Source organism: Mobula birostris, chromosome 2 (assembly GCF_030028105.1).
Source record: "Mobula birostris isolate sMobBir1 chromosome 2, sMobBir1.hap1, whole genome shotgun sequence".
Classification (NCBI taxonomy): domain Eukaryota; kingdom Metazoa; phylum Chordata; class Chondrichthyes; order Myliobatiformes; family Myliobatidae; genus Mobula; species Mobula birostris.
Window position 1 is genome coordinate 124,520,797 of NC_092371.1, and position 995,014 is coordinate 125,515,810.

General features: G+C 46.1%; 3 protein-coding genes and 1 non-coding gene across 14 annotated transcripts; 2 read left to right on the forward strand and 2 right to left on the reverse strand.

The window, feature by feature from the left end:
• The first annotated feature begins 3,278 nt into the window (after positions 1 to 3,278).
• Positions 3,279 to 3,385, forward strand: LOC140194326 (U6 spliceosomal RNA). The gene has a single exon (XR_011885175.1). It is a non-coding gene; the product is annotated as a U6 spliceosomal RNA (small nuclear RNA).
• An 87,135-nt stretch (positions 3,386 to 90,520) lies between these two features.
• LOC140190676 (uncharacterized) lies at positions 90,521 to 99,522 on the reverse strand. The gene is made up of 3 exons (XM_072247453.1): positions 98,827 to 99,522; positions 94,087 to 94,194; positions 90,521 to 91,114 (listed from the first exon to the last, which is right to left on the reverse strand). The coding sequence occupies exons 1-3, from the start codon at positions 99,413 to 99,415 to the stop codon at positions 91,065 to 91,067; spliced, it is 747 nt and encodes a 248-aa protein (XP_072103554.1). The 5' UTR covers positions 99,416 to 99,522; the 3' UTR covers positions 90,521 to 91,064.
• mocs1 (molybdenum cofactor synthesis 1) lies at positions 98,280 to 166,103 on the forward strand. 8 transcript variants are annotated; one of them, XM_072247429.1, is made up of 11 exons: positions 98,280 to 98,347; positions 125,477 to 125,609; positions 128,645 to 128,812; positions 135,567 to 135,731; positions 141,283 to 141,344; positions 144,918 to 145,029; positions 150,639 to 150,751; positions 156,335 to 156,445; positions 158,835 to 158,955; positions 160,279 to 160,326; positions 161,961 to 166,103. In XM_072247429.1, the coding sequence occupies exons 3-11, from the start codon at positions 128,656 to 128,658 to the stop codon at positions 162,719 to 162,721; spliced, it is 1,650 nt and encodes a 549-aa protein (XP_072103530.1). In that variant the 5' UTR covers positions 98,280 to 98,347; positions 125,477 to 125,609; positions 128,645 to 128,655; the 3' UTR covers positions 162,722 to 166,103. The 8 variants fall into 8 exon arrangements, with proteins under 8 accessions (XP_072103530.1, XP_072103520.1, XP_072103491.1 ...); XM_072247419.1 differs by lacking the exon at positions 98,280 to 98,347 and adding an exon at positions 98,734 to 99,449; XM_072247390.1 differs by lacking the exon at positions 98,280 to 98,347 and adding an exon at positions 99,456 to 99,661.
• An 81,750-nt stretch (positions 166,104 to 247,853) lies between these two features.
• On the reverse strand, positions 247,854 to 946,232 carry daam2 (dishevelled associated activator of morphogenesis 2). 4 transcript variants are annotated; one of them, XM_072247466.1, is made up of 25 exons: positions 945,983 to 946,232; positions 786,150 to 786,355; positions 752,131 to 752,220; positions 735,385 to 735,459; positions 733,685 to 733,779; positions 722,954 to 723,287; positions 719,384 to 719,494; positions 366,156 to 366,259; positions 362,305 to 362,371; positions 359,960 to 360,077; positions 358,516 to 358,654; positions 355,791 to 355,849; positions 353,369 to 353,559; positions 344,966 to 345,271; positions 337,265 to 337,372; positions 330,568 to 330,674; positions 324,418 to 324,502; positions 321,534 to 321,640; positions 318,686 to 318,774; positions 316,179 to 316,347; positions 312,014 to 312,121; positions 310,870 to 310,930; positions 304,058 to 304,189; positions 269,591 to 269,761; positions 247,854 to 255,704 (listed from the first exon to the last, which is right to left on the reverse strand). In XM_072247466.1, the coding sequence occupies exons 2-25, from the start codon at positions 786,327 to 786,329 to the stop codon at positions 255,489 to 255,491; spliced, it is 3,222 nt and encodes a 1,073-aa protein (XP_072103567.1). In that variant the 5' UTR covers positions 786,330 to 786,355; positions 945,983 to 946,232; the 3' UTR covers positions 247,854 to 255,488. The 4 variants fall into 4 exon arrangements, with proteins under 4 accessions (XP_072103567.1, XP_072103576.1, XP_072103586.1 ...); XM_072247475.1 differs by lacking the exon at positions 945,983 to 946,232 and adding an exon at positions 918,351 to 918,369; XM_072247485.1 differs by lacking the exon at positions 945,983 to 946,232 and adding an exon at positions 844,437 to 844,827.
• Between the last annotated feature and the right edge of the window lie 48,782 nt (positions 946,233 to 995,014).

Genomic DNA, 995,014 nt, shown 5'->3' on the forward strand with positions numbered 1-995,014 from the left:
GTCACACACACCATGGGCCCACATTAGGATTTATGATCTACCCTAAAAAGAGCCTATTAAGAGAGGAAGATTAAGAAACATGCAGCTTTGTTCAGTTGATTGCCATTTGTAATCAATACATAGGAAAAATGTATTGAAAAGGCACAAAATCTGCAGGAACTGAAATAAAAACAGAAAATGCTGACATCCATCACTAAGGACCTTTTCCATCTGTGGCATGCCCTAGTCCTGTTACTATCATCAAGGAGGAGGTACAGGAGTCTGAAGACACACGCTGAAGATTGATAAACAGCTCCTTCCCCTTTGTCGTTAGATTTCTGAAAAGCCGATGAATCCCAAGGGCGTCACCTCAGAATCAGAATCAGGTTTAAGATCATAGGCATATGTCGTGAAATTTGTTAACTTCGCAGCTGCAGTACAATGTAATACATGATAAACATAGAAAAATAAATTAATGAATTACAATAATTATATACAGTATATGTAATAGTTAAATTAAAAATAGTGCAAAATCAGAAATAATAAAAAAATTGAGGGTTCATGGGTTCACTGTCCATTTAGGAATGGGATGGCAGAGGGGAAGAAGCTGTTCCTAAATTGCTGAGTGTGTGCCTTCAGGCTTCTGTACCTCCTACCTGATGGTAACAATGAGAATGGGTGTTGAGGATCCATAATAATGGACGCTACCTTTCTGAGGCATAACTCCTTGAAGATGTCGAGGATACTACGGAGGCTAGTACCCAAGGTGGAGCTGACTAATTTTATAGCTTTCTGTAGCTTCTTTCGATCCTATACAGTAGCTCCCCCTCCTCCATACCAGATAGTGATACAGCCTATCAGAACACTCTCCACGGTACATCTGAAGTTTTCAAGTGTTTTAGGTGAAAAACCAAATCTCCTCAAGCTCCTAATGAAATATAGCTGGCTGCTGTCTTGCCTTCTTTATAGTGCATCCGTGTGTTGGGACCAGGTTAGATCCTCAGAGGTACTGACTTCTAGACACTCCATTTCTGATCCCTCTACGAGGACTGGTTTGTGTTCCCTCATCTTACCCTTTCTGAAGGGTAAGAACTAATTACTTATTTGTCTAAGTTATAGTAATTTTATATTTTTATACTGTACTGCTGCCACAAAACAACAAGCTTCTTGTCATCTAAGTCGGGTACAGGCTGAATTGAGGCTCTGGGGTCCAGGCTCCAGAGAATATCAAAGCAATTAACCAGAATGTTTGGACAATGATTTAGACGCTGTACCAGATCGAAAAGGTCAGGGTGTCAGAGACCGAGGTGAGGGATGGGCCAGGTCAACTCACTGCTCCACTCTGAGCTGAACCAAAGGACAGGGGATGGACTCTTTGTGGACCTCAGTTCAGTTCAGTACGTCATTTGCTTTCGCTTATTGTTTGCATGATCTGTGTTTTTCTCTCTGTGCATTGGGTGTTTGACGACCTTTTTAATGTTTTTTTTTGGTTTTCTTTGTTTCGTGGCTGCCTGTTAGGAGTTGGATCTCAAAATTTTATAATGTATACATACTTTGTTCATCAACGTACCTTGAACTTTGAACATGTAGGCAGTTAAATGGAGCTATAAGAGACTGAAAGTGCTGAAATCTGGAGTATCTAGTGTCAGTCCTGCTGCAGGGTTCAACCCGAAATGCTGACCATTGCTTTCCGTCCGACTGATGTTCCTTTTCATAAAGCATGCTGGCAATATCGGAACCCAAGTATGGAGGAGAGACAGACTCCAATGTAGAGATGGAGATGAGAGCCTTGTCATACTAATTCCAAAAGAACCAGAGATTCAGCCAAATGATACCGCTAGAAGTAACATTCTCAAAACTAGGACGTAGCGATTAGCGCCAATCGGGCGTCTGCTTAAATAATACAGGTTACACGGAATTCTCGAGCCTATCAAAAGAAACAAGTTTAAACAGAAAGGACCAGGACACCATATTACAAAGAGCAAGCCGCTCAAGAAAAATACAAGGAGCTCTAAATGATTAATGACTGTTGTTAAAAACAACGATTAGCCAATTCCGGTGCTCTAAAAAATCTTGAAACACTCTCCTGCACCCTACACAGGCCCGAAGGGCTCATTACATCACGTACCACTGAGTTCCTCAATCTTTGTTGCTGAGGGCATTAAATATCCACTGTTACTTATCCCTGGAGCGGGTAAGTGGCAAAAGCATCAAACAGAAATTCATGGTTGTGTGAATGAGAATGAGTTGCAAGGATACAGGAAAATAAAAAGAGGAACAGGACGGATCAGATTGATCTGTGTTGTAACAAATATATTCTAATCATTAAGACCTTACATACCCCGAACTGTTTTCCAGCAGAACAGTTTATCTTTTTTTTAAAAGATGAGAGGCCACACGCAATTTGCAATAGAAAGATGACAAATTCAGGAGCTTTGAATCTTAAGCTGCTTCCAACTGTAAAATAAAATGTATTTTGTAATGTTTGGTGATGCCTCGTAAATGATTAGCTAGGCTTTAGCAAAGATTCACAGAGTAGATTGCTTCCCTGTGACTCTGAGGAATCCTCATTCAAACAAAAGCCAGGACCAGAGATCTGCCCGTGAACGGAGGAATGAATGACAGCATGGAAACGGCTGGGAGGAGACGAGGACTAAGGGAGTGACAGAAAATTGGCCGAAGGAATTCAGTGGGTCAGCATGTAGTCACTTTCCCAGAGAAGGGGAACTAAAAACCGGGAGGGCACAGGTTTGAGGTGAGAGGTAAATTATTTAAAAGGAACCCGAAGGGCATTTTTTTAATATCATGCAGACAGTAGTATCTACAGTGTGTGGAATGAGTTGCCAGAGGAATGGGCTGAGGCAGGTACAGTAGAAAAAACTACTGAAAATACATTTGGAAAGGTACATGAATGGAAATGTTTAGAGGGCTAAGGGCCAAATGTGAACAAATGCGATTAGGTTAACCGGACATCTTGGTCGACATAGATGAGTTGGACTGAAGGACATTTTTTGTGTTGTATAACTCGTTGATTTATGGCTCTCTATGGCGCTAACTCATTCTTAATTAAACTGGTGGCCCCTTTTAATTTTCCCATTTGTTATTCATATCATTTTTCCTGTTATCTACTTTCAATTCTATTGCCATCTAAAGGCACCTAAGTATCTGTCAGTTGTTTAAGGGAAAACAGGTTAAATGCTTGGACAAACTCGGATTATTTTCCCTGTGTATTTAAAAATATACTATATAAAATTAGGCATAGATATGGTAGATAACCAGACTCTTTATCCTAAGGCAGAAATATCAAAGAGCATAAATTTAGTATATAAATTGGAACAATGCAGAGACGATTAGCATGGCCCTGCACAAGGATGACTCACAAATTAATGAAGAGTCCATATTGTTTCAGGAAGCTACTGATGCGATGAAGGAAGCTGTGAACACCACTGGAGATAGAAGACCTTCTTTGCTGCCCCGAACACCAGCAACATAATGGACAAAAGAGATAACTTTAGGTTGGGGGGGGGAATTTTAAAGAGTAACTTTAGGTAACTTGAGGTAAGTTTTTTTTTAATACAAACAGTGGTAGCTGCCTGGAATGGCCTGCCAGGGGATGAGGTGGAAGCAGCTGTAATAGGAACTTTTAAGAGGCATTTAGACAGGCGATATGAACAGGCAGGGAATTGAGAGATATAATCCATGTGCAAGAAATTGTCGCTAGTTTAATTTGGCTTTGTGGTCAGCAGTGATATTTTGGGCCAAGTAGCTTAGTTCTGTGTTTCTGTTCTATGTTCTTCGTTCTTCATGTCCGAAGAGTTATGTCCTCAGCGCTGGGCATCACTGCCTCATGAGAATGGGAATTTTAATGATCCCTCTGGAAACATTTTGTACAGACATATATCCTCATCACAGTTGGGAATTCTAATGCTTTATACTAAGGCCACTCCCCCCAGTGCTAAACCCCGCAACCTCAGGTGACAGACTCTCACCCGTCAATTCCTCTCAGAGTCTCACGTGAGATCATCTCATTCTTCAAAACTAAACCCAATCAATGTAGAACTAATTTTTCTTCTTAAAGAATCCATAATCTTAGAATTTATATTCCTGGATGTTCGATTGTATTCGAATCTCCACATGCCCTACTTACATCTTTATAATAGCACGGATGAAGGCCACTCAGTCCATCAGATCCACGCAAGCAAATTCTATCAGTCTCCTTCTCCTTCTATCTCCCCGTATCCCTGCAAATTATCCTCTGGGACAGCAATGTAGAGGTTAGCACAACTCTTTACAGTACCAGCGACCAGGGTTCAATCCCCACAGCTGCCTTTAAGAAGTTTGTACATTCTCCCCGCGACCGTGTGGGTTTTCCCCTACTGCTCTGGCTTCTTCCTCCAGTACAAAGATGTACCAGCTGGTAGGTGAATTGGTCATTGCAATTTGTCCTGTGAATAGGCAAGGATTAAATCAAGGAATTGCAGCGTGGCGTGGCTGAAAAGGCCAGAAGGGCCAATTCCATGCTGTATCGCAATAAATAAATAAATAGACCTGATAAATATCTAGTTAATATTTCTTCGTAAAGAATCCATAATCTTAGAAGTTATATTCCTGGATGTTCAATAGTATTTGAATCTCCACATACAATACTTACATCTTTATAATAGCACAGAAGGAGGCCACTTGATCCATCAGATCCATGCAAGCAAATCCCATCAGTATCCTTCTCCTTCTATCTTTCCGTATCCCTGTAAATTATTCTCTCTCGCTTGCCCACCGACCCTTTAGCTCTTTTTGCCACCCAGCCACTCAATGGCTGATCTGCAGTGCCATCCCAGCTTTGAGGTGTGGATGGAAAGCAGAGCGCCCCGGGGAAACCCACTTGGATCACAGAAAGAACTTGAGAACCCCTATAGAGAATACAGCCGAGGTTAGGGCCAAATCCGGGGTTTTCGGAGCCGTGAAGCAGCAGAGTTTTTAAAAGACAGATAGAGAGGTGTACGGATTGAAAAGGCTAAGAGGGAGACGGGTCAAACATTGGTAAATCTGGCCCAGCTTAGATGGGGCACTTAAAGTTGTTATGGACCAGTTGAGACAAAAGGGGCTACACAACTCTATATCAAGTACTCTGATTATAAATTACTACTGGGTCATCATGTCACCACATACCATGCTCCTTCCAACACATGCTCCCAAACCAACCATCTTTGGCATCAAAACTGTAGGGATCACTTCACTTGTTTTCATCAGCTCACACCTGTCCATAGGAGAAAATCATTCCCATTCCCAAAAATACATAGATCCTGCTCCTGATTTTGCAAGATCCTGCATCACAACGATGTTTTTTTTAGACAGCAGCAAGTGCTCTGTGATGCATTGTCCCAGTCAAGTGTTATTGAATGGTGGGGAATTAGGTTATATTTCACTGTGGGTAAGTACGATACCTTGCAGATATTAGGTATATTATTCAAGTCTTGTGTATTACTGCAATCAGTCTTTCACATGTAAACTTTTTTTTAATGTAAAATGCTGTTATGTAAAGCAACATTTTTTTGCTTACACACTCACAGTGTCCTAAATGTCACTGGCAATACCAGCATTTATTGCCCATCCTTAATTATGGAGATGATGGTGCAGAACTGTCTTTGTGGATCAAAGGTTCAAAGGTTCACTTATTATGATCAAAGTATACAACTCTGAAATTCTTCTTCTCCAGGTGGCCATTAAACCTAGAAAGAAAAGAAAGGCAGCACAATCATCATCCCCCCAAAATCCCCCTTCCCCACACAAAAAAAATGAACAAAACTGGAACAGGCACATCGACCCCAAATTCCTCCTCCTGCACAAAAAAAACCTATACCAAAGCCACGTCCACACAAACAGCTTTTCCTTTTCATTACAACTCAACCTTGTATGTTGTTTTAGCGTTATGTGTAGAGTAAGGAGAGCAGATTCCCTTAGAATAACAGCAACACACTGGAGAAACTCAGCAGGTCAGGCAGTGTCTTTGGAGGAAAATGCCCAGTTGCCATTTTGGATCGAGACCATTCATCTCGATTTAAAGAAAGAGGAGGATAGCCAGCATAAAGATGTACAGGGAAGCGGGAAGATACTGGCTATCTCCTCTCTTTCTTTCAGTCCAGATGAAGGGTCCTGGCCTGAAACATCAACTGTCCATTTACCTCCACAGATCCTGCCTGACCCACTGAGTTCTTCCAGAACTTTGTGTTGCTCCAGACTCCAGCATCTGCAGTCTCTTGTGTATAACAGTAAACTAAGCATCTTTTCACAGAGATATTAAGTTTACAATTATATTGAAGCTCTGATAATCCAGTAAAACATTGTTTAGAATTCCCACTGAGTTGGAGTCTAGCTCACTGGGGCTGCATTTCACACAATCCCCTTAAAACCATCTGGGATCCCTTTCTCAAGCTTACCTGGCCCTGTTTCCCACACTCCTTTTAAACACACTGGGGCTCCGTTTCACACGTTCAGCTTCAACATACTCAAACCTTCAGTCTTCTGTCTTTACCATGGTAGACACTATGCGATTGCAGCAGGACTTAGACAAACTGGATGAATGGACAAAACAAAAGTGGCAGATGTTGGGAAATGTATGACAATGCATTTTGGTAAAAGGAAAAACAGTGCAGATTATTATCTAAATGGGGAGAAAATTCAAACATCAGAGGTACAAAGGAACTTAGGAGTCCTCGTGCAAGAGCTCCCAGAAGGTTAATTCACAGGTTGAGTCTGTGGTAAAAAAAAAAGGCAAATGCAATGCTGCCATTTATTTCAAGGGGAATAGAATATAAAAACAAAGAGATAATGCTGAAGCTTTATCAGACACTAGTCAGGCCACACTTGGAGTATTGTCAACAGTTTTGGGCCCCTTATCTCAGGAAGAATGTGTTGACATTGAACAGAGTCCAGAGGAGGTTCACGAGGATGATTCTGGAAAAGAAGAGGCTAACATATGAGGAGCATTTGGCAGCTTTGGGCCTGTACTCACCGGAATTTAGAAGAATACGTAGGTGTCTCATTGAAACCTACTGAATGTTGAAAGGACTAGATAAGATGGATGTGAAGAGGATGTTTTTTCTGGTGCGGGTATCCAGAACTAGAGGGCACAGCCTCAAAATTGAGGGGAAGCCTTTTAGAACAGAAGTAAGGAGGATTTTCTTTTAGTCAAAAAGTGGTGAATCTGTGGAATGCCCTGCCACAGACTGTGGTGGAGGCCAAGTCCATGGGTATATTCAAAGCAGAGGTTGATCATTTCCCGATTGGCCAGGACATCAAGGGATATAGTGAGAGGGCAGGTGTATGGGGTTCAATGGGATCCAGTATCAGCCATGATGAAGTGGCAGAGCAGAAAATGGGCTGATGGACTAATTCTGCTTCTACATCTTATGGTTTTATGATCTTATGGTCTTTGTCTAGTACTCTCAAGATCACTGATCCTGTCTCCCCCCACAGTAATTTTAGACAACAGGACCCAATTTTCCACTCTCCTTTAAAACTCACTGGGGTCCTGTTTTCCATACTCCTTTTAAACTCACCAGGGCCCCATTTCCATTGCTTCCTTTAAACTGAACTGGTTCATTATAAAGGTCACCTTACTATTGTGCAAGATTTTTTAAAAAATGAATTAAAGGTGTGTTAGGTTATTAATCTGAGTAACATCCAGTAGTCCAGAAAATCTGATAGTCCAGCACCATGAAGATAACGCTACATTATCAGAATTTAACTCTGCTGATTTTTATTCCAGACTTATTTTATTGACATGAACTATCTAGACTCCTAGGTGTAGCCTGATCTCATATGTCTCTGGGATTAGATGCCCAGGAGCATGGCCAGTAGATTTACATCCCCTTCCAGCAGTAAAAAAAAAGAAAATGACTTAGTAAGGGCCTCAAATTAAGATCAATAGAAACTTTGCATGAATGGGCGAAGAGGCCGGCAAAGAATTTATGCCAAATCTGTCTCTAAGTAACGAGGAAGATCACATGCGTGATAAGTCTGAGTGGTTGAAGCAGTTCTGCGGGACTGTGGAAATGAGAGAAAAACGTCTCAAATAATATCAGAAATAAAGCAAAATCTGCCATTGAAATAGGAAAGTATGATTGGTAATGCTTGCATGGTCATGCAGCAGCTGTGGGAAGAGAAAGATCAGGTTAAAGCTTACATCAGTGACCTCGCCTGGAGCTGAAATAAATGATAATGCAATTAGTAAGAACTATCATATCACCAAATTTCAGAGAGGTGCTTTGAATAAAAACTATTCAAATTTAGCCTTTGTGGATAAGTAATATGCTTCTGGCAAATTACCCAGTCATTGTGTTTATGGGATCCCATTGACATAGAGTTATTTAGCACTGAAACAGCTGTTTTGTTCTTCCAAGTCTATAACATCAAACACCATTCCTACACCAATCTATTGTATTTTCATCCACATTCCCAGCTACTCCCCTAGATTATACCACTCACCAAGACATTACAGTGGCCAATTAAACCGCATGTCTTTGTGACGTGGGATGACCAGGAGAGAACCCACACAGTCTGGCACAGTGAGGCAGCCGGTAAAGCTGCACACTCCCAGTGCAGGAGATTTGGGTTCAATCCTGACTTCTGGTGCTCAGGTCTGGCCTCACTGGAGCTGCAAAGCAACCGCTTTATGAGCTACAGCACTGGGACAGTATTGTGCTGTACGCATGTTACCTCTCATAATTCCTACCCTCCAAAGGAGCACATGATCAACTGTTGTGTATTCTGTGAGATCCTGTGGTCATGAAATGCTATTGTGTGTCAATCTGAGGTCCATATACTGTAGTCTTGACCTTATACTTCTGTTTCCTTGCTTATAGTAGCATTCTTTATCACTGAACAAACCTGCTAAATGTAAATATACAGTTAATATTAGATAGAGGGGTTAGAACAAAATTAGAATCAGAAACATTTTTGTATTCCAGGAAGTAATGGCCTGACAGAGTTGACATGCATCCTATATCACCTTTTGGAATTGTTTCTTGACCCATGAAATAGCTTTCCACAAGTCACGTCTTTCTTATACAGACCTGGGTTGCCAGACTTAAATGCCTCAGATCTAGCCCTCAACTGACTATGAATCTATGGTTCATTCACAGCTTTTGGTTTGGACATGTACAGTAAGTTTTCGTAGACAGAGGGAACTACTTCCCTTAGCATGGTGGCTAGAAAGAAGCATAGACTTAAGGCAGAAGGATTAGAGTTGAGGAGGAGTGATTCTGAAGAGTGTAGAAATGATCTACCAGATTAGAAAGGATCTACTGCTTTCCTGGCCACAGCAGAGTTTGTCATTGAAATGTCGGTTATGGTGGATGTCTGTACCCAGCTGGAAGCTCAAGAAGAGTTTATTTGTGATCTACCAGGTTGTTGCCTGTACCTGGGGGCCTGAGCTACAAGAACAGGTTCTATAAACTGGCTTTATTCCCTGGAATGCCAGAGATTGAGGGGTAACCTGATAGGGGTATATAAGATCATGAGAGGCATAGACAGTATAAAAGAACATAATGTTTTCTAGGGAAGGGAGAATGAAACCTAATAACTTGATAGGATGGATGAGGTGATGATGCTTCACTTAGGAGGACAGAAGAAAGTTAGCATGTCCTCTCTGGCCCTTACCATTTTTTGTTGACACATCATAGAAGTTTTAGATGCCATGCCGAATCAGCACTTCTACTTCCTAAGGAGTTTGTGAACATTTAGCATGACATCTAAAACTTTGACAAACTTCTACGGATGTGTAGAGGAGAGTATATTAACTGGCTGCATCACAGCCTGGTCTGGAAACACCAATGCCCTTGAATGGAAAATCCTACAAAACGTTCTGGATGCAGCCTAATCTACTATGGACAAAGCCCTATCATTGATCACATCTACATGAAGCATTGTCGCAGGAAAGCAGTATCCATCTTCAGGGACCCCCGCCACCCAGGCCATGCTCTTTTCTCACTGCTGCATCAGAAAAAAGGTACAGGAGCCTCAGGACTCACACTACCAGCTTCAGGAACAGTTATGACCCCTCAACAATTAGGATCTGGAACTTCACTCAATTTCACTTGCTGTCATTGAAATGTTCCTCAAACCTACGTACTCACTTTCAAGGACTCTTCATTTTATGTTCTTGATATTTATTGCTCACTTATTTATTATTATTATTTCCTTCTTTTTGTATTTACACGATTTGTTGTCATTAGCACACTGGTTAAAAACCCAAGCTGGAGCAGTCTTTCATTGATTCTATTATGGTTATTATTCTATTATGGATTTTTTGAGATTGCCCACAAGAAAATGAATCTCAGGGTTGTATATGTTGACATATATGTACATTGATAGTAAATTTACTTTGAACCTTAGAAAGTATCATATCCAGATGCATCACAGCTCTGTATGACCACTGCTCTGCATGTGACCACAAGAAACTGCAGAGAGTTGTAGACACATGACAGAAACTGGCCTCCCCCTCATGTACTCTGCCCATACTTGTCACTGCTCAGGAAGGTAGTCAACATACTCAAAAGGTCCCATGTACCCTGGACAGTCTCTCTTCCTTCCCTCTCCCATCAGGCAGAAGATGCAAGCTCTCTAAAGCACTGACCACCAGGTTCAAGGACAGTTTTGATCTCACTGTTATAAGGCTATTAAATGATCATCTAATATGATAAGATGGACTCTTGACCTTACAGCCTACCTTGCCAGGACCTTGCACCTTATTGTTTGTCTTCACTGCCCTTTCTCTGTAACTGTAACACTTTATTTTGCATTCTGTTATTGTTTTCCCTTGATCTATTTCAGTACATTGCTGTAATGAAATAATCGGTACGGATAGCATGGAAACCAAAGCTTTTCACTGTAACTCACTACATGTGAGAACAATAAACCAATTAACCAATTTAGCTCACCAAGTTTCAATGACAGTCTGGTTATGTTTGTGATCATTATGCTCTGAATTCCAAACAAATTCCAGTTCAATAACAAAATATCAACAACACAGTGGCACAGCTGATGGAGTTTGATCCTCACTCAGCTGCTGTCTATCTGAAGTTCTTCCCGCAACCATGTGGGATTCTCCTGTATCCCAACTTGCCAGTTACTTTGCCCTTAGTCTGTATAGCCTGTGGTATAAAAGTTGGTGAAAATTTTAAAAATGGAATTAGTACAGATAGGTGCTCCGCGACTACCACAGATTCGGTGAGGTGAAGGGCTTGGTTCTGTACTATACAATTCCATATTCTGCAAGGAAGACCCAGGAATAAAAGGCTCAGTAAATGATTATATATACTGTTAGTACCATATACAGTACATAATGAATAATTAAACAGTACATATCAAACATGTTATAGTACTGTGCAAAAATATTAGGCACCCTAAATTTTTCATATGGTTTCAAATGGTATGGCCTCCACTGAGTCCTGATCTCAACCTCTTTCCTCTTTGAGGCTATCTGGGATTACCTGGAGAGACAGAGACAAGCAAGACAGCCTATGTCTGCAAGGTCCCAAGATGCTTGAAACAACCATCCAGCCAATTTTTTTATAAAACTGCACGATAGTGTACCTAAGAGAATTGATGGAAGTTTTAAAGGCAAAGGGTGGTAATGCCAAATAGTGATTTGATTTAGTTTTTTTTTACTGTTTGTTGTTCTTCATAATAACGTTTTTGAGATTCAGAAACTATTCATTTCATTATTTTTGAAAGCATCTTTGTTTTACAAAATTTATTTACATGTGCCAAAGACTTTTGCACAGTACTGTATATTTGATGTCTCGGAGCCCATATTCATTGGAGTTCAAGAGGATTGGCGGGGGGGGGGGGGTGGAATTCTCAATGAAACGACCAGATACTGTAAGACCTGGATAGGGTGGACATGGAAGGGACAATTCCATTAGTAGAAGAAACTGGGATCCAAGGTCACAACCTCAGAATAAAAGGACATCCTTTTAAAACTCCATAATTGTTGTTTATGTATTTCTTATAATTAATTCTTTCTTTCAGTGTACGCACAGTTTATTGTCTTGGGTTGAATGCCCAAGCTTGTGTGGTCTTTCATTGATTCAATTATGGTTATTACTCTATTATGGATTTTTTGAGCTTTCCCACAAGAAAATGAATCTCAGGGTTGCGTATGATGAGATATATGTACTTTAATAATAAATTTACTTACTTAAAACTGAAATGAAGAGGAATTTCTTCAACTAGATCAGCCTTTCTCAACCTTTTTGTCGAGGAGGAAACTTTGACATAATTTTCATGTCTCAGGGAACCCCAGAATAAAAATTATTATATCTACAGCTCACGGTACATTAGCATGATCAGTAACTTGTAGATACAGTCATCCAAAAATAATTGTCAATGGTATTTAGAGTACAGAATGAATTTTTAGCCAACCATTCTTGAGAAAAAAAGATTGTTAAGCTTAGCTTACCTTTCTTGAAATTAATCTCTTTCTTCCCCTTTCATAAATTTTAAAAACTCACAAGGCAAACATAATAAACTTCTCAATTCTGGGTTGAACTAGAGATAAGCACACATTGATTTCACCTTCAGCTGAAATGAAAGAGCTCTTTATGTTTGTTAAACAAGAAAAAAACTTGCTTACACATGTAAAAAGTTGAAAACTGCAGCAAAATGTTAATTGTTTTCCTATGAATGGCAGGATGCTCTTCATTCACAGAAATCCAGAGTTTGTTGGGGAAGGTCAGTAAATCTCATCTTGGATGCATGGTCAAAGTGCAGCTCACAAAATTCTTCCTCTTCTCTTAAAGTCAATTTCTCAGGGTTCGTCACCCAGTCACACGCTTGTGTTGAAAGGGAGAAAACTACTCCCCAATCTTGTTCTGCAGTTCTTCCAGGTGGCTTTCAATAAGTTTTAATACTCTCTGACATCCTTCCTCACTCTCAAGCTTAAGCAGCAGTGGAAACATTTCAAGATTTCCTTTTGCAACATGATTTTTCTAAAGATTCAATTACTTTTTAAATTCCAGAATCTTGTCACTTGAACACAAAGCATTTTCTCCAGGGTCCTGCAGAGACTTGTTCAACTGGTTCATATGATGAAAAATGTTCCTTAAGTAGACTAGTTTCTGCAGCTATTCTTCATCTTCAAAACACTCACCAAAATCTGGCCTATTATTTTCTTGAAATTACTCCTGCAATTCACCATTCAGCTCAAACACCCTGTTGAGAACTCTTCCTCTGATAAGCCACAGGATTTCTGTGTGCAGCATGAGACTGGTGTGCTCTTCGTCCCAGGCTTTCACACAGTTTTTTAAACATTCTCAAGTGAACTGGTCTTAATGCTATAAAATAACTTGCTTCTTGATCCTTTTACTGACTGTGTCTTTGTTTTCAAAAGCTTTAATCTGTTTGTTTTGAGATTCCAATAGTTGTTTAAAATAATCAGCACTTTTATGGGTCATATGGCTATGATTTGTAGTTAAATGTCTTTTCAACTTTGCTGGAGCCATTGCTACATTTATATGCTTTTGCCACAGACTAGGCACAATGGAATAGGACAAATTAGATTACCAGTCCATGTAAAACACATTGAGAAGTACCTTTCATTGTAAAGACGGACTTTTTTTTATGTTTGTTGTTGCACTGGTGCAGGGAAATGACTCAGAAGATTGTAATTCTTCAACATTAACCTTATCATAATTGTCCATAGGCTAAGGCCTAGAATCCTCCTCTTCCATCTCACACCTCCTCTTCAAAAATCGGCACAATGGTTCATATTTAGAATGAAAATTTCCCTCCAATTTTCTACTACACTGGCAGTTTCTTCGCTGTCATAATGCAAGGGGATGTTGAGGGAGGTGATTTGGGAGGGAGAGGCTGACATCACAGGCTGAGTAGGGTGAATTCATTCCATGCTCGGAAAATGCACTTCACGCTCTCCCCTCCGTGCATTACAGTGCTCACCAATTATCAACAGCTTCCTCTATCTTGCATCAAAAACTAAGAATGGACTCAGCCAAATAAAAGTGACCTATGTACACACTGAGATTGTTAACCGGGCTGCTCGGTCACTGCCCATCATGCAAGCGCTAGCATCGCGAGTTGCGTAAAGTTCAAAAAGCGAAGTTTTTTTAAAATCACAATCTGTTGTGAACACCTAGCAACCTCTCAAGGAACCCTAGGGTTCCACAGAACCCTGGTTGAGAAACTCTGATCTAGATGCAGTGAATCTGTGACTCTCATCGCCACAGGGGGTTGCGTAGGTCAAGTCATTGCACAGAGATTGAAAGGTTCCTGATTAGTAAGGTGGTTAATTATTATGGGGAGAAGCCAGAAGAATCCACTGTGATTCAAAGGCAGAACAGACTTAATGGGTCAAATAACCTAACTATGCTCCTAAATCTTACATATGAATTTATGCTTTTACAGCTGTTGTGATGGGATTTGAACTCAAATCTCTGGACTGCTCATCTTAATCTAATAATTTAAACACACCATAGTCAGCCTCATGTCATTACAATGCACATTTCACCCTTTGTAAATTTGCACACAGTCTAGTCCAGTGAAACACCTTACATCCCAATTGCACCACTTCTCAAGTTTTGCTCAAGTTTCTGGTCGTTGATATCTCTGCATGCTGAGTTTGTGGTGAATACATTCCATTTACTGGACAGAATGACCTGACATTGACTTTAGTTACATGGGAAGGGAGCAGGCCAAGGTTTCTGATTGATAAGTGGTCACCTATGCACATAACATATTGATTACTAAGTTCTTTGCTCTCTGAGATGCCTTGGTCTGTTACAGCCTCCATCCCTGCAGTTAAAGTTTTGGGCTTGAAGATGTGAGGCATGGACTTGTTCATGAGTTATTTTTGTTCCCTGCCAGAACTGGCTCACTGCCATTATTTTCCCTTCTGAATATAAAGATTCTGTTTTCAGCTCTACTCCAGAGACCTTGACACACATTGTCAGGATGATGCTCCAGTGTGGTACACATGGAATGCTATATCATTAGAAGTGTGACCTTTACATAAATAATTGCCTATAGTCCCATCTGTAAAAAATCATGGCCTGGATAATAAGACCATAAGCCCAGAAGATATAGGATCAGGATTAGGCCATTTGGCCCATCGAGTCTTCTCTGGCATTTCATCATGGCTGATCCAATTTCCCTCTCAGCCCCAATCTCCTGCCTGTATCGCTTCATGCCCTGACTAATCAAGAATTTAATAAGAAATAATAATGAAACAGCTCTAGGGAACTTGGTTTGATCCTGACCTTTCTCGTTGTCTATATGGAGTTTGCACATCAGAAAATATTATGTAGATAGTACAGCACGGGAGCAGGTCCTTTGGACTTCAGTGTCAGTGCTGACCAGAGTGTAGAGGACTCAGCCCTATACATCGCAGGTTTGGGGTCAATTGCGTTGGCTCTCAGCTATCGGGGGAAGGAAGCTGAAGCCCCACATTACCAGGAGCAAGAACAGTTTCTTCCTTCAACTGTTGCCTGGATTGGGGAGCATGCCTTATGGGAATAGGTTGAGTGAACTCGGCCTTTTCTCCTTGGCACGACAGAGGATGAGAGGTGACCTGATAGAGATGTTCGAGATAAAGAGAGGCATTGATCGTGTGGGTAGTCAGAAGCTTTTCCCCAGGGCTGAAATGGCTAACACGAGAGGGCAGAGTTTTAAGGTGCTTGGAAGCAGGTACAGAGGAGATGTCGGGGTAAGTTTTTTTTACACAGAAAGTGTTGAGTGCGTGGAATGGACTGCCAGCGACGGTGGTGGAGGTAGAAACGATAGGGTCTTTTAAGAGACTCCTGGATGGCTACATGGAGCTTAGAAAAATAGAGGGCTATGGGTAAAGCCTAGGTAGTTCTAAGGTAGGGACATGTTTGGCACAACTTTGTGGGCCGAAGGGCCTGTATTGTGCTGTAGGTTCTCTGTTTCTATGTTCTATGTTTCTAACCATTCTGTTCTTGAACCAACCTGTATAACTCTAACCACTACCTCATTAAAGCAATACTATGACCAGTTTGATCACTTTGCACTAAAATAGCCTTTCTTTTTATCTAATTGTGTACCTTCCTGTATAATTTTGTATAATTTATGCATAATTTACTTATCTTTTTCTTGTGCATGCTGTGTCTGTGATGCTAGGCATCTGTGATTTTGTTGCAAGTAAGTTTTTCAATGCATTTGCGCACACAACAATAAACTCAATTTGACTTTGAATTTGAATAAGATCATCTGTCTGCACATAAACCAAAACCATCAATTCCCTTGTGCGTGCCTGAATCCCTCTAAGACTGAATATGTTAGAACTTTATTCCTTGGAACGAAGAAGATTGAGGGGAGATTTGATAGAAGTGTACAAAATTATGAGGGGTATGGATAGGCCAAATACAAGCAGGGTTTTATCCACTGAGGTTGGATGGGACTACAACTAGAGATCATGGGTTAAAGGTGAAAGGTGAAAAGTTTAAAGGGAACATGAAGGGAAACTTACTTCACTCAGAGTGTGGTGAGAATGCGGAATGAGCACGCAGCACAAATGGCGCTTGTGAGCTTGATCTCAACGGTAGGGGCATGGAGGGTTATGATCCCGGTGCAGATCACTGGAGGTAGGCAGTTTAAATGATGCAGCACAGACTAGAAGGGCCAAAGGGCCTGGTTTTGTGCTGTATTTTTCTATATGAGCATTTTTTTTGCACCCAGAGGGCTGCTGAAATTTAGAATCCTCCCATCTGAGAAGGTGGTGGTAGGACCCAATCTTACAACACTTTAAAAGAATCTGGGTGTGCAGCTGCGAAGAAGGTTACAGAAATGATGGGAAATGGGATACTGTGGGGGAATATTTCTGTGCTGTGCAACCTATGATACATGGGTCAGACGAGGCAAGAAGTGAAAATTAATTTACAGCATTGCAATAGTTATACGGTTACCATTTACAGGGCTCTCTTTTCATTAGAGATATATTTTAATTAGCTTAATTTAATTTACCAGCTGTTGTGCTGCGATTTGCACTCACATCTTCATATTAGTAGTCTAGACTTTTGAATTATCTGTCCAGTGAAGTAACCACTGATCTTTTCTTCTTCTTGGGCAGTCAGTCCTTCAGCATTGAAGAGAATAACTTTCCGCCACTCTTATTTTGAGGGGTGACAGATGCCTTTGTGTGATTTATTTGAACGTGCATAGCCATACTCCCACATGGCTTTCGCAGAGAGGTGACTTGCACAATAGCAAACAGGTCCAAGGTGATTAAATACATGTCTCTACAGGATCAACCAAACACACAATCATTCACAGACTCAGTCGCGCACAGATAACAAGACACAATCTATCCACCATGATTGCATTTCCAACTGGGTTTTAAACAGAACGTGCAAAACTTTGGAATTCTCTACCATGGAGAGCGTGGAGGCTCAGTGATCACCTGGATTTAGAACGGAAATTGATGGTTTCCATGAGCTTGGAAAATTACCTTGGGCTAGAAGATTAGCTATGAACTTGTTGGATGATGGAAGCAGGTTCGAAGGGCCAAATAGCCTTCTGCTTCCTCTCTTCAAAAGTGATTTCTGGCTTCCACATAGGATCACAACTGCTGAGTGTGTACAAAGGCCTTAGTCCTTGTTTGAAGAATCTGCTCTGCTCTGAGCTGCTCTCAAAATAGTTAGATCGCAGAGTGGAACTTCTCCCGGCCGCACACAATTAGATAAAGGTGATTACCTCAGCTCATTGCAGCTACAATTTCAAGGTACTGCCAGAAATAAGTCATTGAGTACATAAGGTTGTGTTAAAAGTGCTTATGAGTAAGAAAGCACTGTGGCTCCACTGGTAGGGCTTCCACTGCACTTTTCTAGAGACCCGGGGTCAAATTTAAACTCAGATTATGTCTATGCGAAGCTTACACATTTTCCCAGTGGCTGAGTGGGTTTCATCTGGGTGCTCTGGCTTCGTCCCACATCCAAAAGACACACACGATTCTAGGTTAATTGGGCGCTGTAAATAACTCCGAGTGTACCAGTGAGTGGTAGAATCTCAGGGAATCTGATGGGATTATGGAGAAAACAAAAAAATGGGATTAGTTTAAATGAGTGGCTGATGGTCAGCATGGGCCAACTGATTTGAAGGGCCTGTCTCCGTGTTGCATGACTTAATAAAGCTGTTGGATGTTTAGAGGAATGGTTCAGGGCATATCCAGTGCTAGGCTGGAGAAACTGTGGTTTTCTCTTTGGAACAGAGGGGATATATGTTAGAGGTGTACAATATCATGACTGGTTTGGATAGGATAAATAAAGGGAAGCTGTTCCTGTTCACATAAGGTTTAAGGATGGAGTGGAGGAGGGCGCAAATTTAAAGGGATGAAGACAGAGGAAATATGAAATACAGCTTTTGCACTGATGTTTCTCTCAGCCTCACTTCCTTGGAGGAGCTAGAAATAAGCAATCAGGGCACACCAAAGCAAATGTTTTGGGTTCTAATTGGGTTTTCCTTGTGAACATACTGTACCTGATGCTGTGTATCTGTGATGCTGCTGCAAGTAAGATTTTCAGTGCAGCTGTTCCTCCGTGCACTTTTGCATATCACAGACTCAACCTTGACTTTGACGTTGGAATTGGACAGGCATTTGATAACATAATTCACAAGGCTCTACAAAATTGGATTGTTCTGGAGAGAAAGCTTGGTCCCAGTGAGTTGTGACCGCTTTCTGTGGCAGAATGATTCTATACAATATTACCAGCCCTGTTCCATGGCCTATTGCTCACTGTTCCTTGCTTCCGGAGCAGATGTAAGGGTAAGTTATCATTATTCCAGTTGGAACTTGCTTCTCAATAGAATTCTCCAACCCCGCTGAAATCCCATTCTGCAATAGGAACATCCACTGGGAAACATGCCCAGGCCATGGATCCAAAGATAAATCCATCACATTTAGGATTTGGGATAAGAGATGGTACATAGAACAAGAATAATATAGTACAAGAACAGGCCCTTCAGCGTGCAATGTTTCTGCTAACCATTATTTCAATTTAAGCTCAAACTAGCTGTTGGCACATGATCCATATCCCTACCCTCATATCTTCCCTCACTCCCTGAGCATTCATCTAAAACCTTTTAAGTATCACTATTATATCTGCTTCCACCACCACCCAAAGTTCAAAGTAAATTTTATTATCACCATATACAACCCTGAGATTCATTTTCCTGTGGGCATACCCAGCAAAGCTATAGAACAGTAACTATAACACGATCAGTGAAAGATCAACCAGAGTGCAGAAGACAACAAACTGTGCAAATGCAAGTATAAATAAAACAGCAATAAATAACAAGAACATAAGATAAAGAGTCCTTAAAGTGAGGTCACTGGTTGTGAGAACATCTCAATGAATTAGATTATGAGAACACTCAGTCCTCTTTTATTGTCGTTTAGAAATGCATACATGCATTAAGAAATGATACAATGTTCCTCCAGAGTGATATCACAGAAAACAGGACACACCAAAGACTAACGCTGACAGAACCACATAATTATAACATATAGTTACAGCAGTGCAAAGCAATACCATAATTTGATGAAGAACAAACCATGGGCATGGTAAATAAAGTCTCAAAAGTCCCCGAGTCCCCGATAGCAGGCGGCAAAAAGGAGAAACTCCCTGCCATAAACCTCCAGGCACCGTCAACTTGCCGATGCCTTGGAAGCAGCCGACCACAGCCATCACTGAGTCCATCCGTCCAAAAACTTCAGGCTTCCCACCATCCTCTCCGATACAGCCTCCCGGGTGCCATCCTCTGTCGAGCGCCTTCGACCTTGCCCCGGCCGCTGAAACACGCAAAGCCGAGGATTTCGGGGCTTTCTGCTCCAGAGCTTCCGGTCACCACACAGTAGCAGCGGCAGCGAAGCGGACATTTCAGAAGTTTTCCAGATGTTCCTCCGTACTCTCACATCCGTCTCCATCAAATCAGAATTGTGCACGGTCCCCTACTTGACAGATAACAGACATCACCACCGAAGTGGCCGTGCGCGCTGCCATCGCACCGCCATCTTCTCCTTCTCTTAGGATAGGAAAGTGGTTGTAGTTATCCTCTTTGTTCAAGACCCTGATTGTTGTGGGGTAGTTTTGGCCCCTGACAGTTTGTACCAGGCACCCACTGCTCTGCTTGCCACGTAAAAAAAAATGCCTTTAAACATCTCCCTTTAAACTTACCCTGTCACCTTAAAGTTAAGATCTCTAGTGTTTGACATTTCCATTCTGAGGAAAGACTCCGAGAATCTAAGATCACATTACTTTATAAAATGCTACCAGGTGTGCCCTCAGACTCTGACCCACTAGAATAAACCATAAAGACAGATAAATTCATAGTCCTGTGCAAATAGTCATAGATAAATTGATCAAGAGATAATAGTGAGGGAGATGAATTATAGTTTAAAAAAATAAGGATATCCACTTTGGAGGAAATAAGCTTAGAAATACTGACTACTTTTTTTTAAATGGTAAGAGACCAGGAGATGTTGATGTTCAAAGTGACCTTGGTGTCCATGTACACATGTAACTGAAAACAAACATACAGATGCAGTAGGCAACAGATGACAGATAATGCCGGCTGTGTAACAGACTTCCCCGAGAATAAACTATTACCAAGAGGAAAAGAGTAATGGATGCTGGGATGTCTTGTCAATAGTTACAGAGACACCTTTTCCAAAGTCAGGAGTGATCATTTGCAGCAACAGAAACACCGGGATTACAGGGAATTAGCCAAACTGTGGCTGTTTCGTACAGTGACCTAACATTGTCAGTAATCCTTCATATCTGCACTGAGTGATAGTTATACACTCGAAACTAGTCCACAATTAATGTAAAGTGCTGTTTACAATGTTACTGAAGAACAATACAGCCACTGAAGCACATCACTGTTGTGATGTAGGAACTTTAGCAACCAATTTCTACACAGCAGGCTCCATCAATTGGAAGTTTACTAATGACCAGAGCAGTTTTGTGTTGTTAATTGTGGGATAAACAATGTGCTGATAATGGAGAGATCACCCCTGCTCTTCCACGAATTTGCTTAGCTACTATGATGTAAAAGGCCATTCAGCCCATTGCATTCACATCAGCTTTCATTTGTCATAAGAGTTATACATCACGGAAACAGCCGTTCAGCCCAACTGGTTAAGGTCAACCGAAATGTCCCTCTAGACTAGTCCCATTTACCCATGTTTGGCCCATTTTCTTCTAAACTTTTCTTATCCTTGTGTCCTTGTCATTTTGATGTTGTTATTGTACCTGCCTCAATCACTTCCTCTGGCAACTCATTCCATGTATATGTAGCCCCCTCACTGGGCTCGTATGGAAACTTGGCTCATTGCCGGCCCCGCTAACGGCCAGGGGACTCAGCAGTGAGAAGGCCACCTTTCAAAAACAACAGGCGTCTAGGGTCAGTATGATTTGGGGTTCAACCAAATGGGAACATCGTGGTGTTCTGATTAAAGAAACCTCGATTGGAGTGACTGCTGTATAAATACTGCCCATACACAATTATCGTTCGGCAAGAAATAACAAATGGTACACCGTGTAAAATTATAAAGAAAGTAACTTCACAAATTTCAGCTTTACTGAACAGTTAATAGTAAAACAGAAAGGAAAAGAAATAAAAGGGCCTATTACAGTTAACCCAGACCAATCGCGTACATTAAGTTGGAGCTCATACTGGAGTCATCTTTAACTCATGCGCTGGACCCGTAGTCTGCGTGAAAGCACACACCACATTCCAAATTTCTCTTGGAATCCATCTCGAACAAACAGGTGGTCTCTCAGGCGTATCGCCCCTTCCTCCTTGGAGCCATTCATCTGCACAAAGCACTTTGTGCAACAAGGACAGCGTCCTCAGCCATCTTCCCTCCTGTCCTCTCCACAGTTCCCAGCAAAAAGACCCCCCCAAACCAGACTAAGGCAAATCACACTTTCCAGCACGACATACTGCTTTTGCAGAAAACTGCTAATAATGAAATACCTACAGCATAGCAGTAAAATAAATCTAAACCAGGGCATTACATTCTCCCCACCACCACCAAAAATAGTCATGTCCTCATGACTTTGGACCTTATTAAACCATTACTAATAACACAGTTTTCAAATGAACATTGTGATTTTAGGCCCCCCCAATCCATTTGTAAATGAAAGTAGCTTATCTCACCATGTTTTCCAGGTGCATCCTCTGCCAGCCTAGCCCTGGGTTTCCTGACTCTTGAGTCCTCCTTATCTCATCTTCAGCTACTCCAGCTTCAACCGATCCTGTGACTCTTACTTGCTGTCTATCACTCATATCTTCCAGTGGCTCAGGTGCCACTGCTCCACCACTGAACTTAGCTTCCTTCAGTTTAAGCAGATGCTGCTGATTGTCTTCAACTCCACTGGCACTAGCCAGCGAGACCACTCTCAGAAAGGTGCAACGTCAGTGTGGCAAGTATTGGAGCAATCAATATCAGACTCGTTGGTAGAATAGGAATCTTCACGTTCCAACATCTTCTCGGTTAATCTCCTTTTCCATTCTTCAGGCATCAGTGAGTCACCAAAGTTGCATGATTTTGATGTGGACTTCCTCAATCCGGGAGACCGTTTCTCTTTCATTTCCCCAGGAAAACTAGACATTACCGTCACAGGAAAAAAGGGGTGGTCGGCACCCCTTGTCTGAGGGTACTCTGTCTCCCTGAAGTGTTCCTGATAATCACTGTCATTCCTGTTTGCATAGATAGCTGAAGATTTCTGCAGTTCAGGTCTCACCATCACTCCTACAGGAGAGCGTGAATCTTCTTCCTGATCATCAGGAGCACACACCAGGATGGCCAAGGCATGGGCATTCCAGCAAACTTGGAGGTTCCTGTCACTCTAGCTACTCCTCCAGGACATAACATGACAGGTTGAGACTGGGTGTACCACACATTTCCTCGCTTCTGCTCATCATCCTGCTTAGGAGGAACTTGCACCTTCTCAAAGGCAGCTCTGAACACAGGGTGAATAGGCAAGTTTTTCCAAAAGGTTCTCTCCATTTCTCTCCTTGCATGTTCCCATAAGCCTTCTCACAACAGAATGCATCAAATACCGGTTGTAAAAGGATCTATGAAGAGAACCTGTGTCAAGTATGGCCCTAGCATAAACACCTTCAATCCATATGGAAACATCAGAGCTTGGTCTCACTAAACCTTCTGAAATAGTGTTTTGCATTTTAGTATTTCCCTTGATACATTGATTGGAATATATCATCTCTGAAACACCAGCTTGTTCCTTAACTGAGTCCCTCCATAGTTTTACCTCTTTTCTTCCCTGTTTGATTAAACGCTGACTTGCTTTTTGAAGATTTTCCTGTCCCTCACAATCTCACTTAAAGTGTCTTTCTTCCCCAGAGTTGTAACAGAAAATACCCATCGCCTCTTTGGTCAAGAGACCCTTTTCAGCAGCAGTCTGCTGCATCGTAAATCCTACAGATGTGTCAGTTTTCCCAATGAATTAATGATGTTTAGCTGAAACATTAGCCAACATCCATTGAATCAGCTGAGCTCGAAAGTTTTCCACCTCATTCCTCAAAAGCTCTATCTCCATGGCATCAGGGGCCTCTTTAGCCAAAGAAGCTACCACTGAAGACACTACTCGGCTTTTGGAAATGTCCCGCTTCTCAATTATGCCTTCCTCCCCTCTAACCTCTCTGAGTACCTCAGTAAAAGATGGAGGAGGGTGCATCTTGTGGGTCATTTGAATACGTAGAGGAATCACATCATATGACAGCACGCCCTTCACAACTTGCTTCGTCCGCAAGCAATTTCTCTCAGACAGTTGAATGCACCCTTTGCAGCACACACAGTGCAGCAGTTTCTTCAGCCTGAAAATGTAAGCAGACATTTTTGCCAGAACTTCATCCTAAGATCGGCTGCACTTTCAGCAGTGCCAAAAGCATCTTCCAGAGCTTACAGGTAATTAGCTGACATGGCTAGTGGATTTTCTGTCTCCAGGAACCTCACTGTATCAGCCGCTGGACACTTTAAGCTATATATATTTATGTTAAGACCTTTGCACAGTACTGTAAGGTTACTCTTCAGTCTCCCACACTTCAAGGAATAAAGTCCTAGCCTCCCCAATCTATCCCTATAGCTCAGCCCTTTGAGTCCTGGCAACCTCCTCATAAATATTTTCTTCCTTGTTTCCATCTTAGTAACACCTTTCCTATAACAGGGTAACCAAAACTGTGCGCAATACTCTAAGTGTGACCTTAGCATTATGTAAAACTGTAACACAATATCCCAGCTGCTATACTCAATGAAGGCCAGACAAACACCTCATCAGCCTTCTTTGCTACTGCTTCAAAAGATTCAAGAAAGCTGGCCAGGCAGATACTGCCCTCAATAAATTCACGTTGTCACTGATTAATCTGTGTCCTATTACACTGCCCTTCAGCATTGATTCTGGTCAGTTTTCCACCAGCTGTGCTGCAATTACTGGGATTATTCCTGCCTCTGATTTTAAACAGCAGAGCAACAGAAAGACATTATGCTGTTCCTAGAAAACTGTTCGTATCCCAACATTTCGCAAAGCCTGTTGATGTTCCCACAAGACACCCACCTTTGAGCTCCTGGTGGCAGGGGTTGCAGATTACAAGCATCAGCCACCAGTCCCACTGTCACTGAAAATCCATCACATACAATCAGAGAGATAGAGTGCGGAAACAGGCTGTTCTGCCCACCGAGTCAATACTGACCATCATCTACCCACTTGAGCTATCCCCACATTAACCCCAAATATATTTTATTCTCAGCACAGTCTCATCCACTCCCCTCTGATCCCACCACTCACCCATATACTAACAGCAGGTTATAGTGGCCAATTAACCTATCAGCCTGCATGTTTTTTTTATTGGAGGAGGTGATGTGAGAAGAAACCAGATCCCCAGAGGAAACCCACGCAGCCAGAGGGAGACCATGTAAACTTGAAACAGGTAGCACCCGAGACTGTGATGGTATTGGGTTTGCTGACCGCAAAGTTCTAAACTCTATCTTAAGGCCCAATAATAAATAGCCATGATTATTCTCACTAAAGGGGTATTAAACTGTAACTATCCAATCTTCAAAGACTAGTTCACTTCCAATGTCCACTATTCGAGAGGTGGGTCTCTCCTCCTACCAAGGAAAAGATACCTCCAGCTAACAAAGTAGTTTAAAACACTGTTCATTTATTTTACATCTAAATTGTGCTCTTAAAACACATTTAAGACTCTCAGAGAATTTCTACCTTATAAAAGATTTTAAAATTACAAACCATTTCTAAAACACAAAGGTTTTCTAAAACATAAAGTATTTCCAAAACACAGGTACAATTCCTATAATCTATGGAAAGGTACGTCACATCGGGAGTTTCTCTGGTTAGCAGACGATTTCCCTCTACGCTTCTCAGACGTAGTGGAAAACCATGTACGAGGCAAGTTACAGCAGTGGTTTGCCATTGCCTTCTGCCGGGTGAGTTTCCAAAGAGATCACCAGCTCGTAACCCAGCACGGATGGAAAGCGTGCAGGGGAGCTGGCTGGATTCGAACTCAGGACCTTTCGCCCCAAAGTCCAGCAGTGGTGCCACTACGCCACCAGCTGGGTCATAATCTATAAATTCCTATAAACTGAAGTGCTACTAATGGGAACATCTTCTCCACTTCCATTTTATCCAGGCCCTTTAGTTTACATAGTCCCCCCACCCCCCTGCCACCATTCTTCTGAACATCAAGTACAATCCCAGAACCATCAAACGCTCCCTATGCATTATTATCCTTACCCACCTCTAACACTTCTTTTGGCAGCTTGCTCCATTTACTTATTACCCTCTATGTGAAAAAGTTGCTGGAAGATCCCTTTTAAATCTTCTCCCCTCACATTTAAACCTATGCCTTCTGAACAATCAGATAACCTCAGCAGCTGAATGGTGTGCCTTTGTTTCAATCTCCCTGGCTTGCTCTGAGAACTGTGGCAACAGCTGACACCAATCACATGAGCATTCAAATAGGCAGGCACCCAATAAAAGCAATTATCTGCAAAAACAGGGTTATTGTTTAAATTACAAAGGAACAGAAAACACTTGAAATAAACAGGGAGAAGTCCAAAATCAAACAACACATCCTAATCTGTCACATTGGAAGAATGAGGGAAGACCTCATTGAAACCTGTCAGATGTTGAAAGGCCTTGACAGAATGGATGTGGACAGGATGTTTCCTGTGGTGGGGTAGTTTAAGACCAGAGAACACAGCCTCAGAATAGAGGGACAGAGTGAGAATGGAGATGAGGAGGAACTTCTTTAACCAGAGAATGGTGAATCTGTGGAATTCGTTGCCCCAGGTGGCCTAACCATCGGGTATTTTAAAGGCAGAAGTTGATAGGTTCTTGATTAGTCAAGGTGTGAAAGGTCATGGGGAGAAGGTGGAAGAATGTGGTGAAGAGGGAAATGGATCAGTCATGATGGAATGGCCTAACTCTGTTTGTATATTTTAATGATCTTATGGTTTTATTATCTGCAACCAATTTTCCCAGTACAATTTTCTCAGCCTTCCGTTAGCTAACTTCTGAACCCACATTGGGTTTGCTGTTTGACATGGATGGCATAGTGTGGCAAATGAACTAGACCCACGTCAGATAGTGAATGACTTCTCCCAGTGTCCAGTGAGTGTCCCATTACAAGTACTTTTCAAGTGAGAGGGAGTACAAACATAAGGGAGTTTTGCTGCCATTGTACAAGAAATCAATGAGACCACACCTATTAATTCATACAGCTTTGGTCTCATTATTTAGGGGGAGTGGTACCTGCACTGAGGGCAGAGGGCAGACCCGTGGAGGGTCAGACACACTGAGCCAATAGACTGGTCCTGGACTTATTTTCCATCTGGCATAGTTTCCATTTTGTTGTTTGATTGTTTGTGGTTTTTATATTGCTATATTTATGCTCTATTCTTGGTTGGTGCAGCTGTAACGAAACCCAATTTCCCTCGGGATCAATAAAGTATATCTATCTATCTATCTATCTTAAACACTGGATTCATTACTGATATGAAGAAATTCCAATGCTAAAAGTCAAAGTCAAGTTTATTGTTATTTGTGCATCCAAGGAAAAAAATTGCAGCAGCATCACAGGCACAGAATCAGGTTTATAATCACCAACATGTGACGTGAAATTTGTTAACTTAGCAGCAGCAGTTCAATGCAATACATAATGTAGCAGAGAGAAATAAAATAAAATAAAAATAATAATAATAAAGGAACAAGTAAATCAATTACATATATTGAATAGATTTTTTAAAATGTGCAAAAACAGAAATACTGTATATTAAAAAAAAGTGAGGTAGTGTCCAAGGGTTCAATGTCCATTTAGGAATGGGATGGCAGAGGGGAAGAAGCTGCTCCTGAATCGCCGAGTGTGTGCTTTCAGGCTTCTGTATCTCCTGCCTGATGGTAACAGTGAGAAAAGGGCATGCCCTGGGTGCTGGAGGTCCTTAATAATGAACACTGCCTTTCTGAGACACCGCTCCCTAAAGATGTCCTGGGTACTTTGTAGGCTAGCACCCAAGATGAAGCTGACTAGATTTACAACCTTCTGCAGCTTCTTTCAGTCCTGTGCAGTGGTCCTTCCATACCAGACAGTGATACAGCCTGTCAGAATGCTCTCCACGGGTATAACTATAGAAGTTTTTGAGTGTATTTGTTGACATGCCAAATCTCTTCAAACTCCTAATAAAGTATAGCTGCTGTCTTACCTTCTTTATAACTACATCGATATGTTGGGACCAGGTTAGACCCTCAGAGATCTTGACACCCAGGATCTTGAATCTGCTCACTCTCTCCACTTCTGATCCGTCTATGAGGATTGGTATGTGTTCCTTTGTCTTACCCTTCCTGAAGTCCACAATCAGCTCTTTTGTCTTCCTGACATTGAGTGCTGGTTGTCGCTGCGGCACCACTCCACTAGTTGGCATATCTCAAAGCATTTCATCTCTGTCGATGTGAATGCAACCAGGCAATAGTCATTAAGGCAGCCCACATTATTCTTCTTAGGCACTGGCATAATTGTTGCCTTTTTGAAGCTAATGGGAGCTTCCACCCATTGCAGTGAGAGGTTGAAGGTGTCCTTGAATGTTCCCGCTAGTTGATTGGCACAGGTTTTCAGAGTCTTACCAGGTACTCCATTGGGACCTTCCTCTTTAAAGAAAGCCTAACATTGGCCTCTGAGACGGAGATCACAGGGTTATCGGGTGCAGCAGGGATCTTCACAGCTGTAGTTGTGTTCTCCCTTTCAAAGCGTGCATAGAAGGTGTTGAGTTCATCTGGTAGTGAAGCATCACTGCCATTCATGGTATTGGGTTTCGCTTTGTAGGAAGTAATGTCTTGCAGACCCTGTCAGAGTTGCCACGCATCCAATGTTGCCTCCAACCTCACTTGAAGTTGTCTCCTCACCTTTGAAATAGCCCTTCGCAAATCATACCTGGTTTTCTGGTACAGGTCTGGGTCGCCAGAGTTGAATGCCACAGATCTAGCCTTCAGCAGAGGACGTACCTCCTGGTCCATCCACAGCTTTTGGCTTGGGAATGTACAGTGAGTCTTTGTGGGCACACAGGTTTTAATGAAGTTGGTGACAACTGCAGCATACTCATCCAGGTTCAAAGATGAATCCCTGAATACAGTCCAGTCCACCGATTCAAAACCATCCTGTAGGTGCTCCTGTGCACCCCTTGTCCATACCTTCTTGGTCCTCACTGCTGGTGCTGCAGTCTTCAGTCTCTGCCTATACTCAGGGAGTAGAAGTATAGCTAGGTGATCAGACTTCCCGAAGTGAGGGTGTGGAATAGTATGGTAGGCATTCTTGATGGTGGTGTAGCAATCGTCCAGTGTGTTGCTTCTTCTGGTATTGCAAGTGATCTGTTGATGGTAGTTGCTTAGTGACTTTTTCAGACTGGCCTTGTTAGAATCTCCCAAAACGATGGTGAAGGCGTTAGGGTGCGCTGTTTCATGCATGTTGATCCCATTGCTCAGATCATCTAAAGCCTGATTGACATTGGCCTGAGGTGGAATGTAAACTGCTACCAAAATGACCCCAGAGAACTCACATAGTATCATATAAGTAGCATTCATTAAAAACATAAATTATACACAATTTGATACAAGATAGGTTCTTTTTTGAGGCTGAACACATTGGGCTGAGACATAGTTTAGAAGAATGACAGATAATATTGTTAAAGCATATAATGTTTTGAGAATGCCTGACATGGATAGGAAATGATTTAAGAAATATGGCCCAAACAGAGGCAAATGGGAATAGTTTAGTTCGGCAACTTGGCCCAAAGGACTTGTTTTTTCTGCTGTATTGCTTTATAACTATAACAGGTCAGATGCTAACAGGACATTTGGTAATAGAACCTAGATCTAGGGGCATAACTTGAGCATAAGGAGGATACATTTAAACTGGACCAGTGAAAGAATACCTTTCTCTCAGATGTTCATAAATCTTTGGAATTCTCTACCCAGCTAGCAGTGGATTGATCCATGGCAAAGATGGATTTTTGGACCACAGGTGAATCTAAGTTAATGGGAGCTAGGCAAGAAAATACAGTTGAAGCCAAGATCTGATTGACTAGATGAAACAGGAACCAGCCAAACAGCTCCTTCAGTGTTCTCCAACATTCAATAAAGTCATGGCTGATCTGATCTTAGCTACAGCTCCACCTCTGCCTGTTGCCAGTGAACGTGACCTTATTGAATGGTGGATCAGGTTCAAGAAGTCATATGACCTCATCTGCTGTTTCATATGTTCTAATGTGGATTCATATGGGATAAACAGGCAGTATCCAGACTGTTCACTAAGTTGTGGCCAGAGTCAATAGAGAAGGTTGATATACAATAAAATACAGGAGACACCCCACTCTTGTTGAAAGTGAGCACCATAATTACAACAAAAAAAGAAGCGTATTATTGCAACAGGTATCAGCAAACAGGAACAGACATAAAGGAAAGTTACTTGCACATATATGAGCCATATTTTTTATGAATGGATTTGCCAAGGTCAGATTGTTTTCTCTGGATAGTTATCAAGGAAAATGACCCGCTGTTGCTGAATCCATGTAGGGGTTGGTGTTAAACAACTTTTTAACTTCCAGGTAAATAACACTGGCTGATTCATCCTTTTCCAACAAGGTTAAAACCTTCATCAATAAAACTAATCGACTTGCCTACTGTTAAAATTATATTGGCTATCTCATGCTAACCTATTATTTTCAAGGTGATCCTGTATACAGTTAATTGTTTCAGGCAATTATTCTGTATTTAGAGTGAGACTTACCATAATTTGATGCTGTTTCCCTAGAGCCTTCCTCAAATATAAAGCCTATATTCAAATTCAATATTACATTCTCCCCCTGAGATACATTCTGGGTGCAGTGAAGTATGAGCGTGGAGGTGATCCTACAACTATTTGCACCCTCATCTCTTAAAGGAAGTGTAATTGCATATTCTATCAACCTCAGAATATTCACAGCTGGCGAAGCCCTTCTGAAGGGTAGACAATGTCGAAATCTAGGAGGTGTAGAAGGTTAACCTGTGCACAGGAACATTGAAAGAAATACATTGTAGAACATAGAACAGTGCACCACAGGAACAGGCTATTCAGCTCACAATGTCTGTGCCAACCAAGATGCCAATACAATTGACTCCTAGCTGCCTGCACATGGTCAATATTTCTCCATTCCCCGCTTGTTCCTGAACATTTCTTAATGTATCTTAAACATTGTGGTCATACTTGCTTCTGGAAGTATTTTCCAGGCATCTATCGCTCTCCAGGTTAAAAAAAAAAGTTGCCTTATAAATCTCCTTTAAGCTTTCAGCAAATCTATGTTCTCTGGGGTTTGACATTTTCACTTTGGGAAAAGAAAAACTTTAACTATCTAATTTAACTTCTCCCCTCATAATATTTTAAATTTCTAACGGATCACCCTTCTGCTTACAATACTCTGGAGAAAGCAATCCAAGCCTGTACAACCTCTTCTCATAGATAATACTCTCTAATCCAGGCAACATCCTGGCGAACCTGTTATGCACCCTTTCCAAAGCGTCAATGTCCCTTCTGTAGTGCAGTTGTCACAACGGCATATAATACTCCAAAAGTTTTCTACCACTGCAACATGACTTTCCAACTATAGTGCTCAACATCCCAACCATTGGAGGCAAGCACACTGTACTCCTTCGTTACCTCCCTATTTACATTTACGGCCTCTTTCAGGGAGCTATGAACTTGCACCCCAAGCTCCCTCTGTACGTCTGTGGAGAAGAACTGGGTTGGTTCTTTTGGTGGCGGGAGGAAGATAAGTCTCTCCCAAAGAAGTGTAAGGCACTCTTTCCCTCTGCTAACCTACAGGTCACCCTCGGGCAAGGGCACCTGCTTAATCCCCTGATCAGGGTCATGTGAATCCATGGGAGCAGGTGGTCGATGGTCGTATGAGCTGCTGGTGCATCTCGCAAGTCCTGGTTATGTGACCACTGACACGAGGTAGATAAGCTCTGAAGAGTATTCATAATGGCTGGGGTCACCTATCTTGTAAAGACACTGTCCAGAAGAAAGCAATGACAAAGCACTTCTGTAGAAAAATGGCCCAAGAATAATCATGGTACAGATGGAAGACCATGATCGCCTACATCATACGACATGGCACATAATGATAATGATGATGATTTTAAAGGTTTAGTGTCAGCCTGAATAATAAAATCTCTGGATAAAGAGAGTTACACAGATGTTTCCCCTGCTTCATTGCTTGCAATTGTGTTCATCTTTACATAGAGCAAATATCTCACAAACTTGGAAGAAATGAGAACCAACAAGATCATTTACCAGGTGAAGCTGAGGTAAAAATCCTCCCCACCATTCAGCACAGATACAAGGTACGCTGTCACAGGAGAGCAGCATTAATCATCGACAACCTCCATCATACAGATCCATGCTCTCTTCTTGCTGCCATCAGGAAGGAGGTACAGGAGCCTCAGGACCAACACCACCAGGTACAGGAACAGTTATTACCTCTCAAATATCAGGCTCTTGAACCAGAGGGGCTAACTTCACTCACCCCAGCACTTAACTGATTCCATAACCTAAGGACTCACTTTCAAGGACTCTGTAATTCATGTTCTCGATATTTTTTTATCTATCTATTTATCCATCTATCTGTCTGCTTGTTTATTTATTTATCTGTATTTGCACTATTTATTATCTCTTGCACATTGATTGTTTCTCCGTCTTTGTTGTCTGTGGTTTTTCATTGATTCTATTGTGTTTCTTTGCATTTACCGTGAATGCCTGCAAGAAATGTACCTCAGGGTAGCAACACACACAAAACGCTGGAGGAACTCACCAGGCCAGGCAGCATCTTATGGAAATGAGTACAGTCGATGTTTCGGGCCGAGACCCTTCAGCTCAGGGTAGCATATGGTGACATATATGTACTTTGATAATAAATTTACTTTGAACATTGAACTTTGAAGTTTATACCAATTTGATGTCTTATAAAAGAGACATGAGGAATATTTTTTTCATGCAAAGACTGGCGGGTATTAAGAGTAAGCTGCCAGAGGAAGCTTTAGAGCTGAGTACAATTGCAATGGTTAAAATATAGTTGGGCTGTATGTGGATAGGAAGGTTTAGAGGGATATGAGCCAAATACAGGACAATGGGACTTGCACTGTGGACATCTTGGCTGGCATAGATAAATTGGGCACAGGAGTCTGTTTGTGTACTGTATGACAGACTGAGTGCTGTTGGATCTACAGATGCTGGAAATCCAAGCAACACACACAAAATGCTGGAGGAACTCAACAGGCCAGGCACCATCTGTGGAAAATAGAAAAGTCGACATTTTGGGCCGAGACCCCTCAAGTGTGTTAGATGCTGTTTGAACTCAGCAGGTCAAGCACATCCATGGAAAGGAATAAAGAGTCAACGTTTCAGGCTGAGACCCAAACATTGACTCTTTATTCCTTTCCATAGATTCTGCATATCCTGCTGAGTTCCTCCAGCATTTTGTGGGTATTACTCTGGATTTCTAGCATCTGCAGAACCTCTTGCATTTCTGTACTCTATGATTTCATAAATCTAGGACTCTATCTTCCAAGAATAATGGATCGAGGAAGAAAGTTGAGGTTTCCAGAGGTTTATCATCCCACTCACAGAAAATCCGTATAGATGAATTCATACTTTTGCAGTGTGAATGATACTAACCCTCTATCAGCCCATGCTTAAATGTTGTCTAGGGCTTGATCCCCATACTCATAGATGGCTTCATTAGCTGAAGAACTGAATATTGTGCAATCAGCAGTATTCTTACATGACAGCAGAAGGGCATTTGTGAATCAGCCAAAGAAGTTTCAACAACACTACGGTTCTCAAACTAGGGTGATTAACCTCCACCAATCGCAACCATCCTCCTTTGTGAAATATTATGCTCTGCACATGGAGTGCATTCCTCTTGGTAAACTGGCTTCAGGTTACCAGGATTCCCAGATGCCACACCAAGTAAATACTTCCTTAACTTCGAGAGCAGTAACTTTAAAAGGAGACACGTAACTTGAACTGAACTGACCTACACAGAACATTCCTTGACCGTTTCAACACACTGTGTGCTATTCGCTCATATTTTGCCACTTGAGTGATTTGTTCTATTTTTTTGCACCTTGGGTGTTTGATGTTTTCTGTCAACAGGTTCCACGGTGTTTCTTTGTTTCGTGGCTGCCTGTGGGAAGATGAATCTCAGGGCTGTATACTGCATACATACCTTGATAATAAATGTACTTTGAACTTTGTGGTAACTACAGAGGGGATCTCCTACCCCACCCCAGAGAAAGTTATCACGAGGGTCTTCCTCCACTGCCTCTGCCAAATAGTCAATGGCAATATGGATGTCATCCATCTACAATGTCGCATGCTCATGATCTTCACTGCACAACAACCCTAAATGGCGGTTCTACTATATGTGGCCTTTTCCAGCCTCACAAAAGCCTTTGACTCTATCACTCACACTCGCAACACTTAAAAGGTACTTGGACAGCTATGTGGATAGGAACAGTTTACAGGGATATGGATCAAAAGTGGTCAAAATGGGAGTAGCTTAGATAGGTGTATTAAACGGCGTGAAAAAGTGGGGTCAAAGGGCATGTTTCCATATTGTATCGCTCTCTCTTTTGCCCATTATGCCACTGGCGTTTTGACAGCATTGAAGGTCTTCCATCTCTGGCAGAGCTTATGGATTCCTCCATCGTGTCAGTAGCTTCCTCTCAGTTTTCACTACTGTCAGCCATGCAAATCCTGGGTGGAAACTCTGGAATACAGTCTCACTCAGATGTAGAAAGATTCATCATTACTATTTCTGTAAGAATTTTGTTTTTACCAGTCAGGGTTGTTGGCCGAACCCCAGAACCTGGACCACTCTTAGTCTAGCCTCTGCTGTTTGACCTGTTAGTCATGGGTGACCCTTCCAGGAGCCAAATCATAAACCCCTGACTCCAGCCAACGTGGCTCTGTGGGGCACTGAGGCATGCAAGCCTCCAAACCACGATAAGGTCCTGGTCCTCTTGGAAGTGTATGACTCGAAATTTGAAACATTTACACTGCATCACCTCTATCAAGACAAGAGATATTATCACTTAGATGAGCTGCTTAAACCACCGGTTGGAAATAAAAGGGAATACACTAAATCTCCAATAACTTGCTATCTGACCAATTCACAAATATTGACAGTTCAGCACCCGACTCACCCAGTAATATTTGCCTCATTTCCTTTTGTCTTGCTGAGGTCCATTGGGGCTGTGGTTCTCATGCACTCTTTCAACCGACCAGGGTCCTGTTCCGTGAGATCTTTTCTGTCTTGGTTGGCATAAACCATCATGGAAGGGTCTGTTTCCATGATGTATATAACTCAATGGCCGCATTGCTGGAAGGGTTGATGGCAATTCTCGTCAGTTTTAGCTGCCCACAGCAATTCATCTGCATCTGGCATTTGCACGTGAAACACAATCCTAACCAGCATGTTTACAACTTCAGTGAAGATGCAGTCAAGTAAAGCTGTGTCATTGCCCAAGAATTCTTACGGTCTTTATTGCCACAACATAGAACCTCACTTTCAACATGGTAAATAGTTGAGCTGACACTGAAGTGACTTTAGAACCAAAATCAGCCCAACATCAGTCATCAAGATGTGTACAATTCTTACACTCACAAGTAGCTGGAGTCTGAGATTTAAGCCACTGTTTGCTTATACACTGAGCATGCATACAAAAGGGTGGGCTTTACACTCAACAATTGCAAGCAGGGGCTTGTCTGCCAAGATGCCCGCTATGTACCCACCACCTTACGAAGATCTAGGCTCAGAGTAAGACTAGAAAAAATGGACTACCATGTAGTTCAGGAGCCACTTGTTAAGGTTGACTTTGAAGATGAAATTCACCACTATTTTCAATGTGGCATCACACAACGAGGTGCATTGGTAAATCATGTGTTCGCCTTTAGAGTCTGATAACAGTGGAACAGAAGCTGTCCCTGATCATTGTGGGGGCATGTGCTCGAACTTTTTTAACTTCTGACAATGGGAGAGGGGAGAAAAGAGGGCAACCGGGGTGGTAGGTGTCCTCAATTATGTTGAATGCTTTCCCGAGGTAGGGAGAAGTGGAGGTAGAGTCCATGGAGGGATTCAGAATCGGAATCAGAATTGGGTTTAATATCACCGACATACGTCGTGAAATCTGTTGTCTTTGCCACGGTAGTACAATGCAATAAAATAATTAAAAATCTGTGAATTGCAGTACTTACAGTAATTCACAGTTTTTATTATCTATTAATTATATATATATATTTATATATACTTACATATGTAATATTTGCCTATGTTAAATACAAAAAGGGAGCAGAAATAAGTAGTGAGGTAGTGTTCATGGGTTCAATGTCCATTCAAAAATCAGAGGGCAGGGAGGAAGGAGCTGTTCCTGAATCACTGAGTGTGTGCCCTCAGGCTCCTATACCTCCTCCCTGATGGGAACAAGAAGAAAAGGGCATGTCCTGGGTGATGGGGTCCTTAATGTTGGAATTCATCCATTCATTGACGACTGAATGGCATTGTTTGATGACTCTTTGATTCGCACTTCTGCAAAATGTATTTTAATTCTTTATTTTATGAACAAAACTAAGTGATAGGTCAGGAATTTGAAACAAAGAATATAGATTTGTATTTCTAGAGTCTAGAGTCTAGAAGAACCTGGGCAGTTACTAGAATCAACAGATTAAAAACAGTTTTTTTCCTTCTAGACTCTAAGTCTGGATTCTAGAGGGAAAAAGGTTTCTTTTATTTTGATGAGTTGACTTCCAGCTGACTTTGGTTCCACTGGTTCTTCATTATCCACACATGATAGCAGCACATGACAACTCCCATGCACAGTGAAATATACAACTAATCTCTCCTTTGTACCCATACACAACTGCTAATCCCCAATAAGCTAAATATGTTCTGTAATGATCTGAGATGCTCCAGTATGCATTAGTAAACACATTAAATCACTGAAGTGTTTGAAAGGAAATATTTGACAGTGAACTACTTCCATTGGAACTTAAAAGTTTGGAAATTACAAGTCGCAGCTGTGTAAACAAAAACACTCTTGACAGGAGAGAGTGCACAGCAGGAAGTCACTTGACATAAGTAGTCTGGAAACTGATCCCAGGTATCACACAAGCAATGATTTTTTTCCCCTGGAAATATATAAATATATAGCTGAAAAAGAAGTTGAGACTGGTCGATCCTTACGATTACGTGGATGTGTGGATAACAAGTCAGTAGATAACAAGGACAGAGTGTTTACAGAATCCCAGCCACATGGCTCTACTTCAAGAGCTCTTCAGCAGTGCCATTCTGGAAGTCGTTTGAAGATATTAATACTGGGGATCAGCCATGATGGGAATTAAACCCAAAATGCTTGGCCCTTGTCTAAACACTTCTTGACTATATCCACCAGGGGCCTGCCACAATGGGAAACGGGAGTCATTCTGGTGGTGGTAGTGCTACTTGAGTGCTGATCCATAGGGATCGAGAACTTGAGATTGAAATCTGAGGCCTTGAGAATTAGGTTTACATTTTTGGGGGGGAGAAAGAGCAAACAGAAACTGCTGCACAACAGAACTGAACAGAGGTATACAATATACTGTAAGATTACGTGAGGCATAGGCAGGATAAGTATCTTTTTCTCATGGTATGGATATCAAAGTAGCTGTCTGGTAGTGCAGTGGCATCCACATTCAGGACCACTTAGCTCCCAGTCGGGCCTGTACTGGTGTGGAAGCATAAAGGGAAGGATGCTCACCTGGCAGGAATTCCTGAGGCTCTCTTCGAACCTCTCTATCCTCACTGTCTTATTGAACGTGACGCATCAGCTAAACAGCAGCAAGTGGAAAGGCTGCGAAGCTCCTTAAATAGGTTTCTCAAGAGGGAGTGGTTTTCATTGAGTGGGTACGTTTGATACTGATTGCAACACTGCCAATTCCTCTAATCTTTCCAGGTCTTTCTGCAGACTGCCTACCTCCTCAACACTACCTGTCCCTCCACCTATCACCATATCATCTGCAAACTTGACCACAGAGCCATCGACTCCATCATCCATACGCCTGCTTCCTGGGACAATTCAAGAAGGCTTTTGAGAATTAACTGTATGGCTGTAGCACTCTAGAATCAATGTGGTAGAAATAAGCTCTTTGGCCTACTGAGTCCATGCCATCTCTCAACCACTCACTTACACGAATCCTACACCTTCCTCTTTTCATTTCTCCTCACATTTCCCATCAGCTCCCCCCTCCCCCGATACTACACCACTCACTCATCCAAACTGGGACAAGTTAGCTACCAACTGATGTGTCATTGTGATGTGGGAGGAAACTGTTTTAATGTACTAAACATCTTTGATCACCGCACCAGATTGACAGTCACAGGGAGATTGTGTAAGTTCCACGCAGATAGCTCTGGAGATTGGGATCGAACCTGGGTCGCTGGTGCGGGGAAGCAGCAACTCTGCTAGTTACAGCACTGTGCTGCCCTAAGCAGTAAGTGTTCGGCCTTTAGCTGCACTGAGAGTGTGACAGCTCTAGCTTCTGCCCCTCTGCCATTGCAGCAAGCCATTCTCCTCTGCACAATTGGGGATGAGTGTTCACTATGGAATGTACTGCAAACACTGTGGGACAGGGTCTCTTTGGAAACTGTGGGATGATTTCCTGAGTAAACTGAGTCCAAATGATCTGGCTGAATGCCTCATCACCAGAAACCACCAAGTCAACGATGAATGGTAAATTTTGGCCTAGCCAATAACGTCCAGGTTTCATGAATGCAAAAAAAAACACCTTTGGTCCAAAAGGTTTGTACATATGCAAAATCAGGCAACAATTCTGGAACATTCCTGGTTCCAATTTGCGTGGATATATCAAAATATAGCTGGACAGTAAGTCTAAGTTACCAATTAAGAACTTGTACCAGGAACATCTTCACACAGAGGGCGATCGATCCCTGGGCTGGTATCCTAGTTCAAAGAGTGCAAACAAAACTCCTGGAATAATTTAAAAATCAATTGGGTTCTTTTATGCCAATTTACTGAACAAATAAAGTTTTGCCATGGCTATTTCTGCTGTAATTCCCTTGTGATCATTTTAATCTTTGTGATGTCTTGAGATGTTAGAGTTTGACTGTTGATGTGTCATCCCAGTCTCAATACATTAAAGACATTTGGCAATGGGTGGGCTTGCGGTACTGGCTTAAAATATCAAACAGGATGTTACTTACACTGGTGATTTATTCCATTTCAGTTATCTGACTCTGGCTCTGGCATAAGGTTTAGTGTTAGATCCAGATGAAGAGCCTCGACTTGAAACGTTGACTGTCCATTTCCATCCATAGATACTGCCTGACCTCCTGACTTCCTCCAGCTTTTGTATGTTGCTCCAGGTTCCAGCATCTGCAGTCTCTCGTGTGTCTCCATTAGGCTAAATACTTCCTGCCTTACATTTACTAAGGAGGTGCCAGGGATAGATAGCACTGAACTCTCCAGTATAAAAGGAGGCCATTTGTGTCATGGTGCGGTCCATGAAGTCCGCATTCTGGTTCACGGTCCAGTCTGTGGACTCCGGACTCCAGGTCTTCTGGCTGTTCCTTGTTTCAGTTGGGCTTAGTTATAGGCACCTGACGCTCATCTTGGGGCTGGGAATATAAGTGGCCCTGGGTTCGAGTGTGATGGCTGGTTTGTCTTGTCAGTATCCTGTCTTTGCCTCTATGGGGTAAGTCAGGCTGGCTTTGCTGTTACCCTGCAGTTGGATCTGTCCTTGCCTCTGTTGGGTAAGCCAGGCTGTTGTTGCTGTTACCCTAAGGCTGGACTGTTCCTTTCCCTTCCCCTTCCCTCTGCAGCCTTGCCCGCAACCTGTGTCTGGAGCCTTGCCTGCAACCTTGTCAAGTTCTACCACCGGAGTGAGACTGGAGCCTTGCTGTGTCAAGATAAGGAACTGTCTATTGTTGAGTTGGAACTGTCTCTGTGTCCATGCCTTCGCTAAGTAGGTCTGGCCATTTGCCGCTACCTAGTGTTGGAAACTGTCTCTGTGTCCACGCCTTCTCTAGGTAAGTCCGGCCGTTTGCCACTACCTTGTGTTGGGAACCGTCTGTGTCCACACCTTTGCTAGGTAGGTCTGGCAGTTTGCCACTACCTAGTGTTGGAAACTGTCTTGTCATGTTCAGCATTCTGTGTATGAGTCCCGGCCCTACGTCCTGTTCCCAAGGAGGAGCCCCGACTCTGTGTTCCATGTTCCTGTTCTCCCTCGACCAAGGCTCTACGTTCCTGACTCCCTTGACCAAGTCAAGGCTTCGTGTTCTCGTCCCGTCCATGTACCTCGACTGGCCCGGTACTGGGGTTCCCTTGTCCTGTCCAAGTCAAGTCTAAGGACCTCGTCCTGTCCAAGTCAAGGCTTTGCGTTCTCGTCCTGTCCATGTGCCTCGTCCTGTGCAGGAGTTCCACGTCCTGTTCCGTAGCCACGTCCTGTCCTTGCCAAGATCCTAGTCCCGAGTCCTAGCCTAGACCCGGATTCTGGTTCCCAGTCCCAACCAAGACCCAGGTTCTGGGTCCCTGTCCAGGCTCTGGTTCCGGAGTTCCATGTCACTAGTCCAGGCTCCTTGTTCCCATTTCCTTGTTCTGGTCCTGCTTGCCTAGCCCAGGGGTCCCCAACCTTTTTTTGCACCGCGGACCAGTTTAATATTGACAATATTCTTGCAGACCAGCTGATCTGTGGTGGTGGGGGGGGGAGGTGTTCCAGTAGGGTTAAACTCACCTCAACATGTCTTTTACAGTTAGGGTTGTCAACTTTCTCACTCCCAAATAAGGGACAAAAGTAGCAGTCAAATCCCGGGACACTTTACCCCAGGAAAGACTACATGACCATGAAGAATTGCATGGGCACCTGTGTGCGCATGCGTGACGTGCGCATATGTGATGCGCGCATGTGTGTACGTACCGATTTTTTTCCCCACAGATCGGTTTTGCCTTCATCTTCCCGACTACACTGTACATACATTACTTGTACTTTATATAGGCTGTGTAGTTATCATATCATTCCTGTTTTTACTATATGTTAGTGTTATTTTCGGTTTTATGTGTTATTTGGTATGATTTGGTGGTTATATTTTGGGACTGGGAACATTCAAAAAATTTTTCCCATATAAATTAGTGGTAATTGGTTCTTCGCTTTACACCATTTCAGCATGAAAGGTTTCATAGGAACACTCTACCTTAGTGGGGGAAATACGGGACAAGGGCAGTCCCGTATGGGACAAACCAATTTAGCCCAATAAACGGGATGTCCCGGCAAATACGGGACAGTTGGCAACCCTATGTTCAAGTTCAACAGTGCGTGACAGGGAATGAGGAAAGGTTCAGCTGACTCATATCGTTTCCTTGCGGCCCAGTAGCACACGCTATGCGGCCCGGTGGTTGGGGACCGCTGGCCTAACCAATGTCCTAGCCCAAGTCTGTGTTCTTGTCCCATCTCTCTAGTCAAGTCCTGCTCCTAGTACTTCAGTGTCTGTGTCTTGCATTTGGGTCCGCTCCCAGCGCCCCCGTTATGACAATTTGGCCCCTTCCCTGCTTGCTCCTTGCAGAAAATCACTTCTTATTCTGACATGCCACTTGCTGCTGAGCTGAACCAACCTCTCCAAACCAGACCAAAGTCACAGCCAGCCCTCTGACAATGACCCAAATAATATAAAACTGTCAGAGACACAACCTGAATACTGGACAGCCCACTGGTAGAGTTACAGCCCCATAGCTCCAGCAGTCTTTGACCAGTCCCAACCTCTGGAGCTGCTTGTGTGGAGCTTGCATGTTCTCCCTGAGGGTTTCCTCTGGGTGCATGGTTTCCTTCCACATCCCAAATATGTGCATGTTAGCCAATACAAATTGTGTGTGGCGTGTATGCGAGTGGTAGAATCTTGGGAGTGAGGTGAGTTGGCGGGACTGTGGACACAGGAGAACGGTTTGAGGTAGAGTCAGTGTTAAAGGAGGGAGGTAGATTGTTCCTGTGGACTTGGTGGACTGCAGGTCCAGTTTCTATGCTGTATCTCTCTATGACTATCCCAGAGACTACATCCAGATTCTCAATGTGCACAGAACATGGCAGAGTAGAGCACGGAGCAGGCCTTTCTGCCCTTGATGTTGTGGCAATGATTTACAACCCTCCAAAGAAAAAAAATCATCTTGAATTCCACTTTGACGAACTTCTATGGATGTTTAGTGGAGAGTATATCAACTGGCTGCATCACAACCTGGTATGGAATCACCAATGCCCTTGAACGGAATATCCTACAAAAAGTAATGGATTCGGCCCAGTACATCACAGGTAAAGCCCTCCCAACTGCTGAGCACTTCTATATGAAATACTATTGTAGAAAAGTAGCATCCATCATCACTAGCTCCCCACTACTCGGGTCATGCTCTCTTCTCGCTGCTGCCTTCAGGTAGAAGGCACTACAGCCTCAGTTCTCTCACCACCAGGTTCAAAAACAGTTACTACCCCTCAACCATCAGACTCTTGAACAAAAGGGGATAACTTCACTCAACTTCACTTGCCCCATCGTTGAAATATTGCCACAACCTATGGACTTACTTTCATGGACTCTTCATCTCATGTTCTTGATATTTATTGCTTATTTTTTTTTTGTATTTGCAGTTTCTTATCTTCTGCGCACTGGTTAAGCACCCTAGTTGGGCGCTCTTTCATTGATCCTGTTATAGTTTCTATTCGATAGATTTGTTGAGGATGCCCATAAGAAAACTAGTCTCAGGGTTGTAGATATATGTACTTCAATAATAAAATTAACTTTGAACTTTCAATGGGCAACAACCTATGCTGAAACTTGGTTAGAGTCAGAGTTGTACAGCATGGAAAGAGGGCTTGCAACTGCACTTGTCCATGGCCTCAAGTTACCCCTCCCATGAGCCACTCTCATTGTCCTGTATTTGGCCCACGAGCCCCTAAAACTTCCCTTTCCATGAACCTGCCCAAGTGACTCTTAAATATTGTAGTTGTATCTGTTTCTACCACTTCATCTGGCAGCTCGTTCCTCATACCCACCACCCTCTGTGTGAAAAATTTGCTCCTCTTGTCCTTTTAAATCACCTCTCACTTTAAACCTAAGCCCTCCAGTTTTAAACGACACCACCCTAAGGAAAAGTCTGTCCATTTACCTTATCTAAGCACCCTCCTTATAGACATTCGTAAGCTAATCCCTCAACCTCCTTTGCTACAGAGGAATAAAAAAAACAGACTGGATTAACCCTACAAGAGGAAATATTCCCTGGTTTATTGACAGCAGTGAGTAGCAATGGAAATTGGACAGATAACTGAGATTTTGATTGGCACAGAGATGCTGTGCTGAGAACTCCCAGCTGCCAAGATGATGGACGGTAGGGAACAGGGGGAAGATTGTGACACTACTTATTGGAAGCTCTGTCTGACAGACCTGATGGAAATCGAACAAAACATTTGGATTGCATCAAATATCCAACAATGGAAATCTTTAGCTTGTCAATGCATCTGACAGAAATCTTAAATTCTATATTGGTCTGTTTGCTAAAAAAAAACAACACATCCTTTGAGCTAAGTACCTTGTTGGTATTTGGAGAATGTTACTGCAGCAAGATGCATTTTATGAAACCCGTTGAACACTGAAATACCTTGAGGCACTGCAAAGGAGAGAGAAACAAATGTAAGCTGATGTCAAGCCAAAAAAGAAATGTGGCTCAAAGCCAGCAGGATTTAAATCGTCCCGGCTGAATTTGATTTATACCTTTTAATAGTTTAGATAGTGAGTATTACCTGTTTATTTTGATTTTCTCTCTTTTAAAAGTCAGGAATGGTCAAATCTAAGACAGTTGATGGAAACGTGGGGAGAATAATCAGAATCAGGTTTATTATTGCTGACATGCGTTGTGAAGTTTGTTCTTTTGTGACAGAAGTACAGTGCTAGACATAATTGAATATTACAATAAATTACAATAAAAATAAAGAGTGCTGCAGAGGAATAGCGAGATAGTCGCAGGTTTATGGGCTGCTCCAATACCTGATGGCAGAGGAGAAGAAGCTTTGAGTGTGTCTTCAGGTTCCTGAATCTCCTCCCTAGTGGTAGTGATCAGAGGAGGGTATGCCCCAGATGGCGAGGATCCCTAATGACAGACGCAGCCTTCTTGAGGCATCACCTGTTGAGGATGTGTTCGTTGTTGGGGAGGGTTGAACCCATGATGGAGCTCCCTGAGTCTACAGCCTGTGCTTAGGAACCTCCACAACAGGCCGTGATGCAACCATTCTGGATGGTCTCCACAGTGTATTTGTTGCAATTTGCTGGAGTCTTTGGTGACACACTGAATGTAATACAACTCTTCATGAGATATAGCCAGTGGTACGCCTTCTTCACAATTGTATCAATATGTTGGGCCTATGATAGATCCTCTGAGACGTCGATGCCTGGGAATTTGAAGCGGCTCACCTTTTCCACTGCTGACCCCCTCAAAGAAGACTGGTGTGTGTTGTTCTGACTTCCTGATGTCCACAATCAATTCTAGCAGTGAAGTAAGTCTATCAGTGGTCAATTCTGTCATTAAATGGGTACCTGGTAGTTAGTGTGGATTTCATGGGCCGAAAGGCCTGTTTCATAGAACACAGAAAGAGCAGCACTGGAACAGGTCCTTCGGCCCACAATGTTGTGCTGAACTAATTAGTCTAAACTAATCCATTCTGCCTGCACAATCTCCTATACCTCCATTCTCTGGACTTTCATCTGCCTCTCCAAGTGCCTTTTAAAATGCATGTATCGTATTAGCCTCCACCGCTATTCTGGCAGCCCTTTCCAGACATCCATTACTCTCCATGTAAAAAAGCTTGCTCCGCACATCCCATTTGAATTTATCCCCTCTCGCATTAAGTGTCAAGACATGTATTAAAAATGTATTAAAAGTTAAAAATATTAGTATTAAAAATGTCGGCTTTGGGTAAAAGATACTGGCTGCCTATCTATACTTCTCATAATCTTAAAGTCCATCAGGTCTCCATCAGCCTCTGCCACTCTAGACAAAATAATCCAAATTTATCCAAGATCTCCTTGCAACACATTCCATCTGATCCAGGCATATCCTGCTTAACCTCTACTGCACGCTCTCCAAAGCCTCCACTTCATACCTATTATGGGGCAACTAGAACTGAACTGTATGAACATGCTATGTTTTATTGCTCGAGGACAGGTTAGGTTTAATGGTGTATTTGACTCAGCTACACTGTTAGGATAGCAAGGAGAGAATTACTGGTACTGCCTGCTCACCGTGACAAAGATAATGGTAGAAGTGTGATAGTACAACGATTACGTTACTGTGAAAATACGTTATTGGTCTGACCACAATGACAATGACTAGATAGGGTGGATATGGAGAGGATGTTTCCTATTGTAGGGATATCCAGAACTAGAGGACACAGCCTCAAAAGATATAGGAACAGAATTAGGCTATTCAGCCCATCAAATATGCACCACAATTCAATCATGGCTGTTGTTTTTCAACAAGCCAGGCTATGTTTTTATTGCTTGGATCGTAGAATAATAAGGGGTGACCTTATAAAAATATTTAAAATTATTCAAGTTCAGGTTGATCGTCATTCAACCATGCACATGTAGACTTTGTTCTTCTGGGGCCAAGGTGCAAAACACAGCACTTATAGTTATAATCCAGCAGATACAGTCACAAAATAATATTAACACAAGTCTCAGACTGACAGGTCAACATAAAGTGTAAGGTGCATGTTTAGGTAAGACACTGTAATGTTACTGCCACTGTTTTAATAAAACAAGCAATATTAGAAAGATGTGAAACAGAAGCAATAAAATATGATCAGTGACCAGAGCAGAATGAGAGTATATCTGTGAGCTGAGAGTAGTGATGGGGTGGGAGGGGGAATGGCTGGGCATTCAGACAGGGTGTTCATCTGTGCTGGGTAGCAGCAGGGCGTTAAAAAGTCTAGCAGGGGGAAGAAGCTGTTACCCAGCATGGCAGTTCTGGTTCTTATCCTGTGGTACTTTCCGCCAGAGGTCAGGGGGATTGCGAGAAGGATGTGCGGGATCTTTGACAATGCTGAAGGCACTGCATAATCAGTGCTTCTGAAGTATGTCCTGAATGCTGGGGGACAGACACAATCTGATGCATTGTGATTCCAGTGATGCAGCTGGGCAGGACACTCCAATAGCATGTGGCGAGAATGGGGTGGGAGCCTCACTTGTCTCAGTCTCCACAGGAGGTGCTGTTGTGCTCTCTAGGCAAAGAGATGGTGTTGAGGGACCAGGTGAGGTTGTCAGTAATGTGCACATCAAGAACCTTGGTGCTCCTGACTCTTTTCACAGAGAACCCATTGATGTGCAATAGGGAGTGGCCAGCCTGTACTTTCCAGAAGACCACAATCATCTTGGTCTTCTCAGTTCTCAGTGTGGTGGTACCAGAGATGTTGCTGCCGATATGGACTGTCTGGTCTCTTCATCAGGAAGTCCAAGATCAAGTACAGAGGAATATGTTGAGACTCAACATGGACAATTTTACCAAAGCTTCTAGGGCATAATTATACTGAAAACCGAACTGAAGTTAATGAGTAACGTTCTGACACGGGAGACACTGTTGTCCAGCTGGGACAGGACTGTGTAAAGGGCAGAAGTTATAGCACTGTCACAGACATCCCACCTCTCCCGGTAGTTCCGGGAGTCTCCCGCTTATTAATAGTGGCTCCCTGATGCCCACAAGTTATATACAATATCCTGGAAATCAATATTTTTGAGAGTGAGCGAGTGAGAGAGCGCAAGAGTGTGAGAGAGAACGAGTCAGAGCGCGAGAGCGAGAGAAAGAGCACGAGAGAGAGAGAGAGCGCGAGAGACAGCAAGAGAACGAGAGAGAGAGAGAGAGAGAGAGTGTGTGAGAGACAGCAAGAGAACAAGAGAGAGAGAGAGTGCGCCATGGGAGAATGTTCCAAAAAAAGAAAATATAAAACGTACGTCACCCCAGGCTACCCTAAAGTGTACCCCTGCCTAATAGGGGTCAAAAATAATGACAGTGTTGCTCGCTGCACTGTTTGCAACAGTGACTTTTCTATTGCCCATGGTGGGTTAAGACTGTAAAAGACATGTTGAGGTGAGTTTAACAGGGTGTCATTTGTTTATTAGCATAGCTAACGTTACTTAAACTAGCTGGCTAGCTGCTAAGGAGCTACTCCATTGCAGACATCCCACCTCTCCCGGTAATTCCGGGAGTCTCCCGCAAATTGATGGTGCTACCTCCCTGAAATGAGTTTTTGCCGGGTGGGATGTCTGGTGTCAGTACACTCATTTGGGTGATATGAGAGGCTTAGATGAAGTGGATGACATCAGGGTAGGTGAAATCCAAAACCGGGGGCACAGGTTTAGAACTAGAGGGAACAAGTTTAAAAGGGAGCTGAGGGGGATCCTTATTATGAGGAAGATGGTGAGTATGTGGAATGAGCTGCCAGAGGAAATGGTTGAAGCAGACATATTGGCATTATTTAAGAAGCACTTGAACGGATACATGGAAGGGAAGAGCGTGGAGGAATATGGACAGAATGCAGGAAATTGTGATTAGCTAAGTGAACAATGTGGCTAGCATGGACTCATTAGTATAAAGGGCCTATATCAGTGTTATATTGCTGCATGACCCTAGAACAACCATGGCATTAATAAATGGAAGAACAGGCTTCTAGTTCAAGTTCAGGTTCAAGTTTAATTGTCATTCAGCCATACCCAGGAATATAGCCTCTGAGACTAAGGTGTAATATACAGAACCAACAAGCACACACAGCACATATGATAATGATAGCAGAAAAACATAGTTACAAAAATTTATTAATTTTTTTATATTTTTGTAACTGTATGTTTTTCTGCTATCATTATTATGTGCTGTGTGTGCTTGTGTGATTGATAGTACACAGATGTTGTCCCGCAGCCACCTTTTTGCAAGAACAAGCTATAGCAGTTCCTCTTTTCGTAGACGAAAACAATCCAGCTTGTCTTTCTGGGAGGGAATACTAGAGGGCAGCACTCACAGAAGGGGCCCACCCCTAATCCAGAATGGAATCCAGCAGCACACAGCCAGCTCCGGCATCTTCCTCACCAGCAACCACAACAGGCAACTCCGAGGCATGAGGGCCTTGTCCCCGCAACAACTGAGGCAACGCAGCTGCCCCGCCATAGGTCTCACCAACTGAAGCAGTGAATCAGACGTGCAGTATTCCACATTACCAATGTCCAACAAGGTCCGACGATCACAAGAAAAATGTGCAAGCCAATCATTTCCACTGTTCGCACACCGACAAAACAGAGAAACTTGACAAACTGAGTGACCCACTCCTGTTCCCGGTATGTAGATGACCAAACAAGTGCTACTGTTTCTTATTACCATTCTGTGTGAAAACAATAATTAGCTTTATCCTCCAAGGGAAGAGATAAAAAAGCAGAATATTCAGAGCTGCCAAGCTTCTGAATGTCTGTGCCAAGTGATAAGAACAAGACCTTAAGCTGCCAGAAGATAGAAGACTTTCTTTATGAGCTTGGGAGCAGAAGCAGCTACCGTGTGAGAAATTCAGATGGTTACAATTTCCCATCCATCAGCAGAGCACCAAGGAGTCGTGTACTATCCAGCACCTCCAACTTGAAATTGAACACGGAACGCACAGATAAAGTGCTTCAGCTGACAAAGGGTGGGTGGGGAGTTTCTAGCCGTTGTTACTGCAGTCCACATTCATCAACAATGCCTCAGTTGTAACGTCTGTATAATAGTTACAGTGGGAAGAAATATTTACACTTTGTTGATTTCAAAGCTAAAATTTGATTCTAAACTCCTGCCACATTCAACAGGCCTAAACCAATTTCTTTTCAGAAGATAAAGGCACTGTTCCCCAACACCCAACTCTTTAATTCAGAAACCATTGTTCCCTGAAACATCCACCTAGATACCAATGCTCTCCCAACACCACAACCAGAAAAAAAAACTGCCTCTTTCCCTGTGCCGATTCATGAATTTTGATTGTCATATTTCCTCTTTGGTAATTTAAAACTCTATTTTGTCATGTTGCGAACATTCATCTTATATAATGTATATTCCGTGTGTTGTCTGTAACTACATACCTGTGTGCTGCCAAGTGGTTGACCATCCATACTGGGAGGCCTGTTTGTCCATAAAGTGCCGCCTCTTGTGTCCCAGATGAACACTGAGTTGGGATCGAATCAAGAAGTATCAGCTAACAGTTATTTTTATTTACTACTTCATGAGTCTTGGACATCACTGGGGATCTCATCACTTACTGCCCATCACTACATGAGCTGACAAGGCAATGCAAAGTCAATAAACCTGTGCGTCTTTTGTCAACAGAAGCCAGACAGAATAAAAAGGGCGAATTTCCTTCTCTGAAGGGCATTAGTGAACCAGGTGATGCTTACGACAAAACGGCCATCACAGAGCCATAGAATTAGAGTAATATAGCGTGGGAACAGGCCTTTCAGCCCAACTTGTCCATGCTGACCATGGTGTCCATCAAGCTAGTCCCATTTGCCCACATTTTGTTATCACTCAAAGCCTTTCCTATCCAAGTGCCTTTTAAGTGTTATCACTGCACATGCCACAATCAATTCCTATGGCAGCTCATTCCATATGCACACCACGCTGTACGTAAAATGTTGCTCCTCAGGACTCTCTTTATTATTTCATCTCTCATCTGCACCCTCTTAGTTTTGTAGTTCCCCTTCCCTGGGAAAAAAGACTGTGTGTGCTGCTCATAGCTCAGCCACCTAAGTTCCAGGATGTAAAGCCCTGGCCTGCCCAATCTCTGCCAATAACTCAAGCCCTTAAGTCCCAGCAGCATCTTCATCAACCTTGTCTGCACCCTTTGCAGTTTAAAGACGTCTTCCCTCTAACCAAACTGCACACATTTCCTTGTATGCAATATACTTCTGGCTGTTTTGTTCATTGAAATACTTGAATTCTGCCAAGCTAGTTCCTTGGCTGTGCTTTAGCTGGTTAGTAGGGATAGTGGGAATTGCATTCATCCATTCATGTACAACACTAATTAGATGATGAGGCATTTGGCTAGTGACAAAGACATTCAGAAGAAGGTTTCCCATTTCAGATGTTTACATAATTCATCTGTAATATTGAAACCTCGAACAGGATGATTTAAAGGCCCAGAACAAGTAAATAAAACTAAACTAAATTGCAAACACCTCTTTTAGCTCACCTTCTAATGAGAAAAATTGAGCCTACATTGCTCCAAGAGTCAGTTCTAATATTGGCATCATTTTCTATGTGAATGACAAGTGTTTGGTGTCTTTGGGCCTGTACTCAAAGGAGTTCAGAAGAATGTGGAGGCCTACTGAATACTGAAAGGCCTGGACAGAGTGGACATGAAAGATGTAATTCCATCAGTAGGAGAGTCTAGGATCAAAGGACATACCCTCAAAATAAGGAGACATCCTTTTAAAACTGAAATGACAAGGAATTGTTTGAAATGGAGTGTGGTGAACCTGTGGAATTCCTTGCCACAGAGGACAGCAGAGGTCAAGGTGTTGGGTGCATTTATGGCAGAAATGGATAGGTTATTGATTGGTAAGCAGGTTGCTTACAGGAGACGATGGGAGAATGGTTTGAGAAAACCATAACTCAGACCCTCTGGGTCCTGGCAACATCACTGTAAATCTTTCCTGCACTCAGAATCTCACCTTCATTCTCTGACTTCTTCCAGTAAACCTTTCGGCCACTTGCTAATCAGGGCTCTGTCAACCTCGGTCTTCAAAGCTTTCAAAGACTCTGCTTTCACTTGCATCTATGGAGAACAATTTCACCTTGTCTTTATTTTAAATGAGTAATCCCTCACTTTTAGACATTGGCACCTGGTTCTAGACTCTTACATTTGGGAAAACATCCTCTTCATCTTCACCCTTTCAATGCTCGTGTGGTGTTTCTCTCAATCTCCCTTCACCCCCGTTACATTCTGATTCCTTTTCTTGATCATTGGCCAAGATATAGTAAGCTGAAGCACTGATTCCCAGCATCAGTCCTCAAGAGTCCCAGTACCAATTCCTAAGGTGCACTACTGTCACAGATTTCCAATCAGAAAAACAAACTTCCACCATTGCCCTCTACCTCCTGTCACTTGCAAAATTTGCATCTAATTTGCAACTTGCCATGGATATCATGGGTTCTAATCATTTAAACCTTTAAAAGGGACCAGTGTAGGTCCTTGTAAAAAGCTATTTTGTAATTATATTAATTGCATTGTCCTCGGCAATTCATTTTGTAACTTTAAAAACTAAATCAAGTTTAGAAAAAAATCTCTAAGTAAAGACCTTGTATTGTTGCACACTAAATTAGTTTATTGGTAATATTGGTTTATTTTTGTCACATGTACCCAGATACTGTGAAAAACATTTTTTTGCATGCCATCCTCATTGACGATTTCATCACGTCAATACTTCGAGGTCGTACAAAGGAGAAGCAATAACAGAATTTAGAGCAGAGGCAGACTGTGAAGTGCAAGTCCGCGATGAGGAAGCCTGGGAGCTCAAGAGTTCATCTTATTGTGCTAGGGAACTATTCTACAACTCTCAGGACAGCTGGAGTGAAGCTGTCCCTGAGACTGGGAATACATGCTTGCAGGTCTGATGGGAGGGAGGAGGTGAAGAGAGAATATCCGAGGTGGGAGGATCGTTGATCAGGTTAGCTGCTTTATTGAGGCAGCAAAATGTGTAGACAGATCCCATGGCGGGAGGCAGTTTTCTGTGATGTGCTGAGCTGAGTGCACAACTTTGTGCGGCCCCTTGTGGTCTCAGGCATTCCTGTCCCAAACACTTAGCTTTTCCCATCAAAGAAGCAGTGTTACTTTCTGGGCAATAAATCATTAGGATTCACCATGGCTCACTTCGCAACTCAAGCCAAATTATGAATCATTGTCTGGACCCTGTTTTCTGTGGTTCATTCTCATTGCTATCCATAATTAACTATATCAGTAGATGCCCCTGGCCACCTCAATGTGAATTAGATATCAGTTTTAGAATCAATCGGAGGCTCCAGTTTTCTTTTATTGAAGGTTTAAATCTGTCAATTCTGATTATGAGTAACACCTGTCCAAGGGAGCTGCCAAACTCAAAGGCTGAGATTGCCAGATGGAATACTGAAGAGGTGTGTATTAATTTGTTATTCATGGGATTTGGGATATGCAGTGAAGGTCAGTGCCTATTGCTTATTGCAGGATACTTAAGAGCCCGGCTATCTTGTGATTTTTTTAAAGAATGGTTCTGTGGCACTGTGGTGGTCTGGCTGTTCCTCAGTTTCAGTCTTAACCCTTGGTTCTGGTTGAGAGAAGTTTGAACATTCTTCTTCAACACTCAACGGTTTCCCCCTGTTTTATTCCTGTATCCCAAGCGATGGTGTAGGAGAATTTAGACTCTGCAACCATTATCACAGGTCTTAGATTACCAGTTCAATTATTTAACAATTATGTCATTGTAACCTCATTTTCAAAAAAATTCTCTTGTATGGCACAGGTATCATTGGACTTCCATAATTCCCCCGAAAAGGAAGTGGTGACCTGTTGCAGACTTTTTGCCGAGGGTGTTTTGGTGAAGTTGTGGAAGGAGTTCACGATTTAAATCCAGCGATGGTGAAGGAATGGCAACATATTTTAAAATCAGGATGGCATAAGATTTGGAGGAGAACTTCAAGATGGTGATCTTCACATGTATCTACTGTCCTTGTTTTTTGTGGGTTGGGGAGATGCTGTCAGAGTTGCCTGGATGAACAACTGTGGTGCACTTTGTAGGTGGTACACACTGTAGCCAACATGTGCCAGTGGTAGAAGGACTGAATGTTAGTTTTGATTTATGGGGTGCCAATCAAATAAACCACTTTCCCCTGGATTGTGATGAGATTCATGAGGGTTGTTGGAGCAGCACTCATCTGGGCAAGTGGAGAGTATCCCTCACACTCCTGAGAGCTTGGAAAGGTCACTGGAGAAAACAACTCTGAGGAAATGATGAGAATTTGAAAGTTAGGATGAGAATTTTAAAACTGAAAGGCTCTCAGAATGAGATGGGTTAAAGGAGGTTGGGCTGGGAAATTATAGAGATTGGAGAAGGTCAGAGGTTACCAGTGGTGGCAAAGTGGGAGACTTACATGGGTGGGGATTGAAGATAATGCTGGACTGAGCAATTGATGTTTAATTGTTATTGCACTCACCTCAACCACATCCTCTGTCAGCTCATTCCATCTACACACACCTTATGAATAGCAACAGTTCAAGAAGGCAGCTCACCTCACCTTCTCAAAGAGAACTAGGGGTTGGCAATTAAATACTGGCTCAGCTGCAAAGCCCGCATCCCTTGAATTAATATAAAATAAAATCAAAGTCTCCAGAATTTTTTTATTTGGTCACTCACAGAGTGAACTCACAGAATACAGAAGTCACTGGCAATGTTGCCATTTGTTAATCATCTTTACTTCCCCTCAATCTACAAGGTAGTGAGAGGTTGCACATAGATCAGAACTATGTGCAGATGGGAGGTTACCTTCCTGGAAAGACATTAGAGGTCTTTAGTGGTTACTGCAATTGAGACAAGCTTTAATTCCAGATTTATTTAATTACTTGAGGTTGAATTCCTTAATGGTAGGATTCAAACGCATCTCTGAATCACTGGTCTGGAACTCTACCCGCTTGTCTAGGAACATAATTGCTCTATTACTGTACTGCGCCTGACTGGATACCAATCCCCAGCTGCCCTCTGGGATCTGGTTCCAATGGCTGCTCTTCAAATGTGTGTCTTGATTGCCAGCATCCGCTTTACAATGAATGTGGCCATCCAATGTTCATTCAATGAGCAGGACTCATAACCTTTCCTGACAGATGATCAGATGAGGAGGAATCTACCCTGTTGATTTATTTTTGGATGTTTTACTGAGCTATGCAAGTAACCCAGTGGCATGAAATGTTGATGTTTCAAATTATTAATTGAGGACAGTTGTCCGTAAGCTGCCAGGGGAAGTGATAAATGCAGATTCAATAAAAATGTTCAAAAAGCGTTTAAACAGACACATAAAAGAGGGATAGATTTAAGGAGAGAGGGTAGAATCTTAAAAGAAAACTGAGGGACAACTTTTTAACCCAGAGAATGGTCAGTATATGGAATGAGCTGCCAGAGGAAGTAGTTGAGGAAGGTACATTAATAACATTTAAAAGGCATTTGGACGGCAAAGGTTCAGATGAATATGGGCCAAATGTAGGAAAATGGGACTAGCTTAGATGGGAATCGTGGTCAGCATGGATCAGTAAGGCTGAAGAGCCTGTTTCTGTGCTGTACATGACCACAGGACCAAACACCCCAAGTAAACGTATTGTCAAGTTCACTGATGACACAGCAATGGTGGGGCTCATCACCAACAATGGTGAAATGGCCTGCAGAGAGGAGGTGGAAGAGCTCAAGGCCTGGTGCCACGCCAATGACCTCTCCCTTAACATCAACAACACAATGGAGATGGTTATGGATTTCAGGAGAACTTGCACCATTCACAACCCACTTTACATTGGCAGCACAATCGTGGAAGCTGTGAGCAATTTCAGACTCCTGGGAGTGCACATCTCATGGTCCCAGAACACATTCTACACAATCAGGAAAGCTCAGCAATGCCTCTACTCTCAGAAGAGGCTGAAGACAGCTGGATTATGCACACCTGCGTATCTAAAGTCATTCTGCAGAAGTGCCGTAGAGAGTATCCTAACAAAGTGCACTACAGTGGACAGGAAGGCTCTACAACAGGTAGTCAAAATTGCCCAATGCATCACCAGCACCAGCCTACCCTCCATCAAGGACATATATACAGAGAAAGGTTCTGGAAAAGGTCCAGAAACAGCACAAGGTATCCTACCCACCCTGTTCATAGACTGTTTGTCCCACTCCCAATCAGAGAGGAAGCTACACAGCATCCACACCAGGACAACCAGATTCAAAAACAATTACTTTCCCCAAGCAGTAAGTCTGACCAATGCCTCCACCAACTAACACACCCATCCACAAGCCCCACCACCACTGCTTTATCATTACCTGTCAGCCACCGTATCTTATAGACACACCTGTACCTTGTGTCACTTTATGACATACAATCATTCTATGTATATACTTTATGCTATCTTATGTATTTATATTTATTGTTTTTTTTATTGTTATGCTGCATCAGATCCAGAGTAACAATTATTTCATTCTCCTTTACACTTGTGTACTGGAAATGACATTGAACAATCTTGAATCTTGAAACCATTTTTTCGGATCTCCCCCTCCCCCACCCAGTTTCAAATCTCTTACTAGCTCTTCTTTCAGTTAGTCCTGACAAAGGGTTTCGGCCCGAAACATCGACTGTACCTTCCTATAGATGATGCCTGGCCTGCTGCTTTCACCAGTATTTTATGCGTGTGGCTTGAATCTTGGATCTTCTCCACAGATGCTGTGTGGCTTGCTGAGTATTCCCAACATTCTCTAATTTTATTTCAGATTTTCAACACCTGAAGATTTTTAGTTGTTCTGAGGAAACTGCCTGTTTGCTCTATGCCCACCCAACTCCTGGTTTTCCCTACGATTAGGTGTGTTCCAAGGCCTTGCACAGTAATAAGTCAGACAGTGTCATGCCCCCACCATACAGTCTCTCTGGGCCTCCAAATCTGATGCTAAGTGCTACACAGGAGTGTAACAGACTTAGCGAATAAGGAAGTTGCCCCACAGTGACAGCTAACTAGTCTAGTGATGCCGTCCATTGACCAGCACTCTGGTTCCTCCACATGCCACCAAGGTGGCTGTACCATTGACCCTTTTGGATTCGTCTGCCACAGACACCATCAGATGCCTTGGTCCTCGTTGGGTGCAGCCTTTGCCTGCGTTGGACTGGTTATGTCACAAGAATGAGCGATGATCGTTTACCCAAAGCTGTTTTCTGTGGCAAGCTACATGAAGGAAAGAGGAATAATGGTGGTCAGAAGCTGCATGACAAAGATGTGCACAAGCGCCAGATGGAGAACACTGACATGAATGTCAACACCTGGGAGAAAGATGCTTTGTACAGAAGAAGTTGGCACTGCATTGTCAAGAAGTCAATCCCAGCTATCGAGGAGAAAAGGCAGAAGGAATATGAGGCAGATCATGAGCACAGACATTCGGTGCTAGACCAGTCAAATCACAAATGTAACCGATGTGGGAGACAGAGCCGATCCAATGCTGGTCTTGTGGCCCATAAACGTGCCTGCAGAGACTAAACTCTCAGCACAGCCAACATCAAAATTGATGGACAGCCGAAGAAGAACAGGTGTGTTCCAAAGGGGTCAGCTGGTGATCTCCTTGGTGAGGGTGAAAATGATATTCCTCAACAGCGATAGAGCACAGAAACAGATCCTTCTGCCCAACTAGTCCATGTTGACTGTGTTGCCCATCTGCCTACAGTTTGACCATTAGACCCTAAATCTATAGCTCTATCTGGATGGCTTTTAAATATGTCCACCTCAAACTCGTTTTCTGACATTTCATTCCAAAAACACACCACCCTTTGTGTGAAGCAGCTAGCCCAATGTCTCTTTTAAACCTCTCACCTCTGACTCTCAACCTATGCCCTCTTCTTGTACCCTTCAGATACAGTAACATCCATCAACATAAACCACTGAACCACTGTGAACCGCAAGGCAGTACAGTGACACGGCTAGCAGGGCTGCTGCCTGGGTTTTCAGGGGTACCGGTTCAATCCTGACCACCGGTGCTCTCAGTGTAGAGTCTGTGCATGATTCACATCCCCATGTTTGTTACCAAAAATAATCGAGGACCCAAGACATTCTCTCTGCTCTCCTCTCCCATTGGGCAGAAGAAACAAATGCTTTAAAAAACCTACCACCAAGTTCAAGGACAGCTGTAACCCCGCTTCTTGAACAGACCTGTCAAATGCTGAAGAACAAATTCTTGATCTCTTAATCTATGTCATTGTGGCCTTTGCACTTTATATGTCTAACTATATTGCACTTTCCCTGTAATTCTATGTTCCGCATTCAGTCTTCCTGTTCACTGTATGTATGGAATGATCCGCCGGATGACACGTGCACAGAAGCTTTTCACTACATCTGACAATAATAACCAATTACAATTCCAGTTGCAATTCCAGGGTTAGTAATTAATTGGCCTCTGTAATCTGCTCCTAAAACATGGGTCATTGTCGTATCCTGGCCGGAGCAGGTGAGAATGTGGAGAGAGTGAAACCATAGGAAAGTAACAGAAGGGGGGAATGCTCTGAGAGCTCGCATGAACCAGCTGAGTCAAATGGCCTCCTTTAGTGCCATGAAGCAATATGGAAAGGGAGACAAACAAAATAACAAGACAATGTAAAAGAAGGAAGAGAGCCAATGTTAGAAGTCTCCTCTGTGAAGGAAGCAATGTTAAAAATTACTGCTGTATATTTCAAAGTGGCGGTGCAGGAAATTAGCTTGAATCTCACTTGTTCCACTTGAGTACTGGAAGTCATTAGGCTCTGTTATAATCAGAGACAATCATAATATCTCATTTCCAACCAACTCCATGGTAAAGGCTTCCAGCACTTGTATTTACCTTGGGTATAGAGGCTGAATGATCACATTGCACTGTAGTTATGTTGTGCTTGTATATAACAGTCATTGCAGATAAAAGCATTTGCATTTTACATAATGTACTCTGGGATTGTAGGACTTTCTGACTGGATGGTATTTCTTGCCCACTTCCCATTGTCATAGGAACACGGTAAATCCTAAGGCAAAAGGGATGGCATATTCTGAAATGTGGAGCAGCAAATAATCTACTGGGGTAATTGTCAATGCTTTGGATTAGAATCCTACATCAGGAGGAAATCTTGAGTACTGTTCAGGGCAGCTGTGAGTCGATTACTTTGGTATGGGTTTGAAAATCACACTTATGTTAGGTCTGTGGAAGGAGGCCTGGATTTGATTGGGCAGCCATCAGTTATCAAGCTAATAGCCTGGAGACCTGGCCTCGTGGTCCAGAGACCTGATTCCAAATAGCAGCTGCAGAACGTAACATCAGTTAATCTTGATTTTAAAAGAATAACTCGATTTAGCAATGATAACAGCTCTATCATTGAAAGTGTTTGACCAATGCCCATCAAAAAAAGAGATCTGCCAACTTTACACTGCTTGGCCCACACATGATCCTGTAATGATCTACCAAGCCTCTGTGTTCAGGGAAGAAATGGGACAAGCAACGAATTTTTATGCTTCAAAAAGTGAGCAGGGCCTGTTGGGACATGTATGCAAAGCAGGGGTTTGCAGAGAGTGCTGGAGTCACTTCCTTGTGGACAGTAAGAGCCAGTTTTAAAATGTGAGCAGGGCCTGTCGGGATTTGACTGCGGAGTGGGAGATCACTTTCACTATAAGTAGCTTAGCAAGGGCCAATAAAAAGGAGTGACATCTAAGCGGAGTTGCCATTGTGAGAGCTGCCACTGTTGGAGTGGGCCAGAGTTAGAGTGGGAGGCTTTGGCTCAACAGACTTCGGTAGGAACAGGTGGAGGCTGTAAGTTTCTAGCGAGGTATTTTTTTTCTTTCTTGCTCTATTAGTACATAGCGAGTGCATTGAGAATCGATCCAGGATTAGTGGTATGTTCCTCACGTAAGATGTGGCGTCTCTGGGAGGTGATAACTATATCAGCACAAGGTGCATCAAGCTGCAGCTCCTTAGACACTATTACTTTCTCAGTCTCTTCAGCCACCTCTTTCAGAACTCTGGGGTGTACACCATCTGGTCCAGGTGACCTATCTACCTTCAGACCCTTCAGCTTTCCAAGAACCTTCTCCATAGTTATGGTAACATCACACACTCATGACCCCGATACCTGGAACTTCCACCATACTGCTAGTGTCTTCCACAGAGAATACTGTTGCAAAATGCTTATTCAGTTTGTCCACCATTTCATTGTCTCCCATTACTACCTCTTCAGCATCGTTCTCCAGCAGTCCAAATATCCACTCTCACCTCTCTTTTACACTTTTATTTCTGAAGAACTTTTTGACATCCTCTTTAACATTATTGGGTAGCTAACTTTTGTATTCAATCTTTACCTTCTTAATGATGCTTTTGTTGCCTCCTGTTGGATTTTAAAAGCTTCCCAATGCTCTCACTTCCCATTAATTTTTGCTCTATTATATGCCCTCACTTTGGTTTTTATGTTGGCTTTGACTTCTCTTGTTAGCCATGGTTGTGTCCTCCTTCCTTTAGAATACTTCTTCCTTCTTGAGATGCATATGTCCTGTGCCTTCCAAATTGTTTCCACGAGTTCCAGCCATTGCTGCTCTGCGACATCTCTGCTCGTGTTCTTTTCTGATCAATTCTGGCCAACATCTCTCTCATGCTTCTGTAATTGCCTTTTCTCCACCATACTACTGATACATCCGAATTTACCACCTTCTTCTCAAATTTCTGGGTGAATTCGATCATATTTTAAGCTCTCTAACACCGAATCTAGATCAGCTGATCCTCTGGTGGGCTCGACCACGAACTGCTCTAAAAAGCCATCACGTAGGCACTCTGGGAAATCCCCCTCCTGTAATCCAGCACCAGCCTAATTTTCCTAATCTACCTGGATGTTGCAGTCCCCCATGGCTTTTGTAACATTGCTCTTTTGGCATGAACTTGTAGGCCTCATCCTTACTACTGTTTTAGAGTCTGTATGCAATTCCCATCAGGGTCTTTTTATCTCTGCAGTTCCTTAGCTCTATCCACATGATGCAACACCTTTCGACCCTATGTCACCTCTTTCTAATGATTTGATTTCACTTTGGGTACAGCTGGAGGAGGAAGTCCACCAGAGGGAGCCACAGCAACTGGGTCTCTAGCACTGAGTCTAGCTCCATGGCTCAGAAGGGAAGGGTGAGAAGGTGAGTGCAGTAGTGATCGGGGATTCTATAGCTAAAGGAGCACACAGAGATTCTGTGCACATGAAAGAGACACCCAGATGGTTTATTACCTCCCAGGTGCCAGGGTCAGGGATGTCTCAGATTGAATCTGCATCATTATAAAGGGAGAGGGTGAACAATGGGAAGTCATGGTACATATTGGTACCAATGACATTGGTAGGAAAATGGATGAGGTCTTGGGAGAAAATATAGAGAGTTAGGTAGAAAGCCACCAGGGAAGTGATCTCAGCATTGCTGCCTGTGCCATGTGCCACTGAGGGTATGAATAGGATGATCCAGCAGATAAATGTGTGGCTGAAGAATTGGTGCAGGGGCAGAGCTTCAGATTTCTGGATCACTGGGACAGGATCTCTTCTAGGTAAGGAACAATCTGTACGGGGATGGCCTATACCTGAACTCGAGGGGGCCAATGTTCTTATAGGCAGGTTTACTGGAGCTGTTGGGGAGGTTGAAAACTAATTTGTCAGGGGGATGGGAGCTGGAGTGATAGGGTTGAGGATGGGGCAAATGGTATACAAGTAGATGCAGTGTGTACAGAGACGTTCAGGAAGAACAGGCAGATGATAGGGCAAAATTGTAGTCAATGGGACGAATTGCAGTGTAATGTGGGGGCAAAATCAAAAAGAGTGATGAACACAGGACGGAAGGTGTTATTTCTGAATGCACTCTGCATACGGAATAGGTTCATGATCTTGTTGGGCAGTTACAGATCAGTAAGTTGTGGGCATTACTGAGTTGTGCAGAAAAAAGATCCTAGTTGGGAGGTTGACATCCAAAGATACACATTGTATTGAAAGGACAGACAGGTAGGCAGAGGGGGTGGGTGGCTTTGTTGCTATAAAATGAAATCAAATTCATAGAAAGAGGTGACATAGGATCAGGAGATGCAGGATTATTTTGAGTAGAGTTAAGAAACTACAAGGGTAAAAAGACCCTGATGGGAATTGTATACAGGCGTCCATACAGTATCCAGGATGTGGGGTACAATGGGAGATAAAAAGGCATCTAAAAAGGGCAATGTTATGATAGTTGTGGGGGGTTTTAATCTGTAGGTGGTGGGAAAAGTTAAGTTGGTGCCGGATCCCAAAAGTGGGAATTTGTAGAATGCCTGTGAGATGGCATTTTAGAGCAGCTTGTGATTGAATCCACTTGTGAAATGGCAATGCTGGGTTGGGTGTTGTACAATGACACAGATTTGATTAGGAAGCTGAAGGTAAAGGAACTCTTAGGAGACAGTGATCAAAATATGACAGAATTCACCCTGCAGTTTGAGAGGAAGAAGCTAAGCTAAAATGCTTCAGTATCACAGTGGAGTAAAGGTAATTTCAGAGATGTGAAAGAGGGGCTGGCCAAAGTTAAATGGAAGAGGACACTACCAGTGATAACAACAGAACAACAATGGCTGGTGTTTCTTGGGGAAATTCAGAAAGCACAGAGAAGATGAATCCCAAAGAAGTATTCTAAAGGGAGGATGAGGCAACCAGGGCTGACAAGGAAATCAAAGACAGCATAATAGAAAAAGAGAAGGCATATAACATAGCCAAAATTAGTGTGAAGTTGGAGGATTGGGAAGCTTTTAAAAACCAACAGACAGCAATGAATAAAGCTATAAAGAGAAAAAAGATGAAATAAGTAGATAATCTGGCCATTAGTATAAAAGGGGATACCGCAAGTTTTATTCCCAGCTAGATCAAGAGTAAAGGAGAGACGAGAGTAGATATCAGACTGCTGGAAAATGACGCTGGAAAGGTAGTAATGGAGGACAAAGAAATGGTGGATGAACATAAGTATTTTGCACCAGTCTTCACTGTGGAAGACACTAGTAGTATGCCAGAAATTCGAGAGTGTTAGGGGGCAGAAGTAAGTGCAGTTGCTTTTACAAAAAAGAAGGTACTTGGGAAGCTGAAAGTTAGACAAGTGTACTGGATCAAATGGACTACACTAAAGGGTTCTTAGAGAAGTACCTGAAGAGATTGTAGAGGCATTAGCAATGATCTTTCAAGAATCACTAAATTCTGGATTGGTTCAAGAGGACTAGAAAGTAGCAAACGTCGCTTCACTCTTTAAGAAGGAAGGGAGGGAGGCAGAAAAAAGGAAATTATGGGACAGTTAGCCTGACTTCAGTGGTTGGGAAAATGTTGGAGTCGATTAGTAAGCATGAGGCTTGAGGGTACTTGGAGGTTTATGATAAAATAGGTTATGTCCATATGGTTTTCTTAAGGAGAAACCTTGCCTGACAAATTTGTTGGAGTTCTTTGAGGAAATAACAGACAGGATGGAAAAAGGAGAGTCAGTGGACGTTGTTTACTTGGAATTTCAGAAGGCCTTTGACAAGGTGCCGCACATGAGGCTGCTTAACAATAAGAGAGCCCATGGTATTACAGGAAAGATATTAGCTTGGATAGAACATTGGCTGAGTAGCAGGGGGTGAAGAGTGGAACTATCATGGACCTATCCCGGTTTGCTGCTGGTGACTAGTGATATTCCACAGGGGCCAATGTTGGGACCACTTCTTTTCACATTATATGCCAATTATTGAGGGCTATGGTTCCGGTACAGGTTGATGGAAGTAGGCAATTTAAATGGGTCGGCACGGGCTAAATGGGCAGAAAGGTCTGTTTATGTGTTGTACTTTTCTATGACCATGACTTTAAGTCAGTAAATTTGTGGGTTAATTATGCTCATGATATTCAATACCCGGAATGTATTGAGATAATGAAGAGAAGCAAGAGTGGGCAATTCAGCCCTTCTCACAATGCACTGCCATTTAGTCAGGTCACAGGTTGACTGTTTTTACCTTCTCATTTCTTCCCTAAGAATATAATCAATAGAAACAAATCAGCTCCTTGCAACTTTTCTGCCCTTTAGTAAAATTATGGCTTATCTTTTAGCATGATTAGCCCCTTGTAGATTCATGGAGTTATACGGCATGGAAGCAAGTCTTTGCCCCAACTTGTCCATGCCAACCAAATTGTTCTCCTGAGCTAGTCCCATTTGCCTGTTTGGCACAGATCTCTCCAAACATGTCTTATCCTTGTAGGTGTCCAAACATCTTTTGGAATTGGAATTCGTTCATTATTGTCACATAGACCGAGATACAGATCCTTGAGGTAGAACAAGGTAGGACAATAACGGAATGCGGAACTAAATAAATTGCTACTGAGAGAGTGCAGTGCAGGTAAACAATAGGTTTATTATACAATATCACCAGAGATCTGCAAACAACAGGATTGCACAATATTATAAACGCAGGACAGTCTGCAGATGCTGTAAATCTTGAGCAATACACACAAAGTGTCGGGGGAGCTCAGCAAATCAGACAGTATCTATGCATGGGAACACACAGCTGATGGTTCAGGTGTGACCTTTCATCAGGATGGGTTGCAGAAGCCAGAATAAGAAGTTGGGGAAAGGGGTTGGAGTACAAGCTGGCAGGTGATATGTGACGCCAGGTGAGTGAGGGGGAATGAAGTGAGAAGCTGGAAAGTGATAGGTTGAAGAGGTAAGTGGCTGAAGAAGAGGAAATCTAACAGGAGAAGACCGTGGACCAGGAAAGAAGGGGAAGGAGGAGGGACACCAGAGTGAGAAAATTGGCAGGTGAGGAGAAGGGAAGGGGTGAAAAGGAGTGTGGAAAAGAGAAGGCAGGAAAGAGAGAAGGATTAGGGGGAAAAAATTCTAGAAGTTAGAAAAATTGATTTTTATGCCTTCAGGCTGGAGGCAACCCAGTTGGAGTATAAGGTGCTGCTCCTGCAACCTAAGTATAGGCTCATCGATGCAGTAGAGGGGGCCATGGACAAACATCAGTGTGGGAATGGGTAGTCAAATTGATATGGTTAGCCACTAGATCATGCCTTTTACAGCAGCCCGAGTACAGGTGCTCAACAATGTGGTCCCCAATCTACTCATCAGGTCTTACTGATGTAGATACAATTGACAGACTCGCAGGTGAATTATTGTCTCATGCAGAAGGGCTGTTTGGGACTCCGATTAGTTGTGATGGAGGAGGTGTCGGGGCAGGTGTGGCACTTGTCATGCTTGCACGGATAAGTGCCAGGATGGGGATCGGTGAGAAGAGCCAAGAGGATAAACGAGCCACATAGAGCGCAATCTCTGCAGAAAGCCGAGAGTGGGGGTGTGGGAAGGAAAATAGGTGGTTAGTGGTATGATCCTATTCCAGATAGCAGAGTTCATGGACACAGAGGCTCATAGGGTCCTAGGTTAGGTGAGGACAAGGGGAACTCTACCGTTGTTAGGACGATGGGAGGATGGGATGAGGGCAGATTGAGGTAAATGGATAAATGGATGGGATGCAGGTAAGGGCAGCATCAGTGGTTATGAATGGGATATCCCGTTCTTTGAAAAAGGAGGACATGTCAGATGTTCTAGAATGGAAAAGGTCATCCTGTGCAGTGGAGATGGTGGAACTGAGAAAAGGAATAGCAGTTTTATACATTACAGGTAGAAAGAGATATAGTCAAGTCAACTGTGAGAGTCAGTGGGTTTCTAAAAGATATCAGTAGATAGTGTCTCCAGAGATGGAGACGGAGAGAAGGAGAAAAGCGAGAGAGCTGTCAGAGATGAACTGAATAAATTTGAGGGCAGAAAAAAATGCTGAGGCAAAGGTGGTAAAATTGATGAGACCAGCAATGGTGCAGAAAACAACAGTCATCAAATTAACATAGGAAGAGTTGGGAGCATTAGGAGGATAGTTTTGGAACTTGAACCATTCCATGTGGCTGGCAAAAAGGCAGGAATAGCTGGGGCTCATGAGGGTGCCAATGACTACACCTTGGGCTTGGATAATGTAGAAGGAACTGAAAGAGACATTAAGGATGAGAACAAATTCTGCCAGGCAAAGGAGGGTGGTGATGAAGGGAACTGGTTGGGTCTCTTATACAGAATTGGAGAGCTTTAAGACATTCCTGATGGGGGATAGAAGTGCCTTGGGACTGGACGTCCATAGTGAAATTTTCATTTAGAGATACAGCACAGTAACAAGCCCCATCCAGCCCTTAAGGCCATGCTGTCCAATTACACCCATGTGACCAACTAACTTACCAACCAGTAAATCTTTGCAGTGTGGGAACCGGCAGAAATTCACACGACCATGGGGAGAACATGCAAACTCCTTACAGACAGCAACAGGAATAGAACCCAAGTCGCTGGCGCTGTGATGGCGTTACACTAACCCCTATGCTACTGTGCTGACCAAAGTGGTTGAGAGCATGAGGAGTATCACTGATGTAGGTAGGAAGGGGCTGAACAAACAGAGACAACATGGAGTCGAGGTAAGCAGACACGAGTTTAGTGGGCAGGAGCAAACAGAAACAATGGGCCTACTGGAACTATCGGGTTTGTGGACCTTGCATTGGAGGAAGAAACGGGCTCTGTGGGGTAAGAGAACTACGAGATTGGCAGCAATGTATGGAAGATATCCAGAGGCAATGAGGTTAGTGATAGAGTAGGAGACAATGGCTTCATACTCTTTAGTTGTTGAAGTTCAAAGGGTAAGTAAGAGGAAGAGTCTGAGAATTACAATGTGCCCTCAGCAAGGTACAGGTCAGCCTACTGTGTTACACTTTACTATGCAGCATAAACTGCAAAATCTCCACTCAGTGGTAACATTATTAGGCACCTCCTATACCTAATAAAATGGCTGAGTATATGTTTGTAGTCTTCTGCTACTCTAGCCCATCCACTTTAACATTCAACATTTTGTGCATTCAGAGATGCCCTTCCTGCACACCACTGTTGCAACACCCGGCTATTTGAGTTACTGTTGCCTTTCTGGCAGCTTAAACCGGTCTGGCATTCCTCCTCTGACCTCTCTCATTAACAAAGCATTTTCACCCACAGAACTGCCACTCACTGGATGTTTTTTTTGCTTTTCACACCATTCTCTATCAACTCTAGGGAATGTTGTGCATGAAAATCCCAGGAGATCAGCAGTTTCTGAGATACTTAAACCAATCCGTCTGTCACCAACAAACATTCCATGGTCAAAGTCACTTAGATCACATTTCTCCCTCATTCTAATGTTTGGTCTGAACAACAACTGAACCTCGTTTTCTTCTTCATTTATTTCTAAGGTTTTATGGAGGTTGGCAAACAGTTTTGAAGTGCATTGTCACCGCCTTCTGAACTGATGTGTGGGCCAGAATATCTAAGTCCTATATATTTATATTTGTATCAATTTCTACCAAAAAAAAGCCTGTATTCTTAAGGAACTGCAGTGTATACTTAATACAGTAATCCTGTGATCCTTTCTGCAAAATGCTGCTAAAGTTAAGTGGCATTTTATTCCGTGATAACTTTAAAATCCACCATCCCCTCACTTGATGATATCTTGAAGACCTCACCCATACATGCTCTTACTGATTATAATAATCACACCTCCCATTATTGCGTTTCTTCATTAAAACAATGTACTATCTAGCCCTGCGTGTCCAAACATCAATCTCAATATTATCACCTCCTCCCTCCTTCCTCCTTCTCTTTCCTGCATTCTTTGACCATTCCACTTCTCTGTCTTCCTGTTCTTTCATCAGCCCCTTGTTTTCTCCAGACGCTTATGATTTCACTTTTAACAATGTTCTTCATTTCTCCTTTACTATAATTTATTTGAATGTCCACTTCAGCTTGTCTAGTTGCCTCCTTTGCTAATTTATCCACTTGCTCAGTCCCTCTAATACCAACGTGTGCTGGAATCGTCATAAAACATATACAGAGTCCCATGATTTTGAGTCTAAGTAAGGTTTGTATTATCGCACACAGCTGAACTTCTTGACCATGTCTGAATGCTTTTATGCACTGAGTTGCTGCCACATGATTGGCTGATTAGATAATTGCATTAACAACCTAATAAAGCGGCCACTGACTGTACAGAGAAAGGGCAGTACTGGTATACAATAAGGTGCAAGATCCTAATGAGGTAGATTGCGAGCTCAAACATTTATCTTGTCAGACTGGTGAACCATTTAATAGTCTTACGTATAACAGCAGGATAGAAGCTTTAAAATTTTGTAATTGCATCTGCCCATACAGCTTCTTTTGGCATCTCTTTCCATATTCCCACCACCCTCTGTGTGAAAACTATGCTCCTTTACCTCCTTTTCCTCATACGTTAAGCCTATGCCTCCTAGTTTTATACTTTTTACCCTGGGAAAAGGACTGTATCCATTCACTCCCATCATGATTTGTTGTGCCTCTGTAGATCAGCCCTCCCTTCAGGGAAAATGCTGCAGCCTATCTAACCTCTCCTCATAACTCAATCTTATGCCTCGATTCTTTTAGCATCCAAAGGTCTACTAATCTCAGACGGGAATACACTAAGTCTTCACAGAACCTGTGAATTAGTTTAAAATGGAACCTTGAGTGACCTTGAGATTCATAGTCTAATAATAGAAACTCATTGTTACGTTGGTGCTAATGTCAAATACTTTCCATTTTTTCAAAGTTTTGTTTCAAAGATATATCTTATTCACCTTAACAACAGAGATGAGGAGAAATTTCTTTAGCCAGAAGGTGGTAAACATGTGAAGCTTATTGCCATAGAAGGCTGTGGATGTCAAGACATTGAATATATTTAATGAAGAGGTTGATAGGTTCATGTTTAGTAAAGGCATCAAAGGCTATGGGTTGAGGGGGATAATAAATCGTCATGATCAAATGGCAGAGCTGATCTGATGCGACAAATGGCCAAATTCAATCCCCTAATAGCTCAAGGGGGCCATGTTTTTAATTTTCCCTTTTGAAAATTGATTCGTTATTTTGTTGCAGCACCATAGTGCAAATACAAAATTATTATAGGTTACAAAAATAAATAAAAATGTCAAAGATAGCAATAATGAGGAGCACTTGTGGATTTGTGGACTGGTCAGAAATCTGATGGCGGAGGGTAAGAAGCTGATCCTGAACTGTAGAGTGTGAGTCCTCAAGTTCCTGTACCTCCTTCCTGATGGTCCTAATGAGTAGAGCACATGTCCCAGATGATGAGTGTCCTTAGAGTTGGATGCTGCCTTCTTGGGCACTGCCTCCTGTAGATGTCCATGATGGTGGGGAGGATTGTGTCTATGTTGGAGCTGACTGAACATCTTGCAGTCCTGAGGATTGGAGAGTCAACACCAGGCTGTGATGCAACCGGTCAGAATGCTCTCCACTCTACACCTATATAAATTGGTAAGAGTCTTTGGTGACATATTCAATCTTCTCTAACTCCTAACGGTGTAGATCTGTGGCTGTGCATCTTTATGATGGCATCAGTGTATTACTGTTTTGAGTGGAACAGGAAAAGTTTTCCCCATTAATCTATCCTTTGCTAAAGCTCGAAGACAAAGCATGATTGCCCCGGCACCATCAGGCATTACGTCAATACTTTTGACAGTCTAAGTTGCACATTCTACTTTTAAATTCCCTTCAGATATGACAAACGTGGAGACTTCAACATGTAACATTGGCCAGGGAACTGCGAAGGAAACAATTTTAAAATATTATAAACTTACTGACTAGGACGAAAGCACAATGACTCACCAAGCAGCCAAGAAAGCATGAGATGGAACATTGCGAGATCATAGACACAATTATAAATTAATCGAAGGTGGTACTTCAGAGACAGCTGGAGATTTTTGTCAAATGCTACCAGTACGAAAGCAAATGAGTTGACACCCTTTATTAATGGACAAACATCTAGGAGTTATACATATAAACATTTGACAAGCAATTTGTCTACAGGAGTGTTTACTTCAGAATTAGTCAAATTTGAAAATGGGGAAGTTAAACACAAAGATTGAACAGGAATTATTTTGATGAAAAACAGGCCATCACTAGTTACGCCATTTCATGATCTGATTGACACAAGCTATTTCCCCACATGTCACACAACACTATTTGAATTACCATTGATTGCATGAAGGAGCAAATTTAGCACAAAAAATGATGTAGTGCAGGCCATAAATAAAGACCTTCTTTCAAAGTTTCCAGAACAATCTGTGTAATATAAATCTATTAATAGTGTGACAAACATTGATGAGGCTGTACATTTTCCTGTTGAATTTCTAAACAACCTGTCACCATCTCCAGTGCCATCACATAATCATGAACTAAATGTAAGAGCTTCAATTATGCTAGTCAGTAATTTGGATGCACCAATACTATGAAACAGCATAAGATTATCACTTCGAAAATTACTGCCACATGTAAGTGAGGTTACAAAGACTGGTAATGCTATTGGGGACAACGTCTTCATCTCTGGGGGGACAATGTCTTCATCTCTTGGATACCAATTATCCCATCTAATCTACCTTTTCAATTCAAGCGATTTCATTTCCCAGTTTTGGTTTGCTACGAACATAAACAAGGTGCAAAGACTTTCACTAATTGTTGGCCTTAATATTCAAACTCAATACTTTTCCCCTTGACAGATAAACTTCGGTTGTCCCAAAGTTGGAAATAAAACAATCTATACATTTTTATACTGTATTCAAAAGAAAGAACTATAGTGTATACTGAAGCACTTTAACATTGAAATCAAGCTACACTTTCTATATAGATACAAGTGTACTTCAAGAGTACTATATCAAACATAATTTTTGAATACAGTTTTATTTTCAGTGTTTGTTTTTATTGATAACTTTAGTTCAGAATTTACACAAGTTTAATCCCCTGATTGTATTATTCATGGAATAATTATATATTTAAATTGGATTTAACTTCATTTACAAAGAAGGGTTATAAAACCTGATTGCCTGAAAATAAATGCAAACATCATGATTGCCAGCATAATAACCCAAGCATAGCAGCTAGTTAAATAAATACAGGAAAATACAATACAATCAGCAAATGCCTTTTTTTAATCATCATTTTGCCACTGAATAAATACTTTTGTTACTTCAGTGAACTGACACATAACTCTTACAAAGCACCAATGCTGCCATGTTTCCTCTATAAAGTATTTGAGAGGTTGTTACACAGTATTGAGCCCTTATTGGCTGGTCCAGGACACTAGACTCTGGTCCTTATGTGGAAAGCCTCTGCAATGGCTGCACTAGGCTCCACTGGGCCCCTCAGTACATATTCCTGCACCTTGCGATGCAGCATTCACCTATGGAAAACTCGGTGAAGAGCAGACGATCTTCCATTTCTGGATTAGCATGGTAATCTGCAGTTTCCCCCTAGACTTCCTATGATCCCTTGGCATTACAGTTAACTGACAGAAGCAGTGTCAAAAAGATACGATTATGAGGATGTTGCCAGGACTGAAGGACATGAGTTATAGGGAAAGGCCAGCTAAGCTGGGTTTTTATATCTTGGAACATAGCAGAATGAAGGAGTGACCTTATAAAAATGTTTAAAATTATGACAGGCGTACATAAGGTGGATAGTAACAGACCTTTCCACAGGCCAGGGGAGAACAAAACTCCAGCATAGGTTTAAGGTGAGAGGGGAAAGACTTAAAAGGAAGCTGAGGAGTAACTTCATCAATTTAAGAGATAAATATGAAACATTTTTGAATATTTGGCGCCCTTATTTACAAAAGATAGGATGGCATATTTAGTTGCTCCGATGATAAGATCTTGGTCCCTTGGGGAAAGTAACAAATAAATATACTAAATTTATTTTGAATCCCATGGAGCATGTGGAAACCTTCCAATATTCAGGCAGTTCTTCTTTTTTTACTTCTTTCTCTCTTTCTTTTCTTTTTAGGTAGGAGTATATATCGGGGGGTAGGGTTAAGGGGAGGAGGGAGGGTAGATATTATCTTCTCATGTATTCACTTTGAAAACTCAATAAAAATTATACTAAAAAAAAGCAGAGGATGATGAATATATGGAACGAGCTGCCAGAGGAAATGGTTGAGGCAGGTCTAAAAGTATCATTTTAAAAGCACTTAGATATGCACATTGAGGGGGTGGGATTAGAGGGATCTGAGCCGAACACAGGAAATTGGGACAAGATGATGGTTAGCATGGGCTGGTTTAGCCAACAAGCCTGTACTGCTCTATGACTAGACTTGAGGACTGTAAACAGGCTCTGCCATAATATCCAAGGCACTTCTTTGGTATCCCACTAAACCCGGTTCTTCCTCTCAGATATACTGTATTTATCTAACCAGTTTAAGCTGAAGCTGACCTCCCAGAGAAACTTGCACAAATGTTCGGTTTCTTTTGTGGTTCAGGTAGATCAGAAGTACCTAGCTCCAGTTCATACAAGTGTTTAGTAGCTCAAAAAAACAGTTTGAAAAAAGAATTCTCATCAGTTTTCTGCAGAAATAATTAAAATTAGGACCCTGTTGAGCTACATGGGGCCTCCAGTTGGGCTTTAGAAATACTAAACCTAATATTGTTTTCTGTCTATTTGAGACACAAAAGCTCCAACTCATTCTTTAAGCTTCATCCTGGAATAGCTATACCGGAAAAAGAGACCATTTGGCCCATTAAGCCTGTGACAGATTCTGCTACTCTGAAACAAAACTCTTTTACTCACACACTACCAGTTCTATCCACCAATGCCTTTGCTAATGAAAACTACCCTACTTTCTCTCTTTACCAGTTCCGACGAAGGGTCCTGGAACTTGACCATTAACTGTTTCTTTCTCCACAGATGTTGACGGACCTGCTGAGCGCTTCAAAGTACATTTGTTATCAAAGTATGTATGCGGAATTCATCTCCGAGATTCATCCCCCTGCAGGCAGCCATAAAATAAAGAAACAGCATGGAATCTGTACAAACATCCAACGCACGAGAGAAGGACAAATTGCGCAAACGACAAAGAGCGAGCAAACAACACATAGAACATCAAACATCAAACCAGTGGTCCGGGAGTATTCAGTTTAGTTTAGTGCAGTGTCACACTGCTAATCCACTGCTGGCTACAGGGCCATTCTTTGCATCGATCTCTCCGATCAAGCTGCTCAAAAACACAAGGAAAAAAAAGGGTAACCAGAATCCTGGAACACATGCTACATGAACCTTAAAATCCCCCAAAATGTTTCTGGGAGCTCTGTTTTTGTTTCAGATTTTCTGCATCTGCAGTCTGTTCATTTTCGTTTACAATTGGTGGTTCAGGCTATTTATTTCTTCTTTGAGCAGTCACCCACATCCTTCTGCAACTGCTGCACGGCTAGCAGAGCTGTAATCTCAGCACTCCAATGACCCAAGTTCAATTCTGATCCCTGGCGCTAAGCGTGTGAATTTGTATGTTCCTTCTCAGGTCGTCTCCAGATGCTCTCGTTTCCTCCTAAATCCCAGTTACGTGCCTGCCCACTGTAAATTAACTGACCACTACAAATCAACAATGATGTGCAGGTGAGAAGTAGAATCTCAGTTGGTCGGGGGAGTAAATGGGAATGTGGGAAGAATATACATATATTAATGACTTAGACGAGGAAATTAAATGCAGCATCTCCAAGTTTGCGGATGACATAAAGCTGGGCGGCAGTGTTAGCTGTGAGGAGGATGCAGGGTGAATTGGATAGGTTAGGTGAGTGGGCAAATTCATGGCAGATGCAATTTAATGCGGATAAATATGAGGTTATCCACTTTGGTGGCAAGAACAGGAAAACAGATTATTATCTGAATGGTGACCGATTAGGAAAAGGGGAGGTGCAACGAGACCTGGGTGTCATTGTACACAAGTCACTGAAAGTGGGCATGCAGGTACAGCAGGCGGTGAAAAAGGCGAATGGTATGCTGGCATTCATAGCAAGAGGATTCAAGTACAGGAGCAGGGAGGTACTACTGCAGTTGTACAAGGCCTTGGTGAGACCACACCTAGAGTATTGTGTGCAGTTTTGGTCCCCTAATCTGAGGAAAGACATTCTTGCCATAAAGGAAGTACAAAGAAGGTTCACCAGATTGATTCCTGGGATGGCAGGACTTTCATATGTTGAAATACTGGATCGACTAGGCTTATACTCGCTGGAATTTAGAAGATTGAGGAGGGATCTTATTGAAACGTATAAAATTCTAAAGGGATTGGACAGGCTAGATGTAGGAAGATTGTTCCCAATGTTGGGAAAGTCCAGAACAAGGGGTCACAGTTTGAGGATAAAGGGGAAGCCTTTTAGGACCGAGATGAGGAAAAACTTCTTCACACAGAGAGTGGTGAATCTGTGGAATTCTCTGCCACAGGAAACAGTTGAGGCCAGTTCATTGACTATATTTAAGAGGGAGTTAGATATGGCCCTTGTGGCTAAAGGAATCAGGGGGTAGGGAGGGAAGGCTGATACAGGGTTCTGAGTTGGATGATCAGCCATGATCATACTGAATGGCGGTGCAGGCTCGAAGGGCCGAATGGCCTACTCCTGCACCTATTTTCAATGTTTCTATGTTTCTAATAAAAATAGGGTAAGTACAAGATTAATTTACATGGGTGTTTGAAGGTTGACATAAACTCGATGGACCAAAGGGCCTATTTCCTTCTAATTCAGGCTCATGGCTTCTGGTGCTAATGAATTCTTTAATGATCAGTCCAGAAATCATGTGAAGCAACACAGAGAAGTGTGAATCCCATACAAAAATATAAGGAATTATCAGATGATTCATATCAGATACTGCTTTGAATTAAGAAGATCTGGTAGTGAGGCTTGCACCCTTCCCTCTCCACAGTCATAGCCCCACAGCCCTTCCTCTCTCCAATTCAGATGAGCTCACACTCAGGATGGGTTTGTATGCTTTTCAGTGGTACAACAGAGCCCTCTGCTGCTCCAAGCACACATGCTGCAGGCGCCGAGGGCTGTGGACTGAGAAAGGTAAAAATTCCAACCACCTGGACCAAACAGGTCTTTTGTCCATCCCTGGTCATCTTGACAATGGAGGACAGCTATGAAAGAATGCAGGATTTCTACAGGGAAATTGCGAGTTTAATATAGGTGGACCCTCGAGTAAACATGAGCAAATTTGAGAGAATTTCAAGTCATGATATGTTGTGACATGATTTAAATGTAACATATACAGTGGCAGGGTGGCACAGTTTTTAACTACAAGCTAGTTTGTTATTTGTCACGTGCCATGTCATATGACGTGTGCAATCATGGTCTTTCCATGACCATTATTGTTCTTAGCAAATTTTTCTACAGGAGTGGTTTTCCATTGTCTTCTTCTGGGCAGGAAGACAGTTGACCCCAACCATTATCAATACTCTTCAGAGACTGTCTGCCCGGCGTCAGTGGTCTCATAACCAGAACTTCTGATATAAAACCATAAGATCATAAGATATAGGAGCAGAACTAGGCCATTCTGCCCATCAAGTCTTCTCCATCATTCAATCATGAGCTGATCCAATTCTTCCAGTCATCTCTTCTCCCCATACCCTTTGATGCCCTGGCTAATCAAGAACCTATCTATCTCTGCCTTAAATACACCCAATGACTTGGCCTCCACAGCTGCTCGTGGCAACAAATTTCACAGGTTTACCACCCGCTGACTAAATTAATTTCTCCGCATCTCAGTTCTAAATGGACCTCCTTCAATCCTGAAGTTGTGCCCTCTTGTCCTAGAATCCTCTACCATGATCTGCACCAGCTGCTCATACGACCATCCACCACCTGCTGCCATGGCTTCACATGAGCCTGTTCAGAGAGTTAAGCAGGTGTTACACCTTGCCCAAGGCTGATCTGCAGGCTAGTGGAGGGAAGGAATGCCTTACACCTCCTTTGTTAGAGACGTATCTCCACCCCACCATCCGAAGCTAGTAATCAGCCCAAATTCCTCCATGGAAGCTGAGGATCATCAGTATAATTGGTAAAATGGAATTCAAACATCTAGACACTAATAATAATAACTACTCTAACGAAAAATCAACACAAAGAAAAAAAAATGGAAGGAATTCAGCTGGTCAGACAGAATCTATAAATGGAAATGGACAATAGACATTTCTGTTTGAGATCCATCACTGGACCTGAGCATAAAAAAGCAATAGGGCAGCTGAGATCACAGGGGGAGCATTGAGAGAGAGTCTCCCAAAACTCCCAATAGAGAGCGGAGGAAAACCCTAAACAGACTTCTCAGTGAAGCAGTAAAATTGAGATACAAGGTACAAGAGACCGCAGATGCTGGAATCTACAGCAACACATAGGAGGAGCTCAGGCAGCATCTAAGGAGAGAAATGGACAGTCAACATTTCAGGTCAATACCCTCAATATGGACTGCGCCAGAAAAAGAAGCTACCTGCTTTTTCTAACAATTCATCCGGTTCTCTATTGGCCCTCAAGGGAGGAAATCTGGCATTTTATCCAGTATGACCTACACTGTATGTGACACCAGGTTTATAAATGCAATTGTTTCTTATGTCTCTCTTTTTCAGGACAAGAAATGGGCAATAATTTCTTGTCTAACCAGCAATGCCCCATATCAAAAAATGCCTAAATATTTGCTTAATTTAAGTTTTATTTAAGCAGAGTATATAGCAAAGGTTCCCAACCATTTTTATGCCTTGGTCCCCTACCATTAACCGAGGGCTCTGTGGGTTGGGAACTCTCTGGTATATAATGATAGAACTTAAATTCAAGTGGAATAGATTGTGATGGGTTTTAAGTGGTGTATTTTGTAATAGGACATGAGCATAAATCATGCACTTAAGTGTAAATCCTATCCAAATGTCCACCTCTGAAATTCAAATTACATCACAACATATACCACTTAAACAAATTATATTATCTTATTGATAACATAAATGTAAATGCTATCACAATTTAGGCCACTTAAAGTAAAATCACATGACAAAATGTACCACTTAAACGTCATATCACAATGTACATCATTGATATTTAGGTATGCATACTGTAACACAATTTACATTCAAGTGATGACACAGGAGTGCAGATCGTGGAATCGGGAGATAAAAACAAACCGCTGGAAGAACTCAGTGGGTCAGGGAGAAGTCTGGAAGAAAATCTCCTTGCAAGTGGGCATATTTTGCAGTGACTTTGCAGCAGAGCAGCAAAATGGAGACACAGGAGAGTGAGGATGCTGGAATTTGAAGTAAAAGTAACCCTGGAGCAATTCAGCCAGTCAGGCAGCAACTATGAAAGGGAATGGACACTTGACACTTCGGGTCAAGACTCTTCATCAGTACCAACAGTCTCAACCCAAAATGTCAACTACCGTGCATTCCAGTCAATTGGGCCATCGGTTCATCGGGGCAGCCAATTATTTGGGACAACTCTTAAAGAACAAAAAACAAATTGAAAAAATAGCAGGATTCCCTTTGTTTATTGGGGACGCTGTGCCACTTAATTGGGGCAGGAGATAATCAGTCATGTGCACTTGCATGGCCGCTAGACACTACACTGTACTTAGAGCGAACAGTTACGTCAGTTGTGTATGTTAGTGTTATGTTATCCATTTGGGCCAACAGACGCTGATTCAAACAGCAGTGATTTTTGATGATTTTTTAAATTTTGACTTTAATTTTTTTGAGACCCTTCCCATGAAAAGATTTGACACTTGCCAAAAAAATTACCCTTATAAACTAAATTAAAAGCCATTCACCTAACAGCAGTCATCGTCAGCTGGCAGAGCTGACTGGAGTGCTGAAATCTATAATTGTGCACTTGATACATCAGCAAGATAAACTGCGAGAAGAATGGGCATTACACAAGGGACAAGGAACATCCCAACAATGAAAATGTGAAGGTAAGGATCCAGATGTCGAAGACACCCTCAATCAAAAGTTTTCCATTATAACTGGACAAGATGTGTGTGTCAGTGGACCAATGATTAAAAAACACAAGTCGGAAGAGCTGGGTCACAATGATTTTAAAGTAACAGACAGTTGGTTGTCTCAGTGGAAATGCAGGCACCACATTAAATTCAAGAAAGCACACGGCATGAAAGGTAGTGCTGATGCTGCAAGTGCAGAAACATGGAAATCTACAAAACGCCCCGACGTGCTTCCAAAATTTGGGCAGATGATATCGCCAATGCTGATGAAACAGGCCTTTTTTATTGTGCCCCTTTGCTACAAACACACAACACTATCAGGTTCAAAGAAAGCAATGGCTTACATAACTGTTGCAATGTTCAAACGTGTCAGGAACAGATAAAAAGAAATTGTTGGTTATTGGGTAAAGCATTAAACCTCAGTGCTTTAAGAGTGGATAGTTTACCACTCGAGTACTCTGTCAGCATACACTTGATGAATTCCTCTATCAGTAACTATTATGAACTAATGCTCTGTTTTATAGAACTGTAGTAATATTTGTAGTGTTCTAAATTGTTCTGTATTTCATTTAAGACATAATTTGTTACTCAGTTAAATAGTAATTTGCCTTTTTTATACCTTTTAACTATTTCTGTAAGACTTCAGAAAATTGGGGCAGCCGCTTCGTTGGGCCAAAACACACATGTCCCGATGTGTCCCAATTAATGGGAATCCACTGTATTTCCCTCTACAGGTGCTGCCTGACCTGCAGAATTCCTCTGGTTTGTTTCCTGACTACATTTTAATGATGTTTGTTGTAATCTGTTTTAACCTTAAGTGATGAATGTTGTTTTGTGATTTATGTTTAACTAGTGAAATTTATGACATGATTTATGTATAATGGGAGTATATTGTTGCATGATTTAACTGTTGTATGTGGTGATGTGATTGATATTTTGAAGGTATATGAAGCGATTTGCTGTCTAATTATTATATTGTGTAACTATTCTTCACAGGCTGTTTTATGCGAATAATGACAGTGCAGGTTTGCTGCTGTTTGGAGATAGAGGCTTATCTTTTGGCTTGGTTTTATTTATTTATTTTTCAGGATCTGGTAAAGCTGGAGTTTATTGTCCATCACTAATTCTCCCTGAGAAAATGGCAGTGAGCCCAGTTCTTGAACACTATGTTCCTCCCCGTGAAGGCGGACTAGGGAGTTCCAGAATGTGGAACTAATGACAGCTAACGATTGGCAAAATGTTCAAAATCAGGAACGCAGGGGAAGCCTGAATTATTTAGTCTTCATAATGCCTAAATTCACGATTTGGTTCTGAGAGGACAAATTAGATGGCTTAAGGAAGCTACTCACCACCAACTTCTCAAAGGCAATTAAACATATTCAAAGAATAATTACCCTGCAATTTGAGGAAGTCAATTCCCAATACAATCCTCTAGATGGCCTTATCATTGATTTAAATTGATGTCCTTTCATTGTTAAACCATGCCTCCAACCTCTGATTTTAGATTCCCCCAGAAAAGCAAACATACCCTTCACATCTACCTTGCAAAGACCACACAAGATGACATTTCAGTCGGAAACCTTCCGTCTCTTCCAAACTCCAGTGGATAAAGATCTGGCTTGTCCAACCTTTACATGTGAAACTACCTGCTATTTCTAGCTATCATTCCAATAGATCTTCTCTGAAATGTTCAGTGTGTGTGTGTGTGTGTGTGTATGTGTGTATATATATATGTGTGTGTGTATATATATATATATACACACACACATACAACAGAGATGGACAAACAACCAATATTATAAAAGTTATAATAACCAATAAATAATCAATAAATATCGAGAACATGAGTTGTGGAGTCCTTAGAAGTAAATCCATAGGTTCTGGAATCAGTTCAGTGTTAGGGCAAGTGAAGTCATCCCCTCTGATTCAAGAGCCTGATGGTTGAGGGGTAATAACTGTTCCTGAACCTGGTGGTGTGAATCCTGAGGCTCCTGTACCTTCTTCCTGATGGCGGCATTGAGAAGAGAAGATGTGTCCATGGAAGTAACATCCTTCCTTAAACAGGGAGACCAGAACTACACCCAGTATTGCAGACGTGATCTCAGCTAGCCCTAGAGAATGGAAGCATAACCTCCCCATAACCTCCTTAGTTTTCATTCAATTTCTCTTGTGATAAAATCATAACATTCTGTTAGCTCACTGATCTACTTGCTGCACCAAAATACCAGCCATTTGAAATCCCAGACTCCTCTGTATCTCTGATCTCTGCAATATCTCATCACTTTGATTATATCTGTTTTTGAGTTTGGAGAAATGAGAGACTACAGGTGCTGGAATCTGGAGCAACAAATACAAAGCTGAAACAACTCAACAGGTCAGACGGGAAATAGGTTGTCAATGTTTTAGGAAGAATCTTGCCCTGAAAGATCAACTTGCCCATTTTCCTCTACAGATGCTGTCAGGCCCGTTGAGTTTGTCCAGCTTCCTGATTTTTTTTCGTTAATTGCTTTCTAAAATGGATAATTACACACATTCCCACATAATATCATAATGCTCACAGAATTCTACAGCTTAGAATCAGGCCCATCACATCTCTCCTGATTATCACACCTACCTATACTAATTCTACTTGTCTACATTAATTCCATATTCCTCTGTGCCTTGTTCATTCAAGTACCTGTCAAATTTATACCTGGTTAAAATTTTATGTGCCAGATCTTTGCCCACTCCCCTATCTATCAAGTAATCTTATTGCATTCTCACATTTCTCCATTATCTATTTAACTCTTTGACATAGAGTCATAGTGCTTTACAGCATGGAAATAGGCTCACAGACCCATCATGCCTATGCTGACCATGTTGATCGTGTCACCACTAATTTATCAACCATTCTTTCAATGCCTTCATCCTTGTTTTTTATATGAACTATAATAAGTTTAGGCTTCAGGAACAATCCCTATGACCAACCCCTTCTTTTATATTACGTGCTAGAAAAATGAACGATGCTCCACACTCTTCTCCTATCAGATTCCTTCTTCTTCAGCCTTTTGCCTTTTCTACCTGTCACCTCCCAGTTTCTCACTTCATCCCCTTTCCCCGCTAACCTACCTTCCCCCTCACCTGGCTTCAACTATCACCTTCGAGCTTGTACTCCTTCCACTTCCCCACCTTCTTATTCTGGCTTCTTCCTCCTTTCTTTCTAGTCCTAATGAAGGGTCATGGCACAAAATATTGTCTTTTCATTCATCTCTTTAGATGCTGAAAATCATTTCTTTGTTTCATTATGGTAAAAACAATTTACATCAGCAATTTTAGAGTGAACATTAGTACTACAAATGTTCATGACTTCATTGCTTTTTCACCTTTCAATGAGATGGATGGGCTTAGTGCAGTGATAACAGCTTCTCAACATCAGGGTGGACGTCACTCGGAAACAGTCTGAAATCCTCACGTTCATTAACGCAGTTTGTTTTGTTGCTTTGAGAGAAGTTGGGCAACTGCACTGAAACAACACTCCACTAAATATGAATTTAGAAAGGCAGTAAAGAATATCTTCCACACTGCAGGATAGTGTTCAGAGGTTTCTTTCTGCAACCAAAAGCCTTGATATGATTTTTTGAACTTCTCATTTTGTAGAGAGATCAGTTCTTCCACCATCCTTCCTGTTAATTCCTCGTTACAGGGAGCGGATTTACTACCCAATCAGGAATTTGGATCGAGAAAAGATCCTAAAATTTCTCCAACATGTCATTATGCAGCTCACCCAGGTGGGCACAGTATTCTTGAAGATCATCATCTGGTGATCTTTCTGAAATGTGGAGACATCTGATTTGACTTTGATAAGATTCACATCACTCCCTTGCAACTGAAGATTGATTTTATTAAACTTTGCAAATAATGTCCACAAATAAGCAATGTCACACCTATTATTATTGAGGTGATTACTGAATGAAGCATTCGAGTCTTGAAAGAATTTCATCACAGTTTCAAAAAGTGCATTCAAGTGTCTCAGGCAGTTTCTTTTTGAGAAGCATCTGACTTCTGTGTGCAACAGCAAGCACTCAGACTGTTCATCATTCTCAATACAAAGCTCCTGAAATAATCAAGAATTGAGAGCATGGGATTTGATTTTATTTACCACTGTGATGTCAGCATTTAATGATTTGTGCAACCGATCACTTCGGGTTTTTTTGTGACAAGGTGTGGTTTGTGAAATATTTTAGGTACAGCTTTTTTCCAAAAAAGGTAGTAACTCCCAAGGTGGTGTCCTATCATTAATGGTGCCCCATCTGTTGCACAAGCAAGAATGTTGGTGGAATGTCGTTCTCTTTAAAAAATTGCTCAACAACCCAAAATATTGATTCCCCCTTCATATCTGTTTCAGGTTCCCTCGCAAATAGCAACTCTTGTACCATGCTTTTATCTTTTATGAGGTGAACATAACCAAGAAGGAAAGATCTGTTGCCTGGCAAAGTTAACTACTGCAGAGCAAATTCTGTTGTCCCAAGTATGTTGGAAAACCTGGAAACATGGCTTACTGTCGCTATTTTGGAAGCAGTATTGCTGCCCAATGGCTTCCCCATTCTCTGCAAAGACAGAACAGCTGAGTCTTTTAATGGTAGAGGAGGTGAAATATGCTTATAATTAACCCATCATGGTGCATAGACATGGCAGTTCAGTCTCAGTCCTGCTCACCCAACCTGAAACATCTGGCAGCCAAGTGTCATCCATTTTATCTGCTGAGGGAGCTTTCCACCATCATCCTGGCAGCAGTGCATATTCCACCTCAGGCCATCATCAGACAGGCTCTAGAGGAGATGAGCACTGTAATCAGCAGTTCTGAAAGTGCGCACTCTGATGCCTTCCCTATCACTGTGCGAGATTTCAAACAGGCCAGCTTGATGAAGTCTCTGAACAACTATCACCAACGTATCACCTATGGAACCAGAGGAGCCAGCACACTTGACTACTGTACACCACCATCGAGAATGCTCACCATGCCATCCCACACCTGCACGTTGGAAAGTCTGATCACCTGGCTGTACTTCTACTTCCATCATATAGGCAGAGACTATGTGGTGAAAACCAAGAAGGTATGGTCACAGGAGGCAGAAGAGTGTTTACCAGACTGCTTTGAGGCGGTGGACTAGACAACATACAGGGACTCACCTTCAAATTTGAACTAATACGCCACAAGTATCACCAACTTCATCAAGACCTGTGTGGATGAGAGTGTGCCTTCGAATACATACCAGACATAACCAAACAGAAAGCAGTGGATAAACCAGGAGATTTGCAGTCTACAAAAGGCTAGATCAGCAGCATTCAAGACTGGTGATCCAGAACTGTACAAGTCCAGGTGCGATCTTCGGAAGGCTAATTTAAGGGGGAGAAAACAATTACAATTGAAATTAGAGATGGAATCGGATGCTCATCAGCTCTGATAGGGTTTGCAGGCCATCACTTCATACCAAGAGAAACCTAACATTATGAATGGCTGTGATGTTTCACTTCCAGATGAGTTCAATGCTTTTTATTCATGCTTTGAAAGGGAGAATAAAACTACACTCGTATGAATCCCTGTGACCCTGTGATCTCTGTCTCAGAGAACAACGATATCAGAATATTTTTCAATAGGGTGAACCCTTGCAAAGTGTCAGACTCCAATGGTGTACCTGGTAGGGCACTGAAAATCTGTGTCACCTGCAATCTCTCACTGCTATAGTCAGGAGTTCCCACCTGTTTCAAAAGGGCGACAATCATACCAATGCCAGACTAGGATGAGATGACTCAACAACTATTGCCTATTTGCACTCACATCTACTGTGATGAAGCGCTTTGAGAGGTTGGTCATGGCCCGAATCAACAACTGCCTAAGCAAGGACCTGGTCTTGATGCAATTTGCCCTTCGCCACAATAGATCTACAGCAGATGCAATCTCACTGGTTCTCTACTTGGCACTGGATCACCTGGACAATAGCAATATATACATCAGACTGCTGTTTGTTGATTACAACTCAGCATTCAACATAATTGTACCCTCCCTTCTAATCAACAAGTTCCAAATCCTGGGCCTCTGAACCTTCCTCTGCAACTGAATCCTTGACTTCCTCACTGAAAGGCAGTCAGTCAGTGTGAATTGGAAATAACATCTCCTCCTCGCTGATTATCAACACTGATGCACCTCAGGGATTCATGCTTAGCCCACTGCTCTACTCTCTCTATACTCACAACTATGAGGCTAGGCACAACTCAAATGCCATCTGTAAATTTGCTGCTGACATAACTATTTTTGGCAAAATTTCAGATCGTGACAAGGAGGTGAAAAGGTGCGAGATCAATCAGTTGGTTAACCACTGTCATAACAACAACCTTGTACTCAACGTCAGTAAGGCTAAGGAACTGATTGTGGACTTCAGGAAGGGGAAGTTGAGGGAACACACACTGTTCCTCATGGAGGGATCAGCAGAGGAAAAAGCAAGTTCAAGTTCCTGGGTGTCAACATCTCTGAAGATCTATCCTGGGTCCAACATACTGATGCAATTACAAAGGAGGCATGAAAGTGGTTAGATGTCATTAGAATTTGGAGGAGACTTGCTATGTCACCAAAGACTCTCACAAATGTTCACAGGTGTATTTCTGAGAGCATTCTAACTGGTTGCATCACCACCTGGTATGGAGGGGCCACAGCACAGGATCGGAAAAAGCTGCAGAAAGTTGCAAACTCCACCAGCTCCACCATGGGCGCTAGTGCCTCCAGATCATAGTCACCTTTAAGAGGCAATGCCTCAAAAAAGTGGCATCTATCTTGAAGGACTCCCATCACCCAGGACATGCCCTCTTCCCATTGCTCCCATCAAGAAGTAGATACAACAGCCTGAAGACACACCCTCAATGTTTCAAGCTTCTTCCCCTCAGCCATCAGATTTCTGACTGGATAATAAAGCCATGAACACAACCTTAATTTTTACTCTTTCTGCGGGACTTAGTTAATTTATTTTTAATATACTTTTCTTATTGTAATTTAGAGTTTTTAAAATTATTATGTATTGCAATGTAGAGCTACCACAAAAATTTGCTACCAAAAATTTTCACAACATAACACTGGTAATATAAAATCTGATTTTGATTCTGGTGGCTTATGCAAAACCATACTTGGAAACTCCCTTAATGTCAGCAGAACTGAATCAGTTCTTCTCCAATTGTATGGGGCATTCCAGACAGAAAATGAGCAATTCAATGTTGCACGAAGCATGCGTATCATCACTGTTTTGTTGTGATGTGTTGGCAAACGTATCTTGAAGTGCTTTCCATTTCTGAAAGTTTTCACAAAATGACTGAAAATAAGCCAAGTTCTTGTTTCCTTTATCAGAGTGTATTCTCCTCAAACGTTCAAGTAGCCTGGATGGTTTCATTCACACGTTTGAAAAAAACCTTTGAACACAACAGACACATTTGCTGCCGTTGGTTACGTGATACTGGTATACAGTAAATCCATAGTTCAGATACTGCACACTATATTGTCTATATTTCTTTTTCATTTGGTATGCTTCTTCCAATTTTTGTTACAAATCAAAGACAACAGGCAATTACATATTGTTTAAATCCAACCCCAATCATTGCAATCAATAAAGTGAAAAGTTATGAGGTCACCATAGATCTGGCCAAAGCTGGCTCTCTGCCTGAAGGTACATAACAGTGGGCCAGCGTATCTCGGCTGGGTTGTGGGCCGGTGCAATGTAGCCAAGCCCATTCAAAAAGGCAGGTTCTGAACTTTACTCCATTGAATGCCATATCCTAATTCACAGGAAATATGTCACTGCATGGTTAGAGTATAGAAATTGTACTAGCTAACACTGTACTACAGTAGTGAACGGCAAAAATGCATGGGCTGGGCCTGAAAATAACACAATCTCTTCAGTTCAGATTTCTCATGATATACCAAATACAAAAGTGTCTCAATGCTTTTCAACAACTATAATGTGCTTTGAGCAATGTCAAAGAGAACTGTGTGTTAGCAAGAGATGATTACATAACCATTGTAATCAATTATGAGGTATAGAGGATAACATGCTTAAAATAAGTAATTCATTTCTTAAATTAAGCCTGTAATCCCTCAGCTTCCCTCTTGCTACCAGTCACCTCCTCCCCCGCCCCCTTTATCTTTATCACCCCCCCCCATAGAAACTACCACTTCCCCCTAGGGGTGATATCGCCCACTTCGGGAAGCACTGCTCTATAACATAAGGTTTTAGAATCAGAGAGTTATCCAACATGGGATCAAACTCTTTGATGTACTGAGTCTGCCTTGACTGTCAAGAACGTATTTTACAATTATCCTACACTCATCAAATTTCATTCTCCCCACTTTCACATTAACTGCCCCCAGATTCCACCACTCACCTACACATTAATTTAACCTACCAACTTCCTGCTCCTTTCTCCTGATTAAGTGTTCCACCTCCTTTGTCAATCATGGTTCAATCACCTTACTATCCTTGCCCTGTCTCAATGGGGAAAATCTGTCCTGAACAACCTCCACATGTCCACTGTGCACTTTCCAAGAATATCTGCTGCCAGGTTCCTGCCAAATACTACAGTAATTAGCCCTTCCCAAGTTAAATACTGTCTGTTCTTATCTTTGTGCATGGCTACGCTAAAGGTCAAGGGGTTGTGGTCACTGTCTCCAAAATGCTCACCCATCAAAAGATGTCACCTGACAAGATTCATTGCCTAGTTCTAGATCCAGTACGACTTCCTCTCTAGTACTACTTCCCCATGTATCCCCCTGAGATGCACTTTACAAATTCTGCTTCATCTAAACCTTTTGCATAAAGGAAATGCCATTCAATATGAGGGAGGTTGAAGTCACCCATGACAACAACCCCGTTAATTTTGCACCTTTCAAAAATCTGCCTCCTAGTCTGTTCCTTAGTATCTCTGTTGCTGTTGGGGGCCTATAGAATACTCCCAACAGAGTGATTGTTCCCTTCCTATTTCCGACCTCTACTCACACTGACTCAATGGATAATCTCTCCATGATGTCCTCCCTTTCTGCAGCTATGATACTACCCCAATTAGCAATGCCACTCCCCCAGCTCTTTTACCTCCCTCTCTTTTGCAACATGAAACCAATTAAAGACTAACAAGTCTGTATTGAAATCTTCCTGTAATAAACACCCACATGTCACTTGCCTTCCTAATTGCTTGCTGAATCTGCACACAAATCTTCAATACAAGGCCATCCAGGCCCCCAACTTTTCCCAACCTGTCACAATATAACAAAATTCTGTTCTACTTGAGGGTAGGGAATCAAGAATTAAGGGCATAGGTTTAATGTGAGTGGGCAGAGGTTTTATAAAAACCTAAGAGGTAACTTTTTTAAAACATAGAGATGGGGTGTTTACAGAATGATTTGCCAGAGGAAATGGTTGAAGCAGTTAAATTGGTTCTTTATTACTACATGTACTGAGGAGCAGTGTAAAACATTGTTTTGCATGTCATCCATACAGATTATTTCATCACATCACTACAGACCATTTGCCCACCATATCCATGCTGATCATTGAGCATTGATCTCTAGTAATCCTATTTGGTCCATAGCCTTCTATGCCTCAACAATCCAAGTACTAATCAAGATGTAACTTAAATGTGTGAGACTCTCTGCCTCAACCAGTGTGTCCCAAATGATTCATGTATTCTTCAGCCATCACATTAGTGGCATCTGGAATCACATATTATCTGGGCAGATTTCCTTGTAAATCCAGCTATTTCATGGTCAATTGAAAATGGCATTGTTCTTCTTTAAATTCCTGATTAGCCAACAAATTGTTTAAATACCACAGCAGCTGTGGTGGTACCTGAACTGTGGTCTCTGGAGTAGTGGTGTGGTAACCAATCCAGTTCACCCACTGTGTGCTCACCTTCTCAATTACCACATGTAACTTCAGCCAAGTGATTTCTCACAAGTCTCATCCACAATGTCAGAGGAGTTCCCGTTGTTATCACCTCTTCAGATAAAAACAAAGCGGTGGATCCTTTCCAATGAAATTAATGTTGACAGGAGCTACGGAGTCTTACAGCATGAAACCAGGCCTTTCAACCCAGTTTACTCATTCTATGTTGCCCTTCTGAGTTAATCCCATCTGCGTGCATTTGGCCCATAGCCCTCCAAGCCTCTCCTTTCCATGTACACAAGAGATTCTGCAGTTGCTGGAAATCCAGAGTACCACACACAAAGTGCTGGGGGAACTCAGCAGGTCAGGCAGCATCTATTGAGCAGAATAAGCAGCCGACATCAGGCTGGGATCCTTCATCAAGTCCTACCTGGATAGCTCTGGATAAACATTGTTAATGTGTCCACCTCAACCACTCTTTCTTCCAGCTCATTCCAAATATGCAAAATACCCTTTGTGTGAAGAAGCTGCCCTGAAATCTCTTCTAAATTATTCATCTCTGATATTAAAACCATGCCCTCTTGGGTTTAGCATCTCCTCCCTTGGAAAAGGACTATTTGCTTTCATCCATCACTCTGAGACCTCTGTCGGTCAGAGTTGACCAAGGATAATGCAAGCCTGAGCAGTACGATATGCCCATGTAGCAAGCTCCCCCTCTCCATGCATCTGATGAACCCAGAAGAACTGCAGGGACTGATACAGCTTGGTACCTGACATTGCAGGACTTGCCCGTCGGCATTGAACTCAATGTAGGACTGCCTTTGGAACTCCAGCTCTGGATTTTTCCCTCGGGATTTACTCCTGAAGCCTTCCCCGTGAAAACGTATAGCCGCAAGGCAGCGGAGGTTTAAGATCAGAGTTTTCCTTTTCCTGGATGAGCTGCCAACCACAGCTGATGAGCCACATCTGTCCGAAGTGACTTGTTTTAAGGTGCCAGTAACCCGCATTTTCCCCTTCTCCTATCAGTAGAAACGGTTCCTCTGGGCTTAGTAGCTAAGCCACAAGAGAAGGCCAGGAGCTGGACTTGGTTGTCAAAGGCTATTTGAGGTGCATGTCATTTGGAGTATTTAATAGGTAGTGGGAGCTTGTCCCCGTTACCACCCAGAAAACCGTAAGACCATAAGACATAGGAGCAGATTTAGGTCATTTGGCCTATTGAGTCTGCTCCCCATTCCATCAAAGCTGATCATTTCTCCCCCTCCTCAGCATCACTCCCTGGCCTTCTCCTCATAAGCCTTGATGCCATGTCCAACCAAGAAGCTATCAAGCTCTGCCTTAAATACACCCAACGACCTGCCCTCCACAGTTGCCTGCAGTAACAAATTCCACAAAATCACCTCCCTCTACTGAAAGAAATTTCTCCACATCTCTGTTTTAAATAGATTCCCCTCCATTCTGAGGCTGTGCCCTGTTGTCCTAGACTCCCCCACCATGGGAAACATCCTTTCCACCTCTACACTGTCTAGATCTTTCTAAAGCTTTCAGTGAGATCCCCCCTCATCTTTCTAAATTCCAGTGAGTACAAACCCAGAGCTATCAAAAGATCCTCATATAATAACCCTTTCATTTCCGAAATCATCCTTGTGAACCTCCTCTGAACCTTCTCCAATGCCAGCACATTTTTTCTTAGATGAGGAGCCCAACACTGTTCACAACACTCAAGGTGAGGCCTCACCAGTGCCTTATAAAGCCTCAGCATCACATCTCTGCTCTTGTATTCTAGTCCTCTTGATATGAATGCTAAAATTGCACTTGCCATCCTCATCACCATCTCAACCCGCAAGTTATCCTTTAGTGTGTTCTGCACAAATACTTGCAAGTCCTTCTGCATCTCAGATGTTTAGATTTTCTCCCCATTTAGAAAATAATCTGCACATTTACTTCTACTACCAAAGTGTATGACCATGTATATTCCAACATTATATTTCATTTGCCACTTTCTTGTCCATTCTCCTAATCTGTCTAAGTCCTTCTGCAGCCTGCCTCTTTCCTCAACACTACCTGTCCCTCCACCTATCCTCGTATCATCTGTAAACTTGGCAACAAAGCCATCTATTCCATCATCTAAATCATTGAGATACAGCATAAAAAGAAGAAACAGTCCCAACACCAAACCCTGCGGAACACCACTAGTTACTGGCAGCCAACCAGAAAGGATCCTTTTATTCTCTCTCACTGCCTCCTACCAATCAGCCAATGCTCTAACCACGCCAGTAACTTACCTGTAATACCATGGGCTCTTAACTTGGTAAGCAGCCTCATGTGTGGCAACTTGTCAAAGGCCTTCTGAAAGTCCAAATTTACAATGTTCATTGCAACCCTTTTATCTGTCCTACTTGTAATCTCCTCAAAGAATTCCAACAGGTTTGTCAGGTAAGACTTCCCCTTAAGGAAGCCATGCTGACTTTGTCCTATCTTGTCTTGTGTCACCAAGTACTCCATAACTTCACCCTTAACAATTGACTCTAACATCTTTCCAACCACTGAGAACAGGCTAACTACTCTATAATTTCCTTTCTGCTGTCTTCTTTCTTTATTAAAGAGTGGAGTAAGATTTGCTATTTTCCAGTCCTCTGGCACCATGCCAGAGTCCATGATTTTTGAAAGATCATTACTAATGCCTCCACAATCTCTACTGCTACCACTTTCAGAACCCTAAGGTACAGTTCATCTGGTCCGGGTGACTTATGTACCCTTAGGTATTTCAGCTTGTTGACTACCTTCTTCCTTGTAATAGTAACAGCACTCACTTCTCTTTCTTCACACTCTTCAACTTCTGGCACACTGCTAGTGTCTTCCACAGTGAAGACTGATACAAAATACTTATTTAGTGCATCTGCTATCTCCTTGTTTCCTTTATTATTTCTCCGGCATCATTTTCTAGTGATCCTATATCAACTTTCATCTCTCTTTTATTTTTTACATACTGTACTTGAAAAAGCTTTTATTATCCACTTTGAGATTGTTTGTTAGCTTGCTTTCATATTTCATCTTTTCCCTTCTAATGATTCTTCTAGTTACTCTCTGTAGGTTTTTTAAAGCTTCCCAATCTTCTATTTTCCCTGCTAATTTTTGCTTTGTTGTGTGTCCTCTCTTTTGCTTTTACATTAGCTTTGACTTCCCTTGTCAGCCACAGTTGTACTATTTTGCCACTTGAGTATTTCTTTCTTTTTGGAATACATTTATCCTGCACCTTCCTCATTTTTCTCAGAAACTCACACCATTGCTGCTCTGCTGTCATCCCTGCCAGCATCTCCTTCCGATTTACCTTGGCCAACTGCTCTCTCATACCACTGTGATTTCATTTATTCTAGCGAAATACTGCTATGTAAGGCTTTACTTTCTCCCCATCAAATTTCAAGTTGAACTCAATCATATTGTGATCACAGTCTCCTAAGGATTCTTTTGCCTTAAGCTCCCTAATCGCCTCCAGTTCATTGCATAACACCCAATCCAGCATAGCTGATCCCTTAGTAGGCTCAACGACAAACTGCTCTAAAAAGCCATCTGGTAGGCATTCGACAAACTCGTTCCCTTGAGATGAATTATCAACCTGACTTTCCCAATTGACCTGCATGTTGAAACCTCACATGAATACCATAACATTTCTCTTTTGACACGCCTTCTCTATTTCCTATTGAAATCTTTAATCTACATCCCAGCTACTGTTGGGAGGCCTGTATATAACTGCCATTGGGGTCCTTTTACCATTACAGTTTCTTAACTCAACCCACAAGGATTCAACATCTTCCGATCCTATGTCACATTTTTCTACTGATTCGATGCCATTTTTTACCAGCAAAGCCACGCCACCCCCACTGCCTACCTTCCTATCCCTCCAATACAATGTGTAACCTTGGACATTCAGCTCCCAACTACAACTATCCTTCAGCAACGATTCAGTGATGGCCACAACATCATACCTGACAATCTGTAATTGTGCAACAAGATCATCCACCTTATTTCTCACCTCTCCCCCAACCCCCGGATATACCAACTTTAAGGAGCCAATCCATCTACACTGCAATATATCTTACATACCTCGGTCAGATTACCCCTCAATCTCTTACTTTCCAGGGAATAAAGTCATAGTCTACACAAACTCTCCTTGTAACGAGGTAAATCATTTCTGCACTCTTTCTAGATTATTAACATCATTCCTATAACAGAGTGACTTAAACTGTACACAATACTGGAAGTGAAGCCTCACCAATGTCTTATATAATGACAGCATATCTTACAAACTCCTCTGCACAGTGAAATCTGTGGACTTTCCACAGCTCTACAAAGAAAATCTGCATTACAATAGCATATTATGTTAACCACAAGTGTTTTAATCGATCAACCTTGTAAGAGGTGCAACAGAAAATTTCAGGACTTGGGTCTCAGAAATATTTCATTCAACTTGAAACACAATCTCTGAAACTCATTTTCCTGAACTGGTGAGTGTTTCTAGCATTTTTCACTTTTGTTTCACTTTCTGAGGAACATTGGTTCATGAACTGATTATGGGCCATTGATTGAGGAATATTGGCAAGCAACTCATTGTGGAAATCAAGAAGAGGAAGTCAACAGAACACATACAAATCTTCATCAAGGGGTCAGCAATGGAAAGATTGAGCATATTCAAGTTCCTGGGAGTCAACCTCTCTGAGGATCTACCCTGGGCCCAATATATTGATGCAATTATGAAGGATTTCCAGGAGCTGTGTTTCATTAGGAGTTTGAAGAGATTTGGTATGCCATCAAATACTCCAGGGTATTTCAGTAGATGTACCATGGAGAGCGTTCTGACTGGTTGCACCACCATCTGGTGTGGAGATGACAGTGCACAGCATTGGAAAGAGTTGCAGAGGATTATTGGCCAGCTCCATCATGCGCACTAGCCTTCCCGCCATCGAGGACATCTTCAAAGGAAGGCAGAAACCATTATTAAGGACCCTCACCATTCAGGACATGCCCTCTTCTCACTGCTACTATCATGAAGGAGGTGCAGGAGCCTAAAGACACACACTCAACGTTTTAGGAACAGCCTCATCTCCTCCACTATCAGATTTCTCAGCAGATCATGAAACCCACGAACACTACCTCACTTTTTGCTCTCTTTTTGCACTATTTATTAATTTTCCCTCAGTATATATATTTCTTATTGTCACTTATAGTAATTTTTATGTAATGTTCTGTACATTAGCCGCGAAACAACAAATTTCATGACTTACATCAATGATAATAAACCTGATTCCAATTTTAGTTCTAGAATCAATACTAAGCTTGCATCCAGCATTACTACCCCTATCTTCTGAAAAAGAGAGACATCTTACATCTCCTCTGAAAGATAGGACCTCCGATAGCACATCACTCCCTCAGGACCTCACTGTGGTCTCTCCCCAGACCTTCTTTCCCCAAACTGTATTTGTTTACAAAATATACAGGCAAGTATAATCCAGTTTCTTCAAGCCTCACCATCTGCTGCACAAGACAGAACATTCTATGTAGTACAAGGATGAGATTGCAATCATTCTGATATTTTTTTTCTTTTACATTAGTTAAGTAACCAGTTTGGATATTTACCTGGCACCCAAATATTGCCCTGATGCATGCAACTGGGATTAGCATGGAGGGACAAAAAAGTCAGCATGGAAGTGATGGGCCAAAAGGCCCATTTCTGTGTTATGCACTATGACAGATCTCCTTTGTCCTCAGTAGCAGCAGAACTTCACTCCCTGGCCTTTCTTTTTCACCCCCAGCATACATTGCTGTGCCTTGGTCTGTGCCAGTTAGCAGTATTTTCTTGCACATATATCCTTGCTCTGGCAGCTTCAGGCAGTCCAAATCGACTCTTTCACCAAATTGATGTTCTTCCATCAGTAGATAACATTAGTCTCAATGCATGTTCCTGGAAAAACCCTAAGAGCAGGGTCCTACGTTAAGTAGCTGCTCAGCAAAGATTGCTACATCCCTACTCAGGCCTTCTTGACAAACACACAGACCACAAGGAGGTGGTGCTGCCTCAGGAAGGCATTATCCATCGTCAGAGATCCCTAGCATCTGGCCTATGCTGTCCTCTCACAGCTACCGCCAGGCAGGAGGTTCAGAAACCTGAAGTCCAGATCCACCAGTTTCAAAAACAGCAACTTCCCTTCAATCATTTGGGTGTTGAACCAACCGGCGCAACCCCAACCACTACAGTTTATCAACACAATGACCAGTTTGACCACTTTGCATTAAAATGGACTTTTTTGCTCTAGTTGTGTTCTGCCTTGTAAACATTGTGTATAATTTATGCTTGATTTATGTCTTATGTGTGAATACTGCACATCTGATTGCCATGTGCCTGTGATATTGCTGCAAGTTCTTCATTGCAAGTTGAACTTCAAGTTCAAGGTCTTTGTCATTCACCCATATGCATGAATACTGCCAAATGAAACAATTGTTCTTTCGGACCAAGGTGCTCAACAGGAACTACTAATTCACACACAACACATTAAATAATATTACCACAAATAAATTAACAAATAATATGGTGCATTTACGACACAAGTCAAAAGGTAAACAGCCTATACTATTGGAGCTTCATATGTGATGAGACCTGGTTAGTGGCAGAGAGTTTAGTAGTCTTCCAGCCTGGGGGAGGAAGCTGTTTTTTATCCTAACAGTTCCTGACCTAATGCTACAGTACCTCCTGTCTGATGGGAGGGAGTCAAATAGATGGTTGGACGGATGGGAGGGATCACTGACAATGCTAAGGGCCCTGAATATGCAGCGCTCCTGATAAATATCTCAGGTTGGTGGAAGGGAGACCTGACGATCATCACAGCAGTCCTCACAGTCCTTTGTAGGTCTTGCAGTCAGATGCCTTGCAATTCCTGTACCAGACAGAGTCAGCTGGTCAGGACACTCGCAATGGCAGGGGGAGGAGTATCATTCACCTCAACCTCCTCAACAAGTGGTGACATTGCCCTGCTTTCTTGGCTAATAAGGTGTCGTTGAGGGACTAGCTAAGATCATCTATTATGTGCACTCCCAGAAACTTGGTGCTCTTAACTCTCTCCACAGAGGCACCTTTTATATGCAGTGCGGAGTGGTCAACATACATCTTCCTAGAGCCCACAATCATCTCTTCAGTCTTGTCCATGCTGTGCTCACACTCTAACTCCTCTCTGCATGCCGCATCTCGTCTTCGTTGTTGATGAGGGCAACCACTGCTGTGTCATCAGCGAACTTCAATGACTGGGTGTGAACTGTACAGTCATACACCAGCAGGGGGCTGAGCACATGGTCCTGGGGGCCGCCGGTGCTCAGCGTGACGACATATTGCTGCCAGCACACGGACTAACTGTGGCCTTTCTGTCAAGAAATCCAAGATCCAGTTACAGAGAGAAAGGCCTATTCCACGTTGTGTCTCAATAAATAAAATAAAATAAATAAATCTTTACTAACACGAGGAAATCTGCAGATGCTGGAAATTCAAGCAATACACACAAAATGCTGGTGAAACACAGCAGGCCAGGCAGCATCCAAAGGAAGAACTACAGTCGACATTTTGGGTTGAGACCCTTCAAAAGGACTAACGGAAAAAAGAGATAGTAAGAGATTTGAAAGTGGGAGGAGGAGGGGGAGACCCGAAATGATAGGAGAAGACAGGAGGGGAAGGGATGGAGCCAAGAGTTGGGAAGTTGATTGGCAAAAGGGATACAAGGCTGGAGAAGGGGGAGTGTCATGGGACGGAAGGCCTTGGAAGAAAGAAAGTGGGGGGGGGGAACCCAGAGTTTAGCATGTCTCACTGTTTGATATCTGTAAATGTAACAGAACGTCTGAAAAAGAAATTCTGTTTCATTCTTTGCGAAATGCAATTAGCACAAGCCCATGATTGTTGTACCATAAGATGTAAGCACCTCTGCTGTCATAGGGTCTTTGGTCTTTGTCCAATTCCATTTTGAGTTCATTGACAAGCTTCTTGTAGTCAACATCTGCCTGTTCAAATACCCTGTGACACATTGGAGTAAATTTTAAACAATTTTAATGTTAAATTTACAAAAGAACACAGTCTAAATCTCTCAGCACACACAAAAAATGCTGGTGAACGCAGCAGGCCAGGAAGAGGTACAGTCAATGTTTCGGGCCGAGACCCTTCGTCAGGACTAACTGAAAGAAGAGCTAGTAAGAGACTTGAAAGTGGGAGGGGGAGGGGGAGATCTAAAATGATAGGAGAAGACAGGAGGGGGAGGGATGAAGCTAAGAGCTGGACAGGTGATTGGCAAAAGGGATACAAGGCTGGAGAAGGGGGAGTATCATGGGACGGAAGATTTTGGAAGAAAGGAAAAGGGAGGGGAGCACCAGGGGAAGATGGAGAACAGGCAAGGAGTTATTGTGAGAGGGAAAGAGAGAGTAAAATAAATAAATAAATTAGGGATAGGTTAAGAAGGGGAGGAGGGGCATTAACGGAAGTTAGAGAAGTCAATGTTCATGCCATCAGGTTGGAGGCTACCCAGGCTTCATCTTTACAGTAGAGGAGGCCATGGATTGACATATGAGAATGGGAGTGGGATATGGAATTAAAATGTGTGGCCACTGGGAGATCCTGCTTCCTCTAGTGGACAGAGTGTAGGTGTTCAGCAAAGCAGCTTTATTTTTACTAATCTCATTTACTAGCACTTCGTCCAAAGCTTTCCATGCAATGTCATTTCAAGTGTTTATCCAGATACCTATTAAACATTGTGTCAATGCCATCACCCTCTCAAGCAGTGCCAGATAACAAGCACCATCCTGGTGAAAAAAAATTCTTTCTCAGATCCCCTCTAATCCCCTTACCCTAAACCAGGGGTTCCCAGTCTGGGATCCACGGACTCCTCGGTTAATGGTAGGGGTCCATGGCATAAAAAAATTGGGAAACCCTGCTCTAAGCATTCTGACAGGCTGCATCACTGTCTGGTATGGAGGGGCTGCTGCACAGGACTGAAAGAAGCTGCAGAAGAATGTAAATCTAGTCAGCTCCATCTTGGGCACTAGCCGACAAAGTACCCAGGACATCTTTAGGGAGCGGTGTCTCAGAAAGGCAGCGTCCATTATTAAGGACCTCCAGCACCAGGACACGCCCTTTTCTCACTGCTACCATCAGGTAGGAGATACAGAAGCCTGAAGGCACACACTCAGCGATTCAGGAACAGCTTCTTCCCCTCTGCCATCCGATTCCTAAATGGACTTTGAAGTTTTGGGCACTACCTCACTTTTTTTAATATATAGTATTTCTGTTTTTGCACATTTTTTAATAATCTATTCAATACTGTATACGTAATTGATTTACTTGTTTATTATTATGTTTTATGTATTTTTTTTCTCTCTCTGCTAGATTATGTATTGCATTGAACTGCTGCTGCTAAGTTAACAAATTTCACGTCACATGTCGGTTATAATAAACCTGATTCTGATTCTAAACCAATGTCCTCGGGTATTAAGCTCATTCACCATAGGGAAAATAAATCCTACTATCTCCCCTTTCAACTTCACCACCAGGAAGATGCCCTCCACTCATTACCACCAATACCAAAAAGATTCAAGAGTCTGAAGACTCACACTCAACGTTTTAGGAACAACTTCTTCCCCTCTGCCATTGAACAATGCATCAACCTATGAACACTTCCTCAGGGCTGTGTCCTAAGCCCCCTCATTTACTCTCTGTATACCTATGACTGTGTCGCCACCCACAGCTCTAATCTGTTAATTAAATTTGCTGCTGATACTACACTGATTGGCCTCATCTCAAATAATAATGAGGCAGCCTACAGAGAAGTCATCACCCTGACACAGTGGTGTCAAGAAAACAACCTCTCCCTCAATGTCACAAAAGCAGCTGGTTGTGGACTACAGGAAAAATAGAGACAGACTAGCCCCTATTGACGTCAATGAATCTGGGGTTGAGAGGGTGAACAGCTTTAAGTTCCTCGGCATACACATCTTCGAGGATCTCATGTGGTCTTTACATACCGGCTGTGTGGAGAAAAAGGCACAACAGCACCTCTTTCACTTCAGATGGTTGAAGAAGTTCAGTGTGGGCCCCCAAATCCTAAGAACTTTTTACAGGGTCACAATTGAGAGCATCCTGACTGGCTGCATCACTGCCTGGTATGGGAACTGTACTTTCCTCAATTGCAGGACTCTGCAGAGAGTGGTGTGGACAGAGAGCATCTGCAGATATGAACTTCCCAGCATTTAGCAGATATACAAAGTCAGGTGTGTGAAAAGGGCCCCAAGGATCATTGGGGACCCGAGTCACCCCAACCACAAACTGTTCTATCTGCTACCATCCAGGAAAAGATACCGCAGCATAAAAGCCAGGGACAGCTTCTTCCACCAGGCCATCAGACTGATGAACTCATGCTAATAGAATTGTATTTCTATGCTATATTGACTGTCCTGTTGTACATATTATCAATTATAAATTACTATAAATTGCACATTTAGACAGAAATGTAACGTAAAGACATAACCCCTCATGTAAGTAATAAAGTCAATTCAATTCCATTATTCCTCTTTTGCACTATTTATTTGTTATTGTAACATTTTTTTATCTCTTGCACTGTACTGCTGCCACAAAACAATAAATTTCATGATGCTATCAGTGATAATAAAGCTGATTTTGAAACTCCAGTTTGGAGAACATGCGGAACAAATTGTACAGATGCAATAAATGTTGGCATTTATTTCAAGGGGAATAGAATATAAAAACAAGGAGATAATGCCGTGCCTTTGTAAGACACAAGTCAGGCTGCACTGTGGAGTATTGTCAGCAGTTTTGGGTCCCATATCTCAGAAAGGACATGTTGTCATTGGAGAGAGTCCAGAGGAGGTTCATGAGGATGATTCTGGGAGTTGAGGGGTTAACATATTTTGGCAGCTTTGAGCCTGTACTCACTGGAATTTAGGAGAATGCAGGGGAGGACTCTCATTGAAACCTACCAGATGTTGACAAGACTAGATAAGGAGGACGTGGAGAGGATGTTTCTTTTGGTGGGTGTATCCAGAACTAGAGGTCACAGTCTCAAAATTGAGGGATGACCCTTTAGAACAAAGATAAGGAGGCATTTTTTTTTTAGCCAGAGAGTAAAAATCCGTGGAACACTCTGCGGTGGAGGGTATGTTTAAGGCTGAAGTTGACCGTTTCCTTATCGGTCAGCGCATCAAAGGATATGGCGAGAAGGCACGTGTACAGGGTTGAGTAGGATCTGGGGATCGGCCATAATGGAATGGCAGAGCAAACTTGATGGGCTGAATAGCCTAATTCTGCTCCTATGTCTTATGGTCTAAGTTTATTAACCGTGTGTCCATTCTCTTGTCACACAAAGTCTGATCCAGACAAATACAAATTTGACTCAATTGGAGAGCTTAAAATGTCCATCAAGGACTAAGGCAAGCCAACAACTGTGCTGTCTGATACCTGCTGCCTAGGGCTGCACACATCCGGCAAGAATGTACTGATCCTGTCCTGTACAACTAAAGTGCAACTGAGCCATACAGCCTTATTATTTAGAAGTACTAATTTTACGTACTAAGCTACAGCTGACTGTATTTATTGCAAACACTGCGACGACTGTTTGTTGTTCTCACTCCTCCCACTAGATGCAAATATGGATACTGCAGACGGAGAATTGTTTAGTTTTCCTCTGAAGAGGTCCCATAGCCCTTTTATTGGAAGGCAATAAAAGATGGCAGACAAGAAACAAACATTGCAACACACACAAAATGCTGGAGGAACTCGGGCAGCATCTATGGAAAAAGAGTACAATCAGGTTTCAGACCGAAGTCCTTCCTGTGGAATTCTTCCAGCATTTTGTGCGTGTTAACACGAGGAAATCTGCAGATGCTGGAAATACAAGCAACACACACAAAAAATGCTCGTGAACAAAGCAGGCCAGGCAGCATCTGTAGGAAGAGGTACAATCGACGTTTCAGGCAGAGACCCTTCGTCAGGACTAACTGAAAGAAGAGATAGAAAGAGATTTGAAAGGGGGAGGGGAGGGGGCGGGATGGAGCTAAGAGCTGAAAAGTAGATTGGCAAAAGTGTAAAAGGCTGGAGAAGGGAGAAGAACATGGGACGGGAGGCCTAGGGAGAAAGAAAGGGGAGCCCAGAGGATGGAGAGCAGGCAAGGAGTTACAACGAGAGGGACAGAGGGAGGAAAAAGAAATAAATAACGTATGGGGTACGAAGGGGAGGAGGGGCATTAACGGAAGTTAGAGAAGTCAATGCTCATGCTTTCAGATGCTTGGATTTCCAGCATCTGCAGATTTTCATTTGTTTGTGAACAAATAGTACAATTGATATTGTAGAATAAGTGTGAATACACAGATACATGTGTTGTCACGCTTAATGGCCATTACAATTTTTTATTGCCTTCCAATCCGCTATGAACCCTCGTTTGTAAATCAGGGAAAAACGAAATACCTCATCTGCAATGTCCGATATTTCCATCCAGTGGAAAGGGTGGGAACTCGCGGCGCCGTTTGTAGTTCCCATCTTCTTGTCTTCAATGGCATTCAAACGGCAGTCTGGGATTTTGCGACTGCAATTCTCAGAACACAAAGTGCGGAAAGAGGAAACGAAGCAAACGCGCTCGCCTCGTACCCGGGCCGGGAGACGGGAGATGGCGGACGGCGCGCTCGCCTCGTACCCGGGCCGGGAGACGGGAGATGGCGGACGGCGCGCTCGCCTCGTACCCGGGCCGGGAGACGGGAGATGGCGGACGGCGCGCTCGCCTCGTACCCGGGCCGGGAGACGGGAGATGGCGGACGGCGCGCTCGCCTCGTACCCGGGCCGGGAGACGGGAGATGGCGGACGGCGCGCTCGCCTCGTACCCGGGCCGGGAGACGGGAGATGGCGGACGGCGCGCTCGCCTCGTACCCGGCCGGGAGACGGGAGATGGCGGACGGCGCGCTCGCCTCGTACCCGGGCCGGGAGACGGGAGATGGCGGACGGCGCGCTCGCCTCGTACCCGGGCCGGGAGACGGGAGATGGCGGACGGCGCGCTCGCCTCGTACCCGGACCGGGAGATGGCGGACGGCGCGCTCGCCTCGTACCCGGACCGGGAGATGGCGGACAGCGCGCTCTCCTGGTACCCGAGCCGGGAGACGGTGGACGGCGCACCTCTTTGATTGACGGCCCACTCATGGGCGCGGCTGCGGTTTCGAGTGGGCAAGGGGCGAGAGGCAAGCATGCGCAGTGACGTCGGGGGCTGGCTTGATTGAGAGGTGAGCCGGCGTTCAGTTCGGTGGCGTGAGTCGGTCGAGTGGAGTGGAGCCGGTCCGGTCCGATGCTCCGAGTTAGGGGACTAGCGGCAGTGGGAGCGGCTTTTGCCGACTCCTCTGCTTTAACTAAGGCTCGGATTCACTGTGGCTCCTGCACCTTCAGCGACACCTGCGCCCCGCAAGCAAAGCCAGCATCCGAGGGGCTACCTGCAGAAGTGAGTTCACAAACTTTTCTGTTCAGATAGGACAGAAGCGAGAAGCTTATCACCCGGTTCTTAACTGGGAATGCAAAAGATGCGAGGAAACTTTTTTTAAACGTAGAGGGTAGATCAGATTTGGAATTCTGCGACTTTTATGGGCGGTGGGACGGAGTCACGTGGGATTTTTAGCAGAAGTAGGGTAATTCTTCAAGAATGACTTGGGGTGTTTGAAAGGCATTGGAGTAAGAATTGAAGGGATTGCTCATTGACGAGATGGAATGGTTTGGATGTTGCATTATGGCCGTGTTCAAATTGCACTTTGATCTGACTTCGAGTTTGTCAGAGATGGAGGGTATACTTGTAATCTAAAGGCTGCATTGTCCCCTTTGCCAGCTCAAGATATTTGCATTTAATGTCATCTACCATTTAAAAAAATAATTATGCCTTGCTGTACCAGACTCTAGTGCCTAGCTCTGGCCTCAAGTGTGGGACTGACAATTTGAGAACCACTGTGTCTTGAAACTACAGGGGCAACGGAAGTTTTGTTGTCCAGCTTTGGATAAGTTGCCATTTATTTTTGAGCACATTCCAGTGGTTTTACAGAGTACAAAGCTATCTTCTGGAGTATAACCATCATTGTCCTGTTTGGAATGTTGCAGCCAACTTTTGAGCACAGTTTCTGCAAACAACAGCTATGGAAAATTAACCAGATAATCTGGAATTGCTTTTGTCGGGTCATGGAGTTTTGTAAGGAATGAGCTCCCTGCCAGAGGTCTGCCATGATACAGAATTAAAACCGAACCTGATTGGAGCCTGTTCCCAATAACTTAAAATTATTTTTCTCGGCTTGACCCAACCATTCCAGTAAATGTAATAATCTTACAGATGTGGTTGTTCAAAGTGAATTTGTTATCAAAATACGTATATGTCACCATATACAAACCTGAGATTCATTTTCTTGTGGGCATACTCAACAATCTACAGAATAATAACCATAACGTCATCAGAATAAAGTGTAATATCAGTGGAAGACCGCACCAGCTTGGGTGTTCAAAGACAAAAAGAAAGTGATAATAAATAAGCAATAATCATCAAGGCCATGAGACGAAGCAGTCTTGAAAGTGAGTCCATTGGTTGTGGGTAAAATTTCAGTGATGGGGCAAATGAAGTTATCTCCTTTGGTTCAAGAGCCTGATGGTTGAGGGATAGTAATTGTTCCTGAACCTGGTGGTGTGGGTCTTGAGGTTCCTGTACTAGCAAGCAGTGAGAAGAGAGCATGTCCTGAGTGGTGGGGGTCCCTGAAGATCCTGCGACAGTGGTTCATGTAGATGTGCTCAAGGGTGGGGGGGGGGGCTTCTGTTCAAGGGCATTGGTTACCATGCCAGGCTGTGATGGAGGCCGGTTAATATACTCTCCACTACACATCTAGAGAAGTGTGTCAAAGTTTTTGAAATCATGCCGATCTCTTAAGGAAATGGGCACAACCGTGCCTCCTTCATAATTACACTTGCATGCTGGATTCAGAACAGGCCCTCTGAAGTAATTACATAGAGGAATTTAAAGTTGCTGTCCCCCTCTGCCTCAGAGAGTGCTAAGGAGATTTGTAAGGTGTAGGAGGGAATAGCCCCACTACAGGCAAATGGGTTGAGTGTCCATCGGCAACAGAAGAAGTGTCGGTATTGTTACGTACCCCGTAACTGGGCTGCCAAACCAGCAGAAATGGATCACTCAGTTGGAGTCTGGATTACTAGAACTAAGAAAGTTTTATTAAAGAAATAAGCAACACAGTACTCTAATCAAAAGGATAATAAATGCAACAGTTCAGCAATGATAAACATACATGTACACAGAATTAAGATAACAGGATCAATCAAGCTTTATCGTTGTCTAGGGGTAAATGACCAGTTTCAAAGTGACGCAAAGTTCAGTTCGCAGTAATCGCTGCCGTGGCGATGGACAGTGGGGGGAAGGAGAGAGAGAGCAAAACGAATGAATATTCAAAACGGCTTCCACACAGACCTTCGCAGTCAGTTTTCGGGCGAGTCCTTTGTGATGTCATCTGAGGTCACCAACCATGACCCCTCCATTTCCCGATACGATCGTTTCTCTGCAGTGAACCTGGCACTCGGGCAAGGGTGGACACACACCAGGTTCCCGCCAATCGTGCCTTTCCACCCTGAGCGTCTATGGCTTGATCCCGCGATCAGCCGTCCAAAAACTTCCCACCGACTTGTGAGAGACGCACCGCTTCCAGGGTCTCGTTACCTCGGGGTGTCATGTGTGTCCTGCCTTAGCGAACCTGTCCTTTTTTATCCCCCTGCTGGGGTATCACCTGTCCATCACTTCAAACAGTTCAGGGTTCAAAGGGGGAGCCGATCTTGACAGCTCTCCTTCCGTTACTCTCTCCCATCCCTTCATTAACATCTCCAAATGCTGCTCTATTGTTTACTTTATCTCTCTCTCTCCTGAAGACAGGTGGCAGACCAACTGCTGATCCCACTGGTGCCAGCACAAGACAGCTAACATCTTAATTTATGTGTATTCTTGTCACAGCATGTACGTGGTGGGTCAAAGGACTTTTTTCTGTATTGTCCGACATTGTCACTTGCTTCCAGGGCGGGTCCTGAGGTTGCTTAGGTTTGTTCATTTCAGTCAATACTGTTTGTTTTGTCTTCTTGTAGGAAGGATGAGGAGGTTTTGAAGAGGGTGCAGAGGTGATTTACCTGGATTCTGGCCTAGCTGGAAGATATGCTATGAGGAGAGGTTGCAAAAGTGGGGTTGTTTCTGTAGAGAAGCAGAGACTGAAGGGAGACCTGATAGAAGTTTATAAATTACAGGAAGTATGGATTAGTAGAGCGCCAGCATATTTTTTTCCCAGAACTGCGGGGGGAGAAGGGCTCGTCAACTCTGGCCTAAGAGGCTAGCATCGGGCATTTTCATGCCTTACAAGGCACGGAACGAAAGACTGTGGCACGCCCCTCCTCACACAGACAGAGCAACGTGTGGTGCTAGCCTTGCTTAAGGACACAACACGCTGCCTCAGCTAAGGCTCGAACTGGCGACCTTCAGATCTCTAGACAAACGCCTTAACCACTTGGCCAAGTTCCCAGAACCGAAATGCCTAATACTAGAGGGTATTTAAGGTGAGAGGGTTAAAGTATAAAGGAGATACATGGGGCAATTTTTTATATACAATGCGGGCCTGGAATATACTGCCAGAAGCGCTGGTGGAGGTAGATAACATAGAAGTTTCTAATTACTATTGATTTAATGAGTTTAGTACATTTCGGGCCAAAGAGCAATGACGAGGTATACAGGAGCGAGATGGGTCAGCTGGTTCAATAACCTTGCACTTGATGTCACTGATTGTGGATTGTAGGAAGGGGAAGTCGAGGGAACGCACATAGGTCCACATCGAGGCATCACCTTGGATCTGGTGAGCAGTTTCAAGTTCCTGAGTGTCAACAACTCAAGATCTATCCAGGGCCCAACATACTGATGCAATTACAAAGCAGGCATGGCAGCGGCTGTATTTCATGAGGAGCTTGAGGAGACAATGGTATGTTACCGAAGACACTCACAGATTTCTACAGACATGCCGTGGAGACCATTCTAACTGGTTGCATCACCGTCTGGTAAGGAGGGGCCACTGCACAGGATCGCCAACAACATGCCTCCCTAGCATTGAGGACATCTTCAAAGGTGATGCCTCAAAAAGGTGGCATCTATCATTAAAGACTCATCACCGAAGGCATGCCCACTTATTACTACCATCAAGGGGGAGGTGCAGGAGCCTGAAGAGAGAGACACTCAATGTTTCAGAATCAGCTTTTTTCCCTCTGCCATCAGATTTCTAAATGGACAATGAACCCATGAACACTAACACACGTTTTTTTAAAATTATTTTACAATAATTTAATTTCATTTTTATATGCTGTAGTTTATAGGTTTTATTGTTATTATATATTGCAATGTAGTGCTGCTGCAAAACAAATGTCATGACATATGCCAATGATATTAAACCTAATTCTGATCCTGCTGATGAATCCAGGGGGGAGCAAAGTCTCTTGTGGAGATGGGGCAGGAGGTGCTCGACGGGGTAAGCAAGTAGTTTGTTAGGTGGTACACTGATTGCTCAGGGCTTCTTTTGATCCTCTTGCATAGCCTCAAGATTCTCAATAGCCTATATGCCCCTTCTCCACTTAGGGCAGCCGTGAGTCAGAAATTCCTCAAAGTCAGTGGGGTGTTGCATTTCTTCGTGGAATCTTCGTGCATGTCCTCGAAACTATTTTCTGTCAGACTTGTAATCTCCTCCCATGACAGCTTGCGGTGGAGTGCCTGTGTTTCAGTTAGTGAGAAAGTGCAGTGCAGACAGATGATAAAGTGCAAGGCTTATAACAAGGTGGATTGTGAGGTTAAGAGTTCATCTTGTACTAGAGAAATGACCACTAGCCTTGTAGCAGTGGGCTAGTAGCTGCCCTTGAGCCTGGTGGTAGATGCTTTTAAGCTTTTGTAACTTCTGCACAATAGTCAAGTTTGCTGTCATTTAACTATATACGTGTATACCATTAAACAGAAGGGATTTAGAGGAATAAATTTGTAGAGTGATCGCAGACTGTTGGAAGAAACAGAAGGTTGTTATAGTAGGTGATTTTAACTTTCCATTGGACTCCCATATTGTCAAAGAACTAGATGGGATAGAGTTGTCAAATGTGTTCAGGTAAGTTTCCTTAATCATTATGTAGAAGTCCCAGTGAGAGAGTGTGATACTGGATCTGCCATTAGGGAATGAGACAGGGCAAGTGACAGAAGTAAATATATAGAAAGATAGGCCTGGTCTGCGGGTTGAGATTCTAAATTGGAGTAAGGCCAACTTTAGTATCAGTAATGATCTGGCAAATGTGGATTGGGACATGCTATTTTCTGACAAAGGTGTACTTGGTAAATGGGATGCCTTCAAAAGTGAAATTTTGAGAGTACAAAGCTTGTATGTGCCTGTAGGAGCAAATGAGGTGCTTATGGAGTATAAGAAATGTAAGAGAACACTTAAGAAATAAATCCAGAGGGCTAAAAGAAGGCATGAGGTTGCTCTAACGGGCAAGTTAAAGGAGAATCCTAAGGTATTCTACAGATAAGTTAAAACCAGAGGAATTGCAAAGGACAAATTTGGTCTTCTGGGAGATCAGAATGGTAATCGTACGTGGAGCCAAAACAGATGCAGGAGATTTAATTTTTTTTTTGCATGAGATGGACACCCAGTCTAATCAAGTGAGGTAAAGCACCATCAAATTCATGGACCCTGTACAGTTTGCAGAGGAGGAGATGTTTGCAAATCAGAGTGGATAAATCCCTAGGGCCTGACAAGGTGTTCCTTCAGACCCTGTAGGAGGCAAATGCAGGAATTGCCTGGGCCCAAGCAGATGCATTTAAATCATCCTTCGTGACAGGAGAGGTGCCAGAGGGTTGGAGGATACCAGTGTTGTTCTGCTGCTTATGAAAAGCTTTAAACATAAACCAAGAAACTATAGGCCAGAAAGTCTGGCATCAGTTGTGAGGAAAGTTATTAGAAGGTATTCTGAGGAACCAAATAAAGAAGTATTGGATAGACTTGGACTGATTAAGGTTAGTTTGCATATCTAACTAACCTTGGAGTTTTTCTGAGGAAGTTACCAGGAAAGTGGATGAAGGCAAGGTAGCGGATATTGCCAACTTGGATTTTAGTAAGGTATTTGACAAGGTCCCGCATGGAAGGCTGGTCAAGAAGGTTCAGTCGCTCGGCATTCAAGATGAGGTAGTAAATTGGATTACAGTAGGGTAGGCAACCTACAGCCCACGAGGGTATTTTGACTGGCCCGCGAGCAAATATTGGGATACTGTGCTTATCCGGCCCGCGAGCGATTTTTTTTTTTCCCTTATTCTGAGTGTTTCACGCGACCACGCTGATTGATGGACATGCATGGTGTCTTGTTACATGGCCCCGCGTTCCTTTTTGTTCTAAACCAAACATTGGTATATATGAATGATGGGAAGGCAGACTACATTATTAATATGTATTAGATACTCTCTGTGCACACGCAGGTTTTCAGATGGGATTGTTCAAATTTGTAAACAGAAACAGCGTCACTGTGTTTTAACAAGAAATCCATGCTAAATATCCAGATATTTACATGTGCTACGGTACTTGTTGAATAACTCGCTTTTTGAAATAAAATCAAAGAAAAAAATCAATGAATGCAAAACGTAGAAAGATAGACACTGAGTGCTGAAATTTCCAAGTCACTTTGACACTAGATTACTACTTCATCAAGTAAGCTGGGAAACCAGTTTGTCTCATTTCCCTAGAAAATGTTGCTGTGAAGAAGGTGGCAAATATCAGGCGATGTTACGAGATCCGCCATAGTGGAAACTTTAACAAGTTTACTGGGCAAGCAAGGAAAGATGAAGTTGAATGAATGAAGGCTAGTTTCAGAAAACAAATGTCTTTTTTTGCCAAGAAAAGCAGTGAAAATGAAGGAAATACCCATGCCAGTTGCGAAGTCTCAAAACATCTTGCAGAAAAGATGAAGCCTTTTACAGATGGAGAGTTTGTGAAAGAATGTTTACTGGCAGTGGTGCATATTGTTTGTCCTGAAAAGAAATCTTTATTTGCATCTATCAGCTTGTCAGCAAGAACGATCACATGGCGAGTTGAAGAAATGTCAGCAGATGTTAAAAGTTTTTTAAGGGATGCCTGTAATGAATTGCAATGTTTTTCATTTGCGCTTGATGAGAGCACAGACTTGAGAGACACTGCTCAACTTGCAGTGTTTGTGGGAGGAGTGACCTCAACTTTTCAAATTTTTGAAGAGTTTATTCAATTAATTCCTGTGAAGGACACCGGTTACTGGAGCAGACATTTTTTGAAGCTTTGTTGAAAATGATGTCGGAAATGAAACTTAATATGTCGAAGCTAATTGGCATCACAACTGATAGGGCACCAGCAATGGTGGGACAGAAAAAAGGCATCATCGCTTTGCCGCAAGGACAAATGGAAAACCTTGGATTTGCACAGAAACTGGTCAAAATTCATTGCATTATCCATCAAGAGGCATTATGTGCCAAGTCTTGTAACAACTCGAATTTACAACTTCAAGGAAAAAAATCAGCTGATACATGAGATTTATGGTTATAATGTGGCCTTTGAAAGAAAGCTGCAATTGTGGGAGTACCAGCTTCAAAAAGGAAATTATGCACATTTTCCCACTTTTCAAAAACGTAAAGCACAAGATCCAGGCATTTTTGTGAATATGGTCCAAGAATTGAGAAAGGAGTTTTCATCTCGTTTTGCTGATTTTTGCTTGCATGCAAATGAGTTCAAGCCGTTTGCTACTCCATTTGATGTGGAAGTGGACACGGTATAAGACATTTTTCAAATGGAATTGAATGAGGTGCAGTGTGACGACATACTGAGATCGAAATTTCATTCTGAAGATGTGTCAGTGCTGGACTTCTATAGAAAATATATTTATCCAAGTGGGAAGTATCCTAACTTAGTAGACCATGCAAAAAAAGATGGCATCATTGTTTGCCAGCACTTACCTATGTGAGCAATTATTTTCTAAAATGAAGCACACCAAGAACCATTTGAGAACAAGATTGATTGATGCCCATCTGGATAATGTCTTGCTCTTGTCATCAACAAGTCTGACACCCAACATTGAGAAGCTTTCAAGCAACAAACAGCATCATGTTTCATATTGATTTATCGACTGTTTGCATTAAAATGTTCTTTTTTATTATACTTACTTTACCACCATTCAATGCATCATGTTCATACGTTTTATGTTTAAAGATTCTTTGTGTCCTTTTATTAGATTTAAAAGATGCCTTGACTAGAATAAATTGCAGCTAAACTGAGTTCTTTGATTATTAATTGGCATCCTTGGTTAAGCAGAAATGATTTTCTAGCATGCGTTGTTCATTAATTTGAGGCAAAACATAATGAGATGTATTTAAATGGATAATTCCCATATTTCAAGTTTTTTTTAATGACCTTTATCTGGCGCACTGTCCGCTCATTAATACGTGATCTGGCCCACAGAGGCTAAAAGGTTGCCGACCCCTGGATTAGACATTGGCTTTGCAGAAGGAAATAGACCGTGGTAGTAGAGCGTTGCCTCTCTGACTAGAAGCCTGTGACTCGTGTGCTGCAGGGATTGGTGCTGGGTCCTTGTTTGTCCCCTATATCAGTGATCTGGGTGATGATGCAGTTAACTGGTTCAGCAAATTTGTAGATGACACCAAGATTGGGGGTGAGTGGACAGTGAGGAAGGCTGCCACGCTTGCAGAGGGATCTGCAGCGGCTAGAAAATGGTAGATGGAAGTTAATGCAGTCAAGTGCGAGGTGTTGCGCTTTAGTAGGACCAACCAAGGTAGGTCTTAAACAGTGAATGGCAGGGCACTGAGGAGTGTGGTGGAACAAAGTGATCTTGTGAATGTAGGTCCATAATTCATTGAAAGTGGCGTTACAGGTAAAGAAAGCTTTTGGCACATTGGCCTTCATAAATCGATGTATTGAATGTAAAAGATGGGATGTTGAAGTTGTATAAGACGTTGGTGAGGCCTAATTTGAAATATTGTGTGCAGTTTTGGTCACCTACCTACAGGAAAGATGTACATGAGGTTGAAAGAGTGCAGAGAAAATTTACAAGGATGCTACCAGGTCTGGGGGACCCGAGTTATAAAGGAAAGATTGAATAGGTTAGGACTTTATTCTTTAGAACAAAGAAGATTGAGGAGATTTGTTACAGGTATACAAAATTATTGTGGGGTACATGCAGGATAAAGGCTGAATCCACTGAGGTTGGGTGTGACTACAATGAGGTCATGGGTTAAGGGTGAGAGGTGAAATATTTAAGAGGAACATGAGGGAAAACTTATTCACTCAGGTTGTGAGTGTGGAATGAGCTGTCAGCGTGAATGAATGAAATTTATTTCAGTCAGTACAAACATAACAAAAAGCATCATTTTCAACGATGATTTCATAGGACAAAACTACAACAAAAAAAATAGATATTCTTTAAAACAGACAAGGGTGTAGGCTGAAGCTACAGCTTATTACGCTACCCCTCTTACTTATACAACAACATATCTGGTGTCAATCATCACATCAAAAACAAAACATTTCATAATCTTTGAACACAAAATCCAATTCCAAATATCATTTATTTACATTACTCCCATTCGTTTTAAATCATGTATTTTATATTCATTAAATTATTTTTAAATAATTTTTTTAAACTTGTTAAGTGTGGTGCATGTTTTTAAATTCTCACTACAACTGTTCCATAGATTCACTCCTCTGATTGAAATACAATGATTTTTTACATTTGTTCTTATCCTTTGTTTTTGAAATATACATGTTCCTCTCAAATCATGTTGACTTTCTCTCATTTTGAACAACCTTTGGATACTTTGTGGTATCTGGCCATTTTTTACTTTATACATAATTTGTATTATTTTAAAATCTACAAAATCTCTGAATTTTAAAATATTTAGTTGAATAAATACAGGTTTCCCCCGCCATCCAAAGGTAGAGCGTTCCCATGAAACGATTCATAAGCCAAAATGTCGTAAAGCGAAGAAGCTTTATTTATTTATTTATTTATTTGTTTATTTCCCATATTTATTTATATGGGAAAATTTTGTGAGCGTTCGCAGACCCAAAAATAACCTACCAAATCATGCCAAATAACACATAAAACCTCAAATAACAGTAACATATAGTAAAAGCAGGAATGATATGATAAATACACAGCCTATATAAAGTAGAAATACTTCTCTACAATGATTGCCTGTATAGATCTCCGTAGCGAAAATCTCACGCAAGTGCTCTCGGCAGAAAATCTCACGCAAGCGCTGTTGGCATAAACGCGCTCTCCAGTAACCTTTAAACTATGAAGCTGCCAAATCTACCAAATAACACATAAAAATACACAGCCTATATAAAGTAGAAATAATGTATGTACAGTGTAGTATCACTTACCGGAATTGGGAAGACAGTGCCGAGCACACTGATGGTGTGTTAGACTGAGTCGTCACAGGCTGGGTGGTGCAGTGGCCCCCACCCTCTGGGCCGCCGACTCGATACATTGCCGTGAAGAACGCAGCGGTAGCTGGGAGGCACACAGCACACCGTTAAGAAAAAAGCCGAAATAAACATGCTAATTAATTAGATGTTGCCTGGCACGTAAATGTTGGTGCAGATCAGAGGCTGATCTGGGCCGACAATTACGTGCTAGGTGGCACCCAATTAATTAGCATGTTTATTTCGGCTTTTTTCTTAAAGATGTGCTGTGTGCCTCCCGGCTTCCGCTGCGTTCTTCACAAATCGGTACAGTATCTGTCCGGAGCCCGGGTGTTGGGGTGGTGGGACACGGGGGGTGTCATCTCATTGTCGATCAGGGCAGGCAGCTCATCTCCTCCTATGACTGCCCACCTCGATGTCGAAGGTCGAGGTTTGTTGTCTGCTGTGGCTGATGTGGAAGGCTTGCTTGACTGCTGAGCCTCGCGCATTTTTCTATCATACAGTTGTTTGTAAGCCCTCAAACCATCCTGCAAATATCCCCTAAACCTACGTACCCTTGCAAAATTAAAGTTGTACTTTATCATTGCAGCGAAAATCTCAGAGTTGCTTTACTTTCTGCATTTGGTTTTGATTGTTATCCTTTCCTCTTCCAATTGCATCAGCTCTTCACCTATCAGTTCTTGGTCATGGTATGCCAAAACCTCTTTAACGTTATCTTCGTCACTTTCCACAAGCCAAACTCACTTTGTGCTTGCTTCGTTCACCACGATCGAAACGCTTAATTATGTCTAGTTTTACACTTAAGTGTAACACCCTTACTCTTTCAGGCTTTTCCGACACCTTAGAACTCCTCTTGCTAACGTCTGCTCAATGCAACGTGTTGAAGCAATGCCATTCCGAATCCGGGGCAGAGCGGCTGCTCGGGGCGCGCGCTGCCTTTCTTCGTAACAGTGAAAACATCTTCTGAAAGCGAAAACAGGGTACTAATGTAGGTCTTTCGTAACAGTGAGGTTTCGTAAAGTGAACGTTCAGAAAGCGGGGGACACCTGTAGTGGATTGGTTGGCTCATAATAACTTATTTACAATTTGTATGGTTTTCTTTTGGAGTAGAAAAATTGAATTTGTATTTTTTTTGTATGTATTTCCCCATATCCCTACACAGTAAGTCATGTATGGGACTGTAATTGAACAGTATGATATATACAAAGAATCCTGATTTAAGAAATCTTGTACTTTGTACAGTATTGCAATAGATTTTGACATTTTTGCTTTGACATAATTTGTATGTGGTTTCCAGCTTAATTTACTATCTATTACCACTCCTAAAAAATTTTGTTTCAGATACCTTATCAATTTCAACATCATTTATTCTAAGTTTACTATACGAGTTTGGTACACGGTTTCCAAATATTATGAATTTAGTTTTACTTAGATTCAGTGAGATTCCTACTGGTCATTGATGGATTAGCAGCTTTTTACATTTGCTCCTATTTTACTTACTTTGTTGTTTTCAACCTGCTTTGAAACCTTATTTTTAAATGTGATACTGCTTTACTATGGCTTCAAGGGGTGCCAGAAGTACTAAAAAAGAAGAGCCTCCTGCAACTTTGGAATCTATTATGGAATTGCTTTGAAAACATTGAAAAGAATCTTCCGAAGAGTTCCAGCAACTCAGCTCTGAAATTTAAAAAAAGGTACAAAATTGGGTTCTATTTATTCAAAAAACCTTAATTGAACATGACAAACAAATAGAAGGGAATGAAGCAACTCTGAGAATTTTGGATGTGAGAATTGATGACCTGCAAAAGCTTTGTGAAAAACAATCTAAGTCTAATGAAAAATTAAGACAGAAGATTATCGATTTAGAAAATAGAAGCAGAAGAAATAACCTGCGAATTCTGGGCCTTGAAGGCGACAAGCCTATGGAATTCTTTGCAAGCTTTTTGACGCAATTATTTCCTAAAACTTTAATGTCTTTACCTATGATTGACCGAGCTCATAGATCACCTGTGCCTAGACCAGTTCCAGGAGCAAGACCCAGATCAGTAATAATCTGTTTTCTTGAATTTCAAACAAAGGAACTTTTAATTCGTGAATCCCATCGAAAAGGAATGATTGATTATAATGGCCAGAAGATTAGAATCATTGAGGATTTCTCACCTGAGATCATGAATGAGCGTGCTAAGTTCAAAAAGGTTATGTCAGAACTTTTTAACAAACGTTTCAAGCCTTCTCTTCACTATCCTGCTGGGCTCAGAATTATACTGCGGGATGGCTCGAAGGAATGGTTCCATTTGAGTGAGAGGCTCAGGAATTTTTAAAATCAGAAGATTAACTATTCAGTATCTTTCTACATAATTACTACTACTTTTTGTAAACCTTTGTAGCTAACTCTCTTTTTGAGTCTTAATGCTTTATTTAGAGAATAAGATTCTAATGAGTTAACACATTGGGTGTTCATGTGTTTTGAATTTTGGAAATTTTTTTATTTTATATTATACTTATTTTTCTTGAGGTTTTTCTCTATCAGTAAGGCTTAATATAGGTATTTTTAATTTTTTTCATTTTGAAACTGTAATAATTAACTTATGTGTTTTTGTTATGAGGGTTAAGTGTTTTTTTTTCTTTCTGTCTGCTCTTTAGTCTAGTTTGGAATGCAGCTAACCTTGAAATTTATTTGGAGCCCAACCAGTAGGTTTTTGGGAGGATGGTAGTTTTAGCTGCTGACTGTCTATTGGCCGGCCTTCTGACTTTGGGAGGAGGGAGGGGAGATGTTTTTTTTCTCTGGAAGCTGTTTTGGACTTTTAGCCAAATCCTTTGCCTGGTTACCCTATCTCAAGGTTCATTGTTTGGTTTTAATATACATTCCAGTGGTTATTACTCGAACCTTTCTTTTAAATAGTATTAAAAATGGATCAGACTATTAACTTACTTAGTCTTAACGCGAAAGGATTAAATCACCCTTTGAAACGGAATAAGGTTTTTGCCTATATTTAAAAAAAAGGTCCCAATTATTTTTTTTTACAAGAAACTCACGTACGTAAATGTGACAATTTACACCTTCTTTGCCAATGGAGGGGGCTACATTTTCATTCCTCTTTTCAGGCTAAGTATAAGAAAGTTTTGAATTTTTATGGATAGTACAGTTCCTTTCGTCCAACATAAAGAAGTGTCTGATACTAATGGCCGTTTTGTTATAGTGTCAGGAAAATTAGGTAATAAATTACTGTTATTTGCTAATCTGTATGCTCCAAATATAGATGATCCAGGATTCTTTGAGTGTTTTTTTTTGTTTTTGCCAGATTTGAGTCTTTATTCATTGGTGATGGGAGGAGACTTCAATTGCTGGTTAGATCCAGTTTTGGACCAGTCATCTTCTAAACCAGCGACACTTAATAAATCAGCTTTGTTTATTTAATCTTTTCTAATGAAATGTGATATTGTTGATGTCTGACATTTTTTTACATCCAGTAGACAGGGAGTATTCATTTTTTTTTCTCATGTCCATCACATGTGCTCCAGGACTTTTTTTTATTGATGCCAAATGATTCCATTAGTTCGATCCTGTGAATATAAAGAGATTGCTGTCTCAGATCATGCTCCTGTGCTTTTATCTTTGAGTCTCCCTGATCTCCCTCAAATAAATAGGTTTTGGCATTTTAATCTAACTTTGCTATCTGATAAGGATTTTTTTTTAAAGTTTCTGGAGAGACAAATTATTCTTTTTTTTGAAAAGAATATGCTGGAAGAGACTCTAGTCTTATTATATGGGATGCCTTCAAGGCTTATATTAGAGGACAAATTATTTCTTATACTGCAAGTGTTAAGAAAAAAGCTGATAAAGAGAGAGTTGAATTAGCTAATCAGCTAAAACAATTAGACAAAAAATATGCCTTGGCTCCAGATCCTGCTTTATATAAAAGATGTGTTGAAATTGAAACTAAATATGATCTTTTAACTTGTCCAATTGAAACTCAACTCTTAAAAGATAAAAGTCAGTTTTATGTTCATGGAGATAAAACAGGTAAATTGTTGGCTAACCAATTAAAAACCTTTATAGCTAAATAGCTAAATTCTTAAGAAAAATAAGAACCCAATTGATCTATATGAAGAACATTCAATCTCCTTACTAAATGTTGATACTAAAATCCTATCCAAAGTTCTGGCTTGTAGCATTGAAAATATTTTACCATCTATCATTTCTGATGATTAGACTGGATTTATTAAAAATCGATATTCCCACTTTAATATTCGTCATTTATTAAATGTATTTATTCTTCTTGTAAGGAGATATCGGAATGCGTGATATCCTTACACGCTGAGAAGGCCTTTGATCAGGTTGAATGGAATTATTTATTTAGAATCTTAAAAAAATTTAATTTTGGGCCCAATTTCATTCAATGGATTAAATTACTTTATCTATCTCCCTCTGCTCGGGTTCTTACTAATTTTCAGAATTCCAAACCATTTAAACTTCCAGTGTGGAACTAGACAAGGTTGTCCCCTGACCCCTTTGCTCTTTGATCTTGCTTTAGAACCCTTAGCCATTGCTTTTTGAGAATCTAATGATATTACTGGTATCTTAAGAAGAGGTACTACCCTCTATGCTGATGACCTATTGCTTTTTATTTCTAATGTCGAGACTTCGTTACCTCCTGTGCTTTCTTTGCTCTCCTGTTTCAGTCAATTTTCAGGATATAAGCTGAATTTACATAAGAGTGAACTTTTTTGTTTGAATAATTTGGTATCAATTAATACTAACCTTCTTTTTAAAATTGTAAGAAATCAATTTACCTATTTGGGTGTAACAATTACTAAAAATTATAAACATCTACTTAAAGAAAATTTTATTACCCTACTGAATTATGTTAGAAGGACGCTATCAAACTGGTCGCCCCTTTCGTTATCATTGGTTGGCCGAATTAATTCTATTAAAATGAATATCTTACCTAAATTTATATACCTTTTCCAGGCCTTGCCTGTTTTCATTCCTAAATCTTTTTTTGATTCTGTCGATTCTATTCTATCATCTTGTATATGGAAAAATAAACATTCTCGATTAAATAAAGTTCATCTTCAAAAAGCTAAGAAGAGTGGAGGTTTAGCTTTATCCAATTTTAGGTTTTATTACTGGGCAGTCAATATTTGAAACATTACATTTTGGTCATATTATATCAACCGTGAGGACCGTCCAGTATGGGTCTCTATAGAAGCTAACTCTGTTAATAAATTTTCTATCATTGCTCTTCTTGGATCCTCACTTCCTTTATCTTTAAGTAAACCAACTGACAATTTGGTAGTTAGACATACTTTGAGGATCTGGGTACAATTTAGAAAATATTTTGGTTTATTGAGATTTTCTCTTCCTAGTCCCACTTTTTCTAATTTTATTAAACCCTCTATGACTGATTTAGTTTTTAAAGAATGGGATAGATTGGGTATTAAATGCTTCCAGGATTTGTTTGTTGGAGGAAGTCTCTTTTCATTTGAGCAATTGTCAGCTACGTATAGCTTACCAAAATCCCACTTTTTTGGATAACTACAAATTAGAGACTTACTGTGATCTCAATTATATTCATTTCCTAAAAGTCCTGATAAGAACTTATTAGATGTAATTTTTAATTTGAAACCTGTTCATACTGGTTCAATATCTAATATTTATTGTATGTTGCTGGGAATGAGAAATGTTCCTTTAGACAAAATTAAAAGCCTTTGGGAACAAGATTTACAGACTTCAATTCCTGAGAAAACTTGGAATATAATTTTTAAATTGGTTAACTTCATCGTCTTACAATTTAAAGTGGTCCATAGGGCCCACATGACCAAGGATAAGCTATCTTAGAAACATAGAAACATAGAAAATAGGTGCAGGAGTAGGCCATTCGGCCCTTCGAGCCTGCACCGCCATTTATTATGATCATGGCTGATCATCCAACTCAGAACCCTGCACCAGCCTTCCCTCCATACCCCCTGATCCCCATAGCCACAAGGGCCATATCTAACTCCCTCTTAAATATAGCCAATGAACTGGCCTCAACTGTTTCCCGTGGCAGAGAATTCCACAGATTCACCACTCTCTGTGTGAAGAAGTTTTTCCTAATCTCAGTCCTAAAAGGCTTCCCCCTTATCCTCAAACTGTGACCCCTCGTTCTGGACTTCCCCAACATCGAGAACAATCTTCCTGCATCTAGCCTGTCCAATCCCTTTAGGATTTTATACGTTTCAATCAGATCCCCCCTCAATCTTCTAAATTCCAACGAGTACAAGCCTAGTTCATCCAGTCTTTCTTCATATGAAAGTCCTGCCATCCCAGGAATCAATCTGGTGAACCTTCTTTGTACTCCCTCTATGGCAAGGATGTCTTTCCTCAGATTAGGGGACCAAAACTGCACACAATACGCCAGATGTGGTCTCACCAAGGCCTTGTACAACTGCAGTAGTACCTGCCTGCTCCTGTACTCGAATCCTCTCGCTATAAATGCCAGCATACCATTCGCCTTTTTCACCGCCTGCTATATCTGCATGCCCACTTTCAATGACTGGTGTATAATGACACCCAGGTCTCATTGCACCTCCCCTTTTCCTAATCAGCCACCATTCAGGTAATAATCTGTTTTCCTATTTTTGCCACCAAAGTGGATAACTTCACATTTATCCACATTAAATTGCATCTGCCATGAATTTGCCCACTCACCCAACCTATCCAAGTCACCCTGCATCCTCTTAGCATCCTCCTCACAGCTAACACTGCCGCCCAGCTTCGTGTCATCCGCAAACTTGGAGATGCTGCATTTAATTCCCTCATCCAAGTCATTAATATATATTGTAAACAACTGGGGTCCCAGCACTGAGCCTTGCAGTACCCCACTAGTCACTGCCTGCCATTCTGAAAAGGTCCCGTTTATTCCCACTCTTTGCTTCCTGTCTGCTAACCAATTCTCTATCCACATCAATACCTTACCCCCAATACCGTGTGCTTTAAGTTTGTACACTAATCTCCTGTGTGGGACCTTGTCAAAAGCCTTTTGAAAATCCAAATATACCACATCCACTGGTTCTCCCCTATCCACTCTACTAGTTACATCCTCAAAAAATTCTATGAGATTCGTCAGACATGATTTTCCTTTCACAAATCCATGCTGACTTTGTCCGATGATTTCACCGCTTTCCAAATGTGCTGTTAATCACATCTTTGATAACTGACTCTAGCAGTTTCCCCACCACCGACGTTAGGCTAACCGGTTTCTCTCTCTCTCCTTTTTTAAAAAGTGGAGTTACATTAGCCACCCTCCAATCCTCAGGAACTAGTCCAGAATCTAACGAGTTTTGAAAAATTATCACTAGTGCATCCACTATTTCTTGGGCTACTTCCTTAAGCACTCTGGGATGCAGACCATCTGGCCCTGGGGATTTATCTGCCTTTAATCCCTTCAATTTACCTAACACCACTTCCCTACTAACATGTATTTCACTCAGTTCCTCCATCTGACTGGACCCTCTGTCCCCTACTATTTCCGGAAGATTATTTATGTCCTCCTTAGTGAAGACAGAACCAAAGTAATTATTCAATTGGTCTGCCATGTCCTTGCTCCCCATAATCAATTCACCTGTTTCTGTCTGTAGGGGACCTACATTTGTCTTTACCAGTCTTTTCCTTTTCACATATCTATAAAAGCTTTTACAGTCAGTTTTTATGTTCCCTGCCAGTTTTCTCTCATAATCTTTTTTCCCCTTCCTAATTAAGCCCTTTGTCCTCCTCTGCTGAACTCTGAATTTCTCCCAGTCCTCAGGTGAGCCACTTTCTCTGACTAATTTGTATGCTTCTTCTTTGGAATTGATACTATCCCTAATTTCTCTTGTTAGCCACGGGTGCACTACCTTCCTTGATTTATTCTTTTGCCAAACTGGGATGAACAATTGTTGTAGTTCATCCATGCAATCTTTAAATGCTTGCCATTGCATATCCACCGTCAATCCTTTAAGTGTCATTTGCCAGTCTATCTTAGCTAATTCACGTCTCATACCTTCAAAGTTACCCCTCTTTAAGTTCAGAACCTTTGCTTCTGAATTAACTATGTCACTCTCCATCTTAATGAAGAATTCCACCATATTATGGTCACTCTTACCCAAGGGGCCTCTCACGACAAGATTGCTAATTAACCCTTCCTCATTGCTCAAAACCCAGTCTAGAATAGCCTGCTCTCTAGTTGGTTCCTCGACATGTTGGTTCAAAAAACCATCCCGCATACATTTATTCGGATATATCTCCCTTTTGTGATGGATGTAAAAATGGAGAAGCTTCACTAATTCATATGTCTTGGACATGTCGGAGTCTTGGGAAATACTGGAAGGAAGTATTTCAAACTTTCTCTGTACTTTTCAAAGTAAATTTTAAGCCTAACCCTTTGACTGCTTTATTCGGTATTGTTGGAGAAAAAGATGATATTCTGAAGACATCTGATTTGCACATCTTGGCTTTTATTTCTCTTATGGCTAGGAGGACGCTCTTGCTTAAACGGAAAGATGTCATTCCGCCTACTCGTGCTCAATGGTTACGTGATGTTATGTCATGTTTAAATTTAGAAAAGATCTGTTATTCAATTTCTGAATCTAGCCAAGACTTTCACACATTGTGGGGACCATTTTTGAATTATTAATTTGTTGTTAAAGTACAGATGTTGGCTAATAACATATTTCACTATATGATAAGGATTTTTTTTCCTTCTTTCTTTCTTTACCAAGTAGCTTTGATCTTGGTAGTGGGTTTCGATTTTTTTTCTGTATGATAATAAAATTATCATATTTCAATATTATTTAATTTAATTTACATGAATATAGAGTAATGAGATTGCAAGTGTGATTCAAATATGTATTGGTATTTTTTTTTACTTATATACTTGTACTCTGTATTCTTTATGCAGAAAAATTAATAACAATATTGAAAGAGATTCAGTGATAATTTGTTAGTATCAAACCATTTCTTTATAATTTTTAGTTCTTTCTCTACTGTATCCAAAAATTGTTTCAGATGTTCCCCACTACAAAATATAGTTGTATCATCAGCAAATAATTTACATTTTAATGTCTGAGAAACCATACATATATCGTTTATATACAAAATGAACAGCAATGGACCAAGCACTGAACCTTGTGGAACCCCACAAGTTACCCTCAAAAGTTTTGAATTCGAGTTGTTTATATGTACATACTGGTACCTGTCTTCCAAATAACTACTTAACCAGTCATGTGCCACCCCTCTAATACCATATCTTTCTAATTTTGTTAATAATTTATGGTCAATGGTGTCAAATGCTTTTTTTAGATCAAGGAATATTCCCACTGTGTATTCATTTCCTTCTATAGCGTTTGATATTTCTTCTACAAAATCTATTAATGCTATTGTAGTGGTTCTGTTTTTTCTGAAACCGTATTGCTGTTCACAGAGTAAATTAAGTTTTGTTATTAAATCATTTAACCTTATAAATATTGTTTTCAATATTTTGAAAAACTGTGAGAACAAAGAAACTGGTCTATAATTTGAAAATACATGTTTATCTCCAGCTTTGTCTATTGGAATGACCTTGGCTATTTTAATTTTATTGGGAAGTTTTCCAGCAAAGACTGATTACAAATATGAGTCAGTGGTTTCACAACACAGTCAATGATGTTTTTAATTAAATACATATCATATCCATTCAAATCTGTTGATTTCTTGCTCTTTGATTTATATACTATATCCAATACTATATACCATATTCAATATACTATATTGAATGATGCATGCGAGCTCGATATACAAACTTCACTTATAGATACATGGATAGTAGGGATATGGAGGGCTATGGTCCCGATGCAGGTTGATGGGAGTAGTCAGTTTCAGTGCTTGCGGCATGGACGAGATGGGCTGAAGGGCCTCTTTCTATGCTGTAGTTCTCTATGACTCTATACAGGAGCAGAATTAGGCGATTTAGGTTTTCAAGTCTGCTCCTCCACTCAATAATAGCTGATTATGTTTCTCAACTCTATTCTACTGCCTTCTTCCCGTAAACCTTAACCCTGTACCAACCTCTGTGTTAAATAAACTCAATGGCCTCCTCGGCCATCTTTGACAATGAGTTCCATAGCTTCACCATCACCTGGTGGAAGAAGTTATTCGTCCCAGTATAAAGGGGTGTTTCCTTATTCTTGAGGCTGTTCCCCCAGATCTGAAGTTATCCTGCTGTTGTAAGTTTCTGGGATTTTATTGGACTATCCAAGCTTGGAGCAGGGTCTGGGAGGGTGCCAATATTTTCTGAGAGAAGGGCTGCCAAAGGTTTGTCAATGGTTGGAGGGGAAGCATTTCCCGGCTGTGTGCTATTGATCAAAGCAAGTTCCCAGAAGTATGTCAATATTGGCCTTGGGCACTGTTCTGTTGTTTGTTCGGCTGAGTTGTTGTTGTCCCTTTGAGATACAAACTTTAGCTGCTCTGGGAGGTGGTGATTCTGGTATTTAAAAGGCAGACAGACTTGTTCAGTGACAAATTCCTGGGCCGTTCTGTCCATCATAATAACCCTCAAGATCCATGGTCCCATTTACCAAGTATTAGCTCTGACCAATAAAGAGCTGTGTGTTCAGCAGGTAATAACCCAGAAGAGATTGCCTGGAGTGGAGGGCAGTGGTTGGAGAAGAGAATGAAGAGGCTGAATTTATTCTCATTTGAATGTCAGAGGCCAAGAGGTGACTTTACAGAGGTTTATGGTATAGGCTAGATTATCAGAATCATTACCTCAGGGCAGGGAGTCTATAACAATGGGAACCGGAGTGATGGGACAGTTGGTATGCAACTAGATGCAGTATGAAGTGAGACTGTGAGGAAGAACAGGCAGATGATAAAATAAGATGAGTTAAAATTTAACAGGGGGCCAAAATCAAAAAAAGTGATGAATACAGGACTGAAATTGTTATATTTGACTGCACATATTATACGGAATAAGGTAGATAGATAGATCTTGTAGCGGATTTAGAGATTGGCATGTATGATGTTGTGGGTATCTCTGAGGCGTGGCTGTAAGAAGATCATAGTTGGGGCCTTAACATCTAAGGATACACATCGTATTGAAGGGACAGACAGGTAGGCAGAGGGGGTTGGATAGCTCTGTTGGTTTAAAAAAATGAAATAAAATCCTTAGAAAGAGGTGGCATATGATTGGAAGATGTAGAATCCTTGAGTAGAGTTAAGAAATTGCAAGGGTAAAAAGACCCTGGTGGGAGTTGTGCAGGCTTCTGAACAGTAGCCAGGATGTGGGCTACAAATTACAATGGGAGAAAGAAAAGGCATGAAAAAAAGCAATGTTGCAATAATTGTGAGGATTTCAATGTGCAAATAGATTGGGAAAATCGGTTTGGTGCTGGATTCCAAGAGAGGGAGTTTGTAGAATGCTAACGAGATGGCTTTTTAGAGCAGCTTGTGGTTGAGCCCACTAGGGGAATGGCAATTCTGGATTGGGTGTTGTGTAATGATCCAGATTTGATTGTGGAGCTTAAGGTAAAAGAACTCTAGGAGACAGTGATCATAGTATAATAGAATTCACCTTGCATTGTGAGAGATAAAATTGGATGTATCAGTATTACAGTTGAGTAAAAAGAACGACAGAGGCATAAGAGAGGAGCTGGCCAAAAGTTGATGGGAAGGGACACTTTCAGGGATAACAACAGAACAACAGTGGCTGGAGATTCCAGGGGAAATTTGGAAGGGAAGTCAAAGACAGCATAAAACCAAAAGGGAGCATATAATAGAGCAAAAATTAGTGGGAAGTTAGAGGATTTGAAAGCTTTATAAAAAAAAACAACAGAATACAACTTTATAACAGCCATAAGGAGAGAAAAGATGAAATATGAAGGTCAGCCGGCCAATAAAAGAGGATGTTGAAGGTTTTTTAGAGATATACTTGTAAAGAATAAAAGACAGTCGAGAATAGACTTTGAACTGATGGAAAATGAGACTGGAAAGGTAGTAATGGTGGACACAGAAATGGTGGACAAACTTAATGAGCATTTTGCGTAAATGTTCACTAGGGAAGACACTAGCAGTAGGCCAGGAGTTCGAGAGTGATGGTGCAGAGGTAAGTGTAGTTGCTCTTACTAGGGAGAATGTGCTTGGGAAGCAGATGGACTACAACCCAGGGTTCTGAAAGAGATAGCTGAAGGCATTAGTAATGATCTTTCAAGAATGGACCTTAGAAAAATAGAGGGCTATGGGTAGCCCTAAGTAATTTCTAAGGTAAGGACATGTTCGGCACAGCTTTGTGGGCCAAAGGGGCTGTACTGTGCTGTAGGTTTTCTGTTCCTATGTTTCTAATCACCAAATTTTGAAATGCTTCTGGAGGACTGGAAAATTGCAAATGTCATCACTCTAAGAAGGGATGAAGGCAGAAGAAAGGAAATTATAGGCCAGTTAGCCTGCCTTCAATGGTAAAACATATTTCATAGTATATATTTAAGAATTAGGTTTCGGGTTACTTGGAGGCACATGATAAATCAGGCCAAACTCAGCATGGTTTTTTAAGGGGGAAATTTGGCCTGACAAATCTGTTGGCTTTCTTGAAGAAATAACAGGCAGGATAGTCATTGAATGTTGTTTATTTGGATTTTCAGAAGACATTTGACCATATGCCACACATCAGGCTGCTTGACAAGATAGATCAAGCCCATAGTTTTACAGGGAAAGTACTAGCATGAATAGAAGACTGACTGGCAAGAGGCAAAGAGTGGGAATAAAAGGCGCCTTTTCTAGTTGGCTGCCATTGACTAGTGGTGGACGCAAGGGTTAGTGCTGGGACAGCTTTTTACATGGTTTGAATGAGGGAATTGATGTCTTTGTGGCCAGGTTTGTGGAGGGAAAGGTAGTGCTGAGGAAATTAGGGAGTCTACAGAAGGACTTGGACAGATTAGGACAGTGGTCCCCAACCTCCGGGCCACGGACCGATACATTGCCGCGAAGAATGCAGTGGTGCAGTGGTAGTCGGAACACACCCAGCACATCGTTAAGAAAAAAGCCAAAATAAACAAAATAAAAGCTGAAATTAATTACGTGCTGGGTGGCACCTAATTAATTAGTTTGTTTATTTAGGCTTTTTCCTTAAAGATGTGCTGGGTGCATTCCGGGTACTGCTGCATTCTTCGTGGCAATGTATCGGTCCGCAGCCCAGAGGTTGGGGACCACTGGATTAGGAGAATGGACAAAGAAGTTGCAGATGAAGTGTAGTGCAGCAGGAGGATTAAATGTTGCACTATTTACTAAATGGGGAGTAAATTTCAAAAATCCGAGGTGCAATGGGACTTGGGAGTCTTCTTGCAGGATTTCCTAAAGGTTGGCTTGTAGGTTGAGTCAGTGGTGAGGAAGGCTAATGGAATGTTGGAAATTCATTTTAAGATTTCTAGAGTACAAAAGTGAGGATGTAATGCTGAGGCTTTAAGCAGTTGGTCAGACCACACTTGGTGGATTGTGAACCTTGTCTAAGAAAGCGTTCTGGCATTGGACAGGGTCTGGAGGAGGTTCATAATAATGATTCCAGGAATGAAAGGGTTTACATATGAGGAGCATTTAATGGCCCTGGGTTGTACTAACTGGAGTTTAAAAGAATGAGGGTCTCATTGAAACCTATTGCCCATGGAAAAGCCTAGATAGTGTGGATGTGGAGAGAATGTTTCTTATAGTAGGTGAGTCTAGGATCTGAGGGCACAGCCCCATAATTGAACAGACAAGGAAAAATTTCTTAAGCCAGTGGGTGGTGAATCTGTGGAATTCATTGCCACAGACAGCTGTAGAAGCCAAGTTATTGGGTGTATTTAAGGTACAGGTTGACAGGTTCTTGATTAGTCAGGACATCAAAAGTTACAGGGAGAAGGTAGGAGAATGGAGTTGAGAGGGATAATAAGTTGGTCATGATGGAACGGCAGATCTGACTAAATGGGCCGAATGGCCTAATTCTGCTCCTATGTCTTATAACCGGAAGGCACCGGAGGAGAGAAGTTTAAAGGCGATCTAGGGGGTGGGTTTTGCCATACCACTGAGTGAATATCTGAACTCAGCTGTCAGAGGTGGTAGAGGAGGCCAATACTGTTACAACAATTTAAAAGGTATTTGGGCAGGTACTTTGACTGGAAAGGATTAGAGGAATAAGGATAAGCATAGATGGGCATCATGGACAAGCTGGGCTGAAATGGCCCTACTACTGATGTGAGTATCTTGGACAGCTTTCCTGCTTTACAGATGCTGATTAAGTGAAAGATTTTGGCAGCATTGAACTGAAGTTGGCCAGGGGGCTGGGTCACAAGGTGTACGTTGATGATTAGAGTTTCTGGGAACTGAGTCACTCTGTTTACGAGTAGTGACGGGACTGTGTGTGCTTCCTGTAGTTAACCAGCAGGGCTAGTGTTTGTGAACCTGCAATAGCTGGCTATGACACTTTTACTACAAATTTCTGGAACCGGGCCAGTCTCAGTGTTCTTGCTTGGACTTGCTGTGTTTCTTGTTGACTAGTGCAAAGTTCAACCCCAAGGCGAGTTCACGGGTTCCACCTCGGGGCTATGGCTGCTTAATCAGATTAGTCCAAAGACCCTCACTCACCAAAGCAGACTTTCAGTGTATGGTAGTTGACTGGGGAGGGCGGCGACTGTATTTGTAAAATCCATCCCCGTGGCTCGCATTAGCTGGGAGAGTGAACATAACCAGTACAAAAAGGGTCTTTAGTACTCTGTTTTAACCCACTGTGTGTTTGTGTTAAAGATTCACTGATGCTGTAACACCTGAACCCTTGTATACTGCTTCACTGAGTCGGAGAGGACAGAATGTCCATATGCAGCAAAAGTTTATGAATTCTTTATAAATAATTTAACTACTCTTTTCAAGTGCTGGCACTGCAGTCGCTGGATGTGTTTATTGAATGCACCGGGAAAGGGGCGTTAGGGTGGAGCAGTTCTTCGACTGGATTTGTGGGTTTGAGAGTCATACCCATCAAATCATGTTGCTGGCTGGACATAAGTAACAAACATGGCGGAAGACTAGCCCTCTCCTACTTTCTGCCTTTCTCTAGGTCTCAGGGGGACCCACATCCTTTTATCTATTAATGCAAGTAGTTTGGATTCATTTGGTACGTTTAACATACTGAAACTCAGGCACTTTATAAAAGCATCTTTGAATAACATTTTTCAGTGAGGCACACTTAATCATGTATCTGAAAGTTTACCCAGTGAAGACTGAAGAGCATAGTGTCAACAGGGATATATAGAAATGCATCTTTGTTCATTGAGCCACTACCAGCTATAGATCACCAGTTTGTACACTAATCCCACTCTTAATTTGTTTTATTCTCCAATTCTACCCCTCACCCCCATGCACTGACCAGTTAACCCTTCCAGCCTACGCATCCTTGGGATGTGGGAGCACCCAGAGGAAATGCGCGCTTCACTGGGAAAACATGCAAACTCCACAAAGACAGCACCTGAGTCGGCATCTCTACAGCTGCACCCCAGTGTAACTGGTTTTTGAGGGGGCATTCAAAACTTGGAGTCTCAGAAACTTGTTTATTAGGAGAAAGCTGGAGCAGATCATTGGATTTGAATGAGCAACCACAGTTAAGTTGAGTCTAGAAGATCCAGGTGGCTTCCTCCTCTCATCTTCACTTCTCAGCAACCAGAGCATGGGAACATTCAGTTAGTTATCAGCTTCAGGAAATCATATGAAACGGGAACCTACCCTGCTAATGTCTCCTCTTCCTCTCTAGGCGTCACCAGGACTGGGAAGGAGGAGCCGTTTTAATTCCCAGCCTCTGCTATTCTCAGCCTTCCTGACGGACAGCTTTGGAAGGCAGCACAACTACCTGAGGATCTCGCTGACTGAAAAGTGCAACCTGCGATGTAAGTTTGTCCTCGCCCTTTCGCATCCTTGTGGGTTTGCCGTGTTCTGGATGATTTCTCACATTGAATAGCAAAGTGGGAAAGAGTATATGATGATCAAGGATAAGTAGATGGTTACCCTGATCCGAATGGTACCCTGATCATGGGCTGTGACCTATCCTGTGTTACTCAGACAGCTCGGAAGCAGTCCTCTTCCATACTGACCGAGTTGCCCATCTAAACTAGTCCTATTTGCCTATGTTTGGCTCATTCCCTTTAAGTCGGGTGTTCCCAACCTGGGGTCAATGGGACCCCTTGCTTAATGGTATTGGTCCATGGCATAAAAAGGTTGGGAACGCCTGCTGTAAATACAGGAGATTACAGATGTTGGAACCTGGAGCAACAAACACCCTGTTGCAGGAAAATCTGCAGGTCAAGCAACATCTGTGGGAGGAAAGGAATTGTCGACCCAAAATGCTGAGTCTTCTCACAGCTGCGGCTCAGCCTCCTGTATTCCTGCAGCAGGTGATTTGTTGTAATCCTTCAATCCAGTCATTTTCAGTTACCCGCCAAAGTATTTTTTTAAATTATTGTGATTGTACCTGCTTCCTCTGGCAGCCCATTCCATATGCACTAGACTTTGCATAAAGAATTGTCCCGCATGTTATTTTAACTCTCTCCCCACACTAGTTAAACCTATGCCCTCTAGTTCTTGATTTCACCCACCCTGGGGAAAAAGACTGAGTGTGTTCACCCTATCTTTGCCCCTCATGATTTTGTACACCTCCATAAATTCAACCTTCGGTCTACTACACTCCAACAAATAATATGCAAACCTTTTCCTATAACTCAAGCCCTCAAATCCTCTACTCCCTTGTTTAAGAAGGGGAGTAGAGATAGCCCAGGAAATTATAGACACAGTGAGTCTTACTTCAGTGGTAGGTTGTTGGCGAAGATCCTGAGAGGCAAGATTTGTGAGCATTTGGAGAGACAAAATCTGATTAGGGATAGTCAGCGTTGCTTTGTCAAGGGCAGGTTGTACCTTGCGCGTCTGATTGAATTCTTTGAGAATGTAACAGAACGTTGATGAAGGTAGAGCAGTGGATATTATGCATATGGATTTCAGTAAAGCATTTGATGAGGTTCCCCACGCAAAGCTCATTCTGGAAGTAAGGAGGCATGGATCCAAGGAGACCTTGCTTTGTGGATCCAGAAATGGCTTGCCCACAGAAGGCAAAGGGTGGTTGTAGATGGTTCATATTCTGCATGGAGGTCGGTGACTAGTGATGTTTCACAGGGATCTGTTCTGGGACCCCCTCTTCATTGTGATTTTTATAAATGACCTGGATGAGGAAGTAGAAGGGTGGGTTAGTAAGTTTGCTGATGACAAAGGTTGGGGGTGTTGTGGATAGTCTGGAGGGTTGTTGGAGGTTGCAGTGGGACATCAATAGGATGCAGAACTGGACTGAGAACTGTCAGATGGATCATTCTGGTAGGTCAAATTTGAAGACAGAATATAGTATTAATGGCAAGACTCTTGGCAGTGTGGAGAATCAGAGATCTTGAGATCCGTGTCCATAGCACACTCAAAGCTGCTGTGCAGGTCAACGGTGTTGTTCAGAACCCCGCTTGGAGTACTGTGTTTGGTTCTGGTCACCTCATTACAGTGAGGTGATGCTATGGAAGTGAGGTGATACTAAGTGAGGAGATACTATGGAAAGAGTGCAGAGGAGATTTACAAGGGTGTTGGCTGGATTGGAGAGAATGCCTTATGAGAATAGGTTGAGTAAACTTGGCCTTTTCTCCTTGGAGCGATGGAGGATGAGAGTGACCAGATAAAGGTGTATAAGATGATGAGATGCATTGATCGTGTGGCTAGCCAGAGGCTTATTCCCCGGGCTGAAATAGAGGGCATAGTTTTGAGGTCCTTGGAAGTAGGTACAGAGGGGATGTCAGGAGTAAGTTTTTCAGATAGGTGGATGTATGGAATGCACTGCTGGCAATGGTGATGGAGGCAGATACAATAGGGTCTTTTAAAAGACTCTTAGATAGGAACATGGAGCTTAGAAAAATGGTAGGGTAATTCTCTGTATTTTTTAGAGTAGGTTACATAGTCGGCACAACGTTGTGGACCAAAGGGCCTGTAATGTGCTGTAGATTTCTATGTTCTAATATTGTATTTCATCTTTGCACTGTTTCTAGCTTAATAATGTCTTTTTTGTAGCAGGGTGACCACAACTGTGTTTAGTGGCTTCTCATCTAGAGAAAGCTGCAGTGAGCCCTTCGTTGCTCAGTTTCTTCTCCTGTTGTCCCTGTTCTGTTGTCTTCATCTACACCACTCTGCTCCACGATAGCACAGTGGTCCAACTGGTAGAGCAGCTGCCTTGCAGCTCCAGAGACCCAGGTCCGATCTCGACCTCGGGTGCTATTTGTGCCTGGAGTTGGTATGTTTTCCCTATGACCATGTGGGTTTTCCAGGGGGTGCTTTAGTTTTGTCCCACATCCTAACGACGTGCAGGTCGGTAGGTTGTAAATCGCCGTGAGTGCGTTAGTGAGCAACAGAATGTAGGGGAGTTGTTTGGAACGTGGGGAGAACAAAATGTAGATTGGTATAGGCTTAGTGCCAATGGTTAAAGGTCAGTGAACTGAAGAGTCTCTTTCCACGCTGTAAGACTATGACTCAATACTATTTTTGTGCAGTGACTGCCATCGAGGACGTCTTCAAAAGGCATTGCCTCGAGAAGATGACGTCTGTCATAAAGGACCCACACTACCCGGAACGTGCTCTCTCCTCATTACTAATATGCGGAGGAGGTACCTCAAAACTAGCACTCAACAATATAGGTTCAGCTCCTTCCCCCTCTGCCATCAGATTTCTGAACAGTGCATGAACTCTCTGCCAAGATTCCTCTTTGGCACTATTTTATTTGTTTTTAATTGTAATTCATAATAATTTTGTTTTGTCTTGCACTGCGCTGCTGCCACAAAACAAAACATTGCATGACCTACATCAGCGATTGTAAACTGGACACCGATCTCTGGCTCCTTCCCTGCAGGTCAGTACTGTATGCCTGAGGATGGGGTTAAGTTAACCCCAAGATCACAGCTGCTCACCACCGAGGAGATCATCACCCTGGCGCGGCTGTTTGTGAGTGAGGGTGTGGACAAGATCCGCCTGACGGGAGGTGAACCGCTCATCAGGCCTGACGTGGTGGAGATCATGGGTGAGTCTCCAACTAGTGTGGGGACACCCCCCCCCCCCCATGCCCGATCCCTTCCAGTGAGGTTATTGAAGAGCAGGAATTGGCCAGATGCTCCCCCCTCTCCTTCCCTTCCACTTCCTAACTGTTGTCCCAGAATTGAAAAAGAAAGAATTAGCAAGCATTTGCAGTCGCCCAGCAACCACAGTAGCCGACAGTCAATAAGTGCTGCTTGTCTGAATAATGACCAAGCAAGTATTTGTGTCAATACCGTGACCTAAATGATTTGGCGATGAGACAAATCAGTATCGTGGAGAAAGTTGATCTACTCTGTAAGGTGATATGTTACTGTGTGGTAGAAAATGCTAACTGCGGCAACTTTTCCCAGTATGCGTAAATAACCTCAATAGAGGAAAGTTTATTATCTAGAGGGTAGCACCAGATAAATTATCTGCATGAATCTGATTCGTTTGTGTACAGCTGTCACCAACTCAGCTGGCAAGGTTTGAACCAATCATCTCTCTGCATAAATTTAATCTTGGTAGCGTAGGGCAGGTGCCAGGTTTGACTGGCAAGGGATTGAACCGTCACCTCCTCCCAGACTAGTAGTTCCGCCATCATTAACTGCAAGTAAAACATTACAAATTCAGTGATAGTCAAAACCTTGTATGTTCAGGGGTCACTGGGAGTTAAGGGCACGGATCCAGGTGCAGTGCCACAACTTCATGTGGAACAAGTTTCCTTCAAAGGGTGTTTGGAGTTGCAGCCTCAGTTGCCTTCTCAGGTCAAAGTAATAGATCCCGTTGGCAATACTTAGCGATGACCAAGCTCGACGGACAGGAATTAAACCAATCTTCTCTCTGCACAAATTTAATTTTGGTGGCACAGGAAAAGATGGACAGAAAGCTTCCAGCTCTGTCATCGGAGGACTCCATCAGCAGAACTCTTTAGCTGCTTCTGATTGCCTTGCTGGCTAGTGGGTTCTTGCTGTACTCACTGTTTCATAGTTGCACAGCAGTGAAATGGGCCTTTTGGCCTTCCACATCCAACTTTCAAGTACCTATTTATCCCCTTTCTATTTACCAGCAGTTGATCTGTACCCTTCTATGCCTTGGTGATTCAAATTCTTGTCCAGATATTTAGAGTTATAGAGTAGGAATAAAATGTAGAAACAGGTTCCTGGGCATAAATCATCTTTACCAACTGAGGTGCCAATCTAAGCTAGTCCCATTTGCCCATGTTTGATCTATATCTCTCCAAAGCTTTCCTATTCTTGTACCTATCTGCCTTTTAGGTGTCTTTAACTTTATCATTGTTGTTTGAGTACCTTTCTCCATTACCTGGTTATACAGAACCTGCTACAGTATTTAACTTCCCAGGTTTTCCATTGGAATTTTCTATGGAAATATATGCTTGGGCAGCTCTATAGTAGTTTGACAGCTTGTTAAAAATGCCATTGGGGTAGCACTACAGAGGTGAGGACTATAGCAGGAAGCTCTTGGCAAAGTTGACCAGGCAGGCTGTGAAGGGTGATCTATCAAAGGATCAACTTGCCTGCCGATGCCTATACTGCCTTTCCCACTTGCTTGTTTCTCCTCCCCTTGGTCCAGGAATCATCCAAATGTCTACCAATGCTTTGACAATCCTCAGGCCCTAAATACGGCTGCCTCATTTCCCGTTGCCCTGACAGCGCCTGATCACTGGGTTTCCCTTTCCCTTTGGTGCCTGGCAGAAGCACCAGAGGGAAAGCGAAACTGGATTTCTCAAGATGCTGGGACCGAGGCCTTGTTACCGTGTTGACAAAGCCCCTGGGGACCCTGATGGGACAATGGCGAAGCTCTGATGTTCTGTGCCCCATTCAAATGTAACTAGATCTCAAGTCACTTTTGGCTGGTCATGGGATAAATCCATTTCTCATTGAACTGCTGTAGTGCTTGCGATCGGGAAAATGCAGAGTGTGGGTCTTGAGACCTGTCTTTATCTTTCCACAGATGCTACTAGACTTGTGTAGAACAGCACAGCATAAGAAGGGGCACTTCGACTCACAATGTTTTCTGCCAAACATGATGCCGAATTAAACTAAATCTCTTCTGCCTGTTCCTGATCCATCTCCCTTCATTCCTGACACCACTATCTTATCTGCTTCTACCACTGACCCAGCAGTCTGTTCCACACTCCTAAACCCCAAAGTAAATTTATTATCAAGGGACATATATTGTCACAGTATACAACTCTTGAGATTCATTTTTTTGCAGGCGTACTCAATAAATCCAATAGCCATAACGGAATCAATGAAAGACTGGCTGTAGCCCCCACTGGTACAGAGTGCAGAAGACAACAAACTGCAAATACAAAAAGAAATAAATAATAACTAAGCAATAAATATCAAGAACATGAGATGAAGAGTCCTTGAAAGTAACTCCCACTCTACATGGGTATAGAAGATGCTTGCCTCTGTACATCCCCTGTAAACATTTCCCCGTTTTTACCTAAAATGCATGTACCCTAGTATTTGACGTTTCTACTGAGGGTAAAAGATTCCGACTGCCTTTCAGAAGTTTATAAACTTCTGTCAGGTCACTCTCCACTATCAGTCTCATGAAAGCAAACACACTCTGTCCAATTTCGCATCCATAGCTCATACCCTCCAATCGAGACAGCATCCTGATTAAACCTCTTCTGTAGTCTTTCCAACACCTCCACATTCTTCCTGTAGTAGGGTTACCAGACTTGCTGAGTAACTCCAGCGCATTATGTTCTTCTTTTAGATTTCCGAAAGCTGCAGCTGTTGATGGACTCGGCGTGTTCAATGGGTGTAATTATATACAACCTCCCTATAATCCCTCCTGGTTTGTGTCCCAGTTTCCACTGTGTGCTCTGGGTGTGAGTTGTTTATTTCTACTCCCTGTCTGGGTTTAGCTACACACAGCTTTTCTAGATGCCAAAAAGCCACTGTAGAATCTGGAAAGTAGGTTGTGGGGTTTTGGGAATGAGTCGTAGCAGGAGCTCATAGAAAGAGGAAGGGATCGGGGAGAAGGGGAAGAGCTTTTTCACCAAGTGAGTTGTGAGTACCTGGCATGCACTGTCAGAGATTTGCGGAGGAGGTGTTACCAACAACACTTAAGAAATATCTAGATGAGCACTTGAATCACTAAGCGTTGAAAGCTACAGGCCAAAATCAGAGTAAATTTTGTTATCAAAGTACATGTATGTCACCATATACAACCCTGAGATTCGTTTTCCTGTGGGCATACTCAGCAAAGCTATAACAGGGTCAATGAAAGGTCATCTAGAGTGCAGAAGACAACAAACGGTGCAAATGCAAATATAAATAGCAATAAATTACAAGAACATGAGATAAAGAGTCCTTAAAGTGAGACGATTTGTTGTGAGAACATCTCAATGGATGGGCAAGTGAGTGTAGTTATCCCACTTGTTCAAGAATCTGATGGTTGTGCAGTAGTAACTGCTCTCAAACCTGCTGGCATGAATCCTGAGGCTCTTGTACCTGACGACAGCGAGTCAAGAGCGTGGCCTGTGTGGTGGGAATCTCTAATGGATGCTGCTTTCCTGCGACAGTGTTTCATGTAGATGTGCTCAATGTTTGGAAGGGCATTATCCGTGACGTACTGGGCCAAATCCACTACCTTTTGCGGAATTTTCCGTTTAAAGGCTTTGCTGTTTCCATACCTTGTTGGAAGATGGGATGAGTAAGGACGGGTACTTGCTGCTCAGCATGGACACAATAGTCCATGTTGCTTGTTCCCATGCTATACAACTGCAAGCCCTGTGTGAGCGGTGAAAGGGGATGCAGCATCTCCCAACCCTACCCCACCTCTTGGACTCCTCCTGCCCCACGGGTTTTGGAAAATGTTTCCCATATATACCTTTTTGGTCACCTCCAGAATCTGCAGGGCAGGTCATCCTTCATTCCAAGGAACTGTCTCGGAAGAAAGGGCTAACACTGAGGAACCACTGTCACTGTTAACGTACGGAGTCTGAGTCGTACAGTGTGGAATCGAGACCCAACATGAGAGAATTTGCAGATACTGGCGATCCAAAGCAACCCACACAAAATGCTGGAGGAGCTCAGGAGGCCAGACAGCTTCTATGGTAATGGATAAACAGTCCATGTTTCAGGCTGAGACCCGTCACCAGCCCTGATGACTGTTTACACTTTCCCATAGATATTGCCTGGCCTGCTGAGTTCCTCCAGCATTTTGTGTGGCTTGCTTTGGAACTGTTCCATGCTGATCAAGACAATAATCTAACCTGGTCTCATTCGCCCATGTTTAGACCATAACCCTCTTAAACCTTTCCTCTCCGTTTCCAAGTACATTTGAACCTGCCTAGCTATTTCTGCTGACAGCTCTTATAGAGCACTCCATACAGAGCACTCTCTGGGTATAAGAGAAACTGCCTCTTGGTTTTGTAATAAATCTTTCTCCACCCACCCTGAACCCATGCCCCTTTTCCCTAGCCCTGGGGAAAAAAACTACTTATTCACCCCATCTCTGTCCCCCATGATCACCCCTCATTCTCTAATGCTCCAGTGAATCAAGTCCTAACATGCCTAACCTCTCTCCGTCACCTTTTGAAGGTGTCTTCCAGGCAGGGAGGATAGTGTCCGTGATGGAGTTGTCTAAGTGGACGACTTCCTGCAGCTTTTTCTGATCTTGTGCAGTAACCCCTCTGTACCAGACAGTGATGCAACCAGATAGAATGCTCTCCAGCGTACCACCATTGAAATTAGTGAGTGCTTTCGGTGCCATACCCAATTCTCCATAAACTCCTAATGAAATATAGCCATTGTTGTGCCTTCTTTCTAAATATATCAATATTTTGTGCCCAGGATAGATCTTTGGAGATGTTGGTACCCAGGAACCTGAAACTGTTCACCCCTTTCCACTGCTTATCCCCCAACTTCTGCTCCCTGAAGTCCGTAATCATTCCCTTGATCGTACTGACATTGAGTGCAACACCACTCAACTCATCTTGCTCCTGTATGGCTCCTTGTCACCTCCTGAGACTCTGCCAACCATAGTTGTGTCATCCGCAAATTTATAGATGCCATTAGAGCTGTACAGAGATGTGGGTGTAGAGAGAGTAGCTGGAAGTGCACCAGTGTTGATTGTCGATGAGGAGGTAATATTTTTTAATGTTGTGCACAGATTGTGGTCTCCCGGTGAGGAGATCAAGGATCCAGCTGCAGAGGGAGCAACAGAGGCCCAAGATTTGGAGCTTTTTGATTAGAACTGGGAGTATCATTGTGTTGATAGCTGAGCTGTAATCAATAAACAGCAGCCTGACGTAGGTGACATAGCCTGATGTATTTTCCAGGGGAACCAAGGCTGAGAGATGAGCCAGTGAGACTGCATCGACTGTAGACTTATTGTGGTAATAGGCAAATTGCAGTGGTTCCAGGTTCTTGCTTAGGCAGGAGTTGATTCTAGCCATGACCAACCTCACAAAGCACTTCATCACTGTAGATGTGAGTGCCACTGGGTGATAGTTGTTGAGGCAGCTCACTCTGCTTTTCTTGGGTACTGGTATGATTGTCACCCTTTTGAAGCAACAACTACAGCAGTGAGAGATTGAAGATGTCCTTGAGCTCTCACTCCAGTTGGTTGGCACAGGTTTTCAGAGCCCAACCAGGTACACCACTGGGGCCTGATGCCTCTGGAAAGATATTCTGCTGTCGGCCTCTGAGACACAGATCGCTGTATTATTACCCAGTCTGGAATTCGACTCAAGAGAAGGTCCTGAGATCTCTCTGACATGTCTTTATGCAGCTTTTGTACTTGAAGATCATCATCTGGTATTTTTTCTTTCTCTTTCAACATAGCAGGGCTCAGAAATTGCAAAAGGTCACGACGGCTAATGTTGCACTTAAATACGGTCAACTTGGACAGAAATGTGGTGACGGTTGATTTGACTTTGATAAGATTCACATTATTTCCTTGCAACTGAAGACTGATTTCATTAAATCTTGCAAATAAGTCTTGAAAATAAGCAATGTCATGCCGAATATTCTTGAATTGATTACTGATTGAAGCATTCAAGTCTTCAAAGAATTTTTATCGTGGCTTTAAAATGTGCATAAACATGTCTGGGGCTTTTTCCGTTGGAGAGCCACCTCATCTCTGTGTACAGCAGCAAGTGTTCACCCTTCATCATTCTCAATACAAAACTCTCAAAATAGTCGAGAATGAAGAACGTGGGACTTGATTTTATTTACCACTGTGGTAACAATATTTAATTTGTGCAGCTGATCATTTAAGTTTCTTTGCAGCGAGATGTTTGTGAGTTATACAGTGAATGGTAAATATGTTAAGTACAGACTTTTTAAAGAAAATAAGACTGCGTTGGTGTCCTGTTATTGTTGGTTTTCCTTCTGTTACACATGCAAGAACGTTGGTGAGCCAAATATCTTTCTCATTGGGAAAAATTGCTCAACAACTGGAAATATTGACTCCCCCTTCATTTCTGTTTGTAGTCCCTTTGCAAATGACAACCCTTGAACCATGCTTTCATTTTTTATGACCAAGCAGCAAAGATTTCTGGCTTGGCAGAGTTGATTCCTCTACTTGCAGAGCAAATTCTGCTGTCCTAAGTATGTTACACAATGTGTCTTCCACATTCCCAGACATTTAATCTATTTGGCTTTTAACAGAGTTATCACTAAGCGGAATCGTTTTAATTATTTGGCCTGATGTATTGTGCAAAGCTGGGTGCAATCTGTTTTTTCACTCCACTTGTCTTGCTCCCATTCAAACAGCTCGACTCCGGCAGCTGGAAAACCTGAAAACGCTGGCCGTTACAACGAACGGCATCAACCTGACCAAGCTGCTGCCCAGTCTGAAGGAGGCAGGCCTCAACCTTCTCAACATCAGTCTGGATACCCTGGTCCCCGCTAAGTTTGAGTTCATTGCCCGAAGGAAAGGTAAGGGTAGTCAGCCTTCATTGGTTTCCCTGTAGACGCCTTTTCTCTACTCCTCACTCTTCTCTTCTTCCCCCCCACCCCCCATAACAGGCTGAGTGCTACTCTGACAGTGGTGCTGGTGGCATCCGCACTCTCCAGGGAGTGGTTTATTTTGTAATAAACAGGTTGCAGCTGTTCTGCACAGCAATGATGATGGATGAAGGAGGGTAGACTTAGTCATATACAGCATTGAAGCGGGCCTTTTGGACCATCTTGTCCATGTCAGGTTGCCTGAACTAGTCCCATTTGGCCTGTATTCCTGTAAAACTTTTCCTAACCACGTATCTGTCTAAATGTCTTAAACATTGTAATGGTACCTGCATCCACAGCTTTGTTCCATATCCTCACCATCCTCTCTGTGGATAAAGTTGCCCCTCAGGTTCCATTTAAATCTGACCCCTCTCACCTTAAATCTGTACCTTCTTATTCTAGATTCTGCTACTCTGCGGCAGGAATGGTGGGGGCGGGGTGATGTCAGCAGTGGTGGAGAACTGTGACTCTCCACCTTGTGATTTTTATTTTATACACAGGTTTCCCCCGCCATCCGAAGGTAGAGCGTTCCTATGAAACGGTTCGTAAGCCGAAATGTCGTAAAGCGAAGAAGCAATTACTGTTTAGTTATATGGGAAAATTTTGTGAGCGTTCGCAGACCCAAAATTAACCTACCAAATCATGCCAAATAACACACAAAACCTAAAATGACAGTAACATATAGTAAAAGCAGGAATGATATGATAAATACACAGCCTATATAAAGTAGAAATACTTTTCCACAATCATTACTAAACTGTTCTCCGTAGCAAAAATCTCACGCAAGCACCATCGGCAGAAAATCTCGCGCAAGCGCTGCTGGCAAAAACACGGCGCAAGCGCTGTCCAGTGACCTTTAAACTATGAAGCTGCCAAATCATACCAAATAACACGTAAAAATACACAGCCTATATAAAGTAGAAATAATGTATGTACAGTGTAGTATCACTTACCGGAATCGGGACAGCGCCAAGCACACAGATGATGGTGTGTTAGACTGAGTTGTTGCAGGTTGGGTGGTGCAGTGGCCCCCACCCTCCAGGCCACCGAACAATACATTGCCGCGAAGCATGCAGGAATGCAGCAGTAGCCGGGAGGTACACAGCACATCTTTAAGAAAAAAGCCGAAATAAACAAGCTAATTAATTAGGTGCTGCCCGACACATAATTGTCGGCCCAAATCAGTGCCAATTTCCGATTGTGTCGTCTCTGATCTGGGCTGACAATTACGTGTCGGCGGCCCCTAATTAATTAGCATGTTTATTTCGGCTTTTTTCTTAAAGATGTGCTGTGTGCCTCCCGGCTACTGCTGCATTCTCCGCGAATCGGTACAGTATCTGTCCGTGGTCTGGGGGTTGGGGTGGTGGGACACTGGAGTGTCATCTTGTCGTCTGTTTCCATTAGAGCAGGAAGCTCATCTTCTCCTATCTCTGCCCGCCTCGATGTCAAAGGTCGAGCTTCGTCATCTGCTGTGGTTGATGTGGAAGGCTTGCTTGACTGCTGAGCCTCGCGCATTTTTCTATCACACAGTTCTTTAATAAGGACTCAATCCTGCAAATATCTCCTAAACTGACGTACCCTTTCAAAATTAAAGTCGTACTTTATCATTACTCATTCGGTTTCAATTGTCATCCTTTTTTCTTCCAATTGCATCAGCTCTTCACCTGTCAGTTCTTGGTCATGGAATGCCAAAACCTCTTCAACATCATGTTCGTCACCTTACACAAGCCAAACTCACTTTGTCCTTACTTTGTTCACCACGATCAAATCGCTTAATTATGTCTAGTTTTACCGTAAGTGTAACACCCTTATGAGCTCTTTCGGACTTTTCTGATACCATAGAACTCATCTTGCAAACGGCTGCTCACAGGCACGTGTTAAAGCAAAGCAGTTCCGAATCCAGGGGAAAGCGGCTGCTCAGGGCGCGCGCTGAATTTTTTTTCGTAACAGTGGAAACACCTTCTGAAAGCAAAGATAGGGTACTAATGTAGGTCTTTCATAACAGTGAGGTTTCGTAAAGCGAACATTCGAAAAGTGGGGGACAGCTGTACCTCTATGGTTACCCTTTTCAGCTGCTTGTGCTCCAGGGAAGCCAAGTCCCAGATTAGCCTTTCCTTGTAGCTGGAGCCCTCCAGTCCTGGTAAAATCCTTTCAAATCTTTTCTGCATCCTTTACAGTTCCTTGGTATCATTCCTATAGCTGAACAACCAGAACTGCGACAGTACTCCACCATTGTAAGGAAATGTCCTCACCAATGAAGACAGCGTACCAAGTGCCTCCTTTACCACTTGTCTACCTACATCACCGGTAGACGTGTTGGTTGAGTCTCCAGTGTCCTTGCAACCCTTTGGTGCACAACTGATTACCAATGGGCGATAAGTGTCACTGGTACCACCTAAATCCCAGCAGTGTGTAAAAGAGAATTGGGCATAGGCACATAGGACTCTTTGTATTGATGCAGTTTGCAGGAGAGAGAAGACTCCGTGTTTGTGCTCTCTTTACCACGCCCCTGTCCTTTTACTTAGCAGTAACCTCTGTGGGTTCATACACTGGTCAGCATCTCCATTACTCTCTATCCTTGTAATTAAGTCCCAGAACCCATTGTTCTGTAGCCAGCTTGTCTGCGTGCAGAATTGGTTGCTGTGGATATCCCTGTGAAGGCTCAGCCCTCCTTTGTGTTTTGTCTCTGTCTTTGAAAAGCCCAATACAATGCTGCAGTCGCACAGTATTGCCACAGGGTGGTGCTGTAAGCCCATGATGGAAGGTCTGTTCATCATCTGTAGCTTTATCCAACATCTTGCTTCTTGCTTTGTCTCAGGGAATGAACAGCACTAAACCGGACTCCATGTCTCCTACACACCCTGGCTGATCCAGCCAATCTCCCCTGAGGAGAGTTGAATTTGTCATAGTGCAACAAGTGTGGTCCTTCAGTCCACCATGCCTGTACTAAACAAGTACCCATCTATACCAATCCCAGTTACAACATTTGATACATAACCTTGGTGATTTCAGTGTTCGTTCACTTAAGTGTTAAGAGTGGCCTAGGGCTGAAGGTGTGTTGTTCCTGGCAAGTTGTGACATTGATAGAGTGGTGAGGAAGGCATTTGGCATGCTGGCCTGGGTAAAGAGTATTGAGTACAGGAGTTGGGATGTCAGGTTGTGGTTGCACAAGACAAAGGTGAGACCACACTTGGAATATTGTGTACACCTGAGGTTGGGTGGGACTACAACTAAAGATCATGGGTTAAGGGTGAAAGGTGAAAAGTTTAAGGGGAACTTGAGGGGAAACATTTTCACTCAGAGGGTCGTGTGAGTGTTGAATGAGCTGCCAGCGCAAGTGGTGCATGTGAGCTCGATTTCAAAGTTTAAGTAAAGTTTGGATAGGTACATGGACAGTAGGGGTATGGAGGGCTATGGTCCTGGTGTGGGTCAATGGGAGTGGGCAGTTTAAATGGTTTCAGCATGGATTAGATGGGCCGATGGGCACGTTTCTGTGCTGTACTTTTCTATGACTCTGTCTTCTGGTCACTCTGCTATAGGAAGGATGTCATCCCAATTATAACACTTTACAAGGATATTAGCGGGACTGGAGGTTTTGAGTAACAAGAACAGATTGGATAAACTAGGACTTGCTTGAAAGGCTGAAGGGTGACCTTGTAGAGATTTATAAAAACCATGAGGAGCACAGATAAGGTGAATAAACTCGGTCTTTTCTCCCGCAGGATTATCATCTTCATGTGCTGTGTATATGACGTGCCGATCATGTCTCATGACTGTGATTGATCTTGCCAAATTTTTCTGCAGAAATGATTGGCCATTGCCACCTTCTGGGCAGCATCTTTACAAGACCCCAGCCGTTAGCAATACTCTTCAGAGAATGCCTGGCATCAGTGGTCACATAACCAGGACTTGAAGTATGCACCAGCAGCTCAAACGACCATCCACCACCTGCTCCCATGGCTTCACGTAGCCCTGATCGTTTGCAGGGGGGGGAGGGGGCACGTGGTGCTACACCTTGCCCAAAAAGGGGACCTTCAGGCTAGCGGAGTGAAGGAGCACCTTACACCTCCTTTGTTCAAGACGTATCTCCACCCCACCACCCAGGGTAGAGGAGACCAAAGCTAGAAGGCGCAGGTTTGAATTGAATGTAGAAGAACAAAAAGGACCTGAGGGGCAACATTTTCACGCAAATGCTAGTGAGTATAGGGAACAAATTAAATTGCCAGAGCAAGTGGTATGATAACAACATTTAAAAGATAATTGGGTACATGGATAGAAAGGTTTACAATATGGGCCAAACATGAGCAAATGGGTCTAGCTCATTTCGGTGATGTGGTCTGCAGGGATGAGTTCTCAAAATAATTATATTATTGAAGTACGTATATGTCACAGTGTACTACCCTGAGATTCGTTTTCTTGCAGGCATTCACAGCAAAACAGAGGAATACGATAGATTCAGTGAAAAACTGCACAATGATTGGCAAGCAGCCAATGTGCAAGAGAAGACAAACTTTGCAAAGATTAAAAAAAACTAATAATAATAAATAATTCTGACAGTATGAGTTGTAGAGTACTACAAACAGAATCCACGGAGTGTGATCAGTCCAATGTTGCAGTGGGTGAAGTTATCCACACTGGTTCAGGAGCCAGATGGTTGAAGGCTATTAATTGTTGGGCTGAAAGGCATATTCCCTTGCTGTATCCTTGTCTTATTCTGTGATGTGAGTATATTCTGTACCACACCATCAGGCAGTGCCCTTCAAAGTCCAACTAGCCCTTTGGGCAAAAAAAATCCTCCGGAAATCCTTTTGCTATATGGCCTGAGGTTATGCCCTCTGGATTGAGCTCCACGTGGACATGCGATTCCATATTGCTCCCTTGACGCAGAAGCTCATTGCTCTTTTGTGGTTGGAGTTTACTCCGTCCCTTCAATGCACTCACTCACTTCAGCTTCCAGTGCATCTGGTGTGCTGCCCTGTCACCCCTACGTCCTCCATAAGGACAGTCGAAGGGAAGATTTAAACTTCAGGGTATTGAAAGGACTCGGCCTGAAACGTCGACTGTACACTGTTCCATGGACGTTGCCTGGCCTGCTGAGTTCCTCCAGCATTTGTGTGTGTGTGTGTGTGTGTGTGTGTAGCTTTGGATTTCCAGCATCTGCAGATTCTCTCGTGTTTGTGCGCCTACATCCTGATCACTCAATTGATCCCTCTTGCCCCAACCCAGGACACCCATTTTCCCCATGCACCCTCCCCCCCACCCCCATCCTCATTCCAAGCTGGTCCTCCCTCTGGAGAGTTTCCCCTCCCCCACTCCTCCTCTGACGACCTTTCCCTCGCCACCGTCCCCTCCAAAATGCCCGTTCTCCCGGGCCTCCTTTATGACGTTGGAACCTCAGCCTCCGTTCGCTGGCACTGGGCCCTAATGTCTCCTGCAGCGGGTAATGCCACTTGTGACCCTGTTTCCATGCCTCTCTCCTCAGGTTTTCACAAGGTGATCGAAGGCATCAACAAGGCCATCGACCTGGGCTATAACCCTGTTAAGGTTTGTGTGACACCATGGGTTTTGGGATTGCTGTGCTGTGAACTTCAACCTTGCACCACGGTTGTTCGAGGATGAAATATTAAAGATGAATAATAATCGAAACTGGAGGTAGTTTAATCACATGTTGTATAATCTGATGATCATGACTGTCTAGAAATGTATTGATTCGATCGTGGAAAGAAGTAAAAATACTTACAAGGTGCAAAGATGACATTTGAACCAATGGGCTAGTTATAGCAGAATTGATGGTGCTAGTTCTGTTCCTGAGTGATCTCAATCCTCATTTCCCAACGTGGGGTCCACACCTTGGTAATGGTAGGGTTCCATGACATAAAAGTGGTTGGGACCCCCTGCTTTAAGCCATTGAGTAATTGTAGGTCTTTTCCCTGCCTGTGCCCTCACACCTACATTGTGTGTGACCATCTCGCACCTCATTCTGAGCACCCAGGGCGCCCCTAGCCATGGAAAGGTAGGAACAGGGACTCCCTTTCCATCGTGCCTCTCCCTCCAGCTGTGACCTGCCATTTTGGAAGCTGTTATGGATGACCTCAATTTTTTTTCAGCACTGTATTCCACCTGACTTGGAAGAGATTTACAAGGACGTTGACAGAACTGGAGGGACTCGCAGCGAGAGAGGTTGGGGCGGCTAGGACTTTTAGTCATTGAAGCATTAGAGATTGAGGGGTGCTCCTGTAGAGGTGTTGAGAACCATAAGGCGCATCAAAAATATGAATACAATCTTCTTCCCAGGTTTGGGGAATCAAGAATTAGAGGGCATAGGTTAAGGTGAGAGGGGTAAATTTAATAGGAACCTGAGGGGCAATGTTTTCACCCCAGGGGCATCCATATTTTTTATTTTATTTTTTCTTTTTCAATCTTTTTATTGGTTTCATAATAATAGACATAGCATAATATTGATACAAAGTTATTGGGAATACATCGTTGTAATTAACAGTTAAATATAAGCCCAGTTGACACATGAGTGTTAAATCTCCCGATCATACAGGATACAGATGAATAATATAAAACAAGAAAATCTAAAAAAAATCATGAAAAAGAAAAGAAGTATATCCTCCAAAAAAAACTAACCTAAACAGTATTAATGAACTAAACTAAGAAAAAAAAAGACATGGGCTGTTATGTAACATCATTTTAAAAAAAAGGAAACCTCAGTGTCGACGACTCCGTTCCTCTCAACCAATATTACAAAGAAATAGAATAAGTTTGGAAAAGTTCAAACTACGTCATATGAAAATGTTGAATAAATGGCCTCCAAGTCTTTTCAAATTTAATAGAGGGAACATAAATAACACTTCTAATTTTTTTCCAAGTTTAAACACAACATAGTTTGGGAGAACCAATGAAATGTGGATTAATCTCTTTCCAGTTCAGCAAAATGGATCTTCTATTCATTAATGTAAGAAATGCAATCATCTGACGAGCTGAAGAGGTTAAATGACTTGATTCTATCATTGGTAACCCAAAAATGGCAGTAATATCTTTCCAATATTTTTTCAACAAAGGACATGATTTTATTTTTTATTGAGAGACGGTGCAGAACAGGCCCTCCCAGCCCTTCGAGCTGCTCCACCTATCATTCCACCAAATTAATCCTAGCATAATCACTGGACAATTTACAGTGACCAATTAGCCTCCCAACTGGCACGTCTTTAGACTGTGGGAGGGAACTGGAGCACCCAGAGGTAATTTCACAAGGTCACAGGGAAAGCAAACTCCTTACAGCCAGCAGTGGGAACTGAACCTGTGTCACCTGTACCGTACTGTCGTGTTGTGGTAATCACTACACTACCTTGCTGTCCTGGAATAAATGGAATGAGCTCCCAGAGGAGATAGCTGGGGCAAGTATTAACAACATTTAAAAGTCACTTGGACAGGTGCATGGATAGGACAGGTTTAGATGGGCTGAATGTGGGCAAGTGGGACTAAATTAGATGGGAATTTTGGTCGGATAGGTCTGAGAGGCCTGTTTCTATGCTGTCTGTCTCTACATACCCTTCCCCATTGTTTAACCCGTCCATATGCCCCGAAGCCTCAATGACCTCTTTGAAACTCTCACTGTCTTCACTGATGTAGCCTCTTGAGCACTGGTAGGTGATGAATGCCCTCATTTGTTAGAAAAGCCTATTAAGAACTTTTACACTGCACAGTATAGATTCTTGCCCAAAGCTTGGCATGTTTGCAGATGTCTCAATCTCCAGGTCAAGGGCATGACCCCTGGCCCAAACAATCGAGCAATAAAATGGATCAGTCCAGCTTGGTGAACATTTGTCTTCAGACAGGGCTTGTGTTTTGGGATAGATTCATAGAATTCAGCAACAGGCCCTTCGGCCCATTGCGGCTGTTCCAATTGACTCCACCTTCCAAGTAGGCCAGACGTTGTTTTAGGCTTGAGCTGGTACCGGGACCGCTTTGGCAGAATGCGTTCACAGGACTGGTGCCCGAAGGTCATGTCCAGTTACTGACAGGAGGGGCTGATCATGTGGTGAGCAGGGGCCTGGCCCAGAGCTGTATTTCTGTGCCTCCTGTCCTATCCTTTGGTCAATTAAAGAGAGAAACCTTGCAGTGTGTGCACAGAGAGATGCCATACAGCATGGGAAGGTGACTGAGTAACTGAATCAGTATTCTTGCGGTATTGGTTTGGAATAATGTCGCTTTAAATGGCACTTCCCCTGAAATCTGTTTCAACTCCTTTTCCGGAAGTGGCAGCGCAATAGCGGAGTTGGCTCACAGCTCTGGTGACCCTGGTTGTTCCTTTCTTTACCTGCTGTCTGTGTGGAGTGTGCACGTTCTTCCTGTGACCATGCAGGCTTCTGTTTCTTCCCATATCCCAGCAATGTGGCTACAGCATGGAAACAAAGCCAGTCAGCCTCACTTGACGAGCTGGTAAGCATGGGCCACCTGAGCTTGTCTCTTCCTGCGTGCCCTCTAATAATTTCCTATCTACCTACCTTAGTGAATATCTTTCAAACGTTTCCTTAAAGTTGTATCCACCTCTTCAGCTTCCTCTGACGGCAGCTTCTTCCACATCCCCACCACCCTCAGTGGAAACAGTCACCCACACAGATCCCCTTTAAATCTTTCTGCTCCCACCTCAACCCCAGGCCCTAGCATTGATAATTAGATTGTTGGCTAAATTGTACTTGGTGTGTAGGTGAGTGGTGGAATCTGGGGTGCGTTCATGGGCAATGGGGGGAGGGGGCTTTACTCACCATAAAGTAGTGAGTATCTGGATTACATTGCTGGAGAGAGTCGTAGCCGGTTGAACGGCCAGATTACTTAGTTCCAGAAAGCTATGGGCAACATCCCAGGAAATGTTCTTAATATGATGGATTCCCACTGCTCAGCGTGGTCATTATGGGCTGAATAGCCTGTTTCTCTATCTCTATGACCTTAATATTACAGGGAAGGGGTGAGATTGTTCTGTGTCAGTATGTGAGAACCTCCTTAGGGGTATGGAAATATCAATCTAAGTTATTTCCAATATTCTTCCCCCCCATGCACCCCTCCCACAAAAAAAAATTAAAGACTAATCTTTCTCCTACTCTTTCCCAGGTGAACTGTGTGGTCATGAGGGGTCTGAATGACGATGAGTTGCTGGACTTCGTGGATCTCACCGCCACCAAGCCTCTGGACGTGCGGTTCATCGAGTACATGCCATTTGATGGTGGGTACTAGGGTGGGGGTGGGTACTAGGGTGGGGCCAGGTTAATGCACTGACCCTTCCCCACCCTGAGGCTGAGACTGGATAGCAGCCTAAAGCTATCGAACTAAGATAGCAGTGCACCATTCAACACTTGGAGCTTGCTAAATTGGCTTCTTATTGTTGCATATACCAAGGTATAGTGAAAAAACTTTGTGCATGCTATTCGTACACATCATTTCATTACACCAGTACATTGAGGTAGTACAAGGGGAAGTGACTTTAGAATGCAGAATAAGATATTACAGAGAAAGTGTAGTTCCACCAGACAATTACGTGCAAAGTGAGAATGAGATGGGGGACTGCTCAATAATCTGGTAACTTGTCCTTGAGCCTGGCAGTACCTGCTTTAAGACTTATGTCACTGCTGTCCCATGGGAGCAGGGACAAGAGTGGATCTCCGGGGTTGGTGGGGTTCGTGATTATTTTGGCTGCTTTTACCAAGGCACCAAGAAGCATAGACGGCTGGCTACCTCGTTTAATAAGATTATGGCTGATCAGCTCCACATACCCACCTCCACCTGTTAACCACTTTCTTGTCAAGAATCTCTGTCCCACTCTGAACAAAAATTGCTGAGACACCCTGTGGAAAGATTTTACCTTGTCTGTGTGTTAATGGGTGAGCCTCTTATTTTTAAAAGGGTTATCCCATAAGATATAGAAGCAGAATTAGGCCATTTTGGCCCATCAAGTCTGCTCCATAATTACATCACAACTGATCCAGTGTTCCCCTCAGCCCCAATCCCCTGCCTTCACCCTTTATCTCTTCATGCCCAGTCAAGAATTTGTCAATCTCTCCCTTAAATATACATAAAGGCTTGGCCTCCACAGCTGCCTGTGGCAAAGAATTCCACAGATTCACCACTCTCTGGCTAAAGGAATGCCTCCCCATCTCCGTTCTAAAAGGACAGCCCTCAATCCTGAGGCTGTGTCCTCTGGTCTTGGACTCTCCCACATAGGTTAAGCATACTCTCCACACCCACTCTATCGAGGCCTTGCACCATTCGATAGGTTTCAATCAGGTCACCCCTCATTCTTCTGAATTCAGAGCCATCAAACGCTCTTCATATGACAAGCCATTCAATCCTGGAATCATTTTTGTGAGCCTCCTTTAAACCTTCTCCAGTTTCAGCACATCCTTTCTAAGACGGGCGCAATCCTGCTCACAGTACTACAAGTGAGGCCTCACCAGTGCTTTATGAAGTTTCAACATTACATCCTTGCTTTTATATTCTAGTCCTCTTGAAATGAATGCTCACATTGCATTTGCCTTCCTCACCACAGACGCAGCCTGCAAATTAACTTGGAATCCTGCACAAGGACTCCCAAGTCAACTTTGCTTCTCAGTTTTTGTATTTTCTGTCCATTTAGAAAGTCAACCTTTTAATTTCTTTTACCAGAGTGCATGACCACCTGCTTCCCGGCACTGTATTCCATCTGCCATTTCTTTGCCCATTCCCCCAATCTGTCTAAATCCTTCTGTACCCTATTTCCTCAAAACTACCTGCCCCTCCACCTATCTTCATATCGCCTGCAAACTTCTCAACAAAGCCATCAAATCCGTCCAAGAAATCATTGACATATAATGCAAAAAGAATCGGCCCCAACACAGACCCCTGTGGAACACCACCAGTACCAGCAGCAAGTCAGAAAAGGTTCCCTTCAGTTCCACTCTTTGCTTCCTGCCAATCTGCCACTGCTTTATCCATGCTAGAATCTTTTCTGCAATTCCATGAGATCGTAGCTTGTTAAGCAGCCTCATGATGTGGAACCTTGTCAAAGGCCTTCTGAAAGTCCAAGTACACAACATCAACTGATTCTCCTTTGTCTATCCTGCTTGTTATTTCAAAGAATTCCGACAGATTTGTCAGGCAAGATTTTCCCTTGAGGAAACCATGCTGACTACAGCTTATATGATCATGTGCCTCCAAGTACCCTGAGACATCATCCTTAATTATCAACTCCAACATCGTCCCAACCACCGAGGTCAGACTAACTGGCCTATAGTTTCCTTTCTTCTGCCTCTCTCCCTTCTTGAAGAGTGGATTGACGTTTGCAATTTCTAGTCTTCCGGAACCATTCCAGAATCTAGTGATCATTATGAGATCATTACTAATGCATCCACGATCTCTTCAGCTACCTCTTTCAGAATTCTGGGGTGTACACCATCTTGTCCAGGTGACTTATTGACCTTTCAGTTTTCCAAGAACCTTCTCCTTAGTTGTGGTAACTTCACACACTTCATGCCCCCTGACACCTGGAGCTTCCACCATACTGCTGGTGTCTTCCTCAGTGAAGACTGATGCACAGTACTTATTCAGTTTGTCCGATATTTCATTGTCCCCCATTACTACCTCTCCATCATGGTTTTCTAGTGGTCCAACACTCACTCTTGGCTTTCTTTACACTTTGTGCATCTGAAGAAATTTTTGGTATCCTCTAATATTATTGGGTAGCTTACTTTTATAGTCCATCTTTAAGACCTTAATGTCTTTTTTAGTTGTTTTTTAAAAACTTTCCGATCCTCTAACTTTCCTTTGTTCTATATACCCTCTCTTTGACTTTTATGTTGGCTCTGACTTCTCTTATTAGCCATGATTGTGTCATCTTTCCTTTAGAATACTTCTTCCTCTTTGGAATGTATATATTCTTTGCCTTCCAAATTGCTTCCAGAAATTCCAGCCATTGCTACTCTGCCATCATCCCTGTCAGTGTTCTTTTCCAATCAACTCTGGCCAACTCCCCTCTCATGCGTCTGTAATTCCCTTTACTCCACTGTAATATTGATACATCTGACATTTATCTTCAATTTATCTAAAATTTCAGGGTGAATTTGATCATATTATGATCACTTTTATCTCTTTAATCAAGTCTGATTCATTGCATAACACCCAGTCCAGAATACTTGATCCTCTAGTGGGCTCAATCTCGAGTGCTTAAAAAGCCATCTTGTAGGCACTTTAGAAATTTCCCCGCCTGTAATCCAGCGCCATCCTGATTTTCCCAATCTACCTGCTTATTGAAGATTGTAACATTGCCCCTTGGCATGAATTTTCCACCAGCCATTGTAATTTGTAGGCCACATCCTTACTACTGTTTGGGGGTCTGTACGTAACTCCCATCAGGGTCTTTTTACCCTTGCAGTTCCTTGGTTCCATCCACAAGAGACTATCCTCTCTGTAGCCACCCTGTTATTTATTTCCCCAACCTCACAATTTTTTGGGGGAGAATTGAGGACTAGAAATTTTCCTCAGAATATTCAAGTTGAAACCAGATGCCAACTACTGTCTTAATTTTCCTGTAATAATGTAGGAGAAACCAAGAGGAGGAATCAATCTTTTATTTCTTGGAATCATTGAAGAGCAATCAGAACTGGATATTTTTTCATGGAATAATTTGGAGAGTGGGAGTTTGATCCAGATTTATTTTTCCTGGAATTGAAGAGAGAACGGAAGTGTGGACTGCATTTGTTTATCCTGGGATTATATGAGTAGGGATCAGGAATGAGAAATGGTTTTCTCCACACCTCAGTTTCCTTGCTCAGGGTGGAGGATGGATATTGAATTGAATTGTCACTCCCACAGCTAAAGTACCAGCTGGAGCAGTCGCCCCAGGGGGAGGCAGAGCACCTCTTTACAACAAATACCAGAGCTTCAGCCACGAAGCCTGTGTGACTGTGATGTTAATTTACACTGCACATCTGCCCACACCAATCCCTCCATTCCCTGCCAGTTCCTGTGTCTATCTGAATGCTGCTTAAACATTGCTATCATATCAGTTTTGACTAATCCCACTGTCGGCACCTACCACTTTGTGTTTTAGAGCAAGAGAAATTTGCTTCACAAATCCCCTTAAAACTTTTGCCTCTCACCTTTAAGCTCTGCCCTCTTGTATTTGATATTATGACCTGGAAAAAAACTTTATTTGCCCTATCTATGCCTCAAAATTTTATAGAATATCTAGTCTCTCCTCAGCCATTGAAGATCTGTAGCTTGCAGGAGTGACAGGTGTTCACCTAGGTTTACAACCTTGTCCTATTACCAGCAAAGTTAAACATTTTCTCTGGTTCTCATGCACCCGAACTTGTCTGAGGTTAATCCCCCTGCCTGTGCTGTAAAACCTTAAAGCCGATTTGTGGAGCAGCTGTTTGACACCCTTGTTCCCAATTCCCACCACTCTTGCTGTGTAAATGATTAAGAACAAGTTATTAAATGTAATGATTCCCTGACCTTTGCCCCTTCTGGCTTCATTGGTTTGTTTGTGCTGAATAAGAGTTATGGGGAGGGAATTCCAGAGCTCTGGGCCCAGGAAATGGAAGCTACCGTCTACAGTAGCAGAGTGCTTGAATTTCAGGAAGTTTGAGAGGCTGGAAGTGAGGGATTGCAAGAGTTTTTGGATCACTATGGGGCTGGAGGGGAGTAATGAACAATTCAGAACCAATTTAAAATCGAGATTGGGGGAATCAGATGAATCAATGAATTTAGGAAGCAGCTAAACAGACTTAAATATGCAAAACATAAAGGACAATGGTCAGGCCACACTTGGAGTATTGTGAGCCATTTTGGGCCCGTTATCTAAGAAAGAATTATCCCGTGAATAGAAAAGTTAATGTATGAGGAGCATTTGGTATCTTGGGCCTGTACTCGCTGAAGTTTAGAAGAATGGGGAGGGGGGGAATCTTATTGAAATGTGTTGAATATTGAAAGGCCTAGGAGTGGACGTGGGGAAAATGTTTCCTTTAGCGGTAGAGTTTAGGACTGGAGGGCACAGCCTCCGAACGGAAGGACATACCTCTAGAACGGAGATGATGAATTTCTTCAGCCAGATGGCCGTGAACCTGTGGAATTCATTGCCACAGATGGCTGTGGAGGCCAAATCATTTGGTGTATCTAAAGTGGAGGTTGACAGGATCTGGATTAAGAAGGCAGAAGGATTGAGTTGAGAGGGATAATAATCGGCTATGATGGGATGCCAGATAAGACTTGATGGGCCAATTGGCCTAATCTGGCTCGTATATCTTATGGTCTACGCGGTCACAGGGGAAATATGCAAACTCCATACCGACAGCACCCAAGGTCAGGATTGAATGGAGTCTCTGGTGCTGAGATGATTGCTCAGTTGCCTACCATTGTGCTGTCTATTAAACCAAAGCTTTGTCTTTGTACATGGTGGATGGAAAAAAAAAATCCCAAAACCTAATTTGAAGGAGTTAGTACAACACGAGCACATCTAGGCAGTCTGCTGTTGGTCAGCATTGTAAAGGCACAGGTGTTATCCCTGCTGAGGCTGGGAGCTTGCTCTGTGGAAGAACTGGCCATTATATTTCCTGCGCTGATACCTTCAAGAAAAGGCACAGTATTGGTTGCTGTGTGCTTTGGAACATCCGACAGGTGAAAGGAGGTGCGTTACTGTAGGTTCACCATCAGCTTGGTTTGGTCGGGGAGAGTGGCTGTCTGTGTGACGGGTCTGTCCATACCCGAGGTCCTGCTGGTCCTCAGCCAGAGACAGTGTGAGGTTTAGCCGGCCAGTACCCCACCCTGGGCAGCTTCAGCTTGTGTCTGCTCTTCCTTCAGGCAACAAATGGAACTTCAGGAAGATGGTGAGCTACCAAGAGATGCTGAGTACCATCAAGCAGAAGTGGCCTGAGCTACAGAAGCTGCCGTTGGGAGACTCTGGAACTGCCAAGGTGAGTCCTTGCCCGTTGCTGCATAAGGATGGTATTGATTGTAGGATTAGTGCAAATGGGTGTTTGACCAGTATGGGCTTGACAGGCTGAAGGGCCTTTTCCACGCTGTATGACCATGTATGCTGGACAAAATGACTCGGAGTTATTCCAAAAACACTACCTGGTTCCTGTCCACCTTTCCAGTTCACCTGTCCAGTCCCAGTCTCCATGCAATGTGAGCGCCTCGTAAAGCTTTCATAGTCCTTGGAAGTCAATGTCACACAGCATGGAAGTAGGCCCTCGGCCCTGTTGGTCCGTAGCAAATAGGGCACTGAATGGTGTGCAAGAGCACCCTCTGATCTGTGCGTCGATGCTTCTTGTCGAACACCATTTGAATAATATGATAAACCTGAAAGGGTCTGAAGATGCTGGAAATCCAAAGTAACTCTCACAAAATGCTGGATGAACTCAGCAAGTCAGGCACCATCTATGGAAATGAATAAATAGTCGACGTTTCGGGCTGAGCCCTTTCTTCTGGGCTGTAAAGGAAGGGAGGAGGTCAAAGGTGATAGTGAAGCCAGGTTGGTAGGAAAGGTAAAGGGTTGGAGAAGAAGGAATCTGATAGGAGAGCAGAGTGGACTATAGGAGAAAGGGAAGGAGAAGGGGACCCAGGGAGAGGTGATTCACAGGTGAGAAGAGGTAAGGGGCCACGGTAGAGAATAGAAGAAGAGGGGAAGGGGAGGAAATGTTTGTTTTTACCCGAAGGAAAAATCTGTATTCATGCCATCAGGTTCAAATTTGAGTAATATAGTATCTTCCTACCAAAATGAATAAGTTCACATCTATCCATGTTAAAGTTTGTTTCCTATGCTTTTGCCCACTCAATCCATTTGTCACCCTGTTTATCTTCTTCACCATCCCACCCTGTTTGCTATCGGTAAGCAATGAAAGAGCACATCATCAAACCATAATTCTGATTAGCACTAACCCTGAAGCCAGGAATAATTTCTGTAATCAAAAAATGAGCTGCTGGAGGAACAGAGCGTATGTGTGGAGGGAACTGGACAGTCTACGTTTCGGGTCAAGACACTTTATCTGGACTGAGAGTAGAGGAGAGAGAGCTAGAATAAAGAGGTGGGGGGGGTGGTGGAGCAAGACCTGGCAAGCGATAGGTGGATTAGAGTGAAGGAGAGATAGGTGGATTGAGGGGGGTGGAGTGAAGAGACAGTGACAGAGGTTGGTAGTGATAGGTGAAGGCAGCAAAGAGCTGCAGGTGATGGGACCCGATAGGAAAAGAAGCTGGAGCATAGAACCAAATAAGGAAACGGGTGGGCGGATGGGAACAGTTGGGTAGAGGGAACTCAGAGGACTATGTGCGTGATGGACAGATGGAGTAGGAGAAGTCGAAAGGGACTAGGTAATACAGTGCAAAGTTATTCCAACGGTTTGTTTTTGCTTGTGTCTCCAGCATCTCTAGAATTAAGATAGCTGAAAGAGCAAGCATGGCTTTCAGTTCCTGTAAGGGCATCAGCAGATGAAAGGAAAAATGTTTGAAATAATATTTTGAGGAAGAATTTTAATTATAAATACTTCTGGCTGGTGGCTATTGCGCAGGACTGAACGAAGTTAGAGAAGGTTGTAAAATTATTCAGCTCCTTGGGTAATAGTGTCATTGTATCCAAGACGTCATCAAGGCAGCATCCATTATTAACAGACCTCATCATCCAGGGCATGCCCTCTTCTCATTGCTACAGTCAGGAAGGGGGTACTGAAGTCTGAAGGCACACGCTCAGCGATTCAGGAACATCTTCTTCCCCTCTGCCTTCCGATTCCTAAATGGACATTGAAGCTTTGGACACTATCTCACCTTTTTTTTTAATATTCTGTTTTGCACTATTTTTAATCTAACTATTTTATATATTTTAATTGCTTTACTTATTTTTCCTTCTATATTGTCGTGCAATGCATGGTACTGTTACTGCTAAGTTAACATGTGACATATGCCAGTGATATTAAAACTGATTATGGATAAAGCAAAGAGCTGGTTTAACGGAGGCATTTGAAGCAGTCGAAAGGAGATTTTCCCAGGATGAGAGGATTGTCCCTTCAAGAGAGGCTAATCAATTTGGGTCTGTATTACATGGAGTTTAGAAGACCCAAATATATAATGGAGATTAAGAAATATTTGAAAGAGCATGGAAATGAGAATTTTGGGGAGATGACACAGAAAAGGAGTTGAGGCCAGTGGAAATTAGCCATGATCATATTCAGTGAGGGGGGAGGCAGGAGTCTTGAGGGCCCAAATGGCCCTACTCTTGTTCCTATTTTCTTAGGCTGCCTTGTCATATGGGTGCTGTTCTGTAAATGAATCTGATTCATGTGTAACGTTCTACAAGGGAGCGATTGCATGTTTGTTTCTGCAGTGGAGAGGCAGAGCTTCCAGTGTCACTGAACATCAAGAAGAGGTGGGCTGATGTGCCCTAATTGGAGGTGGCCATTGACCAGCACTTCTGTGGCACAAATTAAATTTGACAATTACCAGCACATGCCTGAGTGTTGTTGTAGAGTCATATAGTGTGGAAACAGGCTTTTCAGCCCACTATTGACCATTGATTTTCACTAATCACCCTCACATTGCCAACATCACCCCATGCACACGAGGAGCGATTTACGGTGGCCAACTAACATGCTAAACCACGTCTTTGAGAAGAAAACAAGAGCAGACAGAGGGAACTCATTTGGTCAAAGGGAGGACATGCAAATTACACACTGGGGTCGGTCTTGAAGGGATTTAAGGCAACAGCTATGTTACTGTTCCTGTTCCTGCCCATGTGGCTCAAAATGGCAATACACACAAAATGCTGGAGGAACTCAGCAGGTCAGGCAGCATCTGTGGAAAGGAATAAACAGTCAACATTTTGGGCTGAGACCACCAGGACTGGGAAAAATGATGAGAAGTCAGAGTAAGAAGGTGGGGATATGGGAGGGGAAGAGGTGGTAGATGAAACCGGGGGAAGGGGTGCAGTAAAGAGCTGGGAAGTTGGTTGGTGAAAGCGATACAGGGCTGGATGAGGGGGAGTCTGATAGGAGAGGACAGAAGGCCATGGAAGAAGGGCAAGAGGGGAGGAACACCAGAGGAAGGTGATGGGCAGGTAAGGAAAAAGGTGAGCAGGAAAGAGGAATATGGAATTGGGGAGGGGGGGGATGGAATATAAGGTGTTGCTCCTCCTCCCTGAGTGTGGCCGCATAGCGACAGTAGAGGAGGCCGTGGACTGACACATCGGAATAGGCATGGAAAGTGGAATTAAAATGGGTGGTTACCGGGGGACATCCCACTTTTTCTGACAGATAGGAGCATAGGTGGTTGGCAAAGCAGTCTCCCAGTCTACGTTGGATCTCACCGATATACAGGGATTTCCAACATCTGCAGGTTTTCTTGTGGTTGTGCAGGTTAGTATGGTTCATTTGCTGAAGAACTGCAAATGGAGTTGGCCCCTATGCCATTTGCTACAAGCTTGGCAATTAACTGGGCGCTAATGATATTGGTTGAGGATTTATAATATATAACAGGCTTACCCAAACCTCCTGTTCTTCCCCCCGCCTCTCAATTCTACTGTAACATTTACTTCTGTCCTCTTCACCCACCCACTTATAACATTGCTGAGACTTGACGGAATGAGTTGTAGAGAGAGGCTGAGCAGGCTTGGAATTCCATCACTCGAGCAGAGGAGAATGAAGGATGATCTTGGGTGTGTAAAACTGAGGGGCATGCACTTAATTAGATATACCTGTACACCTTGTCAATGCAAATATCTATTCAGCCAATCTGGCAGCAACTCAAAGCATAAAAACATGCAGACAAGGTCAAGAGATCCAGTTGGTGTTCAGAATGGGGAATAAATGTGATCTCCTGGGATTTTCACGCACAACAGTCTCTAGAGACTATGGCAAGTGGTGTGAAAAACAAAAAAACATCCAGCGAGTGGCAGTTCACACCACCCTGTCTGGCACTAACAATCATTCCTAGTCAATGTCACTTTTCTTCCCTATTCTGGTATTTGGTCTGAACAGCAACTGAGCCTCTTGATCATTTCTGCATGCTTTTTTAGTCGAGTTGCTGCTACATGATTGGCTAATTAGATGTTTGCATTAATGTTCACATGTACAGAGGTACCTAATAGGGAGGCTACTTAGCGTATACTGAGATACAGTGAAAAGCTTTTGTTTGAACTCCATCCAGACAGATCATTCCATATGATGCCCAAGTACGTGGAGGGAGTAGAAAGGAAAGCAGAATGTAGTGTTACAGAGAAAGGGCAAGTAGACAAATGGCTGATTAGATACCTGCGTTAATACAGATATATGTAATAAAGTGGCCACGGAGTGTATATCACCAGTTTTTAACTTCTCTTGTGATGTTCCTTCTTCCTCGCCCCATTCCCAGTCCAGTCCAGTTCAGCCCCTTGCCTCCCTTATCCTGATCACACACTACTTAGATGAGTAAAGAGCCAAGAAAGTTCAAGTCTCATGGTAATAGTATTGGGGAATAAAAGAGTAGGCATAGGTTTAATGTGAGGGGGGGAGATTTTATGAAGTTTGGACAAGTGTTTTACAGTGATTGGTATTGCAATAGATCATGGAAGATAAAACAAGTACAGCAGTGAAACAGGTCCTTTGACCCATGATGTTGTGCTAAACTAATTGTTACTAATCCCTTCTGCCTGCACTTGGCCAATATCCCTCTGTTCTCTGCCTATTCGCATGTCTCTCTCAGCCTCTTAAGTTCGTCAGCCACCCCAAGCAGTGCATTCCAGGTACATATCACACTGTATTTTAAAAAAAATAATAATCTCTTGCCCACAATCTCCTTCTGAACTTTCCTCCTCCTACTTTAAATGCATGATCTATCAGCCCTGGGGATGAACAATACAAATTGTTTACACTTCTTGTAACTTTATAAACTTCTATCAGGTCTCCCTTCATCCTCCGCCATTCCAGAAAGTTATGGGCAATCCCGTTCCAGGAGGTGATTAGAACAGTTACAATTACTCAGTGTATGAGACTTGTAGACACTCAGATAGAGAAGGCATAGAAGGGTACAGAAACAAGATTCTGCAGATGCTGGAAATCCATAGTAATGCATGCAACATTCTGGAGGGACTCACAGGTTGGATGCTGCACCAGCATTTTCTTTGTGTTGCTGTATAAGGGTAGGCCAGCTGGTGGTGTAGTGGCATCAGCACCGGACTTTGGAGCGAAGGTTCCCGAGTTCGAATCCAGCCGGCTCCCTTGCACGCTTTCCATCCATGCTGGGTTGAGCGTCGAGCTAGCAACTCGGCCTTGTAAAAATAAGAAAGCCTGCTAAAAAAAATGCCGTCACGATGACTCCACTCGGAGTTAAGGGCTTTCTTCTTCTTCTGTATAAGGGTAGTCCTAATGCAGACTTGGGATTAGCATAGGTGGGCAAACTGGTTGGCATGGGCAAAGAGCCTGTTTGAGTGCTGTGTGACTGAAGAGAATTGGGGTGGGCGGGGTGGTATTGCCTTTGATATCAGCCAGGTGCAACCCTTCACCTTCTCATTCCACATTCCACACTTCCCACAGGCTTACAAAGTGCCTGACTTCCAGGGCCAGATCGGCTTCATTACTTCCATGTCAGAACACTTCTGCGGCTCTTGCAATCGGCTACGACTCACTGCTGACGGCAGCTTAAAGGTAAGGACAGGGCTGATGCCTCGTGGTCGTACCTCCCGAGGGGATATACCCCCTCACCCACAACCATTCCGGCTGGGTTCCTCTGTGCAGCGTTCCAGTGTTGGGGGTTCTACTTAACCCCTGAAAGCTGGCCTGAAAACAGGGAATGTGAGTTCACAATCATAACCAGATCCCCAGGTGATGGCTTAGGTGTGTTTGCACTTTTGTTCACTAATTACATGAACGTTTGCACTCAGCGATCACAATCACTGACCTGTACTCGGACACTAGTTTAGATCACAGTAAAGCAACTGAGGAAATTAAATGTCCTTAGTGGTTAAACAGATATGAGATAAGTTTGCCAATATTCATAAATGTGACCAAGAAGTGACTGAGTCAAGTTTATTGTTACGTGTGTGGGTCCATTTATGCACAGGTCTAATCAACTTGCCTGCAGCTGTTGTATAGGGACTTGACATCATGTAAGCAGTAACCACAAGAAAAACACGAACACAATTTTGTTACGAGAAAGAACGCGGTTAGAATTTTAAAAAGTCAATTTTTGTGCAGGGTTGTCATAGTGTTGCAAAACTGTAATGAATAGGGGGCTTTGCTATTGCTATCTATTGTTAGTTTATTGTCACATACTGAGGAGATAGCTTGTGTACAGTCAGTACAGATTAATTTGTTACACAATGCATTGAGGTAGTACGATAACAATGCAGAATAAAGTGTGACGTCTACAGAGAAAGTGCAGACATGCAAGATTATAATGAGATTGACTGAGAGGTCAAGAGCCCTCCTTTAATAGTCTTATAACAATGGGGTACAAACTGTCCTTAAGCCAGTTGCTATATGCTTTCAGGCCTATTTTAATCTTCTGACCAGCGGAAGAGGGAAGAGGAGAGTATGCCCAGGGTGGGTGAGGCCTTTGATAATGATTGTTGCCTTAAGGGAACAGTGAGCAGTATAGACGGTGACCACAGGTGGATGGCTGGTGTCAGTTTCCTGGACTCTATACACAGCTCTCTACAATCAGGGCAGAGCAGTAGTCATGTCACGCTGTGATGCAACCAGATAGGATTCTTTCTGAGGTGCATTGTTTAAAAATTGGTAAGGCTTGACAAGGCCATGCTAAATCTGAGGAAGTAGAGGTACTGGTGAGCATTCTTGACCATGTGTTTGGACCAGAACTGTGTACGATGTTCACTTCTAGAAACTTGAAGCTCTCAACGCTCAACCTCTACATCATTGATCTAAACAGGAGCATGTGTACCAGTATTTGAATTGAATTGCTGTACCAGACTATGATTCAACTAATTGGGATACTTCAACAGTACTTCTGTACAAGTTTATTGGTGTTTGTTGAGAAGCCAAACCTCCTGAAGAAAGCACTCAACGTCTTTACTTTTTTATGATTGCTGGGCACAGGAAGGTTATCCAATATGTTACTGCCCAGGAATAGATGGGTTGTTGTTGAGGCACCACTAAACCAGGTACATCCGTCCGGTTCACCAGTGGATTCAGAACACACAAGGAAATAGGAATTGGAGTAAGCCAGTCAGTTACGCTCAAGCCTGCCCTGCCATTCAATATTCACATTATAGAAAGGGTTTGTAAACTTTTTTTTTATATGCCATGGACCCTTTTGGCAGTCCGGTGAAGCCTTCGAACCCCTTCACAGAATAATGTATTTAAATACCTAGGGTTACAAAAGAAACATATTGAAATACAGCTATCAAAATATAAACAAAACAAATTTGTGATATAGTAATATGTGCTTTATTAATGCATTAAATAACTACCTTAATTTGAAGAAGAGATGAGTAAATGATATTATGGGATATTTGTAACAACTGTAATGTGATATGAAAATATCTGTGATTTCTATTGCTGACAAAGTCACAGGTACTGCTAATACTGTGGTGTGTTACCTACATTTATCATTTGAAGGAAATACTAAAGTTCAGTTAGAGGTTAGTGAAAATAAAGATGTAAATTCTTCCCCATCCAAGTTCACGGACCTCCAAGGTCTGTGAACCCAGCTTTAAGAACCTCTGCAATATAGGAATGATGTATTTGTATTGAAGAGGAGGTTCACTAAGTTGGATTGTTCAGTTATGAGGAGAGACGGGTGAGGCTAGATCTGTTTTCCCATGTCTTGAGCTGATTAGTGGCCTATTAATGCTATTTGTAGTTTGCCACTTTCAAATACATTATGCCATTTCTAGGACACAAAGTGGGTGTTATTTTTAACCAGATTCCCTTGCTTTTAACTTCACTCATTTGCCAGCCCAAGCACTTTACTTTCCCAATGTGGATTTATGAAGCATCCGACTTCAGGCTCGCTTCCCTGGGGATCCATGGCTGGCTAGCAGTCACGCCACCTCACTTGTGCTTCGACCTGCAGGTCTGCCTCTTCGGAAACACTGAGGTGTCCCTGCGGGATGTGTTGCGCTCTGGAGCCACGGAAGCGGAGATGCTCGAGATTGTCGGAGCCGCACTGAGCAGGAAGAAGCAGCAGCACGCAGGTAAGGTTACTACTGGCACTTCTGGTGAGCTGGCCTGAGGATGCGGGGCGGATGGAAAGACTGTCTGCAGAGTGGGACTTCTACGAGGGAGGACAAAAGTCAGCGGGTTGAGGGCTTTGACCAGAGAGGTCAGCGACCACAGGCATGAGGCAGATCTTTTTAGGAAGTGTGCTGTCTATCTGAAGCATCGTGGGTGAAAGGTCTGGTGCAATCTTAAGGACAGCTGGGGAACAATTTGAAGGAAGGAGCTTGGTACGGCCATGAGTGTAGAGGGAACGGTTGGAACCAATTGGAGAAAAATCCTACAAGGGACGGTCAGGAAGGTTGTTCTGAGGTCCCGGTTTTCTAAACGAATGAGCAGGCTCAAGGGGCAAGGAATTCAGATACACACACAGTGAAGGGTCTCATTTCTTCAATGCCTAAAACCCACAAGCATGGACTTGTAAAGAATTAACTAACTGAGCACAGTACAGGAACAAGCCGTGTCACCAGATCCATATCCCTTCATTTTCTGTGAATTCAGGCTATTCAGTCTCTCTTAACTGAAACATTCCATCTCAGAGAACATCCTAGGGAATCTTTTCTGCGCTCCTTCCGGTGCAGTCGCTGCCTTCCTGTAAATTGGTGACCAGATATGTGCACGCTGAACTTCATTTGTGGCCCAACCAAGTTGCACTTCAAGAACAAATACAATTGGAATCACAAGAGACTTCAGTTGCTGGAATCTGGAGCAATAAACAATCTGCCGGAATAACTTAGTGAGCCAGGTTCCTTCACACAGCATGGAGCTCATAGGATCCAAGAATGATGCAGCATCAGAAGAGGCTGGAACACACGGAGAGTCTATTGAAGTTAACGAGTGCTCAGTGTGTTAGATTACAACCTTTCACCTGAACTTTAGATTGAGACCCTGCAGCCCATCTCATCTGTGCTGACCAAGTTGCCTAACTACCCATTTACCTGCATTTAGACCACATCCTTCTCAACCTTTCCTATCTTCGTACCTGTGAAAATATTACAATTGTACCTGCCTCATGGCAGCTCGTTCATATATGTACTGTACTCTGCCTTGAAGTTGCCCCTGGGGTAGCATTTAAATCTTTCCCCTTTTATTTTAAGCCTAGTTTTAGGTTTCCTGAACCCTGGGGGAAAAGTCTATGTGCTTATTTACATTATCTGTGCCTCTCGTGATGTTATACATGGTTGAAGGTCAGTCCTCGGTTTCTTGCACTGCAGGGAAACTGACCTTGTGGGTAGTGAGTTTTCAGATCTAGCACTGGAAGATATCCACTTTAATCCACTGACGTACGTGTTCCATTGCAGGAATGTTGAACTTATCGCAGATGAAGAACAGACCCATGATCCTGATTGGTGGGTGACACAGCAGTACGTACTATTGGCTTTTTATTTTCTTTTAACAGTTTGTTTGGTTTTTGCCCTTGTTTCTGCCCATTAATCCCAAGATGGCTCTGCAGGGCCGTCCTGTCTCCTCAGTTTGTGACCATTGTTAATGGTATCATTATCTGTGGTGACTCTGAGGAGTGCTGCCCTAGATGCCAGGGATGTGACCTCTTCACCTGGTGACGTCCTAGGAACAGTGGGAAGGTGAAAGGTTTTATGGCCCTCAAGTGCTCCATGAGGTGTGGGGAGGAGGCTGCCATCTTGGGAACCTATGGGTGTCATCCCTCTGTCCCTAGAGTGTAATGTTTGAATCTGTGGGGAGTTCCAGTGTTCTGTGACTGTATAACCAGCCAGCCTTTTTGGGATGTGGGAGAAGAGAGAAGCACCAAGGAATCCGGGGATTCGGGAGAAGAATGATAATTCTGCCCATCTGCACTACTTCCTCTGGCAGCTCACTCCATATACCCACGCCCTTCTGTGCAAAAAGTTGTCCCTCAGCTTCCTTTTAAATATTTCCCCATTCACTTTAAACCCATGCTGTCTGGACTGGCAAAAAACTGACTATCCATCTAGGCTCCTCATAAATTTACAGAACACTGTAAAGCTACCCCTTGGGCTCCTACACTCCCCACAGAAAAACAATAATACTCCCAGCGCCTGCAGCATCTTATAACTCAACCCCTCTACTCTTGGCAACATCCTTGTCTGTCTATTCTGCACCTTTTCTAACTTAAAGGGCAATCTTCCTCTGTCTAGGCAACCAAAACTGTTATTTTAGTAATATTTGAGTGATCTTTTTAGTATACTGTTTGATTAAGCATTCTTGTCATTTTAAATAATTCATTATGGGCTATATGTATAAATGAGAATTGCATACATCATCACACTGCCAAGTGATATGTGCGTGCCTGACTCAAAGTAAACCTGAAGTTAGACCTGCATTTCAGACTCCCAGGTTTTCCTTTGAATTAATGTAATGTTTTGAAGTTACAAAACATAACGAAAACAGTGTACAATACTCCCAACTGTAGTCTCAGCAGTAACTTCTATAGTTGTAACGTGGCATTCCAACATTTGTGCTCAGTTACCTGACTGAAAAGGCACGTTCAAAGTAAATTTATTAAGGTACATATAGGTCAGCATATACAACTGAATTCATTTTCTTAACTCAATAAATCTATAGAAGAATTATCGTGACAGAATCAATGCAAGACCCAAGTGTGCCAAATGCTACCTTCACACTGCTGTCTACTGTGTCAGCGCCACTTTTGGGGAACAACTTATTTGCAGCCCTGGCTCTCTGCAGTCTTCAATATTCTCTAGGGCCCTAGCATTTACTGTGGAAGTCCCGCCCTGGATTAACTCCCCAAAATGAAACACCTCACACTTGGCCAAGTTGAGTTTCATCTGCCATTCCTTGGCCCACTTCCTTCGTTGATCTAGATGACCACCTTGGTGATTTTAAATGGTGTGATGGGTGATAGGAGGGCGGAGCTGATTGTGGTCCACAAGGCCGGTGCTAGAATGTTTAAGCCGGGTCAGGAGGTGGATGGGTCCCTGTGCACCACCTGTCAGTGTTTTACTCGCCTCTCTTTCTCCCTCAGCAGAGAGCAATCCTGTTGCTTCCACGATGACCCAACAGCTGCTGAAGGGCCCACCTGCTGCTCCGGAGGGAAGGAGGCTTGGGAACGCCCGCCTCCCACACATGGGAGTCCTGCTACCTCTGGCTGGGAGAGAGAGATGGGCACTCAACCAGAGCTTACGGCACCACAGCACCCAGAGTGGGGGCAGGAGCACTGACACCCCAGCCCAGGGAGAACAGCCAGCGAGCCCTGCCGGCAGGAAGGAGAAGGCTGGCCAGAGCCCTGAGCATCTGACGCACGTGGATGAGCGGGGCAGGGCAGCCATGGTGGATGTGGGTGGGAAGCCAGACTCTCAGCGGGAGGCTGTGGCCCAGGCCACGGTGCGGTTGGGGGAACAGGCCTTCAAGCTGGTGCGGGACAACCAGCTGCGAAAGGGAGACGCCTTGGTCACCGCCCAGCTGGCTGGTATCTGTGCGGCCAAGATGACCAGCCAGCTGGTGCCCCTGTGCCACGCTGTGCCACTGCACCGTATCCAGGTCTCCCTGGAGCTGGACCAGGCCCAGTGGGCTGCGGTCGTCACGGTGACCTGTGGGTCCCATGGTAAGACTGGGGTGGAGATGGAGGCCCTGGTGGCAGCTGCCTTGGCTGCCCTCACCCTCTACGACATGTGCAAGGCTGTCACACACAACATTGTGGTGGAGGAGGTCAAGCTGCTCAGTAAGACGGGTGGACAGGGTGGGGACTTTTACCGTGGGGCCAAGGACTCGAAGGTCCCTAACTAAACCTCTGCCATCCCATCCACTCACCCCCCCCCCCCAAACACGCACATCATAGTATCGTTAGGGTTAGGGTTCAAGCCCCAGTTTCATGGTCTGGAACCTGCTTCCCTTCCTTGTGAAGATGTGACTCTCTGCTGAAGGTGAAAGAGCTGCCGGGGCACCCTCTGGTGAATTCATCCATCCATAAAGTGCAGAAGCTGCCCCTTCAGCCCAGGAAATCGATTCCCATTTGCACCCATCTCTGAGCCGTGCTCTCTGGGATAATTAACGGCAGCTAGTTAAGCTGCCAGCCCAAGCCTCATTAGAGTGTTGGAGGAAACTAGTCAGGATTGAATGCCAGAGCTGTGCTGCTCTGCTGCCCTTCAGTCATCCTTCATGGGATCTTGCTATGTGCTAATTGGCTGGTGTTTTATCACTGCAGATGCAGCTCAAAGACTGCTGTCACACTATCCATGTTCCTGATGCCTTCATTCTCCTCCACGCTAATGAATTAAGTCCCAGCCTGTCCACCCTCTCGACAGTTCAACCACATCTTGACAGCTCGATCCCTTGAGTCCTGGCAATATCCTAGATCGTTCTTTGACAGTTTACTCACACCCTTCTGATAGCAAGGTGACGAATACCAAACATGATCCACCGATTCTTTTTGCGTCTTATGTCAATGATTTGGATGATGGAATTGATGGCACTGTTGCAAAAAAGTTTTCAGACAATATGAAGATAGCTGAAGGGGCAAGTAGTTTTGAGGAAGTGGAGAAGCTACAAAAGGACTTGAATAGATAGGAGAATGGGTAAAGAAGTACCAGATGGAATACAGTGTCAAGAAGTGTGTGGTCATGCACTTTGGTAGAAGAAATGAAAGAGTTGACTAATTTTTAAATACAAAAAAAATTTAGGTGTAAAGGGCCTTGCAATCCTGCACAAGGACTCTCCTAAAGGTTAATTTGCGGTTTGAGTCAAAAGTAAGGAAGCCAAATGCAACGTTAGCTTTCATTTCAAGAGGACGAGAATATAGAAGCAAGGATGTAATGTTGAGGCTTTATAAAGCACTGCTCAGGCCTCACTGAGCATTGTGTGCAGTTTTGGGCCCCCTTACGGAACATTACAGCACAGAAACAAGACTTTCAGCCCTTCTCGGCTGTGCCAAAGCATTTTTCTGCCTAGTTCCACTGCCCTGCACCTGAACCATATCCCTCCATACACCTCTCATCCATGTACCTGTCCAAGTTTTTCCTTAGATGTTAAAAGTGAGCCTGCATTTACCACTTCATCTGGCAGCTCATTCCACACTCCCACCACTCTCTGTGTGAAGCCCCCCCCCAATGTTTGCTTTAAACTTTTCCCCCTTCACCCTTAACCCATGTCCTCTGGTTTTTTCTTCCCTAGCCTCAGTGGAAAAAGCCTGCTTGCATTCACTCTATCTATACCCATCATAATTATATATACCTCTATCAAATCTCCCCTCATTCTTCTATGCTCCAGGGAATAAAGTCCTAACCTATTCAACCTTTCTCTGTAACTGAGTTTCTCAAGTCCTGGCAACATCCTTGTAAACCTTCTCTGCACTCTTTCAACATTATTAATATCCTTCCTGTAATTTGGTGACCAAAACTGCACAGAATACTCGAATTCCTTATACAACCTCACCATAACATTCCAACTCTTATAATCAATATTTGGATTTATAAAGGCTAATGTACCACAAGCTGTCTTTATGACCCTATCTACCTGTGACACCACTTTTAAGGAATTTTGTATCTGTATTCCCAGATCCCTCTGTTTTACTGCACTCCTCAGTGCCCTACCATTAACCTTGTATGTTCTACCTTGGTTTGCAATACCTCACACTTGTCTGTATTAAACTCCATCTGCCATTTTTCAGCCCATTTTTCCAGCTGGTCCAAATCCCTCTGCAAGCTTTGATAACCTTCATCACTATCCACTACACCTCCAATCTTTGTATCATCAGCAAATTTGCTGATCTAACTTACCACATTATCATCCAGATCATTGATATAGATGACAAATAACAATGGATCCAGCACTGATCCCTTTGGCACACCACTAGTCACAAGCCTCCACTCAGAGAAGCAATCCTCCACTACCACTCTCTGGCTTCTTCCATTGAGCCAATGTCTAATCCAATTTACTACCTTTCCATGTATACCTAGCAACTGAATTTTCCTAACTAACCTCCCATGCGGGACCTTGTCAAAGGCCTTACTGAAGTTCATGTAGACAACATCCACTGCCTTCCCTTCATCCACTTTCCTGGTAACCTCCTCGAAAAACTAACAGATTTGTTAAACATGACCTACCATGCACAAAGCCATGTTGACTCTCCCTAATAAGTTCCTGTCTTTCCAAATACTTGCAGATCCTGTGTCTTAGTACTTCCAATAATTTACCTACTACCGATGTCAAATTTACCAGCCTTTAATTTCCCGAATTACTTTTAGAGCCTTTTTTAAACAACAGAACAACATGAGCTATCCTTCAATCCTCCGGCACCTCACCCGTAGGTACCGACATTTTAAGTATATCTGCCAGGGCCCCTGCAATTTCAACACTAGTCTCCTTCAGGGTCCGCGAGAACACCCTGTCAGGTCCTGGGGATTTATCTACTTTGATTTGCCTCAAGATAGCAAGCACCTCCTCCTCTTCAATTTGTATAGGTTCCATGACCTCACTACTTATGGTTTGGTGCCAAGCATAAAACACAGAACAATACCATAACAAGCAATACAATAGCCCCCAACAATCTACAATAGTGCAATCAACAGTTAGAAGAAGTCACATGCAAAACTGTCAATGATGAAAAATAAGTATGAACACATTAACAGATTAGGTAATTATCAACAGGAGGAGGAAAGACCATTTAACGAATATTGTGCAGGGATAGTTAAGGTAATACGCCTGAGCGAGTCTTCTGTCTATCCTGCCTCTCAGAGCATTCACTAATGTCTTTCCTCCTATAACCTGTTCCCATTAACACCATTCTGATTCACCTACGAGCTGTCTTCACAAGGGGTAATTTACAGTAGCTAATTAATCTACCAGTCTGTTTTAGGGAAGAAAAGAGACTTCCTGGGAATAATCCAGGCAACCACGGGAAGGATGTGCAAACTCCACACTTGATGCAGCAGTGTGACCTGCTGTGCTGCCTAGTCCACAGAAGTTCCATAGCTCCTCTGTAACTACCCTGTGGGATTCCTGGTTACAAGTCACTTGGGGATGTACATCAAGTGTGTAGGGTGTGCAAGCAACTTGTGCCCCCCATGAAAGAAAATTAAGATGTGGCTGTACATGTGAGACATTGTGAACGTTGGGACTGGATCAAATGTAATAGATTGCCTTTTTACATTAAATTTTCATCAGTGGGTAATTGGAGAGTGTCTGTTTAACTTCTGTCTGATCATCTCTGCAAGTATTGTCCCACACTGGGGATGGGTGTCCATGTGACGTTGGGTCGTAGAAGTCCACTCCATTGCTATTGTGGTCTTCAGAATTAGCAGAGGTGTGAGGAAGGAGTACTTCCTTTTCCCTTCCAGGTATGATGGTGCCAAATGTAACTAGAACAAAGTGCTCACTGTACTATCGTTGAAGTTTGCTTTCCTGCTCCGTGTCTGTTGAGTAAATATTTCTTATTGCAAAGTAATTCCTCCCTAATCTGAGCTTTGACAATTTTATAAAGGGTATTTTACCCTCCAGTCCAACAAAAGCAATCTAAATTTGTCCAACCTGTTTATATCTCTACCCTCAGTCCAGGAAATATCGTGATAATTTGTCTGCACCTTCTCCAAAGCCTCCACATCCTTCCTGTAATGTGGCAAGCAGCACTGCCAACAATACTCCAAAACCAAAGTTTTATACAGCAACAACAGAACTTTTCAGCTTTTATACTCAATGCTTTCATGAAGGTAAACATGACATTCCACCTTTACCACTCTAGAACAGTACAGGTCTTTTGACCCCCCCCCCCAGTGTTGTCCCAACTAACATAAACCTCCACAATCAATCTAACCTTTCATACACAGCCCTCTATTTTTCTTACAACCATATGCCTATCCAAGATTGTCTTAAATGTGCTTGTGGTTATCAGCCTTTGCCACCACCCTTTGGCACTGTATTCCAGGCACCCCCCTCCTTTGATATTGGTCATTGCCACCCTAAAATAAAGGTGTTGACTGTCCAATCTATCTATGTCTCTTAATCTCATGTCTATGAATTTGCCTCTCATTCTGCTTCGCTCTAAAGAGAAAAGCTCTGCCTTTGCTCAACCTTTTCTCAGGATGTGTTCTCTAATTGGTAAATCTCAGCTGCCACCCTCTTAAGGTTTCTGTAATGCTCTCAACGTGGCATAAAAAAGGATCGGGAACTGCTGTTCCACATCCTTCTATAATGGAGTAACCCTGAACTGCCCAATGCTTGTGGTTTGGTCTAACTAGCTGTTTCAGAGCAGCCACATTACCTCATGGATCTTGAACTTAATCCTCTGACTAATGAGTTCTCGAACATGATGCACCTCCTTAACCACCCAATCAGCTTGTGTGGCAACTTCGAGAAATCTATGAACTTGACCTACAAGATCCCATTGTTCCTTCATGTTGCTAAAAATCACATCATTAACCTTGCACTCTGCCTTAAAGTTCAATCTTCTGAAGTGTATCACTTCACATTTCTCCAGATTGATTAAAAGTATATTTACTATATACTTTTCTCTTGTTTGTTCTCCCAAAATCCAACACCCCGCACTTGCCTGGATTAAGGACCCATATTTCCAACTGTGTCATCTGGCAATCTTTGCCACACAACTCCCAACAATGCTTGTGACTTCTGCTCACATACAATTTCATCCAGATTGTTAATACATACTACAAACTACAGAGGTTCCAGCATCAATCCTTGCAGAACACTACAGGGCACTGGCCCCCAATCAGTGAAACACCCCTCCACCTATGAAACCGCCAGTTTCATATCCAACATACTAACTCACCACAAGACTTAATCTTCTGGGCCATCCTACCATGTGGGACCTTATGGAATACTTCATTTAAATCCATGAATACAAATCTATTATCCTATCCTCATAAATTTTCTGTGTTCCTCCATCCAAAAAAAAACTCATGACATTAAAGGTGATGAGCCCTGGGGTAGATCTTCCGTAATCATCTTGAATGATAGAACAGATTTAAGGGGCCTGATGACCTATTCCTATTTTCTTCGTGAGTTTAGCTTTACCCATTGCTTCATTTAAAGATGAAAGGCAGAAGATATTACTTAGCCTCTCTTCAGAAAAAGTTTGGGATAAACTGTTGTGCACTGCCAAACTACAATGGGGTATCAGATGAAAAACAGCTGGAAATGATGAAAGGAGCAACAGATACTCTGTTGCAGGATCAGCGTGTGTGTGTTGGGGAAGAAACTTGATGCTTCAGGTCAAAAGCTTGCATCATCAGTTCCCCACACTGATGCTGCTCTGCTCACTGAGTTCCTGCAACAGATTGCTTATTGCTCTAGATTCCAGCATCTACGGTCTCTTGTGTCTCCACATCAAGCTTTAACATCACTATTACCAGGCATGCACTTCCTCACCTTAAATATGGGTGTTTCCAAACCAGATATACACAGCAAATCAATTGGCATCTGTCGTGCATGACCAATTCAGTGTTCTCGGGCTGATAGCCTTCATGTGCCTCCTAGGCGCTGAACTATTTCTTTCAATATTTTTATTAAATTTTATATAAAAGAATACAGAATTCATGAGGATACATATTATGAATCAAAAAAGAATAGTACAGAAAGCACTATACTAATCATACTATCGCAATCACAGTACCTCTTATTCATAAACAAATGAATTAAATTGAATTATAATAGTTTATTATAAAAAAAATCTAAACCCACTACCAAGATCGAAGCTGTTTGGTAAAGAAAAGACAAAAAAATCCTTATCACATAGTGATTTATGTTATTAGCCAACATCTGTACTTTAATGCCAGATCAAAGATTTTGAAAATAGTTCACAGTGTTTGAAAGTCTTGATTAGAATCAGAAATCGAACAACAGATCTTCTCTAAACTTAAGCATGACATAACATCACGTAACCCTTGAGCGTGAGTAGGCGGAGCAACGTCCTTCCATTTAAGCAACACTGCCCTCCTAGCCATGAGAGAAATAAAGGCCAATACATGCAAATCAGATGTCTCCAAAGTTATTCCTGTAGGATTAGGCTTAAAATTTACTTTTAAAAAGTACAGAAGTTTGAAATACTTCCTTTCAGTATTTTTCAAGACTCAGACATGTCCAAAACACATGAATTAATGAAGTCGCTCCATTGTTACATCTGTCACAACAGGGAGATATATCTGCATAATGAGATAGCTTGTCTTTGGACATGTGAGCCCTGTGGACCACTTTAAATTGTGGGAGGGAGTGACGAACATATAGTGATGAGGTATTAACCAATTTAAAAATTACATTCCAAGTCTCTTCAGAAATTGAAAACTGTAAATCCTGTTCCCAGGCTTTTTTAATTTAGTCTAAAGGAGCCTCTCTCATTCCCAACAGCATGCCATAAATATTGGATACTGTATCGAGTCATGATGTAAAGGTTTCAGATTAAAAATTACATCTATTAAGTTCTTATCAGGACTCATAGGAAATGTATGTAATTGAGATTGCGTAAAGTCTCTAATCTGTAGATATCAAAAGAAGGGGGTATTTGGTAAGTTATATTTAACTGACAATTGCTCAAAAGAAGAGAGGCTCCCTCTAACAAATAAATCCTAGAAGCATTTAATACAAAATCTATCCCATTCTTTAAAAAATATATCAGCCATAGAAGGTTTAAAAAAACAATTAGAAAAAATGGGACTAGAGAGAGAAAATCTCAATAAACCGGAATATTTTCTAAATTGTAGCCAGATCCTCAAAGTATGCTTAACTACCAAATTGTCAGTTAATTTATTTAAAGATAAAGGAAGTGAGGGTCCAAGAAGGGAGGTACTGTAATAGAAAATTTCATAACAGAATTAGCTTCCAAAGAGACCCATACTGGACAGTCTTCACAGTTAATGTAATATGACCAGAATGTAAGATTTCATATATTGACTGCCCAGTAATAGAACCTAAAATTTGGTAAAGCTAAGCCTCCATTCTTTTTAGCTTTTCGAAAGTGGACTTTGTTTAATCGAGATTGTTTATTCTTCCATATATAAGAAGATAGAATTGAAACAAGAGAATTACTTGTTACATACACCTGTTACCTCCAGTTACCTTATAAGGTAACCATAGCCTTCAGCCAGGAGCAGATGTCATCAGGTGGTTCCCAACCTTCACAGAGTGTTTCAACCCTTAACCACGACACTCTCCAGTTGGTGGGCTGGCAGTGGTGGCCAAATCACTGCCCATCTGCTCCTGGCTTCCAGCTTCCCTCCTCTCGCCTACTGCAAATCCAACAAGAGGCTCGTTCTGCCTCTTCCCCCATCCTACAAGCTGCTTGTTTTTTGCTCCTTTCATCCAGGCCCAGATCTGAAAACAACCGCCATGCTGATTTGGCTGAGAAACCTCTGCAGCCGATCTCCACAGGGAACAACCATGCCTGCCATCCCTTGTCTTTACACTCCTGCACTAAGGGCTGATACTTCAAGGCCTTTCTCTCGTGGGCCTCTTCCCATCCCTCCTTCCACAGCACAGTCAGCTCAATCAGAATTATTTTATTGTCTTCGATTGACCACAGTACAATGTCCGGGCGTAGGGTTGTGTGCACCACATCCAGGAACTGCAACCTCCTTCCCACGTCGACCCTCATCTCCCAGGACCTGGCCGTTAGCAGCAGATTGGGCTTTGGTTGTCTGGTTACCAAAGGCCTAACTCCCTCTTTGATGAAGATGATGGCCTTCCTCAAATCTGTGCCAGCCGTCCTCTTCTTGCATCTCTCCCGCTCTAGTGTGTCAGCAAGAGCCAGAAGCACCTTATCATGGTGCCACTTATACTGTCCTTGAGTTAGAGCTGTTTTACACCCGACAGTATATGAGCCAGTGTCCCCTTTTGACCGAAGAGCTTACAGTTTGGGTCCTCTCTCATTCCCCCCCCATGTGTACAGATGTAATGGTAAAGGAAGGGTGTCATACACGGATCGCAAGAGGAAGGAAATATGGAAGTGCTCCAGTCTCCATATCTCTGCCCTTGAGATCTTGCCCTTAGGCAGATCCATTTTGTCCAGGCACCCTGGGACCCTTGTTCCACTGCCTTTGACATCCACTTCTGTTCCTCACAGATCAGTACTTCTGCCTGTATCATGTCTCGCCTGTTCCTTATGCTTGCGTTTCCCCACTGCTGGAAGTGAACTGAGCCGAGGCCTTGCCGCCTGACGCAGGGGTTGCCGATGATATCTCGCAGCTTCAGAGAACACACTACCTCCTCCACAGCTGCATTGGCTAGCCACCTGCGCCCAGATCTGGTTGTAACGCCTACTTGCTTTACCAAGACATCGTTGGAATCTCTCAAGCTTAATAAGGCTCTGCATTTTGCCACCTTAAATTCCTCCACAACAGATGACAGGGGAAGCTGCAGTTGCCCAGAACGAATGTAGAGGCCCACTGAAGAGAAGCTTGGGGGAGCTCCCAGCCATCTCCGCAGGTGTTTGTTGGTTTTCCTCTTGATGCCCTCTACGGCAGTCATGGGGAACTCATAAAGTGTGAAGAGCCAGGGAAGCCCGGGCAGAATGCCATATTGGTACAGCCAGATCTTGAATTTACCCGGAAGTCCGGATTTGTCAATCTTTTTCAGCCATTCGTCTGTCTGCTTCACAGCACTGGTGACATTGGCCCCATCTGTCAGTCACACTTTAAGCCACTTCCCCAAGCATTTTATCGGGTTATCTTCGATGGAAGGGATGACCTCACCCTGAAATTGCAGGCTAAACTTGCTAGTAACTTTGCCCTTTCTGATCACCATGCACCTGGACTTCTTGGCCTTGAAGGACATCCTCGCCCAAGTGGCTACATTACCCAGCATTTCCAATACCCATCTTGCTTGGACATGTGACACAGTTGTTATAGTGATGTCGTCCATGAACCCTCAATAGAGCCGGCTGAACAATGCCTGACTCCAGCATGGGGCCGCGGGTTACATCTTCTGCTGCTGATAAGAGGAGGTTCATTCCCATAATAAATAGGATGGGGGAGATGGTGCACCCTGTTGGAATTCCCTTCTGGAGGTCCTGCCAACTAGTTGTGAAATGGGCTGATGTAAATCTGAGTTTGAATCCTCCTAGGTAGCTGGTGATCATGTCTTGAATAGCCACTGGGATGTAGTAGTGGTCGAGTCCTTCTAGGATGAGGTCATGTGGAATAGACCCGTAGGCATTCACGAGGTCTAACCAGACAACTGTTAGGTCGTCTTTTTTCTGCTTGGCCTCACGGATCAAATGGCTAATCAGACACCCCGAAAAGCCTGGAATACCACCTTTCTGGATGGATGTGTTGATATAGCAGTTCTGCATCATGTAAGAAGTCAGCCTTCTTGCGAGCACAGAAAAGAAAATCTTACATTCCACATCCAGGAGAGAAATTGTCCTAAACTAGGTAATTGTGGAAGGATCCTCTTGCTTTGGAATAAAACATCCCTCTGCCAATTTCTAACTTGATGGCATAGTACCTTTGGCCCAGAACTTTCTCATGACCTTCAACAGCCTCCGAAGAAGCTTTGGGCATTTCTTATACACCTTATAAGGTATGCTGCTTGGATCTGGGGCAGCTGATGTTTTAGCTTTCCGGATGATGTCCTGGATTTCCTGCCATGTAGGCTCCTTCACATTCAGCTCAATTGATGGTTTTTCCGGTCTGCGCACAGCCCGATTGGTTCCTAATCCCCGGCCCCTCCGTGGGTCGCTGTGTGCCTCCCGCAGGAACTCCTCTACCTCTGGCTTCGAGCTGGATAGTATACCAGATCTTTGTTGGCCGAGAAGAGTCCTGGTGAAGCTGAATGGATCTCTCACAAACTGCGCTCACCTTTTCTCTTTCTTCCTTCTTTGCTGTCGTAGATGTTCCGCCCTCCGCAGTTTGCACAGCTTTTCCCGCAGCATACTGGTTAAATCCTTGATACCTTCGTTTCCGGCCGGCGAGCTGGTTTTAAACCTCTTGTTGAGTGCCTTTCATTTGCCTCTCAAGCGACGAATCTCTGTTTCCCTCCTATTTGGTTGCCGCAGTAACTCGGGCTGGCTTCTCCACTCCATTGGGCCAAATCGTTCCTTAGCTAGATTGTACGCTATGGCTGTGAGTGAGTCGATCTTTCTGTGTACTGGATCTGCTAAGGCAACTTCCAGGATGCCATCTAGATCGTCATCGAACTGCATCTAGGCGACGTTGCCTGACGATCTAGGCCATTTGATCCTGTCTTTCCTTGACGAATGGATTGGGGTAGCCGAAGAGGAACTCACTAGGTCTGTTGTTCGGTGCTGATTTAGGAATAAGCTGAACTATTTCTCAAGTTGAACTTTAGAGCTACAAGCATTTCCAGTTTGTATATAAGATTTCCTGCATTGTGAAGACTTCTTTTTTCTTTGAGGATGACACTGCTCCTTCCTATTTTAATGTATTTCTAGTTCCAAGCCAATCGCTGCCAGCTGTATTATCCTAGAAAGCTACTAATTTTGGTACAAATGCTATTGCAACAGTTCAATAGAGTAATGCACCACTTCCTTGGAACGGTTGTGTGTTGCAAAAAAAAATGGGCTTTCCCCACCATTCTCTTCCTCACAATTTCTATAGCTCTGGAATGACATTTTAAAACAAGCCATGTGTTAACTGGGTGGAAATTCACATGTGAATTAAACAACATATGGCTCCTGACCTAACAGAAAAACACCACAGCATTTTCCACTCAGTGGGCGTTCCAGCCTGTCTCTGTGGATCTTACTCATCTTCTCAGCAGCTCCTCCGAAACGAACACGAATTTCCTCACAGCATAAGATGCCTGTGCGGGAATTCCTCATATTGCACCATCTGCCACCACCTTCACGGAGTGAGATTCAGGCCCCAAATGGAGATTAGGCCATGCGCACAAAAAAAACACAACAGACGTCACATTCAGAATTACACGTGAAGCACAAATATACGTGCGCAAGACACTTGCACGCTCATGCAGATGTTCACACACAATAAGGGCATACGCACTGACTCGTACGTGTGCACCTTCATGTGGATACTACACAAGCGTAGACAGGCACGTGCACATAAATATGTTTGTTTATTGAGATACGGCGCAGAATAGGCACTTCCTGGACTTTGAGCAGCCTCACCCAGTAATTCCGATTTAATCCTAGCCCTATTCACAGGGCAATTTATAATGACCAATTAACCTTCCAACCACCTCATTTTGGGATTGTGGGAGGAAACCCACTTGGTCACGGGGGTGGGGGGAATGTACAAACTCCTTAAGGGCAGCATCGGGAATTGAACCCCAGTTGCTGTTACTGTAAAGTACTGTGCTCGCCACTACACCACCGTGCCGTTCCAATATGCGCGCGCGTGCACACACACACACACACACACACACACACACACACAAAAAGACGTATGTACACACTAAGCACCTACCCAGCTATCCTGGCTTCACATACACACACTGGAAGTACCTGATCTGGTCCATGCCAAATGAAAGTTATAACATCTACTATTGGTGACCGTACCAATGTTATAAAGAGCACAGTGTCTGAAGCACTGGAGGGCAAGCCAGTGCTACCAAGTGAGAGCTGGAGATTTCAACCTGTGCCAGTGGGACAAATTTAAATGAAGTAGTCAGTAATCAGATTCACAAATCCACGTCACCCCAGCTGCTTTTAACTAACCATCTGATTCAACTTTGTGAAGAAATTACAATTCTAGACACTTAAATTCAAACTACTTTTATTCTTTCCCTGGCTTCAGTCTGTGACTTCATCAGATAAGTGTCATTCCAGAGACTGGAGTACAGTATATGGGCTGGCACTTTTCTACTGTATTGAGGGAATGCTGTACCACTGCAGGTGACATACTTGGGATGGGATGCTGTTCTCAGATGAACATAAAAGATCCCACGGCCCTGCTTTAAAAAGGGTGACGATGCTATGCTTGAGTTTCGGGTCAATAGTTGCTCCTCTGCCAACACCAAGGAGCATAAGAAATAGGAACAGTTGAGACCATCTGGATGGTCGCGTCTACTCTGCCATTCATTAAGATCATGGCTGATCTCAACATGGACTCAGCCCCACCAACCTGCCTTTCACCTAATTCCCCTGTGTCAAAATCTATCCAACTGTATCCGGTAGCCTCTACTGCTACCTCGGGCAGAAAATTTCACAGGTGCACTAGTCTCCGGGAAAAGAAGTTTCCCTTCATCATCCAAAATTCATTCCCCTGAATCTCATGGGTATGTCCCCTAGTTCCAGTCTCACTTTACAAATGGAAACAACTTTCCTGCCCCTATCTTATCGATCCCTTTCATAATTTTATATGTTTTGACAAGATCCCCTCCCATTCTTTCGACTTTCAGTGACCAAAGCCTCAAGTAACTCAATCTCTCCTAATAGGTTTGTCCCCACTTTTCTAGAATCAACCTGGACCACTTCCGCACCACTCCAAAACCAGTATATCTTTCTTCAAGTAAGAAGACCAGAACTGCACATAATATTCTACTTGCTGCTCACCAGTCCCTGTACCGTTGCAGCATAACCTTCCTGCTCTTAAGTTCAATCCCTCCAGCAACGAAGGCCAATATTCCATTTGCCTGCTTGATAACCTGTTGCACCTGTAAACCAAACTTCTGAAAGCCACGTACAAACGCTCCCAAGTCCCGCACAACTGAACGCTACAGTCTTTCACAATTTGAATAATAACCCTGACGCGTTCTTCCTTCCAAAGTGGATGACCTCACATTTGCCAACATTGTACTCAACCCGCCAGACCCTTGCCCACTCACTTAACCTATCTACAGAATATTTAACTGCAGACTCAATGTCCTCTGCACAATTTGCACTTCCACTCAATTTAGTGTAATCAGCAAAGTTAGATATTCTACACTCGGTCCCATTTTCCAAATTGTTATATCGTGAACAGTGCGGGATCAGCCCTGTGGCACACCGCTCACCACTGCCTGCCTACCAGAGAAAACCCCATTTATCCCAACTCTCTACTTCCTATTGGCTTACCACACTGGGTTCAGTGTGAACAACACCTTGGGTCAAGGTGAAGGCTCCGGACCCAAAAAGTAGAGATTCCATAGAAGCTACCTGAACTGCTGACTTCCTCCAGTGAACTGTGTGTTGCTCCTGATTCCAGCATCTGTGGTCTTTTGTGTCTCCAGGAGCATTATCTGGTCTTGATCTGTGTCCGTTCACAGACACATTTCCTCTGCCCTATAATTTCATTGGTTGTTTTGGAAAGTTCTGAAATCTAAAGGTTTCTCAGGCATCAGTATGACAGTTTCCCCTCATTGATGACTCCTTGTACCTCTGAACTCTGCAGTCTTCTCAGTTCCCATTGGTGGGCCGAATGTCCTGTTTCAGTGCGGCATTATCTAGCCCAGAGAGGTTGATCGGACAAACTTGCATTACAAGGGGAAGTCTACTAGAAGTATGTATATAAAGTTAAGAGAAACAAAAACAGGGCAGATCGATTCTCATTCTTTTCCCCCAAGGAGTGAATTGTCAATCTCCAGGGATAATGTATAGCAGCCAGTTAACCTCCCAACCTGCACATCTTTGCGATGTGGGACGAGACCAACATGATCACAGGCAGAACGTGCAAAGTCCACACTAACAGCACAGAGGTCAGGATCAAACTCCAGTCACGGAAAGAGCACGACAAGCGGCTCCACCAGCTGTGGCACTGCGCTGCCTTTCTTCCGAAGTAGGCTATTTGGAAAAATTCGGTTCGCGTCAACTCCGGACAGCCCGATCAGTTTCAGTTCCCATCCTCTGAATTCCCTGTAGACTTGCAATTTACTCTCTCTCATATTCCCATCAGCTCCCTTTTAATTCTTTTCCCACTTACCCTCACTAAAGGGTAATTTGCAGCAGCCAATTAGGAGGAGAACCAGGTTTTTTTTCATGATGGATGTCGCTATTTTGAGGTATCACTTTTTGAAGGTGTCCTCAATGCAGGGGAAGCTAGTGATGATGGAACTGGCAGGGTTTACAACTTTCTGCAAGAGGAGTAGGCTAAGCACGCATCCCTGAGGTACGCCCATGTTAATTGTCCGTGAGGGTAAGGTGTTATTTCCAATCTATACAGACTGTGGTCACCCAGTGAGGAAATCAAGGATCCAGTTGCAAAGAGAGGTAATGCCCTAGTTTTGGAGCTTATTGATTAGAATTGAGGGAAAGAGTCCTAGCGAACTCAAGTGCAGGAATCACAGAGGCTTAGGCAACTCAAACAAAACAAATGATTTGTTACAGAAATTAACCAGCAAAACTAACAAGGGTTCAGACAAACTACACTGAATCTTGAAGGACTGAAATAAGTCATAATACACAGAAGAACTCGGTTTCAGTTTCACCAGACAAGGATCCACAATGACCCAGCAAAGAAGGATTGGCACGTCCACTGAGATAGACCCTGAAGAATGTACATAGAGGTTCAGGACCAATCAGACAACATAGGTGTCCAGATGAAGCAATAATCCCCAAAGACAACAACTACAATGCAGGACATTGAAGATTAAATTGTCCCAAATTGAATAAAATGGTAAATGCAAAGGGAGATTAACAATCTCCATGATACCAAATGAGACACTTACAACACAAAGTGAAACCCCAGAGCTAGTCCAAAGACAAGCAACTAGACATAAAAGGTAAACGATCCAAGGAAAACTGCATACCTTCAAGGTGACACTGATAAAGTACAATCCACATACTAACTCAAAAAAAACCCTTATCTTGTTTAAAAACAACCCCTGGTTGTGACAGTATGGTTGTGTTGAACACTGAGCTGAAATCAATAAACTGCAGCCTGCTGTAGGTATTACTACTATCCGGGTGATGCAAGAGGAAATGGAGAGCCAGTGAGATTGCATCCACTGTTGACTTCTTGTGGCAATTGGCAAATTGCAGTTGGACTCGGCCCTTAGGTAGGAATTGACTCTAGCCATGACCAACCTCTCGAGGCACTTCATTGCAGTAGATGTGAATACCACTAGCTCACACTGCTCTTCTTGGTGTGATTGCTGCCCTTTTGAGGCAGGTAAAAACCTCCAAGGCCAGCAGTCTTTGAACACTGCCACAAGTTGGTTAGCACAGGTTTTCAGAGCCCTGCCAGGTACATCATCAGGGGCTTGATGTCTTGTGCAGGTTTACTCTCCTGAACGGTGTTCTGACATTGGACTCTGAGACAGAGATCACAGGGTCACCAGATGCCGCAGGGAGCTGTACAGGTGACTTTATTCTCCCTTTCATAGTGTATGCACATAAAAGGGGTTGACCTCATCTGGGAGTGAGGCATCATAGCCATTCATGATGCTAGATTTTGTCTTGCAGGAAATAATGGCCTGCAAACCCTACCAGAGCTGATGTGCATCCCATTCCTTCTAAACTAAATCAGAATTGTTTTTTCACCCTTAAAATAGCCTTCCATAGGTCGTACCCGGACTTGTTTATTTCTGCATCAGCGGTCTTGAATGCCACAGATCTAGTCCTCAGCTGACTACAAATCTCCTTGTTCATCCATGGCTTTTAGTTTGGCTATGTTTAGTTCTCAAAGACACACATACTCACCCACACAGATTTTGATGAAGTCGGTGACAACTGTAGCGTATTCATTCAGACTCAGAAATGAATCCCTGAATATTGTCCAGGCCACTGACTCAAAGCAGCCCTGTGTGCACTCCTCCGTACCTTCATACCTTGACCATACCTCTTGGTCCTCACCACTGCTGCTGCAGTCTTTAGCCTCTGCCGATACGCTGGGAGTAGAAGTACAGCTAGATGATTGGACTTTCCAAAGTCTGGTCATGGGATGGCATGGTAAGCGTTCTTGATGGTGGTGGTCAAGTGCAGTAGCTCCTCTGGTTTCGCAGGTGATACATTGGTGGTGGTCGTTCAGAGACTTCTTCAAGCTGACCTGGTTGAAATCTCCCACAATGGTAGGGAAGGCTTCAGGCTGCATTGTTTCCTGCCTGCTGATCACGGTGCTCAGCATCTCCCGTGCCTGCCTGACACTGGCCTGAGATGAAATATGCACTGCTAACAGGATGATGGTGTAAAATTCCCCCGGCCGATAAAATGGATGACATTTGACCACTAGGTTGGGTGAACAGGATTGAGACAGAACCGCCACGTTTGTGCACCACAATAAGCTAATTATAAAGCACACTCCACCTCCTCTGTCTTTAAAAGATTCAGCTGTCCTGTCTTTGCAGAGAATTGTGAAATCAGCGAGCTGCAGCACTGATGTCCCTCTGGTACACCGATTGTGCTCTCAGATTTTCAGTTTTAATTTCCAGAGCCTGTTATTTACCAGCAGGATAATCGGGGGTGGGGGTCTAACACCTCTGTGTTTCACTCGTACTTGCATAGTGGCACACTGTCCTTGCTTCCATTTTCTTAAAAGGGAACTGGAATCGTGACCTGAGCCTGCCATCTGAGATTTGTCAATTGAGAACATACGGACTCCATACAGACAGTATCCAAGGCCAGGATCAAACTCAGGGCTCTAGTATGAAGGGGCAGTGGCTTCACTAGTTGTAGGCCCATATCCAACATCCTCTTAAGTACATCTGTCTTTGCCTTATTTACACCCATTGTAAATATGTTCTGCTTTTCACCCAGTTGCTGGGCTTCTTTGAAATTTCCTGTTTGATTTATTAATAACCATTTATTTATTTTCACTATCTTTTCTTTTCAAATTTTACAGATATTTTGTCATGGTCCGGCCCGTGGGGTTCGTGTTCCGGTTCACGGTCTGGTCTGTGGTTCCTTGTTCCGGGGTTTCTGGTTTTCCCCAGTTTCTGTTGTGGGCACATGATTCTCATTTTGGGGCTGAGACATAAGTACCTCTGCAAACCAGGGATTCCCTGCTGGACTGTTCTGTTCCCCTCCTTGTCTCCCCCCACCCCCCTCGCCTGACTCTCTGCCTGGATACCTTGCCTGACGCTCTGCCTGCTCACCTCGCCTGCATACCCCGCCTGTATTGCTGAAGTTTTACTGCCAGAGCAAGACCAGAGCCTTGTTAGGTCAAAATAAGGAACAGTCTTTCGTTGTGTGGAATTGTATTTCTGTATACACGCCTTCACTAGGTAGGTCTGGCCATTTGCCGCTACCTAGTGTTGGGAACTGTCTCGGTGTCCACGCCTTCACTAGGTGGGTCTGGCTGTTTGCGCCGCCTTGTGTTGAGATCTGTCTCTTCATGTTCAGTGTTCTTTGTCTGAGTCCCGGCCCTACGTCCTGTTCCCAAGGAGGGGTCCCGGCTCGGCGTTATGTGTGTGAATCCCGGCCCCACATCCTGTTCCCAGGGAGGGGTCCCGGCTCTGTGTTCCGTGCCCCCATCTCTTCTAGTCCAAGGCTCCGTGCTCCCATCTCTTCTAGTCCAAGGTTCCGTGCTCCTGAAGGCTCTCGTCCAGTCCGTGCCTAGTCCAGTCCTATCCGAGTCCTGTCCATGTGCCTTTACCTGTCCTTGTGTCTTGCCCTACCCAGGAGTTCCTAACCCAAGCCATGTCCAGTCCTGTAGCCTCGTCTTGTCCTCGCCTAGTTCTGGAATCCGAGCCTGAGTCAAATCCTAGGTTCTGGGTCCTTGCCCAGTCTCTGGCTCGGAATCCATACCCAAGCCTTGAAGTACCCTAGACCCAAGACTCGAGACCCCAAGCCAGTCTCCAGGCCTCAAGCCTCAAGACCCCAAGCCAGTCTCCAGGCCTCAAGCCTCTAGACCCCAGCCTCCAGTCCTGCAGTCATGTCATGTCCTTGCCTGGTTCTGGGGCTCCAGCCCGAGGCAAGATCCAGGTTCTGGGTCCTTGTCCAGTCTCTGGCTCGGGGTTCACCCCAGGTTCCTCGTTCCTGGTTCCTTGTCTGGGTTCCCTGTCTAGTCCATGTCCTAGCCCAAGACTGCATTCTTGTCCCTGCTCCTTGTCAGTATCCTGCCACGTCCCTACTCTAGTCAAGTCCTGTTCCTTGTACTTCAGTGTCTGTGTTTTGCATTTGGGTCCGTTCCCAATGCCCCCATTGTGACATATTTGGCTTGAATCAAAGACAGGTTTATAGATTGGTACCAGGATTTACAGCTGAAATTATCAGGGACCTGGGACTTTTCTCTGGAAATAAATTAGGGTATGTAAGGATATCTGAGGGACAGAACACAGAGAAGGATATGATAGCACCAGAAAGAGTGAAGAAGAGATTCACCAGAATGTTGTCTGAAGTGGAGGTCTTCAGTTATAAAGTGACGTTAGATTAGCTGGGACTGTCCTCACTGGAACATAGGAGGCTGTGGAGTGACCTTACAGAGGTTTACAAAGAGGTTTATAAAATTATCAGCATGGACACGGCAGAGATATTCACAAGCACAAGATATTCTACTGATGCTGGAAGTCCAGAGCAACACATACAGTATAAAATGCTGGAAGAACTCAGTAAATTAGGCAACGTCTACAGAGAGGAATAAACAGTCAATGTTTCGGGCCGAGACTGTTCATCAAGATTGGAATGTGGGACGGGGGGAGGGGAATGCCAGTGGCCATCCATTTTAATTCTACATCTTATTCCCATTCTGAAATGTCAGTCCAAGGCCTCCTCTACTGCTACAGTGAGGTTGGAGGAGCAACATTCCATGTTCAATCTGGGTATGAATATTGATTTCTCTAATTTCTATTAATTTCTTCTGGGTCCCCTCTTACCCATTCTCTTCTCCTCAACAGACCATCACCTCCTTCTGGTGCCCCTCTTCCTTCCCTTTCTCTCCTATCAGATTCCTCCTTCTTCAACCCTTCACCTTTTCCATCTATCACCTCCCGGCTTTTCACTTCACCTTCCATCCCCCATGTACTCACCTTCTCCATCACCTGCCATCTTGAACTTCTTCTCCTCCTACACCTTTTCCTTCTGGTTTCTTCCCCTTTTCTCTCCAGTCCTGATTAAGGTCTCGGCCCAAAATGTCAGTAGTTTATTCTTCTCCACAAATGTTGCATAATTTACTGAGTTCCTCCAGCGTTCTGTGTGTGTTGCTCTGTAGGGATAGTCATAATCTTATTTTCCCAGGGTAGAGATTAGAGAAGAGAGCTTTATAGTGAGTGGGACAAGATTTCAAGGAAAATTATCCACACCAAACATTGTATGTAAATGAGTGAGTGGCCACAGGCAATGTTAAGTGGGTGCAATAACATTTAAAAGACCTATTATCCTGAGTGTTTATTGATAGAATTAATCTAGAATGCAGAGTTCAATCTAATGTTGCTACTGGATAGTATATTTGGTCCTGCTAACTGGGCATTAACCTGTGGAGCAAGAACCACGGAAGGTCAAAGTCATAACTTGTTCATTGTTCCATTTCCAGTGAAAGTCTGAAGGTGCCTGATCTGGAGTGTTATGATCCCCTGTGTGCATTGCCTTTTTTAAGATAATGTCATATAATCCAGCATCCACAGAACAAGTGAACAGTATCTATCCACACCCAGTGCAACTGCAAAGCTTCCAGATGTAAACAGTCTAAAGTGTGGTTTGGTGCCTGCTGGAGACCAATTCATGTGCTGGCACTTTGTGAGTTGATGTTTTCCAGCATTCCCAAGAATGTTCTCCGGGAAGTCTTTGGATTATGGTCTGCTTGCGTCACTTCCAATGAATTCTACATCTTCCTTGTTGGCAACACTGCACTAAAGTTTTGATTGAAAAGGAGAGCTGTTAATCTCAAAAGCATGTTGCACTTTGATGGGTAAATCACTGATCAATTATGCTATTCCTTGTTTATACAACATGTGAGATTATATTCAAACTTCAGTGTTTTTTCTCGGTACTGGTTTAGCTGATGGACTGCTCCACGCTGATTCTCAAACTCTGCACAGGGATTGGTCAGACATTGAAGAGTTGGTCTTAAATGAGCTCTTTCATAAGACAATATAGAGCAGAACAGGCCTTTTGGCCCATGATGTGGTGCTGATCTTTCAACCTCTTCTGACATCAGTCTAACATTTTCCTCCCCCATAGCCCTCTATTTTTCTATCATCCATGTGCCTATTTAAGAATCTCTTAAATTTCCCTATTGTATCAGCCTCTACCACCTCAGCTGTCAACAAGTCCATGCTCCACCCAACTTGCTGTGTAAAAAAAAACCTACCTCTGTCACCACCCCCACCCCAGCATGCTTTTATCCAGTTACCTTAAAATTATACAACCATAAGACATAGGAGAAAAATTAACCTATTCGGCCCTTCAAGTCTGCTTTGCGATTCTATCGTGGCTAGTTTATAATTCCTTTTAACCCCATTCTCCTGCCTTCTCCACACAACCTTTGACACCCTTACTAACCAAGAACCTATCAACCGCTGTTTTATGACTTAGCCTGCACAGCCGCCTGTGGCAATGGATTCCAGAGATTCATCACCCTCGGGCTAAATAAATCCCTCCTTGTTACTGTTCTAAGGGTCTATCCTTCCATTCTGAGGCTGAGCCCTTTAGTCCTTGACCCCCCCCCCCACTGTAGGAAATATCCTTTACACATCCTCTCTATCTAGGCCTTTCAATATGAGATATCTCACCCTCCTCACAACCTTTCAAATTCCCTGTATAACATGCTGTAAGGTTTCACTGCTAATGTAATGGCCTCCCTGTAATGTTCCACGGCTAAGGCTAATGTAATGGCCTCTCTGTAATGTTCCACTGCTAAGATAATGGTTTCTCTGTAGCAGCAATGTTTGGGTGATGACTAGAGATTATGGGACATGTTAGCCAATGAGCAGGATGTTGTTCTTTTTTGTGGGTCTGGGGGCTGGGAATTCACGGTCTTTTGCCAGGGAGAGATGAGGAGAGAAGACGCGAATGGAGAGAGTTGGTAGACTGCTGGACGGTGTGGACTTGGAGCGAGGGTCCAAACGTCAGTGACGACCGGAGGAGATCGCTAGTGGACGAACGGCCTTATCAGTGAGCGCATTAGATTGTTTCATGAGAATGAGCCCTTTTCTTTTTTTTTGTTTCTTTACTAACCAGATAGTAAAATAAGAATTATAAAGCTCAATCGTTTAATCTCATATTGTGTACTGTTTGTTATTTCACGGTACTGACTTGTAACAGGGGACACATCGCGCAGCATCCACCCAAACGAGATTTCTTAAGTTTGGCTGAGCCGGGGGCTATCATCCCTTAGATTAAGCCACTAGCAGAACCGAGAGTTACACACGAGTGCAGACCCAGTGCCACAAAATACTCCTCATGCATTAACCCTTTCATTCCAGAGATAGTTCTTGTAAACCTCCTCTGGATCCTCTCCAATATCGGCACATCCTCTCTTAGATAAGGGGCCCAAAGTTGCTCACAATACGGTAAGTGCAGTCTGACCAATACCTTATAAATCCTCAGCATTACATTACATAAGGAAATTATGACCTCTAGTATTAGCCTTTTTTGCCCTAGCGAAAAGTCACTGGCTGTCCAGTTTATCAATGCATATCTATTAGCTTATACACCTCCATCAAATTACCTCTCAACCTCCTTGCTTCAAAGAGAAAAGCCATAGTTCACTCAACCTTTCCTCATAAGACATGCCCTCTATTCCAGGCAGCATCCTGGTAAATCCCCTCTGCACCCTCTCTAAAGCTTCCACATCGTTCCTATAATGAGGTGACCAGAAATGAATGCAATGCTCCAGTGTGGTCAGACCAGAGTTTTATGGAGCTGCAACATGACCTTGTTGCTCTTGCACTCAATGCCTGACAAATGAAATCCAACAAACCATATGCCTTCTTAGCAATCCCATCAACTTTGAAGGATCTATGGACCTGTTCCTCCACACTAAGAATCCTGCCATGAACCCTGTATTCTGTCTTCAAGTTTGACCTTCCAAAGTGAATCACTTCACACTTTCCCTAACTGAACGTCAGCCACCACTTCTTCGCCTAGCTCTGTATCCTCTCCATACACTGTTGTAACCTATGACAATCTTCTGCACCTTCTACAACACCACCAACCTTTGTGTCATCTTCAAACTCACTACCCCACCCTTCCCCAGTGGTTAAAGGATATTCTTGCTCTGATTCCCTCAGATGTACTCAAACGGTTCCATTTTAATATCAGAGAATGTATTTAGTAAACAGCCTGAAATTCTTACTCTTCACAGACATCCATGAAACAAGAAACCCTATTGAATGAATGATAGAAACATCAAAACCCCAAAGCCACCTCCCCCTCCAACACACTGTTACGTACCCCATAACTGGGTTGCCAAACCAGCAGAAATAGACCACTCAGTTGGAGTCTGGATTACTGGAACTAAGAAAGTTTTATTAAAGAAATAAGCAACACAGTACTCTAATAGTAAGGATATAAATGCAACAGGTTAGCAATGAATAAACACACATGTACACAGAACTAGGATAATAGGGTCAATCAAGTTCTATCGCAGTCTAGGGGTAAGATGATCAATCACAAGTGACAGAGTTCAGTTTAGTTCAGTTCGCAGTAACCGCCGTCGTGCCGTTGGAGAGAGAGAGAGAACGAATGAATATGCAAATCGGATTCCAAACAGACCTTCGATATTCCTCGCAGTCAGCTTTCGGGCAAGCCCTCTGTAATGTCTTCTGAGGTCACCGACTGTGACCCCTCCGTTCCAGACACGATCGTTCTTCAGCGGTGAACCCGGCACCCAGGCAAGGGTGGACGCACACCAGGTTCCCGCCAACCGTATCTTTCCACCTTGTGCGTCTATGGCTGGTCCCGCGACCAGACCTCCAAAACCCCCACTGACTTGTGGGGGCGCACCGCTTTCAGGGTCTCGTTACCTCGTGGTGTCATTTGTCTGTGACTTAGCGAACCTGCCCCTTTTTATCCCCCTGCTGGGGTATCGCCTGTCCATCACACTTCAAACAGTTCAGGGTTCAAAAGGAGCCGGTCTTGACAATACTCAGACCGGTGTCTCCTTCCGTTAAACTCTCTCATCTCTTCATTAACATTTCCAAATGCTGCTCCATTGTCTTACTTATCTCCCTCTCCTGAAGACAGGTGGCAGATCAACTGTTGATCCCAGGGTTCAAAAGGAGCCGGTCTTGACAATATTCAGACCGGTGTCTCCTTCCGTTAAACTCTCTCGTCTCTTCATTAACATTTCCAAGTGCTGCTCCATTGTCTTACTTATCTCTCTCTCTCCTGAAGACAGGTGGCAGATCAACTGTTGATCCCACTGGTGCTAGCACAGGACAGTTAACATCTTAGTCTACGTGTACTTTTGTAACCCTCTTTCGTCACAACACAAACAGCAGCAAAAGCATTGACCCTCCCACTCCCTGCTCCCTCCACCATCCCACCATGCAAGCAATAGCAAAAGCACCCCCTCCCCCGGCCCAAACAGACCTTGATCTAGATCCCATCCAAAACTACAGTTCATAACCCGGCAGGCAGGATCTCTCTCACCAACGAGCAAGAGAGAGATCGCTCTCCTGCAACAACGAGAGCAAGAGATTGCTAGTTTCTTGTATTCACAGTACAGGAACAGTTTAGATTATGAAGACACACAGTCCTCTTTCATTGTCATTTAGTAACGCATGCATTAAGAAATGATACAATATTTCCTCTTGTGTGATATCACAAAACACAGGACAGACCAAGACTAAAAAAAACTGACGAAACCACATAATTATAACATATAGTTATACGGTGCAACAATACCATAATTTGATGAAGAAGTCCATGAGCACAGTAAAGTTCAAAGTCTCTCAAATGTCCTACATCTCACACAGATGGGAGAAGGAAGAAAAACTCTCCCTGCCATGCTTACCACAGTCTGACTCTGAGTCATCCAAGAACTTCGAGCTCTGATCAGCTCTCTGACACCGAGTACTGAGCGCCATCTCTGTCCAAACGATTCGACCTCCTTCTCGGTCGCCAAAAGCAGGCAAGGCCGGGGATTTTGAGACCTACCCTCTGAAAGATTCCCGACCAAACAGTAATGACAGCAGCGAACGAATGTTTCAGAAATTTCTCCAGATGTTCCTCTGTGCTTTCACATCCATTCTCCATCAAATCAGAATCGTCCACAGCCCCTACTTAACAGATACGATGTCAATTCTCACCAGAGGGCTGCGCATGTGCAGGCGCACTGCCATCAGTTTATACAGTCGAATTCAAGATTATTGTCATAGGTATGCATGATGGCAGTGGGAAAGAAGGTATTGTTGAACCTTGAGGTTTGTGTCCTCAACTTCATTTACCTCCTGCCTGATGGCAGCACCAAGAAGAAGACGTGGCCCAGGTGTCCCCCACACGCATTAGGGTTAGGGTTAACACTAACCTTAATGCGTCTCTGATGAAAGGATGCCAACTTCTTGAGACACCTCCCCTTGTACATGTCCTCAATGGTGAGGAGTGATAAAATTCATGCTTCACATTATCAGTGTATCTCAGGCAATTAGTATTTCCTATTCCTCGTACCTTCACGGCCTTTCTTGTTTCAGGAAATAGTCTGGCAATAGTTATTTTTTCTCTTGTCCAGAGAATGACTTCATCCTGAGAATCCACCAGGAGAAGGTTCTGATATAGAATCTTACAAGTTGCATACTCCAGCCAATGGGAGTTTGCAGCTTGCTGTCTCTCCATCCTTGGAGTGGACCTTAAACTGGCAAGACCTTAAACTCTGTCCTACAGTTAGAAGATGTTCTTACTTCAGCTCTCTTTCCCCTCCAGCCAGGGGTGGTTATCCAGGCAGTCAATGGGTGCATTACTGTGCTAGGTGCCAGTGAGGGTAGGAATAGGATGCTCTGGAGGAGGAACAAGTGGCTGAGGAACTGGTGTAGGGGGCAGGGTTTCAGATTTCAAGATCATTGGGACCTCTTCTGGGGCAGGTGGGCCCTGTACAAGAGAGACGGGTTACACTTGAACCACAGGGGGACCAATATCCTTTCAGGGAGGTTTGTTAGTGCTATTGGAGAGGCTTTAAACTAGATTTGCAGGGGGATGGGAACCAGAGTGCCAGGGCTGACAGTGTGGCTGGGGTAAAAATAAATGATATTGAAAGTTTAAGCAAATCCGCTGATAGAAAGGTTGTGAGTGGTGGTAAAAATCTTCTGAGGTGTATATATTTCAATGCTAGGAGTATTGCAGGGAAGGCGGATGAGTTGAGGACGTGGATTGACACGTGGAATTATGATGTTGTAGCAATTAGTGAAACTTGGCTACAGGAGGGGCAGGACTGGCAGCTTAATATTCCAGGGTTCCGATGTTTCAGATGTGATCGAGGCAGAGGAATGAAAGGTGGGGGTGTAGCATTGCTTGTTAGGGAAAATATTATAGCAGTGCTCAGGCAGGACAGATTAGAGGGCTTGTCTACTGAGTCCTTATGGTTGGAGCTGAGAAACAGGAAAGGTATGGCCACATTAGTGGGATTGTATTACAGACAATCGTCAACGAGACTTGGAAGAGCAAATCTGCAGAGAAGTAGCAGACAACTGCAGGAAACATAAAGTTGTGGTGGTAGGGGATTTTAATTTTCCATACGTTGATTGGGACTCCCATACTGTTAGGGGTCCAGATGGTTCAGAGTTTGTAAAATGTGTTCAGGAAAGTTTTCTAAATCGGTATATAGAGGGACCAACTAGAGGGGATGCAATATTGGATCTCCTGTTAGGAAACGAATTAGGGCAAGTGACGGAAGTCTATGTAGGGGAGCACTTTGGTTCCAGTGATCATAACGCCATTAGTTTCAATTTGATCATGGACAAGGATAGATCTGGTCCTAGGGTTGAGGTTCTGAACTGGAAGAAGGCCAAATTTGAAGAAATGAGAAAGGATCTCAAAAGCGTGGATTGGGACAGGTTGTTCTCTGGCAAAGATGTGATTGGTAGGTGGGAAGCCTTTAAAGGGGAAATTCTGAGAGTGCAGAGTTTGTATGTTCCTGTCAGGATTAAAGGCAAAGTGAATAGGAATAAGGAACCTTGGTTCTCAAGGGATATTGCAACTCTGATAAAGAAGAAGAGGGAGTTGTATGAAATGTATAGGAAACAGGGGGTAAATCAGGTGCTTGAGGAGTATAAGAAGTGCAAGAAAATACTTAAGAAAGAAATCAGGAGGGCTAAAAGAAGACATGAGGTTGCCTTGGCAGTCAAAGTGAAGGATAATCCAAAGAGCTTTTACAGGTATATTAAGAGAAAAGGATTGTAAGGGATAAAATTGGTCCTCTTGAAGATCAGAGTGGTCGGCTTTGTGCGGAACCAAAGGAAATGGGGGAGATCTTAAATTGGTATTTTGCATCTGTATTTACTAAGGAAGCTGGCATGAAATCTATGGAATTGAGGGAATCAAGTAGTGAGACCATGGAAACTGTACAGATTGAAAAGGAGGAGGTGCTTGCTGTCTTGAGGAAAATTAAAGTGGATAAATCCCCGGGACCTGACAGGGTGTTCCCTCGGACTTTGAAGGAGACTAGTGTTGAAATTGCGGGGGCCCTGGCAGAAATAATTAAAATGTCGCTGTCTACGGGTGAAGTGCCGGAGGATTGGAGAGTGGCTCATGTTGTTCCGTTGTTTAAAAAAGGATCGAAAAGTAATCCGGGAAATTATAGGCCGGTGAGTTTAACGTCAGTAGTAGGTAAGTTATTGGAGGGAGTACTAGGAGACAGAATCTACAAGCATTTGGATAGACAGGGGCTTATTAGGGAGAGTCAACATGGCTTTGTGCGTGGTAGGTTATGTTTGACCAGTCTGTTGGAGTTTTTCGAGGAGGTTACCAGGAAAGTGGATGAAGGGAAGGCAGTGGATATTGTCTACATGGACTTCAGTAAGGCCTTTGACAAGGTCCCGCATGGGAGGTTAGTTAGGAAAATTCAGTCACTAGGTATACATGGAGAGGTGGTAAATTGGATTAGACATTGGCTCGATGGAAGAAGCCAGAGAGTGGTGACAGAGAATTGCTTCTCTGAGTGGAGGCCTGTGACTAGTGGTGTGCCACAGGGATCAGTGCTGGGTCCATTGTTATTTGTCATCTATATCAATGATCTGGATGATAATGTGGTAAATTGGATCAGCAAGTTTGCTGATGATACAAAGATTGGAGGTGTAGTAGACAGTGAGGAAGGTTTTCAGAGCCTGCAGAGGGACTTGGACCAGCTGGAAAAATGGGCTGAAAAATGGCAGATGGAGTTTAATACTGACAAGTGTGAGGTATTGCACGTTGGAAGGACAAACCAAGGTAGAACATACAGGGTTAATGGTAAGGCACTGAGGAGTGCAGTGGAACAGAGGGATCTGGGAATACAGATACAAAATTCCCTAAACGTGACGTCACAGGTAGATAGGGTCGTAAAGAGAGCTTTTGGTACATTGGCCATTATTAATCGAAGTATTGAGTATAAGAGCTGGAATGTTATGATGAGGTTGTATAAGGCATTGGTGAGGCCGAATCTGGAGTATTGTGTTCAGTTTTGGTCACCAAATTACAGGAAGGATATAAATAAGGTTGAAAGAGTGCAGAGAAGGTTTACAAGGATGTTGCCGGGACTTGAGAAACTCAGTTACAGAGAAAGGTTGAATAGGTTAGGACTTTATTCCCTGGAGCGTAGAAGAATGAGGGGAGATTTGATAGAGGTATATAAAATTATGATGGGTATAGATAGAGTGAATGCAAGCAGGCTTTTTCCACTGAGGCTAGGGGAGAAAAAAACCAGAGGACATGGGTTAACGGTGAAGGGGGAAAAGTTTAAAGGGAACATTAGGGGGGGCTTCTTCACACAGAGAGTGGTGGGAATATGGAATGAGCTGCCAGACGAGGTGGTAAATGCGGGTTCTTTTTTAACATTTAAAAATAAATTGGACAGATACGTCGATGGGAGGTGTATGGAGGGATATGGTCCGTGTGCAGGTCAGTGGGACTAGGCAGAAAATGGTTCGGCACAGCCAAGAAGGACCAAAAGGCCTGTTTCTGTGCTGTGGTTTCTATGGTTCTACTGAGTGGGGTATCAAAACATAAGGTTGTATAGGCTTGAGCTGAAATATTTCACTCACTTCTAACTACTTGTTAAGTTGAAGGGAGTTAAATATGGGAACTGGATGGTTTGCCGGTCAGAAAAATATATAGGTTGGAGTTAGAAACTCAGATCAAGGTGTTTCAGTGATTGACAGGGTGAATCATTGCTCAACAACTCAGGAAATAAAAGACAGCAGGAACTTTCTCTGCCCAGAAGAGCACAGAAAAGTAGCTCCTTCCTTGAGTGCTATGGGATGATGGGACAAGTAAGTCAAGTTTCAGAGTTAACTATCTGGAGTAATGGCTGGTGTGGAGTCTCCTATGATCTGTGGTTTAATTGAAAGGGCTTTGTTATGTGGAGTATTTTACACTAACACTCAACAGAAGTCTTTTTAGTTAAACCTCAGTCAGAGTTATACGGTGCAGAATCAGATACTTTGACCAATGAAATCCAGGCTGACCCTTTTACCCAGCTAAACCAATTCCATTTGCTCACATTACAATGTTACCCGTCTAAGCCCTGCTTATTTTAAGTGTCTGTCTGAATGCTTCTTACAAGTTGTAATTGTATTTGATTCCACCACCTCCTCTGGCAGTGCATTCCGTGTATCAACTATTCTAAGTGTAACAAATTTACTGCTCAGTTATCTTGGAAAAATCTTGAAAGATATGCCCTTTTGTTTTTGATGTCCCTACCATGGGAGAAAGCTTTTGACTCTCTCTCCTGTATCTATATAGAATCAAATTGCCTAAGACTAGCGGGTAGTTGAGAGTGAGTTTTCTTTTAGAACAGGTAGATAGGGTAGTTAAGAAAGCTTATGGGGTGTTAGCTTTCATAAGTCGAGGGATAGAGTTTAAGAGTCACGATGTAATGATGCAGCTCTATAAAACTCTGGTTAGGCCACACTTGGAGTATTGTGTCCAGTTCTGGTCGCCTCACTATAGGAAGGATGTGGAAGCATTGGAAAGGGTTCAGAAGAGATTTAACAGGATGCTGCCTGGTTTAGAAAGTATGCATTATGATCAGAGATTAAGGGAGCTAGGGCTTTACTCTTTGGAGAGAAGGAGGATGAGAGGAGACATGATAGAGGTGTACAAGATAATAAGAGGAATAGATAGAGTGGACAGCCAGCGCCTCTTCCACAGGGCACCACTGCTCAATACAAGAGGACATGGCTTTAAGGTAAGGGGTGGGAAGTTCATGGGGGATATTAGAGGAAGGTTTTTTACTCGGAGAGTGGTTGGTGCGTGGAATGCACTGCCTGAGTCAGTGGTGGAGGCAGATGCACTCATGAAGTTTAAGAGACTACTAGACAGGTATATGGAGGAATTTAAGGTGGGGGGTTATATGGGAGGCAGGGTTTGAGGGTCGGCACAACATTGTGGGCCGAAGGGCCTGTAATGTGCTGTACTATTCTATGTTCTATAACCAGAGTGGCTGGTGCCAGGAATGTGTTGCCAGGGGCAGTAGTGGAGGCAAACATGATAGAGGCATTTAAGGGGCTCTTAGGTACATGAATATGCAGAGAATGGAGGGAGATGAACATCACATAGGCAGAAAGGATTAGTTTAATTTCAGCAAGACATCACAGGCCAAGTGGCCTGTTCTTGTGCTAAACTGCTCTATGTTCTATGTCTCCTATAACTTTATATACCTCTAACAGGTCACTCTTCAACCTTCTTCATTCTTGGGAAATCAAGCCCAGCCAATCCAATCTCTCTCCATAGCTAAAGTCCTCCAACCTGCAACATCCTGGTCAATCTCCTCTGCATTTTCTGAATGCAGCCTAACCAGTGTTTTGTAACATAGCAACGTGGTGTCCCAATTCTAAAATTCCATGCCCCAACCTCTGGAAGCAAGTATACCACGTGCTTCATCACCTTGTCAGCCGTGTTACCACTTTCATGGAACTATGGACTTGGATCACAAGATCTCACTGCCCATCAACATAGATCAGTGCCCTAACGTTTATAGTACACAGTATGTCCCACCACTATTTGACCTCACAAAATGCATCACTCCCAGATGCTGGAAATACAAAGATTATATTCCATCCGGCACTGCTCTGCCCAACTTTCCATCTGATCCATATCTTTCTGTAAATTGACTCTAGAGTGAAGGCAAATTAATGGGATTATGGGGAGAGTAGAATGGGATTAGTAAAGGATTAGTGTATGTGGGTGATTGGTAGTTGGAACAGAACTGAGCCAAAGGACCAGTTTCTGCACCGAATCTCTTTGATAAATACTCATACCCACTGAATCTGGAGGCTTATGCAGAAAGCTTTTAAGATTAACAGATTCAAATTACACATTACAAATGTTCATCATGGAAAATCTGATGCAGAAGATGAACTTCATTTGTTGGTCAGTAGTTCAGAACTATTGAACAGAGCATTGGAAGCAATTGTGACACCATTTGTGGTCGAGTTTGGGAAATTTGTTTCAGAAGATGAAAAGGGTAGCTCTTTAAATATAGAGGTTCTGAAGTAACTGAGTAGTTGAGTAGACCACTTCAGAGAGCAGTTAAGCAGTCAACACATTGCTGTGGGCTTGAGGTCACTTGTAAGGCAGAGCATTCAAAGACATCAGACACAAGAGACTACAGCTGCTGGAATCTGGATCAGTACAAAAATTGCTGGAGGAACTCAACAGATCAAGCAACATCTATGGAGGCAAATGGATGACTGATATTTCAGGTCAAGGCTCTTCATCTGAACTCACACTAGCTGGGATAGTCCCGTTTCAGTGCTGTATGATTTAGAATTGTGGACTACATGCCTCCACACTAATTCGGTGAGTTCTGAACTGAGGCTAATATTGGAACTGCAGACTCTGCCATTGATGGCAGGGACATGTGGCCATTGGGTTGACTGGGTGGGTAGACTGAGAGATAATGAGATGGTGTTCTCCCCTTTAAGCAGGACTACATAGGGTCATTTAGACGTCATCGTTCTATATTTTGCCTATTTATCATAAAGGGAGCATAGCAGTTAGCGCCACACTGTTACAGACAAGGCAATTCGGAATTCAATTTTGGCACCATTCTGTAAAGTGTCTCTGTACATCCCCCTGTAGAATGAATGGGTTTTCCCCAGGTGCTCCAGTTTCCTCCCACAGACCATCGAGGTACCAGGTAGACTAATTGGTCATTGTATATTGCCCCATGATTCTGTTAGGGTTAATCGGTGTAGTGGTATTACTGGGGCAATGTGTCTTAAAGGGCCTACTATCCAAGCTGTCTCAGTAAATAAATAAATCCTATGGGTTGCTGATATTTAGTTCAGCAAAAACAATAAGCTCTCAGAAATACTTCTGCAAAAATTGTTTGGGACAATTGAGCAAATTCCAGGAAACCCTGATTGCTTGTAACTGAATGTAACCAAATTCTCATCTTCTCCGAGTGGAGACACACAATAGCAGAAATGACCAACTCTATACATTGGGCCATTCCCAAAGTTTGGGCATATTATTCCAATTTTCCTCCAGTAGCTTTCTCCAGCCTGCTGCACTTTACAAGATTACAAGATTTACAAGATTAAAACTGAGGTTTTAACATCTTAAATGAATTTGACGTTATGTTTCTCTATTTGCATACTATAATAGCAGACATAACTTTGTCTTAGAATTCTATGTAAATCACACTGGAGCATTTGGGATTTATGATGACTATCAGCAGACAATTGAGTCTACTTTCAATCATCAGCAAAGAATAGAAGTCATTGTTGAAGGTGCTTGCTCACAATTAACCTAATGATGTCCAGTTTGGGTTTCACCAAAACCTCTCGCCTTCAGGCCTTGGTAAAGGAATGGACCAAAAGACAAGAGCGACTTCCCTTGGCATCAAGGGACTATTTGACCAAATATGGTATGGCAACTGACCACAAAAAAACTAAGGAGAATTACGGATATAGCTCAGCACATCATGAAGACCAGGCACCACTCATGGCCTCTGCCTGTGCTTCTCTCTACCCCAGTAAAGCCGCCAACATAATCAAAGACAAGGACACCTCTTCCATCAGGCAGAAGATACAAAAGCCTGAATGCACATACCACCAGGCTCAAGAACAGTTTCTACCCCACTGTTACAAGACTATTAAATTGTTCCCTAGTATGATAAGTTGGACTGTTGATCTCACAATTTATCTCGTTATGATCTTGTATCTTAATTGTTTACCTGCATACACTTTCTCTGTAGCTGGACTCTTTATTCTATATTGTTATTGTTTTGACTTGTTCTACCTCAGTGCACTGAGTAACGATATGAACAGTATGCAAGAAAAGCTTTTCACAATATCTTAGTACATCAGATAATAATAAACCAATTTCAATTCCAATTTGTATGACTCAGGTTGATGGGCATCAAAGGGAAAACACCAGTGATTAGAATTCATAAAGAGTAGACGTCAGGCAATATATAGGAGCAGAATTAGGGCCCTATGGCAATGAATTCCACAGATTCACCACCATCTGGGTCTTTACAATCTTGGTTGTAAAGAGGCAGCCCATTATTCTGAGCTTGTGCCTTCAGATCCTAGATTCTCATGCTAATGGAAATATACTTTCTACTCTATCCTTGCCTTTTAGTATTTGTTATATTTTCATGAGATTTCCCCCTTATCTTTCTGAACTCCATCAAGTAGAGTCCCAAAGACATCAAATGCTTCTGATACATTAAAGTCAAATTTATTATCGAAGTATGTATCTGTTATCATATACTACCCTGAGGTTCATTTCTTTGCAGGCATTTACAGAAAAGTAAAGAGATATAATAGAATTTGTGAAAACGGTCCATCTGGTGAGCTTCCTCTGCACCACCCCAAACCCAGTACATCTTTCTTTGGCAAACAAGAGAAAATCTGCAGATGCAGGAAATCAAATAATATACACAAGATGCTGAAGGAACTCAGCAGACCAGGCAGCATCTATGGAAAAGAGTAAATAGTCAATATTTCGGGCCAAGACCCTTCATCAGGATCCTTGAGTAAGAACAGAACTACACACAATACTTCAGTTGTGGCTTACCAGTACCCTGTACAATTACAGCACAACCTCCCTGCTCTTAAATTTAATCCCTCTAACAATGAAGACCAACATTCCATTTGACATCTTGACAACCTGTTTCACCTGCAAACTGAACTTTTGAATCAGAATCAGGTTTAGTATCAATGGCATGTGTCATGAAAGATGTTGCTTTGTGACTTACGCACAAGTACTCCCAAGTCTCTCTGCACAACAACATGCTGCAATCTCTCACTATTTAAATAATAATCAGCCCTTCTACTTTTCCTTCCACAGACAGCTTCTCCCCCCACCTTCTACCTGCCACCCTTTCCGCCATGCAGAGATACCTGGTGGCCCTAACTTAGTCTCTGCCACAGCTCTGGGCCTCTCTCTCTTCCGTCTGTCATGGACCTCTCCAACATTTGTTCCTCTGCTGGATCCATGCCTTCAACCACCAGTTCTTTGCCTTCCTCATGTTCAGCAAGGACTGAAAGATTGTCTGTCTCCTAACCGCAGATCCCACCGTCTCCAACTCCGATGGCCCTGGATGCCCCCAGACTGCGATCCCTGCAGCCTCCCATTCAGACCTCAATTCCATTGGATGCCCCCAGAATACAGATTTTGCAGCCATCATCTCCGGCCCAATGGCTCTGGACACCTCTGGACCGGCGACACTCACCAAGACCAGTTTCAACAACCCCAAATGGATCCAGAACCCAAATTCCACTACCAGCAACGCCAGCTCCTAGGGCCCTGAATGCCTTCAGACTGCTTACTATACAGCCTCTAGCTCTGGTTCCAGGCCATCCTTGACCACCAGGACCTCCAGGCCGAGACTTTCCACACTGCTGCTGGATCACCTGTCTCTCTTAACCCCACCACCACTTGACAACCCCATATCTCTCAGGCCCCACCATCAGCTTCTGGGTCCTCAGCATTTCTGTCATCCTCCCACCCCACCTTCCCTGAACACCCCAACCCTCCTCTCTCCTCAGACACCACTAACTCTCCACTCCCTCTGATCCCAACTCTATTCCTTGCTGTATCTTCACCATTCCCTCCAACCATCCCCTCTCTGAGGCAGAATGTTCTCAGTAAGGGCCTCACCTTTGTCCCCCTTCGCCTTCAGCTCAGTGAGTTCCACACCTGCCATGACGTCCAGCACTTCTTCCGCTGCCTCAGTCTCCGAGCTACTTCTCTGGCAAGGATTCCACACCCCGCGCTGTTGACCCTTTCTCCCGTCTTCAACCCTCCTCCTCGTTTTGGACACCTCTGCTCTGGTTCTCCACCGGCCCTGGCTCTTTTCATTTCAAATTGCCTATGAGACGTGAACCATCTTGAACTGCACTCCTCACTCCTTTCAAACCTTTCCCGCTCTGAATGCACTGCCCTCCATTCTCTCCACACCGGTCCCAACCTTACCATCAAACCTGCGGACAAAGGGAACCCCGCAGCGCCACAACCTCAATTAACCCTAACCTCCACTTTACAATGACTGATTAACCTACCCTGTACGTTTTTGAATTGTGGGAGGAAACGGGCGCACCAAGGGGAAAACCCATGCATTCCATGGGGAGAACATACAGAGACTCCTTACAGAAAGACACCGGAATTGAAGTCCGAACTCCAGAACGCCCCGAGCTGTAACAGCGTCGCGGGAACCGCTGTGCTGCCATGGCGCCCAGGCGTCTTCCATGTCAGTCTGGAGCCTGTGGGACACAAGACACCAGTGGGCAAGTGTGTTCCAGGTTTGGATCAAGTAACTGGTGCAACGTTGACCAGCGAAGCCTGTGACCAGTGTGAACACAGCCCAGTGTGGCATTGATTCATTGCTGCCAGTTGTCAGCCTATACAATTCCTCGATCCAACAGCAGAGGGAGGCAGTGACCAACAGACAGACCCAAACGGCCTGCGGACAGAACAGAATATATGGCGTGTTGGGCGCAGAAATGAGCTATCTGGCCCCTCTGCACAATGCCAGGGTGTAGTGTTGTATACAAGCTTCTTTCCTCCGTACCTTATAACATCGCGACCTTCTTCTGTTTTCTTCCTCAATGATATAGTGAGCCCCCATTACAGAATTAAAGCGTTCCTTGTATATGTGGGTATGTATACGTGTGTGTGTGTGTGTGTGTGTGTGTGTGTGTGTGCAGATATAGGTGTGGATGTCTGTGGAGAGTGTGTGTGCGTCTGTCTCTGTTTGTATATGTGTTCCTGTGCATATACATGTGTTAGTGTTACAATAGCAGAAAAACACAGTCACAAAAAAAAATCATATAGCCCAAACCGCTGAGTGCAATAGCCTGTAGATTGATGGTGCTTGGGATGTTGTCCTGGAGACATAGGGCATAGAACATAGAATATACAACATACAACATAGAACAGTACAGCACAGTACAGGCCCTTCAGCCCACAATGTTGTGTCGACCCTTAAACCCTGCCTCCCATATAACACCCCATCTTAAATTCCTCCATATACCTGTCTAGTAGTCTCTTAAACTTCACTAGTGTATCTGCCTCCACCACTGACTCAGGCAGTGCATTCCACGCACCAACCACTCTCTGAGTAAAAAACCTTCCTCTAATATCCCCCTTGAACTTCCCACCCCTTACCTTAAAGCCATGTCCTCTTGTATTGAGCAGTGGTGCCCTGGGGAAGAGGTGCTGACTATCCGCTCTATCTATTCTTCTTATTATCTTGTATACCTCTATAATGTCTCCTCTCAACCTCCTTCTCTCCAAAGAGTAAAGTCCTAGCTCCCTTAATCTCTGATCATAATCTATACTCTCTAAACCAGGCAGCATCCTGGTAAATCTCCTCTGTACCCTTTCCAATGCTTCCACATCCTTCCTATAGTGAGGTGACCAGAACTGGACACAGTACTCCAAGTGTGGCCTAACCAGAGTTTTAGAGAGCTGCATCATTACTTCGCGACTCTTAAACTCTATCCCTCGACTTATGAAAGCTAACACCCCATAAGCTTTCTTAACTACCCTATCTACCTATGAGGCAACTTTCAGGGATCTGTGGACATGTACCCCTAGATCCCTCTGCTCCTCCACACTACCAAGTATCCTGCCATTTACTTTGTACTCTGCCTTGGAGTTTGTCCTTCCAAAATGTACCATCTCACGCTTCTCCGGGTTGAACTCCATCTGCCACTTCTCGGCCCACTTCTGCGTCCTATCAATGTCTCTCTGCAATCTTCGACAATCCTCTACACTATCTACAACACCACCAACCTTTGTGTCGTCTGCAAACTTGCCAACCCACCCTTCTACCCCCACATCCAGGTCGTTAAGAAAAATCACGAAAAGTAGAGGTCCCAGAACCGATCCTTGTGGAACACTAGTAGTCACAACCCTCCAGTCCAAACGTATTCCCTCCACCATGACCCTCTGCTTTCTGCAGCCAAGCTAATTCTGAATCCACCTGGCCAAACTTCCCTGGATCCCATGCCTTCTGACTTTCTGAATAAGCCTACCGTGTGGGACCTTGTCAAATGTCTTACTAAAATCCATGTAGATCACATCCACTGCACTACCCTCATCTATATGCCTGGTCACCTCCTCAAAGAACTCTATCAGCCTTGTTAGACATGATCTGCCCTTCACAAAGCCATGCTGACTGTCCCTGATTGACCATGATTCTCTAAATGCCCATAGATCCTATCTCTAAGAATCTTTTCCAACAGCTTTCCCACCACAGACATAAGGCTCACTGGTCTATAATTACCTGGACTATCCCTACTACCTTTTTTGAACAAGGGGACAACATTCGCCTCCTTCCAATCCTCCGATACCTTTCCCATGGACAACGAGGACAAAAAGATCCTAGCCAGAGGCTCAGCAATCTCTTCCATCGCCTCGTGGAGCAGCCTGGGGAATATTCCATCAGGCCCCGGGGACTTATCCATCCTAATGTATTTTATCAACTCCAACACCTCCTCTCCCTTAATATCAATATACTCCAGGACATCAACCTCACTCATATTGTCCTCACCATTATCAAATTCCCTGTCATTGGTGAATACCGAACAGAAGTATTCATTGAGGACCTCGCTCACTTCCAGAGCCTCCAGGCACATCTTCCCACCTTTATCTCTAATCAGTCCTACCTTCACTCCTGTCATTCTTTTGTTCTTCACATAATTGAAGAATGCCTTGGGGTTTTCCTTTACCCTACTCCCCAAGGCCTTCTCGTGCCCCCTTCTTGCTCTCCTCAGCCCGTTCTTAAGCTCCTTTCTTGCTACCCTATATTCCTCAATAGACCCATCTGATCCTTGCTTCCTAAACCTCATGTATGCTGCCTTCTTCCACCTGACTAGATTTTCCACCTCATTTGTCACCCATGGTTCCTTCACCCTACCATTCTTTATCTTCCTCACCAGGACAAATTTATCCCTAACATCCTGCAAGAGATTTCTAAACATCGACCACATGTCCATAGTCCATTTCCCTGCAAAAAGGTCATCCCAATTCACACCCACAAGTTCTAGCCTTATAGCCTCATAATTTGTCCTTCCCCAATTAAAAATTTTCCTGTCCTCTCTGATTCTATCCTTTTCCATGATAATGCTAAAGGCCAGGGAGCGGTGGTCACTGTCCCTCAGATGCTCACCCACTGAGAGATCTGTGACCTGACCTGGTTCATTACTTAGTGCTAGATCTAGTATGGCATTCCCCCTAGTCGGCCTGTCCACATACTGTGATAGGAATCCGTCCTGGACAAACTTAGCAAACTCTACCCCGTCTAAACCCTTGGAACTAATCAGGTGCCAATCAATGTTAGGGAAGGGGCTGCAAGCCTGCGGTTGTCCTCATCATGCAGTACTGCAGCCGCAGAGGAATACAATCCACTTGTCTTCCACTGAGTGAACTGCAGAGCAGCAACAATGTGAGCAGCTAGCCCCCAGATCCGCACAAACTCCAGCCCTCTCTCACACCGCCTCCGGCGTCTCCCTCCATGGGCAGCTGTAACAGGCAACATGAATGTCTAGTCCGAACAATAATCGAGGCCACACAGCTTCCCTGCCTCATCTCACCAATGAGCCAGCAGTTTATTGTCCATCTCTGAAATGAGACAGTTAAGAATCAACTATGTTGCTGAGTCTAATACGAAGGCCAGACCGAAGTTCAAGGTACATTTATTATCAAAGTATGTATACATTGTGCAACCTTGAAATTCACCTCCTGACAGGCAGCCACAAAACAAAGAAACTTAAAAAAAGATCATTAAAAAAGACCATCAAACACCCAATGCGCAGAGAGAAAAAAGTTGAAAGGTTCATTCTGCTATCAAAGTACATATGCAGAATATTGGATGCAAATCCAGTGACCCAAGCACTGCAGCAGCACGTGTGTGTGCGTGCGTGTGTGTGCGTGCGCGTGTGTGTGTGTGTGCGTGTGTGTGTGCGCGCGTGTGTGCGTGTGTGTCTGTGCGTGTGCATGCGTGTGTGTGCCTGTGTGCGTGCGTGCGTGTGTGTGTGTGCGTGTGTGTGTGTGTGTGTGCGTGCGTGTGTGTGCGTGTGTGTGTGTGTGTGTGCGTGCGTGTGTGTGTGTGCGTGCGTGTGTGTGTATGTGTGTGTGCATGTGTGTGTGTGCTTGTGTGCGTGTGCCTGTGTGCGTGTGTGTGTGCCTGTGTGTGTGTGCACGTGTGTGTGTGCTTGCGTGTGCGTGCGTGTGTGCGTGCGTGTATGCGTGTGTGTGTACGTGCCTGTGTACGTGCGTACGTGCGTGTGTGCGCGTGTGTGCGTGTGTGTGTGTGCGTGTGTGTGGTGTGCGTGCGCGTGCGTGTGCGTGCGTACGTGCGTGTGTGTGTGCATGTGTGCGCGTGTGTGTGTGTGCGTGTGTGTGTGCGTGTGTGTGCGCGCGTGCGTGTGTGTGCGTGCGTACGTGCGTGTGTGTGTGCGTGTGTGTGCGTGTGTGTGTGCGTGTGTGTGTGCATGTGTGTGTGCGCGCGTGCATGTGTGTGCGTGTGTGTGCGTGTGTGTGTGTGTGTGTGCCCGTGTATAAATGTGCATATTATAAACACAAGAGATTCTGCAGATTTTAGGAATTCGGAGGAACACACACAAAATGCTGACAGTCAGCATCTAAGGAAAGGAATTTCTGTGCCGAGACCCTTCATCATCCGCTGGAAAGGAAGGGAAAGAAGCCAGAGTAAGAAAGTGGAGGAAGGAGAAGGGGTACAAGCTGGAAGGTGATAGTTGCAGCCAGCTGAACGGGGAGCGGTGGGGGGGGGGGTTGTGAAGTGAGAGACTGGAAGGGGATGGGTGGGGAAAGGTAAAGGGCTGAAGAGGAAGGGGTCTGATAGGAGTGGGAGTGGACCAAGGAAGAAAGGGAGGGAGGAGGGACACTCAGGGGAGGTGATAGGCAGGTGAGGAGAAGAGAAGGGGTAAGAGTGGAGCCAGAGTGGGAAATGGAAGAAGAGGGAAGGAGGAGGGGGGAGAAATTACTGGAAGTTGGAGAAATTGATGTTCATGACATCAAGTTAGAGGCTACCCAGATGGAATATGAGGTGTTGCTCCTCCAAACTGAGTGATCTCATTGTTACAGTAGAGGAGACCATGGGCTGGCATGTCAGAATGGGAGTGGGGATTTGAACTGGCTGGCTACTGGCAAATCTTGCCTGCTGAGGATGGAGACCAACAAAGTGGTCCCCCGATTCACGTCAGGTCTCACCAGTGTGGAGGAGCCCACATCAGCAGCATCAGATGCAGTAGACAACCCCAACAGATTTGCAAGTGAAGTGTTTCCTCACCTGGAAGGGCTGTTTGGAACCCTGAACGAAGGTGAGGGAGGAGGTGAATGTGAAGGTGCAGCACTTTTTCCAGTTGCAGAGATAAGTGCCAGGGGGAGATTAGTGTGGAGGGATGAATGGACAAGGGAATCACGGAGAACATGATCCATGCAGGAAGTGGATAGAGGGGAGGGAGGTAAAAATGAGCCTGATGGTAGGATCCCGGTGAAAGTTGTGGAGAATGATGTGCTGATCGTGGAGGCAAAGGAGAAGACTACGGTGACAGGTGAGAACAAGAGGAACTCCATCCCTATTGAGGTGATGGGAAGATGGGGTGAGGGCAGATGTCCAGGAAATGTGGGTGAGGACAGCACATCATTCTCCACTCAGCCTCAGCCCAGCTTAGAAGCAATCCCTCTGTCCCAGCATGCCATTACATCCCTACCTAAAGGGAAAAGACAAGCTGAAAGGTGGTCAAAGTAACACACTCCTTCAGAGAGTGGTCTCACCTCCTGTGCCAGGCTTGCATGTTTCACCCCTTTCTTGGCAATGTCCAGCTGAGCTCCACTGAAGCCATCAACAATTAAAGTACACGGCTTTTGGGTTGTCCAGGGAGATATTCCTTCAAAGGTAAGAGTCTTCTTAAAAGGAATAATGAGATGGTGCTCATGTATGATTCAGAAATCTGATGACAACAGGGAAGAAACTGTTCCTAAATCACTAACTGTGTCTCTTCAGGCTCCCCCCAGTGTACGTTCACCCCAGTGGTAGTAATGAGAATGCGGCATGTCCTGGAAGGTGAGGGTCGTTGGCGATGGATGCTGCCCTGTTGAGGATGTCCTCAGTGGTGGGGAGTTTTGTGGCCATGACTGAACTGGCTGCGTCTACTACAGTTTGCAGCCTCTTTCGATTCTATGCATTGAAGCATCCATGCCCGGCCGTAACACAACCAGTCAGGATGTTCTCCACCACACTTCTATAAAAATATTTAAGTGTCTGATGACATATCAAACCTCCTGAAACCCCTAATGACATACAGTCACTGGTGTGCCTTCTTCATGATTGCAACAGCGTGTTGGGCCCAGGATAGATTCTCTGAGATGTTGACGCCCAGGAACTTAAAGTTGCTCAGCCTTTCCATTACTGACCCCTCAGTGAGGACGCGTGTAGTCTCCCGACTTCCTCTTCCCCTACTCTGCGCTGACAGCTCATCCACCCTTTGTTACCTCCCACCTTGGCTCTTCCAATGTGCTCCTGCTTGGACCCTCATCTTGCAAAACATGAGGGTACAGTCACATTGTTGTTCAGTTGTTGGCAGCCAAAGCTCTGAACCATTGATCCAGGGTAACCACAAAAATCCTTTCCCGGATCTTCTGGAAAGCAAATTGGAGCAACAGTGAAACTTATCAGTGTCAAGGAAACTTTCCACCACTTATGATTCTGTGAACCTAATTAATCTTTACACAATGATGCCTAGACAATCTGAGTGACAAAAATGCAACAAAGAAGAATCTACAAAACAACTGTGATTTTATTGTGAAATGGGGTCAATGGACGGAAACTTTCCAACAAGTTCCTCTGCTTGGCATCACTTGACAAAGTGAAAATACTCTCCAGTTGGAAAGTACTCAAGCACTTCAATGGAAAAAAAAAGAGGGATTTGTGTTGGATACTGGCTAAGGCCAGGAAAGAGATTTCCTGGAAAAGTGTAAACTGGTTGCCCAATGGTCTGTATACACTCTTTGGGCTGAAAGGTCTGTTCCTCAGCTGGATTAATACAGTGTATAAGTCTGTAATGACAAGTTCAAATCCCACCACGTTAGCTAGGAAATTTAAATTCCAAGTAATTACATAAACCTGGAATATAAAATAGATCTCAGCAATGGAAACCAGAAAACAGAATTGTAATAAAAAAGCCACCAGTTTCATTAATATCTTTCAGGATTGGAAAACTACCATCCTCCCTCTTACAACTCCATACCCATAAGTGTGGTTAACACGATTGCCTCTTCAGAGGAACAATTAGGGATGGGCCATAGAATAGGATATACAAGGGCTTGCCTCACACCATGGATGAATGAATAAAATAAAAACACTCGTCCAGAACCATGCCTTGAGATTAAAGTTAATGCTAAGGTGATGAGGATCGTTGATGAACAGAGAGACATAGTAGTCCTAGTCTACATTTCCCTGAAAGTGGATACACAGGTAGATAGGGTAGTGGAGGAGACTTATGGCTTCATAGGTCAGGGCATAGAATTTAGGAGGGTAGGCCACCACACCATAGGAGGGAAGTGTTTGCCTTCGAGTGAGTGCAGAGGAGATCTATCAGGATGTTGCCTGGACTGGAGGACTTCACGTGGAGAGATTAGGTAGGCTGGGCTTATTTTTCCTTGCACAAAGATGCAGAGTGGTGAACTGGTGAAAATGCATAAGATTAAATGAGGCATAGAGTAGTCCGCTTTTCTGTGTCCTTTTCTCACTTTCAATAATGTCCACACTTCTCCTTCCTCAAAATGGTTGTGATGTATCTAGTGTGGTAGTGTAGTGGGAAATGCTTGCCGCTATCACTTGCAGCTTCCACTGCTGAATGTGAAAGTCTCTCCCTGCCAGTACACAGCCTTTCTGAACAGCAAGCTTCATGTGGTGCCTCCTTGCTGGTGACACACGGAAACCGAACTCCTTTTGGACTCAGGCTGGACTACAGAAGGCAGCATGGAGGTCTAGCCCCTGCACATGTAGCACACAGGCCCACCGGTACGTGAACACGCCTTGGTGCTTGTGAACCGGATTCCCAGCCATAGGTGAATAGCCCCACTGCCTTGTGGGCAGCATCAGGAGAGGGGAAGGCTACGGGAGTAAACCCAGACAGAAAATCCAGAGTGGAGCCCCTAAGGCAGCTGGACATCATTGAATATCCTTCCGGCAGCTCCTGCAGCCAAGCTGGTGCCAAATGTATTGCTTCATAAGCTCCCTTTTAAACTACACTGGTGAGGCTGAGATGGGGATCTTGATGACTGGGCATTTCTTCCCCAATTGTTGCAATCCATGCTTAAATAGGCTACTCCTCATATCCTTTAACAAGGATCTCTTTCATATTTGGTTTCCAGCTTTAGGTCTGACTACAAAATGGGAAGAAATTCAAGACCATTTTGCACACAGGTACGATCACTTTGGATATGGATAAGACTTGAATTTCTTACAATTTAGTTTAATTGCTTTGCTTCAGGGTGATTATTTTTTTAGATAGTATTTTGTGAGTTCCTGCTGGGAGTGATAAGACATTCCCACTTTGACTGAAGCAGCTGCAATCTGCACCAGAAAACCTTAAAAGTCAAGCATGAAATGCTGGCGGAACTCAGCAGGTGAGGCAGCATTTGTGGAAATGGGCCGAGATCCTTCTTCAGGACTGGAAAGGAAGGGGGAAGTTTTCAGAATAAGAAGGTGTGTGTTTGGGTGGGGGGGGGTGACAAACTGGAGGGTGATAAGGAAAGCCATTCGGGTGGGGGAAGGGGGATGAACTAAGAAGTTGGGATGTGATAGGTGGAAAAGGTAAAGGGCTGAAGAAGAAGGAATCTGATAGGAGAGGAGAGTGGATCATGGGAGAAAGGGATGTAAGAGGGGCTCTGAAGGGGGAGGGGGAGGAGAAAAGGGGTAAAAAGCCAGAATGAGGAAATGAAGAAAAGGGAAGGGGGAGGGGAAATACCAGAAGTTGGTGAATTCGATATGTTCATGCCATTAGGTTCATGCCTCCAGCCCTTTGCCTTTTCAACTTATCACCTGCCACTTTCTTACTTCATTACCCACCCTTTCCCATCTGGATCTACTCATCATCTTCTACCATGTCCTCCTTCCCTTCCACCCACCTGGATCTACCTATCGCCTTCCAGAATGTTCACCCACCTGGATCTACCTATCACCTTCTAGAATGTCCACCCACCTGGATCTACCTATCACCTTCTAGAATGTCCACCCACCTGGATCTACCTATCACCTTCTAGAATGTCCACCCACCTGGATCTACCTATCACCTTCCAGAATGTCCACCCACCTGGATCTACCTATCACCTTCTAGAATGTCCACCCACCTGGATCTGCCTATCACCTCCTAGAATGTCCACCCACCTGGATCTACCTATCACCTTCTAGAATGTCTGCCCACCTGGATCTACCCGTCACCTTCTAGAATGTCCATCTCCCCTTCCACCCACCTGGATCTACCTATCACCTTCCAGAATGTCCACCCACCTGGATCTACCTATCACCTTCCAGAATGTCCACCCACCTGGATCTACCTATCACCTTCTAGAATGTCCACCCACCTGGATCTACCTATCACCTTCTAGCATGTCCACCTCTCCCTCCACCCACCTTCTGATTCTGAATTTTTCCCCCTTTCTAGTCCTGATGAAGGGTCTCTGTCCGAAACACCATTTCTATGGATGCTGCCTGACCTGCTGAATTCCTCCAGCATTTCTTTATGTGTTGCTCTGGATTTCCAGCATCTACAGGATCTCTGAAGGGCAAAAGCAGGCCCATTTATCCTCTGACTCCACCCTTGGGCCCAGCATATTGGGAAATCTGGCGTGTCCCTGTTAATACTCACCAATTCAATCAATAGATGAAATCAATTAAATTGTCAATGAAAGAAACACAGCTGTACCAGGTTGCACTGCAGCCTGGGTCCTGACTGCAGATCACTCCATCTCGCAGAACAACATGGATAATTGCAGGGCACTGGGACCACGTCACTATAGGAAGTTGATTGAGCCATGGGCACCTCATGGGAGACAGACACAGGGTGTTCATCATGTCTGCTCAGCAATTTGGCCCTCACAGCCCTCTGTGGCAATGAATTCCACAGATTCATCAACACCCCCCTCATCTCAGATCAAAACGGATTATCGCCAATGTTTTGTGCATGTCATGCATTATGGCATTTTAACCAAGATAACTGGTGCCAGCGATCACTTCTGGGTAAGGATGCACCCATCAGAAAACGGGCTGAGGTAATTTCTAACCACATCACTTCTGTGGTCACCTCATGGTGATACATCCATCAAGTCAGTCAAGTATTTAATAACATCACAAGTTGATGGCACAGTGACGCAGTTGGTGGAGCAGCTGCCTCCCAGTTCTGTTAACATGGGTTCAATCCTGACCTCATCCATTGACCATATGGAGTTTGCACACTCTTCCTGTGACTCCATGGATTTCCCCTTGCATTGCTGCAGTTTTCTCCCACATCCCAAAGACACATGGGTTGGTTGGTTAATAGGCCACTAGAAATTGCCCCTGGTGTGTAGCTGAGTGGTTGAATCTCGAGGGGTGAATTTGGTAAGCACGTGGGGAGGGCAGAGTGGAGCAGGTAGGATTGGAGTGAAAATGGACGCTCAATGATCACCGCAAACTCGATGGGCTGCAGAGTCTGTTGCCATGTTCTTTAACCTATATGATGGTCATTTTCTCCATCTGCCACCATAACTGGGTAAGGATGCACCTATCAGAAAATGAGCTGAGGTAATTGAACAGTCCCAAAATACACCCAACACTGGGCGGACAATCTCTTCTTTCAGAAGGCGTATCAGAGCTCTACACCAATCCCACCTTCATACCATTGTATTCCCATCAAAGCCTCCCAGGTTCTACCACTTACCTAGATACTGATGTCTATTTGCAGAGGTCTACTAGCCTACCTTACTGCTCACCTTTGGGAGGTGGGAGGAAACTGGAGTACTTAGAGGAACTCCGTAGGGGGAATGTACAAGCTCTGTTATGTTATGTTTTGTAACTCCAAAAACTAATCAAAAGAAAAGCACAAGTGCTGGAGATAAACATGTCTACTTTGTTTTACTTTAGTGAGGCAGTCACCTTGACATGGTGGCATGGTGACGTACGCCATTCATGTACTTTTACATCCAACCCATAATGTTATGTAAACAGAGAATGCTTAATTGAAAAATATATTTATAATATTATTCAAGTATTACTGATACTAAATAAACAATGTTCCTCCCTGCTTAGCTATAAATTCCAACTCAATATAGAATGCATCTGAACTCAAATATGTAACATATTGCTCTCTAATTATCTTATATACACAGTATACTACATAATACAACTACTATATAGTCATCCAGAGCATAGTAATTTTAAAATGCTCCCACTCAGGCATAAATTTTGAATTGCTGTGGAAGATTTCTTATTCTTGTGGGATAACACCTTTCCTGACAAGTGGTGCGGGGGCAGGGGCGGGGCAGGGGGTCACTCTGCTTGACAGGTGAGGATTGTGGCTGTGAATTAATCTCAGGTTCTGGGTCCTCCTCCGTGGTGACTGTAGGAGTTGACTCTGGGATGGCAGGAAGTTGTTCTGACAAGTCTAGACACCTTCCTTCTGGACATGTTGGCACCTCAAACAGTGCATGAGAAGCTGCTTGATGCACTGATCTATCACAGGCCACCAGACAAAGACTTAAGCCAACACTTTCATTTTGACCATGCCTACATGACAGGCATGTGGCTCCTCCAACACTTAAGCTCTCAGCTTGGATGGTAGAACAACACTCAATGCCCACATCAGGCAAACCCCCGTCAAAGGCAAGTTCATCCTGGCGCTGGTAAAAATAGGGGACCTGGGATTTCTGCTGCACATTCCAGACATTTTGAGTGGTCATGGAGACCTGAGACAATGTGTTTTTTTTTCTGGTTTTCCTTTGAATCATCATAGCTGCTATAATAGGAAGACTTTTGATTTGCATTAGGGAGAATACAAGGGGCGATTAATAAGTTTGTGGCCTAAGGTAGAAGGAGTCAATTTTAGAAAACCTAGTAAATTTACTTTTCCTACATTTGCACACTTAGTCCAGCGGTCGTGGAGCATACAGATCCCTTCTTTGTAGAAGTCGGCGTCTTGGACCTCCAGAAAGACGTCCACAGCAGGGGTGATTGATAAGTTTGTGGTCTAAGGTAGAAGGAGATAAGTTATTAACTTCAAACTTTTTGCATTTTCACTCAAAGAGTTGAACCTCACGTGCATGTAACAAGAGCTATATAATTCATCTCCTTCTACCTAAGGCCACAAACTTATCTATCACCCCTGCTGTGGACCACCTGGAGGTCCAAGATGCTCTTGTTACATGCACGTGCAGTTCAACTCTTTGAGTGATAATACAGAAAGTTTGAAGTTAATAACTCATTTCCTTCTACCTTAGGCCACGAACTTATCAATCACCCCTGCTGTGGATCACTTCTACAAAGAAGGGATCCATATGCTCCACGACGGCTGGACTAAGTGTGTAAATGTAGGAGGGGACTATGTTGAAAAATAAATGTGCTAAGTTTTCTAAAATTGACTCCTTCTACCTTAGGCCATGAACTTATCAATCACCCCTCGTATGTCAAGAGGAGTGTCAGCTTTTGTAAACTTTTGAGGTATTTCTTTTTCCGAAGGGACAGTCGATCAGCATTTCCTTGGTAAGTTGACCTCTTGAATTTGACCTTGAGATTTTGTCCTCTAAGAAACAGAGCCCATCTTTGGACTTGTCTGTTAGTGGAACAACATTTGGTGGGTTGAAAATGGTCTTTAGGGTTGATGATTAAACACTATGTGAGGCTAAACTCACATACAGGTATTGTAACATTTTACACCCCAAACCAGACTCAGGATTCTGTCAATCTGTGCATAATTTTTCTCTGCAATGTTAAGGGAACATGATGCAAAGGCTATAGGACATTCATTTTCATCACTCATAACATTTGACATAACTACACCTATACCATAAGGCAGGACATCACAGGTAAACTTCACTGGACAATGTGGATTATAATATGTGAGTACAGTGTCTGAAGCCATCATTTCCTTTATCTTTGGGAAAGCCACTTCACACTGCTTCGTCCATTGCCATAACTTCCCGATCTGCAGTAATGAGTTCAAGGGGTGGAGCACAGTAGCCAGGTTTGGCAGGAACCTGTTATAGTAGTTGAAGTCATCCATTACTCTTGCGAGACCATGGATCTGCGCCTGGAAAGTCTTCACTCTCCAGGGCTCAGGCCTGGGCAAGGTTGTATGGAAGACCAGCATTTACCCACGCTGCAAGTCTCCCCTCTCCATGACACCGATGTTGTCCAAGGGAAGGCCCTTAGGACCCATACGGCTTGGCACCAGTGTCGTTGCAGAGCACTGTGTGATTAAGTGTCTTGCTCAAAGACATAACATGCTGCCTCGGCTAGGGCTTGAACTCATGACCTTCAGATCATTAGTCGAATGCCTTAACCATTTGGTCACGTGCCCACACTATAGTAATTGAAAAATCCTAAAAAGGACCACAACTGTGACACATCCTTTAGTCTTGGGTTATCCCAACCACAGTAAGTCACGCTTGATTTAAAGAGTTCACACTCGTCACATCGTGCTCTGAGCCCATAATCTTATAATTTTTTAACACTATTTTGGAAATGTTCCTCGTTATCCTCTCTGGTAACAATGATGTCATCCAGGTAACAGTGAGTGCCTGGACATCCTTGCTGCACCTGGTCCAGAGCTTTCTGCCAGAGTGCAGGGGCAGATGCTACTCCAAAAAAATAAGTCTATTATAGTGATAAAACCCTTTGAGAGTGTTTACAGCGAGAAATACTTTGAAGTCTTCTTCCAACTCGATCTGTAGATAAGCCTCAGCTAAGTTCATTTTGCTGAAGTGTTTCCCTCCAGAAAATTTTGCAAAGCTATCCTCTATCCTGGGCAGAGGGTATTGACCTACTTTCAGTACTGTGTTAATGGTGACCTTAAAATCACCACAGACTCTGACAGACCCATTCTTCTTGGCTACTGGGACCACTGGCATTGTCCATTGACCTTGGAAAGAATTCTTTTAGCCTCCATGTGATCTAACTCACTGGCTACTTTATCGCAGATGGTATAAGGAACTGCATAGGCTTTGCAAAACTTGAGTGTGGTATTTTCCTTTAACACTATTTTATCCTTGAGAAGTTTGAGTTTTCTAATTCCATCCTTGAATACTACAGTGGTATCATTTAATGCCTTAATTCACTTTCAGTTGGCTTTATTGCAGGGAATGTGGCATGTCAATGGTGGATGGATCTCCAAACAAGTTGTTGTTGTCCCGGCCAATCATGGCCCCACAATGCTGGCCCTCTTGTTTTTACCACATACAAGCCCAATATGACTGTTGGTTGTTGTATTTCACTGTTACGAATGTCATTCACACAATAGTTATGTCATAATGGGGGATGCTGGGAACGGACCCAAATGCAAGACACAGACACTGAAGTACTAGAAACAGGGCTTGACTGGAGTAGGGACGTGACAGGATACAGACAAGGAGCAGGACTAGAACTCAGACTTGGGCTAGGACATGAACGAGGCTTGGGGCTTGAGGTTGGGGTCTCGAGGCTCGAGGCTGGAGTCTGGGGTCTTGAGTCTTGAGGCTTGAGGCTGATAACTCGGAAGCTGGAGCTCAGAGACAGACTGGGAACTGTACATCTACATAGAGCAGGGACTTATCCTTCGAAAAGCTGGGACTCATCTTTAATACGACACTAACATAAGACTGAACAGTACAAAGACATAGAGCCGGGACTTATCCTTAGACAAACCGGGACTCAACTTTATCTCCATACCAAGGTGGGACAGGACCATCCGTCGGGTAATGGCAGAACGGACGGACTTACCCAACAGAGGCAAAGACAAGACAAGACAGGTTCCCTCACAGGGCAATGGCAGAACGGCCTGACTTACCCCACAGAGGCGAGGACAAGACAAGACAGATCCCCCCACAGGGCAACAGCAGAACAGCCTGACTTCCCCCATGGAGGCAAGGACAAGAAAGATCCCCCTGCAGGGCAATGGCAGAACAGCCTGACTTACTCCACAGAGGCAAGGACAAGAAGAGACAAACACCGAAGAACGACAGACAGTTCCATCCCTGCATCGGGGTTTCTCCAAGTCGCAGCTACAGCCAGCAACCTCGGCTGGCTACGGAAACAGCTGGATCCCTACCTAGCGTGGAGTGGCTAACGGCCGAATCCATACAGCAAAGACAGCTCCGACTATCGGCAGCAAGGCTCCATGAAGCGATTGTTCTCCAACACAGCCTAAAGATGGCAAGTGGCCGCTCTAGCCTTCCACTGGCAGGTTGCTCCCAGGGAATCCTGACAAGACAAACCAGCAGCCCACACACGACCTCAAGGTGACTTATATTCCAAGCCCAAAGATGGGATTCAGGTGCCTATGATTAACCTAACCGAAACAAGGGACAGCTGGAAGATCCGGAGTCCTGAGTCCATGGACCGGACCGTGACCGGAATGCAGATTTCACGGACCAGACCATGACAAGTTATCTTTTCTCCAGTATAAGTTCTTAGATGGATATCTGCAGGCTTCAGTTCAGTATCATTGAAATGCCATTCAGACTCATTTTGTGGAATGACTGAAACAGCTGAATCAGTGTCCAATTCCATTTTAATCAATTTTCTGTCCACCTATGATGTAAGCCAATATGTTTCATGTAGTTTTCGCACTGTAAATCTTAAAGCTACCTGGTCCTGTATCACTGTCATCATTATCAGATTTTTCATTAACATCATATAGATTCCTGCTCTTTTTGAAAATTCACTTGACTTTTTGTCTTTTTCTCTTCCTTGTGCAGTCCATTTATTTTTGTCTGCCCGATATGCTCCTTGTATGTATCTTTCTTGGTTGCATTTTCCACAAGGCTCACCTTTAAACCTATTGGTGTATGTGATCCCCTGTCACAATGGTAAAACAATTTACTCAGCTCAGCCAGGCAGGTTTTGTTTGGAGGTTGCAATTTTGTTCACATTTACTTTCGATCCTAATTGCAACTCAATTGCGTCTCTGGCTGTTGCTTCCATTGACACAGTAGTATCAACTGCTCACTTAAATGTGAGCTGTGCTTCAGTTAGGAGTCATTTTTCAATAAATTCTTGTAAGATTCCACAAAAAAAGATCTATCATTACATCATTAAGCCTATCACTGATCTAGCAATGCATGGACAATTCCTTCAATTCAGCCACATAAGCTGAAATAGACTCCCTGTCCTTTTGATTGCACATTTGAAACCTAAAGTGTTCTTCGGTCACAGTGGTTTCAGTTCTAAATGTTCCTATATTACTTTGATGATATCAGCAAAGCTCATTTTGGCTGGTTTGGTTGGAGCATTCAAACTTCTAAGCAAACTGCATGCTTTTCCACCTATTACATTCAGCAAAACTGGCACTGACTTTTCATTGGCTGTATCATTTGCTTCAATATACTGTTAAACATATTCAGTATACATCACCCAGTTATTTGTTGTGCAATCGAATGCATCCATCTTTCTGATGTACCCAGCTATTTCTGCTTGTTTTAATTTATTATGGTCACCCACTACTCTCTTTTTTTGAACCTGTGAATTTCATCCATTTTATGCCTTTTTTTAACTCAACCATCTTTACCCCCTTCCAAAGAGACATGAGCTGTCTTTTTTTTAAAAAAACTTAATTGTCTTTCTCCTCTTCTGAAGAGAAAAATGTGCTGAGCTTCAATAGGTTGATTTTGAAACTTACTCATGCCACTGTTATGTTTTGTAACTCCAAAAACTAATCAAAAGAAAAACATGGAAGCCAGGGATAAACGTGTCTACTTCTTTTTACTTTAGTGACGTGCTCACATATGACTTGGTGGCATAATGATATATGCCATTCACGTACTTTTACATAGAACCCATAATTAATTATGTAAACAAACAAAGAATACTTAATCAAACAATATATTTACAATAATACTCAAATATTATTGAAATAATAAATAAAAAGCAAACTTCACAAAGATAGCAGCAGAGGTCAAGACTGAACCTTTGTCTCTTAGGTTGTCAGGTAGTATTGTTTCCTGCTATTTAACCATACCACCAAAATGCAAATTTGCAAGCAGATTTAGTGGTTGTTTTACTTAACAAAGCAAAAAAATAACATTGCTATAGTGTTACAGATAGATCAATGGCAGGTTTTGTAGTTATCAGTGTAGCTACTTACATATGAAATCAAACACTAGTCTGCACAACACAACCGCACAAATTATTCTCTCCCTGAAGTTTTAATGCAGGAACATTATCCTTTAAATACAGACAGTCATGGAAGAATAATATAATAGATTTCATCTGTGCTTGGAAAAGCCAAAATAAAAATCTAGCATGTCTTGTATTCAATTAATAATTGGCACACAAATTCAAGTTTGGAGAAGGAGCACGTCCCAGAAGACTACACGAGCCCAACAACTAGATAAGTATTGACTTCTGTTTTAAATCTCATTGTCTGGCTTCAAATCTGCATCTTAAGTTGGATTGCCAAGGTTATATTACCCCTTTTGTTCGAGGGATTTTAGATTTAAGAAATAATGTGTATAGTATGGTTGCAATTCAACTAGGGGCATAATCTCAGAAGGATTTCTTGTTGGTTGGGATTAGTCTATTCAGAGCAGTGGGAAATGCAAGTATCTAAAGAGATCTAGTGTTGGAGTAAAACTTTCCAATAGGAACTTTTTGGAATTTTTATTTTCTGCCTGAATTTCCTTTGCTGAACGACATCAGTGAACCAGATGTGCTTTTGAGACAATTTGACAGCTTTACAATTACTATGTATGTTCTTTATTCAAGACTTGTCCAAAGGTTTGACCTGAAATTTGCCACCTTCCACAGAGAGATTGGGATCACAGGCTCCTCAGGAAAGTAGCCACCGTACTACCTCCATGCCAGTGACCAATGTCATGACAGGAAAAATTGGGTAAGTGAAATATTCCTGTGTTCACAGTGATGGACCCTGCTCATCTAACATAAGGGAAAATGTACCACTAGGACCCCCCAATGATCAAAGTTGAGGTAAGTCACCACACTGTCATTTCTACTCTGCTAATTGATAGGTTTATGGCTGACATTTTACCGCAGTGTCACTTTCCTGAACCAACTCCACATTCCTTGATTCTTTACTTTAAAAAAAACATAGCAATCTTCTTGACTACATTTAACAACTGATCCTTCACACACAATTGATTAGAGAATTCAAAATGTCCTCCAAATTTTCAATGCAGTAATTTGGTCAGAGTGTAACACAATACAGAAAATGACCCATTAGCTCAACTCGTCCATGTCAACCAAAGTGCTAGTCCCATTTGCCTATATTTGGCTCACATCCCTTTAAATCCTTCCTAACCATTTACCGATACAAGTATCTTTTAAATGTTGTAATTGTACCACCTCTACCACTTCCTCAGGCAGCTTGTCCCATATACCTACCAAGCTCTGTTTGAAAAGGTTGCCCTCGGGTTCTCTTCAATTCCTTAAACCCTATGACTCCTCATTTTAGACACCTACTCTGAGTTAAAGAAGTGACCATTCATCTTATTTATGTTCCTTATGTTTTTAGAAATCTTTAATAGGTCAACCCTCAGCCTCCTGCATTCCAAGAAAAACAGTGTCAGCCTATCCAGTATCTTCACAGATTCACTACCACCTGGTGAAAGAAATTCCTCCTCATTGCTGTTCTAAATGGACGTCCCTCTATTCTGAGGCTATGCCCTCTTGTCCTAGACTTCCCCTTTATAGAAAACGTTCTCCCCACATCCACTCCATCCTGGGTATTCAATATCTGATAGATTTCAATGAGAACACTCCTCCCCCACTCTTCCAAGCTCCAGTGAGTACATGCTCAGAGCTATCAAGAGCTCCACATATGTTAACCCTTTCACTTGCAGAATCATTTTCATAAACCTTCTCTGGACTTCATCCAAATCCAGCACAATTTTTCTCAGATAAGGGGCCCAGAACTGCTCAGAATTCTCCAAGTGCAGTCTGACCAATGCCTTATAAAGTCTCAGCATTACATCCTATCTCTCATACTCTAATCCTCTTCAAACAAATGCCAACATTGCCTTTGCCTTTTTACCATTGACTGAACCTGCAAGATAACTTTTAGAAAATCCTCCACAAGGACTCTTAAGTCCTTTGCACCTCTGATTTTTGAAATTTCTCTCTGTATAGAAAGCAGTCTACAGCTTTATTCCTTCTACCAAAGTGCATGATCATGCACTTCCACACATGGTATACCACCTGCCACTATTTTTTTTACCCATTCTCCCAATCTGTCTAAATCCTTCTACAGACTCCCTGATTTCTCAACTCACCCCTCCATCTATCTTCATATCATCCACAAATGTGGCTACAAAGTCATCAGATCCAACATCCCAATCATTGACATGTAATGTAAAAAGAAGTCCAAAGTCCAACCCCTGAGGACCACCACAAGTCACTGGTAGCCAACCAGAAAAGGCCCTCTATATACCTACGCTTTGCCTCCTGACAAGCAGCCAATCTTCTATCCATTATAGTATTTTTCCTGTAATACCATGGACTCTAATCTTGTTAAGCAGCCTCCTATGCTATGCTTTGTCAAAGGCCTTCTGAAAATCCAAATAAACAACATCACAGCCTATTATTTCCTCAAAGAATTCTCCAAAAAAATTAACCTGTCAAGACTTCCCCTTTAGGAATCCATGCTGACTTTTGCCTATTTTCTCATGTACCCCAAAATCTCAACCTTAATAATGGATCCAAAATCTTCCCACTCAGTGAGGTCAGAGTAGCTGGTTTATAATTTCATTTCTTTTGCATCCCTCCCTTCTTAAAGAGAAGAATGATTTTACTCCACTCTAATACTGATACATCAGACTTCTCCCTATCAAACTGCAGGGTGATTTTGAGCACTATCTTCTAAGGTTCCTTTAACTTAAGCTCCCTAATCAAATCTGATTCATTAATCAACACCCAATCCAGAATTGCCTTTTTCCTAGAGGACTCAACCACAAGCTGCTCAAAAAGCCATCTCTGTAAATTCAATTTCTTGGGACCCAGCATCAATCTACCTGCATTTTGAAATCCCGTGTGACTATTGTAACATTACCATTTTACATGTCTTTTCTATCTCTCATTGTCATTTGCACCCCACATTCTGGCTACTATTTAGCTGGCATGACATCTAGGAGATGGAGGGATCTCGGCTAAGTTTTGTCATCAGAGCCACTTATGACCTCCTACCCACACACCAGAACCTGAACCAGTGGTGGGGAGGAGACCTCGTTTGCTCTCTTTGTCAAGCACCTGGATCACTAAGGCACATTTTAACAGGATGCACCACGAGCCTCACCCAGGGGCGGTACACTTGACGGCATAACCAAGTTCTCAGACAGCTGGCATCAATCTTGGAACAGAGGCAAATCACCACAAATGCTCTCCCACAGACATTGGCAGGAAATGTTCTCATCACACGATTTGTACCAGCAGGCCAACCTCCAGAGCACCATATAACATCAAAAGATGTAAGCGTTCTGCAGGTTGCTCAGGATTGGAAAATGGACGTGGACTTGTAAAAAAAGCTTGTGTTTCCCCCAGACATTGTGGCTACAACACTCTGGCCAAGCTGGCATATGTTGCGGAATTGACAGTACCATGGGAATATGGTGTCGAAGAAGCTTATGAGAGGAAAAAGACCAAGTACTCTGAACTGGTAACTGAAGCTGCCCAGAATGACTGGAAGACCAAGATTTTCCCTGTAGAAGTGGGATGCAGGGGATTTGTTGCTACATCTACGACTAGTCTATTGAAGAAGATGGGGGTGAGGGGTCATTCTCTCCAAAAAGCAATCAAGTCCTTGTCAAATGCAGCAGAAGAAAGCAGCAATTGGATTTGGATTAAAAGGAAAGACAACAATTGGGCTGCAAGATGAAGACAGGAGTGCATGGAACTGAGGGGGGTGTATCTGGGACGCCAGGTAGCACCGTTGAGCCCTCTGGACACATTGTGGGCTTATCAACGAAATGTCAAAGAAGGAGGGTGCCCACCTGATGACCCCAATGACGTACCTACCCTCCCTCCTTGTCACCACTCCAAACCCACTGCCAACATCGAGAGTGCCGACTTACCATAGGGATTGAAACATCAAGTCCTAGTAGCTCTACAGAAGCTTGTATATAGACCCCATCAGGGTCTTTTTACTGCTGTAGTTTCTTAGCTCTACCCACAAGGATTTGTCATCTCCAAAACTATGTCACATCTTTCTAATGGCCACCCATTTTAATTCCACTTCCCATTCCCATTCCGATATGTCCATCCATGGCCTCCTTCATTGTCGGGATAAGGCCACACTTAGGTTGGAGAAACAACACCTTATATTCTGGGCAGCATCTCTAGGAAGAGGTGCAGTCAAGGTTTCAGGCCGACGAAGGGTCTTGGCCTGAAACGTCGACTGCACCTCTTCCTAGAGATGCTGCCTGGCCTGCTGCATTCACCAGCAACTTGTATGTGTGTTGCTTGAATTTCCAGTATCCGCAGAATTCCTGTTGTTTACCTTATATTCTGTTTGGGTAGCCTCCAATCTGATGGCATGAACATTGACTTCTCTAACCTCCAGTAACACCTCCCCCCTCCTTCACTATTTCCCATCACTTTGTCCCTCTTTCATGTTATTTGCTTGCCCACCCATCGCCTCCCTCTGGTGCTTCTGCACACACCCCCCCCACCTTTTTACTTTCTTCCATGGCTTTCTGTCCCTTTCACCAATCAACTTCCTAGGTCTTTGCTTCATCCCTCCTCCTCCAAATTTTACTTATTGCCTGGTGTTTCTCTCTTCCCTCCCCCCACCTTTCAAATCTACTTCCTCAGCCTTTTTTTTCCAGTCCCGCCGAAGGGTCTCGGTTTGAAACGTTGACTGTGTACCTTTTTCCATAGATGCTGCCTGACCTGCTGATCTCCTCCAGCATTTTGTGTGTGTTGCTCAACATCTTTCTAAGAATCTGTTTTTTGATCAACAGCACCATCCCAGCCCCTCTGTATACCTGCCTGTCCTTTTGATACAATGTGTGTCCTTGGATATTAAGCTCCCAGAAATGATCTTCTTTCATCCATGACTCAGTGATGTCCAGAACTTCATACTGGCCAATCTCTAACTGTGCTGCAAGATCATCTACCTTTTGCTGCATATTCCATGTACATTAAAAATATAAAACCTTCAACCCTTTTTGATTTTGCCCCATGTTACACTTCAACTCATCCCACTGACTGCAATTTTGCCCGATCATCTACCTGTCCTTCCTCACAGTCTCACTGCACACTGTATCTACGGTACTTGTATACCAACCGTCCTATCCTGACCATTATCATTCCAGTTCCCATCCTCCTGCCAAATTATTTTAAATTCTCCCCAACAGCTCTTGCAAAACCAGTCCACAAGAATGTTGGTCTTCCCAAGTTCAGATGTAACCCGTCATTTTTATGCGGATGATAAATTCCCCAGAAGAGATCCCAATAGTCCAGAAATCTAAAACCCTGCCCCTTGCACTAATCTCCCAGCCACACATTCATCTGCCAAATCATCCTATTCTTACCTTCACTGGCAATCTAGAAATTACATTCCTGAAGATCCTGCTTTTCAACTTACTGCCTAACTCCGTATATTCTTTCTTCAGGACCTCCTCCCTTTTCCCACCTATGCCGTTGGTACCAATATGTACCATGACTTCTGGATGCTCAGCCTCCTCCTTTAGAAGGCTGTGGATCTGATCCGAGACTTCTCTGACCCTGGCACCGGGGAAGCAAAATACCATCCGGTGACTTTATCACATCCTCTGAATCTCCTGTTTACTGCTCTATCTATTGAATCCCCTATCACTACTGCATTCCTCTTCTCCCTCCTTCCCTTCTGAGTCATAGAGGTAAACTCAGTACCAGAGAGCTGCTTGCTGTGGTTTCTGTCTGGTGGGTTATCCCACCAATGGTTTGCAAAGCGGTATACAGCACTTATTTTTGAGGGGAACAACTTTGCCACGGGGTACTCTGCAGTGGCTGCCTATTGCCTTTCTCTCTTCTGACTGTCACCCAGGAAGGAGCCTCCTGCAAAGTAGGGGTGACTACCTCCCTGTATCTCCAATCTATCACCTCCTCATTCTCTCATATAAGCCATAGTGTCACACCTGGTGTGAATTTAGGACATTTCATCTCTTTCACTTCTGAAAACAAAGCAGTATAAAAAGAGAGGTCAGGCAGTATCTGTCAGGGGAGAAACAGAGTAATAGGTTGAAGACCCTTCATCAGAGCTGGATAAGCAAGAAATGCAGAGAGAGTGGAAGGGAGATGGACAGGACAAAGAAAATGTTTCTGATAGGACGAGATCAGGATTGCAATGGTGCTACATTGCTTATCAAGCCATTTGGTTGGTGTTTAATGGCAGGGGACAATTCAAACAAATGGTATAGGTATGGACAAATTAAAGAAAGGGCTGTGAAGTTCAGGCCAGAACTGTGACAGAAACTTGGGACCAAAAGGGGAATGCTGGAAATATCCAGCAGATCAGTTAGTGTTGGCCAAGTGGTTAAGGCATTTGTCTAGTGATCTGAAGGTCACTAGTTCGAGCCTCAGCTGTGGCAGCATGTTTGTGTCCTTGAGCAAGGCATTTAACCACACATTGCTCTAGTGTCTGTGCAGGGAGTGGCGCCCTACACAGACATCCAATCTGCGCCTTGTAAGGCCTGAAAATGCCCGACGCAGGCCTCTCATGGTCTGAGTCGACGTTCCCTTCCCCCTCCCAGTTAGTGTCTATGGGGAGAATAAAACTGAGTTATTATTCTTTGCAGCAGAACGTCCAGTTACAAGTTATGCTGAAATTGTTAAATTCAATATTGTGTCCAGAAGGCTGCAACAAATCAAGAGTGAAGTTAAGGTACTGTTCTCAAGCTTACAGTGGGCCTCATTGTCAGTACAAGGGGTTGCAGACTGGGAGGTCAAGGGAGGTCAAGGATGGGAAGTTAAAGTGTGAGCAAGTGGGAAGCTCAGTATCATGCAAGTACTCTGCAAAATAATCACCTAGTCTGCATTTGGTTCACTCCGTGTAGGAGAGATCATATTGGAACATTGACTGTAGTACACTGAATTGGAAGAAGGTTAAGTGAATTGCTGCTCCACCTGGAAGGATAAATTGGCCTGGTAGACGGCAGGAAGAAAAGAGATGAAAGGATAGGGGTTGCATTGCCTCAAGTTGCAAAAGCAAGTGCAGTAGGAAAGGTGGGGGCTGTGAAAGGAATAATCCCTTCAAAATGCTGAAAAAAGACAGGAGGAGAATATATGTCAAGTAGTGAAATAGAATCATGGCATTCTATGGCATGGAACTGGGCCTTTTGCCGGGAATTAATTGCCTGCGTTAATTCCATGTCCCTTTATGCTCTGCTCATTTATCTACCTGTTGGATGCCTCTTAAAGCTGTTCCTGTTCCTGTCTCCATCACCCCTTCTGACAGCTCATTCCAGGAACCAACATTTTCTGTGAAAATATTTACTCCTCAGATTCCCTTTCAACCCTCTCCCTCTCACCTCAAACATATGCCCTCTAGTTTTAGATATTCCTAGTCTTGAGCCCAGATATTGACTGTACATTTTCCTCTTCAGCTGCTGCCTGACGCTGCTGAGTTCCTTCAGCAGCTCTTTTTTTTACTTTGCACTATCTTATGTCTACTGAGAAAATTAGAGGGAGATTGGGATTGCTCTAAAACACAGCAAGGCCCAATGGGCTGAATATCACAAGGGAAAATGCTTATGGAAACTAACAGTAGAACTGAATTACACTTCTGAAAATTAAGTGATTTGAGTTGTTGAAGCAAATCTTAAAGGTTTTAATTCAAATGGAGACCAAAGAGGCTAGGGCAGAGATACATGGTGTTCAGGACTGTTTTCTCAGTTAGCATGTTACTGCTTCAAAAGGGAAGGAAGGAAGCAAGTAATAACCATATATTTAAACAGAACAGCCTGGAAGGAGAAATTGGCAAGAAAATTCATGGATCAACAATGGAAAGCGTTTAAAACAGGAGCTGGAAGGGGTTCATTTCAGTATATTCCAAAAAAAAGGATATCCAAATCAATAGTTACATAAATTAAAAAGGAAATTTAAATCAAATTCAAAAAATATATGCAAAAATATTGGCATGCAATGGTGGCTAATAAAGTCAGAATGAAAGGATAAGGGGAATGATGGGAGAAGTGCAAGGAGGGGAATTGAAAGGTTAGGTCAGGGTATTGTGCAGATAAGAGAATATTTTAGGCAGACCATGAGACACTTGGAGATAAAAGAGAAAATTTGTATTAGGGATTGAGGGTGTGAAAATGACACAAATTAAGTAGAAATGGAAAATGCTGGAAAATCCAACAACTCCAGCAGGATCTGTAGAGAATAGAGTATAAGAATTAGTAAACCAATAAAATGAGTTTAGGTTTAAGTGGAGCAGTCGCAGTGTGAGTGCACAGCGTTAGAGTGGGGAGCTGAGGCTTTAGCTCAAGAAGCTTCGATGAGAATAGACACAGCCTAGTTGAAGTTTCTGTCAAGTTTCTCTTTCTTACTTCGTCATTGCATAGATAGAGCAACAGGAATGGATACCAAGGCAATGGTGTGCTTCTCTTGCATGTTGTGGGAAGTGTAGGAATGGCTGCTGGATGGTCTGGGATTTAAAAGTCTCAAAAGGGACAAGGAGGGAGGAAAAAGAGGTGGGAAGTGGCACTGCTAATCAGGGGTGGTCTCGAAGTGCAGAAAGTGAAGGTTTCATGGAGGGTGTCACTGAATCATTATGTGTGGAAGCCAGAAACAGGAAGAGAGCAATCACTCTATTGGGGCCCCCATAGCAACAGAGACACTGAGGAGTAGACTAATATGTAGATTTTTGAAAGGTGAAAAAATAACAGTTATCGACATTGGTGACTTCCCTAATATTGCTTGGCACCTCCTTAGTGAAAAGTGGTGTAGATGGCTAGCATATATTAGGTGTTCAGAAAGGATTCCTGACATAAGATATGAATAGGCAGACTAGAGGAGAGACCACACCGGATGGAGTACTGGACAACGAACCTGGTCAAGTGACAGATTTCTTAGTAGTTGAACATTTCAGAGATGGGGACCACAACTCTCTGAATTTCACTACAATCCTGGAGAGGGAGAAGAGGAGACTGTATGGGGATATACTTAATTTGGGTAGGCTGAAATATGATGATATTTGGCAGAAGCATGGATCATAAATTGAGAACAGATGTACTCAGAGAACTGTCAAATGGAGACGTGGAGATTGCTTTTGGAGCACTACATGAGGTTCTGGACAGTTTGCTCCACTGAGGCAGGAAAAGGACCATGGTGAAGGAACCATAGTTACCAAGAGAAGTGGAACATCTAGTCAAGGAAAGAAAGGAAGCATAATTTGGAATCATGGATTAGACAGTATTCTAGAGAGTTATCAGGTAGCCAGGTAAGAGCTTAAGAATAGACTTATGAGAGCTAGAAGGGGGTATGAGAAGGCCTTGGCAAATAGGATCAAGGAAAATTCCACATCTTCTGGAGAGCAAGAGGATGACTGGAGTGAAGGTAGGAACAATCAGGGATTAAAAGGGAAACATATGCCTGGAGTCAGAGGAGGTAGGGGAGTTCCTTAATGAATACTTTACTTCAGTATTCACTAGTGAGAAGGACTTCGACAAATGTGAGCTCAGCGTAGAACAGAATAATACACTGGAACATGCCAAGGTTAATGTGCTGCAACATTTGAAAAAGCATTAGAGTCAATAGAGTCATAGAACATTACAACACAGAAACAGGCCCTTCAGCCCATCTAGTATGTATCAAACTGTTATTCTATCTGCTCCCATCATCCCACAGCTAGACCATAGCCCTCCATACACCTCCATCCACATACTTATCCAAATTTCTTTTAACTATTTCAATTAGATCCCCATCCACTACTACCACATCAGATTATTCCATACTTGCCTCACTCTCTGAGTGCAAAATTCCCACGCAGGTTCCCTTATAGATTTCTCCTTTTGTCCTTAACCTATGACCTCTGGTTCTACTCTCAGCCAACCTTAGTGGACAAGGCTTGCTTGCATTTATACCCCTGATAATTTGTATATCTCTATCAAATCTCCCCTCATTCTCCTATCTTCCAGGGAATAAAATCCAAACGTATTGACCCCTTCACTATTATTTAGGTCCTCAAGTCTTGGAAAATTCCTCCCTAAATTTTTTCTGCATTCTTTCAATCTCAATGATAATTTTCCTCTAGGTAGATGACCTGAAATGCACATGGCCTTACCAATGTCTTATACAACTTCAACAGAATATTCCAAATCCTGTCCTCAATACTATAATTTATGAGGGTCAATGTGTCAAAATCTCTCTTTTAAGACCCCATCTACCTGTGATACGACTTTCAAGAAATTATGGATATGTATTCCTAGATCCATTTGTTCTATCATGCTCTCCAGTGCCTTATCATTCACTGTGTAAGGTAGTACACTGGTTTGTCCTCCAGAAGTGCAACACCGCGCACTTGATGGCATTGAATTCCTTCTGTCATTTTTCAGCTCATTTTTCCAGCTGGTCCAGATTCCGCTACAAGCTGTCCACAACACCTCCAATCTTGGTGTCATCTGCAAATTTGCTGATCCGCTTTGTCACATTATCATTCATATCATTAATATAGATGACTAACAACAATGGACCCAGCACCGATCAATACCCTTCCTTGAGGTCAGCATTGACTTGAAATTGAATGGGCATATATATGTATATCTATAAGTTTGTCCTTCAGGCTCCTTCGTTCCGGGGAAAATGAACGCAACCAGTCTGATCTCTCTCCATAACAAAAGCCCCCCAGTGACTGCTCCCTTTCCAAGTGAAGTTACATATGTCCTATATGATAATGACCAGAGCTGCACAAAGTACTCCAAATGTGGCCTAACTAGCCCAGAACTATGAAGGCAAGCAGACCATATGACCTCCTCAACACCCTATCCGCTAGTTCCCATTTTCAGGAAGCATGAATCTGGATCCTCTCAGTCTGCTTGTTCATCAATGTTCCTGAGTACCCAACAATCAATTCTTTATGTTCAGCCCATATTTGCAAACTACCTCAGCAAAACCAAAGAGCTGATTACCGACTATAGGAGGATCTGATACTACAAAGCACTACATGGGGTCTAGAGGGCCCATGAGCCAGCCTTAATTAAATTAAAGGACTGGAGGAGGAGAGAGTGAGTAATTTTAAATTCTTTGGCATTATCATCTCAGAGGATCTGTCCTGGACCAACATGTAAGCGCCATCAGAAAGAAACAGCAAATCTACTTTCATAGAAGTTTGCATATGTTCGGCGTGCCATCTGAACTTTGAAAAGCTTCCATAGATGTACAGTGGAGGCTATCCCAACGGGGTGCACCATAACTTGATATGGAAGCACTATTGCCCAGGAATAGAAACGTCCACACCTACCATCCAGGCCAACCTCTTTTCCAGCTATTACCATCAGGCAGGAGATAGAGAACCTTAGGTTAACCAAACCACCAGGTTCAGGAACAGTTAATACCCTTCAACCAATAGGCTCCTGAACCAGCTTCTCAACTCCGAACTGATTCTACAACCTACAGACTCGTTTTCAAGGACTCAGTAACTTGTGTTCTCAGTATATTTATTTATTTGTTTATTTGCAAAATGTATCTTCTTTGCACAGCAGTCTTTGTTTATATATAGTTTTTTTCATAATTCTGTTGTATTTCTTTATTTTCTTGTAGATGTCTGCAAGAAAATTAATCTCAAGGTCGTATATAGTAACATGTACGTACTTGACAATAAATTTATTTTAATTTGACTTGTGAACATCCATCACCTTATCAGCATTAAATTCAATCTGCCAATGATCAGTTCAGCTTTCCATCTGATCTATTTCCTATTGTTGTTTTTGACAACCTTCCTCGCTATCCACAACACCATCAATTTACACATCATCTACCAAGTTATTAATGAAACTTCCTACATTAACTATGAAGTTATTAAAATATTTCACAAGTAGCAAAAGTCCCAGCTCTGGTCCTATGATGCATATTTAGTCACGGGGTGGGGGGGGGGTGCGGAGCAAAGTTATGATGACACTAAATGGTGCCTCAGAAACAGCTCTGTTTCTATCTTTGATATCTCTTTTTTCTCTTTTCAAGGTTCTATTGAAGATCCTGACCTGGAGTCACACTCTGACTTTGGTTCTTTGCGGGAATGGGATCCACTCTCAGGGCCTCATGAATGAATGGACGCTTTTTGATATCCCAAGGTCGCAGCCTGGAAGACAAGCACACCTTCAGGGTGCGGGATTTTCATGGCTCTGATTCTAGATCGGCGCCCCTGACTGAAGCATTGCAGGAGAACACGGAACATCGGGAGCAGTGGGTTAGCTGCAATGGGTTGTGTGTCTGGGGAGTTGCACCTTTCTGGGGCTGACTCCCAGAAAAAGCAATGCAACAGACTTTTAACATCATAAATCAGCAAGTTGTTGGTAATGTCTCCCCTCCTGCTATGAAATGGATCACCTCTTTTTCCCTTATTAGGGGGAGAGAGAGAGCCTGCGGTATGCCGAATTACTGGGTGAACGAGTTGTCCTTGGGGTATTGCAAGTCTGTGTTTTATTGATGCTTTCTGCACGCTTGAGTGCTCGGTGGGGAGCACCAATTTTTTTTTGCTGGTGGGGTGGGGGATGGGGTCATCACCTTGCTCCTACTTGTGTGTGGGAGGGGGAGCTGGAGGGCTTTGGGTTTCTAATGTTTAACTATCATTCATTCTTTGGGGTACTCCTCTGTTTTCATGGACATTTGTGAAGAAAAAGAATTTCAGGATGTGTACCATATACCGTACATTTCTCTGACATTAAATGTACTTATTGAAGGTAGAGATCTTTCTGCCTTCTGCCTCCAATTAGCCAGCTCATCTTGGCTTCCATGTGCATTAATTTTCTGAACCATGCTACCATGGAGAACCCTGTCAAATGCCTTACTAAAATTCAATGGCTACCACCCTGCCTTTATCAATCTTCTCTATCACCTCCTCAAAAGTCCAGTGAGTTGTGGATAGATGTGGATCATCACAACACAAAACCAGCCTCCTTTTCATTGACTCTGCCTATACTTCTTGCTGTCTCAGAAAAGCAGACAACATAATCAAACAGCCCACTCACCCCAGACATGGTCTTTTCCCCACTTTAATCAGACGAAAGCAAAAGATTCAAAAGCCTGACAGCTTGCATCACCAGGTTGAAGGACAGCTTCTAATCTACTGTTATAAAACTATTGAACTAATCCCTAGTATGATAAGATAGACTCCTAAATTTAACATTTACCTGATTATCATTTGCACCTCAGTGTCCACCTGCACTACACTTCCTTTGTAACTGTAACACTTCATTCTACATTTTTTTATTAATTTACTCAATGCACTTTCAGAATTAATTGATCTGTATGAATACCATGCAAGGGGTGGAGTGGTAGCATAGCGGTTTAGCAGAATATTATTATAATGCCAACAACCTGAGTTCAATTCAACTGCTGTCTGTAAGAAGTTTGTACATTCTCCCTGTAACCATGAAGGTTTCCTTCGGGTGTTCTGGGTTCCTCCTACATTCCAAAGACATGCAGGTTAATAGGTTAATTGGTCGCATCGATGGAATTGGGTGGCAAGTGCTTGTTGACAAAATAAAAGATAAGTTTTCCACTCTGCCTTGGTACATGACAATAATAGGCCCTTATACCAATTTGGGAGGAGTGTGTGGTTGCTGACTAGATGGAATAGCTGAACGAGGTGAAAGAAGGAGAAAGAAACACGGGAATAGGAGCTGGAGGGGGTGGAAGAGGAAGTGCGTACAGTAGATCGAGAGGAGAGAGGAGGAGGGTACATCATCTTTTGTACAAACTCAGTATGGCCTTCCAAATTCAACTCAATACAAGTGAAGAGTCAGCCGAGCAGAGAGTAGTAGAATCAGCCCAATACATTATGGGCACATCTCTCCCCACCACCAGTAGTATCTATGTACATGATGCACTGCCTCAGCAGGGCAACATCCATCAGCAAAGATCCCACCATCCAGACCATGCTATCTTCTTGCAGCTACCATAGGGCAGGAGATACAGAGGTCTAAAGTCCCACACTATCAGGTTCAACAACAGCAACTTCCTTTCAACCATTCAGTTCTTGAACCAAACTGCATGACTCTAATTACCTCAGTAGAGCAACACTGTGACTACTTTGATCATTTTGCATCACAGTGTACTTACTTTTTAAGTTGCTGGTGAACACAGCAGGCCAGGCAGCATCTCTAGGAAGAGGTACAGTCAACGTTTCGGGCCGAGACCCTTCGTCAGGATGAACTGAGAGAAGAGCTAGTAAGAGATTTCAAAGTGGGAGGGGGAGGGGGAGATCCGAAATGATAGGAGAAGACAGGAGGGGGAGGGATGGAGCCAAGAGCTGGACAGTTGATTGGCAAAAGGGATACAAGAGGATCATGGGACAGGAGGCCTAGGGAGAAAGAAAAGGGGAAGGAGCTGGGCAAGGGGTATAGTGAGAGGGACAGAAGGAGAAAAAGGAGAGAGAGAAAAAGAATGTGTGTATATGAATAAATAACGGATGGGGTACGAGGGGGAGGTGGGGCATTAGCGGAAGTTTGAGAAGTCAATGTTCATGCCATCAGGTTGGAGGCTACCCAGACGGAAAATAAGGTGTTGTTCCTCCAACCTGAGTGTGGCTTCATCTTTACAGTAGAGGAGGCTGTGGACAGACATATCAGAATGGGAATGGGACGTGGAATTAAAATGTGTGGCCACTGGGAGATCCTGCTTTCTCTGGCGGACAGAGCGTAGGTGTTCAGCGAAACAGTCTCCCAGTCTGCATCGGGTCTCGCCAATATATAGAAGGCCGCATCGGGAGCACCGGATGCAGTACATCACCCCAGGCAACTCACAGGTGAAGTGTCACCTCACCTGGAAGGACTGTCTGGGGCCCTGAATGGTAGTGAGGGAGGAGGTGTACAGGCATATGTAACACTTGTTCCGCTTACAAGGATAAGTGCCAGGAGACAGATCGGTGGGGAGGGATGGGAGGGACGAATGGACAAGGGAGTCGCATAGGGAGCGATTCCTGTGGGAAGCGGGGGGGGGGGGCGGAGAGAAAGATGTGCTTAGTGCTTAGTGGTGGGATCCTGTTGGAGGTGGCAGAAGTTACGGAGAATTATATGTTGTTATATGTTCCAACATATAATTCTCTGTAACTTCTGCCACCTCCAATGATTCCAACAGATGCTACCTGGCCTGCTGCATTCACCAGCAACTTTTATGTGTGTTGCTTGAAATTCCAGCGTCTGCAGATTTCCTCGTGTTTGCGTACTTACTTTTTGTTTGCTCTAATTATATTTTTCTTCTAAAAAGTGTGTATAAATTATTATCATGTTTTTCTTGTGAATATTGCAAATAAGCAAATTTTTATTGCGCCTGTCTGCGTACGTACTTGTGCATGTGGCAATAAGGCATGAGGCCAAGCAGCCTAGAGATGGGCTGCAAGCCCACGATCCACTTCATTTCTCACCAATCTTGCCAATCAAAGCAGCGAGGAAGATTGAAATCATTGAGGCAAGTGCGGAAGGCAAGCAGGTGTTCAGCATCCTCTACCAGGAGGAAGGTGTCTGCATGTGGTGGTCTCTCTCTTCCCCTCTCACTCACTGCTCCCGACGGAAGGTTGCTGCGCTCGAGTGGCCTCTCTCTGCCTCGATCCTGTCGGAGCATGCCGATGGAGTTCTGGGTCCCGGGCAAGGTTTAATTCATACAGTTTGTGGATTGAACTCTGTCGTTCCCGTTATAATGCGTTTCTGGTTTCTAGTCACTCCTTTTTGTTGCTATTTTGGGCAATTTTGAGTTAGGGTGTCCTACAGATAACAAACTGAGCTGAACTGAATATGTTTGTACTCTTTTGACTTTGTGTTTTATATTCTGTGTTTTTCGCTCATTTTCATTTTGTTGCCATTTGCATGATTAGTTTTTTTTTGTGCATGGGGGATGGGTGTTTGATGTTTTTCTTTGAACGGTTTCATAGTTTTTGTTTCATGGCTGTCTGTGGGGACGACAAATCTCAGGGTTGTATACTGCATTCATAATTTGATAATAAATGTACTTTAAATCTTGAATCTTTTGACTTTGATTTTGACATTGATGGCAGATGGAAAGGTTGATGGTGGGAAAGAAACAGATTAACCTCTGAGCCCTTTACTGCGATGTTTCTCAATGATACTCGATCCTTGTTTACCCAAAAGTGTACAGTGGGAGTTGCATCCAAAAAGGGGCAGCAAGGAGACTGTGAAGTGACCAAAATCCTGACTCTGCTTTTCCTCTAAGAGCTAAAATTATCAGCACGGAGGAGGGGAGGAAGTGCTTAGAAAGAAGCAGCTGGTCAAATACTTGAAACAGCGTCGAGCCAATCATTTCCAGATTCACTTAGTAATGGGATCACCAGCTTCCTGTGTGGAAAGCTGGAGTGTGTCAGGTTGAGGTGGAGATATTTGTGCCAGATATCTTGCATTGTGCTCTTAAAAACTTAACAGTTCACTCGCATCCAGCAACAAAAGAGGCCAATTGGCAAGACTTTTCAATTCATTAAGCTGAAACCTTCCTCCATGTTGATGGATGGATCAACCCCGCCAGCGTTTCTCAAATGTAACACGGAGGCTGCTGGATAGCATTGTGCTTTAGCTGAAAAGTTACTTTGCCTTCTATAGTTATCTGCCCTCCTACTAACAGCTTTGTTAAAATAAGCTCCACCAGCCCACAGCAGGCTGAGCGGTGACGTTACATGGAATTTTCAAACTCATGAGGGGAAGGGATGCTTACAGTCTTTCTCCCAGGGTGGGGTAGGGGAGTTCAAAGCTTAGGCTTGTAGTGAGATGGGAATGATCCAAAAGGGACCTGAGAGGTAATCTTTTCACACTAATAATGGTGTCAGAGGAAGTGGCAGAGGTGGGTATAATTATGACATTCAGACAGGTAGATGGGTAGGAAAGGTTTAGAGCGATATGGGCTAAACACAGGAAAATAGATCTGCCACAGTTAGGCAACTTGGTTAGCAGGACCGAGTTGGGTCAGAGAGCTTGTTTCCATGCTGTATAACTCTATGTCTCCATAACTCAATGTCAAAAAGACCTCAGCCATTGCCCCATGACCTAATATACCCAAAAAGAATATAAGAGGTGGGAGTAGGATTAGGGCAAAGGAACATTTGGGCCCTCACTGTCATTTAGTAGGATTATTACTCATCATAGCCCCACCTGTCTAGTCCCACAACCCATTCTCACTTATAGTCCAATATGCTCAACCTTAAATTGCTTCAATCATTCACCCTCTACAGGGTCTGCACAATAGTGCAGCTGGTAAAACAATTGTTTCACAGCACCAGATATCCCAGTTCAATTCTGACCTTAGGCACCATCTCTGTTGAACTTGCAAGATATCTCGGTGACTGTGTTGATTTTCACCACCTGCTCCAGTTTCCTTCACATCACAAGCATGTGCAGGTTGAGGCTGGATGGGTCAGGGTTGGGGGGAGGGATTAAATGCCCCTAAAGGGAAGGTGAATTGTGGAATTGTAGAATTGCAGAGGTGAGCTGGTGAGAAAGCATGGAGAATAAAATGGGGTTAGTGTAGTGTAGTGATGATTAGAGATTTGGTGATGGGCTGAATGGCCTTTTACCTTGCTGTATCTCTCTATGACTTTGAAATCTGAGAGAGAAGAAATTCTCTATTACACTTGTTTTAACTTACTAGTTCTAGATTCCTTCGCAAGGAAGTTTGACCTCACAGTATCCATCCTTCTGAGCTTCCTCAACACCTCATGTCTCAATAACAACATTTCATTCTAGAAGACATCCCACCTATTCTTCATGATTTTTATAATTGACCTGGATGAGAAAGTGGAGGGATGGGTTAGTAAATTTGCTGATGACACAAAGGTTGGAGGTGTTGTGGATAGCGTGGAGGGCTGTCAGAGGTTAGAGCGGGACATCGATAGGATGCAAAACTGGGCTAAGAAATGGCAGATGGAGTTCAACCCAGATAAGTGTGAGGTGGTTCATTTTGGTACATCAGCAATGATGACAGAATATAATATTAATGGTAAGACTCTTGGCAGTGTGGAGGATCAGAGGGATCTTGGGATCCAAGTCCATAGGACGCTCAAAGCAGCTGCGCAGGTTGATGCTACGGTTATGAAGGCATACGGTGCATTGGCCTTCATCAATCGTGGAATTGAGTTTAAGATATGAGAGGTAATGTTGCAGCTATATAGGACCCTGGTCAGGCCCCACTTGGAATATTGAGCTCAGTTCTGGTTGCTATACTATAGGAAGGATGTGGAAACCACAGAAAGGGTGCAGAGGAGATTTACAAGGATATTGCCTGGATTGGGGAGCATGCCTTATGAGAATAGGTTAAGTGTACTCGGCCTTTTTTCCTTGGAGCGATGGAGGTGACCTAATAGAGATGTACAAGATAATGAGAGGCATTGATATTGTGGATAGTCAGAGGCTTTTTCCCAGGGCTGAAATGGCTAGCATGAGAGGGCACAGTTTTAAAGTGCTTGGAAATAGATACAGAGGAAATGTCCAAGGTAAGTTTTTTTACGCAGAGAGTGATGAGTGCATGGAATGGGCTGCCGGCAGCGGTGGTAGAGGCAAATACAATAGGGCCTTTCAAGAGACTCCTGGACAAGTACATGGAGCTTAGAAAAATAGAGGGCTATGGGTAACCCTAGGTAATTTCTAAGGTAAGGACATGCCCGGCAAACTTCTTGGGCTGAAGGGCCTGTATTGTGCTGTAGGTTTTCTACGTTTCTAGTCAGAGAGTTACAGGCCTAATACAGCAGGGAAACAGGCCCTTCACCCATCTTGTCCATGTCAACAAAGATACCCGTCTAACCTGAACCCATATTCTCCTTTGGTCCACATCCCTCTAAACCTTGCCTATTCTTGTCAATACATATTCTTTTGTATGTTTTTATTGCACCTGCCTCAGTTATTTCTCTGGCATCTTGTTCTAGGTACGCATCACCCTCTTCATTAAGAAGTTGTTTCTTGGTTCCCTTTTAAATCTCTCCCCTCTATTCCCTTTATTGTTTGGTTTTTGGGGAAAATATCATGTACTTTCACCCTATCTATGCCCCTTGTGATTTTATTACTTCTATAAGGTCAGCCTTCAGCCTCCTACACACTAAGGAATGAAGTCCCAGCCTGCCCAACCTTACCCTATAACTTAAGCCTTCAGATCCTGGCAGAGTTCTTGTGAATCCTCTTAGCAATCTTTCAAGCTTAATGGCATCTTTCTTATAACAGGATCACCAAAAATATACACAACACTCCAGGAATGACTTTATAAACATCTTATACAACTGTAATGTAATATCCTAACTCTTGTAGTCAATGCCCTGACTGATGAATACCAGCATGCCATATATCATCTTCCTTGCCCTGTACACCTGTGATGCTATATTCAACAATCCATGTACTTATTACCTGAGATACCTTCTGTTCTGTAATACTCCTCTGGGACCTACCGTTTACTGTAAATATCAAAACCTGGTTTGTCTTTGCAAATACATTTTAATAATTGAATAACTCGTAGTTGTTCAGTACTAGATTATACTGGTTGGCTCATTCCATCCAGCATAATGTTTAAACAGCAAAGGCAAAGAGCATGGGAGATCAGTGGGTCGAAGGTCAATTATATCATCTTCCTTTTAAATTCAATTTTTGCACTTACTGCCGATCCCTTGAGAAGGTGAAAGTGAGCCAGATTGTTGAAACCTATAGCCTTTCTGGTGTAGGTTCTCCCAGAGCGTTTTTTGGAATGTCCCAGGATTTAGATCCAGCGTTGATAAAAGAACAGATATGTTTCCAAGTCAGGATGCTGTGTGACTTGGAGGGAAATCTACAGTGCAAATATTTCTGTGCCAGCTGCTTGGTAAAAATTGTGAGTTTGGGAGGTACTGTTGCAATTGCCTGGGGAAGGAACTGCAGTGCATTTTGAGATTATTGCACACAGAAGGCATTATGTGCTGGAGTGTATGGATATTTAGGATGATTCTTTGGATGGCAGCCAAAAGAACTGCTTTGGTATCAAGTCTCCTGAGAATTTTTGGCACTGCACTCACCCAGGTAAGTGAAGAGTAACTCATAGCAATCCTAATTTGTGCCTTGCTGCAGGGTCCTGGGCTGTCCAGAGAGGAGTCCCTCACGGTAGAAGCCTTAACCATCTTCCAACCTTCTCCCATAGCCATGGTATTTATGTGACCTCAGTGAGCAAATACTTGTAGTTCAGCTTCTAATTACACGCAAGTATAGGCATTTTTATACAATAGCTCAACTATTGGATCGCCTTGGTTGTAGAGTGAAGTTACTGTAAACAGAACAGTTTGCTACCAGATCTGAAAGTGGGTTCCACTCCTGCGGAATACTTGTTACATGTGAGATGCAATGTTGTAGAAGGAAAGAGTGAGAAGAGACTGCAGATGATGGAACCTAGAGTAATGAACAATTTTCTGGAAGAAGTCGGCTAGTCAATGTGCATCTGTGGGAGGAAAGGAATTGTTAACATTTTGGGTTGAAGCTCTGTGCCAGAGAGAACATTGATAAGTGGTAAATTGGTTTATTATTATCACATGTACTGAGATGCAGTGAAAAAACATACAGGTCATTTCATCAGAATCAGGTCTAACATCACTGGCCTATGTTGTGAAATATGTTGTTTTGCAGCATCAGGTCATTGCAATACATAATATTAAAAAATAAATTATAATAATAAATATATATAATTAAGCAAGTGATACAAAAAGGTGAACTAAAATAGTGAAGTAGTGGACATGGGTTCATTGTCCACTCAGAAACCTGGTGGCAGCGAGGAAGAAGCTGTTCCTAAAATGTTCGGTGCATATCTTCATTTTCCTGTTCCTCCTCCTTGATGGTAACAATGAGAAGGGTGCACGTCCTTAACGCTGGGGAGGCTAGTGCCCTTGCTGGAGATACCTGAGTCTGCAAATTTCTACAGCTTTTTCCTGGTCTGTGCAGTGGCACCTCCATATCAGACACTGATACAACCAACTAGAATGCTCTCCACACTACATTGGTAAAATTTGTGAGAGTCTTTGGTGATCAGACCAGGCTCCTCAAACTCCAAATGCAATATAGTCACCGTCGTGCATTCTTTGAAATTGCATCAATATGTTAGGCTCAGGATAGGTCTTCAGAGTTGTTGACACTCAGGAACTTGAAACTGCTGATCTCTCAATGAGAACTGTTTGTTCCATTGACTTCCCCTCCTTGAAGTTCACAATCAATTCCTTAGCCTTACTGTCGTTGAGTACAACATTTTGTTGCAAAACCACTCAACCAGCTGATCTAGCTCACTCCTCTATGCCTCCTCATCACCATCTGAATATCTAACCCACAATGACCGGGTCAGTGGCAACATTATAGATGGCATTTGAGCTGTGCCATGTGGTTGTGGGCATAGAGAGAGTAGAGCAGGGTTGATCGTCATTGAAGAGGAGATATTATTTCTAATCTGCATTGATTGTAGTCTCCTGATGAGGAAGTTAAGGATCCATTTGCAAGGAGGTACAGAGGCCCAGGTTTTGGAGCTTGTTGAATAGTACTGAGGGTATGATGGAGTTGAACGCCAAGCTGTAATTAATAAGCAGCAGCCTGACATAGGTATTGCTATTCTTCAGGTGATTCAAGGCTGATTTGAGAACCAGTGAGATTGCATCTGCTCTAGACCTATTGTAGTGATAGGCAAATTGCAGCAGGGCCAGTTCCTTGCTTAGACAGGAACTGATTCTGGTCATGATCATCTTCTCAAATCACTTCATCGCAATAGATGTGAGTGCCACTGAGCAATAGTTGTTGAGGCAGCTCACCCTGCTCTTCTTACGCATTGATATGATTGTCACTTTTTTGAAGCAGGTGGGAACATCCGACTGCAGCAGTGAGAGATTGATGGTGTCCCTGAACACCTTCACCGATTGGTTGATTCATTGACCTACCAGGTACACCATCTTGTGAGGGTTCACCCTCACAAAAGATGTTCTGACATTGGCTTCCAAGACAGATTATAGGGTCGACAAACTCTGCAAGGATTTGCATAGATATTGTTTTATTCTCCCTTTTAAAGCATGCATAAAAGGCATTTATATCATCTGGGTGTGAAGCACCACAGACATTAATGTTGCTAGGTTTTGATCTTGTAGGAGGTAATAGCTTGTTTATCACATCAGTACATTGAGGTAGTACAAGGGAAAAGCAACAACACATTGCAGAATAATGTATCACTGTAAAAGAGCAAGCAAATCATAAGGTGTCAGACCGTGATGAGGTAGATTTTAAGGTCAGGGGCCCATGTTATTGTAAACAGAGTCCATGGAGAGGAGTTGAATCACAAACAAGATGAAAGCATCACAAACAAAATGCTGGAGGAACTCAGCAGGCTAGGCAGCATCTATGGAGAAGAGTAAACAGTCAGCGTTTTGGGCCGATACCGTTTATCAGGACTCTTTCATGGAGAGGAGGTTGAGACGCTTCATCAGGCCTCACCTTCCTTTCTGAACAGATTCCATCATCTGCAGCCCTTTGTTGTCTCTGCCTATCACTTCCAGCCTCTGTCTCCACCTATCCACCCCCCTCTCCACGTGATTCCATCTGCCTATCACTTGGATCTTCCTCACTTGGATCCACCTATCACTTCTCTACTCTTGCTCTGCCCCTTCCCCTCGCCTCTTTATGCAGGTTATCTCCCAATTCTCTTTTAGTCCAGATGAAGGGTCTTGACCTGAAATGTTGACTGCCCATTCCACTCTACAGATGCTGTCTAATCTTCTGAGTTGCTCCAAATCCTTGTTTGTTGCTCCAAGTTCCAGTTTCAGCAGTCTCTTGCATCACGAAATAAGTTGAAAGGCTACAGGGCAATAAAGAGAGGGGGGGTTAGTGGGACTAATGAGATTGCTCCCCTACAGCAGTCTTGGAGCTGAAGAATCAAATGGCCACCTTCTGTGTTGTAAATGACATCTGCATCCAAAAAGCAAGTTTGAGGTGTTGAATTTAGGGAAGACACAAATGAGGGTGGAATTTCATAGTTTCAGAAGGATAATGGACAGTGTTGTGGAACAAAGGGGTCTAGGAGTACTTGGTTCCCTGAAAGTGATGTAGACATGGTGGTGAAGAAGGCTTTTGACACACTGCCCTTCATCATTCTGAGCACTAAATATAGAAGTTGCAATATTGCAGTTGTACAAGATGTTGGTGAGGCCACATTTGGAACACTGCCTTCAGTGTTGCTCATGCTGCTATCGGAAAGACACCATTAATCTGGAAGAAGTACAGAGGAAATTTACAAGGATGTTGCCAGGATTCAAGGGACAGAGTTATGGAGAAAGGACGTTTTTCATTAGAGCATAGGGAAAGGATGACTGATTGTATAGAAGAGTTTCAAATCATGAGGGGCAGAGATTGACTGAATGCACATAGTTTCTTTATCCAAGGTTGGGGTATGAATAACTAGAGGACAGGGTTTCAAGATGAGAGGCAAGTGATTTGATAGCACCTTTTTCACCAGAAGAATGATCAATTCAATGGAGGGCCAGAGGAAGTAGTTGAGGCAGGTATATTAACAACATTTAAAAAGTAGTTGGGTAGATACCTGGATACAAAAGATCCAGAAGGATATGTCAGGGGAGGTAGTGGGGATAAGCTCCCAGTACCTATTAAATCCAAAGGCATATGTCTCAAATAGCCTCTGACAACCAAGTCCAGCTCCTGGCCTTCATGTGCGGCTTAGTTGCTAAGCATGTTGAATCTATTTTTACTGATTGGTTAGAGGGGTCTTACTCAGCTATTGGTGCCTCAAAACCAGTCACCTCGGGTAGATGGGGGCTGGACAGCTATGGTTGGCAGCTCCTCTAGGGAAGGAAAACTTTGATCTCAAACCTCAGCTGTTCTGTGACTATACCGCTCATGGGGAAGGGCTTTGGAGTAAATGCCAAAGGAAAACTCTGGAACTGGAGTCCCTAAGGCCGTCCAACATTGAGTTAAACACAGAGTGGCAACTCCTGTAATGCTGCTGGTGCCAAACTCTGTCAGTCTGCCGTTCCTTTGGATTCTTCAGTTGCATGGAGAGGGGGGCTCCTGCTGCAGGGGCAAAGCTTGCTCTCGGTATCGTACTGCCCAGGCTTGTATATCACATAACATGACGCAATATCCATGGTTGATCCCAACCAATCGAGGGCCTCATCAGAGGGATATGGGCCCAACTCAGGCAAATGGGACTACCTTGGATGGAAATTTTGGTTAACATTCACCAGTTGGGCTGAAGGGCTTGTTTCTGAACTGCATGACTCTACATCCTTATGTTGTTAATCTAAGGCTATGTAGCCTAAGTTTGGGATTATCCTCTGCAGGACTAGTTGGTATCTCTCCAGATGCAGCATTTGTGAGCAAATTAGCTATTGCCCAGAAGTAAGAAGTACATTGAAATGGGCAGTTGGGCCATTGCGCCCTCTGCACACAATCGTGTCCCAGTGCATAAAGAAGTGAAACTGTAGCAGACCTGTCGTCAAATTTCCCGCCTCTCTCTAACCCCATGTGATCATCTGCAAGAGGCAGAACAGGAAATAAATATATAGAAACTATGAAGAAAAGAAATAACCTGTAAAATTCCTCTCACGCAATGGAAGCCAGCTTAGGAACTTGCAAGATGGTGTTGAGCTGTATTCTCTATCGAGGCCGTAGCTCAGAGTTAGTTGTGCTTTTAAGTTAACAGGGATGATTTTGGCGACAGAGATGGAGTAGAGTTTAGGATTAGGGATATGGAGCAGTTATAGGTCAGATTGGAGTCTAGGCCTGTACCTCACACCCCACACTCAAGGGAGTGATTGAAGGGGTACAGCAATGGACATCTGGAGTCTGGCCTCTACTGACACTCAAAAGCCAGCAGCATGAACTTGTGGTGAACTGCTGGCAAGTGCTGTGGACGCACACCTGCGATGATGAGAGCTGACGGCCCAGCTACCCCCTCAGGTCGGTGGGTCCTGGGATCGGCTGTCCGTGCGAGAAGGGTGCATAAGAGCCTGTGAACCCCTAGCTACCTGAGTTGACAAGGCCAACGTTCTTGGCCTGTTTCAATGTACTCGTGATAAATCAATCTTACTCTGAGACTGAATCTGAACAGGTGAGCTATAATCTACAAGGTCAGAGTCCAGGGTCCCAACATTAGCTAGTCCTGGGGTCAATATCAAAATTCAAAACCCAAAAGTCAATTTTGAAATCTGATAGTCAAAGCCTAGTGGCCAAAGCTCTTGATCCATAGTCTGAATCTTCTGGGAAACTCGTAGGCCCATAATCCACAAGTCCACTGGAGATCCCGAGGCCTGTCCTGGGGTGGAAGGCTGTCTGTGTGGGTGAGTTAATGGGAAAGAGACAAATGACTTGTTATGTTGCTTGTTTTGTTTTATGTTGTTCTGCCAAGCAGTGTGGGCATGCTATGTTGGCGCTGGAATGTGTGGCAACACTTGCGGGCTGCCCCCAGCACATCCTTGGGCAGTTTTGGTTGTAACACAAAGAACACATTTCACTATGTTTCAATGTACTCATGATAAATCAATCTTACTCAGAATCTGAATCTAAAGAGCCACAGGTGAACTATAATAATGCTTGCCTTAAGCATTGTACCTTTATTTCCAACTTTGATTCCATTGTGCTTAATAGATCCACTTTTCAGCAGCTAAAATGTCAATGCTTTAGATTATGAGAACACTCAGTTCTCTTTTATTGTCATTTGGAAATGCATACATGCACTAAGGAATGATACAATGTTTCTCTGGAGCGGTATCACAGAAAACAGGACAAACCAAAGACTAACACTGACAGAACCACATAATTATAACATATAGTTACAGCAGTGCAAAGCAATACCATAATTTGATGAAGAACAAACCATGGGCATGGTAAATAAAGTCTCAAAAGTCCCCGAGTTGATCGACTCCCAAGTCCCCGATAACAGCGGCAAAAGGGAGAAACTCCCTGCCATAAACCTCCAGGCACCGTCAACTTTGAAAGAACGTGGCCAATTTTTTTTTGCTCCTGTCCATCATTGCCATTTGCCCTAAAGGTAACGATTCTACATTATAACCGCTCTACATAAAATTGCTTCTTCTCACATATCTCCACTTGGCTATCCTGCCCCTTCCATGTTTTCCCACTAGTTCTAAAGAGAAGAGATTCCATTGGCCCACTTCCCTGTCTAAACCTCTTTGGTCTGTTTCCAAGGACCCTAACTCCATCAGTCTAACAGCTGAATTCCCTTTTCTCTGATAACTCTCCTTGCTCTCTCCAGGATCATCCTAAAGTGAGGTGACGAGAAAAATTTTACAAAAGGGCTACATCGTTGTGAGAAAGGAGTTAGGATGTGAAACCCACCACCACAGGGTGGCTGGGGGCAGCGGTGTGGTGCAGAGGTTAGTGCTGATTTCTCACAGCTTTTGTGATCCAGATTCAACCTTGACTTTCCATATGGTGAGCAGGTTGATAGTTCAACTGGCCACTGTAAAATTAGTATTGGTGTGAGTGGGCAGGAGAATTGAGGCAGTCGATAAACACATAGGAGACAATACAGGGAAATAAATCGAGAGCTAGAATAAATATAATAGACTGAATGGCCTCCTTCTATGTTCTATGAGAGCCAAGTGTCTCAAGTTTTGCTCCAGTAATTAATCACAGCATCTGAGGTGTTTTACCAATATTCTCTCATAATAGCCCACCTATTTCAGGAATTTATGCACAAGTTCACTGAGGTTCATCAGTTCTTTTTAACTTTCAGAATTCTGCCTTGTAGCCTATATGAAAAGCATTGAGGATATGTGTTGAGACATTGCAGACGTGCAAGTCATAGAGCTATAGAGCAAGAAAGTGAGGATATAGGCCTTTCAGCCCAACCAGTCAATGCCGACCACAGTGCCCACTGAGCTAGACCCAATTTCTTTCTTTTGGACAATATCCTTCCAAGACCCACTCCTCCAAGTGCTTCTTAAATGATATTATTGTACCTGCCACAACCACTTCCTCTGGCAGCTCATTCCACATTCTCAACACACTTTGCACGAAGAAGTTTCCCCTGAGGTCACTTTTAAACCCCTCACCCTAAACCTCTGCCTCCTAATTTTGGACTCTCTTTCCTTCAGGAAAAGACTGTTACTCTCCACCTTGCCTATGGCTCTCATAATTTTCAGCATTTTTACAAAGCTCTTCCTCATTCTCCTATGTTCTCAGTATCTGTCATGGAGTGTTGAGTTTGGGTTTGGTTGCTCTTTTATAGGAAAGCCATCCGGAGAGAGTGTTGGAAGCTGCCAGGGCTCAGGACCTGAGTTATAGTCGGAGATTGAGCTGGCTTGAATTTTGTTCCTTGGAGAACAGGCGACTGAGGGGTCACCTTTTGCAGGCATGTAAAATAATGATGAGCTTAGACAGGGTGAACACATAACAGTTTTTTTCTCCCAGAAGGAAACCAAAAATTAGAACACATAGGTTTAAGGTAAGAGGTGAAAAAATTAAAAGGGACCTGAGAGTCAACACCTTCATGAAAGGGGGGAACGTCTATCGAAAGCTCTGCGTAGCATGTGTTCTGTTCCCTTTTCTGTTTTGAATTGAGAACCACCCCATTCCTCCTTTCTCACCTTCTGAAGCGTATTGGCTAAGTACTGTGTGTGGAACTGAATTAAGCTAAGTGCCACAAGTTCACACTTTTTACAGAATAGCATTCAGTCCAATCGTCGATCCACCTCCTGTTCATAAGCTAAAGGATCCAAGTTTATGGGGCACAGAATAAGAGACTGAATCCAGACCTAGGGTATGTGGCACACTGGTACCATTAGCAGTGCTGCTGCCTTTCAGCTCCAGCAATCCATGTTCAATCCAGATAGTCACTGCTATCTTGCGGAGTTTGGACATCTTCCTCATTTCCCAGGTGCTCTAGTTTCCTTTCATATCCCAACCATGTCCAGGTTGGTTGGTTAATTCGCTGCTGTAAATTGCCTCTAGTGTGTAAGTAGGTGGTAAAATCTTGGGGGAATTGTTGGGAATGAGCCTCTCTGAGCAGCCGTAGACTTGTGAGCCAAAAAGATTTACTTCTTTGCCAGAATGAAATATGGAATGAAGAGGTGTATCTTTATTTAGATCATTTTAAGACTTGAGGTAGTCCAGCTCTGAAGAGAATTAATTCGGGACTGGGAGAAGCTCAGCAATGATGTACTTAAAGGGAAATTTCTCATCATCTCTGTCTACAACCTCTTGTCCTGAAGCCTTGCCCCCTTTTTTTGAATTCACCTACTAAGGAAAACATCCTATCATCTTTCCACCCTGCAAGCCACCCTCAGAACCTTATGAGTTTCAATAATATCTCCTCTCATTTTCCTAAATTGCAATGAAGATAGGCCACAACCTTGAATCATGGTCATAAAAGATGCACAGAATCTCTGACTCAACTTGCTCGATATCAAAACTTTAATCCCTGGACTCATCCTAGTGGGCTGCCTCTGCTCTCTGTCCAATGCAAACACACAAATATAGACATCAAAACTGTACAAAGTTCTCCAGCTGTGGCCTCATGATCCCCTTGTAAAGTTGCAATGAACCGTCCCTGCTTCTATACTACTTTCTCTGCACAAAGAAGATGCCATGGTAGCATAGGGGTTAGCGTGATGCTATTACAACCTGGAGCACTCCAGAGTTCAGAGTTCAGAGTTCAATCCCAGCCCCGTTCTGAAAGGAGTCTCGGTACCTCTTCCCCATCAAATGCATAGGTGCTCTGGTTTCCTCCCACAGTCCAAAGACGTAGCGGGTAGGTTAGTTGGTTATTGTATATTGTCCTGTGATTAGGTTAGGGTAAAATCAGAGTTGTCGGGGTGCTGGGGTGGCATGGCTCAAAGGGATGGAAGGGCAAACTTGGCACTGTATCGCTAAATAAATAAATACATAAATAAATAAATAACCTTTCCATCAGCCTTGCTAATTACTTGATCTATCTGTTTGTCAACCTTTTATGCTCCTTGTGTTATGACCAACAAGTGCATTTCACTGCAACATTTTGTACCCTCACTCAATTTTGTGATAGTTTGAATTTTTTTTAAAGTTCTTCCTTCTAAACTGAAGGGTATTGCATTTTCTCACATCATGCCAACTTCTTTCCCATTGACTTAGTTTTTCTGCACTCACATGCAGGTTCTCTGCCCCCTCCTTGAAACAGGCTAATCCTCCATCTTTGTAGCATCAGCAAAAGTAGTCACAGTACATTTGGTTCCTTGTCCAAGTCATTAACACAGATTATAAATAGTTTTGGACTATTATAAAATACTATTAGTTACAGATTGCCAGTCCAAAATCAAACTACTTTTCACAATACTGTTTTCTGCTATCCCTGCCAATAAGTATCACCAACTCTCTCCACTGTCGTACAGAAACTCTTTGCATGGTTCTTTATCAAACACATCCTGCAAGTCCAGATACACTACGTCTATTGGTCCCCTTATATCTCCACTGTCGGTTACATCCCTAACAAAATCCAGTGAATTTGTCAAACAAGATTCTCTTCCGTAAAACTATGGAAGGGAAGTAACCAGTTTTGTTAACTAAAAATGAATTTCAATGTTTCCCTAATGACAGGTTTTAGATTGATTGGCCTGAAGTGTAAATTTTTCTGTCTCTCCCCTTTCTTGAACAGTGGTGTTATATGGGGTGGAGGGGAGAAGAGAGAGAGAGGGAGAGGGAAAGAAAGAGAAAAAGAAAAAGAAAACAAGAAAGAAAGAAAGAAGGAAAGAGGTTGAAGGCTGGTGGGTTGGCTAAGAGTAGATTTCTAGCACTCTTTAGAAGATAAACATGAAGAATCAACCACATTAGTTAGTCCAGAGTTACAGACTCACATTCACATGTAGACCAGGGTCAGGTAGGGTTATGTACATGAATGAACCATATACAGCATGTTTTTAAAATAGATCCATAGTTTCATGCTTACCAGTACCAAGACTTGCTTTCTAAATTCCAGCTTTATTTAATTACTTGTATTTAAATTCTTCAGCTGCCGAGGTGGGATTTCAATCCATGGCTCTGGATCAGTGGTTCAGAGGTTTGGCTGCATGTTCAGTAACTTAACTCTGTGTGTGTGTGTGTTTTCTGTGCATACGTGCCTATATTTGTGTCTTCATGTATGTGCCTTTGTGTGTGTTTGCATGTATATTGTGTGTGCAAATGTGAAGTGTGTTTTCTCATCTGTATATGTGTGTGTGTGTGTGTGTGTGTGTGTGTGTGTGTGTGTGGAGAGACAAACAGAGAGCGAATGACTGAACAAACACATTGTGTGTACATGAATGAGAATGCTTGTTTGTGTGATGATATGCATGTTGTCGAGATTCTGTGTGTGTGTTGTTTGCATTGTGAAAAACTGCATGTGATAGAATGCATGAAACAGAGATTCTGCTTCTGTATTATGTGTGTGAGAGACAGGGAAGCCATTTGTCTGCTAATGACTGTGTGTGAGACATTGTATATGCGTATTATGTGTGCGCTATGCTCATGTGTTTTTCGTTCTGTTTGAATATGAGAAAATGTCAATCCGAGAGGAAGAAAGACAGACGTAATGTATGTGTCAGCGTGCATGTTAGAAGGAGATTACTAGAAAAAGAAGATAATGTTTGTGAGGGACTGTGTTTGAAAATGAGATTGCAAGTGCACGTATATGTCAGAGAGGAGCTACGATGAAGCCAAGAAAGATATTCCAGCTTGGAAAAAAAAACTTGATTCAGTATCAATGTGGGAGGTGATGCAACCCTTTCTCAATATGTGATCAGGAAGGACGGGGAAGAGCAGGTAAATTCTAACAGGGTCACTTCCGATGAAATGCTAGGAACATCATTCAGTCATAACCAGCACTGTTTCCTTAGATATACAAGGACAAGACCTTGCAACATTCCTGTTCCAAGCTCTGGAACCGGTTAAGTTATATCATCGCCTGAAGGAGAGATTGAATACATATCTGCATTATTCATATTTTGACTGTTGGAATAACCATGGCCTAATCCACTTTGTTTTGTCTATCGGCATAGCTGAAAAACATCAGCATCAACAGAAACACAACATAAAGGAGATTAGTGTTGAAGCACTTCTTAGACAATGCATCATGACATCCACAAATGGAAACAATAGAGTGTCCACACAGCTGCCTCTGGCAGCTGTAAAGAGACTCCGGGCTTCTCTACCAAGAAGAACCAGGAATGGTTTGATGAAGATGACATGAAATCTAGAAGCTAATTAACCAACAAATATAAGGTATTCCTGGATTGGAAGCTCCACCATTCCTCAAGGGAATAGAGACAGTTCTACAAAGGTCCAGTTGAAAACCCGAGACCTAAGGAACAGATAGTCGATGCCATTTTGCTGACATCCATGACGTGTTCTAGTTCTTCAGCACTGTTAAACCCAAGCACCCAAGGCTCCCACTGAAAGCCAGGAATGGAGTGAGGTTTATTGAGTTCAGAAAAACAGTCAATGCCTACTGGAAGGAACACTTCAAAAAACCTCTCATTCACAAATCTGCCCTTAGGCGGTCTAATGAAAGGGGAAAGTCCTGTTAACGGCAGGACACATATAGAGATCTTGGTGCCGAAGTCCATGGCTCGCTGAAAATGGCCACACAGGCAGATTGAGTGGTGAAGAAAAGTGTGTGTCACGTCTACCTTCATTGGTTTTAGAATTAAGTACAAAACTCAATATGTCAAGTTACAGCTACATAATAAATTAAGTTGCACTTGGAGTATTGTGTGCACTTCTGGTCACCCCATAATGGGAAGATGGGGAGGCTTTGGTGCATAAGATGTTCACCAGGATGCTGCCTGGATTAGAGAGCATGGGTTACAAGTGAGTTTGGACACATTTGAGTTGTTTTCTATGGATTGTCAGAGACATGATCGGAATTTATAAGATTACAGGAGGCATATGTGAAGCATTTTTTTCAGAGTAGAAATGTCAAATACTAGAGAGCATGAATTTAAGGAGAAAGAGAAGATTTAAAGTTGTTCAGGACAATTTTTTTTATATACAGAGAATGGTGGGTGCCTGGAGCCAGCTGCCAGCGGTCGTGATTGAAGCAGATAAAATAGTGGTTTTTAAAAAGCTGCAAGACAGGCATGAACATATAGTGGAGAATGGAGAAATACAGTGTGGCTCATGTACAGGCAGAAGAGATTTAGATTAATTCAGTATTATGCTCCACTCTCTTTACACTTATGACTGTGTGGCTAAGCATGGCTCAATTTCCATCTATAACCTTGCCAATGACCTCACTGCTGTTGGTAGAATCTCAGATGGTGGTGTGGGGGATTACCTATCAGCTGGATGAGTGGTGTCACGAGAACAACATCACACCCACCACAAGAAGGACTAAGGAATTACTGGTTGACTTCAGGAACAGGAACTTGGGAGAACACACACCAGTCCTCATCAAGGAGTCAGTGGTAAAAACGAGGAGCAGCTTTAAGTGTGTCAACATCTCAAGGGATCTATCTTGGGCCTAACACATTGATGTAATCACGGAGGCACCCTAACGGCTCTACTTTATTAGGAGTTTGAGGAGATTTGGCATGACACCAGAGACACTTGCAAATTTCTGCAGATGTGTGCTGGAGAGCATTTTGATTGGTTGCACCACAGCCTGGTATGTTGGCTCCGATGCACAGGATTGCAAGAGGCTGTAAAAGATTACAGACTGAGCCAGCTCCATCACAAACACAACCCTCCGCACCATCTTCAATTGTCAGTGTCTGAAGAAGACAATATCTGTCACTAAGGATGCACACCATCTGAGGAGATGTTTTTCCTTCAGGCTACTACCACTGGGGGGGAGGGAGGTACAGGATCATGAAGACCCACACTCGATGGCGTAGCTTTGATGCCTACACCATCGGGTTTCTGAATGGTTTGTAAACCCATGAACACTAGCTTATTTACTTATGTAATCGATCTTTAAATTTTAGACTATACTGCTAAAGCAACAAATTTCATGACATGTAGGTCAGTGATACTAAACCTGATCTGATTCTGTTCAGTGCAGACAGAATGGGCCAAAGAGGCCCATTCCTGTGGTGTACTGTTGTGATGTTATTCCTGTGGACTACGTAGTCAAGGAATTGAGTGTTGTTAATACAGAGCGGCAGAAGGTTTACTTGAACCACAATAACCCCTTTCCACAGGAATTAACTCAAGAATAAACAGAAAGGCCAGATGTTCATATTAGAAGTGAAGGAAGAAATATTTATTTATCTTTATTTTTTTTAAAAAAGCACAAAATATTACACAGAGGCCAGCTTTTAGTACTGTACAGCATGTTTAATACATCTGTGGCATTTCTAGTAATTGAATTTACCTAAAGGTATAAAGATATAGTTACCATTTCTATTTAATAGTTATTACTGGGAATACCCGTTGTGTTACATACACAGCTCAAAATATTTATGTCAATTGACAATATTTAACAAAACAAGAAAGATGTACTCTTAAATACAATCTTTTTTTTCTTTAAAAAATAAGTCATCAGTTATTTTCGGTAATGTTTGTAGAAAAGTAGGAATATTGAAGGCATCATTGCAGATGCAATGCAAGAACTCCACCACACTGCCTTATGCACCCGCAAACTGTTCCTCTTTGTGAACCAGAACGGTTGCAACAGGGGTGAGGACTGGAGATGAGAGGAAGAATGAGGAGAATAGAGGCCTCACATCCTCTGATCATCCCCCAGCAGTGATCATTCTCTGATGATACCCCAGCAGGCTTCTTCCAGTAGGCCGGAGAGTGGGAGATGGTGAAGATACTTTACATTTGTGGTGTGTACTCTGGTAAAGACAATTCACACAGATGCCCATCAACTTCCTTGCAACACAGCCATGACTCCACTTGAGTTAGCCACAAAGCCCACTGGGATATCTCCAAGGTGGTATAGATATGCAAATCCTATTCCTCAGAGGGATGTTAGGCATCCTTGAAAAGCTCAACAGTGCCAATTTTCAGCCCTAGAAATCAGAAGCATTAACTGAATGATGGAGCTTTGGGGAACTGAGGCTCCCCCTCTACCCCCACCCTACCCATGGCTCAGGAGCTGCACTGAGGTTGGAGAGGATTGGCAGGTAGCAATGGTTGGTTGGAGGGTGGTAAGATGGAGCAGGAAATTCTATCACCAAGGAAGACAGGAGACAGAGGAAGATCACCACCCTCTGAGTCACTTGCCAATCCCAATTGGAAATACTTTTTTTGTTTTACACTATCAGAATCTCAATCCTGGGACTCTCTCATAACACATTTTCACCAGAAAGACTGCAGTGAAGGTCACCACCACTTTCTCAAGGGCAATTATGGTTCAGCAATAAATGCTGACCTTGCTCAGGCCGCAAAAAATGTGAATAAATAAAAATATTCCAATGTGCTATGTCTCTGTTCCAGTGCAGAAAGTCACTGTGTGCTGGCTGATTCAACCCGCCCCACTTCATCCCTGATTTTTCTCTTGCGTAAAAGGATAATCAGGAGTAGGTATCTGATCCTAAACCCTGTACTGAATGCACACCAAGTACACACCTCCACAGTCTCATGGTTCCACTGAGAAAGGAACTAGGCACAAAACAGACAACTACAAAGCTCAATGTTCTGCTGACAATCAGCAGATGAAATTGACGATAAGGATGGGGTGACCACTCACATACACCATTTGCCCTTTTGAGAAACAACTGGTGATAAAACCAAAGAGTGTCTTCTCACCTTTGCTGATTTACAGCTGAGAAGTTATATGTTCTCAGGACGGTGGCGTTGCTGGAGAGTGTGGCATTTAATACTCACTCTTTGTTACTCTTGCAAAGATATGGGATATTTTAATACTTTGAGACACAGGAACATAAAGCTTGGAAGCAGTCCCTTTCACCCACCGTGTCTGTGCCGATCATCATTTACACTAATCCTACGCTAAGCTCTTCTTATGTTCTCCCAACATTCTGATAATCTCCCCCCCCCCCCAACATTCTCTCACTTACCCACCCACTAGGGGAAACTTACAGTGGCCAACTGAGCTATCAAAATGTATGCGAGACGAGGATGTCAGTGGTGAGGCTTTGACAGGTTTTGTTGGAACCTGATTTGAATACCTTGCCACGCCATTGCAGAGGGTTGTTAAATACTAAGCATGTCAATGGGTCTGTAGGCATATTCAGCACAGAGTGGGTCAAAATAGTAGGTTTGCTCTCCACAACTAGTCAGGTTATTAAGTAGTTTGTTGGTTTTGTGGTCATCACTACTAATACTAACTTCTAATCCTGTTAACATAGCCTGGCTTGACATTTCACCAATAATACTTGAAATGTGCTTTTGATCAAATGACTGCGACCTACTTTTTGCACAGTTTTTCCTCCACATAATTGATTTCCCAACTTTCCCAGCCTTGATACCACATACTCTAATCAAGCCTTGGTCTTTCACTGGCAATCACCACTCCCCCACCTTGATCTCTCTGCCTAATAACCGTGCTAGAAATGGATAGCAGACGGTTACTAATAACCCATGTTTGACAGGAGTTCAGAAAAATGAGAGATCACTTTGAAGGAGAGCAAAATGCTCGAATGCTTCATGTACCAAGTGCAGGGAGGATGTCTCCCTAATTGAGAGTCGAACTTCTGAGTATAGGGAAGGCCATTTAGGACTGTGATAAATTACTTCACTCAGAAGGTGGTAAATCTTTGGAATTCTTTACTCTTGGAGCTCAGTTGTTGTGTACATTCAAAGCTCAAAGTGCAAGATGGCCTTCTCTTGCTCTTAAGGCTCCGTAATGAGGTAAATTCATCATTTAAGGCGAAATGTCTGATATGATTGTTTCATTGGTTAATTTTCTAGGGTTTCGCTGGCAAAGCCAGCTCATATTATCCATCTCTCTTCATTGCCTTTGGCTCCTCAGTCAGTCATATTAACTTCAGGACAGCTTCAATTCCCTGTTTTCTGACTCATATGCTAAAAGTCAAACTCTTGATTGCCCATCCTACCTCGTCGTGGCCCTTGCATTTTAGTTGTCTACTTGCACTGCACCGTCTCTGTAACTGTATCACTATAATCTGCAGACTGTTATTTTTTGTACCTCTTCGATATAATTATGTATGGCATAATTCGTCTTGATGGCTCTCAAACAAAAGCATTTCACTTTATATCTCAGTACATATGGTAATAATTTAGCTTTACGTTAACTTACTTTTGTTGTTGTCCTATTATGCACTGAGCTGCTGCTACAAATAATTACTTTCTATAACATTTATAACGGATAACATTTGTATGTATGCCTATGACAGTAATAAACTAGAACTTAATAATAATAAAGCAGTCTGGAATCACTGGGGCGGCACGATAGTGCACAAACGCTTTATAGTACCAGCGACCCCCACCCCTCGGGGTTCAATTCCCACTGCTCCCTGTAAAGAGTATGTACATTCTCCCCGTGATTGCCTGAGTTTTCCCTGGGGGCTCCTGTTTCCTCCCACAATCCAAACACCTACTGGTTGGTAGGTTGGTAGATCATTGTAAGTTGTCCTGTGATTAAATTGGGGGATTGCTGAGAGGCAAAGCTCAAAGGACGGGAAGGACCTATTGCATGCTGTATCTCAATTAATTAAAAAAAAAACATAGGCCAGTACGTCTAAGGATGGCAGATTCCTCCCCTCAAAAGACATTAGTGAAGCAGAGACGAATTTTACAAAAATCTGTTGATTTAGTGGTAAAATGAGTATTTTATTTTGTAAATTCCAGATAACTAATCTTATTCCACACATAGTTCTCTGGATTGTGAACCCAGATTTTCACTAAGGAGCCACTTTACTTCCCTCTCCATAAATCGGCTCTTTTCAAAGTGAGGAAGTTTGAAAGATTACTCAGCCAACAAATCAGGGGTAATCTAGCATTGGTGAATTTGTCTTCAGTTCCAGCCACCTTTCCCTCTCCCTGGAGTTCAATTCAGGGAGTATTCAATGTCCTTTGCAGCTTTCAAAATATACATAGGAGTCTCTGGTTAGCACATCTGCAGAAATAATCTCCTTTCTGTAGGATCTTGGAGGAATGCCTATGAGCATTTATAATCGCACTGCTCCCTAATGGTACCCCAGGATAACCAATAATGTTTTCTGTGACATGCCTGGCGTCTGTATGACCTCTCACTGTTACCATTTCTTGGTCTCTATGTACTTTCTGCTATGTTTGGCCCTGTTCTATTTGGTTCAGTACTTCTTACTCAAGGATAGCGTTAATCTTCCCCTTGCATATTTCACTGCGCGTGATGCCTGGGATTTGTTTTCCTGCTGACGGGATGGGCAAGGGCAGTGTTTGTTGTCCACCCCTGACTTGTTCTTCAGCAGAGTGCTGCGCCACCAAAGAATTAGCAGCATCCAAGGACCAGAAAGCAATGGATCATGTCCTGGTAAATGGGATGGGTGTAGATGGACACAAGAGGCAAAACGGACTGTGGATGCTGGGAACTAGAGCAACACATAAAGTGCCGGAGTTCAGGCAGCATCTGTGGAGGGAAATAGATAGTTAATGTTTCAACTTCAGACCCTTTATCTGCAGCAGATTTGTTAGAATTGACGAGCTCTACATGGGTGCAAGAAATGGAGAAAAAGTCAGGGAGTGGTGCCGTGGTAAATTCGGAATATGGGGCTGCTCCATGTAACCAATATAAACAAAGACATTGACTGTTCATTTCCTTCTACAGATAATGCCTGATCTGCTGAGCTCTTCCAGTGTTTTGTGTGTTGCTTGAGTGCGGATAGGTGCTTGATAGTTGGCATGGACTTAGTGGACTGAAGGACATGTGTCTGTGGTCTATGACTCTATGTTTCTTCCAGCTTTGCTTGCTTAGTAGTTAAACTGTTTGGCTTGAACCATTGATATGAGTTCAAATCCCACTCTGTCCCCCAGGGAATTTAAATATAGTTAATTAAACAAATGTGGAATTCAAAAACAACTAGTACTTGTAATAGTTGCCATGAAACTAAGAGATTTTCTTTGAATCTTATGCCCTTTGGCAAAGGAAATTTGCTGTCCTTATCCAGCCTGGTCCATATGTGACTCCAGACCCTATAATTGACTCTTAACTGTCTCCACAGCTCAGGAGGGCAATTAGGGATGGGCAATAAATGCTGGCAATGCCAAACATGTCTGCATTTTCAGAATGGTCATTAAGATATCTTTATATGAACTATACTTGGTACTCCAATTATTTGCTTTCATGCAAAAGCCATTGAGAGTCCATTCACCTGTGCAAAGATGCCATCTTGTATCAACAGGGAGATACAGGAACCTGCAGACACTGGAATCTGGACTAACAATCTGTTGCAGGATCTCAGCAGGTCCAGCAGCATCTTGATGCAGGTTTTCAATCTGAAACACTAACAGCTTTGTTCCTCCCACAGATACTGCTCGACCCGTGAGTTCCTCCAGAGGATTGATTGTTACCCAACATCACCATACTGAGAGCTCTGTGATAGGGGGAGTGATTGAGGGCTAGGATGTGAATCAAGAGCTCTAATTTATGTTTCCTGGTGGACAGAGGGAATGGTGCATGGAATTCACTGTCAGTTCGCCATATGAACACTTCACAATTCTACCACAGACCAGGGTGAGACTTGAACCAAGCCTGACCTGTAGGCCTCAATGTTGGGTTCTGTCAGGTTAACCAATCAGCATAGAGAGGGGTGAGGGTTCATTACCTGTATTTAGGGTAAGCCTCTCAGGGTCCTTGCTTAGGGGATGATCAAAAACTTCACAGATAGCTGCTGCACCTCCGGTTTCTCACTGGCGGTCAAGGATCTGGCAGCTGAGTCCAATGCAGGGCACTAAACCAATCTAGTACCAGTCTTCCTCTTCTGGCTGGCACCAGGGACTTGCTCCTCTATCTTTCTGTGTGATCCTAAGCAAGCTTGACATGCTGGATGCTGAGGTGTTTTTATAAGTACGAGTCATGAACAAGGAAATAAATAAGGGGCTGCTCATTTAACACTGAGGTGCTCAAAAGGTGGTAAATCTCTGGAATTCTCTGCCCGAGCGTGCAGAGGGCTGGATGGTTAGCTAGGTTTAAGGCGGAAATATATAAATACTTGAAGGTGCTGAGACCAGTGTAGGTCAGCCATGATCATATCAAATGGTGAGGCAGAGCTGAAGGGCCCAGTGGCCTACTCTTGATCTTATTTCCTTGTGTACCTGTGTGAAGGCAGCACTACACTGGCCAAATGTGGCAGGCCACTTGCCATTTCATAGCTTTTCCTCTCTCTCTGAGATTTGTGCTACAGAGGGGAACGTGAGTCTCTGGCCCCTTTCCAATGACACAAGTGCCTTCTCCCTGGCTTGAAGAACACGAATGTGGTGGCGATGGAGTTGGTGGGAGGAAAGCAGGAGGGTGGAGGGGAGTCAAGGCGATGAAACAAAAACCTAAAAGACCTGAACATGCACATTTTAGTCGCACTTCATGCGACAAGTCTACACTTCAAAAGAACTAGCTTTCTCCTTACAAAGTTAAACTTTGACATCATATATATATATATGTACATATAAAGCTTAAAAAATTATTGCACAATATAGGCCCAGTAACTGTGGCTATCTATTTGTGGTAATGTGTGTATACCGGTGGATTAGACCCACTGGCTGTATTTAATACTGTTTTTTTTTTGCATTATATGTTTTCACGGACCTCCAAAGCACTGGGAATCTGCTGCCTGAGATGCAGACAGTTCTTTCTTGAATCCTGCTCTGGATAGTCACCCAGGAGGCCTCATATACTTATTTTCTTCTTTAGCAAACTCTGTGGGCGGCTGGACCTTACCACCTTGGTGATGGTGATAGATTTAGGCCAGGCAGCCAAGGCTGTTGTCCCGTCTTGCTTTAGCACCACTGGCCGTGATGCTCAACTCACCCCTACTGACAGAGATGTAAACAGACAACCCGCTGCGCAATAAAATAAACAGAAAGCGGTGGAAAAGTTCAACAGGCCAGGCAGCATCTACGGAAAGAGGAACAGCCATTGTTTTGGGTCTGCAGCCCTTTGTTAGTTGATAGTCTTTTTTTGCAGATCGATAATCAAGAAGTCGGAGGAACTCAGCAGGTCAGTCTGCATCTATGGGGGGAAAGGAACAGTAGTTGTCCTTCCATAGACACTGCCTGATATGCTGAGTTCTTTTAGCCTCTTGATTTTCCCTCCAGATTCCAGCATCCACAGCCTCTTAGGTCTCTTTTTCCATGGATGCTGCCTGACCTGCTGAGGCTTCCCAGTTTTATTTCAGATTTCCAGCATCTGCAGTTCTATAGTTCTGTCTGTGCAGATGGCTGATTAACTCCAGCCGAGCAATTCTGCTTGTCCCTCCGCACCTCCACATCCAATGAATTAAATACGTCAAGACCCCTAAAGTGATGCACATTGTGAAAAAGGTTAGACTTCGCTACGGTGCCTCCCCATCCCCCTCCAAAAGTACAAGGGACTGTTGAGTACCAGAGGGCAGGTCTTTCGGTACCAGCACTGACATGAATCAATACTTTGGCAGACAAAGTAATGTCAAAATCAATAACAACACCATCTTAGTGTTCCTCTAGATTCCAGCGCTGCTCCGTCCATCGTTCCCAGAATCCGGGCTCCCACCGTTGGCGAGAGAGGCGCATGCAGGGGGAGGCAGTGATACCTTAAGCCTGCTGTCAATTCTTCTATCTCCAGTGGAATGGGAGGGGCAAAGAGGGTGGGGAGGAAGGACACAAGTAGGGTTGTATGTTGTGTGTGTGTATAAATCTGGGTTGCTGGGGGTTTTGGAGAGGCGAAAGGGGGAGAAGCTCCCTCCTGGTCCAGGGAATCCCTCTCGAGCACCAACAGCAGTCTCCCACTGCTCAGTAATTCAGCTTGCTGACTGCCCGTTCCCGGCTGCTCTCCAGCATCTGGCTGCCCGAGCGCTTGCGGTTCCGCTTCAGCTTCGACAGGTCCTTGTCGAAGACCTCGCCCGAGCGCAGGGCCAGCACCAGGTCGTCGAACTCGCCCACCTCCTCCGACACACTGCCTTCCCGTGACTTCTTCAGCCGGCGCTCCTTCTCCCGCTGCTCCTTCAGCTGGGGATGGGGATAAACACAGGGAGCAGCAGGTTAAACACCGGCAATGGCACAGTAAACAGACAGGTTAAACACCGGCAATGGTACAGTAAACAGACTGGTTAAACACCGGCAATGGCACAGTAAACAGGCAGCAAATCACAGACTGGAGTCTAAACCAGAGCTTCGGTGGTGTTTGGGGGGGGGGGGGGGGAGTGGTGGAATGGATTTTTATGGAAGTGATTACAGACTGAGATATAGAGGAGGGGCTCTGGGGCTTTATGAATCAACTAATGGACACCTGGCAGTGAATACAGACTAGAACCTAATCCAGGATTTGGGTGGAGGAATTATATCTTGAATAATAGACACTGCCCAGAAGAAGGCAATGGCAAATCACTTCTGTAGAAAAATTGGCGGAGAACAATCATGGAAAGACCATGATCGCCCACACCATACAGCACAGCATGGCACGGCACGGCACATAAATGATGACGATGTTGAGAGTAATGTATTCCCGGGAGTGATTACTTAAATGGAATCTAATCCAGACGTTCAGGGGTTTACTCAGTATATAAAATAATGGATACCTGAAAGTGATTACAACACACACAAAACGCTGGAGAAACTCAGCAGATCAGGCAGCATCTATGGAAGGAAAGAAACAGTTGATACTTCAGGCTAAAACACTTCATCAGGAGGATGATTGGCCCGAAACATTAACTGTTTCTTTCCTTCCACGAATACTGCCTGACATGCTGAGTTCCGCCAGCATTCTGTGGGGGTTGCTTAAGACTTCCAGGATCTGCAGAATCTCTTGTGTCAGGGAATGATCACAGTCTGGAACCTAATAGAGAGATTCTGGGGTTTCTATGTCGAATAATGGATACCTGGGAGTGATTACTGACAAGAGTCTATTCCAAGGGTTCAGGTGTTTATATATAAAATAATGGATTCCTGGGAGTTATTACAAACTGGAATCTAATTGAGTGGTTTAGATGCAATATCAGAATCAAATTAAGCCTAATTTTTCATTTCTATTGAGAGAACGACAGTTTTATGGGGTCTACCAATTATTTATACATTTCAGTTATAGATCCATACAAAAATGGTGTTTTGCCTAAATGTGTGTGTGTGTGTGTGTGTATGTGTCAGCATGCATGCACCTCTATTATTATGTTACAATAATTTCAGTCATGTGTTTGTGATTACATACACAAGTGTTTTAGTGCTCAGAAGTGCACGTGAATGTGCATGTAATTGTATGTGTCCACATAAATGTGAGTTTGTTCAAATAAGTGCAAATATATGTGTATTAAGTCTGTGTACACATAGGTGTGTGCATATATGTGTAAATATCAGTGAATATGCACATGTGTGTGTGTGTTTCTATCCGTACATGTGCATATGTGTGCGTATCCAGTTATATGAGTCTGTGTAAACATACGTGTTTGTGTGTGTCTGTGTTTGTATGTTAATGGTGTGTTTTCATATCAGTGTGTTCGTATGTATTCAGTAGTATGAGTCTATTTAAATGTTGTGTGTGTGTGTGTGTGTGTGTGTGTGTGTGTTCATATAGCTTCTATGTAAATATGAGTGTGGGTGCACTGTGAAACTTTCTGTCAAAAAGCTTGCTTTCCCTTGAGTCCTGCCTCTCACCTGCTGCCACACACATGCACTGGACCCCAGCAAGTGTTGGCACCTTCTCTACAGATAGAATGCAGACAAGGGAACAGAAGCTTGTGGTTGAGCTGGGTGTACGTAGTATGATAAAACTGTCAAAATCCTTTTATAGAATTGGTTTGAGGCTTTTGCCTGATGCGACCTTTGTGGGAGCTGAAGATGTAATTGGAGCATTGGAAGTAGCTCTGGTAAATTAATTTGCAGTTTGCAGTGGTTATTGAACTCAATTCTGCAAGAACTGCTACTTAAATTTAACTCTTTATGTACTGATGAAGGGTCTCAGTCTCAAAATGACTCCAGAGATGCTGCCTGACTTGATGTGTTCATCCATTTTGTGTGTGTGTGTGTGTGTGTGTGTGTCCATTTCCTCCATCAGGTACAGAATGTTTTAAACAGCCTCCACTAATCTAAATTGCATCTATTTCAATGTACATAGCTCAACAGGTAAGGCAGATGAACCAGGGGTATGGATTGCCTTTAGGGTTGGGATATTGTGGCTATAACAGAAATGTGACTGAGAGAAGGGCAGGACTAACAACTCTGTTCGGGTTACCGATGTTTAAGGTGTCACGGAGGAACAGGCAGGAGTGGCGGGGATGTTGCTTTTATAATAAGGCAGGACAAAACAGCAGTGCCAGAGAGGATGTTCTTGAGGGATCATTTAATGAGGTTGTTAGGGCAGAACTTAGAAATAAAAAGGGGATGGAAAGCGAAAGTCACTATGGTAGGGCTATAGTATAGAAACTCCTTCCCCCAAAAGCAAGTGGGAACTTGAGGAGCAGATGCATCGAGAAATTGCACGTAGTTGTGAGAATAGTAGGTAGCGCAATGGGAGATTTTAATTTTCCCAGGAATGACTGGGTCACCCAGAATGCAAAGGGTTTGGAATCAGATTCTGCGCTGTCATTTGCGCAATATATAGCAGGGGTTCCCATGTTAGGGTCCACAGACCCCTTGCTTAATGGTTCTGGTCCATGGCTTAAAAAAGGTTGGGAACCCCAGGTTTACAGGATCTTAGTCGGGAAGGAGCAACACTGAACCTCCTCTTAAGCAATGAGACAAGCCAAGTAACTGAAGTGACAGCTGGGATGCACATTGGAGCTCGTGACCACAATTCCATTAGTTTCAAAACAGTAAAGGGAAAAGATAGAACAGGTACACAGGTCAGGCCACACGGGATTCAAGGGGAAGCTTGTGCATTGGATTTGAAACTGGCTTGATGATAGGCAGCAAGTGGGTGATGATTGAAAAGCAATTTTCCAACTGGAGGCATGTGATTCGTGGGGTGCCCCAGGGATCAGTGCTGGAACTGGCTATTTATTACTTATATTAATGATTTGGATATGAATGGAGATGGCACAATTAGCAAGTTTATTGATGACACTAAATTAGGAGGTCTTGTTGACTGTGAAGCAGGTTGCAATGAACTGCAAAGAGATCACGATTGGGTAAGGGGATGGGCTGAGGAATGGCAAGAGGTAGGTGTGAGGTGATGTATCTTGGACAGTCAAACCAGGGCAGGACCTATACACTAAATAACGGGGCACTAGGCAAGTGTTGTGGAACAGCAGGGACCTGAGAGTATGTGCATTGTTCGCTGAAAGCACCCACACAAGTCGACAGGTGCTGAAGAAGGTGTTTAGCACCCTGGCTGCACTTGGGGTATTGTGCATAGTTTGGTCACCCTGGAAAGATATTGTAAAGCTGGAGAGGCTGCTGAAAGGATTTATGCTGCCTGGAATAGAAGGTCTGAGGTAGTGGGAGGCTTTGGCCACATTGACTCTTTATTCCCTGGAATGCAGGAGAATGAAAGGTGACTTCATAAAAGTTTATAAAATTATGAGGGGTATGGACAAGGTGGATGGCGAAAGTCTTTTCCTCATGTTTGGTGAGTCCAAAACTAGAAGGCACAGATACAAGATAAGGGGAGAGAGATTTAAAGGAGACCTGAGAGCCAACTTACTATACACAGAGAGTATGAGTAGCTGGAATGAGCTCCTAGAGGAAGTGATTGAGGCAGGTACAATGGCAACCTTTGTGGAGCATTTGGGTAGGTACATGGAGTGAAGGTGGGGGTGGGGATGGCTTGAAGGGTTACAGGCTGAAGGCGGGAAACTGGGACTAGCAGGGTGGACACTGAAGCTGGCATGGACCAGATGGGCCACAGGGCCTGCTTCCCTGCTGTGTTACACTATGAATACTCTAGGTGCCTGCACATTCAAATCCCAGTCCGCCACGCCTCCATAACGACACTCTGTGACCACTGCACAAATCAGCCCCCCTCTCCCCACATGGCCATGCTATGAGCTCGGTACAGGATGTATTAAATTGCTCTCTACCAAACAGTGACACCTTTCATCCGAATAATGAGGACAGCAGATACATAAGAGCACCACTGTCTGCAGGTACTCCTGCAAGTTGGACATCATCACACCATAGTCATAAAAGAATCAAGCCATTCGGCCCGTCGCATCCGCCAAATGCCAAACACTATTTTTCCTCTCACCGCAGTCCTCCCTGTCCCCCATCCCTTTCTACTCACCTACGCTAATTTACTAATTCACACTCAATTAATCAACTACCCAGCATGCCTTTCAAATGTGGGCAGAAATCAGAACTCACACAGACACTGGGAGAACATGCAAACCCCACACGGACAGCATCTGAGGATTGAATCTGTGTCACCGTTAGCTATGATCGACAGCTCTGCTAGCTGCAACATGATGACTCCTAATTACCAGAATGGCTCGAGGGGAAGCTGAAAGAAAAATATTTCCAGACAGGATCTGGAAAACACAGCCTGAAGTGGTGGCAGAGGAGAATGCCTCATCCTGTTTAAACAGGACTGCAAGCCTGCACAGTTATGGACCAAATGATGGGTGGTGATTAGCTCTTTATTGACCCAATAGGCTGAATATCCTCTTGCATCATTAATGTTGTAGAATTCTGTTCAAAATGTACTGACGTACCAGAGAATTCAGATAATTCATAATCAATAGAGGAACATTGTCACCTCAGTTCTTAATTCCAACCCATTCGACTGCACCCTGTTCTAGATTCTCCAAACTTCTTTGCACACCTTCATAATCCCATAGTTGGCCATTTTGAGCAAGGGCAGGATGGACTATTAAATCTCCCTTTGAATGTCAGCTCCCACCCCGAAACCCGGTACTGAGCTACACTGCACCTTCCTCAAGGCAAGAGTATTATTCCACCCATGTACCAGCGACCTCGGGTATGGAGACCAGATCTGTACATGGTGGTCCAGCTGTGGACTCAGCAGTGTTCTTCACCTACAGGAGATGCTGCCTCAAAAAGGCGGTTATCTATTCTATCATTAAAGATCTTCACCGTTTGGGTCATGACCTCTTCTCAATAGCAAAGGGTACAGAACCCTGAAGTCCTACACCACTAGGTGCAGGAGCAACTACAACTATCAGGTTATTGATTTGATCTGCACAGCACTAACCCTACTTCAGCAATGGAACATTACAGACCACCTCTTGCACTACCATAAACTTGCCTCTGGTATGTTTTTGTTTTCGCGGTCTTTTTTTTTAATACATGGCATAATTTTACATATAATTTATGTTCTGTGTTTTGTGCCTGTGAATTCTGCTGAAAGCACGTTTTTCACTGTAGCTGTACCTCTCTGTACTTGTGCACGTGGCCAAAAGTTCAACTATGATTAAAATGCAATATTGCAACATACCAATGTAGTCACTTATGGATAACAAACTTGCATTTTGCATTTTAGTTTTTTTTAAATAAATTAAAATCCACTGCAGTCGCAGAAGCAGAGGCTGTTTCCTACTATTTTATCCCATTCCACAACATTCAACCTAGCCCCACACTCATTCTGACTGGGCTGCTTTTCAACAATGCTGCTGCCCACAAAGACAAGGGGTGGTGGGGTCAGGTTAAAGGTCAGTTGGTGAGGGAGCAGGGAAAAGCTTACCCTTGGAATTCTAGTTAAAAAAAAACATAATATTTACAGTTTTGATCTAAAATGGCATGTCTGAGCAAATGAGAAGTAGAAGCAGCTCAAGAATGCCCAAATAAAATCAAAATTTACACACTGGTGGCCTGAGATTTCAAACAGAACTACAGCGAACACTAGTCCTGGATTCCCAGAGATTCCAGGACAACAGCAGAGGCTTGACAGAATGTTTGGTGTTAAAGGAGCGAAGATTTCCCATGCTTCTTGGTATGCAGAGACCCTGGGAGTGAGCGGTTCACAGGAATCCTGGGGGAATGAGGTACAGGCTGCACGACTGAATCCTTTCTGTATCTTGTGCAAAGGGAGTTGATGAACCAGCCGAGAAGGGATACTGGGAGGGGATGAGGTACAACCCACCCTTAAAAATTTTGCTAACATCACATTCACAGCCTCTTCTGTTGGATTCGTCATTTTTTCCCTCTTTCCCACAAGCTCCATTGCTTGGGAGAATCATCACTTTTTATTGTTGGCATGTTAAGTGTATGAATTTATTTGTGAGCAGGGGGCATATTAATATGGGAGGTTTCACTAAGTTTGTTAAAATCAGACCTGTCTCTAAGAGTTGAAGACAAACTTCCTGCTTAATTTAGCTGGGAAAATTCTAGGAGGAAATTACATCATGGCAATAAAAACACACACACACACATATCTTGAAAATACCTTTTAATAGTTCTGTTGCTTTGTTGTGAAATACAGTGGGCAAAGGGCAGGATCAACTGGTTGACTGGATGTCAAACATTAACTAAGCAGGTAATTTTCATTGCTTGTGGAGGTGGGCATTGCATATTGGTAAGGCAGCTGCAGATGTATTGCAGTGATGCCTTGAGGAAAGTGTGCCTCCGGAACCAGTGCTGGGAGCAATTCCTAGTTAACCTGGCCTTTCTCTCATGGAGGGCAGAATAAACAGTGACATTGCACTGACAGCCAGTACATTTTTTCTTCCTCTCTGGGCCACACTATGTCGTGCTGGAATGGGATAGGTAAATCTGCAGATATTATTCTTGATGCAGATTAGTGAATTAACTGACAGTTTGTATCATTGATCTTATTTAATTTGCTCTATGATAGTCACTCTAATTTCACCTCCCCTCGGAACTTTGCTCCTACTCTTAATTATTGATCATCCAGAAAACTCCATGTTTAAATTCCCTAACCTGTGTTAGTAAGCCCATACTTGTTTCCCTCTCCCCCACCCCCTAATTTCTGCCAGGATCACACTCTCTGTGATCCCCTTCTCCATTTGTCCCTCCCATTGATCTCCGCCCCCCTCCCCGCCCCAGGATTCATCCCTGCAAGTGGAACAAGTGCTACACCTGCCCATTCACCTCCTCCCTCACTACCGTTCAGGGTCCCAAACTGTCTTCCCAGGTGAGGCAACACCTCGCTGTGAGTCTGTCAGGGCCACTACTGTTTCCAGTGCTTCTCGTGCAACCTCTTCTTCATCAGTGACCTGACATAAATTGGGGGACCACTTTGTCAAGCACCTCTGCTCCATTCGCAGCAGGTAAGATTTTTCAGTGACAACCATTTTAATCCTGCTCCCCATTCCCATTCTGACATGTCTGTCTATTTCCTCCTCTACTGCCACAATGAGGCTCCTCAGGTTGGAGGAGCAACACCTCATAGTCTGTCTGGCTAGTCTCCAACCCGACAGCATCAGCATTAATTTCTTTAACTTCCATCCTCCCCCTACTCTCTTTTTCCATTCCCCATTCTGGCTCCCCTCTCACCCATTCTCTTCTCCTCACCTGCCTATCACCTTCCACTAATGGCCCTCCTCCTTCCCTTTTCCCCCATTGTCCACTCTCCTCTCCTATCAGATTCCTTCTTCTTCAGCCCTTTACTTCTTCCACCTATCACCTCCCAGCTTCTCATTTCATCCCCCCCACCCGCTCATCCACCTACCTTCCCCCTCATCTGGTTTCACCTATCTCCTTCCACCTTGCACTTCTTCATTTCTCCCCACCTTCTTATTCTGGCTTCACCGCTTCCTTTCCACTGCTGAAGAAGGGTCTCGGCCTGAAACCACAACTCTTCATTCCTCTTCATAGATGATGCCTGACCTGCTCAGTTCTTACAGCCTTTTGTGTGTGTTCATTTTTGATAGCCCCAGACATTGCTGGGACCTGAGGAATAGCAAGAGGTTGAACAGACTAGAGCTTTATAGCTTGGAGCATAGTAAGGTGAGTGGTGACCTTAATTAGTTTGAATGTACTTGGTCTCCTTCCCAGGGTTGGAAAGGGCATAAGTTTAATGAAAAGGGGGAGAGATTTAATAGGAACTTGAGTGATTTCCTTTTACGACTAAAGATGACCAGGTATGCAGAATGAGAAACTAGAGGAAGTGGTTGAGTTAATAACAACTTATAAAAGACAGTTGAACAACTAAATAGATTGGAAAAGTTTAGAAGATTATGGACCAAACACTGGTAAACGGGACTAGCCTGGGGCATCCTGGTTAGCATAGACCAGCTGGTTGGATAAATTAATTCTATTATCCATGGAAATATACCTCAGCTGAAGCTAAAGATATCACCTTGAAGGTCTTCTGTTGTTCAATTACAATTTTGTCTGCAAATTTTGACTCTAGTTGATGTGAGACATATTTGTTGTAATCCTGTGGAAAATGGCCCTTCTCCACTTCACTACTTTTACCTTAGGGTGGTAGATCTACATTATTTTCTATATCTATGCTACGATTTATTACAATATGATTGTTGTTTCCCACATGTTCCCCTCTTGATAACTGCACCATTTGGCCTAGATTATTTTCCAGAACAAAGTCAAGCAATGTCACTTCCCTCATTAGCCGGGAAGTAGTGTCAGAGAGTCACACAGCCCTTTGTCCTATGTTATTCATACCTATCATTGTACACAAATCCCATTTACCAACACTTAAGATATTTATCACCTTAATTTGGATATGCTTCAAAAACTTCTCCCAATCAGCCTTTGTAAGTTCCTGTCTAATGCCACCAACATTAACATCGCCAAATTGAGGACTTCAGCCTATGGACTAGCCCTGTATTTTACCATAAGCATTTTAAACCTAATACAATCATGGTTACTGGTTTGCAAAGTGCTCCCCACTGACACCTGGTCATTTTCCCTGCCTCATTTCCCAACAGGAGGTCTAGTGTTACCCCTCTGTAGTAAGGCCATAGAATCATACAGCGCAGAAACAGGCCCTTTGACCCATCTATGTTGAACTGTCATTCTGCCTTGTCCCATCAACCTGCTCTCCACACCCCTCCCATCCATGTACTTTTCCAAACGTTTCCTAAATACTTAAACTCCGTCAACACATGCTTGAGAATATTTTAACTCCTGGGTGAGAAATCATCCCCGGATGTGCTTAACAAATTCCACTCCTTAACAGTATGGTAAACCCAGTTAATATTAGGGAGGTTCAAGTCCACCTATTTCTACAACCTTACTATTCTTACAGCTATCTATGATATCACTTTATATATTTGCTCCTCTACTTCCTGTTGACTGCTGGGGGCCTATATCATGATCACCCTTTTCTTATTTGGACCACAAGAGACTACAGATGGTGTAACCTGGGGCTCACAAAAAAAAGTCAGTGGAACTCAGCATCTCAGGCAGTCTCTATGGGAGGAAATGGACAGTCATGCCAGAGATGAAATCCAGTCTGATGAAGGATCTCAGCCTGAAAGTTTGACTGTCTATTTCCCTCTCTAGATGCTGCATGACCTGTTGAATTTTTATGTGTTGTCCTTTTGAGTTCCACCTGTATAGCCTGAATGGACGATTCCCTTGCAATGTCCTTTCTATGTACTGCTGCAACGTTCCCTAGTCAAAAATGAAATCCCCCTCCTCCCTTACCTCCACCTCTGTCATGTTTGTAGCATCTGTACCCCGGAACACCGAGCTTCCAGCCTTGCCCCTGGAAATGTTCCCAGGTGTGAAATCACACTGTGACTTCTGCTAGAAGAGTTTGGACCCTTGCCCAGCAAATTTAAACAAATTAATGGAATAAATTCCCCACATCGGAACTGCTTTCAGTCAATGACACATGGTAAAAATTTCCTTGGCAAGATCGGAAAACAGGATTTTCTCATAATTAGACTCTCATGAAATAAAAACATTTGGGGAATGTTTAAGGAGGAAAGGATTTGTCAGTGAGTTGTCACGTTCAGTTGGAACTGCAGTTAAGAGTCGTGTGCGTGAACCCCATTTAGATATAGAATTACTGATGATTGGAATATTAATCTGAGGGCTATTCTGAAGAATCCGATAATGGATCAGAAGAATGGGAAAATGGCAATTACAGGTCTAGAACACTAAGGGTTTTCAGCAATGCGAGTGTTCTCATATTTATATGCACCTACAGCATAGAAAGAAGCCATTCAGCCCATTGAGTCTGTGCTGGGTATTGGTGCAGCCTCATGAGTCCCATTCCTCCTACAGCTTTCCCTACAACCTACACAAGCATACTAGAGGAACTCAGCAAGTCAGGCAGCATCAATCGAGGCTAAGAAACAGTTTCGCGTCAAGACCTTCCATCGGGTTCTCGCTAGAACAACAGGCTTTCCCAGACTACATCCTTGTGAATATTCTCTGCACCCTCTTCAGTGCAAGCACGTCCTTTCCACAGTGCGGTGACCAGAACAAAGCACAGTACTGTGGCATAACCAATATTTCATAAAGTTTTACAATAGCTTTCTTGTCTCATATCCTACACTTTCTTACTGTGGTGGCCAGAATTGTGTGACTTTTTGTTATATGGTAGCATCCTGGGCAATATACTGGGCTACTTGCCATCACTCTAGAGAGATACTACTGAAGTGCATATGTTGCTATATAAAGCCCAGCAGCCAATTTGTGAACAGCAACTTCCCTCAAATATAGTTGTGACAATGACAGGATCATGGGGTTTTAAGCATCTCACTGGATGAAAGTAGTCCCTCTTTCCAATGCAGCCAGTCCATGCTGAGTGATAGTGATAAACAGCCACGGTATGGCTTCATCCCCACACACCAAACATCACCAAATATTGGAATGTGTGCATGTGCCAGTGTGTTAGAGTATCGTCACTGTGTGCAGGAATGATAATTTCCTGGTGTTCAGCACGTGTTCATGTGTTAATGTCGAGGAATAAACCCTTCCATAATCTCTTTTTTAGATGCTTACTTGGGGACAGGATTATGTCCTAAACACCTTCCACTTGCCCTAGTCTGAGTGTCAGTTATATGTGTGAGCATATGTACTGTATGTGTACATCTATGCTTGTGTGAGTATGTATCTCCTAAATACCTTTTCCAAAGCTGTATTGGTGCATCGAAAACAGTGGTGAATTGCATCATCAATACTTGTGTTTGCTGAGATATGCGAAGTCCATGTTTTCCACCTTTCCAGAAAAAGCGGACGAAGATGAAGACCTCAGACCTGACACAAAACCTCTGACCTATGGGGCAGCAGTCCTGCCTGACCTCCTACATACGTTTAAGACATGAACTAGCCTCGATGTTGGAGAGGTGCCACTAACCCTGCCTCTGCGAGATACTCAAGATGAGCAATGCAATGTCAGTGTTCTCCTCCAGGCCAACACAAATCCAATACCCGCAATTCCAATCCCTATTCCAAGCTCTGTCTTGGAAAATCATGCACAGAACATGGATAGTACAGCATGGAACAGCTCATGATGCCTCTGATGACCATGATGTCAAATTAATCCAGTCCACCTGCATATAGTCCATATGCCTCCGTCCTCTGCCTGTTCATGTGTCTGTCTAACTGCCTGTTAAATGTTGCAATCATAGCTGCTTCCACCACATTCCCCCTGGCAGCTACCACTTTCAACATAAAATCTTGCATCAGAAGTCACCTTTAAAATTTCTCCTCAACTTCCATGTATATGCTCTAGTATTTAATATTCCAACCCTGGCTAAAAGAATATCTATTCTGTCTGTGTCTCTTATAATTTTATAAACTTCTATCAATTCTTCCCTCAGCCTCTGACGTTCCAGTGGGGATAAACATCCAGGTTTCTCCGAAGTCTCCTTATAGCTAATCTTCTGGCAACATCCTGGTGAGCTTCTCCTATACCTTCTCCACATGCTTCCTGTAATGCAGCAACTAGAAGTACATACAATGCTCCAAAGGTGACCTGCCTAAAGTTTTCTTCAGTGGCAACAGGACTTCCCAACTGTAATACTCAATGCTCCAGTGGATGAAGGAAAGAGTACCATGCACCTTCTTCATCATTCTATCTGCTTGGTCTTGCCACTATCAGACTTGCTATCATGACTACCAGGTGGACTTAGATAAAGTTTCAAGGATCTACTCAATGCTTTCTTGAAGGAGTGCAACATCCCCTCTGGCTCCTGGGAATCTCTGGCCCATGACATATCAAAGCACAGAAGAAACACTTGGTTTGGTATTGTAAACACTGAGGCCATGCATTGGGAAGCCCAGTGGAGCCATATAAAGAACATACTAACTTACAGACTAACCACCCATCAGTCATCTCCTACCCCATGTGTAGAAGAGTGTTGAGTTCCCACACTGGCCTCATTAGCCTTCTCAGGACCCTCAAAACTGGAGTGGAAGCAAAATACCCACACAAGAAAGAAGGTCACCTAAACATTCTGAGAAATGGTCTGGTAAACAGACTTTTGAACCAAGCACTCTAGTCGATAACATCCCCTTCCTGACAGTGGTGCCAAGTTCTTGAACTCCTAATTCTACCTCTCTCGGTTATTTTGTTATTGTTACTTCAGACTTGCTTTTTGTACTACGTCAGATTGCACCATTTTCTTTGCATCATTCTGTTTTGCCATGTCACTGTATACTGTACATTGTTGGATTTATAATTATCACATACACTCTTTAGAACATAGAACAGTACAGCACAGGAATAGGCCCTTCAGCCAACAACATTGTGCCAAACCAGCCAAACAGTAAATCTTAAAAAACAAACATTAATCCCTCCTACCTACACAATGTCCATATCCCCCCATCTTCCTCATTTTTATGTGCTTACCTAAATGTCTCTGAAAAGCCTCTAGTGCATTTTCCTCTACCATCATACTGGCAGGGCATCCCAGGCATCCACCACTCTCTGAGTAAAAAAATCCGCCCCTCATATCCCCTTTCAACATCCCCCCTCACCTTCAATGCATGCCCTCTGGAATTCGACATTTCTACCCTGGGAAAAAAAAGATACTCCCTATCTATTCTGCCTATGGCTCGCATAATCTTATAAACCTCTAGTAGATCTCCCCTTAGCTCAGCCTCCACCACTCCAGAGAAAACAGCCCAGGTTTGTCCAGTCTCTCATGATAGCACGTGGCAACTAAACCAGGCTGCATCCTGGTAAACCTCTTCTGCACCCTCTCCAAAGCCTCAACATCCTTTCTATAGTGTGGTGACCAGATGTGGACTAAGCAGAGTTCTAAAAAGTTGCAACATAACCTCTTGACTTTTGAACTCATCGCCTCAGCTAATAAAAGCAAGCATTCCACAAGCCTACTTAACCACCTTATCAAGCATGCAAGTAAGGAATTTCACTACATCCTGGAGCATACGACAATAAATTAATTTGAATCTCCAAACATTGAAGTGTAAATGCTTTGCTCCTCTGATTGCTCAATCTTATTTAGTTCGACACATTATTTTAACTTTTAGTAGTGCATGTCCTGATTATTCCTGGTGGCTGTCTGATGAGCTCAATACAAAATCCTGTATGCAACCACTCCTGCTTATTTCTTTCAGTAATAACTTGTGTATGACATTAGTTGCATAGTGAGACAACTTAATAGCATCTTACTGTAGTGTTATCAAGCAATAATTGAAACAGGGCCACAGAGGAGAAATCTGAAACCTTAGAAGGTTTTTGGGAACATCTTGAAGGAGAGAAGAGGAAATGAGTGGCAAAGTGGGGGGAGGGGTGGAGAATGGTGGACCTCTGAAGACACAGGCACCAGTGGTGGAGCAACTCATTTGATGAAATGAGCAAAGAGGCCTTGGAGGTTTGTAGGAGATAACTACAGAGATAGGGAGGGGGCACCATGCTTAGATTCCCCGCGTAGTACACAGGGTATAAGAAATGACATGGTGGGAGACATTTCACCCACTCCCAGCATTTGGGTTAATTGTCAAACAACTAAAATCCACTGTGGATTTATCCCCTCCTCCAGCACTATCTAACAGGGAAGGATCAAAGCAAGGCCCCCCCACCCACCCAGGCACCTTCTCACCATGGCTTCCATGCGAGCCCTGCGCTCCTCTTCCTCCTTCTTCCGCCTCATGTTCTCCAGGTCCTGTTTAGCCTCAGCAAACGATTGCAGGAATGTGTCGAAAATGCCAAAGAATTCGTCTGGCTGCATCTTTCCATCTTCCTCGCTGAAGTGTTTCAGCATCTTGGAGTACTATCAAAGGAAAGACAGGCAGAGCTTTGAGTGACAGCTTCTAGGCAGTTTCAACAAATGGAAGCAAAAGATCTGTGGTGGTGGCATTAGTTATAATTCAGCCTTTCACAAAACTCCCCCATAAAAATCACAGAACAGTTAAAGGACGTAGAGGCCATTCGCTCCATCAAGAACCTATTGCAGCAATCCCATCAATCAGCTCTTTCTACATGGCCCTGTCTATTGCAAGGCCTGATTGATGGTTTCTGCTTTGACATGCAGTGGGCTGTAGATCAGAATACCTCCTGGGATAAGAATGCTTTCCCTCAGACTCTCCCTTTGCATCTTATGCCCACAATATTAAATTTGCATCTGGTTCCTGAACCATTGGATAATAGGAACAACATATTAATTTATTCACTTTTGGGATCCAGGAGCCCACCTTTGGTTTCATAGTCATAGTCATACTTTATTGATCCCGAGGGAAATTGGTCTTCGTTATAGTTGCACAATAAATAATTAAATAGTAATAAAACCATAAATAATTAAATAGTAATAAAACCATAAATAATTAAATAGTAATATGTAAATTACGCCAGGAAATAAGTCCAGGACCAGCCTATTAGCTCAGGGTGTCTGACCCTCCAAGGGAGGAGTTGTAAAGTTTGATGGCCACAGGCAGGAATGACATCCTATGACGCTCAGTGTTGCATCTCGGTGGAATGAGTCTCTGGCTGAATGTACTCCTGTGCCCAACCAGTCCATTATGTAGTGGATGGGAGACATTGTCCAAGATGGCATGCAACTTGGACAATGTCTCCCATATTTACAGTATACATTACCTTATGACTTCAGAGGCCATTTGGCCTATCAAGTTAATTCCAACTCTCAGAGCCATCCCATTCACTCACTGATTTCCTTGTATTCTGCTTTCTCTCACATAGCTATCAGCCCCTGATTCTCAGAAGCGTCAGTCAGATGCGGGGGGTGGGGGGGCTGTAATTCACAGCAGCTAACTCTGATGTCTTTTGGATGTGGGTGGAAACTGAAACACCTGGACAAAATCCATGTAGTCGCTGGGGGAACGTGCAAACTCCACATGGAGAGCACAGGAGGTCAGGGTTGATCTTGAGTTGTTGGAGCATTGAGGCGGTGGTATTTCCCATTGCAAATGTGTACCATTCCATAAATTCAGAACCAACCGATCAGGAAAGGGGGGGCAGATTTCCTTCCCTGGTGAACCCTAGTAAACCGGTTGGGTTTATATGACAAGGCGGGTTTTGCATGACTTCCATTTTTGATGCTTAACTTTCATTCAAGATTTATTTCATAAACACACTAAGTGACCACTTTATTAGGTACATCCTGTACCTCATAAAGTGGCCACTGAGTGTATGTTCATGGTATTTAGCTGCTGTAACCCATCCACTTCACGATGTGCTTGACGTGATAGGCATTCAGGGATGCTCTTCTGTACATTACTTCTGTAATACGTGGGAATCTGAGTTACTGTCAGCTTGAGCCAGTCTGGCCATTTTCCTCTGATGTCTCTCATTAACAAGGCATGTTTGCCCACAGTGCTGCCTCTCATTGCTTTTTTTTTGCACCATTCACTGTTCTAGAGACTGTTGCTCATGAAAGTTTCAGGAGATCAGCAGTTTCTGAGATACTCAAACCACCCTGTCTGGCAGCAACTGCTGAAGACCGAATCTGATTCACTGATACCCTTCAGGGAAGGAAATTTAAGAGTCTTACCAATTCTGAGGCTAAATGTGGTTCCAGGAACACCAATGTGGTTCATTGTTCACTGCCTAACAAGCCACTCAAATGTTGAATGCTCTTCACCGCCTTCCCAGGGGGGGATTTAGGGATGGAGAAAAAACGTTGGCCTTACCAGCGGTGTGTAGATCTCAAAGATGTGATATTAAACTGACAAATCACATTCATTATGTCTGACCAAGGAAGAATCCATGTCTTTGGAGCATGAACTTGAGGTGTTTAGCATTTTTGAACATTCAAAGCCATTGGGCCCATCAAGCCAGCATTGTCCGTCAAGCACCCCTAAACCTGTATTAATCTTTATTTTATCCTGCCTGCATGCCCATCAGTTCCCTCAGTCTATACCATCCATCTATCAAGTAGAGGCAATTTGCTGTGGTCAATGACCTTCCAACCAGCACATCTTTGGGAACATGAGAAAAAACCAGCGTATTCAGAGGAAACATGCACAATTACCACCTTCTCACGCAGCACATTCCAGATTCCAACCACCATATGAGTAAAAAGAAATATTCCTCACATCCCTTCCAAATTTCTTAATCCTTATCCGAAATATATGTTTGAAAATAACACCACGTCTGCTGATTCCTTTAATGCCATAATATATTTCTTTAATATTGTATACTCAGTGGCAGAGCATACTAACCACACATTAGTCACAATATACAATTAACTAACTTTCTAAGCAGAATACAATGCAGTGGTATGGCTATATTGACTAGTGATGAATTTCTGGACAGATAGATCTTTAAGACCTTAACATAAGGATTATTTTTTGTGTCACTCTACTGGGAAACTGAGTAGCTTATGCCAAAATCATTAGAAACAAAAGTGTGATGTTTTAAAAAGTTAAAGTCTCTTTATGCAGAAGTGGAGGGTTGACACTGATTTAAAATGATCTGTTTTAGTTATAAACCTATTTTCATCTGTTTTAGTCAAACTTGGCCAAGCATCTCCCTTTAAATATAGCAATGACAATTTATTTTTAAAGAAAAAATTTGTCTCCAAAATGCTGGCTGCTTGGCAGCTTGCCCTGTTTTGCATCAGAATAGTATTCTGCTACAAATGAATGCATTCCTACAAAAACACAAGAGAAATAAACTGACCAAACAGGCTCAACTTTGAAGCAAAAAATAAACTGCTGGAGAAATTCATTGGATCAAGCAACATTTGTGGAGGCAAAGAAATAGTTGATGTATTATGTCAGGACCCTGTTTCGTGTTTTTAGATCCTCCAGCAATTTGTTTGGCACTCCAGATTCTAGCATCTTCGCTCTCCCAAGCCTCATCTTGGGACTAGCTTTGCATTAGAGGTGCTGTTAACATCTGGAGCAGGAGTTCCCAAACTTTTTTATTCCATGGATCCTTACTGTTAACTGAGGGGTCCATGGACCGAGGCTGAGAAACCCCAATCTAGAGGGAGTGCAGTACAGATCTGTGATTGCATTCATGCTCTTTCTAGAGTCCTTTCAGCCCATCAGATCCATGCTGACCTTTTTTGTCGATTTACACTAATCCCAATTGTCTGCATTAGGACTGTCTCCTTCTAAACTTTAGTTAGGTAATTGTCATTCTAAATGCCTCTTAATAATTGTATCTGATTCCACCTACATCTTTGGCAGTGAGTTCCAGATATAAACTACTTTAAAAACCTCAGCCCCGAGATTCCCTTTAGAAACTCTTTCCTCTCACCTTAAACCAATGCCCGGAGGAGAATCACAGAGAGACAAGTGGAAATGCTAGTACTTTGGACTTCAATTGACAATAGCAGACACTGTACAAAAGATTTACTAGAACCTCAGCAAAACAGACTTGAGTGGTTCTTGGAACATGGTAAGGCAAAAACTCCTTTCAAATAAAGCTGTTTTCAAGCCAATTCTACAATTCTTTCATAGTCAATAGGAAAACATTATCTTCAGCCAACTAGCATCACTTCACAAGGACCTCTTGTTGGTTATAGAACTGTGTCATTTTGTGGTCATTAAACTTGGCCCCTGTATTCTAAAACCACTGCCCTCTCCCACACCACTCTCTGTGGTTAGCAAGTAACAGCACATCAAAGTTCAAAGGTAGAAAGATGTGAGCTACGGCCCGACTCGTAATCAGAACATAGTGTCTTAGCCCACATATTAACAATATTATGAGTCTGCAAAGCTCTGAGGTGCTGCGGGGTCTCAGTGTCAGGTGCGTGGTTCACAAAAGACTAGCGTGCAGGTTATGGCAAGTAATGATTTTCAAAATGTATTGAATGGGAATTAAGAAGAAGAGGTGTTAAATATCGATTATGTAGGCATTTCTGAGATCACATCTGGAGGGCTGTGTACAGTAATGGTCTCCTTATTAAAGGAAATATGTCATTACATTGGAGGCAGTTGATAAAAGTTTTACTGGATCAGGACCTAGAGTAGGTAGGCTAGTATCCTGGAAAGGTAAATTTGTAATTTTTTTATTGTTGTCGCATGTGCTGAGGTACAGTGAAAATTTTGTTTAACATGCCATCCATACAGATCATTTCTTCACACTGGTGCATTCTGCATAACAAAATGCAGAATATAGTGTTACTGTTATAAAGAAAGTACAGTGTAGCTTGACAACAATGTGTAGGGGGCCATGATGAGGTCAATTGTGAGGTCAAGAGTCCATCTTATCGTGTTTATAACAGTGGCATTGAAGCTGTCCTTGAGGCCGGTGGTACAAATATTCATACATTTGTATCTTCTGCCTGACGGGCTGGGGAGAAAGACGAATACCCAGGGTCAGTGGTTTCTTTGATCATGTTGGCTGGGTTACTGAAACAGTGAGAAGTGTAGTCAGAGTCCATGGAGGGGAGTGTGGTTTCCATGATGTGCTGAGATGTGTCCATAACTCTCTGTAGTCTCTTGCAGTCTCGAGCAGAGCAGTTGCTACACCATACCATGATGCATTCAGATAATTGGAAAGGCGAGGCTTGTATCCGCTGGAGATTAGATGATTAACAGGAGACTTGATTGGATGGAATTTGACGGAACAGATGCAGAGAAGGAATGTGTAGGAAGTAGAGGAGGTTTGGTAGAAGAAGTGTCGGGGGGGGCAGTGCAGGGGTTGGTTAATGCTCATGTGTGAGAGATGATAACTGGGAAATAGGGGAGGGAATGGGACTGAAGTGAGTCAGCCTGGACTCCACGGCCAAATCATCTTCTGTGTAGGAAGGAAACATGAGAATACTTGAGATACAGAAAGCTAAGTCAGCTGAGATGTTACAGATTATGCAGCTACTGAACAAGCAATATAAACAGAATGTTGTTCCTCACTGCATACAGAACAGACTGGCTCTCTGCAGAGAACTCCAGATAATTTTGCCTGGAAATCTCACTGAGTGCAGGGCCATACGTGATATGTTTCTTGACCCACATCACTGTTTCATTTCCAGCTCCATATGTGAATCAATTATTGCATAACTGTGCAATCAAGCTATCATGCTATCGCGCTCTGTCAATAGCTCTGCAGGTTATGGTTCAGGAGTGCCCTAGAGGCATGTTGTTTTCAGTTCTGGATTCTGATAGGGTAATGGGATCCCCAAGGAGTACAGTCAGAGCAAAGCATGGGCTTTAGAAGATCCTGGAAGTTATGTCTGAGAGCTTCAAGCTCTTACATGTCAAAATCACCCACCATTTGTCCTTGTCCAGCCACATGAACACCAACCACGGCTTAGAAAGCACACCACACACTTACTTCTTCATTTGACTCTTACCATTTTTAAAAGATGCACCTCACAGCTTAGTATGATAATTGTTCTACCCCAAGGCTGCAAGAAATTGCAGATTTGTGAAAGCAGCCCAGTCCATAACAAAAACTGGCCTCCCCTCCACTGAATCCGTTGACCAGTCTCGCTGCCTCATGGAAGCGGCCAGGGTAATCAAAGGTTCCTCAAACCCTGATCACTGTCTTTTCTTTCCTCTCCTGTTGGACAGAAGATACTACAGCTTGAGAGCTCAGCCCATCACAGTCAAGGACAGCTCGTAGCGCATTGCTATCTGGCGTAAGTACTCAAATAGGAAATTAGTACAGATAAAGGCATGCCTAGAGATATGCATTGGACTGATATTAGCCAGTTTCAACATGGCAATTATTAATATCTACGTAACTTTTAAGAGTCAATAACTTCGATGTATCTGGAGTCTGCTTAAACTGGAATATGTAAGGAGGGCAGATTACATCCCTCCCTAGAGAGCCACAGTTTCAGTTCAACAATAATGCACCAATGTTACTTGAATCAACAAGCAAGATGCTAGAGGAACTCAGCAGATCAGGCAGAATCTATGGAGGGAAACGGACAGTCAATGTTTTAGGTCAAAACCCTTCATCTGGAGACTGTCCAGAAAAAGGGCCTTGACTCAAACTGCCAATTGTGTCCTGCCGAAGGGTTTCGGCCCAAAATGTTGACTGTACTTTTTTCCATAGATACTGCCTGACTTGCTGAGTTCCTCCAGCGTTTTGTATATGTGTTGCTCAGATTTCCAGCATCTGCAGATTTTCTCTTGTTGGCATTTGTGTTTCTCATTTATAAAATAATCTCTAAACAATCAAATAATTTAAATAAGCTTTAATATCTATCTCCTAATTCCAATTGTTAACCAGATGCAAATTTTACACCTGGCATAGTAGCGTTGCTGGTTTCAGTTGTTAAGATTATCACTTGCACTAGTTAACAACAGTGCCACCTGAAATGTCCTTGAGCCCTGGAGTACAGAGAGGTGCAGCATGGAAACAAGCCCTTTGGCCCATCCAGTCCGTACTGCTGATCGACCATCCATTCACACCAATCCTACATTAATCCTGTTTTTATTCTTCCCTCACCCTCATGAACTCCTCCAACGTTCTGCCATTCACTTGGGCAATTAACCTCTAACCTGCATGCCTTTGGAACTTGGGGGAGACCACAGCAAACCTATACAGTCACAGGGAGAATGTGTAACCTCCACCAGACAGTACTGGAGGTTGGGATTAAACTTGGGTTTATAGAATTGTGAGACAATTCAAAGTAACTTTATTATCAAAGTACAGATATGTCACCATACACAATCCTGAGATTCATTTTCTTGTCGACATTCACAGTAAATACAAGAAACACAATAGAATCAACAAAAGGCCAGCTCCAACAGGATAGGCAAACAATCAATGTGTAAATATAAAAAGAAAACAAATAAATAATAATCAATAAACAAGCAATAAGTATCAATAACATGAGATAAATAGTCCTAGGAAGTGAGTCGACAGGTTGTGGGAACTGTTCAGTGATGGGGTGTGAAGTTATCCCCTTTGGTTCAAGAGCTTGATGGCTGAGGAGTAATAGCTGTTCCTGAATCTTGTAGCATGGGTCCTGAGGCTCCTGTACCTTCTTCCTGATTGCAGCAGCAACAAGAGAACACGGCCTGGAAGGTGAGGGTCTTTGATTTTGGAGGACGCTTTCCCACGGCAGTGCTCTGCGTAGAAACGCATTGTGGTGGGGAGGGCCTTACCCGTGATGGACTGGGCCATATCCACCTGATTTTGTAGGCTTTTTTTGTTCCAGGGCATTGGTGTTTCCATACCAGGCTGTCATGCAACCGGTCAACATACTCTCCACCACACATCTATAGAAGTTTGTCAAACGTTTAGATGACATGCCGAGCCTTTGCAAGCTTCTGAGAAAATGAAAGTGCTGCTGTGCTTTCTTCATAATGGCAGTTACATGCTGGACCCATGACAGGTCCTCTGAAATGATAAAAGCAACAAGTTTAAAGTTGCCCACCCTCTCCACCTCTGATCTGCCAATGAGAATTGGCTCCTGGATCTCCGGTTTTCTCCTCCTGAAGTCAATAATCCACTCCTTGGTCTTGCTGACATTGAATGAGAATAGCTTTACAAGCAGTGCCACTGTGCTTTCATGCTCTCCTACAAGTATCGTTATATTCTCCATGACTTATTTCTGGCACTACCTTGAAAATGTGGCTACAATTAGCTGAGGTCATCACCTTTATCTAATTGTGCCTGGCTGGGAGAAATTCCTTTCTGCCAAGTAACTACTTCAAGAGCAATTCAGTCATTTGCAGATTCTTTGACCAAGGACTGAAGCCTTTGTGCATATGTCAACAGTTGTCTAAAAAAAAAACAAGTCTTCTATTTATAACACAGTCTGGTGCGGGAACTGTGTGAATTTTTTAAGACCAATTTATATATAGCTCTACTGCTGTGATGTAATTGTGATCCTTCACCTCTGAACACTGGGTATAACCACAGTCCAGACAGATGAAAGCCTCCAGTGTCTGAAGCTTGAATGTATCCCTCATGGAATGAGTCCCAACTCGATAACTTGTGGGCATGCCATTACATCACAAGCTGGCACTCACAATGAGAGCCTAATGTCATGCTCAAATATATGACCCTGGTGTGATTTTCCAACCACACATCTGCACAAGACATTACAATGACAATTTCCCCCTCTGTAACATTGTCCAACTCTGTCCATGCTTCAGCTCATCTGCTGTTGAAACCCCCATCAACCACACAAGAAAATAGACGCAGGAGAAGGTCACCAGGTCCCTCAAGCTTGTTTGGCCACTTAATGTGATTATGACTAATCTGTAAACACAATAAATTCTGTATCCCTTTTGCCAATCAACTGTCCAGCTCTTGGCTCCATATCATTTTGGATCTCCCCCTCCCCCTCCCACTTTCAAATCTCTTACTAACTTTTTCTTCAGTTAGTCCTGACGAAGGGTCTCGGCCCGAAACATCGACTGTACCTCTTCCTAGAGATGTTGCTTGGCCTGCTGCGTTCACCAGCAACTTTGATGACTAATCTGTGCTGGCTTCAACTCCTCCTCTGTGCCAACCCTTAATTTCCTAATCTTATAAAAATGTATTTCCCTCTTTGAATATCTCCAGTAGTCAAACCTACACAATCGCCGGCAGCAGTCTATTCAGAGATTCATCATCCCCAGTTTCACGAGACCACCCCCTTCTGAATCTGTCCCTTTGTTTGCAACTCTTCCATTAGCTGAACTGTTTCAACCATGCCAAGCCCTTTTTATATCTTTCAGTAAGATTGTTTATCCATTTGTTCGTTAATGCCATGTCTAGTGATGTGGGTGATCATGGTCTTTCCAGGACAATGATTGTTCTTGGGAAATTTTTCTGCAGAAGTGGTTGGGCATTGCCTTCTTCTGGACAGTGTCTTTACCAGAGGGGTGACCCCAGCCATTATCAATACTCTTCAGAGACTGTCTGCCTGGCATCAGTCATCACATAACCAAGACTTCTGATATGCACCAGCTACTCATACGACCATGACTTCGTGTGACCCTGATTGGGGGCTAAGCAGGTGCTATGCCTTGCCCAAGGGTGACCTGCAGGCTAGCGGGGGGAAGGATCGCCTGAGACCTCCCTTAGTTGAGACGTACTTCTCCACCTTGCCACCCACTTGACCCAAGGGATACAGATACTTGAGATAGAATAACCCTCTCATCCCAGTAGGCATTATAGCTTGGTATGGTAATTCAAATGTGCTGGAATGTAAGGAGCTGCAAAAGGTAGTGGAGGCAGCCCAGTACAACACAAGAACATAGCTCCACACTATCGGTAGATCACATCAATTTTTTGTTTTGCTGCAGATTTCTGACATCTGCAGTCTCAGGTGTCTCTGTAAAGAATCTTTCTTCCCATGCCTTAAAAATAATCAAAGATGCTATTTCCACAACTCTTTTAGGGGAAGAAGTTTAATTTATTTAGGGATACCCCACAGTAACAGGCTTTTTTGGCCTAATGAGCCAGCGCTGCCCAATTACACCCACGTGGCCAATCAATTTACTAATCTATACATTTTTGGAATGTGGGAGGAAACCAGAGCACCTGGAGGAAACCCATGCGATCACGGGGATAAAGTACAAGCTCCTTACAGACAAAGGCGGAGCTGAACCTAAGTTGCTGGCACTGTAATAACTTTATACTAACTGCTATGTTACTATGACCCCCCCTCCCCCGAGATTCATTGAAAGAAAAGATTTTACCTTCAGTTTGTCTTAAATACTTAAAAAAATGTGACCCCTAATGCTTATTCTCCAGCAAAATGATACATCCTCTCCACATATTAAATCTCTTCAGAATCTGATATCTTTCTGGAAATTTCTTTCCCCGGCACAGCATGAACACATGGTCCTTTAGAAACGGCACTAAGCTGAAGTAGGTCAGGTGTGGAAGGAAAGATAGAGTTAATGATTCAGGATGAAGATCCATCATCAGACAGAGAGAAGCAAAATAGCTTTAAGGAGCAAAGAATGTGTCAGGAGGGATGGATAGGACAAAGGAAATCTCTTGGATAGGCTTGGGCCCAGGTGGCTATGGGAATGGAGGTGCTGACTCTGCTCCTTCTTCCTCAGATGCTGCCTCACCTGAATACTTCTAGCATTTTCTGTCTTCGTTTCAGATTTCCAGTATCTTTAATTTTTAAAAAAATTCTTTATTACTCCTGACAACAGGCATTAGGTAAAAAACTGCACTGGGTGTTTCACAACTGTCTTAGAACATAGAGCGTAGCACAGTACAGCGCGGGAACAGCACTTCAGCTCACAGAGTTGTACTGAGCTCATTAAATGTCTAACTAAATTAGTCCACCCTGCCTACACAAGTCTATATACCTCCATCCTCTGCATATTCACCCGCTTATCTAAGAGCCTCTTAAACATTTCTGTTGTATTTGCCTCCACTACCAACCCTGGCTGCACATTCCAGGCACCTAGTGCTCACTGTGTAAAGTATTTGGCCTGCACTTCTCCTTTGACTTATACCCTCTCACCTTAAATGCATGCCCTCTATTTTTGGTCACTTAGACTTTGTGGAAAAGATGCCAGTTGTCTATTCTATCTATGCCTCTCATATTCTTACAAATGTTCATCAGATCTTCCCTCTGCCTCTTCCTCTCTAGAGAAAACAACCTAAGTTTGTCTAACCTCTCCTTAGAGCACCGGCTCACAAATTGAGGTAAAGGGAAAGGTTTTAAGAAGGGAAGTCAAGTTGAGAGGCAGAGATTTAAGGAGGGAGTTCCAGAGTTCTGGACTTTGCCTGTTGAAGGCTGTCAATGGTGGAGCGACGGAGACAAGGAATGTACAAGAGGCCAGGGTTACAGCAGAGTACTTTAATATTAGTTTTCCATTCTCCGATTTTACTCACTCTAGATTTACAGCCAAGTGTCACAACTAATGTGTCAAGGCTGCCCAGATACAATCTCCCACTGTGCTGAACACTGGAATAACATTAGTTATTGTACAGCCTGCCGGAAGCATGTACTAACCTGTGTTTTCATTCTGGTGGCCTGAAAACACTAAGGTTTCTGCAGATGGGGCACCAGCAGCGTAGAGCTTGCAGGGCTGCTACAGTGACTCAGCTGTGCTGAGTTCAAACCCAGCCATGGGGAAATTGGCAGACTGCGTTCAGTAGGAATAGCCAGATCAGAGAGTAGGCAGCTGCTCGATAAAAGGGAAATAAGGGACATAGAACACAGGAGCAGACCCTTTGGCCCACAATGTCATGTTAAACCAATTAAATTAGTAAACAAATAGCTAACTAAACTAATCCCTTCTGCCTACACAACGTCTATATTCCTTCATTTCCCTCAATATTCATGTGCCTATCTAAATGTTTCTTAAAAGTCCCTAATTTATTTGCCTCTACCACCACCCTAGGCAGCACATTCCAGGCATCCACCACGCTGTGCGCAAAACATTTGCCTCTCACATCTCCTTTGAACTTATCCTCTCTCAGCTTAGATACATGCCCTCTGGTATTACACATTTCAACCCCTGGGAAAAGATATTGTCTGTTTACTCTATCAATGTCTCTCATGATTTTACAAACTTCTATCAGATCTCCCCTCAGCCTCTGCTGCTCCAGACAAAACAACCCAACTGTGTCCAAACTCTCATACACGCACATGCCCTGTGATCCACGCCACATTGTGGTAAACCTCTTCAGCACCTTTTCCAAAATCCCCACCTCTTTGTTAAAATGCATGCCATATGCCTTCTTAACCACCCTGCCAATGTGTGCAGCCACTTTCAGGGAGCTATGAACTTGGACCCCAAGATCCCTCTGCTCATCAGCACTGCTAAAGGTCTTGCCTTTTTTTTGGTCCGGTAAGATGGCAGCGTGCTCGGGCGCAGCAGCCTCTTTGGGTCTAAACAAAGGTGTTATTGTTATATCTTTTGCATCTCTCTTACGATTGCACAACTCTGCTGGGTACAAGAACATCGAGCTCCGCAGATCTACCCTTCTGGCAAGTTGCTGGATAGCGGTGGAGCTGGACTTGTTGCGCGCTGTGATGCAGCCTGCTTCAGCTATCCAGGGAAAAAGGGGTCAGAGGTGGTGTTTGGATGGTGTGGGAGATTATCTTTGATGTTTTGGTTGTGATTGCAAGACCCTGTTGCACATTGGCAATGTAGAATACTGCAAGTCCAATTCACTGGTTTATTGGCGAGGCAAACAGCGAAGGAGCTGCGTGGCCTTGGTTATGGCATGGTCCAGGCCCTCTTGCCTTGTGGGGGGGGGTCACCTGTTCCGGTTGCCAGGGAAGAAAACTCCAGAGCTGGCTGTGTGGTACTGGATTCTCTACTGGGTCAGGGACTGGTCCCTCCCATCAGTGGTACCCTCCAGTATTCGCTCAGTAGAAGATAAACTGGATTGCGATATGAGAAACAGCTGTGGGCTTGTTTTTGCAGAAACGCGGCTCCAGGACAACGTCCATTGCACCATCAATCCATAGGCCATGACCCTCAGAGACTTGGGCTATATTATTATATTTCTTTGTAAATGTATGCCTTCTCTGCTGTCATTATTAGATATGCTATGTGGTGTGTGTGACTGTTGGTACTGTGTTTTGCACCTTGGCTGCAGAGGAACGTTGTTTCATCTGGCTGTACTCATGTGTATGGTTGAATGACAATTAAACTTGAACTTAACAGTGTATTATCTCTTTACATTTGATCTACCAAGGTGCAACACTTCACGTTTAGCCAGGTTAAATTCCACGTGGCGTTTCTCCACCCATAGTTGCAACTGATCTATATCCTACTGTCTTCTTCGCCAGTCTTCTACAATATCCACAACACCACTAATCTTCATATCATTTGCAAACTTACAAACACACCCATCTACATTTCATCCAGGGCATTTATATACATCATAAACAGCAGAGATCCCTGTACTGATCAAAGACCTCCAACCAGAATAAGTCCCTTCAACCACAACCCTCTACTTTCTTTGGGTAAGCCAGTTTTGAATCCAAATAGCCAAATCACCATGGATCCCATGCATCTCAATCTTCTGGATGAGCTTCCCATGAGGGATCTTGTCAAATGCCTTATTAAAATCCATATAGGCAGCATCCGCAGCTCAATCTTCATCAATCATCCTCAACATCTTGTCAAAAAACTCAGTCAAGTTAGTAAGACATGACTTGCCCTGCACAAAGCCATGCCAGCTCTCTCTAATTAGGCCATAGTTTTCTAAATGTTCGTAAAGCCTATCCCCAAGAATTCTCTCCAGTAATGTCCCTACCATTGACGTGAGGCCTATCAGTTTATAGCTTCCAGGACCCTCCCGGGTTCCCTTCTTGAATAATGGAACAACAAAAGGAATAAGGGTTTCTATGGGAAAGGAAGAAATTGTGTTGTGGTCATCTCAGGGTGGATAATAGAAAGCAGCTGATCACATGACCAAACTGCTCGCCCAACCAGAGTGCTTGATTAGCATTAGGACACTCAAAGGATTGCCTCATTGTATGGGAAGGTGTGAAGAGATATGAGTTATTATCTGTCCCCTCACTGTCTGTGATTGCTAACACAGAATATGACCAAAGGGCTGCTACAAGGGACAAATACCAGGTGGGATATTATGGAAATAGAAGCCACCAAAACCTTAGAACATAGGACATAGAATATAGTACAGCACAGTACAAGCCCTTCAGCCCACAATGTTGTGCCGACCCTCAAACCCTGCCTCCCATATAAGCCCCCACCTTCAATTCCTCCATATACCTGTCTAGTAGTCTCTTAAATTTCACTCATATATCTGCCTCCACCACTGACTCAGGCAGTGCATTCCATGCACCAACCACTCTCTGAGTCAAAAACCTTCCTCTAATATTCCCCTTGAACTTCCCACCCCTTACCTTAAAGCCATGTCCTCTTGTATAGAGCAGTGGTTCCCTGGGGAAGAGGCGCTGGCTATCCACTCTATCTATTCCTCTTAATATCTTGTATATCTCCATCATGTCTCCTCTCATCCTCCTTCTCTCCAAAGAGTAAAGCCCTAGCTCTCTTAATTTCTGATCATAATGCATACTCTCTAAACCAGGCAGCATCCTGGTAAATCTCCTCTGTACCCTTTCCAATGCTTCCACATCCTTCCTATAGCGAGGCGACCAGAACTGGACACAGTACTCCAAGTGTGGCCTAACCAGAGTTTTATAGAGCTGCATTAGAATGCAGAGGAAGTGCCCTCTGCCACCTTGTTCATATGCATCTTGAAAAAATGAATGACCTTATAGATGGTTATAATAATCTGAGGGGCATAGGTAAGGTAGATAGTCACTGTCCTTTTTTTTTAACCAGAGTATGGGACCCTAACACCTGTCTTGATTTTCATAAACTGACTCACTTCTCCATCTATTCAGTGGCAGTTTGTTCCCAGTACAGGTTTCTGATTAGGCGGAGGTCTTTTGAATGTAGACTTAATTGATATAGTTGTTGAAGAAGGTGCAAAAATGGGTCTATCTTTCAATCACAAAAGGACAGAATGTATGGTGATATCCAAAAAGAAGGAGAATCCTATCTGCAGACTGAAAATAAACATGGAAGACATAAAACAAATACAGAACTTTTGCTACTTAGGAAGCTGGGTGACATCAGATGGCAGGTGTGACATGGACATCAAAAGAAGAATAGGGATGGCAAAAGACACCTTTACAAGAATGAAGAGTATATTGACCAACACTAAAGTAAACATGGCAACCTGCCTCAGAGTACTGAAATGTTATGTTTATCCAGTTATGTTATATGGATCAGAATGTTGGACAATATCTAGTAACATGTGGAAACGAACTGAAGCAGCAGAGATGTGGTTTTTGAGGAGGATGCAAAGAATATCATGGATGAAACAAATATCTAATGAGGATGTCATGAACAGAGCAAGCACAAAAAGAGAAATAATGTATGAGATCATGAAAAGGAAACGTAACTTCATTGGACATGTGATTAGGAAAGAGGAGTTAGAATGCATGGTAATTATGGTAAAGATTGACGGGAAGAAAGCAAAAGGAAGGGACAGACAAATGATGATGGAGACAGCAGACAGAGAACTGGAAATGAATACCAATGAATTGATCTACTCGACCCAAAACAGGAGTGTGTGGGCCATGGCAGTCAAAGCTCAATCTGGGCTTGGCACCTGATGATGATGATGAAGGAAGCCTAAAACTAAAGGGCATAGGAGAAATTTAAGGATTACAGAGACAAGTTTTTCACATCGGGGTTGGTGCGCTTATGGAATGAGCGCCAGAGGAAGTGGTAGAGACTGGTACAATTACAACATTCAATAGACATTTAGACAAGCACACGAACAGGAAAGGTTTGGAGGGATTTAGGTCAAAAGCAGACAAATGCCATTAGTATAGATGGGCATTTTGGCCGGCATGGACAATTGGGTTAAAGAAACAATTTTATGCTGAATGATCCTAGCATTCAATGAATAACACATCTCAAGCACCGATTCACAGCCGTGCAGGTTATAGCTCTTCAAGTAAACATCAAACAATATTTTCCCTCCATTTTCAATCTAATTTTTCAAACTAGAAGTTAAGAATCTCCTCCCTGGCACTCAGATCTGTACTAAATACCTAATTCTAACGAGGATTGAATTAAGGTATAAATAAAACTAAGATCTACATTGAGAGAAGGGGAATGGTGAGAAAGGAGTCTGAGGTGATTAGTGGAATGCGGAAGAGTGTAAGGAGAAAGGAGAGGTGGAGTTGGGATGGATTTTCTCAATTGCCTTTACTTGCTCTCTAACTCTATGAAAAATGCTTTTTGATGCCCTGATGCAGTGGGAACGTCTCCTTTTGTCTGGTTGACCACACTCTAATGAAGACCCCCACCAAGACCACCCTGGTGTGGTGGGCGTAACAAACTGCTGTTGCTGTGGGTAGCCTAGCAACTCTGCCCAAACACACATCTCAATGCTGAAGTTACCTGGCAGCATATCATCATCAGCAGAAGAGCCGTGATTGTGCAGAGACAAGGAAAATACTAAGTACCGGGGTTAGATAATAAATCAACAGGCGCCATAGGTATTTTTTTGCTTTCCCTTCTGCCCCCCTCTAGGCCAGATCCAACAGTGCATCATTACCAAAGGAGTGCCTCCAATACCTCTGACAGTCCAGCATCTCCCAGACAATAGGACCGACAGCAGTGCAGCCACCAGCATGATGTAGCAACATTGCAGAACAGTGCAGCATCATCACCAGTGCAGCACCCAGCAATGCATCATTTCGATAGAGCAGCACCTCAACCCCAAACAAACCCCTAGCAAAACCTCTGGTAGCAGCAGAGATACAGAGGAGCAGATTGGGAGGCAGACTTCGGAAAGGTGTAAAAATAACAGGATTGTTATCATGGGTGACTTTAACTTCCCTAATATTGATTGGAACCTGATTAGTTCCAAGGGTTTAGATGGGGCAGAGTTTAAGTGTGTCCAGGACAGATTCCTGTCACAGTATGTTTTAATTGGGGAAAGGATAGAATCAGAGAGGACAGGAAAATTTTTAATTGGGGAAGGGCAAATTATGAGGCTATAAGGTTAGAACTTGTGAGTGTGAATTGGGATGACCTTTTTGCAGGGAAATGTACTATGGACATGTGGTCGATGTTTAGGAATCTCTTGCAGGATGTTAGGGATAAATTTATCCCAGTGAGGAAGATAAAGAATGGTAGGGTGAAGGAACCATGGGTGACAAGTGAGGTGGAAAATCTAGTCAGGTAGAAGAAGGCAGCGTACATGAGGTTTAGGAAGCAAGGATCAGATGCGTCAGTTGAGGAATATAGGGTTGCAAGAAAGGAGCTTAAGAAGGGGCTGAGGAGAGCAAGAAGGGGGCATGAGAAGGCCTTGGTGAGTAAGGTAAAGGAAAACCCCAAGGCATTCTTCAATTATGTGAAGAACAAAAAGATGGCAGGAGTGAAGTTAGGACCGATTAGAGATAAAGGTGGGAAGATGTGCCTGGAGGCTGTGGAAGTGAGCGAGGTCTTCAATGAGTACTTCTCTTCAGTATTCACCAATGAGAGGGAACTTGGTGACGGTGAGGACAATATGAGTGAGGTTGATGTTCTGGAGCATGTTGATATTAAGGGAGAGGAGGTGTTGGAGTTGTTAAAATACATTAGGACAGATAAGTCCCCGGGGCCTGACGGAATATTCCCCAGGCTGCTCCACGAGGCGAGGGAAGAGATTGCTGAGCCTCTAGCTAGGATCTTTATGTCCTCGTTGTCCACAGGAATGGTACCGGAAGATTGGAGGGAGGCGAATGTTGTCCCCTTGTTCAAAAAAGGTAGTAGGGATAGTCCGGGTAATTATAGACCAGTGGGCCTTACATATGTGGTGGGAAAGCTGTTGGAAAAGGTTCTTAGAGATAAGATCCCTGGGCATTTAGAGAATCATGGTCTGATCAGAGACAGTCAGCATGGCTTTGTGAAGGGCAGATCATGTCTAACAAGCCTGATAGAGTTCTTTGAGGAGGTGACCAGGCATATAGATGAGGGTAGTGTAGTGGATGTGATCTACATGGATTTTAGTAAGGCATTTGACAAGGTTCCACACGGTAGGCTTATTCAGAAAGTCAGAAGGCATGGGATCCAGGGAAGTTTGGCTAGGTGGATTCAGAATTGGCTTGGCTACAGAAAGCAGAGGGTCGTGGTGGAGGGAGTACATTCAGATTGGAGGGTTGTGACTAGTGGTGTCCCACAAGGATCGGTTCTGGGACCCCTACTTTCTGTGATTTTTAATAACGACTTGGATGTGGGGGTAGAAGGGTGGGTTGGCAAGCTTGCAGACGACACAAAGGTTGGTGGTGTTGTAGATAGTGTAGAGGGTTGTCAAAGATTGCAGAGAGACATTGATAGGATGCAGAAGTGGGCTGAGAAGTGACAGATGGAGTTCAACCCGGAGAAGTGTGAGGTGGTACACTTTGGAAGGACAAACTCCAAGGCAGAGTACAAAGTAAATGGCAGGATACTTGATAGTGTGGAGGAGCAGAGGGATCTGGGGGTACATGTCCACAGATCCCTGAAAGTTGCCTCACAGGTAGATAGGGTAGTTAAGAAAGCTTATGGGGTGTTAGCTTTCATAAGTCGAGGGACAGAGTTTAAGAGTCACGATGTAATGATGCAGCACTATAAAACTCTGGTTAGGCCACACTTGGAGTACTGTGTCCAGTTCTGGTCGCCTCACTATAGTAAGGATGTGGAAGCATTGGAAAGGGTACAGAGGAGATTTACAGGATGCTGCCTGGTTCAGAGAGTATGCATTATGATCAGAGATTAAGGGAGCTAGGGCTTTACTCTTTGGAGAGAAGGAGGATGAGAGGAGACATGACAGAGGTATACAAGATATTAGGAGGAATAGATAGAGTGGACAGCCAGCACCTCTTCCCCAGGGCACCACTGCTCAATACAAGAGGACATGGCTTTAAGGTAAGGGGTGGGAAGTTCAAGGGGGATATTAGAGGAAGGTTTTTTACTCAGAGAATGGTTGGTGCGTGGAATGTATTGCCTGAGTCAGTGGTGGAGGCAGATACACTAGTGAAATTTAAGAGACTACTAGACAGGTATATAGAGGAATTTAAGGTGGGGGGGGTGGTTATATGGGAGGCAGGGCTTAAGGATCGGCACAACATTGTGGCCGAAGGGCCTGTACTGTGCTGTACTATTCTATGTTCTATCCCAACTCTCTTTCATAGTAAACTTTGACCTCCAATAACATGGATGCCTGGTAGGGCAGCAACACTCTGACAGAGAAGGAGCTGTTGTTGTATCCCAGCCTTGGGTATGGACACTATCTGTGGTGGTCACCAATGGCTTATTGGAGATGAATTATCACAACTCAATCAACATTCTGGTCCTCTCTAGTACTTTGCTCAGTACAGAGAAATTAAAATCTCCCTCTGTAGCTTATTGCTGTGAGTTTCTGCAGAGTCTTCCCACCTCTTCACAGACTTGACACAGACTACAGTATAAATCCACTGAACTGAGTTGATGAAACCAAAGGCTGACGTGATGAGGATGGATTGGAAGTGAGACAACAGGGTGGAAAAGGCATATGGTGCACCGGCTTTCATCATTTATAGCAGTGGGGATGTTACGTACAAGATGGTACTAGTTAGGTCGCACTTGGAGTGTTGTATTTGGTTCTGGTCACTTTGCTATGGAAAAGATCCCATTAGGCTGCAAAAGGTGTAGAGGAGATTTACAAGGATGTTGCCATGATTTGAAGGACTGCGATATTAGAAAGAGTGCCTCATTGTTTGGGAAGGTGTGAAGAGAAATGGGCGATTATCTATCCCCTTCACTGTCCATGGTTGAAAACCTAGGACTGTGCCCAACTGGTTGCCACAAGGGAGAGGTTTATGGGGAAGGTTAGCAGGTTAGACTTTATTCCTTGGAGCAAAGGAGACTGAATGTCAACCTTATTAAGATATAAAATCATGAGGGGCATAGATAGGATGAACCCACACAGTCTTTTTTTCTCCAAGGTTGATCAATCAAGAAGTAGAGGACATAGATTTAAGGTGACAGAGGAAAGATTTACTAGGTACCTGTAGGGAAATATTTTCACACAGTATGTATTACGTAGAAGCAATGATTACCAGAGGAAGTGGTAGAGGCCAAGCATGGGCAAATGGGCCTAACTTAGATGTACATCTTGGTCCCATTGATGAGTTGAGCTGAAGGGCTATTTCCATGGTACATGAATCTATAGCCCCACTGAGATGTTAAGAAAAATAAGGAGGAGAGTAAGGAGCAGGAGCAAGGCCTGGATGGGATATAAGTATATAGACCATCATGGCAACTTTTAGCACAGTGAGTGAAGTTGCTGCCTCACGGCTCCAGGAGATGAGGTTCTATCCTGACCTTGGATGCTTTTTGTGCGTAAAATAGCCACCTTCTCCCTCTGACTCAGTGCACTTCCTCAGATTCCTTTTGACTTCCTCCCACATCCTAAAGACATGTGGGTTGGCAGGTTAAACTTCCACTCTCAATTACCCCTAGTGTGTAAGATGAGTGGTAGAATCTGGGGGAGTTGATGGGAATAAAATGGGATTACTGTAGGCTCATCTGTTATTGCTGGCATGGATACAATGGGCTGAAGAGACTGCTTCTATGCTGAAAGGCCCTGATTCAATGGCAGGAACAACTGGGATGCCTGGGTGAGGAAGTCAGCTGTCTGAAACATGAAGGAAGAGAGCATGTGTACTTCAGACAGTGAAGCCACTAGGTGGCAAAGAAACAAACCAGGCAAGTACAAGGAGAAGCTGAGCGAGAGGCAACACACCGATTACACAGCGGTAGGCCATTCCAAGCCATCATTGCAGAATAATAAAGTCATGTGATAAGGGGATGGTTGTAAATTTCCCAAAGCCAAGATAAAGGGAATTTGGAATTTGTGTGCTGATCATAATGAGGTTATTCTTTGTACTGAATTTTAAAGCCTGCTGATTTTCCCCAGAGCGAACACACTCCTTTATTGAGAGACCCACTGCTTATTTGCCCTGTGCACACAACACTCACACATCCCAATCCTCACAGGTCTCTTTAGGTACTGAAGTCATAGATCATAATTTATAATGCACATCGTAGAGTTCACAAGCTTGTGTACGGTGTGAAAAGAGCCCCACTAAGAGCCCAAAAACAACTGAATAAGGCTTTTATCTGCCACCATCTGGGGTTGCATTTTAAATCTATCACCTGGACCCATTTAAACTCACAAGGCAACAGCCAGAAGGTGAGTCCCAGACAAAACACAGGGAGTCAGTGAAGAAATTATAGACTTTCATCTTGCATCCTTTTCTATCTTGTCAGAGTAGAGTTCTCACATTCTCCTTGTGACCATGTGGGTCTCCCCTGGGTATTCTGGTCTCCCCAATTTCCTACCACATTCCATAGACATGCAAATCAGTAGGTTAATTTTCTCCCACATTCCACAGACATGCAAATCGGTAGGCTAATTGGCCACTACACATGAAAGTGAGAGAGGAGAAGGAGAGCAGGCTGCAGGGAAATAAATGTGGGAATGGGATTGAGGAGTTCGCTCTGGGCTGCATAGACGATGGACGGAATGGCCTCCTTCCATGTCACATAGAGCTAAATAGGAAATAGGGCTTTCTTCGCAAATTGTCCAACCTGGTACGGGAACTGTACCTCCCTTAATCGCAGGATTCTGCAGAGAGTGGTGTGGACAGCCCAGCGCATCTGTAGTTGTGAACTTCCCAGGATTCAGGATATTTACAAAGACAGGTGTGGAGGATCATTGAGGACCCGAGTCACCCCAACCACAATTTATTCCAGATGCTACCATCCGGGAAACGGTACCGCAGCATAAAAGCTGGGACCAATAGGCTCCGGGACAGCTTCTTCCACCAGACCATCAGACTGATTAACTCACGCTGATGTGAGTGTATTCTATGTTACATTGACTGTTCTAGTTATTATAAATTACTATGATTGCACATTGCGCATTTAGACAGAGACGCAACATAAAGATTTTTACTCCTCATGTATGTGTAGGATGTAAGAAATAAAGTCAATTCAATTCCATTCAACCACGTCGCATGTCCACTCTCAATCTTGATGCAGGGTTCAATCCAAAACATCGACCATTTCTTTCCTCGCACTGATGCTGCTTGATCTGCTGAGTTCTTGTGTATTGCACCAAACTCTAGCATCTGCATTCTTTTGTGCCTCCAGCCTACCCTTACATCCCAAGTTCTCCCATCCCAGTAACATGTTCATAAACTAGTTTTGCACCCTTTCCAGTTCAATACAATGAAAAGAATTGAAAATGTTCTTTGCTCTTTGCCCCCCAACACCTGCTGTGATTCGGTATTGCTACAAATTTTCAGATTTGACCATCTGAACCCAGTCTCAAACAGAATTATGCCTCACTCTCTCGTCTACTTCACCCCATTCTTCCAGTGGGCTGCGGGGCGATTACAGCAGTCCCTTTCAAAACAAAGATGAACATTTTAAACTCAGCAACACAGGGGTGCAGCTGCAGGAGAGCTGCTGTTTGACAGCTCCCGAGATCCGGGTTCGACCCTGACCTCTGGTGCTGTCAGTGTGGAGTTTGCAAGTCTTCCTTGTGACCATGTTGGCTTCCTCCAGGTGCTCCAGTTTCGTCCACATCCTAAAGGTGCATGGGTCAGTAAATTGCCCTGAGTTTGTAAGAGAATGGTAGAACTTGGGAACAGCTGATGTGTTCGTGTGGGGAACAAAATGGAATGAGTGTAAATAGTGCACATTGGTCAGCTGAACTTGACGGGCTGAGGGGCCTGTTTCTGTGCTCCGGCCATGTATGGCTTTATGTTGCTGAACTAGGACAGTGTGCAGATCTGACAGCTGACTGCTGCTAACACACTGCTCTGGGGGGGAGAACCAGGCCATGCAGAGGTATGTGAAGGAAATGCAGCTCTGAAAGGAAATCTACCTGGTCGTACCAAGAGCATGCGCACTCCACACAGGCAATGGTGTAGAAGGATGCAAGGCAACTTCCACCAGTTTTCCAGCTGGCTCTTAGTGTGATGTTTGGGTCCCATGTCCAGCTTGCAATTTTACAGGAAAGTAACTGGCAATGCATTTATTTGTTGGCCGGTTATGATATTACCAGGTATTGGCAGCATTTATTCTGTTCCTAATTACACTAGAATGGGGGAGGCAGTTATGAGTCACACATAGGCTAGGCTGGGTAAGGACACTTCAGTTCCTTCCCAAAAATCAATAATGAACCGAGTATATTTTGGAACAATCCAGTAGTTTCATAGTTACTATCACTAGCTTTAGTTTTAGATTTAATTAATGAGGAATTTAAATTCCTCAGCTCCCCTGAGGAGATTTGAACTCACGTCCCTGGATCAGTCGTTCAGATATTTGGCCGTTTGATACTTAATTACGATGGGGCTACACCTCTGAGGAGTTCCAGATTATTAAGCTGCTCGTGGTAGGTTTTGAACTTGCTGGTCCTGCAGCAAACGATGCACATCCACTGTGCCTTGCATGATCACTGCACTCTCAGGACTGAGCAATTTACGGGCAGTGTCACCCGTGCAGTCAGGTCACAGCAAGGTTTACACACCTAATTCTAGCCCAGAGAGCGAGTTCAGGGTGTCGGCCCTCTTGGGTGAACCTACAGATCATTAGGCCTGACTGGAAGATGAGACAAGGGTGTCATTCTCAGCCAAAGAGGGACTGTTTCTAATCATTTCTTCACTTATGGGATCATACTGCATATCAAATGGATTAATCAGTAAAACACACCACCACTTTTGAAATGCAATCCATTAGAGAATCATAGAGTTATTGAGAATGGAAATGTACTCTTTGGCTTTAAGCTGCCTTCCTGAGAAAGTCCCATTTGCCTGTATTTGGCCTATATCCCTCTAAACCTGTCCAAATGTCTTTTAAACACCATAACTGTAGCTGCCTCTGCTGCCTTCTCTGACAGACCGAAGAAGCAGAGAAGATGGGCTAAACAGCCTCTCACTCTCTGACACGCATACACATATGGAGACACATACCATAAAAACATACATAAACTACGTGAAGGCCAAGCTCCATTCCTAGGCACTGATACCTTCTTGCAGAATTTATGGAAAATAGAATTGTGTGGAAAGAGTGGTTGTTGGACAGGCAATGCAGGAAGTATTTGGAACACCACAATCAAAGCAAAGGGGAAGTGCTTTTTGCAGAATGGCCCGGGGCAATCGGAAGTGGCTGTCAAGGGAAGTTAGGGCCAAGGAAGAACAAAGTGTTGAAATGATAGGCAGGACTGATGCTTCCTAAGTGAAGAAAACAACATGATGAAATCATATGCATTATCAGATATGCCCCAGGCCTTACAGCAGCATCCACTGTAACCCTATCCTAACCATATCTGTCCGTGGTTTGCTGGGAAGCATGCCAGCGTTCAGCTCTTCAGCAACAACAATTCTGACTGAAGAAAGTGCAAGGTCTCACGTTTTACCCTTTGACCCTCACAAGCCACCCGTTGATCTTCACCGATTTCTATAGACGTGCCACAGAAAGCATCCTATCCGGAACAACACAACTTGGTGTGGCAACTGCTGTGCTGGAGGCTGTGATAAACTGCAGAGAGTCATGGACGCAGCTCAGCATCTCACTGAATGCAGCTTCTCCTCCATGGACTCTCACTTTGCCAACGTAATCAACGACCCCACTCATCCTGGACATTCTTTCTGCTTCCCTCTCCCATCGAGCAGAAGATACAAAAGCCTGAAAGCACAAACCACTGGCCTCAAGGACAGCTTCTACCCCACTGCTATAAGTGCCCCACTGTTGAATGGTCTCATAGAATGACAACACAGACTCATGACCTACAATCCACCTTGTCATGGCCTTGAACCTTATTGTCTGTTTGCATTTCACTTTCTCTGTTATATTTTATTCTGCATTCTGTCTTTATATTCCCTTGTACTATCTCACTGTACTATTGTAATGAAATGATCTGTCTTGTCTTGTCCATACTGGACCAACCGCCGCCACTGGGCTATAAACGTGCAGGAGCAATGTGTGGTTAAGTGCCTTGCTCAAGGACACAACACCCTGCCTCGGCTGAGGTTCAAACTCGCGACCTTCAGATCACTAGTCCAATGCCTTAACCACTTGGCCACGCACCAGAGATCTGTAAAGATGGCATCGCAAAGCACCGTTTTTCACTGTACTTCGGTACATGTGACAATAATAAACCAATTTCCCACTTAACAGTTTAGCAAACTTATGTCCAGACCTCTCGATTGGTTCTACCCAGAGGTATCTTTGAGGGGCATTCGCTGATGTGGCATCAAAAGTGAGGGAACCAGGCTCCCATTTGTCGGGGCAGAGTGCCCATTAACAAAGCAAAGAGAAAGTTAAGTTGTAGTGTTTTATTCTCTCGTGGCATGTGGGTATTGTGAGCCATTTATTGCCTCTGCTTAAAAGCACCTGAGAAAATGGAGAGGTACCTCCTTTGACTGCTTCAGTCCTTCAAGTAAAGTTGTCCCACAGTGGGTAGGAAGTTCTAGGATTTAAACTCATTGGCAATGAAGAAATGGCAATATATTTCCAAAGCTGTGCACACACAAAATGCTGGAGGAACTCAGCAGGTCAGGCCTATGGAAAAAAGTAAACAGTCGACGTTTCGGGTTGAGATCCTTCCTCAGGACTGAAAAGGAAGGAGGAAAATGCAGGGTGAAAATGTGGGGGAAAGGGAAGAGGCTAGCTGGAAGGTGAGAGGTATAGCCAGGATGTTGAGAAGGTCAAGGACTGGAGAAGACAAAATCTGACGGTAGAGAAGAGTGGAGCATAGAAGAAAAGAAAGGAGGAGGGAACCCGGGGGAATTAACAGGCTGTTGAGAAGAAGTGAAAGGTCATGGTGGGGGATAGAGGAAGGGGAATGGGGAAAATTTGTCCATCGGAAGGAGAAATCAATGTTCATACCTTCAGGTTGGAGGGTACCCAGGCAGAATATAAGGTGTTGCTCCTCCACCCTGAGTGTGGTCTCATGTTGACACAAGAGGCGGCCTTGGATTAACACATCAGAATGGGAATGGGAATGGTAATTAAAATGTTTGATCAACAGGAAGTCCTGCCTGCAGTGGATGGTGCAAAGGTGTTCGACAAAGTGATTCCCCAATTCACAGCGGATCTCACCTTTGTAGAGGAGGCCGCATCTGTAGCATCGGACACAATGGATGACCCCAGCAGATTCACTGGTGAAATGTTGCCTCACCTGGAAGGTCTGTTTAGGTCCCTGAATGGAGGTGAAGGGGGGAGGTGTATGGACAGGTGTAGCATTTAGCCCGCTTGCAGGGATATGTGTCTGGAGGGAGATTACTGGATAGGGACAAATGAACAAGGAAATCGTGAGGGGCACGATCCCTGTGGAAAGCAGGGGGGAGGGAGAGGTAAAGATATGCTTAGTGATAGGATCCCTTTGGAGATGGTAGAAGTTGCGGAGGATAATGTGTTAGGTGTGGAGGCTGGTGGGCTGGTAGGTAAGGACAAGAGGGACTCTCACTATTACAGTGTCAGGAAGATGTGGTAAGTGTGAATGTACGGGAAACGGAAGAGATGCGGGTGAGGGCAGTATCAATATAATGTCCTAGAATGGAAAGGCACATCCTGGGCGAGAATAACACCCACATACACAACACTCTAAACATGACATCCATTTTGAATCATCAAAGAGACACAAGAGACTGCAGATGTTGGAGTCCAGAGCAACAAAAAATCTGCTGGAGGAGCTCAGCAGGTCAGGCAGCATCTGTGGAGCGAAATGAACCACTGATTGCTTTGGGTCAAGATCCCTCCACAGATGCTGCCTGACCCACTGAGTTCCTAAAGCATCTTTTGGTAAATGAGCCTGTTATCGTCACACATACCAAGGTATGGTGAAAATGTTGTTTTCCATACCATCCATATGTAACTACAACAGTGCACTGAGATAGTCCAAGAAAAAAAAAACATTAACAGAATGCAGAATAAAATGTTACAGAGAAAGTGCAGTGTGGGCAGACAATAAGATGTAAATCCATAACGAGGTAGATTGTGAGGTCAAGAGTCCATCTTACTGCCTTATGTCATGCTGCTGCAAGTGGATATTTCACTGCATCTGTGCATACGTGTGACAACAAACTCAACTTTGGCTTTGAATTGTACTGGGGTAGGGGTGGGGTTAAGAGACATCCTGACCTGTGTGCAACGATGGGGGAGCTTGAGAGACAGCCACACAGAGGGCAGCACGGCTGTGCAGTGGTTAGCACAACGCTTTACAGTACAGGCCACCCAAGTTCAATTCTCAGCAGTTTCCTCCAGGTGCTCTGGTTTCTTCCCACAGTCCATTGACGTACCGGATTGTAGGTTAATTGGTCATTGTAAATTGTCCCGTGATTAAATCGGGGGATTGTGAGGCAGTGCAGCTTGAAGGGTCGGATGGGTCTGTTCTGTGCTGTATCTCAATAAGTAAAGAAATAAAAGATAGGATGACATGCCAGTTCTTCCAGCCATAAGTTTCCACGGTTCCACCCTTGTAAGTCTTTGTCTTTGCTGTTCAGCTCTAATTTCCCAGAAATATCGAATATTGTGTGACATTCTGATCACCTAGACAGAGGGATGAGGTTATTCAGCCAGAAATGCTGCAGGAAAGACTTGCAAAGATGTTACTAGATCTGGAGGGCATGATATGTAGGGAGAGGAACACAAGTGGCTCACAGTGGTTTCTAAACCAATGAGGGGCATAGATAAGGTGAATGATGACAGTCTTTTCCCAGGGTTAGACGAGATTAAAAATAGAGGGAATAGGACCAACGTGAGAGGGGAAAAATATGAGGGGAAAAATATAAGGGTAAATGAGTGGTAACTTTTTCACACAGAGAGCTGTTGGTATGTGAATGAACTGGCAGATGAAGGAGTACAGGCGAGTACAATTGCTTAAGAGGAGTTTGGATAGGTAATGTACATAGATAGGAAAGGATTGGAGGGATATGGGACAAATGCAGGTAAATGGGACCAGATGAGGTGGGCAAGTTGATCGGCATGGACAACTTAGACCAAAGGACCTGACTCTATATCTCTGAGTGGTTGAAGATATACAGAGGCATCTTATGCATGAATGACTTTAGCAGAATTGGCATTCATACAGGCATTAAGGTCATTGGATCCACGCCACTGTGTAGGGCTGATACCTCAGTGTGCAAGCATCCATACCACAGAAGACCACAAAGCAATTCAAATGTAGCTGTCAACAGACTGTCTTCCAGTTGCATTCTTTCAAATGCTGCATGTAAGTTCAAGTTTTAATTACCATTCAACCTTACATGAATAGAGCCAAATGAACCATCTGGGTCATGAAGTATGTTCCCTGAATATTTCCATGAAACATGAAATTTTGAGACACATTATGGAGCACAAACCACTAGTAAGTAGTAACATGATTCTCGAGTGCTAACTACCTTTACACACTGTAAAACAATATTATTTCTGCAAACACTATACAGGGCCAATATCACTGGAACATATCGTAAAGCACTTTTGAAGAACACATGGCAGCTATATATATGTTAAGAAACACAATTAGAGAACAGATATCATAGATAGAACAGCACAGCAAGGATCAGACCCTTTGACCTTTTACATCTGTGCTGACCATAATGCCAAGCAAATCTTTTCTGCCTGCATATGATCCAGGTCCACATCTAAACACCCCTAGAATGCCAATATTGTGCCTGCATCACCACCATAGTTGGCAGCGCATTCTAGGCACCCACCACTCTGTGTAAAAAACTTGCTCCTCACATATTTAAATCTATGCCCTCCAGAATTTGACATTTCTACTGGGTGGGGCGGGGGGAGGTTGGGAGGGGAGGGGAAACGGCTGTCCATCCTTTTCAATGCCTCTCATAATTAAATATTTTTATTTTATTGAGATACAGTGTGGAGAAGCCCCTTCAGGCTCTTCAAGCTATGCTGCCCAGCAACACGCCCCCCCCCCCCCCCACTATTTATTCCTAGCCGAATTACAGGACAATATACAATGACCAATTAATCTACTAAATGGTAGGTCTTTGGACTGTGGGAGGGAACCCCCTCAATCACGAGAGAACATACAAACTCCTTACAGGCAGCGGTGGGAATTGAACTTGTGTCGCCTGTACTGTAAACTGTTGGCCAACCACTACACTACCGTGCCAGCCCACACAATTGTATATAATCATATATACTTCTATCAGTCCACTCCTCAGCCTCTGAAGCTTGATAGAAAATAATCCATGTTTGTCCTGCCTATCTTGTAAATATTACTATACATAGGGCAGATATTACCTACATAATGTATATTGTCAAACACTAATGTAGAACACATATTATCTGAATATCTTAAGAAATGATATGATACGGTGAATGGCACCCCTGCAAATCTTACGAAGAGGAGGTAGCCCCTGAATATTATTAAACATAATTATAAAGAATTTGTTGAGTACAGAAAATCCTGCATTTGATATCCTGTTTTTAAATTACCCTTCTTTTTAACACAGCATTTCATAGATATCACAAAATTAATGTCTGATGACTGACATTCTTTGAGATGAGGAGAAGGAGAAAATGGAGGATCTGGTAATGTTATATATCATGGTACAGTAATGTGTGGCGAACAAGCATAAAAATGGTGACTCCACACAAATGAGGACTGAGAAAGGTTTCCTTTAACAGCCGCCACAGGGAAATATTTTTGCTCAAATACTGAGCCTGTCCTGCCGCCAAGCCTTTGTCCCATTCCATGCAATGTTAAAGGGACAGGAAGGCTCTTCATTCTGGGAGACACAGGCTGGAATATAATCAGGAACAAAGATATATAATTGTATTGATGGGAGATGAGAGTAGGGGGAGAGGTTAAATTAAACAGAGATTCTTTTCATCAAGGAATGGTAACCACATAACAACTGTGGATGATGGGTGACAGGCTCAGTCAGTGAAGGAAGCTGAAAGGCAACTTTTTGTCCTCCAAATTATAACTTTATTTGAACAAGAAAGGACTTTGCACATCGATGTAAGCCTCCTTAAACAAGATGAATGTGTCGTCTAGCCACAACTGTCACGCTTTTGGATATTTAGGGAGTAAACGCATACAGAGACATGCACATACATACACACACACACACACACACACACACTCACACTAACATGTACACAGACACTCTACTCTCACACTCAAACACTCAATTCTCTTTCACACACACACACACACACACACACACACACACACACACACAAAGACCCACCCTGACAAATGGATGGAAACACACAACCAGATACAGAGACATACACAGACACATGCAAGCAGGCATAAGCACACGCACAAACATGCAGACGAACACAGAGGCACATATACAGAACGACATATGCAGCAGAGCATATACACTAAATATCACATACACCTATTCACAAAAAATATATTCACTTAAAGATGTGTCATACAAGCATAAAGACACACATGTTTGTGCATTTTATTTATTTTCACAGATTTTTTAAACGAATTCAACCAAGATTTAGAGCAGGAGACGAGAAGATCAATGGGACTTCAGACCGCTCAAGAAGCGTCTCCTAGCAACATGTGGTGACTGAAGTGATTTTATGGTCAGCCCCTACAAACGTGGCAGTGTAAGGAGATTATCTGCAGCATACAGAGAAGGTCTCATATTCAAGGGACTGCCACAACGGACTCTTGAAAGATAAAGAGGAACAATAAAGAAGGGTTCGCGGCACATCTGCTCTAGTCAGGATTTGCATGTGAAGAGGTAGCAGAAGATGTGACTTACTGCCACACAAGGCAGGGTTCCCTGATTTCTGATGCCCTGGCATGCCAACAGCCAATGGAATAACAAACTGAAGCTCAGCACAGAACAAGGAAGAAATTAATTATCCTAAGGGTAAACTTGAAGGCTATTTGAGCCAACTATGTTTGGTTACAAATCAAGGGAAGGGAGGCATTTAAATTGTCTGGAAACAACTCTGTTGCTTCTCAAGTAAGACCTCCCTTTCATTGCTGTTTTAATGAATAGCTTTGGTGAAAGTAGGCCTGGCTCCTGGGACTGAACTAAATCACTGTCCTTGTTTGTTGAAGTTCAGTAGTTAACAGTCTTGCCTCCTGATCAGAAAGCTTATGTCCTGACAAGCAAGGTGGCTTTGTTGGACTTGGTTTGGACACGGGCCAAGCTAAGTGAAGGAAGTGTGGGCAAAATCTAGAAAACAGGACAATATAAACTCTGCTAATCCAGTCCTTGACTATTGAGTCCTCCAAAAGGATAGCTCACTGGGTGACGATTCCCATGTTCCCTGAGAAGTTCCCAAGAATGAAGTTTCCTCATTGCCTTGACACTGGTCGGGGGTCAAAGTTCCCTCATTGCCCTGATAATCATATCAGGCAGCAATCATATTGGTGCCCACTAAGAGCAGTTTGAGTGGCTTCAATGATTGCCAACTGGTAGCATTCACATCTACTGTGATGAAGGGCTTCAACATGCTGGTTATGGTTAGAATTAATACCTGCCTCGGCAAGGACCTGGACCACTACAATTCAACTGCAGCAAGTCTACAGCAAATGCAATCTCACTGGCTCTTCACTCGGCTTTGGAGCACCCGTACAACAGCAATACATACATCAGACTGCTGTTTATTGATTACAGATCAGTTTTCAAAACATCATCCTTTCAGTATTAATCACCAAGCTTCTAAATCTGAAGCCTCTGTACCTCCCTCTGCAACTGGATCCTTGCTCTCCTCATTAGGAGACCACAGTCAGTATGATAACATCCCCTTCTCACTGACAACCAACATAGGCACACTTCAAGAATGACTGCTTCGCTCACTGTTCTATTCTCTCGGCACTCACGATTGTGTGACTGAGCACAAATCAAACAGCATTTACAAATTCACAGGTAACATTACTATTGTTGGTAAAATCTCAGATGGCGACAAGGAGGCTGACAGGAGTGAGATGGTTCAGTTGGTTGAGCGGTCTCACAACAACAATGACAGTAACACCACAAAATTGATTGTGGACTTCAGGAAGAGGAAGTTGGGAGTACATACACCAGTCTCATTATAGGATCTGTGGTGGAAAGGGTGAGCAGGTATCAAAATCCCAAAAGATCTTTCCTAGACACAACACATTGATGCAATCATGAAGAAGGTATGCCAGTGTCTCTACTTCATTAGGAGTTTGAGGAGATTTGGTATGTCACCAAAGACTCATGGGAATTTCTCCAGACATAGAGTGGACAGCTTTCTGACAAACTGCACTGCCACCTGGTGTGGAAGCTTCAATGCACAGACCACAGGGGTTGGAGACTTTGCCAGCTTCATCAGAGGTTCAACCTCGATGAAATCTTTAAGAGGCGGAGTCTCAAGAAGGCAGCATCGATTGTTATGGATACTCACCACCCAGGTCATGTCCTCCTCTTGTTATTACCATTGAGGAAGTGGTAAAGGAGCCTGAATTCCCACACTCAACAATTTAGGAACATCTTCCCTTCCATCAGACGTACCAATTGGCCGAAGATACAAAAGCCTGATAGCCACATACAACCAGGCTCAAGGACGACCTCTATCCTACTGTTATCAGACTCTTGAATGGACCTTTTGTACAGTAAGGACTTTTGGCTTCATCATCTATCTCATTATGATCTTGCAACTTATTGTATACGTGCACTCTTTTGGTACCTTTTGCATTTTATTCTATATTGTCATTGTTTTACCTTGTCCTACCTCAATGATCTGATCTGTATGAATAGTTTGTAAGACAAGCTTTTCACTGTATCTTGGTACATGTGAGAATAATAAACCGATTCCAATTTCAGCACCATCCAACAACCTCCAATCTACCACCCTCTCGTCCCTTTTCTTAAAGACAGTGGAGTGAAGGGATATAGGGAAAAGGCAGGAAAAGGGTACTGACTGTGGATGATCAGCCATGATCGCAGTGAATGGTGGTGCTGGCTCGAAGGGCTGAATGGCCTAACCCTGCACCTATTGTCTATTGTCTGTTGTCTATCATCAGATTTCTGAATGGTCTATGAACCCACGAACACTACCTCATTATTCTGTTATTTTTACACCATTTAGTCATTTTTTTAAATTAAGACTAATCTTATGCCTTTGCACTATACCATTGCTGACATTTCACATCACACTTGACAGTGATAATAAACTTGATTCTGATTCTGTCAGAGGGCAAAGTTTCTCACTGCCCTAACACTGGTGGCCAGGGATCCTTCATTCCCTTTAAATTTACTGGGTTCACCAAAAAATGTATGATAACATCTAAGAGCAAAGTGTGAGGGCGTTGCATCCAATAGTCCACAAAGCTGGAGTTTTAATGCAGTATTTGTTGCATTCTTGCAAGTTAATTCATGCTGATCTTCCTCAGCCTCAATCAGTAGTGCATGGGGGTGGGTGGGGATAGCGATCACAAGGAATTAGGTTGGACAACTCCCACCACCCACCAACTGTTCCACGTTAACATGATAGCTATTGGTATAACTTGGCCCAGAACAAAAACAAAATCCCTACACAGATAATGTCCACAGTTTTCTTAGTGTAAGCAGCTTCTAATGGAACCGGCCAGTGGTATGAAAGGGAGACCTTCTCATCGGCAAACTACATTGTGGAAAGTAAAGGTTTGAAATAAAATTAAACAATCATAATCGTTGCAAGTTTTTATTTTTAGATTAAAACAGCCTGGCTTAGCAGACCATGAAAATCTGCAAAGCACAGTGGGTGGCAAACCAACAAATTGTACTCGCTTTCTGCACTTTTATCTAAACATGTGGTAGCATTTTATTTACTTTCTTCGGGACTCATATGGTTCTGCATTCAGTTATTGCTGGCTGCTTTTCACTTTGGCTCAGAGGCTCTCTCCTTCTTCTCCTTCCAGGTCTAATATGAAGCCTTAGACAACAAAGTTCCTGCTAACACTGAAGAGCACTTGTCAGGGTTGTCTTTACTGAGGCCTGCTTCCAAGCCAGTAGGTAGTCCACAGGCTACTCCAATACTGGGCTTTCTAAAACGCGCTCCTGTACTGCTGATGGGGATAAATGGCCGTCAGTAGCTCAGTGCTCAGATTCTCACAGAGTGAGCTCAGTAAGGGCAGGCATACGGGTTCTCTGGTAATCCTAACCAATGGGAAAAGGGGCTCAAAATCACACCTCTCTTAGGATCCAAATAAAGAGGTTTGCCTTAAGACTCCACAAAATCCTACCATCAGATCCACTGCTAATTGAATGATATGATTTTGTGTACGAGGGAATCTCAGTGACAGGTCCTCTGTTAACTGAGTGATCTGATTATCAGACCCTTGTTTAACAAGGGCCTTAGCACTAGAATCCCTGTTAACTACGAACATCTGGGGGACTCACCAATAGGTTTCCTGTTACCTGAGTGTTCTCATTGACAGACCCTTGTTTAACAGAGAGTCTCCCCATCACTTAAAACAGTCTCACTGTCAGTACTTAAACCCTTAGAATAGTCTCACTATATGTCCGCAGTCCCATCAGCAGTAAATACTTTAAAATGGAACCGGCTACCAACATTGACCAGTCTGTGGCCCGACACCGGTGATAAAAGGAAGTGGAAGCGAGATGGCCGACTCTTCACTCACCAGGTGGCAAGTCAGCAGAGAGAATGGGCAGATGGGTTACACCCCCCAAATGTTTGCCTACCTTGTCTTTCGCCTCAGCCAAAAGGTCCTCCATCTCAGAAAAGCTGAAGCTGGCAACAGTAATGAAGTCGCTCATGACTGGAATAAACTTGTCCTCAGGGCTCCGTATGCGGCTTTTCTGGTAGTCCAGCTCCTGGAGGGATGAAGGGAAGGAGAGGGTCATGAGGAGTATTTCTATTCTACAGCACAAAGCGGAACAGTGATGCAGCAAGTAACTCTACCAGGTAGCTCCAGAGAACCAGGTTCAGTCCCGACCTAGGGCACTGTCTGTGTGGAGTTTGCATGTTCTCCCTGTGGCCACCTGGGGACTCCCACTCCTAAAGATGTGCTGGTAAGTTAACTGTGTGCTGGAGATTACCCTTCAGCATTGGCCAGTGGAAAAATGAATCAAAAGGAAAAGTGATGGAGACACGAGAGAAAAAAAAAGCAGGGTTAGGGGCAAAGGGAAGGCTGTGGGGCTGACAGGATTACTCAGCTGGAATTGTCATGAATCCAATGGGCTGAATGGCTGCTTTCTTAAACAAGGAAGGAAGCTTCACCTTTTGTACCTCTCCCCACTCTATTAAAGGGGACCTCTCCTTTTCCAATCATTAAATAGGAGACTGACAATCCTTCAACAAAGGGAATGTCTCACCATCCTGATGAGAAGAATTACCCCATTAAAGGTGACATGAAACCTCTCCCGGGAAGCAGATAATTCTGCCTCCCCACTTAAGTGTAGGCTCACTGTCAGACCAACGGTCAAATAAAGAGTTTGTCTGCCAGTATCCTCCTAAAGGGATTGCATGCCCCAGTGGGCATTCCCACTCATTTTTCGATTGGAATTAGGATGAGCCCTAAGACCCCGGCATCCCGTGCTAAAGCAAAGCCACTGCTTATCAGACTAGGGAATCAGTGCAACATGTCTGCATACACCCACTCCATTAGGTTCCAGCCACATCCTGTGTGCATCTTCCTATCTACTGTGAGCTGAAAGCTCTTTAATGTAATTACATTTCATTACATGGGTTCAACAGTTACTGCTGCACGTGCTGCTCCAGACCCAGCTGAGCTTCAGGCTCTTATCTGAGTAGGAATGAAAGATACTTTGATCAAGCAAACCTAGTAGCTGCATCTCCAGTCAGAGAGATACAGCACGAAAGCAGGCTGTTCAGATAACTGTGTCCGCACGGAGCATCAGCCATCCACTTACACTCTAGGTAATCCATTTTCTTTTTTTACTCCCCGCATTCTGTTTGGTTTTTGACTGTTTTTGATTGAGTGGCAATTTACAGCACCCAATTAACAGCGGAAGGAAATTGGAGCACCCAAATGAAGTCCACAAGGTTACAGGGTGAACTCCTAAACTCTACACAGACAATGCCTGAGCTCAGAATTGGACTTTGGTCAGTGGAACTGTGAGGCAGTGGCTCAACGAGCTGTGCCACTAAGCACCTAACTAGCGCAGAAGAGTTTCAGACCCCTGCCCAGCTTTGCTGAGCGGATACAGGATCTAACCACTCTTATTGTACCTTCAACCCAATCTCCCCAACCTTGGTAAACTTTCAGCTTTTCCTTATCACCATCGGTTCAAAAAGCTGCTTCCAATTCCTCTTTAAGGGAGCATGTTTCGAAGACTCCCAACCCTCTGGGAGAGAAAAAAAGATCCTCTTAACCATGTCTTTAATAGGCAATTCCTTATTTTTAAACAATCGCTCCCAGTTCTAGATTCTCCTACAAGTGGAGATATCCTCTCTACATCTGCTGTGTCAAGATCCTCTTGGGTCTTGTATGTTTCGGTCAAGTTCCCTCTCATCCTTATAAAGTTCTTGCAATTCAGTATTTCCTCATAAGTCAACCCACCTTCTCCAGCAGCTAGTCCACTAAGCCTTCTCTGAACTGCTTCCAGCACATTAAAATCCTTACTTATAATGAACAGTGGTCCAGATGTGGTCTCACCAATGCCCTTTATAACTTAAGCATAATTTCCCTATCTTTTAATTCATTTTCCTTCATGATAAAGGGAGTAGGGATAGCCCAGAAAATTATAGACCAGTGAGTCTCACTTCAGTAGTTGGTAAGTTGATGGAGAAGATCCTGAGAGGCAGGATTTATGAACATTTGGAGAGGCATAATATGATTAGGAAAAGTTAGCATGGCTATGTCAAAGGCAGGTCATGCCTTACGAGCCTGAATGAATTTTTTGAGGATGTGACTAAACACATTGATGAAGGTAGAGCAGTAGGTGTAGTGTATATGGATTTCAGCAAAGCATTTGATAAGATACCCCATGCAAGGCTTATTGAGAAGTAAGGGGGCATGGGATCCAAGAGGACATTGCTTTGTGGATTTGGAACTGGTTTGCCCACAGAAGGCAAGGAGTGGTTGTAGACGGGTCATATTCTGCATGGAAGCCAATGACCAGTGGTGTGCCTCAGGGATCTGTTCTGGGACCCCTACTCGTTTCGATTTTTATAAATGACCTGGATGAGGAAGTGGAGGGATGGGTTAGTAAATTTGCTGATGACACAAAGGTTGGGGTGTTGTGGAGGGCTGTCAAAGGTTACAATGGGACATTGATAGGATGAAAAACTGGGCTGAGAAGTGGCAGATGGGAGTTCAACCCAGATAAGTGTGAGGTGGTTCATTTTGGTAGGTCAAATATGATGGCAGAATATAGCAATATAGCATTAATGGTAAGACTCTTGGCAGTGTGGAGTATCAGAGGGATCTTGGGGTCCGAGTCCATAGGACACTCAAAGCTGCCATGCAGGTTGACTCTGTGGTTAAGAAGGCATATGGTGCATTGGCCTTCATCAATCGTGGAATTGAATTTAGGAGCTGAGAGGTAATGTTGCAGCTATATAGGACCCTCGTCAGACCCCACTTGGAGTACTGTGCTCAGTTCTGGTTGCCTCACTACAAGAAGGACGTGGAAACCATAAAAAGGGCGCAGAGGAGAATTACAAGGATGTTGCCTGGATTGGGGAGCATGCTTTATGAAAATAGGTTGAGTGAACTCGGCCTTTTCTCCTTGGAGCGACGGAGGATGAGAGGTGACCGGATAGAGGTGTACAAGATGATGAGAGGCATTGATCATGTGGATAGTCAGAGGCTTTTTCCCAGGGTTGAAATGGCTAGCATGAGAGGGCTTAGTTTTAAGGTGCTTGGAAGCAGGTACAGAGGAGATGTCAGGGGTAAGTTTTTTTACGCAGAGAGTGGTGAGTGCGTGGAATGGGCTGCTGGCGGCGGCGGAAACGAAAGGGTCTTTTAAGAGACTCCTGAATGGCTACATGGAGCTTTGAAAAATAGAGGGCTATGGGTAAAGCCTAAGTAGTTCTAAGGTAGGGACATGTTTAGCACAGCTTTGTGGGCCGAAGGGCCTGCATTGTGCCATAGGTTCTCTATGTTTCTAATAACTAAATATTCTGTATATATACTGGTTGTTTATGCATCACTCATTAGGACCCCCAGGGCTCTGGAATCTCTCAGTGTTCAGATAAAATACTGTTTTTGTTTCCTGACAAAATTATGGATTTCATATAATAAGAAAGCATGGATCACTGTCTCTATCATGCGGGCCACTGTGAAGGGAAAGAAGATAATGGCGATGAAATCCAACTCTTCCAAACCTGTGCCAACCAACTAGCAGGAGTATTCAAGGACATTTTCAAACTCTCACTGCTACTGCTGGAAGTTCCCACTTGCTTCAAAAGGACAACAATTATACCAGTGCCTAAGAAGAATAATGGGCTGCCTTAATGACTATCGCCCGGTAGCACTCACATCAGCAGTGATGAAATGCTTTTGAGAGGTTGGTCATGACTTTATGACTAGACTGAACTCTTGCCTCAGCAAGGACCTGGACCCATTGCAATTTGCCTATCGTCACAATAGGTCAACAGCAGATGCAATCTCAATGGCTGTCCACATGGCTTTAGACCACCTGGACAACACAAACACCTACGTCAGGATGCTGTTTATTGACTATAGCTCAGCATTTAATACCATCATTCCCACAATCCTGATTGAGAAGTTACAGAACCTGGGCCTCTGTACCTCCCTCTGCAACTGGATCCTCAACTTCCAAACCAGAAGACCACAATCTGTGCAGATTGGTGAAAACATCTCCTCCTCGCTGATGATCAACACTGGTGTACCTCAGGAGTGTGTGCTTAGCTCACTGCTCTACTCTCTATCTCTATATACACATGACCGTGTGGCTAGCATAGCTCAAATACCATCTACAAATTTGCTGACGATATAACCACTGTTGGTAGAATCTCAGGTGGTGACGTGAGGGCGTACAGGAGTGAGATATGCCAACTAGTGGAGTGGTGCCGCAGCAACAACCTGGCACTCAACGTCAGTAAGATGAAAGAGCTGATTGTGGACTTCAGGAAGGGTAAGATGAAGGAACATATACCAATCCTCATAGAGGGATCAGAAGTGGAGAGAGTGAGCAGTTCTAAGTTCCTGGGTGTCAAGATCTCTGAGGATCTAACCTGGTCCCAACACATCAATGTAGTTATAAAGAAGGCAAGACAGAGGCTAAACTTTATTATGAGTTTGAAGAGATTTGGCATGTCAACAAATACACTCAAAAACTTCTATAGTTGTACTGTGGAGAGCATTCTGACAGGCTGCATCACTGTCTGGTATGGAGGAGCTACTGCACGGGACTGAAAGAATCTGCAGAAGGTTGTAAATCTAGTCAGCTCCATCTTGGGTACTAGCTTACAAAGTACCCAGGACACCTTCAGGGAGCGGCGTCTCAGAAAGGTAGCATCCATTATTAAGGACCCCCAGCACCCAGGGCATGCCCTTTTCTCACTGTTACCATCAGGTAGGAGGTACAGAAGCCTGAAGGCACACACTCAGTGATTCAGGAACAGCTTCTTCCTCTTTGCCATCCCATTCCTAAATAGACATTGAATCTTTGGAAACTACCTCACTTTTTTTTAATATACAGTATTTCTGTTTTTGCACGTTTTTTCAGTCTACTCAATATACGTAATTGATTTGTTTATTATTATTATTTTATTTATTTTTTTTTCTCTCTCTCTGCTGGATTATGTATTGCATTGAACTGCTGCTGCTAAGTTAACAAATTTCACATCACATGCCGGTGATAATAAACCTGATTCTGATTCTGAATTTAGGACTCGCTGACGTTATCTATCTGTGCTGCTGCCTTTGGGTATCCTGAGACATGTACACCCAGGTCCTGTTGCAATGCAGTGAGATGGGACGAAAATATTTTTTTCTCATGTTTCAAACTCATTTCCACAGCAGCCCCACCCAATGACCACAGTCTAAATCAAGCCAATGAGTTCATCAGTAATTGGAGAGGGTCACACTCATATTTGCATTCCTGTTGTTCACTACTCTGATAAATCTACTTCACCAACACAGATAGGACATCAGGCATGTAAACAAGATACATTCCTGTGCTGACTGCAGCAGCCTCTAGAAGCAGAAAGAGATACCTAGAGCTCCCTGGTATTACACATAAGCTAAAAAATTCAAACTCAGTTACAACAAATCTGAGCAGCTCTCTTATAGACTTCCTCCCTTATACATACTATAGAAAATGCAATGACTTTTTTTTAAATTATGTGAATTTCCTATTCATATTTTTTTTAAAATCAAAAATTCTTATACCTTCCTGTCACAACACTAACTCAAAACTGGGATTCCTTCCAGGGTTCTTTAAATTCAAGTCAAATGCTACATCTTCAAGACACAAAATACAAGAAGACTTCTTGACTAACAGTAAGTAAGGATAGACAACAATACTTCTGCTTGGATAGTTCTAAACACCAGTAGTCCACAAGATAGCATCTGACTGGCAACTGAAAGTCGATCTTGGCAAGCAATTCCCTGACTTCATTGCATCATCATCCCTGAGGCCTAACAGGGTCAATCAGTCCGTAACCTCAAAGCAGATGGTCATGTTAGAACTGACAGTTTCTTAGGGAGACCGGATTGAGGAGGTGTTTGAATGTAAGAAAGCTAAATACTGGGAGCTGGTAGAGCAGTGACAGAGACAGGGGTAGCGGGCATGATGTGAGCCTATGGAGATGGGGTGTACAGGTTTTGCTGCCTGCTTGCTGTGCAGGACCTACTCTCGCATGGGCATTATGGAGACTGCAAAGAAAAAGAGCCATCAGGACTATCACAGAGGCTGCAGAGAGTCTCCAGATGGCCATGGATCAGGAGCTATGACACATGGACCAATGCTGCTTGGTTACAAGCCAGAGGTTTATACATTCCTGGAGCCATAGGAACTTTTCCCTGCAGTTGTGTATTCAGAGTGTTGCCACATGAATGGCCAAGCCCAATTGCCTTTTGTGTGGATCATGCCCAGTTCATAGGCCTGAGATAGGAACACAAGTTCGCATCTTCCTGCAGCAACTAGAGAACTGCAATTAAACTGAATAAATCTGGATTGAAAAGTTGGTATCCATAGTGGCAGCAACTGAATTGTTGTAAAAACCCATCCAAATCATTAATATGCTTTGGGGAGAAAATAAACCATTGTTTATATGACTCAGACCCACCAATGTGATTCTCTTTAATTCTGGGACAAAATTACTGTAAATTCAAACAATAAATGTGGCACTGACAGCCAGATCCACATCCCAAAGCCAAATAAAACCGAACTACTACAGCCACTGGGGGGTTGAAATAATAACAGAAAATGATGGAAAAACTAGGCTGCACCTGTGGAAAGAGTAGCAATTAACTCTTCAAGTCTAAGACCATTCATCAGAACTAACATTTGTTATATACAGTATGTTTATTCTATAAAACTGGGCAGGTGATACTTACAGATTCCAAAGCCTTCAATCCATTCTTTAGATTGTTTATCTCTTTGTCCAGTTCTGCCAGACTGTGTGAAATAAATGTAATTAATTAAACTCAGAAAGAGAGTCAAACTGTGCTTACAGTTCCAAATGCCGCACCCATTCCCAAGAATCCTCCGCACAATTTAATACATCTTCTGTATGAATGAAGGTCAGCGGTCAAAAAGTGTGAAATCTTTTACTTAATCACAAATTATCACAAGGTTTCATTCCCCCCCTAGCTAAGTACTATCATTTGAGAGATTGCTGTTGGCCTGGACACCATGGATAACTCACTTGGTCACCTCTGAAAAACTGCCATGACTTTAGCATCTGTTCCAAGAGACCAGATGAGGTCACTGCTTCAGTATGTAATTTGATTGACAGATCAGTCTCTGAACTATGATTTCAATACATAACCATCCATAAGTGTGTCTCTGCGTGGCTCCATGTGCATTTACAAGATTATGGTGTGAATGTGAGGGGTGTGTGCATGTGTGTGTGTGTGTGTGTGTGTGTGTGTGTGTGTGTGTGTGTGTGTGTGTGTGTGTGTTTGTGTGTGTGTGCGTGTATGTGTGCGTGCGTGTGTAAATCTGTGTATGTCTCACGGGTGCATGATCTTCCCTACCGTGCGTACATGTGGATGTTTCTGTGCATGCAAGTATGCATACATATCTTTATGCAGTGTCTGCACTTCAATCCACCCATGCTGATCACCATCCACCCGTTCACACTCATTCCAATCAAATCCTCTCAGATTCAGCCTTTCACTTACGCACCGGGGAGAAATTACAGTGGAAAAATTAGCCTACGAGCCCCCACATCTTTGGAACACGGGAGGAAATCAGAGCACCCAGAGGAAATTCATGCAGTCACAGGGAGAACATACAAACCCCACATCGACAGCAACAGAGTCAGCATCGAACCCAGCTGTCTGCTGCTGGGAGGTAGCAGCTCTACTCGCTGCGCCCTTGCTTGCCAAAATGCATGCACATCGGTACAAAATTGTGCGAATATACCTGTGTACATTTGTGCATGGACATCTTTGTACATGTGACAATGAGCAAAAAATACAGCGAATAAGGCCACATGAGCTGGTTATGTGATAGCCATTTTATCAGGCCACTTACTTGACTTTGGCTGCCTCTGGTACATGGAGTAAATCTAAATGGATGTTGAGGATCTCTGGGTAGCTCTTTTCAAATATCATGATCAGATAATGTAACAGTGTGATGCTCCTGGAATTGAGAGAACAGTAGTATTCCATATTAGTTCGGAGAACTCAATAGCTTCGTCCCACACACCCATTCGAGGAAATAATCACCTCCTGCACCTACACCTATACCTTACACGATATTTCTTTCATACCTAAGTTTATTAAGCACCAACCATCAACAGAAATTACCCATGTGTGCGGGACCTGAGAAGAAGATCGAGGTGCAACCAAAGGCCGAAATGATTGGTCAGAGAGACATGCATTCGGCAGGCTTCTAATGAAAATAACATGCAGAGATCCAGGATTACACATTTTGTTTTTAACTGGAGCAATACTCGAAAGGACTGGATGAACTCAGTGGATGGCAGCATCTGTGGAAGGAAATGGACAGCTGATGTTTCAGGACCCAGAAGGTCCTTTTCCCTCCATAGATGCTGCCTGACCTGCTGAGTTCCCTCAGTGCTTTTTTGTGTGTTGCTCTAGACTTCCAGCATCGACAGTCTTTTGCGTCTCTGCCTTGATTTAACTCATTTTCCCCAAAGCAAATGTCCTCTCTGCACAAGTGCTGGATATAGGAGCTATTGATTGAAGTTATTGGCTCTAAGCTTATCTTCACCAGTGCAGACTGTGGGGTGACTTTACCGAGGTACTTAACATTGTTAGTAATTTGAGCCCTGTCTTTGGCTCTGATGAAAATGGGAAGAGGGAACAGGATGAGGCTCCAAAGAGGAAGGTAAGTGAACAGAATAAGCAAACAAATGTCCTGGAATTGAGGGAACAGTAGCATTCCATATTAGTTCTGGAGAACTCAGTAGCTTCCTCCCAGACACGCATTCGAGGAAATGATCAACTCCTGTACCTGCAGAACAATATTAGTCAATTTATAGTGAGAGGAAGGTGCAGAAATCTGTGGACAGAAACAAGGTATTTGGCCCAGCCTCTACTATCTTCCCCATACCCCTTCTTCAGTATACCCAGTTTCTCTTTAAAGACCATCTGATATCTACTGTAGCAACTCCTTGTTGCAAGAACTTCCGCATTCTGGTCTCCTTGTATGCCAAGGTGGACTCTTGACCTAACAATCTGCCTTGTTATGGCCTTGCATCTTAAAGCCTGCCTGCAATGTACTTTCTCTGTAACTGTAGCACTATATTTTGTGTTGTATTATTGCTTTTCCTTTGTACTACCTCAATGCACTGATGTGATCAACCACCTGGACAAAAGCAATACCTATGTCAGGCTGCTGTTTATTGATTACAGCTCCAGGTTCAATACTGTCTTCCCCTCAGTACTAATCAACAATCTTCAAAACAGGGCTTCTGTATCTCCCTCGACAACTGGATTCTTGACTTCCTCACTGGAAGACCACAGTCAGTGTGGATTGGAAGTAACATCTCCTTGCTGATAATCAGTACTGACACACCTCAAGGCTACATGCTGAGCCTGCTGTTCTACTCTCTCTTTTCCCACAGCTCAAATGCTATTGATAAATTTACTGATGACACAGGTATTGTTGGCAGAATTTCAGATGGTAACAAGGAGGCGTACAGGAGTGACACTGATCAGCTGGTAGAGTGGTGTCACAACATCAACCTTGCACTCAACATCAGAAAGACCAAGGAATTGATTGTGGACTTCCGGAAAGGGAAGTCAAGGAAACACACACCAGTCCTCATCAAGGGATCAGAAGTGGAGAGAGTGAACAGTTTCAAGTCCCAGGGTGTCATCATCTTTGAAGATCTATTCTGGGTCCAAGATGCTGATGCAATTATGAAGGCGGCACATAGGTGGCATCCGATAGTCTTGCGAGACCATGGATCTGCACCTGGAAGGTCTCCAGGGCTCAGGCCTGGGCAAGGTTGTATGGAAGACCGGCAGTTGCCCATGCAGCAAGTCTCCCCTCTCCACGACACCGATGTTGTCCAAGGGAAGGGGATGGGTTGATACAGCTTGGCACCAGTGTCGTCACAGGAGTTGCCAGAATGAGGTTGAAGGCAACGTCGGACTGCCTTAGGGACTCCAGCTCCGGATTTGTCCTTGGGGTTTACTCCCGAAGCCTTTTCCATGAGTGGGTATGGCGGCAAGGCAGTGGAGGTTTGAAATCAGAGTTTTCTCTCTCTTAGATGGACTGCCTTCCCAGGCTGATGAGCTCCATCTACCCGAATAAGTGGCTATATTTCATTAGGGGTTTGAGGAGATTTGTTCACCAAAGATGTCAGGAGGTACAGTGGAAAATATCCTGACTCGTTGCTTTACTGTCTGATATGAAGAAGTCACTATGCAGGATTGGAAATAAACTGCAGAGGGTTGCAAACTCTCTGGGAACTAGCCACCTCAGCAATGAGGATATCTTCAAAAGGCAATATCTCAAAAAGGCAGCATCCATCATTAAAGACCCCCATCATCCAGGGCATGCTCTCTTCTTATTACTACCATCAAAGCTGAGGTACAGAAGCCTGAAGACACACAGTCAATGTTTTAGGAACAGCTTCTTCCCCTCTTCCATCTGATTTCTGAATGGACAATGAACCAACATATTTTTTGAGGATGTGACCAAACACATTGTTGAAGGTAGAGCAGTAGATGTAGTGTATATGGATTTCAGAAAGGCATTTAATAGGGTACCCCATGCAAGGCTTATTGAGAAAGTAAGGAGGCATAGGATCCAAGGGGACCTTGCTTTGTGCGTCTAGAATTGGTTTGCTCACAAAAGGCAAAAAGTGTTTGTAGATGGGTTATATTCTGCATGGAGGTCGGTGACCAGTGGTGTGCCTCGGGGATCTGTTCTGGGACCCCTACTCTTTGTGATTTTTATAGATGACCTGGATGAGGAAGTGGAGGGATGGGTTAGTAAATTTGCTGATGACACAAAGGTTGGGGGTGTTGTGGATAGTGTGGAGGGCTGTCAGAGGTTACAGTGGGACATTGATAGGATACAAAACTGGGCTGAGAAGTGGCAGATGAAGTTCAACCCAGGTAAGTGCGAGGTAGCTCATTTTGGTAGATCAAACATGACGGCAGAATATAGTATTAATGGTCAGACTCTTGGCACTGTGGAGGATCAGAGGGATCTTGGGGCCCGAGTCCATAGGACACTCAAAGCTGCTGTGCAGGTTGACTTTGTGGTTAAGAAGGCTTACGGTGCATTGGCCTTCATCAACCATGGGATTGAGTTGAAGAGCTGAGAGGTAATGTTGCAGCTATATAGGACCTTGGTCAGACCCCACGTTGAGTGTGGTGCTCAGTTCTGGTCACCTCACTACAGGAAGGATGTGGAAACCACAGAAAGGGTGCAGAAGAGATTTACAAGGATATTGCCTGGATCGGGGAGCATGCCTTATGAGAATAGGTTGAGTGAACTTGGCCTTTTCTCCTTGGAGCGACAGAGGTTGAGAGGTGACCTGATAGAGGTGTATAAGATGATAAGAGGCATTGATTGTGTGGATAGTCAGAGGCTTCTTCCCAGGCCTGAAATGGCTAACACGAGAGGGCATAGTACAGAGGAGATGTTAGGGGTAAGTTTTTTACACAGAGAGTGGTGAGTGCGTGGAATGGGCTGCCGGCAATGGTGGTGGGGGTAGATACGATAGGGTCTTTTAAGAGACTCCTGGATAGGTACATGGAGCTTATAAAATTAGAGGGCTATGGGTAACCGTAGGTAATTTCTAAAGTAAGTACATGATCTGTACAGCATTGTGGGCCGAAGGGCCTGTATTGTGCTGTAGATTTTCTATGTTTCTATGAACACTGTCTCACTACTTTTGCTCTCTTTTTGCACTACTTGTTCAATTTAATTTAAAAAATATATTTCTTATTGTAGTTTATGGTTTTTTAATGTGTTGCAGTGTATTGCTGCCGCCAAACAACAAAATTAAGGGCATCTGATTCCGATGTAATGATCTGTGTGGATGACATACAAAACAAATTTTTCATCGCACATGTGACAATAATAAACCAATTTACCAATTTCTACCCAATCCTTGTGACAATAAATTTCTCCTCAATGCCACACAGCAGACTCCCTCACCAATCTTTGAATAGCATAGGTTAAGCTTTGTCCCTGGCAGCTCCTGGAGTACCTGTCAATGCTTGACTTGGTGTCTCCGATCTTGTTGAGGCTGGAAATCCTGAAGCCGAAAGCGTTTCCCCTCTGGCCCTTGTTCATGTAGTTCCCGAAGGCAAGCACCACCTCCAGCAGCTGCTTCAGCCTCTTGCTTTGACACAGCTCTTTGGAAGCCAGAAGAATTCCTGGAGTTGGGAGCGGGTAAAGCAAAATACATCGTGATCAGCTCTTCACAGCAAAACAACATTTAGATTGTAATTTCCACAGGACCATCAGCAGAAATTGGCATAATGTTGTACATAAATAAAGGCCAAAATTCCATTTGCTTTCCGAATTACAATTGGTGACTGCTAGTGGTAGAGCTGTTATTTCATAGCTCCAGTTCCCGAGATTAGATCCTGACCTCTGGTGGTCTGTGTTGAATTTATATGCTTTCCTTGTGACTATATGGCTTTTCTCTGGGTGCTCTAGGTTCTTCCCCCAGAGACGCACATTTTGGTAGGTTAATTGGCCACTGTAATTTGCCCTTGAGTGTACAAGAGGTAGAATCAGAAAGCAGTAAATGGGAAGGTGGGAAGGATAAAAATTACACCAATGCAGGATTAATGTAAATGCAGGCTTGATGGTCAGCACAGACTCAATAAGGTGAAGGGCTTGTTTTCTTGCTGCCTGGTTTTATGGCATAATTTTCTTGCAGCAGATGTATGTCAGTTTTTCCTCTTTCAGTTACAAGGATACTCAGATCCATTTCCAAGGCATGGACTTCATGGACCGTGTCATATTACGGCATACCATTCAGTAAAATGCCTTTTGCTCCTGTTATACTTTTAAACTCTTGTTTTTTGGTTCTTCACCTTCATCAGGGCTCTAAGAGTACATCAGGAGGCTGGATATGCTGTGGTGGCTTGTACCTCCAGACACCCATGGCCTTTTCATCACCTACAAGGCACGTCAAGAGTGTCATGGCATGTTCTCCACTTGCCTGGATGAGTGCAGCCTCAACTCAACAACTCTTAGAAATGTCTATATCATCCAGTACAAAGCGCCAGAACAGCAGTGGAGCAGGTAGTGTTGCTAACCTGCAGCTCCAGTGACGTGGGTTTGACCTTGGATTTTGTCTATGTGGAGTTTGCATGTTCTTCCCATGACCTCATGTTTCCCCGGGTCCTCTGGTTTCTTCCCATATCACAAAATCATGGATGGCAGATTAACTGGGTATTGTGAATTGCCAAAATTGCTCCTAGTCTATGTGGGTAGTAAGAAACTCAGGGTGGAGTTGATGTGCAGATGAACGAGAATGGGTTTCAAGGCAATGTGGGGGAACGGGACTGATCAGATTACTCTGCCAGCCAGTACTGACTGAGTACATAGCCTCCTTCTATGTGGTAAGAAAAAAAAACAAATCAACCAACCACTCTAAACATCTACTGTATTTTCTCCATCATCTATGTAGTGTGAGTACATTGTGAGCTGTCTACAAAATATAGTGCTGTATTAACTCACTCGGGCTAATTTGACAGCACCTCCCATTCCATCTATCTCTCCCATGAAGAAGGAGAATGGTAGCGGCAACACCAGCAGGTACTGCTCTGGGTCACACACTGCCTGTCCTGGAAGTGCTGATAGTCTTTCAATATCACTGGGCCTACATCCGGGATCACCCTTTCCAACAACAGGGTCAAAGCAGGTTTACTAGAAGGAATGCTTGGGTATCAGGTGCTTCGCCACCATCGTCCCAAGGGTAATTAGACATAGACAATAAATTCTGGCTTTTTCAATGGAATCCAGATCCCGGAATGCATACGTATATATAAAAATACGGAAGTTGTTGTGGATAGAATGGGAAAGGTGACAGAAAATCTTGATGTCAGACTCAGCTGCAATACTTCTCCCTGACTGATTCCCACCATCAGCTCCCCCAACTTCTCCAGATCATGTAGCAATCAAGGAATGCTAAGAATTATAGAGTAAAACAGCATGGAAACAAGTCCTTTTGCTCATGGAATCTTCGTTGATCATAAAGCATCTATTTTCACTACACAAGCTGCAATTTATTTTCCATCCATTTTCTTCAAATAACCACCCACCATCCCCCAGATTCCACAACCCAGCCGTACCCCAGGAGCAATTTATACAGTGGGAAAGTAACCTATGAACTTGCACGAACTTGAGTTTTGGAGTAAACTCGAGCACACTGGGGAAACCCACACAGTCGCAGGGACAGCGTGCAAACTTCAAGCAGAAGCACCAGATGTTTGGATTGAACCCGGCTTGCTGTAACCATGAGGTAAGATCTCTCCCAGCTGCACCACTGTGCTCCCCTCCTGTGACACAGCCCTTTTAAGAAGCAGAGTACTATTTTACTGCTTGTTAAAAATGTACCTACATTGACTATTCTAGGGAAACAAGCAGCAAGTGAGGATCTACGGCTGACTGAACCTTTGCATTTGGCCAGACGGATACAACTGTACGGAAGAATGTTTCACTGCCTAACTATTCAATCTGACCTCTCGACAGCCTTACCTTCGATCTTCGGCTTTGCCTCTGCGAGTCGTTCTGCGAACTTCTTCTTGAAGAATAAAGCCTGCAGGCGCTGCTGGTAATGGTCAATTCTGTGGGTTGAAGGACAGAACCAGATCAGATCTGTACTGGTGGGGGGCCTCTGGTGATAAAATGGAATGGTTTGGGTTCATAGGCAGTGGGCTCACAATTTTGCTAGGTACATGTGGTGAACAGAGAGGTCGAACTTCCCTCACAGCAGATGCTGGTAACCAGCAGGCACAAAGGGTAGAAGGTTGAGAAATCACCGAGTCAGAGAGTCTTACAGCAAGAAAGTAGGACCAACTCATCCAAGTTGATTGTGTTGCCCTGGGCCACAATCCTCTAAATCTCTACTATCTATGGAATTATCCAGCTAGTTTTTAACGTTGCTAATGTACCCGCCTCAAGCACTATTTCTGGCAGCTCATTCCAAATATCCACCACGCTCTGCATCTAGAGGCTGCCCCTGATGTCCTTTCTAAACCTCTTGACTCTGATCTTAAACCTACGCTCTCCTGTTGTCAGCACCATGCTTTCCTGGGAAAAAGACCACGTGCTCTTACTCTGTCTATACCTCTCATAGTTTCATTTACTCTATGTCTATCAGGTCATCTCTCAATGTCCTATGCTCCAGGGAATAAAACTTTGTTTATTCAACCTCCCTTTGTGACTTAGACCCCTGAAAGGTGCAAGAAGAGAAATGGGATTGGTGCAGATAGATGAATGATGGTCAAAGTGGATGGTGTATGCTTTAGGACCTGTTTCATGGTGTGTGACCTCGTAACTTTGGTCAAGTTGAATTTATTGCCATTTGCACAAACACAGTGAGGTACAGGTCCAATGAAAACGTGCTTGCAACAGCATCAAACATTGCACTGTAGAGAAGTAGCAGGCAGGAAAATATTTTATATTTATATTCAGACTCTATGACTATGGGGGAGTGGGACAATGGGAATTTTGTGCTGGGAGCCAGAATAGACTCTACTGTACAGTAAGAGAACTCTTGGCCCTTATTTAAAATCCTGCATCACTATTCAGTGAGATTCTCCAACTCTTCCTTCTTCCTATCTCCATTATTTATAGAATCATAGAAGCGTCAAGGTAAAGAAATCCAAACGCTCCATGGTCTCCAAGCCAGCTCCTTGTAGAACAATGTAACACTGGAAATATTCAGCAGACCAGCTTTATCCATAGAGAGAGGAAGAGTTCATATTTTAGATCCCTTCACATGAAACTGGACAAGCTAAACCCCTCAAGTTCTGTAGAAAAGTTTACTGACCTGAAAGATTTGCTCCCCAGATATTGCCTGTTCTGCTGAGTACTTCCACTACATTCTGTTTCTTCTGTCATCTATTTTATCTTGTGTTATGGTGCAAGCAAACAAAACAATTCAGTCCCATTTGCCAACCCATTTGTAGCAGACCTACAAATCATTTTCCATCAAGTGACCACCCTACTCTTCTTTAAAAGCACAGATTGACGACCTACTCCTTATTTATTATATCACAGGCCATTCTCACCCCAGGAGCCCTGCTCTATCACATGCTAATCAACTCCCCTTTGTTTTCTTTGCCACTTCCTTACATCAAGAACTAAATTACAATGACAGAGGACGAGGAGTGATTTACAATGAAGAAGCTGGAGAACACAGGAGAAATCCACAGGGAGAAACAGCAAACTCCACACAAGAAGCATCCAATGTCAAAACCATGTCCCTAGAGTATGAGATGGCAACTCTACAGTCTGCACACCATGCTGGCTCCACAGGCAAGTGATGCTGAGATGACAGGAATCCTCTGCACAATATCGTTCTTCCTCACATCTCACTTGCATCTCTTCCACAACATCTTAGATATGTATTCCCATGTCCTCTAGCACCTTGAATCATTCACTAATGGGAACATTTCCCCTCCATTTACTCGACCACAGAATCATGAAACTATACAACATAGAAACAGGCCCTTCAGCCCAGCCAGCTGGTTGACTATCCATATTACTCTCAATTACTAGCACTCGGTTTGTAGCCTTGGCAGTTCAAGAACTCATTCAGGTACCAATTAACTGTTGTAAGAGTCTCTGCTCACATCACCCCTACAGGTCACGCATTCCAGGTTCCAGCTACCCTCAGTCGGAAAAAGTTCTTCCTTTGATACTCTCTGAGCCTTTTACTCCTAACCTTAATATCTATGCCTTTTCATTACAGACACCCCTCTTCCCCTCTGCCATCCAATTTCTAAATGGATGAACATTGAACCCATAAACACTACATCACTTTTTAAAATTATTATTTCTGTTTTTGCACTACTATTTTTAATTTAATTATTTGATATACATATATATAATTGCAGTAATTTATTTATTTTCTATATTTATCATGAGTTGCATCGTACTGTTGTTGCTAAGTTAACAACTTCACGACATAAGCCAGTGATATTAAACCTGATTCTGATTCTGACCTCTGCTAAAGGGGAAGGCTTACTGGCATCTACACCATCTATGCCCCTCATAATTATACACACCTCTATCAGATTACCCCTCAGCCTCCTCTGCTCCAAGAGAAACAATCACATCTTATCAGTCTCTCCTCAAAATGAAAAATTCCATTGTGGCCAACATCCTGGTGAATCTCCAGAGCAATCAAACCCTTAAACAGCATACATATCAGATCTACTTCTCAACTTTCTTTCCCCTTAAACAACCCCACCTTCCCTAGTCTAACTGCAAAGTTAAACTCTTCCATTCCTGCAGGCATTCCATGAACTCCGGATATACTGCCCCCTGCAGGTGGACTTTTAGGACTGACAGTGCCTCATTTAATCATGTAACCAACCTGCTCATCTCGTAGAGGAAGCGGTCAGCCCTTGCCATGCGCTCGATCTCGTGTCGATGTTCCTCCAGCAGGTCAATATCGCTCTTCTCAGGGATGAACTTGAGGAGCTGTGAAGGAAGTGGTTACAGTGATTTATTTCAAAAGGCTGTAGAACAGACCTCTTTGACCTCACTATCTACATCCGTGGTCTAATTGATATAGCACCTGAAGCAGATAGCTCCCCACCTCCCATGTTGAAGCTGGTTAACTTTCTATGATCAGCCATGCAAATTTGGTTTCTTTAGTAAAGAAGGATCCTACCAGGGCTCCACAAGCCACCTTTATTATATCATCATCATGTTCTGTGCCGTATGACGTAGGCAGTTATGTTCTTATGACCATGATTGTTCTAAGCAAATCTTTCTACAGAAGTGGTTTGCCATTGCCTTCTTCTGGGTAGTGTCTTTAGAAGATGGGTGACCCCAGCCGTTATCAATAGTCTTCAGAGATTGTCTGCCTGGATTCAGTGGTCGCATAACCAGGACTGATTATATAGATAATAAATAAACCAGCTGCTTATATGACCATCCACCACCTGCTTCCTTGGCTTCAGTTGACCTTGATCAGGGTCTGGGGGAGCCAGCAGAACGAAGAAGCATCTTACACCTCCTTTGGTGGAGATGTATCTCCACCCCACCACACCCAACCATAATTATGACTGTTGAATAGATTTCTTCTACTCTAAAAATAAACTCTTGCATTTTTATTGTTACCCTTTTGGTAGTTCTGATACTATATTCTACATGCTGTTTAGAACCTTTTCCACTATCTTGATGTATTTACAGTATGTGCAGAATGATCACATGCAAAAACTTTTCATTGTATGTTGGTGCATGTGTGTATAACAAGCTGGTTAGTAAACTATTAATTACCTAAAGTCAGGTACATAATATGAAATCCCGGCACTTCACATCATCATGGATTAGTCACCAGAGCTCACTGTAACATTCATGAAGATGTGCCAAATACCTCCAATTAAATGCAATTACATCAACTTGTTGGAAGAATTATAGTTCCAGGAAGCCTGTCTGATGAGATGGTTTGACATGGATGTCAGAATAGGGATAATTTGGATCAAGTGTAACAAGGTTCTCATACTCCTTTTGCTTAATCGAAAGCTGTATGGATGCAGCAAAAGCAATAACCCTCAACTCCTGCTGAGATACCGTGTTAATATCTGCTGTAATAATGCCAAGGGTTAGGCATGTGGCTACTGGTTCAGGGGAGCCTTGATAATTGGCAGGACACTTTGGCGCTAGACTTGTAGCGAGTTGGTAAGACCTGGGTCAGCTATTCGAATGGTTCCTCTGGCTACTATCTTGCTGGCAGCCAGTAATGCTAAGACTATTTACTGGGCTAGATCCCATGAACATTGGTACAAGCCAGTAGAAGCAGGAAAATATATTGGGCTGGATCTCAGTGTTGGCGTGGACTGGCACGATCACATGTATTTATAAGGCTGGATCCCAAAGCCTTGTCTTACATGTGAGTACACAAGGTGCCGATTGGACTCGACTCCCTGGCTGTTGTCTCATTACAGTGAGCAAATGGGAGTTGCAATTGGCTCTGGTTTGGATCCAGTGGTCACTTCCTTGCTGTGAGTTGACAGAGCAGACTGATTTCTAGACACAAAAGACATCAAGGAGCGTTGTAAGAACAGGAATGTGGTAGTGACAGAGCAGGGGTCCCCAAACTTTTTTGCACCGTGGACCGGTTTAATATTGACAATATTCTTGCAGGGGTGGGGGCAGGTGTTCGAGTAGGGTTAAACTCACCTGAACATGTCTTTTACAGTTAGGGTTGTCAACTTTCTCACTCCCAAATAAGGGACAAAAGTAGCAGTCAAATCCCGGGACACTTTACCCCAGGAAAGACTACCGTGACCATGAAGCCTTGTGCGGGCACCTGTGTGCGCATGCGTGACTGAGCATGTGACGTGCGCATGCGCGTACGTGCCGATTTTTTCCCCACAAATCGGTTTTGCCTTCATCTTCCCGACTACACTGTACATACGTTATTTCTATTTTATATAGGCTGTGTATTTATCATATCATTCCTGCCTTTACTATATGTTAATGTTATTTTCGGTTTTATGTGTTATTTGGTATGATTTGGTAGGTTTTTTTTGGGTCAGGGAATGCTCAAAAATTTTTCCCATATAAATTAATGGTAATTGCTTCTTTGCTTCACGCCATTTCGGCACGAAAGATTTCATAGGAACGCTCTACCTTAACGGGGGAAATACAGAACAAGGGCAGTCCCGTATGGAACAAACCAATTTAGCCCAATATACGGGATGTCCCGGCAAATATGGGACAGTTGGCAACTCTATGTTCAAGTTCAACAGTGCGTGACAGGGAATGAGGAAAGGTGCAGCTGACTCATATCGTTTCCTCACGGCCCGGTAGCACTTGCTTTGTGGCCCGGTGGTTGGGGACCGCTGTGATAGAGGACCAGTCATGGCAATGTTGAATGTTACAGCGGACTCATAGGGCCAAATGGCTACTCCCGTTCCTATGACAAGGTTGAACTCTGACTCAATGGAGAGTCCAGAGGCGTCTGCCTGGAATTAATAATGACGTACATTTTAAATCAATCTGAAATGAACCAGATCATTTCCTCCTCTCTCCGGTGAGAGAGGGGTTATGGAATGGCCCATTTTCCCTCATCAGTCTCTGAGCACCAAGATCTATTTTGGCACTTATGGGGCCAGCTAGCTCGATCCCTTCACTCACCCTAGGCAGTAGATTGGCAATTTCTATGTGATGCCCAGCCTTACGATAGTCCATCCCTATTCTATTCCAGTCGCTGAACCCAGCATATCACTAGGGGGCAGTGTTCTTACTTGTTCCAACATGTCCTTGGGCAAGTCCTCCTGTTCGTCCATTTGCAAGATTGCTCTCTTGATTTCCTCATTGGACAGCTTCAACCTAACAGTAGAAAAGAACAAAGTTGTCTTCATTCCATAGGACCCTCCCATTCATGTTCATGTTCATGTTCCCACAGAACAGTCCCATTCTTGGACTCCCATCAACTCTCCCTTGATTTTACCACTCAACTACACACAAGAGGTGATTTACAGTGTCAATTAACCTAGCAACCTCGAGGTTTTTTTTTGAGATGTGGGAGGAAATAGGAAGACCCGGAGGAAAACCATGCAGTCACAGGGAGAACCTGCAAATTCCACTGGGGCGGCATCTGCGATCAGGATTGAACTTAGATCTCTGGAACTTTGAGGTAGCAGCTCCACTAGCTGTGCACTGTGCAGGTCTAATTGCACACTGTTTATAGTGTTGCTTAGTTATCACAATCAATACACTGGCAGGAGTGATAGTGGATAAGATGAAAGCGATCAAGAGGGTTTTGGAAAGGCACATGAATATTAATATTTTATGTTCTAAGTTCTAATTAGTGGGACCAAATTTCTGCATCCTCTCCTATATCATACATTTACCTAACATGAATGTCTAACCCTCAGTGCTAAATCTTCACAACAAATGCTTGAGCAGAATAATCCACACAGAATCTTTGGTGTAATCCATTTTTGGTGTTGTTTGGACATGTAAAACTGGGCTACATCTGAAATCCCAGCTGAGCGTAAAGGACCCCATGGACCAGCAGCCATTCATTTTCAAACTGCAGTCAATTTTGTTTTATATGTGAAATTACTGAAGAGCTCAGTGCTGCAGCAGAGTTCCGTGCTCAAGACTGATATTGTACTTAAACTCCATACTTTCTGTCACGTGGACAATGAGGGCTGGCCCCACACTGCTGGGGAATGCAATACAAACAAAGACAACATGGACTACAAGGCATATTTCAATAGAGTATGCAGAGCCAGGGGATCCAGTGTGTATATGTGCTTAAATCCTACTTCCTCAGGAAGCTAAAGAAATTTGGCTTGTTCCTTTTGACTCTGAACCAATTTTTACTGATGCACCATAGAAAGCATCGGCTCTAGATGCATCGCAGCTTGGTGTGGCATCTTCTCTGCCCAAGACTTCAACAAACAGCGGAGAGTTGCGAACACAGCTCAGCACGTCACAGAAACCAGCTTCCCCTCCGTGGACTTTCTACACTTCTTGCTGCCTCAGTGTTTCAAGAAGAGCCCCCCTCCACCCCCCACACCAGAGATTCTCTCCTCTCACCCCTCCTATCGGGTAGAAGATACAAAATCCTGGAAGCATGTACCACGAGGCTCAAGGACTGTTTCTATCCCATTTTATGAGACTATTGAATACCCCCTAGGAAACAAGAAGGATTCTTAAATTCACAGTCTTCCTCATCACGACCTTACATCTTATCGTCTACCTGCACTGCACTTTCTTTGTATCAGTAACACCTTATTCTGCATTGTATTATTATGTTCCTTTGTACTACCTCAGTTGTAATCAAATTATCATTATAAATGGCGTGCATATAGAGTTTTCCTACACTAGTACACGTAGTTGGTTTTGTAAGGTTGATACAGCCGAAGGTGGTATTTAGGACAAACTCCCACGACCAATTAAATGCTCCCAATGACGCGCGCCTCAAATGACCTCTGACAACCAAGTCCAGCTCCGGGCCTTCCTGTGTGGCTTAGCTACTGAGCCTGGCGGGACGTTCCTACTGACAGGAGAAGGGGCAAAGCCGGGTTTACTGGTGCCTCAAAACCAGTTGCTTTGGGTTTTAGATGGGGCTCGTCAGCAGTGGTTGGCAGCTCATCTAGGAGAAGGAATCCTCTGATCTCAAACCTCTGCTGCCCACTCAAAGGGAAGGCCTCAGGGTTAAACCCCGAGGGAAAAATCTGGAGCTGGAGTCCCTAAGGCAGTCCTACATTGAGTTCAAAGCTGACTGGCAACTCTTGTGACGCCGCTGGGACCAAACTGTATCGGTCTCTGCCATTCCTGTGGGTTCATCAGACGCTTGGCAAGGGGGGAGCTTGCTACATGGGCAACAGCTTGTTCTCCATATTGCACTACCCAGGCTTGTGTATCTAGACAGCTAGGATGTAACATCCCTGGTCAACACTGACTGATGGAGGCCTCACTCACAGTACATGTGACAATAATAAACCAATTTATCAACAACACAAGAGATTCTGTAGATGCTGGGAATGCAGAGCAATACACACAAAATGCTGGAGGAACTCAGCAGGTCAGGCAGTATCTGTGGAAATGAATAAACAGTCAGCTGATCTGAGTTTTCCCATAGGTGGTGGTTCAAGGATCCAGAATAAAGATTTAAAAATTTAGGCTGAAGATATACAGGAGATGTCAGGGAGAAAAAAAAAACACTCAGAATTTGGATCTGATCAATGAAAGGGTGAAAGGACTCAATCAGGACTTTTGAAGGGCAATTGGACAAGGTAGAACAACTTGCTGAGTCAGTGGGTGGAGTGGGGAACGGAGTCACAGCTGGAGAATGGAATTGACAAGATGGGTCTACCAAGTATTGGCATACACTCTACATCATAACAATCTTACGGTACCATGACTCTGTCTAAGACACTCGTGCTTCATTCCTCTCTCTGCTGCTTGTGAAGATGTATTTAGTTTATTGTTGTTACATACCAAGGTAAAATGAAAAAAAAACAATCTACATATTGTTTATAAAGATCAATTCATTACAGTGTTTCTTTCTACAGGGCCCTGCTTTACACTGGTTGAACATTTCTGAGCAACTGCAGAAAACTGAGGCAGTGAAGAAGACCATTCAGGCAATCCTGCCCACCCTGGATTTTCCATCTCCTCCTTGCTGCCTAGCTGAATTTTCAGGTAAAAGGGTTAATGCATCTCTTTTGAGGTTAGCCAGCTCAGCACAGTAGAAGGGTATATTTATAACAATGCTGGTCCGTATAATTTAGTATCCAGCAAGGGAGTTTCCCCTATTAATTGAGGAATTGCTAAAGTATGGAGCAAATATTTTTTAATGGGCTTTTTAACAGATAGGTTAAACGTCCCACCATCTCCACTGTTTACACATTGTGCAATGAAAATAAAGATACTGATGAATTATGGTTGTTTCTTTGAAAACAGACCATTTTCTATATTGGCTACAGAACACCCTCATAAATCTACGGCATGGCTGTGTGTCTGTGTTGTATCACACAGCCAACATCTGAAGTGCAACATTAAACAAACTATGAGGAATAATAGACTGCATACATTAATTTTTTTTTCTGTGAAGGCTTATAACCACTGCTATTGATACTTGTCCCTGTCTTCCCAAGGATTTGTTGCTCATACAACTGCATTTCCTTTCTGACTGGCCCACCCGCTGCCCCTCTTGAAAATGGCGACTCAAGCTGGTTTTCCATAAGAATGGCTTTTTGAAGGCAGAGCTTGACTCTGATTCCACCACTCCTGCTGACTAAGAATTCCAGATCAGATCCGGTCTCTAAGTAAATAAAAGCATTTCCATTCAAGTTCATGCATTTCACCCAAAATTATAATTATGTGCTCTCAGACATTGAACCATCTATTACTGAGAACAGCTTCTCTGAACTTACCCTATCTAAAGTAGATATCATTGTACACACCATCAAATCTCTTCTCAGCCATGGAAAATGCCAACTTGTCCAGCATATTTTGTCTTATTGGCTCCAAGCCAATAGTTAGTGACTCCATCTATTGGCAAACCATTCAGCAACATCCCGGCCTCATTTCCTCGACGGGTTATGGCGTTAATCTCGTTTTCTGCTCTTTCCCTTGAATACTTATGCAACTCATGTCGGAGGACAATGACTGTTTCTGTTTCTGCCACCTCTTGCTGCCAGTGAACGATTTGCCCTTTCCTTCACAAACACTGCAACACTGTGGAACGTCGTAAGGAAAATTCAGGACAATTCAGGACCAGGTGGTGTTGAAATGGGTGTTCAGTTAAAGAGTTGGGGTAAGATTGGTGGGCCGTGAAGTTTGGTGGTATATAGTGAAAAGTCGGTGAAACAGTGCGTTCGTTCTTCTCCTTGGCCCTGAGATACGGTGGCACTTCAGTCAAGAGCACAATATGAGGCAACCCCTTAGAGCAGAGGTTCCCAACCTGGGATCCACAGACCACTTGCTGAATGGTATTGGTCCATGTCATAAAAAAAGTTAGGAACCCCTGCTCTAGACATGAACTACACACACACAATGCTGGAAGAACCCAGCAGGTCAGGCAGTAATTTTGGAGGGAAATAAACAGTCGACACTTCAGACCATGACCCTTCAATGGACCGGATTTTGTTTTATTGTATGTTGCTCAAGATTTCTAGCACCTGCGCTCTCTCGTGTCCAAAAAAAATTACCCCAAACCTCCTTTCAATCTTCTACTTCTTACTACTGTCCTCTCGATTTTCACACCCCTACCATGAGAAAAAATATTTTATCTGCCATATCTATCTCTTTCATCATTTTATATACTTTATCAATACACCCTTCAGCCTCTTTTTCTCAGGGGAAAAGTCCAACCTCCCTAATTACTCCCCATAACTAAAGTCCTTCACTCTGGGCAACATCCTGGTGAATCTCCTCTGCACTCTCTCTCCAGCACAACTTCATCCTTCCTTTAGCGTCACGGCCAGATCGGCATGCAATACTCCAAGTGAGGCTTGGCCAGTTCTTGCAGATACAAGGGCTGAAGGTATTGAAATCTGAAGCAACACATAAGATGCTGGAGGAACTTAGCAGGTCAGGCAGCATTTATGGAGGGAAATGGGTAGTTGACATTTTCTGTTGAGGTTCTTCATCTGGACCAGAATCATATCTACTACATAATTACTGAACAGTTCTGATGAAGGGTCTTGATCCAAAACGTCATCCACTGACTGACCCCCTGAGCTCCTGTAGCATCTGGTGTGCCTAATCAGTTCCTACTTCGTGCTGATAAATTTATGGGCCAGAAGAGTGAGGGAAGATGAGTCGGGGGGTTCAGACAGAGATTGGGGGGTGGGGGGTGAGACAGTGCTGTGGAAGTCAGCGCACACGTTTGGAAGGAAGTTTTGTGTTCAGTTCTGGTCACCACACTACAGGATGTGGTAGTTAAAAGAGAGTCTGCAGAAAGATTCACTGGAATGTTGCCTGGAATAAAGGGTTGTAGTTGTAAGAAGACATTGGATAGGCTGGAATGTAGGAAGCTGAGGAATGAGCTTATAGAAGTTTACAAAGTTATGAGTCCAGATACGGCAGGTAGTCAAGAACCTTCTTCTCAGGCAACGGTATTCTCCTGTTAAAGCAGAAACTGAGAGCAAGAGAGAGAGAGAGAGAGAGAGAGAGAGAGAGGAAGTAGAGAGACAAAGAAAGCAGAGGAAGAACGGATAAGGAAAATGAAAGAGAATGAGAGGAGGCAAGGAGAAAGAAAATGGAAGGGAGAAAGTGAAGGAGAGAACGAGAGAGAAAGATAAAGAATAACAGGAGAAAGGGAAAAGAAAGAGAAAGAAAGTGAAAATGAAGGAGTAGGAAGGGGAAGGAGCTACAAAGAAGAGATACCTGGCATTTTCATGCAGTACTGTATATAAATGTCCAACTAGTGGACACCCATCTATACGAATAAGCTCCCAACATATTCATAAATTCAGAAGTCTGCCATACATACAGATATTTGTTTCCACAAGTGGTAAGACTAGCTTCACCTTTTTCTCCAGTTCAGTAATCATTCTTTCATATCAGTCTTATGTGTTATTGATGCCATTCATTACCACACTTTGAAGATAATTACCATATCAACTGATGTTTGGGCATTCTCTGACATACCAGCAAAATTGATTTATGGTTGACAGTAAAAACAGGACCCATTCATTACCCAGGGACGATCTGTACTTTTTTCTAATCGCAGAATACCCAAACCACATCACTTGAATGAAATCTCTAGAAGTGAAGTCATGTAAAGAAGTTGATTTGCTTTCTAAGTCGTTGAGATCAGCTGACAATGCCCTGTAGTTCATTGCCTGAGATGTTGACCCCTCCCCCGCACACCAGCCTGACTGACAGCTAACAAATTCTCTGCTTTGCTGCTGCTTCATCTTTGTACTTACTTCGACAACAGGATGACACAGTTCTGCGCCCTCCGTCCATCAATCACTGACAGCTCCTTCACCTTCCTCATGGTGAGGCAGAGGTCCTCGTTTGAGCCAAGCTCTTTCTGTGATGGAAGGGAGAAAGGAAATGTTAAAACGTGCTTCATCAGACGGAGCACTCGTCAGATGACTGACCGCCGTCTCAAAGGCACAGTGGATGATGGCCTACTACAAAGTGAAAGGAGGCTGCACTCACCTGTTTAGGCAGGTTAGTTTTAGTGAGCAGGTCCTGAGTAGGAGAGGTCGCCGAGGATATAGAAAAATTAAACATGCCAAAGTGAGTTAGTATTCAGTAAAAAGCAACAGTGTAGCTTAGTTCAGTAAACATAGAACATAGAAATCTACAGCACATTACAGGCCCTTCGGCCCACAATGTTGTGCCGACCATGTAACCTACTCTAGAAACCGCCTAGAATCTCCCTAGCACAGAGCCCTCTATTTTTCTAAGCTCCACGTACCTATCTAAGAGTCTCTTAAAACACCCTATTGTATCTGCTTCCACCACCTTCACTGGCATGCATTTCATGCACCCACCACTCTGTGTGGAAAAACTTACCTCTGACATCCCCCTTGTACCTACTTCCAAGCACCTTAAAACTATGCCCCCTCATGTTACTGGACTGGTCAAAGAACACTGAGGCTGTCTACAAGAAGGGTCAGAGCCGTCTCTATTTCCTGAGGAGACTGAGGTCCTTTAACATCTGCCGGACGATGCTGAGGATGTTCTACGAGTCTGTGGTGGTCAGTGCTATCATGTTTGCTGTTGTGTGCTGGGGCAGCAGGCTGAGGGTAGCAGACACCAACAGAATCAACAAACTCATTCGTAAGGCCAGTGATGTTGTGGGGATGGAACTGGACTCTCTGACGGTGGTGTCTGAAAAGAGGATGCTGTCTAAGTTGCATGCCATCTTGAACAATGTCTCCCATCCACTACATAATGGACTGGTTGGGCACAGGAGTACATTCAGCCAGAGATTCATTCCACCGAGATGCAACACAGAGCCTCATAGGAAGTCATTCCTGCCTGTGGCCATCAAACTTTACAACTCCTCCCTTGGAGGGTCAGACACCCTGAGCCAATAGGCTGGAACTGGACTTATTTCATAATTTACTGGCATAATTTTACATATTACTATTTAACTATTTATGGTTCTATTACTATTTATTATTTATGGTGCAACTGTAACGAAAAACAATTTCCCCCGGGATCAGTAAAGTACGACTATGACTATGACTATTAACTATTTCAGTTCAGCCTGGGAAAAAGCCTCTGGCTATTCACATCATCAATGCCTTTCATCATCTTATACACTTCTATCAGGTCACTTCCCATCCTCTGTCACTCCAAGGAGAAAAGGCCAAGTTCATTCAACCTATTCTCATAAGGCATGCTCTCCAATCCAGGCAACATTGTTGTAAATCTCCTCTAACCTCACAATTTCCCTCATAATAGCCTTGCAACTTATCGTCTACCTGCACTGCACTTTCTTTAACTGTAGGATTTTATTCTGCATTCTGTTATTGTTTTCCACTGTACTACCTCGATGCACTTCTGTAATAAAATGATCTCTATGGTGGCATGCAACAGAAGTTTTTCACTGTGACTTGGTACATGTGACTGTAATAAACTAATTTAACAATTTTCCTCCAGGATTTTGGATTGAAAGATACAGTGGAGCCATTGCCTGGTCTGGAGCTCGGCTATTTACAGAAGGACTTATCCCCAGACACTTGTTTGCATTTCACTTCTAAGCAGCCTTTCCAACCTGGGCTGGAACGATTGACAGGCTGCAAGGCAGTGTGAAGGAGGCATGGCACAACCTTATATGGGTGTAAAGTGGAGACAGCCAAAACTGGATTGAAAGCAGAATGCTACTCGATGGGCCTTGCAAACAGGACGTGTGGATTTAATCTCGTAGGGCTCGCTGCTCAACAGCTCACTTTCTGCTTGATGCAATATACTTAACCCTTGTCTCTCCACTTCCTCGGCTGCCCTATGTAATTGCTAAGGGCTCATTCTGCCAAAAATGAAGAAGACAAGGCAGATGTCAGGGTGTGATAAACTAAATGCATACATTTCATGCTCGCACATAAACATCATGTAAACTGCAGTGAGAGATTTAGATTGACAGGTGCCTGAATACTCCAAGTTTCCACCAAGTACCAGTGCACTCTGTGTTTCATTTGCTTCAGATACACAAAGGTGTATATGCACTAACTCCCTCTCTCTCTCACCACACACACACACACACACACACACACACACGACAGAGGGAGGCAGAGCTAAATGCTTTTACTGGATCAATATCAGCCTGAAGGTGCAAGATAAACCAATCAACTGCTCCTTCACAGAACAAATCTCCTCTCGGTTGTTTTAACTATCAAGCTGGGTTGAGGAAACTTTTTTCTTCCCAGAGCTGACATCTTTTCAATGCTACATAAGTAAGCATGCTGAATTAGTTAGTGGATCAAAAGCAGGAGGTTATGGAAGTAGATAGCAGGTCATCAAAAAGGTCACTGATCTGAATTATTAACTCAGTTTCTCTCTCTACAGATGCTGCCTGACCCACTGAATATTTCCACCATTCTGTGTTTTTATTTTAGATTCCAAAGATTTGCTTTTGAGAGATTATTCTTGTAATATTATAGAAGCATAAAACACTAAGGCACTGAAGTCGTCTCTCCAACATGTACTGGCTGGAAAATAGCTCTCAAAACAGCCCTTACTTCCCAGACTCTGAGTCCACCATCTTGTGGATGGGTGATGCTATTCGACTGCGGGTTCTAACGCTTTCCCAGACTCACGTATCATTTGGATTCTCTTCCCAAATCTGTGTGCCCTCCCAACTGTTTTCTATTGAAATTTTTTTTTTAAAAACTGCAGAATGCTGAAAATCTGAAGCAAACACCAGAGAACACTGGAAACGTCCAGCTGCGGGAAAAGAACCAGTTAACACTTCAGTTCTAGGAGCCTTCATCAGAATTGGGAGAGATAAAAAGCAAGTTAGTTTTCAGTAGCAGAGAAGACCGGCAAGGAATGGGGAAAACTAGGGAATACCTCTCTTAGGGCAGAGATAACCCCCTAAATGCACCAAGTCTGAACTGTTGCACATGTTCCACAGCCTTGTGGTGAGTGCCAAGAGACATAATTACATTACACTGACAAAGAAGCATAATTTAATCCTAACTGGATACTGACTGCTACATTTAATCAGTTGGTCTCACCTCATCAGAGATATTCCCTTTATTCTATCCAACACCCACCTAAGAACTAACTAGCTTTCTCTCACTCCTAATTCTGAAGGTGCCCAGATCTGAAATGCTAACAGCTTTTGCCTCCATAGATTGCTACAAGACCTAGTGAGTGTTACACATATTTTCTTATTTTGTTATTGATCACTCTCTAAGCTACCATCCTTATAATCCTGGATAGCCCTGTGTTTTTATACACTTCTTTTCAACTTCTCCACAACCTTTTCTGCTCTGAAGGAAGTAACCTCAACTAACTAATCCCTCCTCATTAGAAAACCTCTAATCACTTTTATTTCGAGATACTGCATGGTAACAAGCTCTTCCGGCCCAATGACCCCCACACCGTGCAATTACACGCATGAGCCAAATTAACCTACTAACTGGTACGTCTTTGGAATGTGCGAAGAAACTGCAGCACCCGGAAGAAACCCACGAGATCATGGGAGAACGTGTAAATTCCTTACAAACAGCGTCAGAATTGAACGTAGGTCACTGGCACTGCAATAGCGTTACGCCAGCCACTACACTACTGCGCCACCCACATCCTAGAGGATTGGTAGAATGTGTGAGGAGCTGACAGGGAAATGGGAGGTACAGGGATCAGTCAGATTAGTGTATGATGGCCAGCACAGACCTGATGGGTCAAAACTGCAAGACTCCATAGGATTAGGACAGCATTTATCATAAGGATGATTAGCAGTTAGTATGAGTTTCCAGGTCTTGAGCATTATTCAGCTAAAATACGGAGACGTTATGTGTTATATGATAGCTATATAAAACATTGGCTTTTTAAACCAGGCTAATCTTTATTTTATTTATTTATTGAGATACAGCACGGAGTAGGCCCTTCCGGCCCTTCAAGCCAGTCTGCCCAGCAATCCCTTGATTTAATCCTAGCCTAGTCATGGGACAATTTACTATGACCTATTAATCTACCAACCCATACGTCTTTGAACTGTCGGAGGAGGTCGGGGCACCCAGAGGAAACCCACATGGCCATGGGGAGAGCGTCCAAACTCCTTACAGGCAGCAGTGGGAATTGAGCCTGGGTCACCAGTGCTAATCACCATTCTACTACACGGCCCCAATCTTGTGGATCAACCAACTCTTCTTTTCCCCCAAGGTTTGTGATATGAGATATAAAACCTGGCGAGGTGGAATGAGTATTTTCATTCAGGAACGTGTACAGTAAAAACATGAGGGATGATCTTGATCAGGGGTTTCCAACCTCTTTATGCCATGGACCCCTACCATTAAACAAAGGGTCCCCGGCTTGGGAACCCCTGATTTAGAGTGAGCTCATCTCAAGGGGAATATTCCCAAGCTAGCTTCTACCAACATGAGAGAAAAACAGAGGCATGGACAGGCTCACAGACAGGAAAGGTTGAAAGGGATATGGGCCAAATGCAATCAAATGGGAAGGCACGCTGGTTGACATGGATAAGTTAGGCCAAAGGGGCTGTCTTCTGAGCTGTAGGTCGGGGGGGGGGGGGCAGGGGGAAGGCAAACTGAGAAGCCGAAGGGAGGTTATGGATGTAATGGCAGAAGCCAAAGCGGTCATGGTTGCTGGGAGAATGAGACGAGTAGCTATGGCTCTGAGCAGTATCATACTGGCTAAAGCTAAGTGACTCACAAGGACTCAGGGGACTTTGAACTGTCACGTGCGGATCAACCAGCTTCAAGCACTAGCTAACAGGCCAATTGGTGCCCTGTGCTTCTCTGTCTAATTTACCCACTCATGTCATTTGCAAGGCCAAAGGGCTTAGCATTCCTGGATTGAGGAGGAAGTTAAGAAGAGTCAGTCACATTACACTGGATAAAGGTGGCACATTCCTTTCCGTGAAGGGTATCAGTGTTTGGGCTTTTAATGGCAGCAGTTTCATGGTCTCCATGGCTCATGATAGGATATGATTAACTTCTCCAGTTGTCAGAAGAGCCAGTAACTGGGGGACATGGAAGAAAGGAGCAAATCAAAAAACTAATTGCAGATGCTGGAAACCTGAAATAAAATCCAAAAACTCTGGAAACACTCAGCAAGTCAGGCAGCATCAGTAGAAAGAGAAGTCAATGTTTCGGGTCTGCAACCATCTGTCTATTTGTAGCACCAATGCTCCTTTATTCTATAGATTGCTCCCCCCTCATTCTCTTCTATTGCAAATGCCCTTCTCTTGTTCACAGTTCTGATGGAGCAGTGCTAACCCAGAACATTGAGAGTACTCTGATCAACATTTTCTGTTTTTATCGCAAAGATTGAAGGTGACTAGCAGAAGAACAAGCTGACATTTAAAACTGCCTTTTGTTTTAGCACAAGGCTTGGTTAGGGTTGGAAGGATATTGCCAGAAGCAGCAGCAAACACAGATTCACTTGTAAGGAAACCAGACAAGTTTTTGAAAGGAAGGAATTTCTAGGGCTTTGGGGAGAAGGCATGAGAACAAGGCTAGATTCCTCGTACTCAGACCCACTGCCGATTTGACGAGTTAGTGTGCTTCTTCGATGCTGTAAATCTTCGCTGATTCTGCATTTACATTTTTTCAGCTGTTGTGCTGGGATTTGATCTGGATCAGAGTTCCAAGTTTTTCCAGTAACACTCACACAATGCTACTATACTTTGTGTGCCAGCCATGTAAAAGACCTTTCCAGTAAGTTTTTTTCATGTTACATTTAATTCTCCTTAAAGTTTATGCAGTTTTGGAAGATACCATTAAATCTGCTTCCAATACCTTTTCCTATATTAGATCAAAACAGCTCACTGCATTAAAAATCTCTCCTTAATTCAACTCCGATTTATTCTTCCTCTAACCCTATGGCTCTGGCTACTGAGCTTCCTGTCAGCAGAAACCCTCAGAGACATATCCTTGCAAATATGTTATCTGTACCCGGCATTCCTTGTAGAGTCCGAGTCATCCAGCACTGAAACAGGCCCTTTGGCCCAACTGTCCCATGCTGACCAAGCCTCGCCCAGTTAGCCACATTTGTCCCATATCCCTCTAAACCTTTTCTATCCATGTATCTATCCAACCGTTGTTAATGTACCTGACTCAACTACTTAATCTGGCAGCTCTTTCCTTATACTGACCCAACCTCTGGGTAAAAACTTCTTCCTATTTTCTTATTAAATCTCTCCCCTCTCAGTTTAAACCAATGTCCTCTGGTTCGTGATTCCCCAATCCTGGGAAACACACTGTGTGTCTTCACTTCATCTGTGCTTTTAACCATTTTATACATCTCCATAAAATCACCTCTCATTCTCATATAGTCCAATGAAATCTGTCCTAGTCTGCCTAACCTCTCTCCATTGCTAAGCCCCTCTTTGTAGTTGTAGTTCTGTAGTTGAACAAAATTCACAATACCATTTCTATATGAACAATATAGGTTCATTACAGATGAGAATGAAGAACTTACCTGCTGCCTCTGGTAAGCTGAGAACATCTTCTCAAAATCTTCCAGGTCCAAGATGCTGAAGGCTCGGAGGTCATCGATCTCAGCCCACACTGAGCCCCCGATTCTGTTCTGCAAGAGTCAACCACAGTAACATGGATGAACTTGCAAAGCTTGTATTCTCTGCATTGCAAGCTATGATTTTTCAGCCTTCTACTGGTGTAATATGAGACAGACTTCAAACTCTGCAACTTCTTCTTTAAACCTTTCTACCTCTCTGTGGAACACTGATTACAAACTATCTCCTTGACTACTTTCAGCCCTTTGCCTTCATGTGACCTCAGAAGGAGAAATATCAAAATTTGTCTTCAGTAAAGCACCAGTCAGACTTCAGCTGGAATGCTCTGTGTAGTTTTGGTCACCACACTGTAGGCAGGATACAGTAGCATTGGAGAAGGTGCAGAAGAGATTCACCAGGATATTGCCAGGGATGGAGCATTTCAGTTATGAACAGAGGTTGGAGGTGCTGAGGTATACAAAGTTATGGGAGCAAAATCAGAAATGTAACATGGAAGGAGTGACAACAATCTTCAAACTATTTGATTTTAGTTTATGAGTTAATCAGTTCACTTACACTAATCAATGAACTCACCTCATGAGGTATGTCCAGTTCAAAATCATCAAGTTAAAGGCAACTTCAAAGCATTATTACAAACGATCCAGCAGTATGCACACCCAATGTAAGACTTCCTTACTTTGCAGATTGCAGCCATATAAATTAAAATAAAACTTTTAAAAGAAATTTCGAAGTTCAAACATAGTATTCCTTCCCTTGATAGGTGTCACACAGAGCAGTCTAGATACACACGGGGAAAAAGAATTGTTACTGCATTCTAAGGACTTGCCAGCTTCAACTTGATGTGCCATCTTCGACTAGAGTCTCTAGCTACTTATTTCCAATCCCATAGAATTGTTACCTAGAAATTTAGGGACTTCTCCCAAGAATATATGTATGAATTATTAAGTACGTAGATGTATAGGGTTGACTAGACTGAATTAAGTTTGCAGTTTATTTGATTTTTTGCCCCTGCAGCAGTCCGCTGTTTAATAGCTAATGAGCTCACTGGGTGGGAAACAATCCCATGTTGGAGCTTTTTTAAAGAGGCAGTTTGCATATTGCTGCAATAACCTGAGTTTCATTTCGCCCAACAACCAATGTTTCAGACACTCTGATGGGAAACAAGTTACACAGCAAGTACACGGTTTACAGTGAAATGTTTTAACCTGGGAAGGCATGTGCATTCGTTGGAAACAGATTACAGTGCAAACTGTGCCTCAGAAACCGAGATTAGATCTTTTGCCTTCTTCAGAGCCCTAACTCTCTCCAGAATCATGCCAGTACAGGCAGTTCCCTGGTTACATAAGAGTTCAGTTCCTGAGAACTGTCTGTCAGCCAATTTCTCTGTAAATCAGAAATGTCTATTTTCTACACCTACCTATATCATATCTCTCTATATACACTTAGTACAATTTTTTCATTTCATTAAATAATCACCCTAACACTAATGGAATATACACTGCATCTAGTCACTAATAAACACAATGAAATATTTTATTATTATCAGTAACTGCTTGGAAAAAAAAGCTTTTAAAATGTATGGGAGAATTTGTGTAAAATTGGATTTTGTTAAATTAAGTCATTTTAAAGTCGGCAAAGCCCTGTAGGGGACTTGACCATTTTTAGGATTTACTTGCTCCTAATATGTGGATGTCAGAGGCAATACCATCACTTTGCTTGCAGTGCACGCAAGTGCAATGCTTGCACTCATTTCGAGAGGACTAGAATATAAGAGCAAGGATGTACCGCTGAGGCTTCATGAGGCATTGTTGACACTGCACTTGGGGTATTGTGAGCAGTTTCGGGTCTCTTATCTCAGGAAGGCTGTGCTGGCATTGGAGAAGGTCTAGAGGAGGTCCATGAGAATGATTCCAGGAATGAAAAAGTTAACACATGAGGGGTGCTTGATGTCCCTGGGCCTGTACTCACTGGAGTTTAGAAGAATAAAGGGGAATCTCATTGAAACCTATTGAATATTGAAAGGCCTAGATAGAGTGGATGTGGGGAAGATGGTTCCTATACTGGGTGGGTCTAGGACGGGGGGGGGGCAAATCCCCTGAATAGAGGGGCATCCATGTAGGACAGAGATGAGGAGGAATTTCTTTAACCAGAGGGTAGTGAATCTGTGGAATTCATTGCCACAGACGGCTGTAGAGCCCAATCATAAAGAGGTTGAGAGATGATTGATTAGTGCAGGTGACAAAGGTTATGGGGAGAAGGTAGGAGAATGGGATTGAGAGAGATAATAAATTAGCCATGATGGAACGGCAGAGCAGGCTCAATGAGCAAAATGGCCTAATTCTGCTCCTATGTCTTATGAACTTATGGTCTTACTGTCCTCTCCTAATTGCCTTCAAACTGAGGGGGCAGGTAGGAGTCATCTGTCAGCCAGACAAGGTGAGGACAGCTGAGTTCCTGAATGAACCAGATCATTCTTTTACAACAGTCTGGGAGTTTTGTTATTATTATTTTTATTTCTATTTTTGCACTACTTATTTAAGTATTTTATATATACACTTACTGTAATTCACAGTTTTTCTCTATTATGTATTGCATTGTACTGCTGCCACAAAGATAACAAATTTCACAACCTGATTCTGATTCTGACTGTCACTGAGAGAAAACTCCAAATTTATTGAATCAAAATTCTCAGGCTGTCCTGGCAGTATTTAAACTCATGTCTGTGGGTCAATAATCCAGAACTCTGACTGATAGTCCTGTAACTTAACCAGCACATTATTCTATCCCTCAACACGACGAATAAATTATACAAAAGTTGCAAAGTTGAAAACGGCTGATAGTCCGATGGATGCACCTCTGTACCTTTGGTATTCTATACATAAACCTGTGAACACCTCGATTTGATTCCGATTTGTAATTACCTCTGGTATCCATTACACTCAAACCTCCTGAAACCTCAATTAGATTCCCATCTGTAATCAACCAAGGTATCCCTTATTCTATATATAAACCTCCTGAACCTCTTGATTAGATTCCAGTCTGTAATCAGTCCCAGGGTATCCATTATTCTATATATAAACCCTTGGGCCCCTCGATTAGATTCCAGTATGTAATCTCTTCAGGAATCAATTATTCTATATATAATCTTAGAAGCTTAGAAAATTAGAGGGCTATGGGTAACCCTAGGTAATTTCTAAGGTAAGGATATGTTCAGCACAGCTTCGGGGGCCGAAGGGCCTGTATTGTGCTGTAGGTTTTCTATGTTTCTAATCATGTGGATCTAAACTCAATCATGGTATCGCTTCCAGGGCAAGATCCCAACACTGCTATATTGTGCTGGATCGCAATGGCAAGACTTTGCATAGGCTGCCTGCCTTTGCACTGCAGCACCTTCGCAGAATTGACTAAGTGTCCAGAGGGTGAGAGTCAGGGACCGGCATAAAATAGTGAAGAGAGGAGAGAGAGCCCAGTCACCAGAAGGCAGACTCACCATAAAATGCGAAGTCGGTGGAGGGAGGTGGTGGGGGGGGAGGGACTGGTGATTAATGTAACCTGTCAAAGTAGAAGGACTTCCAACCTGACTAAATTTAAATTCAGCAGGTTTCAAGGACGGATGAGAATTCGGATCTTTATAGATTCATAGAGCAATACAGCATGGATACAGGCCCCTTAGCCAAATGCATCCATGCCAAGCATATTGACCCCCTAAATTGTCTCAATTTACTGCACATACTATTGTGCAAAACAACAGATTTCACCACATGTGTCAGTGATATTAGAAATGAGTCTGATTCTGAATTTGTGTTCAGCCCATATCTTCCAAGACCCTCCCCTCTGTGTACCTATCCAAGTGTTTCTTAAATTATATTAATCTACCTTCATCAATCACTTCCTTTGGCAGCTTATTCTGTATACTCACCGCCCGCTGAATGAAAAAGTTACCCCTCAGGTCCCTTTTTAAATTCCCTCTCACTCTAAATCTAAGCCTCCAAGTGTTTTACTCCCCTATCTTGGGGAAAGGACTGGGGGAGTTCAAACTAGACCAGGCCTCTGAATTACCAACTGAGTAAACACTATTGCGCCAGTACGGAGAGTTGTATAAATATGTTTAAGAGGGCAGACACTCCATTGTAAGGTGGAACATGAGCAAAGGGCCCTCACGGACCTATGCAAATCAGAGTACTGTTTTCTCAAAGATGCTAAAATGGGGGTGTGCATGAATTGCAAAACACAAAGGGGAATCGCAGTGGGTCAGGCAGCATCTATAGATGACTTGGGCTGACGCCTTCATCAATCCAGATGCAAGGTCTCATCCCGAAACGCTGACTGCCCATCTCCCTCCACTGATGCTGCCTCCCTGACTGAGTTCCTCCAGCTTGTTGTGTGTTGATTCAGATATCCAGCATCTGCAGTTTCTTGTGTCTCCAGTGTGCATGCAATGCCTGTCATGACTTTGGCAGCTAAACTGGAACTTGGGTGGATAAGAGCACAAAATCTGGAATTTATAAGCAAGCAGCTTGTTATTGATTATGACATCCACGACATCACCAGATTTTTTTTTGTTGCAAAAGCCTTCTGATTCACAAATGCCCTTCTGAAGAGTACGTCAGCTGTCCCTAACTTTTCTGACCTATGTGTGACTGTACACCATAGCAGAGTCATGAATTGTGGAATGACTCAGTCTGAATCTCCGTTCTGGGGCAATTGGGAATAGGCAATAAATGCTGGCTCTGAAACTGATATCCAGGTCCTGGAAGCTAATAAACACAAGAAAAAACAAACAATATATAATTGCTTCATGCTTCACTTGATAGCTGATCAGTTATTCAAAAGCATTACTCTGATCCACTTGACTCCAAAGATTCTTCTACATGGGTCTGTGTGTGGGAAAGCTGGAAAAGGATGGCTGGGAATCTTGCCAGACCAGAGAGTACAGGAGAATCTCTCTTAGAAGCAATATTAAGAACCCCAAAAGAGGAGAGTACACTCTCTACCATTCATAGCCAATGCCAGAGGGCATGGCTAGATGATGCTCCAACCTCACCAGCTGGAACTCCCCAGCTTTTAAAGACCACGTAGAACGTGAAGCTGGATAGTTCCAGGACTTTTGAAATTTACTGTGATTCATTATTGCCTGGAATGTGATGAGCACTGGGAAAGCCAACACTTTTTGCCAATCCTTTGAAAAAAACCGTTACTCAGAAATGTATCATTGCATTCTGACTACAAAAATTAATTCACTGAAGTGAATCTTGCTGGGCCGTTTCCGCACACTATTGCAGTCTACCAGTCCAAATGGTCAAGGCATATAAGAAACAGCCACATGAAATGGCCACTCAGTCCCTCGAGGCTACTGTGCCATTTAGTTAGATCATAGATGAACTTCTATCAAGGACAATTTCTATCCCACTGTTAGGAGACCTCTGAATGGTTCTCTACAAGATGAATTCTTGACCTAGCAATCGACCTCATTTTGTCTCTTGCAGAGGCTGCCTCCATAACTGAAACACTTCAGTCTGCATTCTGTTATTATTTTCCTCTCTACTACCTCAATGCACCGATGTGAAGAAATGATGTGTATGGACGCCATGAAAAACAAAGTTTTTCCCTGCAGCTCAGCAAATGTTACAGTAATAAATCAATTTACCAACTTATACTACTTTTTTGCACTACCTTTGTATCACTATTATCCTGATTTCAGTTGTGAATTAACTCAGTAACTGAACCTCCATAATCCTCTGGGTGTAGAGGTGTCCAAAGATTGATTGCCCTTTGAATGAAAGACTTTCTCCTTAACTCCTCCCAAAGGCCTTGTTTTCAGATATTGTTCCCCCCTCCTATTCTGATCTCCTCAGCCAAGAGGAGTAGTCTTCCTGTTGAACCCCTTAAGAAACTTGAATGTTTCAAAGGATCATCTCAAATCTTCCTAACTTTAAAACAGAAGGCCTTATCTGAAGGGAGACACAAAAGACCATAGATACAGGAACATGAATCAACAAAGAAGAGGCTGGAGGAACAGCAGGTCAGTCGATGGACTTGATCGATAGTCTATGTCTCAGGTCAAAACCCTTCATCTGCACAACGGTCCAGATAATGGTTCATGATCTGAGATGTCGACCAAAATAAATACCCCACATGTTTTTACATTATACACCATCTGCCACATCATAGCCGATTCACTTTACTCCTTTAAATCCTCATTCCATCCCTTTCACTTATTCATGTTTCCAACTAGCTTTGTATCATTGGTAAACTTGCAAATATTATGTTTTGGTGTCTTTAGTCAAACTGTTGGTAAAGATTGTGAGTTGGTGGGGCCCAAATAGTATTCCCGTGGTAGCCCACTTTCTGCCATGTTTCCCCTCTCCTCCACATTCTGCCAATGTTCAGGTTGTGGGATCTTGCCATGCACAGACACAGCCTGCCATCCTTAAAAGGACTCATTCATTCCAGATCTTCGTCTACTGCTGGGTATAGACCAGTTAAAGACAGCAACTGTTCTTCCACAGTTTTCATTGAATCAAAAAGCTCTTAACAATCTAGGAATTTCATGAATAAGATCATTGATATTAGCTTTCTTCCTCCAAGAGGACCACAACCTTGTTGTAGGGTTTGGAGGCTTGCATGCCTCAGTGATCCAGACAGTTATGTTATCTGGAGTCAGGGCCTTGTACTTTGGCTCCTGGTAGGGTTACCCACACTAAAGTAAGGGTAGTCCATCGGTCCTCCAGGTTTGGATGTTCAGCTCAGAGCTGACAACCCTGACAGGAAAATTTATGGAATATTTGCTACTTTTCTATTATCATAGCCTAATTTGAAGCCACAGTATCCTTGTGGGTGCAGTGGGCCATGTAAAGCATGCACCGGAAGAGTAGTCCTTAAGAATCCACACACTGAAATTCTGCACTCACTGGGCAAGGCCCTCACCTTCATCCTGGCAGGTTCCACCTGCCCTAGTGAGGGACTATGGCATGGTTAGATGTACTATCTTTTGGACAACTCACTACATGCAGTGCCATTCCCTTACCCCACCCCCAGCCTCCGAAGATCCCAAGGCATGATCATGTAGAGGGACTGTGAAGACTCTCACAAGTATGCTGACCATGATTAATTTATCAGTTGACTTCACTTGACGGAAAATAAGTCTTATTATTGCAGATTCCTGGATTATAAAGCACAGAAACAGGCACTGCAGTGCAATTCATTCATGCCGACCAAACTGCTTTCTAAGAAAATCTCATTTACCTGGATTTGGCCCACAGTCTTGGCCCACTTTCCTATCCATGTACCAGTCCAAATGTCATTTAATCATTGTAATTATACTCAGCTCTACTACCTCCTCTGGAATCTCATTCTGAATAGCTTTCCCCTCTTACATTAAACCTGTGCCCTGCTAATGTTCAGATTATAGGATCTCTCCATGCATGTACCCGTCTCCCATCTCTCCCGCACTGTCTGGGCAACTAGATTTCAAAAAGAACCGACAGAGGCAAACAAGCCTCTAGGCCCGTTCATTCCATGCCGTGACTTCCTTTGTTGGCAAGAGGGGTTTGTGAGGGGTCTTGGTTCTAGCCCCTGAGAGGGAGAATGTGTAGTCTAAATTAAAGGAGCCCACTCGTTTTTGAGGGAGAATAAGTTTTCCTTACCTCTGCCAGCTTGTGCCAGTTGAAGGACTTCAGTGGGTGAGACGGCTGTGGAATGGCCTTCTTCCTCATGCTTCCAATGGTGAGGGGGCAAGGCGGGGGTGGCATGCCACAGTTAAAGAAGGGAGGGGCACCGGGCGGGGGAGGTGGCCCTCCGGGAGGCAGCGGAGGGGGAGGCGGTGGCGGGAAATCATAAAGGAGCAGAGGGGGCGGCGGCGGTGGCAGCTCGCCCAGCATTGGGGGAGGGGGCGGGGGGAAGGGCCCCCCTGGCGGTGGAGGGGGAAGAGGAAAGGAAAGGCAAACTCCATTCTGCAATGAGAAGAAAAGAAACAACGCTGAAGGAAAGCAGAATACTAACAATAATAAAGGTCAACAACAAATCTGTTGACGAGGCACATGAAGCAGAATACAGACCATACTAGGGCTTTGAACCCTTGATTTACTGACTTCCATAGATATGAATGAGCACCCCTAAACATGGAGTAGAACAATGCAGGAACAGGCCATTTGGCCCACTATATCTGTGCTGAACACAATACCAAATTAAACTAAATCTCCTCTGCCTGAACATGACCCATAATATTAAATTTAAAAGTCCATCATACATTCATATCTTTGTTCTTATGTGAAGCAGAACTAGTTTCCTCTCATCCCCTCCACTCTTAATAAGTGCTCTTTCTCTTATCAATCTTGTGTACTTATGTTGCCAAAATACTATTCAAGTATGGCAACTATATCAAGTGATTTTTGTGCATTTTCCAACTTATGGACAAAATCAACAAGGGCATCTGTAAAAGAAAAGCCATTTGTAACCCAGAGGCGGTCTTTACACTAGAAACACTCAACGGATCAGGCAGCATCTGTGGAGGGAGGAAAAGTTATTGTTTCAAGTCCAGCATCCTTCCTCAGAACTAAGAGAGAGAGAGAGAAAATGTTAATTTTATTCAGAGAAGTTGGGGGAACAATGCAGGACAGAGAGAACATTATTGCTCTCTTGGCGCCATTGTGTTCAGCACTGTATTTATGGTTATATTTATTTTTACCAAGTACACGATTTTCTCTGTAAGCTTCCTGTGAGCAAGGAACTTAATTGCACCTTGGTGTTTAGGACAATAAAATAATCTGATTTTGAATCCGATAGGGTGAGACTAAGTGACTTACTGTTGCAGTTAAGGGGCATTTATGATTAGATTATGCATCTTTGTCCAGATAATGCATTGCTAACAGTAAGGTTGTGAGACATGCCCAGCAGACCAGACTATACAAACATTACAAAGAGTGACATCATTTTCTGTGGGAGAGGCAATGTCTTCAAGGGCTCTGTCCAGTAAACCTCTAATCAGGAGCAGTCAGGATGATGGCCATTTATACAGTCCCCTCAGATTAATGGGATGAAACTGGTGTATCTGTTTCTTCAGGGTGCTTTACATATTGGGAATTGAGAAATGGTATTTTACAGTCAGAGCCATGCAGCAAAGGACCAGGTCCTTCGGCCCATCAGGTGTGTACTGAGCATTCAAGCATCAATTTATGCCAATTTGCACTGATTCCCACTTTATTCTCCCCTCTTTCCCATCAACTGAACCCCCCGCCCCCCAATATTTCCTGATACAAACCAACTTGCATATCTTCGGGATTCAGGTCATGACGGAGGCTGGGTCACTGGCAGCAGCTCTACGACGGGCATTCTTGAACTCACAGTCTCAAAGAATGGTGAGGGCAGAAACCCTCATCACTTTGAAAAACAGAGTAGTCTGGATTAGCACTGAACGATCTGAAGGCATACAAACAGGGCTGGAAGGTGGAATTAGGTTGTGATGTTCCCTTTCCTCTATCAGTATGGATATAATAAGCCAAATGATCTCGTTCTGTCCCATTCCACATGCCTCATTCACAGAAGCCCACTGGTGGTCTTTCGGCAGAAGGGAATAGCGCCGCCTGCAGACAACACTGAGTCCTAAAAAAACTCTGGATGTGTCATTGGTCAACCTGCTAGAGGTGCAACAGTCTGACCCTGGACCAGTGACTTCTCCTGTCACAAATGTCGAATGTGTACCTTGGCCTGGTGGGGTTGTTGCAACCTGGCCAGAGCCTGCACTTGGCATTTGCACTGGATTCTCAAACTCCTGCTGGGAGGCTGAGGAAGGAGGACAGAGGATGGAATGGGTTCATGGGACGATCTTACACCTGCTTTCCACAGCCACACTGGTATGCAGGATGAGCTGCAGGCTGCCCTGAGAAATTCCTTCCTTTGTGCTTCAAAATGATCTCAATGGAACCAATGAAAGCTGAGACTAGGTGACTTACTCTGGAACCCAGCGCTTTCACTGGAGAGATGAATGTGAACCGATACACATCTCTCTTGGATCGATTACCTTCTCCAGTGACTCAGGAGCACTGGAGTGTGAGAAATGACCTGATGAAAGTTTACAAAATGATGACAGGCCTTTAAAGGGTAGATAGCCAGAGACATTTCCAAAGGTAGAAATGGCAAACACTAGAAGACATCACTTTAAGGTGAGAAGCAGAAAGTTCAAAGGAGATGTGTGAGGCAGGTATTTTAAACAGAGAATTTCCTCGTGTTTACACAGAGAGTGATAGGTACCTGGAATGGGCTCCCAGGGAATATAGTGGAAGTTGATATGATTGCAGTGTTTCAGAGGTGTTTATCAGGCACATGAACAGGCAGGGAATGAAGGGATATAGGCCATGAACAGGCAGTTAAGGTTTGTTTAAAACTTGCCTCACAGTCAGCTCAGGAATTGGGGTCAAAGGGCCTCTTTCGATGTTCCATATGGATGTGGCTACATCAGGAGGACAGAATTTGACTGTGCTTCTGAAGGGCTTTGGAATGGTGAATCATTTTGAACAAAGATAAAGATCCCAACACAACACTGCTGGTATATCAGCTTCTCCACAGGTACAAATCTAACCAGGTGGCAGGAGTGTTGACACAGCGGCCACAGGCTGTATGACAGTGAGCATGGAACTGCTACGGTCCATACGCTGGTAAGTTTCAGAGTGAAATATTTCCAGGGAATTCTGCATCAACAGCAGCCCCAGAAATATGAGCATTCATTGTGGTGTATTAAAGAGAGAAAGAAATAGACCATAAGACCATAAGACATAGGATCAGAATTAGGCCATCTGGCCCGTCGAGTCTGCTCCACCATTCAATCATAGCTGATCCTTTTTGCTTCCTCCTCCTCAGGCCCAGTTCCCGGCCTTCTTCCCATAACCTTTGATGCCATGTTCAATCAAGAACCTATCAATCTCTGCCTTCAATACACCCAATGACCTGGCCTCTACAGCTGCATGTGGCAACAATTCCACAAATTCACCAACCTTTGGCTAAAGAAATTTCTCTACATCTCTGTTTTGAAAGGGCACCCCTCTATCCTGAGGCTGTGCCCTCTTGTCCTAGACTCTCCCACCATGGGAAACATCATTTCCACATCTACTCTGTCTTAAATATATTAAGGTCACCCCCTCAAAGCTACAATAGTGGGGAGAAAATGTTTTCCCAAAATAAGTTTCAAGATGTAAGAAGAGGTAGAAAATGTAAATGGCACCAATATTCTTCTTTATTGTCCAATGTAGTAAGTAGTCATCTTGATATCTGCAGGATCTCACTCAAGATATCGGTGGCATTGATCCAATGCTCTATTGTAAACTTACTGTGAAGCTCTGAGGTGCCCTGCACTGAGGGACAAGGTACATAGTCACACCAAATCCTCCACACAACCTTCCAGTGGACCAGAATCACTGCGGAATATCCCACAGTGTCACAACAGTGGACACCGCAGTGGAAGCTGGGTGCTCTTGCATGGGGGCAATTGAAAGAAGATGGTAATCACACACATGATAATGTACACATTCCAGCCAATGAGGGTTGCTTTGCAATTGTATTTAACTGTCTTTCTATTGCCTTACTCTTGTCAAGACCTTATCAAAGTACAGTGATGAGAACACTCCCTGCCTACTTTAGACCAAGTTCCAGGAAAGAAGCTTAGTGATTTCGATAGATACTGTGAAAGGAGCAGTATTAATTTCGTTCTAGGTTACTGCATTTGAGAAGCAGTGATGGTGTTAGTGTAACCCAGGTTAATGAAATCCAAAATTGTAATGCTAGAAAGTCCTACTGGCGGAGGGATGAAAACTGATTTAAAAAAAAAGAATTTGAAAAAAGACTATGCAGGGGAGTGGGCTGGTCACAGGATGGACAAGGAGAGAAATACAGCAATACTTAGAAGCTGAAGGCATGAACTGTTAAGAGTGGAATTAGTAGTGAGCATCTTTACCCTAATAACTTGAAACCCTCAGGGTGAAACCCCTGGAGGGGAGACAATAGCAATAAAAGATTTGTTGAAGCTACAGCTATGACATGCAGCAGCTTTAACGAGACAATATCGGCAGACACCAGTGTCCAAAATCCCTACCGTGTAGTTGGGAATTAGTTCTCCAAAATCATACCAAGGCATTGGGTCAAGTTTTGTACAAGTTTTGTGAATTGACTTTCTGTGGATGATCAATTATTTCATTCCATGAACAAGATGGCGAGCCAATCAAGATGAAGAACCAGCATGGGAATGAAATGTGTGATGATGCAGAGGATTTAAAATGCAGTTGGATGTTTATTTTCATTCAAAGAATCCGAATTTGATTTTCTGCAAGAACTGATTTTTTTTTGCAAAGAGTTTGATAAGTTACTAAATGAGATTTACTTTGTTTAAGAGCTGTGATGTTGCAGAATTGTCGTGAAAGGAGTTAAACTATGCATATATAATTTTTGAATTTGAATTTAAACTTGTAGATATACTGACTGGAACTGAAACTGAAGTTAACTATAATACTTGAGAACAGGTATTATATTTGGTTTTCTAACTAATTAGGGATAAGTAAAAAGGAAAGTTTAGTCTGTAAACTTTTAAATAGGGAATAACACTAGATTTAATTAATTAGAGAAATTGAAATAACAAATGTTATTCTAATAAATATCACTAATTCTAATTAAAAAGGAACTTGTTGTGGTTTGATATCTAAGATTTGGAACCTAAACAGAATGTTTTAATTTTGAATAGTTCTTGCTTATGTAAATAGTAAATATTTTGTTCATATTGTTTTTTTTCCCCTTATAAACAATACCTTATTTCCTGAAGCATGTGGTTTCTATTCACTGTCTCCTTCAGATACCTGGATTCTTCTGATGGCCTATTAGCACCTAGTGTAATTTGATTTTCTCTAGAGAGTGCGATGACTAGTCACACATGATAGGACTGGTGCTACACAGGTGTTACGTTAGTTTTCAGTTAGTCTGATAGTTAGTGAACCTTTTTGCCTAGCTTTAATACTTTCTTTTTGTTCTGTTCATTTTTTATCAAAGCTCAGTGAACTGTTCATTCCTGACCTGTCTCTCTCCCTCAGCGCTTGGACCATCACTGAAATCCTGTCACACAGCTAGATTCAATACACCATAAGCCATAATTCAAGGCTCGACTCTCAAATAGTACGTGGCCATTTCACTTCCATCATCAGCCCTCCTAATCCCAGGTCCATGAACCACTTGTACCCAAGGTCCAGGAATTTTTTCTTCCTTAAGCTGCAGGAATGTGGAGAACTTCAGCATGAACATCTCCAATGTTGGTGTTGAGAGCTCATGGGTCAGCTTTGCAGAGAGGCTGATATACAGTGAAGCTCATTTCTGTTTTAACAGGACAACATGTCTCAGCCACTGTCTCACAGGAGTTCTGCCTCTAGCACACCAGCAATCTTCCCAGGCTGTTCCAAACAAGATTCCCACTGATCAGCCACAAGCAAACTGAGTACTCGCAGGTGAATTTCAATCTCTTCTACAACCAAAGTTCGGGCTAGATGCACAAGCAAGAATACACATGCCACGTCAATAAACAGATCATCTAAATATGGTCCCCATGGTCTTTTGATATATCGTGGTAAGAAAAGGAAGAACAGAATTTTAGTTCCTTATTTCCTGAGAACTTTTTCCTGCTCTTTTGTTTGGGGAGGAACTGGGGGAGGAAACAAGAAGAAATGGTCTTGCCACCTTAAGCATGGGATCTCACTTTATCAGCCCATTGACTTTACAATCACATATGAAAGGGTACAAACTCAATAGGGCAGACACCCCTTCAAAGGTTCAAGAATTAAATTGGGCTATCACTTCAGGCCATTAAGACTCAAGTTGGCCCTGCCTGAGACGGAGTTACATCTGGGTAAAATTCACCATGAAAGAGGGAGGGATGGATGCCAAAACAGATGATGAGTGACCAGCAGATCAGGCAACGAAAAATCTAGGCAATAGCAACTAACCACGCTCACGGATTATTACCACTGAGGCCTCGAAAACCCACCAAACCAAGCCCACAAAGAACCAACCCGAGGCGGGAGAACCTGGTTGCTTTTTAGATGGAATAAAATAAAGGAATTCAGATTCAGGAGAGACAAGCTGGAAAGTGCTGTTGTTTAAGATCCACCTTCCCCCACTCCATTTCATCTCACCCTTTGATTCCTTCCTCCCTTTGATACTTGTCAAGACTCCCATTTTATGCAATCGCCTCGACCACTACATTTTGATGTTTGTTTATGTTAAAGGTAATTCTTTCTGACTGCCTCATTTTTCAGAGAGGTCCTGGCAGGGAAATTCCTCAGTTAGCATTACGCTTTGTCAAACTAATCAAATTCCTCCTCAACTTTGAGAACACATGGCTGTTCTGTTTTCCATCAGGATCACAGGACATCTGAAAATATATATAATTAGTTTTCCCAAACAAAAATAAATCTGACACTGAATTTAAAAAAAAATTGACAGTCATGGTGTGTTACATAAAAATGTCATCTGGGGAACTTGATGCTTTAAAAGGCACCAATACACAAGGCAGAGCCTCTTGTAATGATGCAGAAGATAGCAGTTCTTAATTTCTTTGAAAGTTTTGGTCATGGGGCAATGATTCCTGTAGAAACCTTTGCCTTACTTTGAATAACATGGATTTAATAACACCCAGTCCATCTACCAACACTGGAACTAAAACATCTGGAATACAGTGAACAATCTGAGCCCGAAGTAAAAATGCACTGGCACTGGAGAGGATCCAGAGGATATTCACAAGATTGATCCAGAGAATGAAAAGCTAAACTTATGAGGAGCATTTGATGTCTCTGTGTCTGTAATTAATGGAGTTAAGGACAGAAAAAGGATGAGTGGGAGGAATGCCACTGAAACATAATGGCTACGGAAAGATAGTGGATATGGAAAGGAATTTCCATTCAAGGAGAGTCTATGAACTGAGGGCACAGCTTCAGAATAAAGGGGAATCTCTTTAGAAAAGAGGTGAGGAGGAATCTCCTCAGCCACAGGGTGGTGAATCTGTGGAATTCATTGCTGTAGAGGGCTGAGGAGACCAAGTCACTCAGTCCATTTAAAAATGAGATTGATAGGTTCTTGATTGGTAAGAAAGTTAAGGGTTATAGGAAGAAGGTGGAGAATGGAGTTGAGAGAAAAAAAACTCAGCCATGATTGAATGGCAGAGCAGACCCGATGGGCTGATTCGCCTAATTCTGGTCCTATTTAAGTCTTATGCTCAAGCACTGGGAGAATATTGCTGATAATACAACACACCCTATGTCCAGTAAGAAGGTTTTTGGGCTGAGTTAAGAGAGATCATGGTTGACAAGGATCTAGAGCCATAGATTGCACATTTGTAAGCTTCAAAGACCCAAGCCAGTGAGGTGCTGTCTGCGTGGAGTTTGCACACCCCCCTTGTTAACCATGTGGGCTTCCTCTGGACACTAAGGCTTTCTTTCCTATTCCAAAGACGTGGATGGGTTGGTTAATTGGTCATAGTAAATTATCCCAAATATATGGGTGAGAGGTAGAATTTGGGCAGGGTTGATGGAACTGTGGAGAGAATAAAACAGGATTTGTTTAGGCGTTAGTACGAACAGGCTAACACGTCACATGTATTATACGCCTGTGTAATACATCACAGAAACAGACTCTCTGGCTCACTATGTTCATGGCGACCATTGAAGTCCAAGCCATAGTAATGGGATTTACCAGCACTTGTTCCTTAGCCTATTGATGCTTGATGGCCAGCATGGTTAAAGTGAGCAAAAGTACCTTCAGCAGTACCTGATGAGCAGATTATGGGAGCTTGCTGTGTAAATAGTCCAGGCACATTTGTTTTGCTGCAACAACAGTGACGCTAAAAATTGGCTGCATGGTGTAAATTGTTTCATAAAGAGCAACTTAAAACATCTCCAGAAGGCAGCTTGAAATGACACTTTGCAATGGAGTTACACAGGGAAATGCTCTTCCCACCAGGCAAAGTTTCTCCCCTTTGACAGAGGTGATGATGGAAGAGGTAAAGGAGGGGGACGTGCTGTCCTTACCGAGTCAGCAAGGTCATTCAGACGTGCACTGAGTTCCATCACTTGATCCCTCGCCTGTCGCAACTCCATTGACTCTTTCTGTAGCTTGTCTTTCATCTTATTGAGGGTCTTCATCATTTCGTCCTTCTCCTGGGTTTTGGTCTCACACTCTCTCTCCTTCTTTTCCAATCTGGCTAATAGTTCTATGTGATCTGAGAAAAAGAATTCCAAAATCACACACCCACACAGGAGGACAAGACACACCTCAGGAGAAAGCCTCTTCAAGCCTTTATTCCACAATCTGTAAGATGAACAATGGAGGAACCAATAAAAACACTGGATGGCAAATACACATAAAAGTTGCTGGTGAATGCAGCAGGCCAGGCAGCCTCTCTAGGAAGAGGTACAGTCGACGTTTCAGGCCAAGACCCTTTGTCAGGACTAACTGAAAGAAGAGCTAGTAAGAGATTTGAAAGTGGGAGGGGGAGGAGGAGATCCAAAATGACAGGAGAAGACAGGAGGGGGAGGGATGGAGCCAAGAGCTGGACAGGTGATTGGCAAAGGGGATATGAGAGGATCATGGGACGGGAGGCCTAGGGAGAAAGAAAAGGGGGAGGGGGCAGAAACCAGAGGATGGGCGAGGGGTATAGTCAGAGGGACAGAGGGAGAAAAAGGAGAGAGAGAGAAAGAATGTGTGTATATAAATAAATAACGGATGGGGTACGAGGGGGAGGTGGGGCATTAGTGGAAGTTAGAGAAGTCAATGTTCATGCCATCAGGTTGGAGGCCACCCAGACGGAATATAAGGTGTTTGTTCCTCCAACCTGAGCATGGCTTCATCTTTACATTAGAGGAGGCCATGGATAGACATATCAGAATGGGAATGGGATGTGGAAATAAAATGTGTGGCCAATACTGGGAACCTCTCACACTCTGGAAGAGTAGTACGAATCATGAGTCATTTACTGAATTCGCCTGATCCTTAATTCCAACGCTTACTTATATAAACCCATAATGTCTGTCTAAGGAGGGCAAAGGTAGCAGACTCATCCCCTATGTTTCCCTCCAAGTTACACATCATCCTGGAAATGCATTATCAGCCCTTCAACATCACTGGGTCGATACTACAGGATTCTCTCCACAGTGGTACTGTGCAAGACCTTCACTAGAAAGGCACCGGGGTTCAAAGAAGGGGCTCACCACCATTTTCTCTAGGGCTATTAGGAGTAGGCAATTCATACTAGCATTTAACCATCATGTAATGGTGACATCTCACAAATGTATAACGATGAAAGAATGGTATCTCATCTGAATTGGGCTGGAGCCTCCAAGGATATGATGTTATTATTGGTGTCTCAAATATGGTGTGAAGATCAACTCTTCATATACTTTGCATTTATTGTGTTAAATTACCTGCTCTGAGGCAACGTACAATGTTGATACAGAACACTATAACACACCACAGGATCTAGCCTTTTGGTTCTTGATGTTGTGCTGAATTAATTAAGCCAATTATGCCTAATTAAACTAATCCTTTCTGCTTGTACAGGGTGAATATCATTCCATTTCCTACATTATCCTGCGCTTCTTAAACACCTCTATCATATCAGTCTCCACCATCAGCCCTGGCAGCACATTCCATGCACACACCGGAGAAAATACCAACTCTATAAGGTCAGTATGAAGGCAGCAGAGTTTCACCAGAATGCTACCTAGATTTGACAGTATTAGCTACAAGGAGAGGTTGAACAAACTTGGATTGTATTCTCTGGAGCATCAGAGGCTAGGCACACTGTGGGAGGTACAGGTAGGAAATCAGAGTCTTGTTCCTAAGGTGGACAAGTCAAATACTAGAGGGCATAGATTTTGGGAGGTAGAACATTTCCAGGGGATGTGGGAAGTTAACTATTGTACATATAAACACACTGCCAGGAAAGAAGGTGTAGGCATATACAATAATAATATTTAAGAGGCATTTAGACAGATACCTGGAGGGATATATATTCCATGTGATGGCACATTGGGATTAGTTTAAATTAGCATCAGCACAGACATTATAGGCGAAAGGGCCAGTTCCTGTGTTGTATTACTCTATGTTCCATGTTCTAGCAATGCTGGAAGTCACCTAAAAATAGGGTACATATTTCTTCTGTGAAAGGATGCCTCCCTGACTTACCTCAATTCAGAGGTTGATTGCAGGAGCAAAAACTTAAGGACTCCTAAATTGGACTGACTGGAGTTCAGTCATCGAGAACTGCTCACAAATTTGGTGAAAGATGTTGTTGTTCTTTTCTCCATATTCTATGGGGGGGGGGTGGTTTTGAGGGAATCAACTTGTGAAGTGATTAGAAGTAAGATGGTCAGGAAATCTCAGGTCAGGCCCAACCACCATCACATGGAATATAAGGATTGCATGGAATGCTTTCTCAGCAAGGTTCCCTACCTTTCCTGAACTTCTCCGCTTGATCTTTCCACTGTTTCACTTCATTCTCGTTCACCAACCTGAAGAAGTTGAAAGGTTGCACATCCATTAGGTTGCTCAGTAAATAAATCAGAGTTCTCCCATACCCTGCAGTAAAACCCTTGCCCATGCAAACTGAGGAAATGAACAAGATATAGAGATGAATGAAAAATATTTCATTGGGTTCCACTGGGTTGGAACACCCATGATATTGATGAAATATGCTACCTCACTGGAAATGCGATCAATTGATATTGCTGGAAGTCAAGTACTGCTTTTAGGATGGAATACTCAAAAGGAACAAAACCTTACAGTTTCTTATTTCTCTTTGAGAATCATAGAATGGAACCAGGCTCTTTGGCTAACCATGTCCATGATGACCATCTAGTACAGTTCTTCGAATATTCTAACATTTTCTAAAGCTAATTACATGGTGCACGGTTGGTAATGGCCACACCTAGAGGACTGTCCACAGTTTTAGATACCTTGTTGTAGGAAAGATGTCATTTAGCCTGAAAGTGGACAAAGAGGTTCTTTTGAGAATGTTGCTAAGACTCAAGGATATGAGCTACAGGGAGATATAGGCTTGGACTTTATTCTTTGGAGCATTGGAGACTGAATATAGAGATGTATCAATTCATGAGGGCATAGATAGGTGAATTCACCCAGTCTGTTTTCCAGGAGGAGGAACTAAAACCTAGATGGTTTAAATTTAAGGTGAGAAGGGAAAGATTTAAAAGGGACTTAAAGGGTAAATTCTTCACACAGAGGATGGTGGGCATGTGGAATGAGTTTGCAGAGAACATGCTTGATGCAGGTACATTAACAACATTTAAAAGGCATTTAGGTAAGCACATGGATAGGAAAACTTTAGAGGAATATGGTCCAAATGCAAGCAAGTGGGACCAGCTTTACTGGAAATCTTGGTCAGCATGGACATTGGGGTAAAGGGCCTGTTTCAATGCTGTTTTACTTTTCGACTATGTACCATTCTTCAAAGGAGTGGACACATATGCATTCTGGTCATCAGTCATCAATCTTTACACAGCGAGACCCACAATGTGATAACAACCAGATCATTGTATTTGGAATGGTTGAAAGATAGTTACTGGCTAGGATACCACAGACATAAGTCTTGCTTTCTTTTGAAATGATGACATTTTATCCAAATGATAACGATGAAACCCTCCCTCAAGGACACAATAGAACATTGGCCAAAATTTCTGTATGCATGTCTCCAGGTTGAAACTTCAACCCATAACCTTCCAACTTATTTGAGTGTAACCAGTAGGCCAATAGATGACAGCCATGTGAGAGCAACAGACACTTCACCAATGCCTACAGAAAATGGAATGGCAGTGAGGAGATTACTTTTTAATAGGTTGGTTCACTTTCTGTCTTTTCTCTGAAATGGTGCTCACTAATTAATCACCCCCTGGACAATGGCAGTGGAGGGGGCAGGGAATTATGGGGAAGAGGAGGGACCATTGTTCTGTACCTTCATCAGCCTGGGCACGGTAATGTCTCTGTCACAGTCATACAGCACCAAGCCCATGCCAATGATTTACACTAATCCTACATTGATCCTAATCTTTTATCCTTTCTTCATTCCCAACAACACCCTCAGGTTCTACCTCTCACACACATGTTAGGGCAACTTGCAGTGGCCAGTAACCCACCAACCAGCACAATTTTAGGATGTGGACAGAAATGGGAGCCCCCAGAGCAAAACCATGTTGTCAGAGGGAGAATGCACAGCCAATGTTGCAGGTGAGGAGTGAAGCTGGGTGTCTGGAACTGTGAGGTGACAGCTCGACTAGTTGAACCACTGAGCTGCCCATCGATCAAGAAGAAGCAGCCAGTTCCACTCAGGTCCAGGTTAGGTGTACAAAAAAGACTGTTACACTGAGAACAATAGTATTGCACCAAGGAGGTCATGAAGCATCCCAAAGCATTTGACATGAGGTCATTGTAGAATAATAGTGCTAGACAGCATGAAAACAGGCCATTCAGCCCAACTCATCCATGCGGACCAAGTTCTCAACTTGAGCTATTCCTATTTGTCTGTGTTTGGCCCATCTCTCTCTAAACAATTCCTATCTATGTTCTTCTCTAAATATCTTATAAACATAATTGCTTTGCCAGGTGCTCCACTCTACCAGGGGTTCTGATAGTCTGCCAGTACACGCCTGCAAACTTCATTCCTAGTGAGGGCAAAGAAGAAGATATTAGGCCAACTAACCAAGGGATTGGTCATGGACATGAATTTTAAGGGAGGGGAGAGGTGAACAGGACCAGGGAGGAAACTCCTTGGCGGCTCCAACCCCCTCATGCTAAAGGCATGGCTGCCAATGATACAGCAATTAAATTCAATGGGATGTCAACAAGGCTGGAATTAGAGGAGTTATTAGATTTGTAGGACTAAGGTAGATGACTGCATTGTGGAGATATGAGTTCAAGGAAAGATTTGAAAGGAAGGATGCGAATTTTCAGTTTTCAAAGTTCCAGGGACAAGAACCAAAATAAGTCAAGGTAATCTAGGGTTGAAGTTCAATACTGCGTCGTCCACCCACCCCTCCCCCCCAATCCCCATCTACCCGTCAATGATAATTCCTTTAAGTGGATACCACACATGTGTAGGAAGTCCTTTAAGTGAGTACTACACACACGCATGAAGTCTCACTCGCCAGCTTCAAGCAACACTCACATCCGAATGATGTTCTTCACATTGAAGTTCTCCAGCGGTGCTACATCAGGATCTTCCCCCTTCTCGTCCTGCAGCACTATCTGTTGTAGTATCCTGTCGAGGAGCTGCCAGTGCTGGCAATTGGTTCCGTTCCTCTTCCCTGTAGGACATGTCAGGAATTAACAGTCAAGAACATAAGAACACGCCTGGTCCCTCCTACCTGCCCTGCCATTCAGTATGATCGACACTGATCTGCCCAAGGCCTCAAACTCATCTTTTGCACCAGTTCCACACTGCCCTCAATTCATTGTTGTTTCAAAAATATATCGACTCCTCTTTACATATTCCCAACTATATCTAACCTCCGCAACCTTCTGGGATAGAGAATTACAGAGATTCACCACCATCCATGTGGAGAAATTCCTACCCACCTCACTTTCTAATCTTGTAACTTTGTCCTCTCCTCTGAGATTCTTCTACTTGTAGAAAGGGTGCAGAAAATATTGATGAAGTTGTTACTGGGGCTGGAGGGCTTAAGTTATTAGGATATCCTGCGGATTGTTTTTCCCTGGAGCATAGGAGTCTGATTACCGCACATAAAATCAGGACAGGCATAGATAAGGTGAATGGTTCAGTCTTTTTTTTTCCCATGGTAGGGAGTCTAAAACTAGAGGGCAAAGATATAAGGTGAGAGGTAAAGATTTCAAGGAAAGGTGATGGTGCTAGCTATGCCGAATAGGCAGCCAAAGGACGTGGTAGAGGTGGACACAATTACAATATTAAAAAGACACTTGGACAAGTACGTGGATAGAAAATATTTAGAGTAGGGGTTCCCAGCCTGGGGTCTACAGACCTCTTGGTTAATGGCAGGGTCCATGGCATAAAAAGGGTTGCGAACCCCTGGTCTAGAGGGATATGGATCAAATGCACGTAAACTGGGTAAGCAATGGTCAGCACAGATGGGTTGGGCTGAAGGGCCTGCTTCTGTATTGTATAACCCTATGGCTCTAATCATTTATTAAAACTGGCTCTGCCTTGTGAAGGTGCAAGGATCACTGCCCAAATTTCAGTCCCTTCTCAACGCAGATTCCATTAAGTTGGTGGACTGAGAACTTAATAAACTCTGGGATGTAAAAGGACTAAATGATGTGAAAGATGGGCTTGCATCTATGTTGTGTTTTTCAGACCATCCTAAAGAGGTTCATATTCAACAATTGGCCTGCTTCAGTATGTACTCTTTTGTCGAGCAGAGCTACAATCCTTTGGCTCACCAAATCCATGTCAAATATCAAGAGCTATTAAAAGCAAGAGAGCATAGGTAGAAAGTGAAAAGAAGTTATTTTACATAGAATCTGTGAGGAAAACTTCTCTACACATGGGTATCTGATATCTGGAATGCAGGAAGTTCAGGATTCAAGAAGTCATTCAAGGGAATACAAAAACAGAAAAAATGAACTCCACTTACAGGGCATTTGAAGACAATGCTGAAGTACAGAAACCAAATGAGGGTAGGCATCTGTGTGACTCAGCTTCTTTCGAATCACATCAAACATCTGACTGGTGCTCCTGGTGTCAATGTGCACCTGAACGCAGAAGGAATAAGTTACATCTCATGGTTTTACAAGAATGGACTGTCATTTGACACATCAGCTCACAGAAGGAAGACATCAAGCATGCTAACAACAATGTGCATCTATGTATATGGCCATTTTAAGCATCCCAAACCCTTCCAAGGTACCTCACATGTCATTAACCAAAGCTGTTAACCAAGGCGTGAATGGGCAGGTGACCAAATATTCAGTTTTAGGAGGAGGAAAGGTTAAAGAGGGAATTTCAAAGCTTGGGGTTTTGGTAACTGATGATATGGCTGCCAAAGACCAAGCGATTAAAGCTGGCAGTCAAGAGGCCAGAATTGCAGCAACACAAGGTCTCAAAGTTTTGTGCTTAGAGAGGATTATAGAGGTGGTGAGAGCAAAGTAATTGGTAATTGGTTTATGATTGTCAAGTGTACTGAGGTAAAATAAAAAATTTTGTTTTGCGTGCCAAGCAAGCCGATCATTTCATCACATCAGTACTCTGAGGTAGCACAAAGGCAGAAGCAATAACAGAATGCAGAACCTATTGTTACAGTTACAGAGAAAGTGCAGTGCAGGCAGACGATAAGGTGCCAGGCCATAACATGGTAGATTGTGATGACCTGTTGTATTGTATAACAGGTCTGTTTGATAGTCTTTTTACAGTGGGTTAGAGGCTGCCCTTGAGGCTGTGAGTGGGTGTGTTCAAGCTTTCGTATCTTCAGCCAGAAGGAAGTAGGGTGGGGAGAGAGCAGTTCCAGTTCCATCATCAGCTGGCCCAGGGAACAACACCGAGGCTGAAGACTGGAGGATTGTCCTGGAGCTGGAGGACTGTGTGTGTGTAGGTGAGAGGGAGAAAAGAGACTTGTTTTGCTTTTGTTGCTTTGTTGCTTGCTGTCTTCTGTGTTTTCTGCTGAGCATTGTGCGCATGCTTTGTTGGTGCCAGAATTTGTGACGACACATCCCTAGGTTGTGTTGGTTGTTAATGCAAACGACACATTTCACTGTATGGTTCAATGTAAATAAATCTCAATCTCAATGTTCGGAGTGAGAGGTGTCTTTGATCATCTTGGCTGCTTTTGGGAGGCAGCTGGAAGTGTGGATAGAGTTTGTAGAGGGGAAGCTGGTTTTCATGATAAAGGGTTTTGAAGAAGAAGAATGTTAAAAAGAGGGTCCAACTTTATTTGGTGTTAATATAGCCCAGAAAGCAGAGGAATGATAATTGAACCACTCTCGGTGTGAGTCAGGGCACAGTCAGCCAAGACGTGCATGGCCTCAAATGTACTTCCAGGAAAATGAAGCAGGTTCACTGAGCAAAGTTTGGAATAATCTCATCAAGAAGTATAGCCAAAGGTTGGCAAATTTTAAGAGAGAGTCTGTGAAAATCTAACTAAGCAGTAGACCAGTCTTGAGGGGTTGAGCAACCTTCTCTTAAACACTGTGTCCCCGCAAGCTTTTGAGGCTTGATTAACTATTTCCCTCATCCAGGACCACACAAAGGAGAACTGTGTGCAGTGTAAATCTCCCTCTCAAGGCACAACTGCTGGAAAGGGGGATACAACCAAGTTACGTAGACCAATTCCTGAAGTGGTAAGGACTGCTGGAAAAGGAGGAATTGGCTTGACCAGCCCTATATCCGACAGAATTCTGAAGAATGTGTGGGTATCTCATTGAAACATTCTTAATTCTGACAAGGCTCAATTGCTGGAATGTGTTTCATCTGGCTGGGGAACAGGGTGGAGTATGACTGAACACTGAGATGCGGAATTCTCTGCATACAGAGAGGGCAAGTCTTTGAATGTATTTAAGAATGATATAGAAAGATGCTTGGATACAAAATTGGAGACAGAAGGGGTGTTGGGAATGTTGTACTGATAGAGAAAGTCAGCCATGATCATATCGATAAGTGGAGCAGATATATAGGGCTGAATGGCATAATCCTGCTCCTATTTCTTCATGATTCCAAAATTGGAAGAATGAGTCCAGTTTGATGATATTTCTTGAGAGCACAGCCATCTCAGACTTTGTTAGCTGCCTAATCTCCTTGATGTGGCAATACTGCCCATTTCATCAAAGTCCATCATGTACCAGTAATGTAATGAGCTATTTATCATAAAATAATTCATCCAGGACACAAAACCTTATATATAATAGAATCCAATGGTGACAAATAATGTTAAGCCACTTAGCCAGGTCCCTCTTGATGTATAGGTTCATGTGGACCACTGTCACTTACCATGTCAAGTCGCTTTGCGAGTTCGCTCTCATCCTCATTTCGCACCATCTCAAAAAAGTCTAAGTGCCTGAAGACAAAGATAACAAGCAAAATGGTCAGTGCTTATGTCTATCCTGACTGACTTTACCTCAACCAGCACTTTGCTGACTTCAAATACCTTGCTGTTTCTCAGCATGTGATTGTAGCGCTTACAGGATAGATGCTTTGCTTTAAGAGATAGTGGAAAATCAGATTTCAAACCAAGGCGGAATGTTTCTTTGCAAGGAATTATGGAAATGCAGAACACATCATCAGAATGTTATGGATGAAGCTACTAACACTGTGTAACAGGATGGAATGAATAATCCCACAATTCATACTGATCCACAAAGAAATAGTGCAGGCAGATGCCAGAGATCGGGTGTTACATTCTTATCCCAGATTTGTCTCATGCAGTCTTGGAGCATGGGACAGGAACCCAGGTCTCATCACTTATGAAGCACTAGTAGTGTAATACTGTTTGCTTTTTAACTTGTGCCCTAAATGCACTTTATGCTAAATGTCAAACTTCTGAAATATATTTTATTATTTTATGTGTGGTAATATTACTTCATATGTTATGTATGAGTTATATGTACTGTGTTATGCACCTTGGTCCAGAGGAACATTGATTTGTTTGGTGGCAGCCATGCATATGGTTGAATAACAAAAATCTTGAACTTGAACTTGAAACAACCTACTGGAGGAACTCAGCGGGTCAGACAGCATCCCTGAGGGGAAAGTTGGTGTTTCAGGTTGAAACCCTGCATCAGGAATAAGAGTGGAGAGGGGAGATAGCCAGTATAAAGAGGAGAAGGGTGAATCAGGGGTCAGTTGTAGGTTATTGGTAGGCTGAAGGATCGTGGGAAGATGGAGCCAAGTAGTGCTGTTGGAGGCGGTGGGATTGAGTTGGGAGGAGGATGATAGATGCCAAAAACGGCAAGTGGAGCGAGATAGGGAGAGGAGAGGATGAAAGTTGGATATAGATGTTGGATGGTAATAAGTAGGAACACAAGGGCTACAGGTGTAAGAATCTGATAAGTAAGGACGATGATACATAATGGGAACTATAATGGGAGAGAAGAGCAGAAGGAAGCAGATGTAGGGAGGGAAATTGATGGGTGAAACCTTCCTCTGTTATCATGTTCTGTATCTTAAGTTCACTGCCCACATTAGGCAATGATCATAGTTCTACCAGTTATCATTTGGTTAATCCCTTCCAGATCCGCTCTTCTTGGCCCCAGCCAAGACTGGTTTGCCCTGTTCCTACTTCAGTAACACTGTTCAATTCAGTGTTTGAAAATGTGAAGTCCTTGCTTTTTTTCCCCCTTATACTGGCTCCCCCATCATCCCATTACCCAACCCCCTTTCCATTTCCAAATACAGCACTGCTGTAACAGAGAATAAGTGGGCATGACCCTTTGGAGGGTGATACAGAGGAACACGAAGTCTCCCAATGCTAGAGTTTTGCCCCTTTCTCTGTTTCCATATTCTAGTGTGGCGGATTGGAATTGACAGCAGGCAGTGTCCCTTTTTGTTGCCCGCACAAATTTGGGGAGTGACTGAGGAACTAAGGCAGCAGCCAAGGTTTGGAACTAAAAAAAGAAAAGTATTCTTGAAATACTCGGCAGGTCAGGACCACCTGTGGAAATGGAAAGGGTTAATATTTCAGGTCAAAGCCCCTTCCTCACGTCTGGGAAGGAAAGAAAACAAACTAACTTGTTTTTCTGTTTTTATTTCTAATTTTCAGCAGATTTTTTTTTTGATTTTCAAGAACTTGGTTTAGTTTGGGCACAGGAATCACTCAGAGTCAAAGGAGCCTATATTGCATGTCACACCTGTGCCAGCTCTTTTGAAAGAGTTCTCTAAATAGTCCCCATGGTCCTGCCTTATTTGTAGATATTTTTCTTTTCAAATATTTACCCAGTTCCTTTTGGAACATTGAACTTGCTGCCGTAGCCTTTTTGGGCAGCAAGCTTCAGATCGCAACATCTCGTTATGCAAGGGAAATTCTCTCCATCTCCACTGTTATTTTGCCAATTATCTACAAGTGTAAACAAACTGCCTGCTAGTTTAAACAGTTCCTCTTAGTTATTCTACCCAAACCCATCTTGACTGTGAGCATTAAATCTCATAGAGTCACAGAGTTATAAAAGCACAGAATCAGGCCATTCAACCCTACTCATCCATGTTGACCAAGGTGCCTTCCTGAGTTAGTTCTATTTGTCTGCATTTGGCCCATTTCCCTCTAAACCTTTCCCATCTATACACCTCTTCAACTGTCTTTGAAACACTCTAACTGCATCTGCACTACCACTTCCTTTGGCAGCTCATTCAACATACACAACACTCAGTGAAGAAGTCGCTTTTCAGGTCCCCTTTAAGATTTACCCTCTCACCTTAAACCTATGCCCTCTAGTTTTTAGATACGGACTAAATCGAGGCAGCAGGGTCCAGGCCCCAGAGTGTATCGAGGTGACTGAACCCAACATTTAGCCGACAATTTTCCTGCTGGGCCAAATTGAAAAGATTAGGGTGTCATGGCCTGAGGTATGGGTTGGGCCAGTTCAGCTTGCTGCTCCGCTCTGCACTGAACTAAGGGTCCATGGAACTCTTTTTGAGGACTTCAGTTCAGAATGCTATTTGCTTATTGATTGCAGGATTTTTTTCTCTGCACATTGGGTGTCTGACAGTCTTCGTTTGTTTATATGGGTTCTTTTGGGTTTCTTTGTTTTGTGGCAGCCTGTAAGGAGACAAATCTCAAGGTTGTTTAATGCATACATACTTTCATAATAAATATACTCTGATCTTTGAGCTTTTCGACTCCCTAAACCTGACGAATGGACTGCAACAATCCATCTTATCTGCACGGTACACTTTTTATAGATGCTGTCCCTCAAAATTTTACAACTGCCACTTTTCTGAGAATAGAAACACAGGATCATGGAGTTATTATTGCAAAGAAGGACAACTGTCCCATTACCTATGCTAGCTCTCTGAGGAGTAATCCTGACCCAATCTCACACCCTATTCCTATTGCATTGAAGATTTATTTCCTTATTTTATGAAATAGAAACAAAAAATGCTGTAAGTCCTCAAAGGATCAGGATTCAACTGTGGAGAGAGAAACAGAGCTGCAGACTGAATAGAGACGTTCATCAAAATGATCACCCAGCCTGTCTTTCGGCTCTCCATGACATTCCTATTTAATGTATTGCATTTGGTACTCACAATGAGGTCTCCTCTACATTAGAGAAATACAACCACTGATTAGGTGAGCACATGGCGAAATGAAACTTCGAGTGTTTTGCTACTTCAATTTCCCATCCCTTTACCAATCTGTATTCAACCTTGCAAATTGCTCCATCAATCCCTCATCTTCAGCTTAAAGTTGTAGAGTCACAGAAACTGGAAACAGGCCCTTTGGCATAAATTGTCCAATCTGACAGAACAGCCATCTAAGGTAGATCCTTTTGCCTGTATTAAGTCTTTCTGATCCATGTACCTGTCCAAGTGCCTTTTAAATGTTGTTACCTTTCTACCTCAACCACTTTTTCTGGCAGCTCATTCTGTATACAGACCACTTGGTAAGTGAAAATAAATTGCTCTTCAGGTTCCTCCCACTCACTTTAGACCTATGCCAGGAACTCTGTCTATGTTCCTCACGACCTTATATCATCCTCATTCTCTTGCGCTTCAAGATTTTCTTGGCGAGGAATACTCTAATTATAAAGGAATAGCATAAACCTCAACTTCCAAATCCCACCCTAATTCCGGACACAGAAAGTTGATTGATGTGGGCTGCGTTCATGGGCTGGTGGATGTTAGGGTACCTGTCTAATGTTGCATTGTCATGGCTTCGCAGCTTGTCAATCACTGGCTGAATTCCCAACATGAGGAATTCATATCGCAGATGTAGCCGAAACTCCAGGTTGTCCTGCAAGGAAGCAAAAAGCATCATTAAACTCTGGGCCTCTGCATTATGTGCTGGGTAATGTCAATGTAATTCCGAACGCAGTCTGAATCTCTCTCTCTCTGCACACTCTGGCACGTGATCTTCTCCTCGATAGCGTGCTGGGAACACTAATGTTAGAGGAGGCTTTCACATAGCTTGCAGTTGCACTCCGCATGAAAAGTCAAGGTTCAAGGGGATCAATTGCCAAATGTGTGTTGTCTGTCAGTCATTGTGGATTCTGCCTCCACAGTTCACTAACCAAACTCTGCAACTTTTCTATTAAGGACTGTGTGTCTGCTGATATGTGAGCAATTTACTGCATTGAGACCCCAGGTTCATTCCATGTGAGTTATTTGAAAGCACCAGCAACAAAGAGACATTAAAGCAAACCTGAGGGTATTATGAGGACAGGAGCGTGAAAGGATGATGGAGGCAGAAATACACTGAAACAGAGTTACTGATGGTGGAGTGTCAGTGAGAGGGTGGGTTGATGGTGGGACTGTCAGTGAGAGGGTGTGTTGATTGTGGGAGTGTCAATTAGGGGGTATGTTGATGGTGGGAGTGTCAATGAGGGGGTGTGTTGATGGTGCAGTCTCAGTGAGAGGGTGTATTGATGGTAGATTGTAAGTGGGAGAGTGTGTTGGTGGTGGAGTCTCAGTGAGAGGGTGTGTTGATGGCGGAGTATTAGTGAGAGGGTGTGTTGGTGGTGGTCAGTGAGAGGGTGGATTGATGGTCGAATTGTCAATGAGAGGCTGTGATGATGGTGGGAGTGTCAGTGAGACGGTGTGTTGATGGTGAAGTTTCAGTGCGAGGGTGTGTTGATGGTGGGAGTGTCAGTGAGAGGGTGTTGATGGTGGACAGTCAGTGAATGTGTGTGTTGATGGTGGGAGTGTCAGTTAATGTGTGTGTTGATGTTCGAAATGTCAATGAGAGGCTGTGTTGATGGTGGAGTCTCAGTGAGAGGGTGTGTTGATGGTGGAGTGTCAGTGAGAGTGTGTGTTGATGGTGGAGTGTCAGTGACAGGGAGTTGATGGGGCAGAGTCAGTGAATGTGTGTGTTGATGGTGGGAGTGTCAGTTAATGTGTGTGTTGATGTTGGAAATGTCAATGAGAGGCTGTGTTGATGCTGGAGTCTCAGTAAGAGGGTGTGTTGATGGTGGGAGTGCCAGTGAGAGGCAGTGTTGATGGTGGAGTGTCAGTGAGAGGGTGTGTTGATGGTGGAGTCTCAGTGAGAGGGTGTGTTGATGGTGGGAGTGTCATTGAGAGGGTGTGTTGATGGTGGAGTGTCAGTGAGAGATGTATTGATGGTGGAGTATCAGTGAATGTGTGTGTTGATGGTGACGGTCTCAGTGAGAGGGTGTGTTAATGGTGGGAGTCATAGTGAGAGGGTGTGTTGATGGTGGTCTCAGTGAGAGGGTGTGTTAATGGTGGGAGTCATAGTGAGAGGGTGTGTTGATGGTGGAGTCTCAGTGAGAGTGTGTGTTGATGGTGGACTCTCAGTGAGAGGGTGTGTTGATGGTGGAGTATCAGTGAGAGGATGTGTTGATGGTGGGAGTGTCAGTGAGAGTGTGTGTTGATGGTGGGAGTGTCAGTGAGAGGGTGTGTTGGTGGGAGAGTCAGTGAATGTGTGTGTTGATGGTGGGGTGTCAGTGAGAGGGCGTGTTGATGGTGAAGTCTCAGTGAGAGTTTGTGCTGATGCTGGGAGTGTCAGTGAGAGGGTGTGTTGATGGTGGAGTGTCAGTGAGAGGGTGTGTTGATGGCGAGAGTGTCAGTGACAGGTTGTGTTGATGGTGGGAGTGTCAGTGAGAGGGTTTGTTGATGGTGGGAGTCTCAGTGAGAGGGTGGGTTGATGGTGGAGTCTCAGTGTGAGTGTGTGTTGATGGTGGAGTCTCAGTGAGAGGGTGTGTTGATGGTGAAATCTCAGTGTGAGGGTGTGTTGATGGTGGGAGTGACAGTGAGAGGGTATGTTGATGGTGGAGTGTCAGTGAGAGGATGTGCTGATGGTGGGAGTGTCAGTTAGAGGGTGTGTTGATGGTGGAGTCTCAGTGAGAGGGCGTGTTGATGGTGGGAGAGTCATTGAGAGGGTGTGTTGATGGTGGAGTCTCAGTGAGAGGGTGTGTTGATGGTGGAGTGTCAGTGAGATGGTTTTTTGATGGTGGGAGTGTCAGTGAGACAGTGTGTTGATGGTGGAGTATCAGTGAGAGGGTGTGTTGATGGTGGCAGTCTCAGTTAGAGGCTGTGTTGATGGTGGAGTCTCAGTGGGAGGGTGTGTTGATGGTGGAGTGTCACCGAGAGGGTCTGTTGATGGTGGGAGTGTCAATGACAGGTTGTGTTGATGGTCGGAGTGTCAGTGAGAGGGTGTGTTGATGGTGGGGGTCTCAGTGAGAGGGTGTCTTGATGGTGGAGTCTCAGTGACAGGGTGTGTTGATGGTGAAGTCTCAGCGAGAGTGTGTGTTGATAGTGGGCGTGTCAGTGAGAGGGTGTGTTGATGGTGGAGTCTTAGTGAGAGGGTGTGTTAGTGGAGTCTCAGTGAGAGAGTGTGTTGATGGTGGGAGTATCAGTGAGACGGTGTGTTGATGGTGAAGTCTCAGTGTGAGGGTGTGTTGATGGTGGGAGTATCAGTGTGAGGGTGTGTTGATGGTGGTCAGTGAGAGGATGTGTTGATGCTGGGAGTGTCAGTGACATGTTGTGTTGATGGTGGAGTGTTAGTGAGAGGGTTTGGTGATGGTGGGAGTCTCAGTGACAGGGTGGGTTGATGGTGGAGTCTCAGTGAGAGGGTGTGTTGATGATGGAGTCTCAGTTAGAGGGTGTGTTGATGGTGGGAGTGTCAGTGAGAGAGTGTGTTGATGGTGGAGTCTCAGTGAGAGGGTGTGTTGATGGTGGGAATGTCAATGAGAGGCTGTGTTGATGGTGGGCGTGTCAGTGAGAGGGTGTGTTGATGGTGGAGTCTTAGTGAGAGGGTGTGTTAGTGGAGTCTCAGTGAGAGAGTGTGTTGATGGTGGGAGTGTCAGTGAGACGGTGTGTTGATGGTGAAGTCTCAGTGTGAGGGTGTGTTGATGGTGGGAGTATCAGTGTGAGGGTGTGTTGATGGTGGTCAGTGAGAGGATGTGTTGATGCTGGGAGTGTCAGTGACATGTTGTGTTGATGGTGGAGTGTTAGTGAGAGGGTTTGGTGATGGTGGGAGTCTCAGTGACAGGGTGGGTTGATGGTGGAGTCTCAGTGAGAGGGTGTGTTGATGATGGAGTCTCAGTTAGAGGGTGTGTTGATGGTGGGAGTGTCAGTGAGAGAGTGTGTTGATGGTGGAGTCTCAGTGAGAGGGTGTGTTGATGGTGGGAATGTCAATGAGAGGCTGTGTTGATGGTGGGAGTGTCAGTGAGAGGGTGTGTTGAAGGTGGAGTCTCAGTGACAGGTTATGTTGATGGTGGAGTGTGTGTTGATGGAGGAGTGTCAGTGAGAGGGTGCATTGATGATGGAGTGTCAGTGAGAGGGTGTGTTGATGGTGGGAGTGTCAGTGAGAGGGTGTGTTGATAGTCGGGTCTCAGTGAGAGGGTGTGTTGATGGTGGGAGTCTCAGTGAGAGTGTGTGTTGATGGTGGAGTGTCACTGAGAGGGTGTGTTGGTGGGAGTGTCAGTGAGTGGCTGTGTTAATGGTAGAGTCTCAGTGAGAGGGTGTGTTGATGGTGGGAGTGTCAGTGAGAGGGTGTGTTGATGGTGGGAGTATCAGTGAGAGGGTGTGTTGGTAGGAGTGTCAGTCAGCGGGTGTGTTGATGGTGGAGTCTCAATGAGAGGGTGTGTTGATGATGGGAGTGTCAGTGAGAGGGTGTGTTGATGGTGGTAATGTCAATGAGAGGCTGTGTTGATGGTGGGAGTGTCAGTGAGAGGGTGTGTTGATGGTGGAGTCTCAGTGACAGGTTGTGTTGATGGAGGAGTGTCAGTGAGAGTTTTTGTTGATGGTGGAGTGTCAGTGAGAGGGTGCGTTGATGGTGGGAGTGCCAGTGAGAGGGTGTTTTGATGGTGGGAGTGTCAGTGAGAGGGTGTGCTGATGGTGGTCAGTGAGAGGGTGTGTTGATGGTCGGAATATCAATGAGAGGCTGTGTTGATGGTGGGAGTGTCAGTGAGACGGTGTGTTGATGGTGGTCAGTGAGAGGGTGTGTTGATGATCGGAATGTCAATCAGAGGCTATGTTGATGGTGGGAGTGTCAGTGAAAGGTTGTTTTGATGGTGGGAGTGTCAGTGAGAGGGTGTGTTGGTTCTGTGAGTGTCAGTGAGAGTATGTATTGATGGTGGAGTGTCAGTGAATGTGTGTGTTGATGGTGGGAGTGTCATTGAGAGGGTGTGTTGATGGTGGAGTGTCAGTGAGAGTATGTATTGATGGTGGAGTGTCAGTGAATGTGTGTGTTGATGGTGGGGGTCTCAGTGAGAGGGTGTGTTGATGGTGGGAGTCACAGTGAGAGGGTGTGTTGATGGTGGAGTCTCAGTGAGAGTGTGTGTTGATGGTGGAGTCTCAGTGAGAGGGTGTGTTGATGGTGGAGTATCAGTGAGAGGGTGTGTTGGTGGTGGAGTCTCAGTGAGAGGATGCGTTGATGGTGGGAGTGTCAGTGAGAGGGTGTGTTGATTGAGGAGTCTCAGTGAGAGGGTGTGTTGGTGGGAGAGTCATTGAATGTGTGTGTTGATGATGGAGTCTCAGTGAGAGGGTGTGTTGATGGTGGGAGTGTCAGTGAGAGGGTGTTGATGGTGGGAGAGTCAGCGAGAGGGTGTGTTGATGGTGCGGTGTCAGTGAGAGGGCGTGTTGATGGTGAAGTCTCAGTGAGAGTTTGTGCTGATGATGGGAGTGTCAGTGAGAGGGTTTGATGATGGTGGGAGTCTCAGTGAGAGGGTGGGTTGATGGTGGAGTCTCAGTGTGAGTGTGTGTTGATGGTGGAGTCTCAGTGAGAGGGTGTGTTGGTGGTGGAGTCTCAGTGAGAGGGTGTGTTGATGGAGGGAGTATCAGTGAGAGGGTGTGTTGATGGTGGAGTGTCAGTGAGAGGCTGTGTTGATGGTGGGAGTGTCAGTGAAAGGGTGTGTTGGTGGGAGTGTCAGTGAGCGGGTGTGTTGATGGTGGAGACTCAGTGAGGGGGTCTATTGATGATGGAGACTCAAGTGAGTGGGTGTGTTGATGGTGGGAGTGCCAGTGAGAGGGTGTTGATGGTGGAGTGTCAGCGAATGTGTGTGTTGATGGTGGGAGTATCAGTGAGAGGGTGTGCAGATGGTGAATTCTCAGTGAGAGGGACTGTTGATGGGGGGAGTGTCAGTGAGAGGGTGTGTTGATGGTGGGGTCTCAGTGAGAGGGTGTGCTGATGGTGGGAGAGTCAGTGAGAGGATGTGTTGATGGAGGGAGTGTCAGTGAGAGGGTGTGTTGATGGTGGAGTCTCAGTGAGAGGTTGTGTAGATGATGGAGTCTCAGTGAGAGTGTGTGTTGATGGTGGAGTGTCAGTGAGAGGGTGTTGATGGTGGACAGTCAGTGAATGTGTGTGTTGATGGTGGGAGTGTCAGTTAATGTGTGTGTTGATGTTCGAAATGTCAATGAGAGGCTGTGTTGATGGTGGAGTCTCAGTGAGAGGGTGTGTTGATGATGGAGTGTCAGTGAGAGTGTGTGTTGATGGTGGAGTGTCAGTGACAGGGAGTTGATGGGGGAGAGTCAGTGAATGTGTGTGATGATGGTGGGAGTGTCAGTTAATGTGTGTGTTGATGTTGGAAATGTTAATGAGAGGCTGTGTTGATGTTGGAGTCTCAGTAAGAGGGTGTGTTGATGGTGGGAGTGTCAGTGAGAGGGTGTGTTGATGGTGGAGTCTCAGTGACCGGATGTGTTGATGGTGGGAGTGTCAGTGAGAGGGAGTGTTGATGGTGGAGTCTCAGTGAGAGGGTGTGTTGATGGTGGAGTCTCAGTGAGAGGGTGTGTTGATGGTGGGAGTGTCATTGAGAGGGTGTGTTGATGGTGGAGTGTCAGTGAGAGTGTGTGTTGATGGTGGAGTGTCAGTGACAGGGAGTTGATGGGGGAGAGTCAGTGAATGTGTGTGATGATGGTGGGAGTGTCAGTTAATGTGTGTGTTGATGTTGGAAATGTTAATGAGAGGCTGTGTTGATGTTGGAATCTCAGTAAGAGGGTGTGTTGATGGTGGGAGTGTCAGTGAGAGGCTGTGTTGATGTTGGAGTCTCAGTAAGAGGGTGTGTTGATGGTGGGAGTGTCAGTGAGAGGGTGTGTTGATGGTGGAGTCTCAGTGAGAGGGTGTGTTGATGGTGGAGTCTCAGTGAGAGGGTGTGTTGATGGTGGGAGTGTCATTGAGAGGGTGTGTTGATGGTGGAGTGTCAGTGAGAGGGTGTGTTGATGGTGGAGTCTCAGTGAGAGGGTGTGTTGATGGAGGGAGTATCAGTGAGAGTGTGTGTTGCTGGTGGAGTGTCAGTGACAGGGAGTTGATGGGGGAGAGTCAGTGAATGTGTGTGATGATGGTGGGAGTGTCAGTTAATGTCTGTGTTGATGTTGGAAATGTTAATGAGAGGCTGTGTTGATGCTGGAGTCTCAGTAAGAGGGTGTGTTGATGGTGGGAGTGCCAGTGAGAGGCTGTGTTGATGGTGGGAGTGTCAGTGAGAGGGTGTGTTGATGGTGGAGTCTCAGTGACCGGATGTGTTGATGGTGGGAGTGTCAGTGAGAGGGAGTGTTGATGGTGGAGTCTCAGTGAGAGGGTGTGTTGATGGTGGAGTCTCAGTGAGAGGGTGTGTTGATGGTGGAGTCTCAGTGAGAGGGTGTGTTGATGGTGGGAGTGTCATTGAGAGGGTGTGTTGATGGTGGAGTGTCAGTGAGAGTATGTATTGATGGTGGAGTATCAGTGGATGTGTGTGTTGATGGTGACGGTCTCAGTGAGAGGGTGTGTTGATGGTGGGAGTCATAGTGAGAGGGTGTGTTGATGGTGGAGTCTCAGTGAGAGAGTGTGTTGATGGTGGACTCTCAGTGAGAGGGTGTGTTGATGGTGGAGTATCAGTGAGAGGGTGTGTTGGTGGTGGAGTCTCAGTGAGAGGATGTGTTGATGGTGGGAGTGTCAGTGAGAGTGTGTGTTGATGGTGGGAGCGTCAGTGAGAGGGTGTGTTGGTGGGAGAGTCAGTGAATGTGTGTGTTGATGATGGAGTCTCAGTGAGAGGGTGCGTTGATGCTGGGAGTGTCAGTGAGAGGGTGTGTTGATGGTGGTCAGTGAGAGGGTGTGTTGATGGTTGGAATATCAATGAGAGGCTGTGTTGATGGTGGGAGTTTCAGTGAGAGGGTGTGTTGATGTTGGGAGTCTCAGTGAGAGGGTGTGTTGATGGTGGAGTGTCAGTGAGAGGGTGTGTTGGTGGGAGTGTCAGTGAGTGGGTGTGTTGATGGTGGAGTCTCAGTGAGAGGGTGTGTTGATGGTGGAGGTGTCAGTGAGAGGGTGTGTTGATAGTGGGGTCTGAGTGAGAGGGTGAGTTGATGGTGGGAGTCTCAGTGAGTGGGTGTGTTGATGGTGGGAGTGTCAGTGAGAGCGTGTGTTGGTGGGAGTGTCAGAGAGCCGGTGTGTTGATGGTGGAGTCTCAGTGAGAGGTTGTGTTGATGATGGAGTCTCAGTGAGACGGTGTGTTGATGGTGGGAGTGTCAGTGAGAGTGTGTTGATGGTGGAGTGTCAGTGAATGTGCGTGTTGATGGCGGGAGTGTCAGTGAATGTATGTGTTGATTGTGAGAGTGTCAGTGAGAGAGTGCGTCGATGGTGAAGTCTCAGTGAAAGTGTGTGCTGATGGTGGGAGTGTCAGTGAGAGGGGGTGTTGATGGTGGGAATGTAAATGAGAGGCTGTGTTGATGGTGGGAGTGTCACTGAGAGGGTGTGTTGATGGTGGAGTCTCAGTGACAGGTTGTGTTGATGGTAGAGTCTCAGTGAGAAGGTGTGTTGATGGTGGAGTGTCAGTGAGAGGATGCATTGATGGTGGAGTGTCAGTGAGAGGGTGTGTTGATGGTGGGAGTGTCAGTGAGAGGGTGTGTTGATAGTGGGGTCTCAGAGAGAGTGTGTGTTGATGGTGGGAGTCTCAGTGAGAGGGTGTGTTGATTGTGGAGTGTCAGTGAGAGGGTGTGTTGGTGGGAGTGTCAGTGAGCAGGTGTGTTGATGGTAGAGTCTCAGTGAGAGGGTGTGTCAATGGTGGTAGTGTCAGTGAGAGGGTGTGTTGATGGTGGAGTCTCAGTGACAGGATGTGTTGATGGTGGAGTGTCAGTGAGAGTTTGTGTTGAAGGTGGAGTGTCACTAAGAGGGTGCGTAGATGGTGGAGTGTCAGTGAGAGGGTGCGTTGATGGTGGGAGTGTCAGTGAGAGAGTGTTTTGATGGTGGGAGTGTCAGTGAGACGGTGTGTTGATGGTGGTCAGTGGGAGGGTATGTTAATGGTGGAATATCAGTGAGAGGGTGTGTTGATGGTGGGAGTGTCAGTGAGAGGTTGTGTTAATGGTGGAGTGTCAGTGATAGGGTGTGTTGCTGGGAGTTTCAGTGAGCGGGTGTGTTGATGGTGGGAGTCTCAGTCAGAGGGTGTGTTGATGGTGGAGTGTCAGTGAGAGGGTGTGTTGGTGGGAGTGTCAGTGAGCGGGTGTGTTGATGGTAGAGTCTCAGTGAGAGGGTGTGTTGATGGTGGAGTCTCATTGAGAGAGTGTGCTGATGGTGGGAGTGTCAGTGAGAGGTTGTGTTGGTGGAAGTGTCAGAGAGCCGGTGTGTTGATGGTGGAGACTCAGTGAGAGGTTGTGTTGATGATGGAGTCTCAGTGAGACGGTGTGTTGATGTGGGAGTGCCAGTGAGAGTGTGTTGATGGTGGAGTGTCAGTGAATGAGCGTGTTGATGGCGGGAGTGTCAGTGAATGCATGTGTTGATGGTGAGAGTGTCAGTGAGAGAGTGCGTCGATGGTGAAGTCTCAGTGAAAGTGTGTGCTGATGGTGGGAGTGTCAGTGAGAGGGGGTGTTGATGGTGGGAATGTAAATGAGAGGCTGTGTTGATGGTGGGAGTGTCACTGAGAGGGTGTGTTGATGGTGGAGTCTCAGTGACAGGTTGTGTTGATGGTAGAGTCTCAGTGAGAGGGTGTGTTGATGGTGGAGTGTCAGTGAGAGGATGCATTGATGGTGGAGTGTCAGTGACAGGGTGTGTTGATGGTGGGAGTGTCAGTGAGAGGGTGTGTTGATAGTGGGGTCTCAGTGAGAGTGTGTGTTGATGGTGGGAGCCTCAGTGAGAGGGTGTGTTGATTGTGGAGTGTCAGTGAGAGGGTGTGTTGGTGGGAGTGTCAGTGAGCAGGTGTGTTGATGGTAGAGTCTCAGTGAGAGGGTGTGTCAATGGTGGTAGTGTCAGTGAGAGGGTGTGTTGATGGTGGAGTGTCAGTGAGAGTTTGTGTTGAAGGTTGAGTGTCACTAAGAGGGTGCGTAGATGGTGGAGTGTCAGTGAGAGGGTGCGTTGATGGTGGGAGTGTCAGTGAGAGGGTGTTTTGATGGTGGGAGTGTCAGTGAGACGGTGTGTTGATGGTGGTCAGTGGGAGGGTATGTTGATGGTGGAATGTCAGTGAGAGGGTGTGTTGATGGTGGGAGTCTCAGTGAGAGGGTGTGTTGATGGTGGGAGTGTCAGTGAGAGGTTGTGTTAATGGTGGAGTGTCAGTGATAGGGTGTGTTGCTGGGAGTTTCAGTGAGCGGGTGCGTTGATGGTGGGCGTCTCAGTCAGAGGGTGTGTTGATGGTGGAGTGTCAGTGAGAGGGTGTGTTGGTGGGAGTGTCAGTGAGTGGGTGTGTTGATGGTAGAGTCTCAGTGAGAGGGTGTGTTGATGGTGTGAGTGTCAGTGAGAGGGTGTGTTGGTAGGAGCGTCAGTCAGCGGTTGTGTTGATGGTGGAATCTCAATGAGAGGGTGTGTTGATGATGGAGCCTCAGTGAGAAGGTGTGTTGATGGTGGGAGTGTCAGTGAGAGGGTGTGTTGATGGTGGGAATGTCAATGAGAGGCTGTGTTGATGGTGGGAGTGTCAGTGAGCCGGTGTGTTGAAGGTGGAGTCTCAGTGAGAGGGTGTGTTGATGGTGGGAGTGCCAGTGAGAGGGTGTTGATGGTGGAGTGTCAGTGAATGTGTGTGTTCATGGTGGGAGTGTCAGTGAATGTGTGTGTTGTTGGTGGGAATGTCAGTGAGAGGGTGTGTCGATGGTGAAGTCTCAGTGACAGGATGTGTTGATAGTGGAGTGTCAGTGAGAGTTTGTGTTGATGGTGGAGTGTCAGTGAGAGGTGCGTTGATGGTGGAGTGTCAGAGAGAGGGTGCGTTGATGGTGGGAGTGTCAGTGAGAGGGTGTTTTGATGGTGGGAGTGTCCGTGAGAGGGTGTGTTGATGGTGGTCAGTGAGAGGGTGTGTTGATGGTTGGAATATCAATGAGAGGCTGTGTTGATGGTGGGAGTTTCAGTGAGAGGGTGTGTTGATGTTGGGAGTCTCAGTGAGAGGGTGTGTTGATGGTGGAGTGTCAGTGAGAGGGTGTGTTGGTGGGAGTGTCAGTGAGTGGGTGTGTTGATGGTGGAGTCTCAGTGAGAGGGTGTGTTGATGGTGGAGGTGTCAGTGAGAGGGTGTGTTGATAGTGGGGTCTGAGTGAGAGGGTGAGTTGATGGTGGGAGTCTCAGTGAGTGGGTGTGTTGATGGTGGGAGTGTCAGTGAGAGCGTGTGTTGGTAGAGGATCAGTGAGAGGGTGTGTTGATGGTGGAGTCTCATTGAGAGAGTGTGCTGATGGTGGGAGTGTCAGTGAGAGGTTGTGTTGGTGGAAGTGTCAGAGAGCCGGTGTGTTGATGGTGGAGTCTCAGTGAGAGGTTGTGTTGATGATGGAGTCTCAGTGAGACGGTGTGTTGATGGTGGGAGTGCCAGTGAGAGTGTGTTGATGGTGGAGTGTCAGTGAATGTGCGTGTTGATGGCGGGAGTGTCAGTGAATGTATGTGTTGATGGTGAGAGTGTCAGTGAGAGAGTGCGTCGATGGTGAAGTCTCAGTGACAGGTTGTGTTGATGGTAGAGTCTCAGTGAGAGGGTGTGTTGATGGTGGAGTGTCAGTGAGAGGATGCATTGATGGTGGAGTGTCAGTGAGAGGGTGTGTTGATGGTGATGGAGTGTCAGTGAGAGGGTGTGTTGATGGTGGGAGTGTCAGTGAGAGGGGGTGTTGATAGTGGGGTCTCAGTGAGAGTGTGTGTTGATGGTGGGAGTCTCAGTGAGAGGGTGTTTTGATTGTGGAGTGTCAGTGAGAGGGTGTGTTGGTGGGAGTGTCAGTGAGCAGGTGTGTTGATGGTAGAGTCTCAGTGAGAGGGTGTGTCAATGGTGGTAGTGTCAGTGAGAGGGTGTGTTGATGGTGGAGTGTCAGTGAGAGTTTGTGTTGAAGGTTGAGTGTCACTAAGAGGGTGCGTAGATGGTGGAGTGTCAGTGAGAGGGTGCGTTGATGGTGGGAGTGTCAGTGAGAGGGTGTTTTGATGGTGGGAGTGTCAGTGAGACGGTGTGTTGATGGTGGTCAGTGGGAGGGTATGTTGATGGTGGAATGTCAGTGAGAGGGTGTGTTGATGGTGGGAGTCTCAGTGAGAGGGTGTGTTGATGGTGGGAGTGTCAGTGAGAGGTTGTGTTAATGGTGGAGTGTCAGTGATAGGGTGTGTTGCTGGGAGTTTCAGTGAGCGGGTGCGTTGATGGTGGGCGTCTCAGTCAGAGGGTGTGTTGATGGTGGAGTGTCAGTGAGAGGGTGTGTTGGTGGGAGTGTCAGTGAGTGGGTGTGTTGATGGAAGAGTCTCAGTGAAAGTGTGTGCTGATGGTGGGAGTGTCAGTGAGAGGGGGTGTTGATGGTGGGAATGTAAATGAGAGGCTGTGTTGATGGTGGGAGTGTCACTGAGAGGGTGTGTTGATGGTGGAGTCTCAGTGACAGGTTGTGTTGATGGTAGAGTCTCAGTGAGAGGGTGTGTTGATGGTGGAGTGTCAGTGAGAGGATGCATTGATGGTGGAGTGTCAGTGACAGGGTGTGTTGATGGTGGGAGTGTCAGTGAGAGGGTGTGTTGATAGTGGGGTCTCAGTGAGAGTGTGTGTTGATGGTGGGAGCCTCAGTGAGAGGGTGTGTTGATTGTGGAGTGTCAGTGAGAGGGTGTGTTGGTGGGAGTGTCAGTGAGCAGGTGTGTTGATGGTAGAGTCTCAGTGAGAGGGTGTGTCAATGGTGGTAGTGTCAGTGAGAGGGTGTGTTGATGGTGGAGTGTCAGTGAGAGTTTGTGTTGAAGGTTGAGTGTCACTAAGAGGGTGCGTAGATGGTGGAGTGTCAGTGAGAGGGTGCGTTGATGGTGGGAGTGTCAGTGAGAGGGTGTTTTGATGGTGGGAGTGTCAGTGAGACGGTGTGTTGATGGTGGTCAGTGGGAGGGTATGTTGATGGTGGAATGTCAGTGAGAGGGTGTGTTGATGGTGGGAGTCTCAGTGAGAGGGTGTGTTGATGGTGGGAGTGTCAGTGAGAGGTTGTGTTAATGGTGGAGTGTCAGTGATAGGGTGTGTTGCTGGGAGTTTCAGTGAGCGGGTGCGTTGATGGTGGGCGTCTCAGTCAGAGGGTGTGTTGATGGTGGAGTGTCAGTGAGAGGGTGTGTTGGTGGGAGTGTCAGTGAGTGGGTGTGTTGATGGTAGAGTCTCAGTGAGAGGGTGTGTTGATGGTGTGAGTGTCAGTGAGAGGGTGTGTTGGTAGGAGCGTCAGTCAGCGGTTGTGTTGATGGTGGAATCTCAATGAGAGGGTGTGTTGATGATGGAGCCTCAGTGAGAAGGTGTGTTGATGGTGGGAGTGTCAGTGAGAGGGTGTGTTGATGGTGGGAATGTCAATGAGAGGCTGTGTTGATGGTGGGAGTGTCAGTGAGCCGGTGTGTTGAAGGTGGAGTCTCAGTGAGAGGGTGTGTTGATGGTGGGAGTGCCAGTGAGAGGGTGTTGATGGTGGAGTGTCAGTGAATGTGTGTGTTCATGGTGGGAGTGTCAGTGAATGTGTGTGTTGTTGGTGGGAATGTCAGTGAGAGGGTGTGTCGATGGTGAAGTCTCAGTGACAGGATGTGTTGATAGTGGAGTGTCAGTGAGAGTTTGTGTTGATGGTGGAGTGTCAGTGAGAGGTGCGTTGATGGTGGAGTGTCAGAGAGAGGGTGCGTTGATGGTGGGAGTGTCAGTGAGAGGGTGTTTTGATGGTGGGAGTGTCCGTGAGAGGGTGTGTTGATGGTGGTCAGTGAGAGGGTGTGTTGATGGTTGGAATATCAATGAGAGGCTGTGTTGATGGTGGGAGTTTCAGTGAGAGGGTGTGTTGATGTTGGGAGTCTCAGTGAGAGGGTGTGTTGATGGTGGAGTGTCAGTGAGAGGGTGTGTTGGTGGGAGTGTCAGTGAGTGGGTGTGTTGATGGTGGAGTCTCAGTGAGAGGGTGTGTTGATGGTGGAGGTGTCAGTGAGAGGGTGTGTTGATAGTGGGGTCTGAGTGAGAGGGTGAGTTGATGGTGGGAGTCTCAGTGAGTGGGTGTGTTGATGGTGGGAGTGTCAGTGAGAGCGTGTGTTGGTAGAGGATCAGTGAGAGGGTGTGTTGATGGTGGAGTCTCATTGAGAGAGTGTGCTGATGGTGGGAGTGTCAGTGAGAGGTTGTGTTGGTGGAAGTGTCAGAGAGCCGGTGTGTTGATGGTGGAGTCTCAGTGAGAGGGTGTGTTGATTGTGGAGTGTCAGTGAGAGGGGGTGTTGATAGTGGGGTCTCAGTGAGAGTGTGTGTTGATGGTGGGAGTCTCAGTGAGAGGGTGTGTTGATTGTGGAGTGTCAGTGAGAGGGTGTGTTGGTGGGAGTGTCAGTGAGCAGGTGTGTTGATGGTAGAGTCTCAGTGAGAGGGTGTGTCAATGGTGGTAGTGTCAGTGAGAGGGTGTGTTGATGGTGGAGTGTCAGTGAGAGTTTGTGTTGAAGGTTGAGTGTCACTAAGAGGGTGCGTAGATGGTGGAGTGTCAGTGAGAGGGTGCGTTGATGGTGGGAGTGTCAGTGAGAGGGTGTTTTGATGGTGGGAGTGTCAGTGAGACGGTGTGTTGATGGTGGTCAGTGGGAGGGTATGTTGATGGTGGAATGTAAGTGAGCGGGTGCGTTGATGGTGGGCGTCTCAGTCAGAGGGTGTGTTGATGGTGGAGTGTCAGTGAGAGGGTGTGTTGGTGGGAGTGTCAGTGAGTGGGTGTGTTGATGGTAGAGTCTCAGTGAGAGGGTGTGTTGATGGTGTGAGTGTCAGTGAGAGGGTGTGTTGGTAGGAGCGTCAGTCAGCGGTTGTGTTGATGGTGGAATCTCAATGAGAGGGTGTGTTGATGATGGAGCCTCAGTGAGAAGGTGTGTTGATGGTGGGAGTGTCAGTGAGAGGGTGTGTTGATGGTGGGAATGTCAATGAGAGGCTGTGTTGATGGTGGGAGTGTCAGTGAGCCGGTGTGTTGAAGGTGGAGTCTCAGTGAGAGGGTGTGTTGATGGTGGGAGTGCCAGTGAGAGGGTGTTGATGGTGGAGTGTCAGTGAATGTGTGTGTTCATGGTTGGAGTGTCAGTGAATGTGTGTGTTGATGGTGGGAATGTCAGTGAGAGGGTGTGTCGATGGTGAAGTCTCAGTGACAGGATGTGTTGATAGTGGAGTGTCAGTGAGAGTTTGTGTTGATGGTGGAGTGTCAGTGAGAGGGTGTTTTGATGGTGGGAGTGTCCGTGAGAGGGTGTGTTGGTGGGAGTGTCAGTGAGTGGGTGTGTTGATGGTGGAGTCTCAGTGAGAGGGTGTGTTGATGGTGGAGTGTCAGTGAGAGGGTGTGTTGGTGGGAGTGTCAGTGAGTGGGTGTGTTGATGGTGGAGTCTCAGTGAGAGGGTGTGTTGATGGTGGAGGTGTCAGTGAGAGGGTGTGTTGATAGTGGGGTCTGAGTGAGAGGGTGAGTTGATGGTGGGAGTCTCAGTGAGTGGGTGTGTTGATGGTGGGAGTGTCAGTGAGAGCGTGTGTTGGTAGAGGATCAGTGAGAGGGTGTGTTGATGGTGGAGTCTCATTGAGAGAGTGTGCTGATGGTGGGAGTGTCAGTGAGAGGTTGTGTTGGTGGAAGTGTCAGAGAGCCGGTGTGTTGATGGTGGAGTCTCAGTGAGAGGTTGTGTTGATGATGGAGTCTCAGTGAGACGGTGTGTTGATGGTGGGAGTGCCAGTGAGAGTGTGTTGATGGTGGAGTGTCAGTGAATGTGCGTGTTGATGGCGGGAGTGTCAGTGAATGTATGTGTTGATGGTGAGAGTGTCAGTGAGAGAGTGCGTCGATGGTGAAGTCTCAGTGACAGGTTGTGTTGATGGTAGAGTCTCAGTGAGAGGGTGTGTTGATGGTGGAGTGTCAGTGAGAGGATGCATTGATGGTGGAGTGTCAGTGAGAGGGTGTGTTGATGGTGATGGAGTGTCAGTGAGAGGGTGTGTTGATGGTGGGAGTGTCAGTGAGAGGGGGTGTTGATAGTGGGGTCTCAGTGAGAGTGTGTGTTGATGGTGGGAGTCTCAGTGAGAGGGTGTGTTGATTGTGGAGTGTCAGTGAGAGGGTGTGTCAATGGTGGTAGTGTCAGTGAGAGGGTGTGTTGATGGTGGGAATGTGAATGAGAGGCTGTGTTGATGGTGGGAGTGTCAGTGAGAGGGTGTGTTGATGGTGAAGTCTCAGTGACAGGATGTGTTGATGGTGGAGTTCAGTGAGAGTTTGTGTTGAAGGTGGAGTGTCACTAAGAGGGTGCGTAGATGGTGGAGTGTCAGTGAGAGGGTGCGTTGATGGTGGGAGTGTCAGTGAGAGGGTGTTTTGATGGTGGGAGTGTCAGTGAGACGGTGTGTTGATGGTGGTCAGCGGGAGGTTATGTTGATGGTGAAATGTCAGTGAGAGGGTGTGTTGATGGTGGGAGTCTCAGTGAGACGGTGTGTTGATGGTGGGAGTGTCAGTGAGAGGTTGTGTTAATGGTGGAGTATCAGTGATAGGGTGTGTTGCTGGGAGTTTCAGTCAGCGGGTGTGTTGATGGTGGGAGTCTCAGTCAGAGGGTGTGCTGATGGTGGAGTGTCAGTGAGATGGTGTGTTGGTGGGAGTGTCAGTGAGCAGCTCTGTTGATGGTAGAGTCTCAGTGAGAGGGTGTGTTGATGGTGTGAGTGTCAGTGAGAGGGTGTGTTGGTAGGAGCGTCAGTCAGCGGTTGTGTTGATGGTGGAATCTCAATGAGAGGGTGTGTTGATGATGGAGCCTCAGTGAGAAGGTGTGTTGATGGTGGGAGTGTCAGTGAGAGGCTGTGTTGATGGTGGGAGTGTCAGTGAGAGGGTGTGTTGATGGTGGAGTCTCAGTGAGTGGGTGTGTTGGTGGGAGTCTCAGTGAGCGGGTGTGTTGATGGTGTAGTGTCAGTGAGAGGATGTTTTGATGGTGGGATTGTCAGCGAGATGCTGTGTTGATGGTGGAGTGTCAGTGAGAGGGAGTGTTGATGGTGGAGTGTCAGTGAGAGGCTGTGTTCATGGTGGGAGTGTCAGTGAGAGCGTGTGTTGATGGTGGAGTCTCAGTGAGAGGATGTGTTGATGGTGGTCAGTGAGACAGTGTGTTGATGGTCGGAAAGTCAATAAGAGGGTATGTTGATGGTGGGATTGTCAGTGAGAGGGTGTTTTGATGGTGGGAGTGTCAGTGAGAGGGTGTGTTGATTGTGTGAGTGTCAATGAGGGGGTGTGTTGATGGTGGACTCTCAGTGAGAGGGTGTGTTGATGGTGGGAGTCTAAGTGAGAGGGTGTGTTGATCGTGGAGTGTCAGTGAGCAGGTGTGTTGGTGGGAGTGTCAGTGAGAGGGTGCGTTGATGGTGGACTCTCAGTGAGAGGGTCTGTTGATGGTGGGAGTGTCAGTGAGAGCGTGTGTTGGTAGAGGCTCAGTGAGAGGGTGTGTTGATGGTGGAGTGTCAGTGAGAGGGAGTGTTGATGGTGGAGTGTCAGTGAGAGGCTGCGTTGATGGTGTGAGTGTCAGTGAGAGGGTGTGTTGATGGTGGGAGTCTAAGTGAGAGGGTGTGTTGATGGTGGAGTCTCAGTGAGAGGAGGTGTTGATGGTGGGAGTCTCAGTGAGAGGGTGTGTTGATGGTGGAGTGTCAGTGAGAGGGTGTGTTGATGGTGGGAGTGTCAGTGGGAGGGTGTGTTGATAGTGGGGTTTCAGTGAGAGGGACTGTTGATGGTGGAGTCTCAGAGAGAGGGTGTTTTGATGGTGGAGTGTCAGTGAGAGGGAGTGTTGATGGTGGAGTGTCAGTGAGAGGCTGTGTTGATGGTGTGAGTGTCAGTGAGAGGGTGTGATGATGGTGGAGTCTCAGTGAGAGGGTGTGTTGATGGTGGGAGTCTAAGTGAGAGGGGGTGTTGATGGTGGAGTGTCAGCGAGAGGGTGTGTTGGTGGGAGTGTCAGTGAGAGGGTGTGTTGATGGTGGAGTCTCAGTGAGAGGGACAGTTGATGGTGGGAGTGTCAGTCAGAGCGTGTGTTGGTAGAGGATCAGTGAGAGGGTGTGTTGATGGTGGAGTGTCAGTGAGAGGGAGTGCTGATGGTGGAGTGTCAGTGAGAGGCTGTGTTGATGGTGTGAGTGTCAGTGAGAGGGTGTGTTGATGGTGGGAGTCTAAGTGAGAGGGTGTGTTGATGGAGGATTCTCAGTGAGAATGTGTGTTGATGGTGGGAGTGTTTGTGAGAGGGTGTGTTGATGGTGGAGTCTCAGTAAGAGGGTGTGTTGCTGGTGGGAGTGTCAGTGAGAGGGTGTGTTGATAGTGGGGTTTCAGTGAGAGGGTGTGTTGATGGTGGGAATGTCATTGAGAGGCTGTGTTGATGCTGGGTGTGTCAGTGAGAGGGTGTGTTGGTGGGAGTGTCAGTCAACAGGTGCGTTGATGGTGGAGTCTCAATGAGAGGGAGTGTTGATGATGGAGTGTTATTGAGAGGGTGTGTTGATGGTGGGAGTGTCAGTGAGATGGTGTGTTAATGATGGAGTCTCAGTGAGAGGGTGTGTTGATGGTGGGAGTGCCAGTCAGAAGGTGTTGATGGTGGAGTGTCAGTGAATGTGTGTGTTGATGGTGGGACTGTCAGTGAATGTGTGTGTTGATGGTGGAGTCTCAGTGAGAGGGAGTGTTGATGGTGGGAATGTCAATGAGAGGCTGTGTTGATGGTGGGAGTATCAGTGAGAGGGTGTGTTGATGGTGGAGTGTCAGTGACAGGTTGTGTTGATGGTTGAGTGTCAGTGAGAATGTGCGTTGATAGTGGAGTGTCAGTGAGAGGGTGTGTTGATGGTGGGATTGTCAGTGTGAGGGTGTTTTGATGGTGGGAGTATCAGTGAGAGGGTGTGTTGAGTCTTTGAGTGTCAATGGGGGGTGTGTTGATGGTGGGAGTGTCAATAAGGGGGTTTGTTGATGGTGGAGTCTCAGTGAGAGGATGTGTTGATGGTGGGAGTGTCAGTGAGAGTGTGTGTTGATGGTGGAGTGTCAGTGAGAGGGTGTGTTGGTGGGAGTCTCAGTGAGCGGGTGTGTTGATGGTGTAGTGTCAGTGAGAGGATGTGTTGATGGTGGGAGTGTCAGTGAGAGGCTGTGTTCATGGTGGGAGTGTCAGTGAGAGCGTATGTTGATGGTGGAGTCTCAGTGAGAGGATGTGTTGATGGTGGTCAGTGAGACGGTGTGTTGATGGTCGGAATGTCAATAAGAGGGTATGTTGATGGTGGGATTGTCAGTGAGAGGGTGTTTTGATGGTGGGAGTGTCAGTGAGACGGTGTGTTGATTGTGTGAGTGTCAATGAGGGGGCGTGTTGATGGTGGACTCTCAGTGAGAGGATGTGTTGATGGTGGGAGTGTCAGTGAGAGTGTGTGTTGATGGTGGAGTCTCAGTGAGAGGGTACGTTGATGGTGGAGTCTCAGTGCGAGGGTGTGCTGACGGTGGAGTCTCAGTGAGAAGGTATGTTGATGATGGAGTATCAGTGACAATGTGTGATGATGGTGGGAGTGTCAGTGAGAGGGTTTGTTCATGGTGGAGTCTCAGTGAGAGGGCGTGTTGGTGGTGGAGTCTCAGTGAGAGGGTCTGTTGATGGTGTGAGTGTCAGTGAGAGGGTGTGTTGATGGTGGGAATGTCAATGAGAGGCTGTGTTGATGGTGGAGTCTCAGTGACAGGTTGTGTTGATGATGGAGTGTCAGTGAGAGGGTGCGTTGATGGTGGAGTGTCAGTGAGAGGGTGTGTTGGTAGGAGTGTCAGTCAGCGGATGTGTTGATGGTTGAGTCTCAATGAGAGGGTGTGTTGATGATAGAGTCTCAGTGAGAGTGTGTGTTGATGGTGGGAGTGTCAGTGAGAGGGTGTGTTGATGGTGGAGTCTCAGTGACAGGATGTGTTGATGGTGGAGTGTTAGAGAGAGTTTGCGTTGATGGTGGAGTGTCAGTGAGAGGGTGCATTCATGCTGGAGTGTCAGTGAGAGGGTGCGTTGATGGTGGGAGTGTCAGTGAGAGGGTGTTTTGATGGTGGGAGTGTCAGTGAGACGGTGTGTTGATGGTGGTCAGTGAGAGGGTGTGTTGACGGGCAGAATACCAATGAGAGGCTGTGTTGATAGTGGGAGTGTCAGTGAGACGGTGTGTTGATGGTGGTCAGTGAGAGGGTGTGTTGATGATCGGAATGTCAATGAGAGGCTATGATGATGGTGGGGGTGTCCGTGAGAGGGTGTGTTGATTCTGTGAGTGTGAATGAGGGGGTGTGTTGATGGTGGGAATGTCAATGAGGGGGTTTGTTGATGGTGGAGTCTCAGTGAGAGGGTGGTTTGATGGTAGATTGTAAGTGGGAGGGTGTGTTGATGGTGGAGTGTCAGTGAGAGGGTGTGCTCGTGGGAGTGTCAGTGAGCGGGTGTGTTGATGGTGGGAGGGTCAGTGAAAGGGTGCGTTGATAGTGGGGTCTCAGTGAGAGGGTGTGTTGATGGTGGGAGTCTCAGTGAGCGGGTGTGTTGATGGTGGTGTCTCAGTGAGAGGGTGTGTTGATGGTGGGAGTGTCAGTAGGAGGGAGTGTTGGTGGGAGTGTCAGTCAGCGGGTGTGTTGATGGTGGAGTCTCAATGAGAGGTTGTGTTGATGATGGAGTCTCAGTCAGCGGGTGTGTTGATGGTGGAGTCTCAATGAGAGGGTGTCTTGATGGTGGAGTCTCAGTGAGAGTGTGTGTTGAAGGTGGAGTGTCAGTGAGAGGGTGCGTTGATGGTGGGAGTCTCAGTGAGAGGGTGTGTTGATGGTGGGAGTGTCAGTGATAGGGTGTGTTGATAGTGGGGTCTGAGTGAAAGGGTGTCTTGATGGTGCGAGTCTCAGTGAGCGGGTGTGTTGATGGTGGTGTCTCAATGAGAGGTTGTTTTGATGATGGAGTCTCAGTGAGAGTTTGTGTTGATGGTGGGAGTGTCAGTGAGAGGGTGTGTTGATGGTGGAATCTCAGTGAGAGTCTGTATTGATGGTGGGAGTATCAGTGAGAGGGTGTGTTGATGGTGGGAATGTGAATGAGAGGCTGTGTTGATGGTGGGAGTGTCAGTGAGAGTGTCTGTTGATGGTGGAGTGTCAGTGAGAGGGTGCGTTGATGGTGGAGTGTTAGTGAGAGGCTGCGTTGATGCTGGGAGTGTCAGTGAGAGGGAGTGTTGATGGTGGTCAGTGAGAGGGTGTGCTGATGGTCGGAATATCAATGAGAGGCTGTGTTGATGGTGGGAGTGTCAGTGAGAGGGTGTGTTGATGGTGGAGTGTCAGTGAGAGGGTGTGTTGGTGGGAGTCACAGTGAGAGGGTGTGTTGATCATGGAGTCAGTGAGAGGGACTATTGATGGTGGGAGTGTCAGTTACTGGGTGTGTTGATGGTGGGAGTCTGAGAGGGTGTGTTGATGGTGGAGTGTCAGTGAGTTTGGTGTGTTGGTGGGAGTGTCAGTGAGCAGGTGTGTTGATGGTGGAGTCTCAGTGAGAGGGACTGTTGATGGTGGGAGTGTCAGTGAGAGCGTATGTTGGTAAAGGCTCAGTGAGAGGGTGTGTTGATGGTGGAGTCTCAGTGAGAGGGTGTGTTGATGGTGGGAGTCTCAGTGAGAGGGTGTCAGTGAGAGGGTGTGTTGATGGTGGGAGTGTCAGTGAGAGGGTGTGCTGATGGTGGAGTGTCAGTGAGAGGGTGTGTTGATGGTGGGAGTGTCAGTGAGAGGGTGTGTTGATGGTGGAGTCTCAGTGAGAGGGACTGTTGATGGTGGGAATGTCAGTGAGAGCGTGTGTTGGTAGAGGCTCAGTGAGAGGGTGTGTTGATTGTGGAGTGTCAGTGAGAGGGAGTGTTGATGGTGGAGTGTCAGTGCAAGGCTCTGTTGATGGTGTGAGTGTCAGTGAGAGGGTGTGTTGATGGTGGAGTCTCAGTGAGAGGGTGTGTTGATGGTGGGAGTCTAAGTGAGAGGGTGTGTTGATGGTGGAGTGTCAGTGAGAGGATGTGTTGATGGTGGGAGTGTCAGTGAGAGGGTGTGTTGGTGGGAGTGTCAGTGAGAGGGTGTGTTGATGGTGGAGCCTCAGTGAGAATGTGTGTTGATGGTGGGAGTGTTAGTGAGAGGGTGTGTTGATGGTGGAGTCTCAGTGAGAGGGTGTGTTGATGGTGGGAGTGTCAGTGAGAGGGTGTGTTGATAGTAGGGTTTCAGTGAGAGGGACTGCTAATGGTGGGAGTGTCAGTGAGAGCGTGTGTTGGTAGAGGCTCAGTGAGAGGGTGTGTTGATGGTGGAGTGTTAGTGAGAGGGAGTGTTGATGGTGTGAATGTCAGTGAGAGGCTGTGTTGATGGTGGACTCTCAGTGAGAGGGTGTGTTGATGGTGGGAGTCTAAGTGAGAGGGTGTGTTGATGGTGGAGTGTCAGTGAGAAGGTGTGTTGGTGGGAGTGTCAGTGAGAGGGTGTATTGATGGTGGAGTCTCAGTGAGAGGGACTGTTGATGGTGGGAGTGTCAGTGAGAGCGTGTGTTGGTAGAGGCTCAGCGAGAGGGTGTGTTGATGGTGGAGTGTCAGTGAGAGGGAGTGTTGATGGTGGAGTGTCAGTGAGAGGCTGTGTTGATGGTGGGAGTGCCAGTGAGAGGGTGTGTTGATGGTGGAGTCTCAGTGAGAGGGTGTGTTGATGGTGGGAGTCTCAGTGAGAGGGTGTGTTGATAGTGGAGTCGCAGTGAGAGGGTGTGTTGATGGTGGGAGTCTCAGTGAGAGGGTGTGTTGATGGTGGGAGTTTCAGTGAGAGGGTGTGTTGATGTCGGTCAGTGAGAGGGTGCGTTGATGGTCGGAATGTCAATAAGAGGCTGTGTTAAAGGTGGAGTGTCAGTGAGAGGGTGCGTTGATGGTGGAGTGTCAGTAAGAGGGTTGGTTGATGGTGGAAGTGTCAGTGAGAGGGTGTGTTGATGGTGGGAATGTCAATGAGAGGCTGTGTTGATTTTGGGAGTGTCAGTGAGAGGGAGTGTTGATGGTGGAGTCTGGGTGAGAGGTTGCGTTGATGGTTGACTCTCAGTGAGAGTGCGTGTTGTTGGTGGAGTGTCAGTGAGTGGGTGCATTGATGGTGGAGTCTCAGTGAGAGGGTCTGTTGATGGTGGGAGTGTCAGTGAGAGGGTGTGTTGATAGTGGGGTCTCAGTTAGATGATGTGTTGATGGTGGGAGTCTCAGTGAGAGGGTGTGTTGATGGTGGAGTGTCAGAGAGAGGGTGTGTTGGTGGGAGTGTCAGTGAGTGTGTGTGTTGATGGTGGATTCTCAGTCAGAGGGTGTGTTGATGGTGGGTGCGTCAGTGAGAGGGTGTGTTGGTGGGAGTGTCAGTGAGCGTTGTGTTGATGGTGGATTCGCAGTGAGAGGGTGTGTTGATGATGGAGTCTCAGTGAGAGGTTGTGTTGATAATGGGAGTGTCAGTGAGATGGTGTGTTGATGGTGGGAATGTCAATGAGAGGCTGTGTTGTTGCTGGGTGTGTCAGTGAGAGGGTGTGTTGGTGGGAGTGTCAGTCAACAGGTGTGTTGATGGTGGAGTCTCAATGAGAGGGAGTATTGATGATGGAGTGTTAGTGAGAGGGTGTGTTGATGGTGGGAGTGTCAGTGAGATGGTGTGATGATGGTGGAGTCTCAGTGAGAGGTTGTGTTAATGATGGAGTCTCAGTGAGAGGGTGTGTTGATGGTTGGAGTGCCAGTCAGAGGCTGTTTATGGTGGAGTGTCAGTGAATGTGTGTGTTGATGGTGGGACTGTCAGTGAATGTGTGTGTTGATGGTGGAGTCTCAGTGAGAGGGAGTGTTGATGGTGGGAATGTTAATGAGAGGCTGTGTTGATGGTGGGAGTATCAGTGAGAGGGTGTGTTGATGGTGGAGTGTCAGTGACAGGTTGTGTTGATGGTTGAGTGTCAGTGAGAATGTGCATTGATAGTGGAGTGTCAGTGAGAGGGTGTGTTGATGGTGGGAGTGTCAGTGAGAGCGTGTGTTGATGGTGGAGTGTCAGTGAGAGGGTGCGTTGATGGTGGGAGCGTCAGTGAGAGGGTGTTTTAATGGTGGGAGTGTCAGTGAGAGGGTGTGTTGATGGTGGTCAGTGAGAGGGTGTGTTGATGGTCGGAATGTCAATGAGAGGCTGTGTTGATGGTGGGAGTGTCAGTGAGAGGGTGTTTTAATGGTGGGAGTGTCAGTGAGAGGGTGTGTTGATGGTGGTCACTGAGAGGGTGTGTTGATGGTCGGAATGTCAATGAGAGGCTGTGTTGATGGTGGGAGTGTCAGTGAGAGGGTGTGTTGATGGTGGTCAGTGAGACGGTGGGTTGATGGTCGGAATGTCAATGAGAGTGTATGTTGATGGTGGGATTGTCAGTGTGAGGGTGTTTTGATGGTGGGAGTGTCAGTGAGAGGGTGTGTTGATTCTGTGAGTGTCAATGGGGGGTTTGTTGATGGTGGAGTCTCAGTGAGAGGATGTGTTGATGGTGGGAGTGTCAGTGAGAGTGTGTGTTGATGGTGGAGTGTCAGTGAGAGGGTGTGTTGGTGAGAGTCTCAGTGAGCGGGTGTGTTGGTGGGAGTGTCTGTGAGCCAGTGTGTTGATGGTGGAGTCTCAGTGCGAGGGTGTGTTGACGGTGGAGTCTCAGTGAGAGGGTATGTTGATGATGGAGTATCAGTCAGAGGGCGTGTTGATGGTGGGAGTGTCAGTGAGAGGGTGTGTTGATGGTGGAGCCTCAGTGACAATGTGTGATGATGGTGGGAGTGTCAGTGAGAGGGTTTGTTCATGGTGGAGTCTCAGTGAGAGGGCGTGTTGGTGGTGGACTCTCAGTGAGAGGGTCTGTTGATGGTGTGAGTGTCAGTGAGAGGGTGTGTTGATGGTGGGAATGTCAATGAGAGGCTGTGTTGATGGTGGAGTCTCAGTGACAGGTTGTGTTGATGGTGGAGTGTCAGTGAGAGGGTGCATTGATGGTGGACTGTCAGTGAGAGGGTGTGTTGATGGTGGGAGGGTCAGTGAAAGGGTGTGTTGATAGTGGGGTCTCAGTGAGAGGGTGTGTTGATGTTGGGAGTCTCAGTGAGCGGGTGTGTTGATGGTGGTGTCTCAGTGAGAGGGTGTGTTGATGGTGGGAGTCTCAGTGAGAGGGTGTGTTGATGGTGGGAGTGTCAGTGAGTGGGTGCGTTGATGGTGGAGTCTCAGTGAGAGGGTCTGTTCATGGTGGGAGTGTCAGTGAGAGGGTGTGTTGATAGTGGGGTCTCAGTTAGATGATGTGTTGATGGTGGGAGTCTCAGTGAGAGGGTGTGTTGATGGTGGAGTGTCAGAGAGAGGGTGTGTTGGTGGGAGTGTCAGTGAATGTGTGTGTTGATGGTGGATTCTCAGTCAGAGGGTGTGTTGATGGTGGGTGCGTCAGTGAGAGGGTGTGTTGGTGGGAGTGTCAGTGATCGTTGTGTTGATGGTGGATTCGCAGTGAGAGGGTGTGTTGATGATGGAGTCTCAGTGAGAGGTTGTGTTGATGCTGGGAGTGTCAGTGAGATGGTGTGTTGATGGTGGGAATGTCAATGAGAGGCTGTGTTGTTGCTGGGTGTGTCAGTGAGAGGGTGTGTTGGTGGGAGTGTCAGTCAACAGGTGTGTTGATGGTGGAGTCTCAATGAGAGGGAGTATTGATGATGGAGTGTTAGTGAGAGGGTGTGTTGATGGTGGGAGTGTCAGTGAGATGGTGTGATGATGGTGTGTCTCAGTGAGAGGTTGTGTTAATGATGGAGTCTCAGTGAGAGGGTGTGTTGATGGTTGGAGTGCCAGTCAGAGGGTGTTTATGGTGGAGTGTCAGTGAATGTGTGTGTTGATGGTGGGACTGTCAGTGAATGTGTGTGTTGATGGTGGAGTCTCAGTGAGAGGGAGTGTTGATGGTGGGAAGGTCAATGAGAGGCTGTGTTGATGGTGGGAGTATCAGTGAGAGGGTGTGTTGATGGTGGAGTGTCAGTGACAGGTTGTGTTGATGGTTGAGTGTCAGTGAGAATGTGCGTTGATAGTGGAGTGTCAGTGAGAGGGTGTATTGATGGTGGGAGTGTCAGTGAGAGCGTGTGTTGATGGTGGAGTGTCAGTGAGAGGGTGCGTTGATGGTGGGAGCGTCAGTGAGAGGGTGTTTTAATGGTGGGAGTGTCAGTGAGAGGGTGTGTTCATGGTGGTCAGTGAGAGGGTGTGTTGATGGTCGGAATGTCAATGAGAGGCTGTGTTGATGGTGGGAGTGTCAGTGAGAGGGTGTTTTAATGGTGGGAGTGTCAGTGAGAGGGTGTGTTGATGGTGGTCACTGAGAGGGTGTGTTGATGGTCGGAATGTCAATGAGAGGCTGTGTTGATGGTGGGAGTGTCAGTGAGAGGGTGTGTTGATGGTGGTCAGTGAGACGGTGGGTTGATGGTCGGAATGTCAATGAGAGTGTATGTTGATGGTGGGATTGTCAGTGTGAGGGTGTTTTGCTGGTGGGAGTGTCAGTGAGAGGGTGTGTTGATTCTGTGAGTGTCAATGGGGGGTTTGTTGATGGTGGAGTCTCAGTGAGAGGATGTGTTGATGGTGGGAGTGTCAGTGAGAGTGTGTGTTGATGGTGGAGTGTCAGTGAGAGGGTGTGTTGGTGGGAGTCTCAGTGAGCGGGTGTGTTGGTGGGAGTGTCTGTGAGCCAGTGTGTTGATGGTGGAGTCTCAGTGCGAGGGTGTGTTGACGGTGGAGTCTCAGTGAGAGGGTATGTTGATGATGGAGTATCAGTGAGAGGGTGTGTTGATGGTGGGAGTGTCAGTGAGATGGTGTGATGATGGTGGAGTCTCAGTGAGAGGTTGTGTTAATGATGGAGTCTCAGTGAGAGGGTGTGTTGATGGTTGGAGTGCCAGTCAGAGGGTGTTTATGGTGGAGTGTCAGTGAATGTGTGTGTTGATGGTGGGACTGTCAGTGAATGTGTGTGTTGATGGTGGAGTCTCAGTGAGAGGGAGTATTGATGGTGGGAATGTCAATGAGAGGCTGTGTTGATGGTGGGAGTATCAGTGAGAGGGTGTGTTGATGGTGGAGTGTCAGTGACAGGTTGTGTTGATGGTTGAGTGTCAGTGAGAATGTGCGTTGATAGTGGAGTGTCAGTGAGAGGGTGTGTTGATGGTGGGAGCGTCAGTGAGAGGGTGTTTTAATGGTGGGAGTGTCAGTGAGAGGGTGTGTTGATGGTGGTCAGTGAGAGGGTGTGTTGATGGTCGGAATGTCAATGAGAGGCTGTGTTGATGGTGGGAGTGTCAGTGAGAGGGTGTTTTAATGGTGGGAGTGTCAGTGAGAGGGTGTGTTGATGGTGGTCACTGAGAGGGTGTGTTGATGGTCGGAATGTCAATGAGAGGCTGTGTTGATGGTGGGAGTGTCAGTGAGAGGGTGTGTTGATGGTGGTCAGTGAGACGGTGGGTTGATGGTCGGAATGTCAATGAGAGTGTATGTTGATGGTGGGATTGTCAGTGTGAGGGTGTTTTGATGGTGGGAGTGTCAGTGAGAGGGTGTGTTGATTCTGTGAGTGTCAATGGGGGGTTTGTTGATGGTGGAGTCTCAGTGAGCGGGTGTGTTGGTGGGAGTGTCTGTGAGCCAGTGTGTTGATGGTGGAGTCTCAGTGCGAGGGTGTGTTGACGGTGGAGTCTCAGTGAGAGGGTATGTTGATGATGGAGTATCAGTGAGAGGGTGGGTTGATGGTGGGAGTGTCAGTGAGAGGGTGTGTTGATGGTGGAGCCTCAGTGACAATGTGTGATGATGGTGGGAGTGTCAGTGAGAGGGTTTGTTCATGGTGGAGTCTCAGTGAGAGGGCGTGTTGGTGGTGGACTCTCAGTGAGAGGGTCTGTTGATGGTGTGAGTGTCAGTGAGAGGGTGTGTTGATGGTGGGAATGTCATTGAGAGGCTGTGTTGATGGTGGAGTCTCAGTGACAGGTTGTGTTGATGGTGGAGTGTCAGTGAGAGGGTGCATTGATGGTGGACTGTCAGTGAGAGGGTGTGTTGATGGTGGGAGGGTCAGTGAAAGGGTGTGTTGATAGTGGGGTCTCAGTGAGAGGGTGTGTTGATGTTGGGAGTCTCAGTGAGCGGGTGTGTTGATGGTGGTGTCTCAGTGAGAGGGTGTGTTGATGGTGGGAGTCTCAGTGAGAGAGTGTGTTGATGGTGGGAGTGTCAGTGATAGGGTGTGTTGATAGTGGAGTCTGAGTGATAGGGTGTCTTGATGGTGGAGTCTCAATGAGAGGGAGTGTTGATGATGGAGTGTTAGTAAGAGGGTGTGTTGATGGTGGCGTCTCAATGAGAGGTTGTGTTGATGATGGAGTCTCAGTGAGAGGGTGTGTTGATGGTGGGAGTGTCAGTGAGAGGGTGTGTTGATTCTGTGAGTGTCAATGGGGGGTTTGTTGATGGTGGAGTCTCAGTGAGAGGATGTGTTGATGGTGGGAGTGTCAGTGAGAGTGTGTGTTGATGGTGGAGTGTCAGTGAGAGGGTGTGTTGGTGGGAGTCTCAGTGAGCGGGTGTGTTGATGGTGTAGTCTCAGTGAGAGGATGTTTTGATGGTGGGATTGTCAGCGAGACGCTGTGTTGATGGTGGAGTGTCAGTGAGAGCGAGTGTTGATGGTGGAGTGTCAGTGAGAGGCTGTGTTCATGGTGGGAGTGTCAGTGAGAGCGTGTGTTGATGGTGGAGTCTCAGTGAGAGGATGTGTTGATGGTGGTCAGTGAGACGGTGTGTTGATGGTCGGAAAGTCAATAAGAGGGTATGTTGATGGTGGGATTGTCAGTGAGAGGGTGTTTTGATGGTGGGAGTGTCAGTGAGAGGGTGTGTTGATAGCGGGGTCTCAGTGAGAGGGTGTGTCGATGGTGGGAGTCTCAGTGAGAGGGTGTGTTGATGGTGGAGTGTCAGTGAGAGGGTGTGTTGATGGTGGGAGTGTCAGTGAGAGGGTGTGTTGATGGTGGAGCCTCAGTGACAATGTGTGATGATGGTGGGAGTGTCAGTGAGAGGGTTTGTTCATGGTGGAGTCTCAGTGAGAGGGTGTGTTGATGGTGGAGTCTCAGTGAGAGGGACAGTTGATGGTGGGAGTGTCAGTCAGAGCGTGTGTTGGTAGAGGATCAGTGAGAGGGTGTGTTGATGGTGGAGTGTCAGTGAGAGGGAGTGCTGATGGTGGAGTGTCAGTGAGAGGCTGTGTGGATGGTGTGAGTGTCAGTGAGAGGGTGTGTTGATGGTGGGAGTCTAAGTGAGAGGGTGTGTTGATGGAGGATTCTCAGTGAGAATGTGTGTTGATGGTGGGAGTGTTAGTGAGAGGGTGTGTTGATGGTGGAGTCTCAGTGAGAGGGTGTGTTGCTGGTGGGAGTGTCAGTGAGAGGGTGTGTTGATAGTGGGGTTTCAGTGAGAGGGTGTGTTGATGGTGGGAATGTCATTGAGAGGCTGTGTTGATGCTGGGTGTGTCAGTGAGAGGGTGTGTTGGTGGGAGTGTCAGTCAACAGGTGCGTTGATGGTGGAGTCTCAATGAGAGGGAGTGTTGATGATGGAGTGTTATTGAGAGGGTGTGTTGATGGTGGGAGTGTCAGTGAGATGGTGTGTTGATGGTGGAGTCTCAGTGAGAGGTTGTGTTAATGATGGAGTCTCAGTGAGAGGGTGTGTTGATGGTGGGAGTGCCAGTCAGAAGGTGTTGATGGTGGAGTGTCAGTGAATGTGTGTGTTGATGGTGGGACTGTCAGTGAATGTGTGTGTTGATGGTGGAGTCTCAGTGAGAGGGAGTGTTGATGGTGGGAATGTCAATGAGAGGCTGTGTTGATGGTGGGAGTATCAGTGAGAGGGTGTGTTGATGGTGGAGTGTCAGTGACAGGTTGTGTTGATGGTTGAGTGTCAGTGAGAATGTGCGTTGATAGTGGAGTGTCAGTGAGAGGGTGTGTTGATGGTGGGAGTGTCAGTGAGAGGGTGTGTTGATGGTGGAGTGTCAGTGAGAGGGTGTGTTGATGGTCGGAATGTCAATGAGAGGCTGTGTTGATGGTGGGAGTGTCACTGAGAGGGCGTGTTGATGGTGGTCAGTGAGACGGTGTGTTGATGGTCGGAATGTCAATGAGAGTGTATGTTGATGGTGGGATTGTCAGTGTGAGGGTGTTTTGATGGTGGGAGTATCAGTGAGAGGGTGTGTTGAGTCTGTGAGTGTCAATGGGGGGTGTGTTGATGGTGGGAGTGTCAATAAGGGGGTTTGTTGATGGTGGAGTCTCAGTGAGAGGATGTGTTGATGGTGGGAGTGTCAGTGAGAGTGTGTGTTGATGGTGGAGTGTCAGTGAGAGGGTGTGTTGGTGGGAGTCTCAGTGAGCGGGTGTGTTGATGGTGGAGTCTCAGTGAGAGGATGTGTTGATGGTGGGAGTGTCAGTGAGAGTGTGTGTTGATGGTGGAGTGTCAGTGAGAGGGTGTGTTGGTGGGAGTCTCAGTGAGAGCGTATGTTGATGGTGGAGTCTCAGTGAGAGGATGTGTTGATGGTGGTCAGTGAGACGGTGTGTTGATGGTCGGAATGTCAATAAGAGGGTATGTTGATGGTGGGATTGTCAGTGAGAGGGTGTTTTGATGGTGGGAGTGTCAGTGAGACGGTGTGTTGATTGTGTGAGTGTCAATGAGGGGGCGTGTTGATGGTGGACTCTCAGTGAGAGGATGTGTTGATGGTGGGAGTGTCAGTGAGAGTGTGTGTTGATGGTGGAGTCTCAGTGAGAGGGTACGTTGATGGTGGAGTCTCAGTGCGAGGGTGTGTTGACGGTGGAGTCTCAGTGAGAAGGTATGTTGATGATGGAGTATCAGTGACAATGTGTGACGATGGTGGGAGTGTCAGTGAGAGGGTTTGTTCATGGTGGAGTCTCAGTGAGAGGGCGTGTTGGTGGTGGAGTCTCAGTGAGAGGGTCTGTTGATGGTGTGAGTGTCAGTGAGAGGGTGTGTTGATGGTGGGAATGTCAATGAGAGGCTGTGTTGATGGTGGAGTCTCAGTGACAGGTTGTGTTGATGATGGAGTGTCAGTGAGAGGGTGCGTTGATGGTGGAGTGTCAGTGAGAGGGTGTGTTGGTAGGAGTGTCAGTCAGCGGATGTGTTGATGGTTGAGTCTCAATGAGAGGGTGTGTTGATGATAGAGTCTCAGTGAGAGTGTGTGTTGATGGTGGGAGTGTCAGTGAGAGGGTGTGTTGATGGTGGAGTCTCAGTGACAGGATGTGTTGATGGTGGAGTGTTAGAGAGAGTTTGCGTTGATGGTGGAGTGTCAGTGAGAGGGTGCATTCATGCTGGAGTGTCAGTGAGAGGGTGCGTTGATGGTGGGAGTGTCAGTGAGAGGGTGTTTTGATGGTGGGAGTGTCAGTGAGACGGTGTGTTGATGGTGGTCAGTGAGAGGGTGTGTTGATGGGCAGAATACCAATGAGAGGCTGTGTTGATAGTGGGAGTGTCAGTGAGACGGTGTGTTGATGGTGGTCAGTGAGAGGGTGTGTTGATGATCGGAATGTCAATGAGAGGCTATGATGATGGTGGGGGTGTCCGTGAGAGGGTGTTTTAATGGTGGGAGTGTCAGTGAGAGGGTGTGTTGATTCTGTGAGTGTGAATGAGGGGGTGTGTTGATGGTGGGAATGTCAATGAGGGGGTTTGTTGATGGTGGAGTCTCAGTGAGAGGGTGGTTTGATGGTAGATTGTAAGTGGGAGGGTGTGTTGATGGTGGGAGGGTCAGTGAAAGGGTGCGTTGATAGTGGGGTCTCAGTGAGAGGGTGTGTTGATGGTGGGAGTCTCAGTGAGCGGGTGTGTTGATGGTGGTGTCTCAGTGAGAGGGTGTGTTGATGGTGGGAGTGTCAGTAGGAGGGAGTGTTGGTGGGAGTGTCAGTCAGCGGGTGTGTTGATGGTGGAGTCTCAATGAGAGGTTGTGTTGATGATGGAGTCTCAGTCAGCGGGTGTGTTGATGGTGGAGTCTCAATGAGAGGTTGTGTTGATGATGGAGTCTCAGTGAGAGGGTGTGTTGATGGTGGGAGTGTCAGTGAGAGGGTGTCTTGATGGTGGAGTCTCAGTGAGAGTGTGTGTTGAAGGTGGAGTGTCAGTGAGAGGGTGCGTTGATGGTGGGAGTCTCAGTGAGAGGGTGTGTTGGTGGTGGGAGTGTCAGTGATAGGGTGTGTTGATAGTGGGGTCTGAGTGAAAGGGTGTCTTGATGGTGCGAGTCTCAGTGAGCGGGTGTGTTGATGGTGGTGTCTCAATGAGAGGTTGTTTTGATGATGGAGTCTCAGTGAGAGTTTGTGTTGATGGTGGGAGTGTCAGTGAGAGGGTGTGTTGATGGTGGAATCTCAGTGAGAGTCTGTATTGATGGTGGGAGTATCAGTGAGAGGGTGTGTTGATGGTGGGAATGTGAATGAGAGGCTGTGTTGATGGTGGGAGTGTCAGTGAGAGTGTCTGTTGATGGTGGAGTGTCAGTGAGAGGGTGCGTTGATGCTGGGAGTGTCAGTGAGAGGGAGTGTTGATGGTGGTCAGTGAGAGGGTGTGCTGATGGTCGGAATATCAATGAGAGGCTGTGTTGATGGTGGGAGTGTCAGTGAGAGGGTGTGTTGATGGTGGAGTGTCAGTGAGAGGGTGTGTTGGTGGGAGTCACAGTGAGAGGGTGTGTTGATCGTGGAGTCAGTGAGAGGGACTATTGATGGTGGGAGTGTCAGTTACTGGGTGTGTTGATGGTGGGAGTCTGAGAGGGTGTGTTGATGGTGGAGTGTCAGTGAGTTTGGTGTGTTGGTGGGAGTGTCAGTGAGAAGGTGTGTTGATGGTGGAGTCTCAGTGAGAGGGACTGTTGATGGTGGGAGTGTCAGTGAGAGCGTATGTTGGTAAAGGCTCAGTGAGAGGGTGTGTTGATGGTGGAGTCTCAGTGAGAGGGACTGTTGATGGTGGGAGTGTCAGTGAGAGCGTATGTTGGTAAAGGCTCAGTGAGAGGGTGTGTTGATGGTGGAGTCTCAGTGAGAGGGTGTGTTGATGGTGGGAGTCTCAGTGAGAGGGTGTCAGTGAGAGGGTGTGTTGATGGTGGGAGTGTCAGTGAGAGGGTGTGCTGATGGTGGAGTGTCAGTGAGAGGGTGTGTTGATGGTGGGAGTGTCAGTGAGAGGGTGTGTTGATGGTGGAGTCTCAGTGAGAGGGACTGTTGATGGTGGGAATGTCAGTGAGAGCGTGTGTTGGTAGAGGCTCAGTGAGAGGGTGTGTTGATTGTGGAGTGTCAGTGAGAGGGAGTGTTGATGGTGGAGTGTCAGTGCAAGGCCCTGTTGATGGTGTGAGTGTCAGTGAGAGGGTGTGTTGATGGTGGAGTCTCAGTGAGAGGGTGTGTTGATGGTGGGAGTCTAAGTGAGAGGGTGTGTTGATGGTGGAGTGTCAGTGAGAGGATGTGTTGATGGTGGGAGTGTCAGTGAGAGGGTGTGTTGGTGGGAGTGTCAGTGAGAGGGTGTGTTGATGGTGGAGCCTCAGTGAGAATGTGTGTTGATGGTGGGAGTGTTAGTGAGAGGGTGTGTTGATGGTGGAGTCTCAGTGAGAGGGTGTGTTGATGGTGGGAGTGTCAGTGAGAGGGTGTGTTGATAGTAGGGTTTCAGTGAGAGGGACTGCTAATGGTGGGAGTGTCAGTGAGAGCGTGTGTTGGTAGAGGCTCAGTGAGAGGGTGTGTTGATGGTGGAGTGTTAGTGAGAGGGAGTGTTGATGGTGTGAATGTCAGTGAGAGGCTGTGTTGATGGTGGACTCTCAGTGAGAGGGTGTGTTGATGGTGGGAGTCTAAGTGAGAGGGTGTGTTGATGGTGGAGTGTCAGTGAGAAGGTGTGTTGGTGGGAGTGTCAGTGAGAGGGTGTATTGATGGTGGAGTCTCAGTGAGAGGGACTGTTGATGGTGGGAGTGTCAGTGAGAGCGTGTGTTGGTAGAGGCTCAGCGAGAGGGTGTGTTGATGGTGGAGTGTCAGTGAGAGGGAGTGTTGATGGTGGAGTGTCAGTGAGAGGCTGTGTTGATGGTGGGAGTGCCAGTGAGAGGGTGTGTTGATGGTGGAGTCTCAGTGAGAGGGTGTGTTGATGGTGGGAGTCTCAGTGAGAGGGTGTGTTGATAGTGGAGTCGCAGTGAGAGGGTGTGTTGATGGTGGGAGTCTCAGTGAGAGGGTGTGTTGATGGTGGGAGTTTCAGTGAGAGGGTGTGTTGATGTCGGTCAGTGAGAGGGTGCGTTGATGGTCGGAATGTCAATAAGAGGCTGTGTTAAAGGTGGAGTGTCAGTGAGAGGGTGCGTTGATGGTGGAGTGTCAGTAAGAGGGTTGGTTGATGGTGGAAGTGTCAGTGAGAGGGTGTGTTGATGGTGGGAATGTCAATGAGAGGCTGTGTTGATTTTGGGAGTGTCAGTGAGAGGGAGTGTTGATGGTGGAGTCTGGGTGAGAGGTTGCGTTGATGGTTGACTCTCAGTGAGAGTGCGTGTTGTTGGTGGAGTGTCAGTGAGTGGGTGCATTGATGGTGGAGTCTCAGTGAGAGGGTCTGTTGATGGTGGGAGTGTCAGTGAGAGGGTGTGTTGATAGTGGGGTCTCAGTTAGATGATGTGTTGATGGTGGGAGTCTCAGTGAGAGGGTGTGTTGATGGTGGAGTGTCAGAGAGAGGGTGTGTTGGTGGGAGTGTCAGTGAGTGTGTGTGTTGATGGTGGATTCTCAGTCAGAGGGTGTGTTGATGGTGGGTGCGTCAGTGAGAGGGTGTGTTGGTGGGAGTGTCAGTGAGCGTTGTGTTGATGGTGGATTCGCAGTGAGAGGGTGTGTTGATGATGGAGTCTCAGTGAGAGGTTGTGTTGATGCTGGGAGTGTCAGTGAGATGGTGTGTTGATGGTGGGAATGTCAATGAGAGGCTGTGTTGTTGCTGGGTGTGTCAGTGAGAGGGTGTGTTGGTGGGAGTGTCAGTCAACAGGTGTGTTGATGGTGGAGTCTCAATGAGAGGGAGTATTGATGATGGAGTGTTAGTGAGAGGGTGTGTTGATGGTGGGAGTGTCAGTGAGATGGTGTGATGATGGTGGAGTCTCAGTGAGAGGTTGTGTTAATGATGGAGTCTCAGTGAGAGGGTGTGTTGATGGTTGGAGTGCCAGTCAGAGGCTGTTTATGGTGGAGTGTCAGTGAATGTGTGTGTTGATGGTGGGACTGTCAGTGAATGTGTGTGTTGATGGTGGAGTCTCAGTGAGAGGGAGTGTTGATGGTGGGAATGTTAATGAGAGGCTGTGTTGATGGTGGGAGTATCAGTGAGAGGGTGTGTTGATGGTGGAGTGTCAGTGACAGGTTGTGTTGATGGTTGAGTGTCAGTGAGAATGTGCGTTGATAGTGGAGTGTCAGTGAGAGGGTGTGTTGATGGTGGGAGTGTCAGTGAGAGCGTGTGTTGATGGTGGAGTGTCAGTGAGAGGGTGCGTTGATGGTGGGAGCGTCAGTGAGAGGGTGTTTTAATGGTGGGAGTGTCAGTGAGAGGGTGTGTTGATGGTGGTCAGTGAGAGGGTGTGTTGATGGTCGGAATGTCAATGAGAGGCTGTGTTGATGGTGGGAGTGTCAGTGAGAGGGTGTTTTAATGGTGGGAGTGTCAGTGAGAGGGTGTGTTGATGGTGGTCACTGAGAGGGTGTGTTGATGGTCGGAATGTCAATGAGAGGCTGTGTTGATGGTGGGAGTGTCAGTGAGAGGGTGTGTTGATGGTGGTCAGTGAGACGGTGGGTTGATGGTCGGAATGTCAATGAGAGTGTATGTTGATGGTGGGATTGTCAGTGTGAGGGTGTTTTGATGGTGGGAGTGTCAGTGAGAGGGTGTGTTGATTCTGTGAGTGTCAATGGGGGGTTTGTTGATGGTGGAGTCTCAGTGAGAGGATGTGTTGATGGTGGGAGTGTCAGTGAGAGTGTGTGTTGATGGTGGAGTGTCAGTGAGAGGGTGTGTTGGTGAGAGTCTCAGTGAGCGGGTGTGTTGGTGGGAGTGTCTGTGAGCCAGTGTGTTGATGGTGGAGTCTCAGTGCGAGGGTGTGTTGACGGTGGAGTCTCAGTGAGAGGGTATGTTGATGATGGAGTATCAGTCAGAGGGCGTGTTGATGGTGGGAGTGTCAGTGAGAGGGTGTGTTGATGGTGGAGCCTCAGTGACAATGTGTGATGATGGTGGGAGTGTCAGTGAGAGGGTTTGTTCATGGTGGAGTCTCAGTGAGAGGGCGTGTTGGTGGTGGACTCTCAGTGAGAGGGTCTGTTGATGGTGTGAGTGTCAGTGAGAGGGTGTGTTGATGGTGGGAATGTCAATGAGAGGCTGTGTTGATGGTGGAGTCTCAGTGACAGGTTGTGTTGATGGTGGAGTGTCAGTGAGAGGGTGCATTGATGGTGGACTGTCAGTGAGAGGGTGTGTTGATGGTGGGAGGGTCAGTGAAAGGGTGTGTTGATAGTGGGGTCTCAGTGAGAGGGTGTGTTGATGTTGGGAGTCTCAGTGAGCGGGTGTGTTGATGGTGGTGTCACAATGAGAGGTTGTTTTGATGATGGAGTCTCAGTGAGAGTTTGTGTTGATGGTGGGAGTGTCAGTGAGAGGGTGTGTTGATGGTGGAATCTCAGTGAGAGTCTGTATTGATGGTGGGAGTATCAGTGAGAGGGTGTGTTGATGGTGGGAATGTGAATGAGAGGCTGTGTTGATGGTGGGAGTGTCAGTGAGAGTGTCTGTTGATGGTGGAGTGTCAGTGAGAGGGTGCGTTGATGGTGGAGTGTTAGTGAGAGGCTGCGTTGATGCTGGGAGTGTCAGTGAGAGGGAGTGTTGATGGTGGTCAGTGAGAGGGTGTGCTGATGGTCGGAATATCAATGAGAGGCTGTGTTGATGGTGGGAGTGTCAGTGAGAGGGTGTGTTGATGGTGGAGTGTCAGTGAGAGGGTGTGTTGGTGGGAGTCACAGTGAGAGGGTGTGTTGATCGTGGAGTCAGTGAGAGGGACTATTGATGGTGGGAGTGTCAGTTACTGGGTGTGTTGATGGTGGGAGTCTGAGAGGGTGTGTTGATGGTGGAGTGTCAGTGAGTTTGGTGTGTTGGTGGGAGTGTCAGTGAGAAGGTGTGTTGATGGTGGAGTCTCAGTGAGAGGGACTGTTGATGGTGGGAGTGTCAGTGAGAGCGTATGTTGGTAAAGGCTCAGTGAGAGGGTGTGTTGATGGTGGAGTCTCAGTGAGAGGGTGTGTTGATGGTGGGAGTCTCAGTGAGAGGGTGTCAGTGAGAGGGTGTGTTGATGGTGGGAGTGTCAGTGAGAGGGTGTGCTGATGGTGGAGTGTCAGTGAGAGGGTGTGTTGATGGTGGGAGTGTCAGTGAGAGGGTGTGTTGATGGTGGAGTCTCAGTGAGAGGGACTGTTGATGGTGGGAATGTCAGTGAGAGCGTGTGTTGGTAGAGGCTCAGTGAGAGGGTGTGTTGATTGTGGAGTGTCAGTGAGAGGGAGTGTTGATGGTGGAGTGTCAGTGCAAGGCTCTGTTGATGGTGTGAGTGTCAGTGAGAGGGTGTGTTGATGGTGGAGTCTCAGTGAGAGGGTGTGTTGATGGTGGGAGTCTAAGTGAGAGGGTGTGTTGATGGTGGAGTGTCAGTGAGAGGATGTGTTGATGGTGGGAGTGTCAGTGAGAGGGTGTGTTGGTGGGAGTGTCAGTGAGAGGGTGTGTTGATGGTGGAGCCTCAGTGAGAATGTGTGTTGATGGTGGGAGTGTTAGTGAGAGGGTGTGTTGATGGTGGAGTCTCAGTGAGAGGGTGTGTTGATGGTGGGAGTGTCAGTGAGAGGGTGTGTTGATAGTAGGGTTTCAGTGAGAGGGACTGCTAATGGTGGGAGTGTCAGTGAGAGCGTGTGTTGGTAGAGGCTCAGTGAGAGGGTGTGTTGATGGTGGAGTGTTAGTGAGAGGGAGTGTTGATGGTGTGAATGTCAGTGAGAGGCTGTGTTGATGGTGGACTCTCAGTGAGAGGGTGTGTTGATGGTGGGAGTCTAAGTGAGAGGGTGTGTTGATGGTGGAGTGTCAGTGAGAAGGTGTGTTGGTGGGAGTGTCAGTGAGAGGGTGTATTGATGGTGGAGTCTCAGTGAGAGGGACTGTTGATGGTGGGAGTGTCAGTGAGAGCGTGTGTTGGTAGAGGCTCAGCGAGAGGGTGTGTTGATGGTGGAGTGTCAGTGAGAGGGAGTGTTGATGGTGGAGTGTCAGTGAGAGGCTGTGTTGATGGTGGGAGTGCCAGTGAGAGGGTGTGTTGATGGTGGAGTCTCAGTGAGAGGGTGTGTTGATGGTGGGAGTCTCAGTGAGAGGGTGTGTTGATAGTGGAGTCGCAGTGAGAGGGTGTGTTGATGGTGGGAGTCTCAGTGAGAGGGTGTGTTGATGGTGGGAGTTTCAGTGAGAGGGTGTGTTGATGTCGGTCAGTGAGAGGGTGCGTTGATGGTCGGAATGTCAATAAGAGGCTGTGTTAAAGGTGGAGTGTCAGTGAGAGGGTGCGTTGATGGTGGAGTGTCAGTAAGAGGGTTGGTTGATGGTGGAAGTGTCAGTGAGAGGGTGTGTTGATGGTGGGAATGTCAATGAGAGGCTGTGTTGATTTTGGGAGTGTCAGTGAGAGGGAGTGTTGATGGTGGAGTCTGGGTGAGAGGTTGCGTTGATGGTTGACTCTCAGTGAGAGTGCGTGTTGTTGGTGGAGTGTCAGTGAGTGGGTGCATTGATGGTGGAGTCTCAGTGAGAGGGTCTGTTGATGGTGGGAGTGTCAGTGAGAGGGTGTGTTGATAGTGGGGTCTCAGTTAGATGATGTGTTGATGGTGGGAGTCTCAGTGAGAGGGTGTGTTGATGGTGGAGTGTCAGAGAGAGGGTGTGTTGGTGGGAGTGTCAGTGAGTGTGTGTGTTGATGGTGGATTCTCAGTCAGAGGGTGTGTTGATGGTGGGTGCGTCAGTGAGAGGGTGTGTTGGTGGGAGTGTCAGTGAGCGTTGTGTTGATGGTGGATTCGCAGTGAGAGGGTGTGTTGATGATGGAGTCTCAGTGAGAGGTTGTGTTGATGCTGGGAGTGTCAGTGAGATGGTGTGTTGATGGTGGGAATGTCAATGAGAGGCTGTGTTGTTGCTGGGTGTGTCAGTGAGAGGGTGTGTTGGTGGGACTGTCAGTGAATGTGTGTGTTGATGGTGGAGTCTCAGTGAGAGGGAGTGTTGATGGTGGGAATGTTAATGAGAGGCTGTGTTGATGGTGGGAGTATCAGTGAGAGGGTGTGTTGATGGTGGAGTGTCAGTGACAGGTTGTGTTGATGGTTGAGTGTCAGTGAGAATGTGCGTTGATAGTGGAGTGTCAGTGAGAGGGTGTGTTGATGGTGGGAGTGTCAGTGAGAGCGTGTGTTGATGGTGGAGTGTCAGTGAGAGGGTGCGTTGATGGTGGGAGCGTCAGTGAGAGGGTGTTTTAATGGTGGGAGTGTCAGTGAGAGGGTGTGTTGATGGTGGTCAGTGAGAGGGTGTGTTGATGGTCGGAATGTCAATGAGAGGCTGTGTTGATGGTGGGAGTGTCAGTGAGAGGGTGTTTTAATGGTGGGAGTGTCAGTGAGAGGGTGTGTTGATGGTGGTCACTGAGAGGGTGTGTTGATGGTCGGAATGTCAATGAGAGGCTGTGTTGATGGTGGGAGTGTCAGTGAGAGGGTGTGTTGATGGTGGTCAGTGAGACGGTGGGTTGATGGTCGGAATGTCAATGAGAGTGTATGTTGATGGTGGGATTGTCAGTGTGAGGGTGTTTTGATGGTGGGAGTGTCAGTGAGAGGGTGTGTTGATTCTGTGAGTGTCAATGGGGGGTTTGTTGATGGTGGAGTCTCAGTGAGAGGATGTGTTGATGGTGGGAGTGTCAGTGAGAGTGTGTGTTGATGGTGGAGTGTCAGTGAGAGGGTGTGTTGGTGAGAGTCTCAGTGAGCGGGTGTGTTGGTGGGAGTGTCTGTGAGCCAGTGTGTTGATGGTGGAGTCTCAGTGCGAGGGTGTGTTGACGGTGGAGTCTCAGTGAGAGGGTATGTTGATGATGGAGTATCAGTCAGAGGGCGTGTTGATGGTGGGAGTGTCAGTGAGAGGGTGTGTTGATGGTGGAGCCTCAGTGACAATGTGTGATGATGGTGGGAGTGTCAGTGAGAGGGTTTGTTCATGGTGGAGTCTCAGTGAGAGGGCGTGTTGGTGGTGGACTCTCAGTGAGAGGGTCTGTTGATGGTGTGAGTGTCAGTGAGAGGGTGTGTTGATGGTGGGAATGTCAATGAGAGGCTGTGTTGATGGTGGAGTCTCAGTGACAGGTTGTGTTGATGGTGGAGTGTCAGTGAGAGGGTGCATTGATGGTGGACTGTCAGTGAGAGGATGTGTTGATGGTGGGAGGGTCAGTGAAAGGGTGTGTTGATAGTGGGGTCTCAGTGAGAGGGTGTGTTGATGTTGGGAGTCTCAGTGAGCGGGTGTGTTGATGGTGGTGTCTCAGTGAGAGGGTGTGTTGATGGTGGGAGTCTCAGTGAGAGGGTGTGTTGATGGTGGGAGTGTCAGTGAGTGGGTGCGTTGATGGTGGAGTCTCAGTGAGAGGGTCTGTTCATGGTGGGAGTGTCAGTGAGAGGGTGTGTTGATAGTGGGGTCTCAGTTAGATGATGTGTTGATGGTGGGAGTCTCAGTGAGAGGGTGTGTTGATGGTGGAGTGTCAGAGAGAGGGTGTGTTGGTGGGAGTGTCAGTGAATGTGTGTGTTGATGGTGGATTCTCAGTCAGAGGGTGTGTTGATGGTGGGTGCGTCAGTGAGAGGGTGTGTTGGTGGGAGTGTCAGTGAGCGTTGTGTTGATGGTGGATTCGCAGTGAGAGGGTGTGTTGATGATGGAGTCTCAGTGAGAGGTTGTGTTGATGCTGGGAGTGTCAGTGAGATGGTGTGTTGATGGTGGGAATGTCAATGAGAGGCTGTGTTGTTGCTGGGTGTGTCAGTGAGAGGGTGTGTTGGTGGGAGTGTCAGTCAACAGGTGTGTTGATGGTGGAGTCTCAATGAGAGGGAGTATTGATGATGGAGTGTTAGTGAGAGGGTGTGTTGATGGTGGGAGTGTCAGTGAGCCAGTGTGTTGATGGTGGAGTCTCAGTGCGAGGGTGTGTTGACGGTGGAGTCTCAGTGAGAGGGTATGTTGATGATGGAGTATCAGTGAGAGGGTGTGTTGATGGTGGGAGTGTCAGTGAGATGGTGTGATGATGGTGGAGTCTCAGTGAGAGGTTGTGTTAATGATGGAGTCTCAGTGAGAGGGTGTGTTGATGGTTGGAGTGCCAGTCAGAGGGTGTTTATGGTGGAGTGTCAGTGAATGTGTGTGTTGATGGTGGGACTGTCAGTGAATGTGTGTGTTGATGGTGGAGTCTCAGTGAGAGGGAGTATTGATGGTGGGAATGTCAATGAGAGGCTGTGTTGATGGTGGGAGTATCAGTGAGAGGGTGTGTTGATGGTGGAGTGTCAGTGACAGGTTGTGTTGCTGGTTGAGTGTCAGTGAGAATGTGCGTTGATAGTGGAGTGTCAGTGAGAGGGTGTGTTGATGGTGGGAGTGTCAGTGAGAGCGTGTGTTGATGGTGGAGTGTCAGTGAGAGGGTGCGTTGATGGTGGGAGCGTCAGTGAGAGGGTGTTTTAATGGTGGGAGTTTCAGTGAGAGGGTGTGTTGATGGTGGTCAGTGAGAGGGTGTGTTGATGGTCGGAATGTCAATGAGAGGCTGTGTTGATGGTGGGAGTGTCAGTGAGAGGGTGTTTTAATGGTGGGAGTGTCAGTGAGAGGGTGTGTTGATGGTGGTCACTGAGAGGGTGTGTTGATGGTCGGAATGTCAATGAGAGGCTGTGTTGATGGTGGGAGTGTCAGTGAGAGGGTGTGTTGATGGTGGTCAGTGAGACGGTGGGTTGATGGTCGGAATGTCAATGAGAGTGTATGTTGATGGTGGGATTGTCAGTGTGAGGGTGTTTTGATGGTGGGAGTGTCAGTGAGAGGGTGTGTTGATTCTGTGAGTGTCAATGGGGGGTTTGTTGATGGTGGAGTCTCAGTGAGCGGGTGTGTTGGTGGGAGTGTCTGTGAGCCAGTGTGTTGATGGTGGAGTCTCAGTGCGAGGGTGTGTTGACGGTGGAGTCTCAGTGAGAGGGTATGTTGATGATGGAGTATCAGTGAGAGGGTGGGTTGATGGTGGGAGTGTCAGTGAGAAGGTGTGTTGATGGTGGAGCCTCAGTGACAATGTGTGATGATGGTGGGAGTGTCAGTGAGAGGGTTTGTTCATGGTGGAGTCTCAGTGAGAGGGCGTGTTGGTGGTGGACTCTCAGTGAGAGGGTCTGTTGATGGTGTGAGTGTCAGTGAGAGGGTGTGTTGATGGTGGGAATGTCATTGAGAGGCTGTGTTGATGGTGGAGTCTCAGTGACAGGTTGTGTTGATGGTGGAGTGTCAGTGAGAGGGTGCATTGATGGTGGACTGTCAGTGAGAGGGTGTGTTGATGGTGGGAGGGTCAGTGAAAGGGTGTGTTGATAGTGGGGTCTCAGTGAGAGGGTGTGTTGATGTTGGGAGTCTCAGTGAGCGGGTGTGTTGATGGTGGTGTCTCAGTGAGAGGGTGTGTTGATGGTGGGAGTCTCAGTGAGAGAGTGTGTTGATGGTGGGAGTGTCAGTGATAGGGTGTGTTGATAGTGGAGTCTGAGTGATAGGGTGTCTTGATGGTGGAGTCTCAATGAGAGGGAGTGTTGATGATGGAGTGTTAGTAAGAGGGTGTGTTGATGGTGGCGTCTCAATGAGAGGTTGTGTTGATGATGGAGTCTCAGTGAGAGGGTGTGTTGATGGTGGGAGTGTCAGTGAGAGGGTGTGTTGATTCTGTGAGTGTCAATGGGGGGTTTGTTGATGGTGGAGTCTCAGTGAGAGGATGTGTTGATGGTGGGAGTGTCAGTGAGAGTGTGTGTTGATGGTGGAGTGTCAGTGAGAGGGTGTGTTGGTGGGAGTCTCAGTGAGCGGGTGTGTTGATGGTGTAGTCTCAGTGAGAGGATGTTTTGATGGTGGGATTGTCAGCGAGACGCTGTGTTGATGGTGGAGTGTCAGTGAGAGCGAGTGTTGATGGTGGAGTGTCAGTGAGAGGCTGTGTTCATGGTGGGAGTGTCAGTGAGAGCGTGTGTTGATGGTGGAGTCTCAGTGAGAGGATGTGTTGATGGTGGTCAGTGAGACGGTGTGTTGATGGTCGGAAAGTCAATAAGAGGGTATGTTGATGGTGGGATTGTCAGTGAGAGGGTGTTTTGATGGTGGGAGTGTCAGTGAGAGGGTGTGTTGATTGTGTGAGTGTCAATGAGGGGGTGTGTTGATGGTGGACTCTCAGTGAGAGGATACGTTGATGGTGGGAGTGTCAGTGAGAGGGTGTGTTGATAGCGGGGTCTCAGTGAGAGGGTGTGTCGATGGTGGGAGTCTCAGTGAGAGGGTGTGTTGATGGTGGAGTGTCAGTGAGAGGGTCTGTTGGTGGGAGTGTCTGTGAGCCAGTGTGTTGATGGTGGAGTCTCAGTGAGAGGGTGTGTTGATGGTGGGAGTGTCAGTGAGAGGGTGTGTTGATGGTGGAGCCTCAGTGACAATGTGTGATGATGGTGGGAGTGTCAGTGAGAGGGTTTGTTCATGGTGGAGTCTCAGTGAGAGGGTGTGTTGATGGTGGAGTCTCAGTGAGAGGGACAGTTGATGGTGGGAGTGTCAGTCAGAGCGTGTGTTGGTAGAGGATCAGTGAGAGGGTGTGTTGATGGTGGAGTGTCAGTGAGAGGGAGTGCTGATGGTGGAGTGTCAGTGAGAGGCTGTGTGGATGGTGTGAGTGTCAGTGAGAGGGTGTGTTGATGGTGGGAGTCTAAGTGAGAGGGTGTGTTGATGGAGGATTCTCAGTGAGAATGTGTGTTGATGGTGGGAGTGTTAGTGAGAGGGTGTGTTGATGGTGGAGTGTCAGTGAGAGGGTGTGTTGATAGTGGGGTTTCAGTGAGAGGGTGTGTTGATGGTGGGAATGTCATTGAGAGGCTGTGTTGATGCTGGGTGTGTCAGTGAGAGGGTGTGTTGGTGGGAGTGTCAGTCAACAGGTGCGTTGATGGTGGAGTCTCAATGAGAGGGAGTGTTGATGATGGAGTGTTATTGAGAGGGTGTGTTGATGGTGGGAGTGTCAGTGAGATGGTGTGTTGATGGTGGAGTCTCAGTGAGAGGTTGTGTTAATGATGGAGTCTCAGTGAGAGGGTGTGTTGATGGTGGGAGTGCCAGTCAGAAGGTGTTGATGGTGGAGTGTCAGTGAATGTGTGTGTTGATGGTGGGACTGTCAGTGAATGTGTGTGTTGATGGTGGAGTCTCAGTGAGAGGGAGTGTTGATGGTGGGAATGTCAACGAGAGGCTGTGTTGATGGTGGGAGTATCAGTGAGAGGGTGTGTTGATGGTGGAGTGTCAGTGACAGGTTGTGTTGATGGTTGAGTGTCAGTGAGAATGTGCGTTGATAGTGGAGTGTCAGTGAGAGGGTGTGTTGATGGTGGGAGTGTCAGTGAGAGGGTGTGTTGATGGTCGGAATGTCAATGAGAGGCTGTGTTGATGGTGGGAGTGTCACTGAGAGGGCGTGTTGATGGTGGTCAGTGAGACGGTGTGTTGATGGTCGGAATGTCAATGAGAGTGTATGTTGATGGTGGGATTGTCAGTGTGAGGGTGTTTTGATGGTGGGAGTATCAGTGAGAGGGTGTGTTGAGTCTGTGAGTGTCAATGGGGGGTGTGTTGATGGTGGGAGTGTCAATAAGGGGGTTTGTTGATGGTGGAGTCTCAGTGAGAGGATGTGTTGATGGTGGGAGTGTCAGTGAGAGTGTGTGTTGATGGTGGAGTGTCAGTGAGAGGGTGTGTTGGTGGGAGTCTCAGTGAGCGGGTGTGTTGATGGTGTAGTGTCAGTGAGAGGATGTGTTGATGGTGGGAGTGTCAGTGAGAGGCTGTGTTCATGGTGGGAGTGTCAGTGAGAGCGTATGTTGATGGTGGAGTCTCAGTGAGAGGATGTGTTGATGGTGGTCAGTGAGACGGTGTGTTGATGGTCGGAATGTCAATAAGAGGGTATGTTGATGGTGGGATTGTCAGTGAGAGGGTGTTTTGATGGTGGGAGTGTCAGTGAGACGGTGTGTTGATTGTGTGAGTGTCAATGAGGGGGCGTGTTGATGGTGGACTCTCAGTGAGAGGATGTGTTGATGGTGGGAGTGTCAGTGAGAGTGTGTGTTGATGGTGGAGTCTCAGTGAGAGGGTACGTTGATGGTGGAGTCTCAGTGCGAGGGTGTGTTGACGGTGGAGTCTCAGTGAGAAGGTATGTTGATGATGGAGTATCAGTGACAATGTGTGACGATGGTGGGAGTGTCAGTGAGAGGGTTTGTTCATGGTGGAGTCTCAGTGAGAGGGCGTGTTGGTGGTGGAGTCTCAGTGAGAGGGTCTGTTGATGGTGTGAGTGTCAGTGAGAGGGTGTGTTGATGGTGGGAATGTCAATGAGAGGCTGTGTTGATGGTGGAGTCTCAGTGACAGGTTGTGTTGATGATGGAGTGTCAGTGAGAGGGTGCGTTGATGGTGGAGTGTCAGTGAGAGGGTGTGTTGGTAGGAGTGTCAGTCAGCGGATGTGTTGATGGTTGAGTCTCAATGAGAGGGTGTGTTGATGATAGAGTCTCAGTGAGAGTATGTGTTGATGGTGGAGTGTTAGAGAGAGTTTGCGTTGATGGTGGAGTGTCAGTGAGAGGGTGCATTCATGCTGGAGTGTCAGTGAGAGGGTGCGTTGATGGTGGGAGTGTCAGTGAGAGGGTGTTTTGATGGTGGGAGTGTCAGTGAGACGGTGTGTTGATGGTGGTCAGTGAGAGGGTGTGTTGATGGGCAGAATACCAATGAGAGGCTGTGTTGATAGTGGGAGTGTCAGTGAGACGGTGTGTTGATGGTGGTCAGTGAGAGGGTGTGTTGATGATCGGAATGTCAATGAGAGGCTATGATGATGGTGGGGGTGTCCGTGAGAGGGTGTTTTAATGGTGGGAGTGTCAGTGAGAGGGTGTGTTGATTCTGTGAGTGTGAATGAGGGGGTGTGTTGATGGTGGGAATGTCAATGAGGGGGTTTGTTGATGGTGGAGTCTCAGTGAGAGGGTGGTTTGATGGTAGATTGTAAGTGGGAGGGTGTGTTGATGGTGGAGTGTCAGTGAGAGGGTGTGTTCGTGGGAGTGTCAGTGAGCGGGTGTGTTGATGGTGGGAGGGTCAGTGAAAGGGTGCGTTGATAGTGGGGTCTCAGTGAGAGGGTGTGTTGATGGTGGGAGTCTCAGTGAGCGGGTGTGTTGATGGTGGTGTCTCAGTGAGAGGGTGTGTTGATGGTGGGAGTGTCAGTAGGAGGGAGTGTTGGTGGGAGTGTCAGTCAGCGGGTGTGTTGATGGTGGAGTCTCAATGAGAGGTTGTGTTGATGATGGAGTCTCAGTCAGCGGGTGTGTTGATGGTGGAGTCTCAATGAGAGGTTGTGTTGATGATGGAGTCTCAGTGAGAGGGTGTGTTGATGGTGGGAGTGTCAGTGAGAGGGTGTCTTGATGGTGGAGTCTCAGTGAGAGTGTGTGTTGAAGGTGGAGTGTCAGTGAGAGGGTGCGTTGATGGTGGGAGTCTCAGTGAGAGGGTGTGTTGATGGTGGGAGTGTCAGTGATAGGGTGTGTTGATAGTGGGGTCTGAGTGAAAGGGTGTCTTGATGGTGCGAGTCTCAGTGAGCGGGTGTGTTGATGGTGGTGTCACAATGAGAGGTTGTTTTGATGATGGAGTCTCAGTGAGAGTTTGTGTTGATGGTGGGAGTGTCAGTGAGAGGGTGTGTTGATGGTGGAATCTCAGTGAGAGTCTGTATTGATGGTGGGAGTATCAGTGAGAGGGTGTGTTGATGGTGGGAATGTGAATGAGAGGCTGTGTTGATGGTGGGAGTGTCAGTGAGAGTGTCTGTTGATGGTGGAGTGTCAGTGAGAGGGTGCGTTGATGGTGGAGTGTTAGTGAGAGGCTGCGTTGATGCTGGGAGTGTCAGTGAGAGGGAGTGTTGATGGTGGTCAGTGAGAGGGTGTGCTGATGGTCGGAATATCAATGAGAGGCTGTGTTGATGGTGGGAGTGTCAGTGAGAGGGTGTGTTGATGGTGGAGTGTCAGTGAGAGGGTGTGTTGGTGGGAGTCACAGTGAGAGGGTGTGTTGATCGTGGAGTCAGTGAGAGGGACTATTGATGGTGGGAGTGTCAGTTACTGGGTGTGTTGATGGTGGGAGTCTGAGAGGGTGTGTTGATGGTGGAGTGTCAGTGAGTTTGGTGTGTTGGTGGGAGTGTCAGTGAGAAGGTGTGTTGATGGTGGAGTCTCAGTGAGAGGGACTGTTGATGGTGGGAGTGTCAGTGAGAGCGTATGTTGGTAAAGGCTCAGTGAGAGGGTGTGTTGATGGTGGAGTCTCAGTGAGAGGGTGTGTTGATGGTGGGAGTCTCAGTGAGAGGGTGTCAGTGAGAGGGTGTGTTGATGGTGGGAGTGTCAGTGAGAGGGTGTGCTGATGGTGGAGTGTCAGTGAGAGGGTATGTTGATGGTGGGAGTGTCAGTGAGAGGGTGTGTTGATGGTGGAGTCTCAGTGAGAGGGACTGTTGATGGTGGGAATGTCAGTGAGAGCGTGTGTTGGTAGAGGCTCAGTGAGAGGGTGTGTTGATTGTGGAGTGTCAGTGAGAGGGAGTGTTGATGGTGGAGTGTCAGTGCAAGGCTCTGTTGATGGTGTGAGTGTCAGTGAGAGGGTGTGTTGATGGTGGAGTCTCAGTGAGAGGGTGTGTTGATGGTGGGAGTCTAAGTGAGAGGGTGTGTTGATGGTGGAGTGTCAGTGAGAGGATGTGTTGATGGTGGGAGTGTCAGTGAGAGGGTGTGTTGGTGGGAGTGTCAGTGAGAGGGTGTGTTGATGGTGGAGCCTCAGTGAGAATGTGTGTTGATGGTGGGAGTGTTAGTGAGAGGGTGTGTTGATGGTGGAGTCTCAGTGAGAGGGTGTGTTGATGGTGGGAGTGTCAGTGAGAGGGTGTGTTGATAGTAGGGTTTCAGTGAGAGGGACTGCTAATGGTGGGAGTGTCAGTGAGAGCGTGTGTTGGTAGAGGCTCAGTGAGAGGGTGTGTTGATGGTGGAGTGTTAGTGAGAGGGAGTGTTGATGGTGTGAATGTCAGTGAGAGGCTGTGTTGATGGTGGACTCTCAGTGAGAGGGTGTGTTGATGGTGGGAGTCTAAGTGAGAGGGTGTGTTGATGGTGGAGTGTCAGTGAGAAGGTGTGTTGGTGGGAGTGTCAGTGAGAGGGTGTATTGATGGTGGAGTCTCAGTGAGAGGGACTGTTGATGGTGGGAGTGTCAGTGAGAGCGTGTGTTGGTAGAGGCTCAGCGAGAGGGTGTGTTGATGGTGGAGTGTCAGTGAGAGGCAGTGTTGATGGTGGAGTGTCAGTGAGAGGCTGTGTTGATGGTGGGAGTGCCAGTGAGAGGGTGTGTTGATGGTGGAGTCTCAGTGAGAGGGTGTGTTAATGGTGGGAGTCTCAGTGAGAGGGTGTGTTGATAGTGGAGTCGCAGTGAGAGGGTGTGTTGATGGTGGGAGTCTCAGTGAGAGGGTGTGTTGATGGTGGGAGTTTCAGTGAGAGGGTGTGTTGATGTCGGTCAGTGAGAGGGTGCGTTGATGGTCGGAATGTCAATAAGAGGCTGTATTAAAGGTGGAGTGTCAGTGAGAGGGTGCGTTGATGGTGGAGTGTCAGTAAGAGGGTTGGTTGATGGTGGAAGTGTCAGTGAGAGGGTGTGTTGATGGTGGGAATGTCAATGAGAGGCTGTGTTGATTTTGGGAGTGTCAGTGAGAGGGAGTGTTGATGGTGGAGTCTGGGTGAGAGGTTGCGTTGATGGTTGACTCTCAGTGAGAGTGCGTGTTGTTGGTGGAGTGTCAGTGAGTGGGTGTGTTGATGGTGGAGTCTCAGTGAGAGGGTCTGTTGATGGTGGGAGTGTCAGTGAGAGGGTGTGTTGATAGTGGGGTCTCAGTTAGATGATGTGTTGATGGTGGGAGTCTCAGTGAGAGGGTGTGTTGATGGTGGAGTGTCAGAGAGAGGGTGTGTTGGTGGGAGTGTCAGTGAGTGTGTGTGTTGATGGTGGATTCTCAGTCAGAGGGTGTGTTGATGGTGGGTGCGTCAGTGAGAGGGTGTGTTGGTGGGAGTGTCAGTGAGCGTTGTGTTGATGGTGGATTCGCAGTGAGAGGGTGTGTTGATGATGGAGTCTCAGTGAGAGGTTGTGTTGATGCTGGGAGTGTCAGTGAGATGGTGTGTTGATGGTGGGAATGTCAATGAGAGGCTGTGTTGTTGCTGGGTGTGTCAGTGAGAGGGTGTGTTGGTGGGAGTGTCAGTCAACAGGTGTGTTGATGGTGGAGTCTCAATGAGAGGGAGTATTGATGATGGAGTGTTAGTGAGAGGGTGTGTTGATGGTGGGAGTGTCAGTGAGATGGTGTGATGATGGTGGAGTCTCAGTGAGAGGTTGTGTTAATGATGGAGTCTCAGTGAGAGGGTGTGTTGATGGTTGGAGTGCCAGTCAGAGGCTGTTTATGGTGGGACTGTCAGTGAATGTGTGTGTTGATGGTGGAGTCTCAGTGAGAGGGAGTGTTGATGGTGGGAATGTTAATGAGAGGCTGTGTTGATGGTGGGAGTGTCAGTGAGAGGGTGTGTTGATGGTGGTCAGTGAGACGGTGGGTTGATGGTCGGAATGTCAATGAGAGTGTATGTTGATGGTGGGATTGTCAGTGTGAGGGTGTTTTGATGGTGGGAGTGTCAGTGAGAGGGTGTGTTGATTCTGTGAGTGTCAATGGGGGGTTTGTTGATGGTGGAGTCTCAGTGAGAGGATGTGTTGATGGTGGGAGTGTCAGTGAGAGTGTGTGTTGATGGTGGAGTGTCAGTGAGAGGGTGTGTTGGTGAGAGTCTCAGTGAGCGGGTGTGTTGGTGGGAGTGTCTGTGAGCCAGTGTGTTGATGGTGGAGTCTCAGTGCGAGGGTGTGTTGACGGTGGAGTCTCAGTGAGAGGGTATGTTGATGATGGAGTATCAGTGAGAGGGCGTGTTGATGGTGGGAGTGTCAGTGAGAGGGTGTGTTGATGGTGGAGCCTCAGTGACAATGTGTGATGATGGTGGGAGTGTCAGTGAGAGGGTTTGTTCATGGTGGAGTCTCAGTGAGAGGGCGTGTTGGTGGTGGACTCTCAGTGAGAGGGTCTGTTGATGGTGTGAGTGTCAGTGAGAGGGTGTGTTGATGGTGGGAATGTCAATGAGAGGCTGTGTTGATGGTGGAGTCTCAGTGACAGGTTGTGTTGATGGTGGAGTGTCAGTGAGAGGGTGCATTGATGGTGGACTGTCAGTGAGAGGGTGTGTTGATGGTGGGAGGGTCAGTGAAAGGGTGTGTTGATAGTGGGGTCTCAGTGAGAGGGTGTGTTGATGTTGGGAGTCTCAGTGAGCGGGTGTGTTGATGGTGGTGTCTCAGTGAGAGGGTGTGTTGATGGTGGGAGTCTCAGTGAGAGGGTGTGTTGATGGTGGGAGTCTCAGTGAGTGGGTGCGTTGATGGTGGAGTCTCAGTGAGAGGGTCTGTTCATGGTGGGAGTGTCAGTGAGAGGGTGTGTTGATAGTGGGGTCTCAGTTAGATGATGTGTTGATGGTGGGAGTCTCAGTGAGAGGGTGTGTTGATGGTGGAGTGTCAGAGAGAGGGTGTGTTGGTGGGAGTGTCAGTGAGTGTGTGTGTTGATGGTGGGAGTCTCAGTGAGAGGGTGTGTTGATGGTGGAGTGTCAGAGAGAGGGTGTGTTGGTGGGAGTGTCAGTGAATGTGTGTGTTGATGGTGGATTCTCAGTCAGAGGGTGTGTTGATGGTGGGTACGTCAGTGAGAGGGTGTGTTGGTGGGAGTGTCAGTGAGCGTTGTGTTGATGGTGGATTCGCAGTGAGAGGGTGTGTTGATGATGGAGTCTCAGTGAGAGGTTGTGTTGATGCTGGGAGTGTCAGTGAGATGGTGTGTTGATGGTGGGAATGTCAATGAGAGGCTGTGTTGTTGCTGGGTGTGTCAGTGAGAGGGTGTGTTGGTGGGAGTGTCAGTCAACAGGTGTGTTGATGGTGGAGTCTCAATGAGAGGGAGTATTGATGATGGAGTGTTAGTGAGAGGGTGTGTTGATGGTGGGAGTGTCAGTGAGATGGTGTGATGATGGTGTGTCTCAGTGAGAGGTTGTGTTAATGATGGAGTCTCAGTGAGAGGGTGTGTTGATGGTTGGAGTGCCAGTCAGAGGGTGTTTATGGTGGAGTGTCAGTCAATGTGTGTGTTGATGGTGGGACTGTCTGTGAATGTGTGTGTTGATGGTGGAGTCTCAGTGAGAGGGAGTGTTGATGGTGGGAAGGTCAATGAGAGGCTGTGTTGATGGTGGGAGTATCAGTGAGAGGGTGTGTTGATGGTGGAGTGTCAGTGACAGGTTGTGTTGATGGTTGAGTGTCAGTGAGAATGTGCGTTGATAGTGGAGTGTCAGTGAGAGGGTGTATTGATGGTGGGAGTGTCAGTGAGAGCGTGTGTTGATGGTGGAGTGTCAGTGAGAGGGTGCGTTGATAGTGGGAGCGTCAGTGAGAGGGTGTTTTAATGGTGGGAGTGTCAGTGAGAGGGTGTGTTGATGGTGGTCAGTGAGAGGGTGTGTTGATGGTCGGAATGTCAATGAGAGGCTGTGTTGATGGTGGGAGTGTCAGTGAGAGGGTGTTTTAATGGTGGGAGTGTCAGTGAGAGGGTGTGTTGATGGTGGTCACTGAGAGGGTGTGTTGATGGTCGGAATGTCAATGAGAGGCTGTGTTGATGGTGGGAGTGTCAGTGAGAGGGTGTGTTGATGGTGGTCAGTGAGACGGTGGGTTGATGGTCGGAATGTCAATGAGAGTGTATGTTGATGGTGGGATTGTCAGTGTGAGGGTGTTTTGATGGTGGGAGTGTCAGTGAGAGGGTGTGTTGATTCTGTGAGTGTCAATGGGGGGTTTGTTGATGGTGGAGTCTCAGTGAGAGGATGTGTTGATGGTGGGAGTGTCAGTGAGAGTGTGTGTTGATGGTGGAGTGTCAGTGAGAGGGTGTGTTGGTGGGAGTCTCAGTGAGCGGGTGTGTTGGTGGGAGTGTCTGTGAGCCAGTGTGTTGATGGTGGAGTCTCAGTGCGGGGGTGTGTTGACGGTGGAGTCTCAGTGAGAGGGTATGTTGATGATGGAGTATCAGTGAGAGGGTGTGTTGATGGTGGGAGTGTCAGTGAGATGGTGTGATGATGGTGGAGTCTCAGTGAGAGGTTGTGTTAATGATGGAGTCTCAGTGAGAGGGTGTGTTGATGGTTGGAGTGCCAGTCAGAGGGTGTTTATGGTGGAGTGTCAGTGAATGTGTGTGTTGATGGTGGGACTGTCAGTGAATGTGTGTGTTGATGGTGGAGTCTCAGTGAGAGGGAGTATTGATGGTGGGAATGTCAATGAGAGGCTGTGTTGATGGTGGGAGTATCAGTGAGAGGGTGTGTTGATGGTGGAGTGTCAGTGACAGGTTGTGTTGATGGTTGAGTGTCAGTGAGAATGTGCGTTGATAGTGGAGTGTCAGTGAGAGGGTGTGTTGATGGTGGGAGTGTCAGTGAGAGCGTGTGTTGATGGTGGAGTGTCAGTGAGAGGGTGCGTTGATGGTGGGAGCGTCAGTGAGAGGGTGTTTTAATGGTGGGAGTGTCAGTGAGAGGGTGTGTTGATGGTGGTCAGTGAGAGGGTGTGTTGATGGTCGGAATGTCAATGAGAGGCTGTGTTGATGGTGGGAGTGTCAGTGAGAGGGTGTTTTAATGGTGGGAGTGTCAGTGAGAGGGTGTGTTGATGGTGGTCACTGAGAGGGTGTGTTGATGGTCGGAATGTCAATGAGAGGCTGTGTTGATGGTGGGAGTGTCAGTGAGAGGGTGTGTTGATGGTGGTCAGTGAGACGGTGGGTTGATGGTCGGAATGTCAATGAGAGTGTATGTTGATGGTGGGATTGTCAGTGTGAGGGTGTTTTGATGGTGGGAGTGTCAGTGAGAGGGTGTGTTGATTCTGTGAGTGTCAATGGGGGGTTTGTTGATGGTGGAGTCTCAGTGAGCGGGTGTGTTGGTGGGAGTGTCTGTGAGCCAGTGTGTTGATGGTGGAGTCTCAGTGCGAGGGTGTGTTGACGGTGGAGTCTCAGTGAGAGGGTATGTTGATGATGGAGTATCAGTGAGAGGGTGGGTTGATGGTGGGAGTGTCAGTGAGAGGGTGTGTTGATGGTGGAGCCTCAGTGACAATGTGTGATGATGGTGGGAGTGTCAGTGAGAGGGTTTGTTCATGGTGGAGTCTCAGTGAGAGGGCGTGTTGGTGGTGGAGTCTCAGTGAGAGGGTCTGTTGATGGTGTGAGTGTCAGTGAGAGGGTGTGTTGATGGTGGGAATGTCATTGAGAGGCTGTGTTGATGGTGGAGTCTCAGTGACAGGTTGTGTTGATGGTGGAGTGTCAGTGAGAGGGTGCATTGATGGTGGACTGTCAGTGAGAGGGTGTGTTGATGGTGGGAGGGTCAGTGAAAGGGTGTGTTGATAGTGGGGTCTCAGTGAGAGGGTGTGTTGATGTTGGGAGTCTCAGTGAGCGGGTGTGTTGATGGTGGTGTCTCAGTGAGAGGGTGTGTTGATGGTGGGAGTCTCAGTGAGAGGGTGTGTTGATGGTGGGAGTGTCAGTGAGATGGTGTGATGATGGTGGAGTCTCAGTGAGAGGTTGTGTTAATGATGGAGTCTCAGTGAGAGGGTGTGTTGATGGTTGGAGTGCCAGTCAGAGGGTGTTTATGGTGGAGTGTCAGTGAATGTGTGTGTTGATGGTGGGACTGTCAGTGAATGTGTGTGTTGATGGTGGAGTCTCAGTGAGAGGGAGTATTGATGGTGGGAATGTCAATGAGAGGCTGTGTTGATGGTGGGAGTATCAGTGAGAGGGTGTGTTGATGGTGGAGTGTCAGTGACAGGTTGTGTTGATGGTTGAGTGTCAGTGAGAATGTGCGTTGATAGTGGAGTGTCAGTGAGAGGGTGTGTTGATGGTGGGAGTGTCAGTGAGAGCGTGTGTTGATGGTGGAGTGTCAGTGAGAGGGTGCGTTGATGGTGGGAGCGTCAGTGAGAGGGTGTTTTAATGGTGGGAGTGTCAGTGAGAGGGTGTGTTGATGGTGGTCAGTGAGAGGGTGTGTTGATGGTCGGAATGTCAATGAGAGGCTGTGTTGATGGTGGGAGTGTCAGTGAGAGGGTGTTTTAATGGTGGGAGTGTCAGTGAGAGGGTGTGTTGATGGTGGTCAGTGAGACGGTGGGTTGATGGTCGGAATGTCAATGAGAGTGTATGTTGATGGTGGGATTGTCAGTGTGAGGGTGTTTTGATGGTGGGAGTGTCAGTGAGAGGGTGTGTTGATTCTGTGAGTGTCAATGGGGGGTTTGTTGATGGTGGAGTCTCAGTGAGCGGGTGTGTTGGTGGGAGTGTCTGTGAGCCAGTGTGTTGATGGTGGAGTCTCAGTGCGAGGGTGTGTTGACGGTGGAGTCTCAGTGAGAGGGTATGTTGATGATGGAGTATCAGTGAGAGGGTGGGTTGATGGTGGGAGTGTCAGTGAGAGGGTGTGTTGATGGTGGAGCCTCAGTGACAATGTGTGATGATGGTGGGAGTGTCAGTGAGAGGGTTTGTTCATGGTGGAGTCTCAGTGAGAGGGCGTGTTGGTGGTGGAGTCTCAGTGAGAGGGTCTGTTGATGGTGTGAGTGTCAGTGAGAGGGTGTGTTGATGGTGGGAATGTCATTGAGAGGCTGTGTTGATGGTGGAGTCTCAGTGACAGGTTGTGTTGATGGTGGAGTGTCAGTGAGAGGGTGCATTGATGGTGGACTGTCAGTGAGAGGGTGTGTTGATGGTGGGAGGGTCAGTGAAAGGGTGTGTTGATAGTGGGGTCTCAGTGAGAGGGTGTGTTGATGTTGGGAGTCTCAGTGAGCGGGTGTGTTGATGGTGGTGTCTCAGTGAGAGGGTGTGTTGATGGTGGGAGTCTCAGTGAGAGGGTGTGTTGATGGTGGGAGTGTCAGTGATAGGGTGTGTTGATAGTGGAGTCTGAGTGATAGGGTGTCTTGATGGTGGAGTCTCAATGAGAGGGAGTGTTGATGATGGAGTGTTAGTGAGAGGGTGTGTTGATGGTGGCGTCTCAATGAGAGGTTGTGTTGATGATGGAGTCTCAGTGAGAGGGTGTGTTGATGGTGGGAGTGTCAGTGAGAGGGTGTGTTGATTCTGTGAGTGTCAATGGGGGGTTTGTTGATGGTGGAGTCTCAGTGAGAGGATGTGTTGATGGTGGGAGTGTCAGTGAGAGTGTGTGTTGATGGTGGAGTGTCAGTGAGAGGGTGTGTTGGTGGGAGTCTCAGTGAGCGGGTGTGTTGATGGTGTAGTCTCAGTGAGAGGATGTTTTGATGGTGGGATTGTCAGCGAGACGCTGTGTTGATGGTGGAGTGTCAGTGAGAGCGAGTGTTGATGGTGGAGTGTCAGTGAGAGGCTGTGTTCATGGTGGGAGTGTCAGTGAGAGCGTGTGTTGATGGTGGAGTCTCAGTGAGAGGATGTGTTGATGGTGGTCAGTGAGACGGTGTGTTGATGGTCGGAAAGTCAATAAGAGGGTATGTTGATGGTGGGATTGTCAGTGAGAGGGTGTTTTGATGGTGGGAGTGTCAGTGAGAGGGTGTGTTGATTGTGTGAGTGTCAATGAGGGGGTGTGTTGATGGTGGACTCTCAGTGAGAGGATACGTTGATGGTGGGAGTGTCAGTGAGAGGGTGTGTTGATAGCGGGGTCTCAGTGAGAGGGTGTGTCGATGGTGGGAGTCTCAGTGAGAGGGTGTGTTGATGGTGGAGTGTCAGTGAGAGGGTCTGTTGGTGGGAGTGTCTGTGAGCCAGTGTGTTGATGGTGGAGTCTCAGTGAGAGGGTGTGTTGATGGTGGGAGTGTCAGTGAGAGGGTGTGTTGATGGTGGAGCCTCAGTGACAATGTGTGATGATGGTGGGAGTGTCAGTGAGAGGGTTTGTTCATGGTGGAGTCTCAGTGAGAGGGTGTGTTGATGGTGGAGTCTCAGTGAGAGGGACAGTTGATGGTGGGAGTGTCAGTCAGAGCGTGTGTTGGTAGAGGATCAGTGAGAGGGTGTGTTGATGGTGGAGTGTCAGTGAGAGGGAGTGCTGATGGTGGAGTGTCAGTGAGAGGCTGTGTGGATGGTGTGAGTGTCAGTGAGAGGGTGTGTTGATGGTGGGAGTCTAAGTGAGAGGGTGTGTTGATGGAGGATTCTCAGTGAGAATGTGTGTTGATGGTGGGAGTGTTAGTGAGAGGGTGTGTTGATGGTGGAGTCTCAGTGAGAGGGTGTGTTGCTGGTGGGAGTGTCAGTGAGAGGGTGTGTTGATAGTGGGGTTTCAGTGAGAGGGTGTGTTGATGGTGGGAATGTCATTGAGAGGCTGTGTTGATGCTGGGTGTGTCAGTGAGAGGGTGTGTTGGTGGGAGTGTCAGTCAACAGGTGCGTTGATGGTGGAGTCTCAATGAGAGGGAGTGTTGATGATGGAGTGTTATTGAGAGGGTGTGTTGATGGTGGGAGTGTCAGTGAGATGGTGTGTTGATGGTGGAGTCTCAGTGAGAGGTTGTGTTAATGATGGAGTCTCAGTGAGAGGGTGTGTTGATGGTGGGAGTGCCAGTCAGAAGGTGTTGATGGTGGAGTGTCAGTGAATGTGTGTGTTGATGGTGGGACTGTCAGTGAATGTGTGTGTTGATGGTGGAGTCTCAGTGAGAGGGAGTGTTGATGGTGGGAATGTCAATGAGAGGCTGTGTTGATGGTGGGAGTATCAGTGAGAGGGTGTGTTGATGGTGGAGTGTCAGTGACAGGTTGTGTTGATGGTTGAGTGTCAGTGAGAATGTGCGTTGATAGTGGAGTGTCAGTGAGAGGGTGTGTTGATGGTGGGAGTGTCAGTGAGAGGGTGTGTTGATGGTGGAGTGTCAGTGAGAGGGTGTGTTGATGGTCGGAATGTCAATGAGAGGCTGTGTTGATGGTGGGAGTGTCAGTGAGAGGGTGTGTTGATGGTGGTCAGTGAGACGGTGTGTTGATGGTCGGAATGTCAATGAGAGTGTATGTTGATGGTGGGATTGTCAGTGTGAGGGTGTTTTGATGGTGGGAGTGTCAGTGAGAGGGTGTGTTGATTCTGTGAGTGTCAATGGGGGGTTTGTTGATGGTGGAGTCTCAGTGAGCGGGTGTGTTGGTGGGAGTGTCTGTGAGCCAGTGTGTTGATGGTGGAGTCTCAGTGCGAGGGTGTGTTGACGGTGGAGTCTCAGTGAGAGGGTATGTTGATGATGGAGTATCAGTGAGAGGGTGGGTTGATGGTGGGAGTGTCAGTGAGAGGGTGTGTTGATGGTGGAGCCTCAGTGACAATGTGTGATGATGGTGGGAGTGTCCATGAGAGGGTTTGTTCATGGTGGAGTCTCAGTGAGAGGGCGTGTTGGTGGTGGAGTCTCAGTGAGAGGGTCTGTTGATGGTGTGAGTGTCAGTGAGAGGGTGTGTTGATGGTGGGAATGTCATTGAGAGGCTGTGTTGATGGTGGAGTCTCAGTGACAGGTTGTGTTGATGGTGGAGTGTCAGTGAGAGGGTGCATTGATGGTGGACTGTCAGTGAGAGGGTGTGTTGATGGTGGGAGGGTCAGTGAAAGGGTGTGTTGATAGTGGGGTCTCAGTGAGAGGGTGTGTTGATGTTGGGAGTCTCAGTGAGCGGGTGTGTTGATGGTGGTGTCTCAGTGAGAGGGTGTGTTGATGGTGGGAGTCTCAGTGAGAGGGTGTGTTGATGGTGGGAGTGTCAGTGAGATGGTGTGATGATGGTGGAGTCTCAGTGAGAGGTTGTGTTAATGATGGAGTCTCAGTGAGAGGGTGTGTTGATGGTTGGAGTGCCAGTCAGAGGGTGTTTATGGTGGAGTGTCAGTGAATGTGTGTGTTGATGGTGGGACTGTCAGTGAATGTGTGTGTTGATGGTGGAGTCTCAGTGAGAGGGAGTATTGATGGTGGGAATGTCAATGAGAGGCTGTGTTGATGGTGGGAGTATCAGTGAGAGGGTGTGTTGATGGTGGAGTGTCAGTGACAGGTTGTGTTGATGGTTGAGTGTCAGTGAGAATGTGCGTTGATAGTGGAGTGTCAGTGAGAGGGTGTGTTGATGGTGGGAGTGTCAGTGAGAGCATGTGTTGATGGTGGAGTGTCAGTGAGAGGGTGCGTTGATGGTGGGAGCGTCAGTGAGAGGGTGTTTTAATGGTGGGAGTGTCAGTGAGAGGGTGTGTTGATGGTGGTCAGTGAGAGGGTATGTTGATGGTCGGAATGTCAATGAGAGGCTGTGTTGATGGTGGGAGTGTCAGTGAGAGGGTGTTTTAATGGTGGGAGTGTCAGTGAGAGGGTGTGTTGATGGTGGTCACTGAGAGGGTGTGTTGATGGTCGGAATGTCAATGAGAGGCTGTGTTGATGGTGGGAGTGTCAGTGAGAGGGTGTGTTGATGGTGGTCAGTGAGACGGTGGGTTGATGGTCGGAATGTCAATGAGAGTGTATGTTGATGGTGGGATTGTCAGTGTGAGGGTGTTTTGATGGTGGGAGTGTCAGTGAGAGGGTGTGTTGATTCTGTGAGTGTCAATGGGGGGTTTGTTGATGGTGGAGACTCAGTGAGCGGGTGTGTTGGTGGGAGTGTCTGTGAGCCAGTGTGTTGATGGTGGAGTCTCAGTGCGAGGGTGTGTTGACGGTGGAGTCTCAGTGAGAGGGTATGTTGATGATGGAGTATCAGTGAGAGGGTGGGTTGATGGTGGGAGTGTCAGTGAGAGGGTGTGTTGATGGTGGAGCCTCAGTGACAATGTGTGATGATGGTGGGAGTGTCAGTGAGAGGGTTTGTTCATGGTGGAGTCTCAGTGAGAGGGCGTGTTGGTGGTGGAGTCTCAGTGAGAGGGTCTGTTGATGGTGTGAGTGTCAGTGAGAGGGTGTGTTGATGGTGGGAATGTCATTGAGAGGCTGTGTTGATGGTGGAGTCTCAGTGACAGGTTGTGTTGATGGTGGAGTGTCAGTGAGAGGGTGCATTGATGGTGGACTGTCAGTGAGAGGGTGTGTTGATGGTGGGAGGGTCAGTGAAAGGGTGTGTTGATAGTGGGGTCTCAGTGAGAGGGTGTGTTGATGTTGGGAGTCTCAGTGAGCGGGTGTGTTGATGGTGGTGTCTCAGTGAGAGGGTGTGTTGATGGTGGGAGTCTCAGTGAGAGGGTGTGTTGATGGTGGGAGTGTCAGTGATAGGGTGTGTTGATAGTGGAGTCTGAGTGATAGGTTGTCTTGATGGTGGAGTCTCAATGAGAGGGAGTGTTGATGATGGAGTGTTAGTGAGAGGGTGTGTTGATGGTGGCGTCTCAATGAGAGGTTGTGTTGATGATGGAGTCTCAGTGAGAGGGTGTGTTGATGGTGGGAGTGTCAGTGAGAGGGTGTGTTGATTCTGTGAGTGTCAATGGGGGGTTTGTTGATGGTGGAGTCTCAGTGAGAGGATGTGTTGATGGTGGGAGTGTCAGTGAGAGTGTGTGTTGATGGTGGAGTGTCAGTGAGAGGGTGTGTTGGTGGGAGTCTCAGGGAGCGGGTGTGTTGATGGTGTAGTCTCAGTGAGAGGATGTTTTGATGGTGGGATTGTCAGCGAGACGCTGTGTTGATGGTGGAGTGTCAGTGAGAGCGAGTGTTGATGGTGGAGTGTCAGTGAGAGGCTGTGTTCATGGTGGGAGTGTCAGTGAGAGCGTGTGTTGATGGTGGAGTCTCAGTGAGAGGATGTGTTGATGGTGGTCAGTGAGACGGTGTGTTGATGGTCGGAAAGTCAATAAGAGGGTATGTTGATGGTGGGATTGTCAGTGAGAGGGTGTTTTGATGGTGGGAGTGTCAGTGAGAGGGTGTGTTGATTCTGTGAGTGTCAATGGGGGGTTTGTTGATGGTGGAGTCTCAGTGAGCGGGTGTGTTGGTGGGAGTGTCTGTGAGCCAGTGTGTTGATGGTGGAGTCTCAGTGCGAGGGTGTGTTGACGGTGGAGTCTCAGTGAGAGGGTATGTTGATGATGGAGTATCAGTGAGAGGGTGGGTTGATGGTGGGAGTGTCAGTGAGAGGGTGTGTTGATGGTGGAGCCTCAGTGACAATGTGTGATGATGGTGGGAGTGTCAGTGAGAGGGTTTGTTCATGGTGGAGTCTCAGTGAGAGGGCGTGTTGGTGGTGGAGTCTCAGTGAGAGGGTCTGTTGATGGTGTGAGTGTCAGTGAGAGGGTGTGTTGATGGTGGGAATGTCATTGAGAGGCTGTGTTGATGGTGGAGTCTCAGTGACAGGTTGTGTTGATGGTGGAGTGTCAGTGAGAGGGTGCATTGATGGTGGACTGTCAGTGAGAGGGTGTGTTGATGGTGGGAGGGTCAGTGAAAGGGTGTGTTGATAGTGGGGTCTCAGTGAGAGGGTGTGTTGATGTTGGGAGTCTCAGTGAGCGGGTGTGTTGATGGTGGTGTCTCAGTGAGAGGGTGTGTTGATGGTGGGAGTCTCAGTGAGAGGGTGTGTTGATGGTGGGAGTGTCAGTGAGATGGTGTGATGATGGTGGAGTCTCAGTGAGAGGTTGTGTTAATGATGGAGTCTCAGTGAGAGGGTGTGTTGATGGTTGGAGTGCCAGTCAGAGGGTGTTTATGGTGGAGTGTCAGTGAATGTGTGTGTTGATGGTGGGACTGTCAGTGAATGTGTGTGTTGATGGTGGAGTCTCAGTGAGAGGGAGTATTGATGGTGGGAATGTCAATGAGAGGCTGTGTTGATGGTGGGAGTATCAGTGAGAGGGTGTGTTGATGGTGGAGTGTCAGTGACAGGTTGTGTTGATGGTTGAGTGTCAGTGAGAATGTGCGTTGATAGTGGAGTGTCAGTGAGAGGGTGTGTTGATGGTGGGAGTGTCAGTGAGAGCATGTGTTGATGGTGGAGTGTCAGTGAGAGGGTGCGTTGATGGTGGGAGCGTCAGTGAGAGGGTGTTTTAATGGTGGGAGTGTCAGTGAGAGGGTGTGTTGATGGTGGTCAGTGAGAGGGTGTGTTGATGGTCGGAATGTCAATGAGAGGCTGTGTTGATGGTGGGAGTGTCAGTGAGAGGGTGTTTTAATGGTGGGAGTGTCAGTGAGAGGGTGTGTTGATGGTGGTCACTGAGAGGGTGTGTTGATGGTCGGAATGGCAATGAGAGGCTGTGTTGATGGTGGGAGTGTCAGTGAGAGGGTGTGTTGATGGTGGTCAGTGAGACGGTGGGTTGATGGTCGGAATGTCAATGAGAGTGTATGTTGATGGTGGGATTGTCAGTGTGAGGGTGTTTTGATGGTGGGAGTGTCAGTGAGAGGGTGTGTTGATTCTGTGAGTGTCAATGGGGGGTTTGTTGATGGTGGAGTCTCAGTGAGCGGGTGTGTTGGTGGGAGTGTCTGTGAGCCAGTGTGTTGATGGTGGAGTCTCAGTGCGAGGGTGTGTTGACGGTGGAGTCTCAGTGAGAGGGTATGTTGATGATGGAGTATCAGTGAGAGGGTGGGTTGATGGTGGGAGTGTCAGTGAGAGGGTGTGTTGATGGTGGAGCCTCAGTGACAATGTGTGATGATGGTGGGAGTGTCAGTGAGAGGGTTTGTTCATGGTGGAGTCTCAGTGAGAGGGCGTGTTGGTGGTGGAGTCTCAGTGAGAGGGTCTGTTGATGGTGTGAGTGTCAGTGAGAGGGTGTGTTGATGGTGGGAATGTCATTGAGAGGCTGTGTTGATGGTGGAGTCTCAGTGACAGGTTGTGTTGATGGTGGAGTGTCAGTGAGAGGGTGCATTGATGGTGGACTGTCAGTGAGAGGGTGTGTTGATGGTGGGAGGGTCAGTGAAAGGGTGTGTTGATAGTGGGGTCTCAGTGAGAGGGTGTGTTGATGTTGGGAGTCTCAGTGAGCGGGTGTGTTGATGGTGGTGTCTCAGTGAGAGGGTGTGTTGATGGTGGGAGTCTCAGTGAGAGGGTGTGTTGATGGTGGGAGTGTCAGTGATAGGGTGTGTTGATAGTGGAGTCTGAGTGATAGGTTGTCTTGATGGTGGAGTCTCAATGAGAGGGAGTGTTGATGATGGAGTGTTAGTGAGAGGGTGTGTTGATGGTGGCGTCTCAATGAGAGGTTGTGTTGATGATGGAGTCTCAGTGAGAGGGTGTGTTGATGGTGGGAGTGTCAGTGAGAGGGTGTGTTGATTCTGTGAGTGTCAATGGGGGGTTTGTTGATGGTGGAGTCTCAGTGAGAGGATGTGTTGATGGTGGGAGTGTCAGTGAGAGTGTGTGTTGATGGTGGAGTGTCAGTGAGAGGGTGTGTTGGTGGGAGTCTCAGTGAGCGGGTGTGTTGATGGTGTAGTCTCAGTGAGAGGATGTTTTGATGGTGGGATTGTCAGCGAGACGCTGTGTTGATGGTGGAGTGTCAGTGAGAGCGAGTGTTGATGGTGGAGTGTCAGTGAGAGGCTGTGTTCATGGTGGGAGTGTCAGTGAGAGCGTGTGTTGATGGTGGAGTCTCAGTGAGAGGATGTGTTGATGGTGGTCAGTGAGACGGTGTGTTGATGGTCGGAAAGTCAATAAGAGGGTATGTTGATGGTGGGATTGTCAGTGAGAGGGTGTTTTGATGGTGGGAGTGTCAGTGAGAGGGTGTGTTGATTGTGTGAGTGTCAATGAGGGGGTGTGTTGATGGTGGACTCTCAGTGAGAGGATACGTTGATGGTGGGAGTGTCAGTGAGAGGGTGTGTTGATAGCGGGGTCTCAGTGAGAGGGTGTGTCGATGGTGGGAGTCTCAGTGAGAGGGTGTGTTGATGGTGGAGTGTCAGTGAGAGGGTCTGTTGGTGGGAGTGTCTGTGAGCCAGTGTGTTGATGGTGGAGTCTCAGTGAGAGGGTGTGTTGATGGTGGGAGTGTCAGTGAGAGGGTGTGTTGATGGTGGAGCCTCAGTGACAATGTGTGATGATGGTGGGAGTGTCAGTGAGAGGGTTTGTTCATGGTGGAGTCTCAGTGAGAGGGTGTGTTGATGGTGGAGTCTCAGTGAGAGGGACAGTTGATGGTGGGAGTGTCAGTCAGAGCGTGTGTTGGTAGAGGATCAGTGAGAGGGTGTGTTGATGGTGGAGTGTCAGTGAGAGGGAGTGCTGATGGTGGAGTGTCAGTGAGAGGCTGTGTGGATGGTGTGAGTGTCAGTGAGAGGGTGTGTTGATGGTGGGAGTCTAAGTGAGAGGGTGTGTTGATGGAGGATTCTCAGTGAGAATGTGTGTTGATGGTGGGAGTGTTAGTGAGAGGGTGTGTTGATGGTGGAGTCTCAGTGAGAGGGTGTGTTGCTGGTGGGAGTGTCAGTGAGAGGGTGTGTTGATAGTGGGGTTTCAGTGAGAGGGTGTGTTGATGGTGGGAATGTCATTGAGAGGCTGTGTTGATGCTGGGTGTGTCAGTGAGAGGGTGTGTTGGTGGGAGTGTCAGTCAACAGGTGCGTTGATGGTGGAGTCTCAATGAGAGGGAGTGTTGATGATGGAGTGTTATTGAGAGGGTGTGTTGATGGTGGGAGTGTCAGTGAGATGGTGTGTTGATGGTGGAGTCTCAGTGAGAGGTTGTGTTAATGATGGAGTCTCAGTGAGAGGGTGTGTTGATGGTGGGAGTGCCAGTCAGAAGGTGTTGATGGTGGAGTGTCAGTGAATGTGTGTGTTGATGGTGGGACTGTCAGTGAATGTGTGTGTTGATGGTGGAGTCTCAGTGAGAGGGAGTGTTGATGGTGGGAATGTCAATGAGAGGCTGTGTTGATGGTGGGAGTATCAGTGAGAGGGTGTGTTGATGGTGGAGTGTCAGTGACAGGTTGTGTTGATGGTTGAGTGTCAGTGAGAATGTGCGTTGATAGTGGAGTGTCAGTGAGAGGGTGTGTTGATGGTGGGAGTGTCAGTGAGAGGGTGTGTTGATGGTGGAGTGTCAGTGAGAGGGTGTGTTGATGGTCGGAATGTCAATGAGAGGCTGTGTTGATGGTGGGAGTGTCACTGAGAGGGCGTGTTGATGGTGGTCAGTGAGACGGTGTGTTGATGGTCGGAATGTCAATGAGAGTGTATGTTGATGGTGGGATTGTCAGTGTGAGGGTGTTTTGATGGTGGGAGTATCAGTGAGAGGGTGTGTTGAGTCTGTGAGTGTCAATAAGGGGGTTTGTTGATGGTGGAGTCTCAGTGAGAGGATGTGTTGATGGTGGGAGTGTCAGTGAGAGTGTGTGTTGATGGTGGAGTGTCAGTGAGAGGGTGTGTTGGTGGGAGTCTCAGTGAGCGGGTGTGTTGATGGTGTAGTGTCAGTGAGAGGATGTGTTGATGGTGGGAGTGTCAGTGAGAGGCTGTGTTCATGGTGGGAGTGTCAGTGAGAGCGTATGTTGATGGTGGAGTCTCAGTGAGAGGATGTGTTGATGGTGGTCAGTGAGACGGTGTGTTGATGGTCGGAATGTCAATAAGAGGGTATGTTGATGGTGGGATTGTCAGTGAGAGGGTGTTTTGATGGTGGGAGTGTCAGTGAGACGGTGTGTTGATTGTGTGAGTGTCAATGAGGGGGCGTGTTGATGGTGGACTCTCAGTGAGAGGATGTGTTGATGGTGGGAGTGTCAGTGAGAGTGTGTGTTGATGGTGGAGTCTCAGTGAGAGGGTACGTTGATGGTGGAGTCTCAGTGCGAGGGTGTGTTGACGGTGGAGTCTCAGTGAGAAGGTATGTTGATGATGGAGTATCAGTGACAATGTGTGATGATGGTGGGAGTGTCAGTGAGAGGGTTTGTTCATGGTGGAGTCTCAGTGAGAGGGCGTGTTGGTGGTGGAGTCTCAGTGAAAGGGTCTGTTGATGGTGTGAGTGTCAGTGAGAGGGTGTGTTGATGGTGGGAATGTCAATGAGAGGCTGTGTTGATGGTGGAGTCTCAGTGACAGGTTGTGTTGATGATGGAGTGTCAGTGAGAGGGTGCGTTGATGGTGGAGTGTCAGTGAGAGGGTGTGTTGGTAGGAGTGTCAGTCAGCGGATGTGTTGATGGTTGAGTCTCAATGAGAGGGTGTGTTGATGATAGAGTCTCAGTGAGAGTGTGTGTTGATGGTGGGAGTGTCAGTGAGAGGGTGTGTTGATGGTGGAGTCTCAGTGACAGGATGTGTTGATGGTGGAGTGTTAGAGAGAGTTTGCGTTGATGGTGGAGTGTCAGTGAGAGGGTGCATTCATGCTGGAGTGTCAGTGAGAGGGTGCGTTGATGGTGGGAGTGTCAGTGAGAGGGTGTTTTGATGGTGGGAGTGTCTGTGAGCCAGTGTGTTGATGGTGGAGTCTCAGTGCGAGGGTGTGTTGACGGTGGAGTCTCAGTGAGAGGGTATGTTGATGATGGAGTATCAGTGAGAGGGTGGGTTGATGGTGGGAGTGTCAGTGAGAGGGTGTGTTGATGGTGGAGCCTCAGTGACAATGTGTGATGATGGTGGGAGTGTCAGTGAGAGGGTTTGTTCATGGTGGAGTCTCAGTGAGAGGGCGTGTTGGTGGTGGAGTCTCAGTGAGAGGGTCTGTTGATGGTGTGAGTGTCAGTGAGAGGGTGTGTTGATGGTGGGAATGTCATTGAGAGGCTGTGTTGATGGTGGAGTCTCAGTGACAGGTTGTGTTGATGGTGGAGTGTCAGTGAGAGGGTGCATTGATGGTGGACTGTCAGTGAGAGGGTGTGTTGATGGTGGGAGGGTCAGTGAAAGGGTGTGTTGATAGTGGGGTCTCAGTGAGAGGGTGTGTTGATGTTGGGAGTCTCAGTGAGCGGGTGTGTTGATGGTGGTGTCTCAGTGAGAGGGTGTGTTGATGGTGGGAGTCTCAGTGAGAGGGTGTGTTGATGGTGGGAGTGTCAGTGATAGGGTGTGTTGATAGTGGAGTCTGAGTGATAGGTTGTCTTGATGGTGGAGTCTCAATGAGAGGGAGTGTTGATGATGGAGTGTTAGTGAGAGGGTGTGTTGATGGTGGCGTCTCAATGAGAGGTTGTGTTGATGATGGAGTCTCAGTGAGAGGGTGTGTTGATGGTGGGAGTGTCAGTGAGAGGGTGTGTTGATTCTGTGAGTGTCAATGGGGGGTTTGTTGATGGTGGAGTCTCAGTGAGAGGATGTGTTGATGGTGGGAGTGTCAGTGAGAGTGTGTGTTGATGGTGGAGTGTCAGTGAGAGGGTGTGTTGGTGGGAGTCTCAGTGAGCGGGTGTGTTGATGGTGTAGTCTCAGTGAGAGGATGTTTTGATGGTGGGATTGTCAGCGAGACGCTGTGTTGATGGTGGAGTGTCAGTGAGAGCGAGTGTTGATGGTGGAGTGTCAGTGAGAGGCTGTGTTCATGGTGGGAGTGTCAGTGAGAGCGTGTGTTGATGGTGGAGTCTCAGTGAGAGGATGTGTTGATGGTGGTCAGTGAGACGGTGTGTTGATGGTCGGAAAGTCAATAAGAGGGTATGTTGATGGTGGGATTGTCAGTGAGAGGGTGTTTTGATGGTGGGAGTGTCAGTGAGAGGGTGTGTTGATTGTGTGAGTGTCAATGAGGGGGTGTGTTGATGGTGGACTCTCAGTGAGAGGATACGTTGATGGTGGGAGTGTCAGTGAGAGGGTGTGTTGATAGCGGGGTCTCAGTGAGAGGGTGTGTCGATGGTGGGAGTCTCAGTGAGAGGGTGTGTTGATGGTGGAGTGTCAGTGAGAGGGTCTGTTGGTGGGAGTGTCTGTGAGCCAGTGTGTTGATGGTGGAGTCTCAGTGAGAGGGTGTGTTGATGGTGGGAGTGTCAGTGAGAGGGTGTGTTGATGGTGGAGCCTCAGTGACAATGTGTGATGATGGTGGGAGTGTCAGTGAGAGGGTTTGTTCATGGTGGAGTCTCAGTGAGAGGGTGTGTTGATGGTGGAGTCTCAGTGAGAGGGACAGTTGATGGTGGGAGTGTCAGTCAGAGCGTGTGTTGGTAGAGGATCAGTGAGAGGGTGTGTTGATGGTGGAGTGTCAGTGAGAGGGAGTGCTGATGGTGGAGTGTCAGTGAGAGGCTGTGTGGATGGTGTGAGTGTCAGTGAGAGGGTGTGTTGATGGTGGGAGTCTAAGTGAGAGGGTGTGTTGATGGAGGATTCTCAGTGAGAATGTGTGTTGATGGTGGGAGTGTTAGTGAGAGGGTGTGTTGATGGTGGAGTCTCAGTGAGAGGGTGTGTTGCTGGTGGGAGTGTCAGTGAGAGGGTGTGTTGATAGTGGGGTTTCAGTGAGAGGGTGTGTTGATGGTGGGAATGTCATTGAGAGGCTGTGTTGATGCTGGGTGTGTCAGTGAGAGGGTGTGTTGGTGGGAGTGTCAGTCAACAGGTGCGTTGATGGTGGAGTCTCAATGAGAGGGAGTGTTGATGATGGAGTGTTATTGAGAGGGTGTGTTGATGGTGGGAGTGTCAGTGAGATGGTGTGTTGATGGTGGAGTCTCAGTGAGAGGTTGTGTTAATGATGGAGTCTCAGTGAGAGGGTGTGTTGATGGTGGGAGTGCCAGTCAGAAGGTGTTGATGGTGGAGTGTCAGTGAATGTGTGTGTTGATGGTGGGACTGTCAGTGAATGTGTGTGTTGATGGTGGAGTCTCAGTGAGAGGGAGTGTTGATGGTGGGAATGTCAATGAGAGGCTGTGTTGATGGTGGGAGTATCAGTGAGAGGGTGTGTTGATGGTGGAGTGTCAGTGACAGGTTGTGTTGATGGTTGAGTGTCAGTGAGAATGTGCGTTGATAGTGGAGTGTCAGTGAGAGGGTGTGTTGATGGTGGGAGTGTCAGTGAGAGGGTGTGTTGATGGTGGAGTGTCAGTGAGAGGGTGTGTTGATGGTCGGAATGTCAATGAGAGGCTGTGTTGATGGTGGGAGTGTCACTGAGAGGGCGTGTTGATGGTGGTCAGTGAGACGGTGTGTTGATGGTCGGAATGTCAATGAGAGTGTATGTTGATGGTGGGATTGTCAGTGTGAGGGTGTTTTGATGGTGGGAGTATCAGTGAGAGGGTGTGTTGAGTCTGTGAGTGTCAATAAGGGGGTTTGTTGATGGTGGAGTCTCAGTGAGAGGATGTGTTGATGGTGGGAGTGTCAGTGAGAGTGTGTGTTGATGGTGGAGTGTCAGTGAGAGGGTGTGTTGGTGGGAGTCTCAGTGAGCGGGTGTGTTGATGGTGTAGTGTCAGTGAGAGGATGTGTTGATGGTGGGAGTGTCAGTGAGAGGCTGTGTTCATGGTGGGAGTGTCAGTGAGAGCGTATGTTGATGGTGGAGTCTCAGTGAGAGGATGTGTTGATGGTGGTCAGTGAGACGGTGTGTTGATGGTCGGAATGTCAATAAGAGGGTATGTTGATGGTGGGATTGTCAGTGAGAGGGTGTTTTGATGGTGGGAGTGTCAGTGAGACGGTGTGTTGATTGTGTGAGTGTCAATGAGGGGGCGTGTTGATGGTGGACTCTCAGTGAGAGGATGTGTTGATGGTGGGAGTGTCAGTGAGAGTGTGTGTTGATGGTGGAGTCTCAGTGAGAGGGTACGTTGATGGTGGAGTCTCAGTGCGAGGGTGTGTTGACGGTGGAGTCTCAGTGAGAAGGTATGTTGATGATGGAGTATCAGTGACAATGTGTGATGATGGTGGGAGTGTCAGTGAGAGGGTTTGTTCATGGTGGAGTCTCAGTGAGAGGGCGTGTTGGTGGTGGAGTCTCATTGAAAGGGTCTGTTGATGGTGTGAGTGTCAGTGAGAGGGTGTGTTGATGGTGGGAATGTCAATGAGAGGCTGTGTTGATGGTGGAGTCTCAGTGACAGGTTGTGTTGATGATGGAGTGTCAGTGAGAGGGTGCGTTGATGGTGGAGTGTCAGTGAGAGGGTGTGTTGGTAGGAGTGTCAGTCAGCGGATGTGTTGATGGTTGAGTCTCAATGAGAGGGTGTGTTGATGATAGAGTCTCAGTGAGAGTGTGTGTTGATGGTGGGAGTGTCAGTGAGAGGGTGTGTTGATGGTGGAGTCTCAGTGACAGGATGTGTTGATGGTGGAGTGTTAGAGAGAGTTTGCGTTGATGGTGGAGTGTCAGTGAGAGGGTGCATTCATGCTGGAGTGTCAGTGAGAGGGTGCGTTGATGGTGGGAGTGTCAGTGAGAGGGTGTTTTGATGGTGGGAGTGTCAGTGAGACGGTGTGTTGATGGTGGTCAGTGAGAGGGTGTGTTGATGGGCAGAATACCAATGAGAGGCTGTGTTGATAGTGGGAGTGTCAGTGAGACGGTGTGTTGATGGTGGTCAGTGAGAGGGTGTGTTGATGATCGGAATGTCAATGAGAGGCTATGATGATGGTGGGGGTGTCCGTGAGAGGGTGTTTTAATGGTGGGAGTGTCAGTGAGAGGGTGTGTTGATTCTGTGAGTGTGAATGAGGGGGTGTGTTGATGGTGGGAATGTCAATGAGGGGGTTTGTTGATGGTGGAGTCTCAGTGAGAGGGTGGTTTGATGGTAGATTGTAAGTGGGAGGGTGTGTTGATGGTGGAGTGTCAGTGAGAGGGTGTGTTCGTGGGAGTGTCAGTGAGCGGGTGTGTTGATGGTGGGAGGGTCAGTGAAAGGGTGCGTTGATAGTGGGGTCTCAGTGAGAGGGTGTGTTGATGGTGGGAGTCTCAGTGAGCGGGTGTGTTGATGGTGGTGTCTCAGTGAGAGGGTGTGTTGATGGTGGGAGTGTCAGTAGGAGGGAGTGTTGGTGGGAGTGTCAGTCAGCGGGTGTGTTGATGGTGGAGTCTCAATGAGAGGTTGTGTTGATGATGGAGTCTCAGTCAGCGGGTGTGTTGATGGTGGAGTCTCAATGAGAGGTTGTGTTGATGATGGAGTCTCAGTGAGAGGGTGTGTTGATGGTGGGAGTGTCAGTGAGAGGGTGTCTTGATGGTGGAGTCTCAGTGAGAGTGTGTGTTGAAGGTGGAGTGTCAGTGAGAGGGTGCGTTGATGGTGGGAGTCTCAGTGAGAGGGTGTGTTGATGGTGGGAGTGTCAGTGATAGGGTGTGTTGATAGTGGGGTCTGAGTGAAAGGGTGTCTTGATGGTGCGAGTCTCAGTGAGCGGGTGTGTTGATGGTGGTGTCTCAATGAGAGGTTGTTTTGATGATGGAGTCTCAGTGAGAGTTTGTGTTGATGGTGGGAGTGTCAGTGAGAGGGTGTGTTGATGGTGGAATCTCAGTGAGAGTCTGTATTGATGGTGGGAGTATCAGTGAGAGGGTGTGTTGATGGTGGGAATGTGAATGAGAGGCTGTGTTGATGGTGGGAGTGTCAGTGAGAGTGTCTGTTGATGGTGGAGTGTCAGTGAGAGGGTGCGTTGATGGTGGAGTGTTAGTGAGAGGCTGCGTTGATGCTGGGAGTGTCAGTGAGAGGGAGTGTTGATGGTGGTCAGTGAGAGGGTGTGCTGATGGTCGGAATATCAATGAGAGGCTGTGTTGATGGTGGGAGTGTCAGTGAGAGGGTGTGTTGATGGTGGAGTGTCAGTGAGAGGGTGTGTTGGTGGGAGTCACAGTGAGAGGGTGTGTTGATCGTGGAGTCAGTGAGAGGGACTATTGATGGTGGGAGTGTCAGTTACTGGGTGTGTTGATGGTGGGAGTCTGAGAGGGTGTGTTGATGGTGGAGTGTCAGTGAGTTTGGTGTGTTGGTGGGAGTGTCAGTGAGAAGGTGTGTTGATGGTGGAGTCTCAGTGAGAGGGACTGTTGATGGTGGGAGTGTCAGTGAGAGCGTATGTTGGTAAAGGCTCAGTGAGAGGGTGTGTTGATGGTGGAGTCTCAGTGAGAGGGTGTGTTGATGGTGGGAGTCTCAGTGAGAGGGTGTCAGTGAGAGGGTGTGTTGATGGTGGGAGTGTCAGTGAGAGGGTGTGCTGATGGTGGAGTGTCAGTGAGAGGGTATGTTGATGGTGGGAGTGTCAGTGAGAGGGTGTGTTGATGGTGGAGTCTCAGTGAGAGGGACTGTTGATGGTGGGAATGTCAGTGAGAGCGTGTGTTGGTAGAGGCTCAGTGAGAGGGTGTGTTGATTGTGGAGTGTCAGTGAGAGGGAGTGTTGATGGTGGAGTGTCAGTGCAAGGCTCTGTTGATGGTGTGAGTGTCAGTGAGAGGGTGTGTTGATGGTGGAGTCTCAGTGAGAGGGTGTGTTGATGGTGGGAGTCTAAGTGAGAGGGTGTGTTGATGGTGGAGTGTCAGTGAGAGGATGTGTTGATGGTGGGAGTGTCAGTGAGAGGGTGTGTTGGTGGGAGTGTCAGTGAGAGGGTGTGTTGATGGTGGAGCCTCAGTGAGAATGTGTGTTGATGGTGGGAGTGTTAGTGAGAGGGTGTGTTGATGGTGGAGTCTCAGTGAGAGGGTGTGTTGATGGTGGGAGTGTCAGTGAGAGGGTGTGTTGATAGTAGGGTTTCAGTGAGAGGGACTGCTAATGGTGGGAGTGTCAGTGAGAGCGTGTGTTGGTAGAGGCTCAGTGAGAGGGTGTGTTGATGGTGGAGTGTTAGTGAGAGGGAGTGTTGATGGTGTGAATGTCAGTGAGAGGCTGTGTTGATGGTGGACTCTCAGTGAGAGGGTGTGTTGATGGTGGGAGTCTAAGTGAGAGGGTGTGTTGATGGTGGAGTGTCAGTGAGAAGGTGTGTTGGTGGGAGTGTCAGTGAGAGGGTGTATTGATGGTGGAGTCTCAGTGAGAGGGACTGTTGATGGTGGGAGTGTCAGTGAGAGGGAGTGTTGATGGTGGAGTGTCAGTGAGAGGCTGTGTTGATGGTGGGAGTGCCAGTGAGAGGGTGTGTTGATGGTGGGAGTGCCAGTGAGAGGGTGTGTTGATGGTGGAGTCTCAGTGAGAGGGTGTGTTAATGGTGGGAGTCTCAGTGAGAGGGTGTGTTGATAGTGGAGTCGCAGTGAGAGGGTGTGTTGATGGTGGGAGTCTCAGTGAGAGGGTGTGTTGATGGTGGGAGTTTCAGTGAGAGGGTGTGTTGATGTCGGTCAGTGAGAGGGTGCATTGATGGTCGGAATGTCAATAAGAGGCTGTGTTAAAGGTGGAGTGTCAGTGAGAGGGTGCGTTGATGGTGGAGTGTCAGTAAGAGGGTTGGTTGATGGTGGAAGTGTCAGTGAGAGGGTGTGTTGATGGTGGGAATGTCAATGAGAGGCTGTGTTGATTTTGGGAGTGTCAGTGAGAGGGAGTGTTGATGGTGGAGTCTGGGTGAGAGGTTGCGTTGATGGTTGACTCTCAGTGAGAGTGCGTGTTGTTGGTGGAGTGTCAGTGAGTGGGTGCGTTGATGGTGGAGTCTCAGTGAGAGGGTCTGTTGATGGTGGGAGTGTCAGTGAGAGGGTGTGTTGATGGTGGAGTGTCAGAGAGAGGGTGTGTTGGTGGGAGTGTCAGTGAGTGTGTGTGTTGATGGTGGATTCTCAGTCAGAAGGTGTGTTGATGGTGGGTGCGTCAGTGAGAGGGTGTGTTGGTGGGAGTGTCAGTGAGCGTTGTGTTGATGGTGGATTCGCAGTGAGAGGGTGTGTTGATGATGGAGTCTCAGTGAGAGGTTGTGTTGATGCTGGGAGTGTCAGTGAGATGGTGTGTTGATGGTGGGAATGTCAATGAGAGGCTGTGTTGTTGCTGGGTGTGTCAGTGAGAGGGTGTGTTGGTGGGAGTGTCAGTCAACAGGTGTGTTGATGGTGGAGTCTCAATGAGAGGGAGTATTGATGATGGAGTGTTAGTGAGAGGGTGTGTTGATGGTGGGAGTGTCAGTGAGATGGTGTGATGATGGTGGAGTCTCAGTGAGAGGTTGTGTTAATGATGGAGTCTCAGTGAGAGGGTGTGTTGATGGTTGGAGTGCCAGTCAGAGGCTGTTTATGGTGGAGTGTCAGTGAATGTGTGTGTTGATGGTGGGACTGTCAGTGAATGTGTGTGTTGATGGTGGAGTCTCAGTGAGAGGGAGTGTTGATGGTGGGAATGTTAATGAGAGGCTGTGTTGATGGTGGGAGTATCAGTGAGAGGGTGTGTTGATGGTGGAGTGTCAGTGACAGGTTGTGTTGATGGTTGAGTGTCAGTGAGAATGTGCGTTGATAGTGGAGTGTCAGTGAGAGGGTGTGTTGATGGTGGGAGTGTCAGTGAGAGCGTGTGTTGATGGTGGAGTGTCAGTGAGAGGGTGCGTTGATGGTGGGAGCGTCAGTGAGAGGGTGTTTTAATGGTGGGAGTGTCAGTGAGAGGGTGTGTTGATGGTGGTCAGTGAGAGGGTGTGTTGATGGTCGGAATGTCAATGAGAGGCTGTGTTGATGGTGGGAGTGTCAGTGAGAGGGTGTTTTAATGGTGGGAGTGTCAGTGAGAGGGTGTGTTGATGGTGGTCACTGAGAGGGTGTGTTGATGGTCGGAATGTCAATGAGAGGCTGTGTTGATGGTGGGAGTGTCAGTGAGAGGGTGTGTTGATGGTGGTCAGTGAGACGGTGGGTTGATGGTCGGAATGTCAATGAGAGTGTATGTTGATGGTGGGATTGTCAGTGTGAGGGTGTTTTGATGGTGGGAGTGTCATTGAGAGGGTGTGTTGATTCTGTGAGTGTCAATGGGGGGTTTGTTGATGGTGGAGTCTCAGTGAGAGGATGTGTTGATGGTGGGAGTGTCAGTGAGAGTGTGTGTTGATGGTGGAGTGTCAGTGAGAGGGTGTGTTGGTGAGAGTCTCAGTGAGCGGGTGTGTTGGTGGGAGTGTCTGTGAGCCAGTGTGTTGATGGTGGAGTCTCAGTGCGAGGGTGTGTTGACGGTGGAGTCTCAGTGAGAGGGTATGTTGATGATGGAGTATCAGTGAGAGGGCGTGTTGATGGTGGGAGTGTCAGTGAGAGGGTGTGTTGATGGTGGAGCCTCAGTGACAATGTGTGATGATGGTGGGAGTGTCAGTGAGAGGGTTTGTTCATGGTGGAGTCTCAGTGAGAGGGCGTGTTGGTGGTGGACTCTCAGTGAGAGGGTCTGTTGATGGTGTGAGTGTCAGTGAGAGGGTGTGTTGATGGTGGGAATGTCAATGAGAGGCTGTGTTGATGGTGGAGTCTCAGTGACAGTTTGTGTTGATGGTGGAGTGTCAGTGAGAGGGTGCATTGATGGTGGACTGTCAGTGAGAGGGTGTGTTGATGGTGGGAGGGTCAGTGAAAGGGTGTGTTGATAGTGGGGTCTCAGTGAGAGGGTGTGTTGATGTTGGGAGTCTCAGTGAGCGGGTGTGTTGATGGTGGTGTCTCAGTGAGAGGGTGTGTTGATGGTGGGAGTCTCAGTGAGAGGGTGTGTTGATGGTGGGAGTGTCAGTGAGTGGGTGCGTTGATGGTGGAGTCTCAGTGAGAGGGTCTGTTCATGGTGGGAGTGTCAGTGAGAGGGTGTGTTGATAGTGGGGTCTCAGTTAGATGATGTGTTGATGGTGGGAGTCTCAGTGAGAGGGTGTGTTGATGGTGGAGTGTCAGAGAGAGGGTGTGTTGGTGGGAGTGTCAGTGAGTGTGTGTGTTGATGGTGGATTCTCAGTCAGAGGGTGTGTTGATGGTGGGTGCGTCAGTGAGAGGGTGTGTTGGTGGGAGTGTCAGTGAGCGTTGTGTTGATGGTGGATTCGCAGTGAGAGGGTGTGTTGATGATGGAGTCTCAGTGAGAGGTTGTGTTGATGCTGGGAGTGTCAGTGAGATGGTGTGTTGATGGTGGGAATGTCAATGAGAGGCTGTGTTGTTGCTGGGTGTGTCAGTGAGAGGGTGTGTTGGTGGGAGTGTCAGTCAACAGGTGTGTTGATGGTGGAGTCTCAATGAGAGGGAGTATTGATGATGGAGTGTTAGTGAGAGGGTGTGTTGATGGTGGGAGTGTCAGTGAGATGGTGTGATGATGGTGTGTCTCAGTGAGAGGTTGTGTTAATGATGGAGTCTCAGTGAGAGGGTGTGTTGATGGTTGGAGTGCCAGTCAGAGGGTGTTTATGGTGGAGTGTCAGTGAATGTGTGTGTTGATGGTGGGACTGTCAGTGAATGTGTGTGTTGATGGTGGAGTCTCAGTGAGAGGGAGTGTTGATGGTGGGAAGGTCAATGAGAGGCTGTGTTGATGGTGGGAGTATCAGTGAGAGGGTGTGTTGATGGTGGAGTGTCAGTGACAGGTTGTGTTGATGGTTGAGTGTCAGTGAGAATGTGCGTTGATAGTGGAGTGTCAGTGAGAGGGTGTATTGATGGTGGGAGTGTCAGTGAGAGCGTGTGTTGATGGTGGAGTGTCAGTGAGAGGGTGCGTTGATGGTGGGAGCGTCAGTGAGAGGGTGTTTTAATGGTGGGAGTGTCAGTGAGAGGGTGTGTTGATGGTAGTCAGTGAGAGGGTGTGTTGATGGTCGGAATGTCAATGAGAGGCTGTGTTGATGGTGGGAGTGTCAGTGAGAGGGTGTTTTAATGGTGGGAGTGTCAGTGAGAGGGTGTGTTGATGGTGGTCACTGAGTGGGTGTGTTGATGGTCGGAATGTCAATGAGAGGCTGTGTTGATGGTGGGAGTGTCAGTGAGAGGGTGTGTTGATGGTGGTCAGTGAGACGGTGGGTTGATGGTCGGAATGTCAATGAGAGTGTATGTTGATGGTGGGATTGTCAGTGTGAGGGTGTTTTGATGGTGGGAGTGTCAGTGAGAGGGTGTGTTGATTCTGTGAGTGTCAATGGGGGGTTTGTTGATGGTGGAGTCTCAGTGAGAGGATGTGTTGATGGTGGGAGTGTCAGTGAGAGTGTGTGTTGATGGTGGAGTGTCAGTGAGAGGGTGTGTTGGTGGGAGTCTCAGTGAGCGGGTGTGTTGGTGGGAGTGTCTGTGAGCCAGTGTGTTGATGGTGGAGTCTCAGTGCGAGGGTGTGTTGACGGTGGAGTCTCAGTGAGAGGGTATGTTGATGATGGAGTATCAGTGAGAGGGTGTGTTGATGGTGGGAGTGCCAGTGAGATGGTGTGATGATGGTGGAGTCTCAGTGAGAGGTTGTGTTAATGATGGAGTCTCAGTGAGAGGGTGTGTTGATGGTTGGAGTGCCAGTCAGAGGGTGTTTATGGTGGAGTGTCAGTGAATGTGTGTGTTGATGGTGGGACTGTCAGTGAATGTGTGTGTTGATGGTGGAGTCTCAGTGAGAGGGAGTGTTGATGGTGGGAATGTCAATGAGAGGCTGTGTTGATGGTGGGAGTATCAGTGAGAGGGTGTGTTGATGGTGGAGTGTCAGTGACAGGTTGTGTTGATGGTTGAGTGTCAGTGAGAATGTGCGTTGATAGTGGAGTGTCAGTGAGAGGGTGTGTTGATGGTGGGAGTGTCAGTGAGAGCGTGTGTTGATGGTGGAGTGTCAGTGAGAGGGTGCGTTGATGGTGGGAGCGTCAGTGAGAGGGTGTTTTAATGGTGGGAGTGTCAGTGAGAGGGTGTGTTGATGGTGGTCAGTGAGAGGGTGTGTTGATGGTCGGAATGTCAATGAGAGGCTGTGTTGATGGTGGGAGTGTTAGTGAGAGGGTGTTTTAATGGTGGGAGTGTCAGTGAGAGGGTGTGTTGATGGTGGTCACTGAGAGGGTGTGTTGATGGTCGGAATGTCAATGAGAGGCTGTGTTGATGGTGGGAGTGTCAGTGAGAGGGTGTGTTGATGGTGGTCAGTGAGACGGTGGGTTGATGGTCGGAATGTCAATGAGAGTGTATGTTGATGGTGGGATTGTCAGTGTGAGGGTGTTTTGATGGTGGGAGTGTCAGTGAGAGGGTGTGTTGATTCTGTGAGTGTCAATGGGGGGTTTGTTGATGGTGGAGTCTCAGTGAGAGGATGTGTTGATGGTGGGAGTGTCAGTGAGAGTGTGTGTTGATGGTGGAGTGTAAGTGAGAGGGTGTGTTGGTGGGAGTCTCAGTGAGCGGGTGTGTTGGTGGGAGTGTCTGTGAGCCAGTGTGTTGATGGTGGAGTCTCAGTGCGAGGGTGTGTTGACGGTGGAGTCTCAGTGAGAGGGTATGTTGATGATGGAGTATCAGTGAGAGGGTGGGTTGATGGTGGGAGTGTCAGTGAGAGGGTGTGTTGATGGTGGAGCCTCAGTGACAATGTGTGATGATGGTGGGAGTGTCAGTGAGAGGGTTTGTTCATGGTGGAGTCTCAGTGAGAGGGCGTGTTGGTGGTGGAGTCTCAGTGAGAGGGTCTGTTGATGGTGTGAGTGTCAGTGAGAGGGTGTGTTGATGGTGGGAATGTCATTGAGAGGCTGTGTTGATGGTGGAGTCTCAGTGACAGGTTGTGTTGATGGTGGAGTGTCAGTGAGAGGGTGCATTGATGGTGGACTGTCAGTGAGAGGGTGTGTTGATGGTGGGAGGGTCACTGAAAGGGTGTGTTGATAGTGGGGTCTCAGTGAGAGGGTGTGTTGATGGTGTGAGTGTCAGTGAGAGGGTGTGTTGATGGTGGGAATGTCATTGAGAGGCTGTGTTGATGGTGGAGTCTCAGTGACAGGTTGTGTTGATGGTGGAGTGTCAGTGAGAGGGTGCATTGATGGTGGACTGTCAGTGAGAGGGTGTGTTGATGGTGGGAGGGTCACTGAAAGGGTGTGTTGATAGTGGGGTCTCAGTGAGAGGGTGTGTTGATGTTGGGAGTCTCAGTGAGCGGGTGTGTTGATGGTGGTGTCTCAGTGAGAGGGTGTGTTGATGGTGGGAGTCTCAGTGAGAGGGTGTGTTGATGGTGGGAGTGTCAGTGATCGGGTGTGTTGATAGTGGAGTCTGAGTGATAGGGTGTCTTGATGGTGGAGTCTCAATGAGAGGGAGTGTTGATGATGGAGTGTTAGTGAGAGGGTGTGTTGATGGTGGCGTCTCAATGAGAGGTTGTGTTGATGATGGAGTCTCAGTGAGAGGGTGTGTTGATGGTGGGAGTGTCAGTGAGAGGGTGTGTTGATTCTGTGAGTGTCAATGGGGGGTTTGTTGATGGTGGAGTCTCAGTGAGAGGATGTGTTGATGGTGGGAGTGTCAGTGAGAGTGTGTGTTGATGGTGGAGTGTCAGTGAGAGGGTGTGTTGGTGGGAGTCTCAGTGAGCGGGTGTGTTGATGGTGTTGTCTCAGTGAGAGGATGTTTTGATGGTGGGATTGTCAGCGAGACGCTGTGTTGATGGTGGAGTGTCAGTGAGAGCGAGTGTTGATGGTGGAGTGTCAGTGAGAGGCTGTGTTCATGGTGGGAGTGTCAGTGAGAGCGTGTGTTGATGGTGGAGTCTCAGTGAGAGGATGTGTTGATGGTGGTCAGTGAGACGGTGTGTTGATGGTCGGAAAGTCAATAAGAGGGTATGTTGATGGTGGGATTGTCAGTGAGAGGGTGTTTTGATGGTGGGAGTGTCAGTGAGAGGGTGTGTTGATTGTGTGAGTGTCAATGAGGGGGTGTGTTGATGGTGGACTCTCAGTGAGAGGATACGTTGATGGTGTGAGTGTCAGTGAGAGGGTGTGTTGATGGTGGGAATGTCAATGAGAGGCTGTGTTGATTTTGGGAGTGTCAGTGAGAGGGAGTGTTGATGGTGGAGTCTGGGTGAGAGGTTGCGTTGATGGTTGACTCTCAGTGAGAGTGCGTGTTGTTGGTGGAGTGTCAGTGAGTGGGTGCGTTGATGGTGGAGTCTCAGTGAGAGGGTCTGTTGATGGTGGGAGTGTCAGTGAGAGGGTGTGTTGATAGTGGGGTCTCAGTTAGATGATGTGTTGATGGTGGGAGTCTCAGTGAGAGGGTGTGTTGATGGTGGAGTGTCAGAGAGAGGGTGTGTTGGTGGGAGTGTCAGTGAGTGTGTGTGTTGATGGTGGATTCTCAGTCAGAGGGTGTGTTGATGGTGGGTGCGTCAGTGAGAGGGTGTGTTGATGCTGGGAGTGTCAGTGAGATGGTGTGTTGATGGTGGGAATGTCAATGAGAGGCTGTGTTGTTGCTGGGTGTGTCAGTGAGAGGGTGTGTTGGTGGGAGTGTCAGTCAACAGGTGTGTTGATGGTGGAGTCTCAATGAGAGGGAGTATTGATGATGGAGTGTTAGTGAGAGGGTGTGTTGATGGTGGGAGTGTCAGTGAGATGGTGTGATGATGGTGGAGTCTCAGTGAGAGGTTGTGTTAATGATGGAGTCTCAGTGAGAGGGTGTGTTGATGGTTGGAGTGCCAGTCAGAGGCTGTTTATGGTGGAGTGTCAGTGAATGTGTGTGTTGATGGTGGGACTGTCAGTGAATGTGTGTGTTGATGGTGGAGTCTCAGTGAGAGGGAGTGTTGATGGTGGGAATGTTAATGAGAGGCTGTGTTGATGGTGGGAGTATCAGTGAGAGGGTGTGTTGATGGTGGAGTGTCAGTGACAGGTTGTGTTGATGGTTGAGTGTCAGTGAGAATGTGCGTTGATAGTGGAGTGTCAGTGAGATGGTGTGTTGATGGTGGGAGTGTCAGTGAGAGCGTGTGTTGATGGTGGAGTGTCAGTGAGAGGGTGCGTTGATGGTGGGAGCGTCAGTGAGAGGGTGTTTTAATGGTGGGAGTGTCAGTGAGAGGGTGTGTTGATGGTGGTCAGTGAGAGGGTGTGTTGATGGTCGGAATGTCAATGAGAGGCTGTGTTGATGGTGGGAGTGTCAGTGAGAGGGTGTTTTAATGGTGGGAGTGTCAGTGAGAGGGTGTGTTGATGGTGGTCACTGAGAGGGTGTGTTGATGGTCGGAATGTCAATGAGAGGCTGTGTTGATGGTGGGAGTGTCAGTGAGAGGGTGTGTTGATGGTGGTCAGTGAGACGGTGGGTTGATGGTCGGAATGTCAATGAGAGTGTATGTTGATGGTGGGATTGTCAGTGTGAGGGTGTTTTGATGGTGGGGGTGTCAGTGAGAGGGTGTGTTGATTCTGTGAGTATCAATGGGGGGTTTGTTGATGGTGGAGTCTCAGTGAGAGGATGTGTTGATGGTGGGAGTGTCAGTGAGAGTGTGTGTTGATGGTGGAGTGTCAGTGAGAGGGTGTGTTGGTGAGAGTCTCAGTGAGCGGGTGTGTTGGTGGGAGTGTCTGTGAGCCAGTGTGTTGATGGTGGAGTCTCAGTGCGAGGGTGTGTTGACGGTGGAGTCTCAGTGAGAGGGTATGTTGATGATGGAGTATCAGTGAGAGGGCGTGTTGATGGTGGGAGTGTCAGTGAGAGGGTGTGTTGATGGTGGAGCCTCAGTGACAATGTGTGATGATGGTGGGAGTGTCAGTGAGAGAGTTTGTTCATGGTGGAGTCTCAGTGAGAGGGCGTGTTGGTGGTGGACTCTCAGTGAGAGGGTCTGTTGATGGTGTGAGTGTCAGTGAGAGGGTGTGTTGATGGTGGGAATGTCAATGAGAGGCTGTGTTGATGGTGGAGTCTCAGTGACAGGTTGTGTTGATGGTGGAGTGTCAGTGAGAGGGTGCATTGATGGTGGACTGTCAGTGAGAGGGTGTGTTGATGGTGGGAGGGTCAGTGAAAGGGTGTGTTGATAGTGGGGTCTCAGTGAGAGGGTGTGTTGATGTTGGGAGTCTCAGTGAGCGGGTGTGTTGATGGTGGTGTCTCAGTGAGAGGGTGTGTTGATGGTGGGAGTCTCAGTGAGAGGGTGTGTTGATGGTGGGAGTGTCAGTGAGTGGGTGCGTTGATGGTGGAGTCTCAGTGAGAGGGTCTGTTCATGGTGGGAGTGTCAGTGAGAGGGTGTGTTGATAGTGGGGTCTCAGTTAGATGATGTGTTGATGGTGGGAGTCTCAGTGAGAGGGTGTGTTGATGGTGGAGTGTCAGAGAGAGGGTGTGTTGGTGGGAGTGTCAGTGAGTGTGTGTGTTGATGGTGGATTCTCAGTCAGAGGGTGTGTTGATGGTGGGTGCGTCAGTGAGAGGGTGTGTTGGTGGGAGTGTCAGTGAGCGTTGTGTTGATGGTGGATTCGCAGTGAGAGGGTGTGTTGATGATGGAGTCTCAGTGAGAGGTTGTGTTGATGCTGGGAGTGTCAGTGAGATGGTGTGTTGATGGTGGGAATGTCAATGAGAGGCTGTGTTGTTGCTGGGTGTGTCAGTGAGAGGGTGTGTTGGTGGGAGTGTCAGTCAACAGGTGTGTTGATGGTGGAGTCTCAATGAGAGGGAGTATTGATGATGGAGTGTTAGTGAGAGGGTGTGTTGATGGTGGGAGTGTCAGTGAGATGGTGTGATGATGGTGTGTCTCAGTGAGAGGTTGTGTTAATGATGGAGTCTCAGTGAGAGGGTGTGTTGATGGTTGGAGTGCCAGTCAGAGGGTGTTTATGGTGGAGTGTCAGTGAATGTGTGTGTTGATGGTGGGACTGTCAGTGAATGTGTGTGTTGATGGTGGAGTCTCAGTGAGAGGGAGTGTTGATGGTGGGAAGGTCAATGAGAGGCTGTGTTGATGGTGGGAGTATCAGTGAGAGGGTGTGTTGATGGTGGAGTGTCAGTGACAGGTTGTGTTGATGGTTGAGTGTCAGTGAGAATGTGCGTTGATAGTGGAGTGTCAGTGAGAGGGTGTATTGATGGTGGGAGTGTCAGTGAGAGCGTGTGTTGATGGTGGAGTGTCAGTGAGAGGGTGCGTTGATGGTGGGAGCGTCAGTGAGAGGGTGTTTTAATGGTGGGAGTGTCAGTGAGAGGGTGTGTTGATGGTGGTCAGTGAGAGGGTGTGTTGATGGTCGGAATGTCAATGAGAGGCTGTGTTGATGGTGGGAGTGTCAGTGAGAGGGTGTTTTAATGGTGGGAGTGTCAGTGAGAGGGTGTGTTGATGGTGGTCACTGAGAGGGTGTGTTGATGGTCGGAATGTCAATGAGAGGCTGTGTTGATGGTGGGAGTGTCAGTGAGAGGGTGTGTTGATGGTGGTCAGTGAGACGGTGGGTTGATGGTCGGAATGTCAATGAGAGTGTATGTTGATGGTGGGATTGTCAGTGTGAGGGTGTTTTGATGGTGGGAGTGTCAGTGAGAGGGTGTGTTGATTCTGTGAGTGTCAATGGGGGGTTTGTTGATGGTGGAGTCTCAGTGAGAGGATGTGTTGATGGTGGGAGTGTCAGTGAGAGTGTGTGTTGATGGTGGAGTGTCAGTGAGAGGGTGTGTTGGTGGGAGTCTCAGTGAGCGGGTGTGTTGGTGGGAGTGTCTGTGAGCCAGTGTGTTGATGGTGGAGTCTCAGTGCAAGGGTGTGTTGACGGTGGAGTCTCAGTGAGAGGGTATGTTGATGATGGAGTATCAGTGAGAGGGTGTGTTGATGGTGGGAGTGTCAGTGAGATGGTGTGATGATGGTGGAGTCTCAGTGAGAGGTTGTGTTAATGATGGAGTCTCAGTGAGAGGGTGTGTTGATGGTTGGAGTGCCAGTCAGAGGGTGTTTATGGTGGAGTGTCAGTGAATGTGTGTGTTGATGGTGGGACTGTCAGTGAATGTGTGTGTTGATGGTGGAGTCTCAGTGAGAGGGAGTGTTGATGGTGGGAATGTCAATGAGAGGCTGTGTTGATGGTGGGAGTATCAGTGAGAGGGTGTGTTGATGGTGGAGTGTCAGTGACAGGTTGTGTTGATGGTTGAGTGTCAGTGAGAATGTGCGTTGATAGTGGAGTGTCAGTGAGAGGGTGTGTTGATGGTGGGAGTGTCAGTGAGAGCGTGTGTTGATGGTGGAGTGTCAGTGAGAGGGTGCGTTGATGGTGGGAGCGTCAGTGAGAGGGTGTTTTAATGGTGGGAGTGTCAGTGAGAGGGTGTGTTGATGGTGGTCAGTGAGAGGGTGTGTTGATGGTCGGAATGTCAATGAGAGGCTGTGTTGATGGTGGGAGTGTCAGTGAGAGGGTGTTTTAATGGTGGGAGTGTCAGTGAGAGGGTGTGTTGATGGTGGTCACTGAGAGGGTGTGTTGATGGTCGGAATGTCAATGAGAGGCTGTGTTGATGGTGGGAGTGTCAGTGAGAGGGTGTGTTGATGGTGGTCAGTGAGACGGTGGGTTGATGGTCGGAATGTCAATGAGAGTGTATGTTGATGGTGGGATTGTCAGTGTGAGGGTGTTTTGATGGTGGGAGTGTCAGTGAGAGGGTGTGTTGATTCTGTGAGTGTCAATGGGGGGTTTGTTGATGGTGGAGTCTCAGTGAGAGGATGTGTTGATGGTGGGAGTGTCAGTGAGAGTGTGTGTTGATGGTGGAGTGTAAGTGAGAGGGTGTGTTGGTGGGAGTCTCAGTGAGCGGGTGTGTTGGTGGGAGTGTCTGTGAGCCAGTGTGTTGATGGTGGAGTCTCAGTGCGAGGGTGTGTTGACGGTGGAGTCTCAGTGAGAGGGTATGTTGATGATGGAGTATCAGTGAGAGGGTGGGTTGATGGTGGGAGTGTCAGTGAGAGGGTGTGTTGATGGTGGAGCCTCAGTGACAATGTGTGATGATGGTGGGAGTGTCAGTGAGAGGGTTTGTTCATGGTGGAGTCTCAGTGAGAGGGCGTGTTGGTGGTGGAGTCTCAGTGAGAGGGTCTGTTGATGGTGTGAGTGTCAGTGAGAGGGTGTGTTGATGGTGGGAATGTCATTGAGAGGCTGTGTTGATGGTGGAGTCTCAGTGACAGGTTGTGTTGATGGTGGAGTGTCAGTGAGAGGGTGCATTGATGGTGGACTGTCAGTGAGAGGGTGTGTTGATGGTGGGAGGGTCACTGAAAGGGTGTGTTGATAGTGGGGTCTCAGTGAGAGGGTGTGTTGATGTTGGGAGTCTCAGTGAGCGGGTGTGTTGATGGTGGTGTCTCAGTGAGAGGGTGTGTTGATGGTGGGAGTCTCAGTGAGAGGGTGTGTTGATGGTGGGAGTGTCAGTGATCGGGTGTGTTGATAGTGGAGTCTGAGTGATAGGGTGTCTTGATGGTGGAGTCTCAATGAGAGGGAGTGTTGATGATGGAGTGTTAGTGAGAGGGTGTGTTGATGGTGGCGTCTCAATGAGAGGTTGTGTTGATGATGGAGTCTCAGTGAGAGGGTGTGTTGATGGTGGGAGTGTCAGTGAGAGGGTGTGTTGATTCTGTGAGTGTCAATGGGGGGTTTGTTGATGGTGGAGTCTCAGTGAGAGGATGTGTTGATGGTGGGAGTGTCAGTGAGAGTGTGTGTTGATGGTGGAGTGTCAGTGAGAGGGTGTGTTGGTGGGAGTCTCAGTGAGCGGGTGTGTTGATGGTGTTGTCTCAGTGAGAGGATGTTTTGATGGTGGGATTGTCAGCGAGACGCTGTGTTGATGGTGGAGTGTCAGTGAGAGCGAGTGTTGATGGTGGAGTGTCAGTGAGAGGCTGTGTTCATGGTGGGAGTGTCAGTGAGAGCGTGTGTTGATGGTGGAGTCTCAGTGAGAGGATGTGTTGATGGTGGTCAGTGAGACGGTGTGTTGATGGTCGGAAAGTCAATAAGAGGGTATGTTGATGGTGGGATTGTCAGTGAGAGGGTGTTTTGATGGTGGGAGGGTCAGTGAGAGGGTGTGTTGATTGTGTGAGTGTCAATGAGGGGGTGTGTTGATGGTGGACTCTCAGTGAGAGGATACGTTGATGGTGGGAGTGTCAGTGAGAGGGTGTGTTGATAGCGGGGTCTCAGTGAGAGGGTGTGTCGATGGTGGGAGTCTCAGTGAGAGGGTGTGTTGATGGTGGAGTGTCAGTGAGAGGGTGTGTTGGTGGGAGTGTCTGTGAGCCAGTGTGTTGATGGTGGAGTCTCAGTGACAATGTGTGATGATGGTGGGAGTGTCAGTGAGAGGGTTTGTTCATGGTGGAGTCTCAGTGAGAGGGCGTGTTGGTGGTGGAGTCTCAGTGAGAGGGTCTGTTGATGGTGTGAGTGTCAGTGAGAGGGTGTGTTGATGGTGGGAATGTCAATGAGAGGCTGTGTTGATGGTGGAGTGTCAGTGAGAGGGTGCATTGATGGTGGACTGTCAGTGAGAGGGTGTGTTGATGGTGGGAGGGTCAGTGAAAGGGTGTGTTGATAGTGGGGTCTCAGTGAGAGGGTGTGTTGATGTTGGGAGTCTCAGTGAGCGGGTGTGTTGATGGTGGTGTCTCAGTGAGAGGGTGTGTTGATGGTGGGAGTCTCAGTGAGAGGGTGTGTTGATGGTGGGAGTGTCAGTGATAGGGTGTGTTGATAGTGGAGTCTGAGTGATAGGGTGTCTTGATGGTGGAGTCTCAATGAGAGGGAGTGTTGATGATGGAGTGTTAGTGAGAGGGTGTGTTGATGGTGGCGTCTCAATGAGAGGTTGTGTTGATGATGGAGTCGCAGTGAGAGGGTGTGTTGATGGTGGGAGTGTCAGTGATAGGGTGTGTTGATAGTGGGGTCTGAGTGATAGGGTGTCTTGATGGTGGAGTCTCAATGAGAGGGAGTGTTGATGATGGAGTGTTAGTGAGAGGGTGTGTTCATGGTGGGAGTGTCAGTGAGATGGTGTGTTGATGGTGGAGTCTCAGTGAGAGGTTGTGTTAATGATGGAGTCTCAGTGAGAGGGTGTGTTGATGGTGGGATTGCCAGTCAGAGAGTGTTGATGGTGGAGTGTCAGTGAATGTGTGTGTTGATGGAGGGACTGTCAGTGAATGTGTGTGTTGATGGTGAACTCTCAGTGAGACGGAGAGTTGATGGTGGGAATGTCAATGAGAGGCGGTGTTGATGGTGGGAGTATCAGTGAGAGGGTGTGTTGATGGTGGAGTGTCAGTGACAGGTTGTGTTGATGGTTGAGTGTCAGTGAGAATGTGCGTTGATAGTGGAGTGTCAGTGAGAGGGTGTGTTGATGATGGGAGTGTCAGTGAGAGGGTGTGTTGATGGTGGAGAGTCAGTGAGAGGGTGCGTTGATGGTGGGAGCGTCAGTGAGAGGGTGTTTTAATGGTGGGAGTGTCAGTGAGAGGGTGTGTTGATGGTGGTCAGTGAGAGGGTGTGTTGATGGTCGGAATGTCAATGAGAGGCTGTGTTGATGGTGGGAGTGTCAGTGAGAGGGTGTTTTAATGGTGGGAGTGTCAGTGAGAGGGTGTGTTGTTGGTGGTCACTGAGAGGGTGTGTTGATGGTCGGAATGTCAATGAGAGGCTGTGTTGATGGTGGGAGTGTCAGTGAGAGGGTGTGTTGATGGTGGTCAGTGAGACGGAGTGTTGATGGTCGGAATGTCAATGAGAGTGTATGTTGATGGTGGGATTGTCAGTGTGAGGGTGTTTTGATGGTGGGAGTGTCAGTGAGAGGGTGTGATGATTCTGTGAGTGTCAATGGGGGGTTTGTTGATGGTGGAGTCTCAGTGAGAGGATGTGTTGATGGTGGGAGTGTCAGTGAGACTGTGTGTTGATGGTGGAGTCTCAGTGAGAGGGTGTGTTGGTGGGAGACTCAGTGAGCGGGTGTGTTGATGGTGTAGTGTCAGTGAGAGGATGTTTTGATGGTGGGATTGTCAGCGAGACGCTGTGTTGATGGTGGAGTGTCAGTCAGAGGGAGTGTTGATGGTGGAGTGTCAGTGAGAGGCTGTGTTCATGGTGGGAGTGTCAGTGAGAGCGTGTGTTGATGGTGGAGTCTCAGTGAGAGGATGTGTTGATGGTGGTCAGTGAGACGGTGAGTTGATGGTCGGAATGTCAATAAGAGGGTATGTTGATGGTGGGATTGTCAGTGAGAGGGTGTTTTGATGGTGGGAGTGTCAGTGAGAGGGTGTGTTGGTGCGAGTCTCAGTGAGCGGGTGTGTTGATGGTGTAGTGTCAGTGAGAGGATGTTTTGATGGTGGGATTGTCAGCGAGACGCTGTGTTGATGGTGGAGTGTCAGTGAGAGGGAGTGTTGATGGTGGAGTGTCAGTGAGAGGCTGTGTTCATGGTGGGAGTGTCAGTGAGAGTGTGTGTTGATGGTGGAGTCTGTGAGAGGATGTGTTGATGGTGGTCAGTGAGACGGTGTGTTGATGGTCGGAATGTCAATAAGAGGGTATGTTGATGGTGGGATTGTCAGTGAGAGGGTGTTTTGATGGTGGGAGTGTCAGTGAGACGGTGTGTTGATTGTGTGAGTGTCAATGAGGGGGTGGGTTGATGGTGGACTCTCAGTGAGAGGATGTGTTGATGGTGGGAGTGTCAGTGAGAGTGTGTGTTGATGGTGGAGTCTCAGTGAGAGGGTACGTTGATGGTGGGAGTGTCAGTGAGAGGGTGTGTTGGTGGGAGTCTCAGTGAGCGGGTGTGTTGATGTTGTAGTGTCAGTGAGAGGATGTTTTGATGGTGGGATTGTCAGCGAGACGCTGTGTTGATGGTGGAGTGTCAGTGAGAGGGAGTGTTGATGGTGGAGTGTCAGTGAGAGGCTGTGTTCATGGTGGGAGTGTCAGTGAGAGTGTGTGTTGATGGTGGAGTCTGAGTGAGAGGATGTGTTGATGGTGGTCAGTGAGACGGTGTGTTGATGGTCGGAATGTCAATAAGAGGGTATGTTGATGGTGGGATTGTCAGTGAGAGGGTGTTTTGATGGTGGGAGTGTCAGTGAGACGGTGTGTTGATTGTGTGAGTGTCAATGAGGGGGTGTGTTGATGGTGGACTCTCAGTGAGAGGATGTGTTGATGGTGGGAGTGTCAGTGAGAGTGTGTGTTGATGGTGGAGTCTCAGTGAGAGGGTACGTTGATGGTGGGAGTGTCAGTGAGAGGGTGTGTTGATAGCGGGGTCTCAGTGAGAGGGTGTGTCGATGGTGGGAGTGTCTGTGAGCCGGTGTGTTCATGGTGGAGTCTCAGTGCGAGGGTGTGTTGACGGTGGAGTCTCAGTGAGAGGGTATGTTGATGATGGAGTATCAGTGAGAGGGTGGGTTGATGGTGGGAGTGTCAGTGAGAGGGTGTGTTGATGGTGGAGCCTCAGTGACAATGTGTGATGATGGTGGGAGTGTCAGTGAGAGGGTTTGTTCATGGTGGAGTCTCAGTGAGAGGGCGTGTTGGTGGTGGAGTCTCAGTGAGAGGGTCTGTTGATGGTGTGAGTGTCAGTGAGAGGGTGTGTTGATGGTGGAGTCTCAGTGACAGGTTGTGTTGATGGTGGAGTGTCAGTGAGAGGGTGCATTGATGGTGGACTGTCAGTGAGAGGGTGTGTTGATGGTGGGAGGGTCAGTGAAAGGGTGTGTTGATAGTGGGGTCTCAGTGAGAGGGTGTGTTGATGTTGGGAGTCTCAGTGAGCGGGTGTGTTGATGGTGGTGTCTCAGTGAGAGGGTGTGTTGATGGTGGGAGTCTCAGTGAGAGGGTGTGTTGATGGTGGGAGTGTCAGTGATAGGGTGTGTTGATAGTGGAGTCTGAGTGATAGGGTGTCTTGATGGTGGAGTCTCAATGAGAGGGAGTGTTGATGATGGAGTGTTAGTGAGAGGGTGTGTTGATGGTGGCGTCTCAATGAGAGGTTGTGTTGATGATGGAGTCTCACTGAGAGGGTGTGTTGATGGTGGGAGTGTCAGTGAGGGTGCGTTGATGGTGGGTGTGTCAGTGATAGGGTGTGTTGATAGTGGGGTCTGAGTGATAGGGTGTCTTGATGGTGGAGTCTCAATGAGAGGGAGTGTTGATGATGGAGTGTTAGTGAGAGGGTGTGTTCATGGTGGGAGTGTCAGTGAGATGGTGTGTTGATGGTGGAGTCTCAGTGAGAGGTTGTGTTAATGATGGAGTCTCAGTGAGAGGGTGTGTTGATGGTGGGATTGCCAGTCAGAGAGTGTTGATGGTGGAGTGTCAGTGAATGTGTGTGTTGATGGAGGGACTGTCAGTGAATGTGTGTGTTGATGGTGAACTCTCAGTGAGACGGAGAGTTGATGGTGGGAATGTCAATGAGAGGCGGTGTTGATGGTGGGAGTATCAGTGAGAGGGTGTGTTGATGGTGGAGTGTCAGTGACAGGTTGTGTTGATGGTTGAGTGTCAGTGAGAATGTGCGTTGATAGTGGAGTGTCAGTGAGAGGGTGTGTTGATGATGGGAGTGTCATTGAGAGGGTGTGTTGATGGTGGAGTGTCAGTGAGAGGGTGCGTTGATTGTGGGAGCGTCAGTGAGAGGGTGTTTTAATGGTGGGAGTGTCAGTGAGAGGGTGTGTTGATGGTGGTCAGTGAGAGGGTGTGTTGATGGTCGGAATGTCAATGAGAGGCTGTGTTGATGGTGGGAGTGTCAGTGAGAGGGTGTTTTAATGGTGGGAGTGTCAGTGAGAGGGTGTGTTGTTGGTGGTCACTGAGAGGGTTTGTTGATGGTCGGAATGTCAATGAGAGGCTGTGTTGATGGTGGGAGTGTCAGTGAGAGGGTGTGTTGATGGTGGTCAGTGAGACGGAGTGTTGATGCTCGGAATGTCAATGAGAGTGTATGTTGATGGTGGGATTGTCAATGTGAGGGTGTTTTGATGGTGGGAGTGTCAGTGAGAGGGTGTGATGATTCTGTGAGTGTCAATGGGGGGTTTGTTGATGGTGGAGTCTCAGTGAGAGGATGTGTTGATGGTGGGAGTGTCAGTGAGAGTGTGTGTTGATGGTGGAGTGTCAGTGAGAGGGTGTGTTGGTGGGAGTCTCAGTGAGCGGGTGTGTTGATGGTGTAGTGTCAGTGAGAGGATGTTTTGATGGTGGGATTGTCAGCGAGACGCTGTGTTGATGGTGGAGTGTCAGTCAGAGGGAGTGTTGATGGTGGAGTGTCAGTGAGAGGCTGTGTTCATGGTGGGAGTGTCAGTGAGAGCGTGTGTTGATGGTGGAGTCTCAGTGAGAGGATGTGTTGATGGTGGTCAGTGAGACGGTGTGTTGATGGTCGGAATGTCAATAAGAGGGTATGTTGATGGTGGGATTGTCAGTGAGAGGGTGTTTTGATGGTGGGAGTGTCAGTGAGACGGTGTGTTGATTGTGTGAGTGTCAATGAGGGGGTGTGTTGATGGTGGACTCTCAGTGAGAGGATGTGTTGATGGTGGGAGGGTCAGTGAGAGTGTGTGTTGATGGTGGAGTCTCAGTGAGAGGGTACGTTGATGGTGGGAGTGTCAGTGAGAGGGTGTGTTGATAGCGGGGTCTCAGTGAGAGGGTGTGTCGATGGTGGGAGTCTCAGTGAGAGGGTGTGTTGATGGTGGAGTGTCAGTGAGAGGGTGTGTTGGTGGGAGTGTCTGTGAGCCGGTGTGTTCATGGTGGAGTCTCAGTGCGAGGGTGTGTTGACGGTGGAGTCTCAGTGAGAGGGTATGTTGATGATGGAGTATCAGTGAGAGGGTGTGTTGATGGTGGGAGTGTCAGTGACAGGGTGTGTTGATGGTGGAGCCTCAGTGACAATGTGTGATGATGGTGGGAGTGTCAGTGAGAGGGTTTGTTCATGGTGGAGTCTCAGTGAGAGGGCGTGTTGGTGGTGGAGTCTCAGTGAGAGGGTCTGTTGATGGTGTGAGTGTCAGTGATAGGGTGTGTTGATAGTGGGGTCTGAGTGATAGGGTGTCTTGATGGTGGGAGTCTCAGTGTGCGGGTGTGTTGATGGTGGTGTCTCAATGAGAGGTTGTTTTGATGATGGAGTCTCAGAGAGAGTTTGTGTTGATGGTGGGAGTGTCATTGAGAGGGTGTGTTGATGGTGGAGTCTCAGTGAGAGTGTGTGTTGATGGTGGGAGTATCAGTGAGAGGGTGTGTTGATGGTGGGAATGTGAATGAGAGGCTGTGTTGATGGTGGGAGCGTCAGTGAGAGGGTGTTTTAATGGTGGGAGTGTCAGTGAGAGGGTGTGTTGATGGTGGTCAGTGAGAGGGTGTGTTGATGGTCGGAATGTCAATGAGAGGCTGTGTTGATGGTGGGAGTGTCAGTGAGAGGGTGTTTTAATGGTGGGAGTGTCAGTGAGAGGGTGTGTTGATGGTGGTCACTGAGAGGGTGTGTTGATGGTCGGAATGTCAATGAGAGGCTGTGTTGATGGTGGGAGTGTCAGTGAGAGGGTGTGTTGATGGTGGTCAGTGAGACGGTGTGTTGATGGTCGGAATGTCAATGAGAGTGTATGTTGATGGTGGGATTGTCAGTGTGAGGGTGTTTTGATGGTGGGAGTGTCAGTGAGAGGGTGTGTTGATTCTGTCAGTGTCAATGGGGGGTTTGTTGATGGTGGAGTCTCAGTGAGAGGATGTGTTGACGGTGGGAGTGTCAGTGAGAGTGTGTGTTGATGGTGGAGTGTCAGTGAGAGGGTGTGTTGGTGGGAGTCTCAGTGAGCGGGTGTGTTGATGGTGTAGTGTCAGTGAGAGGATGTTTTGATGGTGGGATTGTCAGCGAGACGCTGTGTTGATGGTGGAGTGTCAGTGAGAGGGAGTGTTGATGGTGGAGTGTCAGTGAGAGGCTGTGTTCATGGTGGAGTCTCAGTGAGAGGATGTGTTGATGGTGGTCAGTGAGAGGGTGTTTTGATGGTGGGAGTGTCAGTGAGAGGGTGTGTTGATTGTGTGAGTGTCAGTGAGAGTGTGTGTTGATGGTGGGACGGTCAGTGAAAGGGTGTGTTGATAGTGGGGTCTAAGTGAGAGGGTGTATTGATGGTGGGAGTCTCAGTGAGCGGGTGTGTTGATGGTGGTGTCTCAGTGAGAGGGTGTGTTGATGGTGGGAGTGTCAGTGAGAGGGAGTGTTGGGGGGAGTGTCAGTCAGCGGGTGTGTTGATGGTGGAGTCTCAATGAGAGGTTGTGTTGATGATGGAGTCTCAGTCAGCGGGTGTGTTGATGGTGGCGTCTCAATGAGAGGTTGTGTTGATGATAGAGTCTCAGTGAGAGGGTGTGTTGATGGTGGGAGTGTCAGTGAGAGGGTGTGTTGATGGTGGGAGTCTCAGTGAGAGGGTGTGTTGATAGTGGGGTCTGACTGATAGGGTGTCTTGATGGTGGGAGTCTCAGTGAGTGGGTGTGTTGATGGTGGTGTCTCAATGAGAGGTTGCTTTGATGATGGAGGCTCAGAGAGAGTTTGTGTTGATGGTGGGAGTGTCAGTGATACGGTGTGTTGATGGTGTAGTCTCAGTGAGAGTGTGTGTTGGTGGTGGATCTCAGTAACAGGATGTGTTGAAGTTGAAGTGTCAGTGAGAGTGTCTGTTGATGGTGGGAGTGTTAGTGAGAGGGAGTGTTGATGGTGGAGTCTCAGTGAGAGGGTATGTTGATGATGGAGTATCAATGACAATGTGTGATGATGGTGGGAGTGTCAGTGAGAGGGTTTGTTCACGGTGGAGTCTCAGTGCGAGGGTATGTTGATGATGGAGTATCAGTGAGAGGGTGGGTTGATGGTGGGAGTGTCAGTGAGAGGGTGTGTTGATGGTGGAGTATCAGTGACAATGTGCGATGATGGTGGGAGTGTCAGTGAGAGGGTTTGTTCATGGTGGAGTCTCAGTGAGAGGGCGTGTTGGTGGTGGAGTCTCAGTGAGAGGGTCTGTTGATGGTGTGAGTGTCAGTGAGAGGGTGTGTTGATGGTGGAGTCTCAGTGACAGGTTGTGTTGATGGTGGAGTGTCAGTGAGAGGGTGCATTGATGGTGGACTGTCAGTGAGAGGGTGTGTTGATGGTGGGAGGGTCAGTGAAAGGGTGTGTTGATAGTGGGGTCTCAGTGAGAGGGTGTGTTGATGTTGGGAGTCTCAGTGAGCGGGTGTGTTGATGGTGGTGTCTCAGTGAGAGGGTGTGTTGATGGTGGGAGTCTCAGTGAGAGGGTGTGTTGATGGTGGGAGTGTCAGTGATAGGGTGTGTTGATAGTGGAGTCTGAGTGATAGGGTGTCTTGATGGTGGAGTCTCAATGAGAGGGAGTGTTGATGATGGAGTGTTAGTGAGAGGGTGTGTTGATGGTGGCGTCTCAATGAGAGGTTGTGTTGATGATGGAGTCTCACTGAGAGGGTGTGTTGATGGTGGGAGTGTCAGTGAGGGTGCGTTGATGGTGGGAGTGTCAGTGATAGGGTGTGTTGATAGTGGGGTCTGAGTGATAGGGTGTCTTGATGGTGGAGTCTCAATGAGAGGGAGTGTTGATGATGGAGTGTTAGTGAGAGGGTGTGTTCATGGTGGGAGTGTCAGTGAGATGGTGTGTTGATGGTGGAGTCTCAGTGAGAGGTTGTGTTAATGATGGAGTCTCAGTGAGAGGGTGTGTTGATGGTGGGATTGCCAGTCAGAGAGTGTTGATGGTGGAGTGTCAGTGAATGTGTGTGTTGATGGAGGGACTGTCAGTGAATGTGTGTGTTGATGGTGAACTCTCAGTGAGACGGAGAGTTGATGGTGGGAATGTCAATGAGAGGCGGTGTTGATGGTGGGAGTATCAGTGAGAATGTGCGTTGATAGTGGAGTGTCAGTGAGAGGGTGTGTTGATGATGGGAGTGTCATTGAGAGGGTGTGTTGATGGTGGAGTGTCAGTGAGAGGGTGCGTTGATTGTGGGAGCGTCAGTGAGAGGGTGTTTTAATGGTGGGAGTGTCAGTGAGAGGGTGTTTTGATGGTGGTCAGTGAGAGGGTGTGTTGATGGTCGGAATGTCAATGAGAGGCTGTGTTGATGGTGGGAGTGTCAGTGAGAGGGTGTTTTAAAGGTGGGAGTGTCAGTGAGAGGGTGTGTTGTTGGTGGTCACTGAGAGGGTGTGTTGATGGTCGGAATGTCAATGAGAGGCTGTGTTGATGGTGGGAGTGTCAGTGAGAGGGTGTGTTGATGGTGGTCAGTGAGACGGAGTGTTGATGCTCGGAATGTCAATGAGAGTGTATGTTGATGGTGGGATTGTCAATGTGAGGGTGTTTTGATGGTGGGAGTGTCAGTGAGAGGGTGTGATGATTCTGTGAGTGTCAATGGGGGGTTTGTTGATGGTGGAGTCTCAGTGAGAGGATGTGTTGATGGTGGGAGTGTCAGTGAGAGTGTGTGTTGATGGTGGAGTGTCAGTGAGAGGGTGTGTTGGTGGGAGTCTCAGTGAGCGGGTGTGTTGATGGTGTAGTGTCAGTGAGAGGATGTTTTGATGGTGGGATTGTCAGCGAGACGCTGTGTTGATGGTGGAGTGTCAGTCAGAGGGAGTGTTGATGGTGGAGTGTCAGTGAGAGGCTGTGTTCATGGTGGGAGTGTCAGTGAGTGCGTGTGTTGATGGTGGAGTCTCAGTGAGAGGATGTGTTGATGGTGGTCAGTGAGACGGTGAGTTGATGGTCGGAATGTCAATAAGAGGGTATTTTGATGGTGGGATTGTCAGTGAGAGGGTGTTTTGATGGTGGGAGTGTCAGTGAGACGGTGTGTTGATTGTGTGAGTGTCAATGAGGGGGTGTGTTGATGGTGGACTCTCAGTGAGAGGATGTGTTGATGGTGGGAGTGTCAGTGAGAGTGTGTGTTCATGGTGGAGTCTCAGTGAGAGGGTACGTTGATGGTGGGAGTGTCAGTGAGAGGGTGTGTTGGTGGGAGTCTCAGTGAGCGGGTGTGTTGATGGTGTAGTGTCAGTGAGAGGATGTTTTGATGGTGGGATTGTCAGCGAGACGCTGTGTTGATGGTGGAGTGTCAGTGAGAGGGAGTGTTGATGGTGGAGTGTCAGTGAGAGGCTGTGTTCATGGTGGGAGTGTCAGTGAGAGTGTGTGTTGATGGTGGAGTCTGAGTGAGAGGATGTGTTGATGCTGGTCAGTGAGACGGTGTGTTGATGGTCGGAATGTCAATAAGAGGGTATGTTCATGGTGGGATTGTCAGTGAGAGGGTGTTTTGATGGTGGGAGTGTCAGTGAGACGGTGTGTTGATTGTGTGAGTGTCAATGAGGGGGTGTGTTGATGGTGGACTCTCAGTGAGAGGATGTGTTGATGGTGGGAGGGTCAGTGAGAGTGTGTGTTGATGGTGGAGTCTCAGTGAGAGGGTACGTTGATGGTGGGAGTGTCAGTGAGAGGGTGTGTTGATAGCGGGGTCTCAGTGAGAGGGTGTGTCGATGGTGGGAGTCTCAGTGAGAGGGTGTGTTGATGGTGGAGTGTCAGTGAGAGGGTGTGTTGGTGGGAGTGTCTGTGAGCCGGTGTGTTCATGGTGGAGTCTCAGTGCGAGGGTGTGTTGACGGTGGAGTCTCAGTGAGAGGGTATGTTGATGATGGAGTATCAGTGAGAGGGTGTGTTGATGGTGGGAGTGTCAGTGACAGGGTGTGTTGATGGTGGAGCCTCAGTGACAATGTGTGATGATGGTGGGAGTGTCAGTGAGAGGGTTTGTTCATGGTGGAGTCTCAGTGAGAGGGCGTGTTGGTGTTGGAGTCTCAGTGAGAGGGTCTGTTGATGGTGTGAGTGTCAGTGATAGGGTGTGTTGATAGTGGGGTCTGAGTGATAGGGTGTCTTGATGGTGGGAGTCTCAGTGTGCGGGTGTGTTGATGGTGGTGTCTCAATGAGAGGTTGTTTTGATGATGGAGTCTCAGAGAGAGTTTGTGTTGATGGTGGGAGTGTCATTGAGAGGGTGTGTTGATGGTGGAGTCTCAGTGAGAGTGTGTGTTGATGGTGGGAGTATCAGTGAGAGGGTGTGTTGATGGTGGGAATGTGAATGAGAGGCTGTGTTGATGGTGGGAGCGTCAGTGAGAGGGTGTTTTAATGGTGGGAGTGTCAGTGAGAGGGTGTGTTGATGGTGGTCAGTGAGAGGGTGTGTTGATGGTCGGAATGTCAATGAGAGGCTGTGTTGATGGTGGGAGTGTCAGTGAGAGGGTGTTTTAATGGTGGGAGTGTCAGTGAGAGGGTGTGTTGATGGTGGTCACTGAGAGGGTGTGTTGATGGTCGGAATGTCAATGAGAGGCTGTGTTGATGGTGGGAGTGTCAGTGAGAGGGTGTGTTGAAGGTGGTCAGTGAGACGGTGTGTTGATGGTCGGAATGTCAATGAGAGTGTATGTTGATGGTGGGATTGTCAGTGTGAGGGTGTTTTGATGGTGGGAGTGTCAGTGAGAGGGTGTGTTGATTCTGTCAGTGTCAATGGGGGGTTTGTTGATGGTGGAGTCTCAGTGAGAGGATGTGTTGACGGTGGGAGTGTCAGTGAGAGTGTGTGTTGATGGTGGAGTGTCAGTGAGAGGGTGTGTTGGTGGGAGTCTCAGTGAGCGGGTGTGTTGATGGTGTAGTGTCAGTGAGAGGATGTTTTGATGGTGGGATTGTCAGCGAGACGCTGTGTTGATGGTGGAGTGTCAGTGAGAGGGAGTGTTGATGGTGGAGTGTCAGTGAGAGGCTGTGTTCATGGTGGAGTCTCAGTGAGAGGATGTGTTGATGGTGGTCAGTGAGAGGGTGTTTTGATGGTGGGAGTGTCAGTGAGAGGGTGTGTTGATTGTGTGAGTGTCAGTGAGAGTGTGTGTTGATGGTGGGACGGTCAGTGAAAGGGTGTGTTGATAGTGGGGTCTAAGTGAGAGGGTGTATTGATGGTGGGAGTCTCAGTGAGCGGGTGTGTTGATGGTGGTGTCTCAGTGAGAGGGTGTGTTGATGGTGGGAGTGTCAGTGAGAGGGAGTGTTGGGGGGAGTGTCAGTCAGCGGGTGTGTTGATGGTGGAGTCTCAATGAGAGGTTGTGTTGATGATGGAGTCTCAGTCAGCGGGTGTGTTGATGGTGGCGTCTCAATGAGAGGTTGTGTTGATGATGGAGTCTCAGTGAGAGGGTGTGTTGATGGTGGGAGTGTCAGTGAGAGGGTGTGTTGATGGTGGAGTCTCAGTGGGAGTGTGTGTTGAAGGTGGAGTGTCAGTGAGAGGGTGCGTTGATGGTGGGAGTCTCAGTGAGAGGGTGTGTTGATGGTGGGAGTGTCAGTGATAGGGTGTGTTGATAGTGGGGTCTGACTGATAGGGTGTCTTGATGGTGGGAGTCTCAGTGAGTGGGTGTGTTGATGGTGGTGTCTCAATGAGAGGTTGCTTTGATGATGGAGGCTCAGAGAGAGTTTGTGTTGATGGTGGGAGTGTCAGTGATACGGTGTGTTGATGGTGTAGTCTCAGTGAGAGTGTGTGTTGATGGTGGATCTCAGTAACAGGATGTGTTGATGGTGAAGTGTCAGTGAGAGTGTCTGTTGATGGTGGGAGTGGTAGTGAGAGGGTGTGTTGATGGTGGAGTCTCAGTGAGAGGGGGTGTTGATGGTAGGAGTGTCAATGAGAGGGTGTGTTGATGGTGGAGTGTCAGTGAGAGGGTGTGTTGATGGTGGAGTGTCAGTGACAGGTTGTGTTGATGGTTGAGTGTCAGTGAGAATGTGCGTTGATAGTGGAGTGTCAGTAAGAGGGTGTGTTGATGGTGGGAGTGTCAGTGAGAGGGTGTGCTGATGGTGGAGTGTCAGTGAGAGGGTGCGTTGATGGTGGGAGCGTCAGTGAGAGGGTGTTTTAATGTTGGGAGTGTCAGTGAGAGGTTGTGTTGATGGTGGTCAGTGAGAGCGTGTGTTGATGGTCGGAATGTCAATGAGAGGCTATGTTGATGGTGGGAGTGTCAGTGAGGGGGCGTGTTGATGGTTGTCAGTGAGACAGTGTGTTGATGGTCGGAATGTCAATGAGAGTGTATGTTGATGGTGGGATTGTCAGTGTGAGGGTGTTTTGATGGTGGGAGTGTCAGTGAGAGGGTGTGTTGATTCTGTGAGTGTCAATGGGGGGTGTGTTGATGGTGGGAGTGTCAATAAGGGGGTTTGTTGATGGTGGAGTCTCAGTGAGAGGATGTGTTGATGGTGGGAGTGTCAATGAGAGTGTGTGTTGATGGTGGAGTGTCAGTGAGAGGGTGTGTTGGTGGGAGTCTCAGTGAGCGGGTGTGTTGATGGTGTAGTGTCAGTGAGAGGATGTTTTGATGGTGGGATTGTCAGCGAGACGCTGTGTTGATGGTGGAGTGTCAGTGAGAGCGAGTGTTTATGGTGGAGTGTCAGTGAGAGGCTGTGTTCATGGTGGGAGTGTCAGTGAGAGCGTGTGTTGATGGTGGAGTCTCAGTGAGAGGATGTGTTGATGGTGGTCAGTGAGACGGTGTGTTGATGGTCGGAATGTCAATAAGAGGGTATGTTGATGGTGGGATTGTCAGTGAGAGGGTGTTTTGATGGTGGGAATGTCAGTGAGAGGGTGTGTTGATTGTGTGAGTGTCATTGAGGGGGTGTGTTGATGGTGGACTCTCAGTGAGAGGATGTGTTGATGGTGGGAGTGTCAGTGAGAGTGTGTGTTGATGGTGGAGTCTCAGTGAGAGGGTGTGTCGATGGTGGGAGTCTCAGTGAGAGGGTGTGTTGATGGTGGAGTGTCAGTGAGAGGGTGTGTTGGTGGGAATGTCAATGAGAGGCTGTGTTGATGGTGGAGTCTCAGTGACAGGTTGTGTTGATGGTGGAGTGTCAGTGAGAGGGTGCATTGATGGTGGAGTGTCAGTGAGAGGGTGTGTTGATGGTGGGAGGGTCAGTGAAAGGGTGTGTTGATGGTGGAGTCTCAGTGGGATTGTGTGTTGAAGGTGGAGTGGGAGTGAGAGGGTGCGTTGATGGTGGGAGTCTCAGTGAGAGGGTGTGTTGATGGTGGAGTCTCAGTCAGCGGGTGTGTTGATGGTGGCGTCTCAATGAGAGGTTGTGTTGATGATGGAGTCTCAGTGAGAGGGTGTGTTGATGGTGGAGTCTCAGTGGGAGTGTGTGTTGAAGGTGGAGTGTGAGTGAGAGGGAGCGTTGATGGTGGGAGTCTCAGTGAGAGGGTGTGTTGATGGTGGGTGTGTCAGTGATAGGGTGTGTTGATAGTGGGAGTATCAGTGAAATGGTGTGTTGATGGTGGAGTGTCAGTGAGAGGGTGTGTTGATGGTGGAGTGTCAGTGAGAGGGTGCGTTGATGGTGGGAGCGTCAGTGAGAGGGTGTTTTAATGGTGGGAGTGTCAGTGATAGGTTGTGTTGATGGTGGTCAGTGAGAGGGTGTGTTGATGGTCGGAATGTCAATGAGAGGCTGTGTTGATGGTGGGAGTGTCAGTGAGAGGGACTGTTGATGGTGGAGTCTCAGTGAGAATGTGTGTTGATGGTGGAGTCTCAGTAAGAGGGTGTGTTGATGGTGGAGTCTCAGTGAGATGGTGTGTAGATGGTAGGATTGTCAGTGAGAGGGTGTGTTGATGGTGGAGTGTCAGTGAGAGGGTGTGTTGCTGGTGGGAGTGTCAGTGAGCGGGTGTGCTGATAGTGGGGTTTCAGTGAGAGGGTGTGTTGATGGTGGGAATGTGAATGAGAGGCTGTGTTGATGCTGGGTGTGTCAGTGAGAGGGTGTGTTGGTGGGAGTGTCAGTCAACAGGTGCGTTGATGGTGGAGTCTCAATGAGAGGGAGTGTTGATGATGGAGTGTTAGTGAGAGGGTGTGTTGATGGTGGGAGTGTCAGTGAGATGGTGTGTTGATGGTGGAGTCTCAGTGAGAGGTTGTGTTAATGATGGAGTCTCAGTGAGAGGGTGTGTTGATGGTGGGAGTGCCAGTCAGAAGGTGTTGATGGTGGAGTGTCAGTGAATGTGTGTGTTGATGGTGGGACTGTCAGTGAATGTGTGTGTTGATGGTGGAGTCTCAGTGAGAGGGAGTGTTGATGGTGGGAATGTCAATGAGAGGCTGTGTTGATGGTAGGAGTATCAGTGAGAGGGTGTGTTGATGGTGGAGTGTCAGTGACAGGTTGTGTTGATGGTTGAGTGTCAGTGAGAATGTGCGTTGATAGTGGAGTGTCAGTGAGAGGGTGTGTTGATGGTGGAGTGTCAGTGAGAGGGTGCGTTGATGGTGGGAGCGTCAGTGAGAGGGTGTTTTAATGGTGGGAGTGTCAGTGAGAGGTTGTGTTGATGGTGGTCAGTGAGAGGGTGTGTTGATGGTCGGAATGTCAATGAGAGGCTGTGTTGATGGTGGGAGTGTCAGTGAGAGGGCGTGTTGATGGTGGTCAGTGAGACGGTCTGTTGATGGTCGGAATGTCAATGAGAGTGTATGTTGATGGTGGGATTGTCAGTGTGAGGGTGTTTTGATGGTGGGAGAGTCAGTGAGAGGGTGTGTTGATTCTGTGAGTGTCAATGGGGGGTGTGTTGATGGTGGGAGTGTCAATAAGGGGGTTTGTTGATGGTGGAGTCTCAGTGAGAGGATGTGTTGATGGTGGGAGTGTCAGTGAGAGTGTGTGTTGATGGTGGAGTGTCAGTGAGAGGGTGTGTTGGTGGGAGTCTCAGTGAGCGGGTGTGTTGATGGTGTAGTGTCAGTGAGAGGATGTTTTGATGGTGGGATTGTCAGCGAGACGCTGTGTTGATGGTGGAGTGTCAGTGAGAGGCTGTGTTCATGGTGGGAGTGTCAGTGAGAGGGTGTTTTGATGGTGGGAGTGTCAGTGAGAGGGTGTGTTGATTGTGTGAGTGTCAATGAGGGGGTGTGTTGATGGTGGAGTCTCAGTGAGAGGGTACGTTGATGGTGGGAGTGTCAGTGAAAGGGTGTGTTGATAGCGGGGTCTCAGTGAGAGGGTGTGTCGATGGTGGGAGTCTTAGTGAGAGGGTGTGTTGATGGTGGAGTGTCAGTGAGAGGGTGTGTTGGTGGGAGTGTCAGTGAGCCGGTGTGTTGATGGTGGAGTCTCAGTGCGAGGGTGTGTTGACGGTGGAGTCTCAGTGAGAGGGTATGTTGATGATGGAGTATCAGTGAGAGGGTGTGTTGATGGTGGGAGTGTCAGTGAGAGGGTTTGTTCATGGTGGAGTCTCAGTGAGAGGGCGTGTTGGTGGTGGAGTCTCAGTGAGAGGGTCTGTTGATGGTGTGAGTGTCAGTGAGAGGGTGTGTTGATGGTGGGAATGTCAATGAGAGGCTGTGTTGATGGTGGAGTCTCAGTGACAGGTTGTGTTGATGGTGGAGTGTCAGTGAGAGGGTGCATTGATGGTGGAGTGTCAGTGAGAGGGTGTGTTGATGGTGGGAGGGTCAGTGAGAGGGCGTGTTGATGGTGGTCAGTGAGACGGTCTGTTGATGGTCGGAATGTCAATGAGAGTGTATGTTGATGGTGGGATTGTCAGTGTGAGGGTGTTTTGATGGTGGGAGAGTCAGTGAGAGGGTGTGTTGATTCTGTGAGTGTCAATGGGGGGTGTGTTGATGGTGGGAGTGTCAATAAGGGGGTTTGTTGATGGTGGAGTCTCAGTGAGAGGATGTGTTGATGGTAGGAGTGTCAGTGAGAGTGTGTATTGATGGTGGAGTGTCAGTGAGAGGGTGTGTTGGTGGGAGTCTCAGTGAGCGGGTGTGTTGATGGTGTACTGTCAGTGAGAGGATGTTTTGATGGTGGGATTGTCAGCGAGACGCTGTGTTGATGGTGGAGTGTCAGTGAGAGGGAGTGTTGATGGTGGAGTGTCAGTGAGAGGCTGTGTTCATGGTGGGAGTGTCAGTGAGAGCGTGTGTTGATGGTGGAGTCTCAGTGAGGGGATGTGTTGATGGTGGTCAGTGAGACGGTGTGTTGATGGTCGGAATGTCAATAAGAGGGTATGTTGATGGTGGGATTGTCAGTGAGAGGGTGTTTTGATGGTGGGAGTGTCAGTGAGAGGGTGTGTTGATTGTGTGAGTGTCAATGAGGGGGTGCGTTGATGGTGGACTCTCAGTGAGAGGATGTGTTGATGGTGGGAGTGTCAGTGAGAGTGTGTGTTGATGGTGGAGTCTCAGTGAGAGGGTACGTTGATGGTGGGACTGTCAGTGAAAGGGTGTGTTGATAGCGGGGTCTCAGTGAGAGGGTGTGTCGATGGTGGGAGTCTTAGTGAGAGGGTGTTTTAATGGTGGGAGTGTCAGTGAGAGGTTGTGTTGATGGTGGTCAGTGAGAGGCTGTGTTGATGGTCGGAATGTCAATGAGAGGCTGTGTTGATGGTGGGAGTGTCAGTGAGAGGGCGTGTTGATGGTGGTCAGTGAGACGGTCTGTTGATGGTCGGAATGTCAATGAGAGTGTATGTTGATGGTGGGATTGTCAGTGTGAGGGTGTTTTGATGGTGGGAGAGTCAGTGAGAGGGTGTGTTGATTCTGTGAGTGTCAATGGGGGGTGTGTTGATGGTGGGAGTGTCAATAAGGGGGTTTGTTGATGGTGGAGTCTCAGTGAGAGGATGTGTTGATGGTGGGAGTGTCAGTGAGAGTGTGTGTTGATGGTGGAGTGTCAGTGAGAGGGTGTGTTGGTGGGAGTCTCAGTGAGCGGGTGTGTTGATGGTGTAGTGTCAGTGAGAGGATGTTTTGATGGTGGGATTGTCAGCGAGACGCTGTGTTGATGGTGGAGTGTCAGTGAGAGGCTGTGTTCATGGTGGGAGTGTCAGTGAGAGGGTGTTTTGATGGTGCGAGTGTCAGTGAGAGGGTGTGTTGATTGTGTGAGTGTCAATGAGGGGGTGTGTTGATGGAGGACTCTCAGTGAGAGGATGTGTTGATGGTGGGAGTATCAGTGAGAGTGTGTGTTGATGGTGGAGTCTCAGTGAGAGGGTACGTTGATGGTGGGAGTGTCAGTGAAAGGGTGTGTTGATAGCGGGGTCTCAGTGAGAGGGTGTGTCGATGGTGGGAGTCTTAGTGAGAGGGTGTGTTGATGGTGGAGTGTCAGTGAGAGGGTGTGTTGGTGGGAGTGTCAGTGAGCCGGTGTGTTGATGGTGGAGTCTCAGTGCGAGGGTGTGTTGACGGTGGAGTCTCAGTGAGAGGGTATGTTGATGATGGAGTATCAGTGAGAGGGTGTGTTGATGGTGGGAGTGTCAGTGAGAGGGTTTGTTCATGGTGGAGTCTCAGTGAGAGGGCGTGTTGGTGGTGGAGTCTCAGTGAGAGGGTCTGTTGATGGTGTGAGTGTCAGTGAGAGGGTGTGTTGATGGTGGGAATGTCAATGAGAGGCTGTGTTGATGGTGGAGTCTCAGTGACAGGTTGTGTTGATGGTGGAGTGTCAGTGAGAGGGTGCATTGATGGTGGAGTGTCAGTGAGAGGGTGTGTTGATGGTGGGAGGGTCAGTGAGAGGGCGTGTTGATGGTGGTCAGTGAGACGGTCTGTTGATGGTCGGAATGTCAATGAGAGTGTATGTTGATGGTGGGATTGTCAGTGTGAGGGTGTTTTGATGGTGGGAGAGTCAGTGAGAGGGTGTGTTGATTCTGTGACTGTCAATGGGGGGTGTGTTGATGGTGGGAGTGTCAATAAGGGGGTTTGTTGATGGTGGAGTCTCAGTGAGAGGATGTGTTGATGGTGGGAGTGTCAGTGAGAGTGTGTGTTGATGGTGGAGTGTCAGTGAGAGGGTGTGTTGGTGGGAGTCTCAGTGAGCGGGTGTGTTGATGGTGTAGTGTCAGTGAGAGGATGTTTTGATGGTGGGATTGTCAGCGAGACGCTGTGTTGATGGTGGAGTGTCAGTGAGAGGGAGTGTTGATGGTGGAGTGTCAGTGACAGGCTGTGTTCATGGTGGGAGTGTCAGTGAGAGCGTGTGTTGATGGTGGAGTCTCAGTGAGAGGATGTGTTGATGGTGGTCAGTGAGACGGTGTGTTGATGGTCGGAATGTCAACAAGAGGGTATGTTGATGGTGGGATTGTCAGTGAGAGGGTGTTTTGATGGTGGGAGTGTCAGTGAGAGGGTGTGTTGATTGTGTGAGTGTCAATGAGGGGGTGTGTTGATGGTGGACTCTCAGTGAGAGGATGTGTTGATGGTGGGAGTGTCAGTGAGAGTGTGTGTTGATGGTGGAGTCTCAGTGAGAGGGTACGTTGATGGTGGGAGTGTCAGTGAAAGGGTGTGTTGATAGCGGGGTCTCAGTGAGAGGGTGCGTCGATGGTGGGAGTCTCAGTGAGAGGGTGTGTTGGTGGGAGTGTCAGTGAGCCGGTGTGTTGATGGTGGAGTCTCAGTGCGAGGGTGTGTTGACGGTGGAGTCTCAGTGAGAGGGTATGTTGATGATGGAGTATCAGTGACAATGTGTGATAATGGTGGGAGTGTCAGTGAGAGGGTTTTTTCACGGTGGAGTCTCAGTGCGAGGGTGTGTTGGTGGTGGAGTCTCAGTGAGAGGGTATGTTGATGATGGAGTATCAGTGAGAGGGTGTGTTGATGGTGGGAGTGTCAGTGTGAGGGTTTGTTCATGGTGGAGTCTCAGTGAGAGGGCGTGTTGGTGGTGGAGTCTCAGTGAGAGGGTCTGTTGATGGTGTGAGTGTCAGTGAGAGGGTGTGTTGATGGTGGGAATGTCAATGAGAGGCTGTGTTGATGGTGGAGTCTCAGTGACAGGTGGTGTTGATGGTGGAGTGTCAGTGAGAGGGTGCATTGATGGTGGAGTGTCAGTGAGAGGGTGTGTTGATGGTGGGAGGGTCAGTGAAAGGGTGTATTGATAGTGGGGTCTCAGTGAGAGGGTGTGTTGATGGTGGGAGTCTCAGTGAGAGGGTGTGTTGATGGTGGGAGTCTCAGTGAGCGGGCGTGTTGATGGTGGAGTCTCAGTGGGAGTGTGTGTTGAAGGTGGAGTGGGAGTGAGAGGGTGCGTTGATAGTGGGAGTCTCAGTGAGAGGGTGTGTTGATGGTGGAGTCTCAGTCAGCGGGTGTGTTGATGGTGGCGTCTCAATGAGAGGTTGTGTTGATGATGGAGTCTCAGTGAGAGGGTGTGTTGATGGTGGAGTCTCAGTGGGAGTGTGTGTTGAAGGTGGAGTGTCAGTGAGAGGGTGCGTTGATGGTGGGAGTCTCAGTGAGAGGGTGTGTTGATGGTGGGTGTGTCAGTGATAGGGTGTGTTGATAGTGGGAGTATCAGTGAAAGGGTGTGTTGATAGCAGGGTCTCAGTGAAAGGGTGTGTCGATGGTGGGAGTCTTAGTGAGAGGATGTGTTGATGGTGGAGTCTCAGTGAGAGGGTACGTTGATGGTGGGAGTGTCAGTGAAAGGGTGTGTTGATAGCAGGGTCTCAGTGAAAGGGTGTGTCGATGGTGGGAGTCTTAGTCAGAGGATGTGTTGATGGTGGAGTGTCAGTGAGAGGGTGTGTTGATGGTGGGAGTGTCAGTGAGAGGGTGTGTTGATGGTGGAGTGTCAGTGAGAGGGTGCGTTGATGGTGGGAGCATCAGTGAGAGGGTGTTTTAATGGTGGGAGTGTCAGTGAGCGGTTGTGTTGATGGTGGTCAGTGAGAGGGTGTGTTGATGGTCCAAATGTCAATGAGAGGCTGTGTTGATGGTGGGAGTGTCAGCGAGAGGGCGTGTTGATGGTGGTCAGTGAGACGGTCTGTTGATGGTCGGAATGTCAATGAGAGTGTATGTTGATGGTGGGATTGTCAGTGTGAGGGTGTTTTGATGGTGGGAGAGTCAGTGAGAGGGTGTGTTGATTCTGTGAGTGTCAATGGGGGGTGTGTTGATGGTGGGAGTGTCAATAAGGGGGTTTGTTGATGGTGGAGTCTCAGTGAGAGGATGTGTTGATGGTGGGAGTGTCAGTGAGAGTGTGTGTTGATGGTGGAGTGTCAGTGAGAGGGTGTGTTGGTGGGAGTCTCAGTGAGCGGGTGTGTTGATGGTGTAGTGTCAGTGAGAGGATGTTTTGATGGTGGGATTGTCAGCGAGACGCTGTGTTGATGGTGGAGTGTCAGTGAGACGGAGTGTTGATGGTGGAGTGTCAGTGAGAGGCTGTGTTCATGGTGGGAGTGTCAGTGAGAGCGTGTGTTGATGGTGGAGTCTCAGTGAGAGGATGTGTTGATGGTGGTCAGTGAGACGGTGTGTTGATGGTCGGAATGTCAATAAGAGGGTATGTTGATGGTGGGATTGTCAGTGAGAGGGTGTTTTGATGGTGGGAGTGTCAGTGAGAGGGTGTGTTGATTGTGTGAGTGTCAATGAGGGGGTGTGTTGATGGTGGACTCTCAGTGAGAGGATGTGTTGATGGTGGGAGTGTCAGTGAGAGTGTGTGTTGATGGTGGAGTCTCAGTGAGAGGGTACGTTGATGGTGGGAGTGTCAGTGAAAGGGTGTGTTGATAGCAGGGTCTCAGTGAAAGGGTGTGTCGATGGTGGGAGTCTTAGTGAGAGGATGTGTTGATGGTGGAGTGTCAGTGAGAGGGTGTGTTGGTGGGAGTGTCAGTGAGCCGGTGTGTTGATGGTGGAGTCTCAGTGCGAGGGTGTGTTGACGGTGGAGTCTCAGTGAGAGGGTATGTTGATGATGGAGTATCAGTGAGAGGGTGTGTTGATGGTGGGAGAGTCAGTGAGAGGGTTTGTTCATGGTGGAGTCTCAGTGAGAGGGCGTGTTGGTGGTGGAGTCTCAGTGAGAGGGTCTGTTGATGGTGTGAGTGTCAGTGAGAGGGTGTGTTGATGGTGGGAATGTCAATGAGAGGCTGTGTTGATGGTGGAGTCTCAGTGACAGGTTGTGTTGATGGTGGAGTGTCAGTGAGAGGGTGCATTGATGGTGGAGTGTCAGTGAGAGGGTGTGTTGATGGTGGGAGGGTCAGTGAGAGGGCGTGTTGATGGTGGTCAGTGAGACGGTCTGTTGATGGTCGGAATGTCAATGAGAGTATATGTTGATGGTGGGATTGTCAGTGTGAGGGTGTGTTGATGGTGGGAGGGTCAGTGAAAGGGTGTGTTGATAGTGGGGTCTCAGTGAGCGGGTGTGTTGATTGTGGGAGTCTCAGTGAGCGGGTGTGTTGATGGTGGTGTCTCAGTGAGAGGGTGTGTTGATGGTGGGAGTGTCAGTGAGAGGGAGTGTTGGGGGGAGTGTCAGTCAGCGGGTGTGTTGATGGTGGAGTTTCAATGAGAGGTTGTGTTGATGATGGAGTCTCAGTCAGCAGGTGTGTTGATGGTGGCGTCTCAATGAGAGGTTGTGTTGATGATGGAGTCTCAGTGAGAGTGTGTGTTGATGGTGGAGTCTCAGTGGGAGTGTGTGTTGAAGGTGGAGTGTCAGTGAGAGGGTGCGTTGATGGTGGAGTATCAGTGAGAGGGTGTGTTGATGGTGGGAGTGTCAGTGAGAGGGTTTGTTCATGGTGGAGTCTCAGTGAGAGGGCGTGTTGGTGGTGGAGTCTCAGTGAGAGGGTCTGTTGATGGTGGGAATGTCAATGAGAGGCTGTGTTGATGGTGGAGTCTCAGTGACAGGTTGTGTTGATGGTGGAGTGTCAGTGAGAGGGTGCATTGATGGTGGAGTGTCAGTGAGAGGGTGTGTTGATGGTGGGAGGGTCAGTGAAAGGGTGTGTTGATAGTGGGGTCTCAGTGAGAGGGTGTGTTGATGGTGGTGTCTCAGTGAGAGGGTGTGTTGATGGTGGGAGTGTCAGTGAGAGGGAGTGTTGGGGGGAGTGTCAGTCAGCGGGTGTGTTGATGGTGGAGTCTCAATGAGAGGTTGTGTTGATGATGGAGTCTCAGTCAGCGGGTGTGTTGATGGTGGCGTCTCAATGAGAGGTTGTGTTGATGATGGAGTCTCAGTGAGAGTGTGTGTTGATGGTGGAGTCTCAGTGAGAGTGTGTGTTGAAGGTGGAGTGTCAGTGAGAGGGTGCGTTGATGGTGGGAGTCTCAGTGAGAGGGTGTGTTGATGGTGGGAGTGTCAGTGATAGGGTGTGTTGATAGTGGGGTCTGAGTGATAGGGTGTCTTGATGGTGGGAGTGTCAGTGAGCCGGTGTGTTGATGGTGGAGTCTCAGTGCGAGGGTGTGTTGACGGTGGAGTCTCAGTGAGAGGGTATGTTGATGATGGAGTATCAGTGACAATGTGTGATGATGGTGGGAGTGTCAGTGAGAGGGTTTGTTCACGGTGGAGTCTCAGTGCGAGGGTGTGTTGGTGGTGGAGTCTCAGTGAGAGGGTATGTTGATGATGGAGTATCAGTGAGAGGGTGTGTTGATGGTGGGAGTGTCAGTGAGAGGGTTTGTTCATGGTGGAGTCTCAGTGAGAGGGCGTGTTGGTGGTGGAGTCTCAGTGAGAGGGTCGGTTGATGGTGTGAGTGTCAGTGAGAGGGTGTGTTGATGGTGGGAATGTCAATGAGAGGCTGTGTTGATGGTGGAGTCTCAGTGACAGGTGGTGTTGATGGTGGAGTGTCAGTGAGAGGGTGCATTGATGGTGGAGTGTCAGTGAGAGGGTGTGTTGATGGTGGGAGGGTCAGTGAAAGGGTGTATTGATAGTGGGGTCTCAGTGAGAGGGTGTGTTGATGGTGGGAGTCTCAGTGAGCGGGTGTGTTGATGGTGGAGTCTCAGTGGGAGTGTGTGTTGAAGGTGGAGTGGGAGTGAGAGGTTGTGTTGATGATGGAGTCTCAGTGAGAGGGTGTGTTGATGGTGGAGTCTCAGTGGGAGTGTGTGTTGAAGGTGGAGTGTCAGTGAGAGGGTGCGTTGATGGTGGGAGTCTCAGTGAGAGGGTGTGTTGATGGTGGGTGTGTCAGTGATAGGGTGTGTTGATAGTGGGAGTATCAGTGAAAGGGTGTGTTGATGGTGGAGTGTCAGTGACAGGTTGTGTTGATGGTGGAGTGTCAGTGAGAGGGTGCGTTGATGGTGGGAGCGTCAGTGAGAGGGTGTTTTAATGGTGGGAGTGTCAGTGAGAGGTTGTGTTGATGGTGGTCAGTGAGAGGGTGTGTTGATGGTCGGAATGTCAATGAGAGGCTGTGTTGATTGTGGGAGTGTCAGTGAGAGGGCGTGTTGATGGTGGTCAGTGAGACGGTCTGTTGATGGTCGGAATGTCAATGAGAGTGTATGTTGATGGTGGGATTGTCAGTGTGAGGGTGTTTTGATGGTGGGAGAGTCAGTGAGAGGGTGTGTTGATTCTGTGAGTGTCAATGGGGGGTGTGTTGATGGTGGGAGTGTCAATAAGGGGGTTTGTTGATGGTGGAGTCTCAGTGAGAGGATGTGTTGATGGTGGGAGTGTCAGTGAGAGTGTGTATTGATGGTGGAGTGTCAGTGAGAGGGTGTGTTGGTGGGAGTCTCAGTGAGCGGGTGTGTTGATGGTGTAGTGTCAGTGAGAGGATGTTTTGATGGTGGGATTGTCAGCGAGACGCTGTGTTGATGGTGGAGTGTCAGTGAGAGGGAGTGTTGATGGTGGAGTGTCAGTGAGAGGCTGTGTTCAATGGTGGGAGTGTCAGTGAGAGCATGTGTTGATGGTGGAGTCTGAGTGAGGGGATGTGTTCATGGTGGTCAGTGAGACGGTGTGTTGATGGTCGGAATGTCAATAAGAGGGTATGTTGATGGTGGGATTGTCAGTGAGAGGGTGTTTTGATGGTGGAGTGTCAGTGAGAGGGTGTGTTGGTGGGAGTGTCAGTGAGCCGGTGTGTTGATGGTGGAGTCTCAGTGCGAGGGTGTGTTGACGGTGGAGTCTCAGTGAGAGGGTATGTTGATGATGGAGTATCAGTGAGAGGGTGTGTTGATGGTGGGAGTGTCAGTGAGAGGGTTTGTTCATGGTGGAGTCTCAGTGAGAGGGCGTGTTGGTGGTGGAGTCTCAGTGAGAGGGTCTGTTGATGGTGTGAGTGTCAGTGAGAGGGTGTGTTGATGGTGGGAATGTCAATGAGAGGCTGTGTTGATGGTGGAGTCTCAGTGACAGGTTGTGTTGATGGTGGAGTGTCAGTGAGAGGGTGCATTGATGGTGGAGTGTCAGTGATAGGGTGTGTTGATGGTGGGAGGGTCAGTGAGAGGGCGTGTTGATGGTGGTCAGTGAGACGGTCTGTTGATGGTCGGAATGTCAATGAGAGTATATGTTGATGGTGGGATTGTCAGTGTGAGGGTGTTTTGATGGTGGGAGAGTCAGTGAGAGGGTGTGTTGATTCTGTGACTGTCAATGGGGGGTGTGTTGATGGTGGGAGTGTCAATAAGGGGGTTTGTTGATGGTGGAGTCTCAGTGAGAGGATGTGTTGATGGTGGGAGGGTCAGTGAAAGGGTGTGTTGATAGTGGGGTCTCAGTGAGCGGGTGTGTTGATTGTGGGAGCCTCAGTGAGCGGGTGTGTTGATGGTGGTGTCTCAGTGAGAGGGTGTGTTGATGGTGGGAGTGTCAGTGAGAGGGAGTGTTGGGGGGAGTGTCAGTCAGCGGGTGTGTTGATGGTGGAGTCTCAATGAGAGGTTGTGTTGATGATGGAGTCTCAGTCAGCGGGTGTGTTGATGGTGGCGTCTCAATGAGAGGTTGTGTTGATGATGGAGTCTCAGTGAGAGTGTGTGTTGATGGTGGAGTCTCAGTGGGAGTGTGTGTTGAAGGTGGAGTGTCAGTGAGAGGGTGCGTTGATGGTGGAGTATCAGTGAGAGGGTGTGATGATGGTGGGAGTGTCAGTGAGAGGGTTTGTTCATGGTGGAGTCTCAGTGAGAGGGCGTGTTGGTGGTGGAGTCTCAGTGAGAGGGTCTGTTGATGGTGTGAGTGTCAGTGAGAGGGTGCATTGATGGTGGAGTGTCAGTGAGAGGGTGTGTTGATGGTGGGAGGGTCAGTGAAAGGGTGTGTTGACAGTGGGGTCTCAGTGAGAGGGTGTGTTGATGGTGGGAGTCTCAGTGAGCGGGTGTGTTGATGGTGGTGTCTCAGTGAGAGGGTGTGTTGATGGTGGGAGTGTCAGTGAGAGGGAGTGTTGGGGGGAGTGTCAGTCAGCGGGTGTGTTGATGGTGGAGTCTCAATGAGAGGTTGTGTTGATGATGGAGTCTCAGTCAGCGGGTGTGTTGATGGTGGCGTCTCAATGAGAGGTTGTGTTGATGATGGAGTCTCAGTGAGAGTGTGTGTTGATGGTGGAGTCTCAGTGGGAGTGTGTGTTGAAGGTGGAGTGTCAGTGAGAGGGTGCGTTGATGGTGGGAGTCTCAGTGAGAGGGTGTGTTGATAGTGGGGTCTGAGTGATAGGGTGTCTTGATGGTGGGAGTCTCAGTGAGCAGGTGTGTTGATGGTGGTGTCTCAATGAGAGGTTGTTTTGATGATGGAGTCTCAGAGAGAGGGACTGTTGATGGTGGGAGCGTCAGTGAGAGCGTGTGTTGGTAGAGGCTCAGTAAGAGGGTGTGTTGATGGTGGAGTGTCAGTGAGAGGGAGTGTTGATGGTGGAGTGTCAGTGAGTGGCTGTGTTAATGGTGTGAGTGTCGGTGAGAGGGTGTGCTGATGGTGGAGTCTCAGTGAGAGGGTGTGTTGATGGTGGGAGTCTAACTGAGAGGGTGTGTTGATGGTGGAGTCTCAGTGAGAGGGACTGTTGATGGTGGGAGCGTCAGTGAGAGCGTGTGTTGGTAGAGGCTCAGTGAGAGGGTGTGTTGATGGTGGAGTGTCAGTGAGAGGTGGAGTGTCAGTGAGTGGCTGTGTTAATGGTGTGAGTGTCAGTGAGAGGGTGCGTTGATGGTGGAGTCTCAGTGAGAGGGACTGTTGATGGTGGGAGTGTCAGTAAGAGGCTGTGTTGATGGTGGGAGTGTCAGTGAGAGTGTGTGTTGATGGTGGAGTGTCAGTGAGAGGGTGTGTTGGTGGGAGTCTCAGTGAGCAGGTGTGTTGATGGTGTAGTGTCAGTGAGAGGATGTTTTAATGGTGGGATTGTCAGTGAGACGCTGTGTTGATGGTGGAGTGTCAGTGAGAGGGAGTGTTGATGGTGGAGTGTCAGTGAGAGGCTGTGTTCATGGTGGGAGTGTCAGTGAGAGTGTGTGTTGATGGTGGAGTCTCAGTGAGAGGATGTGTCGATGGTGGTCAGTGAGACGGTGTGTTGATGGTCGGAATGTCAATAAGAGGGTATGTTGATGGTGGGATTGTCAGTGAGAGGGTGTTTTGATGGTGGGAGTGTCAGTGAGAGGGTGTGTTGATTGTGTGAGTGTCAATGCGGGGGTGTGTTGATGGTGGACTCTCAGTGAGAGGATGTGTTGATGGTGGGAGTGTCAGTGAGAGTGTGTGTTGATGGTGGAGTCTCAGTGAGAGGGAGTGTTGATGGTGGAGTGTCAGTGAGAGGCTGTGTTGATGGTGGGAGTATCAGTGAGAGGGTGTGTTGATGGTGGAGTCTCACTGAGAGAATGTGTTGATGGGAGGAGTGTCAGTTAGAGGGTGTGTTGATGGTGGAGTGTCAGTGAGTGGCTGTGTTAATGGTGTGAGTGTCGGTGAGAGGGTGTGCTGATGGTGGAGTCTCAGTGAGAGGGTGTGTTGATGGTGGGAGTCTAACTGAGAGGGTGTGTTGATGGTGGAGTCTCAGTGAGAGGGACTGTTGATGGTGGGAGCGTCAGTGAGAGCGTGTGTTGGTAGAGGCTCAGTGAGAGGGTGTGTTGATGGTGGAGTGTCAGTGAGAGGGAGTGTTGATGGTGGAGTGTCAGTGAGTGGCTGTGTTAATGGTGTGAGTGTCAGTGAGAGGGTGCGTTGATGGTGGAGTCTCAGTGAGAGGGACTGTTGATGGTGGGAGTGTCAGTAAGAGGCTGTGTTGATGGTGGGAGTGTCAGTGAGAGTGTGTGTTGATGGTGGAGTGTCAGTGAGAGGGTGTGTTGGTGGGAGTCTCAGTGAGCAGGTGTGTTGATGGTGTAGTGTCAGTGAGAGGATGTTTTAATGGTGGGATTGTCAGTGAGACGCTGTGTTGATGGTGGAGTGTCAGTGAGAGGGAGTGTTGATGGTGGAGTGTCAGTGAGAGGCTGTGTTCATGGTGGGAGTGTCAGTGAGAGTGTGTGTTGATGGTGGAGTCTCAGTGAGAGGATGTGTCGATGGTGGTCAGTGAGACGGTGTGTTGATGGTCGGAATGTCAATAAGAGGGTATGTTGATGGTGGGATTGTCAGTGAGAGGGTGTTTTGATGGTGGGAGTGTCAGTGAGAGGGTGTGTTGATTGTGTGAGTGTCAATGCGGGGGTGTGTTGATGGTGGACTCTCAGTGAGAGGATGTGTTGATGGTGGGAGTGTCAGTGAGAGTGTGTGTTGATGGTGGAGTCTCAGTGAGAGGGAGTGTTGATGGTGGAGTGTCAGTGAGAGGCTGTGTTGATGGTGGGAGTATCAGTGAGAGGGTGTGTTGATGGTGGAGTCTCACTGAGAGAATGTGTTGATGGTGGGAGTGTCAGTGAGAGTGTGTGTTGATGGTGGGAGTGTCAGTGAGAGGGTGTGTTGGTGGGAGTGTGAGAGAGCCGGTGCGTTGATGGTGGAGTCTCAGTGAGAGGGTGTGTTGATGGGAGGAGTGTCAGTTAGAGGGTGTGTTGATGGTGGAGTGTCAGTGAGAGGCTGTGGTGATGGTGGGAGTGTCAGTGAGAGGGTGTGTTGATGATGGGAGTCTAAGTGAGAGGGTGTGTTGATGGTGGAGTCTCAGTGAGAGGATGTGTTGATGGTGGGAGTGTCAGTGATAGGGAATGTTGATGGTGGAGTGTCAGTGAGAGGCTGTGTTGATGGTGTCAGTGTCAGTGAGAGGGTGTGTTGTTGGTGGAGTCTCAGTGAGAGGGTGTGTTGATGGTGGGAGTCTAAGTGAGAGGGTGCGTTGATGGTAGGAGTGTCAATGAGAGTTTGTGTTGATGGTGGGAATGTGAATGAGAGGCTGTGTTGATGGTGGGAGTGTCAGTGAGAGGGTGTGTTATGGTGGATCTCAGTAACAGGATGTGTTGATGGTGAAGTGTCAGTGAGAGTGTCTGTTGATGGTGGGAGTGTTAGTGAGAGGGTGTGTTGATGGTGGAGTCACAGTGAGAGGTTGTGTTGATGCTAGGAGTGTCAATGAGAGGGTGTGTTGATGGTGGAGTGTCAGTGAGAGGGTGTGTTGATGGTGGGAGTGTCAGTGAGAGGGTGTGTTGGTAGAGGCTCAGTGAGAGACTGTGTTGATGGTGTGAGTGTCGGTGAGAGGGTGTGCTGATGGTGGAGTCTCAGTGAGAGGGTGTGTTGATGGTGGGAGTCTAACTGAGAGGGTGTGTTGATGGTGGAGTCTCAGTGAGAGGGACTGTTGATGGAGGGAGCGTCAGTGAGAGCGTGTGTTGGTAGAGGCTCAGTGAGAGGGTGTGTTGATGGTGGAGTGTCAGTGAGAGGGAGTGTTGATGGTGGAGTGTCAGTGAGTGGCTGTGTTAATGGTGTGAGTGTCAGTGAGAGGGTGCGTTGATGGTGGAGTCTCAGTAAGAGGCTGTGTTGATGGTGGGAGTGTCAGTGAGAGTGTGTGTTGATGGTGGAGTGTCAGTGAGAGGGTGTGTTGGTGGGAGTCTCAGTGAGCGGGTGTGTTGATGGTGTAGTGTCAGTGAGAGGATGTTTTAATGGTGGGATTGTCAGTGAGACGCTGTGTTGATGGTGGAGTGTCAGTAAGAGGGAGTGTTGATGGTGGAGTGTCAGTGAGAGACTGTGTTCATGGTGGGAGTGTCAGTGAGCGTGTGTGTTGATGGTGGAGTCTCAGTGAGAGGATGTGTCGATGGTGGTCAGTGAGACGGTGTGTTGATGGTCGGAATGTCAATAAGAGGGTCTGTTGATGGTGGGATTGTCAGTGAGAGGGTGTTTTGATGGTGGGAGTGTCAGTGAGAGGGTGTGTTGATTGTGTGAGTGTCAATGAGGGGGTGTGTTGATGGTGGACTCTCAGTGAGAGGATGTGTTGATGTTGGGAGTGTCAGTGAGAGTGTGTGTTGATGGTGGAGTCTCAGTGAGAGGGTACGTTGATGGTGGGAGTGTCAGTGAGAGGGTGTGTTGATGGTGGGAGTGTCAGTGAGAGGGTTTGTTCATGGTGGAGTCTCAGTGAGAGGGCGTGTTGGTGGTGGAGTCTCAGTGAGAGGGTCTGTTGATGGTGGGAATGTCAATGAGAGGCTGTGTTGATGGTGGAGTCTCAGTGACAGGTTGTGTTGATGGTGGAGTGTCAGTGAGAGGGTGCATTGATGGTGGAGTGTCAGTGAGAGGGTGTGTTGATGGTGGGAGGGTCAGTGAAAGGGTGTGTTGATAGTGGGGTCTCAGTGAGAGGGTGTGTTGATGGTGGTGTCTCAGTGAGAGGGTGTGTTGATGGTGGGAGTGTCAGTGAGAGGGAGTGTTGGGGGGAGTGTCAGTCAGCGGGTGTGTTGATGGTGGAGTCTCAATGAGAGGTTGTGTTGATGATGGAGTCTCAGTCAGCGGGTGTGTTGATGGTGGCGTCTCAATGAGAGGTTGTGTTGATGATGGAGTCTCAGTGAGAGTGTGTGTTGATGGTGGAGTCTCAGTGAGAGTGTGTGTTGAAGGTGGAGTGTCAGTGAGAGGGTGCGTTGATGGTGGGAGTCTCAGTGAGAGGGTGTGTTGATGGTGGGAGTGTCAGTGATAGGGTGTGTTGATAGTGGGGTCTGAGTGATAGGGTGTCTTGATGGTGGGAGTGTCAGTGAGCCGGTGTGTTGATGGTGGAGTCTCAGTGCGAGGGTGTGTTGACGGTGGAGTCTCAGTGAGAGGGTATGTTGATGATGGAGTATCAGTGACAATGTGTGATGATGGTGGGAGTGTCAGTGAGAGGGTTTGTTCACGGTGGAGTCTCAGTGCGAGGGTGTGTTGGTGGTGGAGTCTCAGTGAGAGGGTATGTTGATGATGGAGTATCAGTGAGAGGGTGTGTTGATGGTGGGAGTGTCAGTGAGAGGGTTTGTTCATGGTGGAGTCTCAGTGAGAGGGCGTGTTGGTGGTGGAGTCTCAGTGAGAGGGTCGGTTGATGGTGTGAGTGTCAGTGAGAGGGTGTGTTGATGGTGGGAATGTCAATGAGAGGCTGTGTTGATGGTGGAGTCTCAGTGACAGGTGGTGTTGATGGTGGAGTGTCAGTGAGAGGGTGCATTGATGGTGGAGTGTCAGTGAGAGGGTGTGTTGATGGTGGGAGGGTCAGTGAAAGGGTGTATTGATAGTGGGGTCTCAGTGAGAGGGTGTGTTGATGGTGGGAGTCTCAGTGAGCGGGTGTGTTGATGGTGGAGTCTCAGTGGGAGTGTGTGTTGAAGGTGGAGTGGGAGTGAGAGGTTGTGTTGATGATGGAGTCTCAGTGAGAGGGTGTGTTGATGGTGGAGTCTCAGTGGGAGTGTGTGTTGAAGGTGGAGTGTCAGTGAGAGGGTGCGTTGATGGTGGGAGTCTCAGTGAGAGGGTGTGTTGATGGTGGGTGTGTCAGTGATAGGGTGTGTTGATAGTGGGAGTATCAGTGAAAGGGTGTGTTGATGGTGGAGTGTCAGTGACAGGTTGTGTTGATGGTGGAGTGTCAGTGAGAGGGTGCGTTGATGGTGGGAGCGTCAGTGAGAGGGTGTTTTAATGGTGGGAGTGTCAGTGAGAGGTTGTGTTGATGGTGGTCAGTGAGAGGGTGTGTTGATGGTCGGAATGTCAATGAGAGGCTGTGTTGATTGTGGGAGTGTCAGTGAGAGGGCGTGTTGATGGTGGTCAGTGAGACGGTCTGTTGATGGTCGGAATGTCAATGAGAGTGTATGTTGATGGTGGGATTGTCAGTGTGAGGGTGTTTTGATGGTGGGAGAGTCAGTGAGAGGGTGTGTTGATTCTGTGAGTGTCAATGGGGGGTGTGTTGATGGTGGGAGTGTCAATAAGGGGGTTTGTTGATGGTGGAGTCTCAGTGAGAGGATGTGTTGATGGTGGGAGTGTCAGTGAGAGTGTGTATTGATGGTGGAGTGTCAGTGAGAGGGTGTGTTGGTGGGAGTCTCAGTGAGCGGGTGTGTTGATGGTGTAGTGTCAGTGAGAGGATGTTTTGATGGTGGGATTGTCAGCGAGACGCTGTGTTGATGGTGGAGTGTCAGTGAGAGGGAGTGTTGATGGTGGAGTGTCAGTGAGAGGCTGTGTTCAATGGTGGGAGTGTCAGTGAGAGCATGTGTTGATGGTGGAGTCTGAGTGAGGGGATGTGTTCATGGTGGTCAGTGAGACGGTGTGTTGATGGTCGGAATGTCAATAAGAGGGTATGTTGATGGTGGGATTGTCAGTGAGAGGGTGTTTTGATGGTGGAGTGTCAGTGAGAGGGTGTGTTGGTGGGAGTGTCAGTGAGCCGGTGTGTTGATGGTGGAGTCTCAGTGCGAGGGTGTGTTGACGGTGGAGTCTCAGTGAGAGGGTATGTTGATGATGGAGTATCAGTGAGAGGGTGTGTTGATGGTGGGAGTGTCAGTGAGAGGGTTTGTTCATGGTGGAGTCTCAGTGAGAGGGCGTGTTGGTGGTGGAGTCTCAGTGAGAGGGTCTGTTGATGGTGTGAGTGTCAGTGAGAGGGTGTGTTGATGGTGGGAATGTCAATGAGAGGCTGTGTTGATGGTGGAGTCTCAGTGACAGGTTGTGTTGATGGTGGAGTGTCAGTGAGAGGGTGCATTGATGGTGGAGTGTCAGTGATAGGGTGTGTTGATGGTGGGAGGGTCAGTGAGAGGGCGTGTTGATGGTGGTCAGTGAGACGGTCTGTTGATGGTCGGAATGTCAATGAGAGTATATGTTGATGGTGGGATTGTCAGTGTGAGGGTGTTTTGATGGTGGGAGAGTCAGTGAGAGGGTGTGTTGATTCTGTGACTGTCAATGGGGGGTGTGTTGATGGTGGGAGTGTCAATAAGGGGGTTTGTTGATGGTGGAGTCTCAGTGAGAGGATGTGTTGATGGTGGGAGGGTCAGTGAAAGGGTGTGTTGATAGTGGGGTCTCAGTGAGCGGGTGTGTTGATTGTGGGAGCCTCAGTGAGCGGGTGTGTTGATGGTGGTGTCTCAGTGAGAGGGTGTGTTGATGGTGGGAGTGTCAGTGAGAGGGAGTGTTGGGGGGAGTGTCAGTCAGCGGGTGTGTTGATGGTGGAGTCTCAATGAGAGGTTGTGTTGATGATGGAGTCTCAGTCAGCGGGTGTGTTGATGGTGGCGTCTCAATGAGAGGTTGTGTTGATGATGGAGTCTCAGTGAGAGTGTGTGTTGATGGTGGAGTCTCAGTGGGAGTGTGTGTTGAAGGTGGAGTGTCAGTGAGAGGGTGCGTTGATGGTGGAGTATCAGTGAGAGGGTGTGATGATGGTGGGAGTGTCAGTGAGAGGGTTTGTTCATGGTGGAGTCTCAGTGAGAGGGCGTGTTGGTGGTGGAGTCTCAGTGAGAGGGTCTGTTGATGGTGTGAGTGTCAGTGAGAGGGTGCATTGATGGTGGAGTGTCAGTGAGAGGGTGTGTTGATGGTGGGAGGGTCAGTGAAAGGGTGTGTTGACAGTGGGGTCTCAGTGAGAGGGTGTGTTGATGGTGGGAGTCTCAGTGAGCGGGTGTGTTGATGGTGGTGTCTCAGTGAGAGGGTGTGTTGATGGTGGGAGTGTCAGTGAGAGGGAGTGTTGGGGGGAGTGTCAGTCAGCGGGTGTGTTGATGGTGGAGTCTCAATGAGAGGTTGTGTTGATGATGGAGTCTCAGTCAGCGGGTGTGTTGATGGTGGCGTCTCAATGAGAGGTTGTGTTGATGATGGAGTCTCAGTGAGAGTGTGTGTTGATGGTGGAGTCTCAGTGGGAGTGTGTGTTGAAGGTGGAGTGTCAGTGAGAGGGTGCGTTGATGGTGGGAGTCTCAGTGAGAGGGTGTGTTGATAGTGGGGTCTGAGTGATAGGGTGTCTTGATGGTGGGAGTCTCAGTGAGCAGGTGTGTTGATGGTGGTGTCTCAATGAGAGGTTGTTTTGATGATGGAGTCTCAGAGAGAGGGACTGTTGATGGTGGGAGCGTCAGTGAGAGCGTGTGTTGGTAGAGGCTCAGTAAGAGGGTGTGTTGATGGTGGAGTGTCAGTGAGAGGGAGTGTTGATGGTGGAGTGTCAGTGAGTGGCTGTGTTAATGGTGTGAGTGTCGGTGAGAGGGTGTGCTGATGGTGGAGTCTCAGTGAGAGGGTGTGTTGATGGTGGGAGTCTAACTGAGAGGGTGTGTTGATGGTGGAGTCTCAGTGAGAGGGACTGTTGATGGTGGGAGCGTCAGTGAGAGCGTGTGTTGGTAGAGGCTCAGTGAGAGGGTGTGTTGATGGTGGAGTGTCAGTGAGAGGTGGAGTGTCAGTGAGTGGCTGTGTTAATGGTGTGAGTGTCAGTGAGAGGGTGCGTTGATGGTGGAGTCTCAGTGAGAGGGACTGTTGATGGTGGGAGTGTCAGTAAGAGGCTGTGTTGATGGTGGGAGTGTCAGTGAGAGTGTGTGTTGATGGTGGAGTGTCAGTGAGAGGGTGTGTTGGTGGGAGTCTCAGTGAGCAGGTGTGTTGATGGTGTAGTGTCAGTGAGAGGATGTTTTAATGGTGGGATTGTCAGTGAGACGCTGTGTTGATGGTGGAGTGTCAGTGAGAGGGAGTGTTGATGGTGGAGTGTCAGTGAGAGGCTGTGTTCATGGTGGGAGTGTCAGTGAGAGTGTGTGTTGATGGTGGAGTCTCAGTGAGAGGATGTGTCGATGGTGGTCAGTGAGACGGTGTGTTGATGGTCGGAATGTCAATAAGAGGGTATGTTGATGGTGGGATTGTCAGTGAGAGGGTGTTTTGATGGTGGGAGTGTCAGTGAGAGGGTGTGTTGATTGTGTGAGTGTCAATGCGGGGGTGTGTTGATGGTGGACTCTCAGTGAGAGGATGTGTTGATGGTGGGAGTGTCAGTGAGAGTGTGTGTTGATGGTGGAGTCTCAGTGAGAGGGAGTGTTGATGGTGGAGTGTCAGTGAGAGGCTGTGTTGATGGTGGGAGTATCAGTGAGAGGGTGTGTTGATGGTGGAGTCTCACTGAGAGAATGTGTTGATGGGAGGAGTGTCAGTTAGAGGGTGTGTTGATGGTGGAGTGTCAGTGAGTGGCTGTGTTAATGGTGTGAGTGTCGGTGAGAGGGTGTGCTGATGGTGGAGTCTCAGTGAGAGGGTGTGTTGATGGTGGGAGTCTAACTGAGAGGGTGTGTTGATGGTGGAGTCTCAGTGAGAGGGACTGTTGATGGTGGGAGCGTCAGTGAGAGCGTGTGTTGGTAGAGGCTCAGTGAGAGGGTGTGTTGATGGTGGAGTGTCAGTGAGAGGGAGTGTTGATGGTGGAGTGTCAGTGAGTGGCTGTGTTAATGGTGTGAGTGTCAGTGAGAGGGTGCGTTGATGGTGGAGTCTCAGTGAGAGGGACTGTTGATGGTGGGAGTGTCAGTAAGAGGCTGTGTTGATGGTGGGAGTGTCAGTGAGAGTGTGTGTTGATGGTGGAGTGTCAGTGAGAGGGTGTGTTGGTGGGAGTCTCAGTGAGCAGGTGTGTTGATGGTGTAGTGTCAGTGAGAGGATGTTTTAATGGTGGGATTGTCAGTGAGACGCTGTGTTGATGGTGGAGTGTCAGTGAGAGGGAGTGTTGATGGTGGAGTGTCAGTGAGAGGCTGTGTTCATGGTGGGAGTGTCAGTGAGAGTGTGTGTTGATGGTGGAGTCTCAGTGAGAGGATGTGTCGATGGTGGTCAGTGAGACGGTGTGTTGATGGTCGGAATGTCAATAAGAGGGTATGTTGATGGTGGGATTGTCAGTGAGAGGGTGTTTTGATGGTGGGAGTGTCAGTGAGAGGGTGTGTTGATTGTGTGAGTGTCAATGCGGGGGTGTGTTGATGGTGGACTCTCAGTGAGAGGATGTGTTGATGGTGGGAGTGTCAGTGAGAGTGTGTGTTGATGGTGGAGTCTCAGTGAGAGGGAGTGTTGATGGTGGAGTGTCAGTGAGAGGCTGTGTTGATGGTGGGAGTATCAGTGAGAGGGTGTGTTGATGGTGGAGTCTCACTGAGAGAATGTGTTGATGGTGGGAGTGTCAGTGAGAGTGTGTGTTGATGGTGGGAGTGTCAGTGAGAGGGTGTGTTGGTGGGAGTGTGAGAGAGCCGGTGCGTTGATGGTGGAGTCTCAGTGAGAGGGTGTGTTGATGGGAGGAGTGTCAGTTAGAGGGTGTGTTGATGGTGGAGTGTCAGTGAGAGGCTGTGGTGATGGTGGGAGTGTCAGTGAGAGGGTGTGTTGATGATGGGAGTCTAAGTGAGAGGGTGTGTTGATGGTGGAGTCTCAGTGAGAGGATGTGTTGATGGTGGGAGTGTCAGTGATAGGGAATGTTGATGGTGGAGTGTCAGTGAGAGGCTGTGTTGATGGTGTCAGTGTCAGTGAGAGGGTGTGTTGTTGGTGGAGTCTCAGTGAGAGGGTGTGTTGATGGTGGGAGTCTAAGTGAGAGGGTGCGTTGATGGTAGGAGTGTCAATGAGAGTTTGTGTTGATGGTGGGAATGTGAATGAGAGGCTGTGTTGATGGTGGGAGTGTCAGTGAGAGGGTGTGTTATGGTGGATCTCAGTAACAGGATGTGTTGATGGTGAAGTGTCAGTGAGAGTGTCTGTTGATGGTGGGAGTGTTAGTGAGAGGGTGTGTTGATGGTGGAGTCACAGTGAGAGGTTGTGTTGATGCTAGGAGTGTCAATGAGAGGGTGTGTTGATGGTGGAGTGTCAGTGAGAGGGTGTGTTGATGGTGGGAGTGTCAGTGAGAGGGTGTGTTGGTAGAGGCTCAGTGAGAGACTGTGTTGATGGTGTGAGTGTCGGTGAGAGGGTGTGCTGATGGTGGAGTCTCAGTGAGAGGGTGTGTTGATGGTGGGAGTCTAACTGAGAGGGTGTGTTGATGGTGGAGTCTCAGTGAGAGGGACTGTTGATGGAGGGAGCGTCAGTGAGAGCGTGTGTTGGTAGAGGCTCAGTGAGAGGGTGTGTTGATGGTGGAGTGTCAGTGAGAGGGAGTGTTGATGGTGGAGTGTCAGTGAGTGGCTGTGTTAATGGTGTGAGTGTCAGTGAGAGGGTGCGTTGATGGTGGAGTCTCAGTAAGAGGCTGTGTTGATGGTGGGAGTGTCAGTGAGAGTGTGTGTTGATGGTGGAGTGTCAGTGAGAGGGTGTGTTGGTGGGAGTCTCAGTGAGCGGGTGTGTTGATGGTGTAGTGTCAGTGAGAGGATGTTTTAATGGTGGGATTGTCAGTGAGACGCTGTGTTGATGGTGGAGTGTCAGTAAGAGGGAGTGTTGATGGTGGAGTGTCAGTGAGAGACTGTGTTCATGGTGGGAGTGTCAGTGAGCGTGTGTGTTGATGGTGGAGTCTCAGTGAGAGGATGTGTCGATGGTGGTCAGTGAGACGGTGTGTTGATGGTCGGAATGTCAATAAGAGGGTCTGTTGATGGTGGGATTGTCAGTGAGAGGGTGTTTTGATGGTGGGAGTGTCAGTGAGAGGGTGTGTTGATTGTGTGAGTGTCAATGAGGGGGTGTGTTGATGGTGGACTCTCAGTGAGAGGATGTGTTGATGTTGGGAGTGTCAGTGAGAGTGTGTGTTGATGGTGGAGTCTCAGTGAGAGGGTACGTTGATGGTGGGAGTGTCAGTGAGAGGGTGTGTTGATGGTGGAGTGTCAGTGAGAGGGAGTGTTGATGGTGGAGTGTCAGTGAGAGGCTGTGTTGATGGTGGGAGTATCAGTGAGAGGGTGCGTTGATGGTGGAGTCTCAGTGAGAGGGTGTGTTGATGATGGAGTCTCAGTGAGAGGGTGTTTTGATGGTGGGAGTGTCAGTGAGAGGGTGTGTTGGTGGGAGTGTCAGTGAGCCGGTGCGTTGATGGTGGAGTCTCAGTGATAGGGAGTGTTGATGGTGGGAGTGTTAGTGTGAGGGTGTGTTGATGTTGGAGTCTCAGTGAGAGGGTGTGTTGATGGGAGGAGTGTCAGTTAGAGGGTGTGTTGATGGTGGAGTGTCAGTGAGAGGCTGTGGTGATGGTGGGAGTGTCAGTGAGAGGGTGTGTTGATGATGGGAGTCTAAGTGAGAGGGTGTGTTGATGGTGGGAGTGTCAGTGATAGGGAGTGTTGATGGTGGAGTGTCAGTGCGAGGCTGTGTTGATGGTGTCAGTGTCAGTGAGAGGGTGTGTTGTTGGTGGAGTCTCAGTTAGAGGGTGTGTTGATGGTGGGAGTCTAAGTGAGAGGGTGCGTTGATGGTGGAGTCTCAGTGAGAGGGACTGTTGATGGTGGGAGTGTCAGTGAGAGCGTGTGTTGGTAGAGGATCAGTGAGAGGGACTGTTGATGGTGGGAGTGTCAGTGAGAGCGTGTGTTGGTAGAGGCTCAGTGACAGGGTATGTTGATGGTGGAGTGTCAGTGAGAGGGAGTGTTGTTAGTGGAGTGTCCATGAGAGGCTGCGTTGATGGTGGGAGTGTCAGTGAGAGGGTGTGTTGCTGGGAGTGTCAGTGAGCCGGTGCGTTGATGGTGGGAGTGTTAGTGAGAGGGTGTGTTGATGGTGGAGTCTCAGTGAGAGGGTGTGTTGATGGTGGAGTGTCAGTGAGAGCGTGTGTTGATGGTGGGAGTGTCAGTGAGAGGGTGTGTTGATAGTGGGGTTTCAGTGAGAGGGACTGTTGATGGTGGGAGTGTCAGTGAGAGCGTGTGTTGGTAGAGGCTCAGTGAGAGGGTGTGTTGATGGTGGAGTATCAGTGAGAGGGAGTGTTGATGGTGGAGTGTCAGTGAGAGGCTGTGTTGATGGTGTGAGTGTCAGTGAGAGGGTGTGTTGATGGTGGAGTCTCAGTGAGAGGGTGTTTTGATGGAGGATTCTCAGTGAGAGGATGTGTTGATGGTGGGAGTGTCAGGGAGAGGGTGTGTTGGTGGGAGTGTCAGTGAGCCGGTGCGTTGATGGTGGAGTCTCAGTGAGAGGGTGGGTTGATGGTGGAGCCTCAGTCAGAATGTGTGTTGATGGTGGGAGTGTTAGTGAGAGGGTGTGTTGATGGTGGAGTCTCAGTGAGAGGGTGTGTTGATGGTGGGAGTGTCAGTGAGAGGGTGCGCTGATGGTGGGAGTGTCAGTGAGAGGGTGTGTTGATGGTGGGAGTGTCAGTGAGAGGGTGTGTTGATGGTGGGAGTGTCAGTGAGAGGGTGTGTTGATGGTGGGAGTGTCAGTGAGAGGGTGTGTTGATGATGGAGTCTCAGAGAGAGGGTGTGTTGATGGTGGGAGTGCCAGTGTGAGGGTGTTGATGGTGGAGTGTCAGTTAATGTGTGTGTTGATGGTGGGAGTCTGAGTGACAGGTTGTGTTGATGGTGGAGTCTCAGTGAGAGGGTGAGTGGATGGTGAAGTTTCATTGAGAATGTGTGTTGATGGTGGGAGTGTCAGTGAGAGGGAGTGTTGTTGGTGGAGTGTCAGTGAGAGGCTGTGTTGATGGCGGAGTGTCAGTGAGAGGGTGCGTTGATGGTGGAGTGTCAGTGAGAGTGTTTATTGATGGTGGAGTGTCAGTGAGAGGGTGCGTTCATGGTGGAATGTCAGTGAGAGGGTGTGTTGATGGTGGGAGTATCAGTGAGAGGGTGTGTTGATAGTGGGGTCTCAGTGAGAGGGTGTGTTGATGGTGGAAGTCTCAGTGAGAGGGTATGTTGTTGGTGCAGTGTCAGTGAGAGGGTGTGTTGGTGGGAGTTTCAGTGAGAGGGTGTGTTGGTGGGAGTGTCAGTGAGCGGGTGTGTTGATGGTGGATTCTCAATGAGAGGGTGTGTTGATGATGGAGTCTCAGTGAGAGGGTGTGTTGATGGTGGGAGTGTCAGTAACAGGGTGTGTTGATGGTGGGAATGTCAATGAGAGGGTGTGTTGATGGCGGGAGTGTCAGTGAGTGGCTGTGTTGATGGTGGGAGTGTCAGTGAAAGGGTGTGTTGACGGTGGAGTCTCAGTGACAGGATGTGTTGATGGGGGAGTGTCAGTGACAGGGTGTGTTGATGGTGGGAATGTCAATGAGAGGCTGTGTTGATGGTGGGAGTGCCAGTGAGAGGGTGTGTTGATGGTGGATTTTTAGTGAGAGGGTGTGTTGATGGTGGGAGTGTCAGTGAGCAGGTGTGTCGATGGTGGGAGTGTCAGTGAGAGGGTGTGTTGATGGTGGAGTCTCAGTGAGAGGTTTTGTTGATGATGGAGTCTCAGTGAGAGCGTGTGTTGATGGTGGGAGTGCCAGTCAGAGGTTTTTGATGGTGGAGTGTCAGTGAATGTGTGTGTTGATGTTCGGAGTGTCAGTGAATGTGTTTGTTGATGGTGGGAGTGTCAGTCAGAGGGTGTGTTGATGGTGAAGTCTCAGTGAGAGTGTGTGTTGATGGTGGGAGTGTCAGTGAGAGGGTGTGTTGATGGTGGGAATGTCAATGAGAGGCTGTGTTGATTTTGGGAGGGTCTGTGAGAGGGTGTGTTGATGGTGGAGGCTCAGTGACAGGTTGTGTTGATGGTTGAGTGTAAGTGAGAGTGCGAGTTGTTGGTGGAGTGTCAGTGAGAGGGTGTGTTGATAGTGGAGTGTCAGTGAGAGTGTGCGTTGATGGTGGAGTGTCAGTGAGAGTGTGCGTTGATGGTGGAGTGTCAGTGAAAGGGTGTTTTGATGCTGGGAGTGTCAGTGAAAGGGTGTGTTGATGGTGGTCAGTGAGACGGTGCGTTGATGCTGGAGTGTCAGTGACAGGGTGTGTTGGTGGGAGTTTCAGTGAGCGGGTGTGTTGATGGTGGAGTCTCAGTGAGAGGGTGTGTTGATGGTGGAAGTGTCAGTGAGAGGGCTTGTTGATGGTGGGAGTGTCAGTGAGAGGGTGTGTTGGTGGGAGTGTCAGTGAGACGGTGTGCTGATGGTGGAGTCTCAGTGAGAGGGTGTGTTTATGATGGAGTATCAGTGAGAGGGTGTGTTGATGTTGGAGTCTCAGTGAGAGGTTGTGTTGATGGTGGAGTGTCAGTGAGAGGGTGTGTTGGTGGGAGTGTCAGTGAGCGGGTGTGTTGATGGTGGAGACTCAGTGAGAGGTTGAGTTGATGGTTGAGTGTCAGTGAGAGTGTGTGTTGTTGGTGGAGTGACAGTGAGAGGGTGTGTTGATGGTGGAGTGTCAGTGAGAGGGTGTGTTGATTGTGTGAGTGTCAATGAGGGGGTGTGTTAAAAGTGAGAGTGTCAATGAGGGGGTTTGTTGATGGTGGAGTCTCAGTGAGAGGGTGTGTTGATGGTAGATTGTAAGTGGGAGGGTGTGTTGATGGTGGAGTCTCACTGAGAGGGTGTGTTGATGATGGAGTCTCACTGAGAGGGTGTGTTGATGGTGGAGTGTCAGTGAGAGGGTGCATTGATGATGGGAGTGTGAATGAGAGTGTGTGTTGATGGTGACGTCTCAGTGAGAGGGTGTGTTGATGGTGGGAGTATCAGTGAGAGGGTGTTTTGCTGGGAGTCTCAGTCAGCGGGTGTGTTGATGGTGGAGTTTCAGTGAGAGGGTGTGTTGATGGTGGGAGTGTCAGTGAGAGGGTGTGTTGATGATAGAGTCTCAGTGAGAGGGTGTGTTGATGGTGGGAGTGCCAGTGAGAGGGTGAGTTGATGGTGAAGTTTCAGTCAGAGTGTGTGTTGATGGTGGGAGTGTCAGTGAGGAGGTGTGTTGATAGTGGGAATGTCAATGAGAGGCTGCGTTGATGGTGGGAGTGTCAGTGAGAGGGTGTGTTAATGGTGGAGTCTCAGTGACAGGTTGTGCTGATGGTGGAGTGTCAGTGAGAGTGTGTATTGATGGTGGAGTGTCAGTGAGAGGGTGCGTTCATGGTGGAGTGTCAGTGAGAGGGTGTGTTGATAATGGGGTCTCAATGAGAGGGTGTGTTGATGGTGGGAGTCTCAGTGAGAGGGTGTGTTGATGGTGCAGGGTCGGTGAGAGGGTGTGTTGGTGGGAGTGTCAGTGAGCGGGTGTGTTGATGGTGGGAGTGTCAGTGCGAGGGTGTGTTGATGGTGGGAATGTCAATGAGAGGCTGTGTTGATGGTGGGAGTGTCAGTGAGAGGGTGTGTTGATGGTGGAGTCTCAGTGACATGATGTGTTGATGGTGGAGTGTCAGTGAGAGTGTGAGTTGATGGTGGAAGGTCAGTGAGAGGGTGCGTTGATGGTGGAGTGTCAGTGAGAGGGTCCGTTGATGGTGGGAGTGTCAGTGAGACGGTGTGTTGATGGTGGTCAGTTTGAGGGTGTGTTAATGGTCGGACTGTCAATGAGAGGCTATGTTGATGGTGGGAGTGTCAGTGAGAGGGTGTGTTGATGGTGGAGACTCAGTGACAGGATGTGTTGATGGTGGAGTGTCAGTGAGAGTGTGTGTTGATAGTGGGAGTGTCAGTGAGAGGGTGTGTTGATGGTGGGAATGTCAATGAGAGGCTGTGTTGATGGTGGGAGTGTCAGTGAGAGGGTTTGTTGATGGTAGGAGTGTCAGTGAGAGGGTGTGCTGATGGTGGAGTCTCAGTGAGAGGGTGCGTTCATGGTGGGAAAGTCAGTGAGAGGGTGTTTTGATGGTGGGACTGTCAGTGAGAGGGTGTGTTGATGGTGGGAATGTCAATGATAGGCTGTGTTGATGGTGGGAGTGTCAGTGAGAGGGTGTGTTGATGGTGGAGTGTCAGTGAGAGGGTGCGTTGATGGTGGAGTGTCAGTGAGAGGGTGCGTTGATGGTGGGAATGTCAGTGAGAGGGTGTTTTGATGCTGGGACTGTCAGTGAGAGGGTGTGTTGATGGTGGTCAGTGAGACGGTGTGTTGCTGGTCGGAATGTCAATGAGAGGCTGTGTTGATGGTGGAGTGTCAGTGAGAGGGTGCGTTGATGGTGGAATGTCAGTGAGAGGGTGTGTTGATGGTGGGAGTGTCAGTGAGAGAGTGTGTTGATAGTGGGGTGTCAGTGAGAGTGTGTGTTGATGGTGGGAGTCTCAGTGAGAGGGTGTGGTGATGGTGGAGTCTCAGTGAGAGTGTGTGTTGATGGTGCAGTGTCAGTGAGTGGGTGCGTTGATGGTGGGAGTGCTAGTGAGATGGTGTTTTGATGGTGGGACTGTCAGTGAGAGGGTGTGTTGATGGTGGTCAGTGAGACGGTGTGTTGCTGGTCTGAATGTCAATGAAAGGCTGTGTTGATGGTGGAGTGTCAGTGGGAGGGTGTGTTGATGGTGGATTTTTAGTGAGAGGGTGTGTTGATGGTGGGAGTGTCAGTGAGAGGGTGTGTTGATATTGGGGTGTCAGTGAGAGGGTGTTTTGATGGTGGGAGTGTCAATGAGGGGGTGTGTTGAAGGTGGGAGTGTCAATGAGGGGGTTTGTTGATGGTGGAGTCTCAGTAAGAGGGTGTGTTGATGGTAGATTGTAAGTGGGAGGGTGTGTTGATGGTAGAGTGTCAGTGAGAGGGAGTGTTGATGGTGGATTGTCAGTGAGAGGCTGTGTTGATGGTGGGAGTGTCAGTGAGAGGGTGTGTTGGTGGGAGTCTAAGTGAGCGGGTGTGTTGATGGTGGGGTCTCAATGAGAGGGTGTGTTGATGATGGAGTCTCAATGAGTTGGTGTGTTCATGATGGAGTCTCAGTCAGAGGGTGTGTTGATGGTGGGAGTGTCAGTGACAGGGTGTGTTGATGATGGAGTCTCAGTGAGAGGGTGAGTTGATGGTGAAGTTTCAGTGAGGGGGTGTGTTGATGGTGGAGTCTCAGTGACAGGTTGTGCTGATGGTGGAGTGTCAGTGAGAGTGTGTATTGATGGTGGAGTGTCAGTGAGAGGGTGCGTTCATGGTGGAGTGTCAGTGAGAGGGTGTGTTGATGGGAGAGTCAGTGAGCGGGAGTGTTGCTGGTAGAGTCTCAGTGAGAGGGTGTGTTGACGGTGGGAGTGTCAGTGCGAGGGTGTGTTGATGGTGGGAATGTCAATGTGAGGCTGTGTTGATGGTGGGAGTGTCAGTGAGGGGGTGTGTTAATGGTGGAGTCTCAGTGACAAGATGTGTTGATGGTGAAGTGTCAGTGAGAGTGTGTGTTGATAGTGGGAGTGTCAGTGAGAGGGTGTGTTGATGGTGGGAATGTCAATGAGAGGCTGTGTTGATGGTGGGAGTGTCAGTGAGAGGGTGTGTTGCTGGTTGGAGTGTCAATGAGAGGCTATGTTGATGGTGGGAGTGTCAGTGAGAGGCTATGTTGATGGTGGGAGTGACAGTGAAAGGGTTTGTTGATGGTGGGAGTGTTAGTGAGAGGGTGTGTTGATGGTGGAGTGTCAGTGAGAGGGTGTGTTGATGGTGGAGTGTCAGTGAGAGGGAGTGTTGATGGTGGAGTGTCAGTGAGAGGCTGTGTTGATGGTGTGAGTGTCAGTGAGAGGGTGTGTTGATGGTGGAGTCTCAGTGAGAGGGTGTGTTGATGGTAGATTGTAAGTGGGAGGGTGTGTTGATGGTGGAGTCTCACTGAGAGGGTGTGTTGATGATGGAGTCTCACTGAGAGGGTGTGTTGATGGTGGAGTGTCAGTGAGAGGGTGCATTGATGATGGGAGTGTGAATGAGAGTGTGTGTTGATGGTGACGTCTCAGTGAGAGGGTGTGTTGATGGTGGGAGTATCAGTGAGAGGGTGTTTTGCTGGGAGTCTCAGTCAGCGGGTGTGTTGATGGTGGAGTCTCAATGAAAGGGTGTGTTGATGATGGAGTTTCAGTGAGAGGGTGTGTTGATGGTGGGAGTGTCAGTGAGAGGGTGTGTTGATGATAGAGTCTCAGTGAGAGGGTGTGTTGATGGTGGGAGTGCCAGTGAGAGGGTGAGTTGATGGTGAAGGTTCAGTCAGAGTGTGTGTTGATGGTGGGAGTGTCAGTGAGAAGGTGTGTTGATAGTGGGAATGTCAATGAGAGGATGCGTTGATGGTGGAGTGTCAGTGGGAGGGTGTGTTGATGGTGGATTTTTACTGAGAGGGTGTGTTGATGGTGGGAGTGTCAGTGAGAGGGTGTGTTGATATTGGGGTGTCAGTGAGAGGGTGTTTTGATGGTGGGAGTGTCAATGAGGGGGTGTGTTGAAGGTGGGAGTGTCAATGAGGGGGTTTGTTGATGGTGGAGTCTCAGTGAGAGGGTGTGTTGATGGTAGATTGTAAGTGGGAGGGTGTGTTGATGGTAGAGTGTCAGTGAGAGGGAGTGTTGATGGTGGATTGTCAGTGAGAGGCTGTGTTGATGGTGGGAGTGTCAGTGAGAGGGTGTGTTGGTGGGAGTCTAAGTGAGCGGGTGTGTTGATGGTGGGAGTGTCAGTGAGAGGGTGTGTTGGTGGGAGTCTAAGTGAGCGGGTGTGTTGATGGTGGAGTCTCAATGAGAGGGTGTGTTGATGATGGAGTCTCAGTGAGAGGGTGAGTTGATGGTGAAGTTTCAGTGAGAGGGTGTGTTGATGGTGGAGTCTCAGTGACAGGTTGTGCTGATGGTGGAGTGTCAGTGAGAGTGTGTATTGATGGTGGAGTGTCAGTGAGAGGGTGTGTTGATGGTGGGAGTGTCAGTGAGAGGGTGCGCTGATGGTGGGAGTGTCAGTGAGAGGGTGTGTTGGTGGGAGTGTCAGTGAGCGCGTGTGTTGATGATGGAGTCTCAGAGAGAGGGTGTGTTGATGGTGAGAGTGCCAGTGTGAGGGTGTTGATGGTGGAGTGTCAGTTAATGTGTGTGTTGATGGTGGGAGTCTGAGTGACAGGTTGTGTTGATGGTGGAGTCTCAGTGAGAGGGTGAGTGGATGGTGAAGTTTCAGTGAGAATGTGTGTTGATGGTGGGAGTGTCAGTGAGAGGGAGTGTTGTTGGTGGAGTGTCAGTGAGAGGCTGTGTTGATGGCGGAGTGTCAGTGAGAGGGTGCGTTGATGGTGGAGTGTCAGTGAGAGTGTTTATTGATGGTGGAGTGTCAGTGAGAGGGTGCGTTCATGGTGGAATGTCAGTGAGAGGGTGTGTTGATGGGAGTATCAGTGAGAGGGTGTGTTGAAGGTGGGAGTCTCAGTGGGAGGGTATGTTGATGGTGCAGTGTCAGTGAGAGGGTGTGTTGGTGGGAGTTTCAGTGAGAGGGTGTGTTGGTGGGAGTGTCAGTGAGCGGGTGTGTTGATGGTGGATTCTCAATGAGAGGGTGTGTTGATGATGGAGTCTCAGTGAGAGGGTGTGTTGATGGTGGGAGTGTCAGTGACAGGGTGTGTTGATGGTGAGAATGTCAATGAGAGGGTGTGTTGATGGCGGGAGTATCAGTGAGTGGCTGTGTTGATGGTAGGAGTGTTAGTGAGAGGGTGTGTTGATGGTGGAGTCTCAGTGACAGGATGTGTTGATGGTGGAGTGTCAGTGAGAGTGTGAGTTGATGGTGGAGAGTCAGTGAGAGCGTGTGTTGATGGTGGAAGTTTCAGTGAGAGTGTGTGTTGATGGTGGGACTGTCAGTGAGAAGGTGTGTTGATCGTGGGAAAGTCAATGAGAGGCTGTGTTGATGGTGGGAGTGTCAGTGAGAGGGTGTGTTGATGGTGGAAACTCAGTGACAGGTTGTGCTGATGGTGGAGTGTCAGTGAGAGTGTGTATTGATGGTGGAGTATCAGTGAGAGGGTATGTTGATAGTGGGGTCTCAGTGAGAGGGTGTGTTGATGGTGGGAGTGTCACTGAGAGGGTGTGTTGGTGGGAGATTCAGTCAGCGGGTGTGTTGATGGTGGATTCTCAATGAGAGGGTGTGTTGATGATGGAGTCTTAGTGAGAGGGTGTGTTGATGGTGGGAGTGTCAGTGCGAGGGTGTGTTGATGGTGGGAATGTCAATGAGAGGCTGTGTTGATGGTAGTAGTGTTAGTGAGAGGGTGTGTTGATGGTGGAGTCTCAGTGACAGGATGTGTTGATGGTGGAGTGTCAGTGAGAGTGTGAGTTGATGGTGGAGAGTCAGTGAGAGCGTGTGTTGATGGTGGAAGTGTCAGTGCGAGGGTGTGTAGATGGTGGGAATGTCAATGAGAGGCTGTGTTGATGGTCGGAGTGTCAGTGAGAGGGTGTGTTGATGGTGGAGTTTCAGTGACAGGATGTGTTGATGTTGGAGTGTCAGTGAGAGTGTGAGTTGATGGTGGAGAGTCAGTGAGAGGTGCGTTGATGGTGGAGAGTCAGTGAGACGGTGTGTTGATGGTGGTCAGTGAGAGGGTATGTTGATGGTCGGAATGTCAATGAGAGGCTATACTGATGGTGGGAGTGTCAGTGAGAGGGTGTGTTGATGGTGGAGTCTCAGTGACAGGATGTGTTGATGGTGGATTGTCAGTGAGAGGGTGTGTTACTGGTGGGAGTTTCAGTGAGAGGGTTTGTTGATGGTGGGAGTGTCAGTGAGACGGTGTGCTGATGGTGGAGTCTCAGTGAGAGTGTGAGTTGATGGTGGAGAGTCAGTGAGACGGTGTGTTGATGGTGGTCAGTGAGAGGGTATGTTGATGGTGGGAATGTCAATGATAGGCTGTGTTGATGGTGGGAGTGTCAGTGAGAGGGTGTGTTGATGGTGGAGTCTCAATGACAGGATGTGTTGATGGTGGAGTGTCAGTGAGAGTGTGTGTTGATAGTGGGAGTGTCAGTGAGAGGGTGTGTTGATGGTGGGAATGTCAATAAGAGGCTGTGTTGATGGTGGGAGTGTCAGTGAGAGTGTGTGTTGTTGGTGGAGTGTCAGTGAGAGGGTGCGTTCATGGTGGAATGTCAGTGAGAGGGTGTGTTGATGGGAGTATCAGTGAGAGGGTGTGTTGAAGGTGGGAGTCTCAGTGGGAGGGTATGTTGATGGTGCAGTGTCAGTGAGAGGGTGTGTTGGTGGGAGTTTCAGTGAGAGGGTGTGTTGGTGGGAGTGTCAGTGAGCGGGTGTGTTGATGGTGGATTCTCAATGAGAGGGTGTGTTGATGATGGAGTCTCAGTGAGAGGGTGTGTTGATGGTGGGAGTGTCAGTGACAGGGTGTGTTGATGGTGAGAATGTCAATGAGAGGGTGTGTTGATGGCGGGAGTATCAGTGAGTGGCTGTGTTGATGGTAGGAGTGTTAGTGAGAGGGTGTGTTGATGGTGGAGTCTCAGTGACAGGATGTGTTGATGGTGGAGTGTCAGTGAGAGTGTGAGTTGATGGTGGAGAGTCAGTGAGAGCGTGTGTTGATGGTGGAAGTTTCAGTGAGAGTGTGTGTTGATGGTGGGACTGTCAGTGAGAAGGTGTGTTGATCGTGGGAAAGTCAATGAGAGGCTGTGTTGATGGTGGGAGTGTCAGTGAGAGGGTGTGTTGATGGTGGAAACTCAGTGACAGGTTGTGCTGATGGTGGAGTGTCAGTGAGAGTGTGTATTGATGGTGGAGTATCAGTGAGAGGGTATGTTGATAGTGGGGTCTCAGTGAGAGGGTGTGTTGATGGTGGGAGTGTCACTGAGAGGGTGTGTTGGTGGGAGATTCAGTCAGCGGGTGTGTTGATGGTGGATTCTCAATGAGAGGGTGTGTTGATGATGGAGTCTTAGTGAGAGGGTGTGTTGATGGTGGGAGTGTCAGTGCGAGGGTGTGTTGATGGTGGGAATGTCAATGAGAGGCTGTGTTGATGGTAGTAGTGTTAGTGAGAGGGTGTGTTGATGGTGGAGTCTCAGTGACAGGATGTGTTGATGGTGGAGTGTCAGTGAGAGTGTGAGTTGATGGTGGAGAGTCAGTGAGAGCGTGTGTTGATGGTGGAAGTGTCAGTGCGAGGGTGTGTAGATGGTGGGAATGTCAATGAGAGGCTGTGTTGATGGTCGGAGTGTCAGTGAGAGGGTGTGTTGATGGTGGAGTTTCAGTGACAGGATGTGTTGATGTTGGAGTGTCAGTGAGAGTGTGAGTTGATGGTGGAGAGTCAGTGAGAGGTGCGTTGATGGTGGAGAGTCAGTGAGACGGTGTGTTGATGGTGGTCAGTGAGAGGGTATGTTGATGGTCGGAATGTCAATGAGAGGCTATACTGATGGTGGGAGTGTCAGTGAGAGGGTGTGTTGATGGTGGAGTCTCAGTGACAGGATGTGTTGATGGTGGATTGTCAGTGAGAGGGTGTGTTACTGGTGGGAGTTTCAGTGAGAGGGTTTGTTGATGGTGGGAGTGTCAGTGAGACGGTGTGCTGATGGTGGAGTCTCAGTGAGAGTGTGAGTTGATGGTGGAGAGTCAGTGAGACGGTGTGTTGATGGTGGTCAGTGAGAGGGTATGTTGATGGTGGGAATGTCAATGATAGGCTGTGTTGATGGTGGGAGTGTCAGTGAGAGGGTGTGTTGATGGTGGAGTCTCAATGACAGGATGTGTTGATGGTGGAGTGTCAGTGAGAGTGTGTGTTGATAGTGGGAGTGTCAGTGAGAGGGTGTGTTGATGGTGGGAATGTCAATAAGAGGCTGTGTTGATGGTGGGAGTGTCAGTGAGAGTGTGTGTTGTTGGTGGAGTGTCAGTGAGAGGGTGTGTTGATGGTGGAGTGTCAGTGAGAGGGTGTGTTGATGGTGGGAGTATCAGTGAGAGGGTGTGTTGGTGGGAGTGTCAGTGAGCGGGTGTGTTGATGGTGGAGTCTCAATGAGAGGGTGTGTTGATGATGGAGTCTCAGTGAGAGGGTGTGTTGATGGTGGGAGTGTCAGTGAGAGGGTGTGATGATGGTCGGAATGTCAATGATAGGCTGTGTTGATGTTGGGAGTGTCAGTGAGAGGGTGTGTTGATGGTGGAGTCTGAATGAGTTGGTGTGTTCATGATGGAGTCTCAGTCAGAGGGTGTGTTGATTGTGGGAGTGTCAGTGAGAGGGTGTGTTGATGATGGAGTCTCAGTGAGAGGGTGAGTTGATGGTGAAGTTTCAGTGAGAGGGTGTGTTGATGGTGGAGTCTCAGTGACAGGTTGTGCTGATGGTGGAGTGTCAGTGAGAGTGTGTATTGATGGTGGAGTGTTAGTGAGAGTGTGCGTTCATGGTGGAGTGTCAGTGAGAGGGTGTGTTGATGGGAGAGTCAGTGAGCGGGAGTGTTGCTGGTAGAGTCTCAGTGAGAGGGTGTGTTGACGGTGGGAGTGTCAGTGCGAGGGTGTGTTGATGGTGGGAATGTCAATGTGAGGCTGTGTTGATGGTGGGAGTGTCAGTGAGGGGGTGTGTTAATGGTGGAGTCTCAGTGACAGGATGTGTTGATGGTGAAGTGTCAGTGAGAGTGTGTGTTGATAGTGGGAGTGTCAGTGAGAGGGTGTGTTGATGGTGGGAATGTCAATGAGAGGCTGTGTTGATGGTGGGAGTGTCAGTGAGAGGGTGTGTTGCTGGTTGGAGTGTCAATGAGAGGCTATGTTGATGGTGGGAGTGTCAGTGAGAGGCTATGTTGATGGTGGGAATGACAGTGAAAGGGTTTGTTGATGGTGGGAGTGTTAGTGAGAGGGTGTGTTGATGGTGGAGTGTCAGTGAGAGGGAGTGTTGATGGTGGAGTGTCAGTGAGAGGCTGTGTTGATGGTGTGAGTGTCAGTGAGAGGGTGTGCTGATGGTGGAGTCTCAGTGAGAGGGTGTTTTGATGGAGGATTCTCAGTGAGAGGATGTGTTGATGGTGGGAGTGTCAGTGAGAGGGTGTGTTGGTGGGAGTGTCAGTGAGCCGGTGCGTTGATGGTGGAGTCTCAGTGAGAGGGTGGGTTGATGGTGGAGCCTCAGTGAGAATGTGTGTTGATGGTGGGAGTGTTAGTGAGAGGGTGTGTTGATGGTGGAGTCTCAGTGAGAGGGTGTGTTGATGGTAGGAGTGTCAGTGAGAGGGTGTGTTGATGGTGGGAGTGTCAGTGAGAGGGTGCGCTGATGGTGGGAGTGTCAGTGAGAGGGTGTGTTGGTGGGAGTGTCAGTGAGCGCGTGTGTTGATGGTGGATTCTCATGGAGAGGGTGTGTTGATGGTGGGAGTGTCAGTGAGAGGGTGTGTTGATGATGGAGTCTCAGAGAGAGGGTGTGTTGATGGTGAGAGTGCCAGTGTGAGGGTGTTGATGGTGGAGTGTCAGTTAATGTGTGTGTTGATGGTGGGAGTCTGAGTGACAGGTTGTGTTGATGGTGGAGTCTCAGTGAGAGGGTGAGTGGATGGTGAAGTTTCAGTGAGAATGTGTGTTGATGGTGGGAATGTCAATGAGAGGGTGTGTTGATGGCGGGAGTGTCAGTGAGTGGCTGTGTTGATGGTCGGAGTGTTAGTGAGAGGGTGTGTTGATGGTGGAGTCTCAGTGACAGGATGTGTTGATGGTGGAGTGTCAGTGAGAGTGTGAGTTGATGGTGGTGAGTCAGTGAGAGCGTGTGTTGATGGTGGAAGTTTCAGTGAGAGTGTGTGTTGATGGTGGGACTGTCAGTGAGAAGGTGTGTTGATCGTGGGAAAGTCAATGAGAGGCTGTGTTGATGGTGGGAGTGTCAGTGAGAGGGTGTGTTGATGGTGGAAACTCAGTGACAGGTTGTGCTGATGGTGGAGTGTCAGTGAGAGTGTGTATTGATGGTGGAGTATCAGTGAGAGGGTATGTTGATAGTGGGGTCTCAGTGAGAGGGTGTGTTGATGGTGGGAGTGTCACTGAGAGGGTGTGTTGGTGGGAGATTCAGTCAGCGGGTGTGTTGACGGTGGATTCTCAATGAGAGGGTGTGTTGATGATGGAGTCTTAGTGAGAGGGTGTGTTGATGGTGGGAGTATCAGTGCAAGGGTGTGTTGATGGTGGGAATGTCAATGAGAGGCTGTGTTGATGGTAGTAGTGTTAGTGAGAGGGTGTGTTGATGGTGGAGTCTCAGTGACAGGATGTGTTGATGGTGGAGTGTCAGTGAGAGTGTGAGTTGATGGTGGAGAGTCAGTGAGAGCGTGTGTTGATGGTGGAAGTGTCAGTGCGAGGGTGTGTAGATGGTGGGAATGTCAATGAGAGGCTGTGTTGATGGTAGGAGTGTCAGTGAGAGGGTGTGTTCATGGTGGAGTTTCAGTGACAGGATGTGTTGATGTTGGAGTGTCAGTGAGAGTGTGAGTTGATGGTGGAGAGTCAGTGAGAGGTGCGTCGATGGTGGAGAGTCAGTGAGACGGTGTGTTGATGGTGGTCAGTGAGAGGGTATGTTGATGGTCGGAATGTCAATGAGAGGCTATACTGATGGTGGGAGTGTCAGTGAGAGGGTGTGTTGATGGTGGAGTCTCAGTGACAGGATGTGTTGATGGTGGATTGTCAGTGAGAGAGTGTGTTACTGGTGGGAGTTTCAGTGAGAGGGTTTGTTGATGGTGGGAGTGTCAGTGAGACGGTGTGCTGATGGTGGAGTCTCAGTGAGAGTGTGAGTTGATGGTGGAGAGTCAGTGAGACGTTGTGTTGATGGTGGGAATGTCAATGATAGGCTGTGTTGATGGTGGGAGTGTCAGTGAGAGGGTGTGTTGATGGTGGAGTCTCAGTGACAGGATGTGTTGATGGTGGAGTGTCAGTGAGAGTGTGTGTTGATAGTGGGAGTGTCAGTGAGAGGGTGTGTTGATGGTGGGAATGTCAATAAGAGGCTGTGTTGATGGTGGGAGTGTCAGTGAGAGTGTGTGTTGTTGGTGGAGTGTCAGTGAGAGGGTGTGTTGATGGTGGAGTGTCAGTGAGAGGGTGTGTTGATGGTGGGAGTATCAGTGAGAGGGTGTGTTGGTGGGAGTGTCAGTGAGCGGGTGTGTTGATGGTGGAGTCTCAATGAGAGGGTGTGTTGATGATGGAGTCTCAGTGAGAGGGTGTGTTGATGGTGGGAGTGTCAGTGAGAGGGTGTGATGATGGTCGGAATGTCAATGATAGGCTGTGTTGATGTTGGGAGTGTCAGTGAGAGGGTGTGTTGATGGTGGAGTCTCAGTGACAGGATGTGTTGATGGTGGAGTGTCAGTGAGAGTGTGAGTTGATGGTGGAGAGTCAGTGAGAGGGTGCGTTGATGGTGGAGAGTCAGTGAGACGGTGTGTTGATGGTGGTCAGTGAGAGGGTATGTTGATGGTCGGAATGTCAATGAGAGGGTATGCTGATGGTGGGAGTGTCAGTGAGAGGGTGTGTTGATGGTGGAGTCTCAGTGACAGGATGTGTTGATGGTGGATTGTCAGTGAGAGTGTGTGTTGATAGTGGGAGTGTCAGTGAGGGGGTGTGTTGATGGTGGGAATGTCAATGAGAGGCTGTGTTGATGGTGAGAGTGTCAGTGAGAGGGTGTGTTGATGGTGGGAGTGTCAATGAGAGGCTATGTTGATGGTGGGAGTGTCAGTGAGAGGCTATGTTGATAGTGGGAGTGTCAGTGAGAGGGTTTGTTGATGGTGGGAGTGTCAGTGAGAGGGTGTGCTGATGGTGAAGTCTCAGTGAGAGTGTGTGTTGATAGTGGGAGTGTCAGAGAGAGGGTGTGTTGATGGTGGGAATGTCAATGATAGGCTGTGTTGATGGTGGGAGTGTCAGTGAGAGGGTGTGTTCATGGTGGAGTCTCAGTGACAGGATGTGTTGATGTTGGAGTGTCAGTGAGAGTGTGAGTTGATGGTGGAGAGTCAGTGAGAGGTGCCTTGATGGTGGAGAGTCAGTGAGACGGTGTGTTGATGGTGGTCAGTGAGAGGGTATGTTGATGGTCGGAATGTCAATGAGAGGCTATACTGATAGTGGGAGTGTCAGTGAGAGGGTGTGTTGATGGTGGAGTCTCAGTGACAGGATGTGTTGATGGTGGATTGTCAGTGAGAGGGTGTGTTGCTGGTGGGAGTTTCAGTGAGAGGGTTTGTTGATGGTGGGAGTGTCAGTGAGACGGTGTGCTGATGGTGGAGTCTCAGTGAGAATGTGTGTTGATAGTGGGAGTGTCAGTGAGACGTTGTGTTGATGGTGGGAATGTCAATGATAGGCTGTGTTGATGGTGGGAGTGTCAGTGAGAGGGTGTGTTGATGGTGGAGTCTTAGTGACAGGATGTGTTGATGGTGGAGTGTCAGTGAGAGTGTGTGTTGATAGTGGGAGTGTCAGTGAGAGGGTGTGTTGATGGTGGGAATGTCAATAAGAGGCTGTGTTGATGGTGGGAGTGTCAGTGAGAGTGTGTGTTGTTGGTGGAGTGTCAGTGAGAGGGTGCGTTGATGGTGGAGTGTCAGTGAGAGGGTGTGTTGATGGTGGGAGTATCAGTGAGAGGGTGTGTTGGTGGGAGTGTCAGTGAGCGGGTGTGTTGATGGTGGAGTCTCAATGAGAGGGTGTGTTGATGATGGAGTCTCAGTGAGAGGGTGTGTTGATGGTGGGAGTGTCAGTGAGAGGGTGTGATGATGTTCGGAATGTCAATGATAGGCTGTGTTGATGTTGGGAGTGTCAGTGAGAGGGTGTGTTGATGGTGGAGTCTCAGTGACAGGATGTGTTGATGGTGGAGTGTCAGTGAGAGTGTGAGTTGATGGTGGAGAGTCAGTGAGAGGGTGCGTTGATGGTGGAGAGTCAGTGAGACGGTGTGTTGATGGTGGTCAGTGAGAGGGTATGTTGATGGTCGGAATGTCAATGAGAGGCTATGCTGATGGTGGGAGTGTCAGTGAGGGGGTGTGTTGATGGTGGGAATGTCAATGAGAGGCTGTGTTGATGGTGAGAGTGTCAGTGAGAGGGTGTGTTGATGGTGGGAGTGTCAATGAGAGGCTATGTTGATGGTGGGAGTGTCAGTGAGAGGCTATGTTGATAGTGGGAGTGTCAGTGAGAGGGTTTGTTGATGGTGGGAGTGTCAGTGAGAGGGTGTGCTGATGGTGAAGTCTCAGTGAGAGTGTGTGTTGATAGTGGGAGTGTCAGAGAGAGGGTGTGTTGATGGTGGGAATGTCAATGATCGGCTGTGTTGATGGTGGGAGTGTCAGTGAGAGGGTGTGCTCATGGTGGAGTCTCAGTGACAGGATGTGTTGATGGTGGAGTGTCAGTGAGAGTTTGAGTTGATAGTGGGAGTGTCAGTGAGAGGGTGTATTGATGGTGGGAATGTCAATGAGAGGCTGTGTTGATGGTGGGATTGTCAGTGAGAGGGTGTGTTGATGGTGTAGTCTCAGTGACAGGATGTGTTGATGGTGGAGTGTCAGTGAGAGGGTGCGTTGATGGTGGAGTGTCAGTGAGAGGGTGCGTTGATGGTGGGAGTGCCAGTGAGAGGGTGTTTTGATGGTGGGACTGAGAGGGTGTGTTGATGGTGGTCAGTGAGACGGTGTGTTGCTGGTCGGAATGCCAATCAGAGGCTGTGTTGATGGTGGAGTGTCAGTGAGAGGGTGCGTTGATGGTGGATTTTTAGTGAGAGGGTGTGTTGATGGTGGGAGTGTCAGTGAGAGGGTGTGTTGATAGTGGGGTGTCAGTGAGAAGGTGTGTTGATGGTGGGAGTGTCAATGAGAGGGTGTGTTGATGGTGGAGTATCAGTGAGAGGTTTTGTTGATGACGGAGTCTCAGTGAGAGCGTGTTTTGATGGTGGGTGTGCCAGTAAGAGGGTGTTGATGGTGGAGTGTCAGTGAATGTGCGTGTTGATGGTGGGAGTGTCAGTGAGAGGGTGAGTTGATGGTGAAGTCTTAGTGAGAGTGTGTTTTGATGGTGGGAGTGTCAGTGAGAGAGTGTGTTGATGGTGGGAAAGTCAATGAGAGGCTGTGTTGATGGTGGGAGTGTCTGTGAGAGGGTGTGTTGATGGTGGAGTCTCAGTGACAGGTTGTGTTGATGGTTGAGTGTCAGTGAGAGTGTGAGTTGTTGGTGGAGTGTCAGTGAGAGGGTGCGTTGATGGTGGAGTTTCAGTGAGAGGGTGCGTTGATGGTGGAGTGTCAGTGAGACGGTGCGTTGATGGTGGAGTGTCAGTGAGAGGGTGTGTTGATTGTGCGAGTGTCCATGAGGGTGTGTGTTGAAGGTGGGACTGTCAATGAGGGGGTTTGTTGATGGGTGAGTCTCAGTGAGAGGGTGTGTTGATGGTAGATTGTAAGTGGGAGGGTGTGTTGATGGTGGAGTCTCACTGAGATGGTGTGTTGATGATGGAGTCTCAGTGAGAGGGTGTGTTGATGGTGGTGTGTCAGTGAGAGGGAATGTTGATGGTGGAGTGTCAGTGAGAGGCGGTGTTGATGGTGCGAGTGTCAGTGAGAGGGTGCGCTGATGGTGGGTGTGTCAGTGAGAGGGTGTGTAGGTGGGAGTCTCAGTGAGCGTATGTGTTAATGGTGGGTGTGTCAGTGAGAGGGTTTGTTGATGGTGGGAGTGCCAGTGAGAGGGTGTTGATGGTGGAATGTCAGTTAACGTGTGTGTTGATGGTGGGAGTCTCAGTGACAGGTTGTGTTGATGGTGGAGTCTCAATGAGAGGGTGAGTTGATGGTGAAGTTTCAGTGAGAGTGTGTGTTGATGGTGGGAGTGTCAGTGAGAGGGTGTGTTGATGGTGGGAATGTCAATGAGAGGCTGTGTTGATGGTGGAGTCTCAGTGACAGGATGTGTTGATGGTGGAGTGTCAGTGAGAGGGTGTGTTGATGGTGGGAGTATCAGTGAGAGGGTATGTTGATAGTGGGGTCTCAGTGAGAGGGTGTGTTGATGGTGGGAGTGTCACTGAGAGGGTGTGTTGGTGGGAGATTCAGTCAGCGGGTGTGTTGATGGTGGATTCTCAATGAGAGGGTGTGTTGATGATGGAGTCTTAGTGAGAGGGTGTGTTGATGGTGGGAGTGTCAGTGCGAGGGTGTGTTGATGGTGGGAATGTCAATGAGAGGCTGTGTTGATGGTAGTAGTGTTAGTGAGAGGGTGTGTTGATGGTGGAGTCTCAGTGACAGGATGTGTTGATGGTGGAGTGTCAGTGAGAGTGTGAGTTGATGGTGGAGAGTCAGTGAGAGCGTGTGTTGATGGTGGAAGTGTCAGTGCGAGGGTGTGTAGATGGTGGGAATGTCAATGAGAGGCTGTGTTGATGGTCGGAGTGTCAGTGAGAGGGTGTGTTGATGGTGGAGTTTCAGTGACAGGATGTGTTGATGTTGGAGTGTCAGTGAGAGTGTGAGTTGATGGTGGAGAGTCAGTGAGAGGTGCGTTGATGGTGGAGAGTCAGTGAGACGGTGTGTTGATGGTGGTCAGTGAGAGGGTATGTTGATGGTCGGAATGTCAATGAGAGGCTATACTGATGGTGGGAGTGTCAGTGAGAGGGTGTGTTGATGGTGGAGTCTCAGTGACAGGATGTGTTGATGGTGGATTGTCAGTGAGAGGGTGTGTTACTGGTGGGAGTTTCAGTGAGAGGGTTTGTTGATGGTGGGAGTGTCAGTGAGACGGTGTGCTGATGGTGGAGTCTCAGTGAGAGTGTGAGTTGATGGTGGAGAGTCAGTGAGACGGTGTGTTGATGGTGGTCAGTGAGAGGGTATGTTGATGGTGGGAATGTCAATGATAGGCTGTGTTGATGGTGGGAGTGTCAGTGAGAGGGTGTGTTGATGGTGGAGTCTCAATGACAGGATGTGTTGATGGTGGAGTGTCAGTGAGAGTGTGTGTTGATAGTGGGAGTGTCAGTGAGAGGGTGTGTTGATGGTGGGAATGTCAATAAGAGGCTGTGTTGATGGTGGGAGTGTCAGTGAGAGTGTGTGTTGTTGGTGGAGTGTCAGTGAGAGGGTGCGTTCATGGTGGAATGTCAGTGAGAGGGTGTGTTGATGGGAGTATCAGTGAGAGGGTGTGTTGAAGGTGGGAGTCTCAGTGGGAGGGTATGTTGATGGTGCAGTGTCAGTGAGAGGGTGTGTTGGTGGGAGTTTCAGTGAGAGGGTGTGTTGGTGGGAGTGTCAGTGAGCGGGTGTGTTGATGGTGGATTCTCAATGAGAGGGTGTGTTGATGATGGAGTCTCAGTGAGAGGGTGTGTTGATGGTGGGAGTGTCAGTGACAGGGTGTGTTGATGGTGAGAATGTCAATGAGAGGGTGTGTTGATGGCGGGAGTATCAGTGAGTGGCTGTGTTGATGGTAGGAGTGTTAGTGAGAGGGTGTGTTGATGGTGGAGTCTCAGTGACAGGATGTGTTGATGGTGGAGTGTCAGTGAGAGTGTGAGTTGATGGTGGAGAGTCAGTGAGAGCGTGTGTTGATGGTGGAAGTTTCAGTGAGAGTGTGTGTTGATGGTGGGACTGTCAGTGAGAAGGTGTGTTGATCGTGGGAAAGTCAATGAGAGGCTGTGTTGATGGTGGGAGTGTCAGTGAGAGGGTGTGTTGATGGTGGAAACTCAGTGACAGGTTGTGCTGATGGTGGAGTGTCAGTGAGAGTGTGTATTGATGGTGGAGTATCAGTGAGAGGGTATGTTGATAGTGGGGTCTCAGTGAGAGGGTGTGTTGATGGTGGGAGTGTCACTGAGAGGGTGTGTTGGTGGGAGATTCAGTCAGCGGGTGTGTTGATGGTGGATTCTCAATGAGAGGGTGTGTTGATGATGGAGTCTTAGTGAGAGGGTGTGTTGATGGTGGGAGTGTCAGTGCGAGGGTGTGTTGATGGTGGGAATGTCAATGAGAGGCTGTGTTGATGGTAGTAGTGTTAGTGAGAGGGTGTGTTGATGGTGGAGTCTCAGTGACAGGATGTGTTGATGGTGGAGTGTCAGTGAGAGTGTGAGTTGATGGTGGAGAGTCAGTGAGAGCGTGTGTTGATGGTGGAAGTGTCAGTGCGAGGGTGTGTAGATGGTGGGAATGTCAATGAGAGGCTGTGTTGATGGTCGGAGTGTCAGTGAGAGGGTGTGTTGATGGTGGAGTTTCAGTGACAGGATGTGTTGATGTTGGAGTGTCAGTGAGAGTGTGAGTTGATGGTGGAGAGTCAGTGAGAGGTGCGTTGATGGTGGAGAGTCAGTGAGACGGTGTGTTGATGGTGGTCAGTGAGAGGGTATGTTGATGGTCGGAATGTCAATGAGAGGCTATACTGATGGTGGGAGTGTCAGTGAGAGGGTGTGTTGATGGTGGGAGTATCAGTGAGAGGGTGTGTTGGTGGGAGTGTCAGTGAGCGGGTGTGTTGATGGTGGAGTCTCAATGAGAGGGTGTGTTGATGATGGAGTCTCAGTGAGAGGGTGTGTTGATGGTGGGAGTGTCAGTGAGAGGGTGTGATGATGTTCGGAATGTCAATGATAGGCTGTGTTGATGTTGGGAGTGTCAGTGAGAGGGTGTGTTGATGGTGGAGTCTCAGTGACAGGATGTGTTGATGGTGGAGTGTCAGTGAGAGTGTGAGTTGATGGTGGAGAGTCAGTGAGAGGGTGCGTTGATGGTGGAGAGTCAGTGAGACGGTGTGTTGATGGTGGTCAGTGAGAGGGTATGTTGATGGTCGGAATGTCAATGAGAGGCTATGCTGATGGTGGGAGTGTCAGTGAGGGGGTGTGTTGATGGTGGGAATGTCAATGAGAGGCTGTGTTGATGGTGAGAGTGTCAGTGAGAGGGTGTGTTGATGGTGGGAGTGTCAATGAGAGGCTATGTTGATGGTGGGAGTGTCAGTGAGAGGCTATGTTGATAGTGGGAGTGTCAGTGAGAGGGTTTGTTGATGGTGGGAGTGTCAGTGAGAGGGTGTGCTGATGGTGAAGTCTCAGTGAGAGTGTGTGTTGATAGTGGGAGTGTCAGAGAGAGGGTGTGTTGATGGTGGGAATGTCAATGATCGGCTGTGTTGATGGTGGGAGTGTCAGTGAGAGGGTGTGCTCATGGTGGAGTCTCAGTGACAGGATGTGTTGATGGTGGAGTGTCAGTGAGAGTTTGAGTTGATAGTGGGAGTGTCAGTGAGAGGGTGTATTGATGGTGGGAATGTCAATGAGAGGCTGTGTTGATGGTGGGATTGTCAGTGAGAGGGTGTGTTGATGGTGTAGTCTCAGTGACAGGATGTGTTGATGGTGGAGTGTCAGTGAGAGGGTGCGTTGATGGTGGAGTGTCAGTGAGAGGGTGCGTTGATGGTGGGAGTGCCAGTGAGAGGGTGTTTTGATGGTGGGACTGAGAGGGTGTGTTGATGGTGGTCAGTGAGACGGTGTGTTGCTGGTCGGAATGCCAATCAGAGGCTGTGTTGATGGTGGAGTGTCAGTGAGAGGGTGCGTTGATGGTGGATTTTTAGTGAGAGGGTGTGTTGATGGTGGGAGTGTCAGTGAGAGGGTGTGTTGATAGTGGGGTGTCAGTGAGAAGGTGTGTTGATGGTGGGAGTGTCAATGAGAGGGTGTGTTGATGGTGGAGTATCAGTGAGAGGTTTTGTTGATGACGGAGTCTCAGTGAGAGCGTGTTTTGATGGTGGGTGTGCCAGTAAGAGGGTGTTGATGGTGGAGTGTCAGTGAATGTGCGTGTTGATGGTGGGAGTGTCAGTGAGAGGGTGAGTTGATGGTGAAGTCTTAGTGAGAGTGTGTTTTGATGGTGGGAGTGTCAGTGAGAGAGTGTGTTGATGGTGGGAAAGTCAATGAGAGGCTGTGTTGATGGTGGGAGTGTCTGTGAGAGGGTGTGTTGATGGTGGAGTCTCAGTGACAGGTTGTGTTGATGGTTGAGTGTCAGTGAGAGTGTGAGTTGTTGGTGGAGTGTCAGTGAGAGGGTGCGTTGATGGTGGAGTTTCAGTGAGAGGGTGCGTTGATGGTGGAGTGTCAGTGAGACGGTGCGTTGATGGTGGAGTGTCAGTGAGAGGGTGTGTTGATTGTGCGAGTGTCCATGAGGGTGTGTGTTGAAGGTGGGACTGTCAATGAGGGGGTTTGTTGATGGGTGAGTCTCAGTGAGAGGGTGTGTTGATGGTAGATTGTAAGTGGGAGGGTGTGTTGATGGTGGAGTCTCACTGAGATGGTGTGTTGATGATGGAGTCTCAGTGAGAGGGTGTGTTGATGGTGGTGTGTCAGTGAGAGGGAATGTTGATGGTGGAGTGTCAGTGAGAGGCGGTGTTGATGGTGCGAGTGTCAGTGAGAGGGTGCGCTGATGGTGGGTGTGTCAGTGAGAGGGTGTGTAGGTGGGAGTCTCAGTGAGCGTATGTGTTAATGGTGGGTGTGTCAGTGAGAGGGTTTGTTGATGGTGGGAGTGCCAGTGAGAGGGTGTTGATGGTGGAATGTCAGTTAACGTGTGTGTTGATGGTGGGAGTCTCAGTGACAGGTTGTGTTGATGGTGGAGTCTCAATGAGAGGGTGAGTTGATGGTGAAGTTTCAGTGAGAGTGTGTGTTGATGGTGGGAGTGTCAGTGAGAGGGTGTGTTGATGGTGGGAATGTCAATGAGAGGCTGTGTTGATGGTGGAGTCTCAGTGACAGGATGTGTTGATGGTGGAGTGTCAGTGAGAGGGTGTGTTGATGGTGGGAGTATCAGTGAGAGGGTATGTTGATAGTGGGGTCTCAGTGAGAGGGTGTGTTGATGGTGGGAGTGTCACTGAGAGGGTGTGTTGGTGGGAGATTCAGTCAGCGGGTGTGTTGATGGTGGATTCTCAATGAGAGGGTGTGTTGATGATGGAGTCTTAGTGAGAGGGTGTGTTGATGGTGGGAGTGTCAGTGCGAGGGTGTGTTGATGGTGGGAATGTCAATGAGAGGCTGTGTTGATGGTAGTAGTGTTAGTGAGAGGGTGTGTTGATGGTGGAGTCTCAGTGACAGGATGTGTTGATGGTGGAGTGTCAGTGAGAGTGTGAGTTGATGGTGGAGAGTCAGTGAGAGCGTGTGTTGATGGTGGAAGTGTCAGTGCGAGGGTGTGTAGATGGTGGGAATGTCAATGAGAGGCTGTGTTGATGGTCGGAGTGTCAGTGAGAGGGTGTGTTGATGGTGGAGTTTCAGTGACAGGATGTGTTGATGTTGGAGTGTCAGTGAGAGTGTGAGTTGATGGTGGAGAGTCAGTGAGAGGTGCGTTGATGGTGGAGAGTCAGTGAGACGGTGTGTTGATGGTGGTCAGTGAGAGGGTATGTTGATGGTCGGAATGTCAATGAGAGGCTATACTGATGGTGGGAGTGTCAGTGAGAGGGTGTGTTGATGGTGGAGTCTCAGTGACAGGATGTGTTGATGGTGGATTGTCAGTGAGAGGGTGTGTTACTGGTGGGAGTTTCAGTGAGAGGGTTTGTTGATGGTGGGAGTGTCAGTGAGACGGTGTGCTGATGGTGGAGTCTCAGTGAGAGTGTGAGTTGATGGTGGAGAGTCAGTGAGACGGTGTGTTGATGGTGGTCAGTGAGAGGGTATGTTGATGGTGGGAATGTCAATGATAGGCTGTGTTGATGGTGGGAGTGTCAGTGAGAGGGTGTGTTGATGGTGGAGTCTCAATGACAGGATGTGTTGATGGTGGAGTGTCAGTGAGAGTGTGTGTTGATAGTGGGAGTGTCAGTGAGAGGGTGTGTTGATGGTGGGAATGTCAATAAGAGGCTGTGTTGATGGTGGGAGTGTCAGTGAGAGTGTGTGTTGTTGGTGGAGTGTCAGTGAGAGGGTGCGTTCATGGTGGAATGTCAGTGAGAGGGTGTGTTGATGGGAGTATCAGTGAGAGGGTGTGTTGAAGGTGGGAGTCTCAGTGGGAGGGTATGTTGATGGTGCAGTGTCAGTGAGAGGGTGTGTTGGTGGAGTTTCAGTGAGAGGGTGTGTTGGTGGGAGTGTCAGTGAGCGGGTGTGTTGATGGTGGATTCTCAATGAGAGGGTGTGTTGATGATGGAGTCTCAGTGAGAGGGTGTGTTGATGGTGGGAGTGTCAGTGACAGGGTGTGTTGATGGTGAGAATGTCAATGAGAGGGTGTGTTGATGGCGGGAGTATCAGTGAGTGGCTGTGTTGATGGTAGGAGTGTTAGTGAGAGGGTGTGTTGATGGTGGAGTCTCAGTGACAGGATGTGTTGATGGTGGAGTGTCAGTGAGAGTGTGAGTTGATGGTGGAGAGTCAGTGAGAGCGTGTGTTGATGGTGGAAGTTTCAGTGAGAGTGTGTGTTGATGGTGGGACTGTCAGTGAGAAGGTGTGTTGATCGTGGGAAAGTCAATGAGAGGCTGTGTTGATGGTGGGAGTGTCAGTGAGAGGGTGTGTTGATGGTGGAAACTCAGTGACAGGTTGTGCTGATGGTGGAGTGTCAGTGAGAGTGTGTATTGATGGTGGAGTATCAGTGAGAGGGTATGTTGATAGTGGGGTCTCAGTGAGAGGGTGTGTTGATGGTGGGAGTGTCACTGAGAGGGTGTGTTGGTGGGAGATTCAGTCAGCGGGTGTGTTGATGGTGGATTCTCAATGAGAGGGTGTGTTGATGATGGAGTCTTAGTGAGAGGGTGTGTTGATGGTGGGAGTGTCAGTGCGAGGGTGTGTTGATGGTGGGAATGTCAATGAGAGGCTGTGTTGATGGTAGTAGTGTTAGTGAGAGGGTGTGTTGATGGTGGAGTCTCAGTGACAGGATGTGTTGATGGTGGAGTGTCAGTGAGAGTGTGAGTTGATGGTGGAGAGTCAGTGAGAGCGTGTGTTGATGGTGGAAGTGTCAGTGCGAGGGTGTGTAGATGGTGGGAATGTCAATGAGAGGCTGTGTTGATGGTCGGAGTGTCAGTGAGAGGGTGTGTTGATGGTGGAGTTTCAGTGACAGGATGTGTTGATGTTGGAGTGTCAGTGAGAGTGTGAGTTGATGGTGGAGAGTCAGTGAGAGGTGCGTTGATGGTGGAGAGTCAGTGAGACGGTGTGTTGATGGTGGTCAGTGAGAGGGTATGTTGATGGTCGGAATGTCAATGAGAGGCTATACTGATGGTGGGAGTGTCAGTGAGAGGGTGTGTTGATGGTGGAGTCTCAGTGACAGGATGTGTTGATGGTGGATTGTCAGTGAGAGGGTGTGTTACTGGTGGGAGTTTCAGTGAGAGGGTTTGTTGATGGTGGGAGTGTCAGTGAGACGGTGTGCTGATGGTGGAGTCTCAGTGAGAGTGTGAGTTGATGGTGGAGAGTCAGTGAGACGGTGTGTTGATGGTGGTCAGTGAGAGGGTATGTTGATGGTGGGAATGTCAATGATAGGCTGTGTTGATGGTGGGAGTGTCAGTGAGAGGGTGTGTTGATGGTGGAGTCTCAATGACAGGATGTGTTGATGGTGGAGTGTCAGTGAGAGTGTGTGTTGATAGTGGGAGTGTCAGTGAGAGGGTGTGTTGATGGTGGGAATGTCAATAAGAGGCTGTGTTGATGGTGGGAGTGTCAGTGAGAGTGTGTGTTGTTGGTGGAGTGTCAGTGAGAGGGTGTGTTGATGGTGGAGTGTCAGTGAGAGGGTGTGTTGATGGTGGGAGTATCAGTGAGAGGGTGTGTTGGTGGGAGTGTCAGTGAGCGGGTGTGTTGATGGTGGAGTCTCAATGAGAGGGTGTGTTGATGATGGAGTCTCAGTGAGAGGGTGTGTTGATGGTGGGAGTGTCAGTGAGAGGGTGTGATGATGGTCGGAATGTCAATGATAGGCTGTGTTGATGTTGGGAGTGTCAGTGAGAGGGTGTGTTGATGGTGGAGTCTGAATGAGTTGGTGTGTTCATGATGGAGTCTCAGTCAGAGGGTGTGTTGATTGTGGGAGTGTCAGTGAGAGGGTGTGTTGATGATGGAGTCTCAGTGAGAGGGTGAGTTGATGGTGAAGTTTCAGTGAGAGGGTGTGTTGATGGTGGAGTCTCAGTGACAGGTTGTGCTGATGGTGGAGTGTCAGTGAGAGTGTGTATTGATGGTGGAGTGTTAGTGAGAGTGTGCGTTCATGGTGGAGTGTCAGTGAGAGGGTGTGTTGATGGGAGAGTCAGTGAGCGGGAGTGTTGCTGGTAGAGTCTCAGTGAGAGGGTGTGTTGACGGTGGGAGTGTCAGTGCGAGGGTGTGTTGATGGTGGGAATGTCAATGTGAGGCTGTGTTGATGGTGGGAGTGTCAGTGAGGGGGTGTGTTAATGGTGGAGTCTCAGTGACAGGATGTGTTGATGGTGAAGTGTCAGTGAGAGTGTGTGTTGATAGTGGGAGTGTCAGTGAGAGGGTGTGTTGATGGTGGGAATGTCAATGAGAGGCTGTGTTGATGGTGGGAGTGTCAGTGAGAGGGTGTGTTGCTGGTTGGAGTGTCAATGAGAGGCTATGTTGATGGTGGGAGTGTCAGTGAGAGGCTATGTTGATGGTGGGAATGACAGTGAAAGGGTTTGTTGATGGTGGGAGTGTTAGTGAGAGGGTGTGTTGATGGTGGAGTGTCAGTGAGAGGGAGTGTTGATGGTGGAGTGTCAGTGAGAGGCTGTGTTGATGGTGTGAGTGTCAGTGAGAGGGTGTGCTGATGGTGGAGTCTCAGTGAGAGGGTGTTTTGATGGAGGATTCTCAGTGAGAGGATGTGTTGATGGTGGGAGTGTCAGTGAGAGGGTGTGTTGGTGGGAGTGTCAGTGAGCCGGTGCGTTGATGGTGGAGTCTCAGTGAGAGGGTGGGTTGATGGTGGAGCCTCAGTGAGAATGTGTGTTGATGGTGGGAGTGTTAGTGAGAGGGTGTGTTGATGGTGGAGTCTCAGTGAGAGGGTGTGTTGATGGTAGGAGTGTCAGTGAGAGGGTGTGTTGATGGTGGGAGTGTCAGTGAGAGGGTGCGCTGATGGTGGGAGTGTCAGTGAGAGGGTGTGTTGGTGGGAGTGTCAGTGAGCGCGTGTGTTGATGGTGGATTCTCATGGAGAGGGTGTGTTGATGGTGGGAGTGTCAGTGAGAGGGTGTGTTGATGATGGAGTCTCAGAGAGAGGGTGTGTTGATGGTGAGAGTGCCAGTGTGAGGGTGTTGATGGTGGAGTGTCAGTTAATGTGTGTGTTGATGGTGGGAGTCTGAGTGACAGGTTGTGTTGATGGTGGAGTCTCAGTGAGAGGGTGAGTGGATGGTGAAGTTTCAGTGAGAATGTGTGTTGATGGTGGGAATGTCAATGAGAGGGTGTGTTGATGGCGGGAGTGTCAGTGAGTGGCTGTGTTGATGGTCGGAGTGTTAGTGAGAGGGTGTGTTGATGGTGGAGTCTCAGTGACAGGATGTGTTGATGGTGGAGTGTCAGTGAGAGTGTGAGTTGATGGTGGTGAGTCAGTGAGAGCGTGTGTTGATGGTGGAAGTTTCAGTGAGAGTGTGTGTTGATGGTGGGACTGTCAGTGAGAAGGTGTGTTGATCGTGGGAAAGTCAATGAGAGGCTGTGTTGATGGTGGGAGTGTCAGTGAGAGGGTGTGTTGATGGTGGAAACTCAGTGACAGGTTGTGCTGATGGTGGAGTGTCAGTGAGAGTGTGTATTGATGGTGGAGTATCAGTGAGAGGGTATGTTGATAGTGGGGTCTCAGTGAGAGGGTGTGTTGATGGTGGGAGTGTCACTGAGAGGGTGTGTTGGTGGGAGATTCAGTCAGCGGGTGTGTTGACGGTGGATTCTCAATGAGAGGGTGTGTTGATGATGGAGTCTTAGTGAGAGGGTGTGTTGATGGTGGGAGTATCAGTGCAAGGGTGTGTTGATGGTGGGAATGTCAATGAGAGGCTGTGTTGATGGTAGTAGTGTTAGTGAGAGGGTGTGTTGATGGTGGAGTCTCAGTGACAGGATGTGTTGATGGTGGAGTGTCAGTGAGAGTGTGAGTTGATGGTGGAGAGTCAGTGAGAGCGTGTGTTGATGGTGGAAGTGTCAGTGCGAGGGTGTGTAGATGGTGGGAATGTCAATGAGAGGCTGTGTTGATGGTAGGAGTGTCAGTGAGAGGGTGTGTTGATGGTGGAGTTTCAGTGACAGGATGTGTTGATGTTGGAGTGTCAGTGAGAGTGTGAGTTGATGGTGGAGAGTCAGTGAGAGGTGCGTCGATGGTGGAGAGTCAGTGAGACGGTGTGTTGATGGTGGTCAGTGAGAGGGTATGTTGATGGTCGGAATGTCAATGAGAGGCTATACTGATGGTGGGAGTGTCAGTGAGAGGGTGTGTTGATGGTGGAGTCTCAGTGACAGGATGTGTTGATGGTGGATTGTCAGTGAGAGAGTGTGTTACTGGTGGGAGTTTCAGTGAGAGGGTTTGTTGATGGTGGGAGTGTCAGTGAGACGGTGTGCTGATGGTGGAGTCTCAGTGAGAGTGTGAGTTGATGGTGGAGAGTCAGTGAGACGTTGTGTTGATGGTGGGAATGTCAATGATAGGCTGTGTTGATGGTGGGAGTGTCAGTGAGAGGGTGTGTTGATGGTGGAGTCTCAGTGACAGGATGTGTTGATGGTGGAGTGTCAGTGAGAGTGTGTGTTGATAGTGGGAGTGTCAGTGAGAGGGTGTGTTGATGGTGGGAATGTCAATAAGAGGCTGTGTTGATGGTGGGAGTGTCAGTGAGAGTGTGTGTTGTTGGTGGAGTGTCAGTGAGAGGGTGTGTTGATGGTGGAGTGTCAGTGAGAGGGTGTGTTGATGGTGGGAGTATCAGTGAGAGGGTGTGTTGGTGGGAGTGTCAGTGAGCGGGTGTGTTGATGGTGGAGTCTCAATGAGAGGGTGTGTTGATGATGGAGTCTCAGTGAGAGGGTGTGTTGATGGTGGGAGTGTCAGTGAGAGGGTGTGATGATGGTCGGAATGTCAATGATAGGCTGTGTTGATGTTGGGAGTGTCAGTGAGAGGGTGTGTTGATGGTGGAGTCTCAGTGACAGGATGTGTTGATGGTGGAGTGTCAGTGAGAGTGTGAGTTGATGGTGGAGAGTCAGTGAGAGGGTGCGTTGATGGTGGAGAGTCAGTGAGACGGTGTGTTGATGGTGGTCAGTGAGAGGGTATGTTGATGGTCGGAATGTCAATGAGAGGGTATGCTGATGGTGGGAGTGTCAGTGAGAGGGTGTGTTGATGGTGGAGTCTCAGTGACAGGATGTGTTGATGGTGGATTGTCAGTGAGAGTGTGTGTTGATAGTGGGAGTGTCAGTGAGGGGGTGTGTTGATGGTGGGAATGTCAATGAGAGGCTGTGTTGATGGTGAGAGTGTCAGTGAGAGGGTGTGTTGATGGTGGGAGTGTCAATGAGAGGCTATGTTGATGGTGGGAGTGTCAGTGAGAGGCTATGTTGATAGTGGGAGTGTCAGTGAGAGGGTTTGTTGATGGTGGGAGTGTCAGTGAGAGGGTGTGCTGATGGTGAAGTCTCAGTGAGAGTGTGTGTTGATAGTGGGAGTGTCAGAGAGAGGGTGTGTTGATGGTGGGAATGTCAATGATAGGCTGTGTTGATGGTGGGAGTGTCAGTGAGAGGGTGTGTTCATGGTGGAGTCTCAGTGACAGGATGTGTTGATGTTGGAGTGTCAGTGAGAGTGTGAGTTGATGGTGGAGAGTCAGTGAGAGGTGCCTTGATGGTGGAGAGTCAGTGAGACGGTGTGTTGATGGTGGTCAGTGAGAGGGTATGTTGATGGTCGGAATGTCAATGAGAGGCTATACTGATAGTGGGAGTGTCAGTGAGAGGGTGTGTTGATGGTGGAGTCTCAGTGACAGGATGTGTTGATGGTGGATTGTCAGTGAGAGGGTGTGTTGCTGGTGGGAGTTTCAGTGAGAGGGTTTGTTGATGGTGGGAGTGTCAGTGAGACGGTGTGCTGATGGTGGAGTCTCAGTGAGAATGTGTGTTGATAGTGGGAGTGTCAGTGAGACGTTGTGTTGATGGTGGGAATGTCAATGATAGGCTGTGTTGATGGTGGGAGTGTCAGTGAGAGGGTGTGTTGATGGTGGAGTCTTAGTGACAGGATGTGTTGATGGTGGAGTGTCAGTGAGAGTGTGTGTTGATAGTGGGAGTGTCAGTGAGAGGGTGTGTTGATGGTGGGAATGTCAATAAGAGGCTGTGTTGATGGTGGGAGTGTCAGTGAGAGTGTGTGTTGTTGGTGGAGTGTCAGTGAGAGGGTGCGTTGATGGTGGAGTGTCAGTGAGAGGGTGTGTTGATGGTGGGAGTATCAGTGAGAGGGTGTGTTGGTGGGAGTGTCAGTGAGCGGGTGTGTTGATGGTGGAGTCTCAATGAGAGGGTGTGTTGATGATGGAGTCTCAGTGAGAGGGTGTGTTGATGGTGGGAGTGTCAGTGAGAGGGTGTGATGATGTTCGGAATGTCAATGATAGGCTGTGTTGATGTTGGGAGTGTCAGTGAGAGGGTGTGTTGATGGTGGAGTCTCAGTGACAGGATGTGTTGATGGTGGAGTGTCAGTGAGAGTGTGAGTTGATGGTGGAGAGTCAGTGAGAGGGTGCGTTGATGGTGGAGAGTCAGTGAGACGGTGTGTTGATGGTGGTCAGTGAGAGGGTATGTTGATGGTCGGAATGTCAATGAGAGGCTATGCTGATGGTGGGAGTGTCAGTGAGGGGGTGTGTTGATGGTGGGAATGTCAATGAGAGGCTGTGTTGATGGTGAGAGTGTCAGTGAGAGGGTGTGTTGATGGTGGGAGTGTCAATGAGAGGCTATGTTGATGGTGGGAGTGTCAGTGAGAGGCTATGTTGATAGTGGGAGTGTCAGTGAGAGGGTTTGTTGATGGTGGGAGTGTCAGTGAGAGGGTGTGCTGATGGTGAAGTCTCAGTGAGAGTGTGTGTTGATAGTGGGAGTGTCAGAGAGAGGGTGTGTTGATGGTGGGAATGTCAATGATCGGCTGTGTTGATGGTGGGAGTGTCAGTGAGAGGGTGTGCTCATGGTGGAGTCTCAGTGACAGGATGTGTTGATGGTGGAGTGTCAGTGAGAGTTTGAGTTGATAGTGGGAGTGTCAGTGAGAGGGTGTATTGATGGTGGGAATGTCAATGAGAGGCTGTGTTGATGGTGGGATTGTCAGTGAGAGGGTGTGTTGATGGTGTAGTCTCAGTGACAGGATGTGTTGATGGTGGAGTGTCAGTGAGAGGGTGCGTTGATGGTGGAGTGTCAGTGAGAGGGTGCGTTGATGGTGGGAGTGCCAGTGAGAGGGTGTTTTGATGGTGGGACTGAGAGGGTGTGTTGATGGTGGTCAGTGAGACGGTGTGTTGCTGGTCGGAATGCCAATCAGAGGCTGTGTTGATGGTGGAGTGTCAGTGAGAGGGTGCGTTGATGGTGGATTTTTAGTGAGAGGGTGTGTTGATGGTGGGAGTGTCAGTGAGAGGGTGTGTTGATAGTGGGGTGTCAGTGAGAAGGTGTGTTGATGGTGGGAGTGTCAATGAGAGGGTGTGTTGATGGTGGAGTATCAGTGAGAGGTTTTGTTGATGACGGAGTCTCAGTGAGAGCGTGTTTTGATGGTGGGTGTGCCAGTAAGAGGGTGTTGATGGTGGAGTGTCAGTGAATGTGCGTGTTGATGGTGGGAGTGTCAGTGAGAGGGTGAGTTGATGGTGAAGTCTTAGTGAGAGTGTGTTTTGATGGTGGGAGTGTCAGTGAGAGAGTGTGTTGATGGTGGGAAAGTCAATGAGAGGCTGTGTTGATGGTGGGAGTGTCTGTGAGAGGGTGTGTTGATGGTGGAGTCTCAGTGACAGGTTGTGTTGATGGTTGAGTGTCAGTGAGAGTGTGAGTTGTTGGTGGAGTGTCAGTGAGAGGGTGCGTTGATGGTGGAGTTTCAGTGAGAGGGTGCGTTGATGGTGGAGTGTCAGTGAGACGGTGCGTTGATGGTGGAGTGTCAGTGAGAGGGTGTGTTGATTGTGCGAGTGTCCATGAGGGTGTGTGTTGAAGGTGGGACTGTCAATGAGGGGGTTTGTTGATGGGTGAGTCTCAGTGAGAGGGTGTGTTGATGGTAGATTGTAAGTGGGAGGGTGTGTTGATGGTGGAGTCTCACTGAGATGGTGTGTTGATGATGGAGTCTCAGTGAGAGGGTGTGTTGATGGTGGTGTGTCAGTGAGAGGGAATGTTGATGGTGGAGTGTCAGTGAGAGGCGGTGTTGATGGTGCGAGTGTCAGTGAGAGGGTGCGCTGATGGTGGGTGTGTCAGTGAGAGGGTGTGTAGGTGGGAGTCTCAGTGAGCGTATGTGTTAATGGTGGGTGTGTCAGTGAGAGGGTTTGTTGATGGTGGGAGTGCCAGTGAGAGGGTGTTGATGGTGGAATGTCAGTTAACGTGTGTGTTGATGGTGGGAGTCTCAGTGACAGGTTGTGTTGATGGTGGAGTCTCAATGAGAGGGTGAGTTGATGGTGAAGTTTCAGTGAGAGTGTGTGTTGATGGTGGGAGTGTCAGTGAGAGGGTGTGTTGATGGTGGGAATGTCAATGAGAGGCTGTGTTGATGGTGGAGTCTCAGTGACAGGATGTGTTGATGGTGGAGTGTCAGTGAGAGGGTGTGTTGATGGTGGGAGTATCAGTGAGAGGGTGTGTTGATGGTGCAGTGTCAGTGGGAGGGTGTGTTGGTGGGAGTGTGTGTGAGTGGGTGTGTTGATGTTAGAGTCTCAGTGAGAGGGTGTGTTGATGGTGGCAGTGTCACTGAGAGGTTGTGTTGGGGGGAGATTCAGTCAGCGGGTGTGTTGATGGTGGATTCTGAATGAAAGGGTGTGTTGATGACGGAATTTCAGTGAGAGGGAGTGTTGATGGTGGAAGTGTCAGTGACAGGGTGTGTTGATGGTGGGAATATCAATGAGACGGTGTGTTGATGGTGGGAGTATCAGTGAGAGGGTGTGTTGTTAGTGGGGTCTCAGTGAGAGGGTTTGTTGATGGTGGGAGTGTCAGTGAGAGTGTGTGTTGATGGTGGAGACTCAGTGAGAGGGTGCGTTGATGATAGAGTCTCAGTGAGAGGTTTTGTTGATGGTGGGAGTGTCAATGAGAGGGTGTGTTGATGGTGGAGTCTCAGTGACAGGATGTGTTCATGGTGGAGTGTCAGTGAGAGGGTGTGTTGATGGTGGGAGTATCAGTGAGAGGGTGTGTTGATGGTGCAGTGTCAGTGAGAGGGTGTGTTGGTGGGAGTGTGTGTGAGTGGGTGTGTTGATGTTAGAGTCTCAGTGAGAGGGTGTTTTGATGGTGGGAGTGTCAGTGAGAGGGTGTGTTGCTGGTGGGAGTTTCAGTGAGAGGGTTTGTTGATGGTGGGAGTGTCAGTGAGACGGTGTGCTGATGGTGGAGTCTCAGTGAGAGTGTGTGTTGATAGTGGGAGTGTCAGTGAGACGTTGTGTTGATGGTGGGAATGTCAATGATAGGCTGTGTTGATGGTGGGAGTGTCAGTGAGAGGGTGTGTTGATGGTGGAGTCTCAGTGCCAGGATGTGTTGATGGTGGAGTGTCAGTGAGAGTGTGTGTTGATAGTGGGAGTGTCAGTGAGAGGGTGTGTTGATGGTGGGAATGTCAATAAGAGGCTGTGTTGATGGTGGGAGTGTCAGTGAGAGTGTGTGTTGTTGGTGGAGTGTCAGTGAGAGGGTGCGTTGATGGTGGAGTGTCAGTGAGAGGGTGTGTTGATGGTGGGAGTATCAGTGAGAGGGTGTGTTGGTGGGAGTGTCAGTGAGCGGGTGTGTTGATGGTGGAGTCTCAATGAGAGGGTGTGTTGATGATGGAGTCTCAGTGAGTGGGTGTGTTGATGGTGGGAGTGTCAGTGAGAGGGTGTGATGATGGTCGGAATGTCAATGACAGGCTGTGTTGATGTTGGGAGTGTCAGTGAGAGGGTGTGTTGATGGTGGAGTCTCAGTGACAGGATGTGTTGATGGTGGAGTGTCAGTGAGAGGGTGCGTTGATGATGGAGTGTCAGTGAGAGGGTGAGTTGATGATGGGAGTGTCAGTGAGAGGGTGTTCTGATGGTGGGACTGTCAGTGAGAGGGTGTGCTGATGGTGGTCAGTGAGACGGTGTGTTGCTGGTCGGAATGTCAATGAGACTCTGTGATGATGGTGGAGTTTTCAGTGAGAGGGTGTGTTGATGATGGGAGTGTCAGTGAGAGAGTGTGTTGATGGTGGGAGTATCAGTGAGAGGGTGTGTTGGTGGGAGTCACAGTCAGCGTGTGTGTTGATGGTGGAGTCTCAATGAGAGGGTGTGTTGACGATGGAGTCTCAGTGAGAGGGTTTGTTGATGGTGGGAGTGTCAGTGAGAGGGTGTGTTGGTGGGAGTGTCAGTGAGCGGGTGTGATGATGGTGGAGTCTCAATGAGAGGGTGTCTTGATGATGGAGTCTCAGTGAGAGGGTGTGTTGATGGTGGGAGTGTCAGTGAGAGGGTGTGTTCATGATGGAGTCTCAGTGAGAGGGTGTGTTGATGGTGGGAGTGCCAGTGAGAGGGTGTTGATGGTGGAGTGTCAGTGAATGTGTGTGTTGATGGTGGGAGTCTCAGTGACAGGTTGTGTTGATGGTGGAGTCTCAGTGAGAGGCTGAGTTGATGGTGAAGTTTCAGTGAGAGTGTGTGTTGATGGTGGGAGTGTCAGAGAAAAGGTGTGTTGATCGTGGGAAAGTCAATGAGAGGATGTGTTGATGGCGGGAGTGTCAGTGAGAGGGTGTGTTGATGGTGGAATCTCAGTGACAGGTTGTGCTGATGGTGGAGTGTCAGTGAGAGTGTGTATTGATGGTGGAGTATCAGTGAGAGGGTGTGTTGATAGTGGGGTCTCAGTGAGAGGGTGTGTTGATGGTGGGAGTGTCACTGAGCGGGTGTGTTGGTGGGAGATTCAGTCAGCGGGTGTGTTGATGGTGGATTCTAAATGAGAGGGTGTGTTGATGATGGAGTCTCAGTGAGGGGGTGTGTTGATGGTGGGAGTGTCAGTGCGAGGGTGTGTTGATGGTGGGAATCTCAATGAGAGGCTGTGTTGATGGTAGGAGTGTCACTGAGAGGGTGTGTTGATGGTAGAGTCTCAGTGACAGGATGTGTTGATGGTGGAGTGTCAGTGAGAGTGTGAGTTGATGGTGGAGAGTCAGTGAGACGGTGTGTTGACGGTGGTCAGTGAGAGGGTATGCTGATGGTCGGAATGTCAATGAGAGGCTATGCTGATGGTGGGAGTGTCAGTGAGAGGGTGTGTTGATGGTGGAGTCTCAGTGACAGGATGTGTTGATGGTGGATTGTCAGTGAGAGTGTGTGTTGACAGTGGGAGTGTCAGTGAGAGGGTGTGTTGATGGTGGGAGTGTCAATGAGAGGCTATGTTGATAGTGGGAGTGTCAGTGAGAGGGTTTGTTGATGGTGGGAGTGTCAGTGAGAGGGTGTGCTGATGGTGAAGTCTCAGTGAGAGTGTGTGTTGATAGTGGGAGTGTCAGAGAGAGGGTGTGTTGATGGTGGGAATGTCAATGATAGGCTGTGTTGATGGTGGGAGTGTCAGTGAGAGGGTGTGTTGATGGTGGAGTCTCAGTGACAGGATGTGTTGATAGTGGGAGTGTCAGTGAGAGGGTGTATTGATGGTGGGAATGTCAATGAGAGGCTGTGTTGATGGTGGGATTGTCAGTGAGAGGATGTGTTGATGGTGGAGTGTCAGTGAGAGTGTGTGTTGATGGTGGAGTGTCAATGAGAGGGTGTGTTGATGGAGGGAGTGTCAGTGAGAGGGTGTTTTGATGGTGGGAGTGTCAGTGAGAGGGTGTGTTGATAGTGGGAGTGTCAGTGAGAGGGTGTATTGATGGTGGGAATGTCAATGAGAGGCTGTGTTGATGGTGGGATTGTCAGTGAGAGGATGTGTTGATGGTGGAGTCTCAGTGACAGGATGTGTTGATGGTGGAGTGTCAGTGAGAGTGTGTGTTGATGCTGGAGTGTCAATGAGAGGGTGTGTTGATGGAGGGAGTGTCAGTGAGAGGGTGTTTTGATGGTGGGAGTGTCAGTGAGAGGGTGTGTTGCTGGTGGGAGTTTCAGTGAGAGGGTTTGTTGATGGTGGGAGTGTCAGTGAGACGGTGTGCTGATCGTGGAGTCTCAGTGAGAGGGTGTGTTCATGGTGGAGTATGAGTGAGAGGGTGTGTTGATGGTGGGAGTGTCAGTGAGAGGGTGTGTTGATAGTGGGGTGTCAGTGAGAAGGTGTGTTGATGGTGGGAGTGTCAATGAGAGGGTGTGTTGATGGTGGAGTATCAGTGAGAGGTTTTGTTGATGACGGAGTCTCAGTGAGAGCTTGTTTTGATGGTGGGTGTGCCAGTAAGAGGGTGTTGATGGTGGAGTGTCAGTGAATGTGCGTGTTGATGGTCGGAGTGTCAGTGAATGTGTGTGTTGATGTTGGAGTGTCAGTGAGAGTGTGAGTTGATGGTGGAGAGTCAGTGAGAGGTGCGTTGATGGTGGAGAGTCAGTGAGACGGTGTGTTGATGGTGGTCAGTGAGAGGGTATGTTGATGGTCGGAATGTCAATGAGAGGCTATACTGATGGTGGGAGTGTCAGTGAGAGGGTGTGTTGATGGTGGAGTCTCAGTGACAGGATGTGTTGATGGTGGATTGTCAGTAAGAGGGTGTGTTGCTGGTGGGAGTTTCAGTGAGAGGGTTTGTTGATGACGGGAGTGTCAGTGAGACGGTGTGCTGATGGTGGAGTCTCAGTGAGAGTGTGTGTTGATAGTGGGAGTGTCAGTGAGACGTTGTGTTGATGGTGGGAATGTCAATGATAGGCTGTGTTGATGGTGGGAGTGTCAGTGAGAGGGTGTGTTGATGGTGGAGTCTCAGTGACAGGATGTGTTGATGGTGGAGTGTCAGTGAGAGTGTGTGTTGATAGTGGGAGTGTCAGTGAGAGGGTGTGTTGATGGTGGGAATGTCAATAAGAGGCTGTGTTGATGGTGGGAGTGTCAGTGAGAGTGTGTGTTGTTGGTGGAGTGTCAGTGAGAGGGTGCGTTGATGGTGGAGTGTCAGTGAGAGGGTGTGTTGATGGTGGGAGTATCAGTGAGAGGGTGTGTTGGTGGGAGTGTCAGTGAGCGGGTGTGTTGATGGTGGAGTCTCAATGAGAGGGTGTGTTGATGATGGAGTCTCAGTGAGAGGGTGTGTTGATGGTGGGAGTGTCAGTGAGAGGGTGTGATGATGTTCGGAATGTCAATGATAGGCTGTGTTGATGTTGGGAGTGTCAGTGAGAGGGTGTGTTGATGGTGGAGTCTCAGTGACAGGATGTGTTGATGGTGGAGTGTCAGTGAGAGTGTGAGTTGATGGTGGAGAGTCAGTGAGAGGGTGCGTTGATGGTGGAGAGTCAGTGAGACGGTGTGTTGATGGTGGTCAGTGAGAGGGTATGTTGATGGTCGGAATGTCAATGAGAGGCTATGCTGATGGTGGGAGTGTCAGTGAGAGGGTGTGTTGATGGTGGAGTCTCAGTGACAGGATGTGTTGATGGTGGATTGTCAGTGAGAGTGTGTGTTGATAGTGGGAGTGTCAGTGAGGGGGTGTGTTGATGGTGGGAATGTCAATGAGAGGCTGTGTTGATGGTGAGAGTGTCAGTGAGAGGGTGTGTTGATGGTGGGAGTGTCAATGAGAGGCTATGTTGATGGTGGGAGTGTCAGTGAGAGGCTATGTTGATACTGGGAGTGTCAGTGAGAGGGTTTGTTGATGGTGGGAGTGTCAGTGAGAGGGTGTGCTGATGGTGAAGTCTCAGTGAGAGTGTGTGTTGATAGTGGGAGTGTCAGAGAGAGGGTGTGTTGATGGTGGGAATGTCAATGATCGGCTGTGTTGATGGTGGGAGTGTCAGTGAGAGGGTGTGTTCATGGTGGAGTCTCAGTGACAGGATGTGTTGATGGTGGAGTGTCAGTGAGAGTTTGAGTTGATAGTGGGAGTGTCAGTGAGAGGGTGTATTGATGGTGGGAATGTCAATGAGAGGCTGTGTTGATGGTGGGATTGTCAGTGAGAGGGTGTGTTGATGGTGGAGTCTCAGTGACAGGATGTGTTGATGGTGGAGTGTCAGTGAGAGGGTGCGTTGATGGTGGAGTGTCAATGAGAGGGTGCGTTGATGGTGGGAGTGCCAGTGAGAGGGTGTTTTGATGGTGGGACTGAGAGGGTGTGTTGATGGTGGTCAGTGAGACGGTGTGTTGCTGGTCGGAATGCCAATCAGAGGCTGTGTTGATGGTGGAGTGTCAGTGAGAGGGTGCGTTGATGGTGGATTTTTAGTGAGAGGGTGTGTTGATGGTGGGAGTGTCAGTGAGAGGGTGTGTTGATAGTGGGGTGTCAGTGAGAAGGTGTGTTGATGGTGGGAGTGTCAATGAGAGGGTGTGTTGATGGTGGAGTATCAGTGAGAGGTTTTGTTGATGACGGAGTCTCAGTGAGAGCGTGTTTTGATGGTGGGTGTGCCAGTAAGAGGGTGTTGATGGTGGAGTGTCAGTGAATGTGCGTGTTGATGGTGGGAGTGTCAGTGAGAGGGTGAGTTGATGGTGAAGTCTTAGTGAGAGTGTGTTTTGATGGTGGGAGTGTCAGTGAGAGGGTGTGTTGATGGTGGGAAAGTCAATGAGAGGCTGTGTTGATGGTGGGAGTGTCTGTGAGAGGGTGTGTTGATGGTGGAGTCTCAGTGACAGGTTGTGTTGATGGTTGAGTGTCAGTGAGAGTGTGAGTTGTTGGTGGAGTGTCAGTGAGAGGGTGCGTTGATGGTGGAGTTTCAGTGAGAGGGTGCGTTGATGGTGGAGTGTCAGTGAGAGGGTGCGTTGATGGTGGAGTGTCAGTGAGAGGGTGTGTTGATTGTGTGAGTGTCCATGAGGGTGTGTGTTGAAGGTGGGACTGTCAATGAGGAGGTTTGTTGATGGGTGAGTCTCAGTGAGAGGGTGTGTTGATGGTAGATTGTAAGTGGGAGGGTGCGTTGATGGTGGAGTCTCACTGAGATGGTGTGTTGATGATGGAGTCTCAGTGAGAGGGTGTGTTGATGGTGGTGTGTCAGTGAGAGGGAATGTTGATGGTGGAGTGTCAGTGAGAGGCGGTGTTGATGGTGCGAGTGTCAGTGAGAGGGTGCGCTGATGGTGGGTGTATCAGTGAGAGGGTGTGTAGGTGGGAGTCTCAGTGAGCGGGTGTGTTAATGGTGGGAGTGTCAGTGAGAGGGTTTGTTGATGGTGGGAGTGCCAGTGAGAGGGTGTTGATGGTGGAATGTCAGTTAACGTGTGTGTTGATGGTGGGAGTCTCAGTGACAGGTTGTGTTGATGGTGGAGTCTCAATGAGAGGGTGAGTTGATGGTGAAGTTTCAGTGAGAGTGTGTGTTGATGGTGGGAGTGTCAGTGAGAGGGTGTGTTGATGGTGGGAATGTCAATGAGAGGCTGTGTTGATGGTGGAGTCTCATTGACAGGATGTGTTCATGGTGGAGTGTCAGTGAGAGGGTGTGTTGATGGTGGGAGTACCAGTGAGAGGGTGTGTTGATGGTGCAGTGTCAGTGAGAGGGTGTGTTGGTGGGAGTGTGTGTGAGTGGGTGTGTTGATGTTAGAGTCTCAGTGAGAGGGTGTGTTGATGGTGGCAGTGTCACTGAGAGGTTGTGTTGGGGGGAGATTCAGTCAGCGGGTGTGTTGATGGTGGATGCTCAATGAAAGGGTGTGTTGATGACGGAATTTCAGTGAGAGGGAGTGTTGATGGTGGAAGTGTCAGTGACAGGGTGTGTTGATGGTGGGAATATCAATGAGAGGGTGTGTTGATGGTGGGAGTGTCAGTGAGAGGGTGTGTTGTTAGTGGGGTCTCAGTGAGAGGGTTTGTTGATGGTGGGAGTGTCAGTGAGAGTGTGTGTTGATGGTGGAGACTCAGTGAGAGGGTGCGTTGATGATAGAGTCTCAGTGAGAGGTTTTGTTGATGGTGGGAGTGTCAATGAGAGGGTGTGTTGATGGTGGAGTCTCAGTGACAGGATGTGTTCATGGTGGAGTGTCAGTGAGAGGGTGTGTTGATGGTGGGAGTATCAGTGAGAGGGTGTGTTGATGGTGCAGTGTCAGTGAGAGGGTGTGTTGGTGGGAGTGTGTGTGAGTGGGTGTGTTGATGTTAGAGTCTCATTGAGAGGGTGTTTTGATGGTGGGAGTGTCAGTGAGAGGGTGTGTTGCTGGTGGGAGTTTCAGTGAGAGGGTTTGTTGATGGTGGGAGTGTCAGTGAGACGGTGTGCTGATGGTGGAGTCTCAGTGAGAGTGTGTGTTGATAGTGGGAGTGTCAGTGAGACGTTGTGTTGATGGTGGGAATGTCAATGATAGGCTGTGTTGATGGTGGGAGTGTCAGTGAGAGGGTGTGTAGATGGTGGAGTCTCAGTGCCAGGATGTGTTGATGGTGGAGTGTCAGTGAGAGTGTGTGTTGATAGTGGGAGTGTCAGTGAGAGGGTGTGTTGATGGTGGGAATGTCAATAAGAGGCTGTGTTGATGGTGGGAGTGTCAGTGAGAGTGTGTGTTGTTGGTGGAGTGTCAGTGAGAGGGTGCGTTGATGGTGGAGTGTCAGTGAGAGGGTGTGTTGATGGTGGGAGTATCAGTGAGAGGGTGTGTTGGTGGGAGTGTCAGTGAGCGGGTGTGTTGATGGTGGAGTCTCAATGAGAGGGTGTGTTGATGATGGAGTCTCAGTGAGTGGGTGTGTTGATGGTGGGAGTGTCAGTGAGAGGGTGTGATGATGGTCGGAATGTCAATGACAGGCTGTGTTGATGTTGGGAGTGTCAGTGAGAGGGTGTGTTGATGGTGGAGTCTCAGTGACAGGATGTGTTGATGGTGGAGTGTCAGTGAGAGGGTGCGTTGATGATGGAGTGTCAGTGAGAGGGTGAGTTGATGATGGGAGTGTCAGTGAGAGGGTGTTCTGATGGTGGGACTGTCAGTGAGAGGGTGTGCTGATGGTGGTCAGTGAGACGGTGTGTTGCTGGTCGGAATGTCAATGAGACTCTGTGATGATGGTGGAGTTTTCAGTGAGAGGGTGTGTTGATGATGGGAGTGTCAGTGAGAGGGTGTGTTGATGGTGGAGTCTCAGTGAGTGGGTGTGTTGATGGTGGAGTCTCAGTGAGAGGGTGTGTTGATGGTGGGAGTATCAGTGAGAGGGTGTGTTGGTGGGAGTCACAGTCAGCGTGTGTGTTGATGGTGGAGTCTCAATGAGAGGGTGTGTTGACGATGGAGTCTCAGTGAGAGGGTTTGTTGATGGTGGGAGTGTGAGTGAGAGGGTGTGTTAGTGGGAGTGTCAGTGAGCGGGTGTGATGATGGTGGAGTCTCAATGAGAGGGTGTCTTGATGATGGAGTCTCAGTGAGAGGGTGTGTTGATGGTGGGAGTGTCAGTGAGAGGGTGTGTTCATGATGGAGTCTCAGTGAGAGGGTGTGTTGATGGTGGGAGTGCCAGTGAGAGGGTGTTGATGGTGGAGTGTCAGTGAATGTGTGTGTTGATGGTGGGAGTCTCAGTGACAGGTTGTGTTGATGGTGGAGTCTCAGTGAGAGGCTGAGTTGATGGTGAAGTTTCAGTGAGAGTGTGTGTTGATGGTGGGAGTGTCAGAGAAAAGGTGTGTTGATCGTGGGAAAGTCAATGAGAGGATGTGTTGATGGCGGGAGTGTCAGTGAGAGGGTGTGTTGATGGTGGAATCTCAGTGACAGGTTGTGCTGATGGTGGAGTGTCAGTGAGAGTGTGTATTGATGGTGGAGTATCAGTGAGAGGGTGTGTTGATAGTGGGGTCTCAGTGAGAGGGTGTGTTGATGGTGGGAGTGTCACTGAGCGGGTGTGTTGGTGGGAGATTCAGTCAGCGGGTGTGTTGATGGTGGATTCTAAATGAGAGGGTGTGTTGATGATGGAGTCTCAGTGAGGGGGTGTGTTGATGGTGGGAGTGTCAGTGCGAGGGTGTGTTGATGGTGGGAATCTCAATGAGAGGCTGTGTTGATGGTAGGAGTGTCACTGAGAGGGTGTGTTGATGGTAGAGTCTCAGTGACAGGATGTGTTGATGGTGGAGTGTCAGTGAGAGTGTGAGTTGATGGTGGAGAGTCAGTGAGACGGTGTGTTGACGGTGGTCAGTGAGAGGGTATGTTGATGGTCGGAATGTCAATGAGAGGCTATGTTGATGGTGGGAGTGTCAGTGAGAGGGTGTGTTGATGGTGGAGTCTCAGTGACAGGATGTGTTGATGGTGGATTGTCAGTGAGAGTGTGTGTTGATAGTGGGAGTGTCAGTGAGAGGGTGTGTTGATGGTGGGAGTGTCAATGAGAGGCTATGTTGATAGTGGGAGTGTCAGTGAGAGGGTTTGTTGATGGTGGGAGTGTCAGTGAGAGGGTGTGCTGATGGTGAAGTCTCAGTTAGAGTCTGTGTTGATAGTGGGAGTGTCAGAGAGAGGGTGTGTTGATGGTGGGAATGTCAATGATAGGCTGTGTTGATGGTGGGAGTGTCAGTGAGAGGGTGTGTTGATGGTGGAGTCTCAGTGACAGGATGTGGTGATGGTGGAGTGTCAGTGAGAGTGTGTGTTGATAGTGGGAGTGTCAGTGAGAGGGTGTATTGATGGTGGGAATGTCAATGAGAGGCTGTGTTGATGGTGGGATTGTCAGTGAGAGGATGTGTTGATGGTGGAGTCTCAGTGACAGGATGTGTTGATGGTGGAGTGTCAGTGAGAGTGTGTGTTGATGGTGGAGTGTCAATGAGAGGGTGTGTTGATGGAGGGAGTGTCAGTGAGAGGGTGTTTTGATGGTGGGAGTGTCAGTGAGAGGGTGTGTTGCTGGTGGGAGTTTCAGTGAGAGGGTTTGTTGATGGTGGGAGTGTCAGTGAGACGGTGTGCTGATCGTGGAGTCTCAGTGAGAGTGTGTGTTGATAGTGGGAGTGTCAGTGAGACATTGTGTTGATGGTGGGAATGTCAATGATAGGCTGTGTTGATGGTGGGAGTGTCAGTGAGAGGGTATGTTCATGATGGAGTCTCAGTGAGAGGGTGTGTTGATGGTGGGAGTGCCAGTGAGAGGGTGTTGATGGTGGAGTGTCAGTGAATGTGTGTGTTGATGGTGGGAGTCTCAGTGACAGGTTGTGTTGATGGTGGAGTCTCAGTGAGAGGCTGAGTTGATGGTGAAGTTTCAGTGAGAGAGTGTGTTGATGGTGGGAGTGTCAGAGAGAAGGTGTGTTGATCGTGGGAAAGTCAATGAGAGGATGTGTTGATGGTGGGAGTGTCAGTGAGAGGGTGTGCTCATGGTGAAATCTCAGTGACAGGTTGTGCTGATGGTGGAGTGTCAGTGAGAGTGTGTATTGATGGTGGAGTATCAGTGAGAGGGTGTGCTGATAGAGGGGTCTCAGTGAGAGGGTGTGTTGATGGTGGGAGTGTCACTGAGCGGGTGTGTTGGTGGGAGATTCAGTCAGCGGGTGTGTTGATGGTGGATTCTAAATGAGAGGGTGTGTTGATGATGGAGTCTCAGTGAGAGAGTGTGTTGATGGTGGGAATGTCAATGAGAGGCTGTGTTGATGGTAGGAGTGTCACTGAGAGGGTGTGTTGATGGTGGAGTCTCAGTGACAGGATGTGTTGATGGTGGAGTGTCAGTGAGAGTGTGAGTTGATGGTGGAGAATCAGTGAGAGGGTGTGTTGATGGTGGAAGTGTCAGTGCGAGGGTGTGTATATGGTGGGAATGTCAATGAGAGGCTGTGTTGATGGTAGGAGTGTCGTGAGAGGGTGTGTTGATGGTGGAGTCTCAGTGACAGGATGTGTTGATGGTGGAGTGTCAGTGAGAGTGTGAGTTGATGGTGGAGAGTCAGTGAGACGGTGTCTTGACAGTGGTCAGTGAGAGGGTATGTTGATGGTCGGAATGTCAATGAGAGGCTATGTTGATGGTGGGAGTGTCAGTGAGAGGGTATGTTGATGGTGGAGTCTCAGTGACAGGATGTGTTGATGGTGGATTGTCAGTGAGAGTGTGTGTTGATAGTGGGAGTGTCAGTGAGAGGGTGTGTTGATGGTGGGAGTGTCAATGAGAGGCTATGTTGATAGTGGGAGTGTCAGTGAGAGGGTTTGTTGATGGTGGGAGTGTCAGTGAGAGGGTGTGCTGATGGTGAAGTCTCAGTGAGAGTGTGTGTTGATAGTGGGAGTGTCAGAGAGAGGGTGTGTTGATGGTGGGAATGTCAATGATAGGCTGTGTTGATGGTGGGAGTGTCAGTGAGAGGGTGTGTTGATGGTGGAGTCTCAGTGACAGGATGTGGTGATGGTGGAGTGTCAGTGAGAGTGTCTGTTGATAGTGGGAGTGTCAGTGAGAGGGTGTATTGATGGTGGGAATGTCAATGAGAGGCTGTGTTGATGGTGGGATTGTCAGTGAGAGGATGTGTTGATGGTGGAGTCTCAGTGACAGGATGTGTTGATGGTGGAGTGTCAGTGAGAGTGTGTGTTGATGGTGGAGTGTCAGTGAGAGGGTGCGTTGATGGTGGAGTGTCAGTGAGAGGGTGCGTTGATGGTGGGAGTGCCAGTGAGAGGGTGTTTTGATGGTGGGATTGAAAGGGTGTGTTGATGGTGGTCAGTGAGACGGTGTGTTGCTGGTCGGAATGCTAATCAGAGGCTGTGTTGATGGTGGAGTGTAGGTGAGAGGGTGCGTTGATAGTGGAGTATCAGTGAGCGGGTGTGTTGATGGTGGGAGTGTCAATGAGAGGGTGTGTTGATGGTGGAGTATCAGTGAGAGGTTTAGTTGATGACGGAGTCTCAGTGAGAGCGTGTGTTGATGGTGGGAGTGCCAGTCAGAGGGTGTTGATGGTGGAGTGTCAGTGAATGTGTGTGTTGATGGTCGGAGTGTCAGTGAATGTGTGTGTTGATGGTGGGAGTGTCAGTGAGAGGGTGAGTTGATGGTGAAGTCTTAGTCAGAGTGTGTGTTGATGGTGGGAGTGTCAGTGAGAGGGTGTGTTGATGGTGGGAAAGTCAATGAGAGGCTGTGTTGATGGTGGGAGTGTCTGTGAGAGGGTGTGTTGATGGTGGAGTCTCAGTGACAGTTTGTGTTGATGGTTGAGTGTCAGTGAGAGTGTGAGTTGTTGGTGGAGTCTCAGTGAGAGGGTGCGTTGATGGTGGAGTGTCAGTGAGAGGGTGCGTTGATGGTGTGAGTGTCCATGTGGGTGTGTGTTGAAGGTGGGAGTGTCAATGAGGGGGTTTGTTGATGGATGAGTCTCAGTGAGAGGGTGTGTTGATGGTGGAGTCTCACTGAGAGGGTGTGTTGATGATGGAGTCTCAATGAGAGGGTGTGTTGATGGTGGTGTGTCAGTGAGAGGGAGTGTTGATGGTGGAGTGTCAGTGAGAGGCGGTGTTGATGGTGTGAGTGTCAGTGAGAGGGTGCGCTGATGGTGGGAGTGTCAGTGAGAGGGTGTGTTGGTGGTGGGAGTGCCAGTGAGAGGGTGTTGATGGTGGAATGTCAGTTAACGTGTGTGTTGATGGTGGGAGTCTCGGTGACAGGTTGTGTTGATGGTGCAGTCTCAGTGAGAGGGTGAGTTGATGGTGAAGTTTCAGTGAGAGTGTGTGTTGATGGTGGGAGTGTCAGAGAGAAGGTGTGTTGATCGTGGGAAAGTCAATGAGAGGCTGTGTTGATGGTGGGAGTGTCAGTGAGAGGGTGTGTTGATGGTGGAATCTCAGTGACAGGTTGTGCTGATGGTGGAGTGTCAGTGAGAGTGTGTATTGATGGTGGAGTATCAGTGAGAGGGTGTGTTGATAGTGGGGTCTCAGTGATAGGGTGTGTTGATGGTGGGAGTGTCACTGAGAGGGTGTGTTGGTGGGAGATTCAATCAGCGGGTGTGTTGATGGTGGATTCTAAATGAGAGGGTGTGTTGATGATGGAGTCTCAGTGAGAGGGTGTGTTGATGGTGGGAGTGTCAGTGCGAGGGTGTGTTGATGGTGGGAATGTCAATGAGAGGCTGTGTTGATGGTAGGAGTGTCAGTGAGAGGGTGTGTTGATGGTGGAGTCTCAATGACAGGATGTGTTGATGGTGGAGTGTCAGTGAGAGTGTGAGTTGATGGTGGAGAGTCAGTGAGAGGGTGTGTTGATGGTGGAAGTGTCAGTGCGAGGGTGTGTAGATGGTGGGAATGTCAATGAGAGGCTGTGTTGATGGTAGGAGTGTCGTGAGAGGGTGTGTTGATGGTGGAGTCTCAGTGACAGGATGTGTTGATGGTGGAGTGTCAGTGAGAGTGTGAGTTGATGGTGGAGAGTCAGTGAGCGGGTGCATTGATGGTGGAGAGTCAGTGAGACGGTGTGTTGACGGTGGTCAGTGAGAGGGTATGTTGATGGTCGGAATGTCAATGAGAGGCTATGTTGATAGTGGGAGTGTCAGTGAGAGGGTGTGTTGATGGTGGAGTCTCAGTGACAGGATGTGGTGATGGTGGAGTGTCAGTGAGAGTGTGTGTTGATAGTGGGAGTGTCAGTGAGAGTGTGTGTTGATAGTGGGAGTGTAAGTGCGAGGGTGTATTGATGGTGGGAATGTCAATGAGAGGCTGTGTTGATGGTGGGATTGTCAGTGAGTGGGTGTGTTGATGGTGGAGTCTCAGTGACAGGATGTGTTGATGGTGGAGTGTCAGTGAGAGTGTGTGTTGATGGTGGAGTGTCAGTGAGAGGGTGCGTTGATGGTGGAGTGTCAGTGAGAGGGTGTTTTGATGGTGGGATTGAAAGGGTGTGTTGATGGTGGTCAGTGAGACGGTGTGTTGCTGGTCGGAATGTCAATGAGACTCTGTGATGATGGTGGAGTTTTCAGTGAGAGGGTGTGTTGATGATGGGAGTGTCAGTGAGAGAGTGTGTTGATGGTGGGAGTATCAGTGAGAGGGTGTGTTGGTGGGAGTCACAGTCAGCGTGTGTGTTGATGGTGGAGTCTCAATGAGAGGGTGTGTTGACGATGGAGTCTGAGTGAGAGGGTTTGTTGATGGTGGGAGTGTGAGTGAGAGGGTGTGTTGGTGGGAGTGTCAGTGAGCGGGTGTGATGATGGTGGAGTCTCAATGAGAGGGTGTCTTGATGATGGAGTCTCAGTGAGAGGGTATGTTGATGGTGGGAGTGTCAGTGAGAGGGTGTGTTCATGATGGAGTCTCAGTGAGAGGGTGTGTTGATGGTGGGAGTGCCAGTGAGAGGGTGTTGATGGTGGAGTGTCAGTGAATGTGTGTGTTGATGGTGGGAGTCTCAGTGACAGGTTGTGTTGATGGTGGAGTCTCAGTGAGAGGCTGAGTTGATGGTGAAGTTTCAGTGAGAGTGTGTGTTGATGGTGGGAGTGTCAGAGAAAAGGTGTGTTGATCGTGGGAAAGTCAATGAGAGGATGTGTTGATGGCGGGAGTGTCAGTGAGAGGGTGTGTTGATGGTGGAATCTCAGTGACAGGTTGTGCTGATGGTGGAGTGTCAGTGAGAGTGTGTATTGATGGTGGAGTATCAGTGAGAGGGTGTGTTGATAGTGGGGTCTCAGTGAGAGGGTGTGTTGATGGTGGGAGTGTCACTGAGCGGGTGTGTTGGTGGGAGATTCAGTCAGCGGGTGTGTTGATGGTGGATTCTAAATGAGAGGGTGTGTTGATGATGGAGTCTCAGTGAGGGGGTGTGTTGATGGTGGGAGTGTCAGTGCGAGGGTGTGTTGATGGTGGGAATCTCAATGAGAGGCTGTGTTGATGGTAGGAGTGTCACTGAGAGGGTGTGTTGATGGTAGAGTCTCAGTGACAGGATGTGTTGATGGTGGAGTGTCAGTGAGAGTGTGAGTTGATGGTGGAGAGTCAGTGAGACGGTGTGTTGACGGTGGTCAGTGAGAGGGTATGTTGATGGTCGGAATGTCAATGAGAGGCTATGTTGATGGTGGGAGTGTCAGTGAGAGGGTGTGTTGATGGTGGAGTCTCAGTGACAGGATGTGTTGATGGTGGATTGTCAGTGAGAGTGTGTGTTGATAGTGGGAGTGTCAGTGAGAGGGTGTGTTGATGGTGGGAGTGTCAATGAGAGGCTATGTTGATAGTGGGAGTGTCAGTGAGAGGGTTTGTTGATGGTGGGAGTGTCAGTGAGAGGGTGTGCTGATGGTGAAGTCTCAGTTAGAGTCTGTGTTGATAGTGGGAGTGTCAGAGAGAGGGTGTGTTGATGGTGGGAATGTCAATGATAGGCTGTGTTGATGGTGGGAGTGTCAGTGAGAGGGTGTGTTGATGGTGGAGTCTCAGTGACAGGATGTGGTGATGGTGGAGTGTCAGTGAGAGTGTGTGTTGATAGTGGGAGTGTCAGTGAGAGGGTGTATTGATGGTGGGAATGTCAATGAGAGGCTGTGTTGATGGTGGGATTGTCAGTGAGAGGATGTGTTGATGGTGGAGTCTCAGTGACAGGATGTGTTGATGGTGGAGTGTCAGTGAGAGTGTGTGTTGATGGTGGAGTGTCAATGAGAGGGTGTGTTGATGGAGGGAGTGTCAGTGAGAGGGTGTTTTGATGGTGGGAGTGTCAGTGAGAGGGTGTGTTGCTGGTGGGAGTTTCAGTGAGAGGGTTTGTTGATGGTGGGAGTGTCAGTGAGACGGTGTGCTGATCGTGGAGTCTCAGTGAGAGTGTGTGTTGATAGTGGGAGTGTCAGTGAGACATTGTGTTGATGGTGGGAATGTCAATGATAGGCTGTGTTGATGGTGGGAGTGTCAGTGAGAGGGTATGTTCATGATGGAGTCTCAGTGAGAGGGTGTGTTGATGGTGGGAGTGCCAGTGAGAGGGTGTTGATGGTGGAGTGTCAGTGAATGTGTGTGTTGATGGTGGGAGTCTCAGTGACAGGTTGTGTTGATGGTGGAGTCTCAGTGAGAGGCTGAGTTGATGGTGAAGTTTCAGTGAGAGAGTGTGTTGATGGTGGGAGTGTCAGAGAGAAGGTGTGTTGATCGTGGGAAAGTCAATGAGAGGATGTGTTGATGGTGGGAGTGTCAGTGAGAGGGTGTGCTCATGGTGAAATCTCAGTGACAGGTTGTGCTGATGGTGGAGTGTCAGTGAGAGTGTGTATTGATGGTGGAGTATCAGTGAGAGGGTGTGCTGATAGAGGGGTCTCAGTGAGAGGGTGTGTTGATGGTGGGAGTGTCACTGAGCGGGTGTGTTGGTGGGAGATTCAGTCAGCGGGTGTGTTGATGGTGGATTCTAAATGAGAGGGTGTGTTGATGATGGAGTCTCAGTGAGAGAGTGTGTTGATGGTGGGAATGTCAATGAGAGGCTGTGTTGATGGTAGGAGTGTCACTGAGAGGGTGTGTTGATGGTGGAGTCTCAGTGACAGGATGTGTTGATGGTGGAGTGTCAGTGAGAGTGTGAGTTGATGGTGGAGAATCAGTGAGAGGGTGTGTTGATGGTGGAAGTGTCAGTGCGAGGGTGTGTATATGGTGGGAATGTCAATGAGAGGCTGTGTTGATGGTAGGAGTGTCGTGAGAGGGTGTGTTGATGGTGGAGTCTCAGTGACAGGATGTGTTGATGGTGGAGTGTCAGTGAGAGTGTGAGTTGATGGTGGAGAGTCAGTGAGACGGTGTCTTGACAGTGGTCAGTGAGAGGGTATGTTGATGGTCGGAATGTCAATGAGAGGCTATGTTGATGGTGGGAGTGTCAGTGAGAGGGTATGTTGATGGTGGAGTCTCAGTGACAGGATGTGTTGATGGTGGATTGTCAGTGAGAGTGTGTGTTGATAGTGGGAGTGTCAGTGAGAGGGTGTGTTGATGGTGGGAGTGTCAATGAGAGGCTATGTTGATAGTGGGAGTGTCAGTGAGAGGGTTTGTTGATGGTGGGAGTGTCAGTGAGAGGGTGTGCTGATGGTGAAGTCTCAGTGAGAGTGTGTGTTGATAGTGGGAGTGTCAGAGAGAGGGTGTGTTGATGGTGGGAATGTCAATGATAGGCTGTGTTGATGGTGGGAGTGTCAGTGAGAGGGTGTGTTGATGGTGGAGTCTCAGTGACAGGATGTGGTGATGGTGGAGTGTCAGTGAGAGTGTCTGTTGATAGTGGGAGTGTCAGTGAGAGGGTGTATTGATGGTGGGAATGTCAATGAGAGGCTGTGTTGATGGTGGGATTGTCAGTGAGAGGATGTGTTGATGGTGGAGTCTCAGTGACAGGATGTGTTGATGGTGGAGTGTCAGTGAGAGTGTGTGTTGATGGTGGAGTGTCAGTGAGAGGGTGCGTTGTTGGTGGAGTGTCAGTGAGAGGGTGCGTTGATGGTGGGAGTGCCAGTGAGAGGGTGTTTTGATGGTGGGATTGAAAGGGTGTGTTGATGGTGGTCAGTGAGACGGTGTGTTGCTGGTCGGAATGCTAATCAGAGGCTGTGTTGATGGTGGAGTGTAGGTGAGAGGGTGCGTTGATAGTGGAGTATCAGTGAGCGGGTGTGTTGATGGTGGGAGTGTCAATGAGAGGGTGTGTTGATGGTGGAGTATCAGTGAGAGGTTTAGTTGATGACGGAGTCTCAGTGAGAGCGTGTGTTGATGGTGGGAGTGCCAGTCAGAGGGTGTTGATGGTGGAGTGTCAGTGAATGTGTGTGTTGATGGTCGGAGTGTCAGTGAATGTGTGTGTTGATGGTGGGAGTGTCAGTGAGAGGGTGAGTTGATGGTGAAGTCTTAGTCAGAGTGTGTGTTGATGGTGGGAGTGTCTGTGAGAGGGTGTGTTGATGGTGGAGTCTCAGTGACAGTTTGTGTTGATGGTTGAGTGTCAGTGAGAGTGTGAGTTGTTGGTGGAGTCTCAGTGAGAGGGTGCGTTGATGGTGGAGTGTCAGTGAGAGGGTGCGTTGATGGTGTGAGTGTCCATGTGGGTGTGTGTTGAAGGTGGGAGTGTCAATGAGGGGGTTTGTTGATGGATGAGTCTCAGTGAGAGGGTGTGTTGATGGTGGAGTCTCACTGAGAGGGTGTGTTGATGATGGAGTCTCAATGAGAGGGTGTGTTGATGGTGGTGTGTCAGTGAGAGGGAGTGTTGATGGTGGAGTGTCAGTGAGAGGCGGTGTTGATGGTGTGAGTGTCAGTGAGAGGGTGCGCTGATGGTGGGAGTGTCAGTGAGAGGGTGTGTTGGTGGTGGGAGTGCCAGTGAGAGGGTGTTGATGGTGGAATGTCAGTTAACGTGTGTGTTGATGGTGGGAGTCTCGGTGACAGGTTGTGTTGATGGTGCAGTCTCAGTGAGAGGGTGAGTTGATGGTGAAGTTTCAGTGAGAGTGTGTGTTGATGGTGGGAGTGTCAGAGAGAAGGTGTGTTGATCGTGGGAAAGTCAATGAGAGGCTGTGTTGATGGTGGGAGTGTCAGTGAGAGGGTGTGTTGATGGTGGAATCTCAGTGACAGGTTGTGCTGATGGTGGAGTGTCAGTGAGAGTGTGTATTGATGGTGGAGTATCAGTGAGAGGGTGTGTTGATAGTGGGGTCTCAGTGATAGGGTGTGTTGATGGTGGGAGTGTCACTGAGAGGGTGTGTTGGTGGGAGATTCAATCAGCGGGTGTGTTGATGGTGGATTCTAAATGAGAGGGTGTGTTGATGATGGAGTCTCAGTGAGAGGGTGTGTTGATGGTGGGAGTGTCAGTGAGAGGGTATGTTGATGGTGGAGTCTCAGTGACAGGATGTGTTGATGGTGGATTGTCAGTGAGAGTGTGTGTTGATAGTGGGAGTGTCAGTGAGAGGGTGTGTTGATGGTGGGAGTGTCAATGAGAGGCTATGTTGATAGTGGGAGTGTCAGTGAGAGGGTTTGTTGATGGTGGGAGTGTCAGTGAGAGGGTGTGCTGATGGTGAAGTCTCAGTGAGAGTGTGTGTTGATAGTGGGAGTGTCAGAGAGAGGGTGTGTTGATGGTGGGAATGTCAATGATAGGCTGTGTTGATGGTGGGAGTGTCAGTGAGAGGGTGTGTTGATGGTGGAGTCTCAGTGACAGGATGTGGTGATGGTGGAGTGTCAGTGAGAGTGTCTGTTGATAGTGGGAGTGTCAGTGAGAGGGTGTATTGATGGTGGGAATGTCAATGAGAGGCTGTGTTGATGGTGGGATTGTCAGTGAGAGGATGTGTTGATGGTGGAGTCTCAGTGACAGGATGTGTTGATGGTGGAGTGTCAGTGAGAGTGTGTGTTGATGGTGGAGTGTCAATGAGAGGGTGTGTTGATGGAGGGAGTGTCAGTGAGAGGGTGTTTTGATGGTGGGAGTGTCAGTGAGAGGGTGTGTTGCTGGTGGGAGTTTCAGTGAGAGGGTTTGTTGATGGTGGGAGTGTCAGTGAGACGGTGTGCTGATCGTGGAGTCTCAGTGAGAGTGTGTGTTGATAGTGGGAGTGTCAGTGAGACATTGTGTTGATGGTGGGAATGTCAATGATAGGCTGTGTTGATGGTGGGAGTGTCAGTGAGAGGGTATGTTCATGATGGAGTCTCAGTGAGAGGGTGTGTTGATGGTGGGAGTGCCAGTGAGAGGGTGTTGATGGTGGAGTGTCAGTGAATGTGTGTGTTGATGGTGGGAGTCTCAGTGACAGGTTGTGTTGATGGTGGAGTCTCAGTGAGAGGCTGAGTTGATGGTGAAGTTTCAGTGAGAGAGTGTGTTGATGGTGGGAGTGTCAGAGAGAAGGTGTGTTGATCGTGGGAAAGTCAATGAGAGGATGTGTTGATGGTGGGAGTGTCAGTGAGAGGGTGTGCTCATGGTGAAATCTCAGTGACAGGTTGTGCTGATGGTGGAGTGTCAGTGAGAGTGTGTATTGATGGTGGAGTATCAGTGAGAGGGTGTGCTGATAGAGGGGTCTCAGTGAGAGGGTGTGTTGATGGTGGGAGTGTCACTGAGCGGGTGTGTTGGTGGGAGATTCAGTCAGCGGGTGTGTTGATGGTGGATTCTAAATGAGAGGGTGTGTTGATGATGGAGTCTCAGTGAGAGAGTGTGTTGATGGTGGGAATGTCAATGAGAGGCTGTGTTGATGGTAGGAGTGTCACTGAGAGGGTGTGTTGATGGTGGAGTCTCAGTGACAGGATGTGTTGATGGTGGAGTGTCAGTGAGAGTGTGAGTTGATGGTGGAGAATCAGTGAGAGGGTGTGTTGATGGTGGAAGTGTCAGTGCGAGGGTGTGTATATGGTGGGAATGTCAATGAGAGGCTGTGTTGATGGTAGGAGTGTCGTGAGAGGGTGTGTTGATGGTGGAGTCTCAGTGACAGGATGTGTTGATGGTGGAGTGTCAGTGAGAGTGTGAGTTGATGGTGGAGAGTCAGTGAGACGGTGTCTTGACAGTGGTCAGTGAGAGGGTATGTTGATGGTCGGAATGTCAATGAGAGGCTATGTTGATGGTGGGAGTGTCAGTGAGAGGGTATGTTGATGGTGGAGTCTCAGTGACAGGATGTGTTGATGGTGGATTGTCAGTGAGAGTGTGTGTTGATAGTGGGAGTGTCAGTGAGAGGGTGTGTTGATGGTGGGAGTGTCAATGAGAGGCTATGTTGATAGTGGGAGTGTCAGTGAGAGGGTTTGTTGATGGTGGGAGTGTCAGTGAGAGGGTGTGCTGATGGTGAAGTCTCAGTGAGAGTGTGTGTTGATAGTGGGAGTGTCAGAGAGAGGGTGTGTTGATGGTGGGAATGTCAATGATAGGCTGTGTTGATGGTGGGAGTGTCAGTGAGAGGGTGTGTTGATGGTGGAGTCTCAGTGACAGGATGTGGTGATGGTGGAGTGTCAGTGAGAGTGTCTGTTGATAGTGGGAGTGTCAGTGAGAGGGTGTATTGATGGTGGGAATGTCAATGAGAGGCTGTGTTGATGGTGGGATTGTCAGTGAGAGGATGTGTTGATGGTGGAGTCTCAGTGACAGGATGTGTTGATGGTGGAGTGTCAGTGAGAGTGTGTGTTGATGGTGGAGTGTCAGTGAGAGGGTGCGTTGTTGGTGGAGTGTCAGTGAGAGGGTGCGTTGATGGTGGGAGTGCCAGTGAGAGGGTGTTTTGATGGTGGGATTGAAAGGGTGTGTTGATGGTGGTCAGTGAGACGGTGTGTTGCTGGTCGGAATGCTAATCAGAGGCTGTGTTGATGGTGGAGTGTAGGTGAGAGGGTGCGTTGATAGTGGAGTATCAGTGAGCGGGTGTGTTGATGGTGGGAGTGTCAATGAGAGGGTGTGTTGATGGTGGAGTATCAGTGAGAGGTTTAGTTGATGACGGAGTCTCAGTGAGAGCGTGTGTTGATGGTGGGAGTGCCAGTCAGAGGGTGTTGATGGTGGAGTGTCAGTGAATGTGTGTGTTGATGGTCGGAGTGTCAGTGAATGTGTGTGTTGATGGTGGGAGTGTCAGTGAGAGGGTGAGTTGATGGTGAAGTCTTAGTCAGAGTGTGTGTTGATGGTGGGAGTGTCTGTGAGAGGGTGTGTTGATGGTGGAGTCTCAGTGACAGTTTGTGTTGATGGTTGAGTGTCAGTGAGAGTGTGAGTTGTTGGTGGAGTCTCAGTGAGAGGGTGCGTTGATGGTGGAGTGTCAGTGAGAGGGTGCGTTGATGGTGTGAGTGTCCATGTGGGTGTGTGTTGAAGGTGGGAGTGTCAATGAGGGGGTTTGTTGATGGATGAGTCTCAGTGAGAGGGTGTGTTGATGGTGGAGTCTCACTGAGAGGGTGTGTTGATGATGGAGTCTCAATGAGAGGGTGTGTTGATGGTGGTGTGTCAGTGAGAGGGAGTGTTGATGGTGGAGTGTCAGTGAGAGGCGGTGTTGATGGTGTGAGTGTCAGTGAGAGGGTGCGCTGATGGTGGGAGTGTCAGTGAGAGGGTGTGTTGGTGGTGGGAGTGCCAGTGAGAGGGTGTTGATGGTGGAATGTCAGTTAACGTGTGTGTTGATGGTGGGAGTCTCGGTGACAGGTTGTGTTGATGGTGCAGTCTCAGTGAGAGGGTGAGTTGATGGTGAAGTTTCAGTGAGAGTGTGTGTTGATGGTGGGAGTGTCAGAGAGAAGGTGTGTTGATCGTGGGAAAGTCAATGAGAGGCTGTGTTGATGGTGGGAGTGTCAGTGAGAGGGTGTGTTGATGGTGGAATCTCAGTGACAGGTTGTGCTGATGGTGGAGTGTCAGTGAGAGTGTGTATTGATGGTGGAGTATCAGTGAGAGGGTGTGTTGATAGTGGGGTCTCAGTGATAGGGTGTGTTGATGGTGGGAGTGTCACTGAGAGGGTGTGTTGGTGGGAGATTCAATCAGCGGGTGTGTTGATGGTGGATTCTAAATGAGAGGGTGTGTTGATGATGGAGTCTCAGTGAGAGGGTGTGTTGATGGTGGGAGTGTCAGTGAGAGGGTATGTTGATGGTGGAGTCTCAGTGACAGGATGTGTTGATGGTGGATTGTCAGTGAGAGTGTGTGTTGATAGTGGGAGTGTCAGTGAGAGGGTGTGTTGATGGTGGGAGTGTCAATGAGAGGCTATGTTGATAGTGGGAGTGTCAGTGAGAGGGTTTGTTGATGGTGGGAGTGTCAGTGAGAGGGTGTGCTGATGGTGAAGTCTCAGTGAGAGTGTGTGTTGATAGTGGGAGTGTCAGAGAGAGGGTGTGTTGATGGTGGGAATGTCAATGATAGGCTGTGTTGATGGTGGGAGTGTCAGTGAGAGGGTGTGTTGATGGTGGAGTCTCAGTGACAGGATGTGGTGATGGTGGAGTGTCAGTGAGAGTGTCTGTTGATAGTGGGAGTGTCAGTGAGAGGGTGTATTGATGGTGGGAATGTCAATGAGAGGCTGTGTTGATGGTGGGATTGTCAGTGAGAGGATGTGTTGATGGTGGAGTCTCAGTGACAGGATGTGTTGATGGTGGAGTGTCAGTGAGAGTGTGTGTTGATGGTGGAGTGTCAGTGAGAGGGTGCGTTGTTGGTGGAGTGTCAGTGAGAGGGTGCGTTGATGGTGGGAGTGCCAGTGAGAGGGTGTTTTGATGGTGGGATTGAAAGGGTGTGTTGATGGTGGTCAGTGAGACGGTGTGTTGCTGGTCGGAATGCTAATCAGAGGCTGTGTTGATGGTGGAGTGTAGGTGAGAGGGTGCGTTGATAGTGGAGTATCAGTGAGCGGGTGTGTTGATGGTGGGAGTGTCAATGAGAGGGTGTGTTGATGGTGGAGTATCAGTGAGAGGTTTAGTTGATGACGGAGTCTCAGTGAGAGCGTGTGTTGATGGTGGGAGTGCCAGTCAGAGGGTGTTGATGGTGGAGTGTCAGTGAATGTGTGTGTTGATGGTCGGAGTGTCAGTGAATGTGTGTGTTGATGGTGGGAGTGTCAGTGAGAGGGTGAGTTGATGGTGAAGTCTTAGTCAGAGTGTGTGTTGATGGTGGGAGTGTCTGTGAGAGGGTGTGTTGATGGTGGAGTCTCAGTGACAGTTTGTGTTGATGGTTGAGTGTCAGTGAGAGTGTGAGTTGTTGGTGGAGTCTCAGTGAGAGGGTGCGTTGATGGTGGAGTGTCAGTGAGAGGGTGCGTTGATGGTGTGAGTGTCCATGTGGGTGTGTGTTGAAGGTGGGAGTGTCAATGAGGGGGTTTGTTGATGGATGAGTCTCAGTGAGAGGGTGTGTTGATGGTGGAGTCTCACTGAGAGGGTGTGTTGATGATGGAGTCTCAATGAGAGGGTGTGTTGATGGTGGTGTGTCAGTGAGAGGGAGTGTTGATGGTGGAGTGTCAGTGAGAGGCGGTGTTGATGGTGTGAGTGTCAGTGAGAGGGTGCGCTGATGGTGGGAGTGTCAGTGAGAGGGTGTGTTGGTGGTGGGAGTGCCAGTGAGAGGGTGTTGATGGTGGAATGTCAGTTAACGTGTGTGTTGATGGTGGGAGTCTCGGTGACAGGTTGTGTTGATGGTGCAGTCTCAGTGAGAGGGTGAGTTGATGGTGAAGTTTCAGTGAGAGTGTGTGTTGATGGTGGGAGTGTCAGAGAGAAGGTGTGTTGATCGTGGGAAAGTCAATGAGAGGCTGTGTTGATGGTGGGAGTGTCAGTGAGAGGGTGTGTTGATGGTGGAATCTCAGTGACAGGTTGTGCTGATGGTGGAGTGTCAGTGAGAGTGTGTATTGATGGTGGAGTATCAGTGAGAGGGTGTGTTGATAGTGGGGTCTCAGTGATAGGGTGTGTTGATGGTGGGAGTGTCACTGAGAGGGTGTGTTGGTGGGAGATTCAATCAGCGGGTGTGTTGATGGTGGATTCTAAATGAGAGGGTGTGTTGATGATGGAGTCTCAGTGAGAGGGTGTGTTGATGGTGGGAGTGTCAGTGCGAGGGTGTGTTGATGGTGGGAATGTCAATGAGAGGCTGTGTTGATGGTAGGAGTGTCAGTGAGAGGGTGTGTTGATGGTGGAGTCTCAATGACAGGATGTGTTGATGGTGGAGTGTCAGTGAGAGTGTGAGTTGATGGTGGAGAGTCAGTGAGAGGGTGTGTTGATGGTGGAAGTGTCAGTGCGAGGGTGTGTAGATGGTGGGAATGTCAATGAGAGGCTGTGTTGATGGTAGGAGTGTCGTGAGAGGGTGTGTTGATGGTAGAGTCTCAGTGACAGGATGTGTTGATGGTGGAGTGTCAGTGAGAGTGTGAGTTGATGGTGGAGAGTCAGTGAGCGGGTGCATTGATGGTGGAGAGTCAGTGAGACGGTGTGTTGACGGTGGTCAGTGAGAGGGTATGTTGATGGTCGGAATGTCAATGAGAGGCTATGTTGATAGTGGGAGTGTCAGTGAGAGGGTGTGTTGATAGTGGGAGTGTCAGTGAGAGTGTGTGTTGATAGTGGGAGTGTAAGTGCGAGGGTGTATTGATGGTGGGAATGTCAATGAGAGGCTGTGTTGATGGTGGGATTGTCAGTGAGTGGGTGTGTTGATGGTGGAGTCTCAGTGACAGGATGTGTTGATGGTGGAGTGTCAGTGAGAGTGTGTGTTGATGGTGGAGTGTCAGTGAGAGGGTGCGTTGATGGTGGAGTTTCAGTGAGAGGGTGTTTTGATGGTGGGATTGAAAGGGTGTGTTGATGGTGGTCAGTGAGACGGTGTGTTGCTGGTCGGAATGCTAATGAGAGGCTGTGTTGATGGTGGAGTGTCAGTGAGAAGGTGCGTTGATAGTGGAGTGTCAGTGAGCGGGTGTGTTGATGGTGGGAGTGTCAATGAGAGGGTGTGTTGATGGTGGAGTATCAGTGAGAGGTTTAGTTGATGACGGAGTCTCAGTGAGAGCGTGTGTTGATGGTGGGAGTGCCAGTCAGAGGGTGTTGATGGTGGAGTGTCAGTGAATGTGTGTGTTGATGGTCGGAGTGTCAGTGAATGTGTGTGTTGATGGTGGGAGTGTCAGTGAGAGGGTGAGTTGATGGTGAAGTCTTAGTGAGAGTGTGTGTTGATGGTGGGAGTGTCAGTGAGAGGGTGTGTTGATGGTGGGAAAGTCAATGAGAGGCTGTGTTGATGGTGGGAGTGTCTGTGAGAGGGTGTGTTGATGGTGGAGTCTCAGTGACAGGTTGTGTTGATGGTTGAATCTCAGTGAGAGGGTGCGTTGATGGTGGAGTGTCAGTGAGAGGGTGCGTTGATGGTGTGAGTGTCCATGAGGGTGTGTGTTGAAGGTGGGAGTGTCAATGAGGTGGTTTGTTGATGGATGAGTCTCAGTGAGAGGGTGTGTTGATGGTGGATTGTAAGTGGGAGGGTGTGTTGATGGTGGAGTCTCACTGAGAGGGTGTGTTGATGATGGAGTCTCAATGAGAGGGTGTGTTGATGGTGGTGTGTCAGTGAGAGGGAGTGTTGATGGTGGAGTGTCAGTGAGAGGCGGTGTTGATGGTGTGAGTGTCAGTGAGAGGGTGCGCTGATGGTGGGAGTGTCAGTGAGAGGGTGTGTTGGTGGTGGGAGTGCCAGTGAGAGGGTGTTGATGGTGGAATGTCAGTTAACGTGTGTGTTGATGGTGGGAGTCTCAGTGACAGGTTGTGTTGATGGTGCAGTCTCAGTGAGAGGGTGAGTTGATGGTGAAGTTTCAGTGAGAGTGTGTGTTGATGGTGGGAGTGTCAGTGAGAAGGTGTGTTGATGGTGGGAATGTCAATGAGAGGTTGTGTTGATGGTGGAGTCTCAGTGACAGGATGTGTTGATGGTGGAGTGTCAGTGAGAGGGTGCGTACATGGTGGAGTGTCAGTGAGAGGGTGTGTTGATGCTGGGAGTATCAGTGAGAGGGTGTATTGATAGTGGGGTCTCAGTGAGAGGGTGGGTTGATAGTGGGAGTCTCAGTGAGAGGGTGTGTTGATGGTGCAGTGTCAGTGAGAGGGTGTGTTGGTGGGAGTATCAGTGAGCGGGTGTGTTGATGGTATAGTCTCAGTGAGAGGGTGTGTTGATGGTGGGAGTGTCACTGAGAGGTTGTGTTGGGGGGAGATTCAGTCAGCGGGTGTGTTGATGGTGGATTCTCAATGAGAGGGTGTGTTGATGATGGAGTCTCAGTGAGAGGGAGTGTTGATGGTGGGATTGTCAGTGACAGGGTGTGTTGTTAGTGGGGTCTCAGTGAGAGGGTGCGTTGATGGTGGAGTGTCAGTGAATGTCTGTGTTGATGGTGGGTGTCTCAGTGACAGGTTGTGTTGATGGTGGAGTCTCAGTGAGAGGTTGAGTTGATGGTGAAGTTTCAGTGAGAGTGTGTGTTGATGGTGGGACTGTCAGTGAGAAGGTGTGTTGATCGTGGGAAAGTCAATGAGAGGCTGTGTTGATGGTGGGAGTGTCAGTGAGAGGGTGTGTTGATGGTGGAATCTCAGTGACAGGTTGTGCTGATGGTGGAGTATCAGTGAGAGTGCGTATTGATGGTGGAGTATCAGTGAGAGGGTATGTTGATAGTGGGGTCTCAGTGAGAGGGTGTGTTGATGGTGGGAGTGTCACTGAGAGGGTGTGTTGGTGGGAGATTCAGTCAGCGGGTGTGTTGATGGTGTATTCTCAATGAGAGGGTGTGTTGATGATAGAGTCTCAGTGAGAGGGTGTGTTGATGGTGGGAGTGTCAGTGCGAGGGTGTGTTGATGGTGGGAATGTCAATGAGAGGCTGTGTTGATGGTAGGAGTGTCAGTGAGAGTGTGAGTTGATGGTGGAGAGTCAGTGAGAGGGTGTGTTGATGGTGGAAGTGTCAGTGCAAGGGTGTGTAGATGGTGGGAATGTCAATGAGAGGGTGTGTTGATGGTAGGAGTGTCAGTGAGAGGGTGTGTTGATGGTGGAGTTTCAGTCACAGGATGTGTTGATGGTGGAGTGTCAGTGAGAGTGTGAGTTGATGGTGGAGAGTCAGTGAGAGGGTGCGTTGATGGTGGAGAGTCAGTGAGACGGTGTGTTGATGGTGGTCAGTGAGAGGGTATGTTGATGGTCGGAATGTCAATGAGAGGCTATGCTGATGGTGGGAGTGTCAGTGAGAGGGTGTGTTGATGGTGTAGTCTCAGTGACAGTATGTGTTGATGGTGGATTGTCAGTGAGAGTGTGTGTTGATAGTGGGAGTGTCAGTGAGGGGGTGTGTTGATGGTGGGAATGTCAATGAGAGGCTATGTTGATAGTGGGAGTGTCAGTGAGAGGGTGTGTTGATGGTGGAGTCTCAGTGACAGGATGTGGTGATGGTGGAGTGTCAGTGAGAGTGTGTGTTGATAGTGGGAGTGTCAGTGAGAGGGTGTATTGATGGTGGGAATGTCAATGAGAGGCTGTGTTGATGGTGGGATTGTCAGTGAGTGGGTGTGTTGATGGTGGAGTGTCAGTGAGAGTGTGTGTTGATGGTGGAGTGTCAGTGAGAGGGTGCGTTGATGGTGGAGTGTCAGTGAGAAGGTGCGTTGATAGTGGAGTGTCAGTGAGCGGGTGTGTTGATGGTGGGAGTGTCAATGAGAGGGTGTGTTGATGGTGGAGTATCAGTGAGAGGTTTAGTTGATGACGGAGTCTCAGTGAGAGCGTGTGTTGATGGTGGGAGTGCCAGTCAGAGGGTGTTGATGGTGGAGTGTCAGTGAATGTGTGTGTTGATGGTCGGAGTGTCAGTGAATGTGTGTGTTGATGGTGGGAGTGTCAGTGAGAGGGTGAGTTGATGGTGAAGTCTTAGTGAGAGTGTGTGTTGATGGTGGGAGTGTCAGTGAGAGGGTGTGTTGATGGTGGGAAAGTCAATGAGAGGCTGATGGTGGGAGTGTCTGTGAGAGGGTGTGTTGATGGTGGAGTCTCAGTGACAGGTTGTGTTGATGGTTGAGTCTCAGTGAGAGGGTGCGTTGATGGTGGAGTGTCAGTGAGAGGGTGCGTTGATGGTGTGAGTGTCCATGAGGGTGTGTGTTGAAGGTGGGAGTGTCAATGAGGGGGTTTGTTGATGGATGAGTCTCAGTGAGAGGGTGTGTTGATGGTGGATTGTAAGTGGGAGGGTGTGTTGATGGTGGAGTCTCACTGAGAGGGTGTGTTATTGATGGAGTCTCAATGAGAGGGTGTGTTGATGGTGGTGTGTCAGTGAGAGGGAGTGTTGATTGTGGAGTGTCAGTGAGAGGCGGTGTTGATGGTGTGAGTGTCAGTGAGAGGGTGCGCTGATGGTGGGAGTGTCAGTGAGAGGGTGTGTTGGTGGTGGGAGTGCCAGTGAGAGGGTGTTGATGGTGGAATGTCAGTTAACGTGTGTGTTGATGGTGGGAGTCTCAGTGACAGGTTGTGCTGATGGTGCAGTCTCAGTGAGAGGGAGAGTTGATGGTGAAGTTTCAGTGAGAGTGTGTGTTGATGGTGGGAGTGTCAGTGAGAGGGTGTGTTGATGGTGGGAATGTCAATGAGAGGCGGTGTTGATGGTGGAAGTGTCAGTGAGAGGGTGTGTTGATGGTGGAGTCTCAGTGACAGGATGTGTTGATGGTGGAGTGTCAGTGAGAGGGTGCGTACATGGTGGAGTGTCAGTGAGAGGGTGTGTTGATGCTGGGATTATCAGTGAGAGGGTGTATTGATAGTGGGGTCTCAGTGAGAGGGTGGGTTGATAGTGGGAGTCTCAGTGAGAGGGTGTGTTGATGGTGCAGTGTCAGTGAGAGGGTGTGTTGGTGGGAGTGTCAGTGAGCGGGTGTGTTGATGGTATAGTCTCAGTGAGAGGGTGTGTTGATGGTGGGAGTGTCACTGAGAGGTTGTGTTGGGGGGGATTCAGTCAGCGGGTGTGTTGATGGTGGATTCTCAGTGAGAGGGAGTGTTGATGGTGGGATTGTCAGTGACAGGGTGTGTTGTTAGTGGGGTCTCAGTGAGAGGGTGCGTTGATGGTGGGAGTGTCAATGAGAGGCTATGTTGATGGTGGGAGTGTCAGTGAGAGGGTGTGCTGATGGTGAAGTCTCATTGAGAGTGTGTATTGATAGTGGGAGCGTCAGAGAGAGGGTGAGTTGATGGTGGGAATGTCAATGATAGGCTGTGTTGATGGTGGGAGTGTCAGTGAGAGGGTGTGTTGATGGTGGAGTCTGAGTGACAGGATGTGTTGATGGTGGAGTGTCAGTGAGAGTGTGAGTTGATAGTGGGAGTGTCAGTGAGAGGGTGTATTGATGGTGGGAATGTCAATGAGAGGCTGTGTTGATGGTGGGATTGTCAGTGAGAGGGTGTGTTGATGGTGGAGTCTCAGTGACAGGATGTGTTGATGGTGGAGTGTCAGTGAGAGGGTGCGTTGATGGTGGGAGTGCCAGTGAGAGGCTGTTTTGATGGTGGGACTGAGAGGGTGTGTTGATGGTGGTCAGTGAGACGGTGCGTTGCTGGTCGGAATGCCAATCAGAGGCTGTGTTGATGGTGGAGTGTCAGTGAGAGGGTGCGTTGATGGTGGATTTTTACTGAGAGGGTGTGTTGATGGTGGGAGTGTCAGTGAGAGGGTGTGTTGATAGTGGGGTGTCAGTGAGAAGGTGTGTTGATGGTGGGAGTGTCAATGAGAGGGTGTGTTGATGGTGGAGTATCAGTGAGAGGTTTTGTTGATGACGGAGTCTCAGTGAGAGCGTGTTTTGATGGTGGGTGTGCCAGTGAGAGGGTGTTGATGGTGGAGTGTCAGTGAATGTGCGTGTTGATGGTCGGAGTGTCAGTGAATGTGTATGTTGATGGTGGGAGTGTCAGTGAGAGGGTGTGTTGATGGTGGAGTCTCAGTGACAGGTTGTGTTGATGGTTGAGTGTCAGTGAGAGTGTGAGTTGTTGGTGGAGTGTCAGTGAGAGGGTGCGTTGATGGTGGAGTTTCAGTGAGAGGGTGCGTTGATGGTGGAGTGTCAGTGAGAGGGTGCGTTGATGGTGGAGTCTCAGTGACAGGATGTGTTGATGGTGGAGTGTCAGTGAGAGGGTGCGTACATGGTGGAGTGTCAGTGAGAGGGTGTGTTGATGCTGGGATTATCAGTGAGAGGGTGTATTGATAGTGGGGTCTCAGTGAGAGGGTGGGTTGATAGTGGGAGTCTCAGTGAGAGGGTGTGTTGATGGTGCAGTGTCAGTGAGAGGGTGTGTTGGTGGGAGTGTCAGTGAGCGGGTGTGTTGATGGTATAGTCTCAGTGAGAGGGTGTGTTGATGGTGGGAGTGTCACTGAGAGGTTGTGTTGGGGGGAGATTCAGTCAGCGGGTGTGTTGATGGTGGATTCTCAGTGAGAGGGAGTGTTGATGGTGGGATTGTCAGTGACAGGGTGTGTTGTTAGTGGGGTCTCAGTGAGAGGGTGCGTTGATGGTGGGAGAGTCAATGAGAGGCTATGTTGATGGTGGGAGTGTCAGTGAGAGGGTGTGCTGATGGTGAAGTCTCATTGAGAGTGTGTATTGATAGTGGGAGTGTCAGAGAGAGGGTGTGTTGATGGTGGGAATGTCAATGATAGGCTGTGTTGATGGTGGGAGTGTCAGTGAGAGGGTGTGTTGATGGTGGAGTCTGAGTGACAGGATGTGTTGATGGTGGAGTGTCAGTGAGAGTGTGAGTTGATAGTGGGAGTGTCAGTGAGAGGGTGTATTGATGGTGGGAATGTCAATGAGAGGCTGTGTTGATGGTGGGATTGTCAGTGAGAGGGTGTGTTGATGGTGGAGTCTCAGTGACAGGATGTGTTGATGGTGGAGTGTCAGTGAGAGGGTGCGTTCATGGTGGAGTGTCAGTGAGAGGGTGTGTTTATGGTGGGAGTATCAGTGAGAGGGTGTGTTGATAGTGGGGCCTCAGTGAGAGGGTGTGTTGATGGTGGGAGTCTCAGTGAGAGGGTGTGTTGGTGGGAGTGTCAGTGAGTGGGTGTGTTGATGGTAGAGTCTCAGTGAGAGGGTGTGTTGATGGTGGGAGTGTCACTGAGAGGTTGTGTTGGGGGGAGATTCAGTCAGCGGGTGTGTTGATGGTGGGAGTCTCAGTGACAGGATGTGTTGATGGTGGAGTGTCAGTGAGAGTGTGAGTTGATGGTGGAGAGTCAGTGAGAGGGTGCGTTGATGGTGGAGAGTCAGTGAGACGCTGTGTTGATGGTGGTCAGTGAGAGGGTATGTTGATGGTCGGAATGTCAATGAGAGGCTATGCTGATGGTGGGAGTGCCTGTGAGAGGGTCTGTTGATGGTGGAGTCTCAGTGACAGGATGTGTTGATGGTGGATTGTCAGTGAGAGTGTGTGTTGATAGTGGGAGTGTCAGTGAGGGGGTGTGTTGATGGTGGTAATGTCAATGAGAGGCTGGAGTGTCAGTGAGAGGGTGTGTTGATGGTGGGAGTGTCAATGAGAGGCTATGTTGATGGTGGGAGTGTCAGTGAGAGGGTGTGCTGATGGTGAAGTCTCATTGAGAGTGTGTGTTGATAGTGGGAGTGTCAGAGGGAGGTGTGTTGATGGTGGGAATGTCAATGATAGGCTGTGTTGATGGTGGGAGTGTCAGTGAGAGGGTGTGTTGATGGTGGAGTCTCAGTGACAGGATGTGTTGATGGTGGAGTGTCAGTGAGAGTGTGAGTTGATTGTGGGAGTGTCAGAGGGAGGTGTGTTGATGGTGGGAATGTCAATGATAGGCTGTGTTGATGGTGGGATTGTCAGTGAGAGGCTGTGTTGTTGGTGGAGTCTCAGTGACAGGATGTGTTGATGGTGGAGTGTCAGTGAGAGGGTGCGTTGATGGTGGAGTGTCAGTGAGAGGGCGCGTTGATGGTGGGAGTGCCAGTGATAGGGTGTTTTGATGGTGGGACTGAGAGGGTGTGTTGATGGTGGTCAGTGAGACGGTGTGTTGCTGGTCGGAATGCCAATCAGAGGCTGTGTTGATGGTGGAGTGTCAGTGAGAGGGTGCGTTGATGGTGGATTTTTAGTGAGAGGGTGTGTTGATGGTGGGAGTGTCAGTGAGAGGGTGTATTGATAGTGGGGTGTCAGTGAGAAGGTGTGTTGATGGTGGGAGTGTCAATGAGAGGGTGTGTTGATGGTGGAGTATCAGTGAGAGGTTTTGTTGATGACGGAGTCTCAGTGAGAGCGTGTTTTGATGGTGGGTGTGCCAGTGAGAGGGTGTTGATGGTGGAGTGTCAGTGAATGTGCGTGTTGATGGTCGGAGTGTCAGTGAATGTGTGTGTTGATGGTGGGAGTGTCAGTGAGAGGGTGAGTTGATGGTGAAGTCTTAGTGAGAGTGTGTTTTGATGGTGGGAGTGTCAGTGAGAGGGTGTGTTGATGGTGGGAAAGTCAATGAGAGGCTGTGTTGATGGTGGGAGTGTCTGTGAGAGGGTGTGTTGATGGTGGAGTCTCAGTGACAGGTTGTGTTGATGGTTGAGTGTCAGTGAGAGTGTGAGTTGTTGGTGGAGTGTCAGTGAGAGGGTGCGTTGATGGTGGAGTTTCAGTGAGAGGGTGCGTTGATGGTGGAGTGTCAGTGAGAGGGTGTGTTGATTTTGTGAGTGTCCATGAGGGTGTGTGTTGAAGGTGGGAGAGTCAATGAGGGGGTTTGTTGATGGGTGAGTCTCAGTGAGAGGGTGTGTTGATGGTAATTTGTAAGTGGGAGGGTGTGTTGATGGTGGAGTCTCACTGAGAGGGTGTGTTGATGATGGAGTCTCAGTGAGAGGGTGTGTTGATGGTGGTGTGTCAGTGAGAGGGAGTGTTGATGGTGGAGTGTCAGTGAGAGGCGGTGTTGATGGTGCGAGTGTCAGTGAGAGGGTGCGCTGATGGTGGGTGTGTCAGTGAGAGGGTGTGTAGGTGGGAGTGTCAGTGAGCGGGTGTGTTGATGGTGGAGTCTCAGTGAGCGGATGTGTTGATGGTGGGAGTGTCACTGAGAGGTTGTGTTGGGGGGAGATTCAGTCAGCGGGTGTGTTGATGGTGGGAGTCTCAGTGACAGGATGTGTTGATGGTGGAGTGTCAGTGAGAGTGTGAGTTGATGGTGGAGAGTCAGTGAGAGGGTGCGTTGATGGTGGAGAGTCAGTGAGACGGTGTGTTGATGGTGGTCAGTGAGAGGGTATGTTGATGGTCGGAATGTCAATGAGAGGCTATGCTGATGGTGGGAGTGCCTGTGAGAGGGTCTGTTGATGGTGGAGTCTCAGTGACAGGATGTGTTGATGGTGGATTGTCAGTGAGAGTGTGTGTTGATAGTGGGAGTGTCAGTGAGGGGGTGTGTTGATGGTGGTAATGTCAATGAGAGGCTGGAGTGTCAGTGAGAGGGTGTGTTGATGGTGGGAGTGTCAATGAGAGGCTATGTTGATGGTGGGAGTGTCAGTGAGAGGGTGTGCTGATGGTGAAGTCTCATTGAGAGTGTGTGTTGATAGTGGGAGTGTCAGAGGGAGGTGTGTTGATGGTGGGAATGTCAATGATAGGCTGTGTTGATGGTGGGAGTGTCAGTGAGAGGGTGTGTTGATGGTGGAGTCTCAGTGACAGGATGTGTTGATGGTGGAGTGTCAGTGAGAGTGTGAGTTGATTGTGGGAGTGTCAGAGGGAGGTGTGTTGATGGTGGGAATGTCAATGATAGGCTGTGTTGATGGTGGGATTGTCAGTGAGAGGCTGTGTTGTTGGTGGAGTCTCAGTGACAGGATGTGTTGATGGTGGAGTGTCAGTGAGAGGGTGCGTTGATGGTGGAGTGTCAGTGAGAGGGCGCGTTGATGGTGGGAGTGCCAGTGATAGGGTGTTTTGATGGTGGGACTGAGAGGGTGTGTTGATGGTGGTCAGTGAGACGGTGTGTTGCTGGTCGGAATGCCAATCAGAGGCTGTGTTGATGGTGGAGTGTCAGTGAGAGGGTGCGTTGATGGTGGATTTTTAGTGAGAGGGTGTGTTGATGGTGGGAGTGTCAGTGAGAGGGTGTATTGATAGTGGGGTGTCAGTGAGAAGGTGTGTTGATGGTGGGAGTGTCAATGAGAGGGTGTGTTGATGGTGGAGTATCAGTGAGAGGTTTTGTTGATGACGGAGTCTCAGTGAGAGCGTGTTTTGATGGTGGGTGTGCCAGTGAGAGGGTGTTGATGGTGGAGTGTCAGTGAATGTGCGTGTTGATGGTCGGAGTGTCAGTGAATGTGTGTGTTGATGGTGGGAGTGTCAGTGAGAGGGTGAGTTGATGGTGAAGTCTTAGTGAGAGTGTGTTTTGATGGTGGGAGTGTCAGTGAGAGGGTGTGTTGATGGTGGGAAAGTCAATGAGAGGCTGTGTTGATGGTGGGAGTGTCTGTGAGAGGGTGTGTTGATGGTGGAGTCTCAGTGACAGGTTGTGTTGATGGTTGAGTGTCAGTGAGAGTGTGAGTTGTTGGTGGAGTGTCAGTGAGAGGGTGCGTTGATGGTGGAGTTTCAGTGAGAGGGTGCGTTGATGGTGGAGTGTCAGTGAGAGGGTGTGTTGATTTTGTGAGTGTCCATGAGGGTGTGTGTTGAAGGTGGGAGAGTCAATGAGGGGGTTTGTTGATGGGTGAGTCTCAGTGAGAGGGTGTGTTGATGGTAATTTGTAAGTGGGAGGGTGTGTTGATGGTGGAGTCTCACTGAGAGGGTGTGTTGATGATGGAGTCTCAGTGAGAGGGTGTGTTGATGGTGGTGTGTTAGTGAGAGGGAGTGTTGATGGTGGAGTGTCAGTGAGAGGCGGTGTTGATGGTGCGAGTGTCAGTGAGAGGGTGCGCTGATGGTGGGTGTGTCAGTGAGAGGGTGTGTAGGTGGGAGTGTCAGTGAGCGGGTGTGTTGATGGTGGAATCTCAGTGAGCGGATGTGTTAATGGTGGGAGTGTCAGTGAGAGGGTTTGTTGATGGTGGGAGTGCCAGTGAGAGGGTGTTGATGGTGGAATGTCAGTTAACGTGTGTGTTGATGGTGGGAGTCACAGTGACAGGTTGTGTTGATGGTGGAGTCTGAATGAGAGGGTGAGTTGATGGTGAAGTTTCAGTGAGAGTGTGTGTTGATGGTGGGAGTGTCAGTGAGAGGGTGTGTTGATGGTGGGAATGTCAATGAGAGGCTGTGTTGATGGTGGAAGTGTGAGTGAGAGGGTGTGTTGATGGTGGAGTCTCAGTGACAGGATGTGTTGATGGTGGAGTGTCAGTGAGAGGGTGCGTTCATGGTGGAGTGTCAGTGAGAGGGTGTGTTGATGGTGGGAGTATCAGTGAGAGGGTGTGTTGATAGTGGGGTCTCAGTGAGAGGGTGTGTTGATGGTGGGAGTCTCAGTGAGAGGGTGTGTTGATGGTGCAGTGTCAGTGAGAGGGTGTGTTGGTGGGAGTGTCAGTGAGTGGGTGTGTTGATAGTAGAGTCTCAGTGAGAGGGTGCGTTGATGGTGGGAGTGTCACTGAGAGGTTGTGTTGGGGGGAGATTCAGTCAGCGGGTGTGTTGATGGTGGATTCTCAATGAAAGGGTGTGTTGATGATGGAATTTCAGTGAGAGGGAGTGTTGATGGTGGAAGTGTCAGTGACAGGGTGTGTTGATGGTGGGAATATCAATGAGAGGGTGTGTTGATGGTGGGAGTGTCAGTCAGAGGGTGTGTTGTTAGTGGGGTCTCAGTGAGAGTGTTTGTTGATGGTGGGAGTGTCAGTGAGAGTGTGTGTTGATGGTGGAGACTCAGTGAGAGGGTGCGTTGATGATGGAGTCTCAGTGAGAGGGTTTGTTGATGGTGGGAGTGTCAATGAGAGGGTGTGTTGATGGAGGGAGTGTCAGTGAGAGGCTATGTTGATGGTGGGAGTGTCAGTGAGAGGCTATGTTGATGGTGGAGTCTCAGTGACAGGATGTGTTGATGTTGGAGTGTCAGTGAGAGTGTGTGTTGATGGTGGAGTGTCAGTGAGAGGGTGCGTTGATGGTGGAGTGTCAGTGAGAGGGTACGTTGATGGTGGGAGTGTCAGTGAGAGGGTGTTTTGATGGTGGTACTGTCAGTGAGAGAGTGTTTTGATGGTGGGACTGTCAGTGAGAGGGTGTGTTGATGGTGGTCAGTCAGACGGTGTGTTGCTGGTCGGAATGTCAATGAGAGGCTGTGTTGATGGTGGAGTGTCAGTGAGAGGGTGTGTTGATGGCGGAGTCTCAGTGAGAGGTTTTGTTGATGATGGAGTCTCAGTGAGAGGGTGCGTTGATGGTGGAGTGTTAGTGAGAGGGTGCGTTGATGGTGGGAGTGTCAGTGAGAGGGTGTTTTGATGGTGGGAGTGTCAGTGAAAGGGTGTGTTGATGGTGGGAATGTTAATGAGAGGATGTGTTGATGGTGGGAGTCTCAGTGAGAGGGTGTGTTTATGATGGAGTATCAGTAAGAGGGTGTGTTGATGGTGGGAGTGTCAGTGTCAGGATGTGTTTATGGTGGAGCCTCAGTGAGAATGTGTGCTGATGGTGGGAGTGTCAGTGAGAGGGTGTGTTGATGGTGGAGTCTCAGTGAGAGGGTGTGTTGGTGGTGGAGTCTCAGTGAGACGGTGTGTTGATGCTGGGAGTGTCAGTGAGAGGGTGTGTTAATGGTGGAGTCTCAGTAAGAGGTTGTGTTGATGGTGGAGTGTCAGTGAGAGGGTGTGTTGGTGGGAGTGTCAGTGAGCAGGTGTGTTGTTGGTGGAGACTCAGTGAGAGGTTGTGTTGATGGTGGCGTGTCAGTGAGAGGGTGCGTTGATGGTGGAGTGTCAATGAGAGGGTGTGTTGATTGTGTGAGTGTCAATGAGGGGGTGTGTTGAAGGTGGGAGTGTCAATGAGGGGGTTTGTTGATGGTGGAGTCTCAGTGAGAGGGTGTGTTGATGGTAGATTATAAGTGGGAGGATGTGTTGATGGTGGAGTCTAACTGAGAGGGTGTGTTGATGATGGAGTCTCACTGAGAGGGTGTGTTGATGATGGGAGTGTCAGTGAGAGTGTGTGTTGATGGTGGGAGTGTCAGTGAGAGGTTGTGTTGATGGTGGGAATATCAATGATAGGCTGTGTTGATGGTGGGAGTGTCAGTGAGAGGGTGTGTTGATGGTGGAGTCTCAGTGACATGATGTGTTGATGGTGGAGTGTCAGTGAGAGTGTGTGTTGATGGTGGAGTGTCAGTGAGAGGGTGCGTTGATGGTGGAGTGTCAGTGAGAGGGTACGTTGATGGTGGGAGTATCAGTGAGAGGGTGTGTTGGTGGGAGTCTCAGTCAGCGTGTGTGTTGATGGTGGAGTCTCAATGAGAGGGTGTGTTGACGATGGAGTCTCAGTGAGAGGGTGTGTTGGTGGGAGTGTCAGTGAGCGGGTGTGTTGATGGTGGAGTCTCAGTGAGAGGGTGTGTTGATGGTGGGAGTGTCACTGAGAGGTTGTGTTGGGGGGAGATTCAGTCAGCGGGTGTGTTGATGGTGGGAGTCTCAGTGACAGGATGTGTTGATGGTGGAGTGTCAGTGAGAGTGTGAGTTGATGGTGGAGAGTCAGTGAGAGGGTGTGTTGATGGTGGAAGTGTCAGTGCGAGGGTGTGTAGATGGTGGGAATGTCAATGAGAGGCTGTGTTGATGGTAGGAGTGTCAGTGAGAGGGTGTGTTGATGGTGGAGTTTCAGTGACAGGATGTGTTGATGGTGGAGTGTCAGTGAGTGTGTGAGTTGTTGGTGGAGAGTCAGTGAGAGGGTGCGTTGATGGTGGAGAGTCAGTGAGACGGTGTGTTGATGGTGGTCAGTGAGAGGGTATGTTGATGGTCGGAATGTCAATGAGAGGCTATGCTGATGGTGGGAGTGCCTGTGAGAGGGTCTGTTGATGGTGGAGTCTCAGTGACAGGATGTGTTGATGGTGGATTGTCAGTGAGAGTGTGTGTTGATAGTGGGAGTGTCAGTGAGGGGGTGTGTTGATGGTGGGAATGTCAATGAGAGGCTGGAGTGTCAGTGAGAGGGTGTGTTGATGGTGGGAGTGTCAATGAGAGGCTATGTTGATGGTGGGAGTATCAGTGAGAGGGTGTGTTGGTGGGAGTCTCAGTCAGCGTGTGTGTTGATGGTGGAGTCTCAATGAGAGGGTGTGTTGACGATGGAGTCTCAGTGAGAGGGTGTGTTGGTGGGAGTGTCAGTGAGCGGGTGTGTTGATGGTGGAGTCTCAGTGAGAGGGTGTGTTGATGGTGGGAGTGTCAGTGAGAGGGTGTATTGATGGTGGGAATGTCAGTGAGAGGGTGTGTTGATGGTGGAGTCTCAGTGACAGGATGTGTTGATGGTGGAGTGTCAGTGAGAGGGTGCGTTGATGGTGGAGTGTCAGTGAGAGGGTGCGTTGATGGTGGGAGTGCCAGTGAGAGGGTGTTTTGATGGTGGGACTGAGAGGGTGTGTTGATGGTGGTCAGTGAGACGGTGTGTTGCTGGTCGGAATGCCAATCAGAGGCTGTGTTGATGGTGGAGTGTCAGTGAGAGGGTGCGTTGATGGTGGATTTTTAGTGAGAGGGTGTGTTGATGGTGGGAGTGTCAGTGAGAGGGTGTATTGATAGTGGGGTGTCAGTGAGAAGGTGTGTTGATGGTGGGAGTGTCAATGAGAGGGTGTGTTGATGGTGGAGTATCAGTGAGAGGTTTTGTTGATGACGGAGTCTCAGTGAGAGCGTGTTTTGATGGTGGGTGTGCCAGTGAGAGGGTGTTGATGGTGGAGTGTCAGTGAGAGGGTGTGTTTATGGTGGGAGTATCAGTGAGAGGGTGTGTTGATAGTGGGGCCTCAGTGAGAGGGTGTGTTGATGGTGGGAGTCTCAGTGAGAGGGTGTGTTGATGGTGCAGTGTCAGTGAGAGGGTGTGTTGGTGGGAGTGTCAGTGAGTGGGTGTGTTGATGGTAGAGTCTCAGTGAGAGGGTGTGTTGATGGTGGGAGTGTCACTGAGAGGTTGTGTTGGGGGGAGATTCAGTCAGCGGGTGTGTTGATGGTGGGAGTCTCAGTGACAGGATGTGTTGATGGTGGAGTGTCAGTGAGAGTGTGAGTTGATGGTGGAGAGTCAGTGAGAGGGTGTGTTGATGGTGGAAGTGTCAGTGCGAGGGTGTGTAGATGGTGGGAATGTCAATGAGAGGCTGTGTTGATGGTAGGAGTGTCAGTGAGAGGGTGTGTTGATGGTGGAGTTTCAGTGACAGGATGTGTTGATGGTGGAGTGTCAGTGAGTGTGTGAGTTGTTGGTGGAGAGTCAGTGAGAGGGTGCGTTGATGGTGGAGAGTCAGTGAGACGGTGTGTTGATGGTGGTCAGTGAGAGGGTATGTTGATGGTCGGAATGTCAATGAGAGGCTATGCTGATGGTGGGAGTGCCTGTGAGAGGGGCTGTTGATGGTGGAGTCTCAGTGACAGGATGTGTTGATGGTGGATTGTCAGTGAGAGTGTGTGTTGATAGTGGGAGTGTCAGTGAGGGGGTGTGTTGATGGTGGGAATGTCAATGAGAGGCTGGAGTGTCAGTGAGAGGGTGTGTTGATGGTGGGAGTGTCAATGAGAGGCTATGTTGATGGTGGGAGTGTCAGTGAGAGGGTGTGTTGATGGTGGAGTATCAGTGAGAGGTTTTGTTGATGACGGAGTCTCAGTGAGAGCGTGTTTTGATGGTGGGTGTGCCAGTGAGAGGGTGTTGATGGTGGAGTGTCAGTGAATGTGCGTGTTGATGGTCGGAGTGTCAGTGAATGTGTGTGTTGATGGTGGGAGTGTCAGTGAGAGGGTGAGTTGATGGTGAAGTCTTAGTGAGAGTGTGTTTTGATGGTGGGAGTGTCAGTGAGAGGGTGTGTTGATGGTGGGAAAGTCAATGAGAGGCTGTGTTGATGGTGGGAGTGTCTGTGAGAGGGTGTGTTGATGGTGGAGTCTCAGTGACAGGTTGTGTTGATGGTTGAGTGTCAGTGAGAGTGTGAGTTGTTGGTGGAGTGTCAGTGAGAGGGTGCGTTGATGGTGGAGTTTCAGTGAGAGGGTGCGTTGATGGTGGAGTGTCAGTGAGAGGGTGCGTTGATGGTGGAGTGTCAGTGAGAGGGTGTGTTGATTTTGTGAGTGTCCATGAGGGTGTGTGTTGAAGGTGGGAGAGTCAATGAGGGGGTTTGTTGATGGGTGAGTCGCAGTGAGAGGGTGTGTTGATGGTAATTTGTAAGTGGGAGGGTGTGTTGATGGTGGAGTCTCACTGAGAGGGTGTGTTGATGATGGAGTGTCAGTGAGAGGCGGTGTTGATGGTGCGAGTGTCAGTGAGAGGGTGCGCTGATGGTGGGTGTGTCAGTGAGAGGGTGTGTAGGTGGGAGTGTCAGTGAGCGGGTGTGTTGATGGTGGAGTCTCAGTGAGAGGGTGTGTTGATGGTAGATTATAAGTGGGAGGATGTGTTGATGGTGGAGTCTAACTGAGAGGGTGTGTTGATGATGGAGTCTCACTGAGAGGGTGTGTTGATGATGGGAGTGTCAGTGAGAGTGTGTGTTGATGGTGGGAGTGTCAGTGAGAGGGTGTGTTGATGGTGGAGTCTCAGTGACATGATGTGTTGATGGTGGAGTGTCAGTGAGAGTGTGTGTTGATGGTGGAGTGTCAGTGAGAGGGTGCGTTGATGGTGGAGTGTCAGTGAGAGGGTACGTTGATGGTGGGAGTATGAGTGAGAGGGTGTGTTGGTGGGAGTCTCAGTCAGCGTGTGTGTTGATGGTGGAGTCTCAATGAGAGGGTGTGTTGACGATGGAGTCTCAGTGAGAGGGTGTGTTGGTGGGAGTGTCAGTGAGCGGGTGTGTTGATGGTGGAGTCTCAGTGAGAGGGTGTGTTGATGGTGGGAGTGTCAGTGAGAGGGTGTATTGATGGTGGGAATGTCAGTGAGAGGGTGTGTTGATGGTGGAGTCTCAGTGACAGGATGTGTTGATGGTGGAGTGTCAGTGAGAGGGTGCGTTGATGGTGGAGTGTCAGTGAGAGGGTGCGTTGATGGTGGGAGTGCCAGTGAGAGGGTGTTTTGATGGTGGGACTGAGAGGGTGTGTTGATGGTGGTCAGTGAGACGGTGTGTTGCTGGTCGGAATGCCAATCAGAGGCTGTGTTGATGGTGGAGTGTCAGTGAGAGGGTGCGTTGATGGTGGATTTTTAGTGAGAGGGTGTGTTGATGGTGGGAGTGTCAGTGAGAGGGTGTATTGATAGTGGGGTGTCAGTGAGAAGGTGTGTTGATGGTGGGAGTGTCAATGAGAGGGTGTGTTGATGGTGGAGTATCAGTGAGAGGTTTTGTTGATGACGGAGTCTCAGTGAGAGCGTGTTTTGATGGTGGGTGTGCCAGTGAGAGGGTGTTGATGGTGGAGTGTCAGTGAATGTGCGTGTTGATGGTCGCAGTGAATGTGTGTGTTGATGGTGGGAGTGTCAGTGAGAGGGTGAGTTGATGGTGAAAGCTTAGTGAGAGTGTGTTTTGATGGTGGGAGTGTCAGTGAGAGGGTGTGTTGATGGTGGAGTCTCAGTGACAGGTTGTGTTGATGGTTGAGTGTCAGTGAGAGTGTGAGTTGTTGGTGGAGTGTCAGTGAGAGGGTGCGTTGATGGTGGAGTTTCAGTGAGAGGGTGCGTTGATGGTGGAGTGTCAGTGAGAGGGTGCGTTGATGGTGGAGTGTCAGTGAGAGGGTGTGTTGATTTTGTGAGTGTCCATGAGGGTGTGTGTTGAAGGTGGGAGAGTCAATGAGGGGGTTTGTTGATGGGTGAGTCTCAGTGAGAGGGTGTGTTGATGGTAGATTGTAAGTGGGAGGGTGTGTTCATGGTGGAGTCTCACTGAGAGGGTGTGTTGATGATGGAGTCTCAGTGAGAGGGTGTGTTGATGGTGGTGTGTCAGTGAGAGGGAGTGTTGATGGTGGAGTGTCAGTGAGAGGCGGTGTTGATGGTGGAGTGTCAGTGAGAGGGTGCGTTGATGGTGGGAGTGCCAGTGAGAGGGTGTTTTGATGGTGGGACTGAGAGGGTGTGTTGATGGTGGTCAGTGAGACGGTGTGTTGCTGGTCGGAATGCCAATCAGAGGCTGTGTTGATGGTGGAGTGTCAGTGAGAGGGTGCGTTGATGGTGGATTTTTAGTGAGAGGGTGTGCTGATGGTGGGAGTGTCAGTGAGAGGGTGTATTGATAGTGGGGTGTCAGTGAGAAGGTGTGTTGATGGTGGGAGTGTCAATGAGAGGGTGTGTTGATGGTGGAGTATCAGTGAGAGGTTTTGTTGATGACGGAGTCTCAGTGAGAGCGTGTTTTGATGGTGGGTGTGCCAGTGAGAGGGTGTTGATGGTGGAGTGTCAGTGAATGTGCGTGTTGATGGTCGGAGTGTCAGTGAATGTGTGTGTTGATGGTGGGAGTGTCAGTGAGAGGGTGAGTTGATGGTGAAGTCTTAGTGAGAGTGTGTTTTGATGGTGGGAGTGTCAGTGAGAGGGTGTGTTGATGGTGGGAAAGTCAATGAGAGGCTGTGTTGATGGTGGGAGTGTCTGTGAGAGGGTGTGTTGATGGTGGAGTCTCAGTGACAGGTTGTGTTGATGGTTGAGTGTCAGTGAGAGTGTGAGTTGTTGGTGGAGTGTCAGTGAGAGGGTGCGTTGATGGTGGAGTTTCAGTGAGAGGGTGCGTTGATGGTGGAGTGTCAGTGAGAGGGTGTGTTGATTGTGTGAGTGTCCATGAGGGTGTGTGTTGAAGGTGAGAGAGTCAATGAGGGGGTTTGTTGATGGGTGAGTCTCAGTGAGAGGGTGTGTTGATGGTAGATTGTAAGTGGGAGGGTGTGTTGATGGTGGAGTCTCAATGCGAGGGTGTGTTGATGATGGAGTCTCAGTGAGAGGGTGTGTTGATGGTGGTGTGTCAGTGAGAGGGAGTGTTGATGGTGGAGTGTCAGTGAGAGGCGGTGTTGATGGTGCGAGTGTCAGTGAGAGGGTGCGCTGATGGTGGGTGTGTCAGTGAGAGGGTGTGTAGGTGGGAGTCTCAGTGAGCGGGTGTGTTAATAGTGGGAGTGCCAGTGAGAGGGTGTTGATGGTGGAATGTCAGTTAACGTGTGTGTTGATGGTGGGAGTCTCAGTGACAGGTTGTGTTGATGGTGGAGTCTCAATGAGCGGGTGAGTTGATGGTGAAGTTTCAGTGAGAGTGTGTGTTGATGGTGGGAGTGTCAGTGAGAGGGTGTGCTGATGGTGGAGTCTCAGTGACAGGATGTGTTGATGGTGGAGTGTCAGTGAGAGGGTGCGTTCATGGTGGAGTGTCAGTGAGAGGGTGTGTTGATGGTGGGGTCTCAGTGAGAGGGTGTGTTGATGGTGGGAGTCTCAGTGAGAGGGTGTGTTGATGGTGCAGTGTCAGTGAGAGGGTGTGGTGGTGGGAGTGTCAGTGAGTGGGTGTGTTGATGGTAGAGTCTCAGTGAGAGGGTGTGTTGATGGTGGGAGTGTCACTGAGAGGTTGTGTTGGGGGGAGATTCAGTCAGCGGGTGTGTTGATGGTGGATTCTCAATGAAAGGGTGTGTTGATGATGGAATTTCAGTGAGAGGGAGTGTTGATGGTGGAAGTGTCAGTGACAGGGTGTGTTGATGGTGGGAATATCAATGAGAGGGTGTGTTGATGGTGGGAGTGTCAGTCAGAGAGTGTGTTGTTAGTGGGGTCTCAGTGAGAGGGTTTGTTGATGGTGGGAGTGTCAGTGAGAGTGTGTGTTGATGGTGGAGACTCAGTGAGAGGGTGCGTTGATGATGGAGGCTCAGTGAGAGGGTTTGTTGATGGTGGGAGTGTCAATGAGTGGGTGTGTTGATGTAGGGAGTGTCAGTGAGAGGGTGTTTTGATGGTGGGAGTGTCAGTGAGAGGGTGTGTTGCTGGTGGGAGTGTCAATGAGAGGCTATGTTGATGGTGGGAGTGTCAGTGAGAGGCTATGTTGATGGTGGGAGTTTCAGTGAGAGGGTTTGTTGATGGTGGGAGGGTCAGTGAGACGGTGTGCTGATGGTGGAGTCTCAGTGAGAGTGTGTGTTGATAGTGGGAGTGTCAATGAGAGGTTGTGTTGATGGTGGGAATGTCAATGATAGGCTGTGTTGATGGTGGGAGTGTCAGTGAGAGGGTGTGTTGATGGTGGAGTCTCAGTGACAGGATGTGTTGATGTTGGAGTGTCAGTGAGAGTGTGTGTTGATGGTGGAGTGTCAGTGAGAGGGTGCGTTGATGGTGGAGTGTCAGTGAGAGGGTACGTTGATGGTGGGAGTGTCAGTGAGAGGGTGTTTTGATGGTGGTACTGTCAGTGAGAGAGTGTTTTGATGGTGGGACTGTCAGTGAGAGGGTGTGTTGATGGTGGTCAGTCAGACGGTGTGTTGCTGGTCGGAATGTCAATGAGAGGCTGTGTTGATGGTGGAGTGTCAGTGAGAGGGTGTGTTGATGGTGGAGTCTCAGTGAGAGGTTTTGTTGATGATGGAGTCTCAGTGAGAGGGTGCGTTGATGGTGGAGTGTTAGTGAGAGGGTGCGTTGATGGTGGGAGTGTCAGTGAGAGGGTGTTTTGATGGTGGGAGTGTCAGTGAAAGGGTGTGTTGATGGTGGGAATGTTAATGAGAGGATGTGTTGATGGTGGGAGTCTCAGTGAGAGGGTGTGTTTATGATGGAGTATCAGTGAGAGGGTGTGTTGATGGTGGGAGTGTCAGTGTCAGGATGTGTTGATGGTGGAGCCTCCGTGAGAATGTGTGCTGATGGTGGGAGTGTCAGTGAGAGGGTGTGTTGATGGTGGAGTCTCAGTGAGAGGGTGTGTTGGTGGTGGAGTCTCAGTGAGACGGTGTGTTGATGCTCGGAGTGTCAGTGAGAGGGTGTGTTAATGGTGGAGTCACAGTGAGAGGTTGTGTTGATGGTGGAGTGTCAGTGAGAGGGTGTGTTGGTGGGAGTGTCAGTGAGCAGGTGTGTTGTTGGTGGAGACTCAGTGAGAGGTTGTGTTGATGGTGGCGTGTCAGTGAGAGGGTGCGTTGATGGTGGAGTATCAATGAGAGGGTGTGTTGATTGTGTGAGTGTCAATGAGGGGGTGTGTTGAAGGTGGGAGTGCCAATGAGGGGGTTTGTTGATGGTGGAGTCTCAGTGAGAGGGTGTGTTGATGGTAGATTGTAAGTGGGAGGATGTGTTGATGGTGGAGTCTAACTGAGAGGGTGTGTTGATGATGGAGTCTCACTGAGAGGGTGTGTTGATGGTGGAGTGTCAGTGAGAGGGAGTGTTGATGATGGGAGTGCCAGTGAGAGTGTGTGTTGATGGTGGGAGTGTCAGTGAGAGGTTGTGTTGATGGTGGGAATGTCAATGATAGGCTGTGTTGATGGTGGGAGTGTCAGTGAGAGGGTGTGTTGATGGTGGAGTCTCAGTGACAGGATGTGTTGATGGTGGAGTGTCAGTGAGAGTGTGTGTTGATGGTGGAGTGTCAGTGAGAGGGTGCGTTGATGGTGGAGTGTCAGTGAGAGGGTACGTTGATGGTGGGAGTATCAGTGAGAGGGTGTGTTGGTGGGAGTCTCAGTCAGCGTGTGTGTTGATGGTGGAGTCTCAATGAGAGGGTGTGTTGACGATGGAGTCTCAGTGAGAGGGTGTGTTGGTGGGAGTGTCAGTGAGCGGGTGTGTTGATGGTGGAGTCTCAGTGAGAGGGTGTGTTGATGGTGGGAGTATCAGTGAGAGGGTGTGTTGGTGGGAGTCTCAGTGAGCGGGTGTGTTGATGGTGGAGTCTCAATAAGAGAGTGTGTTGATGATGGAGTCTCAGTGAGAGGGTGTGTTGATGGTGGGAGTGCCAGTGAGAGGGTGATAATGGTGGAGTGTCAGTGAATGTGTGTGTTGATGGTGGGAGTGTCGGTGAGAGGGTGTGTTGATGGTGGGAATGTCAATGAGAGGCTGTGTTGATGGTGGGAGTGTCTGTGAGAGGGTGTGTTGATGGTGGAGTCTCAGTGACAGGTTGTGTTGATGGTTGAATGTCAGTGAGAGTGTGAGTTGTTGGTGGAGTGTCAGTGAGAGGGTGCGTTGATGGTGGAGTGTCAGTGAGAGGGTGCATTGATGGTGGAGTGTCAGTGAGAGGGTGTTTTGTTGGTGGCAGTGTCAGTGAAAGGGTGTTTTGATGGTGGGAGTGTCAGTGAAAGGGTGTGTTGATGGTGGTCAGTGAGACGGTGTGTTGATGTTGGAGTGTCAGTGAGAGGGTGTGCTGGTGGGAGTGTCAGTGAGCGGGTGTGTTGATGGTGGAGTCTCAGTGAGAGGGTGTGTTGATGGTGGGAGTATCAGTGAGAGGGTGTGTTGGTGGGAGTGTCAGTGAGCGGGTGTGTTGATGGTGGAGTCTCAGTGAGAGGGTGTGTTGATGGTGGAGTCTCAGTGAGAGGGTGTGTTTATGATGGAGTATCAGTGAGAGGGTGTGTTGATGGTGGGAGTGTCAGTGACAGGGTGTGTTGATGGTGGAGCCTCAGTGAGAAAGTGTGTTGATGGTGGGAGTGTCAGTACGAGGGTGTGTTGATGGTGGAGTCTCAGTGAGACGGTGTGTTTATGCTGGGAGTGTCAGTGAGAGGGTGTGTTGATGGTGGAGTCTCAGTGAGAAGTTGTGTTGATGGTGGAGTGTCAGTGAGAGGGTGTGTTGGTGGGAGTGTCAGTGAGCAGGTGTGTTGATGGTGGAGAGTCAGTGAGAGGTTGTGTTGATGGTTCAGTGTCAGTGAGAGTGTGTGTTGTTGGTGGAGTGTCAGTGAGAGAGTGCGTTTATGGTGGGAGTGTCAGTGAGAGGGTGTTTTGATGGTGGGACTGTCAGTGAGAGGGTGTGCTGATGGTGGTCAGTGAGACGGTGTGTTGCTGGGCGGAATGTCAATGAGACTCTGTGTTGATGGTGGAGTGTCAGTGAGAGGGTGCGTTGATGGTGGAGTGTCAGTGAGAGGGTGCGTTGATGGTGGAGTGTCAGTGAGAGGGTGTGTTGATGGTGGAGAGTTAGTGAGAGGGTGTGTTGATGGTGGAGTGTCAGTGAGAGGGTGTGTTGATGGAGGAGTCTCAGTGAAAGGTTGTGTTGATGGTGGAGTCCAAGTGAGAGGGACTGTTGATGGTGGGAGTGTCAGTGTGAGCGTGTTGGTAGAGTCTCAGTGAGACGCTGTGTTGATGGTGGAGTGCCAGTGAGAGGGATTGTTGTTGGTGGAGTGTCAGTGAGAGGCTCTGTTGATGGTGGTAGTTTCAGTGAGAGGGTGTGTTGATGGTGGAGACTCAGTGAGAGGGTGTGTTGATGGCGGAGTGTCAGTGAGAGGGTGCGTTGATGGTGGAGTGTCAGTGAGAGGATGTGTTGATGGTGGAGTGTCAGTGAGAGGGTGTGTTGATGGTGGGAGTGACAATTAATGTGTGTGTGTTGATGGTGGCGTCTCAGTGAGAGGGTGTGTTGATGGTGGAGTCTCAGTGAGAGGGTATATTGATGGTGGGAGTGTCAATGAGAGGTTGTGTTGATGGTGGGAGTGTCTGTGAGAGGGTGTTCTGATGGTGGAGTCTCAGTGACAGGTTGAGTTGATGGTTGAGTGTCAGTGAGAGTGTGAGTTGTTGGTGGAGTGTCAGTGAGAGGGTGCGTTGATGGTGGAGTGTCAGTGAGAGGGTGCATTGATGGTGGAGTGTCAGTGAGAGGGTGTTTTGTTGGTGGCAGTGTCAGTGAAAGGGTGTTTTGATGGTGGGAGTGTCAGTGAAAGGGTGTGTTGATGGTGGTCAGTGAGACGGTGTGTTGATGTTGGAGTGTCAGTGAGAGGGTGTGCTGGTGGGAGTGTCAGTGAGCTGGTGTGTTGATGGTGGAGTCTCAGTGAGAGGGTGTGTTTATGATGGAGTATCAGTGACAGGGTGTGTTGATGGTGGAGCCTCAGTGAGAAAGTGTGTTGATGGTGGGAGTGTCAGTACGAGGGTGTGTTGATGGTGGAGTCTCAGTGAGAGGGTGTGTTGGTGGTGGAGTCTCAGTGAGACGGTGTGTTTATGCTGGGAGTGTCAGTGAGAGGGTGTGTTGATGGTGGAGTCTCAGTGAGAAGTTGTGTTGATGGTGGAGTGTCAGTGAGAGGGTGTGTTGGTGGGAGTGTCAGTGAGCAGGTGTGTTGATGGTGGAGAGTCAGTGAGAGGTTGTGTTGATGGTTCAGTGTCAGTGAGAGTGTGTGTTGTTGGTGGAGTGTCAGTGAGAGAGTGCGTTTATGGTGGGAGTGTCAGTGAGAGGGTGTTTTGATGGTGGGACTGTCAGTGAGAGGGTGTGCTGATGGTGGTCAGTGAGACGGTGTGTTGCTGGGCGGAATGTCAATGAGACTCTGTGTTGATGGTGGAGTGTCAGTGAGAGGGTGCGTTGATGGTGGAGTGTCAGTGAGAGGGTGCGTTGATGGTGGAGTGTCAGTGAGAGGGTGTGTTGATGGTGGAGAGTTAGTGAGAGGGTGTGTTGATGGTGGAGTGTCAGTGAGAGGGTGTGTTGATGGAGGAGTCTCAGTGAAAGGTTGTGTTGATGGTGGAGTCCAAGTGAGAGGGACTGTTGATGGTGGGAGTGTCAGTGTGAGCGTGTTGGTAGAGTCTCAGTGAGACGCTGTGTTGATGGTGGAGTGCCAGTGAGAGGGATTGTTGTTGGTGGAGTGTCAGTGAGAGGCTCTGTTGATGGTGGTAGTTTCAGTGAGAGGGTGTGTTGATGGTGGAGACTCAGTGAGAGGGTGTGTTGATGGCGGAGTGTCAGTGAGAGGGTGCGTTGATGGTGGAGTGTCAGTGAGAGGATGTGTTGATGGTGGAGTGTCAGTGAGAGGGTGTGTTGATGGTGGGAGTGACAATTAATGTGTGTGTGTTGATGGTGGCGTCTCAGTGAGAGGGTGTGTTGATGGTGGAGTCTCAGTGAGAGGGTATATTGATGGTGGGAGTGTCAGTAAGAGGGTGTGTTGATGGTGGTCGGTGAGAGGGTGTGCTGATGGTGGGAGTCTCAGTGACAGGTTGTGTTGATGGTAGATTGTCAGTGGGAGGGTGTGTTGATGGTGGCGTGTCAGTGAGAGGGTGTCTTGATGGTGGGAGGGTCAGTGAGCAGGTGTGTTGATGGTGGAGTATCAGTAAGAGTGTGTGTTGATGGTGGGAGTCTCAGTGAGAGGGTGTGTTGATGGTGGGAGGGTCAGTGAGAGGGTGTGTTGATGGTGGAGTCTCAGTGAGATGGTGTGTTGATAGTGGGAGTGTCAGTGAGAAAGTGTGTTGATGGTGGAACTAGCAGTGAGAGGGTGTGTTGATGGTGGAGTATCAGTGAATGAATGTGCTGATGGTGGGGGTCTCAGTGAGAGGGTGTGTTGATGGTGGAGTCTCAGTGAGAGGGTATATTGATGGTGGGAGTGTCAGTAAGAGGGTGTGTTGATGGTGGTCGGTGAGAGGGTGTGCTGATGGTGGGAGTCTCAGTGACAGGTTGTGTTGATGGTAGATTGTCAGTGGGATGGTGTGTTGATGGTGGAGTGTCAGTGAGAGGGTGTCTTGATGGTGGGAGGGTCAGTGAGCAGGTGTGTTGATGGTGGAGTATCAGTAAGAGTGTGTGTTGATGGTGAGAGTCTCAGTGAGAGGGTGTGTTGATGGTGGGAGGGTCAGTGAGAGGGTGTGTTGATGGTGGAGTCTCAGTGAGATGGTGTGTTGATAGTGGGAGTGTCAGTGAGAAAGTATGTTGATGGTGGAACTAGCAGTGAGAGGGTGTGTTGATGGTGGAGTATCAGTGAATGAATGTGCTGATGGTGGGGGTCTCAGTGAGAGGGTGTGCTGATGGTGGAGTCTCAGTGAGAGGGTGCGATATTGGTGGAGTCTCAGTGAGAGGGTATGTTGATGGTAGGAGGGTCAGTGAGAGGGTGTATTGATGGTGGTCACTGAGAGGGTGTGTTGATAGTGGGAGTGTCAGCGAGAGGGTGTGTTGATGGTGGGAGTGTAAGTGAGAGGGTGAGTTGATGGTGGGAGTGTCAGCGAGAGGGTGAGTTGATGGTGGGAGTGTCAGCAAGACAGTGTATTGACAGTGGGAGTGTCAGTGAGAGGGTGTGTTGATGGTGGGAGTGTCAGTGAACGGGTGTGTTGATGGTGGGAATGTTAATGAGAGGCTGTTTTGATGGTGGAGTGTCAGTGAGAGGGTGCGTTGATCTTGGATTTTTAGTGAGAGGGTGTGTTGATGGTGGGAGTGTCAGTGAGAGGGTGTGTTGATAGTGGGGTGTCAGTGAGCGGGTGTGTTGATGGTGGGAGTGTCAATGAGAGGGTGTGTTGATGGTGGAGTATCAGTGAGAGGTTTTGTTGATGACGGAGTCTCAGTGAGAGCGTGTTTTGATGGTGTGAGTGCCAGTCAGAGGGTGTTGATGGTGGAGTGTCAGTGAATGTGTGTGTTGATGGTCGGAGTGTCAGTGAATGTGTGTGTTGATGGTGGGAGTGTCAGTGAGAGGGTGTGTTGATGGTGGGAAACTCAATGAGAGGATGTGTTGATGGTGGGAGTCTCAGTGAGAAGGTGTGTTTATGATGGAGTATCAGTGAGAGGGTGTGTTGATGGTGGCGTGTCAGTGAGAGGGTGCATTGATGGTGGAGTGTCAATGAGAGGGTGTGTTGATTGTGTGAGTGTCAATGAGGGGGTGTGTTGAAGGTGGGAGTGTCAATGAGGGGGTTTGTTGATGGTGGAGTCTCAGTGAGAGGGTGTGTTTATGATGGAGTATCAGTGAGAGGGTGTGATGATGGTGGGAGTGTCAGTGACAGGGTGTGTTGATGGTGGAGCCTCAGTGAGAATGTGTGTTGATGGTGGGAGTGTCAGTACGAGGGTGTGTTGATGGTGGAGTCTCAGTGAGAGGGTGTGTTGGTGGTGGAGTCTCAGTGAGACGGTGTGTTGATGCTGGGAGTGTCAGTGAGAGGGTGTGTTGATGGTGGAGTCTCAGTGAGAGGTTGTGTTGATGGTGGAGGGTCAGTGAGAGGGTGTGTTGGTGGGAGCGTCAGTGAGCAGGTGTGTTGATGGTGGAGAGTCAGTGTGAGGTTGTGTTGATGGTTCAGTGTCAGTGAGAGTGTGTGTTGTTGGTGGAGTGTCAGTGAGAGAGTGCGTTGATGGTGGGAGTGTCAGTGAGAGGGTGTTTTGATGGTGGGACTGTCAGTGAGAGCGTGTGCTGCTGGTCGGAATGTCAATGAGACTCTGTGTTGATGGTGCAGTGTCAGTGAGAGGGTGCGTTGATGGTGGAGTGTCAGTGAGAGGGTGCGTTGATGGTGGAGTGTCAGTGATAGGGTGTGTTGATGGTGGAGTGTCAGTGAGAGGGTGTGTTGATGGTGGAGTCTCAGTGAAAGGGTGTGTTGATGGTGGAGTCTAAGTGAGAGGGACTGTTGATGGTGGGAGTGTCAGTGTGAGCGTGTGTTGGTAGAGTCGCAGTGAGACGCTGTGTTGATGGTGGAGTGCCAGTGACAGGAAGTGTTGTTGGTGGAGTGTCAGTGAGAGGCTGTGTTGATGGTGGTAGTGTCAGTGAGAGGGTGTGTTGATGGTGGAGACTCAGTGAGAGGGTGTGTTGATGGTGGAGTGTCAGTGAGAGGGTGCGTTGATGGTGGAGTGTCAGTGGGAGGGTGTGTTGATGGTGGAGTGTCAGTGAGAGGGTGTGTTGATGGTGAGAGTGTCAGTGAGAGGGTGTGTTGATGGTGGGAGTGTCAGTGAGAGGGTGTGTTGATGGTGGGAGTGCCAGTGAGAGGGTGTTGATGGTGGAGTGTCTGTGAATGTGTGTGTTGATGGTGGGAGTGTCAGTGAATCTGTGTGTTGATGGTGGGAGTGTCGGTGAGAGGCTGTGTTGAAGGTGGAGTCTCAATGAGAGTGTGCGTTGATGGTGAATTCTCACTGAGAGTCTGTGTTGATGGTGGGAGTGTCAGTGAGAGGGTCTGTCGATGGTGGGAGTGTCAGTGAGAGCGTGTTTTGATGGTGGGAGTGTCAGTGAGAGGGTGCGTTGATTGTGGGAGTGTCAGAGAGAGGGTGTGTTGATGGTGGGAGTGTCAGTGAGAGGGTGTTTTGATGGTGGGAGTGTCAGTGAGAGGGTGTGTTGATGGTGGGAATTTCAGTGAGAGGGTATGTTGATGGTGGGAGTTTCAGTGAGAGGGTGTGTTGATGGTGGAGTCTCACTGAGAGGGTGTGTTGATGGTGGAGTCTCAGTGAGAGGATGTGTTGATGGTGGGATTGTCAGCGACACGCTGTGTTGATGGTGGAGTGCCAGTGAGAGGATGTGTTGATGGTGGAGTATCAGTGAGAGGGTGTGTTGATGGTGGGAGTGACAATTAATGTGTGTGTTGATGGTGGAGTCTCAGTGAGAGGGTGTGTTGATGGTGGAGTCTCAGTGAGAGGGTATATTGATGGTGGGAGTGTCAGTAAGAGGGTGTGTTGATGGTGGTCGGTGAGAGGGTGTGTCGATGGTGGGAGTGTCAGTGACAGGTTGTCTTGATGGTAGATTGTCAGTGGGAGGGTGTGTTGATGGTGGAGTGTCAGTGAGAGGGTGTCTTGATGGTGGGAGGGTAAGTGAGCAGGTGTGTTGATGGTGGAGTATCAGTAAGAGTGTGTGTTGATGGTGGGAGACTCAGTGGGAGGATGTGTTGATGGTGGAGTCTCAGTGAGAGTGTGTGCTGATGGTGGAGTCTCAGTGAGAGGGTGTGTTGATGGTGGCAGTGTCAGTGAGAGGGTGTGTTGATGGTGGAGTCTCAGTGAGATGGTGTGTTGATAGTGGGAGTGTCAGTGAGAAAGGGTGTTGATGGTGGAACTATCAGTGAGAGGGTGTGCTGATGGTGGAGTCTCAGTGAGAGGGTGCGATGTTGGTGGAGTCTCAGTGAGAGGGTATGTTGATAGTGGGAGTGTCAGCGAGAGGGTGTGTTGACGGTGAGAGTGTAAGTGAGAGGGTGAGTTGATGGTGGGAGTGTCAGCGAGAGGGTGTGTTGATGGTGGGAGTGTCAGCAAGACAGTGTATTGATAGTGGGAGTGTCATTGAGAGGGTGTGTTGATGGTGGAGTCTCAGTGAGAGTGTGTGTTGATGGTGAGAGTCTCAGTGAGAGGGTGTGTTGATGGTGGACTGTCAGTGAAAGGGTGTGTTGATGGTGGGAGTTTCAGTGAGACGGTGTGCTGATGGTAGATTGTCAGTGGGAGGGTGTGTTGATGGTGGAGTGTCAGTGAGAGGGTGTCTTGATGGTGGGAGGGTAAGTGAGCAGGTGTGTTGATGGTGGAGTATCAGTAAGAGTGTGTGTTGATGGTGGGAGACTCAGTGGGAGGATGTGTTGATGGTGGAGTCTCAGTGAGAGTGTGTGCTGATGGTGGAGTCTCAGTGAGAGGGTGTGTTGATGGTGGCAGTGTCAGTGAGAGGGTGTGTTGATGGTGGAGTGTCAGTGGGAGGGTGTGTTGATGGTGGAGTGTCAGTGAGAGGGTGTGTTGATGGTGAGAGTGTCAGTGAGAGGGTGTGTTGATGGTGGGAGTGTCAGTGAGAGGGTGTGTTGATGGTGGGAGTGCCAGTGAGAGGGTGTTGATGGTGGAGTGTCTGTGAATGTGTGTGTTGATGGTGGGAGTGTCAGTGAATCTGTGTGTTGATGGTGGGAGTGTCGGTGAGAGGCTGTGTTGAAGGTGGAGTCTCAATGAGAGTGTGCGTTGATGGTGAATTCTCACTGAGAGTCTGTGTTGATGGTGGGAGTGTCAGTGAGAGGGTCTGTCGATGGTGGGAGTGTCAGTGAGAGCGTGTTTTGATGGTGGGAGTGTCAGTGAGAGGGTGCGTTGATTGTGGGAGTGTCAGAGAGAGGGTGTGTTGATGGTGGGAGTGTCAGTGAGAGGGTGTTTTGATGGTGGGAGTGTCAGTGAGAGGGTGTGTTGATGGTGGGAATTTCAGTGAGAGGGTATGTTGATGGTGGGAGTTTCAGTGAGAGGGTGTGTTGATGGTGGAGTCTCACTGAGAGGGTGTGTTGATGGTGGAGTCTCAGTGAGAGGATGTGTTGATGGTGGGATTGTCAGCGACACGCTGTGTTGATGGTGGAGTGCCAGTGAGAGGATGTGTTGATGGTGGAGTATCAGTGAGAGGGTGTGTTGATGGTGGGAGTGACAATTAATGTGTGTGTTGATGGTGGAGTCTCAGTGAGAGGGTGTGTTGATGGTGGAGTCTCAGTGAGAGGGTATATTGATGGTGGGAGTGTCAGTAAGAGGGTGTGTTGATGGTGGTCGGTGAGAGGGTGTGTCGATGGTGGGAGTGTCAGTGACAGGTTGTCTTGATGGTAGATTGTCAGTGGGAGGGTGTGTTGATGGTGGAGTGTCAGTGAGAGGGTGTCTTGATGGTGGGAGGGTAAGTGAGCAGGTGTGTTGATGGTGGAGTATCAGTAAGAGTGTGTGTTGATGGTGGGAGACTCAGTGGGAGGATGTGTTGATGGTGGAGTCTCAGTGAGAGTGTGTGCTGATGGTGGAGTCTCAGTGAGAGGGTGTGTTGATGGTGGCAGTGTCAGTGAGAGGGTGTGTTGATGGTGGAGTCTCAGTGAGATGGTGTGTTGATAGTGGGAGTGTCAGTGAGAAAGGGTGTTGATGGTGGAACTATCAGTGAGAGGGTGTGCTGATGGTGGAGTCTCAGTGAGAGGGTGCGATGTTGGTGGAGTCTCAGTGAGAGGGTATGTTGATAGTGGGAGTGTCAGCGAGAGGGTGTGTTGACGGTGAGAGTGTAAGTGAGAGGGTGAGTTGATGGTGGGAGTGTCAGCGAGAGGGTGTGTTGATGGTGGGAGTGTCAGCAAGACAGTGTATTGATAGTGGGAGTGTCATTGAGAGGGTGTGTTGATGGTGGAGTCTCAGTGAGAGTGTGTGTTGATGGTGGGAGTGTCAGTGAGAGGGTGTGTTGATGGTGGAGTCTCAGTGAGAAGTTGTGTTGATGGTGGAGTGTCAGTGAGAGGGTGTGTTGGTGGTGGGAGGGTCAGTGAGAGGGTGTGTTGATGGTGGAGTCTCAGTGAGATGGTGTGTTGATAGTGGGAGTGTCAGTGAGAAAGTATGTTGATGGTGGAACTAGCAGTGAGAGGGTGTGTTGATGGTGGAGTATCAGTGAATGAATGTGCTGATGGTGGGGGTCTCAGTGAGAGGGTGTGCTGATGGTGGAGTCTCAGTGAGAGGGTGCGATATTGGTGGAGTCTCAGTGAGAGGGTATGTTGATGGTAGGAGGGTCAGTGAGAGGGTGTATTGATGGTGGTCACTGAGAGGGTGTGTTGATAGTGGGAGTGTCAGCGAGAGGGTGTGTTGATGGTGGGAGTGTAAGTGAGAGGGTGAGTTGATGGTGGGAGTGTCAGCGAGAGGGTGAGTTGATGGTGGGAGTGTCAGCAAGACAGTGTATTGACAGTGGGAGTGTCAGTGAGAGGGTGTGTTGATGGTGGGAGTGTCAGTGAACGGGTGTGTTGATGGTGGGAATGTTAATGAGAGGCTGTTTTGATGGTGGAGTGTCAGTGAGAGGGTGCGTTGATCTTGGATTTTTAGTGAGAGGGTGTGTTGATGGTGGGAGTGTCAGTGAGAGGGTGTGTTGATAGTGGGGTGTCAGTGAGCGGGTGTGTTGATGGTGGGAGTGTCAATGAGAGGGTGTGTTGATGGTGAGAGTGTAAGTGAGAGGGTGAGTTGATGGTGGACTGTCAGTGAAAGGGTGTGTTGATGGTGGGAGTTTCAGTGAGACGGTGTGCTGATGGTAGATTGTCAGTGGGAGGGTGTGTTGATGGTGGAGTGTCAGTGAGAGGGTGTCTTGATGGTGGGAGGGTAAGTGAGCAGGTGTGTTGATGGTGGAGTATCAGTAAGAGTGTGTGTTGATGGTGGGAGACTCAGTGGGAGGATGTGTTGATGGTGGAGTCTCAGTGAGAGTGTGTGCTGATGGTGGAGTCTCAGTGAGAGGGTGTGTTGATGGTGGCAGTGTCAGTGAGAGGGTGTGTTGATGGTGGAGTCTCAGTGAGATGGTGTGTTGATAGTGGGAGTGTCAGTGAGAAAGTGTGTTGATGGTGGAACTATCAGTGAGAGGGTGTGCTGATGGTGGAGTCTCAGTGAGAGGGTGCGATGTTGGTGGAGTCTCAGTGAGAGGGTATGTTGATAGTGGGAGTGTCAGCGAGAGGGTGTGTTGACGGTGAGAGTGTAAGTGAGAGGGTGAGTTGATGGTGGGAGTGTCAGCGAGAGGGTGTGTTGATGGTGGGAGTGTCAGCAAGACAGTGTATTGATAGTGGGAGTGTCATTGAGAGGGTGTGTTGATGGTGGAGTCTCAGTGAGAGTGTGTGTTGATGGTGGGAGTGTCAGTGAGAGGGTGTGTTGATGGTGGACTGTCAGTGAAAGGGTGTGTTGATGGTGGGAGTTTCAGTGAGAGGGTGTGCTGATGGTGGAGTCTCAGTGAGAGGGTGCGATGTTGGTGGAGTCTCAGTGAGAGGGTGAGTTGATGGTGGGGTCTCAGTGAGAGTGTGTGTTGATGGTGGGAGAGTCTGTGAGAGGGTGTGTTGATGGTGGGAGTGTCAGTGAGAGGATGTGTTGATGGTGGGAGTTTCAGTGAGAGGGTGTGTTGATGGTGGGAGTGTCAGTGAGAAGGAGTGTTGGTGGGAGTGTCAGTGAGCGGGTGTGTTGATGGTGGAGTCTCAGTGAGAGGGTGTGTTGATGGTGGAGTCTCAGTGAGAGGGTATATTGATGGTGGGAGTGTCAGTAAGAGGGTGTGTTGATGGTGGTCGGTGTGAGGGTGTGTTGATGGTGGGAGTGTCAGTGACAGGTTGTGTTGATGGTAGATTCTTAGTGGGAGGGTGTATTGATGGTGGAGGGTCAGTGAGAGGGTGTCTTGATGGTGTGAGTGTCAGTGAGACAGTGTGTTGATGGTGGAGTATCAGTAAGAGTGTGTGTTGATGGTGGGAGTCTCAGTGGGAGGATGTGTTCATGGTGGATCTCAGTGAGAGTGTGTGTTGATGGTGGGGTCTCAGTGAGAGGGTGTGTTGATGGTGGGAGTGTCAGTGAGAGGGTGTGTTGATGGTGGAGTCTCAGTGAGATGGTGTGTTGATAGTGGGAGTGTCAGTGAGAAAGTGTGTTGATGGTGGAACTATCAGTGAGAGGGTGTGTTGATGGTGGAGTATCAGTGAATGAATGTGTTGATGGTGGGAGTGTCAGTGAGAGGGTGTGTTGATGGTGGGAGTGCCAGTGAGAGGGTGTTGATGGTGGTGTGTCTGTGAATGTGTGTGTTGATGGTGGGAGTGTCAGTGAGAAAGTGTGTTGATGGTGGAACTATCAGTGAGAGGGTGTGTTGATGGTGGAGTATCAGTGAATGAATGTGTTGATGGTGGGAGTGTCAATGAGAGGGTGTGTTGATGGTGGAGTATCAGTGAGAGGTTTTGTTCATGACGGAGTCTCAGTGAGAGCGTGTTTTGATGGTGTGAGTGCCAGTCAGAGGGTGTTGATGGTGGAGTGTCAGTGAATGTGTGTGTTGATGGTCGGAGTGTCAGTGAATGTGTGTGTTGATGGTGGGAGTGTCAGTGAGAGGGTGAGTTGATGGTGAAGTCCTAGTGAGAGTGTGTGTTGATGGTGGGAGTGTCAGTGAGAGGGTGTGTTGATGGTGGGAAACTCAATGAGAGGATGTGTTGATGGTGGGAGTCTCAGTGAGAGGGTGTGTGTATGATGGAGTATCAGTGAGAGGGTGTGTTGATGGTGGCGTGTCAGTGAGAGGGTGCATTGATGGTGGAGTGTCAATGACAGGGTGTGTTGATTGTGTGAGTGTCAATGAGGGGGTGTGTTGAAGGTGGGAGTGTCAGTGAGGGGGTTTGTTGATGGTGGAGTCTCAGTGAGAGGATGTGTTTATGATGGAGTATCAGTGAGAGGGTGTGTTGATGGTGGGAGTGTCAGTGACAGGGTGTGTTGATGGTGGAGCCTCAGTGAGAATGTGTGTTGATGGTGGGAGTGTCAGTACGAGGGTGTGTTGATGGTGGAGTCTCAGTGAGAGGGTGTGTTGGTGGTGGAGTCTCAGTGAGACGGTGTGTTGATGCTGGGAGTGTCAGTGAGAGGGTGTGTTGATGATGGAGTCTCAGTGAGAGGTTGTGTTGATGGTGGAGGGTCAGTGAGAGGGTGTGTTGGTGGGAGCGTCAGTGAGCAGGTGTGTTGATGGTGGAGAGTCAGTGAGAGGTTGTGTTGATGGTTCAGTGTCAGTGAGAGTGTGTGTTGTTGGTAGAGTGTCAGTGAGAGAGTGCGTTGATGGTGGGAGTGTCAGTGAGAGGGTGTTTTGATGGTGGGACTGTCAGTGAGAGGGTGTGCTGCTGGTCGGAATGTCAATGAGACTCTGTGTTGATGGTGGAGTGTCAGTGAGAGGGTGCATTGATGGTGGAGTGTCAGTGAGAGGGTGTGTTGATGGTGGAGTGTCAGTGAGAGGGCGTGTTGATGGTGGAGTGTCAGTGAGAGGGTGTGTTGATGGTGGAGGCTCAGTGAAAGGGTGTGTTGATGGTGGAGTCTAAGTGAGAGGGACTCGATGGTGGGAGTGTCAGTGTGAGCGTGTGTTGGTAGAGTCGCAGTGAGACGCTGTGTTGATGGTGGAGTGCCAGTGAGAGGAAGTGTTGTTGGTGGAGTGTCAGTGAGAGGCTGTGTTGATGGTGGAGACTCAGTGAGAGGGTGTGTAGATGGCGGAGTGTCAGTGAGAGGGTGCGTTGATGGTGGAGTGTCAGTGGGAGGGTGTGTTGATGGTGGAGTGTCAGTGAGAGGGTGTGTTGATGGTGAGAGTGTCAGTGAGAGGGTGTGTTGATGGTGGGAGTGTCAGTGAGAGGGTGTGTTGATGGTGGGAGTGTCAGTGAGAGGGTGTGTTGATGGTGGGAGTGCCAGTGAGAGGGTGTTGATGGTGGAGTGTCTGTGAATGTGCGTGTTGATGGTGGGAGTGTCAGTGAATCTGTGTGTTGATGGTGGGAGTGTCAGTGAGAGGCTGTGTTGATGGTGGAGTCTCAATGAGAGTGTGCGTTGATGGTGAAGTCTCACTGAGAGTCTGTGTTGATGGTGGGAGTGTCAGTGAGAGGGTGTGTTGATGGTGGGAGTTTCAGTGAGAGGGTGTGTTGATGGTGGGGTCTCAGTGGGAGGGTGTGTTGATGACGGGAAATTCAGTGAGTGGGTGTGTTGATGATGGGAGTTTCAGTGAGAGGGTGTGTTGATGGTGGAGTCTCACTGAGAGGGTGTGTTGATGGTGGAGTCTCAGTGAGAGGATGTGTTGATGGTGGGATTGTCAGCGACACGCTGTGTTGATGGTGGAGTGCCAGTGAGAGGATGTGTTGATGGTGGAGTATCAGTGAGAGGGTGTGTTGATGGTGGGAGTGACAATTAATGTGTGTGTTGATGGTGGAGTCTCAGTGAGAGTGTGTGTTGATGGTGGAGTCTCAGTGAGAGGGTGTGTTGATGGTGGGAGTGTCAGTGAGAGGGTGTGTTGATGGTGGAGTCTCAGTGAGATGGTGTGTTGATAGTGGGAGTGTCAGTGAGAAAGTGTGTTGATGGTGGAACTATCAGTGAGAGGGTGTGTTGATGGTGGAGTATCAGTGAATGAATGTGTTGATGGTCGGGGTCTCAGTGAGAGGGTGTGTTAATGGTGGGAGTCTCAGTGAGAGGGTGCGTTGATGGTGGAGTACCAGTGAGAGGGTTTGTTGATGCTGGAGTCTTAGTCAGAGTGTGTGTTGATGGTGGAGTCTCAGTGAGAGGGTGTGATGATGGTGGAGTCTCAGTGAGAGTGTGTGTTGATGGTGGAGTCTCAGTGAGAGGGTGTCTTGATGGTGGAGTCTCAGTGAGAGGGTATATTGATGGTGCGAGTGTCAGTAAGAGGGGGTGTTGATGGTGGTCGGTGAGAGGGTGTGTTGATGGTGGGAGATGGTGTGTTGATAGTGGGAGTGTCAGTGAGAAAGTGTGTTGATGGTGGAACTATCAGTGAGAGAGTGTGTTGATGGTGGAGTATCAGTGAATGAATGTGTTGATGGTGGGGGTCTCAGTGAGAGGGTGTGTTGATGGTGGGAGTCTCAGTGAGAGGGTGTGTTGATGGTGGAGTACCAGTGAAAGGGTGTGTTGATGGTGGGGTCTCAGGGAAAGGGTGTGTTGATGGTGGAGTGTCAGTGAGAGGGTGTGCTGATGGTGGAGGGTCAGTGAGAGTGTTTGTTGATGGTGGGAGTGTCAGTGAGACAGTGTGTTGATGATCGAGTCTCAGTGAGAGGGTATGTTGATGCTGGAGTCTAAGTGAGAGTGTGTGTTGATGGTGGAGTCTCAGTGAGAGGGTGTGATGATGGTGGAGTCTCAGTGAGAGTGTGTGTTGATGGTGGGAGTGTCAGTGAGAGGGTGTGTTGATAGTGGGAGGGACAGTGAGAAAGAGTGTTGATGGTGGGAGTGTCAGTGAGAGGGTGTGTTGATGGTGGGAGTCTCAGTGAGAGGGTGTGTTGATGGTGGAGTACCAGTGAGAGGGTGTGTAGATGGTGGGGTCTCAGGGAAAGGGTGTGTTGATGGTGGAGTGTCAGTGAGAGGGTGTGTTGATGGTGGAGGGTCAGTGAGAGCGTTTATTGATGGTGGGAGTGTCAGTGAGACAGTGTGTTGATGATCGAGTCTCACTGAGAGGGTTTGTTGACGCTGGAGTCTTAGTGAGAGTGTGTGTTGATGGTGGAGTCTCAGTAAGAGGGTGTGTTGATGGTGGGAGTGTCAGTGAGAGGGTGTGTTGATGGTGGACTGTCAGTGAAAGGGTGTGTTGATGGTGGGAGTTTCAGTGAGAGGGTGTGCTGATGGTGGAGTCTCAGTGAGAGGGTGCGATGTTGGTGGAGTCTCAGTGAGAGGGTGTGTTGATGGTGGGGTCTCAGTGAGAGTGTGTGTTGATGGTGGGAGAGTCTGTGAGAGGGTGTGTTGATGGTGGGAGTGTCAGTGAGAGGATGTGTTGACGGTGGGAGTTTCAGTGAGAGGGTGTGTTGATGGTGGGAGTGTCAGTGAGAGGGAGTGTTGTTGGGAGTGTCAGTGAGCGGGTGTGTTGATGGTCGAGTCTCAGTGAGAGGGTGTGTTGATGGTAGAGTGTCAGTGGGAGGGTGTGTTGATGGTGGACTGACAGTGAGAGGGTATGTTGATGGTAGGAGGGTCAGTGAGAGGGTGTATTGATGGTGGTCACTGAGAGGGTGTGTTGATAGTGGGAGTGTCAGCGAGAGGGTGTGTTGATGGTGGGAGTGTAAGTGAGAGGGTGAGTTGATGGTGGGAGTGTCAGCGAGAGGGTGTGTTGATGATGGGAGTGTCAGCAAGACAGTGTATTGATAGTGGGAGTGTCAGTGAGAGGGTGTGTTGATGGTGGAGTCTCAGTAAGAGGGTGTGTTGATGGTGGAGTCTCAGTGAGAGTGTGTGTTGATGGTGGGAGTGTCAGTGAGAGGGTGTGTTGATGGTGGACTGTCAGTGAAAGGGTGTGTTGATGGTGGGAGTTTCAGTGAGAGGGTGTGCTGATGGTGGAGTCTCAGTGAGAGGGTGCGATGTTGGTGGAGTCTCAGTGAGAGGGTGAGTTGATGGTGGTGTCTCAGTGAGAGTGTGTGTTGATGGTGGGAGAGTCTGTGAGAGGGTGTGTTGATGGTGGGAGTGTCAGTGAGAGGATGTGTTGAAGGTGGGAGTTTCAGTGAGAGGGTGTGTTGATGGTGGGAGTGTCAGTGAGAGGGAGTGTTGTTGGGAGTGTCAGTGAGCGGGTGTGTTGATGGTGGAGTCTCAGTGAGAGGGTGTGTTGATGGTAGATTATCAGTGGGAGGGTGTGTTGATGGTGGACTGACAGTGAGAGGGTATGTTGATGGTAGGAGGGTCAGTGAGAGGGTGTATTGATGGTGGTCACTGAGAGTGTGTGTTGATGGTGGGAGTGTCAGTGAGAGGGTGTGTTGATGGTGGACTGTCAGTGAAAGGGTGTGTTGATGGTGGGAGTTTCAGTGAGAGGGTGTGCTGATGGTGGAGTCTCAGTGAGAGGGTGCGATGTTGGTGGAGTCTCAGTGAGAGGGTGCGTTGATGGTGGAGTCTCAGTGAGAGGGTATATTGATGGTGGGAGTGTCAGTAAGAGGGGGTGTTGATGGTGGTCGGTGAGAGGGTGTGTTGATGGTGGGAGATGGTGTGTTGATAGTGGGAGTGTCAGTGAGAAAGTGTGTTGATGGTGGAACTATCAGTGAGAGAGTGTGTTGATGGTGGAGTATCAGTGAATGAATGTGTTGATGGTGGGGGTCTCAGTGAGAGGGTGTGTTGATGGTGGAGTCTAAGTAAGAGGGTGTGTTGATGGTGGAGTCTCAGTAAGAGGGTGTGTTGATGGTGGAGTCTCAGTGAGAGTGTGTGTTGATGGTGGGAGTGTCAGTGAGAGGGTGTGTTGATGGTGGACTGTCAGTGAAAGGGTGTGTTGATGGTGGGAGTTTCAGTGAGAGGGTGTGCTGATGGTGGAGTCTCAGTGAGAGGGTGAGTTGATGGTGGTGTCTCAGTGAGAGTGTGTGTTGATGGTGGGAGAGTCTGTGAGAGGGTGTGTTGATGGTGGGAGTGTCAGTGAGAGGATGTGTTGAAGGTGGGAGTTTCAGTGAGAGGGTGTGTTGATGGTGGGAGTGTCAGTGAGAGGGAGTGTTGTTGGGAGTGTCAGTGAGCGGGTGTGTTGATGGTGGAGTCTCAGTGAGAGGGTGTGTTGATGGTAGATTATCAGTGGGAGGGTGTGTTGATGGTGGACTGACAGTGAGAGGGTATGTTGATGGTAGGAGGGTCAGTGAGAGGGTGTATTGATGGTGGTCACTGAGAGGGTGTGTTGATAGTGGGAGTGTCAGCGAGAGGGTGTGTTGATGGTGGGAGTGTAAGTGAGAGGGTGAGTTGATGGTGGGAGTGTCAGCCAGAGGGTGTGTTGATGATGGGAGTGTCAGCAAGACAGTGTATTGATAGTGGGAGTGTCAGTGAGAGGGTGTGTTGATGGTGGAGTCTCAGTAAGAGGGTGTGTTGATGGTGGAGTCTCAGTGAGAGTGTGTGTTGATGGTGGGAGTGTCAGTGAGAGGGTGTGTTGATGGTGGACTGTCAGTGAAAGGGTGTGTTGATGGTGGGAGTTTCAGTGAGAGGGTGTGCTGATGGTGGAGTCTCAGTGAGAGGGTGCGATGTTGGTGGAGTCTCAGTGAGAGGGTGCGTTGATGGTGGAGTCTCAGTGAGAGGGTATATTGATGGTGGGAGTGTCAGTAAGAGGGGGTGTTGATGGTGGTCGGTGAGAGGGTGTGTTGATGGTGGGAGATGGTGTGTTGATAGTGGGAGTGTCAGTGAGAAAGTGTGTTGATGGTGGAACTATCAGTGAGAGAGTGTGTTGATGGTGGAGTATCAGTGAATGAATGTGTTGATGGTGGGGGTCTCAGTGAGAGGGTGTGTTGATGGTGGGAGTCTCAGTGAGAGGGTGTGTTGATGGTGGAGTACCAGTGAAAGGGTGTGTTGATGGTGGGGTCTCAGGGAAAGGGTGTGTTCATGGTGGAGTGTCAGTGAGACAGTGTGTTGATGATCGAGTCTCAGTGAGAGGGTTTGTTGATGCTGGAGTCTTAGTGAGAGTGTGTGTTGATGGTGGAGTCTCAGTGAGAGGGTGTGATGATGGTGGAGTCTCAGTGAGAGTGTGTGTTGATGGTGGGAGTGTCAGTGAGAGGGTGTGTTGATAGTGGGAGTGACAGTGAGAAAGAGTGTTGATGGTGGGAGTGTCAGTGAGAGGGTGTGTTGATGGTGGGAGTCTCAGTGAGAGGGTGTGTTGATGGTGGAGTACCAGTGAGAGGGTGTGTTGATGGTGGGGTCTCAGGGAAAGGGTGTGTTGATGGTGGAGTGTCAGTGAGAGGGTGTGTTGATGGTGGAGGGTCAGTGAGAGCGTTTATTGATGGTGGGAGTGTCAGTGAGACAGTGTGTTGATGATCGAGTCTCACTGAGAGGGTTTGTTGACGCTGGAGTCTTAGTGAGAGTGTGTGTTGATGGTGGAGTCTCAGTAAGAGGGTGTGTTGATGGTGAAGTCTCAGTGAGAGTGTGTGTTGATGGTGGGAGTGTCCGTGAGAGGGTGTGTTGATGGTGGACTGTCAATGAGAGGCTGTGTTGATGGTGGGAGTGTCAATGAGAGGGTGTGTTGATGGTGGGAGTGTCAGTGAGAGCATGTTTTGATGGTATAAGTGTCAGTCAGAGGGTGTGTTGATGGTGGTCAGTGAGAGGGTGTGTTGTCGTTGGGAATATCAATGAGAGGCTGTGTTGATGGTGGGAGTGTCAGTGAGAGGGTGTTAATGGTGGAGTGTCAGTGAGAGGGTGTGTTGATGGTGAGAATGTCAGTGAGAGGGTGTGTTGATGGTGGAGTGTCAGTGAGAGGGTGTGTTGATGGTGGGAGTGACAGTGAGCCGATGTGTTCATGGTGGAGTCTCAGTGAGAGGGTGTGCTGATGGCGGAGTCTCAGTGAGAGTGTGTGTTGATGCTGGAGTCTCAGTGAGAGGGAATTTTGATGGTGGGATCTCAGTGAGAGTGTGTGTAGATGGTGGGAGAGTCAGTGAGAGGGTGTGTTGATGATGGAGTCTCAGTGAGAGGGTGTGTTGATGATGGAATGTCAGTGAGAGGCTGTGTTGATGGTGGAATCTCAGTGACAGGGTTTGTTGATGCTGGAGTCTCAGTGAGAGGGTGTGTTGATGGTGGAGTCTCAGTGAGAGGGTGTGTTGATGGTGGAGTCTCAGTGAGAGAGTGTGTTGATGGTGGGAATGTCAGTGAGAGGGTGTGTTGATGGTGGGAGTGTCAGCGAGAGTGTGTGATGATGGTGGAGTCTCAGTAAGAGGGTGTGGGATGGTGGGAGTGTCAGTGAGAGGGTGTTGATGGTAGAGAGTCAGTAAATGGGTGTGTTGATGGTGGGAGTGTCAGTTAATGTGTGTGTTGATGGTGGAGCCTCAGTGAGAGGGTGTGTTGATGGTGGAGTCTCAGTGAGAGGGTATATTGATGGTGGGAGTGTCAGTAAGAGGGTGTGTTGATGGTGGTCGGTGAGAGGGTGTGTTCATGGTGGGAGGGTCAGTGAGAGGGTGTGTTGATGGTGGTCATTGAGAGGGTGTGTTGAAGGTGGGAGTGTCAGTGAGAGGGTGTGTTGATGGTGGGAGTGTCAGTGAGAGGGTGTGTTGATGGTGGAGTATCAGTGAGAGGGTGTGTTGATGGTGGGAGTCTCAGTGAGAGGCTGTGTTGCTGGTGGAGTCTCAGTGACAGGGTGTATTGATGGTGGAGTATCAGTGAATGTGTGTGTTGATGGTGGGGGTCTCAGTGAGAGGGTGTGTTGATGGTGGGAGTCTCAGTGAGAGGCTGTGTTGATGGTGGAGTCTCAGTGAGAGGGTTTGTTGATGGTGGGGTCTCAGTGAGAGGGTGTGTTGATGGTGGGAGAGTCAAGGAGAAGGTGTGTTGATGGTGGAGTGTCAGTGAGAGGGTGTGTTGATGGCGGAGTCTCAGTGAGAGGGTGTGTTGATGTTTGGAGTGTCAGTGAGAGGGTGTGTTGATGGTGGGAGTGTCAGTGAGACAGTGTGTTGATGATCGAGTCTCAGTGAGAGGGTTTGTTGATGCTGGAGTCTTAGTGAGAGTGTGTGTTGATGGTGGAGTCTCAGTGAGAGGGTGTGATGATGGTGGAGTCTCAGTGAGAGTGTGTGTTGATGGTGGGAGTGTCAGTGAGAGGGTGTGTTGATAGTGGGAGTGACAGTGAGAAAGAGTGTTGATGGTGGGAGTGTCAGTGAGAGGGTGTGTTGATGGTGGGAGTCTCAGTGAGAGGGTGTGTTGATGGTGGAGTACCAGTGAGAGGGTGTGTTGATGGTGGGGTCTCAGGGAAAGGGTGTGTTGATGGTGGAGTGTCAGTGAGAGGGTGTGTTGATGGTGGAGGGTCAGTGAGAGCGTTTATTGATGGTGGGAGTGTCAGTGAGACAGTGTGTTGATGATCGAGTCTCACTGAGAGGGTTTGTTGACGCTGGAGTCTTAGTGAGAGTGTGTGTTGATGGTGGAGTCTCAGTAAGAGGGTGTGTTGATGGTGGAGTCTCAGTGAGAGTGTGTGTTGATGGTGGGAGTGTCAGTGAGAGGGTGTGTTGATGGTGGACTGTCAATGAGAGGCTGTGTTGATGGTGGGAGTGTCAGTGAGAGGGTGTGTTGATGGTGGGAGTGTCAGTGAGAGCATGTTTTGATGGTATAAGTGTCAGTCAGAGGGTGTGTTGATGGTGGTCAGTGAGAGGGTGTGTTGTCGTTGGGAATATCAATGAGAGGCTTTGTTGATGGTGGGAGTGTCAGTGAGAGGGTGTTAATGGTGGAGTGTCAGTGAGAGGGTGTGTTGATGGTGAGAATGTCAGTGAGAGGGTGTGTGTGGATGGTGGAGTGTCAGTGAGAGGGTGTGTTGATGGTGGGAGTGACAGTGAGCCGATGTGTTCATGGTGGAGTCTCAGTGAGAGGGTGTGCTGATGGCGGAGTCTCAGTGAGAGTGTGTGTTGATGCTGGAGTCTCAGTGAGAGGGAATTTTGATGGTGGGATCTCAGTGAGAGTGTGTGTAGATGGTGGGAGAGTCAGTGAGAGGGTGTGTTGATGATGGAGTCTCAGTGAGAGGGTGTGTTGATGATGGAATGTCAGTGAGAGGCTGTGTTGATGGTGGAATCTCAGTGACAGGGTTTGTTGATGCTGGAGTGTCAGTGAGAGGGTGTGTTGATGGTGGAGTCTCAGTGAGAGGGTGTGTTGATGGTGGAGTCTCAGTGAGAGAGTGTGTTGATGGTGGGAGTGTCAGTGAGAGGGTGTGTTGATGGTGGGAGTGTCAGCGAGAGTGTGTGATGATGGTGGAGTCTCAGTAAGAGGGTGTGGGATGGTGGGAGTGTCAGTGAGAGGGTGTTGATGGTAGAGAGTCAGTAAATGGGTGTGTTGATGGTGGGAGTGTCAGTTAATGTGTGTGTTGATGGTGGAGCCTCAGTGAGAGGGTGTGTTGATGGTGGAGTCTCAGTGAGAGGGTATATTGATGGTGGGAGTTTCAGTAAGAGGGTGTGTTGATGGTGGTCGGTGAGAGGGTGTGTTCATGGTGGGAGGGTCAGTGAGAGGGTGTGTTGATGGTGGTCATTGAGAGGGTGTGTTGAAGGTGGGAGTGTCAGTGAGAGGGTGTGTTGATGGTGGGAGTGTCAGTGAGAGGGTGTGTTGATGGTGGAGTATCAGTGAGAGGGTGTGTTGATGGTGGGAGTCTCAGTGAGAGGCTGTGTTGCTGGTGGAGTCTCAGTGACAGGGTGTATTGATGGTGGAGTATCAGTGAATGTGTGTGTTGATGGTGGGGGTCTCAGTGAGAGGGTGTGTTGATGGTGGGAGTCTCAGTGAGAGGCTGTGTTGATGGTGGAGTCTCAGTGAGAGGGTTTGTTGATGGTGGAGTCTCAGTGAGAGGGTGTGTTGATGGTGGGAGAGTCAAGGAGAAGGTGTGTTGATGGTGGAGTGTCAGTGAGAGGGTGTGTTGATGGCGGAGTCTCAGTGAGAGGGTGTGTTGATGTTTGGAGTGTCAGTGAGAGGGTGTGTTGATGGTGGAGTGTCAGTGAAAGGGTGTGTTGACGGGAGTGTCAGTGAGAGGGTGTGTTGATGATTGAGTCTCAGTGAGAGGGTGTGTTGATGGTGGAGTGTCAGTGAGAGGGTGTGTTGTTGGGGGAGTCTCAGTGAGAGGGTTTGTTGATGGTGGAGTCTCAGTGAGAGGGTGTATTGATGGTGGAGTCTCAGTGAGAAGGTTTATTGATGGTGGAGTCTCAGTGAGAGTGTGTGTTGATGGTGGGAGTCTCAGTGAGAGGCTGTGTTGCTGGTGGAGTCTCAGTGACAGGGTGTATTGAAGGTGGAGTATCAATGAATGTGTGTGTTGTTGGTGGGGGTCTCAGTGAGAGGGTGTGTTGAAGGTGGGAGTCTCAGTGAGAGGCTGTGTTGATGGTGGTCTCAGTGAGAGGGTTTGTTGATGGTGGAGTCTCAGTGAGAGTCTGTTGATGGTGGGAGAGTCAAGGAGAGGGTGTGTTGATGGTGGAGTGTCAGTGAGCGGGTGTGTTGATGGTGGAGTGTCAGTCAGAGGGTGTTTTGATGGTGGGACAGTCAATGAGAGGGAGTGTTAATGGTGGGAGTGTCAGTGAGAGGGTGTGTTGATGGTGGAGTGTCAGTGAGAGGGTGTGTTGATGGCGGAGTCTCAGTGAGAGGGTGTGTTGATGTTGGGAGTGTCAGTGAGAGGGTGTGTTGATGGTGGAGTGTCAGTGAGAGGGTGTGTTGATGGGAGTGTCAGTGAGAGGATGTGTTGATGATGGAGTATCAGTGAGAGGCTGTGTTGATGATGGAGTCTCAGCGACAGGGTGTGTTGATGGTGGAGTGTCAGTGAGAGGGTGTGTTGTTGGGGGAGTCTCAGTGAGAGGGTTTGGTGATGGTGGGAGTGTCTGTGAGAGGGGATGTTGATGGTGGAAATATCAATGAGAGGCTGTGTTGATGGTGGAGTCTCAGTGAGAGGGTGTGTTCATGTTGGAGTGCCAGTGAGCGGGTGTGTTGAATAGGGAATTTCAGTGAGAGGGTGTGTTGATGGTGGTCGGTGAGAGGGTGTGTTGCTGCTGGGCGTGTAAGTCAGAGGGTGTGTTGGTGTGAGTGTCAGTGAGACAGTGTGTTGATGGTGGAGTATCAGTAAGAGGGTGTGTTGATGGTGGGAGTGTCAGTGAGAGGGTGTGTTGATGGTGGAGTCTCAGTGAGTGTGTTGATGGTGGAGTCTCAGTGAGACTGCGTGTTGATAGTGGGAGTGTCAGTGAGTGGGTGTGTTGATGGTGGAGTATCAGTGAATGAATGTGTTGATGGTGGGGGTCTCAGTGAGAGGGTGTGTTGATGGTGGGAGTCTCAGTGAGAGATTGTGTTGATGGTGGAGTACCAGTGAGAGGGTGTGTTGATGGTGGGGTCTCAGGGAAAGGGTGTGTTGATGGTGGAGTGTCAGTGAGAGGGTGTGTTGATGGTGGAGGGTCAGTGAGAGTGTTTGTTGATGGTGGGAGTCTCAGTGAGACAGTGTGTTGATGATCGAGTCTCAGTGAGAGGGTTTGTTAATGCTGGAGTCTTAGTGAGAGTGTGTGTTGATGGTGAAGTCTCAGTGAGAGGGTGTGATGATGGTCGAGTCTCAGTGAGAGGGTGTGTTGAAGGTAGATTGTCAGTGGGAGGGTGTGTTGATGGTGGACTGACAGTAAGAGGGTATGTTGATGGTAGGAGGGTCAGTGGGAGGGATAATTGATGGTGGTCACTGAGAGGGTGTGTTGATAGTGGGAGTGTCAGCGAGAGGGTGTGTTGATGGTGGGAGTGTAAGTCAGAGGGTGAGTTGATGGTGGGAGTGTCAGCGAGAGGGTCTGTTGATGGTGAGGGTGTCAGCAAGACAGTGTATTGATAGTGGGAGTGTCAGTGAGAGGGTGTGTTGATGGTGGAGTGTCAGTGAGAGGGTGTGTTGATGGTGGGAGTGTCAGTGACAGGTTGTGTTGATGGTGGGAGTCTCAGTGAGAGGCTGGGTTGATAGTGCACTCTCAGTGAGAGTGTGTGTTGATGGTGGAATCTCAGTGAGAGGGTGTGTTGATGGTGGAGTCTCAGTGAGAGTGTGTGTTGATGGTGGGAGTGTCAGTGAGAGGGTGTGTTGGTGGTGGAGTCTCAGTGAGAGGGTGTGTTGACGGAGGGAGTGTCAGTGAGAGGGTGTTGATGGTGGAGAGTCAGTGAATCTGTGTGTTGATGGTGGGAGTGTCAGTTAATGTGTGTGTTGATAGTGGAAATGTCAATGAGAGGCTGTGTTGCTGGTGAAGTCTCAGTGAGAGTGTTTGTTGATTGTGGGAGTGTCAATGAGGGGGTGTGTTGATGGTGGGAGTGTCAATCAGGGGGTGTGTTGATGGTGCAGTCTCAGTGAGAGGGTGTGTAGATGGTAGATTGTTAGTGGGAGGGTGTGTTGATGGTGGAGTGTCAGTGAGAGGGTGTGTTGATGGTGGGAGTGTCAGTGAGAGGGTGTGTTGATGGTGGAGGATGAGTGAGAGGGTGTGTTGATGGTGGGAGTGTCAGTGAGAGGGTGTGTTGATGGTGGAGTCTCAGTGAGAGGGTGTGTTGATGGTGGTAATGTCAATAAGACATGTGTTGATGGTGGGAGTGTCAGTAAGACGGTGTGTGATTGGTGGAGTCTCAGTGACAGGTTGTGTTGTTGGTGGAGTGTCAGTGAGAGTGTGTGCTGATGGTGGAGTGTCAGTGGGAGGGTGCTTTGATAGTGGAGTATCAGTGAGAGGGTGCGTTGAGGGTGGGAGTGTCAGTGAAAGGGTGTTTTGATGGTGGGAGTGTCAGTGAGAGGGTGTGTTGATGGTGGTCAGTGTGAGGGTGTGCTGATGGTCGGAATGTCAATGAGAGGCTGTGTTGATGGTGGGAGTGTCAGTGAGAGGATGTGTTGATGGTGGTCAGTGAGAGGGTGTGTTGATGGTCGGAATGTCAATCAGAGGCTGTGTTGATGGTGGGAGTGTCAGTGAGAGTGCGTGTTGATGGTGGGAGTGTCAGTGAGAGCATGTTTTGATGGTGGGAGTGTCAGTGAGAGGATGTGTTGATGGTGGTCAGTGAGATGGTGTGTTGATGGTGGGAATGTCAATCAGAGGCTGTGTTGATGGTGGGAGTGTCAGTGAGAGGGTGTGCTGATGGTGGGAGTGTCAGTGAGAGCATGTTTTGATGGTATAAGTGTCAGTCAGAGGGTGTGTTGATGGTGGTCAGTGAGAGGGTGTGTTGTCGTTGGGAATATCAATGAGAGGCTGTGTTGATGGTGGGAGTGTCAGTGAGAGGGTCTGTTGATGGTGGGAGTGTCAGTGAGAGGGTGTGTTGATGGTGGGAGTGTCAGCGAGAGGGTGTGTTGATGGTCGAAATGTCAGTGAGAGGGTGTGCTGATGGTGGGAGTCTCAGTGTGAGCGTGTGTTGATGGTGGAGTCTCAGTGAGAGGATGTGTTGGTGGGAGTGTCAGTGAGCCGGTGTGTTGATGGTGGAGTCTCATTGAGAGGGTGTGTTGATGATGGAGTCTCAGTGAGAGGGTGTGTTGATGGCAGGAGTACCAGTGAGAGGGTGTTGATGGTGGAGTGTCTGTGAATGTGTGTGTTGATGGTGGGAGTGAGAGTCAACGTGTGTGTTGATGGTGGGAGTGTCAGTGAGAGGGTGTGTTGATGGTGGAGTCTCAGTGACAGGTTGTGATGATGGTGGAGTGACAGTGAGAGTGTGAGTTGATGGTGGGAGTGTCAGTGAGAGGGTGTGTTGATGGTGGGAGTGTCAGTGAGAGCATGTTTTGATGGTGGGAGTGTCAGTCAGAGGGTGTGTTGATGGTGGTCTGTGAGAGGGTGTGTTGTCGTTGGGAATATCAATGAGAGGCTGTGTTGATGGTGGGAGTGTCAGTGACAGGGTGTTGATGGTGGAGTGTCAGTGAGAGGGTGTATTGATGGTGGGAGTGTCAGTGAGAGGGTGTGTTGATGGTGGGAGTGTCAGTGAGAGGGTGTGCTGATGGTGGAAGTGTCAGTGAGAGGGTGTGCAGATGGTGGGAGTCTCAGTGTGAGCGTGTGTTGATGGTGGAGTCTCATTGAGAGGGTGTGTTGATGATGGAGTCTCAGTGAGAGGGTGTGTTGATGGCAGGAGTGCCAGTGAGAGGGTGTTGATGGTGGAGTGTCTGTGAATGTGTGTGTTGATGTAGAGGGTGTCAGTGAGAGGGTGTGTTGATGGTGAAGTCTCAGTGAGAGTGTCTGTTGATGGTGGGAGTGTCAGTGAGAGGGTGTGTTGATGGTGGAGGGTCAGTGAGAGTGTTTGTTGATGGTGGGAGTCTCAGTGAGACAGTGTGTTGATGATCGAGTCTCAGTGAGAGGGTTTGTTAATGCTGGAGTCTTAGTGAGAGTGTGTGTTGATGGTGAAGTCTCAGTGAGAGGGTGTGATGATGGTCGAGTCTCAGTGAGAGGGTGTGTTGAAGGTAGATTGTCAGTGGGAGGGTGTGTTGATGGTGGACTGACAGTAAGAGGGTATGTTGATGGTAGGAGGGTCAGTGGGAGGGATAATTGATGGTGGTCACTGAGAGGGTGTGTTGATAGTGGGAGTGTCAGCGAGAGGGTGTGTTGATGGTGGGAGTATCAGCGAGAGGGTCTGTTGATGGTGAGGGTGTCAGCAAGACAGTGTATTGATAGTGGGAGTGTCAGTGAGAGGGTGTGTTGATGGTGGAGTGTCAGTGAGAGGGTGTGTTGATGGTGGGAGTCTCAGTGAGAGGCTGGGTTGATAGTGGACTCTCAGTGAGAGTGTGTGTTGATGGTGGAATCTCAGTGAGAGGGTGTGTTGATGGTGGAGTCTCAGTGAGAGTGTGTGTTGATGGTGGGAGTGTCAGTGAGAGGGTGTGTTGGTGGTGGAGTCTCAGTGAGAGGGTGTGTTGGTGGTGGAGTCTCAGTGAGAGGGTGTGTTGACGGAGGGAGTGTCAGTGAGAGGGTGTTGATGGTGGAGAGTCAGTGAATCTGTGTGTTGATGGTGGGAGTGTCAGTTAATGTGTGTGTTGATGGTGGAAATGTCAATGAGAGGCTGTGTTGCTGGTGAAGTCTCAGTGAGAGTGTTTGTTGATTGTGGGAGTGTCAATGAGGGGGTGTGTTGATGGTGGGAGTGTCAATCAGGGGGTGTGTTGATGGTGCAGTCTCAGTGAGAGGGTGTGTAGATGGTAGATTGTTAGTGGGAGGGTGTGTTGATGGTGGAGTGTCAGTGAGAGGGTGTGTTGATGGTGGGAGTGTCAGTGAGAGGGTGTGTTGATGGTGGAGGATGAGTGAGAGGGTGTGTTGATGGTGGGAGTGTCAGTGAGAGGGTGTGTTGATGGTGGAGTCTCAGTGAGAGGGTGTGTTGATGGTGGGAATGTCAATAAGACATGTGTTGATTGTGGGAGTGTCAGTGAGACGGTGTGTGATTGGTGGAGTCTCAGTGACAGGTTGTGTTGTTGGTGGAGTGTCAGTGAGAGTGTGTGCTGATGGTGGAGTGTCAGTGGGAGGGTGCTTTGATAGTGGAGTATCAGTGAGAGGGTGCGTTGAGGGTGGGAGTGTCAGTGAAAGGGTGTTTTGATGGTGGGAGTGTCAGTGAGAGGGTGTGTTGATGGTGGTCAGTGTGAGGGTGTGCTGATGGTCGGAATGTCAATGAGAGGCTGTGTTGATGGTGGGAGTGTCAGTGAGAGGATGTGTTGATGGTGGTCAGTGAGAGGGTGTGTTGATGGTCGGAATGTCAATCAGAGGCTGTGTTGATGGTGGGAGTGTCAGTGAGAGTGTGTGTTGATGTTGGGAGTGTCAGTGAGAGCATGTTTTGATGGTATAAGTGTCAGTCAGAGGGTGTGTTGATGGTGGTCAGTGAGAGGGTGTGTTGTCGTTGGGAATATCAATGAGAGGCTGTGTTGATGGTGGGAGTGTCAGTGAGAGGGTGTTGATGGTGGAGTATTAGTGAGAGGGTGTGTTGATGGTGAAAGTGTCAGTGAGAGGGTGTGTTGATGGTGGGAGTGTCAGTGAGAGGGTGTGTTGATGGTGGGAGTGTCAGCGAGAGGGTGTGTTGATGGTCGAAATGTCAGTGAGAGGGTGTGCTGATGGTGGGAGTCTCAGTGTGAGCGTGTGTTGATGGTGGAGTCTCAGTGAGAGGGTGTGTTGGTGGGAGTGTCAGTGAGCCGGTGTGTTGATGATGAGGTCTCATTGAGAGGGTCTGTTGATGATGGAGTCTCAGTGAGAGGGTGTGTTGATGGCAGGAGTGCCAGTGAGAGGGTGTTGATGGTGGAGTGTATGTGAATGTGTGTGTTGATGGTGGGAGTGAGAGTCAACGTGTGTGTTGATGGTGGGAGTGTCAGTGAGAGGGTGTGTTGATGGTGACGACTCAGTGAGAGTGCGTGTTGATGGTGGGAGTGTCAGTGAGAGGGTGTGTTGATGGTGGGAATGTCAATGAGAGGCTGTGTTGATGGTGGGTGTGTCAGTGAGAGGGTGTGTTGATGGTGGAGTCTCAGTGACAGGTTGTGATGATGGTGGAGTGACAGTGAGAGTGTGAGTTGATGGTGGGAGTGTCAGTGAGAGGGTGTGTTGATGGTGGTCTGTGAGAGGGTGTGTTGTCGTTGGGAATATCAATGAGAGGCTGTGTTGATGGTGGGAGTGTCAGTGACAGGGTGTTGATGGTGGAGTGTCAGTGAGAGGGTGTGTTGATGGCAGGAGTGCCAGTGAGAGGGTGTTGATGGTGGAATGTCTGTGAATGTGTGTGTTGATGTAGAGGGTGTCAGTGAGAGGGTGTGTTGATGGTGAAGTCTCAGTGAGAGTGTCTGTTGATGGTGGGAGTGTCAGTGAGAGGGTGTGTTGATGGTGGAGGGTCAGTGAGAGTGTTTGTTGATGGTGGGAGTCTCAGTGAGACAGTGTGTTGATGATCGAGTCTCAGTGAGAGGGTTTGTTAATGCTGGAGTCTTAGTGAGAGTGTGTGTTGATGGTGAAGTCTCAGTGAGAGGGTGTGATGATGGTCGAGTCTCAGTGAGAGGGTGTGTTGAAGGTAGATTGTGAGTGGGAGGGTGATGATGGTGGACTGACAGTAAGAGGGTATGTTGATGGTAGGAGGGTCAGTGGGAGGGATAATTGATGGTGGTCACTGAGAGGGTGTGTTGATAGTGGGAGTGTCAGCGAGAGGGTGTGTTGATGGTGGGAGTGTCAGCGAGAGGGTCTGTTGATGGTGAGGGTGTCAGCAAGACAGTGTATTGATAGTGGGAGTGTCAGTGAGAGGGTGTGTTGATGGTGGAGTGTCAGTGAGAGGGTGTGTTGATGGTGGGAGTGTCAGTGACAGGTTGTGTTGATGGTGGGAGTCTCAGTGAGAGGCTGGGTTGATAGTGGACTCTCAGTGAGAGGGTATGTTGGTGGTGGAGTCTCAGTGAGAGGGTGTGTTGGTGGTGGAGTCTCAGTGAGAGGGTGTGTTGACGGAGGGAGTGTCAGTGAGAGGGTGTTGATGGTGGAGAGTCAGTGAATCTGTGTGTTGATGGTGGCAGTGTCAGTTAATGTGTGTGTTGATGGTGGAAATGTCAATGAGAGGCTGTGTTGCTGGTGAAGTCTCAGTGAGAGTGTTTGTTGATTGTGGGAGTGTCAATGAGGGGGTGTGTTGATGGTAGGAGTGTCAATCAGGGGGTGTGTTGATGGTGCAGTCTCAGTGAGAGGGTGTGTAGATGGTAGATTGTTAGTTCGAGGGTGTGTTGATGGTGGAGTGTCAGTGAGAGGGTGTGTTGATGGTGGGAGTGTCAGTGAGAGGGTGTGTTGATGGTGGAGGATGAGTGAGAGGGTGTGTTGATGGTGGGAGTGTCAGTGAGAGGGTGTGTTGATGGTGGAGTCTCAGTGAGAGGGTGTGTTGATGGTGGGAATGTCAATAAGACATGTGTTGATGGTGGGAGTGTCAGTGAGACGGTGTGTGATTGGTGGAGTCTCAGTGACAGGTTGTGTTGTTGGTGGAGTGTCAGTGAGAGTGTGTGCTGATGGTGGAGTGTCAGTGGGAGGGTGCTTTGATAGTGGAGTATCAGTGAGAGGGTGCGTTGAGGGTGGGAGTGTCAGTGAAAGGGTGTTTTGATGGTGGGAGTGTCAGTGAGAGGGTGTGTTGATGGTGGTCAGTGTGAGGGTGTGCTGATGGTCGGAATGTCAATGAGAGGCTGTGTTGATGGTGGGAGTGTCAGTGAGAGGATGTGTTGATGGTGGTCAGTGAGAGGGTGTGTTGATGGTCGGAATGTCAATCAGAGGCTGTGTTGATGGTGGGAGTGTCAGTGAGAGGGTGTGTTGATGGTGGGAGTGTCAGTGAGAGCATGTTTTGATGGTATAAGTGTCAGTCAGAGGGTGTGTTGATGGTGGTCAGTGAGAGGGTGTGTTGTCGTTGGGAATATCAATGAGAGGCTGTGTTGATGGTGGGAGTGTCAGTGAGAGGGTGTTGATGGTGGAGTATTAGTGAGAGGGTGTGTTGATGGTGAAAGTGTCAGTGAGAGGGTGTGTTGATGGTGGGAGTGTCAGTGAGAGGGTGTGTTGATGGTGGGAGTGTCAGCGAGAGGGTGCGTTGAGGGTCGAAATGTTAGTGAGAGGGTGTGCTGATGGTGGGAGTCTCAGTGTGAGCGTGTGTTGATGGCAGGAGTGCCAGTGAGAGGGTGTTGATGGTGGAGTGTCTGTGAATGTGTGTGTTGATGGTGGGAGTGAGAGTCAACGTGTGTGTTGATGGTGGGAGTGTCAGTGAGAGGGTGTGTTGATGGTGACGTCTCAGTGAGAGTGCGTGTTGATGGTGGGACTGTCAGTGAGAGGGTGTGTTGATGGTGGAGTCTCAGTGACAGGTTGTGATGATGGTGGAGTGACAGTGAGAGTGTGAGTTGATGGTGGGAGTGTCAGTGAGAGGGTGTGTTGATGGTGGGAGTGTCAGTGAGAGCATGTTTTGATGGTGGGAGTGTCAGTCAGAGGGTGTGTTGATGGTGGTCTGTGAGAGGGTGTGTTGTCGTTGGGAATATCAATGAGAGGCTGTGTTGATGGTGGGAGTGTCAGTGACAGGGTGTTGATGGTGGAGTGTCAGTGAGAGGGTGTATTGATGGTGGGAGTGTCAGTGAGAGGGTGTGTTGATGGTGGGAGTGTCAGTGAGAGGGTGTGCTGATGGTGGAAGTGTCAGTGAGAGGGTGTGCAGATGGTGGGAGTCTCAGTGTGAGCGTGTGTTGATGGTGGAGTCTCATTGAGAGGGTGTGTTGATGATGGAGTCTCAGTGAGAGGGTGTGTTGATGGCAGGAGTGCCAGTGAGAGGGTGTTGATGGTGGAGTGTCTGTGAATGTGTGTGTTGATGTAGAGGGTGTCAGTGAGAGGGTGTGTTGATGGTGAAGTCTCAGTGAGAGTGTCTGTTGATGGTGGGAGTGTCAGTGAGAGGGTGTGTTGATGGTGGAGGGTCAGTGAGAGTGTTTGTTGATGGTGGGAGTCTCAGTGAGACAGTGTGTTGATGATCGAGTCTCAGTGAGAGGGTTTGTTAATGCTGGAGTCTTAGTGAGAGTGTGTGTTGATGGTGAAGTCTCAGTGAGAGGGTGTGATGATGGTCGAGTCTCAGTGAGAGGGTGTGTTGAAGGTAGATTGTCAGTGGGAGGGTGTGTTGATGGTGGACTGACAGTAAGAGGGTATGTTGATGGTAGGAGGGTCAGTGGGAGGGATAATTGATGGTGGTCACTGAGAGGGTGTGTTGATAGTGGGAGTGTCAGCGAGAGGGTGTGTTGATGGTGGGAGTCTCAGTGAGAGATTGTGTTGATGGTGGAGTACCAGTGAGAGGGTGTGTTGATGGTGGGGTCTCAGGGAAAGGGTGTGTTGATGGTGGAGTGTCAGTGAGAGGGTGTGTTGATGGTGGAGGGTCAGTGAGAGTGTTTGTTGATGGTGGGAGTCTCAGTGAGACAGTGTGTTGATGATCGAGTCTCAGTGAGAGGGTTTGTTAATGCTGGAGTCTTAGTGAGAGTGTGTGTTGATGGTGAAGTCTCAGTGAGAGGGTGTGATGATGGTCGAGTCTCAGTGAGAGGGTGTGTTGAAGGTAGATTGTCAGTGGGAGGGTGTGTTGATGGTGGACTGACAGTAAGAGGGTATGTTGATGGTAGGAGGGTCAGTGGGAGGGATAATTGATGGTGGTCACTGAGAGGGTGTGTTGATAGTGGGAGTGTCAGCGAGAGGGTGTGTTGATGGTGGGAGTGTCAGCGAGAGGGTCTGTTGATGGTGAGGGTGTCAGCAAGACAGTGTATTGATAGTGGGAGTGTCAGTGAGAGGGTGTGTTGATGGTGGAGTGTCAGTGAGAGGGTGTGTTGATGGTGGGAGTGTCAGTGACAGGTTGTGTTGATGGTGGGAGTCTCAGTGAGAGGCTGGGTTGATAGTGGACTCTCAGTGAGAGGGTGTGTTGGTGGTGGAGTCTCAGTGAGAGGGTGTGTTGGTGGTGGAGTCTCAGTGAGAGGGTGTGTTGACGGAGGGAGTGTCAGTGAGAGGGTGTTGATGGTGGAGAGTCAGTGAATCTGTGTGTTGATGGTGGCAGTGTCAGTTAATGTGTGTGTTGATGGTGGAAATGTCAATGAGAGGCTGTGTTGCTGGTGAAGTCTCAGTGAGAGTGTTTGTTGATTGTGGGAGTGTCAATGAGGGGGTGTGTTGATGGTAGGAGTGTCAATCAGGGGGTGTGTTGATGGTGCAGTCTCAGTGAGAGGGTGTGTAGATGGTAGATTGTTAGTGGGAGGGTGTGTTGATGGTGGAGTGTCAGTGAGAGGGTGTGTTGATGGTGGGAGTGTCAGTGAGAGGGTGTGTTGATGGTGGAGGATGAGTGAGAGGGTGTGTTGATGGTGGGAGTGTCAGTGAGAGGGTGTGTTGATGGTGGAGTCTCAGTGAGAGGGTGTGTTGATGGTGGGAATGTCAATAAGACATGTGTTGATGGTGGGAGTGTCAGTGAGAGTGTGTGCTGATGGTGGAGTGTCAGTGGGAGGGTGCTTTGATAGTGGAGTATCAGTGAGAGGGTGTGTTGAGGGTGGGAGTGTCAGTGAAAGGGTGTTTTGATGGTGGGAGTGTCAGTGAGAGGGTGTGTTGATGGTGGTCAGTGTGAGGGTGTGCTGATGGTCGGAATGTCAATGAGAGGCTGTGTTGATGGTGGGAGTGTCAGTGAGAGGATGTGTTGATGGTGGTCAGTGAGAGGGTGTGTTGATGGTCGGAATGTCAATCAGAGGCTGTGTTGATGGTGGGAGTGTCAGTGAGAGGGTGTGTTGATGGTGGGAGTGTCAGTGAGAGCATGTTTTGATGGTATAAGTGTCAGTCAGAGGGTGTGTTGATGGTGGTCAGTGAGAGGGTGTGTTGTCGTTGGGAATATCAATGAGAGGCTGTGTTGATGGTGGGAGTGTGAGTGAGAGGGTGTTGATGGTGGAGTATTAGTGAGAGGGTGTGTTGATGGTGAATGTGTCAGTGAGAGGGTGTGTTGATGGTGGGAGTGTCAGTGAGAGGGTGTGTTGATGGTGGGAGTGTCAGCGAGAGGGTGCGTTGAGGGTCGAAATGTTAGTGAGAGGGTGTGCTGATGGTGGGAGTCTCAGTGTGAGCGTGTGTTGATGGCAGGAGTGCCAGTGAGAGGGTGTTGATGGTGGAGTGTCTGTGAATGTGTGTGTTGATGGTGGGAGTGAGAGTCAAAGCGTGTGTTGATGGTGGGAGTGTCAGTGAGAGGGTGTGTTGATGTTTGGAGTGTCAGTGAGAGGGTGTGTTGATGGTGGAGTGTCAGTGAAAGGGTGTGTTGACGGGAGTGTCAGTGAGAGGGTGTGTTGATGATTGAGTCTCAGTGAGAGGGTGTGTTGATGGTGGAGTGTCAGTGAGAGGGTGTGTTGTTGGGGGAGTCTCAGTGAGAGGGTTTGTTGATGGTGGAGTATCAGTGAGAGGGTGTATTGATGGTGGAGTCTCAGTGAGAAGGTTTATTGATGGTGGAGTCTCAGTGAGAGTGTGTGTTGATGGTGGGAGTCTCAGTGAGAGGCTGTGTTGCTGGTGGAGTCTCAGTGACAGGGTGTATTGAAGGTGGAGTATCAATGAATGTGTGTGTTGTTGGTGGGGGTCTCAGTGAGAGGGTGTGTTGAAGGTGGGAGTCTCAGTGAGAGGCTGTGTTGATGGTGGTCTCAGTGAGAGGGTTTGTTGATGGTGGAGTCTCAGTGAGAGTCTGTTGATGGTGGGAGAGTCAAGGAGAGGGTGTGTTGATGGTGGAGTGTCAGTGAGCGGGTGTGTTGATGGTGGAGTGTCAGTCAGAGGGTGTTTTGATGGTGGGACAGTCAATGAGAGGGAGTGTTAATGGTGGGAGTGTCAGTGAGAGGGTGTGTTGATGGTGGAGTGTCAGTGAGAGGGTGTGTTGATGGCGGAGTCTCAGTGAGAGGGTGTGTTGATGTTGGGAGTGTCAGTGAGAGGGTGTGTTGATGGTGGAGTGTCAGTGAGAGGGTGTGTTGATGGGAGTGTCAGTGAGAGGATGTGTTGATGATGGAGTATCAGTGAGAGGCTGTGTTGATGATGGAGTCTCAGCGACAGGGTGTGTTGATGGTGGAGTGTCAGTGAGAGGGTGTGTTGTTGGGGGAGTCTCAGTGAGAGGGTTTGGTGATGGTGGGAGTGTCTGTGAGAGGGGATGTTGATGGTGGAAATATCAATGAGAGGCTGTGTTGATGGTGGAGTCTCAGTGAGAGGGTGTGTTCATGTTGGAGTGCCAGTGAGCGGGTGTGTTGAATAGGGAATTTCAGTGAGAGGGTGTGTTGATGGTGGTCGGTGAGAGGGTGTGTTGCTGCTGGGCGTGTAAGTCAGAGGGTGTGTTGGTGTGAGTGTCAGTGAGACAGTGTGTTGATGGTGGAGTATCAGTAAGAGGGTGTGTTGATGGTGGGAGTGTCAGTGAGAGGGTGTGTTGATGGTGGAGTCTCAGTGAGTGTGTTGATGGTGGAGTCTCAGTGAGACTGCGTGTTGATAGTGGGAGTGTCAGTGAGTGGGTGTGTTGATGGTGGAGTATCAGTGAATGAATGTGTTGATGGTGGGGGTCTCAGTGAGAGGGTGTGTTGATGGTGGGAGTCTCAGTGAGAGATTGTGTTGATGGTGGAGTACCAGTGAGAGGGTGTGTTGATGGTGGGGTCTCAGGGAAAGGGTGTGTTGATGGTGGAGTGTCAGTGAGAGGGTGTGTTGATGGTGGAGGGTCAGTGAGAGTGTTTGTTGATGGTGGGAGTCTCAGTGAGACAGTGTGTTGATGATCGAGTCTCAGTGAGAGGGTTTGTTAATGCTGGAGTCTTAGTGAGAGTGTGTGTTGATGGTGAAGTCTCAGTGAGAGGGTGTGATGATGGTCGAGTCTCAGTGAGAGGGTGTGTTGAAGGTAGATTGTCAGTGGGAGGGTGTGTTGATGGTGGACTGACAGTAAGAGGGTATGTTGATGGTAGGAGGGTCAGTGGGAGGGATAATTGATGGTGGTCACTGAGAGGGTGTGTTGATAGTGGGAGTGTCAGCGAGAGGGTGTGTTGATGGTGGGAGTGTAAGTCAGAGGGTGAGTTGATGGTGGGAGTGTCAGCGAGAGGGTCTGTTGATGGTGAGGGTGTCAGCAAGACAGTGTATTGATAGTGGGAGTGTCAGTGAGAGGGTGTGTTGATGGTGGAGTGTCAGTGAGAGGGTGTGTTGATGGTGGGAGTGTCAGTGACAGGTTGTGTTGATGGTGGGAGTCTCAGTGAGAGGCTGGGTTGATAGTGCACTCTCAGTGAGAGTGTGTGTTGATGGTGGAATCTCAGTGAGAGGGTGTGTTGATGGTGGAGTCTCAGTGAGAGTGTGTGTTGATGGTGGGAGTGTCAGTGAGAGGGTGTGTTGGTGGTGGAGTCTCAGTGAGAGGGTGTGTTGACGGAGGGAGTGTCAGTGAGAGGGTGTTGATGGTGGAGAGTCAGTGAATCTGTGTGTTGATGGTGGGAGTGTCAGTTAATGTGTGTGTTGATAGTGGAAATGTCAATGAGAGGCTGTGTTGCTGGTGAAGTCTCAGTGAGAGTGTTTGTTGATTGTGGGAGTGTCAATGAGGGGGTGTGTTGATGGTGGGAGTGTCAATCAGGGGGTGTGTTGATGGTGCAGTCTCAGTGAGAGGGTGTGTAGATGGTAGATTGTTAGTGGGAGGGTGTGTTGATGGTGGAGTGTCAGTGAGAGGGTGTGTTGATGGTGGGAGTGTCAGTGAGAGGGTGTGTTGATGGTGGAGGATGAGTGAGAGGGTGTGTTGATGGTGGGAGTGTCAGTGAGAGGGTGTGTTGATGGTGGAGTCTCAGTGAGAGGGTGTGTTGATGGTGGTAATGTCAATAAGACATGTGTTGATGGTGGGAGTGTCAGTAAGACGGTGTGTGATTGGTGGAGTCTCAGTGACAGGTTGTGTTGTTGGTGGAGTGTCAGTGAGAGTGTGTGCTGATGGTGGAGTGTCAGTGGGAGGGTGCTTTGATAGTGGAGTATCAGTGAGAGGGTGCGTTGAGGGTGGGAGTGTCAGTGAAAGGGTGTTTTGATGGTGGGAGTGTCAGTGAGAGGGTGTGTTGATGGTGGTCAGTGTGAGGGTGTGCTGATGGTCGGAATGTCAATGAGAGGCTGTGTTGATGGTGGGAGTGTCAGTGAGAGGATGTGTTGATGGTGGTCAGTGAGAGGGTGTGTTGATGGTCGGAATGTCAATCAGAGGCTGTGTTGATGGTGGGAGTGTCAGTGAGAGTGCGTGTTGATGGTGGGAGTGTCAGTGAGAGCATGTTTTGATGGTGGGAGTGTCAGTGAGAGGATGTGTTGATGGTGGTCAGTGAGAGGGTGTGTTGATGGTGGGAATGTCAATCAGAGGCTGTGTTGATGGTGGGAGTGTCAGTGAGAGGGTGTGCTGATGGTGGGAGTGTCAGTGAGAGCATGTTTTGATGGTATAAGTGTCAGTCAGAGGGTGTGTTGATGGTGGTCAGTGAGAGGGTGTGTTGTCGTTGGGAATATCAATGAGAGGCTGTGTTGATGGTGGGAGTGTCAGTGAGAGGGTCTGTTGATGGTGGGAGTGTCAGTGAGAGGGTGTGTTGATGGTGGGAGTGTCAGCGAGAGGGTGTGTTGATGGTCGAAATGTCAGTGAGAGGGTGTGCTGATGGTGGGAGTCTCAGTGTGAGCGTGTGTTGATGGTGGAGTCTCAGTGAGAGGATGTGTTGGTGGGAGTGTCAGTGAGCCGGTGTGTTGATGGTGGAGTCTCATTGAGAGGGTGTGTTGATGATGGAGTCTCAGTGAGAGGGTGTGTTGATGGCAGGAGTACCAGTGAGAGGGTGTTGATGGTGGAGTGTCTGTGAATGTGTGTGTTGATGGTGGGAGTGAGAGTCAACGTGTGTGTTGATGGTGGGAGTGTCAGTGAGAGGGTGTGTTGATGGTGGAGTCTCAGTGACAGGTTGTGATGATGGTGGAGTGACAGTGAGAGTGTGAGTTGATGGTGGGAGTGTCAGTGAGAGGGTGTGTTGATGGTGGGAGTGTCAGTGAGAGCATGTTTTGATGGTGGGAGTGTCAGTCAGAGGGTGTGTTGATGGTGGTCTGTGAGAGGGTGTGTTGTCGTTGGGAATATCAATGAGAGGCTGTGTTGATGGTGGGAGTGTCAGTGACAGGGTGTTGATGGTGGAGTGTCAGTGAGAGGGTGTATTGATGGTGGGAGTGTCAGTGAGAGGGTGTGTTGATGGTGGGAGTGTCAGTGAGAGGGTGTGCTGATGGTGGAAGTGTCAGTGAGAGGGTGTGCAGATGGTGGGAGTCTCAGTGTGAGCGTGTGTTGATGGTGGAGTCTCATTGAGAGGGTGTGTTGATGATGGAGTCTCAGTGAGAGGGTGTGTTGATGGCAGGAGTGCCAGTGAGAGGGTGTTGATGGTGGAGTGTCTGTGAATGTGTGTGTTGATGTAGAGGGTGTCAGTGAGAGGGTGTGTTGATGGTGAAGTCTCAGTGAGAGTGTCTGTTGATGGTGGGAGTGTCAGTGAGAGGGTGTGTTGATGGTGGAGGGTCAGTGAGAGTGTTTGTTGATGGTGGGAGTCTCAGTGAGACAGTGTGTTGATGATCGAGTCTCAGTGAGAGGGTTTGTTAATGCTGGAGTCTTAGTGAGAGTGTGTGTTGATGGTGAAGTCTCAGTGAGAGGGTGTGATGATGGTCGAGTCTCAGTGAGAGGGTGTGTTGAAGGTAGATTGTCAGTGGGAGGGTGTGTTGATGGTGGACTGACAGTAAGAGGGTATGTTGATGGTAGGAGGGTCAGTGGGAGGGATAATTGATGGTGGTCACTGAGAGGGTGTGTTGATAGTGGGAGTGTCAGCGAGAGGGTGTGTTGATGGTGGGAGTATCAGCGAGAGGGTCTGTTGATGGTGAGGGTGTCAGCAAGACAGTGTATTGATAGTGGGAGTGTCAGTGAGAGGGTGTGTTGATGGTGGAGTGTCAGTGAGAGGGTGTGTTGATGGTGGGAGTCTCAGTGAGAGGCTGGGTTGATAGTGGACTCTCAGTGAGAGTGTGTGTTGATGGTGGAATCTCAGTGAGAGGGTGTGTTGATGGTGGAGTCTCAGTGAGAGTGTGTGTTGATGGTGGGAGTGTCAGTGAGAGGGTGTGTTGGTGGTGGAGTCTCAGTGAGAGGGTGTGTTGACGGAGGGAGTGTCAGTGAGAGGGTGTTGATGGTGGAGAGTCAGTGAATCTGTGTGTTGATGGTGGGAGTGTCAGTTAATGTGTGTGTTGATAGTGGAAATGTCAATGAGAGGCTGTGTTGCTGGTGAAGTCTCAGTGAGAGTGTTTGTTGATTGTGGGAGTGTCAATGAGGGGGTGTGTTGATGGTGGGAGTGTCAATCAGGGGGTGTGTTGATGGTGCAGTCTCAGTGAGAGGGTGTGTAGATGGTAGATTGTTAGTGGGAGGGTGTGTTGATGGTGGAGTGTCAGTGAGAGGGTGTGTTGATGGTGGGAGTGTCAGTGAGAGGGTGTGTTGATGGTGGAGGATGAGTGAGAGGGTGTGTTGATGGTGGGAGTGTCAGTGAGAGGGTGTGTTGATGGTGGAGTCTCAGTGAGAGGGTGTGTTGATGGTGGTAATGTCAATAAGACATGTGTTGATGGTGGGAGTGTCAGTAAGACGGTGTGTGATTGGTGGAGTCTCAGTGACAGGTTGTGTTGTTGGTGGAGTGTCAGTGAGAGTGTGTGCTGATGGTGGAGTGTCAGTGGGAGGGTGCTTTGATAGTGGAGTATCAGTGAGAGGGTGCGTTGAGGGTGGGAGTGTCAGTGAAAGGGTGTTTTGATGGTGGGAGTGTCAGTGAGAGGGTGTGTTGATGGTGGTCAGTGTGAGGGTGTGCTGATGGTCGGAATGTCAATGAGAGGCTGTGTTGATGGTGGGAGTGTCAGTGAGAGGATGTGTTGATGGTGGTCAGTGAGAGGGTGTGTTGATGGTCGGAATGTCAATCAGAGGCTGTGTTGATGGTGGGAGTGTCAGTGAGAGTGCGTGTTGATGGTGGGAGTGTCAGTGAGAGCATGTTTTGATGGTGGGAGTGTCAGTGAGAGGATGTGTTGATGGTGGTCAGTGAGAGGGTGTGTTGATGGTGGGAATGTCAATCAGAGGCTGTGTTGATGGTGGGAGTGTCAGTGAGAGGGTGTGCTGATGGTGGGAGTGTCAGTGAGAGCATGTTTTGATGGTATAAGTGTCAGTCAGAGGGTGTGTTGATGGTGGTCAGTGAGAGGGTGTGTTGTCGTTGGGAATATCAATGAGAGGCTGTGTTGATGGTGGGAGTGTCAGTGAGAGGGTCTGTTGATGGTGGGAGTGTCAGTGAGAGGGTGTGTTGATGGTGGGAGTGTCAGCGAGAGGGTGTGTTGATGGTCGAAATGTCAGTGAGAGGGTGTGCTGATGGTGGGAGTCTCAGTGTGAGCGTGTGTTGATGGTGGAGTCTCAGTGAGAGGATGTGTTGGTGGGAGTGTCAGTGAGCCGGTGTGTTGATGGTGGAGTCTCATTGAGAGGGTGTGTTGATGATGGAGTCTCAGTGAGAGGGTGTGTTGATGGCAGGAGTACCAGTGAGAGGGTGTTGATGGTGGAGTGTCTGTGAATGTGTGTGTTGATGGTGGGAGTGAGAGTCAACGTGTGTGTTGATGGTGGGAGTGTCAGTGAGAGGGTGTGTTGATGGTGGAGTCTCAGTGACAGGTTGTGATGATGGTGGAGTGACAGTGAGAGTGTGAGTTGATGGTGGGAGTGTCAGTGAGAGGGTGTGTTGATGGTGGGAGTGTCAGTGAGAGCATGTTTTGATGGTGGGAGTGTCAGTCAGAGGGTGTGTTGATGGTGGTCTGTGAGAGGGTGTGTTGTCGTTGGGAATATCAATGAGAGGCTGTGTTGATGGTGGGAGTGTCAGTGACAGGGTGTTGATGGTGGAGTGTCAGTGAGAGGGTGTATTGATGGTGGGAGTGTCAGTGAGAGGGTGTGTTGATGGTGGGAGTGTCAGTGAGAGGGTGTGCTGATGGTGGAAGTGTCAGTGAGAGGGTGTGCAGATGGTGGGAGTCTCAGTGTGAGCGTGTGTTGATGGTGGAGTCTCATTGAGAGGGTGTGTTGATGATGGAGTCTCAGTGAGAGGGTGTGTTGATGGCAGGAGTGCCAGTGAGAGGGTGTTGATGGTGGAGTGTCTGTGAATGTGTGTGTTGATGTAGAGGGTGTCAGTGAGAGGGTGTGTTGATGGTGAAGTCTCAGTGAGAGTGTCTGTTGATGGTGGGAGTGTCAGTGAGAGGGTGTGTTGATGGTGGAGGGTCAGTGAGAGTGTTTGTTGATGGTGGGAGTCTCAGTGAGACAGTGTGTTGATGATCGAGTCTCAGTGAGAGGGTTTGTTAATGCTGGAGTCTTAGTGAGAGTGTGTGTTGATGGTGAAGTCTCAGTGAGAGGGTGTGATGATGGTCGAGTCTCAGTGAGAGGGTGTGTTGAAGGTAGATTGTCAGTGGGAGGGTGTGTTGATGGTGGACTGACAGTAAGAGGGTATGTTGATGGTAGGAGGGTCAGTGGGAGGGATAATTGATGGTGGTCACTGAGAGGGTGTGTTGATAGTGGGAGTGTCAGCGAGAGGGTGTGTTGATGGTGGGAGTATCAGCGAGAGGGTCTGTTGATGGTGAGGGTGTCAGCAAGACAGTGTATTGATAGTGGGAGTGTCAGTGAGAGGGTGTGTTGATGGTGGAGTGTCAGTGAGAGGGTGTGTTGATGGTGGGAGTCTCAGTGAGAGGCTGGGTTGATAGTGGACTCTCAGTGAGAGTGTGTGTTGATGGTGGAATCTCAGTGAGAGGGTGTGTTGATGGTGGAGTCTCAGTGAGAGTGTGTGTTGATGGTGGGAGTGTCAGTGAGAGGGTGTGTTGGTGGTGGAGTCTCAGTGAGAGGGTGTGTTGGTGGTGGAGTCTCAGTGAGAGGGTGTGTTGACGGAGGGAGTGTCAGTGAGAGGGTGTTGATGGTGGAGAGTCAGTGAATCTGTGTGTTGATGGTGGGAGTGTCAGTTAATGTGTGTGTTGATGGTGGAAATGTCAATGAGAGGCTGTGTTGCTGGTGAAGTCTCAGTGAGAGTGTTTGTTGATTGTGGGAGTGTCAATGAGGGGGTGTGTTGATGGTGGGAGTGTCAATCAGGGGGTGTGTTGATGGTGCAGTCTCAGTGAGAGGGTGTGTAGATGGTAGATTGTTAGTGGGAGGGTGTGTTGATGGTGGAGTGTCAGTGAGAGGGTGTGTTGATGGTGGGAGTGTCAGTGAGAGGGTGTGTTGATGGTGGAGGATGAGTGAGAGGGTGTGTTGATGGTGGGAGTGTCAGTGAGAGGGTGTGTTGATGGTGGAGTCTCAGTGAGAGGGTGTGTTGATGGTGGGAATGTCAATAAGACATGTGTTGATTGTGGGAGTGTCAGTGAGACGGTGTGTGATTGGTGGAGTCTCAGTGACAGGTTGTGTTGTTGGTGGAGTGTCAGTGAGAGTGTGTGCTGATGGTGGAGTGTCAGTGGGAGGGTGCTTTGATAGTGGAGTATCAGTGAGAGGGTGCGTTGAGGGTGGGAGTGTCAGTGAAAGGGTGTTTTGATGGTGGGAGTGTCAGTGAGAGGGTGTGTTGATGGTGGTCAGTGTGAGGGTGTGCTGATGGTCGGAATGTCAATGAGAGGCTGTGTTGATGGTGGGAGTGTCAGTGAGAGGATGTGTTGATGGTGGTCAGTGAGAGGGTGTGTTGATGGTCGGAATGTCAATCAGAGGCTGTGTTGATGGTGGGAGTGTCAGTGAGAGTGTGTGTTGATGTTGGGAGTGTCAGTGAGAGCATGTTTTGATGGTATAAGTGTCAGTCAGAGGGTGTGTTGATGGTGGTCAGTGAGAGGGTGTGTTGTCGTTGGGAATATCAATGAGAGGCTGTGTTGATGGTGGGAGTGTCAGTGAGAGGGTGTTGATGGTGGAGTATTAGTGAGAGGGTGTGTTGATGGTGAAAGTGTCAGTGAGAGGGTGTGTTGATGGTGGGAGTGTCAGTGAGAGGGTGTGTTGATGGTGGGAGTGTCAGCGAGAGGGTGTGTTGATGGTCGAAATGTCAGTGAGAGGGTGTGCTGATGGTGGGAGTCTCAGTGTGAGCGTGTGTTGATGGTGGAGTCTCAGTGAGAGGGTGTGTTGGTGGGAGTGTCAGTGAGCCGGTGTGTTGATGATGAGGTCTCATTGAGAGGGTCTGTTGATGATGGAGTCTCAGTGAGAGGGTGTGTTGATGGCAGGAGTGCCAGTGAGAGGGTGTTGATGGTGGAGTGTATGTGAATGTGTGTGTTGATGGTGGGAGTGAGAGTCAACGTGTGTGTTGATGGTGGGAGTGTCAGTGAGAGGGTGTGTTGATGGTGACGACTCAGTGAGAGTGCGTGTTGATGGTGGGAGTGTCAGTGAGAGGGTGTGTTGATGGTGGGAATGTCAATGAGAGGCTGTGTTGATGGTGGGTGTGTCAGTGAGAGGGTGTGTTGATGGTGGAGTCTCAGTGACAGGTTGTGATGATGGTGGAGTGACAGTGAGAGTGTGAGTTGATGGTGGGAGTGTCAGTGAGAGGGTGTGTTGATGGTGGTCTGTGAGAGGGTGTGTTGTCGTTGGGAATATCAATGAGAGGCTGTGTTGATGGTGGGAGTGTCAGTGACAGGGTGTTGATGGTGGAGTGTCAGTGAGAGGGTGTGTTGATGGCAGGAGTGCCAGTGAGAGGGTGTTGATGGTGGAATGTCTGTGAATGTGTGTGTTGATGTAGAGGGTGTCAGTGAGAGGGTGTGTTGATGGTGAAGTCTCAGTGAGAGTGTCTGTTGATGGTGGGAGTGTCAGTGAGAGGGTGTGTTGATGGTGGAGGGTCAGTGAGAGTGTTTGTTGATGGTGGGAGTCTCAGTGAGACAGTGTGTTGATGATCGAGTCTCAGTGAGAGGGTTTGTTAATGCTGGAGTCTTAGTGAGAGTGTGTGTTGATGGTGAAGTCTCAGTGAGAGGGTGTGATGATGGTCGAGTCTCAGTGAGAGGGTGTGTTGAAGGTAGATTGTCAGTGGGAGGGTGTTGATGGTGGACTGACAGTAAGAGGGTATGTTGATGGTAGGAGGGTCAGTGGGAGGGATAATTGATGGTGGTCACTGAGAGGGTGTGTTGATAGTGGGAGTGTCAGCGAGAGGGTGTGTTGATGGTGGGAGTGTCAGCGAGAGGGTCTGTTGATGGTGAGGGTGTCAGCAAGACAGTGTATTGATAGTGGGAGTGTCAGTGAGAGGGTGTGTTGATGGTGGAGTGTCAGTGAGAGGGTGTGTTGATGGTGGGAGTGTCAGTGACAGGTTGTGTTGATGGTGGGAGTCTCAGTGAGAGGCTGGGTTGATAGTGGACTCTCAGTGAGAGGGTATGTTGGTGGTGGAGTCTCAGTGAGAGGGTGTGTTGGTGGTGGAGTCTCAGTGAGAGGGTGTGTTGACGGAGGGAGTGTCAGTGAGAGGGTGTTGATGGTGGAGAGTCAGTGAATCTGTGTGTTGATGGTGGCAGTGTCAGTTAATGTGTGTGTTGATGGTGGAAATGTCAATGAGAGGCTGTGTTGCTGGTGAAGTCTCAGTGAGAGTGTTTGTTGATTGTGGGAGTGTCAATGAGGGGGTGTGTTGATGGTAGGAGTGTCAATCAGGGGGTGTGTTGATGGTGCAGTCTCAGTGAGAGGGTGTGTAGATGGTAGATTGTTAGTTCGAGGGTGTGTTGATGGTGGAGTGTCAGTGAGAGGGTGTGTTGATGGTGGGAGTGTCAGTGAGAGGGTGTGTTGATGGTGGAGGATGAGTGAGAGGGTGTGTTGATGGTGGGAGTGTCAGTGAGAGGGTGTGTTGATGGTGGAGTCTCAGTGAGAGGGTGTGTTGATGGTGGGAATGTCAATAAGACATGTGTTGATGGTGGGAGTGTCAGTGAGACGGTGTGTGATTGGTGGAGTCTCAGTGACAGGTTGTGTTGTTGGTGGAGTGTCAGTGAGAGTGTGTGCTGATGGTGGAGTGTCAGTGGGAGGGTGCTTTGATAGTGGAGTATCAGTGAGAGGGTGCGTTGAGGGTGGGAGTGTCAGTGAAAGGGTGTTTTGATGGTGGGAGTGTCAGTGAGAGGGTGTGTTGATGGTGGTCAGTGTGAGGGTGTGCTGATGGTCGGAATGTCAATGAGAGGCTGTGTTGATGGTGGGAGTGTCAGTGAGAGGATGTGTTGATGGTGGTCAGTGAGAGGGTGTGTTGATGGTCGGAATGTCAATCAGAGGCTGTGTTGATGGTGGGAGTGTCAGTGAGAGGGTGTGTTGATGGTGGGAGTGTCAGTGAGAGCATGTTTTGATGGTATAAGTGTCAGTCAGAGGGTGTGTTGATGGTGGTCAGTGAGAGGGTGTGTTGTCGTTGGGAATATCAATGAGAGGCTGTGTTGATGGTGGGAGTGTCAGTGAGAGGGTGTTGATGGTGGAGTATTAGTGAGAGGGTGTGTTGATGGTGAAAGTGTCAGTGAGAGGGTGTGTTGATGGTGGGAGTGTCAGTGAGAGGGTGTGTTGATGGTGGGAGTGTCAGCGAGAGGGTGCGTTGAGGGTCGAAATGTTAGTGAGAGGGTGTGCTGATGGTGGGAGTCTCAGTGTGAGCGTGTGTTGATGGCAGGAGTGCCAGTGAGAGGGTGTTGATGGTGGAGTGTCTGTGAATGTGTGTGTTGATGGTGGGAGTGAGAGTCAACGTGTGTGTTGATGGTGGGAGTGTCAGTGAGAGGGTGTGTTGATGGTGACGTCTCAGTGAGAGTGCGTGTTGATGGTGGGACTGTCAGTGAGAGGGTGTGTTGATGGTGGAGTCTCAGTGACAGGTTGTGATGATGGTGGAGTGACAGTGAGAGTGTGAGTTGATGGTGGGAGTGTCAGTGAGAGGGTGTGTTGATGGTGGGAGTGTCAGTGAGAGCATGTTTTGATGGTGGGAGTGTCAGTCAGAGGGTGTGTTGATGGTGGTCTGTGAGAGGGTGTGTTGTCGTTGGGAATATCAATGAGAGGCTGTGTTGATGGTGGGAGTGTCAGTGACAGGGTGTTGATGGTGGAGTGTCAGTGAGAGGGTGTATTGATGGTGGGAGTGTCAGTGAGAGGGTGTGTTGATGGTGGGAGTGTCAGTGAGAGGGTGTGCTGATGGTGGAAGTGTCAGTGAGAGGGTGTGCAGATGGTGGGAGTCTCAGTGTGAGCGTGTGTTGATGGTGGAGTCTCATTGAGAGGGTGTGTTGATGATGGAGTCTCAGTGAGAGGGTGTGTTGATGGCAGGAGTGCCAGTGAGAGGGTGTTGATGGTGGAGTGTCTGTGAATGTGTGTGTTGATGTAGAGGGTGTCAGTGAGAGGGTGTGTTGATGGTGAAGTCTCAGTGAGAGTGTCTGTTGATGGTGGGAGTGTCAGTGAGAGGGTGTGTTGATGGTGGAGGGTCAGTGAGAGTGTTTGTTGATGGTGGGAGTCTCAGTGAGACAGTGTGTTGATGATCGAGTCTCAGTGAGAGGGTTTGTTAATGCTGGAGTCTTAGTGAGAGTGTGTGTTGATGGTGAAGTCTCAGTGAGAGGGTGTGATGATGGTCGAGTCTCAGTGAGAGGGTGTGTTGAAGGTAGATTGTCAGTGGGAGGGTGTGTTGATGGTGGACTGACAGTAAGAGGGTATGTTGATGGTAGGAGGGTCAGTGGGAGGGATAATTGATGGTGGTCACTGAGAGGGTGTGTTGATAGTGGGAGTGTCAGCGAGAGGGTGTGTTGATGGTGGGAGTCTCAGTGAGAGATTGTGTTGATGGTGGAGTACCAGTGAGAGGGTGTGTTGATGGTGGGGTCTCAGGGAAAGGGTGTGTTGATGGTGGAGTGTCAGTGAGAGGGTGTGTTGATGGTGGAGGGTCAGTGAGAGTGTTTGTTGATGGTGGGAGTCTCAGTGAGACAGTGTGTTGATGATCGAGTCTCAGTGAGAGGGTTTGTTAATGCTGGAGTCTTAGTGAGAGTGTGTGTTGATGGTGAAGTCTCAGTGAGAGGGTGTGATGATGGTCGAGTCTCAGTGAGAGGGTGTGTTGAAGGTAGATTGTCAGTGGGAGGGTGTGTTGATGGTGGACTGACAGTAAGAGGGTATGTTGATGGTAGGAGGGTCAGTGGGAGGGATAATTGATGGTGGTCACTGAGAGGGTGTGTTGATAGTGGGAGTGTCAGCGAGAGGGTGTGTTGATGGTGGGAGTGTCAGCGAGAGGGTCTGTTGATGGTGAGGGTGTCAGCAAGACAGTGTATTGATAGTGGGAGTGTCAGTGAGAGGGTGTGTTGATGGTGGACTGTCAGTGAGAGGGTGTGTTGATGGTGGGAGTGTCAGTGACAGGTTGTGTTGATGGTGGGAGTCTCAGTGAGAGGCTGGGTTGATAGTGGACTCTCAGTGAGAGGGTGTGTTGGTGGTGGAGTCTCAGTGAGAGGGTGTGTTGGTGGTGGAGTCTCAGTGAGAGGGTGTGTTGACGGAGGGAGTGTCAGTGAGAGGGTGTTGATGGTGGAGAGTCAGTGAATCTGTGTGTTGATGGTGGCAGTGTCAGTTAATGTGTGTGTTGATGGTGGAAATGTCAATGAGAGGCTGTGTTGCTGGTGAAGTCTCAGTGAGAGTGTTTGTTGATTGTGGGAGTGTCAATGAGGGGGTGTGTTGATGGTAGGAGTGTCAATCAGGGGGTGTGTTGATGGTGCAGTCTCAGTGAGAGGGTGTGTAGATGGTAGATTGTTAGTGGGAGGGTGTGTTGATGGTGGAGGATGAGTGAGAGGGTGTGTTGATGGTGGGAGTGTCAGTGAGAGGGTGTGTTGATGGTGGAGTCTCAGTGAGAGGGTGTGTTGATGGTGGGAATGTCAATAAGACATGTGTTGATGGTGGGAGTGTCAGTGAGAGTGTGTGCTGATGGTGGAGTGTCAGTGGGAGGGTGCTTTGATAGTGGAGTATCAGTGAGAGGGTGCGTTGAGGGTGGGAGTGTCAGTGAAAGGGTGTTTTGATGGTGGGAGTGTCAGTGAGAGGGTGTGTTGATGGTGGTCAGTGTGAGGGTGTGCTGATGGTCGGAATGTCAATGAGAGGCTGTGTTGATGGTGGGAGTGTCAGTGAGAGGATGTGTTGATGGTGGTCAGTGAGAGGGTGTGTTGATGGTCGGAATGTCAATCAGAGGCTGTGTTGATGGTGGGAGTGTCAGTGAGAGGGTGTGTTGATGGTGGGAGTGTCAGTGAGAGCATGTTTTGATGGTATAAGTGTCAGTCAGAGGGTGTGTTGATGGTGGTCAGTGAGAGGGTGTGTTGTCGTTGGGAATATCAATGAGAGGCTGTGTTGATGGTGGGAGTGTGAGTGAGAGGGTGTTGATGGTGGAGTATTAGTGAGAGGGTGTGTTGATGGTGAATGTGTCAGTGAGACGGTGTGTTGATGGTGGGAGTGTCAGTGAGAGGGTGTGTTGATGGTGGGAGTGTCAGCGAGAGGGTGCGTTGAGGGTCGAAATGTTAGTGAGAGGGTGTGCTGATGGTGGGAGTCTCAGTGTGAGCGTGTGTTGATGGCAGGAGTGCCAGTGAGAGGGTGTTGATGGTGGAGTGTCTGTGAATGTGTGTGTTGATGGTGGGAGTGAGAGTCAAAGCGTGTGTTGATGGTGGGAGTGTCAGTGAGAGGGTGTGTTGATGTTTGGAGTGTCAGTGAGAGGGTGTGTTGATGGTGGAGTGTCAGTGAAAGGGTGTGTTGACGGGAGTGTCAGTGAGAGGGTGTGTTGATGATTGAGTCTCAGTGAGAGGGTGTGTTGATGGTGGAGTGTCAGTGAGAGGGTGTGTTGTTGGGGGAGTCTCAGTGAGAGGGTTTGTTGATGGTGGAGTATCAGTGAGAGGGTGTATTGATGGTGGAGTCTCAGTGAGAAGGTTTATTGATGGTGGAGTCTCAGTGAGAGTGTGTGTTGATGGTGGGAGTCTCAGTGAGAGGCTGTGTTGCTGGTGGAGTCTCAGTGACAGGGTGTATTGAAGGTGGAGTATCAATGAATGTGTGTGTTGTTGGTGGGGGTCTCAGTGAGAGGGTGTGTTGAAGGTGGGAGTTTCAGTGAGAGGCTGTGTTGATGGTGGTCTCAGTGAGAGGGTTTGTTGATGGTGGAGTCTCAGTGAGAGTCTGTTGATGGTGGGAGAGTCAAGGAGAGGGTGTGTTGATGGTGGAGTGTCAGTGAGCGGGTGTGTTGATGGTGGAGTGTCAGTCAGAGGGTGTTTTGATGGTGGGACAGTCAATGAGAGGGAGTGTTAATGGTGGGAGTGTCAGTGAGAGGGTGTGTTGATGGTGGAGTGTCAGTGAGAGGGTGTGTTGATGGCGGAGTCTCAGTGAGAGGGTGTGTTGATGTTGGGAGTGTCAGTGAGAGGGTGTGTTGATGGTGGAGTGTCAGTGAGAGGGTGTGTTGATGGGAGTGTCAGTGAGAGGATGTGTTGATGATGGAGTATCAGTGAGAGGCTGTGTTGATGATGGAGTCTCAGCGACAGGGTGTGTTGATGGTGGAGTGTCAGTGAGAGGGTGTGTTGTTGGGGGAGTCTCAGTGAGAGGGTTTGGTGATGGTGGGAGTGTCTGTGAGAGGGGATGTTGATGGTGGAAATATCAATGAGAGGCTGTGTTGATGGTGGAGTCTCAGTGAGAGGGTGTGTTCATGTTGGAGTGCCAGTGAGCGGGTGTGTTGAATAGGGAATTTCAGTGAGAGGGTGTGTTGATGGTGGTCGGTGAGAGGGTGTGTTGCTGCTGGGCGTGTAAGTCAGAGGGTGTGTTGGTGTGAGTGTCAGTGAGACAGTGTGTTGATGGTGGAGTATCAGTAAGAGGGTGTGTTGATGGTGGGAGTGTCAGTGAGAGGGTGTGTTGATGGTGGAGTCTCAGTGAGTGTGTTGATGGTGGAGTCTCAGTGAGACTGCGTGTTGATAGTGGGAGTGTCAGTGAGTGGGTGTGTTGATGGTGGAGTATCAGTGAATGAATGTGTTGATGGTGGGGGTCTCAGTGAGAGGGTGTGTTGATGGTGGGAGTCTCAGTGAGAGATTGTGTTGATGGTGGAGTACCAGTGAGAGGGTGTGTTGATGGTGGGGTCTCAGGGAAAGGGTGTGTTGATGGTGGAGTGTCAGTGAGAGGGTGTGTTGATGGTGGAGGGTCAGTGAGAGTGTTTGTTGATGGTGGGAGTCTCAGTGAGACAGTGTGTTGATGATCGAGTCTCAGTGAGAGGGTTTGTTAATGCTGGAGTCTTAGTGAGAGTGTGTGTTGATGGTGAAGTCTCAGTGAGAGGGTGTGATGATGGTCGAGTCTCAGTGAGAGGGTGTGTTGAAGGTAGATTGTCAGTGGGAGGGTGTGTTGATGGTGGACTGACAGTAAGAGGGTATGTTGATGGTAGGAGGGTCAGTGGGAGGGATAATTGATGGTGGTCACTGAGAGGGTGTGTTGATAGTGGGAGTGTCAGCGAGAGGGTGTGTTGATGGTGGGAGTGTAAGTCAGAGGGTGAGTTGATGGTGGGAGTGTCAGCGAGAGGGTCTGTTGATGGTGAGGGTGTCAGCAAGACAGTGTATTGATAGTGGGAGTGTCAGTGAGAGGGTGTGTTGATGGTGGAGTGTCAGTGAGAGGGTGTGTTGATGGTGGGAGTGTCAGTGACAGGTTGTGTTGATGGTGGGAGTCTCAGTGAGAGGCTGGGTTGATAGTGCACTCTCAGTGAGAGTGTGTGTTGATGGTGGAATCTCAGTGAGAGGGTGTGTTGATGGTGGAGTCTCAGTGAGAGTGTGTGTTGATGGTGGGAGTGTCAGTGAGAGGGTGTGTTGGTGGTGGAGTCTCAGTGAGAGGGTGTGTTGACGGAGGGAGTGTCAGTGAGAGGGTGTTGATGGTGGAGAGTCAGTGAATCTGTGTGTTGATGGTGGGAGTGTCAGTTAATGTGTGTGTTGATAGTGGAAATGTCAATGAGAGGCTGTGTTGCTGGTGAAGTCTCAGTGAGAGTGTTTGTTGATTGTGGGAGTGTCAATGAGGGGGTGTGTTGATGGTGGGAGTGTCAATCAGGGGGTGTGTTGATGGTGCAGTCTCAGTGAGAGGGTGTGTAGATGGTAGATTGTTAGTGGGAGGGTGTGTTGATGGTGGAGTGTCAGTGAGAGGGTGTGTTGATGGTGGGAGTGTCAGTGAGAGGGTGTGTTGATGGTGGAGGATGAGTGAGAGGGTGTGTTGATGGTGGGAGTGTCAGTGAGAGGGTGTGTTGATGGTGGAGTCTCAGTGAGAGGGTGTGTTCATGTTGGAGTGCCAGTGAGCGGGTGTGTTGAATAGGGAATTTCAGTGAGAGGGTGTGTTGATGGTGGTCGGTGAGAGGGTGTGTTGCTGCTGGGCGTGTAAGTCAGAGGGTGTGTTGGTGTGAGTGTCAGTGAGACAGTGTGTTGATGGTGGAGTATCAGTAAGAGGGTGTGTTGATGGTGGGAGTGTCAGTGAGAGGGTGTGTTGATGGTGGAGTCTCAGTGAGTGTGTTGATGGTGGAGTCTCAGTGAGACTGCGTGTTGATAGTGGGAGTGTCAGTGAGTGGGTGTGTTGATGGTGGAGTATCAGTGAATGAATGTGTTGATGGTGGGGGTCTCAGTGAGAGGGTGTGTTGATGGTGGGAGTCTCAGTGAGAGATTGTGTTGATGGTGGAGTACCAGTGAGAGGGTGTGTTGATGGTGGGGTCTCAGGGAAAGGGTGTGTTGATGGTGGAGTGTCAGTGAGAGGGTGTGTTGATGGTGGAGGGTCAGTGAGAGTGTTTGTTGATGGTGGGAGTCTCAGTGAGACAGTGTGTTGATGATCGAGTCTCAGTGAGAGGGTTTGTTAATGCTGGAGTCTTAGTGAGAGTGTGTGTTGATGGTGAAGTCTCAGTGAGAGGGTGTGATGATGGTCGAGTCTCAGTGAGAGGGTGTGTTGAAGGTAGATTGTCAGTGGGAGGGTGTGTTGATGGTGGACTGACAGTAAGAGGGTATGTTGATGGTAGGAGGGTCAGTGGGAGGGATAATTGATGGTGGTCACTGAGAGGGTGTGTTGATAGTGGGAGTGTCAGCGAGAGGGTGTGTTGATGGTGGGAGTGTAAGTCAGAGGGTGAGTTGATGGTGGGAGTGTCAGCGAGAGGGTCTGTTGATGGTGAGGGTGTCAGCAAGACAGTGTATTGATAGTGGGAGTGTCAGTGAGAGGGTGTGTTGATGGTGGAGTGTCAGTGAGAGGGTGTGTTGATGGTGGGAGTGTCAGTGACAGGTTGTGTTGATGGTGGGAGTCTCAGTGAGAGGCTGGGTTGATAGTGCACTCTCAGTGAGAGTGTGTGTTGATGGTGGAATCTCAGTGAGAGGGTGTGTTGATGGTGGAGTCTCAGTGAGAGTGTGTGTTGATGGTGGGAGTGTCAGTGAGAGGGTGTGTTGGTGGTGGAGTCTCAGTGAGAGGGTGTGTTGACGGAGGGAGTGTCAGTGAGAGGGTGTTGATGGTGGAGAGTCAGTGAATCTGTGTGTTGATGGTGGGAGTGTCAGTTAATGTGTGTGTTGATAGTGGAAATGTCAATGAGAGGCTGTGTTGCTGGTGAAGTCTCAGTGAGAGTGTTTGTTGATTGTGGGAGTGTCAATGAGGGGGTGTGTTGATGGTGGGAGTGTCAATCAGGGGGTGTGTTGATGGTGCAGTCTCAGTGAGAGGGTGTGTAGATGGTAGATTGTTAGTGGGAGGGTGTGTTGATGGTGGAGTGTCAGTGAGAGGGTGTGTTGATGGTGGGAGTGTCAGTGAGAGGGTGTGTTGATGGTGGAGGATGAGTGAGAGGGTGTGTTGATGGTGGGAGTGTCAGTGAGAGGGTGTGTTGATGGTGGAGTCTCAGTGAGAGGGTGTGTTGATGGTGGTAATGTCAATAAGACATGTGTTGATGGTGGGAGTGTCAGTAAGACGGTGTGTGATTGGTGGAGTCTCAGTGACAGGTTGTGCTGTTGGTGGAGTGTCAGTGAGAGTGTGTGCTGATGGTGGAGTGTCAGTGGGAGGGTGCTTTGATAGTGGAGTATCAGTGAGAGGGTGCGTTGAGGGTGGGAGTGTCAGTGAAAGGGTGTTTTGATGGTGGGAGTGTCAGTGAGAGGGTGTGTTGATGGTGGTCAGTGTGAGGGTGTGCTGATGGTCGGAATGTCAATGAGAGGCTGTGTTGATGGTGGGAGTGTCAGTGAGAGGATGTGTTGATGGTGGTCAGTGAGAGGGTGTGTTGATGGTCGGAATGTCAATCAGAGGCTGTGTTGATGGTGGGAGTGTCAGTGAGAGTGCGTGTTGATGGTGGGAGTGTCAGTGAGAGCATGTTTTGATGGTGGGAGTGTCAGTGAGAGGATGTGTTGATGGTGGTCAGTGAGAGGGTGTGTTGATGGTGGGAATGTCAATCAGAGGCTGTGTTGATGGTGGGAGTGTCAGTGAGAGGGTGTGCTGATGGTGGGAGTGTCAGTGAGAGCATGTTTTGATGGTATAAGTGTCAGTCAGAGGGTGTGTTGATGGTGGTCAGTGAGAGGGTGTGTTGTCGTTGGGAATATCAATGAGAGGCTGTGTTGATGGTGGGAGTGTCAGTGAGAGGGTCTGTTGATGGTGGGAGTGTCAGTGAGAGGGTGTGTTGATGGTGGGAGTGTCAGCGAGAGGGTGTGTTGATGGTCGAAATGTCAGTGAGAGGGTGTGCTGATGGTGGGAGTCTCAGTGTGAGCGTGTGTTGATGGTGGAGTCTCAGTGAGAGGATGTGTTGGTGGGAGTGTCAGTGAGCCGGTGTGTTGATGGTGGAGTCTCATTGAGAGGGTGTGTTGATGATGGAGTCTCAGTGAGAGGGTGTGTTGATGGCAGGAGTACCAGTGAGAGGGTGTTGATGGTGGAGTGTCTGTGAATGTGTGTGTTGATGGTGGGAGTGAGAGTCAACGTGTGTGTTGATGGTGGGAGTGTCAGTGAGAGGGTGTGTTGATGGTGGAGTCTCAGTGACAGGTTGTGATGATGGTGGAGTGACAGTGAGAGTGTGAGTTGATGGTGGGAGTGTCAGTGAGAGGGTGTGTTGATGGTGGGAGTGTCAGTGAGAGCATGTTTTGATGGTGGGAGTGTCAGTCAGAGGGTGTGTTGATGGTGGTCTGTGAGAGGGTGTGTTGTCGTTGGGAATATCAATGAGAGGCTGTGTTGATGGTGGGAGTGTCAGTGACAGGGTGTTGATGGTGGAGTGTCAGTGAGAGGGTGTATTGATGGTGGGAGTGTCAGTGAGAGGGTGTGTTGATGGTGGGAGTGTCAGTGAGAGGGTGTGCTGATGGTGGAAGTGTCAGTGAGAGGGTGTGCAGATGGTGGGAGTCTCAGTGTGAGCGTGTGTTGATGGTGGAGTCTCATTGAGAGGGTGTGTTGATGATGGAGTCTCAGTGAGAGGGTGTGTTGATGGCAGGAGTGCCAGTGAGAGTGTGTTGATGGTGGAGTGTCTGTGAATGTGTGTGTTGATGTAGAGGGTGTCAGTGAGAGGGTGTGTTGATGGTGAAGTCTCAGTGAGAGTGTCTGTTGATGGTGGGAGTGTCAGTGAGAGGGTGTGTTGATGGTGGAGGGTCAGTGAGAGTGTTTGTTGATGGTGGGAGTCTCAGTGAGACAGTGTGTTGATGATCGAGTCTCAGTGAGAGGGTTTGTTAATGCTGGAGTCTTAGTGAGAGTGTGTGTTGATGGTGAAGTCTCAGTGAGAGGGTGTGATGATGGTCGAGTCTCAGTGAGAGGGTGTGTTGAAGGTAGATTGTCAGTGGGAGGGTGTGTTGATGGTGGACTGACAGTAAGAGGGTATGTTGATGGTAGGAGGGTCAGTGGGAGGGATAATTGATGGTGGTCACTGAGAGGGTGTGTTGATAGTGGGAGTGTCAGCGAGAGGGTGTGTTGATGGTGGGAGTATCAGCGAGAGGGTCTGTTGATGGTGAGGGTGTCAGCAAGACAGTGTATTGATAGTGGGAGTGTCAGTGAGAGGGTGTGTTGATGGTGGAGTGTCAGTGAGAGGGTGTGTTGATGGTGGGAGTCTCAGTGAGAGGCTGGGTTGATAGTGGACTCTCAGTGAGAGTGTGTGTTGATGGTGGAATCTCAGTGAGAGGGTGTGTTGATGGTGGAGTCTCAGTGAGAGTGTGTGTTGATGGTGGGAGTGTCAGTGAGAGGGTGTGTTGGTGGTGGAGTCTCAGTGAGAGGGTGTGTTGGTGGTGGAGTCTCAGTGAGAGGGTGTGTTGACGGAGGGAGTGTCAGTGAGAGGGTGTTGATGGTGGAGAGTCAGTGAATCTGTGTGTTGATGGTGGGAGTGTCAGTTAAAGTGTGTGTTGATGGTGGAAATGTCAATGAGAGGCTGTGTTGCTGGTGAAGTCTCAGTGAGAGTGTTTGTTGATTGTGGGAGTGTCAATGAGGGGGTGTGTTGATGGTGGGAGTGTCAATCAGGGGGTGTGTTGATGGTGCAGTCTCAGTGAGAGGGTGTGTAGATGGTAGATTGTTAGTGGGAGGGTGTGTTGATGGTGGAGTGTCAGTGAGAGGGTGTGTTGATGGTGGGAGTGTCAGTGAGAGGGTGTGTTGATGGTGGAGGATGAGTGAGAGGGTGTGTTGATGGTGGGAGTGTCAGTGAGAGGGTGTGTTGATGGTGGAGTCTCAGTGAGAGGGTGTGTTGATGGTGGTAATGTCAATAAGACATGTGTTGATGGTGGGAGTGTCAGTAAGACGGTGTGTGATTGGTGGAGTCTCAGTGACAGGTTGTGTTGTTGGTGGAGTGTCAGTGAGAGTGTGTGCTGATGTTGGAGTGTCAGTGGGAGGGTGCTTTGATAGTGGAGTATCAGTGAGAGGGTGCGTTGAGGGTGGGAGTGTCAGTGAAAGGGTGTTTTGATGGTGGGAGTGTCAGTGAGAGGGTGTGTTGATGGTGGTCAGTGTGAGGGTGTGCTGATGGTCGGAATGTCAATGAGAGGCTGTGTTGATGGTGGGAGTGTCAGTGAGAGGATGTGTTGATGGTGGTCAGTGAGAGGGTGTGTTGATGGTCGGAATGTCAATCAGAGGCTGTGTTGATGGTGGGAGTGTCAGTGAGAGTGCGTGTTGATGGTGGGAGTGTCAGTGAGAGCATGTTTTGATGGTGGGAGTGTCAGTGAGAGGATGTGTTGATGGTGGTCAGTGAGAGGGTGTGTTGATGGTGGGAATGTCAATCAGAGGCTGTGTTGATGGTGGGAGTGTCAGTGAGAGGGTGTGCTGATGGTGGGAGTGTCAGTGAGAGCATGTTTTGATGGTATAAGTGTCAGTCAGAGGGTGTGTTGATGGTGGTCAGTGAGAGGGTGTGTTGTCGTTGGGAATATCAATGAGAGGCTGTGTTGATGGTGGGAGTGTCAGTGAGAGGGTCTGTTGATGGTGGGAGTGTCAGTGAGAGGGTGTGTTGATGGTGGGAGTGTCAGCGAGAGGGTGTGTTGATGGTCGAAATGTCAGTGAGAGGGTGTGCTGATGGTGGGAGTCTCAGTGTGAGCGTGTGTTGATGGTGGAGTCTCAGTGAGAGGATGTGTTGGTGGGAGTGTCAGTGAGCCGGTGTGTTGATGGTGGAGTCTCATTGAGAGGGTGTGTTGATGATGGAGTCTCAGTGAGAGGGTGTGTTGATGGCAGGAGTACCAGTGAGAGGGTGTTGATGGTGGAGTGTCTGTGAATGTGTGTGTTGATGGTGGGAGTGAGAGTCAACGTGTGTGTTGATGGTGGGAGTGTCAGTGAGAGGGTGTGTTGATGGTGGAGTCTCAGTGACAGGTTGTGATGATGGTGGAGTGACAGTGAGAGTGTGAGTTGATGGTGGGAGTGTCAGTGAGAGGGTGTGTTGATGGTGGGAGTGTCAGTGAGAGCATGTTTTGATGGTGGGAGTGTCAGTCAGAGGGTGTGTTGATGGTGGTCTGTGAGAGGGTGTGTTGTCGTTGGGAATATCAATGAGAGGCTGTGTTGATGGTGGGAGTGTCAGTGACAGGGTGTTGATGGTGGAGTGTCAGTGAGAGGGTGTATTGATGGTGGGAGTGTCAGTGAGAGGGTGTGTTGATGGTGGGAGTGTCAGTGAGAGGGTGTGCTGATGGTGGAAGTGTCAGTGAGAGGGTGTGCAGATGGTGGGAGTCTCAGTGTGAGCGTGTGTTGATGGTGGAGTCTCATTGAGAGGGTGTGTTGATGATGGAGTCTCAGTGAGAGGGTGTGTTGATGGCAGGAGTGCCAGTGAGAGTGTGTTGATGGTGGAGTGTCTGTGAATGTGTGTGTTGATGTAGAGGGTGTCAGTGAGAGGGTGTGTTGATGGTGAAGTCTCAGTGAGAGTGTCTGTTGATGGTGGGAGTGTCAGTGAGAGGGTGTGTTGATGGTGGAGGGTCAGTGAGAGTGTTTGTTGATGGTGGGAGTCTCAGTGAGACAGTGTGTTGATGATCGAGTCTCAGTGAGAGGGTTTGTTAATGCTGGAGTCTTAGTGAGAGTGTGTGTTGATGGTGAAGTCTCAGTGAGAGGGTGTGATGATGGTCGAGTCTCAGTGAGAGGGTGTGTTGAAGGTAGATTGTCAGTGGGAGGGTGTTGATGGTGGACTGACAGTAAGAGGGTATGTTGATGGTAGGAGGGTCAGTGGGAGGGATAATTGATGGTGGTCACTGAGAGGGTGTGTTGATAGTGGGAGTGTCAGCGAGAGGGTGTGTTGATGGTGGGAGTGTCAGCGAGAGGGTCTGTTGATGGTGAGGGTGTCAGCAAGACAGTGTATTGATAGTGGGAGTGTCAGTGAGAGGGTGTGTTGATGGTGGAGTGTCAGTGAGAGGGTGTGTTGATGGTGGGAGTGTCAGTGACAGGTTGTGTTGATGGTGGGAGTCTCAGTGAGAGGCTGGGTTGATAGTGGACTCTCAGTGAGAGGGTGTGTTGGTGGTGGAGTCTCAGTGAGAGGGTGTGTTGGTGGTGGAGTCTCAGTGAGAGGGTGTGTTGACGGAGGGAGTGTCAGTGAGAGGGTGTTGATGGTGGAGAGTCAGTGAATCTGTGTGTTGATGGTGGCAGTGTCAGTTAATGTGTGTGTTGATGGTGGAAATGTCAATGAGAGGCTGTGTTGCTGGTGAAGTCTCAGTGAGAGTGTTTGTTGATTGTGGGAGTGTCAATGAGGGGGTGTGTTGATGGTAGGAGTGTCAATCAGGGGGTGTGTTGATGGTGCAGTCTCAGTGAGAGGGTGTGTAGATGGTAGATTGTTAGTTCGAGGGTGTGTTGATGGTGGAGTGTCAGTGAGAGGGTGTGTTGATGGTGGGAGTGTCAGTGAGAGGGTGTGTTGATGGTGGAGGATGAGTGAGAGGGTGTGTTGATGGTGGGAGTGTCAGTGAGAGGGTGTGTTGATGGTGGAGTCTCAGTGAGAGGGTGTGTTGATGGTGGGAATGTCAATAAGACATGTGTTGATGGTGGGAGTGTCAGTGAGACGGTGTGTGATTGGTGGAGTCTCAGTGACAGGTTGTGTTGTTGGTGGAGTGTCAGTGAGAGTGTGTGCTGATGGTGGAGTGTCAGTGGGAGGGTGCTTTGATAGTGGAGTATCAGTGAGAGGGTGCGTTGAGGGTGGGAGTGTCAGTGAAAGGGTGTTTTGATGGTGGGAGTGTCAGTGAGAGGGTGTGTTGATGGTGGTCAGTGTGAGGGTGTGCTGATGGTCGGAATGTCAATGAGAGGCTGTGTTGATGGTGGGAGTGTCAGTGAGAGGATGTGTTGATGGTGGTCAGTGAGAGGGTGTGTTGATGGTCGGAATGTCAATCAGAGGCTGTGTTGATGGTGGGAGTGTCAGTGAGAGGGTGTGTTGATGGTGGGAGTGTCAGTGAGAGCATGTTTTGATGGTATAAGTGTCAGTCAGAGGGTGTGTTGATGGTGGTCAGTGAGAGGGTGTGTTGTCGTTGGGAATATCAATGAGAGGCTGTGTTGATGGTGGGAGTGTCAGTGAGAGGGTGTTGATGGTGGAGTATTAGTGAGAGGGTGTGTTGATGGTGAAAGTGTCAGTGAGAGGGTGTGTTGATGGTGGGAGTGTCAGTGAGAGGGTGTGTTGATGGTGGGAGTGTCAGCGAGAGGGTGCGTTGAGGGTCGAAATGTTAGTGAGAGGGTGTGCTGATGGTGGGAGTCTCAGTGTGAGCGTGTGTTGATGGCAGGAGTGCCAGTGAGAGGGTGTTGATGGTGGAGTGTCTGTGAATGTGTGTGTTGATGGTGGGAGTGAGAGTCAACGTGTGTGTTGATGGTGGGAGTGTCAGTGAGAGGGTGTGTTGATGGTGACGTCTCAGTGAGAGTGCGTGTTGATGGTGGGACTGTCAGTGAGAGGGTGTGTTGATGGTGGAGTCTCAGTGACAGGTTGTGATGATGGTGGAGTGACAGTGAGAGTGTGAGTTGATGGTGGGAGTGTCAGTGAGAGGGTGTGTTGATGGTGGGAGTGTCAGTGAGAGCATGTTTTGATGGTGGGAGTGTCAGTCAGAGGGTGTGTTGATGGTGGTCTGTGAGAGGGTGTGTTGTCGTTGGGAATATCAATGAGAGGCTGTGTTGATGGTGGGAGTGTCAGTGACAGGGTGTTGATGGTGGAGTGTCAGTGAGAGGGTGTATTGATGGTGGGAGTGTCAGTGAGAGGGTGTGTTGATGGTGGGAGTGTCAGTGAGAGGGTGTGCTGATGGTGGAAGTGTCAGTGAGAGGGTGTGCAGATGGTGGGAGTCTCAGTGTGAGCGTGTGTTGATGGTGGAGTCTCATTGAGAGGGTGTGTTGATGATGGAGTCTCAGTGAGAGGGTGTGTTGATGGCAGGAGTGCCAGTGAGAGGGTGTTGATGGTGGAGTGTCTGTGAATGTGTGTGTTGATGTAGAGGGTGTCAGTGAGAGGGTGTGTTGATGGTGAAGTCTCAGTGAGAGTGTCTGTTGATGGTGGGAGTGTCAGTGAGAGGGTGTGTTGATGGTGGAGGGTCAGTGAGAGTGTTTGTTGATGGTGGGAGTCTCAGTGAGACAGTGTGTTGATGATCGAGTCTCAGTGAGAGGGTTTGTTAATGCTGGAGTCTTAGTGAGAGTGTGTGTTGATGGTGAAGTCTCAGTGAGAGGGTGTGATGATGGTCGAGTCTCAGTGAGAGGGTGTGTTGAAGGTAGATTGTCAGTGGGAGGGTGTGTTGATGGTGGACTGACAGTAAGAGGGTATGTTGATGGTAGGAGGGTCAGTGGGAGGGATAATTGATGGTGGTCACTGAGAGGGTGTGTTGATAGTGGGAGTGTCAGCGAGAGGGTGTGTTGATGGTGGGAGTCTCAGTGAGAGATTGTGTTGATGGTGGAGTACCAGTGAGAGGGTGTGTTGATGGTGGGGTCTCAGGGAAAGGGTGTGTTGATGGTGGAGTGTCAGTGAGAGGGTGTGTTGATGGTGGAGGGTCAGTGAGAGTGTTTGTTGATGGTGGGAGTCTCAGTGAGACAGTGTGTTGATGATCGAGTCTCAGTGAGAGGGTTTGTTAATGCTGGAGTCTTAGTGAGAGTGTGTGTTGATGGTGAAGTCTCAGTGAGAGGGTGTGATGATGGTCGAGTCTCAGTGAGAGGGTGTGTTGAAGGTAGATTGTCAGTGGGAGGGTGTGTTGATGGTGGACTGACAGTAAGAGGGTATGTTGATGGTAGGAGGGTCAGTGGGAGGGATAATTGATGGTGGTCACTGAGAGGGTGTGTTGATAGTGGGAGTGTCAGCGAGAGGGTGTGTTGATGGTGGGAGTGTCAGCGAGAGGGTCTGTTGATGGTGAGGGTGTCAGCAAGACAGTGTATTGATAGTGGGAGTGTCAGTGAGAGGGTGTGTTGATGGTGGAGTGTCAGTGAGAGGGTGTGTTGATGGTGGGAGTGTCAGTGACAGGTTGTGTTGATGGTGGGAGTCTCAGTGAGAGGCTGGGTTGATAGTGGACTCTCAGTGAGAGGGTGTGTTGGTGGTGGAGTCTCAGTGAGAGGGTGTGTTGGTGGTGGAGTCTCAGTGAGAGGGTGTGTTGACGGAGGGAGTGTCAGTGAGAGGGTGTTGATGGTGGAGAGTCAGTGAATCTGTGTGTTGATGGTGGCAGTGTCAGTTAATGTGTGTGTTGATGGTGGAAATGTCAATGAGAGGCTGTGTTGCTGGTGAAGTCTCAGTGAGAGTGTTTGTTGATTGTGGGAGTGTCAATGAGGGGGTGTGTTGATGGTAGGAGTGTCAATCAGGGGGTGTGTTGATGGTGCAGTCTCAGTGAGAGGGTGTGTAGATGGTAGATTGTTAGTGGGAGGGTGTGTTGATGGTGGAGTGTCAGTGAGAGGGTGTGTTGATGGTGGGAGTGTCAGTGAGAGGGTGTGTTGATGGTGGAGGATGAGTGAGAGGGTGTGTTGATGGTGGGAGTGTCAGTGAGAGGGTGTGTTGATGGTGGAGTCTCAGTGAGAGGGTGTGTTGATGGTGGGAATGTCAATAAGACATGTGTTGATGGTGGGAGTGTCAGTGAGACGGTGTGTGATTGGTGGAGTATCAGTGACAGGTTGTGTTGTTGGTGGAGTGTCAGTGAGAGTGTGTGCTGATGGTGGAGTGTCAGTGGGAGGGTGCTTTGATAGTGGAGTATCAGTGAGAGGGTGCGTTGAGGGTGGGAGTGTCAGTGAAAGGGTGTTTTGATGGTGGGAGTGTCAGTGAGAGGGTGTGTTGATGGTGGTCAGTGTGAGGGTGTGCTGATGGTCGGAATGTCAATGAGAGGCTGTGTTGATGGTGGGAGTGTCAGTGAGAGGATGTGTTGATGGTGGTCAGTGAGAGGGTGTGTTGATGGTCGGAATGTCAATCAGAGGCTGTGTTGATGGTGGGAGTGTCAGTGAGAGGGTGTGTTGATGGTGGGAGTGTCAGTGAGAGCATGTTTTGATGGTATAAGTGTCAGTCAGAGGGTGTGTTGATGGTGGTCAGTGAGAGGGTGTGTTGTCGTTGGGAATATCAATGAGAGGCTGTGTTGATGGTGGGAGTGTCAGTGAGAGGGTGTTGATGGTGGAGTATTAGTGAGAGGGTGTGTTGATGGTGAATGTGTCAGTGAGAGGGTGTGTTGATGGTGGGAGTGTCAGTGAGAGGGTGTGTTGATGGTGGGAGTGTCAGCGAGAGGGTGCGTTGAGGGTCGAAATGTTAGTGAGAGGGTGTGCTGATGGTGGGAGTCTCAGTGTGAGCGTGTGTTGATGGCAGGAGTGCCAGTGAGAGGGTGTTGATGGTGGAGTGTCTGTGAATGTGTGTGTTGATGGTGGGAGTGAGAGTCAAAGCGTGTGTTGATGGTGGGAGTGTCAGTGAGAGGGTGTGTTGATGGTGACGTCTCAGTGAGAGTGCGTGTTGATGGTGGGACTGTCAGTGAGAGGGTGTGTTGATGGTGGAGTCTCAGTGACAGGTTGTGATGATGGTGGAGTGACAGTGAGAGTGTGAGTTGATGGTGGGAGTGTCAGTGAGAGGGTGTGTTGATGGTGGGAGTGTCAGTGAGAGCATGTTTTGATGGTGGGAGTGTCAGTCAGAGGGTGTGTTGATGGTGGTCTGTGAGAGGGTGTGTTGTCGTTGGGAATATCAATGAGAGGCTGTGTTGATGGTGGGAGTCTCAGTGACAGGTTGTGTTGTTGGTGGAGTGTCAGTGAGAGGGTGTATTGATGGTGGGAGTGTCAGTGAGAGGGTGTGTTGATGGTGGGAGTGTCAGTGAGAGGGTGTGCTGATGGTGGAAGTGTCAGTGAGAGGGTGTGCAGATGGTGGGAGTCTCAGTGTGAGCGTGTGTTGATGGTGGAGTCTCATTGAGAGGGTGTGTTGATGATGGAGTCTCAGTGAGAGGGTGTGTTGATGGCAGGAGTGCCAGTGAGAGGGTGTTGATGGTGGAGTGTCTGTGAATGTGTGTGTTGATGTAGAGGGTGTCAGTGAGAGGGTGTGTTGATGGTGAAGTCTCAGTGAGAGTGTCTGTTGATGGTGGGAGTGTCAGTGAGAGGGTGTGTTGATGGTGGAGGGTCAGTGAGAGTGTTTGTTGATGGTGGGAGTCTCAGTGAGACAGTGTGTTGATGATCGAGTCTCAGTGAGAGGGTTTGTTAATGCTGGAGTCTTAGTGAGAGTGTGTGTTGATGGTGAAGTCTCAGTGAGAGGGTGTGATGATGGTCGAGTCTCAGTGAGAGGGTGTGTTGAAGGTAGATTGTCAGTGGGAGGGTGTGTTGATGGTGGACTGACAGTAAGAGGGTATGTTGATGGTAGGAGGGTCAGTGGGAGGGATAATTGATGGTGGTCACTGAGAGGGTGTGTTGATAGTGGGAGTGTCAGCGAGAGGGTGTGTTGATGGTGGGAGTCTCAGTGAGAGATTGTGTTGATGGTGGAGTACCAGTGAGAGGGTGTGTTGATGGTGGGGTCTCAGGGAAAGGGTGTGTTGATGGTGGAGTGTCAGTGAGAGGGTGTGTTGATGGTGGAGGGTCAGTGAGAGTGTTTGTTGATGGTGGGAGTCTCAGTGAGACAGTGTGTTGATGATCGAGTCTCAGTGAGAGGGTTTGTTAATGCTGGAGTCTTAGTGAGAGTGTGTGTTGATGGTGAAGTCTCAGTGAGAGGGTGTGATGATGGTCGAGTCTCAGTGAGAGGGTGTGTTGAAGGTAGATTGTCAGTGGGAGGGTGTGTTGATGGTGGACTGACAGTAAGAGGGTATGTTGATGGTAGGAGGGTCAGTGGGAGGGATAATTGATGGTGGTCACTGAGAGGGTGTGTTGATAGTGGGAGTGTCAGCGAGAGGGTGTGTTGATGGTGGGAGTGTCAGCGAGAGGGTCTGTTGATGGTGAGGGTGTCAGCAAGACAGTGTATTCATAGTGGGAGTGTCAGTGAGAGGGTGTGTTGATGGTGGAGTGTCAGTGAGAGGGTGTGTTGATGGTGGGAGTGTCAGTGACAGGTTGTGTTGATGGTGGGAGTCTCAGTGAGAGGCTGGGTTGATAGTGGACTCTCAGTGAGAGGGTGTGTTGGTGGTGGAGTCTCAGTGAGAGGGTGTGTTGGTGGTGGAGTCTCAGTGAGAGGGTGTGTTGACGGAGGGAGTGTCAGTGAGAGGGTGTTGATGGTGGAGAGTCAGTGAATCTGTGTGTTGATGGTGGCAGTGTCAGTTAATGTGTGTGTTGATGGTGGAAATGTCAATGAGAGGCTGTGTTGCTGGTGAAGTCTCAGTGAGAGTGTTTGTTGATTGTGGGAGTGTCAATGAGGGGGTGTGTTGATGGTAGGAGTGTCAATCAGGGGGTGTGTTGATGGTGCAGTCTCAGTGAGAGGGTGTGTAGATGGTAGATTGTTAGTGGGAGGGTGTGTTGATGGTGGAGTGTCAGTGAGAGGGTGAGTTGATGGTGGGAGTGTCAGTGAGAGGGTGTGTTGATGGTGGAGGATGAGTGAGAGGGTGTGTTGATGGTGGGAGTGTCAGTGAGAGGGTGTGTTGATGGTGGAGTCTCAGTGAGAGGGTGTGTTGATGGTGGGAATGTCAATAAGACATGTGTTGATGGTGGGAGTGTCAGTGAGACGGTGTGTGATTGGTGGAGTCTCAGTGACAGGTTGTGTTGTTGGTGGAGTGTCAGTGAGAGTGTGTGCTGATGGTGGAGTGTCAGTGGGAGGGTGCTTTGATAGTGGAGTATCAGTGAGAGGGTGCGTTGAGGGTGGGAGTGTCAGTGAAAGGGTGTTTTGATGGTGGGAGTGTCAGTCAGAGGGTGTGTTGATGGTGGTCAGTGAGAGGGTGTGTTGTCGTTGGGAATATCAATGAGAGGCTGTGTTGATGGTGGGAGTGTCAGTGAGAGGGTGTTGATGGTGGAGTATTAGTGAGAGGGTGTGTTGATGGTGAAAGTGTCAGTGAGAGGGTGTGTTGATGGTGGGAGTGTCAGTGAGAGGGTGTGTTGATGGTGGGAGTGTCAGCGAGAGGGTGCGTTGAGGGTCGAAATGTTAGTGAGAGGGTGTGCTGATGGTGGGAGTCTCAGTGTGAGCGTGTGTTGATGGCAGGAGTGCCAGTGAGAGGGTGTTGATGGTGGAGTGTCTGTGAATGTGTGTGTTGATGGTGGGAGTGAGAGTCAACGTGTGTGTTGATGGTGGGAGTGTCAGTGAGAGGGTGTGTTGATGGTGACGTCTCAGTGAGAGTGCGTGTTGATGGTGGGACTGTCAGTGAGAGGGTGTGTTGATGGTGGAGTCTCAGTGACAGGTTGTGATGATGGTGGAGTGACAGTGAGAGTGTGAGTTGATGGTGGGAGTGTCAGTGAGAGGGTGTGTTGATGGTGGGAGTGTCAGTGAGAGCATGTTTTGATGGTGGGAGTGTCAGTCAGAGGGTGTGTTGATGGTGGTCTGTGAGAGGGTGTGTTGTCGTTGGGAATATCAATGAGAGGCTGTGTTGATGGTGGGAGTGTCAGTGACAGGGTGTTGATGGTGGAGTGTCAGTGAGAGGGTGTATTGATGGTGGGAGTGTCAGTGAGAGGGTGTGTTGATGGTGGGAGTGTCAGTGAGAGGGTGTGCTGATGGTGGAAGTGTCAGTGAGAGGGTGTGCAGATGGTGGGAGTCTCAGTGTGAGCGTGTGTTGATGGTGGAGTCTCATTGAGAGGGTGTGTTGATGATGGAGTCTCAGTGAGAGGGTGTGTTGATGGCAGGAGTGCCAGTGAGAGGGTGTTGATGGTGGAGTGTCTGTGAATGTGTGTGTTGATGTAGAGGGTGTCAGTGAGAGGGTGTGTTGATGGTGAAGTCTCAGTGAGAGTGTCTGTTGATGGTGGGAGTGTCAGTGAGAGGGTGTGTTGATGGTGGAGGGTCAGTGAGAGTGTTTGTTGATGGTGGGAGTCTCAGTGAGACAGTGTGTTGATGATCGAGTCTCAGTGAGAGGGTTTGTTAATGCTGGAGTCTTAGTGAGAGTGTGTGTTGATGGTGAAGTCTCAGTGAGAGGGTGTGATGATGGTCGAGTCTCAGTGAGAGGGTGTGTTGAAGGTAGATTGTCAGTGGGAGGGTGTGTTGATGGTGGACTGACAGTAAGAGGGTATGTTGATGGTAGGAGGGTCAGTGGGAGGGATAATTGATGGTGGTCACTGAGAGGGTGTGTTGATAGTGGGAGTGTCAGCGAGAGGGTGTGTTGATGGTGGGAGTGTCAGCGAGAGGGTCTGTTGATGGTGAGGGTGTCAGCAAGACAGTGTATTGATAGTGGGAGTGTCAGTGAGAGGGTGTGTTGATGGTGGAGTGTCAGTGAGAGGGTGTGTTGATGGTGGGAGTGTCAGTGACAGGTTGTGTTGATGGTGGGAGTCTCAGTGAGAGGCTGGGTTGATAGTGGACTCTCAGTGAGAGGGTGTGTTGGTGGTGGAGTCTCAGTGAGAGGGTGTGTTGGTGGTGGAGTCTCAGTGAGAGGGTGTGTTGACGGAGGGAGTGTCAGTGAGAGGGTGTTGATGGTGGAGAGTCAGTGAATCTGTGTGTTGATGGTGGCAGTGTCAGTTAATGTGTGTGTTGATGGTGGAAATGTCAATGAGAGGCTGTGTTGCTGGTGAAGTCTCAGTGAGAGTGTTTGTTGATTGTGGGAGTGTCAATGAGGGGGTGTGTTGATGGTAGGAGTGTCAATCAGGGGGTGTGTTGATGGTGCAGTCTCAGTGAGAGGGTGTGTAGATGGTAGATTGTTAGTTCGAGGGTGTGTTGATGGTGGAGTGTCAGTGAGAGGGTGTGTTGATGGTGGGAGTGTCAGTGAGAGGGTGTGTTGATGGTGGAGGATGAGTGAGAGGGTGTGTTGATGGTGGGAGTGTCAGTGAGAGGGTGTGTTGATGGTGGAGTCTCAGTGAGAGGGTGTGTTGATGGTGGGAATGTCAATAAGACGTGTTGATGGTGGGAGTGTCAGTGAGACGGTGTGTGATTGGTGGAGTCTCAGTGACAGGTTGTGTTGTTGGTGGAGTGTCAGTGAGAGTGTGTGCTGATGGTGGAGTGTCAGTGGGAGGGTGCTTTGATAGTGGAGTATCAGTGAGAGGGTGCGTTGAGGGTGGGAGTGTCAGTGAAAGGGTGTTTTGATGGTGGGAGTGTCAGTGAGAGGGTGTGTTGATGGTGGTCAGTGTGAGGGTGTGCTGATGGTCGGAATGTCAATGAGAGGCTGTGTTGATGGTGGGAGTGTCAGTGAGAGGATGTGTTGATGGTGGTCAGTGAGAGGGTGTGTTGATGGTCGGAATGTCAATCAGAGGCTGTGTTGATGGTGGGAGTGTCAGTGAGAGGGTGTGTTGATGGTGGGAGTGTCAGTGAGAGCATGTTTTGATGATATAAGTGTCAGTCAGAGGGTGTGTTGATGGTGGTCAGTGAGAGGGTGTGTTGTCGTTGGGAATATCAATGAGAGGCTGTGTTGATGGTGGGAGTGTCAGTGAGAGGGTGTTGATGGTGGAGTATTAGTGAGAGGGTGTGTTGATGGTGAAAGTGTCAGTGAGAGGGTGTGTTGATGGTGGGAGTGTCAGTGAGAGGGTGTGTTGATGGTGGGAGTGTCAGCGAGAGGGTGCGTTGATGGTCGAAATGTCAGTGAGAGGGTGTGCTGATGGTGGGAGTCTCAGTGTGAGCGTGTGTTGATGGCAGGAGTGCCAGTGAGAGGGTGTTGATGGTGGAGTGTCTGTGAATGTGTGTGTTGATGGTGGGAGTGAGAGTCAACGTGTGTGTTGATGGTGGGAGTGTCAGTGAGAGGGTGTGTTGATGGTGACGTCTCAGTGAGAGTGCGTGTTGATGGTGGGAGTGTCAGTGAGAGGGTGTGTTGATGGTGGGAATGTCAATGAGAGGCTGTGTTGATGGTGGGTGTGTCAGTGAGAGGGTGTGTTGATGGTGGAGTCTCAGTGACAGGTTGTGATGATGGTGGAGTGACAGTGAGAGTGTGAGTTGATGGTGGGAGTGTCAGTGAGAGGGTGTGTTGATGGTGGGAGTGTCAGTGAGTGCATGTTTTGATGGTGGGAGTGTCAGTCAGAGGGTGTGTTGATGGTGGTCTGTGAGAGGGTGTGTTGTCGTTGGGAATATCAATGAGAGGCTGTGTTGATGGTGGGAGTGTCAGTGACAGGGTGTTGATGGTGGAGTGTCAGTGAGAGGGTGTATTGATGGTGGGAGTGTCAGTGAGAGGGTGTGTTGATGGTGGGAGTGTCAGTGAGAGGGTGTGCTGATGGTGGAAGTGTCAGTGTGAGGGTGTGCTGATGGTGGGATTCTCAGTGTGAGCGTGTGTTGATGGTGGAGTCTCATTGAGAGGGTGTGTTGATGATGGAGTCTCAGTGAGAGGGTGTGTTGATGGCAGGAGTGCCAGTGAGAGGGTGTTGATGGTGGAGTGTCTGTGAATGTGTGTGTTGATGTAGAGGGTGTCAGTGAGAGGGTGTGTTGATGGTGAAGTCTCAGTGAGAGTGTCTGTTGATTGTGGGAGTGTCAGTGAGAGGGTGTGTTGATGGTGGGAATGTCAATGAGAGGCTGTGTTGATGGTGGGAGTGTCAGTGAGAGGGTGTGTTGATGGTGGGATGTCAATCAGAGGCTGTGTTGATGGTGGGAGTGTCAGTGAGAGGATGTGTTGGTGGGAGTGTCAGTGAGCCGGTGTGTTGATGGTGGAGTCTCATTGAGAGGGTCTGTTGATGATGGAGTATCAGTGAGAGGGTGTGTTGATGGCAGGAGTGCCAGTGAGAGGGTGTTGATGGTGGAGTGTCTGTGAATGTGTGTGTTGATGGTGGGAGTGAGAGTCAACGTGTGTGTTGATGGTGGGAGTGTCAGTGAGAGGGTGTGTTGATGGTGACGTCTCAGTGAGAGTGCGTGTTGATGGTGGGAGTGTCAGTGAGAGGGTGTGTTGATGGTGGGAATGTCAATGAGAGGCTGTGTTGATGGTGGGTGTGTCAGTGAGAGGGTGTGTTGATGGTGGAATCTCAGTGACAGGTTGTGATGATGGTGGAGTGACAGTGAGAGTGTGAGTTGATGGTGGGAGTGTCAGTCAGAGGGTGTGTTGATGGTGGTCTGTGAGAGGGTGTGTTGTCGTTGGGAATATCAATGAGAGGCTGTGTTGATGGTGGTCTGTGAGAGGGTGTGTTGTCGTTGGGAATATCAATGAGATGCTGTGTTGATGGTGGGAGTGTCAGTGACAGGGTGTTGATGGTGGAGTGTCAGTGAGAGGGTGTATTGATGGTGGGAGTGTCAGTGAGAGGGTGTGTTGATGGTGGGAGTGTCAGTGAGAGGGTGTGTTGATGGTGGAAGTGTCAGTGAGAGGGTGTGCTGATGGCGGGAATGTCAATGAGAGGCTGTGTTGATGGTGGGAGTGTCAGTGAGAGGGTGTGTTGATGGTGGAGTCTCAGTGAGACGGCGTGTTGATAGTGGGAGTGTCAGTGAGAAAGTGTGTTGATGGTGGAAGTGTCAGTGAGTGGGTGTGTTGATGGTGGAGTATCAGTGAATGAATGTGTTGATGGTGGGGGTCTCAGTCAGAGGGTGTGTTGATGGTGGGAGTCTCAGTGAGAGATTGTGTTGATGGTGGAGTACCAGTGAGAGGGTGTGTTGATGGTGGGGTCTCAGGGAAAGGGTGTGTTGATGGTGGAGTGTCAGTGAGAGGGTGTGTTGATGGTGGAGGGTCAGTGAGAGTGATTGTTGATGGTGGGAGTCTCAGTGAGACAGTGTGTTGATGATCGAGTCTCAGTGAGAGGGTTTGTTAATGCTGGAGTCTTAGTGAGAGTGTGTGTTGATGGTGAAGTCTCAGTGAGAGGGTGTGTTGAAGGTAGATTGTCAGTGAGAGGGTGTGTTGATGGTGGACTGACAGTAAGAGGGTATGTTGAAGGTAGGAGGGTCAGTGGGAGGGATAATTGATGGTGGTCACTGAGAGGGTGTGTTGATAGTGGGAGTGTCAGCGAGAGGGTGTGTTGATGGTGGGAGTGTAAGTCAGAGGGTGAGTTGATGGTGGGAGTGTCAGCGAGAGGGTCTGTTGATGGTGAGGGTGTCAGCAAGACTGTGTATTGATGGTGGGAGTGTCAGTGAGAGGGTGTGTTGATGGTGGGAGTCTCAGTGAGAGGCTGGGTTGATAGTGGACTCTCAGTGAGAGTGTGTGTTGATGGTGGAATCTCAGTGAGAGGGTGTGTTGATGGTGGAGTCTCAGTGAGAGTGTGTGTTGACGGAGGGAGTGTCAGTGAGAGGGTGTTGATGGTGGAGAGTCAGTGAATCTGTGTGTTGATAGTGGGAGTGTCAGTTAATGTGTGTGTTGATGGTGGAAATGTCAATGAGAGGCTGTGTTGCTGGTGAAGTCTCAGTGAGAGTGTTTGTTGATTGTGGAAGTGTCAATGAGGGGGTGTGTTGATGGTGGGAGTGTCAGTGAGCGGGTGTGTTGATGGTGTGAGTGTCAGTGACAGGGTGTTGATGGTGGAGTGTCAGTGAGAGGGTGTATTGATGGTGGGAGTGTCAGTGAGAGGGTGTGTTGATGGTGGGAGTGTCAGTGAGAGGGTGTGCTGATGGTGGAAGTGTCAGTGTGAGGGTGTGCTGATGGTGGGATTCTCAGTGTGAGCGTGTGTTGATGGTGGAGTCTCATTGAGAGGGTGTGTTGATGATGGAGTCTCAGTGAGAGGGTGTGTTGATGGCAGGAGTGCCAGTGAGAGGGTGTTGATGGTGGAGTGTCTGTGAATGTGTGTGTTGATGTAGAGGGTGTCAGTGAGAGGGTGTGTTGATGGTGAAGTCTCAGTGAGAGTGTCTGTTGATTGTGGGAGTGTCAGTGAGAGGGTGTGTTGATGGTGGGAATGTCAATGAGAGGCTGTGTTGATGGTGGGAGTGTCAGTGAGAGGGTGTGTTGATGGTGGGATGTCAATCAGAGGCTGTGTTGATGGTGGGAGTGTCAGTGAGAGGATGTGTTGGTGGGAGTGTCAGTGAGCCGGTGTGTTGATGGTGGAGTCTCATTGAGAGGGTCTGTTGATGATGGAGTATCAGTGAGAGGGTGTGTTGATGGCAGGAGTGCCAGTGAGAGGGTGTTGATGGTGGAGTGTCTGTGAATGTGTGTGTTGATGGTGGGAGTGAGAGTCAACGTGTGTGTTGATGGTGGGAGTGTCAGTGAGAGGGTGTGTTGATGGTGACGTCTCAGTGAGAGTGCGTGTTGATGGTGGGAGTGTCAGTGAGAGGGTGTGTTGATGGTGGGAATGTCAATGAGAGGCTGTGTTGATGGTGGGTGTGTCAGTGAGAGGGTGTGTTGATGGTGGAATCTCAGTGACAGGTTGTGATGATGGTGGAGTGACAGTGAGAGTGTGAGTTGATGGTGGGAGTGTCAGTCAGAGGGTGTGTTGATGGTGGTCTGTGAGAGGGTGTGTTGTCGTTGGGAATATCAATGAGAGGCTGTGTTGATGGTGGTCTGTGAGAGGGTGTGTTGTCGTTGGGAATATCAATGAGATGCTGTGTTGATGGTGGGAGTGTCAGTGACAGGGTGTTGATGGTGGAGTGTCAGTGAGAGGGTGTATTGATGGTGGGAGTGTCAGTGAGAGGGTGTGTTGATGGTGGGAGTGTCAGTGAGAGGGTGTGTTGATGGTGGAAGTGTCAGTGAGAGGGTGTGCTGATGGCGGGAATGTCAATGAGAGGCTGTGTTGATGGTGGGAGTGTCAGTGAGAGGGTGTGTTGATGGTGGAGTCTCAGTGAGACGGCGTGTTGATAGTGGGAGTGTCAGTGAGAAAGTGTGTTGATGGTGGAAGTGTCAGTGAGTGGGTGTGTTGATGGTGGAGTATCAGTGAATGAATGTGTTGATGGTGGGGGTCTCAGTCAGAGGGTGTGTTGATGGTGGGAGTCTCAGTGAGAGATTGTGTTGATGGTGGAGTACCAGTGAGAGGGTGTGTTGATGGTGGGGTCTCAGGGAAAGGGTGTGTTGATGGTGGAGTGTCAGTGAGAGGGTGTGTTGATGGTGGAGGGTCAGTGAGAGTGATTGTTGATGGTGGGAGTCTCAGTGAGACAGTGTGTTGATGATCGAGTCTCAGTGAGAGGGTTTGTTAATGCTGGAGTCTTAGTGAGAGTGTGTGTTGATGGTGAAGTCTCAGTGAGAGGGTGTGTTGAAGGTAGATTGTCAGTGAGAGGGTGTGTTGATGGTGGACTGACAGTAAGAGGGTATGTTGAAGGTAGGAGGGTCAGTGGGAGGGATAATTGATGGTGGTCACTGAGAGGGTGTGTTGATAGTGGGAGTGTCAGCGAGAGGGTGTGTTGATGGTGGGAGTGTAAGTCAGAGGGTGAGTTGATGGTGGGAGTGTCAGCGAGAGGGTCTGTTGATGGTGAGGGTGTCAGCAAGACTGTGTATTGATGGTGGGAGTGTCAGTGAGAGGGTGTGTTGATGGTGGGAGTCTCAGTGAGAGGCTGGGTTGATAGTGGACTCTCAGTGAGAGTGTGTGTTGATGGTGGAATCTCAGTGAGAGGGTGTGTTGATGGTGGAGTCTCAGTGAGAGTGTGTGTTGATGGTGGGAGTGTCAGTGAGAGGGTGTGTTGGTGGTGGAGTCTCAGTGAGAGGGTGTGTTGACGGAGGGAGTGTCAGTGAGAGGGTGTTGATGGTGGAGAGTCAGTGAATCTGTGTGTTGATAGTGGGAGTGTCAGTTAATGTGTGTGTTGATGGTGGAAATGTCAATGAGAGGCTGTGTTGCTGGTGAAGTCTCAGTGAGAGTGTTTGTTGATTGTGGAAGTGTCAATGAGGGGGTGTGTTGATGGTGGGAGTGTCAGTGAGCGGGTGTGTTGATGGTGTGAGTGTCAGTGAGACAGTGTGTTGATGGTGGAGTATCAGTAAGAGGGTGTGTTGATGGTGGGAGTGTCAGTGAGAGGGTGTGTTGATGGTGGAGTCTCAGTGAGTGTGTTGATGGTGGAGTCTCAGTGAGAGGGTGTGTTGATGGTGGGAGTGTCAGTGAGAGGGTGTGTTGATGGTGGAGTCTCAGTGAGACGGCGTGTTGATAGTGGGAGTGTCAGTGAGAAAGTGTGTTGATGGTGGAATTGTCAGTGAGTGGGTGTGTTGATGGTGGAGTATCAGTGAATGAATGTGTTGATGGTGGGGGTCTCAGTGAGAGGGTGTGTTGATGGTGGGAGTCTCAGTGAGAGATTGTGTTGATGGTGGAGTACCAGTGAGAGGGTGTGTTGATGGTGGGGTCTCAGGGAAAGGGTGTGTTGATGGTGGAGTGTCAGTGAGAGGGTGTGTTGATGGTGGAGGGTCAGTGAGAGTGTTTGTTGATGGTGGGAGTCTCAGTGAGACAGTGTGTTGATGATCGAGTCTCAGTGAGAGGGTTTGTTAATGCTGGAGTCTTAGTGAGAGTGTGTGTTGATGGTGAAGTCTCAGTGAGAGGGTGTGATGATGGTCGCGTCTCAGTGAGAGGGTGTGTTGAAGGTAGATTGTCAGTGGGAGGGTGTGTTGATGGTGGACTGTCAGTAAGAGGGTATGTTGATGGTAGGAGGGTCAGTGGGAGGGATAATTGATGGTGGTCACTGAGAGGGTGTGTTGATAGTGGGAGTGTCAGCGAGAGGGTGTGTTGATGGTGGGAGTGTAAGTCAGAGGGTGAGTTGATGGTGGGAGTGTCAGCGAGAGGTTCTGTTGATGGTGAGGGTGTCAGCAAGACAGTGTATTGATAGTGGGAGTGTCAGTGAGAGGGTGTGTTGATGGTGGAGTGTCAGTGAGAGGGTGTGTTGATGGTGGGAGTGTCAGTGACAGGTTGTGTTGATGGTGGGAGTCTCAGTGAGAGGCTGGGTTGATAGTGGACTCTCAGTGAGAGTGTGTGTTGATGGTGGAATCTCAGTGAGAGGGTGTGTTGATGGTGGAGTCTCAGTGAGAGTGTGTGTTGATGGTGGGAGTGTCAGTGAGAGGGTGTGTTGATGGTGGTCAGTGTGAGGGTGTGCTGATGGTCGGAATGTCAATGAGAGGCTGTGTTGATGGTGGGAGTGTCAGTGAGAGGATGTGTTGATGGTGGTCAGTGAGAGGGTGTGTTGATGGTCGGAATGTCAATCAGAGGCTGTGTTGATGGTGGGAGTGTCAGTGAGAGGGTGTGTTGATGGTGGGAGTGTCAGTGAGAGCATGTTTTGATGGTATAAGTGTCAGTCAGAGGGTGTGTTGATGGTGGTCAGTGAGAGGGTGTGTTGTCGTTGGGAATATCAATGAGAGGCTGTGTTGATGGTGGGAGTGTCAGTGAGAGGGTGTTGATGGTGGAGTATTAGTGAGAGGGTGTGTTGATGGTGAAAGTGTCAGTGAGAGGGTGTGTTGATGGTGGGAGTGTCAGTGAGAGGGTGTGTTGATGGTGGGAGTGTCAGCGAGAGGGTGTGTTGATGGTCGAAATGTCAGTGAGAGGGTGTGCTGATGGTGGGAGTCTCAGTGTGAGCGTGTGTTGATGGTGGAGTCTCAGTGAGAGGATGTGTTGGTGGGAGTGTCAGTGAGCCGGTGTGTTGATGATGGAGTCTCATTGAGAGGGTCTGTTGATGATGGAGTCTCAGTGAGAGGGTGTGTTGATGGCAGGTGTGCCAGTGAGAGGGTGTTGATGGTGGAGTGTCTGTGAATGTGTGTGTTGATGGTGGCAGTGAGAGTCAACGTGTGTGTTGATGGTGGGAGTGTCAGTGAGAGGGTGTGTTGATGGTGACGTCTCAGTGAGAGTGCGTGTTGATGGTGGGAGTGTCAGTGAGAGGGTGTGTTGATGGTGGGAATGTCAATGAGAGGCTGTGTTGATGGTGGGTGTGTCAGTGAGAGGGTGTGTTGATGGTGGAGTCTCAGTGACAGGTTGTGATGATGGTGGAGTGACAGTGAGAGTGTGAGTTGATGGTGGGAGTGTCAGTCAGAGGGTGTGTTGATGGTGGTCTGTGAGAGGGTGTGTTGTCGTTGGGAATATCAATGAGAGGCTGTGTTGATGGTGGTCTGTGAGAGGGTGTGTTGTCGTTGGGAATATCAATGAGACGCTGTGTTGATTGTGGGAGTGTCAATGAGAGGCTGTGTTGATGGTGGGAGTGTCAGTGAGAGGGTGTGTTGATGGTGGGAGTGTCAGTGAGAGGGTGTGTTGATGGTGGGAGTCTCAGTGAGAGGCTGGGTTGATAGTGGACTCTCAGTGAGAGTGTGTGTTGATGGTGGAATCTCAGTGAGAGGGTGTGTTGATGGTGGAGTCTCAGTGAGAGTGTGTGTTGATGGTGGGAGTGTCAGTGAGAGGGTGTGTTGGTGGTGGAGTCTCAGTGAGAGGGTGTGTTGACGGAGGGAGTGTCAGTGAGAGGGTGTTGATGGTGGAGAGTCAGTGAATCTGTGTGTTGATAGTGGGAGTGTCAGTTAATGTGTGTGTTGATGGTGGAAATGTCAATGAGAGGCTGTGTTGCTGGTGAAGTCTCAGTGAGAGTGTTTGTTGATTGTGGAAGTGTCAATGAGGGGGTGTGTTGATGGTGGGAGTGTCAGTGAGCGGGTGTGTTGATGGTGTGAGTGTCAGTGAGACAGTGTGTTGATGGTGGAGTATCAGTAAGAGGGTGTGTTGATGGTGGGAGTGTCAGTGAGAGGGTGTGTTGATGGTGGAGTCTCAGTGAGTGTGTTGATGGTGGAGTCTCAGTGAGAGGGTGTGTTGATGGTGGGAGTGTCAGTGAGAGGGTGTGTTGATGGTGGAGTCTCAGTGAGACGGCGTGTTGATAGTGGGAGTGTCAGTGAGAAAGTGTGTTGATGGTGGAATTGTCAGTGAGTGGGTGTGTTGATGGTGGAGTATCAGTGAATGAATGTGTTGATGGTGGGGGTCTCAGTGAGAGGGTGTGTTGATGGTGGGAGTCTCAGTGAGAGATTGTGTTGATGGTGGAGTACCAGTGAGAGGGTGTGTTGATGGTGGGGTCTCAGGGAAAGGGTGTGTTGATGGTGGAGTGTCAGTGAGAGGGTGTGTTGATGGTGGAGGGTCAGTGAGAGTGTTTGTTGATGGTGGGAGTCTCAGTGAGACAGTGTGTTGATGATCGAGTCTCAGTGAGAGGGTTTGTTAATGCTGGAGTCTTAGTGAGAGTGTGTGTTGATGGTGAAGTCTCAGTGAGAGGGTGTGATGATGGTCGCGTCTCAGTGAGAGGGTGTGTTGAAGGTAGATTGTCAGTGGGAGGGTGTGTTGATGGTGGACTGTCAGTAAGAGGGTATGTTGATGGTAGGAGGGTCAGTGGGAGGGATAATTGATGGTGGTCACTGAGAGGGTGTGTTGATAGTGGGAGTGTCAGCGAGAGGGTGTGTTGATGGTGGGAGTGTAAGTCAGAGGGTGAGTTGATGGTGGGAGTGTCAGCGAGAGGTTCTGTTGATGGTGAGGGTGTCAGCAAGACAGTGTATTGATAGTGGGAGTGTCAGTGAGAGGGTGTGTTGATGGTGGAGTGTCAGTGAGAGGGTGTGTTGATGGTGGGAGTGTCAGTGACAGGTTGTGTTGATGGTGGGAGTCTCAGTGAGAGGCTGGGTTGATAGTGGACTCTCAGTGAGAGTGTGTGTTGATGGTGGAATCTCAGTGAGAGGGTGTGTTGATGGTGGAGTCTCAGTGAGAGTGTGTGTTGATGGTGGGAGTGTCAGTGAGAGGGTGTGTTGATGGTGGTCAGTGTGAGGGTGTGCTGATGGTCGGAATGTCAATGAGAGGCTGTGTTGATGGTGGGAGTGTCAGTGAGAGGATGTGTTGATGGTGGTCAGTGAGAGGGTGTGTTGATGGTCGGAATGTCAATCAGAGGCTGTGTTGATGGTGGGAGTGTCAGTGAGAGGGTGTGTTGATGGTGGGAGTGTCAGTGAGAGCATGTTTTGATGGTATAAGTGTCAGTCAGAGGGTGTGTTGATGGTGGTCAGTGAGAGGGTGTGTTGTCGTTGGGAATATCAATGAGAGGCTGTGTTGATGGTGGGAGTGTCAGTGAGAGGGTGTTGATGGTGGAGTATTAGTGAGAGGGTGTGTTGATGGTGAAAGTGTCAGTGAGAGGGTGTGTTGATGGTGGGAGTGTCAGTGAGAGGGTGTGTTGATGGTGGGAGTGTCAGCGAGAGGGTGTGTTGATGGTCGAAATGTCAGTGAGAGGGTGTGCTGATGGTGGGAGTCTCAGTGTGAGCGTGTGTTGATGGTGGAGTCTCAGTGAGAGGATGTGTTGGTGGGAGTGTCAGTGAGCCGGTGTGTTGATGATGGAGTCTCATTGAGAGGGTCTGTTGATGATGGAGTCTCAGTGAGAGGGTGTGTTGATGGCAGGTGTGCCAGTGAGAGGGTGTTGATGGTGGAGTGTCTGTGAATGTGTGTGTTGATGGTGGCAGTGAGAGTCAACGTGTGTGTTGATGGTGGGAGTGTCAGTGAGAGGGTGTGTTGATGGTGACGTCTCAGTGAGAGTGCGTGTTGATGGTGGGAGTGTCAGTGAGAGGGTGTGTTGATGGTGGGAATGTCAATGAGAGGCTGTGTTGATGGTGGGTGTGTCAGTGAGAGGGTGTGTTGATGGTGGAGTCTCAGTGACAGGTTGTGATGATGGTGGAGTGACAGTGAGAGTGTGAGTTGATGGTGGGAGTGTCAGTCAGAGGGTGTGTTGATGGTGGTCTGTGAGAGGGTGTGTTGTCGTTGGGAATATCAATGAGAGGCTGTGTTGATGGTGGTCTGTGAGAGGGTGTGTTGTCGTTGGGAATATCAATGAGACGCTGTGTTGATTGTGGGAGTGTCAGTAACAGGGTGTTGATGGTGGAGTGTCAGTGAGAGGGTGTATTGATGGTGGGAGTATCAGTGAGAGGGTGTGTTGATGGTGGGAGTGCCAGTCAGAGGGTGTGTTGATGGTGGAAGTGTCAATGAGAGGGTGTGCTGATGGTGGGAGTCTCAGTGTGAGCGTGTGTTGATGGTGGAATTGTCAGTGAGTGGGTGTGTTGATGGTGGAGTATCAGTGAATGAATGTGTTGATGGTGGGGGTCTCAGTGAGAGGGTGTGTTGATGGTGGGAGTCTCAGTGAGAGATTGTGTTGATGGTGGAGTACCAGTGAGAGGGTGTGTTGATGGTGGGGTCTCAGGGAAAGGGTGTGTTGATGGTGGAGTGTCAGTGAGAGGGTGTGTTGATGGTGGAGGGTCAGTGAGAGTGTTTGTTGATGGTGGGAGTCTCAGTGAGACAGTGTGTTGATGATCGAGTCTCAGTGAGAGGGTTTGTTAATGCTGGAGTCTTAGTGAGAGTGTGTGTTGATGGTGAAGTCTCAGTGAGAGGGTGTGATGATGGTCGCGTCTCAGTGAGAGGGTGTGTTGAAGGTAGATTGTCAGTGGGAGGGTGTGTTGATGGTGGACTGTCAGTAAGAGGGTATGTTGATGGTAGGAGGGTCAGTGGGAGGGATAATTGATGGTGGTCACTGAGAGGGTGTGTTGATAGTGGGAGTGTCAGCGAGAGGGTGTGTTGATGGTGGGAGTGTAAGTCAGAGGGTGAGTTGATGGTGGGAGTGTCAGCGAGAGGGTCTGTTGATGGTGAGGGTGTCAGCAAGACAGTGTATTGATAGTGGGAGTGTCAGTGAGAGGGTGTGTTGATGGTGGAGTGTCAGTGAGAGGGTGTGTTGATGGTGGGAGTGTCAGTGACAGGTTGTGTTGATGGTGGGAGTCTCAGTGAGAGGCTGGGTTGATAGTGGACTCTCAGTGAGAGTGTGTGTTGATGGTGGAATCTCAGTGAGAGGGTGTGTTGATGGTGGAGTCTCAGTGAGAGTGTGTGTTGATGGTGGGAGTGTCAGTGAGAGGGTGTGTTGATGGTGGTCAGTGTGAGGGTGTGCTGATGGTCGGAATGTCAATGAGAGGCTGTGTTGATGGTGGGAGTGTCAGTGAGAGGATGTGTTGATGGTGGTCAGTGAGAGGGTGTGTTGATGGTCGGAATGTCAATCAGAGGCTGTGTTGATGGTGGGAGTGTCAGTGAGAGGGTGTGTTGATGGTGGGAGTGTCAGTGAGAGCATGTTTTGATGGTATAAGTGTCAGTCAGAGGGTGTGTTGATGGTGGTCAGTGAGAGGGTGTGTTGTCGTTGGGAATATCAATGAGAGGCTGTGTTGATGGTGGGAGTGTCAGTGAGAGGGTGTTGATGGTGGAGTATTAGTGAGAGGGTGTGTTGATGGTGAAAGTGTCAGTGAGAGGGTGTGTTGATGGTGGGAGTGTCAGTGAGAGGGTGTGTTGATGGTGGGAGTGTCAGCGAGAGGGTGTGTTGATGGTCGAAATGTCAGTGAGAGGGTGTGCTGATGGTGGGAGTCTCAGTGTGAGCGTGTGTTGATGGTGGAGTCTCAGTGAGAGGATGTGTTGGTGGGAGTGTCAGTGAGCCGGTGTGTTGATGATGGAGTCTCATTGAGAGGGTCTGTTGATGATGGAGTCTCAGTGAGAGGGTGTGTTGATGGCAGGTGTGCCAGTGAGAGGGTGTTGATGGTGGAGTGTCTGTGAATGTGTGTGTTGATGGTGGGAGTGAGAGTCAACGTGTGTGTTGATGGTGGGAGTGTCAGTGAGAGGGTGTGTTGATGGTGACGTCTCAGTGAGAGTGCGTGTTGATGGTGGGAGTGTCAGTGAGAGGGTGTGTTGATGGTGGGAATGTCAATGAGAGGCTGTGTTGATGGTGGGTGTGTCAGTGAGAGGGTGTGTTGATGGTGGAGTCTCAGTGACAGGTTGTGATGATGGTGGAGTGACAGTGAGAGTGTGAGTTGATGGTGGGAGTGTCAGTCAGAGGGTGTGTTGATGGTGGTCTGTGAGAGGGTGTGTTGTCGTTGGGAATATCAATGAGAGGCTGTGTTGATGGTGGTCTGTGAGAGGGTGTGTTGTCGTTGGGAATATCAATGAGACGCTGTGTTGATTGTGGGAGTGTCAGTAACAGGGTGTTGATGGTGGAGTGTCAGTGAGAGGGTGTATTGATGGTGGGAGTATCAGTGAGAGGGTGTGTTGATGGTGGGAGTGCCAGTCAGAGGGTGTGTTGATGGTGGAAGTGTCAATGAGAGGGTGTGCTGATGGTGGGAGTCTCAGTGTGAGCGTGTGTTGATGGTGGAGTCTCAGTGAGAGGATGTGTTCGTGGGAGTGTCAGTGAGCCGGTGTGTTGATGGTGGAGTCTCATTGAGAGGGTGTGTTGATGATCGGAATGTCAATCAGAGGCTGTGTTGATGGTGGGAGTGTCAGTGAGAGGGTGTTGATGGTGGAGTGTCTGTGAATGTGTGTGTTGATGGTGGGAGTGTCAGTGAGAGGGTGTATTGATGGTGAAGTCTCAGTGAGAGTGTCTGTTGATGGTGGGAGTGTCAGTGAGCCGGTGTGTTGATGGTGGAGTCTCATTGAGAGGGTGTGTTGATGATGGAGTCTCAGTGAGAGGGTGTGCTGATGGCAGGAGTGCCAGTGAGAGGGTGTTGATGGTGGAGTGTCTGTGAATGTGTGTGTTGATGGTGGGAGTGTCAGTGAGAGGGTGTATTGATGGTGAAGTCTCAGTGAGAGTGTCTGTTGATGGTGGGAGTGTCAGTGAGAGGGTGTGTTGATGGTGGGAATGTCAATGAGAGGCTGTGTTGATGGTGGGAGTGTCAGTGAGAGGGTGTGTTGATGGTGGGATGTCAATCAGAGGCTGTGTTGATGGTGGGAGTGTCAGTGAGAGGGTGTGTTGATGGTGGGAGTGTCAGTGAGAGGGTGTGCTGATGGTGGGAGTCTCAGTGAGAGCGTCTGTTGATGTTGGAGTCTCTGTGTAGGTGGGAGTGTCAGTGAGCCGGTGTGTTGATGGTGGAGTCTCATTGACAGGGTGAGTTGATGGTGGGAGTGTCAGTGAGAGGGTGTGTTGATGGTGGGAGTGTCAGTGAGAGGGTGTGTTGATGGTGGGAGTGTCAGTAAGAGTGTGTGTTGATGGTGGGAGTGTCAGTGAGAGGGTGTGTTGATGGTGGGAATGTCAGTGAGAGGGTGTGTTGATGCTTTATGCTCAGTGACAGGTTGTGTTGATGGTGGAGTGTCAGTTCGAGGGTGCGTTGATGATGGGAGTGTCAGTGAGAGGGTGTGTTGATGGTGGGAGTGTCAGTCAGAGGGTGTGTTGATGGTGGTCAGTGAGAGGGTGTGTTGATGGTGGGAATGTCAAAGATAGGCTGTGTTAATGGTGGGATTGTTAGCGAGACGCTGTGTTGATGGTGGAGTGCCAGTGAGAGGGTGTGTTGATGGTGGGAGTGTCAGTGAGAGGGTGTGTTGAAGGTGAGAGTCTCAGTGAGAGGGTGTGTTGATGATGGAGTCTCAGTGAGAGGGTGTGTTGATGGCAGAAGTGCCAGTGAGAGGGTGTTGATGGCAGGAGTGCCAGTGAGAGGGTGTTGATGTTGGAGTGTCTGTGAATGTGTGTGTTGATGGTGGGAGTGTCAGTGAGAGCATGTTTTGATGGTGGGAGTGTCAGTCAGAGGGTGTGTTGATGGTGGTAAGTGAGAGGGGGTGTTGTCGTTGGGAATATCAATGAGAGGCTGTGTTGATGGTGGGAGTGTCAGTGAGAGGGTGTTGATGGTGGAGTATCAGTGAGAGGGTGTGTTGATGGTGGGAGTGCCAGTCAGAGGGTGTGTTGATGGTGGAAGTGTCAGTGAGAGGGTGTGTTGATGGTGCAGTCTCAGTGAGAGCGTGTGTTGATGGTGGAGTCTCAGTGAGAGGATGTGTTGGTGGGAGTGTCAGTGAGCCGGTGTGTTGATGGTGGAGTCTCATTGAGAGGGTGTGTTGATGATGGAGTCTCAGTGAGAGGGTGTGCTGATGGCAGGAGTGCCAGTGAGAGGGTGTTGATGGTGCAGTGTCTGTGAATGTGTGTGTTGATGGTGGGAGTGTCAGTGAGAGGGTGTGTTGATGGTGGGAATGTCAATGAGAGGCTGTGTTGATGGTGGGAGTGTCAGTGAGAGGGTGTGTTGATGGTGGGATGTCAATCAGAGGCTGTGTTGATGGTGGGACTGTCAGTGAGAGGGTGTGTTGATGGTGGGAGTGTCAGTGAGAGGGTGTGTTGATGGTGGGAGTGTCAGTGAGAGGGTGTGCTGATGGTGGGAGTCTCAGTGAGAGCGTCTGTTGATGTCGGAGTCTCTGTGTTGGTGGGAGTGTCAGTGAGCCAGTGTGTTGATGGTGGAGTCTCATTGACAGGGTGAGTTGATGGTGGGAGTGTCAGTGAGAGGGTGTGTTGATGGTGGGAGTGTCAGTGAGAGGGTGTGTTGATGGTGGGAGTGTCAGTGAGAGGGTGTGTTGATGGTGGGAGTGTCAGTGAGAGGGTGTGTTGATGGTGGGAGAGTCAGTGAGAGGGTGTGTTGATGGTGGAGTCTCAGTGAGAGGGTGTGTTGATGGTGGAGTCTCACTGAGAGGGTGTGTTGATGACGGGAGTTTCAGTGAGAGGGTGTGTTGATGGTGGGAATGTCAATGAGAGGCTGTATTGATAGTGGGATTGTCAGCGAGACACTGTGTTGATGGTGGAGTACAAATGAGAGGGAGTGTTGTTGGTGGAGTGTCAGCGAGACGCTGTGTTGATGGTGGAGTACAAATGAGAGGGAGTGTTGTTGGTGGAGTGTCAGTGAGAGTGTGTGTTGATGGTGGGAGAGTCAGTGAGAGGGTGTGGTGATGGTGGAGTCTCAGTGACAGGTTGTGTTGATGGTGGAGTGACAGTGAGAGGGTGTGTTGATGGTGGAGTCTCAGTGACAGGTTGCGTTGATGGTGGAGTGTCCATGAGAGTGTGTGGTGATGGTGAGAGTCTCAGTGAGAGCGTCTGTTGATGTTGGAGTCTCTGTGTTGGTGGGAGTGTCAGTGAGCCGGTGTGTTGATGGTGGAGTCTCATTGACAGGGTGCGTTGATGGTGGGAGTGTCAGTGAGAGGGTGTGTTGATGGTGGGAGTGTCAGTGAGAGGGTGTTTTGATGGTGGGAGTGTCAGTGAGAGGGTCTGTTGATGGTGGGAGTGTCCATGAGAGTGTGTGTTGATGGTGGAGTGTCAGTGAGAGGGTGGGTTGATGGTGGAGTGTCAGTGATAGGGTGTGTTGATGGTGGGAGTGTCAGTGAGAGCATGTTTTGATGGTGGGAGTGTCAGTGAGAGCATGTTTTGATGGTGGGAGTGTCAGTCAGAGGGTGTGTTGATGGTGGTCAGTGAGAGGGTGTGTTGTCGGTGGGAATGTCAATGGGAGTCTGTGCTGATGGTGGGAGTGTCAGTGAGAGGGTGCGTTGATGCTGGATGCTCAGTGACAGGTTGTGTTGATGGTAGAGTGTCAGTGAGAGTGTGTGTTGATGGTGGAGTGTCAGTTAGAGGGTGCGTTGATGGTGGGAGTGTCAGTGAGAGGGTGTGTTGATGGTGGGAGTGTCAGTGAGAGGGTGTGTTGATGGTGGGAGATTCAGTGAGAGGGTGTGTTGATGGTGGAGCCTCAGTGAGAGGGTGTGTTGATGGTGGAGTCTCACTGAGAGGGTGTGTTGATGACGGGAGTTTCAGTGAGAGGGTGTGTTGATGGTGGGAATGTCAATGAGAGGCTGTGTTGATGATGGGATTGCCAGCGAGACGCTGTGTTGATGGTGGAGTACAAATGAGAGGGAGTGTTGTTGGTGGAGTGACAGTGAGAGGGTGTGTTGATGGTGAGAGTGTCAGTGAGAGTGTGTGTTGATGGTGGGAGTGTCAGTGAGAGGGTGTGCTGATCGTGGGAATGTCAATGAGAGGTTGTGTTGATGGTGGGAGTGTTAGTGAGAGGGTGTGTTGATGGTGGAGTCTCAGTGACAGGTAGTGTTGATGGTGGAGTGTCAGTGAGAGTGTTTGTTGATGGTGGAGTGTCAGTGAGAGGGTGCGTTGATGGTGGAGTGTCAGTGAGAGGGTGTGTTGATGGTGGGAGTGTCAGTGAGAGCGTGTTTTGATGGTGGAGTCTCAGTAAGAGGGTGTGTTGATGATGGAGTGACAGTGAGAGGGTGTGTTGACGGTGGGAGTGCCAGTGAGAGGGTGTTGATGGTGGAGTTTCTGTCAATGTGTGTGTTGATGGTGGGAGTGTTAGTGAGAGGGTGTGTTGATGGTGAAGTCTCAGTGAGAGGGTGTGTTGATGGTGGGAGTTTCAGTGAGAGGGTGTGTTGATGGTGGAGTCTCAGTGAGAGGGAGTGTTGATGGTGAGAGAGTCAGTGAGAGGGTGCGTTGATGGTGAGAGTCTCAGTGAGATGGTGTTTTGATGGTGGGCGTGTCAGTGAGAGGGTGTGTTGATGGTGGGAGTGTCAGTGAGAGGGTGTGCTGATGGTGAGAGTCTCAGTGAGAGCGTCTGTTGATGTTGGAGTCTCTGTGTTGGTGGGAGTGTCAGTCAGCCGGTGTGTTGATGGTGGAGTCTCATTGACAGGGTGCGTTGATGGTAGGAGTGTCAGTGAGAGGGTGTGTTGATGGTGGGAGTGTGAGTGAGAGGGTGTGTTGATGGTGGGAGTGTCCATGAGAGTGTGTGTTGATGGTGGGAGTGTTAGTGAGAGCATGCTTTGATGGTGGGAGTGTCAGTCTGAGGGTGTGTTGATGGTGGTCAGTGAGAGGGTGTGTTGTCGGTGGGAATGTCAATGGGAGGCTGTGTTGATGGTGGAAGTGTCACTGAGAGGGTGCGTTGATACTGGATGCTCAGTGACAGGTTGTGTTGATGGTAGAGTGTCAGTGAGAGTGTGTGTTGATGGTGGAGTGTCAGTTAGAGGGTGCGTTGATGGTGGGAGTGTCAGTGAGAGGGTGTGTTGATGGTGGGAGTGTCAGTGAGAGGGTGTGTTGATGGTGGGAGATTCAGTGAGAGGGTTTGTTGATGGTGGAGCCTCAGTGAGAGGTTGTGTTGATGGTGGAGTCTCACTGAGAGGGTGTGTTGATGACAGGAGTTTCAGTGAGAGGGTGTGTTGATGGTGGGAATGTCAATGAGAGGCTGTGTTGATGGTAGGATTGTCAGCGAGACGCTGTGTTGATGGTGGAGTGCCAGTGAGAGGGAGTGTTGATGGTGGGAGTGTCAGTGAGAGGGTGTGTTGATGGTGAGAGTCTCAGTGAGAGGGTATGTTGATGGTGCGAGTGTCAGCGAGACGCTGTGTTGATGGTGGAGTACAAATGGAAGGGAGTGTTGTTGGTGGAGTGTCAGTGAGAGGGTGTGTTGATGGTGAGAGTGTCAGTGAGAGCGTGTGTTGATGGTGGGAGTGTCAGTGAGAGGGTGTGTTGATGGTGGGTGTGTCAGTGAGAGGGTGTGCTGATGCTGGGAGTCTCAGTGAGAGGGTGTGTTGATGGCAGAAGTGCCAGTGAGAGGGTGTTGATGGTGGAGTCTCAGTGAGAGGGTGTGTTGATGGTGGGAGTTTCAGTGAGAGGGTGTGTTGATGGTGGGAGTTCCAGTGAGAAGGTGTGTTGATGGTGGAGTCTCAGTGAGAGGGAGTGATGATGGTGGGAGTGTCAGTGAGAGCGTGTGTTGGTAGAGTCTCAGTGAGAGAGTGTGTTGATGGTGGAGTAAGAGTCAGAGGATGTGTTGATGGTGGGATTGTCAGCGAGACGCTGTGTTGATGGTGGAGTACCAGTGAGAGGGGGTATTGATGGTGGAGTGTTAGTGAGAGGGTGTGCTGATGGTGGGAGTCTCAGTGAGAGCGTCTGTTGATATTGGAGTCTCTGTGTAGGTGGGAGTGTCAGTGAGCCAGTGTGTTGATGGTGGAGTCTCATTGACAGGGTGCGTTGATGGTGGGAGTGTCAGTGAGAGGCTGTTTTGATGGTGGGAGTGTTAGTCAGAGGGTGTGTTGATGGTGAAGTATCAGTGAGAGTGTGTGTTGATGGTGGGAGTGTCAGTGAGAGGGTGTGTTGATGGTGGGAGTGTCAGTGAGAGGGTGTGTTGATGGTGGAGTCTCAGTGAGAGGGTGTGTTGATGGTGGAGTCTCACTGAGAGGGTGTGTTGATGACGGGAGTTTCAGTGAGAGGGTGTGTTGATGGTGGGAATGTCAATGAGAGGCTGTATTGATAGTGGGATTGTCAGCGAGACACTGAGTTGATGGTGGAGTGCCAGTGAGAGGGAGTGTTGATGGTGGGAGTGTCAGTGAGAGGGTGTGTTGATGGTGAGAGTCTGAGTGAGAGGGTGTGTTGATGGTGAGAGTGTCAGCGAGACGCTGTGTTGATGGTGGAGTACAAATGAGAGGGAGTGTTGTTGGTGGAGTGTCAGTGAGAGTGTGTGTTGATGGTGGGAGTGTCAGTGAGAGGGTGTGTTGATGGTGGGAATGTCAATGAGAGGCTGAGTTGATGGTGGGAGTGACAGTGAGAGTGTGTGTTGATGGTGGAGTCTCAGTGACAGGTTGCTTTGATGGTGGAGTGTCCATGAGAGTGTGTGGTGATGGTGAGAGTCTCAGTGAGAGCGTCTGTTGATGTTGGAGTCTCTGTTTTGGTGGGAGTGTCAGTGAGCCGGTGTGTTGATGGTGGAGTCACATTGACAGGGTGCGTTGATGGTGGGAGTGTCAGTGAGAGGGTGTGTTGATGGTAGGAGTGCCAGTGAGAGGGTGTTTTGATGGTGGGAGTGTCAGTGAGAGGGTCTGTTGATGGTGGGAGTGTCCATGAGAGTGTGTGTTGATGGTGGAGTGTCAGTGAGAGGGTGGGTTGATGGTGGAGTGTCAGTGATAGGGTGTGTTGATGGTGGGAGTGTCAGTGAGAGCATGTTTTGATGGTGGGAGTGTCAGTCAGAGGGTGTGTTGATGGTGGTCAGTGAGAGGGTGTGTTGTCGGTGGGAATGTCAATGGGAGTCTGTGCTGATGGTGGGAGTGTCAGTGAGAGGGTGCGTTGATGCTGGATGCTCAGTGACAGGTTGTGTTGATGGTAGAGTGTCAGTGAGAGTGTGTGTTGATGGTGGAGTGTCAGTTAGAGGGTGCGTTGATGGTGGGAGTGTCAGTGAGAGGGTGTGTTGATGGTGGGAGTGTCAGTGAGAGGGTGTGTTGATGGTGGGAGATTCAGTGAGAGGGTGTGTTGATGGTGGAGCCTCAGTGAGAGGGTGTGTTGATGGTGGGAATGTCAATGAGAGGCTGTGTTGATGGTGGGATTGCCAGCGAGACGCTGTGTTGATGGTGGAGTGCCAGTGAGAGGGAGTGTTGATGGTGGGAGTGTCAGTGAGAGGGTGTGTTGATGGTGAGAGTCTCAGTGAGAGGGTGTGTTGATGGTGCGAGTGTCAGCGAGACGCTGTGTTGATGGTGGAGTACAAATGAGAGGGAGTGTTGTTGGTGGACTGTCAGTGAGAGGGTGTGTTGATGGTGAGAGTGTCAGTGAGAGTGTGTGTTGATGGTGGGAGTGTCAGTGAGAGGGTGTGTTGATCGTGGGAATGTCAATGAGAGGTTGTGTTGATGGTGGGAGTGTTAGTGAGAGGGTGTGTTGATGGTGGAGTCTCAGTGACAGGTTGTGTTGATGGTGGAGTGTCAGTGAGAGTGTTTGTTGATGGTGGAGTGTCAGTGAGAGGGTGTGTTGATGATGGAGTGACAGTGAGAGGGTGTGTTGACGGTGGGAGTGCCAGTGAGAGGGTGTTGATGGTGGAGTTTCTGTCAATGTGTGTGTTGATGGTGGGAGTGTTAGTGAGAGGGTGTGTTGATGGTGAAGTCTCAGTGAGAGGGTGTGTTGATGGTGGGAGTTTCAGTGAGAGGGTGTGTTGATGGTGGAGTCTCAGTGAGAGGGTGTGTTGATGGTGGAGTCTCACTGAGAGGTTGGGTTGATGTCGGGAGATTCAGTGAGTGGGTGTGTTGATGGTGGGATGTCAATGAGAGGCAGTGTTGATGGTGAGATTGTCAGCGAGACACTGTGTTGATGGTGGAGTGCCAGTGAGCGGGAGTGTTGATGGTGAGAGAGTCAGTGAGAGGGTGCGTTGATGGTGAGAGTCTCAGTGAGAGGGTGTTTTGATGGTGGGAGTGTCAGTGAGAGGGTGTGTTGATGGTGGGAGTGTCAGTGAGAGGGTGTGCTGATGGTGAGAGTCTCAGTGAGAGCGTCTGTTGATGTTGGAGTCTCTGTGTTGGTGGGAGTGTCAGTCAGCCGGTGTGTTGATGGTGGAGTCTCATTGACAGGGTGCGTTGATGGTAGGAGTGTCAGTGAGAGGGTGTGTTGATGGTGGGAGTGTCAGTGAGAGCGTGTATTGACGGTGGGAGTGTCAGTGAGAGGGTGTGTTGATGGTGGGTGTGTCAGTGAGAGGGTGTGCTGATGCTGGGAGTCTCAGTGAGAGGGTGTGTTGATGGCAGAAGTGCCAGTGAGAGGGTGTTGATGGTGGAATCTCAGTGAGAGGGTGTGTTGATGGTGGGAGTTTCAGTGAGAGGGTGTGTTGATGGTGGGAGTTCCAGTGAGAAGGTGTGTTGATGGTGGAGTCTCAGTGAGAGGGAGTGATGATGGTGGGAGTGTCAGTGAGAGCGTGTGTTGGTAGAGTCTCAGTGAGAGGGTGTTGATGGTGGAGTGTCTGTCAATGTGTGTGTTGATGGTGGGAGTGTTAGTGAGAGGGTGTGTTGATGGTGGGAGTTTCAGTGAGAGGGTGTGTTGATGGTGGAGTCTCACTGAGAGGGTGGGTTGATGACGGGAGATTAAGTGAGTGGGTGTGTTGATGGTGGGATGTCAATGAGAGGCTGTGTTGATGGTGGGATTGTCAGTGAGACACTGTGTTGATGGTGGAGTGCCAGTGAGAGGGAGTGTAGATGGTCAGAGAGTCAGTGAGATGGTGTGTTGATGGTGAGAGTCTCAGTGAGAGGGTGTATTGATGGTGGGAGTGTCAGTGAGAGGGTGTTTTGATGGTGGGAGTGTCAGTGAGAGGGTGTGTTGATGGTGGGAGTGTCAGTGAGAGGGTGTGCTGATGGTGAGAGTCTCAGTGAGAGCGTCTGTTGATGTTGGAGTCTCAGTGAGAGGGTGTGTTGATGATGGAGTCTCAGTGAGAGGGTGTCTTGATGGTGGGAGTGCCAGTGAGAGGGTGTTGATGGTGGAGTGTCTGTCAATGTGTGTATTGATGGTGGGAGTGTTAATGAGAAGGTGTGTTGATGGTGAAGTCTCAGTGAGAGTGTGTGTTGATGGTGGGAGATTCAGTGAGAGGGTGTGTTGATGGTGGAGTCTCAGTGAGAGGGTGTGTTGATGGTGGAGTCTCACTGAGAGGGTGTGTTGATGACGGGAGTTTCAGTGAGAGGGTGTGTTGATGGTGGGAATGTCAATGAGAGGTTGTGTTGATGGTGGGATTGTCAGCGAGACACTGTGTTGATGGTGGAGTGCCAGTGAGAGGGAGTGTTGATGGTGGGAGTGTCAGTGAGAGGGTGTGTTGATGGTGAGAGTCTCAGTGAGAGGGTGTGTTGATGGTGGGAGTGTCAGCGAGACGCTGTGTTGATGGTGGAGTACAAATGAGAGGGAGTGTTGTTGGTGGAGTGTCAGTGAGAGTGTGTGTTGATGGTGGGAGTGTCAGTGAGAGGGTGTGTTGATGTTGGGAATGTCAATGAGAGGCTGTGTTGATGGTGGGAGTGTCAGTGAGATGGTGTGTTGATGGTGGTGTCTCAGTGACAGGTTGTGTTGACGGTGGAGTGTCAGTGAGAGGGTGGGTTGATGGTGGAGTGTCAGTGATAGGGTGTGATGATGGTGGGAGTGTCAGTCAGAGCATGTTTTGATGGTGGGAGTATCAGTCAGAGGGTGTGTTGATGGTGGTCAGTGAGAGGGTGAGTTGTCGGGGGGAATGTCAATGGGAGGCTGTGTTGATGGTGGAGTGTCAGTTAGAGGGTGTGTTGATGGTGGGAGTGTCAGTGAGAGGGTGTGTTGATGGTGAGAGTGTCAGTGAGACGGTGTTTTGATGGTCGGAGTGTCAGTGAGAGGGTGTGTTGATGGTGGGAGTTTCCGTGAGAGGGTGTGTTGATGGTGGAGTCTCAGTGAGAGGGTGTGTTGATGGTGGAGTGTCAGTTAGAGGGTGCGTTGATGGTGGGAGTGTCAGTGAGAGGGTGTGTTGATGGTGGAGTCTCATTGACAGGGTGAGTTGATGGTGGGAGTGTCAGTGAGAGGGTGTGTTGATGGTGGGAGTGTCAGTGAGAGGGTGTGTTGATGGTGGGAGTGTCAGTGAGAGGGTGTGTTGATGGTGGGAGTGTCAGTGAGAGGGTGTGTTGATGGTGGGAGTGTCAGTGAGAGGGTGTGTTGATGGTGGAGTCTCAGTGAGAGGGTGTGTTGATGGTGGAGTCTCACTGAGAGGGTGTGTTGATGACGGGAGTTTCAGTGAGAGGGTGTGTTGATGGTGGGAATGTCAATGAGAGGCTGTATTGATAGTGGGATTGTCAGCGAGACACTGAGTTCATGGTGGAGTGCCAGTGAGAGGGAGTGTTGATGGTGGGAGTGTCAGTGAGAGGGTGTGTTGATGGTGAGAGCCTGAGTGAGAGGGTGTGTTGATGGTGAGAGTGTCAGCGAGACGCTGTGTTGATGGTGGAGTACAAATGAGAGGGAGTGTTGTTGGTGGAGTGTCAGTGAGAGTGTGTGTTGATGGTGGGAGAGTCAGTGAGAGGGTGTGGTGATGGTGGAGTCTCAGTGACAGGTTGTGTTGATGGTGGAGTGACAGTGAGAGGGTGTGTTGATGGTGGAGTCTCAGTGACAGGTTGCGTTGATGGTGGAGTGTCCATGAGAGTGTGTGGTGATGGTGAGAGTCTCAGTGAGAGCGTCTGTTGATGTTGGAGTCTCTGTGTTGGTGGGAGTGTCAGTGAGCCGGTGTGTTGATGGTGGAGTCTCATTGACAGGGTGCGTTGATGGTGGGAGTGTCAGTGAGAGGGTGTGTTGATGGTGGGAGTGTCAGTGAGAGGGTGTTTTGATGGTGGGAGTGTCAGTGAGAGGGTCTGTTGATGGTGGGAGTGTCCATGAGAGTGTGTGTTGATGGTGGAGTGTCAGTGAGAGGGTGGGTTGATGGTGGAGTGTCAGTGATAGGGTGTGTTGATGGTGGGAGTGTCAGTGAGAGCATGTTTTGATGGTGGGAGTGTCAGTGAGAGCATGTTTTGATGGTGGGAGTGTCAGTCAGAGGGTGTGTTGATGGTGGTCAGTGAGAGGGTGTGTTGTCGGTGGGAATGTCAATGGGAGTCTGTGCTGATGGTGGGAGTGTCAGTGAGAGGGTGCGTTGATGCTGGATGCTCAGTGACAGGTTGTGTTGATGGTAGAGTGTCAGTGAGAGTGTGTGTTGATGGTGGAGTGTCAGTTAGAGGGTGCGTTGATGGTGGGAGTGTCAGTGAGAGGGTGTGTTGATGGTGGGAGTATCAGTGAGAGGGTGTGTTGATGGTGGGAGATTCAGTGAGAGGGTGTGTTGATGGTGGAGCCTCAGTGAGAGGGTGTGTTGATGGTGGAGTCTCACTGAGAGGGTGTGTTGATGACGGGAGTTTCAGTGAGAGGGTGTGTTGATGGTGGGAATGTCAATGAGAGGCTGTGTTGATGATGGGATTGCCAGCGAGACGCTGTGTTGATGGTGGAGTGCCAGTGAGAGGGAGTGTTGATGGTGGGAGTGTCAGTGAGAGGGTGTGTTGATGGTGAGAGTCTCAGTGAGAGGGTGTGTTGATGGTGCGAGTGTCAGCGAGACGCTGTGTTGATGGTGGAGTACAAATGAGAGGGAGTGTTGTTGGTGGAGTGACAGTGAGAGGGTGTGTTGATGGTGAGAGTGTCAGTGAGAGTGTGTGTTGATGGTGGGAGTGTCAGTGAGAGGGTGTGCTGATCGTGGGAATGTCAATGAGAGGTTGTGTTGATGGTGGGAGTGTTAGTGAGAGGGTGTGTTGATGGTGGAGTCTCAGTGACAGGTAGTGTTGATGGTGGAGTGTCAGTGAGAGTGTTTGTTGATGGTGGAGTGTCAGTGAGAGGGTGCGTTGATGGTGGAGTGTCAGTGAGAGGGTGTGTTGATGGTGGGAGTGTCAGTGAGAGCGTGTTTTGATGGTGGAGTCTCAGTGAGAGGGTGTGTTGATGATGGAGTGACAGTGAGAGGGTGTGTTGACGGTGGGAGTGCCAGTGAGAGGGTGTTGATGGTGGAGTTTCTGTCAATGTGTGTGTTGATGGTGGGAGTGTTAGTGAGAGGGTGTGTTGATGGTGAAGTCTCAGTGAGAGGGTGTGTTGATGGTGGGAGTTTCAGTGAGAGGGTGTGTTGATGGTGGAGTCTCAGTGAGAGGGAGTGTTGATGGTGAGAGAGTCAGTGAGAGGGTGCGTTGATGGTGAGAGTCTCAGTGAGATGGTGTTTTGATGGTGGGCGTGTCAGTGAGAGGGTGTGTTGATGGTGGGAGTGTCAGTGAGAGGGTGTGCTGATGGTGAGAGTCTCAGTGAGAGCGTCTGTTGATGTTGGAGTCTCTGTGTTGGTGGGAGTGTCAGTCAGCCGGTGTGTTGATGGTGGAGTCTCATTGACAGGGTGCGTTGATGGTAGGAGTGTCAGTGAGCGGGTGTGTTGATGGTGGGAGTGTGAGTGAGAGGGTGTGTTGATGGTGGGAGTGTCCATGAGAGTGTGTGTTGATGGTGGGAGTGTTAGTGAGAGCATGCTTTGATGGTGGGAGTGTCAGTCCGAGGGTGTGTTGATGGTGGTCAGTGAGAGGGTGTGTTGTCGGTGGGAATGTCAATGGGAGGCTGTGGTGATGGTGGAAGTGTCAGTGAGAGGGTGCGTTGATACTGGATGCTCAGTGACAGGTTGTGTTGATGGTAGAGTGTCAGTGAGAGTGTGTGTTGATGGTGGAGTGTCAGTTAGAGGGTGCGTTTATGGTGGGAGTGTCAGTGAGAGGGTGTGTTGATGGTGGGAGTGTCAGTGAGAGGGTGTGTTGATGGTGGGAGATTCAGTGAGAGGGTTTGTTGATGGTGGAGCCTCAGTGAGAGGGTGTGTTGATGGTGGAGTCTCACTGAGAGGGTGTGTTGATGACAGGAGTTTCAGTGAGAGGGTGTGTTGATGGTGGGAATGTCAATGAGAGGCTGTGTTGATGGTAGGATTGTCAGCGAGACGCTGTGTTGATGGTGGAGTGCCAGTGAGAGGGAGTGTTGATGGTGGGAGAGTCAGTGAGAGGGTGTGTTGATGGTGAGAGTCTCAGTGAGAGGGTATGTTGATGGTGCGAGTGTCAGCGAGACGCTGTGTTGATGGTGGAGTACAAATGGAAGGGAGTGTTGTTGGTGGAGTGTCAGTGAGAGGGTGTGTTGATGGTGAGAGTGTCAGTGAGAGCGTGTGTTGATGGTGGGAGTGTCAGTGAGAGGGTGTGTTGATGGTGGGAGTGTCAGCGAGACGCTGTGTTGACGGTGGAGTACAAATGGAAGGGAGTGTTGTTGGTGGAGTGTCAGTGAGAGGGTGTGTTGATGGTGAGAGTGTCAGTGAGAGCGTGTGTTGATGGTGGGAGTGTCAGTGAGAGGGTGTGTTGATGGTGGGTGTGTCAGTGAGAGGGTGTGCTGATGCTGGGAGTCTCAGTGAGAGGGTGTGTTGATGGCAGAAGTGCCAGTGAGAGGGTGTTGATGGTGGAGTCTCAGTGAGAGGGTGTGTTGATGGTGGGAGTTTCAGTGAGAGGGTGTGTTGATGGTGGGAGTTCCAGTGAGAAGGTGTGTTGATGGTGGAGTCTCAGTGAGAGGGAGTGATGATGGTGGGAGTGTCAGTGAGAGCGTGTGTTGGTAGAGTCTCAGTGAGAGAGTGTGTTGATGGTGGAGTGACAGTCAGAGGATGTGTTGATGGTGGGATTGTCAGCGAGACGCTATGTTGATGGTGGAGTACCAGTGAGAGGGGGTATTGATGGTGGAGTGTCAGTGAGAGGGTGTGCTGATGGTGGGATTGTCAGTGAGACACTGTGTTGATGGTGGAGTGCCAGTGAGAGGGAGTGTAGATGGTGAGAGAGTCAGTGAGATGGTGTGTTGATGGTGAGAGTCTCAGTGAGAGGGTGTTTTGATGGTGGGAGTGTCAGTGAGAGGGTGTTTTGATGGTGGGAGTGTCAGTGAGAGGGTGTGTTGATGGTGGGAGTGTCAGTGAGAGGGTGTGCTGATGGTTAGAGTCTCAGTGAGAGCGTCTGTTGATGTTGGAGTCTCAGTGAGAGGGTGTGTTGATGATGGAGTCTCAGTGAGAGGGTGTGTTGATGGTGGGAGTGCCAGTGAGAGGGTGTTGATGGTGGAGTGTCTGTCAATGTGTGTATTGATGGTGGGAGTGTTAATGAGAAGGTGTGTTGATGGTGAAGTCTCAGTGAGAGTGTGTGTTGATGGTGGGAGATTCAGTGAGAGGGTGTGTTGATGGTGGAGTCTCAGTGAGAGGGTGTGTTGATGGTGGAGTCTCACTGAGAGGGTGTGTTGATGACGGGAGTTTCAGTGAGAGGGTGTGTTGATGGTGGGAATGTCAATGAGAGGTTGTGTTGATGGTGGGATTGTCAGCGAGACACTGTGTTGATGGTGGAGTGCCAGTGAGAGGGAGTGTTGATGGTGGGAGTGTCAGTGAGAGGGTGTGTTGATGGTGAGAGTCTCAGTGAGAGGGTGTGTTGATGGTGGGAGTGTCAGCGAGACGCTGTGTTGATGGTGGAGTACAAATGAGAGGGAGTGTTGTTGGTGGAGTGTCAGTGAGAGTGTGTGTTGATGGTGGGAGTGTCAGTGAGAGGGTGTGTTGATGTTGGGAATGTCAATGAGAGGCTGTGTTGATGGTGGGAGTGTCAGTGAGATGGTGTGTTGATGGTGGTGTCTCAGTGACAGGTTGTGTTGATGGTGGAGTGTCAGTGAGAGGGTGGGTTGATGGTGGAGTGTCAGTGATAGGGTGTGATGATGGTGGGAGTGTCAGTCAGAGCATGTTTTGATGGTGGGAGTATCAGTCAGAGGGTGTGTTGATGGTGGTCAGTGAGAGGGTGAGTTGTCGGTGGGAATGTCAATGGGAGGCTGTGTTGATGGTGGAGTGTCAGTTAGAGGGTGTGTTGATGGTGGGAGTGTCAGTGAGAGGGTGTGTTGATGGTGAGAGTGTCAGTGAGACGGTGTTTTGATGGTCGGAGTGTCAGTGAGAGGGTGTGTTGATGGTGGGAGTTTCCGTGAGAGGGTGTGTTGATGGTGCAGTCTCAGTGAGAGGGTGTGTTGATGGTGGAGTGTCAGTTAGAGGGTGCGTTGATGGTGGGAGTGTCAGTGAGAGGGTGTGTTGATGGTGGAGTCTCATTGACAGGGTGAGTTGATGGTGGGAGTGTCAGTGAGAGGGTGTGTTGATGGTGGGAGTGTCAGTGAGAGGGTGTGTTGATGGTGGGAGTGTCAGTGAGAGGGTGTGTTGATGGTGGGAGTGTCAGTGAGAGGGTGTGTTGATGGTGGGAGTGTCAGTGAGAGGGTGTGTTGATGGTGGAGTCTCAGTGAGAGGGTGTGTTGATGGTGGAGTCTCACTGAGAGGGTGTGTTGATGACGGGAGTTTCAGTGAGAGGGTGTGTTGATGGTGGGAATGTCAATGAGAGGCTGTATTGATAGTGGGATTGTCAGCGAGACACTGAGTTGATGGTGGAGTGCCAGTGAGAGGGAGTGTTGATGGTGGGAGTGTCAGTGAGAGGGTGTGTTGATGGTGAGAGTCTGAGTGAGAGGGTGTGTTGATGGTGAGAGTGTCAGCGAGACGCTGTGTTGATGGTGGAGTACAAATGAGAGGGAGTGTTGTTGGTGGAGTGTCAGTGAGAGTGTGTGTTGATGGTGGGAGAGTCAGTGAGAGGGTGTGTTGATGGTGGAGTCTCAGTGACAGGTTGCGTTGATGGTGGAGTGTCCATGAGAGTGTGTGGTGATGGTGAGAGTCTCAGTGAGAGCGTCTGTTGATGTTGGAGTCTCTGTGTCGGTGGGAGTGTCAGTGAGCCGGTGTGTTGATGGTGGAGTCTCATTGACAGGGTGCGTTGATGGTGGGAGTGTCAGTGAGAGGGTGTGTTGATGGTGGGAGTGTCAGTGAGAGGGTGTTTTGATGGTGGGAGTGTCAGTGAGAGGGTCTGTTGATGGTGGGAGTGTCCATGAGAGTGTGTGTTGATGGTGGAGTGTCAGTGAGAGGGTGGGTTGATGGTGGAGTGTCAGTGATAGGGTGTGTTGATGGTGGGAGTGTCAGTGAGAGCATGTTTTGATGGTGGGAGTGTCAGTGAGAGCATGTTTTGATGGTGGGAGTGTCAGTCAGAGGGTGTGTTGATGGTGGTCAGTGAGAGGGTGTGTTGTCGGTGGGAATGTCAATGGGAGTCTGTGCTGATGGTGGGAGTGTCAGTGAGAGGGTGCGTTGATGCTGGATGCTCAGTGACAGGTTGTGTTGATGGTAGAGTGTCAGTGAGAGTGTGTGTTGATGGTGGAGTGTCAGTTAGAGGGTGCGTTGATGGTGGGAGTGTCAGTGAGAGGGTGTGTTGATGGTGGGAGTATCAGTGAGAGGGTGTGTTGATGGTGGGAGATTCAGTGAGAGGGTGTGTTGATGGTGGAGCCTCAGTGAGAGGGTGTGTTGATGGTGGAGTCTCACTGAGAGGGTGTGTTGATGACGGGAGTTTCAGTGAGAGGGTGTGTTGATGGTGGGAATGTCAATGAGAGGCTGTGTTGATGATGGGATTGCCAGCGAGACGCTGTGTTGATGGTGGAGTGCCAGTGAGAGGGAGTGTTGATGGTGGGAGTGTCAGTGAGAGGGTGTGTTGATGGTGAGAGTCTCAGTGAGAGGGTGTGTTGATGGTGCGAGTGTCAGCGAGACGCTGTGTTGATGGTGGAGTACAAATGAGAGGGAGTGTTGTTGGTGGAGTGACAGTGAGAGGGTGTGTTGATGGTGAGAGTGTCAGTGAGAGTGTGTGTTGATGGTGGGAGTGTCAGTGAGAGGGTGTGCTGATCGTGGGAATGTCAATGAGAGGTTGTGTTGATGGTGGGAGTGTTAGTGAGAGGGTGTGTTGATGGTGGAGTCTCAGTGACAGGTAGTGTTGATGGTGGAGTGTCAGTGAGAGTGTTTGTTGATGGTGGAGTGTCAGTGAGAGGGTGCGTTGATGGTGGAGTGTCAGTGAGAGGGTGTGTTGATGGTGGGAGTGTCAGTGAGAGCGTGTTTTGATGGTGGAGTCTCAGTGAGAGGGTGTGTTGATGATGGAGTGACAGTGAGAGGGTGTGTTGACGGTGGGAGTGCCAGTGAGAGGGTGTTGATGGTGGAGTTTCTGTCAATGTGTGTGTTGATGGTGGGAGTGTTAGTGAGAGGGTGTGTTGATGGTGAAGTCTCAGTGAGAGGGTGTGTTGATGGTGGGAGTTTCAGTGAGAGGGTGTGTTGATGGTGGAGTCTCAGTGAGAGGGAGTGTTGATGGTGAGAGAGTCAGTGAGAGGGTGCGTTGATGGTGAGAGTCTCAGTGAGATGGTGTTTTGATGGTGGGCGTGTCAGTGAGAGGGTGTGTTGATGGTGGGAGTGTCAGTGAGAGGGTGTGCTGATGGTGAGAGTCTCAGTGAGAGCGTCTGTTGATGTTGGAGTCTCTGTGTTGGTGGGAGTGTCAGTCAGCCGGTGTGTTGATGGTGGAGTCTCATTGACAGGGTGCGTTGATGGTAGGAGTGTCAGTGAGCGGGTGTGTTGATGGTGGGAGTGTGAGTGAGAGGGTGTGTTGATGGTGGGAGTGTCCATGAGAGTGTGTGTTGATGGTGGGAGTGTTAGTGAGAGCATGCTTTGATGGTGGGAGTGTCAGTCCGAGGGTGTGTTGATGGTGGTCAGTGAGAGGGTGTGTTGTCGGTGGGAATGTCAATGGGAGGCTGTGGTGATGGTGGAAGTGTCAGTGAGAGGGTGCGTTGATACTGGATGCTCAGTGACAGGTTGTGTTGATGGTAGAGTGTCAGTGAGAGTGTGTGTTGATGGTGGAGTGTCAGTTAGAGGGTGCGTTGATGGTGGGAGTGTCAGTGAGAGGGTGTGTTGATGGTGGGAGTGTCAGTGAGAGGGTGTGTTGATGGTGGGAGATTCAGTGAGAGGGTTTGTTGATGGTGGAGCCTCAGTGAGAGGGTGTGTTGATGGTGGAGTCTCACTGAGAGGGTGTGTTGATGACAGGAGTTTCAGTGAGAGGGTGTGTTGATGGTGGGAATGTCAATGAGAGGCTGTGTTGATGGTAGGATTGTCAGCGAGACGCTGTGTTGATGGTGGAGTGCCAGTGAGAGGGAGTGTTGATGGTGGGAGTGTCAGTGAGAGGGTGTGTTGATGGTGAGAGTCTCAGTGAGAGGGTATGTTGATGGTGCGAGTGTCAGCGAGACGCTGTGTTGATGGTGGAGTACAAATGGAAGGGAGTGTTGTTGGTGGAGTGTCAGTGAGAGGGTGTGTTGATGGTGAGAGTGTCAGTGAGAGCGTGTGTTGATGGTGGGAGTGTCAGTGAGAGGGTGTGTTGATGGTGGGAGTGTCAGCGAGACGCTGTGTTGATGGTGGAGTACAAATGGAAGGGAGTGTTGTTGGTGGAGTGTCAGTGAGAGGGTGTGTTGATGGTGAGAGTGTCAGTGAGAGCGTGTGTTGATGGTGGGAGTGTCAGTGAGAGGGTGTGTTGATGGTGGGTGTGTCAGTGAGAGGGTGTGCTGATGCTGGGAGTCTCAGTGAGAGGGTGTGTTGATGGCAGAAGTGCCAGTGAGAGGGTGTTGATGGTGGAGTCTCAGTGAGAGGGTGTGTTGATGGTGGGAGTTTCAGTGAGAGGGTGTGTTGATGGTGGGAGTTCCAGTGAGAAGGTGTGTTGATGGTGGAGTCTCAGTGAGAGGGAGTGATGATGGTGGGAGTGTCAGTGAGAGCGTGTGTTGGTAGAGTCTCAGTGAGAGAGTGTGTTGATGGTGGAGTGACAGTCAGAGGATGTGTTGATGGTGGGATTGTCAGCGAGACGCTATGTTGATGGTGGAGTACCAGTGAGAGGGGGTATTGATGGTGGAGTGTCAGTGAGAGGGTGTGCTGATGGTGGGAGTCTCAGTGAGAGCGTCTGTTGATATTGGAGTCTCTGTGTAGGTGGGAGTGTCAGTGAGCCAGTGTGTTGATGGTGGAGTCTCATTGACAGGGTGCGTTGATGGTGGGAGTGTCAGTGAGAGGCTGTTTTGATGGTGGGAGTGTTAGTCAGAGGGTGTGTTGATGGTGAAGTATCAGTGAGAGTGTGTGTTGATGGTGGGAGTGTCAGTGAGAGGGTGTGTTGATGGTGGGAGTGTCAGTGAGAGGGTGTGTTGATGGTGGAGTCTCAGTGAGAGGGTGTGTTGATGGTGGAGTCTCACTGAGAGGGTGTGTTGATGACGGGAGTTTCAGTGAGAGGGTGTGTTGATGGTGGGAATGTCAATGAGAGGCTGTATTGATAGTGGGATTGTCAGCGAGACACTGAGTTGATGGTGGAGTGCCAGTGAGAGGGAGTGTTGATGGTGGGAGTGTCAGTGAGAGGGTGTGTTGATGGTGAGAGTCTGAGTGAGAGGGTGTGTTGATGGTGAGAGTGTCAGCGAGACGCTGTGTTGATGGTGGAGTACAAATGAGAGGGAGTGTTGTTGGTGGAGTGTCAGTGAGAGTGTGTGTTGATGGTGGGAGTGTCAGTGAGAGGGTGTGTTGATGGTGGGAATGTCAATGAGAGGCTGAGTTGATGGTGGGAGAGTCAGTGAGAGGGTGTGTTGATGGTGGAGTCTCAGTGACAGGTTGTGTTGATGGTGGAGTGACAGTGAGAGGGTGTGTTGATGGTGGAGTCTCAGTGACAGGTTGCGTTGATGGTGGAGTGTCCATGAGAGTGTGTGGTGATGGTGAGAGTCTCAGTGAGAGCGTCTGTTGATGTTGGAGTCTCTGTGTTGGTGGGAGTGTCAGTGAGCCGGTGTGTTGATGGTGGAGTCTCATTGACAGGGTGCGTTGATGGTGGGAGTGTCAGTGAGAGGGTGTGTTGATGGTGGGAGTGTCAGTGAGAGGGTGTTTTGATGGTGGGAGTGTCAGTGAGAGGGTCTGTTGATGGTGGGAGTGTCCATGAGAGTGTGTGTTGATGGTGGAGTGTCAGTGAGAGGGTGGGTTGATGGTGGAGTGTCAGTGATAGGGTGTGTTGATGGTGGGAGTGTCAGTGAGAGCATGTTTTGATGGTGGGAGTGTCAGTCAGAGGGTCTGTTGATGGTGGTCAGTGAGAGGGTGTGTTGTCGGTGGGAATGTCAATGGGAGTCTGTGCTGATGGTGGGAGTGTCAGTGAGAGGGTGCGTTGATGCTGGATGCTCAGTGACAGGTTGTGTTGATGGTAGAGTGTCAGTGAGAGTGTGTGTTGATGGTGGAGTGTCAGTTAGAGGGTGCGTTGATGGTGGGAGTGTCAGTGAGAGGGTGTGTTGATGGTGGGAGTGTCAGTGAGAGGGTGTGTTGATGGTGGGAGATTCAGTGAGAGGGTGTGTTGATGGTGGAGCCTCAGTGAGAGGGTGTGTTGATGGTGGAGTCTCACTGAGAGGGTGTGTTGATGACGGGAGTTTCAGTGAGAGGGTGTGTTGATGGTGGGAATGTCAATGAGAGGCTGTGTTGATGGTGGGATTGCCAGCGAGACGCTGTGTTGATGGTGGAGAGCCAGTGAGAGGGAGTGTTGATGGTGGGAGTGTCAGTGAGAGGGTGTGTTGATGGTGAGAGTCTCAGTGAGAGGGTGTGTTGATGGTGCGAGTGTCAGCGAGACGCTGTGTTGATGGTGGAGTACAAATGAGAGGGAGTGTTGTTGGTGGACTGTCAGTGAGAGAGTGTGTTGATGGTGAGAGTGTCAGTGAGAGTGTGTGTTGATGGTGGGAGTGTCAGTGAGAGGGTGTGTTGATCGTGGGAATGTCAATGAGAGGTTGTGTTGATGGTGGGAGTGTTAGTGAGAGGGTGTGTTGATGGTGGAGTCTCAGTGACAGGTTGTGTTGATGGTGGAGTGTCAGTGAGAGTGTTTGTTGATGGTGGAGTGTCAGTGAGAGGGTGCGTTGATGGTGGAGTGACAGTGAGAGGGTGTGTTGACGGTGGGAATGTCAATGAGAGGCTGTGTTGATGGTAGGATTGTCAGCGAGACGCTGTGTTGATGGTGCAGTGCCAGTGAGAGGGAGTGTTGATGGTGGGAGTGTCAGTGAGAGGGTGTGTTGATGGTGAGAATCTCAGTGAGAGGGTGTGTTGATGGTGCGAGTGTCAGCGAGACGCTGTGTTGATGGTGGAGTACAAATGGAAGGGAGTGTTGTTGGTGGAGTGTCAGTGAGAGGGTGTGTTGATGGTGAGAGTGTCAGTGAGAGCGTGTATTGATGGTGGGAGTGTCAGTGAGAGGGTGTGTTGATGGTGGGTGTGTCAGTGAGAGGGTGTGCTGATGCTGGGAGTCTCAGTGAGAGGGTGTGTTGATGGCAGAAGTGCCAGTGAGAGGGTGTTGATGGTGGAATCTCAGTGAGAGGGTGTGTTGATGGTGGGAGTTTCAGTGAGAGGGTGTGTTGATGGTGGGAGTTCCAGTGAGAAGGTGTGTTGATGGTGGAGTCTCAGTGAGAGGGAGTGATGATGGTGGGAGTGTCAGTGAGAGCGTGTGTTGGTAGAGTCTCAGTGAGAGGGTGTGTTGATGGTGGAGTGACAGTCAGAGGATGTGTTGATGGTGGGATTGTCAGCGAGACGCTGTGTTGATGGTGGAGTACCAGTAAGAGGGGGTATTGATGGTGGAGTGTCAGTGAGAGGGTGTGCTGATGGTGGGAGTCTCAGTGAGAGCGTCTGTTGATGTTGGAGTCTCTGTGTAGGTGGGAGTGTCAGTGAGCCAGTGTGTTGATGGTGGAGTCTCATTGACAGGGTGCGTTGATGGTGGGAGTGTCAGTGAGAGGCTGTGTTGATGGTGGGAGTGTTAGTCAGAGGGTGTGTTGATGGTGAAGTCTCAGTGAGAGTGTGTGTTGATGGTGGGAGTGTCAGTGAGAGGGTGTGTTGATGGTGGGAATGTCAATGAGAGGTTGTGTTGATGGTGGGAGTGTCAGTGAGAGCGTGCTTTGATGGCGGAGTCTCAGTGAGAGGGTGTGTTGATGATGGAGTGACAGTGAGAGGGTGTGTTGATGGTGGGAGTGCCAGTGAGAGGGTGTTGATGGTGGAGTGTCTGTCAATGTGTGTGTTGATGGTGGGAGTGTTAGTGAGAGGGTGTGTTGATGGTGGGAGTTTCAGTGAGAGGGTGTGTTGATGGTGGAGTCTCACTGAGAGGGTGGGTTGATGACGGGAGATTAAGTGAGTGGGTGTGTTGATGGTGGGATGTCAATGAGAGGCTGTGTTGATGGTGGGATTGTCAGTGAGACACTGTGTTGATGGTGGAGTGCCAGTGAGAGGGAGTGTTGATGGTGAGAGAGTCAGTGAGAGGGTGTGTTGATGGTGAGAGTCTCAGTGAGAGGGTGTATTGATGGTGGGAGTGTCAGTGAGAGGGTGTTTTGATGGTGGGAGTGTCAGTGAGAGGGTGTGTTGATGGTGGGAGTGTCAGTGAGAGGGTGTGCTGATGGTGAGAGTCTCAGTGAGAGCGTCTGTTGATGTTGGAGTCTCAGTGAGAGGGTGTGTTGATGATGGAGTCTCAGTGAGAGGGTGTGTTGATGGTGGGAGTGCCAGTGAGAGGGTGTTGATGGTGGAGTGTCTGTCAATGTGTGTATTGATGGTGGGAGTGTTAATGAGAAGGTGTGTTGATGGTGAAGTCTCAGTGAGAGTGTGTGTTGATGGTGGGAGATTCAGTGAGAGGGTGTGTTGATGGTGGAGTCTCAGTGAGAGGGTGTGTTGATGGTGGAGTCTCACTGAGAGGGTGTGTTGATGACGGGAGTTTCAGTGAGAGGGTGTGTTGATGGTGGGAATGTCAATGAGAGGTTGTGTTGATGGTGGGATTGTCAGCGAGACACTGTGTTGATGGTGGAGTGCCAGTGAGAGGGAGTGTTGATGGTGGGAGTGTCAGTGAGAGGGTGTGTTGATGGTGAGAGTCTCAGTGAGAGGGTGTGTGGATGGTGGGAGTGTCAGCGAGACGCTGTGTTGATGGTGGAGTACAAATGAGAGGGAGTGTTGTTGGTGGACTGTCAGTGAGAGGGTGTGTTGATGGTGAGAGTGTCAGTGAGAGTGTGTGTTGATGGTGGGAGTGTCAGTGAGAGGGTGTGTTGATCGTGGGAATGTCAATGAGAGGTTGTGTTGATGGTGGGAGTGTTAGTGAGAGGGTGTGTTGATGGTGGAGTCTCAGTGACAGGTTGTGTTGATGGTGGAGTGTCAGTGAGAGTGTTTGTTGATGGTGGAGTGTCAGTGAGAGGGTGCGTTGATGGTGGAGTGTCAGTGAGAGGGTGTGTTGATGATGGAGTGACAGTGAGAGGGTGTGTTGACGGTGGGAATGTCAATGAGAGGCTGTGTTGATGGTAGGATTGTCAGCGAGACGCTGTGTTGATGGTGCAGTGCCAGTGAGAGGGAGTGTTGATGGTGGGAGTGTCAGTGAGAGGGTGTGTTGATGGTGAGAATCTCAGTGAGAGGGTGTGTTGATGGTGCGAGTGTCAGCGAGACGCTGTGTTGATGGTGGAGTACAAATGGAAGGGAGTGTTGTTGGTGGAGTGTCAGTGAGAGGGTGTGTTGATGGTGAGAGTGTCAGTGAGAGCGTGTATTGATGGTGGGAGTGTCAGTGAGAGGGTGTGTTGATGGTGGGTGTGTCAGTGAGAGGGTGTGCTGATGCTGGGAGTCTCAGTGAGAGGGTGTGTTGATGGCAGAAGTGCCAGTGAGAGGGTGTTGATGGTGGAATCTCAGTGAGAGGGTGTGTTGATGGTGGGAGTTTCAGTGAGAGGGTGTGTTGATGGTGGGAGTTCCAGTGAGAAGGTGTGTTGATGGTGGAGTCTCAGTGAGAGGGAGTGATGATGGTGGGAGTGTCAGTGAGAGCGTGTGTTGGTAGAGTCTCAGTGAGAGGGTGTGTTGATGGTGGAGTGACAGTCAGAGGATGTGTTGATGGTGGGATTGTCAGCGAGACGCTGTGTTGATGGTGGAGTACCAGTAAGAGGGGGTATTGATGGTGGAGTGTCAGTGAGAGGGTGTGCTGATGGTGGGAGTCTCAGTGAGAGCGTCTGTTGATGTTGGAGTCTCTGTGTAGGTGGGAGTGTCAGTGAGCCAGTGTGTTGATGGTGGAGTCTCATTGACAGGGTGCGTTGATGGTGGGAGTGTCAGTGAGAGGCTGTGTTGATGGTGGGAGTGTTAGTCAGAGGGTGTGTTGATGGTGAAGTCTCAGTGAGAGTGTGTGTTGATGGTGGGAGTGTCAGTGAGAGGGTGTGTTGATGGTGGGAATGTCAATGAGAGGTTGTGTTGATGGTGGGAGTGTCAGTGAGAGCGTGCTTTGATGGCGGAGTCTCAGTGAGAGGGTGTGTTGATGATGGAGTGACAGTGAGAGGGTGTGTTGATGGTGGGAGTGCCAGTGAGAGGGTGTTGATGGTGGAGTGTCTGTCAATGTGTGTGTTGATGGTGGGAGTGTTAGTGAGAGGGTGTGTTGATGGTGGGAGTTTCAGTGAGAGGGTGTGTTGATGGTGGAGTCTCACTGAGAGGGTGGGTTGATGACGGGAGATTAAGTGAGTGGGTGTGTTGATGGTGGGATGTCAATGAGAGGCTGTGTTGATGGTGGGATTGTCAGTGAGACACTGTGTTGATGGTGGAGTGCCAGTGAGAGGGAGTGTTGATGGTGAGAGAGTCAGTGAGAGGGTGTTTTGATGGTGGGAGTGTCAGTGAGAGGGTGTTTTGATGGTGGGAGTGTCAGTGAGAGGGTGTGTTGATGGTGGGAGTGTCAGTGAGAGGGTGTGCTGATGGTGAGAGTCTCAGTGAGAGCGTCTGTTGATGTTGGAGTCTCAGTGAGAGGGTGTGTTGATGATGGAGTCTCAGTGAGAGGGTGTGTTGATGGTGGGAGTGCCAGTGAGAGGGTGTTGATGGTGGAGTGTCTGTCAATGTGTGTATTGATGGTGGGAGTGTTAATGAGAAGGTGTGTTGATGGTGAAGTCTCAGTGAGAGTGTGTGTTGATGGTGGGAGATTCAGTGAGAGGGTGTGTTGATGGTGGAGTCTCAGTGAGAGGGTGTGTTGATGGTGGAGTCTCACTGAGAGGGTGTGTTGATGACGGGAGTTTCAGTGAGAGGGTGTGTTGATGGTGGGAATGTCAATGAGAGGTTGTGTTGATGGTGGGATTGTCAGCGAGACACTGTGTTGATGGTGGAGTGCCAGTGAGAGGGAGTGTTGATGGTGGGAGTGTCAGTGAGAGGGTGTGTTGATGGTGAGAGTCTCAGTGAGAGGGTGTGTGGATGGTGGGAGTGTCAGCGAGACGCTGTGTTGATGGTGGAGTACAAATGAGAGGGAGTGTTGTTGGTGGAGTGTCAGTGAGAGTGTGTGTTGATGGTGGGAGTTTCAGTGAGAGGGTGTGTTGATGTTGGGAATGTCAATGAGAGGCTGTGTTGATGGTGGCAGTGTCAGTGAGATGGTGTGTTGATGGTGGTGTCTCAGTGACAGGTTGTGTTGATGGTGGAGTGTCAGTGAGAGGGTGGGTTGATGGTGGAGTGTCAGTGATCGGGTGTGATGATGGTGGGAGTGTCAGTCAGAGCATGTTTTGATGGTGGGAGTATCAGTCAGAGGGTGTGTTGATGGTGGTCAGTGAGAGGGTGAGTTGTCGGTGGGAATGTCAATGGGAGGCTGTGTTGATGGTGGAGTGTCAGTTAGAGGGTGTGTTGATGGTGGGAGTGTCAGTGAGAGGGTGTGTTGATGGTGAGAGTGTCAGTGAGACGGTGTTTTGATGGTCGGAGTGTCAGTGAGAGGGTGTGTTCATGGTGGGAGTTTCCGTGAGAGGGTGTGTTGATGGTGGAGTCTCAGTGAGAGGGTGTGTTGATGGTGGAGTGTCAGTTAGAGGGTGCGTTGATGGTGGGAGTGTCAGTGAGAGGGTGTGTTGATGGTGGAGTCTCATTGACAGGGTGAGTTGATGGTGGGAGTGTCAGTGAGAGGGTGTGTTGATGGTGGGAGTGTCAGTGAGAGGGTGTGTTGATGGTGGGAGTGTCAGTGAGAGGGTGTGTTGATGGTGGGAGTGTCAGTGAGAGGGTGTGTTGATGGTGGGAGTGTCAGTGAGAGGGTGTGTTGATGGTGGAGTCTCAGTGAGAGGGTGTGTTGATGGTGGAGTCTCACTGAGAGGGTGTGTTGATGACGGGAGTTTCAGTGAGAGGGTGTGTTGATGGTGGGAATGTCAATGAGAGGCTGTATTGATAGTGGGATTGTCAGCGAGACACTGAGTTGATGGTGGAGTGCCAGTGAGAGGGAGTGTTGATGGTGGGAGTGTCAGTGAGAGGGTGTGTTGATGGTGAGAGTCTGAGTGAGAGGGTGTGTTGATGGTGAGAGTGTCAGCGAGACGCTGTGTTGATGGTGGAGTACAAATGAGAGGGAGTGTTGTTGGTGGAGTGTCAGTGAGAGTGTGTGTTGATGGTGGGAGTGTCAGTGAGAGGGTGTGTTGATGGTGGGAATGTCAATGAGAGGCTGAGTTGATGGTGGGAGAGTCAGTGAGAGGGTGTGTTGATGGTGGAGTCTCAGTGACAGGTTGTGTTGATGGTGGAGTGACAGTGAGAGGGTGTGTTGATGGTGGAGTCTCAGTGACAGGTTGCGTTGATGGTGGAGTGTCCATGAGAGTGTGTGGTGATGGTGAGAGTCTCAGTGAGAGCGTCTGTTGATGTTGGAGTCTCTGTGTTGGTGGGAGTGTCAGTGAGCCGGTGTGTTGATGGTGGAGTCTCATTGACAGGGTGCGTTGATGGTGGGAGTGTCAGTGAGAGGGTGTGTTGATGGTGGGAGTGTCAGTGAGAGGGTGTTTTGATGGTGGGAGTGTCAGTGAGAGGGTCTGTTGATGGTGGGAGTGTCCATGAGAGTGTGTGTTGATGGTGGAGTGTCAGTGAGAGGGTGGGTTGATGGTGGAGTGTCAGTGATAGGGTGTGTTGATGGTGGGAGTGTCAGTGAGAGCATGTTTTGATGGTGGGAGTGTCAGTCAGAGGGTGTGTTGATGGTGGTCAGTGAGAGGGTGTGTTGTCGGTGGGAATGTCAATGGGAGTCTGTGCTGATGGTGGGAGTGTCAGTGAGAGGGTGCGTTGATGCTGGATGCTCAGTGACAGGTTGTGTTGATGGTAGAGTGTCAGTGAGAGTGTGTGTTGATGGTGGAGTGTCAGTTAGAGGGTGCGTTGATGGTGGGAGTGTCAGTGAGAGGGTGTGTTGATGGTGGGAGTGTCAGTGAGAGGGTGTGTTGATGGTGGGAGATTCAGTGAGAGGGTGTGTTGATGGTGGAGCCTCAGTGAGAGGGTGTGTTGATGGTGGAGTCTCACTGAGAGGGTGTGTTGATGACGGGAGTTTCAGTGAGAGGGTGTGTTGATGGTGGGAATGTCAATGAGAGGCTGTGTTGATGGTGGGATTGCCAGCGAGACGCTGTGTTGATGGTGGAGTGCCAGTGAGAGGGAGTGTTGATGGTGGGAGTGTCAGTGAGAGGGTGTGTTGATGGTGAGAGTCTCAGTGAGAGGGTGTGTTGATGGTGCGAGTGTCAGCGAGACGCTGTGTTGATGGTGGAGTACAAATGAGAGGGAGTGTTGTTGGTGGACTGTCAGTGAGAGAGTGTGTTGATGGTGAGAGTGTCAGTGAGAGTGTGTGTTGATGGTGGGAGTGTCAGTGAGAGGGTGTGTTGATCGTGGGAATGTCAATGAGAGGTTGTGTTGATGGTGGGAGTGTTAGTGAGAGGGTGTGTTGATGGTGGAGTCTCAGTGACAGGTTGTGTTGATGGTGGAGTGTCAGTGAGAGTGTTTGTTGATGGTGGAGTGTCAGTGAGAGGGTGCGTTGATGGTGGAGTGTCAGTGAGAGGGTGTGTTGATGATGGAGTGACAGTGAGAGGGTGTGTTGACGGTGGGAATGTCAATGAGAGGCTGTGTTGATGGTAGGATTGTCAGCGAGACGCTGTGTTGATGGTGCAGTGCCAGTGAGAGGGAGTGTTGATGGTGGGAGTGTCAGTGAGAGGGTGTGTTGATGGTGAGAATCTCAGTGAGAGGGTGTGTTGATGGTGCGAGTGTCAGCGAGACGCTGTGTTGATGGTGGAGTACAAATGGAAGGGAGTGTTGTTGGTGGAGTGTCAGTGAGAGGGTGTGTTGATGGTGAGAGTGTCAGTGAGAGCGTGTATTGATGGTGGGAGTGTCAGTGAGAGGGTGTGTTGATGGTGGGTGTGTCAGTGAGAGGGTGTGCTGATGCTGGGAGTCTCAGTGAGAGGGTGTGTTGATGGCAGAAGTGCCAGTGAGAGGGTGTTGATGGTGGAATCTCAGTGAGAGGGTGTGTTGATGGTGGGAGTTTCAGTGAGAGGGTGTGTTGATGGTGGGAGTTCCAGTGAGAAGGTGTGTTGATGGTGGAGTCTCAGTGAGAGGGAGTGATGATGGTGGGAGTGTCAGTGAGAGCGTGTGTTGGTAGAGTCTCAGTGAGAGGGTGTGTTGATGGTGGAGTGACAGTCAGAGGATGTGTTGATGGTGGGATTGTCAGCGAGACGCTGTGTTGATGGTGGAGTACCAGTAAGAGGGGGTATTGATGGTGGAGTGTCAGTGAGAGGGTGTGCTGATGGTGGGAGTCTCAGTGAGAGCGTCTGTTGATGTTGGAGTCTCTGTGTAGGTGGGAGTGTCAGTGAGCCAGTGTGTTGATGGTGGAGTCTCATTGACAGGGTGCGTTGATGGTGGGAGTGTCAGTGAGAGGCTGTGTTGATGGTGGGAGTGTTAGTCAGAGGGTGTGTTGATGGTGAAGTCTCAGTGAGAGTGTGTGTTGATGGTGGGAGTGTCAGTGAGAGGGTGTGTTGATGGTGGGAATGTCAATGAGAGGTTGTGTTGATGGTGGGAGTGTCAGTGAGAGCGTGCTTTGATGGCGGAGTCTCAGTGAGAGGGTGTGTTGATGATGGAGTGACAGTGAGAGGGTGTGTTGATGGTGGGAGTGCCAGTGAGAGGGTGTTGATGGTGGAGTGTCTGTCAATGTGTGTGTTGATGGTGGGAGTGTTAGTGAGAGGGTGTGTTGATGGTGGGAGTTTCAGTGAGAGGGTGTGTTGATGGTGGAGTCTCACTGAGAGGGTGGGTTGATGACGGGAGATTAAGTGAGTGGGTGTGTTGATGGTGGGATGTCAATGAGAGGCTGTGTTGATGGTGGGATTGTCAGTGAGACACTGTGTTGATGGTGGAGTGCCAGTGAGAGGCAGTGTTGATGGTGAGAGAGTCAGTGAGAGGGTGTGTTGATGGTGAGAGTCTCAGTGAGAGGGTGTATTGATGGTGGGAGTGTCAGTGAGAGGGTGTTTTGATGGTGGGAGTGTCAGTGAGAGGGTGTGTTGATGGTGGGAGTGTCAGTGAGAGGGTGTGCTGATGGTGAGAGTCTCAGTGAGAGCGTCTGTTGATGTTGGAGTCTCAGTGAGAGGGTGTGTTGATGATGGAGTCTCAGTGAGAGGGTGTGTTGATGGTGGGAGTGCCAGTGAGAGGGTGTTGATGGTGGAGTGTCTGTCAATGTGTGTATTGATGGTGGGAGTGTTAATGAGAAGGTGTGTTGATGGTGAAGTCTCAGTGAGAGTGTGTGTTGATGGTGGGAGATTCAGTGAGAGGGTGTGTTGATGGTGGAGTCTCAGTGAGAGGGTGTGTTGATGGTGGAGTCTCACTGAGAGGGTGTGTTGATGACGGGAGTTTCAGTGAGAGGGTGTGTTGATGGTGGGAATGTCAATGAGAGGTTGTGTTGATGGTGGGATTGTCAGCGAGACACTGTGTTGATGGTGGAGTGCCAGTGAGAGGGAGTGTTGATGGTGGGAGTGTCAGTGAGAGGGTGTGTTGATGGTGAGAGTCTCAGTGAGAGGGTGTGTGGATGGTGGGAGTGTCAGCGAGACGCTGTGTTGATGGTGGAGTACAAATGAGAGGGAGTGTTGTTGGTGGACTGTCAGTGAGAGGGTGTGTTGATGGTGAGAGTGTCAGTGAGAGTGTGTGTTGATGGTGGGAGTGTCAGTGAGAGGGTGTGTTGATCGTGGGAATGTCAATGAGAGGTTGTGTTGATGGTGGGAGTGTTAGTGAGAGGGTGTGTTGATGGTGGAGTCTCAGTGACAGGTTGTGTTGATGGTGGAGTGTCAGTGAGAGTGTTTGTTGATGGTGGAGTGTCAGTGAGAGGGTGCGTTGATGGTGGAGTGTCAGTGAGAGGGTGTGTTGATGATGGAGTGACAGTGAGAGGGTGTGTTGACGGTGGGAATGTCAATGAGAGGCTGTGTTGATGGTAGGATTGTCAGCGAGACGCTGTGTTGATGGTGCAGTGCCAGTGAGAGGGAGTGTTGATGGTGGGAGTGTCAGTGAGAGGGTGTGTTGATGGTGAGAATCTCAGTGAGAGGGTGTGTTGATGGTGCGAGTGTCAGCGAGACGCTGTGTTGATGGTGGAGTACAAATGGAAGGGAGTGTTGTTGGTGGAGTGTCAGTGAGAGGGTGTGTTGATGGTGAGAGTGTCAGTGAGAGCGTGTATTGATGGTGGGAGTGTCAGTGAGAGGGTGTGTTGATGGTGGGTGTGTCAGTGAGAGGGTGTGCTGATGCTGGGAGTCTCAGTGAGAGGGTGTGTTGATGGCAGAAGTGCCAGTGAGAGGGTGTTGATGGTGGAATCTCAGTGAGAGGGTGTGTTGATGGTGGGAGTTCCAGTGAGAAGGTGTGTTGATGGTGGAGTCTCAGTGAGAGGGAGTGATGATGGTGGGAGTGTCAGTGAGAGCGTGTGTTGGTAGAGTCTCAGTGAGAGGGTGTGTTGATGGTGGAGTGACAGTCAGAGGATGTGTTGATGGTGGGATTGTCAGCGAGACGCTGTGTTGATGGTGGAGTACCAGTAAGAGGGGGTATTGATGGTGGAGTGTCAGTGAGAGGGTGTGCTGATGGTGGGAGTCTCAGTGAGAGCGTCTGTTGATGTTGGAGTCTCTGTGTAGGTGGGAGTGTCAGTGAGCCAGTGTGTTGATGGTGGAGTCTCATTGACAGGGTGCGTTGATGGTGGGAGTGTCAGTGAGAGGCTGTGTTGATGGTGGGAGTGTTAGTCAGAGGGTGTGTTGATGGTGAAGTCTCAGTGAGAGTGTGTGTTGATGGTGGGAGTGTCAGTGAGAGGGTGTGTTGATGGTGGGAATGTCAATGAGAGGTTGTGTTGATGGTGGGAGTGTCAGTGAGAGCGTGCTTTGATGGCGGAGTCTCAGTGAGAGGGTGTGTTGATGATGGAGTGACAGTGAGAGGGTGTGTTGATGGTGGGAGTGCCAGTGAGAGGGTGTTGATGGTGGAGTGTCTGTCAATGTGTGTGTTGATGGTGGGAGTGTTAGTGAGAGGGTGTGTTGATGGTGGGAGTTTCAGTGAGAGGGTGTGTTGATGGTGGAGTCTCACTGAGAGGGTGGGTTGATGACGGGAGATTAAGTGAGTGGGTGTGTTGATGGTGGGATGTCAATGAGAGGCTGTGTTGATGGTGGGATTGTCAGTGAGACACTGTGTTGATGGTGGAGTGCCAGTGAGAGGGAGTGTTGATGGTGAGAGAGTCAGTGAGAGGGTGTTTTGATGGTGGGAGTGTCAGTGAGAGGGTGTTTTGATGGTGGGAGTGTCAGTGAGAGGGTGTGTTGATGGTGGGAGTGTCAGTGAGAGGGTGTGCTGATGGTGAGAGTCTCAGTGAGAGCGTCTGTTGATGTTGGAGTCTCAGTGAGAGGGTGTGTTGATGATGGAGTCTCAGTGAGAGGGTGTGTTGATGGTGGGAGTGCCAGTGAGAGGGTGTTGATGGTGGAGTGTCTGTCAATGTGTGTATTGATGGTGGGAGTGTTAATGAGAAGGTGTGTTGATGGTGAAGTCTCAGTGAGAGTGTGTGTTGATGGTGGGAGATTCAGTGAGAGGGTGTGTTGATGGTGGAGTCTCAGTGAGAGGGTGTGTTGATGGTGGAGTCTCACTGAGAGGGTGTGTTGATGACGGGAGTTTCAGTGAGAGGGTGTGTTGATGTTGGGAATGTCAATGAGAGGCTGTGTTGATGGTGGCAGTGTCAGTGAGATGGTGTGTTGATGGTGGTGTCTCAGTGACAGGTTGTGTTGATGGTGGAGTGTCAGTGAGAGGGTGGGTTGATGGTGGAGTGTCAGTGATCGGGTGTGATGATGGTGGGAGTGTCAGTCAGAGCATGTTTTGATGGTGGGAGTATCAGTCAGAGGGTGTGTTGATGGTGGTCAGTGAGAGGGTGAGTTGTCGGTGGGAATGTCAATGGGAGGCTGTGTTGATGGTGGAGTGTCAGTTAGAGGGTGTGTTGATGGTGGGAGTGTCAGTGAGAGGGTGTGTTGATGGTGAGAGTGTCAGTGAGACGGTGTTTTGATGGTCGGAGTGTCAGTGAGAGGGTGTGTTCATGGTGGGAGTTTCCGTGAGAGGGTGTGTTGATGGTGGAGTCTCAGTGAGAGGGTGTGTTGATGGTGGAGTGTCAGTTAGAGGGTGCGTTGATGGTGGGAGTGTCAGTGAGAGGGTGTGTTGATGGTGGAGTCTCATTGACAGGGTGAGTTGATGGTGGGAGTGTCAGTGAGAGGGTGTGTTGATGGTGGGAGTGTCAGTGAGAGGGTGTGTTGATGGTGGGAGTGTCAGTGAGAGGGTGTGTTGATGGTGGGAGTGTCAGTGAGAGGGTGTGTTGATGGTGGGAGTGTCAGTGAGAGGGTGTGTTGATGGTGGAGTCTCAGTGAGAGGGTGTGTTGATGGTGGAGTCTCACTGAGAGGGTGTGTTGATGACGGGAGTTTCAGTGAGAGGGTGTGTTGATGGTGGGAATGTCAATGAGAGGCTGTATTGATAGTGGGATTGTCAGCGAGACACTGAGTTGATGGTGGAGTGCCAGTGAGAGGGAGTGTTGATGGTGGGAGTGTCAGTGAGAGGGTGTGTTGATGGTGAGAGTCTGAGTGAGAGGGTGTGTTGATGGTGAGAGTGTCAGCGAGACGCTGTGTTGATGGTGGAGTACAAATGAGAGGGAGTGTTGTTGGTGGATTGTCAGTGAGAGTGTGTGTTGATGGTGGGAGAGTCAGTGAGAGGGTGTGGTGATGGTGGAGTCTCAGTGACAGGTTGTGTTGATGGTGGAGTGACAGTGAGAGGGTGTGTTGATGGTGGAGTCTCAGTGACAGGTTGCGTTGATGGTGGACTGTCCATGAGAGTGTGTGGTGATGGTGAGAGTCTCAGTGAGAGCGTCTGTTGATGTTGGAGTCTCTGTGTTGGTGGGAGTGTCAGTGAGCGGGTGTGTTGATGGTGGAGTCTCATTGACAGGGTGCGTTGATGGTGGGAGTGTCAGTGAGAGGGTGTGTTGATGGTGGGAGTGTCAGTGAGAGGGTGTTTTGATGGTGGGAGTGTCAGTGAGAGGGTCTGTTGATGGTGGGAGTGTCCATGAGAGTGTGTGTTGATGGTGGAGTGTCAGTGAGAGGGTGGGTTGATGGTGGAGTGTCAGTGATAGGGTGTGTTGATGGTGGGAGTGTCAGTGAGAGCATGTTTTGATGGTGGGAGTGTCAGTGAGAGCATGTTTTGATGGTGGGAGTGTCAGTCAGAGGGTGTGTTGATGGTGGTCAGTGAGAGGGTGTGTTGTCGGTGGGAATGTCAATGGGAGTCTGTGCTGATGGTGGGAGTGTCAGTGAGAGGGTGCGTTGATGCTGGATGCTCAGTGACAGGTTGTGTTGATGGTAGAGTGTCAGTGAGAGTGTGTGTTGATGGTGGAGTGTCAGTTAGAGGGTGCGTTGTTGGTGGGAGTGTCAGTGAGAGGGTGTGTTGATGGTGGGAGTATCAGTGAGAGGGTGTGTTGATGGTGGGAGATTCAGTGAGAGGGTGTGTTGATGGTGGGAATGTCAATGAGAGGCTGTGTTGATGATGGGATTGCCAGCGAGACGCTGTGTTGATGGTGGAGTGCCAGTGAGAGGGAGTGTTGATGGTGGGAGTGTAGGTGAGAGGGTGTGTTGATGGTGAGAGTCTCAGTGAGAGGGTGTGTTGATGGTGCGAGTGTCAGCGAGACGCTGTGTTGATGGTGGAGTACAAATGAGAGGGAGTGTTGTTGGTGGAGTGACAGTGAGAGGGTGTGTTGATGGTGAGAGTGTCAGTGAGAGTGTGTGTTGATGGTGGGAGTGTCAGTGAGAGGGTGTGCTGATCGTGGGAATGTCAATGAGAGGTTGTGTTGATGGTGGGAGTGTTAGTGAGAGGGTGTGTTGATGGTGGAGTCTCAGTGACAGGTAGTGTTGATGGTGGAGTGTCAGTGAGAGTGTTTGTTGATGGTGGAGTGTCAGTGAGAGGGTGCGTTGATGGTGGAGTGTCAGTGAGAGGGTGTGTTGATGGTGGGAGTGTCAGTGAGAGCGTGTTTTGATGGTGGAGTCTCAGTGAGAGGGTGTGTTGATGATGGAGTGACAGTGAGAGGGTGTGTTGACGGTGGGAGTGCCAGTGAGAGGGTGTTGATGGTGGAGTTTCTGTCAATGTGTGTGTTGATGGTGGGAGTGTTAGTGAGAGGGTGTGTTGATGGTGAAGTCTCAGTGAGAGGGTGTGTTGATGGTGGGAGTTTCAGTGAGAGGGTGTGTTGATGGTGGAGTCTCAGTGAGAGGGAGTGTTGATGGTGAGAGAGTCAGTGAGAGGGTGCGTTGATGGTGAGAGTCTCAGTGAGATGGTGTTTTGATGGTGGGCGTGTCAGTGAGAGGCTGGGTTGATGGTGGGAGTGTTAGTCAGAGGGTGTGTTGATGGTGAAGTCTCAGTGAGAGTGTGTGTTGATGGTGGGAGTGTCAGTGAGAGGGTGTGTTGATGGTGGGAATGTCAATGAGAGGTTGTGTTGATGGTGGGAGTGTCAGTGAGAGCGTGCTTTGATGGCGGAGTCTCAGTCAGAGGGTGTGTTGATGATGGAGTGACAGTGAGAGGGTGTGTTGATGGTGGGAGTGCCAGTGAGAGGGTGTTGATGGTGGAGTGTCTGTCAATGTGTGTGTTGATGGTGGGAGTGTTAGTGAGAGGGTGTGTTGATGATGGGAGTTTCAGTGAGAGGGTGTGTTGATGGTGGGATTGTCAGTGAGACACTGTGTTGATGGTGGAGTGCCAGTGAGAGGGTGTGTTGATGGTGGGATGTCAATGAGAGGCTGTGTTGATGGTGGGATTGTCAGTGAGACACTGTGTTGATGGTGGAGTGCCAGTGAGAGGGAGTGTTGATGGTGAGAGAGTCAGTGAGAGGGTGTGTTGATGGTGAGAGTCTCAGTGAGAGGGTGTTTTGATGGTGGGAGTGTCAGTGAGAGGGTGTTTTGATGGTGGGAGTGTCAGTGAGAGGGTGTGTTGATGGTGGGAGTGTCAGTGAGAGGGTGTGCTGATGGTGAGAGTCTCAGTGAGAGCGTCTGTTGATGTTGGAGTCTCAGTGAGAGGGTGTGTTGATGATGGAGTCTCAGTGAGAGGGTGTGTTGATGGTGGAGTGTCAGTTAGAGGGTGCGTTGATGGTGGGAGTGTCAGTGAGAGGGTGTGTTGATGGTGGAGTCTCATTGACAGGGTGAGTTGATGGTGGGAGTGTCAGTGAGAGGGTGTGTTGATGGTGAGAGTCTCAGTGAGAGGGTGTGTTGATGGTGCGAGTGTCAGCGAGACGCTGTGTTGATGGTGGAGTACAAATGAGAGGGAGTGTTGTTGGTGGAGTGACAGTGAGAGGGTGTGTTGATGGTGAGAGTGTCAGTGAGAGTGTGTGTTGATGGTGGGAGTGTCAGTGAGAGGGTGTGCTGATCGTGGGAATGTCAATGAGAGGTTGTGTTGATGGTGGGAGTGTTAGTGAGAGGGTGTGTTGATGGTGGAGTCTCAGTGACAGGTAGTGTTGATGGTGGAGTGTCAGTGAGAGTGTTTGTTGATGGTGGAGTGTCAGTGAGAGGGTGCGTTGATGGTGGAGTGTCAGTGAGAGGGTGTGTTGATGGTGGGAGTGTCAGTGAGAGCGTGTTTTGATGGTGGAGTCTCAGTGAGAGGGTGTGTTGATGATGGAGTGACAGTGAGAGGGTGTGTTGACGGTGGGAGTGCCAGTGAGAGGGTGTTGATGGTGGAGTTTCTGTCAATGTGTGTGTTGATGGTGGGAGTGTTAGTGAGAGGGTGTGTTGATGGTGAAGTCTCAGTGAGAGGGTGTGTTGATGGTGGGAGTTTCAGTGAGAGGGTGTGTTGATGGTGGAGTCTCAGTGAGAGGGAGTGTTGATGGTGAGAGAGTCAGTGAGAGGGTGCGTTGATGGTGAGAGTCTCAGTGAGATGGTGTTTTGATGGTGGGCGTGTCAGTGAGAGGCTGTGTTGATGGTGGGAGTGTTAGTCAGAGGGTGTGTTGATGGTGAAGTCTCAGTGAGAGTGTGTGTTCATGGTGGGAGTGTCAGTGAGAGGGTGTGTTGATGGTGGGAATGTCAATGAGAGGTTGTGTTGATGGTGGGAGTGTCAGTGAGAGCGTGCTTTGATGGCGGAGTCTCAGTGAGAGGGTGTGTTGATGATGGAGTGACAGTGAGAGGGTGTGTTGATGGTGGGAGTGCCAGTGAGAGGGTGTTGATGGTGGAGTGTCTGTCAATGTGTGTGTTGATGGTGGGAGTGTTAGTGAGAGGGTGTGTTGATGATGGGAGTTTCAGTGAGAGGGTGTGTTGATGGTGGAGTCTCACTGAGAGGGTGGGTTGATGACGGGAGATTAAGTGAGTGGGTGTGTTGATGGTGGGATGTCAATGAGAGGCTGTGTTGATGGTGGGATTGTCAGTGAGACACTGTGTTGATGGTGGAGTGCCAGTGAGAGGGAGTGTTGATGGTGAGAGAGTCAGTGAGAGGGTGTGTTGACGGTGAGAGTCTCAGTGAGAGGGTGTTTTGATGGTGGGAGTGTCAGTGAGAGGGTGTTTTGATGGTGGGAGTGTCAGTGAGAGGGTGTGTTGATGGTGGGAGTGTCAGTGAGAGGGTGTGCTGATGGTGAGAGTCTCAGTGAGAGCGTCTGTTGATGTTGGAGTCTCAGTGAGAGGGTGTGTTGATGATGGAGTCTCAGTGAGAGGGTGTGTTGATGGTGGAGTGTCAGTTAGAGGGTGCGTTGATGGTGGGAGTGTCAGTGAGAGGGTGTGTTGATGGTGGAGTCTCATTGACAGGGTGAGTTGATGGTGGGAGTGTCAGTGAGAGGGTGTGTTGATGGTGGGAGTGTCAGTGAGAGGGTGTGTTGATGGTGGGAGTGTCAGTGAGACGCTGTGTTGATGGTGGAGTACAAATGAGAGGGAGTGTTGTTGGTGGAGTGACAGTGAGAGGGTGTGTTGATGGTGAGAGTGTCAGTGAGAGTGTGTGTTGATGGTGGGAGTGTCAGTGAGAGGGTGTGCTGATCGTGGGAATGTCAATGAGAGGTTGTGTTGATGGTGGGAGTGTTAGTGAGAGGGTGTGTTGATGGTGGAGTCTCAGTGACAGGTAGTGTTGATGGTGGAGTGTCAGTGAGAGTGTTTGTTGATGGTGGAGTGTCAGTGAGAGGGTGCGTTGATGGTGGAGTGTCAGTGAGAGGGTGTGTTGATGGTGGGAGTGTCAGTGAGAGCGTGTTTTGATGGTGGAGTCTCAGTGAGAGGGTGTGTTGATGATGGAGTGACAGTGAGAGGGTGTGTTGACGGTGGGAGTGCCAGTGAGAGGGTGTTGATGGTGGAGTTTCTTTCAATGTGTGTGTTGATGGTGGGAGTGTTAGTGAGAGGGTGTGTTGATGGTGAAGTCTCAGTGAGAGGGTGTGTTGATGGTGGGAGTTTCAGTGAGAGGGTGTGTTGATGGTGGAGTCTCAGTGAGAGGGAGTGTTGATGGTGAGAGAGTCAGTGAGAGGGTGCGTTGATGGTGAGAGTCTCAGTGAGATGGTGTTTTGATGGTGGGCGTGTCAGTGAGAGGCTGTGTTGAAGGTGGGAGTGTTAGTCAGAGGGTGTGTTGATGGTGAAGTCTCAGTGAGAGTGTGTGTTGATGGTGGGAGTGTCAGTGAGAGGGTGTGTTGATGGTGGGAATGTCAATGAGAGGTTGTGTTGATGGTGGGAGTGTCAGTGAGAGCGTGCTTTGATGGCGGAGTCTCAGTGAGAGGGTGTGTTGATGATGGAGTGACAGTGAGAGGGTGTGTTGATGGTGGGAGTGCCAGTGAGAGGGTGTTGATGGTGGAGTGTCTGTCAATGTGTGTGTTGATGGTGGGAGTGTTAGTGAGAGGGTGTGTTGATGATGGGAGTTTCAGTGAGAGGGTGTGTTGATGGTGGAGTCTCACTGAGAGGGTGGGTTGATGACGGGAGATTAAGTGAGTGGGTGTGTTGATGGTGGGATGTCAATGAGAGGCTGTGTTGATGGTGGGATTGTCAGTGAGACACTGTGTTGATGGTGGAGTGCCAGTGAGAGGGAGTGTTGATGGTGAGAGAGTCAGTGAGAGGGTGTGTTGATGGTGAGAGTCTCAGTGAGAGGGTGTTTTGATGGTGGGAGTGTCAGTGAGAGGGTGTTTTGATGGTGGGAGTCTCAGCGAGAGGGTGTGTTGATGATGGAGTCTCAGTGAGAGGGTGTGTTGATGGTGGGAGTGCCAGTGAGAGGGTGTTGATGGTGGAGTGTCTGTCAATGTGTGTATTGATGGTGGGAGTGTTAATGAGAAGGTGTGTTGATGGTGAAGTCTCAGTGAGAGTGTGTGTTGATGGTGGGAGATTCAGTGAGAGGCTGTGTTGATGGTGGAGTCTCAGTGAGAGGGTGTGTTGATGGTGGAGTCTCACTGAGAGGGTGTGTTGATGACGGGAGTTTCAGTGAGAGGGTGTGTTGATGGTGGGAATGTCAATGAGAGGTTGTGTTGATGGTGGGATTGTCAGCGAGACACTGTGTTGATGGTGGAGTGCCAGTGAGAGGGAGTGTTGATGGTGGGAGTGTCAGTGAGAGGGTGTGTTGATGGTGAGAGTCTCAGTGAGAGGGTGTGTTGATGGTGGGAGTGTCAGCGAGACGCTGTGTTGATGGTGGAGTACAAATGAGAGGGAGTGTTGTTGGTGGAGTGTCAGTGAGAGTGTGTGTTGATGGTGGGAGTGTCAGTGAGAGGGTGTGTTGATGTTGGGAATGTCAATGAGAGGCTGTGTTGATGGTGGGAGTGTCAGTGAGATGGTGTGTTGATGGTGGTGTCTCAGTGACAGGTTGTGTTGATGGTGGAGTGTCAGTGAGAGGGTGGGTTGATGGTGGAGTGTCAGTGATAGGGTGTGATGATGGTGGGAGTATCAGTCAGAGGGTGTGTTGATGGTGGTCAGTGAGAGGGTGTGTTGTCGGTGGGAATGTCAATGGGAGTCTGTGCTGATGGTGGGAGTGTCAGTGAGAGGGTGCGTTGATGCTGGATGCTCAGTGACAGGTTGTGTTGATGGTAGAGTGTCAGTGAGAGTGTGTGTTGATGGTGGAGTGTCAGTTAGAGGGTGCGTTGTTGGTGGGAGTGTCAGTGAGAGGGTGTGTTGATGGTGGGAGTATCAGTGAGAGGGTGTGTTGATGGTGGGAGATTCAGTGAGAGGGTGTGTTGATGGTGGAGCCTCAGTGAGAGGGTGTGTTGATGGTGGAGTCTCACTGAGAGGGTGTGTTGATGACGGGAGTTTCAGTGAGAGGGTGTGTTGATGGTGGGAATGTCAATGAGAGGCTGTGTTGATGATGGGATTGCCAGCGAGACGCTGTGTTGATGGTGGAGTGCCAGTGAGAGGGAGTGTTGATGGTGGGAGTGTCAGTGAGAGGGTGTGTTGATGGTGAGAGTCTCAGTGAGGGGGTGTGTTGATGGTGCGAGTGTCAGCGAGACGCTGTGTTGATGGTGGAGTACAAATGAGAGGGAGTGTTGTTGGTGGAGTGACAGTGAGAGGGTGTGTTGATGGTGAGAGTGTCAGTGAGAGTGTGTGTTGATGGTCGGAGTGTCAGTGAGAGGGTGTGCTGATCGTGGGAATGTCAATGAGAGGTTGTGTTAATGGTGGGAGTGTTAGTGAGAGGGTGTGTTGATGGTGGAGTCTCAGTGACAGGTAGTGTTGATGGTGGAGTGTCAGTGAGAGTGTTTGTTGATGGTGGACTGTCAGTGAGAGGGTGCGTTGATGGTGGAGTGTCAGTGAGAGGGTGTGTTGATGGTGGGAGTGTCAGTGAGAGCGTGTTTTGATGGTGGAGTCTCAGTGAGAGGGTGTGTTGATGGTGGGAGTGTCAGTGAGAGGGTGTGCTGATGGTGGGAGTCTCAGTGAGAGCGTCTGTTGATGTTGGAGTCTCTGTGTTGGTGGGAGTGTCAGTCAGCCGGTGTGTTGATGGTGGAGTCTCATTGACAGGGTGCGTTGATGGTAGGAGTGTCAGTGAGAGGGTGTGTTGATGGTGGGAGTGTGAGTGAGAGGGTGTGTTGATGGTGGGAGTGTCCATGAGAGTGTGTGTTGATGGTGGGAGTGTTAGTGAGAGCATGCTTTGATGGTGGGAGTGTCAGTCCGAGGGTGTGTTGATGGTGGTCAGTGAGAGGGTGTGTTGTCGGTGGGAATGTCAATGGGAGGCTGTGGTGATGGTGGAAGTGTCAGTGAGAGGGTGCGTTGATACTGGATGCTCAGTGACAGGTTGTGTTGATGGTAGAGTGTCAGTGAGAGTGTGTGTTGATGGTGGAGTGTCAGTTAGAGGGTGCGTTGATGGTGGGAGTGTCAGTGAGAGGGTGTGTTGATGGTGGGAGTGTCAGTGAGAGGGTGTGTTGATGGTGGGAGATTCAGTGAGAGGGTTTGTTGATGGTGGAGCCTCAGTGAGAGGGTGTGTTGATGGTGGAGTCTCACTGAGAGGGTGTGTTGATGACAGGAGTTTCAGTGAGAGGGTGTGTTGATGGTGGGAATGTCAATGAGAGGCTGTGTTGATGGTAGGATTGTCAGCGAGACGCTGTGTTGATGGTGGAGTGCCAGTGAGAGGGAGTGTTGATGGTGGGAGTGTCAGTGAGAGGGTGTGTTGATGGTGAGAGTCTCAGTGAGAGGGTATGTTGATGGTGCGAGTGTCAGCGAGACGCTGTGTTGATGGTGGAGTACAAATGGAAGGGAGTGTTGTTGGTGGAGTGTCAGTGAGAGGGTGTGTTGATGGTGAGAGTGTCAGTGAGAGCGTGTGTTGATGGTGGGAGTGTCAGTGAGAGGGTGTGTTGATGGTGGGAGTGTCAGCGAGACGCTGTGTTGATGGTGGAGTACAAATGGAAGGGAGTGTTGTTGGTGGAGTGTCAGTGAGAGGGTGTGTTGATGGTGAGAGTGTCAGTGAGAGCGTGTGTTGATGGTGGGAGTGTCAGTGAGAGGGTGTGTTGATGGTGGGTGTGTCAGTGAGAGGGTGTGCTGATGCTGGGAGTCTCAGTGAGAGGGTGTGTTGATGGCAGAAGTGCCAGTGAGAGGGTGTTGATGGTGGAGTCTCAGTGAGAGGGTGTGTTGATGGTGGGAGTTTCAGTGAGAGGGTGTGTTGATGGTGGGAGTTCCAGTGAGAAGGTGTGTTGATGGTGGAGTCTCAGTGAGAGGGAGTGATGATGGTGGGAGTGTCAATGAGAGCGTGTGTTGGTAGAGTCTCAGTGAGAGAGTGTGTTGATGGTGGAGTGACAGTCAGAGGATGTGTTGATGGTGGGATTGTCAGCGAGACGCTGTGTTGATGGTGGAGTACCAGTGAGAGGGGGTATTGATGGTGGAGTGTCAGTGAGAGGGTGTGCTGATGGTGGGAGTCTCAGTGAGAGCGTCTGTTGATATTGGAGTCTCTGTGTAGGTGGGAGTGTCAGTGAGCCAGTGTGTTGATGGTGGAGTCTCTTTGACAGGGTGCGTTGATGGTGGGAGTGTCAGTGAGAGGCTGTTTTGATGGTGGGAGTGTTAGTCAGAGGGTGTGTTGATGGTGAAGTATCAGTGAGAGTGTGTGTTGATGGTGGGAGTGTCAGTGAGAGGGTGTGTTGATGGTGGGAGTGTCAGTGAGAGGGTGTGTTGATGGTGGAGTCTCAGTGAGAGGGTGTGTTGATGGTGGAGTCTCACTGAGAGGGTGTGTTGATGACGGGAGTTTCAGTGAGAGGGTGTGTTGATGGTGGGAATGTCAATGAGAGGCTGTATTGAAAGTGGGATTGTCAGCGAGACACTGAGTTGATGGTGGAGTGCCAGTGAGAGGGAGTGTTGATGGTGGGAGTGTCAGTGAGAGGGTGTGTTGATGGTGAGAGTCTGAGTGAGAGGGTGTGTTGATGGTGAGAGTGTCAGCGAGACGCTGTGTTGATGGTGGAGTACAAATGAGAGGGAGTGTTGTTGGTGGAGTGTCAGTGAGAGTGTGTGTTGATGGTGGGAGTGTCAGTGAGAGGGTGTGTTGATGGTGGGAATGTCAATGAGAGGCTGAGTTGATGGTGGGAGAGTCAGTGAGAGGGTGTGTTGATGGTGGAGTCTCAGTGACAGGTTGTGTTGATGGTGGAGTGACAGTGAGAGGGTGTGTTGATGGTGGAGTCTCAGTGACAGGTTGCGTTGATGGTGGAGTGTCCATGAGAGTGTGTGGTGATGGTGAGAGTCTCAGTGAGAGCGTCTGTTGATGTTGGAGTCTCTGTGTTGGTGGGAGTGTCAGTGAGCCGGTGTGTTGATGGTGGAGTCTCATTGACAGGGTGCGTTGATGGTGGGAGTGTCAGTGAGAGGGTGTGTTGATGGTGGGAGTGTCAGTGAGAGGGTGTTTTGATGGTGGGAGTGTCAGTGAGAGGGTCTGTTGATGGTGGGAGTGTCCATGAGAGTGTGTGTTGATGGTGGAGTGTCAGTGAGAGGGTGGGTTGATGGTGGAGTGTCAGTGATAGGGTGTGTTGATGGTGGGAGTGTCAGTGAGAGCATGTTTTGATGGTGGGAGTGTCAGTCAGAGGGTGTGTTGATGGTGGTCAGTGAGAGGGTGTGTTGTCGGTGGGAATGTCAATGGGAGTCTGTGCTGATGGTGGGAGTGTCAGTGAGAGGGTGCGTTGATACTGGATGCTCAGTGACAGGTTGTGTTGATGGTAGAGTGTCAGTGAGAGTGTGTGTTGATGGTGGAGTGTCAGTTAGAGGGTGCGTTGATGGTGGGAGTGTCAGTGAGAGGGAGTGTTGATGGTGGGAGTGTCAGTGAGAGGGTGTGTTGATGGTGAGAGTCTCAGTGAGAGGGTGTGTTGATGGTGCGAGTGTCAGCGAGACGCTGTGTTGATGGTGGAGTACAAATGAGAGGGAGTGTTGTTGGTGGACTGTCAGTGAGAGGGTGTGTTGATGGTGAGAGTGTCAGTGAGAGTGTGTGTTGATGGTGGGAGTGTCAGTGAGAGGGTGTGTTGATCGTGGAAATGTCAATGAGAGGTTGTGTTGATGGTGGGAGTGTTAGTGAGAGGGTGTGTTGATGCTGGAGTCTCAGTGACAGGTTGTGTTGATGGTGGAGTGTCAGTGAGAGTGTTTGTTGATGGTGGAGTGTCAGTGAGAGGGTGCGTTGATGGTGGAGTGTCAGTGAGAGGGTGTGTTGATGATGGAGTGACAGTGAGAGGGTGTGTTGACGGTGGGAGTGCCAGTGAGAGGGTGTTGATGGTGGAGTTTCTGTCAATGTGTGTGTTGATGGTGGGAGTGTTAGTGAGAGGGTGTGTTGATGGTGAAGTCTCAGTGAGAGGGTGTGTTGATGGTGTGAGTTTCAGTGAGAGGGTGTGTTGATGGTGGAGTCTCAGTGAGAGGGTGTGTTGATGGTGGAGTCTCACTGAGAGGGTGGGTTGATGTCGGGAGATTCAGTGAGTGGGTGTGTTGATGGTGGGATGTCAATGAGAGGCAGTGTTGATGGTGAGATTGTCAGCGAGACACTGTGTTGATGGTGGAGTGCCAGTGAGCGGGAGTGTTGATGGTGAGAGAGTCAGTGAGAGGGTGCGTTGATGGTGAGAGTCTCAGTGAGAGGGTGTTTTGATGGTGGGAGTGTCAGTGAGAGGGTGTGCTGATGGTGGGAGTGTCAGTGAGAGGGTGTGCTGATGGTGAGAGTCTCAGTGAGAGCGTCTGTTGATGTTGGAGTCTCTGTGTTGGTGGGAGTGTCAGTCAGCCGGTGTGTTGACGGTGGAGTCTCATTGACAGGGTGCGTTGATGGTAGGAGTGTCAGTGAGAGGGTGTGTTGATGGTGGGAGTGTCAGTGAGAGGGTGTGTTGATGGTGGGAGTGTCCATGAGAGTGTGTGTTGATGGTGGGAGTGTTAGTGAGAGCATGTATTGATGGTGGGAGTGTCAGTCCGAGGGTGTGTTGATGGTGGTCAGTGAGAGGGTGTGTTGTCGGTGGGAATGTCAATGGGAGGCTGTGTTGATGGTGGGAGTGTCAGTGAGAGGGTGCGTTGATACTGGATGCTCAGTGACAGGTTGTGTTGATGGTAGAGTGTCAGTGAGAGTGTGTGTTGATGGTGGAGTGTCAGTTAGAGGGTGCGTTGATGGTGGGAGTGTCAGTGAGAGGGTGTGTTGATGGTGGGAGTGTCAGGGAGAGGGTGTGTTGATGGTGGGAGATTCAGTGAGAGGGTGTGTTGATGGTGGAGCCTCAGTGAGAGGGTGTGTTGATGGTGGAGTCTCACTGAGAGGGTGTGTTGATGACGGGCGTTTCAGTGAGAGGGTGTGTTGATGGTGGGAATGTCAATGAGAGGCTGTGTTGATGGTAGGATTGTCAGCGAGACGCTGCGGTGATGGTGCAGTGCCAGTGAGAGGGAGTGTTGATGGTGGGAGTGCCAGTGAGAGGGTGTTGATGGTGGAGTTTCTGTCAATGTGTGTGTTGATGGTGGGAGTGTTAGTGAGAGGGTGTGTTGATGGTGAAGTCTCAGTGAGAGGGTGTGTTGATGGTGGGAGTTTCAGTGAGAGGGTGTGTTGATGGTGGAGTCTCAGTGAGAGGGAGTGTTGATGGTGAGAGAGTCAGTGAGAGGGTGCGTTGATGGTGAGAGTCTCAGTGAGATGGTGTTTTGATGGTGGGCGTGTCAGTGAGAGGGTGTGTTGATGGTGGGAGTGTCAGTGAGAGGGTGTGCTGATGGTGAGAGTCTCAGTGAGAGCGTCTGTTGATGTTGGAGTCTCTGTGTTGGTGGGAGTGTCAGTCAGCCGGTGTGTTGATGGTGGAGTCTCATTGACAGGGTGCGTTGATGGTAGGAGTGTCAGTGAGAGGGTGTGTTGATGGTGGGAGTGTGAGTGAGAGGGTGTGTTGATAGTGGGAGTGTCCATGAGAGTGTGTGTTGATGGTGGGAGTGTTAGTGAGAGCATGCTTTGATGGTGGGAGTGTCAGTCCGAGGGTGTGTTGATGGTGGTCAGTGAGAGGGTGTGTTGTCGGTGGGAATGTCAATGGGAGGCTGTGGTGATGGTGGAAGTGTCAGTGAGAGGGTGCGTTGATACTGGATGCTCAGTGACAGGTTGTGTTGATGGTAGAGTGTCAGTGAGAGTGTGTGTTGATGGTGGAGTGTCAGTTAGAGGGTGCGTTGATGGTGGGAGTGTCAGTGAGAGGGTGTGTTGATGGTGGGAGTGTCAGTGAGAGGGTGTGTTGATGGTGGGAGATTCAGTGAGAGGGTTTGTTGATGGTGGAGCCTCAGTGAGAGGGTGTGTTGATGGTGGAGTCTCACTGAGAGGGTGTGTTGATGACAGGAGTTTCAGTGAGAGGGTGTGTTGATGGTGGGAATGTCAATGAGAGGCTGTGTTGATGGTAGGATTGTCAGCGAGACGCTGTGTTGATGGTGGAGTGCCAGTGAGAGGGAGTGTTGATGGTGGGAGTGTCAGTGAGAGGGTGTGTTGATGGTGAGAGTCTCAGTGAGAGGGTATGTTGATGGTGCGAGTGTCAGCGAGACGCTGTGTTGATGGTGGAGTACAAATGGAAGGGAGTGTTGTTGGTGGAGTGTCAGTGAGAGGGTGTGTTGATGGTGAGAGTGTCAGTGAGAGCGTGTGTTGATGGTGGGAGTGTCAGTGAGAGGGTGTGTTGATGGTGGGAGTGTCAGCGAGACGCTGTGTTGATGGTGGAGTACAAATGGAAGGGAGTGTTGTTGGTGGAGTGTCAGTGAGAGGGTGTGTTGATGGTGAGAGTGTCAGTGAGAGCGTGTGTTGATGGTGGGAGTGTCAGTGAGAGGGTGTGTTGATGGTGGGTGTGTCAGTGAGAGGGTGTGCTGATGCTGGGAGTCTCAGTGAGAGGGTGTGTTGATGGTGGGTGTGTCAGTGAGAGGGTGTGCTGATGCTGGGAGTCTCAGTGAGAGGGTGTGTTGATGGCAGAAGTGCCAGTGAGAGGGTGTTGATGGTGGAATCTCAGTGAGAGGGTGTGTTGATGGTGGGAGTTTCAGTGAGAGGGTGTGTTGATGGTGGGAGTTCCAGTGAGAAGGTGTGTTGATGGTGGAGTCTCAGTGAGAGGGAGTGATGATGGTGGGAGTGTCAGTGAGAGCGTGTGTTGGTAGAGTCTCAGTGAGAGAGTGTGTTGATGGTGGAGTGAGAGTCAGAGGATGTGTTGATGGTGGGATTGTCAGCGAGACGCTGTGTTGATGGTGGAGTACCAGTGAGAGGGGGTATTGATGGTGGAGTGTCAGTGAGAGGGTGTGCTGATGGTGGGAGTCTCAGTGAGAGCGTCTGTTGATATTGGAGTCTCTGTGTAGGTGGGAGTGTCAGTGAGCCAGTGTGTTGATGGTGGAGTCTCATTGACAGGGTGCGTTGATGGTGGGAGTGTCAGTGAGAGGCTGTTTTGATGGTGGGAGTGTTAGTCAGAGGGTGTGTTGATGGTGAAGTATCAGTGAGAGTGTGTGTTGATGGTGGGAGTGTCAGTGAGAGGGTGTGTTGATGGTGGGAGTGTCAGTGAGAGGGTGTGTTGATGGTGGAGTCTCAGTGAGAGGGTGTGTTGATGGTGGAGTCTCACTGAGAGGGTGTGTTGATGACGGGAGTTTCAGTGAGAGGGTGTGTTGATGGTGGGAATGTCAATGAGAGGCTGTATTGATAGTGGGATTGTCAGCGAGACACTGAGTTGATGGTGGAGTGCCAGTGAGAGGGAGTGTTGATGGTGGGAGTGTCAGTGAGAGGGTGTGTTGATGGTGAGAGTCTGAGTGAGAGGGTGTGTTGATGGTGAGAGTGTCAGCGAGACGCTGTGTTGATGGTGGAGTACAAATGAGAGGGAGTGTTGTTGGTGGAGTGTCAGTGAGAGTGTGTGTTGATGGTGGGAGTGTCAGTGAGAGGGTGTGTTGATGGTGGGAATGTCAATGAGAGGCTGAGTTGATGGTGGGAGAGTCAGTGAGAGGGTGTGTTGATGGTGGAGTCTCAGTGACAGGTTGTGTTGATGGTGGAGTGACAGTGAGAGGGTGTGTTGATGGTGGAGTCTCAGTGACAGGTTGCGTTGATGGTGGAGTGTCCATGAGAGTGTGTGGTGATGGTGAGAGTCTCAGTGAGAGCGTCTGTTGATGTTGGAGTCTCTGTTTTGGTGGGAGTGTCAGTGAGCCGGTGTGTTGATGGTGGAGTCTCATTGACAGGGTGCGTTGATGGTGGGAGTGTCAGTGAGAGGGTGTGTTGATGGTGGGAGTGTCAGTGAGAGGGTGTTTTGATGGTGGGAGTGTCAGTGAGAGGGTCTGTTGATGGTGGGAGTGTCCATGAGAGTGTGTGTTGATGGTGGAGTGTCAGTGAGAGGGTGGGTTGATGGTGGAGTGTCAGTGAGAGGGTGTGTTGATGATGGAGTGACAGTGAGAGGGTGTGTTGACGGTGGGAGTTTCAGTGAGAGGGTGTGTTGATGGTGGAGTCTCAGTGAGAGGGTGTGTTGATGGTGGAGTCTCACTGAGAGGGTGGGTTGAGGTCGGGAGATTCAGTGAGTGGGTGTGTTGATGGTGGGATGTCAATGAGAGGCAGTGTTGATGGTGAGATTGTCAGCGAGACACTGTGTTGATGGTGGAGTGCCAGTGAGAGGGTGTGTTGATGGTGGGAGTGTCAGTGAGAGGGTGTGTTGATGGTGGAGTCTCAGTGACAGGTTGTGTTAATGGTGGAGTGTCAGTGAGAGTGTTTGTTGATGGTGGAGTGTCAGTGACAGGGTGTGTTGATGGTGGGAGTGTCAGTGAGAGCGTGTTTTGATGGTGCAGTCTCAGTGAGAGGGTGTGTTGATGATGGAGTCTCAGTGAGAGTGTGAGTAGATGGTGGGAGTGCCAGTGAGAGGGTTTTGATGGTGGAGTGTCTGTTAATGTGTGTGTTGATGGAGGGAGTGTTAGTGGGAGGGTGTGTTGATGGTTAAATCTCAGTGAGAGTGTGTGTTGATGGTGGGGGTTTCAGTGAGAGAGTGTGTTGATGGTGGAGTCACAGGTAGAGGGTGTGTTGATGGTGGAGTCTCACTGAGAGGGTGTGTTGATGACAGGAGTTTCAGTGAGAGGGCGTTTTTATGGTGGGAATGTCAATGAGAGGCTGTGTTGATGGTGGGATTGTCAGCGAGACACTGTGTTGATGTTGGAGTGCCAGTGAGAGGGAGTGTTGATGGTGGGAGTGTCAGTGATAGCGTGTGTTGATGGTGAGAGTCTGAGTGAGAGGGTGTGTTGATGGTGGGAGTGTCAGCGAGACGCTGTGTTGATGGTGGAGTACAAATGAGACGGAGTGTTGTTGGTGGAGTGTCAGTGAGAGGGTGTGTTGATGGTGAGAGTGTCAGTGAGAGGGTGTGTTGATGATGGAGTCTCAGTGAGCGGGTGTGTTGATGGTGGGAGTCTCAGTGAGAGCGTGTGTTGATGGTGGAGTCTCTTGTGTTGGTGGGAGTGTCAGTGAGCCGGTGTGTTGATGGTGGGAGTGTCAGTGAGAGGGTGTATTGATGGTGGGAGTGTCAGTGAGAGGGTGTTTTGATGGTGGGAGTGTCAGTGAGAGGGTGTGTTGATGGTGGGAGTTTCAGTGAGAGGGTGTGTTGATGGTGGAGTCTCAGTGAGAGGGTGTGTTGATGGTGAAGTCTCACTGAGAGGGTGTGTTGATGACGGGAGTTTCAGTGAGAAGGTGTCTTGATGGTGGGAATATCAATGAGAGGCTGTGTTGATGGTGCGATTGTCAGCGAGACGCTGTGTTGATGGTGGAGTGCCAGTGAGAGGGAGTGTTGATGGTGGGAGTGTCAGTGAGAGGATGTGTTGATGGTGAGAGGCTCAGTGAGAGGGTGTGTTGATGGTGCGAGTGTCAGCGAGACGCTGTGTTGATGGTGGAGTACAAATGAGAGGGAGTGTTGTTGGTGGAGTGTCAGTGAGATGGTGTGTTGATGGTGAGAGTGCCAGTGAGAGGGTGTGTTGATGGTGATGGTGTGTCAGTGAGAGGGTGTGTTGATGGTGGGAGTGTCAGTGAGAGGGTGTGTTGATGGTGGGAGCGTCAGTGAGAGGGTGTGTTGATGGTGGGAGTGTCAGTGAGAGGGTGTGTTGATGCTGGATGCTCAGTGACAGGTTGTGTTGATGGTAGACTGTCAGTGAGAGTGTGTGTTGATGGTGGAGTGTCAGTTAGAGGGTGCGTTGATGGTGGGAGTGTCAGTGAGAGGGTGTGTTGATGGTGGGAGCTTCAGTGAGAGGGTGTGTTGATGGTGGGAGTTCCAGTGAGAAGGTGTGTTGATGGTGGAGTCTCAGTGAGAGGGAGTGTTGATGGTGAGAGAGTCAGTGAGAGGGTGCGTTGATGGTGAGAGTCTCAGTGAGATGGTGTTTTGATGGTGGGCGTGTCAGTGAGAGGGTGTGTTGATGGTGGGAGTGTCAGTGAGAGGGTGTGCTGATGGTGAGAGTCTCAGTGAGAGCGTCTGTTGATGTTGGAGTCTCTGTGTTGGTGGGAGTGTCAGTCAGCCGGTGTGTTGATGGTGGAGTCTCATTGACAGGGTGCGTTGATGGTACGAGTGTCAGTGAGAGGGTGTGTTGATGGTGGGAGTGTGAGTGAGAGGGTGTGTTGATGGTGGGAGTGTCCATGAGAGTGTGTGTTGATGGTGGGAGTGTTAGTGAGAGCATGCTTTGATGGTGGGAGTGTCAGTCCGAGGGTGTGTTGATGGTGGTCAGTGAGAGGGTGTGTTGTCGGTGGGAATGTCAATGGGAGGCTGTGGTGATGGTGGAAGTGTCAGTGAGAGGGTGCGTTGATACTGGATGCTCAGTGACAGGTTGTGTTGATGGTAGAGTGTCAGTGAGAGTGTGTGTTGATGGTGGAGTGTCAGTTAGAGGGTGCGTTGATGGTGGGAGTGTCAGTGAGAGGGTGTGTTGATGGTGGGAGTGTCAGTGAGAGGGTGTGTTGATGGTGGGAGATTCAGTGAGAGGGTTTGTTGATGGTGGAGCCTCAGTGAGAGGGTGTGTTGATGGTGGAGTCTCACTGAGAGGGTGTGTTGATGACAGGAGTTTCAGTGAGAGGGTGTGTTGATGGTGGGAATGTCAATGAGAGGCTGTGTTGATGGTAGGATTGTCAGCGAGACGCTGTGTTGATGGTGGAGTGCCAGTGAGAGGGAGTGTTGATGGTGGGAGTGTCAGTGAGAGGGTGTGTTGATGGTGAGAGTCTCAGTGAGAGGGTATGTTGATGGTGCGAGTGTCAGCGAGACGCTGTGTTGATGGTGGAGTACAAATGGAAGGGAGTGTTGTTGGTGGAGTGTCAGTGAGAGGGTGTGTTGATGGTGAGAGTGTCAGTGAGAGCGTGTGTTGATGGTGGGAGTGTCAGTGAGAGGGTGTGTTGATGGTGGGTGTGTCAGTGAGAGGGTGTGCTGATGCTGGGAGTCTCAGTGAGAGGGTGTGTTGATGGCAGAAGTGCCAGTGAGAGGGTGTTGATGGTGGAATCTCAGTGAGAGGGTGTGTTGATGGTGGGAGTTTCAGTGAGAGGGTGTGTTGATGGTGGGAGTTCCAGTGAGAAGGTGTGTTGATGGTGGAGTCTCAGTGAGAGGGAGTGATGATGGTGGGAGTGTCAGTGAGAGCGTGTGTTGGTAGAGTCTCAGTGAGAGAGTGTGTTGATGGTGGAGTGAGAGTCAGAGGATGTGTTGATGGTGGGATTGTCAGCGAGACGCTGTGTTGATGGTGGAGTACCAGTGAGAGGGGGTATTGATGGTGGAGTGTCAGTGAGAGGGTGTGCTGATGGTGGGAGTCTCAGTGAGAGCATCTGTTGATATTGGAGTCTCTGTGTAGGTGGGAGTGTCAGTGAGCCAGTGTGTTGATGGTGGAGTCTCATTGACAGGGTGCGTTGATGGTGGGAGTGTCAGTGAGAGGCTGTTTTGATGGTGGGAGTGTTAGTCAGAGGGTGTGTTGATGGTGAAGTATCAGTGAGAGTGTGTGTTGATGGTGGGAGTGTCAGTGAGAGGGTGTGTTGATGGTGGGAGTGTCAGTGAGAGGGTGTGTTGATGGTGGAGTCTCAGTGAGAGGGTGTGTTGATGGTGGAGTCTCACTGAGAGGGTGTGTTGATGACGGGAGTTTCAGTGAGAGGGTGTGTTGATGGTGGGAATGTCAATGAGAGGCTGTATTGATAGTGGGATTGTCAGCGAGACACTGAGTTGATGGTGGAGTGCCAGTGAGAGGGAGTGTTGATGGTGGGAGTGTCAGTGAGAGGGTGTGTTGATGGTGAGAGTCTGAGTGAGAGGGTGTGTTGATGGTGAGAGTGTCAGCGAGACGCTGTGTTGATGGTGGAGTACAAATGAGAGGGAGTGTTGTTGGTGGAGTGTCAGTGAGAGTGTGTGTTGATGGTGGGAGTGTCAGTGAGAGGGTGTGTTGATGGTGGGAATGTCAATGAGAGGCTGAGTTGATGGTGGGAGAGTCAGTGAGAGGGTGTGTTGATGGTGGAGTCTCAGTGACAGGTTGTGTTGATGGTGGAGTGACAGTGAGAGGGTGTGTTGATGGTGGAGTCTCAGTGACAGGTTGCGTTGATGGTGGAGTGTCCATGAGAGTGTGTGGTGATGGTGAGAGTCTCAGTGAGAGCGTCTGTTGATGTTGGAGTCTCTGTTTTGGTGGGAGTGTCAGTGAGCCGGTGTGTTGATGGTGGAGTCTCATTGACAGGGTGCGTTGATGGTGGGAGTGTCAGTGAGAGGGTGTGTTGATGGTGGGAGTGTCAGTGAGAGGGTGTTTTGATGGTGGGAGTGTCAGTGAGAGGGCCTGTTGATGGTGGGAGTGTCCATGAGAGTGTGTGTTGATGGTGGAGTGTCAGTGAGAGGGTGGGTTGATGGTGGAGTGTCAGTGAGAGGGTGTGTTGATGATGGAGTGACAGTGAGAGGGTGTGTTGACGGTGGGAGTTTCAGTGAGAGGGTGTGTTGATGGTGGAGTCTCAGTGAGAGGGTGTGTTGATGGTGGAGTCTCACTGAGAGGGTGGGTTGATGTCGGGAGATTCAGTGAGTGGGTGTGTTGATGGTGGGATGTCAATGAGAGGCAGTGTTGATGGTGAGATTGTCAGCGAGACACTGTGTTGATGGTGGAGTGCCAGTGAGAGGGTGTGTTGATGGTGGGAGTGTCAGTGAGAGGGTGTGTTGATGGTGGAGTCTCAGTGACAGGTTGTGTTAATGGTGGAGTGTCAGTGAGAGTGTTTGTTGATGGTGGAGTGTCAGTGACAGGGTGTGTTGATGGTGGGAGTGTCAGTGAGAGCGTGTTTTGATGGTGCAGTCTCAGTGAGAGGGTGTGTTGATGATGGAGTCTCAGTGAGAGTGTGAGTAGATGGTGGGAGTGCCAGTGAGAGGGTTTTGATGGTGGAGTGTCTGTTAATGTGTGTGTTGATGGAGGGAGTGTTAGTGGGAGGGTGTGTTGATGGTTAAATCTCAGTGAGAGTGTGTGTTGATGGTGGGGGTTTCAGTGAGAGAGTGTGTTGATGGTGGAGTCACAGGTAGAGGGTGTGTTGATGGTGGAGTCTCACTGAGAGGGTGTGTTGATGACAGGAGTTTCAGTGAGAGGGCGTTTTTATGGTGGGAATGTCAATGAGAGGCTGTGTTGATGGTGGGATTGTCAGCGAGACACTGTGTTGATGTTGGAGTGCCAGTGAGAGGGAGTGTTGATGGTGGGAGTGTCAGTGATAGCGTGTGTTGATGGTGAGAGTCTGAGTGAGAGGGTGTGTTGATGGTGGGAGTGTCAGCGAGACGCTGTGTTGATGGTGGAGTACAAATGAGAGGGAGTGTTGTTGGTGGAGTGTCAGTGAGAGGGTGTGTTGATGGTGAGAGTGTCAGTGAGAGGGTGTGTTGATGATGGAGTCTCAGTGAGCGGGTGTGTTGATGGTGGGAGTCTCAGTGAGAGCGTGTGTTGATGGTGGAGTCTCTTGTGTTGGTGGGAGTGTCAGTGAGCCGGTGTGTTGATGGTGGGAGTGTCAGTGAGAGGGTGTATTGATGGTGGGAGTGTCAGTGAGAGGGTGTTTTGATGGTGGGAGTGTCAGTGAGAGGGTGTGTTGATGGTGGGAGTTTCAGTGAGAGGGTGTGTTGATGGTGGAGTCTCAGTGAGAGGGTGTGTTGATGGTGAAGTCTCACTGAGAGGGTGTGTTGATGACGGGAGTTTCAGTGAGAAGGTGTCTTGATGGTGGGAATATCAATGAGAGGCTGTGTTGATGGTGCGATTGTCAGCGAGACGCTGTGTTGATGGTGGAGTGCCAGTGAGAGGGAGTGTTGATGGTGGGAGTGTCAGTGAGAGGATGTGTTGATGGTGAGAGGCTCAGTGAGAGGGTGTGTTGATGGTGCGAGTGTCAGCGAGACGCTGTGTTGATGGTGGAGTACAAATGAGAGGGAGTGTTGTTGGTGGAGTGTCAGTGAGATGGTGTGTTGATGGTGAGAGTGCCAGTGAGAGGGTGTGTTGATGGTGATGGTGTGTCAGTGAGAGGGTGTGTTGATGGTGGGAGTGTCAGTGAGAGGGTGTGTTGATGGTGGGAGCGTCAGTGAGAGGGTGTGTTGATGGTGGGAGTGTCAGTGAGAGGGTGTGTTGATGCTGGATGCTCAGTGACAGGTTGTGTTGATGGTAGACTGTCAGTGAGAGTGTGTGTTGATGGTGGAGTGTCAGTTAGAGGGTGCGTTGATGGTGGGAGTGTCAGTGAGAGGGTGTGTTGATGGTGGGAGCTTCAGTGAGAGGGTGTGTTGATGGTGGGAGTTCCAGTGAGAAGGTGTGTTGATGGTGGACTCTCAGTGAGAGGGAGTGATGATGGTGGGAGTGTCAGTGAGAGCGTGTGTTGGTGGAGTCTCAGTGTGAGGGTGTGTTGATGGTGGGATTGTCAGCGAGACGCTGTGTTGATGGTGGAGTACGAGTGAGAGGGAGTATTGCAGGTGGAGTGTCAGTGAGAGGCTGCGTTGAAAGGTGGGAGTGTCAGTGAGAGGGTGTGTTGATGGTGGAGTCTCAGTGAGAGGGTGTGTTGATGGTGGGAGTGTCAGTGAGAGGGTGTGTTGATGGTGGGAGTTTCAGTGAGAGGGTGTGTTGGTGAGAGTGTCAGTGAGCCGGTGTGTTGATGGTGGAGTCTCAGTGAGAGTGTGTGTTGATAATGGAGTCTCAGTGAGAGGGTGTGTTGATGGTGGAAGTGCCAGTCGGAGGGTGTTGATGGTGGAGTGTCTGTGAATGTGTGTGTTGATGGTGGGAGTGTTAGTCAGAGGGTGTGTTGATGGTTAAGTCTCAGTGAGAGTGTGTGTTGATGGTGGGAGTGTCAGTGAGAGGGTGTGTTGATGGTGGGAATGTCAATGAGAGGTTGTGTTGATGGTGGAAGTGTTAGTGAGAGGGTGTGTTAATGGTGCAGTCGCAGTCACAGGTTGTGTTGATGGTGGAGTGTCAGTGAGAGTGTTTGTTGATGGTGGAGTGTCAGTGAGAGGGTGCGTTGATGGTGGGAGTTTCAGTGAGAGGGTGTGTTGATGGTGAAGTCTCAGTGAGAGAGTGTGTTGATGGTGGGAGTTTCATTGAAAGGGTGTGTTGATGGTGGAGTCTCAGTGAGAGGGTGTGTTGATGGTGGAGTCTCACTGAGAGGGTGGGTTGATGACGGGAGTTTCAGTGAGAGGGTGTGTTGATGGTGGGATGTCAATGAGAGGCTGTGTTGATGGTGGGATTGTCAGCGAGACACTGTGTTGATGGTGGAGTGCCAGTGAGAGGGAGTGTTGATGGTGAGAGAGTCAGTGAGAGGGTGTGTTGATGGTGAGAGTCTCAGTGAGAGGGCGTGTTGATGGTGGGAGTGTCAGTGAGAGGGTGTGTTGTTGGTGGGAGTGTCAGTGAGAGGGTGTGTTGATGGTGGGAGTGTCAGTGAGAGGGTGTGTTGATGGTGGGAGTTTCAGTGAGAGGGTGTGTTGATGGTGGAGTCGCATTGAGAGGGTGCGTTGATGGTGGGAGTGTCAGTGAGAGGGTGTGTTGATGGTGGGAGTGTCAGTGAGAGGGTGTGTTGATGGTGGGAGTTTCAGTGAGAGGGTGTGTTGATGGTGGAGTCTCAGTGAGAGGGTGTGCTGATGGTGAAGTCTCACTGAGAGGGTGTGTTGATGACGCGAGTTTCAGTGAGAAGGTGTGTTGATGGTGGGAATGTCAATGAGAGGCTGTGTTGATGGTGGAGTACAAATGAGAGGGAGTGTTGTTGGTGGAGTGTCAGTGAGAGCGTGTGTTGATGGTGAGAGTGTCAGTGAGAGGGTGTGTTGATGGTGGGAGTGTCAGTGAGAGGGTGTGTTGATGGTGGAGTCTCAGTGACTGGTTGCGTTGATGGTGCAGTGTCCGTGAGAGTGTGTGTTGATGGTGGAGTATCAGTGAGATGGTGGGTTAATGGTGGAGTGTCAGTGATAGGGTGTGTTGATGGTGGGAGTGTCAGTCAGAGTGTGTGTTGAAGCTGGATGCTCAGTGACAGGTTGTGTTGATGGTAGAGTGTCAGTGAGGGTGTGTGTTGATGGTGGAGTGTCAGTTAGAGGGTGCGTTGATGGTGGCAGTGTCAGTGAGAGGGTGTATGGATGGTGGGAGTGTCAGTGAGAGGCTGTTTTGATGGTGGGAGTGTCAGTGAGAGGGTGTGTTGATGGTGGGAGTTTCAGTGAGAGGGTGTGTTGATGGTGGGAGTTCCAGTGAGAAGGTGTGTTGATGGTGGACTCTCAGTGAGAGCGAGTGATGATGGTGGGAGTGTCAGTGAGAGCATGTGTTGTTAGAGTCTCAGTGAGAGGGTGTGTTGATGGTGGGATTGTCAGCGAGACGCTGTGTTGATGGTGGAGTACGAGTGAGAGCGAGTATTGATGGTGGAGTGTCAGTGAGAGGCTGTGTTGATGGTGGGAGTGTCAGTGAGAGGGTGTGTTGATGGTGGAGTCTCAGTGAGAGGGTGTGTTGATGGTGGGAGTGTCAGTGAGAGGGTGTGTTGATGGTGGGAGGTTCAGTGAGAGGGTGTGTTGGTGAGAGTGTCAGTGAGCCGGTGTGTTGATGGTGGAGTCTCAGTGAGAGGGTGTGTTGATAATGGAGTGTTAGTCAGAGGGTGTGTTGATGGTGAAGTCTCAGTGAGAGTGTGTGTTGATGGTGGGAGTGTCAGTGAGAGGGTGTGTTGATGGTGGGAATGTCAATGAGAGGTTGTGTTGATGGTGGGAGTGTTAGTGAGAGGGTGTGATGATGGTGGAGTCTCAGTGACAGGTTGTGTTGAAGGTGGAGTGTCAGTGAGAGTGTTTGTTGATGGTGGAGTGTCAGTGAGAGGGTGCGTTGATGGTGAGAGTTTCAGTGAGAGGGTGTGTTGATGGTGAAGTCTCAGTGAGAGTGTGTGTTGATGGTGGGAGTTTCAGTGAGAGGGTGTGTTGATGGTGGAGTGTCAGTGAGAGGGTGTGTTGATGGTGGAGTCTCACTGAGAGGGAGGGTTGATGACGGGAGTTTCAGTGAGAGGGTGTGTTGATGGTGGGATGTCAATGAGAGGCTGTGTTGATGGAGGGATTGTCAGCGAGACACTGTGTTGATGGTGGAGTGCCAGCGAGAGGGAGTGTTGATGGTGAGAGAGTCAGTGAGAGGGTGTGTTGACGGTGAGAGTCTCCGTGAGAGGGTGTATTGATGGTGGGAGTGTCAGTGAGAGCGTGTTTTGATGGTGGAGCCTCAGTGAGAGGGTGTGTTGATGATGGAGTTTCAGTGAGAGGGTGTGTTGATGGTGGGAATGTGAATGAGAGGCTGTGTTGATGGTGGGATTGTCAGCGAGACACTGTGTTAATGGTGGAGTGCCAGTGAGAGGGTGTGTTGATGGTGAGAGTCTCAGTGAGAGGGTGTGTTGATGGTGGGAGTGTCAGCGAGACGCTGTGTTGATGGTGGAGTACAAATGAGAGGGAGTGTTGTTGGTGGAGTGTCAGTGAGAGCGTGTGTTGATGTTGAGAGTGTCAGTGAGAGGGTGTGTTGATGGTGGGAGTGTCAGTGAGAGGGTGTGTTGATGGTGGAGTCTCAGTGAGAGGGTGTGTTGATGGTGGGAGTGTCAGTGAGAGGGTGTGCTGATGGTGGGAGTGTCAGTGAGAGGGTGTGTTGATGGTGGGAGTGTCAGTGAGAGGGTGTGTTGATGGTGGAGTCTCAGTGACAGGTTGTGTTAATGGTGGAGTGTCAGTGAGAGTGTTTGTTGATGGTGGAGTGTCAGTGACAGGGTGTGTTGATGGTGGGAGTGTCAGTGAGAGCGTGTTTTGATGGTGCAGTCTCAGTGAGAGGGTGTGTTGATGATGGAGTCTCAGTGAGAGGGTGAGTTGATGGTGGGAGTGCCAGTGAGAGGGTTTTGATGGTGGAGTGTCTGTTAATGTGTGTGTTGATGGAGGGAGTGTTAGTGGGAGGGTGTGTTGATGGTTAAATCTCAGTGAGAGTGTGTGTTGATGGTGGGGGTTTCAGTGAGAGTGTGTGTTGATGGTGGAGTCACAGGTAGTGGGTGTGTTGATGGTGGAGTCTCACTGAGAGGGTGTGTTGATGTCAGGAGTTTCAGTGAGAGGGCGTTTTTATGGTGGGAATGTCAATGAGAGGCTGTGTTGATGGTGGGATTGTCAGCGAGACTCTGTGTTGATGTTGGAGTGCCAGTGATAGCGTGTGTTGATGGTGAGAGTCTGAGTGAGAGGGTGTGTTGATGGTGGGAGTGTCAGCGAGACGCTGTGTTGATGGTGGAGTAGAAATGAGAGGGAGTGTTGTTGGTGGAGTGTCAGTGAGAGGGTGTGTTGATGGTGAGAGTGTCAGTGAGACAGTGTGTTGATGGTGGGAGTTTCAGTGAGAGGGTGTGTTGGTGAGAGTGTCAGTGAGCCGGTGTGTTGATGGTGGAGTCTCAGTGAGAGTGTGTGTTGATAATGGAGTCTCAGTGAGAGGGTGTGTTGATGGTGGAAGTGCCAGTCGGAGGGTGTTGATGGTGGAGTGTCTGTGAATGTGTGTGTTGATGGTGGGAGTGTTAGTCAGAGGGTGTGTTGATGGTTAAGTCTCAGTGAGAGTGTGTGTTGATGGTGGGAGTGTCAGTGAGAGGGTGTGTTGATGGTGGGAATGTCAATGAGAGGTTGTGTTGATGGTGGAAGTGTTAGTGAGAGGGTGTGTTAATGGTGCAGTCGCAGTCACAGGTTGTGTTGATGGTGGAGTGTCAGTGAGAGTGTTTGTTGATGGTGGAGTGTCAGTGAGAGGGTGCGTTGATGGTGGGAGTTTCAGTGAGAGGGTGTGTTGATGGTGAAGTCTCAGTGAGAGAGTGTGTTGATGGTGGGAGTTTCATTGAAAGGGTGTGTTGATGGTGGAGTCTCAGTGAGAGGGTGTGTTGATGGTGGAGTCTCACTGAGAGGGTGGGTTGATGACGGGAGTTTCAGTGAGAGGGTGTGTTGATGGTGGGATGTCAATGAGAGGCTGTGTTGATGGTGGGATTGTCAGCGAGACACTGTGTTGATGGTGGAGTGCCAGTGAGAGGGAGTGTTGATGGTGAGAGAGTCAGTGAGAGGGTGTGTTGATGGTGAGAGTCTCAGTGAGAGGGCGTGTTGATGGTGGGAGTGTCAGTGAGAGGGTGTGTTGTTGGTGGGAGTGTCAGTGAGAGGGTGTGTTGATGGTGGGAGTGTCAGTGAGAGGGTGTGTTGATGGTGGGAGTTTCAGTGAGAGGGTGTGTTGATGGTGGAGTCGCATTGAGAGGGTGCGTTGATGGTGGGAGTGTCAGTGAGAGGGTGTGTTGATGGTGGGAGTGTCAGTGAGAGGGTGTGTTGATGGTGGGAGTTTCAGTGAGAGGGTGTGTTGATGGTGGAGTCTCAGTGAGAGGGTGTGCTGATGGTGAAGTCTCACTGAGAGGGTGTGTTGATGACGCGAGTTTCAGTGAGAAGGTGTGTTGATGGTGGGAATGTCAATGAGAGGCTGTGTTGATGGTGGAGTACAAATGAGAGGGAGTGTTGTTGGTGGAGTGTCAGTGAGAGCGTGTGTTGATGGTGAGAGTGTCAGTGAGAGGGTGTGTTGATGGTGGGAGTGTCAGTGAGAGGGTGTGTTGATGGTGGAGTCTCAGTGACTGGTTGCGTTGATGGTGCAGTGTCCGTGAGAGTGTGTGTTGATGGTGGAGTATCAGTGAGATGGTGGGTTAATGGTGGAGTGTCAGTGATAGGGTGTGTTGATGGTGGGAGTGTCAGTCAGAGTGTGTGTTGAAGCTGGATGCTCAGTGACAGGTTGTGTTGATGGTAGAGTGTCAGTGAGGGTGTGTGTTGATGGTGGAGTGTCAGTTAGAGGGTGCGTTGATGGTGGCAGTGTCAGTGAGAGGGTGTATGGATGGTGGGAGTGTCAGTGAGAGGCTGTTTTGATGGTGGGAGTGTCAGTGAGAGGGTGTGTTGATGGTGGGAGTTTCAGTGAGAGGGTGTGTTGATGGTGGGAGTTCCAGTGAGAAGGTGTGTTGATGGTGGACTCTCAGTGAGAGCGAGTGATGATGGTGGGAGTGTCAGTGAGAGCATGTGTTGTTAGAGTCTCAGTGAGAGGGTGTGTTGATGGTGGGATTGTCAGCGAGACGCTGTGTTGATGGTGGAGTACGAGTGAGAGCGAGTATTGATGGTGGAGTGTCAGTGAGAGGCTGTGTTGATGGTGGGAGTGTCAGTGAGAGGGTGTGTTGATGGTGGAGTCTCAGTGAGAGGGTGTGTTGATGGTGGGAGTGTCAGTGAGAGGGTGTGTTGATGGTGGGAGGTTCAGTGAGAGGGTGTGTTGGTGAGAGTGTCAGTGAGCCGGTGTGTTGATGGTGGAGTCTCAGTGAGAGGGTGTGTTGATAATGGAGTGTTAGTCAGAGGGTGTGTTGATGGTGAAGTCTCAGTGAGAGTGTGTGTTGATGGTGGGAGTGTCAGTGAGAGGGTGTGTTGATGGTGGGAATGTCAATGAGAGGTTGTGTTGATGGTGGGAGTGTTAGTGAGAGGGTGTGATGATGGTGGAGTCTCAGTGACAGGTTGTGTTGAAGGTGGAGTGTCAGTGAGAGTGTTTGTTGATGGTGGAGTGTCAGTGAGAGGGTGCGTTGATGGTGAGAGTTTCAGTGAGAGGGTGTGTTGATGGTGAAGTCTCAGTGAGAGTGTGTGTTGATGGTGGGAGTTTCAGTGAGAGGGTGTGTTGATGGTGGAGTGTCAGTGAGAGGGTGTGTTGATGGTGGAGTCTCACTGAGAGGGAGGGTTGATGACGGGAGTTTCAGTGAGAGGGTGTGTTGATGGTGGGATGTCAATGAGAGGCTGTGTTGATGGAGGGATTGTCAGCGAGACACTGTGTTGATGGTGGAGTGCCAGCGAGAGGGAGTGTTGATGGTGAGAGAGTCAGTGAGAGGGTGTGTTGACGGTGAGAGTCTCCGTGAGAGGGTGTATTGATGGTGGGAGTGTCAGTGAGAGCGTGTTTTGATGGTGGAGCCTCAGTGAGAGGGTGTGTTGATGATGGAGTTTCAGTGAGAGGGTGTGTTGATGGTGGGAATGTGAATGAGAGGCTGTGTTGATGGTGGGATTGTCAGCGAGACACTGTGTTAATGGTGGAGTGCCAGTGAGAGGGTGTGTTGATGGTGAGAGTCTCAGTGAGAGGGTGTGTTGATGGTGGGAGTGTCAGCGAGACGCTGTGTTGATGGTGGAGTACAAATGAGAGGGAGTGTTGTTGGTGGAGTGTCAGTGAGAGCGTGTGTTGATGTTGAGAGTGTCAGTGAGAGGGTGTGTTGATGGTGGGAGTGTCAGTGAGAGGGTGTGTTGATGGTGGAGTCTCAGTGAGAGGGTGTGTTGATGGTGGGAGTGTCAGTGAGAGGGTGTGCTGATGGTGGGAGTGTCAGTGAGAGGGTGTGTTGATGGTGGGAGTGTCAGTGAGAGGGTGTGTTGATGGTGGAGTCTCAGTGACAGGTTGTGTTAATGGTGGAGTGTCAGTGAGAGTGTTTGTTGATGGTGGAGTGTCAGTGACAGGGTGTGTTGATGGTGGGAGTGTCAGTGAGAGCGTGTTTTGATGGTGCAGTCTCAGTGAGAGGGTGTGTTGATGATGGAGTCTCAGTGAGAGGGTGAGTTGATGGTGGGAGTGCCAGTGAGAGGGTTTTGATGGTGGAGTGTCTGTTAATGTGTGTGTTGATGGAGGGAGTGTTAGTGGGAGGGTGTGTTGATGGTTAAATCTCAGTGAGAGTGTGTGTTGATGGTGGGGGTTTCAGTGAGAGTGTGTGTTGATGGTGGAGTCACAGGTAGTGGGTGTGTTGATGGTGGAGTCTCACTGAGAGGGTGTGTTGATGTCAGGAGTTTCAGTGAGAGGGCGTTTTTATGGTGGGAATGTCAATGAGAGGCTGTGTTGATGGTGGGATTGTCAGCGAGACTCTGTGTTGATGTTGGAGTGCCAGTGATAGCGTGTGTTGATGGTGAGAGTCTGAGTGAGAGGGTGTGTTGATGGTGGGAGTGTCAGCGAGACGCTGTGTTGATGGTGGAGTAGAAATGAGAGGGAGTGTTGTTGGTGGAGTGTCAGTGAGAGGGTGTGTTGATGGTGAGAGTGTCAGTGAGACAGTGTGTTGATGGTGGGAGTGTCAGTGAGAGGGTGTGTTGATGGTGGGAGTGTCAGTGAGAGGGTGTGCTGATGGTGGGAGTCTCAGTGAGAGCGTGTGTTGATGGTGGAGTCTCTTGTGTTGGTGGGAGTGTCAGTGAGCCGGTGTGTTGATGGTGGGAGTGTCAGTGAGAGGGTGTTTTGATGGTGGGAGTGTCAGTGAGAGGGTGTGTTGATGGTGGGAGTTTCAGTGAGAGGGTGTGTTGATGGTGGAGTCTCAGTGAGAGGGTGTGTTGATGGTGAAGTCTCACTGGGAGGGTGTGTTGATGATGGGAGTTTCAGTGAGAAGGTGTCTTGATGGTGGGAATATCAATGAGAGGCTGTGTTGATGGTGCGATTGTCAGCGAGACACTGTGTTGATGGTGGAGTGCCAGTGAGAGGGAGTGTTGATGGTGGGAGTGTCAGTGAGAGGATGTGTTGATGGTGAGAGGCTCAGTGAGTGGGTGTGTTGATGGTGCGAGTGTCAGCGAGACGCTGTGTTGATGGTGGAGTACAAATGAGAGGGAGTGTTGTTGGTGGAGTGTCAGTGAGATGGTGTGTTGATGGTGAGAGTGCCAGTGAGAGGGTGTGTTGATGGTGATGGTGTGTCAGTGAGAGGGTGTGTTGATGGTGGGAGCGTCAGTGAGAGGGTGTGTTGATGGTGGGAGCGTCAGTGAGAGGGTGTGTTGATGGTGGGAGTGTCAGTGAGAGGGTGTGCTGATGGTGGAGTCTCATTGAGAGGGTGTGTTGATCATGGAGTCTCAGTGAGAGGGTGTGTAGTTGGCAGGAGTGCCAGTGAGAGGGTGTTGATGGTGGAGTGTCTATGAATGTGTGTGTTTGTGGTGGGAGTGTCAGTGAACGTGTGTGTTGATGGTGGAGTGTCAGTGAGAGGGTGCATTGATGGTGGGAGTGTCAGTTAGAGGGTGTGTTGATGGTGGGAGTGTCAGTGAGAGGGTGTTTTGATGGTGGGAGTGTCAGTGAGAGGGTGTGTTGATGATGGGAGTTTCAGTGAGAGGGTGTGTTGATGGTGGGAGTTTCAGTGAGAGGGTGTGTTGATGGTGGAGTCTCAGTGAGAGATGAGTTGATGGTGGGAGTCTCAGTGGGAGTGTGTGTTGATGGTGGAGTCTCAGTGAGAAGGTGTGTTGATGGTGGAGTCTCAGTGAGAGGGAGTGATGATGGTGGGAGTGTCAATGAGAGCGTGTGTTGGTAGAGTCTCAGTGAGAGGGTGTGCTGATGGTGGAGTGACAGTCAGAGGATGTGTTGATGGTGGGATTGTCAGCGAGAAGCTGTGTTGATGGTGAAGTGTCAGTGAGAGGGAGTATTGATGGTGGAGTCTCAGTGAGAGGGGGTGTTGATGGTGGGAGTGTCAGTGAGAGGTTGTGTTGATGCTGGGAGTCTCAGTGAGAGGGTGTGTTGGTGAGAGTGTCAGTGAGCCAGTGTGTTGATGGTGGAGTCTCAGTGAGAGGGTGTGTTGATGATGGAGTCTCAGTGAGAGAGTGTGTTAATGGTGGGAGTGCCAGTGAGAGGGTGTTGATGGTGGAGTGTCTGTGAATGTGTGTGTTGATGGTGGGAGTGTTAGTGAGAGGGTGTGTTGATGGTGAAGTCTCAGTGAGAGTGTGTGTTGATGGTGGGAGTGTCAGTCAGAGGGTGTCTTGATGGTGGAGTGTCAGTGAGAGGGTGTGTTGATGGTGGGAGTGTCAGTGAGAGCGTGTTTTGATGGTGGGAGTGTCAGTGAGAGGATGTGTTGATGGTGGTCAGTGAGAAGGTGTGTTATTGGCGGGAATGTCAATGAGAGGCTGTGTTGATGGTGGGAGTGTCAGTGAGAGTTTGTTGATGGTGGAGTGTCAGTGAGAGGGTGTTTTGATGGTGGCAGTCTCAGTGAGAGGGTGTGTTGATGGCAGTGTCAGTGAGCGGGTGTGTTGATCGTGGGTGTGTCAGTGAGAGGGTGTGTTGATAGTGGGGTCTCAGTGAGAGGGTGTGTTGATGGTGGGAGTGTCAGTTAGAGTGTGTGTTGATGGTTGAGTCTCAATGAGAGGGTGTGTTGATGATGGAGTCTCAGTGAGAGGGTGTGTTGATGGTGGGAGTGTCAGTGAGAGAGTGTGTTGATGGTGGGAATGTCAATAAGAGATGTGTTGATGGAGAGAGTGTCAGTGAGAGGGTGTGTGATTGGTGGAGTCTCGGTGACAGGTTGTGTTGATGGTGGAGTTTCAGTGAGACAGTGTGTTGATGGTGGGAGTGTCAGTGAGAGGGTGTGTTGACGGTGGGAGTGTCAGTGAGAGGGTGTGCTGACAGTGGTCAGTGAGAGGGTGTGTTGATGATGGGAGCTTCCGTGAGAGGGAGTGTTGATGGTGGAGTCACAGTGAGAGGGTGTGTTGATGGTGGGAGTCTCAGTGAGACGGTGTGTTGATGGTGGGTGTGTCAGTGTGAGGGTGTGTTGATGGTGGGTGTGTCAGTGAATGTGTGTGTTGATGGTGGAGTGTTAGTGAATGTGTGTGTTGATGGTGGGCGTGTCAGTGAGAGGGTGTTTTGATGGTGGGAGTGTCAGTGAGAGGGTGTGTTGATGGTGGGAGTTTCAGTGAGAGGGTGTGTTGATGGTGGAGTCTCAGTAAGAGGGTGTGTTGATGGTGAAGTCTCACTGAGAGGGTGTGTTGATGACGGGAGATTCAGTGAGAAGGTGTGTTGATGGTGGGAATATCAATGAGAGGCTGTGTTGATGGTGCGATTGTCAGCGACACGCTGTGTTGATGGTGGAGTGTCAGTGAGAGGGTGTGCAGACAGTGGACAGTTTGAGGGTGTGCTGATGGTCGGAATGTCAATGAGAGGCTGTGTTGAGCTGGGAGTCTCAGTGAGAGGGTGTTTTGATGGTGGGACTGTTAGTGAGAGGGTGTGTTGATGGTGGGAGTTTCAGTGAGAGGGTGTGTTGATGATGGGAGTTTACGTGAGAGGGAATGTTGATGGTGGAGTCACAGTGAGAGGGTGTGTTGATCGTGGGAGTCTCAGTGAGACGGTGTGCTGATGGTGGGTGTGTCAGTGTGAGGGTGTGTTGATGGTGGGTGTGTCAGTGTGAGGGTGTGTTGATGGTGGGTGTGTCAGTGAATGTGTGTGTTGATGGTGGAGTGTTAGTGAATGTGTGTGTTGATGGTGGGAGTGTCAGCGAGAGGGTGTGTTGATGGTGGGAATGTCAATGAGAGGCTGTGTTGATGGTGGAGTCTCAGTGAAAGGGAGTGATGATGGTGGGAGTGTCAGTCAGAGCGTGTGTTGGTAGAGTCTCAGTGAGAGGGTGTGTTGATGGTGGAGTGACAGTCAGAGGAAGTGTTGATGGTGGGATTGTCAGCGAGACCCTGTGTTGATGGTGGAGTACCAGTGAGAGGGAGTATTGATGGTGGAGTGTCAGTGAGAGGCTGTGTTGATGGTGGAATGTGTCAGTGAGAGGGTGTGTTGATGGTGGAGTCTCAGTGAGAGGGTGTGTTGATGGTGGGACTGTCAGTGAGAGGGTGTGTTGATGGTGGGAGTTTCAGTGAGAGGGTGTGTTGGTGAGAGTGTCAGTGAGCCGGTGTGTTGATGGTGGAGTCTCAGTGAGAGGGTGTGTTGATGATGGAGTCTCAGTGAGAGGGTGTGTTGATGGTGGAAGTGCCAGTTTGAGGGTGTTGATGGTGGAGTGTCTGTGAATGTGTGTGTTGATGGTGGGAGTGTTAGTCAGAGGGTGTGTTGATGGTGGAGTCTCAGTGACAGGTTGTGTTGATGGTGGAGTGTCAGTGAAAGTGTTTGTTGACGGTGGGAGTGTTAGTGAGAGGGTGTGTTGATGGTGAAGTCTCAGTGAGAGAGTGTGTTGATGGTGGGAGATTCAGTGAGAGAGTGTGTTGATGGTGGAGTCTCAGGGAGTGGGTGTGTTGATGGTGGGAGTGTCAGTGAGAGGGTGTGTTGATGGTGGAGTCTCAGTGAGAGTGTGTGTTGATGGTGGGAGTGTCAGTCAGAGAGTGTGTTGATGGTGGGAATGTCAATAAGAGATGTGTTGATGGTGAGAGTGTCAGTGAGAGGGTGTGTGATTGGTGGAGTCTCGGTGACAGGTTGTGTTGATGGTGGAGTGTCAGTGAGAGGGTTTGTTGATGGTGGGAGTGTCAGTGAGAGGGTGTGTTGATGCTGGATGCTCAGTGACAGGTTGTGTTGATGGTAGAGTGTCAGTGAGAGTGTGTGTTGATGGTGGAGTGTCAGTTAGAGGGTGCGTTGATGGTGGGAGTGTCAGTGAGAGGATGTGTTGATGGTGGGAGTGTCAGTGAGAGGGTGTTTTGATGGTGGGAGTGTCAGTGAGAGGGTGTGTTGATGGTGGGAGTTTCAGTGAGAGGGTGTGTTGATGGTGGAGTTTCAGTGAGAGGGTGTGTTGATGACGGGAGTTTCAGTGAGAGGGTGTGTTGATGGTGGAGTCTCAGTGAGAGGGAGTGATGATGGTGGGACTGTCAGTCAGAGCGTGTGTTGGTAGAGTCTCAGTGAGAGAGTGTGTTGATGGTGGAGTGACAGTCAGAGGATGTGTTGATGGTGGGATTGTCAGCGAGACGCTGTGTTGATGATGGAGTACCAGTGAGAGGGAGCATTGATGGCGGAGTGTCAGTGAGAGGGTGTGTTGATGGTGGGAGTTTCAGTGAGAGGGTGTGTTGATGGTGGAGTCTCAGGGAGAGGGTGTGTTGATGGTGCAGTCTCACTGAGAGGGTGTGTTGATGACGGGAGTTTCAGTGAGAGGGTGTGTTGATGGTGGGAATGTCGATGAAAGGCTGTGTTGATGGTGGAGTACAAATGAGAGGGAGTGTTGTTGGTGGAGTGTCAGTGAGAGGGTGTGTTGATGGTGAGAGTGTCAGTCAGAGGGTGTGTTGATGGTGGGAGTGTCAGTGAGAGGGTGTGTTGATGACGGGAGTTTCAGTGAGAGGGTGTGTTGATGGTGGGAATGTCAATGAGAGGCTGTGTTGATGGTGGGATTGTCAGCGAGACGCTGTGTTGATGGTGGAGTGCCAGTGAGAGGGAGTGTTGATGGTGGGAGTGTCAGTAAGAAGGTGTGTTGATGGTGAGAGTCTCAGTGGGAGGGTGTGTTGATGGTGGGAGTGTCAGCGAGATGCTGTGTTGATGGTGGAGTACAAATGAGACGGAGTATTGTTGGTGGAGTGTCAGTGAGAGGGTGTGTTGATGGTGGGAGTGTCAGTGAGAGGGTGTGTTGATGGTGGAGTCTCATTGAGAGGGTGTGTTGATGATGGCGTCTCAGTGAGAGGGTGTGTTGATGGCAGAAGTGCCTGTGAGAGGGTGTTGATGGTAGGAGTGTCAGTGAGAGGGTGTTTTGATGGTGGTAGTGTCAGTTAGAGGTTGTGTTGATGGTGGGAGTTTCAGTGAGAGGGTGAGTTGATGGTGGAGTCTCAGTGAGAGGGAGTGATGATGTTGGGAGTGTCAGTGAGAGCGTGTGTTGGTAGAATCTCAGTGAGAGGGTGTGTTGATGGTGGAGTGACAGTCAGAGGATGTGTTGATGGTGGGATTGTCAGCGAGACGCTGTGTTGATGATGGAGTACCAGTGAGAGGGAGTATTGATGGCGGAGTGTCAGTGAGAGGGTGTGTTGATGGTGGGAGTTTCAGTGAGAGGGTGTGTTGATGGTGGAGTCTCAGGGAGAGGGTGTGTTGATGGTGGAGTCTCACTGAGAGGGTGTGTTGATGACGGGAGTTTTAGTGAGAGGGTGTGTTGATGGTGGGAATGTCAATGAGAGGCTGTGTTGATGGTGGGAGTGCCAGCGAGACGCTGTGTTGATGGTGGAGTACAAATGAGAGGGAGTGTTGTTGGTGGAGTGTCAGTGAGAGGGTGTGTTGATGGTGAGAGTGTCAGTGAGAGGGTTTGTTGATGGTGGGAGTGTCAATGAGAGGGTGTGTTGATGGTGGAGTGTCAGTGAGAGGGTGTGTTGGTGGTGGAGTCTCACTGAGAGGGTTGATGGTGGGATTGTCCGCGAGACGCTGTGTTGATGGTGGAGTGCCAGTGAGATGCTGTGTTGATGGTGGGAGTGTCAGCGAGACGCTGTGTTGATGGTGGAGTACAAATGAGAGGGAGTATTGCTGGTGGAGTGTCAGTGAGAGGGTGTGTTGATGGTGAGAGTGTCTGTGAGAGGGTGTGTTGATGGTGGAGTCTCATTGAGAGGGTGTGTTGATGATGGAGTCTCAGTGAGAGGGTGTGTTGATGGCAGAAGTGCCAGTGAGAGGGTGTTGATGGTGGAGTGTCAGTGAGAGGGTGGTTTGATGGTGGGAGTGTCAGTGAGAGGGTGTTTTGATGGCAGAAGTGCAGTGAGAGGGTGTTGATGGTGGAGTGTCAGTGAGAGGGTGTGTTGATGGTGGGAGTTTCAGTGAGAGGGTGTGTTGATGGTGGGAGTTCCAGTGAGAAGGTGTGTTGATGGTGGAGTCTCAGTGAGAGGGAGTGATGATGGTGGGACTGTCAGTGAGAGCGTGTGTTGGTAGAGTCTCAGTGAGAGAGTGTGTTGATGGTGGAGTGACAGTCAGAGGATGTGTTGATGGTGGGATTGTCAGCGAGACGCTGTGTTGATGATGGAGTACCAGTGAGAGGGAGTATTGATGGCGGAGTGTCAGTGAGAGGGTGTGTTGATGGTGGGAGTTTCAGTGAGAGGGTGTGTTGATGGTGGAGTCTCAGGGAGAGGGTGTGTTGATGGTGGAGTCTCACTGAGAGGGTGTGTTGATGACGGGAATTTCAGTGAGAGGGTGTGTTGATGGTGGGAATGTCAATGAAAGGCTGTGTTGATGGTGGGATTGTCAGCGAGACACTGTGTTGATGGTAGGAGTGTCAGTGAGAGGGTGTGTTGATGGTGAGAGTTTCAGTGAGAGGGTGTGTTGATGGTGGGAGTGTCAGCGAGACGCTGTGTTGATGGTGGAATACAAATGAGAGGGAGTGTTGTTGGTGGAGTGTCAGTGAGAGGGTGTGTTGATGGTGAGAGTGTCAGTCAGAGGGTGTGTTGATGGTGGGAGTGTCAGTGAGAGGGTGTGTTGATGGTGGAGTGTCAGTGAGAGGGTGTGCTGATGGTGGGAGTCTCAGTGAGAGCGTGTGTTGATGGTGGAGTCTCTGTGTTGGTGGGAGTGTCAGTGAGCCGGTGTGTTGATGGTGGAGTCGCATTGAGAGGGTGCGTTGATGTTGGGAGTGTCAGTGAGAGGGTGTGTTGATGGTGAAGTCTCACTGAGAGGGTGTGTTGATGACGAGAGTTTCAGTGAGAAGGTGTGTTGCTGGTGGGAATGTCAATGAGAGGCTGTGTTGATGGTGGAGTAGAAATCAGAGGCAGTGTTGTTGGTGGACTGTCAGTGAGAGCGTGTGTTGATGGTGAGAGTGTCAGTGGGAGGGTGTGTTGATGGCGGGAGTGTCAGTGAGAGGGTGTGTTGATGGTGGAGTCTCAGTAACAGGTTGTGTTGATGGTGGAGTGACAGTGAGAGGGTGTGTTGATGGTGGAGTCTCAGTGACAGGTTGCGTTGATGGTGGAGTGTCCGTGAGAGTGTGTGTTGATGGTGGGAATGTCAATGAGAGGCTGTGTTGATGGTAGGAGTGTCAGTGAGAGGGTGTGTTCATGGTGAGAGTGTCAGTGAGAGGGTGTGTTGATGGTGGGAATGTCAATGAGAGGCTGTGTTGATGGTGGGAGTGTCAGTGAGAGGGTGTGTTGATGGTGGAGTCTCAGTGACAGATTCTGTTGATGGTGGAGTGACAGTGAGAGTGTGTGTTGATGGTACAGTGTCAGTGAGAGGGTGCATTGATGGTGGGAGTGTCAGTGAGAGGGCGTGTTGATGGTGGGAGTGTCAGTGAGAGGGTGTTTTGATGGTGGGATTGTCAGTGAGAGGGTGTGTTGATGGTCGGAGTTTCAGTGAGAGGGTGTGTTGATGGTGGGAGTTTCAGTGAGAGGGTGTGTTGATGGTGGAGTCTCAGTGAGAGTATTTGTTGATGGTGGAGTGTCAGTGAGAGGGTGTGTTGATGGTGGGAGTGTCAGTGAGAGCGTGTTTTGATGGTCGGAGTGTCAGTGTGAGGATGTGTTGATGGTGGTCAGTGAGAGGGTGTGTTGTTGGTGGGAATGTCAATGAGAGGCTGTGTTGATGGTGGGAGTGTCAGTGAGAGGGTGTTTTGATGGTGGCAGTCTCAGTGAGAGGGTGTGTTGATGGTGGGAGTGTCAGTGAGAGGGTGTGTTGATAGTGGGGTCTCAGTGAGAGGGTGTGTTGATGGTGGGAGTCTCAGTGAGAGGGTGTGTTCATGGTGGAGTATGAGTGAGAGGGTGTGTTGGTGGCAGTGTCAGTGAGCGGGTGTGTTGATGGTGGAGTCTCAGTGAGAGGGTGTGTTGATGGTGGATGTGTCAGTTAGAGGGTGTGTTGATAGTGGGGTCTCAGTGAGAGGGTGTGTTGATGGTGGGAGTGTCAGTGAGAGTGTGTGTTGATGGTTGGGTCTCAGTGAGAGGGTGTGTTGATGATGGAGTCTCGGTGACAGGTTGTGTTGATGGTGGAGTGTCAGTGAGAGTGTGTGTTGATGGTGGAGTGTCAGTGAGAGGGTGTGTTGACGGTGGGAGTGTCAGTGAGAGGGTGTGCTGACAGTGGTCAGTGTGAGGGTGTGCTGATGGTCGGAATGTCAATGAGAGGCTGTGTTGATGGTGGGAGTCTCAGTGAGAGGGTGTTTTGATGGTGGGAGTTTCAGTGAGAGGGAGTGTTGACGGTGGGAATGTCAATAAGAGATGTGTAGATGCCGAGAGTGTCAGTGAGAGGGTGTGTGATTGGTGGAGTCTCGGTGAGAGGGTGTGTTGATGGTGGGAGTCTCAGTGAGACGGTGTGTTAATGACGGGAGTTTCAGTGAGAGGGTGTGTTGATGATGGGAGTTTCAGTGACAGGTTGTGTTGATGGTGGAGTGTCAGTGAGAGAGTGCGTTGATGGCGGAGTGTCAGTGAGAGGGTTTGTTGATGGTGGAGTCTCAGTGACAGGTTGTGTTGATGGTGGAGTGTCAGTGAGAGTGTTTGTTGATGGTGTAGTCTCAGTGAGAGGGTGTGTTGATGATGGAGTCTCAGTGAGAGGGTGTGTTGATGGTGGGAGTGCCAGTGACAGTTTGTGTTGATGGTGGAGTGTCAGTGAGAGTGTTTGTTGATGGTGGAGTGTCAGTGAGAGGGTGTGTTGATGGTGGGAGTGTCAGTGAGAGCGTGTGTTGATGGTGGGAGTCTCAGTGAGAGGGTGTGTTCATGGTGGAGTATGAGTGAGAGGGTGTGTTGGTGGCAGTGTCAGTGAGCGGGTGTGTTGATGGTGCAGTCTCAGTGAGAGGGTGTGTTGATGGTGGGTGTGTCAGTTAGAGGGTGTGTTGATAGTGGGGTCTCAGTGAGAGGGTGTGTTGATGGTGGGCGTGTCAGTGAGAGTGTGTGTTCATGGTTGGGTCTCAGTGAGAGGGTGTGTTGATGATGGAGTCTCGGTGACAGGTTGTGTTGATGCTGGAGTGTCAGTGAGAGTGTGTGTTGATGGTGGAGTGTCAGTGGGAGGTTCCGTTGATAGTGGAGTATCAGTGAGAGGGTGCGTTGATGGTGGGAGTGTCAGTGAGAGGGTGTGCTGACAGTGGTCAGTGTGAGGGTGTGCTGATGGTCGGAATGTCAATGAGAGGCTGTGTTGATGGTGGGAGTCTCAGTGAGAGGGAGTGTTGACGGTGGGAATGTCAATAAGAGATGTGTTGATGCTGAGAGTGTCAGTGAGAGGGTGTGTGATTGGTGGAGTCTCGGTGAGAGGGTGTGTTGATGGTGGGAGTCTCAGTGAGACGGTGTGTTAATGACGGGAGTTTCAGTGAGAGGGTGTGTTGATGATGGGAGTTTCAGTGAGAGGCTGTGTTGATGGTGGAGTCTCAGTGAGAGGGTGTGTTGATGGTGGAGTCTCAGTGAGAGGGAGTGTTGATGTTGGGAGTGTCGATGGTGGGAGTGTCAATGAGAGCGTGTGTTGGTAGAGTCTCAGTGAGAGGGTGTGTTGATGGTGGAGTGTCAGTGAGAGGATGTTTTGATGGTGGGATTGTCAGTGAGATGCTGTGTTGATGGTGGAGTGTCAGTGAGAGTGTGTGTTGATGGTGGGAGTGTCAGTGAGAGGGTGTGTTGATGGTGGGAGTGTCAGTGAGAGGGTGTGTTGATGGTGGTCGGTGAGAGGGTGTGTTGTCGGTGGGAATGTCAATGAGAGGCTGTGTTGATGGTGGGAGTGTCAGTGAGAGGGTGTGTTGATGGTGAGAGTGTCAGTGAGAGGGTGTGTTGATGGTGGGAGTGTCAGTGAGAGGGTGTGTTGATGGTGGAGTCTCAGTGACAGGTTGCGTTGATGGTGGAGTGTCCGTGAGAGTGTGTGTTGATGGTGGAGTGTCAGTGAGAGGGTGCGTTGATGGCGGAGTGTCAGTGAGAGGGTTTGTTGATGGTGGAGTCTCAGTGACAGGTTGTGTTGATGGTGGAGTGTCAGTGAGAGTGTTTGTTGATGGTGTAGTCTCAGTGAGAGGGTGTGTTGATGATGGAGTCTCAGTGAGAGGGTGTGTTGATGGTGGAGTCTCAGTGAGAGGGAGTGTTGATGGTGGGAGTGTCGATGGTGGGAGTGTCAATGAGAGCGTGTGTTGGTAGAGTCTCAGTGAGAGGGTGTGTTGATGGTGGAGTGTCAGTGAGAGGATGTTTTGATGGTGGGATTGTCAGTGAGATGCTGTGTTGATGGTGGAGTGTCAGTGAGAGTGTGTGTTGATGGTGGGAGTGTCAGTGAGAGGGTGTGTTGATGGTGGGAGTGTCAGTGAGAGGGTGTGTTGATGGTGGTCGGTGAGAGGGTGTGTTGTCGGTGGGAATGTCAATGAGAGGCTGTGTTGATGGTGGGAGTGTCAGTGAGAGGGTGTGTTGATGGTGGGAGTGTCAGTGAGAGGGTGTGTTGATGGTGAGAGGGTGTGTTGATGGTGGAGTCTCAGTGACAGGTTGCGTTGATGGTGGAGTGTCCGTGAGAGTGTGTGCTGATGGTGGAGTGTCAGTGAGAGGGTGCGTTGATGGCGGAGTGTCAGTGAGAGGGTTTGTTGATGGTGGAGTCTCAGTGACAGGTTGTGTTGATGGTGGAGTGTCAGTGAGAGTGTTTGTTGATGGTGTAGTCTCAGTGAGAGGGTGTGTTGATGATGGAGTCTCAGTGAGAGGGTGTGTTGATGGTGGGAGTGCCAGTGAGAGGGTGTTGATGGTGGAGTGTCTGTGAATGTGTGTGTTGATGGTGGGAGTGTCAGTGAATGTGTGTGTTGATAGTGGAGGTGTCAGTGAGAGAGTGTGTTGATGGTGGAGTCTCAGTGACAGGTTGCCTTCATGGTGGAGTGTCCGTGAGAGTGTGTGTTGATGGTGGAGTGTCAGTGAGAGGGTGGGTTGATGGTGGAGTGTCAGTGAGAGGGTGTGTTGATGGTGGGAGTGTCAGTGAGAGCATGTTTTGATGGTGGGAGTGTCAGTCAGAGGGTGTGTTGATGGTGGTCAGTGAGAGGGTGTGTTGTCGGTGGGAATGTCAATGAGAGGCTGTGTTGATGGTGGGAGTGTCAGTGAGAGGGTGCGTTGATGGTGGAGTCTCAGTGACAGGTTGTGTTGATGGTGGAGTGTCAGTGAGAGTGTGTGTTGATGGTGGGAGTGTCAGTGAGAGGGTGTGTTGATGGTGGGAGTTTCAGTGAGAGGGTGTGTTGATGATGGAGTCTCAGTGAGAGGGTGTGTTGATGGTGGGAGTATCAGTGAGAGGGTGTGTTGATGGTGGGAGTGTCAGTGAGAGGGTGTGTTGATGGTGGGAGTGTCAGTGAGAGCATGTTTTGATGGTGGGAGTGTCAGTCAGAGGGTGTGTTGATGGTGGTCAGTGAGAGGGTGTGTTGTCGGTGGGAATGTCAATGAGAGGCTGTGTTGATGGTGGGAGTGTCAGTGAGAGGGTGTGTTGATGGTGGGAGTTTCAGTGAGAGGGTGTGTTGATGATGGAGTCTCAGTGAGAGGGTGTGTTGATGGTGGGAGTATCAGTGAGAGGGTGTGTTGATGGTGGAGTTTCAGTGAGAGGGTGTGTTGATGGTGGGTGTGTCAGTGAATGTGTGTGTTGATGGTGGAGTGTTAGTGAATGTGTGTGTTGATGGTGGGAGTGTCAGCGAGAGGGTGTGTTGATGGTGGGAATGTCAATGAGAGGCTGAGTTGATGGTGGAGTCTCAGTGAGAGAATGTGTTGATGGTGGGAGTGTCAGTGAGAGGGTGTGTTGATGGTGGGAGTGTCAGTGAGAGGGTGTGTTGATGGTGGGAGTGTCAGTGAGAGGGTGTTGATTGTGGGAATATCAGTGAGATGGCATTTTGCTGGTGGAGTCTCAGTTAAAGGATTGTGTGATGCTGTGCCTCCAAATTAAAAGATGCATTAATGGTGTGACTCTGCATAATGCGTCCTTTATCATACATCAAGGTTTTGGTGTGGACGTACCAGAACCTCCAAACCATTCTCAGCCAGTCAGAACGCCTCATAGGGAATATGTGGTCAGCCCAGTTAGTTGATTACTCAATGTATTTACAGGGTATGTTTCTGGTCAAAGTAAGGCCTGCTCTTCTGCTTATGGATCTGGCCATTTCTGATTTGACTGTATGGAGGTGCTGACCTGATTTTTCGGCCTACTGCATCCTTTAGACGCTTACAATTGGATGCACAGACATTTCACTGTTATCCCAGCCTTTTACAGTATCTCCACATCTGAAGAGTTTTGCCTTTGCCTCCTATACTGGTGGGTACTGTAGACTCACAGTTAGGACACTACACAAACGATGTTAAGGCAGACTCACCCCATTTAATAAGGGTATTTATTACAAGACTTTCTATTATGAAAGCTACCATATACTTCTTTTCGGTGGTAGAACACAGATGCTAAGCATTTGTTAGCCACTTATTTTTCCCCTCTCTGGAGATTACCCTTGCTTCATCTTTATATTACAGGCTATTACTGAACTCAGGACTTGAATATTTATCAATCAGCAGGAAGCAAAACAGCAGTTCCAGCGGTAACACTCAACCTACCTCCCCAGCACCAGCATTCAGCACAGCATTGATGAAGGACATGATTGCAGTTTTGAGGTGCACCTCATCTCTGTACCTTCCAGTGCTTCTGTCCAACTCGTTTAGTAATGTCTGCAGAAGGAGAAGAAAATAAATCGTTCAATATGCGGATGTCAGGGCGCTGGAGGAAGTTCCTCTGCCATCCACTGTCTGCAAAGTAGCCACATGAAGAATCATCGAATCAAGATCGAAACAGGCCCTTTCAGCCATTGAGTCTGTCTGACCATCAAGCACCACTTTACATTAATATTATTAAAATCCTGATTTAGTCTCCCCAGATTCCATCAACTCCCCCATGTAGACACTGTTTAATACGAGGGGCAATTTATAGTGGGTAATTAACCTACTAACCCACATGTCTTTGGGACAAGGGAGGGATCTAGGCATCTGGTGGAAACTTGTGTACCATGGGGTACAAACTCCACACAAAGGTTAGGATTGAACCTGGGTCTCTCGAGCTTTATGGGATAGGCTCTGCTAGGTTCACCACAGTGCCACCAATTGAACAGTAGTTTTAGGCTGCTCAGTCTCCCTCTTCTCTCTCCTGAGGATCGGTGGGCTCAATGGCACCAGTTCTGAGAGTTTATCCAATCAATGCACTTGCCTTGATTCACATCACTGGAACAAATTGTCTGATCACTTTCCTGGTTGCGGGATTTTTAACAACACATGCTAAAAATAAGATCTGTGAGAATACATTCTGGTTGCAAAGCTTTCTAGAAACTCACAGGAACAGGCCATTTACTCCCTAGAGTCTGTTTTACCATTCGATAAGACCACAACATGGTAGTGTAATGGCTAGAGTGACTCTAGTACAGCTTGACGCATCAAAGTTCAGAGTTCAACCCGAGCATCCTCTGTACATATATCCTACCTGTGGAATACGTAAATTTTCCCCAGGTGCTCTGGTTTCCTCCCACAGTCCAAAGACGTACCGGTTAGAAGGTTAATTAGTCATTGTAAATTGGCCCATGATTAGGTTAGGGTTAAATCGGGCAATATTGGGGTTTGCTGGGCAACATAGCTTGAGGTGCCTTTAGGACCCATTCCATACGCTACCTCTAAATGAAAATAAATAAATAAATATTCTTAAACAGTTCAAGGTTCACAAACTGTCTCACTGCGATGTAATGAAATGAAACACTGCTGAGCCTCATGTAGATTGGTGGAGGTATTTTCAGCGCAGGTTGATGTAAGAATGAGGCAGAAAGGTGAAGGGAAGTTGTTCTAACTTTCAGAACTTAGTGGCTGAAGATATCAAAATTCAGAAAGGGGCCAGAGCCCACAACTTAATAGACGTCAAATCTCAGAGGGATTGGGAGCTGGAAGAGGATACAGTGGCCATTGCAACATTTGAAGAAAAGGACACAGGTTTTATCACAGTGGGTAAACAGATTCTGTGATATTAAACCTGATGCTGATGTCCTACAGTGATTAAAATCAGAAGCAATGGCTTTCCACCACAGCTCACTTGATTTGTTTTCATTTCACAGCAAGAATCATGTCTTGATTACTCATTGATTTCACCTAAAAGACCTCTCCTGATTTCCATATGACAGAGGGAGAAGGGGGAAAAAATGGCTGTCTGACTATAACTTGGAAGGGTTTAATTCCATCTCTGAAGCTAAAATTACCATCTGGCTAAGTCCAATGAGTGGAGCCCTATCTTACATGAGCCTGATTTAAAAGGGACAATGTCCTCTTCTTATCTACGTCTGCAAACAGTACAGGAACTGTTAAATAGAAGGAGCTCTGTCCCAGAAGAACTTCTGTAGCAAGAAAAAAAGTTTCACTGTGCTCGGGTTTAACCTAACTTGTCACAGAAATTCAACTTGGTGTGCGGTCTATTTGGAATTCCATTGGCTTTTTATTTCAATTACAAATTCCAACTGCAATACAGATGCTAACCCTCTGCCATGTAAGTGTTACCAGGAGAAGGAGAAGACTAGCTCCCCAAAGATCAAAGTATGCTTTAAGCTAAATGATTTCCTCACAGATTGAGGAGAGGAAGAGAGGGACAAGGTTACTCAAAACAATCCAACTAGCCTTGCAGGGAAGTGGTTACATTGTGAATAGCTGTGAATCCCTGTTTCATTCAGTGCTCAGCCAACTTATACAATAGTTGGTTGACAAGGGACAATATCTGACAGGTTATCTAATATATAATTTACAGAGTTGTAGAATCATAAAGAAATACATCATGGACACAGTTCCTTTACCCCAACCAGTCCATGAGGACCACATTGCCACCAGCTCATCTCAATTCCCTGTGTTCTTTGCTTATCCCTCCAAGCCCTGTCCCTCTATGTACACATCAAAGTGCATCTTAAGTTATTCTTTTAAACTTGGCTCAATCATTCTTCAGGCAGCTCAGTCCATGAAAGTTTATCCCTCAGGTCCCTTTTGAATAGTTTCCTTTTTACCCGAAACCAATGGCCACTAGATTTGAATTTCTCCTACCCTGAGGAAAGAACTGGTACCATCCACCTTATTCAATGGCTTTCATAACTTTAAACTTATAAATATAAGACTGTACCTCATTCCTTTATGCTGCAAGAAATAAAAATCTAGTCTGGCCAATCTTTCTCCTATAATTCAGGCCCTCTACTCCTAACAACAACTTAAATACTTCCCTTTCTATTCTGAAAAATCTATGTTTGAACAATTAAGTTGGCCCTGGCAACTAGAAACACTGGGGAAGATCAGTGACATACAGTCCCAGAGTTATACAGCATGGAAGCAGGCCCCTGGCCCAACTTGTTTATGCCACCTAAGCTATCTTCTGAGCAAGTCCTATGCTCCTACAATTTGCCCACATCTCTCTAAATGTTGCTCTCCAATGTCTTTCAAATACTGTGATTGTATCTGCTTGATTCAAATAATTTGACTAATCAACAGTCAACATGGCTCTGTGGAAAGGTGTACAATGGACTACAAGGTGTTAGCAGCCCTTTTAAAGCTCAACTATATTTTACTATTATTCACTGGCGGATGAGTTGGACTGTGCACTGAGGCCCACTGCCAACCAGGGGCTTGATAACGGTCAGCACTGATGCGCCAGAATGTAGGAAAGCACAAAAAAAACAGTTGTCATAACAATACACACAAAATACTGCAGGATCTCAGCAGGTCAGCCAGCATTTATGGAAATAAATAGATAGCGATGTTTTGGACTGAGATCCTTCTTCAGGACTGAGAAGGAAGGGGGAAAATATCAGAATAAAACAGTGGGAGAAGGGGAAGGAGGCTAGCTGGAAGGTGACAGGTGAAGCCAGGTGGCTGGGAAAGGTCAAGGGCTAGAGAAGAAGGTATCTGATAAGAGAGGAGAGTGGACCATAGGAAAAAGGGAATGAGGAGGGGACCCAAGGTATATATAGTCCTAGGTATCCATTATTCAATATATAGACCTCTTGAATCCTTAGATTAGATTGAAGTTTATAATCACTCTCAAAGATCCAATATTCTATATATAAGACCATCCGAAGTCCAGGAACCCACTCAGTGCTTGTCCCAAAGGAAGGTCTGAATTACCTGAAAGCGAGTCCTCTCTGCAGCATAAATCTGGTAGTGCAACATTGCTTGCAGTACTTTCTTGTGTCCTCCTGGTACCAGGCAAACCGCTCCCAGAATCTCCAGCACTGCTATCTTGGTCTTGATGTTTTCTGTCCTGAGACTGTGCGAGATTATGTTGATGCTCTCTGGGTGAGCCAGCACATGGGCCCGACCCTGGGAGTTGTTCATTAGAGCCTTGATGCACCCTATAACGGATGTGTGAATGCGGCTCTCTGACGTGTCGTAGTCCATGCTCCGCAGGAAGTTTAACAGGCACGTAAGCCCATCCAGTTCGATGAATCTCATCACGAACCTGTGAGTCCAGACATTACAATGTTAGCATATGAATTCTTCTGTGATTTGCTCGCCCACTCCCTTTTCTGTGGAAGTTCCCCATGACCCTGACAACAATATCCCAAAAAGAAATTAATGTAAGAAAGTAGGTATGGGAGTAGACCACATGGATTTTTAAGCCTGCATTGCCATTTAGAAGATGGCTGATCTATGCTGGCCTTAAAATAATAAACTGATGAATGGGTAAATTGATTTATTATTGTTACATGTACGAAAATCTTTGTTTTTCATGCTATCCATACAGATCATCTCATCACATCTGTACAATGAGGGAGTACAAGGGAAAAACAATAACAGAATGCAGAATAAAGATACAGAGAGAGTGCAGTGCAGGTAGATAATAGAGTCTGAAGCCCACCCCTCATCTGCCAGTTCCTCATGACATTCAATTCCCTGGCCTTCCAAACACTCATATATTTCCACCTTAAGAATATCTAATGATCTGGCTTTCACTGCCCTCATGGGGAAAGAATACCACCCTTGGAGGCAGAGAATAGCACTACCCACTGAGAGCAGAAGTTTCTGCACAAGGGGCCAATGCCTTATTTTGTTGTCATCTCCTTGTTTGTGTTGATCCCTGTTGAATCACTGTTACACGTTCCACTGTGGGAGCTAGCAGTGAGTCCAACGTGTAACACCATAAGGCCATAAGATACAGAAGATGAATTAAGCCATGCAGCCCACCGAGTCTGCTCCACCATTGAATCATAGCTGTTTCCTAATCCCATTCTATTGCCTTCTTCCCATAACTGCTAACCTAGTACCAATGCCTGCATTAAATATACTCAGTGACATGGCCTCCACAGCCGTCTTTGACGATGAATTCCGCAGATTCTTCACTTTCTGGCTGAAGAAATTCCTCCTTACCCCAGTTTCAAAGGGACATCTCTTTACTCTTGAGGCTGGGCAATCAGATCCAAGATGACTGTGACCTCAGATTCTGCTAATGGAAGCAGTCGCTCCACGTCCATTCTATTCAGGCCTTCCAGTATTCAATAGGTCTTACTGAGATTGCCCCTCATCCATCCATGCCGACTTCCATTACTCCCCAAAACACATGAGTTTCAGCTAATAGAACGGTCAACTCTTGGCTGCTTTGCTTTAGGGTTACCAAGGCTAGCTGTTGCTTTCCCCATCTCTTTCTAATTGATACAACGGGGAAGATGGGACGGGTGTGTCTTTGGATGAGTATGGAGCTGTGTGAGGCAGGAAGCTTCCTCTTGAACACAAATATACTGATTAATAGCTCTACTGGTACATTCTCCCACCATGGATGATCTTTTTAGGTAGCACTTAATTCTTGTATTCCAAAATCGTAACCTTGATTGGGGCCAGAATAAAAGGATCTTGTTTTGTAAACATAAATATCCATCCATAAGATGATAATATCACTGGGAGGACCGGCATATATTGCCTATCTTTCATTGGACTCCTAGAATTGGTCGGCAGTCCAGAGCCTGGACCTGCAGGTTCATGATGGGATTCATCACACTGTCGTGTGTCTGGAGTCACACATAGTACTGACAGGGCAAAGGTGTCCGATTTTCTTCCTTGAATTGTGAAAGGAGATGGGCTTTCTAATTCTCTCTATTTCTGATACTGGAAAAAGAGAACAGGAAAAGCTGGAAATACTCAGCAGGTCAGGCAGCATCTGTGGAGAGAGAAATTTTTGTAATTCCTGCATTTGGTCCATTGAGACATGGTAGAAAATGTGCGAATGTATGCCACTGTCCTTTTGAATGCATCACACTTGAGCTGGAAAGTACAAATAAAGATCCCACTCTTAAAAACATGAAAGGAGTCACAACCTTGTTGCTAAAATAATTTGCCTCCGCAGGAACATGGGGAGAGGTCAAATGTTTGAAAACCCAAATATGCCGCAGAGGAAACATGGCAACTAATAAAAGACGTTCAAAGGGATGTGACACTCATTGATTGATTGAATCTAGGAGATGTTTTGTAATAATCGAACACTGAAAGAGGGCTTCATTAAGAGGTAATAGTTACATTTTTGAAGATTGGTCAAGAGAATGCTCATCTACAATGTGTAGCTTTACAATTAAAATCTATTATGCTTAGGGTTTCATGATTTCTGTATGAGTTGTCACCCCAGAATATCAGCATCTAGGTAACTTCCTTTCATATGCTCAATAAACAAAAGAACTTGAGCAATTACAATAGGGCAAAAGGTAAACTACCATGATAAGCAACATCAGATTTAATTTCTTATTTCTAGATAACTGATACTAACCTTTGATAAACATAAACTTTATCAAAGTTTGAACCCACATATTTCTCTTCCTTGAGTACTGGGTTTCCTCTTCCTCTACCATCGATGCTGTTCTCACCCACATCTCTTCCTTTTCCTGGACATCTACTCTCATCTCGACTTCCAAACGCCATTACAGGGAAAGAGTTCTCCTTGTCTTTACCTACCACCCCACGAGATTCCACATCCAGCACATTATTTTCTGTAACTTTCACTATGTTCAACAAGATCCTACCATTAAGTATAGCTTTCGCTCCACTCTCACTCCCTGCTTTCTATGTGATTCCCTTGTCCACTTGTCCCTCCCCAATAGTCTCCCTCCTGGCATTTATCCCTGCAAGCAGAAGAAGTATTTACATGTGCCTCTTGAACTCCCCCTTCACCACCATTCAGGATCCCAAACAGACTTTCCAGCTGAGGCAATTATTTCACGCTCAAGTCTGTCAGGGTCGTCTACTGTATCCGGTGCTCCTGGTGCGGCCTCCTCTACACTGGTGAGATAACGTAGACTGGGGGACTGCTTCATCGAGAACCTTCGCTTTATACATCCCAACAGGCAAAAGTTCGCAATGGCCCAGCAGTTTAATTCTACTTCTCATTCACGTTCCGATATATCAGTCCATGCTTCCTGTAATGCCACAATTAGACCTCTCTCAGGTAGGAGGAGCAACACTCATATTCCATCTGTAGAGCCTCCAATTTGATGGCAGAAACACTGAATTCACTAACTTTCAGTAATTCCTCCCCCCTTTCCCTTTACTCTTTCTCTATTCCCCATTCTGTCTCACCTCTTTCTTTTCTCCTCACCAGGCCATCACCTCCCTCTGATGCTCCTCCTCCTTCTCTTTCTCCCATGGATTCACTCTCCTCTCCTACCAGATTCTTCAGCCCTTTACCTATTCAACCTATCACCTCCCAGCTTCACACTTTATCCCCCTCCCCCACACTTCTATCTTCCCCTATATCTGATTTCACCTATCACCTGTCAATTTATGCTCCTTCTGCTATCCCCCACGTTCTTATTTCTGGCTTCCTCCCACTCCTTTTCAGCATGATGAAGGGTCTCTGCCGAAATGTCGGCTGTTTATTCCCCTCCATGGATGGTGCCTGGCCTGCTGACTTCTTCCAGCATTTTGTGTGTGTATTGCTCTGGATTTTCAGCATCTGCAGAATCTCTTGTGTTTAAGAGTTGGAAGGGTGCCAGTGTTTGCAGAGAGAAATCTGCTCAGACAGATTTGCAAAGAAAAATCTGCCTCTCCAGTGAAATTTTACATTTGTGTACTTGAACATATTCATGACGGAGAGACAGGTTTATGAGCTTTAGGAGAATCAACAGTTGAGGGGATCAGGTAAGGAAGTGGAGACGAGGACTGGATCAGGTGTGGGATGATAGACGGGAGTCTAATGCTGTTGAGAGTCTAGGTAATGGAAACAAGCCTGGATATTGAACACATAAATTAGGATGGGATTCCGTCTTTCTGTGTCTCAAGACTGTCCTGCCATTGAACGAGACACTGTAATTTTAACTTAACTCACTATTTCTTTCTATCCCATTTGCTGTCAACCTGATTATCCTATCGATCCTCTTAATCCCTTTTGCCCTCTCAGTGACTTTGACTCCACCACTTTCTCTGGAAATGCATTCCAGGTACTCACTATCCAATGGGTGAAATAGGTCAGAATCAGGTTGCCCATGTCTGGTCATTCAATCAGATTACAGTTTATTCCCGAAGTTTTTACTAACCTATCACTTATCTTTGGGTCTCATATAGTTCCTACCAACTTTAGCAGCAAAACCAGAAAATGATAGAAACACTCACCTGGTCAGGCAGATCTATGGTGAGAGAAAATGCAGTGACAATGTTTCAGATAAGCACTATCACAACTGGTAACTCCATTCCCTCCCCATGAAGGTGCATGGGTGAGGTAGTTTACATCAATTGACATGTGGCACAAGAGGAAAGGAAAAGGAGTGGGAAAGCTATAGTGATAGGGGATTCGATTGTAAGGGGAATAGATAGGCGTTTCTGCGACTGCAAACGAGACTCCAGGGGGGAATGTTGCCTCCCTGGTGCAAGGGTCAAGGATGTCTCTGAGCGGCTGCAGGACATTCTGGAGTGGGAGGGTGAACAGCCAGTGGTTGTGGTACACATAGGTACCAACGATATAGGTAAAAAACTGGATGAGGTCCTACGAGGTGAATTTAGGGAGTTAGGAGATAAACTAAAAAGTAGGACCACAAAGGTAATAATCTCTGGGTTACTACCAGTGCCACGTGCTAGTCAGAGTAGAAATAGGAGGATATATCAGATGAATACGTGGCTTGAAAAATGGTGCAAGGGGGAAGGATTCAAATTTCTGGGGCATTGGAACCAGTGCTGGAGGAGGTGGGACCGGTACAAACAGGACGGTCTGCACCCTGGGCTGGACTGGAACCAATGTCCTAGGGGGAGTGTTTGCTACTGTTGTTCAGGAGGATTTAAACTAATGTGGTAGGAGGATGGGAACAACTGCAGAGAGACAGAGGGGTGTAAAATGAGGGTAGAAGCAAAAAGTAAGGTGAAAAGTAAAAGCAGCAGGTAGGCAAATCCAGGGCAAAAATCAAAAAGGCCACTTTTCAACATAATTGTATAAGGGCTAAGAGTGTTATAAAAACAAGCCTGAAGGCTTTGTGTGTCAATGCAAGGAGCATTCGTAACAAGGTGGATGAATTAAATGTGCAGATAGTTATTAATGAATATGATATAGTTGGGATCACAGAGACATGGCTCCAGGGTGACCAAGGATAGGAGCTCAACATTCAGGGATATTCAATATTCAGGAGGGATAGACATGAAAGAAAAGGAGGTGGGGTAGCATTGCTAGTTAGAGAGCAGATTAACGCAATAGAAAGGAAGGACATTAACCTGGAGGATGCGGAATTGATATGGGTAGAGCTGCATAACACTAAGGAGCAGAAAACGCTGGTGGGAGTTGTGTACAGGCCACCTAACAGTAGTACTGAGGTTGGGAATGGTATTAAACAGGGAATTAGAAATGTGTGCAATAAAGGAACAGCAGTTATAATGGGTGACTTCAATCTACATATAGATTGGGTGAACCAAATTGGTAAGGGTGCTGAGGAAGAGGATTTCTTGGAATGTATGTGGGATGGTTTTTTGAACCAACATGTCGAGGAACCAACTAGAGAGCAGGCCATTCTAGACTGGATATTGAGCAATGAGGAAGGGTTAGTTAGCAATCTTGTCATGATAGGCCCTTTGGATAAGAGTGACCATAATATAGTGGAATTCTTCATTAAGATGGAGAGTGACATAGTTAATTCAGAAACAAAGGTTCAGAACTTAAAGAAGGGTAACTTTGAAGGTATGAGATGTGAATTAGCTAAGATGGACTGGCAAATGATACTTAAAGGGTTGGCGGTGGATATGCAATGGCAAGCTTTTAAAGATCGCATGGATGAACTACAACAATTGTTCATCCCAGTTTGGCAAAAGAATAAACCAGGGAAGGTAGTGCACCCGTGGCTGACAAGGGAAATTAGGGATAGTATCAATTCCAAAGAAGAAACATACAAATTAGCCAGAAAAAGTGGCTCACCTGAGGACTGGGAGAAATTCAGAGTCCAGCAGAGGAGGACAAAGGGCTTAATTAGGAAAGGGAAAAAAGATTATGAGAGAAAGCTGGCAGGGAACACAAAAACTGACTGGAAAAGCTTTATAGATATGTGAAAAGAAAAAGATTGCTTAAGACAAATGTAGGTCCCTTACAGTCAGAAACAGGTGAATTGATCATGGGGAACAAGGACATGGCAGACCAATTGAATAACTACTTTGCTTCTGTCTTCACTAAGGAGGACGTAAATAATCTTCCGGAAATAGTAGGGGACCGAGGGTCTAGTGAGATGGAGGAACTAAGGGAAATACATTTTAGTAGGGAAGTTGTGTTAGGTAAATTGAAGGGATTAAAGGCAGATAAATCCCCAGGGCCAGATGGTCTGCATTCCAGAGTGCTTAAGGAAGTAGCCCAAGAAATAGTGGATGCATTAGTGATAATTTTTCAACACTCTTTAGATTCTGGATTAGTTCCTGAGGATTGGAGGGTGGCTAATGTAACCCCACTTTTTAAAAAAGGAATGAGAGAGAAACTGGGGAATTATAGACCGGTTAGCCTGACATCAGTGGTGGGGAAAATGCTAGGGTCAGTTATCAAAGATGTGATAACAGCACATTTGGAAAGCAGTGAAATCATCGGACAAAGTCAGCATGGATTTGTGAAAGGAAAATCATGTCTGACGAATCTCATAGAATTTTTTGAAGATGTATCTAGTAGAGTGGATAGGGGAGAACCAGTGGATGTGGTATATTTGGGTTTTCAAGAGGCTTTTGACAAGGTCCCACACAGGAGATTAGTGTGCAAACTTAAAGCACGTGGTATTGGGGGTATGCTATTGATGTGGATAGGGAATTGGTTGGCAGACAGGAAGCAAAGGGTGGGAATAAACAGGACCTTTTCAGAATGGCAGGCAGTGACTAGTGGGGTACCGCAAGGCTCAGTGCTGGGACCCCAGTTGTTTACAATATATATTAATGACTTAGATGAGGGAATTAAATGCAGTATCTCCAAGTTTGCAGATGACATGAAGCTGGGCGGCAGTGTTAGCTGTGAGGAGGATGCTAAGAGTATGCAGGGTGACTTGGATAGGTTAGGTGAGTGGGCAAATTCATGGCAGATGTAATATAATGTGGATAAATGTGAGGTTATCCACTTTGGTGGCAAGGAATAGGAAAACAGATTATTATCTGAATGGTGGCCAATTAGGAAAAGAGGAGGTGCAACCAGACCTGGGTGTCATTATACACCAGTCATTGAAAGTGGGCATGCAGGTACAGCAGGCGGTGAAAAAGGCGAATGGTATGCTGGCATTTATAGCGAGAGGATTCGAGTACAGGAGCAGGGAGGTTTTACTGCAGTTGTACAAGGCCTTGGTGAGACCACACCTGGAGTATTGTGTGCAGTTTTGGTCCCCTAATCTGAGGAAAGACATTCTTGCCATAGAGGGAGTACAAAGAAGGTTCACCAGATTGATTCCTGGGATGGCAGGACTTTCATATGATGAAAGACGGGATCAACTAGGCTTATACTTGCTGGAATTTAGAAGATTGAGGGGGGATCTTATTGAAACGTATAAAATTCTAAAGGGATTGGACAGGCTAGATGCAGGAAGATTGTTCCCGATGTTGGGGAAGTCCAGAACGAGGGGTCACAGTTTAAGGATAAAGGGGAAGGTTTTAGGACCGAGATGAGGAAAAGCTTCTTCACACAGGGAGTGGTGAGTCTGTGGAATTCTCTGCCACAGGAAACAGATGAGGCCAGTTCATAGGCTATATTTAAGAGGGAGTTAGATATGGCCCTTGTGGCTAAAGGGATCAAGGATAAAGGAGAGGAGGCAGGTACAGGGTTCTGAGTTGGATGATCAGCCACGATCATATGAAATGGCGGTGCAGGCTCGAGGGGCCGCATGACCTACTCCTGCACCTATTTTCTATGTTTCTATGGCAGGAGAATCACAGTCAATTGGGGTTATATGCCTGTAGCAGTAGTACAAACCAAGGAATTTTGTAAGTGCTGGTGCTAAAAGGGTTAAATTAGTTGGACAAGTTCTACTCCTTTAAGTGCTGACGTTTAAGAGCTGAACTAATTGGACCGTGTAAGCGAATAAAGGACTGATAAGCTAGATAGCTGGATACTATTTCCTCTGGTGAGGGTATCCAATATGAGGACTTCACCTTTAAAACCAGAGCTCAGTTCATGAGTAGCACAACAGGGGTGGCTTCCTGGTCACCATTACTAAAACAGACAGCTCCTGAGTTCTGCAAGAATTCTGTTCTTAAGAAGTGTGTGTAACCTGATTTCTCCACAAGTCAGAAATGCTTGTTTTCTATAGTAAGCCCTATTATATCGCTCTATGTACACTTACTATAATTCTGTTTTATTGAATAATCATCCAAAGCAAGTCATAATTAGTGAAATATATGTTATGTCCAGTTGTTAATAAGCACCATGAAAGATTTTATTACTGTTACCACTTGAGAAATGTTTTAAAATTTTATGTGAGAATTTGTGTAAAGGTGGCTTTTTGTTAGTCAGGCTATTTATAACCCAGGAAGCCCTGTACGAGGTTTTTAATCCTAAAATCAATTTCAAAACCAAACTGAAATCCCCCAGCTGCTGTATTGAAGCTTGAATTCATGTCCAGGAGGTTCCCTGTCCGGTGCACAGTTGCTCTGCTACCATCCCCAAAACAATATCAACAACTAGGGATGACTGTGCTATAAAAGCAGGAGTTCCCAACCCTGGGTCCACAGACTCCTTGCTAAATGGTATTGGTCCATGGCATAAAAAAGGTTTGGAACCCCTGCTCCAGAGACTACAGTTCACTGGTCTGAGTCACCGTTCGCTGTAATGTACGAAAACTTGAATGGATTCAACTCCGAGACCAGTGCCCCAGTCAGGACTGGGAAAGGGCAGTATTTACCCTTGATGTTAAGTGAAAGTGAAAGTTTGGTGGAGATTAGCTTTCAGTTTTGAAGGACTTTCCAGTCTTTAAGTGAAAACTCACACAGAAATGGAAACAACTTTTTAATACTCATCGTGCTCCCACTGATCTTAATTGAAAATGAATAAACAAAACACGGCAGCTGCCAGTTTGAACTGCAGCGTGGCCTAAAACCCTGCCATGCCTAATTATACAGGAGAGCTTGGTAACAGAATAGCATTGATTCAACAGGGAGTTGTTTTTAATTTTTATCGTCTCAAAGACCCCAGTCGCCTTAGCCACCCCTGGCAGAACAGTTGCTCAGGCTGTTGAAAGCACTGAAGCGAAAGGGGGGAGCAAGGTTCGGCATTTTTATTGCATCAGCCATTTTAAAGAGAGATTATTGGATGGTTTGAGAACCAAGCTGCATAGACTTAAATCTCTGGGAACCAGGGGGATGTGAGGAGAAGAAATGTTACCCTCTCTGCTCACAATCTGGAATTCACTGCCTGTGGGGTAGTGCAGACAGAGCGTTTTGGGACTTCCAAGAGGGATTTAGATAGGCAGAAGGCAGGAAATAATTTGCAAGGATGTATGGAAAGAGCAGAGAAGCTACAGGTCTGTCAGAAAACCAATCTCCATAATTAATATCCCAAAGAAATGTAGGTTCGGGGAAGGTAGGGGGGTTAAATGGAAATAGATTAGTGAGGAAATGGGATTGTACTGTGAGCTGGCATTAACTTGATGGGCCAGCTGGCTTCTTTCCATGTTGTAAGGAAATATGATCTATTGTTCTCATCCAGTATGACTTCTGAGTGATCAGCACTTAGTTAAGCCTCTGTCAATCATCATTATCCATTTCCAAGTGTTCCCAACCCGGGGTCCATGGACCCCTCAGTTAATGGTAGGGTTCCATGGCATTAAAAAGGTTGGGAACCTCTGATTTACATTAATCCCATTTTATTCTCTTCTCCCATTTCCATCAGTTTTCCACAGATTCTATCACTCACCCACATTGAAAGGACAATTTACAGTGACCAGTTAACCTACGGACCTGTACTGGATGTGGGAAGAACCCGATCAAGCCGAAGAAACCTCATGCAGTCAAAGGGAGAATGTGCAAACTCCACACAGGCAGTATCAGAGGTAAGGATTAAACACAGGCCACTGGAGTTGTGATGCCTTCTCAGGAGCTGTTGGGGTGGGCAATAAATGTTGAAAACACAATGCAGGTCAGGCAGCAGCTGTGCAAAGAGAAACAGTTAATTTTTCAGGTCTGCAACCCCACATCAAAATGTTTTCTCGATGGACGCTGCCTTAATCTATTGAGAGTTTCTATCATTTCCTGTTTCTATTTCAGGGTTCCAGCATCTGCAGTTTGATTCTCTTTGACATTTTTGCCCACATTATTTACATTAAGCTTTCAATAGAGGTGGGGGAAGTCTGGTGTGAGGTATGGAGAGGGCTAGAGTCTAACAGGAAGGTAGATGTTTATAAGCAGAAGAAACTGATTACAAATGAACAGGTATGTCTTCCACTAATACTGTACCTCATTGGCTGTGTCCTCAAGGCTGTCTTAAGGCCCTCGACAATTGTGTTCCTCATTTCCATCTCCTCTTCATCAAATATGAAAACTGTCTGCATCTGGAAAAGGGACAAAGTAAGCAAACGTGAGCACCTTCCACGTTGAGTGTTTCTCTTCAGATTCACACACTGAACTCTAGTGCGAAAGGATACGTGCTCCTCCAAAGAGCGAAGTCAACGACCACCACTGCAGTCTGACTACATTTTGAGGAGGTACGATTATCTGCAGATAATCCCAAAAAACAGGAAAAAGCATTGGCTTCCACCTCTCCATCTCCTCAAAATGGTACATTCCCCATCCAAACTTTAAGTCACTACTGTACTTAACTATTTGCTCAATGGTTTAGCTAGTTGGTGCTGCACCCCTTAAGAGGTTAAAGCAAAGCATAAGCACAAACTCTTGCTGCTGCTGTATTGAGAACAGGGGAAGGCTATTCAGCCCCGTGAGTCTATTCTACTATCTCATAAGATCATGGCTGATCTGACAGCGTCTGCAGATTTTCTCTTGTTTGTGACTACAATCTCAATTCCTCATTCCTGTCTACCATTTTGCTTGTCAACATTCCATCTATGTCTCCTACCACTGCTCTTTGAGGAAGGAAAGTCCAAAATCTTGCAACCATCTGGAGGAAACATTCACCCCGTCAAGATCCTTTGGGATCTCACACGTTGGCTCATGGTCTGCTGTTCCTCAAATTAGTAAATATGTGGAGGGTTAAGATGGTTTAAGATTAACAAAGGAAATTATTCTGTTTCCACACTCTGTGCCTACTCATCACCTCCCTGAGTGAATCAGACAGAAAGTTGGTGGGAAGCGTGGTCAGCTTTCTGTAGCACCTCTGTCAGATAAGCCACCGCTCAGCGAGGAATGGATGAGCTAGTAGAGCTGCTAACTCAGTTTCAGAGGCCTGGGTTCAACTGTGAGCACTGACGCTGTCTGTATGGACTTTGCACACTCTGTCTGTGACTACATGGGTTTCGCCCCAATGCTCCAGTTGCCTTCCACTCTACTTATAACCTTACTGTGTACTCCCGTAATGAAACTAAACTGTGGGGAAGTGTGTGTGGTGGGCGAGAGGGGTTGGAGTGGGTGGGATGGTGGGGACTGAAGACCAGGTTACACAATTCCCAGCAAAATTGCTTCCCCAGGAATTTTCTATTTTTGACAACAACTTTTGGCATTTGGGATAGTTGGATGGATTGCGCAGCACTGGAGAATCTGGGGACTTGAAGAGGATCAGGGCATTGCTGAGATTTGTTCCCCCCAACCCTAATTTCTGTCAGTTTTTCTCTGACGGCCCCTTTTAAACCCGTAATGTCCACCACAAGGGCAGCAGGCACAGAGAAACGCCATCATGTACATATTTCCATCTTAAAATACGTAGATGATGACGTTTTGAACATCTTGATTGGAAAGTACTGCTATTTCCCCACAGTATTTTGGTCCTAATCTTGGAAATTCCTTTCCAACAGCCCTTTAGAAACACTTTCCCCAGAAGGGCAAGACAAAGCTATCATTACCACCCGAAGGATAGTTATGGATGGGCAATAAATGTTGGACCAGCCAGCAAGACCTGAGGAATGATAAAGATGGTCAGGTGAAAATTAAAATGAATATCAGTAAAAGCATTCACAGAATGATCAAGCAATGTATGAGTCACTTACTGCAGCCATGGAGTTGATACGGTCAATGTAGTAATCGGGCCAGCTGGTAGCCTGTTTGTTAGGGTCGTCCTGTTCCTGGAGAGAAAGGAGAGGTTTCCATTTAAGACTCATATTTCAAACTCTGTACACCCACCAACACACTATTATCAAGCTGTGGCTTCCTGTAACAGAGCTTTGAGGAGTTTTGTATTATATTATGAAATAACGGGGGACAGGGTAATGTATGACAGAATATTAATAGACATATCATTCCATGCAATGTATCAGAGTACATTACATTGTAGACTAGTACAGTGCGACACAGCAGGGCATAGAGGAAAGGCATTAAAAACACATCACTCTCTGATGACATCCTTCAGACTGATTAATAGTTTGCTCTTCATAGAATCACAGAGTAACACAGTTATAGATACAGCATGAACATAGACTCTTTACTTCACAATCTACCTTGTCATGGCCTCGAACCTTATTATCTGCCTGCACTGTACTTTCTCTGTAACAGTAACACTATATTCTGTATTCTGTTATATCTTTTCCCTTGAACTACCTTGATGTACTTCTGTTGTAAAATGGTCTTGTATTAGGATTAGGGTTATGGAATGCAAAACAAAGATTTTCACCGTACGTTAGTGAATATGACAATAAAACCAATTACCAAACTGACAGGCCCTTCAGCCCACTGGATCTTCACAGGCAATTGTCATCCTTTAGTCTCCTAAGACCATGGATTTGCGCCATGGCTCAGGCCTGGGCATGGTTGTATGGAAGACCGGCAGTTGCCCATGTTGCAAGTCTCCTCTCTCCACACCACCGATGTTGTCCAAGGGGAGGGCACTAGGGCCGATACGGCTTGGCACCGGTGTCACTGCAGAGCAATGTGTGATTAAGTGCCTTGCTCAAGGACACAACACGCTGCCTTAGCTGAGGCTCGAACTAGCGACCTTCAGATCACTAGACCGACGTCTTAACCACTTGGCCACGCGCCATTAACACACAGGCCATTAACCAACTATTTTTGCACTAAGCGAATACAAAGACAGTACAGATGCTGGAATCTGGAGTCCTCTGTGTCTCCACTGCAGACTCTCTCAAGGCATGCCGACTTTGAAGAGATTTCCTCCTCCCACAGATGCTGCTCAGCTCACTGAGTTCCCCCAGTTGACTGTACATTGCTCCATTTTTGCACTAATCCAACAAACCTATTCTGTGCTCAGTGAACGCTACTCACAGGGAGAATGTGCAAACTCCACATAGACAGCACAGGAGTCAGAAATGAACCCAGTTCACTAGATCTGTTAGGCAAAGGCTCGACCAGTCGCACCACTGTGCCATCATCTGCCACCCAGATAACTACCCATTCTCTTGAGATACATTGTACAGCGATTGTTCTGTCCACCACAGAACCCCTGTACCTGGGTTTGGTTAAAATTTTTGCAACACACACAAAATGCTGGAGGAACCTAGCAGGTCAGGCAGCATCAATGGAAAAGAGCAAACAGTCAACGTTTCAGGCTGAGACACCTCATCAGGATTGGATGCTTGAGTTTCCGGTGTGTGCAGTTTTTCTCATTAGGTAAAACTTTCATTCATTTGCTAGGTTGTGGACAACATTGGCAAAGTTGATCCAACCAAGCAGAGTCCACTGCCAAGAAGGCCCACCAATGCATTTACTTCCTGAGGAAGCTAAAGAAATTTGGCCTGTCCCCTAAGACCCTCACTAATTTTTATAGATGCACTGTAGAAATCATCACAACCTGGTATAGAAGCTGTCCTGTCCAAGACCGGAAGAAGCTGCAGAAGATTGTGAACACAGCCCAGCACATCACACAAACCAATTTTCCATCCTTGGACTCACTTTACACCGCACGCTGTCGGAGCAGTGCTGCCAGGATAATCAAGGACACGACCCACCCAGCCAACACACTTTTCGTCCCTCTTCCCTCCGGGAGAAGGCTCAGGAGTTTGAAGACTCGTACGGCCAGATTTGGGCACAGCTTCTTTCCAACTGTGATAAGACTGCTGAACGAATCCTGACCCGGATCTGGGCCGTACCCTCCAAATATCCGGACCTGCCTCACGGTTTTTTTGCACTACCTTACTTTCCCTTTTCTATTTTCTATTTATGATTTATAATTTAAATTTTTAATATTTACTCAACACACATCAAAGTTGCTGGTGAACGCAGCAGGCCAGGCAGCATCTCTAGGAAGAGGTACTGTTGACGTTTCAGGCCGAGACCCTTCGTCAGGAGTCCTGATGTGTGTTGCTTGAATTTCCAGCATCTGCAGAATTCCTGTTGTTTGCGGTTTTAATATTTACTATCGATTTATACTCCAGGGAGCACGAAGAGCAGAATCAAATATCGCTGTGATGATTGTACACTCTAGTATCAATTGTTTGGCGACAATATATAAAGTAAAGTAAATCATTACCCTGAACTTGCTTGGCCATATGTCAGATACCAGCCAATCCCAGTGAGCATGCTGGGTCTTTCCCCCCAAAGTCTATTAGTAAGCCAGCTGTTTTTTTTTTAATGACAACCCAGAGGTTTCATGAATATTACTCTGTATTTATTTTGAAAGTCAATTTTATTATCTGAATTTAAATTCCACAGCTGCTGTTCCGGGATTTGAACCAGTCCCATTAATTTTTGGGTTATGAATATTGTAACCACTACACCTCTACCAGTGGGCCCCGGGGCTCTTTTGGGGAGAGGGCATTCTGCAGTCCACCTGGTCCAGTGGAGTTGCTCGTGGAGATGATGCTGTCATTAGTTTCAGTAACACTGGCATTTAACATGGTGATCTGTCCATTTGGTATGTAGGATCCTTCAAAGGTATGTTGGGAGTCTTGAGATGTATCCAGATTATGGCATGCAAAATTTAAGTGTATTTTTAATAATAAAACTAGTCTTTGCTTCTTGATGTGCCTGCTTCTCTCTCTAGAGCCAATCTATTCTTGGGGTGATGCTTGCCAATGTCTGGCTCATTTCAGAGTGGCAAAAGAGAATCTTCTGCGCAATTCATTGCCATGGAGTGATGCAGGAACTCAGTCACATCATATAGTGGGTTGCCTACTGCAGCAAATGATCGGTCCCTATTCCAACACACCAACTCCCCCATTTCACTTTCACCTGCTACCCCACTCCACTCACACCTACAAGCTTATGCAGAAGTTTGAACATACATGTTTTCACACACACACATATATACACACTATATACAGTATATATGTATGGAGGCACAAGAGACTGCTGATGCTAGAATCTACAGCACCAGGCAAAATGCTGCTGGAACTTTGCAGGTCAGGCAGCATCTGTGGTGGGAAAAAGATAGTCGACATTTCTCCATAACAGTGGATTCTAGTTAATTAAGAAACATTGGGACCAAGACGTTTTGGCCAAATTAATTGGCCACCCCAATTAGCTGAAGTTTCATGGAAATAATTAAATGGTAGAATAAAAGACAAACTACCATTTAACTGTGTAACAATTTATGTATTTGAATGAAATATAGAACAAATTAGTACACTACCAAAACCTCTTCAGTACTATAAAACCTTGTATTAGTTCCTAATAGTTATCGATGGAGGAATTCATCTCTGTGTTCTTTAGATTGACTGCAAATAAACAAACTCAATGCAGACACCAAATGCAGATAACGTACTGCCTTCAATGCTTTAGACAATTGCATCCTTCAAATCTTCATTTTCACTGTAACATTCAAGATGATTGTTGATACCTTTGTAGAAGTCATGAAAGTGTTTCATTTTCACTCCTGGCCATTACTAGCAAGCCTTGAAACCATGGTGAGCAAAAGCAGTTCTGAATTGTCTTACTGCTTATTTCTTGCCAACCATCAGTGACAAAAATCACTGCTTTTTGAACACAAACAAATACAACCGACGCTATTTAAAAGCTGATTGATCTAAGCATGGTGTAGTGTCCAATGGCCTCATCAGTGCGCGCGACTGATGCTAGCAGGAAACTGTTTGGCAACAGTCTCCTGCCCCCATTAAGTGGCATGTTGCCTCAAATAAACAAAGGGAATCCCGGCTATTTTCTCCACTTAGTTTCTGTTCTTTCAGTGGTCGCAAATACATGGCTGCTCGATTAACCGTTGGCGCAATTAACAATCCTACTGCATTTTGTTTATTGTGCACATCATCTGTAAATCTAGTTACCACACACACACATACCACATACATATTCCATACACTTTTATGGATCATGCATACACACATCACCATATCAGAGGCAGTAATCACGCTCACTCTCCAGTAGAACGCAGCGGAGAGTGACGCTTAGCTGGCTGACCCTGTTCCTGCTGCAGCTTGGAGACTCCGAGACTAATTGAGATCAACAAACTCAGCAAATGAGCCAGAGATCAGTACAGGGATCATCCTGCTCAGCATGGCCCAGTGCCACACCATATGGTGCCTTTTCACACTGAGTTTTTTTTCAGAATGTTGAATGCTGAAAACTGAGCCACCCGACAAGGAAAGACGAGCTGCTCCTGCCTGTGGGGTCCGGCCATGCACGGACGGCTGATTCCACTGCACTGAAAAGCAATTTGCTCTGCGAGAGGTGCTTTGGAAAGGCGTGATGCTATATAAAGGCAAGTACTTGGAAACAGTAAAATCAATGCCCTACGATGATGTGGACTGCAGCAGCCCAAGGGAAAAGGGAGCCTTTCAGTTCTGTCTACATCTTTATAGCCAACTGAGTGAAAACATATTGAGAATTAAGAATGTTTCCCTACATCATAACAGTGACTACAGTTCATAAGTAATTCATTGACTGTGAGGAGCTTTGGGACATTCTTGAAAGTCAAGAAAAATGCAATATAAATAACAGCTATTTCTTTCTTCATCCCACCTTGGTAAAAATTTCTCAAATCCTGTGCATACCTGTCCAGCTGTAGCATTGCCTGACTCAGCTAGCTGCCACTGAAGCACTGGATTGTGGGATTTTACCTCCAGGCTTGTCCATTTGAACACATTTTGTCCCAATCCCACACTTTTCCACCTCGCCTCTTGCCTGTCTGCTGCCTGTACCCTAACTCGAACCAGCTGGGAATGGTGGTCTAGATCACCCGGCTTTAAGTTGGCAATGTATAGCTGCATAAAGTCTGTGAGAAAGTAATCTCTCAAGACAGGTAGGCAGGAAGTTCTGTAAAGGAAACAATGATACAGTCAGTCTGTGCCTTTTACCATGACTCTCAAATGACTCTAATAAACCTCGGCTGCTAAATGATTAGTAAGGAGTGCTTTTGATTGAACTCATCTGCTGTCGCTCTGCAGCCATTAGCAATGCTTTCCCTCCATTGTCTAACAAAGACCCTAGTTTAAGAACCGTATCATAAATTGAGAAGTTAATTGAGATCACCCGAGATCACATCTGGAACTCAGCATCTCACCTCCTGAGCCACAGAGCATCTGAAATATTGCATCGTATTTAGGGGTGGCATGGCACCATATCCGGTAGAGTGGCTTCTTCCTAGCTCCAGTGTCCCAGGTTCAATCCCAACCTCTGGCACAGATTGTGTAGGGTTTACCTGTGAGTTGCTGCTGGGCACTCTGACTTCCTCCCACAGACTGTGCAAGTTGCATGGTTAATGGACCCTAATTACCAACATAAGACTATATTGAATTGTCCCCTAGTATGATAAGATAGACTCTTGACCTCACAATCTACCTCATTATAGCCTTGAACTGTATTGTCAGATTACACTACACTATATTTTATGTTCTGCTATTATTTTTCTTGTACTACCTTGATGCACTGAAGACCTGAATGGACAGAGTGTAAAACCATTTTCTCCACCATACCTCGGTACACATGACAATAATAAAACAATTTACCCATTTAGTCTGTTTTTTAGCGGGGGCATCTGGAAGAAATTGAAGATAGTGTTGTGTGAGTATAATGGGATTAGTGTAAGTCAGCGTTCGATGGTCTGTTTGGATTTAGTGGGCTGAAGACCCTGTGTGACTCCATGAATGGCAGCCTTCCAATACTTAGGGGTCAGCTTAGGCTTTCCTTTAATATTTAGGTACTTAACCTTCCAACTTGAGAGGAGGGATATTTGTCATCAATTGCCACATTTACGAGCAGCCACTAAAGCTTTCTTGTATCTTCTTAGGAACAACAAAACCCCTCACTGAGTGATTGATTCTCAGGATAAGTTACTCATCAGGCTAATCCCTTTGGCAGCTCCCTGGGCTTATTACCTTTGACTTTGTAGATCCCAGCAAGAAGTAGCGAGAGAGGATGGACAATCCATCCAAATTATCCTGAAGCGTAATAGGGAGCAAATATTTTGATTGCCTTTGCTGGTCTCACCTACTCAACTCCAAGTTCATTTAATTCAACATATTTTATTTTCCATGATTTGAACTTATACACAAACATACATATTAGGAGCAGGTGCAGACCATTCAGCCCCTGGAGTCTTCTGTTCCACTCAATAACATCTAGATTGTTCTTTCACACTGTACTCCTTTCTACCCTTTTGAATCCTTCACTTCATTGCTTATCAGAGATCAACCTACAACTGCCGTTGGATCACACAGCATGGCGACAACACCTTCAGCTCATCTATCCTGACCCATATGTCCATCTTAACTGGTCCCATTTGCCTGTGTTTGGCCCTTAATTTGTCTCCAAGTTGGAAAATATACAAAAGTCACTCAATATGGCAACCATACCTCCATATTATCACAGCAAATGAATCAAAAGCACATAAGACTGATAAGGAAGAATAATTACTGAAAGAGGGACAGAAAGCTAGTTCCGCCATTCATATGTAAGGTGGCCATAAATAGGAAGTTCATAACCTGGGGAAAGACTCTGCTTCACCACTCTGTAAAGAGAGTTTCCAACCATTCACCATCCATAGGGAGAAGATATTACCTCTCTTCTGTTTTAATTGGGCCATCTCTCTTTCTTACAGAGTGATATCTGGTTCTAGGTTCTCCCACGAGAGCAAACACCTTCTCCTCATTCACTACAAAGAGACTCCTCAGAATTTTACACGTTTCAATTAACTCTCCTCTCTTTCTTCTAAACTCCAGTAGGTACAAGCTTAGCCTATCCATCTTTCCCTCATTAGACAACCTGTCGATGCAGGTATCAATCTTGTAACCCTTCTTTGAACTGCTTCCAACACATTACCATTTTTCCTTAAATAAGAAGGCCAACACTGAAAATGGAGGTCACGCTGCCTTCCCCAGTGCCCTTCCTATTTCCCTTTCTCCCATGGTCTACTCTTCCCTCCAATCAGATTCCTTCCTCTCCAGCCCTTTACCTTTCCCACTCACCTACTCACCTGGCTTCACCTATCACCTTCTAGCTAGTTCTCCTTCCCCTTCCATCTTCCTTTTTATACTGGTGACTTCCCCCTTCCTTGAAGAAGGTCCTTGGCTCAAAATGTCAACTGTTTCAGAGATTCAAAGATTCAAGATTCAGAGCTCATTTATTAACAAAGAAGATATACATCTTACACCTTGAAGTTTGTCTGCTTATAAGCAGCTACGAAACAAGAAACTTGAATAACCCAATTTTAAAACAGACCCGAAACCACTGCACAGAGAAAGAGAGAAAAGCAATTGTGCAAACAATAGAAACAAGCCAACAGTATTTCCAACCAGACTGGGTCTCAGATCCACTCCTGGAGCAGCCTGAGTAGGCCCAAGGCAAGCCTCCATCCTAGTTTTCACACCAGTGGGGCAGAAACGCAAGCAGCCAGCTCAATTCATAGCTACAGCGCCACTATTTAACTACCTCTTCTTACAAAGAGCATGTGGGGAGCTTAGTTCTGTTCTCACAAAGTCAAAAATAACATAGATGACAAAATTCCAACAAAGAGTGGAGTTTCTGATCAATGGTAACTCCATCCAGGATACTGATGGTAGAATGCTTGGCAATCATATATCCTTTGATGTTTAAGGGTAAGGTATCAATCTGCTTCAATAATTCAAATTTTACCACTAAAACAAAAAATTCTATAATACAAAGTTAACATCTGTATTGGAGGCGATGAAACGTTGATAAATAACATAGCCTGCTCACTTATTTCTCTCAGGCAAGGAAGTCTTCTTTCCTTATCCTATATCAGGTCAGGCATTGAATATAAAAGTAAGGATGCCATCTTGCAATAGTACAAATCATTGCTGAGACCATACTTGGAATATTGTGTGCAGTTATGGCTGCCCAATTACAGGAAAGATGTCACCAAGCTGGGAAGGCTACAGAAAAGATTCATAAGTATGTTATCAGGACTGGAGGACATGAATTATAAAAAATGGGATTGGATAGGATGAGACCTCTCTTCCCTGGATTGTAGGAGGTTGAGAGGTGACTTTAGCAAGGCTGATAAAATTATGAAAGTGTAGATAAGGTGGAAGTTCGCAATGTTCTCCCCTGTATTGGAGAGTTGAAAACTAGAAAATATAGTCTTAAGGTGAGAGACGTAAGATTTAAAAGAGACCTGAGAGTAAAATGTTTCACCAGAGGATACTGGGTATAAGGATGTAGCAGAGACAGGTACTGCATACATAGGACATTTAAAATACATTTAGACAGGTACATGGATAGAAAATGTTTAGAAGGATATGGGCCAAATTCAGGCAGATGGGACTAGCTTGGGAAGACACCTTCACTGGCATGGATGAGTTGGACAGAAGGGTCTGTTTCTATGCAGTATAACTCTATACGTTACTCTAACTCTCTGAGACGGGTTTGCAAACAACTCAGTTCTAAAGCAATAGGTGATAAATTATTAATACAGTGAATGATTTTTTTTTAAAAAATGACATTCCTCCGCTTTTCACTTAAATAGTGGCCAGGAGCTCCTCTTTCATCATGTTAACCCTAGGCTCCTTCCCTGACTTTGTCAAATGCTTTCAACTCCAGCCATCCTGTGCATAGCACTTTTCCGTAGTGAGAGAACAGAGACAAGGGACTTGTTTGAAGGTAGTTTTTGAGACTTAATCTTGGAAGACAGACTGACAGCTAGAAACTGGACTTTATGCCAATCCAAGGCAGGCCAGCTGCAGATTTTATTTAACAAAACACATATTCGCCTGCCCCAGGGAGAGAGCCCCTACAGATCCCAGGCCAAGAAATTTAAATAAATATTAATGGCAATGCATTAAAATATATTGCCTGCTTATTTTATACCATTATATTGGAGACGTTGGTTGGTTCTGGTGTTTGCAATATTCTCATTAAGAAAACACCTTTCTCAATCCTGCCCTGCCGTGCCAAGATTTTGAAATGGTTACAGATGTTGTGGGAGGTTTGACATGTGGTAACGATCCTGTTTCGTGTCTTGGCGAATGGCTGGTCATGTTTTATCAGCTCCATTTTCTTTCTTAACAATTTTATGTCTTGTTTTGCTGAGCATTCGCATGGATGGTACGAGGTGAAGAATGTAGGGAAGGAGCTAAAAGCTTTGCTTTAATGTTAGGGCAGCTTAAGTGTGAGGGAGACACCGGGCAGCTTCAGATGCCATTTTCCTTTCTTCCAGAGATCAGAATGCAGCAGCAACTTGCTCCTCTCTGCAGGCCTGTGGGTGCTGGACTGTGGAAGGGGAGCCAAAGGTTTTACCAAAGACAAGGGTCTCAGGGATGGCTTTAAGAAGATGCAGAAGGAGCGGGGGATATGTGAGTGTGGTCTGAAGGCTAGTTGGTAGGAGGGGCTGGGGGAGGACCACAGAGACAGAAGTGGGGTAGATGATAGTTGGTTTATGATTATCACATGTACCAAGATACAGTGAAATGCTTTTGTTTGCATTCCATCCAAACAAAGCATTCCATACATATATGTACATCAAGGCAATAGAAAAGACAAAAAAAAACAGAATGCAGAATATAATTTTACAGAGAAAACTGAGCACAGGTCTACAAATAAGGTACAGGGCAATGATGAGGTAGACTGAAAGCTCAAGAGTTAATTTTTAATCATACAAGTGTCTTATTACAGTGGGATAGAAACCATCCCGTAAGCCTGGTAGTACATGCTTCCAAGCCTTTGCATCTTCTGCCTGATGGGAGAAGGGGAGAAAGAATAACTGGAGTGGGAGGGATCCTGGATTGTGTTGGCTGCTTTCCTGAGGCAGTAGGCTATTTAGGCAGACCAATTTTACAGGAGCAGCCCCTAGAAAGGATTGCCAGGACTGCTGAGAGGATCATCTCTTCCACCCGTGAGAGATATTTATCAGAAGGGCTGCATACACAGGGCCGTTAGCATTGTCAGTGATCCCTCCCATCTATCCAACAATTCTTTGACCCCCTATCATCAGGCAGGAGGTACCATAACATTAGGACAAGAACCGTTAGGATGGCAAACAGCTTCTTCCCTCAGGCTGTAACACTACTAAAATCCCTGCCACCACCCAGATCTCATCACGTATGAAGCACCAGCAGCGTTATACTGTTTACTTTTTAACCTGCATTGTATGAGCCACTTATTACATGTTAACCTATTTGTGGTAATATTACTTTATGTGTTATGTGTGTGAGTTATATCCACCGGGATGTGCAGCTTGGTCCAGGGGAACGTTCTCTCATTTGATGGGTTACATGTGTACGATTGAATGACAATGAAATTAAACTTGAACTTGAGTAAGAACAAGAAAATTAAGTGGAGCAGTAAGGATTTTGAGGTCCTGGGAGCAAGTATGATTTATCATTCAAGACACCAGCAAATTTAGGGTGGTGGAAGACCAGAATGGAAAGAATTGGATTTGTCAGAATAGGCAGATCTTTGAGCTATAGGGGAGCCAAAGACATGAGGATTAGGTGAGAAAGTTGAACTGAAGCCCAGATCAGAATGAATGGCAGGATAGCTCAAGGAACTCTATGGTTTGGTCCTACACGAGATAAGATATTCCTCATTCTGAAATTTCCCCTCTTCCTCTCAACCTTTCTGCATCCACTCCTTTTTAAGACCTCCCCTAAAACAAGACTTACTGATCAATAAAAATGGGGAGGAGCGGTTGGCAGCTAGGGCAGAGGCCGGAGGTGTTACAGAGGAATAAGTGGGAGGTCTTTGTTTTAAGCTATATTGTACCATGTTGGAAAGTACACAAATGATTACAAGACAACTTCACTTGACATGATGGTTTGCAGAGGAAAGGTGTGAGGCGGGGAGGGGGGTTGGATTGTGGGATCCATGCAGTAGAGTTAGCCTTTGTGACTAACAGGCCTTCCTAGAATATAACAGGAAGAAATCAATACTCTCCTCTGTCTAGTTCTGAATTCATCCATTAACTAACACCATAAACCAAAAAAAACACATCTACCTAGTCAAATGAATAATGGCTGCTGTGTTTACCTACCCAACTACAATTGCTCATCATTCAATGTTGACCACTTCTTGAGATGTTTGCCATTCACAACACAATCCTAGAACTTTCAGACGTTATTGAGCTTTGGATGAAAGACTTGTGTCAGACTTTGCCATTCTGTCCAGTTGCTTCACAACTCTAGCGACCTGGGATTAATTGCAAACTTCAACACTGTCTGTGTGGAGTTTACACGTTCTTGCTGTGACCACATGGGTTTCCTCTGAGTTACTGCAAAACTTGGCCGTTTTAATTTACCACAGCAAATTGCCCCCCACCTCAGTGTGCAAAGGAATAGTCAAATCTCAGGGGAGATGTTCAGAAGGTGGGGAGAATTAAGTAGGATTAGTGTAGATGGGTGCACGATGGTCAGTGTAGACTCAACAGGCTGCAAATCCTGTTTCTGTGCAGCATGATCTACAACTCTAACCTATCCACTAACCTTGGAGAGTACAGCTGTGCGCATTATCACAGCATAGCTCCTGCATTACCACTTCTCAGAAAACCTTTTACCTACAAGGTAGCAATGTGATCAGGAGAGCCTTTGGGAGCTTATTCCATGCAGCTAATTAGTGGGCTGGTCCTATGCAACTCCGGTGTAATTTTTTGACGGTTTGGTTAACACCAGCACAGTGGTAAGAGCTGGCACAGAAGCATGATCTGGACAGCCCTCTGCTCAGAGCACGGTACAGATTATAGGGTGGAAATCTGGAAGCAGACCTTCCAATCCAGCCCGGCAGAGAGTGGCCACCAACTTCAGTGAGGCTGATGCACAGGCTAAAGAGCAGCAAGCAAAATGCTTGAGGAACTCAATGGGTCACGCAGCATCTGTGGAGGGAAAAGGACAGCTGATACTTTGGGCTGAGATCTGTCATCTAGGTTTACTTCTGCTTCTATCCACAGATGTTTCCTGACCCACTCAGTTCCTCCAGCATCTCATCTGTTGCTCCAGATCCCTGAATATGCAGTCTCTTGTATCATCACAGGATAAGGAGTTGGCTACTTCGGACCGTGGTGTGAATCTTTGGAATTTTTGACCACAGAGGTTTGTGGATTCCTTAAGTCCTGCACTTCAATTTTTTTTTCTCCTCTAGAAATTTCAGATTTTATTTATCTCCTCAGATTCACCTATTTGACAAAAAGAATCTTCCGTTCTTCAATAAAAACCTAGACTAGTGTTGACATTGTTCCCATTCATCCCTTGTGACCTCTACCTTATCACAGGCCTTCTGCTCTTTGTATCCTAAAACTTGCATCACTTCTAACTTAAAATGCCATTAACCTGAACTATAACTCTCATTTTCTCTCCATTGATGCTGTCTCATCTGCTGGGTAATTGTGTGTTTAATTCTGCTTCTTGTTCTCTTGCTCTACAAAGTATTTTCGATTGTTATTATTTTAAGCTTTTCATCACTACAATTTCCAGCAAATTTATGCAGCACAGTCTTCCAGAAATGAACCATATTGCTTTCATCAACTGCAAACCAGCAGGCGAGAACTTCTAAAGGCAAGCACTTGTCTGGATGAACAGATGCCTTATTATTGCTAGAGGTACATCTAGCCAGAGGAATCAGGGAAGATTCTTTTCAAAAGCTCTGTCTTGCTTGAGTGATCTTACAGAACTTATTGAAAGAAATAACAGAATCCATTACATAGATTCAAAGAGTAAGGAAAGAAACCATTTGGCTTTTGGTGCCTAGTAGTTCTTTGAAAGAGCCATTCAGTTGGCCTTCTTGCTGTACCCCTAGTTCTTCTTCTTAAAGCACTTAACCAATTCTGTTTGAAAGGTAGAGTTTAAGTGGCTTCAAACTTTTCTCAGGCAGAGTTTTCCGGATCATAACATTATGTTGAAAAATGTCCATCTAATTTAGGGTCATAGAGCACAGAAACTCTCCCCCTGCCACTTCCATGAAAATTATCACTTGCCCATCAACATTAATCCCATTTAAGCACTTATTGAGCACATTGATACAATCATGAAGAAGGCACACCAGCTTCATTAGGAGCTTGAGATTCAGTATGTCACAAAGATTTTCAAATTACTATAGTTATACAGTAGAGAGAATTCTGACAGATTGCATCACAACCTGGTATGGAATCTCAACACTCAGGATCATAAGAGGCAGCAGAGAGTTGTAGGCTCAGCAGCTCCATCACAGGCACAACCCTCCCCTCCAACGAGGGCATCTTCCTGAGGCACCACATGTATCACTAAGACCCTCAACATCCAAGACATACCTTCTTCTCATTACTACCATCTGGGAGGAGGTACAGGAGCATGAAGACACACACTCAATGATTCAGAAACAGCTTCTTCCCCTCTGCCTTAAAATTTCTGAATGATACATAAACCCATGAAAACTAACTTGTCATTCCCTTTTTTTGCACTATTCAGTTAATCTTGGACAACTCTGCTGTGGGGAAACTGTTATTACTACCTACCCTGTTTGCCCCTCATAATTTTGTGCACCTCAATTATGTCCCCCTTTAGCCACTTCTGCTGCAAGCTTATCCAGATTCTCCGACACTGTTTCTTCTAAGCTGCTTGGGTGTGCGGCCGCACAATAAACTGAAATGCTCCTGAGCATATAGCCTTTGTTGCCATGCAGCTAGAATTTTCTTTTATATAATTTAATATAATTTTGAAATTATGCTAATTTTGAAAACTACATTAATATAATTATGAAATACCCTGTAATAATTATGTGTTAATGAAATAATTCTTGTTTTCTAAATAATAAATGTATCACATCCTTTACTTTGAAATATATTCAATATAGTGTTTCAAATTAAAACTGTTACAATTGTAACAATACACCTAGAATCGAAATTGGTAGCTCATTGACAATAAACCACCAGCCTACTAAATGCCAACGCCCTCTAGTCAAAACATTTTACTTTTACCATTGCACCAGTCAGTTCTTTTGACTGCTTGCATCATTTACTTATGTTGTGAGTTGTGATTTGTGTTTGCTTGATGTGCATATTGCAAAACATAGCATATAAAGTACCGCACATGTAAAAATTTCCTGCTCAATGCAATGGTTGGGCTGTACAGCTATGAAAAAGATTAGAGGGAATGTTGCTCTCCTTGTAAGTAAAGTGTCTTATCCCATACAACACTTCTTGAATCTCTTCTGCACCTCTCCAGTGCAATAATTTCCTTCCTACGCAATAAACAAAACATTGGAAGAACTCAGCAAGTCAGGCAGCAATGATGGAGGGAAATGGACAGCGGACATATTGGGTCAAAACCATTCACCTCCACTTCCTCCCTATTATGTGTATTTTGTTGCTGTTCCAAAGCAGAGTGAAGATGATTTAGTAATTCCCTTGTCAATGAAGTCTGTTCAATCCCTCGCCCATTATGAAAGCAATTATGACATCTATTATAAGGAACATCCCTCCAGTCACTTCAAAATTACGTTGCTTTTTTTCAGAAGATGCCGTACACCTGTCATAAATTCTGTTTCCCCTGCTTATTTAAACAGACAATGCCAATTAGTGAGGGGTCCTGATGAAGGATCTCGGCCTGAAGCATCAACTGTTTACTCTTTTCCATAGATGCTGCCTGTCCTGCTGAGTCACTCCAACATTTTGTATGTGTTGCTCGGATTTCCAACATTGGCAGAATTCCACATCTTTGATGCCAATTAAGTGACTGCCTACAATGAGCCCCAATATGCCGACCATCATATTTTCAACAGAGAAGCTAAAATCCCCTCGCATCCTCATTAATTATTTTTTGTTAATTAAATTCAATTAAATTTGATTATCACCCCTCAACCTCAGGATAAATAGGTTTTTCCTTAATTACTTAATCCAAAAATCTTGAATAAGTATTTCAAATCAAATTTCTGCCTTTTTATACAGCCAACGGGAACCTGATTGCCTTCAGAGTCCACCATTTTGGACTGAGACAGATTGGCAAGCCAAGATGATAAAAGCACTGACAAGAGAAAATCTGCAGATGCTGAAAACCCAAGCAACCCACACAAATGGTGGAGGAACTCAGCAGGCCAGGCAGTATCAATGGAAAAAAGCACAGTCGATGTTTTCGGCCGAGACCCTTCATCAGAACTTGAGGAAAATAGATGAGGCGTCAGAGTTGGATGGTGGGGGAGGAGGGAGAGGAACACAAGGTAAGAGGTGAAGAAGAGGGGGAGGAAAGAAGCAAAGGGCTGGGAAGTTGATTGGTGAAAGAGACACAGGGATGGAGAAGTGGGAGGCCGACAGGAGAGAACTCAAGGCCATGGAAGAAAGAAAAGGGGTAAATACCACCAGAGGGAGGCGAAGGAGATAAGGTGAGAGAGGGAAAAGAGGATAGGGGATGGTGAAATTGGGGGGGCATTACCGCAAGTTCAAGAAATCGATGTTCATGCCAACAGGTTGGAGGCTACCCAGATGTAATATAAGGCGTTGTCCTCCAACTTGAGTATCACCTCTTCAGCAAGGTAGAGGAGGCAATGGATTGACATATTGGAATCTGAATGGGAAGTGGAATGGGAGATTCCACTTCTTCTGGCGGATGGAGTGTAGGTGCTCCGCGAAACAGGCTCCCAATCTACGTCAGATCTCACCAATATACAGAAGACCGCACTGGGAGCACCGAACACAGTATATGAACCAAACAGACTCACAGGTGAAGTGTTACCTCACCTGGAAGGACTGTCTAGGACCCTGAATGGTAGTGAGGGAGGAGATGTAGGGGCAGGTGTAGCACTTGTTCCGATTGCAAGGATAAGTGCCAGGAGATAAAAGCACTGTCCTTTTTCCTTAAAGTATATTAAAGAATCATTGAGTTGTTGTACCCATTATTTATATGTAGAAACAGGACCTTCTCCCTAATCCTCCATGCTTCCTGTGTTGCCCAGTGAAATTGTCCTATCTGCCTGCATTTGACCCATAGCCCTTTATACAATTCATATCCATATCCTTATCTAGATAGTCTTTAAATATTGCTCATATGCCCACCTCAACTATTTCTGACAGCTGTTGCAAATACGCACCTCGCTTTGCATGAAGAAGCTGCCCCTAATGTCCCTTTTAAATCTTCCACCTAACCCTATGCTATTTGTTTTTAGCACCTTTCCCCGTGGGAAAAAGACTCTGTGCTTTCACTTTGTCTATGCCCTCATATACCTCTATAAGGTAACCCTTCAATTTCCTGTGTTCCAGGGTAGCAGGATTCAAACTCAGGATGCCTGGACCACTGAGGGGTCACTGAACTAATAGTTCGTCCTGATTAAGATGCAGAATGGGGTGTAAAAAGTTGTGATATAAAGATCATCATTTTACAAACTCCGGAAGATATGCTCCATCCATAACATTCCTGGACAACCTCACCTCTCCAACCATCATTCCCAGCCACCACCAGGACCACATTCCCACTTCCTACCTTCTTCTTGCTGCAGTAAATCTGCCATTTCTTCTCCGTTGGCAAAGCAAACATAGCATCTCGATTCTTGTCAGTGAGATCCAATTCGTCCTGGAAACAAGAGCAGACAAAGGAATCAACCATCTTGGTGGACAGAGAGTTGTTTTCTCTGAGGTATCACAACATGATTTGACTCAAAAAAATTTACCTGGGGTCTCGGTACTTTACAGCAACTCCCTCACTTTCCCAAGACACTTTGGAAATGGTAAATGATCAAAGTGGTTGCCATCAGACAATAGAACATTTTCAAAAAGACCGACCCTTGGCTTTGCAAAGCAGGCTCCAACCGGCTCACATGCATTATTTTGTAGCTTTTGAATCATTTTTTTCTGAGATTTTGCTTGTGAAATTAAGGAATGGCCACCCTCGAGAGAGAAGGTTGGTCTTTATGTCAAAAAAAAACAAAATTGATGTGCACTTAAGTGGTGTTACTTGTACATGCAGTTGCAGTTATAACAGGTTCATCACACCTACAGTAGTGAAAGGTTTCGGTTTCGCTTTGGGGCTGTAACTGTCCCATTGCTGTTGGTGACCAAACGTTTCATGGGTTTATTATTTAACAGAGAAACACGAGAGACATTGATGCAGTGTACTGATCTGATAGGAAAATAAATGTAGAGAGAGTCAACCTGTCTGTATTGTATATCTTGCAAAAAAATTTTCAGAATGAAGTATAACTTTTAAATGAGAAAAAGAGATGCATGCTATGTCTGATGTGTGCACCCACTAACTAGAGAGTGACCAGTGGTTTGAGTGGACTAACAGGTGGGTATGGTACAACAGGCTAGAGTTCTTAAAAAAATTCCAAGGAAAATATTCATGGGGATGTTGCCTGAACCAGAGAGCTTGAGTTCGAAGAGATTGGATAGAATGGGACTTTTCCCTTGGTGTGTAGGAGGTTGGGGGTGACCTTATTAAATCATGAGGGAAGTAGATAAGGTGGATGGGCACAGTTTGTTTTTCCCCACGGTAGGGGAGTCTAAAATGAGAGTGACTATGTTAAGGTGAGTTTGGAAAGGTTTAAAGGGGACCCGAGGGACAATTTTTCAGACAGAAAGTGGTGGGTATGTGGAACGATTTGCTCGAGGACATGTTAGAGGCTGGTACAATTACTATATTTTAAAGACAATTGGATAGGTATGTGGATAGGAAAACTTTGAAGGGATATGAGCCAGGTGGATGAGACTAGCTCAGATGGGCAATTTGATTGGAATGGGAGGGTGGGGCCAAAATGCCTGTTTCTGTGCTGTGAAGCTATACAATCTAAACACTAGGACCCCAGTAATTCACTCCTGATCTCCTAATCGACCTTGTTGTGGCTCTTGCATATTTTCATTCATCGTTTACCTAGCTCATTCCAAAAATGCAGCTTCCTCCAGGTGAAAAGCTTGCCCCTCTGGTTTCTAATAAATATCTCCCCTTTCACCTGAAAATTATACCCTCTAGTTTTTGATTCCCAAACTCTAGGGAAAAAAAGACTGCATTCACCCTATGTATATCTCATCATTTTATATACCTCTATAAGATCACTCCCATTCTCCTATGCTCCAGTGGAAACAGTCCTAACCCTGTTTAACCTTTCTCTCCCTAACTCACTCCCTTAAGTCTCAGAAACATCCCCATAAATTTCCTCTGCAGTCTTTCCAGATTAATGGTGCCGTTTCTATAGCAAAGTGACAAAACAGAACACAATATTCCAAATATGGTTTCACTAACATTTTGTACACCTGCAACATAACATTCCAATATCTATATCCAATGAGCTGACTGATGAAGGCCTTCAACATCTGGTTTATCTGCAAATGTGCTGAGAATATTTTTACTTAGTTTTACTTTTTAGGTGAAAAGTCTGACTAAACTACAACAATATCATTACAGCCTCAACAACACCCTCTCCACCAATCATTGGTGGTCCTTCTCCCCCACCCCACCTGCCCCATGGCCACCATGAAGGAGATCTTAGCTTAGGAACCACTTAGTCAAACCAAAGCATAACAAGCTATGAAATGAGTCAATATGACCACGTATCATTTTATTTTCTTGCCCCATATTTTAATGATCATACATTCAAAATAAAACAAAATATATATATTTTAAATGCCCTCACAGACAAATGATCTCCCAGATTACCTGCTGCAATATCCAAACGATTAATCATTAATTTCTGGTGACTCCAGGGAATGTTTGAAAGCTTGTAAGGATTACACTTGCCTGGTTTGCTTGCAGCCATCTCCGGCAGGTTAATGGGAAAGCAGAGGGAGTTGTGTAGGATTAGTGTAAATAGGATTAGTTTGATGATCGGCATGGACTCGGTGGGCAGAAGAGCCTGTTTCTGACTCCATAATGATGACACCCCCTTTGAAAGCAAGTTCCACATTTCCACCAATTTGGGGGAAAAAGATTTCTGAATTACATACTGCAGTTTTTTAGTGGCTGTCTTATATTGTTTGGTTATATTTTACCCTCAGGTAGAAATGTTGTCTTTGCACCCAATCAATAAAAGCTATTCATTGTTTTATATACCTCAAACAAATCACTCCTTAACCTTCTTTTCTGTAGAAAAAGCGGACTCATCCTGTCCATCCTTCCTTGAATATGCGCACTCAACATTTCAGGTGTTGGAAATCTCCTTATTATAACAAGGCAAACCATGCACAATTTCCTAAGTTTGCTTTAACCAATGCTTGACGTAGATTTAACATGGTTTGTTTTCAATTTTATCTGTCCAGAAATAACAATTCACTTGTTATTTTACCTCTGCGTAAGATGTGGCTTAAATTCCAGTATCTGGAAGGATCTCAGTCCTAAATGTTGACTGTATTTTTTTCTTTACAATGCGAGATTACTAGGAGGGAGGAGAAGATGGCGGAGTCACGCAGCATGCGTGGCCGTTCCGAATGAATATCGTATGTGTAACTAGGGGGCCATGCATGATCCAGATTTGATGGAGACAGCCATGAGAAGCACAGAGGAACACCTGGAGTAACTTCTGAAATGCCTGCTTCGCTGCTGCTGCTACTGTGCGATCGAGAATCTCCAGAGACGAAGGCCCCAAATTCTCGGCTTTGCCTATTGCCTGTTGCCTGGGTCAGGGTCGAAGCGCTCGGCAGAGATGGTGCTCGGTGCTCAGTGCTAGAGAGCTGGCCGGAGGCTCGGAGTTTTTGGACGGACTCGGAGTCGGACTGTGGTCAGATGCTTCCAGGATGCTGCATCGGCAAGTTTGCGGCGCTGGAGGTTTACCGTCTGCGTGAGATGATGGGACTTTCAAGAGACTTCAGATTTTTTACCGTGCCCATGGTCTGTTCTTATCAAATTACGGTATTGTTTTGCACTGTTGTAACTATATGTTATAATTAAATGGTTTTTGTCAGTCTTTCAGTCAGTTTGTCATGTGTTTTTGTGATATCATTCTGGAAAAACATTGTATCATTTCTTAATGCATGCATTACTAAATAACAATAAAAGAGGACTGTGTGTCCTCATAATCTAATCTAATATTTCCATGCCTGTGGCACAGAGTGGGATAATTCTCCAACATGAACCAGGAGCAATCCGCTGGCTTTACCTCAGACTCTGCTCGTGAATGAATTCCATCAGCCACATTCTCCGGGGGAGGCTAAAAATTCACTTTGTGGTGTGGGGGTCAAATCACTGGGAGATGGTAAACACCAAAGCAATACCAGCATTACAATTTGCACCTATACAGACCTGAACATTAAAAAACTACTTCAGACATTGGAAATCTAAAATAAAAACAGAAGCTTGATCACAAGGGGCGTAGATGGGGTCAATTCACACAATTTTTTTCACAGTTGGAGAAACAAGAACTGGAAACCAAAGGATTAAGGTGAGAGGGAGAGATTTAGTAGAAACCGAAAGAGCAAATTTTTCACTAAGAGGGTGGTCAGTATATGGAATGAACTACCAGAGAAAGTGGTTGAGGCATGTACATTAACAACATTTCAAAGGTATTCCGATAGGTACATGGATCGGGAAGGAGTAGAGGGAAAAGGGCTAAATGTAGAACTAGTTTAGATAGGAAACTTCACACATTCAGCAGATCAGGCAGCATCTCTGGAGAGAGAACAAGTCAGACTGAAGATCTTTCATCAAAACTCGCATACTTTTATGATGAAGGGTTTTGACATGAAACATTAACTCTACTTCTCCTACGACAGAAGTGGCCTGACCTGCTGAGGTTTTCCAACAGTTTCTGTTTTTATTACAAATAGACTGATTTCTTGAGTGCTGATTTCACCTGCTATATATCCTTATGAGTGGTGCACAGGGCAGAGGAGGAAAGTACCATGCTTTTGGGTGGTCTGAATAGTGAAGTGCTTAAATTCAATGAATTATAGAACCATAGAACACTACAGCACAGAAAACAGGCCATTCAGCCCTTCTAGTCTGTGCCGAAACTTTATTCCGCTAGTCCCATTGACCTGCACCCAGTCCATAACCCTCCAGACCTCTCCTATCCATGTATCTATCTAATTTATTCTTAAAACTTAAGAGTGAGCCCGCATTTACCACGTCATATGGCAGCTCGTTTCCCCCTAAACCTTTCCCCTTTCACCCTAAAGCCATGTCCTCTTGTATTTATCTTTCCCCCCTCATTCTTCTACGCTCCAAAGAATAAAGTCCTAACCTGTTCAATCTTTCCCTGTAACTCAACTCCTGAAGACCCGGCAACGTCCTAGTAAATCTCTGCACTCTTTCAATCTTACTGATATCCTTCCTATAGTTAGGTGACTAGAACTGCACACAATACTCCAAATTTGGCCTCTCCAATGTCTTATGCAACCTCACCATAACATCCCAACTCCTATACTCAATACTTGGATTTATGAATGCCAGGATGCCAAAAGCCTTCTTTACAACCCCGTCTACCTGTGACGCCACTTTGAGGGAATTATGCATCTGAACTCCCAGATCCCTTTGTTCCTCCTCACTCAATCCATTTAACAGGAAGTACCTATGGAAAAGGCTTAAAGCCAAGCACTGAGAAAACCTTTTGTTGAAATTCATAGCTTCCTTCAAGCTATAATTGAAACATTTCCTTAAAAATATAAATATATATCTACAGTATGTCCTTTGGATTGGGTGTGAAGTTGTTATTTTTCTTGTAGCTTTCCAATACTTGCTTTCATTTTCATATAATCATCTATATGCATGTAATTGTTCAGTGAATCTTCCAATAGTGATATAGTTTCTTCTGTATTTTTAGACACTACTTAGTTTTCAGTAGCAGGTGACACACCACTTCACTTCAGCTATTTTATAGGTTAATAATTAACACTGGAATTTGCTGTTATCTCAAATCTTGTACAAGAGGACCACAGCTAATTTTAGTTTGGTCTTTTTTTTCTCAATGCTTAATGAAATGGCCTTAAGCAACAAGTTTTATGCCCCATTTTTGACTTCTGAAGAACCTTTGGATCACAAAAGCATTTGGATCCAACAGTTCTCTGTGTAAGAAATTAAGCTTTTTACAACACAGCCTGCCCTTGTAACCCCTTCCCTAGCAAACCTTATTATTTTGACATAAAATATCAAACAATATTACTGAATAGTTCCAATAATGTGAAACTCAACATAAGCTATATGAAAAGAAATCCAACTTAAAAATTCCAAATGGTAATCTGATTCATTCACTGAGGTATTAAGTCATTCAGATCCATAATGTGAGTAATGGCACATGACTATCAGGGAATTTTAATGCTTCCTAACCAACACAAAAATCAATTACATAAGATGGAGTCAGTCAATACAAAAACAGGCCCTTTGGCCCACTGAGTCCATGCTGACCATCTAGTTCTGTCTGTGTGGAGATTTTGCCTTCAGTGACCACGTGGGTATCATTGCACATTCCAGAGTTGAATGGACTGGTGGGTTAATTAGCAGCTGTAAATTGCCCCTGGTGAACGTGAGCGGTAGGAGAATCAGTGAAGAGTTGCTGGGTGCCCCTGCCACTGATCTCGGCGGCTCCAACACCTCAGGGCATTTTCAAAACCCGGACTCCAGCAACGACCATGGACACCTTCACAGCGATTGCGCAACTACCAACTGCGACGCCAGCCTTGAACTCCAGGCCGGGTCTTTATGTGCTGCTGTTGTGACTCCCGTCTCCCCTTCTCCCACCGATACCCTGCAATCCCGTCTCCTTCAGATCCCACCGTCAGCTCCTGGGTACTCAGAGGCTCCATCTTCCTCTCACCCCAACCCTCCCCTCTCCATTGACACCCCTAGCCTCCCCCCTCCCACCTCTGATCCCAGCTCTCAAGATTCCAGCCTTGAACTCCAGGCCAGGTCTTTAGGTGCTGCTGTTGTGACTCTCGTCTCCCCTTCCCCCACCACCACTCCGCAGCCCCGTCTTCCTCAGATCCCACCGTCAACTCCTGGGCCCTCGGAGGCTCCATCTTCCTCTCACCCCAACCCTCCCCTCTCCACTGACACCCCCAGCCTCCCCCCTCCCGCCTCTGATCCCAGCTCTCATCCGTGCCGGGTCTTTACCATCCCCTCCGACCTTCAACTGTCAGAGGCACAACACTCTGTTCTCAGTAAGGGCCTCACGTTTGTCCCCCTTCGCCCACACCTCAGCGAGTTCCGTGTTCGCCATGATGCGGAACTTTTCTTCCGCCATCTCCGTCTCCGAGCATACTTCTTCGGCAAGGACTCTTCCACCCCCACCGATGACCCCTTCTCCCGTCTTCAACCCTCCTCTTCTTCATGGACACCCCGCTCTGGTCTTCTACCTGCTCTGGATCTCTTTATCGCTAATTGCCGACGGGACATCAACCATCTCGACTTCACCGCACCTTGTCCCCATTCCAACCTCACTCCTTCCGAACGCTCTGCTCTCCACTCCCTCCGCACTAATCCTAACCTTATTATTAAACCCGCCGATAAGGGGGGGTGCTGTTGTAGTTTGGCGTACTGACCTCTACCTTGCCGAGGCACAGCGACAACTCGCGGATACCTCCTCTTATTTACCCCTCAATCGTGACCCCACTAAGGAGCACCAGGCCATTGTCTCCCACACCATCACTGACTTTATCCGCTCAGGGGATCTCCCATCCACTGCTACCAACCTTATAGTTCCCACACCCCGCACTTCCCGTTTCTACCTCCTACCCAAGATCCACAAACCTGCCTGTCCTGGCCGACCTATTGTCTCAGCTTGCTCCTGCCCCACCGAACTCATCTCTGCATACCTCGACACTGTTTTATCACCCCTTGTTCAATCCCTTCCGACCTATGTTCGTGACACTTCTCACGCTCTTAAACTTTTCGATGATTTTAAGTTCCTTGGCCCCCACCGCTTTATTTTCACCATGGATGTCCAGTCCTTATATACTTCCATCCCCCATCAGGAAGGTCTCAAAGCTCTACGCTTCTTTTTGGATTTCAGACCTAATCAGTTCCCCTCTACCACCACTCTGCTCCGTCTAGCGGAATTAGTCCTTACCCTTAATAATTTCTCCTTTGGCTCCTCCCACTTCCTCCAAACTAAAGGTGTAGCTATGGGCACCCGTATGGGTCCTAGCTATGCCTGCCTTTTTGTTGGCTTTGTGGAACAATCTATGTTTCATACCTATTCTGGTATCTGCCCCCCACTTTTCCTTCGCTACATCGATGACTGCATTGGCGCTGCTTCCTGCACGCATGCAGAACTCGTTGGCTTTATTAACTTTGCCTCCAACTTTCACCCTGCCCTCAAGTTTACCTGGTCCATTTCCGACACCTCCCTCCCCTTTCTAGATCTTTCTGTCTCTGTCTCTGGAGACAACTTATCCACTGATGTCTACTATAAGCCTACTGACTCTCACAGCTATCTGGACTATTCCTCTTCTCACCCTGTCTCTTGCAAAAACGCCATCCCCTTCTCGCAATTCCTCCGTCTCCGCCGCATCTGCTCTCAGGATGAGGCTTTTCATTCTAGGACGAGGGAGATGTCTTCCTTTTTTAAAGAAAGGGGCTTCCCTTCCTCCACTATCAACTCTGCTCTTAAACGCATCTCCCCCATTTCACGTACATCTGCTCTCACTCCATCCTCTTGCCACCCCACTAGGAATAGGGTTCCCCTGGTCCTCACCTACCACCCCACCAGCCTCCGGGTCCAACATATTATTCTCCGTAACTTCCGCCACCTCCGACGGGATCCCACCACTAAGCACATCTTTCCCTCCCCCCCCCCTGCATTCCGCAAGGATCGCTCCCTACGCAACTCCCTTGTCCATTCGTCCCCCCCCCCATCCCTCCCCACTGATCTCCCTCTTGGCACTTATCCGTGTAAGCGGAACAAGTGCTACACATGCCCTTACACTTCCTCCCTTACCACCATTCAGGGCCCCAAACAGTCCTTCCAGGTGAGGCAACACTTCACCTGTGAGTCGACTGGGGTGATATACTGCGTCCGGTGCTCCCGATGTGGCCTTTTATATATTGGCGAGACCCGACGCAGACTGGAAGACCGCTTTGCTGAACATCTACGCTCTGTCCGCCAGAGAAAGCAGGATCTCCCAGTGGCCACACATTTTAATTCCACATCCCATTCCCATTCTGACATGTCCATCCACGGCCTCCTCTACTGTAAAGATGAAGCCACACTCAGGTTGGAGGAACAACACCTTATATTCCGTCTGGGTAGCCTCCAACCTGATGGCATGAACATCGACTTCTCTAACTTCCGATAAGGCCCCACCTCCCCCTCGTATCCCATCTGTTACTCATTTTTATGCACACATTCTTTCTCTCACTCTCCTTTTTCTCCCTCTGTCCCTCTGAATATACCTCTTGCCCATCCTCTGGGTCCCCCCCCTTGTCTTTCTTCCTGGACCTCCTGTCCCATGATCCTCTCGTATCCCCTTTTGCCAATCACCTGTCCAGCTCTTGGCTCCATCCCTCCCCCTCCTGTCTTCTCCTATCATTTTGGATCTCCCCCTCCCCCTCCAACTTTCAAATCCCTTACTCACTCTTCCTTCAGTTAGTCCTGACGAAGGGTCTCGGCCTGAAACGTCGACTGCACCTTTTCCTACAGATGCTGCCTGGCCTGCTGCATTCACCAGCAACTTTGATGTGTGTTGGTTGAGGGAGATTAGGTTATGGAGAAATATGTAAGGGAATTAGACCAGTGGTTTGAGAGCTGGCATAATATATCAGAAGGCTACGGGGTTTTTGCTTCATGGCAGGACCCTGAGCTGATTCCTCCCAGTGTGGTGCTGACAAAATTCTGCATTTTTACGTGAGGGAGGAGAATATAAATATATTTTACTGAAAAAAGTAATCTTTTTCAACAAAAATAGGACCACCTGGCCACTAGCACATTACTGCTTGTGGGAGCTGCCTTATTTCTCAAAATTACAACAGCTGTTTCACTTTGAAAGTACACCACTGGCCATAAAGTATTCCTGCAACAAATGCAAAGATGGAGTGTTTTGTTACTGATGAAAGGTTTTGTTTTTCGGAAAGACCTACATTTCCTTGCATAAAAAACACCTAAAGTTAAGGCAAGCAAGTTGAAAAGCAAACAAAATGATATCCTTCATTACAAGATGATTTAAGTTCAAGAGTAGGGACATCTTGTTTCAATTATATGCAGCTCTGGTGAGATTGCATCTGAAATATTATGTACCGACCTGCCCTCCCTACTCCACTTGTAATAGAGGGAGTGCAATGAAGGTTCTGTAGACTTATTCCAGGGATGGTTGACTTGTTGATTGATGAAAGGTTCAATATTCTGGATCTCCACTCTCTTGAGATTAAAAGAATGAGAGGTGATCTCATTGAAACATACAAAACTCTTAGATGGTGAATGCAGGGGTGACATTTCCCCAGACGATGTGTCTAGAACCAGAGGTCTCAGTCTCAGTCTCAGGCCATTTGGGATTAGGTGAAAGAAGGTTCTTCACTCAGAGGCTATCAAAGAGGTTCGGGAAATTTTCTTGCTGAGTAAATTCAGGATCGAATAATTTGGACATTAAGGAAATCAAGAATACAATGTTCATCCAGGTAAATGATAAGGAAGTTCACCCACAAACTCAATGATAGCTTTTATTTTTTAGGGAGACACAAGAGACTGCAGATTCTGAAATCTGGTGTGACACTCAGAAACGGGAGGAACTCAGCGAGTCAGGCTGCTTTTATGGAAGAAAATATACAGGGGATATTTCAGATCAAGATCTTTCATTGGGACCTAAAGTTAGATGGGAGGTAGTCATATTTTTCTCCTACCTTTCTTCTTTCCATCTCTTTACACCAGCTATCGACCATCAGTCTTTCAATACAGATGAAGGATTTTGACCAGAGTGCTTCATGCCTCTGGGCCAGTATTCAATTGAGTTCAGACGGATGATAGGGGATCACATTGAAAGCTACCGAATATTGAAAGGCCTAGATGGAATGGACTTGAAGAGAATGCTTCTATTAGTAGAAGAGTCCAGAATTGGAAAGCACAGCCACAAGATTAGAGGGAATTCCTTTAAAACTGAGATGAGGAGAACTTTTATCAGCCAGAAGGTGGTGAATCTATGGAGTTCCTTGCCATACAGCAGGGGTTCCCAACCTTTTTTCAGGCCATGGACCAATTCCCCAGGTTGGGAAGCCCTAACATAGATGGTTGAGGGGACCAAGTTGTTGGGTGTATTTAAGGCAGTCATTAATAGGTTCTTGATTGGTTTAAGGAATTGTGAGAGACAGGAGAAGGCAGGAGAAAGTCTGATTGAATCTTGCTCCTATATCTTATGGTTTTACAATAATAGATTCATACTGCACAGAAACAGGCCCTTCAGCCCACCATGTCAATTCCAACCATCCAATACTAGCTCTTGATGCAGAGTCTTCAATGCCTTTGTGATGCATGTGCTTGTCCGAATATAGATAGTACCTACCTCCGCCTCTCAGGCAGCATGTTCCTGATTGGTACCAAACTCTGGAAAATATTTCCTCCTCTGAATCCCTCAAAACCACTTAACCTATGCCCTCTCTTATTACACACCTCTGCTATGGGATTAAAAAATAGTTTATTTCTATCTCTTCTGTCCAGATATCTCATGATGTTGTATTCCTCTATTAGGTCCCCTTAGTGTCCTCTTCTCTAAAAAGGCAAACACAACCCTTTTAGGAAGAGTGTTCCCAATGGCTGGGGGTGTTTTGGGGGGGTGGGTCCGGTACAAGAGGGCAGGATCTAATGAATCATTCAAAACCGAGATAAGAAGAAATCACTTTTCCGAAAGTCTGATCTACAGAAAGTGATTCAAACTAAATCATTAAGTGTATTTATGAAGGAGTCAGATATTGTCTGTAGGGCTTGTGAGATCATTGGATATAGGGAGACAGCTGAAACAGGTACCAAATTTGGCCTTGGAGTACAGTTGCATAGGTCCCCAAAGTGGAGAGGCATAGGTAGGGAGAGCGTTGAAAATATTTGGCATGCTTCCTTCACCAGTAAGGGCCCTGGGTACAAGAATTACAGATGTATGATAGGTTGGTGTGACTACACTTAGAATATCGTGTGCAGACTGGTTGCATGGATATTTGGATATTATTAAGCTGGAAAGTGCACAAGAAAGGTTCATGAAAATGTTTCCAGGACTGGAGAGTTTGAGCTACAAGGAAAGGAAGTGTTTTTCGCGAGAGTGTAGGAGGCTGAGGGGATGACCTTCTGGAGGTTTATAAAGTCATGAGTGGCACAGATAAGATGAATGATCACAATCTTTTCCCAGGGTAGGGGAGTGAGTCTAAAACTAGAGGGCGTAGATTTAGAGTGGGGGGGGAGTTATAAAAGACATCTTTTTCACACAGAGTGTGGTGGGTATATAAAATGAGGGCCAAAGTAAGTGGTAGGGGCAGGTACCATTAAAAGTTGTAAAGAAACTTTAAGGCAAGGTTTAGAGTGATATTAGCCAAATGCAGGCAAATGGGATCAGCTTGGAAGACATTTTGGTCAACATGGATGAGGTGGAACAATGAGTCTGGTTCTGTGCTGTATAACTCCATGAACAGAGGAATAAGCCTGAGGATCAATTGGCCTACTCCTGCTCCTATTTTCCATATTTCTATCTGCACCACAGCAATCTGTTGTTATACCCAAATATCTTCACTTGACCAGGCAGCAATTGTCTTAAATGTATTTAATGGGTCATGGATGTGTTGCCAAAGCTAGCTTTTTTTGCTTGTCCCTAATTGCCATCAGGGAGGTGGCAGCAGACCACTACAGAGAGATAGCAGTTCAAAACCGCTAAGTAGTAGAACTTGGCTTGTTCTCTTTGCCACTTAGACAACATGGATAGGGCCTTTTATTGAGGAAAATGGACAGTCAGTTGATATTTCTGGTTGGGACCCTTGATCTGGACTGCTGAAATGTCTCAAACATCGATGGTATATTTTCTTGCATACATGCTGCCTGGCCCGTTGATTTCCTCCAACGTATTGCACGTTGCTCCAGATTCCAGAATCTGCAGGCTCTTGTGTATCCACAGTAGCCTTGTTCAAGTCGGGCCAGATACTGTAGTCAGAGGAACAACCATTTCAATTGTGCTGTCTAAACACAGGCATTTCAGTGGGAAATTAAGTCACTATGTTGCTGTTTCTCAGAATACCAGGGTCAGACACCCTGTTTCTCTTTCAATTACGTTGCACTATAGTTGTAGAAGTAGACATTGGAGCCTCCGCTTCGTGTCATGTGTGAAGGAATGTGCTGCTGACAATCCAGTACTCCCTTTGTAGTGTACAGGAGTATTAACCAAGATTACGCATTCTGACTTGGCATGAACCCATATTGATCATTAAGCACAGCCGCTAATCAAGCAGACAGTGGGGAAGGGAGAATTACATCAATGCCCCTGACAGGCATTCATACCAGAACAGTCATCAACATCCAGCTTCCAAAGGCAGAGGGAGATCAAAACTGTTAAAAATAGAACAATTACTTGAGCCTCATGCAATGAATAAACAAGGATTGAATAGTAAATGATGACACAGCCAAGAGGCAGTATGATGGATTACTGTTGGTGCATTGAGGGCCCAGACTGCAACGAAGACTGGCTCAGACTGCAGTGCCCGGCTCAACGTGAACAAGGCCCCAATTGTGCTGCCTAAGTAGCAAAGAGAACAGGCCACTTAAAGTCATCAAGCTAACAGCCAAATGGAGGAAGTTACGGGAGTAGTCTGAACTACTTAACACACACAAAATGCTGGAGGAACTCAGCAGATCAGTCAGCATCCATGGAAATGAACAAACAGTTGAGGTTTCAGGCCAAGACCCCTTCTTCAGGACACTGTCAGGTACTGAAGAAGGGTCTCAAACTGAAACGTTGACCGTTTGTTCATTTCCATTGATGCTGCCTGACCTGCTGAGTTCCTCCAGCATTTTGTGCGTGTTGCTTTGGATTTCCAGCATCTGCAGTATGCTTCCTGTTTACAGTCTGAACTATGTAACTGTTTACACTTAGCTCTGTCCTGAAACCCAAAGGTTCTGAGGATGCCTATGTATGGGAACTAGGGGGGAGGGATGTGGAGATGGGGAGTGGGACAGAGGTTTCTCCGTTGGCTATCGGTACCAGTAACAATAACTGCCATGTAACAGAGGAAGAGCTTCATTTCTGAAGTAGCCAAGTCGTGTGAGTAAGGGAAGTTTAATTGTTTTGTACCCTTTTTGGTAAGCCAATTAAGTAGCTTTTCATTTGCTCATGTTTCCGACAGATGGAATCCTATAAACCAATCAGACGATTCTCCCGTGTTTCAAGAATACATAAGTCTGAAAGCTCACACTACCAGGTTCAAGAACAGATACCTCTTTTCAACCATTCAGTTCTTGAACCAACGCGACAGGCCCAAATCACTAGTTTAGCAACACGATGGCAACTTTGATCATTTTGCACTACAATGCACTTTTTTGTTCAAGTTATGTTCTTTCTTGAGAAGACTGTCTGTAATTAATGCTTATGTTTTTCTTGTGAACTCTGATTATCTGATGTTACGTGCCCGTGAAGCCTCTGCAATAAGTTTTTCATTGCACCTGTGTGTAGGACAATAAACTTAGCTTTGACTTTGACTATTCTGATGAGCAATAAAGGGGCTGGAATGATTTTTTTGTGAAGAACCTTGGAGACTGGAATGGTGACATAATCTAAGGAACAAGACATCGTGAGTAGGGAAGCTGCAGGGTTAATGTCCTCTGGAAAGGTGTGAATTGTAGGCAGAGTCCTTGCTGCATTCAGGTTCACATTGTGACAAAAGAGTAGAGGCTCCACAGTGGTTGAGGGCAGCTGGCAGAGTTTGTATACAGGTCCTGAAGGAAACAGGCAACAAAATTCCTGGCCACATTCTTGAGGGAATTATTAGAAATGAGAGCAGGGCTCAAAGACCATAAAGGAGATTAACACAATCTGAATTCAGTAGAAGATTCATGGTATGTTCCGCACATTCTGTGTATTATAGTCTAGCTCCAAGTCAGAATTACTCACTGATATTCGAAAAGGGCAAATGGGAAACGACCAGCTATTTGTGGTTGATAACTGATGCCAGATGCTGTGGTTTTACTGAGGGGATAATGGCAATCACTTCCATCAGGGCCAATTAAGGAGAAGGGGAAACCAGCTCATCACACAGGACTCGGGCAGCAGGGTGATGCAGCTAATCACGTACGCAAAGTTCAAAGTTCTCCCTTGACCTTGCATGCTACTTGTTTGCCTTCTGACCAATTTAGTTTCCTCTGGGTGCTCCAATTTGTCCAACATCCTAAAGGTAGTTTAATTGTCCATTGTAATCTGTTCCACAGTGAGTGGTAGAATCTGGGGACTGTTGACGAGAATGTGGGCACAGTAAGGTTGGAAGCAATGTTGGATTAGTGTAAGCAAATGGTTGAGGGTTAGTATAGACTTGTGGGCCAAAGGGCCTGTTTCTCTGCCTTTTCCTCAACGACTCAATATCATAAAGGTACATCATTTTCCCTTTAAGCAAACTACTTTTGAAATGGCTTAATGAACCTCAAATTGCACGATCTTCTGGAGAATTCGGCACTTTTACGTGGATGAGGGTTCATCGCGATAGCCAGAGGCAAGGAAGGAGTGTGGGACTCCAGCCAAGTGCAAAACACTGAGGGATGAGGCCACTTCTACCCAGCACTTCCTAGCAAATGTGCTGTTGCTGGATAACAAAATTGAGGACCTAAGGGCAAGGGTGCAGTATTGCAGGAGAATGAGGAATTGTTGTGTTCTGTGCTTTACCGAGACGTGGCTTACTCAGAGTACATCAAATATGCTGATCAGACTCGAAGGCTCCTCAGTACACAGGATGGACTGAGCTGCTGATTCTGAAAAGGTAAAAGGTGGTGATGTGTGTTTCATGATAAACTCTCCGTGGTGCTCCAATGTGGTAGTTTTGTTGTGCCCATGTTCTTCTGAGCCTGATCACCTAATGATCAAATGCTGACCATCCTATTTACTAACAGAGTCCTCTTCCGTGATCCTGACTGCAGTTCGCGTACCACCAGCAGATGACTATAATCTAGCGCTTGAGACACTGCATGATGTCGTCACCAAACAAGTAACCGTCTTCCTCGACACATTACATATCTTAGTCGGGGATTTCAATCAGGCTTGTTCAAAGAAATCTCTGCCCAATTACCATCAGCATACAATCTGTAGTACCAGAGATCCTAACACACTAGACCACTGCTATATTAAGATTAGGAATGCCTACCATTCCATGCCCAGACCACACTTCAGGAAATCTGGCCACTTAGCTGTCCTTCTCCTAGATGCATACAGGTAGAGGCAAAGGAGCAAGGCACCAGAGATTAGGGAAACAAAGAGATGGTCCGGGGAGGCAGAGGAGCGGCTAAGGGATTGCTTCACGTTGGTGGACTGGGCCGTGTTCAATGGCTCATCTGTCGATCTGGATGAATACATCAAGGTCGTCATGGACATTATAAAAACAGTCATAAACAAGTGTGTCCCCACAAAATCATTCACAGTCTTTCCCAATTAGAAGCCCTGGATGAACCATGACATCCACAATCTGCTGAGGATCCCCGATCAGAGCCATTCAGGTCTGGCGACCAAGAAAGTTACAAGTGGTTCGGGTACAAACTCTAAAAAGCCATCTCACAGGTGAAATGGCATTTCCAGGCTAAACATGAATCAGTGAAGGATGCACGATAGCTGTAGCAGGGCTTGAATGCTATCACCTCTCACAAAGTGAAATCACGCGACACAGATGACAACAGGGCTTCATTTTCAGATGAGCTCAACACCATCTATGCTCACTTTGACCATCAAAACATGGAGAGACAAGAATAAGCTCCCACAGCCCCTGATGACCCTTATGATTTCAGTCTCTGAAGCCAGTGTGAGAGATTCCTTCAGGAGGGTGAACTCACAAAAAGCATCCTGCCAGATGGGGCCAAGTTAGAAAGACCTGTGCTGATCAACTGGCTGGAATGTTCCCTGAGATCTTTAACCTCTCGCTTCGGCAGTCTGCGGGACCCACCTGCTTCAGCAGGCTTCAATTATACCGGCGCCTAATAACAACATGGTAACCTGCCTCAATGATTACCATCCAGTAGTATTTATATCCATAGTGATAAAGTGTCTTGAGAGGTTGGTGATGAAACATATTAACTTCTGCCTGAGAAGCAACTTGAATCTGCTGCAGTTTGCCTACCAGCACAACAGGTCAACAGCAGATGCCATTTCGTTGGCTCTTCACTCAACCCTGGAATATCTGGACAGTAAAGATGCATACATCACAATGTTCTCTATCGACTACAGCTTGGCATTCAATGCAATCATCCATTCAAAACTAATCAATACAAATCGAGACCTTGGCTTCAATACCGCCTTTAGCAACGGTCCGCCTACAGTAAGCACCTGAAAGCCCTGGAACAATATCATCAAGGATCCTTCTGAAAGATTTTGAGGATCAGTTGGAAGGACAGATGCACTAACACCAGCACACTGGAGCAGGCCAACATGAACTGCATCTCCTCCATGATAAAGCAACACCAATTCCAATGGATGGGTCATATCATCCGGATGCCTAACTCACATCTCCCCAAACAGATCCTTTACTACCAGTCGAAGGAAGGCCAGCGAGCCAGTGGGCTAAGAAAATATTTCAAAGATCACATCAAATTCAGCTTGAAGAAATTCAACATTACGTCTAAAGACTGGGAAGACGTTGCACTCAGTAGATACACCTGAAGGAAATCTGTTCAGGAGGGTGTTATGCTGCATTAGAGCAACAGCTGTGAAAGGAGACAATGAACAACCAAAAGATCCAGCCACTAACCACAGCCACCACTCACTCTTGTCCACACTGCACGAGAGTGTTAGGTCCCCTGATCAGCTCTTTAGCCAGCTGTGGACTTATCAATAGACAATGCCTTAGGAGAACATCATACCCAACTCGAGTGATTACACTACAGCATGGATTCAGGCCTGCATTTGGCCATTAACCCTCTAAGCCCCATCCCACCATGTACCTATTCAAGTGCTCCTTAATGATACCATTGTATCTGCCTCAACTATTTCTTCTGGCAGCTTGTTCCATACACTCACCACCTCTCCTTGATAAAGTTAGCTCTCAAAACCCTTCTAAATCTTTCCCCTCTCAACCTAAGTCTATACCTTAATTTTTGGACTACCATCTACTTTATCTATGCCCCTCATAATCTGATAAGCATCCATGAGTTCATCCCTCATTCTCCTACATTACAAAGAATGCAGAACTAGCCTGTCCAACCTCTCCCTGTAACTCAAATCCTCTAGTCTTGGGCATGTCCCTGTATATCTTTTCTGCACTCTTTCCACTTTGACCATATCTTTCCTACTAATAGGGTGACCAAAACTGTGCACACTAAATCCTGTCTACCTCTGACACCACTTCAATGAACTACTCACTCATACCCCTCTGTCCCTCTGCTTCATTGTGTTCCTTGGTTCCTGACCATTCACTGCACAGGTCCTTCACTAGGTTTAACACAAGAACATAAGAAATAGGAGCAGGAGTAGGCCACCTGGCTCATCAAGCCTGCTCCACCATTCAATAAGATCATGGCTGTTCTGACCATGGACTCATCTCCACCTACCTGCCTTTTCCCCATAACCCTTAATTCCCCTACTATGCAAAAATCTATCGGAACTTGTCTTAAATACATTTACTGAGGTAGCCCTCTACTACTTCATTGGGCAAAGAATTCCACAGATTCATCCCCCATCTAAGCCCTCAATACTATGGGTAGTCCAGTCATTACAGGGGAAATTAAAATCTCCCTCTAATACAACCCCATTGTTCTGAAAACCAAGAGCAATTTATCTGCACACTCGCTCCTCAAATTCCCTCTGGCTTTTGCGGGGAGAGGGTCGGTCTAAAATACAGACCCAGTAGAGAGTCTCTTCTTCTTCTTTCTAAGTTGTACCTATATAGCCTCATTGGATGATCCCCCAAGAATGCCATGTCTAAGTACTGCTGTTACACCCCCTCCTTGCTTACCTGAACCTCTGTCACACCAACAGCATACGGAATGTATCCTGGAATATTGAACTGACAGTCCTGCCTTTCTGACAGCCCTGTTTCTGTTATGGCTATGATATCTGAATCCTCAGGGCCAATCCATGCTCTGAGTTTACCTATGACATTTTACCTGTTAAACCTCAAGCATTGAAGTAAACGCAGTTTAACTGAATATTCCATTCCCTGCGTTCACAGTGTCCCTGGCTATCTTAATTACCTAATTGGTTTCATTGGCTACCGCTTTATCCCATGATTTGTTCCTGCTGAGAGTCCCACATCCCTGGCCATCCAGTATAAACTCTCCTGTGTAGTATTAGTATATTTTCTGTTTAAGATGGTGCTGGTGAATCTCAGCAAGTTCAGGCTGCTGGCTAACGAAACAAGGAAAACAACTAAATACTTTTGTTAATCACTCTTCTTCTGGCAAGCGATCATTGCAAGCAATAGTCTGTGACTTCCCTTTGGATCTGGAGGCAATTCGATACGGCAGAACCGAGGTGAAGTGAGGCAGCAGGCCTGTCGCTGAGAACGAGGAGGACCTGATGTTCAATCGATTTAAGTGCTGGGCCACATCAGAACGGTTGGGCACAGGACAAATCATGGTGGCGGGGTCCAGGCCCCAGAGCAGATCAGAGCAATTGAACCCGATGCATGGACGCTGGGCCAAAGGTCAGGGTGTCAGGACCTGCTGCAAGGGTCGGGCCAGTTCAGCTCACCACTCTATGACATTTACTTGGCTTTGCGCTGAACAATGGGTCTGTAGAAGGACTCTCTTTGTGGTCTTCAGCTCAGCACGCTATTTGCTTGTGTTTATTGTTTGCTTGAAATGTTTTCTTTCACTCTACTGACTGGGTGTTTGATGGTCTTTATAAAATTTTTTTTAGGATTTCTTCATTTTGAGGCTGCCTGTTAGGAGAAGAATCTCAAGGTTGTATAATGTATACAGTACATATTTTGATAATAAAATTACTTTAAACTTTGAACTTTTCCTGCAAGGATATATCCCTTTCTATTTCTGATTTTGTTAGCACATGGCACTGAGAGTAATCAGGAGATCACTACCTTGAGTCTTCCCTGTTAATTTCTTACCTAACACCCTATACTCTCTACTTACGCAGTAACTTAAACCAGCGTATACTTCTCAATTACTAGTTTAATCATAAATCCTTCTGGACCATTCTGATGTCTTCAGTAAAACAGAAATGAAAATTCTGATTATCTTACATTTCAGCTCTCCATGGAACTAGTATTTTGTGCTCTCCCTCCCTCTACATCTTAAAATCTTCACTTTTCTGCACTCCTGATGAAGATTCAGCAACCTGAAATGGTGATTCTGTTTCATCAATCCACCAATCCTTATACATCTCAAAGACTCAAGCTGAAATGGTGGTTCTGTTTCGTCAATCCACCAATCCTTATACATCTCAAAGACTCAAGCTAGGGTGGCAAGCTTGACATGATACACTGCACAGCAGAAAATTTGAATCTCCCAACAATGGGCTCCACATCCAACTGCTTGACAGGTAATGCCCTGTGAGGGATCAGTAGGCTGTCCGCAACCTTCCGGAAGGGTGGCACAGTGGTGCAGCTGCCTCAGAGTGCTAGGGACCCAGGTTCAATCCTAACCTCTGCTGCTGTCTGTTTAGAGAAGGAGAGTCCACAGACCCCCTCCGTTAATGGGCGTTACGCGTCCATGGCATGAAAAAGGTTGGGAACCCCTGGTTTAGAGTTTGCACATTCTCCCTGTGATCACCTGTGTTTCCTCCCACATCCCAAAAACTTGCAGGTTGTCAGGTTAATTGATCAATGTAAATTGCTCTACAGGAAGGATAGTACTCATCATGGAGAGCTGATGGCAATGGCATGAGAGGAAAATGAGGTTAACATGCTTGATGGTGATGTGGACTTGGTAAAAGGCCTGCTCATACACTGTATAACACCATGCCTCTAAAACAGCAACTTTGCATTCTGCCACATTGACTACTTAGCACCACATCATTATGTCCTTTCTGCAGTGTCCAGTATTAGAATGCAAATCACTGGAAACACTTAGCAGGTCAGGCTTCATCTGTGGAAAGACAGTCAAGAAGTACTGGGTACAGCTTTGATTGCCTGTTATACAAAAGACATCATTAAACTAGAAAGAGTGCAGAAAGATTTACAGTTAGAGGGAGAGCTTTGTTCCTTTGAGTTTAGTAGATGGAGGGGTCTATCTTCATCATACACAATGGTATATGAAATTATGAAAGGCATGGATAGGGTGAACGCACAGTCCTGCTCCCACAGAAGGAGAGCAAAAAAACTAGAAGGCACAGGTTTAAGGTGAGAGAGCAAAAGACTTACAAGGGACATGAAAGACAAATTCTTCACTCAAATGCTAGTGAATGAGTAAGGCAGCATCTATGCAAATTAATGAACGGTGGCAGTTTTGGGCCAAGACCATTCTCCAGGACGTTTGGCCTTGGCCCAAAATTGACTCTTTATTCATTTCCATAGATGCTGCCTGGCCTGTTGAGTTCTTCCAGTGTTTTGTGCGTGTGTTCTGAATTTCCAGCATCCACAGATTTTTTCGTGCTTATAGAAAGGGTTGCCAACAAAAGTGGTTGAGGTAGGTCCCATAACAACAATTGGAAACGTGCATCGATAGGGAAGGATCAGAGGGATATCGGTCAAATAAGGAAAAATGGATTTAGCTTAGATGGGCATCTTGGTTGGCATGGATAAGATGGGCCAAAGGACTACTTCCATGTTACAGTATGTTACTCTGAAAATTAGCATATCAGATCCAGGGCCATTCATCAGAATTGGGGGAGAAAAAAAGAGTTAGTTCTTACTAGCAGAGATTTCCAGCATCAACAGTTCTAAGAACAGTGCCTTAGGAAGGTGGCATCGATCAGTAAGGATTGCCACTGCCCAGGACATGCCTTCTTCATATTGTTACTGTCGGGAAGGAGGTACAGAAGCCTGAGGGCACACACTCAGTGACTCCGGAACAGCTTCTTCCCCTCTGCCATCCGATTTCTAAATGGTCATTGAACCCTTGAACACTACCTCACTAATTTGTTATTTTTATGTTTTTTTGCACTACTTATTTTAAATTACCTATTTAATAGACATATATATATATGTCCTATATATGTGTGTATGTGTATGTGTGTGTATGTGTGTGTGTGTATATATATATATACACATACACTTAATGTGACTCAGTTTATTTCCCTCTATATTTATTTATCATGTATTTCTTTGCACTGCTGTCGTAGAGTTAACAAATCTCACAATGTATGACGGTGATATTAAATCTGATTCTGAAGCAGCATAATGTCTCCGTTTCACTGAGCACTAGTGTATGAGTTTAATCCCTTGTATAGCAGCTAAATTGTCAGGGTCTACATGTAAACGCTGCCTGCAAGAACATTTCCACAAACCCCTGAGGACAGGAAGGCAGACAGAGGCATGTAGTGTATTTTATTGAACAAGGCGCAGAATGTCAGTGCAACGCGATCAATTAGCAGCACAGCAGCTAGTTTGGCCACCGCTAGCGAACTGTATATTTCTGGTCACCGTACATGTGAAGGATGCACCAGAGAGAGAGAGCAGGGGAGATTTATGAGGATGTTGCTAGTTCTGTTGAATTAGAGTTATGAGCAGACTTGATTGGATTGTTTGGTTTGGAACAGAGAAGAGACTTAAATAGAGGTGTTTAAAGTGATGTGGGGCCCAGAAAGGGTGAAGGAATAATCAGGAAACACTGATATAAATTAATTGCTAGAAGAAATGGAGGGATATTGAGACAAAAATAATTTCACTCAACACACAAATGAGGTTTAGAACTCATTGACCAGGGAGGATGGTGGAGGCACGAAGCTTAAAAGTCTCTTCATGAGCACATGAAGGGTGAAGGATGGAGAGCAGGTTAGTGAGGTTAATGATGGTAGCTGGTCAGGATGTGATGGAATGAAAGTTTCTGTACCATAAATGTCAGCAAAAGTATAGTTCGAAAAGGAAAGAAGTACTTTCTGCCTCCTTTCACTTATTAACATAACGTTCGACTGACTGATCTCAATCCACAAGTTCGTGTGAGCACCGTTGGCATGTGGTTGGTAAAGGGTGGGATCATGGGAGTGAGTCAGCAGCAGGGAGACACTGGCAGTCAGGACTCTGTGCTTTGTCTTTAGATGCAGCCATGTCTGGGTGCCCCGTAATGCGAGACTGTGCCTTGGGGTCTAATTCCTACAGCACAGGAGGCTGCTGTTGTTTTGAGTCACCATGTGCATGCCATGTGTCCGAGGTCGGCTGTAAAAACATCTGAGCCACCTGGTGGGTTCTCGTTTTCCTTTAATGAGGGAATATTCCAAGAGCCAGTTTCATCGACCATTGCCAAAACTGGACACACACAGGCATTGGAGGAATGTGCTAGGTTGTGATGAAAGATCAAAAAAAGTGGGGCAATTTAACCAGTGCATAAATTGACTCCGGCATAGCTTAGCTGTCAGCGTCTTGTGTTTTCGGCAAGTGAGCCAGATCAGCTTAATGGTGACTTCCTTGCCTATTTCAATTCTCCTACTCTATGGTTCTGGGTAGCAGGGTGAAGATATATCTCTACAGTAGCCTGAAGGTCATCCCTGGGCAGAGCAGCTGGTGCATATCACATGTCCTGGTTATATGACCACTGACACCTGGCAGACAATATCTGAAAGGTATTGATAATGGCTGGGGTCACCTGTCTTGTAAAGACACTGCCCAGAAGAAGGCAATGGCAAACTACTTCTGTAGAAAAATTTGTGAAGAACAATCATGGTCATAGACCATGATCACCTACATCATACGACACAGCACATAAAGATGATGATTCTATGGAGCAATGGGACATGCACTTTGGACTGGCACCCTGTGAATTGGTGGGTTACAGACTCTGTCCCAGAATTCATAGATTAATGGGACACGGGTTCCGCTGATCAACAAGACAAGAGGTTTGATCCTGGACTGTGAACAGGATCATGGGCTCTAGGCCTGGGCTTCACGGATCAGCAGGACATGTACTCTGGCACTTTCTCCGTGTGAACTAACAGGAAGGAGATTCCAGCCCTGTATTCCATGGATCAATGGAATAAGGGTTCTTATCCTGCCGCTAGGGATTAATGGGACATGGATCTGGCTCCCAGACTCATGGATCAATTGGGCCAGGTAGAAAAGGCTCCTTGATTCTTTATTTTATTTTTATTTAGTTATTTAGAGATACAATGTGGAAACTTTGAGTCCTTCGAGTCATGCCACTCAGTAACCACCAATTTAACCCTATCCTACAATGACCAATTAACTTACTAACCAGAATGTCTTTGGACTGTGGGGGGAATCCGGAGCACCCGGAGAAAACCTACGCATTCCATGGGGAGGATGTACAGACTCCTTACAAATGATGTCAGAATCGAACTCTGAACTCTGACACTCAGAGCCATACTGCTATGCTACCTTGGTGCCCAGATTCTCTCCTGATTTTTCAAACTAAGCTCTCGTTTATCCCATTGGAGGAATGGTTTCACTGTCTTAGCCAATTAACATCAAAGAAAGATGCAGACCTCAAGACTGCAAACATAACACCTGAGCATAACATCTGAACCATTATCAAGACCAGGTAACCATATATAAAGACAGTGGGGAGACACCCATCCTCTGCAAAACCTCTGCCCTCAGTTGTGAGTGCCATTCCATTATAAAACAGAAACATATTAAGAGGAGTTGGTTACATAAGCTCATTTTGCCATTTGGTAAGATCATGTCTGTGACTTAACTCCATGCGTATGCCTGTCGTGTTCAAAAACACCATTTAACAAGAGTGTATCAGTTCCATTTTTAAAATTAACAACAGATATTGCATATCTTGTGAACAAAAGTTCCAAAATTTGCACTAGCTCTTTGTTCAGAACTTCTCTTTCCTAGCTCCAGTATAAGGGGCACACTTTCAGAACAAGGGGTCACCTGTTTCAGATGGAGAAGAGGCGGAAGTTCTTCTCTCATGGGGTTGTGAATTCATGTGATCAGTGACCTGCTGAGGCAGAGTCATTGCACACATTTGAAACAGATGGACTGAGAGTTGGACTGCTCAGGGGATATGGATTTGATGCAGGAACGTTGTGTTGAGGGAATGATTAGATCAGCCAGGACTGAGTGAATGTTGGGAGCTGGCTTGAGGGGATTGTTGGCTTCATCCAACTGTTTCACGTGTTGATGTTCTTTTATCTTAAAATCCCCATGCAATGGAACTAATTTCTGTCCACACATCCCATCAGTTTTTGAAGAATTTTTACAATTTCAATTGACTCTTAACCATCAAATTTCAAAACCTCCTATCTTGTTAAATCTCTCCTTGTAATTGAAGCCTTGAAGCCCAGGATCAGTGTAGCAAAGCCATAAGACAATAAGACATAGAAGCAGAATTAAGCCATTCAGCCCACCGAGTCCGCTCTACCTGTTGATCATGGCAGATTTATTTTCCTTTTCAACCTCATTCTCTGGCCTTCACCTCGTAACCTTTGACATCCTTACAACATATCAACCCCTGCTTTAAATATACCCAATGACTTGGCCTCCATAGTCAAATGTGACAATGAATTCCAAATGTTCTTCTCCCGCTGGCTAAAGAAATTCTACTTTATTTCTGTTCTAAACAGACATCCTTGTATTCTGAGGCTGTGCCCTTTGGTCCAAGACTCTCCCACAAATGGAAATAACCTCTCCATGTCCATTCTGTTGAGGCCTTTCAATATTCAGTTGGTTTTAATGAGATTCCCCCCCCGCCCCCCCCCATTCTTCTAAACTCAAGTGAGTACAAACCCAGAGCAATCAAACAGTACTCATATATTAAGCTGTTCATTCCCGGGATCACTCTCATAAACCTCCTCGGGATCCTCTCCAACGCCAGCACATCTTTTCTTACATATGGGGACCAAAACTGCTCACAATACTCCAAAGGTGGTCTGTCTTGTGAAGTCTGAGCATTACATTCTTGATTTTGTATTCTAGTCCTCTCAAAATGAATGCTAACATTGCATTTGCCTTCTTTTCTACTAATTCAACCTGCAAGTTAACCTTTAGGGAATTCGGCACCAGGACTCCCAAGTCCCTTTGCACCCCCAAATTCTGAATTCACCCCCTCTTTAAAAAAATAAAACAGACTATCTTTATTCCTTCTACTGAAGTGCATGACCATACACTTCCCTATACTGTATTCCATCAGCCACTTCTCTGCACATTCTCTAAGCTGTTCAAGTCCTTCTGAAGATTCCCTGATTTCTGAGCATTACCTGACCCTCCAACTATATTTGTAACTTCTGCAAATCTGGCCACAAAGCCTTCAACTACATCATCCACATCACTGATATATAAAGTTAAAAGAAGCGTTCCCAATCCCAATCCCAGCTGAACACCACTAGTCAATGGCAACCAACTAGAAAATACCCACTTTATTCCGACTCCTTGCTTTCTGCCAGTCAGCCAATCTTCTGTCCATGCTAGTATATTTCCTGTAATACCATGGGCTTCTATCTTGTTTAGCAGCCTCATGTGGGCACCTTATCAAAGGTCTTCTGAAATCTGTACTGGAATCTTTCCTAATACTGTATATGAATGCAAGGGAATGGCAGGCAACCCTCAGGTTTGAAGGACCATGTTTCCTATTGGCCAGACACTTTGCATTCCCTCACGCACATTCCAGTACCATGTACAAAACTGTCTCTTTGGAAGGCTTGTTTACAGTGATACTTATAGCTCAAGGATAAACGAAGCTAGAAAAGCACTAAAAAAAATGCCAAAGAAATTCACGGTCAAAGGAACTTTTATTTGAGAAAACAAGCAGTCAGAAAATAACGTGCCATCACCTTTTTCCAGCCTGGCACACTGGCGTCTCCCCTTGTAAAGCTGCAGGGGCGGGCAAAGCTCTCTCTTATTGGCTGCTGATTTAATAGTCTTTTGTTTCTTGGCAAAGTTGCCCAGTGTAAGAGGCCAAGATAAATCTGTTAGTTATTTTTACAGAGTTGGTAAAGGCTGCCAGCAAAGTAGTGATTGAGAAGAAGGCTGTATATTTGCCTTCTTCATTTTTCCTTGCCTTGTGCCACTTAGCCTGTCTGGGCCACTGTAGTTTGGGCAGTGATGGGATTATCATCACAGAGGCGTGGTGTGATACAGCATAAAAACAGGCTCAGTTTCTCACTGTGCCAATAATGAAGCAGCTGTTTAAGGCCATAAGATATAGAAGAAATATTGGGCCATTTGCCCCATCAAGTTTGCTCTACCATAAAAGCAGGCTGACTTTTTTCGCAACTCCATTCTTCCTTAAACCCCTTACCTATCAGTATCTGCTTTAAATACAATTGATGACTGTGCCTCCACAGCCCTCTGTGACAATAAATTCCACAGATTCACCAGCCTCCGGCTGAATAAATTCCTCCTCATTTCCGTTCTGAAGGGACATCCCATTAATCTGAAGTTTTGCCTCCAGATCCTGGACGCTCCTACTAATGGAAACATCCTCTCCACGTCCACTCTATAAAGGCCTTTCAGTTATTGGTAGCTTTCAATAAGATTCACCTGCTATTCTTCTGAACTCAATGTGATACAGGATAGAGACATCAAACGCTCCTCATACGTGAAGCCTTTCATTCCTGGAATCATTCAATCCCATTATTTATTCTCTCCGCATCCCCAGAAAGGTGGCTTAGATTCAAACACTTACTGAAACAGAAGGGTCAATTTACAGTACAGTGACCTCTACCAACCTCTACAGCTTTGGAATATGGAAGGGGAAAGTGTGGTACCTGGAGCATCTGGGAGAAGCCCCGTTGTTGTGTATTTAATATTTCAATAATATTAGAGTAATCTTGTGTGTGTGTATATATATATTCTTGTTCATTTAAATAATTCATTACAGGTTATATGTGAAAATACATTAATTGCATATGCTATCATGCTACCACATGATAAGTACAGGCCTCACTTAAAGTAAAGACGAATCCAGATCTGCATTCCTGGACTCCCGTGTCTATCTTTGAATTAATTTAATATCTTGAAGTTACAAAACATAACATCCATGGTCCAGGGACAATGTGGAAACTCCACGCAGAATACACCTGAGGTCAGGATCGAACCTGTGTCACTGGAGATGTTCGGCAGCTTCCAAATGTATCTGAAAGTGTCTTCTAGGCCTACCACCGCACCAATTTCTTGAACTTCCAGTAATTTTCCCCCAGCTCTTCTCCTTCACCATTCCCCATTCCTGTTTCCCTCTTTATCTTACCTTCTTCCCCTGCCCATCACCTCCCTCTGGTGCTCCTCCTCCTTCCCTTTCTTCTAAGATCTTCTGCCCTGTCCTATCAGATTCCCCCTCATCCAGCCCTTTATCTCTTTCATCAATCAACTTCCCAGCTTTTTATTTCTCCCCTCCCCTTTTCCAGTTTCACTTGTCATCTGCGACCCTGTGCTTCTTGCTCCCATCCTCCTACCTCCCTGCACTGACTTCGCATCGTTTTTCCCAGTCCTGCTGAAGTGTTTCAGTTGGAAAAGTCGACTGTTTATTCACTTCCACAGATGCTGCCTGACCTGCTGAGTTCCTATAACATTTTGTGTGTTTTGCCCCATATTATTTTAAATTTCCTCTTATCAAAGAAAAGGGCCATTCGGCCTATCGACTCTTTGCCAGCTCTCAGAGCAATCCTATCAATCTATTTCCTTCCCATACTTCCTTGTGATCTGTTCTGTCACATTGCCATCAACTCCCTGCATGTTTCTCCCACCAATCAGCTGCACACCAGGATCGATTTAAAGCAGTCAATGCACCTACCACACTGCACTCTTTGGGATGTGGAGGATTTGGAGAAGGTGCAGATGAGATTTTTAGGATGCTGTCTGGATTAGAGGGCATGTGCTATAAGAAGAAGTTGGACACACTGGGGTTGCTCTCTTTGGAGCGGTGAAGGCTAAGAGGAGATCTGATAGAAGTTTATAAGATTATGAAAATTATGAGAGGCATAGATAGAGCAGACAGCTGGTATCTAAATGTTTAATACCAGAGGGGTTGCATTTAGGGTGAGCGGGGCTAAGTTCAAAGGAGATGTGCGGGTAAGTATTTTTTGCACTGAGTGGTGGATGCATAGAATGCACTACTAGTTGTAGAGGCAAATACCACAAAGATGCTTACGAGGCTCTCAGATAGGCAAAAGAATATGTAAAGAATGGGCAGATAAGCTCATAGATACAAGCAATTCTGCAGATACTGCAAATTCAGAGCAACACATGCACAATGTTGGAAGAACTTGGCTGGTCAGGCAGCATCTAAGGAGATGAATAAAGGATCAACATTTTGGACTGAGAATTCATGATGTAGACAGAAGGGTTTAGTTTATCAGACACAAGAAAATCTGCAGATGCTGGACATCCAAAGCAACACACAAAAATTGCTGGAGCAACTCATCAGGTCAGGCAGCATCCATAAAAATGAAGAGAGTTGACCTTTCCAGTTAGGTGTTTAATTAATAAGGTGTTAGTGCATGGCCAAGTGGTTAGGGTGTTCGTCTAGTGATCTGAAGTCACTAGTTCGAGCCTTGGCTGAGGCAGCATGTTGTTGTGTCCTTGAGCAAGGCACTTAACCACACATTGCTCTGCGATGACACCGGTGCCAAGCTCTATGGGTCCTAATGCCCTTCCCTTGGACAACATTGGTAGCGTGGAGAGGGGAGACTTGCAGCATGGGCAACTGCTGGTCTTCCATACAACCTTGCCCAGGCCTGTGCCCTGAAAACCTTCTAAGGCACAAATCCATGGTCTCATGAGACTAACGGATGCCTATAATAATGTAAGGAATTTGGCACAACATCGTAGGCCAATGGGCCATGTTCCTGTTCTGTACTGTTCCATATTCTAGGAAACTCGATCAGTCACAGGGAGGAATGTTTGCATTCCACACAAACAGCCCCAGAGGTGAAGATTACACCTGTGAGGCAGCAGATCCACTAGTTGTGCTACATTATCACTACTCTTCTAGATGCCTGCCTATCCATTCTTTCTCAGCAAAATTCCCAGCTCTTTAAGGAATCATGAGAATGGCAGTCGCAAGAATCTCCGGATGCTGGAATCTGGAGCAAAACTAAACAGTTAAAGAATTCAGCAGATCGGGCAGCATTGGTGCAGGCAGACGGACAGTCAGGACACTTTGCAGGGTCTAGACCTGAAACTTCATCAAAAGGCATCACCTCTGATGCCAGTACTTCCAGGGTACTGAAATGGCATGTTAGCCCAGATTTTTTTGCCAGGAGCTCTCAATAAGTTATGATGTTGTATATCAGAGATGATGGTCCATCCTAAGATAATTAGTGATACGATTTCAAAACTGTAAATATTAACATGCGCGTGGGCAAATAATCACGATTTCTAACAATAGCATTGTTAAGCATTCAGTCTCCTGGTGCTGTTAGATGGAAACTTGGGACAGAGCAGGGTTGCTTGAGTCATTCAGTATCTAAACTTCTCTCTCCCTCATGATGTTGCCTTCTTTTAACAGCTGTATAAACCAAAACATGGAAAATGATAACACTTCCCCCTAATTGAACTCAAGGGTATTTCCTTTCATCCACAGCCCTTGTTGTTAAGCATCAGACATCTCTAATATCATCAGGATCGTGGGCAGCCAGGATCCTTCAGATGTTCAAGCACCTGGAAACTGCATCGTGGGCTGCATGGCTCACATTTCAGGGACTGTGCATCCAACTATCAGATTGGGGCTGACGTACTCAGCAGAAAATTGACCAGATATTAATTTAAAACAAAATAAAAAGGAACTGTACTCACAGCCTCAAGATATCCCGAGTGTTTCATGGCTAGCGAAGTGCTGTTATAAAAAGTGTGCCAGCCAATTCCCACTCCAAGACCGGTGCCTCTGGTATTCCATTTGGGATATCATAGACCACTGTGAAGTGTACTGTTGTCATACTGGACACAGCAGAGTCCTTTATCATACAGCCAGCTCCCGTAAACAGCAACAAACCACAGGAAGGACATGATTAAGCTACAGGGAGCTGCAGAAAATGGACATGACTAAGCTAAAGAGGGGCAGCACTTAACGGTGAATGTAACACTAGTAAAATGCTAGTGACCTGGGTTAAATTCTGTCTTTGCCTGTAAGGAGTTTGTACATTCTCTCTGTGACCACGTGGGTTTCCTCCCACATTCCAAAGACGTACATGTTTAATTACTAAAACTTAGTAGCTTAATTGGTCACACGGAAGTAATTGGATGATGCTGGCTTATTGGGCCAGAAGGGCCTGTTACCATGCTGTATCTCGAAATAAAATATGAAAAAAGATCCACAGGGACAATCCCTAGACTTGAGAGTTTCAAGTCCTGTCACTCCTGTGAAGTAAATTTAATGGTCTACCACTTCACTTCAGATGGAAATTACAAGTCAACCACAGTAGTGTCTCTGGAGTCAGCTGGCAATTGGAAGGATGCTGTATAACTCTACAAATCTATGACTGAAAAATCATTCTGATATGGCGATTTGCTGGCCTTAGATACAAGGATAACTCTGCTGTGACTTCTTTGAGATCTAACTGGTTAAACATCGAAGGCAGGAGTTCCCAAGCTGAGATCCACGAACCCCTTGGTTAATGGTAGGGGGGTGTCCATGGTTTAAAAAATGTCGAGAGCCCCTGGTGTAAAGGATCAGCTGGATATCTGACAATCCAGGACTTCCCCACTGCTGCAGCAGAACGTGCCACCATAGATCTTCATACTGACAGCTCTGAATGAGCGCTTGAACCACAGCCATATGAGTCAGAAGCAAAAGGATGCTTCCAACCAAGTCACATTTGCCTCTTTGTATTCATGGAGTAAGCGCAGCAATGGGCCCGGATGAGTGTTCGACTTGGGTTTGTTCCTGACCATTGGTGTTGTCCTGGTAAAGCCTGCATGTTCTCCCTGTGCACCCCGCCCCCCCCATGGACCACCCTGAGTGCTCTGGTTTTCTCCCACACTCCAAAGGTGTCTGGGTTGATGGAGTTAATTGACTTTTGTAAATTGCCCCCAGATGTGTAGGTGAGTGGTATAAACTGGGGGGGGGGGCAGATGGAAAAACGGTTCATGGGAATGTGGGAAGAATTAAAATGGGATAGGATATACAGAGAATGCAGACACTGTATTCTCGACAACAATCTTCTGCAGGAAATCCGTGGGTTGAGGAGCATCTATCAGAGGTAAAAGTCCTGATGCAGGTTTTAATCTGAAACATTATCAACTCCTTTCCCCCTACAGATGTTGTTCAATCTACTAAGCACCTCCAGCAGTTTATTTGTTAATTAAAATGAGATTTGTGTGTGATCTGAGCGGATAGGTGGTTGATGGGCAGCACACATTCAGTGGTCCGAATGGCCTATTTTCGTACTCTATGACTCTATGCAAGTCTTCTTTGCTTTCTCTTTTTGTAAAATCAGACCTCTGCTGTGCTGTGCCTGATTACTTAAGAGGTTGTACATAAACAATGAGGCTTTCTCTTCCACCATGCACAGGAACCTGGCCTCGGACCTCCAGCCCTGCATGCTTCCGTTCGTTGTCAGCCTCTCTTATGGACAACCTCCAAAGATGTCAGTGTCCCAAAATCTTGGTCAAGGCAGGTGTTGGATTACAAAACAGAGTCACAGGCCTTTCAGCCCAGGTTGTCCATGCTAACTAAATTGGTTCCTGAGAGCCATGATAGGCTGTGACAGTCAGTCTGCCCATATCTTGCTTTCTCTAGGACTATTGATGGGAGGAACTGTTGCACAGTGCAAAATCACCTGTCAAATCACCCTGACCTAAAAATTAACAATGAGTCATGAGAATGATGTGATTGCAGAGTTTGGTTAGTCTGTGATGTGTAATTCAACTCCTAGCATCCTAAAGCCTTTACACCATCTACAAACTATGTCAGGGTGTGACCTGAGCTGCAACAACGTTCAAAGTGTTCTATCCCACCAAAAGAAGGACCAAAAACCTGCGTAAATTAGCATCCCATCTTCCTCACTAGGTGGAGTGGGGTAGAGATAGATCTCTACCAAAGGAGGTGTAAGGCTAGCCTGCAGGTGATCTTTGGGCAAGGTGTAGCACCTGCTTAGCTCCCTGATCAGGGTCAGGTGAAGCCATGGGAGCAGGTGGTGGATGGTCCTATGAATAGCTGGTGCATATCACAAGTTCTGCTTATATGACCACTGACACCAGGCAGACAATCTCTAAAGAGTATTGATAACGGCTGGGGTTACCCATCTTGTTAAGATGCTGCCCAGAAGAATGCAATGGCAAACACTTCTGTAGAAAAGTTTGCCAAGAACAATCATGGTCACAGAAAGACCATGATCACTGATGTCATATGACATGGCACATAATGAACAAATTCTCTCTAAGCTTTCATCCCTTGCACAAGTAGTGCACAAAGACTATAGTGTATACCTCCTGTACAGCGCATCGCAGTTGCTCGCCCACACTACTCCAACATCACCTCCCAGTCCCATTAGGAAAAACAAGGGCTGCAGGTGAATGGGAACACCATCACCTGCAGAATCCCCTCTAAATTGTGCAGCTTAGTTGGAAACATACTTCATTAGGTCTGCAATGGTTTGAGAAAGTGTCTCATCATACCTCAGGGTCAGAGAGCTATACAGTTCAGAAACAAGCCCTTCAGCCCAGTCTCCATGTTAAACATTTAAGCAAAGCCATTTGCTCATGTTTGAAATGTACCTCTCTAAACCAAGGGTTCCCAACCTGGGGTCAGCAGACCCCTTGGTCAATGGTAGGGCATAAAAAAAAGGTTGGGAATCCCTGCTAAACCTTTCCTATCCATGTTCACATGACTAGGAAATGTATTTTAAATGGTGTTAATGTAACTTAGCAGCTCATTCCATACATGCACAATCTTCTGCATGTAGGAGTTGCCCCTCAAGTCCCTTTTAAAACTTCCCCCTCTCATCTTAAAGCTATGCTCTTTCATTTTTGACTAGCTTTATCTGGGAAAAGAACAGTGTCCATTCACCCTATCTGGGCTTCTCATGCTTTAATACACCTTCATAAGGTCACCTCTTCTATCACCTACTGTATGATCCAAGGAATAAAGATCTGGCCTGCCCTACAATACAAACCTTCGAAACCTGGCAACATTCTTGTAAATTTCCTCTGCACTCCTTCTGGTTTAATAATATCATTTCTATAATGGGGTAACTAAATTTGTACATAGTGTTTCAAGTGCGGACTCACCAATGTCTTGTACAACTGCAAAATAACGTTTCATGGGCGGTTAGGGATGGACAGTAAATACTGGCCTGATCAGATGTCAGAAATGAATAAATAGATCTCTAAAAGGCAGAGATTGCGACCCCATCGGCCGAGGTCCTTCCGCCCCGCGCCCCGTGCCCCGTGCCCCGTGCCCCGTGCTACTCAGACACACTTACCACAAGCTCTGCAAACCTAGCGTTGAGTTCGTCGGTGGGTGGCATGGGCAGGGAGAACTCCAGCAGCTGCAGAGGCACGCTGCTGTCCTTGAAGGTGATCTCTGGATGCTCGCTACTCCGGAAGCAGCAAAGGAATCCCAAAACATGACGGTTCCGCTTCCGAGGCGCCATGGTCAGCATCTGTAGTGCTAGCTAGAGCTCATGGTCTGAAACAAGGTGGAGAAAGAGTCATAAATATGAGAGGACCTTTAAGCTCTATCTCTGTGATTGGGTTATACAGCATGGAATCAGGCCCTTTGGTCAACTGAAGCCTTGCCCACTATCAATCACCTATTTATCCTTGTCCAATTTGTTTTAATTCTCTCCACATTCCTATCAATTGCCCTCAGATTCTGACACTCTACTGCACACATGGAGGTAATTTACAATGAACAATTAACCCACTGACCCACATATCTTTGGGACGTGAGAGGAGAAAACCAAAGCATTCAAAGGAAATCCACCCAGTCACAGGCAGAACCTGAAAACTCCATACCAACAGCACCTCAAGGTCAGGATCGAATTGGGATCACTGGACCATGAGACTGCAGCTCTACCTGCCGTCTGTCTAAACTGCAAGAATGAAAACTTAAATGGAAGATGACCCAGCATCTCAGTAGTTATCAAATTGGGCCATGGTTCAGAGCAGGTGAATTCAAAACCAGTCCCAAAAGTCTTAATTTATTGTTAATTTGTTAATAACTAGTAAAAGTGACTACAAAGATATCTGAAATCAGAAATATTCAACTTTATTGTCATTCCTTAAGAAACACTTCTCACACATACGCGAATTTGCCCAAACCAACTGTATATGGTTGGCTGTGATGTGTTTCTGTAGTTGATCTGATTTCTACTAACGGAGCAAACAGCGCCAGTCAGGACAACAAAGATGGACACTGAAATGACAGTAGTGTTCACGACCTAAGGTCAAATATATTAAAAACAATATTACTATGTCAGGTATAGTGTGGAGCAACAAACAATCCACTGGAGGAACTCAGCAGGTTGAGCAGCATCTATGGGGGAGGGTGGTAGGAAAAAGGAATCATTGAGGTTTTGGGTTTGAAACTCTGTATCAAGTTGTACCAAAAAAATTGGGCTCTCCAATTCCTTACGGAAGAGAAAAATCATTCTTACCACTGACAACTGACTCTAGGCACACTACTGCCATCTGAAGTGAAGCAGTGAACCACTAAGTTCATGGAATATTAAGTATCGAGTTAGAGAGTCCTAGAACTATACAGCATGGAAACAAGCCCTTCAGCCCAGCTTGTCCATACTAACCAAGTTGACTGACTGAGCTAGCCCCTCTTTCTGCAAAGTTAAGTGTCCCCAGCTCTGCCACTTCCTCTGGCAGCTTGTTCCACCAGACATGCCTACCAATCTCTTTGTGGAAAAAAGTTGTCCCTCAGAACCCTGTCACCTTAAACCTATGCCTTCTAGTTTTGGACTCCCCTACTCTGTGACCATTCACCTTCTCTATCCCCCTGATGAGCTTATAAATCTCGATAACGTCACCCCTCTGCCAAGGGGAAAAAAGGGATGGACAACAAATTAGGGACAGACATTAAAAGGCATCCATCAGTCTTGCAAGATAATGGATCTGTGCCTGGAAAATCTTCATCCTCCAGGGCGCAGGCCTGGGCAAGGTTGTATGGAAGACCAGCAAGTCTCCCCTCTCCACGACACCAATGTTGCCCAAGGGAAGGGCATTAGGACCCATACAGCTTGGCACCAGTGCTGTCGCAGAGCAATGTGTGATTAAGTGCCTTGCTCAAGGAGCTAACACGTTCCCTCGGCTGGGGCTCGAACTCACGATCTTCAGGTCGCTAGTCCAATGCCTTAAGCACTTGGCCACATGCCAAGGGACGGACATTATAGATGTATATAACATCATGGGGCACAGGTAAAGTGAACTGTCACAGTTTTTTTTTCCTGAAGAAATGGGAGTCTAAATTCAGAGAACACATTTTAGGGTGAGAGGGGAAAGATTTAAGAGGGATTTGAGGTCCAGTTTTTCAGTGGTGGGTATGTGAGATGTGCTTTCAAGGTAAGTGGTAAAGACAGCTACAATTAGAATACTTAATAGATATTTGTACAGGGAAAGTTTAGAGAGCTAAATGTGGGCAATCGGGACTAGTGTGGGATGATAATATGGTTGGCATGGAATCATTGGGCCAAAGGGCCAGTTTCCATACTCTACAACACATTGTGTTGCCTTGTTCCTACCACAGTAAGCTTTGCGCTCGAGCTGTGTGCTAAATCATTCTGAGGGTGATGTCTTTCCAGCTCAGTAGCTGCACAGAGCTGCTTCAATAATAGAGAAAGCAGAAACTGTCTCCACACTTCATAGTGACTGAAACAAAGACTCCCGTTGGTAAGAGTCAAAGGCTGCCTGGAACTGTCCAACAAGAGCCATCACAACTCACGTCAGCTACACTGACTGCGGCTGTGCGGCTGCTTCGGGTGCTGCAGGGAGAACAATAACAGTTTCACAAACACTTGCTCTATTCTTGTCAACTCAAGTGGAGCTAACAGAGATTATGGCGAGCACCAGTGTGTGACAAGCCACAGTCAACTAATCAAAGGCTATCTGAGCCTTGGCCAGACCTCCAAGGTTAAGGGTGGCTTATTTCCTCTGCGGTGCTGAGGAGTGGGAGCTGCCTGTGTGTAATTACTTTAGTTGTGGTATCACCACAACTAAAGTACACAGAACTGACAGAATGTCTTGGTAGGGAGATGCAAGATAAGTGGAAACTAGGTTCTGCTGAACCATTTTAGCAGGTGTACACTTGTGGACGCTCATTCTCTCTCTCTCTCACACACACACGAGAATTCATATATGCACTCACATATACAGAAGAAAATACACACACATAGACAGTGACTTTCACTGGGAATAATTCCAACACACATTGATTCTCACTAGGTATAGCTTCATAGACATTAAATTTCACTGGGGTGCAGTCCCACATACTGATCTTCACTAGGGTAGAGTTCCATAAATGTTGACTCTCACTGGGGTACAGTCCCTCACCTTCTTACAAATCTGTAAGACCCTCACAAATTTCAAATGGATATATGGAGAGTATTCTGACTGGTTGCTTCACAGTCTGTTATGGATGGACGAACGCACAGAAACGCAATAGACCGAAGAGCGGTTACAAATTCAGCTAGCACCTCCTTCTCCATCATCAAAGGCATCTTCAAGAGGCAATGCCTCAAGTAGTCAGCAACCATCACCATATGGGGCACAACATCTTTCCATTACTACCATCAGGGAGGAGGTACGGGAGCCTGAAAACCCATACTTAGTGCTTTAGGAACAGCTTCTTTCCCTCCATCATGAACACGACCTCTTAATTCCTTTTTTTTGCCTCGTGTTTTGCAATGTATAATAATTTTATGCTGAGCAAAACAATAATTGAAGTCTGTTAATAGATCTGATTCTGATACATTTCTAAGCCAGCCTGGTGTGCAACTTGTCGAGGAAACTGCAGGTGGTGGTGTTCATAATTGCCAGTGTCTTTGCTGTAGCAGAAGTCACTAGTTTAGGAGGTGCCATCAGAGTAGACTGAAGAACTACCTGGAGTACACCTTGTACACAGAACACTGTGACTTCTGTTTAGATGGAGGTGAAGAGAAGGCAGAGTTAGGATGTTTACTTATATTGCTTTATTATTGTCACATGTACCAAGAAACAGTGAAAAGCTTTTGTTTACATATCACCTGGACAGATCATCATGCCATACATAAGTATATCGTGGTATTAGTATAGAAAACAATGCAGAATATTGTTTTACAATAGTATAAAAAGGGAGAAAGTGCAGTGCAGAATGGGAAATAAAGTGCAAGGGCCACGACAATCTGAATTGGGAGACCAAGAACATAAACACGAGAAATTCTGCAGATGCTGTAAATTCAAAGCAACGCACACAATATGCTGCAGGGACTTGGCAGCATTTATTGAAATAAACAAACAGTCGATGATTCGTGCCAAGATCCTTCGTAAGGGCTAGAAAGAAAGTGGGAAGTCGTCAGAGTAAAAAAAACTGGAGGGAGGGGGAAGGAGGATAGCAAGAAGGTATTAGGTGAAACCAGATGGGTAGGAAAGATAAAGGGCTGGGGGCAATGAATCTGATAGGAGAGGAGAGTGGATCATAGCAGAAAGGCATGAAGGAGCCAGGAGATTGTTGATGGGCAGGTGAGAAGAGGTAAGAGGCCAGTGTGGGGAATAGAAGAAGAGGAGAGATCAAGAATTCAATTTTAGTGGACAAGAGATCCATTCAAGAGTCTGATAACAGAGATAGATGCTTTTGTATCTTCTGCCTGATTGGATGTGGGAGAAGCAAGAATGGCCAGGGTGGGAGGGGTCCTTGATTATGTATCACCGATGTGGTCTGTTTTGTCCTGGGTAACATAGCAGCAGGGCTATTGTGAATTATCTTTAACATGAGTATTGCCACTATTAACATGCTATCTGGTGGGGTTAACAAAAGCTTTTCTTTATTTTCCATACCCTTTAAGAGTCTAACCCTCGCACAGTTTTACACGCTGTTTGTTAAGAATTACAACATTTCTGGAGGCTGGCTTCCATTCATCACTCAGACAGAGCCAACTGATAAGAGCTTGATTGGTATCACTGCATAATGACTCCATTGTCAGTGTAGCATGCCAGAATGGTAGGCGATGAACCAAGGGAATCTTGGTCTATTTTTTGCAGAGCAATTCCTGTACATTGACAATAAACAGCAAAAGCTCAGTAACCAAAGGAGAAGGGGACATCTTAGACCAGCTGTGTGTCTGTCTGAGAATGTCTCACACACACATGTACCTTTGGACTGTTGTGGAGTACTGGTGACGAATCCCCTTCTGCGGGTTAAAGTAGTGCACACGATCACACAACCCAGTTTTTAGCCAAGATGAGATCAACACTGATACCTGACTGAGCCTGGAGTTTACCTTTTGCATGATCCACTCCCATGCTGGAAGCCAGGTGCAGCAGTTGAAGCAGATGAACACAATATCAGGCTCAAGTAAACAATTCAAAGACAATGATCAGTGAAATTGCTCTGCCCTAAATCTGCTTACCATAATTTATAATGAAAACAGGAAATGCCGGAAACACTCTGTGGGCCAATCAGCATCAATTGGAAGAGAAGCAGGAATTAATGATTAATGTTCTGATGAATTGTTATTATCTGAAGCCCGACCTCTCTCTAGTGAGATGTGTGACTGTGCCTCTTTGTATTTCCACTATTTCCTGTTTTTATTTTATATTTGAACAACGCCCAATTAGCGAATAGGATTGATTGATAAAAGCAAATAAAAATAAGGCAGGGGTAAGTGGAGCGGCCATTGCAGGAGTGGACAGTTTTAGAGTGGTTATTTGACGCCTAAGATCTTCGAGGCTTCAGCAAGGAGAGGCTTGTGTTACAAAAGGTGAAAGGCTGTAGGTATTTTTTTTCCAGTTTATTTATTGTTTCCTTCTTTATATTTGCACAGTTAGAACAGTGGTGATGACAGGCAGGATAGTTGAATGTTCATCTTGTGGGATATGGGAAGGCAGAGAGACTTCCAGTGTCCCTGATGACTTCACCTGCAAGAAGTGCATCCAGCTGCAGCTTCTAACACTTCGCATTAAGGAGTTGGAGTTGGAAATGGGTGAACTCCTGATCATTCGGGATGCTGAGGGGGTGATAGATAGGGCATATAGAGATGTAGTTATACCCAAGGTGCAGGATACAGGAGACTGGGAGACAGTGAGGTAGGGGAAAGGGGTTAAATAGACAGTGCAGAGTATTCCTGTGCCCATCCACTTTGGACATTGTTGGGGGGGGGGAATGACCGAGTGAAATGTCACAATGGACAGTTCTCTGGCACTCAGTCTGCCTCTGTAGCTCAGATGGGAAGGGGGGGAGAAGAGGTGAGATGTAGTGACAGGGGATTCGTTCATTCGGTGAACAGAAGGAGGTTTTGTGGATGAGAACAAGAATGCTAGATGCTATGTTTTCCCCCTCCCCGGGTACCAGGGTCTTGGTCATCTCGGATCAAGTCCTCAGCATTGTTAATAGGAGGGTGAGCAGCCAGAGGTCGCGGTCCATGTAGGTACCAATGATATGGGTACGAAGAGTGACAAGGTTCTGCAAAATGAGTTCAGGGAGTTACGTGCCAAGTTAAAGGACAGGAACTCCAGGGTTGTGATTTCAGGATTGCTTCCCATTTCATGTGCTAGTGAGGCCAGAAGTAGGAAGAACATTTATACATCTAAGGAGTTGGTGTCGGAGGGAGGACATCAAATTTTTAGATCATTGGGCTCTCTTCCAGGAAAGGTGGGACCTGTACAGAAAGACGATTTGCACCTGAACTGCGGGGGACTAATACCCTAGCAGGAAGATTTGCTTGTGCAGCATAGGAAGAGGGGTTTAAGTGAGATGTTCAGGGAAATGGGAACCAGAGTGCCAGAACAGATAGAGGAGAGATTGGAGAGATTGTGGAGACAGATGTTGTTAAGACCTCAGACAAATTCAGGAACCAAAAGGTTGAGCAAAGTACAACTAATGTTCTGAGCTGTGTATATTTCAATGCAAGAATATTGTAGAAAAGGCAAATGAGCTCAGAGCATTGATTAACACATTGAATTATGACTTTGTAATCATTAGCGAGACTTGGTTGCAGGACGAGCAGGACTGAAATCTCAATATTCCAGGGTTCCGTTGTTTTAGATGAAACAGAGTGGGAGAGATCAAAGGAGGAGGGGTGGTGCTACTAGTCAGGGAAAATGTCACAGCAGTGCTCAGTCAGGACAGACTGGAGAACTTGTCTAGTGAGGCTTTATGGGTGGAACTGAGGAATAAGAAAGGTATGACCACGTTAATAGGGCTCTATTACCGACCACCCAACAGCTTGTGGGATTTAGAGGAACAAATTTGCAGAGAGAACGCAGACTGTTGCGAGAAAAATAAGATTGTTATAGCAGGCAATTTTAACTTTTCACATATTCACTGGGACTTCCACACAGGAATTTATCAGTACATAGAAGTCCCAATGAAGGAATGTGAGATACCAGAAAAAAATCTGAAGAAGCTGGAGATCCAAGCAACACACACAAAATGCTGGAGGAACTCAGCAGGCCATGCAGCATCAATGAAAAAAAGTGTAGCTGACATTTTGGGCTGTGACCCTTCATCAGGACTGGAGTAAAAGAGAGGTTTGATCTACATGTTGAGATTCTAAATTGAGGAAAGACCAATTTTGACGGTATCAGAAAGGATCTGGCAAGTGTGGATTGAGACAGGCTGTTTTCTGGCAAAGGTGTACTTGGTGACGGGGAGGACTTCAACAGTGATTTTTTGGGAGTACAAGGCTTGTATGAGTCTGCCAGAATAAAAGGTAAAGATAACAGGTTTAGGAAACTTTGGGTTTTCAAGAGATATTGAGGACCTGTATAAAGGAGGTGCATCACACACAAAAGTTGCTGGTGAACGTAGCGTTCACCAGCAATTTTTGTGTGTGTTGCTTGAAATTCCAGCATCTTCAGATTTCCTCATGTTTGCGTTTTTAAAAGGAGGTGCAGAGCAGGTATAGGCAGGTAGGAACAAATGAGGTGCTTATGGAGTGTAAGAAATTCAAGACAACACTTGAGAAGGAAATCATGAGGAAAAAAGAAGGCATGAGATTGCCCAAGGTGAAGGAGAATCCAATGACATTCTACAGATCTGTTCAGATCAAAACGATAGCAAGGGACAAAACTGGTCCTCTGGAAGGTCAGAATGGTAATCTATGCATGCAGTAAAGAGATGGGGGACATCATAAATGGATTTTCAGCATCTGTATTGACTCAGGAGACGGACACAGAGGTTATACAAGTGATGCAAAGCAGCAGCAAGTTTACTGACTATATACAGGTTACAGAGTAGGGCATGTTTCCTGTCTTGGGCAAATTAAGGTGGATAAATACCCAGGCCCAGAGATATTTAAATCATCCTTAGCAAGTAGTATGGTACCAGAGGATTGGAAGATAGCTAATGTTGTTCCGCTGTTTAAGAAAGGCTCTAAAATTACACCAGTAAATGATAGGCCAGTAAGCTTGGCATGAGTGGTGGAAAGTTATTGGAAGATATTCTAAAGGACCAGATATATGAGTATTTAGATTGACAGGGATTGATTAGGGTTAGTAGGCATGGCTTCGTGCATAGTAAGCTGTGTCTAACCGATCTTGTAGAGTTTTTTTGAGGAAAATTGGTGAAGGCAAGGCAGTGACAAGGTCCCGCATGGAATACTGGTCAAGATAGTTCAGTCGCTCAGCATTCAAGATGAGGTAGTAAATTGGATTAGGTATTGGCTTTGTGGGAGAAACCAGAGAGTGAAAGTAGGTGGTTGCCTTTCTGGGTGGAAGCCTAAGACTAGACAAGTGGCACAGGGATCACTGTTGTACCCATTGTTGTTTGTCATCTATATCAATGATCTGTATGATAACTTTGTTAACTGGATCAGCAATTTTCTGATGACACTGAGCTTAGGGGTGAAGTGGACAGCGAGGAAGACTAACAGAGCTTGCAGTGGGATCTGGACCAGCTGAAGAATGGGCTGAAAAATGCAGATGAAATTTAATGCAGACAAGTGCAAGGTGTTGCACTTTGGTAGGACCAACCAGGGTAGGTCTCACACACTGAACATTAAGGTACTGAGGAGTGTAGTGGAACAAAGGGATCTGGGAATACAGGTCTGTAATTCTTTGAAAAGAGGTCATAAAGAAAGCTTTTCGCACACTGCCCTCATAAATCAAAGTATTGAGTACAGGAGATGGGATGTTACATTGAGGCTTTATAAGATGTTAGTGAAACCTATTTGTCCTACACTGTGGCAGAAGGCTCACAATGTAATATCCAGGAGTTGAACCAGCAAGCTTTTCATGAGCATCTGAAAAGTTTATCACACTCAGGAGAACTAAATAACTGTTAAGAAAACAGTTAATTCCTTGCAGAGAGGTGCTTTTTGCAACAGTGGCAGAGCAGAAACAACCCACCTCCCTCTGCTGCTGTGCCTTATTGCTGTTCCATCCTTAATGTGTGCTGTGGGTCACAGTGCTGCACAAGCACTGTTTCAGTATTCAATTACTTGTATTTGGAGGTAGTAAATCCTTTTAGTCAGTCTGAGGCTTAATAACCACAGAAAGACTACAGAAGTTAAATGCAAACCCTCATTCCCATGCTATCATCATGGTCATTACTGAACTCCATGGATTGAAGATATGGATGAAGAGGTGATGATATGTTCATCTACACCAATGGCTCCCAACCTGGGGTCTACAGGTACCTTAGTCTATTGCATAAAAATGGTTGGGAACCCCTGAATTACACGAAGAACTTCGATCATGGACTTCAAATCCACTTCTCTGGTTTTTTGCAACATCATTATTTCAGGGTGGTGAGATGGTTTTAACAGTATGGCCAGACCTCTTTCAGTTCAGTTGCATCAGATATATCATTACATCTTCTTGTGCACACCCGATGCCCAGAATTGAAGGTGTGGACAACAGTTAGGAAAGTAGAATTGATATCAAAAATCAGGTCAGTCAGATGGTAAAAGGCTCTTTGACCAATTTCCCTGACTCACCTAGTCCCATTTACCTGTATTAGAACAATATCATTCTAGATCTTTCCTATCCATGTAAGGTCTATGCGTCTTTCGGACATTATCATCTCTAAACATTTCCTCTGACGGTTGTATACTTGAACCACAGTTTGTGTAGAGTAAGCTGCTTCTCAAGTCCCCTTTAAAGTATTCCCCTGTAACCTTAAATCTATGTCCTTTAATTTTAAATAGTCCAGTACTCTGGGAGAAAAAAAAAGACTGTGACTACTCATTCCATCTATGCCCCTCATAATTTTCAAAATTCAAAGTAAATTTTCTTATCAAAGTACATATCTGTCACCATATACAAGCCTGAGATTCATTTTCTTCTGGGCATTCCCAACAAGCTATAGAATAGTAACTATAACCGAATCTATGAAAGACCACCAAACTAGGGCTTTCAACTAGAGTGCAGAAGAAAACAAACTGTGCAAATGAAAAAAGAAGAAACAATAATATAAATAAATAAGCAACAAATATCTAGAACATGAGATGAAGGGTCCTTGAAAGTGAATCTATTGGTTGTGAGAAAATATCATTGATGGGGCATGTGAAGTTGAGTGAAGTTATCCCCTTTGTTCAGGAGCCTGATGGTTGAGGGGTAGTAACTGTTCCTAAACCTGGTGGTATGAGTCCTAAGGCTCTTGTACCTTCTTCCTGATGGCAACAGCAAGAAGAGAGCATGTCCTAATACAACTCTATATGCAGCATGGAGGAAAGCCCTAGCCTATTCAGTGACTTTTTATAACTTAAAACCCTCCAAACATAATAGCAACGTTCTGCATCTTTCCCAACTTAAACACATCGTTCCTACTTCATTGAATGGAGGAGCAAGTTGAAAAAACAGTATAATCAACTCCTGCCCCAACTTTTTATGTCTGTATAAACCCTAAATTGGCATGTGGGGATCCATCAGTCACTGACTGGAACTGTATGAAAATTAATAATCTCACACTTTTAAGTTTTATTGGGTTCTATGGTATGTACATTTCAGCCTGCATGACCAGGAGATCATTACCAATGGTGGGTGAAGACAACAGGAAACTTTCTCCCCAAATCCAAGGCATAAAAATCATGGGAGTTAAATGTTGGAGCACATTCTCACTCTACAGAAACTGATCCCTGCACTTTGATTAGTGGATTGTAATGTTAATGGGCCAACCAAGGCTTCCCTGATGGCCTGGTGTAGCAGGGTTCATCTAACTCGGAGCATCTAGGTAAGAAGGTATCTCTGCTTTTAGATTTCTTTTTGGTCAGTGCTTCAACAAGTTTCATACTTATGAGGCTTAAAAGTTACAATGAGGCAATTCAAAATCAGAATCAGGATCAGGTTTAATATCACTGGTGTATGTTGTGATTTTTTTGTTTTGCAGCAACAGTATAGAGCAATATATTATACAAAACTATAAATTACAATAAGAAATATATATTAAAATATAATTAAAGAAGTAGTGCAAAAAGTGAGAAAAAGTAGTAAGTTAGTGTACATGTGTTTATTGTCCATTTGGAAATCTGATGGTGGAGGGGAAGAAGCTATCCCTAAGAAGCAGTTTATGATGTTATTATCTCAGAGGCTGACAACTCCTAATGAATACATGTAGGGTCCATTAGTCAGTGAGTTGAAATTGATGTATATTAATGATAGATAGCTTTCCTGATTCCATGGTATGTGAGGGAGTTTCAATGGCTACAGATCACCTGGTTATATAGAATGATTGTGGCAAGCATAACTGGGGCCCAAGTGAGTGCCCACGGCTACATCTTTGGTCTGGAGAAAATGAGAGGATCTGAATTAGAAGTTGTTGAAGGTGGGCAAGTGAAAGAGAAGTTGTTGAGCACCTTGTTGTTGAGTTGTTGAGTGTTGCTATATATAATGGTTGCTTGACAGAAAGAGCAAAGCAGTAGCTCATACCACTGGCCATGAGAGGGCACAGTTGTGTGAGCCAACAAGATGGCGATGCCAACTTCCCCCCACAGCCTAAGTGAATGAAGGGCCATGTAGAACAATGTAGACTTGGCTGCATTACCCCATGACCTCATATTAAATTTTAATCATTTTGTGTGATGTTACAAGCCAAGGTTCTTGCTCCTGTCCGAAATCCAGTGGGCAAGCCCAAGGAATACAAGAAAGAATGAGATGAAGTTTAGATCTGATGCCAATGTGACAACATGAATCATCAAAAACAACATGAGCAAAATCTCAAGAGTAGGCTGGATTCCACTGAGAAGGGAATGAAGATCTCTATAAATGCTGCCTAACCTGCCGAATCCCCCATGTCTTTGTGTGTTGCTATAGATTTCCAGCACCTGCAGTCTCTTGTGTCTGCGGGTACATGAAGAGGCAGGGAAAGGAATATACAGAATGGAGGCAAATTTGATTCAGGTGGGTGAGGGAGTTTTAACGATACGTTCAGACCTCTTTTAGTTCTGTTGCATTTAACATCTTGACGCACACCCTCAAGTGCTCTCAGTCCCCTGAATCAAGGGTGTGGGCAACAGGCAGAAAAGTGCAATTGAGGCCAACCATCAGATCGATCACTACTCTACAATCAAGAAGTCATACAGCACTGAAGCAGGGCTTTGGCCCACCGTGTCTACGCTCCTGGACTCAAAACCACTTCCCTGCTTGAACTCTGTAACACTTGATTCCACTAAATTTCCATCCTCAATATATTCAATGAGATTTACAAAGAATGCTACTGTGACTTGAAGGACTGGGTCACAGAGGGAAGTTGAACAGGTTGGGAATTCATTCATTGAAACACTCATTCATTGGAACACAGGGGGAAATGAGTGTTCTTATAGAAGTGCATTAACTGATGAGGGAAATAGATAGGATGAAAGCTTTTCTCAGGGTTGAGGAATCAGAAATTAGATTTAATGCGAACCTGAGGGGCAACTTTTTCACCCAGAAGAATATGGAATGAACTGCCACAGAAAGTGGGTGAGGCAGGATCATTAACAGTGTTTAAAAGACATTTTTACAGTAGATGGATAGGAGTGTTTTGGAGGGATATGGACCAAAGATGGGAAAGGATGAGCTCAGATGGGTGTGTTAATCAGCTTGACCAGTCGGACTGAAAAGCCTGTTTCTGTACCAATGATTTACCCTCCTCTCTCTGAGATAAGAATTCTGAAGTCAAGATACTCTGAGAGAAGAAATTCTGCCTTGATGTCCTAAACAGATGACCCCTTAATCCGAGAGCATGACTGATTGTTCTTAATAACCCCACGTGAAGAACCATCCTTATCAGCCTTCCTTGTACCTGTCCATATTAATCCACCTGCCCTTGGTTCATGGCCTTCTAACGCCATGGCAATTAATACTCATTGTGATAACTCTTAAACATTGTGCAGGGACAGTGCACGCCTGTATTTCTTTCTTACCCTTTTGTTACAGATACTCCCTCACACCCACTCACACATTCTGTTCTCCCCTGCACACTTGCTGTAAGCATGGACTCTGCAATGGAAGGAGCAACAAACCAGTGCTCTTTACCATCAGCGACCCAGCAGGCATTCATGGCGACCTCACCAGAAATATTTTTAGAGTCACTTCATGAGATAGGCAATATTTTCTGAAATTGAGAATACTGAAAACCAGTGAGCCTACACTTCAGTCTTCACTTCAGACATGACTGAAGCAACTTGGGTCAACTTACAGAAATAAATCAGAGGGATAAAGACAGGACCAGCGTTCCATGGATATATCATAATTATCCTTAAAAGGAGTTGTTAGCTTCCTAACGCTGTGGATCGGCGGTGGAAAACATCAATTAAAGCAGCTACAGCTGACCTCTAGACTAAGCGTCTCTGCTGTAAGCTGTAAGTGACAGCTTTTTCTCTTCACTCTGTGGATGTTTTGCCAAGTTTCCTTCAGATGGGACACAGACGTAAGTGGGTGAGTTTGTGCTGGGCACTGTACTTAGTGGCAGAAAGGGCCCTCTTCACTTCCACCCGCCCCCTATCCCTGCACAGTTTCTGAGCATCGCCTTCCTGCATCGTATAACTCCAGTAAAACATTTTCCAGACCTCTTGGACATATGTAAAGAGAGTGTTTGTTGCTAACTCTCAAGCCTCACATAGGATCAAAGACAAGTGCCAGTCATTTGGCCTCTCAAGCCTGTTCTACAATTCACTGATTGGTTCCTGGACTTAAATCGATATTCCTGCTTTTTCTCCTTAACATCTGATTTTCCAATTTCTCAATCTTGAATATACAGAATGGTCCACACTTTTTGGGGTAGAGTATTCTGAAGTCAAGACTTCCTGAGAAAAAGATTACTCCTCGATGATTTATTTCCAATAGGTGTACAATGGAGAGCATTCTGAATGGTTGCCTCACAGTCTAGTATGGAGCCCCAATGCACGGGATCACAAGAGGCCGCATTAGACTCAGGCAGCTCTTTCAAGGGTACAACCCTCACCACCATCAAGAACACCTTCAAGAAACATCTCAAGAAGGTGGCATCCATCATTAACAACCCCCACCATCCACGATATGCCCTCCTGTTATTACTACCATTAGGGAGGAGGAATGGAAGCCTGAAGACCTACACTCAAGAAATACCTTCTTCTCTTCCACCATCAGACTTCTGAATGGTCCAGGAAACCGCAAAGACTATCATGTTATTCATTTTCTTTTTTACTATTTATTTACTTTGTAATTTATAGTAATTTTGTGTCTCTGTACTCTATTGCTTAATCAAAATTACACATTTCACATCAGATATGTCAGTGATACTAAATCTTATTCTGTTCTAAACATATGACCTCTTACTCTGAAACTCTGACCCCTAGTTCTTGACTACCTCACAAAGGAAAATATCTTCTGTAAATCCCTTTCAGAATCTTACATGTTTCAATAGGATCACGGCTTATTTTTCTAAACTCCAAAGACAATTGGCCCCAGCTGCTCAATTTCTCTTTGTAATTCTATCCTCACATTAAACAGGTAGATAAGAACTATGTCCAGGTCTTCCTTACTTTCATATTCCATCCTTTTTAAATCATGAGCAATATTCAATTTTTCTTCCTATTTACTTGCACTACCTGTATGCTAAGCATGATGTGCTTCATGTACCAAGACACCCATATCCCTCTGTACAGCAACGTTCCAGAATCAAGGATCACAATCAATGTGTCAATGCACAATGCAGGCACTTCTACTAATGTGTCCTTCACTGTCTGACACTGAGGTCTCAATGAGTTCTCCAATTTCAGGTAACCTGCATCTGCTCTGTTCCTTTCTCTGTCCTTTTAATCTACTCAGATTCTCTCATGCACAATCATTTTTCCAACCCTCCCCAATCACTTGTTACCAATGACAATTCTCCCTTTCTCACCTGATTCCATCAACCTACCACCCACACATTCAACATCCTGGGCCCCCTATTACCTTCACCCACTTTTCCCAACTGCCCAACCTCATCTGTTTCCAGTCTTCACCTTCCTTTCTTTTCAGATTCCACAACCTGCAGCCCCTTGTTGACTCCATTTATCCCCTCCCACCCTCCATATCTATCTCCAGACCTCCATTTCCCACTTCTCTATGTCCATAAGCCCCTGCTCATCTATATCTACATCCAGTAACTTCTCACTCATCTCCTCACCTCTTCATGTTGGCCATTCCCTCTTTACACTATCGGTCTCGATACAAAATACTGAGCGTCCACATATGACACTCAACCCACTGAGTTCCACCAGCGGTCTGTTTTTGTTACAGATGCCAGCATCTACAATCTCCTGTGACTAACCAACAACCTGACCAGTTGTAATGAGACTTTACTTTTGCAAAAAAACTGTCCCCTTGCAATAAAATTAGACGGGGAAAAAGTGAAGTGACATCATTTGGAGGAGTCCAGATGCAAACTGGATAATCTGATAATTAGAAGCAGGCCATTCATGGGATGGTATCAGAACACATGTTTACATAAAGAATGGTGGACAGCTAGAAACCCACCACCCCTCCACTCCTGGTAAACAACCCGTGGGAAATTCCTAACTCTGAGATGAGTTTTCCTTAGGCAATGGAATTCAATATTGTAAGTTGGGATTTGAGATACAGATATAAAGAACATGCTTCCAAGAAGGTGAAACTAAACAGCATACAGTAAATGGCTGTGATTTTCCACTGCCCAATGAGCTCAATGCCTCTTACGCACAGTTTTAAAGAGAAAATAGAACTACACCTGTGTGAATCCCCACAGTATCTAGTGACCGTGTGATCTCTGTGTTGGAGGCTGACATCAGAACACCCTTCAAGAGGGCGAACCCTCACAAGGTGTCAGATTCCAACATGTACTAGGCAGGGTACTGAAAACCTGAGGCAACTAACCAGCTGGAATGTTCAAGGGGGCATCTTCAATCACTCACAGCTGCACTTGGAGATACCCTTCTGCTTCAAAAAGGCATCAATCACACCAGCGCCCAAGAAGACCCTGGTGAGCTGCCCCAATAACTATCACCTGGTAGCACTCACTGTGATAAAGTACTTTGTGAGCATAGCTAGAATTAACTCCTGCCTGAGCAAGAACAAAGACCCACTGCAGTTTGCCTAGTGCCCCAACAGGTTTACAGCCGGTGCAGTCTCACTGGCTTTCCACTTGGCCTTGGGCCACTTGAGCAACAGCAATACCTATGTCAGGCTGCTGTTTATCAAGCATCAAGGATCAACTATGTTTGCCATATACATTTACATGTATTCGGAATTTACCATCACAAACAAGAGAAAATCTGTAGATGTGGAAAAATCTGAGCAAAACACACAAAATGCTGGGGTAACTCAGTAGGCTAGGCAGCATCTTGGAAAAGAGAACAATCAATGCTTCAGGCCGAAAGCCTTTGGCAGGAATTTACCGTGGTGTGTTGATCAGGGCGTGAAATACAACATTCAACAATTGTAAGAATAAAGAAATATATAAAAATTAAAGTTAGAGGAAATGAAATAAAATGTTCATAAACACATAAACAGCAGCATGTACAGCATTATAAGAAGTAATTTAAAATGTTTTCAGTACACTGAAGATAGTGGGGGGTGAGGAGGCCAAATAGAATGATTTATCAGATTAACTGCCTTGGGGAAGAAACTCTGAAGCGTTTTCTAAAAAGGAATGAAGTTGACCGCCTTGGAGAACCGATCCACTGCAATCATGATCACAGTGGTCCCACTGTGGTAAACCCATGATGAAATCCATGGCAATGTGGAACCACAGGCAGTGAGTGGCTGTAGGATCAGACCCAGACCCAGAGGGCTGCTGGTTGGAGGAACTGGATTAGACACATTGAGGGCAGGCAGCAACAAACTGACATATATCTGCAATCATGGTGGGCCACCAGAACAAGTGTAGCAAAAATTCCAGAGTCAGTCGTGCACCTGGATGGACACAGAAGAGTGAGGACTGAGCCCACTGTAGTGCCTCAGAGCGCGTGGCTGCCAGTTGTCAGGGGTGTCGGCCAAAGCAGGCTTGTGCTATAGGGCCTGGTGGATGGGGCTCTCAAGGTCCCAGATGATTGGGGTGAGAGTCTGGGAGGATAGAACAATGGGCTGAGGATCAATCTCTGTTTCAATTGGGTCAAACTGTTGTGACAAAGCATCAGCCTTAGTGGTCTTGAAGCCGAGTCGGTAGGAGATGTTGAAGTTGAATTGCTCAAAGAAGAGGCCCAGCAAGCTTGATGCGAGTTGAATTGGTGGGTCTATTGTCTGGTGTTCAGTCCAGATCAGGACGGGCTTGGTATTTCCCATCAGCTAATGCCTTCATTCCTCCAAGACCCATTTAATGGTGAGTGGCTCCCCGTCTCCTACTCCATGACAGTGCAGTGTGGATTTGAATGTGAAACAAAGAAGACACAAGGGTGTGTCTTCCCATCAGGTCTTCACTGGGAGTGGATGGCAAGGATGCCCATGTCAGATGCATCCGTCTCTATCACAAAATGTATGGAAAGGTTTGAATGGCGGAGCATGGCAGCAGTGGTGAAACACCTCTTGAGCTCCTTGTAAGTGGGACCTGTGGCAATAGACCAGATTACCCATGAGGTAAGAGGCTTGGGGAGGTAGTGAGAGGAGTGGCGATTTGGCTGTAGTTCCTGATGAGATGGCGGTAGAAGTTGGAGAAACCCAAGAAGTGCTGCAGTTGTTTGAGGCATCGTGGTCAGGGCCATTCAACGATGGTGTGTACTTTCTCCACATCCATGGTTAGGCCTTGGGGAGAAAAGATGGAACCCATGAAGGAAAGGACTGGGGCTTGGCATGGCATTTTTCTAATTTCCAGTACAGTTAGATTTCAAACAGACACGGAAAGATTGAACAGATGTGACAGACATGTTTTGGGGGGACCTTGGAGAAGATGAGGATGTTGTTGAGGTAGATGAACAGATACCTGTGCAGCATGTCACGGAGGGTTTAATTAACGCAGTCCGGATGGCATCACCAAGTGTTCGTAGTGGCCAGTGGTTGCAATAAATGCCGTCTTCCACTCATCCCACTGATGGATGTGGATCAGGTTGCACATGCTCCATAGATCTAGTTCGGTGAAGATCTGGGCCCCATGGAATGTTTCGAATGTGCTATCCGTCAACAGGAGAGCAAAGTGGTTCTTAATGGTGAATTTGCTGACTTCAAGGTAGTTGAAACACGGACAAAGATCCCCATTTTTCTTTCTGACAAAGAATCCTATTAACTGGGATGGTCACGTGAAGCCATGATGCACTGTAGCACTGTAGTGATGTAGTCATGGCTTGGATCTTAGGAGGAGAGAGGGAGAACAGATGATATCAGGGAGGAATGCTGCCCAGGAGGAGGTCGATCTGGTAGTCTCGTGGCCTGTGATGCTGCAGTATGCTGGCTTTCTCTTACTTAAGCATGGCAATGGCATGGTTGTGGTGTTCCTGTGGGAGTTTGCTGATGTTGAGGGTTTCCCCCAACTCTACCTTCCCTCTTCCTATTAATACCATCAACGTGTGCATTCAGGAGCATGAAGACACACACCCAACATTTTAGAAACAGTTTTTTCCCCTCTGCCATCAAATTTTTGAATAGTCCCTGAACTCATGAACACTACTTCACAATTCCTCTTTTCTACTATTTATTTATTTTATCTTAATTGCAATTTACAGTATTTTTGTATGTCCTTCACGGTACTACTGCTACAAACAACAAATTTCATGACAAAACATACAGTATGTCAGTGTTAATAAACCTGATTCTGATCCTGACCAAGAAGGCAGTACAGCTCAGCAGAGGAACATGCCCTTTGGCATATATTGTCTGTGCTGACCATGAATGCCAAATTAAACTAAATCTATCTTCCTGCACCTGATCCATATCCCTTTGTATCCTGCATGTCCATGTGTCTGTCTAACTGCTAAGTAAATGCCACTTTTGTCTCCATTTCCACTCCTGACAGCACCTTCCAGCCATCTACTACTCTCTGTGTAAAAAAACCTCAACCCCCACACCTCCCCTAAACTTACTCCCTCAGCTCTCCTTTCATCATTTGATTAACCTCCATTAGATCTCTCCTCAGCCTCTGGCAATCAGAAGAAGCTTTTTTTTCTGTCTCCTCATAGCCAGATGTCGAGATATTTTCAACCAACATCATTTTGCAGGTTAGTTGGCTGAGTACCCCTTGTGAAGGAGGCTGGGGGGAAGATCAGCAGTGATGTTCATAGGTACAGGTGAGAAAACAGATTACAGGGAAATAAGTGTTAGAATGGGATTTGCACTGAAAACTGGCATAGCCTCATTCCAAGACGAAGGGAGATATGAATAATAAATAGATAGAAAATAGATACTGTAGGTAGACAGATGGACAAATAGATAGATAAATATGAAAGAAAGCAAAGGAAGAAAGAAGAAGAAAAATAATGCCATGGCATAGGGGAAAATCCTAATGGGAATTTGAGGAATGAGGGTGGCGGGGTGGAAATACATCTCCACCAAAGGAGGTGTAAGGTGCTCCCTCACGTCACTAGCTTGCAGGTTACCTTTGGGCAAGGTGCAGCACCTTATTAGCCCCCCCCACCCCCTAACTGCCCAATCAGGGTCACGTGAAGCCATAGGAGCTGGTGGTGAATGATTGTATGAGCAGCTGGTGCATAATCACAAGTCCTGCTTGTGCAACCACTAATGCCCGGCAGACAATTTCTGAAGAGTATTGATAAGTGCTAGGGTCACCCATCTTTTAAAGCCACGGTCCAGAAGAAGGCAATGGCAAACCACTTCTGTAGAAAAATTTGTCAAGAATTTGCCCACTTTATACAACACAGCAGATAATGAATGAATATGGAATGAGCTGCTAGAGCACAAGGTACAGACAGGTACAATTACAATGTTTTAAAAAATATTTGAAAAGGTAGGAAAGGTTTGGAGCAGGGGTTCACGATCTGAGGTACCTGGACCCCTCAGATAATGGTAGGCATAAAAAAGGTTGCAACTCCTGGTTTAGTGTGAAGTTAAACTAATGTAGAAAGGCAGCTTGGTCAGCATGGATGAGTAGGGCTGAAGGGTCTGCTTATGTGTTGATTAACTTTTTGACTGTGACTCTGTGATATGTGGGTATTGCTGGAAAAGTCACCCATCAATAGTGCCTCTCAAAATCTCTGGAGATCCTCTGAAATTCTCAAATCATTGGATCTGAAACCATCACTCATTGGATCAGGAGTCATTGTGAATGGAATACTAATCCAATGATAGAAACAACATGGGAAAGTTAAACATTGTGGTTAAAGGGGCATATTCAAATAATTTTAAAAGAGAGGCAGAGAGTGGAAACCGTTTAGGGAGAGAATTCCATAGCTGAGAAGACACGGGCACAAATTGGAGAGGAGAGCAAATCAGGAGGTCAAATTCCTCAAAGGTTATGAATATTGAAGATTCTAGGAAGGTTTTAAAACAAGGGGGAAAATCTCAAAGATCTTAAAAATTGTTGGGTTGGTAGTCTATGAGGTCAGTGAAGAGATATGACAGAGAACGGAATTTCAGCTGGGTTATAACATGGGCAGATGCTGTTTAGGTGCAGTGATGTTTTTTGGAGTGCAACAAACAATCAGCTGAAGGAACTCACTGGGTCAGTGGGCAAGTGTGAGAGCAAAGGAATTGTCAATATTTCAGGTCCAAACTCTATGTCAGTCTCTTCTGTCTCCATTTTTTACAAGATTTTCAGTGACCAGAGAGCAGTTTGGGATGTCTTGATGTTGTGGAAGACGTTATGAAAATTCACATCCTTTACCTCATCTCCTGAGTGTGTAGCACAAGTTAACACTGCCTCTCACTGAACTCCTACTGGGCTTTCCCCTGCATTTCTGGCTAATCCACCCACTCACAATTGCTGCTTGTGAAGTAAAGGTTTGTTTTGTTTATGTACAAAGAAAAAGTATCCCACCTAGGGAGATCCATGACTCTGTGATAAATCTTCCGCTGAGCAGCAGACCTTCATGAGTCAGACATTGCCTCTGTCTGCTACCTTGTGTAATGGACCCCTGTGGAACTCGTGCCAATGCCGGCATTATCTGCCAAACGTACAACCTTGCAACCACAGGACTGTGATATCAAACCCAACCCCGCACCCAGAGACAGCAGCTGCCTTACTGAAGTGTGCGCTCTGCTGTGGAATTTAAGCCCGTACGCTGGGTGGTCCCATTAATTAAACCCGCGGGTCACTGCAGAGTGGCTCATGTGAGCCGTTCCCACTGGAGTGAGGATTACATGCATTGTTGGCACTGCAGATTGGGTCATGAGATACACATTTACTGCAGGGCTAGCACTGTGGCGGGAGTCAATGGTGAATCATGGGCTTCTACACATGGGTTGTTACAACAAGATACAAATTACCTAGTGATCCTGTGGGCAATCAGCAGGCCCTTCAGTCCATTGTTTAATAGGCAGCTGATGGCCCTAACCCTATCTTCAGCAATGGAATAATGTAGACCACCTCATGCACTACCATGGACTTGTTGGACAGGTATATGGATAGGAAAGGTTTAGGGTGATATGGGCCAAACAACATCAGGGCCTCTCTGTGGTGGTGCCTTGCTCAGCAGAACCACGCCTCCTTAATGACCAGACATAACACTTCACTGAGCCTGAATGTTACGAGGAGCAGAGTGGCAGGTTCCCCTCACATCCCATCTCCAGAGGGACGAGAGAAAGCATCTCTCCAAGGCAGCATCGGGCAAGCACATTTCCTTCAGTAATATTTTGGAACAAACAGATAGTTATCTGGTCGGTCGACTCAAAAAATGTGAGGGGCTGTTAAAGAGAAGTGATGAACTCACAGTCACTGACAGATAAAATTCTTCTCTGCTCCTGTGGGAGAGATCAGGCATGCGATTTAATAATTCACCAGTGAAAGATATTCCGTGCCTGTTGTAGCATGGGCTTTCGAGACCAGTGTGTCAGTTCTTCTCTGAGTCACAGCAGACTACTGAGTCAACTGCTCACTAAGGTTGCTGGGAGTTTGTCATTTACAGCTCGGCTGTTGCATTTTTCACAAGAAAAAAAGGAGCAGGAGTAGGCCACCGAGTCCCTTAAGCCTTCTGCGCCATTCAATACAATCATGGCTAAGGTATGCTGAACTCAAAACCTCTTCTGCATGAGTTCCTCAGAGCCCTCAGTTCTTCAAAGCTTCAAATATTTATTTATCTCCACCTTAAATGTAATCTAATAATCTCGTCTCCACCACCTTCGAGGACAAATAATTCCAGGGATTCACTATCATTTGATGGAAGAATTTTCCACACATCTCATTTTTAAATGATTGGCTCTGTACTTTGTAGCTATGTCCTCTTATTTGTGAGTTTCTCACTAGTGAAACTTGTCAAGCCCGCTTAGGCACTTATATGTTTGGAAAAGGTGATTCAAACATATACCAGATGATTGGAGGGTGATAAATGTTATTCCCTTGTTCAAGAAAGGAGTAGTGATAACACTTGGAATTAGGGACCAGTGAGTCTTACTTCAGTGGTGGGCAAATTATTGGTGAAGACTCTTAGAGTTAGGATTTGTGAGCATTTAGAGAAGCATAGTCTGATTTGGGGTCATCATGCCTCACAAGCCTATTGGAATTCTTTGAGGATGCAGCAAAGCACATTGATGAAGGTAGAGCAGCGGATATGGTGTACAAGGATTTTAGTAAGGCATTTGATAAGTTTCCCCATTCAGCAGGTCAAGAGGCATGAGATCCAGGAAGACATAGCTGTGTGGATTCAGAATTGCCTTGCCCATAGAAGGTAAAGGGTGGCTGTAGAAGGAACACATTCTACCTTGAGATCTGTGGACAGTGATGTTCCATGGGGATCTGATTCAGGGCCCCTGTTCTTTGTGATTTATGAGGGGCTTAAATGAGGAAGTGGAAGGATGGATTCATAAGTTTGCAATGACATAAAGTGGATAGTGTAGAAGACTGTCGTACATTGCAGTGGGACACTGACAGGATCTAGAGCAGGGCTGAGAAGTGGCAGATGGAGTTCAACCTGGAAAGTGTAATGTGATTTATTTTAGAAGGTCGAATTTGAAGACAGAATGCAGGGTTAATGACATGATATTTGGCAGTGTAGAGGAACAGGGGATCTTGAAGTCCATGTCCATACATCTCTCAAAGTTGCCATGCAAGTTGATAGGGTGGATAAGAAAGTGTACGGCATGTTAGCCTTTAGTTAGAGCTGCAGCTCTAAAAGATCCCTGGTTAGACCACACTTGGAATATTGTGCACAGTTCTGGTCACCTCAATATATGAAGGATGCAGAAGCTTTACAGAGGGTCCAAAGGAGATTTATCAGGATGCTGCCTGGATTACCAAGCATGTCTTATGAGATAGATTGAGTGAGCTAGGGTTTTATTCTTTGCAGTAAGGGAGGATGAGTGGTAAATTAAGAGGCATAGATCGAGTAGATAGCCAGAGACTTTTTTTCCCAGACAGAAATGGCTAGCACCAGGGAGCTTAATCTGAAAGTGATTATGAAGATACCATACTCCTACTTGAAGCTGTAGAGTCCCTGTGGGTATGGCAAAAGTATCTGGAAGATGTACTGAATACCACCGAATACTGAAGGGCAAGGATAGAGTGGACTGGAGAGAATGGTGGTTTCATTAGTAGTAAACTCTACAGTCTGAGGGCACAGACTCCAAGTAAAAGATAGTCTCTTTGTAACTATTGTAAGGAGAAATTTCTTCAGCCAGAAGCCAGAAGGGAGAAGTCAGGAGAATGGGTTGAAAACAAATCCTCCACGATTGAATTGTGGAGCAAATTTAATAGACCAATTGGCCTAATTCTGCTTCCATATGTTATAATCTTATGTTCTCAATTCCACAATAAGAATTGCTACCAAGGTAGTTTCACGAGGTGAGGCTTAGGTATATGAATGACACTATCCAAACTTAAGGCAATAGAATTACTGTAGGGAATGGGCCTCTTCAGCTACCCTAACTGGTAGTTTTTAAAATTGTTACGGGAGAAAAACATCCGCAGCAAAGATCATCTGCACAGTTTTGCTGACTTTTCCTTCAGCAGAAACAGCTTCTGATGGAGAACTAAATTGGCAGCCCTACCGGTGAAGTGTCAGGTGAGAAGGGTCAGGAGTGGTACACTATTCTGAGGTAAGATGGTATTCGGCTGTCAAGCGAAAGCCTCAGACTTGTACTACATCTGGCCAGTGAGGGTTTGACTTAGGTTTTAAAGCTCTTTCAAATAGATTCACTTTTCTGTAATATACTCCAGTATCACAATCCTCCAGGATATTCCACCAATATTGCCCAAAATTTGTCGCTCCTCTGTCAATGACCGTTCCATCAGCTGCCATTTTATGATGAAGGACCACATCCAGTTTGCTCAGTTCCAGTTGTTAAGGCACCTCCTCTTCCAAGTTTGCCTCTAGTTTCTGTGTCAATCCTTCATCTCCGACTAGTTTCAGGAAAACAAGCAATATATAGTGATCAAGGAATGGAGGAAATCAACTTCATTTTCAACTGCAATGGAAGAGATAGAGGGAGGAACTATTGGATGCACACAATAGTGTGAGGAGCATAGGTAGGGCCGGTGGCAGGGAATTTTTCCCTGCAACAGAGGTATCTAAAACTAGAGGGCATGGGTTTAAAGGGGTAAAAGGAAAAGAGAGTTTCCAAGGAACTGTTTTAACCAAGAGGGAGGTTTAGAATCTGGAACATACTGCCTGAGGAAGCAGTAGAGGCAGCTACTCACATAATATTTCAGAAGTATCTCAACAAGTATTTGCATCATTAATGCATGTAAAGCAATGGATGGAGAGCTTGTAAATAGGATTAGTACAGATAGGTACATGACAATCAACATGGACTTACAACACTGTGGGAATACCTACACATTGAAGGTCAATACCTTGCATACTGGACAGGTATTCCTACAACAGTCAGTCCATCTATTCACTGCAACTCCGAGGCAATATTTAGTGTTGGGCCAAAACATCATCATGGAGTACACATGGAGAATAAACAGACCTTCCCCAGATAATATTCTGTTTATACAGATGTCCATAAGTCAGTTTTATTCTTAAATTGGAAAATACACAATATCACTTGCTATGGTAACTAATCCTCCACAGTATTGTAGTGAATGACATCAAAGACTGATTTAAAAGAACAATTACTTAAAGTTCAGTGAATGAGGGAGGAAACTGGTTCTGTTATTCGTAGGAATGAATGTATGTACATACATCAGACTTTTGAATTTAATAATGTTATGGGAGCTCATTTGTCTCCATAATTCAGGCACTCGTAACTTAGGTGCAGCCTGTATCTAGGTTGATATGAGTGATGGGGGCATATTTAGACTGGTGAAGAGAGGAATCAAGGTCTTTCTTTGACAGTTTGGAAATCTGAGGTACAGGTACATCATGTTGACTATCTATTCACTTCCATAGATGCTGCTTGGCCAGCTGAGTTCCCCCAGCATTTTGTGTGTGTTGCACAGGTACATCAACATGTTCACATGTAACCCCCAAGATCCTGCAAATATCCACTCAGTAGTTTGCAAGCACCACTATCCAAGCTGCAGCCCACCTCCTTTTGTTGCAGGAGACCCCATCCATTCACTTTCCCACCAGCTTTCCTCCTTGCTTCAGCTGAGAGGCTGGCAAATTTGGTTCAGGAGTTTGTCTCTCAGAGGGTAATGAAGCTTTGGTATTCTCAACTATGCCGAGCTGTGGATGCAGAGTCATAGCTCCACAGCATAGAAACAGGCCCTTCGACCCAACTAGTCCATGTCAACCCAGAATGCCTTCCTGCATTTGGTCCACATCCATCTAAATCTTTCCTATTTACAAACCTGTTGAACTGTCTTGTTGTCCGCGAATTTTTTTAATGTTGGCCTGAGTAAGATTTTCAGAGCAGCAGTCAAGTGTTACAGGAAGCAGGTAAAAGCTGAGACTACACATATTGTGCTACCGAAAGGTGCTGTGGATTTGAATGTTCTATCTTGCTCCTTAATTAGATAAAGAAATACTTGGAATGGTGTAAAAAAGTTAGAGCAATTCCTGCCCAGCTTATTGGATGTCTGCTTCCTCACCATCATTCAGCAGAGAAGGCACTGATCAACTAATTTACATATTGGTAAGGAATGAACTCAGCTGTGGGTGCCTCAGACATAGCCAAGCAATTCGTGCGCAAGGGGAAGACTTGCAGATAATTGCTCTGCTGCAATGCTGCTGATCAGTCTCATGAGCAAATGCAATTACTACTCTTGCCTCTTCTGTGAGGTGATATGATTAAATCATTTCACACTGGCAGAACTTCTAATAGCCTTAACACTACAATAAGGATGTGACGGCGAGGCTTTATAAGGTCAGTAGGCTAGGCAGCATTGATGGAAAAGAGTGAAAAGTCCTTATGAATGACCTCAGCCAGAAAAGCTGACTGTTTACTCTTTGCCATAGATCCTCTTTTCCTCCAGAATTTTATGAATATTGCTTCGATTTCCAACAACTGCAGATTTTCTCTTGCGTCTGTGAGACTTTATAAGAAATTGGTCAGAATGCATTTGGAGTATTGTGAGCAGTTGTGGGCCCCTTATCTAAGAAAGGATGTGCTGGCATTGGAGGAAGTCCAGAGGAGGTTCACAAGAATGATTCCAAGAATGAAAGGGTTAACTAATATATGTGGAGTGTTTGATAGCTCTGGGCCTCTACTCGCTGGAAATCTAGAAGAATGAGGGGGAATTTTATTGAAACCTACTTAATATTGAAAGAGTGGATGTGAGAACAATGTTTCCTATGGTTGGGGAGTCTAGGACCAGAGGGCACAGACTCAGAACAGAGGGACATCCCTTTAGAACAGAAATGAAGAGAAATTTCTTCAGCTAGATGATGATGAATCTGTGGAATTCATTGCCACATATGGCTGTGGAGGCCAAGTCATTGGGTATATTTAAAGCAAACGATCATAGGTCCTTGATTAGGAAGACGGGCAAAAATTATGTGGAGAAATCAGGAGAACGGGGTTGAGAGGGATAAAAAAAAATCAGGCATAATGAAATAACAGATCTGACTCAATGGGCCGAATGGCCTAATTCTGCTCCTATGTCTTATGGTCTAAAATAACCTGTTAAATGGATGTTCAGCTCTCAACCCCATTGGAAGTTTCACTCCAATGGAAGTAGGAATGGGTGCTTTGTGGTCAGTACAGACTAGATTAGCCAAAGAACATGCTTCTGTGTTGCAACACACATCAAGATTGCTGGTGATCGCAGCAGGCCACGCAGTTTCTCTAGGAAGGGGTACAGTCGACGTTTCAGGCCGAGACCCTTTGTCAGGACTAACTAAAGGAAGAGCTAGTAAGAGATTTGAAAGTGGGAGGGGGAGGGGGAGATCCAAAATGATAGGAGAAGACAGGAGGGGGAGGGATGGAGCCAAGAGCTGGACAGGTGATTGGCAAAAGGGATATGAGAGGATCATGGGACAGGAGGCCCAGGGAGAAGGAAAAGGGGGAGGGGGGAGTAAACCCAGAGGATGGGCAAGGGGTATAGTCAGAAGGACAGAGGGAGAAAAAGAGTGAGAGAAAGAATGTGTGTATATAAATAACGGATGGGGTACGAGGGGGAGGTGAGGCATTAGCGGAAGTTAGATAAGTCAATGTTCATGCCATCAGGTTGGAGGCTATCCAGACGGAATATAAGGTGTTGTTCCTCCAACCTGAGTGTGGCTTCATCTTTACAGTAGAGGAGGCTGTGGATAGACATGTCAGGATGGGAATGGGATGTGGAATTAAAATGCTTGGCCACTGGGAGATCCTGCTTTCTTTGGCGGACAGAGCGTAGGTGTTCGGCAAAACGATCTCCCAGTCTGCGTCGGGTCTCGCCAATATATAGAAGGCCACATCGGGAGCACTGGACACAGTATTTCACTCCAGCCGACTCACAGGTAAAGTGACGCCTCACCTGGAAGGGACTGTCTGGGGCCCTGAATGATGGTAAGGGAGGATGTGTAAGGGCATGTGTAGCACTTGTTCCACTTACAAGGATAAGTTTTTTTAAAGTTGCTGGTGAACGCAGCAGGCTGTGTTGCATCTGTATGTGACTCTATGCATGCTAGCGTATATACTTAGGACAAGATATAATGGACAATTCGATCCAACATGTCTATGTCATCTTTCAGAGCAATGCTATCAGTCCTATTCGCCCCCTTTCTTCCTGTGGCTTTATGTCTCTCACTTGTCAATCACCATTAACTTACACACTAAAGGTAATTTAAAATGCCCAAGTAACCTACCAACCAGCATAGCTCTGCGATGTGGGAGTACATGAGGACCACTTTGATCACTTTGCACTGGAATGGACTCCATTCTTTTTTGTTCTAATTGTGTTCTTTCTTGTAAAAACTGTGTATACTTTCTGCTTAATTTATGTTTTTCTTGTGTATGCTGTTTACCTGATGCTATGTGCCTGTGTTACTGCTCTCAATATCATTTCATTGTTCCTGTGTAGACATGCACATGCACATGACAATAATCTTGACTTTGGGAAATGACATGGCCATATACAAACCAAGACAGTCTGGAGCATAGGCTAGGATTGAACCTGGGTCACTGGAGCTGAGAGGCAATGGTTCTACTGGGTGTGTTGACAGAGCCGTATCACCACAGCTTAATTTGACACAAAGATTGCTCTGGACCCTGAACTCCAACTCAAATCTCTTTTCCCGCCAAATCTGGTGTTTGTTTTATAAACAGAAGAAATTGCTGAAAACACCTCAGCAGATTAGTCAGCATCTCCAAGTCAAGTGTCCTTCACTAGAACTAGTCCCAGACCTGAAATGCCAACTGCTTCTTTCTCCAGATACGTTGCTTGACCTGCTCAGTGTTTTCAGCATTTTCTACTTTCATTTCAGATCTCCAGCATGTTTTTTATTTCACTGACTGACATTTTTGTGAATGTTTCTCAACATTTATTCCCCACTTTTTGGATCCATGATTGTGGAACCTGAGGCTATTAATGTTCTATTAATTAAAATCCAAGTGATTTGCCAAAAAAAATCAACCCACGAGTGACCCAAAGAGTCATTAATAAAGAAGAAATGAGAAGCGTTCAACCAGCTGAGGATTCAAGCCTTGGATAAGAACAGGACATGAAGCACAAAGGGCATCCCTGACTGTGATGCAAAAGAAGGTGACTCATACAAAGTCCTCAACTGGGAATAATCTTCAGAAAACCACTTCACTTCTTCCTGTTTGCTGAGTCTTATAAATATAAATAAGTGCCGAGGGGAATTTTCCTTCTAACGTTCTTGGATTTAAAGTCTTACATATTTGTTTCTAAACATAATGTGCTTACACAGTGGCCAGAGGGCCTTTTTCTTAAGCCTGACATTGAAATTGGTATCAGTATTAATTTATTATTGTCATAAGTACGTACTGACATACAGTGAAAAGCTTGGCTTTGCATTCAATCCACACAGATTATTCCATACCTAGGTACATCAGGTTAATATAAAGGAAACCAGAATGCAGAATTACAGTTACAGCGAAGTGCGGTGCAGATGAACAAATAAAGCGCAAGGGCCAAAACAAGGTGAGCTGAGAGATCAGGAGTTCATTTTTCGCTTACAAGAGTCTGATAACAGCTGGATAAAAGGTGCCCTTAGGCCTAGAACTATGTGTCCTCAAGTTTTTGTACATTCTGCTCCAGTGAGCGAGAAGATGAAAGATTGGCCTTGGTAAGAGAGATTCTTGGTTATGTTGGTTGCTTTCCCAAGGCAGAGGCAAGTAGAGGTGAGCTCAATGGAGGGGAGGTTGGTTTTGGTGATGGACTGTGCTGCATTCACAACTCTCTGCAGTTTCTTGCAGATTTGGGCAGAGCGATTGCCATGCCAAGTTGTGAGGCGTCCAGACTGGATGCTTTCTGTGGTGCATCTATTGTAAATATTGGTGAGGATCTTAATAAAGGACTGAAGTTCAAAATATCCTCAGTATGTTTGATGCTGGTACGAACGTGTCACTCAGAAACTAACTGGGAAGCGATGCATCTGAAATGGCCATGTCCCTCCTGGGCTCTGAATGACATTTATGGAGTCCACCTGCATTTGGTGTGCACTATTTAGAGCCTATGGTCTAGGAAGCTGAAGGCCAAAATTTGCTAGGGCCCCAATTTGGCTCTGACACACTGACCCACATGAATGGTAGGAACAAGGAGGTGGATATTCAGTTCTCTCCTGCCTGCTCCGCTATTCAAAAAGATTGTTTATAGAGCCAGAGAGAGATACAGTAAATAAATAGGCTCTTTGGCCACCTATGCCAAAACATTGGTTAGGCGGCACTTGGAGTACAATGTGCACAGTTTTGGCTGCTACACGACAGGAAGAATGTGACTGCGCCAGAGTGCAGAGAAAATTCACGTGGATGTTGACTGGATTGGAGGCCTTCAGAGCTGTGGGGAGAAAGTGGATAGGTTGAGCTTCATCTCCTGAAGTGAAGGAAATTGAGAGGTAATGTGATAGAAGTATGTAGGTTGTGAGGGACACAGATCGAGTAAGGAGTCAATATCTTTTCCCAGTGGAAAGAATATCAAATGCAGCAGGGCACAGCTTTATAAAGTGAAAGGAACGAGATTTAAAGGGGAACGTTTTTTTTAAACAGAGTTTTAGCCAGAGAGTAATGAATCTGTGGAACGTTCTGCCACAGACAGTGGTGGAGTTCAATTCTGTGGGTATATTTAAGGTGGAAGTTGATCGTTTCCTAATTGGTCAGGGCATCAAAGGATATGGCGAGAAGGCAGGTGTATGAGGTTGCGTGGGATCTCGGATCAGCCATGATGGAATGATGGCGCAGGCTCGATGAGCTGAATGATCTAATTCTGCTCCTATGTCTTATGATCTATAGGTAAGTCACCATATACAACCCTGAGATTCATTTTCAGCATACAGACAGGCACAAGAAGGCAATGCAATGTTATTGTGCAAATGCAATAGGATTCGCACAGGTGGGCAAATACATATGTCAGCAGGGTCATCCTGGGCCCAAGGGCATGTTTCTGTGTTATACAATTCTTTATGACCAATAACCACCTATTTCACACTAACGCTACATTAATCTCACTTTCCTTTCATTCTGCCCACATTCTTTATCAACTTCCTCCAGAATCTACCACATTAGGGACAATTTACATGAGTCACAAGAGACTGCAGATGCCGGGATCTGGTGCGACAAGCAGTCGGCTAGAAGAACTCATCAGGTTGAGCAGCATCCTTGGGTGGAAAGGAACTGTTCCACATTTTGGCTCAAAACCTTGCATCAGGACTGCTGTATGGTGACAATTTACAGTGGCCAGTCAACCTGCAAGATTTATCTACCTATCTATGCCTTTCAAATTTTTTTTAAACTTCTGCAGGTTCTCGCAGGTCTTCCCTCAGCCTTGTATGTTCCAGAGAAAACAATACAAATTTGTCCGACCTCTCCCTATAACTAATGCTATCTAATCCAGGCAACATCCTGGTGAACCTCTTCTGCATGCTCTCCAAAGCCTCCACATCCACCCTGTAATGAAGCAACTAGAACTGTACATAATACGAGAAATGCGAATGTTACCGAAGTTTTACATGGCTGCAACATGACTTCCCAAGTTTGATACTGATGAACGTAAGGGTGCCATATGCTTCTTTACCAGCCTATCTACTTTTCCTCTGCTCAAGCTGGTTTATCCTGTGGTCAGGTTGCCGTGGTGATTCTGCTCATCAGCTGGATAGCTGGTGTCTTGCGGAGGCTGTAGTACTTTTAAATGTTTCTCTCGCAACTGAATAAACATGACACACAGGCCATGGATGCAAAACAGGCTTCTTCCGTTGCTTATAAAAATATAATCCCCAAAGAGGAAGGGTTAAAGATATGGGAAAGTTCCAGGTCAGCTTGCCTTATGGAAAATCCCTAGGCTACAGAAAAGGAACGAGAGCAAAGTCCTGGAACTGGGTTCAGGCCAAATGCTGTTAGTACTTAGAGTAAAGATTTGTTTCATCGTTTCCGTCACAGGTTAATAATGCTAAATTCACCCTGTTTCCTTCTTTCTACAATCTCACTCTGATGTTGATAATAGGTAATTGACTTATTATAGTCACGTATACTGAGATGCAGTGAAAGCCCTGCTTGCATGCCACCCATAGACAATCAGTAGCCACTTTTTCGGCACACCTGCTTGTTAATGTAAATATCTGATCAGCCAGTCATGTGGCAGCAACTCAATGCCATAAAAGCAAGCAGACATAGTCAAGAGTTCAGTTGTTGTTTAGGCAAAACGTCAGAATGGGGAAGAAATGTGATCTAAGTGACTGTGACTGTGGAATGTTTGTTGGTGCCAGATGGGGTGGTTTGAGTTTCTCAAAAAGTGCTGATCTCCTGCGATTTTCATCCACAGCAGTCTCTAGGGATTTACAGAGCATGGTGCGAAAAACAAAAACATCTAGTGAGCCCCAGTTCTGTGGGTGAAAACACCTTGTTAATGAGAGTAATCAGAGGAGAATGGCCAGACCGGTTCAAGTTGACAGGAAAGCAACAGCAACTTAAATAGCCAGGTATTACAACAGTGGTGTGCAGAAGAGCATCTCTGAATGCACAACACGTTGAACCTTGAACTGAATGGGTTATAGCAGCAGAAGACCACACTGGGGTCCACTCCTGTACCTAATAAAGTGGCCACAAAGCGTATGTAGAGGTCCTTAGATTTCTCCTTCACCTTGTCTGCTAGAGCAACCTCCTGTCTTCTTTTAGCCCTAATGATTCCCTTCTAAAGTGTTTTCTTGCAATTCTTACACTCCTCAAGTACCTCATTTTTTCCTTGCTACCTAAACCTACTACGCACCTCTTTATTCTTAATCAGCCCCTCATTATCTCTTGAAAACCAAGGCTTCCTAAACCTGTTAGTCTTGCGTTTTATTCTGACAGGAATATACAAACCCTGTAATCTCAAAATTTCACTTTTGAAGCCTTCCACTTACCAAGTACACCTTTGTCAGAAATCAACCTGTTCCAAGCCACACTTGCCAGATCATTTGTGATTCCATTAAAATTGGCATTTGTCCCATTTAGAATCTCAACTCAAGGGCCAGACTTATTGTTCTCCATAACTACCTTGAAACTAATGGCAGTATGTCACTAGATTCAAAATGTTCCTCTAAAGATACTTTTGTCACCTGGCCTGTCTTGCTTCCTATTAGGAGATCTAATATCACACTCTCTAGTTAGTATCCTATATATTGATTAAGGAAACTTTTCTGAAAACATTTGACAAACTCGATCCCAAAGAGCCCTTTTACAGTAGGGGAGTCCCTATCAATAAGCTGAATGTTAGAAACACCTACTATCAAAATCTTATGTTTCTAGCAACAATTCACAATCTTTCTACAAATTTGCTCCTCTAAATTTCGCTGAGTATTGAATAGTCTATGATATAATCCTATTAACGTGGTCATCCCTTTCTTATTCCTCAATTCCACCCATACAGCCTCCGTAGATGATCTCTCCAGTCTGACTTGTCTGTGCACTGCGTGACATTTTCCCTGACTAGAAATGTTACCATTCCCCCTTAATCGCTCCCTCTTCATCATCTCTAAATCAACAGAACCTCGGAACATGTAGCTGCCAGTCCTGCCCCTCTTGCAACCAAGTCACACTAATGGCTACAATGTCATAATTCTATGCACTGATCCATGCTCTAAGCTGATCCACCTTTCCTACAGTACCCAAAGATGCAAAGGCTCAAAAATTCAAAGTACATTAATTATCGAAGTACGTACACAGTATACAAACCTGAGATTCAGGCAGGCAGCCACAAACAAAGGAACAACATGGAACCCATCATACTCCTAATATGCGAAAAGAACAAATTGCACAATGGCAGAAAGCGAGTGAATTACACACAGAATATTAAACATCAAACCGCAAAGTCTTCAAAATGGTCTAAGAGTGTTCAGTTTAGCTCTTTCATTCATAGACTTCCCGGCGTTCAGCTTTATCATATAAGAGAGTCCTAACATCAGGATGGAAATTGTCCTTGAGGCCTGATGGTGCGTGTTTGTATCTTCTGCCTGATGGGAGAGTGGAGAAGAGAATTCTTCGATTATGTTGATTGTTTTCCCGAGGCTGGTTTTTGCGATAGGCTGAGCGCATTCACAACTCTTTGTAACTTCTTGTGGTGTTGAGATTCGACTGCAAGTGGTGACATCAAATGGACTCCGGTTTCTTGGTTGTCTCTCTCCTTTGCGCCAATCGCCCAAGTGCTTGCTTTCCAAGCTAGGGTCAAGATCAGTGGTTCTCAACCATTATTAATGCCATGGACCAATACCATTAAGCAAGGGAACCGTGGACCCCAGGTTGGGAACCCCTGGTCTGGACAGTGAATATAGCAGCAAATGAGAAGGGAAATGGAAGAGGCTAGACCACGCAAGAAAGGATAGAGTCAAGGTCAGAAGAAATAAGTCCTGTGGGGTAAAAAGCAGACTGAAACATAGATTCCCATACATTCCCAGTGGCGGATCTTGCTTAGGAGTTAGCGGTAAGCTATGTGGGCCTGGGGCACCTTAAAGTTGGAAGTTATGAAGACGATATCTGCTGAGAAAATGAGGTTTCTGAGCCAATGGTCTGAATCTTACAGCATACAAGCGGGACCTTCAAACCACAGTGTCTATGCCAATGATCAAACATCCATCTACACTCATCTAATTTATTCTGTAGGCTTTTTTGAGGCCTTGGAAATTCAAGTTCTCATCTGGATACACATCAAATGTTGGGAGAATAGCAGAGACTCAGATAGCGTGTTTCAACCAACCTCTCCATAAAGAAGTTTTCCTTAGATTAGATTGCTTCTAAACTTCTTGTCCCTTACCCTAAATCTTGCCTTCGGGTTTTGGATCTCTTTCCTGTGCCTCTCTTAATTTTATCTAGTCACGTCTCAACTCAGCTTCCTCCTCTCCTGGAGAAACAAACCCAGCCTCTCCAGTTTCACCTCATAACTCATGACAGGTCTAGAGGGAGGTTTGAGGCTGATCAACAATGTAGGCAGCAAATAAACACCCAGAAAAGCAGAGTGGTTGAGGAAAGGCCCCAACTTTTTCTACTTCTAAAGAATGGTGGGATGAACTGGGTAGCCTAAAATGTATACTTCACTGTACATCCTATTTATGCTTCTTACAATCTATAGACCTCTATTAAATTACATCTCAACCCCCTTCACTCCAAGAAAAACAAGCCAAGACCATCTTATCTCTCTCCCGAACTAACATCCTCCATCTGTCCAAAATTCTAGTGAATCTTTTCTGCACTCTCTCCAGTGCATTCGCATCCTTCCTATGGAGTGGTGACCAGAACTGCGCACAATATTCTAAGTACAAAACGCTACACCATCGTAACACAACACTATTACAGCTCAAGGCATTGGAGTTTGGAGTTCAATTCCAACGTCACCTGTACACGCCTCCTGTGGAGTTTGTGGGTTTTCTCCGGGTGCTCAGGCTTTCTCACACAGGCCAAAGGTGTACCTGTTAGGAGGTTAACTGGTCACTGTAAATTGTCCTATGATGAGCCTCAGGTTAATTCAGGGGTTGGTGAGCAGGGAAGGGCGGGAAGGGCCTATTCCATGTTGTATCTCTATAAATAAATAAATATTCAGTATTTTGTTAAATTACCGCATTAAGTCCCATCTCTTACATTCTATACCTCTAACCAAGCACGTGATATATCTTCTTCACACCTTACCCACCTGTGCTGCCACTTTCAGGAAGCTAAGAACTTGAACACCAAGGCTTGTCTGTTCATCAATATTCCTTAGTGCCCCCCATTTTCTAAATATATCCTACCTTATTTGACTTCACAAAATGCATCATTTCTCACAGAGGGGTAATTTCCATCTGGTAAGGCTCTGTCCAGTTTCCCATCTAATTCATATTCTGTGTAGCCTGAGGTGCCCTCTCTTTCAAAACACAGCACCACCAATTTATGAGCCATTTACAGTTTAATAACCATTCTTCCTATATTCACATCCAAGTGAACTAGTGAGGTGTTCCATCAGCCAAAAGATGCACCTCAGGCACATTTGTGTTAGCACATTGAGTGGGACTGGACTCCTGTCGATACTTGACAAACGGTGAATCCTGCCAAGAGCTGCCGGGAATAAGGCACAGCAGAGTCACTGCTGGCAGAAACCCAGTATTCATGATAGGGAATGCACAGAGCCATTTCAAAAAAACACATACCCACAACTACTGTGCGTGTGTGTGTGTGTGTGTGTGTGTGTGTACACGCATGCAATTGCATGTATACAAAATTATTAGGGGCACAGATAGCGTAAATGCAAGCAGGCTTTTTCCACTGAGGTTGGGTGGAATTACAATTAGGGGTCATTTGTTAAAGGTGAAAGGTGAAAAGTTCAAGGAGAACATGAGGGGAAACTTCTTCACCCAGAGGGCTGTGAGAGTGTGGTATGCGCTGCCAGAGCAAGTGGTGCATGTGAGCTCGATTCCGACATTTAAGAGGAGTTTGGATCGGTACATGGATGCGAAGGTTATGGAGAGTATGGTCCTGGTGCAGGTCGATAGGAGTAGGTGGTTTAAATGGTTTGGCATGGACTAGATGGACCAATAGCTCTGTTTTTGTGCTGTGCTTTTCTATGGCTCAATGAGTCTATACGCGCATGTGTGTGTTTACATATATGAATATGTGCATGTGCAATAACATAGGAGTAACCATATACAAGTTAGAGTGCAACTTGAAAGTGAAAGTGTGAATGTACGTGCATATCTGTTTTCCTGCTGAACACTCAAGACCTCTTTCCTGACCCCCCACCACTTTCCCTTCATTAGTGTCCCATTCCACTGGAGCTCCATTTCCCTTGTCAGCCCTTAGCCTTGTTGATCCTTTCCTCCTCCCATTGACCCTCTGACTCTTCCATTATCAACCCCACACAATCAAAGCAATACAGGTCTTCAGGATCCTGTGCTGGGGAGGGAAGGGCAAAAAAAGTTCTGCTCAACCTGTGGGGTTTTTTTTGTCCTCCTCCCTGAGCCCGGGGTTTATAAGCCAGGGCAGTAGCAACAGGACCACAGGCAGTCTGACAGACTCTGCACACAGCTCTGAATCTTTCCATTAGCCGAGTGTGATGCAACGTTGAGAGAAAACCCGTCAAAGCGCTTGCCAGTGATTAATCTGAGTGCGCTGAGGGCAGAGGACACGCTTTTGCTGCCAGCAGTAATCTATAAGGGAGCAGCAATCAAAGCTTGGAACTGCACACTCTCACCCTGCAGCCTCAGCTGTTTCTACAGTTCAATTAGGTCAGATGAGCCCAAATCTCAATTAACACTATTGTTAGCGGCTTTGTCTCCAAAACCAGCTCTCGCTTTTCGTCACGGTTAGGAGATGAAAAGAGCAACAAAGAAAGCAGCCACAAGAAAATGATATGCTGTAATGAAGCACGACTAATTGGACAGGAACCTTGGGGGCTGCATTAATAAACAGAATCAAACTTGGCACAATAAATCAGTGGACTACCCCATCACAGCAGCCACTGAATCCAGCATGGAGATGTAACATAGAAGATATGGCCCGTCTTTGTTTTTGTGAGTTGTGAACTTGGACACCCAAACCTCTCTGCAACTCTGCAGTCTCTCACCATTTAGGTAACATTTCTAATACTTGAAGTATTTTCTCTGTGAAAAAACACTATACACAAAGGGATATGGAAAGACAAACCAGGGCATGGCTTACACAGTAAAAGGTAGGGTGCAGAGGAGTGTGGTAGAACAGAGAGAGCTAGGGGTGCCGGTATGTCGTTATTTGAAAGTAACAGACAGGTAGTGAAGAAGGCATTCAGCACACTCACCTTCATTGTTCAGGATACCGAGTCCCGGAGTTGGGACATCAAATTACAACTGTGCCAAAGCCATAAAGCATCTGTTGGAGAAACTCATTGAACAGACAGCATCCAAGGGAGGGAAGGAATTGTCCACATTTTGGGTCAAAACCATACATCAGTACTGACAAAGGGTCTTGGCCCAAAACATCGACTCTTTATTCCCCTCCACAGATGCTGCCTGACTCACAGAGCTCTTCCAGCATTTTGTGTGCACTGCTCAAGATATCCAGCATCTGCAGAATCTTTCGTGTTTATGGGTCTCTAAGTTATTTCTGGGTTGGTTGTGGGAAAGTCACAGTGCTCCCTGAACTGGGGGGAGACTATGAAACATACAATGACCCACTATGCTGGATTGTTACCTCACAAATGGAGAGGCTAGAGAAATGTACGTTGCAACAGGGACTTGTGGTGGTCTGAGATACAATGGTTGATAAGATGATGAATCAGATAAAACAGCAATTTCCAAAAGTGGATAAGACAAGACAAACACTGAGAAAGGTGATAGGTGATTTACTGTGAACTTTGAGGAGTGTGGTGCTTGCAGCAGAGGTGAGCATAATTAGAATTTTTCACCAGTAAGTTTGCATTGCTAATATTATCCCTCCCCCCAACCAATTTGTATTGCCTTCATTGGTTGCAATTGTACCGGGGTGCAGAGATAATGAGTAGTAGCAGGAAAAGTGTGATTTTCTTCAAAAGGCCAGCATTGTGGCCTGAATCTGATCCCTCTGAGCTGCAGAATTCCATATTTAAAGGATCAAAGATCAATTTTATTTGCCAAAGACATTTACATGGATTTGGAATTTGCCATGTTGTGTTGCTGCAACATGCAACATAAACAGCAAATATTCAACAAAGAGAAAGAATAAAGAATTATATAAAAATAAAACCAGAAGTTAAAGTACAAATAATAGAATAAAATAGATGAATACCAGCATGTATTTACAATACAAATAGCATTATAAAAAGTGTTTTAAAGTGTATACAGTGATGGGTTAATTATTAGAGGGGGATGGGGGTGGGGGAAAACTAGAATGGTTGATCAGATTAACCGTCAGAAAGATGATGTAATGTTTTTGTTTTATCAGCCTTGTAGTGCTTTCCAGCAGGGAGCTTTTGAAATGGCAGCTTGCAAGTTGGGTAGATTTTGCAAAGATTTCTCTCGCCGGCTTCTTCATCCTGGACACATACAAGTGATGACAGACGCAATTACTAACCTTTTCTGCTGACTTGACAGTTCACTGTTGTTTTCGTATATTATGAGAGGATCCTTCGCCAAACCAGGCAGAGACAAAGATAGAGGGTTTGAAAGGTGAAGGATATTTCTCAACCACGTGGTGGCAGGAGTTTGGAACTCACTGTCCATAACAGTGGGGAAGGTGGAAGTAACACCTTCTCTCCTCAGTTTGAATCAGCACTTGAATGTGTACTTGACCTGCTAAGGTAATGGGCCAAGTTCTGGAAACTGTGATTAGACTGAGCCGTTCCTTTTCATCGGGGACAGGTGAATCGGTTTCGCTGTTCCCTATTTCTCTCGAGTTTTTATGATTATTGTGTCAACTAATAAGAAAGAGGCCACTGAGCCCATCAAGAATGTGACAGGCACTTCAACGAACAACCCAGTTGGACACATTCCGCAGCTCTTCCTCTCAATCCCTGCTGCAATTATCCATTCCCTGTCCTGTCTATCTCCACCAACATTTCATGCAACACATTCCAAAGCTCATTCACTGGAATCTTTACTAAGCTATTGTTATAATTCTGTATTGGAGGCTCTCTGCCAGTTGCTAAACTCTGACAGGAGACAGAGGTCTTTGTTTGAATAATTAAGTACATTGGCTGAAAAGAAGAGTCAAGCAACCTCTTGAGGTTGACATTGTTCGAATTACAACTGGAACAGGTCAATTGTGTGACTGAGTGTGGAACTTTGGAGAGCCCAAGCAGTCTAAGGACATCTCAAACCTTCTCATCTGGTGTGACCACACAGTTCGGGCAGAGATACAAACCAGAATACACAACTGCAGCTAAAAGACAGCCATGTGGAAAATGCCCTTGGCAAATTATTGACTAATATTACATTGAGTCAGTGCCATGGATCAATATGTTCCCTCTTGTGGAGCTAATAAATCACAATCTATGTGTGAAAACCTTCAGCATTTCTTTCCTGTCTGGTGATTCGACAACGTTTAATGCCTGTGAGTTACAGAGTGCAGGGCAGCGACCCATCAGCAGATAAATTTACATCATTTTCAGCCACAACCCTGATTGGTACATAGTTGTCTTAGATATTTGCCTGAGTGCATATCCTTAGAAATATGATAACTTTCTATTCCCAGTTTCTATGATTTTGTTTCACCCAAGAATTCACCAGTAAAGAAATGGATCTCAAGTTCAGAATATAAATGCCATCTACTGTATCACCTACTGTATATGCACAAAGCTGTGTATAAATAACAAGAGAGGACAGTTCAGCCTTGATTGGACTGCTTTCCAATCGAGTGAAATGTGCTCTGGTTTCTGTAGGGAGGCACCAGTCAAAGGGTTGCAGGAAGTCCTCCCAGCTCCACAGCACCGTACTTTATGACAGCCGACACTTCAACATGTTTGTGTTCTTTTTAAAAGGTGGCATCACCCACGATGCCCAATCCCTCCTATCCTGAAGCATCCGGGGCCTGCACAGTCCACTGCCTCATGTGCAAGTGTATTAGACACACACACACACAAAAAAAAATTAAGTCATGACGTGCCCCCCACCCCCACAGCTTTGGGATCCACTGCCTCATCTGCAACTGTATTAGGAACAGAGAGAAAAAAAAATTAAGACACACAGCACACTCTCCGCAGCTTTGGGAAAGAAGGTAAAATAGTTAAAGGCCTCTCTCACCCTGTCATTCTCTCTTCTCCCCTCTTGCATCAGCAACAAGATGCAAGAGCTTGTAAACACACACCATCAGACTCAAGGATAGTTTGTATCCGACTCCTGAATGGAACTCTTGTACCATTAAGGTGGACAGTAGATCTCCCTATCTATCTTGTTGTGGCCTTTACATCTTATTGTCTGCCTGCACTGAAATTCCTCGGTAACCTAATACCATATTCTGCATTCTGTTATTGCTTTCCTTGTCTACTGTCTTGAGGTACAGTACTTATGTATGGAATGATCTGTCTGGATGGCGCACAAGCAAAAGCTTTTCACTGTACTTCGATACATGTGACAATAATAAATAAATGATCAAGTATGTTGACACCTCTAGCCCATCCACTCCTGGGAGGCAGCTTTCTCTCCTCACATTAGAAAGGATGCACTTGCCACAGAGGGAGTTCACAGCAGGAATGCGTAAAGCAGCACAGTGCTGCAACTGACAGAGCTATATGTTCCCAGCTCCGGTGACCTGAGATGAATCCTGACCACCAGCACGTTCTCTGTGGAGTTTACCTTCTGCCTCTTTTAATGAGTTTCTTTCTTCACCCAGTTGCTCCTAATTTCCTCCCCAGTCAAGTCATTTGTACAAAGATGGTGAGGTACAATGAAAAACTTAGTTGCAATGGCGTCACAGGCATGTAGGTTCATGCAAAATATGGATTATAAATTACACATTTATCTTATTTTATTTAAAGAAACAGCACAGAATAGGCCCTTCTGCCCCCTTCGAGCTGCACCGCCCAGCAACCCCTGATTTAACCCTAGCCTTGTCTAATCGTGAGACAATTTACAATGATCAATTAACCTACTAAACGGTATGTCTTTCGACTTTGGGAGGAAACCAGAGCACCTAGAGAAAACCTATGCATTCCTTGGGGAGGACATATAAACTCCTCACAGAGGACACTGGAATTGAACTCTGAACTCCGACACCCCAATCTGTAATAACATTACGTTAACTGCTACGCTAAGAGAGCAAAATAAATAAAAACAGCAAGACAATTCATTAGTGCAAAAAAAACATGATAATATCCGAAGGTAGACTGCCTGGGTAATTTCCCCTGAGTGTAGGTGGGTGGTCAAAGAATCAAGGGGATTTGATAGAATGAAAGTGCTAATAAGCTGTAGAACTAGAAGGAACGAAGGACAGAAGTAATGTAATTCACTGGGCACTGGCATGAACCTGATGGGCTGAATGGCTTCCTTCTATGCTGTAATTGGCAGAGAAGGAAGGGAAGGAGACAGTGGGTGGATGGTGTACATGGGTAGGAGAGGAGATGATGAGGAGAAGGGATTGGTGGAAGGAAGAGGTTAAGATATCATTGACCACTACGCATTCTATGCATCAATCTGAACACTTTTCAAGTTATTTGTTCTTGGCAATTCAATGCATTGTTACCTTTATTCCTCCTATGTTTTCCTGCTCTCTCTGCCCTCACTGCATTCCCGGTCCACGCAATCGACTCCATCTGGTGTCATCCAAAGATCAAGAGAGCTGATCTCATTCTTTAAAGCTGATCTCCAGCTTTAACACAAGTCTGCACAGCTTCTCAATACCAGTTAATTGAAACACATTGTTAATGAAAATAGTTAACTACAGTAGATACAAAAAAGTCAAACTACCTTTTAACTGAGAAACAAATTATGTATTTAAATGAAATACAGAACAAATTAGAACATTACCACTACTGCCACAGTACTATAAAACTGACTATTAGTTCATAATATTTATCAACAGAGGAATTCATCCTGTGTATGCTGCTGTATTCTTCTGATTGACAGTAAATGAACAAAATCATTGCAGACACCCAGTGCAGATAATGGGCTGCTTTCATGCAATGCTTTCGACGATTGCATCCTCCAAATCTTCATTTTCATTATAACATCCAGGATACTTGTCATTAACTTCAAATTCTTCATCGCTCCAAACTTGATGAAGTAGTGAAATTATTTCATTTTCACCCACGGCCATATCTGGCATCTGCAAGCCTAAATACTTGAAACAGTTCTGAATTGTCTTACTGCTTATTTCTCACCAACTATCAGTAACAAGAATCACTACTTTTCAAACACAACACACACAACTGATGCTATTTAAAAACTGTTTGCTCTAAGCACAGTATAGCGTCTAATGGCCACACAAGTACACGCCACTGACACTAGTTAGAAACTGCTTGGCAATAGTCTCCTGCCCCAATTGAGCAGCATTGTGCCTCAAATAAATAAATGGATCCCCAGCTATTTTCTCAATTAATTTCTGCTCTATAAGAGTTGTCCCAAATAAAGGCTTCCTTGATTAATAGAATGCCCAGTCTAACAGAATCCACAATATTTTACATTTTAGACTAAAAGACTCTAAGACATAGGAGTAGTATAAGGCCATTTAGCCCATCAAATCTGCTATGCCATTCCATCATGGCTGATTTTTTATCCCTCTGTATCCCATTCTCCAGCCTTCTGCTGGTAACATTTGATATCCTGACTAATCAAGAAACTATCAACCTCTGCTTTAAATATACTCCATGACTTGGCCACCACAGCTGCCTGTGGCAATGAATTCCATAGATTTGCCACTCCATGGCTAAAGAAATTCCTCCCCATCTTTGTTCTAAGTGGATGCCCCCCTATTCTGAGGCTGTACCCTCTGGTCCGAGACTCATCCACTATAGGAACAGTTAGGAACAGTCCTCTGCACATCTATACCACCAGGTCTTTCAATATTTGACAGGTTTCAATGAGACACCGCACCCCCCCCCCACGGCACACCAATCCTGCTAAGTTCCAGCATGTACACGCCCAGAGCCACCAAATGCTCCTCATGTGTTCGTCCTTTCATCCCTGGAATCATTCTCGTGAACCTCCTTTAGACTCCCTCCAATGCTAGCACATCTTTTCTGAGACAAGGGGCACAACTCTAACCCTCTCAACAATGGAACACTATTGACCAGCTCTTGCACTACAATGGATATGCCTCTGTTCTTTTTTGCAGTAGTACCTTGTCTTGCACGGTGTTTTTTTTTCTGGCTTCATTCCCTGGTATAATTTAAGTTTAATTTATGCATTTTTATGCTCTGTGCTTTGTCTGAACCTACGGGCCTGTAGTGCTGGTTCAAGCAAGTTCTTCATTGTACCTCCCCATACTTCTGCACTTGACAATAGACTCAACTCAAATCAACTTCACTGGACTTGTTGACTGACTTAAACAATGATTCCAGGATCTTCTGTTTTTATTTCAGGTTTCTAGCATCTGCAGATTTTTTTATTCCCTAAGTTGCTGGTTCAGTAACTTGAACATAGTGTTACTGATTCCCACAATCCCTACAGTATTCCACCTCCCATCCTAAACCAACGTACAATAAAACTCTTTTTTAAAAATTATTATTGAAATACAACACGGAATAGACCCTTCCGGCCCTTTGATCCGCACAAGATAACAACTCCCGATTTAACCCTAGCCTAATCACGGAACTATTTACAAAGACCAATTAACCTATCAACCAGTACGCCTTTGGACTGTGGGAGGAAACCGGAGCTTCCCGAGGAAATCAATTGACAGTCATATGGAGAACGTGCAAACTCCTTACTGACAGCAGCAGGAATTGAACCCAGGTCACTGGAACTGTAAAGCATCCTGTTAACCACTACACTACTGCGCCACTAATCCAGCAAGTTCAGGACTGGTGTTGCTGGACTAACAGATAATTCATACACTTTTTGTTAAATCTGACCTAGTATTGGAATGAATTTTAAAACTTAAAGGAAATGTGTGAACCAGAACCTGGTTAGTTTAAAGTGAGAGCAGGAACTGACCCCCCAGTGATCTGAAAGGGAGTGGCGTGAAAGTGAGTGCCGCTAACTGGGGCCCCAGTGCATGAAAAGAGAGTGTGAGAACAAAGCTGCAGTGAGATGAAAGGAAGCGCATGAACTGGGGCCCCAGTGAGGGGAAGGTGGCCCCTGATGATTTCAAAGGAAGGACATGAGCCAGATGCCAAACTGGTCAGCCAAATTTCCAGTCAAATAGTTGGTTATCGGAGATTCGCTGTATAATTGGATGAGGTGCGTCTTTCTCCCTCTGCCATCCATTCCCTCCCATGCGGACACTTGCCAGAATACCATATCCAATTCCCCTAGGCATTAAACAATTGACATGGCTAATCCTCATTGTGACATCGTTCAGCCGGATTGCAATCTATTCTTCGGGGGCTAGGTGAATGACAGGCGCAAGGCAACCAACTCGTTGTTGGAACTGCCTTCTGAATTGTGCTGCTGATTATGCTGGGGTAGCTCTTTGCAGCTTCTGACACCCGCGAGGAGGCAGCCAAACAGTGATCAATTCAATCTTCATAGCCGTACTTTCCAGGATTCAACATGACAATGAGGCAAGTGAAAAGGATTCATTCATCGGGCTCCCAGATGTAAAACACACTGACAAGCAGCACTAACCCGGGATGAGCTGACAACATTCCTTAACAGGAATTCATTAAAAAGCAGGCAGACATTGAGTTTAAAACTGGCCCCATCAGTCTGCACTTGCAACCATGTGTCCATATGAGTATCGAGGATCTGGGTCAATTCAAATGGTCTGCCAATACCCTCTCGGATTAAAGGTGGAGGAGCTTTCTGCCAGGTCACTGAGGTTCAGATGATAAAGCAAGGATTTACAACCAGTCACATAGCCCAAACACAAATGGAATATAAGCCCTGCAGCAAGTCTAACTAAAAGTAAAAGGAATCAGAATCAGGTTTATTATCACTGATATATGTCAAGAAATTAAGCCTGCATAAGCCTAAAATTCCACCCAAGAGTTTGAGGATGCACTGGGCTCATCATCCAATGATCTTAGCAAGAAGCAAAGAAAATGTGTTGGAATGCAGCACTATTGAGGAAGTTAGTTCTGAAGATTCACAACCTGCTGACAGGAAAGAAAACTTGGCTCATCTTTATCCAAAATGGATGACTCCTCAATTATATGTTGATGTCCATCACATTATGGGACACATTCTCTTCACATTTACCCTGTTCATGGACCTCCAGGATTTTTGACCCATCATGATAATCAAGAACACAAGAAATTCTGCAGATGCTGGAAATCCAAAGCAACACTCACAGAATGCTGGAGGATCTCAGTAGGTCAGGCAGCAGCTATGGAAATGAATAAACGGTCAACATTTCGGGCCAAGGACCTTCATCAGGACTGGAAGGGAAGGGAGAAGATGCCAGAATAAAAAAAGTTGGAGGAGGGGAAGGAGGCTAGCTGAAAGGTAATCAGTAAAGCCAAGTGGGTAGGAAAGGTAAAGAGCTGGAGAGTAAGAAATCTGATAGGAGAGGAGAATCAACCATAGGAGAAAGTGAAGGAGGAGAGGACCCAGAGTAGGTGATAGGCAAGTGAGATGAGGGAAGAGGCCATTGAGGGGAATACAAGAAGAAGGGAGGGGGTAGGATTTTTTTTCCAGAAGGAGAAATTAATATTCATGCCATCAGTTTGGAGGCAACACAGTTGGAATATAAGGTGCTGTTTCTCCTCTCTGAGGGTGTCCTCACCACAGCACAAGAGGAGTCTATGGACCAAAATGTTGGAATGGGAATTAAAATGTTTAGCCACCAGGAAGTTCCGTTTTAAGCAGATGGAGCAGGGATGCTCAATGAAGCAGTCCCCCAATTTTCAACGGGTCTCAACAATGTAGAGAAGTCTGCAGCAGGGACAGCAGGTACAATAGACAAGCCCAGCAGATTCACAGATGAAGATGCCTCACCTGGAAGGGCTTTTTGGGACCCTAAATGGAGATGAGGGAAGAAGTGAATTGGCAGTGTAGCACTTTGGCCACTTGCAGGGATAAGTGCCAGAAGGGATGATAATCAAAGGCCCATAAAGACTCATCCATTGAATGGTTGTGAGCAATCTGCAATAGGGAGTTGAAAAGGAACATCTTAGAAGATGACAGAAGAAGGGTAAGGGAATAGGTTCATTAAAAGGCAGGCACAGATGGACCTGAATGTGTCCTTTCAACCATCTGTGATCCTGCAATTATTGACTCTCACTCTTTTTCATAGATGGACAGGCCAGGCTCAACATCTTGGAACATTGGAGAATGATGGTGACCTTACAGAAGTGTTTAAAGTTATGAAACACATAGATTTTCCCCAGGGTAGGAGGCTAACCAATACTAGGGGCTGAGAGGGGAAAGATTTAAACAGGGCCTGAGGGACAATTTGTCATGTAGAGGGTGGTGAGTGTTTGGAATGAGCTGCCAGAGGGAGTGGTTAAGACAGGCACAATAGTATTATTTAAGAAGAACTTGAATAGATACATGGAGAAATATGGCCTGAAGAGATATGGACCAAATTCAGAAATTGAGACTAGCTAGGTAGACAATGTGGTCATCATGGACTCATTGGGTTGAAGGTCCTATGTCTATGATGTATTGCTCTATGTCCTTTAAGACCACAAGAACTTTCAAAGAGTTGTCAACTCAGCCCAACAATCATGCAATCCAGTTTCCCCTCTATGGAAACTGTCTAAACCTCCTGCTGAAAAGCAGCCTGCAAATAATCAAATACTCCTTCTTCCCTAACAAGTTGGGCAGAAGATACAAAAACTTGAGAGTAGTACCATTAGACTCATGGACAACTTCTGTCCTGCTGTTATCACTGTAAAATGGACCTCCATACGCTGAAGGATGTCCTGAACTTTTGCTATGCCCCTTCCAAATCAAAGCCCTTGTACTTTATTTGTCCATCTGCACTGAAGTTTCTCTGTAACTGCAAACACAATGTTCTGCATTCTGGTTTCTTTTTACTATTTCAATATATGTAATGGCATTTATGTAGTTATGCACATTTTAGTTCATATCTTTACTTTAACCTCTAATTTTTATTTCATTTATAATTGTAAATGCTATTTCTGTTTGTTGCAAGTTGCGTCAACACACTACAGCAAATTCCTAATACGTGTTAATGTATTTGGCAAATAAAGTTGATCATTGATCCCTGATCCTCAGATGATCTCTATGAATGGCATGCAGAAAAAAAAAGCTTTTCACTGTTTCTTGGTACAAATGACAACAATGAATCAATACTCCTGTATCCCACTTGATTATTGAGTTAGCTTGGCAGAAGGCGTTTGTCAGACGTTAGCAGAACTGTGTACTCCCACAACCTGGCAGTAGTTCTCACTGGAACTCAGCTGCACTTTTACCTTAGACTAGCTCAAAATTTCCAATATCCGACATTAAAATGAATCTCAGAATAAAGCTGGGCAGGCAGACCACCGATTCCCTGAAGGGAATTTAAACTCAAGCAATAAAACAATATAAATAGTACTGTGAAACCAGAGGTTTTCTGCCCTGACTCTACACAATTGTCACTTTACTCCCCCCTCTGCTTAACAAACAACTAGCTGATCACTCAGTCTGCCATAACCTTATGAAGCCTGAGCTGGGAAGTGGGATTGCAACATAAAAAGCAGGAACATGGCTTGGTCGAATGGTCCCTCATACCTGTCCAACATCCAAAAAGGGCAAAGCTTCTAATCATTGGCACCAACTCCATTTTTCTGCCTCACTTCACATAAACCTTGATTGATTCCACTGCATCACAATAATCCAGCTAATTCCACTGTAAATTCACCTAATGATTAAATCATAGCTCTCTGGGGTGAATACAACAATCTGACCGACGTTCTTCCTCATCTCCATTTAAAACAGCAGTCCTTTATCCTCAGCCATTCTCTTAAATCCACATTTCCCCCAAAACAACATTATTCCAGCCCCCGCCAGAATCATTTGTTTAACCCTCATTCTTCTAATCTCCAGAAGATTAGCCTCAATAGATCTTTATCAATTGGTAGGAGTATGATGGAACAAAGACCCTCAGGGTCCTTGACAGACTGGATGTGGAGTGGGGCGCAGCTGGTAGATCTGCTGCCTCACAGCACCAGAGACTTGAGTTTGATCCGAACCTCCAGCACTCCCTGTGACCATGTGTGTTTCTCTCAGGTGCTCTGTTATTTATTTTCCCACTTCCCAAAGATGTGTAAATTACTTGGATGCTGCAAATGAACCTTTGTGTGTGGGCGAGGGGTGGAATTTCAGGGCGAGGTTGACGAGAATGTGGGGAGAACAAAAGAAATGGGATGGATGTAGGATTTGTGTTGCAGACCCAGTGGATTTCAGGGCCTGTTTCTTCATTCTTTCTAGGATGTTTCCTCTTGTGGGAGAATCTAGAACTAGGAGTCATGCGTTTAAAACAGAAGTGAAGTTAATATTGTTTTTAGAAGGTTAAGAATCTTTGGAACTCCCAAAAGGCAGAAACAGCTGTCTTTGAATGTTTTTAGAGCAGAGTGAGATAGATTCTCGATAAGTAAAGAAGTTAAAGGTCAATAGTGATCGACGGGAATGAAGAGTTGAGAGAACGGTCTGATCAGCTGTGATTAAGTGGCGGAGTGTGCTGAATGGTCTAGCCCTGATGATAATTTATATGCTTGGTCAACTTCTCTGCCTTACATCCCGATGATTCCTAATCAGTAGCCATCAGACAAAAGAACTATAGGGTTAAGATGCTGCACTATGAGACCAATGAGCTCATGAATGGAATGTGTCTGGCTTGGGGCTGAATGGTTTAAAATGGAACATGATATCAGCTTCCTAAAACTGTTGATTTTGCCTATCAGGGTTAGGGAAATATTTTCCCAGGAATTCTTCTCTCGCGAAGGGAGCAGAAATGAGATTTTGAGTTCCAAGTGGATTGCTCCCAGTTCATTCAAAAGAATGGACTTTTTAGTGAAATAGCCATTTCTGTACATATGATTTTAGATGGACGATACTGGCATGTTAAACGTGAGAATGCCCAGCCAATCCTCTGGATGGTAGAATTGTTACTGAGCAGATTCAACCTATCCAGGGGCACAAGTGTGAGGTGTTGAACTTTGGGAGGTCAAATGTAAGGGGAAAGTATATAGTTAATGGCAGGACCCTTAACAACATTAATGAACAGAGGGATTTTGGGGTCCAAGTCCATAGCGGCCTTAAAGTAAGCATGCAAACTGACAGGGTGTTAAAGGTCTAAGGCATGTCTGTATTCATTGGTCAGGGCACTGAATATTAGTCAGGCAGCATGTTGCAGCTATTGTACATAAAAATGGTTAGGTCACACTTGTAGAATTGTGTGCAAACCTGGTTGCTGCATTACAGGAAGGATGTAGAGGCTTTGGAAAGGATGCAGAAGAGGATTACCAGGATTCCATATGGATTAGAGGGTGTGGGCTATAAGGAGAGGCTGGGCAAGCATAATTTTATCTACTTCTCTCCTCAGCCTCCATTGGAGAAGTATTGGAGGCTGAGGAGAGAAGCTGATAAAATTATGAGAGACATAAATAGAGTAGACAGTCAGAATCTTATCCACAGGGTAGAAATATCAAACACCAGAGAACAAGCGTTTAAGGTATGAAAACAAGCATTTAAGGTATGAAGGGAAAGCTTAAAAAATATGTTTTTTTTATGCTGAGTAGCAGGTCTCTAAAGCAGACTGCCAGGGTGGTGGAAGCAGATACAATAGAGCCATTTAAGAAGCTGTGAGACAAATGAATATGCAGGGAATGGAAGGATATGGATCACGTGCAGGAAGTACAGACTCATTTTAATTCAGCATCATGTTCGGCACAGACATGGCAGACCAACTTGTGTTATACTGTCCTATGTTCTATATCTAGTATCAGTTAGTTACTAAAAGAGCAAAGCCATTCACCCACTGCTCTGCAGATTATCCTCTTTTCTATTCCCTTTTTAAGGCTCTTACTGACCTTTGCCACTATATCTTCGACCTGTGAATTCTAGCTCATTGTTATTCTCAGAGTAAATTTGACGCCCATGCACCCGTCTTGAAGCTTCCGTCCAAAATGTATTTCCCTGGCTCCTTGACCACTGAACAACAGTGAGAGTAGGTGGAAGGGGAAATGCCTTCAAAGTTTGCATGAATAATCATCTGTAAAATACAGTTGAAGGTAGAGTTTATTGCCTGGTATCTGAATGATGGAAGTCTGTTATCTTTTGGATTCTTAGAGACAGGACTTACTGAATACTTGTAGAAGCATTGTCTGATTAGGGATTGTGCTAGCATGTCTTTGTGAGGGGCAGGTCATGCCTCAGGAACCTGATCGAGATGTGACGAAACAAATGATGAAGGTAGAGTAGTGGATGTGAAGTACATGGATTTTAGCAAGGCTGATTCAGGAAGTCCGGAGGCATGGGATCCAGGGAAACTTGGCTGTGTGGATTTAAAATTGGCTTGCTCACAGAAGGCAGAGGGCAGTGGTAGATGGAGTCAGAGGGTGATAATAGATGGAACGTATTCTGCCTAGAGGTCAGTGGCCAGTGATGTTTTGCAGGAATCTGTTCTGGGACCCCTGCTCTTTGTGATGTTTATAAATTACTTGCATGAGGAAGTGAAAGGGTGGGTTAGTAAATCTGCAGATTACACAAAATTTTGTGATGTTGCGGAAAGTATATTAGATTGTCAAAGCTTAGAACAGGATACCGATAGGATGCAGAGCTGGGCTGAGAAGTAGCAGATGGAATTCAATCTGGAAAAGTGAGAAGTGATTCATTTTTTAAGGTTGAATTTGAAGGTAGAGTACAGAGTTAATATCAGGATTCTTAACATTATGGAGGAAGAGAGGAATCTTGGGATTTCACTTCCATAGATCCTTCCAAGTTGCCCAACAAGTTGATAGGGTTGCTAAGAAAGCATATGGTATGTTGGCTTTCATTGTTCAACAGCCATGAGGTAATGTTGCAGCTCTACAAACACTCTGGTTAGATCACACTTGGAATATTGTGTTTAATTCTGCTTGCCTCATTATAGGAAGGATACAAAAGCTTTAAAGAGGGTGTAGAGGAGATTTACCGGAAGGTACATCTTTTTGAAGGTAGGTTGAGTGAACTAGGGCTTTTCTCTTTGGAGCGAAGGAGGATGAAGAGTGACTCGATGGAGTTTTGTAAGAAAAAGGGATAGATAGAGTGGACAGCCAGTGACTTGCTCCCCATGCAGATATGGCTAATACTAGAGGTCAAAATGTCGGCAAACATTGTACTGGGTCTGTACTGTGCTGAAATGTTCTATGTTCTATGTTCCATGGTCTATGTTCTTTACGTGGGATGACCAAGTGTCTAATTCAAGTTGCCCTAAATAATTGACTCTTACCTGACCTCTGCTATGGGCTGGCAAGCTTCAGTTCCAGGAGACAATTAGAGGATCTATGTCTGATTTGTGCTACTGTATCTACGTGGTGGACTGACTGACCCAGTTTTTGTGCTCGTCTCTAGACACTGGGCAACAAAAGCCAGCTTTGTCAGTGACAATCATATCTGGACACTGAATAAAAAGATGTCTGATCCTAGAACAAATCACCTCCTTCCCTTGACGGACACTGATGAGACTGCTGTGTGTGCCTCTTTTAATTAAAATGTTTCTACATTCTTAGCTTTTCTATTTGAGTGAGTGTTTTGGGACCTGGGGAAATGCTGAAAATAGCAGCTTTTTTGTTTAATGACATTAATCCTGCTTGTAATGCCGCAACTTTACAAGGGAGCGAAAGAGCAAGGTGGTAAGACAAGATGTTTAATGCATCAAGATGAGAATGAAGGAAACAAAGAAAGAAAGAGAGAGAGAGAGCACGCGCGCGAGAGAGAGAGAGAGAGAGAGAGAGCGAGAGGGGGGGGTGGTCAGGAGACAGACAGAGAAAAGGAATGACAGAAATAACTCACCCAGATGGGAGGGGAGATGGACACAGAGGAGAGGTAAATATAAAATAACAAATAATTTGATGGAGTAACTCAATGAGTTGAACAGCATCTGTGGTGGTGGGGGAGGGGAAGGAATTGGCAACGTGTCAGATTCATTTTGACTCGAAACATCAGCAATTCATTTCTTCCCACAGATGCTGCTCAACACTCTGAGTTCGTCCACATCATATTTTGCTCCAGATTGCAGCACCTGCATTGCAGAATTCCTGTTACCTGCATTCTCTTGTGTCTCCAAATACAAATTGCACTAAGTTACGCGCGAGCCAAATACAGAGCATACGTATGTACCTATATACCTACAAATTAACAGCAGCAGAGGCCTGTGAGTCTGCTCTGTCATTTAATAAGATCGCAACCAATCTGCATTTAGCCTCAGCTCTGGGTTTCCTCTTTCACCCTCTTACTTATCAAGAAGATGTCAATCTCCACAATACCTCTGGTCAAGATGGCCCCTGAATACAGCCCTCCTTTGGTCAACATCTTCTGGATAGATCATGAAACCATATATTTCACTACTTTTATGTCTTTTATGTTTGCTTATCACCTTGAATGTGATTCTGGAACTGTTGGAGCCTGCGATTTGCAGTTTGAAGATTGTTTGGATGTTTCAAAGCTCTGCAGTCTTTGAGAGGATTCCGGGTGGCAGAGGCAGTGTGTGTGAACCTCGTGGTTAGGAGGCTGTGGGACGGGGTGTGAGCTGATATTCGAGTCCACTTCAGCAATTAAAATTTCCAATCTTCGCTGCTTAAAGCGACGAGGGAGATTGAAAGATTGAAACAAATGCGGAAGGTGAGCGCCAGCTGCCTACCTTTTGGTCACTGGTGGGATCACTCATCTGCAGGAGAGGGGAGACTGCCTTTTGATCACTGCTGGGATCACCCTGCTACAGAGAGGGGAGATTGCCTTTTGATTGCTCTGCTACAGAGAGGGGAGACTGCCTTTGGATCACTGGTGGATCGCTCTTCCACCAGAGAGGGAATAGCCTGCCACTGTGCCTGGGAAATGTTGCCCAGGTTTTCTGCATCTTGGATATGGACTTGGACTATAGACTTTTTCCAGTTTTATAGTTTTTAATATTCTGTGTTTTTCACCTGATCTCTCTCATTTTTTGTGCGTGGGGGAGGGGGATTTGGGGGTCAACATGCCTGTTCTGTTTTTGTTCGTGTTTTTTGTACGGGGAGGAGGGATTTTGGAGGTTGATGGTCATGCTGCCATTCTTTTCTTTCTTGGTTTCATGGCTATCTGGAGAAGAATAATTTCAGAGGTGCATACTTTCATAATAAATGAACCTTTGAGCCTCTTTCCTAATGTTAGTAATGAGAAGGAGGCATGTCCCAGATGGTGAGGGTACTTAATAATGGACACTACCTTCTAAAGATACTGGTAGTTGAAGACATCGCCGATGGTGGGGAGGTTTGTGCCCAGGATCAGAGCCGGCTGAGTGTACAATCCTCTGCAGCCTGCTTTAATCCGGTGCATTGGAGCCTCCAGACCGGACAGTGATGAAACCAGTCAGAATGCTCTCTAGGCTACATCTCTTCAAAGGTGCTGGTCTTTGGGGACATGCAAAATCTCCTCAAACTCCGCATGAAGTATAGTCGCTGGCATCTCTTCATCATGATTCAACAAACAATTGTCCCAGGATAGATCCTTGAAGATGTGTTGTGTTCAGTTTTGGCCACCAAATTACAGGAAGGATATTAATAAGGTTGAAAGAGTGCAGAGAAGGTTTACAAGGATGTTGCCGGGACTTGAGAAACTCAGTTACAGAGAAAGGTTGAACAGGTTAGGACTTTATTCCCTAGAGCGTAGAAGAATGAGGGGAGATTTGATAGAGGTATATAAAATTATGATGGGTATAGTTAGAGTGAATGCAAGCAGGCTTTTTCCACTGAGGCAAGGGGAGAAAAAAACCAGAGGACATGGGTTAAGGGTGAGGGGGGAAAAGTTTAAAGGGAACATTAGGGGGGGCTTCTTCACACAGAGAGAGGTGGGAGTATGGAATGAGCTGCCAGACAAGGTGGTAAATGCGGGTTCTTTTTTAACATTTAAGAATAAATTGGACAGATACATGGATGGGAGGTGTATGGTGGGATATGGTCCGTGTGCAGAGCACAGCCAAGAAGGGCCAAAAGGTCTGTTTCTGTGCTGTAGTTTTTCTATGGTTTCTAAGTTGATGCCAGCAGACTGTTAACTGTAAGGAGAGGATAAATGAACTTGGATTATTTTCTCTGGAGTGTTGGAGACTGAGGAATTTGATAGAAGTTAGTAAAACTATAAGAGGCATAGATAGCTTAGAAAGTCACAGTCTTTTTCTCAGAGTGAAAATGTCAAATAGCAGAGGGTGTAAGCTTAAGGTGAATGGGAGGAAGTTTAAAGGAGATGTGGCTGCAACTCTCTACCACACAGAGGATTCCGGGTGTCTGGAATGTACTGCCATGGGAGGTGAATGAAGCAGATATGATAATAATATTTAAGAGGCATTTATACAGATATATGAAATGGCATGAAATGAAGTCATACAGACTATGTATAGGAAGATGGGATTAGATTGGCATTATGGTTGGTGTAGTCATGATGGGCTGATGTGCCTGTTCATGTGATGTACTGTTTTAAGTTCAATGTAATTTTATATGTTTCAAAGAGATCATTCATTCGCCTTCTGAGGTTCAGTGTCAGCCATTCCTATTCAATCTCTCCTCATCTCAGAAATTAATCTGACAAATCCATTCTGTGAGTATGTCCTTTGTTGGGTAAGAATTGTATGGTTATGTGCCAGTTTCATAATTATTGTACACTGATGCACTGAAAGAAAGAAACCTTCTCTGCACAAGCGGCTTCATGACTAAATGGTGCCTCAGATACACGGAGAGCCACAGACAGTTACAATGAATGTACTATGACAATGCGATTACTCAGTGCACCACTGAAAGAAGAAACCCCTGGGGCAGAAAATCCCAAAGATGTAAACCACTCCGAGAAGAGCAATTCCACCTCAGCTCCACACTGAATCCCAATTTTTCTGGCGGTGAAGTGAGAAACACAAGGCTTTCCAAACTGAGGTCCACAGATCCCTTGTTTAATGGTATTGTGTATGGCATAAGAAAGGTTGGGATCCCCTATGAGAGGGAAAGCGTGATGAAACAACTGTGCCCTGTTTTCAAAGAGTGAAACAAAGCAATGAGCTTTCAGAGAAAAACAAGGAACGTTTTTCTTTTGCACGCACACAGTAAAGTTGCAACATCTATGCCTCTTGACATTTAAAGATTCCCGCCTACTGCTGTCAAAGGTGGACTTGGAGAAATTAGTCTTTTTTTCCTTTACTGCATCAGAAATATTTGCTAGCACATCCCTAACCCACTGAGTGCCTCCAAGATATTGCTTTAAAATATCTATCCAGTTTCAAAAGAAACTGAATAAAATAGAACAAAAATAATTCAACAATATAGCAGAAAGCTTTTCAGCCTTTGGCACCTATTCCACCACTTGATGACTTCTTACTTCAGTGCTACAGAATTCTCAATTCCCTTAATATCAGAAAAACCTTCTGATGCTGGAGGTATGTCAGGGCACCGATCACACTGCTTTGTGAAGAGGTGGAATGCTAGGACAGATGGCCTAATGTTGGCAGCAAGTAACATGAATAAGGAATGAAAGTGCAGGGAAGATGGAACTGAGGGGAAGGTTTTACTGAAGAGCAGATGCCCAGCACCAAGTTGTGTCTTTCTGGCACTGGATCTAACTCAGTGGTTTGGGCCATGGGATCTGCCTTCCCCTGAAAGAGCAAACAGCAGGAGGGTGACTAGATGTCATATCGGCAGAGGACTACCTTCAATTAAACTATTAGAGTGGAAAGATAAAAAACTCATCTGAATTAAGCTATAGTGTTAGAACAAAAAACACTACAGAACAGAAACAGGCCCTTTGACCCAAGATGATATCAATCTGATGCCATCGATGTGCATATGGTCCATATCTCACCATGTGCTGCCAGCTCACATTGCCAGTTTAAGTGCTTCTTAAATGCTTCAATTGTATCCATTTCAATCAGCTCGCCTAGGAATGCATTCCAGGCACCTATATACCACTCTCCATATTGTAAATATCTTGCTTAGTCAACCTCCTTTAACCTTTCCCCCCACTCTCAGCTTAAACCGATGTCCATCAGTGTCTGACATTCTCAGCTTGGGAACTCTGCTGACACCTCTCACAATATCTGGAACATGCTCCAAAAGGAGGGGATGGAATTGGATACAATCACTATACTTAAGAGGCGCTCTGGAGGCTTAAGACCACAGAGAGCATTCTATCCAGATTCATAACTTGATATGAAAACTTCTCTGCCTAAGACTGCAAGAAACTGAAGAGAGTTGTGAAAACAGGCTGGTCTATCACAAACACCAGCCTCTCTTCCATTTACTGTCTAACCTTTTGCTGTGTTGATTAAGCAGCAAGCATAATCAAGGGTCCCTCTCACTCTGATCATTCTCTCTTGTCCCTTTTTCCATAGGTCAAAAGATAGAAACACTCAGGAGCGTATACTAACACAATCAAAAACTGTCTCTATACCGCGGTTAAAGGACTTCCTATACAATAAAGATGAACTCTTGATCCGTCAGTCTACCTTGTTATAGTTCTTGCACTTTATTTATCTGTCTCCACTGCCCTTCCTCTAAAAGCAGAAAAACACTCAGCAAGTCAGACAGCATCTGTGGAAAAAGCAACAGTTAAAATCTCAGATCCAATACTTACCAATAGTAACTGTTTCTCTTTCCTGATGCGCTGATAGTTGCCAGAATTTTCTGTTTTTATTTCAGATTTCCAGTATCTCAATTTTCTTTTGACTTTCAGCCCTAATATCTATTTACTCTACAAAAACCCAAATAAAAAAGACATGTGGTCATGACATTACCATTTTATGGAGGCTTGCTGTATACTATGATACCTGTCATGTCTCCTAGATTACAACACTGGCTCCACATCAAGAAGATATCATTGGATGTAAATTTCCTCAAGGGTGTCCTAAAATCATGAAATACTCTGTATAAATACAAGTCTTTGTTTTTTCTGTGGAAGAAAGTGCTTAGTACGATGTTTTGTCATTGCCTTGGGGCAGGACTTTTCAGTCAAGCAACAAAAATTCCTTTCTAAAGGTATTTCATCCCTCTTAAAGAGGCAGTTCCCCATCACACCCCAATCCCCTCCCATCCCCAGTCAAGCTATGACAGTTAAGAAGTAGACGACAGCATCCAGACATCAACACACTAACAATTAGATCTGTGTATGAAAATCCAACACAACCACACCGAGGTTCAAACTGATCCAACATTATGGCACCTTCTCTTGAGAGACTACCCAGACGGCTGCTGACTGACGTCAGTGGTGATGGCTGACTGACAATACTCACCCAGACCCTGCATGGGACAGACAGACGGGCGGGCTATTTGAGGATCATATTAGAATATCGGCACTGAGGACAACTCCATGATGGAATTCTCCACATGTATAATGGTGCTGAAGAACTTTGCCTCCTGTACTCACTTGCATCAGTCTGCTGGTCAAGGCAGGTTCGCCTGCACTGCTTTCACCCCACGCAGGGTCCTCCTTCACGGCCACGTCTCCTATACAGAGTCTTGTCCTGGGAGTGAGTACTAGGGCAGGGGGGTGAGTAGGAGCTCAGAGGAAGGCAGACAGCAGGGTGACTTGTTGTCTTTTGGCATTCTTTAAAGCGCAAATTCCAAACACTGATACAGAGACAGATGGTCAAATTGTCAGATGCTGGTAAGAATAAACCTTCACGGTACAATTCATGCGGAAAATACTTGTGGAACAGAGGTAATCTCACTGAGTAGCAAGCATCTACAGCAAGTCTTGCATAATGGCTCAGGGGTTAAGCTGTTTCTGAATGGTAGAGACTGGGTTTCTCATCTATCTACCTCGCCGTGCTTCTCCGCAGTGTATGAATGTGCTCTGCATCTCAAGTCGGGCCAGCTGCAGTTTGTTTAGCTGCCTTCTGAGTGAGCTGTAAACAAGGGAACTGAGCCAAAAGAGGTCAGCGCCAAATGGCAGAGAATGAAAGAGTGAGTGATTTCGAGAGAGAGAGAAAGAGAGAGAGACAGGGTGAGAGAGAGAGAGAGAGAGACAGGGTGAGAGAGAGAGAGAGAGAGAGAGAGAGAGAGAGAGAGAGAGAGAGAGAGGGTGAGAGAGAGAGAGACGGGGGAGAGGGAGAGAGAGAGAGAGAGGGTTGTGAGAGAGAGAGAGAGAGAGAGAGAGAGACAGGGGGAGAGAGAGAGGGTGTGAGAGACAGAGAGAGACGGTGCGAGAGAGAGAGAGAGACAGGGAGAGAGAGAGACGGGGAGCGAGAGAGAGACGGAGAGAGAGAAAGAGAGAGAGACAGGGTAAGAGAGAGAGAGGTGAGTGAGGGAGAGAGAAAGAGAGAGGGTGAGTGTGTGAGAGAGAGTTAGAGAGAGAGGGTGAGAAAGAGAGAGAGAGAGAGAATGAGGGCAAGGAGTTTGTGACACATAGAGCACATCACATGCTGATAGAGATCACACAAGAGAGAAAGATACATAGTGTACATGTGAGGGATAGGTACATGACGTGGAAGTGCAGCACGTATCCACAGACAAACATGCATGCGTTGTCATACACACAGAAACACACGCAATTAGATAGAAACAAGCACACAAGTGAGACTTCACAAAAAACAGATAGCCAACTACAGACAAAACAATACTAAGAAGCATAGACGGAAAGGTACACACAAATAAAAGGATACAAACACACTCGCATGAGTATGTAGCAGAATCACATATACATGCAATATATAAGCTGAGAGATACAGAGGCACTGATCTGGAACTACCTCCCTGGTAGGGACAAAAGGAAAGGCAAGCAAGGGGCAGAGAGAGAAGTGAGACCTTTGATGCAGTTTTGGTGAGTTTCAGAATTGATGATTATCTTTATTGAAAGAGCTTAGAAGTAAATGCTTCATCAGGGATCAGGGTATCATATTTCAAAACATTTTTAAAAAGAATCCAAATGTCAATTTAGGAGGATTCAAAAGGCAAGATGATTTAAAAGAAAACTCCCTAATTAACTGAGTAGAGAACAGCAACTAATTTTAAAACCTGGAGAAACGCATCAAACCAGGCAGCATCTATGGAAACAGTTAACGTTTAAGGCTGAGCCCCTTCATTGGGACCGCAAAAAAAGGTGAGGTCAGAGTAAGGAGGTGGGGGGAGGGGAGACAGAAGTACAAGGTAGGAGGTGATAAGTGAAACCAGGAGAGGTAGACTGGTGAAGTGAAGAGCTGGGAAGAAAAGATAGAAGAGTGTAGAAGACCATGGAAGAAAGGGAAGGAGGAGGAGAATCTGCAGATTTCCAGCTCTGCAGATTTTCTCGTGTTTGTGTGTCTTCTACCCTCTACTATCAGATTCTCCTTTCTCCAGCCCTTTATCTCTTTAACCTATCATCTTTCCAGCTTCTCACTCTGACTTTGCATCTTTTTTTCCAGTCCTGGTTAAGGGTCTCTGCCTGAAATGTTGACTGTTTACTTTTTTCCATAGATACTGCCTGGTCTGCTGAGATCCTCCAGTATGTTGTGTGTGTTGCTTGGATTTCCAGCATCTGCAGACTTTCTCATGTTTGTATTTTTAAAACCTATCTGCCACTTTTTTAGAAATTATTTTAAAAGCTTTTTATAAAGCCAAGCATTAAATCTAAAAATCTATTGAAACTTAAAACCTATCTGCTTCAAATAAACACAGATTTGAAATGAACAGGGAAAGAAGTGCTTTAAAATCCACAACTCATCAACTGATTTCCATCAAGTCTTGCACATATAAAGCAGATTGAAATAGTAATATCCTGGCATACTTGACAGGAATGCAATCAGACTGAGCCATATAAGGAAACACTGCATTATGTCCAATAAGCTACTCAGACACAGGAAGAAGTTTGGTGTTAGAGTCCTAAAATTTAGAGGAACAAAATCAAGACCCCCATTAATAGTCTTCGGGTGGCGGGGTGGAGAAATATCACCACTAAGGGAGGTGTAAGGTGCTCCATCCCTCCGCTAGCCTGCAGGTCGCCCTTGGGTAAGGTGTAGAATCATTTATCCACCCCATCAAGGTCATGTGAAGCTATGGCAGCAGGCTGTGGACAGTCATATAAGCATATCACAATTCCTGGTTATGCGACCACTGATGCCAGGCAGACAATCTCTGAAGAGTATTGATAATGACTGGGGTCACCTGTCTTGCAAAGATGCAGTGCAGAAGAAGGCAATGGCAAACCACTGGTGCAGAAAAATTTGCCAATGACAATCATGGTCATTGACCATGATCACCTACATCATACGACACAGGATATAATGACGATGATGATTAGTGGTCATACCCCAAGTGGTAAAGTCCAAGGTTAAAGGAGTCATAATAAAGAGTCTTGAGCTGAAATCTCTTATGTTTAAAAATCAAAGAGACTCTGTAGATGCAGGAAATCCAGAGCAACACACACAAAATGCAGAAGGAACTCAGCAGGCCAGACATCATCTAATAAAGGACAAAGCAGTTGAGGTTTCAGACCAGGATTCTTCATCAGGACTCCTTTAACCTTGGACTATACCCCTTGGGGATTATGACCACTAATGGGGGTTTTGCTTTCACTCCTCTAAGCTCTGGGACTCATGGGTGCTCCAGGTCACTCCCACCTCCCAAAGGTGATCAGGTGGGCAGGTAAACGGGGCTCTGGTATGGAGGTGAATGGTGGAATCTGGACAGGGTTGAAGGGAATATGGTGAGAATAAAACATGCAATTAGTATAGGAGTGGTGTCAGTGGCTGGTTAATAATTGGCATGGGCTTGGTGGGAGGCCAAAAGGCCTGTTTTCCATGCTGTATAATATGATCTCTGACAATAGGAAAGGGATATTGTATGACCCTTTCAGAGAGCTGACACAAGTAGGATTGGCCTAATGTCTTCCAGTATCATAGAAAAATATAGCACAGAAAATGGCCATTTGGCCCATCATGTCCATGCCCACCATGCCCATCTACACTAATCCCATTTTCCAACTGTATCCATCTATGCCTTGCTTATTGAAGTGTCTATCTAAATGCCTCTTCAATGAAGCAGTTGTACCTGAATTGGAACTGTTTTATTTGAAATACAGATGGGCTGATTTATAAATTTGCTGACACGAAAACTGGTGGAATTGTGGACAGTGAGGAAGATTTTCACAGAGCACAGCAGGACATAGATCAATTACAAATATGAGTAGGGAAATGGCAGATGGAGTTTAATCCAGACAGGAGTAAGGTGTTACAGTGAAGTCAAATGTTGGACCAAGTATACATTAAATGACTGAACCCAGGAACACTCACATACAGAGGGACCTTGGGGTGTGTCTCTGTGGTGGCATAAGTGTAGTAAAGAGGGAATATGGAATGATTGCAATTATTGGTCAAGGTTTGAGAATAAAAGTAGGGAAGTCATTTTGCAGCTGTATAAAATTTTGATCAGGAACATTTGGAGTATTGTGTGCAATTCTGGTCAATATATTACAGGAACGACGTGCAAGATTTTGAGAATGTGCAGAGTAGATTTACCAGGATGACGCCAGGATTGGAGAGTATTAACTATAAGGAGAGGCTGGACAAACTTGTTAAATTTTTCCCCTCTGAAACATCAGAGACTGAGGGGTGTCCTGAAAAAATACATGAAGGCATAGATTGAGTAAAAAGTGTTTTCTCCCCCCAGAGATTTGCCAATGCCTCAGATCTTCACATTTTAACATTCTATGCCAGTAATGATCTGTACTTCTTTCCTCGTCTGTGCTATCCCTGATTAGCAATCTCACATCTCCCGCCACTGGTCCTTACAGTTATGTCTGCGTCACACTCCTGTTGCGCTTATGGCTGGTTGCCTTCTGGTACAAGAGCTGCTGCTGGCTCTCAGGATACCTTAGTTCATCACCCTCTGTGAAAAGCTTCTGCCTCAAGCACCACGCTGTTAAAACATCCACACCAATCACCTGCTACTCATTCCACCACAATGAAGAACTGTACTCAGCACTGGTGCATTTAAAATAAAATGTTTGTCAGTCTTCCCCAAGGTTTTAAGCATAAAACCAGGTTGAGATTCCAGTGCAAGGCTGAGACTGTGCTACACTACAAGAGCAATGGCCTTTTAGATGAAATACCCAGCTAAATTTCTCACTTGGTCTCTCTTTCTCTCCTCCCCTTCCAATCTATCCAAACATAGTTCCCATCATAACAAGGATGGATAAGACCAACAACAGGTCAGCAGGTTAGACAGCACCCATGGAAAGAGAATCTATCAATAGTTCAGGTCTGTGACACTTCATCTGAACTAGGAATGATAGGGGTGCAAGTTAGTTTACAGTTTGAAAACTAGGTGAAGGAGGAATGTGAATAATAAAAGGAATGGCTACAATAGGATAAGTCGAAATGGCCTAATGGTGGGGTGGCAGTTATCAGCACATTAAGCCTACTTGTCAGCATAATGTGTTCCATCAGGTTATGACATGAACAATCAAATCCTTTATTTTACTTACAGTACTGTGCAAAAGTCTTAGGCACATATATAAAGCTAGGAAGCCTAAGACTTTTGCACTGTATTTTATATTGGTTAAAATAGGAAGGTGATTGGGAAACAGAAGTGAGTACTCAGCTTTGCATTAGCTCAGTAGCACTAAGTGTTATTTGGTAACTGGAAATGCATAATATATATCACTGTGCAAAAGTCTTAGGCACAGCAGCTATATATAAGTGCCTTAAGACTTTTTGCACAATATTGAATGCTACAGCTCAGGCAGAGGTACAGGAGATGATCCTATGGAGCTAATACCAAGAAAGGAACCTGCGGGTTTTCCATGGTGCCCTGGCCAATATACATCCCTCAATCAGAATTTTCTGATATCATTACTGTGTGACCTTGTTGTACTTAAACTGACTGCCATGTTCCTCGATGCCACAACAGAGTCAACATCACAAAAGGTAAGGATCAATGTTCCTTATCACCTGCTAGCTCTGTGAAAGATGCTATATAAACAAGTTTTTCTTTTATTCTCTTTTTACCTTTCATTGAAATGTCCATTTAAAAAAGGAAGCCCTTGAAACTCAATGTGAATCCATTAAAATGTTTGCTTCCCAGGAAGCTCATGAGTAACTCATTATCTCGGAACTAATTCCGCTGAGCATCAATAATGTAGCTGAAAAACTCTGCATCTGCAGCCTCAAATCAATCCATTTGTTTCCACGTGAACATACTTAATTATCTTTTCTATCCAGGCTTTATACAAAGAGCCATTAATATAATTTTGGTGAAACTGTATTTTTGACCATGGCCATACAATTTTCTATTTCCAAAATAATGTTGGGAATCCAGCGTCCCTTTTTTTGCCGATAAATCTCGTTTTGCAAACAACCATCTTCTGCAAGCTTTAAAAATAAAATCTCCAAAATATCATTCTATTACTCTCTTTACGGGCTTTTGCTTGGAATACAATGCCCTGAGACTTGACCGAGGATTCGTTAACTAATCCACAACAACTATACATTTTGGCCAAATAATTGCTAGACTGCATTACACAGAGTAGGTGTTAGTTTTCATGAATTGCATGAATACAATGATAAGATCTTTAATTCAATCTTTCAAACTAACCTCATTCTTAAAATAGTTCATACCAATGCCCAAGATGGTAATATAGCCCATGGCTCAAATTCCCTTTTTCTCCATTTGCCAAGTCGATATTAACCTTGCCTCAATACCTAAAACTTGCGAATTGTCAACCCTAACATCAACCTTTAAAAGCTTTAAATGAGCATGTTCATCAATGACTACATTTGGACTAATACAAATACTCTTAGAGTCAGGAGGTATTGCATCTGACCCACACCCACTTAAGCCCTGCGGCCACATTAATTTTTAGTGCCATCCAACCCAATCTATCATGTTAAGCCTCCAATTATTCTGCACTGAGTGAATTCCAACAGAATAATATGCCACATACTAAATAATATTTCCATTTGTAAGATGCTGAGCTTGTTACAGAGTAAGATCTCTAATGAGCAGACTTCCATCTGTGCCAATTACAGTGGATTCCACTTAAATGGAATTTTTACGTTCTGACCCAATTAAGCAGCTGCCCCAATTATCCGAAATTTTATAGAAAGAGTTAAAAAGGTATTTAAAAAGAAACAAGATACCATTTAATTGAGTAACACATTATGTATTTAAATAAAATACAGAACTTAGAACATGACCAATATTACTACAGTTCTGTAAAACTGTGTATTAGTTCGTAACGTTTACTGGCAGAGGATTTCATCAAGTGTACACTGGTATAATATTTGATTGGTAAACTATCCATTCTTATCTTCTTAGAGCATCAAGGTTTAATGCTTTTCCCAATAACCAATGATTTCTTTTTATCAGTTCCTGACGCATTTGAACACAAAACAGTTATGTGATCCGTTGCTTTCTTTGAACCTGACAGTGTTGCGTGTTTGTAGCAAAGGGAACCGTCTGGCATGGCACGATATAAAAGGCTTGTTTCATCAGCACTGTTGATATCGCCTACACAAAATTTTTGAAGCAAGTTGGAGAGTTTTCTAGATTTCCACGTTTCTGCACTCACAGCTTCAGCATTACCTTTCTCACCATGTGCTTTCTTGAATTTAATGTAGTGCCCACATTTCCATTGGGACAACTGACCATCTGTTGCTTTAAAATCTTCGTGACTCAGCTTCTTAGCTAGCTCGTCTGACTTATTTTTTTTTATTATTGGTCCACTGGCATGCACACTTCATCCAGTTACAAAGGAAAACCATTGATTGAGGGCCTCTTCAACATCTGAATCCTTACCTTCACGATTTCGTTGGGATGTTCCCTGGTGTCCCTCGTATAATGCCCATTCTTCCCACAGTTTGATGTATCAAGTGTGCAACTGTAGATTTCAGCACTTCAGTCATCTCTGCCAGCTGACTATGATTGCTGTTAGGTGGATTTTGGTCCAGCAGGGTAATTTTTTTCAGTTTGTGTCAAATCTTTTCATGGCAAGGGTCCCAAAAAATGTTAAAGTCAAAATAAAAAAAATTATCAAAAAAAAACACTGCCTTTTGAATCGGTGTCTGTCAGCCCAAATGGATAACATAAGCACATGCAACTGACACAGCTGTTTACTCTGAGCACGGTGTAGTGTCCAACGGCCACACAAGAGTATGTGACTGCTCATCTCCTGCCCCAATTAAGCGGCACAGTGTCTCAAATAAACGAAAGGAACCCCAGCTATTTTCTCAATTTGTTTCTGTTAAGATTGGTACCAAATTAGCAGCTGTCGCAATTAACCGATGGCCAAATTAACTGGAATCCACTTATTCTCACGTCTAACTCCTTCATTTCCAGTTTCCCACCTACTCCATTTCAAAGGTCATACCCAACACGACCTCCTGACTCCTCTCCAAAAGTGGTTTAAGAGAACACCCTGCACATCATTCAAGGTAATCCAATGTCAAGTGTTGTGCACACGTCCACAATCCATAGGAGCGCTTAGTGATGCCACATCGGTGGTAAGGAAGAAGGTAAAAGCTATCCCTATATAAAGTTTATGTCCAGCTTCAAGACTGAAGTTAGTAAGAAGGAGTGAAGCAGGTGTTTTTCAAAGTGCAATGTTTTTATCCCTTCATGGAATGCTGACAAAGTGGGTCATTGTTGTACATCTGTGATTACCCTTCAACTGAGAGTCTTGCTAGGCTGCCAGAGAAATGTACAGTGGTGCAGCTAGTGGTGTTGCCGTCTTACATGTCCAGCAACCTAGGGTCAATCCTGGCCTCTGGTGCTTTCCATGTGGAGTCTGCATGATCACTATGTGTTTCCTCTGAGTGCTCTGTTTCCCTTCCATATCATCATGAACTCAGCAAGTCAAAGGTTTCGTTTCCGTGCTTATAACTGAATAACAATTGAGAATGAACAGCAATGCTGTGGTCCAAGTCACGTGTGGACTGGACTGGACATGGTCAGTAGATTTTTGTCCCTGAACAAGGTGGGTCTTCATGGCAATCTGACAATGAATTGAAAGAGCTGTCAAAAGTACAAGGATAGAGGTTTATAGTAAGGGGAAAGTGTTCATAGGGGATATGAGCGGGACTTTTTTTTCATCTAGAGGATGGTTGTAATCTGAAACATACTTAGTGGAGGAGACAGGTACTTTCACAGCATTGAAGTATCTGAAGAAGCACTTGAATCGCCAAGGCATTGTAAACTACAGACCGGCTGCTGGTCCAGGGGATTAGTGTAGATGGGTAAATAATGGTCAAGGACATGGTGTGTTGAAGAGTGCTTCTCTGCTATTTGATTATATGATTTTATCAGGGTCATCAATGCCGATGTTACATCCTAATGCTATGATTCAACTCCAATATACACATTAGTTTCACTATCTCCCAAATTCCCATTATCAATTCAAAACAGCTCAGCCAGCAGGAATCTTTCATTCACTAGATTTAGCCCAGTAAATGGCTCTCTGCTATTTATATATTTGCAATTATGCTATAAACTGACAATGAACTTCAATCTGCAGGACAAACTCATCCAGGGGCATAAATATCACTAATAACGTCCTGAGTGTCTTACTCTCACTCTTCTTAAAGTATCTACTGGAAAAATTGCATGGGGGGAGGGCTACAATAATTAGTGCAATTAAATGAGATTGGACATCTCCTGCTGAAAATAAGGTATGTGTGAATGAGTCCTTTTAGCTTGTCAAAACCACAACACGTGTGCAGTTTCTACAATTTGTTGTGGCCTGACACCTTATATAGGGTGAAGTGAAAGGGTAGGGCCTCAATGAAGTTTGTTATGCGTCTCTAAATTATTTTATTCTAACCGCTGTTTCATTTAAAGTAATTGTCCCCAGACAATATTGGTCTACATGTTATCACAGTTCTACCCACCCCTCCTTACTCTGTGATTTAAAACAAACTTTTCTTTTCTGGATCTGTCATTTATCCAAAAGATCAATGCTGTTTCTCCATCTACTGTTGCCATCTGACCTGCTGAACATTTCCAGCGTAGAGTCATAAAGCTGTAGAAGAAATCACCCCCTCTGCCCACTGTGTCCCTGGCAACGGCACTAACTCAGACATCCCACCCTGCAAAAACTCATTTCAGGGAGGTAGCACCATCAATTTGCGGGAGACTTCCAGGAGAGGTGTGATGCCTGCAATAGAGTAGCTCCTTAGCAGCCAGCCAGCTAGTTTAAATACCGTTAGCTATGCTAATGAACGAATGACACCTGTTAAACTCACCTCAACATGTCTTCTACAGTCTTAACCCACCATGGGCAATAGAAAAATCACTGTTGCAAACAGCGCAGCGAGCAACACTATCATTATTTTGACCCCTATTAGGCAGGGGTACACTTTAGTGTAGTCTGGGGTGACGTACGTTTTATGTATTTTTTTGGAACACTCTGCAATGGCGCACTCGCGCGCTCTCACTTGCTTTCTCTCTCGCTCGCTCTCTCTCCCTTTCTCACTTGCTTTCGCTCTCGCTTACTTTCTCGCTCGCTCGCTCTCTCTCGCTTTAACTAACTCGCTCGCTCTCGCTTGCCTTCTCCCTCGCTCTCTCTCGCGCTCGCGCTCTCTCTCGTGGTCGCTCTCGCACTCTCTCTTGCTTTTCTCTCGCTCGCTCTCAAAAAAATTGATTTCCGTGATATTTTATATAATTTGCGGGCATCAGGGAGCCACTATTAATATGCGGGAGACTCCTGGAAGTTCCGGGAGAGGTGGGGTGTCTGCTAACTCCCAAGCAACACACAAAGGCAGTGGAGGAACCCAGTGGGGCGGACAGCTCCTATGGAGGCAAATAGATAGTCAACATTTTGGCTAATGATCAGTTCAGATGAAGCACTGCTCAACCTGAGTTCCTCCAGCGCCTTTTTTTGTGCTGCTCCAGTCTTCCACATCTGCAGTTTCTTTGGTCTACACTAAATCCCATTGTATGTTCTCGTTATGACAGCGTAGGTTTCCTCCAGCTGCTCCTGGTTCCTCCCACTTTCCACGGGCGTGTGGGTTAGAAGGTTAACTGGTCACTATGATTGGGAAAGCCTACCATTCCATGTCTAGACTGGATTTCCGGAAATCTGATTGCTTGGCTATCCTCCTCCTACCTGTATATACTCAGAGGCTAAACAGCAAGGCTCCAGAGATAAGGACAACTAAATGTTGGTCCCGGGAGGATGACGTACAGCTATGGGATTGCTTCAAGTCAGTAGAATGGGCTGTATTCAATGACTCATCAGAGGATCTGAATAAATGCAGCATGGTTGTCACGGATTTTATAAAAACAGCTGTAAACAAGTGTGTCCCCAACAAAATTATTCAGCGCCTTCCCCAACCAGAAGCCCAGGATGACCTATGAGATCTGCAATCTGCTGAGGGTCAGATCAGCGGCATTCAGGACTGTCAACTAAATTCAATAGAAGAGATGAAGGTAGGATATCTGGAATGCCACTCACATGTGAAGTGGCAATTCCAGACCAAGCTTGAATCACTGAAGAATGCTTAGCAGCCGCGGCAGGGCTTGAAATGCTATCAGCTCCTACAAAGTGAAACCAAGCGACATTGGTGACAACAAGGCTTCACTCCCAGATGAGCTCAAAGCCTTTTATGCTCACTTTGAGCATCAAAACATGAAGGCACCTTCACTCCCATAGCCCCCAATGACCTTGTGATTTTAGTCTCTGAGGCCGACCTGTGATCAACTTCCTGGAGTATTCACCAATATCTTTAATCTCCTGATTTGGCAGTCTGAAGTGCCCATCTGCTTCAAGCAGACTTCAATTATATTGGTGCCTCAGAAGAATATGGTAACCTGTCTCACTGGTTATTGTCCAGGAGCACTTACATCCACTGTGACAATACACACAAAATGCAGGTCTCGGCCCAAAACGTCGACTGTACTTTTTTCCATAGATGCTGCCTGACCTGCTAAGTTCCCCCAGCATTTTGTATGTGTTGCTTGAATTTCCAGCATCTGCAGATTTTCTCTTGTTTGCAATTTGATCCACTGTGATGAAGTGCTTTGAGATGTTGGTGATGAAACATGGCAACTCCTGCCTAAGAAATGACTTGGCTTCGCTCCAATTTGCCTACCATCACAACGGTTCAACAGCAGATGCCATTTCATTGACTCTTTACTCAACCCAGAACACCTGGACAGTGAAGATGCATACATCAGGATGCTCTTCATTGACTACCGCTCAGCACTTAATATTATCTTCCCCTCACAACTAATCAACAGTCTCCAAGACGTAGGCCTGAATACCTCCTTGTGCAATTGGATCCTCGATTTCCTCACTTGCAGACCTCGGTCAGTTCGGATTGCTAACAACACCTCTTCCACAATCTCTCTTAGCACTGGTGCATCATAAGTCTGTGTGTTTAGCTCCCGATCTATTGGCTTCATACTTATGTCTGAGAGGCTAAGCACAGCTCCAATGCCACATTTAATTTTGCTGACAACACCACTGTCATTGACTGAGCCAAAGTTTAGCGGTGAATCACCACATAGGAGGCAGACTGAAAATCTGGCTGAGTGCTGTCATCACAACATCCTCTCACTCAAAGTCAACAAGACCAAGGAGATGATTATTGACTTCAGGAGGAGGAAACTAGAGGTCCAAGACCATACCTTACTGGGGATCAGAGGTGGAGAGGGTCAGCATCTTTAAATTGCTCAGTGTTACAATTTCAGAGGATCTGTTCTGGTCTAGTACCTAAGTGCCATTATGAAGAAAGCATGGCAGCACCTCTACTTTCTTAGAAGTTTGCAAAGATTCGGCGTGTCATTTAAAACTTTGATATACTTCTATAGATGTGTGGTGAAGAGTATATTGACCGCTTACATTACAGCCTGGTACGGAAACACCAGTGCCCCTGTACAGAAAAGCCTACAAAAAATTGTGGATTTGGGCCAGTCCATTATGGGTAAAGCCCTCCCCTCCATTGAGCACATCTACAGGGAGTGCCATCATAGGAAAGTAACAGTCGTCATCAAGAATCCCCTCCATTCAGGTCATGCTATCTTCACGCTGCTGCCATCTAGGAGAAGATACAAGAGCCTCAGGACCTGCACCACCAGATTCAGGAACAGTTATTACCACTCAACCATCAGGTTCCTGAACCAGAGGGGATAAATTCACTCACCCCATCAATGAACTGTTCCCACAACCTTTAGACCCACTTTCAAGGACTTTTCATGTCATGTTTTTGATATTCATTGCCTATTTATTGATCTATCTACCTACCTATCTATTTATTATTTCTTTCTTTTTATATTTGCACTGTTTGTTGTGTTTTTTTTTTGCAATTGGTTGTTGTCCGTCCTGTTGGGTGCAGACTTTCATTGATTCTATGGTGTTTCTTGTATTTACTGTGTTTGCTCTCAAGCAAATGAATCATTGTAATATGGTGACATATATGTACTTTGATAATAAATTTACTCTGAACTTTAAACCTCCTCTGGCAGCACATTCCAAATTTCAACCACCCTGTGTAAAAAAAAACTTACCCCTTAGATCTGTTCCCTGTAGTTATTAAATTGGTCATAATCATGTCACTGGTATGGGAGCTTCCTTTATGCAATTTGTCTCTCTATTTCCAATGTTGTAAAGAGTTGTAAAAATTCGACAATGAAAAAGAACAACACTGCCAGAATATAACCATTTCTTTGATGAACTTGGCCCTGAGTTCACAATGCTACATGTATATACTTCATACTCCATTGGCCAAGACAAGCAGGATACCCACACCGCTCTCATTTTCAAAAACTATAATGAGAGATGAAATTGGTTTATTATTGTCACATGTACCAAAGCACAGTGAAGGCTTTTTTTGCATGCTGTTCACACAGATCAAATCATTGCACAGTACATTGAGGTAATACTGATCAACCACTCTAATCCCGGCAATCAGTAGTCCGGTTCCACCACTGGTTCGGATGTAGTTTTCGCCAGACTAATTTCAAATTTCTCGCATTGCCATGCCAACCCATCGCCACTGTTTTGGTGGAGCCATTAGCAGAATCAGCTGTTGGCATGGTCTTTAAAAGAAGCAAATTGTTTATCCATGTTATTCTGGATTTATTTTTATAACTTGTGCTTGTCCAGCCCCAGTCATGTCTTCATTAAATAAAGGAAGTGCTTCTCGTGATATAAAGCGCAAACACCATACGTTATCTATACAAGGAGGAAGTTCTGCAAAAAACTCGTCTGTGAAAAACATATGTAATTTGTATAACATTGGCTCTTCCATAGTTTATGATATAAAGAAACAAAAAGAAACTTTGTTCCAGTTTCTTGCTGACAGCGAGTCAAAAAAAACAGATGTACATAAGGAAAACAATGAAAGATGGAAGATGTTCACCACTAGATAAAGTTGTTTAAACTCCACGTAGTTGTACAATCGAACTCCTTTACCTTGGAAGTGGCAATAGTCAACCTTCCAATATAAGTAAATACAGATACCTTGTAAGATATTTTGCCTGTCCCATACTTCAAAAAATTTCACTTGCTTTCCATTTGTCGTCTCTTTTTTCCTTATTATCCAGTTTGTGCTATTTACAGGGTACTTCAACTGTAGGGTAAGGTGATCATCAACTGGATTAGAGGTGTTTATTTATTTAATCCCAACCCACCCACCTGTGATTTGGCAAAATCAGTAATGTGGCACTTCACAGGTCCCAATCGTTCCAGATTTGTGGTGGTCAAACCGTACAGGGAAAAACAATAACAGAATGCAGAATAAAATGTAACAGCTACAGCGAAATTCATGGAGGGCAGAGTTCAGGATGACGGTGCCTAACGGCGACTCCTTTGTTTGCATCTTCGGAAACAGCTCTATTTCTAACTTTAATATTTTTGTTTCCTGGAATTACAGGCTGACTTCAGTTCTTTGCGGAAATGGGACTCACTACTGGCTGCTTTTTGATATGCCAAGGGCACAGCCGGGAAGACTAACACCCCTTCGAGGTGCCGGATTTTTGTAGCTCCGGAGGTGGGCAAACTCGAGGCTGGTGATGCCGCCTGGTGTGTCATGGGAGACAGAAGATCGTGGGCAGCGAGCTGGCTGCTGGCTGAGAGCCCAGAGTCCCGAGTTCTTTGGGCGCAGAGCTCGGAAAGAGCGACGCAACAGACTCTTAACATCATAAATCAGTGAGTTGTTTTGTTATGTTTCCCCTCTCACTGCCAAACAGAAACACCTCTTTTCCCCTTATCAGGGAGAGAGAGAGCCTGTGGTATGTCGAATTACCGGGTGAACGAGTAGTCTTTGGGGTACTGCAAGTCTGTGTCTTTATTAATGCTTTGCTGCACGCTTGAATGTTGGTGGGGGGTGCTGATACTTTTTTGCTGGTGGGGGAGGAGGAGTCATTGTTTTGCTGCTGCTTATGCGTGGGAGGGGGAACTGGGGGACTTTGGGGTTCTAACATTTGACTGTCATCCATTCTTTGGGGCACGCTTCTGGATGTTTGCGAAAAAAAAGAATTTCATGATGTATATTGTATATATTTCTCTGAAATTAAATGTAGCTATTGAACCTATTGAAAGTGCATGCAGGTAACATGAAGGTGCCAGACCACAAAAAGGAGGACTCTATTGCTCATTGGAGAGAAGATCGGTTTTAACTATCATTCCAAAACAGTGGCATTGCTGTTATCTGTGTAGCGCATTGGCACTGGTTGTAAATCCACTGCCTCACAGTGCCAGTGACCTAGGTCCAATCCTGTCTTCAGGTGTTGTCTACGTGGAGTTTGTACACTCACTCTGGGTATCCTCTGAACGTCCTGGCTTCCTCCTACACCCCAAAGACATGTGAGCTGGTAGATTAATTGACCACTGTAAATTACCCCTCACATGTAGGTGAGAGGTCGAATGTGGGGAGTATAGAATGTGGGATTAATGTACGATTAGATTAAATGGACCATTAATGGTAAGCATGAACTGGGTGGGCCGAAGGGCCTGTATTGCTGCTGTATGACTCAATGTCATTAGTGAAGCAATACTTCAGCGCTACACTGGACTATCGGCCTCGATGCTGGTGTTCAAGTCTCTGGGACGGGAACCCCAGTGTACTGACTCACCCACTGAGTCAGTACAGATGTAACACCACAACATCAGCCGATCTGACAGACTCCATTACCACATGCACACAGAGGAAATTTGTCTAACGCAAAATATTGTGTAACTCACAGAAAAACATTGCTACATTTCTTGCTCATTAATGACGGTGCTGGTTTATGGTTTTTCTCCCACTCCTCTCCAGTCATATCTGCGCCTCATTATCTCATCTCACCAGAGTACAGACAGAGCCGTTGCACCTCAACATTCTGGAGGAACCTCTGATAATTTTGCCCATTTCTTTCCATCGCTTTCTGCTGGAAGAGTTTCCCTTCCAAGGAGAGAAAAGCCTGTGATAATCTCCACAGTGGAACAGACTCCACAGTAACAATACCTCCAGGATGGATCTATCTGCACAACGGGAAAGACTTCATGGTGTGACAACCTCCAAGGTGGGCCCCTTCAGAATCCGAATCAGGTTTATTATCACTGACTTATTTTGTGAAATATGTTCTATCCAGGCAGTATTGGAGTCTGCATATCAGGATTACTGCATTACATAGAAGACAGGAACATTGCAGAATACCTCCAAAGGGGTTGCCTTCACTGCAGGACTACCTCCATGGAGAGCTTCATCACAGTAAAGGGCAGGAACTCAAAGCAGCATTAATGTTCCAAGGAGTACAATTCCACAAACCCTTGAAAGTAGACAGTGTGGGAAAGAAGGAATAAAGCATTCTGGCCTTCATCATTCAGGGAACTGAGTACAATAACCAGCAAGTCATGTTGGAGCTTTGGGTAGGCCACCTTTGGGACGTTGCGTGCAGCTCTGGTCGGCCCATTATGAAAAGGATGTGGAAGATTTGAAGAGGGCACATAAGAGGTTACCTGGATTAGAGAGAGGCAATAAGGAGAGGCTGAACAAACTTAGATTGTTTACTCTGAAGTATTGGAGAGAAATATATAAAATTATGAGAGGCATAAATAGGGTATATTGTTAAAAGTTTTTTTCTCAGGGTGAAAATGTCACATACTGGAAGGCACAGCTTTAAAGTGAGGGTAGGGGTGGAAGTTTAAATGAGATTTGAGATTTACGAGACTTGTTTTTTTAATACAAAGAATGGTAGCAGCCTGAAATGCACAGCCAGGACAGGTGGTGAAGCAGATGTGTCAGCAATGCTTAAGAGGCATCTAGACAGGCACCTATAAAGACAGAGAACAGAGACATAAAAGCAATGTACAGTTTAAATTAGTATCCTGGTTGTCACGGACATCTTAGATTGAATGATCTGTGCTGTGGTGTACTATGTTCCATGGTGGGATTTCCAATGTGGATCTCTTTGCTATGGAGATGGCCTCCAAGTTAGCACTGTTTGCATGGTGGGACCTTCTCTAAGGTGGGACCCTTTGGATCGGGACGACAGAGCGTCGTGGGAGCTGAATTGTGAAGGAAGGCAGTTTTTTTTAAAACTTCTTCGAGTGCAAGAAGGGCGAGACTGCGCAGGCGCGTGACGTCAGCAGGACCGCGCGGAGAGTTTAAAAAGGCGACCACCCTATACAGCGGGCAGCGGAGTGAGCGGTAGCAGAGTGTAGGGCTTTGGCTTCAACGGGCTTCGGTGATAAACGGGAAGAGGCGAGAGCGAAGCGCCAACTCTTTTTTCTCTCTCCCCCCCCCCAACCCTTTCGCGAATTGGCCCGGACAGACAGGAACAGCAGGGCTCTCACAGCTAACGGTTTAAAAAGTTTGTCTGTTTGGCGAGGTAAGTGGGTGAGTAGACTTATTTTTCCTGTTTCATTCGTGTAGAATCAGATAGCATGCCTGCAGGGTTAGTGCTTTGTTCAGGGTGTCAGATGTGGGAATCCTGGGAGACTTCCAGTCTCCCTGATGGCCACATCTGCGCCAGGTGCACCGAGTTGCAGCTCCTCAGAGACCGTGTTAGGGATCTGCAGCTGCAGCTTGATGACCTAGTGCTTATCAGGGAAAGTGAAGAGGTGATAGACAGGAGCTACAGGGAGGGAGTCATCCCTAGGCTACAGGAGTCAGTAGTCATCCCTAGGCTACAGGAGTCAGAACACTGGGTCACTGTCAAGAGAGGGAAGGGAAATGCCCGGATAGTGGAGAGCACACCTGTGGCTGTCCCCCTTAGCAACAAATATCTTGTTCTGGATGCTGTTGAGGGGGATGACCTGACGGGGGACGCCCACGGTGACCGGGTCTTTGGCACTGAGCCTGGCGCTGTTGTGCAGGAGAGAAGGAGGGTGAAGAGAAATGCGGTAGTCGTGGGGGATTCCATAGTCAGGGGAACAGACAGGAGATTCTGTGAGCCTGATAGAGATACCCGCATGGTATGTTGCCTCCCAGGTGCCAGGGTACGGGATGTTTCGGATCGGGTCCTGAATATTCTAAAGGGGGAGGGTGAGCAGCCAGTTGTCTTGGTACATGTTGGTACCAATGACATAGATAGGACAAAGGAGGAGGTCCTGAAGAGAGATTTCCAGGAGTTAGGAAGGAAGCTGAGAAGCAGGACCTCCAGGGTAGTAATCTCGGGATTGCTACCTGTGCCACGTGCTAGCGAGGGCAAGAGTAGTCAGATCAGGCAGATGAATGCCTGGCTGAGCGACTGGTGTAGGGGGCAGGGCTTCAGATTCTTGGATAATTGGGATCTCTTCTGGGGGAAGTATGACCTGTTCAAAAAGGACAGGTTACACCTGAACCCGAAGGGGACCAATATCCTGGCGGGAAAGTTTAATAGAGCTGTTAGGGAGGGTTTAAACTAATTTGGCAGGGGGATGGGAACTGGAATGATAGAGCGGAGGAAGGGGAAAACAGAAATAAATCTAAGATAGTGAGCAGTAAAGATGTCAGAAAAGACAGGCAGGTGATGGGGCAAATGTGTAGCCATTGGGATGAGTTGCAGTGCAATAAAGTTGCAGTGAAATCAAAGCAAAAAGTATCAAATACTGGTCTTAAGGTATTGTACTTAAATGCACGCAGCATAAGGAATAAGATAGATGATCTTGTCGTACAGCTACAGATTGGCAGGTATGATATTGTGGCCATCACTGAGACCTGGCTAAAGGATGCATGTCTCTGGGAGCTGAATGTCCAAGGATACACGGTGTATTGGAAGGATAGGAAGGTAGGCAGAGGGGGAGGCGTGGCTTTATTGGTAAGAAATGATATTAAATCATTAGAAAGAGGTGATATAGGATTGGAAGGTGCAGAATCTTTATGGGTTGAGCTAAGGAACAGCAGGGGTAAAAGGACCCTGATGGCAGTTATTTATAGGCCTCCAAACAGCTGCAGGGATGTGGACTACAAATTACAACTGGAAATAGAAAAGGCTTGTCAGAATGGCAGTGTTATGATAATTGTGGGGGATTTTAACATGCGAGTAGATTGGAAAAATCAGGTCGGCACTGGATCTCAAGAGAGAGAATTTGTAGAATGTCTGTGAGATGGCTTTTTAGAACAGCTTGTTGTTGAGCCCACTAGGGGATCGGCTGTACTGGATTGGGTATTGTGTAATGAACCTGAGGTGATTGGAGAGATTGAGGTGAAGGAACCCTTAAGAGGCAGTGATCATAACATGATTGAGTTCACTGTGAAATTAGAAAAAGAGAAGCCGAAATCTGATGTGTTGGTGTTTCAGTGGAGTAAAGGAAACTACAGTGGCATGAGAGAGGAACTGGCCAAAGTTGACTGGAAAGAGACACTGGCGGGAAAGACGGCAGAGCAGCAGTGGCTGGAGTTTATGCGAGAAATGAGGAATGTGCAAGACAGGTATATTCCAAAAAAGAAGAAATTTTCGAGTGGAAAAAGGATGCAACCGTGGTTGACAAGAGAAGTCAAAGCCAAAGTTAAAGCTAAGGAGAGGGCATACAAGGAAGCAAATATTAGTGGGAAGACAGAGGATTGGGAAGTCTTTAAAACCTTACAAAAGGAAACCAAGAAGGTCATTAAGAGAGAAAAGATTAACTATGAAAGGAAACTAGCAAATAATATCAAAGAGGATACTAAAAGCTCTTTCAAGTATATAAAGAGTAAAAGACAGATGAGAGTAGATATAGGACCGATAGAAAATGATACTGGAGAAATTGTAATGGGAGATGAAGAGATAGCAGAGGAACTGAACAAGTATTTTGCATCAGTCTTCACTGAGGAAGACAGCAGGATACCGGACACTCAAGGGTGGCAGGGAAGAGAAGTGTGCTCAGTCACAATTATGACAGAGAAAGTACTCAGGAAGCTGAATAGGTTAAAGGTCGATAAATCTCCTGGACCAGATGGAATGCACCCTCGTGTTCTGAAGGAAGTAGCTGTGGAGATTGCGGAGGCATTAGCGATGGTCTTTCAAAAGTCGATAGATTCTGGCATGGTTCCGGAAGACTGGAAGATTGCAAATGTCACTCCGCTATTTAAGAAGGGGGCAAGGAAGCAAAAAGGAAATTATAGACCTGTTTGCTTGACTTCGGTGGTTGGGAAGTTGTTGGAGTCGACTGCCAAGGATGAGGTTACAGAGTACCTGGAGGCATATGACAAGATAGGCAGAACTCAGCATGGATTCCTTAAAGGAAAATCCTGCCTGACAAACTTATTACAATTTTTTGAGGAAATTACCAGTAGGCTAGACAAGGGAGATGCAGTGGATGTTGTATATTTGGATTTTCAGAAGGCCTTTGACAAGGTGCCACACATGAGGCTGTTTAACAAGATAAGAGCCCATGGAATTACAGGAAAGTTACATACGTGGATAGAGCATTGGCTGATTGGCAGGAAACAGAGAGTGGGAATAAAGAGATCCTATTCTGGTTGGCTGCCGGTTACCAGTGGTGTTCCACAGGGATCAGTGTTGGGGCCGCTTCTTTTTACACTGTACATCAACGATTTGGATTATGGAATAGATGGCTTTGTGGCTAAGTTTGCTGACGATACGAAGGTAGGTGGAGGGGCCGGTAGTGCTGATGAAACGGAGAGTCTGCAGAGAGACTTGGATAGATTGGAAGAATGGGCAGAGAAGTGGCAAATGAAGTACAATGTTGGAAAGTGTATGGTTATGCATTTTGGCAGAAAAAATAAACGGGCAGACTATTATTTAAATGGGGAAAAAATTCAAAGTTCAGAGATGCAACGGGACTTGGGAGTCCTCGTACAGGATTCCCTTAAAGTTAACCTCCAGGTTGAGTCGGTAGTGAAGAAGGCGAATGCAATGTTGGCATTCATTTCTAGAGGAATAGAGTATAGGAGCAGGGATGTGATGTTGAGGCTCTATAAGGCGCTGGTGAGACCTCACTTGGAGTACTGTGGGCAGTTTTGGTCTCCTTATTTAAGAAAGGATGTGCTGACGTTGGAGAGGGTACAGAGAAGATTCACTAGAATGATTCCAGGAATGAGAGGGTTAACATATGAGGAATGTTTGTCCGCTCTTGGACTGTATTCCTTGGAGTTTAGAAGAATGAGGGGAGACCTCATAGAAACATTTCGAATGTTAAAAGGCATGGACAGAGTGGATGTGGCAAAGTTGTTTCCCATGATGGGGGAGTCTAGTACGAGAGGGCATGACTTCAGGATTGAAGGGCGCCCTTTCAGAACAGAAATGCGAAGAATTTTTTTTAGTCAGGGGGTGGTGCATCTATGGAATTTGTTGCCACAGGCAGCAGTAGAGGCCAAGTCATTGGGTGTATTTAAGGCAGAGATTGATAGGTATCTGAGTAGCTAGGGCATCAAAGGTTATGGTGAGAAGGCGGGGCAGTGGGACTAAATAGGATAAAATGGATCAGCTCATGATAAAGTGGTGGAGTAGACTCGATGGGCCGAATGGCCTACTTCTGCTCCTTTGTCTTATGGTCTTATGGTCTTCACGTATGGAAGTACCTCCAAGGTCTCAACCTGAATCATCAATAATTACTTCCCCCCACAGATGCTGCTTGGCCTGCTGAATTTCTCCAGCAGTTTTCATATATATATATATATATACTGTATATATATATTTCTGCATCATCAGTCCCTTGTGTCTCCAATCAAAGTAGAATATATTTTCCTCTTGAATTGCAGAAGAAAGGGCACAGGTGCCTGAACCCTTCTCCATTGTGGCATTGTTTCAGTCTGATTGTGGAAAACATTCTTCTCAGTCAATGTCATTCTTTTGTATTCTTGACCCTCTACTCTGTTGTTTACCTCATGGAACGGTTGACAGTCCACAGCTACATAATCACTGCTCTGGGCATTCAAACCAATTAAAACATCACTCACTCAAAAGCAGCATAACATTCGTTACTTGTAACGATGTAGCTGCCATTCTCTTTGATACATCAATTCTACAGCTTTTCTGTGGGCAACAGAATGTTAACAGTTCTATGTAATCAGTCTTGGACTAGCATCCTCTATTTAAGTGTAATTTCACACAATTATTGTTACCAGGAAGTGATTTGCCCATTGGAAAAGAATGTCTGAATCAGAATCATTCCTGGACTGGCAAAGTATTTATGAGGCCTTTTTGGTGGAACTCATTTTTGATCCCTACCATGTCCATTTGGAAAGGACCTTACTTATTTTCAACAGTTCTAAATGGCCATGTCCAACAACAGAGGATTGAACCACCTCACAATAGCAATAAAGCTGCAATGTGAAATGAAACTATGTCCTTTCACTCTGTTTGATAATGGAAGTGAATACACAATGCAAATGTTCTTCATTCAGACCTTTGACATAACATTCTCTAGCAGGGCAAGCACTTATTGCCCATTCCTAATAGACCTGAAGAAGATGTTGTACAGTCAGTGTTAGAATGACACAATGGTACAGCTAGGCTGCCCCATAGCTCCAGCAACTCAGACGACTTCTGGTGCTGCCTGCTTGGAGAGTGCACAGTGCCCAAGTGACCACATGGGTTTTTTCCAAAGTCATGACAGTTGGTAGGTTAATTACTAGTGTTAATTAGTGTGTAGGTGGGTGGTGGAATCTAGGAAAATGATGGGAATATGGGGGGGGGGGGGGGGAAATAAAATGGAATTGGTCTAGGATTAGTGTAAATGGATGCCTGGTAGTTGGTGCAGACCTGCTGGGCTAAACTGGTTACTTTGCTGCAAAGCTCTGTAACTTCTCGAACTTTTGGAGTCTTTCTGCTGACAGTGTTCCTGAAGTACTGGTAACTGAGGAATTCCATAATTTAGACCTAGTGATGAAAGGTTGACCACACATTGCCATGTCTGTCATAATACACTACTCGTGAAAGAAGTGTCTATTTAACAAGGTGGTTTAGCTACAAATCAAGAAGGCTTTCATAAGTTCAGGTTAAAATCCCCATTTCTCATGGTGGGATTGTGCAGGGTCCATTTGTAGCTCAGGTTAGGGAGGCACAGCAGAAGCCATCGTTACTGGTCATACCTTCATCCAGTAAATTAATAATAATGAAAAAAGAATTCCCATCCCAACAAGAACTAGTTGCAGTGTGCTCTCCCAGGCAAACCTTCATTCCAATCACAGTGCACCTGTCAATGCACATGAAGAAATGAAACAACCTTCAAACTCTTCCAAAACATGCTCAGCTCTGATGATCATTCAGTCCAGAATCTCCAGGATATATTTGGACAATTTTAATTGAGAGTTCCTCAATGAAGTTATTGAAAGGCATAATGCAGTGTTTGATAGAGTTCTAATGCCCATGAAGGTGTCTACTCCAATAAAAGACACTTATCCACTACACCTGTGGAGTGGAAGGAAATGGAGTCACTCCTGTTGTAATGGAAAGAGTAACACAGGCAAATTGAACCAAAGCTTGCATGAGTGAGACTTTCACCTGATGAAGGATCTCGACCGAAAATGTGAACTATATAGTCCCCTGCCAAATGCTGCCAGACCTGCTGAGTTCTTCCATCGCATTTGTGTCTTCCTCCTAGATTGATCCCACCTTTATCTGTGCTAGGAGAACTCTACACAGATTCTACCATTCATCTGTCTGCAGGGTCAGACTGACAACTGACTCCTGCTGGCATTTCCCTTAAAATGGCACAAAAAATCCTGACAACAACTGAATAATGGTAGGAGGTCCCACCAGTCATACACACTCCCTAAATTACTTTCTGGAACACTTCCCACCACCTTAACAGGGATAGAGTTCCTCTTGTCCTCACATACCGGCTCCCCGTAAGCCGGCCCCATCCAACATATTACTCTCCGTAACTTCCACCATCTTCAGTAGGATCCTACCACCAAACACATCTTTGTCTCCCACCCCACTCTCTGCTTTCTGCAGGGATGCTCCCTCCATGATTCCCTTGTCCATTTGTCCCTCCACACTAATATCTCCCTTGGCATATATCCCTGCTAGCGGCACAAATGCTATATTTGCCCATCAACTTCCAACCTCACCTCCATTCAGGGCCCCAAACAATCATTCCAGGAGAGGCAAGCCTCCCTTGTGAATCTGTTGGGGTTGTATTGCATCCGGCGCTCCACATGTATCCTGGCCTCCTCCCACTGGTGAAGCCAGGCGTAAACTGGAGGCCTGCTCTGTCAAGCACCTCCATTCCTTCCCCGGTAGCCACTCACTTTAATTCCTATCCTTATTCCCGTTCCAACATGCTGGTCCATGGCCTGCTCCTTTGCCATATGAAGAGGCCACTTTCAGGGTGGAGGAGCAACAGCTCATATTTTGTCCAGATAGTGTCCAAACTGATGGCAAGAACATCCGGTATTCTTTTCCCTCCCCTTCCTTTCCCTCTTCTTCAATTCCCTAATCTGGCCTCTTACCTTTCCTCCTCACCCGCAATCACAACCCTTCCCTCCCCTACTTGGTGACACTCCTTCTTCCCTTTCTTCTATGGTCTAGACCTTTACCTTTCCCACCCACCTGACTTCACCTATTACCTACAAGAGAAAATCCGCAGATGCTGGAAATCCAAGCAACATACACGTAATGCTAGAGGAATTCAGCAGGCCAGGCAGCATCTATGCAAAAAAGTACAGTCAACATTTCAGGTCTCAGCCTGAAACATGCGACTGTACTTTTTTCCATAGATGCTACCTCTCCTGCTGAGTTCCTCCAGCATTTTGTGTGTGTTGCTTCTCCTATACCTTCTAGCTAGTCCTCTTTCCCCTGTTCCCAGATTTTTATTCCGTCATCTTAAGACCATAAGACCATACATAAGATATAGAAGCAGAAGTAGGCCATTTGGCCCATCAAGTCTGCTCCACCATTCAGTCATGGCTGATCCAATTCTTCTAGTCATCCCAACTCCCCTGCTTTCTCGCCATAGCCTTTGATGCCCTGGCTAATCAAGAACCTATCTATCTCTGCCTTAAATACACCCCATGACTTGGCCTCCACAGCCGCTCATGGCAACAAACTCCACAGATTTACCACCCTCTGACTATAGTAATTTCTCCGCATCTCTGTTCTAAATGGACGTACTTCAATCCTAAAGTCATGCCCTCTTGTCCTGGAGTTCCCTACCATGGGAAATAACTTCTCCATATCTAATATTTTTTACATATCAGGCCTTTTAACATTCAGAATATTTCTTTGAGATCTCCACTTATTCTCCTGAGCTCCAGGGAATACAGTCCAAGAGCTGCCAGGTGTTCCTCATACGGTAACTCTTTCATTCCTGGAATCATTCTCATGAATCTTCTCTGAACACTCTCCAATGTCAGTACATCCTTTCTAAAATAAGGAGCCCAAAAGTGCACACAATATTCTAAGTGTGGTCTTACGAGTGTTTTATAGAGCCTCAACATCACATCCCTGTTCTCATATTCTATACCTCTAGATATGAATGCCAACATTGTATTCGCCTTCTTCACCACTGACTCAACCTGGAGGTTAACCTTTAGGGTGTCCTCCACAAGGATTCCCAAGTCCCTTTGCACCTCTGCATTTTGAATACTTTCCCAATCTAAATAATAGTCTGCCTGTTTATTTCTTCTACCAAAGTGCATGTCAATACACCTTCCAACATTGTATTTCATTTGCCACATCTTTGCCCACTCCCCTAAACTATCTAAGACTCTCTGCAGGCTCTGGGTTTCCTCAACACTACCTGCTCCTCCATCTATCTTTGTATCATTGGCAAATTTAGCCACAAATCCATTAATCCCATAGTCCAAATCATTGAAATACGTCGTAAAAAGCAGCGGTCCCAACACCAACCCCTGTGGAACTCCACTGGTAACTAGCAGCTAGCCAGAATAGGATCCCTTTATTCCCACTCTCTGTATTTTGCTGATCAGCCAATGCTCTACCCATGCTAGTAACTTCCCTGTAATTCCATGGGCTCTTATCTTGCTAAGCAGCCTCATGGGGAGCACCTTGCCAAAGGCCTTTTGAAAATACAGGTATACCACATCTACTGCATCTCCTTTGTCTACCCTGCTTGTAATCTCCTCACAAAATTGCAGCAGGATTGTCAGGCAAGGTTTTCCTTTTGGGAAACCATGCTGGCTTTGGCCTATCTTGTCATGTGCCTCCAGGTATTCCATAACCTCATCCCTAACGATCAATTCCAAAAACTTCCCAACCACTGATATCAGGCTAACAAGTCTATCGTTTCCTTTCTGCTGCCTCCCACCCTTCTTAAATATCAAGGTAACCTTTGCAATTTTCCAGTCATCTGGTACAATGCCAGAATCTGTTATTTCTTGAAAGATCATTGTTAATGCCTTTGCAGTCTCTCCAGCTACTTCCTTCAAAACCCAAGGGTGCATTCCATCAGGTCCAGGAGATTTATCCACCCTCAGACCATTAAGTTCCTGAGCATCTTCTCAGTCATAATTTTCACTGCACATACTTCACTTCCCTGACACTCTTGAATGTCTGGTATACTGCAGATGTCTTTCACTGTGAAGACTGATGGAAAATACGCATTCCGTTCCTCTGCCATCTCTGCGTCTCTCATTACAATATCTCCAGCGTCATTTTCTATTGATCCTATATCAACGCTCAACTCTCTTTTACCCTTTATATACTTAAAAAAGCTTTTAGCATCTTCTTTGATATTAGTTGCCAGCTTCCTCTCATAATTCATCTTTTCCTTCCTAATGACCTTATCAGTTTCCTTCTACCAGTTTTTATAAGCTTCCCAAACCTCTATCTTCCCACTGGCTTTGGCTTCCTTGTATGCCTTCTGTTTTGCTTTTACTTTAGCTTTGACTTCACTTGTCCGCTATTGCGGTGTCCTTCTTCTATTTGAAAATTTCTTCTTATTTGGAATATATCTGTCTTGCACTTCCCTCATTTTTTGCAGAAACTCCAGCCATTGCTGCTCTGCTGTCTTTCCTGCTGGTGTCTCTTTCCAGTCAACCTTGGCCAGTTCCCCTCTCATGCCATTGTAATTTCCTTTATTCCATTGAAATGCTGATACATTGGAATTTAGGTTCTTCTTCTCAAATTTCAAAGTGAATTCGAACATATTGTGATCACTGTCCCCTAAGGGTTCCTTAACCTTAAGCTCTCTTATTACCTCCGGATCATTGCATGACACCCAGTCCAGCACAGCCGATCCCCTGGTGGGCTCAACAAGCTGTTCTAAAAATCCATCCCTTAGACATTCTACAAATTCTCTCTCTTGAGGTCCAGTACTGGCCTGCTTTCCCCAATTCACTTTCATGTTAAAATCCCCAATTATCATGTCCTGAAGAAGGGTTGCGGCCGGAAACGTCAACCATCAGGGAGAAGGCTATTTACCATCCATACCATGACCACTAGAGTCAAAAATAGTTACTTTCCCTAAGCAGTAAGGCTGACCAACACCTCCACCCACTAACTCTACCACTACTCTATTATTTCCTGTCAGTCACCTTAGGAACAGCCTAGTGAAGCTTTAGGTACTCTACATACAATCTATAAAGGCTATCATGTGTATTTTTATTTATTGTGTGATTATTATAAATATTGCATTCTTCTGTGTTTATTTTTTGTGTTGCATTGTATCCAGTGTAACAATTATTTTGTTCTCCTTACACTTGTGTACTGGAAATGACATTAAACTATCTTGTATGCTTTCCATCTCTGGCAAAATGAGAAGCTTTGCAGGAAGGAACACATTAGCGTAAAGGGAATCAGGTTTCTTCTTTATAAATAACTTGCTTGCAAAAGTCAAGCCTGCTAGAACAGTTGAAAGTAAATACTTTGCAGACTTTGGAGCTGAGAAAGATCAAGCCTTCTCTGATATAAGTACAGGGCACTAAAGGCAACTTTTGGCATGCTGGCCTTCATCAGTCAGGGCAATTGTAGAGAGGTTGAGGTGTAGTGTTGCAGCTGTACAAGATGTTGGTGAGGCCATATTTGGAATATCCTATTCAGTTTTGGTCACCCTGCCATAGGATAGATGCCATTAAGTAGGAAAGAGTGGTGAAAAGATTTACAAGGATGTTGCTTGGATGTGAGAGACCAATTATAGCGAGAGATTTATCAGGCTAGCTGGTCACTGGAGCCTTGGAGTATATAAAATCATGAGGTTCATGAAAAGGGTCAATGCAGTCTTTTTCCCAGGGAAGGGGAATCAAGTATTAGATAGGGTAGGCTTAAGATAGAGGGGAGAGATTTAATAGAAACCTGAGGGCAACTTTTCACCCAGAGGGTAATCCATAAATGGAACAAGCTGCCAAAGGAAGTGTTTGAGACAGATACATGAGCGACATTTAAAAGACCTTTAGGCAGGTGCATGGAGAATAAAGGTTTAGAAGGATTTGGGCCAAATGTAGGCAAATGGGACTAGTTTAGATCAGCTAGATTTCACCCCAGAAAACAATATTATGATGACCAGATTTTGTTTACTGAGATGTTTGAAGGATCCTGGAAGGAGATCAACACAACTAAGGGTGACATCCTTCAGACGGTTCACAAAACTGGTTCTTCACTTATTTATCTTTCAAATGTTGTTTTGCTGCTGTTGGAGCCTCTGATCTACATTTTGGTGGTGTGTGTTTTCGGGCCAAATGAGCAATCTGGCACTTCGCTGTCTCCAAGGGGGTTCGGTGAGGCTTCAAGCAAAGCGTGCAGCCTGGAGGCCTAAAAGCTTGGAGACGGTGCGAACACATGATCGACTCCATTTCTCGGAGATCTCGCCAATTAAAGCATTGAGGAAGATTGAAAGCAACGCAGCTGGTTTGAAAAGACGTATTAACAATGAAATACTTCTGTTGGTTGATAAAATTAAAGAAGTCGATAAAAAATATGCTATCTTCCCCAGTAAGGAGCTGTACAAACACAGAGTTGAACTCCAATTGGAACATAGCTTATTATTAACATCCTCGATCGAAAATCAATTAATGAGAACTAGAAGTGATTTTTATATTCATAGCGATAAATCGGGTAAATTACTGGCTAACCAATTGAAATTTGATTCGGTTAAACATCAAATTACTAAGATTCGCAAACAGGATGATACTTTCACAGTTGATCGTGTTGGGATAAACCAAACCTTTCAAAAATTTTATACCTCTTTATATCACTCTGATTTTCCTCATGATTCTAATTTCATGCATGATTTTTTAAGTAAATTGAGTTTTCCGAAACTATCACCCGAAGATTGCCTATCATTAGAAACTTCCATTTCAGAGGAAGAAACAATAACTGCAATCTCATCATTGAATTCCGGTAAAGCACCCGGTCCGGATGGACTTACAGTGGAACTTTTTAAACTTTTTTCCTCCATTCTTTCTTCTAAGTTGTCTAGAATATTCAAGGAAGCAATCAGTTTAGGTAAATTACCACAATCGTTTTATGAAGCCTCTATTTCCTTAATTCTTAAAAAGAATAAAGATCCTACTGATTGTGCATCCTACAGACCGATATCTCTTCTGAATGTAGACTCTCAAATTTTTTCAAAAATTCTAGCAACTAGACTGGAGAAGGTGTTACCTCAAATTATTTCCATGGATCAAACCGGATTTATTAAAAATCGCTATTCATCCTTTAATATTAGGAGGTTAATGAATATTGTTTACACCCCCTCATTTACTACCCCGGAACGTATTATCTCATTAGATGCTGAGAACGTCTTTGACAGAGTTGAATGGCCTTATTTATTTAATGTTCTTGAGAAATTTAATTTTAATTTGACATTTATATCTTGGATTAAATTGTTATATTACTCCCCGGTAGCCTCGGTTTGTACAAATAATTATAATCTCCTTTTTTTCGTCTTTTTCGTGGTACTAGGCAAGGTTGCCCTCTTAGTCCTTTATTATTTAATATTGCTCTTGAACCTTTAGCAATTGCTATTCGTGACTCGCCAAATATTGTTGGTATTACCCGTGGAAACGAAATACATAAATTATCATTATATGCAGATGATTTGTTGTTATACATCTCTAACCCGGAGAAGTCAATTCCTGCTATTCTAGATCTGTTAGCTCAATTTAGTAACTTCTCTGGTTACAATTTGAATCTTAGTAAGAGTGAATTATTCCCTTTAAATAAGCATGTACCTATTTATGGACGTTTACCATTTAAATTGGTTACTGATTCATTTATATATTTAGGGATAACAATTACGAAAAAAATAAAGATTTATTTAAAGCTAATTTTTTACCTTTAATTGATCAGATTAAACTTTTATTTACCAAATGGTCCCCAATTTCTTTGTCTTTGATTGGTCGGATTAATGCTATTAAGATGATCATTTTGCCCAAATTTTTGTATATATTCCAATTGGTTCCAATTTTTATCCCAGAATCTTTTTTTGATAACATAGATTCAAAAGTTTCCTCATATATTTGGCAGAACAAAAATCCTAGGTTAGGTAAAAGGTATCTACAGAAATCTAAAAAGGAGGGGGGGCTCGCCCTCCCGAATTTTAGATTCTATTATTGGACAATTAATATTCGATATTTAAAATTTTGGTTACAAGATTTGGACGCATCTTTAAACCCTCATTGGGTAAATCTTGAATCTAATTCATTACAAGGGTTTTCCTTGGGTTCGGTTTTAGGAATTTTACTTCCTTTTACTTCTTTTAAATCATATAAACAAATGAACAACCCAATAGTTAAGCATACTTTACGTATATGGTTTCAATTCCGAAGATTTTTTGGGTTTAATCAATTTATTCTAGCAAGTCCCATTATATCAAATTTTCTTTTTCAACCTTCCACGATGGATCAAGCTTACTTTGATTGGAAAACCAAAGGTATAATATCTTTTCGCGATTTATTCTTGGACAACTGTTTTATGTCTTTTGATCAACTCTCTAATAAATATAACTTACCCAGATCTCACTTTTTTAGATATCTACAGATTAGAAACTTTTTAATTACTGTCTCTCCTAATTTTCCACACCCATATCCAATGGACACTTTGGAAAAAATCTTAGATTTAAATCTCTCTCAGAAAAGTGTAATAGCAATTATATATAATATAACTATGAATCTATGTCCTGATGCTTCTAATAAAATTAAAGCTGACTGGGAAAGAGAACTTGAGATTAATACACCGACTGAAAAATGGGAAAAAATTCTTCAGTTGGTGAATTCATCCTCTGTATGTGCTAAGCATAGGTTGATACAGTTCAAAGTAGTGCACAGGGCTCATATGTCCAAAGATAAACTATCTCGTTATTACTCTTATATTAATCCAATAAGTGACAGATGCCATTCCGAGATAGCTTCTTTAACCCACATGTTTTGGTCATGTCCCTTGTTGGAGAAATATTGCAAAGATATTTTTGATATTATTTCAACGGTCCTAAATATAGACTTACAACCTCATCCAATTACTGCTATCTTTGGACAACCAATGATAGACTTAAATAATTTAACCTCTTCATCACGAAGGATGATTGCATTTCTTACTTTAATAGCTAGAAGGTTCATTTTGTTGAATTGGAAAGAGATCAACCCTCCTACTGTATTTCATTGGTTTTCACAAACTATGGTGTGTTTGAATTTGGAGAAAATTAGAAGTGCAGTTTATGACCCTTCCATTAAGTTTGAAAAAACTTGGAGGCCATTCATTCAGCATTTTCATTTGATGTAATTTGATCATTTCCAAACTTGTTTTATCTCTCTGTACTGTTGTTGGAGGGGAATGGAGTCGTCGACACTAAGGTTTTCTTCTTTTCCATTTTTAAGTTGTTAGTTTTGCCCAAGTCTTTTAGTTTAGTTGACCAATTTTGTTTTTCTTTGGGGATGGGGTTTTTTTTTGTTTTGTTTTTTTTTCTTTTTCATGTTTTTTTTCCAGTTTTTTTTTTGCTTTGTATTATCCGTGGTTAGTTCTACACGTTGGGAGCTTTGTTAATTTCCACTACTTGGTTTTGCAATTACTTTTTTTAAGTGTAACAATATATCTCCTACTATTTGTATTATTGCTATGTTTTGTTTCTGTATTTTGAAATTAATAAAAAGATTGAAAAAGAAAAGAAAGAAATCAACGAGGAAGATGGCGGAAGGCAGGCGGCTGTTCAGAGCCATCTTCCTGCATGTGACTGATGTATGTGTGTGTGTGTCTCTCTCTCTGCCTCTCTCCCTCTCTACCTCTACCTCTCGCCCACTGCTCCCAGAGGAAGGTGTCTGTGTATGAACGGCCTCTCTCCTCCTCTTGCTTCATGCTGCCAGAGTCCTGGGTGTTGGGCAAGGTTTATTCGACACAGTTTGTGGATTGGACTCTATAGTTCACATCGTGATGTGTTTCTGGTTTCAGGTTGCTTCTTTTTTTTCTTGCAATTTTGTGAAATTTTGATTGGGGTGGCCGGCTCTGCAGCCTGCACAGTGCTAGACTGAAATGAACTGAGCTGAGCTGAATGTGCCTCCACTCTTTCAATGACTTTGGTGGTTTGGTGTTTTATATTTTGTTTTTTCCACTTTTTTTTTGCCTTTTGCATGATTTGTTCTTTTTTACATGTTGGGGGTTTGATGTTTTTCTTTGAACGAGTTCCATGGTTTTCTTTGTTTCGTGGCTATCTGTTTGAAGACGAATCTCAGGGTTGTATACTGCATACGTACTCTGATAATAAATGGACTTTGAATCTTAAGTACTAACCCAACCACTGGGATAACTCCCTGTGTCTTTTTCATTGGTTTCTCATCTTAATCCAAAAGAAACTCCTAATACCCCTCAGCATTGTACTGGAGTTCTCATCACAGCTAAAGTGGTGACCATTAGCAAACTGAACGTATTTGATGGGAACCGTCCAAGATTCATCAGCCATCAACATTTCAGAAATGATGGTCAGAAATTCCCAGGCTTTTTCAAACTAAAAGAACATGAAGTTACAAAAAGAGGAGAGGAAGTAGGCCTTTCCTTCCTTTGGGTCTGCTCTACTATTCATTGGACCACACAACAGAATCTCCAGATGGTAACAGCACAGGAGCAGGCTACTCAGCCCACTGTTGCCGTCCGGCTCAGCACAAATTCTATTACCCCCCATTTGCTGTGCTGAACCACTGCTCCTGTACCCCTTTTATCCTACGTTTCCTCTCTCTATATTCTTCTACAGAATGCATCACAGCACACTCTCTGCGTTAAACAGGAGGCACCCACATTAGTGGAGCTGAGAAGACAGAAATGCAGCTCAACATTCTGCTCTGTAACTTCCACCCTGCAGCGCAGTGTCACAGACAGAAATAACTCCAAACAATCCCAGAGAAGGTATGCTAAAGATTTCCTGTCCCGTGGCTTGTAAACTCCCAGAGCATCTTTCAGCCTCTCTGCTACACAGGGCAACCACAGAAAGCTGTCTCCTATTCTCTTCTCCGGCCTCCTGCCAAATTTCCACAGAGGGAGATTTATTTATTTTGAGAAAATTGAAAATTAAAGGGATACTTCCCCTTCTTACTGTGTAGGTTTCCAGAAGGTAAGTGGCACTTGGAAACAGAGCTCTCCATGGGAGGGGGTGAGATAGATAGATAAAGATTGAGAGCGAGAGGGATAGATAGATAGACAGAGAGAGAGAGAGAATGAGAGAATGCAATTATGAGGGGGAGTGTCAGAAAGTGTAAGAAAGGCAGAGATGGAGAAAGTGGTAAGAGATGAGAAATGGTGTTAAGGAAGAAAGGGTGAGAAAGAAAAATAGAGTGCGTGTGTGTGTGAGAGAGAGCGAGGATGAGTAAGAAAGATGACAAAAAGGAAATGTGTGTGGGAGAGGATTCACATGAGAGAGTTTAATGAGGGAAGATAAAGAGAGGCAGAGACAGAGAGAAAAGCTGCTAAACTCTTTCGATGAAAGTTTGTTGTTTTACAATGGGGTCAAAATATTTGATATTTTAAATTAAAAGAGCATGAGTCACCCTTCAAAGAGTAAGACCAGCACAACTCTCTTTGTCCTGGATATCTCCTGAGGAAATTAGTTGACTTCCCCAGGCTGAAATCAGAATCGGAGAGTTTGTAATTTGTGATGTTCACTGCCACTTCTAAGTGTAAGAGGATGAAAGAGCAAAGTCTCAGCATGCCTCAAAACATTTCACTTCTAGTGACATATCTCTGGAGGGCACACGATTTGTAGGGAAATACTACAGTTTGCATACACCATGGCCAAATGAACAACAGCCAGATACAAAAATCAGAAAACTAGATAACATGTAAACAAAGAGAAATGTTTATACTTCCATCATAGTTCCACCATTTTTCCCTTCTGTAATTGGTTTTTAACTATTGGCTGAGAGAAAAATATTTGCTAAGATGCCATTGAGGACTTCCCTTTTATTCATTATAGTGCTGCGGATCTTTTACATCTATTCATAGGAAATCTGGTCTATGGCCAAAGGTACGCTTTCCGACAGCAAAGCATGCCTTGACCGCTAGCCTTACTGCAATTGAGTGTAAGTTGCTAATATTTATTGCCCATCTCCAGTTGTTCTTGAGGTAGGGGTAGTGAGTAGTCCTCGAACACTGAACTCAAGTTCAACACCATCCAGGAAATTGACTGGAACCTCTTCTACCACCCAAAATATTCACTTCCTCCACTTCACAAACACAAGAGAACCTGCAGGTGCTGGAAATCCAAAGCAAAACACATGAAGTGCTGGAGAAACTCAGCAGGTCAGGCAGCATCTATGGAAATGAATAAACAGTCGATGTTTCGGGCCGAGACCCTTCATCAGGACTAGAAAAAAACACGAAAGGTCAGAGCAAGAAGGTGGGAGGAGGGTCAGGAAGAAGCACAAGGGGAAAGATGAAGCGAAGAGCTGGGAATTTGATTGGTGAAAGAGATAAACGACTGGAGAAGGGGGAATATGAAAGGAGATGGTAGAAGATCATAAAAGTAAGGAAAGGAGGAGGAGCATCAGAGGGAGGTAATGGGCAGGTAAGGAGATAAGGTGAGGGTGGGGGGAATAGGAATGGGGAAGGGGGGCATTACGAAGTTTGAGAAATCAAGGTTCATGCCATCAGGTTGAAGGTTACCCAGACAGAATACAAGGTATTGCTCCCCCAACCCGAGTGTGTTCTCATCGCAGCAATAGAGGCGGCTATGGACCAACGTATCAGAATGGAAATGGGAAGTGGAATTGAAATGGGTGGCTACCGGGAGATCCTCCATTTGCACAGTGCCTGCAGTGTGTTTCATCTGCAGTTGCTCACCCAGGCTAATCCAAGAGTACATTTCACATTCTCCACCTTTACTAACTAGAAGGACGAGGGAAAGAGGTGCATGGGAACACTACCACCTGCAGGTGCCCCTCCAAAATCACACACTAACCTAACCTTGAAATACAATACTGTTCCTTCATTGCTAAAGGGCCTCAATTCTGGAACTCTCTCTCAGCAGTTTAAGAAGGTGGCCCACCACCACCTTCTCAGGAGCTACTAAAGATGGGCAGTAAAAACTAGTTTTGCCCGCAACTCCTAGATTCCAAAATAAATACTTTTTAAGTGATAATTTAATTTCTCATATATGGCTTGTTAAAAATGCATGCTCATTTTCGGTACAATTTTGGAGATGGATTTGAATCTTTAATATTTCATCCAAATTATGAAAGACTAAATGTGATGAAGTCTAAAATATTATTCATCTGTTATTTTTTTCTGTAATATCAAGATTTTTCTAATTTCTCTGTTGACACTTAACATAGAGAACATAAGAACGTCAATTTGAAATGTCAACTCCATTACTTATCCCTGGTATTTCCTGATCTAATGAGTGTTTTCAGCACCATCTGTTTTATTCCCAAATTTTGCTTTTAGAATTATCTTCAATGTTTTCAAGTGAACCTAGCCAGTAGTGCCAGCATCCATCCCTAATTGCCCTTAAACTTCTGCAGTCCTTCTGGTTGTTTCCACAATGCTGTAGGGAGGGAGTTCCAAGATTTTGACATGGCAATGATGAAGGAACGTGGTTATGTTTCCAAAATCAGGATGACATAAATATTAGAGGCAAACCCGTAGGTGGTGGATGCTCCCATAAGCTTGCTATCTTTGTACTTGATGGTGGAAATCTTGGATATAGGAGTCACTGTCTGTGTCTAGGTAAGTAGCAGTAGGTGGTACAAAAAAATGAAATTGAAATCATAGGATATATATAGCTTGAGGCAGAAAATCTTAATGAATGCTATATCAGGCTTGAAGGACCCAATAGCTTTCTGCAGCTCCTATTTTTTTATGCTCTTGCTAGTTATTATACACTAGTCATATTTGTTATGACTTATTAGAGTTAAAAGTAATGTAAAAAATCAAGAGGACTGATATGTTGAGTGTTCTAACTAGCTATATCACCCTCTGGTACAGAAGTTGTATAACATCTGATGGCAAGATCCTACAAAGGTTGGTGAGGGCTGCTGAGAGGATCATCAGGGTCTCTCTGACAGTATCACCCGTCCAAGATATTTATCAGGAACACTGCATACGCAGGGCCCTTAGCACTGTCAAGGATTCTTCATATAATCTTTCTGATCTGCTATCATTAGGCACTAGGGCAAGGACTGTTCGGATGAGAAACAGTTTCTTCCCCCAGGGCATGAGACTACTGAACTCCCTGACACCACCCAGATCTCATCACTTATAAAGCGCCAGCAGCGTTTACATTTTTATTTGTGTCATAAATGCACCTTATGCTCAATGTCAATCTTGTGGAATATATTTTATTATTTGTTAATTTGTTTGTGGTAATATTTCTTTATGTGTTCTATGTGTGAGTTAAAGGTACTGTATAGGTCCAGAGGAACGTTGTTTCATTTGGCGGTATACATGTATACGTTTGAATGGCAATAAACTTGAACTTGATGTTTCCACTGCTGACAAAAATCTTCAGCATACAAGGAACTTCACTCAACATGGCAAACAAAGGGGTGTTCCATCAAATTCCCGACTTATGGCAAACATACTCATTGATGTATTCCTTCCAGAAGGCTTTAGAGGTGAATCATTCGCTGTCATATATCCAACCTCTGACTTGATCTTGCAGCCATAATATTTATGTGTCTAGTGCCGGTAGGTTTCTGGTCAGTGGAATCATAGGACATTAAGGCTGTGAGACTTTATGATAAAAATGCTTAGATGATTGGATATTCTCAAAGGAGATGATGGCACCATTCGCAGAATTCCCTCTAACACACACACAACCTGTATTTGGAAATTGATCATTGCTCCTTCATCATTGATGGGATGAAATCCTGGCAATCCCTTCCCAATAGCACCATGGGAGCACCTTCACTAGAAGGACTGGAATAGTTCAAGAAGGCACCAACAACCACTTTCCCAAGGTGAGGGATGAGCTATAAATATTGGCTTGCCAACTATACAGCCCTTACATGTGGACTGCTTCATTATCTAAGGAGTCACAAATTGTGCTGAATATTGTGCAAACACAGTGAACATCCCCACTTCTGACATTCTGACTGAAAGAAGGTCATTGATAAAGCAGATTAAGAAGACTGTGCCTAACACCACACTCAGAAAAAAATTCTGCAAAGTACACTGTGGCTGAGACGATTGACCCCAACCACACAGCCGTCTTTCTTTGTGCTAGGAATGATTCCAACCAGCGGAGTGTTTTCCCCGTGACTCCCATCAACTCTAGTTTAGCCAAGGCTCCTTGATGCCACTCTCAATCAAAGAGCACCTTGATGTTAAGGACAGTTACTTTGTAATGCTATAAAGGTTCAGCATATCTGACAGAGCTAATTGTGTGGAAGGAGAAGTCTAATAAAATCTAACAATCCCTTTCATGAAATTTTGTTTAAAATGTGATGTACTGGTAGACAGTCACATTCCCATCAATTACTCTGTGACTCCACAAACAATGGGGCTCAAATTTGAGTTATAGAGTCATACAGTGATACAACATAGAAACATGCCATTTAGCTCACTGATTCGGCATTGAATATCAACCACCTATTTACATTAATCCCACATAATCATCAATCCCGATTTTCCCACCAGGCTCTCTGGATAATTTACAGTGACCAATTAACCTGCCAACCAGCATTCCTTTGGGATGTGGAAAGAAATCAGAGCTCCCGGGGAAAAGCCTGAAAGTCACAGAGGGAATCTACAAACCCCAGGATCGAACCCAGCTGACTCCGGCACTGTGAGGCAACCGCTCTACCAGCTGCAACTCTGTGCTGCCATAAATCACACACTCGTGCAGAGACTCTGATCTGTAAAAAGTTGCAAACTCATGATGGAAAAGGCTGGAGGAACTGAATCAGCTCTTTCTAATCTGTGGGCAGTGAATGTGAAACCAAGTGATGTCACGAGCATGAAATCAGAGAAGGTTGCGTTAACCCAATTCTCAATGGTATTCCTGCATTCTCATGGAACGGGATGATTCAGCAAACCTAGCAGGAAATGAGACTAAAATTCCTACCCACTCCCACACACAATGTCCCAACTAATGATGTGCAATGGGAGTTTAGAATGGAATCCTTTCCTTCCTCCTCCAATGGACAGATTGCAAGATCACAAATGGCTGGTTAAGCCACAGCCTAATGCCATGGCCACCAATAACATCAGATGTCCCAGTGATGAAGATGCTTGGTTAGCATTGATGAGTTGGGCCTGTATGAACCTTTGCTTTTAAGACCAGACAGATTTAGCTACAAGAAATGGACTTTCATTGTCACATGTGTCAGGATACAGTGAAAAGCTTTTGTTGACATGCCACCTGGGCAGATTACAATACAAGTACTTCAAGGTAGTACCACGAGAAAATAAAACAGAATATAGAGCCATAAACACAAGAGATCCTGCGGGTGCTGGAAATCCAGAGCAACACACAAAAAATGCTGCAGGAGCTCAGCTGGTCAGGCAGCATCTACGGAAACAAATAAACAGTCGGCGTTTTGGGCTGAGATCCTTCTTCAGGACAAAGGAAGGAAAGGGGAAGATGCCAGAATAAGGAGGTGGGGGAAGGGAAGGAGGACAAGCTCAAAAGTGATAGGTGAAGCCAGGTGGGTGGGGAAGGGGAGGATGGAGTAAGAAGCTTGAAAGGTGATCAGTGAAACACAAACAGGAGAAAATCTGCAGATGCTGGAAATCCAAGCAACACACACAAAATGCTGGAGGAACTCAGCAGGCCAAGTAGCATCTATGGAAAAGAGTTCATCAGGGTATGAGTCTCAGCCCAAAGCATCGACTGCTTACTCTTTTCCACAGATTCTGCCTGGAGAAGAAGAAATCTGATAGCAGAGAAGAGTGGACCATGGGAGAAAGGGAAGGAGAAGGAGGAGAAGGGGCAAAAGGCACACGGGGGAGGTGACAGGCAGATGAGCAGAGGAGGTTAGAGGCCAGTGTGAGGAAATGAAGAGGGAGGGAGACCAGAAGTTGGAGAAATCGAGGTTCGTGATATTAAGTTGGAGGTATTTAGGCAGGATATAAAGTGTTGTTCTTCCAACCTGAATGTGGCCTCAATGTACAGAAGGAGAGGCCCTGGACCTATATCTCAGAACACAGACTAGAGTGTTACAGAGAGAGTGAAAAGTACAGGTAGACAAGTAAAATATGAGGGCCATAGTTGAGACAGACTGAGAGATCAAAAGTTTATCTTAAGTGTAGTTGGGATTCATTAAGGAGCTTGATTACAATAGGATAGAAGCTGTTACTGAGCCTGTGGTAAATGTTGTCAATGTCTTCTATATTTTGCCTGATGGAAGGATGGAAGAAGACAAACTGGCCAATGTGGGAGCAGTCCTTGGTTACGTTGGTTGCTTTCCCAAACCAGTGAATGGTACGGATGAAATCAGTAGAGGAATGGAGTACGAAAGGTTTGTTTTGAGACTACAAGTCAATACGAGAAAAGGATTGGAATAAAAATGCACCTGGTGCACAAATGTCCTTCAAAGAAGAAATCTTCCACCATTACCTATCTTGGTCTAAACATGACTCGAGACCCACAAATGTGGTCAATTCTTGGCTCTTCCTCACAAACAATAATGAACAAAAAGTAAACACAGGCATTGCCAACACTATTTACATATTGCGGGCAAGGAGCTTGCACGAAAGGTTCAGCTGAGATGAATAACTGGGAAGATATTGGAAGTAACATGAGTTTAGAATGGAGAAGGGGGTTATCCACAGTGGGGCAGTTGTGGACAACCAAGGAGGCAAGGTCAGAAAGGAAAATCTTAAGCAAATAAATCCTGCGGTAAGCAGTGGAATTGATTAGTAAAATATTTTTGAAGAATGTTCCCATAGAGCCCAAGGACTTCAAGCTGCAATATACTATGGGAAGCAACTGTTTTTTTCAGTTTATTGAGACAAACAGAAAGCAGATTGTTTTATTTACACAAGATGAAGGTTGCCGGCCAAGTTATTTGAAAAATGTTCTGTACGTAATTGAAAAAAAACAACAAAAATTTAGATTTACAGCAAGGATAAGAACCTCTGCATATCCAGCACAAGTTTGTGCTCCTCGTCATTGGAGGAGAGGTCAAGAACCCATGATCCTTGAAGGCATTCTTCATGCCAAACTTCACAGGCACACAAACACACTCAAGAGCTGTGCATGTACACCGACATGGAGATAGGCATGAAGTACACACACAACTCACAAAGCAATGCACGTACGTGTAAAGCATGCTGAGCTACAGATGTGTACTCACAACGCCTAGAGCTACACACAACACACACACACACACACATAGATACATGCACACAGTGCAACACACTAACAAAACACACACACACACACACACACACACACACACACACGATCAGGGATACAGTCAAATTACAATCTGTAATTCTCAAACTAACACAAACCATATTTAGAACTGCAGATACATATACACACACAAACTCACCCAGAGTATTAGTACACAATGTACAAAGATACCATAGATTCACAAAAGGCAACCAAACTCACTAAAAACACACAGAACCCCAGAGTGGTACAGCTGAGAAACACCTTTTGGCCCACAGCATCTAAACTGACCATTGTAGCTGCTGATATTAATCCCACCTATCTGCATTAATTCCATATTCCTCTTTTCCCTGTTCATTAAGTGCCCGTCTGGACGCCCCTTCAATGCTGTACTGTTCCTGCCTCCACCACTTCAATTAGCAGCTCATTTCAGATACCAACCACTTTGTGCAAAATATTCATTCCTTATATTCCCTTTGTACCTCTCTGCCCTTACCTTAAACCCAAACTCTCTCGTTTTGACCATCTCTTCCAGGGAAACAGACAGTGGCTCTTTATCCTGTCATAATCATAAGGCAAAGAATAAGGGAGAGGTTGACTCAAACCTCTTTATCCGATTCTGTGCCTGTGAGGCCTTTTGATGTGTTCTCCTGTTAATATTGCTTTATATTATCAGAGCTATTATCTAGGCTATTGGTGCCCCAATCTGTTCACGAGCATCTGAGTTGTACATTGCAGCCTGAGTTCTGGTCTTTACAACACCGGGGTCAACCAGACATGGGAGTTAGTGCAAAGTAAACTCGAGTTCTCTTGAAAGAGAGATAGATGATGAGATTATCCAAAGCTACAATGACTTGTAATAAACATCTCATAAATCTTCAGTATCACATGCTATGCTGTGTTTATATTAACAGTAGTTTAGTGAATTTAAAATTAATTAACTGAAAAAGAAGAGTTATCAATAATGGTGGCCTTGAAACTGCTCAAATGTTGCTTTTGAAAAAACATTTGGTCAACTTATGTCCTTCAGGTCCCGGAACGTACATCCCCCTTCACACACTATCTCCTGATTTCTCTTCTCTGTGCCCTCTGCAAACAGCAGGGTTCAGGGGAAATGAGGAACATGCTATCAATATTGACCTTCAGAGCAACACTGTATCATAGGAATGCACAAAATTAAACTCACACTGACAAAGCAGTTCAACTCAGGACAGTGGGCTGAATATTTTTGGGGGCTGGTATGTCAATAATGGGGTCTGTGAGCTTTAGATATAGGAACCATGCCTGGGGGATATCCTTGGACATTGGTACAAAATGGCACAAAGGGTAGTGTATCCACAACGTTGTATTCATTTATGAATCTGTAATGGGATGGAATAGTGCCAATATTCTAGAAGGATGAGATCAAATAGGGCCTGGGGCCTTCTTCACCCAAATTCTTCTTGTGATCCAAATAACAATAGACAATGGGGACTATTCAGAGTTGCTGCCTGCCAGACACCACCATCGTGAGGCAATTTGCACAGATGTCAGAAACATCTGCGGCAGCAACTTTTCAGAGCGGCCACTGTTCCTGAGACATGGTGTGAAGAGCAATGGGGTGCTCTTTGTAAACAATTGGATCTCATTGTCCATGTGCATAACAATATTTACTCAGTGCATCTTCCAAATTCATGTTCTCTACCGTCAAGAAAGATAAGGGAATGGAGAAATGGTGCAATGGGAACCTTGCTATTTACATGTTCCCCTACATGATGCTATCTTGGAAATATATCACCAGTTTTTCATCATCATTGGGTTTAAGTTCTGAATGGGACCCCCCATGCAATGTGGGAGCATCTCATGAGAAGGACTGTAATTATTTAAGAATGCAGCCTACCACCACCTTCTCAAGGGTATGAAGGGACGCATGGACAACAATGACTACGTCTTGAAAAATGAATGAAATACTTCAAAGCAATCCAGTGGAGATCCTTGAAATTACATACCAACAGTAAAACACACACACACACACACACACACTATAAAGGAATGCAACAGGTCAGGGAGCATCTAAGGAAAGGAATCAACAGTCGATATTTTAGGCTGAAACTCTTCATGGTGGGGGGGGGAGGGTTGATGCTTCTTCTACGGTTTGTGCATGGGAGGGGGAGGAGGGCTTTGGGGTTCTGATGTTACTATCGTTCAATCTATGGGGTGTCTTGTCTCATGGATGTCTCTGCAGAGATTAAGAATTTCAGGTTGTATACTGTATACATTCTTTGATATTGAATTATTTGAACCATCAGGACTTGGCGCAAAGTGTTGACTGTTATTTCCTCTCCTTAGATGCTGCCTGCCCCACTGAGTTCCTCCAGCATTTTGCGCGCGTTACCCCGATTTCCAGCGTCTGCAGAATTCCTTGTGTTTATTAGATAGCAACACCTCTACTGCAAACTAGAGATCAGTTTGCCAGATCACAACAGTCAATCTTGTCCATAAACTTGGTAAATTAATTTACTATTGTCTCATGTACCAAGGTACCATGAGAAACTTTGATTTGCAGATCATTTCATCACATTAGTGCATTGAGAAGTACAAGAGAAAAGTAATAACAGAATACAGAAGAGTGCTACACTTACAGACACAGTGCAGTTCAGGCAAACAATAAGGTGCAAGGCTCTAATGAAATAGATGGTGAGGTCAAGAGTCCACCTTATCATACCACGGGATTGTTCAGTAATCTAATAACAATGGAATAGAAGGTGTTCCTCAGCTGGCGATACATGCTTTCAGGGTTTTGTATTTTCTACCCATGGAGGGCAAGAGAAGAGAGAATGGCTGGGCTGGGTGGAATCTTTAATAATATTCCTGCCGATGGGTCTCGACCCAAAATGTCGACCATACTCTTTTCCATAGATGCTGCCTGGCCTGCTGACTTCCTCCAGCATGTTGTGGGTGCTGCATGGATTTCCAGCATCTGCAGAATTTCCCTTGTTTGCCTTTGATAATATTGGCTGACTTAGCAAGGTTGCAGGAAATGTAGGTAGAGTCTCTGGAGGGGAAGTTGGTTTCCGTGATGTGTGTCCACAACTCTCTTGAACATCTTACTATCCCAGAAAGAGCAGCTGTCAAACCAAGCTGAGATACGTCGAGATAGGATGCTTTCCTTGGTGCATTGATAAAAAGTTATGAGGGCCAATGCAGGCATGCTGAATTTCCTTCGCCCCTTGAGGAAGTAGAGATACTGGTACGCCTTCCTGGACATATCATCCTTTTCAGTGAGTGTAGGTGCTGCCCGTTCAGAGGAGGGTAAATTGGAGTGGGTGAGGGAAATAGAGAAAACAAGGTGAGCAATGTCAGGTCAGCAATTCAAGATAAATAAATCAAAGGAGGGTGAGGGTGGAGGGTGGGGAATCCAAGTGGATTGCGAATATTGGGGGGAAAAAGAACGGTTCATCAGTCTGATTTCAGGTGAAGATTTCTGGCCAAACAAACAGAACGAGAGTTTGATATCATGTCAGGCCCAGAATTCCTTGAGGCCTGGCACAAGGAGTACAAAGGCTAGACTTCTTCTATTGAATGACTGCTTAGTCAGAAGAGGCAGGGAGATTGGAGGGGATAATGAAAATACAACAGGGTTGAAGTTGGGGAGAGATATGGGGATTATGGGAAAGTGAAGAGAGAGAAAGCTCATGGTTTTTTTGGAAGTCAAGAGCTGGGTGTGATAAGGGAAGGATGTAATTGCAATGGAGAGGATGCAGAGGAAATTCATAAAAGTTGCTGGTGAATACAGCAAGCCAGGCAGCATCTCTAGGCACAGGTACAGTCAACGTTTCGGGCCGTGACCCTTCATCAGGATGAACTGAAAGAAGAGATAGTAAGAGCTAGTCAATGTTCATGCCATCAGGTTGGAGGCTACTCAGACAGAATATAAGGTGTTGTTCCTCCAACCTGAGTGTGGCTTCATCTTTACAGTAGAGGGGGCCGTGGATAGACATGTCAGAATGGGAATGGGATGTGGAATTAAAATGTGTGGCCACTGGGAGATCCTGCTTTCTCTGGCAGACAGAGCATAGGTGTTCAGTGAAACGATCTCCCAGTCTGCGTCGGGTCTGCCACGGCCTCCTCTACTGTAAAGATGAAGCCACACTCAGGTTGGAGGAACAACACCTTATATTCCCTCTGGGTAGCCTCCAACCTGATGGAATGAACATTGACTTCTCTAACTTCTGCTAATGCCCCACCTCCCCCTTGAACCCCATCTGTTATTTATTTTTATACACACATTCTTTCTCTCTCTCTCTCCTTTTTCTCCCTCTGTCCCTCTCACTATACCCCTTACCCATCCTCTGGTTTTTCCACCCCTCCCCCTTTCTTTCTCCCTAGGCCTCCTGTCCCATGATCCTCTCATATCCCTTTTGCCAATCACCTGTCCAGCTCTTAGCTCCATCCCTCCCGCTCCTGTCTTCTCCTATCATTTCGGATCTCCCCCTCCCCCTCCTACTTTCAAATCTCTTACTAGCTCTTCTTTCAGTTAGTCCTGACGAAGGGTCTTGACCCGAAACGTTGACTGTACCTCTTCCTAGAGATGCTGCCTGGCTTGCTGTGTTCACCAGCAACTTTTATGTGTGTTGCTTGAAATTCCAGCATCTGCAGATTTCCCCGTGTTTGCAGAGGAGATTCACTTAGGTTGTTGCCTCAGACAGAACATTTCAATTATGAGAGACACAATTGACTGGGTTTGTTTTCCTTGGATATCTCTTATGATACCTTTTTTAGCTGGAGAATTCTTTTTGAATTCAGAGCCACAACAAATAGTTAACGTACCAGAACTTTTTAAACTCTTTCATCATCCATCCCAAACTGCTATTGAACAAAGTGATGCTTGACCATGCCCCAACATAATAATTTATTACAGGTCTAGACTTCAATACAACAGAGACAAGGTAAGGAAAGCAAATCTTGTTCTCCTGAGGAACACTGAAACAGAGAGGTTTTCATGACCACTTCGTTGTTCACCAGTGCTAATTCTAAGTTGCCAAAATTTTAATTGCCAAGATTTGAATGTAGCTCTGAATCCAAAGATTTAGATAAATGGTCATTTGTCCAGTGATATAATTTTATTATTCGACTGATAGTTTAGAATGTCACTTTACAAAGGGTAACTGCTCCGAAATTTTGTGCAAGGGAATGCTCTATTTATCCCCTTTCTATCTTTAGTCAGTAGGGGTGAAACTGACCTTCCAGTCACCTGCCTCTTAACTTAACCAGCTCACTCTCACTCTGCCCTATTGAATGTGGATTCCTTCACTGTTACATGGGCCAGTGTAAGTCTGCAGAAGAGCAATTAATCCTCTACCCAAAAGGATCCTACATCTTCTAATCACATCACCTCTACCTAAGGATTTGATTTCAGTTTTTACCAACAGAGCCACCCCTCCCCCTCTGCCTACCTGCCTGTCCTTTCGATACAATGTGTATCCTTGGATGTTAAGCTCCCAACTTCAATCTTCATTCAGCCATGATGCTCACAGTGATTTCAGTGATACGTCATACCTGCCAATCTCTAACTGTGCTAAAAGAACATCTACATTATTTGTACACAGTGTGCATAACAATGTAACACCTTCAGTCCTATATTCATCGCCTTTTTCAACTTTGTCCCCCTATTACACTTCACCTCATCCCACTGACTGCAATTTTGCCCTATCATCTGCCTGTCCTTCCTCACAGTGTCACTACACACTGCTTCGACTTGTAGACGAACTGCCTCCTCCTCAGCCCTATCACTTTGGTTCCCACCCCCCTGCCAAATTAGTACAAACCTCCCCAACAACTCTAGCAAATCTGGCCACAGGGATACTTGCCCACCTCAGGTACAGGCAGACATTCCCCGGAAGAGATCCCAATGATCCAGAAACCTGAAACCCTGTCCCCTGCACCAAGTCCTCAGCCACACATTCATCTGCCACAGCATCCTACTCTAAACTTCATTAGCACGTGGAACAGACAGCAATTCAAAGATTACTACCCTGAATGTCCTCCTTTTCAGTTTTCTACCTTACTTCCTATATTCTCTCTTCCGGACCTCCTCCCTTATCCTACCCACGTCATTGGTATGAGTTAAGTACCCCAACTTCTGGCTGCTGACCCTCCGTCTTTAGAGGACTGTGGACCTGATCCAAGGCATGCCAGACCATGGAACCTGAGAGGCAAAATACCTTCTGAGTCTCTTCTTCACGTCCACAGAATCTCTGGTGCTCCTCTAACTGTGGAATTCCATATCACTACTGTCCTCCTCTTCCCTTCCCCTTCGCTCCTGAACCAAAGAGCCAGACTCAGTGTCAGAGACCCAGTTGCTGCAGCTTTCCCCGGCAGGTTGCCCCCCGCCCCCCCAACAGTATCCACAGCAATATACTTATTATTGAGGGGAATGACCACAGGTGTACTCTGCATTGACTGCATATTCCCTTTCCCTCTCCTGACAGTCTCCCAGGTATCTTCCTCCTGCAACTCTGGGGCGACTACACCCCTGTAGCTCCTATCTGTCGCCTCAGCATTCTCCCACATGCGCCGAAGGTCTTCAAGTTGCAGCTCCAGTTCCTTAATGCAGTCTCTAAGGACTCGGCGCACTTCATGCAGATATAGTTATCAAGGAGACTGGAGGTCTCCCAGAGCCCTCAGATCTCACACAAAGAGAAGACCACTAACCCTGGACCAATTCTCACCACACTATGTACTTATAGACAAAAAAAGAGAAAAAATCTTACTAGAAAACTAAGAACCTCTGCCTCTGCTTGCCCAAGCTTGTTCTTGCTGAGGCCTATTAAGCCAAAGCCTCCCACTCAAATCCTGACCCACTCTAATAACGCTGCTACACTTACACCTCCCTACGTTTTATTGGCTCAAATAAAACTCACTCCCGACAAGACTTCTTCTTCTTAAATGGCTCCTGCCGTGCAACAACGTCTCTCTCTCTCACTCGCTACTTCAAGTTAAGGCAGAGATGACACAAGGGACTGCAGAAGTTGGAACCTGGAGCAACAAGCAAACTGCTGGAGGAACTCATTGGATTGAACAGCATCTGTAAAAGCAAAGGGGTAGTTATGTCAGTCCCGATGCAGGGTCATGACCCAAAATGTTGTCGCAGATCAACCTCCTCCAGAAGTTCGTTTTTTGCTTCATAATCACACGTTCTTAGCTTAGTTTAAAGGGGCATCTCTTCAGCTCTCCTAATAATCACTGGAGAGGACCACCAATGTTCCAGCTAATCTAGTCAATCTCCTCTGGAGGTAAATATGATTCTTCAGTTGAGAGGCCACTTCGCCATTCAGCATTCTCTTTTTGACAGTCCACTGATAATTTGGCCTATAATGAAATTCTTCTGACATATATTCACTTGGGATGAGAAGTAATCACAGTAGCTCTTCCAAGAAGAATAAACTGCTAAGATTCCTCTCTGAGTCCAGATGTAATTGAGTGAAAAACTTTTGCTAATCAAGACTGCAGCATACAATCCAAATTGATTGTCATTCCAGTAATAACGTTAATATGCACATATAGCACGGAACACATGCCACACGGCCTTCAATAATACAGCTATGAATTATTGAGGGACTGCAAAATTAATTTATTAGGAAGAATTTGCACTTTATCGCCATTTTCATGTTCTATCATAACATGCACAGTTGGAGTTATACTGAGCAGATTGAGAGAGATTTTCACTGAAGGGTGTTTGCCTGTATACCTGACCTCTAGAATGTAATTTTTCTGTGAGTTTCCTCTTGGATATGCTAGTTTCCTCTCACATCCAAGCACAGGAAGGCCCAAAGATTAGTTGGCCACTCAGAAGAGCGTAGAAACGTACTTCGGGATGGAAAGAGCAACACTTGACATGCAGACATCTGTCCAAACATTTCTCTTGGAGGAGCCAATTGAGAAAGCAATCATCTGTGCCAAATGGAACTCAATCATGTTATTGAAGAAGATTGTCAGTACTTCTTGAACATTGTAGATTGCATGATCTATAAATTCAGTCAAGAAAACTCAGCCCTCTTTGACTCTACTTTACTGATTACGTGGTTGACAAGAGAAATTAGGGATAGTATCAATTCCAAAGAAGAAGCATACAAGTTAGCCAGAAAAAGTGGCTCACCTGAGGACTGGGAGAAATTCAGAGTTCAGCAGAGGAGGGCAAAGGGCTTAATTAGGAAGGGGAAAAAACTGGCAGGGAACATAAAAACTGACTGTAAAAGCTTTTATAGATATGTAAAAAGGAAAAGACTGGTAAAGACAAATGTAGGTCCCCTACAGACAGAAACAGGTGAATTGATTATGGGGAGCAAGGACATGGCAGACCAATTGAATAATTACTTTGGTTCTGTCTTCACTAAGGAGGACATAAATAATCTTCCAGAAATAGTAGGGGACAGAGGGTCCAGTGAGATGGAGGAACTGAGCGAAATACATGTTAGTAGGGAAGTGGTGTTGGGTAAATTGAAGGGATTAAAGGCAGATAAATCCCCAGGGCCAGATGGTATGCATCCCAGAGTGCTTAAGGAAGTAGCCCAAGAAATAGTGGATGCATTAGTGATAATTTTTCAAAACTCGTTAGATTCTGGACTAGTACCTGAAGATTGGAGGGTGGCTAATGTAACCCCACTTTTTAAAAAAGGAGGGAGAGAGAAACCGGGGAATTATAGACCGGTTAGCCTAACGTCGGTGGTGGGGAAACTGCTGGAGTCAGTTATCAAAGATGTGATAACAGCACATTTGGAAAGTGGTGAAATCATCGGACAAAGTCAGCATGGATTTGTGAAAGGAAAATCATGTCTGATGAATCTCATAGAATTTTTTGAGGATGTAACTAGTAGAGTAGATAGGGGAGAACCAGTGGATGTGGTATATTTGGATTTTCAAAAGGCTTTTGACAAGGTCCCACATAGGAGATTAGTGTGCAAACTTAAAGCACACGGTATTGGGGGTAAGGTATTGATGTGGATAGAGAATTGGTTAGCAGACAGGAAGCAAAGAGTGGGAATAAATGGGACCTTTTCAGAATGGCAGGCAGTGACTAGTGGGGTACCGCAAGGCTCAGTGCTGGGACCCCAGTTGTTTACAATATATATTAATGACTTGGATGAGGGAATTAAATGCAGCATCTCCAAGTTTGCGGATGACACGAAGCTGGGCGGCAGTGTTAGCTGTGAGGAGGATGCTAAGAGGATGCAGGGTGACTTGGATAGGTTGGGTGAGTGGGCAAATTCATGGCAGATGCAATTTAATGTGGATAAATGTGAAGTTATCCACTTTGGTGGCAAAAATAGGAAAACAGATTATTATCTGAATGGTGGCCGATTAGGAAAAGGGGAGGTGCAACGAGACCTGGGTGTCATTATACACCAGTCATTGAAAGTGGGCATGCAGGTACAGCAGGCGGTGAAAAAGGCGAATTGTATGTTGGTATTTATAGCGAGAGGATTCGAGTACAGGAGCAGGGAGGTACTACTGCAGTTGTACAAGGCCTTGGTGAGACCACATCTGGAGTATTGTGTGCAGTTGTGGTCCTCTAATCTGAGGAAAGACATCCTTGCCATAGAGGGAGTACAAAGAAGGTTCACCAGATTGATTCCTGGGATGGCAGGACTTTCATATGAAGAAAGACTGGATGAACTGGGCTTGTACTCGTTGGAATTTAGATGCTTGAGGGGGGATCTGATTGAAACGTATAAAATCCTAAAGGGATTGGACAGGCTAGATGCAGGAAGATTGTTCCCGATGTTGGGGAAGTCCAGAACGAGGGGTCACAGTTTGAGGATAAAGGGGAAGCCTTTTAGGACCGAGATTAGGAAAAACTTCTTCACACAGAGAGTGGTGAATCTGTGGAATTCTCTGCCACAGGAAACAGTTGAGGCCAGTTCATTGGCTATATTTAAGAGGGAGTTAGATATGGCCCTTGTGGCTACGGGGATCAGGGGATATGGAGGGAAGGCTGGTGCAAGGTTCTGAGTTGGATGATCAGCCATGATCATAATAAATGGCGGTGCAGGCTCGAAGGGCCGAATGGCCTACTCCTGCACCTATTTTCTATGTTTCTATGTTTCTATATCCCTTTTAGTCCTTTTGGCACATATACTTGCTGGTTAATAATAGGGAGGTATATGTACAAAATAAGGGGCTGATCATTTAAAACTGAAGAGTGGAGAAATTTCTTCTCTGGTGGTAGTGAATCACTGGAATTCTCTGCAGGAGTGTGCTGGAGGCCAAATTATTAAATATACAAGTGAGATAGAAAAATATTTGGAAGGTGGAGAAACTGAAAGTTATAGAGAGCTATCACAGTAGAGGCCAGTGTAGATCAGCCACAGTCGCATTGAAGAGTCGGGTAAGCTTGAGGGGCTGAATTGCTTATTGCTTATCTTTTTGCAAACCCAGCCTCCTCAAACTACAAACCCCATTTCCAGAAAAGTTGGGGTATTTTCCAAAATGCAATAAAAACAAAAATCTGTGATATGTTAATTCACGGGAACCTTTATTTAACTGAGAAAAGTACAAAGAAAAGATTTTCAATAGTTTTACTGACCAACTTAATTGTATTTTGTAAATATACACAAATTTAGAATTTGATGGCTGCAACACACTCAACAAAAGTTGGGACAGAGTTAAAATAAGATTGAAAAGTGCACAGAATATTCAAGTATCAGTTCAGAAGGAACATTTCTCAACGCAAGATTGCAGAGAATTTAGGTCTTTCAACATCTACTGTACATAATATTGTGAAAAGATGCAGTGAATTCAGAGACATCTCAGTGCATAAAGGGGAAGGTCAGAAACCACTGTTGAATGCGCATGATCTTCGAGCCCTCAGGTGGCACTGCCTAAGAAACCGTCATGCTACTGTGACAATTATAGCCACCTGGGCTCAGGAATACTTCGGAAAACCATTGTCACTCAACACAGTCCGTCACTGCATCCAGAAATGCAACTTGAAACTGTATTATGCAAGCAGGAAGCCATACATCAACTCTATGCAGAAACGCCGGCGAGTTCTCTGGGCCCGAGCTCATCTCAGATGGACTGAAAGACTGTGGAACCGTGTGCTGTGGTCAGATGAGTCCACATTTCAGCTAGTTTTTGGAAAAAACGGGCGTCGAGTTCTCCATGCCAAAGATGAAAACGACTATCCAGATTGTTATCAACGAAAGGTGCAAAAGCCAGCATCTGTGATGGTATGGGGGTGCATCAGTTCCCACGGCATGGGTGAGTTGCATGTATGTGAAGGTACCATTGACTCTGAGGCGTATATTAGGATTTTAGAGAGACATATGTTGCCATCAAGGTGACGTCTCTTCCCAGGACATCCATGCTTATTTCAGCAGGACAATGCCAGACCACATTCTGCACGGGCTACAACAGCGTGGCTTTGTAGACACAGAGTGTGTGTGCTTGACTGGCCTGCTGCCAGTCCAGATCTATCTCCTATTAAAAATGTATGGCGCATCATGAAGAGGAGAATCAGACAACGGAGACCACAGACTGTTGAGCAGCTGAAGTCTTATATCAAGCAAGAATGGACAAAATTTCCAATTGCAAATCTATTACAATTAGTATCCTCAGTTCCAAAACAATTAAAAAGTGTTATTAAAAGGAAAAGTGATGTAACACAATGGTAAACATGCCTCTGTTCCAACTTTTGTTGAATGTGTTGCAGCCATCAAATTCTAAATTTGTGTATGTTTACAAAATACAATTAAGTTGGTCAGTAAAACTATTGAAAATCTTTCCTTTGTACTTTTGTCAGTTAAATAAAGGTTCACGTGAATTAACATATCATAGATCTTTGTTTTTATTGCATTTTGGAAAATATCCCAACTTTTCTGGAAATGGGGTTTGTATAAGGCAGCTGCTCTGCCAGCTGCACCATGGTACCATCCTGAAATACATTATGTGGCTTCAGTCTGAGATTTATCACTGAAAAATCAGAGATTTACAGTCAAGTTTATTGTCATCTGCACATGTACGCACAGGTCCAATGAAAAACTTATCTGCAGCAGTATCACCAGTAGATAGCATCAGATAAGCAGCATTCACGAAAAAAATCATAAATCATACACAATTCTTACAACAAAGAACACAATTACAACTATTTGGTAAGAGGAGTGAAATGTCACTGCTTTTGTAATGTACAGTGGAAAATCTCTGATTTGGGAAGTAAGTAAAGTGCAGGAATGATATAGACCTTTAAGTCTTTTCTCTGCTGTTCAATAAGATCAAGACTGATGTGATCTTGGCCTCAGCTCCACTTTTCGACATGTTCCCATAACCCTTGACCCTTGCAGTTCTAAAATCTATTGATCTTAGTACCGAATGCACTGTTCTCTGGTGCAAAGAATTCTGAAGAATACTACCCTCTGAGAGAAGAAATTCAGGTCTTTTTCCATCTTGCATGGCCTTATCTTGAGACCGTGCATCCTAGTTCTAGCGTTTGCAACCAGAGGACACATCTTCCCACAATCCCGCTCGGAATCTTGCACATCACAGTGAAAGTATCAGTTATCCCTCTGAACTCCAATGGTTACAGGCCAGGTATCGTCAGTGTCTGATGGGGCATTTCCCTCATCAGTCTACTTTCTTGATGGTGACAGTGTGAGACCTTCACAAGTATAACAAGGAGTCAGCTGTACAGCTCATAGAACTTGCATCAAAATAACTGATGCTTCATAGAACACAGAACAGTAGAGCAGAGTAACACAAAGTTGTGCTGAATCAGTTAAGTTCGTAATCAAATGGATAACTAAGCTAATCTCTTCTGCCTACACATTGTCCAAATCCTTCCATTTTCCTCACAGGCATCTGCCAAGCTAAATACCTCTTAGAAGTCTCTAATGTTCTGCCTCTCACCCCAGCCAGCGCATTCCAGGCCCCGTCACTTTCTGTGTAAAAAAAACTTGCCCCTCACATCTCCTTTGAAATTATTTCCTCTCATCTTAAATGCATGCTCTCCGTTATTAAGACATTTCAACCCTGTGAAAAAGATATTGTCCGTCTACTCCATCTATGCCTCTCATAATCTTATAAACCTCTCTCAGATCTCCCCTCGGCCTCTACCACTCCAGAGAATACAACCCAAGTTTGTCAAACCGCTCATTTTAGCACATGCCCTCTAATCCAGGCAGCATTCTGGTAAACCTCTTTTGTACCCTTTCCAAAGCCTCAACATCCTAACTCGAGTTTGATAAAGCTTCAGCATAACGTCCCGACTTTTGAACTCAAAGCTTTGAATAAAAAAGGCAAGCATGTCATATGCCTTCTTAACCACCCTATCGATCTGTGTAGCCACCTTCAGAGAGCTATAAACTTGGACCCCAAGATACCTCTGTTCATCAACACTGTTAATGATGCTGCCCTTAACCGTGTACTGTCTCCTTGTACTTGACATACCAAGATGTAACACTTGGCCACGTTAAACTCCATGTGCTATTATTCTGCCCATATCTGCAATTAATCTATATTGTGTTGTGTTCTTTGCCAGTCATCACACTATCCACAATTCCACAATCTGCATATCATCTGAAAAAATTACTAACCCACCCATCTACATTTTCATCCAAGCCACTTAAATACACCACTAACTGCAGAGGTCCCAGTCCAGATCCCTGGGGTACAGCTAATCACAAACCTCCAGCTCAGACAAGGCCCTTTGACCACTAACCATGGTCTTCAATGGCTAAGCCAGTTCTGAATCCAAATGGCCAATTTTCCATGGATCCCATGCATCTTCATCTGCTGGATGAGCCTCCAATAAGAGACCTTGCCAAATGCCTTACCACAAGCTCTACCTTCATCAATCGCCCTTGCCACCTCATCAAAAAACTCAATCAATTTAGTAAGACACGACTTGCCATGATGGCCCTCCCTAATTAGGCCATGGTTTTCCAAATACTCATAAAGTGTATCCCTAAGAATTCTCTCCAGTAATTTTCCTACCACTGATGTGAGACTCACTGGTCTAAGCTATCTAGGATTATCCCTGGTTCTCTTCTTGAAAAATGGAACAACAGCAGCTACTCGCCAGCCCTCAGGCCCTCGTGTGTAGCTGGAGAGGACATGAGGATATTGGTCAAGGCCCCAGCAATTTCTTCTCTTGCCTGGGGTATATCCCATCAAGCCCTAGGGGCTTGTCCACTTTGGTGCCCTTTAGGAGATCCAACACTACCTAATGCTTTACCTCGAAATGCCCACAGCATTGATCTCCCTATTCTCCACACCCTTCTCCTTGATAAATACTTCTGTAAAGTAATTAAAATAAAGACTATGGGCCTCACCCACACTGTCCACATCCAAGCCAATATTTCTGCCTTTATCGTATCTGTGGTCCTACCCTCTCCCTACTTATCTTCTTGCTCTTGATGTATGCATAGAAAGCATTATGTTTAATCCTACTTGCCAAGGACTATTCATGGCCCCTTCTGGTTTTCCTAATTCTCTCCTTGAGTACTTATCTGTTTTCTTTATAATCTGTTTGAGTTCTGATCTGTTTTCTGGAGAAGAAGAATTTCAGAGATGGATACTTTGATAATAAATGAAGCTTTGAACCTTCAATCCTCAATCTGATTGATTCTAGCTTCCTAAGCTTTACATATTATTCCTTTTTTATAGAATGAATTCATAACTTCTGTCAACATCCAAGATTCTTTTAGCTTGCCATCCTTGTCCTTCTTTCTTACTGGAACATACCTGTCCTGTATTCTGTGGAGTTGGTCTTTAAACACCCTCCACATGTCAGATGAAGATTTGCTCAGAAACAGCAATTGCCAAATAACTCTCAGTAGATCCTGCCTAACGCTCTCATAATTTGTCCTACTCCAATTTAACACTCTCCCGCATGGTCCATACATATCCTCATCTATGGCTACCTTAAAACTTAAAGAGTTGTGGTCATTGTTCCCTAACTGTTCACCTACTGAAAGGTTGGTCACCTGGCCAGGCTCATTACCTAACACCAGGCCAGTATAGCCCCTCCTCTCATTGGACTATCTACATATTGAACCAGTCTTTGCTTGTAGACTTCAGGAAGGGGAAGTTCAGGGAGCACACACCAGTCCTCATTGAGGGCTTAGAAGTGGACAGGGTGAGCAGTTTTAAGTTCCTGCTTGTCAACACCTCTGAGGTTCTATCCCAGGCCCAGCTTATGGATGTGATTACAAAGAAGGCATGAAGGCACCTATATTTCATTAGGAGTTTGAGCAGAATTGGTATGTCACCAAAGTCACAGGCAAATTTCAACAGATGTACTGTGGAGAGCATTATAACTGCAGCATCATCTGGTATGGAGAGGACTTTGCAGAAAGTTGTAAACTCAGCCAGCTCCATCATAGTTTCCTCAGCATCCAGGGTACCTTTAAAAGGCAGCTTCCTTCATTATGGATAGCCATCATTCAGGACATGCCCTCCTGTCATTGCTACCATCAAAAAGGAGGTACAGGAACTCAAAAACACACAATCAACATTTGCATTACACTGCTGCCACAAAACAGCAAATTTTACTTGAGACATTACTGGTGACAACATCATTGAGAAAACTGAAACTATTAAATGAAACACACAACCATAACACTTACAGAAGAAACATTCGGCAATTAGCCATTTATCCTTTCAGGCATGAATGGAGAATGTTTGAAAGGCATTCAGACAGAGTAAAGGGATACAGACCATGTGCAGGCAGATGAGTAGTCTAAATTTCATCATGGTCAGCACAGACATAGAGGGCTGAAGGCTGCTCTCCAACTCACCATGAGCTCACCAAGACTTGTGACCACAGTCACATGCCCTTCCTGGGAACATGTCTCTGCTGCCACCTTCCAGTAATTTTTTCCCGTTCCCCTTCTCTCTTCTTCAATTTCCCACTCTGGTCCTCCTCATACTTCTTCTCTTCGCCTTATCTGCCTATCACCTCCCCGCTGATGCCCTTTCTGCCATGCTCCTCTCCTATCAGATTCTTTCTCCTCCAGCCCTTTACCTTTCAAACCTATCACCTCCCAGCTTCTTACTTCATTTCTCTTCCCCACCAACCTAACATAATCTATCCCTTTCTAGCTTGTACTCCTTTGCTTCCTCCCACCTTCTTATTCTGGCTTCCTCCCCCTTCTTTTCCAGTCTTCACAATGGGTCTCAGCCCGAAGCGTCGACTGTTTATTCATTTCCATAGATGCTTTCTGATCTGCTGAGTTCCTCCAGAATTACGTGTGTGTGTGTTGCTCTGGATTTCCAGCATCTGCGGGAACTCTTGTGTCTATAATTAAGACTTGGGTTGATTTTCACTGTTTTAACTTTAAAGTCTGATGGAGGTTTAAATGATAGTCCACAATACCAAAGAACTAATTTTATTCCCAGTTACTGATTTTTGACCTTGACTTTTTTTTAAGGAGTTAACTAATGAGAAGACCTTCCTAACCAGCTTTGGCTGTGATTACATTTCTTCCCAGTGTTTGGGCCAGTTACCGTGAGAGCAAGTGGCAAATAGCCAGAGAGGCATGATACTCAGCAGCAGAATTGCTGGGGGAATTCAAAAAGCCAGAAAAGGTTCAAATTCTTATTACCATATCAAACAGCAGTAAAACTACCAGCTATGTTCATACTGACCAAGACCTTTTTTTTCAGAAAATGTAAACAGAATACCAAGGGAAACCACAATGCTTTCAACACTTGTGTGCCTTTAGAATATCCACCAGAGCCCATTGTTCAATCCAATTTAAAACTAATGTTCCTTGTTTGAATGGTAATACTCACTCCGGGAATGTAATACATAGTCAAAAACAAGAATTAAGGTTAGTAGTCAGCCACTTGAGCCTGCTGTTCATAGCTAATCTGACTGTAGACACGAGAGAATGTAGATAGTATAATCCGGAGCAACCAAATGGTCATCTCCCCTCTCTACTCTCAGTCCTGATGCAGGGCTTTGACTTGAAACAGAGGCAATTCTTTTCCCATCATCAGACTCTGCTTGGCTAACTCAGATCCTTCAGCAATTTGTTTACAGATCTGATAGTAACCTTGGTAACATCATTTTGCTTATCAAGAAACTATCTACCTCTGCCAGGAAAATAAGCAAAAATTCCAACTTCTACTACCTTTTCCAGAAGAGAGCTCCCAAGACACTGCACAGAGATGATGTACCTGCATTGCACTGTTCTATATTCTGTGACTTGTGCTCCTCTGGGAGATGAAATGTCACCTCCTCATGATCTTAAATGGCTGATGCATTTGAACTGGTGACCTCTAGAATCTAGGTTATTCCTGTTGAAGAATGATCCTCACCATTTCCACCATTAAAACCTCTCAGGATCGTGTGCTTCAATCAAGTTGCCTCTCAATCTTCTAAACTACAGCAAGTACACATCCAGCTATACCTCATCCCACCCATTCCAGGTACGAGTCTAAGTAATGAGGTGCTGGCAGTCAGAATGATTTTGAGTGCCACTACGTTGTCAGTCATGCTCTGATCCCCTTTGTAGTCTCAGTTAACTCAAGTGCTTGATCTGGGGATTGGAAAACATACAATTGTTCCCAAGAGTATGCCATGCTACTCTAGAAGTGATCATTGGAAGATGCAGAGTAACTATTGGAATTACTCATCCTCATAACACCCCACTTCACCATTAATCCCCTACTTCTATCCCACCCCAGAAATCCATTGTTTCAACACCCTTAGCCTATAACACACTGAGCTCAAATAAGCAAATAACCGATATTGACCAATTATTTAGTCATAGAGTTATACAACATTGAAACAGGCCCTTCAGGCAGGGGAATGCGGTTGAGGAAGATAATAAATCAGCCAAGAGAGAATGGCAGAACACTCGATGGGCCAAATGGCCAGTGTCTTACGGTCTTCATCCATGCTGATGAAGATATATTTGATTCCTTTGATTTATATAGGGGTTATAGGAAGAAGTCAGGAGACTGGGGTTGAGAAAAAAGCCAACTATGTTTGAAGGTCAGAGCAGACTTGATAGATCGGATAGTCTAATTCTGCTCCTATATCTTATGGTTTATGTCTGTCTGAGCTAGTCCCATTTGGCCTATATCTCTGTCAACTTTTCTAGTCCAGGTACTTGTCTTCTTGCTTTTTAAAGCTTGTCATTGTATCCATCTCTACTACTCCCTCTGCCAGCTAATTTGATATATCCACCCTTCTGTATGCAGAAATTATTCCTTATTTAACTGTCAGTTCCTGCTCAGAGATGCTGCCTGACCCGCTGAGTATTCAACATTCTCTGATTCTTGTCTTTGGCCATACGATTGGTTAGCCTGTGACAATCCTTCTCCTCTTTGTACATTTGCCAAAATTTTTCTAGTAAGCCACCCTTAGTTTCATTCACTGATCTAATAAACTGACATAATCTCAAAAGGACAGTACTGATCAGGCAAGCACACACAAAATGCTGGAGGAACTCAGCAAGTCAGGCAGCATCTGTAAAGCAGGATATTCTGGGCTGATACCCTTCACCAGGGCTGAAAAGGAAGGGGGCAGAAGCCAGAATAAGAAGGTGGGGGAGGGAAAGGAGTACAAGCTAGCAGGTGGTAGGTGAAACAAAGTGAGGAAAAAGGTGGGTGTTAGGGGGATGGAGGATGAAGTAACAAGCTGGAAGTGATAGGTGGAAGAGGCAAAGGACTGAAAAAGAAGGAATCTGATAGGTTATGACAGAGAACCATGGAAGAAAGGAAAGAAGGAGGGGCACCAGAGGGAGATAATGGGCAGGTGAAGAGAAGGGGTGAGAGGGAAACCAGAAAAGGGAATGCAAAAAGAGAGAAGAGGTACTACCAGGGGAATAATTACCAGAAGATAGAGAAATTGATATTCATGCCACAATGATAGCAACTATTCAGATGGAATACGAGGCATTGCTCTTCCAACATGAATGAGGCCTCATTGTGGTGGTAGAGAAGGCTGTACTCTGACATGTTTGAATGGGAATAGAAAGTTGAACTGAAATGTGTGGCCACTTGTAAATCCCATCACTAAAGGTGCTTAACAAAGCAGCTCCCCAATCTATGTCGGGTCTCATCAAAATAGAGGAGGCTGAACTGGGAGCACCAGATACTATCAGTGACCCCAAAAGAACTGCAGGTGAAGTGTGCTTCACCTGGAAGGACTCTTCAGGGCCTTGAATGGTGGTGAGGGATGAGATGTAGGGGCAGGGTTATGTGCCAAGAGGGAGATCACTGGGGAGGGATGAGTGAACAATGGAGTCACATGGAGTACAATTGCTGTGGAGAGGAGAGAGTTGAATTTGACCAGCCTTCCCAATGCAATGCTGAGCTCAACTGCTTCAAATAACAATTCTGCTTCTTCTGTTTGTTACTACTCAGAAGCCAAAAATCAAAATAAAAGGGGGTGCTAGAAAACAAGCAAAAAAATCCAAAGTATACTGGAAACATTCATGGCTAAGTACATGCCTAGGAGGAGTATGGAGGGCGATGGTCCAGGTGCAGGTTGATGGGAGTAGACAGTTTAAATAGTTTGGCACAGACTAAATGGGCCAAAGGGCCTGTTTCTGTGCTGTACGTTTCTAAGACTCCGGTTAACTAGTTCTCTTTCCAAAGATGCTGTCTTACCAATAACATTTTCTGACATTTCTAATATCTTTTCTAATATTCTCAGTTTTATTGCTTGAATACAAAAGGTTGTGATGCACCTGAACATCCTGTTTATTAATTAACCTGCTCTTTATGTTTCTGTTGTCTCATCCTCAACGTTTCAAGGTTCTGACAAAAAAAAATCAACCTGAATAATTATTTATGCTTCTTTTCATTCAGCTACTTCCTGATCTGCTGAGTATTTCCAGTATTCCCTCCTATTATTTCAGATTTCCAACATCGACATTGTCGTGCTTTTGTAACATTTCTAGATGACTGTATTAGATATAGAGTTATATGCGGAAACTCACTGATTGGTTGCCCTAAGGTGAATGGGTTCACATGGGCAATGCAACTAAATGCAGGCCTAAATGCCTCTCAAGTAAATCTGAAGTCAGTTCTAACCCAACAAGAAATGCAGCTGTTGAGGTTCATTTATATGCCAGCTCCGACTTAGTGACAGATGGTGTTGCAGAGTGGACAGGTGGAGGAGGGTTTCAGAAGGGGGAACATATTTAAGACATGTTTTGGAATTGGGGTGGGGGAACAGTCAGAAGTGATAGTTAAATACTGTGGCGAACAGAGCAGGTCAGATGCTGAGGTATCCTGCAGTAAGTGACCAAACACTTAACACACCAATGATTTTTCACCATCCACAAGATATGTTAGAAAAGTGATAGAGTGCTCTCATTTGCCAGGACACACTTACAGTGATGGTTAAGAAGTTCGGCATCATCTATAACATAGCAGCCTGCTTCAATGGGGTCTTTCTACTCAGTCTCTGCACTACACATAATGTTTATAGAATGCACTACAGTTATGCACCTCCTAAATCACTCACCTCCACCAAAGTGGACAAGGGTACCAGGCACAACACAAATAGATAAGCTTTATGGTCAGTGCAGACTCAGTGAGTTAAGGAGCCTATTTCCTTGCTATATCTCTCCATGACAATGAGAGTACTTTCCCCAATAGGGCTGCAATGTTACAAGAGTTGGCATACCATCACCTCCTCAAGGGCAATTAAGGATGGGTAATCAATAATGGCCTTGTTATTATTTATTGCTAATTAACACAACTGAAGTCAAAAAGAATCAGAGAGAAATTGAAGCCCAGTCAAACTGGCATGGAAATAGTTCTATCATAGGCACTAGCCTCCTCAGTATCCAGGACATCTTCGAGGAGTGATACCTCAAAAAAGGGGGCATCCATCATTAAGGACCCTCATCACCCAGGACATGCCCCTTCTCAATGCTACCTGTGCAAGAGCCTGAAGGCACACACTCAACAATTCAGGAACAGCTTCTTCCCCTCCGCCACCTGATTTCTGAATAGACATTGAACCTATGAACACTACCTCACTACTTTTTTGCACTACTTATTAAATCTATTTTTTTACATATGAATATATATATATATATACACTTTCTGTAATTGACAGTTTTTATTATAAGGTATTACAATGTACTGCAGCTGCATAACAACAAATTTCATGATATATGCCAGTGATATTAAACTTGATTCTCATTCTATCTGGTTGCTAGAGGAATGTGTTACCAAGTACTAGACCCTCCCCAGTAGAGTTGCAAGTGGGAATCCAACAATGTTACTGGAGATGGTCCGTATCAGTGTGGGTGATATGACACTTCACAGAGCAGCAAAATGATCTGATACCGGGACAGGGTAACAACAGTAACTGAGATTTATATAGCACTGCTTATTTTCTTTCCTACGACCACATTTGAAATACAAATCAAAAATACTGGAAATTCTCAGCAAGTGAAGCATTTTCTGTGAGAGAAAGTCAGAGGTAACCATAACTTTACTTAAAACTGGGCAGTTCTAGGGGTAAGCATGTTAAGAGATGCAGAGTTCATTGCTTACCATTACTTCACTGTATATTGTTTTTTTGTCACAAAGACATAAAGGCCCTATTCAAATACAAGTATAATGTCCTTACAGAATTCATGCAGCATTCACCATTTCTTCCAAGGACCAAAAATCTATATTGGGAATGGTCCGTTCTCCAATAAAAACCATGCTTCCTCCTTATTTACAACCGATGCTTGAGCTAAATAGTGTAATCAAAGTTCCTCTGATAGCACTCCATGTAGATGTGCTCAATGGCAGCAAGAGCTTTAACTGTGATCGACTGGGCCATATCTACTACTTTTGGTAGGCTTTTCCATTCAAGGGTATAGGCACTTCTAAACCAGGCCTTGATATACACAATCAATATATTCTCCACTACACACCAAAAGAAGTTTGTCAAAGTTTTAGCTGACATGGCGAATCTACATAAACTTCTAAGAGAGGCACAGCCATTGCTTTCTTTTTAATGGCACTTGTGTGCTGGACCCAGGAGAGAATCTTTGAGATGACAACACTGAGAAATTTAAAGTTGCTGACCATCTCTGCCTCTGATCCCCCAATGAGTACTGCCTCATGGACCTCCAATTTCCTCCTCCTGCAGTCAATAATCAGCTCCTTGGTCTTGCTAACACTGAGTAAGAAGTTGCTGTGTGGCACCATTCAGCCAGGTCTTCAATTCCCTCCTATATGCCGATTCATCACCAACTTTGATTCAGCCTACTACAGTGGTGTTGCCAGCAAACTTAAATACTGTATGGCATTGGAGCTGCGCTTAGCCTCACAGTCATGAGTATAAAGCAAATACAGCAGAAGGCTAAGAACACAGTTTTGTGGTGCACTTGTGCTGACGGTGATTGTGGAGGAGATGTTGTTGCCAATCCAAAATGACTGGGTGATGCAAGAGAGTAGGTCGAGGTCCTAAAAGTTTATTGATTGGTTTTGAGGAGATGATAGTATTGAAGTAGAAGGGCATATTAACAACAGCAAAGAAATGCACAAGAAAATTAAGGAAATTACTGGAATTAAGAAAACCTCCTCTACAGGATGCATAAGATCAGCAGACAGATCCATACTAACAGATCCAGATAAAGTATGTGAGCAGTGGATTCAGTATATAAAGCAGCTTTTTGAAGATAATAGAGGGGAACCCCCAGATATTAAACACCCTAATTCTGGCCACCTATCACCAAAGAAGGAATAACCAAAGCAATGAAAAGCATGAAACATGGTAAAGCCACTGGACCTGATGACATTTCAGTGGAAATGATACAAGCCCCAGAAGATCTGGGCATAGATGATCTTTTTGAACTGTTTAATGGCATATGTGAGTCTGGTGTATTGCCTGACAATCTCTTGAAATCAGTATTTATAACTCTGCCAAAAATTCCTGGAACTATTGACTGCGAAAATTATAGAACAATCAGTCTTATGAGTCACATAACAAAGATTTTGTTGAGAATTGTTCTGAGTCGAATTAAAAACAAGTTGAGGCCAGAAACTTTTAAAACTGCAATATGGGTTTATTGAGGATAAAGGAACTAGGAACACAATTTTCATACTATGAATGCTTTCATAAAGGGCAATTGAATATCAGAATGATGTCTTTTTATAGTTTAATTGATTTCACTAAAGCATTTGACAAAGTGCAACATGAAAAATTATTCCAAATTCTCGCTAACTAAACATTGACGGAAGGGACCAACAACTGCTTCAAAATTTATATTGGAATCAAATGGCGGCGGTAAAAATTGATGATAATATAAGCAGTTGGACTAAAATTCAAGGAGGAGTTAGACAGGGATGCGTTGCCTCACTGGAATTATTTAATATCTATAGTGAAGTAATTCTCAGAGAAATAGAAGACCGAGATGGAATAAAAATTGGAGGTGTTAACATCAAGAATATAAGATATGCAGACAATACCACCCTAATAGCAAGTGCTGCAGAAGACCTACAAATCCTCCTAGACAAAGTAGTACAAACAAGTGCAGATTTTGGTCTAACCATCAACTGTAAAAAAAGCAAATGTATGGTAATATCAAAACAGCAGCATATTCCCAACTACCAATTGTACATCAGTAGCAAAGAGATTGAACAAAAGAGCAGCTTTAATTACTTTGGTAGTTTTACATCACAAGATGCTAGAAATAAAGTAGAAATAAAAAGAAGAATTGCCGTTGCCAAAACCATCTTCCAAAAAATGAAACCCATTTTTACCAACAGACACATTTCTATGACAACAAGAGTTAGGCTACAAAATGTTACATCTGGTCAATCTTGCTGTATACCTCCGAAACATGGACTATAATACCAGAACTCCAAAGAAACTTAGAAGCAACAGAAATGTGGTTTCTTAGAAGAATGCTGAAAATAACATATCATCATCATGGCTTGGCTTTGCGAATGAAGATTTAGGAAGGGGGCTGCCCACGTCTTCTGCAGGCCCACTGGTGGCTGACGAGGCCGATACGGGCCAGGCAGGTCCGGCCACAGCGGCTGCAAGGGAAATTCTGTTCTGGTTTTGGTGCTGCTGTTTCACGGTTCTTCCTCCTTCTCCTTTTGTCCTCAATGCCAGCCCCGCATGCGTTCTCAAATGGTGTGGCGCCAGGCCTCACGATCGGAGGCTAGATTAGACCACTAGATGGTCAATGTGACAGTCACCAAGGGATTTCTTCAGAGAGTCCTTGTACCTCTTCTTCGATGCCCTTCTGTCATGGTGGCCAGTGGAGAGTTTGCCATACAGCACAGTCTTGGGCAGGAGATGATGCTCCATCCTGGAGACACGCCCTGCCCAGCGCAGCTGCATCTTCAACAGCATGGCCTCAATGCTGGTGACCTCTGCCTCCTATCATATAGATTAGATTAGATTCAACTTTATTGTCATTGTGCCGAGTACAGATACAAAGCCAATGAAATGCAGTTAGCATCTAACCAGAAATGCAAAGAATAGTGTTATTTACAAAATAACTGCGAATAAAAAGTAAGTGCTACAGCATACAAATATATAAGTACTGAGACAGTACAATATGGGTGCAATACTGCTTAGCGCTGTGATGTGAGGTTCAGCAGTGTCACAGCCTCAGGGAAGAAGCTCTTCCTGTGCCTGCTGGTGCGGGAGCGGAGGCTCCTCTAGCACCTACCGGATTGGAGGAGAGTAAATAGTCCATGGATAGGGTGAGATGCATCCTTGATAATGTTTTTCGCCCTGCCGAGGCAGAGATATGGTAGATGCTCTCAATGGTGGGCAATTGGGTGTCAATAATCCGCTGGGCAGATTTCACCACATGCTGGAGTACTTTGCGGTCCAATATGGGACAATTGCCATATCACATTGAGATGCAGTTGGTGCGTATGCTCTCAATGGTACAGCAGTAAAAGTCCGTCAGTATCCTGGGACAGAGGTGAGCTTTCTTGATGCTCCGCAGGAAATAAAGGCACTGTTGTGCTTTTTTGATCAGGATGACAGAGTTCAGGGACCAGGTGAGATCATTGGAAATGTGGACACCAAGGAATTTGAAGCTTGATACAAACTCCACTACAGCTCCGTTGATGTAGATGGGGATGTGAGTGTGGCTCCTAGCATGCCTGAAGTCCATAATCATCTCCTTGGTCTTCTGGGTGTTAAGGGCCAGGTTGTTGTCTTCACACCACGCGGCCAGGTGCTGGACCTCGTCCCTGTAGGCTGTCTGTGAACTTGATTATGGCGTTAGAACCATGTACAGGAACGCAGTCATAGGTGAAAAGGGAGTACAGAAGAGGGCTCAGCCCACAGCCTTGAGGCACACCGGTGTTCAGGGTGAGAGTGGAGGAGGAGAGGTTGTCTAACTTAACTGATTGGGGTCTGTTAGTCAGAAAGTCCAAGGTCCAATTGCAGAGGGATGAGCTGATACCAAGCTGACGAAGTTTGGCAATCAGCTTGGAGGGGATCACAGCATTGAATGCTGAACTAAAGTCAATGAACAGCATTCTGACGTAAGAGTTGGGGCTGTCCAGGTGGGTCAGGGCAGAGTGAACTGCTGTGGGGATGGTGTCCTCTGTTGACTGTTGGTGCAACAGTCAAATTGATGGGGGTCCAGAGTAGTGGGCAGACAGGATTTCAGATGTGATAGAACCATTCTCTCAAAGCACTTTGCAATGATGGGGGTGAGTGCCACTGGGCGGAAGTCATTCAGGCCCCCGACAGTGGAATGCTTTGGCACTGGCACGATGGTGATGATCTTGAAGCTTGTGGGGACAACTGCCTGGGCCAGGGACAGATCAAAAATGTCCATGAAGACCCCAGCCAGCTGCCTTGCACAGACTGAGCACACGGCCAGGTATTCCATCTGGACCAGCTGCCTTCCGTACATTCACCCTGCTCAGGGTGGCGTAAACGTCAGAGGTGGAAAGTGAGAGGGGCAGTTCACCAGGTGGGAGATCTGCTTTGAGGGTGACCTCCTTGTTCTCTTGGTCAAAGCGAGCATAGAAGTAATTGGGCTCATCAGGGAGGGAAGCAGAGCTGGAAGGGGGCACAGTGCTAGGAGGTTTGAAGTCTGTAATGACCTGTATGCCATGCCACATGCACCGGGGGTCCGAGGAGTTAAAATGCTCCTCGATTCTCTGTTTGTATATGTGTTTAGCCTGAGAGTTTCCACTCGTCAGGTTGGCCCTGGCTGAGCTGTAAGCCTCCCGGTCTTCAGACTTGAAGGCTGAATCTCTGGCTTTGAGCAGGAGGCGAACTTCTCTGTTCATCCATGGTTTCTGATTGGGGAAACTAGAGATAGGGTAACTAATGAGACAGTACTCCAACGTTCCCATACAAAAAGAACTTCAATGAGAACATTAAATGAGAGGAAACTTAAATTCCTGGGCCATGTCATCAGAAAGGGAGAAAAAGGATGCCCTACATTACAAGGCCATATGCCTAGGAAATGCGGAAGAGGAAGGCAAAGAAGAAAATATATGGACACTGTGAAAGAACTAACAGATCTAAGTGTGCGAGATATCATTGACGCTGCAAGGGATCGTTCGATGTGGAATGCCATGATCGCCCAAGCGTGTAACGCGCAAGGCGCATGAAGAAGAAGATAGTATTGAATGCAGGGCTGTAGTCAATGAAGAGCATCCTAATGTATTCGGCTTCACTGTCCAGATGTTCCAGGGTTGAGTGAAGAGCCAATGAAATGGTACATGCTGTGGATCTGTTGTGGTGGTAGGAAAACTGCAGTGGATTCAAGTCGCTTCTCAAAAGGAGTTGATATGTTTCATCACCAGCCTCCCAAAGCACTTCATCACACTTGACGTAAGTGCTATGAATGATAGTCATTGAGGCAGATTACCATGTTCTTCTTAGGCACCAGTATAATTGAATTAAGTCTGCTTGAAGCAGGTGCATACCCCAGACTACCAAAGCCAGAGGTTAAAGATATCAGCGATCAATACAGGTCTTTAGTACTCGGCCAGGTCCTCTGTCTGGACTAGATGCTTTCCGTGAGTCCATCCTCCTGAAGGATAGTATCCACATCGGCCTCAAAAGAAATCACAGGTTCATTGGTGGCTATGGGAGTTCGTGAACGTGCCTCCATGTTTTGTCAGTCAAAGGGAGCATAAAAGGCATTGAGCTCACCTGGGAGCAAGACCCTGTTGTCACCTATGTCACTTTGCAAGAGATAATAGTATTCAAGCCCAGCTACAGCTGTTGAGTACCCTCCAAGGATGCAAGTTTGGTCCAGATTTGCTACTTCGCATGTGAGATGGTTTTTCAGAGGTTATACTGACCTCTCGTATTTTTCTTGATCACCAGGCCTGAACACCATTATTTGGCCTTCAGCAGATTGCAGTCCCTTGGTTCATCCAGAGCTTCTGGTTGGGTTCGCAAGACTCTGAATGGTTTTGTAGGGACACACTCACCTAAGACTGTTTTTATAAAGTCCATGACAACTGAGGAGTATTCATTCAGATCTTCTGATGAGGTCTTGAACACAGCCCGATCCACTGACTCGAAGCAATCCCTTTGTCACTTCTCATCGTCCTGGGACCACCTCTTTGTTGTCCTTACCTCTGGAGTCTTGCTCTTTAGCCTTTTCCTGTATGCAGGTTGGAGGAGGATAGCCTGTCTTTAATGATAACATCCTGTACCCTGCAAGTCAGAGACCTCAGGTTTCCCACAATCCTTATAACTCTCTTTACACTATCTCAGGGATCATTCATTTCCACTTATATCATTATCCCTGAATGCTGGGGTATCAATAAGGACTAAAAGATTTAAAATAAGGCTACTACACCTGTGAGTGTTTTGCTAATCAGGAATATTATGTTTAAATGTTTTACCTATGTTGAGTACTTTGAGTAGATCTGTTATCTCAATCCAAGGAGTTAATCGGAGCTCTACGTTCTTTGAGCTCTTCCCTTACCCAACATCTTGGTAATTCATTTATGGCTTAAATATTCTAATTGGGATTTTGGTTTGTGCAAAATGATTGGAATGTGCTCTACATGCAGCATTGTGTGCATCTGTGTAGTTCTAGTTGCCACATAATGGGAAGGATGTAATTGGACTAGGGAAGGTGCAGGGGACGTTCATCAAGATGCAGGACTTTCATTATGGGGAGAGGCTGGATAGGCTGGATTTGTTTAATCAGCAGCGATGGAAGCTCAGGGGTGACCTGATAGAAGTATATAAAATTATGAGAGGCATAGATAAGACAGAGATATTTTCCCTCATGGCAGAGGTATTAAAAACAAAAGGGCACAGGTTTAAGATGAAATGAGAGTTTAAAAGTCATCTGAGGGATAGTTTTTTTTAAAGAAAGCAACTAGAGTGTTTGATATCTGGAACGCACTGTAAGAAGTGGTAATGGAATCAGATATACAATATATAGATTTAAACAAACCCTTGAAATAATTGCAACAAAGACCAATATGCAATGAGGCACTTAAGCCGGGGTTCCCAACCTTTTTTATGCCATGGACTCCTAGTGTTAACCGAGCGGCCCATGAACTACAGGTTGAGAACACCTGACTTAAACAAACACTTAAATAGGCAAAACATAAAAGGATATGTATGGTCCTAAAGCTAACAAATAGGGTTAGTATAGATCGTTAAAGATACTGGCATGGACATGATAGGCTGAAAGATCCATTGCTGTGCTGTTCAACTCTATGTCTGTACAAGAACAGAAGCTTCCCCTCAGTGCAGCTTTACATATCTGATTTAGTTGTAGATTTTCCATGCTAAGATGAATCAGCATATAGGAGGGAGATGAAAATCTGGCCAAATGGTGCCACAACACCAATCTCCCACTCAACATCTGCAAAACCAAAGACCTAAATATTGGCTACAGGAGGAGGAATCCAGAAGTGCACAAGCCAGTTCTCATTAGGGAATTGGAGGTGAAGAGGGTCAGTAACGTTATATTCTTGGCATTACCATATCAGTGAATTCATCGTCAGACCAGCACATAAGTAATGTCACAAAGAAGGCTCGGCAGCGCCTCTGCTTTGTTAGAATCTGGGTAGACTTTGAATAAAATCTAAAACTTCTAAAGGTGTACAGTGGAGAGCATCCTGAATGGTTGCATCATGACCTGGTATACAGACTGTAATGCTCAGGTTCAAAAGAGGCTGAACTGGGCTGTAGACTCAGCCAACTCCATCATGGGCACAACCTTCCCCATCATTAAGGACATCTTCAAGAGACACTGCTTCAAAAAGGAGGCATTCATCATTAAAGACCCTCACCATCTGGGACATGCCCTTTTCCTATTAATACCATCAGGAAGGATTCAAAATCAGGGAGGAGCCTGATGTTGCACACTCAACGTTTCAGTAACAGCTTCTTTCCCACCACCATGACATTTCTGAACAGTCCATGGCCACAAAACAACAAATTTCATTATATACTATATGTCAGTGACAATAAAGCTGATCCAGATTCTGATTCCTCGCTGGCTTCCCAAACACAAGTTGCAGGATATTAAAGGTCCTCTGTGACTTCTAATCGGAACATGTAGTATGGTTGGCTGAGATGGGCAAGTGAGCAATTCGCTCCTCCGGTGTCAAAAGTGTACATTGGCACGGGCGCCAAGAGAAAGAATTATACAGCTGCATGAACGTTCTGGTGTTGGGTGACTCAATATGGACATATTATTGAACCCTGCATTAACTCCACTGGCACCCACCCGGCAGTGGCTGCCTCATTCTTCACAGCCTTCTCCTTGATCTCGACAGTTATTTTGGCTGCTTTCACCTGCAGCACTTAGTTACACACCAAATGCAAATGATTAAGCTGTGGATCTTTTTTTTTATTTTTGGCCTCACCATTGTTTAACCATCATGCTTCATTTGCGAAAAAAATGCAAACCAATGTTTTAAAATTCCTAAGCTTGCCAAGCTGTATTAGGTCATCTCTTCCTTTCAAGGTAGCGTGTGGCAATGTAATCTCTAGTGCCTTTTCTGCCATACAATGAGATCCATTACTCAACTCTACATCCTCAACTTCTTCCACGCTGCTTTGCACATCTGGTTAATACATCTATGAAACTCAATGATTTAATATTAACGACAGTTGCTTTCCCAAAGTCAGGTTAATTGAGGAAGTAAATTTTCCTAGTCAGATTAAATGAGTTTGGGGCACAGATGAGACATGATATAATCCAGCCACTCCCAATCTTTTATCTAGAACCTTCTAGTAGTTGGCATAGGGAACTGGGGAGACACCAAAGATTATAGGAGGGTCTGTGAGGCTCTAATAATATTGACGTAATTTAGTTAGAAAGTGCATACAGTAAAAATAAATACAGAACATACAGTGTGTACTTGGCACTTTAGCTACCCAGGCTGCAGGGATGATAATGGCTCCCAAAGTACCTTCAGCTCCTTAAAAGAAGCCTATATTTCATTTATTTTTAGTTCCAATATTTTCTTATAAAATAGGGAGCCATTCAGCCTATCAAGTCTATACTGACTCTGTGAGCAATCCATTCCCCTATATATTACCCTGTAACCCTATTCACTTTCATATACCTGCCAACTCCTACCCACCTGCGCTCAGGGTCAGTGCCTTTTACACGTTTGATGTATATGCCTCATCTACTTCCTCTGGTAGCTCATTCCATTTACTGGCTCTGTCTGGGTGAAAAAGTTTCCCCTTAGCGTCTCTCCCATTAAACTTATACTCACTAGTTCTTAATTCCCCAGCAGACTTTTCTGTTCTTGGCCATTGGCACTTCCATACCAGGCCGTGATACTCTCCACTGTGCATCTTTTGAAGCTTGCCAAAGTTTTAGATGATATACCAAATCAACACAAATTCTAAGAAAGCAGAGGTGCTGTTACTGAAAAATGTTTAACACTTTTTTTTCTCTATTCTTGGAGGTCGTCTGACCCTCTTAAGGGTTCCCGGCAATTTCTGTTTGTATTTTACATTTCACTCCAGGTCTGCAGCAATATGTGCTATAAAATCACCATCATCCACAATGTCACATTTCCATTCCCAGGACTTTCCACATCAGTTACCCACAGCTACAGCTGCCAAAACCCTAACTTAAACAGAAGCCGTTTTGTTGAGTCTCTTGTACCTCTGGGACTGGACCAAGGTTACAAAGACTCAATTCATTTGTGATTAAATTTTTTAATGTTTTTATAAAAATATTTTCCCAGCTTCCTTTCTTTGGGCTGGCTCCATACCAACGTCTCCAGAGGTAAGATGCATTACACAAAGCTTGCCTCTGTACCACTGCTTGTTATATACAGAGTGGATATATTAAATGCTGATACGCTAGCCCACACAAACAGCCCACATATATCACATTGGAGCAGAAGGTGCACTTCTGTACAAGTCACTTCCCTCTTCTGAGGACTTCAATTTTAGGAAAACACTTTCCTGGACTAAAAGCATATTTAACTTCTATCTTTCAAGTATCAGGTGAATGACCAAAAAAAACTACCTCAAGTTGTTCAACTTATTTTGTTCCATTAATAACGTTCAACTTTATAATTTATCTGGATTGTAGGAGATTGAGGTGAGTAGATAAGATCATGAGGGGATTCTAACAATAAGAGGGCATAGGCTTAAGATCAGAGGTAAGAGATTTAAAAAGGACACCAAGGGCAGCTTTTTCAAAGGGTGTAACGTATTTACGTATTTGGAATGAGCTACCAGAAATAGTGGTTGAGGTGGGTACATTAGCAACAATTAAAATCCATCTAGATAAATCTACGGATAGGAGAGGATTTGATGGCCATGGATGAAATGAGGACAGACTTGATTAGCTCATAGATAACACTGTTGGCATGGACAAGCTGAAGGATTTCCATGTCACATGACTAATTTAGTTGCTTCAAAACGAACAATGTAGGAATTATGTTAATACAGACATAAATAGCTTCTTTGAAAAATGTGAAATTCTATCAAAGCCAATTTTATGCGCCATACATGCCAGTGCATAAGTGACATCAGTGTGCAAGTCGCCCATTCCCACATCTTTCCTTAAATGACTCCCCCAAAAAATAATCCCAAAAGAGATGTGCTTGTTTTCACAGTAGGTCATTTAGCTTCTTGAGCCTTTCCACTATTGAGACTAGATTCCTATGATCTGCATCTTAACTGCACCCCGAAAAAAAATCTATTGAATCTCAGCTAGCAACTTTGCAAATGACATAACCTCAATAGGATTCTACACCCCTCCACCCTCCAAAGAGAGAGACCTACATTTCCACAACTCTTTATGTGAAGAAATGCTTCATGATATGAGCACCTCAATAGACTGATGTTAAACTTTAATGCTGTACCATGGGCTCAATTAAGAGGAAAATAAAACCACAAGACATAGGAGCAGAATTAAGCCATTTGGCCCATCGAGTCTGCCCCGCCATTCAATTGTGGCTGACCCTTTCTTTTCTCCTCCTCAACCCCATTTCCCAGCCTTCTCCCCGTAACCTTTGATGCCATGTCCAATCAAGAACCTGTCAAGCTCTGCCTTAAATACACCCAACGACCTGGCCTCCACATCTCTGTTTTGAATGGATGCCCCTCTATCCTGAGGCTGTGCCTTCTTGTCCTATACTCTCCAAGCATGGGAAACATCCTTTTCACATCTACTCTGTCTAGGCCTTTCAATATTCGAAGGGTTTCAATGAGATCCCCCTTTATCCTTCTAAATTCCAGCGAGTACAGAACCAAGTTCCATCAAACATTCCTCGTATGATAACCCTTTCTATTAAATAAAATAGAATAAAGTACTGCTGTTCTCCACCTATTCAATCAATGCTTTAATATTTTGAGCACTGGAATTACATAGTGATTTACCCTGCATTCCTTGCTTTATAGGTTGAATAAACGAAGCATATACTGTACTTAAAAATCAAAAACGACAGAGGAAAAACTAAGCACTGATATTCATTTATCAACTTAATGAGGCGTTGCGTTGAAAGATTTCTGGCTGGCAATCTTGCCTTTCTTGCTTAGTAAACATTCAGATGTGACCTCATCTGAAATTGTTAAACTACTGTGTGGGTTTTTATTTAAAAAAAACAAAATCAAGTAACAAAGGTGCAAGTTCAAGACCCGTATCATGAGGACGTCAGCAAGAAATAAATGAATGGAAAAAAACATGATAAGGTAACTCAGGAAATGCTGATTAGATGTGGTAATTTATGAATTGAACGCTGAATGGTATGTGTCCCAGTTATGAGGAGTACTGGGAGTTGAGTGGTGGTTCATTGGGAACAGCAGAGCATAACAATAAAGAGCAGGAGTAACCACACAAGATGCCTGAGGAACTCAGCAGATCATCTGTGGAGGGAAATGGGCAGTCAACTTTTTGGGCCTGACCTTCCATGAGTTCAGATGAAGGGTTTCAACCCGAAGTGTTGATAATTGATTTCTCTTTATAGACTCTGCCTGATCCACTGATTTCCTCCATCATCTTGTGTGTTGCTCCAGATTCTGGCATCTGCAGTCTCTTGTATCTCTAAGTAAAAACAAGAGTTGGTCACCATGGCTTCTCCAGCCTGTTCCAACATTTGATAAGATCTGGACTGACCATGGCTGTAGCTCTACTTTCCTGCCCATTTCCCTGGATTTCTGCACAGAATCTACCACAACCATGATATTCTCTCTCTCTCACTCGCTCGCTGAGATAGACAAATCTGAAGATTCGCATCCCTCAGAGAAGAGATTCCTCTTCATTTCTATCTTTTATGGGCAGCCTCTTACCCTGAAATCATGCTCCTTCATAGTCCTCTGCACCCTATTAGACAAAACACACTCTCATCATCTATCTCTCAGACTGTTTCAGAATTTCATGTTTCATTGCTATCACCCCTTAAAATCTCCAATGAATCTTTCTTCCTGTAACAAGCCCTAGATCCCAGCATTCATTTCTGCACTGACTCTAGAGCTTGGACATCTCTAGTTAAACTCGCCTAAAACAATGTGTAATATTCCAGGTGCAACCTAACCATTGCCTTGTATAGTTGTAACAATACAACTGCACTTTTATACTTCATTCCTGTAATAATGGGTGGCATTCCATGTGCTTGCAGCAACAGCCCACTAGCGCAGGAGTTCCCAGCCTGGAGTCCACTGACCCCGCAGTTAATGATAGAGGTCCATGACATTTAAAGAGTTTGGGAGCCCCTGCTCTAGCAAATTGTTTGTTGCTTCAATCTCCTGTGCCTCCTCTATGATTCCATTTGCCTTCCTGGCTACCTGCTGTACCTAAATGCTGTCTGCTATCTGACCCTGTGTTTCATTAAGGAAATCATGGGATTACGAGATTAGAACAGAAAAGTGGTGGTGAGGTACACTAAAAGTTATGATTTTATTGTGCTTAGCCTTCTGTTCTATTCTCTCTAGACTCATGACCGCGTGACTAAGCACAGTTCAAACACCATCTATAAATTTGCCAGTGACACCGCTGTTGCTGGCAGAATTTCAGTTGACAACAAGATGGAGTTCTGGAGTGAGGTAGAATGGCTGGTTGAAAGGTGTGTCAACAACAACAACAACAACAACCTTGCACGCAATGTCAGCAAGACCAATGAACTGATTGCGGAATTCAGGAAGGGGAAGTCCAGATTCAAGTTCCTGGGTGTCCACATCTCACAGGATCTATCATAAAGAAGGCACACCAGCAGCTATACTCCATTAGGACCCTGAGGAGATTTGGGAGTCACCAAAGAGTCTAGCAAGTTTCTATAGAAGGACCGTGAAGTGCATTCTAACTGATTGCATCACCACCTGGTATGGAGGCTCGAAAACACAAATTCAAAAGAGGCTGCAGAGGACTGTAGACTCACTCAGCTCCATCATGGGCACCAGACTCCCTGCTATTGAGGAAATCTTCAAAAGGCAGTACCTCAAGAAAGAGTCATCCATCATTAAGGACCCTCATCATCCACTACATACCCTCGTCTCATTACTGCCACGAGGAAGGAGATACAGGAGCCTAAAGACACCAACTCAGTGTTTTAGGTACAGCTTCTACCCCTCTGCTGCTACAAAGCAACACATTTTATGATGTTTGTCAGAGATAAACCTGATTCTGATTCTGATTCTGAATGGCAGGTCAACTACAAAGTGCTGAATGACATACTCCAGCTTTCTAGTTCTTATCCTTTTATGTCTAAGGACACCCAGATGCCTCCTTATAAAAGAGTTCTACAGATCCTGTACAACTGACCAATCTTCATACTATCAGAATTTTCCCAGATTACTCAATATCTGCCAGTTAAACTATATACCTGGCTTTGCACTCAGCTTATTTGCAACATGCATTCCCACCTATCTTTGCATTGTTAGCAAACGTGGCCACACTATGCTTATCCCTTCACCCAAGTCATTAATATTACACAGCTCATAGTTGAGGCACATGTAGTGATAGTTGTGGCACCCCAGTAGTTAGTTTTTCTGGCTACAAGTCACTCATTTATTGCAAACCCATTCTTATTGTTATTTAGACAACCTCCATCTATGCCAATACACAAGCTATGATCTCTTATGTAGATGCATCACTTAATCTAATGCCATCTGGAAATCCAGATGCACTACACCTACATGCTGCACACTGTCCACTGCACTCATTACATCCTCAAAGAACTCCCAACAAATTAGAGGGACAGTATGGTAGTTGAGTGGTTAGCACAACGCTTTACAGTACCATCAACCAGGGTTCAGTTCCCACCGCTTCTGCCTGTGATTGCATGGGTTTCCTTTGCTGCTCCGGTTTCCTCTCACAGTCCAATAATGTACCGGTTCATTGGTTAATTGATTATTGTAAATTGTCCTGTGGTTAGGCCAGGGTTAAATTGGGAATTGCTAGGCAGTGTTGGTTCAAAGGGCCAGAAGAGAATGTTCTAAGCTGTTTCTCAATAAATAAATAAATAAACATTTTTAAATGGCCAAGAACCACTTCCCTTTCATAAAAATCATCATGGCCCTGCTTGACTATACTGTTCTAAATGCCCGGTCACTAGTTTGTTTTAATAGATTCCAGCATTTTCTAATTACAGATGTTAGTCTAACTGACTTCCTGCTTTCAGGCTCTCTTTTCATGAACAGTGGTGTTACTTTTGTAGCTTTGACTCTTCCAGTTTCTCAAAAATTTAAAACAAATCATATCTCTATCATTATCCCTACAATTCCCTCTTTTAAGACCCTTATATGGGCCATTTAGTCCGAGTGATAGTGATAATCTTCAGCTCTGTTACCACCCACCTCTCCATTTTTCAACTGTTATTGGGGTGCTTTCAGTATCTTGTACCTTAAAGACAAATGGCAAATATTTACTCCAAGTTCTTCCCCAACTGCCTTATTATCCATGACCAACTCTCCAATCCCTTCTTTTAATTATCAACATTCACTTATCACTTTTCCTTTTTACATGGACCACTTACTGTCTGCTTTTATATTTCTTGCTCATTGTACTCTCATAATTATTCTTTATTTGCTTTATAATCATCCTCTAGTACAGGGGCTCCACAGACCCCTTGGTTAACGGTAAGGCTCCATGGCATAAACAAAGGTTGGGAACCCCCTGCTTTAGTAGATCTTAACCCTTCCTTTGTCCCTGCCATTAATTTTCACAACACCACAAATCTTTTTCTTCAGATTGAACCCATCCAATCTTCCTTAACCACAGATATTTCACCATTGCATAGAATCAGCTATGAAACAACTGGCAGCCTTCTTCAAGTCTAAGCCAGGTTCAGTGCAGTGCTGAAAGAGTGCTGCATTGCCCAAAGTATTAGAAATTGGATTCTGAACCAGCATTCTCAGAGAGGACAGAAGGCAGAAACCAGAAAAAAAAATGAGGTTTGACAGAATTCTCCTATTAAAAGCAAGAGTAGGCCACTCAGTGAGGACACAGAATACCAGTCAGATGCCAATTTTCGGATGCACTGGAAGGAACATGAAGAGGGTGGGAGAAAGCCAGTGGCATGCAATGCCACGCAGACCTGTTTCAAGGAGGTGTGACTAGACACCAGAGGGCAGGTGCAACAAATAGTTGGGAAGCAGAATCAGAATCAGGCTTAATATCACCGGCATATGTTGTAAAATCTGTTAACTGACTCATCAGCTGATATTGAAAGGAGATTGGAGTTTCAAAATTCAAAGTAAAATTTATTATCAAAGTACATATATGTCACCATATACAACCCTGAGATTTTTTTCTTGTGGGCATAAAACAGTGAATCCAAGAAACACAATAGAATCAATAAAAAACCTTACCCAACAGGACGGACAAACAAAAAGTGTGCAGAGCACAACAAACTGTGCAAATACGAGAGAACAAAACACTAATAATAAATAAATAAGCAATAAATAGCAATAACATGAGACAAAGAGTCCTTGAAAGTGAGTCCACAGGTTGTGGGAAGAGTTTTGTAATGGTGCAAGTGAAGTTGAGTGTAGTTATCCTCTCAGGTTCAAGAGACTTATAGTTGAGGGGTAATAACTGTTCCAGAACCTAGTGGAGTAGGTCCAGAGGCTCCTGTAGCTTTTTCCTGATGTCAACAGTGAGAAAAGAACATGGCTGGGGAGATGGGGTACTAGATGATGAATGCTTTCCTGCAACAGTGCTCTGTGTAGATCTGCTCGCTGATGGGGAGGGATGGACTGGCCATATGGTTTTAGAAATAGGAAAGTAGAATTGTATAAGATATTGTTGAGGCCACATTGGAGCCCATAGCTTTAGTCCCCATATAAAGGGGACCAAAACTGTGTGAAAGGTCATTTTAGAATTGGACAAAGTCTGAAGAGATTTACCAGGTTAATTCCTGGAATAGGAAGATTGCCCTATCAGAAATGGCTAAAGAATTTTTTGGCATTTAGAACAATGAGAGATGATCTTAGTGAAACTTGCAAGTTTCTAAGGCATCATGTGATGAGGGGCCTATACATGTTCTATGTGCTGAGGGAGCATGGCAAGGTTGATAGAGATATTTCCACTAGTGGAAGAGTCTCCGACAAGAAAACATATAGTATTTACAAGAGGAGGTCATTTAAAACTAATGTAAGCAGGAATTTCTTCTCACAAAGGGTGATCAATCTTGGAAATTCTCTATCACGGAGGGTTGTGGAGGCCAGAATGTTGGGTGTATTTAAAGAGAAGGTAGATACATTTTTGAAAGATCGGAAATTGAGGAATTGAAACAGAAAAAGCATTGAGTAGCCATGATCATATTGGACGATGACCCATACTTAAGTGGCCTGGTGGGTGACTGCTGCCCCTTCATACTTGTTCTTTACCAATACAGCAGTGAGCTCCCATGGCAGACAATGTGCACGCCACCAGCCACACTGAAACCCAAGGCACCAGTTTCCTGCTTTGTGAAGCAGACATGGTGCAGCCCATTTCCAAGTCCACCGCATTAGACTGTGCAATGGTTGTGTCACTAAAGAATCCTATTTCAGAGAGGAGTTCCACACCCACTGCAGTTCTTGAACTGATTCGTAAATCTAGTAAAAAGTGAATTTCATAATTATTGTAAAGAATCCTTACATTAAAAGGTCGCTATGCATTGTCAAGTCCCTTGTTGACACAACAAAGATACGGAGGAAGCACAGAAGGTCCTCATGCCACACTCTAACAATGGCAAGAATGAGTGCAGTAGAGAGTAGGGGCTTAGTCAGAACAGGCTGTTTGTTGTGTTATGTGGTTTCCCTTTACCTTAGACATGAATGCCTGAGAAATATCCACAAGTACAGGGGATCAAGTCAAACAGATTTGAGTTTTTAATTGAGGGCAATTGGCTCGCAGGGAGAGTGCAACTGTTTATTCTTCTGGGAATCATGCTAGCAGCAGAAGAGACTGAAAAAATATTAATTGGTTTATTTATGAGGAAGCATCTCTCCTTTCATTGGGAAATTATGCTCCAAGTTCATTGTACTGCAGCACACTCTGTTTCTCCAGTCTCTCTACAGTGATGCTTGTAACAGAGAGAGTGAGAGAGAGTTGGTGATATTACAGAAAGCATTATGGCAAACATTACGCAGGGAGTTAAAGTCAGAAGGAGAGGAATGCTCCCTCCAACCCAACCAGGAATTTGGGAGACTTATTGTTTATATAAAAACAGGAAGTGCTGGAAGCACTAGACAAGTCAGGTGGTATCTTTTGAAAGAGAACCAGTTAATTCATCAGGTCTGGGACCCTTCATCTAATCCAAAAATGAGAGAAGGAAGTGGAGGGATGGAAGGGACAAAAAGAGTATTTCTGATAGGATGAGTTCAAATAGGTCAATGGGGTAAATTGTGCAAATACAAATAATGTGCACATAATACGCTGCTAATAGGAGGACTGTAGAGCATGTCCAGCAGGTCAAATTATATTCATTGAAAAGAGAAAAACTGAACCAAGAATACAACAGACAGAAATGGTCAACTCTAATAGAGACAGAAAGAGCTACAAATCTTTTCCAAAATCTTACAGAAAGAATGAGTTACCTAAATTTGAAATATTTGACATTAATTCCAAAAGTCTGCAACATGCTCAGATGAAAAATGATGCCTTATTCTTCAAACTTGCATTGGGTCTAGGTGTACCAGTGCAGAAGACTGCAGACAGAACATCAGAGGTGGTTAATAAAAGTGGCCAGCAACAGGAAGCTCAGAGGCTCTACTGTGGACTCATGCAACACACATCAAAGTTGCTGGTGAACGCAGCAGGCCAGGCAGCATCTCTAGGAAGAGGTACAGTCGACGTTTCAGGCTGAGACCCTTCGTCAGGACTAACTGAAGGAAGAGTTAGTAAGAGATTTGAAAGTGGGAGGGGGAGGGGGAGATCCAAAATGATAGGAGAAGATGGGGGGGTGGGGAGGGATGGAGCCAAGAGCTGGACAGGTGATTGGCAAAAGGGATAGGAGAGGATCATGGGACAGGAGGCCCAGGGAGAAGGAAAAGGGGGAGAGGGGGAAAAACCCAGAGGATGGGCAAGGGGTATAGTCAGAGGGACAGAGGGAGAAAAAGGAGAGTGAGCGAAAGAATGCTGCCTGGCCTGCTGTGTTCACCAGCAATTTTGATGTGTGTTGCTTGAATTTTCAGCATCTGCAGAATTCCTCGTGTTTACTCTGGACTCATTGCAGGTACTCTGTATGGAGGTCACCGAATCTGTGCTTGGTGTCTCCAAAGCAGGAGACACCAAATTGGGAACATCAAGTGCAGTAGGCTGGATTAGAAGAAGTTTTTCCATAGATCCAATTATCCATTCTGATATAAAATTCCACCTTTTAAAACATTATTGCTGTATTCCAGGTAATCGGCCAAAACACATTTCTGCCAATCTTATAGAAACATTGCGTAGAATAGTTAACCTAACTGAAGATGTAGACTATATATCACTAGGTAGAGGGAATGTCTGCTAACACAGTGAAAGCCTATAACAAGAGAAATGCTTCCATTCAATGGCATGGTTCAGATACAGTACATCTGTTGCACATAACTCCAATGCCACAACATATACTTAAGCCATTCCTCAAATAAACAATATGCAGCCCCAATGAAAACCAAGCTTGTTTTATTCTGCGCCAGTATATCTTGTTACGCCTGCTTTTACTACAAGGGACAACTAAAATAGAAAAAATCCATAATATTATATCTACATAAATATACAGTAACAAATTAACAGGACTGATCATCTCCAGACCCTAGACTTATGACGCATTGGCCCTATACAACTTGCTGTGTTCTTCATTTCCCAAAAATGGACAAAATTATGTCAAGTGAGGGCTAGCAGAGAGTGATACATGATATACTGCTTCCAACATCTTTCTGTTTGTGTAAACACTAACTGTGATAGGCCAGCTCAATAAATGTTTGCAGAGAGCTTTATAAATCGCTCAAGCTTTCCAAGTACTCTGAAGTAAGAATCTGTTTTTTTGCATATTATCTCTTGCAGAGGAAAACAGACAACGTATCTGGGGAATGTAGAACCCAGTCCAGCATGTAACAGTGTCATCAAACCTTGTCCAACACCAATCCTTTACACTGCACTGGCCCCTTTGAAGGAATACCCCGTTCGTTTGAGAAGACACTGCAGGAAAAAAGATTGGTGATCTGTGCAAACGAGTGCAATTGCTTGATTCCAATTTTCTTTTGGCAAGGTTGACAGAATTAAAAATACTTGGGATCATTCAGAGTTGCCTCAAAAGATGCGAGTCTGGTTCTTCCACTCATTTGATAATGTGGGATAGACTGCAGGAATGGGTGCAAGTCCATGCTCGTGTTCTCATGTTCTGACCATGCTAGCACCTTATCTTGTTAGGAAGCTCACACATGGCACCTTGTCAAAGGCCCTCTGAAAATCCAAGTAAACAACATCCACTGACTCTCCTTTGTCTACCCTGCCTGTTGTTTCCTCAAATAATTCTAACAAATTTGTCAAGCAAGATTTCCCTTTAAGGAAACCATGGTGACTTTGGCCTATTTTGTCATGTGCCTCCAAGTACCCCAAAACCTCATCCTTAATAACGGACTCCAACATCTTCCCAACCACAGAAGTCAGGATAACTGGCCTATAATATCTTTTATTTCTGCCTCCCTCCCTTCTTCAAGACTGGAGTGACATTTGCATATTTTCAGTCCTCCAGAACCATTGCAGAATCTAGTGATTCTTCAAAGGTCATTACAAATGCCTCAACAATCTCTTCAGCTACCTCTTTGAGAACCCTTCTACAGGTGACTTATCTACCTTCAGTCCTTTCAGCTTCCCAAGCACCTTCTTTTCATAGAATGTAGAATATAGAACATAGAAATTTACAGCACATTACAGGCCCTTCGGCCCACAATGTTGTGCCGACCATGTAACCTACTCTAGAGACTGCCTGGAATTTCCCTAGCGCAGAGCCCTCTATTTTTCTAAGCTCCATGTACCTATCTAAGAGGCTGTTAAAAGACCCTATTGTATCCACTTCTCCCACCGTCGCCGGCAGTGCATTCCATGCACCTACCACTGTCTGTGTGAAAAAATTACCCGACATCCCCTCGGTACCTATTTCCAAGCACTATGCTCCCCCGTGTTAGCCGTTCCAGCCCTGGGAAAAAGCCTCTGGCCATCTACACGATCAATGCCTCTCATCATCTTATACATCTGTATCAGGTTGCCTCTCATCCTCCATCGCTCCAAGGAGAAAAGGCCAATTACACTCAACCTATTCGCATAAGGCATGCTTGCCAATCCAGGCACCTCTGAACCCTTTCTTGAGTTTCCACATCCTTCCTGCAGTGAGGTGACCAGAACTGAGCACAGTACTCCAAGTGGGGTCTGACCAGGGTCCTATATAGCTGTAACATTACCACTCAGCTCTTAAACTCAAGGTACACCCTCTAATCCAGGCAACATCCTTACAAATCTCCTCTACATTCTCTTCAGCAATAGCAATTACACTCACATCTGACTATTGACACTCTCAAATTTCTGGTATTCTGCTAGTGTCTTCCACAGTGAAGGCTGATGCAAAATACTTATTAAGTTCCTCCACCATTTATTTTTCCCCAATACTATCTCTCCCATGTCATTTTCCAATTGTCTGATATCCACTCCCAACTTTCTTTTACTCTTTATATATCTGAAGAAACATTTTGCATTCTTTTTTATATTATTAGCTAGTTTACCTTCATATTTCATCTTTTCTCTCCTTATGACTGTTTTAGCTACCTTCTGTGGGTGTTTAAAGGCTTCCGAATCCTTTAAGTTCCCATTAATTTTTTCTATATTATATACCCTTTTTTTTCTTTTTACACTGCCTTTGGCTTCCCTTGTCAGCCATGACTGTGTCATCCTCATTTTAGAATTCTTCATCTTCTTTGGGATGTATCTATCCTGTGCTTTCCGAACCGCCCCCAGAAACTTCAGCCAATGCTATTGCTGTTCTGCCATTATCCTTGCTAGTGCCCCTTCCAAACAACTTTAGCCAGGGTGAATTCTGACATATTATGATCAGTGCCTCCCAGGAATTTCTTTACCTTAATCTCCATAATCAAATCTGGTTCATTTCACAACACCCAATCCAGAACTGCCTTTTTCTTAGTGGGCTCAGTCATAAGCTACTCTAAAATAGCTTATCTCATAGGCATTCTACACATTCCTTCTCGTGGGATCCAACACCAACTTGGTTTTCCCAATCTAATTTGTATATTTAAATTCCCCCGTGACTATCGTAACATTGTCCTTTTCACATGCCTTTCTATCTCCCTTTGTAACTTCCTACATCTTGGCTACTATTCGGACGCCTGTCTGTAACTTACATCACGGTCTTTTTACCCTTGCAGTTTCTTAATCTACCCACAAGGACTCTATATCTAGAGATGTAAGACAGGAAAGTCTATAAGTAGATGACACAGGTTTAAGATGAGAGGGGAGAAATTTACAGGAGATCTGAGGGGTAAGTTTTCCACACAGTGGGTAGTGGTTATATACAATGAGCTGTCTGAGGAGCTGGGAGGTGCAGGCATATACAACTGCAATGTTTTAAAGGCATTTGAACAGGTACTTGGAAAAGGAGGAATATTGGACTAATGCAGGCAAATGGGATGAAAATCTACATGGATCAAATGGACCAAAATGGACATTTCAGTAAGGTTCTTTGAAAAGCATGCTGTCCATAAAATTTCAGAATGAATGGTCAGGTCTTTCTGTTAAGGGGGCATGAGCATACATTTATTAGACCATAGACTATAAGACATAGGACTGCAATTAAGCCACTTGAGTATGTTCTGCCATTTGATCATGGCCAATTTATTATCCTTCTCGACCCCATTCTCCTGTCTTCATGGGAAGGAAGTTATGCCTGGGTACTCCTCTTTTATAACCTGTGTGAAGCTAGATAATCAATCTTGGGAAGAAGGTTTGATCTGTAGTCTTTGTTCTGGCAGACACATAGTGTTGAGTTGTTGTGCGCAAGTCCTGTGCAACTGAACATAGAGGACTGAAATACAATTACATTTTGGATATAAAAAGACTGACCAAGCCAACTGTATCATTCCTCTGTTTACAGTGCATGGCTGCATACAAAGCAACTCGCTGATGAGTTGTCCACATGAATTTACTTCATTGTTCTTGGAGGCCACTGCATAAAAATTCATAGTTCTTTAAACAGAACATGAAAGGCGTGACTAATTGGGCGAGAGAATAATATCTCTATGTATAGATGAAACAATTAACCTGTTCTGCACAACGTCTTTAGTGATACTGCAATCTATCGTGAGCATAAGATGCAACTTGCCTTCTTGCAGCTCCCATAAGTAAAGAAGTGAATCACAGTAACGCATCCTCGATACTGCATGTGTTAACTGGATTGAAGCCTTTGTCAGCTGGTCACTGCCTCTTTCCCTCTCAACTAACACTACTGTGTATTTCTGTTCCGATTTCAGTTCAGATTCTCCACATCCACAGTCAACACTTGTGGAGAATACGCTGAGTTTTTTTTTCACTTTTCATCTGGTTCCTGTGACTATCTGCAAGGAATCTGCGAGATTTCCCCAGCACATCTTGCAGACTTTCTAACTGTGGGACTAACTGTACGATAGGATCTTTTAAAAGACTCCTGGATAGGTACATGGAGCTTAGAAAAATAGAGGGCTGTGGGTAGCCCTGGCTAACGTCTAAAGTAAGTACATGTTCGGCACATCATTGTGGGCCGAAGGGCCTGTATTGTGCTGTAAGTTTTCTATGTTTCTATTGTCAGGTAATGCTGGACAAGTTACATAGCAACACCAAGGCAGTGCTTTATTATTCTTATCTCCTCAACTGAAAATGAAATAAGTGGACAGACATCACTTGGCCCTTCAAACCTGTTCTGCTATTCAACATAGATGATGGCTTACCACTTACTTTGAGTTTGACACACCTGATTTTAGACACCTCATTCCATAGAAAAATCCTCGTGATATTTTTAAAATTTTTATTTTATTGAGATACAGCACAGAATAGTTCCTTCTGGCCCTTCAAGCTACACCACCCAGCAATCCCCCAGTTTTACCCTAGCCTAATCATGGGACAATTCACTATGAGCACTTTACCTACCAACCGGTACATTTTTGGACTGTGGGAAGAAACCAGAGCACCCAGAGGAAACCAACACGGCCATGAGGAGAACGTACAAACTCCTTGCAGGCAGCGACGGGAATGGAGCCTGGGTTGCCTGCACTGTAAAACATTGTGCACTACACTCTACACCGTGGTGCCGCTCCATCTACATCACCCATCGTACTGCTAATCTTAAGGATGGGAGGGATACCTAGTCAATCCCTCCTCATATGATAGATCTGCCATCCGAATTCATGGGAGGGAGATCAAAACCATCTAGCGCATCAAACAATGACCATTTAACCAATCCATTTCTATAGAATAACAAAATTAATTGTTTTGTGATTTTTGTCTCATACATGCAGACACAATCTATCACATTTTTAACAAAGAAGGTGTGCTATTAGCTCTACTTCATTAAGTTGAGGAAATTCAGTGCATCACCAAAGACCCTTACAAATTTCTGTAGCTGTGTGGCGGACACTATTCTTACTGGCTGCATCACAGCCTGGAATGGAGACTCCATCCTACAGAATCAGACTTTGCAACTCAATCACAGGCACAACCCTCCTCACCATCAAAGACATCTTCAAGATACTGTTTCAAGAAGGAGCGTCCGTCACTAAGGACCCCCACCACCAGGGACATGCTCTTTTATCATTACTACAACCAGGGAGGAGGTATAGGAGGCGTAAGGCCCACGCTCAGTAATTCAGGAACAGCGTCATCCCCTCCACCATCAAAATTTCTGAACAGTTCATGAACACGACCTTACTTTCTTTTATTTTGCTCTGTTTAGTTTTGGAATTTACAGTAATTTTATGTTTCCACTGTACCGTTGCTGCAAAACAAGTTTCATATCATCTAAGTCAGTGATTTCAATCCTGGGAAAGTCAACAATATTCCATCTGTTCACTTGAACGCACACAAAATTCAGCCTGACCCCCAATTAGTCAATACTCTGTAGCAAGAGCATCCTTTTGCAAAACTAATTTTTGCACATGGTAAGTAATTCATCGGATATTAGCCACTTCAGGATATCCTGAGGAAGTGATTAAAATAATTTTATAAACATGTGAACTCTCCTTGGCCTAAGTGAACAAATTACCAGAAAGTGAATAGGAAAAATGGTTTCAGGAGAGGGTGAGATGACCTGCATGAGAGAGATGTCGAGGCAAACCAGGAATGAATTATGTTCAGCAAAGGAGAGCAGGCAAATCAAATGGATTAACATTTCCCTTCTTAAACCTTCCTCTGCTTTTTACTATGAAGATGGAAATACAGACTGGTGGATTAAAAACATGAGTTTTACACATCTGCAGTTATCAGGTGTTTTACAGCTGGTTACTGCAGTTAGCTACACTAAAAATGTTCTTGGTAAATGATCAAAAGAGCAGATCTTTTGTTAAAAGAATCAGACATTGCTTAAAAGGCAGAGGGCAGATCTTCTCACTGCTGGAACTCACTGAGAACACTGGTTCACAGCCCACTCGGTTCCCAGCCAAGGTGACGTCAAAAACTCCCTGGATGGCAATGTAACCCATCCCAGTTTGCCTTGAGAGACAGAACTTGGTGTTCCTATTAACACACCTCAGTGATACTCAGCAAAATAAAACATTTACAGAGAGCCATTTTTTGCTAAAAGCAGCATACAGAGGTGACTGTACAGGGATTAAAACAAAATACATCACCCATGCCAAGGTAGCCAAGAGGCAAGTCTGAGAAATGTTGTAGTGGGATTGAGACTGACTGAGTGATATGCTCCGGTGTTCCTCCTAGTGGAGAGGTAGAGTAATATCAGATAAATTACTTACTCTTAATGTTTCTGTAAAGCTAAGTGCAGCTCAGACAGATTTTATTAGAAAAGAGACTAGATAAATACAAAAATAAATGATAAAGCAAAATCTAGATACCAAAGAGCAACTTAAGTATTTCAATTATTTCCAGACAGGAGCACACTATTGTCTTCAAGTCAGAGTGTTACATTGCTAAGTCCCACACCAATGACTTAAAAATACTGCCAAGTTTTGCACTGAATTGCAGTCCTGGGGAAATACTCTTCTACAAGACTACTGCTCTTCCCTCAAGACATTAAACCAAAGTCCTAGATGACCTCAAAGATTTGATATATGTGCTCAAAAGGCTGGGGATTTCTCCACAGTGCCCTGGCCAATTCTTCAGCCCCTCAACCAATACCATGCAAACTTTTTTTTTTAAACCCATTTCTATTCATGGAACCCAACAGAATACAGTCCGGCTGCCACGTTTCCTTCCATTAAAACAGCAGCTACAGTGAAAAAAGTACTTAAGTGGCTAAGGTATCTGAAGACATCCTGAAATTGTGGATTGTGAATGGTGCCTTATAAATGCCAGCTCTTATTTTGGACTCCTTACAAAATGGAAGAACATAAGACAAAGTGAATCCAGAAGGACTGGCTGGACGAAGCCAAGTTTAGGATTAGAAACCTGTAGAGTGTAAGGGGAGAACCAAAGCTCTCAGATTGTGTAAACAAATGAATTAGAGTAGGAGATTGGGCACTTAAAATGTATTCAGCACAGAGAACCAAACATAAAATCCATCAGTGAAAGCACATATTCACTGACATATGGTAGCATAATGATTAAGTTACTGGACTAGAGCCACAGAATCATATATTATGGAAGCAGATTCTTCGGACTAACAAGTCCACACCATCCATCAAGCACCCATTTTGTCCTAAACCTACACTGGTCTCATTTTATTCTCCCCACATTCCCCTCAACTTCCTCAGATTCTACCTCTCATTTTATATACCAAGGACAATTTCCAGTGTCCAAAGAACCCAGCAACCCTAGTTTCCAGAGACCTGGAGTCTTAATTGGGGGCTTTGACTGGAGAATCCAAATGCAAGTAATTAAATAAGTTTCAGATAAACATCAAATATTGGCGATGGTGACTGTGAAGATAATGAAATATAATGAAAACTCATTAGAGAAGGAATTCTGCCTCCCTACCCAGTCTGGTCAGTGTGCAACTCCAGGCACACCAGCTAGGTTCAAATGTGCTCTTCACAATTGTTGCATAAATCAGGGATGGCAAAAATGCTGATCTTTCCTGAAAACTTCCACATCCACTCTAGAAAGAAAAACGTTCGTTCACATCACCGGCATCCATTGTTCTATATGTAAAGCCCCCAAATCCGCCAATTAGATTTCAGGATTACAGCCAGTAATTACTCTCAATCATGTCCAGCTAAACTTATCCCCTGCATAATTCTAAGGCATCAAACATTTTCTCTTCTGTCACTTGTGGCTTCTTAACCAATTTTTTTAGATAAGGGAGAGCTTGAAGGTATGCATGATTTCCCCATAGAAACAACAATATATTCATATGCTATATAATCATTCAGACAAATTGCCACATTTAGAAAAAAGAAAATGATAAAGCTTCTATGCCAGAAGGACGTCTTTACTGAAAACTACCCTGACTGCAAACCCAAGAATGGTTGGAGCTCCCTACACTGGTGACACACAGAAAATCTCACATATTTTGCTGCACCATGGGAAATAAGTTTGGAGTTGGACTGAACTACTGCCTGAAATATCTCCAGAGCTGGAGGACTGGAAGAATGGCTGGATGCAGAAACCAGATGCCTCTTCAAACACTTTTCTCTCACCAACCAACTCTAAATTGTAGATAAAGCACCTTCCCTTCTCCAAAGCCCACAACAATTCTTTACCTCCATAGTCTATTTCCTTCCCTAACCTAATCACCACTCCCCCTCCCATCCTAATTTTGCCTGGACACTAGCCTCTCCCTTCACTTGCACTATTCTTTTCCACTTTCTATCTTCTTCACAAGTGTGCAGGCATGTGGTAGAATCTTGGGTTGGAATTGATTGGAATGGGAAGAAAATAAAATGCAATTAAGTGTAAAATAGGTGCTCGGTGGTTGGCTTGGACTTGGTGGGCCAAAGGACCTGTTTCCATCTGAAATGTTTATGACTCCATAACTTCCATTTTCTTCATTCCCCACCCCACATAATTTCCAACGCTCCTCCCCTTCCCACACTCAATACAACTTATCCACATCTTCCCCTTCCCCCTTTTTCTCATTCCTCACCTCCATTCAAACCCCAGCTCCATCCCTTTCCACCCAACACCCCACCCCAACTGTACCTTACCTGGTTTCCAACTTCCAACCTTCTCCATCCATCTTTTCCTATCATCTTGACAAACAGTGATCCAAAATACATAAAAAAGGCTCCCAGCCCTTTGGCCCACTGAGTTCACACCAACCATCCAGCACTCATCTATTCTAAACCCATTTACCAGTAATTGGTCCTTATGCTTCATAAGGTGATTCATATAGATATCCAGATCGTTGTGATTGTCTCTGCCTCCACCACCCTGGCAGGCAGTATATTCCAGATTCTAATCACTACCTGAGTGAAAAACATTCTTCATCAGATTCCTTTTAAACCTTCTATCCCTTACTTTAAACTTTTATCATGTGATTTAAGGGTGTATCTATGGGCAAAAGGTTCAAAGTATTATCCCTGTTTAAATTGGTAAGTACAATTGAGGTAGGACGATGCCACACCCGAAAACCACCTCCTTGATATGATGGTGATAACATTGGGAAATTATTCCTAGTTTTATCTTACCTGTGTTTGTTGTTTTGAAATTTAATCACCAATTGCTCCAGAGGGCACAGAAGCTCTACAACTGCTGTTACTGGTGCACCATTGTTGTAAAATTAAGAACAGTTTCTTTGAGCAGCATATCGGGGAAAGGACCAGACAGGAATTGCGCTCAGTGCAGAAAAGCATACAATCCATCTAATTCCTAGCACACAGGTCCAGCTAATGGAACAGGAGATGGGGAGGTAATCAAGAACCAAAAGTAAGGGAAAACTTTTAAACTAAGAGAGTGATCAGGAGTGTACTGATATGGGTTGAAGTTGAAGTAGATTCAACTGCAGGGTTCAAAAGACAGCTGGACATCCGGAAAAAGAATCTGCAGGGATATCGGGAGAAAATAAAAGAGCCAAGATGAACATTCAAAACTAAAACATTGCAAATGCAGGGAATCTGAAATAAAAGCAGAAAATGCCAGACAGAAAAAAAACAACTCAGCAGGTCAGATAGCAAAGAGAAAAAGTTAACATTTCAGGTATGAGGCCCAAAGGGTTCAGTCTCTCTTTCCCCTGATGAAGACTGAACTGCTGAACATTTTCCTGCATGTTCTGTTTTATATAATAATGAGATATGGCATCATTCTTACAAAGAGCCAGTATGGAGCTGATAGATCAAATGCCCCCCTTCTGTGCTGCAACAGCTCTGTGATCCTGTAATAAATTAGTGGTGTGCAGTTAACCAAGCAGCATCACTGGCTTTGCAACCAGTCTGTCATTGTGAAATCTGCATAGTAATTACATAGAACATATTGATAACATGTTGATTGATTGATTGCCTGATCATTGAATTCACATCATTCAATACCCTGGAGTTTCTAAAGAATCAGCATTAGCTCCTCAAGGGCTGTGGCACCTCAATTCTCACCACCATCTCAGAGGAATGGAACTAATGCAGCCTTGCCAGTATCACACTGAGAATTCTAGTAATTCTCTCTCAGCTCTGTCACAGAAACTATTAACCACAAACTATTTCAAAATGTTTGGGGAAAATGTTATTTAAAAAATATGAGTCAACCAGAATTTCCCAATTGATAGCTGAGAAAATGCTAAAATTAGGTTTAACTCAAGACTTCATATTGGTGCTTTTGCTTGCCAATAGCACCAATGACTTGCTCCTCCCAGCAGCACTTATAATCAAAGGCACTGATGTACAGTGGCTGCATAAGTCAAATTCCAATTCCATTACACAGGAGATTCCAGGATTATGAAGGGAGTTTTGAAATTCACATTCTGTAATTCTGTCCAAGGAAACCAGGAGTCAGGTCCATCTTGTACAGAAAGGAAACTTTTATATATTGATGGCTTTGAGATTTCAGAAATTTCTTTTGTATCCATTGATGTCTGCACTCTGGCTTGCAGAAGTCCCATGCACCCATTAACACTATGTTCAACTGATTCCTAATTAAATGACCTCCATAGTGCTGTTGTCATATCCACCATGGCTTCAGCACTTCTCCTAGCCTTCCAAGATCTCTGCACTCGGCCAATCCTGGGTTCTGGGTTGTCCCTGAATGTAATAGTTCCATCATTAGGGGCAGTGCCTCTGGCTTTCTAGGCCCCATGTGATGGAATTTCTTCTTCGAGTAACTCCTTAAAACTGCTGGAGGAACTCAGCAGATAGGTAGTAAAGGACAAGGACAGCTAACATTTTAGGTTGATACCTTTAATATGAATGGTTCAGGTGAAGGGTCCTGACACAAAGTGTTGACTGTCCATTTCACTCCACAGATACTGCCTGTCCCACTGAGTTCTCTTAGCAGTTTTTTTCCATCCAGATTCCAGCATCTCTCCATCCAAGAGGACCACAAAATTGTCATAGGGTTTGGAGGCTTGTATGCCTTAGTGACCCAGAGAGCTATGTTAACTGGAGTCAGGGCCTTGTGCTTTGATTCTTGGTGGGGGGGGGGTCACCCATTCCATACAGGTGAAAGGGTAAAGAGCCCAGACTAAGAGTAGCCCTTCAGATTTGGGGGTTCAGCTCAGGGCTAACAACCCTGATGGTAAAAAAACAGCAATGAAGATGGAGGACCTTTATTGTTGGCCTAAGCACCAGCAGCGTAACACGCAGTAAGTAAAGGAAGTCCAGCTTCTCTGGCATCTCCATGACCATGAGTTTGATCAGATACTCTAACCATGCATGGGTTGATGCTGAATTGTGTTTGATAATGCTTCTGTATAGTGTCCATTTTAAGTCACACTTCCATCATGGATTTTTTTTCATCAGTGATAATAAGTCCCTCATAATTATTCCTAATATCTGATGAGTGGGAGAGAGTATAGGAAGGCCCACCACTTGTCAATGCTCAGGGAGCCATAAGGATTAATTGACTCTTTCAACTAGATGTTTGATCTTGGTGGAAGGGCAAAGATTGTTATTAATGATTATGATATAGTTGGGATCACAGAGACATGGCTCCAGGGTGACCAAGGATGGGAGCTCAATGTTCACGGATATTCAATATTCAGGAGGGATAGACATGAAGGAAGGGGAGGTGGGGTGGGGTTGCTGGTTAAAGAAGAGATTAACGCAATAGAAAGGAAGGACATAAGCCGGGAAGATGTGGAATCGATATGGGTAGAGCTGCGTAACACTAAGGGGCAGAAGACGCTGGTGGGAGTTGTGTACAGGCCACCTAACAGTAGTAGTAAGGTCAGGGATGGTATTAAACAGGAAATTAGAAATGTGTGCAATAAAGGAACAGCAGTTATAATGGGTGACTTCAATCTACATGTAGATTGGGTGAACCAAATTGGTAAATGTGCTGAGGAAGAGGATTTCTTGGAATGTCTGCGGGATGGTTTTTTGAACCAACATGTCGAGGTACCAACTAGAGAGCAGGCTATTCTGGACTGGGTTTAGAGCAATGAGGAAGGGTTAATTAGCAATCTTGTCGTGAGAGGCCCCTTGGGTAAGAGTGACCATAATATGGTGGAATTCTTCATTAAGATGGAGAGTGACATAGTTAATTCAGAAGCAAAGGTTCTGAACTTAAAGAGGGGTAACTTTGAAGGTATGAGACGTGAATTAGCTAAGATAGACTGGCAAATGACACTTAAAGGATTGACGGTGGATATGTAATGGCAAGCATTTAAAGGTTGCATGGATGAACTACAACAACTGTTCATCCCAGTTTGGCAAAAGAATAAATCAAGGAAGGTAGTGCACCCGTGGCTGACAAGAGAAATTAGGGATAGTATCAATTCCAAAGAAGAAGCATACAAATTAGCCAGAGAAAGTGGCTCACCTGAGGACTGGGAGAAATTCAGAGTTCAGCAGAGGAGGACAAAGGGCTTAATTAGGAAGGGGAAAAAAGATTATGAGAGAAAACTGGCAGGGAACATAAAAACTGACTGTAAAAGCTTTTATAGATATGTAAAAAGGAAAAGACTGGTAAAGACAAATGTAGGTCCCCTACAGGCAGAAACAGGTGAATTGATTATGGGGAGCAAGGACATGGCAGACCAATTGAGTAATTACTTTGGTTCTGTCTTCACTAAGGAGGACATAAATAATGGACAGAGGGTCCAGTGAGATGGAGGAACTGAGCGAAATACATGTTAGTAGGGAAGTGGTGTTAGGTAAATTGAAGGGATTGAAGGCAGATAAATCCGCAGGGCCAGATGGTCTGCATCCTAGAGTGCTTAAGGAAGTAGCCCAAGAAATAGTGGATGCATTAGTGATAATTTTTCAAAACTCGTTAGATTCTGGACTAGTTCCTGAGGATTGGAGGGTGGCTAATGTAACCCCACTTTTTAAAAAAGGAGGGAGAGAGAAACCGGGGAATTATAGACCGGTTAGCCTAACGTCGGTGGTGGAGAAACTGCTGGAGTCAGTTATCAAAGATGTGATAACAGCACATTTGGAAAGTGGTGAAATCATCGGACAAAGTCAGCATGGATTTGTGAAAGGAAAATCATGTCTGACGAATCTCATAGAATTTTTTGAGGATGTAACTAGTAGAGTGGATAGGGGAGAACCAGTGGATGTGGTATATTTGGATTTTCAAAAGGCTTTTGACAAGGTCTCATACAGGAGATTAGTGTGCAAACTTAAAGCACACGGTATTGGGGGTAAGGTATTGATGTGGATGGAGAATTGGTTAGCAGACAGAAAGCAAAGAGTGGGAATAAACGGGACCTTTTCAGAATGGCAGGCGGTGACTAGTGGGGTACCGCAAGGCTCAGTGCTGGGACCCCAGTTGTTTACAATATATATTAATGACTTGGATAAGGGAATTAAATGCAGCATCTCCAAGTTTACGGATGACACGAAGCTGGGTGGCAGTGTTAGCTGTGAGGAGGATGCTAAGAGGATGCAGAGTGACTTAGATAGGTTGGGTGAGTGGGCAAATTCATAGCAGATGCAATTTAATGTGGATAAATGTGAAGTTATCCACTTTGGTGGCAAAAATAGGAAAACAGATTATTATCTGAATGGTGGCCGATTAGGAAAAGGGGAGGTGCAACGAGACCTGGTTGTCATTATACACCAGTCATTGAAAGTGGGCATGCAGGTACAGCAGGCGGTGAAAAAGGCAAATGGTATGCTGGCATTTATAGCGAGAGGATTCGAGTACAGGAGCAGGGAGGTACTACTGCAGTTGTACAAGGCATTGGTGAGACCACACCTGGAGTATTGTGTGCAGTTTTGGTCCCCTAATCTGAGGAAAGACATCCTTGCCATAGAGGGAGTACAAAGAAGGTTCACCAGATTGATTCCTGGGATGGCAGGACTTTCATATGAAGAAAGACTGGATGAACTGGGCTTGTACTCGTTGGAATTTAGAAGATTGAGGGGGGATCTGATTGAAACGTATAAAATCCTAAAGGGATTGGACAGGCTAGATGCAGGAAGATTGTTCCCGATGTTGGGGAAGTCCAGAACAAGGGGTCACAGTTTGAGGATAAAGGGGAAGCCTTTTAGGACCGAGATTAGGAAAAACTTCTTCACACAGAGAGTGGTGAATCTGTGGAATTCTCTGCCACAGGAAACAGTTGAGGCCAGTTCATTGGCTATATTTAAGAGGGAGTTAGATAGGGCCCTTGTGGCTACGGGGATCAGGGGGTATGGAGGGAAGGCTGGGGCCGGGTTCTGAGTTGGATGATCAGCCATGATCATAATAAATGACGGTGCAGGCTCGAAGGGCCGAATAGCCTACTCCTGCACCTATTTTCTATGTTTCTATGATGCTACCAATCACCAGCACGGGAGAGATTTCACACTGAGTCAGCCCCCTCGCATTGCAATGATATACCCACTGTTAGCCCACGCAATCCAGACTCTGCTACAAAGTTCACTTTCTGGCAAGACAGGATGAACAGTTGTGAGCCAGGGGCAGGACAAATAAAATGGCCAATGGGTCCGACTTGATTACCATAAAAATAACCCATAACATTTAGAGGCTAAGACCCTGGAATTATAGTTAATCCTCCCAGCATTCTTCACTTCCTTCTGTACAGATACAGGCACAATCTGTTTTGAATGAGTAACAGAATTTGGCATTTTGCAGCAAATGATGTGGTCAGACCACATGGGTAGGAGAAGGGTGCAGATGTTTACAGTTCAAGAGGATCACTGCTCTGAAAGGTTAATTGGATCAACATTTTAAAAGAAATCATTGCCTGATGGATGAGAGTGAGAGAGACCAATGAGGAGGATAAATGAAATTTGAAATGGTTTACCAAGCTAAATGTAAAGCACAATTCTGACAGAAACAGACATATTAACCATTCATAAAGCAATCTTCAGGGGGGCAGTATAGACTGTTGTGGAAGAAAATGGGTAATCCCCCTGCTCAGCATCTTTGAACAGTATGTGACTTTAACATAGGTTGGGTATTGTAGAGATCCAATCCATAGGGACCAAGATTGATACAGATCTATAAGCAGAGAATGCAGAGAATTTCCTGGTTCTCCCAGTTAACCGTGTCCCTATCCATTTCCCCTATTTTTTATTAGTTTTACTCTCTCCTCATGGTCAAGCTGGGCCCTATCACCATGTACCCCCCACCCTACCACCCACAGTCCCTCCATCTCCGTATCACTCACATTCCTCCCACCAGCTCTCTTCCCCATCACCCTCCCTTTATTCCATCCCCCACCATCCTCTCCCATGTTCCATCATCTTCACTCCTTTGTCACTGCCACCTATCGCTTCCCATACTCTGACATCATCTACCAATCCCTTGACCCACCAGCTCTTGTTCAACCCCTCCCCCACCAAACCTTCTGGCTATCTCTGCTCTTCCTTTCCAGCTAAGGCTTTGACCCAAAACATCAACTGTCCATTTCCTTCCACAGATTCTGCAGATTCCAATATCTCCAGTCAGCCTCATATGAACAGGCCCTTCCTGGTCGCACTGCTCAGCAATACCATGATTTCATCCAATGCTAATCAATTTACAATGACCAATTAAACTACCAATCAGTAGGTCTTTGGACTGTGAGAGGAAACAGGAGCACCCGGAGGAAACCCACGCGGTCACAGAGAGAACACACAAACTCCTTCCAGGTTGCGGCTGGATTTGAACCCGATTCGACTGTACTGTAAAGCGTTGTGCTAACCACTACACTACCACGTCTCCCAGTCTACTGGGATTAACCCATACTCAAACTGAAATTAGCACTCCTGATGAGTTATTTGGCGGTACTAAACAACCAAATCAACGCTCTGTCTTGGATATTTACATATTAAATGCAGAGATTCAGAACAGATTGTATCAATTCTTATGTACTGATGGCAGTATTTATAAAAACAGAATGCTGCGTACAGTGGCGTTGATATTAACTTTCTGCGTACTGGGACGTATTAAACCACAGATTTCAACTCAACCCGGTCTGTAATCAGCTCTGAATACTGAGCAGTTCAACAGCCAAACGTTTCCTTGATGTGGGAGTTTGGAAAAGGATTGACGCCACAGGAAAGCGCAGATCATTGCGCACATCAGGGCGAGTCTGGCTGCGATTCAAAGGCTACTGCAATTCCATAGCTCGACAGAACAGATGAATAGGAAGAAAGGAAGCAGAGAGGTGGACAGCGTTTTGAAGGTGTCTACAAAAAAATTGGTAACTGAAGACAATGTTCTCCGGCAGCTGACTAGATGGCAATCTGCCCCGTCACTATTTCGACCGCCGTAGTAAATCGCTTCGCGCTTTAACTCCGCTGAGTTATAAACACGACTAAAAAAAATCGTCTACCCAGTGGTAGTTCATCTGTCTGGCGGCATTGCACAGGGGCACGCATCAGACCTGCCCGTACACATTACAGAGCACGCACACATACTCATACACAGAAATTATTGGTCCCCTGACGTTTATAAAGAGGCACGGCAAAGTGGAAATATGTCTTCTATAATGTAACGGAATCCAACGAGTTAACTTTAAAAAAATGCATAGCCGTTAAATACATCTAACTGCAACTTCTTAACAGATTCCTTCGTTGGACACTGTTTTAATTTTATAATCCGGCTCTGGGATATCAGAGTAGGACCCTAGGAAGGCGGGCCGATGAAGGGACCGGCCTTTCGCTTTTTACCTCATTAATGAAAGGGGTTGGGGCTTGCTCGTGTTTGCCAATGGTAGGTCTCTATGTCCGCGTCGCCCTTTTTATCCCCCTGGCCATTCCACCGCCGATGGTCTGCTGGAGAAGTCAGATAGTTCGTACCATGTTTCATCGGACAACCTCCTCACAGAACAGACCCACGGGACCGGCCGTGTCACATCAAAAGGTTTTGCCGATGACACAACTATTGTTGGCAGAGTTTCATGTGGTGACGGGAAGGTGTACAGGTGCGAGACAGGTCAGCTGGTTGAGTGGTGTCGCAACAACAACCTCGCACTCAATATCAGTAAGGGCAAGAAATTGATCGTGGGCTTCAGGAAGGGAAAGTCGATGAAACACACACCAGTTCTCATCGAGGGATCAGCAGTGGAAAGGTTGAAGAGTTTGAAGTTCCTGGTCGTCACGATCTCTAAAGATCTATCTTGGACCCAACATTATTGATACAATTACAATGAAGGCCCAACAGCGGCTATACTGTATTCCATTAGGAGTTTGAGCAGACTCCCTATGTCACCAAAAACACTCGCAAGCGTCTACAGATGCATCGTGGAGAGCATTCTAATTGGTTGCATCTCCATCTGGTCGGGGGCAAGGAGGAAGTACTGCACAGGATCGGAAAAAGCTGCAGAAAATTGCAAACTCTACCAGCTCTATCACGGGCACGAACCTCCCCAGCATCGAGGGCACCTTCAAAAGGCGATGGCTCGAAAAGTGGCATCCATCATTAATAACCCCATCCCCCAGGCCATGCCCTCTTCTCATTGCTACCTTCAAAGAGGAAGTACAAGAGCCTAAAGACACACATTTAACGTTTCAGGAAGTTTCTTCCCCTCCGCCACACTACCTCACAATTTTTACACCATTTATTTAATTTATTATATCTTATTTTAATTTCTAGTTTCGATTAATATTATGTATTGCAATGTACTACTGCCGCAAAACAACGAATTCACGATGTATCAGATTCATCCATTACACACTGCACACGAATGCTGTCTTTCTGCTCCGCCACTTGTCCACTTGACTTGGACAGCTCCCCTCTCATCCACTAATGGAGTCCTCCATTCCAGTACTGCCTTCGGTAAGAACAGCCCCCCCCCCCCACGACCACCACTAAAACAGCAGCACCTCCTCCCATCCAGACTCCTCCCCAGGTACTGACCAACTCAATCCGGACCTCACCCCAGGTACTGACCGCCCCAATCCAAGATCCAAACCAGAACCATCTCGAAGTAGTGTCCTCCACTCCAGACCTCGCCCCAGGTACTAACGCCCAGTCCAATGTCCTCCCCATTACAGAACACACTATTGCATTCTCTCAAATACTTAATGCACACACCACAGGTTCCGGATGCCCTTCTCAGACCGATTTCAAAGTGCTGTGGCCCCAATATAGCCCTCTTCAAACTAGACCCCTTCCCAACTGCCGGGATCCTCCCGGAGGCTTCCTCCACAACGATCCAAGCAATGGGGCAGGCAAAGAACCGCTCGGGTTCTGGGATGTCCAATACAGAATACCGACCCGCTACCTTAGTACTGAGAACGTCTGTGAAACTTCCCTCAGGACGACCAGGATGTCAACGTAAGCCCCCTCCCCACACACCCCGAGTTACCGGGCTAGCGGGGCGCACACCTATACGACCACTGTATGCTTTCGCCCCAGTACTGTGATCCGCAACACATGCTCCTCCCACGATACTGGCGCCTTCCTCCCCACCCTCTCACTGCTCCCCCAACCTCCGCGCCTACCATGGTTGGAGGGATATGGGCCAATCACAAGAAACAGATGTCAGCGTAGATTGTGGCGGGCATGCATTTTGGTCCGAAGGGTTTGTTTCTGTAACTTATCTAAAACAAAAGGACCCATCTCACCGCACCTGGAGCCAAGAGTTACAATGCAGCCCCCCTCCCCCTGGCACCGGGAGCCGTTGTACAAGCTCTGGCTCGCGTAAACCATCCCCTCTGCAAGGTACTGCGATCCCCAATAATAGGCGCCTAACACAGGTAAACACAGTGTAGCCCTCTTCCATTGTGCTGGATCTTCTCATGGTCCAACGTAACCCTCTATAGATCCCGTAAAAACTGTGCTTCGACCCCTGCCCCAGCTTCGGCACTGAAAAACTTTTTGTCCACTGCACTGTGACCCCGTAATACTCTTCTCTCTGGGATTCGGGCTCTCTGAAATAGACCCTCCCCTTTTTCACGGGATATCGATCACACCCTCTCGGACCCGGTATCCTAAATTTCGAGGCTCCCCTAAAGACTAACTGCTTCCCACTTGTTGGAAACCGGCCAACCCCCACTCTCCTTCTCGACCCAGCGGGACCATCTCCCCATCTAGAACACCGACACTCATTCATTGGACGACTGGCCCCGCCATCCAAAGTTCCAACTCTTCAAAGAAAGGCATCTCTGCTCGAATTTGCACTTGGGCTTTGCCCAGAGCTTAGCATACAGGGTTTGGACCTGGAGAGAAGATGCGCGAAGCAGAAAGATCAAACTTTGGTCTGGCATGCTGGCTGGGAAATCCAAGCCCCTCAGCTTTGGATAAGGTATTGTCCAGGTTAGGACATTCACCACGTGACGAGGCGGGCAATGGGCGATATCTGGGAATACTGCAGTAGTGAGACTGGTTGTCTATGCCAGAGCAGAAGCAGGTGACAGTTTCACTAATTCGGGAGGTGGGAGTACGAGGAGCCCCATACCATGAGGGTGCCGCAAGTCTTATAGTGACTAGTAACGTTAACAAACCCCCAACGCGGACATCGAATCAACAAATAAGTCGTGTCGAAAAAAAATGGTGTTACTAAAAATTATGTTGAAAGTTGTAAACAGTTCAGGAAATGGAATAGAAATCATTGTTAAAATTACATCCTTTATGTGTCAATAGAAACTACTCGTTGATAACATAAGGTTCAAGTTGTAACAGCTCAGAACTTATCATTAAAAAATCGGTTGTTACCAAGACCTCAAAGTCACAGTTGGAAAGAAAGTAGCAGTTGCGCTATAACGGGAGCAACGACTGGTTACGAGCAAATAGTCATGTTCTTTTTTACTATATCACGTTGGATCAGACTCTCCACACACATTTTTCTGCTACTCACAGGCACACGACACGGGCGCAGCCACAAACACAAAACCAAATACTCTTCCCCCCAAAAAAACTCATTCCGCCTTCCGCCCCAATATTCAGCTCTTGTTATACCTTCCCATTCCCCCTTTCAACATATTTGGTCAAATTAGAGATTATTTTCAAAAAAATCAAAGAAAAAACACTGTCGGTCATCTCTCAGTTCTCAAAATAGTGAAAAATCAAGAACAAAAACGCAGGAGGAGAAAATAAGAGGGTCTATAATCCAAATAATATGTTCTCTTTCCCAGCGATGTTTGAGAATGTGAAAATACATATCTCATACAAACATTATTTTTGAATCGTAAACTTGCACCAATACCTCTGAATGATTTTTCAGTTCAGGCACCGTTCACAGGATTCCATTGGAAAACAGAAAACATGACCCGGTACCGTTCGTTTTAATGCAAGTAACCATTCAAAGAAAACCGAGAAGGTGCATTCCCCCTCGCAACCGCCGGCTTGGCAGCAGCAGTTTAGTCACAGTAAATCATCAGCCCACATGGAAATGATACTAAGAAGGGGCACTCGCCTCCAAAATCAGTGCAAAAACCTGCAATGTTGTACTTACACTCAAAGCATTTCTATTGATTTCTTGCCTCGTTTTCTTCGTCTGTAGAACAAGACACCGAGATTTCCAAGGGAAGAAATAGAGGAGGAATATCTTTTTTATTAATTGCAAATAGATCCTTGGAGTTCTGTCAGGAAAAATAAGCGAAGGGACGCAGCTTAGTTGTAAAACTTCCACTTTGCAGATGCAACCGGTGCACCGATTGCTGACTCGCACAGAGCAACTCCTCTCAACTCACTCACTCACACTGATTTGTTTTCATTAGTTTTGATCTTCCTCTAGACGGCCTGCGACGTCACGCTGCCCTTCCCAGCCAAACGCAACTCAGGATACTGAAAGGGTGCCGAGAAGTAACGCTAGCCTATGAGACAGGAGCTTTTTGTCTCCAAGAGATGTAGTGAGGCATGATGGGAGAAGTAGTTTAATGATGCTGTTTTTGTAGGACCCATTTAGGAAATGTTCCTTTTTTTTTGTAATTTATTTTTTATTGAATTTCATCATCAAACAAACATTTCCATAAGATGTATTTCAGATACTGTACGTATATATCATATGTCACAAATCTCCACATATTTATCTGAGGTATATGCTTATAGAAAGGAGAGGAAAGAAAGAACAATCGAAAGAAGAAAACTATACAGAGTAGGGAGTGATTTTTTTTTACAACATATTCATTGACTTGTGAGAATAAAATCAGGCCTATGAGGTGTTATGTAGTTAAACCATTTTTCTAGTATGAATAAAATTGTTCCAACTTATGATTAACAGATGCTGTTCTCTTCTCCATTTTGTAAATGTCCATTGTAATTTCCATCCATACATTTAAAGTTGGGCTCTCCTGTGATAACCATTTCTTGGTAAGGGTCTTTTTACCAGCCACCAGCAGTACATTCATTAAATAGTTAACTCTTTTCAACCATTCTTGAGCTATATACCCAAAATATATGGTCTTACTCTCTAAGGGTATTTCACATTTAAAGATGTCTTGTAGGGCATTATGTATCCCACTCCAATCGTCTTTGATAATGGGGCATTCCCAGAAAAAAATGATAATAGTTTGCATTTTAATTTCCACAATTTCTCCAGCAAGCAGGGGGGTTACTATCATAATGGGATTTCTGAGAGGGTGTAATAAAATATCTTATCAAGTTTTTCCACCCGAACTCCCTCCATTTCTGCGAACTGGTACACTTCCATTGATACCTCCATATTATTGTCCAGTCTTCCTCAGATATTATTATCCTTCCTTCCTTCTCCCATTTTGTTTTAACGTATGAAGTTGAATGTGTTTTAAGATTTGACAAACCCTTATAAACGCTTGAAATTATTCTACTACTGTTGTCTAAATTATATGCTTTTCTAAATAGCTCTATCAGACATGTACTTGCCTTGGTTACGTTTTTAACAGTCCTATTAACATCTTGTCGCATCTGTAGATACTGGTAAAAGTCTTGTATTTCTAATAAGTGTTTCCCTTTGAGCATTTCAAAACTGAACGGTGTTCCTTCTTTCATTATATTGCAAATAGCTGTTATTCCTTTAGCTGTCCAGTCCTTAAATCCAGCATCCAGTTTATTCAGCGTAAAATCCGAGTCATATGCACACCATTTAAGAATTGCAATGTCTCTCTCTAGTTTATATTCTTTTATAATAGTTTTCCACATTTTGAGAGTCCACTTCACCCACAGGTTGTCAATATTATTTATGTAACTTATGTAACTCAGCCAAAATTGCCTGTATGGGGTGGAAAGTATACTCTCTTCAATATTTTTCCATTGAGCATCATATGATGGGTTGCACCAGCATATCACAGCTCTCAACTGTGCTGCAAAATAATAATCTCTAAGAGAAGGTAGGCCCCATCCCCCCTTTTCCTTGGCTAATTGCAAAGTTTTGAGATGAACCCTAGGCCTTTTACCTTGCCATATATATCTTGATAGCATCCTGTTCCATTCATTGATTTTGGTTAATCTCTATTGGTAGGGTCTGAAAGAGATATAGTAGTCTCGGCAGTATATTCATTTTAATAGATTCAATCCTTGAACCGAGACCAAGAAAAGAAATTGGGTTCCATCTTGTTATATCTTCCTTACTTTTTTTTTATATATAGGCTGATAATTGCATTCTGATAATTTTGCCAAATCTTTTGGCATAATGATGCCCAAATATTTGACGGATTCTGTTTGCAATGCGCAAGGATATCTACATTCAATTTCTCTTGGTGGGCTATAGTTATATGAAAGTAGTTGGGTTTTATCTATGTTGATCTTGTATCCTGAGAATTGGCCATATTGTTCAAAGGATTACATCAATTTAGGAAAAGAGTATCCTTTTTTGACTCTCTGGACTCTATTTTATCCTCCTACATATGGAAAGATAAACATCCTTGACTGAATAAAGTCCATCTCCAGAAAGTTAAAAAGAATGGAGGTTTAGCTTTACCAAATTTTAGGTTTTATTACTGGGCAGCTAATATACGGAATCTCACATTTTGGTTATACTATATTAACCACGAGGACTGTCCCGGGTGGGTTTCTTTAGAAGCTAACTCAGTTAATAAATTTTCTATTATCTCCCTATTGGGATACTCACTTCCTTTATCCATAAGTAACATAACTGAAAATGTGGTAGTCAAACATACTTTAAGGATTTGGATACAATTTAGAAAACACTTTGGTTTATTGAGATTCTCCCTTCCTAGTCCCATTTTTTAAATTTATTTTTTAAAGCCTTCTATGACTGATGTAGTCTTTAAGTATAGGGAAGGATTGGGCATTACATGTTTCTGAGATCTGTTTGTGGGAGGAAGTCTTTCTTCGTCTGAACAATTGTCAACTAAATATAGTTTACCAAAAACCTATTTCTTTCAGTACTTACAAATTAGAGATTTTCTGCAATTTCAATTATATGCATTTCCTAATAGACCTGATAAGAACACATTATATGAAATTCTTAATATGAAACCATTCTATAATGGTTCAATATCCAATATTTATGATATGTTGTTGAGAATGAGAAATGATTCTTTAGACAAGACTAAAAATCTTTGGGAACAAGATTTACAGACCTCAATTTCAGAAGAAACTTGGAATAAGATTTTTAAATTGGTTAATACTTCATCGCTATGTGCTCTTCATTCCCTCCTACAATTTAAAGTGGTTCATAGGGTTTATATGACCAAGGATAAATTATCTCATTTTTATAGAGATACATCTCCCTATTGTGCTAGGTGTAACAACGGAGAAGCTTCACTTATTCATATGTTCTGGACTTACCCAAGTCTTGGAAAATATTGGAAGGAAATATTTCAAACTTTTTCTGTACTCTTCAAAGTAAATTTTAGGCCTAATCCTTTGACTGCCCTATTTGGTATTGTTGGAAGTAAAGATATCATTTTGAAGACATCTGATCTGCACATTCTGGCTTTTATCTCTCTTATGGCTAGAAGGACACTTTTGTTTAAATGGAAAGTAAGTGATGTTCTGCCTAATCATGCTCAGTGGTTACGGGATGTTATGGCATGCCTAAATTTAGAAAAGATTTGTTGTTCAATTTCTGAATCTAACCAAGATCTTCAAAATTTGTGGGAGCCGTTTTAAAATTATTTTCACAGTCTTTGACTCCTTGCTCAGGTACAAAAGTTGGTTAATAGTATATTTTATTACCTGATAAGTTTCTTTTTTCTTTTTTTTCCCCAAACAGCTTCGGCTTTGGTAGTGGGTGTAGATCCTTTTTTCCCTTAATAAAATTGTTTATATTCTAATATACAAACTAATCTAATCCATATGAATATAGAGTAAGGAGTTCGTTAATGTGATTCAATATACTGTATCTGGTATTTTGTTTTTTGTTTCATAATATGTATTCTCTTGAACTCTTTATTCTTCTATGCATAGAAACCAAAATCAATAAAAATATTGAAAAAGAAAAAGAACGGTAAAGAGCATGTTGGTTGCCCTAGATAGATCAAAATGTCATCTGCGTAACAGGCCAATTTATGCTCTCAACAACAGGAATTCTGCAGATGCTGGAAATTCAAGCAACACACATCAAAGTTGCTGGTGAACGCAGCAGGCCAGGCAGCATCTCTAGGAAGAGGTGCAGTCGATATTTCAGTGAGTCCTGACGAAGGGTCTTGGCCTGAAACGTCGACTGCACCTCTGCCTAGAGATGCTGCCTGGCCAATTTATGCTCTGTCCCTTTAATAGTAATTCCCGATATCTTCATTTTGTCTGATGTATTGAGCTAATGGTTCCAGATATAATGCGGAGAGTAGCGCTGACCATGCACAACCCTGTCTTGTGCCCCTTTCTAGGGTAAAACTATTAGATAAATATCCATTGATTTTAATCCTGGCAGTAGGATTGTCGTATCATGCCTGTATAGTTTTAATAATTGTGTCATGTAGACCAAATTTATGTAAAACCCTGTAAAGAAAATTCCAATTAACCAAATCAAATGCCTTTTCAACGTCCACGCTTGTCACTATTACTTTAATTTCATTTTTTTTGGATATGATCCATAATGTGAAGTGTCCTTCATATATTGTCTTGTGTTTGGTGTTGTTATATAAAACCTGTCTAATCATTATGTATCAATGTAGGTAGAAACTCTTCTAATTGTTCGGCCATGATGGAGGTAAATATTCTATAATCCACATTAAGAACAGATATTGGTCTAAATGACCCACAGTCCATCTTATCCTTGCCTTCTTTTGGTATAGCTGAGATTATCGCCTCCTTCCAGCTGGGTGGCATTTGCGCCTTTCTTAGGGCCCAGTTCAGTGTGGGGAGTAAAACGGGAGTTAACTCACTTCTAAACTCTTTATACCACTCTGCCATATATCCATCTGATCCTGGTGACTTGCTTAATTTAAGCCTACTAATTGCAGTTTTTAGTTCAGCTTCAGTTATGTCAGCAGTCATCGTTTTATTTTGTTCTTTGCTTAAAGTGGGTAACTCTAAAGAATTCAGGAAGGTGTCAATTTGTGTTATGCTTTCCCCTGGAACTTTGGAATATAGAGTTTTGTAAAACATTTCAAAAGCTTCTTGAATTTCACTTGGCTTATTTTTTATCACTTTTGTTCTTGGATCCCTTATCCTATGAATTGTATTTTCAGCTATCTTTTTTTTCAGTTTCCACGCCAGTATTTTCATAGATTTAGATGCACTTTCGTAGTGTCTGTTTCAGAAACATTATTTCTAATTTCTTGTGTTGCCAAACTATTAATTTCATTTCTAATTTTTAAAATTTCCTCCAGTGTATCCTGTGCCAAACTCAATTTGTTTTTTTTCTAGATCCTTCAGCTTATTTTGTAATTCCTCCAATGTTTTATTCCTTATTTTTTTTCTTATATAAAGATATTGCTATAATTTTCCCTCTTAAGACAGCCTTCAGAGTATCCCATAGAATGGGAGGTGAAACCTCTCCATTATCATTGAATTCTAAGTAAAGACCAATTTCTTTTTTAATTTCTTCCGTGAGTAGACTTGAATTTAGTTTCCAAATAGTATTCTTTGGTTGTAGGTCAAAATCAACAAATAAATATACAGTATAGGTGCATGGTCACTTACATCTATTGTCCCAATTCCACAGGTGATTATTTTGTCTTTACCTTTTCCAAATGTTATGAAATAGTCTATTCTTTTATACACAGAATGGGGGGCAGAATAATGAGTGTAATCCTTTCTGTCAAGGAACAGGTCCCTCCATATATCAATTAGACCAAAATCCTCAAAAAGAGTGTTAACTTTCTTATGTAAGGACTTTTTTTCATAAGTTTTTCTATTGGAAGAGTCTAACTTTGGTTGTAATTGTAAATTTAAGTCTCCCCCACATATCAAGAGACCTTCTGTTTCCGTTACCGTAATATTAGTAATTTTCTGGAAGAAACTAGTATCACTTCCTGGGGGTGCGTATGTATTCAATAAAGTAACTGGATTTCCATCTATATTCCCCCTTACCAGAATATATCTGCCCTCCTTATCTCCCATTTTGAATACTTTTTCAAAATTTAGCTTGCTTGAGATGAGAATAGCAACTCCTCTTCTATGTCCTGATTTATATGAGAAAAACAAATTAGTGAAGCCCATTCTCTTTAATTTTCCATGCTCATTTTCACTTAAGTAAGTTTCCTGTAAATATACTACATGGGTTTGTTCTTTTTCTTATTTTTGATAGAATTTTACAGCGCTTGACTGGATTCAACAGCCCATTGACATTAAAAGAAATGAATTTTACTTTGTCCTTAGTCATGTGTATTTATCTGTTAGTATATCATTGAAATTTGCAGAATATAACTTAATCGATCTACTCCCTGAACAAAGAAGAGCCAAGAAACGCGAATAATAAAAAAGTAACAAAGGTGTGATTCCCAGGCTGGGGTCTCTAGGTGACCCTGGATTGGGCTAGAAGAAAAGTCCAGCCGTGGGGGATAGCCCCTCCTACCTGTGAGTTGAGGACCCCCTGCTGCAGTACCTATAAAAGTGAGTAAAAAAAACACTGATGTCCATTACACAGAAACGATTTCCCTGTGTATTCCTCCCATGTACATATTCTCAATTTAGGTGGGGCAAAAGGAATGAATAAATGAATTTTTAAAAATTGAGTAATATAAAATCCACATTATAATACGTATTTCTCGAGATAGGTATATGATCGTCTATTTTTACTTCCATTTAGTTTATCAGCACTTTTAAAGTTAGCCAAACCTTATGGCTCTTCTGGAGGAGGTGAGGGCTGCTCTCGGAGAACTCACAGTCTCTTCCTAATATCCTTCTCTCGTCCTGCTCCCGTCCCCTGCTTTCTAGGTTCTCCCACTATTTCCCAAGCAGCTCGGGATAACTGCTCAGCCAGAGTTTCCCTTGGTTTGACCACGCTAATGGGCAGTCCTCTTCTTCATGTCTGTAGTCGCCTCTTCCACCGTCTGATATGGTCGTATCCCTTCTTTATAAAATACCCTCAGTTTAGCAGGGTACAGGGTTTGGAATTTAATCTTTTCTTGCTTTAATATTCGTTTCGCTTTGGAATATTCCTTCCGTTTCTGTAGGACCGCCGGGGGGTAATCATGATCGAAGTATATTAACTTCCCGTTCCAAAACATCTTCTTACCCCAGGCCCTTCGTAGAATCTCCGCCTTGCTCTTGAATCGAAGGAATTTAAGTGCTATTGAGCGCGGCTTACTTTCTCTGTCTCCGGAGGACCGTGGGACGAGTGAATGATGTGCCCTCTCAATTTCAATCTCCATAGTCTGGGGAATCTCCAGCGCTTTCCGCAGCAGCTTGTCTACAAAGTCCATCATTGACAATCCTTCCGCTCATTCAGGAACATTATAAATCCTGATTTTTTTTTCCCGTCGCTATCTTCCCTCCTGGTCAAGCAATTTACTTTCCTGTTGATTTAATATTTTTACCGTCTTACTTAGTATCTGTTTCACGTTTTGCACGCGATCTTCCACCTTCTCAATTCGAGTCTCTGCCACCGCTATTTTCTGATTAACGTTGGTGATCTCTGACTTTATATCATTGAGTTGCTGTTCTATATCTTTTTGGACTTTCGTTATCATATTTGCCGCTTCGCCTGCACCAGGCCCAGCGTCAGCCTCGCCGCCACGTGCACGTGGAGGAGAGCCGCGCACTGCACCTCTCTCTTCCACAGCTCCGCAGTGGTGCTTTTGTTTTATCTCCATTATCAATTCAGATATTTTCCACAGATCTTACATTTGATGGATTAACGGGGCAAGATATGCGTTTTCCCAGAAGAGCTATTGATTTAAGCTGCCATGCTGAACGATGACGTCACCGGAACCTTAGGAAATATTTCAAGTCAAGTGCAGTTTATTGTCTTGTGCACAAGTATGATGCATTACAGGTACAAGAAAGATTTGCTTGCACGTAGGTAGAGACAATATGCAGAAGTTAAATTGTATGCAAATTGCACAAGTCAGCAAACATCAATTATGAAGGTAATCAAGGATTTCCCGCCATTCGAGCCATACCATATTCTCATAGCTACCAAAGGGCTGGTGAAATAGAAGCCTAATGTCCCATACCGCTATGCTCAAGAACAGCCAGAAGGGGTTGAGTAAGGTACAACAGTATCATTGAAAACAGGTACATGGGGGAGTGGAGCTTGAAGACATACCAGGGGTGATTGATAAGTTTGTGGCCTAAGGTAGACGGACTCAATTTTAGAAAACCTAGCACATTTATTTTTCAACATAGGCCCCTCCTATATTTACACACTTAGTCCAGCGGTCATGGAGCATGCGGATCCCTTCTTTGTAGAGGTGATTCACAGCAGGGGTGATTGATAAGTTTGTGACCTAAGGTAGAAGGAGATGAGTTATACAGCTCTCGTTAAATGCACATACAGTTCAACTCTTTGAGCGATTATGCAGAAAATTTGAAGTTAATAACTCATCTCCTTCTGCCTTAGGCCACAAACTTATCAACCAGCCCTGATGAGTTATTAACCTCAACTTTCTGCGTAATCACTCAAAGAGCTGAACTGCACGTGCATGTAATGAGAGCTGTATAACTCATCTCCTTCTACCCTAGGCCACAAACTTATCAATCACCCCTCATATGTGCCTCACTGGAAAGATATTATGGACTGGTTAGACCAAAGCACACGGCAGTACATCTACTTCCTGAGATACTGGTGATGATTCGGCATGAGAGCTAAAACTTTGTTAAACTTCTATAGATGTGTGGTGGAGAATGTATTGGCTGGCTGCATCACTGCCTGGTATGGAAATGCCAATGCCCTTGAATGTAAGATCCCACACAAAGCAAAGGAAGTAGCCCAGTATGTCATGGGTAAAACCCTCCCCTTCACTGACATGTTTACATGGAGCATTGTCTCAGGAAAGCAGCATCCATAATCAGGGATTACTGTAACTCAATTCATGCTCTCTTCTCACTGCTGTCGTCAGGAAGAAGGTACAGGAGCCTCAGGATTCATACCACCTGGATCAGCAACATTTATTACCCGTCAATCATCAGGCTCATGAACCAGAGGGAATAACTTCACTCAGCTTCACTCTGCCCCCCTTCACTGGACTGTTCCCATAACCTATAGACTCACTTTCAAGGATTTTGTAGCTCATGGTCTTGATGTTTATTGCTTATTTATTTATTATTGTTTTCCTTCTTTTTGTATTTGTATATTGTCTTTTTTCACTTTTTTATGTTCCACCACATTTGTGCAGTCTTTCATTGATTCTATTATGGTTATTGAAATGTTGAGTGTGGCCACAATAAAATGAATTTCAAGGGTGTATCTGGTGACATATATGTACTTCAATAACAAAACTGACTTTAAATTTTTAAGTTTGAACTAGTTCTGTATGATTCTATGGTTCTATAACAGCTACTTCCTGTGAACCATTCGGTGTTTCAACCAACCCACACAACCCTAATCACTACTTCAGTATAGCAACACTGTGCTCACTTTGCACTATAATGGGCTTTCTTGTGCAAACAGTGCTCTTCCTTGGAAATCATGTTTAATTTTGTTTTTTTTTTCTTTTGAATGTTGCTAATTTCATGCTGTGTGATACTGCTGCAAGTACATTTTTCATTGCATCTCTGCGTACACATACTTGTTAGTATGACAATAAACTCAACCAAGACTTTGAATAGAGAGAAAAATTGTTTAGGGATGAATAAACTGCAAGAGGAACTCAGTTGGTCAAGCAGCATCTATTGGCTTTCTATTGACTTGAAACGTGATTTTTCCTTTAACGTATCTCCTTCTCGACATTCCATTGAGGTTGAGATTGACATTCTTCCATTATGGGTTTTGTGGATTTTAAGGTGGTTGTGGAACCCAATGGGGGAGCTGCAGGTTCTGCCAGACATTGGGTATGAAGTGCTTGAAGGAGCAAGTGGATTGGGTAGTTATGAACAAGGCTTCTATGTACTTCCACATTATGGACTTGAAGTTCTCCATGCCACCCCCCAATTCCCCTTCTATGTTTTGAACAGTCACAGGCCATGATTTCCTAGTTACATTTTCTAAAGAGGCTCCCCCCCCCCCATGCAAACGGGATCCCATCTGCAGCAGGTTCATAGACTTTTTGACTGACAGACATTGGATGATTAGAATTGGTCAAAACCCTTCATCCACTCCTCGGCACTGTGCTCCCCAGGGTTATACTGAGCATGCAGTCAACTGCTCTAACCTCTGTATACACATGACTGTCTGGCCAAATATAGCACCAGCTCAATCTTTAAGTTCACCAATACTATGGTTTTCAGTTGGATCAACAAATTGTTGACAGATTTAGCACCTTATACCATAGTGTCAGACTACCAACCTAGATCTGAACATCAGTGAGCCTAAATAGTTGGTTATGGACCCAAGGAAGTGGGCAATGGGTGGGTAAGCACAACTCTGTCTCTGTTAATGGAGATGCTGCAAAGATGGTTTAGTTCCTTGGCAACTATATCACCAGTAACTTCTCCTCGTCCCTCCATGTTGATGAAATGATAAAGAAAGTGCATCAGAATACTTACTTTCTTTTATTTCTGTCATACAACGGTGGCTGGGAACGGACCCAAGTGCAGACACAGACACTGAAGTACTCCGGACAGGACTAGGATACAGGATGAGGGCTAAGACATGGACACGAAAACCGGGATCCCGGAACAGGGCTGGACAAGAGAGCTAGGAGCCTGGGCTTGGGCTCCAAGCCAGAGACTGGACAAGGACCCAGAACCTGGGTCTTGTCTCTGGCTTGGACCCCAGAACTAGGCAAGGACGTGACTTGGCTGGCAGGCAGGGCAAGGCTGGAGACCAGAGACATGAGGCGAGGCTGGAGACCAGAGACTTGAGGCAAGGCTTAAGACCAGAGGCTTGAGACTAGAGACTTGAGGCGAGGCGAGGCTAGAGACTCGAGGCGAGGCGAGGCTAGAGGCTTGGGATCTTGAAGCTCCTCCTGGGTAGGGCGTGGTACTCCTGGGCAGGGTGCGGATCACCTGGGCAGGGCGCGGATCTCCAGCCGATGGAAGCAAGAGACAGGAAGGGACAGAACCAACCGCAGGGTAACGGCAATCTGGCCTGGCTTACCCGACGGAGGCAAGGGACAGGAAGGGATAGAACCAACCACAGGGTAACAGCAATCTGGCCTGACTTACCCGATGGAGGCAAGGGACAGGAAGGGACAGGACCCACCGCAGGGTAATGGCAATCTCGCCTGACTTACCCGACGAAGGCAAGGGACAGGAGGGGACATAGATACAGGGTGGTTCCAAGACAAGACTTCAGGCAAGGCGAGGCAAGAGTTACTGGCAAGACAAGGCAAGGCTTCCGGCAATGCAAGGTGAGACAAGAACTTCAGGCGAGGCGAAGCGAGAGTTACCGGCAAGACCAGGCAAGGCTTCAGGCAAGGAAACAAAAAGCAGGGGAAGGGATACAAGGAGTAAGGTCAAGAACAATCCAGCAGCCCCGCCCTGGTCGCTGGAGGTATTTATGCAGCCAGCCCCAACGAGAATCAGCTGCCTCAATTAGCGCTCAACAGGAAGAGAAACAGGGTAGACAGGAAAACCTGGAGCAAGGGCTGATGGACCGGACCGTGAACCGGAATGCGGACTTAACGGACCGGACCATGACAATTTCCTGCATTAGAGAAGATTCACAAGCACTTCCCTAACTTCTACAGATGTGCTGTTGGAAGTATTCTTCTGTTTCACCTCCACCTGGTATGGCACTTGCTTTGCTGTGGACTGACAGAACCTGCAGAGAGTGATAAACACTATCCAGTCTATCACAGGCTCATCACTTCCTATCATCCAGTTCAATTTCATGGTGTTTTGCTTCAGAAATGCTAATGGCATCATCAAGGAAAATTGCCCCACGGTCATTCACTTTTTTTGCTCTTCTACCTTCTCGTACAGCTTGAAAGCTTGGGCAATGAGACTCAAGGACAACCTCTTCCCCACTGATGTCAGACTTCTGAAACAATCACCTCTTTCATATCCCTTTCACTGTGATACTGTTACATTCTTGTATCCTTATTTATTATTGTCCCTTTAGCATTTCTTTTCAGCACTACTTCGTTTGTACTATAATCTTTTCACCATTCTGCTGTTTTGTGCTCACTGTTGTATTTATTATTATCATGTAGACTGTTTGCTCCATTTAATCTTATGACCAAGGAATTTCATTGAACCCTGGAGTATATGACAAGAAACTAATCTCATCTGAATCCTTGACAGAACTCATACAAATGTTTTAGGAGTCTGAAGTTAGTAAGTGAACAAAGTTGTCTGTACCTCAGAACTGACTAATTAGGTACTCCTGGATATGGACACTGAGATTGGTTTACTTTTCTTGCTAATGACTTCTTGCCACATAAACCTTCCAGGGTGTTACTATGTTCTGGACCCAGTGCATAAGCATGGTAGTGGCACTTCTTCCTCAGGAGTTTGTGGAGATTTGGCATGACATCTAAAACTTTGACGAACTTCTATAGATATATAGTGGAGAATATATTGAGAGGCTGCATCACAGCCCGGTATGGAAACACCAATGCTTTGAATGGAAAATCCTACAAAAAGTAGATTCGGCCCAGTACATCATGGATAAAGCCCTCGCAACCATTGAGCACATCTCTATGAAACGGTGTTGTAGGAAAGCTGCATCCATTATCAGAGATCCACACCACTCAGTTCATGCTCTCTTCTTGCTGCTGACATCAGGTAAAAGTTACAAGAGCGTCAAGACTCATACCAGGTTCAGAATCAGAATCAGGTTTATTATCACCGGCCTGTGACGTGAAATTTCTTAACTTAGCAGCAGCAGTTCAATGCAATACATAATCTAGCAGAAAGAGAAAAATAGTAATAAACAAAATAAAACATAATAAATAAACAGGTAAATCAATTACATATATTGAATAGATTTTTTAAAATGCGCAAAAACAGAAATACTGTGTATTAAAAAAAGCGAGGTAGTGTCCAAAGATTCAATGTCCATTTAGGAATCGGATGGCAGAGGGGAAGGAGCTGTTCCTGAATCACTGAATGTGTGCCTTCAGGCTTCTGTACCTCCTACCTGATGGTAACAATGAGAAAAGGGCATGCGCTGGGTGCTGGAGGTCCTTAATAATGGACGCTGCCTTTCTGATACATCGCTCCCTAAAGTTGTCCTGGGTACTTTGTAGGCTTGTGTCTAAGATGTAGCTGACTAGATTTACAACCTTCTGCAGCTTCTTTCGGTCCCATGCAGTAGCCCCTCCATACCAGACAGTGATGCAGCCTGTCAGAATGCTCTCCACGGTACAAGTATAGAAGTTTCTGAGTGTATTTGTTGACATGCCTAATCTTTTCAAACTCCTAATAAAGTATAGCTGCTGTCTTGCCTTCTTTATGACTACATCAATATGTTGGGACCAGGTTAGATCCTCAGAGATCTTGACACCCAGGAACTTGAAGCTGCTCATTCTCTCCACTTCTGATGCCTCTATGAGAATTGGTATGAGGATGAGAATAGGTACTACCCGTCAACCATCAGACTCTTGAATAGAAAGAGATAACTTCACTCAACTTCCATTGCCCTATCATTGGAATGTTCCCACAACCACTGATCTCACTGTTAAGGATTCTTTATCTCATTATCGCATGTTCTCATTAATTATTGCTACTTACTTATATTTGCATTTGCACAGTTTGTTGTTTCCTGCACCCTGGTTGATCTTTCACTGATTCTGTTATAGCTACTATTAAATAGATTTGCTGAGTATGCTCAGAAGGAGATGAATCTCAGGGTTTTATATGGTGACAGAGATGTACTTTGATAATAAAATTTTCTTTGAACTTTTTAATTATTTGAGAGGTTGTGCAGAGACACCATTGGCGCTGTCCCTTCTGGTGCATGCTATAGATAGGCCATGCCGCAGAAGGCACTGCACTGGTGCAGCAGTAAGGCTGCTACCTTGCAGCTTCAGTGATCTGGATCCAAACCTGACAGCTGTTGTTATCTGTATGGAGTTTACACCTTCTCCCTGTGACCATGTGGGTTTCCACAAAAATCCAAATAACATGCTGATTAATTTGCTATTGCAGAACACCCCTAGTGTGTGGAATGAACTAAGTATAGTAGGATGGTGGATGGCAGGAAAATCAGAGTGGAACTTATGGGCATGTGAAATGGAATAGGTTACAATGACGTAAGTGGGGGAGTGGGATTGATGGTATTTCTGGTAATGATTTGATGGGTTAAGTGACATTCTCCTATGTCATAAGAAGATAAAATACATTCAGTGGTTACTTTATGAGGTACATCTCTATACTTGCCTTATTAATGCAAATACCGTATCTATTCAGCCAATCATGTGGCAGCAACTCAGTGCATAAGTGCATGCAGACATGGTCAAGAAGTTCAGTTGTTGACAGGAGTTGAGTGATGGCCTGAGTAGAGGGAGAGACACAGACACGGAATAAACAGTTCACTGAGTTTTAATCAGAGTTGTACAGAATAAAGAAAAATAATAAATGCTAGGCCAACAGGGCCACTAACTAAAAACTCACACTAATTAAAAACTAACAACATCAATAGTGTCTATCCAAATCACTAATCTTCTTTCCCAGTACATGGACTAAGGTAAACAGGGAGTATGCCAAAAAAAAGAAGAGAGTTAAATATGATTATGAAGAAACCCTAATTGGCTGGAATGTGTGCATTATTACATACTGTACCTTATTGCAGTCTCCTTTCAGCTGCCCACCTCCGTGGCAGAGTCTGTGGTTGTGACAAGGCCCTCCTCCCAAGGCGCAGCTCCTGAGGTGCCAGAAGCCTGTAGCTGCTGGAAGTCCCGGGTGACAAACATATCCAGGATGTGTTGAGCCAGAACCTAAGAACGTTCCTCTGGGCCATATCCCTCTCTATCAGTGAGATACTAGCCACTGCCTCGGACCCAGTGAGATGCCAGGAGGTGCCACACAGAATAGACCAGGGACCCATCCACCAAGTGGGAAGGAGGGGCAGGTGGGGGTGACTGAAGCAACGGGGCGGGGGGGGAGGAAGTCACTGGGTTGAGCTGGGAAACATGAAACTCTGATGTTTGGTAGGTGCAGCCTATACAAATGGTCTCACATAGCATGAAGCTAACTGTGGCTCTTTACTCTCAGTGAAAGATCTCTAGACACCAGCCAGACCTTTCTCCTGGCTTGAGAGGCCTCACCTGTCGGCAGAGTCGATTAGCCTGCTGGGCATATTGTTCCTGGCTACGCAGTAGAGAAGCTCTGATGTGTCTTCACGTACACCTGCAGCGCTGGATCAACTGTTCAGTAGCAGGGACTCCCTCATCAATCTCCTGGTTAGGGAAGAGTAGTAGCTAAAATCTCTTTTAGCATTCAAAGGGGGACATACCAGTGGAGGTTATTGTGGGCAATCTCCGCCCAAACCATTTGGGAGCTCCAGGTTGTGGGGTTGGAAGAGACAAGGCAGTGAGGGTTGTCTCCAGCTCCTGATTCACTCTCTCAGTCCTTGGGGGAGAAACCTGATGAGAGGTTAGCTGTGGTTCCCATAAGAAAACAGAAAGCCTTTCAAAAATGGGACATGAAATGTGGTCCTTGATCAGACACTAATGTATGTTGTGAGGGAAACCGAGCAGTCTGAACATATGCTAAACCACGAGGGTGATATCCTCAGGAGCTGACAGGAGCTTGGGGACAGGCTTCTATGGAGAACCAGTCCACAGCTACCAGAATGGTAGTTTTTCCATCTGACAGAGGCAGATCAGTGATGAAGTCCACCGAGAGGTGGGACCTGGGGCAGTGAAGCACACGCAGTGGGCAAAGCAGATTTGCAGGGGTTGACATGATGTTTTGTTCTGAGCACAAATGCGACAGACCGAGACATGGGCATCTTGAGACAATGATGGCCAACAAAATCATCTCTATAAATTCCAGGGTCTGTTGAATCTCCAGTTGGCCAACCAGATGGGAAGAGTGACACCATAGTAACTCTCTGGGTCTCACAGAGGCAGGTTCAAACAGTTGGCTGGGAAGTCCTCCACCTGGGCCTGCACCTGACTGTCGGGCTGCCATCATCTCTGTTTCTGCTCCAAAATCACTGGAGTAGCTACAGTATGCATGTGCAGGAAAGGATAGGCTCTGGATTGGCATCGTGCTCAGAGATGTAAGATGACTGGGAGAGAGCATCAACCTTGGTATTCTTGCTGTCAGCGTGGTAGGTGAAAATGAAACTAAATTGACTTGACAGAAGTGGAGTCTTTTAGTGTCATAAATGTAGTGGTTTTTGTGCTCTGTCCATACCAAAATGGGTGTTCTACCCCTTCCATCCAGTGTCGTCAGCCTGCAGGACCTCCTTGACAGCCGGAAGTTCTTGGTTCCTGACAACTGCAGGAGTCAAGCAATGGGAATGAAAATCACAGGGGTGCAGCCAATTATCTACTGAAGAGCCCTGGGAAAGTACAGCTCCAATGCTGACATCAGCTGCATCACCCTCAACAATGAATGAACAAGATGTTGCAGCGCTGGGGCAGCATCACTTTAGCTCTGAGAATACTTGATCTGCTTCACTTGTCAATTGGAATCCTGCAGATGTCATTTATGGGAGCCGCGATGGAACTGAAGCACTTTGAACCTTTTTGAGAATGCAGCTTATCAGATGCTATGTACCTGCGATGCTGCTGCAAGCTTTTCATTGCAAACCTAGGGCACTGGAATGGAGAGCAGCTCTACCAGCTTCACTGTCCATTGCAATGTATCATTCACAACCGAATGCTACTGAATGGCACATCCCAAGGTGCAGGGTTCTGTGCTGTGGGATACACTGGATGTACATACAGCCACCATAAAGGGTTTCTGTCGTAGCGCTCATTTACTTTACGGACCCTGCATTATGTGTCATGGTCCAGATCGGGGTCCCTTTAAATTTAGCTTGTTTATGTTACGATCCGGACCGTTGATTCCCTGTTTTCCCGTGTCCCTCGACTTTGGTGATTAGAGGCAATTAACACTCAGCTGAACCGATAGTTTATAGTTTCCTGCTTTCAGCTGTTCGGGGCGGAAGCGTCTGCAAAATCACGGCGTGCCAACGTCATCTGGCCGGAGCAAGCCTAGTCTCTGCCTGAAGCAAGTGCCGGTAATTCGCCTTTCCTCACCGGAGCAACCTTGTCAAGTTACCTCGCCGAAGCGAGCCTGCAAAGTTTCCTCATCAAGGTGGGTCTGTCAGTTAACCCGCCAGAGGGAATCAAGAGCCGCTGTCTACTGTTCCCGGGCCGAGTCGAGAGCTCGGCACTACCCGGAGGTTCCAAGCACCACGTCCTGGCTCCAGCGGTGTCCAAGTACCACGTCCACGTCCTGGCCCTGGCGGCGTTCAAGTACCACATCCGAGTCCTGACCCTAGATGCGTTCAAGTACCACGACCGAGTCCTGGCCCTGGCAGCATTCAAGTACCATGTCAACTCCTGGTCCTGGCGGCTTCCCAGTTCTGAGTCTAGTCCTGGCCCTGGCGGTCTGTGATTCCTGTCCTACCCACTTGTCTGAATCCCTTCGCTGTCCCTCTTGCCTCTAGCCCTCGTCTGCAGCCCCCATCTGCACTTCGGTCTAGTTCCATCACCGGAGCTATATAGGTACTATCTGGTGTTCATTCGTGTTGGTCTTGTCTTGTCTTGTCCTTGCCTCCGTGGTGTAAGTCTGGCCATCTTGCCGTTGCCCCACGGGGGGTCATGTCTTGTCTTGTCTTGTCCTCGCCTCCGTGGGGTAAGTCAGGCCGTCTTGCCGTTGCCCCGCAGAGGGTCATGAGTCCCGGCCCTATGTCCTGTACCCAAGGAGGGGTCCCGGCTCTCTGTTCTGTGTATGTGTCCATGGTTCCATGTTCCTGCCCTCCTGAGACCAAGGCTCTGTTTTCCATGTTCCTCCTCTCCCTAGCCCATGTCATGTCCACGCCTGGTTCTGGGGTCTGAGACTGAGGCAAGACCCAGGTACTGGGTCCTTGCCCAGTCTCGGGCTCAGAGTCCATACCCTAGACTCTTCATGTCTCCTCTAGTTCTGGGAGCCGATTCTGAGTCCTAGCCCAGACCCTTGGTCCCAACCTAGTCGTAGTCCTGAGTCCTTATCCTGTTCGCTATTCCTGCTTCTGTCTTGCTCTCCTGGTATCGTACAATAAACTAAACCTAAGTAACCTCACAAGATGTGCCTTGCATTTGGGTCCACCCCTGCTCTCAAAGCCCCCGCCATTGTGACATTATGATGATTGTTGTGAGTGCCCATGGCTGAAGTGATATGAATTTCACAATAATATTACAGGTTATAACAAACCCTCAGCATGTTAACGCTTCGTAAAAATCTTCCAACCTCGTTGTCAACCTCTGGTTAACACTCTCCATCATGTCAGCCTGTTGTTACCATTCCAAGCCATGCACTATCAAGCCTGCAATGACTCCAGGCTGAACCATACTCTGTGTAATCAAGTTCAAATTCAATTTTAATTGTCATTCAACCACACATAAGTACCCACAAGTACAGCCAAATGAAACAGTGTTCCTCCGGGGCCAAGTTGCAAACACAGTGCCAACAGTCATACACAGCACAAGGCACATATAAGATAGCAGTAAACATTCAGTCTCATAGAAAATACGTTTCTTATGCAGTTTTTTAAAATATAAAAACAATTTCCATTTGTGCAACATGGAGAAAAGCATAATCAACCAAAAGGAGTCAGTAATTGGCTCACATAGTAGCAGTCTAGGCTGTGAGTTGGGAATAATAATATCTGGCACAAAAAATCAGTACTAGGATTCCAATGCAGTGCTGAGGCAGCACGTCATTGTCAAAGGTGCTGTCCTTCACATTAGTTTCATCAATGGAGCTGCTGTAAAGATGGTTAACAGCTTCAAGTTCCTTGGCGTCCATATCACCAGCAATCTCACCTGTTCTTCACACTGATCAGCATAATTTCTTTCTTAGGTATCTGAAAAAGAATGGACGTTCACAAGGGTTCTCTTGAACTTCTACAGATGCACTATAGAGAGAATTTTTGACAGGTTGTTTCTCAGCCTGGTATTGCAATTGGCTTGATCTAGAGCGATGGAACCTTCAGAAAGTGGTAAACATTGCCCAGTCCATCAGAGGCCCATCACTTACTTTCATCCAATCCATCTTCACGGTGCTTGTTTCTGGAAGGCTAATATTGTTAAGCATGCCTGCTACCCTGGCCATTCCCTTTTCTCTCTGATGATACAGGAGGTTGAAAGCCCAAATGTCAAGACTTATGAACACCTACTTCCCTACTGCTATGATACTTCTGAACCATTTACCTCTTTGACATCCTCTTCCTGGTGGTGCTGACACAATCTCACAGACTTAACTCTTTTTGCACCACATCAGACAGCATGGCAATCTCAAGACCATTCTTTTGATTTGTGCTCATTGTGACATTTATTGTTACCATCTGTACTGTTTACTTCGTGACCCTCATGTGAGTGAGGAATTTCATTGTACCTGGTGTATATGACAAAGGAATAATCTGAATCAGAACTCCAGCAATGACACCTATGGTGGCAGAGAGCTTTCCTGTGATAATAGTTTTTCCAATTTTCAACAGTGTATGATGGCCACTAACGTACTCACCCTTTTCAATTAGGATACAGGGAGTTCCATTCAGCTGCTTAGCTGCTACAACAAATGCACAAGATACCTTAGTAAACTAAGATAGAAGGTTTAAATGTTCCTCTTCATGCTATCATATTTTGATGTATTATTGCGCATCTGACAGTTGGTTAGGTTTTGCTTCCTCATTTTTTAAAAAATAACTTCAACATATCACTCTAATATAAAGAATCCTGGAAAAAAGTAAAGGTAATTTCCTAGCATGTAAAGAATAAACTCTATGACTAAACCACTGGCTGAGGAATTTTGTATTATATTTTTGTTGTGATTTAAAAAGCATCAGCAGCCATTTTTCACTGTTTTTTTCTTGAGTTGCCTCTACTCTAAACAAGCAGATTCAACTGCATGAGTGTGCGTAAATCTTGCAAGTGGCAGGGCAGGTTGAGAGAATAGTTAATGAAGCATTTGGGATCCTGGGATTCATACATCAAGGTACAGAATACAAACGCAGAAAAGCTATGTGGGACCTGAACAAGGCACTGTCAAGGTCATAACTGGAGTACTGTGCCAAGTCTGGTCGCCTAACCTGATGTGTGCAAAGTCTGATAGATAAAAAAAACGCTTCCCAAGACTGGTTGGAAGTTTGGAGAAGCTGGAATTATTTCCCTTTGAGTTAAGAAGATCAAGAGGTGATTTCAAAGAGGCAAATGAGATTGTGATTGATTTAGACAGAGTAAACAGCAGAACACTGTTTCCATTAACAGAGCATTGAGCAAATTAAAAAATTTAAAATTATGAACAAAGGCTATAAAGGAGAGCCCAAGGAAAAACGTCTTTGCTCATTTAGTGATAATGATCTGGAGCTCAATGCCCGAAGGAGTGGTTGACAAACTAAAAGGATTAAATAGGACCTTCAGAGATAATTGGCATGGCTTTTGTAAAAGAACAGGGGAATAGGATTGATGTACTGCTCTACTTGTGGCTAGTATAAACTCAGATGGGCCAAGTGGCATTCTCCAAGGTTATTGTAATACCCCTGATATTCATTGAGAAGAACGTATCCTGTAAAGGTGGTGTAAAGCATGAGGACTGGGGACCTTCTAGATATAGGAGTCAGCGAGACTGGAGTTTGGGACCCACATTTGTATCATTGACAAATCCAGGAAATCAAAGCCCTAAGGTCAATTAGAAGTCCAGAAGTCAAAGCCCGATGTTCAAAGTCCTGGGTCTGGGAGTCCACTGGGGTAATTGAAGGCCCAATACCTGCAGGTCCACGAGTCTGCTGCAGGCCCTGAGATGGCCTGCCCGGGGATTAGGAGACTGTCAGTATGAGTGTGTTGGTGGGAGGGAGGTAAAGGGCTTGCACTGTTGTTGTTTTGTTGCTTATGTTCTGATGTTTTTTGCTGCTTGTGTTGTTCTGTGAACATGGTGGGCATGCTACATTGGCACTGGAATAAATGGTGACACATGCTGGTTGTCCCCAGCACATCCTTAGGCTGTGTTGACTGTTAACACAAATGATGCATTTCTTGTATGTCTCAACGTGCATGTGATAAATAAATGAATCTGAATATGAATCAATGATCTGAATCTGGTTATCTATAATTTTCATTGATTTTCATCAATTCTCTCAATAACTTGCCTGATGGTCATGCAATTCTTACTGAATATTGAGGTTTCTATTTAAAGAGGGTTATAAGTTGAAGAGGGGTGTATGAGGTGTCAGGGAGGGGTAGCACCTCTGGTGGGGTAACATGTTGCATCCTTTTCAGAGCGGTTTGTCCACTTTTGGTCCCCACCTGGAACTCAGCTCTCACCTGTGGCTCCCCGCAGCTGTTTGCATGCGACAGTGGCCACACCCTGGGCAACGGCTTCGACAAGCCGGCTAAACCAGGTGAGGGTAGCCGACGGGTCTCAAACCCTCGGTAAGATAGGGAGTTGTCTATCCCAGCATGTGAAGACAGACTCCGGAGGATTGAACGGACGAGACCAATGAAAGGTCCAACGGTCAAGAAGGCAGTCTCTGCAAGCATCGTGGAACATGTAGAGCAGGACAAGACACAGAAGATGTCCTGTTCATCCACTGCGCCTGGTTCCATCTCCAGCCATCTCGACTCTGTCTAGCCACTGGATCCAGATGGGAATTGGGAAGACAGAGTGAGGCAGACGCTGCGCAACTCTCCCTCACTTAAATCCAAATCACGTGCTAGTCTCAACACCATCATAATGGTGTCAAGGTCCTCATTGACGTCGACGATGGACGAACAACAAGTTGAAGAACTTGCATATGAATAAATTAGACTGTAAGCATTTTTTTAAACTCCAGTGAATCTAGAAATATATTTTTATATACACTTTAAATTATGAAGCTTCAGAAAAGACTCTTCTAAAGGAACGTGAAACCCAAAACACGGCCGACGCTGGAAACCCGACATAAAATTTCACGATAATGCCAGTGATACTAAACCTGATTCCGATTCTCATTCTAAAAACAGGAAATAGTAGAAAACCATTACGAGAAGAGAAAGGATTGGAAATGCGCAACAGGTCAGGCAGCTTTCATTAACATTTAACAATTAACATTTCCATTTGTTGACCTGAGCAAAAATTTGGGAATAAACTGATTTACCGACTATTTCTTTACATATTATGAATTATGGTTTAAGTGGCGTTCTGTGATTTACAGCTCATGAATGCCTTTATTCTATTTGTAAATAAATCTATACACTATCGTCTTTAAAAGTTTCTTTTAAACCATTCCATTTCCTACCAAAGAATGTCAAGGTCTCCCAGATGATCTTCAGTTGGTAATGTCACAACACAAAGGGTAATTATAAACCCTAGGCACTGAAACACAGGAGGTACAAAGGAACGGGTCTGATTTATAGGAGATGTGGTCTGCTCATGGAAAGCTCATTTTACTTGTGCTGTGAATTTAAAAGAGCAAGAACTGTGTTTAAATATGGCTGTTTTCTCTGAGTTGCTGAAAAAATATCCGAAGGCAGGTTTACAGTTTCTGAACCCAGAAGAAGCTTGTGGAAGTATTTGAACAGGAAAACTCGGCACTTTGCAAGCAATTGGCTTTGATGTGTTCCAGCTACCCTGGCTTGCAAATGACTACCTTTACTGCCATCACTTAGATGTTAATTGGCAGCGTGACAGTCCTTGTGTGCAGCTGCCAATCTCTCCAGCATTTAAACTGAACACTCTCTTTCCACATGCCCTGCTGGAAGAGGAAATATAAAAACTAACAGTCTTAAAATCCTCAGGGGGATAAACCTCCTCGGGGGAAAAACTGATTCTTTTAAAGTGTTGACCATGTCTCATCGGGTATGGATCAGTGGCTTATGGGTTCATGTCCCACTCTCGAAATTTAAGGATGAAAGTCTAAATGGGCGCTTTAATTCAGGACCTAGGGAGTACTGCAAAATCAGAGGTGATCTCGAGTTGTGAAATAATTGTAGAAACATTTTCTCTAGGTGCTGAAGGCTGAGAAGCAACCTGGGAGGGATAGAGAGAGCAGATGGTCAGTGTCTTTTACCCAGGATGAAAATGTCAAATAATAGAGGGCACAGTTTTAAGTTGAGAGGGAGACAGTTTAAAGTAGATGTGTAGGACAAGTTCTTTTTTAGTGTTAGGTGCCTGGAATGTTAAGGATGGTAGAGGGTGCAGACACAACAGCAAGAGTTTGAGAGGCTTAAAGGCAGGCACATGAATATGCAGGAACATGGAACATGTGCAGGCAGATAGAATGGGCTGAAGAGGCCTGTTTCTGTGCTGCAGTACTTTATGTTCTAAGAGAGTATATTATCCATGTCTGTCTCACTTAGCCAGCTCACAAGCCCATAAAACTGGAGCTGAAGCAAGTCTGCCTCAGTCTCGAGATACCGGCCAGGAAGAAGAAATAATCAGGAGCCTGCCCAAAACTCTCAAAATAATGTAAAATCCCTCCTGGGTCGACACTCAGTGGCCACTTTATTAGGTACACTTGTACAACTGCTTAGTAATGCAAATATCTAATCAGCAAATTATGCAGCAACGACTCAATGCATAAAAGCATGCAGACATGGTCAAGAGGTTTAGTTGCTGTTCTGACCGAGCATCAGAATGGGGAAGAAACGTGATCGAAGTGACTTTGTGGAATGATGTTGGTACCAGTCGGGGTGGTTTGAGTATCTCAGAAACTGCTGATCTCCTAGGATTTTCAGACAGATTAGTTTCTAGAGATTACAGAGAATGGTATGAAAACTAAAAGGATCCAGTAAGCTGCAGTTCTGTATGGAAAAAATGCCTTGTTAATGAGAAATGTCAGAGGAGAATGACCAGACTGGTTCAAGCTGACAGGAAGGCAAAACAGTGAAGTCATTCCCCAATATTTCTGCTGAGTATGAGATCATAGAAACATAGAAAATAGGTGCAGGAGTAGGCCATTCGGTCCTTCGAGCCTGCACCGCCATTTATTATGATCATGGCTGATCATCCAACTCAGAACCCCGCCCCAGCCTTCCCTCCATACCCCCTGACCCCCATAGCCACAAGGGCCATATCTAACTCAATCATGAGAGACATTAATTGATGTGAGAAGCGCCAGATTTAAAAATCAAGCGGGGCCTATTGGGACTGTCTGCTCATTTGGAGATCAATAGGGTTATTAAGCAATTGGCAAGGGCAAATAAAAAGAAGCTAGGTTTAAACAGAGCAGCCACAGTGGAGTTAGGATGGGGAACTGAGGTTTTGATTCAGGAAGCTTCATCAAGAACAGGCAGAGGCCAAGATCCTGGAGGTCATTTTGGAGCAGCCAGTGTAGGAGTCTAAGGTCTGAGGCTTTTGGCTTGAGAGGTTTTGGCAAGGTTATGCATCAGGGATGGGGAGATTTACCTAGACACAGTGTCTCAGGAGGCAGTCATACCCATTTGTGGCCAAAACAAGAAGATGTGACTGTAAGTGAGGCCTTAGGAAGGATGAGCAACTGAATTGTTCAGGGAGCTATTCAAGTGGGGAAAGAAAAGAAAAATATAATTGTAATATATTATATTATATTAGAGATAGTATAGTCAGAGGAATAGACACAATTTTCTGTTGCTAGGATAAAGTGTCCCAAAGGTTGTGTTGTCTGCCTGGTGCCCGGGTTCAGGCCATCTCATTGGACCTGCAGAATTTGGAGTGGGAGGGGAAAGATGTGGGTACCAATGATGTAGGAAGAACAAGGAAAGAGGTTCTATGAAGGGAGTTTGAGCAGGCAGGGACCTGTAGAACGAACAAACAAACAGTAATCTTTGGATTGTTACCTGAGCTACATGCAAATTGGCACAGAGTTTAAAAAATCCAGCCGAACGATGCTGGGAACAGAATCCTGGTGAAATGCAGATCTACTGCTGTGGATACGGTGCTAACCTGAATTGGTATGTGGGTTCAACAGCTTGGAAAGGGAAGGAGAGTGCAGGAGAGGTTAAAGAATAAGACAAAACTTTTAGAAAGGCATAAGAATTTAACCTCAAGCAACATATAGACAAAAATGAAGAGCAGGATGGTGAATACAGGACTAAAGCGTTATATTTAAATGCATGCAATATGCAAAATAAAGCAGGTGGCTTGTACCATAGTCAGAAGTTGGCAGGTATAATGATGTGGGTCAAAGAAGATCACAGCTGGAAGCTTAACATCCAAGGATACACATCATGTCTAAAGGACAGGCCAGGCAAGTGGGTGGGGGGGGGGGGGTGGATGGCTCTGTTGGTAAAAAATGAAATCAAATTCTTAGAAGGAAATGACACAGTATCAGAAGATGTAGAATTAAGGAACTGCAAGGGTAAAAAGAACTTGTGAGAGTTATATACAGACCTCATAACAGTAGCCAGGATGCAGGCGACAAATTCTAATGGGTCTTAGAAAATGCATGAAAAAAAAGTGCAATGTTATGATAGACATGGGGATTTCAATGTGCAGGTAGATTGGAAAAAGTAAGGTTTGTGCTGGGACCCAAAAGAAAGAATTTTTAGAATGCATACGAGATGATATTTTAGAGCAGCACGTTGTCAAGCCCTCCAGGGAAAAACGAGTATGGATTGAGTTTATTGTATTGAATCATATTTGATTAGGGAGCTGAAGGTAAAGGAACTCTTAGGAGCCAGTGATTTATAATACAATAGAATTCACCCTGCAGTTTGAGAGGGAGAAGATAAAATCTGATGTTTCAGTATTACAGCTGGGTAACTGTACAGTAACTACAGAGACATGAGAGAGGAGCTGGCCAATGTTGATTGGAAAGAGACACCAGCAGAAATAATGATAGAGAAGCAATAACTGAAGTTCCTGGGAGTAATTCAGAAGATACAGAATTGGTTCGGCCCAAGGAAGAAGCATTCTGAGGATGAAGCAACTGTGGCTTACAAGGGAAGTCAGACAGTATAAAGTGAAAGAGAGGGCAAACAGTATAGCAAAAATAGTGGGAAGCTATTGAAAACAAACAGAAAGCAAAAAGTAATAAGGAGTGAAAAGATGGTCTCCCTCTACATTGGTGATATCCAATGTAGATTGGGGGACCTTTGTGGAGCACCTTGGCCCCATCTGCAACAAGCAGGGTTTCCTGTTGGCTAACCATTTTAAATCCAACACTTATGAGGTCACTGTTAGGTTGGAGGAGCAACAGCTCATATTCCATCTGGGTAGCTTCCAACCTGACAGCATGAGCATCAATTTCTCTAACTTCTGAAGATTTCTTGCTCTTTCCCAATCTCTCATTTTCCATTCCCATTCAGACTCCCTACTTTTCTCCTCACCTGTCTGTCACCTCCCTCTAGTGTTCCTCCTCCTCCCCTTTCTCCGATAGTCCACTCTTCTTCCTCTCAGATTCCTTCTTCTCCAGCCTTTTAGCTTTCATCCCACCTACATTCCCTCACACCAGGCTTCACCTATCACCTTCTAGCTTGTACTCCTTCCCCTCCCCCCACCTTCTTATTCTGGCTTCTTCCCCCTTCCTTTCAAGTGCTGATGAAAGGTCCCAGCCCAAAATGTCCACTGTTCATTTCCCAGCATAGATGCTCCCTAACCTGGTGAATTTCCCCAGCATTTTGTGTGTTAGTATGAATGTAAGCTAGTCAATAATATAGCTGAGAATACTAAAAGGTTTATTTCAGAATTATAAAGAGCAGAATAGAGGCAAGAGCGGATATTGGACCACTGAGATTTTAGAGGCATTAGTAGTGATCTTTCAAGAATCACTAGAATTCGGAATGTTTCCAGAGGACTGGAATATCACAATGTCACTCCACTGTTTAAGGAGGGAGGGGAGGCAAAAAACAGGATCAATTAGCCTAACTTCAGCGGTTGGCAAGGTGCTGAGGTTCATTATTAAGGATGAGGTTTTGGGGTACTTGGAGGTCATAATAAAATAGGCCAAAGTCAGCACCATTTCCTTAAGAGGAAATTTGGCTTGACATATCTGTTAGAATTGTTTGAGGAAATAACAGGCAAGATAGACAAAGGAGAGTCAGTGGATGTCATTTACTTGGATTTTCAGAAGACCTTTCATAACGTTATGCACATGAGGCTGCTAAACAAGATAGGAATCCATGAGGATAGGCTGACTGGCAGAAAGCAAAGAATGGGAATAAATTGGGCCTTTTCTGGTAGAAGGTCTTGGGCAGATCAGGAGAATGGGCAAAGAAGTGGCACGTGGAATACACTACAGGGAAAAGTAGGGTCATGCAGTTCTGGGAACAAATTCAGAAACTAGAGGTGCACAGGGACTTAGGGAATCTTAGTTCAGGATTCCCTGAAGGTTAATTTGCAGGTTGAGTTGGTATTAAGGAGGGCAATTGCAATGTTAGCATTCACTTTGAGAGAACTAGAATATATAAAAAAACAAGAAAGCAATGCTAAAGTTTTATAAGGCATTGGTCAGACCACATTTGGAGTATTGAGAGCAGTCTTGAGCCCCATACCTAAGAAAGGATATGTTGGCATTGGAGAGGGTCTAGAGAAGGTTTACAAGAAAGTTCCCCGCTTTGAAAGGGTTAACATATTTTAAAAATTTTTATTTAGAGGTACAGTATGGTAACAGGCCCTTTCAGCCCAGTGAGCCTATGCCACCCAATTACCCCCATGTGACCAATTAATCTACTAAACCATTGGAATGTTGGAAGAATTCCACGCAATCATGGGGAGAACATACAGATAGCAGCAGAATTGAACCTGAATGACTTGCACTGTAATAGTGTTCTGGAAATGCTACACTACCGTGCTGACCCTTAGAAAGGTCGTATGAAGGTTTTGATGGCTCTGGACTAGTACTCATTGGAGTTTAGAAGATTGGGGTTGGGAAAATCTCATTGAAACCTGATGAATATCTAAAGGCCAAGACAGACTGTATATGAAGAGGATGTTGCAAATAGTGGGAGAGTTTAGAACTGAAAGACACATCCTCAAGATAGAAGGACATCCCTTTAGAACAGAGATGAGGAGGAATTTCTTGAGCTAGAGGGTGGTGAATCTGTAGAATTCATTGCCACAAGTGGCAGTGGAGGCCAAGTCATTGGGTATATTTAATGCAGAGGTTGATAGATACTTGATTAGTACGCGTGTTAAAGATTTCACAGAGAAGCAAGAGAATGGGGTTGAGAGGTAATAAATCAGCCATGATAGAATGGCAGAGCATACTCGAAGGGCCAAATGGCCTAATTCTGCTCCTATGTCTTATGGTCTTATAATATCTTTGTCAGTATGTATCCTTCAATCCAACATCACAGATAAAGATCGTCTTGTAATTAGCACGTAGGTGTTTGTGGTATCTTACTGTGCATACATTGACTGCCATATTTCCTACACTATGAGTGACTGCACTGAGAAAATACTTCACTGACTTCAATGCATTCTAGTTTGTACTGGGGACATTAGAAGACTCTCATAAATGCAAATGTTTTCTTTCACTCTTTGAAATCAAACCATGGTAGGGCCCGAGGTATTGGTTTATTATTGTCACATGTACCGAAATACTAAGAAGCTTTTGTTTAAGCATTCCATCCGGACAGATCATGCCATATGTAAGTACATTGAAGTATTAGCAAGAAAATAGAATACAGAATATAGTGTTGCAGTTACAGAGAATGTGCAGTGCAGTAGACAAATACAGTAGGCAAGGGCTATGAAGTGGTTCAGGAGTTCGTCCTTTAGCATTTGAAAAGTCTGTTCAAGAGTGCAATAACAGTGAGATAGAAGCTGTCCTTGAGTCTGGTTGTTCGTGCTCTTAGGCTTTTTGTATCTCCTCCAAATGTGGGGGGGGTGGGGCAGGAGGAGAAAAGAGAATGACCAGGGTGTGAGGGTTCTTCATTATATTTGCGGCTTATTGAGCAATAGAAGGACCACTGGGCCAAGAGTCCAAGGGTTGCTGAGGGTGCTGAGGTAGTGAAGAAGGCATGCAGGATTCTTGTTCACACAAGGCAGAGCATAGAAAAATAGGGCATTGAGATTACGGTGCTGAACATTGGTTGGCTACAGCTGGATCACTGGGCACAGTTCTGGTCATCACACTGCAGGACGGACATAATATCGCTGAAGAGATCATGGTTGGGATGCAGCATTTCAGTTATGACAAGAGACTAGGTAGGCTGATTTGTTTTCCATAGACAGGAGGAGGCCGAGGGGGGACCGATGAAATGGAAAAGGAAAAAGTTAAGTTTATTATCATATGCACAAGAACATGTGTTCACAAGTGTAATGAAAAACATACTTGCAGTAGCACCACAGGCACATGGCATTGTGTAAGCAGCATCCACAAGAAAAACGTAAACTAACCATAAAATTCCACGCAACACACATCTGCAGATGTTCTCTTGTTTGTCATAAAATTGCACAATTATTTCAAGAAGGAACAGAATTAAAATCAAAAAAAGTCAATTTTAGTGAAAAGTGAACAAAGTGGTCATGGTGTCACTGAACAGCAAGTCCCCCAAAGAGCGACCATGATCTGCAGTCAACAAAGTACAGGCATGTCTCTCTCTATCTCTCACTAACAAGGGACAGAGAGGTGTCACCCATTTCACAGCAAAAGGGGAGATCAACAGTCGGTGTTACGGTGTTACAGTCTGCCGGGTCGCCTTTTATTCCGAGGTTCTCCAACTCAAAAATTGGCAGTAATCTCTCCCTACCATTGAGAGAAGGAGAGGGAGGGGTCACTTGAGTATGGAGACCTCTGCAGTATCCAGCTGTTACGTAACCGGCAACAATGAATATCAATCGAGACAGGTTATATAAAAACAACCAAACATTTGTTAAACACGGAAAAACAATTAAAAAAAACGAAAACCTTAACCGGAAGTTAACCGCTATGCAGCCGTTCGACAAATCGTCACTCAGCACCGGTTCTTAAAGCGGTAAAGTCAGATATAGTTCTTAAAGTGGTAAATTCAAAAGTCCATCAGATTTATACGTTCAATTGGGAGAGACTCCTCTGGAGAAGGATTTCTTCATAGACCCGACTTTCCTGTTGGTTCTGTCCAACGGATTCACGATGCAGGAAATAAACAGATTAAAACAACTGACCTTAAATTCTAGAGAGCAAACCTTTGCATGAACTACCTGTCTCTTTTGGCAAGAGTTATTCTCGATGCAGGTCGCTACTTCTTCAACGAAGACTCAATAAGGTCGATCCTTTGTTAAACTGCCGAACAATACCAACTCCTCTCAATCCTTCGGGTCCTGTACTTCGATAAAGTCTTCACTCTCCCGTACTACTGCTGGAATAAGGTACATCAACACATCTAGCAAAAATTTCTGGTCCAGCACTATTGTACCTTGCAACAGAATGTAACAACCGTTTTAAAAACGAAACTGCGTCATAAAAACAAATACACAACAGAAACAGAGACACAGTACGTTCTAGCTGGAAATCTAAAAACTAAAAACCCAACTGCGTCATCTGAGGTCTTCCCCATATACCCGTGGTGCACATGTCATCATGTCACCTGACATCAGCGGGAAAATTACATCAGGTGATCTCCAAAAGACCATTACATCATTCTCACAAAAAAAAAACACAGATCTCCTTGAGGCATGTAACACCAGCACCATAAAATCCTGTTGTTCCTTCTCCCACAATGCATCAGTCAGCGGTACTGGCCTGGAATACTTGTCCACAGTGCCGTACCCTGCATCCCAGCGTTTTCCATGCTGCGCCCAGAGATTGTTGGAAAATGGCTGGTCAGTGAGTGAGCTCCAAAAATGGGAATGAAACGCCGTGAAAAACTGCAGTTTGAGTGCTGTTGTAGATCAGGGACCTTGGTAGAACCACAGCCACTTTGAAAAGGAAAAAAAAACTGAGACATTAAAGAGAGGAATTTAAGTTGTTTTTGTATTTGAGCTCGAAGAGGCAGCCATTTGGCACCATCTTAGCTCTGTAAGCTTCTGTATCTCCTGCTCAGTAGTTGTAAAAAGATGGCCTGGACTATAAGAATCTTTGATGATAAATGTTACCTCTTTGAGACAGCGCCTCCTGCGGGAGTAATGTACCCATGATTAGGGGCATGGACAGGGTAGATAACAGGAAGCTCTTCTCCACAACAGGGGTATCTAATACTAGAATACACGGAATAGGGCGAGGGCTTAGATGTTTTGAGAGAATCTGAGCAGGAAATTTCCCACCTAGAGCGTAGTTATTATATGGAGCACACTACCCAAGAGGGAAGGGAAGGAGAGATACTCTTGCAACATTTAAGAAGTAACTAACATTATAACGTGATATTGCACGGTAATCTCAATGATCTTATGTTCAATGTAATGAAAACAATTATCCTGTATGCCATCTTCATCACTTTATTCACCTCTACTAACACTTACAGGCATCCATGGACTTCTACATTGAGTTCCCGCTAATCCTCAGTATTCTGCAGGGCCTCACAATACACTATGCATTTCCAACCCTTGTTAGTCTCCCAAAGTGCATCATCTCACACCTATCAGGACCAATTCCACATACTATTGGTCAGTCCGTTTTAGATTGATTAATATCTGCTTGTGTCCCATGACGAGATGTGTCAATATTAGCAGGAACAGTGGCTTTTTATGCCATCTGCATAGTTATCACTCAAATCTCCAACATTCACATCTAAACTGTGAATATACATGATGAGCAGTAAGGTGGCCAGCAACTGTCCCTTGTTACAGCTGTGATCATGAGCTCCTAATAATCCCCTATTGCCTTTCACCCCGATAACCTTGTCCTCGATTTCATGAACTCTAACCTATCTAGATGAGCACTTGATTTGCCATGGAATGGAAAAATATGGGAAGAGTATGACAAGTAGGATTAGTATAGATAGTTATAATGGTAGGCATGGATATGATGGGCTGAAGGACCTTTTCCTATGCTATTGGACTTTGTGGTCCTATCATATTGAGATGACCATGACTGTGAAAGCTAGCAGTCAAAACACTACAGCCCAATTCCCAGATTGCACAAACCTCTATTCATTATGTTTGGTACCCTACATTGGTACACTGACCACACCAGATTCTTTAAGTTTTCTGCCTTGTATCACAGTAATATCCCCTCATTCAACAACTCTAAAGTCAACTCCTTGGCAACTGTAGAATACGTAGGTGAAATGCAGAGTGGACAAAGCACATTAAATATTCTGAAGGGATCCATTTTGTGTAACTCTGCACAATTGAAACTTTACTCCCCAAACCTGGAGAAACTCTGGTTATGTTTCTTTACCCTGTTCAGAGGACAGAGCAGAAGGATCCACATCACCAATCAGAGATTCTTTCTGACAACCAATCCTGATCATCATTTTCCACATAAGACCAGTATCATTGGTTATGTTAGTAGAATGATCCCTGTCGATGGTGGATGCATTAACAAAAAAGATCAATATGAGGATAATGCAATCCATTCATTCAGTCAATACCTATGCTCCATATTCCATCCTCTCTACAATTTTAAGGATTAGCTTCAGGAGACCCTGCATGAAAGATTCATACTGTTATAGAGCATAGAGATAGGCCCATTGGTTCAACTCATGGATGCCATGTCCCTCTGAACCTTTCCTATACACAAACTAATTTAAATGTCCTCTGGGCCACCTCTTACTGTACAGCACTCTCTTGGTCCTATACTGAAGAGTCAGCATAGATTTTGCAGAATCTCACCAAAATACAAAGGGCAAGATATTGGGAATCAGCTGCTTAAAACTGTAAAGAACTATTAACCATTAAAACATCCACCAGTGATTCTCAGTCATAACAGTTTAACCAATGTGTAATTTTGTAAGTAATTATTAACTCATGCAGTAAATGAGACTTCATATCTTTAGAAATGACCGCAACTTTTTACAGTGATTCAACAAAGACTGCAGGTGTGCTGGAATGGAGTAACACACAGAAAAATGCTGGAGGAACTCAGCAGGTCAGGGAGCGTCTACGGCTGGGAAATGAACAATGGATGTTTCAGGCATCGCGGCCTAGAATGTCAACTGTACATTTCCCTCCACACAATACGTTCCTCCAGTATTTTGTGTGTATTGATATGGTGTCAGATAGTTAAGGAAATTGTACTGTAGATAAGATAATATCTGATGTCAGCATTCCTTAGATTAGAGCTCCCCAATCCTTTTTATGCCCTAGGCCAATACCAAGGTGTCATTGGACGCTAAGTTGGGCATCCCTGACATTCATAAAGGAATAAGATGAGTGTAGAGGAAAGGAAGAAGGGAAAGAAGGTTTGTGTGGGGTTCTGCATAGGTACATTCCAATGAGACAGGGAAAGGATGGTAGGGTACAGGAACCGTGGTGTACAAAGGCTATTGTAAATCTAGTCAAGAAGAAAAGAAGACCTTATGAAAGGTTAAAAAAACTAGGTAATGATAGAGATCTAGAAGATTATGAGGCTAGCAGGAAGGAGCTTAAGAATGAAATTAGGAAAGCCAGAAGCAGCCATGAGAAGGCCTTCGCAAACAGGATTAAGGAAAACCCCAAGGCATTCTAAAGTATGTGAAGAGCAAGAGGATAAGATGTGAGAGAATAGGACCAATCAGTGTGACAGTGGAAAAGTGTGTTTGGAACTGGAGGAGATAGTAGAGGTACTTAATGAATACTTTGCTTCAGTATTCACCACAGAAAAATATCTTGGTGATTGTAGAAATGACTTGCAGCAGACTGAAAAGCTTGAGCACGTAGATATTAAGGAAGAGGATGTGCTGGAGCTTTTGGAAAGCATCAAATTGGTTAAGTCATCGGGACCAGACGGGATGTACCCCAGCTACTGTGGGAAGCAAGGGAGGAGATTGCTGAGCCTCTGGTGATGATCTTTGCATCATCAATGAGGATGGGAAAGGTTCCAGAGGATTGGAGGGTTGCAGATGTTGTTCCCTTATTCAAGAAAGGGAGTCTTATTTCAGTGGTTGGTAAATTGATGGAGAAGGTCCTGAGAGGCAGGATGTATGAACATTTGGAGAGGCATAATATGATTAGGAACAGTCAGCATGGCTTTGTCAAAGGCAGGTCGTACCTTATGAGCCTGACTGAATTTTTTGAGGATGTGACTGAACACATTGATGAAGGTAGAGCCGTAGATGTAGTGTATACGGATGTCAGCAAGGCACTTGATAAGGTACCCCATGCAAGGCTTATTGAGAAAGTAAGGAGGCATGGGATCCAAGGGGACATTGCTTTGTGAATCCAGAATTGGCTTGCCCACAGAAGGCAAAGAGTGGTTGTATATGGGTCATATTCTGCATGGAGATAAATTACCAGTGGTGTGCCTCAGGGATCTGTTCTGGGACCCTTACTCTTCATGATTTTTATAAATGACCTGGATGAGGAAGTGGAGGGATGGGTTAGTAAATTTGCTAAGGACACAAAGTTTGTGGGTGCTGTGGATAGTGTGGAGGGCTGTCAGAGGTTACAGCAGGACATTGATAGGATACAAAACTGGGCTGAGAAGTGGCAGATGGATTTGAACCCAGATAAGTGTGAGGTGGTTCATTTTGGCAGGTCAAGTATGATGGCAAAATATAGCGTTAATGGTCAGACTCTTGGCAGTGTGTAGGATCAGAGGGATCTTGGGGTCCGAGTCCATAGGACACTCAAAGCTGCTGCGCAGGTTGACTCTGTGGTTAAGAAGGCATATGGTGCATTGGCCTTCATCAACTGTGGGATTGAGTTTAAGAGCCGAGAGGTAATGTTGCAGCTATATAGGACCCTGGTCAGGCCGCACTTGGAGTACTGTGCTCAGTTCTGGTCCTCTCACTACAGGAAGGACATGGAAACCATAGAAAGGGTGCAGAGGAGATTTACAAGGATGTTGCCTGGATTGGGGAGCATGCCTTATGCGAATAGGTTGAGTGAACTCAGCCTTTTCTCCTTGGAGTGACAGAGAATGAGAGATGACCTAATAGAGGTGTACAAGATAATGAGAGGCATTGATCATGTGGATAGTCAGAGGCTTTTTCCTAGGGCTGAAATGGCTGCTACAAGAGGGCATAGTTTTACGGTGCTTGGAAATAGGTACAGAGAAGATGTCAGGGGTAAGTTTTTTTACGCAGAGAATGGTGAGAGCGTGGAATGGGATGCCAGCAGCAGTGGTGGAGACAGAAACGATAGGGTCTTTTAAGAGACTCCTGGATAGGTATACGGAGCTTAGAAAAATTGAGGGCTATGGGTAAGCCTAGGTAGTTCTAAGGTAAGGACATGTTTGGTCCAGCTTTGTGGGCCAAAGGGCCTGTATTGTGCTGCAGGATTTCTGTGTTTCTAAGTATGAGGAGACTTGGGAATTGTTAAAGCGCTTTATAAAAAATAGAGTAATTGAATTATACAGCATGAAAATGGGCCCTTCAGCCCAATTTGCCATGCTGACCAGGGAGGCTTCCCTATATTCATCCTATTTGCCTGAATTTAGCCTATATTCTTCTAAACTTTTGAATGTGACAATGGATTGTTAAAACATGCTACGTATGTTAAAGCAACAACAGGTTTTAGAAACATAGAAAACCTACAGCATAATACAGGCCCTTCAGCCCACAACACTGTGGGAGAACATAGAAGCACCTTGCAGGCAGCAGCAGGAATTGAACTCGGGTTGTTGGAACTGTAAGGCGTTGTGCCAACCACTATGCTACAGTGTCGTTCCATTTATACGGTGCCCATTTCTATTACACTGGACAACAAAGATTTTGCTTCCTGAATACCTTTAGGTGTATCTTATGAATTTTGGGCTACTGATCATGAAAATCACCATGAAATTTCCTTATCACGCACCATTTTTTTCAATAAACTTATGTTTATTATTTCAATTCATATATCTATATGCATCTGTTAGTCTCGTGAGAACATGGATTTGCGCCTTGGAAGGTTTCCAGAGCGCAGGCCTGGGCAAGATTGTATGGAAGACCGGCAGTTGCCCATGTTGCAAGTCTCCACTCTCCAAGCCACTGATGTTGTCCAAGGGAAGGGCACTAGGGCTGCGGTGTCGTTGCAGAGCAATGTGTGGTTAAGTGCCTTGCTCAAAGGCACAACACACTGCCTCAGCTGAGGCTAAACTAGCGACCTTCCGATCACTAGACCGATGCCTTAAACACTTGACCGCGCGCCAACACAATTCATAATTCAAGTCAATTAAAATGTTGCCTGCAATGTAAGCTGGAAAGTTTCCTATTTCGTCCAGGCATGCTTGGGCATGCTTAGGTGGCGCAGCTGCTGCATGGCAGGACAGGTTTTGCTAATAATTATTGGGTTCAGGACTGTAAGGATGGAATTTGCTATCACCAGGCACAAACATTTCTATGAAGGATTTTGATACTTGAGACAGATGCTTCCCAGAATAACTGATGCCAAGATTAAGGAAAGCATTTTTGTTGGTCCACAAATCAAACAAGTCATCAATGACAGGCACTTTGTAGAATTTCTAGTGGGACCAGAGAAAATCACAAGGAAGGCATTCAAGGAAGTTGTTGAAATTTTTCTCGGCATCTACAGAGCACCAAACTACATGCAGCTGGTTTAAAGCATGCTTCAAGCATATAAAACCATGAAACGCAACATATCACTAAAGATTCATTTTCTGCATTCCCATTTAGACTTCTTCCCCGCAAATCTTGGTGCTGTTAGTGACGAGCATGGTGAAAGGTTTCACCAGGACACTGCGGTCATGGAGAAAAGATATCAGGGCAACTGGAATCCATCAATGCTGGTGAATTATTGTTGGACACTTAAGCGAGAAGCCTTAGACACTAAGTACAAATGAAAATCATTAACAAAATATTTTTAACTTAGTTGAACTATTGCAAAGCATCAGCACCATTATGGAATTAAACACATTATATTCAATAAAAGGTAATTTGTTGTTTCTCCAAATTCGTAGGTGATACAAGTAGTCTGAAATTATATTTGTGTTCATCTTCAAGCAGTCTATCATAAACAAAAAAAAATTCTGAGGAAGCAACACTTCTGAAAAAATTTGTTGTCTGGTGTCATAACTGTTGCACAATATAGATCCTCAACAGGACTGGAGTGTAAAATGTACCTTTTACTTCAGTCAGGTGATGTGAATTGATACATTACATGGCTGTGAAACATGATGATGTTGGCATTGGAATGTTTAATTGACTCAGAAGGGGCGCAAAAACAATTGAAAGAAGCTCTGAGAGGTTCAAAGTTCGAAGTAAAAGTACATATATGTCACCAGATACAACCCTGAGATTCATAGTCTCAGGAGCTAAAAAATGGGTAATTTCTAATCAGCATTTTTTAAAAAATCCTGACTTGTGATAAACATTTTTCAATTAAGCTCACCTTGAGTGCACTCCTTCATCATTTCAGCCAAATTTACGTCATGCTTCAATGAAAGCTCTCGCGGATGATATCATGGGTTATATCAAAGCCAAGTGAACAGAAACACAAGGTATTAGCCTGTGGAGAAAGTTGTAAAGAGAAGAAGATGCTGCTATTCTTGGCACAGGAATTTGCAGCGTGGCTTAAGGATTTAGAACTTCTGAATGGCTTAGTCAGTCAGTCAGTAGGACCATAACCAGGATGGTCAAATATGTCTTCAAACTTTGCCAGTATTCTCCCAGACCTTGCCTGATCCCAGAGCTTTTACTATTCAGATCTTCCATTTCAAAGTTCCACCACGTCAGCACCACCTTTCCATGAGGCTGGGAAACATTCCATGATTTTTTTTTGAGTATTTCACTCTTCAGCCACTTCCCTCTTGAATGAAATTCTAAAATTTCACTTGTTAGCTTCTCTGAGAACAAAATCTGTTGCTGAATTAATCATGGAAATTAATAAATTGGCTCCCGAATGCACTGCTGGAAAGAAGCACTGAACTGGAAGCAGCTGAATTCTGCAGGCCGATGCTGCCTGGCCTACTGCGTTCGCCAGCAACTTTCATATGTGTTGCTTGAATTTCCAGCATCTGCAGAATTCCTCATGTTAGCAGCTGAATTCTGTAGTTGCGATTGCTGGTTTGTGATTTAAACCAATGCAAGCTGGGGCAGAGAATGCAGCACTGCAATTAGTTTCAACATCACTTGAATGGAGAAAACAGAAGATAGTTCTCACCTGATCTTTATCTACTTACTATTAAATCACTGCCTCCTTGTGATAGTATTCACCCTGCAATTTAAGAGGGAGAAGCTAAAGTCAGATGTATCAGTACTACAGTGGAGTAAAGGGAACGACAGAGGAGCTGGCCAAAATTGATTGCATGAGGACACTAGTAGAGATGAAGACAGAAAAGCATATTCTAAAGGGAGGATGAGTCAACTGTGGCTGACAAGGGAAGTCAAAGCCAACATAAAAGCAGAAGAGAGGGCATATAATAGAGAAAAGAATAGTGGGAAGTTATTAAAAACCAACTGAAGACAACTAAAAAAGTCATAAGGAGGGAAGAACATAGAACATTGTAATTTACAGCACATTACAGGCCCTTCAGCCCACAATGTTGTGCTGTCCATGTAACCTACTCTAGAGACTGCCTAGAATTTCCCTAGTGCATAGCCCTCTATTTTTCTAAGCTCCATGAACCTATCTATGAGGCTCTTAAAAGACTCTATGGTATCCATTTCCACCACTACTGCTGACAGTGCATTCCACACACCCACCACTCTCCGTGTAAAAAATTTACTCCTAACACCCCCTCAGTATCTATTTCCAAGCACCTTAAAACTATGCCCCCTCGTGCTAGCCATTTCAGCCCTGGGAAAAAGCCTCTGACTATCCACACGATCAATGCCCCTCATCATCTTATACACCTCTGTCAGTTCACCTCTCATCCTCCGTCACTTCAAGGAGAAAAAGCCAGGTACACTCATTCTATTCTCATAAGGTACACCCTCCAATCCAGTCAACATCCTTGTAAATCTCCTCTGCACCCTCTCTATAGTATCCACATCATTTCTGTAGTGGGGTACCAGAACTGAACACAGCACTCCAAGTAGAGATGAAATAATGCAGGTAAGCTAGCTAATAACATCAAAGAGGATACCAAAAGTATTTTCAGATATATAAAGAGTGAAAGAGAGTTGATAGTATATAACTGACTTTGGAAAATGACACTTGAGAGGTAGTAATGGGGGACAAGGAAATGACAGATGACATGAGTAAGTATTTTGCATCAGTCTTCACTGTGGAAGATACTAGCAGTATGCTGATAGCTCAAGAGTGTCAGGGGGCATAAGTGAGTGAAGTTGCCATTACTAAGGAGAGGGTTCCTGGAAAGCTGAAAGGTTTGAAGTTAGATAAGTTAACTGGACCAGATGGTGTACACCCCAGAGTTCTGAAGGAGATAACAGAAGAGATTGTGGAGGCATTAGCATTGATCTTTCAAGAATCCACTAGATTCTGATACGATTCTAGAGGACTGGAATGTTGCAAATGTCACTCAGCTCTTCAAGAAGAAGGGGTGGGGGCAGAAGAATGGAAGTTGTAGTCCAGTTAGCCTGATTTCAGTGGCTGAAAAAATGTTGGAATCGATTGTGAATGATGTGGTTTCGAAGTACTCAGAGACACATGATAAAATAAGCTGTAGTCAGCATGGTTTCCTCAAGGGAATATCTTGAAGGGAATATGACAAATCTGTTGGAATTATTTGAATAAATAACAAGCATGATAGTTAAAGGAGAATTGGTGGATGTTGTGTACTTGGATTTTTCAAAGGCCTTTGAAAAAGTGCCAAACATGAGGCAGTTTAACAAGCTACAAGCCCATGGTTTTAAAGGAAAGATATTAGCATGGACAGAGCATTAGCAGATTGACAGGAGGAAAAGATTGAGAATAAAGGGACTTTTTTTGTGAGTGGTGGCCATTGACCAGTGGTGTTCCACAAGGGTCAGTGTTTGGACTATACTTTACATTGTATGTCAATGGTTTGTATGACGGAGTTGATGGCTCTGTGTCTAAATTTGTGGATGATATGAAGATAGGTGGAGGGGTAGGTAGTGTTGAGGAAGCAGGGAGGCTGCAGAAGGACTTGCACAAATTAGGAGAATGGGAAAAGAAATGGCAAATGGAATATGGTGTTGCCAAGTCTATGGTCATGCACTTAGGTAAAAGGAATAAAAGCATCGACTATTTCTAAGCAGGGGGAGAATTCAAACATCTGAGGTGCAAAGGGACTTGGGAGTCCTCGTGCAGGATTCCCTAAAGGTTAATTTACAGGTTGAATTGTTGGCAATACAATGTTATCATTCATTTTGAGAAGACTAGAATATAAAAACAAGGATGCAATGCTGAGGTTTTATGAGGCACTGGTGAGGCCTCAATTAGAGTATTGTGAGCATTTTTGGGGCCCCTTATCTAAGAAAGAACATGCTGACATTGGAGAGGGTTCATAGGGTGTACATGAAAATGATTCTGGGAATGAAAGGCTTATCATATAAGGAACATTTGATGGCTCTGGGCCTATACTCACTAGAATTTAGAAGAATGAGGAGGATATCATTGAAGCATATTGAATGGTGAAAGGCCTACACAGAGTAGATGTGGAGAGGATGTTTCCTATAGTGGGTGAGTCTAAGATCACAGGTCACAACCTCAGAATAGAGAGATGTCCATTTAGAATGGAAATGGGGACATTTTTTTAGCCAGAGGGTGGTGAATCTGTGGAATTCATTGCCGTAGGCAGCTGTAGAGGCCAGATCATTGTGTGTATTTAAGGTAATGTTTGACAGATTCATGATAAGTCAGGGCATGAAAAGTCATGGGGAGAAGGCAGGAGAATGGGGTTGAGAGAGAAATGAATTGGCCATGATGAAATGGTGGAGAAGTCTTGATGGGCTGAGTGGTCAAATTCTACTCCTAAGTCTTACCATCTAAATGCTGGGGTCAGGTTTTTCCACAAAGATGGTGACGGGTATATGGAATGAGTGGCCAGGAGAAGTGGAGAAGTGGGTCCAATTACATACACTTGGATAAGTCCCTGGATTGGAAAGACTTAGAGGCAAATGAGACCATCTCAGGTTGGCATCTTGTTTGGCATTGACAAGTTAATCCAAAGGGCCTGTTTTCTGCAGTGTAACACTATGACTTCATAAATTCCTATCCAAATCTTTTTCACAAATTCCTAATTGTAGTTCCTCTATCCTACTGCCAGTAAGTTTCAAGTGGTAATAATGTTCTACCTAAATATTTTTTTTCTTCCCATCACCCCCTACACTTTTGTCTTTTGTTTGTGAACTTAACTCTATGTCCTCTTTTGAACTCTCTGCTGATGGGAACAATTTCCCTTTATTTATCTTATTCTTTACAAAAAGGAGGCCATTCAGCACATTGTGAGCATGCTATGTTGTCACCAGTATATGTGGCAACACCTACGGGCTGCCCAGCACAACCCGAGGGTGCGTTGGATGCTAACACAAACACCAAAATACTCTGCAGATCCTGGGGTCAAAGCGACACTCACACACGCTGGAGGAACTCAGCAGGTCGGGCAGCATCCGTGGAAACAATCAGTCAACATTTCGGGACGGAACCCTTCGTCAGGACTGAAGAAGGAAGCGGCAGAGGCCCTATAAAGAAGGTGGGGGGAGGTTGAGAAGGAGAAGGCTGGTGGGTTCCAGGTGAAAAATCAGTGAAGGGAAAGGGGTGGGGAGGGGAAGCAGGGAGGTGACAGGCAGGAAAGGTGAAGAAGGAATAGGGGAAAACACAATGGGTAGTAGAAGGAGGCGGAACCATGAGGGAGGTGATAGGCAGCTGGGGGAGGGGGCAGAGTGAACTAGGGATAGGGGAAGGGAGGGGGAGGGAATTATCAGAAGTTGGAGAATTCTATGTTCATACCAAGTGTCTGGAGACTACCTAGACAGTATATGAGGTGTTGCTCCTCCAACCTGAGTTTAGCCTCATCATGGTAGTAGAGGAGGGCATGTATGGACATATCCGAATGGGAATGTGAAGTAGATTTGAAGTGGGTGGCAACCGGGAGATCCTGTCTGTTGTGGCGGGCGGAGCGGAGGTGCTCGATGAAGCGATCCCCCAATCTGCGTCGGGTTTCACCGATGTAGAGGAGGTCGCACCGGGAGCACTGGATGCAATAGATGACCCCAACAGACTCACAAGTGAAGTGTTGCCTCACCTGGAAGGACTGTTTGGGGCCCTGAATGGTAGCAAGAGAGGAGGTGTAGGGACAGGTGTAGCACTTACGCTTACAGGGATAAGTGCTGGGTGGGAGATCCGTGGGGAGGGACGTGTGGATCAGGGAGTCGTGGAGGGACCAATCCCTGCGGAAAGTGGAGAGGGGTGGACAGGGAAAGATGTGCTTAGTGGTGGGGTCCTGTTGAAGGTGGTGGAAGTTGCGGAGGATAATGTGTTGGATCCGGAGGCTGGTGGGGTGGTAGGTGAGGACAAGGGGAACTCTGTCCCTGTTGTGGTAGCGGGAGGATGGGGTGAGGGCCGAAGTGTGGGAAATGGAGGAGATACGGGTGAGGGCATCATTGATGATGGCAGAGAGAAACCATGATCCTTAAAGAAAGAGGACATTTGAGATGTCCTGGAACGGAAAGCCTCATCCTGGGAGCAGATGCAGCGGAGACGGAGGAACTGGGAATAAGGAATGACATTTTTGCATGTGGCAGGTTGGGAAGAGGTATAGTCGAGGTAGTTAACACAAACTTTGCATTTCCCTGTACTTTTCAAAATATACGTGATAAATAAACTTGAATATTTCTAACCTATTCTCTTTCACAGGATTGAGCACAGGGTTATGGAGCTACGAGGTAGCAATTTTCATCGTACACTACTATGCCATCCATGGCGGCAGAGTAGTTCTTGATTTTTTTTATTCAAGAGTCATTTACCTGACTAGCTATGCTACGACAGTGGCTCTATTTCATTTGGAGTTTGGGGAGATTTGGAATGTCACAAAAGATACTTGCAAACTTCTACAGACGTACCGTGGAGAGCATTCTAACTGGCTGCATCACCGTCTGGTATTTGGGCCGGGGGGGAGGGGAGGGATGCGGTCTACTGCACTGGAGTGAAATAAGCTGCAGAGGGTTGTAAACTTAGTCAGCTCCACTTTGGGCGCTAACCTCCGTTATCCAGGACATCTTCAAGGAGCGATGCCTGAAAAAAAGTGGCATCCTTCATTAAGGATCTCCATCACCCAGGTCATGCCTTGTTCTCATTGCTGTCATCAGGGAGAAGGTACAGAAGCCCGAAGGCATGCACTCAGCAATTCAGGAACAGCTTCTTCCCCTCCGCCATCCGATTTCTTAATGGCCATTGACCCACGAACACAACCTCACTAGTTTTTAATTTCTATTTTTGCACTTTTTATTTAATTTAACTATGTTATATATACCATAATTCACAATTTTTCTATTGTTATATATTGCATAGTACTGCTGCCGCAAAGACAACAAATTTCACGACATATGTCGGTGATATTAAAACTGAATCTGATTCTGCTTCTCAATAAACCAATTATAAAATCGCCTACTGTTTGCTTGGTAACATTTTAGCTTAGTTGTGGTAATTTCTTAATGAGAAGAAATAGGCTGTGGATGCTAAGGATTTTACTGCAAGAGTTAAGGGAATTGGGATCAATCCTGACTTCAGTTCTATCTGTGCCAATGTATCGTTGTAAAAATATGGACTTAATTCTGGATGGTCCAGTTGCATCTCACTTCTGAAAGATTCACTAGCAGGTTGATTATATACTATCACTCAGCTTAAGTCAGTGGCAAAAATTCTAAATATGCAAGTGAAAATTAAGTTGCAGCAAAAGAGAAATAAACAAGAGAGAAATGGGACAAATGGGATTCTCTCTTGGGAACCAGCCAGGACCAATAGTCAAATGGCCTCCTTAACCATAAAGTAGGAATAACAACAGAATGTTGTCACATGGCAACAACTTGTAGCTTTACAATCTGTAAAATGTGAAATCTGTTCCAATCAAAAGTTTCCTGGCATGGGTGTATTATAAACATGCTTCTAATATGCACGAGGGAAACAAAAAACTCAAACAGGACTGCATTGATTTGAAAATTAAAACTACCTAATGTTCGCATCATCTGCCCGAATTACAAGTATCAGAATTACAAGAGGCAAGACAGGAGATTACTGGGACCTTTTTGATGGCTTTTGGATCATCAGTTGCAACAGGCAAGGTCCCTGAGGAGTGGCGACTAGCTCAAGTAACCCTTACAAAATCTGCCTTGCTCAGCCATTCTGACTGTCCTTAATCGGGCCATGCCTTTCCAAATGCAAGTAAATCCTATCCCATCCTCTACTATAGCTTCTCTACCACTGATAGAAGGATATCCTGCATATAATTTCCTGGATTATCCATATTTCCCTTTTTTAAACAAAGAAACAACATTGCCTACTCCCCATAAAAAATAAGGGATAGAATATGAGGTCACTATTAGGTTGGAGGAGCAACACCTCATATTCCATCTGGGTAGCCTCCAAACTGATGGCATGTACATCAATTTTTATAACTTCTGGTAATTTCCCCCCTCCCCCTTCCTTCCTGTTCTTCCATTCCCCACTCTGGCTCCCCTTGTACCTCTTCTCTTCTTCTGACCTGCCTATCTGCTTGCATTTGGAAAGGCATGGGCTGATCAGGGCTAGCCAGCATGGCTGTGCAAAATGTTCATATCTTACAAACTTGACTGAGTTTTTGACAAAGGTGACTGGGGAGAGGTCTAATGGGTTTCTGACCAAGGTGATTGGGGAGAGGTTGAGATGGGTTTTTGACAAATGTGATTGGGGAGAGGTCTAGATGGGTTTTTGACAAAGGTGATTGGGGAGAGGTCTAGAGGTCCCACATGGTATGCTGATCCATGGAATGCATGTGATCCACAGAGCCCTCATCGTTTACAGTCAGAACATAGAAGTCAGAGGGTAGTGGTGGAAGGGTTTATTCTAGCTGGGGGTCTAAGACAGGCACTTTGTAATGACAGGTGCTGGTCCCAGTGCAGATTCTCTGATATGTTAACATCAAGGAAATTCAAGCTACTGACCCTCTCCACCTCTATTCCACTAATGAGGATTTGCTCATGGACCACCAGCTTCTTCCCTCCTGTGGTTTGCTAATCAGCTCTTTGCTTTTGCTGATACTGAGTGAGAGGTTGTTGTTGTGGTACCATTCAGGCAGATTTTGTTGCCAATCTGTACTAACTGGGTAATTTCAGTGGTATGTGATGAAAATTCGTGTTAATGAAGTGAAATATGAAAACGAGTTACTGTACTTTGGTAATTACAGAAATTGGTCATGATCTTTTTGATATGAATCATGCTCACATCATGTACATTTCAAAATGTACTGTATTTCAACTAAAATCATCCCGAAAGTTTCTTTCAGACATTTCGAATCTGCTGCCTCAGTAATGCTTGCCATTGGCACTTCTATGTAAACCAGAGTTCAATAGGTTTAGGGTGAATTCAACCAAACACTAAATGCTGGAGTAACTCAGCAATTCAGACAACATCTATAGAAGGGAATAAATGGTTGACATTTTTGGCCGAGACCTGATGAGGTGTCTCAGCTGAAAATATCAACTGTTTATTCCCCTCTATAGATGCTGCCTACCTTGTTGAGTTCCTCCATCATTTGTTCAAAATGTCCAGCATCTGCAGAACCTCTTGTGTTTATAAGGTGTATACAACTCTTCTTCTCCCTCTTTTTTTGGAGGCTGATAACTGCTGGCACACCAGTCTGAGCTGTCCTTGAGAAAACTCTGGTGAGCTGAGGTTTATTTCTAGTGAATATACTCTCTCAGAGATTTCCAGGAATGAGATCCAGCAACTATAAAATACTTCCATATCAGGATGGTCTGCTACCTATAGGTGTTATTCACATATACTAACTGCTCTTTTATTTCAAGTGTTTGGGATTGTTGTAGATCAGAGATTCCCAGCCTGGGGTCTGCAGACCCCCTGCTTAAAGGTATTGGCCCTTGGCATAAAAAGAGGTTGGGAACCTGGTGTAGATGGTTACAACAAAACCTTAGAGCTTGCTGATGTAAAATACTTGTGATGGTGAGATACTAGTCAAGTAGATCCCCTTGTTCTTGTTGGTGCTGAACCTTTTGTATTTTGTTGGTTCTGTACACACAAGTGGCCTACCTTGTTAATATACTCTAGTATCCGCCGTATTTATTAGGATGGTTCTGTTGAGTTTCTTGTCTCCCAGATGTTGAGTTTGTTGTCATATACAGAGATATATATATATACACACACACACTCAGGTGCAATGAAAGTCCATATTAAACTTACAAAAGGCAGCTATTTGGCCTTTGGTGTTTAGTAACCATTCTCTCTCAACTCTACATTAATCATTTACTTATACTAAGGAGTATTTTATACTATACTACCAGCACATCTCTGGGGTATGGCTGGGAAATGGAGTACATGGAAGAAATCCACACTGTCCTAGAGAGAACACGCCAATATGCTGCAGGTGGTTAGCTATACTTTTGTTGGAGACTTACTTATCGTTAACAACCAGCACAGCCAAAGACGTGCTGGGGGTAGTTCCTAAGTGTCACCACACATTCTGGTGCCAACCTAGAATGCCCACGATGCTCAAAACAACACAGAAAAGAACAAATCACAACATACCAATTAACAGCAGCAGCAAATACACCCGCGAGCATTTGCAGTCTTCTAAACTTGGACTGGCCGACTGGCCCATTCACGGGGCATCTCCTTCAGCTTCTAGAGGACTCGTGGGTTCACAGACACTGGGTGCCAGCTTCCCCAGTGTACTCACTGAAATTCACGGACCCAGGCTCTGGCCATCCAGCCTTGACTTCCGATCGACGTTCGAGCTTCGACCTGGACCTCCAATCCATCCTTGGACATTGGTAATCATAGAGTTTAAAAAAATAGCATTTTAATTTTGTTTTTAAATTTAAATTTTGATTTGCTTTGATCATTGGTAAGAATATTATGCCACAGCAGTCTGGAGCTGAATGCCATCTTGGCATTGACAACTTCACTTTTTGAAGATTTGCAAATAGAAATGAATTGTTTCAATTTCACTAGCTTAGTTACTAGATTCAGTCTTTTCCCCCCAAAATAAAAGGCTATGGTTGTTTCACTAACAGAATTTAAATTCCACAGCTGCCAAAAATATTTTAACTCCATTAATTTATCCAAAGTATATGAACAGGGGCGTTGATGGTATTATTTAAGAGGATTGTACTGACGACATTATACTTTATACTATATGGAATTACTTTGCTACGTTGTTAATTGGGGCTACAATGACCCCATTATTTCCTGGTGTTGTACCGATTGCATTGTTTTTCACACTGTATTCTCTTCTTGAGTTATATTGCCTGCGAGTGTTATTGAGTGCATTATTAGTGGTTGCACTGTCTAGCTTATGGGATTGTATTGACAATGTTGTTAAAAAGGGGGTTGCATTAACTGTATTATTTTACTGGACTGTAGTAATAGTTGCATGGTATGCTCTATAGGATTGCGATGAAGACATTGCAGTAACAATTTATAGGAATCATTGATTCAGGGTTACCAGATTGGCTTTTTTGGTGCCAAATTCCAGAAAGCTGGCTTTTTCCTGACCTGGTTGGCATCAGAAAAACCATTTGGCTTTTTTTGGCTTTTCCAGGCTTTTCTACATGCTAGGATTATCTGCACAAAAATTACATACCATCCTTTTTCAAAAACATTTTCCTTTCAGAAAAATGTTTTTGGCCAGTTACGTTTGGCAATATTTCTGCCGCCAAGAGTCTTGGCAAGAAGGCGCCAACCGGCAAGCTGGCAACATGATCACGTGCCCACCCGTCTGGGCGGGGCGGGTGCAGTTTTTCTCGGATCTCCAAAGTGTTTGGATGTGATTTATAATCATACAAATCAACCGTGAAGTGTACTTTCTATACATAATAACGTTTTGTGGTGAAGCTGTGACGCCTTCGGCTGTTTTTATAAATCATCTATTATTAACATCCATGGCAATGTCATTAAAGAAATGGAAAGCCTCTTATGATAGCAATCGTAAGTACAATAGCAAATGGGAAGAAACGTTTGTATGGGTCCAAAAGGCTGCTGATGGATCGGAGCAACACTCAGAACATGCTGGAGGAACTCAGCAGGTCGGGCAGCATCCGTGGAAAAGATCGGTCGACGTTTCAGGCTGGAACCCTTCGACAGGACTGCAGAGGGAAGGGGCAGAGGCAGAGTTGAAGTGGGTACGGCCTCCTCTACATTGGTGAAACCCGACGCAGATTGGGGGACCGCTTCCTCAAGCACCTCCGCTCCATCCGCCAAAACAGACAGGATCTCCCGGTTGCCACCCACTTCAACTCTGCTTCCCACTCCCATTCAGATATGTCCATACATGGCCTCCTCTACTGCCATGATGAGGCTAAACTCAGGTTGGAGGAGCAACACCTCATATACCGTCTAGGTAGTCTCCAGTCCCTTGGTATGAACGTAGATTTCTCCAACTTCTGGTAATTCCCTCCCCCTCCCTATCCCAGTTTCACTCTGCCTCCTCCCCCAGCTGCCTATCACCTCCCTCATGGTTCCGCCTCCTTCTACTACCCATTGTGTTTTCCCCTATTCTTTCTTCACCTTTCCTGCCTATCACTTCCCTGCCTCCCCTCCCCCACCCCTTTATCTTTCCCCTTACTGGTTTTTCACCTGGAACCCACCAGCCTTCTCCTTCTCACCCTCCCCCCCACCTTCTTTATAGGGACTCTGCCCCTTCCCTCTACAGTCCTGACAAAGGGTTCCGTCCTGAAACGTTGACTGATTGTTTCCACGGATGCTGCCCGACCTGCTGAGTTCCTCCAGTGTGTTGTGAGTGTTGCTTTGACCGCAGTACCTGCAGAGTATTTTGTGTGATGGATCGGAGGCAGCTTATTGTAAATTGTGCCACTGCACCATTGTACCAAGAGCTAGCAACCTTTCAAATCATGAAAAATCGGAGAAACACAAGCAGAGAACTCCATCAAAAGGCCAGACGCAACTTAATGTAACAAAG

Excerpts from the sequence above, each read along its gene's own strand:
- LOC140190676 (XM_072247453.1), bottom strand. The coding sequence starts at position 99,415 with ATGCTTGCCTCTCGCCCCTTGCCCACTCGAAACCGCAGCCGCGCCCAT. Across the intron at positions 94,195-98,826 it reads TCTCCCGTCTCCCGGCCCGG|GGTATTTGAACAGGCAGATG; the intron begins GTACGAGGCGAG and ends AATGTGTCACAG. Across the intron at positions 91,115-94,086 it reads AGAGGTGCTTACATCTTATG|ATGTCCTCGATGGCGGGAAG; the intron begins GTACAACAATCA and ends CTTCCTTTGAAG.
- mocs1 (XM_072247390.1), top strand. The coding sequence starts at position 99,512 with ATGCTCCGAGTTAGGGGACTAGCGGCAGTGGGAGCGGCTTTTGCCGAC. Across the intron at positions 99,662-125,476 it reads CCGAGGGGCTACCTGCAGAA|GCGTCACCAGGACTGGGAAG; the intron begins GTGAGTTCACAA and ends CTTCCTCTCTAG. Across the intron at positions 135,732-141,282 it reads GTTCATTGCCCGAAGGAAAG|GTTTTCACAAGGTGATCGAA; the intron begins GTAAGGGTAGTC and ends CTCTCTCCTCAG.
- daam2 (XM_072247466.1), bottom strand. The coding sequence starts at position 786,329 with ATGCTGACCATGGCGCCTCGGAAGCGGAACCGTCATGTTTTGGGATTC. Across the intron at positions 733,780-735,384 it reads GTATCAACTCCATGGCTGCA|ATGCAGACAGTTTTCATATT; the intron begins GTAAGTGACTCA and ends TCCCTTTTCCAG. Across the intron at positions 269,762-304,057 it reads TGGCTGAGGCGAAAGACAAG|TACTCCAAGATGCTGAAACA; the intron begins GTAGGCAAACAT and ends TTCCTTTGATAG.